This window comes from Prionailurus bengalensis, chromosome A1 (assembly GCF_016509475.1).
Source record: "Prionailurus bengalensis isolate Pbe53 chromosome A1, Fcat_Pben_1.1_paternal_pri, whole genome shotgun sequence".
Lineage (NCBI taxonomy): Eukaryota > Metazoa > Chordata > Mammalia > Carnivora > Felidae > Prionailurus > Prionailurus bengalensis.
The window spans coordinates 13,697,138-14,644,529 of NC_057343.1; the positions used below are offsets into that span (position 1 = coordinate 13,697,138).

A 947,392-nucleotide genomic window follows, 5' to 3' on the forward strand; every position below is an offset into this window, starting at 1 on the left:
CATTTTTAAAAGGATAAGACTTAAGTCATAACTTCTCTGCTTGATATTTTTAAAAATCAAATTTGCATCAGATGCCATTATTGCATTTGATAATGCGACTTCTCAAGGGACTGGGAAATCTGAACATTAGATTTCCTTGCATGCCCAAGATTTTAGAGCAAGTGTTTAATTCAAGGATGATCAGAGAGGACGATTTGATTTAAAAGTATAAAGTAGAATCTCTTGACAATTTTTTTTCTCTTATGATCACTAAACTTTCACTATTAGGGATTCATCTCATTTAGTCCAGAAGCTCTGTTTTCAAGAGTCATCAATTTCATCAGCTAATAATCCTTAAGTATCAAATCGTCGTGAAGCTAAAAGCATCACAAGAATTAAAAATATCTTATCATCCCTGTCCTCAAATGCTTAGAATTTAGTTGTAATAAAATGTAAGTACCCAGATGGAGGGGGAGCCCCTAAATGATCTTCAGCAAAGCAATTCTTTTTGCCTAAGAAAATAAATGGCTAAAATAGTTACTAGATATATAACTTAAATGATTTTAAAATAACTCTTCCGTATCTCTGCTCTTACTTGGATCATGAAAAGAGTGGTGCCTGGTTGGCTCAATAGGTTAAGCGTCTGACTTTAGCTCATGTCATGATCTCATGGTTCATGGGCTCGAGTCCTGCATCGGGCTCTATGCTGACAGCTCACAGCCTGGAGCCTGCTTTGGATTCTGTTTCTCCCTCTCTTTCTGCCCCTCCCCCACTCATTCTCTCTCTCTCTCTCTCTCTCTCTGTCTCTCTCTCTCTCAAAAATGAATAAACATTAAAATTTTTTTTTAAAGAAAAGAGAAAAGATATTCCCCTAAAATAACATTCCCATTTCATTGACTCTTCTGGAAGGAGCAGCAGGCTCTCAATCACCACCAGATTCATGAGCTCACATCAGCTAACTTATGATTGTTCTATTATTTACAATCCTTAGTTACAAAGAATGCCAAGAAGAGTCAGCAACATCACTAGGATAAACAAGTGAAAATAGAAAAAATGTCTAAATCAATGCTGTCTGTGAAAAAAACAAAGAGGCACATTTCATTTCTTACTGGATAAATATGAATCTACTCATGCATTGGCACGTAGACTTACTGTTCTACTCAAATAAGCTAGTCACGATGGAAACATCATGCAGATATGTGTCAATGCCCTCTAAACAATACACCTGGTATATACTTGCTACAAGGAAAGATCCTGCAGAAATCAAAATTTATGATCCCCAACTATGAGTTCCATGTCAGTAGGATATAGAGTCTTGGGCTGAAAGGGCAGGAATGTGACCAGATGAGAAGGAAGTGAGGCAAGAGAGATGTTAGTTACCATTAGGAAAAGCGCCTTGTCTTACACACACACACACACACACACACACACACACACACACTGCTTTCTGAAAATCAGGAAAAGGAGAGAAAAATAATCACATACTCTGTGGACATAAATGACTTTTTCTCTTAAGGTGATAAATTCCCTCCGAAGGACTACTGCATTTATTTAAGTTGTGTAGAATCATTAAAATCCTGATTGATAGAGCAGATATTGAGAGCTATGCTCACTTCCAGATGACTTTCTGAGACTGACGTAACCCCAACGAAGCACTTAACTCCATGAAAAACTAATACAAGTACCTTCTCTTTAATTGAACCCTACAGCTCTTACCTCAATAGAGCAGTATCTGTGAGATTTTCTCCTTACATTTTTAAAGAATTTATCTTACACTTCCAGACAGAAAGAATCCATTTCTTGAGTGAGAGTAAAATAAAGAAGTAAGCCCATTATCTGTGTAATTGAAGCAAAATTAAAACAACTTTACATCAATTATCTGACCAGGGTAATAATCTTCATTCTCTGCTTCACTTCACACATGTAGTATGTCTGTTTTCCAAGATGTAAAATTAAAAAAAATAATAAAGTATTAAAAATGCCTACCTCTTAGGAGTTTATGAAAATCAATGGAATTTAAGTTAGAAGGAATGTAATTAGCTTGCCTGGAATTTGGCTAGTCCAGCTAAATTAACCCCATAGCTTTTTCAAAAATATGCCACGAGACCCATAAGATTAAGAAGTACAATACCTACTTGTGACCTCAAGTACAAATCGCCTCAAGAAAAGGTCCTCTCAAGTCAGGTGCAGCCCCTTGTCTAATGCACGTGACCAGTCACCAGCTACAGGCCAGTGGACAGAATAGTCTCCACCTCATTTACCAAATATTCCTTCTGCAATAAATCAGCAAAAATGTGCTAAGTGCCTTGTGTGAAGGAAGCCTGATCTACTGCTGGAGGCTCTGCTTGCATGGGGTTGTTAAACTCAGCATTGCATCTGGCTTAAAAACCCTGACTTGAAGCTGTGTGTGCAGAAACTCTGTAACCCTTAATATCTGGATCAATCGGAATTCCTAAAAGCCTCTGCTCTCTCCAACAACTTTGTCCTACAAATTACTGCTTCTTATTAACCTACATATTGCAGCATAAAAACTAGTAACGTTACAAAATTACCCTTGGTTGCATTAATGAAAGCATTCATATGACTCTCTGAATGCTGTCTTTGGACCAAAAGCCTGGAAAATTTTCCACATACTTATATGTTTAAGAGTGAATTGGATACTGGCCTCAATTCTGCATTTGAAAAGCTTACCTGTGACTCTAACCAGGGGCATTTGCCCTAAGGTTTTCTAGGTATCTATTAACCCTCAACATTTGAAACAAAATTTGGAGTATTTTCTGTAAAGAAGGTTATTTCATAATAAAGGGTTTGTCTCTTGTTTGTCTTGGGTTCCTAACGTGGAGCTTTCAAAACTCAGAATGTCCTGAGTGATAAGTGTCTTTATTATTCATGAGCGCTTTAGATCACACCTGAGCTTAATACTGAGATGACTCAGGATGGTGGCTGTTACCAGAAAAAAACAGCCATGTGATTGGAGGCACAGGGTTTTGACACAGACCAACCTCTGGGGCTAGGAGGTGGGCTACAGACTAAGGTCAACCCTATGGCCAATGATTCAGTCATTCATGCCCGTGTAATGAAACACCAATTAAAAAAACAAACAAACAAACAAACAAACCTCAGGGCACCAAGACTTAGGTGAGTTTCCTGGTTGTTGAACACAGTGATATATCTGATCAGTGGGGAGATGACAATGGGAACTCTGTGTCTGAAATCCTCTCAGACCTTGCCCTGAGGCTCTTCATTGGGCTGGTCCTCATTTGCACCTTTATAATAAAACTGTGGTTGTAATTACAATAACTTTCCTGAGTTCTATGAGTTGTTCTAGTCTATTGAATCATTAAAATCCCTAATTTTGTAGCCAATTGGTCAGAAATACAGGTGGCTGGGAAATCCTGAGCTTCCATTGGGCATCTGAGTAAGGAGGCTTTCTGGGATGATGCCCTTAAGCCTGTGGAGTCTGACACTAACTCTGGGTGGTTAACATCAGAATTGTACTATAACACCCTAAAGATACACATCTGTTGTCTGATTTTCAAAGGGCTCTTTGACCCAAATACTAACGTTACACACCAGTGCTCTACAGAGACCTGAGCAAAGAGTTTTTCCAAATGAAAGAAACGTTCTTTTTTTTTAATTTTTTTAATGTTTATTTATTGTTGAGAGAAAGAGAGACAGAGTGTGAGCATGGGAGGGGCAGAGAGAGGGACACACAGAATCGGAAGCAGGCTCCAGGCTCTGAGCTGTCATTACAGAGACCGACGCAGGGCTCGACTCATGAACCGCGAGATCATGACCTGAGCCAAAGTCAGAGGCTTAACCCACTGAGCCATCCAAGTGCCCGAGAAAGAAAGGTTCTTAAAGACAGAACTAAGAAGCCTCATTACGTATGAAGAACAGTCAGGTGGCTTCCAAAATTTACAAAAGATGGCTATCAAATTATCAGGAATACTTCAGCTGCTTACAGTCCTCCTAAAATCCCGACATCTTCAAATCCTTCAAGATGCAGTCAACAGCAAACAAGATCTCACCTTCTATTACAGTGTTTCTCAAATTGTGGTCCATGAATTCCTGGGAGTCCTCAGGATGCTTACAGGGTGTCTACAACGTGTCCACTAAAGGGACAGTCCAACAAAGTGAGCCTGTAACTTCAGGGGAAAAATAGCCCAATATTATCTGGCTTTTTCACTGCACTGATGCTTGCAGAGAGATTGTGCCAAAACAATGGTGGACAAAACTGTTGGTGTCTCAGCACAAATCAAACCACTGGCACCAAATGGTACTTGTGCTTTTGTATTCCTCACTACCACACACTCACAGGGAGAAGGAAAGAAAGGAAGAGGGAGCCAGATCCATTTAAGAATGCCCTTAATGAAACAGTACCATTTTTTAATTTTAATTTAAGTATCAACCTTTGAATACATGCTAGATGAAAAAATGGACAATATATATCAAGCACTTTTTTACATGCCGAAATACACTTGTGCAATTATCTGTTGCAAACTCAACTAACTGCTTTTTTCCATGGAGCACCACTTTGACTTAAGAGATCAACTGATAGATAAATTGTTATCACTCACATTGGTTGTTTGCAGATATTTTCTTGAAAAATGGACAAAGTGGGTCTGTCGTTTCAAGGAAAAGAAACCCCAGAAATTAGTGCCAGTGGTAAAATTGAAGATTTCATAGGGAAATTAGAATTTTTAACCACTGTGGGCTTAAAATCTTCCCAATACTTAAAAACATTTTTCGATGAGACTGGTGATGATATTAGTGAATGTGATTTTTAGATTATATAGTAAAATGCATCAACATTTGGAAAATCTGCATAACTCAATATTCAATATTTTCCAAATGATGTTATCCAATTAGGTATGAGTAAAGATTTATTCACAGTGTGAAACAGACCAATGGGTTTTAAGGAAACAGGGTATAAAAACTTCATTGATACAGTTTCAATGAAACTAAATTGCATATTGAAGCTAACCTTGAAGAACTATTACTTAGAAATTTTGATGGGTGGCTCAGTCAGTTAAGGGTCTGACTCTTGATTTCGGCTCAGGTCATGATCTCATAGTTCATGAGTTGAAGCCCCACATCAGGCTCCATGCTGACAGTGTGGAGCCTGCTTGGGATTCTCTCTCTCTCTCTCTCTCTCTCTCTCTCTCTCCTCCTCCTCCTCCTCCTCCTCCTCTTCCCCTGACTCTCTCTCTCTCTCTCTCTCTCAAGATAGATAGATAGATAGATAGATAGATAGATAGATAGATAGATAGATTTTGGTGCAATATAACAGAAGAATATCCACTATTAACTGAAAACTCTTCTATCTTCCAAGTAGATATCTCTGTAAAAATAGATTTTCTTCATAGACTGCAACCAGAACAACATATCATAATACATTGAATGCAGTGGCAAATATAAGACTCTAGCAGTCTTCCATGAAACCAAACATTAAAGGGATTTGCAAAACTCTAAAGGAATTTCAATAATCTCGCTAAATTTTTTCTTTTGGAGAATGAATTTATTTTTCATAATAATGTTAATATATTATGGATTTATTACCGCCAGTTTTGCATGAATCAATAAATGTATTTTTAAAGGCCTCAGTTCTAGTTTCTAACGTGGTAAATATTGATAGATACAATCCAGATGAACAAAAACTTTGTGAGGTCTTCAATAATCCTTAGCAGTGAGTATAAACAGGTTCTGAGACCAAAATGTTAAAACACTGCCTCATTGTTGCCACTCTGTTCCAAACCATTATCATCACTCTCTGAATTTCTGCACTAACGTCTCACAGATCTCCCTGCTCCCAACTTGTTTCTTTGCATAATATTCCCAAACCACATCCAGACTCTTTTTAAATGTAAAGCAGGTCATGTCCCTCCTCTGATCAAAATCCTCCAAAGGCTTCCTTCCAAAATCATTTAAGGAAAAAGGTGAAGTACTCATTGGCCTACTAATGGTAGACGTGATCATTTCCGATTCTCTGCCATCACCCCCTCCTCACACTTGCTGCGGCTTCCCACCTGCTTGCTGGTCCCCTAACAAGCAAAGTATGATCCCACCCAGCTCTCTCCTCAGGTTAGAGCTCATTTCCTTCATGTATCTACATAGACTGTCTCTTGCCTGCTGTTGATCTTTGCACACGTTTCACTTCACTGTCTTTCAGGACCAGTGTGCCTTCTATGACTGCTTACGATTGCAACTCTCCAGGGACCCCTGCCCTGCTTTATTTTTCTCCACAGCAGGTATTACCATTTGATACACTCTGTAGTCTTTTTTTTTTTTTCATTTTATTGTCTGTTTCCCTCCACTAAGAAATAACCTCTTTGAAGGCAGGTATTTTGCCTGGTTTCTGCATCCGTTTTCCCTAGCACATAAGAGGCACTCCATGTGTATTAGCTAAATAAGTGAATGAGTAAGCAAATGAATGAGAGCACATGGGGAGAGCAAAACGTCTCCAAAAGTTCTGAAGAATTGTAGTCGGATCAAAAAGATTCTTTGATGGTCTCAAGGAGTAATCTAACCTTTTTTAGTCTTACCCTGACCCCAAACGAGATAAAATTAGGGAGTGAGCAAAGTCAGGAGCCTCTCTGAGTCACACTCCAGGCTGATGACTAGCCCATCCTCTAGAAACTGGCAACGATCTGCCACATGTCCACTCCAGCCTTGGCCTCTGGGTGCACAGTCCTACCCCAGGCTAGATACCAAATGTAGCTTCAGAATCACAAGGTTGGAGATGACAATGGGGGCACCAGGTATTCTGATAGCTGGACCTAGTATGCCTCAGAACCCTGGTGAACAGGTTGCAGCACTTGGAGATTGTTTGTTGGGATAGCTATCTGCCCACTTGGACCACCGGAGGACTTTTTACTCTGCTTCCACTTGTATAAATAGCCAAAATTTTGGCCTTTGTTAGATTAGCTGATAATACTTGTATCTCACGTGTCTTTTCCTCGTAAAGAGTCTCTTGATTCACACTACTCTGCTCTATGAATCCTTATGTCCGTCCCTAGAGCGGTGCTGTCCAACAGAACTTTCTGAAGTGATAGACATGGTCACCTCTGCCTGGTCCAACATGATATCTGCTAGGCAAATATGTCTATTGAGCACTGAAAATGTGGCCAGTGCAACTGAATTTTAAATTTAATTTAATTTAAAAAAAATTTTAACGTTTATTAATTTTTGAGACAGAGAGAGACAGGGGGAGGGGCAGAGAGAGAGGGAGACACAGAATCTGAAACAGGCTACAGGCTCCGAGCTGTCAGCACAGGGCCCGACGCGGGGCTCGAACTCACTGACCATGAGATCATGACCTGAGCGAAGTCGGACGCTTAACCGACTGAGCCACCCAGGCGCCCCAAATTTAATTTAATTTTAACTAATTTAAATTTGAAGAGTCACATCTAGCCAGTGGTTCATGTATTGGATACTGTAGCCCTAGAATTATAGACCAACTTCACTCTTCAGGTTCTTTAGAATTTCTAGTCTGGGACCACAGAGGTCTTTCTCTACCTGCCTTAAGTCACCTAAGGCATTAATTTAGGCTTTACAATGCAAAGGTTATCTGCCTTTTAACAATGGCCTCTTAAGCACCTTAATCGATTCAGGGATAAAGGAAATAAACCAAGAAGTGAAGTAGTTCCAAATACATGTTTTTATTAGGAAATAAAAACTTTTAACTTCCTCCATGACTTCCTTTCTCTCTGAAATTGTATCTGCATCAGCTTGCTGATCTCTATCCACACTAGAAAAAGTATTTGGTTTATTACTGTTCTAAATCACTCCTGCCTTTTTTTTTAAACAACTGACCCTCTTTTTCTAGTATTGATGTTTTAATGGATGAATTATTACCACTTTTCCAAAGTTAAAGAAAATTGATCCAAACATTTTAAATGTAAAAATCTATATGTACAACCATTGGACTGGAGAGATTAAATGTCTGTACAAATGAAACAATTAAAAATGAATGTACTAGAGGTCATCAGAAGCCTTATTTGGATAGTCAGAGCAAATCCAAGGACAAATTTCTTTTTTAATGTTTATTTATTTTTGACAGAGAGAGAGAGACAGAGCATGAGAGGGGAGGGGCAGAGAGAGAGGGAGACACAAAATCCGAAGCAGGCTCCAGGCTCTGAGCTGTCAGCACAGAGCCCAACACTGGGCTTGAACTCATTAACTTTGAGATCATGACCTGAGCCGAAGTTCGGACGCTCAACTGACTGAGCCACCCAGGTGCCCCATCCAAGGACAAATTTTTATAAAGAATTTAATGGCACAAAAACAGACACATAGACCAATGGAAGAGAATAGAAACCCCAGAACTAGACCCACAAATGTATGGCCAACTCATCTTTGACAAAGCGGGAAAGAACATCCAATGGAAAAAAGACAGCCTCTTTAACAAATGGTGCTGGGAGAACTGGACAGCAACATGCAGAAGGTTGAAACTAGACCACTTTCTCACACCATTCACAAAAATAAACTCAAAATGGATAAAGGACCTAAATGTGAGACAGGAAACCATCAAAACCTTAGAGGAGAAAGCAGGAAAAGACCTCTCTGACCTCAGCCGTAGCAATCTCTTACTTGACACATCCCTTGACACAAAGGCAAGGGAATTAAAAGCAAAAGTGAATTACTGGGACCTTATGAAGATAAAAAGATTCTGCACAGCAAAGGAAACAACCAACAAAACTAAAAGGCAACCAACGGAATGGGAAAAGATATTCGCAAATGACATATCGGACAAAGGGCTAGTATCCAAAATCTATAAAGAGCTCACCAAACTCCACACCCGAAAAACAAATAACCCAGTGAAGAAATGGGCAGAAAACATGAATAGACACTTCTCTAAAGAAGACATCCGGATGGCCAACAGGCATATGAAAAGATGTTCAGCGTCGCTCCTTATCAGGGAAATACAAATCAAAACCACACTCAGGTATTACCTCACGCCAGTCAGAGTGGCCAAAATGAACAAATCAGGAGACTAGATGCTGGAGAGGATGTGGAGAAACGGGAACCCTCTTGCACTGTTGGTGGGAATGCAAATTGGTGCAGCCGCTCTGGAAAGCAGTGTGGAGGTTCCTCAGAAAATTAAAAATAGACCTACCCTATGACCCAGCAATAGCACTGCTAGGAATTTATCCAAGGGATACAGGAGTACTGATGCATAGGGGCACTTGTACCCCAATGTTCATAGCAGCACTCTCAACAATCGCCAAATTATGGAAAGAGCCTAAATGTCCATCAACTGATGAATGGATAAAGAAATTGTGGTTTATATACACAATGGAATATTACATGGCAATGAGAAAAAATGAAATATGGCCTTTTGTAGCAACGTGGATGGAACTGGAGAGTGTGATGCTAAGTGAAATAAGCCATACAGAGAAAGACAGATACCATATGGTTTCACTCTTATGTGGATCCTGAGAAACTTAACAGGAACCCATGGGGGAGGGGAAGGAAAAAAAAAAAAAAGAGGTTAGAGTGGGAGAGAGCCAAAGCATAAGAGACTGTTAAAAACTGAGAACAAACTGAGGGTTGATGGGGAGTGGGAGGGAGGGGAGGGTGGGTGATGGGTATTGAGGAGGGCACCTTTTGGGATGAGCACTGGGTGTTGTATGGAAACCAATTTGCCAATAAATTTCATAAAAAAAAAAAAAGAATTTAAGTAGCAGTCCAAAAGGTTATACTCTGTCCCCTTAAGATTTGTATGTACGTATATAAGTAAATGGATAAATCAAAACAAAGAATTCTGAAAGTCCTTTATGCTGAATGATATAAAAATAAAAAGCAAGACGTGAGGAGGCCTGGATATCTTACACACACACATACACACACAGACTGAAGCCGGCTGTGTTCATGGAAATAGTGATAACATAGTAAAATAGCACACCATCGTTACCCATTGATTGTTGAATTTGTCAGTAGTTCAAACAACCCAAAATAGTGTTATCTAGTCACTTCTTTATCTTGCTGCTTCCCTGCAAATTAGCTTCTGCTGTAGCTACACCACCACTTTGACTGGGAGCTCTCTTTTGACCCCAAATCTCTGTTACTCTAATGTCCCCTGAAACTACAACTTTGGAGTCAATTTATTAATCTGCACACTCCCTGGAAGCAATAGTTGGAAATAAGGAAGTGTATTAGGAAGGGAAGGCCAAGGAGCGTTTTCAGTTGCCGGGCTGCTGGCTATCAGAGGACTCTCCCTAAAGGAGGAAACTTTGGGATATATCTGCAGGAAGAAAGTGCCAGATGTGTGTTCATATTTCTTTATCATTTATCCATCACCATCGCTACTTTTTTTTTTTAATTAATGTTTATTTACTTTTTGAGACAAAAAAAAGAGAGAGGCTGTGAGCAGGGAAGGGGCAGAGACACAGAATCTGAAGCAGGCTCCAGGCTCTGAGCCGTCAGCACAGAGCCTGACTGGAGGCTCAAGCTCACAGACTGCGAGATCATGACCGGAGCCCGTATCAGACGCTCAACGGACTGATCCACCCAGGAGCCCCAGCTTCACTACTTTTTAATTGATCATTTCTATGAAAAAAGAGCTCTACCGACCTAATGTCTTTTTATCCTCACAACAACCCAACAAAGTAGTATTGGTTTTCCCCATTTTACAGAAAGATTTGGAGTCTAAGAAACATGCCTTGGGCCCCCAGCCTAGTAAATGGTAGAGTGAGTTCACAGAGCATGTGGAGTGACCTGGAAATTTCTTTCCTCCCCTATGCAGATTATCTCATCACACAGATAATGTGCACGAAGGTCATTAGGGGTCATCTAAATATCTTGCTTCATTTCCTCCTGTCTCATGGTCTGACTCAGTGAAGAGAAGGAACAGCTGGGTTAATTCCTAGGCAGCAACACCCAAGAGAGCTTTCGGCAGAAGTCTAATTTTATATGAAAATGCTACAAGATCACTTACAGCAGAGACATCCCCCAAATGAATCTATCTTAAAGTGAACACATCAGCAAATTATATTCATGTTTAAGGAAAGAGGTCTTGTAAAAGACACACCCTAAAATATGCCATTGCATTTCTTTGGAATGTGTTCAGGAGGTGAAAATAGCTAAAGAAATTGGCCAGCGTTCCTTATCACACAGTATTCCTAACCATCTGCTGCATGTGCTTGTGAAGATGGTACTCGGTGCTTAAAATTCTCATCAAAGAAAATGTGAATAACCAGTTTACAACCTGTGAGAAAAAGGGAAAAGGATGCCTCCTTCCCGTTGCCACGAGTTCAGATTTACAGTTAACACGTGTAGTTGTGGGTGGCTGTGCTTGTTTCTTAAAAGAAGATAATTGCACACACCACCAAATAACAAAACAAAAGGGGAAAATGCGTGTGGGAGGTGGGAGTGAGATGCTAGAATAATTTAATTACTGTCAGGTGGTTCTCAAGCTGCACTAGGGGGAAAAAAAGCTTTGAACAAGATCTATTACCCAGAAAACAATTTAAGGTTCCATCTTTGCTCATTTTTACCAAATGTTCCCAAAGTTTTCGAGAATTTGACAAACTTTAGGTTGATGTATGAGGCGGTTGCCTCTTGCTCTGAGCACAAAGCTAATGCAGTTAAAGTCTCAAGTTCAATTAAGGCCCTCAAGGCTAATAACTCTTACTCCTTTCGAGGACTGCTAACTGCACATTACACACTGGTGAACACTGGGACCACCATTTATTAAAGCCATTCTCTAGCCTCCTGTGAACAGTATGTGTGGTCCAGGGTTCAAATAGAGACTGGGAATTAACTACCTATTTGCGTGAGGCCCAAAGAAGAGGCGACTCCCCTTACAGGGATAATAAGAGAAGTGTAAGTAGCCACTGCAACAGAAAAGAGGGACTTTTAAAAGAGAGAAAAACATGTGTCTTTGCAGTCTCGCTAGGACCTATGGCCCGTGCTATATTTCAATGGTCTTGGACTTAGGGGTGGCACTAAAATGTGCCATGGGTATAGTGTATGGCAGGCTTGGTCTGTGCCCTGCACTGAAGAACTAGGACAGGGAACATGATACCGGGGTATGTCGTGGGGCCCCCAACCTATAGGAGCTCAGAGGCCAGAAGAGGAGGAAGACTTGGCAGAGAGATCCCTGTATGCTGGAGGCACACACAGCCATGAGCCCTGTAAAGACAGCATTCCGTGTTCTGGGAGGGGCCTGCAGCCGGTCTCAGTACGGACACGGCAGTTCTGTGACAGGGACAAAAGTAGCAGCAGCAGCAATGCTCTGGAGAGCACAGGGATTGACAGCCTTGGAATGGCAAGACGCTGTCATGGAGAGAGGTGACTGGGTCATCTGGGACAGGTTTCAGCTAAGGAGCATGTGACACCGATTCAAATCATCTCTGGAATGTCAGCCAGCTAAAAGCCTGCTGAATCTGCAAGTACCGGCCTGATGGACTCCCCATCTCTGCTCCCCATGTCCCCCCATTGTCGTCTCCAAATCCCACACTCCAGCTTTGCCTCAGAATTTGAAGCCAGTTGAAGAGAAATACATACATAGAAACATACATACAGACGTCGAGCGATGCAATCAATACGCCGATCCCTGCTTGCTGTCAACAGGATCTCAATTGTTGGCCTTGACCATCGAAGTGTTAAAAGGATATCACGTAACTGGTTAGAATAGTGAGGCCTGTGAGCATCTCCGAATAGAAAATTTCAACTTTCATCTTGACACACTACAGAGTTAATTACACACTAATAAAAGTCAACAACTGTTCTACCATTACAGCTACTGAAATCCAAATGGCATGGTTTGTTTGTGAATTATTGGGTTAAAGATATTCCTTTTCTTACACGTAGCACAGCAAAGAGCTTGTTTACTTGGCAGGCTCCTTGTTCGTCAGGGAGAAGCGCTTGGGCTGAGCAGAGTCTCTTGGTTACAAGTACGTCATCCACCACACTTAAACCAGGAAATACAGGGCTCTCAGGAAGCGTATTCGATAATAAAGCACTGAGAGCCAACATTAGCCAATAATCGGTATTACTCTTCATCCTGAAATGATGCAATCATTTTTACAAGGTAGTCAAGTGGTGGAGATCGGCCGGGTGGACATATTAGGTCTGTTTCCTAGCTCGGTGGCTGGCTCGGTTATTTCAAACAGCCAGGTTTGAATGATTTGCAGTGTTTCAGCTTCTCTCTTTCAAAATCTCAGATACAGCCATCAGTGGTAGGGTTTATAAGTTCATACAGAGGCAAATGTACTGTACTATAAACTCTTTCATACTAGGGACAATGTTTTATTTAGCTTCATATCTGGTGAGCACAATGCTTAGTATTCAATTAATGTTTGCTAAAATTAACAGTAAGAAAACTAAACAAGCCTTATTAGCCACTAGCTGATTGGACAGACTTTCTTGTTGCCCACTAGCACTGTGTAGTGGAGAGATGCGAAAGAGTAACCCAGAGTCACTTACAGACTCACATGGGAAAGCCCGGCGTGGCGTTCTAGCCCATGGAGACCATTAGCCTGCCCGTACAGGATGATCTCACTAACACACACTCTCCTCCTACCAACACAAAGGGAAAAACAGCTTTCTTAGATTCTCACCATTCTAAGGCCTACTTATTTCTGATTATTTGGTTTTTTCTTTTAATTTTTTTTTTTATGTTTATTTCTGAGACAGAGAGAGACAGAGCATGAGCGGGGGAGGGGCATAGAGAGAGGGAGACACAGAATCCGAAGCAGGCTCCAGGCTCTGAGCTGTCAGCACAGAGCCCCACGCGGGGCTCGAACTCACAGACCGCGAGATCATGACCTGAGCCGAAGTCGGTCACTCAACCAACTGAGCCTCCCAGGCGCCCCTGATTACTTGTTTTTTGGCAGGCACTGCATAAATACCAAAGAAACAGTGCTGAAACTGAAGTGATTTTTCATTTCCATTCCTAGAAAATTCATAGGAACTATTATGTCTTGTGGATGAGTACAGCTGGAATTCTCTCTATCCTGGAGAGCACACAGCAAAGATACTGAATGAAACACTCTTCCCAGAGAACCATAGAATCCTACTTCTGTCCTTTGGTGATTTACAACCAAACACTTGGGTGACTCTTTAAAGAAAAAACACCCATGCTTCACATTAAGAAACTGTTAATAGCAGGTAGGGTTGCACAGGCTGTGAAGTGAAAAGAACGGAGTTTGAGATCTGTCACTTACTAGCTGTGTGACATTAGGCAAATCACTTCACCTCTCTGGGCCTCAGTTGTTATAACTATTCCCATCTCTCAGCCTACATATAGGACCCAGATGAAACTGGGTGCATTCTAAGAGCTCTGTAAACTATAACACAAATTATAATGTTATTCATTACTGTTTTCTAGATGCTTCTTTCTGTTAATCTAGAAGGTAGAGATCGAAATGGCAGGCAAATGCCCAGTTTAAAGGCAGTAACTCTGAAAGATAATACTGCAAACTGGAGTGAATGCCACTGCAACAGAGTGAGTGAAAATCGAATCCTCGATTTAGCCAGGTGTCCAGAGATAACAGTGCGCACCAGGAAGGTAAAAATGTCTTTTTGCACAAGTCTGTTTAGAAAACTAAAGGATTCAGCTCTCAGTTCTGGTGTCTCTGATGTCAGAGTGATTTCTCACACCCAGAAATGATAACAATGGACACTTGTGCACTGGCTATCACACATACTTTTTTCCCTTAAGTTTCAACACTATTATGTCTTACATAGGCAAGTTCGGCTTTTTACACAGGTCTACAAGTCTAATGTAAAACTTTGCGGATGTGCTTGCATGAAAAATACTACTGTTGGTGGAAACAAAAAAAAAGGCTGGCATGTCCGAGGTGTGAGACCCTCCACAACAACAAGCTTTCAGTGAATTTACGCTTTCCTATAAACCTAGGCACCTCCTTGTAAAATAAGCATTTTTTGTGGCATTTTTAATGGCCCAGTTCCTCTAGTCATTAAGAAACAAATTTTTTATGGATTTTAGTACTGTTCTATTCAGAAAAATTGTGTATTTTATGGGGGAACATATACACAGCTGCCATATATTTCTCAGGTTTCTAGTTAACAACCTTTGCCTTGCACAGTTGGACTGCTGGTGTAAGTTTGTTGGGGAACCCTTCATTTTCTTATCTTGCTTAACTTCTATCCCTCTCTTTCCCTCCTGACAATGGTCGCAGCTCTCCTGACACAGAAGCACAGAAAACAGATGGTGTCCCATCTCTCTTCTCAGGGCTTTGTCGAATTGCATCCGCAGAACTACACTGGGGGAGAAATTTGGGTGCCAGACACATTTTGCTCCTCTAAGATGGGTAACTTCCCTTTCTGCACTGTGATCAAAAGGAAGCTGCACCCACGGAGGGTCCAGTGAGGTGCACCTCTGGATACTGTGCACGGTTCCTTCCTCTGAGCAGTCTGTCTCCATGGAGACAGACATGCAACAGAAGAATCAAGACGGGGCCAGGTGGGGACCAGGAGCAGCAGGGGAGATGCCAAGAGTCAACAGATGGGGAAAAAAAACCCCAAGAAACACTAAATGAGAAACCCAATTGTTTGAGTGGGAGAATTTACCTTCTAGCTGATTTTTACAATATTTCCTCATCTCAAAACAAGAAAACAAACAAGACTGTCCTTAGGTGAATAAAACTAAAGCTTTAGCTGTTCACTTCATTACATATAATTTCTTCAGAGTATTCTGAATATTCTGTAATCATTTCAATGTTTAACACGGTAGATCTGCTTGATTGTCACAAAGCCACATTAGTGAGGAAGTAGATGATCAGGAAAACTATTGCATTTACTTGGCCCATGATTGTATTTCCACTTAAAGCCCTCATCAAGTTGCACACATGATAGGATCTATTAAATTCTTGGCCTTCTCTTGCATCTCATTAATTTCAGAGAGTGATATCTGATGATCACATTTCAGAAATTGTCAGAAGCGTCTTACTCCTTTTGTTGCTTGTTGCCAAGCGAGAACAATCGTGTAATGACACCACATGTTTCAACATGCCTTTTCCTAATGAGTCTTAGGGGGAAATTCAACTTACGAGAATAAAGAAAACAGTCTGCTACTTCCCACAACATCAAAACCATAGGAATATGGCTTTGTGTGCATAATACCACATGACTATAATGTCTGCAATGGGGTGGTTATATTCTACATAGAATATGAGATACCACTGCTAATAAATACTCATATTATTTGCACATGCCAATATAAAGTCTTCAATAACACATAATTTGTTACCATTTCTAAGAACCAAGGGATAAAAGGGAACTGTAAAAGATCAAAACATCAGGTCTCAGCTCTGCCTCTGAACAATTCAGTACATGCCACATGACACAAAAGCAAATGTGTTTAATGGTACAACTTTTAAAAAACAGGAATATGTTCATTTTATTCCATCACCGCTCAGGATTGTTTTCAAAATAAAACAGTGAATAATAATCAATGCAGGAAAAATAAGGTAGTAAATGAGGTGTATTTATCTAAAACCCTCTGTCCTCAGAGACCAAGAGTGACTTACCACTTGGGGCTTGAAGTGCACATGTGACAGCCAATGTCACGGTAGCCAAAAACGAAATGAGAACAATGGTCTCAACCGCATTCTCAAGGTGATGCTTTTTAAAGAGATGCCTTTGAGTTTATGTCAGTGACACAACTTTTTATGACATTGCAATGTTGTTCTGTGACATTGTGAAGATATCCTTGGATATAGCACAAACCTGTGATATTTCAAAAGGCTTAATAATTCATGTACTTAGGAAGTACTCTAACAACCAAGACATGAAAATAATCTAATTTTTTGTGGTCAGTGTTATAGTTTAGTTTAATTCATGATAATCACATTCCATCCTCCTGTATGATTTGAGTCAAGTGAAAAGATCTGCATGCCTCAAATATAACTCCTTTGTCTACATTAAGTCCTATCAGAGTCAATTGTAAATTCTGACATTATTTCCAAAAGAACCCTATTCAACTTAAAATTCTATCACCAATAATTAATTAAATTATAGTAGTAAAAAACAAAAACAAATGGTTAGCTAGTTGAAGATCCTTCAGGATATATGACCAGAACAAATAATATAGTTAAAGAGATATGGAGATTGAGATTAAGGGAGAAACAGTTTGACATTTACTGAATACATGCCACGTCCAATGCATTATAATTTTTAGTCCTGAAAATGAATTGCTATAACTCCCATATTACATAGTAGATCATGCAGTCAATGAGGAGCACATCCTGAAATCTGGCTCCACTGATGAGAGAATAAGGGTGGTAGGTGGGTGTGGAGAAAGGTCTGGAGAAGGTCCAGGGCATGAGGAGGTCCTGGGACAGCCAGGACAGTAGTAGGCTAGATGTCAGAGGAAAAAGCTCCAAAGGCAAGTTACACTGAAGGGATGCAGATGGACCTAACAGAATCCCAGCATTGGCTCTCTTTTATTTCATGATCATGTTTCAAACTTTTGAAGAACAGGGGCACCTGGGTGGCTCAGTCAGTTATGCATTCGGCTCTTGATATCGTCTCAGGTCATGATCTCTCGATTCATGAGATGGAGCCCCACGTCAGCCTCTGTGCTGACAGTGGGGAGCCTGCTTGGAATTCTCTCTCTCCCTCTCTCTCTCTCTTTGCCCCTTTCCTGTTCATGTATACACACTCTCTCCCTTTCAAAATACATTAAAAAAAATTTTTAAAAACTTTCGAAGAACGGAGGGGAGAGTGATTCACATAGATGAAACTACAAGTATGCTTCAATCTTCAGGTGCTTCAAATGCAGTAGCAAAATGTTGGGGAGGGAGGATTTATAAAAACCAACTGGGGTAGTGCTTGTGAGTACAATGAGTGTGTATATAAGTGTGAGGTGTGAGGCTGTGCATGCATGCACGTGGGAGTGTAGTATGCATGTGAAGAAGTATGGTATGTCTTTATGTGTGTGGTAAAGCCCACTTCACATATCAGTTTTTGCATTCCTCAAATTGTTACAAAGGAATAGTATTTACCAATTAAAAAGAATGGTGTACTGATAAGTACTATACAGAAGAGATGGATCTTGAAAACATACTAAGTGAAAGAAAAGTCACAAAAGACCACATAAGGTATGGTCCCATTTATATGAAATGCCTAGAAGAGGCAAATCTTTAGAGACATAAAGCATATTATTATCTGCCAAGGGCTGGGAAAGGGGTAATGGGTACTGACTGCTAATGTGTATAGGATTTTCGTGGGGAGCGATAAAACGTTCTCAAATTATATTTTGGTGATGGTTACACGACTCTGTGAATATACTAAACACCATTGAATTGTATATTTTAAATGAGCAGATTTTATGCATGTGAATTATATCTTAATAAAGATGAAAAAAATTAATTTGGGATCCAAATGCCTGGATACAAGTTTCCAAGAGAAGATGCAAAGAGATAAACATATGTCACTTAAAAATATGTCATCTTTTGGCAGCAAGGACTATAAGAGTACATTGATCTTAATTTGAAAGAAACTGGTAATCCTTACATAGAAAATAATTCATAAATTATGTGAGAGAGCCAGGTGTTCATGCACCCCCTTCGTAAAAGCTGTGTAGGTAGAATGAAAATGAACTCAGGTTATGATACCACTCAAACCTCTCCCCTAGGGCTTTGCATTGCGTATTTAGTACACGTAAAGATTGCATCATAATAAAGATGATTATAAAGTAGAGGGAAAGTGTGGTTGAGGATTCCATCTAAGTTTCCTTAAAGCAGCAATTCCGAGTTACTGCCAAAATATTTATAAAGATATAGTACTTTAGGCAAAATATAGATTTCCTAGTAAGATATTTGTTTATGTACAGGGAATTTCATTTGTTTGTTTTGTTTTGTTTTAAATAGACTTTCTTTGGGACACCTGGATGGCTCGGTAGGTCAAGTGTCTGACTGGATTTTGGCTCAGGTCATGATCTCACAGTTCATGAGTTCAAGACCACATCAGGCTCTCTCCCTCTCTCTCTGCCCCGCCCCCACTCTCTCTCTCTAAATAAATAACTTTAAACCTAAACTTTAAAAATTAAACAAATACAATAAAATTCAACTTTATTGTTTAGGCACTTTCAGGTTCACAACAAAATTAAGCAGAAGGTGTAGAGATTTCCATACACCCCTTACCCCCGTCCATATGCACAGCCTCCCCCACTATTAACATCCCACACCACAATGGTACACTTGCTGCCTTCAATGAACACATCACTTCTACCCAAAGACCATAGTTAAAATTTGAGTTCGCACTCTGCTGAATATTCTATGGGTTTGGAGAAATGTAAATGGCATATATCCATTGCTGTAGTATCATACAGGATAGTTTCATTGTCCTAAAAATCCTCTGTGCTCTGCATACTCCTCTCTCCCTCACCACAAACCCAAGCCACCACTGCTCCCTTTACTATCTTCACAGTTTTGCCTTTCTCAGAATGTCATATAATTGGAATCGTAGCACATATCCGTTTCAAATTGGCTTCTTTCACTTATTAATATCCCTCTAAGCTTCCTCCATGTCTTTTCGGGGCTTGATAGTGCATTTCTCTTTAGTACTGAATAATATTCCATTATCTAGGTGTACCACACTTTGGTTATCCATTCACCTTGCTTCCAAGTTCTGGCAGCTATGAATAAAGTTGGTATAAACATTTCTGTGCAAGTTTTTGTGTGGACATTAAGTTTTCAGTTCATCTGAGTAATTACCAAAGAGAGTGATTGTCAGATTGTACACTAAGAGTGTGCTTAATTTTCGAAGAAACTGCGACAATTGTTTTAATTACAAAGACTGTAAGATTCAGACAGAAAAATAAGGTTACCTAAAGAGGGAACATCAATTTTAAATCAGATTGTCAGATGACAAGGTCTCAAACTGTAGAAAGTTTTAAGAGAAGGAAGTTGTAACTTTAGACTTTTCTATAGGATCGTTGTTGGTCATTTATGAAACCAGAAGACAAATATTCTCAGAGATGCAAGGGCTCTGAAAATCTGTTACCCAGATAACCTTCTTGCAAAATCTACTTGAAATGGGGGCACCTGGGTGGCTCAGTCATTTAAGTGCCCACCTCTTGATTTTGGCTCAGGTCATGATATCACAGTTTGTGAGATCGAGCCTCAAGTTGGTCTCTGAGCTGATAGCATGGAGCCTGCTTGGGAGTCTCTCTCTCCCTCTCTCTCTCTGTCCCTTCCCCCTCTCTCAAAAGTAAGTAAACTTAAAAATGTTTTTTCTTAAATCTACTTGAACTCTAAGTTGGATAAAGCAAATTAAGAATTCAAGCATGGAGAAATTATTGTGTAAGAAGATGGTGATAAACACAGTTTTCTCTGCTCTCCTTAATTAGAACATAATCCTGCACTGTAGGTTCTCTAGGACTCTGTACCTTCTGGATGACACTTGTCACAGATGCTGGTGTATACATATTGCTGTAACTGCTTGATCTACGTCTGTCACCCCCACTACACTGTGAGGTCCTTGCAAACAGGCGGTGTGTGATATTGCTCACCTTTGCAGGTATCCCTGCCAACAGCATGATGCCCAGCATCAGAACAGGCTCTTACTTCTTTGTGAAGAAAATGAACCTGGTGTCTCTTCTGTTACACTTACCATATCCACACTCAAATGTAATATTTGCGACCTGTGTCTCCTTTGTTAATGCCTCAAGTACCAGGACTAAGATGCATTATCTTTGCACCTCAGGAGTTTCTGCACAGTTTCCAGACTAAATAGTCACTCAATTAATATTTGCTAAATTATTGGACGCAATTCCCTGCCACACCCTCTTCCCCACCTCACACCCCTGCCACACTATCCAACCAAAAGCTATGTGCTTTTTCACACTTCCATGCCTTTATCTGTGTTGTTTTAGCCTCTGATTCTTTGCCCCACCTTCTCTATTTCATGAACCACCAGACCTTCCAGGTAGCTCCAGCCCTGTCCCCTCTGTCAACACTCAGGCAGAACTTGCTCCTTCCACAGCACATGGACTATGTTGTACTAAAATTGTTTGTTCATGTGTTTTCTTGCACATGAAATGGTGGGCTTCTGAGGGTTAAGATTTTTACTTTCCCAACTTTAGCTACCATGTTACCTAACTCATAATAAGTGCTCATTAATATTTGTGTTTTTTTTAAATAACCTGCTGAAGGAACCACATGGGTATGTAAGTTGTTGTTTATCTATTCAGAAGGGTTTTGTTGGGCCAAATTGAAAGTAGCAAAATAAAAATGGAAACTAGGCATCGAGGGAGGGTGTGCAAATGATGAACAAGCATTTCCAAATATACCTGAGCTTGGTTTCATTATGGAGGAAGATTTTGTACTCCCTGTGTGTCAGAGAACAGAACTTTCCAGGTCTAGTAAATGCAGCTAAGCTCAAGCTTTAGGTCCATTGCACTGAAATTATTTTCTGTCTTTTGGTTATCATCACGAAGTTTTACTGCTCATCACTAAAAGATGAAGAGAGGAAAATTATTCATTGTCTCAAATGTTCTAATTAATAGCTAAATCAAGAAATGTCCCTTATCAAAATTTCCTTTGGTCTATTGTGCTAGACTAATTTTCTCTGTCATATGAAAGTGTCATAATTTTTGGTACTTAATGGACTCAAAGTTTTAATGGGAAGATTTAGTTAATCTTTTAAAATCTGGCTTTTGTTAATATATACTTCCTTAGCTATAGACACTATGGTTAGATTTGCTTGGTCTATAATTGGTCTCTCTCTTTTGAACTTATTTTTGCTGAGTTTTTTTTTTCTGATCTTGAAAGAATAAGGTAATCTAACTCCACCTGCCTATTGATGAGGGTTTTCATGTACAGTCGTCTTTTAAGTAACACTCCTGCTGAGAAACTGTTTGCACATAAGGAGAACCAAAATGTAAGACTTGCCTGAGACAGCACAAGCAATTTTGGATAGACAGAGACCCAAATATAATGAACATAACCCGAGAGATCCATGGGTCAAAATATGCTAAAAAGAATTCAAACTGCTATTATAAATTCATCTGGAAAATAGTCTATAAAAGTCAGTACTTTGAATCTCACATAAAGGCATCCTACTGAAACAGGAAATGCTAGGGTATTACAACAATGGCTACTCTATTCTCTATAACATAAATATGAAGGTCCTAGAAAGCAGTCTTCAAATTCTATCTTTTACAATATCAAATCCATTTTATAAAATTTGGAAAGTTCTAGAAGCAGCCTGACATTGGAGCAAGGATTGCTCAGGATACTGTTTCTTTTACATAGGAAGAAGTGAAATATATTGGTTCTTGTCTACAAATGCAAGAAACAGAAACTTGAAAATTAAAGTTGTGATATTAATGAATCTCACCCAATTATTATCACAATTATTACTGATGTTTAATTACTCTTATCACTTCTGATTTGACCTTTGCAAAGTAAGGGTACTAGAATAGGAGTCATGGGTTTCAATGCTTCTATGTGCCCATGGGTAAATCCTTCTATCTTTTTGGATTTCAGTTTCTCTATAAAATTAAGAGGTTGAATAAAATTATTCCAACCTTGGTTTTGTGACTAAACTTAGCTATAGAAAAAAGATTTAATCATGATCTGGAAATAAGATAAAAATTCAACAAAAGTTAAGAGAGGATATTTGACTTAAAAGACAAAGAAAACACATTCAATTGATAGTTTGCCGCATCACCATCTATAGATGAGATTGGTGTCAAAGACATGAAAAGAAAAAATGGAAAAACTTTAAGCCAAGAAAGGCAAATAAATTGCTGATGGTAGAGGCTGTCTAGAGCAGGATGTAGAAGGTTTTAAGGCCAAGTCTGAGTTCAGTGGGAAAGAATGTTGTGATTTATTAGCACTATCTACCTTGGGTTCAGAAGAGAAGAGTAGTAGTGTATGCAAGGTATTTGCCACATAAAACAATATTCTAACCATGTGTAGTAGATTCCTATTATTTGTGCCGAAGACTTAGAACAGCGTCTATTCTCAACACAACAGTATATAATTTGTCACAAGATATACAATAAAATACAACTTTTTAAAATGGTCATTTATTTTTGAGAGAGAGAGAGAGAGAGCACGAGTGGGGTAGGAACAGAGAGACAGGGGGCAGAGGATCCAAAGCAGGCTCCACACTGACAGCAGCGAGCCCAATACAGGGCTCAATTCATGAACCATGAGATCATGACCTGAGCTAAAGTCAGACACTCAACCAAAGGAGCTACCCAGGAGCCCCAGTAAAATGTAACTTTAAAATGGAAGTAAATTCTTTCAGGTTCTTAATTATTGTATAAGTACAAGATTCAAGCAGAAAAGCTGGTTGCAGCTACGTTCATCTTTTATGCAGTAGTGGTAGAAGCTCTAGAAATTTATTGAGCACACAACTGCCCAGAATAAGTAGTCTGTTTTCAGCCTCTCTTACAGATAGATGGGGCTACTTGACTAAGTGCTGACCAATGAGATATCAGAAGAAATGATGTGAGCAACTTGCAGGCTGTGCTCTTTCCCCTTCCTGCGGGTTCCAAAGCCCACTGGGTGAGGGCAAGCCACCAGGGAATGATGAGGTTAACACCTGGAGTCACTATATCAGCCATATACTGCTTACACATGGAAAGTTGCTGTCTTGCTTAATCCACTATAATTTCAGGTCTCTGTGAGAGCAACCAAACCCATACCTCACCTAATAAGATACTTACTTTGGGGTATGGGAATGTGCACAAGAAACACGTGCCTTTTGTGACTTAGAAGAAAGGCATTTGTGACTTAGAGAAAGAAAATGTGACTTAGAAGAAAGGCATTTCCATCGTGTGGATATTCCCAAGAACTCACAGGAGGTGAAACTAGTGATGCAGCTTTAGGAGGTAAAGGAAGCGGTGCAGCTGCCGGGCAGACCTTTCGTAAGACTTTATTTCTTACATCGGGGTTACATAGGTCAAAGCTAGCAAACCATCTGTTTATAAATAAAGTTTTATTGGAACATAGCCATGTTTATTTGCATGTTGTCTAGGCTGCCTTCTGAGCTACAATGCAAAGTTGAGTAGGACTGACAGAGATTGTTTGGGCCACAAAGTCTAAAATATTTGCTATCTGGACCTTTACAGAGAAAGTATATTGGTGCCTGACTTAAAAGATAGAAGCCTTGGGGTGCCTGGGTGGTTCAGTCAGTTAAGCGTCCAACTTCGGTTCGGGTCATGATCTCACGGTTCGTGGGTTCCATGACAGGCTTTGTGCTGACAGCACAGAGCCTGCTTTAGATTCTCTGTCTCCATCTCCCTCTGCCACCCCAACCTTCGTGCACGTGCTCTTGCTCTCTCTCAAAAATAAATAAAAACATTAAAAAAAGAGAGAAGCTTTTCACCCACAGGAACGCTATCTAAACTGATTTCAGATATCACTTTTCTTATTTCCACATGGCAGTGTGTCACATCTGAGTATTAATATCCCATATCCTACTTTCAATTCAGCTAAATTCTCTTTTTCTATCAAAGAACTATTTAAAACTTTTTAATTTCTTCTCACTTCTCTCCCTAGTAGTAACTTTACTTGACTGCCGTTTAACCATTTTTCACAAAAAGGTACTATCTCTTCCCAAGAATTAGTGCATTACAAAGATGAGCTGGGACAACCAGGGCAGTGAGGCACAACTCCTGGCTGTTGGTGCTGCTCAGTGACTGATTTCCACACATGGTCTCACATCTAACGAAGTCCAAATTCACTCCTGATTTCAAAGGTCACTTAGAAACAAGTGCATTTCTACCACTGTCAAAGAAAGTGTACCTAAAATGTTTAAAGAAAACAAGACTTCACGTTAAATCCAAGAATGCTGTGGGTCTATTCTAGCAGAAGTTTTAGGAGATAAGCCAGTCGGAGTCTTCAAAAGTGAATTTGACTTGAAAGGAATTTTAAATGGAAGGAAAAAGTGAGACTAATTAAGAATAGCTTACATTTATTGCAATAGCAGTCAAATAATCAAAGGGAAAAGCAAATGGTTGTGTTTCTAAATGCAAATGAAAAAACACACCTATCAGAAGTGGGCATCCAACTAATAGTGAAAAGTTCATAATTTTGACTCTAAATTACTGGACTCTCGAATTCATTCTTTCAATATACGTTTGAAAAGAACAATTAAGAATCTTAAGGTGATGAAGTGTCTGCAAAAATAGCTAATGATCAACATTAAGAAAACACAGGGAAACTCAGTTGATATATGTGAATACATCTACACGCTAAAAAAAGTTGTGCCTATATTTTTTAATGTATTTAAAAATTAAATTTATTTTATATAACCATCGTCTATAGCATGCTTTACCTATGAGACTTCAGGATCTAATTAAAAACAAAATATTCATGTTCAGAAAATCCAACACTGTTGGAAACAGAAAATGTTTTGAAATTCCATATAGTTATGCATATATTTAGAACATGTACTAATTTTATTACACTTATTATTCTCTAGAGCTGTGCTATCTAATATGGTAGCTACTAATCACATGAGGTTTCAAGTGCTACTGAGCACTTGACATGGGGATGGCCCAAATTTAGATAGCATGAAATACACACTGAATATTAAAGACTTAGTACAATGAAAAAGAATGTAAAATATCTCCATTTTTTCCATTCCAATTACATATTGAAATGATAATAGTTTAGAAACATTGGATTAAATAAAACACATAATTAAAATTAACATATCCTTTTTTTAGCTTTTTAAATGTAACTACTAGAAGATTTTAACTGATCTGTGCGGCTTGCATTGTATCTCTTTTAGACAGCTCAAATCTTGGGTATCTCAGAGTACTTTCTTGTTCAAAGACAGTTATCAGCTTTAGGGTTCTGAGAAACCTATCACCACAACCCTGGGAATCAATAAATGTAAATTGTGTGCTGGATATTTCAATGAGACTAAAAAGTCATTCTGTCTACATCCAATGCATCTAGAAACTTTTAGAGAATCTAATAAGAAATACAGAAATCAAATGTCCAAATCCTTGTCTTTTCCATCTGAATTTCATTGATTCCAATGAGATTTTGTAAGTGTGCAGAGCAAGATGCAATGTTAGTTATAAGCTGGGAGGGAAAGAGATGGCCCCAAATAGCACAATTAACAAAAGGATGGTGCCCATATGGGATCCAATAACCATTCTTGGGATAAAATTTGACCGAAAATAATCCCTTAGCCAAAAACTTAGCCCCATTACATTATTTCCTTGGATGAAAACTTTTTCTAGTGTTTTCCCTTCACAATCAGCCTAAGGTGCTAGCTTGGTATAGAAACAGATGAAAAAAAGACTTCAGGAGAAAAACACCCACGGTTTTCTAGGGTCCTTCATTGATATGCTTTCCACAAATAAGACAATATTGCTTACAATATGAGTTCTAAAACATCGTATTACAAAATGCTTATTTTACCGTAACAGTTCTAAAATGCTGACTTGATTTCCTGGCCATCTAATTTTACCTTAATGAGCTATTTTATTCAATGAATCACTGTTCTTGTAAATTCTTCTGCTCAACAGAACAGAAGGTGACAGCTGACGGCATGTGCCGCTGACAGCCCCGGGCTGCCTCTAGCCCTGTTGCTTTGAATGATTCACTCAGGATAGAGATATTTGACCCTGCAGAAAGGCAGTCCTTTGGATTTCCTCCGAAGGCCCACTTGAAAGTTATCTCCCACTGCTCTTTCGATGTCAAGCCTTGCCAAGAATAAAAGTGCTGTGTCACTCACTCCACTGGTTCTTTGTCCCTAAACAGATGAAAAGTCCTTGTTTTCACTTCTAAGATGTCAGAGAATGAAAAGAGAGAAAAGTAATTTCAGTGCCCAGAAGTAGAAATGCCTGTGTGATCGTTTCCAAACAATACCAGTTGCTTTTGAGGTCAACAGGAGAATGTGAAGGCTGATTCTGCTGTTTCTAACTCACAGGTAAAGAAATACTTCATTTGTCAAAAAAATCCACACTTTATTATTATTTTTTAATTTAAGAAGAGACCAACGGGTGTGTCAAATGTGCAGAGCATGGTTTTATTCATTAATAGAGGTCATGATCATGGGAATAACAACCCTACCTCCTACCTCCAACTTAACCAACCTGTAGCATAGGATCTCTCAGCTATGCCTACCATACAATTGCTTGGGGCTTTTGATATTGGGACAGACAGAGGTGAGCAGTGAGTGATGTGCATGCTAGCTTTTAGTACCTGAGCTGAAGAAAGTGAGAGGAGTTTGTGCAGGGGCCTTGGAAAAGACAAAAAAAGAGAAGAGAGAGAGAACACAAGATGATATCTAACCCCAGCCAGCCTCTGAGACTAGGTCTAACCTTCCTAAGAAAGGGAAGGGGATGAAACATTAAAAAATAAAAAATAAAAAATAAAAAAGACATCTATATTGGGTTGCCTAGGGTGGCTCAGTTGGTTAAGCATCCACCTTCGGCTCAGGTCATGATCTCATGGTTTGTGAGTTTGAGCCCCATGTTGGGTTCCGTGCTCATAGCTCAGAGCCTGGATCCTGCTTCAGATTCTGTCTCCCTCTCTCTCTGCCTCTTGCCTGCTCGTGCTGTCTCTGTCTCAAAAATAAATAAACATTTAAAAAAATTTTTTTAAAAAAGGAAGGGGATGTCATTTGGATGCGGAAACTTCCAAGACTCTGGATATAAGATTGAGAGTGTGAATGATAGAAAGTGCCTCCACCAGTGTCCAGAGGCGGTACCAGGCTAAGATACAAGCCAGGGGTAACCTGGTGTGGCAGTCAGTGGTGGGTCCTTCACCAAGGGTGGCTGAGGGAGTGAGCATAGGTGTGAGAAGCACCACATTTACCAATTTTCTCTGTTTGTGTCATTGTCGTGCCATCCATTTCTTCTCCATTTTCCTGCCACCACAGTCTTCGCCACCGTAAGATCAACACAATACCTTTTTTTTTTAAAGCTGTCCATCAAAATAGTTTTGGAGAATGTGACGGATGGGAATCACTGTTTCTGTCACAACTTCTGTGCTGCAGTGGTGAGCTGTAGGATGACAATGGACACACCAGCAAAAAGAGTGTTGTGCTCCCCACTCCAGCACAGCGAAGTTCTCACAGGTGCCCCTACAGCTATTACAGCCAGGCGCCTCCAGGAGGCAGATGTCTGGGGTGGGCAGAGAGGCAAAAGATCAGAAGTCTTGATCAAGGGCACAAGTGAGACAAAGTTTAGGAAACTCTGAAGAGGGGCTGAGGTCAGCCAACATACTCACGAGGCCTCCTCGTTCATGCACAAAGCCTGGAGAGGCCTACATGCATTCAGATCTCATGCAGCTTTGCTACAGGAGAATGAAGCAGGAGACAGAGTATGAAGTCAGAATCCCCAATCCAGAAGTGATGCTGTTACTACATATTGGGAACGAGGAGAAAGAATAAAGCTGCTCCCATATTTTAGATTGGAATTTTTCATTTGAATATATATTTAAATATTAGTCTAATATTACTCAGTAGATGTATTTATTCATGAAGGTAATAGTAATTTTTTTTTGAAAATTGAATTATATTTTAAATTCTCTAGGAAAGATCATATTGAAAGGAATCTGTAATAACACCGCTCATTAAAACATCACCCACTAAATGCATCTGTTTTGTATAATTGGATTTTTACCTCCAATTTTCTTGAAATGAAATATCATTTACACTAAATTCATCATATTTTATCAGACATTTAATATGTGCCATGCTTTGAGCTAGGTCCTAGGGGCTCAGAGATGAATAAAACATAGTCTTGTCCTTAAAGAGGTCATGGATTGTCAGAGAAGATAGTTATGATAACACATGAGAAAAAAGCATTAAAAAAGAAGCAATTAATTCGGGACGGTGGGAAGAAAGTTGGGAAAGCCTTATGACTTTGAAGCTGAATATTAAAGGATGATTAAGAATATGCCAGATAATTAAGAAAAAAATGGATATTCCAAACATAAAAAGAATATGTACCTGGTTACAGCATTAGTTACAATAGCTAAAATGTGGAAGCAACCAAAGTGCCCATCAATAGACGAATGGATAAAGAAGATGTGCTGTATACATACAATGGAATATTATTCCACCATAAAAAAAAAAGAATGAAATCTTGCCATTTGCAACAACATGGATAGAGCTAGAGCGTATTATGCTAAGCGAAATAATTCAGTCAAAGAAAGACAAATACCATATGATCTCACTCATATGTGGAATTTAAGGGAAAAAATGAACAAAGGGGAAAAAAGACAAACCAAGAAACAGACTCTTAACTATAGAGAACAAACTGATGATTACCAGAAGGGAGGGGTTGGGGGGATGGGTTAAATAGGTGATGGGGATTAAAGAGCACACTTAAAACGATGAGCTGTGAATAATGTATAGAATTGTTGAATCACACTATTGTGCATCTGAAACTAAAACAACACTGTATGTTAACTGTGCTGGAATTAAAATTTAAAAATTAGATTATAAGAAAAAAAAGTGAAAAGGCAAAAAAAAAAATGTACCTGATATAAACTGGATAAAGGATACATACGATCTATGTCATTTAGGCAAATACCTGTGAATCTATATTTCAAAATTTAAAATGTTAATATGATAATTGTCATATGTATTAATATACATGGTATTTAGGAAAAATGGAAAGTTATCTTGGGTGAGGGATTAGGGTGGGAGGATGCTGGACAGGAAGTCAGGAATCAGCTTGTACTACAAAAAATAAAGCTGGCAACAAGCGGAAGAGTATTGAAACAGTGGAAATAGAAGACAAAAAATTGAAGAGGTATTTTTGAGGTATAGCAAAAGTCTTCCATGATTCTGATAAAGAGAGAAAAAGATCATTTTAAGATTGGAGTAGAAATTCATTCCATTAATCATTATAGAATAATCAAAGAAGGTTTTATAGTGAAAGATAATGAGTCCAATTTGGAACTATTGAAATTGAGTCTCAGTACCCAAGTCTGACATGGCACTGGAATTCAAGAACAAGGTCTTATAATGTGCACTTTCTATGTTGTTTGAGAATATTCAATTCTGCTATAGGAGACAAAAAAAAAAAACAAATATGATGGACTGAACTCATAATAAATGTTGAGCATAGTATAAATTTTACCAGGCAAAATTCATAAGATATGTTGTTTGTTATGCGCACATAATATTTGAGTAAGTAATTTGCAAGATATAGGTAGAATTCATGGGATATATTAAATTTAGACAGTAAGTTAGTAACCTGTAAGACATGTCAACAATCAAACAACGGAATACATAAAAAGCAAGAGTAGGGCCAAATCAAACCACCTCTGAGATGACCACTATGTCACCCTCAAATTCAATCATCCATTGGTGACATCTAGGATGGCCTCATGCGGGTCCCATGTGTACTCTACCCAAAATACGCACAGAAGACCTATGGCTGTTTACAGGCTAACTGGCGAGCGATAACTATTTACAGATGCTCTTGGCCCTGAGTGGCTCCTGTAGAACAAGTACATATCATTGGCTCAGGACGCCTTCTTTCTGTGAACTACCTCAAATCTCACCTCTGGTCCTCATAAGCACAATTTTAGCAAGAAGGTCTAAGATGGCAGAGAGAGACAGAGAAGATCTGTAGCCTTCTGAACCCCAGGTCACAGGTATCATAGTCCTTCCATATGTTCATTCCCTTATCCAGGAATGTTAATTTACCCCATCTCTTTACCCTTGCTTGTTGTTCTATGTTTTAAATTGATTTCATAAGCCATGTGATTCAAGCACTGTAATGTGGTCTATGAGCCTTTCTGGTCTGTGACTTCCAACATAGCATACCTCATAGCATACTTGGAATATGCAAGGTGATTTCCCATATGATAGGTCTCAACTATAGGATTATAATCATTGAGGTATTTGAGACAATCCAACTGGATCCCAATTACCATGGTTTAACATGGCTATTTTTCTGGTGTATACAAGCTTTCAACAATTGTTGAAACCCCGTAAGACATAATCAAGCATCCTTCTTTGAAAAAGTACAAGTTAGGGGCGCCTGGGTGGCGCAGTCGGTTAAGCGTCCGACTTCAGCCAGGTCACGATCTCGCGGTCCGTGAGTTCGAGCCCCGCGTCGGGCTCTGGGCTGGTGGCTCAGAGCCTGGAGCCTGTTTCCAATTCTGTGTCTCCCTCTCTCTCTGCCCCTCCCCCATTCATGCTCTGTCTCTCTCTGTCCCAAAAATAAATAAACGTTGAAAAAAAAATTAAAAAAAAAAAAGAAAAAGTACAAGTTAACCACAGTTTTGTATCTATTTCTGAAACCTTAATGAAAACCTTTTGCAGGCAAAAGCAATGCCCTATTTATCTTTGTATCTCCACACCTAGCCTATTACCAGTAACAGTGCAGATACTGAATGTGTTTTTGCTAAATTGAAGAGTAAGTTGCAGTACATTTTCATAATTCAGGCATTCACATGCTGATATTTATATGTTGACTCTGACAAAGCTCATCAGTGGGATCAATAAGAAATTTTATTAAAAACTGTGTGGACTAGATCATTTATCCAGACAGAGACTGTGGTGGGAAAATACTGAATCCCTCCCAGGCAGGACTGACAGAATGGAAATGACTTCTATGACACGGTGGTTCAAGACTCCTAGATCAGTGAACCTCAACTTAGTTTTCAAAAGATTATGCCTAAGATCCCAAATTCTCTATTCATTGTCACAGGAAGTTAGCAAACAATTTGAGAATGTAGGGACGTGGAAAAGTAAACACATGTCATGTAGATCGTTTGCTGAGGCACAGTACAGCAGAGAAGCAATACACCGATCACAACAAGCCAGACCCCAATACATAAAAAAAGAGAGAAAGAAATTGGAAGTCTTTTTGTTTACTTAATCGGGGATGATTATTAAGTTGAAGCCATGTTAGATAAATTATAGTTCATTCATACCACAGAATATTTTGCAGCTTTTTAAAAAGAGAGGAAAAACAATTTCTAAACTGCTATGGAACAATCTACCAGATACACTGTTAAGCAAAAAAAAAAAAACAAAAAAAAACAAAAAAAAACAATGTGAGGAGTAGTTTGGATAGCATGTTAATATCTTGTGTTTAAAAGAATGTGGACAGATACTTGTATATACATAAAATTTGTGGAAGGATACATGGCACACTGATTACAGCGATTGACTCTGGTAAGGGGAACAGGCAATTGCAACATGTAGTAGAAAGTGGACTTGTCCTTTGTTTTTATGTATTTTTAAACTTTTGTAACTTTGTATTCTTTTCTGAAAATAAAGATAAAGTAAATTAGAGATAATTTTTTTACTTTAATGTCAGATTTTTTTAAAAACGCTCTTTCATCAAAAAAATGTAAAACTCTGGGCACTGGGGTGGCCAAATAGGTTGAGCGTCTGACTTTTGATTTCGGCTCAGGTCATGATCTCACAGTTTGTGAGTTCGAGCCCATATCGAGCTCTGCACTGACCACACAGAGTCTGCTTGAGATTCTTTCTCCCTCTCTCTCTGCCCCTGTTCTGCTTGTGTTCTCTCTCTCTGGAAATAAATGCATTTTTTTTTTAATTTAAATATGTAAAATTCAATATAGTAAACAAATATATTTCTATTCATATTCATATCTACAGTGTGCAGTCCTCCACTGTAAAGTGGACGATTTTTCATTTCAGATTTACTATAACTCCCAAAACAGAATAAAAGACTATAGTTTCTAATTATGTTGTACATTCAGTTATATATTTAGAGCATTTTTCTTTCAAGTTAATATATCGCCTGAAGCCATTAGCCGCTGGGGCCTGTTCAATTCTAGAATTTAGTTAAACTGCAGGTTACTTGATTACACAAATTTCACACATTAAAAAAAATCTTTCTTCACAATAGGAGGTAATACTCAGGAGATGGCCCCCATGAAGTCCGAAATCGTGAATTTGACTCTTCCTAAACAAGACTGAGAAGAAAATGAAAGCTATGCACCTTGGTTTTCTGCTCTATAAAATGGGACTAATAGGCATAACTAGCCTGATAATACATATAAAACCTGCAATAAATGATAGTTGTAACTAACACAGCTTAAAGGTCAAAAGAAGATATGCTGGTTCTGCGTAAATATTTATGTCTATGGGGCACCTGGGTGGCTCAGTCGATTAAACGTCGACTGTTAGTTTTGACTCAGGTCATGATTTCAGTTTGTGAGTTCAAGCCCCACATCGGGCTCCGTGCTGACAGTGCAGAGCCTGCTTGGGATTTGACCTCTCCCACTCACTGCCCCTCCCCTGCTCGCTCGCTCTCTCTCTCTCTCTAAAAATAAATAAATTTTAAAAAATTAAAAAAATACATTTATATCTAGAAAACATAAGTTTGTTGTCTTATTTAAGTAAAACCGTAAATGCCTAATGATGCTTGATGATGGTTATTATCTTCCTATCACAGCTTGGCACACATCTCTCCCAAGTATCTCTGATTACTCGTTTAAATGGGAAGTGGTGTATCTCCCAGTGTATTCACAATTAACTGTTTCCAATGGCTTGGGTAAACAAAATAACCATATTGTTGTTCATATTTCTTACACAGTTGTAAAATCCAATTCATCTAAAACAGCTTTTTAAATGGTGGTTTAAAAAAAAAGGAAAAAGAGGCATGCTTTGAATGATTTACCTTGAGTGATGAAGAACTTGAATTAAGATCATAAAGATAACAAGAATGCACATTTGGAAGGGGGTAGTATTAAATCCATCTTTCTCAGGACGGATCTAAAGACTAATTTGAAAATAATTCATCCTGATTGGGTTAAATTGACCAGGTAATCACCTGCAGTCTATTTTTTACTGCCTTTGTAAACACAGACAGGACATCATTTATTTGGAGCTTTCGTGAAGAATCATGTTGGTGTCTTCAACATTCCAAAGAAGTTGATACTTAAATGACTAGTCCTTGAGAATAAAGATAAACCAGACTACATCACCCTCAGGTTTACATGCTGTCAACCAGCAATTATCTAATCGATTTTTTAGTTATGCCTGTAACACAAACTAATTCCTTTGAAAATTAATGGCCACGGTTGTTTTATGAACATTCAGTTCTATTATCTTACCAGGCAGGAAAAAACAAATGGACCTAAGAAAAGTTTGAAGATGCACAATTGGACAAGAAGGTAGAGGGTAGCCTTAAACACAGTAGAGTCTGCCATTGGAGAACAGCTACCTGCAAACCCAAACCTCTTCCAGCCTTCCTCTGGTGTTTCTTTTTCTTTTCTTTTCTTTTCTTTTCTTTTCTTTTCTTTTCTTTTCTTTTCTTTTCTTTTCTTTTCTTTTCTTTTCTCTTCTCTTTCTTTCTTTCTTTCTTTCTTTTTTTAATGTTTATTTGTTTTTGAGAGAGAGAGAGAGAGAGAGAGAGAGAGAGAGAGAGAGAGAGAGAATGTGAAGGGAGGAAGGGCAGAGAGAGGGAGACACAGAATCTGAACCCACGAACAGCCCCCACGAACCAGGAAGATCATGACCTGAGCAGAAGTCAGACGCTTAACCACTGAGCCACGCAGGCACCCCTGACGCTTGTTCTTAAGTCGGCTAGCCACCAAGAAGGGAGGGAACTAGCTGTTGCCTCTAGAGGCTGCTCCCTGCCTGGAAGGAAAGTGTGTGGTGTGGCTGTGAGTGTGGGTGGGTGTGAGCATGGGTGGGTGTGACAGGGCAGATGCAGAATGCCTGTGTGGGTCTCTCATCTGTTACATAAAAGGGAAAGGGAAAGGAGAGGGGGTGGGGGGATCAAAGACACACCTGGAGGAGCCTTGATTAAGGACCACATTTGGCAGATCTTTATTCCTTGATTCAGATAGGGAAAGAATAAGAATGATTTTCAAATTCAATTATTTCTGAGACCTAGCTTGATTTTCAGTCCACTGAATACCACAGCTGGAGCAAACAAACAGTGAAATCAGTTCAGGTTAACAATGAAATTGTATCAAAACCAATACTTGAAAGAAAAGAAAAGAAGAGAAAAGAAAGGAGAGGAGAGAAGAGGAGAGGAGAGGAGAGGAGAGGAGAGGAGAGGAGAGGAGAGGAGAGGAGAAGACAAGAGAAGACAAGAGAAGAGAAGAGAAGAGAAGAGAAGAGAAGAGAAGAGAAGAGAAGAGAAGAGGGAAGGGAAGGGAAGGGAAGGGAAGGGAAGGGAAGGGAAGGGAAGGGAAGGGAAGGGAAGGATGATCACAACAAATCTAGAAATCTCACTGAGTCCTCTGGAGCCTGAAAAGGAATAAGAGAACACGTATGTTTAGAATGAGAAAAGTTATTCACAACCATTCTTATGTCATGTAACACTTCCTATAAATGGTTGTTTTATTCTATATATTCACTTAATCACTCATGTAATGTTTTCCATAGAAGGTGTACATTTAATGTGATAAAAGCCTTGTTCTACGCTGGGATAGAGGAAGAAACAATCCCGTAGGGAACTCTGGGCCTTCCTTTCAGCATGAAGATGCTCAACACAGGCTGCAAAAACTGGGGGGAAGGTGAGAGAGCAAGAATCAAACCCCAGCCTATGAAGAGCAGAGAACTTCACTCCACCTCACAAACCAGCCTACTCACTCCTCCTTCCTGTAAGGAGAGAGTGAGAGTTCAAGTTTAGAGGCTACTGGCATCTATCTGGTGGGTAGAGGCCAGAGGTGCTGCTTCCCCAGTACAATCCTGAGAAGGTAGAAATGTTGTTAGAAGTCCCTGTTTTACCAAAGGAACATGAAGAGTGGGAGAAAAGTGCTTCCTCTGGTGAGCCTGAATTCTAATCAATATGAGTTCCTCACCGCCCATATCAATCTCCCATAAACCTATAGCATGTTCCCTAAAACACTTTCGGGAACACTTTCACACTTTGGGGTCGTCATTCATGCTGTTCTCTTTCCCAGAATTCATTTGCCCCATTCCCACCCATCTTGTCTTCCCCAGTTGTAATCCTATTCATCTTGGAGGTGATGCAGAATATCCTCTCCCTTTAGAATCTTTCCCCAACTCCCTATCCCCATGGGAAAATTAATTCCAGGCACTACCAGCTGCTTTGTAAACTTGGGCAATTGAGTCTCCCTTTTTAATCTCTAAAGCAGGAAGAATAGTACTTAAGCCTTCAGGGCTAGTCTAAGGATTAAAGCATGCAATCATACCTGGTTGATAACTGATGTGTCATAAATGTTCCTTTCCCTTCTGCACTCTGAGACAGAAACTAAATTAATTTCCTGTCTCTTTGTTAAATAATCCTGGGACCAGGCATATTTTCCTGTGACTATGTTAAAAAATACTGAGACAAGCAAAAATAACTTAGCTATTTGCTCTAGGAAATATTTGTTCCTGGAAGATAGGACTGTGAGCCAACCAAACTAGTTTACATATCAAGACAGAGTTTACTCATCAAGACTCATTTCAATCCCCTTGCCTCACTATGCCTACCAATCCAAAACTATTATGTCATAAACCCTGCACCCTGCTAGTTTGACTCTGCTTATAAACAATGTGTTTGCTTAATCAACACATTGTTTCAGAGATTTGACAGTTGACACGTCTTTGCCTTAATTGAGATTGAATAGCACTTAGCTTAAACTTCTAGTACAGCACTATGCTATAACTTTGTTATTGGTGATTACCCAATTATCTTCCTTCCTCTGTAAAATGGTAAGCTTCACGAAAGCAAGATCATGTCTTTTGGTCTTTATAATTCCAGTTGGCCAATAGCTGAGCCACAAAATAAAAAACATATTCTTCCTTGAATGAATGAATGAATGAATGGTCATCCTTGATGTCACAAATCCACTTTTAATCCACCGACCTAGTGGTTTCAGTGAGGGACAGTTTTGCTTCCCACAGGACATGTGGCAATGTCTGGAAACATGTTTTATTGTCATGACTAGGGGAGGGGGGCACTACTGACCTCTGGTGGGTAGAGGCCAGGGAAGCTTCTAGACCTCCTACAGTGCACAGGGCAACCCTCATAACAAGGAATTAGCCAGTCAAACTGTCAACAGGGTTGAGAAATCCCGCCCTTGCCTGACATCCTCTCCATTCTGCTCTAGGTGTCAGGAGGCTTATCTGGAATGTGACACACAGCTCCCTGCTTCCCATCTCTGATCAGATTCAGCCAGTGGGAAGTACCAGCAAGGGATCAGAGTGTAGCAGGAGAACAGAGACCAGCTACTTAGTTCCCCTGCTCCCTTCCTGCCAGGCCACAGGTCACACAGGCTTGTCTGTCTTGGGTTCCTCTCCTAAAGCCCCCACTCCTCCCCAGAGCTTCTCTGACAGCTATAGCTCTCCCCAGGTTCTAGTAATTGTTCTCATCCCCTTGCCCCTATAGGTCTTGACATGGTAAGTGTTCCTCCTGTTGATAACCTTCACCATCCTTTGTTGGTTTCCCTAATGCTGCTTATACCCTGGTAATTAGCTCCTTCATTAAATGCTCCTCAATTATTCTACGTGGGTGTGTCATCTGTTTCACAAGGCACCTACTAGGGGTAGATGTCACATAGAAAGATGGCCTAACACATCTGCTTCAGACTGATCTGCTCTCATGATGCAGGGGTCGCAACTCTGGTTCTAACTGTATAACAGAGTGCCAGGACTCTTTGGAAGGGACATGCGTGCCTCTGAAAAGGCTATTTCCATTTATATCTGTTGGGAACTAATCCGGTTCCTAACCACTGAAACTCAAGGGTGCAGTTTAAAGTCCCTTCTGGAAAAAAATAAATAAATAAAAGCTTCACTTCTGAGCCTTTAGTAAAGTGGTTTTAGGGCAGTAAAAAGCCATTATACTTTGGCAAACACAACCACATCAAACTATAACATTTGTACTGACTGGTGAAAACATTCCAGTAGTCTCAACAGCATACCAGAATTGTGAAAAGAAAAACTGAGAAAAAAAAATGTTTGATCTGCTTACCTGAATTCAGAAATTGCTGAAATTCAGAAATTTGTAAACATATTAGGAGAAAACCAACAGAATAAAGTTTTCTCATAGACCAAAAGAATCTATGATGGCGTGCCTGGTGGCTCAGTCCCCATCGGGCTCGCCAGGACAGTGCAGGGCCTGCTTGGAATTCTCTCTCTCCCTCTCTCTTTGCCCTTCCCCCACTGGCTGTGTCTCTGTCTCTCTCTCAAAATAAATAAACTTAAAAAAAAAAAAAACTCTTTTAGGGGCACCTGGGTGGCCCAGTTGTTAAGTGTCTACTCTTGGTTTCAGCTCAGGTCATGATCTCAACAGTTCCCTGGTGTTTGAGTTCATGAGTTTGAGCCCCACATCAGGCTCTGTGCTGACAGTGCAGAGCCTGCTTGGGATTCTCTCTCTCCCTTTCTCTCTGCCCCTCTCCTGCTTGCGCTCTATCTCTCTCTCTCTCTCAAAATAAGCAAACTTAAAATAATATTTAAAAATTTTTTAACAAAAAGTCTTTTAAAAGAATCTATGATTAACTCTGATGTTTAATTTAATATCCATTGTGATACTTACTGAGGCCCTTCTGTATAACTAATATTCAGAAAAAGAGACGGTATTTGAAATGGGGAAAAAAAACAGCCTAATGTTTTTACTGGTGTATGAAACTACAAACCCAGGTATAAATCTTTTTTATGCTGTCGAGCCCAGAAAGAGAGAATTATATAATGGAATATGCAAGAGCAAGGCTAGAGGTCCTTATGCAGATGTAAGCTGATTAAAATTAGCACTTCATGAAATTGCTTTTTTTTTTTATAGATGAAAAGTGACACTAAGTGGGACACAGCTATAAAAGTAAAAAGTCCTCATTTTTCAATCTATGCTGAAGGTCCTTTCGAAGCACGACCTTATTTGGGGCTTTAACCTAAGATTATAATATGCAAAGGACTTAAAAAAATTTTTTTTTCCTTTTGCTTGTTTGGTTTTTACGAAAAACTGCCAAGATGATCCGAGGGCAGAGTAACTAGTGTGACAGAAAGAGAATTGAAACCGTAAGTTTAAGACTTTCAAAAGTGGCACAGCTTTGGAAAACTACTTAACTTTTGGAGCCACGGATTTATCTTTAAGTTTGAGTCCTAAAATTGCTGAGAGGATTAGGGGAGAGCACACGTACAGACCACCTTTCGAAGTGTCTGGCATCCAGGAGCAGTTACTCATGATTAGTGTCCATGAGTCGCCTTTCATTCAGGGGCAGTCCTGTTAATCCATTCAGCAAACTTCGGTTGCACACCTATGAGGCACTAGGTGCTACCCAGGTGCCTGCAAGGAGTTTCTAATGTGTAAGTATGAAAATAACTTGAGTCCATTTGATTTGAAAAGAGAGAGAAGAGGTTAAGGTCCAGCAGGAATTTAAATTGAAATTGAAATTCCCCTCGGACTGCTGATTCAGATCCATTCAGAGGCTGTGACCCGGTGCTTCAGAAAAATCACGCTGAAAGATGTAAAGGGTCTGTCTTAACACTACTTTGTTCCATTAGTATTTCTAAGATAACATACTCTTCTGAGATACCTTCTTCACATTATCAAGCTAATTGGTGCACTACCCTACCAACTTTGCCAATTACTCCCAAGGATCCTCTGTCGTGTGCTTGCGTTGCTTCTGTTGAAGCCCTCTCTTTTCTGCTGACTCACCATCATCAGAAGTACATGCTGCCTATCACTGACATTTCTCAGAGACACACAAATTGGACTGAAGCACCAGCAATTAATATTTCCACTTTTCTCTGCATGGCATATACAATATCATAAGTGGTACTTTAAGTGTAGAAATGAAATTAAATTCTGGGAAAAGATGGGGTTTTGTGGAGGCCAAAATCATGACAGGTGCACCTTACTTCCAGACAGGCTTATAAAGGAGAGGAAAAGACTAAGGCATTGGCACAAAAACAGACACATAGACCAATGGAAGAGAATAGAAACCCCAGAACTAGACCCACAAATGTATGGCCAACTCATCTTTGACAAAGCAGGAAAGAACATCCAATGGAAAAAAGACAGCCTCTTTAACAAATGGTGCTGGGAGAACTGGACAGCAACATGCAGAAGGTTGAAACTAGACCACTTTCTCACACCATTCACAAAAATAAACTCAAAATGGATAAAGGACCTAAATGTGAGACAGGAAACCATCAAAACCTTAGAGGAGAAAGCAGGAAAAGACCTCTCTGACCTCAGCCGTAGCAATCTCTTACTCGACACATCCCCAAAGGCAAGGGAATTAAAAGCAAAAGTGAATTACTGGGACCTTATGAAGATAAAAAGCTTCTGCACAGCAAAGGAAACAACCAACAAAACTAAAAGGCAACCAATGGAATGGGAAAAGATATTTGCAAATGACATATCGGACAAAGGGCTAGTATCTAAAATCTATAAAGAGCTCACCAAACTCCACACCCGAAAAACAAATAACCCAGTGAAGAAATGGGCAGAAAACATGAATAGACACTTCTCTAAAGAAGACATCCGGATGGCCAACAGGCACATGAAAAGATGTTCAGCGTCGCTCCTTATCAGGGAAATACAAATCAAAACCACACTCAGGTATTACCTCACGCCAGTCAGAGTGGCCAAAATGAACAAATCAGGAGACTATAGATGCTGGCGAGGATGTGGAGAAACGGGAACCCTCTTGCACTGTTGGTGGGAATGCAAATTGGTGCAGCCGCTCTGGAAAGCAGTGTGGAGGTTCCTCAGAAAATTAAAAATAGACCTACCCTATGACCCAGCAATAGCACTGCTAGGAATTTATCCAAGGGATACAGGAGTACTGATGCATAGGGGCACTTGTACCCCAATGTTCATAGCAGCACTCTCAACAATAGCCAAATTATGGAAAGAGCCTAAATGTCCATCAACTGATGAATGGATAAAGAAATTGTGGTTTATATACACAATGGAATATTACGTGGCAATGAGAAAAAATGAAATATGGCCTTTTGTAGCAACGTGGATGGAACTGGAGAGTGTGATGCTAAGTGAAATAAGCCATACAGAGAAAGACAGATACCATATGGTTTCACTCTTATGTGGATCCTGAGAAACTTAACAGGAACCCATGGGGGAGGGGAAGGAAAAAAAAAAAAAAAAGAGGTTAGAGTGGGAGAGAGCCAAAGCATAAGAGACTGTTAAAAACTGAGAACAAACTGAGGGTTGATGGGGGGTGGGAGGGAGGGGAGGGTGGGTGATGGGTATTGAGGAGGGCACCTTTTGGGATGAGCACTGGGTGTTGTATGGAAACCAATTGGTCAACAAATTTCATATATAAAAAAAAAAAAAGACTAAGGCATAATGTGGCTTAAGGTACATTTTTTTTAAATCACCCCCTTTATTCCTCCCCAAAGAGCTTAAGGCAGGAGGTAGAATAACATCCATGCCATTATATCATTTTTAAAAAAAACTAAAAGAATAGGATGATGATTTTATCACTTAAATGTTTTTATTATATAAAATTAAGCCAACATAATTTATGATTCAAAAATCACATTTTTAACATGAGTTCCAAACCTACCAGCCATGATCAAGCTCCAAGCTTACAAAACCTCTTTAGAACCACACAGTGGCTTTTATTTATGGTTATGGCATTATATGCAACCACACAGTGGTTATAAAAATGGTAGTAAATCCAAAGCTCTCAAATGGCATCCAAGTCCATACTGGGCTGGTAGGAGTTTCCCTCTCCACGTTCACCTCTCCCAAGTTTCCAGAACTTGGCAGCGGTCTGGAATATGACTCCTTCCCCACCTCACCCCCACACCACGGCACCCTCCCTCCTCACCTCCTCCAGCTCTTCATTGGTATATGAAGCTACAAGCCCAGGTATAAATCTTTTAGTGCTGTTGAACCCAGAAAGGGAGAATTATATAATGGAATTATATAATGGATTATATAATGGAATATGCAAGAACAGGGCTGTCACTTCCATGAACGTTTTCTTGGTTGCCTTTCCTAAAAGTCCTAACACTCCTCACTTTCCCTTCCTACGTGATTTTTCCCATTAGCACTTGCCATCATTTAACGTATTATAACATATCACCTACAGCCTTTTTGTCCACCAAATACGTAAACATACCTTGCTTATGAATCTCCCTCCCTCTACTAGAATGTAAGGACCACAGGTGAATTTGTATGCTTTGTTCATTACTATAGTCCCAGGGTCTAGTGCAGTGCCTGGTCCCTAAAAAACACTACATATCTTTTTGTTGAATGAATGAAAGGGACCTTCTGCCCTCCCGAATTTGGAAGTCCACATTTCCTTGCCAGTTCCCTGGGGCCACCTACAAAAGAATTTTGTATAAAGAAAATTGACAAAAACTCAAAAATAAGGGAAAAGGATGGCTCCTTGTCCTGATTCAATCTCATATTGAATCCTTGTCTGATCGATCCATGAAGAGCTCGTTTTAGTTCTCCAGGGGAATGTATCTTTATTTATCATATCATTTACTATTGATTAGAGTCCAGACTCTAGGAAGTTACATGGTAACTATCAGATTTTTGTCTGATAGAGATTAAATAATTTCTCTGCAGAAGCAAAAATAACCCCAAATGATATAATTTTACTGCACTTCAGACATAAACCAGTTTTGTATCTAACCTAGCAATCTTCTTTTCTTTCTTGCCTTTAAATGCTCTGTCCTTCAAATGTTCTCTGAACCAGCTCTGCCACTCTGCTGACTCTCTCATCAATGAGTTAAATAACTCTTTATTATGTGCTTATTCTGTATTTGTAGAATAGTCACATTGTAACATTTTAAAGATATTAGTTTAGCAGCTATGGGAGCCATACCACCAAGATGCCCCAAGAAATGATGGAGACCACGTAAGAAAGACAAAATCTGGCTTGTTAGTATTTTTGTTTGTGTGTCAGATTATTTGTGAGCTCAAATCAATTTTTAAAATATGCCCACTGTAAAGGGGAGCAACTCTGAGATCTGGACCAGTCACTTTTTGTGATTCTGAATTTACTTGGCTGATGTCAACTGGAACTGAATTGTCGAACTATTTGTCAAGTGTTTGTAGTTGAGAAGACCCTGTTCCTCTTGTTGTGAGTTTCAAATATTTTACTATGCCTGCATGTATTAATAAAATAAATTATAAAGTCTTGTAAAGGAGCTCTGTTCTGGTTGTTATAGATAATAATAAGCCCTGACTATCTCCAGAATCCCTAGAAAATAAACTAAACTTCCGATAGTTCAACTGTGCTATCACGCATTCCCCAAATTCATGAACCAACCACTAGCAAACTCAGAAACTGCTAGCTCAGAACACTTTTATATAAAAACCCAAGTTCCTGTAACCAAAATGAATCCTGGGTTTAAAAGCAGCTTATGTCAGGGTGCCTGGGGGGCTTAGTCAGTTAAGACTCCAACCCTTGATTTCAGCTCAGGTCATGATCTCACAGTCATGAGGTCGAGCCCCGCTTTGGGATCTGTGCTGGGTGTGGAGCCTGCTTAAGATTATTTCTCTCCCTCTGTCTTTGCCCTCCCCTTCTTGAACGTTCTCTGTCAATAAAATCAAGTAAAACAGCTATATATCTTCTCCTTAATTTTCTCTATGTAGAATATACTACAAGAAAACATGTCACAATAGATTTGTATTCGTTCTCATGAGTAGACTATTCAATATGAATTCCCCAAAAATCTTATACTGGTTTACTGATCAGACAGCCAATGTATTTTCACATAAAGTTTGGGGTTGTGAAAACTATAACATAATACATTCAATTAAACGGTTATAATTCTGATAAATTCTGATACATTTACATCAACAGTGATTGTGTTTTATAGGGCATCAGCTTACACATAACTTTCAAGACCTTTAGTTAACATTAAGAATTTTAACTTAAGTTAGTTAATGAATAACCTTTGGATATCTGGATAATTTCTAATAGGACAGAATACTGTAAGATTGGCCAGTGAACATAGTTATATACATGTGCATATGTATTTATATATATATATAATACAAATATATATACAATACAAATATAATACCTACACATATACACAGCTTTGCTTCTTATAATACATTGCAGTGTGGCTATACCTTGAGCTCATATTAAGCAGGGTTTCTCAACAGAGGTACTATTGGCACTTTGGACCCCATAATTTTTTGCTGTAGAAAGCGGTCTATGCATTGAAGAATATCTACATCCCTAGCCTCTACCCACTAGATGCCATTAGCACTGCCTACTGTCCTCCAAATCATAATAATCAAAAATGTCTCCAAACATTGACAAATGTTTCTAGAGGAAAAACTGAGAACTACTTCATTAATGAAGGTATTCCTTTTTGCCATTTTAACAATGTGGTAAAATGATCCCTGTGACTATTGAGAGTCAGGTTAAATTTACTCTACTGACTTTCTAAAATGCTCAGATTTGACAGGTCTGCTCCCCCATCCTCCCACCCTGTTCTCTCTGTACAGAAGTTAGTTATTCAGTTAGGAGTTAAAATTAATATGGGTTATTAAGAATGATAGGAACAAGAGTGGCAGAGAAATAACACTGTGTTTAAAAGGTAATGGAGAATATGAGGGAAAACGGATTTTGTCTTAAAATTAAGTCTGCTGTTCCAGAATATGAATGACGATAGTGAAGGTTCAAACTTGAATGGATATATAACATGGTAGAAGGAATGCAGAAAATGATTTTCTTGCCTTGGTTTATAGTGAATACAAATAGTGAACCTAAAAGCAATGACATGTTCAAAATTTGGCAAAGTTGGCACAGTTTTGATAAAAATAATTCATATTTAGAAAAAAGAAAGAATTCTGTTAATCCTTCATGCCAAAAATATTCAAGGACATGACACAAAATTAGAATTTGGTCTTCTTGCCGTTAAAATTGGTCTTTCCATTAAAATTGGAGCATTTGGGGGCGCCTGGGTGGCACAGTCGGTTAAGCGTCCAACTTCAGCGGGTCATGATCTCACGGTCCATGAATTCGAGCCCCGCGTCAGGCTCTGGGCTGATGGCTCAGAGCCTGGAGCCTGTTTCCGATTCTGTGTCTCCCTCTCTCCCTGCCCCTCCCCCGTTCATGCTCTGTCTCTCTCTGTCCCAAAAATAAATAAATGTTGAAAAAAAAATTTTTTTTTAATTGGAGCGTTTGGTCTGTTCTTAACACGGAGCAGGAAAGGTTCTTGTTTATCATCTATTTAATCTGTTCAGATACCAGAGATTCCATATCTCATCAGAATAATTTTTGTGCTTTGGCTGATTTAGTCATGTCCTTGATTATTTTTTTTAATCCCCACTGAAAGAGCTAAAGTCATGATAACTTCCTTTGCACTTAATTCAATATACTCCATTGTCACTTTGATTAGTAAGTACTCTAGCTAAAACTATCCATGTACTCAGGCATCTGATTCTCTCTTAGTAAATGACCAAGCTTCCCCTCTTTTCATTTTTGTTTTTTCAATATTAGATTCTAAAACTAAATAAAAAAAAAATTCAAGGTGTCTTTTGAAATTTTTTTAATAAAGTTTTTTAAGTTTATTTATTATTGAGAGAGAGAGAGAGAGCACAAGCTGGGGAGAGGCAGAGAGAGTGTGAGAAACAGAATCTGAAGCAGACTCCAGGCTCTGAGCTCTCAGCACAGAGCTGGACGCAGGGCTCGAAACCACAGACCATGAGATCATGACCTGAGCTGAAGTCAGAGAGCCAACCGACTGAGCCACCCAAGCACCTCAAGGTGTCTTTTTTAAAATTGAAGTATAATTGGCACACAATATTGTATTAGGTTCAGGTGTAAAACATGATGATTTGATATTTGTATACATTGCAAAATGGTCACAATAAGTCTAAGTTACCATCTGTCACCTTATAAATTTACTACAATGTTATTGAGTATATTCTCCATACTGTACATTACACCCTCATGACTTATTTATTTTAAACTGGGAGTTGTGGTAGACTCCATATAATTGGAAGTTTGTTCTACTTAATCCCCTTCACCCCTGCACTCCTCCCTAACTAATCACCTTCTCCTTTGGCAACCAGCAGTCCATCTGTATTTATGGGCCTTGGTTTGGTTTTGTTTGTTGTTTTGTTTTTTAGATTTGACATGTAAGTGAGATCATATATTTCATTTAGCATAATACCTTCAAGTTCCATATATATATCATATCATATATATCATATATATATCATATATATATATCATGTGTAATATGTTATATATATATATATACACACATATATACACACACATGCACATCTTTATTCATTCATCCATCAATGAACTCTTAGGTTATTTCCAAATCTTGGCTATTATATATAAAGCTGCAAGGAACATAACAATGCATATATCTGTTCAAATTGGTTTTTTTTTTTTTCATTTTCTTCAAGTAGATACCAAGTAATGGAATTGCTGGATCGTATGGTAGCTCCGTTTTGTTTTTTGAGTAACCTCCGTCCTGTTTTCTGTCATGGCTACAACAGTTTACAGTCCACCAGTGCATGAGGATTTCTTTTCTCCACATCCTCACCAACACTTGTTATTTCTTGTCTTTTTGATAATAGCCATTCTGACAGATACAAGGTGACATCTCACTGTGGTTTTGATTTGCATTTCCCTCGTGATGAGTGATGTTGAGCATTGTTTCATGTGTCTGCCGGCCATCTGTTTGTCTTCTTTGGAAAAAAAAATGTCTCTTCAAACCCTTTGCTCAGTTTTTAATCAGATTGTTTAGGGTTTTATTTTTCATTACTGAGTTGTATTAGTTCTTTATATATTTTGAATATTAATCACTTGTAAGATATACGATTTGCAAATATCTTCTGTTCTGTAGGTTTCTTTTTGTTCATGGTTTTCTTCACTGTGTAAAAGCTTTTTAGTTTGATTTAGTCCCATTTGCTTCCCCAGGCAGCAGAGGAGCGCTGTAACCGCCCGCGCTTTCCAGTCTCAGTAAATGCTGCGGCCCCGGGCCCCTGCCCACCCCAGTAAGGTGGTGGGAAGATGCTGCCTCTGAGCATATCCCCTCCATGCTAGCAGGCTATGTAGAGAGTGCAGCGATAGCATCAGTCAGTGCCTCTGTCTCTGGGGAGCGTCTCAACTGTCCTCTGCCCCTCCAGCCAATGCTCCAAATCAGCAAATGAGCCACCTTCACATATAAATTAGGTGCTTTTCGAATTGCTGGATTCTTTGCTGGGTTTCAGGGTGAGTGGGACTGCACGTGATCCCTCCAAAAGGGGAATCTGTTTCCTATAGCACTTTGGGATTTCACCCCTGAACATTGGCTCTGTTGGTTTTCCAAGCCAGACATTGCGGGGATTTATCTGGGCACAACCCCTTGGTCCTTCAGGAAGAGAACCTGTCTGGTGAGATTCCTGCCTATTGTGTTGATGTGTTAGGGATATTTTGTTTTGGTTTGTTTTTTGGTTTTTTGTTTTGTTTTGTGAGACCATGTGTCACCTCTCTACCCTTCTCAATGTGGTCCTTTTATCCTGTGTTGTAGAGAACAGTGCATCTAGTTTTCAATCTTTTTCGGAGGGAAATCACCCTCTGAAATTACCATAGATAGCTATAGATTTGGTGTGTACTTGGGAGGAGGTGGGTTCAGGATCTTCTTAAACTACCATCTTGAACACTACCTCTCAATGCGTCTTTTGTACGTAAACTACTTTTAGGATTTTCCAAAAGACTCCTGAGAAATCACAAAGATTTGGGTTTGTTTGTTTTTTTTTTTAACTTATGTTTTAATGTCCTGTTGCCACTGTACCAAATTACAACTTAGTGGCTTAAAACAACACAAATGCATTCCCATATAGTTCTTGAGATCAGAAGTCCAAAATGAGTTTCAGTGGGTTAAAATCAAGATGTTGCTTGGGATTTTTCCTTCTGGAAGCTTTGAAAGGAGAATCCATTTTCTTGTCTTTTTCAGCTTCTAAATTCCTATATTTCTATATTCCTATATTCCTTGACATGTGGCCCCTTCTTCCATCTGCAAAGTGTATCACTCCAATCTCTGCTTCCATCATCCCATTACGTTCTGTTTTATCTTACAACCCTAATGATCATATTGGGCAGACTTAGATAATGTGGAATGATCTCCATTCTCAAGATCCTTAATTTAATTATATCTATGAAGTTCTAGGGATTAGGACATGAAGATCTTTGGTGGACTTGTTATTCAGCCTACTACACCTTATTTAAAAAGGAGTATGAGAAGGGGTGCCTTGCTGACTCATTTGGTGGAGCATGTGACTCTTGATCTCAGGGTTGTGAATTCGAGCCCTGTTTTGGGTATAGAGATTACTTAGGAGGGGCAGAGAAAGAGGGAGAGAGAATCCCAACCAGGCTTCATGCTGTCAGTGCGGAGCTTGACGTGGGTTTGATCCCAGGAACCATGATATCATAACCTGAGCCGAAATCAAGAGTCTGACACTTCACTGAATGAGCCTCCCGGCATCCCTGGAATTATGCTTAATGCTCTATTTTCTGATACATACATAAAGAAGCCCCTTTCCTTTAAAAAAAAAATCAATAATTCTCAAATTATGATTTTGTAAACTGAAATTTAACTGAAACCAAAATTTAAGATTCTTTAAGTAGTATCAGGTTCTCACAATTCTAGATTTTATAATTCTGGTCTTCAGAATTCAGGAACAGATAATTTAACTGAGTCTCCTTTTCAGAAACAATGTAGTTATTTGCATAAAGTCAATACAAATTTATCCTTCTTTGCACAAAGAAATCATTTGACAAATTTTCATAATCAGGCCATACATACAGTGTCATATTTGAGAATAAAACACATTTAATAAGCTTCGACAAGGCCATTATTAAGGAACAAGGGTTGTATTTCATGTGAGGAACCAGTGCCCACAGTCTTTCTTAGGAAATGGTCTGGTACCTGCCCTGTGGTTTTCAGGTTCCTAGACTTAACAGCAGCAGAGAAGTTCAGGAACCTTAGCAGACTGTGGGGACTTTAAGAAGACAAGAATTTAGCCTAATTTATAGATACTGCAGGTAAAAACTGTAGAAATTAATTTCTTAGGCTTGGTTTTTTAGAATCAGAACACAAGAACCAGTGAGACTTTTTACTAAATCTTTGGAATAATTGAAACTATTGAAAATACCACCCGAGACTCCTTATTAAACTTCTGGATTGAAGTTAAGTCTCTGGTCTTGTCATTGTTCAACATCTGCAAGTCTAGATTTGCTAATGATACTCAGAGGCTCCTATCTTTAAGATTTATTACTAAACCTATGTAAATTAATCAGGCCAAAACACAAAGTGATAGCCTCCTTTTTGTGATAAAAACAATCCTTAAGAGACTATGTATGATAACTTGAAAACTCATCTGCCCTGTATTAAAGGATAGTTTGTTCTGTTTTTTTTTAAGGTAAAATCATAAGTCTCATACAAATATGAAATGGACGCATATCAAAGATTTAACTTAATATATTTATTAATGAGAGACCAGCAACAAATTCCAATAGTGTCAAAGAAAAATTCAAAGAACAACATGTATGTAGACAAGAAGGATGCCAAAGTAAAGTTACAAATAAATGCAAATTGGCTTCTTTTGGTGGAGGGGTTGGTGAGGGGAAATCAATTGTCTCTTTACTAGACAGAATTCATTTGCATGTTTTTAGATAGAGTCATTTGCATTGCTAGTTATCACAACAAACCAAGTTGTACATAGTTCAAAGTCAATGAAAGAGATAATCCTGAAAGGTACACTACAAAGGATACTTAATCATCATTTATTTATATATTTAGCCCATTTCTATGTCTTTCAGATTTTTTTCCTGACACTATGACATCCCATTTTCCCTCTTTTTGTAGAAAGCTCCTAAGCTCGCTTATGAAGTGTGGATTCCTCCTCCCTTTCCCCTGAAAAGACTTCCTTAACCACATTAGTAGTAAGAAATCCCAATAGGAGTACTTCCTTCCCACTAATTTCTTCACGGCTGAGCTTGGTTTCCCCAGGGATGGCCTCTGCGGTCTCACATACTCTTCCTAGGAGGCTCCAGTTTCCTGGCTCCTCAGGGACCCTGAGCCTCAAAAGAAAATATTGACATGAAGTAATAAACCCCTTAAAGGCAGCTCATGTCTCCACCGGTGAAGAAGAATGAAACTCAGTGTTACTTTAATAATTCAGCCCCATCTGAGAAGCTGTCCAATTAGACAAGCACCCTAAGGGTTGGGCCCCTCAAAAGTGTCTGGTGTGCAGGTTGGGGAAAGAGGGAGACCCTGATGCTGAGGGGCCTGGCCTTTTCTCTAATTTTTCCCTATAAGGAGCACCCTAACACCCCCACCTCCACCATGTCTCTGCCCTAAGGCACTTCCTTTTGTTCTCTGTAAACCATTTTCAAAGCTACCTCCTATTTAAGTGTTGTCAGGCTCCAAAGGCAGGGTTTGAAGTCCGCTGAAGTCATCTTAGATTCCTTAAAGGCATCACAGAGACATATGCAAATATATGCAAATAAGGTACACAATGGATTAATTAAAGTAAAATCTAGTAGCCTTAAATAGACACCAAATAATAGTCCTAGGAGAGGCAATTAAATCTATTGTTTACAACCACTCCCTTTGTTAGCTGCTTTTTTTTTTTCCCCAAATGAAGAGGCAAATCATTTTCTTTTCTACTCTGATAGAAAGGCAAAAAACACTGCATTTATTATCTGCATCATTGTTGTCTGGAGAAATACAGCCAAACAACGTCTGTTAACAAGAGGAAAAAATAATTCAGAAATGGGACCAAGCTAGGAAGGCTTTCAAGCCTGACTACTGCTCACCCCTTCAGCCTCATCTCCTCCCCCAACTAGCTACCCCACCACCACCTCTTAGCCCTTTCCAAACTGAGCTTCCAGCAGTCCCAGCCTCCCTCCCAAAGCTCTCAGTCACCCCCAGGGCTTACAAGCCATTCCTTCTAAACAAAATGCCTGCCTTCACGAGCACTCCACCCAGGCAGGGAAAGAGGCAAACAGCAGGTAATTATATAGTCCCACATGCTGAGTGCAGTGTTGGAAATGTGAACCGAGTAAGGTGGGAACACGGAATGGGAGCACCTATGGGAGGCAGGTGGGGTTGTCAGAGAAGAGTCTAAAAGATTTCACTTGAGCTAAGGACTAAAGGAAGTATAGGAAGCAAGTGTTGCTAGAAAGGACACCTAAAATATAAGATTTTATAATCTGTATTTGGAAGACCTACAGGGAGTTACAGGGAAGTGAAGGACTGGGTTGGCCATTGCTACAAGATAAACTGAGGCATGTTAAAATTTTAAGAGTTTATCTGAGCACAAATCAATTCCAATTGGGCAGCAACAAACCAGAAGTGGTAAGGAGTGTTTCACCAGTGGGGTTCAGGAGAGACTTTTATAGAGAAAAGGCAGAAGAAAAGTAAGGAAATTACCGATCAGTTATTGCATAAAGCCTAGCTGGCTGTTTGTGACTGGTTGTCTTAGGTTTTGACTGCATAACCTTGAGGCATTTACAGGCTTACACTTTTGTGTGCTTACATAGGCCACATTGGCTTTAGAGCCGCTTAAGTATAAGGGCCCCCTTGTTCAACTTAACACCATGCTAAAGAGTTTGCACTTAACTCTACCCAAAGGGGAAAAGGGAGCCATTGAAGAGCTTTCATTGGGTGACAGGATAAACTTCTCTTCTAGGGTTGAGACCACCTGTCTGCATCTTCACAGGAGAAAAAGCAAAGGCTCAAGGCAGAAATAAAGGCTGTTACAGAAATACCTGTGAGAGACTATGGTGGCTTTAATTAAGGCAGTTGTGGTCAAGAGAGGGGGGCACATTTTAAAGATGGAGAGAATGAACTGGACTAAGAATTAATTAGAATATAAACAGTGATATGATGAGAAAGAAAAAACAGTTAATTCCCAGTTTTTGTGCTTGGCAACTCTGTAGATACTGGTGTTCTGTACTGAGGTATGGGTAGAGGAGGGGAAGATATTGACAGTATAGTAAATGTATTGAGAAATAAGGACTTGATGCCCAGAAAGCAGATGGACATTTAGGTCTGGCATTCGGATGGTCATGTGGAGTATGCGTTTAGTGATAGGGCAAACACACCACAAGAGTTTAGTCACCAGCACAGGAAAAAAAATAATGATGGCCAAAGTAGGGCTGAAGGATTTAGAAGTAACATATTCTAGATGTATTCAGGAAGTAAATTGCTTTTTCCCCTTCATTCTCCAACCATTCAAACATTATTCACTAACCCAAGACTATGTTAGTTGCTTTTATGAAATGGGTAATCGCAAGTCTGAACATTTTGGATGGTGAAGACTTTGGCCTCTGCTAACATCTTTCTTTTTGCATTCTGATATTTAGAACCTTTTTAGAGTTCATGCAAGAAACAGAGCAAAACCTTCTCATTTCATAGGCACAATGGAGTATTTGACCCAAATTGCATAGCTAATTGGCCTCCAAACTAGAATTAGAAGTTCTTCTAATACTGCACCTTTTCACTACCTTCTGCTACCGCTGACTTCTCAACTTCATGTTTACTTGTATTTAAAACAGCCTTCTAGAAATCTACAGAACATCAAGAAGCCACACTTTGAGCAATCCATCCTTATCCCCAAGGGTACATTAGAGCTCAAATCATGAAATTAATAGTTATTTGCTTACCCAGGATCAATATATTCCCTGGCTAAGATGAGTGATTGCTTTTGGAGATGACATAAAAGAGATCTGGAGTGAGTGCTGCTGAGTGATGCTGACAGATTAGAAAGTGAGGCTGGGGAGGGTGAGACCCACAGTAGAACAGGTGAAAGAGGCCTGCTTCAACCAGGCCAGTCCTTAAACTTGCAACATGGTTTGCTCCAGGGAAGAGTGGAGACATGGAATGAATAACTGAGCCCTTGTAATTAAGAACCTTGAGTTTGGAAATTTTCAGGAAACCTGATTTCCTAATCTGAGTCCCCACATTCTAGGTGTCGTCTGATTTTGGATCAACATCTTCATCAAACAATTAAACAAAAATTTTTTTAATGTTTATTTTTGAGAGAGAGAGAACACGAGCAGGGGAAGGGCAGAGAGAGAGACACAAACATACACACAGAATCCAAAGCAGGCTTCAGGCTCTCAGCTGTCAGCACAGAGCCTGACGCAGGGTTCGAACACATGAACAGTGAGATCATGACATGAGCTTCAGTTGGACACAACCAACTGAGCCACCCAGCTGCCCCTCATCAAACAATTTTTAATTGATTAACCTTATGTGTATGTCCCAAGTTGGGAGTAGACATCCACTGAAGAACCCGATGTTCCAAGGGAAAATCCATAATCAAAAGGGCAAAATGGCCCTAGTTTAGGGTTAAAACAACACAATGTATATAGGTTATCAAAATCCCTAAAACAGTTCAGATTTATTCAAATTACTATTTTATCGTGAAATGAGAAAATGAAAGAGCCATGCTAATACAATCAATCTAAATTGAGATGCTGTATTCTTTATGAGCCACTTCTCCTTTCAAACTATGTCAAGAACAAGTGTTCACTAAATGCATTTCTTTTAGAAGCTGTCTTAATGTGGAAGTAAAATACTGTATACACTCACTATTTCCATGGTAACTATTTTCTTACTAAATGGAAATAGCATAATCAACATTTAAAACCTTCTATTTTCTGAAATGTTCCTGTTGTGTGAATGTGTTTTATGTGTAAGTTACATCCAGTGTCTTCATTTTTTATTTTCTTCTGTTAATTCTGTTTATTTTCTTCTGTTAGGGCACCTGGGTGGCTCACATTACCAGGTGGCTCCATTAAGCGTCTGACTTGATTTTGGCTCAGGTCATGATCTCAAGGTTCATGAGATCGAGCCCCATGTTGGCCTCCATACTGATGGCATGGAGCCTCTCAGCCTCTCTCCCTCTCTCTGTGCCCTTTCCCCACTCGTGCTCTTTCTCTTGCAAAATAAATGAACTTTTAAAAAAAAAAAAGTAATTTTGTTAAATTTCATGACTATGTATAGGAAAAATAATGTACTATATCTAAGATATAATCCTTTAATATTTGAATATTTTGATATAAAAAGTGGCCAACTTCTTTTCTCAAAGTGTTGAGAATCCAGAACTTTGAAAAAAGTAATTCAGTGAGTATATGTCCTAGATGTGTCTGGTAAACACTATAAGAAATGCTTTGTCTGTGTTGAAGAATAATTTTTAGAAACAGATGAAATAGTATCTCTCATATAGATATGAAAATTAATACATTAAAAATTTTTTATTTTACTCATTATAAAACAAACAGGTCAGGGGCGCCTGGGTGGCTCAGTCGGTTAAGCGACCAACTTCGGCTGAGGTCATGATCTCCCTGTCTGTGAGTTCGAGCCCGAGTTGGGCTCTGTGCTGACAACTCAGAGCCTGGAGCCTGTTTCAGAGTCTGTGTCTCCCTGTCTTTGACCCTCCCCCATTCATGCTCTGTCTCTGTCTCAAAAATAAATAAACGTTAAAAAAAATTAAAAATAAAAGAAACAGGTCATAAAGGGTCTCTCTGTAACCAAACTTTGATCAAGTTCCCCTGAGCCCTATTCTCAGCCAGGCCTCAGACTCCGCCTTCATCCTTCCTGCCCCAGTGTCTCTAGTTCCCAGTGTTGCCCTGGGGCTAATTGTTCCTTCTAGGTTTTTTTTTTTTTGTCTTTTGCAGTCAGTTAGGCATCACCTTTCTCTGCTCTGCAAAGTTGGTTATCACTTGTCCATCTCTTTCTGACTTTCAAAATTTGATTCACACCTCCAATCAACAGTCCCCTTTCATGTTCTTTTTGTCCCTATGGTTCATTCCCGTGGTTCATTCCTTTATTGTCATTCAGTGGGGCTTTGAGAAGAAACAGATATAAATAAATGTTTAAATTCAATTCACCATGTTTAAATAGCTTGTTGATTGGTCAGTACTCTGTCTATTTTTTTAATGTTTTTAACTTTATTTTGAGAGAGAGAGAGAGAGAGAGAGAGAGAGAGAAAGTGCATGTGCGATTCACCAATGGTGGGGAGAGGCAGAGAGAGGAGAGAAAGAATCCAAGCAACTTCCACTGCTGTCAGGGCAAAGCCCCATGGAGGCTTGAACTCATGAAGCCTTGAGATCATGACCTGAGCAGAAATCAGTAGTCAGAGGTTTAATCCACTCAGCCACCAGGTGCCCCAGTACTCTACATTTTACCGCCTCAATCTTTTTTCTGTCCCACATTTTGCAAATTTACTCTCGATCTGATATTTACTAATATTGAATATAATGTTTTCTGAGGTACAGAGAGCTTGTTTTAATGTAGCAAGACCCACGAATCTTCTTCACAGTAATACTTTAAAAAGCCCTCTCCACATCAAAGTCAGGTAACTATTTACCTAGAGTGATTTCTAGTTCACTTAAAAGTTGATTGGTTTGTTTTTAACTTAACTAGTGCTTGGTTTCCGGTGAGTTATTTCAGAATGGTTATTTGTGTTTTGTTTTGTTTTGAACTTGCAATGTACTACAGTCTTAAGTTGCTAGACACTACACTTTTATACTTAAAAATCACTTGCAATACAAATAACACCACCCCCCAAACATGGAACACTTTCCAGAACCTGTAGACTGAGGAAATTGTGAGGCTCACATCCTCGTTCTAACCTGTACTCTCATTCCAAAGAAAATGCCAACCTATTGCTAAGTATAAAACTTATATTAAGCTTCTAATTTTTCTTGTGATGAATGCATTAATGTTTTTCTTTAACATCTAAAGTTGCCAACTGAAGAGACTTTACAGCCTCAAAGTCACTTTCAATTCAAAGAGAATTAAATGCCAGCCCTAAAATACTTGAAAGCTGTTATGAGTAGAATGGGCAGTTCCCAGTTGACAGAAATAATTCTGTCCCCCGATTTTTTTCAGAAAGGAGCACTAAATGAATACATAGAGTATATGATTAAATTTTTGTTAGATAATAACACCCCCCCAAATAGCTGAAAGAATGTAAACAAAAACTTTCTTTCTAGAATGTAAACAAAAACTTTCTCTACTCACAATATTTCTGACATCAAATGTGTGTTTTTCTCTCACATCAAGCAATTTCCCAGCTGGTCACACAGTGGGTATCTTACAACCCAATTCTGACACTAACTTCCTGGAGTTAAAACAGACCCCACAAGTTAAGGGCTTGGTCCCAAAATATTACCTTCTACTTTAGATGCCAGTCACAAGTCCAGATTGCCACCTGCACTGCTGATCAATGGGCTATAAATGGAAGATTTCTACAGCCCCCTCTTGGGTTCAATAATATGCTATAACTGCTCACAGACCTCAGGGAAACATTTACTTATGTTACCTCTTTATTATAAAGCATACAGGGGTGCCAGGGTGGCTCAGTCGGTTAAGTGACTGACTCTTGGTTTCAGTTCAGGTCATGATCTCATGGTTCATGAGTTCGAGCCCCACACCGCGCTCTGCACTGATAGCTGCAGAGCCTACTGGGGATTCTCTGTCTCCTTGTCTCTATATCTTTCCCCCACTGTCTATTTCTGTCAAAAATAAATAACCATTAAAAAAAAATAAAGCATACAGATGAACAGCTAGATAGACACCTAGGGAGAGGACCAGAAAGATTCTGAGTGTAAGAGTTTCTGTCCCATGCACTTTTGGGTGCATCACCTTCCTGGCACATATGGATACTTTCACCAACTTGGAAGCTCTACAAACCCTACTGTTTAAGGTTTTTATGGCATCTTCATTACATATGCATGATTGATGAAGTAATTGGCCAGTGGTGATTATGTCGGTCTCTGTCCCCTCTCCCTCTCCTGGAGGGTGGTGAGTGGGGTTCAAAATTCCAACCCTCTAATTACATGGTTGGTTCCTGAAACCAGTCCTCATCCTCCAAGAATCAACCCATTAACCTAAACTCAGGTATAATTGCAAGGCTTGTACTATGAATAACAAAAAATTCTCCTCTCATCCTTATCTCTTAGAAAATTAGAAGGGTTGGGGGAGCTCTGTGCCAAGAATCAAGGACAAGACCAAATATATATCTCATTATATCACAGTATCATGGGATGTGAAACAAACATTTAGTTGAAACAACTGTAAAAGGTACAATGAAAACATGTCAGAGACTACTTCAACTAAGGACACTTGACTACTTAATTACTCATGCATGAATGAAACAAACCCCTCAAATCTTTTCTAGAAGAAAAATCTTTTAATGATCTTATTGGGGACTAGTAAAACATTGGAGATAGGAGGAGAAGCATGCTTCACACCCATTTGAAACATCCCAGAGCTATGCATGCACTCTGAAAAGTTGATGGGCACTAAGATAAAGGGAGGAAAACACTAGAACAGTTTTCCCAAGACAACTAAGGTTTGGGTGCTTATCAGGTAGTACCCCTACAATAGATTAAAAGAGTAACAAGGCAAGTTACCAACAAGTAAAGAGAAGACAACAATGCTATGATATTGCTTCCTCAAATCACCGGTTTATTCTTGAACTAAAACCTAACTATCAAGTGAAGTAACAGTGAGCAGGAAGACCAGAGGGATTGACATGCAAATAAGCACTCCAGGCAACCCACACTGAATTCTGCACCGGGGAGGAATGTTTGGGGTGTTCATTTACATGTTGGTTACCAGAAAGTATTTTCAGTTCACAGTCATTTTAAAGCTCTCCTTGTCAGAGCCTGGGAACAAACTCAAGTGTCTGAACAAAAGTGACCAGGCAATGAGTTCCCTTCTGTAACTCAGAGGAAGACAATGTCTTCCATTGGGAACATAAATATTCTCCTTAGATGTTTATCATGCAAACGGAGCAGAGCCTACCCATTAGTGTGAATATCTCCTGTTGAAGGAAAGATCTCTGACCACAGAGATCTGAGAGAGACCACAAAGATTGACCTCTTTTCTGCCTTGATCTCTGAATTTTGATGTCCTGGAGGGCCCAGCTGAGCGTCTCTTCTCAGAAAGAGTAATATCTCACTGTTCCATTAATTACTGCCTCTGCTTCCTATTTATAAAGGGTGCACTTTGAGAAAAGAAATGTTTCTTTCTTTAATCCACAGCAGTATTTATTGCTTCGGAGAAATTCCGGTCTTACCCTTTGGCAAGCTCGAAGCTCTCGATTTAAAGGGGCAAAGCAAATGCATTTGCTCTCCTTCATATGAAAAGGCTGTTGTTAACAGGACTCTGTCTCTCAAGTGTAGCCATTTCAATTATTTTAAAACAAACAAAAAATAAGCAAGAAAGGATCATCTTAAAGTCTGGAATCCACCTGAGAAATTTCTTTCCCGCAGCGTCTTTGTAATCAGCCCAATTCAATCAATGTCCATGATCATTGTTCTTTAAGTGCCCACTAGGGGTGAGCTGCTCTAGTTGGGGTTCAGAGTACTCACTTCTAGACTCTGGCCTCCAACACTTAGCAGAAAAAAAATACAAGGCGAGTCCATACAATAATGTGCATTAAACACATCCTAAACCTCATAAGTTGGATACAGCATTCTCCTTAAGGACAGAGCACCAGAAGAACAATAGGTGAATAAAGATGTAATCCAGGATGATGTGCTTATAAATAAAATAAAACAGGGGCAATGACAACATCTCTTTTCTTTGTACCAAGGGAATGCTTTATAATAATAGCCAGATTTTGGCAATGAATACAAATGAGCTAGAAGGGCCTCCAACTGTTGGTGTCTCTTCAGCATGTACCAGGCTAGTTCTTCAGAAATGTGTTCTTAAGAGTGAGATAATTATTTTAGATACATTGGTATAACAGACTTCGTCAGTCTTATTGACAAAGTTCATTTCAATGTGTATCTATTACAAGCTATACTCAGAGGATCCTCTGGAGGTAAATTCTAGCCACTTTTACCAGTGACACTCAAAACGTTTCTCGACTTCACAACCAAGGACTATGGAAAGAAAATACATAGATCACACAATGATAGTTTAGTATGACAAACTGCAAATAGCCACCTCCTTAAGGAATGTCTAGATATGTATCCGTTGCCTTTAATCCCACCTAACTCATTTCGGTATATTAGTTCCGCTCCACACAAGAGCAATGCAAACATTTTTTAAAGCCTGCACATCTTCTCCCACTCCTACAAGCCAGTGTGCAAATATTTAACATTTATCTCATATTTCTTATCATCAAAGCACCTTCTATCATATGAGAGAAATACATTTTAGATTTACTCACTATATAAATGAAAACATAGAGACAAAGAAAAAAATAACTTAGACTATGCATAAGGTCTATGACATAGCTGATATCTGAAATCAGGATTTCTAAGATACCTTCTCATAAACGTAGGTGTAGCACGTAGAAGTCTTGGCGAATTAGAGTCATAGAATGAGTACTGCCTACTCAGTGGAAGTGTGTGTCTTATAAATGTCTTTTCAGTATCTTTTCCGAGAAGTCATTTGTTTCTATATTCTTCACCAAATGGCCTGAATAGAATAATTAATGGCATAATTACTTAAGATCTTTGAAACAGTTGAAGAGAATCTGATGAATGGATTAAAAATTCTATCCTTTTTATGAGTATCATTACTATAAATCTGGTTATATGTGGAGTTTTCTGAGCATTATTAATCATTCTTAAATGCTAAGACAGAAGATTTAGACTTTTCTTTTAAAGTTATCTCTTTGTGTTTAGCAGGCCACAAAAAACTACTGAAATATTCATTATATTTGTAATTACTTAGTAACCGTCAACATACTGAGTTATTTCAAATCATAATTCTTGGAGACCAGTTGTTTTCCAAAAGAAAATCTTATCCTGAGATAATGATCATTTAATTTTAGTACGAAATCAGCTTCTTTCTTAAGGCGAAATCCAGTCTAAAGCCACTGTGATTTTGAACTCTAGAGAGAAATCAATCCCAATTGAAAACTGCCCTCTTCTGTACAATCTTATTTTGTAGGGAATACATCTTAAGTTTATAGGTTGATTGGAAAATAAGGTGTTTACACAAGACCTAGGATAGATACTAGAACCAAAATGAGGCAAAAAGATAGGGTTTACACTCATATGTTAAATAATGGTGGACTTTGGCTGTCTTTTTTCCTAATTCAAAAATTTAAATACATTTCACTTCAACATTGACCAAAATAACATAATCATTTTTCTCTCGTTTTATTTTGGCTCCCTATCATTGCCAATATTTCTAGGTCTGACAAGAAACAAGACTTCAGAGACAAATTACAGAACAGCAGAAGAAATAAGATGGCTGTGAGTCCCAGAGAAAGGATCAGAGGTGAATGGCATGAAGAGATGCGGTTGGGAGAGAAACAAAAGTGAACAAAACAAAGGGAAATGTCTTAATCAGAACATACCTAGAAATGTAATTATTAAATACAGAAAGGTGTCACAGGGTCTAGGGAACAATCTTAATGAATATTCACAGAGTGCAAACCAAGCTATTGTCAGATATAAAAACACAAGTCTGATTCTCTAATCTCTTCCAGGTTATAATAGTTAATATACTTATGAAAATGAATCAATCCTTCTTATATATTTGATATAAAACTCCTTAAATGTAAGAAGAAATACAGTAGTCCTCCACTTACCCATGGTTTTGATTTCTACGGTTTCAGTTACCTTCAGTCTGGAAGTAAGTGAACCTCCTTCTGACTATCCTCAGAAGGTCAATAGTAGCCTAACGCATTGTCACAATGCCTACATCACTCACCTCACTTCCTCTCATTGAGTAGGTATTTTATCACCTCACATCATCACAGGAAGAGGAAGGGTGAGTGCAGGACAATAAAAAGTCTTGAAAAGGAGAGAAAGACCACATTCATATAGCTTTTGTTACAGTATATTTTATAATTGTTGCATTTTATTATTAGTTATTGTTAATCTCTTACTATGTCTAATTTACAAATTAAACTTTATCATAGGTATATATGTATAATAAAATACATAGTATATATAGGGTTTGATACTATCTATGGTTTCAGGTATCTGAAGTCTGGGAATGTATCCCCCACAGCTAAGGGGTGACAGCCATAGAACTCTGTATAAACAACAAAATTAGCAAACCCCGAGACTTTGGTCGCCTTTATTTAGCATATTAAATATGTATTTACCAAATCAAAAGTACCTTTACCGTCTTGTTTTACCCAGTATTCATTCAGAGGAAAAATTTGTTAAATATTCTCCAACCCAATAATTTCAATAGTTTCCAATGTGCCTTAAGCAATAATAATTAACTTGGGATTTGTATTTTAATGGAAAACCAGATTTGAAGGGAACTTTTTCTGGAACTTTTTTTCCAGATCTATGGCTTTGAGATTTCCTTGACATTTTACATGTATGTGCATAAATAAATTTACACATATTTTATGTATGTATTCACATTATACGCATATATACAATACTACATATATTATGTGTGCATACATATAAAACAAAAGTTTTAAGAAACAGTATTCTTTGTATACACAATATTCTCTAGTATTTTTACTACATTTCCTATTCTATTTCCTCTTTTAAAATATGCTGATCACAACCTGCTAAATTGATTTCACAAGCCATTAATGAATTGCAATCTATAGTTCGAGAAACACTGCTCTCAGCCAATTAAACATTGTACTTTACTTCAGGTTTCTTCAATTAATCTGATACACTTACAGACAGACTGTTTCATTTATGAAGTGATCGCCAAGACCAATATATGACTTATATTGGTCTATCAACCCATAAATGTTCTTACTAGTAACCCATGCAGGCTTTCTCTATAAATTAGTATGGTTGGTGTCATTGTAAATCTTACAGGCGTTTCCTTTATCTGCAGAAAGTATCTATTTTTGAATGGAGAAAAGAATCCCCACTGAAAAGCAAACTAAATCACACAGTAAATCTAATAGAAAGTGATTAATGGGATTGGTTGTCAGCATAGTCCAGCTTCCTTCCCTCAAGAAGTGTGAACAGGACCTCAAATCCATCTTCATTAATACGTTACCACTTAGTGTGGTGTTCTAGAGATACATTTGATAGTTAATAATTAATCAGAAGAGTCTTTACTAATAGTGGCAGAAGGGAGAATGAATGGGTAGACTTGCCCTGCATAGAGAGAGATTTCCAACAATGACACCAGAGCATAATACCTTAAAGATATAAGACAATGGCCTTTATGAAATCTGAATAGCATGATAGATTTGTAAAAGCACAATCTTCTTTGGAAAAACAAGTTTTACTCTCACTATATCAATAACGCTCACTATTCCACAGCACTTCCCCTCTGGCTCATATAACCCTAAACCTTCCCTGTCATAACACCCTGTGTTTGTTCTTGAGAATGCTCCTTGTGACTGTAACTAGTTATTTGATCATTATTCATTTTATGTCTGCTATCCCATTTAGCTCGGCTAATTCACTATGGAATCCACAGTGGCTAGCCCAGTCCTACTACATCAATAGTACTCAATAAATACTTACTGAGTGAAGGAGGGACTGGAAGGATGAAAGCAAATGTTAGCAGGTTAATTTCCAGGTTTTTTTCTGCCTTCAAATAGAGGTAGAGACTCACACCGCCACTCGCATATTTACTGTATATTTACTGGAAAGCAAGTTCTTTTTCCTCCTATTCACCCAAGCCAAGAACTTTTCCATCATGTTCAATTTTTCCCCATTGTATTTCATTCAGTTAATGTTTATTGAGCTCCTGCTGCAGACCAGCAACTACAGTCTCTCTCTAATCCATCCATTCCACTCAGTTCCTTGTGCCACTGCCTCACCATTTCTTCCTTAGATTATGACAATAGCCTCTTACATTTTCCCTGCATCCTACTTCTGGAAGTGCCCTCCATCTACTCTACATATGGCTGCCCAAGTAATCTTCCTGAAACAGGAGATATAATCCTGCCCCAAATCCTCAGAACCCAACTCCTAAATGTGACATACAAGGCTCTCTTTTTCTCCTAGGTTGACCTCCCTGACATAAATTCTATATTCCATATAACAAATAACAAAACTCTTACACTTGCTGAATGTCCTGTGCTGTCTCATCACTCCATGACTTTAAACATTCTCTTCCTTCCTCTGGGAATATCCTTCCCACTTTCTTTACCTGAGATATTTCCATTCATTCTTAAGGATACACTGCAAATGATGCCCTTTCCATGAAACTTTCCTTGTCCAATTACCCTTCTTGAATGATTACCCGACTAGATCATTGTTCATTTTCTGTGCTCTGGTTTCACTTTGTATTACATATCTATAACTGTATATATTAAATTGTACTGTTATTATTTATTTGCATGCCTATTTCTGGATCCCTCTATGAGACTTCAAAGCCCTTCAAAATGAACATTCATGAGCAAGAATGAATATAAAGTTGAATATAAACTTATCTCTATCTATAGTACCTATCACAGACATTGACCATAATAAATTGTATCTGTCAGAATCCATAGTTTCTGGAAACATAATCTCATTTAGCGAGTCTATGCCAAAAGGAAATTACTACAAGGTATTAGGCAGCTAATGAAATTTCTAGGAGAGGCAGGTAGTGTAGCATGGATAACTCAACCAACAATACTCAGTTGAGCTGAATAGAATACTCAGCTCCTCTAACATCCTTTTCTAGCTGAAACCTCACTGCCCCAGGCCAATGACAGGATCAGTAGTTTCTTTAGCAAAGTTTCCCCAGAAGAACCAAAGATTTCACCACCATACTTGCCAGCAGATGCTATCTCTTTGAGCATTTACACCAACCACTCATTACTCACTTCTTCCTTCCAAGTCTCACCTACAAAAGAGACCCTGCATAGTCTTAGAAGGTGCCATCACATCATGCAAAGTCTGTAAACCATGTGCTGAGGCACAGTTAACATAGGTTATATATGCTGAGGACGCGTAGCTCACTACGTCGAATCTGAACTGCAAAGGGGTCTGCGAAATGCAGTTTAACCTTCCTGCCTCAATAGTTCAGGAAGCCATGCCAAAAGGGGCAGGAGTGGGAAAGGGGTGAGCCACTTTGCAGTTCTTCTCACATATGTGCCTAAGAAATGGTAAGGAGGAAATGGAAGGTTGAAATGTGAAGGTCATCTTATCTTCTCCGTATTCTGCTGTTTAAGTAATTCAAATTTAGCTTTTAATTAACAAAATACACCATTATTCCTTCAAAAATATTATTTATATTCTAATTTTCAGACAGGTATTTCCTTAGCTCTGCCTTTAGCACATCACCTCTCTCTAAATTTTTCTAAGGCTCATACTACTTATACATCTTTTCCAGTGTAGCTTGTGATTTGAAATATATTGCATTCCCATTCCTTTTCATTTGTATAAGAACATGAACCCTCTGATTTTAACACATAATGACGCTGACTAACAACAACAACAAAAGATTCTCTCAAATGTGAAATCATAATTTTAAGTTATTTCTATCAGAACAGATAAATTGAACATAATTTCAAATTCTCCTCCTGTACTTGGTACCTTTATAGCACACTGGAGACAACAATTAAGTTATCTGTTTTCAGTGTAATAAGTATAGAATTCTTTTGTAAAAATTCATAAGCCAAAATAAATTCATTTTTTACCTGTGTTTTAGTTTCTGTCTCTTAAAATCAAGCTCCAAATTAGCAATCATGGCTTTTTGGTACTTAGGGCTTTTATGTACCCAGAATGAATTTCTAAAGGTAAAAGTAAGTATATTTAGTGATGGGACTTACTCTATCCCAATTCGGCCACTGACTTATTGAGTGATACAGGTGAGCTATGTAAGAGATAGTGCTTTAAGTATAGCAAATAAACTATAGGAAGCGTTAGAGACTCACCCACAGGAGAGCCTCCCACAATCTAGAATTATTCAGTCCAAATGCCAATGGTGCTGCTGTTGAGAAACCTGGATAAGCTGAGAGCCGGTACATGACCAGCAGTTGGCGAGGTGGAAGGTTAAGGGGAGAATAGAGCAGGGATGGAGGGATGACAGAGGACAGTGTTCCAGGGAGTGAGAAACACTTGTATGAAGGAACTCCACACTCACTGATCCACCAATTTCTGTTTTATTGTTGTGAAATACAGATAAAATTTACCATTTTAACCGCTTTTAAGTACACTGTTCAGTGAAGTTAAGTACTTTCACACTGTTGTGCGGCCATTATACCATCCACTTCTGGAACTTTTTCATCTTCCCAAGCTATAACTCTGTACCCATCAAATAACAACTCCCTATTCCTCCTCCCTTGAGCCCCTGGCAATCACGATTCTACTTTCTGCCTCTATGAATTTGACTCCTCCAGGTATCTCATGTAAGTGGAATCACACCATTTTTGTTCCTTTACGTCTGGCTTATTTCACATAGCATAATGTCCTCAGGGTTCATCCATGTTGTATCATGTGTCAGAAGGGCTGAATAATGTTCCGTTGTATGCATATAACATATTTTTGTTTATCCATTTATTCATCGATTGACAATTAAATTGCTTTCAGCTTTTGGCTATGGCGAATAAGGCTGCCATGGACATGATTGTCTAATACCTGTTACAGTGCCTGCATTCACTTCTTTTGGGTATATACCTAGAAGTCATTCACCAATTATTTTTATGTACCAACTAATTTCTTGGCATTGTTGTAGTGTTTAGTCTACCGGAAGAACAGCACCCAAGATCCTTCCAGTCCTGGCATTTCCATTCTGGTGAAGGAAAACAACCACATGAATAAGATCATTTCAGAGTATCCTATAAAGAAAATAAAAAGAGGAGAAGGGGAGTTGAATATGACTGGAACTTAGAGTGCTAACAAGGGAGCAGTAAGTAGGGAAGATAGGAGAAGCCTTATGAATTAGGTAACCCAGGTACGGACCCTACATATTAGTTTACGAAAAAAGTTCAGAGAAGTTAAATGAATTGCCCAAGGTCACACAGCTAATAAATTCTACTGACCAGGCTAGAACCCAGTAGCACTGCTTCTCCTTACTACACAGATTTTCTTCTGAGCTGCAAGGTTGGATAAGGGCACATGTTTATCAAACACAGCAACCTACACCCCACCTCTCAGACATCTGATCTTTCCATCTGCTCTCATGATTCCTCCACAATCAACTCTGTGAATGGGAAGAGGACATTTTAATTTTTGACTCATCCACATATATTCTATACCCAGTGTTGCTGCTGGTATGCCTCTTGGCTTATTTACAGAAATTTTCTACAAGTGCAACATAAAATAATATTGATTCTAAAAAGAAATGTCATACTTCCCCATAGCCCAACTTTAAAATGAACAACTTCTATTCTGTTAAAAAAAAAAAAAAATCACATATGGCCCGAGTAAGTAATATCTGACAAAATAGAGACGCATTCTGTCAAACAATAAGAACACTGTTTCTTCTAACCCTTGCTTTCATTCAAGGTCATGTGCAACTTACATAAATATTACATGAAACCTGTTTTGCAAGAAATCAGTGTCTATGATGATTTATAGAGACAGAAGTACAATGGCAAAGTCTACCTTTTCAAATATTATGAGCTTTTAATTTCTACCAAGAGGAAGAAAGTGATCCTTTCTCGTTAGGTAAACATATCTATCTATCTATATCTATCTATCTATCTATCTATCTATCTATGTATTTTATGTAGGATTAAGACCTTAACACAGTTAGTGTGTGCAGTTAAGATTTATCAAAGGTTCTTTATGAAAGAATGTGTCAGGGGACAAGATGCATTGTAACCATTTCAAAATCCAAATCCTCATTGATTGGATGAACAAGAATAAGTTATAACACAAGTTTATATCAAGAAAAATATACAAGATATGTTTCTCTTTTATTCTCTTTTAATCTTTTGTTGTAATGTGAGCTATTATAGAATTATATAGTAAGTAGTTATTCTTAGCCTTAAAAGTGCTTTGCAAAAAGAGGCCAATTTTGCTGAATATATTTGTTCCATCAACAATTAGTTGCTGAACAACTACTACGGGTAAAACACTTTAATAGGTGCTATTAAAATTGTTATATGTCATTGTGAAGCAAAAGCATTTTCCTACATATATTTAGGTGATTGGTCTAGTATAATAAAGAAAACTACCCTGTGAAAAGATTTAACATGCTTCAGAGAAGTTTTACATTATCAAAAATCCCATAATTACTGCCAAGGGACTTATTTTTGTCATTTAGAATCGACCTCGGATATAGTACTTTGTAAATACATTACTTAATATAACACTACAACACATAAAAAGGGCTTTCCATCACTTTGCTTATCACAAAATCTCCTACCTCTCTTACAGCTCTGCAGCCTTTTTGCTTATTCAATACTTGACACATTTTCATTGAGTGTCAGGCACTGTGCTTGACATTGAGGATACAAAGATGAACATGAAAGACAAGTTTGCTCTCTTGTGAAGCTGGCATTCTTGTTGAGGTGACAAATAACATGAAGTTTATAGACACTGTGATACGGAAAGTGGATGTTACCACTGGGACAGAGAGCCGAGCATCAAAAGCAGCATAGGGTGGAGAGAAGGAAAAGAGGAAGTGACAGGGAAAGCATTCCAGAGGAAGACAGATTTATGTCATCCCTTGAGAACGTCTCCATAGTTTCACCATTGCCACAGGAAGAACCCACATGTTGAACTTAGGTTTTGAACTCAGCTCGGTGTGACTCCTCTATAGCACACTATTAGGCACCCCTTTATCTTCAGTTGGCTCATTTTTGAGTTTGTCTTCCTTTCTTAAATCCCTTACTTGGTGAGCCTGAAGGGGCCGCAGGGACTGTGCTTTCCAATGCGTAATGTTATCTCCATTACTCTCATGTTTCTGTTGTCTTGGTTTTAGGAGTGCATTTCAATTTCCGGTGAGACTGGAGCGCTCTCCTGAATCCCAACTGGTTTGTCCAGGTCCCTGAACTTCTTCATAGTGTTTGCCAAATTCTCCCACTCTCATTCCTACCTTTCCCAGGGATCAAAGTTTCCAGTGGCCTATAACTTCCATTGTGGGATGGGCCCAGAAAACCCATCCAATTGAACCTCAAGGAAACAAATACCATTTCACGAGAAAAGTAGCCACAGCCCCATGAACACTGTAATAGAGCAGATGCTGCTAGTTGTCCCTCACTAGGGGTGGCGATGTGTATCAGTAAGGAAAGCAATACAACTGTTTGGAACTTCTTTAATGGAAGACAAATAATTGGAAAGAGGTTGTGTAGCTCACACACTAAATGAAAATCTAAAAAAACTGAAGTTCAGAAAGACCACAAACCAGAGTTGTTCTGGGCAGGTAGTAGGAATGAATGGACAATCTCTTCAGGAGGCCACTACTGGGACAAATCTACTTTGAACACATTCCCCAATACTTCAGTTCTAGGGAGACATCATCAGGTTAGCTAAGCTTAGGCCACATGTCCAACCTTGGCCAAGGGAAAACAGGTACCATTATTGACTATATCCTGTAGAAGAATGATTCTCCAAACAACAATTGGGATGCTGTTATCACAAAAAGGGAGAATAGACACTAAGCTGTGAAAATAAAATTGTCCAGTCAGTCTTAATGCTGGGTGGATTCTCAGAGTCACAGTCTTGTGGGTTGCTAGTCTATACCCTTCTCTGCACTTGACTGAATAAAGTTGCAACATGCCTTCTAACTGGTTCCACATAGGTTTCAAAGATCTGAACATGTGAATACCGGGTATCTTTGAAATATAATTCTCCAATAAGAATTAAGCATACATCATGAAAGAGAAACTATTTTTCTCCAGAAGGATAAACTTAAAAATTTTTAAATATTATCCATGTAAAGAACAATGAGAACACACCAAAAAATCCCTACTTTATATATATATTTTTAAAAAGCCAACCTGTATATTCATATCATTTAGCAACTCTTTAAAGAGAAAAGTCATGCCTGATGCCTTTCCCAGCACTCAATAGTTAGTCAAAATATTAACTAATAATCCCTCTGCCTATTGAGTCAAGAATTTTTTCATTTTATTTTTTACAGTGATTAACAGTTTTTATTTACACGTATAAATACAGAACACCAGACAATTTTACAAAGATTAGAATTCTGATATCTAATTTCCATTATTTTGCTTTGTATATTTAAATTTTATAAATATTTATTGGCTTTACAAGATATTACATTTTTTAAAACTAATAACCAATACATTATCTCTTAATATTTAAATTAAATATTGCTTTCTTTTCTGTTAAACTATTAAAACTCTTAAATTTATCCAGAAAATTAACAACTTTCACAGTTATCATCCATTGTTCTTGCATTTTACTTTTGCAGCAATATAGTATATACTTCAATTGATTGAATATTTTGTCAAAACTGCAACTTTTTTTAAGTTTATAATTTTACTCCAGTGTAGTTAACATACAGTGTTATATTAGTTTCAGGTATACAATATAGTGCTTCAACAATTCTATACATGACTCAGTGCTCATCATGATACTCTCTTTTTTTTTTTAAATGTTTACTTATTTTGAGAGAGAGAGGAGGAGAGGGGCAGAGAGGGAGGAGGAGAGAGGAATTCCAAGCAGGCTCCATGCTGTCAGTGCAGAGCTCAACGTGGGGTTTGAACTCATGAACCATGATCTCATGACCTGAGCTGGTATCAAGAGTTGAAAGCTTAACTGACTGAGCCACCCAGGTGCCCCATGAGAAGTGTACTCCTAATCCCTATCATTTATGTCATCCACCCCTTCACCCACTCCTGACTCTAGTAACTATCAAGTTTGTTCTCTCAGTAAAGCATACGACTCTTGATCTCAGGGTTGTGAGTTCAAGCCCCACACTGGATATAGAGATTACTTAAAAATAAAATAAATTTTTAAAAAACAGTCTTTTTCTTGGTTTGTCTCTCTCTTTTGTTCTTTTGCTCATTTATTTCTTAAATTCCACATATGAGTGAGATCATATGGTATTTTTCTTTCTCTGTTTTACTTAGTATTATACTCTGTAGCTCTATCCATGTTTTTGAAAATCACAAGATTTCATTCTTTTTTACGAATGAGTAATATTCCATTGTAAACATATACCACCTCTTCTTTATGGATTCATCTATTGATGGACACTTGGGCTGCTTCCATAGTTCGGCTACTGTAAATAATGTTGCATTAAACATAGGGATGCATGTATCACTCTGAATTAGTGTTTTTTGTTGTTGTTGTTGTTGTTGTTTGGGTTTTTTTTAGAGATGGAGAGAATGAGAGCAGGGGAGAGGGGCAGAAGGAGAGAAAGAGAACATCTTAAGTAGGCTCCACAGTAAGCATGGAGCCTGACGTGGGGCTTGATCCCATAACTCTGGGATCATGACCTGAGCCCAAAGCAAAAGTCGTATGCTCAACTGACTGAGCCACTCAGGTGTCCCAGTGTTTTATTATTTTTTTAATGTTTATTTATTTTTGAGAAAGAGCAAGAGAGAGAGAGAATGAGTGAAGGTGGGGCAGAGAGAGAGGGGAACAGAGGATCAGAAGCAGACTCCAACCTAACAGCAGAGAGACTGATACAGAGCTTGATCTCATGAACCATGAGATCATAACCTGAGCCAAAATTGGATGCTCAACCAACTGAGCCACCCAGGTACTCCTGAATTAGTGTTTTTGTGCTTTTTGGGTAAACACCCAGTAGTGAAATTACCAGATGATAGGATAGTTCTATTTTTAACTTTTTGAGGCCTCCATACTGTTTTCTAGAGTGATTGCAACAGTTTGCATTCCCAACAACAGCACACAAGTGTTCCTTCTTCTCCACACGTTCTTCAACACTTGTTTTTTGTGTTCAATTTTAGCCATTCCAATAGATGTAAAGTTATATCCCATTGGAATTTTGAATTGCATTTCCCTGATGATGAGTGATGTTGAGCATCTTTTCATATGTCTGTTGGCCATCTGTATGTCTTCTTTGAATAAATATCTTTTCATGCCTTCTGCCCATTTTTAATTGGATTTATTTTTATGTGTGTGGAGTTACATAAGTTCTTCATATATTTTAGATACAAACACTTTATGAGGTATGTTGTTTGCAAATATCTTCTCCCATTCAGTAGGTTGTTTTTTAGTTTTGTTGATTGTTTCCTTTGTTATGCAGAAGCTTTTTATTTTGATGTAGTCCCCAGAGTTTATTTTTGCTTTTGTTTGCCTTGCTTCAGGCATCATATCTAGAAAGATGTTGCTATGGCCAGCTACGAATTATTTTCATTGTGGTATAATTGACACACAACATATTAGTTTTAGGTGCACAACTAAGTATTTGGTATTTGTGTATATTGCAAAAACAATCACCACAATAACTCTAATCAACATCTATCACCATATATAGTTACAGAATGCTTTTTCTTGTGATGAAACTTTCAAGATCTTAGCAACCCTTAAATATGCAATAGTGTTATTAACTATAATTGCCATGCTGTATATTAAGCTGAATTTTTTTAGTTATTTTACTTCTGTGTTTTTAGGATTCCTCCAAATAAATTGTCATGAGGGCAACACTTAAAATTACATCTTTTCTGTTGGGCTCTCCCCATTAACCACCATGCAAGCACAGATATCTTGAAGTGTCAGCTCATTCTGTCTTCCTATGTATTTCTTTAAAGAATATTCACATAAGAGCACCTGGGTGGCTCAGTCGGTTAAATGTCCGACTTCTGCTCAGGTCATGATCTCAGGGTTTGTGAGTTTGGGCCCCAAGTCAGGCTCCACACTGACAGCTCAGAACCTGGAGCCTGCTTCGGATTCTGTGTCTCCCCCCCCCCTCTGTCCCTCCCCTGTTTGTGCACGTTCTCTCTCTCTCTCTCTCAAAAATAAATAAATAACATTTAAAAAATAAAGAATATTCACATAAAGGCAGAAAATACTAAGTCTATTTTTTTTTTGTTCTCCTTAACCTTGAGTGCCTAAATGTTTGTCCTGGTAACACTCTCTGGAGTGAAATTTTTAAGGCTTGAATAGGGAAGACCTGATACCTATCATTATGACAAAGCTCAGTATGGATGATCCTGAAGAAGAGAGTGATAATGATGATAATATTAATACTAATACCCATTTTCATTGAGCCCTCACTGAGCATATGTTGTGCCCTAAGCGCTTTGTATGCTATTGGGAATGATCTAGGCAGAGACATAATTACAGGAGAGAAAAGAAATAATTACTAGAGACAAGTCCCTGAGTAGATAGAAGGAGATGGGAGGATCCAGAGTTCAAGTGGAGAAGTTGGCCTTAAGTAGAAACAGGGTGTGTCCATCCATAATAACATTGCTAAGAGTCTGGTGGTTTGGTTTTAGAAGGATGGAGGAGTTCTCTAATGATGGCTTCTAGATTCTCAGAGAGATCAGAAGAAAAGAGAGAATTGTAGGTAGTTGTTGGAGACATGAGGACAATGATAGGCAAGAGTCACCACTATTAATTTCAGCAGATAGAGAAGCTTTTGTCAGTGGAAGCTAGAGAAGAGGAGAAAACTATAAATTCCATATAGAATAGATGAAAGATACCCTTGAGGTTGTCCAGAACTCTTAGAGGATGACTATGAGTTCTCACAAAGCAGACTGGGGCAGGACAAAGAGAAACAGTGTTTTGTGAATATTATGACCCTACTTCTAAACTATGCCCCGGTAGATAGACCTTGAGACAAAGGGGCTCCATACTTTTTTTTCAATCCTGAGCCTCCTTCAGGAGCTGAGGAAGCAACACTACACCTTCTTAAGATAAAGTCCATCTATGTTGTTCACTGCTGTATCTTCAGTAGGTACGATGTCTGGAACTGAGGAGACACTTGATTAGTATTTTAGGAATGAATTGATGAATAGATGGAATATAAATTTAAAAATATGAAATTTTATATATAATGTGCATTTCTGATTTTCCTTGTAAAATTCTGTGTCATTCATGTGTGATAGTGTCATACTTGGCTTTTGACCAAGCTCCCACTCAAAAACCAAAGGAAATCTCCCAAACTCTTCAAAAGGATGTTTACACTAGGACTAAAAATGTAACAAATATTATGTGTTCTCTGTGGACACTTGTAACCATCTAATATATGCCATAACAAGCATTCTTATCATTTACTGGCTTGGTATGAGAAATACTTTAACATTAAGTTCCTCCATGAGCCTGAAGTCTGCTGGAGTGATCACTCCAGAACATGCTCTACTCTCTTTGCTCCAAAAAGTTACTTCAGATGAGATGTGAATTCGGGTCACATGACTAATGTTCTCTGTTTACCTGATTCAGCATCGTCAACCAGGAGGTGTTCTCTTTTGGACCATAAGGGTGCCTACTATAATACCTGGATTGGCCAAATGGGTCTAGATTTGCCTTTCAATTTATCAAAAATCTTATACAATCAGAGGCCATAACTGTTGCTACTTCAGATAAGTGATGTCTTCTTGCAATGCCTTAATCCCCTTTTCCAGATAATGTTTGGCACACACAGAAACTTATCCTCAGAGGAAGAGCTTATGTCTTATTTGATTTTCTCAGCACTTAGCATGGTATCTGTTGAAGGAATGAACACATGATTGACTAATAAATAAATATTGAATTATTCTAACAGAATGACCCACTCTAGTCATTGAAATTCAATCTCTGCTCCATGCTGTAGGAAAGTCAGCAATACTGAATCTCTGTCTCTTTATCTCAACGTCTGACCCAACTTTCAAACATAGAGTTAACGAGTCTTTCCCCCCAAGAAGTAACCACACACCACAATTGCCCTTGTAGCCCAATTTACTCCCACTCAGCAGAAAAAAAAAAATCAAATCACTTAGGGAATCTCAGTGTCTAGCATTTATTGTTCTCTGCTAAGAGAGGGTAAAATATATTCACTGCTTCTCCCAAACTACAATCTCTAGGAGGCAGCTACTTTCAATTTTCCTGGAGCTGTTCCTTAGTAATAACTTAATGGCATCTCCTGTACATGACTCCTCTAACACTTTCTTCTGTAGCTTACATTAAGTTAGAAATGCTTTTAATGGAGTGCCTGGGGAAGTGGGTGAGTACAAGTCCTGGAAATTATGTCAAGTACCACTTCCTTGTGATAGTTACAGATTTCCTTCGCTTTTGTTAAATATCAAAATCAAAATAAGTATTACCCAGCCCAAAACTGTAAAATAATTATAATGATCTACTTTCCTATGTAGTTCAAACATAGGCCAAATTCAATGTTTTTCCTGTAGAAACAAAGTACAAGAGATTGTGGAAGCAAAGAACACCAGATTATAAATCAATGAAGACACATTCTGTTCTAATATTCAATTGCCTTGATTTGGAGAAAGGCATGTAACTTCATTCTCAGCCTTTTCTATATTGAAAAGAAGGCTTTTTCTTCCTAGCTGATAAAGAATTGTGGCGATTTGATGAGATGATGATCATAAACCTGTGGATCTTAATAACACTGTGTATCACTTTACTTAACCAGTAATAGCTTCCTGGCAACTTCTGCACACGATTGCTCTTTCAAACATTTTCTTCTGTAGGAGTCTACATTAAGGATGAAAAGCTTTTAACTAAATGCACAGAGAAGACAGGCAGCCTTTTTAATCATTTATAGAAAGGAATTAATAACAAACATTTTTAAAACATCTATAATTAAACCAAGTCATGCTTTGGGAGGGGGCTGGGCGGGGGTGGGGGGAGGCAGGGGGAGACATTCCATTACTCTCCTAGGGAAAGGGAAGCAGGGAGCCAGTTCTGAACCAATGTCTATGAGCCAGGTCTTCTCCTAGGCTCTGTCCACTGTTCTTTTTATTTGCATTCTCACCACAGCCCTTTGATGCAATCTTATTAGCCCCACTTCATATACAGTGGATTCTAAATCCTCAAGACACTTAGCATGGTATTTTAATAAAACATAATGAAATATTTGTAATACTATTGCTTTCAAATGTAACATATTAAGATTTTTGGATCTCCTATAATCAGAAATCTGACTTTTCTTTCGGATTTCTATCTAACACTGTGGCCCAAAGGCAAATGGAGGGCAATCCCACCTGAAGGAAGCAGAGGCTATGATATAGGAAAGTCAGAGAGGAAGAGGAAAAGAAGCCCAAGTGGAGTGTGGAAAGGGGAAGAAAGAGATGGAGAAGGAGAAAAACAGTCATATACATGTCAGAAGTTCCTCAACTTTCCTCCAGCCTGAGTCAGCAACCCAGAACGATCCCGAAAGGGAAAACCAAAAGCACGGAGATTATTTTTCCCATCTACATTTGTCACTTTAGAAAAGAAACTGCATCTTCAGATGCCCTCCCCACCCTTCAGGAGGCAGCCCCAATAGACTACAGTGGTTGTACAGCATAGTTAACCTTGAAGTGTGAGTTAATGCCCTTGAGCTGTGCTTGGCTTCCACATAGTGTGGAAAAGACTCAGATGTCCCTGCATACGTCTAGGTTACTGAGCAAAGCATTTGAGAATGAGACCAGGAAATTTCCTAGAGTTTTTATACCAAGAACAAATGACATCACCACCAGAGAGGTTGATGGGACCGTTCAACAGGGAGGGGCCGCTGAGTGAGGGAAGAGACCAACAGCAGATGCTCCAGGTGGACACAGTGGCCAGATAAACAAGGGACACCATTACAGCACAGGTGAGCAGGGACCCGGGGAGCAACACAAAAATTTAACAGGCAAAACCACGGTAGAGACATCCACTCAGAGGGAAGAAATCTGAACATTTATCTACAAGCAATAGCCTTTTCAATCATTTATAGAAATGAATTAATAGCAAATATTTTTTTAAATCCATAATTAAAATAATTCATGCTCCAGACACAGGGCCACTACTCTATACACAACATCCAATGAAACACTGAGAAATCATTTATGGCAAGTTGAAGACTTTCTCTGCAACACTGTAGGGCTCATGATTATGATTCGATCTGTTTTAGGAAGTAAAGCGTTTAGGAACCAAATTACATTTTCTTTGCACATTTCAGTCATAGTGAGAGTAAATCTGCAGGCCAACTACAAAATGATTACAAAGACAGCCAATGCTGAGGGCATGAATTCTATAAATCAAAAGGACACCTGGAGATTTCCCTTCTATCAACCAAGATCATTGGCCTCAGACAACTAAATTAAAGCCAAAACTGAATATGCTCTCACTGCTTACCTGCAGTGTGGTTTTGGCTTATAAAGCATTCATTTTTCAGTTGTATGGTCTTAACACTCTCAGAAATGGGACTTTACCACTGAGAATATTTTCCTTTAGCTCACATTCTAGATAGCCAACTCATGTGTACCACCAAGTTTGACCATTGAGTAAACTTTTATTTTTTTCTAGCCCAAGTGCTTTAATATAAAATAAAATGTTCAATTAAAGGGATTGTGATGCAATGCCACAGATTGAACTTCAAGATAAAACTTGCTGCGAATAGAGAGATAATATTTATCATCTAATCATGACTAAAGGAAAAATGTGTGTTTACTAAAACAGGTGGGAATTTTGCTATGAATTTATACAGGAAACGAAATTACTCTACTCAAATTGTAACAGAGAGCCAAAAAGCAAACAAATCCGAAGAAATAAATTGTAGATATTTTTGTAAGTCCTAAGAGACATCATTCACTCATTCATTCATTCATTCATTCAGCAAACATTTGCTGAGCCCCTACTATGTTCCAGGTACTTCCCTCGGTACTAGCAATGCATCAGTATACATATAGAAAACACCTTCCCAAATATTAACTCCTCCCTCAAGGAGTTAATATTTTGATTGAGAAAACAATAAATAACTAGACAAGATACAGGTCAGAGAGTTGGAAGTACTATGAAGAAAAAACAAAATGAAACAAGGTAAGAGGAAGTAGGGAGGGGATAGGAATTTATATAGAGTGGTCAGGGAAGTCCTCTCTGATAAATTAATATCTGAGTAGGGATCTAAATTAACTGAAGAAGAGATTCATGCAAATATCCAGAGGAAAAAGATCATTCCATGCAGACGAAATAGTACTACAAAAGCTCTGAGGTAGACATGACTTTGGTATGTATAAAGAATAGCTAATAGACCAGTAAGGTTTGACTAGAATAAATAAAGGGTGACAGAAGAAGAGGTCAGAAAGTCGGCAAGGGTCAGTCCATGTGAGACCTTATAGGACAAAGTCAGACATTGGGGTGTATTCAAAGTGCAATAGGAAGTCATCAGAAAGTTTTGAGCAGGAGAATCACTATTTGTAGCTCTGTTTAAAAAAGCAAATCACTCCAAATGCTGTGTAGAAAAGAGACTAAATGAATTGGATTATTACGTAACTATACACAAAAATCAATTACAGATGCACTGAAATCCTAAATGTGAAAGACGAACTTTAACTCTTTTAGAATAAATGATGAGAATATAATTATCATCTTAAGATACAGTAAAATTTCTGATACTAAGCACATCAAAAGAAAGAAGCAGGACAGAGGGAGACAGACAGAAGGAAAGAGGTGTGTGTGGAGGGGGTGGGAGTGTCTGGGCAGGGGGGGTGAGAGAGAGAGAGAACCATAAAGGAAAAGATTGAAATGCTTGTCTACTTTAAAGTTTTAAACTTCTATTATCCAAGAGATTCCATAAACAAAGTGAAAAGAAATGTCACAGCCTGGAACAATACATTTGCAATGAATATAACTAATAATATACTGAATATATTAAGAATATCAATGTAATAAGAAAACCAACATAGTAAAAAAAAAATGGAGAAAAGCTTTAAATAGGTATTTCAAAGAAGACGACACCCAAAAAGCCAGTAAACATATAATGAAATACTCTCCCTCATTAGTAATCAGGGAAATGCATATTAAAACCATACTAAGATAACTTTTCACCCATCATATTAGCAAAAACCAAAAATCTGACATTATCAAGAGATGAGAAGAATGTAGTGAAAATTTGGAACCACCACTTTAGAGAGAATTTGACAATATGTTGTCAAGTTAAAGATGTGCATACACTATGACTCAGCATTCAACTCCTGTATATCCCAAAGAAACTCTTACAGGAATGTACAATGGAGACACACAAAATAGTGTTCACTGCAACTTACAACAACAAAAAGTTGGAAAAACACAGTTGTGCATTAACAGGAGAATGGATGATTGAATTATAGTATACTTATATAGGGTATTAATATAGCAGTAAAAATTAACTGTGAGTGACATATGTCAACATAGATAAATTCTAAGCAAATATCACTGTGCAAAAAGGGCAAGTTACAAAAAACAATGCATAAAGTTTAAAAACATAAAGGAGCACCGGGGTGGCTCAGTTGGTTAAGCGTCTGACTTCGGTCAGATCTCCAGTTCATGAGTTTGAGCACCGCGTCATTTTTTGTGCTGACAACTCAGAGCCTGGAGCCTGCTTCGGATTCTGGGTCTCCCTCTCCCTCTCCTCTCCCCCACTCACACTTTCTCTCTCTCACTCTCTCCCTCTCTCTCTCTCAAAAACAAATAAACATTAAAAATTTTGAAAAAAATATAAAAAGTATACGAATATATAATATAAAATATAAAAGACAGACATAAACAATAATGAATACTAAAATCAGGGCAGTGTCTGTATTTACTTTGGTTCTCACCCACCCACCGTCTCCCCACCCACCCAAGAGGTAGACATCAAATAGGGATTATATGGCAAGAAATGCTTTAGGGGAAATGGCTGTGAAGGATAAAGGGGAAGGAACAGGAGTAGGCAGGAACACTTCACACCACGAGGCAGGGTTGACCCCCGTAAAAGGAGACAGGGAAGGACTGGGTGGGAAGAGCTCAGACGGCAGTAGCATTTAAGAAAGTTGTGGCCAGGAGCCAAGATGGCAGAACAGCATGGAAGTTTTTTGTGTGTCTCGTGTCCATGAGATACAGCCAGACCAACACTAAACCATCCTACATACCTAGAAAACTGATTGGAGGATTAACACATCAATCTGCACAACCTGAACCACAGAATTCAGCAGGTACGTGGTGCGGAGAGGTGAACTTGGGGAGACAGAAGCCGCGGCAGGCAGGAAGCCGCCTTTGCAGGCAGAGAGAGGGCGGAGACTGGGGCAGGGAAGAATCCGGGAAAAGCACCCCTCCCCAAAAGCAGCTGGAGAGAAAGTGGAAAATTGGAAACAGCCGCAGGGACTAAACTAAAAAGGGAGAAAGGAGAAAAGAGAGGGTTTAAATTCCATTAAGACTGTAAACCAGGGGAGCGCAAAGGCTGCAACTCCACAGCTCATACCTGGCGGCGTGCTCTGGTGGGAAGGGCGAATCCCCAGGAACAGAGTGGGGTCCGGGAGGTTCTTAAGCCACACCGGGAAAAGCAGTTCCATTGCTGGAAGGCAGAGATTGTTGAGGCCCCCTGGTCGCAGCAGACCCCAGAAGGTGGCCACATTCACTGATGCTGGAACAAGGTCGTTGAGGGTAAAGCCTGGTGCCCATAATCCCTGAAACGCTGCTGCTACACTGTCTCGTGAACTTTTGCTGGGGCGGGCTGGCATCTGGCCGCAGTTTCGGGGCACCGGCAGCAGCAGGTTCCAGCAGGCATTCGTGGGTACATTCGGCCATTGCTTGGTGAGCCCTTCCTGCAGAGGGGCGGGAACAGGTCAAAGCCTCAGTCCTTCAGAAGTAAGGGGCAGGGGAAAACAGCCGCATCTGAGACAAAACTCGGCAGAGAGGTATTGCCTGGGGCTTGGTCACGGACAGTGAGGAAACAGGGAGTGGATGAAAGCTGAAGACATTGGACAGGTGCGCCATTGCTGATCCGGGAGAACAGACTGTGTAGATGGGTGAAGCCATTGTTACCACTCCCACGCATGCGCATACGCACACGCACCTACTAGCTCCGCAACAATCCATGCCAGTAGGCTAGCAGCGTCGTCTAGTGGAGAAAGGAGCCGTTACACTGAGCCCCGCTCAACTGGGCCAACCTCCCTCTTCAAGAACACAAGTCTCACCGCCTACTTAATTTATGGACTATAAAGCGCTACAGTCTGACTTCTAAGGGAAAACGAAGTAATTTCAGTCACATTTCAATTTGTTAGCAGGTCCAGCTATTCAATTTCCTTTCTTTTTTTTTCCTTTTACACTATTTTTTTTCTTGAATACACAAAGAAAAATTCATCTTTATTTTCAATTTTTACTAAAAATATTTTTCTTTAATTTTTTTACTATACTTTTTATTTTTGTTTAAATTTTTTCAAATTCTCACTTCCATCATTCTATTTTAGTCTACTTCAGTGTATTCACCTTTTCAAATTTTCAAATAATTTCCTTGTTTTCTTTTTTCTTTTTTCTTTTTTGTTTCTTTTCTTTTTCTTGAACACAGAAAGTGAAAAACTTCATTTTTAGTTTCAATTTCTATTAAAAATATTTTTCTTTAATTTTTTTACTATATTTCTTGCTTTTATGTAAATTTTTTCAAATTCTAGTTTACTTCCATCATTTTATTTTAGTCTACTAGAGTGTATTCACTTTTTCAAATTTTCCAACGACTAATTTTTTTCTTTTTTCTCTTTTTTGTTTCTTTTCTTTTTCTTGAATAGAGAAAGAGAAAAAAATTCATTTTTATTTTTAATTTTTATTAAAAATGTCTTTATTTTTTTTCCTACTATATTCTTTACTTTTGTGTAAATTTTTTCAAACTCTATTTTACTCCCATCATCTCATTTTAGTCTACTTCAGTGTATTCATTTTTTCAAATTTTCAAACGATTTCCTCCCCCCCCCTTTTTTCTCTAATCTGTCAAACCACTTTCAACACCAAGACCAAAACACACCTAGGATCTAGCATCATTTATTAGATTTTGTGTGTGTGTGTGTTTAATTTTTTAATTATAATATTGTTTTAATTTCAATTTTTCTATCTTATTAATTCCTTTTCTCCCTTCAAAATGACAAAACGAAGGAATTCACCCCAAAAGAAACAGCACAAAGAAACGACAGCCAGGGGTTTAACCAACACAGACACAAGCAAAATGTCTGAACCAGAATTTAGAATCACGATAATAAGAATACTAGTATTCTAGCTGGAGTTGAAAATAGATTAGAATTCCTTTCTGCAGAGATAAAAGAGGTAAAAAATAGAATGAAATTAAAAATGCTACAATGGAGCTGCAATCACGGATGGATGCAGCAGCAGCAAGGATGGGTGAGGCAGAACAGAGAATCTGTGATATAAAGGACAAACTTATAGAGAATAATGAAGCAGAAAAAAGAGAGAGATGAAGGCAAGAGACCACGATTTAAGAATTAGAGGAATCACTGACTCGTTAAAAAGGAACAACATCAGAATCATAAGGGTCCCAGAAGAGGAAGAGAGAGAAATAGGGGTAGAAAGGTTATGTGAGCAAATCATAGAGGAAAACTTTCCTAACCTGGGGAAAGACATAGACATCCAAAATCCAGGAATTTTGGGCCCCCATAGAGAACCCCCATTAGATTCAACAAAAACCAACCATCAACAAGGCATATCATAGTCAAATTCACAAAATACTCAAGCAAGGAGAGAATCATGAAAGCAGCAAGGGAAAAAAGTCCCTAAACTACAAGGTAAGACAGATCAGGTTTGCAGTAGACCTATCCACAGAAACCTGGAAGGCCAGAAAGGAGTGGCAGGATATATTTAATGTGCTGAATCAGAAAAATATGCAGTCAAGAGTTCTTTATCCAGCAAGGCTGTAATTCAAAATAGCAGGGAAGATTAAAACTTTCCCAGACAAACAAAAATTAAAGGAGTTTGTGACCACTAAACCTGCCCTGCAAGAAATTTTAAGGGGGAATCTCTGAGGGGAGAAAAAAAGAAAAAAAAATTATATATATATAATTTTTTTTCTTTTTTTCTTTTTTTTCTTTATATATATATATATATATATATATATATATATATATATATATAAAACAAAAACAACAAAGATTAGAAAGGACCAGAGAACACCACCAGAAACTCCAACTCTACAAGCATCATAATGGCCATAAATTCATATCTTTCAGTACTCACTCTAAACATTAATGGACTCAATGCTCCAATCAAAAGACATAGGGTGTTTACAAGAGACCCACTTTAGACCTGACCACCTTCAGATTGAAAATAAACGCATGGAGAACCATCTATCATGCTAATGGTCAACAAAAGAAAGCCGGAGTAGCCATGCTTATATCAGATGATCTAGACTTTAAAATAAAGACTTTATCAAGAGATGCAGAAGGGCATTATATCATAATCAAGGGGTCTATTCACCAAAAAAACCTAACAATTGTAAACATTTATGCACCAAATGTGGAGCAACCAAATATATAAATCAATTAATCAGAAACATAAGAAAGTCATCAATAGTAATACCATAATAGTAGGAGACTTCAAAACCCCACTCACAGCAATGCACAGATCATCTAATCAAAAAATCAACAAGGAAACCAATGGCTTTGAATGACACACTGGACCAGTTGGACTTAACAGATATATTCAGAACATTTCATCCTAAAGCAGCAGAGTATACATTCTTCCCCAGTGCACATGGAATGTTCTCCAGAATAAACCATATACTGGGACACAAATCATCCCTAAGTAAGTACAAAAAGATCGAGATCATACTGTGCATATTTTCAGACCACAACGCTATGAAACTCGAAATCAACCACAAGAAAAAATTTGGAAAGGTAACAAATACTTGGAGACTGAAATACATCCTACTAAAGAATAAATGGGCTAACCAAGAAGTTAAAGAGGAAATTAAAAAGTATATGGAAGTCAATGAAAATGATAACACCACAACCCAAAACCTCTGGGACATAGCAAAGGCAGTCATAAGAGGAAAGTATATAGCAATCCAGGCCTTCCGAAAGAAGGAAGAAAGATCTCAGATACACAAACTAACCTTACGCCTTAAGGAGCTGGAAAAAGAATAGCAAATAAAACCCAAAACCAGCAGAAGACAGGAAATAGTAAAGATTAGAGCAGAAATTAATGCTATTGAAACAAACAAACAAACAAACAAACAATAGAACAGATCAATGAAACCAGAAGCTGGTTCTTTGAAAGAATTAACAAAATTGATAAACCACTAGCCAGTTTGATCAAAAAGAAAAAGGAAAGGACCCAAATACACAAAATCAAGAATGAAAGAGGAGAGATTACAACCAACACAGCAGAAATAAAAACAACAATAAGAGAATATTATGAGCAATTATATGCCAATAAAATGGGCAATCTGGAAGAAATGGCCAAATTCCTAGAAACATATACACTAACAAAACTGAAACAGGAAGAGATAGAAAATTTGAACAGACCCATAACCAGTAAGGAAATCGAATTAGTAACCAAAATCTGCCAAAAAACAAGAGTGCAGGGCCAGATGGCTTTCCAGAGGAATTCTACCAAACATTTAAGGAAGAGTTAACACCTATTCTCTTGAAGCTGTTCCAAAAAATAGAAATGGAGGGAAAACTTCCAAACTCTTTCAATGAAGCCAGCATTACCTTGATTGCAAAACCAGATAGAGACCCCACTAAAAAGGAGAACTATAGTCTAATTTCCCTGATGAACATGGATGCAAAAATCCTCAACAAGATATTAGCCAACCAGATCCAACAATACATTAAAAAAAATTATTCACCATGACCAAGCGGGATTTATACCTGGGATGCAGGGCTGGTTCAATATCTGCAAAACAATTAACGTGATTCATCACATCAATACAAGAAAGGACAAGAATCATATGATCCTCTCAATAGATGCAGAGAAAGCATTTGACAAAATACAGCATCCTTTCTTGATAAAAAGCCTCAAGAAAGTAGGGATAGAAGGAGCATACCTCGAGATCATAAAAGCCATATATGAATGCCCCAATGCTAATATCATCCTCAATGGGGAAAAACTGAGAGCTTTCCCCCTAAGGTCAGGAACAAGACAGGGATGTCCACTCTCGCCACTGTTATTCAACATAGTATTGGAAGTCTTAACCTCAGCAATCAGACAACACAAAGAAATAAAAGGCATCCAAATTGGCCAGGAGGAGGTCAAACTTTCACTCTTTGCAGATGACATGATACTCTAAATAGAAAACCCGAAAGATTCCACGAAAAAACTGCTAGAATTGATTCATGAATTCAGCAAAGTTGCAGGATATAAAATCAGCACACAGAAATCAGTTGCATTCCTATACACCAACAATGAAGCAACAGAAAGAGAAATCAAGGAATCGATCTCATTAACATTGCACCAAAACCCATAAAATACCAGGAATAAATCTAACCAAAGAGGTGAAAAATGTATACCCTGAAAACTGTAGAAAGCTTATGAAAAAAATTGAAGAAGACACAAAAAAATGGAAAAAGATTCCATGCTCGTGGATAGGAAGAACAAATATTATTAAAATGTCAATATTACCCAAAGCAATCTACATATTCAATGCAATCCCTATCAAAATAACACCAGCATTCTTCACAGAGCTAGAACAAATAATCCTAAAATTTATATGGAACCAGGAAAAGACCCCAAATAGCCAACGCAATCTTGAAAAAGAAAACCAAAGCAGGAGGCATCACAATCCTGGACTTCAAGCTATACTACAAAGTTGTAATCATCAAGACAGTATGGTACTGACACTCAGATCAATGGAACAGAATAGAGAACCCAGAAATGGACCCACAAACGTATGGCCAGCTAATCTTCAACAAAGCAGGAAAGAATATCCAATGGAATAAAGACAGTCTCTTCAGCAAGTGGTGCTGGGAAAACTGGACAACGACATGCAGAAGAATAAACCTGGACCACTTTCTTACACCATAAACAAAAATAAACTCAAAATGGATGAAAGACCTAAATGTAAGACAGGAAGCCACCAAAATCCTCGAGGAGAAAGCAGGCAAAAACCTCTTTGATCTTCACCACAGCAAATTCTTACTCACCATGTCTCTGGAGGCAAGGGAAACAAAAGCAAAAATGAACTACTGGGACATCATTAAATAAAAAGATTCTGCACAGTGAAGGAAACAATCAGCAAAACTAAAAGGCAACCGACAGAATGGGGGAAGATATTTGCAAATGATATATCAGATAAAGGGTTAGTATCCAAAATCTACAAAGAACTTATCAAAATCGACACCCAAAAAACAAATAATCCAGTAAAGAAATGGGCAAAAGACATGAATAGACACTTCTCCAGAGAAGACATCCAGATGGCCAACCGACACATGAAAAAATGCTCAACATCATTCAGCATCAGGGATATACAAATCAAAACCACAATGAGACACCACCTTACACCTGTCAGAATGGCTAACATTAACAACTCAGACAACAACAGATGTTGATGAAGATGCAGAGAAAGAGGATCTCTTTTGCATTGTTGGTGGGAATGCAAGCTGGTGCAGCCACTCTGGAAAACAGTATGGAGGTTCCTCAAAAAATTAAAATAGAACTACCCTACGACCCAGCAATTGCACTACTAGGTATTTATCCAAGGGATACAGGTGTGCTGTTAAGAAGGGACACATGCACCGCCATGTTTATAGCAACACTATCAACAATAGCCAAAGTATGGAAAGAGCCCCAATGTCCATCGATGGATGAATGGATAAAGAAGATGTGGTATACATATAGAATGGAGTATTACTTGGCAATAAAAAAGAATGAAATCTTGCCATTTGCAACTATGTGGATGGAACTGGAGAGTATTATGCTAAGTGAAAGTAGTCAGTCAGAGAAAGACAAAAATCATATGACTTCACTCATATGAGGACTTTAAGAGACAAAACAGATGAACATAAGGGAAGGGAAACAAAAATAATATAAAAATAGGGAGGGGGACAAAACAGAAGAGACTCATAAATATGGAGAACAAACTGAGGGTTATGGGAGGGGTTGTGGGAGGGGTGGATGGGCTAAATGGGTAAGGGACACTAAGGAACCTACTCCTGAAATCATTGTTGCACTATATGCTAACTAATTTGGATGTAAATTAAAAAAATAAAAATAAAAAATAAAACAAGTTAAAAAAGAACAAAAAGGAAAAAAAAGATAATAAAAAAAAAAGAAAGTTGTGGCCAGGCCAATGGGGAGCCCTTAAGTCAGAGTCATCTACCAGAGAAGTCCTGCATCACACACAAATGAGCCTGAACCTGTATTTCACTGTCCTTAGTCATTGCTGGGAGAAGCCTGGGGAGAAGCAAATACAGTGAAAAATTCAGACAGGATCATCTTGGACTGTCATCACAATGCTTTTGGAGCAGGGGACCTAGGTGGTCTAGTTTTTAAGGGTGCCATATTAGCTATCTCTGAGCTAGGGGACAAGGGAAGAGGATGGGATCCAGGAGAGATATACAAGAACTCTAAATGTATTTATAATATTTTACTTCTGAAGCTGAGAACTGGGGACATAGATGTTCACTTTGTTATTCTCTTTGTTTTGGGGTAGGGGTGGGAAAAATGAGAGGTTAATAAGTTGTTACATAGGATTTAAACAAAGCTTTCCTGATATTTTGCTGTAATGTGGAACACAGCAGCAGGACTGAGGGATGAGAGAGATTATAGCCTTCTTGATGCTCATCCAATTTATGGGGACATTTGACACGTGAGAAGGAAGGAAAAGTACGGGAGCAAAGTACTTAAATGCTGAGAGAGGATGGGTCCCCTACACAGAAGAAAGGACCTGTCCCTCGATAGGAACAAGGTAAGTTTATTCACCCTTGAAAAAAGGCAAGCTGAACTTGTGGCAAAGATGTAGGGAGAATAGATTTTGTGGTGGGAAGATGAGGAAGTTCTCTAATGACTGCTTTTATCTTCTCAGTAAAAATCAGCTGACAGTAAGGCAGAGGAAAGTGGTTTTGGAGGTTTGAGGAGAGTGGAATTGCCAAGGAGTCCCAAGGGCTCACTTGAGGTTTGTGGTCAGAGATTCAAAACAAAAGCAGTTGGTCTGGTTGTGTGCTTTCTACCAGCCATAAGCAGGTGCTTAGACGTAGGCTTGTAGTTGGCCCAGAGCATGGAAGGATTTAACCAAAGCAGGCTTTTGCCAGGCAAGTACAGTGAAGACAGTATAAGGTGGAGGGATTTGGGGGTACAGGGAAAGACAGTATTACAGTGATAGACTATGGGAAGTGAGCATACGGGTACTTTTTAACTCTTTTTCCTTTACCCTGTATTTTCTAAAAGCTGTAAATTAGAGCTAAAAGCTTGATAAATTTCAGTTTAGCATTTTTGACAAGATTATTTTGTAGGCAAGGCTGTGAATTTCATATTGCATCACATCAGGAGGCACATAATCCCCGGCCATCCCACTAGTTTTGATGCTAAGATCGATTCCCATGTGAACAGTAAATAACCAGGGTAATACCCATCTCAAGCATGTAACTCTCTTAACTGTGTTTAAAAAAAAAAAAGAAGAAGAAGAAAGAAAAGACAGAAGGAAAGAAAAAAGTCCGGTGATCAAAAGTACGACGCAAACAAAAGTTTGGAGACCCACTGTTTCAGAAAGCTAGAGCATTTTTGATATTGAAGGACTCATAAGCCAGAGTGAGTTCTCTAGGCATGTGATTAGAAGTACAGGACCCCAGTGTGAGGGAAATCGTGGAGAACAGAAGGAAGTTGTACCTCATTTTATGCCTTTCCTCATCCTAAGCCCGAAACTAAATGAGCCTACCTTCCAAATCTAAAGATTCTACCTCTTTGTGTTGTTTTTGTTTTTGTTTTGTCTACATAGTGAGATATTTCTTTCATTTGTATTCCAGAACTCTGGGTGATGGGTGGTCTCTTTTTCAGTTGATCTAGGAAGTTCATAATTTTGGAAATGATGAGATTGGGGTTATACCCAGAAAGTCTTCTATGATCTTACTGTATCTCTTTGAGGGTTCTCATTATTATTATTATTATTATTATTATTATTATTATGTCATTATTTTGGTAAAGTTTTTTTTAACATTTTTAAAAAAAAATTTTAATGTTTATTTATTTTTGAGAGAGAGATAGAGTGAGGGGGGGAGGGGAGTCACAGAATCTGAGGGGAGCTCCAGGCTCTGAGTTGTCAGCACAGAAGCCCAGGCTTGAACTCACCAAGAACACGACCTGAGCTAAAGTCGGACACTTAGCCGACTGAACCACCCAGGTGCCCTGGTAAAGTGTTTTCACTGTTCTATTAGCTCTATCACCTGGTTACTGAGCTTGGACTTCCTCCATCAGGCCACTGTTGCCTGTTAAGAAGGGTATAATTTTCCTCTGCCTTCTCCACTTCCAAAATATTCTCTAAGTTACGATCACTTCTCACCATCCCCACTGCTAACACCCTAGTCCAATTCCTCGTCATGTCTTGCCTGGATTTCACCAATAGCCTCTGCATGGTCTGGTCTCCAGCTTCTACATTTATCCCGCCCCTCCCCACAGCAGCCAGAAGGATCCTTTTAAATTCAAAGTCATGTCATGTTACTCCTCTGTTCCTTCACCTTCAAGGGCTTCTTCCCAGCTCACTCAGCATAAAAGCCAAAGCTCTTACAACGGCCTGCAAAGCCTTACAAGATGTGACCTGGGTTACTCCTGCTCTAGTCTTTCTCTGCCTCAGCCCTATGCCAGCAGAAGAAGTGATACGTCTTGTTTATCCGAAAGATACCAGACGTGCTCCTGTGTTAAGGTCTGTGCTCTGGCTGTTTCATCTTCCCAGAAAGTTCTTTCATCTTGGCTGACTCCCTGACTTAAATTCTTTGCTCAGTTGTCATCTTCTCAATAAACCTGCTCTTACTACACTATTTAATTTTTTTTAACGTTTATTGATTGATTTTTGTGAGACAGAGAGTGCATGGGTGTGCAAGCCAGGGAGGGGGCAGAGAGACGGAGAGAGGGGGAGAGAGAGGGAGAGAGAGAGAGAACCCTAAGCAGGCTCTGTGCTGCCACCGGTACAGAGCCCAACACTGGGCTCAAACTCACGAACAATGACATCATGACCTGAGCCAAAACCAGGAGTCAGAGCCATCCAGGTACCCATTAAATACTCTATTTAAAACTATAATTTATGTTGCCCCACCCAGTACATTTGTCTTTTTTATATCGCCTTTTGTGTTCTATTTTTATCTTTATCATCTTACCTAACTTACATATTTCTTACGTTTATTATTTATGTATTGTCTGTCTCTCCTGCCCGAATATAAGCTCCATGAGGCAGAGATTTTTGTTTTATTCATTGCTGTGTCTCGGGGCCTACGATAGCACCTAGAAGGCATTGGATATTTAACTAAAGTGTTGAATGGATAGAATAAATGATTTTTAAAATTATCCTTTATCTAAGATTTGTCTGTTTCTCTTTTGGCCACTTTGTTTCTACTGCTTCTCCTTTGTGCTGTTTACTTCTTCAAATATCTGGCAGTCCTGAAATGTCTATTTATATTTATGAATGAAGAAAGCTAGGATACCACATCTCTGTATGTACAAAGGCCTCTTTTTTCATTTTCTTTTTTCTCTTCTCTTCCTTCCCTTCCCTTTCCTCTCTTTTTTCTTTTCTTTTCAAGTCTATTTCCTTCAATGGGAAGGCTAGCTGCAAACAAGCTTTCACCAAGCCCTCCACCTACCTGCACAGCCCCCTCCCTTCCCCCCAGGCTGAACTGATAAGGGCTATATCCTGTTTGCTTACACCAATCCCACACCTCAACAGAGCAATGACCTTCTCTAAAGTGCCATTCTCTGAGTTTAGCCTCAGGGTAAATAGATGAGGCTAGGAACTCTGTGTGTATGTTGATGATGGAGAGAACAAACAGGAAGGAAAGGTAGAGGAGGCCAGACCAACACATCTGTTCAGAAGATATCCCTTCAAGGAGCCATTTCAATGGGTCCCTCCTTTACCCCCCCCCTTTTTTTTTTTTGTCTATGTGCTGTCTCCAACTGTCTGAGTGAGGAACCATTCTTTCTCACAAGGGAGAATTCTCTACTTCAGACTCCGTCACGTATTTGACATGAAGTGCCCCCCATTCTAATGTATTCCTCAGCAAAACCCATCTATTTTCAATCTTCTAGAAATTCTCTACGGAATTGACTGGCCTGTTTCCCCAACCTACATCACTTTCTTCTCTGCCTATGATGACTCTATTTCCTTTTGTTTTAACTAGTATCTTTGCGGAATGTAGTGAGAAACATGCATAAAGAAATGTTTAGTCCTCTATCTTGAAAAAGAGCCAGAAGAATCTCTGATGACACAATAGCACTTGTTAGCAAAAGGAGAAAGCCATTTATCTGAAGTAGAGAACACTCTTAACTTTCACTTCAGTTTCGTTTTCTTTTTTTAAATTCAAGTAAAATTACACTTCATATGTTGAATTTTAATTCAATGTTTTTAAGCATCCAAGAGGAAGCTTGCTGTGTGAACACTGGAGAATGTAGCCATTCTCACACACCAGGTCACAGTCATCATCCATACCGTCTTCAAAGTGATGGATGGAAAGGCATGAGAGGTGATTAAAGACAGCAGAATGTTTCTACCATTCATCCACAAACCCACAGACACCTGATGTATATGTCACACAAATTCACATATCTGCTTTATCCCAGAATTCTTTAGAGAGATTATATAAATCCCTTACTCTAATATGGTCTTTGTATTTGCAATGCCCAAAAGACAAAATTGATTTTATAACAGACTCTGCCATTTAAAAATACAATGTATTTTATCCTTGGTAATAACCACAAAGTGATAAATTGACAGTTTTTAAATGTATGTCAGATTTCTTTTGTTATCATCAAATTGAAAAATATTTCTAAATGCATTCCCTGGTGACAACTGACAATGACTTTGGTCTCCTCAAATCTTTGATTCAAATATGTCATGGATTTAAAGAAATACACTTCAGAATAAATTCCTCGAAGATGAAAATTTTCTTATGGATTTAATGCATTCTAATGGTTAAACTGTTTCTTGTTTCCCCAAGTTAATTGTAAAATAGAATAAACATGAACCGGATTACATTACAGCAAAAGTGGTACAGGACCCTACCATGTTATACATAAATAGTTACTGCAGGCATAGTCTCTACAAAAAGCAAAGGTTGTTACAATGAAGACAAGGGCTGCTCTTTGAAGAGAATGTAAAACTCTCCAAGTAACAATTTATAATGTTTCTTCAAGGCATTGATCTAAATTATACTTACCTTAAAACCAATGAAACAGCAACGTTCATTAACAAAGTAGGTGACTGCATACATGGCTTAATTTGAAGGTTGCCCCGAGCTCTCTCCTTTAACGGAATGCCATGATTCTTAGAACCCACAAAGTCTGACCTGTTCTTTGAGCTTTTTAGGAGGATCTTAAAACGTGCTGAAAAGGTTATTGGGCAAAAAGATGGAGCTTACAACTGGGAGAGAATCTAATGATCATGGGTTTTTACCTCCAATTATTAGCTATACAATCTCCACCAATAAACTCTTTCATTTCAGGCTCTTATAAATCAAAAATCACTCAAACCCTCTTAAGTAAGAAAGAGAATTTATTTTTTAATTCAGTGAAGTATCACAGGAACCACAAAACAAAAACAAACAAACAAACAAACAAAAAACATGCCAGCCAAAGGATGGATAAAATTCAAAGTAACTTTGGGAGCAATCCCTTTCAAACTTCCATTTCTCTCACCATATCTGTGCTTCTTGGAATGCTTCTGTCATTTTCCTTAGTGTTGTTGAGATTCCTCTGCTTACCCATCTTAAGCATGACCATAAATGGCAGCCTCCTCATTAGGCCTACAGATCCTTAAGTTAGCAACCTACTGCTGGACTTTTTAAAAAAATTTTAATGTTCATTTATTTTTGAGAGAGAGAGAGCGAATGGGGGGAGGGGCAGAGAGAGAGGGAGACACAGTCTCCTGAAGCAGGCTCCAGGCTCCACCTAGAGCCCCACGCAGGGCTCCAACTCAGGAACAGTGAGATCATGACCTGAGCCAAAGTCAGAGGCTTGACTGACTGAGCCACCCAGGTGCCCCACAGCTGGATTTTTTTTTTTTTTTTTTTGATTCCATGTCCAGAGAGGAAAGATCAGATTGCAATAGCTCATGCTTTCCTACCAGACCAATCTCCTGGAGTCCTGGGGTCCCTAGCAAACATTTACCTTGGCCCAATACCTGTGGCCAGGGAGAGTGTGGTCACACAGGAAGTGGGTGTATCCAAGCGGCCAGGCAGCAAGGAGGCAGCAGGAAGACACAGTCTCTAGTAAACTTTCTTCATCTCATTTCCTCATCTGCAAGACCTGGACCAGCAATCCGCTTCACATATGTGTAGGGGGAGGGATTGAGGTATTTTGTTGACTTTTTACTTAGATCGACTTAGGATGACATATTGCCCTTCTGTGCTTTTTGGCAAATACCACCATTTTATTCACTTTAATATAGCTGACATCACTGATGGTGACTGTCTTCCTGTTTGATCTTCATTGCAATGTTAGCATACATGAGAGTTGGCTCCAGGGTACGTAAGCACTGCCTGAACTACTGCAACATCTCACTGAGACCAGTTTATTCAACAACTCATATTTGTAGATCATCTTCTAGTTCAGAAAGTGCTCCGCAGGACTAACGGGAACCACACCTAGTTCTGCCCCTGCCTCTAGGTGCCATCATTTCGTGTGGTGATGTGTGCTGGCCACGTACACTGCATAGGCTTCCCTTCCAAGGCCCATTACGTTCCTACTTCTGCTGCAACCCTGTCGTCTTGAGGCCAGAGCTCTGCTCACCTGGGATTCAGGTATGCTGGTGCTGCTTCTTTAAGACAGAAGGCTGCCAAACACGTGATTGCAGTTTGATTTTTTAAATGATAAAAATAAGCCAATAGGTGAGCCCAGTGTTTACTGGAGGAAAACACTCAGGATGAGGGTGCTCTGGGAAGTCAGGGAGCCAAAGAAGCAATGGCCTAATTTTCAAATAAAGCAGAAAACTTAAGAGATTAATGTAGTTTGGTTCAGAAACTCTTGTCGTTTCCTGATTACCCAAAGATCAAAAAGTTACCTCGTTCTCTTCTTTATTTCAAACTTCTTGATATCTTGCACTATGGTTAAAGATCTTGGATAATTACTACCATATTTTCACAACTTCAGAGGTGAAAATGTAGCCTGTAGTCTTCTTACAACTATCTTAAAGAAGCAGGTGTCCTGCAAAAGGCGACTGCTTTAAAGCCCCATCCACAAATTATTGCTATACTTCTCTGTGGGTTCTTCCTATTAAAAAACAAAACAAAACAAAACAAAACAAAACAAAACAAAACAAAACATTATATGTAATTGGACCAATGAATTGTATCCAGGATCCACCTTTAACTATAAGTTTTAGGAGACAGTATAAAAGCAATCTAATAGCAACCTGTGTTAGATGTGTTTCTTATCAGCTTCTCAGTTTCCAAACTCATCAAATATTGAACTTCCTGGAGCCAAAACCAACCCTCCAGAAGCTGAAACATTTATTTAGAACTACACTCAGAATATAAAGAGCTGGGACAGGAAAGAAAAACAAGTCAATACAAGCACAGTGTTCGTTTCTCCCAGAATGTGTGTTCTGAAAGACAAATACTGAGCCGCAAACACTGAAAGCCATGTCTGCTGTTCTCCAGTTCCTATGACTACCCCTGCCCCCTGTGCAAATCGTAGCGAGGGTTCCATTACCACCCACCGTGGGAAGCCACAGTCTGGAATCAGGACCAACAGAAGCCAGATCTAGTACTGCTCCTGTCTCTAGATACTCGTGTGGCTTAGCTTCTTTATCTGCCAATCTTAAAATGGGATCATACATTAATACTTGATTTGCTTACTTCAATTGGTTGTTTAAAGTAGAAAATATGATTGGGGAGCCTGTGTGGCTCAGTCGGTTGAGCATCTGACTCTTGATTTTGGTTCAGGTCATGATCCCAGGGTCACGGGATTGAGCCCCGTGTCGGACTCCACCCTGAGTGTGGAGTCTGCTTTGGATTCTCTCTCTCTCTGTCTCTCTCTCCCTCTGTCTCTCTCTCTCTCTGTCTTGCTCTCCAGTAAAATAAATAAATAAATAAAATAAAATAAAACATAAAATAAGATCATATATGTGAAACTACTTTGAAACTAAAAGTTGTTCTACAAAATCAGGAATGAATGAAGTGAAGGTACGATATTTTTGTTGAGAACTCAAACATGGTTTCTGCTCTTAGCCACTGAAGAGAAGCCTCAAACTATGTAATTTTCTTTTCTTAGTTACAAACAATTGAGGAAAGAATGTTCTTACTCTGATGTATTCCCTCTCACCACCATCCCACCAGGCCTTCAGAATTCTGCTGACATTTTCCTCGACAAGTATGAGGATTTCACTGACATTTTCCTCAAGGCCTTTTCAGCTTCTGACTGTACCACAGTCCCAAAGCCGGTGCCACATGTCTCAGGGTTTTGTTATGACAGCACCCCCTTCTAGGTACTAAAACCCATTCAGATTATCCATCACGGCATCAGTAAACTACTCCAAAACTTAGTGGCTTAAAACAATAGCAAATATTAATTTTGCTCACAGATGTTCATTTGGGGCAGAGCTTAGAAGAGGTAGCTCATTTTTACCTCACAGCATCATTTGGGGCTGCTTGACTAGGATCCGCAGGACCTGATTTCAAGAGGGCAAATTGGTGCTTGCCACCACCCAAGGGCTCATCAGGGTTATGGATCTGTCAGTGTGGGTCGTCGTGCAGTCGACTTAGGCTTCCTCATGGTACGGCGGCTAGGTACCAAAAGCGAGCTTCCAAGAGACAGAAAGAGAAAGTTGTAAGTGTCTTAAGGCTTGTGCCTGGAAACTGTCATAGCATCCTTTCTACCATTTTCTAGCTTTTTCTTGAATTATTGCATCGATAGAACCACCCAGAACAATGATATGTAATAATAATGATTGTGTAAAGATTTCTTAGTTTACTCCTGAGTTGAAAGGGAATGCTTCTAATGTTTTTCAAGTCAGTATAATGATGGAGTTAGCCTTGACATACCTATGTTTTATGATGTTAAAACTATCCATCTATTTCTACTTTACTAAAACATTTCACCAAAAGAGGGGCCTAGGCAGCTCAGTCAGTTGAGCACCCAACTCAATTTTGGCTCAGGTCATGATCTCATGGTTTGTGGGATGAAGCCCCACATTGGGCTCCACACTGACAGCACGGAGCCTGCTTGGGATTCTCTCTCTCCCCCTCTCTCTGCCCTTCTGCTGTGTGTGCGCATGCGTGTGCTCTCTCTCTCTGTCTGTCTGTCTGTCTCTCTCTCTCTGTCTCTCTCAGGGTAAGTCAATAAACATATAAAAAACACATTTTACCAAAAATAAGTGTTGAATTTTTATCAAATGCCTTTTCAGCATCAAAGAAGATGATCATATATTTTCCCCTTTTGATGTATAAATCCCCTGACTTAGGATATTTTCAACTACTGAATCCTCCTTGCATTCCTGCAATAACCTGCTTTGATAATGATGACTTATTTTTAATACTTTATTGTATTTATTTTTATTTCATGTGTCTGTCTTTGCCACACCAAACTAAAAGGTCTTTGAAGTCAGAAGACGTTTTGTTATTCATTATTGTTTTCCCCAGGTCAAATAAAGTGACTGGTAGCCAATAGGTCCTTAGAAATATTTGTTAAACGATTTAAAGAAATTATAGGAGTTCAATAACTATTTACTGATGCCTTCTCAATGGCATTTCTAGAAAAACACTGCAACCGTGATTAGCATACTCTTGACTTATCACTTCTTTTTCTCTGCTGTGTGCATTCTTGGTCAAGGTTAATATATCTGCAACCACAATGCTGCAAACGGGCAGAGAGCTATTTCCTATGAAATCTATTTATAGGGAGTCAGAGTGTATGACCACACACACACACACATGCGCACACATACACACACCCATGAACTGGCAGAAGATTATAATAGCACCCTTTTTGACATAGCTAAGAGGACCACTTATAGTGGTGGCAGGTAACTCTTAATTATTACTGCTAAAAAATATTCTTCAATGTTTTCATTCCTGCTGGCTACCTTCCTTAATACTAAAGGTTCTGAATCTCTGACTCCGTTCTTCATGCCTCAGTAGCCTAGCAGCAAGGAACCAAATTCCAATTTTAAATATATGGCCCAGGTTTTAGTGTGCTTCTATGGCTGAAGGTATGCTGATAGACTTAAAAAGTAGTATTAATCACAAACAATCATCTTAACCTTTTGGGAAAGACACTACCACTATTGGTATTTTTGAAAATCAATGCATCTTTCAATATAAATAAGCAATTGTAAGCCAGATAACCAAATTCAAGCCCTGATTTCATATCTTATTCATAGACTAACACATAAGTGTCCAGTATCACTGTAACTTCCATTGCGGATTATTTTAAAACAATAAAACTTTAAACATAGAAACTAAGAACTAGAAATTAAGGGATTGATAATACAAGTTTAAAGAAAAAAACTCTATCTGTAAATCTTTTTTTTTAATGTTTGTTTTTGAAAGAGAGAGCGTGAGCATGAGTAGGGGAGGGGTCAAGGGGGGGGGGACAGAGGATCTGAAGTGGGCTCTGAGATGACAGCAGAGAGCCTGATGCAAGCCCCAAACTCATAAACCGTAAGATCATGACCTGAACTGAAGTCAGATGCTTAACTGGCTAAGTCACCCAGGTATCCCTATCTATAAATCTTGGTAGAATTCTTCAAAGAGGTCATTTAAATTATAAAATTTAGAACCGCTGACCTAACTTCTATGAAGAATAAACATTAAAACCCAACTAACTTCATCATCTGGAGAAGTTAGAGCTTCTACAAACATGTGTCTTCTATATGGCAGACACTTAACAATTAAATAATCCTAGGATTAGAAGGGAATTGGAAGATCCCTAAAGAGTACTAAATGAAACAATAAAGGTGAAATGAATATACAAGAGCCTAATACAGAACCTGGCATTTTGTAAGCACCCTATAAGTATTTGAATTAAATCTATTTCCATTGTCAGTGATTAAAAAATAAATATTTCAGATAAAATCTCTGCAATAAGAAAGATTTTTCACCATAATTCAGAAAATCCAGATAAGCAAGCATATACATTAAATACATGGTAACACTATTATACAAGTAGACAGAATGCAACACTGGATTTCAAGTCTGAAAAAACTAAATTCAAGCTCCAGATTTAGCATTTATCAGTTGTCTGAGGTTGGAAACTTCATTTCATTCATTGAAATATCCATTTTCTTACTTGTAAGAATGGGAATAATTATCTCATCACATATTGTGTGAGTTATCACAAGCACAAAATTAAGTAAGATAAATCATCAGAAAGAACAATATAAATCTAGGATATTACCATAATTGCTGTTATTGTACTAGTATATATTTTCACTCTCTGGACACTCTGAAGAGTAGGTTTAGAAAATGACATATAAATTCATCTGCAATATTATAGGAAATTTCAAAAGAGAAATGGAAATTAATACATTTTTGGAAAGTAGTTTTCCAAGGGTATAGTATGTTATAAAAATAATAAATCACTACAAATCAGATACAACAGGTAAGTTTTTCCCTTAACACAGTGAATGCTTCAGACTTCATGCAGTTTTCCTCAAGAAGTTCACTTAGGGCTTAACCGAACAGCTCCATAGTGTTAAGTACAGAGGAATATATCAACCACCCTAATAAAACCATCCAGGGACTCACTAGAGAGGTTCCTCAATTCTGGAACAGTTTTACAAATATTTTTGAAATAACAATAAATCGGCTTTGGGGAGGTTGATATAAATAAATTTGAAAAGAAATTAACTATGTGTCCCTTAATTCATCATAAAATAACTTTCAGAAAAATATGCAGAAGCTTTAAACATAAAAGGCTAAATCACACATCAAGATACCTTTGCAGTAATTGGACATTTTATATTTCACAGTAAAACACTAAACTATGAAGCATGGTTTCCTAGTAACAGCAGTAATACTAGGTAAATAAAACAGAATTCAGCTTACAGCAATCAGCAACAATTCAGCTTCCAAATGAGAGGTTGAAATCATTTGGATGATTACTTTTTCATTTCCAATATCATAAAAATGGAAAAAAAGAAATTGACTTTCTAAGTGTAGAATTCTTTTTTCAAAATTTGGAGAAGACATTGAAGTGGTACCCCAATGTTCTCTGGACAATCTGGGCCCTTCTTGGCTGATGTACAATTATCCTCAACAAGGTTCTCCTTACCCAGTAATTGAAAGAGAAGGCTTCCTGCACGACATAAATTTTGAAGAGCTGAGACCAACCTCATCTCTACTCACTGATGTGTGTAATACCATACTTAAAGTGTTTTTGTTTGTCTGGGCTTCTTTGGTTGTTTTGTTTTGTTTTTTGTTCTTGCCTTTCATGTAAGACTTTCTGGTCCCCCAAATTTCAAAAATGCAAATGTTCCAATATGCACACTCATGTCTCAAGTATAAACCCTTCAACCCAATTAAATGCTGGACATGTATAAGAATTATACTAGGAAAAAGAAGTAGAAACTGGTACATAAGAGATGATTTGCATAAATAACTCAACTTGGTAGGTACGATTACTGAAATGCAATGGGCCTGTATTGCTTGATAATATGAAAGGAATGTAATGCAAAAATCATTAAAACATTAAACATATACATAGAATTTTTATACTATACTGTAAAAAAAAAAGTCTTTGGTAACCATAGCCAGTCATTTAGAACCAATCACTAGCAAACAACAAAATGGTCAGTAAAAAAAAATAATAGTGAAAAAATTCAGAAATATGATCTCCTATAAATGTTATATGTATTGCTTTTGACATGTAGAGACAGACAGAAATACTGTATTTTATTCTAGAAAAATTACTGTTCTTGGAAAGTAATGACATAACGTATGTTGCTTTTCGAGACATATCATGTTATATAGGAGGTGCACCATATGTTCATGCTTTGGAACATCCTATGCCATAGGCATAGCGATCTGTCTTGGTTATCTACCAAAAATCCATTCCCCCCCTCAATCCTCCTTCCTGAAAGATCCCAGTTTTGTTTTCTTTTGTTTCACTGCTCTGGCCTACTTCCTGTGGTCAAGTGCTTAGGAAGGATATTCTAATTTCTCGCTGATGAGTAAAGGCTGAGTCCATGCCAATCATGGGAACCCCTTGCCCGTGACTAGCATGTGGTGCAATTTTGATCAATGAAACAAGATAGAAGTCCACTGTGGAGGCTTCTTTATGTTTTGTTTTGTTTTGTTTTGTTTTGAAGAAACACAGAGAAAGAGACCCTCTTCTACTAGACAGTGTTTTGTCTAGGTGCAATGCCTGGCACTACTGCAGCTATTTTGTGACCATTAGAGATGATCCAGGATACTCAGCATGGCAAAGCATACCAACAGATAAAATCCAGATCCTTTACATCATTGAGTGGCTGAATTAACCAATCCTGGAACTCTTTTGCCTCTGGACTTCTTATTGTGTAAGCTAATACGTATTATTATTAGTGTTTAAGCCAATGGGGTTGAGGTTTTTTGTAGCCAGAAGTATTCCAAATACTACAGAATGTACGTTTATCACAGCAAAGCATTTGAAAAGTCTCTTGTAATATCCCTGTACATTCGATAGAGAAATGTGGGTTGAAAAATAATTTAATTGGGCAGGTTAATAGATGCTTAAACAATGGAGGGAAGCGTTTGGTAATATGTTTCACAGTTCTTTTTGCCTTTAGCTTCTTCTGCTGAACTTTGTTTGCAATCAACAATGGGTAACTACACAGAAGACATAAAACATATAGATGATTTCACAGAGAGCAATAACGTGCTAGATGACAGAATCAGAACTGAACACGTTTTTAAGTCAAAGAATGATATGAATGCCCACTACTTCTCTCCTACCTCAAGATTCTTTTCAGTTTTTATCCATGTGAGCTATCTTATCTGTGAAGCTTTTCCTTATCCCTCACTCCTAGGCACAATGTAACACACATATAGAATCCCAGTCCTGGCCCTTGCCTCTACCACTATCAAAGCTTTCACTGCAGCTTTGCAGTAAATATATATATTTACTTATCTCTATACATGTGAGCTCCTGGAAAACAGAAACCATGCTGTAGTCATCTTTGTACCTTCAGCCTCCCACTTGATGCTATTGGTGCAATAAATGTCTACGTGAGTAAGTAAGCAAATGAATGAACAAATGGATTCATTTTATTTTATTTTTTTATGTTTTTTCAATATATGAAATTTACTGTCAAATTGGTTTCCATACAACACCCAGTGCTCATCCCAAAAGGTGCCCTCCTCAATACCCATAGCCCCCCCTCCCCTCCCTCCCACCCCGCATCAACCCTCAGTTTGTTCTCAGCTTTTAAGAGTCTCTTATGCTTTGGCTCTCTCCCACTCAAACCTCTTTTTATTTTTTTTTCCTTCCCCTCCCCCATGGGTTTCCGTTAAGTTTCTCAGGATCCACATAAGAGTGAAAACATATGGTATTTGTCTTTCTCAGTATGGCTTATTTCACTGAGCAAAACACTCTCCAGTAAGTGGATCGATTTTAAAGAAACAGCTTCATTTACAGGATGCTGAAGGATAAGAACAAAAGAAACAACATTGAAAATTCCGTGGAAACTACCGAAAACCAGGAACGATCGAGTTTAGACTCGATACCACACATAGTCTCCTGACTGAGCCTTCCTTTCTTGCATTGGTAACTTGTCCACAAATGTGTGTACACATGCATGAACACACAATGTAACATTATAGGTGACCACAAGTTTTCACACTTTCTTTGCAACCACACCAAATTGCTTGAACTACATTTTAAACAATAATCACTATGCATTCGCAGTTACTGTAGAAATTGCTGGTCGGCTAGACAAGAGTAATTTGTGTTTCAGCCTCTCAAAAGTCCTTTGCCCCGATGGTGACAATGTAGAATACTTGGCATTAAAATCTAATCCATAGGAGTGGCTGGATGGTGCGGCCAGTTAAGTGTCCAACTGTCTATCTAGGCTTAGGTCGTGATCTCATTGTTTGTGAGCTTGAGCCCCTGCATCAGGCTCTGTGTTGATGGAGCAAAGCCTGCTTGGCATTCTGTCTCTCTTTCTCTCTGCCCTTCCTCTGCATGTGCACAGGCTCTCTCTCTCTCTCAAAATAACTTAAATAAATAAATAAAACCATTAAAATAAACAAACTTAAATAAATAAATAAAACCTTTAAAAAAACATAAAATCTAATCCCTATATAATTTCCTGTTCCTTCAACCGACTGATTAAACTGTTTTACTTCCCACTGTCTTCCCCAGTGTCTTCTCCTCGTTCCCTTCCAAATTCACGTTAACATATAACCTGGGATACAAGATATAAGATTCTTTACCATACACAACTAAATCTGCGTTATATGCTTTCTAGAAAACCTAACAATGCAAACTAAAGTATATATGTATGTTAAGAATTAAAAGGATATATCCAGTTAACTTAAGAAATAGAAATGCATCGTTTTCAGAGCATAGCAAGAAAGCCGGAGGAATGATACACTAATGCTTTGTTTTAACTCAAAGGCACAGCCACCAGAAATCAAAAATAGGTTAATAAAATCACCGACCAGATAATAAAAACAAATGAATACTAGAGTTTTATTTCATTATCAAACCAGGCTCCAAGTTAACTCCTGTATGTGGAATGAGCTCTTGCTAAACATTCTTGAAAGTCCTCATTTAGGGGCGCCTGGGTGGCGCAGTTGGTTAAGCGTCCGACTTCAGCCAGGTCATGATCTCGCGGTCCGTGAGTTCGAGCCCCGCGTCGGGCTCTGGGCTGATGGCTCAGAGCCTGGAGGCTGTTTCCGATTCTGTGTCTCCCGCTCTCTCTGCCCCTCCCCCGTTCATGCTCTGTCTCTCTCTGTCCCAAAAATAAATAAAAAACGTTGAAAAAAAAAAATTAAAAAAAAAAAAAAAAAGAAAGTCCTCATTTAGATTGTGTTGTAAAATCAAACTGAGAATTGGCGCAAAAACTGAACACCTGAAAACTCATGTATGAGCCTTAGAGAAGACAAATTTAAATTGTTGCTTAGAATTTAGAAAATGTGAGTATAAGGCACTTCAGCAGTTATTTTCACCTAAACTTAAGCGATGCAGTCAAGAGGTCACCAGCCTCTACTGTCTCAGACTATGGTAACCACTGCTTCCTTCAGCTCTAAGTGAAAATTATTTGTAAGAAATATAGTGCTAGGAGATACCCAGGATAATAGCTTCTCTATGTCATGTCTCCCACGATTCTTAGAGATTTGTGTTTTGTTGCAGTGTGTTAAATATAGAAAAAGGAAAAGTGAACATTACACTAACCTACATGTATATGTGTGATAGAATACAGGAGAAGTTCAAATATTAAATTTTAAAACTCAGTTCAATAAAAACTCAACTCAATAATAACTGACTGAGCACATACTCTAGGTCCTGTTCTATATTTTATGCTGTGTTATGTATTGATTTTTTAAAAGTCACATTTATAAGAGCTCTGCACTCAAAAAGTCGTATCCTCCTAAGGAAAGTATAACTGAATGGCGAAGGTAAGTGTTTCTCAATGCATTTTTAACCACTAAATATTCACCATCAACTAGTCACATCATGTTCCTATAGACCTCAGGTCTGAGCCTGAGGCCAAATGCGGTGAGATGTTTGGGGAGCCTGCAAGTGGATGAGTATATCTTGCATATGGCCGTCAGGCTAGAAGGCAAGAGGGCAGCCTGTAGAAGTTTTAAAATATTGGCTCCAAAGCTCTCGACATGTTTCATGACAAGAAGTGTGGTCTTTACCCCCAACCCACGAATCTGAGTAGGCTTGTGATTGCTCCAATTGAGATGAATAGAGTGAAGGTGACCCTGACTTTTGAGCTAGATCAGAAGAGGCCACACAATTTCCACCTGGTTCTCTTTTGAATTCTTGCTCTTTGAATGTGTCCTTTCAGGAAATCTAAGAGCCCAAGAGCCACAGAGTGAGAAGCCCAAATCCATGGAACAGTAGTGCGTAAGTGCTCTTACTGACATCCCCCCAGTTGACTTCTCATTTTGAGTCATCCTCTCTGAAATGCATGCATGTGAGAGAAGAATACTCTAGATCAGTGTTCTCAAATATTAGCATGCATTAGAGTCACGTGAGGGCTTGTTAAAAACATAGATTATTGAGTCCCACTGTTAAAGTTTCTAGTTCAGTACATCTGGGGTGGGACTCTACAATTTGCATCTAAGTTTCCCAGTGATTTGAGAAGCACTGTTGTAGATGATTCAAGTCACCAACCACTGGTGAAACCCCAACATCATGGAGCAGAGATAAGCCATACCTGTTCTGCCCTGTCTGGATTCCTTGGCCCACCTTTTCCCATTCAAGAAGGTATTTAAGAATGAAAATTAGTAAAATGACATTATAGGAAACTTTTAATTGATTCTAATTGATTTCAAAGTACAACATTCACAAACTTTCATGCTTTAATGATTAGCTTTAATTATTAATGTGATACAACACAGTTCACAAGTGATTGCAAAACATTGCTGCTTACTCACCACATCTAGAAGACTCCCCTGTTTAAGAGCAGGAGCTTTGCAATCAGTAGCGCTTGTTTTGAACTTCACCTCTGCTACTTAAATGCTAACACAGCAATGGATGGGGAAGGGGAGAAACCGAAGGGATTTGTCTGCCTGGCTTTAAATCCTGGTTCTATCACCTTCCAGTTATATGTGATCTGAATCAAAATACAGTAACAAAAATACATTGGTTTCTGAGCATAATTTGCTCCAAAAACATGCTTGTAATCCAAAGCACTTGTATATCAAAGTTAATTTCAAGAATCATTGGCTCTGCTGTGATCACGTTGACATTCGGCATCACATACTACTTGTATGGCAAGAGATCGCTCGTTTATCAAGTTAAAATGTATTTGAAATGTTTGCTCATGTTGAGGAACACTCACAGAGCAAGTTACTGTACTTAAGTTACTGTATTTAATCTGTGTAAGCCTCTGTGTCTTCATTCCTAGAATGGCCTGAGAAGATTGTTGTGGTCATTAAATAAGATAATGCTCTTGAAACAGTGCCTGGGACTGAGAAGTCACCCTGTAAATATGTTATGAAATGGTATGTGTGGTTAAATAGGCTTTTCACCACTCTGAGAATTAGAGCTTCCTTTACAAAGCCATTCTAACAGTCAATATCAACTGCATAAGGTGATCGTTAGGATTAACTAATAAATAATACGTACCCAATAAATGGCAGATGATGATGATGATTATACTGTTATGAAACAGGATACTTCCAGGGACAGAAAGTACAAATGAGCAAGTTCTATTCCAATACAATAGAGCTTGCATGTGGGGTGACAGCAGCACACAGTGTCTTAGTCTGGCACTGATCCAACAGTACAGGAGTATGTGTTATTAAAAGCTCCATGATAGGGGCGCCTGGGTGGCTCAGTCAGTTGGGCGTCCGACTTTGGCTCAGGTCATGTTCTCACAGTCTTTCAAGCCCCGCGTCGGACTCTGTGCTGACAGTTCAGAGCCTGGACCTGCTTCGGATTTTGTGTGTGTCTCTCTCTCTGGCCCTCCCCCTCTCATGCTCTGTCTCTCTCTCTCTCTCAAAAATAAATAAACATTAAAAAATAATAATAATAAATAAATAAAAGCTCCATGATAGAATCAAAGGGATTCCTGAAAGTCTGTTCATATACGCTCTAAAGCTAGAGTAAGGACTGCACTAAATCATCATATATTCTGGCTACCGGCCTATTAATGTCAGATCCCAGGAGATGTGAATCAAGAAATTTCTCAACCTCTAGAAACTATGCCTCTTTCTTCTCTTGATACCCAAAGTATTAGTTTGAGGTATCATTTTTGCTAAACCTTGTACTAATGGATTATTAGGCAGGCAGAAAATCCAAAGGAATATTAATGAGTAATGAATATGTTAGCTAATAACTCTGAGATGATGCTCTTCAGGGACGAAGAACTTTAAGAAACAAAGAACCTTAGGGGCCCCACAGAATAAATCTATAGTAACGTAACAATGGATGAGGAGGTTGCCATTTTGATGCAAGATTTTCTCAGGTCAGTTAGACTACAGCACACAGCAGGCTGCTTTCTTCTAAGGCTGACCTGATGATTACAGGTTTTACAAGACACAGACATGGCTTTCTTTAAAAATTGTTTCTCTGGGTGCCTGGGTGGCTCAGTTGGTTAAGCGTCCGACTTCAGCTCAGGTCATGATCTCTCAATCTGTGGGTTCGATCCCTGCGTTGTGCTCTGTGCTGACAGCTCAGAGCCTGGAGCTGGCTTCAGATTCTGTGTCTCCCTCCCTCTCTGTCCCTCCCTTACTTGCATTCTGTCTTTCTGTCTCTCAAAAATAAATAAACATTAGAAAATTTAAAGAAATATATTGTTTTTCAGTCATGATGTATTCTGTTCTTTGTGTAACCAGAAGAATGCTGAAAAGAGAGTTAGGTAAATATTTTCCTTCTCTTTGGGCAGGGAAGAATTTTATAAGCATAAAGAAATACAAGAGGTCACAGAGGAAAAGATAAACAGATTTGTCTACAAAAAGAATTGAAACCTTCCAGATGTTAGGAAATACCATAAGCTAAATAAAAAACTGAGAAATAACATCACCCACAAAGCATTTATGTCTATAATATACAAATCAATAACAAAACTCTAGCATCTCAATAGAAATAGGATCTAAAACTAGACACAGATACTTTACGTTATTAATGGAAAAAGAATTGCAAACTTAAACTATATACATTTTTCCCCTTAACAAATTAGCAAAGATTTTGAAATATGTTAATATTTTATGCTGGTGAAGAATGTTAAGACCAAGATTCTAATAACCTTCTCATGAAAGTGGTCCAATTTTTCTGGAAAGCAATTTGGCTAAATAAATGAGAAGTAATAAAAAATGTTTCAATCCTTGATCCTATGAACCCACTTCTAAGGAAACTTGGAAAATGTCCCTGTTTAACAGTCAAGAGTTTCAGTCAAAATTTGAAGTACAAAGATATTTACCATGGCTTTCTTTATAACAGCAAAATTTATGGAATAACATATATTCAACATTATGGAGTAAATAGCTGTATACTTCTTATGAATATTATGCAGTCATATAAAAATTTCAAATAATGTTAGTGATCTCAGAAAATTCACACCAGAATATTAATGGAAAAAAATCAAGATACAGAACAGGAGTCATCAGAGACAGCTTTTGAAATATTTTGGTATTGGCTTTCTGGAGTGCTGCATTGAAGCATATTCTGACATAGCATCTGGGCTCAGCAGGAAAGAAAGCTGTGATCAGTAATATCTGCCATGGGCAAAAAAGGCAGGAAGTAGTGGTACACATGCTCTATATCTGCCATCCCTAGTGGTATATGCAATATGGTCCCAATCATTCATCAACATACACGTGTACCCTTTGTGTGCACACGCATGTGCACGTGGATACGTATAGAATCACTCCACTGTAACTGTGATTATCTCTACCTTGTGATATTAGGGTGATTTGGTTTTATTAAAATATTTTGGTATTTTTCAAATTTTCTACATTGAGCACATATTAGTTTTCTATTGTTGTTATTTTTTAGATTTTCGAATTGTCCAGGTGATTTTTTTTTTTTAACAAGTTGTTACATTCACTCTGGGGAAGGTGGCAGGAGTAAAAGGGATAAAAATACAGGCAAATAAATTCTAGAGAGATTTTCTTAGGCACGTTTGTTTCTTTTTCTAGAAGGTAAATGTGTTATTAGAGTTAGAAATATCTTTCCCAGTGCAGGTTAGCTCAAAATCTCTTCGAATTTGGTTATGAATAAGAATGTGACCTTTTGTCTCCTATGGAAATCCAAGCACTTGAAGGAAGATTTTTGTGAATGAGCTGAAAAAAGAATCAATTTTTGTCAGTATAAATAGCCAAAGGTCCTGAAACTAATAAGACCACCTTTGAAAAGGCCAGTCTTATAATGAGGTTGTAAATTTTTTAAACAATTAATCACCTTTTTTTTTAAACTTTACTAATTTGTATACTGCTCAGTCATCCCCACTCTTGAAGCTGATTTTGATGTTTTCAAAGCTCTGATTTCTTTGCAGACAATAATTACCAGGTGAAGAAGCAAGCTGGTATGGTTTCTTGGCTGAATTTCTTCCACCTTATGAGGCTGTCTCAAAATTGGAAGCCATAAGCTTCAGGGAGTCAGAGACAAAGGGCCCAGATGCAGCTCTCCCTTTAATTAGCTCTGTGACATGAGACAAGTCATTTTCTCTATTCCCTTTCAGAATTTCCACATTGGTAATATGAAAATATACTGTTACTGTCCTCCAGGGCAGGATATGTGAGGATAAATTGGGTAAAAGATGGATGCAAGATGTATAAGCCGATGGGAGGCCATCCTTCCTACTGGGTCTCTCTCCCACATGACAGTGTACAAATCCCTCCTAAGGTGTTAACTGATAATTAGAATGTTAACTAGCAGCCAAGGAGTCAGTGATATTTGAGGGTTTTTTTTTTTGTTTTGTTTTTTAAGAAAATTAAGGGGGACTGTCCGGAATTTCCAAAGTGGACAGTGCCAGCAAGGTGGCCAGTGCTGATCCCAGGGAGCTTTGCGGGAGGATGTCTGGCTATAGTTTTCCCCAATCATCACCAAATACCCTTCAACCTAAAATCCATTAAGACAATCATATATTGCCTTTTATTAAGCCATATTCGACTATAGCTGAGTGAATTTGTCACCTTGCTCGCAACTAATGTTTGCATTCCTCTGCTCCTTCATTATTTTTTGATGCTCCTAGAAACATCGAGGTAAGTGTTAAGGTGCTGCTAACCACCAGTACTGAGAGTAGAAGCAGACGGTGAGAACCAGAACTGGTATCTAACTGGGGAAAACCTAAATACACCAAGAATACTCCCCAAAGTGAGGACTCTCATTGTATCAATGCAAAGACCCCTTTATCTTTCCTTCCTTACCATGTCTATATCTGTTGCAGGTTTAACAAATGCTTCCTCTGTGGAGGTACTGTGCTACACCTGCTTATCCATGGATGGATGTAAGTACAGCATGGAAAGAGTTTTTATGGACTGTATTACATCACTTTTAGAAATAGTTATATTTCCAAATTGTGGACTTTCAAAAAAATTATCTATGCTCAAATACTGAAGCATGAAAGTCTTGATTTGCACTTAGTGAAGGATATCACTAAGGGTAGCCTCATCTGCCCTGGAGCACAGCAAAAAACCCCCCCAAAAAACAAAAAAAAACCTAGTAGTTTAAATAACAACTAGACCATAAGTGAAAGAAATCCACTTACTCTAACCCTACAGCTACAGCATCCATCTTTCTGCATCATCAGAGCAGTTCAATTTGGCAAACATCACTGCTGTCTTATTTTAAGAAATTACCACAGCCACCCCGACCACCACCCTGATCAGTCAGCAGCCATCAACATTGAGGCAAATCCCTCCACCAGTAAAAAGATTACAAATTGCTGAAAGCATTTATTAGTGATGTGATATATTTTTATAAATATTTATTTATTTATTTATTTATTTATTTATTTATTTATTTATTTTTGAGAGAGAAAGAGAGCACAAGTGGAGGAGAGTCAGAGAGAGAGAGGGAAGACACAGAATCTGAAGCAGGCTCCAAGCTCTGAGCTGTCAGCACAGAACCCAATGCAGGGCTCAAACTCATGGATCATGAGATCATGACCTGAACTGAAGTCCAACGGTTAACTGACTGAGCCACTGAGCACCCCATGACATTTTTAAATGAAGATATACACATTGTTTTTTTAAGACATGGGGCGCCTGGGTGGCTCAGTCGGTTAAGCGTCCGACTTCACCCGGGTCACGATCTCGCGGTCCGTGAGTTTGAGCCCCGCGTCAGGCTCTGGGCTGATGGCTCAGAGCCTGGAGCCTGCTTCCAATTCTGTGTCTCCCTCTTTCCCTGCCCTTCCACCATTCATGCTCTGTCTCTCTCTGTCTCAAAAATAAATAAACGTTAAAGAAAAATTAAAAAAAAAAAGACATAATGCTATAGCACACTTACCAGGGTACTTTGCAGTATAAACATAACTTTTGTATGCATTGGGACACCAAAAACTTTATTTGACTCGCTTTATTGTAGCACGTGCTTTATTGCAGTGGTTTGGAACTGAACCCACAATTTCTCCAAAGTAAGCCTGTATTTACAATAGCCAAGGTAGGGAAGCAACCCAAATGTCCACCAATAGATGAATGCATAAAGAAGATGTGGTATATGTGTATGATAGAATCCTATTCATTCATAAAAAAGAATGAAGTCTTTCCATTTATAGCAACATGAATGAACCTAGGGGGTATTGTGCTAAGTGCAATATATCAGACAGAGAAAGACAAAAGCCATATTGCTTTGGGATCATTGAACACTGTTGTCAAGAAAGAATCCTCGAGGGCCACCTGGGTGGCTCAGTTGGTTAAGCGTTGGACTCTTGATTTGGGGTCAGGTCATGGTCTCATGGTTCATGGGATTGAGCCCCTTGTGGGACTCTGTGCTGACAGTGAGGAGCCTGCTTGGGATTCTCTTTCTCCCTCTCTCCATGTTCCTTCCCGGCTTGTGTGCTCTCTCTCTCTCTCTCTCTCTCTCTCTTTCTCTCTCTCAAAATAAATAAATAAACTTTAAAAAAAAAAAAGGAAAGAATCCTTGAGACATTTTATTGTGCAACATAGTAGGTTTATTCAAGTAGCACAGGGATAGGACCTGTGGGCAGAAAGAGCTGCACTTATGCTCTATGAAGCTGGTGGTTATGTGCTTAGTGCTCAAGGGGGAGGGGACATACAAGGAGTACTAGATCATAAATGTCTTCTTCAAAAATTCTACTCATAAAACTGCTTTTGCAAGATTTCTCTGGTATTTATAATTGAGTTTGTTATTAACTATCAATGAGATTTACAGGCTATCACGAGACCCTTTAAGAATATAGCAACCAGCATTTATTTGATCCTTATCAAAACTATACAGGCCATAGGTCAGGTTGCTGGCCTAAAGGTGAACATTTTTCTGATTCTACACTTCATCAATACAATTTCACTTATATGTGGATTCTAAAAAAGAAACAAGCAAACAAACCAAAACAGAAACAGACTCACAAATACAGGTAACTGATTGTTGATTACCAGAGGGCAGACTAGGTGAAGGGGACTAAGGGTTGCACACTTCCAGTTACAAAATAAAATAAGTCATGGGGATATAATGAACAGCATAGGGAATATTATCAATAATATTATAATAACTTTGTATGATGATAGATGGAAACTAGACTCACAGGGATCATTTCATAATGTATAAAGATATTTAATCACTCTGATGCACATCTGAAACTAATAGGATATTGTTTGTCAATTATATTTCGGTGAGAAGAAAAAGTTTAAGCTATATAAAAATAATACTTAACATGGCCGGTGGGGGTATAAATTGCTTTTCCATTCTAGAAAGCAATTTAGCCAAATACATTGGAGCTTTAAATGTTCCCATGCCATTTGACCCAGTATACTTTCAGGAGTTTATACAAATTAAATGATCATGAACGTAGACAACTATTCTTATCTATAAAAATATTCATATGTATTATTTATAACAACAAAGGTAGCAACTAAATGTCCATAAAATAGAGGAAACTGCATATGATGGTACCTTCTGCATTATTATGCATATTACACAATATAATGTAGCCATTCAAATGATAATTATATAGACTTTAAATAAGTGAACATGCAGACAAAATCATATTAGATACTATAAGGTTATAAAACTATATACGCAGAATAATCCCAAACTGGCTAATAGTCAATAAACACTTAAAAACAGAAGACTGGAAGAAAATACACAAAAATATTAATAAGATTATTTCTGGGGTTGGTGCTTATGGGTGAATTTTGTGTTTTTAAAACTTTTTCACATTTTTCTAAAAACTTAAATAATGGTCATATAATATCTTTCAAATAATAAAAAAAAAAAGGTTTTCTCCACCTCCCCCAAAAAATTTTCTTTGGAGAGATTAAAATTTTTTAACACAATATCCACCCAAAGTATATATCTGTACGTAAGTATGATATGGAATTTTGTGTAAAATTAAAGATATTGTTGAAACTTGATTCTCTGTCCCAAGGGTAGCCATTTTTTCATGACCAAAGTTAAAAATGTCATTGAAGAGCATTAGAAAGACACACTTATCCAAAATAAAGAATGTTTTAAAAATGTTTAAATATCACCTGTGTATGTGTCTTTAAAAACAAATACTTATTTCCACTACAATCGATTTAGTAATATTTCTAGTTTGCTTGACAGAAGTGATGTGTTTTCAGTTACAGTCTTCTCACCAGTGGACATCGTTCTCCATAAAAGGAAGAGTGAACCTTAAATTCCCTCCTTCTTTAATTTTTTCTGTTAACTTCTAGGCATTACTATGATTTACTGGGGGAAAAAAATCTTAAATCACCTTCCTCAGATCAAGTCACAAGTGATTCAAAAATTGTTTGAATTACCTTGGTCACACTGTTATCATCGCTGTGATATGAATCTACACAGTGAGGTAGGTGATCTTGCATATGGCCAACCAAGCAAGGGGTTAAACACCTAGGTCCCTGTTGTCCTGAAACCACTGCCAAACAGACAACAGTTAAGCTCAACGGAACCATAGGAAGATGAGCATAGTTGGCAGCAGGCTTCTGAGTCTCCAGAAGGTGCAAGGGTACAAACCAGCATCACAGACATCAATGAAACAAACAGAAGTTGGGTAAGAAGGTACAAACAGGTGTGAGGCTGAACCTGGGCTTTGGTGCATGGGTTCTATATGTTAATGGCTTTATCTGGTGGAAACTTTTGTCCCACTTTGGACTGGCAGCTTCTCGGCTGCCAGGGATAGTGTGCAACCCTTGGGATACTGTGTAAAGCTATACAGATAGGCTTTCTTTTCCTACCTGGCCAAATGGCCACACTATATTAACAGGCCTCTTTTGTAGCAGAGTTCGGCTCCAGAAAGGCAGATTGCAGGAACTCTCCCCTCCTTATTTTACTCTCTGGGTCCCATTCCCTACTCTGATCAGGCCCGACCATTCTGGGTGAATATAAAGGCAAACTTAAACATCATTATAAACCAGGCTAAATTTTAGTTTGACAAATTTGGAGAGTATAGTCAATGTTTTAGGAAATAGGCTTAATATCCTTAACTTTTAAGACAGTACAGAGACAAGTCACACATTGCTCTCTCATTTTTACATCTGTATACCTATGTATGCATCTATATGTATCTATAGCTTTCAAAACAAGCATTTATTGAGCATCTATGAGGTACCAGGCTCCATCTAAGGTTCAAAGGGCATTTGATTTAGTAGAAGACACAGACATGTTAATAAAAAGGTATTTCCACAGCCAGTGATGAGAGCAACATTGTACAATACCAAGTTACAAACAAACACTCCAAGGTAGGAGGAATTAGATCTAACCTGGAGGTGTAGAAGGCTCCTCAGTGTGATCTTTGACCTGAGTCTTTAAGTTAAACAGAGTTTTCCCTGAAGGTGAGGGTGTAAGAGAACTCTAAGAAGACAAAAAGGTATTCAAAAGTGTAGATGAATGGAGCAATGATAATGTACGCTGGGACTCCAAGTAGTTCAACATAGACGATAGAGTGCAATGCAGGTAGAAGAGGTGGTGAAGGACTTTGTTTGCCAATCTAAGCCTCTGCACTTCTTTCTATAAGCAAAGGATAGCTGTTGAAGTATTAAGCAAGGGTCCAATCTGCAAGCAAAGGATAGCTGTTGAAGTATTAAGCAAGGATCCAATCTGCGGATCAAAATGAGGATTCTGGAGGCAAAGAGGGGGGTAGATTGAATGGGATGTACACTGGGAGGCTAGTTAAACAAGCAATTGTTAAAGCTCCTATGGGAGACGTTGGAGGCCTGACATGATTTTAGACTACAAAAGGGTAGTTTCAAAAAGAAAAGCATTAGACCTTTAAATTTCAAAATCTGTCAGACTAATGCTGAGGACTACATAGGGCTCGGAGAAAGAGAGAAATAGAGAGGCTTCTTCATAAGGAGACAGGAGAAGGGGTGAGGGTTGCATCTATATGCTAAGGCATGCATTGCATGGCATCTAATTGGCAATGATGCCCTTTACCTGGAACTAAAACCTATTACCATGACTTGACTGGAAATAAATGTAGCAATAAATTCTGATGTTGCAGAAAAAGAAATAGAAAGAAAAAAGAAAAACTCATTTTATATAGGTTAATCTTCTATCACTGGGGCTCAGGTCCTGCTGTTTAGTAGCAGGACTAAATCTCTCTGTTCCTGTATCTCTTTAGCTGCAAAGGCTCACGCTTGGCCAGTCTCAGAGGCATGAAGGATATAAACCACCTGTTCAGCTTTCCTATAATTCCTCCAGGGACCAGAATGAGCATCAGATCCTTTTAGAAAATCACAATCTACCAATCTCTTGACCTCAGGAATCCCAAGTCATTGTGTTCTGAACTTCCCTCTCTTGGCTCCAACCTTATAAGTCCAGATGGAAAGAACTACTGTGTTAACTCTCCCCATCTGGACCTGAAAGACCCAACTAGGCCCCCAGCTGCTTGCTGGTCCCCTCAGGATCTGTACTTCAGGAAGCTCATTCTGGATACCGAGTGACGAATTCAAGGGAAACAAGAGCACCAAGCAGGCAAGGGTTGGCTGATGGTGGCTATAACAATGAAGGAAAGAAGATAGATTTGAGAGATGCTTATCAAAATTTTAGGGGCCAATTGAAGGTGGGTGATGAAGGAGAAGGATGATTCGTCAAGGAAAACTTCCAGGCTTTTGATCTGAACAGTTGGGTAGGTGGTGCTTTCATTTACTGAACTAGAGAAACAGGGCATAGAATATTCAATTGTAGACCTTGTGAAGTTGAGGCACCCTTGAGGCCTCTAAATGGAGATGGCTGCTGGTCTGGACGTTCATGTTTGGAGGTCAGCAGAAAAATCTGGGGTAAATGATTCTGGTATCACCAGCATATAGATCACAATGCTACCATTCCCCTGGAAGAATGAATTGAATACAAATAACCAGAACTCAGAGGAAAACCCATATTTAAAACATTAGAGAATGAAAGAGTCTTTGGAGAAGAAAAAGAAATTCTACTGGAAGGGACAAGACCAATCAGGAGGGTAAAACGTATAGAAAAATATAAGGAGCAGTTAACACTGTAAAATGCTGCTGGAAAATAAGATAATAAGTGAAAAGTGTTCACTCATTTTAGGGACATGGAGGCTACTGGTGACCTTGGAGAGAGCAGTTTCAATGAAGCAGTAAGAATAGAATACAGATTAGAGAGGAGAAAGAGTGGGAAGAAGAGGAGAGACCAAGTATAGAAATGGATTCACTAAGTTTGCCTGTCAAGGGGAGGAGAGAGAAAGCACAGGTGGAGAGGGACATGTAATGAAGACAGGGTATAACTGAGGCGATGAGGCATAATAATAATAATAATAATAATAATAATAATAATAATGATAATTGGAGAGCAATTCTAAGGAAGCCATGCAAACAAACAGGAACAAATGTGGAACAGACCCTAATAATGGGGCACACGGGACATCAGAGGAAGGGAGCTACTAATGAGCTCGGGTGACTGCAGAGCAAGTACCAACAAGACATGGAAATCAAGAGAGTTGTGTTCAAATTCTTATTTTTTTTAAGTTTATTTTTGAGAAAGATACAGAGAGCAAGCAGGGAGGGGCAGACAGAGAAGGAGACAGAATCCCAGGCAGGCTCCACACTGTCAGCACAGAGCCTGACACAGGGCTGGAACTCAGAAACCCTGAGATCATGACCTGAGCTGAAATCAAGAGTCAGATGCTTAAGCGATCCAGCCGCCCATGCACCCTGTGGAGAGTTGGCTTCAAATTCTTGAGCCGGCACTTGCTAATGTTTCCTTATGTGAAAAATGGGGATAATCTTTACCTCCTTGAAATGATTCACACAAAAGTGTACTTGCCACAGAGTAAAAATTTAGCACAAATTAGTTTTGTCATTTTTTTTCTTATTTGCAGACTAACATAAAGGAGCAAGGAGACTTTAACAGTAGGATATAGGTATGTAAGATATCAAAACCTCACATAAGAAAGAATGTATTTTCATATTTAAAATAAACTAAGGCTGATGTCCTACGATAATGTCAATACCTTGTATTTCACACCACATTAAAATTTGTTCTGTCATCTCATTTTAGTCACCAAATAAGTCTACGAGGGAAGTAGGACAAGTATTCTTATCCCTTGTTAAAGATGCAGAAACTGGGGCATGCTGAGGTTAGGGAACAGCCCATCCTCAGTTGTTAGCAGTGGAGGCTGGGTTTGAACTGGTTGCTGGAGTTCAGTGCTTTGTTTAGGAGCCCGTAATATGCAGATAAAAGCTATGCAGTCTCAGTAGCACATCTAGAACAATGTTAAGAGGAAATTAGTTGGTACCTACTCTTCAATTTTTAGAAATGAATACTTTAAGTTTCATTCAGTTGCATTTCATAGCCCCCTACAACAACTAATTCTCTGGTATCGAATCCTCCTTGCCTGTGAGACTAACCAAGTGCTTTCCTTTAAAGCTGAGGAGACCTGGAAGTAGAGAGATTTAGTATCCCAGCAGCAGGACCCGAGCCCCTGTGATGGTGTGCAGAAAACAATATACTTATCCAAGGATGACACAGCAACCAGAGAGAGGAAGCTTGGTTTAAAACATCCAGAAGAAAGGATTTCTAGCGAAACGGAACTGCAGATGGAGACAGCTATCAACCCAAGCTGAAGTACTCCTAGTATTACTACTACTGCTATTACTAGATATGTGTCTACTAGATACATATAGATACCTAGGTATGGAAATTTATATCTAGGCAGAGGCAGCAGTAATAGGACTACCAACAACAGTTAATGGCAGAACACGGGGCAAGTTAATTTCACCGTACTCTCCATCCCCCGAAAAAGACACAAAGGAACACAAATCCATGGTTTGTGGTTTTTTTGTGTGTTTTAAAAAGTGAGACCCAAATGAATAACCTGGAAGATCAAGTGGAAGCCATTACTGAAAAACTTCCATTCAAAGGGCTAGAAATTATGAGAGAAAGCATGAGACTGGCTGGACAGACCTAGGATACATGATGCAAAAATGACAGGGATTCCAGGAAAAAAGTTACAGACTGATGAGAGATGGTAATTATGCACAGAAAAGAAAACTGATGTCCCTGAGTTGATGGAAGATAACAGATCGGAAGGGCTTGCTGAGTTCCAAGCAGGATGCACATTCAACATACTCAAGTAAAATTTCTGAACTTAAGAGAAGCTAAAAACAAAGTATTAGAGAGCCTTGAATTCTCATCTCCACATAACAGAGGAACCCAGAAAATAATAGATTACTATCACCTAATCTAGAGAGAAAAGGAAAGTAACCCAAGAATCCTAAAGTCCCTCAAGATACAACTTACCAGGAGATTAAAGGAAAGATATTTTCCAAAAAGCAGGAATTCAGATAACTCCCACTGAAAAGAATACTGGAAATATACCTACAACCAAACCACAAATTAATAAGAGGAAAGACCTCAAGAAAAGGAAAGATGAAGATAAAAGGGAACAGCAGTGATTTTAACCTTGCAACATGCATACTTAAATTTAAATGGATAATAATGGGGAGTGTTAAATATACCCTAAATAAGGATTCTTAAAAAAAAACCAGTTATGCTGCAAGTGAAAACCTAACAGTTTGGAAAGTAAAATTTGTCTCAACAAAACCAAGGAGGTGGGGTGGTAGTGATGAAAGGGGTAAGGTAAAAGTTTTCTGCCTGTTCCATTTATATGGGGGAGACTAGCATGAGAAAAGTAAAAACATTCTAAAATGCCTGTTGGATTGGGGCAAAAGTCTTGGGGTAATTGGGGGAAATAATTTCTTATTCTCATACAATAATATACAAATAGGCATTTGTGAGTGTTGAGAGATGTATAACTACTAGCTGAATGGAAAACTTCAGGAGAACTTCTAAATTAATGCAAGGGGCAGGGGCGAGAAGGCAATTAATAGTAACATCACCAAGTCACCAAAAAATAAGGAAAAGGAATAAAGAAATCTTAGAATAAATTAACAGTTACCACAGTAAGATAAAAGAATAAAGTATGATAGCGATATGATATAAAAATCTGTAGAAAAATATAAAACATGAATTGAGAGGCAAAAATTCTTATTAAAATATTAACAAATATACTTCAGCATTGTACCAAAAGAAAACAATTCCCTATGATAAAGTAGTATTTACTCTATGATATCAAGAATTGTTCAAAATCATGTTTGAGCCTTGTGTCAGACTCTGTGCTGACAGCACAGAGCCTGCTTCAGATACTTTATCTACCTCTCTCTGCCCCTTCCCTCCCCTCTCTCTCAAAAATAGACAGTAAAAAAAGAACGAATTGGCTAACCAAGAGATTAAAGAAGAAATAAAAAATTACATGGAGACCAATGAAAATGAAAACATAATAGTCCAAAACCTTTGGGATGCAACAAAGGCAGTCAAAGGAGGGAAATATATAGCAATCCAGGCCTTCCTGAGGAAGGAAGAAATGTCTCAAATACACAACCCATCCTTACATCTAAAGGATCTGTAAAAAGAACAGCAAATAACCCCAAAACCAGCAGAAGAAGTAAATAATAGATTAGAGCAGAAATGAATGATATTGAAATTAAAAAAAAAATAGAACAGATCAACAAAATTAGGAGCTGGTTCTTTGAAAGAATTAACAGAATTGATAAACCCCTAGCCAGACATATCAAAAAGAAAAAGAAAATGACCCAAATACATAAAATCATGAATGAAAGAAGACAGATCACAACCAACACTGCAGAAATACAATTATAAGAGAATATTATCATCAATTATATGCCAAAAAATAGTGCAATGTGGAAGAAATGGATAAATTCCTAGAAACATATAAACTACCAAAACTGAAACAGGAAGAAATGGGAAATTTGAACAGACCCATAACCAGCAAAGAAATTGAATCAATAATAAAAAATCTGCCAACAAACAAGAGTCCTGGGCTTCCCAGGGGAATCCTACCAGACATAATAGAAGAGTTAATTTAAAGAACAGTCAAACTGTTCCAAAAAATAGAAATGGAAGGAATGTGTCCAAACTCATTCTATAAAGCCAGCGTTACCTTGATTCCAAAGACAGACAAAGACCCCGCTAAAAAGGAGAAATGTAGGCATCCAAGAAATACATGGATGCAAAAATTGTCAACGAGATACTACCAAATTGAATTCAACAATACATTAAAAGAATACATTATTCACCATTATCAAGTGGGATTTATTCCTGGGCTGTAGGGGTGGTTCAATATCCACGACTCAATCAATGTGATACACCACATTAATAAAAGAAAGGATAAGCATCACATGATCCTCTCAGTACATGCAGAAAAAGCATTTGACAAAATGCAACATTCTTTCTTGATAAAAACCCTCAAGAAAGCAGGGATAGAAGGAACATACCTCAACACCATAAAGGCCATATATGAAAGACCTAAAGCTAATTTCATCTTCAATGGGGAAAAACTGAGAGCTTTCTCCCTAAGGTTAGAAACATGACAGGGATGTCCACTCTCAAATACTGTTGTTCAACATAGTACTGGAAGTCCTAGCTTCAGCAATCAGACAACAACAACAACAACAACAACAAAATAAAAGGCATACAAATTGCAAGGAAGAAGTCAAACTTTCACTCTTCGCAGACTATGTGATAGTCCACATGAAAAACCCAAAAGACTCCACCAAAAAATTGCTAGAACTGATACACGAATTCAGCAAAGTCACAGGATATAAAATCAACGTACAGAAATCTGTTGTATTTCTTATACATCAATAATGAAGCAGCAGAAAGAGAAATCAAGGAATACAGAAAAGACTCCGAACAGCCAAAGTAATGTTGCAAAAGAAAGGCAAAGCTGGAGGCATCACAATTCTGGACTTCAAGCTGTATTACAAAACTGTAATCATCAAGACAGTATGGTACTGGCACAAAAACAGACACATAGATCAATGGGACAGGATAGAGAACCCACAAATGGACCCACCGACGTATGGCCAACTCATCTTCAACAAAGCAGGAAAGAATATCCAGTGGAAAAAAAATCTCTTCAGCAAATGGTGTTGAGCAAACTGCACAGCAATATGCAGAAGAATTAATCTGGACCACTTTCTTACACCATACACAAAAATAAACTCAAAATGGATGAAAAAGCTAAATGTGAGACAGGAAACCATCAAAACCCTAGAGGAGAAAACAGGCAACAACCACTTTGACCTCAGCTGTAGCAACTTCTTACTTGACATGTCTCCAGAGGCAAGGGAAACAAAAGCAAAATTAAACAATTGGTACCTCATCAAGATAAAAACCTTCTGCACAGTGAAGGAGGGAACAATCAGCAAAACTAAAAGGCAACAGGTGGAATGGGAGAAGATATTTGCAAATGACCTATCAGATAAAGGGTTAGTATCTAGAATCTATAAAGAACTTATCAAACTCAACACCCAAAAAATAAGTAATCCAGTGAAATGGGGAAAAGAATAGACAATTTTCCAGAGAAGACTTCCAGACGGCTAACAAACACATGAAAAGATGCCCAACATCACTCATCATCAGGGAAATACAAGTCAAAACCACGATGAGATACGACCCCACACCTGTCACAATGGCTAAAATTAACTCAGTATACGACAAATATTGGAGACGATGCAGAGAAGGGTGAACACTTTTGCGCTGCTGGTAGGAATGCAAACTGGTACAGCCACTCTGGAAAACAATATGGAGGTTCCTCAAAAAATTAAAAAAAGAACTACCCTAAAACCCAGCAATTACACTACTAGATATTTATCCAAAGGATACAAAAATGCTGATTCGAAGGGGCACCTGCACCCCAATGTTTATAGCAGTGCTATCAACAATAGCCAAATTAGGGAAAGAGCCCAAATGTCCATGGATTGATAAATGGATAAAGTAGATGTGACGTATATACACACAATGGAATATTATTCGGTGATCAAAAATAAAATCTTGTCATTTGCAACAACGTGGATGGAACCAGAGTGTATTATGCTAAGCAAAATAAGTCAGTCAGAGAAAGACAAATATATGATTTCACACATTTGTAGAATTTAAGAAACAAAACAGATGTAAACAGAAGGGAAGAAAAAATAAAATAAAATAAAAACAGAGAGGGAGGCAAACCATATAAGACTCAAATATAGAGAACAAGCTGGTTACTGGAGGGGAGGTGGGTGGGGGGATGGGTTATATGGGTGACGGGCATTGAGGAAGACTCTTGTTGGGATGAGCACTAGGTGTTGTACGGAAGTGATGAATTACTGAATTCTACTCCTGAAACCAATAGTACATTGTGTGTTGACTAACTTGAATTAAATAAATAAACAAACAAACAAACAAATAAATAAATAAAGACAGCAAAGATGAATTAATGTCCAAGAATAATGAGGAAAGTCATTTATAAGGAAAATCAAGATGAGGATTTGCCTAACTGGATATAAAAATATATAATAAAGCCATGTAATTAAATAGTATAGTATTGACACAGAAATGGATAAATATATCAGTGGAATAGAAGAAAAAATCCTAAAATACATACTAATATGTTGGAGATTTTAATCTATTATAAAGGTAGTGTTTCGATTCTGTGAAAAAGGTATAGCTTAAACAATGAATAATGTCACATTATCCATCTGAAAGAAATAAAGAAGGACCCCTATCTCATACAATCCTGAAGCAGAATTCTAAATTGGATAAAAAACTTACATGTAAAAATAATAACTCTTTTATAAAAAGGAAAATTCAGGGTTGGGAAGACTTTAAACCAAGTAGAAAGCCCAAAGCTCCAAAGCTCTAAAAGTAAAGACAGATATATTTAACTAAGTGTGATGGTGACTTCTTTGTGTCAACTTGACCAATGCCCAGATAGCTAGTAAACCATTATTTCTGGATGTGTCTGTGAGGATGTTTCCAGAAGAGATTAGCATTTGAATCCAGTAGACTAACCGAAGATCTGCCCTCACCAGTGTGGGTGGACATGAGCCAATACTTGAGGGTGAGAATAAAACAAAAAGTCAGAGGAAGGGTGAACCCTTTGTTCTTGCCCTGGCATGTTCATCTTTTACTGCCTTTAGACATTGGACCTCCTAGCCTTTTGGCTCAAACTCCATTACACCACTGGCTTTCCTGCAGACAGTAGATCATGGGACTTCTCAGCCTCCATAACATGTGAGTCGATTCCTGTAAGAAATCTGATCTTGTCCCTATCTCTCTCTCTCTCTCTCTCTCTCTTCATCCTATTGGTGCTGTGTCTTGGGGAAATCCTGCACATATATAACAGATTAATATCTTCATTTAACAAAGATCTCACAGAAATTTGTAAAAACATAAAAGGGAAGCAATAAGAATAGACAATTCTCAGAAAGGCAAATTAAATCATTAGTATGCACATGAAAGGAGGTTTAACCTCCATAGAAGTCAGGGAAATATAACTTAACTAACAATCACGTAATTAACAATAATTTAAAATGATGATGATATCTGCTGTTGTTAGGGATCCCATAAAAAGTTACCTTCAAACAAATTGGTAAAAATACAAATTGTTATACTATTTGGGGAAAACAACTGGTATGTCTATTAAAATTTAAAATACACATGTGTTAGGTCCAGCAGCAGCAATCCTAGAAAACAAAAATTTCCAGCATATATAAGAATTGATGTTTATGTAACGCTGTTTTAGTGGCAAAGATGGGAACAAAGAAAGATCCAACCATTCAGGAATAGCTGAAGAACTTGCAGTGCATCTACAATACAGAATACTGTGCAAACCATTGAAAGAATGACTTAGATCTTCACTAATTGATTGGAGGGATGCCCAATATATATAGTCAAATGAGGAAAGCATGGTGAAACTACATATAATAGAAATGTATCATTAAGAAATGATATCATATCTTAAAATGAAAATGACTCTCCGAAAACCCTGGTATATATACCCGAAAACCCTGGTATATATATGTGTACATATATGTACACATATGTAAAACACACACATATATGTATCTATGTATATATACATATATGTACACATATGTAATATATACACATATATATACATACATACATACAGAGAGAGAGAGAGAGAGAGAGAGAGAGAGAGAACGTTTATGTATTTCTTACAGTTCCTCTAGCCTCTGCACATGATATTCCCTGCTTGGAATACACTTCCCTCCAATTCTCTCGTTCCCATGCCCACAGTCAGGCTACTTTCTCAGGAAAGCTTCCCTAGTCCCCAAGTTGAGGTTATATCCCCCTCTTATTTGCCTCCTTACGTCTTCTCCCTAAATCACAGATCTCCTGACATGTTATAATAATTAAATTATTTATCTTTCCCACTAATGTATGCTTGTACAAACAGGGACTGTCTACCTTTTTCACTCCCAGCTTCTGGCATAGCTTCTAACATGTACTAGGGGCTCGAAGCTCAACCAATACTGACTGAATGATCTCAAGGATATAGTCAACATCATTTACTTCATATGTATCTTCCTCTACTTCTCGAGATTGGAGTCTAGAGTCTATTGCAGGGACTATTTATTGAGTGAGTATATGAATAGATGACAGGAGGTATCATAGTTATGATACAAGAAAGATCTAGATACTACCTACAGTAGGCTTAGATAATATTCAAGTTGTAGGCACTTATGGTGTATAAGACAATAGGAGGACTTGTAAGGACTGGGATGCATCATACTTAAGTCTGACTTGAGACAAATTTATTATATCATTTTTCCTCTGTAAATCACTTGAATGTTGAGGGATGAATATACTTAGAACTAGAGCTATTACTGAAGACACAGGTTTACACAACCCTATATAGCCTGTGACAACCCATCCCCACCACCATCTGAAGTTGCTTAGATAAGTCATGGACAATGGACCCAAATCTGTCTAATTTTATTCTCTTTCTTAAATTTGAACTTGGGAATCTGAGAGACTGTGGGGCCAAAGAACATACAAAATCATGGCCAAGCCATTGCTATAGCAGGACGAAGCCAATGACAAACATACCTTGAGAGAACAGAAGTGCCCATGCATAACACAAAGAAGCAGATAAATGGAGCAAGCGTGCAGGGATGACAGATTATTTAGTACCATAGAGATGGAGAGGGCAGCATCATTTATCTATCTATCCATTCAAATATTTGCTGAACCTACTAGGATCTCTGTTACCATAGATGTGGAGGATTCAACAGCAAATGAGACAATAAAAGTCTATGCTTTCATGGGGCTTGAAGTCCTACAGAAAGGACTGATAGAAAGTGATTATGATGAAGTTTCACAAATGTTATGATAGGCAAAGTTCAGGATGCTATGGGAACATAAAACTGGGGAACCCAACCTGATCTAGCCCTAGGTCAGACTTTCCAGATCCAGTCCTTTTGTGGCCCAGTTGTATCTTATTTCGTGCCTTTTGATATCTGTGACATTCCTCTTTATCTCTTCAAGAATAAGATCTATTTTTATTTGAACCAGCATACTAAATATCTGATACATTTTGTTCCCCCCATAATCTTTCAATGCTGTCATTTAAGGAACTGTCCTTTCTTCTCCAGGTGATACAGAATCATTTTGTGGGGACTGATAGAATTGAGAGGGTCTCTGTCTTGGGATCTCAGGCACAAAAATCCTGATAAGGTGAGAGCTGCTGGGACCATTCTTGCCACACTTGGAAAGGGCTTGCCTGAGCATGAAGACACCACAGAGGATAGCAGAGCCAAGAGGCTCTGAAAGAGACAAAGATTCCTGATGACATCTTTTTAAGAGTCTCTAAGTCTTTCTAGTTACATGGGCCAATAAATTCGTTTGTTTCTAAAATTAAATGAGTTGCTTTCCATCATAACTAAAAGCATCCTCATTAATACAGATATTCTGAATAAATTTCTGTTCCATGCACACATCATCCGTGACCAAGATAGTTTAGTGGGTTTGGGGATGGGGAGGACAAAATTGACTTGTCCTTGTCCTATCTTCCCCTGCTGTTCCCCAGGTTGTAATAACTCATTTGTATAATACTTTATGTGACAGTTCCTCACGTGGTTTCCTCTAGCCCTCCTGCTATTTCTGTGAAGCGGGTATTATTATCCCCATTTTGTAGTGGTGTTCCAATGCTGATTAGCTACAAAGTGACTGGTTTGGTATCTGGAATGTCATTCTGGCACCACTCCACATTCCTCTACTCTGATTCCTGCTCCCTCTGAATCCTGTCCCCCATGCCAGTGCCACCGTCATCAGCCTCCAGCTCCAGCCCCAGTCCCTCGAGTTACCAAATGCAAAATGCTCACAGGAAAATTAAGAATTTAATTATCTTTCTTGAAGAATCAGAATCACAGCATAAATTTTATTGCTCAGCTAGAGTTTAATTTTAACATGCAAATTTTTGATAAGTTAATACCATAATCAGATTTTTCAAGAACCTTAAATCATGCCAAATTTTTCTTTTTTTTTTGATGCAGTGGATAAATGCATATTTTTTGAAATTTGGCAAAAATATCTGGAAATAGTTACAGCAACAACACACATAGGTATCCATCAAATGATAGGAATACCATTTCTATCCAGATTCTTTCTTCTCTTAAATATACCAGAGTCCTCAGCAAAAAATAAAACACAGAAAACTGCAGCTATGTACTTTTTAAATTAAAAATATCCTGTACTTCTATGAGATTGGTCCTTAAAGCTTTAATTTGAACGTCCGACTTTGGCTCAGGTCAGGATCTCACAGCTCATGAGTTCGACCCCCACGTCAGGCTCTGTGCTGACAGCTCGGAGCCTGGAGCCTGCTTCGGATTCTGTGCCTTCCTCTCTCTCTGCCACAACCCACTCACGTTCTGTCTCTGTCTCTCTCAAAAATAAATAAACATTAAAAAAAAATTAAAGTATAAGTATTACCATTTGTTGCCTGGAAGGTGGACTGGTATCATTTATCAAGTCTTAACATTTGTGTTCATGAACCAGAATTTCTTCATTAAAATATTAGTATAGGAAGCGAAAGAAACAATTCTAGAATTTTTTTTCCAAGGCCATTCAGAAACCCTATTTTTTTGGTTCTTATAAGATAAATCTATTTAAGGATTTTTCTGAACTTCTATCTCACACAAAGATTAAGCGTGAAATAATATACCGAGACAGTAGACTCAATTCTGTGTGCAAAGTAACTGTCTATGCAATATGATATTGAAGATTCCCCATCTCTCAAAATTGAAATCACTTAATCTTGCTGAGAGCAGGCACTTTTGTACCTCCTTGCGTTATCACTGTCAACTGATAACAACTGCTAATCTGGTCACGGATTAACAAATCAGATATCCTATTAGCATGGAACACTAAAGGAATGGAACAGAGAATCAATGAGTTTCAATAGAAAAGTAGAAGAGACAGGAAGAAAGTTCAGGAGCTTTGGGGCAGCCAGGGAGCCTCAGGAAAGTTCTGTGACACTAGACCTCTGTGAGGAGGAATGGGCTCCAAGGAGTGAGTATTAGAAGGACCTAAAGAGGGGGTGCCTGGGTGGCGCAGTCGGTTAAGCGTCCGACTTCAGCCAGGTCACGATCTCGCGGTCCGGGAGTTCGAGCCCCGTGTCAGGCTCTGGGCTGATGGCTCGGAGCCTGGAGCCTGTTTCCGATTCTGTGTCTCCCTCTCTCTCTGCCCCTCCCCCGTTCATGCTCTGTCTCTCTCTGTCCCAAAAATAAATAAACGTTGAAAAAGAAATTAAAAAAAAAAAAAAGAAGGACCTAAAGAGAAACCCACGAGAAATTTCACCGGCTTCACATTTTAGACCATATAATTCTATTTAGTGGCATTTTCAAAATGTATATCAGGCTCAAGAAGACATTGAAAACAGACCCTGGAACTAAGGGGGGTGGGGGGTGAGATTATTCCCTTAATTAGGCTCATGGAGATAGCTGGCTGACTATGGCAATGCAATGTAATTTATTCTTTTCTCCATTCTCTCATATGCACACTCTGCTGCACCTTACTGAACAAGCTAAAAATTCAAGAAATAAATACATTCATTAATGATTTAGTATAACCCAAAAGGAGAGGAAAGCTGCCAGAGTCACTCCGCAGATCTCCCGCTTTGCCAGAAATGATTACTGTGGTGCAGGACTGACAGCATGAACCCGCCTGTGGGGGGCCAGGGCTCCCGGGGCTGTGGCTGCTGTTGGCAGCTGCTGCTGTTGGAGTCATGCTGGAGGAGCTGCCTCTCTGGCCTTAGAATTGGCACACCCCTGGTGACTGAGAAAAGAGACACTTCAATGTATTCATGTTAAGGGTTCTTCCTTCTTCCCCTTCATTATGCAGCAAGAGACGTTCTAGTAAAATTCAAGACATCAGCTTAGAATATGTTAATGCTCATAAATTAAATTGCTCACAGAAGGTGATCAATTTTTAATGTTTACACTCAAGATGTTCTTTTTAATTAACACTTAGCTACATTTGTACTCTCGGTTCACCTCAGAAAATGTCTGAACTTGCAGAGAACTGCAATAAGTTGTAAGACATCAAACTGCAGTAATTTTCAAAGTTGCACCCTTCAACGAAAGAAAAAGGGCTGAGGTTCAGAGGATTGACAGCATAAAGAGACCTAACTTACTCTTCGGAAGTAGTCGGAAGCTGCTCGGTGTGCATAGGTATTTTTGGAAAGTCACCTATATTCCTCATATTGAGGTGGAAATTGCCCATCCGTAAAAGCCAATGATACGTTCTGAGGCACATATGTGAAAACAAAAAGTGACTTCCAAATTTAATGAGCAAAAGCTCATTAATTAAGAATCCACTGATTTATACTTCGTCTTAATTGATCACTTGTTAGCCATATACGACTATAAAAAGCAGATTGTTTGCTAGCTGCGTAACCTTTAGAAATTCATCTACTCATCAGTAAAAATGCGAATAATACCTACATGATGGTTTCTTATGAAATAACCCATGTGAAGTGCTTACCAGTGCCTTGTGTAGATTAGATACTAAATAAATATTCGTTTCTTTCCTGTGTATAATACCATACTTATTTGCATTGTGCTTCTTAGTACTTTCTCTTTAAAAGTGGGAATTAGAGTGTGTCAGAAAATACATATCTATCTCACTGTGGGGAATATTGCTTCTGGCAGTCTGGGGTCCTGCTCCAAGATAGGGACAATTCAGGGAAGCAGACCCAGGGCTTTGAAGTATTCAGCAAAGGGAAAAAGTATTATGTGTCATTTAAAGAAAACCTAGTCTCAGTAAAAACAGAAATTCGTGGGCCGTGAGGGTCAGAATGGCTTTTATGGTGGTGGCAATGCCAATTCTATAGGAAAGGAGAGCAGAAGAGTATAAAGAGAATAAAAGAATAATTTTTTAAAAATGTAGTGGAGTCTTCTCATCCTTACATTCTCTCTGAATTGCAGTTTTTTAAGGATCTGTAAGAGTATCTCTCCTGGAGAGATTTCCATGTTTGTCCTAGTTTTCTGGGAGAGGAAATTTCAGGCTTTGAGAAGATAGTAACAAAGAAGAATTGGCACCAAAAAGGGTGGGTGGGGCCAAGACATATTTTGCAGACTGATGAAAGTGTGATTTTTGGCAAAATGGATGGAAATTGTCATCTTCGCATATGCTCAAACGAGCTGTTGGGTTGGTAAGATACTAAATTATAAATGTATAATTTTTACTACTGGTGCACTAACCTGTCTAGGAAGTTCTCGAGATATATATTTTGGATAAACATCCTAACGTGTGAGTTTCTTCATCTATAAATAGCTACTGCCTATATATTCCAAATATTCACACAAGTCTTACTTTCAGATATCTGTGGAAACTCTTGGTATGTGACTTACTCACATTATTATTTAAACCCATAAAAAAATCAGTGATGCACTAGACAGGACAATAAGACTATACACCCTCATCATACTTAAAACCAGAGCTGTGACAGAGCTTCCTGAGTCACTATTTCTGGAATAGCCACTATAATGTGCCACAAGTTGAACTAGAAAAAGTCTTCTAAGCTAGCCAGAATTACCCTTCTTGTATTTTACCCAATTTCCCCCAAACTTTCTAAGTATTCCAATGTTAAAAAAAAATTCTTAGAACAAAGGGCACCTGGGTGGCTCAGTCGATTAAGCATCTGACTCTTGATTTTGGCTCAGGTCATGATCTCACGGTTTGTAAAGTCAAGCCCTGTGCCGGACTCTGTGCTGACAGTGAGAAACCTGCTTGGGAGTCTCTCTCTCCCTCTGCCCCTCCCCCACTCTCTCTCAAAATAAATAAATCAACTTAACTAAAATCTTTATAAAAAATTCTTACAACAGAACAGAATATAGCTATCTGAAGTTCTATTTTCTGAAGTAGATGGTTCGAGAGTGGTAAGAAAGTAAGGCACAAAAAAAAAAAAAAGACTTCAGTGACTTTTTTGCAAGCCTGCCAATATATTTTAAATCTGGATATTTGTGGCAGGATGCTACCTTACAAACCAGGATCTTAGGCCAGTAAAAATCCTTTTGGCTTAGAACTTTTAGAGGTTCACCCAGTCTGAATTAACACCCAACATTCCTTGAAATTTTTATTTTTTATTTTGTTAAGCTATTTCAGATTTACTTTCTACCAAGTTTGAGTCACTAAAAACCAAACTGGATAGCTACACTATCTAACCCCTAGAAGAACAGGAGCTGAAGTGTAAAATAAGAACCTTGATCAATGCTTGGTAACATTGCTGCACAATAGATTCAGCTAAGTAGCTTTCAAAAACATACAATACCCATGTCCCACACAGGTTATGTCCTGGTATGAGTAATTTTAACAACTCTACCCAGCTGAGTTTAATGTTCAGACAGAATTAAAAAACACTGCTTCTGCTACAGTCTTTTTTTTTTTTTTTTTTTTTTTAGGATAGAAAAGAGCCCTTCAAAGCGCTTTGTCCACCACTGTTCCCTGCATATGAAAGTGGTCAATAACTGTTAGATTCTCAACTGTTTCAACTCACCAGGGGTTGGAAAACTTTTTATGTGATAGGTCAGATAGTAAATGTCTCAGGTTTTGCAGGCTGTAAGGTCTCTACCACGACTACTTAACTCTGCTGGTCTCCACCTCCACGACTGGATCCTGGCACTCTAGTGCATAACCAGCCATAGACCAGAGGAGACATATGGACCTGGCTGCATCCCAGTAAAACTTTATTTACAGAAACACGTGGCAGGATGGATTTGGCTCGCTGGCTACTGGCCATAGTTTGCCAAACCCTGCAGTATATCACTTCACGATTCAACTCTTGCAGCCTTTTGCAATTTTACTGTTGTAGCTTTATTTTATAGATTTAAATTATTTGTGATTATAAAAATATTGCCGTGGAGTAGATAACTAAGCAACTATTATACAGGATTATTAAAGAAATTGCATAAATAAGAATGACCAAAATAATAACCTCTGCACTTTTTATCAGATTACCATCTCTATGATGTCAGTTATTAGTGAATTTCATTACATTCTATCTAGGCTGGCTAATATAACTTTGTAAACGATGCCTACTAGGTACAAAGTGATTAAATAGGAATTCCCTAGTGCTACTACTAGAAGAAAAGAACTGTGTAATTGTTTCTACAGAAAGTAGCATCATGGTTAATGGTAGGAAATACTTGGTACATACAGGGTCCTTTTCCTTTCCAGGAAGGACATTGCCTATCAGTTATAGGTAAGCCTAGATGTGGGCTGGCAATGTTTCCTGATACGTTAGTAGACAAAATGAAATCTATGTGACATTCTTAGCCCAATAGGAGATGTTTTTTCCAGCGTAGACAATAAGCAGGAAATTATTCTCCCCTCCAAGGGTATGAACACCCTTCCCATCACAACAGTGAAGGGTGTGCTGATCTTGCAAAGGGGACAGAGGACCACGTGGTCATGTTAGAGATGTAGAGAACTGCAGCAAGCCACATCTGAACCAAAGCATATAGCTGGCATTTCACACAGTCATGGGATGAGAGCAAAGAGTCCCATAGAAATCAATTGATAAACATTCTGTAATTAAAGACTATAATTTGGGCTCAAGCAAAAGGAAATAGTAAAAAACTTTCTATCATTTATATAAAATAAAGCCTGAAGCAGAGATCTTTGGACAACTGGTAGGGGACTAGAGAAATGTGGAGCACACAAAAAGTGATCCACATTGGACCACAACTTTTTCCTCAGCCACACTCTCATGGCGCTAGGACCCTGGGCAACCTTGGTTCTCCTCCATGTGGCCTCTCATCCTCCAGTATACTGGACCAGTTTCCTTGCATGGTGGTCTTTGGAAATATTCTAAGACAGCAAAACCCAAAGCTGCAAGGCTTTTGAGGCCTAAGATCTAGACTTTGCAAACCACTTTACCCACATTCTACTGATCAAACCAAGATTCAAGGATTAGGAAAAGAGACTCTACTTCTTGAGAAGCAGCTCTACAAAACATTGAGGACATCTTTTCCATCTGCCACTCCCGGTGGAGTTGTAGCTTTATTTAATACATTCGTCTGTTCCTTCATCAAACCCTGAGTTAAGCTCTTCGAATTATTATGGATAGCAGACCCAGATGGCCTCTCTGACACCATCGAAAGATTCTGACTCCCACAGTGGCCAAAACGGATAAGAAGTTGGCTTACTAAAATTCTGTCACAGAAGCTGACTTCTGTCTAAGAGTGCATCTCATACAATTACCCCCACTTCATACTTGATTTTGTAGAACCCTAATATTAAAAGAAAAGAAAGGATTTTAGATCTCATTTAATTCCAGAGTAAGCAAGATTTCAATTCAGAAAAAAAAAATGTAACTTTTATTCTATTAAAATAAGAGATAGAGGGGTGCCTGGGTGGCTCAGTCGGTTAAGCGGCCGACTTCGGCTCAGGTCATGATCTCGCGGTCCGTGAGTTCGAGCCCCGCGTCAGGCTCTGGGCTGACAGCTCAGAGCCTGGAGCCTGTTTCAGATTCTGTGTCTCCCTCTCTCTGACCCTCCCCCGTTCATGCTCTGTCTCTCTCTGTCTCAAAAATAAATAAACGTTAAAAATAAATAAATAAATAAATAAATAAATAAATAAATAAATAAATAAAATAAGAGGCCCATGGCGGAAAATTATATTTTTCTACAACTATCCTATTTGTTTTTTGGGGCTTTTGGGGGGAACAATACATTGCAGTATATTTTGCTCACTGAAGGTTTACTATCTGGTTATAATTAAGAAGAAGCAAAGTGAGGCAGGCCACCTGACCAATTCCCTGATTTTCTATATGAGAAAATAGAAACAGGGAAGCTAAGGGTTTCACACAAGGTCACAGAGTCAGCCAATGGCTGAACTGATGCCATAAGACAAAGCTTGCCACTTTCAAAACATTTTCCCAGTTACTTGGATTCAGGAAAAGTATACTAGTGTTAATCTTTAAGCCTTGCTGCCCTGGCAAGATCAGGGATCAGCACTTTTTTTTTTTTTCTGTAAAGGCCAGGTAATAATTATTTTAGGCTTTTCAGGCCTTTTGTCACAACTAGCCAATTCTGTTGTTATGACACAAAAGTAGGTACAATTAATACATTAAAAGATGAACATTCCTGTTACCTAATAAAACTTTATAAAAAAACAAAACAAAACAAAACAAAACAGGCAGCAGGCCAGGTTTGGCCCACGGGCCATAGTTTGTCAACCCCTGTGCCTGATTTAAAGTTTAAATTACTGGGATGCCTGGGTAGCTAAGTCAGTTAAGCATCCCACTCTTGACTTCAGCTCAGGTCATGTTCTCACAGTTTGTGAGTCCAAGCCCCACATCTTGCTCTGCACCAACAGCACACAGCCTGCTTGGAAATCTCTCTCTCTCTCTCTCTCTCTCTCTCTCTCTCTCTCTCTCTCCCCCTCCCCCCCCTCTCTCTCTGCCCCTTCCCTGCTTATGTTCTCTCTCTCTCCAAAATAAATAAATAAACTTAAAAAAAATGAAGTTTAGACTAAGACTCACTCCCATTCTTCACCCCTTCCTACATTCATACTCTTGTCATGTCTTCATTGTAGGAGGGTTTATAAGCCCTTTACTTTGAGCTTGAATGTATATTGTGGGTGAAACTGTGGCCTCTCTCCTGCCCCAACAAAAAAATTCATGTGTTGAAGTTCTAACTGCCAATATAGCAGAATGTGACTTTATTTGCAGATAGGGTCTTTAAAGAGGTAATCAAGTTAAAATGATTGGGTGAGCCCTACTCTAATATGATTAGTATCCTTATAAAAAGGGGAAATTTGAAGACAGACATGTGAACAAGGAGAACACTTTGTGAGTATAAAGATGGTTTTCTGCAAGCCAAGGACAGAGGCCTGGAACAAACTTTTCCCTCACGGCCTTCAGAAGGAATCAACCCAAGCCAACACCTTGATTTGGCACTTTTGGCCTCCAGAACTGCGAGAAAATAAATTGCCATTGTTTTAAGATGCCTAGTCTCTGATACTTTGTTACAGAAGCCCTAGCAAACTAATATGCCATGTTACTTGCTCTGACCAGTGACGCATGGCTGCAAGTAGGTGTGAGCCAGTCCCCAGTTTAGACCTTAAAAAACTTCACACCTTTCCACTTGCCTTCTCATGGCTCTTCCACTGATATGTGAAAAATATGCTCCGAAGCTGTCCTGCTGGTATAAGGAGCATGAAAGACACTTGAAGCAGAGCCACTCCAGCCAAGCCCAACCTCCAGCTGACCTGCAGACACAGGCAACGATAAGTTATCTTCGTTAAGCCACTGAGTCATAGTTAATTGATTCAAAGTTTAAATTAAACATTAGATAAATTCTCCCAAATAAGACTGTTAACATCCAATACAAGACTATGACTTTTCTTTCCTACCTGTGTTTTGCTGATTCCATGGAAAATTTAAGTCAACAACTCAAAACATTGCTCACCCCCTTCACCCCCACACCCATTCCTTTTCTCCTCCGGGGAAAATAGCAATGAAAGAGCACTTGAATGGGTTAAGAATCTACTTGCCTGATTTCTTTGAACTCAAGGGAGCAAAATTGCCCTGTAGACCCAGTCTTAATATTGGCAGCTACAAAGTTTACACCTCCTGGGGCGCCTGGGTGGCTCAGTTGATTAAGCATCTGACTTTGGCTCCCGTCATGATCTCTTGGTCCTTGAGTTTGAGCCCCACATTGGGCTCTGTGCTGACAGCTCAGAGCCTGGAGCCTGTTTCAGATCCCGTGTCTCCTTCTCTTTCTGCCCCTCCCGTGCTCATGCTCTGTCTCTGTCTCTCTTAAAAAATATACATTAAAATTTTAGGGGCGCCTGGGTGGCGCAGTCGGTTAAGCGTCCGACTTCAGCCAGGTCACGATCTCGCGGTCCGGGAGTTCGAGCACCGCGTCAGGCTCTGGGCTGATGGCTCAGAGCCTGGAGCCTGTTTCCGATTCTGTGTCTCCCTCCCTCTCTCTCTGCCCCTCCCCCGTTCATGCTCTGTCTCTCTCTGTCCCAAAAATAAATAAAAAACGTTGAAAAAAAAATTAAAAAAAAAATATATATATTAAAATTTTTTTGCTTTTCAGTTTACACTTCTTCACCAATCTCACTTTATCAACCAGGTTGTTTCTTTTTCTTTTTTTCACCAGCTTTATGGATATATGATTGAAAAATAAAAATTGTATACAGTTAAGGGGTACAGCATGCTGATTTTGATAAGGGCTGTTTAAGAAATGTGTCTATAAAGAGGTATTTTGTTATTGTTAACTGAGTAATGCAATCCATTTAAAACACATGGAATTAGTAACTATTCTTTGAACAGATAGACAGTTGATTCTTAACCTTTCTAGTACTTTCAGTCTTCGGAATGTTGTCTAACCCTTTTGGTCTTAGTTTTTGCTGAATAGGATGAAATTAGACTAATCGATGTGTTAGTTTTCTAGGGTAGCGTGGTACCACAACTTGGGTGGCCTAACACAACAAAAACGGATTGTCTCACGGTTCAGAAGTTTGGAAGTGCAAAATCAAGGTGTTGGCAGAGCCGTGCTCCTTCTGAAACTCTTAGAGATTCACTCTTGGGGTCTTTTGGCTTACAGCTGCTTCAATCTCTGCCTCTGTCTTCACGGAGCTGCCTTCTCCCATGGATCTCTCTCCCCTTCTTGGAAGGACACCAGTCATGTAGGATGAAGGGTCCACTACTGCAGCAGAACCTCATCTGACCTTTTATACAGAAGAATCAACCAGAAAATAGTTTAAAACAGAATGGCTGGGGCACCTGGGTGGCTCAGTCGGTTGAGCGTCCGACTTCGGCTCAGGTCATGATCTCGAGGTTCGTGACATTGGGCCCCGCATCGGGCTCTGTGCTGACAGCTCAGAGGCTGGAGCCTGCTTCGGATTCTGTGTCTCCCCCTCTCTCTGCCCCTAACCCACTCACATTCTGTCTCTGTCTCTCTCAAAAATAAATAAACATTTAACAACAACAACAACAAAACAGAACTGTCTTGTTGAAGAAACAGTAGGCAGCCCCTAAACCTGTCCATTCACCACCAGTTCCCCTTTCGAAACTCACATCTCCAGTGGCGCCTCAGAAAGCCTGAATCATAGTCTGTAAAATCACTGGCCTATGTAAACTCCAGCTTTGTATGAGTTTTCTCAGAAATATAAAATATTCTAGAAGAGTAAATTTTCTCTCAATAATTGTGTTCAGTAAACTTTTCCTATCAGAAAATCAAATTTCATGCCCCTAAAAACAGTTACTCTATAAGTGATTAATTTTTTTCTAAGAAACCATATTATCTTAATTTTTTTTCATCTAGTTTCTACATATACCTGTTTGATTTAACTGTGCAGAAAGAGTTAACCTAGCAGGCTTGGGATATTTAAACACAGCACCTCCCAAAGAAATAACTGGTCCCTGACCAGTTCCCGAGAGATGATGTCTAAGTCCTTGAAATATCCTGCCCGACAAGTGTCTGTATGGCTACAGCCTTGGCATTTGTTACATGATTGACGTTAATGGTGTGATTTATGGTGGGGGTCTTGCACCATGTTGAATCAGTATGACCTCTGGAGGGGCTGGAGACTGAACAGGGCCAGTCACATGGGGGCTCCATGTCTGTGTGATCAACCCTGGACACGAAGATTTAGTGAACTCCCCTGCTTGCCAATACCCTGTGTGTACAGCCATACATGATTACAAGGAGAATTAAGCGCTATTTACATGACTCTCCTGGCAAAGGTCAGCTGGAAGTTTATTCCAGGACTCTCCTCGACTCCACTCTATGAGCCGTTTGCCTTTGTTCACTTTAATCTGTATCCTTTGCCTATAGTGAACCATAACTATGAGTATACAGCCTTTCCAGGCTTTGTGAGTCCTTCTACAAATCATTGAACATGAGAGTGGTCTTGGGGACCCCTGAAGACATAACTCTTTAAGCAAATATATCTCATTGGGAAATGTAAGGCTGTAATTAGTAACTTCTCTGCAGAATATATATGTGTGATAATTTGACAGTGCTGTGCTGTACATTACATTTGTTTGTGTGTAACATGTATGTGAAATGTTCCCAAGCTGCACGTAAGTGGTCATTGAAACCGGTGAGAGCTCAGGCCAGGCCCCGCATTCTTATAAAAGGATATCAACATTACTACTGGCTCATCCTATCTTTACAGGGTGTGATCTGTCCTTAAGCAGTCACACAGAGAACTTGTCCTCCAAGCTGTTGCAAAACCAGAATGATGGCTGAAGCATTTACTAGCAATAAGACTGGAAGAAAATCCCATAACCTCTGATCCTTAGTCTCCTGTTTGTAAGCAGAAAAACAGTAAATAATCACACTGAATTATTGTCAAGCTTAACAAAGATAAGGTACATGTGACTGAATAAAAATAACAGAGGATGGCTCTTTGCCACTAACCTTGCTAAAGAGGGTCTTGTCTTTCTATCACATTTTCTTTCCCTTCCTTGTCTTCCAAGGAGGATTCTGCCTTTGCCAGGTTCATTATTTGGAATTTGATGTGCAGAATCAGAAAAGAGGGCAAAGATAGAAAGAGAAGAGGTACATAGACGAAGGCTGGGGAGTAAGTTTTTCAGGAAGACTTTTGGAAACATAGGTCTGACAGGTGCTGCAGAAGGGAAGAAAGTGGATGGGTGATAGAGGGTTTTTTTAAAGGAGTGTTGAAGCTTCTTCATAATACTTGCAGATCACAGGTATAAACCTGAGAAAGCTCAAACAGTTTGCTGGCCAAGTTAAATAAAAACCGTAGAAATGATACAGAAGACTGCTTGAAGAATAGATGTCCAACCTTTCTGTCAGAACATATAAAACTTCATAATCTGGTACTTGTCTCATTCCTCAGAAATTCTTTCACTGAGTTCCACTTGAGCTGTATGTCCTTAACTCATATCATGGGGATAATAGACTCAAAACTGTATTGTACCTGGGGACATTTTTCAAACGTGATGTCATACTCCAGAAACTTCCCTCAGAACCTAGTACCAGAAAGATTTGTTTCTCTAACGATCTAATCTGTTTCTCCCTTCTGACACTGATAAGCACATCATTATGGCTATCCTTATGATCAGAGTCAAATTTCTAGTCCAATTTTTACAATGCCCTAACCTCTAATATTTATTTGCATTTGAACTGCTTTCATCATCCTTGCATGAATGACCAAATCATGCTGTTGGGAACAGAGAAGGATAATACCACCAGAACAGGAAGAGTTTGAGGTTGTTAGGAAAAGACATGGAAGTTAACAGACTTCCTTTATGTGTGTGTGGGAGAGGACATCAGTGGAAATAGCCTTAAGACAGGCAAAAGTAAATCAACATGCATTTAGGAGCTCCAATAAGCCAACAAGAATAGGGGAGTTTGATGGAGCTTTAAGAGTCAAGCTAAATGAAAGAAGCTTCTTATGAAACTTGACCCAGCTTAAAAGATCCGAGCAATAAAAACAAGCACAGTGTTATGGTTTTAGGATCTATGCAAAGAATTCAGTTCATAATCAGGTGGCTGCAAAGTGCACAGTTTTGATTTTTAAATACCAGTGGATTGAACCTTGGAGTCCCCCTGGAAAAGACTAAGTGTGCTTAAGGATTTAGAGAGGTTTAACCAGCTGGGGGTGAAAAAGTTTGCAACTGAACAATCTAGGCAGTTATGTCAAGTACTGTGCCATGCAGAGTACCCATAATTTATCTCTGTGATTATAATATCAACCCTAGAACTTGATTTTAAAAAAGAATCTTCTTGAACCGTTATAGACTCCAGGAGGCAACACAACGGGACTTTTCTTTGAAGGTCTTTTTGGTGGTTTCATGAACAAAGTCCAGCATGTTTGTGTCAGACACACAGAATCACACCCAAGAAGAACCTTACAAATCATCTAGCCCTACTCCCTCATTCTACAGGTTTAAAACTAAAATTCACAAAGGCCAGAATCAGGCAGTTCAGCTAATGGCAAAAAGCTGAGGCCTTTGGATTCCAGCACAAACTCCCTGTTCTGTGAGAACAACATCAGTCTATATTCTGCCCAAAACTTTACCAATGCAAGCTCTACAGATAAATTTGAAGCTATTTCTGGCTCAGAAACAAAGACTTACAGCTCTACTCTTCCTCATAGGGTACAACAGGTCACATTTGCCTTATTGTCTTATAAATTATTCCTATTTTAACTCGTCTAGCTTTCAGATTCCAGTATAATTTGCATATTCCATAAAATTCCCAAGTGACTTTACTGAGCATATGTGTTGACAATGTAGACAAATTTCATCTTATTACTTGTTACTACATGTCTTTCTTTATGAATCTCCTCTGTCTTTTATGACTCAAGACTTCCTTTCTAAATCTCCCTGGACAAATATGCCTCTATTTTCACTAAGGTTTGGTTAGCTCTTTCAAATTCAAAAATACAATCTGTAAGTATAAGTCTTTTCTTCAGCAGGATAGTCATACTTTGTAGTTTCTTGGTAACTTACAATTTCCCTTCAGTGTCCTTCATCCCAGGATATTTGTAGAAAGTCTTATTTGTCCTTATTTTCATTCTGTAAGTATCTCTGCTTCCTATGGAGCATCTTCAAGTTCAAGGAAAGAAACAAAACAGAACCAAAGTTGTATTAAAGTACAGCAGGTACATTTTCAGGATCATTATGGATCCTTGGTTTGCTTAGAAATTCTGCGCACTCTAGGGGCACCTGGGTGGCTCAGCCGGTTAAGCGTCCGACTTCAGCTCAGGTCATGACCTCACGGCTTGTGAGTTCGAGCCCCGTGTCGGGCTCTGTGCTGACAGCTCAGAGCCTGGAGCCTCTTCAGATCCTGTGTCTTCTCTCTCTCTCTGCCCCTTCCCCACTCACACTCTGTCTCTCTCTCAAAAATAGGGTCTCTCTCAAAAATAAATAAACATTAAAAAAATAAAAATTAAAAAAAAGAAATTCTGTGCACTCATGTTTTTTAATAACACAAAGTCATCATTATCATATTTTCTATTCTTCCTATGGTCCTATGACCTATTATTTTTCTTTATGTTTTACAAATGGGACTTTTTGCTGTATCCCATATAACTGACACAGAAGCAAATTCACAAAGAATGATAAATATTTTTTGCAATGACGTGTTAGTCAAAGCAAGTAGTTAATTTTGTCAGACAAACTCTAAAACTATGGGAGACATTGTGCAATAATTAAATTCACATAGTCTTAGATGAACTCAAATCTGCAAACTTTGAGAAAACACAGAGCAGTGAGTAGGAATTCCTCAGAATGGTTCTTATCTCTTCCACTTAGTAGGTTCTCTCTATGAACTACACTAACAATTTTTTTAAGTTTATTTATTTATTTATTTATTTTTATAAATTTTTTTTAATGTTTATTTATTTTTGAGACAGAGAGAGACAGAGCATGAACAGGGGAGGGGCAGAAGAGAGAGGGAGACACAGAATCCGAAACAGGCTCCAGGCTCTGAGCAGTCAGCACAGAGCCTGACGCGGGGCTCGAACTCATGGACCGCGAGATCATGACCTGAGCCGAAGTCAGAAGCTTAACCGACCGAGCCACCCAGGTGCCCCTAAGTTTATTTATTTTTGAGAGAGACAGAGAGAGAGAAGGGGAGGGTCAGAGAGAGACAGGGAGAGAGAGAGAATCCCAGGCAGGCTCCACACCATCAGCATGGAGCCTGATGTGGGACTCGAACCCATGAACTGTCAGATCATGACCTGAGCTGCAACCAAGAGTGGGACCCTTAACCGACTGAGCCACGCAGGCACCATTCTATGAACTTTTATTATAACATATAAAAATATTAGATTCAATTTTTCATTTCAATCCCTCACTCTCTAGATTAGTCACCATTTGGAATTCAATAACACTAAAATTTGGAATATTCCTTTATCATCAAAAGGTTTCTACATCTGCTACCACCTATTAAATCCCTTCACAAGCCTTAGAAAAGATCAAACTCATCATTATGGTAAATATCAAGGGCATGATTTTAAGGCATCTTCAGAATTCTTCCTGGAGCATTTCAGGGACACTTGCCTCAGGGAAACATGTTCTGACGTCCAGCCAGAGTAGCCACAACCCAAATAGTCCTGGAGTTATTTTAGTGCTCTGTGATATTTTCATCCCTATGCTTTGTCCTCCTTTCCTGTAGTATCACTTTCAGGATTATACTTCATACATAAAGAATGAAATAGGAAAGTGACAAGGAAAAATCAATATTAAAAGAGTAGGACCAAAAAGGTGGTCAAAAGCTTGTTGCTTACTTATTTTTCTACTCAGAAAACATCTTTTTCTCTCTATATATGTACATACAGACACACATATGAATACATATACACACATATGAACTAAAAACCTATATGTAATTAAACTACACTTTCTTATTTTATTTTCCTTATTTTTTAATGTTTTTATTTTATTTTTGAGAGAGACAGAACACGAGCAGGACAGGGACAAAGAGAGGGAGGCAGAGAATCAGAAGCAAGCTCCAGGCTGCAAGCTGTCAGCACAGAGCTCAATGCAGGGCTCGAACTCAAAAACCGCGAGATCATGACCTGAGCCAAAGTTGGATGCTTAACCGACCGAGCTGCCCAGGTGCCTCTAAACTACACTTTCATGTTACTGTATTTTCTTAATATCATTGGTCTACATATATATACATATATATATATATATATATATATATATATATATATATGAGCTTTTGAAACAATGAACTTCAATTTATTTTGCCAATTTATACATTAAAAGTGTTAACTTGCATATTAATAGCTAACAATCGGCTTCCTTTTCTCCACATCCAGAATGTATGTAATTTTACAAATACAAGATCATATCTCACATACTGTGTGGCAGCACAGCCTAGCACTTTGCACACACTCAACCGCCAGTCACTGTTACGATTATTTATTCTTCCCCAGACTGGGAGAGATGTTGACCGGCATGATAACATCAGTGACTTACATCTTTGGAATGTTTGCTATGTGCTACGATGAAATTTACAGATGAGATAAAGTAAGTCACCTGTCCAGGGTCGCCACAGCAAGAAAGTGACCTGCGGCTGCAACCCTCAAAGGGTGTACTTTTAATGCCTGTTTTATTCTTGACTGAAAACCAGAAAACCAGATATTCTTTTTCTTTTTTTCTTTCCTTTCTTTTTTTTTTTTTCTGGCTCACACCATGCACAAACACCACCCATTTCCTTTAAAATGCTCTCTCCCTGCACACCAGGAATATTTTGAAAAATCTTCTGCCCTAAATTTTTCCTCTCCTTCCACTCTGGGTTTCTGTGTCTTCCCACACACAGAAAGGGAGCATACCATTACTCCTTGGGAAATTAAGATTCTAAAATCTCTTTCTCCTCTTGACAATTTCTCACATGGATTCTGAATATTCATAATCTCACATACAAAAATGACAAAAAAATTCTTTTGAGTAAAATCTTGTATCAGTTACATGAACCACATCTTAAGCTTTTATTAGTCTTCTTTTAATATTTATTTTACTCTATTTCAGTAATATATCCAAATACATCATCATTGTCTTTGGTGATATTTTCATGTACTCCAGGCCTCCTCCCAGTTCAAGACAAATTTCAATTTTTCCTCAAATGAGACTTCCTACCTGATAGAATTTTTAAATTTCGTTGGCTACCTATAATATTTGTAGACTAAATTTTCTTACACTATTTTCTAGGCCTGTCATATTCTCCCATGCTCTTGTAATTAAACGTATTATCCATGATGGGACACACTGCTCTGTCTGGATCACTTTTCTTAGTTGTTTGATTACTGCTTTTCACAGCCTCCAGAAGTATGTTTAGTTCATCTGTAGTATTAACTAATTTAGAGCTTGTCTAACATTGTTATAGCTAACTACTTTTCTGCAATCCTTGTTTTCACTTTCATTATTTCTCAAGAATAGTGAGTATTAGCTCATTTACATGCACAGGTAAAGTCGTCAGTAATTATTTCAGGTACCATGGGTTCCATCTCTAGGTTGACTCTCTTTTCCCCTTTGATGGTGTAATGCTTACTTGTTCACAGGGCATGGAGTTTTGAACATGCCTCATTGTTTTTGGAACTTTGATTCTTGAATTCTGCCATTTTCTCTTTTTATCTGACACTTTTTTTTTTCTTCTGGTGCTATGATGTTATTTCCTCCACAGTACCATCTTTCTAGAATGTCATAGGCTTGTATTACCAAATACAGTAATGTCTTTTTATAGTCATGCTGGATTTTTTTCTTGTTAACCTCTTAGGATAATCATTGAACAGTATATTAAAATAGATGGACACATTATTTTTAAAGTAGTTTTTAGTCCTCCAACAGGATTTTCCTGGTGTTTAAGGTTTGGACATGAAATGATAATGGCCTATAACATAAGATAATTCATGTTTATCGATCTCTTCAGGTAGGATTTCCAAGTAAATTAGAGGCAATTCTTTTTCAACCTAGCAATTTTTCTTAGCTGGAGCTCAGTATATCTACCTTCCCTTGCCTTGATGCTGGGAGTTGTAGTTACAGAGGGTGAGTGATATTCCTGAACCAGTCAGAGCTCAACCTTTAACTTTGCCAGTGGTGCATCTTCAACCCCCAGCCACCTGGCCATGAAAGCAGGGTGGCTGAAATGTCTTTTCTCACCGACTGGGTTTCCTCTTCATTCAAACTATAGCAAACAACTGGGGTAACTATAAAATATAGACCCTGTTCTAGAGGATAAAATGGGCCACTCCCATGGTTTGATTTGTTTTTAAATGGTTTATTTTGTCTTTCACAAAAAGACTTCTGCCTCTTTCTCCTCCAAGCAGATACAGTGACAAGTCTGCCCAAGACCCCAGACCATTGTGCCCTTCCACACCTGCTTCCCAAAGTAATGTAAACTCCCACATCTCTAGTTCAAGAGGTCTTTATATTTCCATAACTGAAAAGTCTCTATCTCCATAAAAAACAGTTTGCTTGGAAGCTGTACTGGAGTTTCCATCTTCCACCTAGTAAAATCTTCTTGCGGTTTTTAAATAATGAAGTTTGAGAGATTAGGGATATTATACTCTGCTGTCTTGTCCCTAGCTTTTTTCAAAATTCATGGGAACTGGGAAAACTGATGCAACTTCTCATAGTCCCTGGTCTCATAGTCAACTTCTCATAGTCCCCTGAGTGATTTCTCTGTATGTGGCTCTTTCTGGGATCCATCAATGAACAACCAAGACAAAAACTCCTCCCCTCATCCAGTGATGGAAGGAATACCCACCCCAAATAAAATGATTAAGTTAAATACATATTATAGATAGGTACAAGCTCTAAGGGCAAATATTAAAGAGGAAAGGGAGATGGGGAGGTCAGGTAGCGATGGTTCTGAGACATCCCACAAAGCCTTAAAAGAAGAAAGAAGGGAACAGCAGGTGAAAGGAACAGCAAGGTCAGGCCTTGAGGCAGAGCATGCCTGGCAAGGGGGCCAGAGAAAAGAACCCAGCATTTACAGTACTTTAGATCTCCCATGACTAATATTTTCTTCAAATCAAGAAAAATGTAAGACTAAAGTACAGTAAAAGATTTCACATGTTCTTACGTTTTTCCTGACTCTTGGAGCACCTGGGTGGCTCAGACGGCTAAGCATCCAACTTCAGCTCAGGTCATGATCTCACGTGTTCCTGGGTTTGAGCCCCACATTGGGCTCTGCCCTCGCTGCTGGGGATCCTCACTCAGGCCTCTCTCTCTCTGCCCCTTTCCCACTCATGGTTTCTCTCTCTCTCTCTTTCTCAAACTTAATTAATTAATTTAAAAAAAGTTTTCCTGACTCTTGATTGTATCTGAGATCACTGAGCTGTCTTAACTCCTTAGCACACAGAGGGCCTTAAAAGATTTCTTCAACTTTTTCTGCAGCTTCGGCCAGTTTTTCTAAAAGCATCCACTTTGGATCTGTTTCTTCTAAATGTGTAGACTATAATAAAACACTTTTTGGATATATTTGGGTTTTCTTATCCCCCCTCTCCCTGCTCCCCTGCTGTGATCTTAATTGCTTAGAGATGACATCTCACTGACAGCTGCAAGGCTGCAGACCCCATGCCAATCTCACCAAAATGAAATCATTCAGCACCTGAGGGGACTGTGGCCGTCTGGACTCTTCAGTTCTGACTGAGAAATGCGTGCCCTACTTTGATGGTCTGAACCACAGGGGAAGAAGCTAACCTAGAGGAGTTTCTCTTTCTCTCCTTCCTCACCTCTGAGGTTGGCTTAGCACCACGAAGGGGCCTACAGACCCTGCCCCCATACTTCTGAGCCTGGAAATTCTGTGAAATCAAATCAGCATGAAAGGCCAGGGGACTTAGAGTCACAGTAGAACGAGGAGGAGGTGAACACTCAAAGTCCAGCGCGTACATGGGCCAAATTGGATGAGTGGGGTCCACAGCAAACTTCTGAGCTTGCATACTTTAGGAAAAAGCTAGTTCTCAGATCTAGCCGGTTGGTACTCTGTGGCAAAAAACCGCAGAGCTGCCAAATCGGATTTTTAAAGAAAAGACAGAAATCCCAGGACTTGTATGAAATGTTCTCATGCTTTAATGTTGGCAACTGGTAATAAAAACAAACAAATAAATAAATAAATAAATAAATAAATAAATAAAATGCGGGACAATCTTGGATCCCATCAGCCATTTTTGTCTGTTTCATGGGGTTCATGGTAGACTGAAATTCAAAAACAAGAGGTGGAACAAGGAGAGTAAATAATTTCCAAATTGCATGCCAATTCTGATTTATTAGTTGTGGCCATTTCTGGGTCAGCAGGAAAAGTACTGTGTTACATTATCAGTGTTGAACGATGGTGCGTAACACATATATCTGCCATTCTTGAGGAAGACTATCCCCATGACGGTCAGTGTTAATGGTGATAGAATACATGTTTTCAGCTGCCCTACTTCCTGAACTCTTCAATTTAGGCATGTTTCTCTCAAGTTCTCCAGAGCCCGACACAAACATGAGAGTCCTGCCAAGGATCAGGTGCCTTTGCTCATAATTCACGATGCACAAATCAAGCTAACACAGCACTAAAGAAGGAGGGCAATCAATTTGATTTATCAGTAGAACACCTAAGATATCATTTATTCAGAGTCCTTGTGATGGAAAACTATCAGAACAGAGTTTCACTACTCTAGACCAATCAGGTGTCAAATTATTGAATGTTTTAATCCCTGCTGATCTTCTAGCTAATTTTAATTTACCAAAATGAGTTACTCTTTAGAATTAGAATGGTCTTTAATACAAGGTCCAGATACTTTCATTTTAAAGAGAAACAATAAAACCCAACACTGGAACATAAAGACAATTATTTTTAGTGCTTTAATCCTTGACTGGGAGACTGAAACCAACAAAGTAATTGAAAAACGTTATCCTCCAGGAGGTAAGGGCATTTGAGTGTTTAGAAATATATTTTTAAACATACATCCATTTATTTTCAACTCCAGAAGGAATTTCTTTATAGAAAAACAGTAGCAAATCTCTCAGATAGGTTTTTATCTGTTAATTTGCTCAGCTTTCCTTCTAATACATCCTCTACCAAAATTCTATTCAAAATAAGAGAATGTCCACAAATTCCATTTCCAATAATTGTCTACTCAGTACCAAAATAAACTCCTTGAGTAAATTGAGTAGGTGGTAATGGCCTATATGATGAAGGAGTTGGGTGTAACAAATCCCCTTCCCAACCCCGAAATCTCTTTCCCATCAACATGCTGTCAAGGCCTGAAATTCATTGATCAGAATCTTTCTGAATATATTTTAACAATTCCTTATTACAATATTTATTATTATTATTAATTATTATTATTATTATTATTATTATTATTTTGTAGACATGAGAATTACAATATTATTTAATCTGGAATATCAAAATTTCAAAATTTCAGTGTTTTTGAGACTATAAGGAAAAATTGGGGTTTCCATGGAAAATTGTGCTTTGTCTATAGCATACTCTTCCACTTTTTTGGTTCTGACTCTAGGGGAGATTTATTTCCAATTTTGTAAGCTGTCGGCGGCTGACAGCACTGCAAAAATAATTCTTGTCTGTAGACACGCAAGTAATGTTGACTGATGGAGGGACCCACCCTCCCACCTATGGAAAAAGACAGTCTTTTCCATTGGTATATTCATTTCAATAGTCCTCATCTAGAAATGTATCTGTTCTTTTGGATTCTTCTTTGAATTGCTTGTAACATCTGGTTTTTCACTGATCAATGAGTTAAGTAAGATCTTCAACCCATGTTTGTTTTATATTTGTAAAAAAGTCATGATTTTCCCTATTTTTGAAAATTACCCCCCCAAAAAAATAAGCTTTCAAGCCTGATTAATGTTGTGTGTATTTGTGTGTGTGTGTGTGTGTGTGTGTGTGTGTGTGTGTGTGGTGTGTGCATGTGAGTGTGTGTGATTTAATTATCCTATCAATACTTCCATTGGGGGAAAAAAAAACTTCCATCAATAAATTTGTTTCCAAAGAGTTTATCTGAGCAGATTTCCACTCTTTTTTATATTTAAAATCTTATTTCACTTCATGGTTTAGACAAAGTGACAAAGATTATAAACAATTTGTGGGGGAAAATCACTCAAATGATTATTGAGAGTTGCTCTGTTCCAGTCTTATTCATTGTTATAGGCTAGTTGTTTACCATCCCCCCACAATTAATATGTTTAAATTCCGATCCCCGATACTTCAGAATGTAATCATATTTGGAGTTGAGGTCTTTAAAAAGAAATGATTCGGGGTGCCTGGGTGGCTCAGTCGGTTGAGTGTCTGACTTTGGCTCAGGTCATGATCTCATGCGTGGGTTCGAGCCCCGCGTCTGGCTCTGTGCTGACAGCTCAGAGCCCGGAGCCTGTTTCAGATTCTGTGTCTCCTTCTCTCTATGCCCCTCCCCAAATCATGTTCTGTCTCCCTCTGTCTCAAAAATAAATAAACATTAAAAAAATTTTTAAAAATAAATAAATAAAAAATAAAAAGAAATGATTCAGTTAAATGAAGCCATTAGGGTGGGGCCCTAATCCAATATGACTGGCATCATCACCATAAGAAGAAACATTAGGGGTACTTTGCATACACAGAAACACAACATTTAGATGACAGTGGTTATCTAAAAGCCAACTGATCCTTTACTTATGGCCCTTACCGGAAACCAACCATGACAGCACCTTGATCATCTCCAGCCAGTACTGTGGAAAATACTATTGTTTAAGTCATCCAGCCTATGGTATATTGTTACGGCAGCCCTAGAGCACTAACACATTCATCTATTGGACCAAGGGGTCTAGTATGTGTCTCACTATTGAAGATCTCTCTTCAAGGCCATCCAAGAACAAATTCACCTCTATGGTATCCACCACCCCAGGCAAAGTTATCTGGTCAAAGCTCATGCTCCAAGTCCTCAAAGAGTTTCTCCCATGTTACAGGGTGACCAGGCCAGCATCCCAAGTTGTCATGCCTAATGCTTCCTTTGGTAAACCTACCTTCCAGTTCAGCTTAATCCTTGATCCCTTCAACATCAGCCCTGTTACCAGAACAGTCTCTCACTAGGTTCAATCGTGCCTTCTAGTGGAAAGAGCAATTCCAGATGATGGGGAATTCCATGGCGTGGTGAAGGAAGCAGGTTGAAATAATGTAGGAGTGAAACTGGAGGTGAAGACCATCCATGGATAAGCCACAGAGCAATCAAAATTCCCCAGAATAAAGGAGTATTAGAGATGGAGAGGATGACCCTAGAGCCAAAAGCCAGAATGCTCTCATGAATGTGGGAGAATAACTTGAAGGTTGATGCAGGAAATGAAAAAGGGGCTAGTGCATGAGAGTGGAATAGTCTGGAATTAGCAATAGAAGCAAGATTGGCAAGATGACAGTACTCCTGTCCTAAAGGTATTTCAGTCATGAAGGAGACACACCAATAAACAGATAATTAAAATACGCTCCTTATCTGTACATGATCAATATATGCTAAGGGAGCCCATAAGAGATATACGTATCCTGGCCTGGGTCAGTGCAGAGCATAAAGAAGGAAAGCATTAAAGGAGACCTGAGCAGTGTTTATTCAGCACCATACAGAGAGAAGTACCAAACGTGGCTGAAATGAACTTTCCGGTCACTGGAAAGGCATCTCTGTAAGTGGAGTAGAGATGACTGATCAGGCCTTGTCATAGACTAATGAAATCTTTTCTTGTGTTCACTAATCAATATTCTGATTATCAGTTTATCTTTCTGAGTACCCGAATTCCGGCAAAGGAACACCCCAGATGGAGAATGTATGCATTCCAGCAACTAGAATTGAATATCTCAACACTAGATTACTTAGGTCTCTTGTGAGTAGATTGCCCCATGAATCATCTTTCTTAGGTTTTCAGCTCAGAGAAACTGACAGGGCTGAGGGCCAGACTAAGGGCCTTGCTAGATTCATGAAAGGTAATGGCTTCTTGACAGTCTTTTCGCATTCTCGTGGAAGGACCCTAACCTACTCTTTAGCCCCTTTGCAGCTTTTAACAATGGGCATGGCAAGTATGAATTGGATGTCACCAATCAGCTCTGTGGAAACATAAACCCATTTTATTTTTATGACTACACATACTTTTCTTTGACCAGCCCTGTTATTGCCCAATAGCAGAAAAACTAAATTTGATCCAATCAGAAAGCTTAACCCAAACCAGTAAATTTTCCAGTTGCTTTTGATTTAAAATGAGATCTCTTAAGCGAGTATCCAGTCAGATGCAACTATTATTATCAACTATCACTGTCCAGTTCAGTGTTTTCTCTCTGCCTATAATAATCCTCCTCTGCTATGGACTGCATGTCGGTGTGTCCCCAAAATTCATATGTTAAAATTCTAACCCCCGATGTGATGGTATTAGAAGGTGGGGTCTTTGGAAGTGATTAGGTGGCAATCTCATGAATGGGATTAGTGCGCTTATAAAAGAGACCCCTCCCCACCCCTCTCCTCACCAAAGCTCCCTAGCCCCTTTCACCCTATAAGGACACAGTGAAAAGATGGCCATTTATGACCCAGGAAGCGGGCCCTCCCCAGACACAGACCTGACCATGCAGGCACCCTGACTTTAGGCCTCCAGCTTCCATCCTGCCAAAAATTAACGTGTGTTGTTTGTAAGTCACCCAGTCTGTGGTACGTGTTATACTAGCCAAATGGTCGGAGGCAGTCTTTATCCACCTAACTCTCAGGAAGCCTGTGAGGGCTCCTGGCCCATCACCCATGTGGTGTAAGACCTAAAATTAAGAGCCAATATTATGTGCTGCTTTGACATCTGATAAAATCTGTAGGGCCTCAAATAACCTAATGCCCAAATTCTCCCTACTCTACCCCATGTAGAAGGTCCCCTGGTTGAAAAACCCTCCTCATCGAGGGGACCAGGCACAGCTACTGCTTATCCCCGAGCAGTGGATTTCTGTTCCTTGCCCACCCCCAGAAGAATTCAAATAAGCCAATCACATCCTCCCACAGGAACCAGTCACCTCAACCTCTTGATGCTATAAAGGCTGCCTCCCAGAACCCTTGACTGTTTGCTCAAGTCCTCATACAGCCCGTGTGGCCTTATATAGCAGACTGTACACTCCTCCCCTGGGTGGTGAGTACATGTAACTAATTAACTACCTACATTTCATGTGTCCAGTGTTGGGTGTCCTATGTTTGGCCATCCTGATAACTTTAAAGCAGAAATCCTGTCACCAACAGGGTCCATATGAGGTGATTAAAACACCCAGCAGCAGCAGGGAAGGAATGGAGATTCAGTTACGTGACTGACTGCATTGAGTATGGGGAGGTCTCTTCAGTTAGACCTGGCTGCTGGAGTCCTGACTTTGCTCACTGACACTGGTGTTTTATCACTCCCAATTCTTTGGAATGGTCCTTTAGATGGTCTACAGAAGCTTAGAAAGAAAGGCCTTGGGGCGGCTTCCTGCTTGGGCAATACCCAGTGTGTTACCCATAGGCAGGCTTAATCCATGGGGCCTTATCCTCCCCTCTCCCGGGAAGCCTCTTGTTGCAGGGTAGCTGGCCAGCCAGCCAAGACCTCAGCTACCTTCCCTACTTGACTCCAAGCCTACAGGGAACCTCTGAATCTCCCTAAGCTGAGCTTGGCTCCAGAGAAAGCTGAAAGTGATCTCTGCTTTCTCTTGATTCACATGGTTGTCTTATTGGGACCCTTCTTGCTCCAAAGGCAACAGAGGGCTCTGCAGATTTTGTTGCTCAGAAAACTCTAGAAACCTTATGTCAGTTTCTGACTTATTTGCCTTTATCTACAAAACCGGAAGTGATGGTTTAGAATACGTTCCCCATGTGTAGACATGGGGTCAGAATAAATCAAATGCCTTCTTTATCTCTCCTTTTCATTCCCTCTTTTAGCTTTCCTTCCCCTCAAAGCTTCATAGTGACTATGGTGCCAACTGTGGTTGTGTGCTCACCTTCTTTACTTCCTTTCCTTACATTCACCCCTTGTTGCAATCTGATTCCAGGCCCTGAAACTCCTCTCCATAAGGTCACATTTATCTTCAAACTGTCAAATTCAATGACAGTTTATGTCCTGCTCTTATTTGGCCTCCCTGTGGCATTTGTCACTGCTGTAACACTCCCTCCTTAAAACTCACCTTAGTGTTAGTGACACCACCCTTGCCGACCTGTCCACCTCCTTCTCTGACCATTTTTCTGTCTCTCGCATGCAGGATCTCCCAATGATGCCTCAATGATGCTGCCATCACTGCTCAGAGCCTGATTCTTTGTTCTGTACTCTTCCAGCCATATACGTCCTCACTGGGTGGCCATGTTTAAGTCTGTTTTCCTTCAATGACCATTTATGACCCAGTTCCTCTAACTTCTTACTTTCAGCTCAGACATCACTGCTGGGCTCTGGACCCACAAAGTCTGCTCTGTATTTGACATTTCTACCTGAAAGTTGCCTAATCACTTCATACTCATGAATTAATTGATATGAATTAAGATCCTTTCTTCCCTCTGTATGCTTCTATTTGAAGGCATAAGCATTTACCCAATGACTTAGTGTTTCAGTCATTCTAGACTTTCCCCCTTCAGTCCCCATCTCCTAAGAGTCTGCTTTTACTTCCTACATATATGTTGGGCTCTCTTTTTTGCTCTGCTGATCTGAGACCCTCATCTTTTTTTTTTTTTTCTTACCTGATTATTGCTCTCTCAACCTCTAGATTGCACAAACCCTTTATCCTACCCAAGCTCCACAGCGATTTTCTAAAATTGTCAATCTGTTCATGTCAGGTCACTTTCTTGCTTAAAACCTTTCAGGTTCCAATGACTTTTAGGATGAAGGTCAAATGCCTCAGCCTAACAAACAAGGGCCATCGTGATCCAACGGCAGAGAGGTTAATACTTCGGCATCATGCTTTGCTCACTAGAGGTGAGAATGTAGACAAGTTACTTAACCTTCCTATATACCTCAGTTTCTTCTATCTGAGAATAGAGATAGAAATAGCACCTATGTAATCACATTGTTGTGAGGACTAAGTGAGATGAGGCATGTGAAATACCTATGGCAGTGCCGAGCACATAATAAATAGCCCATTTTTTATAGTAGGTGTTATTATTATATTCTTTCTAATCTTTTTCATCCCTTCTCTTTAGACATACTGCTCTACTTGACATTTGTGAAAGCAGCTTGTGATTTGATTCTTTTGGCTTTCTTATCACGGTTGCTTCCTCTGCTTGTAATGACTTTCCCGCATTCTTTATCTAGCTAACACACACTGAGTTTAAAAACCCTTCTCATGTCACTTCTTCCAGGAAGGCTTCCTTGACGTTTCCACTTCAGTCTCCTCCAGCTTGCCCTGGGCTTTCATAGCCCTTTCACAGCACTTAATACCTTGCATTAGACTTGATCATATGTCTGCTTCCTATGCAAGACCGTGTGATACTTAATGATACGATACAACTCTCTGTCTGCAGTTCCAAGAATAAGATTTCACACCATTGAACTAGGGGTTCAGTAAATGAAATTTACTAATTTACTAATACTTTCTTTTCATCAGAGATGCCAAGCCAACTTTGCTTCCCAAAAGCACCTTTGAAATGATTCTTATCTCATTCCTTCCTCTATTAAAAATCCCAATTTCTAAGCAGTGCTATTAGCTTACTGCCCATGCTGAAACTGAGCTAGTCAACTGATATTTATGGTTCAATATACATATGAAAAGGATATTTGTATTTTCAAACAAAGCACATATTAAGACAATGGAATGAATTTTTACTGATGACACTGAAAGAAGTATAGCAGTAGGACGGGGTGGAGCATGATAAGGTGGGGAAGACAAATTTACATGGGACTCTCTTAGCACTCTTCAAGTAACATTAAGTGGGTGTCCAGCATCTATAAGTAAGGAAGACTGAGGGCTACGCTATGAGGAATTAAACTAGGAAAGCATCAATAAACTTTATAATTAAGCTAGTAGCTGACATATTTGAGCAATATGAGTAATAAAAAAGCAACACGACCGTATAAAGAAATAACATCTTGATATATGCTGTAACATGCTAAGTGAAAGAGGCCAGATACAAAAGGTCATATATAATTCTATTTATATGAAATGTCCAGAATAGGCGAATCCACAAATACAGAAAGTAGATTAATGGTTGCCAGGAGCTAGAAGAATAGGAAGTGACTTCTAATGAGTACAAGTTTCTTTTGGGGCTGATAAAAATGTAGTGGTGATGGGGGCACAACCTTGTGAATATACTAAAAGCCACTGAATTGTACCACTTTGGATGGGTCAATTTTATGGCATGTGAATTATACTGCAATAAAAATGTATAAGAAAAAAAGTGATGCACCAAAAATTATTACCAACGGAAAAAAAAAACTGAGTTATTTATTGTTGCTATTAGAGGGTCCACAAATAAAATCACATTTTCTAAATATGAAGGATTATGTAGCCAGCTCTTTTAATAGCTTATATAAAGCATTTTTACATTTCTTTTCCTCCAGTTTCCCAGAAACCTTCTGCTGTATTGTAACCATTCATTCATAGACTCTAAAAACTATAATTGTCAGTTAGTTGGTGTTTTTATTTCGGCTTTAAACTTCAATTTTCTTTAAATAATTTCTATTAGTTTATAATGCCCAATTTAGCTCATTCAATAAAAATAAAAACCTGCACTATTTTAAGTTAAATTCAGATCTCCCCTTTGACCATTAGTTCTACTTTCAAGACAGACATTTTAACTATTCACTCTGATGCCTTGATATGCTGTAATTAATAACATTTTCGATTTCTTTTTATTTTTCACAGTGACATAACTTATTACTACTGTTCACTATAAATGTCAATTGTACCAAGGCATAAATGGAAACATTCTTTAGATAACAGAAAAAATATACTGACGCTTTACTGGTAATCTCCAACCACTTAGATAATGCAAAGTTGAGACATCATTGAATAAATGCTTATCGAATGTCCACCATGTAAAGCTATGGCTTTCAACCTTTTTGTGCTTGAGGGGATATTTTGAAAACCAGCTATCTTAAGCAACACACTTGAAAAGATTAAATGTACCATATAAGTTAGCAGTAATTATACTGCAATCTCAAAATATAATGTCTCATCGTATCTATATAAGTATGTAGTCATTATCACCTCAAACCTGTTAGGATGGTAGTCACCAAAAAGTTAAAAGATAACCAATATGGGCAAGGATGTGGAGAAAAGGAACCCTTGCTCCCTCTTGGTGGGAATGTAAATTGGGGCAGCTGCTATGGAAAAGAGTATAGAGGCTCCTCAAAAACAAAAACAAAAACAAACAAAAAACCCCAAAAAACAGAATTATCAGACGACCCAGCAATGCCACTTCTGGGAATATACCTGAAGGAAATGAAATCACTATCCCAAGAAGATATTTGCACTCCAATGCTCATTACAGCATTATTTACAATAGCCAAGACATGGAAATAACCTAAATGTCCATCAGTGGACAGATGAATTAAGACAATGTGGTATATGTATACAATGGAAAATTATCCCACCATAAATTTGAAGGAACTCTTGTCATTTGTGACAACATGGATGGACCATGAATACATTATGCTAAGTAAAATAAGTCAGACAGAATGTGGGAATCTGAAAAAATTGAGCTCATAGATATAGAGAACAGATTGGTGGTTGTCAGATTTGGGGCTTGCAGAAGTGGGCAAAATGGGTGAAGGGGAACAAAATGGGTGAAGGGGGATACAAACCTCCCATTAATTTATCTTCCCTAAGGTAAATTAGTCCTAAGAATGTAATGTACAGCATGGTGATTATACTTAACAATACTGTACTGTCTATTTGAAACTTATTTAAGAGAGAAGACCTTAAAGCTTTCTTAAGAAAAAAATTTTGCAACTCTGTGACATGAATGTTGACTGAGCTTGTTGTGGCAACCATTTCACAATATGGGAATCATTCTGTTGTACAATATCGAATCATTATGTTGTACACTTAAAAATGGTACTAAACTTATAGGTGCACTAAACAATAGCTCTAGTACACCTAACACTAATTGAGATCTTTATATCTCAATAAAACTGATAAAAAGTATACAGTCATCACGGTGTTCACAATGATAATGTTCATGTTTCTACCAACTGTCTGTTCATGGGAATGTCAGCGTTTTTTAGCATGCACCTCAAAACTCTTCCAGCCTCTACCCACTACCCACTTCCAAGGCTACACTTGCACATTTTCAGCTATTTATTACAGCTGTACCACATCTCCCAGTACCAAAATCTGTATTAGGGTTCTTCAGAGAAATAACAAGAACCAATGAGAGTGTGTACATATAATATATATATATATATATATATGTGTGTGTGTGTGTGTGTGTGTGTGTGTGTGTGTGTGTATGCGTGTGTGTGTGTGCGTGTGTGTGTGTGTATGTAAATACATATATATTGGGGCACCTGGGTGGCTCAGTTGGTTAAGCATCCGACTTTGGCTCAGGTCATGATCTCACAGTTCATGGGTTTGAGTCCTGCATCGGGCTCTGTACTGACAGCTCAGAGCCTGGAGCCTGCTTCAGATTCTCTGTCTCCTTCTCTCTGCCCCTCCCCTGCTCATGATCTGTTTCTCTCTCTCTCTCTCTCAAAAATAAATAAACATTAAAAAATTAAAAATGTATATATCAAATCTGTTATATGTTTATTATTAAAAATTGGCACACATGATTATGGAAGCCAAGAATTCCTAAGACCTGTACTCAGCAAGTTGGGGAACCAGGAGAGCAGATGGTAAGTTCCAATCTGAAAGCCAGCAGACTCAAGACCCAAGAAGAACCAACATTTAAGTTTGAGTCCCTTAGCAGGGAAAGCCCAGTGTCCTAACTCAAGGCAGTCACGCAGGAAGAGTCCCACCTACTTTGAAGGGGGTTAGCTTTTTTTGTTCCATTCAGTCCTTTAACTGATTGATTAAGGCCCACCCACAAGGAAGAGCAATCTGCTTTACTCAGTCTACCTACGCAATGTTAATTTCATTCAAAAACACCCTCACAGACATACCCAGAGTAATGTTTGACAAACTATCTGGGCATCCTAGAACTCAGTCAAGTCGACATATAAAATTAACCACCAGAGTTTCTCAAATAGAGGGAATTTAATACAAGGATTTGGTCACAAAAATGTTAGCAGAGCTAAAAGAGCAAAAATCGAAAGATGTGTTTATACAGGAATGGAAGAACAAAAGAGGAAATAGAGTTACATAGATACCATGCCCCTGTGGTGCTGAGGCTTCTGGGAGCTGCTTTGGCCAGTGCTGCTGCTACACTCGCTGCTTCCACCCTGCAGGAGGCCGCGCGCCTGCATCTCCACTGAAACCGCAAGAGCTCAGACTGGGAGACGTTCATTACTGCTGCTGCTACCACTGAAGCCAGAGCCCACACGCACTGTGCTGCTAACTCTATTGCTGAAATCACTGCCTGGGCAGGAGCCCAGGAGCCTAAATTTGCCTGCTCGCTGCTGCTTCTGTCCAGAAGTGCTGCCACAAGCAGGAAAAAATGGCTTGTTCCCCCTTCCACCCTTCATCTAATCTCCCACCCAATGCCTCCCATGGGCATGGGTAGGACTTATATGTAAGCTCTCAGGCAAGAGAATCTGGGAAATATCGTTTGCCACCTTTCAATCCCTTGTGATTCAACGGAGATAGAAATGGGGCAGAGAGCCAACAGCCACATAACCAGAACAGCCCATATGATTACTCTTTTTTTGCATGTAATTTGTCCCACATGGGGAATCAGCTCTGCTTTTTTATTCCCCAAACCCCACTAAATGCAAGCTGTTATGTGCAGCAAACTTTTTTGAAGGTTTTATATAATTGAAGCTATAATGACATAGGGGAGGAAAATCTCAAAATTAAGTACTAATTGTGATTGTTCCCACAAGCCAAGGGGGAAAATAAACGTAAACTCTTTTGTAGGGGTTCTCTCCTGGCCACCCTCTAGGTTCCAGCCTTGTTTGTTTCCCATGCTCAAGGTCCATGCTCCTCTCTCTGTTCCTTGCAGCCCCACATCTCCTCTTCTCCAGGTTACATCCCATACTCCCCACCCCTGCCTCACAATTCACTTGTTCCTCCTGGAGGATTGCAAACCAGTCTTCTCTTGACAGAGAAGTCCAGCTTTCTTTGTTTTCTCACTCTTACCTATATCAAAGTACTTTTATTTTTATGTATTTACTTATTTTATAATTTTTTAATGTTTATTTATTTTTGAGACAGAGCATGAGTGAGGGAGGGGCAGAGAGAGAGAGAGAGAGAGAGAGAGAGAGAGAGAGAGAGAGAGACAGAATCTGAAGCCAGCTCCAGGCTCTGAGCTGTCAGCACAGAGCCTGACATGGGGCTCAAACTCATGAACCATGAGATCATGACCTGAGCAGAAGTTGGATGCTCAACCCACTGAGCCATCCAGGCGTCCCTATCAAAGTACTTTAAAAATAAAATATCTGTCTGCCCAAGAAATGCATTTGCCACTGCTCTAGACAGAGAAAGCAGTTGTAGTAAATTTTTGTTTTAAATGATCATTTCTTCTTTCAGTTATTTGTATCCTTTTTCGATGCAGTTTTGAGAATATCAAGCCTCTTTTTATTTGCAGCAAATGATACCTTGCCCTTCACTGTCAGGTACCATGCACTCAACTCTGTTTCATCTGCAGACACTGCTGTAACAATACACTTACTTAGTTGTACAGCAAAATAATTTCTTCACATTGTTGAAAAGTTGTCTGCATACCTGTGAAGTATGCTGAGATCTTCACTGACCGAGATCCTCTGAAGGAGCAGATGACTGCAAGTGTGGTAGCAAATACAATGAATATGACATTAGCTCTTACTTTCAAGGAGTCTCCAATCCATGTCAGGAAAATAAGACCTACATATAAAAACTACAAAATAAAGCAAAATACTTCAAGGTCTATTGGGGGTGGGGAGATGGGAAGCAAAGAACCATGGGAGTTCGAAAATGGCTTTCGCAGGAAGTGGCCTCACAGCTAAACGTTGGAGGATGAGTTTCGACAATGAGAGAGTGGGAAAAGAAAGGTGGAAGGTTGCCATAGGACATGGATGCACAAGAGTACAACCACCTTCAGGAAACTGTGTGATTAGTAAATATCTTCTCTCATTTAATAGTTTGCCTTTTCATTTTGCTGATGGTTTCCTTTACTGTGCAAAAATTTTTTGTTTTCATGGAATCTCTTTTGTTTATTTTAGCTTTTGTTTTGTCCTTGCCTGAGAAGACTGGTCCAAAAACCATTGCTAAGACCAATGTCAAAGAGCTAACTGCCTATGTTTTCTTCCAGGAATTTTATGATTTAGTGGAAATGCAAATCAGCGTAGCCACTATGAAAAATAGTATGGAAGTTCCTTAAAAGATTAAAAATAAAACTACCATATGGTCCAACAATTTCACTTCTGGTTATTTACCTGAAGAAAATGAAAACACCAATTCAAAAAGATAAATGCACCCTTATGTTCATTGCAGCATTAATTGCAATAGCCAAGATATGAAAGAAGTCTATGTGTCCACTGATAGATGAATGGATAAAGATATGGCCTATATGTGTGTGTGTATGTGTGTATATGAGTGTGTGTGTGTGTGTGTGTGTGTATAATGGAATGTGAATTAGCCATCAAATATGAAATCTTGCCACTTTGGGCCATATGGATGGACCCACAGGGTATTAGACTAAGTGAAAGAAGTCAGACAGAGAAAGACACGCTATACTGTTTCACTTATATGAGGAATCTAAAAAACAAAACAAACAAAACAGAAATATACTAATAGATACAGGAAACAAACTGTTGATTACCAGACAGGCACAAGTGACATAGATGAAGGACATTAGGAGGTACAAACTTTCAGTTATAAAATAAATAAGTCATGGGGATGTAATGTATGTGGCATAGGGAATATAGTCAATAATATTGTAATAACTTCATATGGTGAAGATAGTGACTAGACTTGGGATCACTTCGTTATGTGTAAAAATACCAGGTCACTATGATTTACACTGAAACAAATAGGGTGTTGTATGCCCATTATACTTCAATAAAAAGAAAAGAAGCTGTGAGTAGTTAACATAAAGTCTTGAAATTCTAATCAACCTGAATGACTTTTTTTATTCCTACCTTTATGTGTTTCTACATCAGATTGACCATCACTATCTTAGTGATAAGCCACAAATCTAGATGCATTGCTTTATTCTCATCTACCTCTTTCAGATTCAGGAGGTGGAGGATAAAAAAATACAGGTCTTGCAGGAAACAGACTATTTGCAAAATACTTGGGAACCCCCTCAGGGGAAACTAGTGTGCTAAAGCAAGCAGGGTTCACCTATGAATCTGGGTCAGATTGAAGAGGAAAAGCACTGGGACATTTAAGATGCTTCATTTCTCTTTAGTGTTAGTAATTAGTTCATCTTACCTCACTCTTTTTGGGCCTATAAATCTTTCTTACCTCTCTTCATTGACTTCTGATCTTCCTAAAATTGGTCTGGTTGACTCTGCTTTCCTTTGTGTTTCTAGACTTAATTTTTTATTCGATAATTTATTTGACTTCATACCCTGGTATCTATTTCTCATCTAAAATGATGTTTCCAATATAACCTAAATCTGAAGTAGGTTCATGATTACTTCCCTCCTTTTGGTAGTTCTCAATGCTGGGGTAGTACTACCCCCACAGAAGGTATCTGGAAATGGAAATGAGTAGTGGTTTGTATTGTCACAGGATTGCAGGGTGCCACCAGCATTTGAGGGGCAGGGGCAGGAATGCTAAAAGTTCTACAATTTGGGGGATATTCTGACAGAGTTGTTTTCTCATATAAAATGCTAATAGTCCACTTCATGGAGAAATATTGCTTCTCTTGATGTTTTTATTTGTAAGCGTATTAAACAGGCCCAAGCACTTCAGCAGAGTGGACCAAAATGATTCCCCTTAGCAGTCTAGCATCATGCCTTGTGTATTTTTTTTTTTTTAATGAGGAATTGAGAGGAGCTTGTTGCTATAATAATAGATTTATTGCTTGGTCCAGGAAGGCAGAAATTCAGACTTAGATCCCCAATTAATCACTCCCTGTCCGGCAATAATGCTGTTTTCCACCACAAGGGCTTCACAGGCATTTTGCAAATTGTCTTTATCCATCGTCAACCGGTTCCCTCCCTGCTCCCCCCCCCCATCCAATAAAGTCACAGGAAGTGTGCTACACAGAAAGAACCATAGCAAAGTGGGGACCAAAATATCACATCATAAATGGCTGAACAAATAAATGCCTGATATATCAAGGAGAGTTTTTATTACAAGCTCAGATGAAAGACTAAGGTTTATATGAGCTGGCCTGTGCTGAGACTTCTACTCCTATTCTGCTCCCATACAGAGATGTAACTTTCCTAGTGGCTGAATAGAGGAAGAAAGTGAAAGAAGAAAGGATATTGGCTCTGTAGCTAGGATAAGTTTTAGTTTAATTTATTACCTTGGTCTCATTCGTCAGCCAGAGATAAATGTAGAAAGAATCAGAAATGACAAAAGAAAGAAATCTGAGTCTTTTAGTGCCTAGACACAGGTCCCATCCAGTCTATGTCCTAGAGAGAGATGCAAGAAACAGAATGTACAAGACGGTGAACAAGGCTGAAATTCCTAATTCTGAGTGTAAAGCTTCCTAATGCTGTTGCAGTTCTGCCCAGTAGAAATCTATGATCTAAAGAATGACTTTTGTCTCTTGAGACTTCATTTTCTTTCTTCCTTCCCAGAGATAGAGAACTAAAAATAGGGTTGGTAGAAACAGGCCTTGAAAGGTGGATGGAAGAATGTTCACACTCTATACTTTAAGCCTTCATGTGCTTTTTTGGTAAAAAGTGGTCATAAATAGTGTTATAGGGTACCTATATCAACAAATTTATCAACAATTATATCAACAAATTTGGCTTGGAGGTGTGAGATGCATTCTGGAAAAAAGAAGAATCCGTATGAAAAACTATGAGGTATAGGTATAGTGAAGAAGAGAAAGTTTGATCATCTAGGGGTTGAATTGGCAATATTGGTTACAAAGCAGATATGGAAACTGGGAAGAGAAGGTAGCCAAGCTGATTGCCAGATATGAGGAGGGAACTCTGCACTAAAATGCAACAGATAGGATGCGGAGCATGTTTGGGGTAAGAAAAATTGTTTCTGGTAGCATGTTAAATTGGGCTGAGGTGGTATATCCAGATGAAGATGTCCAGGAGGCCATTAGTATATGGGTCAGGTACTCAGTAAAGAAGTCTACACCATGTATTTCCTTGTCTAACGGGAACCTATTTATTCTTCAAGGCCCAACTCAAAGGTTTGCCTTTACTCACTCATATAAGCAGGATTCCATGTAATTGTTCCCAACACGCTTTATACCATTTCTGACAAAACATTTATCATATTTTTTGTTCCTATTTTTTTTCATGTTACATAAAGTCCTGGGTCATGATGTATGCATCTTTATATCCACAATACTTTGCACAATCTAAATAATACTTACTGAAATAAAATTAATAAATATTTTGTTACATGGTTGAGATGGTTCTGGGAAATTTGGTAATATATGTGAGACCTCAGAAAACAGGTAGGTTAGTAACTAGTCAGTCCTCTCTAGTCACTGGTCTTTTTTTAGTTTCTTGAACAAGCAAAACTGACTCCCGTTTTAGATCATGGCACTAACCGTTCCCTCTGCCTCGTATGTTGTTGAGACAGTTCTTCCCATTGGTATTCTTGATTTTCATGTGATCTCCTTAGAGAGATACTCCAACACAGGAATGTCAACTCAGCCAGAAACCCCCCTAGCTTGTCATCGTGCTTCACTTTCTTCACCGTACATATCACTGTCTGATATATTTATTTGCTAATTCTCTGCTCCCGTAGACTGTTAGGTCCATGAGAGTGGAGAACTCTGTCTTAGGCACCACTAGACTCTTGTTCAGTGCCTAGAACAAGTAGGCCCCCAATACATATTTGTTGACTGAATGCATGGAACAGGTCACTGCCAAGGGACAGAGAAGAGGTTGCAATAAGCGTTTGCAAAAACACTGGATTTACTCTAATTTGGATTTGCACATTCAGAAATACAGACTAATGTGGAAGTTACCATGTCTTGGTGGTTTCATTTTTTCCTCTACCTGCGGTTTTCTCACTTTAGCAAATCCCAAGGCAAAAACTCAAAAATCCCACTGTCCTTAATTTTCACAGCTGAGTTGCTTTGATTACAACTTCAGTGATGGTAGGCTGGATTCTTTCTAGGATCTCTTTGTTAAAGATTTTATCTTATTTATCGCCGCCCATGAATCTCAACAAAAAACCAGGTATGCCATTCGTGCAGTTCACATATCACCTCTACAATAACAGGAAAAGACACAGAACATCTGAAAGAACCATATGCAGTACCATGCTGCTGCCTGCAGAAAGATGTGACCAAGACTCTGTAACACCCTGACTGCACAGTTTGTAAATTGCCTAGTTAAGTCTGGACTCAAACTGTGTTACCCACTTTTAAACTGTGTTAAATTTCTTAATACTTTAGAGTTGCTAGGGTGAGCCCATTTACTGTGACAAAAGGATTACCTTTAAGTTGGTCTTTTACTTTAAGTAAGTAATATTTCTTCTTTAATGATTCTAACAAAAGAGGGCTATAGTTTATTACCTGTGAATGAGAAAAAGAGGACTCCAAGGAGTCCTGGATTCTAAGAGGAGACACTATGAGTACATGTGCATTGTGGCCACAGCAGGTTGGGAGGCTGAGATCATTAGGATGATGGGGGGCCTAAAACACAGCATCTCAGATCACGAATACATATTCATAAGTAGATCCAAATATTTAATAGGAGACTTAAAAATGATAAATATTTCTCCTAATTTGCATTATTAAAAAAATATTTACCTTTTTAAATAATAATTTTGAAATCAGTCCTCATCAAAGGGTTTCCCAATCATGGCATCAGCTGTTAGAGATTGATTTTTAAAAGTACTGAAAGGATATCTCTTTTCACATGGCATTCATTCATTTTATTCATTTGCACATGTTTAAAGGTCCTTTCTTCAACATCTTTCCATGTTCTTTTTTTTAAGTTAATTTATTCATCTCAAGAGAGAGACAGAGCACGTAAGTGGGGGAGAGACAGAGAGAAAGGGGGAGAGAGAGAATCCCAAGCAGGCTCCACACTGTCAGCGCAGAGCCTGATATGGGGCTCTGTCTCATGAATTGTGAGATCATGACCTGAGACAAAACCAAGAGACAGATGCTCAGCTGAGACACTCAGGTGCCCCTCATATTCTTTTGGCCAGTAGGGACTAATATTATTTTCTGTCGTGTGTGTGTGTGTGTGTGTGTGTGTGTGTGTGTGTGTGAATGCTATTCCATTGCCATCTTCTTCTGGAGGGTCAGGTCTACACCAGTAGCAGTTCTCAAAATTGGTTTCCATCTTCCACATTTCATCCTTCAAGGATCTCTTGAGATTTTTGGCATCTATGCTCCACTTAATTTTGCTTTAGAATCTTTGACTAGTGGTATAGTCCCAAAAGACCCATCAAACTTCACGTCTTTACTAACAAATAGACATTGGATTTCTCATTGATTTTCGTGATCTCTTGGGAGGTGTGCTCCCTGAAGGCAGCACTATATTTTCACTGAAAGAGGCACAATTAAGTGATATGGAATGTTGTATCTGAATTTTAAAACTAGCCATAAAATTGATATTGGGTCAGTATTCTCTGTTGGAAAGATGCTACTTTAATTACAAAGTGACACGATTTTAGTTTTTACAATAACATCAGAGACAATTTTGCTGTTATTTACATTCCGTCTTCTATCTTTAAGTCGAATAATTAATTCTTGCAGGAGGGGGTCTTAGAAAAGAACTTACTCTGTACCCTACAGATAGAGACCAGTGTTACTTTGGAGGCTCGATAATTATTTCTTTGGAGGTTCTTTAGTTACATCTCCCTCAGAAGCATCAGGGAAGACAATAGGCAACTACAAAATCATTTTGTTCAGTTTTTTGGAAACCGCTAGCTACTAATCCTCTACATTTTCTCATCCGCACACCTCTCTGTGCCTCACTACTATATCAAGCTTCCTTCCTTCCCAAACCCTTCCACTGTGACTTCTGAAAACCTCTTTACAGGACATTCATTCCATTTCTTTGTTTTAATTAAAATTCAATTTCCTCTATGGACACATTGCTTCCCTTGAAATGGCCCCAAGTGAAGGCTGGTCATTTCTCCAAAAGCTAGGTTATCACAGAATTTAAAAATGGGCTTGCATGCTTTAGTTCAACATTCCCTATTCCAGATCATTTCAAATCATTGCTCCTCACCCTTGTACAAAAACTTCTGCTTTGGGGATCTTTCCATCTAGCTATGTCATCTTCTAACAACCACCACCACACTAATTTCCAGAACATCTTCTCTTCCTAAGTCCCATCATCGTCTTACTTGCCTTCCCTTCTTTGCTCATGTGGTTAACTCATTTAACATCTAACCTTATATGTCCTTGATTCCCTAAGCTTTGACAATCTGTACTTTTTGAATTCTGCCTCCAACCTCCTGTGTCCTAGACATTTTTATCACCCCAACTGCTGCACATCAAAATTCATAAGCTTTAATATCCTTATTCTGATTCTTATTTTGATTCCTCAAAATATCTTATTCCTTACTTCTATTTAACTGGCTCTCTGAGCTGAGAGTGATCTAGACCTTTTTCCTATTTTCCAAATTTATCAACTGTTCCTGTCTTAACTTTATTATTTGACTAAATCATATGATATTATGATATAACACCTGATACAACCACGCTGAAGCTAGTATCTTTAACTTTGTCTTCTGACATGAATGCCTGGAAGCATCCTCATCTTGCATCAGTACTATTGTCAATGTTTCTCTTCCTATACCCATGCTGCTGAATACTGCTGGAGAACATCCAGCAGCCACGAAACTGATGCTACTACAAATATACAATCTCTAATATCAGCGGTATTCTCAGGAATAGTCTTTTTATGTGACACTACTCTGCTTCTTCTCTCCTGCCCTATTCTCATTTTTAACACCGCTTAGGGTGGATATCCAAGAATAGATATTCCTTTGAAAAAAAAAGTCATTTTTTGCTAGATGAACTTGTAAGCTGGAAGTAAATGATTATATGTTCTCAATTTCTTAGTTTCACCCTTAGTCCAGAATAGTACTTCCTCCAGAAAAGTAATGGGAAGCTTGGTATGAGAGATCTCTACTTTGTGAGAGATTCTTCCCAGTGACTTTTTTTCACTTTTAATAGGATTCCTAATTAAGCCAGTCATATTAGCTAAGATTAGCTTTGGCTAATATGTTAAATGTTTAAATTAACAGTAAGTTCTCAAAATGGAAGATTTTTTTTTTCATTTAAGAATTCAAGTTGGTTTTGTGGTTTTGTTCCATAACAAAACCATCGGAGAACCAAGTTTCTTATTGTTTCTCTGTGACTAGGGTGTTAACCCTCATTGCATGGCTTATGATGGGTCACTGGTATACCCATTAACCAGTGGGAGGGGCATGCATGCTTTTATGTCAAACCTTAGAAGTGGAATGCTTCACTTCTGCTGGCATTTAATTGGCTAGTAGGTTCTTGGCATAGTGATTGAGAAGAGTCTAAGAAGTATAATTGCTCTGTATGTCCAGGAACCCACCTAAAAACCAGGGTTCCATTACTCTAAAAAAGGGGGAAAACAGATATTGACACTTAACTGTCACAACACCTCTTTCGCCACTCAAAAATCCAAACCCACCCTTCTACCTAAACATAAGATACATATATACTTTCCACAGTGATATGCAGTCTCTTTATAAAGTCCAGAGGTGGCTCTTCATGAACAACAAATGATCAGCTTTCCTCCATATTCAACCATATAAAATAATCACATAGTATGAATAGGGTATTTGTAATAACTCCCTTTTGGAAAGGAAAGACCTGGAGATGTACAAACACCTCTGGTTTTTATTAATTATAAAATTCTTGAAATTATCAACTCCTTTAACTTCTTGCTCTGGAAATGTAGTAGAGTTCCTTGTTCCATCTCGGGTTCTGTTCTCTGGAGGAGACTGCTCATCTCCTACCCTCTGTGGTTCCTGGTTTTACTTTCAGAGTAAAACCATTGTAATGGACTTTCAGAGTTTGCTATCCATCATGGCTACAGCCGAATAGGCACAGGGAGTAGATGGGAAAGGGGGGTGGGAGTGCAAAGCTTTTGTAGCTGCTTCCTGAGAGTGCAGGTTGAGTCCAGGGTTTCCTTTAGGGATCTGACTATCAGTACAGGTTTTAAAGGCATTTCTTGGGCAATATAATTCTCTCAAAACTGTATCAGACTCCCAATATATTGGCTTTTTTTCAGTTTTGTAAGCAAGTTGACCAAACCAAAGATCTTAGGTAAGATTTTTAAGCCTGAGAACTCCCTGACTCTCATTTACTGGGCTTTGGTTTCTGTCCCCCTCTTGCTTTACCTCCCGATTTAAAAGCAGCAGCTTGAGGCCAGATGAAAAAATTGTCGTGGGTATGAAGACCAAACCCTTAATCTAATTTTTAAGTCCTGAGTTGGGTCTCACTGTTGGGCCACCATGGCTTGGGGCCACAATTTTATCTTCTGCTAAGTTTGAGCCACCTTTAATAGCTACTTCAGTGTACAGAAGTGTTGACAGGGTGCTAGGCTCCTTCCAGACTTTTCAGTCAAGTTGGATGGCAAACCATGGGCAGAGAGTCTTCTTGGCACTTGTGTGTTGACCAGCTGTTGCCAGAGTTCATCTCTCTTCTAAAGGTTTTGCTGAAAGCAGCAAGAAGCAGCCAGCTTACATCAAAGATCTGGAATGGCTTTATCCACTTTCTTTTAAAAAAAATTAGAAGCCTGTTTATTTATTTTGAGGGAGACGGAGACAGCACACAAGCAGGGAGAGGCAGAGAGAGAGGGGAAGAGACAGACAGAATCCCAAGCAGGCTCCACGCTGCCGGTGCAGACCCCTATGTGTGGCTCGAACCCACAAGACCTGAGATCATGACCTGAGCTGAAACCAAGAGTCAGACGCTTAACCTGGTGATCCACCCAGGCACTGTGTACCCACTTTCTTTGGAGTTATAGGCTCAGGTGGCATGTGGTCTGTCTTCTATGATGTCACAGGCAATAGTTTTAGCAACTATTTTCCCATGACCTAGCTAGACTCACCAGTTGTGTCACTGTTGCCTGCTGGGGCACTCTAAGCTAATGCCATACATTTCAGATTCTGTTCTGTTCATTCCCTCTTCCAAGTACCTAGTTCTGTATTAGTTATGATACAGGTCTGGCAGCTAAGAAAGAGGTTCAAAAGAAGTTATTTAAATAAGAAAAAGAGACTATTTCCTTGTTATATAATAAAACAAGCTGGTAAGGCAGTGCAGCTTCACATGGTTGTCAATACTCAGACTCCTTTTGTTCTGTTTTTCCCATTAGTGTGACGCCAGTGATACCAAAGAGCTGACCACCATGTCTATGTGCTAACCAGAGGAAAGAGGGAAAGGACCCACTTCACTGACACACACCAGTCATCAACCTTGGTCACATGGCTATTAGGAAGCTTCAAGGAGGCTGGGTAGCCAGAATTTAGGGAGGAGGATGAGGTGGGGAGAGTAACTACTAGTTAATCACACTCAGCTACTCGGATATTGAAAATTACATTTAATTTTCATTTAAACTTACAATAATGTGAGTTGGAACATTAAAGAAAAAAACACTAGAGAACAAACAAACAAAACTAGAGAATGTTTTCCATTCCATTCATGTGCCCTGATCTTTGATCAGGATAGGAAGATCTGGATTTGACTTGATTTTCAAAATGCTTTCCTAATAACTGAATAGAAAAAGCGCACCATCCTTAAATGTTATTTAGTTCTTCCCTCTGTCTCTAAGCAGATGTGCATTTAAGATATGGATAACTTTTTTTTTAATTTTTTTAACGTTTTATTTATTTTTGAGACAGAGAGAGACAGAGCATGAGCGGGGGAGGGGCAGAGAGAGAGAGAGACACAGAATCGGAAGCAGGCTCCAGGCTCTGAGCCATCAGCCCAGAGCCCGACGCGGGGCTCGAACTCACGGATCGCGAGATCGTGACCTGAGCTGAAGTCGGACACTTAACCGACTGTGCCACCCAGGCGCCCCTGGATAACTTTCATTTAAACATCTTTAAGAAAAGCTATTTCACAAATTCTTTCTATTGAATTTAGTGTCTCTCAGTTATCTAGCCAAAATGAACCCCTCAAGCTGTACCTATCCCTTACATAAGGTTCAGCCCTCATGATAAACAAATTATATATGGGGCTGACCTAACATAACAAATTCCTTGAGAACTGAGGTTGCACATTTCTGTGTTAGTAGATACTGTGCAATTCTAATGTTAACTTAATGATATTTTACATACTTAAAGAGTTACTCGGGTACATACTAGCTCATCTTCTATTTTTTGCCATTGCGTGTAACTGAGGAAGGACAATGGTATTTACCAGCAGAAGGGAGCTTAGGTTCAATGCCTCACAGCCTGTTTTGGCCCTGCACCCGAATGGTATAGACATAAAAGTGGGATTTTCTGACTATTTTTAACCTCCCCACCCTGGAGAACAGGGACTGCAGGAAAACTAAAAAGAAGAGGCCTTTATTTTTTTTTTAATTTAGTACAAGCTTTATAATGAGAATGTAATGGATAGTTTCAGAAAACAGAATAGAAGAATCTTATTGAATAAACCACGAGCAGAAGCTTCGTAAGAATTTTGCTCCTTGAACCCATGCTCTTAGTAAGTACTTATATATTGGGTTATTCAGAGGACCTGCTATTCATTTTCCAAATCATTCACATTTAAATGTATTTACATAGGTAATTTACATGAAATTATTTCTAGAAATCATGATCATTTAAAACCTGTCGCATGATAATGATCTCTAAGTTTGTGGACCTCTAACTTGTTCACACGTTTAGACTGACCTTCCATATTTTTTCAACTGTGGCATCTTCTAATATTAGATGCTTTGGTTTCGAGAGCCTACAACTGCATAGAGCTTGAAATGCGTAATAAACAATTCTATAAAAGGGAGGGTGGAAGTTGACCCAAGAAGTAGTAACACACAGCATTCTCAAACACTCCACCTCGGTTGCCTTTTACTTCTACTTTCATATCTCATAATTCAAAATTCTGGGGAGCCGTCCCTGGAATGTTGTTTCTCCTGATCTCCTGATCCTGTTGTTTCTCCTGATCCCACATCCAATATATCAGACAGTACCAGATATTTTAAAAAATGGAACAATGAATAGTCCCAGAAAAGCAGCAGCTTCTACTTATTTGAAGATACATATATACACACATATATATATGCACAATACGTATCTACGTATTGATAAATACACATTCTCTTCATCCCAAGACTATGAGATTATGAACTGATTTTTTTTAGTCGCTTAGTATTTTAATGTTACATTTGTCTGTCATCACTTGTTTTATTTACATGAAATCTGAGTCACATTCAAAGAGATCATTTGGTTATAATTTGTTTTCATTAGGAGCCAAAGGTTTTAGATACTGTGTGAAGAAAGCAAAAGGTATATAGCTGGAGTTTTTTTCTTTGCCAGTTGTTGCTATTTTACTAATTTGCAGGCCACAAAATACAAATCATGCCATTAGGTATCAAACATTCAGTTGCTCATTCATTCATATCACACTTTTCACAAGTGCCTACAGGGCACTGTAGAGCCACAAATGAAGAAGTGGTTTTCAGGCAAGTAAGGAGATGAACAATTTCCATCCACGTTCAAGGGCTGTAGTGGAAGGAGAGAGGTGAGAAACCTAATGAATGTTATGTCCTAGGTATTGTGATTGATGTGATTCATTAAATTAACTCATTGAATCCTTTAGCTCCCTGAAAAAAGTATTACTAATTCCAAAAGAAACTAAAATTCAGAGCCATGACGTGACACTCTCAAAGGCACAAAGCCAATATGCACCAGAGCCATAAATCCAAATCAGGCTTGTCTCACATCACAGGTGCATAGTCTATCCACTGCATCCAGTGACCTCCTCGAGCTCTGAAGGTGCCACAGGTGCCAAGGCTTTAGCTCTGCTGAAGGAGACAGAGAAACTTCTATGGAAATGGGACAGCTGGAGTCAAGTCTTGTGGGATAACCATGAGCCCTACGGGTAGACACACTTGTGAAAGGCTTTCCAGATAATGGGAGGAGCATGTGATAGATATAGAGGCCTATGATAAATATCAGGTTTAGGAAACTGCAAGTACTTTAGTATAGACAGGTCACTGTACGTTCTAGAGGCAGGCTGTGTAGAATCAAATCTCAGCTGCTACACTACTTAGGTGTATAACTTGGGCAAGTTTCTAACTTCTCTTTTCTTACCTATAAAATATGGATAATGATAGGACCTTCCGACTAAAGTTGTTGAGGATTAAATGACAAAATATATATAAAGTACTTCACACAGTGGCTGAACCCTAGGGAGAGCTCCATGAATATTACATATTCTGAAATAGCTGGAATATAATGTGCAAGGGAAATAATGACAGGAGACAAGTTTGAGTTGAAAGGTCAAGACCAGATCATGAAGTGCCTCCTATTATATATAATTGGGATCATCATTCAGGATTTAAAGCATGTGTTTGTGTATGTATTTGTCTTATACAAAACTGGCTCTGGTTTATTTAAAAATATATTTTGTGATGTTAGTGTGGAAAACAGATCAGAAGAAATGAGACCTGAGTCAAGGAGGCCGACTCTCTAATTAATGCAATAATCCAGGGTAGATACTATAAGGATCTGAACTTGAACTTAGTGGTGATGCAGAGGAAGGACAGGCCTAAAAAATACTTAGGAAATAGTCTCCGTAGGACCTGATTAACAGAGAATAGAAGCGGTCTAGAGGGTTGGTGGTGCCAATCACAGAGACAGGGAATACAGGAGAAGGAACTTTAAAGAAAGGTGCTTATACACCATATGTTAGCCAACTTGACAATAAGTTATATTTTTTAAAAAGGTGCTTATATAGCAAAGCACCTCATGTCTTAAAACAGTTAAAGAAATCAATCTACTCAGTTATAAAATACAGATACTATTCTATTTAAAAACATTTTTTTAATGTTTTATTTATTTTTGAGACACAGAGAGACAGAGTGTGAGCAGGGGAGGGCCAGAGAAAGCGAGACACAGAATCCGAAGCAGGCTCCAGGCTCTGAGCTGTCAGCACAGAGCCTGACGCGGGGCTCGAACACACAAACCGTGAGATCATGACCTGAGCCAAAGTCAGATGCTTAACCGACTAAACCACCTAGGAGCCCCAATACTATTCTATTTTAAAGAGTAACCTAGAAAATTGTGCTTGAGGTTTGAAGTTAAAAAAGAAAATTCCTGTTATCAAGTAATTTAGTGATAGAAAAAACACCTAAATTAACATTTTATCAGATAAAACTAATAACTGGTTTAATATCATTCACATTCAACTTACATATTACACCTCCCCCTACACACAATACTTCTTAGGTAAGGCACAAATTCACAAAAAGAGAATACACACAGAAATTAGATTACATTTATGATTTTATTAGTCAAGAATGAAAAATTTGGTGTCCAAATTTTAGCTGCTGTACATCCCAGTAAAAGGTCCCTTGGCTCCCAAAGTCCCCATATGGGTGTATAAATACAGATGGAACTGCCTGACCAAGATAGGGTCTCACTAGATCTATAATGTTCTATTCTTGCTGTGTCAATGACTAGTGTTTACTCTGGGTTTACCTGAGGAGGAATTACACTAAAAGTTGATATACTTCTATTTATGGAAATATATAAAGGCAAATCCCACTCCTGACCCCTACTCAGAATCAGCAAAACAATTCTCTCAGAGGAAGCCCATTTCACCACAATTCTATTTATTATAAGCATTGAATAAGTGCTAACTACCTGTAATCAAGTGGGCTATTACAGGGAATTTGATTGCACATATTTATTTTTAAAACAAATCCTTTAATCCTGACACATTAAGTCAAATGCTAGTTAACATGAACAAGGTCAACTTTTTGGTGGGTAGTAATATGTTTTGATATCAGGAACATTTATAGACTTCTCAATGTACTGTGTACTGTTAATTACCTTCTAGGCAAAATTTTCCAATAATAAAGATAGCAAGAGTAAGTAGAATATTAAATATTAGTCTCTTAATCATTAATCAAGATGCTAACGTGTAAAATCTAATATTTTGTTAAGGTATTAACATTTATCCCTCATAATTTCAATTAAAAGGTATGACTAGGAGAAACTGTTTCTTTGTTCAACCACAAGGACTACACAGAGCAGTTTCAGCACCAGGGATAGTAATCTTCCTGGATAACAGGGAATGCCATAATACAGATGAGTAAATGCTATGTGTCTAAATTAAAATTACTTACAAGGTTTATATGAGTGCGTATGGCATGATAGTTAAAAGCACAGGCACAGGGAAAGATTCAATAAAAATGTTTTGTTGTTCTTGTGATTATTTTTATTTTTTGTGAAGTTGATGTAACAAAAAGAATTCTATTTCTTCTTAGTTATAGATATGAATAAAATATGGAAAATTAATGACCTTAATGAAATATTTCTTGTTTTTTACATATTAATTTAAAATATGACACAATGGATCACCATTTCTTGGTATTAGCAAAATATAAGAAAGGAAAACATAAAAATCATGAGTGAAAATTCTCCAAATGAAAGTTCATTGCAAAAGGAAAAAAGAGGAAAAAAAAATACAAAATTTTAAAGAAATATTATCTTTCCAAACATAGCCATAATATTCCTGTATATTATAAATCTTCATGAGTTTTTGCTGGTATACTTTCCCTGCATGCTTTGAAGAATAAAGCAATTAGTGAACTGTTGACCAACTGTAATATATTATTTACTGTTAGGTGTATTTCTAAATGAGGGTAAAAGAACACCAAAAGCTCTATAAAGTCAAAATATATTAGTAATCTATAGAAATTATAAGAAGCATAATGCCAACTCCAAGAATGACTGCAAATTCATGCAATTTTTAAGGTACAATTGTTCTGAAAAAGTTGGCCAATTTGGAAAAAAGCCATTAATATATAAATAGATACATTTGGATTAATACCTATTCATCATTAGAAACCAGGTAATCTGGGTTCTGCACATTTTTGCACATGTCCACTTATTTGCTTATATGCCAACAACCAATACAAAAAATTTTTGCAGCCACCAATACCCAACCTATTTTTAATGGGTAGATCCACATCTATGTTGACATGTCGTGGTTATTATTTCAGTTTTTAGATAACAAGCATCTAAATGATACCGCACCTGGGAAACTAGTACTCAAAACCCCAATTACCAGGAACACGTGATGGAATGGCCAGAATTCAGTAAACATACAGGTATATTAAATCAATAGTCAATTAACCCAACAGCCTATAAAATCTCCCATGAACTGAGAGGCACAAAGTTTTTGGGAAAGCAGGTACACAACACTTACAGAAAACAACTTGATGCGAAGGGCTGATGCACCTAAGAAATTATTTGGAAAAGTTAACCCCATGAAGTCCTACTGTTTCTTTTTAAAAATAAAAGGAAAAACTCTTCTTGTCTTGGCAGGAATTTAAAGTACTAAACATTATTTACAAAAAAAAAAAAGCAATTATGCAAAAATTTGATAAAAATGAAAGGCAGAGAAAGTCAGATCTTTAAACAACAGAAAAGTCTGGTTTAAAACCTCAGGTACATTTTGGTAGGCTGTTTACTTCTGTGGGTTAATAAATTATAAAAGATTATTTTGTAATTATTATTTGCTTATTTTTTTGGCTTTTTTTTATTTTTAGAAAGCCTCAGAAAAAAATTCCTATTTCATAATATGTCTTCTTTTGTTATGACTAGTGAAAAACAAAGAAAATGTATATAGCTAATTTGGTTTTATGTACTTAACAGAGGTAAGAGACTTAAGTTTGAGATAGAAAAGTAAATAGTTAAGGGCCTTAAAAACAAACATAGTATATATACTATATATAGTTATTTATATTAAAAAAATGAAAGAAGAAAATACCCTCCTATTTGCTCTTTTAAGAAAGGAAAGTCAGGTCAATGAATAAAGAGATACAAGTGGCTATTAGTGTACTTAATTATATAACTTGAAAACTCACAAAATTCTACTAAGTCTTTTTGTGTTAACATATAAGCACAACTTCTATTATCAATTGAGTACTTATTGCAGACATGGTTTAAGTGCTTTATATGATTCATCTCTTTAAATCTTCCAAGCAATACATTTGGGACAGTTAGATTTTACAGGCGCAGAAACAGGTTCAAAGGCAATTTGTCTGGATTTGAACCCAATCTGTCTGATTTCAAAACCATTCCTTTAGCCATTATACCATACTTCAAGGGATTACTTGGGATTAGAATGGGAACAGTAAAACAATAAACAGTGTTTGGGAGAAATGCCATATTTTATAAGGTAACCATGTGAGCTCGGTTGTGTTTATGAAAGAAAACACTATGATATGAATTACGAGGGCAAATCATGTGGCCGTGATCTTAATGTGCTTACTGAATGTGACTAGCCCTGAAATATCTTCTTGCGATTGCAAAATAAATCAGGTTGAATTTGTTTTAATATAAACAAAGAAACTAGGGATAAAGCTGTGGCCAACGTATGACATTCCGTCTACTTCTCAGAAACTTAGATTAGCCAAACAGAAATAAGTTTAATAGACACATTCATGGATATTTAACACACACTCAAATACTAGATGTGATTGAGCATCTTGATCACTTAAGATATCCTTTAACCTTATGATTATGTGATTTAGGAACTGTTTTCACATTAACAACAAAGAGGCCGTATATAACGTATGTCTCAAATGTTTAAAATTAAACTCTCAGGAAGAAGTGAAAAGAGATAAATAAACCACAGCCCCAGGAAATCAAAGCATAAATCTCAAATTGTCTCCATGTACTACCTCTTAATTGATCAATGAGGTAGTTGTTTCAAGCCATTCTTCCACTGGTTAATCCATAGCTGCTGGCACTAATACAGAAAGCCTCTAATCCAAAGCTTTATGCACCAGTACCAGGCTGAAATTGATTCTATACACCATCTCCTGGTTGGGCTAAAGTTCGCTAAAAATGCTCTCGCTTACTTTGAAGAGATTGTCTTAATGAGATTACCATTCCAAAGGGTCCTTGGACATTTCCTCATAGCATTCTTTTCCTGCTTCTACCCAGAGTATATGCTTCTTATTATAATCATATAGACATAGAGTAATACTTTCAATAGGGAATAAGAGATTAATAGACACATAACAAAACCTTCGCCGGAAAAGCATAATAAGGAGTGATATATTTAATGGGAATATGAAATTAAGTTTTGGTTAATCTTAATGAACATAATTAAAAACTATTTATTTATCCCAAGTAATTTTTTGTCTAGAATTAAAGTGATTCCCAGGAAACAGAAAGGCTAATGGAGTTTTTTTTTAACCTTCATAGGCATTGAGATATAAAAACAGATTGACTCTTCATCTTTTGGTGGATAGCTTTCACCAAAACACGCAAAAACATGATGATTTTGTTCTTTTAAAATAACCTTCCCCAGTCTCATTATCTTTCATCTGGTAAATTTGGTAGAAATTAACTAATGGCCTCAGTCCAGGTCCCAATGTAGGGCATGTGGGATTGTGAATACACCTGAGGTCTTGGCCAGTATACTTGGGGGATCAAGTCACAATTTTATCACTTAAAGTATGATCTTGCACAACTGACAATCTCTCTTCATATTAGTTTCCTCATTTGAAAAATGAGAAAAACAATATTTTATTTGAAGGACTATAGTAAGGATTAGAAATAATACATGTTAGGGGAGCCTGGGTGGCTCAGTCAGTTAAGACTCTGACTTCAGCTCAGGTCATGATCTCATGGTTCATTGGTTCAAGGCCCCCATTGGGCTCTGTGCTGATAGCCTGGAGCCCACTTCAGATTATGTGTTTCCCTCTCTCTCTGACCCTCCCCTGCTTGTGCTCTGTCTCTCTCTCTCAAAAATGAATAAGCATTAAAAAAATTTAAAAAAATGGACATAATACATGTAAAAGTGCATGGCAGAGAGGAGATGAATAGTATATAACAACTATAGTGATTAACAATAATCAACCATAAACTCCATTCTTTAACATACTTTCAATGTTAATTAGCATAAAAATAATTGCATATATTCTACCAAAAACTTTTTCAGTGAAGGGAGTTTAGGTGACTATATATATTGTCATGTGAATTGCTTACTTTTGGAAAATGAGAGAAATGGAAACTATTAATTTAAGTGAAAATTTGTCAACCAATGCTACTTGAAAACAACAACAAAAAAGCCAGAATCTTTTATTTTTTAAATGCTGGAAATGGGTACACATTTCAGATCACTTTCAACTAGGTGGGATTTTGAATGTATTCTTGAAGGTGACATTTAAGCCACCTATTGAAATTTCCTATTGAAATTAATAGGAGGGGTGAGGAGGACAGTGCTATAGACAGAAAGAAGAACACTCGTAAGGCACCGAAATAGGAAAGCACAATATATTAACTGGGAACAGAGTATTTCAGTTTGGCTGAAGCATTGTCTCCCAGCCAAGGGACCTCAGACTTATTGAAAGCAATCCATACCTACTTATATACACGTCAGATATTGTTTATGGACAGAACAAATACCAGACACATGTACGTTGCATGCACGTATATTAGTTTTCTAGAGTTACTGTAACAAAATGCCATAAACTAGATGGCTTAAAACAACAGAAATTTATTCTTTCATAGTTGTGGAGTCTAGAGGTCCAAAATCAAGGTACAAACAGGGCCATGCTTTTTCTGAAGGTTCTAGAAAAGAATTTTTCCTTTCTCTGTCTGACTTACTTCACTTAGCATAATATCATCTAGGTCCATCCAGGTTGTCACAAATGGCAAGATTTCATTTTTTATGGTTGAGTAATATTCCATTAGATAGACAGATAGATACCACATTTTCTTTATCCATTCATCTATTAATGGACACTTGGATTGCTTCCATATCTTGGCTTTGTAAATAATGTTGCAATAAACACAGAGATGCATATATCTTTCTGAATTAGTGTTCATTTTCTTTAGGTAAGTACCCAGTAGTGGAATTACTAGGTCATATGGTATTTCTATTTTCAATTTTTGAAGAATCTCCATACTTATATCTTCCATAACAGAGAAAGGCAAATATCATTTGATATTACTTATATGTGCAATCTATAAAACAAGACAAAGGAACAAACAAAAGCAACAGACTTAAATTCAGAGAACAAACTGGTGGTTGCCAGAGGGCAGGTAGATGTGGGAATGGGTGAAATAGGTGAAGGGGATTACGAGATTCAAATTTCCAGTTATAACATAAATAAGTCATGGAGATGAAAAGTACAGCATAAGGAATATAGTCAATACTATTGTAATAATGTTGTATGGTGACTACACTTATCATGGTAGCAGAGTAATGTAAAGAATGGTCAAATCACTATGTTGTACACCTGAACAAATATAACATAGTATATGAACTATACGTCAATTTTTAAAAAAGTCTTTTCTTGCCTCTTCCTAGCTTCTGGTGGTTGCTGGGAACCCTTACCTTTCCTAGGCTTAGAGCAGCATAACTTCAGTCTCTGCCTCTGTCTTCACATGGACTTCTTCCCTGTGTCTGTCTTCAAACCATCATCTTTCTGGGTGCCTGTTCAGCTGTGTATCACTTTCCCTTTTCTTTCTTTCTTTCTTTCTTTCTTTCTTTCTTTCTTTCTTTCTTTCTTTCTTTCTTTCTTTCTTTCTTTCTTTCTTTCTTCTTCTTTTCTTTCTTTCTTTCTTTCTTTCTTTCTTTCTTTCTTTCTTTCTTTCTTTCTTTCTTTCTTTCTTTCTTTCTTTCTTTCTTTCTTTCTTTCTTTCTTTCTTTCTTTCTTTCTTTCTTTCTTTCTTTCTTTCTTTCTTTCTTTCTTTCTTTCTTTCTTTCTTTCTTTCTTTCTTTCTTTCTTTCTTTCTTTCTTTCTTTCTTTCTTTCTTTCTTTCTTTCTTTCTTTCTTTCTTTCTTTCTTTCTTTCTTTCTTTCTTTCTTTCTTTCTTTCTTTCTTTCTTTCTTTCTTTCTTTCTTTCTTTCTTTCTTTCTTTCTTTCTTTCTTTCTTTCTTTCTTTCTTTCTTTCTTTCTTTCTTTCTTTTTATTTATTTATTTTGAGAGAGATTGCACGTACAAGCGCCCGGTGTAGGCACAGAGAGAGAGAATCTCAAGGGAGCTCCATGCTCTCAGTGCAGATCTCCATGGGGGGCTTGATCTCATGAATCATGAGATCATGACTTGAGCCGAAATCAAGAGTCAGACGCTTAACCGGCTGAGCCACCCAGGTGCCCGTCTTTCCCTTTTCTTATACCAGTCGTATTTGGTTAAGGGCCTATGTAATTCAAGCATAACCTCAACTAAATTTGGGAGTATCTACATAGGTCTTACTTCCAAACAAGGTCACATTCCCAGGTACCAGAGACAGCACTTGAACATATTTTTGGGGGAACACAAATCAACCCACAACACAGTGTGTGTGTGTGTGTGTGTGTGTGTGTGTGTGTGTGTGTTTGCCTTCAAATATATATACATGTTGTGGCTTTTAAAAAGTTAAAATTATGTAAGTAGCATTACTCAACTGAATGGCTTTCCATTACTGTATTTTTCGCAATGGATATTAAAATAACAAATTTCTTGGGTAGGAATCTAGGAGTCTACAATTTTTTTTCATGATGAAGAGTCATAGTACTTACAAATGTTGAGAGCTGGGGTGGCTCGGTCGGTTGAGCGCCCGACTTCGGCTCAGGTCATGATCTCATATTCCAGGAGTTCGAGACCCGCGTCGGGCTCTGTGCTGACAGCTCAGAGCCTGGAGCCTGGTTCGGATTCTGTGTCTCCCTCTCTCTCTGCCCCTCTCCTGCTCATGCTCTGTCTCTCTCTGTCTCAAAAATAAATAAAAACATTAAAAAAAATTCTAAAAAAGTTGAGAGCCATTGTTGTAGCTTTCCTGCCCAGAACAGAATGAGGTAAACTAGAAAGTAAGCTTAAGCATGGAGGGCCTTTGGGTCTAAGATAAGGACTCTGGGCTTCATTTTTTAGACTTTTTGAACAGAAGACATGGATGCATGTAGATGTTATTATAATTAATACATTAAATAAATTAATAATCAATAATAAGTTAAAAATTCTGACCACACCAATCCATCCACAAAGTTGGAACTTTAGGACAATTACCACGTACAGGATGGATTGGAGAAGAGTGAGTGTGGAGACAAGGAGAGCAGGTATGAAGTGAGTAGGTTCTCACTGAGGATGAAAAGAATGAGATACATGCTGGGTATCTTGCCCAGGAAGAAGGGGCAGAGGTGTGACCAATCTGATGGTGAACATGCATGTGTGTGTGGTGCATTTGTATGTATGTTCAGGGGGATATTTTAGGGTATATATGTGTGCATTATGGTTGCATGATGTCCAGTTCTTTCAAAAATCAAGAGTGCCCATTATTTCTGTACCACTTATCTGATACATTTAATGTATTGACATGCTGATTAAATGGAGACTTTGAAATCATTCATTTCTACTAGTCTACTTTCTTACACGCAGTAGGCCCTCAAATATTTGTCGGCTGGTAAGCATCAACATTTTAGCCATTCCAAATCTGTGTCAAATTCGTTAACAAGTATTGAATTTCTATTTTGCATTTGTGTTTTCTGCTCAGGAAAAAAGTTGGGGTGAGAAACGTAGAACTAACTAGTTGGAGGAAAGTGAAATTAAAATTTGGTGAAGAAATTATAAAAAGGCACCTAGCTAGTCTAAATGATTTCAAGTTCCCAAGGCAGGACAAATTATATACATTGATCCTGAAAGAATCTGAAAACTAGATCATGTTTCCCAACTCTCAGTGGTCTTTGAGGAGTCATAGAGAAGTGCTGGAGAATTAAAGTGTCAAAGGAGAGAAGGAGGAGATAAATTCTTGAAAAACCATAGCAGGTAGCTTAAGGTGAGATTACAGAATGGTTCGTTCATTGGAAAAAGAAGCAGTAAGTCTTGTCATCACATTAAACACATTTTCTTGTTTACGTTGTGGTTAGCTTGTTATGTCGGAAACACTGATAATAATTCACACCTCTCTATAGTTTTTACTTTAATTTCACCCAGGCACAGAGACAGCGCCTCCGGACTTCAAATAGCCACTTGTCAAGTTCCCTTATGATATTCTTCTGCACAAGTTAGAGAAATATAGGCTAGTTGTTAGCACAGGATGGTAGCTGTTTAATAGTTGAAGTGCTTATAAACAACTTAAATCAGTGATTTCCAAACGTGTTGGTTATGACTTACAGTAAAAGATATTTTACATGTAAGCATACATGTATATACATATGTATAATGTGTGTGTGTGTGTATATATATATATATATATGTATATATATAATTAAAATAATAGATGCACTTGATATTTTCCACTCTGTTTTCTATTCTATTTCATTAAACTGCTGGTTGCAACCTACTGAATCTATTTCAAGGCTCACTAATGGGTTGAGGCTTACAGTTTGAAAACTGTGAATTGATTTCAATCAGTGTTTCTAGTGACTATAGAGCTGTTTTTATCCTGTTTAATCAAATATTTGGATGAAGATATAGAAGTGTTGTGCTCAAGTTTGCAGATAATATAATAGGAAGAAGACCATTTTTTTGTATGATATAAATAGGATTAAGAAATTCCCAGCAAATTAAATTTAAATGGAAAATTAAATAAAAAATTGAATAAAATAAAAAAAGGAATTAAATTAAATTTAAATATATATGTAAAATCCTGTACTCTATATTTCAAAATGGGGGGGGGTTGTGTTACTGCTTAGCAGCAGCATGTCTATAAACAAAACAAAACAATAACAGCAAAACAAAAAGCCTTGGTGTTTCAGTTGATAAGAATTTTAACATGAGAGGGGAATGGAACCAAAATTATTATATGCCAAACATCAATCATTAGTGTCATGTTGCTGTCAAACCCAGAATGAAACCAAATTAAACCGATATGGGGCTACATTAACATGAGTTGTATTTCTAAAGGTTGAGGTTCAGGTGAGAGATATTCTCTGGGGGCTCTTGGGTGGCTTAGTGGGTTTAGTGTCTGCCTCTTGATTTTGGCTCAGGTCCCGATCTCACAGTGAGATCTATCCCCTCCTGGAGTTCTGCAGTGACAGCACTGAGCCTGCTTGGGATTCCCTCTCTCCCCGTCTCTCCCTTGCTTGTGCACGTGCGCGCCACACACACACACACACACACACACACACACACACACACACACTTTCTCTCTCTCTCTCTCTCTCCCTCTCTTTCAAAATAAATAAATAAACTTAAAAAAAAAAGAGTTATTCCCTGTCTAAACTTGGTCTAAACCTACTGGTCTAAACCTGCCTACCTGAATACTACACTTTTCAGATAAAATTTAGAAGAAAGCTAGAAACCTGTTCTTTAAAGAACAGGTCAAGGGAAATGGGACTATTTAGCCAGGAGAATTGCTGTTTTCACTCATTTATTTTTGAACACTTTTATTAAATGTAAATTACAAGCCAGCCATGTTAGGTGCTGAAAACACAAAAATAACTACAACAATGTGTTTTCCCACAGCCAATGAACGAAAACATTATTTATTGACACTTGCTACTACATTAGTACTTCAAATGTATTAACTTCTTTCATCTTTTAATCCTATGAATCTCTAATTTGGATTTGATAAACTATGGCTTTGAAGAGAAGTCATTTACCAAAGATTATGCAGATAGTGGCTGAGGGAACTGGAATCCAAACCCAGGTTCTATTGCCCCCGGAGCATGTGTTCAACCACTATGCAATATCACTTCTTGATATGTCATCTGTAACACTATATCCCTATATTGAACACCTGAAATTAATCGAACACTGCATGTTAATTATACTGAAATTAAAATTTTTAAAATTCTTTCTTAAAACTCAGCTTCATGGGCTTCTTTTCTTTGAAAAATCATCCTTTGGAAGCAGGGGTATGCATCTATTAAAGTAAAAATGTGTACAAAATTAATATTAACCACAAAATATTGTTTAATCTGGGGACTTAAAAAATGAATATTTTAGGTAGCTTCTATGCCAAAATATTGTTAGTTAATGTAAACACTAAGCTATTTGTACATTTGCAGGGACATAGGCTTTGTAGGTTAAAAGGAAACAAACCTGCTGTCTTTTCTAAACTTTATGCTTTTGGGGATACTATTGAAAACCTATAACTGTGCAATTATAAAGACCTGTATGTGGTTATAATTGGTTTTACATGTGTTTATAGGTCATTCAACACATATTGTGTCTGTATACTAAGGGTACAAGGACATATTTACTATATGCTGGCTGTTGAGTTCAAGTAATTTCATTGAATTCTTACTTCCCTATGGGATAGATATTCTTATCCCTGTTAGTGAATGAGGAGACTTAGCTCAATAAATTGAGTAGGCTGAACAGGTAGCAAGTTGTGAGAAAGCTGCACTTTCCACAGTACCATACTGCCTTCAAGAAGCTAACAGTGTACTGGAGAACATTTTTTTAATAGGTAAGCTTTTAAAAATATTTCTGATATTGGTACGTGTATGACAGTATCAGAGTTTTCCTACTTTGAAAAAGTGACATCCTTTTTACCCACTCCCTATCTCCACTAAAGGAAAATGAACACATACAAATTGAATGAATAAGAAAAACAAAACCAAAGCACACACCCATACTGCTTAAGAAGCAATACAGAGAAAATTAAAGTGAAAATATTAACATGATGTTAAGCTATTCATTTGGAAAGGAAATAGAAAGTTCAGGTTGTCACTGTCTCTCAAAGCACTCATGCAAGAAGTCTAAAAATAGGAAGAGGTAGAACCTGCTGCCATATTTTCACACACGGCGGGGTGAAAAAAAGCCAGTGAGATGATCTTTCAGTCTGGATTTACATATTTAAGATACATCATTTTAGATTTACAAATGAAAATAGCACTTGCAAAAGTAGACAGCACTAAAAATGTTATAGGTGGTCATATATGTCACAGGATTTTTAAATTATAGCATATCTAACTCATACTATTAAAAGTTATCGGTTTTGTAAGTTTTTCATAAAGTTTCAATCATTTTAGCATTTTATAATTCAACTGTCATTTAATATAAATGGACATACCAATTACCACTTCTTTCAAAAGGGATTTTTTTGCTTGATGATTTAATCAATTCAGTGCAAGTTTAAACAAATTCACACACAACTAAAAACTAATCCTAAGGGCCGGTTTTGAGGAGCTGTGTTATACACAACCTATAGTACTTTAGAATTTTACCATGTTCCAATATCCTGAGAGTTAACTCGACTAGCTGTTCCGATTAAATGTAATAAAAAATCGGATTATGATAGATTTGTATATTGACTCTTCTTATTTGAGATAACAATTGGAATGACTTGAATATACCTCAAGATACCAAATATTTCTGGTGGCTTTATTGAAAAGGGTATACTTCATGAAATATTAAGGAAAATTACATCCTTCATTTCAAAGAAGAAAACAGCAGTCATGCCTACTTAGTTTTAATTCAATAGTAGCGGCAAGATTACCATATACATTTTAATTTTCTTAAACTGACAGTAATATTTTTGTTTTTATATTTGTGCAGATACAGTAATCTACTTTTTTCACAGATTAAGGCTGGCCGTGAGGATTCCCTACGTTTTTAGTTCATTTCAAAAACCTCTGAACTGTACACGACTAAGAAAAAGGGAAGTATCATTAGCTGGCATCGTACCTGAAGACTGCAAGGGATTTTTAAAATGTGGGGTTTGTAGTTCGCAGCAAACTACCCTTAGTGTCACACAGTGCAGCCTTTTTAGGCTGGTAGGCGAGTTCAAGAGCTGTTTGTTGTTGGGAGCTCCATCCAGAGCGGATCACTGTTTGACAAGTTCTATTTTAAGTCGTTCCTGTGTGTGCAGGTGTCAGCCTCTTTCATGGCTGTAGAGAAAGAACCATTACACTCCATCCGTATCCTTCCCCGACAATGCAAGATCTTTCCCCACCGTGCGTTTGTTTCTGCTTTGCCAGCCACTTTTTATTAAGGAAATTCGGGGGTGGGGGGTGGTGGGGGGAGGCGGGAAATACTGCGAGGAAGGGCGAAGAGGGGCAGAAAGAGGTCGTCTGCCACTCCCCTACCTTACGAGGCACGTGGCACTGGCAGTGACAGCTGCTGGATGCAATGATGAAGGCGAAGATGATGAACCTCCTCTTAGCAAGAGGATATTGAGGGAAGGAGGAGGAGGCAGCGGAGGCAAGACACACACTCCCTGTGTCCTTCCTCAGCCGGAGAATCCACCCTCAAGGGAAAAAGTACGCGGAAGCCACTCTCCGCCCCGCCTCTACCAGCTCGCCCCGGGGTCTGGCAGCGGTCCCCATGCACCTGCTCACCTGTCTATCCGTTCAGGGTGGTTGGGGGAGGAACGAGGGGTGGCGGGGTGGGTGGGTGGAAAGAGAAGGAGGGCAGGGCAAAAGAGGGGGTGCTCCGAGGGCTCCGCCCCCGGAGGCTCTGCGCAGGCGCAGTGGCCGCTACCGCAGGCAGGGGGCGGCAACATGGCGGAGTGAGCGGCGGCGTCGGGGCTTCACAACAACAGTGGCGCCCGTAGCGGCGGCAGCGGCAGCGTCAGTAGCGTCGGCCACAGCCTGAGCTTCCGCACCGGCCAGCGTGCTGGCCAGCCGCTCGCGCCCCGGAGCTTCTCGGAGCGGCGGCCGCATCTCCGCGGGGGGCGGGCCGGGCCGGACGGACCGGGAGGGGGAGAGAGAGGAGGCAGCGGCAGCGGCGGCGGCAGCCGCGGTCCAGCTGCTGGGCGGGCACTGCCGCTCGCCGGGCAGCGGTTAGCGGCGCAGCCACCGCCGGGAATAAGCCTGGGAATAACCCGCCGCCTCCGCCGGGGAGGGCGCCGGAGCGGGCCGGGCGGACGCGCAGGCGGGAGCGGGCCCGGCGCCGCGGCGCTGGTGGATGCTGGGGCTCCGAGGCGACGGCCGGGGGGCGGGGGCCGAGGCAGGTATAACGGTACCGGCGGAGGCAGCGCCTCTGCTCTTCCCTTCTCCCCAGGAGGGGGGCAAATGGCGAGCGAGAAGCCGGGCCCGGGCCCGGGGCTCGAGCCTCAGCCCGTGGGGCTCATCGCCGTCGGGGCCGGAGGCGGAGGCGGCGGGGGCGGCGGCGGGGGCGGCGGCGGGGGCAGCGGGATGGGGGAGCTGAGGGGGGCGTCCGGCTCCGGCTCGGTGGTGCTGCCCGCGGGGATGATTAACCCTTCCGTGCCGATCCGCAACATCCGGATGAAATTCGCAGTGTTGATTGGACTCATACAGGTCGGAGAGGTCAGCAACAGGGACATCGTGGAGACGGTGCTCAACCTGGTAAGGGAAAAGGCGTGCTCTCCATCTGCCTCCCAGCCCCCATAGCCTCCCCCCCACACCCCCCCGCCCCCCAGCCTCGCGCTCCCACACCTCCACCCATGGGGTCGCACACGCAGCGCGTCCCTGGGAGCACCGATCGTCGGGCGGGTATTGCCCAGCGGGTGACCTGCTTGCGCGCAGCCGTAGCCACGCCACCTCCCCGCTCTCCTCTGGTCCTCTCCTGCCACCTGAGTGCGGTGCCCAAGTTAACACCGCTTACCATCACTTCTCCTATGAGTAGAAATCATTCCTTGTGCAGGGTTTGGGTCGACTTGAGAGTTTAGTTAGGGGGAGAGGAGACCTCCCTGTTCTCCGGGGTTCTTTTTTCTACTCTCTTAATTGTCCGTGGTGTCGCTCTCCGAGGATGAAAGCCTTGCCCCTAGAGCCTAATTTCCCCCGTGCTACTGAAATGTGAGAAGCGCATTAGCTCCAACTTGAGCAGCTGGGCTGTGATGTTTTCGAATGAGGGAAATGATGCAGTTTTGCATCTGCCTTTAAATATATTCAGAGGTTATGATGGAGAGTGTTGTAGCAGTATCTACCACCCCCCCCCCCCCCCCCCCGCGCCCCATCTCTTTTTAGGCAGCCTTCTTTCTTTGTAATATTGCCCTGAATATGCTGACCTGTTAGTCATTTGTGTGTGTGTGTGTGTGTGTGTGTGTGTGTGTGTGTGTGTGTGTGCATACAAGGTGTTAAAATGTGAGGGCACCAAATCATACAGGTTGGTTTCTATGGTTGCCTTCCGAGAGCGTGGCATGTGGATAAAGACCAAAGGAAAGGTGTTGGTTTGTTTCATGATAAGAAAGAGTTACTGCAGAACTGTGTATGACTTAATGTTTTGCGCTATCTACGGAGAGCCTACGAAGCGTTCAAGATGTCAGGGGAAGAAATGGGAAGAAATAAAGAGAGGAGAATCATAAATTGCAGATAATTAAAGAGTAGCTCATTTTTAATGTTTTGCAAATGCAGTTTTTGCTGCAGCAAAGCTTTTAAAAACAGTTTCCTCTGCAATATCTAGTCTTTGACACACGTAAGGTAGGATTTTGGAAGACAAGGCTTAAATCGAGCGATCAGTTGACTATTGTATTTGGTGTGGAGTCACAGGAATATAAAAATATGCTTGCAGGGGGATTTTATAATACCCATACAGTCTGATTTTTTAGCCAAGCAATTATTTTTATTTGATCTATTGGAAAACTGAAAGAAAGCTGCAGCACTGGTGCCCTGAGACATGGATTAATGTCTGTGGTTTATGAACCTCTTAAATTCACAGAAAAGTTGAAGTGTTTTTTTCCTTTCTTTTTTCTTTCTTTTTTTTTTGCTAGTACATCAAATCAAAGATAGGAGAATATGTCTTTGTTACATTTATTACTGTTTAAATAGAATACACCGCTTTGTACTTCTGTGTACCTTCAAATAAATCACCACAAAAGTCAATGTAAGTTTGGGGAAATGTCACCACGTTGATATAACCAAATTCTTTTCAAAACAGTAATAGAAATATTGTTTCTTGGGAGTTTTAATTTTAACTAGCTGCGAATAGGAGGTCAGTAACTTGCCTTTTCTTAAAACAAGATGAAATCTCAAAACATGTTAGAATGTTAGCACGTATTGTATTTTTAAAAATTTGAAAGAACACATTTAAATTCCTCCTCCCCCCCCCCCCCCGTTTTCACCTAATCAGTATCATTTTTATTTAGGTTATGTGGTATTGGGTTATTTTAATAAGTATTTCTATGCTTAATACATTCTGACATGGAAAGAGGCAATAGAGCTCTCACAAGCTGGAAACTGATTGGAATGTGTAACCAGTTCAGACTCTGCAGCAGTAATGATGTATGCCAGATCAGTTCTTAACAGATGGGGTTCTATAGATATACAGTAGGTTAAGAAAGGAAGTGAAGCACTTCTTTTGAGATAAAAAAGAAATTTAACTCTTGTACAGTGCAGTGAAAATCTGGCGTGAAGTTTCAGTATGCAAACATTATGTTAGAAATTAACTTTACTGTTAAGCTTGATTAGAGTAATCAGAAATAAGGTAATACTGAAATGTTATGTCCTCAAATCCACATAAGACCTTGTAACTGCATTGATCTTGGCATAAAAAAGGTTAGGTTTAAAATCTCCTTGTACATATTTAAAGAATGCAAGAAGTCCTTAAATGGAAACTTCTGGGGAAAGGATGAAAGACAAAAGGAGTTATTTACTATTAAGTTGTTAATTATATTGATTGTGGAATTCAGATTGGTTACTTGAAGGGTAATATTTCCTGAACGGTAAGTTTAGGGCTTTATCTTTCTAATATACTCATAATGAGAATGTCATCTGAAAATTTAAGCTGGTTCTGAAAATAATTTGGAATCATAGGCAGTTAAAAAATAATTATCAAAACTTAGTTCTATTAATAAATCAGTAAAATCCATGTGGAGCATTAAATGACTAGTTAGAAGGTGGACGCTTGTAATATTATCTCTAAAATGAGTTTTTAAAATTTCCAATCTTAATTTAAAACATTAAATAAAAAAATTAGGTGGAAATAGTGAAACCTCTATCACAGTGCCCTTTATGACAGAAAAGAAGGGAGGGGAACTAATGAAACTTCAAAACAAAACAGTTTCTACCTTAAACAGTCTCAGTCACCTTTGCCAAAATATTTTTCTTTCTATTTTTCCTGTACATACATTTCTTATCTGTAGATAGTATGAGAATACTAATACTTGGTTTTCAGGTACTATTTCTCTCTTGCCTTCCCCAAAGAATTAAAAGTTTTGCTGAGTAAAGTTTAAGCATGCAGTGATATATAGGACTTCTACACAGCCATGGTTGTACTTTTTCTGCTTTTGTTTGCCAAGGGTAGAGCTGCTTCCATTACTGAAGTGGATTGTGAGTTTGTTGAAGAATCACCAATGTAATGAGAAATAAAATGAGTAATTTCTATTGTAGAGGAATGTATTTTGTATAATGATACTGTTAACTCGAAACATTAATATATAGCACTCCATATTTGTATTTATAGCATTAGGAAGATGACTAAATTAATTCATAAATAATGTTACAATGAGAATATATTGCCAAGGATTTTGTAATGTAGCTTTATCTGTGAAAGAAGATGATCATCAACAAACTTTGGATTTAGGAAGAATTATTTAATGTGGCAGTATAAGAGAGTCTAACTATAGATAAGGAAGGAATTTGGTTGTCTGTTGCAGTTACAAAACAGGCATACTGCTTAGTCCAGTGGTTCCTTTGTAAACATCCTTAACATGTGTTTATATAAGGTTTTTCTTTCCTTGAAGTAAATGCTATGTAAATATTATGGGTTCTTTGTTTATAATATGAAAGTTTCTTTTAATCAAAGATTTTAATGTAAACATAGTTTTAGAAAAGATAAAATAGAGGGCTGACATTTACTTAATGGAAGAATTCACAACAGGGTTTTTTAAATAGCTGTCTTAGGTAGTATAATTCTATAGCATTTAATTTGTAAAATTTTTTTTCACAAATTACAGTGCAGTATCAGTGTATCTTTACTTGTAGAAAATAATTCCTCAAATAATTTTATTTTTTTACATGTAAATAGCATATTGTATTGAAAGCAGTACTGGATACTTGGAGGGGATTTTGCATATGGATCATAGTATTTTAGTTAAAAGGGAATTTTTACGTTATTCTCTTGTACTTGCATGTGACAGTAACTTTCTTAGAGGTTTTTCATTTGTAGCTTGATAATCAGAATCATTTTCACTTTAAAGATACTTAGAATTTCACAAACGAAAGGTATTTTCTGCATTTGAACCAAATTTATTTAAAAAATATGTAGTTGCGTCTTAGAATCATGGAAGTCCTTAATATTAACAAAACCACATTTACTTGTATTAAAAGGGAATTTTTTGCATTTTAATTTATGTTGACATGTAAGCTTTTTCATATTCACTTGAATTATATTTTATTTTTGCTATTGGGTATTGGAAGTTAAATTAAGAATGCATTGGTAACATTGGAATTTGCCATTTCTAGAGTTCTGAGATTTTCCACAGAAAGATTAATTTAGCCGTGTAATGACACTAAAGCAGTCTTGATGAGCACTGAGCAATGTATAGAATTGTTGAATCATTATATTGAACACTTAAAACTAATGTAACACTGTATGTTAATTATTCTTGAATAAAAAAAAAGACCTTAAACAGCAAATACTTTATAGCCAGGTTATGATCAAGGTATATTAATTTTAAATAAGTATTTTGTATATTGCTAGTCAGTTTTTGGCAAATACTGTGCTGTTAAATAAATAAATGTATCTCAAAGTTTTCTTTCTACTATGGTTTCTCCAAACACAGTGTAGAGAGATGCTTTGGTTCTAGCAGACTCAACCCCCATTTTGGATCACAGATGTGTTGTATCATAAATTTCAGTCATTCACATTTTTGAATATTTACTTTAAATACTGGTTTGCATCAGTTTCATAGGTTTCTTATTTTTTGACTCTACTGTGCATATTTTATGCATCGTCGGCATATAAGTATCCCCTGCTTTCCAAAAGTTGGTGTTTTGCCCCTTCACTTTTATGAAACACCTGTATTAGTACTGTTTTTGTTAACCAAAAGAAATCCGAAGAGGATTTTTGCAAAAAAAAGCTGTTGCTGTATTAGTAATAGGTCTTTTGTGAAAGTGAAGTAGCCTATTGCCAGCTTTTGGAGAGTGGGGGATACTCTTTACCTTATGCCATTTCGACTTATGAAAAGTTTCATGGGAACACTCTACTTTTGGATAGTGGCAAACCTGTGTCTCCTCTTACAGAGATATGCCTATCATGTCTAGTGTTGTTATTTATACGTGTTTCCCCTCTTCTGCTGTGAACCCCAAGAGGGCAGGTCCCCGACTCAAATGATGGTTACGATTTTTGACTTTACGATGGTGTAAATATGATACTCACTAGAAACCATACTTAGACTTTTGATCTTTTCCTGGGATGGTGATATGCAATATGATCCTCTGTCATGATGTTGGGCAGCAATTCACATCCCCCAGTTAGCCACTGGGTCATGAGGGTGAACAACTGATAAGCTGACCACCATTATGTACCCATACAACTATTTTGTTTTTCTGTACTTTGAGTACAGTGTTCAGTAAATTTCAGGAGATTTTCAACACTTTATTATAGAAATAGGCTTTGTGTTAAATGATCTACCCACCTATAGGCTAATAGAAGTGTTCTGAGCATGTTTAAGGTAGATTAGGACAAGCAATGATGTTTGGATGTTAGGTGTAGCAAATGCGTTACTGACTTTTGAAATTTTCAAACTTAACGTTGGGTTTATCTGGATATAACATCCTTGTAAGTTGGAGATATGAGTTTATTTTTTATCTTTTTGGCTCTTGGGTAAGTTAAGTGCATTTTGAGTAGGCAAGACACCATTATAGGCAGTAGAAGACCAGTTTCTGAAATTATGATCAACAGTAGGGTGCAGTCCCAACATCCTGAAATCAATTAGACTCATTGTCACGTAGTGTATTGCCTAGTTCTATCACTAGAAATGCATGTTGAATATGTATGCATTATGTAGGCCTTACTACATATGTAAATGGTATTTTAAACTGGCATGTTGGAAGAAGAATCTGATACAAACTTTTTAATAATTTATGTGTATGTCAAATATATAAGCACACAACAAAGATGTTATTAGCAAAGAATAATGCATTGGATATAAATTAAAAAGCATTGTTATAATTTGTCATAGTTCCAGGAATAGTGGACATCTCTTGTTTTTGATGTCTACCATACATTGCCCTTTTTTGGTAAGGGGGATGCAGTTGCCCTTGAGGAACCACCTATCCCCCATTCTTAGTTCAGCTGGTTTCCCTGGGCTGGGGATATAACCCAGGCATGGCCAGAATCACTGTGACTGGTTCAGGCATAAACACTTAACTCTAGGGGAGCCACAGGGTCAGTCACAAGACTTGGCACTGAAATTTTCTGTTGGTGATGCTGAACTGGTAGATGTAGCCTATACCTGTGGGTGACTGTATTAGACTTTGGCTAAATAGGAAGAGAGAGTGAGAAGTATATTCTTGGTTATGCTTGAGCCCCTGCAGTTCCCTGTGCCTGTGGGGATTATCTTCTAACCATTACATTCTCTCCTTTAAAGTTTCTCATTCTTATTCTTATTAGCTTAAAGTCATTTTAAATTGGGGTTTTGTCACTTGTAAATGGAAAGAATCCTCCCTAGCATAGACTTTAGTAAATGGAAACGGGACATTTCATTTTGAAATGAAGGCAGTGAAGACTTTGCTTTTCCATAGCAATTCCTTTTAAGGAATTACAGAACAGCTGTTTTAAATTGTCACTGGTGTTACCTTTGCCCAAGGAAGACTGAGGCTGTAACTTTAGTGATACTGGAGTGTTTTGGTCACTTCTTGTGGCCTTTGATAATGTTTTATAAGACAGCAACTAGCTTTGGTGCACGCTGGCATGCTTGAGAGCAGAGAGGGAAGAAGATACTGTCTTTCCAAGTAAGAGAGGCCCTTTCTGCTTGCAGCTATGCATAGCAGAGCATCAGAATATCAAGAACCTTGAAGTTTAAAAAACCTACTTTTTTGGGTGCGCCTGGGTGGTTCAGTCGGTTAAGCGTCCGACTTCGGCTCAGGTCACGATCTAGCAGTATGTGAGTTTGAGCCCCGCGTCGGGCCCTGTGCTGACTGCTCAGAGCCTGGAGCCTGTTTCAGATTCTGTGTCTCCCTCTCTCTCTGACCCTCCCCCGTTCATGCTCTGTCTCTCTCTGTCTCAAAAATAAATAAACGTGAAAAAAAATTTTTTTTTAAAAACCTACTTTTTTTAAATTAAAAAAAAATTTTTTTAACCTCATGCTGAAGTTGGCAGGAGTTTAAATTAGAACCACTTAAAGTTCTATTTTATAAGCTTCTCTCAGGCACCTCAGTGCATTATACTCTCAGCTTCCTGACCAAAGGAACAATCCAGTTACTAAAGAGCTTTAAAAGAGGATGCAGCCAGGGAACAGGTGAGAGAACAGCCATGCCTCCTCACTCAGGTTATCATTTCACATTGCTTCAAGGAAAATCATTAAGCCGGGGATGAAGGGCATGAGTACTGTGGAGGTCTGTTGCTGTGAGACTGAATATTGTTAGGAAACTGAAAAGATGGAAATCTAGATTGGTAAGCTGTTTGTATCTTGACAAGATCTCTGGCTTTGATGCTAATTCATTCAGGTGACTGAAGTTAATAGACCAAGAGCTTACTAAGTTTTTAGGAAAACTACTTTCTAGGGTTACTTCAAGCCTGGTAAACAAAGACTTGTGTTCTTTTCCTTCTACGGCAGTTCTGGGTTTTAATAAGTGAAAGTGGTTTAATAAGTGCTGAAGCAGGAGAGCTGCCAGATGGAAAATCTAAGGCCATGAGGGTAAATGGACAAGCAGGGTCTTCTGAGAATATTAGGGTTGAGTACATCCAAATTGGCTGAACAAGGAACTCCATTGCCAGGGTAAGGAATTCTTGCTACTCTAACCAGTAGTGTCTGGTTTATGCTTTGAATCAGTGACCATGGTTTATCTTCACTCTCCTAAGAGGCAGTTATTATTTATGTTCTTTTACCATAGTATGTTAAGTATCAGGGAGATAGTTAAATTTATGTAGCTATATGTTTTCAGAAAATAAGGTACCACCAAAAAGAATGCACGTTTGGATCTGACCAAAGAATAATCTTTGTTCATAGTGCAAAGATTTTAGACTTGTAGCTTGATGCAGCAACTTGACATTGTCTTTGTCTCTTCCCCAACCCCTTTCACCTTGTAACCCTTTGAAGTGATAAGTATGTTTTCTACTGTGGCTAAGGTAGTAACATTGTTAGACACGGGTGTTAAAAATTATACATATATGGAAAGAAGGGAGCTTGTAAGGTGTATGGGCAGCCATGGGCTAGAATGTTACAGTTTTCTGTTGGTTTTGGCTGTGTAACATCCATTCTTTCCGTTGCTAACCGTTCTAGTTTTTTCACACTCCTTTGGGGAGTCATCCCTTCTTGATTCTTGCCTTCTATGGTTTGAGGTTTCTCTGGATTCCTTTCTCTTTTCCTTGATCAGAAACAGAACCTGGACCTGGATCATCAGTAACAGCTTTTGGTTAAAAATATAGTTGCACATCTGAGCAGCTTGGTAACTTAATTCTGTCAGAGAAAAAAACCAAAATAACAACAACAACAACAAAAAAGATACAATTGCAGTTGATAAGATGTTAGAATGTAAGTCTATATTTGGGAATCTGCCTTGAAGGCAGAGCATGCTTGAGAACGGACCTATCACAGAAACACCTAGAACCTGGAGATAGATTACCATGACATCTTTGGAACTTTTCAAGTCAGTTATATCACAGACTTTTCAATGCATTAAGCTAATACATTTCCTGTCTTACTCAAGCCAGTTTAAGTTAGGTTTCTATCCATTACACCCCAATGATTCCTGAGCAGTATTCTAAATTAAATTAAAAAAAACCTTAGGTATTAAGTATCATAGGACAAAACAAAAAATATTAACTTGGCAATGGACTTGTTGTAATTCAAGAAAGAAACATACATTGCTAATTAATATAGAAATTTATTTTTACTAAATAACAACATAATAGTGATATACAATGAAAAACAGGTGACTAAAAAGAAAATTACCCTTGTGTCCTAGGCATGCTAAAATAATCTTAAATGATGTTGTAGGGCATGTAAAATGTTAGAGTTGTTCTGAATGACATTTTAACCATATGTATCAAGAGATCTAAAGAGGTTCTTGTCATTGGGGCTCAATTGGTTGAGCGTCCAACTTTGGCTCAGGTCATGATCTCACGGTTTGTGGGTTCAAGCCCCATGTCGGGCTCTGTGCTGACATCTTGGAGCCTGGAGCCTGCTTCGGATTCTGTGTTTCCCTCTCTGCCCTTTCCCTGCTTGCTCTCTCTCTCTCAAAAATGAATAAACATTAAAAAAAATTAAAAAAGGTTCTTTCAGTCATCCTTAGTTCTTTAGGCTAAGGAAGAATTACCTGTGGACAAGTATGAGGGATACATGTAGTTTTATGATATTAAAAAAAAATGGCAACCACCTAAATGTTCAAGAATAAGAAAAGGTTACATAAATCATTTTACCTCCATATTGTGGAATACCATACAGCTATTAAAAATTTACGTGCCTCAGTTTCCTTATGTGTAAAAAAGGGTATTTACCTCAAGGTTGTTGGACAGATTAAATGAAATAAATGTATGTAAAGTGTTTGGTACACAGTTTATTTAGTGCTTACTACTGTTATTTTAATTCTTATCTTGAGTCTGTGGATTATCTGATCATAGAAAAAAGATAATGATTTAAATAAAGCTGAGCTCTATTCTTTTAGTTTTGAGTTTCTGAACCTGGTGAACCTCTCAGAGAAGGGATCTCAAGTACTTACTCACAGATCATGTTCTCCTAGTGAAACATGGGGAGTCTGTTCTGCATCCTGGCGTAGTCTTTAACAGTTCATGGGGTACTTTTTCTCAGTTACCTATTTTGAGTATGGAAGATGGAAAACTGGGGAAGGAATAGACCTGAAGTAACACGAGTTCCTTTGCCTGGAATCACTTTGATTTCTTCCTTCCCTCACGTGGCTAAATTTCACTTGGAGATGTAGTAGGACATAATAGTGATCCTAGGTAAATAATTCCTCCCTCTGGGAGTATTAGCTTAAATATTTAGAAACTACTTGAGTAACAAGCCTAAGGGGCAAGTTAGGGGATTAAAAACTATTTTGTGATGAGTCGTTTTGGAAAATAATATTAGCCTATATGTTAATATCTCTTTACTGTTTAAAATACACTCGTGAAATTATATTGTGTTAGCTGGTCCTCAGAATAAGTTCTTATTCAGATACAATTCCTTCTCTATAGATGTGGAAACTAAGGCTGCAGGAAGTGTGAAGTAGTTAGAAAAATCTAGGAATTAAGTAGCAGAGGAAGGGAAGGTCCAGCCAGCCTCAGAGAGTTGGTTCTGTAGTAGGGAATGCTTCTCGTCGAGGACTCAGGACTAGCTGTTTATAGGAAATCACAATGAATGCAGGACAGTTTGGTGGGTTTGTACACAAAAGTGATTCTAGCAAAAACTGTATTGTGAACTATTTATTTTCAGTTTTGGGGAATAATTAGTTACATAATTTTATAAAGGAGCTAGTTTTCATCAGGCTGAATGTTGGTACTTTAAATATTACTTTGAAACGGAATAAGAGTATGCATGAGTATATTTATTTTGTGTAGAAAGAGTAGATTTGTTATATATTAGTATTAATTAAATGAACCACCACATATATCATATTTGCTTGGATAAAACAAATGAGTTATAATAGGAATTATTCTACATCTAGGTAATATAATTTTCAGTAATTGGGATTCCTCTCTCAGTTTACTAAAGTAGAGCAGACATTGATTAATAGCAAATTTTGTGGAAGTGTAAATGTCTGGATATATTTGTCTTCAGCAAATACGTTCATTTTCTGAGAGAAACAACTTGCAGCTGATTTAAAGATGGCATATATGTATTTCTACCGTAATCTTAAAAATTTTCACTTGTGGGGAGGTAATTGGCATTTATAGATTGGGTTTGGTTTCATACCTTATGTTTTTAATATTCTCTCCTAACCCCTCTGAAGGAAATCTGGGTTTACTTTAATATAACAAGTAAACTGTGGCTGAAGTTAAGTGGCTTGTCCAAGTTTGCAAAGCAGTTTAGTTGCAGAAATGAGACTCAAAGCTAGATGTTCCATTTCCAAGTATGTTGTTCTTTAAAATATAAGAAACCTTTGGGGTGCCTGTGTGGCTCAGTCAGTTAAGTGTCTGACTTTGGCTCAGGTCATGATCTCATGGTCCATGAGTTCAAGTCCTGCATCAGGCTCTGTTCTGGCAGCTCAGAACAGAATCAGAATCAGAACCTGGAGCCTGCTTCTGATTCTCTCTCTCTCTCTCTCTCTCTCTCTCTCTCTCTCTCTCTCTCTTTCTGCCCCTCTCCCATTCACGCTCTGTCTCTGTCTCTCCATAATGGATAAACGGTAAAAAAATATAAGAAACCTTTAATGATGATAACAGTGACAGGAGCTTACACTTACTTATAGACTTCTTATGTGCCAAGCACTATGTAAAGCATATGACATGCATTATCTCATTTTATCATCTTGACAATAATAAAATCTTCAATGAAATTAAAAGGCATCTTTCCAAGTTAAGCTAGGTTTGGTATCTTAGAAGTATTTTCAGCTTCAATTATATAAGTAATATTCTATCATAAAATGCCATAAGATTATTTTACATGATTTGTACTAATTCTGTGTAACTTGACCTTTTCAGAGTCCTTGAATTTAAATTATTTAAATTGTTTTAAAAATCTTATGGGATAAGTCATCAACAGAAAAATGTTTCTTTTATTATACCATATTGACTGTTACTTGTTAAATAATTATTGCATTTCTCAAGACATCGTGTTCTTCCATCTTTTGTCTAAAGAACACCTACTTATGTTGCAAGATTTAGTTCTCATTGTCTCCTTAGACCATACTACCTTCCCTGATCTGCCCCTAAAAGCTCTGCCTCTCATCCTCTTCTCTCCCGTAACATTTTGTACATCCCTCAAATTCAGCACTCGCACATTGTGTTTTAAATATTTGTTTACCTGTCAGACTGCCCTAGAGACTCTGAATCCCCTGAGGTCAGAACATTGTGTTATTCACCTTGGTATCCTGAGTCCTTATCATGGAATCTGGAGTTTTGTGCTGCTTGTTGAACTTTTTTTTTTGAATGAGGATTTTTGCACCTTTGAAATAGTTTGCTTGTTTTGGTCACTTTTGGCCTGGGTATAAATCCTGTCTTCGCTGGCTTTTATGGTTATTTTAATTTCTATGTGTGCTTCTTTTTTAACATTCAGTTTTTATTTTTCTCAGGGGTGGGGGAGATAAAGGTATTTAGGTGTATATATGCATCGTTTATGATTAAAAGAAAGTTTAAATTTGGGATGGGTAAGGAATTATATAGTCTTTACATCTGGTGAATAGCCTGACTCTATCACTTGACTAGGCGAGGAAAGAGAACCAGGTAGGTTAAGATCCTGTAGTCGTTGACAGACTAGGAATTAACATCTAGATTCCCTCTTAGTCCAGTGTTTTGTTTTGTTTTTTTTTGTTTTTTGTTTTTATTTTCATTTTATCTTGGTGCCTGCAGTTCCACTTTGCTCAGCTAATTTGTAGTTTCAGTTTATAACTTTCAACAGAAGGATGTTTTTGTTTTTGTTTTTGTTTTTCACTCAGACAGGCTTGGATACTTAAAGTGATGGTTAAATAAATTACTGAGTAATCCTAACCTAGTGTTCTTCTTTTCTTTTTTTTAAAAAGTTATTTATTTATATGAGAGAGAGAGGGAGGGAGGGAGGGAATGAATGAACAAGTGGGGAGGGGGCAGAGAGAGGGAAAGACAGAACCCCAAGCAGGCTTTGCTCTCAGTGCATGTGTGCCATGTGGGGCTCAGTGGGATCATGACCTGAGCTGAGATCGAGAGTTGGACCCTTAACCCACTGAGCCACCCAGGCGCCCCTCCTAACTTAAGTGTTCTGTTGCCAGAGTAAAGATACTCATTAGGCATATAAAAAAGAATTACATAGGGGCGCCTGGGTGGCGCAGTCGGTTAAGCGTCCGACTTCAGCCAGGTCACGATCTCTCGGTCCGTGAGTTCGAGCCCCGCGTCGGGCTCTGGGCTGATGGCTCGGAGCCTGGAGCCTGTTTCCGATTCTGTGTCTCCCTCTCTCTCTGCCCCTCCCCCGTTCATGCTCTGTCTCTCTCTGTCCCAAAAATAAATAAACGTTGAAAAAAAAAAAAAAAGAATTACATAGTCCCTACCTTAAATAACTAGAGGTTCAGCATAGGAAATAGAAAAATAAGCAGATAAATTACAATAGTAAGAAGTGATATTACAAAGATTTAAACAAAATGCCATGGTGACATGGATCTACTAACTTTTTTCCTGGGGGAGTCTAGGAAGGTCACATTGTTAGGTAATTTTGAACCTGATCTTAAAGGACAAGAGCTGTTTCTCAAGATGAAAGGGTAGGGGTGGAAAAGTTTCTACAAAGAGAGGATAGCTTGCAGAAGGAGACAGGTCATGAGGGACCTCATAGTTTTGTCCTCTGATGTTAACTATAAACTTTCTTATAGAAACCCCCCTGTTTTTATTCCATGAATGTTCACATTTTTCTCCCCTCTCAGGCTTGCTCAGGGGAGGTGTAAAATTTATTTGAGTCCAATTCAGTGAATTATTTCAGGAGCTCTATGTATGTAGGCATCATATTTGCATGCTCCCAGACTTCTTTGACATAGGGGAGTATATCTTTTTCCTATGTACTTATCCTTTCTTTTGACTGTTGACAGAAACAGTATTTGTTATACTATTGTGTAATAATTATGTATACATAGTAGGCGTTCAATAAATAATGAATAATATATAAAAATACAGGAATGGGGTGCTTGGCTGGCCTAGTCCGTAGAGCATGTGACTCTTAATCTCTTGTTCATGAGTTCAAGCCTCACAAGGGAGGTAGAGATGACTTAAAAAGAATAAAATCTTAGGGTGCCTGGGTGGCTCAGTCAGTTAAGCGTCCAACTTCAGCTCAGGTCATGATCTCATGGTTCGTAGGTTCAAGCCCCCCTTCGGGCTGTGTGCTGACAGCTCAAGGCTGGAGCCTGTTTCAGATTCTGCCCCTCCCCCATTCACACTCTGTCTCTCTCAAAAATAAACATTAAAGAAAAATAAAACCTTTAAAAAATTTTGTTTAATGTTTATTTATTTTCGACAGAGAGAGACAGAGCATGAGTGGGGGAGGGGCAGAGAGAGGGGGAGACACAGAATCTGAAGCAGGCTCCAGCCAGGCTCTGAGTTGTCAGCACAGAGCCCAATGTGGGACTTGAACTCATGAACTGCGAGACCATGACCTGAGCTGGAGTCAGACGCCCGACCGACTGAGCCACCCAGGAGCCCCCCAGAAAATAAAATCTTAAAAAAAATTAAAGGAATGTTTCATACTGGCAGAGGATAAAGGAGACTTATTTTGAGAGTATCATAATTCAGAAGAGAAACTAAAGATGAATAGAGAAAAATTAAACTAATTGCATTGACTTCTTTTTGAAATGTGTAATTAACTATTGTCCTATTAAAGATACTGATATTTTGCTTGTACTAAAAATTAATTATTTGGATATGAATTTCATATATGTTCATCTGAATAATGTTCGTTGTCCTTAATGCTTGGTTTGGCAGGTATTTCTATGAGTGGTAAGATAACTTGGGCTTGATAAGTAGCCGAGGAGAGCTACACACAAAAACATAGTTTGCTAAATCTCCATTTAGTTGAGCTCTTGCTAGAAGAAACAGACTTTTTTTCCCTTGGATACCTTGTAGCCATATGCATGAGGCTAGGATAATAGAGTAGACATAAGCTGCGGTGTTCCCAGGTATTCTATAAAACCTGTTGTTCATGTTATTTCCAAATTGCTGTGTTCCCAACTGTCCTCATCTCTGAACCTCCACAGATGATTTTCAGAGAGATACCATGGGGTTTAATGCATGAAGCTCCTACATTTTAAAATGTTTGTTATTTACTTTATCCAACCAAGAAGAAATGTAAGTACTATATTTGGGAAATGAATATTTCTAAATGAATACTTTGATTACTAACATTTAAAAACTATTTTCACTATGCTATATTCATTTAGCTACTGCTTTACCATGTCAATTTCTTAAAATAATGTTATGCATCCAGCACACTTATTTTCAACAAATAGGCATGAGTATCTTAATAAAGAATACGTATTTTTAATAGTGGTAAATGTGGCTTTAGAAGTCAGTAAGAATTATTTCTTAATTTTTATTTTTTCAAATGTCATTATTACTAGGTTTATTTCAAAGCTAACTCAGTTTGTTCAAAGTCTTTATGTCTTTTTTATTGTGAGAAAATTCACCGGTATAACTGTTTTCATATTCCCAAATTGGAACTCTGTGCCCATTAAATAGTAACTCCCCAGTCCTTTTCCCTCGGTTCCTGGTGACCACTATTGTACTTTCTGTCCCTGTGAGTTTGACTATTCTGGTTACTTCATGTAAGTGTCATCCTACAGTATTTTTCCTTTTGTCTGGCTTATTTCACTTAGCATATGTCTTCAAAGAGTAAGAGTTTTTTATTCAAACCAGTCTCCATTGGCAACACAGATAAGATACTCTGGAGACTGTATTTGTAGGTTACATTTGTAAATTCAGGATCTGTATGTATCAGTCTCTTTGTTGATGGAAATGAAAAACAGCCTCCAGTAAGAAAAAGTAATTTCTATATGACTCAGGCTCGTTACTCCTATTTTTGAATATTATGTGGAATAGAGATACAGAGACCATAGTAATATTTCTTAAAAGTTTACGTTTTCTCTCTTTGCTTTGTTTCCATAGTATAGCTGCTTTTGATCCTCTTATCCTAGAACTTGTCAAGAAAATCAGCACACAGTTCTAACCTTGTAAATTCTTAGTATTCCTCTTTCTTCTCTCTATATTACAAAGCCTAAAATAATTTCCATTTAGACCGGTAAGACAGTCTCAGGGTGGCAGGAGTAAGAGACTCAGCAGGCCAAGCCAGAATTCTCCTGAGTAGGCACAGGGAAAGAAAGACCAGGAATAATACTCAAACATGAGTAATTCTTGTCATCTAAAAAATTAATTAATTATGGAAGACAGCAGCAATTTGTTGCAGTGATTCAAATTTCTTATAGAATATTCAGTAGTGATTTTACCTCAACTTCTTCATTAAAAAAAATACAACAGGGGCGCCTGGATGGCGCAGTCGGTTAAGCGTCCGACTTCAGCCAGGTCACGATCTCGCGGTCCGTGAGTTCGAGCCCCGCGTCGGGCTCTGGGCTGATGGCTCAGAGCCTGGAGCCTGTTTCCGATTCTGTGTCTCCCTCTCTCTCTGCCCCTCCCCCGTTCATGCTCTGTCTCTCTCTGTCCCAAAAATAAATTAAAAAAAAAACGTGGAAAAAAAAATTAAAAAAAAAATACAACAACCTGTAATTAATTTTTTTCTTAAGAGGTTTTTTGTTAATCTGCCTGCATTAAACAGTCTGTTTTAAAATAAAAAAAAAACGCTTTTCTCTAAAATTTATCTTTTTTTTTTTAAAATGTTCATTTATTTTTGAGAGAGACAGAGCACAGATGGGGGAGGGGCAGAGGGAGACCCAGAATCTGAAGAAGGCTCTAGGCTCTGAGTTGTCTGCACAGAGCCCAGGGCGGGGCTCAAACTCACCAACTGTGAGATCATGACCTGAGCTGAAGTCGGACGCTTAACAGACTGAGCCACCCAGGTGCCCTTCTAAAATGTGTCTTTCATCTTATGTACCTAGTTAGAAGCTTCTAGAGAGCATGCCCCTATTTATTTGAACTCATTTTTGTAGTATACAGCTTCTGAAGATGAATCTTTAGTTTTAACTGCTTTTTTCTTTATTTTTAAGAAATAACATAATTTATCCATCCTTTTATACCCCTGCAGTATAGGCCTACCTTATCTTAAATAACTTAGTAAAGATTTATCAATCATGGCTATGTTTATGCCATTTTAAAGTCTATTGAAAACTTGGTCTCATTGTAAGTTTGTCTCTTCATATATTTACTGCTTGTTTTAAAGTGCTTCTTCTTTTGGCTTATCTGTAGCTGTACTGTCCAGGGTAGAAGCCCCTCTGTTTTGTGGCTGTCAAGCACTTCTTACAGCATAGCTAATAAGAATTTAGATATGCTTTAAGTTTAAATACAGCGTTTCAAAGCCTTAGATGAGGAAAATAATGTAAAATACCTCATTATTAATTTTTATGTTGGTTTCATGTTGAAATGAAATTATCTTGGTTATATTGCCACTTGGGTTATTTATTAATTTATAAAGTGAGTTAACTTCACCTGTTCCATTTTAGTTCTTTTAATGTGGCTATCAGATAACTTTTAAATTATATATGTGGTTCACATTATATTTCTTTTAGTTTTTGTCTATAGCTAACTTGTTAGGTATACAGGTGACTCAGGAATTAGGTCTTGTGTTGAAAACTTTGGGAAATAAATTACACTTTGCATGATTTTCTAAACTATCATACTCACCCTTTATCTTCTTTTATTAAAACCTTTTTAATGTTTATTTATTTTTTGAGAGAGAGAGAGAAAGACAGAGAGAGAGCGAGGAAGGGGCAGAGAGAGGAGGAGACAGAATCAGAAGCAGCCTCCAGGCTCTGAGCTGTCAGCACAGAGCCCTACGTGGGGCTCGAACCCATGAACCATGAGATCATGACTTGAGCTGAAGTTGAATGCTTAACCAGCTGAGCCACCCAGGTGCTCCCTTGCCCATTATCTTAGGAGAAAAAAAAAAAAGATTCACTAGTGTTATCAGTAAGAAGGGGATAGATTTCAAATTTTTAAGTTATGATTGAGGGAAGGGACAATGGGAAGAGATTCCTGATGCCTGGTGATGGGTGTGATACAAAGTAAGCACTCAATGATGATTATTTTTTTTAAAAAGTGTAGGTTGAGATTTGAAAAGGTGGTGATGATAGGGTATAAGACATGTATAATTTACTGAGTGAAGTTGTAATTTAAATACAATTGAGTAAACTTGTGTAAATTTCAGCCCTGTGGAGAGAGGAGGTGAGTTTAGTTTTCATTGCTTACCCTTTTACTGCATGTGAGGAGAAGGAGCTAGATTTCTGTTGGGCATTTGTAGTTCATGATTAAGAGAGAAGGTGGAGGAAGAGATGATGGCACTGAGTGTGTTAAATTATTTTCAATTTCATCAGTCTCATAAAATCAGAACTCTAAAAATTAACATTTTATCAAAGTTGAGTTAACGGTTTTCCGAAATCTAGAAGAAGATTCAAGCTAGCTTGATATAGTTCAGTTTCAGGATCACCACAAATAAGCCTTTTTCTTAACTGGTCTGGTGTTAACTGTTTTGGTGAACTTTTCTTCCTCTGTAAGGAAATCCTGTTCCTTCCTACTGCTGAAAGGACTCTGGTTTTTCCTTTCTGCCAACCAAATTACAGTTTTTCATTATGTAGCATTCCAGAATTGAAAGAATGTCCAGAAAAATATGTTAGGTCAAATATTATATGTAATAATGTAGAAACTATTTATAAGGTAGCATATTTACTTGTCTTGGTTTTTAAGAGTTGAGCTTTAATGATTCATCTTTATCAAAGTGTGACTTTTCACATTGCAAGTTTCTTTGGAGTATCTGTTCCATGCTAAGGTGTGAATTTTGCCCCCTAGCTGTTAATCTATTCACATGCTTGTTTCATTGCTATTATTGTTGAAGTCATCAACCTGGCAGACAGCAGGCCCTAATTGGGTGGGATTGTAGATTCAGTCTTTTAACCATTCACTTTACTAAGTTTAGATTCAAATGGAAATGTAACCCATTTCCTTGGTCTCATTAGTACCACACAGGGACTGACTAAACTAATTGGTCACAGTTCAGTAATATTGCCTGAACGGTCTTAGAGTTGTTTTGAACTATTACCATTTCCTCATTTGGGCCTTAGGATCAAAAAGCATTCATTTTTAGGATGACTGACTTATTTCAGGGATGGGTTGAGTAGCTGTGAAGAAGCTATTTTCTCAGTGAAAATACTCATTTAGATACTTTTATAGGAATTATGTTGAGCAAATATATTTTAGTCAGATTTGCTGATTTTAAAAATTAATTATATTGGGCTTTTTTAAAATTCCAGAAATAATATTTAACCTGATTAGTAATTGCACTCTGAAAGGTAAACTAATGTATTTTAGTTACTGCATGACAAACTGTCATTCAGAATGGCAGCTGAACCCAATTACATTGAAAAATTAGGCTGCCAAACTGAAATAAATTGAAAATGACCTGCCTAGAATGTATGGGACATAGACATTTGCAACATAGATTTCAGTTCCAGGGAGAGAGTGGTTGGGGCTGGGTCAATATGATAATGTATTTTGTACCTTAGAGCCTTAATTTATTATCTTCATATGTAAAAGGCATAAAGATATATTAATGGGGAGGTAGTATATGAGAATAGAATTTAATAATTACATGTATCACGTTTGTGATATGTTACTAGTTGTGAAAAAGGGACTGTGTTAATGTAGTTTATTCCTAAGGAAAAAGCAGAGATCTTATAAAAGTTTTGCTTTATACTGTGATAGAGATTAATGTTTAATATATACTGTTATTGAATTATATTATTTTATAGTTGGCTTGACTTATTTTCTAATTGATTTAAGTATTCAGGGTAGAGTACTATATTTAATTTGCAGGTTATCTAGTTCTTTTGTTCATAGTTACTTCTTCTGTGCCCTTCTTTCCACCCCCATTTAAATACTGGTCTACTGGGTCTGACTGTATGTACTCATTTTCAACCTGCCCTTCATATCTGACTGCCTATCCCTTTTATTCAAGCAAATATTTATTGAGTACTCACCATATATAATGCTAAGCATTGAGGATACAATGATCAAGACAAATCCCTGCCTTGGAGTGTTTAATGCTATAGAGGGTGATAATTACAGGCAATTATATCTGTAAATTCTATGATAGAAACGAATCGGGTTATGGTGGGCCACACTGAAAGGAGAAATGTACTAATGAAGTCAAAGGAAGGCATCAAGGGAAGGCTTCACACAAGAAGTTATGCTTGAGCTGAGGTTTGAAAGCTGGCTAGGTCTGTCTAGAGCTGTGCAGTCATAGGGTAGACATGAGCCACGTGTGGCTGGTGAGCACATGAAATGTACCGAAAGCATAAAACGCACACTTGACTCTGAAAACTTGGTATAAAAATCATAATAATTTGAAAATATTTATTACATGTTAAAATGGTGTTTTACATATATTGGGTTAAATGAAATATAACTGAATTTCTCCTGTTTCTCTTTACATTTTCTTCTATTGTGGTTAATAAAATTTTAAATTATATATATGGCTTACATAATATTTTCACTGGGCAACACTGGTTTAGAAGGGAATATCTTAAAAATAAATGAACCATTGGAGGGATAGAAATAAACTAATATTCTAGCATGTTTTCTTTCTTTATATGTATGCATCTGTGTGTGTATATATAAATGTACAAATATATATTTATACATGCCGACACACACATCTATAATCTTTATATTGTTTGAACCACTCATGTTTTCGGTTTTCTTGTTATGTATCAGTAAACCTCATCCTAACTGATGCATTGACTTAATAGCAATAATTTAAAAACCACATCTCATTGGGGAAAAACTTGTTCTCCCTGCTCTGGTAAAAATTGCCTAAATAATTCATAGAAATCAATATGGCAACAAATTAAAATGCATCTTATTGTCAGCAAATACTTTGGAAGGCAAATTGTAAACATTGCTTCAGAGTTGAAGAAGCAGTTACAATAAAATGTAAGAATTGGTTGGATGAAAATTATTTCTAACGTGTTTTACTAGATATTTGCTTGAATTATTTGCTAGACTGTTTCTTAATGAAAGAAATGACTACTTGTTATGAATTACTATTAGAAACTATATGTGAAAATATACTTTCTGGAAATTCGTGTTTATCCTGTTTACTAAAACAGAAGTTGAGGGGTAGCCATAACTTTACCTGGAAAGCAGGACATAACAGTTTGTTATTTATTTGATTTATCAGAATCAGAGTTCCCTATTGTATTTAGAGTGCTAATTTTAGTATTAATTGTCAGGAGTACCATATTTAAAATTTATTTATTTTTTTAATTTTTTTTGAGACAGAGAGCATGAACAGGGCAGGGGCAGAGAGAGAGGAAGACACAGAATCTGAAGCAGGCTCCAGGCTCTGAGCTGTCAGCACAGAGCCCGATGCGGGGCTCAAACTCACTGACTGTGAGATCATGACCTGAGCTGACGTCGACGCTTAACTGACTGAGCCACCCAGGCGCCCCGGGAGTACCATATTTTAAATAGGACCCTGATTTTGAATACTAGAATTCTGGAATGCTAGTACATGATAAAGTTTCAAAGATTATCTGGTTTTCAGATATGGAAACCTAGGCACAGGAAAGTTACTGGTTTAATCTGGGTTACACAGTTTTTAAATTGCCATGCTTTAGGACTGGATTTCAGGTCTCTGAATTTCTAGTCTAGCAATTATTCCTTGTATTAAATTCAACTTGAGTTACTTGGGCTTGGCTGGTGTGCTAATTTGCTAAGGCTGCTGTCACAGAACAGATAGCTTGAACAGCAGAAATTTATTTTCTCACTTCCATGTGCAGGAAGAGCCAGGGGAAGACCATTATCTAGGTGACTAGGTGATTAGTAGGCAAACACTTGATACCCCTTGGATCAAATTAATACTGGAGCAACATTGGGACCAGCGGGTGCTAGAAATATTGGATTGGAGAAAGAACTGTTGTAAGAAGCTTCTGGGTGATTCACAGCAGTGTCCAGAGTAGAGGACGCATCACAGCAGTGTTCTTGGGATGTCTTGCCTCAAAGCTAGCACGATGCATTTGGATAATTGTCTAGTTTTTGAGAGTTGGCGATATGTGTTGTCATCTTCCATTAAAATTTAAGAGTATATATACTTCAGCAACATTCTTGGATGTTCTAAACCTTGAAAGATTTATAAATACCCAGTGGAGAGGAGAAGGAGATTAATTTAAACATATTTTTATTTCTCAGTGGTAACTGGGAGCTAAATTGCTTATTCCTAGGAATAGTATGGTCAAACCTGGGGTAGAATGGGATTGGAAAGATGAATCTTTTCTTTAAAGACTTCAGATTCTAAAAAGAGAGACTGATGTGTAAATTTAAAAAATACTGAGTAATGTGATCAGGCCTTTGTCACTTGACTAATCTGAATTCAAGTGTTTGTTCTGCCTTTTATTTCTCCTGTGATCTCAAGAAAAAGTGTGTATTAGAATACAACATCACAGAAGAGAAAGCGACAAAACTGTTTGCAGAAGTCAGGAAAGACTTTAAGGTAGAGGATTCTCTTGAGATTGGATTTGAAGGGTGAGCAGGAGTTTGCTGAGTAGATCTGGTAGAGTGAGAGTATTCTATCTACATCTGGAAATTTGGATCAGCATAGTATGTTTAAAGTAGTACCTTCTTTGTAGCAATGTTTTTCTCTCCCATCAAATTACTGCCTATCCTTTAGGACTTAGCTTAAGCTTCTGTCTCTACTGGATTCTTCTCTAATTCAGAGTCAGAGACAATTTTCAGGAAGTTAAGTATTTCCAGTTTTTGCATTACATTAGTTATCTTTTAAATACATTAATCTGTCAACAAACTCAGGAGTCACTTGAAATGTGATGTGGTTGGCAAACTGCAGTTGGCAAAATCAAGGTCTCTAGACGTCAAGGTGGAGGGAGAGCAGGAAAAAGAAAAATAATGCTTTAAACATGTATGCTTTTATGAGTACATAAAGAAAAGTTCTGGAATGAGCTGCTTTCAAAACCAGAACCTGTTGCTCATTTCCACCAAACATAATAAAATAATGATAGTAGTTACAAGTTTTTGTTAGGTATTCTGCTATGCAGTTGACCGTTACTGATTTAATAATAGCACTTAGGGGTAAGAAAAGCAACACTACTATTAAATGTACACATCAATTATGAGTTATATGTTGATTTCAGAAATGTTAATATAAGAAAAATATTTCTTACAATAGAGAAAATAAAGTATTTTCAATTAAGGTAGTAACTCCATGATATAGGCATTTCTGTCCCCCTTTACACATGAGACAAATGAAGCTGGGTAAATTTGAAGCTCAGGACTTTGGGCAGTGTGGAGGAGAAGTTTTGGCAAGAGTGACAAGAGCAAAGCAATACGTGTGTATATTCCGTGTAAGGTGATCTGATCAGATAGACTAGTATTGTCTTACTCCTTCAGTATTTCTTGTGTTTCTCTCCTTGAAACAACAGGATTGGTCAGAGAGGACAGCCTGTTCAGTGGTGAAGTCTATATAAATAGTGGGTGCTTCTTCTAGATCCATCCTGTACCTGCTCCTTTTAGGCCTTTTACAGCTATGAATTGATGTGCTGGACTATATTTAGGTTTATGAATTAATGTGCAAATGCTATTTGAGTCAAATCTGTTTTTGTATCCTGGTTTTCTGTAAAGAGCTTGGCCTTTGTGGAATGACTAATCTGAATTCAAATCCTGGCTCTGCCTCTTCTTTGCTTTGTGACCTTGAGCCAAGTATTACATCTCTCTGAGCTTCTGTTTGTCTTCCTCTTTATGTCTGTATCTACACTGCATATATGTGGATATATAAGAAAATCCTTATATATGGAATGAAATAGATGTTATTTTCCTTCCCTTGTATTCCTTTCAAGTGGGAGCTGTGTATATAAATTGTATATTTGAAGATCATTATACTTTTAACAGTTTCTGCTTCAATACTGAATGTTTGTTTAGTACATTGCTATTGAGAATGTGGCCCCCAGAAGAGGTTTGCATATTTGTAAAATGTTTCTTGGTCTGAGAGGAGATAAGGAGCTTGTGCCAGAATGTAAATCAAATTTGTTAGTAAGCACACTGTTTATTTCAAATATTTTTTTTTTCCATAACAAAACTTTCTTTGTGAAAGAAGTGTGTTGATTCATGTTCTGATTCAGCCTTTTCATTCATTGACTGGTACTCTGAGTAGCATGAATGGAGAGTACTTTTAGGGGGTACATTTTGAACAAAGTTTAGTTTTACTTATGTTGTGATGCTTTTATTCACTCATTAGAAAGGTTTGGTATTGTTAGTGAAAAGATTATTGATTTTGGACTTGGGTTCTGATCTTGTCTTTGTTACTAATTAGTTGGTCAAGTCATTTAAGCATTGTAGACTATTTTGCGTGACTGAAAATAAAGATTGAATTAGAGTATTTTGTGGCACTCTCAGGCCTTAATATGCTAATAATCCATGATCTCTCAATAATGTTTTGTTTTTTTCTTTTAGAATCAGAACATAGGCCTGATATTAAAATAGAAAATAAGATACACTGGGGGCGCCTGGCTGGTTCAATGTCTAACTCTTGATTTTGGCTCAGGTCATGACTCCACGGTCATGGGATCAAGCCCCATGTTGGGCTCTGTGCTGGGCATGGAGCCTGCTTGGGATTCTCTCTCTCTGTCCCTCTCTGCCCCTCTCCCCTATTCATGCTCTCTCTCTCTCTCTCTCTCTCTCTCTCTCAAAAAAAAAAAAAAAAAAAAAAGAGATACACTGGGACAGAAACATGCTGTAAGAAGTTTTTTTTTGTTTTTTTTTTTTTAAATAGGTATTTTTATTAAGCTTTGGTCAACTGTATGCCAAGAAGTTGGTCCTAAAAATATGATGATAATGAAACTATTTTTTATTCATAAGTAGTAATATCCTGGAGGAGATAGACAAGTAAATATATAAATATAATTGTTAATGTGTTAGTGATATGTACCAAAAGTGTTGCAACAGGAGACTTTGAGAGACTAATTCCCTAGAACAGTAGTAGGCAAATATTTTCTGTAAAGATCCAGGCATTTTAGGCTTTATGGGCCATATTTTGTTTATTGCCGCTACTCTGCAGCTGTAGTGGGAAGGTAGCAACACTAATCTCTGACCTCAATTAGGTGTCCTATAATTATATTGAATTCTGACACTAGAGTTAGTGCAAACCTATAAGCTAAGGGCTTGGTCCCACAAGACTGCCTCCATTTCAGACGCCAGCTACAAGTGGGGCTTCCTACATTTCTGCCTGGCTGACTATAGCCCCGCCCCCCAAGTTCAGTAATTTGCTAGAATGACTCACAGAGCTCAGGAGAGCACCATACTTAGGATTAGTTTTATTATGAAAGCTGCAACTCAGGAAGATCCAAATGGAAGAGACATATAGGTCAGTATGTTAGAGGTGGGGAGTGGGTACACAGAGCTTCGATGCCCTTTCTGGGCACCCTTTCAGCACATTGATATGTTCAGCAACCTGGAAGCTTCCTGAATCTCATTGTTCAATAGTTTTTGTGGACTCATTGTGTAGGTGTGATTGATTTAATTGTTGACCACATAATTGAACTCAGTCTCTAGCCCTGTGCTCACATGCTTGGTCTTTCATTGGCTGGCTCCTCTCTTTTAAACTATCTAGGGACTGACCATGAATCACCTTGTTAGCATAACATTAGGTATAATCAAAAGGGACTAATTATGGATAACAAAGGACACCTATGAAATGTCAAGGGTTTTGAAGCTATGTGCAAGGAACTGGGGCAAAGACCAAATATATATATTTCAGTTATACTGTGGTCAACCTTAAATACTATGTCCATGAACGGGCATGGTGGTATTTGAATAAAATCTTATTTACAATGAAGCAGCAAGCTAGAATTGATCTCTAGGCAGTAGTTTGTAGACCCTTTGCTCTAAATGGGAATGCCTTCTCCAAGAAGATGACACTTGAATTGTATCTTCTGTTTTTTCAAATTTTTTTGCTGATGTTATACTATTTTATAGAATTTTAAAAATAATATGTTACAATATTAGTGATGTAATTTTAGTGAAAATGTCTGTAGTACAGTGGTACTACCATAGAGAGATTTTTATTTTAGGATGCTTGGTGAGTGATCAAGGAAGTTTTTCCACATGGGTACCTGATTACTAATGTGTGTTTTAATATCCATTGAGAAAGACTTCAGTTCTTCTCAGATACTAATTCATTTTTAGTCCTATAATTAAGAAGGCTTGAGTATTATCTACCAGATAATAACTGGTAGGTGTTATTTTTCTGAATGAGCATGATTTTTATCATATTCCTTAATTAGTGATATTTTGTCTCATGTGTTGTTGGAATGCTGTTTTTCATCTTTCTATTTTGTTTTGAGTCTCACTTTTTGTGTTTTTTTTTTTTTTTATTAAAGGAATTAGAGGCTTGGGTTTGAGTTTTATATCCATGACTAAGGAAGACTGTGTAGGTTCCACATTGTGAGAGCTGTGCAGTGAGAGAATGGAAATGTGGCACTTAGTGCTGTGAAGTAGAGATCAAGGCATGGACATTTAAAAACTTGTGGTTTTTGCCTTTCATTTCTCCTTTTTGCCATAGTATAAATTGTATCCTATTCTTGCCTGGAGATTTCACAATGAAAGAATAATCATGCTGGTAGCAATTAATCAATTTATCTTGTTAATTTAATTACTTAGTATGACTGAAGTTTCAAATGTGCATAAAGATGAACATTTGGAAGGCCTCTAAACAAGGAATTTGGGGAGTGGGCCAGAACTGAACATTTTAAAGTGATGGCAAGGGAAGGGTTTGGGTTTGCTATTATTCAGTTGCTTGGATGATGTGGTTGTGAGCTCTTAGGTTAGGGAGTGAAGAGAATTGCCCTTATGAGTACATGCAGAAATAGTGATGAAAATGAGGGTAATGGAAAAATAATCTTGTATTTTAGGGATAAAATAAAACAAATTAAAAAGAACCAAAGTAAAGCTCATTTGTTTTTAAGTCAGTAGCCACAGATGAGTTACTAGTATCATCTTAAAACTGGAAGGGCAGTTACTTAAATGTGTTTATATGTATGGGCCACAGCAATAGTCTGTTAATCAGTAACACGTGAATAGTTTATTCAGTTCTTTTAATTGAATATTTTTTTAAAAAAATGAATGCCTGTTAAATGGTGTTGGTACTGAGGCTCATATGGAGATAGTAATATAATAATAATAATAGTAATTTTTATCTGGTACTTTATGAAGAAGGCTAAGCACCATAATCTGATAATAACCCTGTGAGATAAAGTTCTGTTATCCACAGTTTACATGCAAAGAAACAAGATTAAGTAATTTATCTTGGGTTGTGCAGGTAGAGTTGGCCTGATGCCCAAGCCTTTTAACAGTTTTATTTTTCCTAGTGGACATAAATTTCATAAGTTTTTATAAGAGAAATACAAAGAATGATGGACTTTCTGAGGAGGGGTGGTTAACATCTTTCGGGAGTGGAACCTCAGGGAAGCTTTTATAAAGGAGAGACATGCAAGATTAAGTGAAAATATAAGATGAATCTTTGGTATGGAGTGTACTGAATGAAGAGTTATAGGGGTCATAAAGCTGATCCATTTTTTTCATTGTGGCCTTTTGCAAACTGCCCCATGCTGCTTTTTTTCTCCAGAAAAAAAATGTTAAGATTTTGAAGCTTTGTAGTTGTATTTCACTTCTAGGAGACTTCCCTACTTGTTTACATACCTATGCTTAGGTATTTAAGTGTAACTGTAAATGGATGTAGATTGTATATAATTATGAAATAGGTGCTAATATTAATCAGTACTTTAAAGAAATTAATCCATCTTGGGACGCCTGGGTGGCTCATTTGAGTGTCCAACTCTTGATTTCAGCTCAAGTTATGATCTCACTGCCGTGAAATCGAACCTCACATCTGGCTCTGCACTGAGTGTGGCGCCTGTTTAAGATTCTCTCTCTCTCCCTCTTCTCTGCCCCTCCCCTGCTAGTGCTGTCTCTCTTTCTCTCCATCTTGGTAACTGGGAGTCATTTACTTTCCAGACTAAGGTTCATGAGCTTTAGGATTTTTTTGATATTTCCTGTGCTTGTCATCTTACCACTTGGATTTCACCATTTACATTTTACAGAACTCACTTTATCACTTATCCATCCATCAATCCATCTTGTTTTTGGTCTGTTTTTTTTTTTGGCATATATTTCAAATCAGGTTGTAGCTATACATATCTTTTATTTCAAATTCAGTATTTGGTTATGGTCTCCCTAAACACTCCCCTCCAAACTACATATGATGAAAACATCAATCTTAAATATAGTATTCAGTATTCACACATGCTTGTACCTGAGTAACCCAAACCCCCATCAAGATAAAAAATCTTACAGTCACTTCAGAAAGTTCCCTCATACCCTCTACCAGTTAATCTCTACCCCGTATCCCCAGAGGCATCCACTCAAGTTTTTTCCCACCATAGACTATTGTCATAGGATTTATATAAATGGGATCTGACAAAATGAATAAACTCTTCTCAGTAAAGCTTCTTTTCATTTAACATAGTGCTTTTGCCATTTGTTCATATTGTTGTGTTTATCAGCAGTTTGTTACTTTTTATTGCTGAGTAGCAGACTATCATGTGAATTTACCATAGTTTATCTATTCTTGTGTTGATGGAACTCTGGGCTGTTTCCAGTTTGGGGCCATTATAAAAGAATAAAGCTTCTTTGAACATTCTTGTACAAAAGTCATTTGGGGATTTGTATTTTATTTCCTTTGGGTAAATACTTAAGAATGTAATTGCTGGGTCAGAGAGATGGTATATATTTGGTTTAACAAGAATCTGTTAGACCTTTTTCCAAATGGATGAAACATTTTGTACTTCCAACACTGTGTGAGAGAGCCCATTCTTACCAGCATTTTACATGGTTAGTGCTCTTAGTGATTCTTATGGATGTATAATAGTTTAGTTCATTGTAGTTTTAGTTTGCACTTCTGCGATGGCTAATGATGATTAGTATATTTTCATATCCTTAATTGGTGGTTTGTAAATATTTTGCGAAGCACCTGTTCAAATGTTCTGCCATTTTTAAATTAAAAAAAATATTTAGAAGTTCTTTATATATCTTACATACCATTCCATTGTCATATATGTTTATGGAAAATTTTTTGTCTTTAAATTTTTTATTTATCTATAGCTATCTTTTCATGGACAAAGGCTTTTTAATTTTGATTAAGTCTAATTCATCAATTTTTTCCTTTATGGTTTTTGCTTTCTGTGTCCTTAAGAATATGCCCTGTAATAATCTTCACTACAGATGATGCAGATATTCTTCTGTGTTTTCTTCTAGGAGTTTTATAGTTGTTTAGTCTGTGATCTATATAAAATTAATTCTTGTCTGTGTATGAGTTATGGATCCAGGTTTTATTTTTCTTCTCCATATTGATATCCCATCTGTTTCATTGTTATTTGTGGAAAAGACTTTCCTTTCTCTATTGGATTACTGTAGCACCTGTGTAGAAAACTGATTGGAGCATCAGTGAGTCTATCCTGTTCTAGTGACCTGTTTGTCAGTCTTTATGCCAGTGCTATGGTATCTTGATTACCGGAGCTTTATGATAAATTTTTAAATTGGGTGGTTTGTACATCCTCCATGTTTCTTCTCCTAAGATAGCTTTGAATATTCTAGTTGTCATGCTTTGTTGTTGTTGTTACATTTACATAAACCTTTTAGAATTCATGGTCAGTCTACAAAGAGGCCTGGGAGATTATAAATAGATTTGCAAGAATGTATAATTTAACTTGGCAGAAGCAGGGTGTTGGGGGGGAGAGGTTGACTTCTTAAAAATCCTGAGTTTTCCATTTCATGAACATGGTGTATCCCTTATTTATTTAGGCCTTTTAAAAATTTCTCCCAGCAGTGTTTTGTTTTGTAGTTTGTAATTTAGAGGCATTACAAATTTTTTGTTACATTTATTTCTAAGTGCTTTATTGATGTTACATGTTATTATAAATAGAATTTTATTTAAAAAAATTTTCTATATTTATTTATTTTTGAGAGAGAGAGACCGAGCGAGCAGGGGAGGGGCAGAGAGAGAGAGGGAGACGCAGAATCCGAAGCAGGCTCCAGGCTCTGAGCCGTCAGCACAGAGCCCGACGTGAGGCTCGATTGCAGGAATGGTGAGATCATGACTGAGATGTTTGCAGATGCTTAACCGACTGAGCCTCCCAGGTGCCCTGCATAATTATGTTTTTTAAAGCAGCTTTCATAAGATACAGTTTACTTACTATAAAATTAATGTTTTTGTTTTGCATACAAGTCAATGACTTGGTATTCTCCATAATCATTCAACTATAACCATAATGTACTTTTTTAACATTTTCATCACCCCCCCAAAGAAAGCTCAGGCACACTTATGTCACTCCTCATTCACACCTCAAGCCTCTGGCAATCACTAACTTACTCTTTTTATATTTGCCTGTTCAGTCACACTACATGTCATCTTTATGTTTGACTTCCCTTATTTAGCATGTGAGGTTCACTTATGTTCCTTTTTATTGCCAAACACTGATTCCATTGTGGGGTATACTGCATTCTGACTGTCCATTTACTAGTTTATGGACATTTGAATTGTTGCCAATTTTTAGCTTTTATTAATAATGCTGTTTTGAATATTTGTATAAACATCTGTGTGGATATACATTTCCAAAGATACATAGTATTAAAATTGCTGGGTCGTATGGTAAATGTGTGTTTAACTTTTTAAGAAACTACTAAATTGTTTTCCAGAGTGATTACCATGTTACATTCTCAGTGGCAATGCTACATTGATTTTTGAATGTTAAAACAGCTTTCATCCTGAGGTAACTCTGCTGCATTTTCCATTTTCTATATTGCTGGACTTGGCTTGCTTACAATATTAAGGATTTCTGTGGCTGTGTTCATGAGAGACTGTGGTCTGTAATTTTATTTTCTTGTAATGTCCTTGTCAGGTTTTGCTACTGAGGTTATCATAAAATGGTTGGGAAGTGTTCCTTCTTCCTGTTTTATTAATGAGTTTTGTAGAATTCACCAATAGAAAATATCTAGTCCTGTTCTTTTTTTTTATTGGAAAGTTTTTTGATAATGAACTTACCTTTTTGATAAATATGGGCTATTTGGATTTTCATTTATCTTGTGTCGGTTTGGAAAGTTGTATTTTACAAGGGATTTATCCATTCTATGTAAGTAATTGAATTTGTTGGCATACTGTTGTTCATAAACATTTCTGTAATATGCTTTTAATGTCTTTATGTTTGTAATGTAGGATTTGTAGTGATAATCCATCCCACGTACTGACAATTTGCATTATTTTCTTTTTCTCTCTCTTATTCTCTTGAGCTAGTGATTTATCAATTTTATCAATCATTTCAAAGAAACAGATTTGGCTCTAATTTTTTATTTCATTGATTTCTGTGTTGTATTTCCACTCTTCTACTTGTTTTGTTTTTCTTTAAATTCATAAATGAAATCTTAGGCCAATGAGAGCTCTTTCTTTTCTAGCACTGTAGAATTCTCTCTCAGCACTGCTTTAGCTCATCTCCCCAAATTTGATAGGATTTCGATGAGAGGAATTAAGTGTGTTGTTTTTGGAGGCACTTTAAAAGTTTTTATTGCTGTTGATTTCTGTAAATATTTTTATTTTCTATTCCTCTTTTTTACTGGGATTACATTTATATTAGATATTTAATTTTGTACTATATGCCCCTGAGGTTCTTTTTTTTTTTTTAACCATTTTTACAAATATTTTGTTTATTTTAAAGAAGCTGGTCCAATGTCCATTTAAAACTCATATCCCAGGCCAAAAAGTACAAATAAAATAAAAAAGAACAGTGTTCTGTTGAACACACTTCTGCATGAATAACTTTATTAACTGCTAATGAAAATTAGAACTTTTCTGGGATCTTCTGCCAAGACTTTTATCTTAAAATGCTTTCTCTTCAGTGAAGCCGTCTTTGGAGTTAGTCGTTACTCTCGCGATCTCCGTCATCTCGACTCCAGCTTGCTATTTCTCTTCTTTTGGTCCAGACCCTCAAATTTTAAAAGAAACTTCAAGTTAAGGAAAAGTCATTTTTCCACAGTTCACTTCTCTGAAAAACTTCCATCTCCCACTGAAAGTCATAGTCCACGAGTGAAGCAATCACATACTAGAACTTCAGGGCCGGTTGGAAAGTCATTACGAACACTCGCATTGGTCAACCTTATTTATCACAAGCCTGAAAATGCACAGTCCTGGAAAAGGTGGTGGCCTCTCTGTGCACACATGTAATTTTTTTAAACAGGAGAGTGCGATATGAAGGGGGCTGAGGTTTGATCACCAAAAATCAGCACACTGAAAACAAGTGATCATGAATAATGGGCACTAGACTTCAAATTACCAGATGTTTTAAAGAGATGGGGTGCCAGTTTTCATTTCCGTTTTGAACACCACATTACAAAAGAACTATTTTTAAAAATAAAAAAGGATTGAGGGTAAAGAAAAAAATAAAAAGAATATCTAAATCATTGGATGACCCCCTGTTTGTTCTGATAAACTCCAATCACATCTTCCTCCTCCATTCCCACTTCTTTTGGAGCATGATTATCAGCAATTCTCGGGCCTGCAAAGAGAAACCTGAGTGAATTCATTGGAACTCCCTCTCTTGGACAGTATGCTTCTTTGAGTTTCTTGAGATGTGTTGTCATTTTCATTTTGAAGTGAATCGCACTGCCATCCTGTCCAGTGACTCTGAGTTTAATGTATTCTCCTTCCTTCTCATCCCCCAAGTCCTCAGTTGAAGGTTTTGCCTCCTGGTCAGACATGGTGACGGTGGCTTCACCCAGGGTCTCTGCACAGCAGGGACGTCGGATAGGCAGAACCTGGCTCCGGGGTTTACAGATCTGTCTCTCTTCCCCACAGCACAACACCACGGCTGGCTAGGCTCCTGAGGTTCTATTTGTTTTTTCCCAATCTTTTTCCTCTCATTTTTCTTCAGATTAAATACTTAAATTGATTTACCTTTAATTCCATTGGCTCTTTTTTTTTTATCTGATCTGCTACTTAGCCTATTCTGTGAACATTTTAATTTAAATGTCATAGCTTTCTATTGTACATTTTGTATTTGACTCTGTAGTTTGTAATTCTTTGCTATGATTCCCAGTCTTTTTATTCATTATGAGATGTGTTTTAAAGTTCCATGAACACAGTTATACTACTTGATTTAAAATCTTTATGTGTTTATTCAGGCATCTGGGTCCTCTGGATTTTGGTTTCTATTGATCATGTTTTATTTCATGAATGGACTATATTTTCTTTGTTATTTGTATGTTAAGTAATTTTGGATTGTTATCGTGAATGCTGTGAATAATGCTGTGTAGAGATTCTACATTTTGTTACGCTCTTCTGAATTTTGTTGACAAATTTTAAGGTGTCCGTTTACTTGGATAAACTCAAACTGCAGAACTCAATAGTTGGCATCAGTTGAAATCTTATGAATGTGAGTAGTTCATGGCTGAGCCAGACATTTGTCCAAGGTTATTTGGGGCTGCTTCTCTCTTGTGCTTTTGTTTCAAGAATTGCTTCTCTCATGTTCAAACTGTTGAGATTGTCCGTAACTTCTGGTTCATGATGTAGATCGGGGCTTGTCCCTAAATAGAAAATCATAAGAAACAAAGAATTTTACAAAATGCTGTTACTTTCTTATACCTGTCAACTCCCATTTCTATTCTTTTACATGTCCGGTTTTGGTTGCTCTTCAGCACCTTCAGAAAGCTGTTTTTGAATATTTTGTCCAGAGTTTATAGTTCTTATCTGTACTGTGTTAAGAACCACTTCACTATTACCAGATTCAGCCTCTATCCTAAGTTTAAAAAACAACACAAAAAGCTTAATATGCCATTAGTACACTCAACAAACGTAGAGTCTCTTATGTGTGCCTGACAAACATTGGCAATGCAACTATTAAAGACACAGATCCCTCCTTTCAGGGTTTTCACATGTCCGTAGAGGAAATAAATATAAACAGGTGTGAGAAATACATTAATAGAAATATCTACTTGGAAAGAAAGTGGCAGAGAAAATGTGATTGTTTCTCACTGGGCTAGGCAATATGGGCACACTGACAGGGAGAGTTTAAGGAACACATTCTGAAGGAATACTACATCCTGCTTGGAGTTTGAAGGATTAATTGGTATTTTCAGGCAAACTGGGAGGGATAGATGTACTATGCTTTCAAGTTTCAATATAGGGACAAGAGAGATGATGTAAAACCTAGAGCCAAGTTCAGCTGGAAACTTTAAAATCATCTGTAACCTCTCTTGCTTTTCCTTCAATTGTGTCTGACTTTAAGATTTCTCCCTCTTAAATCTACTGATTTATTAAATTCACATGTGACCTGGTCAGTTTTCTCTGGGAGGAGTGAGAGCTAGAACATAAGAAAAGCCTTAGGTTTTACACTGCTCCTGAAATTTGTCAGCATTTCAGACAGCTGAGGCAACAAATGGACCTTGATCACAGTGTTAAGCTCATGGTAAGACTTAATTTTTTAGAACTGATCAGTCAACAGTGTTAAGTCCTACTATCAGTGTATTTTAATACATCTGTTTTTGTCAGGGATCTTTGCTCTATTTGTGTAGGAGTTTTAGTAGATGTGCATTAGAGGCCCATTAGCTTATTTAACTTTTGCTAGTACAGGTAGTTCCAGGCCCATCTTAATGTCTAGAGTAACTGTTCGCCTTAGTAGTTGCTGAGTCCCTCAGAACACTGGCAGTGGGAACAAAGAAAATTTTAATCTTCCATTTGGGGAAGGGGATAGACTCAAATAATTTTGAAATATGGAGTCTCTTGATGGGGAAAAAGAGAGCTAGGAGGAAATGAATAAACCAGCAAGTGTTAAATTTTTGACTTGGTTAAGAGGTATCAGAGAGAAGCATAGTGCCCTTCAGTGGTTACCCATTGTTCTTAAGGTAAAGCTGAAATTGTTTTTTTTTTTTTTTAAAGTTTATTTATTTATTTTATGAGAGAGAAAGCATGAGCCGGGGAGGGCAGAGAGAGAGAGTAGGAAATTGAGAGAATCCCAAGCAGGCCCCAAGCCACAAGTACAGAGCCTGATGAGGGCCTCAAACTCACAAACCTTAAAATCATGCCGTGAGCTGAAACCAAGAGTCGGACGCTTAACTGCCACCCAGGTGCCCCAAAGCTGTAAATTGTTAATATGATCTGCAAGTCCCTACATGATCTGATAGCACAATAGCTCACTTATCTCATCTGTTGCCACTCTTCCAGTCATTTATTCGTCTTCTTCTCCCTTGCTGTCTGCACTGCAACCACCAAGATGTTCTTTTATCTTTTATGAGAGGTTCTTCTTATCCTAGAGCTTTGGTAAACCCTATTATTCTGCCTGAAATTCTTTCCTTCATTTCCCTTTTATCTTCCTCTAGCTACTTTCTCCTCTCCCAAATTAATTTTTCAGATATTTCGTGGCTTCTCCAAATAAGGTTATATGCACTAATAATCTAGCAGCTAAAATATAAGCTTTTTTTTTAAATGTTTATTTTGAGAGAGAGAGAGAGAGAGTGTGTGTGTGAGCCAGAGAGGGGCAGAGAGAGAGAGAGAGAGAGAGAGAAAGAGAGAGAGAGAGAATCCCAAGCAGGCTCTGTGCTGTCAGTGCAGAGCCCAATGCGGGGCTTGCTTCCACTAATTGTGAAGTAATTATCTAAGCCAGAACCAAGAGTTGGACACTTAACCTACTAAGCCACACAGGTGCTCCTAGAATATAACCTTTATGGCACCGAGTTTTCCTGTTAACTACTGTATTGTGAGCACCTAATACAGTCCTTTGCATATGGTATGTGTTCAGGAAATATTTGAATGAATAACTGAAAGAATAAATCCAGAGATGAATTCAAAATTCCATTTAACTAATTTTTGGTGAGAAATAAATATGCCAAAAATTAGTGTGAGGAATTTATTCCTACCACTTCCTATTAGAATAAGGAGGTAGATATCTAGAAATAAATAATCAATTGCTTTCAGAGATTTATTGTCTCACTGTTCGAGAATGATCCCTGGTTACAGCATAGTGAGGAGTGCCTATCAAGCTGTAGTACTCATTATGTAGATGCTTCCCAGTACATACACTGAATTGAACTACAGTGAGTAACATTATGTTTGACTTTTTGCTTAGTCTGTTACAAAGACAGTCATGTGCAAGAAGTATTGTAATTTTTTCTACACGCTACTAGGTTTTTCTTTAGATGTTTGAGCACCATTTTGATTACGCTTCTTCTAAAAAGATATGAAGAAATCAGTAAAAGATTACATATTTAAAGCTATTAAAATAAATGAAGTTTGATAGCAAAAATGAAATACTTACAAAGGGTACCTATATTGAATTTAAATGACTTATTACTTACTTTAATGAAAAAAATGAGAAAAGTATAGCTTTTAATAGGAGAAAATTATATCTGATGAAAAAACTGTAAGAGTTGAAATATTTTAGAAAGTGAGGATGTTGACAGTCCATCCTTGAGGATCTTTTGTAAAGACAATAGGAAAATATTAGCTGTAAAAGTATTTATCTCACTGAATAAAGACAACTAGCTTGGACAGGATCTCTCAATTATTTCCAGTTGTGATTATATGATTGCCTAGTTTCATTTAACATACTTACTCCTTTCAATAGGTCACATAGAATTATTTGCTCAATCATTTTTTTCCTTTTTATGTGTGTGCCTGAGAGTGTGATTGCTTGTGCATGAATGTTGTACTTTGTCTCTCTCTCTTTTGTTTCCTTATAGTGCCTGGCATAAGGGATTTGCATTTTAAGAATGAGGTTTACTTTTTAAAAGTAAGATTTGCTCTTATTTAGAATTTGAGATAAAACATCTCAAATGAGATGAGATGAGATTTAACTGAAATCTTTAAAACTTTCACATGATTTTTATTCTCCCTAGAGAGTCATAGCAATTGAAGGGTGCTTATGCCTTTGAGACTTCTGTCCCAAAGAAGAGCCTCTGCCACTAGGTAAGAGTAATTAAGAATAGATTGGGGTTAGAGACCAGTGAACTCACAATATTTTTTTAATTTCTCTGATTAAAAAAAAAATGCTCTCTTGGGGCTCCTAGGTGGCCCAGTCAGTTAAGTATCCTACCCTTGATTTCAGCTCAGGTCATGGTCCCAGGGTTGTGGGATCGAGCCCTGAGTTCAGGCTTCACACTGAGCATGGAACCTGCTTAAGATTGTCTGTTTCTCTATCCCTGTCTCTCTCTTCCTCTGCCCCTCTCCCCCACTGGTGCTATCTGGCTGTCTGTCTGTCTGTCTCTCTCTCAAAAAGAAAAAAAAGTTTCCTTGGTGAAAAATTCAGGGTATTAGGAAGTAATAGTCACTCCTAACATTGTCATTGAAAGTCAGTACTTATAACTTGGTATAGTTCCTTCTGGGTTCTTTTTTTTTTTTTTTTTGTCTTGGGTAGGCATTAGAATAAAAGGCAGCCTTTACCCATGTTTTTGGGATGTTGCAACCATGGTGTTACGGCTTGAATTTACTGCCCTCCCCCTAACAACAACAACAACAACAACAACAACAACAATGTTATGTTGGAGTCTTAACCTACATAAGGTAGGATGTGACCTTGGAGATAGGATTTTTACAGAGATGATCAGTTAAAATACAGTCATTTGGATGGGTTTTAATCCTGTATGACTGTTACCCTTTAAAAAGAAGAAATTTGGATACAGACATGCATAGAAGGAAGCTGATGTGAAGATATAAGGGGATATGAAGATGGTCATCTGTATGCCAAGGAGGAAGGCTTGAAACAGATCCCTCTGTCATAGCCCTCCAGAGGAAATGGCCCTGCTGATACCTTGATCTCAGACTTTCAGCCTTCAGACTATGTGAGACCACATATTTGTTGGTTAAGCCATCTAGTTTGTAGTACCTTGTTAACACGGCCTTAGCAAACTAATACATATGTATCAAATTGCCTTATAGCAGTTTTATAATTATAATTACTTAATGTCTTATTTTTCTAAAGTTTTCTTATATTTATTTCTTTGAGTATATTTTGTTTACTTGGGTATAACCCAACTAAATTGTGTATTTTTTTGAGATTATGTATTTTTCCCTATCATTTCATTTCCTACAGTATTTTATAGATGTATAAAAGATAATGTGTGATGCAAATAGGCATGCTTTTGATGAAAAACATTTATGTTATGTATAAGCAACACTATGTCCAATATAGAATTGAGTAGGAAGTTTTAAATTTTAGACTTTTTTTTTAGCTGAATGAACTTAGTTATTTCATATTCTTGGATTCTGATATATATATATTATATATATATTCGGATATATATGATATATACATATATATCATCTATATAAGATTTGTGTGTTTGGATTATGTGATTAGAATTTTTTTAAATTAATATAACCATATTATAAGGCAATTAGGGTAAAAAGAAAACAAGATGACTCATTGTTTCACCACTGAAACACTAACTGTTAAATTTTTGTTGTTTTTCTTATAGAGTTTCACCTATATAGAGAACTGGTTTTATTTATATAATTATAATTGCCTATGTGTTTGTGTATATAAATTTATTTTAGCTAACATATTACAAAAAATCATGTCTTATGATACAGCTTTGTCAACTAATTTAGAATGAGTATATAATATGCTATTTGTGTATATAGTGCATTCATAAATGCACTATAACTTTTCTATTTTTGGATATGTAGGATGTTTCCAGTTGTTGACCATGACAAACATGCTGAAGAGAACATTTTTGTGCATAAATATGTTTCCATTATTAGGAATATTTTTTGAAGTTCAGTTTTGTTTTGAATTTTTTTTAATGTTTATTTATTTTTGACAGAGAGAGAGAGAGAGAGAGAGAGAGAGAGCGAGCATGAGTGGGGGAGGGGCAGAGAGAGAGAGGGAGACACAGAATCTGAAGCAGGCTCCAGGCTCTGAGCCATCAGCACAGAGCCTGACGTGGGACTCGAACCCACAGACCGTGAGATCATGACCTAAGCCGAAGTTGGACGCTCAACCGACTGAACCACCCAGGCACCCCTGAAGTTCAGTTTTAAAAAGTGGGAGTTTTAGAGTAAAGAAATGTCTTTTAAGGCTTTTCATACATATTAAAATGTGTTTTACAGAAGGATTATGTAGTTTTCAATGGAATTATTTCTTACATATTCCAATTTGAAACCCAGTTTGCAGTACTTATTGATGATAGTTTTAATGGTTGATTTTTCAGCTACAGCTTACCATATTCTTGTTAATAATTTTTTAATTCCATGAATTTAGAGAAAATCCTCCCTTTACCATTATATATGAAAAATGCATATATGTATGTATATAAGACACACACACACACACATATATGTGATTAGCATTATTTACAGGTCTTGACCATCACATACTTTATTGATGAGTTGATATAGGAAGGGAACTTGTGTAACAGTGAATTCAACTGACATGTATAAGGTGGTAATTTTGACTCTAGGCAGATAGCTAGAAGTTCAAATCACTGTATCTGGGATTCTGGTGCATTTGAGTTGGTTTTAGACTAGCTGTGCTACCCAAAGTGTCTGACGTGATGGGTAGTATGGGCAAATGATAATGCTGATATTTGAATAGTTGATAGTGTAATGGTTACAAGAAGAATTATTATATATACACTGAAACAGAGGTTAAGTCAGTGGCTAGAGATGAATGCACACACATCCAGAGATAAGCACTTTTGAGAGCTTGTTGGGTGTTTGGGACCCCAGCTCTAGGTTGTCTCTACCCCTGACCTTCTGGCAGGGAGACTAGAATTAGCTCAGGAAACCAATGCAGAATCCCATTTTCCAGAACTAGGTAAACCCTGTGAGCATTAGAGGTTAAAAGTTTACTCCCCAGAATATCTGAATTAGAGCACAAAGCAGAAGGACTAATTCTCAGTCTTACCTGCATGGGACTGAATCCTTAGTACTCTGCTAGGGTTGAGCCTGAGGTTTTCTTAGTTGAGGCTCTTGGGATTTGGAAAAGCAGAGATTCAACCTTAGATAAGTTAAGTGACTTGCCCAAGATCATATTATCAATTTGAGATGGTGTCAGAATTGTGATCTAGGTCTTATGCTCACTTCTAATGTGGTACCTTCAGCTGTATAACACTGTCTTGAATGTTAAAATTAAGTATAACGTCAAAATTACTTCACAAAGTATAATTGCTGTAACATCTAAAAAATAACTTGCTACTTGAGAAGCATTTGTGAATAAACTAGATGAATCTTGATACATAAATATAAAGTTGCATAAAGTAAAAAATTTGTACGGTTTTATTATTTTACTTTCATTTTTATCCCATGGTCATTAGCTTGCCACATTTTATTGAACTTTTAGCAATATTAGGATTAAATGTTGAATTAATGCTGATACCTATAATGGTAGTCTTTCAAAAGTTTTGAAATGGGCCTTTCAAAAGTTAAATATCTATGTAATCTCAATGATGATGGAATTTATATTATAATGAAGATCAGCTTGGTTTAAAATTTTTTTAATGTGTATTTTTTTGAGACAGACAGAGCATGAGCGGGGGAGGGGCAGGAGAGAGGGAGACACAGAATCTGAAGCAGGCTCCGAAGCAGGCTCCAGGCTCCGAGCTATCAGCACAGAGGCTGACTCAGGGCTCGAACCCACGAACTGTGAGCCGAAGATCATGACCTGAGCTTAACCAATTGAGCCACCCAGGCGTCCTGAGAACAGCTTGGTTTTAGAAGTGATCTGTGGCAGACTTTCACAGTTGTTCTTTTAAGTTGTCACAGCAATAATTAATGAAACATAAAAATGAGAACCTACCATTGTTCTTATTTTGTAAATGAGGCAACATACCCAGAGGTTAGGAAAATGGAATGACAGTGGCACATGGGAAAATCATGCTTTTGAATTTGTATGATTTGTATTTGTAATAGATTTGGTTCAAGAAAAGTTACCTTTATGTGTGTAAGAATGTATGTGTGTGTTTTCTGATATAATAGTATGTGTGCTCATTGGAGATCATTTTGAAAATTTATGTGAAAGAAGAAATTAAAAATTAACAGTAATCTCATCACTCTACAATAATCATTGTAAATACTTCAGTATTTGTTGACAGCATTCCAACTGGTGGGGAAGTAAGAGCACTGGACTAAAAAGAAGGAAGCCTATATACTCTGCCTGTCCATTACGTTAGTTGTTGACTTTGGTTGTAAGAGTATCTTTATTACCAACTTTTTTTGTTTTTTAATCATGAAGGATCCCTTTTCATTCCCTCCCTTCTCTCCCAATTTCTCCTAAATTATTTTTAATAAGTAAATATTACTTTGTTTTTTAGTGAGGTAAATGGTTTAACAATACTGCATTTATCTACACTCAATGAAGGACAAAGGAAGATGATGTTTAGGTTAGGTAATACACTTTTAATTCAAGGGCATATAGTAGGTTAGACTTTTTGAAGTATTAAAAATAAATTGAGCATTGACTATTTGACTGTATAAAGGCGTAGGGTCTCTGTGAAGGGAGCAATTGGAATAGATAGTCTGTAATAAAATTCTTTTCAGGTTTACAGTGCTGGTACTCTGATTCCATCGCACATTGGTATGAACTTTCTTCCTCATTATTATTCCCCAAATGGTAATTATTTTGCTTTCCAGACTAGGAAGCTACTGTATCGCAAATTGTTGCACATGAATATAGTTATTTTAATGTGAATAATTTATGAGTTACGGACATGGTGTCACTCAAAGATAAACATTTTTTTGCCTAGTATCCATTTTATGAGAAACTGAAAGTAAAGTTATTCTTTGTATTTTTTATCAACTTTCTCCCAACCAACTGTTACTGAAGCTGATATCAAGAAAAGTTTTTAGCTTTTAAGGTTCTCATTTTTGAGGCTGAGTACTATGACGCTGTTATTCAGAATTGCATTCTTTGTTGTTATTTCTGGCAGTATATCCATCAAAATCTATCTGATGCTTGTATGTCGTACTAACAGTGTAAGTACTGACGAGGGTTTTCTGGTATCCTTCAGGTTTTACATTCTCTTTAGTGCCAATTCCAGCTGACCTTATTATTATAATGCAATCAGTGAGATGTATCATGGTACCTTTTTCAGAGTGCCATTTGGCTTACTTTTACTTTTATGTAGACACACCTCCAGTTTCATGCTTAGTAGATATTTTTCAGTGTAGACTTGATAAAGTCATCTAACTAAAAACCGCATGTCTCTTACCTTGCTGTAGTATTAGAGAAACATTGTAAATGCTCATTTTGAGAAAAAACAAATAAAACTGAGGTAAAATTTAGTCCTGCATTTATTCTTTAATAATTTCTTTATAAGAATAACATTTTAAAATGCTTTTTAATCAGTGAAAGGTATTTAATCCATTGTTTGTTTTCCTTCACTGACTCAGGGATGACAAAGCTGTATAAAAAGTGGGCATAGAAATCCAGCTTATTGTTTTGGCAATTTTAACTGATATTTTAATAATTCATAATTTAATAATAAAATATGTAATTAACACTCAGTACTTTTATTATTACAGTTTTTTATTATTTTTGTTAAACTCAACTTTTAAAGATGTGAGTACAGATTTGAGAATTAAAACGTTTAGTAATTAAAATGAGTTGTATCCAGTTTGACAGAAATGCTATTTTACTGGTAACACTAGACACTGAGGATAATTGTAAGCCATGTTTTTACTTCTTGTAGTTCTGTACATCATTTTTCCATGGGTATTGCTCAAGACACAAACTGCTGTGAACAGGTTTTCCTTCCTGTCAACCTGGTATAGTGCAGTGATTCAGCATATGGCCACCAGTTACTGGATACTTCTCTGCCAGGCACGATGATGGGTTATAGCAATTAAATACATGGCATATACTCAGGCCACACTAATCTAGTTAGAGACAGGAAATGAAAAATAACAATTACATATTGATAAATGCTTTCGTAAAGATAGTCCCAAGGTATACACGCTTAGGAAATAGCATTGAATTGGGGGATGGGTTAGATTTTAAAATGCTTTCCTTTAAGAAATAACTCCTGAGCCGAATCCTGTTACCCAGATCGAGGGGATTAGAAAGGGCATTTCAAGCATGTGCAAAAACCTGAAGAGATGTGAGAAAACATAGCCTTTTCTTTCTTCGTCCTGTTTCTCCATTGTGGGCTCTTTTTCCATAAAAACACTTTCTTTATATCCTCACTCTTTCCCTCTAGTACTTTTACCTCCTTACCTGAAATCGAAGTGCTTTTTCTTTCTTCCAAGTTCAGCGTGCCTGAAGATGAGCAAAGAATCTGGCGTTCTGCAGATACTTTGCTTCTAGATCACTTTTTAAAATCAACTGTTCCCAACAGTCCCTTCCTGCTTTGAAATCTATGCTGTACCTGCTGTATCATCCTTGTTCCATTATCTTTTAGCCTGTAGAATATTCCTCACGGATTTTTGTCACCTGGCTCACCATTTTCCTTTGTAGACTACCTTCTAAGCATCATGGATAATTTTCACCTCACAGGTAAAAGTTCCCTGCAGGGCAAGCCTCTCTGTTCATTCCTATTCCAACAACTTATATATTTATGCCACTTTAGCAACTGGCATATATGGCCAGACATCAAACTTTGGAATCACCAGAGCTGTTGTTTTAAAAATCTTGAAGGTTACAGTTACTTATTCTGATATCAAGATATCTTTTATTTTACCATTTCCATTAATCTGACTTTGCCCTCATTGGGACATCTGGTTCTTTAATCTCTTTACTTCATTCTTATTTCTACCAAATTCAGATCCAATTGAATATTGTTACAGTTATGCACATATGTGAGAGTCTTTGGTTTATTTGACCTTGGCACTCTTTTTTTTTTTTTTTTTGATCTCATAAAAACACATATATGTATATTCTGTATCTTAGTTGTCAGTCTGTCAGGGCTAGGGGAGAACCCCATAATTGTCTTGATTGGTTTATTAGAAACACATGGGTTTTTTTTTTTTTAACGTTTATTTATTTTTGAGACAGAGAGAGAGAGAGCATGAACGGGGTGGGTCAGAGAGAGAGAGAGACATAGAATCTGAAACAGGCTCCAGGCTCTGAGCTGTCAGCACAGCGCCTGACGCGGGGCTCAAGCCCACAAACTGCGAGATCCTGACCTGAGCTGAAGTCGGACGCTTAGCTGACTGAGCTACCCCGGCGCCCCTGTTTTGTTTTTTAACATTATCTGGCTTCTTGGTTTCTCCCAAAAATTTTTTAATGGTTTTAATTTTGGTGTATTTGCTCTCAGACTTTTTTCAGTGCATATGAAGACTGGTCATCAGGTATGCCTCAATAAGATGAAGAAAGATATTATGTATTTGGTAATTATCTTCTGTTCCTCATCCCATCCCCATTCTCAGTAATAAAATAATAGTCATGAGTCACTCTCCAAGTTGTGGTCTAGAATACCAGTATTGAAGGGACGCCTAGGTGGCTCAGTCGGTAAAGCGGCCAGCTTGGCTTATTTCATGATCTTGCATTTCACAAGTTTGAGCCTCGCATCGGGTTCTGTGCTGACAGCTTGGTCTGTGGGTATTATATTTATCATTCTTTTCCCTTTCATATGGTTTTAAAAACATATGTGTACATTAGCTGTATGTTGTTTCATTATGATTTTTTTTTTTCAACGTTTATTTATTTATTTTTTTTTGGGACAGAGAGAGACAGAGCATGAACGGGGGAGGGGCAGAGAGAGAGGGAGACACAGAATTGGAAACAGGCTCCAGGCTCTGAGCCATCAGCCCAGAGCCCGACGCGGGTCTCAAACTCACGGACCGCGAGATCGTGACCTGGCTGAAGTTGGATGCTTAACCGACTGCGCCACCCAGGCGCCCTCATTATGATTTTTTAAAAATAACCTTTATAAAATGCCTATACATGATTTTCTGAAAAAAAAAATTTTGGACTGAACATCATGGGTTTGAATTAATTTATTTCACTATCTTTCTTAAAATTCAGCAAAACACTATGAGATAGATACTATTATTATCCATACTTTACCGATGTGGAAGCTGAGCACAGATGTATATTTAAGTGACTTGCTAAGGTTATACATTCAGTAAGTTTCAGTGTCTAGATTTCAACCCAAGGAGTCTATCTCAAAGTCCAGACACTTAACCATTATACGTATAGTGCTTACATTGACTGCTAATCAGGGCACTGCAAATTAAACTGTGATGCTCACCATCCATAGATATGTCTGTATTTTTTTGTCTTTCTGTATGTATCTACATATATTTAAAATACCAGCAGATGTCTTCAGGGAACTAAGAATTAGATGGACAGTACCTTTCTTTATTAGTAACATCTGATTCCATAAGATAGTATGCTGATAAAACAACTAAGGGAAAATAACTTTGAATGTACCAATGTCTTGTCCAGACAGATTGACATTTTAGAATAAGACAGAAATAAAGATAATTTCAGGCATACAGGAACTCAGAAACTGTCCTGTTGATCATTGATGAAAGAATTACTAATGATGTACTCTAACAAGAAGAGCAGGGAACCGAGAGAAAATAGTAGTATGCAGGATGTAATGATGCACAGAGCTGTAAAACATGTTGGTAAATCTAAATATAATTTAAAAGGTTACATAGGAGTTGGGGCGCCTGCGTGGCTCAGTCAGTTGAGCGTCTGACTTTGGCTCAGGTCATGATCTTGCAGTTGTCGAGTTCGAGCCTCACGTCAGGCTCTGTGCTGACAGCTCAGAGCCTGGAGCCTGCTTTGGATTGTGTGTCTCCCTCTCTCTCCGCCCCTCCCCCGCTCATGCCCTGTCTCTCTCTGTCTCTAAATAAACATTAGAAAAAAAGTTAAAAAAAAAAAAAAGGGGGGCAGAGTGGTTAAGTCAGTTAAGCGTCTGACTTTAGTTCAGGTCATGATCTCACAGTTCGGGAGTTCCAGTCCTGTATCAGGCTCTGTGCTGACAGCTCAGAGCCTAGAACCTGCTTTGGATTCTGTGTCTCCCTCTCTCTTTGTCCCTCCCCCACTCACGCTCTGTCTCTCTGTCTCTCAAAAATAAATAAATGTTTTAAAAAAAAAAGGCATATAGAAGTTGGGAGGGGAAGAAGTATAGATGAGAACAAAATAGTAAGCTATGTTTGTGGTCCTTTTTGGGGATAGGGTAGTTATATTTGCTAACATCAGATTTGGCTAGGAAAAAATAACAATAGCCTACATTTTACTTAGCTTTTAGTATATGTTAGTTTGAAAAAAATTTACATGGATTATAAGATACACATGTATCTTAAATATGAATACATACTTGTGAAGGTGTATAAACCAGCCCTTCCTGCCTTTGTTTCCCTCTGTTTTAGGCAACCAGTGTTTTAATTGTAGATTCCAATTCTCTATCAAACTGTTACTCTGAGGAGGGTAGCTCCTTGCCCATTGTTGGACATTAGGGGCTGTAAAGTGACCATCACTTCTTCAAAGTGTCCCAGTGTCCAAATTGGTGCAATATCATCTGTTCTGGTTCTTTTATAGCACTCTGAGCATTTGCATCTGTCACTGGGTAAGCAAAGTCCAATTCTGAGGCAGTGTCTGTTCCTGTCAAGACCCCCATTTGTAGCCTCCAGAATTACTAGCCTCAGTCTGATTTGCTTGCTATTACTTAGGGCCTTCCCACTAAGGAATCTCTCACATAGCCATCTGTAGTCTTTGTCTCTCTTTTTGACCAGCACAACAGTTTCTGTTGTCATTTTATGCCTCAGAGGATACAAGAGGGACGGACATGTCTAGATTTAGCCCATCCCTGTACTACTGTAGTGCCCTCAGGTCTACTCATTTCATGGGCTCAGATGGCCAACCTAAGTGGGCACACCGTGATAGCTGCTTATTGATTCCAGTCACCTTCTGAATCCGCGAGAGAGTTCTTCTGGTGGCTGTTAACATTGCACTCTGATGCACCCCTGACGTCTGATAGTGATTTCCATAGGGCCATGCCCAATGTGAACATCTCTCTTATAGGTCTGGTTTCCGTGGCCCTCCTGCCTGAACATAGAGGCAATTGGCCCCTGCCTATGATTCAGTAACTACCAAAACGTAGCGGCTTTTACCAGTGTTCAATTCTTCCATCACTGCTAGGCAAACACCATGAAATTCAGCATACCAAACTGATCTATTTTTACCTTTTCTTCACTCAGAGTGGTGATTTTCCAAACAGGATGTTGTCCATTCACCTTGGAACTTCTGTCCACAAACAAGGCATCTCTTTGTTGATCAGTCAAGAACTGTTCATATGGCACTGTCCAACTGACGGTAGAATCCAGCAGCTTCTCACACAGTTTCAGAGTCAGTCCTCAGGGAAAAGAAACCCCCTGCTCCTGAGACTCTCCTCCTTGCATTCCCCAGGCAGCATGATCTTGTATAAACCATATTCATTTTATTATGTTTTGTACACTGCCATTCCCATTAGAGTCTTTCTTTGACATCATCCTAGACATTATGGCTATTTCAAGTTACAAGATCATTTTATGTCCTTCAATCATAGGGATAGCTTCAGTAAATCATGTACAACGGCAAGGTAGTAAATGCCCCTCAAATGGAAATTTTCTAGTCCAGTGTTGTAGCAGTCATTGCTGGGAGGCACTCACAGGCTCTTGGAACAAGCCCCTGTCTGTGCTCCACGTAGGGCTATTGCACAGAGAATTTGTTGCTCCCGGTGCTCCACCTTCTATTCTACAATGTGTGGACTCAGGCAGTCTTACTGCTTCCCATTTAGTATGTCCAATTAATATTACCTGAAGGGCAAGATGCCTTGTGGTTTACAGTACTAGGTCGGGGAAATGTTTCCCAGTCAGGTACAGTGTCAGTCTCCATAATACAATTAGATAAAAAAAAGATGCAACCACTTTGCATAAAGCCTGTTCAACTATACCAATTCTGCTACAAACCTTTACCTTAATCCCATCAACTCTTTAGTTTGTAATGTAGCTTCCGTTAGGACCTCATAGGTTTTGGTTTTGCAATACTGGGTGGGGGGAAGTGTTCCCCAGCCAGACATAATAGCCATTCCCATGAAACATCCAGGTAAAATTGATACAACTTTTTTACATAATACCTGGTTAAACACTCTTGCTTTCATGTCATGCCATACGTTAGCTTTTTATATTCTCTCAATCTAATTGCAGCCCAAGTCAGGGCCTTGCCAATGGGTTTTAGTGCCACTTTTGTAGGACTCCTGTATAAAGGAGTCCTGGAAACTTCTCTTTTTTACCCTCTTAGCATTTGACCCACTCTTGTGCAAGTCTTTGGGTCCTCAGGAAGGCATTGAGCAAGGGGACCCTGCCTTTTGATTCATCTGCCTTACAACTGTCCCAAGGTATAACAGGTCAGGTTTCTCATTGTAATCTCTGCCTGCTAACTTTTTAATTTTTTTTCAAAATGTGGTAAATAGGGTAGATTTGTTTGGGTCTCTGTAATGTTGCAAGACCAGCAGAAGATCTATCTGGCCCACCCAGCTTTTGTAGTGCTCTATTAAAACCTGTGTGTTAACCCCAAACTTCATTTTATTCATCCTATATCTTAATAACCATCTAAAGATTTCTACCCTGCTGGGATGAATCCTGTGACTCTCCCCTTTATGATGATTTTTTTGTTTTGTCTCTCAATATTTGCTTTATTCACCTTATTTCTTACTACCTGTTTAAAATTTTCCACCTTGTTGGGAAGAGTCCCTTGACTCTCCCTTCAGCCTTCTCCCATTCGCTAATTAACCTAATGTTTTTATTAGCATCTGTAAGACCCATAAGGGAAAGCTGAGTCACCAAATTTAATAAAGCTTCTAGAACTGTTTTTCACTTTTGTAGCAATAAGGTTATGTGAGGTAGCCATGTGAGAGAGACTCCCTTAACCGCATTTACCATGACTTGGATAATGGGTATATTCAGCGGTGAATATCCTGGTCATGAAAAAGCTTGTCTAATATGGTTTGTATGTGAAGCATATCAGCTGCTTCATCTGAGATGTTCCACTTCACATTTATAGGCAGTGGTGGGCTGTCCATTTGCTCAGGGTAAACAGACCTAGTGGTGACTTTTATCCAGTCTACCATGCTGGCCGTTCCCTCGAGAAAAATCTCCTGTGTGTCTAGATTACAGATAGCCATTTGTGATTTTTTCCGTAGTGAGTGGTGGGTCCTGTGTCAGCCCAGATAGACTCTTCCAACTCTGCATCACTCAAGACCAGATACTCCTCCTAAATTAGTCACTCTCCTAATCCATTTTAGTAAAGGTTCTTCAGGAAGCTGATGATACCAGTCTACAAAGTGAGACAACTTCACACTATATCCCCTAGTTTCAGCACTCCCTGGTTTTGTCCTCCCTCCATGTGGACTACCTTCTTGGTGACCAGAGGTCTTAGAAGTATTCTCTGTTGTTTCTGCATAATTTTTCCTTTGGGGAGTGGATTTGAGGGTAGTGGCCTCAGCCCAGACTGACTGAAATTTGAAGTTTGTCTATCATCAGGGTGTGACTCGGCACTTTTAATTTTATTTTAGCTCTCACAGCTAAAATAATATTACTATCTCTTGGTAATAATAACCAAGAGATTGTATATTTTGCCTGTTTCTTATTAATTTGCATTTCTTTATGCATTCAGCAAACCAACTCCCAGGACGTTGGATTCATCTGCAAGTTCCTTTGGTACCTTTTCCCTTTAGCAGCTGAGCACAGCACAGTTGCTGCTCCATTGTGGGTGACCATGTGACCCCCAGGAATCAAAAGTTCTTCATCCCCCACCCTTTATCCTTTCTCTTCCCAAGCCACATGTTTCTATGAGCCAGGCCCATTCGGGCAAATATCACTTCTCAGATCTGTAGCACATCTCCCGTGACTGCCACCGGTTATAATTCTGATGCCAGTTCTGATGCGTGTTTTCCCCTATATCACTAAGCATTTGACTCCGTTTAGACACTGTCTAACCTGTCAGATCCCACAGGTTAAAGGCTGAGTCCTGTAAGACTGCCTGCTTCCCACCCCAAATGCAATCCCAAGTCCAGGTTATTGTGCTATAGATGGAGTTTCTATCACCCCTTCCCTGGGTTCAGTTAATTTGCTAGATTGGCTCACGGAACTCAGAAAACATTTACTTACTAGATTACAAAAGGATATAGCTCAGGAATGACCAAATGGAAGAGATGCATAGGGCAAGGTATGGGAAAGGGGCATGGAGCTTCTGTGGTCTCTGAGTATGCCACTGTCCCTGCATCTCTGGCTGTTCACCAGTTTGGAAGTTCTATGAACCCCATCCTTTTGGGATTTTATGGAGGCTTCATTACATGGACATGATCGATGAAATGTTTGCCCATTGGTGATTGAACTCAGTCTCTAGCCCTTTTTCTCTCCCCAGAGGTGTGTGGTGGGGTGGGAGGTCTAGATTGAAAATTCTAACCCTTTAATCCCAAATTTGATTCCCCTGGCAACCAGTCCCCAAAATGAGATTACTTTAAAGTCACCTCATTAACATGAAAAAAGATATCTTTGTTTCTCCCCTCTGTTAGGAAATTCCAAGGGTTTGAGGAGCTCTATGCCAAGAATGAGAACAAAGCCCAAATATACGTATATTTCTTATTATAAGTCACAATATCACATCAGGCCATCTCTCAAAAAGCAGAAACTGGGGCACCTGGGTGGCTCAGTAGATTAAGTGCCTGATTCTTGATTTCAGCTCAGGTCATGATCTCTTGGTTTGTGGGCTCAAGCCCTGCGGCAGACTCTGTGCTGACAATGCAGAGCCTGCTTGGCATAATCTCTCTCTCCCTCTCTCCCTGCTCCTCCCCCACACATCCTCCTTCTCTCTCTCTCTCTTTCTCTCTCTCTCTCTTTCTCTCTCTCTCTCTTTCTCTCTCGAAAAATAAATTTAAAAAAAGCATAAACTATAGTTCATTCAAGGACAGAGACAGACATGTTAATAACTGGAGATTTTAACACATTCCTCTCTAAGGCAGATCATATTCATGTATCAAGTGTATTGAATACCTTAAATATGATCAAGAGTGGATCTTATTTATATCAAACTCTAAACCCTGACATTAGTGAACCATAACTTATTTTTAAGTGCACATGGAGTGTTAATGAGCATTGAACATGTTAGAAGCCAACAAAAAAACTCAGTGGATTCCAAAAAAGAGAAATAATAAAAACAACATTCTCTGATCACAATGCAAAGTACTAAGAATGAACAAACTCATTCCAAAAACAGCAAGGAGAAAAATGATTCACAGAAAACCTTGGCTAAGTACCATCAAATGACAGAGCTAAAACAATTTAGTAAGGAGCTTGATGTCCTTTATTCAAAGAAAAACAATCCATGGACTGGGGGAGTAAGATACCTCACAAGCAGCAGAGCGCTCCTCCTGAGGAATTTTGGGCAAGAGGGATTTTTATAGAGCATTAGTAGCTGCATTTTAGAAACAGGGCATGACTAACTGGGGTGGCATATCTGACCTTATTTCAAACAATTAAGGAACAAGGAAATAGGTATAGAGCCCAGTGTTGGCTTGGCATTTGGGAATGGGCTGACTGGATATATTGCATTTCTGGTCAAGAGTAGCATTTACAGGAACACAAAAGTTCAGTTTGCTGAAGTCACGTTCTGGGTAGAAATGCCTAGAAGTTTATTTCAACAATAGAAAACACAGATGATAGAAAAAATTGATATATTAGTGATCAAAATAAGTGACATTGGATTGTGTGTGTGTGTGTCTGTATGTGTGTATATATATAACAACATAACTGAGATTGTAATGTGGGGAAAAATAAAATTCAGTATATATTTTTTCACAAGAGATTATAAGTGGTAAAAAGGATAACAAATGATCCAGGTAGTTAGCAATCCTCCTCCTCCTCTTTCCACTGCCCCAAAACACTAGCTAACTTTATAAAAATACACAAATATGGCTTTAAGATAAAAAGAATAAAGATGGTTACTAACTGATTATATTTTTGTTTACTCATGTGGAAGGAATGTAAGTTATTTTAATCCCACCAAGTATATGATTGTTTGTATATTCCCTTATGGTTACACCTTGAAACTTTCATCCATGCATATTTTATTCCTTAACTTCAATTTTGTTCTGATATAGAGTTAATAGGTTGCTTTATCTTCTGATCTAGATCATAAGGCTGTGTTCAAGTCTTCTGTGAATTGCAATATTTGAAATAGTTTGCTGTGATGAGAAAGGAAAGAGAAAAAAAAAACAATGGGCAGTTGGATTAGTGTTTGTCACTACCACCGATAAGCTTTGTTATTTCCTCTTGAAACGGTTCTTGTTTCATTAATCCCCTATAAGGCCTTCTTATGCCATTTAGAAAGCAGTTCTTGTAGGTTAGGGATATATCAATATTTTGCCTCTATAGAAAATACCAGTGCACTTATTTGATCTGTAGCTTATTTATTTCAGCAAGTTTACCATTGAACAAAATAGTCATGGTATTTCCAATGGGTGCATGACATGATAAAGGTCCTAACTGATTGAAGATCCAAACAAAGAAAAGTTAGAATACATAGCATTTGCCTAGACATTAAAAATTACTCATTTGAGGGGCGCCTGGGTGGCGCAGTCGGTTAAGCGTCCGACTTCAGCCAGGTCTCGATCTCGCGGTCCGTGAGTTCGAGCCCCGCGTCAGGCTCTGGGCTGATGGCTCAGAGCCTGGAGCCTGTTTCCGATTCTGTGTCTCCCTCTCTCTGTCCCTCCCCCGTTCATGCTCTGTCTCTCTCTGTCCCCAAAATAAATAAAAGTTGAAAAAAAAATTACTCATTTGAAAAGAGAGTAATAGGACAAAGTATATGAATTTGCAAAGTTGATATAATGTGAATATACACATGGTAGAATCAAAAGAGTCATTATTTTTAAAAAGCTTAAGAGTTAAAAATGATTGTTTTATCATAACACTGTCCCAGTTTTTTATTACTTCATTTATTGTATACCATGCATCTGCTAATGTTGATTACCATCTGTGTGACAAGCACTGTGCTAAGTGTTACAGGTAATACGATGAACTGTAGTTTGGGACAATTCTCTCTCTCTCTCTCTCTCTCTCTCTCTCTCTCTCTCTCTCTTGCATATTTTATCAGGGTTTGTTCTAGATTATCTTTTCAAGGATTTTTGTAAATAGCTTTGAAAGAGATATTTAGGGCACAGGGCAGATTTATTTTTAACCATGATAATAAAGGTATCTCTAAGGCAAAAAATTGGCCAGGCTTGCTAGCAGCCCCTTTAAAAGATTGGAGTTTCTATATGTGTAGCATCCACTTGGACTTACCCTACATCAGCCCTGAGGATTTTGGAGGACAGAGGGAACCAATGCTAGCAGGAAGCTTATACAGCCTGCTGTGCTTGAGTAATAAAATCTTTTGTCTCTGACCTGTGAGCCACCTGTCTTTTGCCAGCATTTATGAAACAAGCAGGCTCATTTTTAGCTTGCAAGTAGGGGAAAACCTCAGACCTTTCCTTGTTCTGGACCCAGTAGAGACTGGGATTTTGATCTTATAGGATTTGTTTTCTAGTGGAGGAGACGGTAAAACATCTAATTACTCTATGCTGTAATAATTGTTCTGATGAAGAAGCACAGTTTGTATGGAATCTCCTAGCAGGGGCACTTTATTTACCCAGTTAACCTAGTTAGGGAAAGTCTGGAAAACTTTCTGGAGGAAGCGACATGATGAGAACAGGAGGATAAGAGTAAGCTAGCCAGGCAAAATACAGGGATGGGAAAAAGTTAATACTTCTTAAGATTGTGTGTGTGTGTGTGTGTGTGTGTGTGTGTGTGTGTATAATTGCCTTAGGCTTTTCTGTTTATGAATTACCTTGCTAGCACATGTTAAACTCCTGAAAGATGGGACTATTTCACATCCTCCACAGGTTTTATTCTGTACTCGATCCTCATGTGCAAAGCATATTTCTTCATTTCTTGTAAGCTGCATATAGTTGAGTTTTTTTTTTCCTCTTAAAAAATATATCCAGTTTGACAATCCTTGTTTTTAAATTGGAGTGTTTAATATCTTTATGTGTAATGTAACTATTGACATGTTTGGCTTTAAAGATACCATATTAGTTTTGTCTGTTCAGTATGTTTTTCTCACCTTTCTTGACTTCTTTTGGATTTATATATTTTTCATAATTATTCAGTACCTGTCTCTGTTAACTTTTAGATATATATTCTGTTGCTATTCTTTTAGTTGTTACCCTGGGTAGATATTATAATGTACATATTTGATTAATTAAAGAGTAAAATTAGTCCATTCTTGTTATCCTTCTCCAGACTTAGTGCTATTGTTTTCATTTATCTTAATATTTTATATCTTTTAAACCCTTCTTCTCATTGTCATTATTGACATACATAGTAAATATTTAGATTTACCCATATATTTATTCTTCCTAACTTTTATTTCTTCTTGCTTCTCTAGGCGTCCATCTGGGATTATTTCCTTTCTCCCTAAAAAATTAATTGTAGGATTTTCTTTGTTGAACATTTCCTGATTACAATCTTGAAGTTTAATTTTTCTTTAAATAGCTTTGAAAATTTCTTTACCATTATATGTTCACATAGTGCTTCTGCTTCATTTTTTCCTCCTATCCTTCTGGAGGTCTTATTATGCATATGATATATATGATATATATGCATATAATTGTATTCTACATCATTTTTTCCCCTCCGCTTTCACCCTTTGTGCATATTCTTGAATCTTTTTTTTTGCTATGTGTTCTGCTTCACTAATTCTTTTTCTAACTGTATGTACTCTGCTGTCAAACTCATTATTAAATTTTTAAATTCAGTTATTTTACTTTTCAGTTCTAGAAAGTACATTTTATACTCTTATGGTTTCCTGTTAGTTGCTGAAATCCTCAATCTTGGTTTTTAATTCCTGGAACGTATTATTTATGATTAGTTAAAATTTTGTGTCTGATAACTGCATTATCTATTCATCTATGTATTTGCTTCATTATCTAGTTACCTACATGTCTTATTTTCCTTGGCTTTAATTCCCTTCTTGTCTTTTAATCTGACTGGTTGTTTTTGATTGAGGCTTGAATAAAGTACATCAAAAGTTATAGAGCTAATTTGAAGCTTTGGAAGCTTTGGTACCTCTGCTGCCTCCAGGGGTAATTGCTTTTGGTTCATGCTGGTACCTAGGCTTAAGACCCCAGCAATCTCAGAATGTCAGAATTCAATAAAAAATTGAGATGATTTGAGTTGATGCTTGGTCTCTGTAAGGGCGTGTCTGTTTCTTTCCTTCTTAATTGACATAAAATTCACCATTTCATTAAATTGACCATTTTAAGGGTACAATTCAATGGTTTATAGTATACTTGTAATGTTACGTAGCCATCACCACTGTCTACTTCCAGAATATTTCTGTCACCCCAAAAGGAAGCTCTGTGCCTCCTAGTTCCCCATCCCTCCAATCCTCTGGCAACTACTAATTTGCTATTTGTCCCTATTGAGTTGTCTATTCTAAATGTAATCATATAATATGTAGTTTTTTGTGACTGGCTTCTTTCAATTAGCATGTTTGGGCTTTTCCTCCCCCATCCTTATTTCTGGGGAGTATCTCGCAAGCAAAAAGCTTGGGGTGTTTGAAAGAGGTCTTCCCTTGTAAGTCTCTAAACCATAGGTTTTCCATGGGTATGTTAAAATTTACGTTCAGATTCTCAGCCTTTCCACTGTGGCTTTTGTGGTGGGCATTTGCCTTGAAGGGAAAGAGTCCTGGGCTGGACTTAATTTCTCTGCGCTTTCTTCCTCTCTGGATCTGGCTGCAAAGCCAGATCATTGTCTTGGCAGCTCTCTGATGTCTTCAAATATTGTTTTTGTATTTTTAAAAATCTCCTTGGGAGCATAGTGGGATTGGGCTCCAAATTTTGCTAAAGGACGAAATTCATTTATTCAACTAGTGTTTGTTGAATGGCAAGTATATGCCAGATGCTAGAGGTATATAGCAAATATACAAAGCAGGCAAAAGTCTCTGCTCCCATGGAGGTGACAGTCTAGGGAGAAGCAGTAGGAAATAAACACACACCTAAAATACATAGTATGTCAGATGGTGAAACTTTCTATGGAGCAAAGTGTGGATAAGGATAGAGGGAATTCTGGAGTGTTTGCTGTTTTAAATTAAGTAGTTTAAAGAAGGTGTCTTTGATAAGGTGACATCTGAAGAGAGACTTGAAGGGAGAGAATCAAGTGGAAACTGGGGAGAGACCATGGCAGACAAAGGGAAAAGCAAATAGGCATGAATGAATGGAGAATGTCAAAATAAGATTGTGGCTGGAGCAGAGGTGAAGTTTGTAGATTAGATCTGATAGATGAAGGATGGAGCAGATTATGTAAAGGGCTGTATGAGTTTGAATTTTATTGGAACTGAGTTGGGAAGCCAGTGGAATACTATGAGTAGAAGAGAGACATTATCTGCTTAGAAGGCATAGATGGAAGCATTGGCTATTAAGAAGGTGGAGGAGGAACAGCAAAGTATCCCCCAAACTGAGACGGCGCTTTGAACCAGAAAAATGAAGTAGGCAACTCCATACAGTTTACACAGAGTTTTATTTAGGGGGGATCAGGTGGATGGCAATTTACAGCAGCTGCATCGTTATTTTCCACAAAGTCTGGACCTTAGTCCACAGATTTTATAGAGTGAGGGGACACCTAGAGGGCATTACAGTGTATCAAAGGGTTCACATGCACTAAAGGGTTTGCATGAGCCTAATTGACAGCTAACTTTTTTTTTTTTTAATTTTTTTTTCAACGTTTATTTATTTTTGGGACAGAGAGAGACAGAACATGAACGGGCGAGAGGCAGAGAGAGAGGGAGACACAGAATCGGAAACAGGCTCCAGGCTCTGAGCCATCAGCCCAGAGCCCGACGTGGGGCTCGAACTCCCGGACCGCGAGATCGTGACCTGAGCTGAAGTCGGACGCTTAACCGACTGCGCCACGCAGGCGCCCCGACAGCTAACTTTTAATTAGATCTTGTGGCACCACCTGTGAGTCGGGAAGGGGAAAGACTGTTATCTCTAACAGATTCATGGGAATCTGGGATGTTCCCCATCTTGGCCTTGGAGGCCATTTCTAACGTATGTGTATTAATCTCCAAGGAGCCCAGAACATGTAGCCCTAAGAGAAGTCCTTGAGCCAGCATGAGCAAGATGAAAGGCCAACGATGGAGTCAGTACCTGGTGTATACTTGCCATTCAACAGTACTTCCAGTTGGCTTTGTATAGAAGTCTGGATATGTCATCCAGAAGAAGCAATTATGAGAATTTTTCTTCTCATAACTAAGAAAATAATGAGAAGGGAGATTATATGTGTATACCTGCAGAGTTAATGTGATAAAAGATGACAAAGTTATTTTCTAACTGCTTTTATCTTGTTAGTGCAAAGGGAAGATAGCCATCACTAGAGTAAGGATCGGGCAGGACGTCTTAGAAGTTTAAGCAGAGAAGAAAAGCTATAAAATAGTCCTGTAGGAAGGTAAATAGGGAAGTGTAGGATGGTAGAGGAACACTGAGATAACTTCACTTTCTCATATAAATTGAAAGAGTTTAGATCCAGCTCCAGAGTTTTTATTACTTTATAAGGTTCAGCAACGTGGGGCTTGTGAAGTGAACAGACAAAAGAGATTAACAGGAGGAAACAAATATACAGTTTATTGGTATTTTTACATCACGGTTCACAGAAATGAAGTGAAACTCAAAGAGAGATTATTACCCTTCTTGACAAAGGAAAGAGGGTTTGAGATCCAAGGGACAATGCATTGTGGGCAAGTGACTAGGAAGTACTTGGGAGAACAGCTAATGGAAGATAAGGGTTATTTTGGTAAAGTTTGTTTTTGCAGACTCATTTTTTGGGGTGGACTCTCCATCTCCAGGGATAGGGGTTGCTCTTCTCATCCTAGCACAACAGAGGTGGGTTTTTATGCCTTTCACATAGATAAATTTATGCTCTGCTTTTAGGAAGATTATGGGAGGGCAGAATATTTTTCCCATATCTTTTGCTTCTTAATTGCCTTTAGCTTAAAATAATTCTTATGCCAAAGTGGCATATTTTGGGGTGGCGTATCCTGATCCCCTTCAATATCAATAAGTGGTTGACTGCCACACCCTGAATACTATATAGATTATTGCTGTTATTTGCTGTGACTTACTTTTCAAACAGTAAAATCAATTCTTTGATATTGGTATAATAGTGATATAATATTAAACTGAATTATATGTAAATATATATTAGTTGATGTAAATGTGACTTGAAAATACTAAATTTCGGGGCGCCTGGGTGGCGCAGTCGGTTAAGCGTCCGACTTCAGCCAGGTCACAATCTCGCGGTCCATGAGTTCGAGCCCCGCGTCAGGCTCTGGGCTGATGGCTCAGAGCCTGGAACCTGTTTCCGATTCTGTGTCTCCCTCTCTCTCTACCCCTCCCCCGTTCATGCTCTGTCTCTCTCTGTCCCAAAAACAAATAAGCGTTGAAAAAAAAAAAGAAAAAAGAAAATACTAAATTTCTTTCTATCACAACTTATTTTGATACTGATTTCTGTACATAGTTTAAGTTGTATATTAAGGAAAAGAAGTTAATTACCCATTGGGAATTCCTATATGAACTACAGACTGATCTTAATATTCCTGGGAATTTTGAAGAAATATTTATAGAAGTTGAGTTTAGGTGTGTATCTTCATTTTAGGAATGATTCATTTTAGGCTAGATGATGTTTTACCTGAGTTTAATTCCTCATGATTAAGTTTTTGTATATGTGTATGTATGTTATAAAGAAAATTACTAATTTATATGCCTGTGTATTTAATGTGTATTTCTGTTTTATAAAAAGCAAAACCAACACCTTGTGATTTTTTTTTCTATTTCTAGGACTTTTTGGTAATTTTGCTTTTTAAATTAATATTTTTCTGATACTTAGTAATATTAACCACGTATTCAGATCTGTTGATCAGCACATAGTGCTAATGAATTTAAAGTCATGGATATTATTCCCATCTGAACTAGTTAATATTCCTCTTTATTTATTTATTTTTGGCTGCCCATCTTATACTGGAAAATTGAGGGAATTTAACATTTATTCTTTATTGAGTCTAAGCTGGTCACTCTTGGGTACTTAATATAAAGTAGCTTCTTTAATCATCCAGTGTCCCTGTGAGATAGGTGGTGTTATACTGAGAAGTTATCTGCCAAGTCATGAATTTAGTAAGTGGCAGAGTTGGGATTTGATCCCAAGTTAGCCAGTCTCCCAAGATTTGTGTAGTGATTAATTGTGGGTCAGTAAATTTTTTTTTACATACTATTGAATAATAAATAATGGTTATTTAACCTTATGTTAGTGACTTGTTTCTTTTCTTCTTGTTAAGTGTCTTTTTCATCAGTTCTTCCTGGGGTCTGTCACCTTCCTTTAATTATTTTTCATTTTTATTTTCTGATTGAGAACTTGATAAATTTCCATGTTATGGAAAGAAGTTATATAAGGAAGGGACTGCTTAGGATATTATGGAATGGAACTGGAGATGGAAAGCTGAACGGCTCTTGTTTCCGTGACTAAGAGATAGGTTATTTATTTTTATTTTTATTTTTATTAGACAGAAGGAGAGCATGAGCGGGGGGGACTGGAGGGAAGTTTTGGGGAGGGGGAGAGAGAGAGAGAGAGAAAGAGAGAGAGAGAGAGAGAAAGAGAGAGAGAGATGAATCTTAAGCAGTCTCCATGCTTAATGTGGAGCCTGACACAGGGGGGACCCAGGGCCCTGGGATCATGACTTGAGCCAAAATCGAGAATTGGATACTCAACCGACTGAGCCATCGATGCACCCCAAGATAGGTTATGTTTGTAGAAGAATTGGCAGGAATTCTATTATCAAAAAAGTCATAGGGCTATTACATTTGAAAACTTTAAAAAGGTACATATTATTTTAAACCTGCTTTTATATATACTGCTCTCATCATAACCATATTAAATACTTGTTTAATAAATATAGAATAGTTTCAGATATTTCAGCACTATATAGGTGCTGTTCATAGATTGGTCACTAGGACAAATGGAGGTCATACCTTTAGGCGATTTGTAGTCCAATGTTTATGTATAACTCCTGATACTGAGAGTTATTATACCCTCCCAAACTTATATTTTCTATGATTATAAAAGTAAAGAATTCTTTGAAGAAAATTTACAGCATTGGAAAATATGTAAAGATAAAAAGATTTATAAGCCTATAACCTAGAGATTCACTTTGAGAAACATTTTGATTCAGTTCCTTTTCTCTATGTAAATTTATTGTTACATGTTGAGTATCTGTTTTATGAGATGAAAAGTACACTTGCTATATCTCACTTTTAATTTTTAGTCTTTTCTCTCTTTGAATGAAGGTTGTATATATTATTCATTTTTCATCTGTGAATCACTTTATGGATTTTGTAACCAAATTTACAATTTTTACATTTTCTTTCCTTTTTTTTAAGTTAATTTATTTTGAGAGAGAGAGAGAGAGAGAGAGAGAGTGAGTGTGAGCGGGCGAGGGGCAGAGAGGGAGGGAGAGAGTGAGTCCCAAGCAGACTGTATGCTGTCAGTGCAGAACCTGATGCAGGGCTTGATCTCAGGAACCAGGAGATCATGACCTGAGCCAAAATCCAGAGCCAGACGCTTAACTGACTGAGCCATCCAGGTGCCCCTTGTAAATTTTCTAACCCATGAGATTCTGCTTTAACGTTTATAATTTCTTTGCACATAATTATTTCAGACTTGTATTTCTAGAACATTTTCCCAACTTCTTAGTTAAGTGCTTCATTTATTTTTCTTTGTTGCTTCCTAATTAAAGCCTTTTAAAGTAGGAATGCCTTCTCATTGGGATGTAAACAGTCTTTTGAGAAGTCACAGTCTTGTCCCATTTGTTAACACCAATAAAACTTTTCATCTCAAGCAGCTTTGTGAACTCTGGGAATCAGAGGGTAATGCTTTATTTTTCTAGTCACTATTTTTTATTTCTCTCAAACCAGTTGAATTGATGAATCTTCTCATTTGCATTTAGCTGGCCAGGTAATCTTGGCAATTTATTCGGTGCCTCACTTGTAGTCTTTCAAATGTTATTTTACCCAGTTTGGGTCTTCAGGTTCTAAATTCTGTCCTGCCTGCATGATACCTCAGCTTACATCACAGTTGTCTTCTCAGTAGAGACTTTGTATCCCAGAACGGGAAGATCTTAGAGATCTTAGAGATTTTATATATAAGATCCCTTCATATATAATTATGTAGTAACTGGGGCTCAGAGGAAAAATAAGCTGGTGTACCTAGCGTACTAAATTAATGTACTTCTGCCCAGAGGTTTTAGTAGAGCTTTGATTAAAAAGCAAGGACCTCTTGGGGCGCCTGGGTGGCTCAGTTGGTTGGGCATCCGACTTAGGCTCAGGTCATGTTCTCACTAGTGGTTCAAGCCCTGTGTCAGACTCTGTGCTGACAGCTCAGAGCCTGGAGCCTGCTCCCCATCCTGTGTCTCCCTCCCTCTGGCCCTCCCCTGCTCACGCTCTGTCTCACTCTCTCTCTCAAAAATACATAAACATTAAAAAAATACATAAATAAAGCAGGGTCCTCTTAAATAAATAAAAATAAATGAATAAATAAAAGCTGGGACCTCTTTCCATTTCATCCCTCCGGGCCTGATCAGTACTTCTGTGAGAAGCTATTTTAGGATTTCATACAGTAGATTCAGATAATTTAGATATTCAGATAATAAATAAGTAACAATTCATTTAGTGAAAAGGTTATCGAGAAACAGTATTATGACCTGAGTGGTATTTTAGGAAGATGAGTTTGGCAGTGGTATTCAGTGGTGAGTTGAAGTAGGATGATACTGTGAGGCTCCAAGGAAGGGATTTTGAAACTGCTTGGTGCAGAGGCTAGCAAAATGAAGGGTCGAATCTGCGGTACATGAGTAGGGAAGAAACATTAGGGCTTGACAGTGGAAAGGAGAAAAGAGCAGAAGAGTCCAAGGTAACATGAAAGTATCAAGCTTGTATGAAAGGGGAAAACTAGATTTGCTCTTTAGGGAAAGGGTTTTATTGTAGGGAGATAGTTTTTTTTCTTTCCTCTTTTAATTTACTATGTATTACAGAATGGATGACCGTTCTTTTCCAAGAAGTTGAAATTTTGAGGAGTGTGTTCCATATTTCACATATGTATATATTTCATATATATATGAGAGCTACATCTCTCTCTCATATATATATATATACATATCTCTCATATATATATCTCTCATATATATATATCTCACATATATGAGAGAGATATATATAGATATAACATGCACACATGTGCATATGCAGTAAAAGCTTGGATTGTGAGTAGCTTGTTCTGTCAGTGTTCCACAAGATGAGCAAATATTTCTAATACATTAAAATTTTTTTTTAATGTTTATTTTGGAGAGAGAAAGAGAGTGAGAGGGGACAGAGGGGCAGAGAGAGAGGGAGACACAGAATCTGAAGCAGGCTCCAGGCTCCGAGCTGTCAGCACAGAGCCGGATGTTGGGTTTGAACCCACGAACTGCGAGATCATGACCTGAGCCGAAGTCAGATGCTTAACCGACCGAGCCACCCAGCTGCCCCTTTAATACATTTTAACTTGATAAACGAGCAGTGTCTTGCAATATGAGTCGTACATGATGCCAGGTGTCACATAACAACTGAGCCAATGGTTCTTGAAATTTGCTTTGATATACAAGTGCTTTGGATTACAAGCAGGGTTCCGGAACTAATTATGCTCACAAATCAAGGTTTTGCTGTTTATGTATATATATAAACATACATATATTTGTATATACATGTATATATAAATATATATATATCTTTAGTTAAAATATATAGATATATAAAATATATATATATATCTTTGGTTAAAAATTTTTTTTGTTCTTGCACTTTTCATTTTAATTTTCCACTGACAATATACATTCTATATTATTTCCATGGGAAAACATTGTAAAGAAAGGATCGGGATTGGTGAGGCCTGTGAAACCTTGAACAGTTTAAAAAGACTGTTACATTAAGGGTATTTTAGGTAGAAGTTGACTACCAGTAACCCACAATTTGGATTGATCCACATTAAGAACCTTTATTTTTGTAAAATGAACCCAGTAGCACATGCAAGTAGTGAAATTTTTTTTTTGGACTTCTAAGAGAATTTAATCATGTAAAACAGAATAAAGTGATAATGAAACATAAAATAAAAAGGAGTAGTAGTAGAACTTCCTTTTTATTTAGATGTTTTAATTTTCCTTTCACAAGCCAATGCATTATTGTACTCATCTCATACACGTGCAAAATTTACTCTAAAAACGTAGATGTTTGTTTTTGTAAATGATTCCAGCTGTTCGTGAGATATGTTGGTTTCTGTATTTGATCCCAAGATCCTTTAAAAACAAATACCGAAAGCCAGGAGTGCATAGAACTACTTTTCACCCTTTTTCAATATTAGTATTTTTTAAAATTTTATGTGAGTTAAAGAATTCTGTTTCTCTACACAACTAATGTCATCGAATGGTATATAATGAATGCTATTTAATTCAAGTCATGTGGCCTGAAAAAACAAAAATCATGAAAAAATAAGCCTTAAGAACATTATGAAGATCAAGGACAGTTCTGATTGTAAACTATTTTAGAATTTAAATTCTGCATTTTAAAACTTTTTCATATATAAGAGTAAGACTTGTAAAAATCCTCTGTGCTATGTTAGAGAACTTACATAATTCTTATTTGACTAGGTATAACAGATTTATGTGTGTAAATTGTGTCTTTCCACATTGTGCAGGTATACTTATGACTAGATTTTGATATTGAGATAAGAGAATGGAATATAGATGTTTTTCTTTTTTTTTTAAGTTTGTTTATTTATTTTGAGAGGGACTGAGTGAGCGAGCATGAGAGGGGGAGGGGCAGAGAGAGAGGGTGAGAGATGATCCCAAGCAGGTTCAGCTTTGTGCTGTCAGCACAGAGCCCAACTTGGGACTGGATCCCATCAACCTTGAGATCATGACCCAAACCGCAATCAGGAGTCAGACACTCAAGCGACTGAGCCACCCAGGTGTCTGTCCCATAGGTGTTTTTCTTTTTATATAATCTTTGGTTATCTTGTATTCATCCATGTAAAAGTCATCATTCATTGCACAGTTACATTTAAATTGAAGCAAATAACTAAAGTAATTATTTTTTATCAAAGTAAACAACTCTTAAAACTCAGATTTCAAGTATTATTTATAATTAGAATTTAGAGTTTAGAAATGAAATGCGTTATGCTTTCATATAACTTCTGTGCATTAGACTTTGAAGTGATTTTCTATACAGTTTTCTTATAAATAGGGCCACATGTGTATATTTGTGTTTGTATGTATGTGTGCATAAAAGTAAAACATATAATGACGATTATTTTGAAGGGATTTTTAAGTTTTATGTTGAAAAAATAAAATTTATTACTTTGCATTAGAATCTAAGTATTAATGTATCTGATTGGGAAATGTACTTTTTAGGTAATTGTTTCATTAGCTACTTGAACTTGGCCCTCTTGCATGAAAGTTACAACCTGTGTACCAGGCACTGAGGAAGGCACTAGGAGATATAATGGAGAGAGCAGCAGTAGGACTCTGTCTTGCAGAAATTTATATTTCTTTTATGGGAGACAGATAGTATACACATAAATCAAATATAGACTGTAATTAGAGTTGTGAATTGGAAATAATGTTTTTTGATACAGAGTAATGGAGACATACTTTAGTTAGGGTAGCCAATGAAAGAGCAGTGCAGCCAGAGGGAACAGTGAGCAAAAGGCCCAGCAGTTGGGGTGGAAACAAGGCCTGTTTAAGAACGGCTCGAATCTGAGTGATGGAAGTCTGTAATGAGCAAAGGAGAGAGCTATGTGAGCTGAAACTTGTAAGGCAGATGTGAAGGTTATTCACGTTTTACAGACTTTTAGAAATACCTTGGATTCTGTTACAAGAGCAGTGGGAAGCTATCGAAAGGCTTTAAGCTAAAGGAGTGACATTTACGTTGTAAAAAGATTATCTGGCTGCAGTGGACAGATACAGGGCAAAAGAAGTGGAGATGTGGTCTACTGCTTCGTTCACTGTAGCTGCACAGGGAGTTTTTATTACGGAAGTGATGAAGCTAGAATTAAGCAGGGGAGTTGTTTCCACTTGTTTCCAAGAAGATTGTTTCCATTTGTAGGGTATTAGTAAAAATAGGTGAACCTAGGTTTTCATTTTCCTTGGGTAAATATCTAAGAGTAGAAATGTCAGGATGTATAGGTAAATGTATGTTTCACATTATGAAAAACGTACCAAATTGTTTTCCAAAGTGGCTGTATCATTTGTATTCACATAAGAGACAAGTGAGAGTTCCAGTTGTTTCATACATATCCTTTTCAACGTTTTGTATTATCAGTCTTTTTTATTTGAATCTAGTGGGTGTATAGTGGTAAAGTAATGCTTTGATTTTGCATTCTCTTAATGTCAAATGATGTTAAGCATCTTTTCATGGGCTTATATGGCATTTTCACATTTTTTTTGGAAACATCAGTTTAGATCTTTTGCCTGTTTTAAAAAAGTGGGTTATCTTTTTTATTATTAAAATGTGAGAGCTCTTTATATATTATTATATATTCTGAATAGTCCTTAATCAGATGTGATTTGCAAATATTTCTTCTTGGGCTGTGGCTTATCTTCTCATTTTCTTAACAGTATATTGCAGAAGTCCAGATCATCAGTTTTGTAATGTCCTTTTGTGGCCTGTGTAAGAAATATTTGCCAAATCCAAACTCAAAATATTCTTTCCTAGATGTTTTGTAGGTTTAACTCTTGCATTTACAAATGGTGTAAAGAGGCAAGGTTCAGTTATTGGCATATGGACGTCCAGTTGTATTTCACTCTTTGTAAATACTGTCTTCCCCCATTATTTATGTTGACACATTTGTCTCTAATCAGTTGATGATGTACTGATTTTATTTTGATTTGTGTGGGTCTGTGATTGGACTTTCTGTCCTGTCTGTTCTGTTGATGTGTATGTTTATTGTAATGGCAATACCACATTGTCTTGATTTATGTGGCTTTGTAGTAAGTTATAAAGTCTGGTAGTTTAGGGCCTCTCAAGTTTATTCTTCTGTTTTGGATTTGTCTTTGGCTATTACATGCTTCTTTAATTTCCGTGTACATTTTAGAATCTGTGAATTCCTAACAAAAAGGCAGCATGATTGTGGCTTAGATTGTGTAAAAATATGGGTGGAATTGACATCTTCCAGTCCTTGAATATGGTACATTCCTACAACTGTTTAGATTTTAGGTCTTTTTTTCTTTTCTCTATTTAAAAAAAAACAAAAGCAAACCCAAAAGTCATAGCAATGTTTTATGGTTTTAAGGGTACAGACCTTACACATGTTTGGTGAATTTTTGAGTATTTCATGTTTTATGCTATCTTACTATTTTTGGTTTTAATATATTCTAATTGTTCTTGCTAATATAAAGAGAAATATAAATGATTTTTCTGTATAGATCTTAAATCCTGAGAATAGTAAAATTCTTTATTAACTTTATTAGCTTTTTTATTTTTAAGAGACTTTATTTCCACTTTTTAAAAATGTTTACTTATTTATTTTGAGAGAGACAGCCAGCACAAATGGGGAAGGGGCAGAGAGAGAGGGAGAATCCCAAGCAGGTTTCCCACTGTCAGCATACAGCCCCATGTAGGGCTTGATCCCATGAACAGTGAGATCGTGACCTGAGCTGAAATCAAATTGGAGGCTTAACCAATTGAGCCACCAGGTGCCCCTAATTTGAGAAGCTTTGAGTAGATTTCTTACGATTTTCTATGTAAATGATTATGATGTTTGTGAATAAAGAGAGTTTTATCTTTTCCTTTATAATCTATATGTCTTGGCATTTTGCATTGGCTTGGGCACCTAGGATAATACGGAATAGAACTGGTTGCAGACGAGGATAGCCTTGCCTTATTCCTGAAAAGCATGCAGGCATTCAGCATTAGGTATGATGTTAGCTGTAGGTTTTTCACAGATGGCTTATATCAGTTGGAGGATATTTCTTTATATTCCTAGTTTGGTGAAAGTTTTTTTAATAATGACTAGTTTTGAATTTTGTCAAATGATTTTTCTAAACCTTTTGAGATGATCAGATGGCTTTTGTCTTTTCAGTCTGTTGATAACGGTGAATTACATTGTTAGATTTTTTGATTGGTAAGCTTCCTGCATCCCTGGGATAAAATGTACTTATTTTTTTTTTTTTAAATCTACTCATTTTTTGAGAGAGAGAGAAAGAGAGAAACAGAGCGTGGGAGGGGGAGGGCAGAGAGAGAGGGAGACAGAATCTGAAGCAAGCTCCAGTCTCTGAGCTATCAGCCCAGAGCCTGACACAGGGCCTGAACTCACGGACCATGAGATCATGACCTGAGCCAAAGTCAGATACTTACCCAACTGAGCCACCCAGGCGCCCCTAAAATGTTCTTATTGATGATGTGTGATTCTTCTGTTGTTAACATGTTGCTTATTTAGATTTGCTATATATTTTGTTAAAGTTTTTTTGTGTCTATGTTCATGAGGATTATTTGGGTATAGTTTTCTTTTTCTGATAGTTTTTCTGGTTTTATTATTGTGGTATTGTTGGCTCATAAAATAATGCTGGAAATGTTCCCTCTTTTAAAATTTCTGGGAAAGATTATGTAGAGTTCATAGTAATTCATTTTTAAGTAAGAATTCATCTGTGAAATCATCTGGATCTCAGGTGTTGTTTCTGAGAAGATTTGTAACTACAAATTCAATTTCTCTTACAGACATAGGACTATTTAGATTGTTTCTTAAAGTAACCTTTGGTAATTTATATCATTCAAATAATTTGTGTTTTTCATTTAAGTTGTCAAATTGATAGACATAAAATTATTTAGAAGAATCACTTATTACCCTTTTAGTGAATGTGAGATTTATAGTGATGAGTCTTATTTGTGTTGATGCTAATTTGTATTCCACTGTAGACTTTCTTTCCCAAGGCCCTCTGCCACCCCCATTTTGATTTATCTGGCTAGTTGAAGAACCAACATTTGGTTTCATCATTCTTCTCTATTGTTTTGACTGTTTTTTGTATCTTTGATTTTTCTTTTGTTTTAGTTACATTTTTAAATTTGTCTTACTTTATGTATGATTTACTCTTTCTAGTTTCTAAATATGGAATCTAGAGGTAACTGATTTGAAATCTTTCTTTTTTAGTAATATAGGTATTTAATAGCATAAATTTCCCTGGAGCACTGTTTTAGCTACATGCCATAAATTTTGACATGTTGTGTTTTCACTTTATTTAGTTAAATTATTTTCCTAATTTCCCTGATCACACCTGCTTTGGTAAACAGGTTATTAAGTATAAGTTTGCCAGAGACTTTCATATTTTTTTTCTGATGTATATTTTTACTGATTTTTTGAGGGGAGCAGGGGCAGAGAAAGAGATGGACAGAGGATCCAAAGCGAGCTCTGCAGGGAGCCCAATACGGGACTCAAACTCATGAACCATGAGATCATGACCTGAGCCAAAATCTAGAGTTGGACGTTTAACTAACTGAGCCACCCAGGTGCCCCATAATTTTACTGATTTTTATTTTAATTTTATTGTGATAAGAATTTTAAGCTTTATTGGGATTTCTTTTACAGCCCAGGATAATCTCATCTTGGTGAATATTTGATAAAGCACTTGAAAATAGTATGCATTACGGCATGGTGGAGTGTTGGGTGGACTGTTTTATATGCCTCCCTAACAGCTAGGTCAAGCTGGTTGATAATGTTATTTAAGACTTCTATATTTTTACATTTTTTTTGTTGTTCATTTATTCTCCCAGTGCCTGAGAGAGGAGTATCAAAATTTACAACTAAAATTGCAGACTTGTTTGTTTTTCTTTTGCTCTTTTATTAGATTCATTCTTATTTGGGCTGCTATGCCATTTTGATGAATCAACTCCATTCTCCTGATGGAAAGTTCCAATTTTTCTTTTACAAAGTCCGTTTTATGTGATACTAATATTGTTACACCATTTTCTTTTTAATTGTGTTTGCACGGTGTATCTTTTTTTGTCATTTTCCTTTTAACATATGTCTTAAATTTTAGTTCTGAGGTTAGTTACCTTCTAGTCATTTCATTGTATAAATACAGTTTTATTGGAACACAGCCACACCATGTCATTTATGTATTATATGTGACTGCTTTCAAATTACAAATGCAGAGTTGAGTAGTAATGATAGAGACCATAAGGTCCTGGATGTCTAAAATCTTTATTGTATGGCTCTTTACAATAAAGTTTGCTGGCCTCTACAATGTTTTTTGTATATAGAATTTAATAGGATTTTGCTTATTTTATACATTCTTATAATCTCTGTGTTTTAAGTAATGGTTGTATGTTATTTACGTTTAATGTAATTATTAATATGGCAACATTTCAGTCTGCTGTTTTTGCTATTTTATATTTATCACACCCCTTTTTTTGTTTCTCTTTTTCCTGTTTCATGTCTGGTTTTGGATTGATTAAATATTATTCCATTTTACATTTACTGTTGATTTATGAATTATACCTTTTATTTTTTTCTTTAAAATAATACTTTTTAAATTAAGCCTTTAGCTTTTAGAGCAGTTTTAGATTCACAGCAAAATTGAGGGAAAGGTACAGAGATTTCCCATATATCCCTTGCTCCTACACATGCACAGTCTCCCCACTTAACATCTTCTATCAGAGTATATACATTTGTTACAATTGATGAACCTATCTGGATACATATAATCATTTCAGTCTAATGGTTTACATTGTGGCTCACTCTTGGTGATATACATTCTGTGGATTTGACAAATGTATAATGATATGTATCCATTATTCTATATCATACAAAGTATTTTCACTGCCTTAAAAATCCTCGTGCTCCACCCATTTATCTGTCCTTTCACCAACTCCTGGCAATCACTGATCTTTTTATTATCTTCATAGTTTTGCCTTTTCCAGAATGTCATATGGTTAGAATCATACAATATGTGGTCTTTTCAGATTGGTTTATCTAATGCAATTTAGGTTCCTCTATGTCTTATCATAGCATGATAGCTCATTTCTTTTTAGTGCTAAATAATATTCCCTTGTCTGGTTGTACCAGTTTATCTGTTCACCAACTGAAGGACATCTTGGTTGCTTCCTGGTTTTGGCAATTATTAATGAAGGTACTATAAACATGCATGTCCAGACTTTTATGTGAACCTAAGTTGTCAACTCCTTTGAGTGAATACCAAGGAGAGCAGTTGCTGGACCATGTGGTAAAAGTATGTTTACTTTTGTTAGAAACCACCAAACTTTCTTCCAAAGTGGCTGTACCATTTTGCATTTCCATGAGCAATGAATGAGAGTTCCTGTTGCTCAACATCCTTGCAGCATTTGGTATTGTTAGTGTGTACTAGATATTGGCCATTCTAGTAGGTGTGTAGTGACATCTTGTTGTTTAATTTGCATTTCCATGATGACATATGATTTGTGGAACATCCTAATGCTTTGTTGTCATCTGTATATCTTCTTCAGTGAGGTGTCTGTTAAGGTCTTTGAAATTGTTTCTTTTTTATATTTAGTGTTTTCCTAGAGTTTACAGTATACATTATTATCATTCTCTACCTTCAAATAATATACCACTTCAGGTACATAGTAAGGACCTTCTAAAGTATACTATTTCTTCCTCTGCTGTCCCTTGTGCTCTTCTAGTCATTGTTTGTTTTTTTTTTTCCTTATATTTGTAAATCCCTTAATACATTGTTGGTATTTTTATGAGTATCTTTTAAAGAGTTTTCAAAATGAGAAAAAAAGTCTTTTGTATTTAACAACAGACTTAACAATTCTAGCATTCCTGAATTTTTTATGTCATTTCAAATTTCCATCTGGTATCATTTTCCTTCTGCTGGAAGAACTGATTTTAACAATTCATGTAGTATAAGTCTGCCGGCAATGAATTCTCTCAACTAATATTTGCAAAAATTTTTGTTTTGCCTTTATTTATGAGATGGATTAGGGTTTTCAGTGTTAGGCGTGGAGTTATAATTTAAAAATATATGGTGGTTTGGCAATTAAGACTTTTAATTTTTACTGTATTTTACTCATTAGTTGGCTGCTAGCAGCCAGGTATACTTATCATCTGTTTGTTATAGTCTTACAAAGTAATTATAAAAGTGATTATACTGCTTTTGATGAACTGCATGTTGTTTTAAATATATTTTAAAGGAAGCACTCACATTGCTTTCTCCTCCATTCCCTAGAGTTTTTATGGACTGTATTTGTAGCACCATTTGTTATACTCTTGGGTATAGTTATTTCTATGCCATAGAAAGATTACCAATACAAATTAATTGTAGAGATGACTATTGTGAAAGAAATAGGAAGCAAGCAGTTTTGTATTTTTCTTGCCTTAGTGTGTCATCTGGGTTTAGGATCATTTACTTTTATTACGTTCATGTCCAAATTATAAAGTATTTTCCTGTTATGTACTAAAAATTTATCTACAAGTCGTTTACTATGCACACAGCAGATCTTGAAGATGACATGACTGAGGGAGTTACGTATGTATGTCTTGGGGGTGGTCTCTTTAGTATTGATATACTTACTTCTATACAATACTGACAAAGTAAGAAAAATTCTGATGTTGACACTAGCTTTGGGACCTTGGGCTGGTTATATAGATTAATCTTCATTTTCTTGTTTGAGATACTGCCTCACAAAATTATGAGAATTAAATGGGACTGTATATACATAAATTACTCAGTACATAAGTGTTCATGAAATGGTGGTTCTTAATTTTTATTTTATATTTCCTTTTTTTATTTCTTTGTAAAATTATAGGTACAAGTTTATCTCAAAGATGCCTTCTTTAGAAGTTAATAATTCAAGAGCTTTAAAATTTAGATTGTATCTGCTTCTAAAAGTAATTTGATTGACTTATAGGAAAGGACATCTGTGTAGAAAGAGAAAGAAAACAATATGTAAGCAGGAGGACAGAATAGAGGAAGGAGATCATCAAGACAAATGTATCAAAATTTGAACATTAATTTTTTTCTCCTTAGATGGGCCATATTTCTTGTTTCTTTGCATGTCTCATAACTTTTTGTAGGAGACTGGACATTTTGAATATTGTCATGTGGTAACTGGACATCAGATTCTTCTTTCCCCTGTGTTGGTTGTTGCTGTTGTGGGTTGTTTGCTTAGTGATTTTCTAAAGTACGTTTCTAAGTCTTTCCTCTCTGTCGTGTGTAGCCATTGAAGTTCTGTTTGTTTGGTGGTCAGCTGATGTTTTGACAGAATTACTTTAAATGCCTGGAGCCAAGGAAAGAAAAAAAGAAGAAACAAAAAAATACCCTCCCATCTTTGCAGATTTGCTCTTTTGAGACACTCCTGTGGTGCTTAGTCGGGCCGTTTACAGCTCTCCGCCAGCTTTTGCTTCCTACTAGTGTAGAGCCTAAAGGCCAGCTACAAGTGAAAGGTTAGGATCTTTGTAGGCTTTTTATGACGTGCAACTTGCCCTGGGCATGCAAGCAGTAGTGTACAGGAGAGCTTTTCGAAGACCGTATACCCACACGTACCTTCTTTCCCCACGTCTTCCTTCCCAGGCTTCTGGTCTGTCTATTGCTGTCCCAAGTACTGTCTGCAGCTCAGACTGCTGCAGCTAATACCTGTGGCTTTAAATGCTTTTAGTGAAAGTGTCCTAGCCCTGGGGATATTCTAAGTTTGGTGAAACAAAGACAGTTCTTTGCACCTGTCCTTTGGGAAGCTGCCAGATAGGTTGACACCTACAACCCTGAGTATAAGATTCCTGCCACTTCCTCTGGAACTAGAAACCCTCACACTTGTGCAGGATGGATGCTGTCCTGATGACTGTTGCCCTCTGGGATGTGGGGGATTGTAGATGGGACATTCCTTTTATCACAAAACAGTGGCTGCTTCTTCATAAAGTCTTCCTCTGGTTGCTGTACATTTGTGTCTTGATTCCAGAATTTTTCAGAAGTTGATTTTGATAGTTTCTGCCAGCTCATTAGTTTTTTAGGGAGAACATTGCCCCGGAGTTGCCCATTCTGCCAGTTTTTGGTGATGTGATCTTTTTCAAGGGAAGATATTGTATACTGATTTCACTTGAAAATAGTTAGAAACTGGAAGTGGATATAGAATTAAGCCAGATTTTAACAACTTAAAATTGTGTGTACTGTACCTAGTACCTTACTAAGTCAAGAGTACAAATCTTCTGAATTTTATTCGTTAAAGATTACATATTTTCCAAGTAGTAATAGAAGAAAAAGTTAGGCGACCTTAGGGTATAAACAGGAATGAGAAAACATCTCTGGCTTTGTAATCTCCCCCCGCCCCTCAGCATTAAAAAAGTTATATGGCAATAAGAGCAGTTCATTACTGAAGGAGAATAGGGAAACACAGCAGAAGGTCTGGCTTACAACTAGACCCTCTTTCCCTTCCTCCTGCCCTCCCATCTTGCCATCTTCCCCATTCCATGTGAAACACTGAATAATTTTCATGGGCTAAAGGCATAGGTATAGTGGATACTTAGATAAAAACGGTCCTTACTCTTTCAAAGCTTATTGTAATGTGGGGAATAGAAAAAAATTTGTAAACAGCTGTATCATGCAGTGATTGCTATGGTGTGCGTGGGTATATTGGGAATTCAGAGAAAGGCCATTTTTGTAGGTAACGGGAAGGCTTTCTGGAGTTAGTGGTTGCAGGTTTAATGGAAGTTAACAAATATAAAAGTTGGGAGAGAACTCTGTGTCATGTATAGGGAGTAACATCTATGAAAAGTTTTAGATGCAATGAGAGATCTGCAATGCAGAAATTGTTCCTGTGACATTAGCTAGGAAATGGAAAGTAGAGGAAGCTGAAGCTGGGGTGTTAAATTGTGGCTTTATAGGTAGTGTGTCCTAGTTTAGAATTTATCCAGAAGAATAAGTTGCAAAGAAATTTAAATGGTTTATAATTGTCCAGTCTGATCTACTTAATGAAAAATAATTTTCACATATGATTCAAATAATCTGAGATTTCTTTTTTAAAATTTTTTTTTTTAACGTTTATTTATTTTTGGGACAGAGAGAGACAGAGCATGAACGGGCGAGGGGCAGAGAGAGAGGGAGACACAGAATCGGAAACAGGCTCCAGGCTCTGAGCCATCAGCCCAGAGCCCGACGCGGGGCTCGAACTCACGGACCGCGAGATCGTGACCTGGCTGAAGTCGGACGCTTAACTGACTGCGCCACCCAGGCGCCCCATCAAATAATCTAAGATTTCAAAATGAAGATATTTAAAAGCTTTATATTACAAAGATAAAAGATATTAAATTGCTAGTAACTTTAGTACTTTCAGAAGATAATATTTTCCAAGTCAGCATTTTATATTCCAAATTTTTATATAATAAATTTTATTTACTTTATGTAAATAAGTTATTTCATTTAAAAAGCTCAGCTATGATACTTATTTTATATAAATTCACTTATGACCAGTTCTTGAGTAGGAAGAACCATTGTGGGCCACTTTTCTTGCAGTGGTAATACCTTTTAGAATTTTAAGGAGAAGGCCTGGAAGAAAAGAAGACTGTTACCTTCAAATAGAGTATTACATTGACATGTTCAGATTTACAGGAGACTTAATTGATTTATATATCTTGTTTATACTATGGTAACAGTGATTTTGGTTCTTTTGATTTAGCTTTTTTAGCCTTCTTATGTCATTTTGTTTGATTTTTAAATGGTTTTCCTATGATTTTTTTTTAGTGTTTATTGCTAATTTTCCTGTAATTGAGCCTTAAAATTGAGTCTTCCACTTTCTTGCCAAAATAACCTTAAGTAAATTGGTTGCTTTTTAAAATGAAAAAAAAAAACAAATTAAAAATTTACTACCTCTGGATGTTTTATTGCTTACCCATAGAAATTATTTTCTCTTTCCTTTTCTCCCACACAGAGTTCATAAAACACTGATTTCTTTGTAAAACTACCATAATACATCCTATTTCTATTTTTTAGGTTTGTACTTCTGACTTCATAGGAAGGTATTTAAGTTCATTATTCAATAGATTAGAATCCTGGATTGCTTATATGTGACCTTGTTCATGCTGCTTAATCTCATTTATTTTCATTTCTATGAGGACGATTATGCCTTTCCTCATAGGATTGTTAAAGAATGGTTTAAGTAATAAAGGCCAATTGTTTCTACTTTGTCTTACATGTTTTAGTTTGGTAAATATTGAACCACTCATTTTTAACTGGGGGATAAATATTTCTCTAATTTTAGAATGATAGTTTTGTAAGCACTTAGCCTTATTCACATTAAAGTATTAAAAATTATAATAAAGGTTACAAAGACCAGCTGAAAATATACGACCACTTTACAAAATCTACAATAAATTTTTTTTGCAGCTGCTGGCAAAGAAATCAGAGAGCCAGACTGTACTCTTTTGTAATTAAATGATATATAGAAAGGAGCATTGTTTTTTAACTGAAAGATAGAACCGTAAGCTTCACATAACAGAGCCTGATTGTTAGAATTACACATATTAATTGTTAATTCCTTTAAAAGCAGACTATTTTTTTTCTTCCCACTGAGCCCATCTCTGTTATTACACATTACATAATGGTTGTTCGTTATGCCAGACTCAACTGAAGCCCTTACAATTCATTTAGGAGATTAGTCTAAAAAATTCTTTAGTGTTCTCCCATTTTAATGTATCCTAATTCTCACACAGATTATTTAGAGGCTCAGTAGACTTATACCTTGGTATCTACTTCTGTTAGTGTAGTCAGTAAATGTTCACATCATTGATTTTCAAACCTGTGGTTTATTTTTCTCTATATGGTTCTCTTTTAGATTACCTCTTCTGTGTTACTAGCCACTGGTCTACAAGGTTCATAGTAGAGACGCAGGTCAATTGGGTATATAATAGTGAAAAAGCAAACAGTTCTTTGATAAGACCATGGTATGGTGAAAAGATGTTTGAGTTGTTTTTCACAGATCTACAATTAATATCTAAGAGAGTATATAATCCACAGCAGTTTGACATTTGCTGGAAACAAGGCGTTAAGCTAGCTGTTTCATGGTACTTCAGACATACGTGATCAGATGGCTACTTTTTTTTTTTTTTTTTTTTTTTTTTTTTTTAAGCTCAAAGCTGGGGTTATAAGAGAACTGGTCATATCTCACCTTAGCTGAAGGCTGGCTATATGCCTGACTTTGTTCCTAAGGGTTTAAACCCAGTTATGTTATTTAATCCTCATAACAACAACATTATTAGATAAGTAACTTTCATTCCCATATTTAGATGAAGTAACTGAGACCTAGAGAAGTAGAGTCATTAAGGTCACACAGCAAGTGAGTAATACAGCTAAAATCTGAATCCAGGAAGTCTGAATTCGGAGACAGTCTCTTAACTATTCTTTTAAAAAAAATTTTTTTTTTCAATGTTTATTTTATTTTTGGGACAGAGGGAGACAGAGCATGAACGGGGGAGGGGCAGAGAGAGAGGGAGACACAGAACCGGAAACAGGCTCCAGGCTCTGAGCCATCAGCCCAGAGCCTGACGCGGGGCTCGAACCCACGGACCATGAGATCGTGACCTGGCTGAAGTCGGACGCTTAGCCGACTGTGCCACCCAGGCGCCCCTCTTAACTATTCTTGTAGCTATTTTTGTTAATAAGGCAAATAGGAGGAGTTGAAGTTGTTTCATACACAGAAATAAAACCAGCCTTTAACCTGAGAGAATATCTAGGTTTGTTTAAAAAAAAAAAATCAGAAATTAGGATAAGGGCTAGTTTCTCATAAAGTTGAGTTTTAGAGCTGTTACAGAGAAAAATACACACATAATGCATTATTTTAAAATTTGAGAATTTTGTTTTTAAATTCTTAAATTTCAAAAGACTTTAAAAATATTCTTAAATGAGATTTTATTGCTTATATGGACTTGTATGAAGACAGACTTATTCTGATCCTGGGATCAAATCCCAGGGTTTTTTAAAAAAAATTTTTTTAATGTTTATTTATTATTGAGAGATAGAGAGACACAGAGCGTGAGCAGGGGAGGGGTAGAGATAGGGGGAGACACAGAATTCGAAGCAGGCTCCAGGCTCTGAGCTGTCAGCACAGAACCCGACGTGGGGCTCGAACTCATAAACTGCGAGATCATGACCTGAGCTGAAGTCAGTCGCTCAACCAACTGAGCCACCCAGGAGCCCCTTAAATCCCAGGGTTTTGATTCTGGATCCTGTATTTACTAGTTTTGTGACCTTTTCCAAATTAAATTTTCTTTGCCTATTTTTCTTTATCTGTAAAATGAAGATAATAATAGCTTTTTTCTCGTACGTTGTTGGGAGAATTAAATTATTTAACATATGTAAAGCCCTTAGAATGAATAGTACTAAATGATGTATGTAAGGTTACCTGGCAGTGGTCTTATTATTATTATTAATCTTATTTCATAGCCTGTGATCATCCACCCTTATAATGAATATTTTTCTTTGATAAAACATTCTACTTCTTGATTCTAATTTCTGGTACTTACCTGCCCCTAAACTTATTTTTCCTTTGCTTCTTTTACTTAACTACTTACATTTTATGTCTTCTTATGCTCTATGTAACTTATAAACCAATTTCAACTTTTGGGGAGATAAGATGTAATATGCATGCATATGTACATATATACATCTTTATTTCTGGAACTTAACACTGTTAATGCATGGGCTTTTTCTTGTCTACAGATATATCCCTAGTTCCTAGAATGGTAATTTCTAGTCTTTAGTAAATAAGATATTTATTAATGAATGAATGACTTCAGATTTGTCAGGCATTTTGTATATGGCTGTTTCTAAATTTTCCATTCCTTAGACCAGAAAGATATGCATTTTATCAATGTTTTTCTTTAAAAATGGTACTTACAACAATGTAATTAATATATCATATGTGAATTAAGGGAGAATAAGAGTATCATCATATACTTTATTATATGTGTATTTATCCATCACTGTACTTAAAGTAGCATTTGAGGGGGGACAGTAGTACTTTTGACTCATTTTTGACATAATGTCACAAGTCAAATACATTGCTATTAAATCATCTTTGTGTATCAATTCACATTTTTACAAATACAGTATTATAAAATACTAGGTATATATCTTTCAAGCATTAAAAAAATTTTTTTAATGTTTATTTTTGAGAGAGAGGGAGAGTGTGCATGTGCAAGAGAGAGTGGGGGAGGGGCAGAGAGAGAGGGAGACACAGAATCTGAAGCAGGCTCCAGGCACTGAGTTGTCAACACAGAGCCCTACGTGGGCTCGGGCTCAAAAACCATGAGATTGTGACCGGAGTGGAAGTTGGACACTTAACGGACTGAGCCACCCAGGCACCCCTCTTTTAAGTATTTTTTAACATAGATTCTATCATTTTCACATTAACTATAAGTTTGCTGGTATCAGTTTCATATTTCTTTAGCTTCTATACATGAAGATTTGGCCCCTTTGTTTCTCTTCTGTTACATCTATTTGTCAGTCTAGTACTGTCACAAAAGAAATTTCAGGTATTAAAATTTATCCCTAGTGAATTCTTCATTTTCTAATGATTATCACTTTTAAGTGCCAGGCTTTTATTTTTTATTTTATTTTATTTTATTTTTTTGAGAGAGAGAGAAAGAGAGAACGAGAACTTGCATGCACTAGCAAGGAGGGGCAGAGGAAGAGGAGGAGAGAGAATCTTAGGCAGGCTCCATGCCCAGCACATAGCCCTGTACTGGGTGTGAGGATTTGGGAGGGGGGCTGCTGGATCTCATGACCTTGAGATTGTGACCTGAGCCAAAATCAGGAGTCAAATGCTTAACTGACTGAGCCACCCAGGAGCCCAGGGGCCAAACTCTTTCTCTTTTTCATAGGAATTTGTCATGAATCCTACCCAGTAGTCATCCACTATTTTGCTCTGCTGGATTTGAAATTGCCTTTTTCCATTTAAAAAAAAACACAGATTTTACTAGTTTTAATTCTTACAGCACCTTTATCTATGGCTTTCACATTTTTATCAAAATTAGTTTTAGACTAGAAGACTTGAAATTTTTTAGAGTAGCTGTGCTCTCCTGCTAGTTGATTTCTTTTATTGTTTTTAATTTATTGTTGTAAATGATCTCTCATGTTATCATTAGTTATTGTTTCTTTTTGTTCATTTTCAGCTGGTTGGTGGAGAATTTGACTTGGAGATGAACTTTATTATCCAGGATGCTGAGAGTATAACATGCATGACAGAGCTTTTGGAGCACTGTGATGTAACATGTCAAGCAGAAATATGGAGCATGTTTACAGCCATTTTACGAAAAAGTGTTCGGAATTTACAGACTAGCACAGAAGTTGGGCTAATTGAACAAGTATTGCTGAAAATGAGTGCTGTAGATGACATGATAGCAGGTATGGGGTTATCTGACAGGAAAATATACTTTAAATGTTTATAAAGATTCACGTACTTCTCTTTATATTCTACTGGTAATTAGATTTGTTGAAGCTAACTTGATTTAAAATAGATAAATAGAAATGTATGGAAAGTTTGCCTTGTATATTAAGGGAAAACTTGAAGAATGGAAGATACTTTCTTTTGTATTAGACAAACAATTACTAATTTTGCTTTTCTAGGTTTTAGAATCTCAATAGTGTGGAATAAATACTATGAAATCTATCAGAAAAATAAACAGTACCTTTTTACATAGTACTTAGTTAAACCTTTACATAACTGAAAATTTACAACATGTACTACAATTCTGCGTAATGAGCACTTCCAACTTTTTCGAGCTCTGTGCTCTTCAGTTTGACCTATGTGGAACTATAATAGGGGGGTACTAATAGCCTTGGGATAAGCATGTTGAATTTTTAGGAAGTGTCCAATTTTTTTAAGAGAAATTTTGTATTAAAAAGATATAGATTAGAACATAAAAATTGCATGGAATTGTTATGCGTTATTTCAAATAACTTTGAAATCTATGAATTTTCATTGCCAATCCTTTACCTCCCTCCAAGTTCATTCTCCTTTGTTGTTAGATGCACTTCAGTAGAAATGTTTTGAAATATGGTCACAGAGCCACATTATTCTCCAAAAATAAGTTCAGAGCTTGAAATATTGGTTTTTTTTTTTTAAGCCATGAATCTTTAGCATAAGCTTCTTGTGATGTAAAAGGGTTTTCATAATCTTAAAAGTGCTGGTATGACTCCTCACAATATCATATCTGATCCTTAAAAGTAGCTCAGACACCAGAAAATTCTGTATAATATTTTGATTTATGCACAATTAATTTTAATACTAGTAGAACAAAACAGTAAATAAGAAATAATGGAGTGAAGGATAAGTTAAACATGAATGCTTTTTAAATTTAAACAATATTAATTTTTTTTTCTTAGAGTATATTACAATCATTTCTAATTGCTTTCAAGGTGGCATCTATCTCTATTTAGAGTGATTTAACATTCTCTGTGTTGGTTACTGATGGTTAACTTGATGAAAAATGAAATTCAAATTTAGAACATCTTTTTAATGATGATACATACCATCTTTAAACCGTTCTGTAAATTCTGGCATTCTTTAATAGGAATTTATTTGCATAAGCTTATATATACACATGTGTAGAACATCATACAATTTTTGGGTCTTCATATCTGGGTTTAAATCCCTGAAGTTTTGTTTGTTTGTTTTTGAAATAAAGTGGCTACCACTTTATAAAGTGCACTTTAGAAAATGAGCCACAATTATATACATAGTAGTTTGCTCGTGCACAATTCATGAGCTTTGAGATACAAGATGATAGTAATCTTGACTAGTACTATCATATGCAGAAGTTCATATGGTCATTTTTCTATTATAAAAGCTCCTTAATTCTCTTGTCTTTGCTTCTCAATGGTAGCAATTCTGGTAATACAAAACTTTCACTTTTTGTTATTTTAATCATTGAATAAACATCAGAAAATTACCTGTACCTTACTTTTCAGTAGAGAAATTAAAATTTAGACAACATAGTAAAGAAGCACTAATAACCAACAAAATATTACTGAGTTCTCACTCTGAATATTTATAGCATGTTAAGTTCAAAGAGGCATTTTTCATTTACTAATGTACAGGTATGACAGAAGGTAGTTAAACATCTATACTGAACTGATAAGAGAATTTCATAGTCTTAGCACTTGTTTATCTTTAAAAAATCTGTCCAGAAAAGAAGACCTGCAATAACAAAATTAAACTGACCTGCTTGATTATATGTATAATAAATAATAAATATTAATAATTATGTCATTAAGTAAAAATTTAATAGATCACTTTTTGTGACATACATATGAGGTGAGATAAAGTTTGGGAGAAAGATTTTAATTTTTTAGAAAAGTATTTATAGGTAAATGTTTAAGAAATCTATGAATTTGCCATTGCAGCTAATTGCTTAAAACTGCTTCATATTAACTGGGGTTTTAATAAATGCTTGATTTCTATCTAGAATTTTTGCTTAGAAAGAGATCATCTGGCTAATATGCAGTAACCATAAACTTTTTTATTGAGTAATGAAACATTGTATTAAAAGATTTCTCAAAAGTTGGCATATCAGTAGTCACAATTTTATCATAAAGATTGCTTACTTATTGTGGCATTGAGTAAGATTAGCCACTTATTTATTGATGAAAATAACCACCTTAAATTCCTATTTTGAAATACATACATAATAAATTTTTTAAAGTCTCAAATTCCAGGTATTGTCATATTGGATAATATATATTATATATCAGTAACTATTTAAGTTTATCCTAACTCACTTTTTAAATTAATTGATGATGAATTATTTAGAATGTGTATGTGTATTGATTGTAATAACTTGTATAGTATCTTTGATCCTTAGGAAGTGCTTTAGAAATTGAGAAAATGAAGTATAGTTATTTAGATGTGTAATTTCTTCTAAAGAGCGATTGATAGCGGAACTACTCACAATGTCTAGAGATGAGAAAGAAATCAAGGCCAGAAAATTAAATGTATAATTTTTCTGTTATCTGGTGAGCTGGTGTATCTCTCATATGCACGTAAACACATGAACAGAGTGGATATCCCTAATAATGCATTTAAGTTATACTTTTAGAGACTGGTAGGTAACAGAGAGGGCCCTGGAGCCATATTGCCTAGGTTTTAATCCTGACCCTACCACTTAGTAGAGTGTGTTCTTGGGCAATGTGATTAGGGTATTTATGCCTCACATTCCTCATTTTAGGAAGGGGCTAATACTAGTACTTACCTCATAGGCTTGTTGTGAGGATTTGTGCACTTAGTAATTGTAAACCACTTGGAATAATGCCAGGCAAGGAGTAAGTGCTCACAATTGTTAATGGGACAAGGAATATTTCCAGAATATATTTTATTAAGCATAGATAATTCTAAAAGAAAATATGGTCAACTATCACTTTTTTATTTGAAAATAATCAATTTACAATGTTAAATCATTGCACCTTTGTATATTTTTGTCTACCTTTCCCTGCATACAGCCGATGTGTGTGTGTGTGTGTGTGTGTGTGTGTGTGTGAATGTATATGTGTGTGTATATTCTGGGAATTTATAAAATCTATTTTATATATTTGCTAAGGAAACTTAATTTAATGGTGACGCTGATGGAAAAAATCCTAAAATTCAAATACCATGTTTGTAGTTATCTGGTAACTTAAAAATTCTTAATTAGAATGGCAGTTCTGGAGGACAATTAGATGAATATACATGTAGAAATGACAGTTGCTAACTTTTGCTCTTTCAAAAAGTATATTACCTTGACAGATGGCAGCTCACGACTAGAGTTCAGAATAACTTTATTTTCCTTTAAAGATCTTCTAGTTGATATGTTGGGGGTTCTTGCCAGCTACAGCATCACTGTCAAGGAGTTGAAGCTTTTGTTCAGCATGCTTCGAGGAGAAAGTGGAATCTGGGTAAGCTGTGGTCAGAGGGAAAAGTATTCAATATCAGTGCATTAATACTTAATGTTCAACAATTTGTCTCTAGAGAGCTATAAACTGGAACTTGTAATGGAAACTGTTCCCTTTAAAGAGTTTAGTAAATGATTTAAAATTAATTTCTCTCTAGTTAGAAAACAGTCCAGTGTCTAACATGATATATTAGGTAATTTTGCTAAATTTGCACAGTGACATTTCTTTTCTTGTTTCCTCAGCCAAGACATGCAGTAAAATTGTTATCAGTTCTTAATCAGATGCCACAAAGACATGGTCCTGATACTTTTTTCAATTTCCCTGGTTGTAGTGCTGCGGTAAGTTTTAAATATGTATGTTTATTTTTATTTATTTTTAATTCATCTCTGTTAAAGTATAATTTACATCCAATAAAATTCACTTATTTCAAAGTACGGTTTGATGAGTTGTAAAGTTGCATAATCACCACCACAGTCATGATTTTGAACAATTCCATCACTTCCCACAATTCCTTGTAACTGTGTGAAACCAGTCCCCTCTCCCCAGCCCTGTCCCTTGAAACTTCTGATTTATTTTGTGTTTTTATGATTTTGCCTTTTCTGGAATTTCATATAAATAAAATCATTCAGTATGTAATCTTTTCTGTCCTGCTTCTTTCACTTATCATAATGGTTTTGAGGTTGCCTGTGTTGTAGCTTCCCAGAAGTTTATTCTGTTCTTTTTATTCTGGTTTGTGTTACATTTTATGGATATACTACAGTTTATCCATTCACTAGTTTATGGGCATTTGAGTTTTTAGTTTTTGACTCTTGTAAATAAAACTGCTATGAACATTTGAACATAGATCTGTAGGCATGTTTTCTCATCTCTTAAGTAAACATACGAGTGAAATTGTTGGGTTTTATGCTAAGTGCGTGTTTCATTTCATGAGATTGCTTTCAGGCAGATTGTTTTCCATAGTGGAAAATTTTGCATTCTCATCAACAGTGTATGAGAATCTGAGTTGATCTGCACCCTGGACATTGTCCATCTTTTTAATTTGAAGCATTTAAATGATTATGTAATGGTACCTCATTGGAGGCTTAATTTTGTATGCCCTAATGTTTGATGATATTGAGCACTTTTTCATGTGTTTATTGGCTGTTTTTACATCTTCTTGTGTCATATTTGTGTTCAAATCTCTGGTTAAAAAAATTGGTTGTTTTATTATCTTAAGAGTTCGTTATGTATTTCAGGTATAAGTTAATTTGTCAGATGTGTATTTGTCAAATATTGTTTCCAATCTGTGGCTTTTCTTTTTATTTTCTTACCAGTACTTCTTAAACAGATTTTAATTTTGATGAAGTTCAATTAAACGTTTCTTTCTTTTATGGCATATGCTTTTGTAATCTAAGAAATCAGTATACACCAAAGTCACAACATTTTTTTTTTTTATGCTTTCTACTGAGAGTTCTTTTGTTTTAGCTCTTATATTTAGGTCTAGGATCCTTTTTTGTGTGAATTTTTAAAATATGATATGAGGTTTCTCCTCTTTCTCTGCTCCCCCCCCCCCAACTTGTGCCTTCTCTTTCAAAATAAATAAATAAACATTTAAAAATATGCTATGAGGAAGGTTGGAAGTTAAAGTTTTGTTTGTTTTGCATATGATTATTGAATTTCTTCATAACCATTTGTTAAATAGTCCTTTAACTTCGAATTTTCTTGGCACCTTTCTTGAAAACTATCTGGCCATGTTTGTGTAAATCTGTTTCTGAACTCTGTGTTTGGTTCCTTTGTCCTCTGTTTCAGCTTTTATGCCCAAATCAGATTTTCTGTCTTTTATTTTCATAGTTTTATAGTAAGTAGTTCTTGATATCAGGTTGTATATAAGTACTCCAACTTTGTTCTTCATTTTAAAATAATTTTGACTACTCCAGATAGCATTTACATGCGTGTGAATAAACTTACCAAATTTTATACAGTGCTTACTGTGATTTAGATTGTGTTGTGTTAAATCTGTAGAATAATTGGAGAGAAGATATTGAGTGTTCTCTAATTCATAAACACATTATAACTCTTACTTTAGTTTTCTTTGATTTTTCAGTGTTTTATAGTTTTTAGCACACATGTCTTAAAAAGCTTTTGTTAAATTTATCCATAAATATCCATATTGATTTTTGCTAGCATACAGAAATACAATTGGTATTTTATTTTTTGTATAATGACCTTATATCTTGAGACCTTGCTTAAATTCACTTTCTAGTCCTAGCAGGTTTTTAGTAGATGCCTTAAGATTATTTACAGATATTTTTGTAAATAAAACCAGTATTATTAATATTTTTTTAGCTTACAATCAGTATACCTTTTTATTTCATTTTGTTGCATTACTGTACTAGCTAGGAATCTAGTGCAGTATTTAATACAGTAGTATCCTTGACTCATTCTAGCTGTAGGGAAAGCTTTAAGTATTTCACCATTAAGTATGGTATTAGTAATTAGGCGTTAAGACATGTCCTTTTTCAGGTAGAGGAAATTCCTTTCTGTTCCTATGTAACGGAAGTTTTTTAATCGCCAATATGTTGACATTAGTGTTGAATTTTGCTGAATGCTTTTTCTGATTTTATTGAAGTAATCGTATGGTTTTTCATCTTGATCCTTACTAGTGTGGTAAAATATAATGATTGACATTTCATTGTTAAGCCAAACTTTGTGTTCCTGGGATAAAAGCTACCTGGTCACTATGTTTTAACCTTTTAATACAATACTGGATTTGATTTGCTAAGGTATTGCTAAGAAACTTTGCAGTTATTTTTATGAGTGATTTGGGGGTATAGTTTTCTTTTCCTATAATATTTTTCTCTGCTTTTGGTGATAGGGTAATTTCTTATAAAATGAGACGGGAACTGTTAATTTCTTTTTTTTAAAGAAGTTTATGTAGAATTGATATTACTTATTAAATGTATGCTGGAATTCACTATGGTAGCCATCTAGGTCTGAAGTTCTGTTTGGGGAAGGTTTTAAACTATGAATTTAATTTTTATAATGGATACAGGGAGCTTTTCTATTTCCTTTTGAGTGAGCTTTATAGTTTGTGTCTTCCAAGTAATTTGTACAGTTAATCTAAGTTGTTGAATATATTGGCCTAAGCTTATCATCATATCCCCTTCTTATCTGTTTAATCTCCTCTTTCATTCTTGATACTGGAGGGTTTTTTTCCTGATCAGTCCTAGCTAGAGGTTTATCCATTTTGTTATTCTTTTCAAAGAACTGTCTCAATCTGCTTGATTTCATTGTTCTTATCTACATTGTAGGCTTGTAGAGAATATGTATAAGTTTTGACTAGAAGAACTGGTTTTGATTTCCGGATCCTCTACTTCATTACTGTAGAGGACTGGTCCCTTAATATTTCTTGGCTTACTTTCATGTGAAACACTAGTACTTTATCATGGAATAGTGTTACTATGAGACTGTAATGAAATAATATGTCATTTAAGGACTATATAAGTTAAAAAACATCATGTAAATATTTTTTGCTCCTTGGTTTTTATTATAAGCATCTTTGTAGTCTTCCATTTCATCAGCCATTACTGTAATTTCATATTTTCTCTTAATATTTCGTTACTAACCTTTTTTTAGAGTTACAATTTCCAATCTTAACACAATTGTGAAACAAAAATAGGAAAAATAAAAATTGAGAAACAAAAATAGGAAAGTTAAAAATCTTTTTCCAGATGAAACTAATAATTTTACATATCAGATTGTTAGGGTAGAACACATATCAAACGTACATTGTGGTATGTGACAGAGAAAAACTGTCACTGTCTGCAAGAAAGTACCAGTTTTCATAGATGTAATAATTCTGTTTACATATGTAGATCTATTTTAATACATTTTACAAAATTGTTAGTGATCTGACATCTAGTAGATCTCACTTTAAGGGGTAAGAGAAATATGAGCAATTGCTGTCTTATTTACAGCTAAACAGTGTTAAAACTTTGTTTTAATAAATTATCTGAATTGCCTCAGTAAGGTTGCACCTCATTGTGTTTTTAGCCAGTTGACCATTTACCTGAAATCTATGAATATTTTCTATCTGTATGTAAACACACATACATGCACACACACCCAAAGGATTTTGCTTATATGCTGTTAGTAGTGTATGTTTGACTTGTTCACATTCAGGAGATGTTGATGGACTTAACACTTATCAGTTACTCTTTCTTGGTTTTCCTTGCATCACTCATTTTCATAAAGAGTAGTTTCAGTTAAGACTATATTCTTTGTAGGAGAGGAAGCAAAGAAGGAACTGTTTTTTATTTGAGTCATACAAGCTATATATAAGATAAATGACATTATTGTTGTTACATTTGTTGAGGAAACAGCCTCAACAGTGTAACATTGTTCAGGGTCAAAAGCAGAGTCATAGCTTGAACTAAAATTTTCCTGACTTTTAAGTGCAGTGTTTTTTGTTTTTTTGTTTTTTAACAACAGATTGGCTTATTTCCAGGTATGTTACCTCTGCTATCGAACTGCTGAAAAATTCAGATAGGAGCTGATTTTAAAATCCTTATTACCATTATAGTGTTTTTGGTCATTTACTTCTGGATGAGCGTGATAGTAACTAGAGAGTACATGCTGTCTGGACCACTGTTGACTGTCTGGACCAGTCTTTGGATCGCTAAAATAATGACACTGCTTACTTTCCCTCTAAAATAACCATATGTACTAGGCCTTCTAAAGTACATTTTATACTGTGGAGGTGCCTTTCTATGAGCTATGCTGCCTTCACATGAGCAATTTGGAATGGAATTGTACACAGTGATTCACATAAAGGTGAATGACAAATGTAAGATGACATTTTATATGCTCTGTGACCTTTATGGATATACTTATTTAGATTTGTCTTTCATGATTATGATGTTTCATGAATCTGCTTAATTTAGGAATAGTGAATTTTTCTATTGGCTGAGTTTACTGAAAGCATTCCATCTACACATCAGAATTATTTCTTTTGCAAATCACAAAAAATAGGAATGCAGATTTTGGAGTCTGTTAGACTAGGGGACAGTGAGGGATATAGATTTTGGCACAGTGAGGGACATCCAATTGTGGGCGCCAGAATGTTGTAGAAGGAAATAGGGAGGAAGAGTAAAGACTGTTTGACTCCATAATCACAAAGGTATCCCCAAAGACATGCCATTAACACAATGGGACTAGAAGGAAATAAGTGTTACGATCAGGCACAAATGCTTTGGAAGTAAATGTGCCTGGTTGCACAAAGGCAGTACTATACAAAGTTAGCTTTTGTGCATTGATTAAGGGAGGGTGTATGCATTAGTTAGTTCAAAAGAGTAGAAAAAGGCTAGTGATGCAATGTGCACTTATAGAAGGCTTTGGTTAGTATAGTAGTAGGGGCTAGAAATGAGAGATTGCAGGTCCCTAAAGCATTTATTCTAGATGTTATATACTAAATTTAATTAATAGAATGTCTATCAGTATAGCTAACTGTCTTGTTGAAGAGATTGCCCATAATAGAGATCCTTATTTATCCATGTAATTATTGGAAGTCCACAATGAAATTCAGGAAAATGCTATTCTAGAGTCTCTCACGTGTGTGTTTGGTATGAGTGGTAGCAAGACTAAAGACTATTATTATTTCATTATCACTCAAGGTTAGAGTTTTCTCTTGTGAGATTTTTTTTTTCCATTGTATTTTGGTTCACTAGTGTTTGCAACTATATGTGATTTAGGGCTCTTTCATGCTACCATGGAGATAATAACAAATGATCTCTTGGACCACCTGTCTTTTTTCTGGTGAAAGAATGGGTCTAGAAACTTGAAGAGCAGCTTGGCTCAAATTCTTCCCTGTATCTCTTAGTTTAATGCAGTCTTTAAGTTCTAATTTAGGGTCTGGTAGACTGAATGATGAAACTGGTGATACAGAAGTTGCTAAGGCCATTGGCAGGGGATAAGTCCGTGATTTTCTGATGTTTATACCTTCATTGTTTTTTGATCTGTAAAGGTTATATTTGAAATTAGTTACTGTCACATTTTATTTAACTGATACTTTTGTATCTTTTTCCATTGCCTTGTAGGCAATCGCATTGCCTCCTATTGCAAAGTGGCCTTATCAGAATGGCTTCACCCTAAATACGTGGTTTCGTATGGATCCATTAAATAACATTAATGTCGATAAGGATAAACCTTATCTTTATTGGTAAGTAATATATTTAATTTTAGTACTTTTGTCTTAAGTATTTCAGTTTTATAAATACGTAAGAGTACCAAGGCAACATATTAAGTAGAAGATGTGTGTGTGTGTGTGTGTGTGTGTGTGTTTATATTTGTATATGTTAAAACTATAAAGATACAATTACATAAATTTATTTTATTTATGTATTTCTTGCTGTTGATTCTAGGCAACCTGCTTCACTACTTTTTTTCCAATTACAGTTTAAAAGTTAAGGGTTACAAACCTTCTCTGTCCACTACACATCAGTCAATATCGATTAGTTGTGGGAGGTTGTTAGTGTACATGCTAATCCCTGATAAGGGGGAGGAAAAAAAAGAGAGTACTTCCAGATTTTATTTACTTTGCCTTTTTACTGTCCTTGTTCTATGAGCATAATTAAGGTATGCTTTAAAATGTTAATAATAACTATGATGTAAGAAAATACAATCAAATAATAAAATTAATTATTTGATAGATAACTAACAGAATGGGTTGATGAACCCAACAGTAGGTTGACCTGTAAGGACTGATAGCTTGGAAATTTTAGTTTGCCAATAATGCACAGTAGTGAGAAGATCAAGCTTTCATTGATTGCCTTAGTATATACTAGGCATTGTAAGTGTTTACATGTAAGTGTTACCTCATTTAACATTTGCAGTGCTCTGAAATAAGACTGTCTGAGGCCTTAATCTTCACTACTTACTTATTGATCCTGTGCTTTGGTGTTTTCAACTTTAATAAATTGAGGATGATAACAGTACCTATCAGGTTAATGAGAATAATTAAGTGCTTTTGTACATTGGTTCAGAAATATGAGTATAGAAAAATGTGAGCTATTAATAGCTTATCAGCTCTGTTACAAAAGATTACATATGGGTAGTAATGAGAGAGTTTTAAACAAAAATCTGAACCTCCAAACATAAATGGGTTGAACTTCAGAATGGTCATTTGGCAGATCATACATTTATTTCAATAAGACCATCATTTTGGAGAGCATTTACACTTTGTGCTAGGAGTACAGTTTACAGCTAGGAGGTGTGCCCCCTTAGAAGAAGGTAACTATTTCATAGATACATCTTTTTTCTTCTTTTGACTAAAAATGTATTCCTGTGTTTAGTTACCTACATCATTTATCAGACTTGGCTCTTTTTTTTTTTTTTAATTTTAAGTTGTAAGCTATTTTGAAAGATATAATAGAATCAGAGAGCAAGTTGTTTTTGAAACAGTAGCTTTGTAAATGGTTTCTGTATTTGCTAATTTTGGTGGTCCTTGATGGTAAATGAGATCTACTTGGTAAGATTTTATATTAGTTTGTTTTTGTGTATTTGTGATATTTTACATTGAAATATCAACAGGTTTTGTAGTTTTCTATTTTCTCAATTTAAATTACTTCTTTTAGTTCTAAATCTAAAAGGTTTTAGTCTTTATTTGGTACATGTAATACCCCTTCTGACTCTATAGGAAAATGAGTTTTTATTTTATATGCAGAGTTTTAAAAAGTTTGTTTATTTTTGAGAGATAGACAGCATGAGCAGGGGAGGGGCAGAGAGAGAAGAGACAGAATCCCAAGCAGACTAGGTGATGTCAGCCCAGAGCCTGAGGTGGTGCTCTAACTCACGAAACTGTGAGACCATGACTCAGAGCTGAAACCAAGAGTTGGATGCGTGACTGAGCCACGAAATGAGTGTTTATTCTATATTTGGGGCCAGGTGCCCTGAAATGAGTTTTATTTAAAAATTTTTTTTTTCAACGTTTATTTATTTTTGGGACAGAGAGAGACAGAGCATGAACGGGGGAGGGGCAGAGAGAGAGGGAGACACAGAATCGGAAACAGGCTCCAGGCTCTGAGCCATCAGCCCAGAGCCCGACGCGGGGCTCGAACTCACGGACCGCGAGATCGTGACCTGGCTGAAGTCGGACGCTTAACCGACTGCGCCACCCAGGCGCCCCGAAATGAGTTTTATTTTAAAGTAATGTTTTATATTATTTTTATAATGCTTTTTAGATATATGGTTCTTTGTATCAGAGAATATTAAACAATTCTATTTTCTTTACAGTTTTCGTACTAGCAAAGGAGTTGGTTACTCTGCTCACTTCGTTGGCAACTGTCTAATAGTTACATCACTGAAGTCTAAAGGAAAAGGTTTTCAGCACTGTGTGAAATACGATTTTCAACCACGTAAGGTAGGTATAAGTAAATATTTCTATTGAGGAACACACAATTTACAATTCCCACTGTCTTCAAATTCACTTGTTATGACTTCTGTAATATTCTCTTACTGATTTTCTAATGACTCATGGTGCTTATTTTTTCTCTTCCCCTTGTCTGCATTTTCTTTTTACTTTTCTAACTTTTCACATAAAAAGAGGCTCTTGACCTCTTGCAGTGTGTGTCTCACTTGCTAGCTCATTGTGATTTATTCTATGTCATTCTTAAAGTAAATACTTACTGAATATTTCCTGAGTTCCAGACACTGTTGTAGGCACTAGAGATGTGACAGTGAACAAAACAGACCACATTCCTGCTTTTGTGGAGCTTATATTTTCCGGGAATTTTTATTCAGTTTTATGAGAGCTTTCCACTCTTATTCTTATCTCCAAGCTCTTTTCTTATATTCTCCTCTACCAAACGATACTGCCATGGGAATGTCTGTTTGGCCTCTCAACTTCAGAATATGTTAACACCGAATTTGCATCTCCAGTCCTATATCCATTATGTTCTAAATCCCTTGTTTAGATTAAGAAACTGCCATCTTCCTGATAGTGGGGACTTGAGTCACTTTTGTTTTTCATCCCCTTTTTGATCTTTACCAGTTCAATTTTCCAGTCCTTTACTTTGTATCTCTGTAATGTATCTTTCTTAAAAAAAAAAAAAAAATCCTTACCTGCTGCTTGAATTCTTCATACTGTTCTCTCTTTATTTTGGATCCTTTGTCTTCTCCTCTCCCAGATGATTTCACACGCTAATATCTGATTTATATTCTTGGTCATATTATTGCATTGCTCAAACCGATCATTTGCTTCTTACTAACAACTAATTTATTCCATTAACATTTTTAGTCTAGTCCCTCATGATTTGGGTTTTATTTTCAGCTCTTTTTTTTTATACCCTTTATTGTGTCAAAACGGAGCTAGCATGTGTGTTTCACTTTTTTCCTTTTCAATTGTTCAATCTCTGGCATGAAAACATTTACATGTCTCCTCACTTGTGGCTGTAGGTCTTCAAATCTCACATTATCGTTAGGTTCCATTCTACGTAACATGATTTCCATGGACTCTTTCCTTGATTTGCCTTGCTCTCAGATATAATCTCTCTCATAGCATACTATTTCAGTATTTTTTATAACAATTATTTGTTTTGAACCTTTATTACTCATTTATAAGTGCATAATTTAGTAACTGTTGAGATCAAGCTGTGTATTTGATTGATCTGTATATTCCCTTATTTACCTGCCACAGAGTTTTGAACTGACAATAATATATGTTGGATGAACAAATAAAATAATGCTTTAATAACCAAAAGAGTTTCCTGAAGGAGTAGGTTATATTTATCTGGACAGCTAATTTCTGTTGAGCAGTTGATTTTCTAGTGGTGTAAAAATAAAGGAGGTATTACTATTGATAAAATGAGATGAAGGCGTAGGCCTCGTGGTCAGTGCTTCTTTGTAGGGCAGTATGCCAAAGACCTTTTCCACGTGGCTGGAAGAGGAAAGACAGTCACGGCAACAAAGATCAAGTCATTTAGGTTGTTACTTACTATGTGATATGTATTTAAAATCAAAAGCTTACCAGCTTTTCTTGTTGTTCTTTCAGCACAGTATTACACCCTGCAAAACTAAGTTAATTTTTGGAATTGTAGAGAACTAGAGCTTTATCCATGAGCATTAAGCAAGATTTTGCACCTTTGACAAAGGGTTTTGCACAGGTTTACTGGAAGATACAGTTACTTAAAATTACAACCACAGACACATTCTTGTATGTTTATACTGATCCAAAAATTTTGGTGTATAGCATATATAATTTTGTATGCTATGTCATTTTGTATAATAATCTATGTAATGTATAAATTTGCTATATGTTATATAGGAATAATGCAGTGTCTTTTCAATTTTTAGCACATTTATGAAAACAATATTAAACAATTTAAGTTATATTATTCAAATTATTCAAAGGCAAACTTATATGAGCTTTCTGTTACTTTAATTATAGTTCTGAGGAATTATGTTTGAAGAACATTTGCAGAAATTTTTCTTTAATAGCAGTTCTGTCTTATTCTTCCTCTTCCCTTTTCCTCTCCCCCAAATTCTCTCGGTCCTCCTTTACCTCCTCCCCCTCTTTTGCTCATCCTTTCATCTTCCCCTGTCTTTCCCCTTCTTCTTCCCTTTTTTCCTCCTCCTCCTTTTCTTGTTCTTCTTCCCTCTAACTGTATTTGGTTTAGATACAGAACAAGTTTTTAGACTGGACATTCAGACTTCACAGTAGTTTGTATACATGTACATGTCATGCACTATGGATTTATACATAATTAGCTCTTTTAAAAGGTCAAGTGTTAAACCTCCAGATTTGGTAATACAGAGAGACTTTTCTTGAGGGAGTTTAAGCTGATCCTAGTAGTCCTGAATCTTGTTTCCTGAGATTCAAGGTTACACTAATTTCTGCTCTTCAAAAATGCTGGCTTCAAGAAGGGAGATATTACTCTGTGGTTAATGTTTTGGCCCTTGAAATATACCTCTGAATATAGATATTCAGAGGCCAGGTTGATATGTGTTTGGAATTTTTTTAAATTTTTTTAATGTTTATTTTTGAGAGAGAGAGCAAGAGAGAGAGAGAGAAAGAGAGAGACAGAGAGCCACCCGGGTGCCCTGATACGTGTTTTTAAAAGTGTGCTGTAGGGGCGCCTTGGTGGCTCAGTCAGTTGAGCATCCAACTTTGGCTCAGGTCATGATCTCGTGGTTCGTGGGTTTGAGCCCTACATTGGGCTCTGTGCTCACAGTGTTTGGAGTATGCTTGGGATCCTCTCTCTCCCTGTCTCTCTGCTTCTCCCCAGCTCGTGCTCTCTCTCTCTTTCTCTCTCTCTCTCTCTCTCTCTCTCTCTCTCTGTCTCTCAAAATAAATACATTAATTTAAAAAGTCTTCTCTAATATCTAAAGATAAAAAATAAAAAATGTGCAATTATGTTATATAATTAGATTTATAAGATATAATTCTCTATCACCTGGGTTTTTTTTTCTAGAGGGATGTTCTTGGCTATTTATTGGACTCTATCTTTGTGTTAGAGTATCTAGTCATTTGAAAGTCCAGAATTTAACACAGAAGGATAGGAGTTCCTATTTCCACGTGTTTAAGGCCAGTTATCCCTTATAGGTTCAAGGGCCTTTTTTGGATACCTGGCAGTGAGATTGTCCACCTTCTTTAAGAGCACACTTTACTTTTTATCCAAAGGAATATTTATCCACAGGAGCAACTGTAACAGAGATTGATGAGCCCACATATGGCAGAGGGAATGTCATTTCCTCTTCTTTCTGTTTGTTTTCTTGTTTGCTTATGATCCCGTGTATGTTTTGCCACATATTGAAGAAAATATTATTTAGGATGGGGTTTTCAAATATATATTTAAAATTTTACCTGAGTCCAATAAAAATATTTGCTTTATGTTGAAGCAATAGTAAAACTGTTTCTCTTAAAGAATATCAGCGTGGGGCACTTGGGTGGCTCATTCGGTCAAGTGTCTGACTCTTGATTTCAGCTCAGATCATGATTTCACAGTTTGTGAGTTCAAGCCCCACCTAGGGCTTTGCACGGACAGTGAGGAGCCTGCTTGGGATTTACTCTCTCTCTCCCTCTGCCTCCCCCCCGCCCCCATGCTTTCTCTCTATCTCAAAATAAATAAACTTAAAAAGAATTTATGTAAAAGAAAGAATATCAGTGTATCAATCATTCATTAATATATACCTGGAAAATAGCTTAAAAAGCAGGGATTCTAGGGGGCGCCTGGGTGGCACAGTCGGTTGAGCGTCCGACTTCAGCCAGGTCACGATCTCGTGGTCCGTGAGTTCGAGCCCCGCGTCAGGCTCTGGGCTGATGGCTGAGAGCCTGGAGCCTGTTTCCGATTCTGTGTCTCCCTCTCTCTCTGCCCCTCCCCCGTTCATGCTCTGTCTCTCTCTGTCCCCAAAAAATAAACGTTGAAAAAAAGAAAAGCAGGGATTCTAAATAAATTCATACATTAGAATGGAGGTTCTTGATTTCTTGATCCAAATCCCAGTTATTTTCATACAAATTTAATTGTCTCTCCTCCAGAAATTCTGATTTATTAGATTTGGGATGCCACCCAGGGGAGTTTGCCAAATGTGCCAAACTGTTTTGAATTTCAGTGGGAACTTGTTATAAATACAGATTCTTGGAATTATAATTTCCATGTTAGGAATATATTTTTAACAAATGCTCTAGGTGATGTTTTTCATCTGACAAGTTTAGATAACAGTGATTTGAAGAGTATAAATAAGGAAAATTAGGGTGAAGCTAAGAACTAAATAAAATTGTCATTAACCAATAAAAAGCAATTTAACCCATTTGTTCTCTCTCTCTCTCTCTCTCTCTCTCTCTCTCTCTCTCTTCACACTATTTCCTTATGAGAAATACATTCCCATTTGTAATAGCTCTATATATGTTGATTCTAAGGAGTCTTGGTAGGAACAGGGCCAGGGAGTGATAGATGTTTTAAAAAAACCATAGATGCTCATAAACCTTGAAAACCATAAATACTTTGTTTTACTGTTTCATTATTCAGGATAAATGCATTCTCTCTCTTTTTTTTCTTTCTTATTTTTCCAGGAGATGACCTAGCTAAATTGTAATCCTTTGATAAGGTGTTTAACTGGCCTTTCTAAAAGAAATCTTTATATTAAAACTTTTGCTTTCTTAGCTGTACCACTCACCAAATGTTTGACCTTGTGAAAATTCCGTAACGTTTTAGCCCACAGTAAATTATTAGCATATTACCTAAGATGTAGTAAGTGCTCAATATGTGTTAGCTACTATTGGTATTTGTATAAATATCATGGTATATTTTCCTATGAATTCTTATTACAGTTTTTTTTTTCATTTGTTTGGTATTTTTTTCTAGATCTAGTTTTGAGTCTTAACTAATTGCAGACCTCAGTGGATGTACAAAATATCAGTATGCATGCACAGGTTGCAATTTTCCTCCCATTTCTTTTAAAATATAAATCAGAAATAAAAAAAATATCAAGTCAAACATTGGTCTCTTTTGAATGGAAAAGACACTTGTCTGTTATATGTACATATTGATGTACCATGGAAAGAGAACATTAAAGTTAATTTTCCTATATCTGCTCTGACCTTCACTGAGATTAGTTCGTTCATTCAACTGTGCATTCATTTATTCATCCATCAGCTTTGTCAAATATCAGTGTTATGACCAAAAGCAAACTCTTTGATTGTAACTCCACATCTTATTATCTGGCTAATTAACTGGCTAACTGTATTAATTATCTTAAGTTAATGGTACCACTACCAATTTAAGTGAAAAATTAGAAGCCATCTTTAGACTTCTCTTTTCTGTATCAGCACTTTCAATGAGTTTTGTTAATTAGTCCCTATCTCCCTTCTTTTAAATTACTAATGTCCTTGTCTTAATTTAGACTTTTATAGTTTTCTTACCTCAACCTTTGCAGTAGTTTTCAGGTTTATCTTTAACACATTTGCCTAACTGTCCCACTTACTCAGTACTGCCAGTTATTTTCTTTTTTTTTTTTTTTTTTTTTAATTTTTTTAAACGTTTATTTATTTTTGAGACAGAGAGAGACAGAGCATGAATGGGGGAGGGTCAGAGAGAGGGAGACACAGAATCTGAAACAGGCTCCAGGCTCTGAGCTGTCAGCACAGAGCCCGACGCGGGGCTCGAACTCACAGACCGCGAGATCATGACCTGAGCCGAAGTCGGACGCTTAACCGACCGAGCCACCCAGGCGCCCCACCAGTTATTTTCCTAAACTATGAAGATGATCATTCCATTTTCCTGCTCAAAATTCCTTAGTGATAAGACATTATCAAAAAACAAAGATTACCAAAGGCGTCCTAAAGTCTCTTATAAACTGATCTTTGTTATTGTGTCTAAATCTAAACACCGAGAAAAGTTTTGTCAGGCCTCTGTGCTGTATGTAAAGTATTAAGATTCCTCTTTTCCCCCTGTTTACTCAGCAATTTGTATTCATCCTTCAACCTTAGTCTTAAGTTTCATTTTACTCTTTTAGTGACTTCTTCTCGGTTAGCCTTCCTTCTCGTTTTGTCTTTTCTTTTCCTTCTGCGCTCAGTTAGTCATTACTTCTTTTGCTCTCATATCTGTGTTTTAGACAGTTTCCATGGTTTTATAATTGCTTTCATGTTTGCTTTCCTGGTGAACTCTCCTTAAGGGTGTATATGTTATCATTGCCCACAGTCTGGAGGGTACTGGGCATGAAATAGACTATCAGTAAATTTTTTAAAAATGCTTATTTATTTTTGAGAGAGAGAGAGAGAGAGAGCCTGAGTGGGGGGAGGAACAGAAAGAGAGGGAGACACAGACTCCAAAGCAGGCTCCAGGCTCCGAGCTGTCAACACAGAGCCCGATGTGGGGCTCAAACTCATGAACCATGAGATCATGACCTGAGCTGAAGTCAGACGCTTAACCGTCTGAGCCACCAGATACCCTGACTATCAGTAAATTTTTTGAATGAATGAGTGACTCTGAGGAGTAAATGTCAATTTTAGGGGAAAAAAAATCTCATCAGAAGGAAATTGTGGATAAAAAATAGGTATTAGTTAATGCTGTCTTCTTTATGGCTGCCAAATATGTATTAGGAACTGTTCTTCATAATTCTCATATATTGTCTCTTATCTATAATGTTCACTCCACAAAAAGGCATTATTATTCCCCCTTTTTTAGAGATGGAAATAGCTAAATGATTTGCCAGAAGTCATAGAGCTTGTAACTTGGGAACTCAGTTTTTATATCTATATGAATGTAAAATTCATACTGCACAGCCAAGCACCCTAAGTTATTTGGTACATAGGAGAAAGAACTCAATAAATATTTGTTAAATAAGTTCTTTCCTATATCAAGTAAGTAACTATAGTAATATGTCTAATATTATTTATCTTAAACTTGTCTTTGGAGAGCAGGAAATCCTTTTCTATTTATAGACATTTGTTTATATGCATTCTATTTAGAAAGTTAAAATTTCTTTTTTTTTAATTTCAAGTTTTTATTTAAATTCAAGTTAGCTAACATGTAGTGTCAATTGGTTTCAGGAATAAAATTAAGTGATTTATCACTTATATAACACCCAGAGCTTATCACAAGTACCCTTCTTAATGCCTATCACCCATTTAGCCCATCCTCTACCCATCTCCCCTCCAGCAACCCTTAGTTTGTTCTCTATAGTTAAGAGTGTCTTATGGTTTGCCTCCCTCTCTGTTTTTATCTTATTTTATTTTTATTTCTCTTCCCCTATGTTCATATGTTTTGTTTCTTAAATTCCAGACATGGGTAAAATCATATGGTATTTGTCTTTCTCTGACTGACTCATTTTACTTAGCATAATATATTCTGGTTCCATGCACATTGTGCAGATGGCAAGATTTCATTCTTTTTGATGGCTGAGTAGTATTCCATTATATATATATATATATATGGCACACATTTGGGCTCTTTCCATAATTTGACTATTGTTGATAGTTACAAATTTAAAATTTTAATAATTTTACTCCAAAATAATAAAGGTTATATTTCCTGTGTTACCTAGATGGCATTCTGGTGGAAAATTTTCAAACTCAATGAGGGTAATACAAGTAAATTTGAATTTTTTTGCATGTAAACTTCTATAAGATTTTTCTTAAATTTATATGAAGCTCAATTTTTATGGCTTCTTCTTGATAATTTTGTAATATTTAGAAATATGAATGGTTAAATGACTGACTTTAAAGATTTTCTTCTGCTTTTAATCAAGACTAACATAAATGTTGCTTTCTGATCCAGTAGAAGATTCCTTTTGCAATAGTTAAAGATTACCTAGATTGAAACAACTTTAAAAAAGACATGTGTTAAGGGATTAGTTTGACCTAACATTTTATTTTTATAATTGAGGAACAGTGTTCTTTGTGTTATTGTGTTCCATGAGTTGTTTAGTGCACTATTTTTATTTTCTAACTTGAAATGAATGAAATTGAATTTTGTTCAAAATACTTCAGACACCTTGAAATAGCTGATATTTTCGTGGCTGGGAATTATTATAGCTTCATGTTTTTCAAAATATAGTATTATGAAATAATTGAGTAGTGCTTTTAAGTAATCTGGGAAACAAAGTTTGTATTATATATTTTTATGTTTTTGTGGGAGAAACGAAGTCTAATTTTTTTCTTCTTAAACATTGAAGGCATACTTGTTCGAGTGTCTATAAATCATTTGCATTTTTTATATCTTAGAATTATATTTCTGTATTCTTGGCCTTAAATTGTTAAGTTTCAAAGAGAGTAAGGGTTGGATCCACAAATCATTGCAGAATTTAAATCATTCCATATCAAAATATATACTTGAAATGTTTTTGGTTGGCCCTAGGAATTATAAACTTAGAACTTAATACAAAGTTATTCCTCGATTCTTAATGAATATTCACACATTATTAAGTTAAAAGATACATAATTTTTCTTGGACCTAATAAATCTGAGTTGTGGAATTGAAACCACCTAATCTTATTATAAATGTTAAAATGTTGGGGTGCCCGGGTGGCTCAGTTGGTTAAGCGTCTGACTCTTGACTTTGGGCTCAGGTCATGATCTCACAGTTCATGAATTCAAGCCCTGCATCGCTCTGTGCTGCTAGCACAGAGCCCACTTGGAATTCTTTCTCTCTCTGCCCTGCGTGCACGCTCGCTTTCTCTCTCTCTCTCTCTCTCTCTCTCTCTCTCTCTCTCTCTCTCAAAATAACCAAACAAACAAATAAATAAATAAAACTTTTAAAAAAATTTTAAAAAAGTAAATGTTAAAGTGTTGTTCCTTTGACTTATCTTTCCTGACCATGCAATCCGAAATAGAATCAAGGTTAATCTTTCTCAGTTTATGCTGGTTTTTTTTTCCTTCACAGTAATCATTATTTGTCATTTTATATTTATTTACTTGTCTAATCTGTGTCTCTTTCACTACACCATGAATTTCAGGAGAGCTGGACCTATGGTCTTTCTGGTCAGACTTGAAACAATACAAATACAAATGGTACAATACAAGTGTTATTAAATGAGTAAACCAAATATAATTGTATTTCCATAATATTTGCATCTTGGTATAGTAGAAGGAGTGTAATTCCACAGTTCAAGGTATTCTAGGTCTGTCTCCACCACAGATTTATTCTTTATGAGTCACTTCTTTCATCTGCAAAGTGAGAAGTATGAGGGGGAACTTGGTAATGCGTAATTGTTAGTATTCTTTCAAGCATTCTTAAAGTGTGTTGTGAATGTTATGATTGCTTTTTAGGTAATAACTAAACATTACATATCAAGATCTTTTTTTTTTTTATTTAAGTGGTACATGATCAGCATTGTCCACATCTATAATCGATGGAGGAACAGTGAAATTCGGTGTTATGTTAATGGACAGCTGGTATCCTATGGTGATATGGCTTGGCATGTTAACACAAATGATGTAAGTTTTTTGTTTTTTGTTTTTTTAATCTGTGCTTTAATGTATTTGAGTGTGTGATCTATCACTATTCATGACATTCATGAATTTTATAATAGTTTGGTAGAAACTTAATAGTTGTACTTCTGAAAGTTTTATTCAGTTAAATGAATTTTTAGTTCTTAAATTTAGTATAATTAAGTTGCTAAACTGGATGATTAGTGATGAAAAAAGGGAAATTGCTCAAATAAATTATTAAGTATTAGGTCACAACATCCATGCAATATTCTATTCTTTCTAGAATTTCAAGCATTAAAAACAAAAAGGTCTTACACCTTATTTGGATGTGAAAGGAAGACCTTACACACAGTGAATCAGTATAACGTGTAGTCACTATTATTTACTACAGAAATAGTGATAAATGCTGTGGAGAAATATTAAGTGGGAATAGGTATAGAGAGTATAGGTGTAGGGAAGGGGGAAGCCAGATGGTACAGAGATGATCTTAGTGAGAAGAGTTTAGGGAGCAAGTCATGTGGATATTTCGGAGAAATATCCCATTCACTGAAAGCAGTGAGTGCAGAGCCTTTGAGGCAGAACGGAAAGTTAATTGAACAAATAAGCAGCCAGTTTGCCTAGAACAGAGGGAGGAATGGACAGAACAATGTTGAGAGGTAAGGTTTAGACAGACCATAGAGGGTGAAATCATGCAGGCGTCATACACAAACATAATACCTGGGCTTTCCCATCTTAGCCAGCATAAAAATCTTAGGAAGGGTTTCAGCAGACAAGTGGCATGATGCAGGCTCATATTTTTTTTTTAATTTTTTTTAACGTTTATTTATTTTTGAGACAGAGAGAGACAGAGCATGGATGGGGGAGGGTCAGAGAGAGGGAGACACAGAATCTGAAACAGGCTCCAGGCTCTGAGCTGTCAGCTCTGAGCCCCCGACGCGGGGCTCAAACTCAGGGACCGCGAGATCATGACCTGAGCCGAAGTCAGATGCTTAACTGACCGAGCCACCCAGGTGCCCCCAGGCTCATATTTTAAAAATGTCCATCAGTCTGCAGTATTGAGAATATTCTAAAGGGAAAAAATGGCAGAAGCAAGGAGATCAATTGAATGACTTACTGTGATAATAACAAGCAGGTAATACGAGTTTTAGCGAGCATGTTAGCAGTGAAGGAGGTAATACAATTGTATTCTGGAGGGAGCATATCTTGAGTTAAATCCTTAAAAGCTCTGTTCTGGGCTTTCCTTTGTCATTATCCCGGCCTGTTAGAACCAAAGTAAAAGATGTTTTCAAATGCCTGATGTTTTACCTTCAAACCCAATAATACACAATCATTCCAGCATACCTGGTTTTATAAAAACTTGGCCTTTCTCTAACAAAATTCACTTCTCAGTGTTGTCTACATCTCTGCAGACTTTAATTTCCTTAAGGGCAGGGGTCTCTTTTTGTTCTCACTTGTATTATTTTAAATAGTACTGTGTCTGTAGTCCATATTTTCCCAGGGTCAAGGGTTGGAAGAGTACTCCTTACAGACATCTGAACCTTGAACTGTTTTCACATGACCTAAGAGCTGAGAATCTTGTTTTTTATTTTTAATTTTTAAAGGTTTTTCTTTTTTTAAGATACAAACAAAAAAATCAAGAAAGATTATGTGACAGAAACCACATGTGGCTGGTAAAGTTTAAAATCTTTACTATCTGTTCATTTATAGGACAAGTTTGCTTTTTTGCCCTAGAAACTCAAGGTGGGCCATAGTCAGTAAATTTTTGAGAATGACTTTGTCAGAATTAGAATGCACAGATGAAATTCTACTTTATCTCTGCCCTCCAGAGGGGAGACTTTTTATTATAGAGTGAAGGTAACCCCAATGACCTTGTTGGCTGTCACTACATCTAGTTATATTTAGAATGAAAGAAATGAAAAGAAAAGAAAAAAGAAAAAAAGACAGAGGGAAGGAAGGAAGAAGAGAAGGAAGGAAGGATTTTGATTTTTGAATTATTTGCAATAGTATACCAAGAAATGGAGAAGCCTGGGCCGTAACACTTACATACACATACATTGTGCAGTAAACTCTTAAGTTCCTATAGTTTTAATTACAGATTGGGTATTTGATGAAGAGTTTCTGTCTTTATAATTCATTCAGAAATATTTTGTTATTCTATTGAGGCACCAAAGGGATTCCATACATATGCAATGCTGTGCTTATTAGCACTAAGATGTGGAATAACTGAGAATGGGCAAAAGAAACTGGGGCCTAGCATTAGGTGACATTTGGAGAAATAGAGATGGGAAGGGTCTTAAATATGGCTTCTTAGGTCTTGAACTCTGCAGATGGAGAGCACTGTACCATCTGCTTTAGCCAGCAGACTTTGGTGATAATTATTTATTTGGTTCTGCATAATGCCTACTTATGGAAGAGAGGGAAGGGATTTTCATTGTCTCCTAGCTTTGTGTGGAGAAATAGAGGAATATATATCCCTGGTGGAGAAATTAGGTAGTTTCTAAAATTAAGCCTTACGTGTTTATGGTTAAAATTTGGAGTAGTCCTTCTCTGATTCAGGTGAATCTCTCTCTATAAATGGACTGTTGTTAAGCATGTGAGTTTTAAAATTAGTTTTACTTTTCAAAGTAGAATTTTAAGCCCTTTTACATTTAAGTATAACATTTGCAAAGCGGTTCAGTGATTATTGAGTAGATGGTTACTGTTTGTTTTACTTTTCCATAGATACGAAATACTTAACTGATTTACTTTTTTGGAAAATCTTTAGCTGGCTTTTATTATGTAAATATTCCCGAAGTCTTAAGTGATGCTTTTTTCTGTTATTATTGTTATACTTGAAGGTATACATGAAAGCGAAGGCAGGCATCCTTAAATATTTTATCATTACAAAATAATACATTGATTTTTTTTTATGACTTTTTAAAAATAGAGCTATGACAAGTGCTTTCTCGGATCTTCAGAAACGGCTGATGCAAATAGGGTGTTTTGTGGTCAACTTGGTGCCGTGTATGTATTCAGTGAAGCACTCAACCCTGCGCAGATATTTGCAATTCATCAGTTAGGACCTGGATATAAGGTAGTAATAACGATCTTATGCATTCTATGGAAAGTTTTATGTGAATTCTATGTGAAATGTGATACAGTATAATATACTGTGATAGTCTTTCTTCAGTATGCTTTAAAAGTCATCTCTGTTCTTTGGAATTTAGTTGTTAGTACAAGTTTCATTTTGCTTCAAAGGTGCTTTTTCTCTTTTGGATTTTTTTCCTCATGAACTTTTAAAATTCTAAAGAATGTTTTTTGTTATGTTGAAGCCATGGCTTTTGTTGACATAACTGAAATAATAAATTTTATAAAACCGTGTTGCTTATGTGGTATTTGAAATCTCAAATTTTGAAATATGAAATGAACAAATGACTGGTATATTCAAAATAGAGGTAACTTGGAAAGAACAAAGATTTAGAAGGAAAATGGTGTCAATTATTACACGTGGCTGAAATTACTCAGTTTTAGTTTTTACTTTTGCTGGTCCTTTATAGTAGGTGAGGAGGGTCAGTACAGTAGCAAGTATCTGAATTTTGCAAAGTCATTATTAAATATGGTTTATCACATTCTTCCTGTTTTTTAACTCCCAAAATGAAGACTTATTTAGGCAAGATATCACATTCACATACGTTAATTAGTTTTTAATATGCAGTACACCTGGCTAGGGAAATATATGAGTTTTATGTAAATCACATTAGTAACTGTGACATCCCAAACTGTTTGGAGCTGAGAGAAAAGTATGCATTGTAAGTCAAAGTATTTTTAATAATTCTGAAGAAGTACATGTCTTGCATGGAAGAGCTGTTTGTTTTAAACATAGTGTTTAAGTAATCAGTGTGAAGATTGTATTATGAAAAGGGGGTACTAAACTATTTCTGTTCCCAGTGATTTTAAAATAATCCTAAATTATGAGAATGAAGCTGTCATTTTTATGTCAGGGTGATAATTCTTGCTACCGTCTTTTGTCCATATCAGTTTATTTGTTTTCCTGTCTCTGAAGTTAATTTGTGCTTGTAACAGCACTATTTCTTTCATTGGTTCTTTTGTTGGGTTTTGGGTCCTAGTTCTGCCATGTGTTGGCTTTGCATGGTAATGTTTCTGTAATTCAGATTTTTGGATTAACATACATCCTGCCTCCTTTTGTTTCTTTCCCTTGGTCTGTAAAATATTTGATGTGGCTTTCTTCAGGCACTGCCAGAATATGGTATTAGGTGAATCAAACCAATGATATATAAATAAAGGTAGAAAATTTTAAAAACCACAGGTATGCAAATTTTAAACCCAATATGATTGCTATAATGACATTTTAGAATTGATGGGAGCTTCTTGGTAGGAAAAAGGAAAAGGACTAAATATTAACAAGTTATGTAATTCTCCCCTTTGGAAAGGAGCAAACATTGTCTTGAATCACTTTGCGAACTTAGTTGTTTGTCATATAGCTTTTGCTCATCACATTCTTTTATAACAAAAGTGAAAATGAGTAGTAATCCTGTGTTGCCATGTTCTGTACACAAGTACTCATGTTATATAAGAATGTAGTCCTAGCAGCCTAACATAGACAATAGAGTACCTATATCAAAGTCAGAACTTTTAAAAGAAAATACCTCTAAATTTTGGGTGTTACATGAAAAATAATTCGGGGCGCCTGGGTGGCTCAGTTGGTTAAGAGGCCAACTTCGGCTCAGGTCATGATCTCGCAGTCCGTGAGTTCGATCCCCGCATCGGGCTCTGTGCTGACAGCTCGGAGCCTGGAGCCTTCTTTGGATTCTGTGTCTCCCTCTCTCTCTGACCCTCCCCCGTTCATGCTCTGTCTCTCTGTGTCTCAAAAATAAATAAACGTTTAAAAAAATAATAATAATTTTATTAAGTTTTGAAAGTTCCCAGTTTATGGATATAGCCCACTGAGCCCCTTGTTTATATTAAAGGAAGTAGACTGTAAATCAATGGGTATGTATGTATTTTCTCAATTTGTAAATATTAAAAATAGAATCACTATTAGGACAAACATCTGTAAAAATTTTGACAATGAAAATTTTTTCCTAGAAATTCAGAGAATGAAGGGAGAGGGGAAAGAATGCAAATGAAGATCAGATTGTGTTATCACAGGGGAAAATAGCTGAAGTGGTTCACATAGCAGTCTCAATTTTCTTGGGAAAAAGTAGGAGGCAAAGTCACTTCCTATGAGTGAAGGGGTAAAGAGTTGCAGTGGAGTTTTTAAGGTGTTTAGGATATAATAATTAGTTGACATTTGGTGTAAATCACAAATGAAGCTTAAATTATTGTTATATAATAATGTATTTATATTCATCGATGTGCATTATATAGAGCTTCCTGTAAGTATAATGGTCAGACAATATTGTCTGTGATTCTGAGCTTAATGTAGATAGCATGTCAGCATCTGGGCCCTGAAATAAAATAAATTAATTCCCCCCAAAATAATGCCCTCAAACTATATTTACTATGTAGCCTATCCCATGTGATTTTGACTTCTTGGTCATTAGAGTATTCGGTAATTTTCTTTCTGTGAAATGTCTGGTTTTGAGCAATATAGCTTGTCTATGAATATTTTACACTTAGTTATTTTAGGTAAATGATTAATAAAGGAGGGTATTACTAGTCAATTAAATAAATCGTTAGGTTCAGGGGTGCCTGGATGGCTCAGTCATTTATGTGTCTGACTTCTTGACTTGCTCAGGCCATACTGTGGTCTCATGGTTCGTGAGTTCAATCCCTTCACTGGGCTCTGCACTGACAGTGCAGAGCCTGATTGGGATTCTCTCTCTCCTCTCTCTCTGTCCCTTCCTTTCTCCCTCTCAAAAATAAGTAAACTTTAAACATAAATAAATAGGGGAGCCTGAGTGGCTCAGTTGGTTAAGCGTCTGCCTTTGGCTCAGGTCATGATTTTGCAAATGGTAAATTCAAGCCCCATGTCAGACTCTGTGCTGACAGCTCAGAGCTTGGAGCCTATTTCAGATTCTGTGTCTCCCTCACTCTCTGCCCCTCCCCTGCATGTACTCTCTCTCTCTCCTTCAAAAACAAATAAACATTAAAAAAATTTTTTTAACTAAATAAACCATTAGGTTTTGGATTTGTAAAACAGAATTTCTCACTGTAATTTTGTCTAGTCTAGAAACATTTACTGTGAGTTAAGTTTATCATACAGCTCCATTTGACGGGGTTATTCAGTGTGTACAAGATTCTGAAGTCATACATACAGTACAGTGACTTTTTGACATAAATTTACACAACATTTCAACAGTTTTGATATTTTCCAGTTGTTATTGGACATTTCCTAATTATCACTATCATATAATCTCTTGTGGCAAGCAATTCATCTCCCTTGCTAAATATTACAATATTAAGTTTTGCTTATGTCCTCCATTCAAGAAAATACTGATTTTTATCAGTTTATTATATTATGACAAAGGCATAACTGATAAGAGAAAATGTATAAAACAGCCTCCAAAATTAAAGATCACTTTGGAGGGTTTCTGATACCTGTTTGGATAGGCAAGTTCCTAGCAGTGATATTCCCACAATCACCACTTAACACTCTGCACATAATACAGAAAACAACTATGTGAGGGTTCTAAAGAGCCAAGATTTAGAGAGGTGTCAAAACATGAAGCAAGTGGTCCAGCACGGGCTGAGTTGCCAATTTTTTACTCTGATAGAAAAACTTTTTTGGCCAGAAAATAAGGTGAAAAGCACTTGGCCAGTCAGTACCACATGGAGGTTAATGGCCAGCTCAAGAAAAGAGACAGCCAGAAAAGGATCTGAATTCTATATTTAAAAAAACTCACCCTAAATCTCTAGCCCATTCCTGAAGCCATGATGATCATGATAAACTGATAATAGACTGTAAATAAGTCTTCAAGAACAGAGCTGAGACCTGAGGCACCACACATAGGAGGTATGACAGTCTGTAATAGTATTGATAGAAGAAATGACGCCACAAAACAAAAACATCAATACTTTTCAAAACAACATACTCTCCGTAGAATAATTTTCACCATGTCCATCATATAAGCCAAAATTACTTATTCTATGAAAAGCCAGGAAAATGTGACTTATTGTCCAGGACATGCCAACTCCGAGATAACCCAGGATCATGGAATTATTACATGAGGACTTTTAAGGAGCTATTGTAACTAGTGAAATTAAACAAAATTGCTTGTAATGAACTGAAAAATGGGAATTATCATCCACAAAAAGTGGAAATTTTAGAATTGAAAAATATATCTGGAATTAAAAATCCACTGTATGGGTTTAGTATTCGCAGAATGGATATGGTAGAGAAATAAATAAACTTGTACATAGATTGACAGAACCATTAGAAAAGAAAGAAGAGATTAAGGGGGAAAGAACAAAACCATAAGATGCATGGGGTGGTTTTGAAGTCTAATATGCAGAGAAAGTGCCAGGAAAAAAAATATTTGAAGGAATATTTATAAAAAAAAAACTTCGTAAATTTGGTTAAAAACAAAACAAAACAACGGACATTTATAGATTAAAGGAACTATGTAAACTCCAAGGAAAATAAATTCGAAGAGAACCAGAGTAGGCATATTATAGTAAAACAAAAGGAAAAAATAGTTATTGAAAGCAAGTAGAGAAAAGCTAGACATAACTGCACACTTTCCTTCAGCAATTGGGGAAACCGTAGAGCTGAAGCAGAACCTGTCAACCCAGAATTCTTCATCTAGTGAAAATCTTTAAGTCAAATAGATGGAAATTAAGACAATTTGTTTGTACCAGATGTACTCTGTAGACTGAAGAAAAAAACTTGGATCATTAAGAATGAAATAATGAAGAATATGAATGAATGATAAATGTATGGATAAAATAAAATATCTTTTATTTTCTTTAAAGCATATACCACCGATTAAAGCAAAAAATATTACACTGAATTTTTTTGGTTTATAATATACATACATTTAATATATATGACAGCTCTAATGGAAGGTTCTGGGAGGGGATATAATTGTAAACTTTTCATATTTTACAAAGTGTCTGTGGGATTTAAGAATATTGACTGAAATTCAGTAGCCAAAATGAAATTAACAAATTCAGTCACTTTTCTTGACATGTAAGTATTCAGTATTTAATGAAAGATAACATATATTCAACATATACTCAGTAGTAAGGAAAAATAAATTAATGCAAGCTAATGAAGACAAGGTGAATGAGATATGAATAAGAAGCATTCACTGAGTCATCCATTCTTTTTAAAAATATTTGTTATTAAATATTATTTATTGGCACTGTTATTCTAGACGTTCTAGGTGCTAGGGATAAGACAGTGAACAAAACAGACAAAAAACCCCCTGCCTTTATTGGAGGTAAAGAGGATATACATTATCATGGGAGGAGACAGAAAACAAAACAAAATAAAAATACATAGTGTGCTTGATGGCGGTAAGTGCTATGGGAAAAATAAAGCATGTAAAAAACAGAAAATTCTGGACTACGGTTTTAATAGAGTGATGAAGGGGATTTCACTAAAAACTTCAAGGAGGTGAAGTTGATGCCAGCCAGGTGGATATTTGGGGAAGAGCTTTCAGGCCACATGGGAAAGCAGGTGTAAAGGCCACTTAGTAGGATCTTATTTGAGAGATTACAGAACACGGTGATTGTGTTTCCCTGTGACTCAGAGTTTAGATAAGGCTGATATCAATAGAAGTAATGGAACTTGGTTGGATTTTTGATAAAGCATACCTAAAATAATACTCTAAGAGGTCAGCTTTTACATATATTTTGGAGGTAAAGCCAGTAGGATTTTCTGTCCCTGTGAATGTGGATTAAAGGTACAAGAGAAGATTCAAAGGTGACCCAATGTATATTAGCCTGAACAACTGAATTGATGGGCTTTTTATTTACTGAGCTAGGGTAGATTTGAAAAGACTAAATTTGGGGGAGTAAAGTCAAGAATTTGGTTTTGGACATGGGAAGTTTGAGATGCCAGTTAGACATCTAATGGAGAAATGTATGCCTGAATTGTGGGGGAGAAGTCTAGATTGGAGATAGAAATTTGGCATTGGTAGGGTATATACAGGATTTAAAGCTATGAGACTGGATTTAGGAATCAATGAAGTGAGTTCAGAGATAAAAGATGAATGAGGAATGAGTCCTTGGAAAAGCCAATGTTTGCAGGTTATGGAGATGAGAAGGACCCAGCAAGGGAAAATTAGGAGGAGAGCAAGAGAGTAAGGAAAAAGCAGGAGGGTATGGTGTCCTGGACATTTTAAAGGAAGAGGAGGTGAATAATTGTCAAATGATGCTGACAGGTTGAGTAAATTCAGGACTGAGAAATGGCAATTGGATTTAGCAGTATGGAGGTCAGGGGTGATCTTGATTATCACAATTTAAAATTAGTTAAAATGAGAGAAAACATCTTTCACTTAATGAAGACAGTAGTGTTTTTTCAGAATTGAAAGAGAAGCATTAATTTATGATTGAAAGTATAGTTTAGTTCTGTGTGTATCATTCTAGTGCATTGCATACCAAGACTTTATCTCTTCCTTTGTAATATTCCATCACTCAGTTTCCATCATTTTTTCCTTTTGAAGAGCTGTTTATATGTAGTTGATTTTTTTCTGGTTTCATAATTATTTGTTTTTACTATTTTATACATTTATTTATGTTAAATATATTTGTATGTAAAAATTTTATGGAAAGAAATACCTCTGAGTAGTATATACTTAAATGCATATGAATAGGGGCATGTAAACTTTCTCTGCAAAATGGTGAAGCTTTATTTTCAAATTGTCATACTTTAAATGATTTTTTATTTTAGTATCTTTGGATGATATGAACATACTCAAAGTATGATAACATTTTTCAAATTAGTTGCAATTCTTTTGGAATTACTTTTAAAGGGTCAGTTTTTAAGTGACACAAAAAATAGTTCTCATTACTTAGAACTATGCTATATATATATTTTTTCAACGTTTATTTATTTTTTTGGGACAGAGAGAGACAGAGCATGAACGGGGGAGGGGCAGAGAGAGAGGGAGACACAGAATCGGAAACAGGCTCCAGGCTCCGAGCCATCAGCCCAGAGCCCGACACGGGGCTCGAACTCACGGACCGCGAGATTGTGACCTGGCTGAAGTCGGACGCTTAACCGACTGCGCCACCCAGGCGCCCCGAACTATGCCATATTTTTAATAAAAGATGGTTTTGTGACACCTGTTAATTCATCAAACATGGCTTCAAGTTGATTTTCTTTTTCCCCAAAATTAGATCCATCCCTTGAGGATGACTGTTTTCCTTCAAAAATGTAATTTAAAATGTTATAGAGTTTGATCAGTACTGGAATTGGAGAGTGGATCCCAGAAAGCCTTGAACAGTTCTGTCCACCTTCCCCCTCACCCCCTCACCAGGGGCCTGGTGCTGCTCCTGGCCGCAGTCACTGCAACCTTGAGTAGTGAGGCCGAGATCCAGCCTTGAAGTAAGCGGCAGCCAGGGTGGCCTCATATTGGCAGTACCTGAAGGGTCAAGTTCATCACAAGGAAGATTTGGAGAACAGTAAATTGTTCAATGTAAGAAGCAGATATGGTTTAATCAACAGGGATGACAGCAGGGAATATGTATTTGTATACCAGACTGCCAGAAAGAAGAATAACCCCAGGAAACACCTTTGCAGTGTGGAAGATGGAGAAGCTGTTGAGTTTGATGTTGTTGAAAGGACAAAAATGGGTGCAGAGGTAGCATATGTTACAGGCCCTGGTAGAGTTCCAGTGCAAGGCAGTAAACATGAAGCAGACTAACCTGCTAAATTATAGACACTATCCACGTTACAGGGGTCATCCACACAATTACTAGTGGGATTTCCAGAATAGCGACAATGGGGAAAAGAATGTGGGATCCAGGAGGGCTCCGAAAGGCCAGGCCCTCCTGCAAGTCACAGTGTCCACTTTATTTACTACATGTGGAGACGCCACGGGTGTTGAACACAGTATTCCAACTTTCCTGTGTGGGGAGAAGTGATGGAAGGTGCTGACAACGAGGGTTCAGGAGAGCAAAGTAGACCAGTGAGACAGAATATGCATTGGGGTTGTAAATGACCATTCCACAGGAACCTTCCTTGCCAAAGGCAACCTAAAGAGGATGGCAGTGAAGGAGATAAGGAAAATCAAGGAGGTGAGACCCAGGGTCAGTAGCCACCCCCACATCTGTACTATTGCAACCTCAATCACAGACAGAAGCCCAGAAAACCCTAAACCACAAGATGGCAAAGAGACAAAGCAGCCAACCCACCAGTGGAGAATTAGTCCTCTACCAAGGCTGTGCAGGGTAGGGTGGAGTAAATGCAGTCTTACCATCTCTACCATCATCCCATCATCTGGTTTAGTTAGCCAACAAGGGGAAATGAATATGAAGTTTCAACAGTAAGAAACAACAGAAGGTTGGCGCTGAAGATCTCAAATGCTTGCTTTTTGTCCATTTACCAGATAGCTAAGGCTCTTTGCATTATCTCTGCAGACTGGAGTTTCTGATATATTTACCTAAAGATCTCTCTCTCTCTCTCTCTCTCTCTCTCTCCCCCCCCCTCTCTTTTTTAAGACTGATTTTCCTCAGTACACTTAAAAAGGTTTTTTAATTGTTTCATATCTGGAAAAGTTGAGATTTTTAACAACCTCATTTTTAATTTGTAATAAATGTTTTCTATTTGATTTTTTTCCAAAAAGTCAACAGACTGCAAGCACCACTTAATAAAGGTCTTTAAAAATGCTGTAGATTTTGAAAATGTTTTTTATTTTTTTATTATTTTTTTAACTTTTATTTATTTTGAGACAGAGAGAGACAGAGCATGAATGGGGGAGGGTCAGAAAGAGAGGGAGACACAGAATCTGAAACAGGCTCCAGGCTCTGAGCTGTCAGCACAGAGCCTGACTGTGGGGCTTGAACTCCTGGAGTGTGAGATTATGACCTGAGCCGAAGTCGGACGCTTAACCGACTGAGCCACCCAGGTGCCCCTGAAAATGTTTTTAAAAAATCTTATATATATAAGAAGTGTTTTGAGTAATAGAATGTATGTGTAAGTAGTTTTAAGGTGAATCTTTTGGAAAATACACTGCTTGTGATCATATTTGTTTAGCTATATTTGCTTTAAAATATCAAGTGTATTATTTAAAGATATACTATATTTATCATAATAGAATTTCCTTGAGTGGGGAGACAAGTGTTCCATTTTTCCAAAGTTCTGCCCCACCCCTCAAATATAATGCTTTCAGCAAGACATTTTATTATCCACGTTCAGATAATTTTTACTCTCTGGTCTTAAATTAAAAATTCCTACAAGGTTTGGGGCGCCTGGGTGGCGCAGTCGGTTAAGCGTCCGACTTCAGCCAGGTCACGATCTTGCAGTCTGTGAGTTCTAGCCCCGCGTCGGGCTCTGGGCTGATGGCTCAGAGCCTGGAGCCTGCTTCCGATTCTGTGTCTCCCTCTCTCTCTGCCCCTCCCCTGTTCATGCTCTGTCTCTCTCTGTCCCAAAAATAAATAAAAAACGTTGAAAAAAAAATTGAAAAAAAAAATCCTACAAGGTTTTTACCCAGTTAATGAACATTTTGTATATGCTAACAAGTTTTTCCTCCACCAACTCAGTCAAATAATGCTTCCTAAGGGTCATTGAGGGAAAATGGGTAGCTTAATGCCATTTCCTCATTATTTGAAGATCTTTGATTAGGTTTAAAATTTCATTGTAAACTCATGGATTTAAATGTATTTGAAGTGTTTCAATCTATAGCAGTTATTCTCCTTTTTGAAATTCAAATTGTCCCACCTTTGAGTGATGAGTTCTAGTTGGTCCTTTAGTCTTTTGACCTGACTCTGTAGTCTTTGATAGCTTCCTTGCTATTTCCCAAGACAGTGCTTCAGACTCATCTTGAACATTTTGTTGCTTAAGTCCTGGAATCAGCCATTATTCCAAGAATCCTTAATTTCTACTAGTGTGAAATTAATGGCTTGTTGTGTTTTAACTTGATCTTCCCTAAATTAAATCTATATCTCCTTCTTCTTTATTGACAATACTAGTTGTCATGTGCACAGAGGAAAGTCTATAATTACGCATACAGTAGTCTCTGAACAACACTACTGATACTACTCTAATGATGTTACTACTGAAAACCGTTAATTTTTTTTGTATATGCTCTCTTCATTTTCATTGCCATTTTTTATATACTTTTAGATGTGTTATGTGCTGAACTGTGTTTCCCCCAAATTTATATGTTGGAGTCTTAACTCCCAGTAGCTCAGAATGTGACTATATTTGGAGATAGGGTCTTTAAAGAGGTAACTAAGCTTGAGTGAGGCTGTTAGGGTGAGCCTTGATCTAATATGAATGGTGTCCTTGTAAGAAGAAAGTAAGGTATACACATGCACAGAGGGAAAACCATATGAAGATACAAGGAGGAGACGTGGTCATCTACAAGAGTAGGAGAGAAGTTTCAGAAGGAACCAACTATGCTGACACTTTGATTTTTAGGCTTCTAACCTCCAGAATTGTGAGAAAATAAATTTCTATTGTTTAAACTACCCAGACTTTGGTACTTTGTTGTGGCAGTCCTAGCTGACTAATACATAGTACGATCTACATTGTGAGTATACATAGTTATTATATACTATTCTCAATTTTTAAAATTCTTACTTAGTTGTAATCTTGTAAGTACTTACATATTTTAGTTTCATCCCATTCCTTGTATTGATGTATTTTGGGTGTCTGAAGCTCATTGTTTAGTGTATTTCTCTAGAAGGGAATCATGGGAGTAATACTTCTTGAGGACTGCGTTTCATTGTTAGTTTGTTAGGGGTTTTTACACTTGATAGGCATTTGCCTGGTTATAAAATCCTTGACTATCCTTTCTTTGAACATATTAAATATGTTACTAATTTTCTTCTGGCTTTAAATATTTTGTTCAAAGTCTGATGGCAGTCTGATATCCTTTCTGTTATCAGGCACTTGTTCTTTTTGCCTGTATGTTCAAAGGATTTCTTTTGTATCTAGTAATTTTGGTAGAAATGTCTTGGTCATTTGGAGTTGATTTCTCAGATGAATGGTGTGTACTTTCAGTATGCAGTTTTGCATCTTTTTGTATTTCAAGAAATTTTTCATATACTGTTTAGTGTTCTGTTTTCTTGCTTTGGTTTTCTTTTTCGGTGACTTGAGTATACATGTTTGATTTACTTTGCTTATCTTTGTATTTGTCACTGTGTGTGTGTGTGTGTGTGTGTGTGTGTGTGTGTGTGTATTCAAGTTAGTTTTTGGGTTTCTTTTTGTTTGAAGGACTTCCTTTATTAGTTCTTGTAGGGTGGGTCAAATAGCAACAAATTGTCTCAGTTTTTATGTTTTTTAAATGTATTTCATTTTGTTTTCAGATGGCTTTCCTGGATATAAATTCTTGGTTAAAAGATTTTCTTTGAGCACTTTGAATATTGTATTTCACTATGTTCTGGCCTCCATTTATTTATGTATTATTATTATTTTTAAGTGTTTATTTTTGAGAGAGAGTGGATGAGGTACAGAGAGAGAAGGGGACAGAAGATCCTATGTGGGTTCTGTGCTGACAGCAGACAACTCCATGTGGGGTTCAAACTCACGAACTGCGAGATCATGACCTGAGCCAAAGTTAGACGCTTAACCGACTGAGCTGTCCAGGTGCCCCATGGCCTCCCATTTTTTTAGATGAGAAGTCAACTCTTGAACTTACTGGTGTTCTTTTTAGATGAAGAGTCATTTTTCTCATGCTGCTTTAAGATTGTCTCCGTGTCTTTGGTTTTCAGTATTTTTACTATGATTTTTCTGTCTGTATATTTCTTTGCTTTCATTTTTCTTTGAGTTCATGGGCTGAATATGTAAATTGGTGTTTTCCAAAAATTTGAGAAGTTCTCAGCCATCAAATTTTTTAATATTTTTCTCTTTTTCTTCTCTACTTCAGCCATCCCATTCTGCATATGTTGGTACATGTTTCCCATATTTCTCTGAGGCTCCATTTTCTTCACTCATTTTTCTCTCTGGTTTTTGGATTACATAATCTTTATTATTTTTATGTCTGCTAATTCTGTCTCCTCTGCTTTGTTCAAATCTTTTGTTGACCTCTAAAAAAGTTTTCAGGTCAGTTACACTTTTCAACTCCAGAATTTCCATTTGGATTGTTTTTATAGTATTTCTGTCTTAATTGATGTTATCTATTTAATATGACATTATCATAATACCTGCATTTACTTCTCTAATTATTATTTTCTTTTAGTTCTTTGAACATATTTTTAATGGCTACGTTGGAGCCTTTTCCTGTTAAAGCTAACATCTGTGTGCTCTCACTGGCAGTTTCTATTGCCTGCATATTTTCCATATGTATGGGTTGTATTTTCCTGTCTCATTCCATCTCTCAATGTCTGGTTGGAAAATGTCCATAACCCTCTTTTTTTTATTTAAAAAAATGTAACATCTTTATTGAAATGTAATTTCTATACTGTACAGTTCACTCATTTTAAGTTTACAAGTAAATTATTTTAAGCAACTTACAGAGTTGTATTGACATCCCTGCCGTCCAAGTTTAGAACATTTCTATCACCGTGCATGCCTATTGGCAGTCACTCCTCATTCTCACCCCCATGCTACTCATACCATTTTATGTAACAATTCTGCTTCTGGAAATCCTTCAAAGAATAATTTACTAAATACTGATATATATATATATATATATATATATATGCACAAGCATGCTTATTATACTTTCATATGCAATTTTGAAGTGTTGGAAGTGATGTAAATAACCCAAATGGAGTAAGTATAAGAAAATTATTAAGTCACTTAAGTTGTATCATAACTAAAAAAAAACAAAAACCTAAAAATGTTGTATTTAGTTAATTATAATGTGAGGTAGTTTTGCTCCTACAAGCCAAAGCAGGGAATTATGATATTTGCATCATGGACTGAAAAAAATTAAGGACATTTTTTTTTTCAAATAAGAATAGGTTGTTTTAGACTTCTTATATGATATTTCCCAAAAAGATTTTATTACTTCTAGAGAATATATTAAACATTGTTTATTTCACTGGAAGCAATATAAACAAAATGAAAGTTAAGGTTTTTTTTCCAGACAGAAGAATGCACATACATTTCAGAATTGTTAAAATGCCAACATGCCAAAGCTAATTACTATTTAGTAACCCATTTTTCAGTATTTTATTTCAATCATTATTTTTAGAAAGCAAGTATTCTGAGTTCTTAAGCATGATAGGATTATAAAAAAAGATAAGAGTTAATAAGCTATTTCAGCATTATTTTTAAAGGATAGTAACCAGGAGCCAGAGTGATATCTTTAGTGTTTTTTAGGACTTTTCACTTAAATCACTGAGGATTATAAGAATGAATTATATTAGTAATTATTAGTACAAGAATTTCAGCTCAAAAAAGAATTTACTGGTTATAAGTGTAGTTTGTGGCGAAGAACATTGGTGATTTCATATTCATACTTAATAATTGCTGTGTTTCTTAAAGCAACCAACTCTTTCATACATGTAGCAAGTAAAGAAAAAGGGCACAAAGTCAAATAAAGATATTTAAATAGACAAAAACTGGAAAGTGGTAGGTTTTAGCAACAGTAGATAACAAAAGTTTAATGACCGAATCGAATCCATAAAGAAACGCAGAATGAAGGAGGAATAGGATAGTATATTTGTAATCTTAAAAGTATGATCTTAATATAAACGGTATGCATATCCTCAAAAAAAGAATAAAATAAAAATTAAAATGCCAAAATATTAAATAAAGAGGAATGGATAATTTTATTCTAAATTCTGAATTTTCCCTGGAAAAAGAAAAGTCATTTAAAAAAGTAACTTTAGTGGTGCTTGAGTGGCTCAGTCGGTTAAGTGTCTGATTCTTGATTTCTGCTCAGGTCATGATCTCATGGTTGGTGGGATTGAGCCCTGCAGTGGTCTCTGTGCTGACAGCCTGGAGCCTGCTTGGGATTCATTCTCTGTCTCTCTGCCCCTCCTTCCCCTACCCCTCAAAATAAATAAATAAACATTAAAAAATAGAAGTAGCTTTGAAATGACTAGAGGAAAAACAATTCTATTTGGATGAATTTCCTCATACAACTTTAAAATTCAGAGAACATTTGTTAAGCCATTTCTGTACATGGAGCACTATTATAGGCATTATGGAACATGCAAAGCTCTCAATTACCTTTAAGTAACTTATAACCAAGTAAGGGAGAAAGACCTACAAAAAAGCTAAAAAGTGAAGTTGATTGAATTTATAATCCTGATACAATCTGAAAACAGTAAGTCCAGTGGGATCATGGAAAAGGATTCTGATTGTAGGAACTGAGAAATGCTTCATAGAGAACATAGCTTGAAAACTGATTCAGTCAGGCTCATGAAACTTTTAAGATTTTTTGAAATTCATTAGGAATAAGTGAGTTTTACTTATTTTAGTAGGGAATAATCTGCTTCTCTCGATTACCTCTCATAAATCCATCCAACTGAAAATGCTGGTTTTGTTGTTGTTGTTGTTGTTGTTGTTCCTTTTTGGATCCATTGATACTCTTTAACTGATTTTTTTTCCCGTGGAGATGAGGAGGAGAATTTGCAAAACAATCTTCTAAAACCTATCCAATTACACAGTTTCTTAATTAATTAAATTTTTATTTGACTATAGGTGGCACAATGTTACATACGTTTTAGATGTACAACATAGTGAGTTGACAAGTTTTTACATTATGCTACATTCAGTGCAAGTGTAACTACCATTCATCACGACACATCACTATTACAGTATCATTGACTATGTTATTAATGCTGTGCCTTTTTTTTCCTGTGACTTATTTATTCTATAACTGGAAACTTGTATCTTCCAGTCCCTCTAGTTATTTTGCCCATTCCTCCACCCTCCACCCTGTTCCCCTCTAGCAATCATCAGCTTCCATATCTTGGCTATTGTAAATAATGCTGCAATAAACATAGTGGTGCATCTATCATTCTGAATTAGTGTTTTCATTTTCTTTTTTTAAATGTTTATTTTTGAGAGAGAGAAAGAGAGACAGAGAGAGATGGAGAGAATGCGCAGGGGAGGGGCAAAGGATGCCAAGCGGGCTCTGTGCTGACAGCAGAGAGCCTGATGTGCGGCTTGAACTGATGCACCGTGCTATCATGACCTGAACTGAAGTCAGATGCTCAACCATCTGAGCCACTCAGGCATCCCAGTAATTTCACTGTCTTTGGGTAAATACCTAGTAGTGGAATATTGGATTACAGTATTTCTATTTTTAGTATTTGAGGGCCCTCCATACTGTTTTCCACAGTGGCTCAAAATAAACTCAAAATGGTGTAAAGACCTAAACATGAGACCTGAAAACCATAAAAATCCTTAAAGAGAACATAGGCAATAGTTTCTCTCACATTGGCCTTAGCAGCATTTTTCTAGATATGTTTCCTAAGGCAAGGGAAACAAAAGCAAAAGTAAACTATTAGGACTATATCAAAATAGAAAGCTTTTGCACATGAAGGAAATTACCAACAAAATGAAAAGGCAACCTAATGAATGAGTGAAGATATTGACAAATGATATATCTGATAAGAGGTTAATATCCAAAATATATAAAGAATTCACTCAATGCAACTCCCAAAAAACAAACAATCGAATTAAAAAATGGAAAGAGGACCTGAATAGACATTTTCTCAAAGAAGACTATACATATAACCAACAGACACATGAAAAGATGCTTAACATCACTAATCATCAGGGAAATGCAAACCAAAACCACAATGTGGTACCTTTGTACACTTTTAGTCAGAATGCCTAAAATAAAAAAGAAATAAGTGCTGGCTTAATTAATTAATTTCAGAAAACATTCAACCTGATTTTATCCATTTTTGGAGTAACTGGTAGTGAATGTGTCCTACTGCTGTAAATAACTATAAAAATGGACAAACTATGCAAACTATCTGTTTCTTTGACACTTGTCAATACACATAGCACAGTCCTGACATCCTTGCAGGTAGAAATATATTTAAGATGAGCTGGATATTCATCCTTGGTATCTGGCTGGGGCCAACATTTTTATTGAGGCACTAGGAGGTGGAGGTAAGCTGAGCTGAGGAGGTTGAGATCAGAATTAAGGGCAGCTCAAACAGCTAGAATATGTGGAACAGGGTGCAGAAAAGGACAAAGAGGTTGGGGTAGAGGCAGAAGTCTGTGAGGGTTCCCTGTTCATCTTTGCCCAGGGTCGAGTTGTACATTTATGGGGTGAAGCTCCACGAGCCCTAGCAGAAAGTAGGTGTTAACTAATAGCAGAAGAGGCGTAGTAGAGGTCACACAGTTGTCTGAGTCTACGGAGTGTCAGCCCAGTTAGAGCTTTATCTCCACATCCTCAGCTGCTCAGTAACTGTCGTACAAACGAATGACAGTAGTGGTATAGAAATTTCGGAGTTTTATTCTACTAGATTATAATTACTCACACAGATGTCCAATCATATCATGTCTGCAAAGTGTATCTTTTATGATTATATAATATTGATTGCTTTTGCAGTTTAACTTTTAAAATTACCAGCCTATCAAGATCTATTCTTCCGTGCAACTGCATGCATGTTGAAAACTTTTTACTCATATTAGAAAAATGAGTTACAGGAAATTGCTTAATATTGGGAAATGATTGATTAATTTCATATAAGTAGTTTCTTGGTATCATTGTGTTAAAAATTTCTCCTGGATAGTGGTTGGTACCAGTGTTTCTCTAATTTAATATTTGAAATATGGTGGTTATTATAGTGCTGATACTTGGCATTTCTGCTAATTTTATATATGCCATTATCATAATTTTTAAAGATTTGATTGGACGAATAATTATCCACTGTGTGAAACAAGTGACTGCACTTCATGCAGTGAAATTTTCTGTGCTGATCTACTTGTTGGCATGTTTGTGACTATAATCTTTTCTTTATAATCTTACTTGTTAAGGGTTGGTAATAATGATTTCAGGGCATGCCATTGAGTAAATTTCATCAGTGTACTACACATTTATTGTATTCAAGGAATTGTTCTAAGCTTTAGAGGATTAAAAATGATCAAACTTATACTCTCTTTATGAGAATAATTATATTCCTAAATGTTTATAATTAAAAGTTGATATGTGTACCAGAAAGGAAATATAATGTAAATGCTGTTAAAGTTTTGTGAAAGGATGATTAATTTCAGCTACAAAGACTTTAGGAATTCTTCATAGGAAAAAGGTTTTTAGGGTTCTTGAAAAATACATAAATTTCAGACGGTGAGCAGGACATGATGATAGAATGTGAGAAAGAGGGCATGATTAAAGGGAAAGAATCAAGGGAATATAGGGTGTGTTTATGGATTAATCCATAAACAGACATGGCTTCATGGTAGAATACAGAGTAGGCTGAGTGGTTTATGGTGGGATGTGAGGATGATTATGATTGGTTGAAACCAAGTTATTGAAGACTTTGAATATCAAAATGATGAATTTTGTTTTTCCAGTCATTTGGAATTATAAAAAAAATTGTGGTAGGAGAATGGATTGATTCTATATATATATTTCCTAGAGAAGTTTGGAAATGTAGATATTAGAGTTTGAAGTAATTTTACTTCATATTATTATTAATATGCATTATTCATATTATTTTTAATTTTTATTTTTGAAAACTTTTAAAAATGTTTTATTTATTTTTGAGAGACAGAAAGAGAGATAGAGTGTGACCAGGGGAGGGCAGAGACACACACAGAATCTGAAGCAGATTCCAGGCTCTGAGCTGTCAGCACAGTACCTGATGGGGGGGCTCAAACCCATGAACTGTGAGATGATGACCTGAGCTGAAGTTGGACGCTCAACTGACTGAGCCACCCAGGCGCCCCTAGATTATTCATTTTGAAGGGAAACTTCTCCAGTGTATAGGTGGCAACATTCTCTTAAGTTACACAGTAGGAAACATAATTCATGGAATGTTGTGTCATTACCTATTAATATCAGTAATACTAGTCACATAGCGATACTGGAGAGAGCAGTAGGTATTGCCATATATATGTTATTCTTACATAATTCAATGGAAATGGCTATATTCTTAACATTGGTGAAGTTTTCAGATGTTACTAGAAAATAGCAAGTCTCTGCTCTTGTAGCTATTAGATAAACTTAATTTGGTTGAGTTTAGCAGTGTTCTGGAACATTTTCCCATGTTTATGTTAAGTAATTCCAATTTGGGTGATTAGGTTCTATTCAATGAGGTTTTGCCTCATTAGCAAGTATGTTACAGATATCTGGATGTTCACTACCATATGCCATTATATAAAATTTATGGTATATATTTTGTGAGTGACATTTATGAAAAAATATCTTACAGAAAAATACTTGTATAATACTAAGTAGGAAAGGATGCGGTAAAAATAGCAGCTGCCATTTTGTGTTGCTTTTAAAGATCCAGGTATTGTTCAAAGTTCTCTATTTACTATTTTGTCTGTAAGGTGTGTAATAAGAGATGAGAGGTAAATAACTTGGGGATGTATACACACGTAGTGTGTGATAGGGTTGGGATTCAGACTTAAGTTGAACTAATTTTGAGCCCAATGTTTTTAGCTATTTATTTATTGCACTGTACAAAACTGAGAAGACAGTATCTTACTTTTTTAATTTCAAAGCTTTTTCCCAAGTTTTATTGACATATAATTGACATATAACATTACATTCTTTTAAAGCATACAATATAATGATCTGATACATGTGTATATTGTGAAATGACTCCCATCGTAAGGTTAGCTGACCGATCCATCACCTCACATGGTTATAATTTTTTGTGTGTACTGAGGACTTTTAAATCTGCTCTCTTAGCAACTTCCAAATATACAATACAGTATTGTTAGCTGTGATCAACATTGTTTATATTGTTCTTCAGAATTTATTCATCTTGTAAGTAGAAGTTTATAGTCTTTGACCTTCTTTGCCCATTTTATTTATCTCCTCTCTCCACCTCTGGCCATTCTTTGTGAATTCTTTGTTTGTTTGTTGGCTTGCTTGCTTTAGATTCCACATATAAGTAAGGTTGTATAGTTGCTTTTCTCTGATTTATTTCACTTAGCATAATGTCCTCAAGGTCCATTCATGTCATTGCAAATGGCGAGATTTCATTCGTTTTTACGGCTGAATAACATCCCCTTGTATACATACATGTACAACATTTTCCTTATGCAGTTACTCATCTATGGACACTGAAGTTGCTTCCATGTCTTGGCTATCGTAAACAATGCAGTGAACATGGGAATGCAGATATCTTTACGAGTTAGTGTTTTCATTTTTTTTTTTGGATGAATATCTAGAAGTAGAATTGCTAGATCATATAGTAATTCTAGTTTTAAGTTTTTGAGAACACATCATACTCTTTTCTATAGTTGCTGCACCAGTTTACTTTCCCACCAGCAGTGCAAAAGGATTTTCTTTCCTCCACCTCCTTGGCAACACTTGTTATGTCTTGTTTTTTCAGTAATAACCATTCCAACAGGTGTGAAGTGACAGCTTATTGTGGTTTTGATTTGGATTTCACTAATTAGTGAAATGTGTCTGTTACCATCCTTATGTCTTTTTTGGAAAAATGTCTATTCAAGTCCTCTGCCCGTTTTTAAATTAGACTGTTTTCTTGGTGTTGAGCTGCATGAGTTCTATATATTTATTTTATATTAGCCCCTTATCCGGAAATTGATTTGCAAGTATTTTCTCCTGTTTGGTAGCTTGCCTTTTCATTTTGTTGGTGGTTGCCTTCACTGTGCGGAAGTTTTTAGTTTGATATAGTCCCACTGGTTTATTTTTGCTTTTGTTGCCTTTGTTTGTGTCAAATCCCCCCAAACCCTTAATACAATGTAGCTCCACTAGCTGGAACTTACGTTGCTCTTCCTCCAGTTTCTGTCTACACATTGCTTTTCTTTAAAAAAAAAATTTTTTTAAATATTTATTTCTGAGACAGAGACAGAGCATGAGTGGGGGAGGGGCAGAGACAGAGGGAGACACAGAATCCCAAGCAGGCTCCAGGCTCAGAGCTGTCAGCATAGAGCCCGATGCGGGGCTCAAACTCACAAACCATGAGATCATGACCTGAGCCAAAGTTGGTGCCTCAACCAACTGAGCCACCCAGGTGTCCCACACATTGCTTTTCTTGGTATAACATCATCAACATAAGGAGGTAGCACTACTCTACCTGGTTAAACTCCAACTTGCTTTTGGGTCATCCAACTCCTTGACTCCCCTCTTCCTTATTTAGTCTGCTTCCCCAATGTCTTGATGTCATAGATACTCTTTCCTCAAATTCCTCAGCTAAATAGCTAATAGTCCTCCTTTACTGAAATAGTTATTTCAATAAACAAACTCATATGTCTTATTCCTCCAAAATAATTAAATCTGCTTCTGATCAGTTCTTTGCAATGTAAGTAAAAATTCTAACATATTTGTGAAAATTTTTTTGAAAATGATTATGTTAGAAGCATAAATATTAAACCTTTTGAGCATTTATAATCTTATTGAAATACATATTAAAATGTTGATATTATAATACCAAGGCAACCAGTGAAGAAGGCAAATTAAAATGGTTTTATGTTGCCAATATTACTACCTTATATAGTTAACTCATAATTTCATTCAGATAATCCTCATTTATTTATTTATTTATTTATTTATTTATAAAATATAATTTATTGTCAAGTTAGCTAACATACAATGTATACAGTGTGCTCTTGGCTTTGGGAGTAGATTCCCATGACATTGCTTACGTACAACACCCAGTGCTCATCCCAACAAGTGCCCTCCTCAGATACCCATCACCCATTTTCCCCTCTTCCCCTCTCCACCCCCCCGTTGTCAACCCTCAGTTTGTTCTCTGTATGTAAGAGTCTCTTATGGTTTGCCTCCCTCTCTGTTTGACACTATTTTCCCCCTTTTCTTCCCCCATGGTCTTCTGTTAAGTTTCTCAGATTCCACATATGAGTGAAAATATGTGATATCTATCTTTCTCTGACTGACTTTTTTCACTTAGCATAATATCCTCCAGTTCCACCCACGTTGTTGCAAATGGCATGATTTCCTGCTTTGTCATTGCCAAATAGTATTCCATTGTATATATAAGCCACATCTTCTTTATCCATTCATCAGCTGATGGACATTTGGGCTCTTTCCATAATTTAGCTGTTGTTGAAAGCACTGCTATAAACATTGGGGTACATATTCCCCTGTGAATCAACACTCCTGTATCCTTTGAATAAATTCCTAGTAGTGCTATTGCTAGGTAATAGAGTAATTCTATTTTTAAGTTTTTGAGGAACCTCCACACTGTTTTCCAGAACAGCTGCACCAGTTTGCATTCCCACCAACAGTGCAAGAGGGTTCCTGTTTCTTCACATCCTTGCCAGCATCTGTTTCCTGAGTTGTTAATTTTAGCCACTCTGACAGGTGTGAGGTGGTATCTTAGTGTTGTTTTGATTTGTATTTCCTTGATGATGAGTGACATTGAGCATCTTTTCATGTGTCTGTTGGCCATCTGAATGTCCTCATTGGAAAAGTATCTATTCATGTCTTCTGCCCATTTCTTCACTGGATTATTTGTTTTTAGGATGTTTGATAAGTTCTTTATAGATTTTGGATACTAACCTTTATCTGATATGCCATTTGCAAATATCTTTTCCCATTCCATCAGTTGCCTTTTAGTTTTGTTGATTGTTTCCTTCGTAGTACAGAAGGTTTTTATCTTGTTGAAGTCCCATTAGTTCATTTTTGCTTTTATTTCCATTGCCTTCGGAGAGGTGTCAAGTAAGAAGTTGTTGCGGCTGAAGTCAAAGAGGTTGTTGCCTGCTTTCCTCCTCTAGGGTTTTGATGGCTTCCTGTTTCATATTTAGGTCTTTCATCCATTTTGAGTTTTTTTTGTGTATGGTGTAAGAAAGTGGTCCAGGTTCATTGTTCTGCATGTTCCTGTCTATTTCTCCCAGTACCATTTGCTAAAGAGACTGTCTTTTTTCCATTGGATACTCTTTATTGTTTTGTCAAAGATTAGTTCACTGTCCATGTGTGAGTCCAATTGTAGGTTCTCTATTCTATTCCATTGGTCTATGTGTCTGTTTTTGTGCCAATACCATACTGTCTTGATGATTACAGCTTTTGTAGTAGAGGGTAAAGTCTAGGATTATGATGCCTCCTGCTTTGGTTTTCTTTTTCAACATTACTTTGGCTATTCGGGGTCTTTTGTGGTTCCATACAAACTTTAGGATTGTTTGTTCTAGCTTTGAGAAGAATGCTAGAATTGTTTGATTGGGATTTCACTGAAGGTGTACATTGCTTTGGGTAGTATTGACATGTTAACAACATTTGTTCTTCCAATCCATGAGCATGGAATGGTTTTCCATTTCTTTGTGTCTTCTTCAATTTCCTTCATAAGTTATCTATAGTTTTCAGCATCCAATCTTTTACATCTTTGAGTAAGTTTATGCCTAGGTATTTTATGGTTCTTGGTGCAATTGTAAATGGGATCAATTTCTTAATTTTTCTTTCCATTGCTTTATTATTGATGTATAGAAAAGCAACCGGTTTCTGTACATTGATTTTGTATTCTGCAACTTTGCTGAATTCATGTATCATTTCTAACTGCCTTTTTGATGGAATCTTTCGGGCTTTCCATGTAGAGTGTGATGTTTCTATGTAGACTGTGTCAAAGAAGTTTGACTACTTCTTTGCCAATTTGGATGCCTTTGATTTCATTTTGTTGTCTGTTGACTTACAATAGTGTGTTAAACAACAGTGGTGAGAGTGGACATCCCTGTCATGTTCCTCATCTCAGAGGGAAAGCTCTTAGTTTTTCCCCATTGAGGATGATGTTGGCTCTGGGCTTTTCATACATGTCTTTTATGATGTTAAGGTATGTTCCTTCTATCCCAACTTTCTTGAGGGTTTTTACTAGGAAAGGATGCTGTATTTTGTCAAATGCTTTTTCTGCATCTGTTGACACTATCATATAGTTCTTTTGTTAATGTGATGTGTCATATTGATTGATTAGTGAATATTGAACCAGCCCTGCAGCCCAGGAATGAATCCCATTTGATCATGGTGAATATTCTTTTAATGTACTGTTGAATTCGATTTGCTAGTATCTTATTGAGAATTTTTGCGTCCGTGTTCATCAGGGATATGGCCTGTAACTCTCCGTTTAGTGGGGTCTCTGTCTGTTGGGAATCAAGGTAATGCTGGCTTCATACAATGAGTCCAGAAGCTTTCCTTCCACCTCTATATTTTGGAACAGCTTGAGAAGGATAGGTATTAACTCTGCTTTAAATGTCTGGTAGAATTTCCCTGGGAAGCCATCTGGCCCAGGACTTATTTATTGGGAGATTTTTGATAACTGATTCATTACCTTTGCTGGTTATAGGTCTGTTCAAATTTTCTATTTCTTTCCGTTTGAGTTTGGTAGTGTTTGGGTGTCTAGGAATTTGTTCATTTCTTCCAGGTTGTCCAGTTTGTTGGCATATAATTTTTCATAGTATTCTTTAATAATTGTTTGTATTTCTGTGGTGTTGTGATCTTTCATTTGTGATTTTATCTGTTTGGGTTCTCTCTGTTTTCTTTTTGAGAAGTTTGGCTAGGGGTTTATCAATTTTGTTTATTTTCTCAAAAAACTAGCTCTTAGATTCATCGATATGTTTTACCATTTTTTTGGACTCTATATTGTTTATTTCTGCTCTGATCTTTACTATTTCTCTTTTTCTGCTGGCTTTGGGGTTTCTTTGCTCTTCTGCTTCTAGTTCCTTTAGTTGTATGTTTAGGTTTTGTATTTAGGATTTTTCTTTTTTCTTGAGATACACCTGGATTGCAGTGTAATTTCCTCTTATGACTGCCTTTGCTGCATCCCAAAGGCTTTGGACTGTTGTGTTTTCATTTACATTTGCTTCCATGTATTTTTAAATTTCTTCCTTAATTGCCTGCTTGACCCATTCATTCTTTAGTAGAATTTTCTTTACCTCCATGCATTTGGAGACTTTACAAATTTTTTTCTTATGGTTGATTTCAAGTTTTGTAGCATTTTGGTCTGAAAATATGCATGGTATGATCTCAGTTCTTTTAGTTTATTGAGGCTGTTTCGTGACCCAGTATGTGGTCTATCTTGGAGAATGTTCCATGTGCAGTCGAGGAGAATGTGTATTCTGCTGCTTTTGGATGTGTTCTGAATATATCTGCCAAGTCCATCTGGTTCAGTGTATAATTCAAAGCCAGGATTTCTTTATTAATTTTCTGCCTAGATGATCTGTTCATTGTTGTTAGTGTATATTAAAGTCCCCTGCAATTACTGTATTCTTATCAATAAGATTGCTTATGTTTGTGATTAACTGATTTATATATTTGGGTGCCTTCATGTTGGGGGCGTAAACATTTATAATTGTTAGCTCTTCTTGATAGACCCCATAATTATGATATAATGCCCTTCTTCATCTGTTTTTACAGTCTTTAGTTTAAAATTTAGTTTGTCTGATATAAGTATGGCTACTCCAGCTTTCTTTTGACTTCTAGTAGTGTGATAGATGGTTCTCTATCCCCTCTCTTCAAGTCTAAAATGAGTCTCTTGTAGACAGCATATAGATGGATCTTATTTGTTTATCTATTCTGATACCCTATGTCTTTTGATTGGGGCATTTAGTCCATTTACATTTAGAGTTATTATTAAAAGATATGGATTTAGTGTCATTGTTACCTGTAGGTTTCATGCTTGTGGTAATGTCTCTGGTCCTTTGTAGTCTTTGCGACGTTCCATTCATAGAGTGGGCTTAGTAGTCATGAACTCCTTCAGTTTTTGTTTGTCTTGGAAAGACCTTATCTCTCCTTCTATTCTGAATGACAGCCTTGCTGGATAAAGGATTCTTGGCTGTGTATTTTTTCTATTCAGCACTTTGAATATTTCCTGCCACTGCCTTCTGGCCTGCCAAATTTCACTAGACAGGTTTGCTACTACCTTTATGTGTCTACTCTTGTAGATTAAAGCCTATTTGTCCCTACTTGCTTTTGGAATTCTCTATCTTTGTATTTTGCCGGTTTCACTATGATAATGCCATGGCAAAGACCTATTCTTGTTGAATCTGAAGGGAGTTCTCTGTGCCTTCTGGATTTGGATGTCTGCTTCCTTACCCAGATTAGGAAAATTGTCAGCTATAACTTGTTCATGTAAACCTTCTGCCCCTTTCTCTCTCTTTTCTTGTGGAACTCCTATGATATGGATATTATTAAATTTCATTGAATCACTTAGTTCTCTAATTTCCCCCTTATTGTCTAGTATTTTCTTATCTCTCTTTTTCTCGGCTTCATCATTTTCCATAATTTTGTCTTCTATTTCACTTATTCTCTTCTCTGCTTCCTCCATCCTTGCTGTCACCACCTCTAGTTTATTTTGCACAACATTTTCTTAATTCATCGTGACTATTTCTTAGTTCCTTGATCTCTGTAGCAATAGATTCTCTGCTGTCTTCTAAGCTTTTTTTCAAGCCTAGCTATTAATCTTATGATTAATAGAAAGAATTATTCTTTCTTGATCAGATATATTGTTTATATCTGTTTTGAGCAATTCTCTAGCTGTCATTTCTTCCTGGAATTTCTTTTGAGGAGAATTCTTCGTTTTCATCATTTTGGCTAGTTTTCTGTCCCTTATGTGTTTTAATAGCTTATTACATGTCCTGCACCGGTGAGCACTACTGTATTAAAAAAGGGTCATACACTGTCCAGGGTCTGGCCCTTCAAGATGTGTTTTGGAGTCTCTCTCTTCAGAGAGAGAGAGAGAGGAAAATAAATAAGAAGGAGATATAGAGGAAGTATAAAAAGAATAGATTAAAAATGTTTGGTTAAACAAACCAACAACCAGAATAGAGAAGGGAAGAAAGAAGAGGAAGAAAGGGAAGGAAAAAAATATTACATATATGTTATATATAAAATTAGAGTTGACCAAGAATCAAATCAGAAAATGCAAAACTGCTAGACCAATATCTGACGGTGCCTTGGAACTGGTGACTCTGCTGGTCTGCAGGAGGGGCCATCTGGTTCTGTCATTGTCAATCTTGCTCTGGTAGATACTCAGCTACCAAGCAAAGAGGGGAGTGGTTTGGTATAGCAGGTCCAGCCTCCACAGTGGGCCTGTTTTCTGTTCTCTGAAGCCCCACCTTTTTGGTGATGGGGAGAAAAATATTGGCACCCCAGTCTCTCCTCCCCAGACCAGATGACCCAAACCACTGTGTTCAGGCTATTCTCACAGTGCGGCACCTGCACGAGCGGCCCATGTGTCCCGTTTGTCCCGTTCCACAGCTTCCTGTGCCTCCCAGGCACTTGGCTGGGATTCAGACTGGCCCTGAATTTAAAGGATACTGCTCCAATGCCCCAGTTCCAGTGTAGTGCCATTTTTCCCAGCCAGCAGACAGAGGGCCTCTGGCTGGTGGCTGTCTGCAGGATCTTTTGTCCGTGGAGCTGCTATATACCTTCTTACCACAGCACCCAAGGGAGATGACTGCTCTCTCTGACTGCCGTCTGAGCTAGCTACCCAGCCTGGGGCTGGCTCCTCCTCCCCATCCGGAGAGTGTACAGTGTGTCTGCTCCCAGTCCAGAGAAAGTTCTGAAACTCTGGATTGTGTTAGAAATTGTTTTTTTCTCCTTTTTTCCCGCTACCCAGTCTGTGGGTTTTCTCTTGTTCAAATACAATCCTACACTTCCACACCCTCTCTTTCTCTTCCTTTTGTCTATCCACAGAAGGGGATCCCTCTCCTCTCTGCCTACGCCATGTGTTTTATCTCTCCCAATTCATAATCACGCACCTATGGCCTACCAATTGTCACCAAGGGCCCCTTGAGATGTTTCTGTCACTCTGTAGCCGAGATTCCTGAAATTCTAAGTCTCCTGACCTCAATACTGCTGTGTTTGAGGGATAAGGGAACTTTGGGTCCCCCTACTTCTCCACCATGTTGACTCCTTTCAAAGAAGACTTTAAAAAAATCTTTTTTTATTGTAATTGTCACCTATTCTTTAGTACAAGAGGGACTGAAATATAATCTTTATTTTAAACCAGAACATATTTTAAGCCCAACTGTTGCCTCTAGATTGGGAGGTGTGAATCTGTGAGTTATATAAACAGATTACATTTTAAATCTCTGGGGTGGCAGATAAAGTTCTGCATTCCATTTAATTGAGAAGAAAAAGCAAGGTCTGATCGCAAATACTGCAATTCGGTTAGCTTATTTCTAATATCAAAATATGTAAATGTGCTTACATTTAAAGGACAAAAAGTATCATCCTTCCATAGCTACTTACGTACAAATTTTCATTTATTCATGCTGCTCTTCCCTTTGCATGTGCCTAATTCAGTGGTTTGCATCCAGGTTCCAGTAAGGAAGGCTCTCTGGATACGAGTTTAGAAGTACAAAATGGGCTGAATTTGACCTGACATGTTTGGTCTGCCCAGTGTTTTTAAATATTTGCATTAAATTACAAATTAGGTGATTTTATATTTATGTAAAAGTCCAGAGTTCATGTTCCTTTTGAAAAATATTGAGGAACTGGCAACATGGTACAATAATTGACTTGAGCTGAACATTGAGGAACACTTTTAGACAGGACGTGTACTTCTGTAGTCTGAAGAAACCCCCACTTGACCTGCTTCATTTATGCCTGTGTCTGTTCACCTCCTACAAGAATGTGAGTTTGGAACGTTTGGTTTAATCTTACTGTAACAGTAACCAATCGAGCCACATTGGTTAAATGATATCTTTGACACCAAATAAAGGTCTAGAGTAATTAGCGGTAGAGCCTAGATTATAATATAGGTCACTTCACTTTTAATCCATTGATACTGGTACCATCTATTCCAGATCTTAATTTTTCTAACATTCAGTTTTCATAGTTGTTAGGTTGAAAATAATAAAAATACTGATATCATGTAATTGTTGCAAAGGTGAAATATTACTTGTCATTGTCATTGTCAGGTTTATATCTGTAGCGAAATTTTAACCATTTCTACCAATACTTTTTTTTTTATTACAGCTAGTACATCTTTATTATTTCTGTATTCTGTATATAAAGTGGTGACACTTTATATAGGCACAGTGTTTTTAAATATTTGCATTAAATTACAAATTTGCGAATAAAATACAAATTAAAATTCACATATATATATGAACTTCTGGGTTTAACATGACTTTCTGATGCTTTTGTAGAGTGGTATTGTTATTCAATATGTTGCTATACTTAAGACCTAAATATTTCTACACATAAATATTCTTCATAGTCTTAAATGATATTCATTTTTCTATATGAGTAATTGATGTCCCAGGTACTGTATACTCATGTAAATACTTGTGAATGTGTTAACAAGAAACATTAAATTTATGTCATGAAGTATTAAATCAAACTCCCTTTATATTTAATAACATCTGAATGTACATTTTTTTCTAATAAAATTATTTTGTAGATAATCAAAAAAACAATAAAAATGAGAATATGAAGATCTGAGTGTGTTTATTAGCATGCTGAGTACAATTTAACTTCTAGAACTGAAGTGAGCTAACAAAATAATATAATACCATTGACTAATACCTGACACATGGAAGGGTCAAAACAAATTGTTTATTATCTTAAATACTTCTGTGCTTTAAGACTTTAGAGTTTTATTATGTTACATTTAAAAAGAGAATTTAATTTAGTTTTATTTTTTCAGAGTACCTTCAAATTTAAATCTGAGAGTGACATTCATTTGGCAGAACATCATAAACAGGTTCTGTATGATGGGAAACTTGCAAGTAGCATTGCATTTACATATAATGCTAAGGCCACTGATGCGCAACTATGCCTGGAATCATCACCAAAGGAAAATGCATCAATTTTTGTGCATTCCCCACATGCCCTAATGCTCCAGGTAGGTGAATAGAAGCTTAGTTTCCATATTTTCATTGAGTATTAACAGTATCTATTTTACATATTAAATATTACCAACCTATAGGTCTACAGTTGGTATTTTTTTTTCATCTTCTAGTTCTTTGCATGACATTTTTGCCTTCTACCTTATTTTTTTATTTTAATTTTTTGGCAATATACTTTACCTTGGACTAGTCAGTCTCCTTAGTAGGGAATCTGTCATTTCTGTTATCTTATCTGTTATGTATCCTTTGGAAAAAAAATCCTTTGATTAGCTGAACAGATAGCTGTTAGACACAAAAATATACATTGCTTTAAAGATGTACTAATATAACTCCCCCAAATAAAAATTACTTGAATGTCTTTAAATCTTCTGATAGTATTTCTTATTCTAAATTATTTTTCCATTTATAGCTTCATATTTCAGTATAAAAATCTCAACGTAAGTTTCAGATTTAAAGTGGTTGGCAAAGATATTTCAAGTTTTTATTTTATATGTGTATCAAAAATTATATAACTGAGGGCTTTAAAAATGTCAGTATTTTTGAAATTCTTTTTACGAAGTTATTTGGAACAAGGAAATAATGATAACTTATGCCTCAGAAATTTAATACACATTTTTGTTTTTGAACATAGGATGTGAAAGCTATAGTAACACATTCAATTCATAGTGCAATTCATTCAATTGGAGGGATTCAAGTGCTTTTTCCACTTTTTGCCCAACTGGACAATCGTCAGCTCAATGACAGTCAAGTGGAAACAACTGTCTGGTAAGTTTTCTTTGAATGTGTAATTTGTACACACTTAGATAATGCCTGACATCCTTGGTGCTGTGTAAATGTGTTGTAAAATTTGGTTTTTATCCCTGACATGCTAATAAAAGCTCCTTTAGGACTAAGGCAGATACAAATTTACACATTATTAAGACTTGACACAATCATAAAGGAGTGACTTCCTTGATAATAAATGAAAACATCTTACTAGATGTAGCATAGTGATTATAATACAAGTTGAGGAAAAATGGTAGTCCCAACCTTATCCTTTGGAAATGCTTATGGTTTGGATCATCCATGAAATCCTGTCGGCTTTAAAAAAATTACTAGGGTGAAGTTTATTCTGAAGAATACTATTTGATAACAGTTATATAACTTACATGTTAGTATTATTTTATAATGATATCATCAAAAGACCAGCATAATATTAAAAGATATTAGCTTTCCTTTAAATACAGTTCCTGTATGAGAACCCAGATATACCCAAGGTATATCTGTGTTTATATAATTCAGTTATTTTCTGATTAGGTTGATTTTATGTGTAATTTTTGTAGTTTCCTTCCTTTTTATTAAACATACCTCATGCATAAAATTTTATATTTTTTATATTTAATTTTATATCTTAGAATCATTTATGTAAGTAGTTAAATGTGAGTTTTAAGAATGATTTTTACTGTGTACATTGCTATGTTTGGAGAATTTAAAGAGAAAATTGCATAGGTAAACATTCATTTTTACTCCAAAAGTAATATAGGAATGCTTCACTAGTATGTACACATATGTATGAAAGTCTTCCAATTTTGAATTGTTGGAAAACCTAGTGAATGAAGCAAACAAAGGTGGGAAAAATTTCAAGTCCGTTGAAGTGTAACATGATTTTCTCATATTTATTATCTAAATAAGTTATTAACAAAATTCTATTTTAATATTGCTAATAATATTATCCCTGTACTGAGACCATCTTTATGTAAAGTATAAATATGAATATAAATGTGACCTGTACATTTACAACACTGAGCTCCATGGGTCATGCTTTCTTTTATATCAGTGTAAAGGTTGAAGTCTTGAAGTTAAAAGGAATCTCGAGATCATACCCTGCTGTGATACTACTTTGCTACAAGATCTTAAGTAATTTCATTGGGCGGCATATCAGCCTAGTGGAAAAATAAAACTTTAAATTTCCATCCTGGATCTAAATTCAAAATGTTTTGCTCTTTATCATCCAAGTGAACCAGTATACATTGTAATCAGTAATTAAAAACTTAGTGCTATGAGAAGAAATTGGCAGAGGAAGTAGCCAGTAGAAAATTCCCATGTGTAATTTAAATATTCCTTATGAATTAATATTGTCCATAGTTATTCTAACCTGAACTGGAATTTGTTGCTTTGCGAATAAAATTAGAAAGATTATGGAGTTTGAAATGTTATAACTAAAACAAACTATCACAGTAATTTATGTCTACATGAATAGCTATTATAAAATCTTAGTGCTAAGATCATATTTTAACAGGTTATCTGGTCCATTCATCCAAGGCACATGGTTATTTTTCATTGCCTGTCTTCAAAACTCATTTTGATATTTACACTATATTTTGGTATCTTAAACTGTATTTATTTCATCATGGAGATAGAAGACAATGTAAACAGTCAGCATTCTGATTTTCATTTTTATTTGTTTTTAGTTCTTTTATGTCACTCATCTTAACTTTTCTCTGTAAAAAATACTTCAACTTTTGCAATGATATATATGTTCTTCTTAGTTTAAATCCAACAGAAAACATATAATAAGAAAAGTATCACTATCATCTTTAGTAATCATACATACCCAATTCCAAGCTACCCTGCAGTTAATTCAGTTATGTGCTATTTTGAATTCTTATCTAATACTTTTACATTAATTGTGTCCAAGCCCTTGATGTTTGAGGTTGGCTCTTTTGTGGACAACTGTATCTATCAGCAGTATAGTCTTTTGTTATTTAAAATTTTGAAAGGGGGGGGCATTATAGATAAGTGTGCACATCAGTGATATAGTCTTTCAGTGATATAGTCTTTCTAACATTTAAAATATTAAAGTTGTTAAATGGGACTTCTCCCTCTACTTGAAGAACATAGATTCTTAGCTGTAGGACAAGGGTTGGTAGAATTTCTTGTTTCCTGGCTATATCCTAAACTCATATAGATGAATGAGACCTTGAAATAGGGTATACCATCTTATTTTTAGTTATTACTGAATTATTCTAAATCAATGAGAATCTATTTAAAGTTTTTAAATTTCCAGAGAAAATTAGATACACTCTTTTCTGAAAATCCGTTTGCATAATAAGCATATGCCAACAAATGTAATATTATCTAATTCTTAATTACTTTATGGAACAATTGAGCTAAGCTATAAAGTTAGTTACTTCTCTGTCTTCCGTGTTTCAAGCTGAAGTATTTAGTTTCCATGTACTTTCGTCTACTTAGCAGTCCATTTTTATGAAACTTTGTATTGTTTCTGCAAGCTTTACCTCTCTGTTGGCACTGTTACACTGTCCTTACAAATCTTGATGAGTTTTATTCTATATAAGAGGCTTTGTATTAAAATGATTTATTGACATAATTATCTTATTTTTTGGAGCCTTTAAAGGTAGGCTTTGTGAGAATTTTTGTGGCTTTGTTTTATCATGAAAGCTATGTATTATAGTTGTTATATGTGTGGACTTTAAAGTCAGACAGACTTGGGTTCAAATGCTGAGTTTACTGTATTATTAGTACACCTTTGTTAACAATTTTGTGCTTCAGCTTCCACCATTATAAAATGTAGTAATAATAGCTCATTGGATTCTTTAGATTAAATGTGATAAAATATATAGATCGATGTAGTAAACAGTACATGCTGGGTTTTGTTATCCTGATGACATTGGGCTAGGCGATCTTAAGATTATCTCTAATACTACAGTTTTATATTTAAAAAATGATATATTATTAATCTTGGAAGTTGGTTGTCATAATACAGGCTGTATTACTTTGTATTTGAACTTCTTTCTACCAGTGATATAGTATTTACAATAGAGAATTACTGAAGTAATGAAGTAGGACTTATATTTTGAACTTTAGTTGTAGTGATGAAAACTGGTTTTGAACTATCCATTTTCTGGATATAGTGGCTTAAATAGAAGATGTGTTAACTCAAGTTTTGAAGCCAAACACCAAGTCAAAGAAAGCTTGGAAGGGTTTAAGATGAGTTTTCTGTAACTAGTTTTGGATTTTGTATAGCTGCCCCTTTAGTATTTAAATCTCCAGGAATAACACTTCCTATCGCCTTCTCTTTTAACATGTAATTTTAGCTTTTATTATGGCACAAAAAAATTAACCAACAAAATCAATAGATAATATTCAATAGATAATAATTCAATAATACTGTTGAATTGAGTTAAATAGCTTTTGGCACCACAAACAGTATATTTGATGTTACCTGTTTTTGAATAAGTAAATTAGGCCAATATGTAATTACCATTGTGATTTCATTCTATTCATAATGATTCTCAAGCAATGTGATCACCTTGATTAATTCTGTCAAGTGATCAAAGCTATTTGGATGTTTTGTCATTTCTCAGCAACTAATACTATTTTGCATTGGATGCGTCAATCTTAGTCCAGTGAATATTGAAAGCAATGACTAAACCAATTGCTTCCATTAGACATTTAATAGTCAATAACATAAAGAATAAATAAATGATTAACAAATTATTTCAAGAAAGTATAACTCCAATCTTGAAGTAATGATATTTTTTTATTTTATATCTAAGAATGACTCAGTACATTAGAAATTTCATTTTCCTTTGATTTGGATGATCAGATACATTGACTGTACATGACGTTCTTTCTCATTTGGCCCAGCCTCCTTTTTTCAAGAACATATGTTATTAAATTCTGTAGGTGATATAAAACAAATCTTCCTTATTGTGTGTTGTGGGAAGAATTTGCTTTGGAAAATGTTTTCTAGTGCAAGGTATAAATAGACTTTTGTATATTAAGCAATTAAAAATACACGAAGGAAGAAATTCTCATTAGAGACAGTGTGATGCAATAAGCAGGACTTCCTTTGGTGTCAGACAGATTAAGACTCACACCAGTGTTGTGTTATGTACTTTCTGATTTTAGGTGACGGGTCGTTCAAGGATGTGTAGTATTAGTTGTACATGGCATGTTCCGAGTACTTAACTATGTGCCAGCCTCTGTAACTGTGTTATCTCATGTACTACTTTTCTGCTGATGAGGGAGAGAAAAACCGAGTAACTTCCTCAAGGCACGAGATTTAAGTGGCAGATTAGAACCAGGATCCGAATCCTGAAAGCCTGATTCCAGAGCCCTCCCTCTAAACCAATGTGGGCAACTCTGAGAATCACTTTTGCCAGCTGTGGTATGATTTTCATAATGCCAACTTTATCTGAGTATAAAATGAACTAAACTAAGATAGTACGTGTTGAAGTATCTACCATATTATCTGGTACATAATAGGCATTGAATGTGTTTTCTCTCTTTCCTCAGTAAATATTAGATCACTATTGATGTGATATAATTTTGTATTACTAAATTTTATTTTTAATGTGATTTTAATTCTGAAAAATTTTATAAGCTAAAATTCAATTTCAAGTGATAGTTTCAATGAATTCTTTTAAGTATATAAATATTTTTTCTGAGAAAAGTGTTCTTTTTGATTTTAGTTATGATATAAGCTGTTTGGTAGACTGCTTGATGGAATATAAGATATACAAAGGATTTAAAGAATCCCATAAGGCATTTATGTCTGTGACCTATCATTAAGAATCTTCTTGTAATGTGAATGTTAAGAACTCATCAATTTGTTTAGTGAATTTAAATGAAGTTTTTTTTTCTTAAAATGTATCTTGCTCATCAGTTCTTCCAATGATTATCTTGAATTTTATAGTCCCCTTAATAATTAAGAATTTCCCTTAATTAAAAATTTCATTGTAAATTCCTGACTAGCACTATTGTCATGTGTAAACCAACAAAGTTGCCTGGAAGTTGCAGTATTTCAGTCACTTACTTAGCTCAACAGATTGTTTCCTTAGACTTTGAAGTGACATAAAAGACCTTTTTCCAATCACATTTTCTGATTGTAAGTTGAGGAAAAGTTACCTACAATACAATGTCAAAATTCTTTTAAATACTTTTAACCCAGCTGACAAGTAAATGAAAAGGGATTGGTTTAGGTAGGCAAAATAAGTGAGACATCTGTTTATAATGATAATCTCTCTTGTGAAGGTTATTGTACATATGTATGGAATATAGTATTTTGGTTTCCACGAGTACTTAGATATTTTAAAATACATACCTACCAATTATATTCCCTTTATATTTTTTTGGAAAGAATGTATGTCTGTCACAGTTAGTATATATATATTTGCTAGTTTGCCTTATTTTAGTTTACTAAATTATTAATGAAAAACTCTTTGAAGTAAAATAGGCACAAAGTGTATTTGGGTCAGTATTACTACTATTAGAGGAGAAAAAAGCAGATGATTATTTAGTGAGATTTAGCTAAATAAAATGGAATTTATATTGCATTTACTGTGAAAATTAATTTTTAAGGAGTAAAAATAAAATACATTAAGTATTCTGCCTAAAACATAGGGAAATTATAATTTAATGTTCAAATAGCCTCCTTTTGTCAGACAAGTCCTTTTTACTCTGTGGAGTCTTTACAGGAGATACCTAATAATAAAACTTCCAGTACATGTAGCAATTTAATAAATTTGTCAGCTGTCAACAACAAAGGATATTTTGTTTTACTCTTGATTTATGATTTATGATTCATTGACTTTTCACATAAGCTGGTGTCTTAATAGTCCATTTTAAAGTGTTTTTTACAATAAGTGATTACTTTTTCACAATAATTCTTTCATGAAAAGTTTCTTTTAAATCTAGTGAAATCCACTTTTAATGCTATGTTACTTTGTGCTATTTCAGTGTATAGCACATAATTTGCTCTGGAAAAGGCAAGGCTTTTGCTGTATCTTTGACCCCCCCAAAAAAGGATAATTGTTTTGTCAAAGGTTTAACTACAAATTATTTGTTGCAGAAATTTTGACAACATGAGCACATCTTCAGTGAATTATTGCGTTAATTTTCCTTTAGTTTGTATATCCACATCCTTTCTCCTTTGATACTTCAGTCTTGTAACAATTTTGTTATTTTTCACATGAAATAGAATTTATTTCCTTTAACTTTCCTTTTACATTCTTTTTGAAAGTAAGAAAAATTGCTTCATTCATTTTGATTGTATGGTAATCATAGAATCTAAAACTAAAATAGATATTATTTGCTTTTACAAAAACTATTGCCATATGCTAGGCTGTTCACCTTCAGAAGCCCAAATTTCTTTTTTTTCTTTCTCTTTCGTTCTCTTCTTTCTTTCTCTTTCTTTCTTTCTTTCTTTCTTTCTTTCTTTCTTTCTTTCTTTCTTTCTTTCTCTTCTTTCTTTCTCTTCTTTCTTTCTTTCTTTCTTTCTTTCTTTCTTTCTTTCTTTCTTTCTTTCTTTCTTTCTTTTAAATGTTTATTTATTTTGAAAGAGGGAGCTCTCACATGAGCTGGGGAGGGGCGGTGAGAGAGGGAGAGAGGATCTCTGCACTGTCAGTGCAGAACCTGATACAGGCTCAGTCTCATGAACCATGAGATAGGACTTAAGCCGAAATCAAGAAGTGGACCGTTAACTCACTGAGACACCCAGGTGCCCCAGAAGCCCCTATTTTCTAATGAAAAGTGGGTTCTTCCCAATGTTGAGGCTCTTTTCCCTTGCTCTTCCCTGGATGTGATGACCATTATGTCATATTTAAGAAAAGAATTAATCTGTAAGAATCTTTTCTTCTGAATTGAATCTTTAGGAATTAATAAGTCATCATCAGGAGGTTCTAGTCAACTTAGTATTGTAATTTTATTTACTTTTATGTTACTTTGTTTCTGGGTCCTTGATCTTATTACCTAGGCTGATAACTCCCAAAGCTTTTTTTCTAGCTATCTTCTGTTTAGGCTCATATACCCAAACTCTGTAGAAGGTATCTCACACTTAACGTGCCCTAAATAAAAACTACAAATCTTCTTCTTTGCAGAATTTTTATTACTTTTGAAATTCTTTTTATTTAGAAATTTTAAAATTATTTTTAATTTTTTTAAAGACTTCCATTTTTAGGAGAAGTTTTAGGTTTACAATAAAATCAAGAAGATAGAGATTTCCCGTATACTCCCTTTCCCCCACATAATATACCCTCCCCCTTAATCAACATCACTCATCAGAATGACACATGTTTTACCAAGGATGACACTAAATTGTTTCAATGTAATGACCCAAAGTCTGCAGTTTATCTTAGAATTCACTCTTGGTGTTATACGTTCTATGGGCTTAGGAAAAATGTGACAACAGTGTATCCATAATTAGAATACCATACCAGGTACTTTCACTTCCCTGAAAATTCTTTGTGCTCCACTTACTCATCCTCTTCCTTCTCATACCCACCCCTTGGAAACCACTGGTCTTTTCATCATCTTCATATTTTTGTGTTTTCCACAATGTCGTAGTTGAAATCATACAGTATGCAACCTTTTCAGATTGTCTTTTTTCACTTGGTAATATACAATGAGGATCCCTTCATGTCTTTTCATGGCTTGATAGTTCATTTCTTTTTAGCTCTGAATGTATATATTCCTTTGTCTGTATATACCACAGCTTATGAACCCATTCACCTACTGAAGGACATCCTGGTTGTTTCCAAATTTTGACAATTATGACTGAAGCTGCTGTAAACCTTGTGCAGGTTTTTGTATGGATATAACTTTTCACCTTCTTTGGGTAGATACCAAGGAGCATGGTTGCTGGTTCATATGATGAAAGTATGTTTATTTCTGTAAGAAACCTCTAAACTGTCTTCCAAAGTGGGCATGCCATTTTTTGCATTCCACCAGAAATGCATGAGAATTCCTGCTGCTCCATAGTCTCACTGGCACTTGGTGTCGGTGGTCTGGAACTTGGCTATTTTAGTAGGTATGTAGTGGTGCTTCATTGCTGTTTCCTTTTGCATTTACCTGATGACACGATATGGGGCATCTTTTCATAGCTTCATTTTTCATCTATATCTGCTTCATTGAGGTGTCTGTTAAGGTCTTTGGTTCATATTTTAATCAGGTTGTTTGTTTTCTTCAGTTTTTTTTAAAAGATTTATTTATTTTTTAGAGAGTGAGAGAGAGAGAGAGGGAGAGAGAGAGAGAGAGGGAGAAAGTGAAAGTAGAGGAGGTACAGAGAGAGAGGAAAGGGTGAGAGAGAGAGAATACCAAGCAGGCTCTGCACCATCAGTGCAGAACCCAATGCGAGGCTCAAACCCACAAACCGTGAAAGCATGACCTGAGCTGAAGCCAGATGCTCAACTGACTGAGCCCCCAGGCACCCTCTTACAGTTCAGTTTTAAGAGTCCTTTTTATTCTTTGGATAACAGGTTTTTTTTTTTGTTTGTTTTTTGTTTTTTTATCAGGTGTATCTTTTGCAAATATTTTCTCCCGGTCTGTGGCTTGTCTTTTAATTCCCTTGCTATTATCTTTCTAGGAGAAGATTTTAATTTTAATGAAGTCAAAGTTATCAATTATTTCTTAATGGATTTCTCTTTGGTATTATATCTAAAATGTCATCACCATACTCAAGGTCATCCATGTTTTTTCTTATGTTATCTTCTAGGAGTTTTTTAGTTTTGCATTTTACATTTAGGTCTGTGACCCATTTTGAGTAAATTTTTGTGAAAGGTGTAAGGTGTATTTCTAGATGGGTAGTTGGTCAGTTTTTCCAGCACAGTTTGTTGAAGATACTGTCTTTGCTCCATTGTATTACCTTTGTTCACTTGTCAAAGATCAGTTGACTATATTTATTTGTGTCCATTTATGAGATCTCTATTCTGTTTCATTGATCTATTTTTTATTCTGTCCCCAATACCACACTGTCTTGATTACTATAGTTTTATAGTAAGTCTTGAAGTTAGTAGTGTCAGCACTCTAACTTTGTTCTTTAATACTTTGTTGACTATTTTTTGCCTCTCTGTATAAACTTTAGAATACATTGTCAATACCCATAAAATAGTTTACTGGATTTTTGACTAGTATTCCACTGAACCTATAGATCCGTTTGGGAAGAACAGACATGTTGACAGTATTTCTTCCTCCTATTCATGTACATGGAATATCTCTCCATTTATTTAGTTCATTTTTTATTTCAATTTGGAGAGTTTAATTTTTATTATACAGATCTTATTTATATACTGTTAGATTTAGATACATAAGTATTTGATTTCTGGGGGTTGCTAATGTAAATGGTACTAAAATTTTAATTTCAGATTCCACTTGTTCATTGTTGGTTTGTAGGAAAACAATTTGACTTTTTTATATTAACCTTGTATCATGCAAGCTTGCTTTAATTGCTTATTAGTTCCAAGAGTTTTTTTGTGGATTTTTTTTCAGATTTTCTATACAATCATGCCACCTGCAAACAAAGACACTTTAATGTCTCCCTTCCCAATTTGTATGTATGATGTGGAAAAGAAGTGGTGAGATGGGACATTTTGCCTTGTGTCTCATCTTGGTGGGAAAGCTTTAGTTTTTCATCATTAAGTATGATGTTAGCTGTAGGGTTTTTTTTTTAATTTTTTTTAATGTTTGTTTATTTTTGAGAAGAGACGGAATGTGAGCAGGGGAGGGGCAGAGAGAGAGGGAGACACAGAATCCAAAGCAGGCGCCAGGCCCTGAGCTGTCAGCACCCAGCCCGATGCAGGGATCGAACTCACAAACCGCAAGATCATGACTTGAAGTTGGACACTTAACCAACTCCCACCTAGGCGCCCCTTAGTTGTAGGTTTTTTATAGATAATCTTTATCAAGTTGAGAAAGTTCCTAGTTTACTGAGAGTTTTTATCATGAATCGTTGTTGAATTATGACAGATGTTTCTTCTGCATCTTTTGATATGAGCATGTCATTTTTCTTTTTTAGCCTATTGATGTGACGGATTATATTTGATTTTTGAATCTTGAACTAGCCTTGCGTACTTTGGATAAATCCCACTTGGTTGTGGTGTTGTGTAATTCTTTTTGTACTTTTAAAGATATAATTTGCTAATATCTGATTGAGGATTTTTGCATATATGTTCATGGGAGACATTGGTCTGTAGTTTTCTTAAAATATCTTTGTCTGGTTTTGGTATTAGAGTGATGCTTAGGAAGTAGTTCCTCTGTTTCAACTCTCTGAAAGACATTCTAGACAATTGGTATAATTTCTTCCCATTTAGAGTGTTTGGTAGAATTTACTCTAGTGATCCCATTTGAGCCTGGTGCTTTCTGTTTTAGAAAATTAATTGTTGAGTCAGTTTCTTTAATAGATACAAGTGTGTTCAGAATGTTTATTCCTTTCTGTGTGAGATTTGACAGCTTGTGCCTTTCAAGTAGCTGGTCTTTTTCATTAGGTTATCAAATCTGTGGGCATAGAATTGTTCCTAGTATTCCTTTTTATTCTTTTAATTTCCATAGGATCTGTAGTTACATCCCTTCTTTCATTTCTGACATTAGTATTATTTTCTGTCCTGTCACTTTTTTTTATTAGACTGGCTAGAGGTTATTCAATTTCATCGATGTTTTCAAAGAACTAGCTTTTTGTTCCATTGATTTTCTCTTTTGATTTCCTCTTTTCAGTTGTTTTCATTTGTACTCTAATAATTCTTCTTCCTCTTCCTCTTCCTCTTCCTCCTCCTCCTCCTCCTCCTCCTCCTCCTGTTCCTCCTCCTCCTCCTCCTCCTCTTCTCCTTCTCCTCCTTCCCCTCTCCCCCCTCCTCTTTATCTTTCTTCTTCTTCTTCTTCTTCTTCTTCTTCTTCTTCTTCTTCTGTGCTTACTTTGGATTTAGTTTACTCTCATTTTTCTAGTTTCTTTTTTTTTTTAATTTTTTTTTAAATGTTTATTTATTTTTGAGACAGAGAGAGACAGAGCATGAATGTGGGAGGGTCAGAGAGAGGGAGACACAGAATCTGAAACAGGCTCCAGGCTCTGAGCTGGCAGCACAGAGCCCGACGCGGGGCTCGAACTCACGGACCGCAAGATCATGACCTGAGCCGAAGTCGGACGCTTAACCGACTGAGCCACCCAGGCGCCCCATCATTTTTCTAGTTTCTTAAGGTGGAAATGTAGATTATTATTTTAGATCTTTCTTCTTTTCTATAGGTGCATAATAGAGGATTCAGCACATAATTCCAGTGTGTAGAGAGGTGGTTCCCTCTACCACTGCCACTCCGAACAATTCTCTGTAACACTAGCTGATTGTCCTACAATTTAATTCAATTCTAACACTGTCTACTTGGAGGTAGTGTCCGATGGCACACATTAATGGCCCTGTCGTAGAAGACTTCTGCTCTGAATTCAGATACCAGTCACAAGCCCAGATTATCTCCTGTACTTCTGACCAACTGACTATACATTGAGGGTTCAACCAACCCCCTCCTTGGACTTATGGTGCCAATCAGAAGTCTGGGTTGCTACCTGGATTTCTGATAGATTATCAATCAGAGGTTCCTACTATCACCTCCTTTGGTTTAATTAATTTGCTAGAGTGTCTCACAGAGCTCAGGGAAACATTTTGCTTACTGGATTGCTGGTTTATTATAAGAAGATACGATAAAAGATACAGATGAACATCTAGATGAACATTTAGATGGAAGAAATGCATGAGGGCAACATATAGGGAAAGGCGCACAGAGCTACCATGCCCTCTTCAGGCATTCCACTGTCTCAGCATCCCCAGATGTTCACAGACCAGCTCTTCAAATCCTGCCTTTTTGGGATTTTGATTGATTGAATCAATGGCCATTGGTGGTTGAACTCAGTCTCCAGTATCTCTGTTGTCCCTGGGAGACAGGGTTAGGGAGGTGGGACTAAAATTTCCAACCTTCTCATCACGTGATTGGCTTCCCTGGCAACTAGTTCCCATCTTTAGGTGAGTACCCGAAGTAATCTCATTACCATGACAAAAGACATTTTTCTCACTCTCATCACTTAGGAAATTCCAGGGATTTTAGGAGCTCTGTGCCAGAAACAAGGATGAAGACCAAATAAATATGTTGTTATTATAGATCACAATATCACAGCATTCAGTGCTGTAAATTTCATTGTAAGCATTGCTTTCATTTCATTCCACAAATTTTGCTATGTTGTGTTTTCATTTTAATTTCATTCAAAATATTTTTAGTATCTCTTGAGATTCTTCAATCCATGTTATTTGAAAGTGTGCTTTTAATCTCCACGTGTTATGTTCTTTTATTGATTTCTAATTATTAATTCTCTTGTGATCTGAGAGAAGACATGTATGATTTTTATTCACTTAAAATTCGTAAGTTGTGATTTATGGCTCCAGTTGTGGTCTGTCTTTTTGAATGTTCCATGTAAGCTTGAAAGAAATGTGTATTCGGTTGTTGTTGGATGAAGTTGTGTATAGATACCAGTCTTCTCCAGTTACTTGTTGGTGTTGTTGAGTTCAACTGTGTCCTGACTGATTTTCTGCATGCTGCATTTGTCTGTTTGTGAGAGAGGGAAGGATGTTGAAGTCTCCAGGTGTAACAGCGGATTCATCTGTTTCTCCTTGCAGTTACAGTGGTATTTGCCTCACGTAGTTTGATGTTCTGTTGTTAGGTGTATACACTTTAAGAAATGTTATGTCTTCCTGAAAAACTGACCCCTTTATCATTATATAATACCTTCTTAATTAATCTCTGATAATTTTCCTTGCTTTGAAGACTGCCCTGTCTGAAATTAATGTAGGTACTTCTACTTTGTTTTGATTGTTGTTAGCTTGGTATATTTTTTTCTACCCATTTACTTTTAATCTGTGTCTTTATATTAAACTGGATTTCTTGTAGACAGCATTATAGGTGGGTTGTGTTTTTCATTTCATTCTGACAGCTTCTGTCTTTTATTTTATTTTTTTTTTTAATTTTTTTTTTTTGTTTCAACGTTTATTTATTTTGGGGACAGAGAGAGACAGAGCATGAACGGGGGAGGGTCAGAGAGAGAGGGAGACACAGAATCGGAAACAGGCTCCAGGCTCTGAGCCATCAGCCCAGAGCCTGACGCGGGACTCGAACTCACGGACCGCGAGATCGTGACCTGGCTGAAGTCGGCCGCTTAACCGACTGCGCCACCCAGGCGCCCCTGACAGCTTCTGTCTTTTAATTGGTGCATTTAGACATTGACATTCAAATTGATTATTGATATGATTGGATTAATATCTATGATATTTGTTCCTGTTTTAGATTTGTTGTTTTGTTTTTTGTTACAGTTTTTGTCTTCTAGTCTTTTTCTGCCTTTTGAGATTTTAATTAAGCATTTTGTATAATTCCATTTTCTCTCCTTTCTTAGATATCAGTTTTTGTTATATTTTTAACCTTTTTTTAATGGTTGCCATAGAGTTTGCAACTAATTTAAGTCTACTATCATATAACACTTTACCACTTCATGGGTGGTGTGTTTACTTCATAACAACAAAATAATCATCATTCCTTCTTATCCCTAGTATCATTGCTGTCATTAACTTCATATGTCATTGATTTCATATAGAAACATATATAAGCATGTATACATATTCATACATAATGAATATACATAAGCATACATAATGAAATACAATGTTGGTATTATTATTTTGAACAAACTGTTATGTATTAGATCAGTTTAGAATACAAAATTCAAACTTTTTTTTTACCTTTATTCCTCTTTAGTGCTCTTGCTTTCTTTACATAGATTCAAGTTTCTGACCTATATTATTTTCCTTCTTTCTAAAGAATTTTTGTTAACATTTTTTGCAAGACAGTAGACTAGCAACAGTTTCCTCAGTTTTTGTTTGTATGAGATAGTCTTTATTTCTCCTTCACTTTTGAAGGATAATTTTTCAGGTTAGAGAACGTGAGGTTGCCGTTTTGTTTTTTTTTTGTTTTTTTGTTTTTTCTTTTTCCTCTTACCATTTTTAAATGTTTACTGTATTCTCTTCTTGCTGGCATGATTTCTGAAGAGAAGTCAGATGTAATTCTTACCTAATTTTGACTATTGGTATTGTGTTTTTCCCACTGGCTTCTTTTAGGATTTTTTTGTGATGTTTGATTTTCTGTAAATTGAAAATGATATGCCTAGATATAGGTTATTTTAGCATTTATCTTACTTGGTGTTCTCTGAGCTTTCTGGATCTATGTCCGACACAAATTTGGGGAAAATTCTCAGTCATTGTTTTTTTAAATATTTCTTCTGTTCCTTTGTAGCTTTCTTCTCCTGGTATTCCCATAATGGCTATGTTACACATTTTCTACTTGTCCACAGTCCTTGGTATTCTTCTTCTTTTTTTCAGTTTTTGTTCCCTTTGGTTTGGGGTTTTGGAAGACTCGATTGATATATACTCCAGTTTACAGATTCTTTCCTCAGCTGTATTCAGTCTACTAATATTCCCATCAAACATGGTCTTCATTTCTTTTACAGTAGTTTTTATTGCTAGCATTTCTTTTTGGTTCTTTCTTAGGAATTCCATCTCTTTGCTTATGTTGCCCATTTGTTCTTCTGTGATGTCTCTTTCATCCATTAGAGCCCTTATCATAAGGGCTTAGCATAATTTTTTCTTGATGGTCAGACACTGTGTATTTGGTAAAAGGAACTTCTGTAAATAGGCCTTTAGTAATGTGGAGGTGAGGCGTGGAGCAGAGAAAGTGTCCTTAGTCTTATGATTAGGTGTTAGTCTTTTAGTCAGCCTTTGCCTCTGGACTGTGAATTTCACGTGTTTCTCAGGGGTTTTGTTTTTTTGTTTTTTTCTTTTTCAATGCCTTTAGGTGGGAGGAGATGACTAGAGTTGACTGTAGTTGGATGTTTCCCTTCTCTAGGTCACTTAGGCTCTTAACTCAGCAGGTTAGGATTGGTTAACTGGTTTCTCCAAGTGCAGGCCTTGTTAAGAAAAGATTGCTGTTGTGTATTTCAAGTTCATTTTCCTTTGCCTTGCTGGAAGCCTGGAAGGATTTTTCTCTGCTATTTATTGTGAAAACCTGGTTTATTTCCTGGAAATAAATCACCCAGTAAATGTAGGGACCTTTATATAATTGGAAGGGTTGAAAGCACTCAGATCTAGTAATTTGTCAATTACAGTTCTGCTTTCCCTACCTGGGTACTGGTTGCCACAGTGGTTTCCACTTGTGTGTGTCTGCTCTGGTAACCCACGACTCCCTATAGTTTCCTGTTTGTCTCCCCAGTCTTGGGGGCATTGGTTTGCCCTCTTCCTCTCTCTTATTGGATCCTAGAAGAGCTGTGGTTTTTTTAGTCTGTTTAGCTTTTTACTTGATAGAGTGGATGGACTGGCGGATTCCAGGATTTTTACTTTCAGAATGAGAAACCTTTATATTGCTTTGTTTTATCCCTGTTACTGCTGGTTTGCTCTGGATTTGAGCAGCATTACAGAAGTGTGCAGCAGAGTGAGGAAACTGAAGCACTAGCAGTTTGAAAGCAGAAATGAAAAGAAGAGCCCCACAACCAGAAATTATCAGGGAAATCATGGAAAGGAGAGAACTTGGGAAGTAACTCAGTAACATTATATATGAATTCAGCTCTGAGTTGTAGCTTTGTGATTCTGATCCAAATCCGAAGTTCTAGCCATTGGAGGAAGGCAAGATAAAGAATTAAAAGTTATTTACATTGGAAAGGAAAAATTAGAACTATCCCTTTACAGATGACATGATTTCTTACGCAAAATAAATTTTATTTCTTTGCATTAACAATGTGTATTAGGAAACCAAATGCAAAATACTTTTAACAATAGCTTCAGAAATTTAAATACTTAAAATATAAATGTCCAAACATGTAAGGATCTGTGTGCTGAAATCTCCAAACTGCTGATGAAAGAAATGAAAATATTAAATAAATGATGAGATTTATTGTGTTCATGTATAGGGAACTCAACATAGTAAGGATGTCATTGAATTGATCAATAGATTTAACACAATACCAGTTAATGTCCTAGCTAGATTTGTTTGTTGATATATGCAAGATGATTCTAAAATTTATATCAAAACATAAAATAACTAGACTAGCTAAAATGATTTTGAAAAAGAAGCAAAAGAATGATTTTGAAAAAGGAATCATACTTGCCTGCCTTCAAGACTTACTATAAAGCTATAATAATGAATGTAGTATGATATTAGCAAAGCCATAGACACTATCACCAGAACAGAATAGAGTCCAGAAATAGTCTCCCAAATAAGGACAATTGATTTGTGGCAAAGGTGCAAAGTGAATCTAGGGGAGGAAAGATAGTTGTATGTCAAAAATGGCCATTGAACTAAACCTCACACTTAAAAAACATAAACTCAACATTAACTCTAACTGTAAAATATAAAACTATAGAACTTTTAGAAGAAAACATAGGAGATAATTTTTGTGATCTAGGCTATGCAAAGTCATTTTAGACATGACCACAAAAGATACATAAAAGACAAAAATTGATAAATTTGACTTTGACTTTATCAAAGTTAAAATCCTTTAGTTAGCAAAAGATGCAATGAAAAGACACATTACAGCCTGGAGGAAAAGAGTAGAAACTACTTTATTTGACAAAGGATTATAATCATCAAGAATATATAAAGAAGGGGCACCTGGGTGGTGCAGTCGGTTAAGCGTCCGACTTCAGCCAGGTCACGATCTCGCGGTCCATGAGTTCGAGCCCCGCGTCGGGCTCTGGGCTGATGGCTCAGAGCCTGGAGCCTGTTTCTGATTCTGTGTCTCCCTCTCTCTCTGCCCCTCCCCCGTTCATTCTCTGTCTCTCTCTGTCCCAAAAATAAATAAACGTTGAAAAAAAAAAAAAAAAGAATATATAAAGAAGTCCCTAAAAGTTTAATAGTAAGAAAACATAAAATCCAATAAAAAAAATGGGCAAAAAGTTGAACAGACACTTAACCAAAGAAGATATAAGGATGTCAAAATAGCACATGAAAAGATGTTCAGCATCATTAATCAACAGGGTAATTAATGTATATAATACAACTAGTAGAAGGTACAACTACACACTTAGTAAGATGGCCGAAGTAAAAAATACTCATGGTGCCAAGTGCTGAAAAACAACTGGAATATATTACTGGTGAATTTCCAAGTGGTACAGCCACTCTGGCAACTTGGCAGTTTATTACAAAGGTAAACATAGACATTTACCTTGTAATTCAGCTCCTCTACTCCTATAGGTTTATATTTATGAGAAATGAATGAAAGCTGTGTTTCACAGAAGCCTTTGTGTGAATGCTTATAGTAGTCCTGTTTGTAATTATTGTTAACTAGATATAACTCAAATGTACACAAATTGTGGTAATCCATTCATACAATGGAATACTCTTTTACCAAGTAAAAGCAATAAACTCTTGATATATGCAACTACTTGGATGAGTATCCAAGACAATATGTTGTGGTCAAAAAACACAAGTTCAGAAGATTCCATGCTATATGATTCAATTTATATGACATTCTTGAAATGTCAAAACTGTAGTGATGGATAAGAGATGAGTAGTTACTCAAGATTATGGGAGTTGGAAGAATGTGATTTGTAAAGCTCTAAAGAGATGGAATATATGAGGGCTTTTTTGGTGTGATGGAACAGGTCTGTATCTTGATTCTGGTAGGATTATCAAAATCTACATGTATAGATTTTCAGAATTGTACACAAACTGAAGAAAAAAAGAAGTAAGAAGTCAGTTTATTGCCTGATCATTTAAATAATAATTTTAAAACACCAGAAAATTCCTGGGCATTTGTAAAGCCTAAGTATCAAATAATTATTTCAGCTTTCTGTGTAGTCAGCTGTCTTTTTGTTTTTGTTTTTGTTTTTATAAGAGAGTGAGAGAGACGGAGAGAGAGCCCGAACAGGGGAGAGGGACAGATGGAGAGAGGGAGAATCTGAAGCAAGCTCTGTGCTCAGTGTGGAGCCTGATGTGGGACTTGATCCCATGACCCTGGGATCATGACCTGAGCCAAAATCAAGAGTGTGACGCTCAACCAACTGAGGCAGCCAGGCACCCCCACGTTAGCTGTTTTAATACTTATTTTCTTTATTTGACAATTTTAGCACTTCCAGGGTGTATTTTTAATCCTGCTTCTGTTAAACAGACTGGGCCTTGACACCAGGATAAAGGATTGGCTATTTGGTTCCCCTGCTATGACATATTTTGATCTTGAAGGGCATCACACATGTGTCATTATGTCTCTGTTTCATTTTTGAAATTTTCAACTTCTTAGGTTAGGAAGATACAACATTAAATTTCTAAAGTATTCGTGTATCCATGGATTGTACATGGTTACTAGTAACTGCCACTTGTAACTTGTCTACTAAATTTTCATAAAGGGACAAGGATGTTTAAAGTATTGTAAGTGGTCATTTTTCAATTGGGATTAAATTAGTAGGCTTTGAGACCCTTTTTAGTAAATATCTATTGGCTGTTTGTGGAGTTATGAGTGGAGCTGGTCAAAGGCTGTTTTGTTCTCAAACTATGTAAATACTGGTAGGTACTATATATGAACATATAACTATGTCATAAGAGGCTTAAAATTAATTCCTTTAGAATTAAACATGTTAAAATTTTGTTTCCATAGAAGACAGATTTTGAGACATTTCAATCACAATTTTATGAACTTTGACTTTTTGGCTATAACATTTTTCAGAAATAAAATAGGTTGATGAAACGTAAAATCAAAATCTATTACCAAAGGAAGGTAAAAATGTGTGATTCCCTGATGAACTTTAAAATAGGACCATTAGGGGCCCCTGGATGGCTCAGTCAGTTAAATGTCTGACTCTGGGTTTCAGCTCAGGTCGTGATCTCATTGTTGCTGAGTTCAGGCCCCATGTCGAGCTCCACGCTGACTGTGCGGGGCTTGCTTGGGATTCATTCTCTCTCTCTCTCTCTCTCTCTCTCTCTCTCTCTCTCTCTCTCTGTCTCTCTCTCTCTCTCTCTGCCTGCCTCTCCTCTGCTTGTGTGCATGTGTGTTCTCTTTCTCTCTCTCTCTCTCTCAAAATAAATAAATAAATAAACTTAAAATAAATTTAAAAATAATTAAAATAAAATAAAAAGATAAAATAGGACCTTTAAAGAATACTCTCAAATAGCCATGACAGGGGTAGCCAATTCAGTTTATGAGGCTGCCTGTCTCCTTATCAGGCTGAAAGAAAAGGTGGAAATTACTGAGAGATTTCATGGCTGTAGGCAGGCTTAGTGATTTCCTGTGCTACCAGTATATTCCATCTGTCCTTACATTTTCCTGTGCTGCATTTCACTGTTTTCCTTATTTGACTCTGCAGATAAATGTATTTTACTTATTTCAGCATGTATCTCCACTTGATGTCTGAATTGATGAATGTGACAGTTTTCTGTATCAGGTTTATTGCCTATATAGGCAGGTAGGCAGTGTTCTTTTAAGACCACATCTTTAGGAACACATTGTCTTAAACGTGACTGTCAAATGGATATGGAATTAGAAACTTTGGTTTAGACCTTTCCAGTTGTGAACTGTGAAGAAATTTAACCCTTCTAACTTTTGTGAGATTTTTTTTTTGTGTATGGGTGTCACTGAAATTAATTGTGTTGAGTGAGAAATTATCTTGGGTATGGACTTGAGTTTATTTCTTTTACAGTTTTGTTCCTGCTCTGATCACTCTTATCTCAGAAGAGTTTTCTAGTCAGAGATACAGCATAGAAACAGTGGTATTAGATATTTTATATAATTTTAATCATTGTCTGCAAGATTTCAGTGTATCTCAATACCAAATTTGGCTACAAAAAAGACGAAACCTTATGAAAAAGTCAAAAGGTTTTCTCCCCTTACTGGTACCTTAATCTTAATGGAATGTAATCTACTTCTTAATTTATTCTGGCAATTACTTTGTCTGTAGTGTTTCTTAAGATATTAAAAACATCCTTTTAAAAGGGCAGGATGTGTTGGATCCCAGGGAATCTTTAATTTTTTACATTATGAATTCCATTCTTCTTAATATATTTAAACAGTTCATGTAGCTGAGGTACTTTGCTTGTTTCAGTACAAAACAGATTGAAAAGACAGTTTCTGTGTCCTAAGAACTGCCTTTGAACTGAGGTTTCATATTCAATCTCAATCATTTCAGTTATACATTAGGTCTGTCTTAATGATACAGTATATCTTTAAATAATCAAAAACCTCAAAGATAATAAAACTTTTAGGATTATAAATTGCCTACATTAATTACTTTAAAAGATAAATAATGGACAAATTGAAATGGATAAAGTTATATTAAAATCAAGTCAAAATCTATATTTATATAAATTTCAGTGGAACCTAAATATAGTACATATTTATCATTAGTAACAGAAATTAGTCATGTTCATACAGTTATTAAATATTCTCAGGTATTTGTGGGCCAAGACTGTGGTATTCCTTAATAATATGGACCAGAAAGCTCTAGAGAGATAATAAATATGCTGTCATAGTGGTATTATTATACTATTTTCTTCATTTTCATAAGGTCTAGCCCTTTATAAGTATGTTACTTGAAATAAATATTATTTTCTAATTTATTGGAAGCTTATTAAGAACTGGAAGGTGTTAATTATTTTTAAGAATAACCCTATAGATTATTTAGTGTCATTTTCCTTAAAAGGAGGCAGGATTATTAAACACCCTTAACTATTCCTAAAGTAGAATTGCTACTTAAAAGAACATGATATGTTATAGTACTATCTGTTGAAAAGTTTAGCAATTTTACTTTAAGATATAAAAGAACACTTTCTGTCTATTAAGTAAAATATTCCTATGGAAATCCATTTTTGGGTATTGCTATACTTTTCAAGAGAAACTTCTATGTTGTGTATACTAGTTTTGGCTGACACAGATACTTGCTTTTTGGTTATCCTATATACTTAGATCCTCTACAGATGAACTGATATGTCTAGACAGGAAGTGGTATGTAGGAGATATAGGAATGGGCTGAAGTATCCTTTATATTTGCCTTTGTATCTAGGGGAGTTGGAAATAGGCAAGAATGGAGAGAAATTTTGTATGGCAGTACACAGAATTTTGCAAGTTTATTGTGAGCCCTGCAGCAATCCGATGCATTTTAGTTACTGGTAAGTTTGTTAAATTATGTTTGAAAATGTACCTCTTCGAAGATGGCCATCTATTTACTATTACATCCACCATGTCAAATATACCTATTTTAAAGATTTTTTTTTTTTGAAAAGATGTAGTATTGCTATTGCATTCAGTTTTAGGTATAAATTTACAATACTTTTGTTAGTGAATGCATTTGACTTTTCAATTGTTGTCATACTTAAAACTGAAGTGAAATTAACTTTATATGGGTAGCATAGATACGTGTTAAGATTTTTGGAATAAAATTAATATTTCTGATTTTGTAATGGAATTCCACTGTGATTAGAAGTCTGCATTTATTCATTAGATGTTTGAGAAAGAGTAGTCCTTCTGACATAAAAAGAGTAAGAAAATCCATGGCATTGTTGTAATTTTATATGGCTTTACATAGGAGAGTGATTTATTTTGCATTTTTTTCATGGACCATAGGGACCATAGACATTTCTAGTCTCTCTTTTTGGCAGTGCTGATGTTTAGGAATGTTAGTCACCTTTCCCCTTAAGTCCCTAACTCAGGTGTAGACAAGAATTCCATGAAAAGATTAGGAAATTGTGTGATCTCTATGCACTGATTTCTTTATTCTTCTCAACCATTTAAGCAGAAGTATTTTTGTGCAGTGGTACTATGCAGTTATTTGTGAAGTGGCTTTTATTATTCATACAATTCATTCAAAATGGCCTAGATTGCTTAATAGCTGTTTTTCTTTACAGAAACATTAAAAAAAATCCCAAGAGATTCTTTGGTGGTTGTGTTTTTCTTACAAATGTCTAACTTTAGGTCAAAGTGAAAGAATTACGTTGACTTGTAATGCTAGTTTACTTTTTTTGTGTGGTTAAAAGAATTAGGGCCAATTAATGTGTTTGAATTTTAATTTCCTGTAATGAGTACCTTATTTCCAGTTACACTATATTTTTTCTAGCTGATGTCATATAATCCATTAAACTACAGTCTTTATAATAATAATGATAATATGCAATTGATTCTTTTAATGAGAATATTTCTGAATTGAACAAGAATATCCACATTTTCAGAGAAATGTGTTGTCAATACTATTGAAACCAGAAGAGTTAGCATAAGTTGAGAGAATGGAATCACTTTAGATTCCTTTTGGACCTTAGTTATTTTCAAGTTTTCCTCATTAACAGATTTTCTTAATTCCTTGTAGGAATGAGTACTTGTGAATTTAAAATATATTTATTAATCTGTGGTCTTACTCTTTCTTATGAATATAAATAGGCAAATTAGGGTACCTTATGTAGCATTGTAAATAGGAATTTTAATTGCTGATGAAGTTTGGCTTGTTGTCATTTATTGTTATAAACTACAGGAAGCATATACAATGAAGGAATATATATTTTCTTAATTAGGTTTGCCATCATGTATTAATGCTGCTAGTTGAAAATTGTTCAGTGTGTAACTTGGTGAAATAATATATTATCAAAGCTTAATTCAGTGCAGTCATTTATTTATTTATTTATTTATTTATTTATTTATTTATTTTGTTTCTTCCTTCAACAGACATAATAAGTGCTTTATCTTTGTCTGGCACTTCTCTTTGTGTGCTTTTATGTGTTTGTGTATACATTGTATAATTAACTGCCACTTTCATTTCAATACTATACAGATCATTTGTTTTCTGCTCTCATGAGCTTTCCTGAAGGCATATATGAACATAAAAAACATCTTGCATATTTCTCTGGATATTTTCTAAAAAATTAGAAGTTATTTTTTAAAAATAGGTCTAAATGAAAAGTTTTCTTTAAAAATAGGTGTGTTCTCAAAAGTAATATTGCATACACATTTAAAATTCTCTGTGATAACATGTTCTTTAAAACAATATTATGATAAAGTCTTTATTATGGAGAACTGATGTATTTGTGGGTATGTTTCTTATGGTAGATTTACTTGAAGCAGATAATATACATATGTATAGATGAACTTCGGTGTTTGGCTTTGGAATATAAAAAAACTATGCAGTTATGTTTTGATTTATATTTAATTTTAAAGAGACGAAACAAGTTTCCTCATGCTTGTGAGAAAAATATATTCTTGTACAGCATAAGGTGTAATAACCATTGTCAGCAAACTAGAGATTAGAATTGAATATGCTTGTTACCTTTTGTCATATGTTTATAATCAACATTTGATGATTACATAATGTAATTATCTGTACTTTACATGCAGTGCTACTCTTTTGGCATTCCTGGTTGAACTACTTAAAAGTTCAGTAGCCATGCAAGAACAGATGCTGGGTGGAAAAGGCTTTTTAGTCATTGGCTACTTACTTGAAAAGGTAAGTGCTGTGTGTTGATGGTTTTATTGTGTAGTATATACAGCTGAACAACTGACAATCCTGAATTATATTTTTTTCTATAGTTTCTCTTTTCATTAACTGTTCATTGTTGTTAGCTAATTCACAAATATTTACTTTTATATTTTGCATTTGGACTTTAGTATAGACATTGAACTAAATTGGATGCTAGAAATCTATATAATTAAGGGATTTTGAGAGAAGATAGAAACTAAAGAAAATTTTTTTTCTCTACCTTTCGTCAAAGTTACAAGTTTTTCCCCTTAACTCTTTTTTCTAGTTGTTTCTTTACTATCCTTACATTCAAACTAAGTTTCTTAGAAGCTTTATCAATTTAATTTTAAATGGATTTCTTGGTTTTGCTTTATTTTCCAATTATATAAGGTAAAAAAATCTTTGTTTTGTAATAAGCAAAAATAGTTTGTGATTTGTCTCTGCTTTTAATATATATGAATATTTAAGGTGGCTTTTCTGTAATCACTACATAATATAAACAATACAAGTTAGATGGGTTTAATATTTCTCATTTTGTGTCATTTATGTCTTGGTTTTCTTATGACCTTTGCTTTAGTCACAGTTGTACTATTCTGGTAATGAATGCTGGATTTCTATTATGGGCTCATAAGAGTTTAGTTGTATCATGCAGTTTCTTTTAAAAATTAACATGGGAAGTCATGAATAAAAGTGATGGCGTATTGACTTTTTTTTTTTTTTTTTTTTGCCTAAGGAAATACCTGCCACCCTCATTAGCTCTCTCAAACCTATTTTTATCATTTAACTCTTTAGCATTCAGTTGCTCTGAAAATGGAACTATTTGAGAAATAAAGAGGTGAGGCCTTGAATAAGAAGGATAAACTTATTTTTCCATTTGGAAATAAAATTGAGAAGACTTTTGGAAATAGTTTTTTCAACTCAGATTGTTCTACCTTTGAAATCCTTGTAACTTGTCTTTGTTTTAAAACAAATATTCTTTCTTGAAGGATTGGTGATTGGCGAAGTAGTAGGTTATTAAGTAGATTGATCATTTGTAGCATTTCTTTAATGAAATAATTTTTTCAGAAACATTAAGATTTTCATTGAGGTGTTTGGTTTCATGGAAAACTATTTTTTACATCTAGATTATGAAGAATTTTTTAGAAGATTTATATTAAATTATATCTTATGCAAATTAGATCTTATGAATGTAATGTGCCATTACTATGTACGGACAAGATCACTACCAGGATCTATCCCTTGAATATTTTTCATCCATCTGCTGTGAGGTTATCAAAATAATTCTAAAGTGAGCATTTTTTTCTTACACATAAAACTTAGCTTAAAATTAGAAATTCATTGGAGCACCTGGCTGGCTCAGGTGGTGAAGCATAATTCTTGATCTGGGGGTTCTGGGTTCAAACTTCATGCTGGGTATAGAGAGTCCTTAAAAAAATTTAAAAATTAGAAATTCAGTGAGAAAACTTTAAATCAAAATAAAAGACATATTCAGTTCTTCCTCCTTTTCAGAATTAATAACCTTAAAATTATATTGTCAGCTTAGGTAGAAAATATTATCTCATTATGGTTTTAATTTGCATTTTTTGAAATTTTGAATAAGATATGACATATTTTCATATATATTTATTGCACATCCACTTTTTCTCACTGATGGAGTACTTATTCATGTCTTTTGCCAATTTCCCTCCAAGATCCCCACTCCTAGGCAACCTGTAATTTACTTCTTATTTCTATGATTTTGTGTATTCTAGATGTTCCATGTAAGTGGAATCATACAGTGTTGGTCTTTTTGTATCCTGTTTATTTCACTTATTGTCATGTGTACAAGATTTCATCCATGTTGTAGCATATATCAGTACTTCATTTCTTTTTTGGCTGAATAATATTCCATTGTATGCATACAACACATTTATCTGTTCAGATGTCAATAGACTTTTGTGTTTTTTCCATCTTTTGGATGTTATGACTAATGCTGCTATGAACTTTCATGTACAAGTTTTTGTGTGGACGTATGTTTTTATTTCTCTTACGTAGATACTTACCTATGAATTGATTTGATGGGTACTATCATAATTCTGTGTGTAACCACTTGAGAAACTGCCAGCCTGTTTTCCAAAGTGGAAAATTTCATTTCATCCACAGTATGTGCGGTTTCCAGTTTTTCACATCCTTGCCAACATTTGTTAATTGTCTTTTTTATTCTAGCCATCCTAGTGAGTGTGAAATGGCATGTCATTTTTTATTTGCATTTCTGTGTTGTCTAATCATGTTGAGTATCTTCATGTGCTTATTGGCTATTTGTATGTTTTCCTTAGGGAAATGTCTATTTAGAACTTTGCCCATTAAAAAAAATACGGTATTTCCATTATTGAATTGTAGCATTTTTTTTTATTATTCTGTACACTAATCTTCATTAGATATGTGACTTGCAAAGATAGTCTTACATTCTGTAGATCACATTATGTTTTAATTTGCATTCCCCTGATGACAAATTAAATTGAACATTTTTGTACACTTATTGTCTTTTAGTTATCCACCCTTATTAAATACCTGTTCGAAGTGTTTATCCTTTTTCATATGAATTGTCTATCATTTTTTTACTGATTTGTGGAAATTCTGTTTATATCCTGTATTTGAGACCTTTGTTGGAGATGCATTCTGAATATTACTTCCTCTGTAGCCTGCTTTTTCACTCTCTTGATATTTTTGTTTTAATTTTTTTTAACGTTTATTTATTATTAAGAGACAGAGTATGAACAGGGGAGGGGCAGAGAGAGAGGGAGACACAGAATCGGAAGGAGGCTTCAGGCTCTGAGCTGTCAGCACAGAGCCCGAAGCGGGGCTTGAACTAAAAAACCGCAAGATCATGACCTGAGCCAAAGTTGGACGCTTAACCGACTCAGCCACCCAGGGGCCCCCTCTCTTGATATTTTTTGATGAATAGATGTCCTTAATTTTAATATAGGTCACCGTTTCATTTTCTTCTATGATTATCCCATTTTGGAAAGAATCTTCAAGATTGTTTTGCCTATTCAAGGGTATTTGCATTAACATCTATATCAGTTTGTTAATTTCCACCAGAAAAATGCTAGGATTTTCATTGTGTTTCATTGTGTTATATTAAACCTTCCAATTCATACATTTGGTGCATGCTTCTATTTACTTAGGGCTCTTTGGTAGAATTGTGGTAGAAAACATTGTCTTTTTGCTAAATTTATTCCTAGATTCTTGAGGTTTTTCAAATGTAAGTTTTTTATCACTGATATATAGAAATATAATTGATGTTCATGTTGACCTTTTATATATGTCTTGCTACTCCTCTAATTCTCGTAGTTTGTCAATTTTTCAGAAACATTTACTTGTAGAAAATTTTATATCTTCCTAATACTTATTCTTTTTGTGTTTTTCCCCTTGATATTGTACTAAGACTTACAGTATAGTGCCAAACAGAAGTTGTAATAGTGAGCCTCCCTATCTTATTCCAGAGCTCATGTGCAAAGCTTTCAATAATTAGCCACTAAGTATGGTATATGCTGTAGATTACTTTCAGTAGATTTTTATTTATTTTTTAAAGAATGTTTATTTATTTTGAGAGAAAGAGAAAGAGCACATGCAAGTGAGAGAGGAGCAGAGAGAGGGAGAGAGAATCCCAAGTAGGTTCCACACTGACAGTTTGATCTCCTGAACCGTGAGATCATGACCTGAGCTGAAATTAAGAGTCGGATGCTTAACTGGCTAAGCCACCTGGGCACCCCTAGTCGATTTTTAAATCAAATTAAGAAACTGTCCATTACAAGTTTGCTGAGAAGTTTTCCTTATCATAAACAGGTGAATTTTACCAAATGTTTTTCTGCATTATTTGAGAAAATTAAGATGTTTCTTCAATTTTTTCTTAGTGAATTATATCAATTACTTTTCAAATGTTAAACCATCTTTATATTCCTGGAATCCTATTTGGTGTTAGATCCATTCCTATCCCAATCAGGCTTGCTTGCTTATTTATTTATTTATTTATTTATTTATTTATTTTAACGTTTATTTATTTTTGAGACAGAGGGAGACAGAGCAGGAACGGGGGAGGGTCAGAGAGAGGGAGACACAGAATCTGAAACAGGCTCCAGGCTCTGAGCTGTCAGCACAGAGCCCGACGCGGGGCTCGAACTCACGGACCGTGAGATCATGACCTGAGCCGAAGTCAGCCGCTTAACCGACTGAGCCACCCAGGTGCCCCCAGGCTTTTATCCTTCAAATGGCTCATGTCAGTGTCACCAGTAGTCTTCATATTGTTACATCTTAAGGTTTTCAGTTTTCATCTTATTTGGTCTGTTAACATTTCAGTTTAACATTCTTTCCTTGAAATGCTTTCTTCAATTGTATTTTGTAACAGCATCCTTTCTTTGTTTTCTTCCTACCTCCTTGGTCTCCTATTTTATTCTCTCCTACTCACGCCTCCTCTTTCTCAATTTTAAGGACTGATTTTCCTTTCACATCTTTCATCCTTCAGTTTTCTCTATTTTAGTTAATAGCATTGCCATTCACCCATTAGTTCAGACTAAAAATGTTAATACTTTTTGACTCTATTCACGCAATAAATCCATATTCTATGCAAATTATCTTGTCTTGGTATTAAAACATATCCAGAATGAATGACTTCTTCCTACTTACGATCCTAGTCCTTTCTATATCACATCGATACCATCCTGTTTCAGTCACCATCGACCACCATTGGTTATCCGCAGTCTATTTTTCTTGCAGTCAGACTAATCTTCCTAAAATATGCCATACTTCACTACTTCGTCCTTCTCAAAGTAAATTCACAGTTGTCTTACCTTTGACATCATCTCATTATACCCCTTCATGCTTTCTCTGTTACAGACGCACTGGCCATGCAAAAGCCTTTTCGCCTTTCCCTTAAAAGCTAAAATGGCAAGCATGAATCCATGTCAAGACTTTCGCATTTTCTTTTCACATTGCTTTCATCACGCATTTTGTAGATGTCCACATGGCTTGATTCTACACTTCTTTTATGATTTTACATATGACATCTTATCAGAGAAGTCTTCACTCATCCCTCTAAATAGAATAGTAGCCCTTCCATAGTCATCACTATCTCTCTACTGATTTTTGAGAGCACGATTCAGACGTTTTTTACTTGTTTATTTTCTGCCTCTTTTCACTAGAATATAAGCATCAGCTGGATGAAAGCAGGGACTGTATCTTTTTTGTTCTCACCTTATTGTTGTGTCTTCAGGACCTAAAAGAGTGCCTGCCTTAATAAATAGTTGTTGGATTAAATTGAATAAATGAAAAGCACTTTCATACTTGTTTGAGTACCTAAAAGAATGTTTTTCACCTTTACGGATGAATATTCATACTGCTTTATTTTAAACATCAGTTCCTGGGTGAATAGTATAGATAATAAACTTTACATTTTTATTTTTATTTAGTTAGTTTTTTAAAGTTCCATTTTTATTTTATCATCAACTAATAACAAGCTAATAGTTAACTATCACTTAGCTTTATGTCCTTGTCTTAGAAGGTGTAACTTAGTGGGGCGCCTGGGTGGCTCAGTCACGTAAACGTCCGACTTCGGCTCCTGTCATGATCTCATGGTTCGTGAGTTCAAGCCCTGCATCGGCCTTAAGTTCCCTTGTTAAGGGAAATCAGCAAGGTTTGAAGAGATGAGAGGATTGTTTATCATAACTCAAAGAGAAAGTTTTGTAGTTCTGGAAGAAATCATACCCAACTGGAGTATGGTCTTAAGTAAAAGAATGTGGTGTATTGGCCTGAAAGGGTGAAGCTAGTAGAATAAGTACCCCAACTTCATTTTCTTCCTGGCCTCTAATTTCCTGCTGGTGTCTCTTCTCTAACTAGTCAAACCCAACAGGAAGCCAACAGGCATGGGAGCCTCTGGAGCACAAAATAGGATGGGGAAGGTTGAGGAGTAGATCAGCACAGCCAGTAAAACCTATATCCTATATATCCATTAGGTTGGGCTTTAGGGTTTGGTTGTCTGAGGCTCCATTATGTCATCAAGGACCTAGGTTTTTTCTGTATGTCTGCTCTGCCAAGTCACTGATGATTTTATTTGATGATATAGCTGCTGTCCTTTGTGGTAAAAAGAAGGTTTCCGGGTAGACTTCGTGCTGTAGGCCTTCACATCCAGATTGGGGGTAGGCAGAAGAGCTCCCTTCTGCCAGATACTGAAGGACATCCGTCTCTCTAATTTGATAGTCAGCTTAGGTCTTGACCTACTTTGAATCATTTGTTGCCATGAAAATTTTGATGCTGGTTCTCTGAACTAATTGCTTTCTACCTGTCTCCCCCAAACAACAGCAACAACAACAACACATACATGATTCATATTGGATTAAGCTATTTGGAGCTCAATCTTGGTGTCCTAAAAGGAGTGAGATGGATGTTGAGGATCAACTATTTTATGATGTACCTGTAGTAATTAAAATAATTTTCCACAATTTCCTTAATAATATAGTATATATTCTGTATGTGTAGAGTGGTTTCTGCAATAAAAATGAACATTTCTGGGGCGTACAGGTGACTCAGTCAGTTAAGCGTTCAACTTTGGCTCAGGTCATGATCTCACAGATCCCATGTCGGGCTTTGTGCTGACAGCTCAGAGCCTGGAGCCTGCTTTGGATTCTGTGTTTCCCTCTTTCTCTGCCCCTCCCCCCACTCGTGCTAAGTCTCTCTGTCTCTCTCAAAAATGAATAAACATTAAAAAAAATTTTAAATGAACATTTCTGGTAATCCATTCCATGGTGGGCCGCTCTAAATGTGGGAAAGACCTCTTCTTACTGAATAGCAACTTCTCCCTTTAACATCTATTGCCCCTATTTGATTTAGTTACCTATGGAGTGAAATGTTATCATCTAACTTTTTCCCCTAGCTTCTCAAGTTCTATTTCCAATGTCTTCTATCACAGTTCATATAGTTCATTTTATAAGTTATGTGTTCAGTCACCACACAAAAGTACTGTTACATAGTTTAAATTTCAGAGCATACAGTTTACAGATTTATAACTATAAATTATCCAAGTATAACTCTCTTTTTAAATAGCTTTACTTGAGAAAATGACAGCAAATATCAAAATAAAAAATATTTCAAAGCAATCATTCAAACGAAACTCATTAAAGCAGAGTTGGATATCTTCTTTTCTCCTAATCTGTGTTTTGTCTTTTCTTATTCTCTTCTGCTGAGGAATTACGGCAGGCACCAGACACAAAAAAAAGATGAATAACATAGTATTCTCTTTTATAACAGGAAAGAAAGACATGTGAATAATTAATAGTAATGCAAGGCAGGAGGAATAAGTACTACTTATGGTAAAGGTAACATGCTACTGAAGGAACTTTCATTTTCTGCCTGGTAGGACTTTGAGTAGGCCAATAAAAAACAAAACAAAACAAAACAAAACACAGTTTTAGAAAGATATTTCCTAAAGATAAATGTTAGAATAAAAACTACTACCCAAGAGCTTAATTGCTATGAAAAAACTGATACTTTTTTTTTTAGTAATATGGAAGGAATGCCTCATGTGATGCTTCTAGTGTATCTTTTTATAACACAGAGCAAGTTGAAAACTTGTTTCCAAATTATGAATTACTTGCTCAAATGAATGCGTGCATAATGGCCAGTCTGATTTTATATTGCCTTATTGTTCTTTGTAAACACATGACAGTTTTATAGAATAAAATCTGATCTCTGAAAATGTTTATCTAGGAACAGGATCTGACTGTTCTATTTCAGAATTTTAAGTGTAAAAGTAGGATTTATCAGATAATGTTCTTGAAATCATCATTACTGAATAAGAATATAGTCTATAAGATAAGCTATCTGAAATTATAGCTAGTGAAGGAGCTGGCTAAAGCTTTATATAACCATGGATCTCTTGTTTTAATTTTTTTCCCCTACCCATGAATAAAGTGGTTAAAAATTTTAAAAACATTGCATTCTTCTTATTAAAGTTCCTTTAAAATGACTGCCCAAGCTTTGATATTTCTTTTTCCTTAAAGACTTATTTGTTTGTGTCTTCCACTTCCCACTCTTTAACAGTTCAGCTACTTGTTAGGATCATTTTTCCATCTTTTTAAAAAATTTTCATGTAAAGTTTTTCTCCCAACCTTTGTTAGGACCATTGCTTATCTACTCACCACTGGTGTTTTGTCAAACACCTAGTAATAAAAGCCTAGTAATAAAAATAATTGCTATCCACATTACACTTCAAACTAATTGGTACCTACTCAGTAACACCTTTTCATAATCACCCTTCCACAAATTTCCTGTCCACTCTGTGCTTTTTCATGTACTTACTAACATCTGACTTGTTACATATTTTACCTTTTTATGTTGTTGTACGTCCCAGGCTTCTCCTTTCTTAGACTTTGAGTTCTGTGAAGGCAGGGCCTTTTCAGGGCTTTTTGTTAACTGTTCTTTCCACGGTGCCACAGAGAGTCCCTGGCAAATAGTAAGCTCTCAACATGCATATTTTCTGTATGACTAAATGAAAAGTATTGAATCTACCTTTAAGTAAAGGAAACAGATGCAAGGGGTTTACAAGTTGAGGGAGCGTGGTAGAGAAGGCACATGAAGGAAACTGGTGTTGTATAGGCAAAACTTATTTTCCAAAGAAACATTTTATTTGGCTCAATGAAAAGTTTTCTAGTTTCGAATTTTATTTTATTTATTTTACTTTTATTCCTTTAGGTACCTTCATCAGTTCTCACTATTTATTGTCTCCTACCCTAATTCATACATTGTTGTTAACTATTTGAATATTATACTCATATGAGTTTGTGACCCCTTATGAAATGCATGGCATGCTTATGTCAAATTTATTGAGTTGCCTTTGTTATGAGCGTGATGAGTGTAGGTATACCATAGGGAAGTAAAATTGGTAAGACAGTTTAGTCCTTTTTAGACCTTAATTATCCTATACTATTATTTGGACTTTAATCCCCGGTAATGGAGATAAAGATGTGATGTGACCTGTGCTTCAGGGTTTAGTGGTAGGTGATTCTTTATCCTAGGGAGGATCAAAAAAGGTCACCAGATGAGGAAGGAAACATTTGTGTACTAATACATATTTTTCACAGTTGAATTTGAATTATCAGTTTTTAAAGAACACCATTTACTCTATAATATTTTCATCTGAAATTATACTCCAAAGCAGCATTGTCCAGTCAAAATATAATGCAAGCCTTGTATGTTATGTAAAAATTTCTCATAGGGGTGCCTGAGTGGCTCAGTCATTTAAGTATTGGACCTCAGCTCAGTTTGTGATCTCGTGGTTCATGGGTTTTAGCCCCATGTCAGGCTCTGTACGGACAGCTCAAAGCCTGGAGCCTGCTTCACATCCTGTCTCTTTCTTTGTCCCTCCCCAAATCACGCTCTGTGTGTGTCTCTCTTTCTCTCAAAATAAATGAATAAACATTAAAAAAAATTTTTTTTAGATAAAATAAAAAAATAAAAATGTCTCATAACGTAATATGTGAAATTAATACAATAATGTATTTTATTTAACCTTATATATCCAAAAATATTATCACTTCAGCATATACTCAATTAAAAAAGGATAATAGATACTTTGTATTGTCTTTTATTCTAAACCTTCAAAATCCAGTGTATACTTCCTTACAACACCATCACCTGGGACTAGCCACATTTCAAGGGCTCAGTAGCCACAAATAGCTAGTGGCTGCTATATTGACCAATGCAGCTTTAAGGTTTGGTTTAAATTATGGAAGGTCTGTCATTTCTCTAAATGGCATTGATAGTAGGTTATGTATTGGTGATGGCAGTTGAAAATCTTGATGGTGTGTTTAGAATAGAGGTATTGTTACATGAAGCTGTGGAAGTATAAAATACGGTCTAGGGAGAGTGGTTTTATGGGAACGAGAAGATAAGTTTCAGCAGTCCCCATCTTTTTTTAAATTTTTATTTATTTTTAATATGAAATTTATTGTCAAATTGGTTTCCATATAACACCCAGTGCTGATCCCAACAGGTGCCCTCCTCAATGCCCATCACACAGTTTCCCCTCCCACCCACCCCTCATCCCATCTTTTTTTTAAATAAACATTTTGTAAGCTAGTTTTAAAAATTTATTTATGTATTTGATAGAGACAGACAGCATGAGTTGGGGAGGGGCAGAGAGACAGGGAGAGGAGAGAATCCCAAGCAAGCTCAGTGCTGACAGTGTGGAACCCTGTGTGGGCCTGGAACTCACAAACCATGAGATCATGACCTGAGCCTAAACAAAGAGGCCAACACTTAACCTACTAAGCCATTCAGGTGCCCCATCAGTTCCCATCTTTTAAGCAGAAGGCACTGGGGAGTAATCTGAGGGTCATGAAAACCAAAGGGGGCAGTATTTCCAGGAAAGTGAGATTTGCCTTTTTAAATGTGTTGTATTTGTCCATGTGCAACTCATTTGTGATTTTATGAAGAAAGGCTTTAGTGGAATGGTGGGGTCAATTTGTTTTCCAGTTGGTTTGGATCTCATGATAGTTCTCTTTCCCAATATGTGTGTGTGTGTGTGTGTGTGTGTGTGTGTGTGTGCGTGCGTGTGTGTGATCATGGTATTAATTGTATTCCATTTTAATTTTCTTTGAGATCTCTTCTTTAGTCAACTCACACAAAAATGGGTTGAGACCATTTTTATTCATAACTTACTTTATTTCTTTAGCTTGGGTTGAGAGTGGCATTTTACCTGAGTTATTTATCTGCAGGTGTTCTGGAAAGGGATTCAGATAACAAACTGCCATTTAAGAGAATTATCTTAAAATGTTATGTTTCTGAATATAATTAGATTTTGAATGCTGAAGGAAATATACAGTTTTATATTATACTTAACGTATTAGGGGTGGATATGGAAAATGCATATGTACTTATTGCAAGTCAGCAGTTTTAAAATGTGATGTTCTGGGTATTTTTAGCTTGAAAATCTTTTCCTTTTCTTTAGTCATCAAGAGTCCATATAACTAGAGCTGTCCTGGAGCAATTTTTGTCCTTTGCAAAGTACCTTGATGGCTTATCTCATGGAGCACCTTTGCTAAAGCAGCTTTGTGATCACATTTTATTCAACCCAGCCATCTGGATACATACACCTGCAAAGGTATACGTTTTGTTCTCATTCATTTCATTTTAGCATAATATTATAAATTATAGTTATGGACCTAAACTATCCAGTGGAAAGCATTTGTTTGGATTTTTCGACCTGTTTTATAGTCAACCTGAAGCAGTTGAATTCCACAGAATCAGCAATCAAAATATGAAATATGTAAATATTAAACTAAATGAAACTATAGTTTAAATTAAACTGGATCTAATAACTGCATTCTGAAGTTAGTGGTTGTGATTCATATCTTTCCAAGAAAGAATTTGCTACACTGATTATTAAGACTAAGAAAACAGAAAGTAACAGGTAACTAATTATGCCATGATAAGTACAATCACAGTGACTGCAAAATTGCTTTTATTGTAAATACAGAGTTTATATCATGATTGTAAACATTATTTATTTAAAAATAAAGATATACATTGTTTTTTAGATATCAAGATAAAAGTTTTATTTTTTTTACCTAAATTTAGCCAGATTTAGCCCTGTTATAGTCTACTGGAAGTCAATAATAACGGACATTTTTCATGAATGTGAGCTTCCTTTTACAGTTTTCAAGTTTCCCATACAACTTTGGTTACATAATATAAGTTCTGACCTTTGTTGTTTAGCATGTTAATTGTGGTGCTAAATTCAAACTTGACGTTTGTTCACTTTTTAAACAAGATGTTTGGCTTGTCCTCTCTCTGCTTACATGCTTAGATTCTGATACTGTGGGAGTGGGTTAAGAAAATTTGAAACTACCTGAACTTTTAGGATATAGGACTATGTATATTTTTTCCAAGTATGATATAGCTGATAGATATTAGTTCTGTTTCTTTCAGCTGCTGAAATATACTTTGATTAAAGGCTTCAGTCTAGTTAACTTCTTAAATAATTTGGTCTTCCTATCAGATACTTTTGATAGATTATTAAGTCATTTAAAATTATTTCATTGGTAATAGCCACTAGATTACTTTTATTAAAATAAGTTTTATTAGAATGTGTTGGCTGCAGATTTTTTCAATATAAATAATATTTAATTAAAAGTTATTTTTAACCTCTTAATAAATGGTTCTTTCTTGGCCTTTACTAATTTGCATTTAAATTAAAATGTATATTTATAATAAACACTTGAGGCATTTTAAATTTATTTTAATGCTTTGCTAATATTCTGTATTAGGTTCAGCTCTCCCTATACACTTACTTGTCTGCTGAATTTATCGGAACTGCTACCATTTATACCACCATACGCAGAGTAGGAACAGTATTACAGCTAATGCACACATTAAAATATTACTACTGGGTCATTAATCCTGCTGACAGTAGTGGCATTACACCTAAAGGATTAGGTAAGTACAACACTACCACTGTATTCATGGTACTATTACTGTTCTGTATGCTGAGTACTGTTATAGGGAACAGATGTGCATGGTTATGAAAATATCCTGAACTATTGTCTTTCTTAGGTAGTAGCCTTATGTGTTGAGAGTTTTTTGTGATAGAGAAGTTTATGGATTTGTAATATTAAATTATTTTTAGAATAAAGTCAGGTAAAAAATAATATTCTACCCTTTAGCCAGTGTACTTGTTGATACTTGGGGAAGATACAGGCATAGTATTAAAAACAGATGAAACTGATCATGGCCACTGTGTTCTAATATAGTTGTTTTGGTGCTTTGAGATTGTTGCCTTTTTTTTATATTTTACCCCAGACTTTACCCTTTATTCTAAGTATAGTAGAAATTAATTTTATTCTTCGTTGTGTTATTGCTAATTTTCCTAATTATATAAAAATACATACTCAGCATAGAAAATAAAATCATATAGAAGAAATATATTATTTATACCCAAATCCCAGGAATAGTAACTGTTACATGTTTGGTGTGTGTGCTTCCACTAAATTTCATTGAATTAAATGTATGAAATACTTAAACTCTCTTAACAAAATTGAGATTTTCTTGATTTTTTTTTTCTTATGGGTTTTTTTTTTTTTTTTGGCTCTACATAGCAATCCAAAAGAATGTGCCATTTACATGTTTCTAAAATTTTTATTTTATTTTATTTTATTTTATTTTATTTTATTTTATTTTATTTTATTTTTTCAACATTTATTAATTTTTGAGAGACAGAGAGAGACGGAGAATGAGTGGGGAAGGGGCAGTGAGAAAAGGAGACACGGAATCCGAAGCAGGCTCCAGGCCCTGAGCTGTCAGCATAGAGCCTGACATGGGGCTCGAACTCAGGATCCGTGAGGTCATGACCTGAGCCGAAGTCGGATGCTCAACTGACTGAGCCACCCAGGCGCCCCTAAAATTTTGATTTTATAAGTAATGCAGTGTTTACACCTGTGTATATAATAATTAACTTCTGTCTTTGATTTATGTAGGATTATTGAGAGTAGTTACTGTGTAATATGTTAGAGTGCTTTTCTCAGCATACTCACAAAGACATTGAAAATTTTGTTTTATAAAAATCTTTTTGGGCGCCTGGGTGGCCCAGTCTGTTGAGCATCTGACTTCGGCTCAGCTCATGATCTCACAGTTTGTGATTTTGAGCCCCACATGGGGCTCTGTGCTGACAGCTCAAAACCTAGAACCAGCTTCAGATTCTGTGACTCCCTCTCTTTCTGACCCTCCCCGGCTCACACTCTGTCTCTCTCTCTCAAAAATAAATAAACATTAAAAAAAATTTTTTTAATTCTCAGTAAGGGAAAATAACGTAGAAGCATTCTAATATTCATTAGCTTATTTTGTGTCTTTTAATGATAGGGCTTTAAAAGTTATATTATACAGTCTGATATATTATTCTGTCATTTATGACTTTTTTATTGCTTTTAATCTTGATAATGCCTAAAATTTACTAGATGTTCACCATGAGTTTGAATCTCTGCTAAGCATTCCATCTGTTAATTTTGTTCAATTGTTTATATGTAATGTAATTATATATACATAGACATGTTTACACATACACATAGGCGTATACATATAGCTTGTAGTCGGTATCACTATTATTTTGTACGTCAGGAAGGTGAAAGTTGGTACAAAGTGATAGAACTAAAATTTGAATCATGTCTATGTGACTGAGAGCCCTTGTTCTCTAACACTATAGCATGGTAGAGTTTTCTCTACTCCAGGCACATCATATATTCACACATACTAATTTCTGCTTCAGAAAACTAATTTATAATTTACAGAAAAGTTGTAAGAATTTTATAAAGAATTACTAAAACTCCACCATGTTTCCCAGGATTTAATATGTTACCACATAGACTTTATCATTCTCCATTTTATGTAAATATAATCAGACCTACATATATGTGTATGTATTTTTTTCTAAATCGAGAATAAATTGTAGATGTGATTCCTTATTACCTTAAATGTTTTCCTGTTAATTTCCTAAAAGACACTCTCTTAGATAACCAAAGGCAACCATTTAAATCCTGGGAATTTAACATTAATACAATGGTATCATCTAATCCAAAGATAGCATTTAAATTTCACCAATTATTCCAATAATACCCTTTTTAGAAAAAAATCTTTTTTTCCCTCTTAATCCAATTCGAGAATCATATATCGCATTTGTTACCTTGTCACTTGATTATTCTTCAATATAGAATAGTTATTTTTAGCATTTTTGTCCTCTATGACCTTCACATTTTTGAAGAATAGAAGCAAATTACTTTGTAGAATGTCCCTTAATTTGGATTTGTTTGATATTTGCCCATGATGATTCAGGTTTTTCATTTTTGGACGCAGTCACGCACAAGTCATACCAATTCTGTCACATTGTATCACGTCAAGAAGCGTGTGGCGTTCAGTTGTCGTATTACTGGATGATGTTAATTTTGATCATTTGATTAATGTGGTGTCTGCCAGAATTCTTCATTATAAAATTACTACTTTCTCTTTTGGAATAATAAGTATTTGGTGGAGAAATACATTGAGACTATGTAAATATCCTGTTCTTCAACAAACCTTCACTTACTGGTTTTAGTTCATCAGTGACTCTTGTCATAATTGATCTTTATTGTGATTGCTGCTAAATGACATTATTTCCTAAGTCATTTATTAGTTTGTAAGGAGGAACTTGTTTTTTTCTCTTCCAATCATTTGTTCATTTTATATCAGCAAATATTTCATGGATTTCTATCTTATTCAGTGTATTACATGAATAGTTGGCATACTTTCTCTGCAAGGGGCCACACAGAAATAGTTTAGGCTTAGGGAGCCTTATGGTCTCTGTTGCAAGTAGTCAACTCTGCCAGCGTATAACAAAAACAACCATAGACAGTATGTAAATAATTAGATACGGTTTGTTTCAAACAAATGGAAATTTTTAAGTTTTAGCCGATTTAGCCCAGAGAGTATACCCTGGGTTGTATAATTATTTATTCAATGTTAAAGTTGTCTCAGATTTGGCTAGTAGGAGACTTTCACCTTAGTTTTGAGGTCTTTATGACAGATGTCCATAATTTTTCAGTCCTGGCTCTTTCCCACAAGAGAGCCAGAGTTTTTGGTTCATGTTATACTTATCTCAGTCCTGGAATCAGACATTTCTCCAAGGAGCCCTGGTTTGGTTGGTGGATATGGTTTCAGAAACCAAGATTTGGGTGTTAGTGTGCTTATTTGGCTTATTGCTCTTTGAGTGTTATCGCTTCTAGGCATTCTTCATGGATGTAGGAAACACAAGTTTATACATAGATACCTTCAATTCTGATTTAAAACCACTTGGTTCAGTGTAGTCTCAAACTTATTGTATTTGTAGCTTTCTTCCTTCAATATTGAAAAATCTGGCTTACATTATCTTTAATATATTTATACATTTGCTCATTCTACTTTATGAAACAGTGTTCCGACACATGCACCATCACCTTCTCAGCTTTGATGTTGCCAGTCAGCTCTGACCATCTCTTCACCTCTAACTCTGGATGGTCCTTGTCACCTCCTTAGCCCTAATTGTTTCTTTGCCGCTGACCACACTCCTGGCTCTTGTTGTCTCCTCGCCATGACCGTGAAGGTCCTGCCAGATTTACTTGCCTCCTTGGCCCTGCCAAACTCTGGTGTCTCCTTGAGCTCTGTTGGTTTCTCCTGTCCCAGGGCCCTTAACCTGGCTGGCTCTGACTGCCTCAAGGAGACAGGAGGGAAGAAACTAAATAAATATATTGTGAAGAAAACTGACAAGAAAGTGGAGAGAATTTGTTTTTCTTTATAGTTTGATTTATTCTTTTTAATGCATCTTTTTATTTATTTTTAATCCATCTGAAATTAATTTTGATATTTAGTAAAATGTGAGGTTCGGACTTGAAACGTAGCTTTCTAAATAACTTTTTTTAAATACCATTTTGAACTAAAATGCTTTCTTTTAACAATAGTCAATTTGTACTATGCTAGCTTTTCGTAGTACTTACTAATTCATATGTAGACTCTGACTTGAGAGCTAGGATCTTTTTGCTTTGACTCTTATTTAATACTTTTGTCCCTTAAATTATTATTATATCAGGTTCACTATAAAAATTCATATTAACAGATATCATGGCAACAGATATCATTAGCAAATGGAATCATACAAAGGCCTATTAAAAAAAAAAACAGCTTACTGTTCTCTCAAGGAGCCAGTATTACCAGTCTTGTATGTTCTTCTACCCTCTTTTTCTCTGCTCATACAGACACAGTTTTACACGTGTCTACGTGTAGGTCCTTCAGATGAGGCATGTTTCATAATTTTTGTATTTTTGAATATGTCATAAATGCAAATACGTTAATACGTGATAAAACTTACATAGGTCTCACCAAGCTTAAGAAATAGAACATTACCATAAACCTGTATGTCCCTGTTCTTGGTCATATCTTCTTCCCATTCCTAGCCATAGAGATAACCCCATCCTCAATTTTAGGTTTTTTGTTTTAGGTTTTTTATGCCGTTTCCTTACTTGAGGGCTTATTACTTTTTTACTTGTGCTTTACCATTTTGCTATTTATGTATGGATTCCTAACCTATTGATTGTTTAGCTTCTGTATTTTATATAAATGGTACATTTGTGATTTGTTACATCACTCAATTTTATATTTGTAAGATACATCTTTTTTTTGTAAAATATGGATCTGTATCATGTATATGCTTAAAACCCACACATATGTATGTATTTTTTTCAACATGCTCTTTACATTGTACAATATCTGACAATAGTAATTATAGCTAACATTTACTGAGTGCTTATGATTAAAATGGACCAGGGACTATTCTGATCCCTTTACATATGTTGATCTATTTAACCATTACAAAATATCCTATGACATAACCACGATTTTTATTCTTATCCTTACAGTAGAAAAAGAAACAACTGACACTTTCAGACAGTATAAAACTTTTCTAATTTTATTAAATGGAATTAAGGGTATTATTACTAAGATAATGACTGTCTCTACTGGGTTGGGATGGAGGATGTGATCAAGATGTAGCTCAGAGCTGAGGACTGGCGTGGGGTGAGGACTTCAGTGCACTGGAGCGAGCTGCTGTGCAGCCGGTTGTTAAATATTCAGGGATTTTACAACCTCATTTTTAAACTATTAGTAGATTGATCTTGAGTTCAGTCATGATGGGAACACTTACACAACAAAAATCAGAAATCTGCAATTATTTAATCTGATTTAAGTCAGGACCTCACCCCTCCACTCTTGTGTAGTTCCTTTACCTGCACACCGGTTGTTACTGGCTTTCTTTGCCAGTTTGCTGTCAGTGTTCAGTATCTGGATCTACAAAGTGATTATACAGGTATTAATTCTGAACTCTTCATTAAGGTGTATGTTTACATCTTCTATATATATGCTATATTTCACCATGAAAAAGAGTTGAAAAATTAATACTAAATATTGGTAAGGAAGGAAAAGGTAGCTTGTATCCTGTTGCCAGCAGTGGGGCAAAAAATGTGGAGTGCAGTCTGGGAAATGAGAAAGAGATTTCCTTCTCAAGAGTAGATGGAATGGATTATTTGATAATAATTTGCATGTAAATATTTATTGAGTGAATAAGATGTTATAAATTATACTTAAAGTGATTTTTATTTTAAAACTTACGAAGAAGCTATGTAAATCCTCGTTGCTTCAAGAAAGCTTTATGGTTCTAGCTACATAATTAAAGGTATAATTTAATTATTACATTATATGTATGACATATATCATTGAATGTTCTCATTTATTGGTAATTAGATATTTGCAATTAATTACTTTGAAATTTAGATGTTATGATGAAATTAACATGTGTACTTTAACTGTTCACATTCATTTATTCACTCATAAGCATTTATTGAGTGTCCACCATAATATGTATTTAGTATATTTAAGTCACATAGGAAAAAAAGCTGCAAAACAAACATTAGCATGTCACTTTTCTGTGCTTTATCATATAATGCGTGGGGTGAAATGGAGATGGTCTTTAAATGAAGACTGGTTTAATTGAATTTGAAAGAAATGTTAGGAAAACTTGGATTTGGGGGAAAAGGGAACCTATTAAAAAAAGTAGGAAAAAAATAATGTAAACACTTGATGATTATGCACTTATGAATGGATGATATTATAATTATTTAAAAAGTAATTCTTTCCTCCAAATCTGAAGTTTGGCGAATAATTTGAAATTGCCAAAATCTGAAAATAAATGCTTGGATCCTCTGATATAATTGAAATTATATAGCATTAATATTAACGAGTATTAAAATAAATACAACTATTAAAGAATCCATAGTGTTCCAACATAATTGCATTATGTTTGTTGAATATTGTGAGGTTTTTTTTTTTTTCCTTTTGTTTTTGTTTTTGTTTTCTGTTTTATTCTAGATGGTCCCCGGCCATCACAAAAAGAAATTATATCGCTACGGGCATTTATGCTACTTTTTCTGAAACAGCTCATACTAAAGGTAAAATAATTTTACATAATTTAGAATTTCAGTATATTAAGTGTAAAAGAATTTTTGGCATAGTTTAAAATCAATATTGTAAAATTAGCAGTAGCTATCTTTAACTTACGAATAGCTTTTAACACTCTAAAGTAAATCTTACTGTTAACTTTTGTGAAACTTCACCTTTTGTTAATCCTTTTTTGAGATCCTCCATTCTAAGAGATATATCTGAAATGGAGAAGGAACATATGCATTAGAAATGAGCACAAAGTTTTTATTCCAGAAAATAGTCTGTATACCTGTTTGAGAAGTCTTACATTATATCTTTTATTACAGTAGGATTTTTAAAAGATTAAGATAAAGAGAAATGAAAAACAAAGGTAATATGTGCACAATTGATATTATAAAGTTTTGCAGTAATTTGCATCATTTTAAGAAAAGAATAAATTCTTAGAAAATAGTAATATGAATACAGTTTAGAAGATCACAATATACCAACTCTTGATAGTGATGGTCAATCAAATCAGCAACTTCAAAAGACTAGATACAGCGTTCCAAATATTTACTTATTTAACTCGAAATAATATAGTCTATGAATTATGAAGTATTTAAACATTTTAATGAAAACATCACTACTTTTAAATTGTTCACATTTTTTAAATGATCATTTTGATGCCTGTCTTTAAAGTTTTAATTTTAGATTTAAAATTAAGTAATACACATTTTTTTAAAAATTAGGACCGAGGGGTCAAGGAAGATGAACTTCAGAGTATATTAAATTACCTACTTACCATGCATGAGGTAGGACATGGTCTGGGTCTTTGTTTTAATTATTTTATTCAAAGCAGTAGAATAAAATATTAACTATAGAAATATTGGTGATCCTTATGCAGGATGAAAATATTCATGATGTGTTGCAGTTGCTAGTGGCTTTAATGTCAGAACATCCAGCCTCAATGATCCCAGCATTTGATCAAAGAAATGGAATAAGGTATGATTATAATATTAGTATTATTAATAGACTTTAATTGAGTACAGTTTTGCTTTCTAGAATAACCCCTACTCTAGGAACTTTTGAATAAATACAGAAAAATCTTATATACAAGAAGGGGATAAGTGGAGAAACTAGTATTAATCTTCTAATACTCCAGAAAACTGGTGAAATATATCAAGAATGGGTCTTAGGTCTCAAAAAGAGTAATTAAATTGTTGCTGTAGTAAAGACTTTTCATGTAGTGGGAAGAACAAATACATATGTATATATTTTTCAGGAAGACAAAAGAGCATAGTATATTTCAGCAAAAGAGAGCACTAGAAAATTATATGAGTTTAGTCTCAAGAAATATATAGTGAACAGATTTGGAAGGTCCACATAATAGAAAGTTCAGATTTTATATTTTGTTGGTGACAAAATATTTTGAAAGGGGAACTGATTTGCTTAGAGTTCCATTTTGTTTTGATTTACAGTCAGCAGTGTGGAAAATGAACTGGAGAGCGATAAAACTGATGTAGCAAAAAGAGTAGAGAGATTATTTTATTCATCAGTATTGGGGATGATGGGTTAGGGCAGTGGCAATACAATTGGAACAAAAGGACAAAATTAAAAGAGATGAACACTAACTTTAGTCAGAATGACTGTAAGTAATTATGTAGATAAGTGAAAAATAGTTCCTTGATTAGTATTCTTATGAACTTAACCTATACCCCAGGCCCTTAGGGATTCTCCTTTTTTATTTTTGTGAAGTCTTAATTATTAGAATGAAGAGGAAATGTAAGTTATGCCATATGCAACTCAGTGTGCTTCCACAGGTTATAAAAAGAATTTTGAAATGATATACCTGCCAAGGTATTTTATTAGCGCATCTTTTATTTGGCCATTTATATCAGCAAGTGACAGTTTTCTAGATCAGAGAAAACAGTCACGTCAATTCTATGTGGCTGTCCTATTTGTGATATCAATAATACTTTTGAGTTTACAATGGAGTTGCTAATCTGTTTGAAGAAGATTACACGTTTAATTATTAACAACTACAAATATTTTCTTACTATGAGGTTGAATTATATAAAATTGCTGATACTTAACTGTTTACTAAATAAATAATGGCAGTTTCATCTGTTCCAACTTAATAATATAATACAGTTATACTTCTCTTCTCAAATTCTATTTAGATTGAACAATTAGTATCCTTGACCTTAGATCCTAGTATCTGCTTTATTTATTATATTAATTGATAAATGAATTAATTGAAAATATCCTCCTCATCCCTGTGGATGACACCAACCTTAGATTGGTTAATATGAAATGCAGACATAGGATTTTTCATTACTTTGACATGGTAAAAATATGATCATATAAAGGAGAGTGGTTAGGTCTTTAGGGGAGTGAAATAGTAATTTAAATGTATAGTGTGAATGGAATGATTAGGCACAATGAATACCAAGACCTGGTTGCTCATGATTGACACCTGCTAAACGTGTCATATTGTCACCAATGTGTTCAAAACAATGACAGAGATGGAAGAATTTCTACTTCACTTTTTCCACTTGAAAAAAATGTGGTGACTGTAGGCTTTGTTAAAAATATGGAAAAAGTAGGCTTATTCTATAGGACATTTAATGGTCTGTATCCTAGAAAGTAGGTACATAAGGATAACAGTTACATATAAAATATTTTCTGGGGAAACTTCTGATTAATTATAATTTATACACACTAAGAAATGAATACAAAGAATGAATTTAAGTTTGGTGATATTTTAACTGACTTTAAGGAAGACCGTGTGAAATATGAAATACAACATTGAACTGAGTAGCTAAAAATGTGGTATTTTTATATCTGAAATTCTTTAAAGAAAAGAACAAATAAGTACTTATCTCAATATAGACAATATTCTGACTTAATATAGTAAGCTCAAACAGATGAATTAGGATTCACCTAATTATCTTATTATATTGCAAGTAGATTCATTAACTGATTTGTCAGTAAATTTCCTATTCATATTGTATTGCAAATCCAGTGTTTGTTTCTTGTTTTGTAAGGAACACTTATCTAGTTGTGAAGAAAATCCTATGGAATGTAGATGAATGATGGCCCTCGATGTTTCCATGTTTCACTTGTCTATCATAATTTCAGTTATTTCTGGGTGGATCTTATGCCTTTGTTATACCTAAATTTGAAGTTATTTCTAGAAAATGGGAATTCTGTGGGAGTTTCTCGTTCCATGTCTGAAGCTAGTCACATTTTTAGGCTGTGAGCTTTTACTTCTGTTCTCAAGATTATTTTTTCTTTTGAAGGTTCTTTCTCACGATTTCCTGAATAGTTCTTTTCCTGACATGTATAACTTTCCTAGTCTCAGACTTGTTCTTTTTTTTTTTCATTACTGATCTTTGTCTTTAAACATTCTAAAAATCAATTTCAGTGTAAATACATATTTATTTAGGAACTTGAGGCTTTTGAAAAACTTCATCTTCTAAAGGAAATAGTTACCTCTAGAGTTTACCTAGTCTGTTCCTCAATTGAGTAACACACAAGTAAGAGGCAATATCAACAATATATTATTTTCTTTTTAATAGTATAAGCCATTATTAAACATAAAACAGATGTCACTAGCTTGAAGTTATTTGTTTCCCTTTGTTAATGTTACTGAAATAATATAAAAATTGTACTGTATCTTCTAATACCAACTTTTTTGTTTGGCCTAGATTACTTCATTTTAAAAATATAAAATGACATTGTATTTTTCAAAAAGAATTTAATACAGTAAAGCATATCCCAATTTTATAGGCCCCACCACCACCTTCAAAGAACTTTCTTAAATTGTAGAATGAGTTTTAAAAGAATTATTACCCACTACTACCTTATAGAAAAAATACTTTTATGTTTTGAAGAAAACAAAAGATAAACATTTTTAGATATTTATAAATGTTATAATGAACATAGCCCTATTTTTATATAGTATATGAAGTGCCTCTATAGATTAGGTTAGGTTAGGTGAGGTTTTGTGTTGCTAGCAGAGACTTTTTTGCTCCAAGTAACAGAAAAATTCTCAAACCGATTAAAGTAAAAACAGACTAATGTGTTTGTTATAGAAATCTCATTAGGATAAGAACAAGGAATTGGAAAGCTAGAAGGAAACAACTTTGCTTTCTCTGCTACTTCCTGTATGGTTGCTTTGTTCTTCCTTTTGTGTATAGACTCATCTATGTGAACAAAACAAGACTGCATTATCCTTTCTATTTTAAATACTTTTTTTATTCAGGAGCCCCCAAAGTGCTAGATATTGTTTCTCAGAACTCATTCCAAATGCTCAGAAAAGAGAAATAATTGGGCAACTATCTATCCATGATCCAATTAGCTATAAACAAGAAAAAAAGGTCATTATGTAGAAATGTCAGAGGCAGTTCTAATAGAAGGGGAAATGTGGCTTAACTATCATGTATCTTAAAATAGAAAAAATGTCTTTTAAACATGCCTGGAAGGCAGTGCTTATAAGCAACGAATCACATTGAATGTTTGAGTATTTATTGGAAGACCAAGTTTATAGAAAAATTTGTAAAATATGATAATTTCTAATTTTTCCAAAGAATTTTAAATCCTGAGAGGTACTTTATATTTTTTATATTTATGGTTTGTTTGTAAAGTATATAGTGCTTCTATTTTTAATATTTGTAGGTGCTTAAAAGGTCATTTATTTCTGTATTTTTTAGAGTAATCTACAAATTATTGGCCTCTAAAAGTGAAAGTATTTGGGTTCAAGCTCTGAAGGTTCTGGGATACTTTCTGAAGCATTTAGGTCACAAGTAAGTTGATTTTTTTCATAATGAATTGTGAAAATATCTATTTAAATTGTATTTTTAGTAGTTTCGTATCTAATATAACATGAAATTTGACTTGAATAATCTTACAGTGGAAAAGAATAGCTTCCTATGATAACAATTGTGAAAGTGTTTTATGAAAGCATGTTTATTAATAGTAGATTATAGAACAAAGTCACAATTTAAGTAATATAGTTTATTTCTATTTGTTTGCTGAAGAAAATACTGTTCATCTTAAAGATGTAATAACATTTCATCAAATCAAATCACATATGGATATGATTTCAGTGAAAACTTTCGTGACACAGGGAATACAGTGTATATGAGAGCTGCTCTTTTGCTGACATGTTAAGTCATTATTATTTGTATTTTTTTCTAACATTGAGGCCTATGGATTATTTTTGTTATTTGAAGATCCTAGAATATTTCTTTTTTCCCCAAAGTCTAGAATTTAGATACTGTCACTTGCTGATATAATGAGTATTTTTCATATTATGTTGTCCAGTGCAAAATTATTCTTTATAAAATCCATTTTCTATACAAATGAGCCCAACAGGGTATCATTTAACTATTTCTAGATATGGAGCTCCTCTCAGAACCTCACTGTTGTCATTTCATTTTGGTATTTAAGTTTTCAGAGAGTTTATTGATAACACTGATGAAAACTACACATGATCTAGGTAAAACATCTCAAACATGCTAAATAGTCTGGAAGAGTAGATATTATTTTTATTTTGGTACCAAATTGATAGTCAAGTAAGTGAAAATAGACATATTATAAATACAGGGAATAGTTCACCACAACCAGGATTGTAGGAAGGAGTTATGCATATTTGAGGAACTGTAAATGTGTATTAGTTGATTGAATACTGAGACTGAGAAGCATGTGTACTTTTAATATTAAGAGAAAAGGACTGCTCATTTAATTTTGGTTAAGTAAGAGAAATTGACTAGGAGACATTAAAGGATTCTGGCCCTAGATGCAACCTCTTGAAAATTGTTAAGAAGACACATTGAAAAATATAGAAATGTGGAAAACTTAAGCAAAACTAACCAACAGAGAGGCACCTGGGTGGGTTAGTTGGTTAAGCCTTGACTCTTGGTTTTGGCTCAGGTCATGATCTCACAGTTTGTGGGATCGAGCCTCACATCGGGCTTTGTGTTGACAGCATGGAGCCTCCTTTGATTCTCTTCTCTCTCCTTTCCCTCTCTCTCTGCCCCTTGCCAGCTCATGCTCTCTCTCTCTCTCTCTCTCAATCTCTCTCTCTCAGAATAAATGAAAAACATTAACAAATCTTAAAAAAAAATAAAAAAAACTAACCAGCAGATAAGAACACTCACTGGAAAAATATTGCTATAGAATACATAATAATTGCAATTATTAAATTGGTAAATAATTGCAATTATTAAATTAGCAAATTAGAAATTTACCATAAGTTTAAAAAGTAAGATATGAATTGCTGCTGAGGAAGGAGTACTACTAAGCAGAATTTCATGAAGTTAGAAGACATGGTAGGATAACACAGAAGTGTTGGATCATAGACTAACAGAACTTTGGAGGAAAGTTTCTGTTTTATTTTTATTGAAGAAAAAAACTTCCATACAAATAAAAACGAAATCAGAAGAAACTCAAAGGAAGATGAACTATGTGGTTGGCATAGTAAGATACACAGAAGATAAAAATGAAAACAAGGCAAATAATATGAGAAACTTAAGAAATATAATAAGAGTTTAGAAGAATTAGAGAGAAAATGATTGCTATAGAAAGTATGGAAGTTCCAGTAGTGGCCTAAATTGAATTTCCAACTAAGAAAAGCAGAACAGTGGAACTAAACATATATTTAAAGCTATAATTCAGTGAAGTCCTAATATAAGATTTTACCATCCATTTAAAAGATCATTCTGAGTACCAGGGAGAATTTTCCTAGAATGGTCAGCTCAAAAGGATACTATTGGTCTTAAATATTAGTCTTAAATCACCTATTTTAAGAAAAATTCAATTGATCACAATAATAAAAACCCAGATCTATGTGCAAGAAACATACAAAAATAAAGTGATTTAGAAAGGCGGAAAATTAAAGGATAACTAAAGGTTATACCACATGCATACAAGTGAGGAAAACAGGAATCATCTTAATATTGGACAAATTAGAAGTCAAGCCGAAAAGCAATAAATAACATAAAGAAGGACACATAATGTTACAGGGTGAAACTTTCATAAAAAAGAAATTATGGGATAAATAATACAATAACCATTAGTTTGAAATACTAAAACAAAGTTTAATCCACCTATCTTGGTTCATAAAAAAATCCAGGGGGAATGTAATCTAAATAGTAAGGTAAATCTGATTAATATAGTTTGAAATCTGTACCATGTTAACATGGAACATTTATAAAAATTTGACATCAAAGTAGTATACATCAAAGAAGAATTCCAAAACATAAAGACAAAACAGACAATATTCTTTTAATAAAACACAGTAAAATTAGAAAATAGGAACAAAGTCAGAAACCAAAGTTTCTTCTACCTAGAAATTTAAAGTTTATTAAACAATTTTTGTGTCAATGAGAAAATACAAACAGCAGAATTTTTTCAATATTTTATTAAAATTATTGTATTGTATTTTATTGTATTTTATTTTTTATCATGAGTGTACTCTTTAATCCCCATCCCCTATTTCTCCCATCTCCCCACATACCCTCTGGTAAACATCTGCTTATTCTCTATAGTTAAGAGTCTGTTTCTTGGTTTGTCTCTCTTTTTTTCCTTTGCTTGTTTGTTTTGTTTCTTAAATTCCACCTATGAGTGGGGCGCCTGGGTGGCGCAGTCGGTTAAGCATCCGACTTCAGCCAGGTCACGATCTCGTGGTCCGTGAGTTCGAGCCCCGTGTCAGGCTCTGGGCTGATGGCTCGGAGCCTGGAGCCTGTTTCCGATTCTGTGTCTCCCTCTCTCTCTGCCCCTCCCCCGTTCATGCTCTGTCTCTCTCTGTCCCAAAAATTAAAAAAAAAAACAAAAAAAAACCAAACGTTGAAAAAAAAAAATTCCACATATGAGTGAGTTCATATAGTATTTGTCTTTCTCTGAATGACTTATTTTGCTTAGCATTATACTCTCTAACCCTATTTATATTGTTGCAAATGGCAAGATTTCATTCTTTTTTATGATAATATCGACAATATTATTCACAATATTATCACAATAATATTCCATTGTGTTTCTATACCACATCTTCTTTATCCATTCATCTGTCAATGGACTGGGCTGTTTCTATAGATTGGCTAGTATAAATAATGTTGCAATAACCATAGGGGTGCATATATCCGTTTGAATTATGTTTTTGTATTTTGGGGGTAAATACCCAGTAGCGCAATTCCTAGATCATTGGATAGTTCTATTTTTAATTTTTTGAGGAACCTCTATGCTGTTTTCCATAGTGGCTACACCAATTTGCATTCCCATCAGCAGTGTGAGAGGGTTCCTTTTTCTCCATATTCTCACCAACCCTAATGAGGTGATATTTCATTGTAGTTTTGATTTACATTTCCCTGATAATGAATGGTATTGAGTATCTTTTCATGTGTTTGTTGGACATCTATATGTCTTCTTTGGAGAAATGTCTGTTCATGTTGTCTGCCCATTTTTAATTGGATTATTTGTTTCTTGGTATTGACGTATGTCAGTATTTATATATTTTGGATACTAATCCTTTTTCAGATATGTCATTTGCAAATATCTTCTCCCAGTCTGTAGGCTACCTTTTAGTTTTATTGGCTGTTTCCCTTGCTCTGCAGAAACATTTTAGTTTGACGTGATCCCAGTAGTTTATGTTGGCTTGCCTCAAGAAACATATCTAGAAAAATGTTGCTATGGCTGATGGTGAAAGATTACTGCCTATGCTCTCTTGTAGGAATTTTACAGTTTCACATTTAGATCTTTAATCAGTTTTTGTTTGTTTTTGTGTATGGGGAGAGATATTGGTCTGGTTTCATTCTTTTGCAGGTGGCTGTCCAGTTTTCCACACACCATTTGTTGAAAAGACTGTCAGTGTCCCATTGAATATTCAGTCCTTTGTTGAAGATTACAAAATCATTGTGCAGAAATCTGTTGCATCCCTATACACTCATAATGAAGCAGCAGAAAGTGAAATTGAGAAAACAGTTCCTTTTACAACTGAACTAAAAACAATAAAATGTTTAGGAATAAACCTAACTTAAGAGGTGAAAGATCCATATTCTGAAAACTGTCAGGAGTGCGTGGGTGGCTCAGTTGGTTAAGCTCAGTTGGTCAGCTCAGGTCATGATCTCGCAGTTTGTGGGTTCGTGCCCCATGTCAGGCTCTGTGCTGTCAGCTCAGAACCTGGAGCCTGCTTCAGATTCTGTGTCTCCTTCTCCCTCTCCGCCTGTCTTCCACTCATCGTCTGTCTCTCTCTGTCTCTCAAAAATATGTAAATGTTAAAAAAAATTGAAAACTATAAAACACTGATGAAAGAAATTTAAGAATACACAAAGAAATAAGACATTCCATGCTTATGAATTGGGAGAACAAATAATGTTAAAATGTCTGTATGATCCAATGCAACTTATAAATTTAATGCAATCCCTATCAAAATACCAATAGCATTTTGCACAGAACTAGGACAGACAATCCTAAAATTTGTATGGAAAACAGTCTTGAAAAATAAAAATAAAACTGGAGGTATTGTAATTCCAGATTTCAAGTTATATTACAAAGTGGTAATAATTAGTGGTGCCTGGGTGGCTCAGTCAATTAAACATCCAACTCTTGATTTTGGCTCAGGTCATGATCTCATGGGATCAAGCCCTGCATTGGGCTCTGTGCTGATAACGCAGAACCTGCTTGAGATTCTCTCCCTCCCTCTCTCTTAGCCCCCTCTCCACTTGTGCATGCATGTGCATGCTCTCTCTCTCTCTCTGTTTCAATAAATAAATAAATAGGGGTGCCTGAGTGGCTTAGTCAGTCGAGCATCCGACTTCGGCTTGGGTCATGATCTTGCGGTTCATAAGTTTGAGCCCCACATCGGGCTTGCTGCTGTCAGTACGGAGCCTGTTTTGGATCCTCTGTCCCCTTCTCTATCTGCTCCTTCCCTGCTTGCACTCTCTCTCTCTCAAAAATAAAACATTTAAAATAAAATTAAAATAAATAGACATTTAGTAAAAAAAAAAATAAAGTGGTAGTAATTAAAACAGTATGGTACTGGCATAAAAAGTAGACACATAGATCAGTGGAATAGAACAAAAAACTCAGAAATAAACCCACAATTATATGGACAAATAGCAGAATTAAAAAAAAAAAACTTTCACAAACCTATGAGATACAGCCCAGGAAGTGTTCAGAAGAATATCCATAGTTATACAGCAATAAAAAGAAAATACAGAGAAAAATAATTAAAATGTCTAAGTTAGGAAAAGAATAACCAAATAAATGGAAGAAAGTAATTAATAAATAGACAAGTAGGAATATCATGATTTGGGATATAAAAAGTCATTTAAAAAGCTAGTTTTTTTTTTTAAGCTCATGACATAAATGGATGTCATCATTAAGCAACTTAATAAAGGACAAAAATATGAATGTATAAAATATAATTTCCATAATTAATATACAAACTGAAGAAATTAAAAGAATTTTACATGATCATTTTGTACAACTTTCCCTAGAAACTGGTAAGACAACCTAGTAGAAAAAGGGGGAAAGGATATGCATGAATGGTCAGCTTATAGAGGAGAATATGCATGGCATATAAATATTTAAAAAGAAGGGAGTCCTACTGGTGTAAGGGAAATGTATCCTAAAACTAAAGTAAGACATAATTTTTCACATATTAGATTGACAGAATTCTCAAAATTCCACATCCTGTCTTTGTTAGCAAGATTGTTGGGGGGAGCAAGCATTCTCACACATCAGAACTTAAATTAGTATAGTCCCATTTAGAGTGAAGTGTTAATTTTGATGAATGTCTGTTGAAATTACAAATACATATAGTTTTTAACACAGCAGTTTATCTCTTGTACACATGTGAAATAATGATTCTTCAGAGGTACTCGTTGTGTTGTTTATATTTGTAAGGGTTAAGAGAAATCTTAAATTTCTATTAATAGGGGATTTGCTAAAAAAAAATGATGGTTTATTCATTAAATGGAATACCATGCAGTTGTAAAACAAAACTGTTAAGTCTCAGTATATTGATATCACAACTAAATTGTTACATGATTAAAAACAAATAGTATAGATAAGTGTTTATTTGATTTAATTTTGTATAAAAAAGAGGATATAAGTATATAATAGTTTCTATATTACATTAAGAAAATCTAGTAGAATATGTAAGAAACAAGAAATTACAAACAGTGGCTCCTTATGGGGAATTGGTACATATACATACATATATATATATATATATATATATATATACACACACATACATACATATATATGTGTGTGTATATATATATATATATACACACACATACATACATATATACATACATACATACATACATACATAAAATTCATTGGCTGTCAAGTTGTACTGCATTGGTTTGGATCCTGGCTTAGCCACACATTTTTTGAATGGTTTTGGAAATATCCTTGAGCCTCAGTTTTTATCCCACATGAGTAAACCTATACTCCTTTCTTACTGAGTTTTAAGGATAAATGATACTGTAGATTTAAAAGAGTTAATCACAGTACATTGCAATATGATGCTTTGAATATTTGGCAAAAGGTAATAGGTGCAATTTAACCTGTAATTCTGGTAAAAACAGGTCATATCTTAAGTATAATAAGATATTTATCTTAAATATAAAATTTAAACATGAAATACTAGTATCATTTAGATCAGTAGATAAGTATTTCTACTATATTATTACTATTATTCAAGATTTGAAACAAATAAAACACATAATTATTAGGGAGGAGGAAATAATGTTTGTAAAGGCTTTGATTATATACCTCAAAACCTAAGAAAATCGTCTCTAGAACTGTTAAGAAATGAAATGTCACCCAAACTCAGTGTCTTATTTGTGTCTGGCAGTGAATCTGAGTTGGGTCCATGAATGAAGCTAAACTGAAGTCTGGTGCATTGGTCCTTTGCAATGCCTAGTTTGTAATTTCTGTCAAGTGCCTGGGATATAGGTTGTGAGATAATCTATATACTTTGTCAGCTGAAGTAAAGATAGGTTTGATATCCATCATTAAAATTGAGAAGTCTGTTCCAAATAATATATACACAGCTACTCCTTCCTCCTGAAGATGGAACTCAAATAAATCCTCTCTACTTGAGTGTGAGATGGACTTGCTGGCTTTTTTCCAAAGGATAGTGAAACCTGGCAGTGATTTCCCCTATTGATTAAGGCTGACATCAACAGTCCTGTATCATGTTGATATCATGTATTCCCTGATATGATGTAATGAGAAAGGCACTTCATCTCTGTGGTATTCTTCTAAAAGTAATAATAATAATCCCAGTCTAGTCCAGAGAAAGTATCATATATCCCCAAATTGAGGGATATTCTACAAAATACTTGACCAATACTCTGCAAAACTGTCAAAGGGCATGAGAAACAAGGAACAGGAAAACTGCTGCAGAGCAGAGGAGTTTAAGGACATATGATGACTAAATGAAAGGTGGTATTCTGGATTGGGTCCTGAACAGAAAAAGGACATTAGGGAAAACGGGTAAAATATTAATAAAAGTCTGTAGTTTAGTTAAAACATTATACTTATGTTGATTTCTTAGTTTTTACATATGTATCATGATTAGATAAGATATTAACAAATGGGGAAGTTGGGTAAATAATATATGGGTACTCTCTGTACTATCTTTTCAACATTTCTGTAAATCTTAAAAATTTTCAAAATAAAAAGCTATATAAAACTGAAAAACTTAACTTGGGTGTATGCTTCAATAGAAAGCCAAACTGTTCTTTCATGGAAGTGGTCTGATTATAGTTATCCTCAGAACAGAATCTAACAAATCATTCAAATAGATGATCAAAATGCCTAAACGGCTGTACTGTAATACAACTATGATAATTTTAGCTTATAAAAATTTAAAAGCCTATGTTATTGAATGTTCATTGTGAAAATAAAAATTCTCAACCAAGTATATCTGTCTGATGTCTTAACTTTAAACCCTGTAATTTCTGGGTGAATTCTCCAAGTTAATCACACTCTAAATGAATCAGCTTGCTGTGTGTAGTGTTGACTACAGGCCTGAGAGTTATATACTGACAGTTGTTTTAACCTAATGGTTTCTTTTTCAACTAGTTGAAATTACCCAGTTTTTCTGGCAGAACCAATTGTCTGTTAACAAAAAGTAGTGATGTAGGTTCTGGGAGTATGAGAGGTGGAAAGAAGTTTCCTTCCCATATATTTTCAACATCTAACCTATTGGCTTTCTTCAGGCAAATGTTGGTCCCTATGTGTACCTGGGGTAGCAGCAGAGAAAACAAGACAACTGGTGAGGGGTTTTCTCTCCCATGGGAATGACAGGCAGCTGAAGAACTATGTTAGAAGCCTAAAGAAAAGACTAAAAAGCAGCAAATTTTGAGAGATCATTTTTCTGTCAAAGATCTCTGCCTCTTACTTTCTCTCCTTTGCACCCCCCCTCCCTCCTGAGAGGTGTTAACTTTGGCTTCTGTGTAAGTGACCACCAGAAGGCCAAGAAGTATCTGAAATGATGGGTTGAATCTTCCCTGTCCTTGAATTTGTGGGAGTGCAGGAATATTGGAATGCCACAATGCTGGCTCCAGGACTTAACAACAAGCTAGGCTTTATACTACAGATCAGTTATCTTAGGCGGTCCTCTACCTTATAGCACCTGCAGGGATCCCATCATGTAAAACCCACAGCAGTGAGATCTGACCTCAACTGTGTAAAAAAGAAAAATAGCAACTCATTAAAGGCTAGTAGCCAGAGACAGGAGATAAGAGAGAGTCATCAAACTATGTACTCAATGAAATAGAACTAGTGGAGGGGGCTATGGTGGAATCTTTGAATTTTATTTTTAAGAAGAGCATTTAAGATTCAAGTAGGGAACCAAAAATGATATTCTGCCTCGTTAGCTCATGACTTGTTTTCCAGTCCATCCAAATTAGTGGACTGTAAGTTCCCAAAGCATGGGTCCAAAAATAGAAAGAGAAAAGATAAAAAATATAGGAGACTAAACATGTGAATAAGAATTCTTATAGGAGAAAAATAGTGGGTAAAACAATACCCTGAAATACTTTGTACTACTAGAAACTTAGAAATTTTGAATAAAATACAACAGAAATCCTTTCAGATGTATAGCTGAGCACAGAAAAGTAGTTAAATTCTCATATGCCAAAAATGAAAATCAAACATAATGGGAGAAATAATTCTTAAGAAACAAGGTAATATTAAAACAAACCATGAAGCTTTAAAAAAATCACAGTAACTTCTAGAAATTAAAAGGTAGTAATTAAAATTAACTCCATGGACATGTTAAACAGATGAGATAAAACTTAAGAAAGAATTGGTGAGCTGAAAGATAGCAATGAAGAAATTACCCAGAATGTAGCATCAAGAGACAAAGATGACAAATAAGAAAGGAGGTTAAGAGATAGAAAAAGAATGAAAGTTTTCATAGAATAAAATACCCAGGAATGAATTTAACCAAGGATATAAAAGATCTACAAACAAAACTAAACCTAAACTAAACTAAAAGTAAAGCTAAAACTGAAAACTAAAAGTATGCTTGATTAGCATATTCATTATTCTCAAACACACACAAAAATATAAAACTTGTCAGTGGAAGTCATAAAATTGTCCAAAATGTAAATAAATTGTCATAAAGATGACTTGCCACCCACAATTCAATTAAGAAATCACTGATAAAAATCCAACTAATACAATGGAAATGTACATGTTGTAAATAACTCACAACAAGAAATTACTGTACACATTATAAAGTGTTTAGAATCAAAACTGAGAATTTTGTGTATTTACACTTCTGAGAGTTGGCCTAAGTAGTATTGGAGGCAACTGATAGTCATAAATATTTATATTAAAAAAAGAAAGGTGATGGGGCACCTGGGTGGCTCAGTCAGTTGAGCGTACGACTTCGGCTCAGGTCATGATCTCGCGGCTTGTGAGTTTGAGCCCCGCGTCAGGCTTTGTGCTGACAGCTCGGAGCCTGGAGCCTGCTTCGGATTCTGTGTCCCTCTCTAGCTCTGCCCCTCCCTCGCTCATGCTCTGTCTGTCTCTCTCTCAAGGATAAATAAAACATTTTTTAAAAATTAAAAATAAAGTGTTTTGCCTTTTCCCCCCTAGGTTTTTAATTTTATGCTGAATGTAAGGATAGTTTAACATCAGAATATCCTTTAATATAATCTCCTTATTAACACAGTGAAGAATAGCTATGTAATTATGCAAATGGATACAAACAATTTTGGTAAAATTCAGTATCCATTCATCATCAAAATTCCTAGGAAAGCAGGAATAGGAAATGATTTCTTTAACCTGATAAGGCCTGCCTCCTTGGAAGTAACCATCGTCCTGTTTAGTAGTAAAATATTAGAAGCATTCCCCTTCAATAGCTACAAGTTAATGTAAGCCTGTTTTCACCAGCCCTATTCAAGATCATATTAAACAGTATACTGACATTCATAGAACAGTCAGCAAATTGTTTTAAGTGTAGAATATATAATGGGCTGGGCTATAAAACATAAAACAAGTTTCAATAAATTTAAAAGAATTGAGATCAAACAACATGTTTTCTTTGACCACAACAAAATTAAGTAAGAAATCAACAGCAGAAAGAGCTTTGGTAAATTGCTTGATAGTAAGAACCCCTAGGTCAAAGAAATCTCAAAGCAAAATAGAAAATAGTTTGATTTGTATAAATCCACAACATACAACATATAACCAGAGCATATAACAACTAACTGAATTCTCATGCATTGCTGATGGGAATGTAAAATGCTCTAGCCATGTTCCAGAAGAGTTTTCTAATTTCTTAAAAAATGTAACACTTACCACATACCCTGGCATTTCCATGCTTGCGTACCTACTTGGGAGAAATGACGGCATATGTCCACAACTGGACTTGTGCATGGATGTTTTTAATACCATTATCCAGAATAGTTCAAAACTGGAAATAATCCAAAATTCCATTAATTAGTGAATGGATAAACAAAGTATCATATGTCCATACAATGGAATACCAATGCACAATTAAAAGGAAACAAACTACTGATGCACACTATGACATTAATGAGTCCTAAAAATCATTATGCTAAATGGAAGAGGCCTGATGGAGAAGAGCACATGTTACATGTTTTCATTCATATGAAATCTCCAGAATGCAGTTAGTGATTATTATATTGGGCTAGTGATGGGAGTGGGGATTGACTACAAGGCACAAGAGAATTTTTTGGGGTGATGAAAATGTTGGAACTGGAAATTGATGATAGTTGCGTGACTCTGTAAGGTTTTCAAATAATTACTAAATTATATACTTACATGAATTTTATGTTCATGTTGGTGAGAGAAGCTGCTGGTCAAATGCGTTTACACTTTGATGGTACAAGTTACACTTTGATGGTACAAAGTACCACTTTGATGGTAAATTGCAGAGAGTCTCATAAAATTAAATATAAAAGCTTTTAACACCCATCATTTCAGTTACAAGAATTTATTCTAAGTAAATAGTCATGGATATATGCCCAAAGATTTACCTAAAAGGGCAAAGTTTTGTTCATGGTAGAAAAAAAAATTGGAAATAGCATCAGTGTCAACAGTCATCAATGGATGTAATGTGCTGCATACTTAAAATTCAAGACAGGATAACAGGAAAAAAAGTATAAATTACCTTATACAGAATTAGTTTCATCATATTGATATCATCTATATTTATTTATCACCATATTTGTATGCATAGTCATTAATCTAGAAGAACATAAACTGACACTTTATAATGATTTTCTGAGTTATGGAAATTATGGGTTTCTTTTACCTTTGTCTTGTTTCAACATACTGTCTGAGTTTGTTACAAGAAGTATTCTTTGACTATCCAAAAAAAAAAAAGGCTTGTTTATTTTGTGAAGAAGAAAATTGGATTATATTTTCATTGGGATGTTAGTAAGCTAATAAATGTATAATTTGTATGACATTAAAAGGTTACTCTTTTTTTAAAAAAGATTACATTCTTAATCCAAATGGACAGAAATCCTGTAAAATTCAAAGGGTAAAGCAAATAGGCACTAAAGCCTGAAGTCTGTTTAGGTCTTAAAGTTAAGGTTCAAAATTTTAGTATCTCTAGTCTATGCCCTATTGAAGTCTTTTTGAGACGAATGCATTGAGTTGGGTCTTTCATTAGGGATTCTGTGGGAAACAAAGTCACATGGGGATCATGGGGAGTATAGCTCACCCACACTCTGCCTGAGATCATGGATGGCATTTTTGGCTCATCTCTTCAGTGCTGTGCAGCAAAAATTATTGATAAACATTGTTTTAAAGCAAACTGCAGGATGAAGCTGACCCATCTCTTCTCTGGTATATATGGAAGATTCTTCAATTCCCCCACAAAAGGCTAGAATATAGCTGCTCTATAGAAATTTACATTATAGAAGATAATCAGAAGGGCATGAATTTCTTTAGTAGCTGAAATTATACTGGTGTAGGTAAGAGATTATTGTAAATTCCTAATTAGGCTATTCCAGGTAGCCTAATTTGGATAACTTTTTACCAGCTTCATGTATCAGAGAGATATATAAAGGAATACACTTTGGCATTTGTTCTTTCTTGATTAGGGAGCAAATGAAAGTTTAAGTCGTCCTTGCCTTGGGTGTCGCCTGAATTGGAAAATACTTAAAGCCTTCCCCTCTATAATCCCATAATATCCATTAGTCCTGATTTTTAAAAAATTTTTAATGACCAGTTGACCTTTTTTCGGTCATGTTTAAGTGTTTCGCAAACACAGCCACAAGACAAACAGGTGCCTAAGCTCTTGGGTTTCAGTTATTTTGCTGTTTCCCTCCCTGGACTGAGGAGAATTAGGTGGGGGGAAACAGCTGCCCTGTGTCTTTTGTTGTACAGTGTGGAGCTTGGAGGCTGATGTTAGAAGAGAGGATTTCCAGGTGAGTGGTACCCAGATAAATGGTTCATTATTTGATTTCTGTATTAATTAAAGTAACAATGGCTGCTGCAGCAGACAGACACAATTTTAGCTGCTTATCAAACTAGTAGTTTCTTATTCATTGAAAATCCAAATGGGTGTTCCACAGTAGGTGGCTTTCTTGCAAGCTGTGATTTAGAGACCTGGGCTGCTGCTTCCATCTTGTCCTCCCTGTCTTCGTCATGTGGCTCCTGTGTTTCTGCCTTGGAGACAGAGCATGGAAGACATGCATGAGTGCTTTTCTGTGGGCCAGGCCTGAAAATGGTTCATGACTTTCCTGCTCACATTCCACTGGCTAAAACTCAGTTAAATGGTCACACCTGAGTGTAAAAGAGGCTGGAATTGGTAGTATACCTGTGCTCTCAGGAAGAAAGGAATAAGAATTGGTGAATACCCAATTTATATCAGTGTTGCCAGATCTGAATAGGGAACAATAGCAAATCAAGGTAAGAAATGAAATGCCTTGGGTTGAGAGCCAAGAGGATCCAGATCTTGAATTCGAAGACAGTGACACAAGTGAGAGGCTCATAGCAATTCCCTGAGATAGAACTAAATGTTGTAGGAAACCCTGAGTACAGCCTTCTATTCTATTTATGGATTTGGTGTGGGGAGGACAGTTAACTGAGCCAATAGTAAGTAATTAAGAAAGTTTTTTTGTGTGTGTTTCTCTCTCTCTCTCTCTCTCTCTCTCTCTCTCTCTCTCTCTCTCACTCTCAGTTTTAAATCCAATGGCAGACCACAAATACAAGCAATAATGAGCTAAGCATCCGTCTCTTGATTTCTACTCAGGTCTGCTCATGGTTCATGAGTTTGAGCCCTGCATCGAGCTCTGTGCTAACAGTGAAGAGCCTGCTCTGGATTCTCTTTCTCCCTGTCTCTGTCCCTCCCTCTCTCTCTCTCTCCAAATAAATAAATAAATAAACAAACATGTATAGACTTTAAATTTAGACAGAAAGGATTTAAAAATTTTGTGGTCTCTGTATTAGTGGAAACTAATAGTTTTAAACTTAATAAAAATAACTCCTAAATAGTTCATTAAAAATTTGAAAATAATAACTGTCAACATTTATATAATATTTATAATTTGTATATTTCACATTTTATATGAGGAGTGTTTAAATAGTGTTTTTGGAACTTTAGAAGATAGCTGTGTTATAAATGTTATTTTACTGCAGATGGAAGTTAGTAAAAATAATTACTTGTATGATTTTGTATCTGCTTAATAGATTGTACTTTCTAAACCCAAAGTCATGTGATTAGGTAATCAAATGTATTTCATAGTGTTTTGTTTTCTTTCCCCCTTTTTCTCCAGGAGAAAAGTGGAAATTATGCATACTCATAGTCTTTTCACTCTTCTTGGAGAAAGGCTGATGTTGCATACAAACACTGTGACTGTCACCACATACAACACACTTTATGAGGTAAAAAAAATGTGATGACGATTTAAAATGTATTTAGTGGAAACCTTCTATGTAATTGGGATCAGTAGTTGGTCAGTTAATCAAAAAGCCAGAAATCATTATTTTCAAAAATGAACACATACTTACATTTTAAAATTTTATTTTAAAACATACCCATGTACATTTATTTGCCCATCTTTTTATGTCAGTCCAAGGTGTTTTCTTTTAGTATGGGTTGGCTAATTGACTTTGTGCAGTGTTTCTCATACAAACCACACCTATTATATTATATATTAGGTCTTTCCCTCCCTCCGCCTCTGCTAATTCTTTCTATCTCTGTCTCCTTTGAAACTACCAACATTAACCTAGAGTTGATAGTGAGGTAAATTATAGGTAAAAATTATTTGTGAAAGCAGTATCTGGAAAGAGCAGTAGATTTTATCATCTCAATTCACAAATCCTTTTTTCATCATTTCTACCATATAGCCATATAGCTTGAGCTCTGTATATTCTATGAAATGCGCACACTACCTCCCAAAGTAGCTGTTTTTATTTTTAAGGACCAGTAAAATATGAGTAATAATCCCCGTGTTAACCTTAAAACCTTAATTCTACTCTCCTACAACTGGTCTTTGGTGGCCCTAGTTCTTTTCTCTAGTACAAGGATTAGCAAACTTACTAACACCTGTCTGTGTGGCTAGGCGCCAAGGCTAGTTTTTCTGTCTTTAAATGGTTGAAAGTAAGCAAAAGAAAAATAAAATATGACATATAAAAATGATATGAAATTAAATGTCAGTGTCCATAAATACTTTTGTTGGAACAACCCCTGTGCTCATTCCTGTACATACTACTGGTGGTTGCTTTTGCGTCACAGCAGCAGAGTTGAGTAGGTGCAACAGAGAATGTTTGTCACGTTCTCATCACACTTTGCATGCTGCTCTGTTGCACTACAGATCACGGCATGTGGTGGCTTGATAGTGTTTCACGTATCACAGGTATTTTAAGCCTAGCTTTTTGTTTAATACCAGTGCATAACCGTCATGTCAGAAGAAGAAAAGTGGACTTCAGGTCTCACACGTCTAAAATACAGTGGAGTGTGAATTATTTTGTTACAGATTTAGGTGGCAAAGCATTTTATCTGTTACACAAGGACACTGTTATACATTGACGCTAATAGATTAAACACTTGTAATAACATCCTTTACTCAGAAAAATAGTAGGCAGAAAATAAAAAATATCATCATTGCAGATTTCTCCACAAGAGTAAAAAAATGAAGTGAGAGACATTGAGGGCAAATGCTAAAATTCTTAATGGCACAGTATATCTCAATTCTAGTTTTGGGTGGCCCACAAGTAGAGGATAGTTTTTACATTTTTAAATGACCAGAATAAAAGAAGAATATTTTGTGATGTATAATTTTATGAAATTCAAATTTCATACTTGTAAATAAAGTTTTATTGGAAGGTAGTCACGTTTATTCACTTAGTCTATGAGTGATTTCAAACCATAATGACAAGGTTGAGTTGTGAGAGACCATATGACCCACAAATCCTAAAATAGTTTTCTATCTACCTTTCTGTAAAAATTTTGCTACAAAGATAAAATTCTCTCTCTGCTGTAACAGAGAAATATCTCTCCACTCTTTTGTCATTTTTATTAAAAAGTACATTTTAATCTGATATCAGAATTAATATGCATTCATTATAGAGTTTTGGAAAATACAGAAAAACACCAAAAAAAATTTACTTCTGGTGTCTCCATCAGTACTGAATTATATATAAAGTTTTTTTGTCAGCTCACATACACATACAGACACACATACAAAAAACTCATGAAATATCATCCTCCCCATAGCTTTGGGTTCTCCTTTTTGCACTTAACAACATACTGCAAATATTTTTATTATAAAATGTTCATCATAGTTGGAAGGGCAAAGTTTTCTGGTAAAGGGCCAGATGCTAGATATTTATAGGCTTTGTGGTAGTCTTAGTTTGTCTAGACTGCTGTAACAGAATACCACAGACCAGGTGGCTTATAAACAACGGAAATTTGTATCTCACGGTTTGGGAGGCCGGCAAGTCCAATATCCAGGCACTGGCGGATTTGGTGTTTGGTGAGGACTCACTCCATGGTTTATAAACCATCTTTTCACTGTGTTCTCCCATGGCAGTAGTGTCAAGGGAGTTCTTAGATTTCTTTTATAAAGGGTCATAGTCTGACCTTCATGAGGGTTCCCAAGCCCTAAACACCTTCTAAAAGGCTCCACACCTCTTAATACCATGACACCGGGGATTGGTTTGCAAGATGAGAATTAGTGGGGACACAAACATTCAGTCTCTAGCAGCAGGCTTTATGGTGTCTGTGGGACTACTCAGCTCTGCAGTTGTGGCTCAGAAGCAGTTGTAGACACTGTGAGACAAATGGGTGCGCTGGACAATAAAACTGTATTGTATCTGTTTTATTTTATATCTGTTTACAAAAGCAGATGGTATCCTGGATAGTATTTTGGCCTCAGGTCTGTAACATTACTTTCAGCTGTTTTATTTCATCTTTTTTTTCCGTTTTGTCTTATCATCATTAAATTTAAGAGTAAATTAAAAAACTTTGCTCTGTTTCTTTCATTTTTAAGCCTAATATTACAACTTTGTGTTATTCATTCATCTAATTACATGATTTGTAAATGCTTATCGTCCAGAACACTGGGTATTACCGTAGTGGTTTTTTTTTTTTTTTAGTATTGCTCCAATATTTGACCTATAAAACTGAATAAGCATTAATAATAGAAAAGCCTACCGTATACAAATCATCTTGATTCTGATATTATATTTCCCTAATAATAGTAACTGTTTTGGAGGGTGTATTTCCTGTGACAGTCACTTTGGTATAAGTACTTTTCGTACATTATCTCAGAGTCTTACAACAACCCTATGAAACTAGATTTTTGTTGTTGTTGTTGCCTTTTTAAACAAACAGAATCACAGGTTAAACAGTTTTTTTTCTGTGTCTCACCATTAATAATAAATGGTCATAAGATAGGCAGATTCCATAATGTATGTACATAAGGTAAAACATGTCAGAATCTGCCTTTGGTGGACAACATGAAAGTCCTCTGAATCAAAACTGTGCTACAATATCATATTAGAGCTCTTTCTATTTGTGTTTCTATCTTGGTTTTTTTAGACTAATCCTTCTCTGGTTGATGATGTCTGTACATGTTTTTTAAATCATTTTTTGCCTACATGAATTTCAAACCCCCTGCTTGTTTTAACCAATTAGTGTCAAAAGAGTAGAATGTCTTTGTAGTTAGTGAAACCTTATATTAAAATAAGAATGTAGCATAATAATATATTATGTTGAATTTGAAAAATCATTAGGTACTTAACCTTAAAGTAAGAACATATGTATTTCTATTAGTTTTCTTGAAAAGTGGCTCAATAGCAAATGCAGCACTATTTTTACCTACCATCTATACTCATATGCACTCCCTTAGTATCCAGATTTTAATCTCTAATGATATTCTACAGTAAAAAAGCCAAGTTGTTGCTGATTCCGTGTCTTAAGTGGAGAAAGTATGGATAAGTTTAGATCTTCTGATATTGGATATTGGATGTTGCAGATAAAGGAACTAACTTACAAGGTCTCTGACCAATTTGACTGTAATATATGCTTTTATTTTTTTTATTATTTTTTTTTAATTTTTTTTTTAACATTTATTTATTTTTGAGACAGAGAGAGACAGAGCATGAATGGGGGAGGGTCAGAGAGAGGGAGACACAGAATCTGAAACAGGCTCCAGGCTCTGAGCTGTCAGCACAGAGCCCGACGCGGGGCTCGAACTCACGGACCGCGAGATCATGACCTGAGCCGAAGTCGGACGCTTAACCAACTGAGCCACCCAGGCGCCCCTGCTTTTAAAGTAGAATAATAATCATGGTTAATTGGAAAGATGGACTAAGTTCATTATACTCGAAAAAAGAAAAACTTAACATAAGTATACAAAAAGCCAAAAAAGAAAGATGGTTATGATATGATTGGGTTGCACTGTTGATCCCATAAAAAAGTAGAAGGGGTCTTAGCATAAGCTTTAGTACCACTAACAAGCCATATTATGTTATTAGACTGCAGGATGGTGGATGACTAATTCTAGATTACCAAAGTTAAAAGACTGTATGTACCGTTTTGGAAGGTAGCATCAGGTCACAGAAAATTAAAATTCATGTGACAGGTTTGAACTTAATTCTCATTAACACAGTAAGTGAAATTTAACTGTAACCGGAAAACTCAGCCTCAAAACCTGCAGCTTGAGTTTGATTATCCTTGTGAGTAAGCATCGAACAGGGCCTACATCCCTGGCAAGAATGATTTGGTTGATAATCTTCAGTTTGAAAGCTCTTTTACCTTCATTTCCATTTTGGTTTGGGGAAATTAACTTCACCCCAAACAGTGTATCAAAATCAATATCACTACAACTGTAGTAAAGTATAAAATGAAGCACAGAAATAATCAAGAACTTTGTGAAGCCTATGATCTTGGTAATGATATTTTAGCATATGAGTTTTTTTTTAAAGTTTTTGGAAGGCCAGTTAAGATAAGGACTATGCCACTGTCATCTTTAAAATTCTAAATCTGGGGCACCTGGGTGGGTCAGTTGGTTAACTGTCAGACTTTGGCTCAGGTCATGATACAGTTCACGAGTTCGAGCCTCACTCACATCGGGCTCTCTGCTGTCAGCACAGAGCCCACTTCAAATCCTCTGTCCCCCTCTTTCTCTGCCCCCCCCCCCCCCGCTTGTGCTCACTTTCTCTCTCTCTCAAAAAATAAATAAATAAACTTAAAAAAACAAAGAAATCTCTCTTTTAAAAAAAATTCTAAGTCTGGTAATGCCTATAATAGAATAAATAACAAATATTAAAGGACAAAGTAACTAAGACCTTTTGGCAAGATATAGCAGATACCATTGTATAAAAGATGTAAAGATCTATCTCAGTTCTGAAAATTTTTAAAAATTATTAAGGAAATATCCCTGTCTCGTAGTTTTCTGAGCTGAATTTATTCTTATAGGTCCTATGCTAAGAAGTAAGTTGGCTTTACTGAACTCCTCTTTGAAATAACTCAAAATTATTTTTATATGAATACTTTTTGAGAATTACATTATTTGCAAAATTTGTATCTTAAGTTGATTTGCTTTATTTTTGCTTTTTTATTCCATCTCTAAATTATGGGTAATTATATTTTCTTAATACTTGTTAGGACTCTCAAACATACTTAAAAATATAATTTGGTAGATTTTAAAATGTCTTGTAAGCACAAAACTAGATTGTTCTGTTTGATATAGATCTTAACAACACTATCTGATTATTTACTGTATTAAGTATTGGGATATTAATTTTACCTCATAGGTTGGGGTTTACTATTTCTCTTTAAATATTGTTCCTATAATTCAGTTTTAAATATTAATGTAGAGAGAGGCAGCCAAGTGTGGGAACTTCTCATCTGAAGAGCTCAATGTCTTACAGAAATAATGAACTGATTTTTTTTTTTTAGTTTCAAGTTTTTATTTAAATTCCATTTAGTTAACATACAGTGTAATACTAGTTTCAAGAGTAGAATTTAGTGATTCATGCACCCAGTGCTCATCACAAGTTTTGTTTTGTTTTGTTTTGTTTAAATAAAAATGTGTATATATGTATTTTGGTTACTTTATCTTTTTCTGTTAGGGTATAACAGTTTCTGAACACAAAATTTTTACAAGGTGGTAGCATGCTTAAAACTTATAAATATCTAGTAATGAAACCCTTTTCTCAAAATTATAGACTCTCATAGGTGAACAGTATGTTAAATATCTTGTTCAAATATTCTTTTCACAGATAAAGAAACTAAGTGAAAAAAGTAATACAGCTTGTTCAAATTATAAAGATACGAAGATTCTCTGACCCCAGATACTTACAGTGGCAATTGGGTGTAACGGTGGGGTCAATAGTTTGCCATTTCAAGAAATAGCCTAGTACTACTTTTGTCTTAGAAATTGAACCTACTATCTAAAATGATTTATACATGATGAAGCTGGGAGTGCGTAGGTCAGAGAGGAAGCTTTAACAGCTCCTGCTTAAGCCTAAACTCTTTCTGTGGCCCATGAGTTGTGAGATAATTCCATTTATAAAATAGAATTTAAATGTATAATGCTAGGCTCAGATCTGTGTATCTAAATACATATTTATCAAGTTACTTCCATGCTTATAATTCATTATTGTTCCTCAGCCCTGTCCAAAATGATTAGCCACTAGTCACAGGTGGCTATGGAATTCTTAAAATGTGGCTATGAATTGAGATGTGCTCTAAGGCTTAATACATATTGGATTTCATGTCCGTATCTGGCTCTGAACCCTTCCTACAATTTTGGTTTTGTAGGGGCTGGGATTAGCTTCCTATGTGTATCTGTAATCAATACAAGTCAAACTCTCATGGCCCATCTTGAGTCATGTCCTTTCATTACAATGTTTATATCTATATTCATCTCTCCTTATTTATATCTCCTTATTTCCCTCCCTCTTTTAAAAACTCATATAGGTTCTTGGGGTGCTTGGGTGGCTCAGTTGGTTAAGCTTCTGACTTCAACTCAGGTCATATCTCATGGTTCGTGGGTTCGAGCTCTGCGTTGGGCTCTGTGCTGACAGCTCAGAGCCTGGAGTCTGCCTCAGATTTTTGTGTTTCCCACTCTCTCTTCTCCCCCACCCCCTGCCCCTTGTGTTCTGTCTATCAAAAATAAATGAACATTAAAAAAAAGGAACATGTATTTATGCCTGTCTCGACAATTAATTGATTCTTGAAATAATAGTTCCACCTAGCATCTATGTTTCTCATTCCAACTATGTAGCAGAGTGTGGGCACATAAATGGTTCTTAATAAGTACATGCTGGGTTGAGTTTCTAAATATGTTTTTGTAATTAAACTCATACTTGAATATGTTATAGTTTTCAAAACACTTTCACATATAGAGCCTTCTTTGATCTTCCTAGCAAGTTTATTAGGTAAGCAAGACCATTATTTTCCTCATCGTTAGAAGATTAAATACAGACTTAAAAAGGACAATATAAAATTGTAGATTTTTGGGGATAAATATTATTTTCTTTGCAATGAGGTTTCTTATTTTTGGGGTGAGACGGTTTTAACTAATCTTCATCATGGAAGAGTGTGGCCTGATCTTTCCCAAGCTTGTCTACAGTTATTTTTAATCTGTTTGTAACCAGAATTTTAGGGATGTGGTCCACTGGGCTGTAGGGTCACACCAGGGCTTTTTTTGGGCAGACTGGTGTGAAAACTTCTTGTATGCATACAAAACCACTGAATGTTCTTTGGTATTTTCAAATTCCTAGGATTTGCAAAGAAATTTTTGTCCCATGTGTCTGCTCCTTCTGATTAGTAGTGCATGTCTGTAGTGCAGTGTTCAGAAAATCCTGAGGCACTGTTCAGTTTCAACAACAAAGTGTTTGGTTTAAACACAATTATAGGCGTGAAGGAGAGAGGTTCTTAAACCCTGTATTTATCATTTTAGTGACGGTAGGTTAGTTTTAATTTCAAGGCAATACCTTTTTGATAAACATTCCTAATATACATAAGTCAGTTTTCTATCTTTATCTCCTTTTTCTTCTTCTTTCTGATTTCTGAGAAGAAGGTCAGAAAAGTGCCTATACTGGATATCATGGTCTTTTTCTAATCAGAAGGGATCATTTCTGGCTTGTAATTAATTCCCTTTCCCCATCCTCAACTTTCATAATAATGGCTAAGTACAACTAGGCTCTCAACTTACTTTTATGGTTTCTCCATAGATAATGTACCTTACTGTAGGCTGAACTGAACGTTTCATTCAGAACTTAGCATATTAATTTAAACAGGAAATAAAATCACTAATATAAAATTATATTCTTATTAAGTATAGTCTCATTGGACTATACTCATGCAAGAATAGGTATACACAGGCTAAAGCCTAAAATACAGTGAACAGCCATATGTCCATTATTTATATATAATTCAGTTATCTATTCTTAAATTTAACAAATGTTTGAATATTGGCAGTGTGTCAGGCATTGTGCTGATTGCTAGGAATATAACAGTGAAAAAGATGTGTAAGAATCCAACACTCATAAAGACTGCTAAATTTTAGTGGAAAAAATTAGAAAATGTTTTAGAATTCTGTTTTTTTTCTTTATTTGGTTAATTTCTTGTCATTTTTTTTTTGTTATTTGAAAAAATAAGTTTAAAGAAAAATTCATTAGTAAATGACAAAGAGCCACATTTCTAATGAAGACTTTTCCTTTATCACACTTCATTTTGAAGTTGAGACCTAAGCTCAGACATTATTTTTTTTATTGCCTTACTTTCTAAGTTTTTAAAAATTAATGACATAAGAGTCAAATGTTTATACACCATAAGTTTGCTAAGGATGTACAGTGTAAGGGTATTTCAAACAGAGTAATTCTTGGATTTCCTAATTAATCTTTCCTTCTGTCAATACTGGTTTGTTTTTGTCTTTATCCATAATAAACAAAATTTGAAAACTGAAGAATTAAAGAGTTTAGAAGTTTCAGAATGACTAGAGGACCCTTAGAAGAGAGTTTCATTTGATTTTGACAGAATTGACATTTTTTGCATTCTTTGTATATCTATATTTTTAAATTATGATTTAAATTATTTATTAAATGAAATTCAAATTCTTCATCTTTCAGATCTTGACAGAGCAAGTATGTACTCAAGTTGTACACAAACCACATCCAGAGCCAGATTCTACAGTGAAAATCCAGAATCCAAGTGAGCAAATAGCAATTTAAAAAAGAAAAAAAAATATATATATATATGCTATACCTACAGCATAGGATATATATATATATATATATATATATATATATATACATATATATATATATATATATATATATATATATATATAACCCTGTGACTTATCTACTGTGTAACTGGAAGTATGTAATTCTTAATTCCTTTCACCTGTTTTGTTTGCCCATTTCCCTACCTCCCTCTCATTTGACAACCAGCAGTTCTCTAGTTCTGAGTGTATTTGTGGGGTTTTTTGGTTTGTTTGTTTGTTTGTTTGTTTAGATTCCACATGTAAGTCAAATCATATGGTATTTGACTTTCTCCCTCTAACTTATTTCTCTTAGCATAGTACTCTCTAGGTCCATGCATATTGTTGCAAAAGGCAAGATCTCATTTTACAACTAATATCCTAGTGTGTGTAAATACCACATCTTCTTGAGCTGTTTAGCTGCCAATGGACACTTAGGTTGTGTCCATATCTTGGCTATTATAAATTATGTTGCACTGAACATAGAGGTGCATATATCTTTTAGATTTAGTTTTTTGTTTGCTTTGGGTCAATACCCAGTAGTGGAATTACTGAATCATAATGGTAATTCTATTTTTAATTATTGAAGACCCTTCATACTGTTTTTCACAGTGGCTGCACCAAATTACATTCTTACCAACAGTGCAGGAGAGTTCCCTTTTCTCCACATCCTCACCAACACTTGTTATTTCTTCTTTTTATTTATTTTCTTTAGCTATCCAAATGGCAGTTCTTTATGTTAATGCAGTAATGACATGATAACATGTGAAACTAAATCGAAACTTTTCCTAACCACCTTAATCATTATGGTGTTTACCATAGTTCATAATACTTCTAACTCACCTACCATAGGGCTAAGCTGAAAATGAGTAAAGGTTTTTGAGTGGAAGATATGCAGTTGTAAATCTTGACTTTTTTGTGTGCGTATTCACAGTGATTCTTAAGGTGGTGGCAACTTTGTTAAAAAACTCTACACCAAGTGCCGAACTGATGGAAGTTCGTCGTTTATTTTTATCTGACATGATAAAACTTTTCAGTAACAGTCGTGAAAATAGAAGGTAAGCAATTTCAATTACTATAACAAAGCTTTATTCCGTAATTATTTTCTCTCCTTTATTTTTAGTCTCTTTCAAAAAGTTTTTCAAAACTTTCCCATGTCGCTAAATACTTGTAATTCTCCGAAAAGGCATTTTATGTTTCTTTGATCTAATGTACATTCATTATACTTACTTTTATATTTTTATTTGATCATGTGGGCATTATATTTTAATTGTGGATATGAGTACACATATTTAAGATGCACCATTCCTTCTGGTGATACCTGTGTGTTGTAATTGTGTTGGAGTTGCTCATATTCATCTCTGCTTTTCTCAGTTTCTGTCCGATAACTGATTATTGTGGTGCATTTTTAAGTTAGTTAAGACCTGGGGTACAGTCTAAGGCTGTGGGTGCTTCCTGAGTCTTCAACAAATATGTATTGAATGTCTGGTATGTATCAAGCACTGTGCTGGACACAGATTGTCTCCGTGTTCAGTCTTGGCACAATTTAATGGGGGAAGATAACAAGAAACGAGTGATTAATATGTAATGTGTTAAGTGCGTTGTGAGTGCTACAGGTGATGAGGAAGTAGAGAAACGATAACTAAATCTGACTGGGAGAGTTAGGAAACCAATTTGAAATGATAATTTGGATTTTTCCAGGTAGAAAAATGGGAGAAAATCATTCCAGGTATAGAATATAGAATGTGCAGAATGACTGTGCATCTTGCTTTACCTAGGTCAGATCATATTTTCACTCTTTATCTAAATTTAAAAATAGTAAATTCTAATATAATTCAGGTATTTTTAATGAGGTGGGATTTTTTTTTTGTTTGTTTGTTTTTAACCCACTAGATGCTTATTGCAGTGTTCAGTGTGGCAGGATTGGATGTTTTCTCTTGGCTATATCAATCCTAAAAATTCTGAGGAACAGAAGATTACCGAGATGGTCTACAATATCTTCCGGATTCTGTTGTATCATGCAATAAAATATGAATGGGGAGGATGGAGAGTCTGGGTTGATACACTCTCAATAGCTCATTCCAAGGTAAGGAGATGTAGCACTTTAGATCATCAGGGTTTCAGCTGTGGATTCAATGGCTATAAACACGCATCTGGTGCCATCTTGTGGGCATTTTACATTATGGCCGATTCCTTTATCTCCACTTTCTTTACTGTTTTTGGTTTTATTTTCTCTCTATTCTGTAACACTGTTAGAGCTTGAAATATTTTATAGATCATTTCATTGAAACCCCATGTTTATGAACCAGGGATTTTAGACCCCAGACGTAACCCCACATACGTTTTATAGCTCGAGTCTAAGCCAATAGTTCTTTTACCTTAAACATACCTACTGGTTCTTAAAAGAATATTTCATGAAATACATGCTGAAAAATACTTTCTGAAAAGTAATGAGAAATTGCCTTTATTTCCAAGTGAATCATGAATAAGGGTTTAAGTTTAGTGGCATTTTTAATTGCATTATCTTTCCTTTTTCATTCTAAGAATCTATATATCTGTATTTTAAATGTTACCTGATCTTTGGTGAGAGAAAGTAGTGAGTTAACATGCACATTTATGTACACATTAGATTCTGGAAAAATCGGAGTCAAGATTTCTCATTATGTGGTGTCCTAGAAAAAGCGTGGGTGTCAGAAGTTTGGCTTTTAATCCAGTCTGTGCCACAATTCAGTTTTGTGACTTCAGGAAATTTGTATAGTCCTTTTGTGCGGGGGTTAGAAAAATGTTCTTTTTAATGTTTTTTTTAACCTGTACAGATAGTAAATATTTTAGGTCTTGGGGGCTGTACAGCCAGCCTCTGAAGCAGCTATTTAACTCTGCCATGTGGTGTGAAAATAGCCATAGGAAATGTGTAAAAAATGAACATGGCTGTGTTCTTGTATAACTTTACTTACTAAAACAGGTGATAAGCACGTTTGATTCATGGGCTATACTTTGCCAGCTTCCACTTTTAGGGCTTGATTTCCTCTTGTGTAAAATAAAGGAATTTTTGTATCAACATAATCTCCAAAGGAAGATCCCTCTCAACCTAAAATCCTGTTGTCATTTAGGTCAATATCATATGTGCCTATAAGGAAAGATTTTGAACTTTATTATTTTCAATTTTAGAAGAGCTTTTATTTCTGTTAAAACTTACATTTTATAATGTATTGGCACCTTTTATCATTAACAAATTTTAAAATACTGCTTGATAAGAAAAACATTTAATGTTTTATGAAAAAATATATTTCATAATTATTCTTAAACAAGCCATGTAAAGTAACCCATTAGTCTATATAAAGATAAATTTGTGATGTTTTAACAGTTTAAAAATGTACATATTTATAGATATGTGTGATTTTTAAAAATCTCAATTGGAAGTAGGCACACATGAATAATAGATGGTGAAAACTGATATGGTAATACTTTGGATATTATATATATTATTAGCCAATTTTCTGTGTTAGCTGAACTCAAATATGTAGGAATTCAACTGGCATATTAGGTTAGAGTAACATTGAAATACTCAACCTAAAAGAAAAGATTACTTCACTTAAAACTTTAATGTTGCTAGTTTACTTAACTGTTTTTGGACATTGTATATATAACACACACACACACATACACACACACACACACACACACACACGTATATAAAATAAGTCATATGTAACTATTTTTGACGATTACTTCCAATTACTTAATGAAACTTATCTTAAGATTAATATGTGCTACATTTGAAATCATAATTTTGATACCATTTTCTCTATTAACATAACTTTACTTGTATTTTTTTCTCCTTGGTATGTATATGAAATGCCTTAATGTTTTCTTTGCTTATTCCTAAGGTCACTTACGAAGCACATAAAGAATACTTAGCCAAAATGTATGAAGAATATCAGAGACAAGAGGAGGAAAACATTAAAAAGGGGAAAAAAGGGAATGTGAGCACCATCTCTGGTCTTTCGTCACAGACAACAGGAGCGAAGGGTGGAATGGAAATCCGAGAGATGGAAGATCTCTCACAAAGCCAGAGCCCGGAAAGTGAGACAGATTATCCTGTCAGCACAGACACTAGAGACTTGCTCATGTCGACAAAAGTGTCAGATGGTATTCTTGGAAATTCAGATAGACCGGGAGGTGGTGTGCATGTGGAAGTGCATGATCTTTTGGTTGATATAAAAGCAGAGAAAGTAGAAGCCACCGAAGTAAAGCTTGATGATATGGATTTATCACCGGAGACGTTAGTAGGTGGAGAGAATGGTGCCCTTGTGGAGGTTGAATCTTTATTGGATAATGTATATAGTGCTGCTGTTGAGAAACTCCAGAACAATGTACATGGAAGTGTTGGTATCATTAAAAAAAATGAAGAAAAGGATAATGGTCCATTGATAACACTAGCAGATGAGAAGGATGAACTTCCGAATAGTAGTACGTCATTTCTCTTCGATAAAATACCTAAACAGGAGGAGAAACTTCTTCCTGAACTTTCTAGCAATCACATTATTCCAAATATTCAGGACACACAAGTACATCTTGGTGTTAGTGATGACCTTGGATTGCTTGCTCATATGACTGGTAGTGTAGACTTAAATTGTACATCAAGTATCATAGAAGAAAAAGAGTTCAAAATCCATACAACATCTGATGGAATGAGCAGTATTTCTGAAAGAGACTTAGCATCATCCTCTAAAGGGTTAGAGTATGCTGAAATGACTGCTACCACTCTGGAAACTGAGTCATCTGGTAGCAAAATTGTACCAAATATTGATGCAGGAAGTATAATTTCAGATACTGAGAGATCTGACGATGGCAAAGAATCAGGAAAGGAAATTCGAAAAATCCAGACCACTGCTACAACGCAAGTGAGTTATCCTACGTGAGTTCTAAAAATGCATTGGACAGATCCTGAGTTGTTAGCACTACGGCAGAGTAATTTCCGAACAGTTACATCATGTTTGTACTTAATTATGGCATTATAGGAACTTTGGGAATCACGTGTTATGGTAGTATATATACAAAAGAAATTTAAAATATCTGAATTATATTTCCAACTCCACCACATTGTGTCTGTGTACCTTTGTTGGGCCTCTCTGGGCCTGAATTTCCTTATACAGTACAAGTGTTTGTACCAGATTAAAATATGACCTGGAAGGGCTCTACCCGTTCCCCTATTTTGTGACTCTGTGACTAAATTTACACATTTTGTACTCAAGATCTTCATTCTGAATACTTGATTAATTTTAACCTTTTAAGCTTCAGGCCCAACCCTGTTCTGTGGATTATAGCAAAGAGGACTTGGAGCCCAGATTGAACTGATAAATGAAATGAAAGGGAAGGGAAAAGGGAACTGTTATTTATCAGGTGCCTACTATGTTCCAGGCACTGTGCTATATGTTTTCAGATTTAATCCTCACAACCACCCTGTGAGGTAGGTAGTATGGCTGAGAAAATTTGGACTTATTAGCAGTGAAAATTTTCTTTACAACAATGTGGCTAAGAGTCGTGGTTATGAGAAAATTAAAGATTCTTAGGCCTAGTGGTGAGGAAGTGTTAGTGCTGCATTTCTGGCCTCACCAGAGTAAAGCTAAAAATAGATGATGTTTTCTGATATGAATTTTAATTGTGGAGCTTTGAGTTTTAAGACCACTTCCTTATTTTCCAGGCTAAATTACCTTATGATTAAGAATTGAAGAATACTTTTACCATTAGTGATTTGGGTTTTTGGTTGTTCTCTGGGTTTTCCACTCACTGTTTCATATCATCAAAGATAAAGTTAACATGTTTCCATTAGAATTGTATTATAAAGAGTAAACCATACCTTTCTGGTGTCTTTGTACTCTAATAACAATCCTTACATATTCCGTGTGGGGAAGAAACCACAACAAACAAACAAAACATGTATTCTGTGTGTGGGAAAGCTATTTTTATTTTTTCTCTGTTAACTGCCAGCTTCTATTTTTGTGGCGGTTGTACAACCATGGTAATTGGAAGGGAGTGGGGATATTGAGTTAGGTGAAGATTTAAATGAAAGGAAAGCATAGTGCGTTGTTTATTGAGCATAATAATCACTAGGCTTGCCTGGTTTTCAGAGGTTGTAGGTATTTTTCTGGTTTTCTAACTTGTCAAATAAATGTACTATTTTTTGAAATTGAAGTATTGTGAGTAAAATAGACTTTTGAGTTAATTTCAATCTGTTCAAGTAATATTTTTTAATCTTGTGTTTCTAAGTATAGTTAGTTGATGACGTATATCCCGTATACTTCAATTTTAATTATATGCTCACTTTTGTAAGGGACACATGTATCTAATATGAAGACTCCATAAACAAGGGTAAAGAGGACTTGGTTTTCAACGTGAACCCTGGTGTTAGACTTGAGGTATTTGATGTCCTTGCCTGGTTTTTGAAACAGAAAAATAAAAGTAATAATAGTAGCCTCTTCAGCTCAAAAAGGTTTCTGTCTATGGAATCACCAGATGAATAATATGTGTAAAATAGATAACCTATCAAAGTTACATGCAGGAGCTCTCCTCGCTCACTTGACTATACTTACTGTTTTCTTTTTGAAATCATGAATTTCTTTGGCAGTCTACAGAAGTTCACCTTTTCTTTCTCTAGGCTGTTCAGGGTCGGTCTATTACACAACAAGACAGAGACCTCCGAGTTGACCTAGGATTTCGAGGCATGCCAATGACTGAGGAACAGAGGCGCCAGTTCAGCCCAGGTCCACGCACCACAATGTTTCGTATTCCTGAGTTTAAATGGTCTCCAATGCACCAGCGACTTCTCACCGATTTACTGTTTGCATTAGAAACAGATGTACATGTTTGGAGGAGGTAGAAATATTTCTTTTCTTAAGACAACTTTCACTTAAGAAAATGACTATTTTAAATTACTGATCCATAGTGAATTATATCATTGGAAATCTCACAAATTGAACTTATTAAAAATAATCCAACATGGGACACCTGGGGGTGGCTCAGTTGGCTAAGTGTCCAACTCTTAATATCAGCTCAGGTCATGATCTCCCAGTAGGATTCAGCCCCACAACATCAGGCTCCTTGCTGACAACGTAGGGACTGCTTGGGATTCTGTCTCCGTCTGTCTCTCTCCCTCTCTTTGCCCCTTCCCCGCTTGCGCTCGCTTTCTCGCTCAAAATTAATAAACTTAAAAAATAACCTAACACTAAAACTTTGTATAGAAACATGAGTATTTTCATAAAGGTAAGGTTATAAAGCCTAGGGCTCAAATCAACAGGTATCCAAGAACTTAGGACAATTAAAAAGTAAAATTTTGAAACCTGGCATTGCCTATTCTATGTATAAAAGGGATTTAACAACAACAAAAAGGTTAAATTTTGGTTCAAAGCTGCTTCCACATTTTTTGTTCTTTTTCTGTTAAAATTAATACCATATACTAACTTTATTCTGGGTAATAAAATTATAACATAGTGTTAAAATTTAAAATCACCTATGACATCTGTTTTTAGAGCCTTTGCCCTTGAAGTCGTTAGTATCAGTTCATATATAATCACCTAAAGAAAACAGTCTGCATAAATTAAATAATTACCCTGCTTCACTTTCAGTTGATTTTCTAATAGCAAATATTTGACAAATTAAGCAGTTACAAGAGTGCGTGCGCATAATTTAGGAAGTTGGTGGCTGGAACAGAGTACCCTACTGTCATTGACTTAAACAATCGATGGCGTGATGTTTTCTGGACTCCAGGAGACTTCTCTGCTTCTCCTAATTTTCCTTCTAAGATTCAAGGTGGCTGATTCAGCTCCTAGCACCACTAAAACATTGGAAACTTGCCCAGACTGGAAGGCAGGGTCTCTTCTTCTTCGTCCTTCATCCCCTTCTTCCTCCTCTCCCTTTTTTCCCTCTTCCCTTTCCTCTTTTTTCTTTTCCCCGTTTTCTTCTCCTCTATTGCTTCCTCTTCCTCCTCCTCCTCCTCTGCTACTTTTTCCCTGTCATGCTCCTTACCCTCCTTTCTTCTTTTCTAAAAGAAGCCCTCAGGAAATCTTCCTCTCACCTCTCACATGCCAGAAGGCAATCACCAGCAAAAGGGAATGGGATTATAATGACTGGCCTATATAAAGCAATACTGGTTAATAACCTCATAGCTGAGGTAAAGCCAACCTTTCCTGTACTTGATCTAGCTCAACAATAGAACAAAATCTAGATTGTGTTAGCAGGGAAGAAGGAATAACTATTATGGAGAACAGTCAATGTCTGCTATAGAAAGCTTTTACTTCTAATTTTATTTCACCAGTTTGTCCTTAGTCTACTCATGTGATAGAAACAATGGTCTTTCCATTGTTAGTGTTGTTCTATGCTAAATTACCTGGGGGTGATAAATAAGGAAACTGGAACACAGTGAAACACATTACTGTTAGCATGACATCAACGGAGATACATAGTGTAACTTCCTAATTATAATATTAGTAGTCCTCAAATGAGTGGTACTCAACTTCCCTTCCTTTAACATAAGATGGATACATAACATACACACAGATACCACATGTTTCTGTTTTCATGTGCTCTCGTAAAATTCCCCAAGCAGAATTTTACTTAATTTTTTAAAAGCACTTATTTTTAGGATCAGGTCATACAGCTTGACATCTAAAAGATCGTAGATGATAGTTTACAATTCTGATGAGTGAGAATCATTGACTTAAAATCAATTATGGAATAACCTCTTTTTTTCCCATTAGAAAACAGTTCATATTCCTGACAGACATCAAACTAAAGCAGTGTATGTTTTTGGGTATCTACATTGCATGTTTTGTATGGGAAACTGCACTGATGACCTTTAAGGTCTTTTACCTTTTTTAATTCAGTAAGTCCTTGAATTTTTACTTATTCATTTATATTTCCCCATCATGTCACTTCTGTGACTAGCAGTACACATTTTCAGTATGGCTGGTCATAGGTGGGGCTCCAGTCTGGTGATAAAACAAACAGAAATTACCTGAAAGGTAAACTTGGAGTTAACTATCCAATTGTTCTAAATTACCTAAGGATAGTAAATAAGGAAAACTTATTACAACACAAAATAACAAGCTTTTGTGAAAATACTTTTTAGGCTAAATTCATTGACCTAATATAATTTGTCTTGAATCTAGTTAATGTACTGTATTTTTAAAGCAGAAACCCAGTAACGAATTAATACACTAGGATACAAAGAAACCCTGCCGAGATGAATGTTGTTTTTGTAATATGGTATCTCAATTATAAATTGTTTTCTTTTCTAATAATTCCATTTTAAATTTGCCTAGCTCTTCAATAATTTTTACTTTATAAATGTTACAAGTAGCATTAAGCTAAGAAAGTGTTCACTTGTGTTTTGTTTTTGTGCTATTTTAGCCATTCCACAAAGTCTGTAATGGATTTTGTCAATAGCAATGAAAATATTATTTTTGTACATAACACAATTCACCTCATTTCCCAAATGGTAGACAACATCATCATTGCTTGTGGAGGAATTTTACCTTTGCTCTCCGCTGCTACATCACCAACTGTAAGTACTTTGCTTCCATCTAGTGGTGTATTTTATAATTACCTGACAAGAGCATGTCCACAGTATTCTCTGCTCTAAACATAAGGATTTTAACAAGACATGTTCACCTAAGGAAACTTTTTCCCTTTTCTTTCTCTTTCATCAGTGTTGCATTTCAGTTATGTGTGTTTATGAAAATACTAATCTGGCAATTTTGATGAGTAATTTGAAGAAGAGCCATAACTATAAGTGACTTAACGTTATTTTCTATATACTGCCTATCTTTTCAAATATATAGTAAACTTAAAATTTTTATTCTGTAACTCTTGAAGTTCTAAATACAAATACATGGTTATTGTGTAAGTAAGTAGAGTCATAAATCTAAATTTAGAAAAAAACATTATTAGTAATGCAGAATCTTACGTGAATTAATTGGAATATTATTTATAAACAATATTATTTTAAACTGTATATGGGAGTTTTATATTCCTGTTCTCTGAGATGTAATCTTGAAGCCAGAAATTTGCTTTCAAAAGGGAACCAAACTAATGAATTCTTATTTAAAACTCAGGCACCTCAGATAGAAAAAATATAAATAACATACCATTTTTAAACTATCTGAACAATTTCATAATCCTTAAAAACCTCAAAAAAATTTTTATAGACATATGGACTCTAATAGCATTTGCATCTCAACTTTACCTACTAGTTCAGCATTTTATTTAAAACTATATATAGCTGTTTTTCATTCTATATAAAACATTGAAATGTATTAATAAGTTTGAAAGGCATTTAATTATATATATTTAAAATATAATAGGTCAGTGTTAACTTCATATTTTAATTGTAATGTTAAAAATCTCTGATTTCTATTAAAAAAACCACATTCCATAGCTACTTGCTCACATAGGAAAGAATGTAGAACTCTGCCTCTCATATTGCCTGTGTTCCTGCCACCACATTGGAAACTAATCCATAGCTGGAAAAGTATGCTCTTTCCACAGAGAAACGTGTTTTTTGTTGTTGTTAAGATGTCTTTTACTTGGTACGGCAGTGTTTCCAAATTAATCTCTGGCTTTATTTCATCATTAACCAGCTTTTCCTACGTGATTCCTTTTCTCTCTGTAGTTTTGTCAATAGCATCACCCCCCCCCCCCCAAAGGAACATTGAAAGTTAAATATTGGCAGCAAAAGCTTGTATCCTGAACATCTCTGCCCCCTCACAGGCACATACGCTTTGATTTCATTCATGAATTTATTCAAGAAGTCTACAAAGGCAAACAGGCTAGTTCAAGAGGGAGTGCAGAACAGTTCATCATTATTAGAGCCTTAATTGAATTAGCAAGTAAGCAAGGAAATGGAGCCAGGAAGAAAAATAATTGATGGCATGTGAGGGATGTGGATATCCTGTGAGATTAATGTACCATCTCTTCTCTTTAATCTCTGATTTCCTCTGGTGATTTATACAAAATTCTGGTAAATTGGGAGTCATATATGATTTTCTAAATGCATTCTAATATTGAGGCAGGAAGAGGTTTTTTTTTCCCCTTCTACACATTCAAAGCTGAATAAATCAGTATTTTCTCCTGGCATTTTTTTAAATCATATAAAATTCTTTAATGTTTTCTAAGCAGTCATTTTTTTTGTCAAGAAATTTTAAAAGGTTGTATTGAAATTCATTTTATAATATTTTAAAATTTTGTGCAGAACTGGAAATGATCTCTATATAAAATTAATAGTAGGTATTAAAATTTGTATAGGTTTGAAGTTTGCCTGTTTTTATTTTATAATGAATATATAATAAAGATATTGGCATTTTGATAATTTCAAATTAATTCAAATTAATAATTTCAAAATTATTAGCTTTGTAGTTTGGATCACTATATTTTGCACTTTGAAACTGCTTATTGCTTAGACTGTTCATAACAGATTTAGGAAGTCATTCAATTGTAGAAATTTTTCTTCATTGTCTATTTCTCTTCCTGTCAGTTTGGTCCACTAACTGATTGTACCTATGCCTGGTTATACACCATAGCTGATTTTATGTTCTTTGAATAAATTGCTTCCTTAAAAGACCCATCCAGAACCTTTTCTCTCACTTGATGCTAGAACTCTGATTGGTGCTGACTGCTGGGTATTGTTTTCTCTTACTTGATTGTGTGATATTCCTGGTAAAAATTGTAATGTAGTAGAAGGGGAGAGTTTGGAAAGAAGAGATTGAATGAAGAATAAAATTAGAACTGGATAGGGAGGTTTTTGGCTTAGATTTAAATATAAAACTCCAAAAGAGAATTTTGGAAAGAATAAGTGAAAGGAGACATTGGCAGTGTACAGATTAGCAAAGGGAAACATTATTATGTAGATGCCATTATAATTATAATTAATTTCAATCCTAGATAAATAAAGAGAGAAATATTTGAAACTGGTGTTTAAGTGATCTCATGATTTTGTTTAGGTTGGTGTGATTTTAAAATGCATATATGCATAAATGAATGAATAAATATGAATAATGGTGGATGGCTGTGGCTAGCAAACTTTTTCTCTATGGGTCAGATGATAAATATTTTCAGTTTTGTGAGCTATATGGTATCTGTCTCAACTTCTCAACTCTGCTAGTGTTGTGCAAAAGACAGTTATATAAAGTTATATAAAGGAATAGGTACGGGTTTGTCTCAAGAAAAATTTATTTATAAAAAAAGGCAGTGGGACAGATTTACTTGTGTGTCATAGTTTACTGACTGCTGACTTAGAGCATAATCCTTACATAAAATTCATAAGTTTAACATAGTATAATGTTTCAGTATGAAAACTTTATTACTGACCATTGAAAATTCAGTAATTAGAGCTTAAGATAAACTCACCCTTTTCTATTAAATAAGAATTTAAATTTGACTTACTCAATATTTTTTAAAGTTTAATTTTTAGAGCAGTTTCATTGTATGTTGTGGTCCTTATGTTCTATTAGAAGATATATAATTTTCACACTCAGCCATACTAATTTTTTCTAGCTTTTGACGTGTCTAATGTTAAAATTGTATTTAATTTTGAGAGGGTAAGTAGAATGCTAAGTATTCTTCTTTTTTTATTTTACCAAGGTCAACAGTAACACTAGTTGTAATTATTTCTACTAACAATGAACATGTGGACACAGAAATTAAATATACAAATATGAGATACTTAAATACACAAATATGAGGTACTCTCAAATATGAGCTATAACAATAAATATATGTTACCTTTACATTAAAAACTATAAAAGACAGGTAAAAGCAATCAAAGATGGTCTAAGTAAATGGAGACTATACCATGTTTATGGGTTGGAGACTCAGCGTAACAGGGGTAACACTTGTCCCCAAATTGGTATTTAGACGTATCGCAGTTACTATCAAAATCCCACCAATTTTTTACAAAGACTATTTTTTACTTATTTTTTTACAAACACTATTTTTTTAAAAAATTCACATGGAATAGTTAAAACAATTTTGAAAGACTCATTATATATTAAATACAGTAGCCAAGACTGCGTAGTATCTTAGAAAGACATAGTTCAGTGGAACAGAACAAAAACACAGAGATAAACATCCAACATGCACAATTTTTTCCCTCAGTCAAGGAAGGATAGCTTTTTTAAAAACAGGTTAATGCTAAGTTTTCTTTGTCATTCTCCATTGAAATAAATCATGATACAAAGTTCAACTCAGGAATATGTGTTTCCCATTTCTCACATAAAGATGGGTGTCACGATAACTATGGAAACTTCTCATTTTCATCGAACAGACTTGTTTCCCACCATTAGTGAGATTCAGACACAATCTGAAATTAAGATTTGATATAAGATATATGGATTTTGGCATAAAATAAATCTGTATTTTAACCTGGGTTCTACCACTTCCCAGATAGGAACACACTCTCAATCTCTTATTTATGAAAATGTGTTAATTATACTTATCTAACAGGGGGTTTGTGGAAATTAGGGTAAGTAATATGTGTAAAGCTCAATAGTTGGGGAATGCTCCTAATGTTTCCTTCATTTAGTTGTTTTTGGAACTATTCAGAATTGTATCATGATAGAATAATTTTCTCATTTATAAAATAATCCTGTCATATTCAGAATCCTAAAATAGGATATTTGAGACAAATTTATTCATGACGCGTGATTTATTTTGATGGCCAAAGATTAACATGATATAATCTTTTTGTCTGCTATCCCAGTGGGATTAGCATAGTGGTGGTCTGTTTTCTGCCCTGCGATCTTATAGGAATATACTATTTCACACTAAGGATAACAGTTGTGTATTGCTGTGGCAGTATCATCACGTAAGAAAAGTTGAACTGTTTAGATAAATCTTACTTGTAAGCAAATATTTTAGTAGAAACTTTAAGGAAAAAGTATACTTACATCATATTTATATTATAGTGAACACCTTGAACTTAATATTCATTGAAGAAGCAGGACTTTTGGAATTTCAGTTTTGCCTAGGTTAACTATGTGGCATAAAAATAAATCACGGAAATAGTTTCAAGTCTCTAAATTAGATCGGTGGTTTTAACTTCAATAGTCACAGAAAAAATGTAAACCTCTTTTAGTATGTAGTTTGACCAATCTTTGGTTTTGGAAAAGGGCATTATTTTTGTTGTTGTTGATTTTTTTAGAGTTAATGTTTCTATGACTAGTCAATTGAATCCTCTCTTTCATTCTCTATACATTGTTAAGTTGGTCACGAATGAAGAAAAGGAGTTGTAGAAAAAAGAGAAGCAAAGAACATGGATCAGTTACAAATTGCATAATCACTTCGTGATTTTCAGTTGATTATTTGGTCAGCCCTCCAGAACACTGAATGTTTAGAATTTAATTCAGTGTCTTGTATGGTTTCATTTTCTCTGTTAAGGAGAATAACAGAGACTGATATTTCTGGCTTTCCTAATAGTTTCATAATAAAGAAAAAAGAAGAGTATTTTCTGTCAAAAAATGATGATAAGGTCTTGAATTTAGTTTACATTTAATTATCATTATCAGAATGTGTGGAAAAATTAGTAATTTTTCTTTTGTTTATCTCATACGTTAGTATTTTCAGAAGGCTTATATGGATTTTCCTATACGGTGTAACATGAAAATTTGAAATTTATGCTCACATATATTTGTTGCCAAAAATCAGAGAATAGGAACGGTTGATGACTTTTATTCCGAAACTTAATTCTAGCCAAACTTTTGGATATATTGAATATAATTCTTAGTTAATATTCTGAAACTTAGTGTACTATGTAATTAGCTTAGTTCACATGCAGGCCTCATTAGTGTATCTATCAGTTCTTTTCTAGCAAGGGAAAGTGGTTTTTAAGTTATAATCACTACAGTATTTTATTCTTTAACTCCTGGAGATTTAGATCTATAGGAAAAACTCCAAATATTAAAAAAAAAATTATAACATGATTCCTTAATGAAAATTCTGGAAAGTTGGTATAAATAGTTTATTTACTTAAATCATTGCTGCCTAAACCAGTACTGAGGTTAGGGCTTTTACAGAGATACCAAATTAGTTTATTTATTAAAATACCTTCTTAGGCATCACCTGGGAAAATATATTTATTTTATAAAATAGAGTATGCATAATTTCTAGTATATGAACTGTACATATATATATATATATATATACATATATACTGGTATATATGTATATATGTATATTATTTGGGCAGAGTTACTCTAATGAAAAAAATAAATATTAGTCTAAATATTTGATATTTAATCTTAATCATATGTAATTTATAAAAGAAATATCTCTTCTGAGAACTTTGATTTTAATAAAATAATCAAATATAATTTTTAAATATATTATTTTGTGTTTCAATTTTACATTGTATTTTCATTTAATTTTAATAATTTCCTTTTCTTGTACTTTTTTGATCTGTTGTCTGTTTTGTCTAATGCATGTCCAGGGTTCTAAGGTTAGTATTACTTTAGTAATTTTCAGGTTTTCAGTTTTAAGTTTTATTTTTGCTTATTTATGAAATTTTTGACTTGGTTGTATTTTGAGTTTCCATACCATCTTTAATATTAGACATATCTTTGGTATATTTAAAAGATTCATTAAAAGGATTTTTTTCTATGCATTGATTAACTACTATCTTATGACCCACAATAACCTTTAGACTAAACTATTATAATGAAAACAAATTTCAGTCATATGTACAATCAGATGTTAATTGGTTCTGTTGAAAGGAGATTGGATGGAATATATGTTATTTTAAGATTCAATAATAATCATGTGAGTGATCTTTATTATTAAATATATGTTATAATGTTTATATAACATTTCATCAAAGTCACTAATTATATAGATTTAATAAGAACTCCCTTTCTGGTTATTTGTGTTAAGAATGCTTTTTATTTTAAAATTTTATTTGGTTAGGTCAAAAATATAATTTTGCAAATTACATGGATGATAAAATTTTGTTTATAATTTCTGTATGTAATTCAGTCTTAAAAATGAAAGCATGTTTTGAAAGCTAGGCTTAGTAGACCAGGAAAGCATGAAAATAAGACCATTAACTAATAATAATGAGTTAGATTTCTTATAATTTCAGTAATTCAAAATGATGAATTTCTTTGAGAATCCATCTATAGATGTCCTAGAATCCTAATATTTTTGAAAATTTATTTAGAATATTTGATAGACCTAAGCAATGGCCAGATCTTCCATTCCATATTGAAACACATTAACTGAGATTTAAAATGGGTCTTATGTGAAATCATTACTTTTTTTTTTTTGCTTTTATTATAAACTATTGTATTGTGATCTCAGATTTTTAATTCCTGCTGTGAAATAATACTGCATATCAATGAAGTGCTAGGAAATACGGGATCTGTATTTAGGAAATCCAAGTAATCAATTATTTCATTACACCGTGGATACTGAGTTGGCACAATGTAAATCAAGTCGAAAACAAATTTTTGTCTATTTTCTAGCTCATTTTAGAGAGAATGGTTTTAGAACTATTTTGCTGTTAAATGGAAGGAAGAAAGGTTATTACATTTTATACTCCATTTAGAATCAACTTTAGTTATGTAGTGCTTGCAGTAGTCACCTATCATTTTTATTACCCATCTTGTGCACAAGAAGTGTTTTAAGAGGTTTTTTTTTTTTTTTCAATCAGTGTTTCCTGCTGACATTTCCATTTTAACGTGAGCAGGAATATGTTTAGGTAGAATGATGGGCATAAACAATGTCCAAATGGAACATTAAATAGGAGTAGATACCTATAATATATGCTTACCTTGTAGTTGAATTTATCATCTGGTGAAGAAATAAGGTTAATCAATGTGGTTAGTGTGCCCATTTTCAGAAAAATTAAGCAGTAGTATTTTTTACTTGTAAAGCCCTTCTTTTCTCTGTCCCCTTGTGGCACTGAGAAAATGAGGCCTAGTTATAATGAGCCTTAATAATCAAAATGTTATATAATACAGAATGAAACGTAAAATACAGTATGTTGCTGTTGCTTACAAAATACACAGTTAACACATCTCAAAGTAGTACTTCGTAACATTCCCTTTGAAATCAGGAAATTATATTTTATCATAGTATTTTAATGAAAGTATAGTTGTACCTAACTAGGATTCTACTGATTCTTCTCATTGCTAATGTCTTATGGGCTACAAATTAATATCTGTAGAGGAATTAATAACTTTATTGATTATTTTTACCCTAGAATTTCATTGTATGTATGAGATACCCAGTGGCTTAGTTTATTCTGAAATGGGTAGGAAATTGTCATATGTTCTCATCTGACACTTGTCTCTTTTTGAGGCCCACTGGAGCTGCCATACATCTTTCCTATTACTTATCTTACATTTATAGCAAAAAGAAATTAAAGCATATCTTTTTATAAACAGGAGTGAAGATTTTAGGAAAGTATCAATTTTATATCTTTGTTAATAAAATAAGACAAAAGTAGTAGAAATATAGATGTGTAATCATTTCTAAGTATCTTTATGGAATGATCTTAAGTTTGGAATATAGTTTTTTCAAGTAATGACATTTAAGTTTAACCTTGATTTAAAAAATGAACTTTTCCTTTATTTAAGGATAATTCACAGGCAAACTAATTAAATTTGATAACCAGCTCTTCTGATCTATAGAATTAGTTTATAATTTATAATTTGTTTTGTTTACAAAATGTACTAAATGTGCTGAACTGCTTATATATACTATGTGTGAATATGTATTGTATTTCCAAATTTTAAACAAGACTTAAATCTTCTACTTTTTTAAAGACGGAATTGGAAAATATTGAAGTGACACAAGGCATGTCAGCTGAGACAGCAGTAACTTTCCTCAGCCGATTGATGGCTATGGTTGACGTACTTGTATTTGCCAGCTCTCTAAATTTTAGTGAGATTGAAGCTGAGAAAAACATGTCTTCTGGAGGCTTAATGAGACAGTGCCTAAGGCTAGGTAAGTCTGTTAAGAATAACGGTGCGTGTTAAATAATTACCTACACATTACTTTTCTGATGTTCTGTGGTACATAAAGTATTGATGATACAAGTTAATGATTATGGAGTAGAGATATCACCTTGTAATTCCTAAAAATTGCTAAATTAAAATTGTGGTATCTTCACATTGGAGATTTCATGAAATTGATCATCTTTAATAGATTATAATTTGAAATGAAGTCAAATATATTATGAGTTGTTTCAAAATCAATAGGACTATAACATTTTTCATTGAAATGATTGTAATGTGAATCCATTTAGGACTTGTTTTGGTAAACTAATACAAAGGTAGTTTTCCTGATCCACAAATATGTCAGAAGACCAGTGACATAATTCGTACACACAGAATGCCAGTTGATAACACTGACTATGCCAATATCACTATTTTTCAGAGTGAGCAGTTAACACTGATAAACATTACTATAGGTATGCTGTTCATTTACTATCCTGTGTAGCAAAGAAATTTAGCACTGAGAACTCTTAGTAAATGTGGTTCAACTCCTTACATCCATTCTTACATGTCTTACCTTTCTTAGGGAGGAAATTTATTTATACTACTTAGTCTTTACAAGGGACCAGAAAGCTATTGTTTTTATATTTGCCTTAAAGCATGAATAGGACACAAGAAAGTAAGGCATTACATAGGAAGGAAATTTCTGATGGATGCTTTTATTAACCATAATTTTATTTATTTATTTTATTTATTTTTTTTTTTAATTTTTTTTTTCAACGTTTCTTTATTTTTGGGACAGAGACAGAGCATGAACGGGGTAGGGGCAGAGAGAGAGGGAGACACAGAATCGGAAACAGGCTCCAGGCTCTGAGCCATCAGCCCAGAGCCTGACGCGGGGCTTGAACTCACGGACCGTGAGATCGTGACCTGGCTGAAGTCGGACGCCTAACCGACTGCGCAACCCAGGCACCCCTATTAACCATAATTTTAAAAATTGTATAAAAATTGGGGCAGCTGGGTGGCTCAGTCGGTTGAGCATCCAACTCTTGATTTTGGCTCAGGTCATGATCCCAGGGTCGTGGGATTGAGCCCCATGTCCAGCTCTCCACTGAGCATGGAACCTGCTAGAGATTCTCTTTCTCTCCCTCTGCCCTTCTCCCCAGCTTGTAATTTCTGTCTCTCTAAAATAAAAAATAAATAATAAATAATAAAATAAAATATAAACACAATACAATAAATATATATGTGTGTAGTTTCAGGGGTTACATTTTTTCTGATCCAGGGTAGGAATAATAACTTGCTTTAAGAATGATGGAATGAAACCTACTTTTTTGTTTGTTTTGCATTTTTTAAAGATGGGCAGTCTAAGTGGAATCATTTCATAATCATTATAATGGAGAGATTGACCACACTGAGCTCTTTCTGACCCGTAACAGGTGTGGGATAATTTACTGTGGCCACCATGGACATATCCATTGATATTTAACAATAGCTGACAGAATGAACCTTGTGAGAAAGAGAAAATTTTTTAAATACCTAAGTGTCTTAAAACCAGCATTTATTTGGTTATTCTGAACTTTTATATCTGAATATATTTCAAACCTTTACTACTAATTTCATTTTTATTCAGTATTTCCAAGCGGAGTTATTTTTTGGTCACCCATAGGAAAGTTTAAGTGATTAATAATGAAGCAAACAGTTACAAATCAATATGTGCTGTCTAGTTCTAAGCACTTTATACATATATTAATTCATTTAATCCTCACAGCTAAGGAAGTTAGCATATTTGAAGTCATTTCACATATGAGGAAGCTGAGGCAGACATAGTCTAAGCAGCTGGCCCAAGATCACACAGCTCACAGGTGGCAGAGCCAGGAGTCAAATTCAAATGGTTGGAGTCCATGAATACGACTGCTTAAAATACGTAAATAACTAAAAAGCTCGTACTCAACGAATACTTATTGAGAAGGCCGCACATGTTCCCACCTCGCAGAAAGGTGGATATTGGGCCTCGGTTCTGCCTCTACTGAGGTAGCCTATCACTGCCTGAAGCGGGAGCTGTGCTCAGTGGAGTCTCCAAGTAGTCATGTTACAGGAAGAAGTCCTGTCAGTAAAAACAGTTTATCCAATGTGAACATGAAGTTTCAAAAAATCTGTACTGATTTGTGAAATTCAGAATTTTAAAGGATGGGGGGGATAGACTAAGGAAGGGATAAATTGGGAGCTTCAGTACTCTTGTTTCTGCAGCCGGTTGGTAGTATGTGGGTATGTTGTACTTATTTTTTAACTACATATGTGTTTTATATGTATTTTTCATTACTGTATTTGATAATTTCAAAACATGTCTGTTTAGTCTTGTTGACTTTAGGAACAATGAATGGAGATAAGGGAAAGACATAAAGAAAAAAACCCAGCAACTCTTTTCAGCATGTCAGAGTCAACACTTTGTATTAATAATATGCTTTTGGTTTGTAAATAGTTTGTTGTGTTGCTGTAAGGAACTGTTTAGAATGTCGGCAGAGACAGAGAGACAGGGGAAGCAAATCTTCCCATGGTAGCAGTAAACCTCAGGAAGCTCCCCAAAGTGTGACTGCCACGGCAGCTTCAAAGGTAATTAAACGTTTTCTATGTTAAATATAATGTACCTTAAAGTTTTTGTTTTGTTTTGTTTTGTTTTGTTTTTTAATACGCGAGAAAAGTGGCACGGTATTGCTTAATCAAAGAGCAAGGATTTGGTAATCAGTAGGCTTTGGTGCTGGCTTTTCTTCTTCACAATTGTGTTACCAAGATTATTTAACCTCTCTGAGACTTAACACTTCTTGCTTAAATGAAGATACTAATCATTTCTACTTCATAGGATATTTATTAGGATGTCAGTACACATAGCTCTGAAAGTTCTTAATTATCACTGTTTTTCATAGTTAAAGGTATTTTCACAGAGCTGAATATTTGAATAACATGTCTTTTAAATGGATATGTTTTTGGTGATAGATATTCTCATAATATGAAATATATATGTTGAATGCCCAGGAAATGAACGAATAGTGTATTTTGGAGTATACCAGTAATCCCCATTCTGAATTAGCTCTTTATCAATGTTTCACTGACCCTTTGTATCACATCCAGAGTTTTATCAACGTGACCTTTAAGGTCCTGCATGTCTGACTCATGCTTACGTCTCCAGCTGCAGCTTGTACCTCCTTACCCCCTTGCTTTTACCGTTTTAGTCATGTGATAGACTTCATTTATTTCATCAGAGGATTTTTTTTCCCCTTAGACTTTTTCATAGGTTCCCCTTACTTGAAGGGTCAGATTTTTCACATCTAGCTAAAGTCCATTCACCTCTAGCTTCAGCTTAAATGCTACCCTTTGAGGAAAATGTTTTCAGATACACTTACTGCCACCCCTGCCTAGGGTAGTTTCCTCTGTTTGATATTTTCATAAAGCCCTGTATGTCAATTATTGCATCCTACGCTTGTAATGAGATATTTAACATTGACAAGCTAATTTTTCTGTGCAGTAAGTGAAGACATGAAGTAGTTTAATTCATTTAAATAGTTCTGTGGCTTCAAATTTCTGTATTTTTTAAGCAGAACAACCACATATTTAGCATATCTGTATTACAGCCTCTTTTTCACTTCTGTCAGAAAACATTCCTAAAATGATTAGACCATATTGTATATCAAGTCTCCAAAGCAGTCGCCGTTACTTAGAAAATTAAATATTAACACATCAGCAAGAATGTCTCATGTTATTTGTGTAGGCATAGTAGACTGTTAGTTGAGGGCAGTCTCGTACATCTTTGTAATTCCAGAGCAGGTATGTATAACATTGGCAATACTTTGTCAAAAGAGTACTAATTCTAGAATCAGACATGTCTGAGTTTGTATTCTAGCTCTACCCCATAACAAGTGTTGTGACCTAAGATGAACTTCCTAGTCTCCTGGGCCTGAGTTTTCCAGTCTTTAAAATGGATACAGATTTTAACTTTTTAATTTTAATTTTAATTTTAATTTTTAGTTTATATCCAAGTTAGTTAGCATGTAGTACAATAATGATTTCAGTAGAATCCGGTGATTCATTCCTTATGTATAACACCCAGTGCTCATCCCAACAAGCATCTTCCTTAATGTCCCTTGCCCACTTAGCCACCCCCCACCCACAACCCCTCCAGCAACCCTCAGTTTGTTCTCTGTATTTAAGAGTCGCTTATGTTTTGTCCCCTTCCTGCTTTTTGTATTATTTTTGCTTCCCTTCTCCTGTGTTCATCTGTTTTGTATGTTAATTCCACATATGAGTGAAGTCATATGATATTTGTCCTTCTCTGACTAATTTTCACTTAGCATAATACCCTCTAGTTCCAAAAAATTAGTACAAATCTTAATTTACAAAGTGTTTATATGAGCTAAATGAAAAGCAATAATGTATTAAAGTGTTTAGTAATTCCTGACACAGTGAACTTTCAATTAATACTAATCCCCTTCCTCTCTCTAGCAGTTAACCACTCTACACACTCGTGAAATGAATAAATAAATTAGTATTTTTGAGAGCTTTGATCTTAAAGGATCTTAATTCACTAGATAATATGGAGCTTTTCAAGACTGTCAAATCAAATATTACTCTGATTGTAGAATATGGAAAGAAAAGTCCAATGCAAAGGAATTTCGTAGTAATTTAGTTGAGCTAGTCTCAACTAATGTAAAGACCTTTAGCAATGAAAACTGGTTCATAAGTGATGGATAAAGAAATACTAGGGGAAATGGACTTGGTAAGAAAACACATTTTCTTGTGAGAATCAATGGACCTGGCTAATGAGGGTTTTTATTTTTATTTTTTTTTATGTGACACTTTAGTAAGTAAACCATAGACAATTTTGATGAAATACTAATCTGTGTAGACTTGGGTGAGTCCAACATCTTCCTTGGGCCTCATTTTCTATACTTTGCAAAAAGGAGCAATAATACAAGTTTTGTCCATAAAGGAGTCTTTATAATGACCAAATTTGATTATGGATGTAGAAATACTTTATAAAATGGAAAATGATATATTTAAGTTGACATATTTCTAATTTTTTCACTTATGCTATAAATTATGTACTTTTCATCTCTGCTGTGAACAGTGTGTTATTGTTTTAACCATTTTTGTGATAAGTGTTACTAGCTTATTATTTAGATGATATAGCTGAGGCTCCGAGAGGTTAAGTATCTTACCTAAGGTCATATGGCTGATAAGTTTTGGAATTATAATGGAAACCAAATAACTATGCCATGTTCTTTTCACTATCCTGTGCTGCAGAGGAATCAAACATCTTAATTTAGGAATAAAATATCATATTGAGGTATATAGCGGGTTAGAAGGAAGCGTATTCACTTTTAATTAAAGTAACAACAAATTATTCTATTTGCAGGAATCGTATTTAGTACTCTATGTATATGATCTAAGTTAATTCATACTTTTCTTAACATACAAATGAGTGTAAAAGTACTAGATTGAATTTCAGGAAATCTGGCCCTCTCACTAGTTTGCTATGTGATACATTACATAAAAATTGTCGGTTTTTGTATCTTCAGCTGTGAAAAGGATTCTTGGTGGTTATAATTTTTTTAAAGTTTCAAGAGTAGAATGTAGCGATTCATCACTTACATGACACCCCGTGCTGATCACATTAAGTGCCCTTCTTAATCCCCATCACCCATTTTAGCTCATCCTGGCTCACCTCCCCTCAGGAACCTTCAGTTTGTTCTCTATCATTAAGAGTCACTTATGGTTTGTTCCCCTCTCTTTTTTCCCCCTTTCCCTATGTTCATCTGTTTTGTTTCTCAAATTCCACATATGAGTGATGTCACAGGGTATTTGTCTTTCCCTGACTGACTGATTTCACTTAGCATAATACACTGCAGCTCCAAGGTGCTTATGATCTTTAATGTCTTTCAGCTTTAATATCAAGACTGTGGGTTTTCGTAGATTGTAAAATGTTTATACATATAAAAGCTCATGCAATGTAATAGAGTAATCTCACGTATTATAAAAGAATGATGGATAAATGAACCCAGTGACTCAAAAAGATATATTAACTAGAGATTGAGAAAGTGAGGCTCAGAAAATGTTAGTAACAAGCCCAAGGTCACACAGCAGAGTTTCAATCTTACTGTTCTTCTAAGTGTATAGTGGTAGCAATGGTGATGAAGAACAAGAACTTTACTAGTAAGTGAAACTGTGACAAGGGCAGAGAGGAGAAGAGAAAAAGTGTCTTGTAAGAGAGTGCTGTTGTCGAAAAATGTTACTCAGTGATGTGTAAAGAACGTGATAAAGAATGTGGCTAGTGCAATACTAGAAATTGCACTCCTATATGAGTTTCTGTATTATGCTATTTTCTTTTTAACAATTCTCTTTCTTTTTTAAGACTCCATTAGAAAGTGTTCCAGGTAACCTTTCTCCTATTAAGGATCCTGATAGACTTCTTCAGGATGTTGATATTAATCGCCTTCGCGCCGTCGTCTTTCGGGATGTGGTAAGTTATACCTGCTTGATTTCCCAGGAAAAAATCTTCTAATGTTATTTGTGTAAAATCATTTCAATTTTATAAGAAAGCTGCAATTACAACCAGACGTCCTAATGTCAGGAATTGTAGGTTTAGAACATACTTCTGATTGTAAAGTGATTGAGACTTTGCTTTCTCTGAAAGCTTATGGATACATCATTTTTTTTAGATGATGTGAAATTTTGATTTAGATTGTGTATATACCAAGACCCTAAGGATAACCTTGAAAAATTATGATTCATTTTATGTTGAATCACCAGCTTTCTCTTTTAGTATTCCTTGCTCCATCTCTAGGTACTGGCTATTTTGTTGTTCTCAATGTTCCTTGTCCTATGGATAAAAAAAGATTAATTTATTAAGGTGTTCATGGCAATTACTTTTTTGAGGGGCAGTAATTTTTAAAAGAAGATCTTCATTTTAAAAATGTAGAATTTTTTGAGTATTTGAGTTACAAAAGTAGCTTTATAAAGCTTAAGGAAAAGATAGCCCATGGAGATAGTTTCTTGGAACATCCCAATTATATGATCTCTTACTCAAGTAAAAATAAGATTGGCCTTTTCACAAATCACATAGAAACATATATAGTATTTCGCAGCAGACTCAGTATTGACAGTACTTCTTACTATAGTTATTATGTTCCAGCACTTTGTATTCTATTTTTATTTTAATTGATGATTTATGAGACACATAAAAAAGTTTATATCTTAAACTTAATAAATTGGATGAGTACTAGTTAAAACCTATTTAAGTCACACAGCATAATACTACATGGTAGGAATACACAACAGAAAAACTGTCACTCTCTTTAATGTATATCAGTTCTTATAAATCACTAGAGAAATTATAAGTATACCAACAGAAAATTAGAGAGTGGACATAAAATAAGAAAGATAAGGTAACAAAGGTAACAAATATATGATGAAGTCAGTATCACCAATAGTCAAAAGAATGCAAATTAAAATAACAGTGAGATATTTTTACTATTAGACAAATTTTAAATAATTTTAAATTTTTGTTATGTATTGAGAGAGAGAGAGAGAGAGAGAGAGAGAGAGAGAGACCAGGGGAGGGGTGGAGAGAGAGGGAGACAGAGAATCCCAAGCTCAGAGCCCAGTGTGGGACTCGAACACATGAACTGTGAGATCATAACCTGAGCCAAAATCAAGAGTCAGACACTTAACTGATTGAGTCACCCAGACAAATAAAAACATTTAAGTAATAATAATATCTATCATTGCAGAGTTAGACACTTAACTGATTGAGTCACCCAGACAAATAAAAACATTTAAGTAATAATAATATCTATCATTGCAAGGGTACATTGAAACATGCTGTGTCATGTATCACTGGTAGACATTTAGATTGGATAAACGTTCTGAATAGTTCTCTTCCATCATCAGGAGTTAAAACTCTTACAAATATTGATGCCCTGTGACCCATTGGTTCTACCGAGAAGTTATCTGACTTCATGTGCTCATCAAAGATGCCTACAGGAAAATTGGCAACAATACAAATATTTAACAATAGAGTTTCAGCTTAATAGGTCATAGTATTTTCATTCATTGGGAGGCTATGCAACCATTGAAATCATATTTTTGAGGAAAATTTAATACATAGAAAAATGGCCATGATATATTTTAAGGGAAAGCAGCAGTATACAAAAGTACTTATATTACATAAATACTGCATTTTTATGTTGAGTGTATGTACATGTACTTGTGCACCTTTAAAAAATAAAAGACTAGAAAAAACATACCAAGTGCTGCTAATGATTATCTCCAGTTCTTATTTTATACTTTATTCTTTTATACTTTTTCTGTGTTTTCAAAAGTTCTAGAATAAAACTATATTTATTTGTAATTAATAAATAATAAAATATTTTTTAATGGAGTTAAAATGAATGATAGCATAACAACCATGATGTACAAGTCTCCCAATAATTTGGACTCTAATCCAGACTTGGAAAAAAATCACTAACAGGTTAGTCACTTAGACATGAGAATTATCCTGAAAAAAAATATGCTATGTAAGAATGTTTTTCTCATGGAGAATGATTAAAATGGAGCAAATTCTCATCTCTCAGAGGCACGCTCAGACCTAACATACAAGGGGTTTATGTTAAGTGCGACATGGTGTTTAAATTGTTAGTAAGTTCTGCATTAGGTTATTGTGGTAGATTGTGATAATTTTCTCTAAAACTGCTAGATGTTAAATATGTCAGATAACCCAGCAGTGGTGCCTAGCTTTTTCTTCCTGAAGGACGGGAATTAAGCGTTTCCAGATGTACCTTCCAAACATCATCAAGGTAATATAACTTGTGTTTGTTAAGTTTATAATGTGTTTCAGACACTTAATATAAATCCTAAACTTTCATTTAAGGGCTAAAAGAAAGTTAAGACTCAGAAGCATTAAGATCACACAGGTAGTATGAGGTAGTCAGAACCCTAAGGTAGAGCTCTCCAAAACATTCTCTGTTTCATCACCATATTTTTATTTATTTGTCTATTTATTTACTTATCTATTTATTTATCTATTTATTAAGTTTTTATTTAAATTCCAGTTAGTTAACATACAGTGTAATACTAGTTTCTGGTGGACAGTATAGTAATTCAACACTTTAATACATCACCTGGTACTCATCACAAGTGCCCTCCTTAATCCCTGTCACTTATTGGAAGTGTTTGACAATTGATATATTTTAGGCTCAATTGTAGATATAATGCCAAGAATTCTACTTGACTTTTGACATTTTTGTGAATCAATAGTCATTTTTAGTTGCCTTAATTTCAAAAACAAATGAGGCCAAAAATTAGGTTTTTAAGGAAAAGTACGTAGATTATATATATGCATGTAATATGTAATAGATGTGAATTTATCTTGCTCTTGTCTGTTTTCCATGATGAAGACATTGCTGACTTAAACTCACATAAACTGTTCAAATCTAGGTAAAAGTGCCATGTGGCAAAATTTGCTATGTGGTAAGAAAATAATTAGACTTTAAAAATCAATTTTGTTTTCAGTGTTTGCCAATAAGCTAAAATTTGAAAGAAAATTCATTACGCTTCTCTCTCTCTCTCTCTCTCTCTCTCTCTCTCTCTCTCTCTCCCTCCCCCAAGCCTAGATTATACTAGGTCACTTATATACAAATTATATAAACTGAAGTAATTTTAATCCTTTAAAGTTGAATTAGATAGTTTTAGCATCCTGGTTGAAGCATTAAAATTTTTAAAGGATTTCAGAGTTAATTATGTTACTAATTCAGCATTGAATAGTGGAGAGACCGATTTCTTAAGCAGATGGGAGAAACATAAGAGTTTATGTCTTCATAATAATAACATATGTAGGAAAGGCAATTGATTTGTATAAAAATTGAGTTACTCTCCAGATGTTTAGCCTCTATGTCTGTTGTGCTTGGTTTTTAAAGACAGAACTGGGAATAAGCAGCACAATTGGTTTGCAGATCTGGATTTGAAAAGAAAAGGAAACTGTTTTCATGCCATACATATGGGAGATTTTCACTTGGCTAAGACAACACTTCATAGTATCTGTTGTTTGCAACTCCCCAACTTTGTAGTTGACATGCATTCATTCCACACATGCCTTTTAATTGCCTGGTACTGAGTTTCCAAGTGGTGGAAATGTATCCTAGAATATTATAGTTCATCACAGCTTGAGCTGTGTTTGAATTCATTCCTGGTCAGTATCCTCACTGATCTGATTGCACTTCAGTTTCCTTTACAATACTGTTTAAGTATTTGATTTTGCCCATTCCCTATGTATTTATTCCATCAGCATTATAATCACAGGGTATGTATTTCACACACTTTATAAGAAATTATATCTCTAGAAAAGTTGTCATTCACAGAATATGAAATACTAAATTCATAATATTTCAGAACAAATTTAATCTGTTTGGGTTGTTTTCTCTGTTAGCGGTGCTAATTCCATTTCATAGTATTATTAGTAAATATGTCTTGTTTGCTTTCTTTTCTGACAAATGCCTATAAATTCTGAATCTTGTTGGCATTGGTGCTTAAATGGATTAATAAATATTAAGTGCCTTTAATGGAGTTGCTAGACTTTAATGCATGTTTGCTTTCCTTATTTGTATCATACTATTTCTTACCTGGTATCTGTGGGCCACAGTAATCACTGGCAGTTTTGGTTTGAAGTGTTAGTTTTACTAGCTTAGAAAAAAGGCTTTATAACCATTTACATTTGATTCCTTAGATATAGTCTAATTTGAAAGTGGTATTAGAGGTTATAATTTTTGCCCTATGAGATATTTACCTAGGCCTTCAAGGGTCTGTGTAGCTCTTTATATTTCACAAAGCAACTTGTAGAGTTATCTTCTCTACTAGACTACAGTCTGCTTTTTTAAATCTATTGTCTATGTATCTTAACTTGACCCATTGTTTTCTGACCTTTTACCAATTTGTTGCAGTCCTCTTTAAAAACTCCCATTTTGTCATTGAGTTTTTGAAGTTCAGAGCCTCAAATATTGGCAGTTTTTTAGAAGTCATTTTTTTTCTAGTGCAAAATAGTGGGATTGTCACTTTTTTAAAGTTTATTTATGCAGTCAAAGGTTGCATTAGCTTTTCTTAAGCTGCCATATCATACTTCTAACTCATATGGAGCTGGTATAAGTCCACATTTTCTGTTCCTCCATTGTTTATATTTCCCCTGTTTTGTACTCATATACTCTCCTAAGGTAGGATTGTACATGCATCTCAATTATAATTTATTCTATTCATTTTTTTAAGTTATAACATTTGGAACTGTTGATTTTTATCCAGATATTATTCTAACTTTATACTTTCTGTATATTTTATAAATGTACATACTCTGTTATAGAAGTAATGGATAGTAAAGTTTTGTGGCATATTCAGCAAAATTTTAAAATTCTTATTTTTTAAGATTAAATTTCAACCTATAACTCAGATGATATATTCCTGGAGTTTTGTATTTATACTTAAATGATACTAATTACATAATAATATATGTTTAGAAGTTTTAATAAAAATTAAATGTCATATTTTGCCTCCATAAAGAAAACGAAATAGGAGTAGTTTCTTACACTCTAAAAATTTTTAAAAAATTGAATGTCAGAACTGCCTTTTCCTTTCACACAGGATGATAGCAAGCAGGCACAGTTCTTAGCTCTAGCTGTTGTTTACTTCATTTCGGTTCTGATGGTTTCCAAGTACCGTGACATATTAGAACCCCAGCGAGAGACTACAAGAACTGGAAGCCAACCAGGTAGAAACATCAGACAAGAAATAAATTCGCCAACAAGTACAGGTACTATTTTTTTTTTAATTATTTGAATTTTTATCATCATTTATCTCTTTTTGTTTCATTTTTACTTCCAGATATAAACTAGACCTACTTATAAAATCCCATCACACATTTATAAGTAGGTGGTATATAAATGCCAATTTTATTTTCCTTAATTCTGCAAAAATGTGTGGATTTCCATGATATTAACTGATTCTCATTTTGCCAGTGCAGTTTGGTTTTAGTGTTTTCCACCTATTAATACAAACCATTTACTACTTGATATGCATATAACTGATATATTTTTAATGTATTAGTTTTTAACTGTTATGAACATGAAAGTAGGAGATCCTTATAGAGTAGTTAAAGACCTTGAATAAGCCAAAATTTAAATCTTTAGAGCCAAATTTAAAGATAGCTTCTTTCTTTCTCTCTCTCTCTCTCTCTCTCTCTCTCTCTCTCATTCTCTCTTTCTTCCGCTGTGTATAGTTACTTAAGGATATAAATTTTTATCAGAAATTCATAGTAAGCAAACATATATTCTAAACTTTATACCATAGTTGTTTCAACTAAAATCAAAGACTTACAGACAACAAGGAACCATCTTGGGTCATATTGTCTTTATTATTTGGCAAAGATGCTTATGGTGTGGGAGTTCTTGCATTATCAGCTTTGCCTACTCTGCTTAAAAATGATAAACTAACATTTTAATATCATGGGGTACCTTCTGTCAGTTGCATTTCCTGCCCTGTGTTTATATCAAGGTTGTTTCTTGGTTGTTTGCAGTGTATCCTTAGTAACCTAGTGGTTATTTCATGTACCACTGGATTAATTTGTAGTTGAGATTGTCTTTCCTAAATAAATGCGTGTGATATATAAAGAAAATGGATATTTTACAAAGTGAGTAGAAATTAGTGGTCAAATCTCTGCATCTTGTTTTCCATGAGCATATCATATCTCCTTTTACCTTGACATTGTGGAAATATGGATTATGTTTTAGCTATTATACTTTATTTTTGCATGCTAAATTTACTTTGAATACATAAACATGACACTATTTCATTGCAGTATACTTTTAACTTTATTCTTCAAATTAAACATTATCCTACCATTCCATTTTATGTCTTTTGACCATTTAAAACACTAAGACATTATGTTAACCAATTTTTTCTTCATTTTTAATGCATCCATGTCAGCTTTATATGTATAAAACAAGCAATATTTTAGTCAGTCTTCCAGTTCTGATTTTGTGTGTGTGTGTGTGTCTTTCTGTATGTTGCCAAAATTGCTCTACTTAACAAGTGTATGATTTCTCCTTTCTCTTAATATGTAACCTCTTTCCTTCCCCCAGAGATGCAGTCTTTATTTCTAGTACTGTTTGCATGTTGCAGTAATTCAGAGTTGTCATGGATCTCCAGTGGACCATGTTGCAGGTTGTTACATGCTGGCTCAAATTTGATTCCATGATTTTCTCTACAGTTGTGGTCATACCATCTATCCCTCACCCAAGTTTGAACCATGGATTCCTTGCCAAGTTAATTCCTGAGCAGAGCTTTGCCCACTCATTTTACAAAGGTAATACTGACCTTATCTCCTGACCTGTTTGGGTATTCATGTTGCATTAATTGTTATACAATAAATATCCATAATGTAATTGTTTACAAATAAGTATACACCTCAGGTTTCATGGAGATATGATATGTTGTGTTTATATTTGGCTATTGGGAGCAAAATATAATTTGTGTATTTGTATCTCATCACGTTTCTTTAAAATATCATCTGCAAATTAAGGATACTTAACTATATATATAATAATATTCACGGTGGTGCCATTGTCTGGAGTATGCAGAAAGTCATACCTTAGTAGTGGGACTAATTAGCCCTAAAATGAAGGCTACTCTAGTCTCAAAAAAAAAAAGCTGAAAAACAAGACTTGAAAGCATCAAATTGATCTAGAAGTTACTTAGCTTTCTATCGGAACAAAGTTCCACTTTTCTTTGAAGAAATACAAAATAATTCTTCAACAAACAACATAAAATTCAGTGTTAAGCATTCCATAAAAAATTTTAAACATGTAAAGAAGCAGGAAAATATAATACATAAGCAAGAGAAAAAAAATCATTCCATAGAAACAGATTCAGAAAGGGCAGAGAAGGGCGCCTGGGTGGCGCAGTCGGTGGAGCGTCTGACTTCAGCCAGGTCACGATCTCGCGGTCTGTGAGTTCGAGCCCCGCGTCGGGCTCTGGGCTGATGGCTCAGAGCCTGGAGCCTGTTTCCGATTCTGTGTCTCCCTCTCTCTCTGCCCCTCCCCCGTTCATGCTCTGTCTCTCTCTGTCCCAAAAATAAATAAACGTTGAAAAAGAAGTTTTAAAAAAAAAAAATTAAAAAAAAAAAAGAAAGGGCAGAGATGGCAGAATAAGCAGATAAAAACATTCAAACAGGTATTGTAAGTATGTTCAAGATGTTTGTCAGTCTAAAAGGAATAGTGAATGTCATGAGAAAAAATAGAAGATTTTTTTTTAAAGAAGAAGTTGGAAGTTTTAAAGGTAAAAAATAAAATAGCTGATGTGATGTCTCTGGGTAACATTAACATGGGATTACTCTCTGCAGAACCAAGAACTGCGGTAAACCAAATTCGGCTCCCTGCCCCACCCAAGATTTTCCCATGCGTAATTCCATGCATAATTCCTGGGACGGTGAATATGATGCATTTTGTTCCTGTGACCATGTTGTATTATATAGCACAATTGTTTTTAACAGACAGTGATTATCCATGTAGTCCTGACCTAATGACATGAGCCCCATAAAGACAGAAAAGGAAGTCAGAAGGACTCAGTTTAAGAGTGATTTGACTTGAGGGAAGTCCTTTATTGCTGAGATGAGGGTGACTACAGTTCAAAGACCTGAGATCACTTTGTAGGACCTTAGGAGCACTACCTGGCTGACAGTCAGCAAGTGGCGGACTTGAGCCTACAGCAAAAAAGAACTGAATTCTGCCAATAACTTGAGTGAGTTTAAAGAGGACCTCGAGCTCCAGATGATACCATAGTTCAATATATACTATACATTGTCTAATAATATGGAAGACCAACTTGTAGAACAAATAAAGCAGTGAAGAATTTTTTGTTACAACATGATGAATGCACAGAATTATTTTTATAAATGTGCAACCTTTGAACATCATGATGAAATAAAGGAAAAATTCTTTCTTTTCATCTTTATTGCTTACAAACATCTAGGTATGAACTAAGAAGAATTAGATTAAGTTAGATTACATTAAAAGTCTGGAGTTTGTTTTGTATAGAAATGTTTTTACAAAGGTTTAGATGTAGTGACTGGAGGCTATTCTGGAATAGTTATCCACATTAAGAGCCTACATCAGAATATCAATGCACAGTTTTCTTTATCAAGGATACTTTCTTGTGAAAACAATATTAGTTGAATGGCACAGTGTTCTTAGCAGCATAATAAAATTTTGAATAATTTTAAGACTGATGTGATAAATTTGCTATTTTCTTCACTATGTGATAATATGGAAGCTGATCATAAGTAACTTATTGAATGCTGTGGTACAATGCATATTAAAAGGAAAAGTTCTATTGATGATATTGGAACTACAAATTCAACTCTTGGTGTTTTTACAGGATAAGAAAGCAGCCTGAGTCCACTCTTAAAAGACTAGTAGGACTGGCTGCATTGTCAGACCTGTGAAACATTTTTAAGGAGTTCAGTACTTACAAAATGGGGGATGATTGCAATATGTTTTTTTAAGTAGAGAAAAGATCAAAGGGCAAAAAGTTAGAATCTTGGAAGTATACAGTATTATGACTTTTTAATTATTTAATAATTATTATTTAATATGATTATCAATGAAAGTATCTTAATCTTCAAGGATGATCTTGATTTTGCTCATCCTTGAAAATCTATCTCCTAACACATTATGTATATGATAGAATATTTTGTGTTTAATTTTCCACCAGAAAAAGATTTGTACATAAGAGACTCATGGAACTGGGATCCATTTCTTTTATTGAAATATAATTTATTACTGATTATAACACAAGATAAGTTACTGGAATTGGGTGGGCATTGATGAGAATTGAGAGGATATTTTGAAAAAATAGCATTTCTAGTTTCATTTTGGATGAAAGTTTAAGATGAGCATCCTGAGCTCTCTGACTTTTCATTCCATGAATATACCTTTGTGACACTACTTTCTGTACTCTGTGTGATATTAAAATAAAACAAAAACAGGGTAGCTGTGTGTTATTCCCATGAATAATTCCCATTATTGCCAGTTCAGCTTGGATTAGATAAATTAACAAGCAAAAGCTCAGTGTCACATTATCAACTTTAAATATTTATATTCCCAGTATTTATATAAAACATATTTATATAGTAGGCATCTCTTTTGAGGAATCACTCTTTTACTTAAAACTTTTTCATTTGTTTATGATGTGTGATGGAAAAAAGGCACAAGTATAATAACATTTATTTGTATCGATCACCTATACATACACTTTCAGTGAACAACATGGACAGTTTATTATTTTCTTTTTCCCAATGTTATCTTTGTTCTGATTAAATTGAAGTTCATATTTTGTCTATGGAGTCAAATAATAAAAACATTTGAGCTTTTATTTTGTGTACTTAATTTTTAAAATTATTTTTAATTCATTTTCAAGTGTCAATGATGGTTTTAAAAAAAGGTAAATTTTCACAGATAGTTTGAGAAGTACTGATCTGGACTACTCTTCAACTCCAACACACTTCACTTTCTTCTTTCAGCTCATTATTGAGCCTTTTAAAATATTCTGAACTAGCTCTTTCTGGCCCCCCTCTCTCTTTTTTTTCAATCTTTGATATTCCCTTAGTTCAAAGTCTTACCCCTTTTTGGAGCATTGCCATGGTTTCTTCATTGGACTTCTGTAGTCATTTGGTCTATTACTGATGACAATAAAAAAATAACACTAATGTATATAATAAAGTAATGAAATGTAATTTATATTTAATATACATTCCTATAATAAATATTTTCTAATATATAGGAAGTATAATAAAGCAGTTTTTCTTTCTAAAAATTTTAAAGGCATCCTATAATTTAAGAGACAAAGTTAAAATGTTTTAACTTGTAGTGGACCACTGCTTTAGTTCTAATTTACCTGGATTCTACAATTGTCTCTAAAGTAGGTAGTTTCTTCATCTCTTACTGATCTTTATTCTATTTTTACAATTTTGCTGCAATTTGTTTTAAAATGTAAATGATACTGTTTCTTGCTTTCTTTTTCTTTTTTTTTTTTCACTTAAAATTTTCTGGTGGCATTTAGGGTAAAAATACGGGCTTTGGATAGTAATATGACTGCTGATTATCTTTCCAAGTTTATCTCATGTTATTCTTCCATTTTCTCACTATACTGCTGTAATCAAACTGTCTTTTCATTCCTTAATAATTATAACCATTTTCCTGACTCTTTGTATTTTTGTATCTTTGTATTTTGGTTCTGGTGTTTGGCTCTGTCTTTTCCATATTTTTTGCATCCTTGGTGCGTGTTCATCCGTCAGGTGTCTCCCTAAACATGCCCCCCTCATTGATGCCGTATCTGACTGGTGTACCTGAATAGTTTCCTCCCCGTGACCAACCTGTTCTCTACTACTACATCCTCTTTATTTCCCTTTTTGCACTTACACAATTTATTTCTTTGTTTAGTTGTTTATTGGAATGTGTACTTCAAGAGAGTAGTCCCTGACACATAGCATGGCACTTGGAAGTAAATATAGAGTAAGTTTTTGTTTAGTAGATGAGTAAGCCAGTGAGAAAGCTAAACAGTTTTTTTAAATTTTGATATTGATGATAGCCATAAAATGTATATCATGATTAAGCATGCTAAAAACAGAGGCAAAAAACTTTTATTGATAACTTGGCCTAGAAGATTAAGAAGCTTTATGTTACTCATTTCACTATAGGATTAATAAGAATAAATTTAATATTTAGGTGAACTTATAAATAAATACATTAGTTTTCCTCCAACAGTTCATTATTAGGGAAAGAATTAACACCAGAAACAAAATAGTTAAGATAATGTAGTACTGGTAAAAGAACAGGCATATGGCATGAATGATCTATAAATATGCTGGAATTTGTATGAATGTTTCTTATGGTATAAATATATTGCATATAGTATCATATATTATAAATACAACTTTCCTAATCAAATAGAAAAAGAAATATCATTTGGCAAATGGTATTGAGGTTACCAAATTGGCAACTATTTGAAAAAAATTAGTTTATATCCTTATCTCATTTATTATGCCAAATAAACTTCACATGCACTAAATTTAAAGGTAAAAATGAAACTGAAAATAATTAAAGAAAATTAAAGTTAATATTTGTGTAAAAAACGTGTTTTAAATTATAACATCAGAAACTGAAATTCAAAGTAAAAGATATGACTAAATAAAAGTTTTGTATATCTGCATGTCGAAAATGTTGACAAAATTTAAATCAAATACAAACAGGAGAATTTTATATGATAAAAGTTAATAACTTTAATGATTAAAAAGCTTTTATAGATCAACTAAAAGAATGTATCACACTAAGGGAAACATATAGAAAACATCAGTTAACAAAAGAAAATTAAATTACACTACAGATAAGAACAATTTAAATCTAATAATCAAAAATATATTAACAAAAATTTTCAAATTTGGCATAATTTGCAAATTTGGCAAAATTCTGAAGGGTTAAAATGCAAATACGTGCAATTTACACAGCACAAAAATGTTTATAACCCTTAAGCTGGTAATTTTACTTTTAGAATTATTATGGAAACAAGTAAGGATATGCCAATAATTTATATACAAATATTTTATGACTTAGTTTTTATTTATTGTATGTTTGGAAATAAAGTTAATAGTTATTAAATAAGTTGTTACATTCATATCAAACAACAAAGGGTTTCAGTGTTATAAATTTGTTATTTTCTCTTGCTTTTGGAGTCATTGTTAATGTATCCATTGTAATCCATTATGTGGATGCATTATAATTTATTTTATAAGTAATCTAATGCACTTTCATTATAATATTCATAGAATATTTATTGTATACTGATGTTGCATAATATATCTTTCATTTATTTACAGGTAAAAATCATGCCCTGTATTCCTAGCAAATATTTCTTAAAAACATCAACTCTGAAATAAATGTCTGTTTTCAGCATTAGTAAAGGTACCAACAAAAGCCTCCCTCTCCTCTTTCTTTTCTTTCATCCTCTAATTTAACCTTTCAGTTTACTTTTTTTTTTTTACCTTTTTTTGATGTTTATATTTATTTTTGAGACAGAGACAGAGCATGAGTGGGGAAGAGGCAGAGAAAGAGGGAGACACAGAATCTGAAGCAAGCTCCAGGATCCGTGCTGTCAGCACAGAGCCCGGCGTGGCGCCCGAACCCACGAACCGTTGAGACCATGACCTGAGCCGAAGTCGGGCACGTAACCAACTGAGCCACCCAGGCGCCCCTGTTCTATGAATTTTTTGATGGAGCCTTTAGGATTTTCTATATACAATATGTCATCTGTGGATATTGACAGTTTTACTTCTTCCTTTCCAATTTGGATGCCTTTTATGTCTTTTTCTTGCCTAATTATTCAGGTTAGGACTTCCAATACTCTGATGAATAGTGATGAGAATGGGCATCTTTATCCTATTCCTGATCTTAGGAGGAAAGCTTTTAACTTTTCACCATTGATGATGGTGGCTACAGGATTGTCATATATGGTCTCTATAATGTGGAAGCCTCTATACTCACTTTGTTGAGAGCTTTTATACAAATGGATGCTAAATTTTGTCAGATGCTTTCCTTGCATCTATTGAGATGATCGTGTGATTTTCACCTTTCTTTTTATTAAAGTGGTTTATCACATTGACTGATTTGCAGATGTGGAACCATCCTTGTATCCCTGAAATAAATTCCACTTGATCATGGTCTATGATCCTTTTAATGTATTGTTGAATTTTATTTGCTAATGTTTTGTTGAGGGTTTTTGTATTTATGTTTGGTAGGAATATCAACCTATAATTTTCTTCTCTTGTTTGGTTTCAGTATCAGGGTAATGCTGGCCTCAGTAAAATGAGTTTGGAAGAGCTCCCTCCTCTTCTGTTTTTTGGAAGAGTTTGAGAAGGATTGTTGCTAATTCTTCCGTTAATCTTGGTGAAGCCATCTGGTACTGGACTTTTGTTTGTTGGTAGTCTATTCAGATTATAGAGCTCTTCATAATTTAGTCTTGGTAGATTGTACATTGTAAGAATTTGTCCTCTTCCTCCAGGCTGCCTAATTTGTTGGCATAATATTATTTGTAGTAGTCTATGATCCTTTGTCTTTCTGTGATATCAGTTGTAACAGCTGCTCTTTAGCATTTGTGATTTTATTTATTTGAGTACTCTCTCTTTTTTCCTTAATAAGACTAGCTAAAGGTTTGTCAATTTTCTTTACTTTTCAAAGAACCAGCTTTTAGTTTCATTGATTTTTCTGTATAGCCTTTTCACTATTTTATTTATTTCTGCTCCAATGTTCATTATTTCTTTTTTTCTGCTAACTTGGGCTTTGTTTATTCTTCTTTTTCTACACCTTTTTTTACAGCTTGAGGTATAAAGTTAGGTTGTTTATTTGAGACTTTTCTTCTTTCTTGAGGTAGGCATCTGGTCTAATGTAGTGTTTAAGGCTGATGTTTCCTTATCAATTTTCTGTCTGGATAATCTACCCATTAATGTAAGTGAGTATTAAGATCTCCTTCTGTGATTATCTTGCTGTCTATTTCTTCTTTAGGTCTGTTAATATTTGCTTTTTATTATAGATGTTACTATGTTGGATGCATGTTTACAAATGTCTATCCTTCTGTTGAATTGACCTCATGTAACTGCCATCTTTGTTTCTTATTACAGCCTTTATTATTTTTGGTATATATACATATATATGTATATATACGTATATATATGTGTGTGTGTGTATATATATAGCTATATATATGTGTGTGTGTATATATATAGCTATATATATGTGTGTGTGTGTATATATATATATATATATATATATATATAGCTATATAAAGTATAGCTACTTCACCTTTCTTTTGGTATGGAATATCTTTTTCCATCCCTTCACTTTTATTCTCTGCATGTCCTGACATCTAAAGGTAGTCTCTAGCAGGCAGCAGATATGATTGGTCCTGTTTTTTGGATTTTGTTTGTTATTCAGTCCCTCTACATCTTTTGATTGGAGAGTTTAGTTTACACGTGTCTGGTGCCCTGATTTTTATGGCTGCCTCCCAAGGGAAACCTCTTGACCACCTGATTCTGAAGGCCAGAGGAGCTTGTGTTCTTGGTGTTATGGAACTGTAATAATCTGTGTCACCCAGGAAGGAGGAGCCTATGCCTCAGTCTGGCATCCCAATTTTTACAATTTGCTGCCAGGGGGCAACTGTATATTGCCTGACTCTGGCAACTTACCCTTGTGAGTCTCACAGGGTTGTAACCAATGGGGACAAAGTTCTAAAACAGCTACCACCCACAGGGTACATCTAGAGGCAGGAGACCCAGGGACTGTCTTTCTAAGAAGGCTTATTAGCTAATCATCATGACTACGCCCTGAGGAACAGGCTTCTAATTAAACATGCATCTAGGGGCTGACTATAATCATTTCCAGTCTCTGGTGCCCTAGTTTTTTGCAGTGCCACCCAGGGAAGCCCCTTGATCACCCAGCTCTTGTGGATAGGGAACTTTCATTCCTGGGTCCCACAGGACTCTACCAGTCTGAGAGACAGTTCTTGGCGGGCTGCTACCCCGGGTACTACACAGACAGCAAACTGAGGCACACCCTCCAGTCTTTCTGTGAAGGAGACCTCTTGAGACCTTTTGGCTTACTTATCCTGGAGTTTGGCCTTCGGCATGTATCTAGTGGCCTATGGAGTTTATCCCAAGGAATGTAGGCTGTGGATGCCACCTTGATGCTTTCCCTCTCCCTTGCTTCAGCATGCTAGTATCTCTCAGAAAAAAAGCGTGTGCACTCATCCCACTCCCTGGTTTTTATAATTGCCACCCAGCGGATGCTGCCAGATAATCTGGCTCTCATGGCCAGTGGGGCTTACACTGTTGGTTCCAAAGGACCATATAGATTTGCATACTTTAAAGAGCTGCTGCCTGAGGGTCTGTCATCTAATTAACCTGAATCTGGGTCCTCCTGTTAGGGATACTGGCAGGTCTAAGCCCATCTCAACCACTGGGAGCTATTAAAATATAATAGTCTGCTTGGACAAGTGCTGAGGTTTGAGAGACTAAAGAGAGCCAGGGCTCTTTGAGTGGAATGGCCAGATATCTCCTATAGGAGCCCACACTTTCAAGCCTGGGAGAGGTGGTTGTTTCATCTAATGCATAGAAACCAAGACAGAGAGGCAAGCAAAATGAAAAAAAAAACAGAGGAATATGTTCCAAATGAAAGAAAAAGTTAAACCTCAGAAACAATGAAATATAGATAAGTTAATTTACCTGATAAAGAGTTAAAAATAATGGTTATAAAGATGCTCATTGAACTGGGAAGAAGAATGTGTGAACACAGTAAGAACTTCAACAAAGAGATGGGAAAAATGAAGAAAAACCAATTAGAAGTTATAGAGCTGAAGAAAAAAATAAGTGAAAAATTAGATTGGTTCAACAGATTAGATGAAGCAAAAGAAAAGTCAACTCAAAGAGATAATAAAAGAACTAACAGAATCTGAACAGCAAAACATTAAAAAACAAAAACAAACAAAACAAAACAAAAACAGTGAACAGGGCACCTGGGTGGCTCAATCAGTTAAGTGTGCGACTTTGGCTCAGGTCATAATCTCATGGTTTTTGAGTTCAAGCCCTGTGTTGCACTCTGTGCTGACAGCTCCGAGCCTGGAGCCTGCTTTGGATTCTGTCTCTCTCTCTCTCTCTCTGCCACTTCCCCACTTGTGCTGTCTCTATCTCTCATAAATAAGTAAAACTTAAATTAAAAGTGAAGATAGTTAAAAAAAAAGTGAAGATAGTTTGAGGTTCTTAGTGGACATCAAAACACACTAACATTTACATTATAGGTATTCCAGAAGGAGAAGAGAGAACGAAATCTTATTTGAAGAAGTAATGGCTGAAAACTTACCTAACCTGGGGAAGGAAAAATATATCTAGTTGTATTAATTTTGAGATGTCTGTGGAAATCTTCTAAGTCTTTGGAAAGCTGAATCAAGGAAGGAGAGTAAAGATGACAGACTGACAAGTTTCTTAATCCTTACGGCCTACTTAAGATCTATGTTTTTCAAGTGAAACCCCTGCAATTCTGAAAGCAAAATTATTTTTTTCCAAGACAACATGGAAAGCTAGTAGGTTGTAGAGGCAGAATTGGAACTTTGATCAGTTTGATGGCATTACCATGATCTTTCAATTATGACATACTCCCTTCAGAAAGGAGGGAGAAATAACCAAAGCAGCTTAAGGGCTAGAAATATAAGGGGATATGGGTTGAGAAGTTGTTCTCTTAGGTTAAGAGATATTGGTCTGCAAATAGAGAGGCCAGAGCTAGGAAAGGTGGACAGAAGTTGAAGATGAAGGGCACCTGGATGGCTCAGTCAGTTAAGCATCCAACTCTTGATTTCACCTTATGTATTGAACTCAACAGTTCGTGGGATTGAGCTCTGCATGGAGCCCAACAGGGGTCAACAGAGAGCCTGCTTGGGATTCTCTCTCTCCTCTCTCTGCCTCTACCCTCCCCCCCCCCACTTTGTCTCTCTCAAAATAAATAAATTGAAGATGCATAAAGAGAATAACTGATAGATGGCTTGGCTCTATATTTTCTTTTGGGATATGGTGATGATGATGGTAATGATCATTAACAGTAAAATCAATAATGGCAGCAGCAAGGTACAAAAATTTATGGTAAGGTTACTCCATGCCTGGTGCTATTCATAAATTATGTTCTTTAGTCATCACAACAATATAATATATAATGTGTACTTTATAATGTATGTACTATCATTATGCCAATTTTACAGATAAAAGAATGAAGCTGAGAAAGCTTAAATGGTTCCTCAGATATCACAAAGCTAATAAGGGGTAAATAAGTCTTCACTGAAAGGCAAACAGACTTAATTTCAAAGCCTGAACTCTTAATCATGTATAAGTTGCAAATGTGGCTTATCTGATAGATATTAACAGAATTACACTATATTTGGTTGTTTCTGTTTTTCTGCAGCTGAAGATGTTCTTGGCATATATGTTGGCATTTATTATTAGTGTCAGTGGTTGCCTCCGTAACAGTATGGAAATGCATGATGTATTTTAATAGGAAAGTGGTGGTTTTTTTTTTTCCTTTGAAAAGAAAAGAGTTAAAAGTACAGACACAAAGTAGGGAAAGGAAAAGGAAAATATATGTATATGAGTATAATTGATAATTTATTTACAATGTGCAAATTGGAATTGTAAACATCACTTAGAAGTAGGACTTCTGAAAGAGTGGAGTAAGGACATCCAAAGAACTGCTCCTCCAAAAAGCAAAGAGAACACTGGGAACAATTGTCAAAATCATCTGTTCCACTTCTCTGGAAAGTAATCGAAGGCTTGCACCAATTCAGAGAGTGCTAATTGAAGAAAACTCCAAAATTTTTATGAGAATAGTGAGCCTTTTGGTGATTTATCTTGCCCTGTTGCCCTCCAGTTTTTGTCAGCTCTGTGATAGCCTTGAAAATCAGCATCCAGACAACTGTGGTAGCTGTGAAAACCAGCAGCCTAGTAGCACTGGAAGGAGGCTAGTTATGTTGGGAGTTTTCAGGAAGTCCCATCCTGGAGCACTATACTATCTGGCAGCTCCCTGGTAAAGCTCCGATGAGCTTGTCACTATTTAACCTGATTAGAGCTTGCTCAATGAGAAAAGCCCTAGATATTTTTTGAAATAATCAGCAGCATTTTTTTTTTTTGTAATATAGCAAGTGCTCAAGGTGGCAGTACTAGTTGGGAAAATAAGAACCTTACCAAAAAGCTTAAAAGGAAGTCCTGAAAATGAGATATTCTTACTCTGGGGCCTATATTCAGGTCCAGGAAAGACCTGAGAAGGCCCCAGTCACTCACCTCTGGCTAACCTTGAAGGCTCTGTGCAAGCAAGAAATGAAGACCAAGGGAGAGTTTAAAATAGAATTGTTGGAAGCATGCCCTACCACACACCCAAAGCTTCTGGCAAAGAGCAGAAGACATACTGGTGCAAGATATTTAAGGCACTCTCTGTCTAATCATTACCAGGTCACTAAGCTAACTGAACAGAAATATAGAATATAGATTTTATGAAATCTGTTCAGGCAAGTCAACAAACAGAACAGTGATCCCTATAGGAAGGGTCTTATTTTCAAGATTTCCACATTAAATTATTGAACATATTCAGTTTTCAACAAAAAATTTTTGAAACTTGTAAAGAAAAAGGAAAGTATGGCAAATACACAGGGGAAAAAAGCAGTCCATAGAATTGCCTTTGAGGAAGCCTTGATGTTGGACTGATTAGACAAATCTTTTAAACCAGCTATTATACATATGCAATTAAAGGAACACTTTTCTAAAGAATTAGAAGTATGAAGGTGATGGCTCACCAAAGGAAGACATCAATAAATATTATAGGAAAGAAATAAATAGCAAATCTTAAGTTGTAAATTGTAATAACTAAAATAAAAATTCATTAGAGGGGTTCAGCAGAAGATTTAGGTTGGCAGAGGAAAGAATCAGCATACTTGAAGACAGGACAATTTCTATTCTCTCACTCTGAGGAACAGAATGAAGAAAGGTTGGAGAGCCTCAGATACCTGTGAGACACCATCAAGTGAAGCAACATACAAATAATGGGAGTCTTAGGGGAGAGGGGAGGAGACAGAAATAGGAAGAAAAAAATTTTAAAGAAATAATGGCCTGAAAATTTTCCAAATTTGATGAAAATCAGTAGTATGCACATACGAAGAGCTTAATGCACTCCAAGTAAGATAAACAGATCGATACATCGCTGTCAAAACATCAGTTAGAAGTATCTTCCTGGCTCCTAATTGTTTCTTTGGAACTATAATTTTGTCTGTTTTGGGTATATTCATTCATATGGGTAATATGGATTCTTAAAGTTGTATTCTTGTACGATTAGTGTAACAAACCAAAAATTGAATCACATATAAAGAATTGCAAAAAATTACTTAATGCCTTGCAGTCATTTTTTGTGTAAAATGAATAATAATGATTTTTAAATCTTTTTGTATATAGCTGGCCTTTTTCTTCCTTGGGGTTTAGGTTAATTTTTGCATAACTTGGCATTTTGGGATTTAATATGAACAAAATGTACAACGTAGTTATATGCAGTTTTTTACGTTTTATGTTAAATTACTCTAATGTGATTTAGTTTGCTTTGAGCAAACAATGTTAATATAATTTTTAGTGCTACACTAACAAGGAGCTGTGTCTTCCTTTCATGTTATTTCTCTTTTTTTAAGTTGATTTATTTTAGACAGTGTTAGCAGGGGAGGAAGGAAGGGAGAGAGAGAAAGGAAAGAGAGAGAGAGAGAGAATGAGAATCCCAAGCAGGCTCTGTACTGTCAGCCCAGGGCCGGGACATGGGGCTCAAACTCACAAAACAGATGATGACCTGAGTTGAAACCAAGAGTTGGACACTTAACTAAGTCACCCAGGTGCCTCTCATGTTGTTTCTTTATTTAAGTAGTTTGGAAAATAGCCATTTGAATAACTTAATAGGGAAGACATATTGAAACACTTTATAAATCGCTCTAAAATGAAATTTTTGGAGAAAAGAATGTGATAATTGAGGTCCCCATATTAGAAATCATGTCATTTGCTGAAGTTAACCCTATGTGTTTCCTAAAATTCATTAGGTTCAATGGAAAGCAGTAAGTAAAAGAGGCATCTGGCATCCAACCACCATTTCAGATAAGGTTAAGAACACTCAGGCCAATCATATTTCTTGTTTGGTGTACTAACGTGGCCTCTTGCTGCAGAGACTGATAAAGAATAATTGAAAAATTACAAGTCTACTGTCATTGATCTAACCGGCGAAGATGCAATCTTTTTCTCTGTTATTCATGCTTAACATCCTATTGAAGTCACTTAGGTTAAATCCTCAAAGTACTTTGGTTTCCCAGAGAAGCATTCTGGAAATGCATAAGCTATCTAAGTAGAAGTTGATGTTATCAACTAAGAGCATGCTCTGTAAAAGATGTTAATGCATAATTGGAAATTAAAATAGGCTTTTTCACTACTAATCTGTTTTTTATTTGCACTTACTATTATAAAATTTTCCATTAGTGTTTATGCTACATAATTTGATGACAAAGTATGCTTTATACAGTTTATTTATTTTAATGGAATTCTTATTGAAATATCAAAATTACTGCTTCATTTTTAAATCATTAGTTTATCAAACAGTAAAAAAAATTATTACTGTGTAAATATTTTGGTGAGTCATTTGAAAATATTTAAATATTCAATTTTTTAAATGTTTACTTATCTTTAAGGGAGAGATCTCAAGTGGGGGAGGGGCAGAAAGAGAGGGTGACAGAGGATCCGAAGTGGGCTCCATGCTGACATCAGCAAGCTGGATGCAGGACTTGAAGCCACAAACCCTGAGATCATGACCTGAGCTGAAGTTGGATGCTCAACTGACTGAGCCACCCAGGCACCTCTCAATATTCAGTTTTAGTAAACTTAACTGTGTTTTGTAATGGAGAGGTCAACATTTATATTTGAGTACCAAGTATCTATTTAGTGAGTTATAGATTTTCATTGTTCCTTGAGAGTCAGTTCAACAGAAAGGCAAAAATTGCATAGTTGGTGGAAAAATCTTTTAAATGATATCTTGTAGACACTAAGTCTAAGACTTTATCTACTTACGTATTTTGTTTGTAGCAAAATGCTTGTATTTCAAGTTCATATAACTTGAGAAGTTTACATTTTTGTGTAGCTCTTAATATAAAACACACCATAAATAAAGGTACTGAGACATCACATTATGATAAACTCAGACTCTACGCTAAACCTATAAAGTAGGTAAATTCAAACTAAGAACTAGGCTTGACTTTTGAGAATCTTTTTGAGAATCTTTTTGAGAATCTGCCTTTTGAGAATTAAATTCTGGAAGAAGCTCATGCTGGTAACCATGCCACTGTGATTTATTGTTAATGTTAGAGTTCTTATTTTGTTTCTGCATTTACATTTTCTGTCCTGTTGCCATAGAGACTTCACTACTACTATTTAATTTTCTGATTTTTCTGCCACAATTGTTTTCACTGCCAAATATATAATCTATAGATGCACATGTGAATTAAATAAATTCAGTAGTACGTTTAATAGTAACTTCCTTAGAGTTGTTTTCTCATTTTTTATTCCTAGGTTTTTTTCATGAAGTTTTAAAGTTTCAATTATCATTTTAGTTTGAGTAATCCCAAAATATATGGCTATATCTCTTTTTACCTAACGGGTATAAATATTTCAGAGATTCTGTATTCAATTGATTTCAATATTTATTAAATTTCTGAACAAACTTGCTAATCCTTTGCTTCCTTCCTCACTTAGTGACATTCTCCATTCTTCTTTTTCTTAAACTAGGTATTCCAGAAGCATCTTTGTTCTTTCCCTTCTTTCTTATTCTCAATGCTATTATTCTGATTTAAGTCTTAATTTTCTGTCACAGAGTTTTATTAAAAAAAGATGCCAAACTCTAACCTTACTTCTTACCTTTTCCTTCTCTAGTGCTTTGCCAATAGTATTATTAAAATTATATTTCTTCTCAAAACTTTCATGTAGTTATCTTAAATTTTTAGTATTGTAACAAAAAAGAGTAGGTCTCCACTGTTTTTCATGTTGGTCATCCAGTGTTTGAATATTATTGTCATGTTCGACTGATTAATCTTTTCTTCTTTAAATTTGGACTCCTTTGACCAAACAAATAAGCCTATTTAATAAATATGAGGGAAACTACAATAAAACACTGAAATGTGAGAGATGTACATTTTTAGGCAATTTAAATGAATATTATATATTAAGTTGAATAATATGAAGATGTTATATTTATAAAGTAATATACATATCTAATACAATTTGAATAAAAAAGGCATTTTCTTTCTTTTGAAAACTTGACAAAATTATTCTGAAATCTGGAAAAATCAATAAATTCATCTCAGTAAATGTGGATGTCATGATATTAATCTACATTTAAGAAATTAGCAAAAGTAGAGGCTAAGAATTAAGCCCTGTTGCCAGAGAAATCCCTTCACATTGTATTTTATCCTTTAGCATGTTTTCTCATTGAACAAATTAGGATCCCACCCAAAAAGTAGTATCATCAAAACATTTCTATGTGTTTTTACAAGAGACTTCACCAAAGATTTTGTGAGATGTCTTATTGAAATCAAAATAGCCTGTTCCCTGTTGGGCATTCTCCTGATTTTCTGTTTTTAAATAATCTTTCAAAACACAGAAACAAACAACCAAAACAACAAAACTCTAAGGGCAGTTTTATAGAATTTACAGATGTTCATTTTGAAGAGATCTTAGAAATAGTTAGTCTGCCCTTCTTATTTTACAATGAATAAACTTATAAATATAAGTCTGAGTAATACAAGTAGCCAACAATTTACTAAGTATCAACTTTATATGGGAACTGCAAATAATTTACCTATGTATCTTATTTTCTTCTTCAACATGACTTTATTAAGACCTATTATTCCTATTATACCTAGGTTATATCAATTTTTCAAGGTCACCATGTAGAATTTAATAACATTTTATTATATGTGCAACTCCATTATATTAACATTTGTATAATGACATTTGATAGGCATTTAATATTTTAAAGATGGTTTTCTATTTTAATTGGTAATATCATATATGTATTTCACACCTGTATATATTTTATCTGCTGTAGTTTTCATAAATTGAAATTTATATTTATTCACAAAAAATGAATATGAGTATTCCAAAATAATTGTTCTTAAAGGCACATATAGGCTAAATTCTTGTGGAGCATTATTTTCTTACTAAAGTATTTATCCTTTTGAAATTATTATTTGGCATACTTTTTGCTATTGACTTCAGAATTTTAGTATAATATGTGTGTGATTTTAAATATAATTTAAAAATAATAAATTGGTTTAAATATTTCAGTTAGATATTATATTATTGGTGATTGAAGTGCCAAAAAGGTATACAATGACTTCATATTTTTAAAGATAACATTAGGGAAGCATAAGAATGTCTCGTCTCATTGGTAGCTAACACTGAAAGGCTGGAGGGGAATTTCATATTATTTATAAGCTGCTATAAGAAATTGTTGTGGGTACTATTTCTCTGTGCTTTTAAAGAAACCAATTTTGAAATGCCAAGTGGCTTATAAAAGAAACAGGGTTCTGCTATGCTTCTTGAACAAAATGACAGGTGTACATGGATGATATGTTTTAATCCAGTAGTTGTTATGCACCTCCATTTAGCAGACTTTTTGTCTCTCACAGGCTTTATATTCTTTATTCTAATATGTGAGAATATTTTATTAAATATGCTGGATTTTCGCTTGTGAAGCTTTTTGTTTAAACCAGTTTCTTTTATTACAGAAACACCTGCTACATTTCCAGACACTATAAAGGAAAAAGAAACACCAACCCCTGGTGAAGATATTCAGCTAGAAAGTTCTATTCCACATACAGATTCGGGAATCGGAGAGGAGCAAGTGGCTAGCATCCTGAATGGGGCAGAATTAGAGCCCGGCACAGGCCCTGATGCCATGAGTGAGCTGTTATCCACTTTGTCATCAGAAGTGAAAAAATCACAGGAAAGCTTAACGGAGAACCCCAGTGAACTGTTGAAACCTGCACCATCCATATCTAGCATTAGTCAAACCAAAGGCATCAATGTCAAGGAAATACTGAAAAGTCTTGTGGCTGCCCCAGTCGAAATTGCAGAATGTGGCCCTGAACCTATCCCATATCCAGATCCAGCATTGAAGAGAGAAGCGCAAGCTATTCTTCCTATGCAGTTTCATTCCTTTGACAGGTAGGTACTTAACTGATTATTCACAGGATTCTAAATAAGGACTTTATTAATTGAAAACTATTCGGACGATCTTGAAAACCTTATATTTAGTAATGTAAATTCTGACTGTAAAGAATATCAAAGCGCTAGGCCAACCAGATTGATCTCATACATAGTAAGGCATTTAATAATACATCTCTAAAAAGGAGTTTTAATATGATATGCAGGACGGCGCATTAAATTAGAAATAGGGAGGGGTGCCTGGGGGGCTCACTGGGTTAAACATCCGACTTTGGCTCAGGTCATGGGTTCACGCCCCATGTCCAGCTCTATGCTGACAGCTAGGGGCCTGGAGCCTGCTTCTGATTGATTCTGTGTCTCCCTGTCTCTCTCTGCCCCTCCCCTGCTCACACTCTGTTTCTCTCAAAAATAAATAAATATTAAAAAAAATTTTTTTAATTGCAAATAGGGAAATCCAGATTCTGATTCCATCATCAAGTGACTACACTGTATTGAGGAAATGATTTTATCTTTTTGGACTTAATTGTTTCATAGACAAAAGGTGGAAGGGATACACCATATCTCTCCAAGGTCTAGTCTGGCTCTGAAATTCCTTTATCATAGTATTGAAAACTGTAATAATTATTGGAGATTAAATGGCTTCAAGTAATAAAATTCGAATTTGAGTTTTAAATGCAAGTATATGGAAAAAATTTAAAATGTTCATTATCACCTTCGTTATGTAATTTTCAGGATAAATGTAACATGGCCCATATATCTACATTCAATCATACAAGGCATTTTAGTTGGGAACAATGAATTTTTTTTCTGTTCCACTATATATGCCATTAAAATGATAGTTCACAAGCAGGATAAAACATTTTAGAACCAAAGAATTTGTTGATGTAATTTATCCTACTATTTAATAACTCATGCAGTATTAGAAAAATATTTTAGAATGGTCATAATTACTAAGAATAGTACTTAAATTTGATACTGGGATGGATGCATATTTACATATCAGCATATAAACTAAAGAATGTGTTTACCATCTGAATTAAGTTGTTTTTGATGTTAAAAACACTCCCCCCCCAAATCTATATATGTGTGTGAGATGATTGGTAAACAATTGTTTTTTGTTTTAGAAAAGATCAAGTTAGGAAATCAAATGTTTCTTAAACTGGAATGTCAGAAATAAATATATAGTCAAAATATAATACCTCTTATGTATTACTTTTTCCAAAATAGCCAAAGTGCTTTGTCCAAATTTGAGATAGTAATTTTTTGGTGTTTAGGGGGCAGAGGTGTGGCAGTAAAGCCATTTGCAGTTAAGACAAATTATCTTTCTCATATATAAATATAACGTAAACTTTACCTTTAAACATTTTAACCACTGTTGTATAGATATTTCTTGAAAATATACTATGAAAATGTAAATAGCATTAGTCATCATGACACATATAAAGATGGGTAAAGACAGTGTTGTCTACATTGAAATTACAGAATAGTAAATGGAGATGAAATGTTTTCAAGAAAAATTGTCATACAAGATAAAGTATGTTGAGTGTCAGAATTTTTAGTAAACTAAAAAAGGGGGGCTATAAAATGTAGGAAATATTTTTTAATGGTTTGTGTTAATATTATATTTGGATGTTCATTCATATAGTTCCTTGGATGTTCCTTATGCCATTTCATATTGATATCCTCTATTTTGCCTATTTAGTTTATGTTCCCTGGTTATATAGTGTATGTGTGTTTATGAGTATATGTAAACATATGCATGTAAGTATCTGTAATTGTATACATCTATACAATTGTTATAACTTAATTTAGGGTTATAAAAATTTTGTGTTCCGCTTTTAAATTATATATTTAAATTTTCTTAAAATACAAAACAGTAAGTACAGAGAATTATTGTGACTTGCATAAGAGAATCCAATGAAATAAAAATTAATTTAAATATTTTTGTTTTAATTTGGATTATTGTTAGAACAGTTTTTTCATTAAAACTTAACCGAGCTATCACTTGAGTGCCAATATTCTCAGCTACTCAGAATTCATTACACTTTTGTGAGTATGGCTTTAAAAAAATAGAACTTTCCATTTGTTCTTGGTAGCATTTGTGCAAAGTGCAATGGGAGTGGAATCATTATTCTAAATTGCATAAGTAGAAATGAAATCGAGGCACACAAAGCATATTTCAATTCTTTTTAGGAAAAGGGTCTCTAGTGTAGTTAATATATGCAGTAGCTCAAGTACTATCAAATGTAAATGATGAGGTGATATTGATGAAAGGAGGGGATTGAGGTCTCAGGGGGCGCTGATGACGGATTGAACAGAAGCGGCCTTGCACTGCACGTAACTCAAGTCTGTCGTCTTCACTGCTCAAAGCCATAATGGGAGGTGGCAGTCTGAAATGAGTTGCCACGGCAAAGAGTATTATTTTTGAAATGCTTTCACACAAATCACTAGGCCCTGCATACAACTTAGTTTCATGCTTTAATGTCATCAGGAGGCACAAATTGGTGTGTCTAATTGTTTGCCACCTGCCAGCAAAATGAGCTGCCAGCCAGCCAGACGGGTTTGATTGTCTGTCAGCCATTCAATAGATTGAGAGTGACAACATCAAAAATTTTACTTCAAACTCTAGAGCTTTGAGCAGCTTTTCAGAGACATCATCCCCACAAGTGCTTCTGGACAACTGCATTTTTCAATTATATTTCCGATATATTGCTACCATTTGCCTTATCTGTCTTAAGGTACCTATAATTATATTATGAAGTATATAAACATATTTCTGAAGCACTAAAGTCTGAAATCCAAGTTATAACATGTCTTTTAACATCAGATTGAATTCCTTGAAAATAGGATCCAAGATGACAGGCCTTAGAAGCAAAGTCCTGAATACTACCAGTTTCAAACACAGAATTATCATGGGTCTCACCCTACCAATAATGTGTTTTTCATTTTTATCTTTAGTTGGAAAATAGCTATAGACTCAGTTGCTCGTTTCTTTGTAACTAGATCATACTTCCTAATAACACTGTGTAATCCCAGTGGAGATCACCTAGGATTTTACTTTTGTTAGCCAATAGTTTTTTGGTTTTATTGCAGACATGCTAACAATGTATTCCTTATACTCATTCTATACTGTAAATTTGAGAATAGCTTCCTAAAACTGATGTAATTTGAGTTATATTAACTTATGTTCCACATGGGGTGTTTCTCCCCACCTGGGATGTAGCATTTATGAATTTCAGTTGTGAATTTTATACTATTGTTTTCTTTAGGTAGATTACAACGTCAAATTTTAGAAACATTTAGATTTACCTAACATAAAACATTTTCTGTCAGTATTATTTTACCAGATTGTATTATGAGATATTATATAAATATTCTTATCTATGTATCTGGAAAGTGCTGATTCTTTTTCTCTCATTTCTTCCAGTCATCATCTGTGCACGTTTACGTATATGTCGGATTATACACTTGAGTGGCCCTAGCAAATGTGTATCTATGAATTGTAAAGCACTAAAACTGCTAGAGATTCTCCAGTTCTGTTTTATAGTGAAGAAATACTATGTATATGGAGGAAATAAGATTATGAAATGACAACATTATCATGGTTTTATTTTTAACAGAAGCGCTTTAATAATCATAGAACACACAAGTCAAGTTACAAAGTTCTCCAACAATAGTGTCTCTTTTGATAGATCTAAATATAGATCTGTAGTCATAAAACATTCTAGCTGAGCTATATTTCTTCCGCATTAGTGCCTGTGTAACTTTTAGGTTGGGGTAATGCTTTTCTCTAAAACCACCAATTAAGCTTTATCCTATCTTTTATGTTAAAATGTAATTTTGTATATCCACATGATTTTAATCTTTTGAGAACTTAGTATATATCTATGATTTAGATCAGTCTTAATTCCCCAGGGATTTCTAAGATTATTTTTCCCCCTCTAAGTTGGACAAACGACACACACACACACACACACACACACACACACACACACACACAAAGGCAGAGGACAATATGCTTCTCCATAGATTTTAACTGTTACTATGTTTTAGACAATTGTTTTATGCTTAGGATATCACATAAAACTTACAATTGTATTACTTCTCTAACAAACATTGATCTTACATGTTTATATTTCATCCCTTTTGATTGTATAATCCCACTTATGTTTGAATTACTAGGTTGGATAAGTTTGGGCAAACGAGTCTGTATATTTTCTCCCTAAAACTTTCAATTTCCTTGCTTTCAAGTGTTTTATTCTCTGAAAAAGAAAATCTCTAAAATACAAATTAAAAAAAGCAAGATCGATAGCCTTCATATTATTAAACCTAAAGTACAAGGTGAGGCCAGCTATTTTCTCGCTAGCTTTTTAAAATTAACCTTTTTAACATTAGTGCTAAAGATGACAGTTTAGGAAAGATAATAAAAAATATGTTTGCTAGACATGATGGGATCTTCCTAAATTGGTTTAAATTTATAAGAAATTGTAATCACTGCTGAGGACTTCAATTTCTGTTCCTATAGTCTCCTAATTTTTGTGAAGTGTTTTGCTTGTATCACTTAAAAGATGAACAAGTAATTTTAAGCCAAATTGATTAAAAGTCTGCCAGCCTTTACATTTTGAAGTTTCTTTGTTATCTAGCTACTGAAATTCCAGCTTTTATTATTCTCCAAGTGTCCTGGGTATGTTATTTTAAGGCCAAGTGCTAGAAGATGCAGTTTTGACCGAGCATGATTATATCCTAATATCCCCAATGTTGTTGCTTTTGTCTCCTCTGGCATTTACACAGACAATTCAGTGAACTGAAAAAAGTATCTCTCTTTAAAGGGTAGGTTAATGGAATACTCAATTATTTCTTATACACATTTTTTTCATTGGAATTCTAAATATTTTATACAATAGAGGCATATAAAGCGTGAAAATATCATAGCAGTAACCTTGTGATTTCTGATGAGCTACAGTAAATTGTAATATTGCCCTAAAATCAGTAGTAAATTGTTTTTTTCCTAAGCTTCAGCTTTCTCTTTCAAGATAAATGTTTAACATTTATATAAGCCTTGTTAGGGAAGAGTGTTAATCTTAAAATTAGGGAAACTGGGTATTAATAATCAATCTGTTTGTAATTAGTTGTGTGATGTGACTTTTATTCTCTTTGGTTCTCTGGGACTCAGTTTCTCAGCATGTAAAATGATGCATTATTTCTTTGAAAAATCCCATAAATTTCCAAAATCCTATAATAAGTGATGACCTTGTAATAGTCTCACAAAAAGTAGCAGGTACTTATTGTTGACTTTGGTTAAAGACTTGAATCCTAGAAAAGATAGGACATGTCCATTCCCAAAGCTATCACCTCACTTTAGGCCCTCAGTATCTCTCAAGTGGATTCTTTCTCTTACCGCCTAACCGGCCTCACGATTTCCAGGTGCCCTTCCGCCTTTCCAATGTATTTTCCACAATTATGCCAGACTCAGTTTCCTTAAATGAAAAACTGACTAAAAATTCTGAAATAATTTTTACTTAGCACAAAATAAAAGGTGAACTTCTTAGTTTGGAATGTCCTCACATTTTACTAGTCATAAGGTCTGTTTTTTAGTCTGCTTAGTCTACTATGTTTTTTCCTATCTCTTTGCCTCACTAAAGTTTTACTATTGAATTTTTCTCCTCTTGGCTAATTCCCATTGATACTTTTAGCTTCAGCTCACTGTTCCATGATAATGCACATACTTCAGTTCCTGAAAGATCCTGTGCATAACTGATCAGAGCAACTAATGAAATATATTGCACAGTTGATTTGTTGTTTTCTTGTATTTCCTCCAAGTATCTCTAAGGCATGGGTTATGTCTTACTTTCTTTTATCCTTCAAACTTGTCAGTGAAGTATTCCTTTAACCTGTCAGTGCTCAGTAAGTGTAAAAGAGAAGGGAAAGGGAGCAGAAGAAAGAAAGGGATCCTTGTAGGGTGCCACAAATGATTATAAAACCAATTTGCCTTGATGAGTCACTGTTGAAAATCCCTTATCTTCACTATGTCACTTTATACATAGGATACATTTTGAAGTATCCTGATAAGGTAGTAACCTTTTTACAAAATTCACAGAACTGATTAATGGGTACCCCAAGATTCTGTCCTTGAACTATTTCTCCTATCCATTTGCACTCATTTCTTTGGTGATTTCATTCGCTTTCCTGGCATTAAATAGAATATGTGCTGATGATTCTGAAATTTATGTCTCACCCTAGTCCTCTCTCCTAAACTAGAGACTTAGCTCTCCAGCTGCTTATTCAGCATCACTATTTGGGTGATTAATAACTGCTCCAACCATATTTGTCCCTATCTTAGCTAATGGCAGCTCTTCCCTTCATGTTGCTTAAGGAAAAAACTCTTTACATCATCTTTGACTTTTCTCTCACACCCAATCCAGTCTTCTGCAAATCCTGTTTGCTCTGCTTTCTTAATATAGTCAAAATTTGCTTTTTCACCACTTTTATTTTGCCATTCTGATCCTAACTACCATCATTTCTTGCTTGATTATTACAGTAAACCCCTAAGTAAGTCTTCCTCCACTTGCCACTCCCTTTAAGTTTATTCTCAATACAACAGCCAGGATGGTCCTGCTTAATCTAAGATCATATTTTGTCCTTGTCCTTGTTCATAAGCTTTCAAAGGCTTCTGATCCCACTCTGAGAAAACCCCGATGTCTTTACAATGGACTACAGGGACCCATGATCTGAGCCCCTTTTACTTCTCTAGTCTCATCTCTTAATAAGTCTCCACATCTTCTAGATTCATACTAGCCTTCTTCCTGCTCTCTTTGCCTGTGACACTTTTATTCTCTTCCCTGAATGTCTTCATAAGTTTGCTCCTTCCCCCTTCAGTGTTTCCTGAAATGCTATCTTATTTAGTGAGTCCTTTCTTAGCCACCCTTCTAGTAATTCTCCTTATTTCTGTCTACATTTTATTGTTTTCACAGCATATACTGTATAATATATTTCCCATATACTATGTTTACTCATTCATGTTATTGTATCTTCTCTCTCTCCCTATTGGAATGTAAGTTCCACGAAGGCAGAGATTTTGTCTCTTCTATATATCACTATATCTAAGAATTTAGAACCACCTCTCATGCATCATAGTGCTCAATACAATAAATATTTGTTTAATGAAAGAATGAATGAATCGTAGTCACACCCCCAAATCTTTGCATTTGGGATAGGATGAATTCAAAGACAGAAAAATTTACACTTATATGTGTTATATATCACTCAATGTATTACAAAACATAGTTAACCCCTCAATGGAATATTTTGTTGAAGTGAGTTAGATTGAATAATTTCTTGGCTTGTGCTATTTTGATGATAACCTTTACAATCTTGGAATATGTGTGAGTTTTATGTAGTACAAAAAAAATCATCTACTTTATAGTTTGCAGTCTTAAGGTATGGAACAGAAATGTGAAATTGTGTGGAAAAACATGGAAAGAATTTTCTTAAGATAGAAAAATGCAGTTGGTAAAGTGTGTGTAGTACAGAGGATTGTAAGTATGCATCTGTGTGAATAGCAGATCTAGAAGGAAAGTGGAATATGTTAATAGTTTAGATTAATAGCTCTTGACTCTTGTGGCTATATTTTTGAAATACAGGTAAGAATTATATGTTCACCCTATAAAAAGGGTACACACTTCAAATTTTGTGTCTATTTAGGGTATGTATTCGGGTACCCATTAGATTCAAAATGGGTAACCCCAGTGGTTACATAGACTACTAGGGAAGCCTTTTAATGTAGGTAGAACTGGTTAACATGTTGAGTAATAATGTGATAGAAAATTTTGTAAGAGCTGAAAATGTCAGTTTTCACATATAAGTAATTGCAAATATATAATATTCCAAAAAATGAATGTGTTATGAACACATTGATAAGTGTACAGTTTCAAATTATTTGTCAAAATAGACTGTTAGGACAGAGAATGGTTTGAGGTATTAAGGAATGGGTAGTGTCGATGAAGAAATTATATTAAGGATAAGAATGGACAGTACTGATTCTAGTAAACAATCCGGCCATTATAATCAATGGAGAAATAGTGGACTGCTTAAAGTTGTAGGCTAAGAAAGAGGAATTAGTCAAATCCAGCGTCCCACCTCTCTCAACACAGCCCTGGTGACATCATCATCTTAGTCATGAACACATCAGTAGTTGGAAATGGAAGCTCATAAATTTTCCTAGAGATTCTTCCTCCTGTTGGCCTTAATTTGATATGGAGATATATAGGTGTTTCCTCTTTTGTCCTTTGCATATACACATAGGATATATATGAAATATGTATGTGTGTGTGTGTGTGTGTATAAAACATTCCTTCAGATTTTTAAAAATTGGTGTAATTTTTTTATACCTTTTCACTATTATTTTCTAGTTTCTCAGCCTTCCCTCACATGACTTATTTTCTAGATCTGCTGTCATCCTAACTATTCTCTTATGGACATGATGCTGTTTATCATTATTCTTGAAATATGATACCTAAAGAAGCACCTAGGGTTTTGTTTATGAGGTCTGACAATCACAAAGCATATGCTTCTTTCATATTGCCTACTGTTGCTGATGCAGACCCAGACTGCATCAGCACTTTGGGGAGCCATAGCAATACTAACGATAGCTAAAATGTATTGATCACTTATGATATTTCAGGCAAAGTGCTAAATATTTTATATGTATTATATTCTTTTATCTTTTTTAACAATATTATGAAGTACAAACAATCATGAGTCTCATTTTAAAGGTGAGGAGAATGGAGCATAGAGAGATTTACTTGCCTAATACCACACGGCTAGTAATTGTTGGAGGTAGAATTCTAACTCAGGTCTGTAGGTCATTAAAAAATGGGTTTTTAGTCACTCACTGTGCTACTATATTTATATGTTGCACTAGCAGACTTTACTGTGAATGAATGGAGGCTTTTATAGTTTTCAGTTTTTTTGTAGTTTGGCATTAGTGTTGTTTGCATTTTTTTACAGGCCATCACTACAGGTTGTTGAGATTAAATTTTTTTCCTTTATTCATATAACTAATTTTTCTCAATATATTTTGAATAGTCTCAGCACTTGACAAGATGCCTATAGTAGTCTGTTGTAGAGTTTTTGCCCAAAGTTGGTAATGACCTATTAAGTGAGAATTTTTGGTAATAGCTTTCCTATGATCTACAGATCTGTCTCACAACACTATAAACCAGCCTGTGTTTCTTATTTTATCCCCAGGGATTTTAATGAGTTGTAGAAAAAATGTATCATAGTTACTAATGACTTTTTCAAATCAAGAATTGATTTGGATAGCCAGTGAAATAGTGCATCTCAACATTAGTTTCGGAGTTTAGAGAAGAGTTTTGATGATAAACCCAAAATACTAGTTTGGTTTTTTTTTTTCTATTCATACATGAGTATAACTTGATACCTTACATGATGTAGGCAGAGAATTATTTCACTTTACCCAATGGTAATAATTACTAACATCTATAAGACGTCTTATACTTGAAAAACCCTTTTAAATATATTCTAATTTAATTTCCCCAGTTATAGGTAAATGGCATTCATCTTGCCATTTTTGCAATAAGAAACTGAAATTTAAAATCACACAACTTGAGAGTGATTTAGATCTCAAGACTTAGTCTTTTCGCTCCACATCCTGTATTCTTTCGATAATGTTAAACTGCTTCTCGGTGTTATAAGTGAAGGCATCAGATGAGGAATGGCCAGTGAAGGAGTTGAAAACATAAAGTGTGCCTTTGGTAATTAAATACGATATAATTGAGAGTTCAAGGTTGAGTCTAATGAATTAGACTCCACCCATAAAAAGAAAAGAAGAAAAAATCCAGAAAGAGATAATGAAGAAATTTTTGACACAGTAAAATTATTTAAGATTATGATACTTTTCGTCACAAAAACGTTTTAAGTACTCCTAAAATTGATAGTAATAATTCTTACAAATTTAGATTTTTGACATTGAAGAAATCCTTAAAGACATCAACATAAGTGTTTCTATGAAAAAAAAGTTATTAAGGAAATTTAAGCCATAGACTTACTAGAGAATGAGCCATTGATATAATTTCTTTTAAGTAGAGATCTTTAATGGGAAAATTAAAAAAAATAAATGTATATAGATACATTAAAAAGAACTGGTTTAGATTGAAGAATTTTGTACTGTCAATCACTAGCTATCAAAGCATTACATTTGAGCTGACAACATCTTATACATCCACTTTCTAGATGAAAAGTTCAATGATGGTTGAGTAACCCTGGTAAGTATTTTTTCTATGAAACCTCAGTGGTATAAACTTTGAGAAGAATGAAGTTTCACTACTTGGAAATAAAGATATTTATTTTGCTAGATAGTTTATCTTTTTAAATGACTGTTATTTATTATTTAAGGTTAACACAATGTCAAGTTCAGAAATTTTTTTGTGAAATTCATCTAAATATGCTAAAAAAAACATGGGAAACTCCTGTGTTCAAAATGTCAAGGCCTAAAAGATCTTTAACTGAGTGTCTTATGTATCATCTTAGTTCCTTTTCATTATAACAACTGTGAAAAACAACTAAGTTTTTTTCAGAAAAATAAAGTATAATTTTACTATGCCGTTAGATGTTACTCAGTATTCCTTGGTTCATTTTTAGGTTTACTATGAAGAAGCTTCAGAATTTGGCTTTCAGAATGTTTTTTTATGTTTTTATGACAACTTTACACATGGAGAATATAGTACAGATAAGAAGGATATTTTATGCATATTTTCCAAAAAAAACCCCTGCGTATGCAAAATATTCTAACTTGAGCACACATTTTTCCAGTTTTTCCAGATTCATGATTATAGCCAATGCCATCTTAAGAAAGGTTTGCAAACTCCAGATTCTACATAAATATTTGCCAAATGAATTAAAGTCAACACACTTCACAGTATATCCTAATGTTCATAACCTTTTCACCATTGAAATTGGGCTCAGAAGTTAAAGAAAAAGAAAGAAAAGACAATTGAATGGTGACTATATATATAATCTGCCACAGCAAGTTTGGATTTCATCTTAAGCGTTGTGTTTGTTATTTTCCATCACTTCTTTCTTTGCAGGAGTGTCGTGGTGCCTGTTAAGAAACCACCTCCCGGTAGTTTGGCTGTAACCACTGTGGGAGCCACTGCTGCTGGAAGTGGGCTGACGACAGGCAGTACCTCCAATATATTTGCTGCTACTGGAGCTACACCAAAAAGTATGATTAATACAACAGGTATTGTCCTTATATATTTTTGTGATACCTCATCTTTTTCTTTCTGTTTTCTAGATCTTCATTTTTCTGCTTATTTGATCTTAAAAAATTAAAATACCCTGATCATTTAAGATAATCCTAGTCTTTAAGAAGGTTCTACTTTTTGTTACTACCTTTCAGAATTTGTACTTCTAAGACATATTTTTCAGTGGTCATTTTAGAGGGCACTGTTGGTTTTTGTTTTGAGTCTTCTCAAAACACAGTGCTATTTACTTTCAAAGTTAAATCAGATTGGTCAAAGGTATTTGGGGAGCAAAACCAAAAGATGATTTGAATACTGAAGTTTGATATGTAAAAATTAGTAAATGTATCAAGAAGATCACTAAATATGTTAGTAGCAGAAAATAAATTTAGTGACGTTTACTGGTTGAATCCTAATGTATGTTTTTTGCTAAATTCTCTAAGGAAAGGCAGAGCTCCCCCGAAGAACCTTGACGATATGCAAGAGCCTCAACTTGATGGGGAAAAAAATGCATGTGAATAAGAAACATTATTTGACATTGAGTTAATTTATATTCTTAGAATACAGTTGTATCCAATTCATTGTCCAACATTTTCCTAATGATTCTAGGAACAGAAAATTCCAAATCACTACAAATTTTAAAAGCCTGCCTAAAATAACCTTTTTTTTTTGTAAATTTCCATAAATGTTCCTGTTGATTATTAGCTAAATAAATCCTTACCCAAATCTTTGTGATTCCATTTTAGGTATTTATACAACGCAAGATGATCCCTGACTTTTCTTCCCTGACTATAGTAGCCTTCTCTTCTCCAAACTGTATAGCTTTGAACTTTTCCATCTATTATCATTACTTAGATTCTTCCCATTTTTATTAATTTCATAGCTCTTCTATGTGCTTTCTGTATCTATCTTGTTTATCGTACCACCTGAGTCTGACATATCATGAACAGCACATTTATGGGGTTGTAGTAAGTAGAATGTACTCTATCGAGCATATTTATATTAGCAAATAAACATTATTAGTGGCATTGTATTAAAGAACTTAACATCTTTGATTTATCTGTATTATAAGTAAATATATATATATATAAAGTATAAAGTTTTTCTATATATTTTATCTTATTCTTTATACTCATTCTGCTTTCTAGAAATATGAAGAAACATATTTTTCTTTTACCAAAATATACATCAAAAAAGGGTTGAAATTTTTTAAATATGCCAGTGTAGTAGAAAGAAGTCTACATTTGGTGTCTATTGAATAGGTCCTTATTTTTAAGAGATAGGTTAAAGGAAAATTAAATTACTTATTTTTAATCTTTGTGTGAAACAAGTTATGGTATTTTATTATAATGTCTATTTTGTGAATTAATAGATGTTGGAAATGGTGGTAGAAAAAGTTTAGTGATAGCATAAAGTGTATAATATTACAATGGAAAATAAAATGTAAGTAATTAAACATTCTCCTCGGAAATATATATAGACAGACAACGCACACACATCCACATTTTGTATGCCAGCACCTGAACTGGGCCCACTGTACAGTTTAGATTTTGGCAAATAGATGCTATACAAAGGTTGTAGCAGAAATCCCAGTAAGCAATTCAGCTTTATGGGATTAGTGTGAGATAAGATAATATTTAGGAACACTAGATGTCCCTCAACTCCACAGCTCTTTAATGTACTTACATGGTGTATTATAGAAAAGTCTGTTCCAAAGTGGCATCTTCATATCGTTGAGGAGAACTCATTATTTTAAAATCAGGTACAATTATGTTCATTATAGCCCTTCTGAAAGCAATCATTGCATCAAAGTAAGCATTTGATGCTGCAGTGCCACAAATTTATGCTCAATTTATTGTAAACTGTATCTTAGTAAACACTAAAAATTTATAATGTTTATTTATAATTTTATAAAAACATAAATTGTTCGCATCTGAATTTGAATTGTTTTATCAGCCTCATTTTATCTAAAATTATTTTCATTTGTTGGTGTCTTTTATTTATACCCCATTTGTAATATGTAGTTCTGTTAGATTAGTATACGTAAATAAACTGGATTTTAATGCAACAGCTATTGTTGATACTTATCAAAAGTTATTAGTGTACTAATGGCCAAATGATTTTTTATTTATTGAATTCTGTTTGACATTCAGATGAGTAACTCTTCAAAATCAGATAGTAATGATATAATGAAAATGGTTTTGTTAAATAAATTTATGTTTAAGGCTAAAAATTATTATTTTGGGAACAGGTGCCGTGGATTCAGGGTCCTCCTCCTCTTCCTCCTCTTCTAGTTTTGTAAATGGTGCTACCAGCAAAAACCTTCCAGCTGTACAAACTGTCGCTCCAATGCCAGAAGATTCGGCCGAAAACATGAGGTACACATAACGATTTGTTTATACTCATCTTACAACTCCACCCCTAAGCATAGTGAAACAATACACAGTAAATACAAGGGTAGAGTTAAGAATTCTTGAAAATGGTGAGTTATGAATGTTGTGACTACGTTTCATTATTGTATTGTTTTGTTATTTTTGGCTAGTTACACATTGTATCAAAACTACTTACTACATTTCAGAGCCTAAATAGGGATCCAGAGTGACTTTCAGACATTGACTTTGCTGAATTTATAATCCATTGTCGTATAACATGCTACTATTTTCAGTAATGTAAAAACATGCACAAATGGTGACATGATAAAGTTGTGCATCTTTGCCGTGGCAATGAGAAGTTTAAAATACAGACTTTCAAAATAACTATGCAAAGTTACATGTAATATAAAATATATGTAATTGGAACTTGAATAAACATTTTCCAATTACATGTACAGTATTATATATTACATATATATTGTTCGTTTCATAAACAAATGAACAAACATTACCTTTTTTATCATGATTAATAGATAAAAATTATTTATAGTAGCATGTCACGAAAACTCCTACAAGAGACTAGTCTACACTCTTAGAGTTAAATTGCACACACACAGGTATGTGTGTGTATTGACATTTCAAATTCAAGTATGACACAGATACAGAGTGTACAAGCTCAGTGAAACAATGAAGACACTCATGTTACCATCACCCAAGTGAAGAAGTGTAATGTTCCGGGTACCCCAGAAGCCCCACCTTGTGCTCATTCCCAGTCACGAATCTTGCTCCTCTTCAGATTCATAACCCTGACTTTTAATACCAGGTTAGCTTTGTCTTTCATGAGTTTTATGAAAATGGGATTTTAACGCATATATTCTCTTGTCTGTAGAGTCTTTTGTTCTGCATCATATTTGTGAGATTCATCCATGTTGCATGTGGCAATAGTTTGTTTATTTTTATTCCATCTTTATTCCCTTGTGGGTGGATACTATAATTTATTAATCAATTTTACTGATGATGGGCATTGGGATTTTCTAGGTTTAGGCTATGACAAATAATGCTGCTTTATACACAATAATGCTGCTTGTACATTACTCTTCGGTGTACCACACATTTGCATGCACATCTGCTGGGTAAATAATGTGGAGTAGAGTAGTGGAGTAGTATCGGTTTTATCAGATAATGCCAGATGGTTTTCCAAAGTGGATATGAAAGTTGACTACCTCAGCAGCATATGAGCATTCCTGTTTCTTCCTATCTTTAACGATACTTAGTACTGTCACTCTTACATTTTAACCGTTTTGGTGGAAGTATCTCCCTGTATTTATAGTTTGCATTTTCCTGTGATTCATGGGGTTAAGCAACTTCTTACGTATTTATTGGTCTTTTGGTTTTACTGGTTTGTGGTTTGCTGGTTTACTGGTTTGTGGCCTATTGAAATCTCTTACCCATTTTTAAAAATTGAGTTGTTTTTCTTCTTGTTATTAATTTGTAAGGCCCTGTCCCTTTGAAGATTATAAGTCATTTGTATATATATCTTCTTTCTGTGACTTTTCTATTCATTTATACGAGCTGTTTTGCTCCACAGAAGCTGTAATTTTACTAAAAATCTGTCAACAAGTGCTTTTTCTGTTGTAGATGAAATCTTTGCCTACATTTCCTCCACCTTATCTTTTGGCTGCTTTGTTATTTTTCATATTTAGATGTATAGTCCATCCAGAATTGAGTTCTGTGTATTTAATAAGGTGGGAGTGATATGGATATCAGGATGACCCAGCATCATTTATTGGAAAACCTCCTCTTTCTTCCCATGCTCTTCTGTTTCATCAAAACACAAGTGCCCCTTTATGCCGGGTTCCAGTTTGCCACTCAGTTCTTTGTCTGTGTATTCTTGTGCCATTCTGTCATAGTTAGCTTTAGGTTTAATAAAGATCTTTATCTGGTTGAGTAAGATCTTCCCATCTTGTCCTTTTCTTTTTCAAGGAAGTCTGAGGTATTCTTGATACTTAGAGGTTCTATTTAAATTTTAGAATCGGTTTGTCAGTATCCGTATTTTAGAAAACTTGCCGGAGTTTTGGCTAGGAATAGAATTCATAGATCTATTGCAACTATATTGATCTCTATTGCATCTACAGATCTCCTTCAATAATGAAATTTTCAGACTATGAGCATCATATATTCCATTTCTTTTTAATTTTTCTAGTAACAGTATTTACTTTTCTATGTAGAAGGCTTACATATTTCCTATTTGATTTATTCTTAGCATTTTAATATTTTGTATTTGTATTTTTTTCTCTAATTTCCAAATCAATGTTATTGAGACCATTTGTGTATGTTGTTTCAACTTTAAAAAACCTCATTCAAGTGTACCTTTTACTGAGTTTTGATTGGTTTAGGTACCCATATAACCATTGCAATCAAGAGATAAAATATATCCATCACCCCAGAAAGTTCCCTTGTGCTCCATATGTAATTCCCTCCATCTTTGCCTCAGGCAACCGTTTATGTGCTTTTTAATATTGTAACTTAAATTTGTCTTTTCTAGGGCTTCACATAGATGGAATCATGCAGAATATGCCTTTTTGTGTCTGTCTTCCTTCACTCAACTTTTGAGATTCTGAGACTCATCCATGTCTTTTTGTTTATTTCTGTGGGCATTTAATAGTCAGTGGACCTTTGAGTACAAGTCTTGTATTAGACATAACGTTCTCAGGTAGACAACTAAAATTGCTGGTTGTGTAGTAAGTGTATGCTTACCCTTCTAAGAAACTGCTATTTGCAAAGTGGTTGTATCATGTTATATTCCTGTCAACAATGTATAAAAGTACCCTTTGTTCTATATTGTTGTTGACACTGGTACGGTTAATCTTTTAAATTTTATACTTTATTATGACGGGGTAAGCATATCTCATTAGGTTTTATTTTCGATTTTCTTAATGATTAATGATAGGAAGGTGTTTTGTTTGTTTTTGTTTTTTCCTGTGCTTATGGGCCATTCAAATCTTTTGCTTTTTTTTAAAAAAATTCCTTTTTGGGATATAAGAGTTCTTTATATATTCTGAATATATGTCCTCTGTCAGATATATGCATTGCAAAATTTTTATGTTCCATTTTATATTTTTATTTTGTTAAAACTAGTAAGAACAGGAACTTTCTAATTTTAATAAACTCCATTGTTTCAAAAAGTCTTTTCTATTATGGTTTGTACTTTTGTGTCCTAAGAAATCTTTACCTTCCTGAAAGTCATGAAGCGTTCTTACAATTTCTTCTAAAAGTTTTGTAGTTTTTAGCTTTTGTGATTAGGTCTGTGATGATCCATTTTCACTTAATTTTTGTGTGTATGTCGAGATAAAAGTTGAGGTTTGTTTTTATCCATTTTTATAAATCATTGTTTCAGCACCATTGAATTACTTTGGTACACTGGTTTAAAATCATTTGCCCACCTATGCCTGAATCTATTTCTGGCCTCTGTACTGTTCCATTATCTGTATGGCTGTTCTTCTGCCAATACCCTCCTGTCTTCATTTACTGGAGCTTTATAGTAAATCTTGAAAGCAGGTGGTACAAGTTTTCTAGCTCTGTTCCTCTCTACATTTGCTTTGACTGTTCTAGGTTATTTGCATTTTCACATAAATGTTAGAATTTGTTTGCCAGTTTCTAACAAAACAAAACAAAACAAAACCTGCTGTAGTGTTAAGTAGGATTGTGTTGAATCTTTAATTAAATTTAAGGAGAAATGATGACTTAATATTATTGAGTCTTCCAGTCTGTGAACATTGTCTGTATCCATTCATTGAGATCTTTAATTTCTCTCAGCACCTAACTGTAGTTTTCAATCTAAAGATCTTATGTTTACTTTTTTACTTTAGATTTCCAATTTTGAGTTAGAAGCCAAGTAAAAAAGTAAATACTGTATGTTTTCATTTATACCATATGCAAATAAATTTATCTTAACACAGTCAATTGATGATTGCCTGTGTCAGTTATACCTTAGTAGAGCTGAAAAAGAGAAATATTTTAATAGTGTGTTGATAGTGTATAAAAAGACAATTTATTTTTGCATATTTGACCTTGTATCCTGCAGCTCTGCTTAATTCACTTAATTTTAATAGACTTTGGTAGATGGTTTAGAACTTTTGTCAGCTCAATAATTCTATCTGTAGTTTCCTTATTATTTTCTGTGTGTAAGATAGTGTTATTTGTAGCTTTAGTGATATTTATCCTTAAATGTGTAAGAATTCACCTGTGGAGCCATCTCTAAATGGAATTTTCTTTATGGAAAAGTTTTAAATTACAAATTAAGTTTCTCTAATGGGCAAGTGATTATTTAGATTTTTTGGTTTTTGGGGGGGGGGATTTTTTGGCATCAGTTTTGGTCATTTGTGACTTCTAGGAATTTAGCCATTTTATCTAAGTTGTTTGATTTAGTGCCATAAAGTTTTATTTTTTTGTTATTTAAAAATATTTATAGGATCTCTAATGGTGCTCTTTCATTCCAGATTTTGTTAATTTATGGCTTTTCTCACTGTATCATTACTAGAATAGCTATTGATTGTTCAGTGTTACGATTTTTCTCAGAGATTAGCTATTAGCTTCATTAGTTTTTTTTTTTTTTCTGTTTTCCATTACACTGAATTCTGGTCTTATTAATTCCTTTTCATATATTAGTAGTTTACAAGCTATGACCCATGAACTAAATTTGCCTGCCACCAGTTTCTATTAAAAATAAACTTTTATTGGTATATAGTCCTATCATTTGTCTGTATATTGCCGTGATTGCTTTCACATTATAGTGGCAGTGTTAAGTTGCTGTAATAGAGAAAGTATTGCCTAAATGCCAAAAATATTTACTCTCTCACCTTTTAGAGAAAACATTTGCTGACCCTTGCTTAGATCATTGATTTTAGATATCTCTTCTTTTCTAATATGAGCTTTTAAAGTCACAACTTTTCCTCTAAAAACTGTTTTAGCTTTATTATATAAATTTTCATTATAATGTTTTAATTTTCATTCAATATTTTTTCTGTGTTTACCTACAATTTAGTCTTTGACTCATAGGTGTCCAGAGGTGCATTTTGACATTGACCTTTTCTTGCTTAAACATAACGCTCTGAGATCCATCCAAGTTGTTGCATGTTTTTGTTTGTTTGTTTGTTTGTTTCAAATTTTTATTTAAATTCTAGTTAGTTAACATATAGTGTAATATTTGTTTCAGGAGTAGAATTTAGTGATTCATCACTTACATATAATACCCTGTGCTCAAAACAAGTGCTCTCCTTAATATCCTTCACCAATTTAGCCCATTCGCCATCCACGTCCCCTCCAGCAACCCTCAGTTTGTTCTCTGTATTTAAGAGTCTTATTGTTTACCTCCTTCTCTTTTTTCCCTTCCCCTGTGTTCATTTGTTTTGTTTCTTAAATTTCACATATGAGTGAGCACGCATGGTATTTGTCTTTTTCTGACTGACTTATTTCACTTAGCCTAATATAGTCTAGCTCCATCCATGTTGTTGTTAATGGCAAAATTGCATTCTTTTTGATAGCAGTAATATTCCATTGTATCTGTATACCACCTCATCTTTATCCATTCATCACTCAATGGACATTTGGGCTCTTTCCATAATTTGGCTATTGTTGATAATGCTGCTGTGAACATCAGGGTGCATGTGTCCTTTGAATCAGTATTTTTGTATTCTTTGGGTAGGTATCTAGTAGTGCAATTGCCAGGTCATAGTGTAGTTCTATTTTTAACTTTTTGGGGAGTCCCCATAGTGTTTTCCACAGTGGATGCACCAATTTGCATTCTTACCAGCAGTGTTGCACATTTTAATAGTTTTCTTCCATTTGTATTTCTGTTTTTTTCTTTTTTTTTCATTTGTATTTCTTAGTAGTATTCCACGGTATGCATATATGACAGTTCATTCAACTATTCACCCACTAAAGGGCATTTAGTTTTTTTCTAGTTTTTGCTTTTATGAAAAAAGATGTAGTGAACATTTGTTTTTACGTAAGCATATGTTTTCATTTCTCTGGGATAAGTGACCAAGAGTGAAGTTACTGAGCTTTATGGTAAATACCTGATTAGTTTTGTTAAAAGAAACTTCTACCAGCAATGTACACATAGTCCAGTTTCTCTTCATTTTTACCAGATTTTGGTATTGTCTTTTCTTTTTAAGTCATTCTGCCTGGTAGGTAGATAGTGATATCTCATTGTGGTCTCAATTTGTCACTTTCCTAATGGATGATTCTGAACATCTTTTTGTGTGCTTATTTGCCATCAGTATTAAAATGTCAGTTCATATTTTTTGCCCATTTCATAATTGGATTGCTTTCTTGATTTTAAGCCTTGAGAGTTCATTATATTTTCTAAGTACCAGTCCTTTTTCAGAAATCTAGTTGGCAGTTATTTTCTTCCACAGAGTGGCTTCTTTTAAAACACTTAAAAACATTGTTTTTTTTTTTTTATTTTTTTATTTCAGACAGAGAGCACAAGTGGGAGAAAGGGGCAGAGGGAGAGAAACTTGAGTAGGCTCCACACTCCACATAGAGCCCAATGCAGGGCTCGATCCCACAACCCTGGGACCTCAGCCAAAATCAAGAGTCAGATGCTCAAGCAGCTGAGCCACCAGACACTCCTGGACTGTGGCTTCTTATTTTATCCTTTTAATAGCATCTTTGGCAGAGGAAAACTGCATTTTTACTGTAGTCTAACTTACCACGTTGTCATGTCTAAGAACTCTTCACCCCTCTGAGTCCTAAAAATTTTTTTTCTTACATGTTTTCCATTAAATTCTATGACTTCATAAACAGTTTTACTTTTAAGTCTGTGACTCATCTTCAGCTAATTTTTGTATAAGGCATGAGGTTTATATTGAGGTTTGTATTTTTGTCCATGATTGTTCAGCACGATTTATTCAAAATCTTTCTTTATTCCAAATCTTTATTCTTTCTCATGAGGCATGCTTTTAGGGTATTTTAAAGAGAGTCTAGAGGGGCCTTTATTCTTGGGCTAATTTTGTCACACTTAGAAAGTGTGCTGGGATTTCTCCTAAATGCTCAGTGTATTTAATGAGGACTCTCCATTCTGGCCGGAAGGAACGCAGACACTTCTCAGCCCTGTATGAGCTGTTAGGAAATGTTTGTGTTATAGCTCCTTCGTAATTGTTCTTTCCTCTGGATTTGATCTATTCTAACCTTCGGAGCTTTCAAGTGTCACACATATAGATTGTTATTCAGCCGAAGACTCAGATTATTGAAACTGTTTCTCTTTATAATTCTTTCCTCTTGGATGGAAGTCCTCCAAATTCTATCCACCTTGGCCTTCCTGAACTACAGTTTTAGTCTTGTCAACCCAGAATGCTTGCTGGATTCTATAATTGCCCTAATAGGGGAAATACCTCCCTGCAGGAAACCTGAATGATGGTAGGAATCATTTCATTTTTTTTTCTTTCCTCAAGGTTTATGGTCTTGTGCTACCTGTGTTCTCTGAAAATATTGTTCTCTGTATTTTGTACAATTTTCTAGTTAATAGTGTGGGAGGTAACTCTATACCATCTTATTGCTCCGAGGTGAAAAATGGAATTTGATATTTTTACACTGTAAATTATATCTTTTATAAAGTGCATTTGTAAATTGTTTGCTGGCATATATAATCCATTGTGGTATATTGAACTAATATCCTGAAACATTTAGCTACTTATTATTCCTAATTATTTATCTCTACTTCCTTCATTTTTTTTTTTTTGCAACGTTTATTTATTTTTGGGACAGAGAGAGACAGAGCATGAACGGGGGAGGGGCAGAGAGAGAGGGAGACACAGAATCAGAAACAGGCTCCAGGCTCTGAGCCATCAGCCCAGAGCCTGACGCGGGGCTCGAACTCCCGGACCGCGAGATCGTGACCTGGCTGAAGTCGGACGCTCAACCGACTGCGCCACCCAGGCGCCCCTCTACTTCCTTCATTTTAATAAAATCTTTTTAATGTTTATTTATATTTGAGAGAGGTAGATAGAGATAGAGCATGAACTGGAGAGGGACAGAGAGAGAGGGAGACACAGAATCCGAAGCAGGCTCCAGGCTCTGAGCTGTCAGCACAGAGCCTGATTCCAGGTTCAAACTCACAAGCTATGAGATCATGACCTGAGCTGAAGTCGGACGCTCACCCGACTGAGCCACCCAGGTGCCCCTATCTATAGTTCTTTCTAAATGAATATATATGTACGTAGTCTTTTCATCTTAGAATACTGGCAATTGTATCCCCTGTTACAATCCTTAAATCTTTTTGTTTCTTTTCCTTGTCTTCTAGTACCACCTACTACCTCCGTTGCAATTTTCTATAAAAGTAGTTAGAAAAGCATTGTTTTCTTCATCTCAGATGGAAAGCTTTGAACATCATTAATTATGATGCTCCTGTCTATTTATATAGATACTTTTGTCACATGTAAGACCTCTCTTATGTTTATAATTAGCCAAGAATTGCTGTGACTTACCTGTATTGAATTTTATTATAATTAAAAAAATTTTTGCATACTCCTTTTTCTGCTAATGTGGTCTTTTAGATTGATTTATTTTTTAAATGTTAAACAAACCTTGAATTCCTAGAAAAAAAATCAACTTTTTCTTTGATATGTAAAACCATTTTTCTCTTTTGAAGAGTTTGTGTAAGATTATTATTTTTTTCTAAAATATTTGGCATACTTCACAAGCAAAGACATCTGATTCTGGTCTATCTCCTTTTTAAAAATTTTTTTTAATGTTTATTTATTTTTGAGACAGAGACAGAATGCAAGTGGGTTAGGGGCAGAGAGAGAGGGAGACACAGAATCCGAAGCAGGCTCGAGGCTCCGAGCCGTCAACACAGAGCCTGATGCAGGGCTCGAACCCACAGAGTTGTGAGATCATGACCCGAGTGGAAGTCAGACGCTCAACCGACTGAGCCACCCAGGTGCCCCTGGTCTATCTCCTTTTTAGGGAATGTTTTTAAATTAAAATTTCAATTCAATAGCTACAGCTCTTCCCAGATTTTCTATTTTGTCTTGTGTCAGTTTTGGAAGGTTCTGTTGGCATAAAGTAGTTCATACTATTCTATAGTTTTTTTTAACATTCCTGTCATCTGTAAGAAAGTCCTACTAACAATTCCTGATATTCATTATTTGAGTCTGCTTTCTTTTTGGCTGCTTTTCTTCCTTCCTTTCTAGTCTTGGTAGTGATTAATCAACTTTATTCATATTGTTGAAGAAACATTCACTAGAGAGAAGTAACAAGAAACTGTGAGGTTGAGAGTTATACGTTATTATTACTAGTTTTCCTTAGTGCAGAGGTTCATAGACACCAACTTGCAACAGAGTTACGTGGAAGGCTTGTTAAAACATGTACTGCTGAGTCCCACCCCAGAGTTCTGATTCAATGGATTTCTGGAGTGTGAGAAGTCCCCTGGCAAGCTGGAGATTCAGAAAAGCCAATTTATATATTTCCAGTCCAAGTCTAAAGGCTTGAGAACCAGAAAAACTGATGTTATAAGTTCCAGTCTGAAAGCTGGCAGGCTCAAAACCCAAGAGGAGCCAATGTTTTTGTCTGAGTCCAAAGGCTGGAAAAGACCAGCGTTCCTGCTCCAACTGTCAGGCAGGAGGAGCTCTCTCTTACTCAGCTTTTTGTTCTATTCATGCCTTCAGCTGAATGGATGAGGCCTATCCACATTAGGAAGGTCTATCTGCTTTAGTCAATCTTCCCATTCAAAATATTAATCTCATCCAGAAACACTCTTACAGACACACCAGAAAAATATTTGACCAAATATCTGCATACCCTATGATCCAGTTAAATTGATACATGAAATTAACCATTACACTAGATGATCTTGATCCTGCTGGTCCTGAGAACACACTCTGAGAAACAGTGTTTTAAGTAGTCATCCTCCAGATTGCAACATTAATTCTTAGTTTATCTAAGTCGTCTTCCAGGACAATGCATAGATCTTAGTATAGTTTAACTTCATTTACCCCCAATTGTGCAAATACACTTGTACACCTGTACACATGTTTGTGTGGATGTAAAATTTTAAACCCCATAACAGAGCATAATTACTATTTTGTTAGTCAACCTCTATTTAGATTTACCCACATGGTTATCATTTTTTGTTGCTCATCATTACTTTCTGAAAGTCTGATTTCCATCTGGTATCATTTTCCTTCATCTTGAAGAACACCTTTTAGTATTTCATTTCATGTAGGCCTGCCACTTATGAATTCTCTCAGTTCTTATTTGACTAAAACCCTTTCAAATTTACCTAAATTTGAGGCGCCTGGGTGGCTCAGTCGGTTAAGCGTCCGACTTCAGCTCAGGTCACGATCTCGCGGTCCGTGAGTTCGAGCCCCGCGTCAGGCTCTGGGCTGATGGCTCAGAGCCTGGAGCCTGCTTCTGTCTGTGTCTCCCTCTCTCTCTGCCCCTCCCCCATTCATGCTCTGTCTCAAAAATAAATAAAGGTTAAAAAAATTAAAAAAAAAATTTACCTAAATTTTTTTAATGACAAATTGGAGCCAGTATAAATTTTAGGTTGGAGTTGTTTTATTTTACTGCGTTGAAAATATTCTTCAACTGTTTTTGGGTTTTGTTCTTTCTATGCTTTCTTTACTTTTTTGCCTTAAAAAAAAAACCCAGAAAACTTTTAGTCTTGCTGCTATTTCTATGCTCTTATCCTGTCTTCCCCACCATTGCTACCTGCTTTTAAGATTGTCTCTATCTTTGGTGTTTACCATTTGAATTGTGATATACTCAGGCTCTGTGGTTTTTCTTGGTATTTATCTAGCTTGGGCTTGCAAGAGCTTCTCAAGTCTCAAATTTGTTGACTTTCATCAGCAGCTGGAAAATTCTTAGCCATTACCACCTCAAATTTTGCTTCTTACTCATTCTTTTCTTAGGGCTTGAATTATACATATATCAGATATTTTCTTTATTTGTTATCTATTTATGTGTATTCTTTCTCATTCTCTAATTCTGAGTATATTTTTTAACCTTAGTCCACTTTACTAATTCTCTCTGTAGTTGTTTCTAATCTTCTAGATTCTGAAATTAGTAAGTACTAGAATTTCCATTTGATTTTTTTCATAGTTTTTCTCTTCCAATTGTCTATCTTGTCTATGATTTGCATGAATATATGAGACATAGGTATTTCAAGTCTTGGTTTCATTATTGGGCTTTTGGACTATATGTATGATTTTGTGTTTCTGTTAGTATTGGATAATACATTTTTTTTTTCTAATGCCATTTGTTTTAATTCTAGTGTGAAGAACCTGGTATATGAGAGATTATAAAGGTACAAAGTGGTGGATTTTTCCAGAAAAAAATTACATTTGTTTCTGGTAGGCACTATCAATTCTAGATAACATAATATAGTCAAGGTTATAGGGCTTAGTCTTTTTTCTGATTTACCACTACTCTAGGGTGTAATTCTGTAGGGTTCCAACTTGAATCATAAGGATTTTTCTAAGTTCTCCCTGCCTTTGGTGGGTCCTAAACTTCAGTTTTTCTCCATAAATTTGTTAAAAGTTTGTTCAACTGCTGAGTCATTAAACTGCTTCTTCTAAACCATGTCCGTATGAAAAAGGGGCCCAAATGCCAAAATCACCTCTTTTAGGATTTCTTCTTTTTAAGAATCATCATCAAATATTTGGCCCCTGCCTTAATGTTCCATTACCCTTAAAGAGGTATTTTTTCTTTCGGTTCGGTTTCTGTCTAGTTGTTTAGCTGTTCTCAGCAGGAAGATCAGCCAATTAGTAACAGTGAAAATCCAAATTATTTTTATATAGCTAGTTTGTTTATTACCATATATTAAATTGAGTATAAGCATTGAAATAGCTTAGTTTTATTTTTTAATCACTACTGTAAACTAGATTATGCCATATCCATTTATTTTGTCCCTTAATTACATCATGGGAAAATTTGATTTTCTTATAATCTTCAAGCTATACAAAAGATTAGTCAAATATAATGTAAATTCTAATATCTCATCTAATAAAAATCTCTTCAGCTCTTTCGCTGGCTCTTTTTATATTAGGGTCTTAATGGCATTTCTCTTTCCTGTCTTTTCTTTAAACTTATCTATATTTTTACTCTTAAAGTAGGGTTTTCATAATGTGTCATTGGACCCAGCTTTTTTTTTATTATCAATTTGACAATTGACAATATATTTTACATTTAATGTTATTACTGATATGGTTGCATTTATATCTATCAACTTGCTACTTGTTTTCTAAAAACTATTATTTCCCATCTTTTTTTACTTTTTTTTATCCCTCTATTTCTGCTTTCTCTTGGATTAATAGGGCATTTTTTTGTATCATTCTTTTTTCTCTCCAATATTGGCTTATTGTTTATTCAGCTGTAAAATATTTTCAGAGCTTCCCAAGGCTTACAATAAAAATCCTTAAGTTATTGCAGTCTTTATTTATTTTTTTATTCTTTTAATGTTTATTTGAGAGACAGAGCAAGTGGGGAAGGAGCAGAGAGAGAGAAGAGAATCCCAAGTAGGCTCTGCACTGTCAGCTCAAAGCTTGACACGGGGCTCGATTTCATGACCATGAGATCATGACGTGAGCTGATATCTAGAACCAGGTGATTAACTGATTGAGCCACCAGGCACCCCTAAATTTTTATAATCTTTAATAGTTTTATACTCTTTCATGTGTTGTGTAAGATTCTTATAATGGTTTACTTTTACTCTGTCATCCTTTATGTTAATGTTGTCATATTTTACCTTTATATGTCTTTTTAAGAAACAATGCATCACTACTCTTTTTGCTGTGTAAAGTGCATTATCTTTAGTGCAATTAAAAATAAATGAGTTTAATATTTACTCTTATTTATCATTTCTAGCCTTCTTAGTATGTTTGTAGAAACATAAGTTTACATCAGGTATTATATTTCTTATTCTTGAAGAACCTCCTTTAAAAGTTCTTGTACTGCAGGGGTGTCTGGGTGGCTCAGTCGGTTAAGCATCCGACTTCGGCTCAGGTCATGATCTCCCTGTCTGAGTTTGAGCCCCGCGTCGGGTTCTGTGCAGACAGCTCAGAGCCTGGAGCCTGCTTCTGATTCTGTCTCTCTCTGTCTGTCCTCCCCTGCTCGCATTCTGTCTCTGCCTCTCTCACAAAAATAAATAAACATTAAAAAAAAAAAAGTTCTTGCACTCCAAGGCATATACATGGATCTCTCAGTTTTTGTTTCTTTGGAAAAATTCTTCTCTGCCTTCATTTTTGAAAGATACTTTTGTTTGTTTGTTTGTTTGTTTTGGCCAGAAATAGAATTGTGGCCAACATTTTTTTGAAGTGGATTTGAAATAGATTTCATGCCACTGTCTTCTGGCCTGCCTCTTCCTGGTGAGGTCATTCTTTCCTTTTTCCTCTTTGCATGATGAGTCTTTATTTTCTGAAAGCCTTCTTTAAATTTTTGTCTACTGTTGGATTTCAGTATTTTATTATGACAAATATAAGTTATTAATTAATTTTTATTATGCTTGCTTCCTGGGATTCTTTTTTTTTTTTAAGGTTTATTTATTTTTGAGAGAGACAGAGACAGAGCTTGAGTGGGGGAGGGGCAGAGAGAGAGGGAGACAGAATCGGAAGCAGGCTCTAGGCTCTGAGCTGTCAGCACAGAGCCTGATGCGGGGCTCGAACCCACGAACAGTGAGATCATGACCTGAGCTGAAGTCGGATGCCCAACTGACTGAGCCACCCAGGCACCCCTTTCCTGGGCTTCTTGCGTCCATGGTTTGAGGAACTTAATCATTTTGGGAAAATTATTATTCATTATCTCTTAACATATTTCTTCTGACCGATTTTCTCTCTCTCCCTGTATTAGTTTTTTATTGCTACCATAATCAATTGCCACAAATTTAGCAGCTTAAAACAGTACTCATTTATTATGACACAGTTCTGGAGGTTAAAAGTCCAACACAGGTCACATTGAAAACCCTGCTATTTGCAGGGCTGCTTGCTTGTTGGAGGCTTTGGAAGTAAACCAGGTTCATTCAGGTTGTTGGCAGAATTCAGCGCCGGGCCACTGTAGGACAAGAGCCCTGTTTATTTGCCAGTTGTCAGTCAGGGCTGTCCTTAGCTCCTAGAGAGTCCTTTTTCTAGTCCTTGCATATGACCCCTTCATTCAGAACCAGTGAAAGTGTATCACATTCTTCTCATACTTGGGACCTCTCTGGCTTCACCTTCTGACATGTCTTTTACGTCTTTCTCTTCTACTACAACTCCCTGATGCCACCAAGAGGGTTTTCTGCTTTTTCAGGGCTCCTGTGGTTACATTAGGCCCACCTACATAATCCAGGATAATGTCCCTATCTCAGTGTGTAAAGCGTGAATTTCATTTTAGAGTCCCTATTGCCATGTAACATAACTGACTCACAAATTCCAGGGATTATGGTTTAGGTACCTTTGGGCAGCCATATTTGGCATACCACATTTTTCTTCTGGAATTTTAATGACATTTATATAGACTGTTTGATACTCTTCCACAGCTCTTGAATGCACTTGCATTCAAAGAATATATATATTCTTCTTTCATTTTATATATATATATATATATATATATATATATATATATCCTCCTTTTATTTCAATATGCCGTTTTTAATTGGCCTTTCATCAAATTTGCTAATTCTTTCCTTAACTTTATTGAATCTGTTGATAAGCCCATTGAACGCATTATCTTTTTTCTCTATTTTTGTATTTCCATCATTGTCTTTTTTACAGTTTCTTACTTTGCTAAAATTCCCTGTTTATGCACATTGACTTATCTTTTCAAGTATTAATTAACTCCCAACATGTTAAACATAGTTATTTTAAATCTCCAATAGTTCCAACACCTGGTTTCTCTGTGATTCTGATCCTATCCTTTTGTGATTCTGACTTTGTCGGTTTTTCTTCTTTGTATGTCTTGTACTTCTTGGTTGAAAACTGGACATTATCTATAGATTAGTCATAACTGACATGGTATTTATCCTGGAAAAGGGCTTGCCTCTTATGCTAGGCCTCTCCTATTGTAGCTTAAATTATTCTACCCAGGAGTTGAGCTAGGTTTGTGTTTTCTTGTTTTAAATACTCTCACTGCAACTCATGCCTTAAATTTCACTACATTTACCTTGTCTTTATGTAGAGGCTGACTTGTCAGAATGTTTTACTCAGTGTTCCTATTGAAGGCTTTCTTTCGATCCTATATTTCCTATATTTCAAAGAGGTTCCCTCCACAACAGTCGTCTGCTGTATCTGTACTGGGTACTTGCAAGCCTGGTTTGTGGTGGGCATGGGTTGTTTCCTGTTGTTCTGCTCCAGACTGGGTTTTAGGCAAGTGCTGCCCCGGGTCTTGTGTGTGGGACTTGCTACTGATCCTGCCCATTTGCAAGTGGTTGGAGAATCTCTAAATATCAGGACTTCCTGCTCTCCCTCAGAAAAGTTTGTGTTTTTTTTTGGTTTTTTTTTTTTTTTTTCTGTTCCCTTTCTCTAGCTGCAAAAGGCTCTCTCTGGTACCCTGAACGTGACCGGTCTTGCCGCCCTGTTCTAAGACAGATAAGGCTTTTGTTCCGCAGAGGTTATAGAGAAGAAGGTCCAGGCTGGGCTTTATGTCTTTTCTACAACAGCCACCGCTTCCCTTGCTTAGCCTGCAGCGGTGAAAGGACTTTCTCAGTCTTCCATGCTGCCCCCGGTCTCTCTCATGAGTAATGGTGAGGTTTGTGGACAAGAGCCTGCAAATTACCGCAGACTCCCCTTGTGCTTGCAGCTCTGAAGATTTCATTCTCTCACATTAGCTCACACTTGGACTCGATCAACTTATTAAAAGTGTTAGCTGATTTCCTCTTACCAGTCTATGGAGGACCCAGTGTTTCTTCTTCCTGGGCTCTGCCCCGAGGAAGCAAGTTCTTCATCCCTCCCTGGTCTTTCTTCAGATTTCAAGCCTAATTGGTTGTCCTGCGATCTCAGCAATCTGCTAGATCCTAAAAGTGCTATAATTCTATATATTTTCTGGCTTTTTCTTATGATCAGTGTGGGAGTGACCATTTCCAGCTTTCTGCATCTTAAGTGGAAGTTTTCTATTTTTTTTAATTTGAATTTCTAACTCATGATATTTCAAATTGTATTTTCAAAAAATATTATGTGAGCCAAGCACTATACTAACAGCACCCATTAACAGACTACAGTCACAGGAAAGATATTCTCAGAGCACTGTATACAGGCGGTTTACTGAAGAATGTTCTTCACATCACCTATAAGTGGGAAGGGAGAACTGGTCTGAGGAAAAGTGAGGCGATTGGAAGGGAGGACCTAGGTCATTCTGTGGGAAAGCACTAAAACCAGGAGTGCCTGGCTGCCCCAGTCAGAAGCATATACAACTCTTGTGTTAAAAATATTATTTACTGGGGCGCCTGGGTGGCGCAGTCGGTTAAGCGTCCGACTTCAGCCAGGTCACGATCCCGCGGTCTGTGAGTTCGAGCCGCGTCGGGCTCTGGGCTGATGGCTCAGAGCCTGGAGCCTGTTTCCGATTCTGTGTCTCCCTCTCTCTCTGCCCCTCCCCCGTTCATGCTCTGTCTCTCTCTATCCCAAAAATAAATAAACGTTGAAAAAAAATATTATTTACTAGGAAAAGTTTTATTATTTCATTTTTATATCACCTATTTAAAAGACAATTAGCCTTACTCTTTATAGCACTAGGTCTGTTGTGTGGTCTCAGTTAAATGACATATTTTCTGAACTTTATAGTTAAATTTTATATTTTATTTGACTAGTTCACTAGAAAGGAGGAGTATTTCCATTTCAGTTTGTTTTTTTTTCTTTTTGTCTGAGACACATGCAATTAACAATTTCCAAACATGCACTGTAAAAAAGCTTTTATAGCTATCTAAAGACATCCCAGCATTACATTTCTTAGAACTTGAAAAAAATGCATGTTTGGAATTCAATTTACCTTATAAAAGAGTGAATAAAATACTTCCTTCCAGTAGAATTCTATTGAGATTCAATTTCTTAATCTTCTGTAATTTCATCTTCTTTCTTAATCTGTACTCATGCACTTGAAAATGTGTATGATTCTGTTTAAAAAGAATAAGGAGAAAATGTCAGTTTTTTAATTTAGAAGTCCATGTGGAGATAAAGTAGGCAAGAATTTTTTCAGCTTCACGTGTTCATTAGTTGCTATAAACCTAGACAGTTACAGCGGAAAAAAACTGTTTACCAGTAGGTCACAAGGTTACAGAACCTAAGATTCAGGGCACATTTACTCTTCACTTGTCTAGTATGTTAAATTATATTTCACATTAGAAACTTAGTGAAAACTAAACAAAATATTTAAAGTCAATGTTTGTAGATTCCCAGTCATAGTATGTAGCTGATTAAGAATTTACAACTTATGGTTTTGCTTCATTAATACTCTCCTAATCTTTCCTTTTTATCTAAGTTTACTTAAGCAAATCACTTCACTTACCTATGCCTATATTTCCTAATTTACATAGGAGCATTTGAATACTGAAATCTGTTGTGGAATTTCACTAGTGTAATAATTTCTTTTATATATGAGTTGTATCTTTTATTGTACATTACTTAAAGTTACATAATTACTTTCATTCTAGATTTTATTATTATATACATAACTTTTTTATGATGTAAGAAGTGAGGAAATTTAAGAATTTTAATGTACCAAATTAAATTATCAAGTATTTATTATATTTATGACATGCTAAAAGGACCTAGGAGGATACAAAAGTTAAAACTAAAAGTAAGAATTATAACTTTATGAAGTGACACAAACATAAAGGAGTTTATTAAAATAAAACTCACAGGGCACCTGGGTGACTCAATAAGTTAAGCATCCACCTCTTGGTTTCAGCTCAGGTAATGATCTCATGGTTCATGAACTCAAGCCCCGCATCAGGCTCTGCAGTAACAGTGCAGAGCCTGCTTGGGATTCTTTCTCTCTGCAGCCCCCATCCCTGCATCTCTCTCATTCTCAAAATAAACAAACAAACAAAGAAACAAACAAACTCACAACATAAGCAGTGTCCTAAATGAAAGTAGAATTGTTATTATTTTCTAGAATTCTAAACTTTATCAGAAGTTTACTTTCCTTTAAAAGACATTGTGAGGAAGCTGCAACTCTTAATGACAACAATAACAAAACCCTGTCCATTTTCTTCACTGTAAAAAAGTGAGGATGAAACATTTCCACTTAGCATAGCTTGTTGTTTGATAGAGCTATCTGGCAGTATTATTTAATGATGATTTTATGTACTTAAAACATTTGGTCTCTTGCTGGGTAAAATGTTACTTTATCCCTCATTAGAAAATTAAAATTATGGTTACAGGATGATATGTAAGAGCATCATTTAATATTCTATTGAGTTTTATAAGAAATTAGTTGCTTATTAAAATCCTATTTTGCAGGGGTTGCGGAGGGGAGGTGCCTGGGTGGCTCAGTCAGTTAAGCTTCCAACTTCAGCTCAAGTCATGACCTCACGGCTCGTGGGTTCGAGCCCTGTCTCATGCTCTATGCTGACATCTCAGAGCCTGGAGCCTGCTTCGGATTCTGTGTCTCCCTCTCTCTCTGCCCCTTCACCCTTGTGCTCTGTCTCTGCCTCTCAGAAATGAATATATGTTTAAAAACACTTTTTAAAAAATCCTATTGTAGGGATTCACTCACTGAGAAATGTCTGTTTTTATCCATTACCCTTAAGATAATTAGTACATATGTATACACACTCATGTAAATATTTGCTTAGATTAATTGAAGTTTCTATTTGATCTGTAACTTAATCACTTAGAACACTATTGTTGCAATTCTGATGCTTCTAAATCATACATAAACCCATAAATTATGGGAAAAAGTCATAAACTAGGGAAAAAATACACCTGGATTTAATTACACAATAGTATATTATGATAATATAACTGATGTGGACCTTTATACATCTAAAATTTTTCTAAAGTAATTTCACTCTCATTAATTAATCTTAAATAAAAATATTCATGCTTCACTCAGAATTCAAGTACAGACGCAAACAACAGCATCTGGATTTTTCTCCTTTTCATAGGTTTGCTCTTCTCATTCTTACTCATCTTTCCTTAAAGGATGGGATTACTTTAGCTGGGAAGTCATAGGACATGATCCTGGAGATAAGAAGGAATGAATTAAGTAGACATGAAAAAGGAGCTCTGTCCATCTATATTCACTAAAGTCAGACATAACTTACTGTGATTATTTTATGACTTCAGGTAGCCTTGTCTTTGCTAGCTATTTTATTCTAATTTACTAGTAGTAAATCTTCTCACTGAAACAGTTATCCTCCAAGTGTGTTTCCTGGATCAGCAGTAGCAAGCCACCTGAGAATGTGTTAGAAGTGCAAATTCTCACAGTACACCCAAACCTGCTGAATCAGAAGTTAGGGGGATGGGGTTCTAGGAGTCTGTTTAACCAGCATTACAGATGATTCTAATCTACACGAAAGTTTGAGAACCATTGTGTTAAAAGAAGGTTCTAGGTTCAGGAATAACAGAGTAAGGGAGAATATTGAAAATTCTGTTTATCTACGGCAAGTCTTCACAGCTGCACCCGAGTCCCTTTCTTGCCTCGAGTTGTTCCTCCAGAATAGTCTTTGTGGAAGTGCTCACACCAGTTTTCTGAGTTTTTGTCTAAAACTGTTCATCCAAATAAGAGAAGAAAAAGTCAAAACGAAGTGCTAATGGTGAGGCTTTGAGTACACAAATGAATCAGATCATGCTATTTCCAAGTTAAGAAAGAAGGAATCCTGTCTGTTCCCTTATCCCTATTTAATCATTTCACAATACAGTTCTTTAGTTTTAAGTATTAGTAATATATGGAAAATTATTCTGTGATTAATAACCTTTTTGGCATTTATGTTTTTCCTCATACGTAGCCAAAATGTTACTTAGCTTTGTGGCTGAACTTTTGTTTTGAAGCATTGTTCAATTTTTTGCCATAGATGTCTTCGATGTAGAACAGTGTGTGTTCATCTACCATTGTATTATTATAGTGATTTTGTTTTTTTAAGTCAGAGCCACATTTTGTAAGAGTAAATATAGTTTTGTTGTATTCGAAGTAGTTGTGATAAGAGCTACCGTGACTGACCTCTCACAGTGTGCCGGGTATTTTTCTGTGCACTTTACATGCCTTAGCTCATTTAATCCTCACCAGTCGTACTCCAGTCATCTTCATTTTGTAGGCAAAGGAAGTCTTAATGTCCCACGCTCCCCTAGGTCGCCTCAGAACCAGCATTCTAGTCCAAGCAGTCTTACTTCAGAGCACTTACTTCTAAGACAGTTAGATGTTACCAGATTATTTATTTGCTTGAGCAGAATTATTTTCTTCACCTCTGTTCTTTTTTAACATACACTACTTAAAGTATTTTTAAGAATGTCAAATAGTGTTTATATAAGGCCATATAATTTAATGAAATAATATAAATCATATTACAGGGATCAATAACTAAAAGTAAATGGGCTTATGAGGTGGAAAATGCCTACTTTAGCACAGCAATTTAGTTGTATTACAGAGGATTCTAGTTACTGCGTTATTAGTCTAGCCTTCCAGGGAATTTTTAGGTAACTCTTACGAACAAAGGTTAATTCTTTGTAACCGACATAATGATCCCTGTAGGGGGTGTTCAAAACAGCTCTCTTTCATAGATAGAAGGATAGTCACAGAAGACATAAAAGAACAACTTTTCTTGAAGCTCCTTAGAGCTACGACCAGAGTCTATGGCCCTTGCAGGTTACACAATCCCAACAGCTTTTCACGGAATAGTCATTCCACGTTAGCTGAAGTCTTCAGAGTAGCCTTATGTCTGATGCGAAACCGTACAGGGTGTCCCTTCTACTGAAACTGGTACGATTCCATGGGTTAGAATTGTATTTTCGTGATTTTTCAAGATTTTAATTTAGAAGTAAACTTTATTTGACTTTTTATATTGAATTATATTTACTAGTCTTTATGTCTTAATTTCAACAGCATCACTGCAAAACTTGAAAGAGCTTTAGAAAAAGTTGCTCCTCTTCTTCGTGAAATTTTTGTAGACTTTGCCCCATTCCTATCTCGTACACTTCTTGGCAGTCATGGACAAGAGCTATTGATAGAAGGTATGATTTCTCTCTCTATTCTAATTATTTTAGTTTCCTATAATGTATCTCTTAATCATGACGTAATTTGTACTTCTGGAGGAATATTTATTGCCAAAAGAACGTAAAGACATTGCTTCCACAAATTCGAATACGATACTCCTGTATGCTTTCTTCTTATTCATTTTTTAAGAATAACATGTTTTCACGGTCAGTGCTAATAACAGAATGGAGAAGTGTGAAAAAGTGTTGGACTAGGAGACTCTGGCTCTTACAATCCTAGTCTACCAGGGGTGTGGTGTAGCCTTCGTTAGACGGTGTGTGTCCTATCCAGTACTCTCTGTAAGAGCCGTGCATCTGCAAGTGACTTCTTACTCCCCTAACGTTTGTAATGTGACAATTCTTCACTGAGACAATGTAAAGAAATACTTAACCTGGAGTTGATGAAGTTGGTGTCTCTTACTCCAGCAGCTTCCATGGAGTGAGGAGGGAAAGCAGATAAATTAATTGTTGTGAAGATTTAATTAATGCACCTGTATTAGGAGAGCGGCTTTGAAAATATGGTTTTCTGAAGCCTTACTTCTTTAACAAGTTTGTTTTTATAAATATTCATGAGCTTCAGAAAGGGGTAATCTCAATATCTAGATGATCCTGTGAGGACATAATGGCCGTAGGTACTGTTCCTTGGATTTAGCAGCCTTACGTATATATCCTTTTGCTTTTCACTTTCTATTTACTGTCATTTTCCTGTGACTGTTCTGTCATTGTCTCAACTGCTTTTACACAAGAGAGGCAGTAATAGTTAATAACTTGACTCGGTTAGCTTAGAAAGTAACTTAGAAAGTTACATCCTTTCTGTAAAATGTAGTCAGTGATAGCACCTCCCTCGAGGGTTCTTGTGAGAATTAAATTATTTAATGCCTATAAAATGTCTTAGAACAGTGACACATGGGTGAGCTATTCATTTAAAAAAAAAATCACTGAGTTCTTGTTCTAGGCCAAGCATTTTCTTAGGTACTTAGAATATATTCGCATATCACAGACAAAGATGTGGAATCTACAAAAGAAAGCAAGTGAACAAACAAACAAAACCAGAAGCAGACCCATAAATACAGAGAACAGACTCTTGGTGACCAAAGAGGAGAGGGGTGGGGAGATTGGCAAAATGGGAGTGGCAGACACAGGCTTCCAGTTATGGAATGAATAAGTCACAGGGATGAAAAGTTACAGCATAGGGAATACAGTGAGAAGTATTGTAATAGTGTTGGATGGTGACAGACAGTGAGCATAGCATAACATACGAAGTTGTTGAATCACTATGTTGTACACCTGAAACTAATCTAACGCTGCGTGCCAGCGATACTTTAATAAAACAACAACAAAACACACCTTAATTAAGAAAATATTCCCTGCCTTGAGTTTATATTCCACCAAGGAGAGGACACTTAGATAAACATTAAACACAATAAATAAATTATATAGCATGTTAGAAGGTGGTAGATGCTACGTTAAAGGATAAGCCCAACACAGGTTTGGGATGATAAAAACAGCAGGGTCAGGTTGCAGTTTTAAAGAGGGTGATTTATTAAATAAACCGCAACTTGACCCTGCCGTTTTTATCATCCCAAACCCTGTGTTGGACATATCCTTTAACGTAGCATTTACCGTCTTCTAACATGCTATAGAGTTTTAAATAGACCGGTGGTAAAAAGTACATTTAAGCGAAGACTTACAGGAGGTGAGTCATACACCTTACTAGGAAAACATTCTAGACTGAGAGAATATTTAGTGTAATGACCCCATAACATGTGTTACTTTACAATAAGAAAAAAAATCAATAAACATTATTGAAAAAATAAATCTTAAATGTTTCCTCATTCACTTAAAGTCTTTCTTCTGTATTTATATATGTCTTTTCCAAAAATGATTTGGCAAACTTATACAAGAATATATAAATAGTGGTCAAAATGCTAAAATAAATGGAGGATAAATTTAGAAATGTTAGCATGGGTCCTGTAGTGTTATTAAAACTGGAACACAAATCAGCACTAAGTTTGCCAGCAGCCAAAGCAAAGAAGGAATTATTTTAAGTTATTAAGACTCACATTCCTGGTTCCTCAGTGACGGTTTGTGACAGTTTTAAGCTCTAAGGAATTACAGCCAGGTAACTATTAACTGCTTTATGTTGATCAGGCAAGACCCCACATACGTAGCCCCTTCCCAGAATTTGCCATGATCAGACACCTGGTCTGTTTTTTTATTTCTTCCAGTGCTACAGAAAGAAGGTAGAAGAAAGGGCTGGGTAGGTAACTGAGAGCTGTTTTTCTTGGGCTTCCCTAAGTTTACCTATAATACTCTGAATTGAGTACTCTGAAAGAGTATTAAGAACATGCCTCTTGGATTTTTAAAAAATAACTATGCTAAAAATGAAACATTGGAACAAGGTATATATTGAAAGTTCACCTTGTTTTCATCTGGCAGAATACAATTTTATGTTCTAACTTTTTGGCATCCAGAGTTTATCATATTTTTTTAAAGTATGTAGATGTTATATTCATATTCCTTTTTGTGTTAACATTACTTAACTTAGTACAATATAGCAAATGTTAGAATTTTAGGTTTAATTTTTATTTTTTTAAATAGAAAGTTGACACACTTAGGATTTGTCCTCCAAATTTCTGCCAAACTATACATTCCAAAAACCTAGAAACATCTGGTGTATAACAGAACAACATTCTATATCTCTCACGATTTAGTTACAACTTTCCTTTTCAGACTCAACTAGTCTCCATTCTCTTGCTATAGAAAACATTAATTATTGAAAACAAGTTACACAATATCACATTTCCTTGTGTTTCTACAACTATGTCTTCTGCATTGGATCTCTTTCCTTTTTTCTTTCCCCCAAATTGTTATCATCCTTTGAATCCAGCTTCTTATTAATGTCCTCTATTCTGTAATCCTGTGTTGTTTTATTTATATAATTTTAATAAAATCATTCCTCACTTATAAATAGGAAGTATCTTATTGTTTATGTTACATTGCCTAGCTAATAATATTCAGTATTTTCTCTATACTTGACTAGAAAATTATTTTTGTTACTAATAATTTCTGGAAGAGGTAAGTTTTGAAAATAAGGTGGTAAGACAGATAAAATGTTGTGTTCTATAATAAGAATTCTCCATATTGATCAGTCGTCCACAGTCACGAATTAGCTGCTATGCTCATCCAAGGTGTATTCTTGCTTTCCACCCCGGTCTCTGAAATACATGCCCTTTCATGTTCTCATTCTTGAACATGTACTCTAGATCATTCTTTTTTTTCCCCCCTCTCCTCCATTTCCCTTCTTTCTCTAATTTGAAACACTTCCTCTCCTCTGAGAAGAAAAACTATCAAACTATTGTAAAGGACTCAGGAGATTTACATGATAAAAATACCTTTATGCTAGCCACTGACTTCAAAAAGAGTGCTTATAATGACTAAATCTCATTGCTTTGACTTTGTCATATATATCTGAGTGGTAGGAACAAAGTTGGGCTTAGGTAACTGAAGATACTTGAATGTTATGAAAAGGGAAGGCAATTATTCTTAATTTCAAATAAGAATTTATTTGAATTGCATCTTTGTTGTTTTATATTCATTGTTAATTTATACTTGTATTCATTTGGTTTTTTTATAGAATAATTAGTCATTGATATTTTACATTGTCTGTGTCCTTTAAAATACAAGCTAAAATAGTGTCTTTCAATGATCTTATCTATCACTTTTTTAGTCAACCTGTGTTAAATTACTATTGAATGATTCTAGAGTACTCAATGTAGTTCTTACCTTTTAAGGTCACTCATTGACAGTAGCTATTTTTATATACCTTTCCTGTGTTTCTCTTGGAAATAATTAAGGATTTTTGAAGATAGCAGTTATTTAGAACTTAGTGAACTTTATATAAGAATAATTATAGCTTTTAAATCTGTGAACTAATGCATAAAAATTAGAATAGATATATAGGCAAGTATCAAAATCCACCAGCTCAAGGAGACAAAACAACTGTTAGTCCAAAATTGTTATATTTATTTGACTTGCTGCATTGATGGAGGATACATTTCACAGGAATAGTGTGGCTTCTCTTAGAGTTTGGATTTAAAGGTGTAGGTCCAGTTGTACATTGGGGGCTGACTGTCAGGAAGCAGATTAGACCTTGCTCTCTATGTCTATATGCTCTCTATCTCATAATATCTCTACTATGCTCTATTTATACTCTGTTACTATCAGTTAAGATTGGGGTGGATGAGAAGGGTGAGGTTGGATGTAATCTATAGGCTGCCTCTTTTAGAAGCTCTACATATAGGTTGAAACATCTTAGAAAGAGATGATAGCAGTGCAGAAAATGTTACACTAAAGCGTCTGTTACTCTTTTAGTGACATAAATAAATATTCTGTTAAGTCATATAATACTCCAGAATATTTAAATTTCCAAGACTAACACTTTTTAAAAAAATAGCCTGTAATTTTCACTCTACCAAAAGAGAACATCACTGAAATGTTATTATAAAAAGAATGATCCTGGTCAAGGAGGCCATATCACCCTCGAATCATTCATAGTAACAGTATGGCCAAATAATTAGAAAAACTTGCATATGTTTAATTCAAAAATTATAGATTAAAATATCTGTTCAGAAGTTATTTTAAAATGGCAATAATACAAAAAAAATGAACATGACAAATTCAGTGTAGATGGCAATGGGGGGCATGCTTTTTAAATAACCCTGAATTCCTCCATGAAAAACAGAACCCTAGGCTTTGAAAAAATAATTACAACAACAAATGAACATTTACAACAAAACTAGGTGACAACGTATCCTACTGAACTCCAAAATATACCGGGTTGAGACACAACACCTACAGGATAACACATGGATCAGCAGAGGCATGGTTGAAAGTGGTGGGAAACGAGACAGCCTCTGAGGAAACTGGTCTACGAACACTCACTGGAAAACCCAGAGGGCTAAAACCCAGCAGCTAGAATAGAGATGGTTTTTACACACTGTAATAGCAGATGAGTTGAGGGGTTCCATGGTAACAGCGGAAGGGGCTGAGCCGTGTAGGCCCCATGAGAAATTAACCAACCTGAGTTATCTTCCAAGACAAAGTCCCACAAGGAGAAGAAACTACTATGAATAGAACCCAAATGGAGCAACAGAAGGGCAAGAGAGACAAAGAGAAAGTCTTCGTAAAACTGGGGAACACCAGGGCACCTAGGTGGCAGAGTCAGTTAAATGTCTGACTCTTGACTTCAGCTCAGCTTGTGAGATGTAACCCTGCATCAGTCTCTGCACTGAGCGCAGAGCCTGCTTGGGATTTTCTCTCCCTCTCTCTTTGCCCCTACCTCCCCTCCCCCGCCTTTCTCTCTCTCTCTCTCACTCTCAAAATAAATTTTAAAAAATGGGGAAGATAAGCAGAGCTAATAGATATCAGAAAGTACGCTGTCATATTTTTTTTTAAATGACATGAAAAGAAACAGAAGAGGGATCTCTAGAACCTGAAGAGGAAAAAAAAAAAAAAGCTATTCTAAGAGTTTGGGTAAGTTAATGTCACATAAAATAACCAACAAAAAGTATCCTAATCCCACAAATTACACAAGAAAAATGAGAATAAGTAGAATAATACCCTCTCAGCCCATGAAAGCAGGACAGAAAACAGATGAAAAGTTTTTAAATGAGCTAAAAAGACATCAGAAAATAATACAGGATATGAAAGAACAATTTATATCAGAATTTAAAGAATTAGAGAATCTTATAAATGTGGTTATAGAACTTAGGAAATAATTTGAAATAAAGAAAAATTATTTTAGAAATGAAGGTTAAATTAGAAGAAATAAAGAACTGTATAAATTCAACAGTTAAGTCTGTAAGAGTAATATGAGGTAAAAAAGGAGAAATAATAAATATTAAAAAAATTACTAAAGGGAATGGAAAAGATGAGAGTGAAAAGGACAGATTTAGATTACTTTATAAATATAAATATAAATATAAATATAAATATAAATATAAATATAAATATAAATATAAATGAGTTTCCAAAGAAGAAACCAAATAAAAGAATAGCAACATAATAAGACCATAATTCAAGGAAACTCCTGGAATTTGAAAAAAAGAGAGATTTTAAATATATATATACATATTTAAAAAGCACACTGAATATCTGAGAAAATTACTCAAATGACCAACACTGAGACACATTCTAATAAAATTAATGAATTTTAAAGAAAAAGAAAAATAATCTCAGGGATCTAGATAAAAATACAAATTAACTTGGGGAAAGAGAATCAAATTGTCATCATAATTTTTGATGGACATATTTTCTACCAGAAGAAAATGGGGTAGGATATTTAAGATACTCTAGGAATGAAAATGGCAGCCAAACTGGCTTTCATGTATGAAAGATAAACAGATAAACTGTTACAATGAAAGAATTCAGGGAATATTATTCCTATTAGGCTCTCCTGAAGAATCTACTGTAGAATAAGTATCAGGCAACCTAAGTGACTGGAGAGTGTAAACATGATAACCCATGATAACCATCAAGTATACATGTGTTTAGACAACTAACTGAACTAATTTGGCTATATGGGAAAGAGTTATAGTAGTATATAATGGCTTTATGCCCTGAAAACTGAAAAAAGGAGGAGGACAATAATTATATTTGTGGTGGCATTACTGATATTTTTTATAAAACTGTTACATAATGTTATATAAAACCAATTAATAATTGTTGATATTGTAATTATTTTATCTTGTGTGCCTGAAAATTAAGATTCTCATTAAATCTCTCATTAGTTTTAAATTTGAATGGGATATTATAAAAGCTAAATTATTATCTGTATGCACACACACACACACAAACAGACACACATTCATATGTGTACTCTAGTTCTGTCTACTGTTTTACCTAGGAACAATGACAAGTTAGTAGCAGAGAGTACATCTGGATTCTAGATTGTAGTCTTGAAATATCATTTACCACTGAAAGAAACCAGTTTTTGGAGAAATGAGTGATGCCAAGGCTAGAACAGTAAATGTTCATGATTTGCCTGCAACATTTGGTGATACCAAAACCAAGGAAAATATCAAACACTGTCAAAAGTACTCAGGACCTAACTTGAAGACACTCTTATTGGCCAAACATGGGGCATTTTCAACATCAGTAGGTATAATAACTGCAGTGCATCCAAATGCATGGATATGTTAAATACGTAAGTTGTAAGACTGATTTTTAAAATGACTTGGTTGAATTTAGAAGATAGGGAGCCAATTCATTATTTTGAAAACTGATCAATAAAGGGAAAAATTTGTCTTGTTATTCCTTTGTAAGTTATATCATTTACGTTATCCAATCATTAATGAGGGAAGTCTTCTTTTACAGAAATATAAAAATATCTGATAAGTGATAGATTTTTGGGTTAGGTCATTAACATTTAGCATCCCCTGAGAAATTAATAGACCTTAGCATCAATTGCTGCTAACATCACAGAAGGAGAGACAAATAGATAACCGGATGGGAGAAAGCTCTATCATCCATCAAGACTGACTGAGTGACCGAACGAATGGATGAATGAATGAATAAAGTAAAGCTATATCTGATTGAGATTATATACCCGATATGTTAAACTACGCCCTAAGAATTCTGCCGTCAAAATTAACACTGGTGGAAATTCTATACAATAAATATCTTGGTTCCTTCAAAATAATTTATATAGGGAAAAAAGTGATAGAGGGGACCTGTAGCTTAAAAGAGCATTAAAAGATATCTCAAAAAAATAATAAAACTGAATTGTTTATAGCTATAACTATCATTTTTGGGTCATAAGCTTTAAAAAGAAAAATCAAAGTGATTATCATAAAAATTAGATAATGATTTGTTAAAAAGAAGGAGAATAACACAAGACACATGGAGGGCTTCTGGGATACTTAGCAAAAGTCTGTTTCTTCAGCTGTGTAGTGGTTTTAATGATGTTCATTTTAAAATAATTCTTAATCTATGTTTTATGCATTTTACTTATCTGTGTTGTATTTTACAGAAGAATTCTAATGTTCTCGAAGGAGAAAGTTATAAGAAGCTTTTATTGACATTAAAGACATAAGTAACACTGATTATATCACGTTCATGGTAGAAAAATGATATCACAAAGAAGTAATTTCTGTCCATGATAATCCATCACTTTCAATAAAAAATTATTTTCAAAAAATCTCAAATTATTTTCATGGAATTTGATGAGTTTTTCTCTTAAATTTCTGTAGTTGAATGGAGGTTGAAAAAAACCAACATAATTTTAAAGATGAACAAGCTGTTATAACTTTAAAGGTGTGGTAGTGGCCTGAGCTAAACAGATCAGGCACATTCATTCTCTCTCTGTCTGTCTCAAAATAAATAAAAAGAAAATATGTATAGAATTTGTGCAAAATAATTGAAAAGGGGATTAAAGCACATCATTAAAAAAGTTAAACACAAAGAAAGGCAGTAAGGGAGCAAATGAGGTACCAAAATGCTTTAAAACGGACAGAGCACAATTTGCAAAATGACAATAGTAAGTTCTTCCCTATCAGTAATTACTTAAAAAGTTAAGTTTATTAAATGCTCCAATCAAAAGACATAGATTGAATGATTTACAAAGAAAAATGATTCAATTAAATGCTGTCTACAAGAGATTCATTTTAAATCTCAGCACACATACACAGATAGAAGATGAAAGAGTGGAAAAAGATACTCCATGCAAAGAGTAACCAAAACAGAACAGAGGTAGATATACTAATATAAGACAAAAGAGACTTTTAACTCAAATGTTTAAGGATACCACCAGTTCACTGGTATTATATGTAAGTGATGAATCACCAAATTCTACTCCTGAAATCATTGTTACACTATATGTTAATGAACTTGCATTTAATTTAAAAAACAAAAATTAAAAAAAATAAAATATCATTAAAACTCACAATCTATAAGCAGATAACTATAAGTTAAATTGTGAAATACCTACATAATTAAATCTTAAGCAGCCAATAAAAAGCATCATATATAGAATGTTGTCTGATCATTGGAATCTCCTGGTGTGTTATAAAAGCATAGGGCTTACCCTAGACTTACTGAATCAAAATCTCCATGAGGAAAGAATGGATATATATTTTTTCATCAGGCTGCCAGGTGATTTTTATGGTGAGGCAAATACATGAAATTCTTTTATAGAAAATGTATGTTCATTGCTGAGAGAATAAAATGCTATCAATATGTACCATTCTTTAACATTCTCATAAAAATAATAATTAAAAAGAAACAGAAACTCAAAAAAATATATACCACCAGATCCACTAGATCTTCTCAAAATTTTCTAAAACACTGAAATTGAAGAGAAGTGAATACCTTCAAACTTACTATATGAGGCCAGCATTTCCCTGACACTGAGACCAGACAAAAACATTAAAAGAAAATTCAGACCCAAATCCTTTATAAAAACTGATGCAGAAATCCTCATCAAAATACTAGCAAATCAAAGTCAGCAGCATATTAAAAAGGATTATACATATGACCAAGAGTGATGTATTCCTAGAACACAAGGATGGTTCACATAGGAAAACCGATATAAATCTAAGACACCACATTAATAGAAGGAAGGAAAAGAAAAAACCTACAATCATCCCAATTGATGCAGAAAAATGATTTAACCAATTCAACATCCTTTTAGGATAAAAACACTTAAACTAGGAAGAGGGGAAAACTAACTCAGCATAATATAGGCCATATATAAAAAAATTAAAAGCTAACATGCTTAATGGCAAAAAAAATGAAAGCTTTTCCTTCAAGATCAAGAGCAAGATAGGGATGCCCACTTTAACCACTTCTATGCAACATAGCACTGGAAGTTTTAGTAAGAGTAATTATGTTAAAAAAGAAAAGGCATCAGGGGCACCTGGGTGGCTGGGTCGGTTAAACATCCAACTTTGACTCAGGTCATGATCTCGCAGTTCATGGGTTTGAGCCTCCCATTGGGCTCTGTACTGATAGCTCAGAGCCTGGAGCCTGCTTCGGATTCTGTGTCTCCCTCTCTCTGCCCCTCCCCTGCTCATGCTCTGTCTCTCTCTCTCTCTCTCTCTCTCTCTCAAAGATAAACATTAATTTTTTTAAAAAACATCAAAATTGGAAAGGAAAAAGTTAAATTATCTGTTTGTATATTACGTGACCTTATATGTAGAAAACCCTAGATATTCTACAAAATATTTGTTAATGAATTCAACACAATACAAAATCAACACTTCAAAAATCAGTTGTAGTCCTATAAATGAACATTGAAAAATACAAGAAGGAAATTAAGAAAACAATTCAATTTACAATCACATCAAAAAGTAAAATATTTAGGAATAAACTTAACCAACGACCTAAAAAGAAAGCCTTATATACTGAAAACTATAAAACACTGATGAGAGAAATAAAAGAAGAAACAAATAATTGGAGAGACAGCCCATAGCCCATGTTTATGGGAAGACTAATATTGCTAAGATGTCAATATTACCCACAATCTACAGATTTAATGTAGTCTCTCTCAAAATTCCAGTGGTGCTTATTGAAAAATAGCAAAATCTATACTAATATGAATATGGAATCTCAGGGAGCCCCAATTAGCCAAAACAGTCTTGAGAACAAACAAAGTTGGAGGTTTCCCTCTTCCTGATTTCAAAGCTTATTACAAAGCTACAGTAATCAAAGAGTATGGTACTGGCCTAAACACAGACTCATAGACCAATGGAATAGAATCTCTGGCCCAGAAATGAACCCTTACATACATGATCAAATAATTTTCAACATGGATTCCAAGACCATTCAGTTGGAGAAAGGACAGTCTTGTCAACAAATCATGTTGTGAAAACCTGATGTCCATATATGAATGAATGAAGTTGAGCCCTTAACCTTACACCATGTACAAAAATTTAAACAGATCAAAGACCTAAATTTAAGACCTAAAACTATAAAACTTTTAGAAGAAAATATAAAGATAAAACTCCATGTTACTGGATTTGGCGATGGTTTCTTAGATATGACACCAAAAGCACAGGGAACCAAAGTAAAAATAGATAAATTAGACTTCATCAAATTTAGAATCTTTTGTGTACCAAAGGACACAATCAATAGTGTAAAAAGGCAGCATACAAACAGGGAGAAAATATTTACAAACCACATCTATTGAAGGTTTAATATTGAGAATATATAAAGAACTACAATTCAGCAAGAAAAAAACATAAGCAATTTAAAAAGGAGCATATTAAAGCCACAAGGTATCACCTCACACCCCTTAGGATGGCTACTATCAAAAACCCAGAAAATAAAAATGTTGTCAAGGATGTGGAGAAACTGAAAACCTTGCATACTCTTGGTGGAAATGTAAAATTGTGTAGCCAGTATGGAAAACAGCATGGCAGTTCCTCAAAATATTGGAAATAGAATTATCACATGAATCAGCAATTCTCCTTCTGGGTATGTATCTATAAGAATTGAGGGGTGCCTGGGTGGCTCAATTGGTTGAGCGTCTGACTTCAGCTCAGGTCATGGTCTCACGGTTCATGATTTCGGGCCGGCCCCGTGCCAGACTCTGTGCTGACAGCTCAAAGCCTGGAGCCTGCTTTGGATTCTGTGTCTCCCTCTCTCTCTATACTCCACCCCCACTCAAAAATAAAAGTAAACATTAAAAATTTTTAGAATTGAAAGCAAATGCCAAACGTGTATTTTTACACTCATATTCATAGTGACATTATTCAAAATACCCAAGGGGTGGAAACACCCTTAGTGACCACATATAGATGAATGGATAAACAAGATGTGGTCTATAAATGCAGTGGAATATTATTCAGTCTTAAAAAAGAGAGAGAATTCTGACTTGCTACAACAGGGATGTACCCTTGAGGACATTATGCTAAGTGAAATAAGCAAATAACATAAAGACTGTATGATTTCCTTTATATGAGATATCTAGAATTGTCAAATTTATGTATACAGAAAGTAGGATAGTTGCCAAGGGATGCGGGAGAAACAGGGAGTTGTTTAATGGTAATAGAGTTTCAGTTTTGCAAGATGGAGAAGTTCTGGAGGTTGCACAACACTATGAATATACTTACGAGTTAAAAATGGTTAAGATAGAAATTTTTATGTTATGTGTATTTTGCTGCAATTTTTAAGAAAAGTGAAAAGTTTAGCCACAGACTGGAAAGATGTACTTTTTTTTTAATATATGAAATTTATTGTCAAATTGGTTTCCATACAACACCCAGTGCTCATCCCAAAAGGTGCCCTCCTCAATACCCATCACCCACCCTCCCCTCCCTCCCATCCCCCATCAGCCCTCAGTTTGTTCTCCGTTTTTAAGAGTCTCTTATGCTTTGGCTCTCTCCCACTCTGACCTCTTTTTTTTTTTCCTTCCCCTCCCCCATGGGTTTCTGTTAAGTTTCTCAGGATCCACATAAGAGTGAACACATAGGGTATCTGTCTTCCTCTGTATGGCTTATTTCACTTAGCATCACACTCTCCAGTTCCATCCATGTTGCTACAAAGGGCCATATTTCGTTCTTTCTCATTGCCACGTAGTACTCCATTGTGTATATAAACCACAATTTCTTTATCCATTCGTCAGTTGATGGACATTTAGGCTGTTTCCACAATTTGTCTATTGTTGAGAGTGCTGCTATAAACATTGGGGCACAAGTGCCCCTATGCATCAGTACTCCTGTATCCCTTGGGTAAATTCCTAGCAGTGCTATTGCTGGGTCATAGGGTAGGTCTATTTTTAATTTTTTGAGGAACCTCCACACTGTTTTCCAGAGCGGCTGTACCAGTTTGCATTCCCACCAACAGTGCAAGAGGGTTCCCGTGGAAAGATGTACTTCTAACACCAATAAATGAAAAAGATTGAAATCCAGGTTACACAAAACAGCTACCAATCGATAAGAAACTCGTAATTCCACAGAACAGTGGGTAAAAGGCAAAATCATTTAATTTGCAGATGAGGAAAATGCAGATGGTCAATAAACATGTAAAAGAAAAAGTTCAACCTCATTTTTAATCAGGTAAATGGTACAAAATATGTCTTTGTATCCAGTTAGTTAAAAATTTATATTTAAAACCCATCCCATTGGCACAAAATATATATTTTTTTAAATCCATGTACTAAGGGTGTAGAATCATCTAGTGGGAGTGTAAATTAATGCAAACACTTTGAAATATAATTTACTTATAAATTTGAATTTGTAAGTTGTATTGACTCAGCAATTTCATGCCTGTGTGTGTACCACGAAGTAATTTTTGCATACGTACACAAGCAGATGTAAATATAAAATATTTATAGCAACACTGTTCTTGCTGAGGACAAACTAGAAGCAAACTGTTCACTAACAAACAAGTGGACAAATGGATGGTATGGTTGTGTATTACAGTACTATGCAGTAGTGAAATGCAATTTTATAAAAACATTTTTGACCAAAAGAGCTTGTATACGGATAGTACTATATCTTATATAGAAATTCATTAGTATGTGGCAAAGTTTTTTAAATGTGACTCAAAATGGTTCATTTATAATTGTTGTTGTTTCTAGGGAATTGGGATCAGGGAAGGTTACACAAGTGTTTCGGGTCTATAATTTTTATTCCTTAAAATGGGTGTTGATTATCATTACATTACCAGAGGTCAACGCACTGTGGCTTGACAGCCAAGTATACCATCCACCTGTTTTTGTAAATAAAGTTTTATTGGAACCCAGATATGCCATTGTTTTATGCATATGTAAACTACTTTTATGTTGACAGTGGCGGAGTTGATTGATTTAGCCAGAGACTGATATCCCACAAAACATTTACTGTCTGACTCTTGTAGGAAAAAAAATGACCCCTGAACTGGACCAATATCTATACCAATATGCCTTTCAGTATTCCTAACAACAACAAAAATTCTGAAGAAATAGTGTGTTATGATTGTTAAGATTGTTATCTTGACACTTCTAATGAGGTTATAGAGGCTCTTTGTGGATGAAGAAGGGCAAAAAGTCATGAATACAGTTGATTGATTCCCAGTTAATTAGTTTTGGACATGGTTTTGGAAATTTGTCAGGTCACATACATTATTTGTTTCTCAAAATTCAAACCATAATATTACCAATTATGCCTTATAGTTTACTATGTCTCCCCTATAACCAAGTCCTTATCTAAATCTTTAGTTGGCTAAAAATAATGAATTAAACATGACCTTATTGGGGTGCCTAGGTGGCTTGGTCGGTTAAGCATCCAACTTCAGCTCAGGTCATGATCTCGCAGTTCATGAGTTCGAGACCCATGCTGGGCTCTGTGCTCACAGCTCAGAGCCTGGAGCCTGCTTCAGATTCTGTGTCTCCCTCTCTCTCTGCCCCTCCCCCTCCCATGCTCTGTTTCTCTCTCTTCCAAATAAATAATCTTTAATTTTTTTTAAAGAAATGACCTTATTTTTTTCCATCTTTTTGAGTAAATGATAATAGTGTACATAAGAACTTTATGCCTAGTTAAAAGCATTTAGTTATTTGTTCAATTATAATTAGGATCTTCAGGGGTAATATTTTTATTATAAAACTCTTAAGCAATTAAAATTATATTGTAAAGCCTTCAAAAATATAAGTTTCTATAGTTTTTATTCCTTTTGATAGCAGTGTCAATATAAATAATACCTTAAGGGTTTTTTTGTTTTGTTTTTTGTTTTGTTTTGAGAGAGAGGGAGAGAGCATTACTGTGCACAAGTGAAGGAGGGGCAGAGAGAGAGAGAGAGAGAGAGAGAGAATTCCAAGGAGGCTCCACACTGTCAGCATAGAGCACAACATGGGGCTCAATCTCATGAACCATGAGGTATTATGATCTGAGCCGAAATCCAGAGTTGGGCTCTTAACTGACTGAGCCAACCGGGTGTCCCTAGGGTTTTTTTTATTCTTGAAATAAGAACTGACAAATTTTTTCCTAAGTTAAAAAAACTCACAGTTCAATTAACCATCTTAATATTATATCTTTTGCTTATTATAGTTGTTGACATACTACTTTGAGTTTGAATTCTCTTATTTAAATTTAAAAAATATTCAAAATTGATACAGCAAATATATTTCATTGCTGGGGGGGGGGGGTGGGAAGATGCTGTTCTATCCAAGGTGTGAAATAGAGAAATCCAAGCTGGATTCTGTAAGTCAAAGGCTCATTAAAAATTATAGATGTTAACATATTTTTTAATGTTTATTTATTTTGAGAGAGAGAGAGACAGAGACAGAGCATGAGTGGGGTAGGGGCAGAGAGAGATGGAGACACGGTATCTGAAGCAGGTTCCAGTCTCCGAGCTGTCAAACACAGACTCTGATGCAGGGCTCGAACTCACAAACCATGAGACCATGACCTGAGCTGAAGTCAGAAGCTTATCCGACTGAGCCACCCAGGGTCCCCTGATTTTAACATATTTTTGACACTAACAGTCCTGAATTTTCAGTTTTACTCTTGGTAATTCTTGCCAGTATCTTTTTATCTATTTAAAATATTGTCTATATAATTAATTTCTGTACCACTGAGAGATGAGATGGTGCAGTAGTCATCTAATTTTTCTCAAAACTTCTATTAAAATTTACATTTTAAGAGTAGCAATGGACAGGACAACAGTGGTTATGTCTAGTGACTGAGATATTTTTAAGAACATTTTGTGGTTTGTTTCAATTTTTACACAAATTTGACTGAGTTTTTAATGCACAAGATGATGATATAGCCTGAAAGAAATGGAAAGCAAACTTAAGTAATTCCTACTCTAGACAAAGATGAATCTAGCAACAACAATTAAAAAAAAATATTTCGGGAGAAGTTACATATAGAGGATTAACTGTATTTGAAACCCATTCTTAAGGGATAAAAAATTGTAGCATTGACCTTGTGAATGGAAAGATGGATAATTACGTTTTTTCAGTTTTTCACAGAGATCTGATTCATAAAAGAAATTGAATAAAGGAAAAGTGTCCAATTGTTTTTGTATTTGAATGAATAATTTAAATTTTCCAACATCAGATTGTGAGGTACCAATCTAACACCAGTTATCTTATGCAGGAAGTCATGGTATACATAAGCTCGTATTCATAAGTTTTGTCTCTCACAAAATGGAATTATAAGCAACTTTTACAGATTTTCATATTTAAGATTTTTTCTAATGAATTTTGCCTATGACGCAAATTTTCATTTTAATGAATTAAGCATTTCTCTTTGTTTTCTAGATGTATCTTAAATCTGAAAGTACTCTGGAACAAAAGTTTGCAAACTTTTTCTTTAGAGGTCTGGATTATGGACCAACAAACAATCTCTCTCATATATTCTTTGTGTTTTGTGTTACCTGTTTTCACAACCCTTTAACAGAAATGTAAAATCTGTTCTTGGCCTATTGGCCATACAAAAACAAGCTGCAGGCTGGATTTGACTGTAGTTTGCCAACCCCAGGCTAGAGTAAGAGATGATGGCATCATCAAAAAAAAATTAAATTTAGATACTATTGGTAACAGTAGTTTTTATTTTCATTTAATTGGCTGTGTTTATTATACTATATGATTCTGGAGCTTGAAAGTCTCATGGTTTCAGAGGTTCCTTTATGTACTACAAGATTTTCCTTAATAAATAGTTATGAACCACTTTTTATTTATTTTATTCATCACATAGTATCTTGGATACCAGGATATTTTTTTTTTGAAAAATTTGTTTAAAAGAAAGATAAGTTTCTTTTAGCTGAAAGCCAAGATTGTAGCATTGACAACCACAGTTCAGTGGAGTGTTATTTAAGATTATATTGACTGCAGATTGCATTTCTCTTCCTGTTTTTGATTATTACTTTTGATAAGTTTGGTTAGCTGATACTTAGGTATCATTGTCCATTCTTTGCATAATTCTATTTAAGCAACAGTGTGTATCTTTAGTTCTTAGAGGGTTTTTTTTAATAATTTTTTAAACATTTGTTTATTTTTGAGACACAGAGACAGAGCATGAGTTGGGGAGGAGCAGAGAGAGGGAGACACAGAATCTGAAGCAGGTCCCAACCCGCAAACTGTGAGATCATGACCTGAGCCAAAGTAGGGTGCTCAACTGACTGAGCCACCCAGGTGCCTCCCTAGAGTTGTTATTGATGTTATTGTAAGAAAATAGTCACTAGCACTTTAGGAAAATTTCACAAATGTATACCAGTAATGTTTTCTGTAACATTCCATGTTTTTGCAAATGATCCATTTTCATATGAGGGGGGAATACTTCACTTTTTGTGCTAGCTATACCCAAATTTAGGAATTTATAATCAACCAGTTTGATTCAAGCAAAGTATTTAATGTGCAATTTAAAATTTTTTATCTTCCTAAATTATTCTTTGGAGGTATTTGTTGGTATATGAGGAGTGGATCACTTTAATTTTTACAAATATGATAGTTAAGTGGCATTTTATCAAGGGATCTTATTATATCAAATAGCTACTGAAAAATTTTAAATACCTGAGTTATTTGTGTTGTCAGAATGTCAAGAGATCACAGTATAACATAACGTTAAGAAATTATCCTTCAGAAATGACATCTTCCAAAATGTTTTCACATGAATCAACAAGATGGAAAAGAGATTTGCATGATTGATCAGCTATATCACTTGACTTAACATTGACAGTCAGTGCCTTTACAATTGTGACAGCCAGAATGCCTTCATATAAAAATTATAATCTATTGTGAATATCAGAATATCTTTTGGTATCTGTTCCATAGTATACAGTATATGTTTAAGGATTTTACTTTAAATGCAGAAGATCCTTCCTTAACTTCTCTGTGCTTTCAAAAAAGGAGAAGTCAAATTAAAACCTGTGAAATAACAAGGTGTCTTTAGTCAAGATTGAAGCTTTTTTAGAAATGTTGGTTAAATATAAAGTCCTGCGTGAAGTTTGTCTCCCTGTTGACAAATAGGGAGAAAAGGGCAGTGGCATAATGGTTTGAAAGAAAAAGGTCTAAGATATTTAGTGTGATTTCCTCTTTTTTGTCATGATAGAATAACAGTTATTGAGTGGATTGCCCTCCAAATGTAACCACTAGAAAATTGGACAAAATCCATAAACCAACAGTTTTTTAGGTCTTGGACAGGAGGCCAATGCGAACTATAATCCCTGAGAAAAATGGAAATAATTTCATTGGATTCAATGATCTCCCTGACATTTTGCCTGGAGGCGCATTCTAGAGTGTTGTAAAAGAAAGGGAATCTGAAGTAAAAGCAATCTTGCTGATCTGAAGAGATGATGATTGAAGGACAGGAAGTTGTGCAGCAGAGTTTCCTAGAGGAGGTTAGCTCTGCAGTAAAATAGTTCCAGAACCTTGTGTATGGGCCCCTTGAATCTTTGCTGAATACCAAACAGCACATATATAGAAAGTAATTCCACGAAACCTGGCAAAATATGACCAAGGTGCTTCGAAGTGAATAATTTCCTTAACTCACAGAAGAGAGAGCACTGTTCTAGCTCCGCCCAGCCAGAGTGGTGAGTCCTCACAGATTATTGGGGGCAGTGAGGAGAGAGTTCAGAAGCGTTAGTAGTAGAGTTAAATTATTTTTACAGCACAAAATACTCTAGTGTAGATCCACCCCTAAAAAACCCAAACTTAAAAGGGAGCCTCTATAGAATCAAATTGAGGGGCGCCTGGGTGGCGCAGTCGGTTAAGCGTCCGACTTCAGCCAGGTCACGATCTCGCGGTCCGTGAGTTCGAGCCCCGCGTCAGGCTCTGGGCTGATGGCTCAGAGCCTGGAGCCTGTTTCCGATTCTGTGTCTCCCTCTCTCTCTGCCCCTCCCCCGTTCATGCTCTGTCTCTCTCTGTCCCCAAAATAAATAAACGTTGAAAAAAAAAATTTAGAATCAAATTGATCCGCCAGTAATTTAACTGTCAAAACAAAGCCTAACCCACTTTAAAGGAACAGAGCAAACTATAACCACTGAACAATGCAATAATTGCAATTCCCAGCATCTGAATAAGATTACTAGACATAAAATGAAGCAGTGAAGTATAGCACAAAACCAGAAGGAATATCATTTGATAAAAATGACACAGATGATAAGTTTAAAAGACAAGAATTACCAGGTTTCATAAGGATGTATAGGTATTTAAAGGAAAACAAGAATACAGAGTGGAGAGAAATGAACAATATAAAACAATGGATCCCTGAGAAATTAAAAAGCCAAGTGAAAAATTCATTTAATGGATTTACAGCTTATTGTACACTAAGACTATAACAGTGAATTGCAAGATATAGAATAGTATCTTCCCAAACTGAAGCAAAAACAAAAAACAAGTAAACAAACAAAAGAGACTAAATAAATAAAAAGGGAACAGAGCCACAGGAGCCTATGAGATAAATCAATTAGTTAAATGGTTGGAATTGGGGTCTAAGAAGAAGGGTGTTAAAACTGTATTTATTTTTGAAGAAATAAGAGTCAAATAATATGAAAACTGTAAATCCTAAAATTCCAGGAATTTAGCTAATTCCAAGCAGAAGCAACACAAAAAAAAATATATGATGCAGCATCATAATTAAAATATTCAAAACTATCATTCAGAAGAAAATTTTAAAAAGTCATCAATGGAGAAACGGGAACCCTCTTGCACTGTTGGTGGGAATGCAAATTGGTGCAGCCACTCTGGAAAACAGTGTGGAAATTCCTCAGAAAATTAAAAATAGACCTACCCTATGACCCAGCAATAGCACTGCTAGGAATTTACCCAAGGGATACAGGAGTACTGATGCATAGGGGCACTTGTACCCCAATGTTTATAGCAGCACTCTCAACAATAGCCAAATTATGGAAAGAGCCTAAATGTCCATCAACTGACGAATGGATAAAGAAATTGTGGTTTATATACACAATGGAGTACTACGTGGCAATGAGAAAGAACGAAATATGGCCCTTTGTAGCAACGTGGATGGAACTGGAGAGTGTGATGCTAAGTGAAATAAGCCATACAGAGGAAGACAGATACCCTATGTGTTCACTCTTATGTGGATCCTGAGAAACTTAACAGAAACCCATGGGGGAGGGGAAGGAAAAAAAAAAGAGGTCAGAGTGGCAGAGAGCCAAAGCATAAGAGACTCTTAAAAACGGAGAGCAAACTGAGGGTTGATGGGGGATGGGAGGGAGGGGAGGGTGGGTGATGGGTATTGAGGAGGGCACCTTTTGGGATGAGCACTGGGTGTTGTATGGAAACCAATTTGACAATAAATTTCATATATTGAAAAAAAAACAGTCATCAACACAAAGTAAACCAACAGCTGATTGAAAAGTCACTTGAACAGACACGTCACCAGTAGCAATATTAGGATGTCAAATAAGCACATAAAAAGATGGTCAATATCATTAGTAGGTAAATGCAAATTAAAACCACAGTGAGTCAGCACTACATACATATGAAGAGTGCTTAAAATAAAAAAATAATGGTAATACCAAGTGCTGAGGAGAATTTGTAGCAACTGTTGCTCTCATGGCTTTGAGAATACAAAATGGTGGCCACTGAGGAAAATGGTTTGGAAGGTCTCTTACTAAATTTAACATTTACTTACCATATGAGCCATTAATCCCATTTCTTGATATTTTCCTTAGGTAAATGAAAACCTATTTTCACACAAAAACCTGTACACAGATATAGCAGCTTTATTTAGACAAAAGCTGAAAAACTCAAATGTCCTTCCATGGGTAAAAATAAACCACGGTGCATAAAGCAATGGAATACGACCGAGCAGAAAAAAAGGAGCAAACTATTGATAAACCTTACTACTTGGATGAGTTCCAGAGACATTATTGTGTAAGACAACTTCATCTCAAAGGGTTGTGTATTTTATGTTCCCATTGTTTTTTGGACAGTCTCAAAAAGACAAAACTGTAGTGATGGAAAACAGACCAGCAGTGGCCAGGGATGATGGGTAGGAAGAGAATGTAGCTGCAAAGGATTAGTGCAAGGGAATTCTTGGGGGTGATGAAACCATTCTGTGTTCCTATTGTGGTGGCCATACATAAATTAATACATGTGTTAATAAATCTTATAGAAATTTACACACAGAGTGAAAAAAGCCAATTTTACTGTGTGGCGATTTAAAATTTAAATTAAAAATTTAAAGAGTTCCCAGAGGAAAAACACACTTCTTACAAAAATAAAAATTATTAGCGACACTTAGTCAGAAATTATGCAAACCAGAAGAGATAGTGGAACATCATTAAAGTGCTGATAGAAAAGACTTCCAATCTGGAATTCCCTATCCAATGAAAATATTCTTCAAAACTGAAGAGGAAAGAAAGACTTTTTCAGACAACCCAAGATAAGATTCATTGCCAGCACATCTGTGCTGTGAGAATTGTCAAAAGAAATTTTTCAAGGAGAGTTAAAGATACCAGATGGAAACTTAGACACACACAAAGGAGAATGCAGGAACTATGTGGATAGATAAAAAATTTCTTCTCATTTTTAATTGGTGCAGAAAAGGCATTTGTTAAAATTCAACACCCATTTATGCTAAAAATCTCTAAGAAAATTAGATCCCAGAGGGAACAAACTTAGCCTAAAATTGGTATCTATAAAAGAACAACTGATGTTATTCGTAATACTCAGAAACCAAATGAGATTGCGAAGCAGTGAAAGATTTTGCCTTTCTCACTCATTTTAACCACTTTAACATTTTACTGAAGTATGTAAATACTACAGTAAGGCAAGAAATTAAAACACATAGAGATTGGAGGAAGTAAAAGTATTTTTAATTGCAGGTGAAATGATTGTGTATATAAAAAATCCTACAGACCTCATACATTGCTGATTGAGAACATAAAATGGTTCAAGTTTGGAAAACAGTTTGGCAGTGTTTTAGAGTTAAACATTCAATTAAAATTTGACCCAGCAATTCCACTTACAGTTATTATTCAAGAGTGATGCAAACATATGTCAACATACATAAAATTTCATGGCAGCATTCATAACAACCACAAACTGGAAACAACTGTATTCATCAAAAAGTAATTAAACAAATGCTTGTTTGTCCATATGATAGATTACTACTCAAGAATAATAAAAAAGTATATATTGGGGCTCCTGGGTGGCCCAGTCGGTTAAGCATCTGACTTCAGCTCAGGTCATGATCTCCTGGTTTGTGGGTTCGAACCCTGCGTCAGGCTTCTTGCTGGCAGCTCAGAGCCTGGACCCTGCTTCAGATTCTGTGTCTCCTCCTCTTTCTGCCCCTCCTATGCTCATGCTCTGTCTCTGTCTCTCAATAATTAAGCATTAAAAAAAATTTAAAAAGAATTAAATTAACTAATGATACTTATAGAAAAATCCATGAATTTCAGAAATATCGTGCAAGAGCAGCCTGGCTCAAATGAGTTCATATTGAATGATTTCATTTTTATGACATACTGGAAAAGAACACTTCTTTTTTTATACTGTAGAAGGCAGGAAAGTGGTTGCCTGAGGTTAAGGGTGTAGAGAGGACTGAGAATAGGCACAAAGGATTTGAAGGGGAGTAGATTATACTGGTAACCACATGGACATATAAATTTATCCTAACTCAAAGAAGTGTACATTCAGAATGGTTATATTGTATTTTATGTAAACGATCCTTGAGTAAAGTTGAATTAAACTTAGTTATTGACTATGGGGATGCATATTTATTCTTAATACATGGATGTGGTAAATACTCTATAGACATGAAGAGAAAGTCTGAAATCAGAGTCATTGATTTCATAAATCACCTTTGGTTACCTCAGAGACATTTCAGAAGAGTTGTGGGAACAGATACAAGCATTGTAGAATGCCAGAGTGTTTGGCAAAGAAACTAAATGTAGACCAGTCATTGGAAAAGTCTGATGATGAGAAAAAAAGAGTAAAGTTTAATAGAGGTTCATGTGACTACTGAGGATTTTATTCATGGTGGAGAAACCTGTGCCTGTAAGGAGAGAGAAAGGAAAAAAAAAATCCTTTTGGAGATGTAAAAATGAAGATGCTTGATAGGGATAAGAGACATTAATGCAGAAAGGACATCAAGAGGGGCTCAGGCCAAATAGAGAAGTGTGCTCTGGGAGGGAAGGGTCACCTCAAAACTTAAAGGATAACTTATAGGATAGGAATAGACATAGGTTGAAGGAAACGTACCTGGAATTTTTTGCATCTGATTGTTTAGTTAACTTACCTTTAAAGTTGTGCTAATATAGTTTGAGTTGATGCTGGGTTCAAAGGAATAGTTCCTTTTGAATTGGACCTAATATGAGGAGCGTCTTGTTTTAATTTCTTTTGTCCTTACAAATAGGTAGAAATTAAATTGTCCAAAAAATAACACTAATATTTACTAAATGTAGATGTTAACAAAGGTTTTTCATCATAGATAACTTCTCGCATGAAAATAATACCCTCTAAAAGTAGAAATCATATTCTTATAAATAAAACATCTCAAACTGCACAATGTAGTGTTTCAATGTGGAAATCTTTTTTTTTAGCCAAAAAGGATATTAACACAAAAAAAGACACGATTTGTCAAGAATGATTTTTGCTAAAGCCTTCAAACAAATACTAATTTTTCATTCACTAAAATTGTTTCACTCTTTATATACTCATTGACTAGCTGAGCTAGAACTATATTCCAACACTCTAGTATAAAAGTAAGTATTGATGAGAAGTCAGATAAGCTGTATTTACTAAAGAGGTTACCTAAGAAATATAGTTAGAGGTAACGCATCATCTCCTACTCTCCCAGGAGAGAAATTCAGCGTAAGGTATACAGGAATGCATCTTCTTCACAGAGACAGGAAATATGACTAACAGCATACAAATCCCTAGTAGACCAAGAGCAGTGATCTTAAAGTCATAGATGGCATAGCTGAACTGTTAAAAGGAATAACTGAATACAAAGAATTTGCCATCAGTGGCAGACAGATTTATCCCTTAAGAAATGGATCATTGGAGCACGTGGGTGGCTCATTCAGTTAAGTGTCTGACTCTTGGGTTTTGGCTCAGGTCATGATCTCACAGTTCATGGGTTTGAGCCCCACATCAGCTCTGAGCTGATGGTGCGGAGCCTGTTTGGGATTCTCTCTCCTCTCTCTCTCTCTCTCAAAAATAAATAAACTTTAAAAAAAGAAATGGATTATCTACTTTGATAAAGTGATTGGAAAATATTTTTACTTTACAAAATAATAGAATATAGTACCTGTATCATATATTACATGATTAACTTAATTTAGAAAGGGAAAGAGTTTCTCTTCTGTTCTAGTATTCACATAATTTTTCATGCAAATTAGGACAATTGCAAAAGAGAAAGGGTCCATATTTAAAATTACACCCAGGCAACTGTTATGAGCTTTAAAAACCAGGATATATGGATGCTCAAAATACAGTTAATGCTATGAAGACAAGGTCTATATACTCAGTGAAACAAAAGACATTGAATAACAAGTCCTTTTTTGGAGGGTACCAATGGAATTTATATTGAGACAAAGTGTTTTTACAATGTGAAAAAATTGCCTGCATACTGATTTAGATATAATATTTACATGTATAATAAACCACATGAGATCTTCCAGAAACTAGTCATGAAATCAGTATAGGCTTTTATTATTTTACCCTCTGAGATATTATGCACTTTAGATAAATATGTAAACAGTTGGGGAAGAAAAACTAAATTGGAAAATTTAAAAGAGGAAACATATTGCTGAGCAGTTCTATCATAGTGGTTATATTTTCTACTATTTCAAAACTATTTTTATAGTTTTATTATGGACATAATGTCATTCTAAAATAAGAATAGTTTATAGTATTAATCCTTAGTTTATTTAGTACCCGATGGCTGCCTCTGTCCACACTGCTGTAGGAAAAATCCAGATTTTTTAATTGAATTCTGATTATTTTAGAGTATAAAATGTTACAAACTTGGGCAGCTGGGTGGCTCAGTTGGCTAAGCGTCTGACGCTTATTGGTTTTGGCTCAGGTCATGATCTCATGGTTTTCTGAGTTCAAATCCTGCACTGGGCTCTGTGCTCACAGCACAGAGCCTGCTTGGGATTCTGTGTCTTCCTCTCTCTCTGTCCCTTCCCCATTCGTACTATCACTGTACCTCTCAAAATAAGTACATAAACTTTAAAAAAAAAGTTACAAATTTTAATTTTATAGTACTAATTTACATATTTTGAAAGTTGAGAATATTGTATACTTTTCCCTTCTGTTTTAATAGATTCATATGAAGCATGCACTCTCATCAAAGTGAAAGCACAGCATGTCTGGCCCCAGGTGGCCCCAGGTGGCCCCAGGTGGCCCCAGGTGGCAGGAGTGGACGAGGCTGTTGGGAGATAACTATATGCAAAATTTCAGTTATGTTAAATTCCTACATAAGAACAACTGACTATTATTGTAAATAATGGTTCAACGGGGTGCCTGGGTGGCTTGGTCGGTTAAGCGTCCGACTTCGGCTCAGGTCATGATCTCACGGTCTGTGAGTTCGAGCCCCACGTCGGGCTCTGTGCTGACAGCTCAGAGCCTGGAGCCTGTTTCGGATTCTGTGTCTCCTTCTCTCTGCCCCTCCCCTGTTCATGCTCTGTCTCTCTCTATCTCAAAAATAAATAAACGAAAAAAAAAAGATAATGGTTCAACAGCATCTGATAATAGTGGTAAAAGGGCAGGGACAATGTATTCGCCACATATAAATATCCTCGTGTGCCAGTTGGTAGAGTGACTGATCCAAAACAGAAGCCAATTTATGGATTTTTTAACGTAATCCTTTAATTTCAGTTAATTATAGAAGCAACACGTATTAAGCTTTACATGCACTTCAGTGATTCTTTATATATATATTTAGCAGATAAATTAGACCTGCCCCTTGGTGTTTATATGTTTGCATACTACAGCTCCAGAATTTAATGAAATCAATGTATTTCTAGTCATTGAAGAATATGAGGGATTCTGAAGTCTTTCCGGAATTGAATTCTTGTTTAATGATCATGAAACACTTCCATTTACCAGACTCCACAAGGTCTCCAGGACCTGCCAGAGTACCCCCAAAAATACTTGTGGATAGATAAGTGGATGATAGAACAAATGAGATTGTGTTCTATCATCAAATAGATCTCAGTAATTGGTCTTAATAATAGAAGAGAAGGGTATAATTTCACTTCATACAAGCAAAAAGCAAAAATTCTGGACTACCTTATTACAACATGTCTGAGGATTTTATGAGTGATGGTGATAGTAACCAATTTTTAATAGTGCACATGAAATAATATATTTCAGTATCACACTTGAAGTTTTACTTGTATTCTAAAAAGCTGATATTTATCTTGATATTGCTCTATTCCCAACTATATTCCTAAAACAAAAGTTAGTAAAATAATAGTACAATACACACAAAAATACACCATGGATGACATTTGGTCAGGTTTCAACCTGATGGAGAAACCAGGGCCAGAAAAGCACATATTTGTTCATGACTACTGTTGAAATTTGTGGACAGTCAATGGCAATGACTTTGCCAAATACACATATTCTGTAGTAACAAACAAACAAACAAACAAACAAACAAACAGCTAGGTCCTAGTCATCCTTGGAAGAATTCCGAACAGGGAGGGACTAAATTAAAATAGGACTAAGAAACAATCTATTGAATTCCCGAAGGCCGAAAGAACAAAAAGATTTTATTGAAAAAAAAGCAATGCTTAAATTAAGGACCAATGTAAACAAGGAAATATTTAAAACAGCACAATTGAAAGACGTTTCAACTCAGATAAAGAATATTAAAGTAGAAAGAAACCCTGGTTTCCCTTACTCTACATGCCTATTTTATCCTTATGAATTTGGCATGTACTTAACGAATACAGTGCAACATAACTGGCCATTTTGTGGCCGAAACTAATCCCTTCAAAAGCAATTCCCAACCCTTACTGGGCCCATCATAAAACTGAAACACTTAAGGGCTGCAAGTTAAAACCCGGTGAACTCACAGGAACAGGTTCTGTAAATGATTTTAATCTTTATACTGTCACCAAATACTGCCTGTCAGTTTTCCCACTTTTCATTCTTGTTTTCAAGTATGGAATGAAATAGAAATCTAATGCCTAAATAACTGACCAAGAATCCACACTTTTTCATATCATTTCCTTTTCCACTGTCATACATCTACTTCCCTTGTTCTCAGGTTAGCCCAGTAGGGCATGAAGGACTTAGAACCACGGATAGTCAAGCCAGAAAGAACTATTAATGCCCTTTATTGCACGAGTCAAGCAACTTTTTTGATAAGAGGCCAAAAATAAGTACTTTAGGATTTTCAGCCATTCAGTCCCTGTCATAATTTCTCAGTTTTGTCACTGTATTGAGGAATGTTGCCACAGATAATATGTCAAGGAATGAACTTGGCTATGTTCCAATAAAACTTTATTTGTGAACAGTGAATTGTGATTATATAAACTTAAGTGTCACAAAATATTTTTATTTCTCTTTTTTCCCCAGCCATTTCATAATGTAAGAGCCATTCTTAGCTTGAGGCCATACAAAAACAGGAGAAAGTCCCAACTCTAGTGACATTCAGACTGCAGACTGTGACCCATTAATAGTATGGTGTAATCAGTAAAGCACATCTTGATGGTATTCTTGTAATGGCATGTCATGACATAGCATAACATTGATGAGAGCATAGAACACAGGGAGTGGAAGTGTGGTTTTGTGAAACATTTGTTTCAGTTATATATACTGGATCATGAAGTAAAATGTACTACTTTAGATTGTAAGTTTTAAAAGTTTCAAAATAACTGAAATACGGTTTACCAGCAAAGAATTTTAGTATCAAGAAAGGCAAGTGTCTTAGCTGAAGTTTACCTAGCTATTTAGATTGTCCACGAAAACCAGATCTTCACATTTTTAGTCCAGGGCTGCTTTGACTTAATTAAAAGCTTGATTCGGATTAAAGGATTCTGTAATGCTGATAAAATGGGTTTAATCCCAATGTTAAAATACTTAAAAGTATAAGAACTAACTGGTTTGTTACTAGCATTCAGATCATTAGTAGCATCCACGTACATGGTGTTTGAAACACCAGTACAACCAAAGGGAACACAAAAAGCACACTTTTTCCTAGTCCATAACCTCCGCTGTCCAGATTTGTTGTGCCAGGTCTCTAGTTTCTGATACTGAGGTCAGGCTCAGGGCACATCAGCCTTGACCCTCATCCTCCAGTCTGTACTTCTCAGATATCAAAACACAGTTTTCCACATTACAGACGCCCCTTAATTAACTGAAGTTACTGCAATTTAGGTAGGCTCTGGATCACAAGAAAAACAAGCCCTTTCCACAGTAACTCTTTCCCCGGGAACCTCTTCATTTTACCACGTGAGCATCTTGGGTTTCCTGTAACTTTTTCCCAGACTTCACCTCATACCGTCCTAGTATTCTTCCAACTAAATGGACTGCATTTCACTATGCCCAAATTTATAAATTTACTGTTTATAAATTTACAAATTTACTGTTTCTGGTCCCATTATTGCCAAGGACAGTAAGATAGTGATTTCATCTTTAATGTTTCTACTATACAGTAATAGAAACCAAGGTGGTGTAAGTTATGCCATGCATGGTGAGGTTTTGATCAACTTCATGTTATTTTTTTGTTTCAGCTATTCATAAGCCATGTGAACATTTCCTAGAAGATTAAGCTTATCCCTTTGTGTCTCCTTCGAAGCTATTTTCCTGTGTAACTTCTTTGTCTTCACTGCTTTCTTTTGTATATACACTGCCCCTCCATGTAGTATCAGTGCTTTTAATCTATTTTTGCTTGGTATCCAGCTAACAAAATTTACTGGCTCGTATATAAAATAAAGTCTAATGTGTGTAATAGAATCCACGAAAGCTACAATTTAGACTTGTGATCAGTTTTAACTGCTAGGAGATGATTTTCTCCTTTTTCTCCATCATATGGAACTATGACCTATAATGCATTATCTACGTGCTTTCACCCATGCCTAAAATGTTCTTCTTTCCATACTCAATAGGGTTGTTCTAATTACACTAAATCCAGCCAAAGACAGTTTTCTCTGAGGATATTATTTTCAGTTTGAAACTAATTCCTTAAAAAGTTTAGGCAGGTAATTTTAAAAAGCTTTACTTTGGGACGTTTAAGCCAGAAAATATTCTTGTATTAAATGTGTTTTCTATTTACATACTTGTTTTGGTATAGAGAGACATCTCAGGGGTGGATACACTGATGAGAGTCGAGGAAGTTACTCATATCAGATTCTGTTTCACAAATTGAATAATACTGTTTGTGACTGCTGATCTTGGAGTGATCTCTAGTTATTTTTTCTAAGAAGTTAATAACTGCACGTTAGTTCAAATTAAATATTTCCTGTTGTTATTTCCACCATATTTTTGTAATCACAATAGGAATATCTTAACAACATTATGTATCTTGCTTACCAAGTCAACATCCTATAACAGTTCTGAGATAACTCTTGGTCTCTTCACATTAAATAGATTTATCACCATGCAACTTCTGTTAGAATGTAGGCTTCTGAAATACATGAAACATATCTGTTTCATATTTCTGCTTGGCATATAGTAAGTGTGGAATACTGAATCATTAAAAGTCTTTAACTCTTGGAAATTACTAGCTCTTTACTTTTTCACAGACATTTTTGTGGTTATTTATTTCATTCCATTTTGTTGATTTCCTTGTTTATACTGTTTCAAAAGATAATTGATATTTGTAATAGTTCTATTATTGTAAGAAAGATTGGAAGAAATAAAAGCAACATTTGCATTTAGTTTATAAGTAGGTCAAATATTTATACTTGAAGTGTTATTTTTTAATTGCTAAGCAATCCACATGCCGATTTCTTTACTGCATCATTATTGGATTGTATTCTGGTATATGACTATATAATTTGACTCTAAGACATCACTCTGAGTTATGGATATGTGAGTTTGATTGGTGTAGACAAAATAATCTTGTTAATTCAATGAGCTATACTTTTTTTTGTTTATATAGTGCATGGTATATATTCCCAATAAATTATTGCTTGCATGGAATCACATGCTTATAAATAATTTCTGTAACTTTTGAGAGTATCTTCAATGTTGTAAAAAATTTAAGGAACTTTCAGGGTGCCTGGGTGGCTCAGTCTGACTTTGGCTCGGGTCATGACTTCACGGTTTGTGAGTTCAAGCCCCACATCAGGCTCTGCTCTGACAGAGAAGAGCCTTCTTGGAATTTTCTCTCTTCCTCTCCTTCTGCCCCTCCCCCATTCTCATGTTCTCTCTCTCTCTCTCTCTCTCTCTCTCTCTCTCAGAATAAATAAACTTGAAAAAAAAATAAGGAACTTCCAAGTTCTTCCGGGTCCCAAGAACTTCTTCTTTTATTACTAAGAATGAATAGAACTGGATTAATTATTTATCTCTATTTAATATTATGCCCTAAATGCAGAATTCAGTAAAGAAAATGAGCTTGGGTCAAAATGGAAAATTTGTTGCTTTGAGCACAGATCAGGAACTTTGTGAAGGTCTTATTTATTTCCTCAGAGTACTTAAGCAATTTAAGCCTATAAGTATTGGATAAAGTTTATGCACTTTTGAAAATAAGTGAGGTTCATCTGACTGATGCAGCCAATGTGGGACTTGAACTCATGAACCATGAGATCATGACCTGAGCTGAAAGCAAGAGTCTGATGTTTAACTGACTGAGCCACCCGGGAGCCCCCAATTTCTCACTTTTAGAAAGCTGTGACATTTGGGGGCACCTGAGTGGCTCAGTTGGTTAAGCATCTGACTCTTGTTTTTTGCTTAGGTCATGGTCTCACGGTTCCTGGATTTGAGCCCCATATAGGCTCTGTGCTGACAGCATGGAGGCTGCTTGGGATTTCTCTCTCTCTCTCTCTCTCTCTCTCTCTCTCTCTCTCTCTCTCTCCCTCTCTCCCTCTCCCTCCCTCCCTCCCTCTCTCTCTCTCACCCTTCCCTGTTCTCTCTCTCTCTTTCAAATTAAATAAACATTTAAAAATAAATAACCAAAGGGGCGTGTGGATGGCTTAGTTGGTTAAGTGTCTGACCTCGGTTCAGGTCATGATCTCACTGCTCATGAGTTCGAGCCCACATCAGGTTGTGGGCTGACAGCTCAGAGCCTGGAGCCTGCTTCAGGTTCTGTATCTCCCTCTCTGTACCCCTCCCCAACTCATACTCTCTCTCTCTCTCTCTCTCAACAATAAATAAACGTTTAAAAAATCCATTAAAAAAATGAAACATTATGGGGCACCTGGGTGGCTCAATCAATTGAGCATCCGACTTCGGCCCAGGTCATGGACTTGCGGTTCTTGAGTTCGAGTCCCGAGTCGGGCTCTGTGCTGACAGCTCAGAGCCTGGAGCTTCCTTCATATTCTGTGTCTCCCTTTCCCTCTCTGCCCCTCCACCGCTTGCACTGTCTCTCAAAAATAAAAAATAAAGATAAAAAATTAAAAAATAAAAAATAACTAAATACAAAGCTGTCCCATTTTTAAAATTTTACTAAATGCCTAAAATGCTTTATTCAAAACCTTAGACCAGATGTGTCTTGTACTGCAGATATCTTGGGATTTAAGAAAGGTAAGGGGCACCTGGGTGGCTCAGTTGGTTAAGTGTCCAACTCTTGATTTTTAGCTCAGGTCATGACATCATGGTCTGTGGGTTCGAACCCCACTTCTGGCTCCGTGCTGAGAGTGTGAAGCTTGCTTGAGACTCTCTCTTCCTCTCTCTGTCTCTCGGCCCCTCCCCTGATCTCTCTCTCTTTCTCTCAAAATAAATAAATAAACTTAATAATTTTTTTTAAAAGAAAGGTAATAGGTACCTATATGTATTATTTCATAGCATCTTCAGGAGAGTATGGGGTAGCTCGTTAATCAAGCACATTAATGTGTCTGCAGTGATACATAAGGATGTTCACACTAAGTGGAATAAAGATTGTGAATAGCGCCAACACTATTTAGGTGAAATTATGCTGATAATTAAGTTTGCAACAATCTTACAAGAAAGCTGCATTTCAAAGCTGCTTGGATTTTAAATTAGAAAGCATCATAGATATATAATCGAAAATAATTATCCCCGCAGTTTAAAAAATCTATAGATGTATGCATGCGCATATGTATGTGTTCTCTCTCTTCTTTATACACAGACATACACATGCACATGTACACACACACCTTGTGATGAGTAAATAGATTTTTTGGAAGACAGCCAAGCCGACTTGTTTCATGTGTTATGTGGCTGTTTTTGCTCTGCATTGGCAGAGTTGAGTAGTTGTAACAAAAATTTATGGCTGCCACCAAAGCCTAAAATATGTTACCTGTGCCTTTATAGAAAAAGTTTGCTGACCCCTGATATATAGAGAATTCAGTTTTGTTCCTATTCTAAAGACATTAAGACTGCCATAAGTTGCTGGCATCTTAGTTTTTAGTGAACTGAAGTAAATTAGTGAATGAATGAACTCTCACTGTCTCTACAGTATTTCGAGGTATTTTTTTTTCAGTTGAAATGTATAATCTAAAAATAAACTGTAATAGTTTAATTACACTTAAAAAGCTTTTACTTAGAAAATGAATTTAATGTTATTTTAGTTTCTGGAAGGTAATATTATAATTGTTTCCATTTCTAATGCAGTTTTACATTAAAATCTTTGAAATAACATGAAATCTTGAAACATGAAAGCAGTAATATTACATATACACATATTAATATTAGTTGTAGAAATAATAATTAATATTCAAGCCATCATCATTATTGCAAAGGATGTTTAATATTAAGTTTTTATTTGGTTTTGGTGTTTTGGTTTTAAATGAGAAAGTCACACAAATTCCCTCCTTTGCTAATTTTTAAGTTTTGGCCTTAATAAGTTCAGATAACTTACATGGTAAAGCTGGAAGTAAGTTTTTACATACAGGGGCATACCACAGTGATGAAATAGAAAAACAAATTTCATATTGCAGATAAGAAAGTAAAAGATTGGTAAACCAAAAAAGGAAATTGTTGTTATACTGATAGAGATGTGTAAACATTGCAGAGGTCATAAATGATAGACACGGATATACATATGGTGTATATAGAGTATAGTGTATTTTAGAATGCTTTAGAAAGCATTTGGCTTGGAAGCCAAAAAAGGACATTGCTATTATGCTGATAGAGATGTGTAAGCGTTGCAACAGACATAAATGATAGACACAGATATACATATGGTGTATACAGTGTATACTGTATTTTAGAATGCTTTATAATACACTGTGAAAACTGCATGGAACAGAGACTTTCAAAGAAATTAGCAGCTGTGGACCACTGAAGCTAAAACAAGTGAAGCAGAGCGAGCCTATTCAATTCCTTTCAAGGTCTGTAGTTTTTATTCCACATTTGTTACTAAAATGAAACTATTTTAACCATTTCAGTGTCCCTCAATCTCTACTAATTTCGGAATTTAAGAAAGTTAAAATCATTAGAAAGTTATTTAAAAACTAAATAGTCCTGGGGCGCCTGGGTGGCGCAGTCGGTTAAGCGTCCGACTTCAGCCAGGTCACGATCTCGCGGTCCGTGAGTTCGAGCCCCGCGTCAGGCTCTGGGCTGATGGCTCAGAGCCTGCAGCCTGTTTCCGATTCTGTGTCTCCCTCTCTCTCTGCCCCTCCCCCGTTCATGCTCTGCCTCTCTCTGTCCCAAAAATAAATAAAAACTTTGGAAAAAAAAAAAAAACTAAATAGTCCTGGGAAGACTTGATTTTTAAAACTCAAATTATCAGAATAGTCATGTCTGTTAGATGGAAAATTAATTTGGATATTTTATTATGAGGAGAAATAGAAAACTAGATTTTAAAACTACTGGTAGGAACTCTTCTAAAAATTACATAATTATGTTTTCTTAAACACCACGCTCTCTGCCTGACTTCTTTATATCTGGTTTGTCAGAGTTAGAACATCTATACTTCAAAAACATACACTCCTAAAACTCAACATTAATTTTTTGCCTATATTTCTAATTTTGTCCAGGATGAAACTCGGCACTTTCTTTCCACATCTCTGCTGCTTCATTTGTTATCTGTAGCTCAGGTAAAGTCTTCGCCACTCACACTTTCATTGCTCCTGTACCCTGCTGTTTAACCTCCTATCCTATTGTCTGAAATACTGTCTCGTCTCATTCCAAAATGACTTTCACATCTGCCTCTATTTGCTTTGTCACTGCCTTCAGCTCAGGCTCACATTGTCTTGACTGGACTCTACAGTTGTGGATTTCTGCCTCTACCACTTACAGAAAGGGATCTTCCCAAAATAGATGGTATTCTGTCTTCCCTCTGCTTAGAATCCTTCAGGGGCTCCCTGTTGACACTAGGAATACGTACCATATATGGTCCTGCTTCCTCAATCTCTCTCTCTCTCTCTCTCTCTCTCTCTCTCTCTCTCTCTCTCAATCTGTCTTCATTTCCACTTGCTGCCTTCCATCCTTTGCACAAGGCAACATAATACTCCAACCCCATTTTACTATCTAGTTCTTGTTTCTTTATACCTCTAATATTTCTGTCGCCTCAGATGACTTTCCCTTCTTTCCTTTTTTTGCCTAGATAAGCATGACGTCTTCCAAATGACATAGTGCATACCCTGTAAATTCTCAGCACAGTTGCTCACTACCTTTCTGTGCTTCTAACACTTTGTACTTTCTGTCTACCTCCTAGGATTCTATACATGATTATTTGTATATAAAATCTGTGCCACTTTCCTTACTTCTTTTTATACTTAGTACTTGACATGGTTATTTGACACATTAGACATTAAGCTCAATAAATGCTTTTTGAATGAATTGGGCTCTTGTTCCTTCCAAAATACTCTTATATTTTTCTCCAAATCTTATGTTTTTTTTCCTCTATCATCTATAGCAGTTACTCAGTGAATGATGGTTTCCAGATTTATTCATTAATTGATATTTATTGCAAGCATACTCAGAGCACTGCCTTAGTCATAGATGCCTGTAGGTCTCCTCTCTTGGTAGAGGACGCTTGCTGAAGGAACACTGATACCGCTTAAAAGATGAGTCCCACCTATGAGTGTGATTCCTTGCTGGGAGTGTGGTTCCTTGCTTATCACTGTAAGGCTTCACACCCCTTACCTCCCACTGTGAGGAACATCCTGCCAGAGAGAGAATTTCTCCATACTATTCTGAAGCTAAGGGTTCTTTTAATTTGTTCTAATTTTACAGATACATGAAATCAGACTCACAGATTGACTCAGAAGAGTCTGACAGCTCTGTATTAAAACAGCATCACTGGACCTTTCAGTATTCCTTGAGTTAAAGAAAGATAGCTTTCTCCCAAAGGTCAAACTTTTAACTTTCCATTCATCTTACATTTTAATGGGGTTTGGTGGGGTGTTTTGTTTTGTTTTGTTTTGTTTTGTTTTGTTTTGTTTTGTTGTTTATGGTAGGGAAGTGGAGTTCTGAAAATAAAGCTGACTTCTAACCCCTAATAAGTGGGAACCCAAAAGAACTGCCAATGTTTTGGATGGTGGTCTACTCAGATCTTTTCATTCCTTACTTCCTGCATCTGGGCCACCTCAAATTTGTCCATCCAATTAATCTTCTCAAGTGCTTCTATGTAGACACTCAGCTGACTTTATCTTTCAACAGTATAGTTCACAATATATTCAAAAGCTATTACTAGACAGTTTTCTTCACTGTTGAGTATCTCCTTTACATACATATTTATTTTCTTCACTCCAGGTGTTAATTTTATACTGGTAACTTGTATGGTATACAGTATTGGATTAGTAATTCTAGTCAGAATATTCTGGTGAATGTATATTTGCTGGTGGAAATAGTCTAGTAACTGGCCAATACTTCTAACTAGATTTTTGTTGGAGAGGCGCATGTGTACAGCTCTTTTGGGGGCTACCTCCCTGAGAGGGTGGGAAAAGTGATCAGAGAATCGGAATACATACCTTAGCCTTTGTAACATTTCCCCAATTTTGTATCTTGCTCTACATTCTTTCTCTTTCAAAAACATTTGTAATTTTACTGCTTTAAATCTTTACTTATGTTTGGGGGCACCTGGGTGGCTCAGTCAGTTAAGCATCTGACTTCGGCTCAGGTCATGATCTCACTGTGAGTTCGAGCCCCACGTCGGGCTCTGTGCTGATAGCTCGGAGCCTGGAGCCTGCTTCGGATTCTGTGCCTCACTTTCTCGCTGCCCCTCCCCTGCTCACACTTTATCTCTCTCTGTCTCAAAAATAAATAAAACATTAAAAAAATAAATAAATCTTTATTTACATTTGAATTTTACCCTAGGCCTCAGTCCCACTTTCAAATGCCTCCTATACTCTACTCATCCTTCCCCTAAGCAATAAAGGTCTTTCAGATTTATTTTTGTTCCCTTTCCCCTCTGTGCTTTTGCTAAATATAATGCTTTTTCCCCCACGTCTGACTAACATATGCTGTCTTCTCCAAGAAAGCTGTCAAAATCATCCCAGTTGGAATCAACCATTATAACCTTTCTCATAGCCACATATTGCCATCCTAGTCATGTTTAATTATTTACGTAACTCTGCAGAAGACATTAAATGGGCTTTCAAGTTAGGTGACTTGAATTTAGGTTTCAGCTCCACTACTTACTAAGGGAAACTCCTTGGGCCAGTCACTGAATCTTCATATTTTATCTATCATATGAGGTAATAATAACTAAATCAAAGAGTTGTTAAGAGAATCAGATGAGATAGCAAATATATAAAAAATGATTTGTAAATGACAAAGCTCCTGGTAAATGTTAGATAACCTTAGATGTGAATTAAAAACTTGGAGCATTGGGAAGGTATAGATAATGTCTTAATTCCTCAATGCTAACACTGTACTGTGCTCCTATGAGTAGATGCCAAATGAGTCGATTTGATTATGAATTTCTTGCCAGGTACAAAAAGGATAAAATCAACCTGTTTGAAATATACACTTATAAAATATCTGCCTTATGCTTATACAGCCTGAGTTCTTTATAGCATCACTAGATAAATATGGGCTTTCTTGAGCTTATGATTAAAGTTATAAAAAACCATGTTTATTCCTACATCTTAAACTTTCAGGTGTGGATACTTTTTAATTTAGAAAGTGTGCAAGGATAGAGTGTCATCAGACATTGCTTGTATTTTTAGTATCTGTAATGAAAAACATTGGAGTTAGCCTATTTGTTATAGTAATACTAGAAATAGTTCCAACCAAAGTGATTGTATAGAATTGGAAGGCTGATAAGTTTTCCAGAATTGACTCTGCTTGTGTTCTCATTGTCAAAGCTGGATGTTTTCTTCCTTTAAAAGAGAATCCATTAGTTCCTTCTGTTCAAAACCAATTAGACAAAACACATTAATAAAGTTGTGAGGCTTTATGGAGTTGAAATCCCAATGGCTGTCCTGATTGCAAATTGCAGTGTGGCTATGCTGTTGATTTGTTATGTCCTTTGAACAAGGCATTGATGGGACATTTTTTATTTTTCCTTATGTCAGAATTTGTAAAAATTGTGAGCATTCTTGTAACATAGAAGTCTTTTAGAAGTTCCTTTAAAGAATGAGTCTGAGAAATTAATGCAATTGCATATTTTTCCTAATTTTTACTTTAAGTTGTTATGTATTTAAAAAAATTATATGCAAAATAAATATATGGTGAATAATTCTTTTTATAGTTCTCTTTTATATAGCCTGCAGTCTAAAATCTAAACTGATATGGAGTACATATCATAATTATGATTGTTTTGCTGTGCATAGTTCTTTGGCCTTTTACTTAGTTTTGTCAGAGTTTCAAATAGTTGAGTAGCCAACAGGTGATAAATGTCCCATTAATCTTTTTGACTCTCCAGCTCCTGAGCATGAGAATTGCTGATCAATTACAGCAATTGTCTCTTAAATGAGCTTTTCACATCTGCCTCTTATTTCATTAGTTAACTGTCTGCCCAAAGATCTGATAAGATGGAATACTAGCGCCTTTTTACAGCTTTTTCTGTCATGTGTACAATAAGGATAGTCTTGTTAGCAGAGTGGGCACAGAAGGGTATTTATCCACTACCTACAATAAATATACATGCTACAGCCTAGAAGGCATTTGAGACTGTTTATTGAAATCACCTTAAGAAGAAAAAGCTGGCTCCACCTCAACTTTCCATTTAGCAACAACTAATGTAAGACCATGGCATTTCCTACTATATACAATGCTTTTACAGATTACTTTTGTGCTCATGTGAAAAGAAAAAACAAACCTATTAATTTTTTTAAAAAGCAAAAATATTTTAAAACCCTTTTTTTTTAATTAAGAAGCATCATGATTACATACTCTCAACCCAAGATGGTTATTAATTCTTAGTTATATCTTCCTCTATTGCTGGCACTTTTAAAAAACTACCAATCATGATCTGCTTTCTAATTATATGTTATTCAGCAGTGATCCTTTTGATTAGGAAAAGTCTTGATGAATAATTAGTGTTTAAATTGTTTGTGGGAAGAATATTTTCCTGCCTGTAGAATGAGTATAGTAATAGTATGTAACGGAGTAAAAAATGAGAATTAAAGGGCTCCTGGGTGGCTTGGTCAGTTAAGCGTCCAACTCTTGATTTTGGCTCATGTCCTATCTCAGGTTCCTAGGATCAAGCCCCACAGCAGGCTCCATGCTGAAAGCAAAGAGCCTGTTTGGGATTCTCTCTCTGCCACTCCCCTGACTCATGCTCACATGTGCTTGCTCTCTTTCTCTCAATAAGTAAACTTAAAAAACTAAAAAAAAAAAAAAAAATTAAAAAAAGAAATGAGAATTAAATGAGACTATGTATATAAGACACTTAACACAGTGCCCAGCACATAGTAAGTGATCAATGAATAGTAGCCATTACTATGTACAAATTATATAACATTTCATTCTTTTCTCTACTGATGACTGTTCAGAGACTTTGGAAACACAACAGTGGAAGATTTTATAAACATAGCTTAATGTGATACTTGTGTGTGAAGTTCATTTTCTAAAATATTTTAAAAACATTTAACAACTGACAACCGAGGGAGTGTTACTATTTGTAAATTATTTTAATTTTGTGTTTTTAGAAGAAAATTTAGGCAGATCTTCACTGATTATTGTTCTTTGTTCTAGAGACAGTCACATAGCAAATGTCTTTGGAATAAAAGTAGCTCTAACAAGCTCACCAGTTTCAATAACTACCCTGTACCTTGTTTAAATATGAGAAATGCCTTGACCAAATAAATAACCCAAGCATGAAGAAGTCAATTTTTTAAGTATTTTTTATAACTTCTTGAATATCTGAATGTTTTATAATTGTCATAAAAACTATGTGAATGTTTCCATTTATTTTATTTTAGGAGTTCTATTTTAAAGAAAGTTTTGATAAGTTAAAATCACGTAATTAATTAACTCGGAATGATGATTTCTACCATGGAGATTTATTGTTTCAACCTTTCTTCATTGCAGGCCTCGTTTGTATGAAGTCCAGCACGTCTGTGGTTGAACTCGTTATGCTGCTTTGTTCTCAGGTAGGAAATCTCATTCACTGGATTGCATTAAACTCCATGAGGATTTTTAGTCATAGAATGCATATGCATATATTTGTATTTGTTTATATATATTTAAAACTTCCATCTCTTATAGATGATGAAAATAATTTATATTAAGATATTTTTATGTAGATGATTGTACTGTGTGAATATTTATATAGTCTCCCTCTGCCTTCTTCCACACGCTTTAGCTATCTTATTCTTTCCCACCATCCCTATCCTTCTATTGTCTCCTATCTGGAAATATATATATATATATATTATATGTGTGTGTGTGTGTAATTTGTTATAGATCTTTTGATACCCTTCTTTACATGTCGCCATTTAAAAATGGTATAGTAGAATTTATAGTTTTGACATTTATTGTTAAATGATTTCTTCTATTAGATTAGAGATAATGAAAGCAAAGCCTTTTCATACAATAGCGGAGTATAAAATACAGCTTATTAGTGAATGGCCTTTGATACAATACCTTGTGGCTTTCCTCTTTTTTAAGGTAATTTGTATATTTCAGGATACATTCCAAAAATCTACTTGTGCTATTTATCTTTAATAATCAGATTCAAAAATACAATTTATAGTTTTGGGGTTTTCTTTCTTCTTAGCATTTATAAGAAATTAAAATACATGTATTACATTTTTCTAATAACTAAAATTAGGGACCCAGTGGTCTGTCTTATCAGCTCAGTCAAGTCTCCGAGTGATCCTGATTTTCATATAAATATTAAATATTTTGTATTATGAGAACAAGAAAAACAGCTTATGTGTATTTGTAATAAGTAGTTATTACATTTATCCCTAGTTTCCTCAATAGAAAGAAAAATACATCTAAACTCTTTCTAGTTACTGACCTTGAGGTCCGTCTGAAGCTGCAGCTAACTCCCAAATAAACAACAATATGGCTTCAATATTTAAAGGATCACCTTTAAAATATTAGCAAAAACAAAACAACCAAGACTTACCTATTGATTTCCAGTCTTTAGGTTTATTTTCTTGAAGAATATATTCATAGGGAAACCATTAGGTCCATTTCTCCCTTTTCAGCCAGGAAGAATATGAAGAATAAAGAAAACAGCATCTCTGGCAGGAGTTCATTTGCAGGGCATTTGAAAATTGTTACCTATTGCCAGAGTCCTGAGTTCAAGAGACATTTGGAGAGATCCGGACCTTTTAGGTTCTTGATGATGCACATGTATTAAAAAAAAGAAGAAGAAGAAAAAAAAAGCTTTTGTGGGAAAAAAAAGTACCTTAAAATTCCTTCTTCTTTAGCTCTGGGTTTTACTGCAGTTCAGAGAAATAAAGAAGAATGTAGCATTAGGGTCTAGTGTCTTTGATGGCCTCATCATCTAATCATAGGTTTAACATTACTCATTTGCTGGCTCCAGGAATTCCTGCCATTAAGGGCCCTAGAGATGAAACTTTGCCTCAGATATTGATTGAAAGGAAGAGTGAGAAATTTAAGCACTCTGTGCAGTGCACTTTCTTTCAGTGTTTCAGCAAAGCAATATTATAAACATGTCTCTCAGTTTGATTTTTAAGTTGAAATTTTTAAATAATTCAGAGTGTATTTAAATATTTCAAGTGGTTAATTGATTAAATATACTTCATTTAAGTGACTACAAAATGTATGTTTGTAAAAAATAGTTCCCATCATTCTGTTATTTGTTAAACTGAAATGCTGCTTTCCATAAAATATTTTTAAAGAAATAATGAGTAATAATCTTACTTTAATACAGTTGAGGTGGGATGAGTTTATGATAATACTGTGAAATTAGCTTATGAAACCATCTTTATAGATCATTAATTTTTCCATGGATGTGTAAAATCTTGGTTTTAAGGACACTCACAAAAATAGACATGCCTTTAAAATTTATTTTAATCTGTCATTTTTCTCTACTACTCAAATTCAAGATGATCTATGTCCTGTTTTCATCCATTAGCAGGACAACCATAGCAGTAGCAGACTTCTGATAAAGGAAAATAATTACAGTTAATGATGCTCTGGAGCTTGCTGGGCCTAGCACTCTCCAAAGCTGGGTTCTCTTCTACAGGCCTTAATGCGTCTCTTGGACAATGGAGCTGATCCCTGTAGAATTAGCAAAGTTTGTAGGGCTGTCTTTGTGCCAGGGCAGTCCTGAGGAATCTTTAAAGCTACAGAGTTCTGAGTTGTCTTTTTGTTTTATCTTACAGTCAGCTTTTTATAAATATTTATGGCTCTATGTTGTTATGATTTATTATAAGTTTGATGGTAGTTATGTTATTAAAATTCCAACGCAAATGGAATTTTTCTGTTTATTTATTTGCTTAAAATGTGTTTTTCTTTTTCCAAATTTAGATAAACTATTGAAGGATAAACTTTTGTTTGGAGAGACTAGGTAGCTAAGGATTGAAAAAGGAAAAGAAAAGGCAATCTTTCTCTCAATATTTGTTTTTCTTTCATTTGTGACAACACATTAGTTACTTTAATTTTTATGCTTTTCATTTCGGAAATTTCATGTTAACAACTATTACTAAAGATATCAGTTTTTCTTTTCTTCTTATCTGAGCTCCTGAACAAACTTACTATTGCCACTGGTTTGTGTGTAAAATATGGTCTAAATTTACATGAGATCGTATTACAAGTGTCTGAAGGTACTTGTCAAGGATAATTCAGTTCATATGGACAGCCTTTTAAACTCCAAGGGACATGCCATCCAGTCTACTCCCCAGTGGAATTTTAGGTCTCTGTCGAGAACATATTTTTACTTTTAAGAAGCTATTAGCATTATCATTGCATTGCATTTATTGTTCCACAAATACCCAAATGTTTCTTACAATATTTTGCATAGCTTTCCTTCCCATGCATACCTGACGACACAAGAGTACATTTTAAGAATTAACTTTGTTCTTCTTCCCTTTCAATGTGTATTAAAGTTGCGCCTTAGTAGTATCTTTTTAAAAAGAATTGGTTTCTTGTCGTTTAGAAAGAAAATGAACTGAAATAAAATAAGTCAAATAATATATTTTGTTTTAACAAAATCACTGCTTAATCAGCTAAATGTAGTGTTTCCTAGTGTTCTTCAGGATACCACAGGTCTGACACTGTCTTCTGTCAACTTTTTTTTTTTAATACTTTACAATTACATTTGTTTGAGGTGCTCTATGTCATTCTATATATGTACCTTAATTTTCTATTACATTATTCTGAGTGTATTGTGTTCTTTGATGAATAGCAGATTTAGTTTTCAAGTAAACTTTTTTAGGTACTATAATAGTTTCTAATTATTTCCAGATTTTTTTTTTTAGGAAGTCTCCATCAGAGGTACTCCAGGAAAAATTGAGTGATGTTATCCCTTAGGATTTCTTTAAGTTTTTCTAAGTAAAGCTTAGCAGATGTCATTGCATTTTTCTGTGCCTTATCTTTCAATAGAAAACGTTTTATAAATTGAGAAACTTTTATGTAAAAAGTAATGTCTCTCAGTATTCAAGTACTTTCTGACTTGAAGTACTGATTAAGCAAAATGCATGCTTAGTAAATCATTTTTATTCTCATTAGAAATCCCAAAACATATACGTAACATAAAATAGAAGTCAGCCTTGCAAGTTTCTTTAGAATCTGTGTATGAAGTTACTAACATGAATTATTTTGTGGTTTTGTTTGCCTTTTTTTTTCTACATATTTCATATAGTTAAATAAAAAGGAAGTTAGTGACTTCACTGATGTGATCAAGGCTCAGACCCAGGACTTCTAAACATAGCACTTAACAAAAGAACCACAACTGAGGAACAATCTTCCTTTTTCAGATGATTTAGTATTTGAACTTTTAAAATTTTCATTTTTTCTCCAATTTGATACAGTTTATTCAGATGGTACAAAGGAAAAAGACATACTTTTCTTCCAACTATAATAAACCAAAGATAGAGGTAAAAACACAGATGAGATGAATATGGAAAGCTAGTAGTGCATACTCGTTCATGAGTGCCCACTATTGAAAACATTTGGGGTGTCTATAGTAAGATGATAAATGTAAGAAAACTTGGGATGGACTAGATTTTTTTCAGTGGTTTTTTTTGGGGGGTGGGGGGAGCAGCAGAGAGAGGGAGACAGAATCCCAGGCCGGCTCTGCGTGCGGTCAGCACAGAGCCCAGCGTGGGGCTGGCTCTCACGAACCGTTGACATCATGACCTGAGCCGAAATCAAGAATCAGATGGTTAACAGACTGAGCCACCCAGTCACCCCTGGATTAGATTTTTTAAAAGCATCTTCAGAAATAGGAAATCCTAGTTTTCTGATGAAATTGTGTCACAATTATTTATTTAGTGACTGCTTTTTTATATTAGCCTTGTGCTGGTTACTGAAGATTTATTGGTAACATGCTTCCATTTCTTAATGTGGTCTGGTGTTATCTGTGAAACTTGCCTGTTATGTAGCTGAGTTTGAACTCAATGATGAGTAAAAAAATTGTAGTATGATATATTTTTTTAAAATTTTATTTATTTATTTGTATTTTTGAGAGAGAAAGAGTGCAAGTAGGGGAGGGCCAGAGAGAGGGGAGACACAGAATCTGAAGCTCTGGGCTCTGAGCTGTCAGCACAGAGCCCAATATGGGACCCAAACTCATGAAGCATGAGATCATGACCTGAGCCAAAGTCAGAAGCTTAACCAAGTGAGCCGCCCAGACTTAGAGCACACTCTAAGCCTTTTATGCTTTAGACCACACTCCAGCTTAGAGCTGTGACGTGCTTAGAGCACACTCCAGCCTCATTTTAAGTACATCAGAAATTAAGTAACCACACAATAGGTTTATTTGGGTTTAATTTGTCACGTAGGGAGTTACCCATTTCCAGGCAGTATATGAAACAATGTTTCCTCAAGGGTAGTTTTTAATATAAAGTGTTATTGTATGTTAATAGTGTAGAATTGAAGTTGATAAGAACTTTCTAACTTGTGATTAGTATTGAGTAGTTCCTGGTGTTTGCTTTTATAAGTTCTGCCTCAGCGTTTAGGAGAAATAAAGCCTCTGTTTCATTCCTGAATATCTCACAAATCCCTGCCTTTTTCTCTGGACAGTGCTTGGCCCCAACTTCTATCTGTGGCATAACATCCTCTCAAAGTTAAAGGGGCAAATTAGGCATTAAAGTTTTTTGAAATTTCCCAGAGCATACCCTCTTTCTCGCCATAAAGTTTGTAATATGTCTTAAGTAGAAATAAAAGTTTAGCAGGAAATTGCACATGTGATGATGCATGAAGATTACTGTCAACTTGAGTCATAATAAAGTTATTACAAAATGTGGAGAAGATTTATAGTAAAAATATAGACATTTGGAAAAAAAGTATTTCCATTTAATGTATCTTGGGGAGAATGCCTACTGAACAAATGCAACAGACTCAGTCTGTTATTTACCCAACTATTATGGCATCCCTCTATGAAAATTTAATCCAAGATTTAAAGAACATACAATTCAAATTACTTTTGATTATTTCCATGTGGTCTTTCATTATTGATTTCTTTTACTCAACTCCTAGAAAAGTTAGGAGGTATAATGAACATTGAGTCTATCAGTTTTATGTCATAAAATATTTATTTTCCAAGCTACCTATAATATATGTAATTCTTGTGCATGATATAAATACTTTCATCCTTGTGTATTAATTAACTCATATCCAACTCAAATTGTAAACTGAAGAAAATGATGAATAAACAGAAGTTCTGAGCTCCGCTGTATGTAAATGGTAAAATATAAGAGAAACAACAGCCCTTTTTCTCATGTCTGTATTCTTATAATTTTACTAAAAACAGGACAAAAAGAAATCTGTAAGCCTTGTCCACCCATACAATAATCCTTGGGAGCTACAATTTCTGTAGGAGAGGAGAAAGAATATAGCATATTCTGAGGTAGACAGATTTCCCTGGGTCACTGATAGACCACCTCCCTGACCTAGAACCTCTTCCCATACTTTGCCACAATATCCACCCCTTTCCTTTCTTTCTAGCTATTTTGGCATGTTTGTTTTCCCCCGTCTCTATTTTTCTATGTTTACGTTTTATAAATTCTTCAGACACATTACCGCAACTTTGAAAAATAGCAACAATAATGTGTATGCATTCCACAGTCCTACAAATATTACACATTCTCTTGATTTTAGGTGGTTTGTTGTTGTTGTTTTACTTTTGTCCAATGTATACTTCAACATACTTTATTTTTAATAGCTATTATGTGATAAGTAATTGTGTCCTCTTTTACTTTCATTGTTTAAATAATTTCAGACTCACAGTAAGTTGCAAAAATAGTACCTAGAGTTCCACGTGCCCTTCCCACAGCATTATTCACCCTTCACTGTTTTTTACATGCATTCATTTGTGCATGTGTATATAGATCAAAGCAATTTCATTTCTTGTAATGGTGTAACTACTGACATTATCAAACTACAGGATTATTAGTGTTACTTCATATCTTCCCAGTTAATTCAAACTTCTCTTTCATGAAGCTTCTTGTTCATGATTATGTGGTTCTAATCACTCCATCATTCCCTTTAGCATTTGAAATACATACATCTAGATAGTAAATACAGGTGCCTGTTTACATGTTTTAATTAAATGCTCTTACATTTGATATACGCATGCTTTTCTTTATCCAGTTCATTGGAATTTCCTTTTGGATAAGCATTATGTTCAGTATTTCCTCTCATTTCGAAGCATTCCATACAGCCAGTGGAAAAAATTAGTTATGTATAGTGTCATCAGTATATTTATGTAAAATCTATGGAGAGTATTTTAAATTATAGAATGTTTGAAATTATTCAAAAGGAGAGACTTCTTAAGGATGCTGCAAAGCCTTAAAGTCTTCCAAGGTTACTCTATGGATGTTAATCCACTTCAATTACACTACAAATTTACACCATAACAAAGTTAATTTTATATTTCTGTTCACCATTATGACATCCATGCTTCGCAAACTAACACATAGTATATATATTTATTGTTACTTACTGAATTAATGCATGACTAGAAAGAAAACACAGTCCCCAAGATGATCTGACTGATACACTTTTATTGTGGTAAAACAGAAAGAACATAAAATGTGCTTTTTAACTATTTTTAAATGTGCAGTTCAGTTGCATTAATTACATTCACCGTGTTGGATAGCCATTACCATTATTTATTTCCAAGAATTTTCAGCATCCCAAACAAAAACTCTGTCCATATCTCTCTCCCCCCAGACTCTGGTACCTCTAATTCACTTTTTATCTTTATGATTTGCCTATTCTCAGTATTTTATATAAGTGGAATTCCTTTATGTCTGGTTTATTTCAGTCAGCATAATGTTTTCAAGGTTCATTCATGTTGTAACGTATCTCAGAACTCCATTTTTTTTATGGTTGAATGATAAATACTCCATTCTATTTACAGACCCATGTTTTGTTTATCCATTAATCTGTTGATGGACACGTGGCTTGTTTATAGCTACTTACTATTATGAATAATGCTGCCATGTTAACATTGGTCTACAAGTATCTATTTGAGTTTCTATTTTCAATTCTTTTAAGCGTATACAATTCTTGAGGAGAATTGTTGAGTTGTGTGGTAATTCTGTTTAGCTTTTTGAGAAATTTCCAGTTTTCCAGGATGACTCACTTTTTCCATTTCCATGAGGAATCAACAAGTGTTCCAGTATCTCCATATCCTCTCTGACACTTGTTATTTTCTATTTTTGTTGCTGTTGTTTTAATTATGGTCATCCTAGTGAGTAAGAAGTGGTATTTCATTCTTGTTTTGATGTGCATTTTCCTAATGACTAATGATGTTGAGCATCTTTTCATGCATCTGTTGGCAATTTGTATCTTCTTTGGAGAAATGGCTATTCACACCCTTTTTCATTTCCTAATTGAGTTTTTTTTTGGGGGGGGGGGTTGGTGTTTGTTTGTTTTTTTTTAACATTTATTCATTTTTGAGAGACAAAGAGAAAAAGAGCATGAGCAGGAGAAGGGCAGAGAAAGACACAGAATCTGAAGCAGGCTCCAGGCTCTGAGAAGTCAGCACAGAACCCAACGCAAGGCTCAAACCCACGAACCATGAAATCATGACCTGAGCCAACATCGGATGCTTAACCAACTGAGCCACCCCGGTGCCCCCTAATTGACGTTTTTTTGTTTTTTGTTGTTTTTGGTTAAGTTTTAGGTGTTTTTTATTCTGGATATAAAATCCTTGTCAAGTATATGATTTGGAAATATTTTTTTTCCTATTCTCTGGGTTATTTTCATTCTCTTGATACTGATTTTGGTACACAAAAGTTTTTAATGTCCACTTTGTCTATTTTTGTCCAATTGTTTCTTAAACTTTTGCTATCATATTTTAGACCCAAGGCCAAATCCAAGGTCATGCAGATTTTCCCCTATATTTTCCTCTAATAGTTTTAGTTCCTCAATTTAGGTCTTTGATCCATTTTGAGTTAATTTTTGTATATAATGTGAAGTAGGGATTTAACTTCATTCTTTTGGATGTGGATATCCAGTTTTCCAAGTACCATTTATTGAGAGACCATTCTCTTTCCATTGAATGGTATTGGTACCCTTGTTGAAAATCAATTAACCGTAGATGCCAAGATGATATTAATTCAAAAGTAGTTCCTGGGGCACAGGGGTGGCTCAGTCATTGTGCGTCCAGCTTCGGCTCGGGTCACAATCTCATGGCTTGTGAGTTCAAGACCCGCATCGGGCTCTGTGCTGACAGCTTGGAGCCAGAAGCCTGCTTTGGATTCTGTGTCTCCCTCTGAGACTCTGCCTCTCTCCCACTTGCTCTCTGCCTGTCTGTCTATCTCTCTCTCTCTCTCTCAAAAATAAATAAACATTAAAAAAATTAAGATTATAATTCATAAGTAGTTCCTGTACATTAAAAGAAAAACAATTTTAGGATATTAGAAGGTTAAATGAAACTTCCCCTCACCTCATATTTTCACTACCCAGGAGTGATAACAGCTAATCATTGAATGAATATTCATTCAAACTAGATTTCTATACATAAATGCAAAGTTACTTCTCTTGTTATTAGTGTAAGCAGAAATTGGTCTTATAGCAGTGATGGCTTATAAATTGCTTTCCCAGTTGGTACTCTAGAGAGCAGCACTGTGTGATAAAAATGTAATGTGAATCACGTACAATTAAAATTTTTCTAATTGCCACATTTAAAAAGGTAAACAAGATAGGTGAGATTAATTTTAATAATATATTTTATTTCACCTAAATATCATTTCAACATGTGATCCATATAAAAATAATTAATGAGCTATTTTACATTCCTGTTTTTATACTGTCTTTCAAATCAGATAGGTGTGTGTGTGTGTGTGTATATGTGCGTGTGTCTGATATATATATGTGTGTATGTGTCTGTCTGTCATATGTGTATTTACTTGTAGACTCTTTTTTATATTGTTTTTAAATTATTTTGATGACCTTGTTACTACCCTGTGTTAATTATAATGAGAAAATTGTATTCACAAGTAACAGTTACTGAGGGAGCCAGGTTTACAAGTCTTTGTTCTTGTTCAGAAGTCCAAACACCACACAAGTTTATCAATTATTTAAAATTAATCAGGTATGGGACACCTGGATGAGTCAGTCGGTTAAGCATCTGACTCCTGACTTCAGCTCAGGTCATGATCTCACCCATATCAGGTTCTGCACTGACAGAGAGGAGTCTGCTTGGTACTCTCTCTCTCTCCCTCTTTCTCTGCCCCTCCCTGGCTCACATGAGCACTCTGTCTCTCTCTTTCTCAAAAATAAATAAATATTTTTTTAAAAATTAATCAGGTATATAATTTATACTTAGAACACATATTAGTTCATCCAGCTACATTTCAAGTACTTCTAATAGCCACATATGAGTATAGATGCTGTATTGGTCTCCACAGCTCTTCCTCCCATATATGAATATCTATGCTTCTTTTTGTAATGTTAATAGAGTCCAAAAATAGAACAAGTTGTCCCAGAATCCCAGAAATATTATAAGTCTTCAAGCAAATATCAGCGAAGTGTGTGTAAAACATTCTTAGAGTGGGTTAAAAATTATGATATCTAAGTCTCTACAACACTAACATTCTTGTACTGGCTTATACACCTATTGCTACGTGATTATTTATGAAAAATATAAACGAATGTAACTGTACATGATTGCACTTTATGCCAGTGAAGCACACCAGGGTCTTAGCATTCAAGATTTAACATTGAAAGTTCCTTCTATTCTTAAGTAGTAACATGGGTAACTGGCATAGTGTCATTTATTGTTTTGCCAGGGCATGAGTTGAGACCATGTGTGCTACTAATTTGGTATGTGGGAATGAATTCACCAAGCAGTAACACAGCATCAACAGCTCAATACAGTGTGGTTGTTTTCTATTTACTCTGGAAAATAAGGCAATTTTATAATGAACTTTTGTTGTGGAATATAGTATGAGCCTAGTGGTAGTCACAAAACATAACTAAATACAAGGTCTTGAAATGTACATCTTGAGAAATATCAAATGTCTATTGTATTATTAGGTTATTTATGAACATTTTTTGAGAAGCTACGTATGTATAGTAGCTTATTAATAGCCAACACTTTTGTGCTGCAGTTGAGTACAGTCTAGAGCTCTTATGCTAATGGTATAATTTTCTTCATATTTATATTTTACTGTGTACTCCTCCTAAGTTATGATGTTTTGAGAGTCAGTCTACTGACACACTGATTCTTAGCCCTAGAAAAATATGACATTCAAAGATGATCCTCAAAAAAGTGATCTCAACAGTATAGTATAACTTAAAAAATAGTAGTGCATCTAGCCATGTCTCAGACACATGGTAAGCTCTCAGGAAACGAATTTTTCTGAACAAATATTTACCTTTGTAAATCATGGAAATTATAGAAGGATAGTCACTGTTATTTCATTGATTATAGTCCAGTACAGGATTTTGTTTTATTGTCAAATATTATTTTTATTTTGTTTTATTTCTTTAATGTTCATTTAAAAAATTTTTTTAACGTTTATTTATTTTTGAGACAGAGAGAGACATAGCATGAATGGGGGAGGGTCAGAGAGAGGGAGACACAGAATCTGAAGCAGGCTCCAGGCTCTGCCTTGTCAGCACAGAGCCAATCGTGGGACTTGAACTTATGAACCGGGAGAACATGACCTGAGTCGAAGTCGGATGCTTAACCCACTGAGCCACCCAGGCGCCCCTATTGTCAAGTTTTAAAAGTTATTATTCTATCAAACTAAAGTTCTTCAAAACCACATTAGTATTAAATCTTAAAGTGCATATTTGAATGTGATAAACCCTAACTTTTTTAATGTTGCATATGTTTTAAATTTAAATTTAATTTTTTTTAAATTAAAAGCACAACTCTGAAAGTTTATTTAAAGAATCCTAGTCTAGCTTTTACCCTTCTCCTATCTAAATAGAAAATATGAAACATTTCCTCTATTTTCATATTTTTTTTAAGTTTATGTGTTTTGAGAGAGAGAGAGGGAGAGAGAGAGAGATGTGGAGAGGTGCAGAGAGAGAGAGAGAATCTCAAGCAGTCTCCACACTGTCAGTGCAGAGCCCAATGCAAGGTTTCAACTCATGAACCGTGAGATCATGACCTGAGCCCAAACCAAGAGTCGAACACGTAACTGACTGAGCCACCCAAATCGCCCTATTTTTTTATTTAATAAAGTTATCATTTCTTGATATCTTTCTGATTGTTTCTAGTAGCATATGTTTTCTCACCAAGGAAGAAATATCTTCAGCAACTTAACATAGCATATAAATGTGTTTGTTTATTGTATATATTTAGAGTTATAGAAAAAATACTGTTTAAAAAATATCTTATAAAACAACCTAGATTATTTTTCATTATAAATACAAACACAAGTATGTGTGTGTGTATGTGTGTGTATCTATCTATCTATCTATATATATATGCATAAGAATATTTGTAATAAAAAGCGGTGTTAAATTTATTTACATAATTTAATGATCTACTAGGATCCTGGGAAACGTATACTTATTTATGTTTATATTTATATTTATATTTATATTTATATTTATATTTATATTTATATTTATATTTATATGAAACACCAACTTTTAGTAACCAATTGGATCTATTTCCACATTGCCTAATGGTTTTTCTATGGCTGAATTTCATATCAATAATCTCTTTGAGATTGATTATTCATTTCTTATATCCGATTTTTCCTATATGCTTTAGTAGGATGTTCATAAAAATAAGCAATGAAAATGAAAACAAAAGATACATTGAATACTTGCATATTTATTTTCATTAGTTCATTTTTGTATCCATTGAAAACATTAGTTATATCTGGTTTTATTTATATACAGTATGTTTTTACTTCAATCCTTTTACTTACTAATTTCTCCAACTTACTGCACAGAATTTATAAGCACACTTGTTATAATGAACATTCACAAGGAAAATATTTGAGGCACATAACCTACTTCTTTTCCTGGCAATTAATGATAAGTAGACATTAAGGATATAAAAGCAAAAAAATCAATTCTGGAGTTCCTGAAGACAAGATTTCAACTTAACCCTCCTTTTTTTACCATGAAATATTTTCAAAGATTTTGAGATGGATTGAGTCTCTAAGGACATTAAGTTGGTTCACCTAATTGTATACAAAGCAAAAGGGAATGAGAAATGTGAATTGAGCTGACATAGAGGAGGAAAAACCGTTGGGGGGAGAAAATATGTCCTGGGTCTGAGATTTCTACTAGGTCATCTAACTACCATGAAGTGATTGTTGAAGAGAACATAGGGATTTCATTGTCATCCTTCTGGAACCTATTTGTCTTCAAAGTGTTTAGTTTCAAAGGATCCTTAACTTGATATCCAATTCTCTGAAAAAGTCCTTCATCTTGAGGAAATTTTATGCATCCATATAGAAGAGTTAAAAAATTATGACAAAAATGTCTACAGACTTGGCATCTCTCTGCAGGCATTCAAACCCAGTTTAGTATGTTTCCCATGAAGACAAAAATTTGATGCCGATGTTTAATTTACACCTTTTCTTATAGATGTTCATTTTTTTCCAACTTGAATGAATGCATGTGTGCGTGTTTTCTCAAATGGCAGAAAACTTTCTGGAATGATTCGTAGACACAATTTGAAAATACACTTTTTTCCTGTCATTGCCAAAAGATTGTCTTTGTTGAAATGACAATAGATTATTACCCCTTTGTATACATTCTCATGTGTCCGTTTCCCTTGTTTTAAGTAATTTCTCTAAGTCTACATGTCAGAGAGAATTGTTAGAAAGCTAGGACAGCGATTAAAGTGTCTTCCCTGTCCGGCTCTCACCCATTCATCAACTCTCATTGTAGTTTATGCCTCAGCCATCACAACAAACACAGAGTTCCTCTCTATGCTAGGTACTCTACTTGTGAGTCTCTCAATATTTACCTAATTATTCTTTTGAAACTCCTAGAATCAGTTACATGGTAATGCACATTTAAGAAACACTTTTTAAAATGCAGAACCAAATGTGCATCAGTGTAAGAATAGGACCATTGCCTAGCCTCTATCATTGCTCACATGTTTTTACACAGTCACTAGAAGTTAATGTTTGAGTCCTACAAAAATACCATGTGGGAGAATGAAATGCCATGTCAGAACTGGAAAGGACCTTAGTTACGGTGTTATTTTAGGGATGTGAATACTTCAGTAATTATGGTGTAAGTTATGATGTAATTATGATACAATAATATACTATTTATGAGAAGGAAATTTAAATAAGTGAACAGTCTGAAGGAAAAAATATATATTACCTCATGACTAAATTACTCCACGCTGGGAAGTTAGGTACTTTGAGGTTTGTATTGTGCAGTCTTTTTGGGAGAGAGAGATGACCTAAGACAGTGGTTGTCAACACTGACTTTACATCAAAATAATTTGGGAAGCTTTAAAATGATACCAATGCCTGGGCCCTGTCATTGGAGATTATTGTCTTATGATTGGTACTTTTTAACAACTCCCCCGTTGATTCTTCTGTACAGCCAGATTGAGAACCATACATTGAAGCGATACCCTTAATTTGGGAGGATTAAGTTCAGTTCGACAACAAAAGTACATTGAGTATGTACAGTATGCCAGGCATTTGTACTTAATATCCCAGGGCACCTGGGTGGTTCAGTCGGTTGAGCGTCTGACTTTGGCTCAGGTCGTGATCTCATAGTTCGTGAGTTCAAGCCCCACACTGGGCTCGCTCCTGTCCGTGTCGAGCCTGCATCAGATCCTCTGTCCCCTTCTCTCTGCCCCTTGCCCACTTACACTCTCTTTCTCTCAAAAATAAACATTAAAAAAAAGATCCTCCCTTTCATTAACAAATTTATGATGTAATAGGGAGATATATGTGTGAGTATATTACTACAAAATATAAATATATTTCAGAGGGAATATTTTCTGATTAATGAAAGTATTAAGCAGTGAGAAAATAATGATCTAGGCTTGATCCCATTTCCAAAGTTTTAAGATTGTCATTTCTTGTACACACTTTTGGGATTTATTACATTACCAACATAAACTGTTGTTACAAGTTATACTTTTCTTGGAGAATACTTTTCCCTTCACATTCCAGTTTTTTCTTTGCATTTACACATTTTTGTTTACTATTCAGTACTGAGTATGATATTTTACTGAGGTTGTAAAGAGTTTGGAATTTTCAAAGATGCCCAAATAATTATTTGTGCTATTTTTATAACTGTCATTCAGAAATTATTAAACGAGCTTTAAAAACCATATTCAAGCCTGATGATTTCTGAGATAAAATATACTTTATCTTCTGAGGAATATTTTGTTGTCCCTTTTTCTCTCATTTAGTTTTTTTCTTCTCATTTGAAAGAAAGAAACCTGTGTTTATGAGATGCCTTATGAGATGTAGAGAGGAACACAGGCAATGGACCTGAAGCTTGAGCAAGAAATTCATCTTTGGTTTTTAAGCCCCTGAGATTCGGGGGCTGTCACAATGTAATCTTGTCTCTCCTGTGGGAGAGATGCCCTCATTTTTGGCAGAGTAAACCATTACTAGGTTCTTTAAAGAGAGTGGATGAAAAGCAAATATTTATTTGTGCCTGTCTGAAAATGTGACTCATCTATCCTCAGTATGTTATTGATACTTTGGGTAGATATCGTGCCCTGAATGTTCTCCATAACTGTGCAAGCGTTTCCTTTTCTTCTCTTTTCTGGATTTGCTACTAAGAAGTTTAGTTTGATTCTTATTCTTGATTCTTTGTATTTTTTTTCCTGTTAGCCTTTTTCTTAACCCTCGTGTTAAGGAAAATGTTATGATGATGTGCCTTGCTAGGGGTTTTATGTCATGTACTTCATTCCTGGGAGCAATTTTATTTTTTTTTATTTTTATTTATTTTTTTTCAATATATGAAATTTATTGTCAAATTGGTTTCCATACAACACCCAGTGCTCATCCCAAAAGGTGCCCTCCTCAATACCCATCACCCACCCTCCCCTCCCTCCCACCCCCCATCAACCCTCAGTTTGTTCTCAGTTTTTAAGATTCTCTTATGCTTTGGATCTCCCTGGGAGCAATTTTAAATTTATCTGATTTAAACTAAATCCTCTCTTCCATGGTCCCCATCCACTCTTTCTAGAGTTCCTACTCAGTGGGCCTTTCAGTTGGAGAGCCTCCAGTTTCCTTATTTCTTTACTTTTGTTGGTGCTGTTACGGTTTTTGCATCCATTTATCCTTTTGTTGGCACCTTATCTTTTTTTTCTGTTTTCTGGGGGGGGGGAGATGTTTGCAACTTTGTCTTTTAAGCCTTCTTTTTTTGATGCTTGCAATGTCTTCACATCCCTTAACCGTGTAATTACAGACTCATTTTTCTGTTTCTTCCCTGCCTTTCATTTTCCAAGGTGGTTGTTGTTGTTGTTGTTGTTGTTCTTGTTGTGTTGTTGTTGTTGTTATTGTTCCTGGTATCTCGTTTGTACTCTTGTCTTGGTCTGGGTCTTTCTTGTCGAGTTGCCAACTCGAGATCATGGCTTCAACAGTGATAGTAGAAGTGTCGGCAGCGGCTCTTCCGCGAGCTCTAGCACCAGCTCCGGCACCTGTGGAGTTCGGGAGAGCAACTGAACAAGCTGTAAGGCCTCACACAGCTCTGGGACCCCTTCCAGCCCCAGAGCTGAAGGCAGTGCCCGCTCTAGAACTAGAAGCAGCTCCAGACCCGCTCCAGGACAGAGCTCGAGCCGGCCCCGGGGATAAAGGTAGTGCCATTGTGAACTGCAGCACTGGCTCCAGCAGCAGTTCCAGAGCCGGGGCCAGTTTCAGGACAGGTCCAAGCGGCGGCTCTGGAGCCACAGCCAGCGTCTGCACCAGCTGCAGCGGTAGAGCTAGGGCTGGCTGCCGAGCTACAGCCAGCTGCAACAGGAGCTCTTGCTCCCACTCCGCACTTCTCGCCAGTTCCGGCTCTAGCTCCAGAGTCACGAGCAACTCCAGCTCCGGAGTCCTCTGCATCACCAGTTTTCACACCAGGTCTGGCAACAGTGCGAGACTTAGAGTCAGCCCAGAACTAGAGCCAGTCCAACAACCAGCTCTCTCACTGCAGTCTGAGCATCAGCTCTAGAGCTGGATCTAGCTCCGCACCGAGTGCCAACTCTGGTACCATACCACCACTGGCATCACAGATAGAGTCAGCTCTAGAGGGAGAGCCCGCGTAGGCTCCAGCTCCCGTGCCAGCCCCCGCTACAGCCAGCTCCAGCTCTAGCTTTCCATCCCCTCCCTTGGGATGGCATCTTTTTGTCTTTTCTACTTTTCAATTTATATTGCATATACTTTGGGGCGTGCTGTATTTTGCGTTTTACAAGTCATGTGCAATAAAACTTAAATTCTTGATCATCAAAAGGAGAATGATGTTAGTGATTAAAGGGTCTTGTTTGTATTTTTTTGTTTCGTTGAGCCAATGCAACCAGTGAATTATTTTCTTTTAAATAGTGCTATAATAACTTTGCTACTATTCCTAAATTTTGTTAGATCTTTTCTTATCTCTGTTAGCTGCTTCTTTTTCTGTTTTTTATTTGAAGTTTTTATTTATATTCTAGCTACTTAACATATGGTAAAATTGGTTTCAGAAGTAGAATTTAGTGATTCATCACTTACATACAACAGTCAGTGCTCATCACAAGTGCCCTCCTTAATACCCAACACCTATGTAACTCACCCCCACACCCACCTCCCTCCATCAACCCTCAGTTTGTTCTTTCTAGTTAAGAGTCTCTTAAGGTTTGTTGGGGCGCCTGCATGGCTCAGTCGGTTGGGCATCCAACTCTTGATTTTGGCTCAGGTCATGATCTCATAGATGTGGGATTCAGCCCTGCATCAGGCTACGTGCTGAGCCTGCTTGGGATTCTCTCTTTCCCCCTCTCTCTGCCCCTCCCTCCCTCACTCACACTTGCTCTCTCTCTCAAAATAAATAAATAAACATTTTTTTTAAAGAGTCTCATGGTTTGCTTCTCTCTCCCCTTTTTCATTTTAGAAATGTGAATGATTCCCAAAACTCGGCCTAGGTCTTTTGATCCTCTTTCTGTTGATTCTTCTTTAGAGACGTGCCTCTGGTTTGCCTTAATCAATATTTTCATGTAAATAATCTCAAATTCCACATTCTATTTGATATACCATCATGATTCTCAATCCAACAAATATAAACTTAAGCAATCCTATGGTTTTCCTCAAATGTGTTCCATTCTTAAATATTTTCATGAGAATGCCACCATTCTTCCTGCCATTCATGTTAAACACTTAAACCTTATATTCTTCCACGTTGTTACTTTAGCCATTAAATCCAGTTTCTCATCCAGCCCTGGCATCTCTTCTTTGTAATGTCTCTTGTTTTCCATTCACCTGTTCGAAGTACCAGTGTAGGCCTCTATTGCTTCTCTTCCGGAAAGGCACATAAAACAGTCTTCTACCACTTTCTCTTCCTCAAAAATGTCAAATTACTCTTCTAAAACATATTTCTTGCATGAAGTCTTGCAGTGATATATTTTCAGTGTCTTCTTCATCCTTTAAATTCTAATATCCTTAACCTGGCTAAGACTTATTTGTGCTGCTCCTCTATCAAAGATTGCAGATTAGTGTCTCATGGGCTGAGGCGTCTCACAGATATTTTTTGTTTGATCTTTGATCTGAACAGAGTTTTAAAACATTTTACTCTGTGATCTTTTAGACACAGTATAATTTGGGATGCATATGTAATATCTGAATATGTACTTTGAAATATCTTCTTGAAAAATCCCATGCATATTAAAGTTTATGCTGATAAAAGAGCCTTGGTGTACAAACAGTGTCATAAAGAAAATCATGTTTAAGAAGTTGTCTGTAAGAATTTATTCTTCGGAGTGTCATGGTTCTCGCTATATAAGAATCAGTTTTCCCTTTAAGCTAATGCCACAATAAATGTCAAGTATTCCTGAAAAATTTCCACATTTTGTGGGATATCGGCTTGCAATAAATATAGTATATGTAATGGGAATATATAAAATACATAAAAGGATGATGGTAGAAGACATCTTATTAAAGCATAGCAAAAAGAGTTCCCTGTAATTGTTCACAATAGAAATGATTGGAAAGTTTTAATAAGCTCTGTAAAGTGCAATAGTGGTCTTATCATTTAGATGAATTTTTGCTAAAGGTTATGTATGATAGCTAAAATACAGTGGCTTTGCTAAAACCATGTAGCCAACCATAGAGCCATTTAGGTCTTTATAAGATCATTATAGTCCCCAGGCTTCCATATCCCAAGTTGTTGATTCTCTCTCCTGGGGAAATGTAGGTTCATGATATGTTCTTCTTTAATTCTTCACAGATTGACTTACAGCAGAAAATACTTATACAGCAAGTGTCTATGTTGGGGGACCGCATTTTTTCCCCAGCATGGGTGCAAAGCTCTAAAAAGGCAGTGTGATCAAGAGTAGAGTGAAGGGCCGACATAAAGACTGCTTTATGTGAAGCTGAATTTGTGGGGAGACAGGTGACTACCTCGGTGTGTAGCACTTTAGTAGTAGGAAAATCATGCAGAAAAATCTGGCTAGAAAATCTGGCTAGATGAGTGATGTGAATGGTCAGTAGTTTTTTTTTTTTTATATAAAATGTATTAACGAAGTGTTTATTTACAGTACTGTTGAAAAGGATATTACTTTTAATCCAAAAAAGTTGTAATTTTCCAGCTATATAAAAAGCAAAAAAAAAAAAATCAGTCAACTAAACCAGGATCCATTGAAAAAAAATTGGTTAAAGCATATTCTAAATATGTCATAGGAAGAGTATAAAGTAAGCAATATACTTTCCTAATCCAGAAACACTGTATAACAATCAGAAATTTATAATGATTACACTGTGGAACTACCAAATTCACAAATATGTTCTCATCTAGGTCAGCAAGGAGAGATTACATTTGGATATAGTATTAATGTTTTCTCCTTTTTTTTTGTTTTTTTTACAAATTCAAAAGAATTCATTTGTAAACTTTTCCCCTCTGTACTTTTCAGTCACTTGGAATGCACGTGTAAATAGAACATTTAATCTCCTGATCAATTTAAATATGTTGTATATAGTTCTGATTTTGTTTACGTGCTCATTTTTCTTATACTTGGTTTGGTTTCTCTTTTTAGGAATGGCAAAATTCTATTCAGAAGAATGCAGGACTTGCATTTATTGAACTCATCAATGAAGGAAGGTAATTAATTTTACAGTTTTTAGATAATTCGTCTGTGTACATTTTATTCCACTAGGCGACTGCTCTCCTACCATCTGTTCCAAAAATGGGTAAGAAAATATATTTTAGTTAAATAATTTATCATACAGGTAATTAATCTTCAAAGGAACTAAGTTTAAGATACTATCTTCAAAGGAACGAAGTTTAAGATACTAATCATTTATTTTGGGGTAGGGGAAAGCATGTATGAAATAAAGGAACAGACTTTCTAAGGCTTTTGTGAGATGGAGCCTCATCTTAACTGGGTAGAAAAGTTGTGTAACACAGATCGAGTGAGCCGCTCGGCAAGCCCATCTGCCACTCCATCTGTTTTCAAAGCCATGCTCGGCATTCACTCCCGCAGCCCATCTCCGTTCATGTGACGGGAGTTTTATCTGAACATATCATGTTGTCCGATATCCAACTGAAAATGGGAAGGATATTAATTATGGGAAGAAGAACAGTCAGGTCAGGAATTTATATGTACCATTGTTAAAATGAAGCCGTAAGTAAATTCATGTTTGAGCCCATCATTGTACTCATCACTTTATGATAAACAGTTGTTCACTGTGATTTTTCCAATACTTTATTGGCAGTGGATGCATGAAGATAGATGTAACTGTCACCAGTTTGACATGTATAGCTTCTGTCAGCCAAAGACCTGCATCCTTTACAATTCTTTTCTATGATATAATATATTCATTGGAAAATAGTGACTGAATATTTGGCATAATCTATTTATTTCTTATTTGAAACTGGATTTAATTAAATTGATGATAAGGGGATAACACTTACTGTATATAAAACTTCTCTTCATCAAAGGAGGTGTCATCAAAGGCTATTTGACAAGATATTCCTTGAGAAGTAATTTATATATGCTGTAGAAACCCATTAAAAAAATTAACTAGGGACACCTGGGTGGCTTAGTCGGTTGAGCATCTGACTCTTGATTTCGGCTCAGGTCATGATCCCAGGGTCGTAGAATCAAGCCCTATGTCAGGATGCACACTCAGCATGGAGCCTGCTTTAGATTCTCTCTCTTTCTCCCTTCTTTCTCCCTCTCCCCTTCACCCCAGCTCATGCTCTGTCTCTCGTTCAAAAAAAAAAAGAGATTAACTTCAATGCGCTTTTTTAGTATTTTTTAGTATTTTTTAGTATTACTTTTTTAGTATTAGTTTTTTCTCATCAGTTTATTATAATTAGAGACATAACCTCTATTTATAGTAATTTATCTTATTTTATATTTCTCATTTACATTTTCCATGACTAAATTATTTTTAGTCATAGTAATACAACTCTAGAAGTTAAAATAAATTTTACATTTATTGCAAAGCAAAAGATACAGGAAAATACGAGTTTTCTTTTATAACATAAATACTAATTTTACATAATAATAACATACTTAGTTCTTATAAAACTTGGTTGTGATGAGAATTGATAATAATTATTATCCATCCTAAGGCAATGAAAAACATATAAAAACAAAAATTTGCCCAGACTATTCATTTTCATTTTAGTTATAGAAATCTCTCAAATCACACACATGCTAATTTTGCCAATTTGTTTCAACTGTGAAGTAAAAAACAAAAATTATCTTGTCATCAGTAACTCTGAAGGCTTAATATAATTGGATCTTCCTCACTTAAGATTATAGTTATTGTCTTAGGAAAGGAAAGAGTGGAAAATTTGCTCATATCAGAGGTTTTAGCTTCTGATACTGTTTTATTGCTCAGGGGTAGAGTTTGGAATTCGTTTTGTTTTGTTTTAGGAAAAGAGTTAGATTTATAGAAAGCAGTTATAATTTTTTTAAATTTTAGTCCCTGAAAACCTTCCAAATGCCCATCATAATGTTCTTTGTGTCATTCTAGAATTTGTTTTCATTTTTCATACTAATTATTCCTCCAATAAAGAGGATTTTGAAACAAAAATTGAATAACATGAATATGAATATGAAAGAACAGATCATGTGTATATTGATACAGCAAAACTCTATTCAGTGCCTATACTACATACAAATACTATTATGGAGATGGGAATAGAGAAGTAAATGATACAAACATGGTTCTGAATTTTGGGGGAGAGACAAATATTAGAGGAATACACACAGTATTACAAGGGTGCTGTGATAGAGGTGATATAGGTATGAATACAAGTAAAAGACAAGGCATCTAATCTAGACTGAAGGGGTGTATTTCCCAGGTGGTAGGACTATCAGGGTTTTCAAACAATGTATCAAAGAAGAGCAAATACAATAGAACAAAGATAGCCTTTTCAACGAATGGTGCTGGACATCCACATGCAAAAAATAATAATAAATCTAGACACAGACTTTATACCCTTCATAAAAATCACTCAAAGTAGATCAGAGATCTGAATGTAAAATGCAGAAGTATAAAACCCGTAGAAGATAACATAGGAGAAAATCTAGATGACCTTGCATTTGGTGATGACTTCTTAAATACAATACCAAAGACATGATCCATGAAAGAAAGAGTTGACAATCTGGACTTCATTAAAATTGAAAACTTCTGGGGGTGCCTGGGTGGCTCAGTCGGTTAAGTGTCCGACTTTGGCTCAGGTCATGATCTCATGGTTCATGAGTTCAAACACTACATCAGGCTGTCTGCCATCAACACAGAGCCCACTTTGAATCCTTTGTCCCCCTCTCTGTGCCCCTCCCCCACTTTCTTGTATCCTCACTCACTCTCTCTCAAAAATAAATAAACATTTAAAAACAATTAAAAACTTCTGTTAAAGTCAATGTCAAGAGAATGAAAAGACAAGCCATGGACTGGGAGAAAATATTTACAAAAGATACTTCTGATAAAGGATTGTTATCTAAAATAGCAAAGAGGGGCGCCTGGGTGGTGCAGTCGGTTAAGCGTCCGACTTCAGCCAGGTCACGATCTCGCGGTCCGTGAGTTCGAGCCCCGCGTCGGGCTCTGGGCTGATGGCTCAGAGCCTGGAGCCTGTTTCCAATTCTGTGTCTCCCTCTCTCTCTGCCCCTCCCCCGTTCATGCTCTGTCTCTCTCTGTCCCAAAAATAAATAAACGTTGAAAAAAAAAATTAAAAAAAAATAAATAAAATAGCAAAGAATTCTTAAAACTCTACAATAAGAAAATAAACAATCTGGTTTAAAAAATGAGCCAAAGACATTAACAGACACCTCACCAAAGAATATCTACATATGGCAAATAAGCTTAGAAAAAGATGCCTGTCATCGTCAGGGAAATGCAAATCAAAACAACAGTGAATAGTACTACATACCTTTTAGAATGGCCAAAATCTGAAACACTGACACCACCAAATGCTGACAAGGATGTGGAGCAGCAGGAACTCTCATTCATTGGTGGTGAGAATACACAACGGTATAGCCACATTGCAAAACATGTGGGTAGTGTTTTTTGTTTGTTTTTTTGTTTGTTTTTTTTTATAAAACTAAACATATTCTAACTGTAGATCCAGCAGTCATTCTCCCTTGTATCTACTCAAAAGAGTTGAAAACATGTTTACATAAAAGCATTCACACAGATATTTCTAGCCTCTTTATGCATAATTGCCAAAATTGGGAAGCAACCAAGATGTCTTTAGTAGATGAAGGGATAAACAGGTACCCGTATATTTATGTGGTACATCCAGACAATGGGATATTTATTTTTTAGTGAAAAAATAAATGAGACAAGAAATGAGCTGTCGAGCCATGAAAAGATATGGAGAAACTTTAATTGCATAATACGAACTGGAAGAAGCAATCTGAAAAGGCTTCATACTATATGATTTCAACTATATGACTATATATGTCTCTAAGGAGAGAGTAAAAAGATTAGTAGTTGCCAGGAGTTAGGGAAGAGGAAGGCATAAATAAATAGGCAGAGCACAGAAGATTTTTAGGCCGGTGAATCTAGTCTGCTTGACACTCTAATAGTGGATACATGTCATTATACATTTGTCAAAACTCATAGAAGCTACAACACCAAGATGTAAACTATGGACCTTAGGTGATAAAGCTGTCTTAATGTAAGTTCATCATTTGTGACAAATGTACCACTCTGGTAGGCAATGGTGGTAATGAAGGAGATATGTGTGTGGGGAGGGGATATTTGGGCACTCTCTGTATCTTCTGCTCAAGGTTGCTGTGAACCTAAAATTACTCTAAAAATAGTCTATAAAAAAAAACCAACAACAGGAGGTTCAAAATAAAAAGTGTATACAACTAGAATGCCAAAGATGGCATTGAGAACTGAGAGATGGTTAGAACATGGCTAGATAAAAGAAGAAAAAAAAAGAGGAATCAAATTCTGGACCAAGGGAATAATTTGATAACAAAGCCTGGAGGCAAGAGATAGTAAGACATGTTGCTGGACAGCTCTTTTTAATCAGCCAAAAGCTAGGTAAGTGCCTGTTGTGTACCAGCCACATAGGCAAGGTCATCGCATCTTGGCAAGGGTGGCCGGCAAGGGTCATGCCATGAAGGGTTTATAAGCTATGCTAAGGGTGCTATGATATAATTAAAGAGAGCTAGTCATAATCTACAGCGTAGCAAGTGGACTCTGGATTGAAACTAATCTGAGATTCAGAAATCTTGTTTAAGATGCTGGTATCATAGACTGACTAATAGTGGCTATGAGGAAGGAAGAAGTGGACACATTTAAAGTATCCTTTGGAAATTAAGTCTAGAGAAATGCTGATAGATTAGATTGTAAGAGGGAAAAGAAGGGATCAAACATCACTTGATTGCTGGCTTTAATAGCTGGATGGTTTATACTGTAAGTATAGTTTACTTGGAACAATAGAGAAGGAAGAATATGGGTTGGGTGGGACATAGTTTCACTTTTGGTTACACTGATTTTATAGCGTCTGTGAAATTTCTGAGTGGAAATGTTGAATAGACATCTTGAATTTGCATCTCCAAAGAGACAGGTAGAATGGGGATTTGGATTTAGGAGTCCTGAGCTTATATGGTAAATGGTAGATAAGGATACAGGTGTGATGCTCGGGGAACCTGTGTGGAAGGAGCAGAGAACATGATGCCATGCTTTTTGCTGCTGTTTCTGCTGGGAATCCTCTTTACCCACAGCTGTACATGATTGGCTGTTTTTTGTCATTTAGGAATCAGCTTAAATGTCACCCCCTCAGAGAGGCTCCCTTAACCATCTTATTGAGTTACCACACTTCCGTCATATGATTTTGTTTTAACATTTAGTAACACCATCTGAAATTATTTTCATTCTTTACGTCCATCTTCTTTACCAAAATGTACTTGGCCTTAAGAATCTGTGTCTTCTTCACTGATATATTCCTGGTTTCTGGAAAAATACCTAGCACATAGTTCACAATCACAAATATTTATTGAAGGAATTAAGAAAAGAATGGTAAGTAGAATGTTTGAGAAGCAATGAGGAGTCAACAAAAGAGTTTTTTTTTAATTTTTATTTATTTTGAGAGAGAGGGAGAGAGAACAAAGAGAGAGAGAGAGAGAGAGAGAGAGAGAGAGAGAGAGAGAGAATCCCAAGTAGGCTCCACACCATCAGCACAGGGCTTGACATGGGGCTTGAACCCATGAACCATGGTATCATGATCTGAGCTGAAACCAAGAGTCTGCCCTTTAACTGCTGAGCCACCCAGGTACCCCAGCAAGAGGGTTTTTAAGTTAGGATGAGAGGGACCACTGGATTCAGTGACAAGATGGTCGTGTTGGTTTCACCCACACATACACCGGTGAGTACCTGTGCGCTAAGGATGCTGCGTAAAGACCCAGGCCCTGCTGTAAGAGAGCTTACAGTCCAGTGGGGACAGCAGTCTTCTAATTACTGATATAATAAATATGCCAGAGTAGAGGGTACTGCGGGAGCAGATAATTAAGGGAATGACTTCTGAGAAAACAGTGACTTAACTAGAGTACTGGGGTCAGGACCTAGGTTGTTTTGAGCTGAGGAGTGAGTGGGATGTGAGCATGGTCAGCAAGTACACACAACTCCAAGGAGTTTGGCCAAGAAGGGGAAAGATAGAGTGGTTGCTGCAGATGGGTTTTTTGGGTAGTGAGGGTATTTTTTGGAAGATCTTTCTTGCCCCTTTTCTCTGAATGTTGGAAATAATATATGACATTTATTATAACTGCTGCAATATAGGCTTTTAAAAGTGGAAGTTTTGTTGTCATTGCTTATATATTTAGAATTATACTGACTCTCACCTTCAGTTTACCTCATTTCTTTTCACTTTAGACCTTTCTCTTTCATAAATTTGAACTTGGGAGTTCCAGATTTTAAGAAAATATCATATATAGGGGCATATGGGTGGCTCCGTCGGTTGAGCATCCAACTTCAGCTCAGGTCATGATTTCACCATTCGTGAGTTCAGGCCCCGCATCAGACTTGCTGCTGTCAGCACGGAGCCCGCTTCCAATCCTCCATCTCCCTCTCTCTCTGCATCTCTCCTGCTTGGGCTGTCTCTCTCAAAAACAAAATAAACATTTAAAAATATGTGTATATTTTTTGAGGAACCTACACACTGTTTTCCAGAGTGGCTGCACCAGTTTGCATTCCCACCAACAGTGCAAGAGGGTTCCTGTTTCATATTTAAAAAAATAATAATAAAATAAAATAAAACAAAATACAATAAAAAATAAAAAACTAAAAAATATAATAAAATAAAATAAAAATGTGTTTATATATCATATTTGGATAGTTAGGATGTAGTTACAGTAAAGACACATTACTCTGTTAGATAAACAGATAAGCTTCGGGACGCCTGGGTGGCGCAGTCGGTTAAGCGTCCGACTTCAGCCAGGTCACGATCTCGCGGTCCGGGAGTTCGAGCCCCGCGTCGGGCTCTGGGCTGATGGCTCAGAGCCTGGAGCCTGTTTCCAATTCTGTGTCTCCCTCTCTCTCTGCCCCTCCCCCGTTCATGCTCTGTCTCTCTCTGTCCCAAAAATAAATAAGCGTTGAAAAAAAAAACTAAAAACAATGTTAAAAAAAAAACAGATAGGCTTCTATTTGTTGAGGCCCTACTATGTGCTAAGCACAAATTAGACTCTTTATACACTCTTCTATCTCATTTGCGCAGACATACGGCATTTTTCTTAACTTTCTCTAATAGTTTAAAATAAAGCATATAAAAAACACTCTCTCTTGGTCGTTAGAATATCAGTCTTTAATTTGTCCTTGTGGGAATGAAGTTAAAAATCTTTAAGTTGAAATTGTTATAAATGTTGATCCTACTTAACAGCTATACCCGTGAATATAATTCATCAATCATAGCCGGAGAAAGCAATTGTGCAGTTGTCTACAATTAACAGGACAAAAACAGTTGATGAATGTGCAGCTGAATTAAAGTACTCCCTAGGACAGACTGAAATTATAAACTGGATCATTTAAAGGAATCTAACAAAGGATCTTTATAATTAAAACAAAGCAAGGTTAATGGGATGTAAAATTGCCTATAATATCTTGGCAATAATAATTGGATTTTAAATTATTAAAATATGAATTGAACTATAAAGCAAATAAAGACTTTTTTTAAATTATGGAATTTGAGTATCCTTTGAAATAAATCATTTGCCTAAAATAAACGTTTATCACTCTTTTGAAAGCATTTAGGATATAATTAATTAGTATGCATACAAAGCAGTGTGTATTTGTAGTTAGTACCGAATTTAACATACGATTCATAAGATTCCAATTTTATTTTGTTCTTTAGAATAGTGAAAAATATATAGCTTACATTTCTTTGGTTTTAAAGAGGAAAAGCATATTGCATCTAAGCATAATTCCTTAGTGATTATATAGCCCCAACTTGAATATCTTCTTTATTTTAACAACTGTTATTTAATAATTAAGCCAATAAGCTTTGGTTTATCTATTCGTTTTGTGTGTTTGATTTGGCAAAAAGTGTATTAAATAAAGAGTAACTTCCAAAACTGTAAGGTAAGAAACTTTTTTTCTTAGAGTTGAGATTCCGGTTTAATTTTGAACCAAGAATCCCTGAAAACTTCTGGAAAACAGAAGCTCCCCACCTAATCTAAACCTTTCTTCTTTACTACTCCGTTATTCATTTTACACATGTGGTAAGTTATTAAATGTGCAAGTTTTGTAAATGAGGTAAAAAAAAATCTTATACTTTTACAAAATTAATTGTATAGATCTTAAACAGTATTGCTAATTTACAGACTTAGCTTTAGACATTGATTATAAATAAAATGTTATTTACCTAAAACTAAGATTAGCAAGTCCTATCTAATAATGGCTAGATTTCAAGGAATAAGAAAATATATTTCAGAATTTGGTTATCATAAATTTTATTTGAATTGCATTTTTAACTATGTTTAAAATATATCTGCGTGTGTGTGTGTATTGAGATTCCTTTTCTTTTATGAGGACGACTTTAAATATACTTTCCTCCTAGAGAGGATTATTTTAATTTTGGTGAGAGTTAAGTAATAATTCATAAAACACTTCTAATTTATATTATTTTTATTAAGACCAAAAAAAAGGCAAGAGTGACAATTTTTTGGTATAGTCATTTATATATCTTATTTCCTGTTGTTTCGTATTTCTTCTAGAGACATTAATTTTTTTGTTGCTCTTCTTAGCTTACTTATTGCAGGCAAATGCCAGTCAAGATTCAGATGATCCATATCTTTATTAGAAAACTTGGATTCAGTTTCTATACCATTCTGATATAACTGGTTTCTATTTTTGACATAACTTGGCAACAGAGGAGCTGAGAATTGGCATTTATAGCTCGTATATTGTTTAAATAAAAGATATGGGTAAAAGTGAGCTAACGTGTTGCCGGAGGGCCTGTGCTAACATAAAGGTGCAATGTGTATGGCCAGTCCAACCATAAGCTAAAGGTGAGAAGTGAGGTGAAGGAATAGAATGAGCAATCCAGGTAAGACCAGAGTAGAGCCATGGCCTGGGCTATAGATTTTAGTCTAGAAGCTCTTCCTAAGGTGCTAGGGAAATAGAAGCATTAAGTATATAGGCTGATTATTTTTCATTTTAGTTACTGTTGTAGAGACCAACGTTTGAAAAACCAGGATACTTCCTTTATAATATGACTATCTTAAAGAGTCACAGTCTGAGATAGAAGAGTAATAAGAAAAAGTCATTTGTTTATATTTGCATATATAAATGTTTGCATATTTTTTTAATTTTTTTTTTCAACGTTTATTTATTTTTGGGACAGAGAGAGACAGAGCATGAAGAGGGGAGGGGCAGAGAGAGAGGGAGACACAGAATCGGAAACAGGCTCCAGGCTCTGAGCCATCAGCCCAGAGCCTGACGCGGGGCTCGAACTCCCAGACCGCGAGATCGTGACCTGGCTGAAGTCGGACACTTAACCGACTGCACCACCCAGGCGCCCCGCATATTTTTTTAAAAAAGCACTACTCCTATTTATGAATCAGACTTCAAAAAAGTCCATTATTCAAGGTCTAGATTTTTTTCATTCCTAGCACAATGTAAGAAAAATAAGACTTAACTTACTTAAGAATAGATTGATGTTAAAATTGTTTAATATTTCTACCAAACATTTAAGGAAAAAAAATGATAAAATTAATTTCAAAGTCTTCCCAAAATAGAAGAGTAGGTAATGCTTTACACTTCATTTTGTGAGATTTCATCACCCTGGTAACAATAACAATTACAAGTAATAAAATTATAGATCAATATCCACCATAAGCATAGGTACAATATTAATATTACCTTTAATAAAAGTTGGCTAATCAAATCCAGGAATACATGAAAAAGATGTATCATAAGCAAGAGGTGTATATTCCAAACATGCAGAGTTGATTTAATATTCAAAAATATCTATGAATGAATTATACAATGTCAGCAGATTAAAAAAGAAAACATATGTATGGACATTTTAATATTCATAAGAAAAACATTTGAAAAATTCCACATATGTTCATAATAAAATTCTCAGTAAACTAGAAATCAAACTCCCTCAATGTAATAAGTGCTATCTATAGAAAATATACAGCGAACATCCTACGTAATGGTGAAAGACTAAATGCTTTCCCTCTAGATCAAAAACACTGCAAGGATGTTCTCACTCACTATTTCTATTCAATATTGGGCTGGAGGTCTTAGCCAGTTCAATTAGGCGAGTAGAACATTCTAAGATGTTTGAAAAAGATAGTGTCATAAGTGAAATTAGCAAAGTCACATGATATGAGGTCAGTATTCAAAAATCAATTATAAAAAAGGATTATAAATACATGCAGCATGCATAAAAAACCAAAAATCTATTACAGTAACATTTAGTTATAATATATGTGAAATATTGGAAGCTTAAATAAAGCAAAACCATTATAATATTATCAAAAACATGAACTACTTATGGTTGTACTTAATAAAATTTGTGAAAGACCTGTGTGATAAAAACTACAAAATATTTCTGTAAAAAAATTAAAAATAAATAAATGCAGAAATATGTATTCATGAATCAGAGGGCCTAACATGGTTAAGATCTTAGTTCTCCCCAAACTGGTCTATAGACTCAAACCTAATCAGAATTCCAGCAGGCTATTAACAAGATAGTTTTTAAATTTCGGTGAAAATACAAAGGACTAACAGTAGCCAACACAAATGAAAAATGAACAGAGTTGGAGGATTGGTGTAAAGATAGAGAGATAGAGCAATGGAATGGAGGAAAGAAGATCTTACAGCTCAATAATAAAAAGACCCAATACAAGTCAGACAAATGATTTGAACAGACACAGTAACAAAGAAGATATACAGATGGGCAATCAGCATGTGAAAAGATACTCCACATCATTATTCATTTGGGAAATTCAATTTTAAATACAGTGAGATAGCATTATGCACATACTGTAATCGATATAATTCAGTAGGTTGTCAATACTAAGCCTTGGTGAGAATGTGGAGCCACTGGAACCTTGTACCTTGCTGGTGGGAGTGCAAAATGGCACATCCACTTGAAAAACAGTTTGTCAGTATCTTACAAGGTTAAACATCCACTTAACCATTTGACCCAATAATTCCAAACTTAGATATTTTCTTGAGAGAAATGAAAATATTGGTCCAAATTAAGACCTGTATGTGAATGTTCATAGCAGCTCTATTTATAATAGCCCAAGATGAAAATAACCCAAATGTCTATCACTAGATAAATGGATAAGCTACTATGTAATGTTATAGGGAATACTACTCAACAATAAAAGGTATAAGCCACAGATATGCACCACACACATGGAACTTAAAAGTATTTTGTGAACCCAGGGGCAACTGCGTGACTCAGTTGTTTAAACATCTGGTTCTTGATTTGGGGTCAGGTCATGATCTCACAGGTTCTTGGGATCGAGCACCACAGGGGGCTCTGCGCCGACAGCGTGGAGCCTGCTCGGGATTCCCTTTCTGTCTGTCTGTCTGTCTGTCTGTCTGTCTCTCTCTCTCAATTAATAGACATTTTTTAAGTATTTTGTGAAGCTAAAGAAGCCAGACAGAAAAAATATGCTCTGTGGTTGCATTTATGGGCATTATGGAAAAAACAGAATTAGAGGGACGGAAAATAGTTCGATCCTTGCTATGGATGGCAGGAGAAAAGCACAAGGGAACATTTTGGGTGATGGAAATGTTGTGGTTGTAGCAGTGGCTACCTAAAATATGCATTTGTCAAAACTCATGAAATTGCATTTAACAAGAATTAACTTTATTATGTGTAAATTATACCTCAATAAACCTCACTTAAAAAAAAAAAAACTACAGTAGTGCTTCATTGCTTATAAAGTTCTGTAACATGACCTGAGAGGCTTTTACTTATCTGGCCTCCCTTGCCTTCCCACACTGACTCAAGCACACTCCATTCACTCCTAAAGCACCCCTATGTCACCTCATATTTCATTGTCCTTTACTACCACGAAGAAGGCTCCCAGCAAATTATTGTTAAGTGAATGAATGCCTAACTCTGCATCCCACTCTCTGGAATGCCCTGGGAGAAGCCATACTAAGCTGATTATTTCCCAAACAAGTCAAACACAATTTGCCTGTTTGTGTGGCTTTGAGCAAGATACTTAATCTCTCTAAGCCTTAGTTTCTTCATCAGTGTAATGGGGCTAATTATGCTTGTCTACTAAGATATCAAATGAGGTAAGAATCAAATGAAACGATACCTATAATGCACTTAGCTTGGTACGTAATCAGTACTCAGTGTCCTGACACATAATAGGGACTCAAGAAATGAGCATTTATTTATTATTATTATTTATTTAAGTGACATTTGAGCTGGATTTTGAAGACTATGGACAGGGGAGGTTGAGGACACTAAAGTACCTTACACATCCCATCCAGAGCACTGATGGGTTTCTGTGTGTTCTCAATATGATAGTGTCACTACTCCCTCATTGACTAAATCACATTTTACGCAGAACACTAATACGCACACAAGTGGAAGGATAGGGTGGTAATCATGACCTAGTCAGAGGCTTCCTAGTATATTGTATCACTAACCAGTGGAAACAGCAAAGATAAAAGCCAAATGTTACTTGTTCTCTCCCTTCTTTTCCAAAAGAAATATATTTTAGATTGCATCATTCTCTAGTTCTTAGAATTCATACTGGTAGACTCAACAATAAGAAGTTGTATTTTTAGCCAAGGGTAAAGCTTTTATTGGGACTTGTAATCATAGTATTTGGGACCCTTTTGCAACCGTTTTCCCTTGGTAAAGGAACCATATCACTGAGGGCACACAGAACTTGGTAAATTAACCAGAGACTCTCCTGGAGTACACATTTTTTCCTGGCATCACTGTGGCCACTGGTGCTGTTATGCCTCATTTGCTTCCAGATTTTTCCCCCAAGTTGTCTTTATACACCATCAATCCATGTTTCTCTACTCCTGTTACTAGAAGTTAAGTAGAATAAAATGGCTTGAAGCAAGCCTTTTCTTTTAGTCACTACTACATCTCTGATCTTGAGCTGGTTTTTCTCACTTCACCAAGTCCTGTTCCATTGCTTTTCAGCCTTGTATTCCCGTTAGCATTGGCTGTCCTTCTCCTGGACATTATAACTTTGAGCCGTTTACTTGCAATCACAAATTTAAGCTAGGAGCTTGACTATTTGGCCCAGGGTTAACCCTAAAAGGAGGGAGTCTTCTGATCAGTATTTTTGAAACTATTTTCTTGGCCCCTTAACAGTATATGAAAGTAATGGGTTGCTGTTGGCATTTTCAAAAATAGGAAATAGTAAATAATAGAAAAAATAATTGGGTATAGGTAAATATTGCTTGCTGAAGTGTTTGCTGTATGGGTGTATAGGGTTATGATATGAAGTGTATTTCTCATAGTTTACTTTGAGACACAGTTTAAAAGTCACGATTCTAAGCTGATTTCCTAGTTTATGTGTCTTAAAACAACTTCAACATGTTCTGCCCTGATAGCAATGTTTTCTAAATCCATATTAAACTATAGGGTGAGTAAAGTATACAAATCCTTCATAGTGGTATTAGCTGGTTTTGCATAGAAGAGTAAATAGCTAAGCAATTAGTCACTGAAGAGACTGGAAAGAAGAAAAGTAGGAGATTTGATAAAAATTGATCTTTGTGGCCTGTGAACAAATGGAAAGTTACTCTCTTTGTATGTGTACCATAAAAGTTGACTTCCTTAATCTAGTGACGAAACTAGTATTAGAATACCTGGAGACTCCTCTTAAGAAGTGACCAACAATGTTGAATTAGTGTATACTCTCTGTAATCTTTCTAATAATATTGTTTCTGAGCTGGTTAATTCAGGGATAGACTTTGGGACTGTACAACTAAATGAAACTAACTAAGCAGGGCCATGCTCCCCACATAAAAAAAGAGAAATGAAGCTTGCTGAGAAATGAAATCCAGACTTTGCCATCTGCACGAACTCAGGACACTGCATGAACTCAGTGGTCCTCCTATGTCAATGTGCATTAGTATCACAGGGATGTTTATTAAACATACAGATGCTAGGGTCTCACCTCAGTCAGACCCGTGCAATCAGAATCTCTCCATGGGAGTTATCCCACCCTTTTTAATATGTTCTGCAAGTGATCAGATCTTCAGTATACACCAAAATTTGAGAACTGTTACACTTCATTCATTCATCTTACGAGCCATGTAAAATTATCACCATCTTTACCCGTAACTGGAAACATAAATATGGTCATGAGCTAAGTCATTTTTTTTCTATCCTGTACTAAGAAGTATAATAACTGTTTAGGTTCATGGTAGATTATAATATATTTTTCTACGAAAAAATTCCACTTTTATGTATTTGAAGTTATAGACTTATATGAAGTTGCAAATAGGTGATAAGAAAATAAATGCTTATCTGTGGATCCTTGTTTTCATCCAACACAATTACTTAATTCCCAAAGCTTTTTCGTAACAGTTAATTAGATGGAGGGTGGGGGCAGAGGTAGGTTTTCAACCAAGGTGAATTCCCTCTCCTCACCCCACTTTGTATCTTTAATGCCTCTCTCTCTTCATATCAAGTCCTTCTATATCAATCTCAAACTCCAAAATTATCCATTAGGCTTTATCTTCCTTCTCTCTAGTTCTCCCCAAGCAAACCCCAGTCCTCCAGTGAATCTGACACAAGTGTAGGTCTGATTATATTTTTATATAATAGGTTTTCATATATTAATTTGATCCAAAGTCATGAATAATTAGTAGATTTTATCCTCTGGGAAAGATTTAGTGTTTTAAGAGAATAACTTGATATTGTATGTATTTTTTTTTTCCTAACAGCAACATAAAGACAGAGATTTTTAAGTCTCTAAGTGTCTGTTTTCCACCTTTCCTTCTTTCGTTGCAATAGAAAGGCTCAGGATAGCCCACTCCAGAGACCCCCCCCCCCCCCACTGTACCCCAGCTTTCTAATCTTTGTATTATATCAGTATATAATTGAGTAAATTGGGTCTTGCTTAAAAAGAATTAAAAAAAGTTTGATTGAGTAGTACAACTCCTACTAATATTCCAAATTCCAAATCTAGATTCAAATATGCAGAATCTCTTTGAAAGTCCCACCACAGCCTGGTGTGGGGGTTCATAGACAAATGTCAAGATGTGCCATTGTTTTTCCTTCTAATGAACATAAAATAACCAGTATATCAACGTGTACCTTTTAGAAAAGTGCAGTACTCTTTGGCAGGGGTAGAGGTAGGGGATAATATATGTCAAACATTTTACAAATATTCTTTTACTTATGCTCCTAACAAATTTTCCCTCCTTAAAGGAAATGTACTTTTGGCTAATGCAGGAGAGTTGGAGTCAGAGATATACTTCTCAAGAACAACATGGTATTTATTCTACTATTTTCATTAAGTGAAGACTGTTGGCACTAAATTAAGAATCAGTAGAGGCCAAAGCTTGTAAACATTTTCCAAAAAAAAAAAAGAAAAAAACAACATTAATTTTAGATTTAAAAATCAGATTATAATTTTTTTAAATAGTCTATTCAAACACTATAGCACAGGAAGCAGTTGAACTTCTCTGACCCAGTCAGACTCCACCTTGCAGTGTCACCAGAATCTCCATGCCTTTCTCTTAAGATTTTGGCACCAAAGGGAATTCTGCTCCTATGCTGTGTGGCCACTCCACTTTCAATCAGTCTGTCTTCTTGGCTAAATAAAAATCTGATCTTACAGTTTGAGCCTGCGTTCTTTCCCACAGTTTATAGAATATCTGAAAGAGTACACCCTCATTTTCTAATCAGGAAACTGAAACACAGACACAAGGAAAATTCTTTGCGCAAATTCATAATGCTGACAAAAGGCGGAACCTTAATATTAACTGCTTTTGTCCCCTCTTCACCTATAGATGATGGAAGACTAATTTTTTCTGACCTCTCATATTGCCTTTTCTGTTGACTTGTTTTCTTTCATCAAATTACAGAGATTATATTGGGGCACCTGGGTGGCTCAATTGGTTAAGCATCCAACTGCAGGTCATGATCTTGCAGTTTGGTTTGTGAATTCGAGCCCCGCGTCAGGCTCTGTACTGACAGTTCAGAGCCTGGAGCCTCCTTCAGATTCTGTGTCTTCCTCTCTATCTGCCCCTCCCCCACTCAGACTCTGTCTCTCTCTCAAAAATAAATAAACATGGATTTTTTTTAATTATAGAGATTATATTTAAAATTCAGGATCTGTTCATCTCAAGTCAAAGACAAATGATTGAATTATAACAAACGACCTAAAATTGGATTCTTCCTAGAATATCAGAACTTGCTCTTCTGATATCTATTCCATTTGGAATAGAATACTTTCTTTTGTCTCCTGACTTCTTTCCTGTATCCATGACAACTCTATCTGCTTTAGAATAGGAATAAATAGGATTGAACAAATTACGTTTTGTTCTGTTTCTTTTGGAAAGTAGACTCACATTAGAAGATGAAGACCACTTCATTCACTTCCTATTTTGTATAGATACTTGAGAAAGAAAATATCCTGTAACAGATACTCCTAAATTATCCAATATTTTTTATTTACCTCATTTTATTTACATTGTGCTAAATGTACCATAGAATTTCCTGGTATTAAGAAACTACCTTAAATTAAATTAAAACTCTACATTAAAATTCTATTTCTTCTTTGCCCCTCCTTCTCATATAACATATTCATGTATTCATTCAGTCATTTATTTATCTAGCCATATATTACTGGTGAGTCTATATTTCATAACAGGTACCTTGTCAATGCATGTTGGCTAGAGATGAATAAGCACTGTACCTCATTTTATGAACATCCCAGTCCTGTTAAAAAGAAAAGAAAGAAAAAGAAACAAAACAATGTGGTTAATATTATAGTGACAGCATCGAGAAATTGGGAGGCCTCTTAGCTTTATTGGGCGCAAGGGTTGGTAGGGTTTACAGGAAGAGATGGCACTTACAAAGGTCCTGAACTATCATTAAAAGATACTATAAAGATTTTTTTCTAGACCATAGAATAAGTATGTTAAAGAGGCAGTAGACAAGGTTAGAAAAGTATACAGTCAACTATATATAGTAAGCTTGACTATTATCTTGTCTATTATAAGTAGGCATTGAAAAAATTTAAGAATAGATAGCACTGATGGACAAATGGAAAATGTATTAGATAGATGGAAGATGGGGGGGCAGAAAAATGAGGGAGCCATTGTAATCCAAATGATAATGATTTATGTGAACTTAAGTAATGGCTTAAATTAAAGCAATGTTAGTGTATGAGTAAAACAGTTTAAAATATATTGAGGTAAAATCGACAAGACTTGGTGACTAGTTTACTGTGGGATGATCTTAAAGCCACATTTCAGTGGATTGGAAAGTGAATAGGGGCGTTTAAGATTATTTCCTGTTGTGATGTTGATCTAGCTCCTAAGATCCAATATTTTGTGTTTGACACAATGTTGATATTTTTGGCCTACCTGCTAAATATAGTCAAATTTCAATGTTAAGCAACTTAAGACTTTGTTCCCTTGTTCAGAATGCTTAACTTTTTCCACACTATGTAAAACTTGTGGTGAAATTGTTCTTAATCTATAAAAAGGAGCATAGGAATTAAAACTCCCCACAAGTCTACATTAATGTTGTCTAAGAAATATATAAATAATAAGTTGATTAATACCCAATATTATACCATGATATCCTAAGGGAATATGTGTATCAGATGTGAAGAAAGAGTTACTTAATTTTCTTAAAATCTTTCATTTCAGGAGTCACCCTCACATAACAAACCCAGACAGATTTGGGTTGTACATTGGTTCTGTTGCTGGAAGTTCCCTGGACTTAAACAAATTGCTTAACTTATTTAATTAGTTATTTATTCTGGTGCTTTCAACTATAAAATGGGACTAATAATGTATCCAACTCATGGTTGTTTGGGGATTACCCAAAATGTATATGAAAAGAACCAAGCATGTGTAAGGTGTTCAATAGAGTTCATTTCTTTCCTTGAAATTTTATTTTTGAGGGGGACATGTGTGGAGAAACCACATAGACAGTTCATATTCAGGAACCATATTGTGAAATAATAATTTTATACAAGAAAAGGAACTACGGGTTACTCAGTGATCTGAGGTTATGTTCTGCAAAGAATACTCACATCCTACATAGGGTGCATGCTTTGAAGCAACATGGGTCTTACAAGTGTTTTAGGAGTTCTCCAGTTCTGCTCCTCCTCCCTATAAACTGTTGTCTCAAAGAGCAAGAATGCTCTGGGAGCACATGCCTAAAGCAGTTGGTATTTTAAGCCTATGACAAGAAATTAAGTAGAGAATCTAGCCTGGAACATTCTGGATAAGCCAAGACCCATGAGAGGCTAATACGGTTCTAGTGATGACTCCTCCTTGATATCACCAGGAATTAAAGGAAGCACTTACCGAAGATAGATCTGTTGTTCCCACTCATTAAGACTAGAAGTGAGATAGGGGCACCTGGGTGGCGCAGTCAGTTAAGCGTCCGACTTCAGCCAGGTCACGATCTCGCGGTCCGTGAGTTCGAGCCCCGCGTCAGGCTCTGGGCTGATGGCTCAGAGCCTGGAGCTTGCTTCCGATTCTGTGTCTCCCTCTCTCTCTGCCCCTCCCCCGTTCACGCTCTGTCTCTCTCTGTCCCAAAAATAAATAAACGTTGAAAAAAAAAATTAAAAAAAAAAAAGACTAGAAGTGAGATTAAAAAAAAAAAGGTCACTAAGTATATGAGAATGAAAACTACTGTATATGAGAATTAACAAGGAAAAAACAACAAACTTGCTATTTAGTTTATACAAAATTAAGTGAGGTTCAATCTGCCCCGTTCTGATTGAACTTGACAATTGAGCAAGAAAAAAATGATAATTCATTTCATTAATGAGCAGTGCAAGTAAAGAATGGCAATCTTGAGAATAGCATTGTTGTTAAAAATCTAAGTAAAAGGGGCACCTGAGCATCTCAGTAAGTTAAACATCTTGTTTGGGTCAAGATCTCGAGGTTCATGAGTTCAAGCTCCACATAGGGCTCTGCACAGACAGTGCAGAGCTGCGTGGGATTCTCTGTCCCTACCTCTCTCTGACCCTCCCCCGCAGCACAAGCTCTTGTTCTCAAAAATAAATACAGTAAAATCTTGGTTTGCAAGCATAATTCATTCTGGAAACATGCGTGTAATCCAAAGCACTCATATATCAAAGTAAATTTCCCCATAAGAAATAATGGGAACTCAGATGATTCATTCCACAACCCAAAAATATTCATATAGAAATGATTACAATACTGTAATATAATATAAAATAATAAAGAAAAAAATATAAAGAAAAAATAAAACATTAACTTGCCCCTACCTTTGAAAATCTTTGTGACTGGTGTGAGAGAGAGGAGGGTTATTGTGTAGGACGACTTTCACTATCACTGATGGAATCACTGCTGTCTATTGGCTCAATGGAATCTTTTTCTGCATAGGGCCATTGTATACACTCACACAGATATTTACCACAGTACAGTTTTAATAAACTCTTGTGATATACTGTATTTAATGTAACTGGCAATAAGGCAACAGAGGAAAGTGTCTATATCTGCAGGCAGCCTGACCTGGAATGAAGCAAAGCATTCTAAGCTTACTCTTACATGGAGCAGCAAGGACTGTCCCTAGATGTTTTGAAGTGACAAAAACTACACTAGTGCCGATTGTGGGCACCTTCCAACATTCTGAATAATCACTGATTTCTGCCAAACACCATGGCCTGAGACCAAACATCTGAGCATGGGACATAATTACCCACAATCCCTCAGCGAGAGAGGGAGAGAGAGAGGTAGAGAAGAACCATTGGTTCAGTTATGATCATGTGACAGTTGGCATCACGTACTACTTGTATTGCAAGACATCACTCATTTATGAAGTTAAAATTTATTAGAAATGTTTGCTCATCTTGCAGAACACTTGTAGAACAAGTTACTCGCAATCCAACGATTTACTCTAAATAAACATTTTTTTAAAAAACTAGGTAGAGAAAAACTGGACCAATGAATGAATGTGAGTGTTAGAACTGAATTTAGAAACAATTTTTTAATGTTTATTTATTTTTGAGAAAGAGAGAGTTGCAGCACGAGCGGGGGAGGGGCAAAGAGAGAGGGAGACACAGAATCTGAAGCAGGCTCCAAGCCATCAGCACAGATCACGATGCGAGGCTTGAACCCACAAACTGCAAGATCGTGACCTGAGCCAAAGTCAGACGTTCAACCAAATGAGCCACCCAGGCACCCCATTAGAACTAAATTTTAAAAGGACAATGGTAAAAGAACAGACATTAATTTGTAAGTTTGCCCTTTAAGAAAAACCGGAAAGACTTGAGTTAACTTCAAATATCCTATGATTATTTTTAACACAGTAATTGCTTACTGCAAAAGAAAAGAATGTAAAAAGACCTAATCCCTGTTCATAATTGGAAAAATGAAAAGAATTAATGTTAGAATGCCCACAATGGAGGAGAGCACTAGTAAACACAGAGGTTTTACTTCAAAAAATATTGTTGGTTAATGAAGATGCAATGCAAATATAAAATTAGGAGAATTATGTTTTTTAATTATGATCTGAAGCAAAGAACTTAATTTTTCTGAACCTTGGTTTCTTATGTTTAAAAATGAAAATAATATGTATCTCCAAGGTTTATTGTGAGAATTGAGTATTGTGTGTAAATTACCTATTTTATTACCTAGCTCTCAATAAGTGGTTTGGTGACAGCTGTTATGATCAATATCTTCTTCCTCCTCCTCTTCTTCTTCTCCTTCTCCTCCTTCTTCTCTTCCTTCGTCATCATCATCATCATGAGCATCATGTGGCTTAAACAAACAACCATTTTTTAATCTCTCATTGTTCTCATTGACTGGGCTCAGCTAAGCTGTTCCTTTGCACCACTCTGTGGAGCTGTCTGGTACTGTAATCACTTGGGAGGCTGGCTCTGGGCTGGGAGTTCAACTAGGCCTGGGAGCCTAACGTCCTCTCTTCTCTTCCTTGAGGCTCTCCACGTAATATGAGCTTCACTCAGCATTGCAGCAGATTCTACAAGACAGGTTTCCAAGAAAGAAAGGCAAAAGCTTCAAGGCATCTTATACCCTAGGCTCAGAAGTTACAACACTTCACTTCTGCTGTATTCTGTTGGTCACAGGAAGTCACCAGGCACATCTAGGGGAGCAGAAACTCTTCATTTTTAAAGAATTATTTTTAAATGTTTATTTACTTTGAGAGAGAGAGAGGGAGGTTGAAAATCCCAAGCAGGCTCCATGCTGTTAGCGCAGAGCCTGATGCCAGGCTTGATCTCATGAACTGAAACCATGAGGTCATGACCTGAGCTGAAATCAAGAGTTGAGTGCTTAACCAACTGAGCCACCCAGATGCCCCAACATTGCTCTTTTCCACGGAGCAATAACAGTATCACACTGCAAAAGAGTATGTGGGATGGGAGATATTGTTGCAACCATCTTTGGAAATAAGCTTTGCTCCATGCTATCAAATAAGTATGAAGAGGCCCCCTGTGCGCTCCCACTTAAGGAAGGATCTTCAGATATATTGCTAAGTGAGAAAAGCCAGGTATAGAAAAGACTGTGTAATATACTAATATTGGTGTAAGGATGTGGAAAAGAACATTTGTATTTTCTTATGTATTTTTAAAAGCCTCTGAAAACATAGCAAGAAACTGTCAACAGCAAGTGCCTGATGAGGTTGGAAATCAGGTCAAGAGGTAATATCGTGAGAGGCTTTTCACTATATGTCTTAAACTTTTTGAAAACAATTTGAATATTCAAATAACTTTGTTAAAAAGTTGAGTGCATAGGTTTCCTAATATATGATTATCTAGCTTTTGTGTGAAAGTTTACCTCCAAGATAGTGAAGTCTATTGTTTTAACCATTTCCTTCAAAGATAGGGCATTCTGTTGTTTTAACCATTTAAAATACTAATAAAAACCTTGATTTTTTTTTGCATTAACTAATTTTATTGAATTAATTGAATCATTCATTCACAAGATACACTATTGAACAGAGCCATTGTTGTAAGTTTTATGGTACATTTCTATATTTCAAATGTCTTTGAATTATAATTTTGACTATGTTAATTTCATAATGTAACAAATTTTATGCATAATTAATATTTCAAATACTGAAATTTGATTATTAAAAATTAGATTAACCAAAGATATTAGGAATAATAATTGCAAAGGTATCTTCCTTTTTAGATTACTATGCCACGCTATGAAGGACCATATAGTTCGTGTTGCAAATGAAGCTGAGTTTATTTTGAACAGACAGAGAGCTGAGGATGTACATAAACATGCAGAGTTTGAGGTAAGGTTTTGGTGGCAGATTAAATTCTGCTTCTCTGTTATAAGTCAGCTGTCTCTGATGGTAACCTTACATAAGTTTTTTTTTTCAGGAAAATTTCATTCAAATAATTTTGGTTCTTTTTTTTTAAAGCTTTAGTAAATACCAAACACAGAGCACTAATTTTCATCTCATTTACAACATGGAGAGATCCCTCTTACCTTGTGCCTAACCCTTTAGTAGACTGAAGTTTTTCTAAAGTACTCTTAAAGGCAAATAAAATTTTAGAATGCAATTACCTTAGTAATTTTTAAACTAGCAGAGTTTATACACTACTAAATGTGGGTTTAACAAGTGGTTATATAAAAATACTCAGTTTTTCCATGTATTCAGTAATTTATTATTTATCAACGTATTCATCTTTAGAGTGGCCAAAGATCATTGCAGTTCATATTTTATTGTTATAATTGATATTTTATTCACAATTGAAGGATTGCTATTATATGATATGCTTGCAGATCTATATGTATAGCTGGGAATATATAATTTAAATTTAAATATGTAATTTTATAATATATAAATATATAAATTTAAATATATAATTTAAAAATCCTCACAAGTCCCGTGACTAAAGAAAAAATTAAGTATCATTTCTATTTTATATGAAAAAACTAAAGTATATTGAAATACTGTATATTCCATGCTAACAGGTTTTATATACAAATATTATTTTTATATTTCTAGCATGTCAAATTATTTACCATTATTTGAATTTCCTCCATTCAGTATCCTGACTTCAGTGTTTTAAATTACAGCAATTACTTCATTCAATTTGCAAAACAAACTTGGTTTCAGAAATAATCAGGTGACTTGGTATTTGGCTTAGGTTGAACTGCCATTGGCCTTGAAAATAATAAATAACCATCCATTTATTTTCCTGATGCCACATGCGAACAAGTGTGGCGTGGCTAGAAATCAGAGCCCAAGATTTCAGTTTTGATGAGGTTTTTATCTCGGTAAACCAGCTCTCTTAGTCATGCGCGTTGTTGCCCTAGGTCTAGTAATCTCTGACCTCGCTGGCTGAAAAGCATGAGACAGAGAAATAGCTGTTGTCACTTCCATACTCTTAACCTCTGCTTCATTTGTCAGATGAGACAGCACACACTTGTCATGTGAGATCGTAACAACCTTATTTTGAAAAAAAATACCAAATATTTTAAACTTTGATAAAAGTACGTGGACAATTGAGTGTATATCAAAGTGAAGCTTCATATCTCTTCAACAATAAATACCATTGGGTATTTATCAGGGGGTCCTGTTGTAATCTGGATGTCAAGAAAATTCTGAGTTATCTGTTCTTTGACAAATATGTTTAGATATAAGATATGTCAGGACTTTAAACAAAATAAGAATATTCAATTAAGTATTGACTTCCGTTAGTAAATAAGATTTAGAAAATTAACTGAATTCCCTGCAAGATGAATTTTGAGTCATTCATATTTCTAGTAAGAAAATCTAGATGCTTTGTGGGGATACAAGAAGATCAATATTTGTCATGTGAAAACATTTAAAATAGATTCTCAAGCAGCTAGGTATCAGTAACAAGCTTTAACACATATTTAACGAAGGTGAAAATTAAGCTGAAGGCAGTGTTTCTCAGCCTTTTTTTCATTAGTGCCCCCTAAGCAAGCCTTTTAGACCATTTTCACTCTAATCACCCCCTCTCCATAAAATTTTGTATCTACTAATATGCTGTATATCTGTTTATGTACTATATACACATCTGTGCTTTACACATAAAAAGAATACAATTTTTTCACACACACCCCCCCCTCGCAATACCACTTTTCACCCCCTGGGGATGAGATCATTCCTATTGAGAATGCATGGCTAAGAGTGATAAGAGGCCATGAAGTGGATGTGAAGACTCAGTGTTTTTTAGAATTATGTAAACATAAAATAAAATACTACTGTAAATCAAATTGGAGAGTATTATCCTTGTTATTTAATGGATTATACTGTTTTTTTAACTAAAATGTTTGTTTGTTCTTTTTAGGTTAGAGCTGTCTTAGTAAATGCATTGATATGTGTGTGTGTGTGTGTGTGTGTGTGTGTGTGTGTGTGTGTTTCACCATTTACCACTTTTAAGTTATAAAAAATTTCACAAAAGCCATGGCATTTTACTAGGCTTTTTGGGGGGAATTTCTCTCTCTCCCATATAAGCTTGTATTTAACAGATAAAGTATATTTAATTTGAGATGGGTACCTCACAGTTAAGTTTTTTTTTTTAGTTAACCATTGTAATTGTTAAGGAAGAAAAATGAAAATTTAATTTTGCTCTCCAATGAGCTAATGAAATATTAACCTCATTATGGAGGCAGATCATTGTACTAATTGGTGATTCCCTGTACAAAAAGATAAATTGGAAAATGAATTAATCCTCCTTACATTACTGTAGGGTTATTTCTCTGAAAGAGATAACTTGTGGTAGTAGTGGATAGAATAGACAGACTGAAGGGATATGTTCAAATACCTTCCTTGAAACAGATTTTTACATAGTAAAGATGAATGTGAGCCAATTATGTGTATTTTTTTTAGATGTGAGACTTTTTTTCTTCTAGTTATAAGACTCATATTACATACTTGGTAATGTTAAAATTTACAGTGAATCCACCCGATATAAAAATCACTATACAAAAAAAATCACACTCATAATTAAAGAGATGCTCATCTTCATCATCATATTGAACCTTTTTTATACACAGTGGGATTGATTAGCTTTGTTGCTAATGCCAGTGAGCATGAATACAGTAGCCGACAGAACAACTGATTATTAGGAAAGATAAGAACAAGATAGTTGTTATCCTGAGAACCTTTGAACACATTAAATACTAGGATTGGGAAGGATTGTAGGGAAAAGCTTACCTTATTATTTTACAAATATGAAACTGAGTATGATGATGAAATAAAACAATTTTCATAAAGTGTGAAATAAAATGCAAGCCTAAATTCCTAAATCACTGCTTTTCCTTGTACATCGCATTGCCATTTATGAGATGGAAATATTAATTAAATGGCAAGTTTTGGATCTCTATATAACTATCAGGAATGTAACGCTTTATTTTAAGTGCAATATATACTATATTGGTTAAAATAATAATTAGATTTACATTCTTAATAAACCATTATTCTAAAATGTTTTTTTTTTAATGTATTAGCAACAGACTCAGAATTTTGGGAGCCTTAAATGTCATTAATTGCTTTATATAACATGATCCAAATTATCTTCCATATACTTTATGTATAAACACATAGGACACATTTTTACCAATTTAAAAAGTAATTATAATGACTATATTCTTTAGAATAAATTTTCACAAGATTGGATTATCTGAGTTTTTAAAATTGAATTATTACCCTTTAACTGAAGGTTAGATAATATTCCTTACTTAGCCATAGCAGAAGTTATGCATTGTTAAACATTATGCACTGTTTGTATGTTTTTATAGTCTCAGTGTGCCCAGTATGCTGCTGATAGAAGAGAGGAAGAAAAGATGTGTGACCATCTTATAAGTGCTGCTAAACATCGAGATCACGTTACGGCAAACCAACTGAAACAGAAGATCCTCAATATTCTCACAAACAAGCATGGCGCTTGGGGAGCAGTTTCTCATAGGTGAGTAATAAGATTACAAGTAAATAATAATTCACAAGTTATTTATAATAGAAGTTTTAAAAATGTCCATAAACTTTAAAATTATCTAGAAAATATGATTTAAAGCATAAAAAATTGCTTGAATTTTTCCCTGATATTTTTAGTAATTCCTCTTTAGAATCCTTTGGAAGAAAAGCTAAACTTTTAACAGAAGCTCCAGTGGAAGTTATTTCTAATTTAATCCTAATACACAACATCATAAAAAAATTAGGCAAGTATTTTAGACTACTGTCTCTTACATGATGATGTGTGTTAATTCTAAGAAGTGGCTCTTTTTTTCATGTTTCAAGAGTCAACTCTTCCTACTTATTAAATTTATATCATTCTGAATTTTTCTTATAAACAGGTAATAATATAAACATTTACTGTGAAGAGTTAATACGCCCTTTTTAGAAATTTTTTTCCATATTTTTCTATTCAGTCTTTCTTGCGATGGATTTTCATTGCAGATTAGGACATTTGTGATATTATAGTGTAAGTAAAACCAAAATTGGTTGTTTATGGATTACAGATGTTCTCCTTGCTAAAGTGTTGTGGTGTAAAATTATTTTCTTTATTTTCTCTATACAATGAAGTTTTCTAGAAAAATAATAATGAAGCAGATCACTATATTTAGATTGCTAATATTCTTCATTTTTATATCTTCATTTTATTTGTTCCCATTAATTGCTTTTAAGTGTTTAGCAGAGTTTAGGGGTTGGTTAATTGTGGACAGGACACTACTAAGAAGAATTCTGATAGAAGCAATTCTGTTAGTTAGGGAAGAACATCTAGAATATGACGAGGATAGTGTTTGATCATCTGACCTGGTATTTCAAGTGTAAGATAGATTTAGTAAATCTTTTTTTTTTTAATTTTTTTATTTTTTAATATTTATTTTATTTTTGAGAGAGAGAGAGAGAGAGAGAGAGAGAGAGAGAGAGACATAGTGTGAGTGGGGGAGGGGCAGAGAGAGGTAGACACAGAATCTGAAGCAGGCTCCAGGCTCTGAGCTGTCAGCACCGAGCCTGATGCGGGGCTCGAACCTGCGAACTGTGGGATCGTGACCTGAGCCGAAGTCAGACACCCAACTGGCTGAGCCACCCAGGAGCCCCACCCTAGTAAATCTTTATTATTTTTGCGTTTAAGGTAATACTAAGAACCTTACATGAATCATTTCATTAAACCTTCATAACATCTCTACTTAGATTGATACTCAAACGTTTTCCATATTACATTGAGAAAACTGAAGCTTTCAGAGGTTACATAAAACTTACATAGTATCACACAGCTTATACAAAAAGAGACATTGTTCCAGTCAGGGTTCTCCAGAGAAACACAGAAACAGAACCAATGGGATATATGTGAGACACAGAGATATACATATAGGTATAGGTATACGTATACGTATACGTATACATATACAGATTTATTTTAAAGAATTGGTTCACATGATTGTCAAGGCTGGTAAATCTGAAATAACGTATTCCAGTCACTGCGGCTTTCTCCTATTTTTTTAGGCTTTGGGACATGCTTACTCTACTTAGAATGCTTTTTCCCAAACATTCTATGCAGCTAGCTCTCCTACTTCCTTCCAGTTTTAATTCAAATGGTACTTTCTCAAAAGAGCCTTCTGTAGCCACTCTGTCTAAAATTCTACTTCTTCTCCCAACTATTTTATATTGTATTTTTCTGCTTTACTTTCCTTTCCAACATTTATTTCTATCTTACGTATTATATCCTTTACTTATTTGTCACTTGTATTGTTTTGTGTCCCACCAGCATCCAATTCCATAATGGAAGGGATTTTCTCTCTTTTGTCCACAGTAATATACCTAGCACCTAGAATAATGCCTGATACATGTAGATGTTAAATAAATATCCATTGACTGAGTTAATAAATGAATACTTAATGTATACCCTTTTTTAGAGTGATACTGGGGATGAGTAGAAAAATAAATTAGTCTATTGTCTGGGACAATTTTATATTTTAAATGAAATTATTTTATTAAATGACAAAATGTACTTATCCTTGCATAAAACCAAAGTTCAATTCATCTGGGAATTAGGATGAACAATTCCTGTATCATTGGGTTATTTTAATGGTAAAATAAAACATGCAAAATACTTAACACGATGTCTAACACAGAGTAGACTTCTCATATTTGTTAGTCTCTCTTCTTTTTTGGTAGCTCTTTGAAAAAAACTTTAAAAAGACTTATTTTTTTAGAGCAGTTTTAGGTTTACAACAGAGATCTCCCTTATATCCTCTCCCAACACACATGTGTACCCTCCCCCATAATCAAGGTCATTCAACCAAATTGTACATTTGTTACCAAGAATGAACCTACATTGACACATCATAATCACCCAGTCCATAGTCTACCTAAGGGTTCACTCTTGGCGTTGTATATTCTGTGGGTCAGGACAAATATGTGATGACATATATCCATCATTTTAATATCATACATAGTATTAAATTTTATTTATTTATTTATTTGTTTTTTATATTTATTTATTTTTGAGAGACAGAGCATGAGCAGGGGAGGGGCATAAAGAGAGGGAGACACAGAATCAGAAGCAGGCTCCAGGCTCCAAGCTGTCAGCACAGAGCCCGACGCGGGGCTGAAACCCACAAACCGTGAGATCAAGACCTGAGCCGAAGTCAGACACTCAACCTACTAAGCCATCCAGGCACCCCCATACATAGCATTTTAACTGCCCTAAAAATTCTGTGTTCTGCCTATTCATCTCTTTTCCCCACCCCTGGCAACCACTAATTTTTTTTTTAAATTTTATCCATAGTTTTGCCTTCTCCAGAATGTCATATAGTTGAAATCATACAGTATGTAACCTTTTCAGACTGAATTCTTTTACTTAGTTACATGCAATTAAGGTTCCTCCATGTCCTTTCATGGCTTGATGGCTCATTTTCTTTTAGCACTGCATAGTATTCCATTGTCTGGATGTATTTATCCATTCACCCAGTGTATTTATCCATTCACCTACTAAAGAGCATCTTGTTTGTTTCCAAGTTTTGGCAGCTGTAAATAAAGCTGCTGTAAACATCCATGTACAGGTTTTTGTGTAGGCATTGGTTTTCAGCTCCTTTGGGTAAATACCAAAAGGCATGATGCTAGATGGTATGGTAAGAGTATGTTTAGTTTTACAAGAAACCACCGGAGTATCTTCCAAGTGGCTACAACATTTTGCATTCTCAGCACCAATATATAAGAATTGCTATTGTTCTCCCTCCTTGCCAGCATTAGGTATTGTCAGAATTCCAGATTTTGGCCATTCAAATAGGTATATAGTGGTATCTCGTTTTGATATGCATATTCCTGATGACACATGATGTGGAACATCATGTCATGTGCTTGTTTTCCATTTGTACATCTTTGGTGAGGTGTCTGTTAAGGATTTGGCCCATTTTTTTAATAAGGCTGTTTTCTTATTATTGAGTTCTAAGAATTATTTGTATATTTTGCATAACAGTCCTCTATCAGATGTGTTTTTTGCAAATATTTTCTCTCAGTCTGTGGCTTATTTTTTCATTGTCTTGATAGTGTCTTTTGTAGTGCAGAAGTTTTTCATTTTAACAAAGTCCAGTTTCTGTTATGTCTTCCATGGATAGTATCTTTGATGTTGTACCTAAAAAGGTACCACCAAAAAGTAATAATAATAAAAATGATAATAATAAATTTTAACAAGGCACCAACAGTACCAAACATCATCTAGGTTTCGATGTCATCTTCTAGGAGTTTTATGGTTTTACATTTTACAGTTAGGTCTGTGATCCATTTTTAGCTAATTTTTTTTTGAAGTGTGTTAAGTTTGTAGTCTATTTGTGGGCACTTTGTTCCACTGACCTATTTGTTCTTTCACCGATGCCTTATTGTCTTGGCCAATGTAGCTTTTCATAGTTCTATAAACTAATTTGTTCTTCTCCTTCCAACTTAAAAATTACTTCTTAAAGTAATTTTCCATGCCACTTAATCACCCTCTAACTTGCAATATATAGCTCTAATCTATTGATTTTATTCATATAATGAACAGATAGCTCTTATTAGCATAGTGGGAAGCAAAGTAGAATAACTCCCTCCCTCGCTTAGTTCATAGAAGTCCAATAGAAGAGACATATTACACGAACCAAATGATTATAGAAATAAAAGATGTAAAGGCAAACTTTGGCAATTACTAGGAAAGAAAAGTACAGGCTGCTCTGAAGGAGAGAGTATATACAGCAAAGGATCTTCATTTAGATTCAGAAGTCAGGGAAGTCTTCTTTAAAGAAGTTCTATTTGAATTAGGTACTCAAGGAATAAGCAGGGAATCATCAGTAGAGGCTGGGGTATAGAATATTCTAGAGAAAAATATTACAAAGACTCAGAATTTAGAAATAATAAAATGAGGGGCGCCTGGGTGGCGCAGTTGGTTAAGCGTCCGACTTCAGCCAGGTCACGATCTGGCGGTCCGGGAGTTCGAGCCCCGCGTCAGGCTCTGGGCTGATGGCTCAGAGCCTGGAGCCTGTTTCCGATTCTGTGTCTCCCTCTCTCTCTGCCCCTCCCCCGTTCATGCTCTGTCTCTCTCTGTCCCAAAAATAAATAAACGTTGAAAAAAAATTAAAAAAAAAAAAGTAATAATAAAATGAACAGAAAGGAGGCTAGTATGTCTAGAACTTACTGAGCACTGGAGATAGGTGTTTGAGATAAGGCCGGATAGTAACATATGAGCTAGATGATTTAAAGTCTTGTAGATACTGTTAAAGATTCATGACTTTATCCTAAGTGGCATGAAAAGCAGTGAGAGGCTTTGAGCAAAAGAGTCACATGATCTGATATATGTTTTAAAAGATCAGTCTGTCTTTTTCTGTATGACTTATTTCACTTAGCATAACACTCTCCAGTTCCATCCACGTTGCTACAAAAGGCCATATTTCATTCTTTCTCATTGCCACGTAGCATTCCATTGTGTACATAAAGCACAATTTCTTTATCCATTCATCAGTTGATGGACATTTAGGCTCTTTCCATAATTTGGCCATTGTTGAAAGTGCTGCTATGAACATTGGGGTACAAGTGCCCCTATGCATCAGCACTCCTGTATCCCTTGGGTAAATTCCTAGCAGTGATATTGCTGGGTCATAGGGTAGATCTATTTTTAATTTTTTGAGGAACCTCCACACTGTTTTCCAGAGTGGCTGTACCAGTTTGCATTCCCACCAACAGTGCAAGAGGGTTCCCGTTTCTCCACATCCTCTCCAACATCTGTAGTCTCCTGATTTGTTCATTTTGGCCACTCTGACTGGCGTGAGGTGATATCTGTGTGGTTTTGATTTGTATTTCCCTGATGAGGAGTGATATTGAGCGTCATTTCATGTGTCTGTTGACCATCTGGATGTCTTCTTTGGAAAAGTGTCTCTCCATGTCTTCTGCCCATTTCTTCACTGGATTATTTGTTTTTTGGGTGTGGAGTTTGGTGAGCTCTTTATAGATTTTGGATACTAGCCATTTGTCCTATATATCATTTGCAAATATCTTTTCCCATTCCGTCGGTTGCCTTTTAGTTTTGTTGATTGTTTCCTTTGCAGTGCAGAAGCCTTTTATCTTCATGAGGTCACAATAGTTCATTTTTGCTTTTAATTCCCTTGCCTTTGGAGATATGTCAAGTAAGAAATTGCTGCGGCTGAGGTCAGAGAGGTTTTTTCCTGCCTTCTCCTCCAGGGTTTTGATGGTTTCCTGTCTCACATTTAGGTCCTTTATCCATTTTGAGTTTATTTTTGTGAATGGTGTGAGAAAGTGGTCTAGTTTCAACCTTCTGCATGTTGCTGTCCAGTTCTCCCAGCACCATTTGTTAAAGAGGCTGTCTTTTTTCCATTGGATATTCTTTCCTGCTTTGTCAAAGATTAGTTGGCCTAGTATGACTAAAATTAAAACAAAACAAAAACCTTACAATGTAAGACCTGGCAAAGAGGTAAGATGTAGCTGGAACCCACATACATTGCTGATACAGGTACAAAATGGTGCATCTTCTTTGGAAGAAAGTTTGGAAAACAGTTTATTTGTTTTTTTTTAATACAATGAGACATACAGTTACTACATGACATAACAATCCTACTCCTAAGTATTTACTCCAGGAGAAATGAAAACGTACATTCACACAAAAACTTGTACATTCGTGCAAAAAAACTTGCACATTAATGCTTAAAGCATGCCCCTAAATAGCATAAATGCTCTTCAACTAGTATATGGATAAATAACCAGTACATCCATATAATGGAATAGTACTCAGCACTATAAAGAATAGACTATCGTTATATGCAACAGCCTAATGAATCTCAAATGTATTTTGCAAAGTGAAAGCAGCCAGACTCAAAAGAACACAAATGGTATAATTCCATTTATGCAACAGCTGGAAAAAACAAAACCTTAGGCAAATAAAACACAGCGGTGGATTCCAAGGGTTAACAGTAGAAAGAGAATTTGACCAGAAAGGGACAACATGAGGGAGCTTTCAGGATGATGAAGTTGTTCTATATCTTGATTGTGGTAGTGGTTTCATGATTCTGCCTTTGTCAAGATCCTGCCTGTACAGCAAGAAGAGTGAATTTTACTGTATATAAATTAATTAATTGTTTTTAAGCCTTTGGGCTAAGATCAAGTGTATATAAATTAATTAAGTTTTCAAAAACTAAAATAAAAAAAAAATCAAAGGCCCAGAGAAGTCTTTATAGATGGCTTTTGAACTGTGAATACTAATGTTTACCTAACTATATTATACTTTTAATATAGAGAATTAAAATCACATATTATTTATTCACTGTTTTAAAGTTAAATAAATTGCAACTGAGATTATCTCAATTACTTTCATGCCAACAAGGTGTATTGGTCTGTAATCTAAAGCACATAAGTTTGATTTTCCCATAACTAATACCTCTAAATGAATTAATTTTCACTATGTGTATTTTTTTAATTATATAGTTTTTAAATCCTAAAGTAAATGTAGTAAATATACTATTATCTAGTAAAGATTTTGAAATGTTCAGAGGGAGAAGAAAAAAGAATTTTCTTTCCAGTAATTTGCAAGTGAAGTGTCAAGATTTAAATTAGGAATGTGCTCTACACTCAGTGAATACAGTTGTAGCAAGCTGTTATCAAGTATATTGGTAGTAACTGAGTTAGACTAAACAATCTACTAATTTTGATCACTGTAATAATGTGTGATATAAGAGGGGGAAAAACCTGCTTAGAAATCATATATGTGTGTGTGTGTGTGTGTGTGTGTGTGTGTGTGTGTGTGTCTCACAACCTATATTTGTTTTATGGCAGTGAAGTTTCATAAAAACTTAGGCCACAGCTTCATAAGAGCTAGGTAAATGCACATAACAGGGTCAAATGGGAAGATGGCGTACTTATTGGATTTCAACCTGAGATCCTACACCTCCAAAACAAGAGTTCTCAGACTCACCGTATCATGATTTTAAAGTCAAAATAATAACTTAAAGTTACATAAAGAATGAGTAGGTAGTGCTGTGGAGTAATAATTGTATGTTTTGGAAATAAATTCTGTATTTGAAATATTCTGAAAGAGTCACATTAACTTTCGCTTTCTGACTTTTTCTTCTGTTTCCCTTATTTTTAAATATTCATATTTAGGAGTGCCTGGGTGGCTCAGTTGGTTGTGTCTGGCTTCGGGTCATGAGTTCGAGCCCCCCGTCAGGCTCTGTGCTGACAGCTCAGAGCCTGGAGCCTGCTTCAGATTATGTGTCTCCCTCTCTTTCTGCCCCTCCCCCTGCTCAAGTTCTCTCTAAAATGAATAAATGTTTTAAAAATTAAAATAAATATTCATATTTACATATGGGTATGAACTACAACCACTGCACTTGGATATTTATTTAATCCCAAATTAATTTGCACTGAGTCCCTTCATGGGGCTTTTGGAAAATCCAATCATAATCATTAATAGGACCCTACATATACATTCCTGGATTATGCAGAGATTTTTAGTAATCTTATTAATATAAAGCCATGGGATCCTCATTTCACTCTGGGCCCCAGAGATACGCCTGATTTATGCTTGAAGGTAGGTCTATTTCTGGACAAAATGAGATATTAGGTTCTACATTAATGCAAAGAGCTGTGGCCCCCTCAGGGTACAACCATATATGTTTCTGCTATTTCATTGGGAGTAAATATACCCCCCCACTTTCAGGACCTTCTTCATACATCATCTTCTCAGTTCTGGAATAAACTCAGACCCTGGATACTTCAGTCTCTTTACACCTCAAGCCTCCATGTCCATCATTTCTTTAGGATAGCTGAGCTACTTTTTAAAAGGAATATATCTTATCACTGCTGAAAAGATAAGAGTAGCGTCAGATTTGCTAGATTCAAAACCCCGGTTGTTTGGGAGGGGTTGGCATAGAGTGAAGTCAAGATTTTGCTTATTTTTCTCATCCGTTTAGATTCTATAGCCCAAACCTTTCTACAGCTATCCTGGGGCATCTGTTTGAGGCACAGGTTCTGTGATCATGGAACATATTTTATTTTTCATTCAGAATTTGAACCTTTGGCATTCACCTCACTGTATTCTAATTGTGGTTGCTAATTCTAACTGCTCTAATCAAAAACACAAATCTAAAATTAAGTAGAGTCATTATGACTTAATAATTAACTAGATACGATGTTGTCTAAGTTATTCTCATCATTCACTGGGTGAATGGTGGGGCCATTCTTAGAATTGAAAAATACTCAAGGAACTGGTGTAGATGGGAAGATGATTATTGAGTTTGCCTTGCCCATGGCATATTCTAGTGTAATTACCCACCACAAAATTGGAAGTAGAGCCATATGTCATTAGTTCCCTAGTTATGCATGTGATAACTTTCTCAGACATGGCCAAAGCATGTTTTCTAATCCAAATTTCATTTCTCCTATTCACCCAGTAAAGGGCATCTAGGAGACATCCTTGATTTACTTCTTTCTTTCAGCCCTCCCTCTCCCCATAAAACACAGATACACAAATTGCCCCTCAGAAGATGTTGTCAGAAATACATTTAGGATATACACTTTCTTCTTGGAAGAAGTAGAAGAATATAGTAGATTCTTCCAAGGTTGTGTTTTACTGGGTAGGTTCATCAAGGCAAATGAGCAGAGATATTAAGAAGTAAGAAATTGTTTGAAGTGATAGATTGTGTACTTAGTCTAAGATAGTTCAGGGAGGACTGTAAAAAAAGAAAGGAGATTGATAGGCAGATAATAATGGAGTCAAGAAAACAAGAGTCAGTGAGCTGAAAGAATGGGAAGTTTTAGGATGTTTTAATTCAAAATTTCAGAACGACGTCACTACAAGATTGACAAATTCAGAATGTGGTCCTGAAAGTGGTTGTGGGGTCAAGCTGAAGGTCATGGTAATGATGAGCTCGAGAAACTGAAAAAGATGGAGCCTTGCATGTGGCACACATTGGATTACCCAAGACAATTCCAGTATTTGGGATGGAAAGAAAGGTTGTCAGCATCCTCTAAGTCTCCGGTAAATAGAAGGAATGGCCTGGGATGCTGATACAAGCCTCCATATGGGGAGAAGAATAGGTGGGATTGCCAGATTTAGCAAGAGCCTCAAAGGAATCTCAAAGCTCATCTTCCCTATATATATATACATATATATGTACATATATGTACACACATATGTACATATGTACATATATGTACACATATACATATGTATACATATATGTGTGTGTATATATATATATACATATATTACATATGTATATGTATTTATTATCTTCCCTAAGTATATATGTGTGTCTATGTATGTGTGTATGTGAGTGTATATATATCTCCAAATGAATAGAGGTAAAAAATATACCACAGGATGGCAGAAATTTAAAAAGCCTATGAGGTCATTTTCCCTGATAGAAATCTAATGCAGATCACATAGGCAAGAGCAATGTTTTGAAAGGACGAGGTGATATAAATCAATAGTGATTCTATGGGTCAGACCAAAAATGTCTATAATTTGAATATGAAGATGATCAGGCTGAAACCTTTATGACCCACTTGATTGCCAGCCTTATTTCTGCTGCCCTTTTTCCTAAAATATATAGTTTTTAAAAATTAGGATGACTATTTTAATAGGCCTCATAATAAGATACTTTGTAAAATGCTTAATACATAGAATTGTATAAAATACACAAGAAAGAAAAAAATCAATAAGCAGAATATAAAATAAACATCTCACAAATATTAGACTACTTTCTCAGCTGTGGAAGTCATTAGGTTTAAAACAAAAATTAAAGCTTTGGATCTTCACATTAATGAAACTTCTCCTTGGTTTACTAAACAAATGGCATAAAATTTAAAAATTTTTGACCATTTGCGACAAGTGCCTGGAATTAAAGGGAGATGATCACAGTCCCTCAGTCGTTTATTGGGCTACTAATTAAAATATGCATTTATGAAACCATAGGAAATATTTCTCAAGCAGTAACATCTGCTATCTTGGCAGATGGTATTTTTGCTGGAATCATTAAAGATGGTACCTTATTAGGCTGTCGAGAAGAATCTCTGGACTCTTTTGATTTAATTGTTTTTATAAGCTTATATTTTAGATTAGACATTTTCAGTTAAATATCACTGTATTCCCTAAAATAATATGCTCAACCCATTGACTTTTTGAAAATCGTAGAGACATATAAGAATGTTTAGTAATTTGAATTCAACCAGTATTTTTCTCTATAAAGATCCTCTTTTTATAACTGCATATCATATATATTTTTGTTTTTATAAATGAAATGAGTAAATTAGCTTACAATGGCGTTGCTCTGTATTTGCACACTAAAGTTTTGTACATTAGACTGTCAAGTGTTTTTTGCTATTTGTGTTCACAAGGAGTTTGCTGTCTTTTGTCAATAATAAGGGTTGCTTGTTTGGTTGGAAAGTGCCATTGCCCTAGAGTGCTGTATTTTGAAGTCATCTGTCATGGATACATTATAGAGAGAAGACTATTTATGTTTATGGCATTTTAAGTAACTGAGTTAAACCCTTTGGAATATAGAGAAATGGCGTGTTTACTGTCATCACTGTTCACTTAATCTTGTGACCCTGACATGGTAGCATTCCCATAAATCTCCCTGTGGGTAGTTCAATAAAACAGATGAACATCAAAATGTAATGATTGTTTCAGCTTTAGGAATTAACTACGTGATGGAATAAATATGGCCCAGATAGTAGTAATGTTACAGAAGCATTTTACTACTCCCTTTTTCTAACAAGTAACACTAGAAAATAATTATGTATTACAGTTTGTGTTCTATTTTCAGATATTTGCAGTACCTTGTAGTCCTATCATTAAAAGAAAAAGGAAATAGATTTAAAAAATATTTGTATTTTGACATTTTTTAAAGCAGTTTAAATTTTTTGGTGTATTTAAGGCTCCAAAAATAGTAAAATTGGTTTCTGCAAGGATATTTTAATATAACTTTTTATTGTGTTTTCATTGTATTACATCTTTGTTATTTTTTCTATATTCATTTTTAAAAAATACTTGCCATTATATAATTTCTCAAACATAAATTTTTTACTTCAGTAGTTTTTTTACACCACTCATTTTGTAAGCATCTATTGAGGCATTCAGGAAAAATAATTGGGGACAGTGAGGCATTCCAAAAAATAATAATAATAATTAACATGAAACACTAAGATAAATCAGTGGAAGAAACTAAAAGGACGTAACACCCAGTTCTCACTATACCACATTCCAGAGGTCACGTCCACAAACTAGAAGAAAATCCAACTCATAAATGCTATTAATACACTTACTGCTTAGATAATAGATCTATAGGATGAAATGATCTGAAAACAAGTTACTTTTGCCTCCCAATTTCCATATGTAAAAAACTTTTGTCAGTTTAGTTTGGTATGATAAAACCTCTAAGCCTCTTTTCAAATAGGATTTTGTACTTTGGCTACTAATAATCCAATTTGCATGATAATGATAAATTCTAAACACCAAACTGTGCTGTATAATGTAAAACCTGTGGGGGAAAGCATAGAAATTATATTTTTATACAAGTTATTATAAAAATATATATAACAGATCTATAAAAAGACCATCATAAGCATTTTCAGTAGCAACCCAGGCAGAAAACTAAGAAAATGAAGGGCTCTGAACCCTGTCAGAAAAGAAGGCCAATTACTAATATGATACAAGACCCCAGGAAAAATAAGATTGACCTTACTAATTAAATCTTTGAGCATTAACATCAAGTTGAAAAACAGTCTTCCATGAAGAGAAGGTTGATGTGTAATACTTAATAAATAAATGATCAGCTACTTTACCTTAGGTAACCAAGCCCTAATAATACTTTCTTGTATTTTTAATAGCCTTTCAAAATGATAAGAGCCCTAAAAATTTGATTGTGGACAGTGTTAAGACACAAACTGTTTTCTGTTAAGTGGGATTCTTTTCTGTTAGCTATTAATATTCAGTAAATAGCTACCAAATTGCAATCAAGCACTCAATAGATAAAAATACTATTCAGAGCTAGGTAACAGGATATTACATAAGAAGGATTTTTATGTGTTTTCAGTCTTAACATAAACCTTAAAAATTAAGTATGGCTATGTTCTGGATTAAGAAAGACTTTCAAGGGCTAGGCAAAAAAAAATAGTAAATATAAACTATCATATAGGCATTTTTAAAGCTTATAAACTAGATTTATCCAACTGAGTAAATAGAATGGTTTTTTTTTTTAGAATATTTTAAGTTACATTTTTAACCAGTAAATTAACAAACATATCAAATAGCTAAAAAATACCTTAACTTCTTTAAAAGCACTTATTAAGCATATGATAATTAAGTGATAATTAAAGTTTTCACCATTCAGTAAATTTGATGGTGCCATGATCAGAGGTAGGCGAATATTGGTTCTAAGCATTAATAGTTCAAGGGCACTTAAGTGATGAGTGGATGTCATTGTAATCAGTCATTCCCTTGAGGAGCATCATGTCTGTGATACTTAGTTTAAAATAAATTTGATAAATCAATTAAGGCTTTTTTCTCTAGTTAATCCCAACTACTTTTTATTTACCATCTTCCAGATTATTTTCAATTAAAATTCAACTTTTTTGATCTATAAAATGATAGTCTTCTCACAACCTTTTTTTTTTTCTTAAATTTTTTTTTTCAACGTTTATTTATTTTTGGGACAGAGAGAGACAGAGCATGAACGGGGGAGGGGCAGAGAGAGAGGGAGACACAGAATCGGAAACAGGCTCCAGGCTCTGGGCCATCAGCCCAGAGCCTGATGCGGGGCTCAAACTCACGGACCACGAGATCGTGACCTGGCTGAAGTCGGACACTTAACGGACTGCGCCACCCAGGCGCCCCTAGTCATCTCACAACCTTATGTGTGCTCCTAACTCAGACTTTGTGACTGTTCTCTGCTCTTCTACTTTGGGTATAATTCAGGACCTAGACAAATAAAATACCTTGGATTTATCTCTTCAATTTTCTTGAATTTCTTCAGTATCCACCCCTGTTCTGTCCCACTTGAAACCATGCCATTAAAATGATTTTTATTTTGAAATGTCTCACCCACCTTCCTTCCACCACAAAATTATGGTAGCCTGCCAATTTGATTGACTAACAGAATACCTTAATGATTATCCCAGGAAAATAAACCAACACAAGAAAACCAATAAAAAAATAAAACAAAATTTTTAAAAAATAAACATTTAACTGGCCTTTGTTAAAATGTCATGTGGTCAGATCAGAATTTCCAGCTGTCCACTTGATATCTTTAGCTAGGTCTCCTGTGAGGCCTTACAGTGAATAAAACAGCTGGAGTATTACCACTTTAGGTTTCGTTTCTTCCTTCTTTGTGCTTCTGTAACACTTTCTTATTTATATCCCTGCTCTATTGTAGATTTATTTTTTTACTTTATAGCCAAAACTCTATATTCTTCAGAAGTCTTGGTATGTGTCAGAGTGCCTGGCATATAAGAGGTGGTCTGTAAACAAATATTATTGAGTCAGTAAAGAAGTGAATGAATAAAAGAATAAATGAATGAATGAAAAGATGGATGAATATGACTGGTCTCAGAGAATTCTGAAACATTATGAAGTATGCCCAAATATTAATTATTATTGGGAAATAAGATAATAGTAATTATTGTTTGGGCATATTTGCTAACTTTTCAGAAATTATTAAGGTCAGATAGATAAATAAGTAAGAGTACATTTGGCCTCTGTCTCCAACTCTAACTTTCTGCTTTACCTTGAAATATGGAAAGAATTAATCATATTATTCAGGAAATTGAAAATATTTTAACTATAATATTTTATATATTTTGGCAAAATTCTTACTTTCAGTGTAGCATTTAGTGAGCTTGTATATAATAAAAGTAAACTAAATTGTTAAATTTAGTTTAAAATTTAAGTTGCAAAAATTAATTTTTAACTGGTTATTAATTATATGGATAACTTTATGTTGGAGCTATAGACTCAGAGAGACTTGAATTCAGGTTTCATCTCCAGAGCTTCAGATCTGTATAGCTTTGGCAAATTTCTTTTCTTGTTTGTTTATTTATTTTTGAGAGAGGAGACAGAGCGTGAGCTGGGGAGGGACAGAGAGGGAGACACAGAACCTGAAGCAGGCTCCAGGCTCCGAGCTGTCAGCACAGAGTCTGATGCGGGGCTTGAACACACAAATTGTGAAATCATGACCTGAGCCAAAGTCCAACACTTAGCAGACTGAGCTACCCAGGAGCCCACTTTGGCAATTTCATAACCTCTTCAGGCTTCAATATTTTTCATATGAAAAATGTGGCATATTAACTATATCATAGAATTGTGGACCGTAAATTAGAACACAAAATTTTGTAATTTCATCAAATGCTTGTTAATGAATATTTTTAATTGGTAATAATTTTAAAGCAAACCTGAATTTTAACTTATTGGCATTTTCACTGTTTTATATATTTGAAGTTTGTTTTTTGTTTTTTGTTTTTTGTTTTTTGTTTTTTGCTTTTATTCTTGAGAGGGAGAGAGAGAATCCCAAGCAGGCTCTGCACTGTTAGCATGGAGCCTGACACAGGGCTCAAATTCACAAACTGTGAGATTATGACCTGAGCTGAAATCAGGAGTCAAATGCTTAAAGAACTGAGCTACCCAAGCACTCTCCGTTTTATGTTTTTAATTTAAATATGTATAGTAATATATTTGATCATTGGAATAGTTACCAGTATATTTCAGGCCCAAAACACTTACAGAGGCTTGATATCTTTACTATTTTGATTTCTATTAATTTATCTTACAGTTTTCGTTTATACTTCTCACTATTATCTAAATGAAAAGATTTATTCATTGGCATTATACTTTTATAAATACATGGGAATATATGGATAGAATATTAAGTAGAAATAACTTTCCTGAATAAAACTGTGACAGTATTTTCCATTAGTACTGTTTTCCCAAGAGAAACAATATCACCTATAATCTATAAAGTCAGAAATTCTGCCTTTGGTTTTAAAAGTTTTGGACAGCTTTTTACAAATGTTTGAGGTTAAAATGTGTATAGATTTGTTTTTCTTTATTTTTGAGTAATTAACTATTATTAAGCACCTTGGCATTACTTTCCTGGCCTTTCAAAAAAGTACACACACAACTTTTGATCACTTACACTAGATTATGTGTTTGTTTGCATAGTAAAATCTGATTTACAACTCATGGCGTACATACATTTCTTTTGATTTTTGATTAAAACCTAAAACATCTATTTTGATTCAAAAGCTTTTAATTATGCTATTTCTGGGCCACCTCCTATTCCAAAGTCATGTTCTGTTTTACGTGTTCAGTAGGTTCTTGTTAAATTTGCCAAATGAAGTTTAAGACAGTTACGCTATTGGGGCGCCTGGGTGGCGCAGTCGGTTGAGAGTCCGACTTCAGCCAGGTCATGATCTCGCGGTCCGTGAGTTCGAGCCCTGCATCAGGCTCTGGGCTGATGGCTCAGAGCCTGGAGCCTGTTTCCGATTCTGTGTCTCCCTCTCTCTCTGCCCCTCCCCCGTTCATGCTCTGTCTCTCTCTGTCCCAAAAATAAATAAACGTTGAAAAAAAAAATTAAAAAAAAAAAGACAGTTACACTATTTTTTTGTGGAGTGGTTTAAAAAAAGAAAACCTTAGAAAATCTTCCTCTGTTTACTCAAAGAATAAGATTATGACAAGTCTCATCCTCTTGACTTAACACCTTTACATATTTCAGTCTTTACTTCCACTATAACAAAATAGAAATGTACAGCAATGTTTTCATAGAATACAAACAAGGGATACACCTTATTATATCATTTCACAAATATCTAGCAAGGTAGCAAGTTAACTTATGTTCCCAGAAACTATACGCGAAACCATAGCATTTGGGAGGTTGAAATTTATAATAAATGATAAAACTTTGGCTTTGTAATAACAAGTTATCAAGAATATATTGTCAGAAAAATTAAGGAGTTTAGGGAAAACGTTAGGCATGTTTCCTAAATCACTTTTTTTTTTTAATAGTTAACTGAATTAGTATGGCTGTTGTTTCCAGTTACCTAGTAGACAAATTGTTGTATCTTGAATATTTGAAAGGTAATATTTCTGTGTTAAATATTTTTTTACCTCACAAGTATTTATAAGAGAAAATGTCTAATGACAATGCAATTTGTCAGGAACTATTTGGGTAGTATGATCATAAACCTTTTGCTGTTGTTATTCCTTTTTTATTCTTTTTTTTTTTAACTTTTGTTTTTGGTCAAGAATAGGGAAAGAAAAATGACTCATTATTTCCATGATCTAAAGGTTTTACTGCAGCAGCTGAACAGCTCACTTTTATTCAATGCTACATTAACTTTTCCATTAAGGGCACTGTTGTAAAGTATGGAGCCCTTAAGCGTTATGAAGTTGCTGTCTGGTATTTGTTCATTGATATGGCTGCTATATTTGAATGTTGGAATCATTCCAGAATGAAATTCTTCATTACTTTTTAAGAATGTTGTTTCTTTCATCTTCAATTTAGTTAAATTTAACTTCACTGCTATGGATTAAATGTCTAAACATTTTTATAAATCTAATTTTTTTCCTCATTTAGAATTTCTGTCACGTAAGCTATAATATGATTATGATGTTTGTGTTATTCACAAAATCCAGATTTGTATGTGACACATCCTACTTTAGGAAAAAGGCAAATACTTTGGTGTCACACATAGTCTTTAGTTCATCTTCTTTTCCTCTTTCTCATTCACTCTATAAATTATCCCAGTTGTCTAGAATTGTGCAAGATCCGCAGAATAGTCTCTAGGTTGAAGCAGTCTTTGGGTAACACTGAGGATGGAAGAAATAGGATGTCCTCCCCAGAGATGGTTAGGCTGTTGAAGGGGAGAGTGGGATTTGGACTTGTAGAGCATTTAGGAAAAGGGGGGATGAAGTTGTGGACACAGGCGCTAATAGAGACTGCTGAAAAGTTATTACAAGGCTGCTTAGGGTGGACAGTATGGTACCCCACTAAGAAGGCTGGGGAGCTCAAATATGGAGCAGTATGTCCAGCATTTCTTTCTAGCAGATTTTCAAGCCTCCTTCATCCTGATAAGAGGATAAATTCTATGATGATGACAAGTCTATGGCAATCAGATACCCTGTGTTTTCATGTTTATTTTAAGAGCTAAGAAAAGGGAAAAGCTGGTAAGAACCAAGATTATGTTTTGAGATATTTTGTTTGTTGATGGGCTGTTTTGTAATATCTTATTTTATGTTAACTTATCTTATCAGATGTTTGTCTTTCTCTGACTTATTTCACTTAGCATAATACCCTCTAGTTCCATCTACTTGTTGCAAATGGCAAGATTTCATTCTTTTTGATTGCTGAGTAATATTCCATTGTATGTATGTACCACATCTTCTTTATCCATTCATCCAGTGATGGACATTTGGGCTCTTTCCATACTTTGGCTATTATCGATAGTGCTGCTATAAACATTGGGGTGCATGTGTCCCTTTGAAACACTCTGTCCCTTGGATAAATACCTAGTAGTGCAATTGATGGGTCATAGGGTAGTTCTATGTTTAATTTTTTGAGGATCCTCCATACTGTTTTCCAGAGTGACTGCACCAGTTTGCATTCCAGTGCAGAAGGGTTCCTCTTTCCCTGCATCCTCGCCAACATCTGTTGTTGCCTCAGGTGTTAATTTTAGCCATTCTGACTGGTGTGAGGTGGTATCTCATTGTGGTTTTGATTTGTATTTCCCTGATGATGAGTGATGTTGAGCATCTTTTCATGTGTCTGTTAGCCATCTGGAAGTCTTCATTCAAAAAGTGTCTTTTCATGTCTTTTGCCCATTTCTTCACTGGATTATTTGTTTTTTGGAGATTGAGTTTGATAAGTTCTTTATAGATTTTGGATACTAACCCTTTATCTGATATGTCATTTGCAAATATCTTCTCTCATTCCATCAGTTGTCTTTTAGTTTTGCTGATTGTTTCCTTTGCTGTGCAGAAGGCTTTTACCTTGATAAAGTCCCAATAGTTCATTTTTGGTTTTGTTTCCCTTTCCTCTGGAGACATGTCTAGTAAGAAGTTGCTACAGCTGAGGTCCAAGAGGTGGCTGCCTCTTTTCTCCTCTATGGTTTTGATGGTTTCCTGTCTTACATTTAAGTATTTTATCTATTTTGAGTTTATTTTTGTGTGTGGTGTAAGAAAGTGGTCCAGGTTCATTCTTCTGCAGTCGCTGTCCAGTTTTCCCAGCACCATTTGCTAAAGAGACTGTCTTTTTTCCATTGGATATTCTTTCCTGCTTTGTCAAAGATTAGTTGGCCATACATTTGTAGGTTCATTTCTGGGTTTTTTCTTCTGTTCCACTGATCTGTGTGTCTGTTTTTGTGCTAGTACCATACTGTCTTGATGATGACAACTTTGTAATACAGCTCAAAGTTGGGAATTGTGATGCCTCCAGCTTTGGTTTTCTTTTTCAGGATTGCTTTGGCTATTCAGGGTCTTTTCTGGTTCCACACAAATTTTAGGATTGTTTTTTCCAACTTTGTGAAGAATGCTGGTGTTATTTTGATAGGTATTGCATTGAATATGTAGATTTATTTGGGTAAGATTGACATTTTAACAGTATTTGTTCCTCCAATCCATGAGCATGGAATGTTTAAACATTTTTTTGTGTCTTCCTCAATTTCTTTCATAAACTTTCTATAGTTTCCAGTGTATAGATTTTTTACCTCTTTGGTTAGGTTTATTCCTATGTATTTTATGGATTTTGGTGCAATTGTAAATGGGATTGATTCCTTGATTTCTCTTTCTGCTGCTTTATTTTTGGTGTATAGAAATACAACCTATTATGTTGATTTTATATCCTGTGACTTTGCTGAATTCATGTATCAGTTCAAATACAGACCAGTTTCCCTGATGAACATGCATGCAACAATTCTCAACAAGATACAAGCAAACTGGATCCAACAATACATTAAAAGAATTATTCACCACAATCAAATGGGATTTATTCCTGGGATGCAGGATGGGTTCAATATCTGCAAAGCAATCAATGTGATACATCATATTAATAAAAGGATAAGAACCATATGATCCTCTCAATAGATGCTGAGAAAACATTTGACAAAATACAGCATCCTTTCTTGATAACAACCCTCAAGAAAGTAGGGATAGAAGGATCATACCTCAAGATCATAAAGGCCACATATGAAAGGCCCACCGCTAATATCATCCTCAATGGAGAAAAACTGAGAGCTTTCCCCCTAAGGTCAGGAACATGACAGGAATGTCCACTCTTACCACTATTATTCAATATAGTGTTGGAAGTCCTAGCCTCAGCAATCAGACCACACACAATAATAAAAGGCACCTAAATCGGCAAGGAGGAAGTCAAACTTCACTCTCACAGGCAACATGATACTCAATGTGGAAAACCCAAAAGGTCCACCAAAAAACTGCTAGAACTGATCTATTCTCTATGGTTTTGATGGTTAATTTCACCCAATTCAAAATGTTTCCGAAATTTTACATCTGAAACACATAATCATCCACATAGTGCTGCTTCTCATTCTATTGCCTTGTTAAAATGTACTTCTTTTAATAAATAAGCCTCTAGCTCAGATCCCAGTTGTCTTTACCTATCCATTCCAGATATTCAGCCATCGAGCTGTCTTTAAATTCTTTTCTTGGCTTGGTGCTTTACCATACCATATCATCTTGGAAGCCATCTGACTCCTGCCTTTACAGTAACTTCCCAATAAATTCTGAGACTTCCACCAGTAAGGCCCTGTCTTTAGTGGCCTCTGTCATGCTTGTCTTCCATTTATCCAACCAAAACAAATAAATAACCATAAACATACATACAGGTACACAGACTCATGCCCCGTCAAAAACAAGAACACTGATTTGGATCTTTTCATTGAAATCCCTTATTCTTATTCTGGTCTTTGTAACCTTTTTACTAACCACTTTAAGAGAGTACCTGAGAGGAGAGAGTGTCATCCTATTGTAGTGTCTTTCCAAAAACCACCATAATTATTCTGATTTCAGGGTAGCTTTAAGATTAGAAGAACAAAATTAGAAGAACAAAATAATAACTTTGATAATGATACATCAGAATTTAATTGATATACCATTGAATCCTACTGTTTTGGGGAAAAAAGAAATTTAGATATACAAAGTGAGGAATGTGCTTATGTGTATATATATGTATGTGTGAATCTAAGAGTAGGCCTACACAAACTAAATTAAATCTATTTTTCTTTCATTCTACCTTGTATTTCAGAGGTCTCTGCTTCCAAAAGTTTCTCTGGCCCCATTAGCTGGCATGGCCTCTGAAAAACAAACCCCTAATAAAGTGTCTCTCCCTCATAGATAGGCCTAAATCTATCTTTCTAGTGGAAACTAAAAGATAGAAACAGGCTCATAACTCATAGGAATGGAAGTCTGTGGTCAAACTCAAGAAAATACAACTGGTCGCTGTAAACATATTTTGGAGGTTTCCTGGTATATTTAAACTATATCATGACATTGGCTGGCCATTTTAACATCCTCTGCTTTTTAAGTTAGCTTTGTCATTTCCCTTCATGTACTGGTAAACAATGCAAATAAAGTCAGCGTTTGGAGGGTCTTGGGTAGATTTTACTTGGTAAGTAAATCAAATTGATAGATGTGAATTTCAGATAAGCAGCAAAATAGACCATAGATTTTCACAGAGTGAAAGAAGAAGGCAAACAGAAACAGTGATTTTTTTTTTACTTTAAAGTGTGATACATACAGTAAAGTGCATATATCATAATGAGACAGATCAATGAATTTTCAAAAACCGAAAAAACATCTATGCACGTATCCTAGATTAAAAAAAAAAAACCAGAACATTACCAAACCTTCTAAATTCTCTTCTAAGGCTTCTAAGCCCCACTTGTACTTCCCACCCACCTATCTACCAATAACCAGTGTCCTAAATTCTAAGATGATATATTTCTTTTGCCTACTTCTGTATTTATATGAACAAATCACATAGTATGAGCTCTTTTGTCTGGTACTTTTTACTCAATATAACATTTGTGAGATTCATCTATATTGTTGCTTATAGTTTTAGGTTGTTTATTCTCATTGCTATATACTAGCTCATTTTGTGAATATACTTTTGACTAATATGAATAGTATTGCGGTGAATATTTTAATATGTATTTGTTTTTGTTATTTCTTTGATGAACAAGTAAATATATTTCTGTTAGGCATATATCTAGGATTGGTTATTAAGGCATAGTACAGCTTATGTTTAGCTTTATGGTGTAACAGTTGTCCAAAGTGCTCAGTTACTTGTTCCACATCTTCTCTAACACTTGGCATTTTCAGTCTTTTTCATTTTAGCCATTCAGCCCAAAGTTAAATATATTACATTGCTGTCTTAATCTGCATTTTCCTGATGACTAATGGAGTACCTTTTATAATGACCAGTAAAAGTTTGCCTATCCATTTATGTCAAATGTCTGTATAAGTCTTTTGTCTATTATTCTATTGGGTGTCTTTTTATTCTTACTAATTTGTAAGACTTCATTAAATAATCTGGATCTGAAGCTGGATATATGTGTTGTAGATACCATCTCCCACTCTTGTGTGTTGCCTTTTGCTTTCCTATATCTTGGTCAAATTATCCATTTTTTCTTTTATGGTTAATGATTTCTGTTTCTTGTTTAAGATATCTTTGCCTTGGAGTGCCTAGGTGGCACAGTCAGTTGAGTGTCTGACTCTTGATTTCAGCTCAGGTTATGATCCCGGGATTGTAGGATCGAGTCCCTCATCAGGCTCCGTGCTAAGCATGGAGCCTGCTTGAGATTCTCTCTCTCTCTTCCTTAGCCCCTCCCCTCTGCTTCCACACTTTCACTCTCTCTCTCTCTCTTTCTCTCTCTCTCTCTCTCTCTCTCTGTCTAAAATAAAAAAATTAAAATAAAATAAAATAAAATAAGATATCTTTGCCTACTCCAACATCACAGAGATATCCTCTTAGGTTTTCTTCTAAAAGTTTTATTGCTTTGCCTTTCATCTTCAGATTTGGAAACCATCTGGAATTGTGTATGGCAAGGGGTAGAAATCAAGATTAATGTTTAACCATATGGACATTCATTTGACTCAGCACTATTTGTTGAAAAGACCATGCTTTTCCCCTCACTGTACTAAGATATCTTTTTCTGGGTCTGTCTTGGACCTTCTGGGCTTTTCCTTCAGTACTTGTGATCACTTTGTCTATTCCTGCACCATCCCACACTGCCCTTATTACCATTGCTCTCTTAAATAGGTCTTGATACCCAGAAATGCAAATCCTTCAGCTCTGTGGTTCTCACAGATTCTCGGTTACCCTTGGCCTTGACATTTCCATTCTAATTTTTTCAATCAGCTTTGCCAATTTCTGCAACAAAAATATGTTGTAATTTTGATTAGGATTACATTTAATCTATAGAGCAAGTTGGAGAGAATTGACATCTTTAAATACTGAAATATAAACCGTATCATGTGTATGATATATGACTATTTACATAGGTCTTTAACTTCTCTCAGTATAATTCCTGATTTTAGTGTGTAGGTGTTGTAAATCTTTCATAGGATTTATTCTTATGTATTTGATGTTTTTGTGTAACTTCTGCAAATGTTGTTTTAAAAAGTTAACTGTGAGCTTGAGACTGAAATATACTGTTTTCTTGCATAGACCTTTATCTAGTAGCCTTGCCAAATTCACTTAATTATAATAACTTGTATATTTTTTAGACTTCCTATCACCTGCAAATACTAATAGTTTTACTTCTTTTTTTAATCTGTATACTGTTAGGGACATTGTTTTTCTTACTTAACTCTAATGACCAAGCCCCTGATACAATGTTGAATTGAAATGTAATAGCACTTGTCTTGTTACTAATGGAAAGGGGAGAGTTTTAAATAATTTGCCATAATTGTGATATTTGCCAGAACATGGTTGGTTGGTTGGTTGTTTGGTTGATAGATATTCTTTATCAGGTAAAAACAAAGTTCATTTCCCTTCCCTTTCTATTTTGGTTTGTTAAAAGATTTTATCCTGAATAAATTTGTAATTTTGTCATATGTTTTTTATTCATCATAATAGTCATATGATTTTCCTCTTCTTCTACTGAAATAGTGATTCAGTTGACTAGTATTATAATATTAAGTTATCAAAGGGTGATTAATTGGAGTAGATAACAACTTTTCAGACTGAAAACTTCTCAAGAGTTCAAGTGCCTAACCTCTAGCAATGTGTTTGGCACATAGATTACTGTATTTGTTAACTAACGGGTAGTTTAATTAATATGTTTGGGGGGATATGCCTTCTTCCATGCAAATTAATATGTATTAAACAACCATTCTATGATAGGACACACAGCCAGCCATTGTGCTATGCACTGTGTAGAATACAAATAAATGTAAAAATTAATGTAGAAGTTAATCTCAGCATCAAGTAGCTATAGTCTAGTTTGTGAGATCATACCGAGTCTTAGATAATTATAATGTTAATATAAAGCAATATTTAGTTATATTTAAGTGAAGCATTGACTAGACTGTATGCTTTTAAAGAATAAGTAATAAAGACTGTATGCTTTATAAATGAATATTCAGACTTCTCAGTCCCAAGGAATAGCACAAAGCTGAAACAGCCAGGCTCGTCTCATTACATTAAATTATCCAGAATAAAGTATGAGAATGGTAATAGTTAAAGATAAGACTGCAAAATAGAGTTCAAATTCAATCAAGGAAGATCTTGAATGCCCAGCTAAAGATTAGACCTGGTTGTGTAGGCAACTCAATTTTACAGATAAGGAAATAAGTCTTGAGAGGTCATGACCTGCCTTTGGTGATACTAAATCAGAACTGGGAGTGCATAAGGAAAAGAATGCAGTCTTCTTGATTCTTAGTGAAATTTTTCACCCAGTGCAAACAAGTTTATTTGGCTAATTATTAAAATGGTATTACTTTATATTCATAAAAATAGTTTGTTTCTTGTCTTTCTGTAATTCTTTTTGTATTCTTCTAGGTCTAATTATATTTAATACCCAGTTATATAAGTAAATGGATGAGGAGCGGGGGAAAAAAAAAAAACAATTATTCTTTAGCCATGACAGATATAATAGGCATTCATGTCATATGATACTGAATGTTAAAATGAGGTCACAGGGCACCAGAGAAAAGGAAACAAGCAATATAGTACCTCAGGGTGATGAATGTGAGGGGAAACATCTTATATACGGCACTAGCCAGGATATTTATCATTTACTGCTGAAACTCTGATGACATGATAACAAGGTTTTCCTATAGTAGTCACGGTACCAGAATCCCATAGAATTTCTTCATGATGGCTTCTTTATCCCATTAGCTCAGTACTTTCTTAAATAAGAAGCAAATGACCACAGGATTCCTTGGGAAGGATGAAAGTGCCACTACCTACTCCTTCTTTGGTATTATTACCTTCACTATCTTCATATTCAGAACGGATCATTTAATTCTACTCTATTTAGCATATATTTAAGTACCACAGGGTTGCCCTTTACTTTACAGTCAAAAGTACAGGAAACATAAAAGAAGAAACAAGTGCTAAGTGGATCTGGAGTTAACACTCTATTGTTATTTCTGTGTAGTATAATGCCTTTTGGGTAGTAAATTATATATTTCAGGAAACACTAATGCACATGAAAATGGTCAATAGATAATTATGAAATAAATGAATTAATGATGAAAATAATTGAATTGTTACTACTATTCCCACATAAGCCTGGAAGTAAGGAAGGCATGAGTCCTTTCTCATTCACTCTCCTTTTATCATAACTTTGTAATAGGTTTACATTTCCAAAAAGTGTTACAGTTATTTATAATATTATTCACATTAATAATAATAAAAATATCTAATTTTTGTAACATGAACCAAAAATTCTTGAGCTAAGTTGAACAAAAATGAAAATGCTTATGGCAACAAAGAACACATCAGTTGGGTTTAGCCCCTGGTTTAGACTTTTATGGGCTATATTTCAAGTTTGAAGTTTTACTAGAAACAAATGAGTGATCAGTCTGGTATTAGCCGTGCCACCTTTATCACAGGATTCCCTCATGCCATCTGCTTTTATATAACGTGTGGACCGGCAGATACAGATTCATAATAGAGTTACTTTGCCCTCTGCCCTTAAATTCATCCTGGCGGGATGGAGAGAGAGAGAGAGAGAGAGAGAGAGAGAGAGAGAGAGAGAGAGATCATTGATATATAGTGATCATGCATACCAATACCAATAGTGCCTTAGAGATTTGCATAAATTTGAGTTTAAAAGAATTCAGTGGAAGAGAAATTAAATACAGGCTTTAGAAGAGATAAGTACAGCATTCATCAGAATTGCCCACCTAGGAAGGCTTCCTGAATCAGGGGTCCTTAAAAGGAGGGAGGTTTGATGACTGGCAGAACGTTTAAGAGCAATCACAGTTGAAAATAGAAAAAAAAAATTTATTGTCTAAAGTCAGAAATTAAAATAATGTCAGTCAGGAGCAAATTATGCTTAATCAATGTATATAAACATAAATAGCTGGGCCCCTGGCTGGTGTCAGACTCCTGATTTGGGCTCAAGTTGTGATCTCATGGTCATGAGATCAAGCCCCTGTCGGGCTCTGCACTGAGCCCTGCTTGGGATTTTCTCTCTCTCTCTCTCTCTCCCCCTCTCTGACCCTCCCCCACTCTCATTCTTATACTCTCTTTCTCAAAAAAAATTAATAAACTACAGATAACATTAGTTAAGGGGAATTAAGAAATAGAATAAAAATTCTTCTTAAAGCTCAAGTAAAAAAGGTGAGTCTGCTTCAGAACACATGGTCCACATGGTCAGGGAAATTGTCAAAGTGTGTGGTTAGAAAGATGCCTTAATTTTTTTTTTAAGTTTGTTTATTTTGAGAGAGAGAGAGAGAGAGAGAGAGCGAGCGAGCATGGGACTAGCAGAAAGAGAAAGAGAGAATCCCAAACAGGCTCCACACTGTCAGCACAGAGCCCAACACAAGACTCAAATTCACGAACCGTGAGATCATGACCTGAGCCGAAATCAAGAGTCAGATGCTCAACCAACTGAGCCACTCAAGTGTCCCAGAAAGAATGCCTTTAAGTGAGCTTGTAGTCTGACTGGAAGAAGGACAGGAAGAGACCACTGAGAGCCACTGTGAGGAGCAGGTCAGGACTTGGCCAGGAGAAGTGACTAGTCCTAGTGCAGACATTCTCCTGGCCTAGGGACAACAGTCAGTGAATGGGTTGTATTTTACATAGCTCTGTTGCTCAAAAAGACATGGGACAAGATAGTAAAGATATAGAAGTTGGGAGAGGCACCTGGGTGGCTCAGTCAGTTAGGCGTCTGACTTTGACTCAGGTCATGATCTCACGGTCTGTGAGTTCGAGCCCCACATCAGGCTCTGTGCTGACCTCTTGCTCAGAGCCTGGAGCCTGCTTCAGATTCTGTGTCTCCTTCTTTCTCTGCCCCTCCCCCGCTCAAGCTTTGTCTCACTCTGTTTCTCAAAAATAAATAAATGTAAAAAATTTTTTTTTAAAGTTGGAAGACAGAAAATAAAATTATTCATAAAATTGACCTTGTTGACAAAATAATGTTGATAAAATTTCTATCAGTATTTTAAAAGAAGAAAAGAGAAAAGAATTTCAGGAAATGGTGCATATTTGTGTGTGTATATGTTTAAACACTTTTATAGGTTGTAGATAAATGGATATTTTCCTCCATGTTTGGGATAGTGATGAAGGAGCCAGTCAGATAAGTACTGGGCTATGCTGTAATGGGCTGGTCATATGAGAGACCCATCTGGAAAGATAAATCGAGCAAAAGGCCCAGGTGGTTTTTAGAACTAAGATAAAGATTGAAGAGGAAAGAGATTCTAATATCCAGGCCCTGCAAATACACTGATTGGGAAGGCTTGAGTGACTAACTGACTATAAGACACCAAAGACAGGGTCAGCAAATAAAAAGAAAACCAATGAGCATAATGAGTATCAATTTTAAATGTTGACGTTAGGCTAGTACCTTGTTAATGAATCATTTGTCATGTTCTAAAGATTATTTAATTATCCTAAACTTTTATTAACTAAATAGATTTTTTTTCTACCTTTAGTAGAAATTACTAAGGGGCAAATTACATCTCTTAAGCATTAGTAGAATCCTTGACATATGTAAAGGTAGTACATGTCCAAAAGTGCCTGATATATAATCAAGAGAAATAATTTAATCACACAGTAGCTTAAAGCCTATTTTTTCTCAAGGCTCTCTTAACTTATGCTTCTTTACAAACCAGAGTATGTTAACACCTACAACCTAGAATTGTAAAATGATTTTTAAGAGAGTACATACTCATTTTCAGTTGTGCCCATTATGCAAATGGACTATCTTTTCTAGAGAGATAAGAGTGTACTATTGTGCCATTCCCAAAGTTAATTTTGAACCCACTTGAAGATCACCAAACAGAATTTGGATTAAGATTTTATCTACTTTTTCTTGTACCCTTCTTTTTCAAAAATGTACTCCCTCCACTGTTCGCTCAAATATCTTATGTTTGAAACTCTGCATTGACGATACACATTTTCTTCTTCTAGCATTATTTTTGTTCTTCACGTAAACTTTTTTGAGTCTTAACTGTTTGAAAAATTTTAGCAAGTTCTACAGTTTTATTAGACTTGGGTAAATTGAGATTGGCTTGAGTGTATTCCATATATTGTCCACAAAGTACTTCGTTTTGATTATTTACAATGTAAATTTTAGATATTTTTTGTTTTAACTTTATAATTTCATAATACCTGATTTTTTTTGTTTTGCTTTTCTTTTATTTTAACCATTTTACGTCTGCCTAGTTAAAGAATACAAACCATATGTTCTGGGTTTACACCTTGAGGAAATTAGTATTTTCTTTTACTTAACATGTTAGTTGGAAATGTTATATCTGTGATATGTGCTTAATACGATAAAATACCTTTTGATATTACCTGTTTCATTTTGAATGGGTAGGGACTGAATCCATTTATCTGGCTTTGTACAACTTAACCATAATGCCATGCACATACAGAAAGGGAATCTAAATAAATAACAGTTAACATGTATGATTTACATCACTTCCCCATCCTTTCCGTTTTCTCATAATTTTCTTTAGAGATCAGTAGTAAATGTGATAGTATTTCATGTATAAAATAATTACTTTAATGTGAAAAAATTTTAATATAAATATATTTGCTAAATATGTATAGAAAATACATAATGTTTCTAAATGTAAAACATAAATATACTTACAAAATATATAACTTGAATGCTTTCATTTTGGAAAATTATTTAAAGGCAAAATTATCCCATAGTAGTAACTCCCTCTGCTCATGTCCTCTAGATTCTTAATATCACTTTGAAATAAAATAATAATATGACAATAAATACGTACACTTTGTTTGCAACGTGTATTGATTTTTACTTTTTCTACTTTGAATCTTCCAGAGCATGAAGGATGACTTTGGGCAAAATTCCTGTTTTTAAAATTAGCAGGATTTTCATCTATATAGTTTGAGTTCAGAAATATTTGAGTCCTCTGTGCCCCCTAAATATTGCTATCACCCAGTCTGAAATTCTTTTGAAATGTCTTCTGTCATTCTCTGCTGTCATTTTTAGCTATTGATTAGCAAATAAAAGCATTTTACATATTAAATAACAATTCACTCTATAAATTTCTATCTCTACTTAAATGCAAATATTTAGAGTAACTTAAAATAGAATAACTCCAGGACAATCTGTGAAAGTAGATCCAAATAACTGAGAAACCCAGGAGGTAATGCTGGACTAGTTAAAATTGAGAACAAAGTGAAAAGTAATAGATATTTCCTACAGTATAAAAAAGTTTAACTCAATTTCTTGATTAACTAGACTAAACCGTTCTTGATAACAATGACTAACCAATAAGACAAGTAAACCCGTATTTCATATGATCATTTTATTTTCTAAACCTTTGTTTAAAAATAGATTGAGCTTTCTTTATGATTGTTGATAAATGTGCCTGTACTAAGCTTATAGCAGAAGATCAATGTTTTAAAAATTGAAACAGTATAGGTTTGTATTGATTAATGTGGCTAAATCAAAACGAGAGGTTTTGTAACGGCTTTCTTAGACAGGCTACTCCCCAGTAATGGCAACCTATCAATTTTAGCTTTCTACTGATAAATCAACTTGAAAATTGGATGTCAAAATTTTTTTCACTGAAGGAGTGATTTTTCCATGCCCTTTAACCTTTTCTGATATATTAGATTGGTTTATAAGACTAAGCTCTATCTCACAAAAAGCAGTTGTCAAATTGACACTTGGATAGATTTTCAAATGACTATTACACCTATTTTTATCCATGTATATAAAATAAATGTATGTACAATTATCTATGATTCACCTCTGTAACTGCAAGTATTGTTTATCTTGAGAAAAATTCAGTTGCATGTTATAAAATTGTGGATTGTTCTGGTTATGGATTTAGAAGTTCAAAGGTCAGAGCCTCAACTAGAAAATTAGGAAACATGCTTCCAGAAGTACTTAGGTTTTCGCTGAGTAGGGACACTGATTGTTTTTACCTTATGAAATGATTTTTTTTCTTTTCTTTTTTTCTCCTTCAAAAATACCAATGGGTTAATTAAAAGCAGTTCTCCAGTGTTATTATATGGTCAGTAGTAACTTGGTATGTTTTAGTAACAAAAAACAAACACAAAACCTGACAACACTTTATTTCCAAGGAACCAGTATTGAGGACTTGAAATAACACTGAGAAAGATTTGATTAACAGCACCGAAGAACAGGCTTAATTTGGATTTAATGGGGTAGACTTCAGTGACAGTCTACAGTGCCATACCTTCATGCCTATATAGCCGAGTTTAAGTTAGCCTGAGAAGGTATTGATTGTGAAGTTTCTGTTGTATAATTACTTTTTGCTAAGGGGGAAAAAAAACATGGTGTATTGATCTAGATGGGAGCATTTGAGTAGCAGTTTCCCTTGGCTAACAGTGAGTGTCATCTTTCAGCCATGATAAATTGTAACATTCTGGCTCAGCATAATTGCTTTGTGGTGAAATGAACCTCCTATACCCTTCTCCTTTTCCCATCAAGGAGATATAGTAATCATCTTTATCTCGAAGCCATGATTTACTGAACTAATCATCCTCTTAATAGAGGAAAATCTTTCCCCCAGAGTATGTCCAGTTTTTGCTAACTGAAACAAATGCATTATGAAACAACGGAATTTTTTTTTAATTTCAGAATCCACAAGTATGCATCTTTTTTATCAACTGTCAATTATTCCTGACCAACCTTTTATCCATCTCTCCATTCCCAGCCTATTAAGTAGGCTTTGATCTTCCATTGAATGCAAATTTGAATGTAAAAAATGTAATTTGAATGTAAAAAAGAAATGATAGAAATTGGTGGAATCTTCTGCCCTTTATCTTGACAATAGGTGGAATCCATAAATTAAAGTTCAGGGGTTTTTTTTTGAAATTTACCACATTTGGCAAATATAGAAGTTTACTTTATTTAGTTAAAACGTATTTTAGAAAACTTTTCTCTGGGTATAACAATTTTTTTTTTTACAATTTTAAGTATTAAGCATTTCTGTTTTTTAGATTTTTTTCCTGTGATGCTGATCTCCATTAAAAGGCAAATAAGATGCCTTGAATGTGAAAACCGTACATTTCTTACCAATTCTGGCAAACTGAGATAATTTGTATTAGTTGTTAGCTTTTTGTTTAATGTGTTATCAATTTTTCATTAAGCCCATGTTATATTTTGCTGAAAATAGATCTGTGAATACTTGCCAGTGCTTTAATATTGCCCCTGGGTAATGACTTTTAGTTAAGTAATGTTATTTAAAGAATATCTGGCAGTCATTTTAGATCATTTTAAGACTGCTGTGCAGGGTTTGGATAAAGGTCATTTTCAATGATTGTGCTTAGTTAAATAAATGTGAAAGGTTTCACAAAGGGGATCTTGCTTTTCAGTGTGCTGTCATAAATTTCCTCTTAGCACATCTGGGAATACCAAGTAAAATGTAGTTGTTTCTGCCTTGAAGGCAGTATATTTTGTATTTTCCTTCTCTTTGTTTATTTTCTCCCCATAATTCTGTTTATTCCCACAACTGAGCACAAAGGTTTCATTTTATCATAAATTGTATTCACCACTTTTGACAGTTTGTGGAAACCCTTGTATGTATTTCTCCAAACGTTTAGGAAGAGTAGTTTTTTTGCTAAAAAGTCTTAAAAAGTATTACTTTTTTTTTTTAAACAATCCCCCTCTAATGTAACCCTGGTTCACAGTTTGCTCCCACTCTGGCCACAGCTGGCCTCTTGCTGTTCACAGCTGAAAAGTGAAATCAATGCTTGGTCTAACAAAATGCAGATGAAAGCCATTCTGATCATATATAGTCATTTCCCGTAACTTTATCAGCCTTCAGTTACTTATGTGATCTCTGGAAATCATTGTTTATTCAAGTAAACACAGCCCCAACTTCTGTGTTGAGATGTGCTGTCTTCTAGGAAAATAATACTTCCTTAAAGCCATAAGCATTGTGAATAGCTCATCATTATAGTTTTCTAAAACAGCTATTCCTTTTGTTCCCCTGCAGGAAATATTACAAATCTAATCAAATCATTTATCACTTGAATTCTGGAAATTTAAACTCTGAGCAAAGATGTCTCTTTGTTCTTAATGTTAACAGCATCTAAAATTCTGAAACAGAAAATACTAAAATACCTCAATCCAAATTAGAATTGATCTAGTATTTTCTTGAATATTTATTTGAACAAGATTGGATGGAAAGCTGTATTGTAGCTGAATGCTTCAAAGGTCACAGAACTACAATGAGTTTGATGGAAAACAGCCTTTCTCCTTCCTATTTTAAATGGTTCCTACTTTGATTACAAGCATTTATTATAATTATCAAGAGATTAGGCTGTTGTTATAGAATCCTTGTAATGGAACCATTTAGAAGGAATATAATGGCAGTTTATTGGATTCTGCAAAAGAAAAGAGCACAGATAAAGTGGTCCTTTTTTGTAAATGGTTCAACTGCTAGCTAAGTATACTAATTTTATTATTCTATATCAGTTCATTTGCTTCAGTAGTTTATGTGACTAAGGATATAGTTTTTTCTAACAAATAACCTGCCCTTTAGTCTTTTCTATGATTTATTTTTTTGTAGGGCTTCTGTATATATTCATTGTGTGTGTTTTCTGAAGGCAGAAGGTCCACAAACAAGGAGCACTCAGTACTCTGATTCATCGTCTTTGTTCTAGAATTTACATTTGTACCATTATCTTTCCTGATAAGACTTTTTGTTATTATATTTTTATTTTTAAAACTTATTGGGGTATAGGATGAGTCCATTCATTTGTCACGTCTAATTCATGTGTACTTATTCTTCTAGCTTAAGTGAAACGGGCCCAATGAAATAAATTCCCAGGAAGTTGACCAACGTCAGATCTATTCAGTGCTACTATCTTTTCTATCAAAATCATTACGTTTAGCACTCAGGTTAGATTTGTGCTGTGTCTTTTGTAATTCCTCAAAAACAAAGATATGGACGTTAACAATACTCTTTCTTTTGAGACTTACTTATTTGAGGCCACACACAAGAAAATGCAAGATACAGTATTTTAAGAACTACTAAATTCAGTGAAGTGAATTTTCCTTTTTTCCCCCAGTCTAGCAACTAGTGAATCTGCAATGTTTGCTAAACTACTAGAATAAACAAATAATTAGGGAATCCATGCCCACAGAAAAAAGGAATTAAGGCATTAAATATTACCTGTCCTGTCAGAGGGGCAGGCGGGGGCGGGGGCGGGGTGCTGTTGGAGGGGGTGGGTCACAGGCTGAAGTTCAGGAAGAATGGTTCTTGTGAAGCAAGGGTCTGGGGTGGGGGATGGTAATGCTATTTTAGAGATTATAAACTTCCTGAAAACCAAGATCACCTAGTTAAGTACCTTGTGCTGATAGGTATCTTGGGCGTAGTAGGTCCTTAAGGATTTTTTTAGAAAGTTGTTTTTTGAATGAGAGTAGCAAAGAAAGCACCATTTTAAATCATAGATATATATATATATGAAGAGTGTCAAATCGTATTATCTCTACTCCTGCATATTTTGTGGTATCAGTGTTCATACTGTTATTTTGTTGATGTTGTTGATACAAGTGCCTAATTGAGTAGGAGCAGTGATTTTATTCCTACAACTTACCTGAAGTTGTTTTTTTTTTTACCTGAAGTCTTAAATCACTTTTCATATACCATAAGAAAGCTTTACGTGTAATTCAAATGTTTCTAGAGATAATAGAACACCCTTTCACAATGTGCTTTGTAAGTGTAAGGGTGTACCTAGCCTTCTTTTCTTCAAAATGAGTTTCATATATGTTGTACATATCAGGGAATGTGAAATTGCAGTTATGCCAGTTAACATAGATGTGAAGAGAGTGATATAAAAAGGAGAAACATAATTTAGAAAGGCTCTGAATAATGAGGAGAGTTAAAACATGCACAAAATCACTATACATTCTACAGATCTACACTGCTATGTTATTTAATTCCATATTAATTTAATACTAAGCTTTGCTTGAAATAATATAATATGTGTATATATCTGAATTGTGGAAATGTGGAACATGAAGAGATTTCAAAGGGGAAATTTCTGTTCTCATCATAATTCCTGTAAGAACTACACCTAAAACGTTCAAAAAAGTGAAATCAGAAACTTTGCACATGTGGGTCGAAGACTATCTCTGTCATAGCTTGTCAGACTAGGTCATCAGGAAGTTGTTTCTTAATTCTTACTATATCTTCAAACATGATTATGTATGTTAGTTTTGTAAATTAATTTTTATATGTGAATTTAGTTTTTCCTCAGATCTCAAGCATATAATGCTGCTTTCATTAGTATGACTGTAGTCATAGTTAGTACTAGAATCTGTATACAGGAGAGATTTAAGAATGATAGCAGGTAGGAGGCATCATAAGCACACTGTTTCTCTGCGATGTTATAGGACAAATCAAAAAAATAAACTTTTCCACAAATGCCATTATTCATATTTTGTATGCAATATGTTTTATCAGTGTTATCTAGAGGAACCTGAAGAGGCTAATAAGATTATGATCTCATCATTTTTGAAAACGAAAGCAAAAAAAGTTTAAGCTTACCTGCTAGGATTGTAGTATGGCAACTGAGTAATATTATTGGAAAATAAAATAATGAAATTTTGTGTTCACTTAGCATTTGTGCCAAATGTGAATACGAGTTTCACTTCTAGGATTTGTTACCGATCGAATTGTCTTAAAGCTCTGAAAACCATAAATTTTTTCATATGTCTTTGTCATATTGGGTGACAGAACTAAATTTAAACCAATATGTGGCTATTTGTTGTTATCCCATTTGTATAAATATTTGTGCATTTCTTTGCAGAAATATTAATTTATTTGATTGGAGAGTAGTAACTCAAACACTACTAGGAGTGATCCATAATATAAAGAGCTGCACCATACTATTTTTCTAACATCTGAAAAATTATGGTTTGTAAAACATATTCAATCCCAAGGGTTTTAGATAAGAAGCATACTAACAATAAACATAGCAGATCAAAGTTGCCATGAGACCTGGAGAGATCTGAAGGTAAGTAAGAAAGTCAGGTATTTAGATACATGGAATTTTCTTTACCCTACATAATTTCATAGTAAGAATGGTAATCTTGCCTAGAACCAAAGGTATTTTGAGACACACAATTAAAAACTCAGTAGAGTCAGCAGTATTCAAAAGAGATCCAAATAGGGTACATTGTGATTGTTAATGACCTTTTAGGTCACAGATGAACATTCCATTAATTGTTTCCTGATATATTTATTGGTTGACTCTCCAGAGCTAGTACTTCTAGCTAGCTGGGACTTTGGCTAAGTCCAAATTCAGTAATTATAATCCACATTCTTTCTGAGAAGCTATTTCTTTACAACCTCCCTAAACTAGCCCTACCACTGTGACTGGTTTCAAATTGTACTTAATCAGTGTAAGTTGTCCAGTTATCCTAAAGTTGAAGGCTAGCGACTGCAACAGATGACAACCCAATGCAGTACCTTAGAGAGTTAAACTGAAGCAGTAGTAGAAGCTTCCTCTTAAAACATATTCTTTAGCACATTAAAAAAAAAAAAGATTTTGAAAATTCTACTGATAGCCTCCTAAACTTGAAATTGAAGACTTCCCCTGGATTTCACTTTCATCCTATCTGAAATGACTATAAATGCAGTGCTCTAAAATTAGTAATTATATATTATATATCATAGAATAAGTAATAAATGAAAGCAAGTTCATTATCAAATTTTTCAAAGAATTTTTTATATTTAAGTTTATTATCTTTGAGAGAGAGAGAGAGAGAGAGAGAGAGAGAGAGAGAGAGCAGGGGAGGAGCAGAGAGAGAAGGAGACAGAAAGAATCCCAAGCATGCCCCCTGCACTGTCAGCATGGAGCCAGGAAGGGTGGGGTGGGGGGGAGCTTGAACTCAGGAACCAGGAGATCTTGATCTGAGCTGAAATCAAGATTCAGACACTTAAGCGACAGAACCACCAGGCATCCATCAAACTTTTAAAAAAAATATTTAATTTTAGGTGGGTGATGGGTATTGAGGAGGGCACCTTTTGGGATGAGCACTGGGTGTTGTATGGAAACCAATTTGACAATAAACTTCATATATTGAAAAAATAAAAAAAAACAAAAAACAAAAATAAAGAACAACTTTAAAATAAAGCTCAATGTAAGATGAGCTCACCAAAATAATTAGCATCTAAATTTATTATTTTAAATGCCTTTGTTAAAAAAAATTAATTTTGAGAGACAGAAAACACGCATGCTCAGGGGAGGGGACAGAGAGAAGAGAACTGTCAGGACAGTGCCTGACACTGGGCTCCATCCCACACCCGGAAGATCTAAAATCAAGTGTCCAAGGGTTAACTGACTGAGCCACCCAGGTGCCCCTTCATTATCAAACTTTTAATTAAAATCCTTTGGTATGGATTTTTCTTTGAAGTTTGTTTGGTAAAAGTCAAAGCATCATTGAAACATTCATTTGTTTTCGAAAATTTTCTGGTTATTCTATTTAGGTAATTTAAATTTAGAGGACTTTTTAAGCAGATCTTCTAAATGTAGGGAAATAGCACATCTTGCCCTTCTAAAAAGGAAAAGATTATTCATTGAATTTGTGTATAAGTCTGCATAAAGCCAAGGAGTGGAAAATTGAATCCAAAAAAACGTTCTAATTATTTGCGATCTTGCTCCCTCTCACTGATGGATTGGTCTATCTCCACCATAACTTCAGTGGAACACTAAATGGATCTGAAATCACCGCTTTTAGGAACAGAAACTTCTATGTTTCTTTATCTTTGAAGAAAACGATTGTCTCTTCAAGATAAAAGGCAGATGTAATTCTCCTCTTCTTTCCCTCCTTTCCTCTCTTTCCTTTTTTATACTCTTACAGTAGAGCTTAAAGTATATTTATGATCATTGATGAAAATTTATGTCACAATAAAGGTGTAATATTATAAAACCTTGAGATTTTATTTAGTTATAAAGATTTTCCAAATCAAATGAAGTGATTCAATACCAGTTTACCAACAAATTCAGAGAATTAATATAAACTTATTTTTCTTGCTATAGAAGCAAGAAAGAACTCCAATTACCAAAGCTCATTGTGAAATTGGACATTTTTTTGTGCTAATTATTCTAGATACTGATATCTCCTCCACATGACATATGCATACACACACACAGAACAAAAACTCAGTTCTTGGGAGATTTGCAAATCTGTGCTAGACTCCAGGCTAGCTAGTTTAGCAAATTCTCTGCCAGATAATAATCTGTGATTTCTGCTCTCACCTTTATTATTTTCTTTTTTCTACTTGTATAGATTTACTTTGCTCTTAGTTTTCTAGGGTTTTTTTTGAGATGCAAACGTAGGTTATTGATATTCTAATGTATCTTTTCTTTCTTTTCTAATGTAAGTATTTAAAGCTATAAATTTCTTTCAATGATTGCATTAGCGCAGGATCTCACATTCCTTTTACTTTCATCATCATCAAGTTTGAAATCTCTTCTTTATTTCTTTAATAATTTATGTTATTAAGTGTGTGGATTAATTTACAAATATTTGGGGTGTTCATAGATCTTACTATCATTCCATTGTAGTCAAAGGACATAGTCTATATAATTTGTTATTTTAAATGTAAAGGTTGCTTTATGACCATTTACATATGGCATATTTTGGTAGATATAACATGTGCATTTGGAAATAGTGTGCATTCTTTTGTCATTGAGCATAATGTTCTATAAACTTAAACTAGGTCCAAGTGGTTGATAATATGGTTCAGATGGTCTATATGTCTTTAGTGATTTTTTTTTTGTCTACTCATTCTATCTACTGAAAGAGAGGTATTAAAATTTCCTGACATTATTATGGGATTATCTATTTCTCCCTTTAATTCTGTCAATTTTGCTTCACATACAGGCAAACCTCATTGTATTGTGCTCTGCTTGATTGTGTTTCATAGATACTGCATTGTTTACAAATTGCAGGTTTATGGAAACCCTGAACCCGGCAAGTCCGTTGGCACCATTTTTCCAACATTTGCTCACTTTGTGCCTCTGTGTCACATTTTGGTAATTCTCACAATATTTCAAGATTTTTCATTATTATATTTTTTATAGTTATCTGTGACCAATGATTATGACTCACTCAAAGCTCAAATGATGGTTAGCATTTTTGAGCAATAATATACCTTTTAATTAAGGTATGTACATATTCTTAAGCATAATGCTATTGCACACTACATAAACTACAGTATAATGTAAACAGAATTTATATTCACTGGGAAACCAAAAAATTTATTTGACTCACTTTATTGCAATACTCACTTTACTGAAGTAATATGCAACTAAACCCACAGTGATTCTGAGGTATACCTATATTTTGAGGTTCTGATACTAGCTAACTATGTGTGAATATTATGTATTCTTGACGAATTGACCCCTTTACCGAGATTAAATATCCCTCTCTACTGCAGGTAATATTCCTTGTTGTAAATTTTTTTTCAGGTGTTTTTTTGAGAGAGAGACAGTGTGAGCAGGGGAAGGGCAGAGAGAGAATGAAAGTCTCAAGTAGGCTCTACACTGTCAGCACAGAGCCCAATATGGGGCTTGAACTCACAAACCATGAGATCATGACCTGAGCCAAAACCAAGAGTCAGATGCTTAACCGACTGAGCCACCCAGGTGCCACCCCTTGTTTTAAAGTATACTTTGCCCAATGATAATGTAGCCACTCCAGTTTCTTATACTTATTGTTGATAGATATAGCTAGAGAGAGAGAGAGAGAGAGAGAGAGAGAGAGAGATACAGATATAGATATAGATATAGATGATATAGCTCCTTTCTATTCATTTACTTTCAACCCAGCCATGTCTTTATATTTTTGATGCATGTCTTGTACACTAGTACACTAGTTGGGTACTGCTTTTTAATCCATTTATTTCTCTGCCCTCCAGTTGGAATAGTCTATTAATATTTAATGTAATTGTTGATATGGTTGGGTTTAGCTCTATAGTTTTAATGGTTGTTTTTCATATGTCTCCTCTGTTTTGATTTATTCCCCTTCTCTTCTTTTGGACTATTTGAATATTTTACATAATTCCATTTTAATTTATATATCATATTTCTAGCTATACCTCTTTGCATTATATTTGTTTTAGTGGTTGGTCTGGGGATTATTTTATACATCTTAATTTTCAGTCTACACAGAATTAATTGTCTACCACTTTGCATAAAATATAAAAACTTTGCAGCCATATATATCCATTTAGCCTCCCCATATCCCATCCAAAATACTTTGTGCTGTATTTCTTGTGTAAGGTATATTACACCTGCATACGTTAGGAATCCCACAAAAGCATATTATAATTTTTACTTTAACATTATATATATGTTATAGAAATTAAGGGAGAAAATAGTTATTATTATTATTTCTTCAATGTTTATTTATTTTTTGAGAGGGATAGAAAGACAGAGTGTAAGCCAGGGAGGGACAGAGAGAGAGGGAGACACAGAATCTGAAGCAGGCTCCAGGCTCCGAGCTGTCAGCACAGAGACCGACACAGAGCTTGAACCCACGAACCCCGAAATCATGACCTGAGCCGAAGTCGGACATTCAACCGACTGAGCCACCCAGGCGCCCCGAGAAAATAGTTATTTATATAATCCATACATTTACCATTTCTAATGCCTTTCAGGCATTACAGAATATTTGAGTTTCTATCTAGTATTTTCTTTCAGACTGAAGAATTTTCCCTATCATAATGTCTGATAGTGCACATTCAATGTCAGTGAATTCTTATACTTTTCCTTTTGCTGAAAAGATGATTATTTTGTCTTTATTCTTAAAGTATATTTTTGCTGGATGTGGAATTCTGGGTTGATAGTATATTATTTTCCTTTCGATATTTTAAAGGTGTTTTTGCACTGTTTTCTGCCCTCTGTATTTTCCCCCATATGTAATTTGTTCTTTTCCTCCATCCACCTTCATCATTTTGTCTTTATCTTTAGTTTTCAGCAGTTTGACTATTATGTTCCTGGGTGTGGTTTTCTTTATCTTTATCCTCTCAGAGATCATTCACCTTCTTAAATCTGTGTACTTATTTCATTCTAAATGTGGGAAGTTGGAGGCCATTATTGCCTCAAATGTCTATTTTGGGGACTCTGATTGCATGTATAATAGACCTTCTGATACTGTGCTACGGGTAACTAAGGCTCTTAATTTTTTTCAATCATTTTCTGTCTTCAAGTTCACTAACTTTCTCTGTATTTCCATTCAGCTATTAAACTTATCCAGTGAATTTTTATTTCAGAATTTTACTTTTGCAATCTGAAATTTCCATTTGATTCTCTCTTACATTTCTATTGCTGAGATTTCATATCTTTCATTAATTATATTTTCCTTTACTTCATTATACTAAATACTTTTAAAGTCCTTGTCTAATAATTCCCACTCCTGAATTATCTTGTGGTTGACATCATTGGTTGCCTTTTTCCTCCAATGGTTCATATTTTTCTGACTCCTTTTAGCTTTTATTTACCGTATTCCAGAAACTGCAAATGTTATGTGATGGAGACTGGATTCTGATACATTCCTCCAAGGAGTGTCGATTCTTGTTTTAGCAGGCAGTTAACTAGGTTAGACACAAATTGTAAACTCCATCACACGTATAGTGAGTTGTGGCTCAGATTTTTCTTCAGATTGTTTTTGTCTGTCCTACTCAAGTATGGCTCAAGATCCAGCAAGAGACTTGAATAGAATTTAAACATAGAATTTGCCATTCCCCTTCTCAGGCACTCTTTTCTGTGGTTCCCACTTTACTCTTCAGGATCCCTGTTTACCTCAACCTCCTTCCCCTTGTTTCTCTGTCCAGAAGTAGGCTTTCTATCAGAGTTTTAGTCACTTCGTACCACTGTCCTTACTGTAGCCGTCCTTAAGACAAACTCTCAAAAATGAATAACTATCCCTGTGTTGATCACTTCCTCGAGTTTTAATTCCCCTCCCAAATCATACTGCTTTTGTTTACTCTCCGTAGTTCTCAGGTTATTTCTGCTTTGCTTAGATTTTATAGTGGTTATCTTTGGAATATTCAGTTTGTTAAGAGCTTACTCCCTAAACTAGAAGCAGAACTCCAGTTAGGAGTGATTTTTCATTTCTTTATTTTTCTCACCACTCCTCCACGTACTCCAGTACCTCTTGCTCTGCCTTTGTGTTATATCAGCTCATTCAGTTAGCCCTGTCTGTAAAATATATCTGTACTCTGACCTCCTCTTTCCAGTGCTGTCTACCACCATTGTCTCCATCTTGACTTCTCCAATATCCTCCTAATATGCTTTTTAGCTTCCACATAACCTTAAGCCATTTTCCTCTCACACAGCAGCCAGAGTGAGATCAAGTAGAAATCAGATCTTGTTACTATTCCTTCCATAAAACCTTCAAGATCCCAAATGATCTTGTCCCTGCCTGTTTTCATAACACATTTGATCCTGCTTTCTAAGCTTAAACCTCACTACCATGCACTTTCTTATTCAGACATATCAAGTTCATTTCCAGTGCCTTCTCAGCTGGCTCTCTCAATTGTCTGGAACCTTTTACCATCGGGTGGCTGCTGGATTCTTTTCATCACTGAGATACCAACTCACATGTTACTTTTCTTTTCTCATAGAGGCTTTCCCTAAACACATTGCATATAATATATCCAGTCATTTTCTGTCCCATAGCTAACCTGTGTTTTCCATGTAATTCCAATCATTATCCAAACTGAAGTTTTGTTACTTTATTTAGATACTTATTGACTGTTTCACTACATGAGAATGTAAACTCCATGAGGGCAGAGACCTTTTCACTCTTGATCATTGTTGAATCCCTAGTTCTAGAAGTAGTGCCTATTTTAGAATAGGCACTAAGTATTTATTCACTGAATATTGAACCTGCGGGTTGGACTGGCTGGTATATGACTTCTGGAGCCTCCTTTCCATCTATGAAATCTGAGGTTATTACATATTTCATAGAACCGTTGTAAGGCATAAACGATATGTTTAGAGAATATAATGGGGTCCCTGGGAGTCACACACACAAAAAAATAGAGACATCTATTTTGCTTTATTATTTTCAGAGCAAGAAAAATGATGTATTTTTAAAGGATTATAACACAACCTTCAGAAAGACTTTGAGGGGAAAGAACTTTAGAGTTCAGAATATCAAAGATGATCACAAAACTTTATGCAGGCCTAGAGGCTGTGTGTAATCTGGCACAATCCTTCCTTCCTTCTCTTACCATTCAATCCATAGTAACCTTTCTTTTTCTGTATTTTACCATTTCTGGTCTGAATTTCTAGTCTAGAAGTTTCCCTGGGAATATTCAAGTGGAAATCAAACTATGGGATGATGAGGCAATCACAATTCTTGCTGACCCCAAATTACTTTATCTATTCACTCATTTATGGAACATTCCAATATAGGAAAAGAGGAAAAAAACAGCTAAGAAACCATTATTAGAGTTGGACACTTTTGGGATTACTCTTTTTCAGTGTGGCTGTATCTTTGGGTCAGCACCTCTCCTCTCCTTGTTCACCTGGTATATCCCTCTTTATCCTTTGAAGGCTTATTTCTACCATCATCTCTCCTTGATCTCTCAACCAGAGTTTGTAAGTCTCTGCTGCCTTTATTCAAGCATCAGTTCCACGTTACATTGTAATTGTGTATATCTTTGTCCTCCTCATACAAAACTCTAAGCTTCTTAAGTAGAAAATACTTCTTACTAACCTTTGTTCCTTTGCTCCCAAACACAATTACTAGAGCATAGTAGTCACTCAAAACAGGCACTGTAACGAGCACTATTTCTAAGCACCAGCTATGTAGCAGTGATCAAAACAGAAAAGGTCTTTGCCCTCTTGAGCAAGGGGGAAGTTGCATGAATGAGCTAACATAGCCACTGGCTCATAGTACATATTTTTAAAGGAGGAAACACCATATCACTGACAACATTCCAAAGTATGATCCAAGAGATGTCGGTGAGGGTTACTTGAGTCAACTATTACATGGTCATATGAGTTTGGGATGTTGATTTGGGATCTTGAGTTAAAGAAAATTACACAGTTTTGTTTAATGCAGACTTCCATTTATGCAAAAAACTCATCACTAGAGCCCCCCAAATATCTCAGTTAATTAGATCTTTCTATATAGGACAATATTATAAAATATTTATTAACGGTCTCTGTCTCAAACTTGAGACAGTTATAAAAGAAAAGTTTCTTGGTATTTTGCAAAGAGTTACTGTCATCTTTAAATAATTGCTTTAGAGAGAATATGCTTTTCGGGAAGACAGAGGTCATTTATTATCAGCTAAATGGTACAACATTTTATCCTCATTATTTATATTTATATTCAAAAAAACTACTGTTAAAGATCAAATCAACTGATATGGATTGGTGAATTGTAAACTGTGTGCTGAGTTTTCTAGTCATATTTTTATGTTGTGTTTTCAACATATAAGCTGTTCTTATGTAAATGAAGAAATATAAAATTGAGTAATACTGAGTAGCATCGATCCATCTGTAATTATAGGATGTGGGGATGTGGATATGTGTACAGCAAACCTTATTTCATAACATGTCCAAATTATTAAATTTACATGAACTATTTAAATTTTGAAAATTGAGTCAAAATAAATAAAAGTAAAATGTTATGCAAGAAAGTTATCCAAATTTGGATACCTGTCTACTCAGTCAGTGGAGCTTGTGATTCTTGATCTTGGGATTGTGAATTTGAGCCCCATGTTGGGTGTAGAGATTATTTAAAAATAAAATCTTAGAAAAAGAAAGGAAACTTATCTAAAACAAGGAGTTTAAAGCTATTCCAAAAGTGAATAAGAAAACATTTCAATTATTCCACTTTAATAATAAATGTATTTATTTATTTTTAAAGGTTTTTTTCACTTATTTATTTTTTAAAGACTGCACATGCACGTGGGCAGGGAAGGAACAGAGGGAGAGGGACACGGAGGAATTTGACTCTGTGCTGACAGCAGAGAGCCCAATGTGGGGCTCAAACCACCCAGGTGTCCCATTAATAAATTTAAATATAATTGTAATAAATGAAGCATGAATAATGAGGTGAATATTTAAATACCCTTAACTTATATAGGCACATGAATTATGCTACCCCTTAGAAAAACATTGTATACCTGAACACTAAAAATGAATTCAAAATTAAGTGTTATATTTAAATACCAGTTTGAAAATAATTTAAAAATTATTCCTCTATTGTGAATACAGTTTTTCAAAATATTATCTACATTAATGAGAATTAGATAAAAGGTAATGAAAAGTTTGCCTTATGAGTACTTACCTAGTGGAGTGTTTTTTTGGGTTTTTTTTTTTGTCTATTATTATAAGACTCTCAGTGTGACAAATAAATATCAGGGAGGAGCGCCTGGGTGGCTCATTCAGCTAGGCATCCAACTCTTGGTTTGGGCTCAGGTCAGATCTCAAGGTTAATGGGTTCAAGCCCTGTGTCAGGCTCCACATTATCAGGGCTTGGGATTCTCTCTCCCTCTCCCCCTCTCTCTCTGCCCCTCCCCAACACATGCTCTCTCTCTCTCTCTTAAAAAAAAAATATATATATATGTATATGTATATATATGTGTATATATACATATATCAGATAAAATTGCTTTTAAAAATGGTTTTAGGGGCGCCTAAGTGGTTCAGTCGGTTGGGTGTCCAACTTCGGCTCAGGTCATGATCTCATAGTTCGGGGGTTCAAGCCCCACATCAAGCTCCATGCTCACAGCTCAGAGCCTGGAGCCTGTTTCAGATTCTATGACTTCTCTCTCTCTGCTCCTACCCCACTCATACTCTGTCTCTCAAAAATAAATAAAAATAAATAAATAAATAAATAAATAAATGCTCTGTCTCTCCAAAATAAATATTTTTTTAATTTTAAAAATAAAATAAAAATGGTTTTATATTTTTAAAGATCAATATTTGTAGGAAAAAAATCAAAGTGAGGGGGGTATATGATTCGGTTGTTTTCTGAATGGACAAAATTAAGTGTCAACAAAGTTGAGAGCCTTTGTAAATAGAAAGTTAATTGTAAAACTAATAAGCATACTTTTTCCATCAGTTTTGAAAGTATATTGTCAGATAATTTTTTTTGAATGCTAACATTTTTCTTTGGTGGGCTCATAAATACCAGAAAGAATCAAATATAAATGCACCAGCTTGCATCTGATTACTGAAATAATTGTGTAGCCTGAAGCAAACTTCACGGAGGCAGACTAAATTGTCACCATGTTCTTAATTTACTATGTTATGTTTTCCTATTTGGGTTAGATATGTTACTGGCAAATCATTCCCTCCTACAAAGTGATGATAAGCTACTAAGAAAGTGGTTTTTTTAGTGCCATTATCAGAAGTTTAATAACTAATCCCATTCCACTTAATGTGCACCAGTGGAAAAGCCTAATAGACCATATATGGATGGTTCTGTTAAAATTCTTAAGCATGTTTAGTAATTACTAGCTTTGCTCTACCTTTTAAGATTTGTCTCTGTCATAATTTGGTTTTAAAAGTTAAATCTAATTTTTATCACAAGACAACACCATGAGAGAAAAATCAAATTAACAAATATTATTACATACCTATTATTTGCAAACACTGCTCGAAATCTGTGGGGTTACAAAGCTGCATAAAACAAATATCTCGATCTCTTGTTTATAGTCTACTGAGAGAGTCAAGGTGTACGTGCATGAGGTATTAAATGAAAAGTTGAGATCCACCAAAATACAATAATTTGTTTAATTACCAAATTTACAAGCAAGGATATTTAGAGAGAAGAATGGCAGGTGACCAAAGTAAACATAGAAGCACAGCAAAGAATAATACACAAGTAATTGCTAATTGGATAAGCATCGATATTTTAATGAGAGGAATAGCACAAGTTTGAAGGACAGTGTGAAGAGAATAGAGATTCTAAATGTGGTAGGGGTGATGAAATTGGAAAGAGGTTCACTCTGTGACCCTGCCAAGAAGGATAAAAGAATTTACTTCTGTATGTATGTCACCTCAATTAAATGTTGCATTTAAAACTATTAGACCTTAAAAATATATATCTGAATTTCTGGAAACTTATTGTTGTAGTTTAATAGAAATGGAAACCTAAGCACACTTAGTTTGTTTACCAGCTGATATAATTGTTATTTATTGGTAGACTTTTAGCAAGCACTGGGTGAAGAACTATTAATAACTATATAGATAAGTTAGTAACTCATATAGAGAAGAAAACTAATACTCAGACAAGTTGTCATTCACCTAACAAGTGGCAGGGCTGGGATTTGAACCTGTTTCTATCTATTCTTCCCCCTATTGCCACCTCTTGCTTATATGTACCATGCACTGAGTTCAATGCTTCACATGCCTTCCTTATGACAATTCTATCAAGTAAGTTTTATTTATCCTCATTTTATAAATGAAGGAACTGAGGTTTGGAGAATGTAATAGCATCATAAACGTAAATAAATAAACTTACATAATACCAGACTTGTAACCATTATATAACCAATGGGACCCCTTTTATATTTTACAGGATTTAGAAAATATTTATTTGGCAATAACAAATACAATTTTAAAGATAATTGAAAATTATACAACTTAGTATGAGGATATTCCTCAAAGTTAAGTAAATCCTTTTCTATGTGGTTTCTTATGGTGATCAATTTCTGAAGTCTTATGGGAAGAATTTTTAATTATAATTTCTAAAATACTTAAGCCTATTCACCACAGCAGTAATTATTAGGATGGCAGAAAATCTTCTTTCTTCAAGCACGGCAATTGCTGTCCAGAATTAGATGTTCACAAGTAATTTTACAATTTTCTCAATAAAGATTAAGGTAGTTATTTCTGTTCTAAGATTGCTTTAAGTGGAGAGTCTAGCTCTACTAGAAGAGAGAAAGAAAAGGAGTCTATAAACTCTAAAAAGCTTTGAATGCCATTGCTCCCCCTCTCCCCCCAAAAAGGCTGAGTCAGAAGAATGGTTGGTTCAAGACGAAAAAACAAAGAATGAAAATGCAATTAAACATGTGCTAATCATGTGCTCATTGAATGAAGGTCTTTTCTTCTTCTTTTTGGAAACGACTTCTCTGCTCTACTCTCCAGCTCTGCCTCCTTGTTTAATTGTTCATAATATTGGAGCCACTCCCCCCCACACACACATTAATAAATTATATCAAATTGTCCCTTAAACTGTTTCACCATTAAAACCCATCCCTACCAAATATTTTATGGAGGGTCACACCTAGTGACCTCCTTAAGAAACCACCTTTATGGGAACTGAGACGACAGTGCTCCAGTGGGACAGCTCTTCCTCTTTAGCTGCAGATTAAGGAAAGCTCAGGAATCAACTCTACAGCCCTGTCTCGATATTCAACTCCTCATTGCGTTTCTCTTCTTCTGGTTGAGACAATATACAACCGTTGTAAACAAATATTTTGTGGGAATCGAGCACAATTTCCTGGGCAACACACTTAAAATAGCTGTTCTTGCGTTATGATAACATATAGGACCTGACCAAATGCTTACAGGCTTATTCTCATCTATCATTTTCACATTGAAAACTATCCCTTAAAGGCTATAAAACCACTTTATTCCTTATGATACCAGGAAACCAGGCTCTTGGGGAGTAATGGTACACCCACAAGGCAAAAGTAATCACCTAATTTTTTTTTTTTTTTGTCTTCAGAAAACTGCTTTCCCTGAAGAAAAGAAAAGAAAAAGCAAATTAAAGGATCAAATAAACTATCCAATACTCTATCAGGACTTTTCTTTCTGCAGTATTAAGAATAAGTAATATATTGGGGCGCCTGGGTGGCTCAGTTGGTTGAGTGTCCGATTTCACTCAGGTCATAATCTCATGGTCTGTGAGTTCAAGCCCCACATCGGGCTCTGTGCTGACAGCTCAGAGCCTGGAGCCTGCTTCAGATTCTGGGTCTCCCTCTCTCCCTCTGCCCCTCCCCCACTCACTCTCTGTCTCTCTCTCTCTCTCTCTAAAAAATGAATAAATGTTTAAAAAAATTTAAATAAGTAATATAAACCCTTTGATGGGATTATTTGGGAACAGAATAAAGTTTTTTTCTTGAATGGTTTGTTCACCCCTTTATCAAATAGGCATGCATCTACCTTCAAACTTGCAATATAACATATCCTCCTTTAAAATTACCAGATCAGGGCACCTGGGTGGCTCAGTCAGTTAAGCATCTGACTTCAGCTCAGGTCATGATCTTGCAGTTCATAAATTCAAACCCCACATTGGGCTCTGTACTGACCACTCAGAGTCTGGAGCTTGCTTTGGATTCTGTGTCTCCCTCTCTCTCTATCCCTCTCCTTCTCGTGCTCTGTCTCTCTCTCAAAAATAAACATTAAAAATGTTTTTTAATAAAAAAATAAAATAAAATTACCAGATAACATTAACATGGCTTTTCAAAGTTCACTGTGAGTTCACTTTTTTTATATAATGTAGTTTAAGCTGAAAGGTTTTACTTTTCATGTTATGATGATATTATCATATGTAAACCCAATGATACTACTTTTTCCTCTTTCTGATAAAGTAAATTAGGATCAAAAGTAAGGAGAAGGACAAAGGGTTGTCACTTCAGTAAACAGTACAGGAAAAAAAGAAGACAAAGAAGCTACAAATGGGGTGGGTCATCTAGAGAGAGCCACAGCATAAGCAAAAAGTTAGATGGGAACTCGGGTAAAAAATAAGAAACCCACACAGGAAACAGATTTTAGGCAAAAATGTTTCTTTTCTACCCACTTTCTTTTTCATGTCTTAGCTGTTTGATTAGATTGCTAATAAAAATATTCTCATTGTTAAGTATAGCTTGTACAGTCTAACGTACACTTTAGTAATTCTCATTATTTTTTCACCAGAACTTTCATTAAAGTTAATTGGGAACCTTGCTTAATTCACATACATTCATCAATCACTGTCTCCCTCTTCTGTGAATCCAAAATGTTTCAGAGATTCTCAAGACTCATCTTTCATTGTAACTACTCCCCACTGATATGCATGGGAACAAATGATATAGCCAGAGGTTGGAATGCATCCCCAATGGTGTATTTGGCATCCTTGTTATGGGATCCTGTCTCTCCTTCCAGGTTCAGTACTCATGTGGAGAGGGAGCAAACTAGTCTGGCTGAAAAAGAATGGGCTCAAAACAGGGATTTGGCTTTCTGAACTTTGACTTTGCAGTGTCAGAATGTGAGAAGTGCACTTTTCAGAGACAGGAAGGGTGCATTTTTCAGGAGCATCACCAATTAATTTGTAATTTAAATGACCATATATAATATACAACCTGAGGTTAGAGAAGATGGAAGCATGTTAGAGAGAGAAGACTTTGGAAGAAGTGCTCAGTAATTCATAGGAAAAAGAGTCAGAACAGTAAAAATGGCTTAAGATATATGTCGAATGTACGTGCAGATATATAATTTGGAGAAGAGGGCTTGCACACATACAGACATGCACTTACAGCATTGAGGTGATATATATCACTAGGAATTGACTAAACAGCCCACAAGGATGTTAAATAAAAGGCCAACGATTTTTCTTAGGGAGGAGAATGAAGGATGCCAATAAATGTAGACTTCTTTTTGCCAACATGTTTTATAATTATGTTTCATTAGCATACTCCCACCTGTGTACTTGTACATTCACTTAAGCAGCCAGTTGGTTTCCCTGTTTTTATTATTATATCTCATCTCTTTCCTTCCTAACACTTAAAAAAATTAACTATAGGTTTATTTGCTTATTTGCATTATGAGATAGATTGAAAGGTGCGTAAAGGCAGGAATCATGTTAGTCTATTCATCTGTGCACACCTAGTACTTTAGCCTGTGGCCTGGGTCATAGTAGGTGTCCGCTAAATATTTGCTGACTATATGATGAGCATACACAATAAGCACACAGCATTCTGTGTATTTCATGGTTATTATTGTTCATTCACAACAATTAGTTCTGCTTATAGAGAAGCAGGAAACAGCTGTGCTGGTGCTTTCAGTGTAATAGCCTCAAGATAGTCTGTTTCCTCAGTTGCTTTTATTTATTTATTTATTTATTTATTTATTTATTTATTTATGTTTATTTTTGAGAGAGAGAGAGGGAGGGAGGGAGGGAGAGAGAGCACGAGCAGGGGAGGGGCAGAGAGACAGAGAAGGAGACACAGAATCCAAAGCAGGCTCCAGGTTCTAAGCTGTCAGCACAGAGCCCAACTCGGGGCTCAGACTCACAAACTGCAAGATCATGACCTGAGCTGAAGTCAGATGCTTAACTGACTGAACCACTCAGATGCCCCATATATATGTGTGTGTGTGTGTGTGTGTGTGTGTGTGTGTGTGTGTATTTTTTTTTTTTGAGAGAGAGAGAGAGGGAGGCAAAGAATCTGAAGCAGGCTCCAGGCTGCACAGAGCCCAACATGGGGCTCAAACTCACCAACTGAGATCGTGACCTGAGCCGAAGCTGGATGCTTAACCAGCTGAGCCACCCAGGTTCCCCTTCCTCAGTTGCTTTGTTTACAGTTTGAGGCAGGGGAGCATGAGTTAGGGAGTCAGCCATCCTGGGGTGGGTTCTTTTTCTGTCACCTCCTGGTTGCTTCATGGTGGGCACATATTTAACTGTGCCTCCATTTCCTCATTTGTAAAATGGGTTAATAACAGTACTTATCTCAAATGGAATATATCAAAGAGTGAAGAGTTTTACATATACATTGCTTAGAAAAGTGTCTGGAACACAATAGGCTCACAGTAAAGGTTGGACCTTGAAAAAGTATTATTATTCTAGGAATTTACTCAATTGGGTTAGATTATACAACAGTGACGTATGACCTTCAGTTCAACCCAAGAGAAGTTTATTTCTCACTTGCACTGCATGCCCAACATGGGTCTGCAGGGAAGCTCGTTTCCTTGAGGTCACTCAGGGATGCAAAACGATGGAAATTCCATATCAGTGCGTATTTTCTTGATTATACCGTGGAGGGAAGGAAAAGTGGCAGATTGTTCATTGGCTCTTAAAACTTTTGTCTGGAAATGACTCACCTTTGCTCACGTTTTAAGTCACATAGATGTGCTTTATTTCGAAATGGTTGGAGAAGTATAATCTCCAGTCTGCCAGTTAATTTTAGTGTTTTTCTTTGATCTTGGTTAGATTAAAAGTCATGCACAGAAGTCCTGACCCTAGTAATTACCACCAATTCTTTAATAAAGTAGAAATTCAGATTCTCACTGTATTTGATGTGTATAGTTAGCAAAATATTCCTTTGTTCTTTTTGCTCTTATCTCTGTTCCATCGGGTAATTTTTGTTACCAAATACTGAGTAACCAATTAACAGTACAGTCATGCTTTGCCAGGTAAATTCAGTTTTCTCCCTAGCTTATGAAGGTGATCCATTCCTGGGAGGGCAGTAAGGAACTGTAGTATATTCTCATGAGCTAAAATATAATTATTAAAAATTTTGTGGAGAAAAACTATGATTTCCTGAACTCTATTTATGCTAAAATAATACCAAATTCCATTTAATGAACACCATTACACTCATAGTAACATTAATATCATAATACAGCCTAACTGGTGATCTTCTCTTGATTAATTACTGGCTGTTTACCTACTCCTTTCCAGCACTTATGCGGCTTATAAAACCACACTCATGAACAAAACGTACATATGGTACTCTATGTTTCTATACTCAGTCCTAAGAGGTAAAAACAAAATTACAGGACTAAAATAAATAAACAAATGGAAATAATACATACGATATCACTTTCACCCTCCTAGCTGACAAATTAGAGGTAGCAGGCATGACATTATCAATGCTAAAAACTCACAAGTCCAAACAGAACTTCAGCACAGCATGACCCCCCCTGTACAGCTTTGGTGATGCTTGTACAGCATCACATGCACATGTTCACCTGGACACCTGCTCTCCAACTGCAGGGAGTCTAAATCAGCCCTCCTTCATGCAAGGCGTGTTTGTAAACCTAACTCAGGACATTAAATGAATATTTTTGTTTATGGTATAGGAGAGTGGTCCAGATTCACTATACTGGAATTTGAAATGGAAGGAGTGATAGAGGAACAATTTAAAGACTCTGCAGTCTTGTATATTGATGAATTTCAGTGGTAAAACAGCGAAGAACATGCTAAGTGAGAATAAAAGGAAACCTAACTTAGGACATGGAAAATATACTTATCTAACGAGGTGTATCACACAGTACAATTTTTCATCCTGCTTACAAATTATTAATAACAGTCATTTCTGGAGTTCTTCTTAAAAACTTAGTGCAGTGGTCTCTTGTTTTTCTGGAGTGGCTCACAGGTTGTAGAAGAATATGGCAAAGTATAGTACATACACTGAAATTTTATTTTTTTTTTAGTTTCAATTTTTATAGAAGCATAGTTGGTATACGTGTTACATTAGTTTTGGGTGTACAACATGGAGATGCAAAAAGTCTGTACACTATGCTGTGCTCACCACAAGTGTCACTACCATCTGTCGTAAAACTCTACTACAATACCATTAACTATATTCCCCAGGCTGTACCTTTTATCCCCATAACTTATTCATTTCATAACTGGAAGCCTATATTTCCCACTCCCCTTCACTCATTTTGCCCCCATCCCCCTCCCCTCTGACAACCACCAGTTTATTCTCTGTATTTATGGGTCTTTTTTTGCTTTTTTGTTTGCTTGCTTATTTGTTTTTTAGATTCCACGTATAAATAAAATCACATGGCATTTGTCTTTCTCTGTTTGACTTATTTCACTTAACATAATGCCATTTCGGTCCATGTTGTCACAAATGGCAAGCTCTCCTTTTTATAGCTGAGTAATATTCTGTTATACATATATAATATATAAAGAATACATTCTGTATGATATATATTATATCCTCTTTATCCATTCACCTGTCACTGGACACTTGGGTTGCTTCCTTATCTTGGCTATTGTAAACGCTGCAATAAACAGAGGGGTGCATATATTTTTTGAAACACTGTTTTCATTTTCTTTGGGTGAATACCCAGTAGTGGAATTACTGGGTCATATGGTATTTCTAATTTTTAATGTTTTGAGGAAATTCCATACTGTTTTCCATAGTGGCTGCACCAGTTAACATTCCCACTGACAGCGCATGAGGGTTCCTTTTCCTCATTCCTCACATTGTCACCAACACCTGCTATTTCCTTTCTTTTTGATTGCAGCCATTCTGACAGGTGTAAGGCGATCTCGTTGTGGTCTTGACATGCACTTCCCTGATGGTTAGCAATGTTGGGCATCTTTACATTTGTGTTGGCAATCTGTATGTGTTCTTTGGAAAAATGTTCAGTTCCTCTGCTTATTTTTTAATCAGGTTATTTGTTTTATTGGTGTTGTGTTGTAGAAGTTCTTTATATATTTTGGTCAATATACCCTTTCTTGGATGTATCATTTGCAAATATCTTCTTCCATTCAGTAGGTTGCCTATTCGTTTTGTTAGTGGTTTCCTCTGCTATGCAAAAACCTTTTATTTTGGTGTAATCCTAATTATTTTTGTTTTTCTTTCCCTTGCCAGAGGAGACATAATGAAAAAAAAATGTTGCTAGGCAGCTGTCAGAGAACTTACTGCTTAAGTTTTCTTCTATAGTTTTTATGGTTTGAGGTCTCACATTAAGACCTTTAATCCAGTTTGAGTTTATGGTATAGGAGAGTGGTCCAGATTCACTATACTGGAATTTGAAATGGAAGGAGCGATAGAGGAACGATTTAAAGACTCTGTGGTCTTGTATATTGATGAATTTCAGTGGTAAAACAGCGAAGAACATGCTAAGTGAGAATAAAAGGAAAGGAGTATATTTATCCATTTATTATATATGTTTTGCTATCAGAAAATGTCTTCAGCACCAAGAATATTACTAACAAGGGATAAGTGCTCAGTAAATATCCTTTTGAATGAAAACATTGAAGAAGGAAGGAAGGAAGGAAGGAAAGAAAGAAAGAAAGAAAGAAAGAAAGAAAGAAAGAGGAGTTCATAAAAAAAAAACAGAGTGATGACCTAAGTTGGTAACCTGTCACAGATGCCAGATATAATGGTGCTAGAATATAGGACTTTTGGAGGCATAACATTCCGCCAACAAAAGGACCTCTAATGATTCTTGACTTGCTGGTAAATAGTATCAGAAAAAATGGGGACACAAGGAGAGAATAATTTATATACTCTTTAGCAATATTTCTAAGCATTTGGATCAGAAACAGTTTTGAAAAAATTCTTTTAAAATTGTGGACCTCTTTTCCCAAAATACATATGTACATATCCCTCAAAATTTTGCATGCCATTTCAGGAGCTTTGTGGATGCATAAAAGTCATCCATGGCTTAGTGGTGAGTAAATTACCACATATTTCTTTATAAAAATGAGAACACTAGGGGCGCCTGGGTGGCTCAGTCGGTTGAGTGTCCGACTTCGGCTCAGGTCATGATCTCACAGTTCGTGGGTTCGAGCCCCACGTTAGGCTCTGTGCTGACAGCTCAGAGCCTGGAGTCTGCTTCAGATTCTGTATCTCCCTCTCTCTTTGCCCCTCCCCTGCTCGTGCTCTCTGTCTCTCTCTCTCTCTCTCGAAATAAATAAACATTTAAAAAAAATTTTTAATGGGAACACTAGAATAAGTCATGTAGGAAAGCAGATTTCAAAATTTTCAAGAAAAAAAGTACAAGTCCCATGAAGAGAAGTTCAGCAATAAAAACCTTTCAGTATTTGTAAGAAGTTTTAAAAACATAACTATGAAAATACAGTAGCAAAAATGCCAGCAAAAAAAGAAACCATTGTGAGTGAAAAACACATACCAAAAAAACAAAAAGGAAGAAGAAAAAGAAGAAGAGGAACACAAGTGCAGAGGAACAACACAAAACTATGAGATAAATGTGAGACAGACCAAAACCCAGATCAGAGGTGTAGTTGACAAAACTAACGTTAAATCCTCCATCAGTTTCCATAGTGACAGGGAAATGGCTTCTTCCCCTGCTTTGACCTAACAATCCACTGTTGGTACAAAATACTGCTTTAGCTTTCCTGCAGAGAACAGTTTGCCCATTTACTCAGCCTCTTCTGAGCATCTTGTTCCCCCTGTGCCTGGTCTTTGTCCTCTTTTCTACCCTCTGCCTCACCTCCACCCTCCAGGAACATGGTTTCTTCCAGATTATATAAGGCCAGGGCCATATGGGTGCTTTTTCTAGCCTCTTGCTGTATGAGTCTTCTTGGACCAGTGTAATTTGCACATTTTCGGGGATCTAGGGTTCAGGGTTTTCAGACTCATCAGACAGGAACATCTATAAAATAAACCAGTGTATTTCTTGCTAGTGTTAACCATCTCTCAGTAAGTAATTACATTTTACGGGAAAAATAAATAAAATGAGGAAAAAGTCCCCTTTTCTACTAGGGTTGGAGAAGGGAAGGGAAAAAAGCACAGAGTGGTGAATAAGGTAGAAAACTCCTTCCTCCACACTACAGTGGATTTGGAACAAGAAGAGGAAGATACTACTGGCACCCTTTCAAGTTCAAAGGCACAGTCTAGGTAAATGATACCCACTGGACTGGCCTGTTGTTGGAGACCAACAGTAACTTTAGAAGATGATCCAAAGAAAGCACAAGTCTCCAATTCCTATTGTTATTTCATCTATACTCAGTGCCAGCACTATCTTTAAACTAAAAAGAGTAAAATAAGTAGGGTCTAAAAGGAACAGACAGTTGTTTAGAAGAGTTTATGTCTGTTCAAATATTGAAAACCCCAAGTATGATTCAAGACTGACTCTCAGTACTGTAAAATAATTTCTTTATAGATAATGGGAAAAATACCATAAGAACAAATCAGAAAAAAATATTCAAATTTTCCCAGTTTCCCCCGTCAAAAAAAATAAGAAGATGGATTTTAGATTTTTGAAACTACAGTTAAATATTTTTCATTGTTACTTGTACTTAAATTTTTATATGAATCAAGAAGTGTATTATTGACTTGTTTAATTAACATAAGGATATTTTTTAGTCTAAAACGGTAAAGGAGAAACGTAATTTAAAATGGAACAAAACAGAAAATGCATTTGAAATGAACAGGAAATTAGATTTCGAGATTAACAATGGTGATTTTTTTTAAGTAGATATGACAGAATACAGTCTTTCACAATTTAAACTCGTTTGTGATATTAGAAGGAAGAATGACTTTCCATTGAGATGTAGCTTTTACTCTGTCATTTATTCTTTGAACTTGGTTAACAGGTGTTAGGCGCTTATATGTCTCTCCAGTAGAGAAGGAAATAACTGTCAGTCACAACTGGACATTAGTTTCCTGTGTGTCCTTTCCCTCCACAGAGAAAAGTGGTGCATTCCTTATTATTTGCTCCCAGTACCATCCTGGACCTCGCTTGTTCTATATGCAGTATTCTCTACCACAGGTGCCCATAAAAATAGCGGGTTGCTGGAGCATTGGTACGTGCTATACTTCCCCAACTGAAATAGATATTAACCCTAGGAATAAGGATCCAAGATTCTTCTTTATGTAGAGCTGTTTAGGGAACACAGATAGTGAAGGAAAAGTTTGTTTTTCATCATGAAGAGTAAGTAAATATAAAGGAGGTATAGGGTATTGAGTTAATTTGTATAACTACATTAAATTAGGAGATATATTTGTGAGTATTAGGAAATTTTACAAACATAATGAAGTCTCGGTATAGTGCAGACATTTTTAAAATTAACTTTATTTTGAGATAATTGTAGATTCACGTTCAGGTTAAGAACTAAGACAGATCTCATGTCCTTTTTATCCAGTTTCTGCCAACGGTAACATCTTGCAGAACTACAGTATAATATTACAACCAGGATACTGATAACGGTCAAGATACAGAACATTTCCATTTTCACCAGGGTCCCTCATGTTGCTCTTTTATGGCAACACCCTCCCTCCTCCTGACTCTCCACACTGGTCTGTTCTCCAGTTCTATAATTTTGTCATTTCAAGAATGTTATATAAATGGAATGATACTGTATGTCACCTTTGTAGACAGTTTTTTTCAATCAGCATAATTCCATGAGGATTCACCCAGGTTATTGTATGTATCAATAGTTTGTCTTACTTTACTGCTGAGTAGTATTCCATGGTATGGATGTGACACAGTTGTTGAACCATTTTTACCTATTGAAGGACAACTGGGTTGTTTTCATTTTGGGGGTATTACAAATAAAGCTTTTATAAAGATTTGTGTACATGTTTTCCTGTGAACATAAGTCTTCATTTCTCTAGGATAAATGCCCACGAATACAATGCTGGATCAATGATAATTGCATGCTTAATTTTTAAGAAAACTGTTTTCTCTAGTGACTGTTCTGTTTTACATTCTTGCCAGCAAATGAATGAGTGGTCCAGTTCCTCCATATTTTTACCAGCAGTTTCTGTCGTCACTTTGTTTTATTCTAGCAATTCTTATAGGTATATAATAATATCTCACGTGGTTTTAATTGGTCTGCCCCTAATGGATAGTGATATTTAATATCTTTTCATGTGTGTATTTGCCATCTGGTTGTCCTCTTCAGTGAAATGTCTCTTCATGCCTTTTGACCATGATCTAATTGTATAGTTTGTTTTATTTTACTGTTAGGTTTTGGTAATTTTTCATATATTCTAGATTTTACTTCTTTATCAGATACATGGTTGGCAAGTATCTTCACCCACTCTTTTCATCCTTTTGACAGGTTCTTTTGTAGAGCAAATTTTTTTTTAATTTCTGTATAATCCAGTTTATCAATTTTTCCTTCCCAGGCTTATGCTTTTGGTGTCAAATCTACAAACTCCTTACCTAGCCAATTACAAAGATTCTCTCCTTTTTTCCCTAATTTATTTTATAGTTTTACAATTATTTATGTTTCTGAGCCATTTTGAGTCAAGTTTCTTAAAGATATGAGATTTAGGTTAGGGGTTTTTGTCTCTTGTTTTTTGCGGTTTATTTTTGGGAGGGAGGTTTGTTTTTTTGGTTTTTTTTGTTTTTGTTTTTGTTTTTTTTTCTTTTTGCCTCTGTATGTTCAATTGCTCCAGCAATTCAGTGGAAAGATATCTTTCCTCCATTGAATTAATTTTCTACCTTTGTCAAAATCAGCTGGGCATCTTTGCGTAGGTTTATTTATTGGTTCTCTATTCTGTTTGTCTAATCTATAGGTCTATTCCTTGCCAGTATCACATAGTCTTTAACTATTTAATGTCTTGAAGTCAAGTAGACTGGTTCCTCCCCCTTTAACCTTCTGTTATATAAGTTTTAGAACAATCTTTTTTAAATCTACTAAAACTCTTGCTGGAATTCTTAAAGGAATTATATTAAGCCTGTGTATCAATTTGGGGAGAATTGATACATTTACTATATTGAATTTTCCAATCCATGAACATGGTATGGCTTTCCATTTTATTTAGGTATTATATTTCTTTCATCTTACTGTGTAGTTTTCATTACACAAGTCCTGTACATGTTTTGTTACATTTGTAACTCTCTTTTTTTGTTAATTTAAATTGTGTTTTTATTTCAGTGTTCATGTGTTCATTGCTAGCATATAGAGATACAATTGATATTTTTATGTTTATTCTGTGACCTTGTTAAACCCAGGCATTACTTTCAGGGGGTTTTGATAGATGTTGTTTGATTTTCTACATAGAAAATAATGTTTTCTGCAAACAAAGACAGTTTATTTCTCTCTTTCCTATTCTGTATTAATTTTTGCCTTTTTTGTTTGATTGCATTGGCTACAAATTCTAGTACTTTGTTGAATAAGAGGAGTGGGAGCAGATGTTTTGTATTTTTCCCAGTTTTAGGGGAAAATCATTCATTCCTTCTTCTTTTAGTATAATTTAGCTATAGGATTTTTGTAGATGCTTTTATCAAGCTGAAGAAGTTGTCCTTTATTCCTGTTTTTCTGAAAATTTCTTTCATCATGGATGCATGTTGAATTTTATCACATTCTTTTCTATATTGACTGATCATGTGATTTTTCTTCAGCCATTAATTTGGTGGATTATATTAATTTTCAAACATTGAGCCAAACCAGCATTCCTGGAATAAACTTCAATTGTCATCATGTATAATTTTTATTATATATTGTGGAATTCTATTTGCTTGTATTTTATTTAGGATTTTTTGTCTGTATACATAAGCGGTGTTGGTCTGTAGTATTCTTCTTTGTACTGTCTTTAGTTTTTATTTTGGTATTATACTAGCTATAATATTAGTTGAGAAAAGTTTCCTTCCCTATTTTCTAGGTGAAATCATGTATAACCAGGATCAGTTTTCTTTAAATGTTTGATAGAATTTTCCAGTAAAACCATGTAGGCCTGGAGATTCTTTTGGGGGAGTTTTTAAGTAATGTCTTAAATCTCCTTAATAGTTAATGATCTATTCATATTATCTATTTCATATTGAGTGAGTTATGGTAGTTTGTACTGTTTAAGAAATTTGCCCATTTTGTTAAAGCTGTCAAATTTATGTGTGTAGAGTATTTTACAGCATTTACTGATTATGCTTTTGATGGCCTCAGGGTCTGTAACAATATATGCTGTTTCATTGCGGGTATTGGTAATCTTTCTCTTCTTTCTTTTTTCTTTGTCAGTTCTACTGGTATTAAGACTCAGCTGTTTGTTGTATTGATTTTCTTTGTTGTTTTTCTGTTTTGAATTTCATTGATTCTTACTTTTATCTTTACTATCTCCTTCTGCTTGCTTTGCTCTTATTTTTCTATTCTTAATGTTAGAATTTAGGGTATTGATTTGAGATATTTCATCTTTTCTAATGTATGTATTTGCACTATAAATTTTCCTATCATTACTGTTTTAGTGGGGTCCCACAAAGTTTGATAGTTTTATTGTAATTTTTATTCAATTCATTGTATTTTTTGTTTTTCCTTGAGAATTTTTTTTTGATCCATAGGTTATTTAGAAGTGTGTTGTTATAGTTTCCAAGTGTCTGAGGATTTTTTTTTCTGTTGCCTTTCTGTTATTGATTTCTGTCTTTATTCCTTTTTTGTAGGAGAGTACACTATAGGATTTCAGTTTTCTAAATTTGTTGGATGTGTGCTGTGGCCCAGCATATGGTCTGTCTTGAACAATGTGTATTCCTCTGTTGTTGTTGCATGTTCTAAAAATGTTGGCTGATGGTGGTATTGTGTTCTTCTGTATCTTTGCTGATCTTCCAACTAGGTGTTCTATCAATTGCTGAAAAGAAGGGTGTATATACACACAATATAGCTCTGTATTTGTCATCTCCTTTCAGTTTATCAGTTTTTGCTTGACATATTTTCCTCCTCTATTGTTTGGTGCATACACATTTGGGATTGGTATCTAATTGGTAGATTGGCCTTTGTGTCATTAGATAAGATCCTTCTTTATCTCTAGTAATTTTATTTTTTCTGGAGTATATGTTGTATTAATATAGCCACTCCTGCTTTCCTTTGATTAGTGTTTGAATGATAGATCTTTTTTATTCTTTATTTTCCACTTGCCTGTATTATTATATTTGAAGTAGATTTCTTGCAGACAGCATTCTTTTTAAAGCATTATTATTTATTGTTTGTTTATTCTCCTTGTTTTCCATTGCTGTGTTTTGGTTTTCATGTCTTCTTGTGGGTTACTTGAACATTTCTTGGAGTTCCATATTGATTTATCCATCATGTTTTTGAGTATATCTCTTTGTATAGATTTTTTAGTGGTTGTTTTAAGTATGACATTATGTATATGTATTTTATCAGAGTCTGCTGTGTTTTACCAGTCCAAATGAAGTACAGAATCTTTATTTCCTTTACATCCCTTTACCCTCCCCCACTTATAATCTCTTTGTCTTAAATATTAACTCTACACACACTTAGAACCACATTGGACAGTGTTAAAATTTTTACTTCTATGATAAATCATAATTTAAAACACATATTTACTCATTTTTTGCTTATTATGTTCCTTCTTCCTTCCTGGTGTTCCAATGTTCCTTTTATTGCTTCCCTTGTGTTCATAAGACTGGTTATAGCCACTTTTTAGACTGGCTTTGATGGCAACAAATACTTTGTTTTCCTTCATCTGAAAAATCTTAATTTTTCATTCCTGGGTAGTATTTTCACTGGTTACAGGAATCTGAGTTGACAGTTCTTTTTTTTTCCAGTACATAAAATATATTTGGCCATTTCTTCTGGCCACCGTAGCTTTTGATATAAAATATGCTGTCATTCTAATTGTTTTATACCTGTAGGTGAGATGTCATTTTTCTCTGGCTGCTTTGTAGGTTTTGCTTTGTCCTTTGTTTCAGAAGTTTAACCATGATTTGCCTTGGCATAAATTTCTTCAGATGTATGGAGTTCAGTCAGCTTCTTAAATCTGTACATTATGCTTTTTTTGCCAAATTTGAGAAATATTCAGCCATTATTTTTTCAGGGACTATTTCAGCCCTGCTCTCTTTCCTCTCTCCTTTCCAGAATTCCCATGACCCAAATATTTTGGATGTTATAATTCATAGATCCCTGAGGCTTTGTTCCTTTTTTTTTTTCAGTCTATTTTCTCTGTTATTCAGATTGGGTAATATCTATTATTCTATCTGCCATTTAACTAAATCTTTCTTCTGTCCTTTCCATTCTGCTGTTAAGCCCATTCACTGAGCTTTTTATTTTGGTCATTTATTTGTCAGTTCTAAAATTTCTTTGGTACTTTTTATATCTTCTAATTTTTTGCTGAGTGAGACTTTTTGTTTCTTTCCTGAGGCTTTCGATTTTTTTTTATTTGTTTCAAGCATGTTCATAATTGCTCAGTGAAGCATTTTTTAAAAATCATACATGGTTTAAAATCCTTGTCAGAAAATTCTAACATCCCTGTCATCTCAGTATTAGCATCTATTGGTGACATTTTACATTGTTTGAAATCTTCCCAGTTCTTGATGTGACATGTAACTTTAGATTGAAAGAAGATATTTTCTTATTATTCTTAGAGATATATTGTATCCTATTTAAACCTTTTGTTTTAGTTGACCCTCTCTGACATTCCTCCATTAGGAGAAATAGGGAAGCACTGCATCTTTCCTGCCCGGTGGAGGTAGAACTCCAGATTCCCCACCTGCATTCTACTGACGTCTAGAGAGTGAGGGAGGAGGCAGTGCTTCATTACTACTTGGCAGGGGCGGGAGTTCTAGCTAGTGAGGCTAGTGTGGGTAGCCTTATTGGTGTTGATCAGAGGTGAAAGTCCTGACTCTCTACTAGGCGTTCTCTGATACCACCCGAGTGAGGAGGGAGAAGAACATCTCATTACTGTTTGGCAGGGGGGGAAATCCAGGCCCTCCACATGGTTTCCGCTGACTTCTTGAGGGTGGTGTTCAGAGATGCAAGTCCTGGTTCCCTGTTGTCCTTCTCTGATACACCCCTGACTGAGGATGTTAGAGACTCAATCTCTTGGTTGAGATTAATCTTGATTAGTAGACTTCCCACTTACTTTCTGGTGAGGGTAGAGTGGGGCTACTGTTTTTCTGTGGTGTTGAGCTAGAGTGCGATAGTTGTCTAAAAGTTTTCTCTTTTGCTGGGTTGCACCTTTCTTGGTTCTTTGGCTGGAGAAACCAGGCTTTTGTTGGGGACTTTTTTTTTTTGGTCTGTACCCATGGGTCTAATCTAGGTTGCTAGCCTCTTTGCCTTGAGGTCTAGGATATGTGAGGCAAAAAGACAACCCTGGCAACTCTACTAAATTTATTCTTTGGCCCTGGCGTCATTGGTCAGTCTGCCTTCTGCTTTCCAACTTTCAGAGTCTTGTTATATTTGTTTTACATATAGTGTCCAAAGTTTTTAAGTCATACTTAATAGGAGGAATAGAGAAAGATATGTCTATAGTTGGTAATTTGAGATAATATTAGATCTGTCTCTCCTGGGGAATTCAAAATTTGATTTTAACATGCTCTATTTTTTAATTTTTATTCATTTATTTTGGGAGAGACAGAAAGAGCTTGTGGGGGTAAGAGACAGAGAGAGAGGGAGAGAATCCCAAGAAGCCTCCATGCTGTCAGCACAGAGTCCAATACGATGTGGGGCTGCATCTCAGGAACCATGAGATCATGACCCAAGCCAAAATCAGGAGTGGGACCCTTAACTGACTAAGCCAACCACACCCCGATTTTGACACACTCTTAAGGAAAATCTGTATAGCAAGTTTTTAGCAGGGTCTTCCCGAAACCACTACGATTAGTCTGTATTTGTAAGGATAGATACTGTCCTATTTTAAATTCACAGAGGTACCTGTAACCATTATTCTTTGGCAATCTTATTTTGAAAGAAAAATAAAGTTTTAATAATTACGATGTGTAGAAAAACAAGTGTATTCAAATATACTTCAAATGCTTATAATTTTAATATTCTCTTTATATATCCCTTACCTTGTTATATTCTTTAACAATTAAGTTGTGGAAAACAAAATTGGATAGCCACAAAATCCAAAATGTTTTTCAAAAGTGTATTACTGTTCTCAATGACTACATGTCTATAGGTTTTCAAGGTGAAGAATTGGCATAATAAATTCATTGACTATTCAAAAACATAGTATGTCCTAGAATACTGTACTAGAGATATAATGATGAGCAAAACATACACAGTTCCTGCTTTAATAAAATGTAGTATTCTTTTACAATAAAATAGCAAAATGAAAATGAAATCAAATCTTCTATGAAAGCATTTTATGTGTTTTTATGAATAGTGCTGTTCAAGAACATGAGAATATTATCTCTTGAATATATTACTCCAAATACTAGAGAGAGAGAAAAACAGACTTCTCAGACAGTGGCTTTTATCACCAATAGTTATTGAAATTGAATTGAAAACAAAAATTATATTGTGAAACATTCCATTGATATACAATGAACAGATTTCAGTAGTTTCTGAAATATCTCGTGGATTTTTAATATTAGTTTAGAGCATAACATGGTTTAGACAATGTTGCCCAGTGAAGGCCGTAATTGTTAATGGTTTATATTAGCTGAAAGCAGTAAAATCATCCAAGGACTCTGTTAGTGTTAGAATAATAATTTACCAAGACAATTACCACATACTGGAATTTTTTGCAGCTCTAATTCAGTATTATTAATAATGGATAAAATTGCACTTTTCTCAGGTTGCTGTGGGCAGCAGGGAATTATTTCAATGAATATTTCAGCACATTATTTTAATCATTGTTCCACCAAATCCAAGCAGGCAATATTTTATGGTTCTTAATTCAGTCTACTAAGAAACCATGGTCATTAAATTGCAAACTATTTGTAGTGAGGTCTATCCTGTGATTTACAAGCCTTGTTAAAGACAGTGTAAAAGAAGGAAAACTGTGCCATTAATACTTGTAATTTGATGCTGCGTTTGTTACTGAACTCCCCATGATTAATGTTTTCAGTGGAAAGAAGAACATTGTAGAGAAAACAGAGCTGAGTATTACAATGCTTAAAATATGAGAATGTTACTCTTTTAAGTTTTGGTCATTTGGACAGGAAATACGTATGTAAACACAATCGTAAAACATAAATATCTCAAATATCATCTTGATTTTCCATTGAGACCAAAGAAATAAAGCCTTAATGTTATGTAAAAAAAATATATTTCCAGTTATGCATTGTTGTTAATAGCGCCTACTGTTTATTTCCTCATTCCTAGCCAATTGCATGATTTCTGGCGTTTGGATTACTGGGAAGATGATCTTCGTCGAAGGAGACGATTTGTTCGTAATGCGTTTGGCTCCACTCATGCTGAAGCACTGCTCAAAGCTGCAGTAGAATATGGTCAGTACCAATACCTCCTACACAACACTTCCCTGGATATGATGGGACTCTTTGTGGTTGAAAATTCATTTTTTTTCACTAGCATTTAAAATTCAGCATGTCGGGGTACCTGGGTGGCTCAGCTGGTTGAGTGGCCGACTCTTGTTTAAGGCTCAGGTCATGATCTCAAGGCTCATGGGTTTGAGCCCCACATCGGGCTCTGCACTGACGGTGTGGAGCCTGCTTGGGATTCTCTCTCTCCCTCTCTCTCTGCCCCTCCTCTGGTCATTCTCTCTCTCTCAAAATAAATAAACTTAAAAATAAATAAGTAAGTAAGTAAATAAATAAATAAATAAATAAATAAATAAATAAATAAAATTCGGCATGTCGTAAGTCAAAAATACTATGTTCTGCTTTATCCTTCAGTGTCATGTAGGTGACACTTACTCAACCCAATATTTCACCCACTTGATATATTTTAGACCCTTAAACTTCTTTTTAATAGATTAAAAGACTCTAGGGGCATCTGGGTGGTTCAGTCGGTCGAGCACCTGACTTCAGCTCAGCTCATGATCTCACAGTTCATGAGTTCGAGCCCCATGTCAGGCTAGCTGCTGCCACCGCGGAGCCTGCTGCAGATCCTCTGCCCCTCTTCTCTACCCCTACCCCGCTGGCGCCCTCGCTCTCAAAACTGAATAAACATTAAAAAAAAAGACTCTATATGAAGGATTATTACTCAACATCAATCTTACACAGCCTGAAACAAGAGTAAAATCAGTTTCTTTATCAGTTTCAAAGTCTGTCAAAATTTTGGTGACCAAGATACAAGGTGGCAAAACACACGATTGTAACTGTGTACTCAGACTTAAATATTTTTATGTACAATTTGTGTATGTGTACATACACTCATATATGCTATATAAATATACATATATGCATGATATATATATACACATATGTATAGTGTTTGTATATATATACATGCACATATTTGCGTATTTAACAGAAACAAATGTCTTATTAATAATCTCATCATATGACATTCTCAATTTTTTTACTGTTTTATTCTCTTCAGTCTAAAACAAAACAAAAAAATAAATACTGCTACAATATGTAAATTGAAATTACCAGTCCTCCAATGGGATGCAAATAAAGTTTAAAAAAAACCATCTCACATTAACTATATCATCAACTATTACACTACAGTAGAACTGTACCTTAATTTTTCCTTTAAAAAATCTATATTAAATAGAAAATATCAAAATATTTTTATAATTTAATAAAAAATACTACTATTTTAATTTGCTGTCTACCAAGAAATATAAATAGGACTATTTTGTACCATTTTTAAGTGCTCCAACAAATTGAAGTGTAATTGATCAACTCAGAACTGAATAAACTATATACACCCAGAAAATACCATTAATGAACCCCTATCTATATATTTTTGTTACTAACCACTTTTGTTCTTACAATTACTTGTGTTTTTATTATGATAATTTTCATTTACTTGAGTATAATAAGTGAGCCATCTGTTTTAAAATTTACCATAGTTTATAACATTTAATACTATTCATGTTCTTGATGGATTAGACAGAGAAAATACTTAATCCTGATAAAAATAAAATGTGCAAAGCTTTTAAAACTTGTTGTACAGGTAGTCCAGGAATTGATATAACTTAGTAAGACTCAAACATATTAAATAAATAGATGAGGATTTCATATTAAAGTATTATGCCTAAGATAAAAGTTTCAACATAACTTTATACAATAAAAGTAACTATAGGAAAGAACATGCTAGAAAAAAATTATAGTTCACTGGTACTATAGGGGATTTCTTTAATGAACAAGAGAGATCTCCTAAGGATTTTAGTGCCTAAGGATTTAAACTTAACTTGTTGTGTTATCTTTATGCTTAAAATAAGATATTGTCTTGGGCGCCTGGGTGGCTCAGTCAGTTAAGCGCTGACTTCGCAAGGTCATGATCTCGCAGTTCGTGGGTTCGAGCCCCTGGTTGGGCTCTATGCTGACAGCTTGGAGCCTGGAGCCTGCTTTGGAGTCTGGGTCTCCCTCTCTCCCTGCCCCTCCCCCACTTGTGCTGTGTCTCACTCTCTCAAAAATAAGCAAACATTAAATTTTTTTAAATGACATATTGTCTTTACACTCTAATGGAAGAGATTTTTAGAAATACCTAAAATGTCATGCTTTATAATTTGAACTTGAAATTATTAAAACTTCACTTCATACACTTTAGACTTTTTCACCAACCCATCCTATTTGAATTCATCCCATTTGAAAATAGAAACCTATAGAGACAGTTTGTAACAGAGTTAGGCTAAATTGATATTAGTAGTGATACTGAGTTGACAAAGGTTTATTTATACAAGATCCACATTATACTGTATTCAGCATTCTATAGGTTGCTTTTAAAGAGTCTGTTAGTTTAAAAAACAAAAACAAAAAACCAAACAAAAAAAAAGAGCCTGTTAGAAAAAAATGCCATTCTCTGTAAAAGCAGATACTTTGTATGTTTAATTTGTAAAATATCTGTATTATTAAACCATTGTTAAAGCCTATCAGAGACAAATTTTAAAATCTTTTACTTTAAAATCTTTTAAGACATCTGATAGTCAGCTTTTGATGCCATAGTAACTACTGTTACTGAACCTAAACTGAAAATAGCAGTTTAATTTTGAAATAGATGAAAGATGTAGGTAATACTAAACATCTTCCGAGTGTAGTGTAAGAGTATTTTATTTTATTTTTTGTCTACACATAAATAAACCCTTTTGTTATTAAGTTTTTTGATTCCAATATAGTTAACATACAGTGTTCCTTTTAGTTTCAGGTGTACAATATAGTAATTCAACGATTCCATACATCAGCCAGTGCCCATCACAAGTGCACTCCTTACTCCCCATCACGTATTTCACCCATCCCCCCACCCAGCTCCTCTCTGGTAACCATCAGTTTGTCCTCTATACTTAAGAGTCTGTTTCTTGGTTTGTCGCTCTCTCCTTTTTTGCTTTGTTTTGTTCTTAAATTCCACATATGAGTGAAATCATATAGTATTTGCTTTTCACTGACTGACTTATTTTGCTTAGCGTTATACTCTGTAGCTCCATCCGTGTTGGTGCAAATGGCAAGATTTAATTTTTTATGGCTGAATAATATTCCATTATGTATATATACCACTTCTTTATCCATTCATCTATCAATGGACACTTGGGCTGCTTCCACAATTTGGCTATTGTAAATAATGTTGCTGTAAACATCGGGGTACATGTATCCCTCTGAATTCATGTTTTTGTACCTTAGGGGTAAATATCCAGCAGTGCAATTGCTGGATCACAGGGTAGTTCTATTTTTAACTTTTTGAAGAACCTCCATACTGTTTTCCAGAGTGACTGCACCAGTCTGCATTTCCACCAACAGTGCACAAGGGTTCCTTTTTCTCTACATCCTCAGCAACACCTGTTTTTCTTATATTTTAATTTGAGCCATTAGTGTAAGAGTATTTTAAAGTATGGAGCAATTTATAGGGGCGCCTGGGTGACGCAGTCGGTTAAGCGTCCGACTTCAGCCAGGTCACGATCTCGCGGTCCGTGAGTTCGAGCCCCGCGTCGGGCTCTGGGCTGATGGCTCAGAGCCTGGAGCCTGTTTCCGATTCTGTGTCTCCCTCTCTCTCTGCCCCTTGCCCATTCATGCTCTGTCTCTCTCTGTCCCAAAAATAAAATAAATGTTGAAAAAAAAAATTTTAAGTATGGAGCAATTTATGAATTTGAAATTTGGAATGAGCGGTATTCAGAACTAATTATCTCTCTTGAGTTGAGTTCATTGATAGAAGGCAAGAGGGTTATGTTTTTTTATACATAACTAGAACAAAGACCACGTGTATGCCATAAAATATTCAGGAAAGCTATATGGTACCCATGCCAGAGTTATTGTCACATCATTCTCAAGATTAAGATCGTGTAATGGAAAACAAAAGAGAACTGAAACAATTCTACCTCCAAAACCAGCTCTAGAGCATACCTCTTCAACCTTCAGCACAGTTTCTATCGGTGGGCCTTTGCAATTGTGTAGAGAGTAGGGAGTAAAATATAGAGGATGTGAAGAGATGAGTGGGAAAGTGCCCCCTGGTGTGAGCTGTACACAGAAGTAGAAAGAAGTATTAAAAACTGCCAAGAGAAAAAGGTAGCATTGTGTCTTCTTCCAGACTCTCAACGTGCCTCCTAACCTATATGTAAAGTTATTTCTTCAGAAGAAATAGAGAGTAAATGTAAGTTATTATTACAAAGCGCTTCATCCAATAAAAATAAATGTTGAAAACCTTAAAAATATTTTAAATAAAGCTTTTTATTCACATATTGCTAGAACATTCATATAAAAGTAAAAAATTCAGCCCATCATCTGGCCACTCTGCCTGCCATTAAACATTTAAATGTGTTTTAGGTACCTTCAAGTCTAGCAGCATATAGACTTAACATCTAAATTATTAAATATTTTGGTTTGTGTAGACCTAGAAAAGGTACATTTATTGTACATTTTTGTAAAAGGCTTCACATTTTGAGAGGGCTTCTAGGACAAATTGAAATTCAATTTGTTTCTTCCTCGATGTTAAATAATTAGAGTATTTCAATTTCCCTGTACATTGTGTCTTGAAAATTAAGCATTAAATGCACAGAAACTCTGCTATAATCTTTGGTCCAAAAAAATTATATTCATCTACATTGTGGCAGCAAAATTCTTTTAAGAGCAGAAGAATATTTTGTGAATGGAACTTTCAGTATGGATATAAGTGTTTGAATCAGCGATCAATGTTTCCAGACTATTAAACAAGTTGTACATAAATAGAGAATACTTACATGGCCATCAAAGCAGTCCCTGGGATTTGAACACTGGTAAGGTCTATCTGTTCATCCCTATAGTACAGTAAGTTTCAAGAAGGTGAGCCTATACTAATGTAACAGAACTGAAACTGAATTAGCAGACTTAATATTTTATTTAAAATGTTTTGAATCACTTGACTTTTCCCTAAATTCAGTCATTTAGATGAAACTGGATTTAAACTTTCATGTGATGGGTGGGAACACTTAGCCATAATTTGAACATTCTTTTCAGATAATCTGTGTGGAGCCACAAATCAAATATATTAACAGTGCTTTCTTTTATATGAGCAAATAATCAAAACTGGGTATATTTTCAAGAAGATAGAAAGGACAATAATTTTGTTTCATACTGACTTTGAAAAGCTTTCCATTCCATTTCATTATTAAAACTTTTGGTTGACCTTTTTCTGTTGGAAAACATTCTTAATACTGATGGAGTTTTTCATGCTTCTTAGTAATACTAATGAGTTGAATAATTTATGAGGTTGTCATGCGCAAAAGATTTGGTGTGATTTGATATACTTTCAGCCTTGGTGTTGGAATGTGATTAATAAAACCTAGAGGCATGTAATTTTTTCCTGATGTTTAATGTTCTAATTTTGGATGTATTTAATATGTTATTTAGGTATTTTCTAATAGTAAAATTTCTTAAAAGTGCAAATTTAATTGATTAGTAGGAATTTTACAGACCATAAGGAAGAATATAAGGAAAATATTTTAAACTCAAAATTCATCTTCTGACCTGCAGGATTTTCTTCTTCAGGGCAAATTAGCCAATGGGGAAATGATTGAAAAGGAAGGGTTTTGTGTATTGTTTATGTGTTTAAATAAAACCTAGACTAGTCAACTTCTGGTGCATTTCTGGTGCTTAAAGATTATGCTGTCAAAGAAGAGTACAAAATCTTAATAAGTTTGGTTGTCTTTGTTGACTGTCAATTATCATTTAAGACTCTGTTTCCCTTCCATAAAATTATAGTGGAACAATGTTTCATCAAAGCCTAGGATCGCAAGCTCCCCATGTCTGTGATCAAAGACATCATCTTAAATAGGTCTGATCAGGCATCGCAAAAGAGGGCAGGCTGCTTCAGCTGGAAGAAAAAAAACATAGAGCAAAGATGACAAAGTTAATCAGTCATTTCTTTGGCAATAAATAATAAGATATGCTGAGAACTGCAAATGAGAACATCCTTAGGTTCCTCAGAGATGTGTCTGCTTAACACCTGATTTATCTAAGCTTGTGAAGCCATCAAGATATGACCTTGATGAATAAAAAGCAGCTCTGTAATGAATCTGGAATTAAATTAGTTTTGATGGTATATGCATGGCTACTGTAATGTGCTGCTTGCAGAAATAAGAAAAGCACTTGAGACTAAAAAATACTAATGCAACTATAAAAATTGAGAAAGAAGCTAATTGACTTCTTTTTAAGAGTTTACAGTTATTATCATATTTGAGAAATACGATTTGATTTTTTTACGTAATAACCGATCGTTTGTATTATGTAGAAGCACTCGCAAACATCTTATTACTGTTCATCGATAACTCCATTTTAATTGGTGTGTTATTAATCGAATCTCCATATCTTGAATAAATGAGGTGATCTGATTATGGTTAAAATAATTCACTGAAAGTTAATGATGTAAACTCTTTTAAAAGAAGAAGAAAAAGACATACAAGGAATCATCTTTCAGCTCTTTTTTATGCCAGTGTCACATTTTAATATCAGAGCATTGTCTTCACTTCTCATTTTTATATTCTCTTAAAATAATTGAAACAGATTACATAAATGCTGTTACAAAATATGCTTATCAGATGCATTTTACAGACTTTATATAGCATTTGTGTACCAACAAATGTTCTAATTACAACTCCCCTGTCTTTGTTTTGAAGATGCATATTGTAGCTTTAAACAGATTCAGAAGAATCAAATCACTGTATTAATTTAGAAGCATTTATTGAATATCTTCTATATTCCAAGCATTTGCTCCATGCTGGCTTTGAAGTTTGAGACAGTTTCTACCCTCTAAGAGCATACAGTTTAGTGCTTTATCACAGGGTGGGGGGGGGGGGTGTTCCCAGCATCTACTGAATAGAGACTGCTGCTAGAATATCCTGTCACGCACAGGCAGCTTCCCTAGAATGACGACAGCAACAAAACTCCAGCTCTAAATGCCACTAGTGGAATGCCACAAGGTGGAAAAACCCTGGTCTACTGGTGAGAAACAGGTATCATGAAGAGAGGTAGTAGTTCATAAAGGAGCGCAGGGGACAGAGTGACTAACTGTGAGTCTGATGGGTTGGAGTAGGCTTCATAGAAGTAATTACTTAGGAACCGTCTCGAGAGAAGATTAGGAATTTACCAGGTGAGCCAGGAATGGCAGAGGTAGTATTAGAAATTACCAGGATATGAAGGCATAACTTATTCCTTTGAATGGCCTCAATGTTTTGCATTTTGTGATAGGCCCCTATGTAAAAATTTGGAAAATGTTTGACTTTAGGTGTATCATATTCTGAGATAAAAACGATTTGAAAACAAGAAATGATATCTTCTGTTCCATTTAGAGCGTAGAATTAATTAAAAACAGTTAGTTGCTGTTTTTTATTGAATTGATAATCGATTAATTTCAAGGTATACATACAGTATTTTCATCATTTAAAGTAGTAGTATTGAAAAATAGGACTTTTATGGAATAGGTCTACAAGCATGGTATTTTCAAATTCTGAAATGTATTTTTTATGCCTACATTTTCTTTCCACTTAGAACATTGAAGGCTGTTTAAGATAGGGAGCTGACAAAATTATATTACTGCTGAGTGGCATAGAACTATCCATAATGTTATTTATGTTCTTTCAGACTAATTTTTCATAAAGTGTATACACAATTGCATTTGTAAGTAATTACAGTGCACCATGATAAATATTTTTGTCAACGTGTGTTAAAATGCTATCTGAGCTCAGTGAAGGGAGTTGCCTAACTGAAGAAATACATTTTAGCTAGACTTGAAAGGATGAATGGAGATCTTCACAAGCCAGTAAGTGAAACGGTGGCAATGTGAGAAAGGGGCCACACAGTACAACATAATGTGTCCAGGGGATGCAAAATGGTGCTCTGTGATGGAACACAGGATAGTGGGGACAACTGTACAAAATGAGGCTGAAAAGCCTGTTTGAAGCCACATTGTGAAAGGATTTGTCAATAGACAGAACCATTAAAGGATTTTTATTTGAGAGAATGACAGACCAAAGAAGTTAGATGGCATGCTAGTAAGTGGTAGAGAGAACAAAAATGCAACCAAAATACCATTCTCTTACTATATAGTATGTTGCCTTAGGTACACTTGGAATTCTAACTGCAAAGAGCATTATTGAACACTTTCCTGCTTTGAAGTTTACCTGTTAAATTTTGGTTACTCCTGTAGCCTACAGATGAACTTAGTGTCGTTCACAGCATGCACTTCAGGTGTCATGTACAAGACGTATTTTGAAATGTTCTGAGGGGCAGGGCACCTGGGTGGCTCAGTGGGTTAAGCATCTGACTTCAGCTCAGGTCATGATCTCCAGGCCCATGCGTGCTGACAGTTCTGTGATTTCTTCTTTGTTCTGTCTCTCTCTCTCTCTCTCTCTCTCTCTTTTTCTCTGTCTCCCTCTCCCCCCTCCCCCTCTCCCTCTCCCTCTCCCTCTCTCTCTCCCTCTCCCTCTTCCTCTTCCTCTCCCTCTTCCTCTCCCTCTCTCTGCCTCTCAAAAATAAATAAAAATTTTAAAAAGATTTTTAATGTTCCGTGGCGCTCCTGGGTGGTCAGTCAGCTAAGCAACCGACTCTTTGATTGCAACTCAGGTCGTGATCTCACGGATTGTGAGTTCGAGCCCCGCATCTGGCTCCAGGCTGACAGTGCAGAGCCTGTTTGGAATTCTCTTTCTCCCTGTCTTTCTGCCCCTCCCCTGTTCATGTGTGCACTCGCTCTCTCACTCTCTCAAAAATAAATAAACTTAAAAAAATAAAATGTTCTGAGCGTTTTAAAAGTGCTTTAAATAACCTATATCAACACCATCTCTTAGCTGTTCCATGTTTTTTAATGATCAAGGAGAAATTTTTATCAGTTTTTTTCTCCCATATTTGAGCCACTTACTTATGTAGCCAAAATATCTCCTACTCCCCGTTCCCAGGATCTTAAAGTAAAATTTCCCCACTGACTTCTGTGACAGGCTTTCAGAAGCAAAACCAAGCATCATTCCCTAGGTTGATGCCCCCCACTGCCATAGGAAGTGTGCCCATCTCTCAGCCCTTGGTTCAGTTGCCCGATGCATCTTTCATTCCTAGAGTTGTCAAAACTTTCTTCCTTCCATTCTGCTCCTATCTGCCATTTACTCCTCTTGACTCACCATGCAAGGTTTTAGTCCTCCCTTCCTTCCTTCCTTCCTTCCTTCCTTCCTTCCTTCCTTCCTTCCTTCCTTCCTTCCTTCCTGAAAAGAAATATGCCCATTGTAGAAAATCTAGAAAAGGCCAGAAAAGTACAAAACGGGGAAAAAAATCTCTCATTGACACCCATGTAAAGCAGCTATCTGCCGGTTTTGATGGCTTTATTTCTTGCTAGTCTTTTTCTAAGCAAACTTCAGCATAGGACCCGAACACTATGCTCTGTATCAAATAATCGCAAAGATGAATAATGCATCGTCTCTGCTCTTTATGATACTGACAGGGTTCCAAAGTGCCCCAAGTTTTCTATATGTTTTAGCATTTTTTTCCATAAGTAAAGTGTGCCATGTGACTTTTAATGTAATGAAGTCCTAGTTTGAATATTTCGCAATTACCCTAACTTCATGGCTAATCAAAGCCCAACCGAGTAATATCCAGTCTAAAATGCACAGGGATTCTACATTTCCTATCATGTATATTCTTAAAATATGGTTTATCAGATTTCCTTTAAAAAGCACAGAATGCATTTTTCTACATTCACTCCATTAAGAAGCTTATTGAGTTAGCATTTTATACTTCTATAGTGCTGCACTTAAATTCAATAAGATTTTCTTGCACCTTTTTAATTGCATTTTTTTTTCAGTTTAAAAATGCTGTTTGAGAATATCCCCTTTGTTGGTCTGCTCTAAGAAATATTGCTTACATATGAATATTTTGAATTAGGAATAAATGAAATTCCATTTTTGCTGTCAGAACCAAATTGTAAAAATGCATTGCATGTCTTGGAAAATCAGTATACTCTATTAGCAGGCCTGTCAATATAAAAAGTGCCTTCCATTTCCACCTCTTGCTCTAATAACCTTTTCTGTGTTACTCTGAGGCAGTTCACATAATCAGAGTATATTGTCAGCTTACTGGAGTTGGGGAAGCATGAAATGAAAATCACGTTAATATTGATCCAATTCTTTTACTTGCAAGTGTCCTTGATGTCCTTTTCCACTAAGCAATAACTGTTGATGTTAGGTAGCCATTTTCTTATTTTAGTTCATACAGTCCAGTAAATCATTTACAAGCATAGCTAATCTAAATAAGAATTTGCTGCTCAGAATAATTTCTGTGAACACTCTATCTTAATTAATGCCCCTATTGCTAATTCTGTATTTCACTCTACCACTGAATATTTTCCTGCAGCTTTCCAGAGAACAGCCTACCTGCAGATATAACATTTGTCCGGTTTGAAACAAAGTCTGTGCAAGTTTTTCATTGGTTAAAAAAAACCACAAGGGATGTGGCACTCTAATTTTATGTGATGCAATGATGTGCTGAAGATGGACCATAAGTAACATAATTATTGATTCAGCCAAGGATTACCACTTCTGAATCAGGCTCAGTGTAAATTTGAAGCCGGGATCTTGGGTTTTTAGTTTTATGGTAGTTGAGATAATACCTATTTTGGATTATTCAATGTATTCTCAGACAACAAAAATGAAGTGGAAGCCACAATTAAATCTAATGCATTCAGAATGCATTTATGTATCCATTTATTGCATGTTTATTGAGTCAGTGACCACTTAGATTTTTACTTAAAGGGTGTTGTTTTCATAAGATGATTTTGTGTTAATGAAGGGAGTCTCCTGACTCAGCACCAGGTATAGAAGAGAGAAAAGGTACTTGAAATTTTTAGTCATTCTTTTTAGTAGTGTTTTTATTCAGTATCATTAACAGTTTTTATCATTAGGATATTTCTACTGTAAAGTCTTGGATTTTTTTAAAATTTGTTCTACATAAACCATGATTTTTTTCGTCCTTATGTCAGCAGTATTTCTTATGAAAATATTTCCTTCTTTCTTAAGGAAAGAAATAACTATGTCTGTGATGTAGAGTCAAACACAAAATTTAATTTTGAATTTAAAGTATTTACAAAGAAAAATATTTACTTTAAACAATTTTTAAATTATATTACAGTAAAGTGTATTGTATATATGTATCTACTGCATTTATATTAAGGTCGGCCTAAAATGTTTTTGAGTCCTATGTTTCTCAATATAGAAAAAATTTCATCTTATTTGAAATGTTCAAAATTATAATGTTCTCATTAATAGATTGGTTCATATATATTATTGCATGGTAACATGTCGCTATCTAATAATATTAGGTGAGAGGTATATTTACCTTAAAATCTTTTCCTTTTAGTAAAAATTAAACTTGGGGCGCCTGGGTGGCACAGTCGGTTAAGTGTCCGACTTCAGCCAGGTCACGATCTCGCGGTCCGTGAGTTTGAGCCCCGCGTCAGGCTCTGGGCTGATGGCTCAGAGCCTGCAGCCTGTTTCCGATTCTGTGTCTCCCTCTCTCTCTGCCCCTCCCCCGTTCATGCTCTGTCTCTCTCTGTCCCCAAAAAAATAAATAAACGTTGAAAAAAAAAATTAAACTTAAAGTTACTAAAAGCACTGTTCTATAATAGTATTTGTTGCTCTGATTTCAGCTTTAATGAGGAAATGTAATCTTTGTTTTACAAGATGCCAAGAAATTAATACCTCATTAATATTTCTAAAAGCATTTAGGTTTGAAAATGAATTGCAGCACATTTTTATTACTGAGGCATAACTGACATCGAATTGAAACTTTTTTTTTTTTTTTGGAGGAGAGGGGAAAGACAGACAGAGAGGGAGAGAAAGAGAGAATAGTAAGCAGTTTCCATGCCTAGTGCTGAGCCCGATGCGGGGCTCAATCTCAGATCATGACCTGAGCCGAAATCAAGAGTCAGATGTTTAACTCACTGAGCCACCCAGACACTCCCGAATTGAAGCATTTTATCTTATTTACATAAGAGTAGATTTTGTCAAAACACATTTTACAACCCAGAAATATTGTAAAGTGGTGTATATTGGAAAAAATTCCTCTTTCACAAAAGAATGTTATCTTGCGAAATCGACTTCCAGATGTTTAGAAACATTAGAATTTTTCCTGATGTTACATTTAGCTGAAATTGAAATGATACTAAATTTCCATTCTGCCCATTCTCCTCCAGTGATGGAGAAGTATATATTACGTGCATTATCTATACATAATACTCTAAAGCAAATTCTGATGCTAACTTTGTTGAGAAAGCTGTTCTTTTCATTCGAATGTCTAAGATATTAATAATACTTACATTCTAAAGATACCAATATACAAAATCACAAATGCATGCCGAATACATTGATGCTTATGTAGTTTTATTTAATAATGTCTTTAAATGAATATTATGGTTATTGGGGAAAAACAGTTTTTAATGTAAGCTGTTTACATTCCATTGAGTTTCACAAACACTTCATGGCACCTGTCTCCAGGCCCTCCTTCCTGTCTTCAGGGAGCATCTAATCAATGGAGGAGTTGAAGGCTCATACTGTGTTTTAGTGAATATAAACAGAGAAGTGACAGCATGGCAGAGGGAACATTAATCCCAACCGAAGGAAAGAAAACATTTGTTGAATACCTGTTGTTTGTTAGGCATTCTGCTAAGACCTTACATGCATGAATTATCTTGAGGGTTTTTTTTTAATTTTAATCCTCACATCAGCCTAGTTTTTTTTTTCTCCCCTCCTTTACATAAATCTTAAAAGCATTATTATACACAATAAAATACTGGCTGTATTCTTTTTCAATTTTAAGTTATATGCTTAGTAAACTCTTTTAATACTCTCTTGTTAATTTTTTATTTTACCATAATTTTAACAAACATTTTTGAAACCTTATTATATAAATAAGCTTCACACATTTTAAAGTATTTTAATATCCACTGTCTCATTTTAACATTGCAATAATACTATAGGAGTTTGGTTGATAGATACCTATTCCTCCTTCACAGGTTGAGAAACTGAAGTTAAGAGATTGGTCTAAGTATGTTTTTAAAATATGCTCTTAATAGATGTTAGAGGGGAAAAATAAAGTAAGAATTGCAAACCTCATAGCCCAGGTTCTTCATTTTTGAGGAACCTATAAAGGACATAAAGAGTCAAGTGACTTCTGTATTGTGCATAGAAAAAAATGTAGTAATCATTTGAATTATGCTTATATTTTCATGTGCTCATTCAACAAATGTTTGTTGATTTCCACTTTGTTTGGTATTTGGCACATATCTAATTAAAGTCTTATTAGGATAACACCTAAATGAAAGAATCCAGAAAATACCAAAAAATCATAATATATTTTGACTAATTTGTTAGATACAAAGCTTATACAGAAAAGGGAGTAATCAACTAAACTGAATCTTGAAGGACAAGGCAGATAAGAGAATTCCATGTGAAAGAAATTACATATGTCAGATTTAAAAGCTTGAAAAAGTATTGCATGTTTGGGACCAGACACATCCAATTCTTGGGGGATATGAGATGTGAAGATACCAAACCAATGAAATAGTGAGGTTAAATAAGTAGGGGGCAGACCATGAGTCATAGATCATGTATTTAATTGTGCAGGTCGATTAATACTGAAATTGTATTCTTAAATAGTAGATTTACATTAGATAGGTAAATAGATGCATAAACACATGCATATATCATTTTTAATAAATAACAAATTAAAGCCATATTTCTGTACTCAGTGAAAAATAATAGCGTAAAACTGGTAAGAAGCTGATGCTGTGCTAAAAGTGGCTTATTACGGGTTTATATCTTTTCTCTGTGTGTTAGTCACATATATATAATTTATAGCTAACTTATGGCTGTAAATTACTTTTTTTTTCAATATATGAAATTTATTGTCAAGTTGGTTTCCATACAACACCCAGTGCTCATCCCAAAAGGTGCCCTACTCAGTACCTATTACCCACCCTCCCCTCCCTCCCACCCCCCATCAACCCTCAGTTTGTTCTCAGTTTTTAAGAGTCTCTTATGCTTTGGCTCTCTTCCACTCTAACCTCTTTTTTTTTTTCCTTCCCCTCCCCCATGGGTTTCTATAAGTTTCTCAGGATCCATATAAGAGTGAAAACATATGGTATCTGTCTTTCTCTGTATGGCTTATTTCACTTAGCATCACACTCTCCAGTTCCATCCACGTTGCTACAAAGGACCATATTTCATTCTTTCTCATTGCCACGTAGTACTCCATTGTGTATATAAACCACAATTGTAAATTACTTTTTATCTTTGTTAGTATAGATGTTTCAGAGCTGTATAGAATATTCATCGAATAATTTCTGAAACAAATAAACTACAATGTGCTCTTTTTCTTTATATTAACTGTTAATATTTATCAATAATAATTTTAAAAAGGACGTGATGGGTAAATGAAATAACTTCTTTTGCCTAGATTGTCCTGACTCTCCAGATGGACATATTCTCTGAGTATTATTAAGATAAGTGAATGTCTTCAATTTTTCATTTCTATATTTAACATATTTAATGATAATACATTATAGTAGTGATATTAAAGTATAGAAACAATTCTAGAAACATTTTAGTTCTCTTGTTACTTCGGTTTTAGAATATACTGTGTTTCACATGGATCTTGTTTATTAATAAATTTAATGAGGGGTCCCTCAGTGGCTTAGTCGGTTAAGCATCCAACTTCCGCTCAGGTTGTGATCTCACGGTTCGTGAGTTCAAGCCCCACGTTGGGCTCTGTGCCAACAGCTCAGAGTCTGGGGCCTGCTTCGGATTCTGTGTCTCCCTCTCTCTCTGCCCCTCCCCCGCTCATGCTGTGTCTCTGTCTCTCAAAAAATGACTAAATGTTAAAAAAATTTTTAATAAATTTAATGAAAGAGGAGCTTTATTTAGGTTCATATAACAGATTATCCTACATTAGATAACATTTCCACTACAGCGCTTCAAACATATATATTTACTAAGAAATCTAATGGGTATAGAATGTCTTCCTGTAGTTGTTGTTTGTAACACAATGTGGAAAATAATGTAAGAGTAACTTTGGATTTGGATTAATCTATAATTTGGTGGCATTTTTTTGTTTCTGAACCTTCCCAACTTAGGGCATTTTGATGTTTTCTTAGAAAATAAGTATATATGTGTATACTATCCAATTTTACACACAATTAACATCTTCAAATCTAAGTAGGGAGTTCTCATGGTTTGTAGTATTTGCTTGTTAATTTCTTGATGAATGGTTAAAGAGGCCAAGAAGTGCACTCAGTCCAACATGTCTTCTGAAGACAGATGATCTCAAATAAATTCTCTTCCCAATCAGATTTTGATTTGTTGGGTGTTCAACCAATTCTTTCCAAGGACAGTGTTTATAAGCCTTGTAATGAGACAGCCCTTTGAGACCTTACCTCTTTTTGCCTGTAATTTTGATGAATGAATCTCTAATTCATAAAAGATATTGTGATTGAAAAGCACCTTTGGATCTTGTACACTTTAATTTAGATAAATGTTTGGTGCGATACCACAAAATCAGGAAGTTTACTGAGCTACAGAGTGATAACACTTCCAACAGGGGTGGCAAGTTCAGTGTGTTGGTACAGATTAGTTTACTATATATCTTTTAAAGGCATGATTGTTTGACTACTTTACAACCAGAGATGATAAAATTGAAAGCTTAATATGCATTTCAGAGTTTACCTTCCTTTGACTACATTTATTTTATTTGTAGATTTTAATAACACAAGAGTAATGTAAAGCATTTTTCTTAATGACAAAGCAGATTAAACATGATTGTGTACAAGGTAAAACATGTTTTATCAGGCTGACTCATACTTAAAGGATTTAGTTGATTATTTCATGTAAAGAACCAAGTTCCCTTTTGTGTAAATACACAGATTCTCCAGTTTGCCCCCAAATTGGAGGCAGATCAACCAGAATCTCTGAGAAATCTTAGGATCTTCAGATTAAGAAATATCCAGAGGTGACGTTTATGTCCCAGGTCATCCATTTGTTTAGCGTTTAGGAGGGCTCACTCTGTGTCAGGCAGTGTGCTAAGAACTGAGAAGACAAAGACAGAAACATGTTGCCAGTGATCAAGGAGCTTTCGGGCTGTGTGGAGACAACAAGCCAACAGCCAATTCCAATACCTGTAACTCCAGTAGTAGGATTTGCAAGGGTGGGGGAAGCATAAGGGAAAAAGCACACAAACGTAGCTTAAGAAATCTGCGAAGAGGGTGCCTGGGTAGCTCGGTCAGTTAAGCGTCTGACTCTTGGTTTCCCTCAGGTTATGATCTCATGGGAGTGAGATCGAGTCCTGGCCTTGGGCTTTGCCCTGGGCCTGGAGCCTGCTCTCTCCCTCTCTCTGTGCCCCTCTCCTGCCCACCCCCCATAAATAATAAAGAAATAAGAGAAATCAGAGGGGTGCCTGGATGGCTTAGTTGGTTAAGTGTCCAACTCTTGATTTCAGCTCAGGTCATGATTTCATGGTCTTGTGAGTTTGAGCCCAGCGTCGAGCTCTGTGCTGACAGTGCAGAGCCTGCTTGGGATTCTCTCTCCCTCTCTCTCTGCCCCTCCCCTGCTCGCACTTGCTCTCTCTCTAAAAAAGCAAACAAACGAATAAATAAATCAGAAATCAGAGGGGCGCTTGGGTGGCTCAGTTGGTTAAGCATCAGACTCTTGGTTTCAGCTCAGGTCATGATCTCATCATTTCATGAGTTTGAGCCCAAGCATCAGGCTCTGCACTGACAGTTCAGAGCCTGCTTGGGATTCTCTCTCTCTCTCTCTCTCTCTTTCTCTCTCTCTCTCTCTCTCTCCCCCTCTCTCTCTCCCTCTCTCTCTGCCTCTCCCCTACTTGCACTGTCTCTGTCTCTCTCAAAAATGAATACATAATTTTTTTTTCTTTAATAAGAGAAATCAGAGAAGGGAACACAGAGTGAGTAGACTTGAACTCATTCAGTGAATGTTTGTTACATGTCCCCTGGATACCAGGCGCAGAGGCTGCAGAAACAAGGCCATAATCTAATGGAAAGGACAAACACATAACAGATTAACACCTGTACAGTGTAGATGAGTTCTATGTAAGCTGTGAAAGCACAGAGTGGTTGGCTAAGAAAGGCACCTAAAGGAGGTAATTTGAAAGATCAAATAGGAATTAGCCCAACAAAGGAGGAATGAAGGAACACACCATACAGAGGGAATAATATTAGCCCTGGGTGAAAAGGTCCGAGCACGAATTTTGGAAGCTATAACTGGTTCAGTAATGGTGATGGGGGAGTAAGAAAATATAATGCAAAACTGGTAATGAGGATAAAAGGCCTAGACCAGCTGTGCTAAGGAGTTTATTTTTTATTTTTTTTTAACGTTTATTTATTTTTGAGACAGAGAGAGACAGAGCATGAACGGGGGAGGGGCAGAGAGAGAGGGAGACACAGAATCGGAAGCAGGCTCCAGGCTCAGAGCCATCAGCCCAGAGCCCGACGCGGGGCTCGAACTCAGGGACCGTGAGATCGTGACCTGAGCTGAAGTCGGACGCTTAACCGACTGAGCCACCCAGGCGCCCCAAGGAGTTTAGATTTTGACTCCTATCATGTAAGACTTGCATTGAATGTTGTTGATTGGGAGGAGTTAGTAAACAATATTCAGCAGGAAAATATCAATTTATTTTTGCTTTGTAATAATCACTCTGACAAAAACATGGGGATAGAGTGAATAAGGGAGCTATTGAAGACCTCCAGTCTAAAACAACGGGAGCCTGAGCTGGGGCCATGGCAGTCACCTTCCAGGATGACCCCCAAGGTTTGTGGCTTAAGTAAGTGGGTGTATCAAAACAGGGAGAGGTGGAGAAGCCAGAGATGATTCATTCAGTTAGGGAAATGTGGAATTAGGAATATCCAACTGCAGATGTCTAATAGAAATATGGCTTCTCGGTTATTAATCATCGGATTTGCGTCTTTTGTTCTCAGATGATGCAAGCTCTGAGTTGCTCAAATTAAGTTACTACCCAAGAAGCAAACAAGTTATAAAGATTGCTACCCCCAGAAGAGTTCTGTTTTACTGGCTTTATATCACCAAGAAACCAAATAAAATTAAGATAAGATTCTGGAGCATTCAGTAATCAGTCCTCAGGCTTTTATTCCAGAAGTAAGAATCATCTGTGGGCCTGTGAAAGAATATACATATAACCTGTTTAATTCCTCTCCCCTCCCACGTAGCATTAATTTGTAATAATATTGTTTGTTTTTGAAGTATTTATCAAAATATGTTTTAACAAATCTATTACTTTATGCTGTTCTAATTGCCATTATCCAGTAAGAGCTAGGATAACAGACTGTACCTCTCTGACAGTGACATTCTACAGCGCTATTATGACATGACCGTGTTCCCCATATGTTTTTTATTCCTCCACGTGCTACTTTTGAGCCAACTTATTAACGTTTTAAGCAAACAGAATTTGCTCTGAGTCGCTGACAGAAACAAGTGTGTAAGTTGCAATGAAAGGCTAGCTCTTTTCCCATGCAAGTTTTACAGTGGCTAGATGTACTTCTGAGGAAATGGTCGAGCAGATATCACGGACATTAATGGACTATTCGTATCCAAAGTCCTATATTGAGGCTGGGAGAATGGACCAAAAGTATTGCTAATTGTTCACTGTAGAGAATTTTGGCCAAAGGTGTGATAAGATTTGGAGAGTTATTGCACATGTACACAAACATCATAACAGCCCCTAGAACTCTGATGTGACACCACCATGCAGGAGTGATGTATTAGACTCCCATTTTCAGGAATATTTCCACCATGCCTAATGACATGTAGGTATTTTCCCAGGAAACGCTGCTTCCTTGAAGCCTATATGCTAATACTACAGCTAGAACACATTAAATTACATTTTCTTCCAGAAGAAATTCCTCCTTCAAGTGATATGAAATAGAGGTGTTTTTTAGCTATCTATATAGATAGATAGCTAAAATATATGTATGTTTACATATATATACATACACGCATATATATGTGTGTATGTGTGTGTATGTATATATATAAGTTTGCTTGCTATTCAGATCATTTGAGTCATCATCACCTGCCAAAGCGGGTGGCTGAAGTGGCTGTTCTTAAGGTATTTTAATATAATGTAGAAATTTAAATACTGAATTATATCCATTACGCAGTCAGATCCATGAGAGATTCAAATGCGTTGTAATTTGTAACCTTAACTGATTGCCATGTTAATGCTAGGTCAGCTCTGGCTGTATTTCAATTTTTCTGACTTACTTTGTTTTTATATATTTGGCCTTCTATACTATTTTATATAACAAAATAAGGCTATCAGTTTAGAAAAACTATTGATTTCACTAACTGTTAATAGCAATTGTGCAGCACATTTTATGCCTATACTAGTCCTAACTTCACCTGTTTGTAGCTTCCCAGTGACAACCACTTCTCTCTTCAGATGTGGATGCGTTCTTGTTTTCTTCATACTTCTGTACTTTCAAAAATGATCTGATTGGGGTGCCTGGGTGGCTCAGTCAGTTAAGCAAGTGACTTTTAGCTCAGGTCATGATCTCACGGTTCAGGAGTTCAAGCCCCGCATTGGGCTACAGAGCCTGCTTGGACTTCTCTCTCTGCCCCTTCCTCACTTCCTCACCCTGCACACTCTCTCCCTCTCTCTCAAAATAAAGAAACTTTAAAATTAAAAAAAATGATCTCGTCTAATGGTTCTCCAATTCACACAAAAGTACAATTGTGTAGAATTGTGTACTTTTATGTATCAGAAAGCCAAGTTTGTGGGGAGGTGCAGATTTTTTATAGAAAATGGTGATCTTAGAGCCCCAAGACATGGGGGGCTTTCTCCTACGCCAACTCCTAGGTCTCCACGAGACATGAACTTTCTCGGCCTGCTTCCTCATCTGTGAGATGAGGGTAGGTGATTACACCCCCCACCTTTCTCAAAGCTTTTCTGAAAGCAAACCAGATGAAGGGGAAAATGTTCTCTAATTCTGTAATTGTGAAGTCATATGTAAGTGCAGCATAAAATTATAAGAAAGTAATAGGTTGTTTTTTATACAAAAAGCCAAGCAATCATGATCACCCATATTATTTTGGTTGTGATTAGGCACTGAAGAAGATGTGGTAAAGTCCAAGAAAACCTTCAGAAGTCAAGCAATAGTGAATCAGAACGCAGAGACAGAACTTATGCTGGAAGGGGATGATGATGCAGTCAGCTTGCTGCAGGAGAAAGAAATCGACAATCTTGCAGGTAAATGTGTAAATATTTTTCTTCTATTTGTTATGAGTGATAAATACACACAAAGTTCCTGAACTGGAGATCTGTCTCCTGGTGAATGAGTTTGTACCAGTGGTTGGAACGAGGCTGAATCTCGTGAACATTAATCATTTACTTTATCTCGTTTCTTGTATTGGAGAGAAGAAAGTACATACCAAACAAATATGTATTTTACTACTAATAATTGAATACCGTACCTACTCTCTTTGTAATGAGGAGCAACATTTTAATGTGAGATAGTGTATAGCATAAATTGTCCTCTCTAACTGCCTGAATAATTGGAAGGGGGGACAGAATGCTAGACTCATCAACATACATGTGACTCCAACATGCTAACGGCTGTGAAGAACAGCCACCTCAGCCCCGAGACCAAAAAAATTTGCCATTTTTTTCCCTGCTGTCACTTTTGGGAATGTCCCTCCCCATTCCTGTTTTTTTTTCTCTATCCCCACACTGCTAACCCCCACATTCTTTCACCTGTCTGCCCTCAGTTTCCATCTTGTCCTATGCTGGTCTAAGGTCAGTTCAGAGCAGTACCTGCCATGACCATGTGGGATATGGATATCTCAGAGTGTTGGCCTATACCCTTGTTTGGATTTTAAACCATCTTTGAGACTCTGATAAAAACAGGTTGCTTCACGAAGGTGCACATATAATTTTGTACACAATTTCAGGGGGTTCACTGACCCCTGGAAACCAGTCCATAGAGTCATATCCTGGATCTCAAGTGAAAAACTCCTGCTTTAGAGTCAAAAAGTGGCTGAGTCTTCCCTCAATTCTGTATTTTCAGTCCATACCACGGTGGGGAGGCAGGTGCCAATAGAGAAGTGGACTTGTATTCATCATTCTATTTACAAAATAGCACTTCTGTTTCCAGAAATGTGCTGAAAATGATCTGGCATGCTTTATGAAAACCTCCAGTGAGGGCCACCTGGGTGGTTCAGTCAGTTAAGCATCTGACTCTTGATTTTGGCTCAGGTCATCATCTCAGGGCTCATGGGATGGAGCCCCACATTGGGCCCTGCACCACCAGCACAGAACCTGCTGGGGATTCTCTCTCTCTCTCTCTCTCTCTCTCTCTCTCTCTCTCTCTCTCTCTCTCTCAAAATAAATAAATAAGCCTTAATTAAAAAGAAAAAAGAAAGCCCCTGGTGATGTTTTCTACCAGTTAGAGATTTCTCTTTTTCCCAGAGGTGTTCTTATTAATTGTAAACTAGAGGTGGCACATTATTCTCCCTCTTCTATAAAATGTTTAATAAGGTTATTCTAATGCCAGCTCCTGCATATACCTAGTCTAGTCACTGATGTTTCTGTATCATGAAAATTATGTGTTCCATTTGGAACTCATCCTAAGTCTATGAACAAATGTTTGCTTTGAATTCCTAGGTAAGTGTTGAAGTTTTGGTTTTGTTGTTTTTGTGGTTTGTTTTACTAGTTCAAAGATTTACTCTGAGGCCATTTGGAAGTTTAAGCAAATCAAGTCTGTGAAAATTTTTTTTCCCAAAGATTTGTTTTCTCTTTTCCCGGTCTTATTCTTGATCCTAAAGAAGTAGAGAAAATTTATAAACATGTTTTGTTACCTTTTTAGATAATGTGTTGTCTTTCCTCATTCACATATGGTAATAAATATGTTCAACAATAATTATACAATTTAGTTTAGACTCTCCATTATAAAAGTAATTAATTAGTTGATACAAATTTGGCTGGTACCCTGAAGTTTATTATAAAAAGATTTTCCCTGTACTACCAGAGGCAAAATCCAATAAAGACTCATAACTTCTTTATGTTTCTCTCCTTTAATGGTAGCTAGAGTAATTATTAATATTAATTAACAGTTTTTTTACTTGTATTTATTTTTGAGAGACAGAGAGAGACAGAGAACAAGCAGGGAAGGGACAGAGAGAGAGGGCGACACAACATCTGAAGCAGGCTCCAGGCTCCGAGCTGTCAGCACAGAGCCTGACGTGGGACTCAAGCCCATGAACCATGAGATCACGACCTGAGCCACCCAGGCGCCCCTATTAATTAATACTTTAAACAAAATTCCCAAAATAGCATTTAGTTAAAATACCTACAGGACAATGAAGGTATGCTTGCAGTAAATTAGTTAAAAACCTAATTATGTGGCTCTTGACCAACTCACTGTCAAGACTCTTCTAACTTCAGTCTTTTAAACAGATTTTTCTTTGAGCAGATCCACTCCTATCTATTTCCATCTGGTTCTAATTCATACTATTTTTGCAGAATGCTTGTGTCCGATAAATCTTACAAACTGTCCTAAAATATTGATCCCTGATCTGGTCAGTAATGTTCATCTTTAAAACAGCAATCCATGAATGTGACACTGAGCTTTGAATGCAGTAGAAAAGGAGGGGATGGATGTTTTGTGAAGGGAGAAGTAAAGGTAACAGAAATAGTCTGCATAATATATAGGTATATATAGGTTCATCTTGTAAATGCTGAAGCCTGTTTATTATCTAGACTGGCGGGATAGTTATAGTGTCACAGAGAAATCATTTTTAGAAGTTAATTACAAACCGCTATTCTTAGATTTAAGAGGTTAATAAAATTGCGGACCACATAAATATGTAACTTTTTGGTTGTCTTTGTCTCAAAAACTAAAATTTATTCAATAATAGTGGCTTTCTTGTATATAACTTAAAGCTCTATATATCCAAATAGTGCTAAGCTGCCTTTATAAAGACTGCTTCTGTATCACAGGAGATGTACACTCATTAAAATCCAGGACATCCTAAAATTAGTATAATCTGATACTGTTGTCTGGAAATATTATGTAAGATAACAAATGCCCATTTTCCATTTCTGGGATTAAAAATTACAGGTTGATCTTTTCATGATTTAGTGATAGGACTTGCATATCAGTAATGTAAGAAATGTACCTTCAAAAGTATACAGGTACTTAAGAGTTCTTACATTTTAGAGTTTCGTTGAATGAAGGCACCATTTTTATAATAATAATGGTAAACCTAAGCCTGCCGATTAGCCTAATTCATTTTCTTGTTCTTACAAAGCCCTGTTTTGCTGATAGGCACACAAATGAGGAGACCATGCATTATAATTTGTCAATATGCAATATTTCTTATGAGTCAAGTTAAATTCCAAGAAAAAAAAATACGCTAATTAGAATAGAAACCTAAGGAAAGTACTAATTTGGTTAAGATTAATTCTATTTGGTGGCTTAAAAGACAGGTTCAGTTTTTGTTTATAAAAAGAAAAAAAAAAAAAGAATAGCTAGCATGGCTTCCTAAGAACCAGGCGGTGTTCAAAGAGCTTTATATGCAGTAACCTATTTCATGTTCACAATAACCCTATGACCTAGATACTATTATTACCCTAATTTTACAAATGAGGCTTTAGAGGCCAAGACAGATTAATTTGCTTGTGTAAGATTAAAAAGTAAATAAAATAATGTATTTCCTCTTAAATACATAGTTTATGGTTTGAATTGAAATATACCAAATACTATATTTAAATATGCATGTGTATATACTTAAAGACTCTTCTAAAATAATGTCAAAACAAGATCCTCAGCTTATACCTCAATTTTTACATTGGTCCATTATACTATATTTAGAAGTCTATGAATATGCCCAATAATTAATTTTGGTTTTATATATCAGTTCTCTAAAATCATTCCGGTAAGTTAAGAAAATTTGGTAGAGTATTTTTTAGCACAATTTTATTTGCATTTTGACTCCTTTTTTTCCCCATTTTCTTTGGAGTTTTCTAGTTTTAATAAAGATAAAATGGTCCACAAATTTTACAGCTTTAAATGTCATACAATTTTCTGTTTCACTTTTTAGTTCCCTTTCTTCCCAAGCTGTTCATCTCAAGAGGCAAGTTAAATGTGTGTGATTATTAATTACTCAATTTATTATGCATTGTAGCAAGTGGCTAATATAATTATAATATAGAAGTATGCAAATCAGTTAAGTAATTATTATATTAATAACACCTAACTTTATTTTAATTGCTTTTTTTAGTTTGTAGTGATTCACCAAAGTGAATTAGCACCTAAGATTCCATACGTAACTAAAAATTTCAATTTACTAATTATATTGTTACTTAAAACATTGTAATTAATTAATATAATTTAACTGATTTTAATCTAAAACCCCGATATACATTTTAATTTGAAACTTACTTTGCCAAGTTATTTCTTCAAATAATTATTAAGTAACTGAAATTTAAGATTAACTCAAATTTATATGAATTGACAAGTGAATGATTTACTTCAACTGATAGAATTGTGTACCACTGATAAAACGTACCTCCTTTTTTTAGGATGGTAGTTCTGTCACATACACTGAGTGAAAGTACAAATATTTTCCATAACAGATTTGGAATTTGTACAGATTTCTTTATTGTTACTTACAAATATTAGTCATTTTGCAAAGTTAGGGAATTCTGGGTTCATGTTGATGATGGTCACTTATGGTTCATCAGTTCTGCAAATTATCAAAAAAATGTTTTATCTGTGTAAGCTCTTTTTACCAATAATCCACCCATCCATTCCTACACCAATATCCAAACTTCTTAACCAGAAATATCCTTCACATTTTTCCATTCTACACCTTCCCTTGTATCACTTATCAAAATCTCTACCCATTTTTTATACATATTTTAAACACTTCATGAAGTATTCACTGGCCAGTTTTGTCACCCCATAACCTTTGTGTGGTAGCAATTTTATTGAGACATAATTCACGTGCCATACAACTGACCCATTCAAACAGCACAATTTAATGATTTTTAGTATATTCACAGAGTCATGCAGCCATCATCACAATCTTAGAACACTCCATCACACAAAAAGAAACCTCCACACTCTTTGGCTATTCCACCCAATTTCCCATGCCCTCTCTACAGGCCTAGAGGACCAGTAATCTACTTTCTGTCTCCATAGATTTGACTATTCTGGACATCTTGTATAAATATAATTGTATAATATGTAGTCTTTTGTGATTAGCTTATTTTACATACCATTATGTTTTCAAGACTCATCCATGTAATAGCATGCATGTCCTTTTTATGGTGAATAATATTCCATTGAATGGATATTTCACATTTTGTTTATCCATTCATTAATTGTTGGACATTTGGTGTGTTTCCACTTTTTGGCTACTGTGATTAACAGTATGAACATTCACATACAACATTTTATGCCAACATGTGTTTTCATTTCTCTTGAGTATATACCTAGGCATGAAATTTCTAGGTCAAATAATAACTCTATCTTTGACTTTTTGACGAACTGTTAGACTCTTCTCCAAAGTGGCTGCATCATTTTACATTCCTATCACCAGTGTGTGGGGATCAGATTTCTCCACATCTTTACTGCTCATTATTATCTGTCTTTTTTATTATAGCCACTCCTTGAAATTTTGATTATATCACTCTTAAGATACTGATACAATACAAGATGTTTTTGTGTATGTTTTCTTTTTCCTTTTAGATTGCAAATTCCTTAAATATAGTGACCATATCCCATATATCTTTGAACCGGGAAGAAATCTAACACAATTACTTGCACTAAAAATGTTCCCATTGAAAAAAGTTTATGTAGGGGGCGCCTGGGTGGCTCATTCCATTGAGTGTCTGACTTCGGCTCAGGTCATGATCTCATGGCCTGTGAGTTTGAGCCCCGCGTAGGGCTCTGTGCTGATAGCTTGGAGCCTGGAGCCTGCTTCAGAGTCTATGTCTCCCTCACTCTCTGCCCCTCCCCCACTCATGCTCTGTCTCTATCTCAAAAATAAATAAACATTAAAAAATTAAAGAAAAGAAAAAGTTTATGTAGGTTGAAATAAACTAGAGAGCTAGTTTAATAACTATAGATTATTATCTAGTTAATTTATACCAAAACCAAAAAAACAATTGAGCTATTAGAATTAAGTGTTTGGGGCTTAAATTATTCAGATCATCTGTTCATACTAATTGAATCATTCAAATTACTCAACTCATCAGTTGACTTTTTCAGTGTAATGTGACTAAACTAATCTTTCTTCCTTCCAGTTTTTGCTAATTGTATCATTTTAACTAAATGTCTCTTAAGACTCCCATTTTTAAAGTCAAGATACCACTGTGACTCTTACTCAAAAAATTTTTTTTCTCTATCGCATAGAAAAGATATTCTATAACCAAAGGATTATATTGTTATTTTGAATACTTAAAAAGAGTTAACTAGTATAGAAAACTGGCAACATGGGAAAAAAAGTGTTAGAATATGAAAGTTGGATATTTTTATGTGGCTTTTTCAAAGTGATAGATTTTATTATCCTTTACACACACACACAATCACCTCACATACCACACACCAAAGTCCAGAATCCATAACTCAGAAAAAAAATGCATTATGTAAACTTAAGAATGAAAAAGATATAGAAATGAGGAGAACATCTACTAAAAGAAACAGGATGTAATCAGTAAGAGGTTCTCCTAAATGACAGTCAGCTTCCTTGCAGGACACCCCCCTTTAATGCCCTAGACAGTTCCCAAGTATGCTTTCACTGATGTTTAGAGGGCAGTACCTTTTCAGACTATTTTTCTGGTTGTTAATGGGTCAAATTTTTGGTCTGTTTTCTGTTATCTTTATTAATTCATGGTGAATGCAGATATCAAATAATTGGAGGGGAGCTTGCTTAGACTTTGTTTTAAGGTTGACCATTCCTACCTCCCTAAGTCTCTATTTTCTTACACTCACACACCAACTGATTTGCTTCCTCATTAACATCTATTAAATATTTAGGAGATAGAACTCTGGGACTCAGAGACTGATAGAAAAAAAATCATCAGAAGGATTAGCACTGCTACCACTACCTCTCAGTAACTTCAGTAACCGGAAAGTTACTTCATAAAATATGTCTACCCTAATAAGTGAAAGTAGACAATTCCGATGATCAGATAAGTGGGGCGCCTGAGTGCCTCAGTTGGTTAAACATCTGACTCTTGATTTAGGCTCAGGTCATGATCTCACGGTTCGTGAGTTTGAGCTCCACATCAGCCTCTGGGTTGACAGCTTGGAGCCTGCTGGAGATTCTCTCTCTCCCTCTCTCTCTCAAAATAAACATTTTTTTTAAGATGATCAGATAGATACTGTAGGCCTTCCAGTGTTCTGACTTGGAATGTGCAGATACCAGAGGCAAAAGTTGTTTATATATACATTGAACGTTACCTAAAAACTGAGCTAAGAAAGGTGGATAAAGCAAAATATACAACATACAAGAAGGACAAACTCAAGATTCTAGAAAAATATAATAAAAATACAGGAACAACAGGAACTCGAAAAGCTAAGAGTTTTTCAGAGAAATGTTATTTAAAAATAAAAAGTCTGAACCTAAACACAGAAAAGTTTTATTATAATTGTTTAATGGAATAAGAGAATACATACTACAGAAGGAACAGGTTCAGTGTTAAACAGATAAACTCATACCATATCTGCTTAAGCCTAACTACTCCATACAATCCAGTTCAAATATGGTTAATGACCAGTATTTCCCTAACAAAACTAGTATTTTTTGCAAGATTTCTCCATATTTATTTTATGTAGTTTTAGTTACAGAGTCAAACTAGAATTGAATCGATCTGATATTTGTATTTAGGGGGAAAATGCCTTTGAAACATTCTGGATTCTCTAAGATGCATTTTGCTCAGTATTTTCCCCTTAATTTTTAAGCCCATGTGTATTTCAAGGGAAATTTAATCCATATGTCCCTGACTCACTCACACTTAACTCATCAAAATATTGTTTAGTAAAAGCATTTGATGTTGAAAAAGCCTTATGAGTCTTTATAAGTCTTTTTTCTCTCTCTTTGAATTAGGAAGTTGCTTTGCTAGTCATAAATAGTATACCCAAAGGGTTCACATTCAGCTTCAAACACAGAATTCACAGAGCTCTTGGACACAACATTAACACATGCCCATTGCCTACAAAAGCTAAAATACTTAAACTCCTAACTCAATTTTTTGATTCAATTAAAGAATTGTAAAAATAAATAAAAGCTTTACCTTGACTACCTAGCCTTTCTACTCTCTCCTCATTATTTTTGCAATGTCTACAAGGCCATTTTAGAGTCTACAACATTTTGCTATAATCCATATTTTGTTGTTTCCAAAAATGTATGTCTCCTTCCACCATGTAGTCTATAAAAATGCTTTTAAGGTACTCTTAATTATAACACAACCTGCTAGCCCAACTATGTAAATTTAAAATATAATAAAAAGACAAATTCAACTGTTATTTAGTAGTTCACCAGCCATGATTCAAATAATATATAGCATTTTTTCCATCTTTTCTTAAGAAACCATCCTTTGTTATGCTGCAAGTGTTCCACAAACCACAACAATGCCTATTCTTCCTAATACAGTTCTAGTTGAAACCTATTTTTATTTTTTTACTTGTTTCTCTGTACAGAGACTTTCCCATAAAGTAATTCCTCTACAGACTTATAATTATATTTATTCCCAACCTGAAAAGCAGAGGTGACAAAGAACTGAACTAACTTATCAGTAGACCAGATCTCTCCTACATGTAGGGGACTAAACTCTCCTATGCTGTGTTTTTTAAAAAGTACGTGAATAAGTATGTTAATCACCTACTGGAAATATATGGGTCATCTTGTCTGTCACACTTGGAGGAATAAACAAACAAACAAAAAAAGTTCCTACTGCCAAACTGTGGATGTCAGCAACTTGGAGAAGAGATGAGTATTCATCATCGCATATTGCCACACCTGTGAGGACTCCGGTGGTCTCTCCAAAAGAATTTAGCACTAATACAAACATTATATAAAAACTGATCTTGCCACTGCATTTAAAGCCGTAATATACAAAAGGACAAGTAAGTTTTTCTGCAGAGCGAAAATATTTTATTTATTTGATTATTTTATTTCCATGGCTTGGTGTTATAGAGCCAGAGTAATATCCTGCAGAAGGTACTTAAGGACAAGTATTTACATGGTGGTCAATTTGTAAGTTGTTATCACAGTAGAAGCTGCTCCATCAGTTCAAATCATCAGCCCAATAAATATAAGTGTAGAACTTTTCATCAGCAAAAAGGAAGGGAAAGTCAGACTGAGTTGCCTGTCTAAATATTGTTTTTTGTATTGTATCTTTTTCCAGTTAAAATGTTTAGGCATTTACTTGATCAGAAGATGACTGATTGCAATGTTTTATGCTTTTTTAATTCAAAAGTTCTGTTGAATTTTTCCTCCATTTAGGTCACTAACAAACAAAACTGCTTAGTTGTAGCCTTATTACAGTTCAATTGTATACAAAACAGGATTGTTAAGAACCAGGTATCACAAAACTTTCTTAAAAAATCTTCTATCTAAGGTTGAGCTAGAAGGAGTCTCAATTCACCAACCAGTTTTCTGGGGAGAAAAATGAGCTTGATAGGTAGTAAAGAGGTATGTGTGGATGGGCACATGAAGCTGGGAGACATAATTAAAATTTATTGAAAGAAAAAAATTCCATAGGCAATAACTTTCAATTCTGAATTAGGTAGCATAGTTCATTTTAGGGTGTAGAAATTAGGGGTTCAGACATTGGGGTATTTACTCGTGATCACATTACAAGCAAAGAGATAAGCTGAGATTTAAACCCATTTTTCTTCCTCTGTTAAAGCCCTTGTTCATTTCACTATTCCATTATATATAAACCAGTGTTTGCTTGGTTTTTAATTCTAAGTTGTAACCCATTGTGTGTAAGCAAATCAACTATGTGGATTATTACCCACATTATTTGTAAATAAAATAAAATAAAAGAGAAAATAATAAATTCAAATCCCAACTTCAAAATTCATCACACATAGTAAAGATAAGAACTGGAAGGACTTGCTGGGTCCTTATTCTCTGATGCCAGATCCCAACTTGATTGAGGTTGGATGTGGTTATCCAAGCAAGACAATTATCAATATTGAATATCTACTATATGCATGATATTGTGGTGGGTGCTTGGAGTAAAAAGACACATACGATTAAAGTTTCTGCTTCCAAGGAGGTTATAGTCTAGAGGAAACATACACAATGAAAAACAGCAGCAACCTAGATATACAAAGGGAACAACAATAACACGAAACAGGACCCTTGACTACCATACGGATTCTGGAAGGACTTCCTAGAATAGGTGTTTCCTGTATTGAGTCCAGAAACGTAAGTAAAGGATTTCAAAAGATTTAAAGGGTTGTTATTGCAGACAGTGGAAACAATTATATACTAAAATATCACCCTCCCTGTGAAACTACTGTAGTTCTAAATTATTCAGGTAAATGTATGAGGCAGGGAGTTTGTGAAGTTGAGACTAACAAGCTCCTGGGGGAACGTTACGTGCCCTGAGGACCCTGGATTTTTATCCTGAAGGCCACAATGAGACAGTGAAGGATTTTAAGCATGGAAATGATAAGATCCAATTTAAAAAAATTGAAAGAAATCACTCAGGCCACTGTGTAGCTTATGGTTTTAGGATGCCGAAACTTGAGGTAAAAGGCTGTTGTTCGAAGTAGAGGCAATGAGAGCCTGAACTGAGTTTAAACTGGTAGTGGCAGAAAAGGGAAGGGGACACTTAAAAAAAAAAAACACTTAAAAGGTAATATGTCAGGGACTGTGATAATGGGCTGGTTGTGAGGAGTAAGAACGAGGGGCACCTGGCCTAGGAGAGGGAATGATCTAGGAATTATTAAATGTTTTTGGGAATGCGAAGATGCAAGGTTTTAGGGGAGAGGAGAATGACGATGATTGGTTTAGCTTGGTCAGATGGCTATCTGACATTTTCAAACGGTTGTCAAGGTTTGGAATTTGAGAGCCAATGTTGGACATAGAGTTTATAATTAAAACACTGAAATCACCCAAGGAAAGTGAGAATACATATGGAGAAGAGCAGCGGGCCAAAGTCAGAACCCACCAAGGATACTAACAAGGAAGTCAGGCACTAAGAGAACAATAAAGAACAGTATGCTCTAGAAGTCAAAGAACTCTCCTCTTGTTCAACATTTTTCACACTGATATTCCTTAGGACACAGGTATTTTGAAATATGCTAATGAGGGGGGAGTATCGCTAAATGTGTTTGGAAAACTCTGGGTTTAAATATACAATGTTATGGGGCGCCTGGGTGGCGCAGTCGGTTAAGCGTCCGACTTCAGCCAGGTCACGATCTCGCGGTCCGTGAGTTCGAGCCCCGCGTCGGGCTCTGGGCTGACGGCTCAGAGCCTGGAGCCTGTTTCCGATTCTGTGTCTCCCTCTCTCTCTGCCCCTCCCCCGTTCATGCTCTGTCTCTCTCTGTCCCAAAAATAAATAAACGTTGAAAAAAAAAATTAAAAAAAAATAAATATACAATGTTATGCAGGGTTTTTTTTTGGACTGATGGATAGATTTTCTGAGCTTTTAACACATGAATTCACATGTGCTCCTCTGCCACTGTGGCCTAAGTAGAGGATAAAAGTGCAGGCAAAAGGAGTGAACAGGGGTGGAGAACTAAGAGGGAGAAGCTGATGTGTAGAAACTTAACAAAGGAGGGCAGGGACAAAGATAAGACAGTAGCTAGAGGGGGCAGGGAGGGTAGGACCAAACCCCAGGTAGAGTGAGTAACTGGTTTGAACAGGATGAAAGATACATTTTCTGAAACTGGGGGAAAAAAGAGAGAGAGAAAGATAATGACAAATGCAGAGGCAGAAAAGTCTCAGATGGAGGAAGGCATCAAGATAAATGACAAATTTTCATTTTTCTCCAAAATATGAATACTTCATTTATTACCGAAGCAGGATGGACAGATGTTCATAGTGAATTTTCTAGGAAGGAGCCATATATCTAATCATCTTCTCAACAAGATGTGTGACCACAAAAAAAGGATAAACACCACCGTGCCACACTGTAATATCTGAGCTTTAATCATTGATTCCTTAACCTGAAACATCTCACATTCACAACTTGGTATGTGTTTTCAGTTTCACATCATACTGTCCCTCCCCCTTCACACGTCCTAATCACTGGCCAGTCTTACTTCTCCTGTACACATACTGCAGCTGTGTGTTTGTTCAAACTCTTCTGCTCTGCTTACAATGCTCTTCCCCCTCGTATCCATCTGTCCACATCCTACCCATCCATTACAGCTCACTTCAAATACCATTGCCATCATCCTGTCCCAATTACAGCTATCCCCCAAAAAAGCTGGGTGGAAACCATCACGGTTCAGTGAATGTCTATGGAATTTTTTTTTCTGTCCCTTCCTTGTTGGGAGGCATGTATACATAACAGCCCTGACTTTGAAGTCAGATAACCAGGGCAGAATCTTGTCTCTACCATTTACTAGTTGTATGACCTTCCCTAAATTACTTCACCACTTCGTCTCATTTTCTATCTGTGAAATGGACACAATAGCAGTTCCTGTATATCATAGGTTTGTTGTTATGAGGAACGAATGAGATCAGTTCATGTAAAGTGCTTTAACAATGCTTAGATAGCTTTTCTCCTTTATGTCATTACCGCGTGTATATATTTCTTACCTCTACGATGTACTATAAGCTCTCGAGTAAAATTCATGTCTCATACTTTAGTCTGTGCTCTCTTAGTACCCAAAACAGTGAATAATTTTTGTTGACCACATGAATGAATGAATGGATGCTGAGTTAAGTATGTTTCTCTAAGCATTTAAATTATAAGGAGGGAACAACTTAGTAGGAAAACTATGGCAGTTATAACATTATGCCATTTAAAAAAAATAATAGTATACATGTGACATAGCTACAATGACCAATTACATTATAACCCTTGTTGGTTTTCAGCATATCTTTTACTTATGTTTTCTCTAAAATGCAGTGTCTTTCATATTTTTAAAGCACACTTGAAATGAATTCCAGAAAAATGTAAAGGGTGTGATCTGTTAATGTAAGTGTCTTTTTACTAGTACATCCACATGCAATAACGGTGCATTTCTTTTTCTATTTTCAATTCCATAAAGACATATTGCATACCATGCAACAGCCACTGTGTTAGAGGAAGAAGGTAACACCCTTTTCTTCAAGTAGCTTATGCCAAATGGGAGGATAGACGTTTAAACACATATATGAAATATATTATAAGGCTGCAGTAAACGTGCACCCATGAAGGCTAGGCCCTTACTCCACCCAAGGGTACAAAGACTTGGTCCTCCTGGTCCAATAGATTTAAATCATCTCCTCTGGTTTATTCACTCATCTAGTCCAGTAGGAATTTACTCTTCTCAATCATTAAATGATATCCTCGTGCCATAAAAGAGTCACTACGCTTCCAGAAAGTAAAAAATGTATTCCATATGTTGAACTAAATGTGATATAACTAGAAACACAAATCTCATCTGGATCACCTAGTGAATCAAAAGACAGAACAAATGATCACAATGAACATTAAAACGATCGCTGTTTCTTAGTAAATTTTTGTGCTAAAAATAACTCAGTTAAAATTTACTTAGCGTATATATGCTTTATAAGTTTTTTTTCCTATAAAATTACTCATTGCCTTTGTGGAAAATGCACGGGTTTTTGTTGACTTATTTTTTATAGAAAAAATTATCTGTTCTACAAATATATTGGAAAACCTAAATGGTAGGTTAAAATTAGAGCCTGTCAGATTATCTCTTGGTACATTTAAAAATTATTTATTATAAACATGCTAAATAAGATGAGATGCTAGATAATATTAGTGCAGGAATAGGTGTTCTACCATGATGAACAAATATTTTGTTAAAATGCAGTTTTCTATTGCTCTTATATAGAGCGCTCCATTCTTTCTGTCTCCATTTCAGACTGTGTTGAGTTTTACCACAGGTAACTTTACTCAGATCTGAAGACCTTGAAGTGGTTCTTAAACACGTGTATAATTTTGTACAATAATAATCTAAGGAAACCAGTGTATTATGGGGATGGTTGGTTATTGTCCATCTCAATCTAAAAATAGATTACGTTTGGGGCACCTGGGTGGCTCAGTTGGTTAACTATCCGACTTCGGCTCAGGTCATGATCCCATAGTCCCTGAGTTCGAGCCCCATGTCGGACTCTGTGCTGTCAGTTCAGAGCCTGGAGCCTGCATCGGATTCTGTGTCTGCCTCTCTCTCTCTCTGCCCCTCCCCACTCACACTCTGTCTCTCTCTGTCTCTCAAAAATAAATAAACGTTAAAAAAAAATTTTTTTAATAAAAATAGATTACATTTGGGGCACCGGGGTGGCTCAGTTGGTTGAGCATCCAACTCCAGATTTCAGCTCAGGTCATGATCTCACTGTTGGTTCAGTAGATCCCTTCTTAAGGCTCTGTGCTATCAGCATGGAGTCTGCTTGGGATTTTCTCTGTCCCTCTCTCTCTGACCCTCCTCTACTCATGTGTCTATGTGTTCTCTCTCTCTCTCTCTCTCTCTCTCTCTCTCTCTCTCTCTCTCTCCCTCCCTTTCTCAAATAAATAAACTTAAAAATATGTATAAATAAAGGCAGATTATGTTCAAGAAGTCACCAAAGAGCTTAAGAAGCTACTTCTTGGACACAGTGAGCTTTGTAAAAAATTCAGGTTTATAGAGTGCTTGTAATCAATAGTGTGTGTGTGTGTGTGTGTGTGTGCGTGCACACGTGTGTGTGTGTTTGGGAGGGAAGGAGGGAGAGAATAATGCTGGAAGTTAAATTCATAACTCTTGCGATGTGTATTCCATTAGTTGTTCACATTATATTTTTTTTGATTCAAGCATAAACATTCTATAACTATTTTCCTGCAAGAAGTTTTTGAAAGCTTCAGAGGATTATTATTCTGAAATTATATTTGGACCACTATCAATATTTTCTGTACATAAAGAAAAGAGTCACTGTCTAGAGATTTTGTTACTATCCTATCTTTTTTCTTGGGGAATTTCAAATGCTAGAAATCAGGGAACTATCCTGGCTAATAGAAATCTCAGATCTTAACATTTCCTCTTAACTCCCTCTCCCCCAGGTACATACACAAACACCTCCATTTTCTTTATGCCTAAAGCTTTCCTAAAATTTCAAAACAAAATCCCAGCTCTCTTATATTCTTCATTAGTTCCCTTTAAGTTGTTTTGAGATTAAAGCATGTTATTCTTTGAATTCTGTGGGGGAAATGTTTTCTTTAAATTGATATTGCCATACTTAAAAGTAATAGAAGTCCATTGCAGGTAGATACTTTACATGTGTTCAGCTACTCACTCTAGGAGTTTTTCCTACAAATTGTATCATATTATAGAAGAAATTGTAAAGATTACTTCCATATTAAAATTTTATCTTAATTGTTTTTGGAATGATACCTTCTTCCACTAAACAAAGGATTTCAGGTTAGTTCTTTTTCTTCTAAGTAATGTCAGGATTTTAAGTTTAATGATTTTATAAAGATTAGTCAATGTTTATTATCCCCCAAATAATTATCTTCTGCATGCTCCTAGAGCAAACTGAATATGTAGTTTTAAAGTAATTGAGGTTGAAGAAAATCTATCTAGTTAATAAAACTTTTATTAATATTAAATTAAGTTTAGAAAGTATTCAAGTGATACTAAAATTCATTGTAACTTCATGTACACTAAATATAGGTTTGGCCAGTTGAAATTCATCAAATAATTATAATGATGCCAATTTTCATTCAACTTCAGCTCTTTGTCCCTATATAGTCTTCGTTGTACTTTATATTGAAACTTGTAAGGAATCTTAGCCTTGTTTGAAAAATTAATTGCCATAGTTGCCTGTTAATGCCTGTTAGTATGTTACCGACACCCCTAAAAATGACTAATTCCTGGATGTGAGAAAAAGAAAAGCAGCCCTTGACCTCTGGAAACTTGCCTGACCCTTATAAGGAAGCCCAGTATTGTCAGGAGCTAGTATGGAGCTCATAGCTAGGCCCTGGTGTTTTCTTATTGGTCATAAACAATCTCACAGAACACCAGCATCAGACAAGAACTCATGATGATGATGTGAGGCAAAAAATAACTTTATAATTTTGTGCAAGCATTGACAAAAGCAAGGTCACTCTGCATACCACCTAAATACCAAACATTCCCCCGCCCATCTCCTGGTTTATATGGGGGACTGCTGCTTCTTTGCTAATTATAGCTTTAGCCTAGATCTTGCCCTCCATCCCTCTAGATAAGATTTATTAAGACCCATAATCACAGAATTATCCCTGCTTCCCGACAGAGCCCAACTCAGAACAAAGCCAAGCTCCTTGAACTCTTCTCAGAATCACTTAACCAAAGCCCATATCCTACAAAGTCCCTTATGAAGTTGCCCGTTTCTCCCTCATTGCACTGAGCAGTAAACCCGACTTCTTCAGCTACACATGTGTTCCTGGCGGTCTTTGACAAGAGGGTATTGACACATCCATAGCCCCCAAAACTGTCAATATTGAACTAGTAGTTAAGTAAAAATGATGTAAAAGAACCTTGTACACTGTAAAGCTTTATTAGAAAGTTGATGTATTATTAAGATTTCCAGACTTGGAATTTTGTTTTCAGTGGAATCATCCAAACCCACAAGTATTTTTTAACATTCTACTTTTTAAATATATTTGATGAATAGTTCCCTTTCCAAATATAAAACATGTGTATTTTCTACTCTAGGTTTACCATCTCAACTGATTAAAGATGGTGTAACTCTCAAGAGAAGTTCATTCATTTAAAGATTCTTTTCATTATGCTTGGGTGATCTTTGTTCTAGTTCAGATTTTAAATTAGCATTGAAATGAATGTCAAGTAGTATCCCTATCCTTTCAGAAATAGTGATGGATCAATATTTCTTAAACATTACCTGCCAACTCTAAAAGCAAATAACGCTTATTGTTGCTTTCGTCACCACTTTAGATGGTGGCGTTTTAAACTGCTGTGTTCTACTCATCAGTATGGGGGAGGAGGTTCTGACACCCCCCCCCCATCTGTTTAATGGCCATCACTAGACTTCAGTGGGTGCTAAGAACATTATTGTAACATATCCTTTATTGCCATAATAGTGGTTGGAATGGATATACCTACATTCAGTCCGGAACTCACCACACCAAGCAAAGTTGGGAGGTTGAATTTGTACCCAGTCATCTTCCAGGACAGAGTCTGCAAGATCGCCATCTTTCTGGGATCCACAGATGCTGCCCTCTTTAAACTGTTTTTATTTGAAACGAGATCCCAGGTTTTCACATGGAAAATCTCCCACATGGAAGATCTGGTTTGTGATGGTGTCTTATGTAAACATTTTAATATCAGATCCCTAAAATCCAGAGGCTCCCCCAAAAGGGATTAAAACATAATCCCCTCTCTCTATTGCTGTAGTGGATTAACTGTGTATTCTCTCTGCGGCTGGTTTGCTCCCTGAAGGCTGCAACAAAAAGACTCGGTGCTCCTTAAACATGCTATGGAATTGGAAGTTGTAATTGGAGATTTCCAAAGGACAGGGGTAAAAATGACACACTATTAAGGCTGAATGTTTCATGACGCCTCTTTCTGAAAGAAGAACCAGTTCGAAGTCCTTTTATAAGCCCCCAGAAAAATCTCAGTTCAATAGAATCAGATTGGAGTAAAAGCAGAGGCAAGCGCAGTGTCCTTTCAGAAACGCAGAGTATCCAGTAGAGAGAATGTGTTCCCTGTGAAAAGTTCACGGAGACGTGTACTTAGAATCCGTAATATATTTCAGTAAATCACTGTATATGGTTTTGATAATGTGTTTCGTGATTTTTTTTCAATTTCTCCCAATTTAATTGCTTGAATATGTTAAATTACTCTTTAAGAAAAAGGAATAGTTCGCCATTTTAAATGTTTTTGACCATTCTTCGTCTCCAAATGCCAGAAACCTCTATTAAACCAGAAGTCACTAGCCTTCGCTGTATATATAGCATGACGACTTTTGTAAGGTTTTAGCAAGGCCCAACGATGTATAAGAAGGCACTGTTTTCAATGTCAGTCACATCACCTTCTTTCTCACCTCGCCCCAGTCGAGAGTAAGCCTCCAGTCAAGATCTCTCCGGAAAGGAAATAGGAAAAGTGGCATCCACTGGAGCGTCCTGGTGGTTCAAGGGTTAAGGGAGCGGTTCGAACCGGCCCGAGCGTTGGGGGATTCCGAGGAGGACGCGGGAGGCAGGAGGCGCCGCGGAGCGCGCGCACAGACCCTCCAATAAACACAAAGGAGGGCCTGGGGAATAGAAACCCAAATCCACTTGTAATCGTACAAGAGATTCGGGCATAATTACTTGAGCAACCTAGATTAAGATTGATGAGCCTTTAAAGTGGCGCTTCAGATCGACCGCCTCGCCCTTTGGAAAGAAAAACCTTGTGCAGCCGAGATGGACCCCGACTCCGCTTGGCTACGCGGCGGGAACTGGCGGCCCGGGACCCAGGCCGGGAGTGCGCGCGCCCCGGGGCCGGGCCCCCCGGTGCGGGCTCGGGGGGTACCGAGGGCAATAAACTAACCGAAAGGGCTTCGCGTTAGTGTGACCCAGGCGGTCAGCTCGGGGGTGAAGGCTGACACTGACGCAGTTGGCTTCCTGTCCACCCGGTTAGGCGCGACCGAAGCCGGCCGAGAGCCCTCTCCGTGCCTCCCGCGGCAGAAACGGCCCGGCTTTGTGCAGGACGGTAGCGGCCTCGGGGCACACGCCTCCCTGGGAACGTGAACTTCCCCGCAGTCCCCGGGCCCCGCCGGGTCGGGCCTGCCAGCGGTGGCCTCGGCGGTGGCGGCGCGAGCCGGTCTCACCGCGAGGAGCCGCCGCCGAGGGGCCCGAGCCCGAGCGGCCGCAGGGGACCTGCCTTTTTATTGCCTTTATCCTACTGTGACTGTGACTCGTTTGACTATGTGCATTTCAGGGCGTGGGGGGAGATGGAGGGGGGGAGGAATGGAGGGGAACTTAAGGCGCCCTTGCTACAAAAAAAAAAAAGAGAGAGAGAGAGAGAGAGAGAAGAACAATAAAAAAAAGAATAATTTCTGTGTTCCATGTCTGTGTTTTCAGTACAGGATAGCAAAGAGTGCCTCCCCTTTCGGGGAATCTTAAAGGGGCAGTTAAGTGATCCCCTTTGAATTAATATTCTAATACGTAATTTTCAACATTAACTCAGATTGAGGGAATTCGAAGTAGGCACACTTTCTGAAACATCTTTTCCTGAAGATTAGTTTCTCTAGTTTCAAAAGTTGAGAAATAGCACTTTTGGCACGCTTTTCTGAGAATCGCCTTGTTCGGGCGTCTTACAATTTCATCACTTTTGACTGATTCTCTGTGAAAATCACTGCTACGATTTTTGTTCTTTTCTACATAAGAAACGTACTTAACATCCTTGTGTGTGTGTGTGTGTGTGTGTGTGTGTGTGTGTGTGTGTGTACGTGCGTATGTGGCGCGGCTTAGGACGCCGATGTGAATCTTCATGCAAGTTGCAAACCCGTTAGTTAGTACAGTGGAATTCATACATCCAGATCCTGTACGCCTTCACACCCTCCCGCCCATCCTTGGGGAACTCCGCTGCCCAGTGGACCGGGCTTTCCCGGATGGCTGGCCTTTGGGGGCAGTGCTGACTGCCTAGGGTCTCCCAAAGCCGGTGGTGCCCCACGGAGAATCGGGGCATTTGTGGGATTTCTAGGCGGAGGTTACCAACTCTCTTGCTAAGAGTCACTTATTCGGTATTCTGACCTCTTGGGGCTTTATAGGATTCTGTATCTCTACTCTCGTTTATAAGATAATGTGCAAAAGCTAAGCAGACCTTATCTCACACGGGAGGAGCTGGCCGCATGACCACAGGCACCATTTTCTTAGTACATCTTTAAAAATAAAGACCTGCGGCACCCTTCGGGAGGGAGCGGGAGAGGGCCACAGGGATTCAGCCTGACTCCGGTGCCCTTGTCTTTCAGGCCCAGTGGTTCTCAGTACCCCAGCCCAGCTCATCGCTCCTGTGGTGGTGGCCAAGGGGACTCTCTCCATCACCACGACAGAAATCTACTTCGAGGTAGATGAGGATGATCCTGCCTTCAAGAAGATCGACACGAAAGTGAGTTAGAGTGATTCTATAAACAGTCCTGGTGGCTTTGTGGCAGGAAGTGGTTTTCAATTTTGCTTGGTTTTAAATGACAGTGGGGGAGGGGAGCATGTTTCCATCTTTGTCATAGGAAATAAAATGAATGAAATAACACATGCTCTATTTTATGGGACTGAAGAATATATTAATGATTTTAAATCCCGTGTTACCAGAGCATGCTCATTTTAATACTTTCTACATGAGAGCCTTTGTCTGCACTTGGGTAGATTTGATAGTTAAGCCAATTGTTCAAAAGTCTCTGGGGTACAGCATCCCAAGCTCTTTGGGAAGACTGGGAAGGTTTTTCTGAAATACCTTAAGATCACTTTTAATTTCCAGACGTATACATTGAAATGTGAATTATTATTCATTAAAAGGTTATAAGGAAACTGGGGGGGGGGGCGAGGTGGCATTTAAATATAAATTCATCTCCATTATTACATCCATTTTTCATCTCCTGAAATAAGAATGCGCTTTACATGTGAATTTAAGAGCAGGAGAAACTAATTCTCTAAGAAGCATCGATTTCAAGTGTATAGGTCATATATACTAGCAATCAGATGTTTAAAGTTTGCGTTCTTCTGTGGGTGTAATACCAGAAGATACATATTTGGACAATTTGAAATGCATAAATATTTATTTAGTATATCTTATTGTGTAGATTTTAAAACCTGATGTTGGGACAGCTCTACACCTCTGCACACTCTTTTCAAATCAATGTGATTGTTGTTTTAACTTTTATGTTACCCTGCAGTCTGTAAACTTTTCTGAGGTTAAGAATTCAAGTGTCCTGCTAGATATCCAAGCATCAGTATACAAAAGATCTTCCTTTGCAAGCTTTATCAGAAGCAATTATTCTAAAATAGTCAAAGACAAATGCTCCCACAGATTCAGAACTTTATTATTTGTATTTAATTTTTGTATAGAAATAAAGTATTATAAAACACGATTTGTAGAAGAGGAACTGAAACTCCAAAATCTACCCTCACCTGAATTAACTGCCTACCTTAGGGCCTGTAGGTGGTTAGCTCTCAGCACTTGTTGACTATTAAAATACTTGGAAGGACAGTCAAAGGACTTCTTACACTTCTGGCTCCCAAAGGATGGAATGTTTAAAATGAGCTGAAATGTAGTGTATTTGATTTTTAAATAATTTAAAGTTTGTCTTTATGCTTTTATCATTAGCTTGCCCTACAAAGGAAGAATAAATTTTGGGTTTCTGATTAACTTATTCAGCTAATGGAACACTAACTGCATAAAATAAGATTTGACATAAAGTGGTCAGAAATAATCTTTATTTTATTAGCATAGTTAGTTTTCATATACAAATTTTGAAACTTTCATTGTGACTTTGAGTTCACTTTCTCTGAGTCAGATTTTTAACTCCACAGTCTTTGCTGTCATGACATATTTTTTTCCTTATATTATCAGAAATGCTACAGAACCTAGTCCAGAAGAGCAGACTTTCAAGGGTAGATTTAAATCTGTCTATCATAGAAAGAAATAGTCTTATAAGTAGATCATTAGCTTCTGTAGCCGTACAAAGAGTTTTCTCCGGTATTTTAAGGTTTTATTTTTAATAATTCCATTAGCACACTCCTCAAAATGTTTAAGATACTCAGGTGGGTTCAGTTTCCAAAATGAAGCGTTACATCTTTTGATAGAAAAACAATTTAAAGTGAGACACAACAACTTTTATTTACTTCATTTATTAGCTTCTAATTAAATAAAAACCAGCAACAGAAATTAAAATCTAAGTCACAAAAGTAGTTATCCAGTGTATTTCAAGTGCATTTTCAAATATATAATTCAGATATTCAAGCGTTATTATATAAGCTGAATTCAAATTTCTTTGAATATATTTAAATAACATTTCAAGTATATTTATGGAATGTTAGAAATAGAACAAGCATTATATTTGAAACAAAATGTAAACTTTTTTAAAGTTCAGACACTTTCAAAGACAGATAAAAGTACCGGGAGGAAATCTACCTTTAAATGGTATCTTTGTTAGCGGAAAATGTCTGGAAGTATCCAAAACGGCAATTTAACTTCTGTTCACCAAATCACAAAACACCAACATCCACACGTTCAAAGACAATGTGAGATCACAATATTTGTTACAAACCAAAATATACATTACACTTTCCTTCAGATGGCATATCCAAATGGTGTTTACTCACAGACAGATGCACCTAAATCACCAGGATTGCTATAATCCTTTGATAGCTGGGCAGAGTGTTCTCTGTGGTCTTGCATTACAGCCGGGGTGCTTTCCGGGTGTTACTGTGTACTTTTCGAGGGCGATAAGAAATCCTTTGTAAAAGAAGTCTTCTAATACTTGTGGGTTTGGGTTTTTCTCTATCCACTTTCCCTACTTCTTCTTCTCCCCTTGGAGGGGTGGGTGAGATGATGCCTAAACATTGTACTGTTATTCCTTTTTAAGGAAGAGATTGTTTGCACTGACAAGTGGAATATTAGATAGGAATCGACCAGGAAGTTTACACCGAAGTAGGTCTTTGAGAAGAGCAATCCCATTTCGGCTCTTGACGAAACGGTCCTCTAAAGTTTCTCCAAACTTTTCGGGTTGGTCAGGATCTCTCTCGCCAGTCGCCACGTTTGTTTGGCAGCGTTCTCCAGAGCCGAATGAGGTTTGCCTTGGAACAGATCTAAGTTCGGGAGGAAGTAGTGAGGACACCGCCGGCACTGCAGGCAGGAGATAAGTTGCAGCAAAATCCCGTTAAGCCGATCACCCAGGCAGGACTCGTCCCAGTCCGACTCCCGGGGATGCTTTTCACACTCGTAGGAAACCAGAGTCTTCATGTGGTAATTGTTGAGGGGCTGGCCGGGCAGTTCGAGGTGCCGATCCCGCAAGGTTTTGAGGATGGAGAGGCATTTCTTCCTGCAGCCCCCCATCTGCAGTCTGTTCTCCGCTTCCGCGAACTGCAGCACCCAGGCGTCGCTCTCGGCCGAGCTCTGTTTGCCGGCCAGGGAGTGGCACTCCTTGGACAGGAGATTGAACCCTTCCGCTTTGACCTCCGCCACCCGGTTGGGTCCCGGCCAGGGGATGTGGGGAAGCGGCCAGTGGGCAGCACTCCTGGGCCAGATGCCGGTGCACTTAAAGGCCGGGGTGATCTGCACCACGTACCTATCTCGGATTCGCAGTTTCACTTCGCTGGTGTCCGCCACCATTTTCACCACGTCCCTGTAGCTGCATTTGTCCACCGCCTGGGCCACCAGCGTCTGGAACCTGGACCGGATCTTGCGCGCCGAGAGGTAGCCGGAGGCGGTGATGAATTCCACCCAGAGGGACATGCTCCTCTTGCGCCCGTCGCTCAGCTTGAGCACCGCGCAGCCGGGCAGCGAGCCGTCGTCCACAAAGTTGAACACCCCCATCTGGTTCAGGTAAAGCACCACTTCAAACTCGGTGGGGGAGATGACCTCGAGGCCCTCGTAGCGATTGTCCATCTCGTTGAGAGAGCTGATGAAGCGGGGCTCCTGGACCTCCACTTCTTTCAGGACGTCGGAAACGACTTTGCAGACTTCGCGGATCGTCTTGGCGATGGCAGCCTTCCTGGCCTGGCACTTCTCGTTGTAGTATTTATTCAGATGGTACACCAGCTTGGCCTGGGCCGCGATCATGTTGGGGCAGAGATCCGGATTGTACACCGGAGTCTCGCAGTAAGCTGTGGGATCCAATGCGGCTGCTAGAGCGGGAGCCAACTTCGGTGGAGAAACGGGCCGCCGCGCTCAGAAACGCACCCAAACGCTCTCCGACGTGCTGCCGCGCTGGACTCCCGGCCGGCTGCTCTCCCCCCTTCCTTTTATCTTTGAGCCCGGACGGCCTGAAAGTGAAAGCCTGCTCTCCCCCCACCCCCCCTCTCGGTCTTTCTTCCTCCTTTAAAGGATCCTTGTGCGAGAGAAACGCAAGGAGAGATCACCTTCTCAGCAGTGAAAACAAAAGTTGCGCCGAGACCCAGCAAAGCTCCTCCCGTAGCCAAAATAACCGGCCCTCTCCGTATTTATTTACGCCTTCCCGCAATCATCGTGTCTGCCGGACTGTTAATCAGACGGAGGAAAAGTGTGCGGAGTGTGTGTCGGGGGTGAGTGTGCGTGTGTCTGTGTCAGAAGAAGCTGCTGTTGGTTTGTCTAAGAGCCCAGATGCACTCGTGTGGAAATTATAAAGGCAGGGCCAGGCAGGCTGGCGGCCAATCGCCACTGGGCTCGTCACGACAGCCTCCTTCAGCTCCAACCCGGCTAATTAATCCCCCCTCGTGGATATAGGCACACAAACTAAAGGTAGGAGGCTGCTGCCGGCAGAAAACCACCCAGGCCACCTAGACAGTTTTGGAAATCAAGAGGAATCTCTCGGCTTTGGTATTAATGGAAGCATATTGACGTTTTGAAAAGACTTGGCAAAGTGCTTCTCTTCTGTGTTGAAAAAAAAAAAAAAAAGCCCTGCTTGTCTTTTTACCGCGGAAATGCAAATACAGGTGTATTAATGGTCATCCATCAATTAGTGAACTAGATGGGGTCTTCTAAAACCAAAGTCACTAACTTGCATTTAGAATAAGATAATTAACGTCTCTTAATCTTGGCGGTCTTTTAAAATGCAGGTTGAGAGCTTGCTGTTGTGTGCACGTCTGTGCGAGTTGGCTTTAGATGGACTGATGCCTGTGTAATTTTTTGGATGTTCCTAAAATGTCAGAATGTTGCTGTTGCTGTTGTTGTTGTTGTTGTTGTTTTAATGTTATGCAGCGTTTTAACTCTGGTTTTTCCTCATTTGCAGTGGTTGAAAGGAATCTGAAAATTACTGTTTTGTTAGACGTTGTCTACTGCTGTTTAAGTTAGGATGTTTAAAAAAATGTTGAGGATCACTCCCCCTCTGTCCCCAACTGCAGCCCTCTTTGTACTTCGGTTGACTTGCCAACGTAATCAGGACACTGAGTGTTGTACGCACTGGTAGAAAGCTTTAAAAAATAACTTCTCTCTGTGATCGAGAGACTGTTGTAACGTGAGTTCCTAGTGGGCTGGGTTTTAATATGTGAAATGAAGGCGAGATCATAGAGATGAGACCTACTGGCAGATAACTGTTCCAAAAATTTTCAGGCTCGGGGTTTCTGGCTTGCCTATTGATGTATAATTCAGGATATACCTCCTCTCCTTAGTGGTGACCTGACAGACTTCTAATTTTATACGATTTCATGTGATTTGATTGAGGGGAAAATCAGTTACGATTGTAAAAGAAAACTAATTTGCAGTCATCCAGGGTGTTAAAATTTAAATGCCATTTTGGAAAACTTTGAAAGAAAAATCAACATTTCCAAATTTTGGAACCTTGATACAGGAGGGGGGAATGGATTTATGTAGAACATGTTTTTGGTTTTGTTTTCTGGTGATACCAATTGTGTCCTTCATGTACAGGAAAGGAAATAAATATTACTTAGGGACTATGTAGTGGTTTTAAAACCCAGGCAGATTTTTAATGCCTACCTTTAATTTAGATGTCGTGTCTTTAAAATTAACAATATTTCCAGCCAAATCTTGTAACTCCTGGTAACAGGTTTGTAGGCACTTCCTTTCAGAGCCACTTTCAACAAGATCTTGTTCAGGGCTCCCACTTTTTACCTGAGCTTTTGATTTTTTTTTTTTTTTTTTTTTTTTTTTTTTTTTGCACAGGTACAAGCATCACAAAGGCACCTATTATTTCCTTTCTCCTTATCCAAGAGTGATAGGTTCCAGATTTAGCTTAAAACAATACATTAGATTTGGGGCTCATGGCATCCATCTACTCTATTCCCCAGGAACCTTCCATTCCCTGGGGAGCAGGGACTGGGAACATGCGAACAGCCCCTCCCCACTTTGCAGGCTCTGCGGGTGAACGCACTGCTACCTTTTGGCAGTTGGAAGAGGAAGAAGAGGCAAATCCGAACCGCAGAACCCGAGGCCAAGAAGGCGAAGATGCGCCTTGGTCTCAGGGGAAAAGCCGCCTCTGGCCCTCACCCAGCGTCTGTCCCCTCTCTCCCGCTGCTCCGCACTTCCAAGCCAGCCTCCTTTCCTCTCTCTGTTCCGTGGGGTTTTTGTTTGTTTGTTTGGTTTTTTCCTGCGTGCGCGTTATTCTAAGCCTTACTCGGTGTCCTCGGCTTCTCCCCGTCCGCTCCAGGCCACGGCCTCTGCCCGCGCATCCCTCAGCCCCGCCGTCGCCCGGGCCCACGTGCGCCCGCAGCCTAGCCCCGCGCTTTCTCGTCGGCGGCCGCGGGCCCCTGCGCCCAGCGCTCTGTCCCTTGGGTGCGGACCAGAGTTGCTCGGCCAGGACCTCGTCCCTCGATTTGCTGGGCCACCTGCAAGTACCCCGGCCGCCGAGGACGTGCGGCCTGGGACGCGGAGGCCCAGGGGCCGTGTGGGGGGACCGTGGCGCGGCGGTCCGGGTGGGTCTAACGCGAGGGACGCGAGGGGCGCCCGGCCGGCCTCGCTGGAGCCAAGCGCGCAGGTGGCGCATCTTCGGGGCTCGCTGTGCGGCTTAATTGGGTTAAAGCGAAGCTAAACACCGAAGCACTTTGTGCAAACTAATTGGTGTAACCGGGGCCTTTTCACTAACGATTTGCACTTTGAAGAAGAAAAATGGATGGTGAGAAAAGGACTGAGAAAGTCGTTAGTCCTAGAATGTTCCAGGCAAGTGAAGTCATTCAGTTCCAAGGACGCCGGGACTGTGTTTTCCGAGCTGCTTCCCCCAGCACCCTTCACGCTGGGAGCTGACAGTGATTTACATAACACAGGATTCACCCACCCGCTGTTATCACTGTAGGTGAACTGGGCGCCCTAGAATAATACTCGAGCGCAAGTACCGCTTGTTGCTGCAACACAGTGATTTTCTATCACACTGAACACGTGAAATGAATTGCCTTCTGTAGCTGAATCCTTTCAAGTGATCTTAGACACCTCTCATTGTTGAAGGGAAAATTAAACTATCCGAGGAGTGTGTTTTCTACCCCTTAATTTTTTTTTTTTTGTTTTGTTTTAAGGAAATGACCTATGGAGAAGAATTTACAATATATAGTATACATTTATGTAATTCAGCCGCGTTTTTGGAGGTAGTTTTGTGGGAGCAACTTCGTTATTTTATAAGATTTTTTTTGTGAAATATCACTTGACCTATTGAACTAGTTATTTCAAATGATTATTTACTACCTGGGGATGGCTTGAAATCAATTTATTTACTTATATGAGAAGTTATAAAACAACTCTAATGATTTCAGTCTTGTATTATTTTTTTTTTTACTATAAATATAATCTTAGTAGTTAGTACTAGAGTAAAAGCTTGTGCGTGTCCAATGCTTTAGGATATAAATGCTGAATTGTTTTCAGTGCTTTGCTACGCAGTCATCTTTGACGTGAGCTAATAATAGAATGATAAATGAAGAAAACTGACCTAATTGAAGGAAAAAGGAAAAAAAGCCAAGAATCTCATGATTTAATGATAGTTTGAGATGCTTACATTTGAATGATATTTGGGATTTTAAGGTCTAACTGGCTTGACTTTTTCATTTCATTTACTTAGGTTACTAGGCAGCCTTGACTTAAAGTGTATCATTTAGGAGAAGAATCCAAAAAAGTCACCAACACACCATTATCATAAATTTTAGTGGTATTAATGAATACAAAACAATTAAATATTATGGTCCTTAACGTTTCAAAACATTCAAAATAACGATGGCAAAATAATTTTTCCTGAGGTCCTGTTTCCTAAGTAACTTATTCCCCCTTCTGTAATCCTACTTAATTTGTATGGGATACACAATGTAATGTGTAAATAGTCACCTTATTAGGTTTAAAGAAAAACTATTACCTTGAGAAATGCAGAAATGCAGGAATGCAAGGCTTCTGTGTTTAAAAAAGCTAATTTAAATTTGAATTACATGTTCATGAATTTAAGCAATTGTGACCTTTCATCTGGAAAAATGTGTCTGTTAGAGAATATACATATACATGTTAAATGCTCACATAGATATTGTTTTGTGTTTTTTATATCTGCTGGCTGCTATTCTATTCGCAAGTATTCATGAACTTAAAGTTTTATTTTTTTAATATGTGCTTATTACACTGGGGAGATAAAAAGAATATGAAGTTGAGTTTATTAAATTATTTATCCCTACTGCTGGAGTGGCTTTGAAGGCTCATTGTACGCATCTGATTTCTACCTCCCCCCACTTCGTTTTTTAAATGCACCCAGGCTATTTCATCTGTTTCATTCTGCCAGACACAATATATTTCTTTTTTTACACTAGAGAAATTAAAGACAGATATTTGTGCAGGGTTTTCTCTATGTGTCACATTAAATAAAGTAAAATAGAGGCAGTTCTTCTGGTAATCTAATTTGATGGCATCTATACCTTTCTTCTTGTTGTGACTCCTCGTATAAGAACACTTGAAACAAAATAGCTTGAGAGCTTCAAAAGTTTCCATGATTTCTTAAAACAATTATTTCATATTTTAGTATCAGGTTTATGAAACGGTGAAGCCGAGAATTGAGGTCACTGTTGGCACAATCTAGACCCTATTTTATTTCTTCAACCAGAGAGCATCCTGATAATTGAAGCTTTTTAAAAAAATTATTTCCTTAATTCTTCACTTGAATGATCAAGGCTATGGCCTCACTTTTCCTCATCCCCCTAGTACACATCAGATAGTCAACATTTGTTGTGGGGCGTACTTTTCTTCCGTACAGTGTTGCTTAGTAAACTTGCTATTGGTGCTAATAAATGTTGAAAAGAAAGTAACTTTGAGATTAAAGATGGAAGTTAGAAGTGTACCTACTAGATTTGCGGGTTTGCAGTCATTCTGGGTAATTCCAACCAAAGCCTTTCTCTGGGCAGAAAAAAGAAAATGGAAGGACTGGGTTATTCAGACAGTTGTCTATTTCCTCACTTCATCTGAATGTGTACATATTGGTGTAGGATGTTTTAAGTTGCATCTATGAACTGAAAAATTTGGGGAGGGTGGAGGGTTATCAACCAGAAGATATTCTTATTGCTCAAAATAGAATGTGATCTCTTTACTCTTTCCAGAAATTTAAGGATATTGGGGTCAATCATTTATTTATTGAGTGTTATGTAGGAAGTGTTGACTACAATGTTCCAGTTCTCATAGACCCTTCAGAAAGTCACTGTTAATCTTTATAATCTAGAAAATTCGAATTCATTTTGTGAGATTTCAGCCTCTATTTTTCCTTTGGATATTATAGGAATATTCTGGCAAGATAAATGGACTCACATGATTCTTTTCTTTATGAATATATGAGAACTAGGTATTCCTTAACCCATAATTCACGTGGATTTACTGACATTTGTGTATATGACCACAACCTTGGTACTCTTAGCACATTTGCGTTTTATTGCACTTAGAGAAAACAATGGAATCAAATGTGATTAGTGTCTTAATCTGTACATCTGTAGTGGGTCATCCAGGACTGCATAGCTCTCATTACTGTCCCATACTGTATGTGATTAAGCCACTGGAAATATTCAACATGACCTTGAGGCTAGAGTATGGTATATAGATAATCAACATTCAGTGATTGCATGTCTAAAATAACCTTTTCTAGATCTAATTTACCGTTTTGGAGCTTACTTTTTCATGAACGAAGCAATTCCTCTAAACCAGGATTTATTATTTTTTTAATGATTAGCAACAGGAGTAATAATTTAAGAGACTAATTACATTGAATAAAAAAAACTATTATTTCTTAACATATATATATTTTTATGTAATAAATAAGTGCTTTATAGGAAATGAAGGAAATGAGTTTATGAATAGGAATTTTCTTTATCGTTTTTTTTTTACACGTAGAGATTACGAACATCCGAGAATACACCACCTAAAGAATGATTTCATTTCCACCTATGTGTGATTATTTTCACTCTTCTAATAATACACATTTTAGTATACAAGTATGTATTATTTCTAAAAAGCCCAATTTTCTATGTTTGTCAAAAATATCAAGTCAGAAGTATTCATAAGTAGTTAATACTTTCTGGTCTACATGTTTATTCCTATTGTCTACACATCCAGATCAAATCAAAAGCATGAAGAGCACAGAGTTTGTAAGACATAGTCTTTCTAATAAGAAAATTTGAAACCAATGAAGTAGAAAGTATAGTTTTATTTGATTTTTATGTGAACTCTATTTTTTTATTATTGAAGGCAGGTTTACTGATGTGTATTTTGTGTACAGAACTATCCTTTTCTATGGTTTTTCCCCATGAATGTGCCATTCTGTGAATTTTAACAAATATATACAGTCGTATCATGCTGGCACCAACAGAATATTTCCATTGCCACAAGTTTCCTCATGCCCCTATTTTATTTTTTCATTCATAAATTCTATGATTCATTTATAAGTATCTGGGTGTTTTACTTTTCTCTCAAAAAATCTTTAGATTGTAAATCTATTTTTATTCCTCTAGAATTTATTTATTTTTATCATGTTTCTAATTTAAGGCCAGTTTTAATCAGATCACACTGACGTAGAGGCAGAGTATGAAATGATACTTCAGAGAGATAAGCAATAGGCTTACAATTTTTGTTTTACCTGAGGGTTGTTTGAATTTAATATATATCACCTTTACGCCTGGTAAAAGATTCATTTTTCAAAGGAACTGCTAAGATTTGTTACGTTGGTATGAATGTACGTATTAGACTTATGAATATAGCTTATAGTTTGCACGTCAAAGTATGTATTGAGAAACAGGGATTCCTTATGTAAGTTAGCAACATCTGAGGCATATTGGTAATGTCACCAGCTTTATGTCACTGGGGAAATAAATCTCTCGGCATTTAAATTACATTGTACGTTATATTTCGGTAAATTAATCCTCCCTTTGAGTGGTGGGGGACAAGGCCAAGGAGTTTGTTAGAGCTAATATTAATTAATATATATACATTCTTGAAACATATACCTCTAATCCTAATTTTATATAAATATACATTGTCATTGAAATTTAGATGGCTATAAAGACTCCAAGCAAAGAATTCTTAAATTATAGGAGAGCAGACATGTTCATTGACAACGATGCTCTTTGAAGTATTTTGCCTTTTTACAACTTGGGAATAGTACAACTAGTCTTCTGTTTCTTTCCCCAAGATATAAAATTATTTAAATGCTTTTTGTTTTATATTTTTATTTGGCAATTACAATACAAATTTTAATGTTATGCATGCTTACAGCCCTATTAAGAAAGAAGTTATTGCTTTCTTAATAATCTTAAGCCATTTTTAGAAAGTATACTCTTTTTATGGTTTGCAAAATAGCCTGTGCATGCAGGCTGTGTGTACACACACACACACACACACACACACACAGACATCCCCGGTATTTCAGATAATAAAAGATTGAATTGGCCTGTATACATTTGTTTTAACCTGTTAAAAGGAAACAGCTACTAAATATAGGATTCTTGCCACCAGGATGTAATATCACACTGCAAGTTTATTCCATGATAACCTATACAGTTTTCAATAATACCTTAAGAGACTGAGGCTAAATAGACTTTTAAAATAATAATAACTGGAAGTTCTAACAGTATTTATCCAGACACATACACTGTGGCAGTTTTGAATATCATAAGATTTTAATTGTGAATGAGAAGTTTAAACATTGCTAGCCATTCTGTCCATGTAAATACAAATATACTTAGCTCCATCACTCACATACCTAATATGTGTGTGTATCCATAAAAACACTTTCATATATTTAAAATTGTTTTCTGCTTTCTTGCAAAGACAATGGTTAAATTTTTTGTGCAACCTGAACCTGTATTTGATAAGCAAATTGCATAACTCTCTGGGGGGGGGAATTTTAGGGGTTTTTTTTTCTGGTTTTGGGGTTTTGCTTTTTGTTGTGCTTTTTTTTCTTTTACTAGCAAATTCAGTTCTTCATTTGTTTTGCTCTCCACGCTGCATTAGCACAGTTTTCCCCTGTGTACATCTGCCAGTGTACAATTTAGCCACGGGCATCTGTAGACCTTGTGGTGATCAGTATTGCAGGCAAAAGCCATATGTGTTTAAATAAAAAAAAAATCTCTTTATTTCATTTGCTATTTTAACTGGATGGATAACTTTTGTGCCTCAAGACAGAAGAAGAAAAAATACAGAAATAATTAATTGCCTCTATTCTTGAGGCAGTTTCATTTCCCCTCCAATATGGAATGCTTGTCAGCTTTCCTGATAAATGACTGCATGTATTTGCATAGATTTTACATTAACACAAAAATTAGTTTTATTTGTGGAAAACTAGTTTACATAATAATATAAAACCTAGTGTTATTGATTATGTTTGCAAACATTGATGATTTTTTAAAGGGGTTGTAGCATACTTATTTTTCAAAGACCTGATCAACCTATTTTTTAACTTAAACTTTCTTTTGCTTTATACAGTTTTGCACGAACAAGACAAACATTCATAAAATGTTAGTTTTAGAAATTCTTTTCTGGCCATATGAACCACAACTGTTTCGGGCCCACAATTAGTAACCTTCAATTGGTAAGAAGATTCTGATTTTAAACTTTGGCCGAGGATTATTTGTAAATACTTATTACCGATTGTATACACCTCGGACGGTTGGAGGATTGCATCTGTGTGAATGATTTTAATTTTTGTATTCATGTTCTCGAAAGGATGGGTACTGTAATGGGTGTGTAGTCGAGCTCACTCCTGAGACGTTATGAACTGTTTACAACCAAATTTAAAATATCACTGAGAATTATTCTCTCCATCTTCATTCTGTTGCCTTGAGTATACTTAATCGTTGATCACCCCGATCCAACCTTGAGAGAAACAGTGTGCCAGAGCTATTTGGGTACTGCAGACAATTCTCGCTCTCTAAGTGGCAGGCAGTGGATGTTTATTCATACGGCAATCCGGCATCTTGTTGTCTAGAGGCAACCTGCTAACTATGTGCTATCATCGTATTATCCATGTTACGGAAAATTCAAATATGTTCACTGCTGTTAGTTACATCACAAAGCTTTTTATAAAATATACTTGATCCTCAAGAAACCTCCTACACTTAATGGCAACCTAAACCAAGAGTCTCTCTGCCACTTCTTGATTCTGGGACACCCTGGGTGCCAGCTGTCACAGCTCAGCTAATGATGACAAATGCCCCTCTCTATGCAGATTGCAAAGCTTGCAGGCTGCTGTGAAAGGCGACCAGATTACCTTTCTTCAGATAGTAACTTAACCTTTTAAACTCATGTCAGAATGAAATTATCAGCTGTGATTTTCAATATCTGTATCTTTAAAAAACAAAAATCAGGACAAGATCAAATCGCAGACTCACTTTTTAAAAATTCTTCCAATTTTTGTATAGTTTACATGGCTTTATCCGTGAAGGCCGTAATATTCTTAAATGAGAAACTCTAGGTAAAATATACTTTACAGCAGCATGAGAGTGTATATTTGAACTCCACATATAACTCAGGTAGGGTGAATTACTGAGAGAATTATCAGTATTGTTTAGGCTACAAAATAGGCTGATGGAATTTTGAGAGAAAAAATGTATTCTCTCCTTATCTTCACCTGAGTGGTAAAACGTCTGTACTCCTGCCGGGTGTATAGACCCAGTCTGTTCTGGATAAATTTTTATATCATTTCCCTAAAACTCTGTGGATTGTTCCAAAATGATTTAGAGAATAATTATTGTTAACGATTGTTTTCCCTATTTCCAAACTTGAGCTTCTGTTTTAGGTTTCTAATTTGTTGTATAGAAACTTGTTGTCATATTTTGATACATACACCTACATGGATTTTTCAAAACAGTAATGAACGCTGTTAACCATGATGTAATGCGGGGGGTTAAATTGTCTGTTAAATGAGATAATACAATTGCAACGTTCTTTTAGATTTACAAAAGACTTTTATAGGCATTAATTCACTTGAAACTTAAAATACTTCTATGACTTGAGAGAAACGGGTGATATGGAACGGGGACCAAGACTTCATGAGTATTTGATCACATTTAATCTTCACAACAAATATTAGTTCCCATTTACAGGGAGAGACTGAGGTTTAGAAAGGTTAAGTGTGTTACCGAGGGTCGCATAAGTAATTACAGAACGAGGTTTGTCTGCCTGCAGCTGCTTTTAGCACTGCAGCGTCTAGACTTGTGTATCGCAGAGGCATATACGTTTGCATGGTGGCATGGGGCGTGCGTGTATGTCCTGTCTGTACCCAGAGATAATTTTCGGCAACTGCTACTAGGATAGATGTTATTCTGAAAATAAACTACGAGGCTTGCATTTACATTACGAATATGATAGTTTGATGAGTTTTAAAGAGTAAGTTCTTTTTAGGAGGGCTTTAATTGAGTAAATAGTGAGGCACTTTTTATAAGTTTTTATTTTACGACAATGATGTGTTCATCTATTACATAGGGAGAAACTATTTAGTATCACACGTACTGTTTAATGAACATCAAATTGTACTAGTTCACCTAAAGAACTAGTTTCATTATAAAAGTTAAATTAATGGGATACACCTTTATGAAAATGATGAAGAGAAACAATTCAGCAGTTAACTTGAATAAAATATCCATATACTTTTTTTATACCTATAATTTTACTCTGTGACATCAGTGGGTTATACAAGCCGCAGTGTTGTACATCTTTCAGTTTAAGACACGTTGAAAACTCCCTTTTATCATGCACTTACATACAGTTGTTTCAATGAAAGCTGTTGGAATGCCGATTGTTTTCATTCCTTACCAAATTTTTATTTGGTACAGATACTACAGTATAGGGATTTTTATCAATGATACGTCTGTTCATGTTGTAAATGTTCCATCTTTATATGTTTTAATTATAGAATTCTATTTATAATTACTAACCGGTACTAATGCTTATTAGTAAGTTGTATTTCGCTACGTATAAAAATTAGGTAGAATTTACAGTGACCATTTTATAAGCTATATCATGCAATTCGTGCTGGGAGGAAGAAACTAATTCTACTCCAAGAGCCATATATTTTGTACCAGAACTTTAGAGGAGAACATAATGTAACCCTCGTCACGAACTGCCTGAGTTTTCTCTACAACATTACTAAGGAATAGTCATCCTGTACCTTTACCTCCACTAATGAGAAATCCATTACCTACTCAGATATACACTTACAGGCAGTTCTAATTGTTAGTTCTTTCTTCTTCTTCTTCTTCTTCTTCTTTTTTAAGTTTTATTTAAGTAATCTCTACACCCAGTGTGAGGCTTGAATTCACGACCCCGAGATCAAGACTCACATGCTCTTCGGACTGAGCCAGCCAAGTGCCCCAGAAAGCTCTTCTTAATACTGAACCAAAATCTTTTCTCCTTAAATCTATCACCTTTTGGTGTCTTCTCTTATTCCTTTAACGGAAGTAAGTCATTTAGGGGTGCCTGTGTGGCTCAGTCAGTTAAGCGTCCCACTCTTGGTTTCAGCTCAGGACATGATCTCACAATTCATGAGTTAGACCCATGTGTTGGGCTTTCTGCTGACAGCTCGGAGCCTGCTTGGCACTTCTTTCTCCCTCTCTCTCTGCCCTCCCCAGCTTGCTCTCTCTCTCTCTCTCTTTCTCTCAAGAAAAAAAAAATTAAAAGAAATGTATACAAAAAAAAAAGTCCTTTAAATTCAGCATTTAAGATATCAAATTGAATATGCTCTCGCCTTCAGCCATTACACCAATAGCATATTTTAAGTCACTTCACCATTTAAGACCCATTCTCATACATCATTTTCTTCAAGTGTGTTGCCTAAATTTATTACCCCCAGAGTAGATTGGTGAATGTAGAGTGGAGAGGCCTCTGTTAAGTGAAACATGGTCATATTCACTTTATGGAGTACCTCCATAACCCTATTGACAAACGTTCAGCTGGATGTCACCAAATATCACATTTGTTTAAACATATGATGGAGTCCTGAACACATGACTTTTTTATTTATCCAACTCATTTTATCTTACCATTTTTAGCTGTTTTTCCATGACTTGACTTATCATGGTCAAGTTGTATATTATTATTTAGAATAAGAATTAACAGGCATAACAGTTCCTTCTTAAAAGTTATTATAGGCTGCATATAGAATGTTCATAGCAAAGTCAAATTTTAGTATAATGAATCTATTTTTGTTCAGCTAGGTATATAAAGAGGCTAATCCACTTAAGATATATGGATAGATTAAATTCACTAAATATTCCAGAACCTTTGTGGAATTTTTTGCTAAACATTTGAAATCCTAATCCTAGTTTTTCATGGCTTTATCAAAATATGTAACAAATAAGCCCCATTTGGTATAAAGTGTACTTTATATATTTTGAAGTATTTATCAACTTTTCCTTGCCAACCACTTTTTGTCTGCAAATGGAATCTATAAGTTTCCCATATGCCTGAACAATGCAGAGAAAAACTAATAAATTTTTAATGTAAATGTGTTCATAGAGTGTTACAATGTTACTGGAATAATTTTCATATTGATCCACCAATATTTTGGGAATCATTTTTGATACTAATAGTTACTAAATAACTGAATATAAAGAGAGGCAAATGCCTTTTAAGAGTGATATATTTAATAAGTTAATGTCAGTGTAAAAATAATTTTATTAAGCTAAAGTAGTTTCACCAATCAGGGCCGACTCCCATTATTTTCTTCAAAAGCAATGCCTAAATCTAAATAGATACAGTAACCCAGAGTGAATTGGTACAGTTAAAGAAACATTCCTTAAGTAATGAATATATTACTGGAAAAACATACTCAGAAAATTAAGTAGTAAAAGGTAACCAATATTAATTATTTCGATAAAACGTACTGTGAGTTGTAAAAAAAGAAAAAACTTTTTGTGTGATGTGTTATTTTAAAGCCTTAAACTTCTCTAAGTGTAAGCTCATGTTTTTATTTGCCACGGGTTTTTTTTTCCCTATATGAGAGTATTTCATTAATATATTCTTTACTATTGCTGTGTTATCTAGGCAGTAAGACACACGGAGAGCCTGCCTCAGATTTGGCTTTCCCGTGGTTTGTGTCTTGAATGGAGAATAAGAAAGTCCAGTGTTTTTTACAAAAGAAACATCCCATCTGCTTCATCTGGTGGCTTATGCAATAAGAGGTGTTATCACATGAATCTAAATGCGCAGGCAGTTGTTTTATGAACTCTTTCTGCGCTTTGAGGAGTTTATAACTTGCCCACCCTTATTGTGTGTCGGTCCCAGCTGACCCAAGTGCATTTTGCTGAGCATATTTGGGGGATAATTAGACCTAATGAAGCCTGGTACACAGCTAATTCTCTAAATGATTTATTCTTCTGTTCTTGTCTGATTCCGAAGAATTCTCCAAATCATAATCTCCGCCACTAATTTTTGCTAGCACCTTGTTGGTACAGCCACTCACTCGATTTTTATGTTTGTTTGAACTAGCCTCTAATTCAAACACCTAATTTTATGTTTGTCTGAATTAGCATCTAATTATCAAAAATAAATCAGGTTTTTGAAATGCTGAGAAAAATGTTTCAGAGTAAAAGTTGGTAGTATTTGTTAGTCCCCAGAGTGTAGGGGACTGCCAGTTCCTCGCCATCTTCTGTTTCTGTTTGTATCTCAAAAAGTTTATGGCACCGGTGAGCAGATAAGGGGATAGCAGATACAAAGTGGTAAGAACCTCTTTAAAAAAAATGTACCACTGGGAAGTAAATCTGCAAGGAAAATAATTGAAGATCACTAATGGAAGATCCCTATTTTCTGAATCAGGTTTCTTAAGGAAATCAAAAGCTTTTTAAAAATCCTTATGAATAACCTTCATGTTTCATAACTGTTTCCTTACCAATGGCTTCCCAGCACTAGCGGTGTTGAGAATGACATTTCTCTACGTGCCCTCACCAAGTAGTCACTGATTCAGTGGCCTGTAACACTTTAAATCCTATCAACTTGCTTTCCTTTCCTGTTATAACTGTTTCAGTGAGTGGCACTTTTGTTGTGCAGGGTAAGATCTGGTAGCTTACGGAGGGCATACTAGAATGAGGACAGACACAATTGCCAGCACAAGAAGGCTATAACTTAATTAAAGCCTTACGCTCAGTAAATAAGACACCGAAGTCTCTTCAGGTATGTGGGTTTTGTAGCTTATGTCCTATTCATTCTCCTGTTGCCTAGAAACTATAGCATAATTCATTGTTGAGTTATTACTTTTATCTAGTGATCCCAGTACTTACAATTCACCTTACTTAAGAGCCCAGATAATAAATACGTTCAGGGCAAGATACACTGAGATACCTAAACTAGTTAAATCACCAGCTCCACTGCCTAAGTACTGACCTAGGAACCATTTGGTGATTCCCTGATTTTCATTACAAGATATTTAATGGTGCCTCTGAGAAATTCTATTCTTACCTGTACGCCTCAACTTAAGGCAGTCCTCTTCCTCATCTTTAACCCACTGCCTGAACGTCACCTAAACACTCAAATAACATGTCTCAGAACATTGAAGGAAAAAGTCGCAGGTCATTGTTATTGCTTGCTCTTCAAGAACATCTTTTTTTTTTTTAATTTTTACATCTCTAAATGAGACAAAGAATGGGCTGATAAAATTAGTACTGAGTTCCTATTATGTGCTAGGTACTGTCCTAGGTACTCGATCTGTGTATCACTGCACCTTTATCCTCTGAACAGCACTAGGGCGCAGATCCTGCTGCTGTCATTTCATTGTTGGGAAACTGAGGCCCAGAGAAGTCAAGGAATTTCTGCTAGGAATTTGCAGAGTTGAAACTGTTCAGCCAGCCCCTCTGAATCCAGACTCTAGAGCCCCCTCTTTTAGTGATTACACTAAACTTATCCTAAGTTTATTTTCTCTTCTGTAATATAGGGGTAGTAATATCTACATCATCGGTACATGGATTGAATAAATGAATACACATAAAAAGCTTAGACTTTTTTAACTTGTATTACCCGAGGCCATACAGTAAATGCAGAACTAGGATTCACACCCAGCTTTTTCTGTCTCTACACCCCTGAGCTTAACTAGCATAGTGCTTAGGTGAATATTTATTGAGTGAATGATGAAATGAGTATCATCTGTTTTGTACTTCCCAATGGAAGAATTTGTGAATTTTGCTGGTTGTTTCAGTAGCATAGAGCAGATACTCCATGGTGGTTGAATGAGTGAATGATTATTCATCCTTACCTCTAATAAAATAAATACATTGATGACTCTCAAGTGTATAGCCTCAGCCAAGACCTCTCCTCTCAACTCCAAACTCATTTATCCAGCTGTCGCCCCCTCCACATCTTCTCACATATGTAACACGTGTGTCAAACATAACATATCCAAACCTAGCACCTGCTCTCCAACATGCTTCTCCGGCAGTCATCCATGGCTCAGCAAACGGCAGTCCTTTTTTCCAGTTGGGAAAAAAAGGCAAAAATGTTGCCTGCCATCCTTGACTCCTCCCTTGCTTTCATACCCCACGTTCAATGCATCGGCAAATCCTCTAGAGTCTGATAACTCCTCACCAACTTTTACAGCTTCGGTCCTGGTCAAGTCACCATCATCTCTTATGTGTGTTGTTAGTTATGATTTTTCTTCCTTATCTCATTCTTGCTATACCCCTTTACATTCTTTTCTCGACATAGCAACCAGAGAGATCTGTCTAAAATGAAGGTCAGATCATGCCACCCTTAAATTCAGAATTCCCTAACGGCTTCCCATCTCAGAGTAAAAATCTAAACCCATATTAGCCCTACAATCAGCACCTTGCCATTCTGTTTCTCCCAGCTTAACCTTCTGACATCATTGCCCACTGCTGTCACCATTGCTCTGTCTTCACTTGCCACCCTGGCACCCACTAACATTAGCGCCTGTGCACTTGCTGGTTCCTCTGTGTGGAGTTCCCTCTGTTTCCAGTATCTGCATGACATTTTCTCTCACGCCCTTTAGGTGTTTACCCTACCTAAAAATGAAATATATCCCCACACAGACTCTCTCCATCCCCCCCTCTGCCTTCTTTTCCCCCTATCACTGAGCACTGTCTAACATATGTTTTTACTTTCATGGTTAATGTCTCACTCCCCCAATTTAAATCTACGCTCCTAATAAGGGCAAGGGTTTTGTCTCTTCACTGCTGCATACCCAGAATCTAAAGCAGTGTCTGACTTATAAATGAGTGTTCAATAAATACCTGTTGGTGGGAAGGAAGGGAGGGAGGGGAGTAGGGGTAGATGGGTAAAGAGAAATAACAGGAGAGAAAGAAGGAATGAAAGGAGATAACCAGTTAATTCTGCTGAATGTTCCGTTTGTCATAAGGCTATGGATACTGTACTTAAAAGTCGTAACATAATTCACAAATCTTAACGACGTCTTGACATCATTGACCTCTCCCTCCTTTTTGAAATTTTATTCTCTTCACAAAAGGGGTGATATTAGCTATTATGTTACTATTAATTATTCTGTGCAAGGCCCTGTGCTAAATAAAAACTTTGTGCAGCAAGAGTTTGAGTGGGATTTTTCCTGTGGTCCCAGAACTGGCATCTGGGGCTCACAGCTGATAGATATAGCAAAGAAGCATCTAATTAATAGCTCATTTTCTAAAGAGCTGAAAACAGTTGAGGCTAGACAATGGAGCTTAAATTCCAGTGGGGAGACATTAAGTGAACAAATATACAAGCAAGTAAACAACTATGTAACACATCAGTAGGTCATAAATGCTCCGAGAGGTAGGTATTACTATCTCATTTTTGGAGATAAGAAAGTGAACCTTAGAAAAGTTAATTAAGGCCCACTGTTGGGGCTCGGGCTTGAAACCACTTTTTGTTGACTTCGGCATCCACGCACCTAACTGATGCTCTACTCACTACCTCCGTTCATTATTCTGTTACACCTCTTTCATCACTGAGTTTTGACCATGAACTTTTGACTCCCCTTTCTCTTTCTCCTCAAACCCTTTATATACAGGTATTACTGTTTAGCTATTTCTTGTCTGATGTAATGTAACTTGAATGATCATCTCTGTGTTGATGTGTCACAAATCTATACCTCCAATCCTGACCTCTGTTAGTTCTTCATCATCATTTTCTATTTATTGGTGGACATTTTCCAAACTGATGTCCTTGTTCTCCTCTTGTTGTTATAGTGTTATACCTCCTTCTTCTTAAGGAGAAGTCAAGAGCTTTACTTGAGAAGTGCGTCTCTCGTTTCTCCCCTTGTTTCTATCATTGACTTGAGTCATTGTTATAATTTCAGAGACTTGACATCCTAGCCATTATTGAGTCCTTTCTTTGCCCTTTGCTCCTTCTCTACTATCCCCATGCTCTGTTCATCAGCAAGTCTTGTGGATTCTCATCATTTCCTGGTATCTTTCACATGTGTTGCTGTCATACTCACCACCATCACCCTAGTTCAGGTCTTTATCACTTTGTTACTGGACTGTGGCTCCCTGTGCTGTCTTTCCCATTTCTAGACTATCCTAAGGAATACTGCTGGACTGACTTTCTCATAGACACTTCTATCATGCTACTCCCCTGCTAAAAACCTTAGATTGACTCCCAATTCTCTTGGAAGGAGGGATGGAGGAAATAAGGGAGGGAGGGAAGAAAGCCTCCTCTGGTACTCAAAGCACTTCACTCTCTCAGTATTCCTTAGCGGCATTTCACTATTAGCTTCTTGATGTCCATACTCGAATGCACTGCCTATTGATTATTTTCCAAACATAATTCTTACATTTCTTTCTCTGCCTTTTTACCTCTCACTCTTCACCTCTCAGAATTGCATTCCTTCCTTAAGATCAAATATATCCTTTCCCTGATTTTCTCAAATAAAAGTGATCTTTCCTTCTCGATAATCTTATATCACTTAAAGATATAAGGTAGTGTTGGTATAGTGTAGATAAGTGCTATTTAAAAGTATATATTTAAATTTATAAATGTTTTTCATCCCCAAAATGGATTTCAAATTCCTGGGTGGAAGCAAAACTTTACCTTTTTCACCCTTGCCCCAAAATGCCTAGCATAGGACTGTATGCATAGTAGATAACCAACATGGAAATGTTGAATGGATAACTTACCTTGAGGTATCAGAAATGTAGGAGGAAGATTAGGGCAGGTTTGGTGATTATGAGAAAAACTGATAAAAGTGATCATAGTACCCATTTCATCTGTAGACTGATCACACATAGAATGCACAGACTGATTTTCATTCATTATATTTCGTCCAAGATCACTATAATACTGTAACGTGCTGAGTCCATTGGACAGACTGGCTGGCTTCTATTTTCTTTACTGATCATTATTAAAAAACAAACTTTGGTAAATAGGTTGAGATTCTGCACAGGCATCTCCAGTTGCCACTGTTCTCTTGGTGCCATAAGAGTGTGTAAGGGAGCAATTCCTGGGTCTCTTCCCTGCCTTATGTTGCACATGTGGCAGTTCTGAGCCTTCTTTTACCATTAGATAGTCTTCCCTAAAAACACGGATTGCTCAGCACACTTCAAATAAATGTCTTCATTCAGGAGAACTTAGAGAGATTTTAAATAAATATTTTTAGTGCTCCAATGTACATGAATTATGAATCTCCAGTATTAAATATGTATATAAGCAGTGTTTGAAAATTATAAAATTATAATCATCTGGCCGCTGATGGCAAATAGATATCTTACCTTGGCACGAACATACAACTGCACAGGCCTGCACGATTTCTAGTTGTGTCTGTAGAGAATGCAGTGGGAAAAAAAAATGCAGTTGTAATGCTTTCTCAGGAAAGTGCAAAAACATTCCTTTATAATTCCTCCTGGAGGACTCAGGTGAAGAACTTTTTAAGTCATTCAATTATCAGATATTCCTTGTCTATCTCTTGTGCCTTTCACTATGTCCTGATGATACCGCCACTGCCTTCACAGACTTCTTAGGCAAGTAGGAAACTTAAAAACAACTGAGAGCACAATTGCAATTCAGTGGGCCAAGTACTAAGTGATTAGAAAAGGAGAAATTATTAGGGATCATAAGGGAGGGGTATGTAAACACAATCCAGGAGAGCTTTCTGGAAGGCTGAATATGTTGGTCCTTTCAGCAGACCTGTCAAGCATATGTTTTTTTTTTTTCTCTTTCTATCCTTCTGTTCTCAAGCATTATGCTAATTAGTACAGTGGATATGTAACTCATAGCCTCCACAGTGAAAGGCAACTACATGAGAAAGAGAAATCATAAAAAGTATTTGGGTACACTTAAGATGATTCTCAGGTTTCTGCCTTGAGTGACAAAGGTACAGAAACTCTACCAGTGGAGATACAGAAATATTGGAGTAAAAACACGTTTTCTGGGAAGATGAAGAATTCAGTTTTAACCACCAGAACCTGTGGGTCACCCAAGTGGAAAAATTAAGAAGGCAACTAAATATATGACTCTAAAGCCTAGGAGAAAGATCTAGTTTTCATCATAATATTTTGTGTACCTAGCAGCGTGAGAGTGTTTGAAAGACACTTGGAGACATTTTAGAATGAAAAGGGTTCAAGGACATTATCCTAAGGAACACCAACAGAAGAAGATGATACAGAGCAAATGAATGAGAAATGAAAAGTAAAGAGGAAAACCAAGAGACAGGACTCTCCTAAAAGCCAAAACAAGAGCGTTTTAATACAAAGGTAGTCGACAACAGTTCAGCTACCACAGAGTTTAAAGAAGAAGAATTTTTTTTTTAATCTCTCCACATCAGTTTCAACAGAATCATAGAGACAGAATGCAGATTGCAGTGGGGGTGAAGAGTAAATGGAAGTAAGTGAAGTGTAAAATACACTTTCGAGAAAATGAGATATAAAGGAATTGTAAAAGATATTGTGTCACCTATGGAGTGATGCAGGATACATTTTAAGAGAGATTTTCACCTATTTAAGGTATAGAGGAACAATAGAAGCGAGGTTAAAATTGAAAAAGAGGGCTAATGCATGAAGGCTTATCTCCAAGACCAACAGAAAAAAAAGGTATCATTTTCTTGAGGCTGCAATTGGAAGATGGCTCAGTTTTCCTTGAAGGTAAATTCTGCATAGTTACTAATATTACATTTTATTGACTGTATTCCATATGTAATAATAACAATGGAGGGTGAGGTTTTGGGTTCGGGATAGACAGGTGAAGGTCTAGAAATCCACCAGGAAGAAGCTGTTGCATGGTGCAGGGTAATTGTGGATAGAAATAAGTTTAAAGGTGGTTGTTTAAACAGTTGATGGAGCATCTAACTTGACATCAGTTTTCTCGTGGCAGTAGAGAACACTGGGACTTAGGTAAGCATTGAGGAACGTGGATGTTTAAATCGTCACTAAAAGGGATAGGCGGTAATACACTGATCAAAACAAGTAAAAGGATTGAAGAGGAACAGCAGACACCTACCATGCTGGAAATCATGAATTGGCAGTGGTGTCAGTATACCTAAAGTCGAAATTATCCATGTCATGGAGCCATCCAAATGCGGAAGAGGGGAGAGACTAAATTACAGAATGAGGATTTATCGAGAGTTTATGACTGAAGGATATGGATGCAAAAGAACTGAAGTACTTATATGACTACACTTATAGACTACTGGTTTGAAGCGGGAGGGAAGAAAATGCAGTCAGTTTACTGGGGGAAAAATGGAATGATGAAGAAGAAACTGGAAGTCTTGGGGTGCCTGGGTGGTTCAGTCAGTTAAGCCTCTGACTTTTGGTTTCGGCTCAGGTCATGATCTCACAGTTGGTGAGTCCAAGCCCTTCTTCAGGCTCTGTGCTGACAATGTGGAGCCTGCTTGGGATTCTCTCACTCCACTCTCTCTCTGCCCCTACCCTGCTTGTGCTCTTGCTCTGAAAATAAATAAATTTTAATTTTTTTTTTTAAAGAAAGGAAGTCTTGTGGGGGTTAACATATGGAGATTCAGGATTTCTCATTAGTATATGAAAAGGTTATTTCCATCTTCACCTAAAATCATGTAAAAATGTAGGATTTCCAATTAAATTTGAGTTTCAGATTAACATTTCATTGTTTGCCTGAACAAACATCCTTTATCTGGCAACCCTAGATGAGAGTAAGATGTAGATACAGTAAAATCCTAGGTTAGATGAGTTAGTGGGATCATTTAGAGGTAAGAGGCCAAGTGGATCATGAAGCAGAACGTGGCCATCTGTAGGCATAAATTGTTGGAATTCAAAGAAGTCTAGGAACTCTGAGATTAAACTGGAATAGATTGAATATTGAATTCTCTAAAAGTGATGATAAGATTTTGGGTGGAGAGGGGAAGAAGAACCTTTGAAAAAGAAAAACCACAAACAATTGAACGAGTGAATGGAAAGGAAAACAGGCCGAGTCATCAGAACCTGGGCAGGAGGAAACAAATGAGCCTGTGAGGGGTTGCTGGAATATTGGGAGCCAAAAGACTACTTAACAAAATCATTTCCAGTCTAATGCTTTAAGTACTTTTGAGATGTTTAGTAAAACAATTTTTTCATCCATAGCTGATTTGAGTAGAGTTTATTTAAAGGTAATTCCTGTACCCAGGACAATCATAGGCTCCTTTAAAAGACCCTGCTACAGGGGTGCCAGTGTGGCTCAGTCAGTTAAGTGTCCGCCTTAGGCTCAGGTCGTGATTGCGCAGTGTGTGAGTTCAAGCCCTGTGTGGGGCTCCGTGCCAACAGCTCAGAACTGGGAGAGAGACTGCTTCAGATTCTGTGTCTCCCTCTCTCTCTGTGCCCCTCCCCTGCTCATGCTCTGTTTCTCTCTGTCTCTCAAAAATAAATAAACATTAATAATAATAATAACCATAATAATAATAAAAGACCCTGATACATATGAAACTCTATTTAGGGGTCAGCCCAAGTCTTTATACACTTGGCATAACTGTTTCCAGTACTACCAAAGTGTTTTAGGATTTGATAGAAGTCGATCATGTCTGTTTCATTTCAGGTGTGTAAAAGGGCCAAAAATACTTTTCCTTTAAGTCGACGGTTATCGACTAACTTCCTTTGGTTTTGCAGTAGAGCAAGAATAGCCCTTGACTCAGAATCAGAACACATGAACTCTAGGACTTCCTCATATGACCTTTATTAGTGGGTTCAGGTAACTTCTGTCCAGTTTCTTGCCCTATATGATGAGAGCCATTGGGATACATGATCTCTAAAGCCTCTTCTATGCATTTGCTTCTAAATTATTCAGTTCTCTGTATTTTATTTAACTTTGAGGTCAGCACAAAATATCAGCAGTTTTACCTTTGAAAATGTACTTCCTTCATTATATGTACCATATATATTCCTGAAAAGTTAGTAGCAAATCATATTTTTATTAGTTGAATTATGAAATATATTTGAGGTTTTTTCCCAAGGATGCTTATAATAAATCTTTTAGAAACAAATTATTGTTTTATACTTTTAATGATCTCTTTATAATGTATCATTTTTAAATTAAATCCTTAGTTACTAAATATTTTTAAAAAGACAACTCTACAGGGGCGCCTGGGTGGCGCAGTCGGTTAAGCGTCCGACTTCAGCCAGGTCACGATCTCGCGGTCCGTGGGTTCGAACCCCGCGTCGGGCTCTGGGCTGATGGCTCAGAGCCTGGAGCCTGTTTCCGATTCTGTGCCTCCCTCTCTCTCTGCCCCTCCCCCGTTCATGCTCTGTCTCTCTCTGTCCCAAAAATAAATAAACGTTGAAAAAAAAATTAAAAAAAAAAAAAGACAACTCTACATATCTTTATATAGCTTTAGGGAGGATACAATGGATATGATTAAGAGTAAAAACTGATGATAAGAAAAAGTAAATAGTAAGAGAGTAACTGATCACTTTAAAGGGATTCATTATTTCCAGGTACTAAAGAAACTTGTAGGTTTGATTAGAGAACCAGTCCTTATTGAGGAATTACAGAGATGTGTGAAAAGACCAGATATGGACAAAATACTAGGAAATTTGTACTTGGCACCTTGTTCATCATTGTTAATAAAGATAAAATGGAGATTTAGGGGAAAAACTCAAAAGTGCCTTAAATCCTTTTGATAAACAAATAAGATCTAAATTTTTTTTGAAGCAAATTTGTATCCTGACAAGATATATATTGTAAACCTGAGAGCAACCTCTAAGAAAATAACCTCAAAAAAAATAGTTTAAAAAGCATTAAAGGAATTATAATGTTGCGCTAGAAAATATTTACTTAATGCAAAACAAGGCAGTAACAGAAGAACATATGAAGAAAAAAGACCCTAGACATATAGAAAATAAAAAGCAAAATGGCAGACATAAATCCAACCATACCAATAATAACATCAAATATGAATGGATTAGACAGTCTAATCAGAAAGAAGACTGTCAGACTGCTTTTTTAATTTAATTTTTTTAATTATTAAAAAGTGAAAAGATCTATGTGCACCCTACCTACAACTATATGCTTTCAGTTACACTTTGATCCAGTTTAGATTCAAAGATACAGATAGGTTGAATATAAAAAGATGAAAGAAAGGTATACCATGCAAACAGCCACCATAAAAGTTGGAGTGGCTATACTAATATCAGAAAAAAAATAGGCTTTTGAAATAAAAAAAATCACTAGTGTAACTGAACCCGGGTCCATCTGCTCAAATCCAATCATTGAGACATCAGCTCTGTAGCAAGGAAAGAGTTTGAGAGGCAGCCAAACGAGGAGACTGGAGGGCAAGCCTCAAATCCGCCTCGCCAAAAGAGGAGAGAACAAGTTTTTTTTTTATAATTATCGGAGTTGAGACTGCATACATATTGATAAATTGGGCGGGGAAACTTTTGATTATTCATGAGGAATGATGGTGCATGCACATTGAGTAAACATATATGTGATGTATATCCCATGTTCGCTTTACGGGAAGACTTAACCCCAGAATGAGGCAAACTCCAGCCCCTGACATGAGGACGTTACATCTTAGGACAAGGAAAAGGAGCTATGGACAAGCTCCAAGAGCTGATATAAACTGGATGGAGTGTTGGGCTTCCTATCTTGGGTAAGGAAGGCAGGCCCTCACTTGTTCATAGACTGGAACCGAATCAGTTGACCTTGAGTCCAGGCTTCTGCAGAGACAACTAGTGGCTTTGATAGTGTCTGAAAAGACACAATAGGCGATAAGGGGGAAAGAGTTCTCTGAGAAACAAGCTTTAAACGTTCTGCTGGTTTCTACTTCATTACCCTTGTGGGGCATGGTTTCACTAGCAAGAATGAAAGACATTTTATAATGATAAAAGGGTTAATACATTGCGAAGATATAACAGTTATAAATGAAGCAAGAACTGACGGAAATGAAGGGAGAAATAGACATTTCTTCAATAGTAGTTGGAGACTTCAATACCCTACTTTTCAATAATGGGCAGACTAAATAGTAGATTAACAAGTACATGGAAAGCTTGAACAGCACTATAAACTGACCAGAACTACTGGACATCTATAGAACACCGTACCAAACAATAGGAACTTTTCTCTAGCGCACGCACAACATTCTCCAGGCTAAACCGTATGTTAGGCCTAAGAAAACAAACAAACAAACAAAAAAACACTTCTATATTTAAAAGCACTTAAATAATACAAAGAATCTTCTCTGACACGATGGAATTAAATTAAAAACCAATATACAGATGGCACAAAACTGAGTTAGTGAATACTTTGACATCAAGATTCACAAATGATATGGAAAACCATATTGTGTGACTTGAAGAAACTGAGGTTAGGTTAACCCATTGAAGAGACTAATTTGGATTCTAAAGGTAGGAATCAGGTAGGACATAACAGTCTCCTCTAAAAAGCCTGTTATTTATAATAAGGAGTATATTTAGAAGAGATCTTCCGAAGGTCGCTAGTAAGACCGATGGATAGAAGTTACATCACAAAATAAGGAAGAATATTCTAATAGTACTTTACACCAAAATATAGGCAGTCTTGTGTTTCCATATATTGTGTCCCTTAAAGTGTGTTTTAAAAGTGTTACATTGGGAAGTCAAGCAATAACTTAAAACAGTATTTAAAAAAGGGTCTAGGGTCACCTGCGTGGCACAGTCAGTTAAGCGTCCAACTTCAGCTCAGGTCATGATCTCGCGGTTTGTGGGTTCAAGCCCCGCGTCAGGCTCTGTGCTAACAGCTCAGAGCCTGGAGCCTGCTTCAAATTCTGTGTCTCCCTCTCTCTGCCCCTCCCCTGCTCATGCTCATGCTCTGTCTCTCTCTCTCTGAAAAATAAACATTAAAAAAGTTTTTAAATAATAAAAACGTCATAACAAGGGTCCCATTCCCAGGAAGTTGAACAAATTATAAATATGGTTCCTGTAAAATACGTTTTCCCAAAAAGTCAAGGAAAGGCCTTCGTGGCAGCACCAGCTTGCTAGGCAGAGAGGTTCCACCCCTCCAGGGTTGGACCTAGAACTTTGAACCCGAGTCAGCCCATTTCACTTCTTTCTCAAAATAATGCCCCCCCACCACCAAATTTAACAAATTTTTCAATAAAATCTTGTTCAATTTCCTTATGCTTTAGAACTTCTTATCAAGGCAATTCTTAATTGGCTGAATTTCTAGAGAACAATATGAACAACTCTTTCTCCTAAATCTATGTTCCAATCATACGAACTGTGAATTATTTAAACAGCAATTCAGAGTTTATTGTGTAATATATATAATCTTCAAAAATGCAGATTTGTATGAAAATTAATGACATGAAAGACCAAGATCACGTCCACTACATTATCTCGCAAGTAGAGAACATGGAACAAAGTTACTCAGTCAGAATTCTGAAGAACCTTCTGTGGCGAAATTGAGGAAGGACCCCATGCGTGATTTTGTACCCACGTGCACATGTACACACACACAGGCGCACACAAATGGACTGAAAAATGTCAACCTATTTTGTCAGACATTGTGAACTTATGTATTTCTCTTCATGAAGACAATGTTTTCATTACTAAGAGCAGAATTTTCAAAAAGGTTTTAATAAGAAAAGTCTGATTCACGATATTCTCCTAGAAAATAAATTGCACTGGTGGAGGAGGTTAGGCAAATTCTTTTCTACCTGGGGTTCCTTTAGAATATTATTCATCCAGTGAACTAACTGATGCCCTTAGATGCAGAGGAAGGGAGCACCCAAATTGTCTGGTGTAACTAGAAGGCACTACTCTACATATCAGGAAGATCTGTATAAATCTTTCAGTCTGTATAAATCTGCATCTTTCAGTCATTTGTCTGTTTTGTCTATATTGGCCAGTCCATTTAGACAGCACCCAGAACCTCAGAAATGAGGAAGATATTGGTATATTATCTCTTTTAATGGGGGCAGAGTTCACTTTAGAGAAACCTAAAGGCTTTGATATATCTCAGAGACTTTAGACTACTTATTTATAATTTATACATATTACATAACTAAATATATGTATGCTTTTCCATTAATTTTCTGCCAAAAGTTTAGAGAGGTCTGTTTAAAATCCACTTGAGGGGCGCCTGGGTGGCTCAGTCGGTAAAGCGTCGACTTCGGCTCAGGTCATGATCTCAGCTGTGAGTTCGAACCCCATGTTGGGCTCTGTGCTGACAGCTCAGAAGCCTGGAGCCTGCTTTGGATTCTGTGTCTCCCCCTCTCTCTGCCCCTCCCCTACTCGCACTCTCTCTCTCTCAAAAATAAACATTAAATTTTTTTTTAATCCACTTGAAATGAATATTTATGTTTATGGCTTACTCAACTTTCTTTGTACGATTGGCTCTTATTTTTTACATTGAATATGTTGTTTTACTTATTCATACTCTTTTTCCTGAATATGATTATTTTAGAAGCAAAACTTTTTAATGATAGATTTATGACATTGTGGATCTTAGCATATTTTTATTCGTTCAAAAACTCCATTTTTTAAGGGTCATGTAAATCAAATTTCATGGAGGGAATGCAATGGAGATGCTTAGTAGACATTTTCCTGGGCATTAGGAGTTATTTGTTTATGTGTGAATTAGGTATTTCACTTGTAACACCCAGTCCTCCCTGGGTTGAAAACTTTTCATTGCTAATCGTGCCTTTTATGTGTCCAATAAGAATAACCAGAATATCTTCCATGAGGTGCAGCAAATAATTGCTAATTACCGTTCAGCTTCTCCCTCCCCCAGGCAAGTTGGTTCCTATCTAGTTCCCAGAGCAAGGGAGCCAAAGGAGGAGTCCTCTGGTGTCGATGCCTGGTGGGATAATCCACTATGACACATCCCTACTGTACCACATGAAGACATCACAATTTATTTATTGTAGAGATGGTTGCAGCAATATTAACTGATGAAACACTTTTCTTAAATCACTAGGAGTCCAGGGATTAACTTAGTATTTTTTGAAAACATTCGGATAATTGGAAGAGAAGTTGGAAAAAATGCTCCAATCTTTTGAATAAATTGTACTTTCTCCTTGACTATTTAACTTATTCATGTACACCTGAAAGATATTTTACCTCAAATCTGAATCCTCATAAGAAAATGTATATTTAAAAATACTGAAAATATATGTGTCAGTTAGCTACATTAAATGTTAGTTCCTGTTGTAGTTTAATTAAATGATATCTGTCTTTGCTAATGGAAATGTAGCATGCCATTAATTTTTTTTTTCCCTGATACCTTGCGGTCAGCCATCTAACACCATGCCCGGTACAAGAGACATACACATGTACACTTTTCTGGTCTTATTAATGAGTTGTTCACAATCTTGCGGTCAAGATTCGTGCGTCGTTTCTGCATTTAAAGAAAGCGTACTTAGCGACATGCATGTGACCACACCAGGCAGTTTAAAAGTAGGTATTAATTATTCCTGGCTTGGATCCTTAACCTACGTGAATCAGAATCACTTGTAGGAAAAAAAAAGATAGTCTTGCCATAAGCAAGCAGTTTTGTTTTGTTTTCCTTCCCCCCCCCCCCCAATGAGAGAAAATTGATGTAATGTTCTTTACCGTCGCTTTTTCCAGAAAAGCATGAGATCTGTTTACCTGGTTGCGATTCACATTGTTTTACTGCGGTGTCAGTTCTTTGGTTTTGGCAGCGTTTCTCAAGTGTCTATTCACAAAAAGACTAGCACAGCGAATGAATGGTAGTGTTGCCACCACCTAACAAGCGGGGATTATGTGTTTACAGAAGAAGTAATATGATAGGTCAAGTATAAGAGGCACTTCTCGAGAGCACTTCAGCACATAATGAGTGACTGACTAGAAAGTGCGGAGGCTGCCACTCTTTGGCTTCCAGTCCGTGTTGATGCCTGCCTCTCTTCTCCAAAGCTCTCTTGATCATGTTCAGCTGCTCTGTTCTCATGTGGGGAATAATAGTAGAGTAAAGCTGCTTTTCTGTCTCATTTTTCTTGCTAATTTACACATTCAAGCCATTTTTTGTTCGCTACCCTTATTTGCTATTCCCTTTTGTCAAGGCACTGTTCTCTTTTTTGCCTCAGGCCTAAGAACTAATTTGAGCTTCTATAATTACTCCATGTTTTACACCTGTCTGCATATCATGCACCCCCCCCCCTTGTCTCTGTACTTAAGCTGTATATTTCCTTGCAGAAAAGCTAGTTTTCATACACAAGGAATCCTGAGTTTCTCTCCTCAGACTTCCTACAGAAGAAACACAATTAGACTGTTGAGATGTCCTCCGAATGCAGCTGACCTCTGGAGTTCAGGAAGGACAAATGAACGCTGTCTGCTCAGACAGTTTGTGTGAAGACGTTGTCGAGCAGAGAGCCTGAGCTTTGTTCCTCGTGAATGAAGCAATGGTTGTAGTCATTTTAAAATCGTTAAGACTCTGAATGCACAGTATCATTGTACAGTGTTTGCTCCACAGCCGCTCCTCCGCTTTTAATAGCAGCTTATTAAATTTGGGTCAAGCGCACTCTGAAGAGTATCACAATGAAGAAACTGTTCTCAAAGTTACCTGTTTAAAAAAAAAGGCAATTGATTAGATTTTTAACTTAAGTGACAGCTGCAATTCATTGCCTATTCTTTGTGATGTCCTGCAGCCAGAGCGGCCTTTTGTGACGGGGGCTTCATTTTGTAAGGGCTTTCCTGAATAATCCAGGGTTGCTTTCCACTCAGAGCCTGCTTCAATCCAATTAGGAGTTTAACAAGGGTCAAATTAAGGAGACTTTACACTTCATGTTTGCATCATTAGCCGTAAGACTGTTATGCGAGCGCATGACTGTGTGTCAGGGACGAGGGGGGAAAGGCTGCAAGATGGGACGGACACAAAGCTGTCATCCACCATGTGGTGTGTCCCTTCACTGATGGAGGCTCAGCAGGCTAGCAACAACATTTCCAGTTGTCTTTGGGGTTGTTGCCTTGTCAAATCAGCTGGTATATAGTTGTTGGGAGGTTACGGGTGCTAGCTGGGGCTGATGAAGAAGTGTTTTTCGCCTACTCTTTTCTGTTCGGGTAGCCTACTGCGATTGGACCAATGACTGGAAAGACATGAAGTTGAACCCTCTCGAGCATTCATTATTTTTGATGAGATGACAACTATCTAGGTTCCTGTTCTCACTCCTCGTGCTGTTTCCTGCTCCTTTTTTTTTTTTTGAAAACATAATTGTTCATTCTGTAAGATATTATCATAGCGAGTGGAAACTCATTTTTTTTTTTTTTTAGAGAGAGTAGTTTGTTAGAGGCTTTGCAAAGACGCGTTACTATTGACGAAAAGAAGGACCTCACGATGGTCTCTTCGGATCTGCAACATTTAGAATAACTTTTGGTTTTAGTCTGTGCATGCTACCAAGATATATTTATATTTGTTAATGACCTCTAACCACAGGATGTCAGTGTGAAGAAAACGACCTATTTCTGAAAAGGGAAGACAACAAAATTCCACTAATCAGCGCTTCCATGCATGGGCTATTGCTGGAGAACTGTTGGCTATGCCCTTCAGCAAAGCTTTGTGAGGCTATACACAAAGTAAAGATTTATCTAAAAATAACACTTTCATTGTTCCTTTCTTACCTCCTCAACCCATTAATAGGTACTTTAGTATCATGAGAGTTTTCATAGTTTAATCCTCTTTCAAAAGCTTTTCAGAATAAAAGCTCTAAATGGTCCTCAGTATTAATTTGATGTGACTTCTGTACAATATGGTTTAAAACTCTCAGAAGTGCATTTTTACCGCTTACCCCTTTTCATTGGAGCAGTGCGTGGAAAACGCCAGCTCAATGTTTAGCGGGGTGTCTAATGTGAACCATTTTTGTTACTTTCTAATAATATGCTTTCCCAATTTAAAAAATTGTCGTGATGATGTCATTCTTAATCCTCAAGAATATTATTTTGGGTTTCCCCTTGATTTTTTAATTGTACATGCCTTCTTCATGTTGACATTCTGCAAAGCTGTATTTTTAGTCTCTGATTTGCTAAGAACTAAGATCCAGTAATAAAGTCAGCCTGGTAAGTAGCAATCAGGCTAGATGATATGCATTCGGTTACATCTTTGTTTATGTTTGGAACACAGTGGCCTCAAACACAAGAGTTTCTGGTGCTAATAACCAGCTTCACCCTTTTTGTGTGTTTTGTTGCTTTTGAACACACATCGGTCTTTCTCAAAAAGTGGTATATGCTATATGTAATTCTTGCTGACTACAAATCATTTCATAGTGGCCCCATGCGTTCCATGCCAAGTTCCATTTCCTCAACTTCTCTTACGTCTAGAAGGCTTCCAGTATGAGGGGAAAAAACTATTAATTCCTTTAACTTCCAAACTCCTTCACTGAGTTTTAATGTTCACATTTTCCAAAGGATTGTGTGTGCGTGTGCTCCTACCTATGAATAGATACAAATAACATCTTTCTGCAGCAAACAAGGCATTCATTTATTTAAAAAAAAATATATTTGAATCACCTACTTGTGCAGACACTGCTGTTTCTGATGAAACAGTAGAGAAAGCTAAGATAATACCACCCTGCCCTTTGGAGCTTGGGAGACAGGAAGAAATCAAATGAGCACACAAATATATGTAAATTTACGATCATGAGTATACTCTTTGTGGGGAATGTGATCTGGTCAGTGAGTTCAGGGAAGATTTTCCTGAGAAAGTGACTTTGAGTTGACCTGTTGAAGACACCTTGCTATATAAATATTCATATCTGTTTATTTTCATTCCAAAGATCTGAAGACACTTGCACATACACTTACGACTCAACATTGATATACATAATGAATCTTTGCACTGATAACCTATTAAAGGGAACGTGTAGAAAAAGGCATCTGAAAAATATGTAAGTAATTATCATTTCAGGGGAAAGTTTTAGACTATGTTCCTGGGCAGGAAAGAAGCAGGTGACCTTCTCTAACAATGTTTCCTTCTTGGTTACATTTTCTCTGGTGTCATTTTTTTAACTCCTTCTATAAGGCTTACTTAGTACATGATTCGTCTGCTTACTCTGTGGAGACAGATTGGAATCCTCCAGTGTATAACCAGCGGTGCCCTGGAGCCTCCTCTGCAGGCTTGTAAGGGCCGCCCGTGCTCATCCTTCCCAGCTCCACATTCAGTGACCTCACCTTAGCAGCTTGAAATTTGGCATGGTGCAAGTTTACCCAGCGAGGATTGGCGCACCCTGCAGATGAGCCTCGCCACCCCAGCTGGTCTCTCAGCACGTGGTTATATGTGCTATAGTGCATGGGATCTGGGCCTGCAGAGAGATTTGGAAGGAAGTCCATAAATTCGCAGAGCTTCCCATCATTCCTTTATAGGAGCTGGGAATGGAAGTTAGAAAACACCAAGTCCAGTTTTTGGTTGTTTTTTAAATTATTTGGAGTTTTATGAACATATAAGACTTAACAGTTAACAAGGTGCCTGGGTAGCTTAGTCTGTTGAGCGCCCAGCTCTTGATCTCGGCTCAGGTCATGATCTCGTTTGCGAGACTGAGCCCCGCCTCAGGCTCTGCACTGTCAGTATGGAGCCTGCTTGGGATTCTCTCTCTGCCCCTTCCCCCTCTTTCCTCCTCTTTCGACTCTCTCTCTCTTTCTCTCAAAAATAAATAAACATTAAAAACACAGTTAACAAAAATACAGTTTCTCACCATATAAAAATTTAGCTAATGATACTGTTTACCTTTCAAGGTTAACAGACAATAACACCTCTTCTCCATGGACTAAATAAATGATGATTCTCTTTTTAAAATAATATAATAATATAATATAGCATAATATAATATAATAATAATATATATTATAAAATATATATTATATATAATGTATATTCTAAAATATAAATATATATTTATATACATTTTTATGTATTATATATATTCTTTTTATATATGTTATATCTTATATCTTATATATTATATGTATATTATATATTATATAATTTTTATAATATATTGTTTATATTTGTATGATATATTTATATATATTTATATTTTAATAAATGTATTATATATAATATATATTTCAATGTATTTATTTCAATACATTTATTGTTTTTACTGCATATAAATGTAACAATTGCTAAATGCTAACATGTAGGCAATTTAAAATAGGTGTGGGTTTCTTTTGGCAATTTCAAACAGTTTTAAAAATTAAAACCACTTACTATCCAACAGCCCAGAGATTAAAATTGTTAACATTTATAACATGATACCTTTTCAATGTGTGTATCCACATATATAGCTAGATGTATTTTTATAGATGATAGTATAGAGGTTATTTTGTAACTTGCTTCTTTTAAACAACAGTATAATATAGACATATTTCTATATCAATAAGTACATATCTACATCATTATTTTTAGCAACCACCTAACAGTTCATTGTATAAATACGATATAATAACCAATCACCTCTAGATAAACATTTAAATGCTTCTCTATTTTAAACAATGAATAATTTTGTAACTAACCCCTTTATACTATGTTCACTTATTCCTCAGAACAAGTTCCTAGAGGTAGAGTTGCTGGAATGGAGAATTCACATTTTGTTTTATAAAAGGCTTTCATACATATTACTTTTAAAACTGTGTTGTAGAAAGTTTATACCAGTGCATAAAGTAGCATTTACAACTATTACATACCATTGCTCCCTGTCGACATGGGGTATTATCATTGTTATTAATTTTTGTTAACCTGGTTGTCAAAATGGTTCTGATAAACTTAAAAATCTTTATTTCTTCTTCATCTATAGATTGTGAGCTTGAAATTGTCCAGTAAAATGTTAATGCTTTGTCCAATTATAATTATTCCTTCAGAGAAAGGAACAAGAACCAATTTGAAATGGTGCAAAATTATTCTTTAATGCTTACTATTTATTTTTTTCAGAGACAGTATGAGTGGGGAAAGGGCAGAGAGAGAGGGAGACACAGAATCCGAAGCAGGCCCCAGGCTCTGAGCTGTCAGCACAGAGCCTGACATGGGGCTTGAACCCACGAACTGTGAGATCGTGACCTGAGCTGAAGTCGGACGCTTAACCGATTGAGCCACCCAGGTGCCCGGAAAGGTGCAAATTTTAAGTAAAGGAATGGGACTGCAGTTTCAGGTTAAAGAGCTGGAGGTTGTATATTATAATTATATTCTCTAGGATGAAGGCAACAAATATGAATATTCATTTATAATTGGATTATCAGGATATTTCACATTCTTTATTTATAACCCCGCATGAATATTCATTTTACAGGAAATATTTTGGATTACAAATAAGAATGTGGAACATCTGAACTATAGAATATTGCCAGCTAAGTGAAGTTAAAAACAACAAAACAACCAAAAACACTGCACAGGCCAAGTAAAACATATCTATAGCAAACTCGGGCAGAGAGGTTGCCAACTGACAAACTCTGCCAAGGGTTTTGTGGCTTTCTTCCATGCAAAGTAGTTTCTTACCAATTCTTAACTAGAACTGTTTTCCCATTCCTTTACCTGAAACTTTATAGAGCTTCAGATACACACACACACACACACACACACACACACACACACGAAATTTTCCCCCTAAGTGTAACTACTATATAAAGAATTGCTCTAAATGATGATGGAGATGGGGCGCCTGGGTGGCTTAGTCGGCTGAGCATCCGGCTTCGACCCAGGTCATGATCTCACGGTTTGTGAGTTCGAGCCCCACGTCGGGCTCTGTGCTGACAGCTCAGAGCCTGGAGCCTGTTTCGGATTCTGTGTCTCTCTCTCTGCTCCTCCCCTGCTCATGCTCTGTCTCTGAAAATAAATAAATAAACATTAAAAAAAAAAAAATGATGATGGAGATGCATAGCACCTACCTCCTGTGGACTGAGCATGTCCAGCTTGAGGGTTGCCATTGTTCAGAACCCTCGTATTGGCTCATACCTGTCCCATCCTCACTCAGTGACTTTACTTGCAATTTCTATTTTTGAGTACGTAAAAGTAAAGCCTAAAAATTCTTTTACTGATATAAATTTTTCATTTTTAAGTGGGATGTTGCTTATTTTTCACTAATAAATATAAATATTACTATTCAGAACATCGTTTGTCACAGTAAATTGCTGGTTTGCATTAACTGACTTTTAAAAGTAAATATATTGAAAAACACGTATTATTGTACGGAATGGACATGGACAAAAATCAGAATTCAAAATAACATTTCTTAAAGTTACTTTCATAATGAGACTAAATGGCATTACCATAAATACTGAGAAATGCATCTAAATAAAAAAAATATATTTTCTTATTTGGAATTATGCTGTATCTATATGAATCCAAACATTTAGTTGAAAACTGACTTTTTTGAAATTTAGTTTATGTTAGATACATAAGTGCACATGTAGACTTAGCATTGCTAATATTGGGTGGGGCACCCGGGTGATTCAGTCGGTTAAGTGTCTGACTCTTGATTTTGGCTCAGGTCATGATCTCACAGTTCGTGAGTTTGAGCCTCACATCAGGCTCCACGCTGACAGCACGGAGTCGGCCTGGGACACTCTCTCTCTCTCTCTCTCTCTCTCTCTCTCTCTCTCTCTCTCCCCCCTCTCTCTCTCTCTCTCTCCCTCTGCCCCTCTCTCTCCCACTCATACCCATGCTCTCTGTCTCTCTCAAAATAAATAAACTTAAAAAAAATTTTTTTAAAAGAAATCACTATTATCTCAATGGTACATATTTAGCCTTTCATCTTTGTTGCTCTAAGACCAACTCACTATGGCTCTGTAGTTAATCTACCACGTTATTGACACCAAAATAATGTGAAAGTTTGAGAGTTGAAGGTGAAAAGTGGAAGTAAGGCTTCAGAACTAGAAGTATAACCACTTGGCTATTATTTTGTAAGTACTCTATTTTTGCTTAATAACCTCACAGCTTATTTTTCCATGTAATGTGCATAAAAGCAAACCTCTCAATTGTTTTCTTATATCAGGAATCCTTCTAGGCCTAAAATGGAGTTAAAGCTATGTTTTGAATATGTGACTGCATCTTACAAGAAATAGCCAGAGTACAGTCTTGAAGAAATAAGTTAAAAACTCATGGTTCTCAATTTCCTTTGTCTCTTGGGAAAATTTCCTTAGTAATTACATTTTCTTCATCGAAAAGGTAAATGTAGTGAAATAAATAATCTCCGAGGTGCTAGTGAATTTTAGTATTTGGGATGTCTTTTGTGCATGGGAGGACATTTTACAAATTGGGTTTTAATCAATATTCAGTTAATTAAATGATTTTAAATTAATTAGTTTTAAAGGTAGAAAACTTTACACTTTTGTCTTTCTAAGTTCACCTTATAGACTTTATTTTGCTTGCAAATGTTTTAATTTATCTATAAAATAACATTTACTTTCAGTTGATCTTTAATTCCAATTTAAATAACAGATAAACTGAGAAATCAAATCCTGTAATCATTTGACACCAGATGAGTATTAATTCATCAAATTCTCTTAAATTTTTCCAGTTTTATCTATTGAATGTATGTGTGACTTATTATTAGTTATGGCAGTTGTTATTAGAAAGATTTGTGTTAGATTTATGTCTGATTATTAGGTTTTTGCAGTGTTGGATGAATCTTATATCTATATCTATATCTATATCTATCAATTTAGCAATAGTAATTTGAAATTATTGCACAGAACTGTGACATAGAGATGTCATAGTTAAAACAGCCCAGTCTGCACAGTTAGCCAGAGTTGGATATAAAGCCATTTAAAAGTTCAGATCTCTAGTTTCCTCATCCAGACACTGGGACCACTAAGACCTACCTCATAGGATCTTTGGAATTTTTTTTTTTAATTTTTTTTTCAATGTTTATTTATTTTTGGGACAGAGAGAGACAGAGCATGAACGGGGGAGGGGCAGAGAGAGAGGGAGACACAGAATCAGAAACAGGCTCCAGGCTCTGAGCCATCAGCCCAGAGCCTGATGCGGGGCTCGAACTCCCGGACCGCGAGATCGTGACCTGGCTAAAGTCGGACGCTTAACCGACTGCGCCACCCAGGCGCCCCGGATCTTTGGAATTTTTAAATAGTATGCAAGGACGAGCAAATGCCTAGTACCCAAAAAAGCATTAGCGTTCTGTTACTCCCTCACTCATTCCCTACAACATAGAAGATGAATCCTACGCCAATTACCCCCTAAATATTGAGAGTTAGAATTTGAAACAAATCACTTCCCCACATCGTTTCAGGTCACACAGCTAGCTGGAACTAGTGTGGCCCATTCTTCACTGCCAGCTCAGTGTTCTTAACTGCAAACCATCTTTCAAATTATAAAACCACCTGCCATAGGGTTAGAAAAGACTCTGTAAGTCATCTAATTTCACACTGCAGGACTTCTTTTTAATATCCACCCATCCATTTTGGATGAGTAAAACAATAAGGATCTGTTGTTAATTTTTCCCCCTTCTAAGTACAATACACTTTCCTCCCTCATTTCTCCTTTTTAGTCTCCTTTGCAGAATCCTCCCTTCTCCTCAACCACCCAACACTGGAGTCCCTCAAGGCTTAGTTCTTGGACCTCTTCTCTTTCTCTCCAGTTTTTCCCTTGATAATCTCAGTCAGTCATATGACTTTAAATATCTTCTATATACTGAAATTCCACAGTGTATTTTTCTAGCCTGAATCTCTTTGTTGAAATCTTAAATTCAGTACCTACTTGGCATTTCTACTTGGATTTATTTTTTAGAGATAGTGAGGGGTGGGGAGAGGGGCACAGAGAGAGAGAGAGAGAGAGAGAGAGAAAGGGAGAGAGAGAATCTCAAGCAGGTTCCACACTCAGTGCACAGCCCGACACGGGGCACAATCCCACAACCCTGGGATCATGACCTGAGCCAAAATCAAGAGTTGGACACTCAACCGACTGACCCAGCCACGTGCCCCTACTTGGGTATCTGATAAATCAAACTTATCTTGTCCAATCCTTAACTCCTATTTTCCTTTCCTTTTGCCCCCATCCAAAAAAACCCTGCTCTACCCACAGTCTCTCATCTCAAAGTTCTTGGAACTCCATCAATCCAGTTGTTCAAGCCAAAACCTTAGAGTTATCCTTGACTCCTCTCTCTCCCTCCTACCTCATATATATAGTCTCTTAGCAAATCATGTTGTCTCTACCTCAAAATATATGCAGGATTCTACCACTTCTCACCACCTCCACAGCTACCACATGGGCCAGCCTCTTCTGGGTATTCTTTAATTTTAAATGTACCTCTTATTGTATAATGCTCAGAAATGCCCTGACTGAACAGGTTACAGTTATATCCTTTTCCTATCACAATAATTTGTCCTGGGATTACAAGGACCAATTTAGTTCTGTTACAGTTGGCTAGAATCAACTAAAACTGACTGATGTTTTTAAATAGTAATTGTTGATAGATTGGTGTCCCCATCTAAAGTGATTATAGTGCCTATCATTTGCTGAGCGTCTACATACACAACTTTATCACCACAATCCTTTATATATAAATAGTATTAATCCCATTGGGAGATGAAGAAATCGAGGCCCAGCACAGTTAAGTAATTTGCTCAAGGTCACAGAGTTAAAAATCAGTAGAACTGAGCAACAGAATTCAGATCTGTCCCATTGTCTCCGCCTATCATTAGATGACCAAATATGAAGGCCTAGGGATGAGAAAGAAGATGACGCATTTAAGGGTTTGAAAGGTTCTGTATATTGGGAGGGTGTAAGGGGTAGGATGCTGGTAAGAATTAGACTAGAGAGGATAGTACCAAATTCTGAGGGAGATTATAAACTATATCGAGGAGTTTACACTTTCCTATCAGGTGTTAGGAAAGGAGAAACTGTTAGGGTATTTTAGCCATATTTACTTTTCCAAAAAATAATGAGTCTGACTTTGGTATGAAGGAAGAATTGGAAGACAACAGTGCTAAAGAATTTCTTGATGGCCTAACCTAGGGTAACGGCAGTGAAAAGGAGTCACCTAAGGGGTAGTGTTTGCAAATAGTTGGCTCTAGTAGGGTGACTACAAAGCAGAATTGTTCGAAATGGGACCATGTGTGAATACCTTTACTGAAAGTTATCTCGATGCCCAACATAGACATTTTAATACTTTTCTCTTCTCTAGTTGTTTGTTTTAGGCAAAGAATTGTATTTATGACTGTTAGCTACGGAGTGAAAATCTAAAGATGAGATTTTCTGTCATCTGTACTTCAGAGAGGACTCAGACTGATCTTCCTGAATGAATCTTAGCCCTGCTCCTGGTTACCAAGAGTAGAAATGGAGCAGTCTTCTCTTCAGGCAGGCATTTAAAAAAAAAAAAAAACAAGTTTCTAAAAGAGCTTACCAAACTCACCCCTGTCTTGAAGTATCAGCGAAAGCATATGGTTTTGCTTTTAATTTCTAACACACATTAGTTGCACTATAGGTACATGACAGGAAGCAAAACTCTTCACACACCGCCCAATACCAATTACAGTTTTGGCTGCATGAAATATTATTTATAGAGGATTACCTGAATGTAAAGGAGTTCATTCATTCCTAAATATTCTGTACTCCTGGATTACACCTGATTAGCAGAACATGTGAACCTCGATCACCATGTTGGCCTCTTTTCTGGTTAAATTCCTTGGTTGTATGGAATAGACTTCATTCAAATTACCTCATGAAAGAGGGGCTTCATTGTAAGGATATATATTGTAAGGATATATATTGTAAGGATATATATATATATATATATATATATATACATACATATATATATATATATACACATACACACATACACACACACACACATATATATACCATATATAGATATGTAAGATATATATATATATGGTATAGAGTTGTAAAACTAAAAAACTAAGTTGGGTCTAGAGACTTCTTTCGCTACCCATCTTTCATAACCACTTGGTCTGCTAATCTATGAGCATTCTCTTCTTCTCTGTAAACAGGTAAGCCTTCTATGCTTATTCATAGCCTTGGTTTCCTTGAATTTTCAGCTTTGCCCAGGTCCCAACTTGGCTCCCCTGGCCTCTCACTACGTCAGTTCCTAACTGCCAGTTACACCATTCTTTCTGAGCTTATTTCCTGCTCTCTACAGGAATCTGATTCCCTGAGCTCAGATTCATGAGCCAGGCCAAACCACAGAGTATTGGCAACCCTAAGGATTAGCTGCCCATGATTCTGCCTAGTGGAGGCACCTCATGCTCCATGTCGGTGTGCCCCTTGCACAGACACTCTGGATGAGCCCATCGCTCTCAGAAGGCAGGTGTGCGGTCCCTCTTACCATTTCTCAATAGGATTCTTTTTTTTTTCTAACTTGTGCTTTGGGAAATACCATTCACCTTGAAATTCAGTGTAAGGATATTGTTGAGACATTATTTATTGCACTATACAGTGCCCTTTTTGTGAAAACCCTTAGCATAAATTCATTTCTAGCTTTGGTGTTGGAAATAATTGTGCAATTATTCCTGAACCGGTTTGTTTTTATCTTATTAACTCTGGTGAAGTTATTACTTCTTTTCCTAAATTGGCTGTTGGGATTTCACAAATCTGTAGCCCAAACAAGGGAAGTTTAAATGACTCTATGGTATACTTTTTATTTTTATTATCAATCTTACATTGAGATTCATTTTCTGCTTTTGACTTGGTTTATTCATATATTTCTAATTCAAATCACATTTTATATACCTCTGTAAGTTACTTTACATCTTTACAGAAGCAAGATATATATGTAAATTATATAAACTTTAACACACCAGGGACATGTTAAAGTTCCTGGCTAGTTTTTAGTTAAATGTGACCTAATTTTAAAGAAAGGAAGAAATAATTTGAGAATATTAATATATCACATTTTTCTATATTTATGTAATTTTAAAACCATCCAGATGCTTTTTTTTTTCTAAAATATAAAAATCCCTTTGGGCTTAGAAGTATCTTTCAAATAAAGTTTGAGATAGAAAAGATCCTATTACACACTAATCTGCTTTTGGCGCTCATTAACTCTTTGTAACATCATTTTTGAGAAGGTAGATGCGTAATAAAATTAATATACGTTTAAAATTGTTTTCCCGTGAACCCTGTTTCAAAACAGCAGCCTCTACCCTCCAACAATAACATATTCCTAAAATTATTTCCTTTTTCTCCCAGACTTTACTTCTCAACTACTCCTTTAAAAAAAGAAAAGAAAAGAAAAAGAAACTGACATCAATTTTATATAAAAGAAGCCCTTGAGGTGGAAAGTGAGGGAAGGCTGCATGAGTTTATAGCAGACAAAATGTCGCTTACATTTTGCTGTTCAGTAGTTTGATATACTCATTTGCTGATGTGAAATGACGAGGGCTTACAAAACAGGGTTTTGTTTTTTAGCTGCCTGTAGACCTGGTGGGGCCTAACAGAACCCAGTCAGCAGGTCATTAACTCTGGAGAAAACAGCTTGCATTAATATGCTCTAATCCGGTATAATTAGTCAAATTACTGCACGCCGACCAGCTTGTCATGTGTTGTCAGACTTGGCATGCACGCTGGATTGCCTGGGTCCCTCTGGAATGCCACCCTCAATCAGGGAAAACTGCTCATTTGTAGTGGTCTTGAACTCTTGATAGAAAAGCTAACTAAAACAGCGGTCGTGGAGGAACTTTTATTAATTCTTTGAGTTAAAATATTTTTTCATCAAAAATAATTTAGTGTTTTGGTGATTGAAATGGCATCTTTTCATTTCTCCTGTTTTCTGTGGCATGTCTATGTAATACTCAAGTGAAATTAACATTAGTAGTGGAAAAAAAAAAAAGATTGGAAATAAAGTAATTATCAGTTGGTCAGCTCTAGTTCCAGTATATGAGAGTGTGAGTTCATATGTGTTTGTGTGTGTGCGGGTCTTTTTCCAGTAGGGTAAGAGGTTATTAAACTCCAAAAGGGCTATATTAGCATAAATTTACAAGAGCTCTTGTTCTGGCGGCAGGATAAAAACCTGTGTTACCTTTGCATTAACACTGAATTGCTTGTTGTGCTTTTGGCAATGACAGATAAGTCAGTGTAATTCCCCATTGCAACGGAAATGATGCTCCAGATTCTAAACGCATCCTGAAGATGTCACTGACAATAATCTTCAAAGAACGGCCAGTGAAAGTGGGCTGTATGTTTGTAGGATGATATACTGCAAATGACAGGAAGAATTATGTGAGTGAAGACGAATCTGTAACATATTATTAAGCAATTTCACGAGAATAACAGGGATAAAAGGATAATGGATGAGGGTGTCATTATTACCTTCATGTAGAGGGAAAGCAAAAGCAAAGGTAGAGAGACAAGATTAATTGAGGAAGGGTGAAGCATTCATTGCTCATCAGCTCTTTTGTACGCTTTGCTCCTGAAATTCCAGACTGGGTGGGGGCGGGGGGTGGGGGAGAAAGGTGCTCAGAGCTGCATTTTAATGCAGCTGGCAAGGAGGAGGAAACTGACAAGGCACTTTTTAGTCCCCTCCCCTCTTATCAAAAAACACAAAATCACTATCACCTTTTGAATGTTCTGAAGCCACGACAAAAATCCAGCAGAACTGTTTTTCTTCTTTGGGCGGTGGTTTTCATTATTAGTCACACCTTAAAAAAGAAAACTTACAAAATTTTTAAATGCATTTTTCCACGTATTGCCCCCAAAACTTGCTCTTTGAAATTTAGAGATTTCGCATTCGGTGATGAAGCATTTCACAATCCATTAGATTATTATTTTGGTTATCCTAAAATCATTAGGTTAAGGAAACAAAGCATTTTATGATCAATTTTGACTGTTCCTTTCATATTCTAAGCACATTTCCCTTGCATATAATATGTTTTTCTTAGGTAGTAGTAAATGTGCTTACCTTCATTAAATGAAGGTGTGATTAAAAATTTTAAATACTAAAGTCTTCATTTATATTCTCGTCTATCATCTGTTTTTTGTAACTTCTCATCTGGCCAGTTATTCCAAAGCTACATTATATCCCACGCAGTTAAGGTGCAATTATAATATAGCAACCACTGTCCTTCTGGTTGCAAAACAGTAGCACAGGTGTTTTGCTGGAATCTAAGAAACCTTTTGGGACATGAATTCCCCTCCTGATTGTAATTTACACCTCCTACTGAGTTAACCTTAGATGTTGCAGAAACTTCAAAAATATTTTTGTGTGTGTACTAAGCCTATAGGAAGGTCAGATGATCAAGGTACATGCTTAAATATGTATCCAGTGGAGGTACTCAGAGTTGAAGACTACTTGTCTACATAATGGGTTCATATATTCAGGAAAGGTAACAAAGGGTCGGGATTCGGGTGTCAGTGAGAATTGAGAATTATTCAGCGTTAATATGCAGCTAGCAACCAGCAGTTTAATGTATACATATATATAAAGCCATGCAAAGCAGTGCTGTTACAAATGCTAGACGTGTATACTATCCAGTAATACTAAGTTTTTATTGTATAGTAATTTTCAAACTGTCTTCTATACACCTCTTCATATTTGATCCTTGAATGGTCATTTTGGATGAGCAGAACTAGAATTCCTATTTCAGCTCTTCAAATGGGAAAACTGAGGGGCAGAAAATTAAGTGAGTTTGTCCAAGTAATTCCATCTGCTACGAATAATACCGACATCTTCAGACACCTGATCCAGTGTTCTTTCCATTCGCTATTTGATTTTTAAATTTATTATTCGTGCCACACTCTGATCTTTGATATTTTACTACTTTTCATGTATGTCTTTCTGCCTTAAATGTTTCTTCACTAAGAAAGCATCCTGTGCCTTGTGTTTTCCATGGACTGAGGAACAGAAACTAACATTTCTCATGTTCGTGATGTGTACCAGACGTGGTATTAGACACTACACGTTATACATTATCTAAGTTAATATTCACAAACAGCCAAGGAAGTTAGATATCGTATCACTTAACTAAAGAGGAAACTAAAATTCAGACATGTCAAGCCACTTGTCGAAGCTCACAACCAGGCAATGTCAGGGATTCACATCTACGTTTTCCTGGCTCCAAAGCTCGTGGTCTGTCAAACACCATCCAGCCGTTTTCTCTTGTCTGTACCATATGGTATATGTGCAATCAAAAGTTTACTGTCTTTTTGCGTTGATCCCATATTTTAGGTCTCCGAGTGTCTACATTCCGTGGCTTTTTTTCCATCCTGGCATTCCCTGATTTCTGCATAGCATTTGACACTGAGTTTCCAAAATCCCCAATAGCTATGCCACTAATTCACTGGCCCTGGAGTCTTTTTCACCGGCTGTTCTTCCTTCTGCTGTGCCCTCTTGATATAGATTCTCCCATTCTCAAAGGTGTGTTTTTTCCACCTCCTGGGTTCTCTGCCACAGAGATCGAATCTCTTTCCATGCCTTCAGCTTTCTCTCTGTATACATGATGCCAAACATCTTGCAATCACGCCTTCTCTGCACAGCTCCATTTTCTTAGCTACCTGCTCTGCTGAACAGCCCTCTGAGGATGCTTTGTGGCCTCAAACCAAACTCAGCATTTTCCTTTTCTTCTCAAATTTCCTCTTCCTTATTTTAAAAGAGACCGTGTTCTTCTCATCATCCAGGCCTTCTTGCCAATTTGAATTAGTTAGAAGCTGTTTAACCTCATATTAAAATCTCTCCTTCCTCTTTAGACTGCTGGAGTCCACCCCACGTCCCTTCTCCATCTTTTACAGACCAGCCATCCTTCAAGGCTCTCATCCAATTTCATCTTTTTTTGTGTGTTTTCAAATTTTTTGTACTGGTTATTTCTGGGGGGAGAAGGGGAATGGGTGGAGAGAGAGAGGGAGGGAGTGCATGAGCAGGGAGGGGCAGAGAGAGGGAGATGGAGAATCCGAAGCAGGCTCCAGGCTCTGAGTGGTCAGCACAGAGTCCAGTGCAGGACTCGAACTCACAAACCATGAAATCGTGACCTGAACCAAAGTCAGAAGGTTAACTGACTGAGCCATCCAGGCACCCCTGCCTTCTTTAATAGGAGGTTTTCCCCAGACCCATCCGATGTATATATTTCTCTCTTCTTTAAATCTCCAAACACTTAATTTGTATCCAAGCTTTCCTGGCTCCAAAGTTCATGAAACCTAACAGAAAACTCAATAAATATTTGTTAATTGAGTTAAATCAAATTCTCTAACAACCTCAATCAAATATTTTTAATTTATATCATTTTTTTAAATGTAATGCTTATTTTTGAGAGAGAGTGTCTGCGAGGGAGGGTCAGAGAGAGAGGGAGACACAGAATTTGAAACAGGCTCCAGTGTCTGAGCTGTCAGCACAGAGCCCAATGCGGGACTCGAACTCATGAACCGCAAATCATGCCCTGAGCCTAAGTCAGACACTTAACCAACTGAGCCACCCTGGTGCCCCTATATCATTTTTCTTTTTACTTGAATGAGCCTGGCTTTCCCATGTCAAAATTTAATATTAATCTTTTGATTATTTATTTTACATTTTGGAGGGTTTTCTTTGTTGCTGAACTTGCATCCGTACATCCTGATTATCAAATACTTGCCATTTGTTGAACATGAACTTCCTGCATGCTTTCCACGGACCAGGCACTCTGTTCAGTCCCAGGGATGCTGAAGTGAACTAGTCCCTGCCTTCATGAAGTTTCCTGCTTAGTTGGGAAGATAGTACTCTTTTCCTATGATATTTGAATCAAATGTGTTAAACATGCCCACATTCTCTTACAGGTATATTTATGATAAATAGAGATAAGACAGAACTGTAGAGCACTTTGATTATGTTAAATTTAGAAATATCTAAATCTTTATCCCTTATAACTCCCCTAAAATGTAGATATTATTTATCCCCATCTTACAAATGAGGAAACAGACTGTGAGAGTCCAAATCGTTCGCCCCAAATCACAAAAGCAGTAAAGTGACAGGGCCAAAAGTGAGACTGAAGTTTGTTTAATGCCAAAGTCCGTGCTTTTCTGCTGTGGCACACAACTCTACATGACTTTGTCCCAAGAAAAGGGATGTTGCATGACAGGGTTCTTAACTTTGACTCACCCGTTTATCCAGTTGCCTTGACTTGTAGAGAAGGTGGGAAGCAGTAGTCATAATTATGCCACATGGTGGGTAGAATGATATTACTAATTACACTTCTGGAAAACACAGCCCCACAGTTTTAGGAGTGGCACTAAAACAACTTTCTCCTTTTGTGCACAAATGCCCAGTCGGGGTGGGGACACGTGGTTGCCCTGCTTGCTAAGCACTAGTCAGAGGATTCCAGTTACTGGTATAATTTGGGTCAGGGAGGACGTGCTGTCCATCCTACCAAGCATTTGGGGGCAGCGTGTTGTGGAAACCTCAACTGACACTTTCTACTGCACTTGCTGCCGCTCCAGTGACTGAAGGAGAACAATTCTTAAGTGACCATGAGCCCCAACCGAGCACAGAGATGTAAAAGGAGTCAGAATTCACTCCTTTCTCATCCCTGCATTGAGCCAATTTTGGACTCCATTGTGGAGATGAGAAGTAAACATCAGTGGCTTCTTTTTGAATGTTTATTTATTTATTCACTTTTGAGAGAGACAGAGCGGGAACAGGGGAGGGGCTCTATAGAGAGGGAGACACAGGATCCGAAGCAGGCTCCAGGCTCCGAGCTGTCAGCAGAGAGCCTGACTTGGGGCTCCAACTCATGAATCGGGAGATCATGACCTGAGCTGAAGTCAGAAGCTTAACAGACTGAGCCACCCAGGTGCCCCCCCCCCCCAGTAAAATTCTACTTAGCCTTCTAAACAGTCTTTCAAACTGCTTGTTAGCTTGTTATGCCTAAATTTCTTTCTCTTGCTTGCCTTTTAAATTCATACTTCCCTTATGGCTTCTTTTGTCTTCTCTTCCTGTAAGCTGTTTGTTTTTGTTTGTTTTGGTTTTATTTTTGTTTTTGTTTGTTTTTCTCCTCTTCTTTTGTCTTCTCTTCCCATAAGCTGTTTGGGTTTTTGTTTGTTTGTTTGTTTGTTTGTTTTCTAATCCAATCTTTTTGGGGAGGAAATGTAGACATTTTCTCATGGTTTCACATTTTTCAAATTTCAAAATTGTAGTCCACTTACCTGGGCACAAAATGACACTCCTTAGTATAAGTTAGGATTTGACTTTTATTTAATTACTTGCATCTAATATATTATTCTAATTTTATATTTCAATTTACAAATTCAAAGGTGGGATCATTCATGCCTCTCTAATTGGCTTTATATAGTGCCCATCACATTGACATTCCCAAATACTTATATAGAAATGGTTTTGATAATAAGATAATCTCCTTTAGTATTCAGACTTCCTAAACATCCATGAGTGAAATATTAGTTTCATTTAGTTTTTAAAAAAATATTAGCCTTTCAATTACCACTCGATACAGACATGAGTCAGTATGCTTCATAGAGAAACTAAAGAGCATAACTTAATCTGATGACTTTGTTAAATAGAAGTCAAGCCTAAGGTGTCTAACGTTGGTATAGTGACCATGTATAACAATGCTTCCATGGTAAAAATGCATCAGAAAACCACTTCTCTCCCTATACTAGCAAGAGTGGGTATTTCTTCCCCTTAGCTTCAGTGGCACTGAGGACAGGGGATTTTGACTAGAATAAGGGCCTGGAGACAGGTAGTAAGGGAAGATGTGCCAACAGTGTGACTAGTGACAAGTAGGTAAGAGTATCCAGGGTTAGAAGAGCATAGTGCCAATAAATCTAGGACACTTTGTCACCAAGGCTGTCAGGGACACCAACCAAATGACCAGTTGCCTCTTTCTTTCTGACAGCTCCAAGGACTGATTCCTCCTCTCCCTTTTCCAGTACCATTAAACGTTATTTTCAGCCTGATTTTCTTTTCTTCTTGACCCCGGAGGGGAAAAGGACACAGTCTTCTAGCTTCTCACAACTCTCCTCCTTAAACCAGAGTAAAGTTCTCTGGAAGTTTCTAAGTGTCTTTATTGACTCAGTTTGAGAGGTTGCCCTTGCAACTCATGGTTTATTTATGACATACCATAAACCCAACTTTTTTTTTTTTGACAAATTTTTACTGATGAGACTTCTGTCAAGGAGAGATCTTTTTATTTCCTCACATCTCTGCTTTGTTCATACAGAAGAAACTTCTGCACAAGCTTTTGTTGCTCGTCCATGAGAAAGGAATTTCTACTCTGATTTTCCAGAGCCAGAAGTATTCATTGGTCCATAAAAATTCTCTATTGGTCGGGTCAGTATAACGTTCACTTGTCAGTGCTCCCATGAGGTAAACACATCTGGACAGAGCTGATCCCTCAAGGTAGACTAGCCAGACTGTTTTATTTTGTTCCATAGAATCATTAAGTTGAATAGGTTCCTTTTGAAGTCTAGCCAAAATTGTCCCCATAGGGTTATTCAGGTACATACACCCCAAGATCTCTTTTCATGCCAGACGTCATGGAAGCCTTGCTTCAGCTCCACACCAAATTCTTTAATCTAACTCTTGCCAAAATAGCCTTGCAACAAAAGGGGATATATCCGCTGTTAACTGTTTTAAAAAAATTCTTTAAAAAAATTGCATCTGGTTATTATTCCCTCTTGTGTATTTTCTCAGTCAAGAACCCTCCCAGAGAAAGCAGAACATGATAGGATTTAAGCAGCAAAATGCCACCCACGAGTTCTAATCCCGATTCCATTGTTAACACACATGTACGAACTTTCAGGGAGCATTTGGTTTCAAGAGATAGAACTCAGCTTAATCTAAAAGATCACTTAAGCAGTTAGGAGTAGTTCATAGAACCAATGACAAGTGTAGCTGAGCCTGACAACAGACTGGAACTGAGAATTGGAAGACTTAAATTTCTAGAACCGAAAAGTCTAGACTTCTCCCTTTCTTGGCCATAAGATCTCTTGTCTTTGCTTCTGCTTAATTGTCATCGCTCTCCACATATCCGATTTCCCTAAATTCCCTGTTCAAAACCCAAAGGTAGCCACCACAGCTTTCTGCAATTCACTGCTGCTCCAATACCGACTAAAATTCCAATTTCACCTCCTAAGGAGAGGGAATCTCATTGGCTAGTGTCTGCAGCAGGAGTTCGCCCTGGTCTACATCTGCTATGGCTAAGTAGAAGCGGGGGCACACATCAACAGAATTTGAAGGGTAGACCCCTGGGGGTATGGGAGAACTTCTCAGAGAAAAGGGGGATGGTTGGGACACACGCTCCAGAAAAGTCCTCTCTCTATTCCAGTGCTTCCTTCCCTCAGGTTACTGTGCCAGAAGAAAGAAGGAACAAGCACCCCATTTTAGAGGATGGCAGGAGGATTCTCAAATATGAAGCAGTCAACAGTAGGTCAGACAGAGGGGAGCAGGGCATTCCATACAGATAGAAGGCACAAGGCTGCAAGGAGGGCCAAAGCACGCAGGGGTTCTGGGAACAGCAGAGCTCCAGTGGAGTGTGTGACGCAGGGGCAGGAGCGGAACCTGGAGATGGGAGCTGACAGGCAGCGGCCCTGTAGCTACCGGATGCCAGGGGTGGGGGTCAGGAGAGTGTGCAGGGCATTGCAGAGGCTACATTAGAGGAGATCAGAGATCCAGGTAAAGGCTTTAGCAGTGGCAATGAAGAGGAAAGGGCAGATTCGAGAAGTCGTGTTTTGGAGCCAGAATCAACAAGATGGAGCCATCAGCTGGATATAGGGAGTGAAGTAACGGGAATGTTTACAGATACGTCCCAAATTTTAACTTTGATTACTTCAGGAATAGTAGTGCCATTCACTGAGAGGACGACAGGAACTTAAGCACTCTTGTAGTTACCACTTGTTCTGAGTCCTACTGTTACACAGAAGCCCTGGGCCAAAGACGTTTCCATTCATTATTTTATTCAGTCAGCATAAAGGCTCTATGAATTTTGTATTATTGTCACTATTTTAGAGATAAGAAATACAAGCTCTCAAGAATTTAGGTACTTTGCATGTACTCACATAACTCATAAAGTGCGAAGTTAGTTTTCACATCCATTTCTGTGTGACTTTGGAATGATTGGTTACTGAGGTTTACTTTTCATAAGAAAACAGAGCACGTTTTAAGGAAAATGTAACTTTCATTTTGGACATATTTCATTGAGTTTCCTGTGAGACATTCAGCTTAAGAGGTCTGATGGACATTGGACTATGGAACTGTAACTGATAAGTGGTCTGGGCTGGACACTCAGATTTGAGTCGGTGGCTTAAAATGGGAACTCTTTAAGGAGGGCGGAAGGCCTCGCTCCGGGAGGGAAGACCCATATAGTCACTAGGTAATGCAGAGGCCTGCCTCCGATGGGAGTTGCTTCACAATGTAAAAGAGGAATTATATTAAAATATATACAAGTCTTGGGCGTCTGGGTGGCTCAGTTGGTTGAGCATCTGACTTCAGCTCAGATCATGATCTCATGGTTCGTGGGTTCGAGCCCCACGTCAGGCTCTGCGCTGACAACTCAGAGCCTGGAGCCTGCTTCGGATTCTGTCTCTCTCTCTCCCTCCCTCTCTCTCTCTCTTTCTCTCTGCCCCTCCCCTGTTTGTGCTCTCTCTCTCTCTCAAAAATAAACATTAAAAAAATGTGAATACATACAAGTCTTCAGAGCATTCATTTTTACTTTTAGGCATCTTTCTGCATCAGTTGTTACAGCCCTACTTTTTACTTGTGTACAGGTTTTTTTCTTTTTTGAAGATATTTACCAAGGATTTGTCAAATTTACTTGTCTTTTCAAAGAATCGGTTTTTAGACTTACAAGCTTTTTACTTTTTAATTTTCTAATGATTTTATTTTTAACTATTTTCCCTCCTTCCACATTTTTCCTTTGGTATGTTTTTCTGTCATTTTTTAAAGATTTAAGTTTAACACTAAATTCACGTATCTTCTTTTCCTTTTTGACAGTTGAAATATTTAAAACTAGGGGCGGCTAGGTGGCCACTAGGGGAGGCTAGGTCAGTGAAGTGTCTAACTCTGGTTTCTGCTCAGGTCATGATCTCATTCATGGTTGGTGAGTTTGAGCCCCATGTCAGGTATTGTGCTGACAGCACGGACCCTGCTTGGGATTCTCTCTCCCCCTCTCTCTGCCCCTCCACCAGTCACGCACGCATGATCTCTCAATAAATAAATAAACAAACAAACAAATAAATAAGAAACATTTAAAACTAAGAACTTGTATTGACATTTTCATCATATTCCATGATAATGTTTTAATATTTATTGTATCCTAAGTGCTCTGTTGCTGTGTTCATTCCTAACAGTGACAGTAATCCAAATGAACCTTGGTAGGATGTCTTTAGTACTAAGTTCTTTTCAGGACACTGAACAGAGGAAGCTTCAGGGCTTCACTTGTTCCCTGTAGGTACACCACGTGTTGCCCAGCCAACTCAGAATCCATACCGAGGATCTGTGCCGTAGGTTAAAAAAGAGAGAAAGATCCCTCTCTTTCAGAATATGTTCCAAAGGAGCAAATCAGATCTTCTGGACATGTTCCAAACAACTAGTCAGCAATGAACATAGTCTGAGTGAGGAAAGGAGTCCAGGGAATGCCCGGGAGGTCCCTCCACTACCCTCCCAACCTCCTGTTCCTGCTCTCTCCCACCCCCACCCCCAAGTACCTACCAGTGGTCCCTGTAAACTCCTTTTAGTTGGACTGTGCTTAACATATTAGCTCCATAGATTATTTATTCTGATTAAGAGAAACTTCTCTATCAAGTTCTGTGTCATTGAACAGTATTGTTATTTTTTAATTCCTTTATTTTAACCTGGTATATTACACTGAGTTTGTCATACTTAATCAGCAAGCCAAGTAAAGATTCTAAGGATAACACAAATGGCATAATACATCACCTAGATTTTATTTTATATTATTAAAAATAACATTAATTAGGGTATGTAAATGTACATTTTATAATTAAACTTACTGATTTATATATCATAGAAAAGTATAAAACACCTCTCTTCCAAATAAAGTTTTATTTACACCATGGTAAACAGAACTATGGGCACTTATCTGTATGTTCCTCATCGGCATGCAAAGCATCTTGGGAAAGACTACCTGCACGAATGAATAGGAAGCTTTTATCTAGACAGCATTACAAAGTTAGGGTATAATGTATTCTGATCGTTGATGTGGACCCATTTTTTTTTTACATAGGGAAGTAAAACTGATGTCATTTGTTTAAAATTATGCCAAGTCATAAAATTATTAATTCTTAATTTTTTGAATGTCCTACCATATTTTAGAAAATATTTAAAGCAAATTGATGCATATCAGAAATGAGCTACCATCAAAGCCTATTAAATGTTATTGCTTAAAACACTTAGTCTCTTTGCTTTAGTGCTTTGTATATCAAATCCTCAAATGTCTATCAAGATATACATTAAATGATTAACGAGATTTTGGCAAATATTACTGTATTAATGAAACAAAGGTGGGAAAACTTGCCCATATTTATGGAAAAGTGTTACTCTAATATGGAAGCTGAGGCGGGATACTTGGGTTCTAGTGTCTGCTCTGCCGGGGATCCGATTTCTTGTGACCCTGATGGGAGTCAGTTAGCATCACCAAGGCTTTTCTTCCTCAAGGGTAAAATGGGAATGAAACTTCCATCCCCACCAATTACATGGTGAGGTTGTGATGATGAAATAAAGTTGAATGTTTGAAAATGTTTGGTAAACGTAGATATAAAAGTATATATTCAGCACCTTTAACTTTGTTTTGTTAATATTTTACATTATATTATTATGAAACAGTCAAATTATTATGAAACTAGAAAAAAATCAGAGTATGGGGCACCTGGGTGGCTCAGTCTGTTAAGCGTCCCACTTGGGTTCAGGTCATGATCTCACGGTTTGTGAATTGAAGCCCCACGTCAGGCTCTGTGCTGACATCTCAGAGCCTGGAAACGCTTCAGATTCTGTGTCTCCTTCTCTCTCTGCCCCTCCCCTGCTTGTGCTCTGTCTCTCAAAAATAAATAAATGTAAAAAAACTTTTTTAAAAAGAAAAAAAAATCTAAGAGTAGTATAACCAATGCCCTGTACCCTACACCCAACTTTAACATATCATAAAGCGATGCCATATTTGCTTCTGATGATTTTATGAAATAAAACATTACAGGTACAAGTTGTACCCTGTCATGGTTTCATTTTATTTCCTCTTTCTTAGGAATTCCACATTGTTTTATAGATGAGTTGTAGTAATTTGATCCTGTTCAATTAGGCTTTCTACTCAGTTTTCACAGTTCATATATCCAACAGTTTTACTCCAAAAATGAGTATATCCATTATGATGGCTTTTAACAGAAGGGCAAGCCAATTACCTAGATTTCCAGAAGCACTCTATCCAGTCATTATCAAGAAAACCTATAATCAGACTCTATTTTTCTTGTTTTGTTCCCATTCTAGATGTTAGTTGATGCTAAGCAAAAATAAAGAAGACATTCTTTTAAGTGCATATATACAGTAATAAAGATAGCTCATTGAAAATAGTTATTTTTCATCTGTTTTGAGGGATAGATAACCTAAGAACAGAAGCAATTTCATAACTTGATTAAAATTGCAATTGTAAGCAAATCTGGATGACAAATATGAATATTTACTGTAATGGGAATAAGGTTAATATTTTAAAACAAGGTTGACAGGAGAAAAATTGTCTTAGTTTGCAAAAAGGAAATTTGTTTCTTTAAGTGAAAATTGAGGTCAGTAGGCCATAGCTCTCCTTGCTCCTACATGACTGAAATGAATTAAATAATGCAGCAGGAAAGCAGTAGCGAGCAAACTAATGACAAAATTATACTGAAAGCTTGAGTAAAATCATTATATGTTAGCAACATGTATTTTGTATAAGAAAATATGAAATTTTAAATGTGTGTCCACTTCACTTTGACTGTCTTAGGATAGAAAAACGAAGTTCTTTTCTCTTGTGTTCATTAAAATCTCATGGTCCTTTTCTGGGGAGCAAGGGTCATAACCGCCATTTGGACATATTCCAGTTTGGGTGGCTGCATTCTGTCTACCTAGTGTGATTTCAGTGTGATTGGGTTCTTGTGAAAGACTTGTTCTATACAGTAGAAGCACTATCCACCCTCATATGCTATCCAGAGGGAGCATTATTTTGTAGAAGGTGAACCTAATTTTGTTTTGTTTACTCTTCTGGATTCTCTTAAGTGAAATAATGGTAGTGACTTTGCTAATCATGTGCTGTGTTCTAGGCATCGTGATAGATGCCCTATATCCACTGTCTAGTCCATAACAACCCTTTGAAGTAGACCTCATTTTCACTATTTTACAGGTGAGGAAACAGGCTCAGAATGGTTGTAGAACTTGACCAAATTGGCCAGGCCAGCAAGTGGCAGTTATTATATGCCAGCTCCATATTTTCAGTAGTGACATTTTCAGTAATATATTTCAAATATATTAATATTTGATGTGATATTGCTACCACATATATGCTGAATATTATGATTCGTGACCTTAAAAATAAGTGGGCATGGGAGCCTGCTTTTAGTTGACAGAATGAATAGCTCTTTAAGCCTGTTCCGTGCATTTATATAAACTGAGACATGCATAGAGAGCTGTATTTGGCTCTTTTGGTTCAGTGTGAATGCTGGCAGTTACACTATGGAAAATGTGAGTGAAAAATACTAATGAGTATAAGGTGTATTTTAATATATAATTATTTATTTACATGTAGGCATATGCTGAACAAAGTATTAACCTATACATATATTACATGTAACTTCTCTTTGAAGAGTTATATGTAAATAGCTATATGTCACCACATTGACATGGTGATCTTACCGAAACAACCTTATCTGATTCACAGAAATTAGTTAATCACTGTGATTTTTATTACAAGTCTTCATTCTTTAGTCCTTTGTGTCAAGTTATATAATATAAACATGACCCAAGTTGTAATGTTCTCAGTGGGTTGTATTTATTCGTAACGGCTCTTTTTTCCTACATCACAAAAGGAAGAAATACGTTCCAGCATCTGAAAATACTAGTTCTATCCTATTACTCTCTTCACACATATTGGTTCTCAGAGCACAAGAAATAAAATCAGCACTAAAGCTACCTGGTGACCTTTACAAGAAAATTCTTTGAACATAAGGGATTGTGATATCAATAAACTAAATTGAAAAGTATTAAATTTATGATATGATACAGCCTCTCTTTGGGCAGGGACCGAGGTGGTCTTAATGTTCCTTTTTTCTGCACCCACATTATCAAAGTAACCTTTCTACGCGTTTCTCTCTAACGATGACATTTACACTTTGTTGCGTTGATATGAAGTAACATGGATTGCAAGTGTGAGCAGATTACTTTTAATTGCTGTGGAAAAATGATACGTAATTGAAACAAAAAGCATTGTTTCCAACCCTAATTTTTTTTTTTTTTTCCTCAAGTCCGTCCTGTCAAGCTGAAAGCATGAAAGTTATTTTCTGGTGGTGTGATTAGATTGGGGCTGGACTCTCCAGCTGGCAGGCCTGTCTATGACTGGCGGCGGCCTGTCCCCAGTGCTTGTCATTTCCTGACATGCCTGACAGGATGGGGACAGCCGCCCCAGACAGGTTCATTAGATGGTGTTTTCTACAGCTGGGCTAAAAATAAATAAATAAATAAAAAGTCTGTGCTTTGTCAAGGCCCAAGCTGTAGGGGCCCTTCTTGTTGGTTTAAGCCAGGGCCTTGTTTTGACAAATTTTGATCTGTGCGGTTTTTAGATTTTCTGACACATTTTTGTTTCCTTCCCCTTTGGCCTGCACTTTGTGCACCCTGCCTTGTTGCTGCTTCAAAATCCTAACATAGTCTTCCCAAGAGAGAAAAGAACCACAGGTATTGAGGTCTTAAAAGGAAAAAATAGTGTGATGCTCTATAAAATAGCAATAATTTATTTCCATGGTGATCTGCACAATGATAGGAAAAACAATCTTGGGACTTGGGATAAGCCAATTACAAGAAAGGTTAAGAGTTTTTCCACTGCCAGAAACATGCCATCTATGTGAGAACATAGTATCATTACTAGCAGTCTACACTCTCAAATGCATTGCTCTTTAGAACTGCCAGAAATTTAAGCAATCTTCATCCTTGGGCTTTTAGGAAGCTGACAGAGTTTTCTGCCCGTGCTGATAGGCTTTGATGTCAGGAAGGGAAATTATAGCAGATTACAGAATACCTGCTAATTAAAATCAGAAATAAATTCCAAATTCAAATTTAGAAATGTTTTTCCTTGTCAACACTGGGGACACTTTTAAGGTTAACTGGACTTGACAAAAATCGGTGTGCATTTGAAATGTACATGCGTAACCGAGTCGTAATTTATCATGTTCATTCCCACATTTAAACTTTTAAAACTGTAGGGCTAGAAAGGGAAAAAACAAATCTGTAGCCAAGAAATTATTCTTTCTGGGTTGTACCTGCGATTAAAAAGTACATATTGACATCTTTACTTTATAAACTTACTAGCCATAGCCTCTTTACTATGGTAGTTTCGGATTGCTATTTTCCGTGGGAGAAACATTTGATCTTTAATTTTTAGCCAGTAGAACATACCCAAATAGAAAACATTTGACCGTATATGTTGATGTAACCTTATTGCTACTGTTATCTATCTTTCCATTCACATGCAAGATACAAAATGCAATACTGTTTGTGTCTCTTGTACGTTGTCACTGGTGTAATAAACAGTGTTGCAGAAAAAAGCGAGCTCCTCATTCACAGAAATCTTAGCCCTTACCTTTCCTTTGTATTGTTAGTTTCTGCTGCTTTAGTTCCCCGTCTCTATGACAACTGTTTAAATTGGGATGGGCAACTGTCATCTGGAGCATTACCGAGAGAAAAGTGTTAGTGAGCACACAGTTCCCATAGATAGAGCATTTCAATATAATCCAATTTTAATTGAGCTCCAGAGACTTTGATGTGCTGCAGAAGGTTGGGAGGGAGCTATTCCAGGGAGAAATTAAAGCAGCCCAGCAAGGCTTCTCTACTCCAGACTGTCACCATTTTAAGTAAGCATTAGCATCAGACTTAACCTGCCCCTATGGAACATCTCACTTCCTTCTTCAGCTTTCCACTGATTCATTTTGCCGTATGTAAAAGCAAACCACTTTCATCTCTTTATATATGTTTTTACACCCATTTGATTAGGCTTCAAAAGCTTGTACTGGACCTGAGATTCATCTTACGCTGTCTATTGGACTTTGCTTCCGTGGTTCATAAAAGAAAAAGAAGGTAGAGTAGGGATTACTTTGAAATTGTCAGCTACCATATATTAAACTTTCCTTTTAATATTGCTGTGTAAAACCCTATATTGGAGCTAAAAAGTTGAAGGTAGTGTAATTTTTATTTAGCTTTGATTTACCATTGAATTTCATTTTAATGCCTAGATGCTTGTGCATTTATGAGAAGCTTGGGTTTTTATTTCAAAATGCATTGAAATATCTTTTCTTCATCACATGAAAAATGCCTTTCAGGCAAAGCTACTCTAAAGCAGCTGAACACAGGCACATCAGTCCTTTATGAAGAAAGCATGAATCTTTTTTTTTTTAATGAGGAGGAAAATGGATATTTCCCATCTATATTGAAAGATCTTTTTAAGTATTTTGAAATATTAACGTTGAATATACACTAGGCATTTTATTTATAATAAAATGACATAAAACCACAATGTAAACTTAAAAAATTAAGCGAACACTAAATACAATGCTTGTGATGTTAAAAAGCTTTGTTACAGGTATGGTAAACTTAAGGAAGTTATTACCTGTTCATGATAGACCTGAGATTTCTAATCTTATGTATATTGGCACATTTACAACAATAAGTTAAAAATGCATGTTGAGAAATTAAGTAAAATTGTGACCGTAATTAGAAATTAGCGTATCCACCATCATAGATACATCTAGATTTACTTGTGCATTTACTGTAAAGCTAATGAAGCTTAGGCACCACGGTCCTTTGGTCCACAGAGCCTGTGACAGATGGAAGTTTCTGAGAAACTGTGTAGTAGGCTCAGTTCACTCAACTGTTGTAAGAGATCTCAGAAGTAAACAAGCTTAATGTCCAAAGCTCTAGTATTTGTTGTGATTTTTCTTTTCTCATTCTAAGTTTTCACTTACATAACGTACCAAATTTTTATTTGTAACTTTGTGTTCTTTTTCTTGAAAAAGGCATCCCCAAGAATGTAAGCTTATTCCATACTGTATTTACTTTATTGAATTACGCCCCTCCCCCCAGCCGCTTCCCTCCCTCTCCCCCATTGGTTGGCATTTCCTTCCCATTTTTTTTTTAATTATTATAAGCAATACTGCAGTGAAGAATCTAGTACTACTTAATCTTGCTTCATCTTGCACGGGGTAAATTCTAAGAAATGAAATTACCGGGTCAAGGATATATGTATTTGAAATTTTGATAGATAATGCCAAATTTTTCTCGTTATAAGTTATACTAATTTATGCTCCCACCAGCAATGTAGTGAGTGACTATTTTCCCCACAGCAAGCTCAGTATTATTAAACTTTTAGAATTTTGCCAATCTCCTAGATAAAAATAGTATGTCTGTATCTCCATATAGTTTTAATTCTTCTATAGGTAAAGTTAATTATGTTTGTAATCAACAAAGAGCTATTTGTACAGTGTTTTCTGGGATTATCTGACTTTTTTTAATGTGTATCTATTTATTTTTGAGAGAGGGAGAGAGAGAGAAAGAGAGAACACAAGCAAGTGGGGAGGAGCAGAGAGACAGAGGGGGAGGGAGAGAATCCCAAGCAGGCTCCAAACTGCCAGTGCAGAGCCCAACATGGGGCTCGATCTCATGAACCGTGAGATCATGACCTGAGCCAAAATCAAGAGTCAGACGCTCAACTAACTGAGCCACCCGGGTGCCCCTGCTTCACTTTTTTTAAGCAAAATTGTACTGTTGTCCTAATGTCTATAGGAGGCAATTATTATCAATTGTCTCAGGTATGTGTTTGTCTCAGGTACAGTTTGCCTCAGGTATGTGTTTTTGTGTATTAGACATCATATAAACTTATATATTATGAAAATTATATACATGTATGTATCTCCTCTTTTCTCTATTTACCATCTAGACTAAACTGTTTTTCCTCTATGGAATGTCCTCCCAAATTTTAGTGGCACCAGTTGTAAGAGTAAGAATCTTTTAAATTTATCTACCTACCCAATAAGAATTGTCCTGCTGTATTAATACATCATGGTATATTTACTATATAGAATTACATACTACAAGGGCCACTGCTTTGTAAATTAGTCTGCTATGTGGATGTCTCTGGTTTACAGTTTTATTTCTTTACTCAGACTTGAATACTGGAGAAACATATAGTGGAGTTCCGTAGAGCTACACACACAAGTTGCGTGCCGGACATGATGCCCAGTGCCAGGGAAATCATTCATCGTCAATACGGGGTTAAGACTGAGACTTATAAATCCTCTATCTCTGGAGAAAATAATATTATTAGGTTTACTTATATTATTAGTGGAGAGCAGAACTTTAAGAAATTAGGTATTTAATGGATTTATATGTTATTCACTGGCTATCATTTCTTTAAGGTCATCCAGTGTAGGTAGGTTGATTGTTGTTGTTGTTGTTAACACATTTTATTTGCACAAGTTCATGTTTATATGGGTGATAATGAGCATAGTGATTGCTTTCTGTTTAGTCTGAGCTGAACCTCTGACTTTTTTCCCCAAGACTCATCTGCCAGTAACCCTAAACCTAGAATCCAGTGACTGAGCACCATTCTCTCAGTCACTGGAGCCAGAAACCCTTGCAAAGATTTGATTCCTTTCATTTCTTTATGTCGGCATAAAACGAAATGAAAACACACAGGTCTTATTAATTCTGCCCCATAACTATGTTTACTCTCTTTCCCCTCCTCTTCCTCTCTTCAGCAATTGTCTTAGATTAGACTTCCTTTACTTCCCACTGGCATGGTTCAAACTCCCAATTTAGCATCCTTCCAAATCCTTCTCGCCACTTCTAGAACAGTCTTTCTAAAATGCAGATTTAATGCTACAATTACACTCCTTTCAAGTGGTCTCAGTGGCATCACACTTATCATTAGAGCTACTATTTATTGAGAGCTAAGTTTAAAATCAATGTCTCCATTAATCCTTTCTGCAGTAAATGCTCTGGAGAGCCTCTTGCCTCCATAGAACATAGATAGATGACCATATAGAAAGATGACCTCTGGTACTTATACTGGAGACACCTATTAGACACAGTGACCTATTTAATGTTTTGTTTTGTTTTGTTTTGTTTTGTTTTGTTTTTTAACAACCCAGTAAAATCAAATTCTTATATCACTCGATTATCAAGGCTTTCCATAAAGAGAAAGTATGTGCTGTGTAAAAGAAGGGGCCATCTTTCTCTTGTTCACTGGTGTATTTCCATCACCTAGCACAACCTCTGGAACCTAGTAGGTGCTGACTAAATTGTTCTCTGATGAATACATGATATGTGATGCTAACCGCCTTGCCTGGGGACAGAGTACTTGCTCATGATGTTCAAATGAAACATAGAAAAGGAAAATTCTCAGCAAAATAGTATTCTGCTGCAAATAGCTTTACAACCAAAGAGTATAAAGTAAACAGTAGAAGCAAGTCTTAGAACATTATAGTAATAAAGAAGAAACTTTGCGGGGAGGGTGATACCTAACCCTAGAATTACTATTTTCATTGCCTTTACAAGTTGGGAGACCTCTAAACCCTCTTATTGCCCCCCCCAATTATATATATTTGTGTGACATTCATGGACAAACAAGGGGTGTTTACTGAGCTGTTTACATTTAAATTGAGTTGTATTTCTTGAAGAGCTATTAATTATCCCGTAATACAGAAAACAGAGAGTGTAAGTAAAAATACCACAGGAAGTTCGGTAGCTGAAATGTCTCTAGCTGAAGCAGTAAGAAAAAAATTTTTTTAAGATTAAACTTCAAACACAGGAGACAGAACACTCCAAGACATCTAGTACAAACTCTTGGAAACGACCAGATTTAGTTGAAGCACTGGGAGATGCAGAAGCAGAGTTTGGATCAGAGAATGATGTACAGTGGAGAGGGACCTGAGCCAAGGCCACAGCAGGGACTTGTTCTCATCACCCCTGACTGTTTCACGAAGGTCCTGGTGGGGAAGGATCATGAGTTCATTCGTTCAACACACTGATGTAGCCTACCTTTGTACCAACCTCTCCACTAGACACTATATGTGTTATTTCACTTAATACAACAACTCAGTAAAGTGGATACGATCATTCTTCTCTTATGTAAGTGGAAACTGTCTCCGTTATGTGAAGGAACATTCTCAAGTTACACAGTTCTGAAGTGGTTGCATCAGACTTCAGTCTGTCTGTCATCCTCTAAAATCCAAGTTCTTTCTGCTCCGGTCTGACATACAGATTTATAAAAAATTATAGTCCACCAGACTAAGTGCTAATAAACTACATACTTTTTGGTACATACTGGTAGTGTGAGAAAATGTGTCAGGGGTAACACCAATACTGTGGTGGCAGATACACATGAATATAACCTCCAATCTAAAGGGCTTCCCGAATACAAATTCCCTACGTAAAGCAGGTTTCATTCTATAGCTGCTCTTTGGGAGACAATGATTCTCCAAGAGTTCCAGTTTTGAAAAAGAAAAATTCTCATGAACCCCAGTGATGCACCTGTGAGTCCCCAAGAGTACTCAAGTTTTCAAGGGAAAACATACTTATAAACTCTGCACTTACATTTTATGAAAATAGCTGTAGGTGGCTAATTATCGCTGCAAAAGAAGTCTTTAAAACTTGAAAATAAGTCACATTCATATTGTGTTTCTTGTCCCTGATGAGCCTGGTACCTACGTGACAGATAGATACATGATAAATGGTAAATGTCTTTTGAGGAAACACTTTTCTGAGCAGTAAGCTTAATAGGACTTGATCAGGAAGACAAGGAAGGAAAGCTATTCTAGAACACATACAAAGTATGGAAATGTTTAATGTTTGCATATTTTTTAAAAATTTTAATATAGTTTTTAGAACTGTTTGGGTTTATAGATGCTTGAACAGACAGTACAGAGTTTGGTGTGTGTGTGTGTGTGTGTGTGTGTGTGTGTGTGTGGTATTAGTCAGGCTTTTTCCTTCTTCAAAGAACAGACATTAAGGTTACATCAGACAATACAAGTTTGTTTCAGAAAACTTTGGGCTGCAAGTAATACAAACCCTAATTCCAACAGTTTTATAGATTTGTATGTATTTGTATGCATTATAAAATATCAAGTCCTGAATTGTACCGGTCTCCAGGGTTGATTGCTTTAGCTATCTCTATATGTTTTCCAGAACCCAGGCTCATTCCCCATCTCCATGCTGTCACCCTTGGTTTGTCCTCATTCTCACATTCAGAGCAGCGTGGGCTTTAACATTTCCCCAAATCCATCTAAGCCCAGGAATATTCACAGGAAGGAGAAAGTACCTCTTCCATTGGTTTCCTCTTAAATCTGAGGGCATTTTTACGAACTTAATCTACCCCTGGAACTGACCATGGGGTCAGTGTGCCCTGACTCGGAAGTGCACAGAAGAAAAGCCAATAACCGAACACAGTCAGGGTTCTGTTGATCAGGAAAGTGGAGGGCGGGGGAGGCAGGAGTGGATTCCGAATGGGGCAGCCATAGTGTCTATTCCAGAGTTTTTATCGTAGGAGAGCATGGTAATGTACAAATGGCAAATTCTTATCAAGCCTTCTGAAAAACTGGAATTTCATCCAAGTTCCCTGACCCGTTGTTTTTTTAATGAACCTCCAACCATTACATTACATCCATTAACATTACAGCTCCAGTTACTCTGTATCTTTATCTTTTTGCTACCACAGACAAACTGACTCTAAATATACCTTTAATCCAGTCTCTCAACAAATTATTTACTGAGCTTTGAATGGGACAGGCACTTCACCAAGCGGTAGAGATACAGTAATAAGTAGAAACAAATGGTCAAAGAGTGGGGGAGATTACGTTAATAAAATAAATAAATTTGCAAAATTATATTTGTGTTAAGTGCTGGAAAGAGAACTTCTCTCATATACGGTGTTATGAGACTCTGTGATGGTGGGGGAGGTTACCTAGCAAGAGAGGGCAGCTGAGAAAATAAAAAGTAAAGAGAGCTCAAGGATGAGTAGAAGTGAAGTAGGCAAATAGGGGATGGAAGATATTTCCAGAGAAGAAAGAATATGTGCATTGGCCCTGTGACAGGAGACAACATGGTATGGATAAGATATTGAAAGAAGACCGGTGGGGCTGGAGCCAGGAGAGCAAAGTGGTACCAGATGTCTGTGGTGCAAGAGATTGTTACATCTACCACTAGACCCATCTTTTTTGGTCTTGGCTTCTGTTTCCTCAAAATTCCTGCTGCTCATGATTTCTGGTGACTGCTTTCTCTGCCTTTTGGCTTCCTCCCGCCTTCCTGTTAGAGTTGTCTCTGAACATCTCACATTCAGATCATTAAGACAGATTATTGAATGGTGTCAGCCAGTCAGCATTCGTGATAGTGTGATTCTGATGGACAGATGGGATTTTTACAGCCACTAGCTGTGGCCATCCTACTTAGATAAACTACTTTTATAGTGGTTGTCTATCCTGGTCCAGTCCACTTTGGCCCAGAGTTGTGGGGTTACAGGTAACCAACATGCTAAAAAAGGAACTCTTCAGGAGGGAGTACCTTTCGTCCTGTCCCAATACATCATGAATTGGGAATCAACTCTGAACTGTCTTGAAATTACTGCTTTTTATTTTTTTTTTTCGTTTTTACACTTTTTTTTTCAATATATGAAGTTTATTGTCAAACTGGTGTCCCTACAACACCCAGTGCTCATCCCAAAAGGTGCCCTCCTCAATGCCCATCACCCACCCTCCCCTCCCTCCCACCCCCCATCAACCCTCAGTTTGTTCTCAGTTTTTAAGAGTCTCTTATGCTTTGGCTCTCTTCCACTCTAACCTCTTTTTTTTTCCTTCCCCTCCCTCATGGGTTTCTGTTAAGTTTCTCAGGATCCACATAAGAGTGAAACCATATATGACTGCTTTTTAATTAATATAAACCGTATAAATTATAACTTTTCTGCACATGTGTGTTAATAAATATTGATCAACAAAGACATTTATAATTAATTACTACTATTAAATTATTGCTGTGGGCTGGGCTCTGTGCTAAGTATGAAAAATGCAGAGATGAACTGAGAATTTTTGCCCTCAGTGAGCCCACAGGTTAGCAAGAGACACCAACAAGTAAACTGATAATTGCAATAATGGTTTGGTAAGTGTCATAGGTAGGTCCAGGGTTCCCAGAGGGAGCAGCAGCCTCTTCTAGTCCAGTCATTAATAGGAGCTAATCAGAAGAACAAAATAGGGAGACATCTACCAGACGGAAGAAACACCATGTGCAAGGACACAGAAGTATAACAGAACATGACACATTTGGGGGCTGAAAAGTGTTCAGGATGGTCAGGAGCTTAAGAACTAGGCATAATGCACATTGTGGCTCAGTATGGGGTTTGATACTACCATTAATAATAGTAGTTCACACTTATTAAATATCTACTGTGTACCATAAGTATATATACCTTATATAAATACTCTATTATAAAAAATTTGAAAACAAAAATTTAAAAATTAAAATTAAAAAAATTAAAAAATTTTAAGATAAAAATCTTTTAATGTGTTAAAAGATTTCTCTCATAACAACATCATTAGATCTCCAGTCAAAAGCAATTCCCCTTTATATCTACTCTGTAGGTTAGGAATGATTCATTTCCCTATTGCAACAATGACCGCAAATGCCCCATCTAATCTTGTGTCATTTCTGACTGCACCTAAAACTCGACTATGAAATATTTGCAAAAAGGGAAAACAATGTGTGCTGACAATTAATAGTATCCACAGATCAGACCCTATTACAAAAAAGGTTCAAAGAAAAACCTGTAACCCAGAAATCCAAATGATCTCGTATAGAAGAAAATAAAGCCAAAACAGGAGATGCATACATATAACTAGTTTAGAACTTGACATCATACAAAACAGTACAAAGGAAGGTAACATATTCACTATGTAAATGAAAGTAAATTCTAGAAACCAGAAATAAGCTTCTTTCCAGTAGTGTAGAGTTCTCCCTCCCCCTACCGCATTCCTCCCCTTTGTTAGCAGAGGGACAAATACAAAATTTTAGAGTTTGCCAAATTTGAGAAAATGAGAAAACACAGCCAAATATATAATAGTTACACATGGGGACATTCATGAATAGGACAAAAATGAAGGAACCTTGCCAATACCATTTTTTAATTTTGAGAATTTTACCATAATTTTGAGTGTGCGTTTGAAGATGAAGTAGGCACAGAGGACTCCAGCTGCAAGCCCAAGTTTGTTTGAAAATTAAATTTTAAATATTTTCTTCAACAAAAATTGATTGAGTTTCCTCCATGTGCTGGTTCTGTAAGGAATATAAAATAGACTACAACCTAGTCTCTACCCTCAAGAAGTGTCCAACTGTTACAGAATGTATATAATAAAATAAGTGAATTTAAAAGCCTTTGCCATGATGTGAGATACTATTGGAGAGAATACAAATAATACTCTTTTGAAAGGGTTCATGGTTTTCTACTAATGACAATAAAACAGCATTTGCATAGACTATTGGAACCACATCTACACTGAAGTCACAGCAGTGATTTTCAAGTGATTTTCAAATTTAATCATCTCACCTCTTTGTTTAACATAGGGACTCTCTGTTTTTCTCAGACCAAAAGTTCAGACTCCAACATGAATTACTTAATATTTCCCCATGCCTAGGTTCCCCACCCACCTTTTATTATTCTCATTCATTCATTCATTCATTTATGTTTCACTTTCCTAATCTTTACGATATGTGTTCCAGACAGACTGGACCCATTCCCCAAGGCACCATTTTTACATACATCTTGTTCCTTCTGCTTGAGAACCTCTTCTTTCCCCCTTTTGCCCACTATTTGTGATTCTCCACCAGACTACGAACTCCTTGAGGTGAAGGATTCTACCCCTCTTGTTTGCCATCAGCTCATGGAGGTCAGTCGGTAGATATTCGCTGAATGAAAGTCACTGAAAATAAATACAGTTGATAAATGATGAGGACAGGTTTGGTAGAAAAGAGCTGGCCCATGTTTAGATAGATAGAAAGATAGAATGGAAGAAGCCTTCTCAGAATTATCACTACTGACAATGAGAGTGGCAGCTGATGTCCCAAAGGGTTGGGCTTTCTCATTACAGCTTAGTAGTATGAGTTCAGATAATTTCTAGAATACAAACTGTCACTAAGGAAACAGTAGCTGTGACTGTTAGTTTAGTAGAAGTTTATTTGCTGTGGTCTAGCTTTTCTCCTCCCTTGCTGGCAGTGTTGTATATGTGTGTCTGTGTGTCTGTGTATGTCTGTGTCTCATAGGTAAGAATTATAGTTCTAGGTTAACATATGTTTAGCACTTCCTATGTGCCATGCCCTGTCCTAAGCATTTTTACAAAGAGTTATTCCATTCAGTCCTCATAACCACCCTATGCAGTAAGGTATTATTATTATTATTTCCCCCAAATCTTAAGATAAGTAAAGAATTGAAAAGTAGCTAACTTGCCTCATGTCTCACAACTTGTGAGTAATATAGGCAGACCCTAGGGTGACTTTAAGTTGAGGATAGGCAGTTTCCTTTTAAAAAAAATAGTTACAAACAGAGAGAGGGAGGCAAACCACAAGAGACTCTTAAATACAGAGAACAAATTGAGGGTTTTTGGGAGGTGTGGGGGAGAGGGGAAAGTGGATGATGAACATTGAGGAGGGCACTTGTTGGGATGAGCACTGGGTGTTATACGTAAGCCAATTTGACAATAAAGTATATTAAATAAATAAATAAATCGAGGATAGGCAGCCACATAAATTGATGAATTACAGCAAAAAAAAAGCAAGGTTATTAAATAAAAAACTCTCTGTGGATGGGCTGCCTAAATTTTCCCCGCTGGAGGATATTTCTTGACCCTGCAGTTTTAATCCATATGCTGATAATGGCTGTGTGTATGAAAATCTATAACCTCACAAGTATAGCAGTAATAGCGTAGATTGTTTCGTTTTCATTGAGAATGTATTTTCTGTAAATCCTCATCTTGCCAGCTTGATTTCTTGAGCACTTTTGTTGGGTTCACAGTTATGCCACTCGCAGTTTTCCCTATTTGCAATTTCATATTACTCAATTATTTATTTCATCAAGATTAAGTATTTTCCATAAAAATTTCCTAGGGTTTGATTCAGTGATCAATTTTTCAGTCTATATTAGATTTTACTGATTATGGTGCTTGCCCTTGACAGTTTTATTTTTAATTCATTATTAATTGAACAAAAGGCCAAAGTGAGACTTTGGCATCAGCTCTTTGAGGATTTCTTTATTGTGCAAGGCTGGTCTATCGCAATTGTCCCCTAACTTGTTTTTAACCTATGCTGCAAAAAATAATTTAATAAAACTATATACAACGCAATATTGTATGTCAACCATACTTCAATATAAAAACAAAACTGTTCGCCACCCTGCACAGGTTTAAGTTCACGTCTAAAATTTTTCTTAAGTTCAAATATTTTTAAAAGCTGTAATATCCAGCATGTTCTAAATATTGATAGTTTAAAGTAAAATTGTTATGTCATTGTTCCATGAAAGGGAGATCTATACTGAATGACTTCCAAAGGCCAAAGATGCCATAAGACTGAGGAAAAAGACCAACAAGCCCAGCTTGATGAGAAATGGTTTGTTTAGGAGACTTAACCGAGACTGTCTTGGGCAGCTGCAAGAGAAGTACATCTCCTGCAGCCCCACATCCCTGTAAAACCTGCTTTCAAGCTGTGGAGGCTGGAAGTACATGGTGAGGGGCTACCCAGGAGAACATTCAGGAATATGTGTGTGTGTCATACCTACCCCTATATCTGGGGCAGATCAAGAATGTTACGCCCCTGAGAGTAGACTTAAGGGTGTGGTTAAACAAAAGGAAGGAATGTGTGTATGGGGGGGGGGGGCGGGGTGCTGTGCTCATGAAGTTTCCCATCACAGAATGGTCATCTTGGGGAATTTCTCCAAGATGGTTGGTCTGGTTCACAAAATCCCTTTTCAGATATATTCAGTAGGATCAAATATATCCAATAGAATAGTGATTTCTGTCATCACCCATTTTAAATCTTTTTTCAAATGGATATTTCATGTAATTCCTCTTTCTCTGAACTCATATTTCCATTTGATTCCCTCCCCAAAATTTACCTAATCTAAAATATCTTATTCTTTTTTTTTAATGTTTCTTCATTTTTTGAGAGACAGAGAGAGACAGAGTGTGAGTGGGGGAGGGGCAGAGAGAGAGGGAGACACAGAATCCGAAGCAGGCTCCAGGCTCTGAGCTGTCAGCACAGAGCCCGACGTGGGACACAAACCTATGAACTGTGGGATCATGACCTGAGCCGAAGTAGGATGCTCAACAAATGAGTCACCCAGGCACCCCATAAAATATCTTATTCTTGAAAGTCTTTTATTGATCACTATATTATACTAATCTGTAAAAAACATATACACTTATAAATTAAAGTTTTAATTTTTTTAATTCCTAAAACTATGAAATTTTAAGTATTTAAAACTTTTATTCTGGAATAAATTATTATTAAAAACAACATCAGCTTACAATCATACAAGAATAGAAATATAATGTAAACTTTGGAAAATAGCAAAAAAATTAAAATGCTATTGGAAATTCATCTCTTAATGAGATGAATGGTTAATGTATCCACATATGAATATTGCTAGAACAGTACAAGGATCAATATTACAGCTACTCCTAGCTTTCTTTTTTGTAGATGTGTTGAAAAACCTTGTTCACATAAATCAGTAGGATATGTTGAAGTTTTACTATAGCAATGTTATAAGTTTTTGTGCCATTTCTAAGTTGTACACTAAAAATCACTCAGTGATCTATAATCAAAAATTATTTTAAATGATCTCTCCATTATCAACTCAATTAGATCCAACTTCAGTCTTTGCATGTAAAAAATTGAGAAACCATCTGAGTTGCAAAAGGATTTTTTTAAATCTAGTCATTGTAGGCATACACTTTTCAACATCCCCATTAATGTTTTGAATTATCCCTTATTTGAGACTCCTACCCCCTCAACAGATCTTATTACCCCAGGCAATACACCATAAAGAGTCCCCATCCCCACTTTTTTTTTTTTTTTAATAGAAAGGGCAATGAGAAAGACACGAGAAAGGGAAGCTGTACTTCCCTCACAGGTTTGGTCTTGGCCAGATAGACTTTAAGAAGTTGAGGATCGGGGCGCCTGGGTGGCTCAGTCGGTTAAGCGTCCGACTTCGGCTCAGGTCACGATCTCCCGGTCTGTGAGTTCTAGCGCCACGTCGGGCTCTGGGCTGATGGCTCAGAGCCTGGAGCCTGTTTCAGATTCTGTGTCTCCCTCTCTCTCTGCCCCTCCCCCGTTCGTGCTCTGTCTCTCTCTGTCTCAAAAATAAATAAACGTTAAAAAAAATTAAAAAAAAAAAAGAAGTTGAGGATCTGGACACTTATTCTGTTACATTATGTGTACCTAACTTATCTCTCAGAAAGTTATTGCGTTGCCCATTTAGAAGATGCTGTTCCATTGTGTTTCTGTTTCAGTCCTTCCATGCACATCTAATTGTTTACTGTATCTTATACTTCTCCATGCCTTCAGTGAGGAAATAGCGTCACCAAGAAGACATTGTGGTAGGAACAGGGAGGAGAGAGTGGCAAACGTCCAGCTGTCTTTGCCACTCCCTGCATCCTCACCCCAGTGTACCACAACAGCAATTATCAGTCAGAGATGCACTTGCACAGGGTCATTTTAAAACCCAAGCTTCCTCTGTCTTGTGGTTTGGCTTTCCTTCTAGGCCTTAGAATTCTCTCCATTCATCTGGAAATGGAAAAGAACACGCACCATCATGTATAAATATAAACCTGAAACTACTTTTGAACTATTCCATCTTGAATACACTGGTTATATCCCACATCATTGAATGCTTATGCGGAATTATTAAAGTAATGAGGACTTGCAACTTTACGTTGTGTTAGACCCCTTTAATTAAACTGTTCAGGCTACAAGGACAAGTCGGTCAGATATGACAACCTCACGAACACTGAAAAGGGCATGTCCACCCAGCCTTCTGCAACATTTTCATCAATTCTTAACAGAAACTGTAACCTGCAGCAAAATTCAGATTTTTCACATTCAAAGAAAAAAGTGTTTGTAATACTTGTTCTAACATAGGTGTTAGGTGATGTTGAAATCAGCAAAGGTATCACTAAACAAGTAATTTTTAGGTTGCACAATATTCGCTGCCTTAAAAAGGAAAGAAGATGATAAAACTGATTTGACAGCCCTAGACATGTTTCTGACAACATATACGTGTCTGATTCACATGAGTGCACACGAACCCTAGTTTTCTTCAACAGGATCATCAAATAATCTGTGTTAAGCACACATCTGGGCGAGGTGGTTTACAAGGGGTCTCTATTACATTTGTGTTATATTGCTTCCTGAGTGTTCCAGTTCATAAGTGAGGGGGGCAGACCTCAGGGAATGAGGCCAGTGTGGAGTCTTTCTCCCTTCACTTCCTTTGGGTACTAGGCAGTTGGCTCAAACTAGTTCAGTGGTCACTGAAAATCACAAAGTTCCCTAAGATTTGGGATCTGAGATGCTTTAATATTCTTGTTTATGACCTACATGATATCATAAAAATTATGTGTATTCAATTTTCAGAAAACAAAACTGAACTGGGGTGCTTGATTAGATTTCCTAGTATATTAAATAATTTGGAGAAGCAGGCAGGGACAAACCAGATAATGTAGGAAGGTTGACTTAAGAAAGAAAAAAAAGCCACAAACCTCAAACATAGATAAAAGTACATAGTGGTGTAGAAAAATACCTTGGATTGTAATGAAAAATGAGCGTAAAGAGTTACTATGGAATGTCCTGAAACTCATAGAACATTATGTAACTAGTAAAGGTATAAACAAAATATAGTCAGTCTTATAGTATCAAATCATATGTCAGATCTGGGCTTGAGGCCCAGGTTTTTAATAGAAAAATGACATGAACTCAATATTTAATCAACTAAAAATGATAATATTTTACATTTCTGAAATACATACAGATTCGCTACACTCCTCATCACTTGCCCAAAGTTATATCCTAACTGGTCTCACAACCTTCCACCACAGCCTCCATGTACTGCCAGGCAAGTGTCAGAAAATCTCACTAGGGTCCTCTCTGCCAATTTTGGGGGCTTTCTCATTGCCCATGAGCAGAGGAGAGTAAGGAAGGTTGTGCTACAGTCTAAGGACGCCTGTGGCAACCACAAAACTTATCTGAGTGCTAGTGTTACAGCAACAGATCACCATGTTTTACATTTTGTTTTCCATACTGTCTGTATTAACTTCATTACAAAACATTTTCAGTTACCAGAAATAAAACTGATGCTCAAGAAGGGTGCCAGGTGATATTCTGTGACACACCTCAGTACGCATTTTGTTTAAGTGGGAGGTGTTAGGTTTAAAAGTCAAAATACTGTAGCCTGAAGACCTTGCCTAGCCCCTCTAGAGTGAAGGACTCCTTTCTGTGGGGGGCATGGCCTTTCAGGATGAGGTGTAGCTGAGTCCAGAGGTTCCCCAGGGTGAAAATTAGATTGCCACAGAAGAGAAGCCAGAAAAAAAACTATCTGGTTTTCTTCTGATCTTGACTCAAACTAAAGTCAGGAGAGATGTCTGGTAGGCTCAACCGTTGAAATAGTAAACATGAGAAGTCTGAAGGCCAAACTAGAAAGCTTTATCCAGTTCAGCCAAGCAGTCCGAAATGCACACACTTTGTAAGATTTCTCTGTAGCTTTCCCCGTGTGTGTTATCTCTGTCCATTTCTCTTAGTGATTTATTGAGTGGACGAATGTGTGTGCACCAGGCACTGTGTGAGGCACTGTGTACTGAGCAGTAAATAAGACAGGGTCCTGTTCTCATGGAACTTTCATGTTATAGGGGGAGGACAGAGGAAGAAACAAATAAAGAAGAAAATAAGTAAGTGCCATGTACAGAATTAAAATAAAGTGCTCTAATAGAAGAGACAGTGGAGGTTAGTATGTGGTGATTCAACATTGGATGCCAGGAAAGGCACCTCACAAGAGGGGATATAGAAAATTTTTAAATAAAATATTTTAAGAGACTTTCATTCCATATACAGTCTTCAAGAAAATGAGAAGGGAAAGCAGGAACTGGTTTGCTATTTAAAAATGAAGAAGAAGGAGAAGGAGAAGGAGACTCCTCTAAGCTCTATTGGATTTTGTTGGCAAGGAATTATGACCAGTTCAGAGCATTATCTTTCATCAGCCCATCTTTAAGGATTTCAAAAGCTTAAATATAACATAGGTTACTGTAAAGTAATTAGGAAGGTTTTTTTAATAAAGTTGTAAATAGTTATATTTACATAAATATATATAATTTATAATATATATGTGTATATATGTACATATATAAATATATACACATATATATACATACACACACACACACACACACACACACACATACATACATACACACAGCCCCTTTGGTAAGGGCCATACAGTTATCCAGATGATATTGTCCTTGCTCAGAATAGCTTCGGACCTTTGGATCTGTCTTTTGGAATTTGCTTCTTGAGATGTTTACTAGCTACTAGCAAAATAACTTTTAGTTTTTGTCTCTCTCCTTTTACTGCTCGCCTCCAGGCTTTACTGAGTTCCTCTGATTGTCTCTGTCCTTTTTTCTTTCTCCTGAGGGTCCCTGAGGACTGTTACAGTCCCAGCCTGGAGCAAAGACAGTAGTGGTGGTGGGAGAACTGATTGAGTTTGTCTATCAGTCTGGATCCAGCAGGAGAGAAAAACCACATAGCAACTTAAACAGGGAAAGTGTAATGTGAATAATTATAATCTAAACTATCACAGGAGATCAGAGTAACAGGGAATGATTAGTAAGAAATAAAAAGAGCTCTAAAGAATGTAAGGATAGCATTGGAAATGAGCGGCCCCTACTCTTAGAGGCCCCCCTGGGCTCACTGGGGAGGGCATGGCTGTAGCTCCTTGGGGGGTGGAGAAGTCATTCTGGTGCTCTGGCGGGGGTATGTGCTGGAGCTCTGTCCTCTAGAACTTTTCAGAAATCCACCCTCTAGGGAGCTGGTGAAACTGTTCAGGGGAGAGGTTCCCGCCAGAGGCAAGTCTGCTGCAAAACTGCCTGGGGCAGGGGGAGGTACTGAAAAACAAACTGCCTGTCAGTGGGTCCTGGTGGCCATCACACCTTGCAGAAGCCTGGCAGTGGAGAAACCCCAGTTCTTCGGGAAGCTGCTGAGTGAGCGAGCGCACCAGCCCCGGCAAGGAAAACCCCTTCCTCCCGCCTGCGGGTTCTCTTCAGTGTGCTTTCCTGACAAAGCTTCACATCGTGGCAGCTAACAGAGCAAAAATAAAGGGCACAGGTTCATTTTCGCAGAACAAGCAACTAAGGCTGAATTTGGAGCTGAAGGACCATCAAGTGACGGCCGGCAAAGCTGGGGAGACAGTCTCACAGGGAGCACTCCAGAAGTTCGACTAACTCCTGTGTGTTTGTGAATGGCCTGCCTGCTATAAGCGAAATAATGGAAAGGAACACTTGGCCAAATATTCCTTGCATCATGCCCAAAGAGAGAAATAAGTAAAAATAAGAGTGTGTATGTGTATGAGTGTGTCTGTCTCCATCCTCACGGCATAACGGTTTTCATATAGGGAGGGGCGCAACACAGCCTTCCTGACAAGGTCTCTCCTTTTTTATGAGATTATACGCATTGTACTGCTTTGGGTTTTCAAACAGCCTTAATAGTTTCAGTTTTTGGTGAACTGATGGTCGTGTGGAAGATAGTTTTTGTTGTTTTGGCTGTTTTACTTATCCTGAAATTTTTCCTATCCTACAAAAAAGTTATCAATCTTGTATCAGTACTCTTCCCATTAAAAAAAAAATTATACTGGTCTATGAAATTTGAATCTGGGGAACATTGCACCCAGCTGAGAATGTATTAGTATGAATTGTGGCAAGTCACTATAACCCTTTTATGAAATGTATAGTTTTACATTTAGAAACCCAAACACAGATGTCACTTTATGCTCAACAGTAAGGACATAGAAACTTATAAACAGAACTTAGATAATAGCTCAGGCCACGTACTTAAGGTTCATTGTCTCTGCTTAAACTAACCAGTAATAGTATTATTATCACTGTTTTTCAGATGATGAAAATCAGATGGAGTTAAATAATTTTTCCAAGGTCCTCTAACTGCTATATAACAGAGCCAAGATTTGAATAGGAGTCTGACTGGCTCCAAAATGTTTCAGGATTTAAATAGATGTCTGACTGCTTCCAAGAACTTTCTAGCATCTAGGGAAAGACAAAACTGAATTAAGGACTTAGAAAAAAATGGAATTTTCACAAACTAAAAGACCAAAGTATCATATATTATATATCTTTTCCCAGAGAAAGGAAATGTAAAAAGGGAATTCATAACTTGTTTTTAAAGCTTAAGGAGTATCATGCATGTAGAATTCAACTAGTTTTGATTTCAGCAGAGCAAATTTAAATGTAGTAGGTTGTACAGAGTGTACTAGTGCAAAGAGAAATGTATTTTGTATTGTTAACTTGCAATGGTGTATCAGGAGGGAATGCATTTGTTAGAGATTTGCCTATAGTGGCTTTATCAAATATGGACTGATCTGTGTCATGTAACAAGAAGTGCAGGTGTGGTGGTTGCTGACACTGTTTCACTAACTCAATATTAGGGCCAACCTTGCTTCAATTTCCTTGGCCTTGCTCTCCTGGTTATACAATTGCTGCTACAGTTCCTGCCATTACATCTCTATTCAAGAAAGAAGAAAAAAAGTGTGCCAGCTACATATCACTCATTCTGTCATCTTTTCTGAAACATCCCCAACTGACTTTGGTTTTGTTCTCGTTAGCCAGCTTGGGGTCAAATGTCCTCACCCCTAGTTTCAGTGGAATTTGCGAAAGCAAGGAATAACTTTGCCATGATTGGCTTAGACCATGGGTTAGCCAGATTGGCCCCAGGACCAAATTCAGGCCACCTCTGTTGTTATTAATTGGAACACAGCCACACGCATTCATTTATACATTGTCTATGACTGGTTTCACTCTATGATGGCAAAGCTGAGTAGTTGTGATAGGGGCCATATGGCCTTTAAAGTCTAAAAATATTTGCCGTTTGTCCTTGTACCAAAAATGCTTGCTACCCCTACCTTAACCAGTCATGACCCATTGCCTGGTGTTGACCACATAGACACTGCTGCTAACTGGGCTTCCACTAAGCAAGGAAGAAGGAAGAAAAGGAATATTGGAAAAGAACCAACAGAATATGTCAAGTTACCTTGTCCAACTAATTATATACAAGACCAAAAACTATAATGTGTATCTGTTTTAAGTCACAGGGTCACTTTGAATATATAATTTTTCTGCTGTTCATTTCTTCATGAGCCAACCAAGAAAATGCAGACAGGTAGAAATTTTGCAAATGCTGTATACAGAATCGGATGATTGGCAGTGTTGTGATATATCATGAATCCAGGAAGATAATCCCTAATTTACTGACTTTTATACAGCACTGTCTAAGATATTGTCAGACTAAGTCTTAGACACACATTTCACTGATTGACACTTCCCTTTCAACTATTTATTTTAGGTTCTTGCATACACTGAAGGACTTCACGGAAAATGGATGTTCAGCGAGATACGAGCTGTCTTTTCAAGACGTTATCTTCTACAAAACACTGCTTTGGAAGTATTTATGGCAAACCGAAGTAAGGCCCCTTAAATATTATGAAATGTGCTCATATTTGGATGTTATTTATTTACATAGAATGATACAGTTTTCGTTTTTCCCTGCTGTATTTTTCTCTTTGATACACCCTCACTAAAATAAGAAGAAAAATTAGTTTGTTTGAAAATGTTAATCCTAGATTTTTCCTGGATAATGCTGTACAGAAAGCTGATTTTCCATGAAGATACATTACCTTGACAAATAAATCATGAGAGGCACTTGAAAATGATTTCTAAAATTGACGGTTAGTTCTCCTGTGGTTTTCTAACTCATGTTTTTTTCTTTTTCCCACAGCCTCGGTTATGTTCAATTTCCCCGATCAAGCAACAGTAAAAAAAGTTGTTTATAGCTTACCTCGGGTTGGCGTAGGGACCAGCTATGGTTTGCCACAAGCCAGGTAATTATATCATATCACGCATTATGTATGGTTCATTAACATATTTTAATCCTAGTATGACAGAAATATAAATAAGGTTATACCATTATAATTATTTTGAGAACCAAGGCATTTTCTTTCTCTGCAAGTCATTTGTAGGCAAAGAGGCTGTGAAACATCTATTTTAAGAATGACAGAATAGTTGATGTATAAGTTTTATTTAACACCTATATAAATGAGGAAGTAAAAAAGTTGATTGTATATCATAGCTCGCACATCATTAGGACATTTTTGCTGAAGATCTTACAAAAAACATACCAGAGCCTCATGATATTTGTGATTAATTGTTGCATGATCACATATAAACTGTTTGTAAAAATGCTGCACATAGATGCTTCTTCATGAAAGTAATAAAACTCTTAGAATTTGTTGAGGTTAATAGTTATGAATGATGGTGTGGTTTTAACCATTTCCTAAATGTTTCATCTTGGTATTTTAAAATATAATTTTGAAATCTTATTTTATCAAAAGATACTAGTCTAAGAGAAAACATAGTAATTATGTGTATCACTAATATCAGTCAGTTTTTAGCTTCATGTAACTGAATACCTATCTAAAAGTGGCTTAAACACTAGAGTGTTTTGCTGTTTGAGCCTTACTTTATCAAAAGTCTGGAGCTAAGGAGTTTCCAGTACTGTCTCAGACGTTCAGTGATGTCAAGACCCTCAGTCGGCCTCCTGGTCACAAAATACCCACTAGTGTTCCAGATAGCACAGCTTCACACAGTTGCATTAAAATGGGGAAAAGACACAAAGGGTTTCTCCTCGAGCCTCTAGGTTTTAGGAAAGAATATATTTGTCAGAAGCCTCCTGCAATCTTTATCTTAGGTCCCTTTGGCCTGAATGGGCTCACCTTCCTGTCCTTTGAACAATCACTGCCAAAGCGAAGTGAGTTAACTGGCTTAGGCCAATCACCCTCTGGGTAAAACTCAGGGTAAACTGTACCTCTGAAGTCCTCGCCACCTCCTGCTTGAACAAAACAGGTCCCTGTTGGCCAGAAAGAAAGATACTGACTTGGGACAGACAAACAACAATGTCTTCCACACCAGTCACTCTGTCCATGAGAATTATTGCAGAGCCCAGCGTGGATGGACAGGAAAACTAATCTTTGTGTATCTTCCCTTAAATAGGCTACAGACATTTAAAAGACAGGGACTGTGTCTTCTGTATCTTTTAATCTATAGCACCTAGCACAGAGCCTAATTGCTGAGATGCTTTTTAGGTGCTACTCAACTAGAATTACCTTGATTTACAAAGCATCCGTTCTCGTATTAAGCTCACAGTGTAAGACCAATTCACTGACATGTATGTACAAGCTCAGGATATTTGCTAGGAGAATGACAAGATTAAATTAAGACATTAGTGGATGATGAAGAAATACTTATGTAGAATACAGGTCAGAGGAAAAATGCATTTAATCTATCGAAAAAAAGAAAATGAGGTTAGTTTTGCAAGACTTGTTCTTACTGAATCGAAGCTGACTCATGTAATCACTGCTTCCTTTCCCAAGTGCTTACAAACTGTTCGTTTAATCATCAATTCAAGGATTTTTCCAGGAATTGACATTAAGAACTGACAAATAGGTCTTTTTCCTTTTTAAAAATGATCTTCTGCCTCCTGACATCTTTCTCAATGATCATGATTCTTCAGAGATTACCCATACAGGTTTCTCAATGATGTGTGTAATTTCCTTCAGTACTCTTGGACTTGCCTCGACCTGGATTCATTTAAAACAACCGGAAGTTTTTTACTCTCTCCCTTACCTAGTAAGAGTATTATTTCCCCTTTAACCGCAGTTGGTCTCCCTTTGACTTTTGGAAGATCATCCTTCTTGATGGCAAAACTGGAAACAAAATAGATGCTTAATAGTTTTGGTTTTGCTGTTGCTTCAGACAGCCATTCTACCTTAAAACCCTTTTTTCTGGTCCTTTGGCTTGCCCCTGCCGATGGCTCAATGCATTCTTAGTTTCCTAATAGTATTCCAGAAGTCCAGTTTTAATGTATTTCCTGTGAGATATAGCCTTGGGAGCAGCAGATAGGGATGAGAGGAACACTGAATCTTGGCTTGGACATGCCCCTTCCTGGTGGGGTAACAGTCACAGAGCCTGATATGCTGAGTGGGAACTTAGTTGAAAGAATGAATAATACTAGGCGAGAGGAGTGACACTCTCATCTGCTATAAAATGGAGACACTATCTTTGAAAAGGGATGTTTTATGAAAGTCTTGAGATCATAAAGTGAAGGCATTTTGTAAACTGTAAACACACATACACACTATACACGTATATGGAACATGTTCGCACATAGATAAGTAGGGAGGTGGGTAGGAGGGTAGGTAAACAGATAGGTGCACCTACACCCATAAACACATGTGTGTGATATGTAAGGTCCTGTTATATTTACAGAATTGTCAAAGAGAAGGAATGATGTGTGGCTCCTACAAGTGGAAGCCTTCCAGATGACAGTATTTTGATAGAACCACGAAGGGTTCCATTCTCTGCTTTGTTTTCTTGACATTGGGTCTTACCGGTTTAAGCAGAGTTTATCAAACTCTAGGAAACTTACTCTAAACTAAACCTACAAGATTTATAAACAAAATTTTATTGGGGTGCCTCGGTGGCTCAGTCAGTTAAGTGTCCAACTTCGGCTTAGATCATGATCTCACAGTGCATGGGTTCAAGCCCTGAGTCAGGCACTGTGCTGACAGCTCAGAGCCTGGAGCCTGCTTTAGATTCTGTGTCTCCCTCTCTCTCTGCCTCTCTCTCTCTATCTCTCTCTCTCTCTCTCTCTCTCAAAAATAAAAATAATAAAAACATTGAAAACAATTTTTATCAAATTCAAAGGCAGGTATACTGCTAGAATAATGGCCTTCACATATCACATAAGCCACTTGTTGGACAAGCCCACCAAAGAGATAACATTACAAACAAGATTGTTGCTTTGTCCTTTTAGAATGAAAGGAATATATCTTTTAAGCTAGCATAGCTTAATGAATGCCTCTTTAATTAATTAATATCCATTTACTGAGTTTTCGTTTACTGAGAACATCCCATGTGGCAGGGACCATACTTTGTGTTTTAGTTTATAAACATTATATGCCTTCTTCTTCTTCTTCTTCTTCTTCTTCTTCTTCTTCTTCTAGCTTATAAACAACAAATTCTTGAAATTCTGTGAGGCTAGAAGTCTTAAGATCACGATGCTAGCAAATTTGGTATCTGACTACAACCCATCTCCTGGTTCATAGATAGCCATCTCGCTATGTCTTCATGTGCCAAAAGGGAGCTCTCTGTCCTTAATTCTATTTTTTAACGTTTTTTTAATTTATTTTGAGAGAAAGAGAAGGTACAAGTAGTAGAGGGGCAGAGAGAGGGAGAGAATCAGAAGCAGGCTCTGTGCCACAGTGCAGAGCCTGATGCAGGGCTTGATCCCATGAACTGTGGGATCATGACCTGAGCCAAAACTGAAATTCAGAGGCTTAACCAAGTAAGCCTACCAGGCACTGTCTTTGCCCTTAATTCTTAAAACAACCACATTCTTAAAACATTGGGATTATCATCCCATTGTACAGGTAGGAAAATTTTGATTTAGATAAGTTACTTATCTTGCCCAAGTTCATAGCTCACACCCTTCATTTCTATCCTGTGACATCTGTCAAGGTTTCCCACATTGCTCATAAGAACAATACCATCACCCCTGCATAATGATTGAAAAATACCAGCAAAAACTGGCCCATATTCTGGATTCCATACTGATTACCATTGTTTGGTCAATGCATTTTTCTATTCAGATAGCACAATCAATTAAATTTGGATTTAATTAGATTATTTACTTACCAAAGATACATCTGGTTGTATCCATAAGGTTTGTGATTTTAAATGGTTGCCATGTATTGTGGTACTTAGTAGCTTTTATCTCAGAGGGCAGTTTGTCTTCATCTTATCCCCTGATTCTAAAAGCATCGTAATGTATGGGGCGCCTGGGTGGCTCAGTCGGTTAAGCGTCCGACTTTGACTCAGGTCATGATCTCACAGTCTGTGAATTTGAGCCCCACGTCAGGCTCTGTGCTGGCAGCTCAGAGCCTGGAGCCTGCTTTGGATTCTGTGCGTCCCTCTCTCTGTCCCTCCCCTACTCATGCTCTGTCTCTCTCTGTCTCAAAAATAAATAAAACATTAAAAAATATACATTTTTAAAGCATCGTACTATAGCCCAAATACATACCAGCCATCCTCATTTAATATCTAAATTTGTTGTAGATGTTTTGAACAGACCTATTGATTTACTGTTTCCCATTCTTCTTCTTCATATGATTGAATTATTTAATTTTTTGGCATCACGTATCTTTTTAGCCATTTTTTCTTAGAGGATGGCCAGTAATTCAAGTCATTTAGTATGTACTTATTGAGACCCCACTATATACTAAGTATTGCTAAAAGCAAATCATATAACAGTAAGTAAAACAAGGTTCCTGCTCTCAATGAGTTTATGGTGGAAAAGGTGAAGCAGTAAACAGGAAAAGCTGGTCATTTTCCTAGGCCTGCTGATAAGTGGCTTTTCTCAATTCCTTTCCCATGCCCACATTTTTCTATTACTTTCTCTAAGAATGACATGATAACTTTCTCCCATGATTCCCATTATTGGTACTTAGCAGGATTTGTGTGATTTTTGGTTTGGGGATATTTTTGATGGTCAGAATTATTTCCAGATCAGCAATTTTCTTCTTAAATTGTTTGGGTTCAAAATGTCAACAAAGGCATTCAACATTTTATGATATATATTGTAAAATTTTAGCAGACTTCTCTGAGCGTGCTGCAGGTAAGAATTTTAGAATAGCAAGAATGTGATTACAATAGTAATCCTGTGCAAATTGGACCAAACATGTGATTATAATAGCACAATGCAAATCGGACTAAGCAAAGTTTATTAATTCTTTGATGATTCAGAGCCTATGTTAGCCTGTTGCCATGACAAAGTCAGGATCAGGGATAAAGTTTACTACATAAAATAGTTGTGTGAGTAGAAGTAAAGCTGGAGAAATTTTAAATATTGATATCAGTATGGATCAAAATCTGGAAGCACTGTAAAAATCATATTATAAGTTAATTGAAAAATGTACCGAATTACAGAATTGATGTCTGAAATACATATACCATTTACCATTGCAATGAAGTGAATCATTAGACTCATATGGTTCATTTGGAGTGAGTCAAATATACATTACTAGCAAAGTTTTTTAAAAAGTTAATATTTTAAACATTGAGTTACACCTAATTATTCTTAGAATTCATAATTCGGATTTGAGTTTGAGATAACAAGTTCCTTTCCATCCTTCCCCCCCTCCTTTTCCTCAACTAATATGTATTTTAGCTCCTACTATGTACAAGACAGTGCCTATTAAGATTCCGTGCACATAGAAATATTTGACAATAATCCATGAAACAAAAATAGTCTTAAGTCCACAGTTCCCAAACTGAGCATCAGGGTACCTGGGATGTCACAGTGAACTCACAGGCTTCTGCAGGGCATCTCATGCTTTTTAAGGAAAAACAGCACCATCTGTCAGATACCGCACAAACTCTTAGCTCAAGTTAGTTCTACATTTCAACATTAGATAGCACTGTGTTCTTTTTCATGACATCTTAGCTTTGTAGAACCAGTTTTGGGGAGTTGCTATGATAAAAATTTAAAAAAAGGAGCTGCATGAAACTCAGTATGGAACAGGAGGTGTAAGGAGTGGTGTCAGATATAACAACGAGGCTTAAGAAGCTGTGCAAAGCCCACGGTGCACACATCCCTTTACTAAGTAATTGTAGTTATTTAAGAATGAAGTAAAAATACTATTTTTATTTCAATTTATGAGTATTATATTTTCCAACAGCTACTTAGTTGTTAAGACTTATGTATTTATTATTTGGATCTAACCACCTAATAAACATGACTGTTAGGTATTTCTCTTGGCCCAGGGACAACATGAAAAAGTCCTTGACATACCAAGGGTAGCATGAATTGAAAACATTTAGGAACCTTTGTCTTAGGTTAGTGATCATTTTAGAAACTCAGTGGCTTTAGCAGACTTTTACAAATGCAGGTCACTTTCATTCCTTTTTACATAAACACAATGAACCTCAGAAAGTTCATAATTTACACAGGTCGTCCCGAATTTTACTCCCTTGAGCTATTCCTGTGTCCCTTCTTCTGAATTCATATGTTTTCAAAGTTCCCGGCTTGTTTTTTTACATCGTTAGAGGGATACGTACAGCGTAGGTAGAGGCTGTACTCCCACGCACACTCTTTGCGGAGGCCTGCCACAATAACACAACTGTATCCATATATAAAGTTCAGTGGCAGCCATTATTATATGAGGTTTAAATCAAATGCTTACAAGCTGGCACCTGACTACCTGCCTACGTAGCTTATTAGCATGGAGTAGATTTGCTATATTGTTCACAAGCTACTTTTACTTGAGTGTAGTTTCACCTTTTTTGGTCTTGTTGACTTGTAAAATACCCATTTGCAGCCATATTATACAAAAAGGTGTTTTCATTGGATAAAGAAGATGTGGTATATATACAATGGAGTATTACTCAGCAGTCAAAAAGAACGACATCTTGCCATTTGCAACTATGTGGATGGAACTGGAGGATACTATGCTAAGCGAAATTAGTCAGAGAAAGACAAATATCATATGACTTCACTCATATGAGGACTTAAAGAGACAAAACAGATGAACATAGGGGAAAGGAAGCAAAAATAATATAAAAACAGGGAGGGGAACAAAAACATAAGAGCCTCTTAAATATGGAGACCAAACAGAGGGTTCCTGGAACGGGTGTGGGGGGGGGATGGGCTAAATGGGTAAGGGGCATTAAGGAATCTACTCCTGAAATCATTGTTGCAGTATATGCTAACTAACTTGGATGTAAATTAAAAAATAAAAAATTTTAAAAAGGTGTTTTCATATTGGTTTATTCTGAATAACTAAATGTATCTTTTCTATGGTAGAATTTTGAAAGATTGCTAATATCTGCAATTAAAATGTATTTTTTAATCTACCTAAGGATAAACCATTAATTATTTTAAGTGCATTGACACCAAACCAATGTATTAGTTAATACTGATTTTTAAAAGGCATGAGTTAAAAGAGACTATGTTTGTTACGGTTTGCTTAATTTCTAGGAGGATATCACTGGCCACCCCTCGCCAGCTTTACAAATCTTCCAACATGACTCAGCGTTGGCAAAGAAGGGAAATTTCCAACTTCGAATACTTGATGTTTCTTAATACTATAGCAGGTAAGACATCTCATTCTTTAATTTCATAATACATTTGTGTTCATCAAAAGCATTGGTAATATGACTTGATGGAATGCTTTTTTTTTTCTTGGAATTCAAATACAGCATTAGAATAAATGTGGGAGCACTCACGTTAGATGTTATCAGAAATGGTACAAGCTGGCACTGAGGTTTTAGATGCATTTGTTGTTGAAGAGCCTTTTCCTTGCTCCCCTTTGCCATTTCCTTTGCTGACAGCTTTGTCTGAAGGTTTATTAGAGTCAACAAACCATTGCCAGAAAGTGTCTGGAAATAATAATGGGAAAATGTAATTTCCCTACTTTGTCATTCTCGGCAATAGCAGCTAGACAGGAGAATAACAACAGGATTCTGCCTAGTACAGATGTCACCTGGATTATGGCATGATTGGGTTACAGGATCTTTTCTTCTTAAAATCTTCGAATAAAAATATAAAATCAGATTGCATTTCTAAATGATGAGTAACTGCCATCAACCTCAGCAGTACTGTGCCTGCAAATTAAAAGAAGGTAGTGGCTTTGTTTTCCTGTTAAATCATTGGCTGTCTGTGGTTAAACATATTTATGAGATTTAAGTGCCTCTTTCTTTTTTCCTAAATTAAGTTCCAAAAGCCCTTATTCATGTTGAATTACAAAAAGTTTACCTCTATAAATCAGGCTCTGCAAAAACTTCTTGGAATAACATGAATTGAAGTAACTATATAAACACATATGCTCCCCTTTGGTTCTTGTTCTATTATGAATGAAGGCTCAGAACCATGAATTTAGAGACATGTTCTCTGAATAATTGCTTAAAAAGGATAACTGTGTAATATTACTCTTCTTAAATCAATCACATATGTGTGAATATGGATGCTATAGGGTACACATAGTAAATATGGGTGATGCAGATATATATTAGATAGGCAAGAGAACACAATTTGTGAACAAAAGGGATAAAAAAGTTGTTGAAAATGTTTTTAGATTTTAATCATTTAATACATATTGTAATGTAATGCCTTTGTGAATAGGATACTAGAGGTACAACCAAAGGTCTATTACGTAAATTAGATTTTATTGTATATTGTATACACACATCTCCATCCTCTACGTGTACCTTCATGATATATTCATGATGTCTTTCGTATATATAATATATATGTGTATATACATGTATATACACATATATATGTCAGTAAACATGATGTTTATATCTTAAAGAAACCTATTTGCTCCCTTAAAGATACAAGAAACAGGTTATACTGTTTAATTGGCACATATTGTGTCCATGTACAGATAGAGTGAACTTAAATATCTGAAATATAAAAACCTTCACTAGCATAGGCAGGTAACCACATGATGTAGCAAAAAGAAGCTTCAGTGCCAAAGAGAAGAAGGATAGAATCTGAGGTGTGCCAACTTTGTCCTAGAGCATAGATGGAGTTTCAGGTTGTAACCCTGTCCTGGACTTTGCTCTTTCAGTAACCATATTTAATCTGTTTACATCTGTTGTATCAAGTGATACGTTTGGTCGTATATTGTCTCATTTTATACTATTTTAAAAAAATTTTGTATTCTTTTGTTTTTCTTTGGCCTTATAAAATTTCTCCCACTTTGTTAGTGACTGTAGCAATCCTGTTATTAATTCTCCTAGAGATATGTTTACATTTTTAAAAACCCTCCAAAGTATATTTTCCTTATTTTTGAAGTCAAATATGAATCAGCAGTTCTAATTACTCCTATATAAGAACTTAAATTCAATTTACTTCTTGTTCACTGCTTATTTTTGTCAATATGATTTACTACCCAGAATCTATGTTCTTATAGGACTCATATTTTTTGGAGTCCCTATATTTTGCATATTATGAAGGATTTCAAACTCTACTAAAATTTTCTCCTTGTTAATGCAGTACATCATTTTCAGCTACATGGATCTTTACCTGATTTTTAGGATAATGTTTGGTCTCTTTACATTTTTCTGCAGTGTTTTTCCATATTCCCTGTGTTAGGCTTCTCTGTTATCTATGCTTGAGAGATCTATCAGGGCTAATTGTCTACCATATGTCATGGATGGGCATAAGATTTTTTTCCTTGGCTGTTAACTATTTGGAGCTGTTGTATATAAAACTGGAAGACAGGGTGATATACCTCACTCACAGTTCAGTTTCCAGTCGAGCTGGCATTTATATTAAACTGTTCTGCCATTCTAAGGTGGGTTTCTTGCTGTCTTTCTGGATGCAATGTGGTCTAGTTCATTGTTCTAAAGGACTCTTCTAGTCTCCATCCCTTCCCACTACATTTCACTGATGTCAGATACACTTCCCACAATATGGTACAGTACCGCCTATAACCACCGCCTGCCCCATGCCTGTTGCTGTCTGGGAGTTTCTTTCTCTGTCAAGCTCTGGAAAGATTGCAGTCTGGATAAGATAACATTGTGTTCCCATCTGTAAGCTATACCTGAGCAATACAGACACTGTTTTTTTTCCTGGTTGGGACAGTCTTTGGGTTTCTGAGCCAGAGCATGCAGATCCTAAGGGATGTCTCAGTGTCATTCTACTCTCTTTTGAATCACTGGGGTCTGTTTTATTTGATGACATAAAGAATGTATAGACCACTGGCTTTTAAAAAAAGAATTTATTGGGCCTTTCCTTTATAATGATCATATCTAAACATTGAAGCCCGTCTGTTGTAGACGGCAGGATAAAATGAAGTATAAAATTGGGACCAGGAGCTCAGAGCACTTACAACTGGATGGGTAAATGAACTATACATAAATAAGAGAGCATTTTAAGACAGCTGATGTTAAGTGCTGAATAAGTGCTGTAAATAATGAATGCTCTGAGAGCTAAGCAGAGTGGAGGAATTTTAAAGATGTGTTTGTCTGGGGAGGAAAAAAAGAGCAGAGCTTTACAAATATTTCTGCCAGTTGGACATGTGATGTGTTCAGTGGACACGGGTATCGTATCTTGGCTCAGAGCAGAGAATATTGGAGCTATCGGTAAGAGCCAGATTGTAAAGAGCCTGATCTTAGACTCTTAAGAGGTCAGTATGGTTTTGGAGTAGAAGGGGACACAATATAGAGTTTTAGGAAAATGAAACTGATGACGATGTATGGCCTGAATCGGAAATGAGATAGCCTACAGTTAGGGAGAGCTGTTGATAGGAGTGGATTACAGGTCTCTAGATACGAAGCCAATGTGTTCAGTTTTTTAGTAAATAGTCGCTGAACACACACTCTGGTTCTGACACTTCAGAGGAAACTAGAGTGTGGTTTGTGCCTTTGAAAAGATGATGGCGTAGTTGGCAAAACATAGGCACACCAGCAATTCCACGAAAAAGTGATAATTATTAGAACAGGAGAACATACGAAGCCATTTGGGGTCACAGAACTAGAAGGCATTACTTGTAACTAAGAGATCAGGGAAAGCTTTTCATAGGTAACACTTAAATTGAAAAGTATAATATAAGAAGTCACTGGAAAGTACACAGAGGGCATTCCAAGAGAAAAGAAGATGTGGAGTGAAGAGTTGTATTAGAAGAGTTAAGGAGGCAGTAGGTGTGGCAAAAAGAGTGGGGGGCGGGGGGGGGGGGAGAAGTGCATGACTCCATGTAGAGTGTCATTGTACAAAAAGGAGAAATCACTGTAATGTGCTCTAGTTTGGTGGTTGGCAGTGTCACTTGGAGACTTGTGAGAGGTGACTATTCTCAGAAGACTCCTCCGGCTTACTGAATTTGAGGCCCGGGGAGTGGGCCCAGCAATCTGCATTTCAGTAAGCTTTCTAGATGGTTCTGATACATATATAGTTTGAGCACCATTGCTCTAGCCATTTAAGATCTAATTAACAGAACAATATTTGCATATAAAAACATTTAGAATATATAAGAAATCATGCAGTTACGTGCCATTAACAGTCGTTAAGAGTTTACAAAAGTGGCAGATGAGGATGAGATAGTCTGTTCAAAGGAAGCCTCGTAGAAAAGGTGGACTTTGAATTAGCTCTTAAAGGATTTTGTCTAGATAGATGATTATCCAGGCAACATGAATCTTTATACAGAAGTGGAATTGGAATGACAATTGAAAAAAAAAAAAAGCTATGAATGTAAATATCCTGAGGTACTTTCCTTGGATACAGTCCTGCTAATTCTTCCCTGGCCATCATCCTCAAGTTTTAAGTAGGAGTGCCATTTTGTACAGAGCACTGGCATTCAAGATTTGGGTGATGGTTTTATAGAGATGCTTCACTAAAGCCAAATTGAGTATTTGTTAGGGAAGTAATTAGAATTGCCAATGTTTCTGATTTGTGGAGGAAAATGTATCCATTCATTTCTTCTTATTGAAACATTTTTCAGAGTTCTCTATGGATCCTAGAATAAAGGCAGCTGTAAAGATGTTACATTGAGTCAGTATCACTTTACTAACATGGGTTCCACTAAATAATCACGTTGTTATGTCACATGGTTTTGAGAATGCAGTTGTTGTTCAATAAATACTTATTTAAGGCCATTGATTGAAACTTAAGATTTATCATTTCTTGAAAGGATGTTAGTGTTCTTACTGACAAATTGTATTTCATTTCCTGGGTAATCCAAAGCCAGTACATGGTTGGCTGATAGTATTACAAATGCCTTTTTTTTAGAACATCTCCTTAATTATTCTTAATATCAAGCTTCAGAAAAAATAAATATTTTTATTATTTCTTTGTTTAGTGTTATGGTTTCTTTTGGAAATAGTTCTTTAATATTATAATTAACATAAAGAAACCATAAACAATAGTTAGCATTTATTGAGCAATTTAAAATGTTCCAAATATTTTTATAGGTACTTTATGTGTATTTACTCATTTAAATGCAACAGTAACCCTAAGAGTTAGGTTCTGTTCTTATTCCCATTTCACAAGTGAGAAAATAAAGTACAGAGAAGGTAGATAACTTGCCCAAGTCACAGAGCTACCAAGTGATAAGGTCAGAATTCTGATGTAAGTAGCTCCACAGCTCCCTTAACAAGTTTGCTTCCAGATATTCATGGCACCATTCAGTTTCCTCTCAAGTCATCAGCTTTATTCTATTGAATGCTTTAAAACGTAAACAATTAAAGACTTGCAATAGTTTTATCTTTTATATTTCATCAAAATAAGCTTTGAAAGTTTATTTGTGGCCGTGAGTTTTGCAGATACTGATATTCTAGCACTAGAACCGGGCGTGGAATTATCACTTCTGATGTAGAACCTGGTATTATTTTCAGCTAAGTCTCAGATCCAGAGAAACCCTTTTTGAGACAGAGACTTGCTTGCAGGAAGTTTATTGGAAAGTACCTTTGTGATCACGTCTGTAGGGGAATGAAGAAAGTGGAACTCAGCAGAAAGAGAAATTGAAGCCCAAGGCAGTGCGGAAAAGGCAAGGGAGACAGGAGCTAGAAGTTCAGAGTTGTCTTGCCTTGAAGCAAGGTGGCCAGGCCTTCATTACCTCCTCCACACTGCTATCACTGGATGCAGACTCCTGGGAAGGAGACAGGATCTTGTGTGAGAGGGCTTTCTTCTGATGCTGGTGACTCCTGGAGAGGGACTTGGCCGAGCACCACCAGCCACACGGTCAACACCAGCAACATGGCCACCAAGCCAGCATCCTCCAGGATACCAGTGGTTCTCAGAATCACCTGGAGGGCTTACTAAAACAAGGATCGTTGGACCCCATCCCCAGAGCTTCTGACTCAGTAGCTTGAGGGTGGGGCTCAAGAATTTGCATTCCTAACAAGTTTCCAGGTGATGCTGATACCACTGGTCTAGGGCCCACACTTTGAGAACCATTGCACCACCTCTATATTCCTTAAAAGATATACCCCTTAAAGAGGGGCTACTGGGTAACTCAGTCAGTTAGGCATCTGACTTTTGACCTCTGCTCGGGTCATGATCTCCTGGTTCATGAGTTCGAGGCCCTCATCAGGCTCCATGCTGACAACGTGGAGCATGCTTGGGATTCTCTTTCTCTGCTCTCCTCCACTCTCTCTCAAAGTAAATAAACTTGAAAAAATAAATAAAAGATATACCTAAAGATAATTGTATTAATCCTCCATAGCACTCATATCTTCTATAGCACTGTCTATATCATATATTTTGGCATTTATGCTAATTTGTCCTTAGCATTTTATGTGTATATTTCATCTCTCTAATGAGATTATGAGATTGCTACAGAAAAAAAAGCAAGTTTTGCTAAGTAAATACCCATTAAATTGAACTGATTTATACTTAGTCTTTGCAAGTGTTTTGCTCGATTGTGTGATCTGTTATATGAATTTACGAGAATTGCTGGATGAGAGATTCTTTAAATTTCCTGGATTAAAGAGAAGATTTACAAAGTGCCTGGGTGGCTCAGTGGGTAACACTTGATCTGATTCTTGATCTCGGCTCAGGTTGTGATCTCACAGGTTTGTGAGTTCGAACCCTGCAGCAGGTTTTATGCTGACAGTGTAGAGCCTGCTTGGGATTCTCTCTCTCCCTCTCTCGCTGCCTCTCTCTCTCAAGATAAATACATAAACTTAAAAGAATGAAAAATAAAGTAGAAAAGTTACAGGATGGGAATCTGGAAAGAAGAAACAATCTTTCTTGGCTTCACATTTTTAAAAATACAGGCTAATGTGACTTAGTAAATTTACATTTTCTGTAAAAAAGCATTTTGGTTCCTGTCTTACACTCTCAGACTCAACCTTTTTTCTCCAAAATATTGTTTTAGCATGACATATATAATACATTTATGCCCCATTTCTTGTTCTTCATATTTTGAGGTCTGTCATACTTGGCCAATTTTGCTTTTCTCCTTTCAAGATGCTTTTAAAAATAAGATTCTGTATAAAGCATACAGCAACAGTGTCTTAGTATTAATGCATTATTAGATTTTTTTAGACCCTCATGTGATACATGTATATATACATAATTGCATGTAAATAAGCACACATTTTATTATTTTATATATAGGTGAGTTTTGTAAAGATACTTTACATGAAAAGTTTATCAAAAATTCTGAAAACATAGTATTTTTAAAAGACACCTAAAAACTCACAGATGTTTTCATGGCCTTTATTTTGTTCTCCTTATAAATTTAATAAATATTCATTATAGAAAATTGGAAATATAAATTAACTCACTCATAAGCCTAGCCGTATATATCACATTAACAATTTTGGTGGCTTTTTTCTTTTTTCTTTTTCCATGTGTGCCTGTCTCATTGGGAACCTGCTACAAATGCAGGTTCGGATTCTATTTTTTTGATTTCATTAAATGTTCTTGGGAAGACATGATTTTTAAAACTGCATGAAAGTCCAGCTCAGGACTCTGGTATAATTTATGTAACTATTTCTGAAACACATGGTTTTGTTTTGTTTTGTTTTGTTTTGTTTTGTTTTGTTTTGTTTTGTTTTCAAGGAACATTAAGTTTTGGAAGATTTACGTAGAAGAATTTTTTCTTTTCTTTTTTATTTTTTTTTACATGTAGAAGAATCTTAATAATGCTTGGACAAGTTCAAATAAAATATGGTTTCCACCTTTAATTCCTGGAGTTGACCCGATTTCTGTTCATTGTGTTCTGAAAGATACAACCTATGCCTCATTTTATACCTTATTAGATACTACCATGAACAAGATGTTAAAACCTGGCATTCTTGCATTTTAGAAAATAGCAGAGTGATTGCTAACATACCTTTGTCTAAATGATTCTGTTAGGTCTGAGGATTTTTCTAAAGGTTTTCGAGTTGTGTTTCATATGATCAGCTAATGAATTCAGCACAACTTCCCCAACCCCAACCTTTTTCTCCTGTTTAGCATTTTCCACTTTTTTACTCTGTGATGTACAAGCCCTCCCTGGTTAATTATGTATATATTTAGCTACTGCATGTGTTGGGCTTATTATTGTCATCTAATTAGATGTAACTTGAACTGCTTGCTTCTAGAAAAATCATTAAAAATTCTTTCCTAATGACCTAGAGATGACAAAATGTCTGTAAAGTGTGAAGAAGCAGACAAGCACAGGAACATCGCTCTTAAAGAGTGTTAATCCAGATGCTGCAATCATCTAATTAAACAATATTTTGCTGTCATTAACATTTTCACCAAGGAATTGCAGTTATAATTTCTTTGTCAGCTGTCTCTAGATCACTTTACCTTCAAAACTAAAGTGCCATATAAAAACATTAAATTGGATGGTTTAATTAAAAAGTTTTTTTCTTTAAATGAAGAAACATATCCAGTGTTTCTGAGATCTCATTTACTGTGCTTCACTTTTATTGTTTGAGTAGATTAGTGTCATAGGCTTGCAATATTTAATATTCATCTTCTAAGATAAAACCTTATGAGCATAGTTAGTAAAAAAAAAAAATCAGCACTTACCACTGCTGGAAAAAAAAGAACCCTACCAATTACAGCATAAGGTTATTTACTAAATTTCAATTATCCTTAAAAAAAACCCCAAAATATAAAAAACAAAAAAACAGAACAGTTGATAAGTAGGTTCCTCCAAGTGCCAGAACCTAATAGCTATTACTTTGGAAACATTTCATTTTTTTTTTAATTTAGTAAAGTCTTTTTGTTTGTTTGTTTGTTTGTTTCACTAACGTGTTTAGTAAAATAATTAAGTAACATGCTAATTCATGAATGCAGAATCCCAAAGTACCATTTAATTATTCTTTTTCATCCATGTGATTTTTAAATACATTGTACATTTTTCATTTAAATAAAAAAATATATGTTGACTATCCATATTGCAAGGCTTTTATGTGAAAATTTTTATTTAAAAAGGTTTGACTATAACTGTATAAGTACATTTATTTATAAAATTTTTTTGTATTTATTAGAATTTAAATGGTGCTATCAGCCTTCGTAATTTAAATATTGCTAAATTTTCCTAAGAATTTATTTTGAAATAACCTTCCAAAGATCATTAAAAGTGAATTACAAAACATGTTGCAGAGAGCAATTTCATAAACTGTGAGTGTTGGCATCCATCAATGTTGTGTGTGTATTTTAAAGATAATGCTTGCTTTCTTTGTTCTTTTTCCAGAAATACTATTCTATCATTTCCTATATTAGAAAGTCACTTCTATTAAAAAGCTGGTATCTTCAAATATGGTCTCTATTTTTATGCTGTTTGCATTTATATGATACATTTAAGTACTGAGTCAAGAGAAATTGGCTTTTTATTTATTTTATCTTGAGAGGTTTTTTTTTCCCCTTAGTGTATATGGTATAAAACTTTATCAGAAAATTTAAAAACAATTATGATATCTAATTTTCAACTAATTCATTTTTATGAATAATATAAATGTATGTTACATAAATAATAGCAACATTATTCTATGAAAATACACTCATTTAGTGCAAGACCTATTTTTCATTGAAACCGACAGATTTTTAAGTAGAATGGTAACCCAGAAAACGACAGAGCCTTAAATATGCCATGGGCCCAGTTAGAATCCCAGAAATAGCTCTGCTTAACCAATCTAGACTCTCTCTCTATATTCCATGTGTAGGAAAAAATATGGATAGTAATCAGGTGTCCTAGGTTAGCATATACATGAGCTGTCAATAATACATTTAAAATTTTATACTTTGTACTTTGCAGTGATACTGGTTTGGCAGAAAATGTTCATGCACAAGACTTTAATAAAGGTTCCAAATTCTTACTTATTCTCGTCAGTATTATTCATCCCAGTAGACTTACAAACATAAAACAGGTGCATTCATCGGCCGAGCTATCTAGCTGCAGACATTTTCCTCATGGTTCACCATGTCACTCTGTCTCGTATGTAGTGCATTGCCTTTGCATGGTCCTCATCCGCCAAGAGACCATCCTGCAACTTTCCTTTATCACTTGGCTGTTTGTTCACCTTTTAAAATTTGGTTCATTTTATGCCATTTTTATCATATGTGTATTCATTCCTTCCACAGACATTTATTGGCAAACAGTGTGTTTGAGATTAAAAATGAAACACAACCCTAGACTCTACATTCGTGAGTGTGCAGAGTAATGGGGAAGCAGACAAGTAAACGTGCATTAGGGGCAACTTACATCTGTGTGAGTGCTGTGGTGGGGGAAGGTAGGGGAGCCCGAACCTGCCCCTCACCTCATTCCGGGGAAGTGCTGTCTACAGGTCACCTACGTCTATAATACGTACCGACATCAATGCACACACCTAAAACAATATGTCATTTTTGTTGTAAAATATAGATTCACAGGTAAAATAGTCACCCAGTAAAATGTGTATGAAATGAATGAATTAGTTTGATCTGATGCTTGCAATAGCACATTTAGTTCTCCCTTGGATTATAGTTCGTTTTTTTTTTCTATTTCACAATCACAATTACCAATTGCTGCAGGAAGTAGGTATCATTTAATGACAATTCTTGACGACAAACAAGATAACGTATGCATATCTATGTTACCGTCGTGCTGTATGTGGTGTGTGCACTAAAGCATTCTGGATGAAATCCATACAAATGGATATAAATTATATTAAATCCATGTAAACCATCACGAAGTACTGGTCAAATCACTCTTTTGTATGAATTTGAATGGAAGTTTAGAAAGTTGCCCATGATCAGATTATGACATATTTTTACCTAAAAAAAAACAAAACGAAACTTGTCCAACAAAAGTTTTCTTTGGCCCCTGTTTCTTTAATAGCGATTCTCTTAATTCCCTCTCCTCACATGTTATTTCAGTACCAGTTTATGAGGGCAAGCCAGTGCTGTGCTTTCCCTAAACTTTCCACCTTCCCGCTGTGCTGCAGTGAAACTCGTAAGTCATTCTAGGAAAAAATAAACGGCAAACCCAACCAAAGGTCCAGCAGTTGTCCCCTAAAGTGAAATGACATAATCCATAATGTGTGGGACATCTGCCTCTGAACTTTTTCATTCTGGCTTCAGAGTACTCCCGTGAGCCCTTCTCAAGTGATCCTTAGAACCCTTGGTATAAGCTCAATGTAGCATTCTGTACACTGGCAATATAATTTCTAGGTATATAGTCGTTGGAGTAGAATACCGTCACATAACTTGCAAATGTACAGGTCGGCAGGAGGGCCTCATCCATGATCACTTTTAGGAATCTTCACCAGCAGGGAGGGCTGTGCTCTTCAGGCCGGTCATATCGTCATCACAGCGGGCAGCGAAGCAATGGAGAAGGGAGGCGTCCGCGTGGCGGCGGGTTGTAGTGGGTCAAGACTAGGAGTGGGGCAAATCACTTCTGCTCATGTTCTATAGATTCGAACCTCTGAGTGCCATGCCCACAGCTGCCTGTGAGGAAGGTTGAGAAATGTGGTCTAGCCCAAAAAGATAAATCAATGACGATCAGCAGCTAACAGTCTCTCCCACAAGCTTCTATTATGAAAAGTCATTCTAGTTACTCGTTTCTTAATTATTATTGAGTGAATTCACTTGAAACACATTGTTGCTAGAGTGCTTTTTATTAAACAAAGACGTAGTTCAATAAACAAGTTACTGTTTTCTGAAATCCAATAGTTTCCTTATATAAGAACAGAAACGATTTCATAAGCAATTCGTGCGTACAGATTTTCATTTCTCTTTTTCTTTGCTAGGACGGACATATAATGACCTGAACCAATATCCTGTGTTTCCATGGGTATTAACAAACTACGAATCAGAAGAATTGGACTTGACTCTCCCAGGAAACTTCAGGGATCTATCAAAGGTAACTTTGTTAATTTTCTTCATAAGGCTTTATTCTAAAAGCGTTCCTACCAGGTATATTTGTAAGAAGTAAACCTGCATCTTCTTTTGTGGTCTGTGACTAAAGCACATCAATTCTTAGCATAGGAACTAAGCTGTAAGAGGATAAATTAGTACTAGCATAGACAGAATGAAATGCATACTTGAGAAAAAGCAGATGTAAGGAGAGATTGCTCACATATCCTTGGTTTCAAAGGTCAAGGTAAAAAAAAAACCCTGAAATTAGAACAAAATATTATGGTAAATTATTTCTATGATATATTTCTTAGGTGATAAGACATATCATCTTGACCATCTGCACACACATGCGCTATGTAGGGAAACATAATAGTGAAAAAAAGTAGGGCACAGTAATTTATCAAGGATCTGTTAAGATACAAGAGAGATTTGGCCCCAAAAAATGGCAAGAAAAAATACATAATGGTGGATAAGAATAAAAAAGCAAATTTTCGGTTAGTTTACCTCATTTATCCAGAGAAAACTTCAGTGGGTTACTAAATTATTTGAAGTGCAGTGAAAAATTAGGAACTAAGCCCCAAAATGCTTCTCTGGAGCCTAAGCTGATGTCAGAGCCGGACCCTAAAGTTTACACATACACTTCAGCCATTTTAAGCCTCAGCTCATTCACTCTGGATTTCACTCTCTTTTCTATCATACTTTTTTTTTTTTTGAGAGAGAGAGAGAGAGAGAGAGAGAGCAGAGCATGAACGAGCATGCCAGCAGGGGAGGGGCAAAGAGAGAGGGAGAGAGAGAATCTTAAGCAGCCTCCAGGACCAGCACAGAGCTGACATGGGGCCTGATCTCAGGACCGTGAGGTCACAACCTGAACCGAAATCAAGTGTTGGATGCTGAACCGACTGAGCTACCCAGGCGCCCTTCTACCATTCTTGGTTGTCCACTTTAGCATCCCGCAGCAGGTTAGGGGCCACACGTGTGTGCGTTTGGTTTGGGTGCAGGGAGGGCTGAGGGGCTCAGCAAGAGATGCGTAAGCCCTGCAAGTCAGGGAAACATGCATTGTGGCCAATTTGAGAGTGATCCCACAGATAGTTTTTAACTCAGCGCACCTTCTCTTGCCTCTTTTCTTACTTTTGGAAACTAGACCTACGAGGTTGAAGTTCTGTATTACACGGCTTACTAGCTGTGTGACCTGATGTCACTTTCTCTTAGCCTTGGTTTCCACATTTGTAATACGAGAATAGTACCATCCTAAGCCACACGGTTGCTAAGATCAAATGACACATGCATTTAAAGAATGTGACACTGGTACTTGGCACATTGAAGCACTTCGTGACTATTAGCTATTATTATCATACATGCAATATTTCTTAGCCTGTTTTTGAAGCCAGTGTACAAATATCTGCACATTCTTATCTGTCGTTCACTCTCTAGTTCTTTTATGTTTTGTGTGACCTCCTTATCGAATCTCTGTTGCTACCTCATTGCTAATTTTAGTTATGATGTTACAGGTTTGAAAGGGACCTGAAGAGATGAGTTAGCCAACATCTTACTGAGAATCACACATCTGGGAGAAAACAAAATGCTAGCAATTTAATTCTAATATGGTCTCAAATACAGTAATTTTTCCAGTCCAAATGAACTGAACAAAAATCTTGCATCATTTACCATGGACGAGTAATTATTCAGGCCCAGGTAGATAGAAACAGTGTACTTCATGGGGCCTGCCCTCCCGGAGCAAATATAGTTATAAAGTATCTGAATCATGAAACCATTCTCTGCAAAATTGAATGATAAGGTATGATATTTTACAGAGAACTACATGAGAGGCAACAGGCAGTAGTTAGGAAAGGGAGCCCCGGAGCTAGACTGCCTGGGTTCGCATCCTAATTCTGCCAACTTACTGGCTTCAGGGTCTTAGACAAGGTTAATTTTCGTTTTGCCTCAGTTTCTTCACCTGTAAAATAGGGGCGATAATAATAGATGTGTTGTGAGGATTTGATGAGTTAGTAAGTGTAAAGAACTTAGGAGAGTTCTTGGCATTTCAACATTAGCTAACACCGTATGTCTAAAGATAATGTAGTAAATCATTGATAGAGGTCATATACTTTGAATTATCTTTCAGATATTGATGATAAATAGAGATGCTATTATATTCATGTTAGCATTAGAATGTGTGAAGATATGCATTTTTTTGACATGACTTGCCAAGGTTGTGGTGTAATCTTTGGGTGTGAAACAAAACCAAACTAACTCATCAGCGTGAGGATGAAAACTGTCAAAATGGTTCTTTTACACCATCTTGTCTGCATATGTTTTATTTAGCATGACTCAAGTGGCTGTTATATGCTAGTCACTATAAAATACACATACAATAAAATTTATAGTAGATTGTCAAGTAGTATGATATGCAGTATTAAAACCTCAAAAGCTGACTACCACTCTGGCTATTTTAGATTTTTTTTTTAAGATTATTTTAAAAACAGGGCAAGAGGGTCTTTTGCTTTGAAATTAACTGGACTATTGTGGCAGTAGGAAGCTTCTCAGTTAAGTTCCCTTTACTTCCTCCATTTATGTATTCATTTTTCAGTCAACAAATGTTTATCGTACCCCTGCTATATGTCAAGCACTGTACTGCATGAAAGAGTGTACAGGAGTTAATAAAGCAGACTTAGTCTCACCGCTTTTTGGAAAGAGTCCAGTCCAGAGCTGAGATGAAAACTCAGGTAGTTACCAGAAATCTGAAGCCAGCATTTCTGACAATAGGTTGAGTGGGGACTGGACCAAATTGGAGAGTTCATGCTTAACTACTTGAAGACATTGGACTCAAATGTTCTTAAAACACTATCCCAACCAAAGAAAACATAGCCTTCATTATGATTAATATGGATTAGAGATGGCATATGGTAAAATATTTGCAAGTCATTATAGATTTTTAATTTGCTCCTATAAAAAAGACATAAATGAGGAGATCACTGTTTCTAAAGTAACTAGAATATGTAAACATTCTTCAGGTTTTTAGTGCTGATTCGCTCAGCGTTCCTTTTGGCAGAGCATTTCCCTCTGTAACTCCCACGTGCTCTCCTGATTGTATGTAATGTTAAATAAGTAGAAGAGGTAAACAAACAAGGTGACGTGAATACTAACTATACGTTCGCAAGCATGGTGTCCTTCGTGCTGCGAACATTTGAACCTATGAGCTCTTAAAAGATAGATAGCTTTTTTTTCTGCTATGTTCCATGCTTTAGTAATTTGTTCTTTATATTCTGTCAGACAAACATGATAGGAAAACGTTAGCAAATTAAAGACTCCTGATGTGTTAATAAATTACTCTTGCATTGTTCCCATGCTTCATTGAATTTCTTAATAGGAACTTCTTACAAATGGACTAGAAACCCAAAACTACCCTGTATAAAAATCATTAATAAACAAGATTTTAATGTATGAAAATATTTTATATACCTAATAGGAACGTGACATTTGAAGTATAATATTATAATTGGAAGGACAAACTACTAGTAGTGAAATATAATAGTAATGAGATGACCATTAAGAAGGACATGAAAGTCTTACTGGTATAATCAATACTACAAATGAAATATTTAATACAGAATTTGTTAATCTTCAAAAGCTCAAGGAAGAATTGGAATATCTGAATGATATTATTAACCAGGAACCTTCTAAAAGGTCTCTAAAAGCAAAAGAAGTGTTCCTAAACAAAGATTGGGACCCGTGGAATAATTTCTAGCAGTGAATAATTCTACAGTTGGTTTCAGTAAGCACCTTTTTTTTAAATTTTTTTAATATTTATTTATTTTTGAGAGAGAGAGAGAGAGAGAGAGAGAGAGACAGCACGAGAGACAGAGGGGCAGAGAGAGGAGGAGACACAGAATCTGAAGCAGGCTCCAGGCTCTGAGCTGTCAGCATAGAGCCCGATGTGGGGCTTGAACTCAGAGAGTGCAAGATTGTGACCTGAGCTGAAGTCAGCAGCTTAACCAACTGAGCCACCCAGACGCCCCGTCAGTAAGCACCTTTGAAGCCCCAAATAATTTTCATGTTCTTTATTGTATAAAAAACATCAGAAGCTGTGAGGGGTTCCTGGGTGGCTCAGTCAGTTAAGCATCCGACTTCGGACCCGTGAGATCATGACCTGAGCCGAAGTCGGACGCTTAACTGACTGAGCCACCCAGGCTCCCCTCACAGCTTCTCTGATCTTGCAGTTTGTGGGTTTGAGCCCCGCGTCGGGCTCTGTGCTGACAGCTCGGAGCCTGGAGCCTGCTTCAGATTCTGTGTCTCCCTCTCTCTCTGCCCCTCCCCACTTGCACTCTGTCTCTCTCTCAAAAATAAATAAACGTTAAAAAAATAAGCTGTGAAATATACAATCCCTAGAAAATTGAATTTTTTTCTTTCTTTATAATCCCACATTACACTGGCTTCATGAAATTCTATGTTGTCAGAACTTCTGAATGAAAGCTTGAGAAAACCCAGTTCATATTGGCTTGAACAATAAATCAGTGTTCTGACTGAAAATTCAGAGGCACGTTTGGTTTTCAGCGAGATCTTCAACAGTGATACGTATAATAAAGGTTCTTTGGTTCTTTCCTTCTTCGGCTCTGCCTTCCCCACTTGGGCCTCAAAGTTCATCTGCACTGAGTGGCCTCCAAGAGCTCCAAGTACTCCCCTTCAAGTATTAAAATGGCTGTGTCAGTTGTTCTAGACCTCACATCATACAACCCAAAGGAAAAGAAAGCATCTCACTGAGTAGCGCTCATGGAAGACAGAAGAAACTTTTCTTTCCCAGAAATCCCAGAAAATGTCTCCTTATTTCTCATTGGTGCTGCTTAACAGGGAGGGGAATATGTTCACTGGAGATGAAATAAGCCAGTCATTTCCCATGGTTGGAGCCAAAGGTAGAGTCAGGATCACACAAGACACCTGTCAGGGAATGATGAGGTGAAAGTTGACCAAAGGGAATTTGGATTTCCATTCCCTAAAGAAAGAGGACTTAGTTGTGGTCAGCTCTCTGTTATAAAGTGTCGACTACATTGTATCTGAGTTTCTTCTCTTCTATAATCTAGAGAGTAGCAAATAAATTACAGGTTTGTTTGCACACAGCTACTATATAAAAGGAGCTTTTGCAAGGTGCTAAGAGGACCTTAATGTATAGTCCTCACCCTGGAGGAATATTCACTTGTTATGAGGGGAAAAAAGCCAATAGGCAATGGGTTTTTATTACATGCATACAATTTTAATAGATGAACATCAGGTGGAATCAGAGATAAATTTGCCATAAAGCTAAGGAAGCTTAAACTTCAAGGCCCCTCATGTTTCAGGGGCTTCCTATGCCTTGCCCCTCATCTTACGCTCACAGGCATAGGTTTGTTTTCATAGAGAGCCCCCCCTCCAACAAATTCCTAAGCCCTCTGGACTTTTTTTTTTCCTCTTCTTTAAAATGAACACAGTACTATTTACGTAATAGGGTTGTTGGAAGAATTAAACGCACTAATGTAGGAAAAGCACGTAGGGTAATACCTAGCACATGGGTAGCATTCAGTGGTAGCTACAAAACACATTTCTATAACTGTCAGCTGAGGGCTCACTGTCTTCGGTACAATCGAAAAAAGTAGAGAGAGGGGCGCCTGGGTGGCGCAGTCGGTTAAGCGTCCGACTTCAGCCAGGTCACGATCTCGCGGTCCGTGAGTTCGAGCCCCGCGTCGGGCTCTGGGCTGACGGCTCAGAGCCTGGAGCCTGTTTCCGATTCTGTGTCTCCCTCTCTCTCTGCCCCTCCCCCATTCATGCTCTGTCTCTCTCTGTCCCAAAAATAAATAAACGTTGAAAAAAAAAAAAAGAAAAGAAAAAAGTAGAGAGAAAGATGGTTTGATTTAATTTTGTTCTAATAAAATAAAAAGCAATACCTTTTAATAAGATACAGAGTCATGGGGCACCCTGGGTGGCTCAGTCGGTTAAGCGTCCAACTTTGGCTCACGTCATGATCTCGCAGTTTGTGGGTTTGAGCCCCGCGTCCGGCTCTGTGCTGACCGCTCGGAGCCCGGAGCCTGCTTCGGATTCTGTGTCTCCCTCTCTCTCTCTGCCTCTCCCCTGCTTGCGCCCTGTCTCTATCTCAAAAATAAATAAGCATTAAAAAAAAAAGATGCAAAGTGATATTCTCATGCAGAAAGTAATTGCTTTTCATCTCTTTAAATTGTCAAATTATCAAAACCTTAAACATCCAGATACTGAAGTTAAATGTTTATTGAAACTTGAGATGCACATTTATTTAGACTGAAATATTTTATGACATTTATAATATTCATATTCTTTCTTTAACCCAGTTAATTGAACAAAGAGCACAGGAACAGTGAAAGTTCTTTATCAGTAAAATTTATTAGACCCCTCGTTTTGATTAGCCTTCACAGGTTCTAGTTTTATGTATTACCTGTACAAGGTAGAGGTTATGTTTATTGTTTGGCATGATGGACAGCAAATGAAACAATGTGTCATTGACTTATCTTTTCAGCACTCAACCAGTAGTGGGTGTCGACAATTTTTCCCTCCATGTATACAGATTTTCCTTATGGAGATGCAACGTTGTGGTGAAATCTATCTTAAAACATGATATATGCTAATGATTCAGTTATTCACATATACTCACACGAACCTTGCTCTTAAATTACAGTGGTTACATGGCTTTGACATGAAGCACAGCCTCTGCTCATTAAAGTGTAAATGGAATTTTCCTATTTCCCAGTCATGCCCTCTGATAAATGAAATAGTTTCATCACAAAGCCAAGTCCTGCTAATATTGACATGAGCGTTAAGACATCACACACACACACACACACACACACACCCCCATTCACTGAGTGGAAAAAATATATTTTGTTAACACAGGAATTGTTTGACTGACAGATGATGATAAGCATAACCATTTTCCCAAATTATTATGCCACTTAAAAAAAGGAAGTGATAATGCCTCGAGGCTTTGAAATGTGATAATGCAAATGAACGCACTGAAGTGTGAATACTCTTCAGCCGTCCATCCATGATAGTACAGCCAAATGTCTATATGCCATATAGAAGAGAGTTTACCTTGTTAGGTGTGGGGGGGTGCCACATTCAGCAATGTGGCACAAGTTTCTATCGTTATTTTATCTTTTCTTTTTCACCTTAAGTTAACAATATCTAAAATGAAATTCGTTCTGTTTATTTTAATATATAATCTCACTAATGCTTAGGTTTTAACAACAAAACCTGAAGAATGGGCAAAACTACTAGGTGTATTAATAGCTGACTATGATGCTATAAAACTTGGCAGAAGATAAAAATGTGAATGTGTGAATTTAATTCTATACCAAAACCCGCCAAAAACCTACTGCCAAATTTGAAATACTTTTCTAAATATACGTTGAATGTCACCTTAACGTTAGTATACCCCAACTTGAAAACTGTTTTTGTTAGACTTGCTCATACTGCATTGTTGAAGGAGAGGTACTATTTTGAGACGGAGTATTGATTGGCAGTATTTGGAGACCGTTTTAAACTCATGGAATAATCCAACCTGAGGGTATAACTTGCAAAGGGGGGAAATGCAAAAAAGGCACCAATTTCAAAATTGGGTTTATTTGAATTTATATTTCTATTCATGTACTTGCTCTTCCGTTATACAAGCATTTATTGCGCACCTACGTTGTGCCAAGTACTGGAGATAAGAAGACGATAAGACGGTTGAACGTCTGACTTTGGCTCAAGTTATGATCTTACGGTTTTGATTTGTGAGTTTGAGCCCAGCATCCGGCTCACTGATGTCAGCACAGAGCCCATTTCAGGTGTTCTGTTCCCTTCTCTCTGTCCCTCCCCCACTCCTGCCTGTGCTCTCTCTCTCTCAAAACTAAATAAAACATTTTTTTAAAAAAGACAATAAGAACTGGTTCATACCCTTAAGAATCTATATTCATTTTTAGTTTACCCAGTGGCATATTATGTTCTTTTCCTTCTAACTGAAAGAAAGAACCAACTAAGTTCAGACAAAGACAAGAGTTGGTTCATAGGCACTGTGATAACCAGAAATAGTGAGGTGATTTTGTTCACTTTTATCTCCACTATTTGTTGGAGATATGTAATAGGGTGACAGGGAGCTCTGAGGATGTACACAGAAGTCCCAAACCGGTCCCATGCTCTGCCAGCTTATGCTAAATTTCCCCTAGTCTCTTTTCTAGTTCCTTCCCATTTAGCCAATTGTCCGACCCCTTCAGAGAGAAAGAGAGAGAGAGAGAGAGAGGGAGAGAGGGAGAGAAAGAGAAGAAAGTGCTAGAGCCTGTCCTGCTTTGATAACTTTAAGCTGTCAGGGGCACCTGGCTGGCTCAGTTGGTACAGTCTGCAACATTTTTTTCTCTTTTTTTTTTTAATTTTTAAAAGGTGTTCATTTATTTTAAAAAGTGTTTATTTTTGAGACAGAGAGACAGAGACAGAGACAGAGCAGAGTGGGGGAGGGGCAGAGAGAGGGCGACAGAATCCAAAGCAGGCTCCAGGCTCTGAGCTGTCAGCACAGAGCCCGATGTGGGGCTCAAACCCACAAACCGTGAGATCATGACCTGAGCCAAAGTTGGTTGCTTAACTGACTGAGCCACCCGGGTGCCCCATGCAACTCTTGATCCAAGGTCATGAAGTCGAGCCCCATGGTGAATGTAAAATTACTTGTCAAATAAATAGATGAATAGTGAAAGAAAGAAAAAGGAAGGAAGGAAGGAAGGAAGGAAGGAAGGAAGGAAGGAAGGAAGGAAAAATGAAAGAAAAGAAAAGAAAACTTTAAGCTGTTAGAGAAGGAACTGGGAACCATAGGAGCACTTTTGCAGTGTATGTTCTTAGAATACTACCTGTAGAGAGGAAAAGAGCCTGCTTATGCCCTTTGGGGTCGCATCTGAAGCACAGCGTTATTAAGACAAAACTAGGCCAGAGTCCATCTCCTTTAACGTTTCTCTCCCGCTAAAACAGAATTTTCAGTAGAGATGGTCTTGAAACTAATTTGTAGGCTCATCATTATCCTAGCACTTAATACTTAGAAAGCCTTTAGAACTGACACATGAAGATTTAGGATATTTAATTATGCCTCCATTGTTTTTTTTTATGTCAAAATTGGTTACTTTTCACTAAGATATTTAAAATAATTTTCTTAGGAATTATCCTGGGGTAATGATGATAACAGCCAACATTTGACATGCACTTCTTATGTAGTCATTGTGCTAAGCACTTTACATAGATTTTCTCATTTTATCCTCACAACTTTATGATGGATTGCATCGGTTTTATAAGTTGCATTTCCTTTCATTTGTTACCTATTATTTCCCTACAATAGGTAAATAGAATATACTGAAAAAAACAAGCAAACAAAAAAAAAAAAACTAAAAACAGGGCACCTGGGTGGTTCAGTTGATTGTCTGACTTCGACTCAGGTCATGATCTCGTGGTATGAGTTCGAGCCCCATGTCAGGCTCTGTGCTGAGGGCTCGGAGTCTGGAGGCTGCTTTGGATTCTATGTCTCCCTTTCTCTCTGCCCCTCCCCTACTCACTCTCTCTCTCTCTCTCTCTCTCTCTCTCTCTCTCTCTCTTTTTCTCTCTCTCTCTCTCTCAAAAATAAAACGTTAAAAAAGTTTTTTAATAATAAAAAAATTCTAGTGTGTAATAAATCTTTTAGATGCCCCCACCTTTCCTAAAAGCCCTACACTGTGGACAGCCATGTGATAGGAGCAGAGGAGGCAAAGAAATGCATTGAGGGAGCCGTTCTCCACCCCCAAAGACTTCAGTCCTGTGTGGAACTGACAGACCTGTGAATATGCTAATCAATTTTGCTAATCAAAATTCAACTTTAGCTCAAAGTCTCTCTCTCTTCCTAATGTAATTAGTCATGTTTATTCATCCTATGAAAAAAATATAAAGAGAATTGCACTCAAGTATAGCCAGCAAAATATACATCTTAACACATACTTATCAATGCTTCAGTACTTCGGGTTCTGTTTATTAGGAATGGATGTGGGAGTTGCGTGGAGAACAGCTGAAGTTTACCTGATGATGAGAGGCCATGTTGTGCAGAAAATTGTGAAGGGGAGACTTTATCTGTTTAAGAGAACATTTTCACACATTAGAAGTACAACTTTTCTTTTCTTTTTTAAAGATTTTATTTTGAAGTAATTACTACACTCAACATGGGGCTCAAACTCATAACCCTGAGATCAAGAGTCACTCACTCCACCACGAAGCCAACCAGGTGCCCCGAAAATGTTTGTATTAAAAACTTTCTTAGCTATAAGAACACCCCAGAGCATAACCACAATGGAAAGGTCTTAGTGTGAGTTTGAAAGATTTTGCTTCGTTGTGGCAAGCAAGCTTTATTTTATTTTGACTTGTTGGTATAGCAATTTTCAAACATAAATAAAAGTACCAAAAATAACTAATACACTTAGTTATTACTAATACACTTAGTAGTTATATATTATAATTACTCACATGTTTAGCTTTGTTTTTGTTCTGCTGAAGTATTTTACAGTAAATTAAAGATATATCATACCTTACCCATAAATACTTTAGTATGAAAAAAGCATTTTTCTTCATAACCAGAACACCATCATCACCCCGTACAAGACTGACAGTTAAAACTCCCTAGCATTATCTAACACTGCGCTTTAAATCAGATTTTCACACTTATCTCCCATATACCTTTAAAATTTGTTTTTTTCAAGCCAAGATTCAGTCAAGGACCTCACGTTGCAATTGATTTTTATGTCTCTCAAGTGTCTTTTACAATAAAATAGCTCTTAACCAGCACCACCCCCCACTTTTTTCATGATATCGTGTCATCGAAGAGACTGTTCCAGTGTTTTTATAGAAATCTCAGCTTCTGGATTTGTCTTATTTTCTTCATATTGTCATTAATTTTGTTTTAACTAGTGAAGTTTTGATATATGGTGATTCAAATATCAGTGAAAATTAAAAACAGGAATTTATATTTGGAAATATATGCTCTTTATTGTTTGCTAGCTGAAATATAAAGTTATTGTAGTTAGATTAAAATTTATAGAAGTTTAAATGTTTTCTGGGTCATATAATTGAAAAAAAAGCCCCTCACATTCTATACATGGGATAAACCAACTTCTTTTTTTTAATATAGTTTATTTATTTATTTTGAGAGAGAGCGAGCATGAGTGGGGGGAGGGGCAGAGAGAGAGAGAGAGAGAGAGAGAGAATCCCAAGCAGACTCCACTTTGTCAGCATGGAGTCCAATGTGGGGCTCAAACTCACAAACCACGAGATCAAGATCTGAGCTGAAGTTAGACACTTAACTGACTGAGCCACACAGGTGCCCCTATAAACCAAATTGTTAAGCAAACAGTGCAAAGGGATTAGGGAAGACTAAAATCTCTATTATTCTCACTTGTCGTTTTATGTATATTCTTCAAAAATTTTTTCTCTGAATACTTAAGCAAAAATAAATTGCATATGTACTATAAGATTTTTAGGAAGCCATTGGGGGTGACTGGGTGTCCCAGTCAGTTGAGCATCAGACACTTGATATTGGCTTAGGGCATGATCTTATGGTTGAGAGTTTGAGACCCACGTCAGGCTCTGTGCCGAGTGCAGAGTCTGCTTGGCATTCTCACTCTCTCTCTCTCTCTCTCTCTCTCTCTCTCTGTCCCTCTCTCTCTCTCTTTCTCTCTCTCTCTCTCGATCTGCCTCTCTCTCTCTCTCTCTCAAAATAAATAAATAAGCTCTTTAAAAAAAAAGAAAGAAAACTATTGATAATGCTGTGATGCTGAAATTGCTTATGATGCAAATGGCCTTTTTCAACCCTGGTACTCGTAATAATAATTTACTATTACCTATAATCCATTCTCCACACAACCATTGGAGTTATCTTTATAAAGCCTACTTCAGATCTTTTTTTTTGTCCTGCTTAAAAGCATTCGTTGACTCTCCCCTTCACTTACCATAAAATATGTTTCATTTCCCTGATCTACAAAGCCATATGATGTGCCTCTACCTATTTTATCACCTCATCTCCTAAACTCTTCCTCTCATCCGCTATACTTTAGGCACAGTCTTTCTGTTCCCTGAACATGTCAGTCAGGACACCTTAGGCCTTTGTACCAGCTCTTCCTCTGTCGTGAATTCTCATTCTTGAATTGCATTTGACCAGCTCCTTCTGGGTATTTACATCTCTGCTTAGAGGTTCTCCTTGAGAGATGCCTTGCTTATCACCCGGGCGCTCCTATCCTATTAATTCTGTTTTAATTGTCAGTAGAGCACTTATCTCTGGTATTTTCTCATTTACCTAATTGTTTATTTAGAATCCATCTGTTTCTGCTCTAAAAACACACACACGTACACACACACACGAATACAAGCTTCATGAAAACAGCAACCTCATTTATCTTATTGTAGGGCCTAGAGTAATTTCTGACACATAGTAGGCACTCAGTATTCACTGAACGAATTTATCTTGGAGTTTTTTCAAATCAACCTTTTCAGTTAGATGCATAATATGCAGCAGTATGGGTGTGTCATCATTTATGTAACATTTAATTATTTTTGAGAGAGACAGAGTGTGAGTGGGGGAGGGGCAGAGAGCGAGGGAGACAGAATCTTAAGCAGGCTCCAGGCTAGTAGCAAAGAACCGGACAAGGGCTCAAACTCACGAATTGGTGAGATCATGACCTGAGCTGAAGTCAGCCACTTAACCAACTGAACCATCCAGGAACCCCATCACCATTTATTTAAATAGTCCAAATCAAAACCACACTGAGATATCACCTCACACCAGTCAGAGTGGCTAAAATGAACAAATCAGGAGACTATAGATGCTGGAGAAACGGGAATCCTCTTGCACTGTTGGTGGGAATGCAAACTGGTGCAGCCACTCTGGAAAACAGTGTGGAGGTTCCTCAAAAAATTAAAAATAGATCTAAGCTATGACCCAGCAGTAGCACTGCTAGGAATTTACCCAAGGGATACAGGAGTCCTGATGCATAGGGGCACTTGTACCCCAATGTTTATAGCAGCACTCTCAACAATAGCCAAATTGTGGAAAGAGCCTAAATGTCCATCAACTGATGAATGGATAAAGAAATTGTGGTTTATGTACACAATGGAATACTACTTGGCAATGAGAAAGAATGAAATATGGCCTGTTGTATCAATGTGGATGGAACTGGAGAGGGTTATGCTAAGTGAAATAAGTCATACAGAGAAAAGCAGATACCATATGTTTTCACTCTTATGTGGATCCTGAGAAACTTAACAGAAGACCATGGGGAGGGGAAGGAAAAAAAAAGAGAGGGAGGGATCCAAACCATAAGAGACTCTTAAAAACTGAGAATAAACTGAGGGTTGATGGGGGGGGGGGTGGGAGGGAGGGGAAAGTGGGTGATGGGCATTGAGGAGGGCACCTGTTGGGATGACCACTGGGTGTTGTATAGAAACCAATTTGACAATAAATTTCATATTTAAATAAAGGTAACATATGTAAATAAAATAATAATAAATAAATAGTCCCTTATTGGATAGTTAGACTACACCTAGTTTTGTTTTGTTTTGTTGCCATTTCAAGCAATGCTGTGAGAAATACAAATATCCTTGTATCTGATTCTGTCCATGTTATAAATTCCTCCAAGTGGAATGATTGGATCAAAAGCAAGTGCATATTTTTAAAAATATTACCAGTTTGCCCCATGAGAAATTTATACCAATTTATATTCCTACCAACATTATTATGACATATCATGTTTTGCTATACACTGGCTAACATTGATATTGTGAAACTTAATTTTTGACAATCTAATGAATAAAAATAGAGTTTATTTGACATTTTAAAGCTTGCCAGTGTACTTCTGACTTTTAACTGTAAGGAACAGAAAATCAACTTAAACTGGCTATAACTTCAAATGTAAAGTTTTTATTGGCCCATATAACTGAGAAATCAACAGGGCGCCTGGGTGGCGTAGCCGGTTGGGCATCCAACTTTTGGTTTCGGCTCAGGTGGTCATCACATGGTTTTTGAGTTCAAGACCTGCATCAGATTCTCTCTCTCCTTCTCTCTCTGCACCCTCCCCCAACTCGCACTGTCTCTGCTCTCTCAAAATAAATAAATAAACTTTAAAAAAAATAACTGAGAAGTCGGGGATTGGTCAGTGTCATGGGACACTACATCTCTGGTATTTTTTCTCTTTGGCTTCATTTTGAGACAGGCTTCCTTATGTTACTGCAGTGATGCCTTTGTAACCCCACTAGAAAAAGAGAAACCTTCTTTCCCAGATAGTTTCAGCAAAATTTTATTGGAGTAAGTTAAATCATCGGCTCATTTCTGTACCAGTCTTAGTAGCCATATGGATAGAAGATGCTGATTGACAGGTCTGGATCACACGCTCACCCAGGGCATCTGGTACTGGAATCAGCCCACCTGAACCAGGTATACGGAGAGTAGGGAAGGAGTGGTTCATAAAGGAAGAAAGAGTAACGCATGGTGAACAGAAAGAGAGTATATATCCAGTATAGTGGATCAGCTGGTGCTGTTTTTCCTGTATATATTGGAAATTTGCATCTATAAATTGCCTGTTCATCTCATTTGCTCATTTACTCAATTAGATTATTCATCGGTTTCTTATTGATTTGTAAGGGCTCACTTTTTAAGGAAACTAGCCTTTTATCATATGTGCTATAAATATTTTTTACTTTGTTGTTTGTCTTTTGATTTTGCCTAAAATTTTTCTCTAAAGTTTCCATGTGGAAATTTAAATGTTATATAATCAGATCAGTCAGTCTTCCCTCACTCAGAATTTATTATGTACCTAAAAAGAACCAAGTACTGTATTAGGTTCTCAGAACATAGAGATGAATAAAAGCGATTGCCTTGAAGGGCTAGTCTACTGGGTAAAAAGAAGTCATAAACCTGCCTATTACCAGATAGTGTCCTGGAGGCCTTCACAGATGAAATTTGAGCTGCTTCCGGAAGAATGCATTGAAATTCCCTGGTCAGATAAGAAAAAAGGCAGGGAGTTTCCTTGAGCACAGAAGCATCTGTAGGTATGATTTCTATACGGTCAGTCATAACTGAGAATTTTAAGAATGATGATAGACAGCTCATGACTGAACAAAATGAAAAGACAAGAATTCTTGAAGCTTCTTCTCAGGATTCCCAAGCCCTTGGTTACTATAGTGAAAGATAACAAGGTAAGTTCGATATGTTAGACGCTCAGATATGTTGAGAGTATTGAGATAACAAAAGCGATACTTAGTTAGTGAGCCAAACAGATCAATGGGCTCCACCCCGCTTCCAGCTGTGTGTAGCACAAAGCTTCCGCTGGTTCTGTGAAATGGATAGCCTCTGACTAGCAATGTGATCTTGATTTGACTTTTCTTCATTGTTCTCATTTATAATGTGAGAGAGTTGGACTGGTAGGCCTGTAGGGTGTATTCCATTTCTGAGGATCTGTGATGGTTGAGGAATTAAGTAGGCAGTTATAGAAGAAAAAAATGACATCAAGATCAGAATTTCATATTTAGCAATGAAATGGCAGTGTAGTGCTGTGGAAAGAATAGAGGCTCTGGTACCTGTTTCCTCCTCATGAAATTGGGTCCGTAATGAATGCCTTTCCCACCTCAGAAACTTATGAAAATCAATCTAGAAAATGGATGTGAAAACATATGTTATATAAATATATAGTACCACTAGCATTTGCAAGCCGAGAGCACTCGCAATCGCAAGCTCGTAAATATTTTACATACACAAGTAGAATCCTAATACTGTGAACATGGCGAGGATTTTCAAGTTCTTTTTGAAATACCAGACTTCAGTATTATTAATATTACTTTAATTGGACCTCTGATTCCTCCTTAAAACCCTTTTTTATTCCTAAAACTTGTGATCTATTTTAATGGCATTGACTATGCCTCAAGCCAATCTACGTTGATTTTATTTTTTTACATTCAATAAATTTAATTTACATTTATATTTTATTTTGTGGTGATTTGTTTCTTTTTTAATTTGATTTGATTTTTTTATTTATGTTTTAGCTAGTTAATATATAGTGCGATATTGCTTCCAGAAGTAGAATTCAGTGATTCGTCACTTACGTACAACACCCAGTGCTCATACCTTCTTTTGTTTTTTTTTAAATTTTTTTAACGTTTACTTACTATTGAGAGAGAGACGCACACAGAGCATGACCAGGGGAGGAGCAGAGAGAGGGAGAGACACAGAATCCAAAGCAGGCTCCAGGCTCCGAGCTGTCAGCACAGAGCCCGACGCGGAGCTCAAACTCACAAACTGCGAGATCATGACCTGAGCCGAAGTGGGTCGCTCAAGCAACTGAGCTACCCAGGAACCCCAAAATATTTTTTTGTTGTTTATTTTTTTGAGAAAGAATGAGAGGGGGAGGGGCAGAGAGGTTGGAGGTGACAGAGAATCCAAAGAGGGTATCAGCAGCAAGCCCCAATGCAGGGCTCAAACCATGAACCATGAGATCATGGCCTGAGCTGAAGTCAGATGCTCAACTGACTAAGCCACCAAGGACCCCTTTACTCATACCTTCTTAATACCCGTCACCCATCCAGCCCATCTCCCTCCCACCTCCCTCCATGAACCCTAAGTTTGTTCTCTATCATTAAGAGTGTCTTGGGGCGCCTGGGTGGCGCAGTCGGTTAAGTGTCCGACTTCAGCCAGGTCACGATCTCGCAGTCCGTGAGTTCGAGCCCCGCGTCAGGCTCTGGGCTGATGGCTCGGAGCCTGGAGCCTGTTTCCGATTCTGTGTCTCCCTCTCTCTCTGCCCCTCCCCCGTTCATGCTCTGTCTCTCTCTGTCCCCAAAATAAAAATAAATGTTGACCAAAAAAATTTAAAAAAAAAAAAAAAAAAAAAAAAAGAGTGTCTTGTGGTTTGTTTTCCTCTCTCCTCTTTCTCCCCCCACCCCCATATGTTTATCTGTTTTGTTCCTTAAATTCCACATGAGTGATGTCATGTGATATTTGATAAAAACCCTTAACAAAGTAGGGATAGAGGGAACATACCTCAACATCATAAAGGCCATATACAAAAGGCTCACAGCTAGTATCATCCTCAATGGGGAAAAAGTGAGAACCTTTCCCCTGTGGGCAGGAACAAGACAAGGATGCCCATCTCACCATTACAACTTAATTTAGTACTAGAAGTCTTAGCCTCAGCCTCAGCCTCAGCCTCAGACAACAAAAAGAAATAAAGGCATGCAAATCAGCAAAGAAGAAGTCAAATTTAACTATTTGCAGATGACATGATACTTTATGTAGAAAACCCAAAAAATTGCCAGAACATCATGAATTCAGAGTCACAGGATATAAAAACAGTGTGTGGAAATCTATTTCTATGCACCAACAACAAAGCAACGATAAAAGAAATCAAGGAATCGATCCCATTTACAATTGCACCACATTTATTTTTGATGCATTTATTCATAATACAGCTGTATGCCCAGACTTGCACATTCTCTAAAGTTCTTTTAATTCCTCATAGAGTACCATTTACCCAGTTAGTGTTTTTTTATTTAAATTATCTTTGTTATTCATTTTTACCTCTTTAATTTATATACCTGTCCCTGTCCCATAAAACTTGTAAGGTTTTATAAAGATAGAAAAGTATTGATAGGTCAAAGCTAAAAGAAAAGAAAAGAAAATAGGAAAATGTAATCAAAGCAAAAGTTTGCACTCAGAAATACGTACCGTAAGGATTCTAGCCAGAACTTTTCAGGGAGCACTACTTCTATTGCCTGTTAATAGTTATTATAAAAACAAGAAGAAGGATGAAGTTTTAGAAGAAAGAAAGAAAGAAAGAAAGAAAGAAAGAAAGAAAGAAAGAAAGAAAGAAAGAAAGAAAGAAAGAAAGAAAGAAAACATTGGTGTGAACAAAATTAACCAATTCTTTTTATGATAGTATTCCTCAGAGCCTTTAATAACGTAAATCTCCATGAGCATCTGTCAGGATCTTTGCTCCATATAATAAAGTCACAGGTTTGTTTTTTTGTTTTTTGTTTTCAGGAAAACAAAGCTTTTTGTGGTATTTAAGACTGAGACAAATGTCTCTGTTTAATATTCAAACAGGGGAAATAGAGTGATAGAGTAGAGAAAATCCTCAACACCATTTCTTTGATAAATTCAGTTGTATTTTGGGGTGCCTGGGTGGCTTAATCAATTAAGCATCCGACTCTTGATTTTGGCTCAGGTCATGATCTCCATGGTTGGTGGGTTCGAGCCCCCGCGCCTGGCTCCACACTGACAGTGGGAGCGTGCTTGGGATTCTCTCTCTTCCTCTATCTCTGCCCCTCCCCCGTGTGCTTGCGTGCACGCGCGCTCTCTCTCTCTCTCTCTCAAAATAAGTAAATAAACTTAAAAAAAAGAACATTTTAAATTCAATTGTGTTTTATGTAATGTTACATGTATAATTTTCCACCAATTTTATACGGAAAATAGTTCTTTTTGCAAGCTATGTACACTTTGTAGCAGTTTGAGAAACTGGATCATAATAATAAAGTGCTGCAGAAGTGGGATTTTTATTTTTCATTTTTGCACTGCGATCTGCTACACTTTATCTGTTACAGGGCCAAACTGTGGCATACGAACTGACCAGAACAAAATCATAATAAATCTAATAGCAGGTTGTAAACTTTCAGTTAAACCTGTTCATATGGAAATACCTAAAAGGCATAGAGGTGGCTGTTCCTAAAAGCCTACTGTTTGTGAGAAATGGAAATTGGCAACAATTGCTATGGTTGTTACGGTAAAAATGGGAAAAGATTACAAAATAGATTTACTTGTAAATGTAAAATTTACATTTTATTGAGTAAAGTTTTACTTTTTCACCAGAATTCCTGCCTTATTCGTTTGCTAAATCCAAATGGTTTTGACATTGCATTTTTTGCTCAAATTTTAAAACGATAATATACTTACCACCATATCAACTTATACATGGGTCAGTAGGTAATTATAGGCAGGTAGATGATAGATAGACAGATAGATAGATAGATAGATAGATAGATAGATAGATAGATAGACAGATACACACACACACTATATGTTTGGATCCCATAAGAAAATATGTCATCTGTGATGAAATTTTCATTTCTCAGACATTTTGAAGCATTCTTCCTTTACATGATTTATTGCTAATTGATTATTAGAACAAAATTATAGATAAATAACAAGAACAAATTAGATCATATACATTTTGTTTTATAAAATTCATTCCTAAATGTGTTAGATAAAAATTCAAACTTGGAAACGTATTTTAAGAAGTTACTAAGGGAGGCATATACATACTTTAATATTGTGCAACTGTTTCCTACAAAATATTATTCTTTAAAACATTCCAATAAAATGACATCGGATGAAACTTGAGTAAACTTAAAAGTGTAAATATTTATTTTATCCCTTTTTCAGTAGTTGAGGAGAAGGCTGGAAAATATTAGAGGAAAGACTTTTACCTTTTTCAAGAAGGTTTTGTGAGGTCTTACAGAACCAACAATCTCAAATAATGGCAATCTTTACAGATCGTGCAGACATTTTATGCATGTGAAAGGTCCATTAACATATTCAAGACAGAACAAGGTATTAAACATTTTAAATGCTTTGAAAAAACAGACTTTTAATACTGAGTTAGAAAAACAGATGTCTGTACATCTAGGAAAGTATAAAATATGTTGGCCATCTTAAATGAAAAAGGATGTCAATTCCATTACAGCTCACATTCATTCTACTGTAGTCATTACCCTTTTACCAAAACATTAATGACACATTTGTTTTAAATATTATTAACATTTTATATGACATTTAATGAAATGACATAGCCTTTTTATTTCTATGTAAAAAGATTTGAGAGATGAACAGTGAAATTTAGCAAAGAAAATTTAAGCCTTCGAACATTTAGAAACATATTAAGACAAAAGTTCTTAATGTTTTTTGAATAATTAAGTTAAACCAAAGTTTTTAAAAAAACTTTAATAAGTTTTTTAGTCTTTAAGTTATAATTAGGTTAAGGAAAAATGAACATAGTTTACAAATAATTTTAATGTTAAAGATAAGAGCCATTGCAAGTAAGAGTTTATTATAGAAATTCTAACAGACTTTTAACTGCTGACATCATTGCGTTATTGGAATTAGTCCCCTGGGACCCAAAGAAAAAGCTTACAAGCAATTCATAAATGAATCTTTCTCTCTTGTGTAACACCATTTGTCCCATTGAAACACTAATTTTCTACTACTTATCTTGTTAAAATTAAGCCCTGGGGGGAACTTCATAGTTAACTAGTAATATTAAATTTTGAATAAAGGAGTTCTATATTATACTTAGTATTCATCTTTTCTTCTCTCTCTCTCTCTCTCTCTCTCTATATATATATATATATATAGTATGCATCCTAAAACAAAATAATGCAGCTATTATCTATCATGAGAATGGACTCCATGTCCCATAAACCAAAATCAGACAAAAGCTGAAGCTAAAACAATTTGTTCCTTGAAATCATGAAGACTATATGCTAGAAATTCTTAATGATTATGTGTGCCAAGAAGTTGGAGACAATGATCCAATTAACACAAGCTTTGTTGAAAAAATATATGTGTGTGTGTGTGTGTGTGTGTGTGTGTGTGTGTGTGTGTATGTGTAATGCTCAGGATACTGAGCTTCACTATAGGGATTAACATCATAATTGGGAGTGTGGTGGTACTGATAGGAAAGATCTTAGTGACCTTACAAAATGCTTTCTAGGGAATCTGAATTGTCTGGATTATTTTCATCAGCCTTAGGTTTGTACTTTCACTTAATGAAAAGAATACATGATTCATTTGTATAGTAACAGAATGGAACTAGCATTCCAACAGGGTTTCCTTATGGGTCATTATTATCTTTCACAATCTGGGTGGCCCTCTAGTAAGATAAGGTTTTCTCTAATATGGTTATCACATGGTCAACTTCCTCACATTCTCCTCATTGGATTTCCTATGATCAAGCTAAACTTTTATTATGATTATTGTTACGGAGGCAGGAAAATGACATTAAAAGTATTGGTTTTGCCTTGATAGTTTAAACTGGATCGTTCCTAGTAATCCAGTTTGCTGAAACTGTTTGTAAATCCAGAAACTGTGCACATATAAGTCATCCTCCTGAGAGATTTTTAGCAAGTAATCAGTATAAAAATCAAATTTGATGAAACATAATACAAAATAATTTCTTTATGCTCTATGGTTAAATGGATAGTAAATAGTTGCAGAATAAATAGTTATAGTATAGAATGTTTAATATGACTGTATTAAGTGAAAGTCTTCTTTTCTCTTTGTATAGCCAATCGGTGCTTTGAACCCAAAGAGAGCTGTGTTTTATGCAGAACGTTATGAGACATGGGAAGATGATCAAAGCCCCCCCTACCATTATAATACACATTACTCAACAGCAACATCTACCTTATCCTGGCTTGTTCGAATTGTGAGTATCTTCATTAAATTACTATACTTGTTATTTGTTTTAAACAAAGGTTAGAGACCAGTGAAGTAGAAACGAGAGATTTCAAACTCTAGCAAGACCTGAATCCTTTTTGAAAATAAGTTTTCTCATTTGCAAAATCGGGTTAGGAAGATAGATTATTGTGAGCTTCTTAAGCCTAAACCAGTTATAAAAGGAACCAGACTCCTGGAGTGCATCCTTAATATCCACTGTTTCCTTTGTCCACTGAAGGTCGCAAGCTGGCACTCTCCCCTGGCCCTCTCAGTCTTGCTTCTTGGACAGTATACCTCAAGAACAATTTCTAAATGTTTGAAAGTCTTCTTTCTGTTATTTTTTTATTTCTCCTAACTCATTAAGGTCTCTCTGATCTTTCAAATACATACACACATAGACACGCACACATACACATACATACGTAACATGCATGCACACGAATGCACATCCATGCAAGCTTCCTTGCCATCCCCACCAACCTTGCAGTTACGTTCTCTCCCTGCATAGTCACATGTAAACACAGCCTCCACTAAACTGCATTGTGCTAGGCTCATCTCTGCTCATCACATCTCATTCAGTCTTTAACCTGGCTATTCAGCTTCCACACCCATCACTTCACTGAATTGTTGTTGCAGAAGTCACAAGTTATGGTTCCCATCTCATACCGTGATCTATCTGAATGAAGCATTTGGCATCATTGTTCACTTTCTTCTTCTTGAAAGTCTTCCCTTCCATGGTTCCTTAGACAATATCTCCTACTATCCTAACTGCCCCTCCCAGTCTCATGCTCAGGTATTTTTTTTCTCAGTGTTTCTGGTCCCCAGGATTTTTCTGTATACCTTATCCGGGCTATGCCATTCAATTATAAGCTAACGACTTCCAGCTTCTGTCTTCATTGCAAGCATTTCTCTTGGGCTCCCAACCTTTATTTTCAAGTGCCTACTGGATATTTCTACCTGAACATCTCATAATACCATAAACACCATTTCCAAAAGTGAATTTCTCACCTCCTCACAAACCTGTTGTGGTTCTTCCTGTATTTCCAACCTAAATAAATGATGTGATCGCTCACAGAGTTAACATGATCTAGATATTATCTCTGTTTTGGCAGCCTGCTACATCCAATCAGATATCACATCAGATAGGTTCTATCAGCTAAATATCTCCGCAGTCTCCTTTCTCTATTAACCCTGGCATTTCCTTAGTTTAAGTTCCCATTATTTCTCATCTAGATTACTGCAGAAGCCCTTAACAAATCTTCTTGCCTTTCGTCTTGCCTTCTTCAATCCCGTTTAGTTAAGAGCAGTTACTGGAGTCAGATGGTCTGATTTTTTTTTAATTTTTTTAAGTTTATTTATTTTTGACAAAGATAGAGTGCAAGCATGAGCTGGGGAGGGGCAGAGAGAGAGGGAGACACAGAATGGCTCCAGGCTCTAAGCTGTCAGCACAGAGCCTGACGCGAGGCTTGAACTCATGGACTGTGAGATCATGACCTAGGCCGAAGTCAGACGCTTAACTGACTGAGACATCCAGGCACCCCCCCCCCTTTTTTTTTTTACTATAAGCAACCAAGGAGTATTATGGAATGCTAACCCAAATCTGTAAATCAATATAGTCAACAATGTCTTCTCTCCTTACCAAAATATAGCTCAGACCACTCTTTTTCATGAGACAGGTTTGCCTCAGAAGCACATCAGTAAAGTAGCCTACATGCAAATGTGTGTACCTGGAACCGCATCTTCTATTTTCAAAGATTTTTTTTTTCTCTGCCTAAATGGCAGCTTTAGTTTGGAGGTCTTTCTCAAACATTCTCTCTGTTATGGGGACAAATTGAACTCACCACAAATATAGTATGAGTATCTTTTAAGTAGCTTGTAAATCACTGATAGGTAATATGCTGTAATTACTCTTATTACAAAAAAAGGTTTGTCAGAATTATGACTCAGTTTAACTTAACACAAACTTTATATTTTTTATAATCTTAAAGCAGTATGAGTAGTTTTAAAAAGTTAAGTTTAACTAACCTATGAGAAAATAAACCCAAATCTTATTTTAAAAATAAACTCTGGGGGCGCCTGGGTGGCTCAGTCGGTTAAGCGTCCCACTTCAGCTCAGGTCACGATCTCACGGTCTGGGAGTTCGAGCCCCGCGTCGGGCTCTGGGCTGATGGCTCAGAGCCTGGAGCCTGCTTTGGATTCTGTGTCTCCCTCCCTCTCTGCCCCTCCCCCGTTCATGCTCTGTCTCTCTCTGTCTCTGTCTCAAAAATAAATAAACGTTAAAAAAAATTTTTAAAAAAACTCTGTAATTATAAACTAAAGAAAAATACATAAAACTTTTTTTAGCCCGAAGGTATTGTCTAATTTTCTAAAGATTTACCTTAATTACATGAACTCAGATTCTTTTATAAAAATGTTTCTGAGCTGTTTCTTTTTTTTTCCTGAGCTAACAGTTTCTTAAGAAATATTTTTTAACTCTAGCACTTTTAAAGAATAACAATTTCTATTTCTTTATTTTCTGTTAATTTTTGAGGAATATGAGATTTAAATAGGTGCCCATTTACCCCTATAAACCAATCAGAACAGAGTACCTTGGTTTATGGGTTGTAATCATTTTTTAATACACTCCAGATGTAGGGAAATACTTCACACTCACACAAGAGTTAAAGACTTTTCTGAATTACAGACACACAAATATATTGAGGACTTATAGCTTCTATCCTGTAATGTCAGCCACAGGTCAAAACAAAACACAGAAACACAAAAAATTACCAGTCAAGATTTCAAGGAGCTGGTGTCCTTTACAAGGGACATAAAATATGTTCTTATTTGATTTGGGCTCACAAATAGGCAGACCGGAAAACAAAAAGGCTAATAAATTCTCTGATCACCAAATGGTGAGACCATGAAACCAAATTCTCAGTCATTACCACCACCAGTGGGAAATTACGGATTAGCAGTGCATGTTACAAATGTTATAATAAAAATATCAGCAAAGGGGTTAAAAAAAACCTAGAGAAAAAGTGTGCCAGTAAAGTTAAAGTTATATTTGCTGCTTAGAATTCACTCTACAGAGCAAGAAAAGGGATACTGGGGCTTAAGCAACCCTTGAGATATACCTCCTGTGTATTTGGCTTCATAGAGTTCATTCTCAAAGGGACTTCCAAAACTGTTAGAAAATGAAGTTTTTAGAAAGCAGTGAAACCAGAGGTATTCATCCTGGGAGGTCTTTTCATATCACCTTGGGTTCCATCAGGAACAGTCATTGCTGTAGTGAGCCACTGCCATAAGGAGAGTAAGACACCTTTCTCAGGTATTTTGGTGATAAAAAAAAAAATCAGGAATCATTTCAGAAAGAACATTTCAACTGGGTTGTTTGAGATTTAATTGAGATTATATATGTGATATTATTTTGAAATATATAAATTGGTATTTGGTGGTTTCTGTGTGATCAAATTAGACTGAAGCCAGATTTAGAAGACTTATTTGTGTGAATCTGTAAAAATACTTGCTATCAACAGCTTGGTTTAAGTTAACAATCTTGTCTCTCTAATAAAGCTAAATACTTCCTCAAGACATAAATGATCATTCATCCTTGAATTGATTTATTATTCCAGTGAAATGGAGTACAAATTTGAATCTGTACAAGAGTATGGCAGAAATTCTATGCACATTCATTCTACACATCCTCTTCTAGTGTTACCTATAATAGTGCTGCACCGTGGAAATAGAATGCAAGTCACTTATGTAATTTGAAATTTTTAGTAGCCACATTGAAGAGTAAAAAGAAATAGGTGAAATTAGTTTTAACAAACATATTTGTTAACCCAGTATATTCGAAGTGCTATAATTTCAACACTTAACCAACATAAAAATTTTTAATGATGTATTTTACTTTTGGGGGCTACTAAGTCTTTGAAATCCAGAATGTCTTTTATATTTAGAGCACATTCAGTTTGAACGAGCCATAGTTCAGGTACTCAGGAGTCACATGTTGCAACTGCCTACTGTATTGGACAGAACAGATCTATAGGACTGCTTTTATGGGGACTCATTTAGCTGACACATCTTATGTCACGCTGTTATAAATAGAAGTATCCTGGTCTAATAGCTTAGTAAGTGTTTAACCTAATGGCCCAGGGAATTGTGGTTTCCTCACTCCTATCCCATGGAGTTTAAGAAGTAGAAAATGCATTAAGATTCATGTCGCTAAGACTTTGTTCAAAAAAACAAAACACAGGTGAAAGTATTTGCCCTTTACCTTTCAAGTCTTTTGGACCCAAAGTCATTAAACTCATTATTTGTTTCAATCAGTTTATTGAGTACAACAATGATAGTAACTGCTCTAAGATGCTAATCAACTACATATCTCATTACTTTATTTTTTTGTACAATAATTTTTTATTTATTTTTCTTTTTTTTATTAATATATGAAATTTATTGTCAAATTGGTTTCCATACAACACCCAGTGCTCATCCCAAAAGGTGCCCTCCTCAATACCCATCACCCACCCTCCCCTCCCTCCCACCCCCCATCAACCCTCAGTTTGTTCTCAGTTTTTAACAGTCTCTTATGCTTTGGCTCTCTCCCACTCTAACCTCTTTTTTTTTCCTTCCCCTCCCCATTACTTTAAATTTAAAATATTATTTTAGACAAACTAACAGTGAAGTCACTTGTCTGAATTACCAGACTCTGTAAAGCTTATTCCTTGATAGCAGCCATTGGGCAAATGATGAATTAACTATTATGGTGGAGTTTGGAGTTTCCCCAGATACTAACCAGCATAAAAGGCACACTTAACTTGGAATGTTTTTACTTTAAATCTTACCCTGAACATATAGTGTATAACATATACACAAAAGTAATTAAATCTTACTCTCTGACCTTTACGTCCCTCAGTAACCTATTCACCTTCCAAATTCACTATATTCCACCTACATATTCAAATCTCATTTGTCTAATATTTAATCATAATCTTTAAGGAAGTTAAATAGGTTGTGCAAAAAAAGTTCACTTATAAATTAGTTGTTTGGAATTTGGGACTTTTAAAAATAAATTATGTTTTTTTTTGGAAAGCCTACCCAAGAGCCTGTTCACACCATACTATATCTTTAAAAGTATATCTTTCTAGTGAAGAAATAGTGGAAACACTTTTGCAGGTATTGTAATTAAAACCAAAAGATAATGCTACTGAATATATTGTTATGTAAGTTTAAGGTATACACCTTTATGATTTGACATCTGTATTCCCTACATAGTCTAGTTACCATCCACCACCACACAGTTGACCCTCTTCACCCATTTCACCCACCACCCAAACCCTTTCCCCACTGGGAACCACTAGTCTGTTCTTTGTATCTACGAATTTGTTTTTGTTTTATTTCGTGCGTTCATTTGTTTTGCTTGTAGGTTCCATATGAGTGAAATCTTTGTCCTTCCTTATCTGATTTACTTTGCTTAACATGTAATACACTCAAGGTCTATCCATATTATTACAAAGGGCAAGATTTCATTCATTTTTATAGCTGAGTAGTAGTCTACTGTGTAAATGTACCTCAACTTCCTTATGCACATCTGTCAATGGACACTTAAGTAGTTTCCATGTCTTCACTATTGTAAATTATAATACTACGATGAACATACAAGTACATGTATCTTTGCAAATTGGTCTCTTTGTATTCTTTAGACAAATACCCAGAAATAGAATAGTTGGGTCATATTATAGTTCTATTCATAACTTTTTGAGGAAGCTCCATAAAGATTTGGAATTTTTAATCAAACGCCTGATTTATAATAAGTATGTAGGTTAGTTACAAGAGTCTTTTTGAAGATTCTAAAAGATACATCTAGATTCATTTGAAAGCAATGTGAGAAAATAAACGTGTAGAGTTAAACAATGCACAATACAAATAACGGTTCCTCCATTTCCTAGAATGTAATGCTGAATTTCTCAAATGTAAAATGGGAACCATTATACCTACTCTGAAGGATAATCATGAGGACTGAATTAACTGAGATAATACAGTGCTGAGGACAGAAGGGTGCTCAGTAGCTCTTACTTCCCTTCCCTTTGATCTTTATTATGCTTTGTGTCACTTCAAGATATACACCTCTTCTTTGGTATAGTTATGTACCAAACCCTACCCATTGCCCATGAATGGGATTTGCTTCAAATGAAATGAAAGGAAGGAAAAGAAGGCAGGTACAGAGGAGAGGGACTTGAGAAAAGACTTACGAGATTATGGAGCAAATATTATAGAAGACAGAAAATAAAGGGGTTGAGTGAAGAGAAGAGAAACAGAGGAACAGAGTTAGATTGCCCAGTATGGAATTGATCAGTCTGTAATCATTGAAAGGCAAGAAAGGTTGTTAGTAGTATCTTTGCAGGGGATAAAAGTGATGATAAAATTCAGTGGGACAGGTATTACCCAGCGCAGGCCTAGCTAGTTTGGTTTTCTAGTACTAAAGCAGTGTTGGAAGATAGGAAGTGATCTTAGGGTAGATGTAGTTAGGAGAAGGAGGAATGCTATCAACCATTAGTATTGCAGGACCTAACAGGAAGTTCGTAAAGCCCAAGAAAATGCCAGCATTTTAATTTCTGAAATTTCTACTTAATATTTATTCATTTGTACATCTTGCAAACAGAATGCTTTTCTAGTATAATGATAAATCATCTACTGTGGTAATGTATATGTGGAAAATGGTCAAATCAGCATATTAGGTGAAAAAATATAAAAGTTTCTTAAGCTTCATATACCACTTAATCCTCTATGTTAGCCTAAATGGAAAAAGAAAAGCCTTCCACTGTGCCTTGAACATAATAAGGAAACACATGGGAAAAGGTAATCTCCACGGTAATCAGAGCTTGAAAGATCAATACTCACTTAGAAACAAATAGGTTATCAATTTCTATTCATACTCGACCACTGTTGCAGCTGGAGGCCTTCAGGAATAATGACAACATTTGTCAGTAATGTACTGTGTGACCCTAAAACAGTTGTTAATCAGATCTTTTTTAAAGCTACTTAAAACTGTGGAATGTGGCATTCAGTATTCTCCGCTTTTGGGTGCCACCAGTTTCATAGACTTCATGACCAGAAACAAAAGTAATTCTCTAATTTCACGTTTCTTTTTGCTATGCCCATCTGGGCTATTCTTGACATACCTTTGTTAAGGTTTGAAAACCAGGAAGGACTTTATCATTTATGTCAGGATAGAGATCAGCTTTTAGTGGCTGATGATAAAAAGTAAGGTTTTGCACGTATGAATGGGTCTTCGCCCACTTCAGTGTAATAGGTTAAAAATTGTAGAGACGAGTCCCATCCCTGTAAATTAATCCCTGCCTATGACCCACAGAGAAAAACAAAAAAATAAAAGCACCTTACATTGGCATCCTAGAATAATGAAGAAGTGGATTCTGAAGTTACTTTTTTTATAACCTTTTTTTTATATTTATTTCTGAGAGAGGGCAAGCAAGCAGAGGAAGGGTAGAGAGAAAGGGGGACAGAGGATCCCAAGCAGGCTCTGCACGGACAGCAGAGAGCCTGATGAGGGACTCGAACCCACAAACGGCGAGATCATGACCTAAGCCAAAGTTGGGCGCTCAACCGACTAAGTCACTCGGGTGCCCCTATTTATATTTTGAGAGATAGAGAGAAAGAGAGCAGGGGAAGGGCAGAGAGAGGGGGAGACCGAGAATCCCAAGCAGGCTCCACACTGTCAGCAGGAGCCCAAAGTGGGGCTCCATCCCATGAACTGAGAGATCATGACCTGAGCCGTGATCAACAGCCTGACGCTTGAGCCATCCAGGTGCCCCTGAAGAAACATTTATGAAACACAAACCATGAGCCAAGCACAATACTTGGTGCTAAGGATGCAGAGATGAATGAGACCTAAGGCACTAAGAGTCTGGTCAGGTTGTCTGGTGAACTGGCGGTCTGGTATGAGGCCCAGCAGTGAATACTCGACACGGTGCATAAAGCTGTTGTCATTTTTATAACTCTGTGTCAGGTGACCCACTCCAAGCTTTCCCAATATTATCTCATTGTATTTAATTCCCATAATTATCCCCAAGGTGTTGTCCTTCCCAATTAACACAGATGAAGGAACCGAAGCATAGTTATTTAACATCGCTACGTAAGGTTAAATAACTTGCCTAAAAGAAGGAAATGGTGTGTTCCACCAAGATTCAGATTTAGACCTGTCATTTTTCATTCTGTTTACCATTGCTACTTCTAGACTTGTTTTGATCCCTACTTTAATTAATGTAATTTAGTGATAAGCTACACCACATTAATTACCTAATGTTTAATAGTGAGTTAAAAATCTACAAAGCAAATTAATTAGTGAAGGTCATCTCAAAAAATTTTTCTTCCTAACTTAATTTCAGTGACATCAATTTGTCTTTCATGTCACTTAAAATCTTAAACAGCAATACGGACTTCCTGCATGCCTATCTGATTTACAGGTGAATCAGTAATACCTTCCTCTATTTATTGTTGTATCATTCTTCATCCAATATCTTTGATCATACTTTCCTATCATCCAATACTGAACATAAAATATTGCTGATATGTTACAAACTTATAACACTGATGACATCTAGCCACACTAAATTTCAGGAGGAGACTGAGGACAATGAGTGTTTGTAGCTGTTGCCTTACAGCTAACGGCAACAAGAGACGTTCAAAGGGGCAAAGTCATGCTTTGTAGACATACAAGAATTAAGAGGGATTATATGTTAAAGAAAAATAACTGTTTAGGAAAATGTTGTGGAGGTTTCTTAGCATTATTGAACCTAGGGGTGATATGTCATTCCTCCTAGACTTAAGAAAGAATCAAACCACAGAAAAAGAAATGTATATTTATCTGTGTTATACCTGTAGTTAAAACTAAGAAAGCCTTGGTAAGAATGAATGTCATTTAATCTTTTAAAATTCAGAAATGGGTGCCTGGGTGGCTCAGTCGGTTAAGCCTCTGACTTCGGCTCAGGTCATGATCTCACGGTTCGTGGGTTTGGACCCCACGTCAGGGTCTGTGATGACAGCTCAGAGCCTGGAGCCTGCTTTGGATTCTGTGTCTCCCTCTCTCTCTGCCCCTCCCATGCTCATGCTCTGTCTCCCTCTGTCTCTCAAAAACAAATAAACATTAAGATAAAATAAAAAAAATAAATTTCAGAAACAAATTTAATGACATCAGAAATAATGTCTTTCTCCCAACACAAAAACTACACACAAAAAAACATTGCAATTAAATGATTAGGACTGTGGATAGTTATCCCTAGGTTTTCTGCCATGGGAACATGTACTGGGTGGCAGACACTGTTTTTGTGAGGTAATAATGACACAATACCAAAAGCACTCGAGTTTATCTAGTCTTATTTGCACTTAATTTTATTTCATTCATTTCTTTGCCAGGTTATACATTGAGCAACTTCTGTGTACCAGGAATTGTTCTAAGTGTTGGAGATAAAACAGTGAACATGACAGATATGGAATCTGTTCATGTGGGGGAGGGGGTGATAGACAAGTTACAAATCACTTAAAAAATAGTGTGACAAGTGTTCCAGTGATGTATTTAGAAAATATAGGTTGTATATTTTCATACAACCTATATTCATACAACCTGTATTTTCATACTGGAGAGCTTGGCAAATCAAGGAAAGTCAGGAGAAAATGACATCTTGGCTGAGACATAAAGGATAGAAAGAACTTAGTCAAGTAAGGATGGTGAGGGAAAGGAATAAATTGGTACCAGGCAGAGGAAACATCACCTACAAGGGACAGGAAGTGAGAACAATGTGGCACAACCTTAGAATGTGAAGAAAGGAAGAGGAAAGATAAGTTTCCAGATCATTCAGGACCTTTTAAGACAAACTGAATAGTTTTAGACTTTCTCCTAAGCCATTGAAGGATTTTAAGCAGAACTTTGCATTTTAAAAAAGATCATCAGACCGTAATATTGTACAAGTACTTTAGTGGAGTTTCATAGGTAATCTAAGGTGGCCATTCCCTACCCAATTCCACAGTGCAGTGAACAGTGCCGGAGTGGTTTTCTTATTATGTATGGCCTTAGTTATTAGAAAGAAATTCAGAGTTATAAACTAATAATAATGCAAAGCCATTCATCATTAAATCATAGAGCACTAGTATTCCATCATCTTATGGGTCAGAAGACTGAAGCCCAAGAAGCAAAATGGACTGACATTTTGTGACAAGTGCCTCAGCAGCCCAGTCAGGCCCAGACAGGTACCTCCTGACTCCTGGATGTAGGCATCTTTCCAGGTCCCTGCACTGTTCCGACCTCGTGAGGGTTTCAAAGACAGTCATCTTTTATTTCGGGTGGAACAAGGCCAGTTGTGTTCAGAAGAGTCAAATTCCTGATTCTTCTTTTTGCTCAGGAACCTTTCACAACCTTCTTCCTCAATGCAAATGATGGAAAATTTGACCATCCAGATCGAACCTTCTCATCGGTTGCCAGGTCATGGAGAACCAGTCAGAGAGATACTTCTGATGTAAAGGTAGGCTCTTTTATTTGTTGATGCTAATTTAATTTCAAAAGTGCTGAAATCTTGATTTTTTGACTTAATTGGCTATCTAAGACATTTTATACTACAGTTTTCTTCCATCGTACTTTAAAATCATGTGGCACATCTAACCTAAAAGGAAACGAGAGGAAATGATCATGAGCATCACAGAAAATGATTCAGAATTCATTTATGTTATTCAGTTAAGGTATTTTCGTTATTTCAAAAAATTCCTATCTAATTTAGATCGAATAATCTGGAGATGGCAAGAAGAGGCCATAAATTGCTTTTCCTGCTGTTAACTCAATATTTGGCCCATTCCATAAAACACAGCAGGAATTGGATTTGACCTTAATGTGTCATATTGTTATAGCTTGCCCAGCTTTGGGTTTATGTAGCCTGGGGCAATTAATAAAGCATTAATGACAAGACCCATTTAAAATGTAGGCTTTTCTGTACAGCCTTAGCTTTTACTTGACTGTGCCTGGGGATACTATGCAACAATACACATTAGATTAAACCAACACACACACGATACTGAGGAACAGCCAGGGAGCAGAGTAATTTTACAGTTGGTACTACTTAACTATGGTTAAATACAAAGATTTGTTATTCATTTACATAGGCTTTTGTTTAAGAAAAGAAAAGGTTGTATTCAAAACAATAAAATACATTTGTTCTCTCATCTTTTTCTCTGATAATGAGATATGATCAGGTTATTGCATAGGTGTATGTGTTTCTTATCCTAAGCCCTCTTTCTTCAAGGCAGATTTTTCCCCATCACTGCCACTCATATTGTTAGATAAAAAAAAATATTATGGTATTATTACACTTAAGGTCTTAATCCAACAAAAGGCAGTGAACTAAAGTCAAAATTTTCATATTTTTGCTTATCTATTGCAAACATTTTTAACAAGGCAATTACAACCTTATGGAACTGTAAGAAAACTGGATGAGTACAACTTTGCTCAGTTCTTTTCAAAAGTGGAAAACAAACAAAATGGATCTAACAAGTGTGTAGCTAATCCATACATTTTGTTTATTGCTATCAAAGATAATTCGGAGCTGTATCCACATTGTATCAGATTTTTTTCACGTGAAAATGCCTGCTCACTCTTATTAGACCTCATCACAAAAAAGAAAATTGGCTTTTCAGCCTAATTCAAAGATCTACCCCTACAAACCTACTCACAGATCAGTTAATCACTCTAATTTACATAGTTTTAGACTTATTTTCTATCCTGAGAACTTTATTGATGCTTCTTATCACCAAAAATATCTCACCAAGTTACAGGTCAGTCTCTGATGACCAATGTTTATACCAGGCTTTTCCCTCTTAAAACTGCTAGGATTTCTCCTGGCATATTCCCGTTGTAGAACTTTTAAGAAATGCATACATTTTGTTACCATTGTGTTGCTTTGGTTCCTGGGGGTCACATCACCAATGATAGTGGCCATCACTATCTGGGGAGGTTTTTCTCTTTTTTATCCTCAAGCAGCTGTGCTGAATACAAACAGGACCTATTCCCCCAACCCTGGACCTAATTAGTTCATAACAAGCTCGTTTCCCCAGGTTGACATTGCATGGATTTTCCCATCTTCCATTCCCATTCATATTTTATGATAGGTGTACCTTGAATATCTTTCCATATAGATCCTTTCTTTTTAAAGGCTGCACATTGCGCACATCCACAATAATTTATTTTGACAATCTCCTGTTTATAGATAGCTTGTCTTTCTCTCTGACTGTTACTGTTAAGCACAAGGCTGTAGTAAACAGCCTTGCAAAGTCATCTTGATGAACTTTGGGTATATATGTAAAGGCTAATTTCTACTAATGGCTAAATGGCTATACACACTTAATTTTGGAAGATACTGCCAAAGCATTATTCACAGAGATGGTAGTTCACTCCCTAGAGCAGTGTGTGAGGATGCCTCCTTCCCCACAGCCCCCCTCATCACTATTTTAATAAATGGTGTAATTTTTGCTAATCCGGTGAGTGAAAATAGAGTTGTCTTTGTTTGGGCTTGCGTGTCATTAATTATGAGTGAAACTGAGGATTTTGCATATATTTATTGACCTGTAAACTTACTCCAGTCTTTTCCCATTTTTCAGTTGGGTCATATGTCTTTTTCTTATTGATTTGAAAAAGATCTTTGAAATTGCATCAAGTTGCATTACAAGTATGTTTTCTCAGTCTTTTTGTTGTGCTGTATTTCAAGTGTGTGTGTGTGTGTGTGTGTGTGTGTGTGTGTGTCCAAATGTATCAGTCTTTCCATTTATAGCTGTCAGAGTTTGAGGGAAAGTTAGAGAAATTTTTTGGCAATACTGGTAGTAACTTGAGGTTTTCTACATTCATGTTTAAATACACTGATCAAAGCGCACAGTATTTTTTCCCTCTAAAATAATACTTCATTTAGCAGGGAAGAATATGTTACCAAGAGCAATAATAGCTTTTCTAACTGGGTGTTAAAAACCTAAGCTTTTGATTTCTTATCCCCAAGCTGTTAAATAAAGCGTTGGATATAAATTTAAGGAACTGCAATTCCATTTGTGAAGAAAAGTATGTCTGCTGTATTTACTTAGATAATCGTTTAAGAAAGAACTAGAATAGAGTAGATGGCTTTATTCTGTCTCTCTTTATTAAGATCATTCTCTTCCTGTGATAATGAATACAAGCTGGGCAGAGATGGAGTGTTGGTGAAGTGACCTTTCAGGAGCCAGTTCCCCTGAGTTAAGTCAGACTAGTTAGTTTTTTATTTATTTATTTATTTTATTTCCCTTTTCTATAGTAGTCTTGGTAACACTGACATTCAACTTACTGGAGTTCTTACACTAAGATTCCTTAATGCCTTCAAAAGTTGTTATATTACTTTTGAATAGCTATGTAGATGTCAGAAAAGGTAGCTGTGACAAAATGTCATTAAGGTGACATAGTGTAAATTAATACAGTTAATGGAGGTGCTCACCACTGACTCATTGACCCATTATGAGCTCTTGTGGAATTAACGGATGCCAGGGCATCAATCTTTTGAAAAAAAGGGAAAAAAGAGATGGCAGCTTTAAAACCTTGCAGTGAATTATATTAGAAAAGTGAAAACGTCTGGGTTGGATTTGATTTCTCTAGGAAGCCATATAATGGTATGCTCTCTCAGCAAAATATATTAAACTGAAATGTCAGATTTGATGCAATAGGTATACAATTATGATAGTGTTAATAGTGGTCTTCGATCACTCTAAGACATACTTTCAAGTCCAATTTCTCAGCAGCTTGAACTTGTCATAAGCTTGTAAATTAGAAATTGTGTTTGAGGATATTTTCTTATTATTGACAGAATGCATATAACACTATTAACTGTACCACGGGGCTTTAGTGTAGCTGTTAAAATAAACCAGAAATCACATTTACAGACACATAATGCCTGTTATAATATTCATCTTGCCATTTCTTGAGTAATATTTGGTGTCTTTCTGTACTGTTTTTCATTTAGGAAATCTTAAGCTACTTGGACCCTTTCCTTAAAGAGAAGCTGATTAACAGAAACCTATCAAGGGGACGAGAGTAAACAGAAGAGCCTTTATGTGAAGTAGGCAAGATAGTGCCGAAAGTACCTCTGAAGGAGCACACTTAGAAGTTACGATAGTAGAGTTCATTCTTTTCGAATGGTTCTCCATAGTTTTTAAACATGCTTCTTGGTTAGTTATTTGACACAGTCTTCAAAACATCCCTGTGAAATAGCTGTCATGATTCTCGTTTTGTAAAGAAGGTTCAGAGATATTAAGTGGCCTGCCTAAGTTCACACAGTGGGGAAGGAGGAAGCCAGAAGTAGCACTGAGGTCTATTCAGTTCTTTGCAGCGTGTATTCATTGGATAGCAGGCTGCCGTGATTTTCCTGCATATGATCATATAACCACATCCAACCGCTTTAACTAGTTTGGGATAATTGGACCATCAAGGTTTACTTTAATCATTTATTGCTGTGTAACAAAACACCCCAAACCTTAGTGCCTTAAAAAAAAAAAACTTACAACCCTTTATTTCCCCAGAGTTCTGCAGTCAGAATAGGGTTCGTCATGTACAGCTTGTCTCTGGTTCACCTGGGGTCAACTGGGGTGGCTTGTCTGGGTCTGGAGGATTCAAGCTGACTTTACTCACTTATCTGTTGCTTTAGCAAGAATGGCTGGAACAGCTAGGGCCCGGCTGGTCCTCTTTCTTTACATAGTCTTTCTAAGAAAATCACACTTTTTCAAAAGGTTGAAAAAAATGGGAACTGCAAGGCTACTTCATGCCTAGGGCTTAAAACTCCAATAGTGTTGGGGCACCTGGGTGACTCAGTCAGTTAAGCGTCCAACTCTTGATTTCAGGTCAGGTCATGATCTCATGGTTCCTGAGTTCAAGCCTCATATTGGGTTCTGTGCTGACAGCATGGAGCCTGCTTGGGATTCTCTCTACACTCCCCTCTCTCTGCCCCTCCCCCACTTGCACTGTCTCTCTCTCTCTCTCTCTCTCTTTCTCTCTCTCTCTCTCTCTCTCTCTCTCTCTCTCTCTCTCTCTCTTTCTCTCTCTCTCTCTCTCTCTCTTTCAAAATAAATAAATAAACTTAAAAATAAAAAAAGTCACTTAGTGTTACCCCTATAGCATTCTGTTGGTCAAAACAAGTCACAGGACGAGCCCAAATGAACTTTGCTTCCTGGTGAGATAAGTAGTGAAGTCACATTACAAGAAGACATGGTGGTTAGAAGGATTTTTGTGACCATCTCCGCAAACAGTCTACTAAGGTCCTCTCTCCGATCACAGTTCACATTCCTCCTAAATGCAAAATATAATCAGCTTGTTAGCTACATCAGGCTCAAAATCTCGTATCTCATGGTCTATATTAGGTCCAGATACAGATAAGGTGGAGAAATTCCTAATTAGGATACCTGGAAACTAGAAATACAGCTTTTCTGTCCCATGTACACTCAGCATATGATGGTGAGTCAGAAACAGGTGAACCTCAACAGACTCTGTTCCAAAGGAGGGGATGTGGGAGTTAGATAGCAGTGGCTGGTTCATAGGGATTGCAGCCAGGCATGTGTGGTCAGTTTCCTAGACTGTGGGGATGGGTCCTCTGGGACCTTGGCTTCGCCCTCTGAATCAGTTTTCTTTTCCATAAGAGATAGCCCTTGTTTGCAGCTCAGTGGCTTTCTCTAAATGATTATAGAAAGTTGGGACCAGGTCACCTTCAGCCTCCTTTAAAATTCTGTGCACTTGGTATATATCAAATTATAGTTCATTATTAGGAAAAAGCTTTCACTCAAAACTCATTTTGAGGTAGGATCCTTTCTACTTCTGCACATGAGTTAAGATGCTATTTATAATGCCCTTAAGATTCTTAGAATCCCTCTGTGTAGCCGAATTAATTGGTCTACACTCCACCACCTTGAATTTTGCTGAGCTCGGGTATAAGGTGGGATACAGCCATGCCCTTTCCCCTCTGGCCATATTTGATTTGCAGCACTTTGTAATGGACCTTTGTTCTGAACCTGTTTCTTATTTTGAGAATCTTTTGGCATCAGAATACATTGTCCTAGGCCCTTATATCTCCCCTAAATATTGCTTTAAAACTGAGCTGTTTCTTCCTTAGCTCAGAATACCTTATCCATAGACCATTCAAAGAAGCCAGTGGCCACTTTCAGCATTCTGCCTGCAAATCTCCTAAACCAGAGCACAAGTTCATTAGATACTTTTTCTCTTATTTTTGAAATTATTGCAAGAAACAGTCTTGTTAATTTTCCACCACCACGTAACACCGGTTGCTTTTCTCCTGCTTGCTGATTGATCCTCCAGACTCTACCCAGTCTCCTCATGGCCTTCGCAGCCTCTGTCTCCTTCCTGGTCCTGATGCCAGTGCCATGTTTGAGTTTTTATTACTTCGCACTCCACTCCCAGGCATCAATTTCAGTTTCCATTATCTATTACTGTGGAACAAAGCACCCCAAAACTTCGTTTTAAAACCACAGCAAGTATTTATTTGTTGACAGTTATGCATTTGGAGTTAAGGCCCAGCAAGGATTGCTCACCGCTGTGCTCCACGGCAACAGCTGGAGGGAAAGGGCCGGGCCACAGAACCCATCGTGGCTTCACGCACATATTCCGTCACCCATCTGAGCTTGCTGGAATAGCTCGGACTGTCCACACATGTCTGTCCCTTTCTACGATCACTCCAGCAAGGGGGCCACACTACTTTCTGTGACGGTCAGCTTCTAAGTGGATAAAAACAGAAGTTACAGGGCCTCTGAGGTCTTAGGGTTCTCTAGAAGCCCTACAGTGTCATTTTTTCACATTCTGTGTGTCGAAATGTGCCTGCCCATATTCCAAGGGAGAAAAAGTAGACTCCACCACTTTATGGGATGAATGGGAAAGTGGAAATGCCAAAGAGGACACAGAGGACATGGAGAGGTCTTTGAAAAAGTTCTACAAGCAACTAATTTTAAGAAGTTAGAAGTTCTAGTTTGGTTTATACCGTTCAGTTCAATCTGATCGTGCATTTAGACAAAACGAAAATCTGAAGTGCAAGTAACTTATGAAAATATGTCTGATTAGGCTAGTAGGTAAGATACAAGATTGTATGTTTGATAAAAACATTTTAGTCATCTGAATTGTCTACATAGGTATGCATTCAAACAAACACCCAAAGTGACAGCTTTGTTACTGGTTACAGTATGTGCTTTGGTACTGGGGCAAACTCAGCAGCAATATTTTTGATCTGCATGGAAAAAAAGTAGATAGAATAAATAGTCTCTATAATATATTTTGCATAAAGCTATTAAATGCATTGTTTTACACACTGTCCCCATTTAATCCTCACATCTACCCTGTGAGTTAATTACTATTATCATCACAATTTTGCATATTGAAGAAACTGATTTTTTTTTCCAAAAGGTTAAGAAACTTACCCAAGCTAGCAGGAAGTCCAGATTTAGACTCAGATCTACTTGATCCTGATGCACATAAAGTAACACTTCCTTGCTAGAAGAAAAGATAATCCCCAAACTGCCTGCCCACCCCTTTTCCCCCTTATCTTCAACTAACTGGTCATCCTAAGTACCCCTGCATTAACCAACACAGCCTGAAAACCAGGCCTTCAATATTGCTCTTATCACTCTTTCATGCCTGAAATTCAGGAGATGATAAACATATAGCAATAATTGATTCATTTTTTTTATCTCACACATTTGTATTGAGTATCTATTATGTACTAGGTCCTACCAACTGAGTGGTGTGAACCAGAGAGCAAACTGAACAACGATTCCTACCGTCATGGGAGTCCCAGTATAGTGGGACACAGGAGCTATATATATATATAGATATATAGATATATGTATATATATATATATATACATATATATATAAAGAAAATCAGCATCGCTATGCAGAAAATCAAAACAGAATGAAGTCCCTACAGAATGACTGGGTTGCTGCTTCAGAAGGCAAAATAGAGAATATATGAGCAGAGACCCTGGATTTAAAGTGTTTGATTTTGATTTCTGGCTTTACCACCTATTTCCACTGTAATCATTAGCAAATTACTTACCTTCTCTTTGCCTCAGTTTTCATGTCTAAAAAGTGGGAAGAATGGGAATGCCTATCTCATGAAATTTTGCCAAGATTAAGAAAATATATGTAAAGCACTTAGAACAGTACCAAGATATAGTATGGTACAAATAAATTCTGCCTGCTGTTTTAAGATTGAACGACCAGAGGTAACATTTCAGCTGACTTCTTGTCTTGAAGCCAAGATACAATCATGGCCATCTTCTTGGATATAACAGCTGAGTCTCAGAGATGAAACTCTTCTTATTCTTTAGGTTTTTCTTTTTTAATAAACCTTCTAAATTATATACACATGAATATAAATTATATACTATTGTCCTGCATTTATATGCTAACATTACATTTAAAAATGCTATTTGAAACAAGGTTTTTTTTAGTCTTTTAATTTTAAAAATTAAAAATTAAATGGAGACATAAACATTTACACTCACTCTGCTGCTTTAGCGACTTCTCCCTAGACTTCGTGAGTTCACTCTCTACCTTCCCCTTCGGGAAAAAAACAAACAAACAAAAATCCCCAAACCTCCCCAGCTCAGGACTTCAGGCTCAGTCACATATAGCTGTGGTCTTTTGAAGCTTTTAGGGGCCTCACAATTAAGCTGAGCTCCAGGAATTTCTTTATATTTGCCTTAAAAATGTGTCTGTTTGTGGCTGTTCCCTCTATTCAAAATCTGAAAGCATTTCTTCCACTCTTCAAACCCTCAAATCAGGCTTCTAACAGCTTAGTCCAGCATCTCAGTGAACACCCTAATTAGTGATCACAGTCTGATGGTTCAGATGAGGACTGGAGTGGAGGACACGGCCTTCTTGAAGGGATGGTCTGGAAGGATCATCTGGAAGGCCCTAGTAATGCTACCTTTTCATATAACTGGCCTTGCCTTCCCTGAATGTTCCTGATGAAATACTTAACTCGTCCTCCTGACTTCCTGTGTAACCATCAGGGCAGAACTTTCTCGGCCCTGCTTCGCTGCTTCTCCTTGGTGGCAGCCAGCTTTTAGCCCCTTCTTATGCCAGAGAGTTTAAATTAAAATGAAGTAGGTCTTGTTTCTTCCACTTCTGTGTTTGGGGTACAATTTTGTCAGCAACTTTACAATGAAATTTTTCTGTATTTTAAAGTGAACACTTTTATGCTGCTAAACCTCTTATACATAACTAAGCTAAGCAAGATCATGTTTTCTAAGCTGCAAACATTGCCCCTCAAAGGGTACAAATGTTATTTTGGGGGTTCATCCTTCTTTTATATAATAAAGTCCTTCACTGGCTCCTTTCCAATCTTGAGGCATTCCTCCAACCATCTGCATATTCCCCAGAAGATTTCTAGTGATATTAAAATAACTTTACCTAATATCTTCATCAATAGCTTAATATTTAATGAGCACCTGCTACATATAAAGTATAACACCAAGAGCTACGAGGGATCAACAAAATATAAACCTTGTAATATCAGGCTTGAAAAGCTGCTTTGCCCAAACTGTTATTAATATAAAATCCTAGGGCTTTGTTGCCTTTGTGAATCTAGTTTAATGACATTCAGGAAAATAGTATTATAGTGGTAAATAGGTTAATAATAACCAGACAGTTTATGTGACCCTAAACCACAGGGGGGAAAAATGGAAATAATATATTTGGAAAACATTACGAAGCACCAAGACAGGTGAAGATAAATTAAGACTCTTTGGGCTGTTTAAATAAAAAATAAATTTATGTTGCTTTATCCATGTGGCTATATCTCTCTGTCCTCAAGGAAGCTTATATAGTCTAGTTCTGGAGATAAGACATGAACACAAATAACTGATGAAAGGCAGTAAGGGAAATCCCTGACTTATGTGAGTCTACTACATATAAATCACCCTGCAGAGAGAGCGACTGCGTGATCTTACATTCTTTTCCCCCTTTTGGAACGCTATTGCTGTTCCATGTCAGATAAAGAATGGGTAATGCCCAAACAGACATATTCTTCACTTTTTCTACATCCTTTACTAATTGTCCGTGTTTTCCCAAACTGCGAGAGTAAGATCAAAAGAATATCGTTAAGTTTTACCTTAATGCATTGAAATGAGAAGTTAATAATTATTGTGTTGGTCAGCTCCGGCAGCTATATTTTTACCATAAGCTAGGGAACTTATAAAGAACAGAAATGTATTTCTCACAGTTGTAGAGGCTGGCGGTCCAAAGCTAAGGTGTCCACATGGTCAGGTTCAGTGTCTGGTGAGCACCTGCTTCCTGGTTCACAGACAGCCATTGTCTTGCTGTGTCTTCACGTGGCCAAGAGACAGGCTCCCTCAAGACCCCTTTCAGGACACTACTCCCATTCCTGAGGGCTCCACATCTAATTCTAATTACCTTCCAAAGACTCCGCCTCCTAATACCAGCATAGAGGACAGAGTTTCAACCTTTGCATTTTAGAAACATCAGATCATAATGATTATGCGCTTCTGATTGCATACAGATCAATGAGAATGGTAATGATGCTTTGCTTCTACCTTCTAATCAGTGATCACACACCTTTACCAGATTGCTCCTTCAAAGCAATATAAGATACACCATCAGTGTGTACCCAGTCCAGAAATCAGCTGATTACGGTCATTGCTGATAGAATATTTCTGAATCAGTGTTTAGCTCTTGTGTTACCCACTAACTAAACTGTATCACGATTTGCAAATAGGATGTTTGTTTACCTGTTAGTTTTTTTTTTCAGCCCCTTCTCAATTTCCCCTTTTACATACAGTTCACTGAAAATGTACATTAATTTATGTTAATTTCACCATAATTCTCCTTCCCCACACTTTCTTGTGGCCTTGAAGTTGTGTAGTTTGTTGTTAATGAATGACTGTCTTGCAGTGTGAACCACCTAATTCCCTCTGTTCTTTGCAGGCCCATCCTCACCTCTGTCACAGGTTACCCCCTCCCTGCTGAAGTCCCACAGTCACCACAAGTCACACTTGCCCTTCCCCCTTCCCTCCTGTTCTGCTTGCTGCTTCTGGTTCCCCTTCTCCCCACATATGCACAGATGCCCAGTCTCTGTCCTCTGCAGTCCAACCTTTATGTTGCCACCCAATGTCTTGTTACAAAACAAATCTGCCCAATAACACAAGATCCAAACAGCTTAGCTTGGCATAAAACTTCCTTCATCATCTGGCTCCATATAACTCTTACCATCCCACCTCCCCCATCTTCACCTACCCCCCCATATGGTCCTATTCTCCACCCACACTCAGTCCTTACCCCTTCTTGATTATACTTCCTGTTGGTCCCCTGCCCCCTCCCCCTGCCTTTATCTTAGCCAGAGCCAAATTCAACTGTCTGGTCTCGAGTGAAGTCTCTCCTGACTTGCCCTGCATTGTCTGCCTTCTCCTCTGTGCTTCCTTGTACTTGGTTTCTACTCCTCTCGAGCAGTTATTATTGTGTATTACAACCATCTGTTTGTGTATTTACCCCACAGAGCAGATTATAAATTACTTGAAATAAAACCATGTCTTGTTCACTTTTGTCTTCCCTTGTACCTGTCGCAGTGCCCTGTACCCAAACTTTTATTATGTTTTATGTTTTTTACAGCTCACATTTATCATCATCAGAATGGATAATAATCAAATTCTCACAGAGCATTACTAAGATAAACACCTACTTAGGTCATAATAGACAAATGTTGATTTCAGCAGGAGAACCCATAAAGAGAAAGCTTTTGTGTATGCTGTTCTTAGAAAGTTAATAATTTGATTTATTTGAAGATATCAGCGTCTGGTGTTTTGGGATTTTTGTTTCTTTGTTTTTTTTTAATTTTTCTATGAATCTCTAGAGAAGACCACAGGAAGAGTTGAATTTCAGGTACTACATTATCAATGTAGATCATATTACATAAATAAATGTCCTTATGCTTTTCACGATATAAGGTTAATTTCATCTTCATCTTGATATTTGAAAAGATTGTTGTTGTTGTTTGTGATATAGATGGTGTACATAAAAACTACAGTGGTTTATGTTTTTTTGGTTTTGTTTGCATTTTCTCCCAGTTACTTAAGAAACTGACAACAAAAAAACATTTCTAGGGTCATAAAAACAGTTCATTTCCATATCTGATTTGTTCTAAAGGAACATAAACCTCATATTAGACATTGTGCATCAAACACGAGTTTGCTTGAATCGTGTTGTTCACGCCATTTTTATATACAAATAACACAAGATGTCTTTGGATCCAGTTTATTAAGAAGTTACCATTCAGGTGCCATGTGTTAAACATTTAAAACTTATTGTCATGTTGTATATCATCTCTTCATTGTGCTTAGTGATAGGTACAAAAGTAATTAATTGTGCCAAATTATAAAATAAAAGTATTAATCATTTTATAAAAACATATGTAGTATAATTGACAGTGTGATCAAAAAGAAAAGTAGAAGATATTACATGATTTTTAACCATTATTGGCAACAACTTTTTTTTTAATTTGAGTATTAATAATATTCAGAAAAGGTTGTTGAGCGTCATAGACTTGTAGATATAGCTTTACATATTTGTTTGATAATACTACTAGGAACTATTGTTGATTCTGTAACCCTTTTAACTAATTGTAGCAAGATAAGATTGAAAGTCTTATAAATTATCAAATAAAATGTTCAAGAAAAATATTGCTCTTCTCCTTTCTTCACCTCTCTTCCTTCTCTTCCTCTCATCTAAAGAAAATCAAATACAGAATTGAATTAAATAATAAACTATTGGATTTAAAGAAAGAATTGAATTTGGTTTATAGTTAACAAGTTATAATAGTTTTATTCAACTCACTTTTAAAGTGATTCAATATGTCACATTTTTCTTCCTGGCAGGAACTAATTCCAGAGTTCTATTACCTACCAGAGATGTTTGTCAACAGTAATGGATACAATCTTGGAGTCAGAGAAGATGAAGTTGTGGTAAATGACGTTGGTCTTCCCCCTTGGGCAAAAAAACCTGAAGACTTTGTACGGATCAACAGGATGGTAAGAGAGATTTTGTTTTTGCTTGAGCAGTCCTCAAGAAGTGAAAATACTCTGTTGTTTTATTTTGTTTCTAACTATTTAGCAAATTGTCTTTTAACATCTGTAAACACAAGGTTAAAATTTTAAGGAAGAAAAGGCAAGCATTTTACTATTGTCTTTTGACATCGTTCTTTATTGTGGAGTGGATTTTCCTTTCATGAAGACTAATAAAGGAATGGTAATTCAGTTATATTTGCTCCCTTAGGAGAAGATAATCAGATGAGCATCTGTTGACTAATATAAGATATTCTAAAATGCTTGAAATAAATGGTCATTTCTTATTTTTGTCTACCGGCTAAATCTGTACTCTTTTTTGACTCCTAAAATATTCAAAAGCAAATAATTTACATTGAGAATATATTTGTGTGCAGGAAATTATAAGTTATGAAACATATCTTAAAATATAATATACTTGTCTTTAAGAGAACACCTAGTGAACATTCATAGATTGAAAATATCATTACTTTTTTAAATCTATAGGACAGATACCTGGTTGTTCAGATAGAAAATGTGTAAATAGGGAAAAAATGTATAAATAGGGAAAAAATGTATAAATAGAATGTTTGCATGTGGGAACTTTATAGCTTTTGGTATATTTTTATCCATTATTTAAGGAGATTTTAATCTCAATGTGGCTACAATATATGGAAATGAACTACTTTACCAAACAACCTCCCTAGTGTACTATTATTCTTGGTAAAGTGAGGAATTATACTAAAAAAGCCAGTGACCCAAAATATGTATATACTTTTTAATATTTTTAAGTTTATTTGTTATTTATTTTGGGGGGGAGACAGGGGCAGCATGAGCGGGGGAGGGGCAGCAAGAGAGGGAGAGAGAGAATCCCAAGCAGGCTCTGTGCTGTCAGTGCAGAGCCCAATGCGGGGCTTGAACTCACAAACCATGAGAACATGACCTGAGCAGAAACCAGAGTCAGATGCTTAACTGACTGAGCCACCCAGGTGGCACCCCCCCAAAATATTTTTTTAACCCTGTTTCACTCACTCCCAATTTTTTCCAACTGTCTTATAAATGTATTTTATTTTGCTTTTACACCTTATTTGTATGAATCAGAATCGAAATAAAGTCCACATTTGCAATGGAGTTCACATAGTCCTTAGTCCATTCTTTTAGTAAGACTTACGTAATTCACATATGTCAGGCAGATAGAATTCACTTACTGTACAGTTCACCCACGTAACATAAAAAAATAAATGGATTTTAATTTTTTTACAGAGTTGTGCAAACATCACCACAATCAATTATGAACATTTTTATCACCCCATAAATAAACCCAGAACCTTCAGTATCTTCCGCCATTTTCCCCAGCCAACCCTATGCACTACTAACCTACTTTCTGTCTCTACACATTTACTTATTCTGGACATTTCACATAAACAGGATCAGATTATATGTGGTTCCTGCCTCTACCCCCTGATTTTGTATGTGTATGTCTCTCTTTCTCTCTCTTTTTGTGGACTTCACTGTCAGTCACATGATCCCCTCAATTTGGAGCTCTATTTTCTTTTTTTTTTTTAATGTTTATTTATTTTTGAGAGAGAGAGGGTGTGTGAGCAGGGGAGGGGCAGAGAGAGAGGGAGACACAGAATCTGAAGTAGGTTCCAGGCTCTGAGCTGTCAGCACAGAGCCTGATGTGGGGATCGAACCCTTGAACTGTGTGAGATCATGACCTAGGCCGAAGTCAGACACTTAACTGACTAAGCCACCCAGGCACTCCATATATTTTCTTTCTTTAAGAAATACTTTACCAGGGCACCTGAGTGGCTCAATTGGTTAAGTATCCAACCTCAGCTTAGGTCATGATCTCACAGTTCATGGGTTTGAGCCCCATGTGGGGCTCTGTGCCTGGAGCCTGCTTCAGATTCTGCCTCCCTCTGTCTCTCTGCCCCTTCCCCGCTCGCACTCTGTCTCTCTTTCTCACACAAAAATAAAATAAAACGTTAAAAAAAGTTTTTAAAGAAACATTTTACTTTTGGGCTGCCTGGGTGGCTCTGTCGGTCCAGTGTCCAACTCTCGATTTCAGCTCGGGTCATGATCTCACGGTTCGTGACTTCAAACCCTACATTGGGCTCAGTGCTGCTGGTGCAGAGCCTGCTTGGGGTTCTCTCTGTCTCTCCCTTTCTTTCTGTCCCTTCCCTGCGTCCTCTCTCTCTTAAAGAAACTTAAAAAAAATTTAAAGAAATATTTTACTTTTAATATATTTTATTTTAGAAAACTGTTGCTCATGTGGTAGACCTACGTTTAAAAGTAGTTTGTGTATATTATCTGCAATCTGGTCTCCCCCTTTGAGGGAATATCATGTATTTTGTAATTTGTAGATATGATTTCTGACACTTTTCAACCTATAAATTGGTACTTCCAGATACATGGGGTTATTTCATGCACCTCCTTGAATAACAGATAATTTTTCAGTTTGTATTTTGAATGTGAAGGATTTATACTTCTATGATGCATTATATTTCTAAAATCTATACTTATTTTTAGAATTGGCCATCCATTTCCATGCTACTCTTACATACTTGAATGCTGCCAGTAATGTCAGTGTAAGGATACGGGATCCACAAATTCAACCCTAGAAACTGCTGCATATCAGTAGCTCTCAGTCACAGCATTCCACAATACACTTGTGGAGCCCAGAACTGTGCCTGACGCAAAGTAGTTGCTCAGTAAATATTTGCTGGGTGAATGATTGAATCATATAGGAGTAATAATGTCAATGATTTCAATATGTGGTCTGTTATGTCCAAACTAGTTAAACTGAACGAATCCTCCATTCAGGCGAATAAAGTAGCCAAAAATTGTTGGACCAGATTTTTCTCTTGTTCACACGATCGCACCCAACCGATTAAACAGAACCTTTCATGTGGGTGCTAATAATGAATACCATATTGGAAAGAGTGTGACTTAGAGTTTAATAATTTCCTGCTCTTGAACCTGGGCTCTGCTGTTTACTAGCCTCATTGCCCTGGGTAAATGAACATCTCTGGTCTTCCCATTTCTCACCTGTGAAATGTGGAGACATACTTTATAAGTGTTTTTTTTTTTAAATCATTATCGTAAAATGCATTTGCTTTCAGTGTACAATTGAATGATTTTTAGTAGATTTACAGAGTGGTGTGACCATCCCCACAATCTAATTTTAGAACATCTCCATCATCCCAAAAAGATCCTGTGCCTATTTTCAGTCACTCTCTATACCCACCTCCAGCCCTAGGCAACCATTAATCTGTTTTCTATCTCCACAAGTTTGCCTTTTCTGGACATTTTACATAAATGGAACTGATTAATACGTGTTCTTTTGTGTTTGACTTCTTTCACCTGGCATAGTTTTTGTGATCAATCCATGTTGCAGCCCGTGTCAGTACTTGGCTCTTTTTCATAACGGCACTCCATGTTTTGTTGATCCACTCATCAGTTGAACGTTTGGGTTGTTTCCGCTTTGGGGCTGTTGTAAGTAATGCCGCTCTGAACACTCCTGTATCAGTCTCTATGTGGACACACGTTTTCATTGCTTTGGGATGTATACCTAGAGTAGGGTTGTTGAGTCATGGTAAATTTATGTCTAACTTCTAAGAAATTACCTAGTTTGCAAAGGGTCTGTACCATTTTAGGTTCCCGCTAACAACGGATGCCTGTTCAGTCCTTCCGCATCTTCACCGACACTTGTTATCGCCTGTTTTTTATTATAACCATTCGAGTGGATGTGAAATAAAATCTCATTATGGTTTAATTTCCATTTTTCTAGTGACTAACGATGTTGACTGTCTTTTCATGTGCTTTTTAGATGCTGAAACATCTTACATGTATTTTAATAAAACATTAAGTAGTGACTCAATACAGATACAACCTTTGTGCTCCTCATTAGTGAAATGCCTACAGAATTAATAATTTTGTTAATGATATGCCTAACTGAAAAAAGAAAAGGCATCTGTGCTTCTAAAAGCAAATCCTCAAGGTAGCATCATACACAGAATGTCTTGAATACAGGGAAAGAGAATTATTATGGATATGAAACCATCAGGTAATTAGTATTGATATAAACTGGATAAGACCATACACTCTTGACTAACTTTGCATAAAAATCATGAGGCTTCTGGGGCACCTGGGTGGCTCAGTCGGTTAAGTGTCCGACTTCGGCTCAGGTCATGGTCTCGCAGTTCATGAGTTCAAGCCCCACATCGGGCTCTGTGCTGACAGCTTAGAGCCTGGAGCCTGCTTCCGATTCTGTGTCTCCCTCTCTCTCTGCTCCTCCCCTGCTCATGCTCTGTTTCTCTCTCTCCTTCAAAAATAAAGAAAAACATTTTAAAAAATCACGAGGCTTCATTCATCTAATATGATGGGTAGTAATATAATCCAACTGAATAAACATTCCAGATAAAATAAGTTTCTAGATTTTTATAGTGAAAACTTTTTTGGAGATTTGTTTTTTCTAAACTTTATCACTCCTTCGCTCCCTATCCTCTTATACAAAAGAAGAAACTTCTTCTCTCTATTATGAGTACCCATTGTTGTTGTATGAAGGATATACTTCTATATTCTTTTTATGTTTTCTTCTGTAAATTGTGAGCTATCAGCACACTTCCCTTTATAGCCATACCAATTCAAATATGTTGTTTAAAATCTCCAGTCTGCAAAACCAGTTAATCAAATGTATCAAAGCTTCATGATCAATGAGTCAGTCAAATGCTAATTGAGGCCCTGGAGGAAATGTATACTTTGTAGCTTTGGTAGAGTGACTGTATCTTCTGCCTCAGGTTTTATTGGTCATTGTTTGATCACTTCCAGTGTAGAAATGTACCAAAACATGAAATGACAAAATTCTGCCTTTAGTAAAGTGGAATGTTATTATACACGGTGCCCAGTTTGCACCCCTTCCTACAGCTAGCTCTACGGCTAGTAGCCTACGACATTCTCCTGACTTCTCTGGTGTAGCTGCTTACATGTTTTTCTCTACTGTCCTCACTCGAAGAGTTACTGCTCACAACTGCTGCAAATCGGGATGTACATACGCTAATCTTAGTCACCTTACCCTGTAGCCCAGTGATGGTCCTGAGTCATCCCAATAGGAAGGTTGACCAAGATGCAATAATGTCATCCATATACCCTGTGCCATTTTTGAGTGTTTATTCTTTGTCGGATACTTGCTAGAGCTTCAAATACATTATTCTTTTAATCCTCAGAAAGTCTTTTAGGAATTATCCTGGAACCCAGAGAGGTAAATGACCTTGCCCAGATATCACCTACTTATCTAAGTGGCCGTGTTACTATCCACAGTGCTCAGGATAAAATGATGATTTAAGGAGCTGTGGAAAGGGAGAAGGGAAAGAAACATGTCTTCTAACAAGAATCAGTACCTTGGGGTCAGTGGAAGAAAAGAAAGAAATGAGTGAGCATTGAACCAAAACCAGCAGGATGTTCTGGCCCCAACAGCCATGTAGATCTGACTTTCTGAGATCTCATTTCTACCTCTTTCTCCCCCAGCCCTTACCCTGTGAGGCTCCCTTTCCAGCGGGCGAGACCTCTGCTTAGAGTGCAGCAGTTGTGAGCGGAAGAAGACTCTTTAACTCTGCAGATGGAGGAAATGTAAACTTTAGAGGCACACACAGGATTTTAGAGCTGGAACAGATCTGTATTTCAATAAGGAGACGAAGACCCGGGAAGGCTACATGACTCACCCAAGTGCTTTTTCTACTTACCATACCTAGCATTGCAGATTGGAACTCTGAATGTCGTGTCTCCTGGACCCACTGATAGTCTCTGAAATGTCAGCTGTATATTTAATTAAATACGGCTTTATAGATCGACTTGACAACCAAAGCAGATTAGACTAATACTGTTTCCCCTGCAATATCTATTCCAAACACCACCTTATGAAGGAACTTTGGAATAGAGCTTATTTGTTATTTGCAAACTAATTATATCTATGCATGGAAGATTGCCAAACACCTAATTTTGACTGAGACTTAAAATTGAGTTTTAATTTAATTATTTAATTGAATTGTTCATGTGATCACCACATAAGATTTTTTTAAAAAGTCTTTTTTCCTGAGAAATACCTGATTCTCACCAAATGGTTTCGTATCATTTGGATCTTAAGAGAATTAGGATTATTCATCAAAGAGAATTAGGATTTTTCATTGAAAGATACAGCCTGAGGGGCACCTGGGTGCCTCAGTGGGTTAAGCGTCCAACTCTTCATTTTGGCTCAGGTCATGATCTCATGGTTTGTGAGTTTGAGCTCTGAGTCCGGCTCTGCAGTTCAGAGCCTGCTTAGGATTCTCTCTCTCTCTCTCTCTCTCTCTCTCTCTCTCTCTCTTTCTCTCTCTCTCTCTCTCTCTCCCCACCTCCACCACTCACACACACACATGCTCTATCTCTCTCTCTCAAGAATAAATATACATTTTTTTTGAAAACTTAAAAAAAAGAAAGATACAGCTTAGGGCGCCTGGGTGGCTCAGTCGGTTAAGCGGCTGACTTCGGCTCAGGTCATGATCTTGCGGTTCATGAGTTCGAGCCCTGCATTGGGCTCTGTGCTGACAGCTCAGAGCCTGGAGCCTATTTCAGATTCTGTCTCTCTCTCTCTCTCTCTCTCTCTCTGACCCTCCCCCATTCATGCTCTGTCTCTCTCTGTCTCAAAAATAAATAAACGTTAAAAAAAATTAAAAAAAAAGAAAGATACAGCTTGAGAAATGATTGTAACATTATAAAGACAAGTTAAAGTCTAAAATAGATTTTCCCTCTTACTTCAAGAAAAAGCAAAATTTATAAGTATAAATTTTGAGTAATAAATTATTTTATATTTATAATTGCTCAGAGTACTTCTGTTGAATATAAATAAATAAACTACAAGAAACATTTTAATCCTGATACTAAACTTACCAGTTGCTCTAATGAATTACCTGACTTCTGTTTACATACCTCTTATATCTTGTCTTTCTATCAGCTCAAGTGCTGCTGAACAAACTTTCAGACAAAATATAGTGCTTCTTTAAAATAAATCTCACTATTTACTATCAATGTAAATACGTTGATATTTACATTGAGAAACACGTGTGTTTATCAAGCCACAAGAATGTCATCAAGCCAAGTTCATACAACATACTAGGAACTATAAAGATTGCATATAATGTGGTGAATTAACTGTCCCTCAAAGATGTACTCACGTATTCAAAACAATTAAGTTTTGTAACTGACTAAAATATGAGGGATAAATACTTGTGCATTTCTGAAAATGTCGTAAAACATTTTCAGAAATGCATAGTAATTTTTGCAGTTTTTTTTTCATTGAGGTATAGTTGACATATAACATATTATTGTTTATATGTATTATATATTACATTTTTATTATAACAACAAGTTCCAACTTGTTTTTGTGAAGAAGTGAAAGAAGCAAGCACTGGGGTTTTTCTTTATTCTAAGCCAAATCCCTGTTATCTTGTAGCCATTAATGAGTCAGGTAAGACTTTTGAACTAAATCTTTACTCCATGGAGTGAAAGGCTTTACCCAAAATCCCGCATATTTGGGGAAATCCAACTGCCCCTGTCTTGGTTCCGTGCAGCACCAGAATGCAGGGTCAGGTTCAATCAACCGTGTGTAGGAAGTGCCTGCTAGCACAGAACAGGTGGCTTGGGAAGTGTTTATTCTTCCTGTTGTCTTTCCCTGGGTTTCCCTAGAAGAGACCCTGAAGAATAGGAAGGGAAAGCTACCATGGCGTCACCTAGGCTCTGCATCCATAGCCGCCACTCTTGGTTGCATCAGAATTAGAGCTAATGGGCAGCCGGAGAGAGCTGCCTCTTAGAAGAGCAGTCCTAGACATCAGAGCGAGCAAAGGACGTCTTTTGAAAAGTAGCGTGTGTCTGCTCTCCTCCCTCAGTGTCTCCTGCGCTGCTTTCCTTCAGCTTGCAGTTTTTCTTCACAGTATCCTGTTCTTAGCTGACTTTGCTCCAGCTTCTGGTCCATTTCCCCATCGTACTGCTGGGAAATGATCGCACTGATGTCATTCAGAAACAATGTCAGGCATCTGTGTTAACAGTAGGAAATTTAATCAATCATGTGCCTCTCTCTCTCTCTCTCTCTCTCTCTCTCTCTCTCTTTTACTGAAGGAATAGTTATTGGATGAATGTTTCCCTAATATACAAAGCCTGAGTTATAACAGAAAATATAGAAGGGTTTAAATTTCCCACAAATTCCATGAACACAGCCCTCATTCTTTTATATTGTTTTGTAACGTTAAAAGTTTCTGACTTTGTACCAGCTGGGTAGCTCATGTAGGATTTAGTTCTTATGAAATAGGTTTAGAGAAAATGTGCTCCAGTATATTTATAATTTGGGCTGGGATTATCTTCAGTTATTTGAAGGAGTTCTTTGTCATAAGCCTACAGTATAAGATGAAAATGTCATATATCCCAAAGAAATGACATTCAGGGTGGTAAAAAAACGTTCATTTCTTCGTGGGGATTAGTATTCTGTACCCATGAGCACATCCTCCTCCTTCTTTCAAGATGTCATTCAGGAATTCAAGGCAAAGAAGGCAAAAGTAATATTATAAAAAGGGATGACATCATTGACCATAAATCAGTTTTTATTCTCTCACAGCAGCAATTGGAAAGGTATTTGATGTATTTGTAGAAGTTTTTATGTGTAGAAATTTTTAGATAGGCATCTAAATTTTAATTTTTTAAAAATGAAATGGTACTTTAAGTTTTAAGGATGTATTTTTTTTTTAGTTAATTGGTGTTCTAGTTATGGGAGATAACATATATAATTAATTAGAGTTGTTGATACCTTGTAAATATAGTGACAAGGATTGTGTTTTACCAAACTGTGAAATTCAAATTTTGGCCTCATTGGAAAAGCTGGAAAAGCAATATAGACACTTTGAGTAGATATTTCAATAAATTCTGAATGCATTGAGTTCATACGTCAAGAATTGGTTTAATTTACCCACACCCAGCTAGGCTGATTACAACTCACTCATGAAACATTAATAAAGCACTGTGTTCAGTTCTAACATGATTATAATCTGACCTCTCCACAAAGGACAGAAATAGAAAGTATCTCTGATAACATTACCCTAATGCTGGGTTCATCAATCATAATCTGCCCTTTTTAAAAATTTGTTTTAGAAAAAGGCCTTTCACGGATGTGCACTGATAATCTCATCCAGCCCTCAACCCACAGGTCCCTGGTGCTCCCGGACCACATGTAGAATGTTCTCAGTCTGAGCAGCAGTGCGACGTGCACTGAGGCAGAGAAAGAGAACTGAATGTCGTTTCACTTTTGCTGTATTACCTCCTTTATAAGATTTCCATGTTTTAAAGAAAAAAGTCTCTTTTTGATAGGTAACAGTTTGCATTTGGGTATATTTTTATGCTAAGAAAAAACTCCCTGTTCAAAAAAGAATTTGTAGTAAATGAGAATTTTTGGAGATGTTTTGCAGCAACTCAGAATACTGAGCTAGATGTCATGTGTTTGCGTGCACGCTCTGGCCCCTGCTAGCTGTGACACCTTGGACAAATAAGTCACCCTTAATCTCTTGGAGTTTCAGTGTCTTTCGATCTATAACTGGGGATCTGCCTATTCCACAAATCTTCACAGAGAGCCAGCTCTGAGTAAGGCATTATGGAAAACACAAAGAAGCATTGAACAGGGACCCTACTCAAAAGAAAGCTAAATTAGAGAAATTCTTTCTTTATCCCAGTCATTGAGGGCCTGTTACACAGTTCATACTTCTCTAGGCTCTGGAAACACTATCATGAGCAACACAGCGAGTGGCCTTCAGGAGCTCCCACTCTAGTTAGGAGCACAGACAAGTAAACGTGTAGTCTCAGCAAACACTGATAGAGGCTATCATCCATTCATTCAACAGATATGAGTGTTCAGATGCTGTTTTATGTGGTTGGAGTATACCAGTGAAACAGACAAAGATCCCTGCCCTCATACAGCTTACTATTGATCGAAGGCAGACAGACAACAAAATAGTAAATAAATAAGTAAAATATGTAGTATATGAGAAAGTAATCAATAGTATGGAAAAAAGATGCAGTGGAAGGTAAAGGGATCAGGAATACACAGATTGGTGGTCAGGATCCCCTCAGTGAGATTTGCATTAAGACTGGAAGGAGGTGAGGGAGTGGATCAAGTGACTGTCTTGGGGAAAGACCATTGCAGGCAGAAGGACCATCTGGAGCAAAGGCCCTGTGGCAGGGATGTGCTTCCCTCGGAAACCAAGGAGCCAGGGGGGAGTGAGCAGGAAGGGGGCACCTAGTACAAGACTGAGCAGTACCGAGGTCAGATCACAGAAGGCTTTGAAGGCCACTGTAAGCACTTTGAGTTTTCACTCTGAGTGAAATGGAAAGCCATCACAGTGCTTTGGAGCAGAAGAGTGCCATGATCTTACTTACATTTTGAAAGGATTGTTCTGGCTGCAGTGTTGGGAGTGAACTGTTGAGGCACAGGGTAGAATCAGGCGTATCTGTTAGCAAGTGTTGTGAGAGATGATGGTGGCTTGGACCAGGGTGGTACCAGTGAAGGTAGTAAGAAATTAATTAATTCTGGGTGGGGTTTTTTTAGTGGTTTTGTTTTTAATTTTTAATTTTCATTTTAGAGAGAGAGAGAGAGAACGTGAGTGGGGGAGAGGGGAGGAGGGATAGAGACAAAGAATGTTAAGCAGGCTCCACACTGAGCTTGGGCTCCAATCCCACAACCTTGGGATCATGACCTGAGCTGAAATCAACCGACCAAGCCACCCAGGCACCCCAATTCTGGGTGTATTTTAAAGTTGGAGCCAGCAGTCTCTTTCTGCAACTTTCTGGCTGTGACCATTTTCCCTAAGATTTCTGTTGGCTTACAGAGGCAAGTAAATGGTAGGGGGGACAGGCCCTGTAAATGTAAAATGGTGATGGATAGAGCAGGAGAAATGGGATGGGGTAGAACATTTAGTGCCTTTTGTCAGCTTAGAGTTTGAGCAGAAATTTGAGCAGCAGGAAAAGCCCAAGTTGACATGTTTATCTCCCACTACATTGTGATATTTTTGAGGGCATGGAATGCTTGTTCATCTGTATATCCTCCAAGGCGAGGCTTGGCTTTCTAACATAGGATAGAGGGTCAGTAATTTGGGGCTGGAGAGAGATTATTTTCCCATTGTTTATTTGCATTTCAATGAGATATACCCCTAGAGATCAGGGCTTTTGTCTTGTTTACCATAGTATCTCTGGGGCCTAGAATAACTGCCTGGCACATAATAGATGCTCGATATTGAATGGATGATGGATGAATGAATGAATGAATGAATGGCTGTTACCTCTGTTTGAAAACCTCTTCCCCCAGATGTCTTTATAGTTCACTTCCTCACTGTGGTCCTTAATTATCACAAACTCAAGGAAACCTTCTCTGATCACCTCCTCCAAAATAGCAATCCCCTCCTCATCCATGCATACTCCTTAACTTTCTTTCCTACCTTTCTCTTTTCTTTAGCACTTACTACCTTCTGACGTACTGTGTGTCTTACTAATAATTGGGGGGTGTGTCGATCTCCTCCCGCTACAGTGTGAACACTGCAGAACAGTATTTTCTTTTATCTACTGCTGTAATCCTAAAATCTATAATATTGTCAGCGCATAGCAGATGGTCAGTCAATAGTTACTGAATGAATGAATGAGCTTCTTTCCCACCCCTGACATTTTTTCCTTCTTGTTACCAACACTTCTTTCTCATTGCTTAATTAATTATCCAATAATATTTATCAAATACTTTTAATGTTAGGTGGGGTGCTATGGCAAATGGAAAAGAAGCATTAGATATGATCCCTATGTTCGAAATGCTTATATTCTAATATATACAGTATTGCAAGTTTGAAACAAGTGCTAATTGGTAATGACCCCATTTGTTTGTATAGCACTTTCCAATTGATATGCAAATTGATTTTCACAAGTAAATGTGTATACATAATCTTACTGCATTAAACAGGAGGGTACAGGTTTCAAGTGTCATAGAAATTCATAGAAGAATTCATAGAGTGTGAGCTGGAGAACTCAGGAAACAAACATTGCACTTGAGTAAGCAGGATGGCTAAGACCTCAAAAAGAAGCAGGAGGTTGAAATGCTTTCATCTTGAGGAGAAAGGAGCCACAGAGGCTCAAAGGTTGTACCAGCTGCTGTGTGCCCCGGGGGTGTGAATTGTCTGTGCTTCTTGGAGCCAGGAATCCTATCAGCAAGTCCCAAGAAGTCATGGTGGACGGTGGGATCATGATTTGAGAGGCCTTAGCGGCCAGGTAAAGTTTACCCTACCATGTTTTGCTGGGAGGAACCGTGGAAAATTTGAGATAGAGGATGACCATAGGAACATGATGGTTTCAGAAGTCTATGTCCCCAGCAGGGTACAAGACAGGTTAGAAGAGAGAAACAGGTTGAGGACTATTGGCAGTCGCCCATGTGGAGAGCAATGAGAGCTAAGACCAGGGTGGGGCGAGTGGGAAGGGAAAAGAATTCTCTGTATTTATACATCCAGTGAGCAATCACGTAATAGGATAATTTAAGTTCCCTGCAGAAGATGTAGCGCTATGATTCCTGATTGCTTAACTCTATGCAACTCTCTTTAAGAATTTTTTCAAAATCAGAAGCAGATTTTTGAGGCAATAAGAGAAGGGGCTTGGAAGTATTCTTGCTCTTATCTAGAAGAGGAGACGGAAATTCAATATTCTTAAATCAACGAATTCAGGAGAAATAAATATTCTTTCCTGAGAGTTCATTCCAGCAGCCTAGTTTCCTTTTTCATAAGTTTCAGAGACACTTTATCCTAAACCTGCTGGAGAAAGAATCCTTTAGCATCTAATCCCCATGGGACAACATGGAAATGGGAATTAGGAAACTATTATCCATCCAAGAGATATCCCTCTACGGTGTAAATCTCACTCCTTATTTCCTTCCTCCCAGATCCCCAGGGCAGAATTATGGATTGGGAATTGGTTTATCTAGGCTTAAAGCAATTGCTTCTGCTTTTAGATATGCAAGTAGAGGGTAAAGCGAGCTATTAAGACCATTATAACCCTAATAGCTTGGTAATCAAGTGTTTCTGTATATTTTTCCATTGTAAGTATTTGCAACAAAATCTTGTTTCAGAGTCCAAAATGGGCTTGTGCAAGAAAACATAGTTCTGTAAAGAACAAATGAGCAGAGAGCACGTATTTAATAACAGACCGATACTCTTTAGAGTACAGTTAAGTCTCAGTGTCAGACTTCAGCTTTAGATAGGTCTTTATGCTTTCATTATGGGCTATCTAAAATTTGATTCTTAGATATGTATTTGATTTAGAGTTGGCTTTTAGATGTTCTAACTGGATTTTCTCTTCTCTTTGCACAGTGACCAGCAAGACAAGGTATAAGACAATATATAAGACAGATGTTTAAGACAGACGGTGTATGCAGTGTATAATGTATAACACTATCTGTTGAATCTGCTACCTTATTGTTTCTTTGCTATTTAATCTTGTAATGCCCCTCCCCCCAAAAAACCTGAGACAAAATTATTTAAACAATTAACTTTCCATTGATTCACTCTGCTGCCTCTCCAGCATATAAAACAGGATAGGATAAATAACTATAGACTTTAATTGAATTAAAGAGTGTTAGAAAATTTTTAAATTAAAAAAAAAAAACATATAAAGATTGTTAGAAACAGGGGCACCTGGGTTGCTCAGTCGGTTAAGCATCCGACTTCAGCTCAGGTCATAATCTCACAGTTCATAGGTTTGAGCCCCGCGTCGGGCTCTGTGCTAACAGCTCAGAACCTGGGGCCTGCTTCATATTCTGTGTCTCCCTCTCTCTCTGCCCGTCTTCTGCTCTCTCTCTCAAAAATGAATAAACATTTAAAAATTTAAAAAAAAAAGGTTGTTAGAAGCAAATAATGACATAATAATTTTTTTAATTGAGATGGAACAAATATTGAGAAAAATATATAAAATATTAAAATTAGCACCAAAAGAACTAAGACTTAAAAGTCTTTAAAAAATTTAAATGGTAAAATCTTCCCATCTCCAAATTATCCAAGGCCATATTATTTTACGGGTAAATTCTACCAGATTTTCAAGAGATAATAAAGTCATTTCTTAGTAAGTTGTTGCAGAAAACATGGCCATCCATGAGGCTAGTGTGATCTTGCCTCCAAAAGTAGCTAAAGGGAGCAAAAAGAATAAATAAATAGGGCCATTTCATGTATGGATATAAATACAAAAATTCTAAGTCAAGTATTATCTAACAACCCAACAATTATGTATATAAAATGTGTGAGTGTATATATGTGTGTCGGATCAAAACTAATCCTTCAAGATTAGGAAAAAGAGATGCTCCATATCACCACTATTATTGAATGTAGTCCTCAAGGGTGAGAACAATTCTATAAGAAGAAATAAAGAAGTTTTAGGTATATGGGGCACCTAGGTTGATCAGTCAGTTAAGCACCTGACTTTGGCTTAGGTCATGATCTCATGTTCTTGAGTTTGAGCCCCACATCTGGTGAGCTCGAGCCCTGCATCAGGTGAGCCCCACTTCTCTCTCTCCCTCTCCCTCCCTCTGTGCCCCTTGCTCACTTGCATCCTCTCTCTCTCTCTCAAAAAAAAAAAAAAGTTATAGGTATAACTAATTACCACAAGCAAAATCAACTTATAGAAATCAATGGCATTTTCTTTACATCATCAGTAACCAACTATGAAATATAATTTTAGAAATGTTATCATTGCATCAAAACTTATAGACTATCTGAGAATTCCCACATCCTTTATGGAGAAAGTATTAATTTTTAACTCTAATAAAATACATAGAAAATAATCTGTATAGGTAAAGAGACATTCTGGGACCTTGGATGGGAAAACCTAGTATCAATTTTCCAAATTACTGCATGAATTTATTGGACTCCCAATCACAATTATTTTGATGTATCCATGTGCACTTATTCTAAAAGTTACAGGGAAGAATAAAGGTCCAGAAATAGCTGCATTGACTCTGAGAAAGAAAAAGAAATCCACCAAATACAAAGATATCTGAGAAATAAAGATAATTAAAAATAAATAAAGGTAACAATAGAAATAAAAAGAATGGGACAAGCTGGAGACTCACACATATCCAGAGAGAGACAGAGAGAGAGAGAGAGAGAGGGAGAGAAGAGGAAAGAAGGAAGGAAGGAAGGAAAGAAGGAAGGAAGGAAGGATATAAAGAAGAGGAAGAAGGAAAAAGGGAGGACAGAAAGCAGAGAGAGAAAGAAAGAAAGAAAGAAAGAAAGAAAGAAAGAAAGAAAGAAAGAAAGAAAAAGAAGGAAAGACCTTGCAACCCTTTTATTGGTTGTAATCACTTGGCTGCTGATTGTATTGCTTTTTCTAGGTAGGTTATCATATATGTAAACACTAGCAGTTTTACATCTTTGTTTCAAATATACACACACTAAAGATGACACTACAGACCACTGAGGAAAGGTGTGTTTGTTTAATGGATGGTATTGGAAAAACTGACGTACTATAAAAACAAAAATAGTACTGGATCCCTATTTAATACCACATGTGAATGAAAGTAGACTCGAGGTGGATTAAAGATCAATATGTGAAAAGTAAGTCCATAAATATATAGGTAATACATCAAAATTATAGAAAGTTATCTTTGTAACTTCAAATCAAAATCCCAAGAGTATAAAAATAAAGAGAAAAAAGTATTTGATTATCTCAAAATTAGGAATTTCTGCTCAACAAAGAACAATATGGATAAAGTTCATAGACACATGACATTTGGAGTAATTCATGTGCAGTGTTTAAAACCAACAAGGAACTATTATCCTAAATATATCAAGACCTTTTGCAAAGTAACAACATAAAGATAGGAACCTCCATAAAAAGATGAGCAAAGGGTGTGAACAAGAAATTTATGGAAGAGGAAACCCAAAAGGCCAACAAGTGTATTAAAAAGATGCCAAGTTCCTTAGTAATCAGAGGAATACAAATTAAAACAATGAGATATTGATTGTTTTGTATCTTTACACTGGCTAAATTAGAAACCTGTATAATATCAAGAGCCAATGGGGATGTGGACATATAGAACCCTTTATGCACCACTGGAGGAAGTGGAGCTGGGCAGCCATTCTGAAGAGCACCTGCAGACTAATGGCTGCTGAGTCATGGGGTTTATACACATCCACTGTGGTGACACAGCAGTCCTACTCCAGATTATGAGTCCCAAAGAAATTCTTACAAAGATCCAAAAGGAGATGCAAAAGTGGACATTTATCACAGCATCGTATCATGGGGACTTAGAGGCAGTCTAATGCTCATTGCTGGGGGGAGTTCAATGCAGCTGTTAGAATCAGTAGACTACCGGGGCACTTGTGTGGCTCAGTTGGTGAAGTGCCCAACTCTTGATTTTAGTTCAGGTCACAATCTCAATGTTCATGAGTTCAAGCTCCACTTCAGGCTGACAGTATAGAACCTGCGTGGGATTCTCTCTCTCTCTCCCACTCTCTCTGCCCCTCCCCTCCTTTCTCTCTCTCTCTCTCTCTCTCTCTCTCTCTCTCTCTCTCTCTCTCTCTCAAAATAAATAAACTTAAAAAAATCTTTAAAAAAAAAGAAACAATGGACTACCTATACATACAGTGACATAATCTTAAAAATCAATGCTAACTGGAAAAAAGTAAGAAACTACATGAAATCTATAACCCTATATCATTTTTATGAATCAAAAATGCATACACAAATAATGAGTAATGTTTTATAAAAACACATGCAAACAAAAGGAGAGACTTCAAACACATTACAGATGTTGCCTCTGGTGGAGGAGAGAAATGAAAGTAGTGGATAGAGATAAAAGACAACAAATAGATTTTTAAAATTCAAATTAGTGAAAAATAATCATTTCTTCCACCTCTCGTATCTGCATTAGGCATTTTATTCAATAATTGCTTTACTCCACAGAATAATAGTGAATTTCATCAATCCTTTCCAAATATGTTGTTAAGATTTATTTGAAATTGTTGCTGATTAACTGATTATGTGATGATGTTGGTAGAATCTTCCTTTAAATAATCTATCTGATTTCAGTATTATTTTGAACTCCTGTGAATACATTTGGACAATAGCTACTCCATAACTTTTTGTTTTTCATCCTTTTCATTTATTGCACCAGGCACTAATTAGACTGACTTTTTTCTTAACTAACTAGTTACACTGCACTTACAAAATCATTTGTGTACATTGACCAAACCAACATTTATGACATAACCAATATAGAATTTTAACCAACCTCGTTCTTCTATTTTAGTCTCCTTCCCTGTGCTCTAGTCTGAACTATTATATCAAGACCACTACGATAGAGAATACAAAAATCCTGTTCAATTTCAGTACAGAAATTACCCTTTAATAAAGTCTAATTGTTTATATTTCTGAATGAGAAACATGCACAATAATTGGTTTAAGTAAATATCAAAACTTTTGAGAGAAATAAGTCAAGAAGAACTTGAGGGGAATAAAATTAGTAGTAAAATGTGATCACAGGAAAAGTTGAAAAGTATCATTCAGATATTTTATAGATTAAAAAAATGAAGTATAATTATCAGAAGGCTAATTTAAGAAATCATTTATTAATTAAGTGAATCCAAATTGGTGTCAACACGTTGGAAATCAGGGTCATGAAGCCAGAGAATGACTTCATTCACATATTTAGTTACAGCTGTAATTTAGAAAATTGTGTAATATGGCTGCACTTAGTTGAAATTTAAGAAGCTAGTTCTACAGCTTTTGTTCATGTTGCTGAAATCAGTGTCTCTTAAAATCAATAAGAAATTGATGACAGGTGACTGCAGTAGGTGAGAGGCATAGTGAGCCATACAGTGATTGTCACTGTTCATATCACAGGTGTGAACAGAACTCCGTGTCTACATGGCCCGATACTTCCAGAAAGCTTATGATGGTTTCTTGGGGAATGACAAGGCCTTCTTTTTTTTCTGACTCTTTACGGAAGCTTAGTATGGTCATTAGTTGTCATTAATTTGCATTCATTTCCTACTAGCTAGCAAACATCTAAAATCGCCCAAGGATTTCTACCCTGTATAAAAGCAAGGATTCATTTGTAGCAGCAGGAAGATGTCCCCTTTTCGTAGGGTTAGAGGTAAATTTGAGGACTTCAGGCAGGAAAATAAGTGTGTATCAATGCATTTCTAATAAAATTGTTCAGTTTTAAACTAATGCTTAAAAATTAGAAATGAAATTATTGTAAAATTAGAACAGGTACTTCAAATTATTTTGTTTTAAACATGAATGTGGCTTTTTTTTTTAATTTTTTTTTCAAAGTTTATTTATTTTTGGGACAGAGAGAGACAGAGCATGAAAGAGGGAGGGGCAGAGAGAGAGGGAGACACAGAATCGGAAACAGGCTCCAGGCTCTGAGCCATCAGCCCAGAGCCCGACACGGGGCTCGAACTCACGGACCGCGAGATCGTGACCTGGCTGAAGTCGGACGCTTAACCGACTGCGCCACCCAGGCGCCCCTGAATGTGGCTTTTTTAAGAAATCTACTTAATAGTAAAAATTGTATCATATACATAGCTGGAGCCACAAGAAAGTTAAGCATTTTAGAAAGGGAAAATTTTCACTCATGTCTGTGTTTTATTGGAGGTTGTATGTTACCATTTCTAGGAATAGGATGTATAATACATATAGATAAAATAGGGTAAAGCAAAGAACATATTGTACTCCTTTATATAGAATATTTCAAACTAAGAATAAGGGAGATTAGCTCAGTTTGTACTGTCTCTTATTTCTTTCTTGACTCATTACAGGCCCTGGAAAGTGAATTTGTTTCTTGCCAACTCCATCAGTGGATTGACCTTATATTTGGCTACAAACAGCGAGGACCAGAAGCAGTCCGTGCTCTGAATGTTTTTCACTACTTAACCTACGAAGGCTCTGTGAATCTGGATAGTATCACTGACCCTGTGCTCAGGGAGGTAGGTGTTAAGTCCCATATTATTCTAAAAATTTCTTTCATCTCTCAGAAAGACATTTGGCTTTGCATCTCTTTCCGTATACATTTCTTTGCAACATCAATTTTTACAAAACATAAATTCCAGAGTTTTTATAAATGTAGGAAAATGAATAATATATGTCAAAACCAAGTAATGAGACCATCATGTTCTTCTTTTTTGAATTGTAGACATATATAATGCACTTCAATATCCCTATTTTGCTTGTTTTATTTTAGCATCTTCATTAAAATGCTTAATGCTCAGTGTGTGTTGTTAATAAAACCTAGTGGGACATTTGAATATGAATAGTTCACATTAAAATAATCTGCCAGTATATATTTTCTTAATAAAAGCAAACCTGCAGACTTCTACACAGAATGCTCAAAAAATGCATTGATAAAATAGATGAGGGTATATAGTATTTTATTCCAGAATATTCACCAAAATGCATCAATGAAATAGATGAGGGTATAGTATTTTATCCATGTAGGTTCTTACCCTGAAAGTTTATAGCTAACAGTTGGGAATTGTGTGTGCGTAAGTATTTTTAGTGAAAATATTCCTGGAAAATATTATTTAAATCACTTCTGCACTGCACGAAATGACTTCAGATAGGTGAAGGAGTAAAGAGACAACAGCTGCTGGGTGAGCATCACTGCCAAGGAAGCCATGCCCCAGCCTCTATTCCGCCCGGTAGCTGCCATCTGCTGTGTGCAAAACAAGCAATCATGGAATGCTTGTTGTATTTTTTACTTTCAGTCTTAGAGGTGGAAAACTTGTAGATTTGGGAAATAAAGCCCTACAAGAAAAATTTGCATCCATAAAGTTACTTCTTATATACCTCTACAAAAGCAAAATGGTTCCATTTGTATGGCTTCAAGCAGAGAAAAGAAAAGGGAAGAGGCTCACAATGAGTGCTCATTGGACCCTTAGGGCTGAATATTCAGAGAACACATTGTAAGCACGTTATTAGGTGCAGTGTTACATCGTGTTGTATGTGCAAGGAAACGGATTATTGCCTGAAGCTGGAGGAAGAGAATAGAGACAGAGAATGAATGAATGAGAGAGAAGTCAGATAGTATGAAATTCATCAGTGAAAGAAGGGATTTTCTCTGCAAACCATTACACTCTCCTGATTTAGTATCCCCTGTACAAACTGTAATCAGATTATTTTGTAGAAGATATTCTCAATTATTCTGTTCACAATATGCCTTTGTTTAACACATGTCCAGTTCTGTAAACGCCTTACAGATTGTATTCCCCTTTTAGACCCAATATCTATAGGATCAGAAAAAAAAGAAAATACTTGGAATAGCTTATTGTTGTATTCCAAGACCAGCTCCAAGTTGCTTTTTGACTTTTAAATATCATATGGGATGCCTGGGTGGCTCAGTCGGTTGAGCGTCTGACTTCTGCTCAGGTCAGGATCTCGTGGCCTGTGAGTTTGAGCCCCGCGACGGGCTCTGCGCTGACAGCTCAGAGCCTGGAGCCTGTTTCAGATTCTGTGTCTCCCTCGCTTTCTGCCCCTCCCCCACTCATGCTCTGTCTCTCTCTCTCTCTCTCTCTCTCTCTCTCTCTGTCAAAAATTTTAAATATCATAAACCATTTTGCTCCTGAATATTACAGGAGCAAATTACACATTTTTATTACACATTTTTATCCATTATAAAGTTCTATCCTTGTAAAGAAAGTTGCAAGTTAATCCTCTTGGGCAAAATATAATATTTTAATCATATTGTACATAATGAAAGTACAAGACCACATTACCATTGACAGAATAATACCAGACTTTTTTATATTCAAATGAGAGTAAATAAAGAGATAAATGGGAATAAAGAGAAAATGGAATTCAAATGGAGACTTTCTTTACATCGATATAGTGTTTATTATTTGAATTCTATAAAAATACTTGTTTCTATAAGATATCACACCATTGCTTTGGACAGTGGGGGGGAAACACTATGCATAGGCCTTAATTATCAAGTTATAAGACTTCCTAATGAAACATTACATGAAAATGTGTAATTTTTAAAAAATTTTGGTTGGTTGGGAATGGTTCAGCCATGATGTTTGTTTATTAGATAGAGTGTCTGAACAGTATGCTTCTGCTCCTGATTCTCTCCTAGTGAGGCAGACTGCCGAGCACTAGGGTACCAGAATTCAGGACTCTTTCTTTCTGGCAGTCTCAGTCTGAGCGCCTAATTGCTGAACACCAAGGTTCCACTAGAGAAACTCCCAGACTCATTCTGTGATAGAGATGTTCTCCCACCCCGGCTCCTCACCTGCCTCCCTGACCCAAACACACTGATGTCAGTTCTCAGGATACTTGGTAAGGGAGCACACACTTGGAACGCAACGACCTTCCCTCCCCCAGCCAGCATAGGCCCAAGCACCCACCAGCAGAGAGCAACATTTGCTCTGACCCTGAGGACCTGTGTCAACTCAAGACTGCTTAGGAAGATACTTTATTTCCTTAAGATCACTAAAGGCTGCTTATAATGTTGTAGCCATAGCAGATTGAATGATATCAAGGGATAGTAGCTAACTGTCCTTCTCCCTACTCCCCATCCTTATCTCATCTACCCTACAGAACTAACATATTCCCCCCAAAAGTTCTGCACTAATATTTAAGAACCTGCAACAGATGGGAACCCACCTAAAATCTGTGAGCTATCTAATGTCAACCAAGTCATCTAGCTCCCTCCACCTCAATTGCTGTCTCTGTAAACACGACGTATGTTTGCCAGCCCAAAAAGCACGTAAAATCTACTGTCGCACGATACAACTCTGCAGATAAGTGGAATGAAGTGCAGTATATTTGTTACTTGGTAGCCATCTATACCCCCTTACATATACATTTCCCCTGTGAAGGGGCCCTCTGGGAGGCATCTTTTATGAAAACATCAATGTTGAGATCCCAGAGGTCTGGGCTATGGCACCATGAATTAAGAAAGTTGATACCTACCTAAACGGTGGGACACAAACTCTTGAAAAAAAGACGTGTTCAAAATATTAACCCTCCTATTGACCTTAATGAATTTCTTTTACTTGATAATGTTTGTCTTTGTATTTTTAAAATACTAAGATCATTACATTTCACATAGATAAAACCAAAGGAAGACTATAGTTATACTAAACTGCAACTAGCCTAAAGAAGATGAATTTTTTGATGCTTAAACACTTATTTAAAAAAATAAATATTTACTGTATGAATATCTGTATATGTCATATACATATATATACATGTATATATATATACATAACACATATGTATATATATATACATAACACATATCCCACAACCTGCCATATCCCACAGTCTGCCTATAACTTTGAGCTTTGAGGTCAGTGCTAAAATTTGAGAAATGGCTTAAGGTTATTGATTCATTCTTCCTTGACAGGTGAAATCATGAAGCAGCACTAACCACAGCAATTATGGCATTAAAATGTCAAGAAATTAGAGGTCAGAATAACAGATAATTTTCTTCTCTATGTCAGATTTAAAATTGACATTCTTTGACAGCTTAGGATCTTTGCCTGAGAAAAATATGACAGCTTAACTTATTTTATACTTGTAAAGCAGTAACTGATAATAAACTTTATCATGACAGCCTCTGGGCAGAAACATGACAGAACAGTTCTGGTACAAAGCTCTTCTTAATATGTAAACACTAGATCTGTTGGATATTAGATATTATTTAAATTGTCTTAAGTCTTGGCTTACATCATAATCTTCTAGACACATAATTTCATAGAAGAGCTCAAGTGACTATCTGAGCAGTAATTTTAAGCATGGTAATGAATATTCTTTCTTACTACTTTTACATGTGAATAAAAATTATGTGGTTTGCTTCATATTTTTACTTGCCAAATGATGGCTGAGAGCCTTTATCCTATGACCTGCTTAGGAAATAGAATATTCTAGTTAATAATATCTGGTCCGGTGGTGTTCTAACTCCTTTCTACTCAAATGTAGTTCATAGACCAACAGTATCACCATCACCTGGGCACTTGTGAGAACCTCAGACTCTCAGGCCTTCCCAAACTACTAAGTCAGAACATGTATTTTAGGAGGCCCCCAGTGATTTGTCTGAGACATTAAAGTTTAAGAAGCACTGTCTACTGAAGGTGTGTAAGAAGATCTGGAAAGCTCCCCACCCCCCTACAAAAGTAAAGAGAATGATATGATGAACCCTCATGTACCTATCACTCAGTTTCAGATTTTTAACTCTAATTTCTTTATATCCCTAGCCCTTCAGCTATTTTTAAATATACCTGCCATATCTGGGCACCTGGGTGGCTCAGTTCATAATTTCGGCTCAGGTCATGATCTCATGGTTCTTGAGTTCAAGCTTCCACGGCAGGCTCTGTGCTGACAGCATGGAGCCTGCTTGGGATGCTCTGTCTCCCTCTCTCTCTGCCCCTCCCCCACTCATGCTCGCTTCCCCCCCCCCCTTCTCAAAAATAAATAAACTTCAAGTACACCTGCCATATCCATCTAACCCCATCTAACTACTTATCCACTGTCCCATTCCCCATCCCATGGGCATCTTAGGATATCCAGGGAGAAGGTTCAAGCAAATTTATTTTGAAGAAAAAAAAATCTTTGCAGGCATTTCATATGCATTCCCAGTTCAAACCATTAATCAGCCTAAAATTCTCACTAAATAATTTTTCCAAGGACATCCATCCATATAGTATCAGAGCCAGATTTAGAACCAGGTGAGAGGTCTCCTGATTCTCAGGTCAGAGTTGCTTTATACCCACTACTTTGTAGGAATTTTAAAATAACAATATTTACTAATACTTACTAGTTTTAGGGATGATACTCTTCTTACTTTCAAAATGATTCTTCAAAATAAGGGACCCCTAATGTGTATTCCCATTTCACTAATTTAACCTCTAAGGTTTTTCTTTCTATTTTGTTTATGCTTTCGAATTTCTTAAAAGTCTCAACTCAGTGAAAGTTCCCGGAACTACATGGGATATTTTGCGATGGCTTTAAGAAATCATTCTCAGCCATTTTGTTCATTGTTTATTCTAACCACTTCTCAGAAAAACATAAGTTTTATCTGTATTTAAGAGTTCCAAAGGCACAAGAGGATCATGCCATAGTCAATAGCTGGTTAGTAGAGAATACAAATCAAATGCCACAATTTTTTTTACCGTACTCATGAGTGAAGATCATTTCATTCTGAAATTGTTTCTAAAACTGATCACCCTTACAATCATGGATATAATTACTCAAGCCTGTCTGCCTCAGAGTATGATTATATAGTACGTAGTAGGCAATAAAAAATGATAGAAAGGTGTAAACCAGATAATAGATTTTATCACAGTCCATCATTACAATTTGAGTGACATTAAGTGAGTCACTTTTGTGTGCCTTGGTTTTCCTACCTATAAAATGATAACAGAAATGGTACCTAACTCATAGGTCTGGATTTGAGGATCATATGAGAAAAGATGTCGGGAAATACTTTGTAAACCATAAAGGACTACACAACCATTGGTTAGTGTTACCTAAAAGCGTAATTAAATGAAGTATCTTGGAAGAACTTTTGGTTTAGTAATTCACTTCTCTATATCATTGTATGTACCGTCGACACTGCCAAGCTGAAAAGTGACTTAAATGATTTCTCTTCGACAGTGAGAGGTATACACACAAGCCTCTCATAAAAGGCTGTTTTGCTGGCCAACTATTAGAACATACAGGTCAATCTTTATTTATTTATTTATTTATTTATTTATCCATATATACACATCTATTTATGCAGGAAATATTAAATATTAAATTTTAATATTACCAGTCATCATAAAAGTGTGATATTTTTAGTCTAATTTTTTGTTACTAATATTTCTTGGTCTTCTATTATGTTTTCTTCGTTTATCTCTTTCTTTGATCTGGTAAGGATAACAAAGCATTCCTTTGGATCTACTATAATGAGAATATGCCCAAAGGAAGTAGAATAGATCCCTTCAGTTTTTATTTTATCTTCTTGCTGAAACATTCCTACTACTACAGAAAACTGACATGATAAGGCTGTCAAGAACCAACGAGACAGACATGTCTTTAACCAAAACAGCTGCAGTGTTGGCTTTCCTAGAAAATGAACTCATAGGGGCGCCTGGGTGGTTCAGTCGGTTGAGCGTCCGACTTCGGCTCAGGTCATGATCTCACGGGTCCGTGAGTTCGAGCCCCACATCGGGCTCTGTGCTGACAGCTCAGAGCCTGGAGCCTGTTTCACATTCTGTGTCTCCCTCTCTCTCTGCCCCTCACCTGTTCATGCTCTGTCTCAAAAATAAATAAACGTTAAAAAAAAATTTTTAAAAAAAGAAAATGAACTCATAAAATTTATAAGGAAAAAATTAACCCACTTTCCATCCTGATAATGTAAATGAAGGTATTTGTAGTGACAACACTGATGGCCTTCTGGGCATTGCTTATTCTTTCTGTGAATTTGTTATCCCTTGTCTTTTCCTTCCCCCATTTCTGATTTCTTTCTTCTATCTGACAAGGGATAGCAACACGCCCCTAGTGGATCGCTTGAGTGGGTTGTAGCCTGATGTTGTCCATTTACAAGGGCCACGATGCCTAATTGTCTTCATATGGGGGATGATCAGGGTTTTTCTCCCGGGAATTTATTCTAAGACATGATTGCAAGAAATGATCAACAAAATGACTGATAAAGATTTCTTAAAACCATCTTAATTTTCCCCCTATAATTACTGGAGGTTTTACTGACTTATAAAAATGTTAGCAAATTCAAAACCCAAATTAAAATAGAAATAAAATAAAATAAAATAAAATAAAATAAAATAAAATAAATAGAAAGAAAACCCTTACATTTTAAATTATGGGAGTGGAGATGCACATTAGGTATTCATTTGGGGAGCAAGAAGAATATTATGATCTTAAAACTAGTAAGTAAGAGTATACATTCAAATGTGCCTGCTTATGTGTCCTTATCCACAGTAATAAGGCTTGCATTGCAAACATTCAATGAATAAAGTTTCTATGTAGAAATTAGTATCAAGAAAATTAATGACACACATTTAATTTTGATTAGTGAATAAATCTTTAATTTAGGTTTATCTTTTCTCCTTGTAATTACTGCAGTCCTTAGCTAGTCCATGGTCATCAATCGTCCACTAGAGAAGCATAAATAATGCAGCTAGTCAAAGTGGGATATGTGTCATTTATGTGAGTTGTGCTTTTTCTCGTCTTTGTGTTATTTTTATTGCATAGTGTTGAGAAGTGCTAATTATTGATTTTCAGAAATTAACAGCAAATGCTTTCACAAGCATCTAAAGTCATGTTTTACACCAGGAAGAAGGGTGAAAATTGCAGCCTGCTGTTTGCACTAGAAATAGCTGGAAGGGATTTCCTTATCTTCTATTAACATAGATTTCAGTTATATTACACAGTTGGTACCTTAGCATAAATTAACAGTTATTCAAAACATATTGCATGCTTCAATTTGTGGAAGTAGATATTACTCAATCTAAATACCTAAGCATTTCAGTTAGATGTTTAGAACTCATTTTTAAAGGTTTTAAACATATTGATAATGAGCTTACTTATAGCCATTTGAAATCTCAGTATAGTATATCTAAATTACTGTTTCCCATTTATGTCAGTATCAAAGAAGAGCACTTTGTTTTGCCAAATACACACAATACTATTTTTAATTTGAATTTAACCTAATAAATGTGTATGATTTCATTTTGTAATGTTTATACCACCACCTGGTGAACCTTTGTCTTGATGTCATTCTACTTCCAAGCAAATCTTTTCAGCTTTTATTACTTTTATTATTATTTTCTTTCCATGATCAGACACTCCAAGTGAACTTATTTTGTCTGGTGGGGGAAGGTCATCACCTGTACTTCTACTGCTGTCTTGTTCCTCCTCCTCCCCCTCCCCTAACTTCTGCTTCCTGAATCGCCCAGCATAGAGTTGCTTTATATAAATTTATTCAACCAGGGAAAATTTGGCAGGTACATTGTACTGATTCCTCTCATATGTCACTGAGCATTTCTGCGTTGAGTCCTTTACTTAATTACTATTTAATGATCAACCCAAAAGTGAGAACCAAAAACCTGGAAGAATCCTTAAGACATCATCTGGTAAAACTCTTACTTCTAGGTAGATCAATCAGTAACTTATCCAGAAAAGAGTGTTTTCATTCTCTTCCTGAGGATTAATGAGTATAGATTGCCAAGAGACTCAATGGCATTCCCCCAAAAACTTATGATAGTATTTATCCCCAAAATATTTTTTAAATATTTTATGTTTATTTATTTTTGAGAGACAGAGATAGAATGCGAGCAGAGGAGGGGCAGAGAGAGAGAGAGAGAGAGAGAGAGAGAGACAGACCTGAAGCAGGCTCCAGGCTCTGAGCTGTTAGCACAGAGTCCGGTGCTGGGCTCGAACTCATGAACAGTGAGATCATGACCTGAGCCAAAGCTGGGCGCTTAACTGACTGAGCCACCCAGGCACCCCTATCCAAAATATTTTAAATCCTCAATGAAAATGCCTCTTGCTTGGATGTAATCATATTTTGGTTAGTCTTACCCAGGAATGAAGCAAACAGTAGCCAGGATTTCCCTTATATAATATACCTGAATATCAATTCTATTTGTATCAATCACAGTGCGTCACCCTCCCAAGGAATAATGAAGGCTCCAAAAAAGATACACAAATGACCAAAAAGCACATGGAAAGATTCTTTTTTTCTTTTTAATGTTTATTTATTTTTGAGAGAGAAGAGAGACAGAATGCAAGCGGGGCAGGGGCAGAGAGAGAGGGAGACACAGAATCCAAAGCAGGCTCCAGCTGCCAGCACAGAGCCCGACCCGGAGCTTGAACTCACAAACCATGAGATCATGAACTCAGCCAAAGTCGGATGCTTAACCGACTGAGCCAACCAGGCGCCCCACCCTGGAAAGATCCTTCACATCACTCATCATTAGGGAAATGCAGATCAAAACCTCAGTGACATACTACCTCATACACGTTAGGTTGGCTACTATCAAACAATGCAAGAAACATAAAATAGCAAGTGTTGGAGCGGACATGGAGAAATTGGAACCCTGGGGCACCTGGGTGGCTCAGTCAGCTCAGTGTCCAACTCTTGACTTCAGCTCAGGTCATGATCTCATGGTTCCTGGGATCAAGGCCCATGTCGGGCTGTGTGCTGACACTGCAGGATTCTCTGTCTCCCTCTCTCTCTCTGCCCCTCCCCACTCATGCGCTTTCTCTCTCAAAATAAATAAACACTTAAAAAAAATAAATTGAGGGGCACCTGGGTGGCTCAGTAGGTTAAGCATCCGACTTCGGCTCAAGTCATGATCTCACCATTTATGAGTTCCAACCCCGTGTCCTGCTCTGTGCTGACAGCTCAGAGCCTGGAGCCTGCTTCTGCTTCTGTGTCTCCCTCTCTCTCTGCCCCTCCCCTTCTTATGCTCTCTCTCTCTGTCTCAAAAATAAATAAACATTAAATTTTTTTAAATAAATAAATAAATAAAAACCCTTATGCACTATTGTGGGATTGTAAAATGGTGCAGCCTCTCTGGAAAACAGTATGGAAGTTCCTCAAAATTTAAAAATAGAGCTACTGTATGATCTAGCAACTTCATTTCTGGGTATATACCCAAAATACCTAAGAGCAAGATTTTGAAGAAATATTTGCACCCCATGTTCATAGCAGCATTATTCACAGTAGTCAAAGGGTAGAAGCAGCCCAAGTGTCCATCAGCAGATTCACGAACCCATAAAACTGTGGTGTGGACACACAGTGGAGTATCACTCAGCCTTAAAAAGGAAGGAACTTCTTACACAGGCTTCAACAAAGATGAACCTTGAGGATGTTATCCTAAGTGAAATACGCCAGTCACATGACAAATACTATATGATTCCACTTATATGAAGTACCTAGAAGAGTCAAAATCAAAGAGACAGAAAGTGAAAGAGTGGTTTCTGGGGGCTGGCGGGGAGGAGCAAATGGGGAGTTGTTAATGGGTACAGAGTCTCAGTTCTGAAAGATCCAAAGAGTTGTAGGGACTGGTTGTACAGCAATACGAATGTACACAACACTACTGAAGTGTGTACTTTGAAAATTGTTAAGATGGCAAGGTTTCTGTTATATATATTTTACCACAATTTAAAAGAAATTTAAAGGGATAATGGAGAGAGGTTGATAGTAGTCCTATTTACAAAACTATGGGCAGGATAAAGCAGATGAACAAGGGGGAAGTGAAGCATGCAGGGGTAACATCTAGGGGCCACCCTGGGGCCTGAGCATACACAGGGAGAGACGTAACCCTGGGAAAGCGGTGGCCCCACAGGAGCTATATGGCCTTTGGAAGAAGAATGTGACCCAACCACTGGCAAACTGGGACCTGGCAAGGGAGACCCACACAGTGAGTTTTACACCTCCCTATCTCCTGTCCTGAGTTCTCATTGGCCGAAAAGAGTGGAAACTAGAGAGCAAGAGAGTACCCCGGATGCAGTCTCTGGAGGCCCATCTCTGGGGGGCAAGGAAGATGGTCCAGCTCACTTTCGTGTTCCCCCCTGAGTTAGTCGCTGCTCTAGCCAAGTTTCTTTAAGGCATCCAAGGTAGAACGGCCACTACCTGCCACATTGAAATGCATGTACTTCTCCTACCTGAATTGACCTATACTTATTTCTAAATATAAAAATTGAGCGAGCTTTGCCACCAATGGCACTGACCTAATTTGAAGACAAACTGTTCTGGAAAGAACATTTTCTATCCCAAGGACATCGTGCTTGCTTTTCACGTTCACTGTTCTCGTTCATTTGTTAAGTCAGATATGTAATATCATCCTCATAATTCATCAATCCAAGGAGGAAATAGGAATCAGCAAGAGGATGATTCTCCTCTTCATTGTTTTTACGTTTATACTCAAAGAAGAAAACCAAGCACTGAGGCAGGTAAATGAACAAATCAGAATCCACTCCCTCAATATTGTCTAACATAGTCTGATAGTTAAAGCAAATGTAGTTCTTTTTTACTTGAGTTACTAGATATTTGCTTAAATATTCTAATAATTTTGCTTGTATAGACTTGACTTAATGCAGTTTATTGTTGAAACAAAAAGAAACATGTTTGTTCTTTTCTTGTGTAGTCTCTGTGAAAAACTAGAAGCGGTTGAATATAAAATAGCATTTTAATTTTTTATATAGTTTAATGTTTGTAAAGCAAGAAATAATAAAGTGCAGATATTATTTTCTTGATTTATTTTGCTTTTGTTTTTCTAGCATTAAAAAGTAATGCTTTATATGATCTTGTTTTATTATAACAATAAACCAGAAGCAAAAGCATATCAGTTAAAATACAGTCTGCCATTAAGTAATCTTTTCTTTTATCATTTCAGATTTCTCAAAATCCTGGGTTTTTTTTCCCCTATTTGGTATCTAATTGGTAGAATTGGAGATAGAACAGAAAGATGATATAAATCACATATATATTTTTAATTGTATGTCAAAGTTGTATTTTCTGGTTAAAAAAAAGAATATCTACTTTCAAGCATTCAACTAAAATCATGCTAATAAGTACAAGCTATAAAGCAAGATGAACACAATCCTAAGGAAATTTTTGGAAAATCCTCTTCTGTGTTCCCAAGGAAGCACTTCTGCTATTTTTTCCTTGAATTTTCTGAAAATTGTCAATAATTGACTGGTAATTTGAACATAGTCTGATATTTGCATTGTGGGTAGCACAACCTGTAGCACTTTATAAAGTGCTTACTTTTCTGGAAAAGTTTAAAAGATTGCACAGACCAAGCAAAATGAATGAAATAGGTCATTTGACAGCCTCCCTTATTAGCTTCCTCACACTCTCTCTCATGGCACTTAGACCTTATGACACTTCATCAGAAAGACAGTATTAAATTACATTTACAAAAAAGACTAGAAGTTGTAAAGATTCTACAGGAGAAAAATGTATTAGATTAAATGTACCTGCATTGTGGAAAAGACAAGATTAATCAAAGTTTTTATCTACTGGATACCAGAAGAGGTGAATGGTAGATACTAGTAAACCCAAGGAGAGAGAGAAAGCATGATTATTCACCTAAATAGTAATTTCTTTCTTTTAGAATATTTTGAATTTATCAGTCATTTGAATATCAATCTGAACTATAACTTCTCTGTCACTGTATTTACTTTTACCTTGGCTATGAAATCTTTCCTATTAACAGGCATACATATAATACACATAAACCACAGCATTTCACTTCCTCTTCTAAGGATTTATTTTTTGTTAAGTTTATTTATTTTGAGAGAGAGAGAGAGAGCTCACTTGCTCTCACGGCAGCAAGGGAGGGGCAGAGAGACAGGGAAAGAGAGAGAGTCCCAAGCAGGCTCCACACTGTCATCGCAGAATCCAATGCGGGACTTGAACTCATGTGCTGTGAGATACGTGTCAAGAGTCAGACACATGGAGTGCCTGCGTGGTTCAGTTGGTTAAGCATCTGACTTCAGCTCAGATTATGATCTCACGGTTCATGGGTTCGAGCCCCATGTTGGACTCTGTGCTGACAGCTCAGAGCCTGGAGCCTGCTTCGGATTCTGTGTCTCCCTCTCTCTCTGCCACGCCCCTGGAAGTGGAATGCTCTGTCTCTCTCTCTCTCAAATAAATAAACATTAAAAAAAAATTTTTTTTAAGGCAGTGGGGAGGGTGCCTGGATGGCTCAATTGGTTCAGCGTCAGGCTCTTGATTTTGGCTCATATCATGATTTCCCAGTTCCTGGGATCATGCCCCTCATCCTGCTCTGTGCGGACAGTATGGAGCCTGCTTGGGATTCTGTCCTCCTCTCTTTGCCCCTCCCCCATTCTCTCTCTCTCTCTCTCTCTCTCTCTCTCTCTCTCTGTCTCTCTCTCAAAAATAAATAAACTTTTTTGTAAAGGCAGACACAAAAATAGGTGCCATATGATTCTATTTATAAGAAGTTCAACAAAAGAAAAAATAATTGATGATAATTTTGGTGGTGTAATTTAATTATCATCAAAATAGTGATTAGCCTGGCAGAGGATGAGGGGTGGGAAAAATTTACTGTGGAGGGGGAAGAGGGCAGTATCATCACATATGTATATTCCCATGTAGATACTACCCAGATCAAGATGTGGAAATTTCCAGTTCGGTGCCAAAGCCCTGTGTCTTGATTTGGGTGGCGTTATAAGAGAGAAAACACACACACAGTTAATTAAAGTGGATGCATATAAGCAGCTGTAGTTAAGATATCACATTCAGCAAGTACAGAGGCCCATGAAAGTAAAGGCAGATCAATATTTTCATGTTATCCCACCGAAGAGTTGCCCTCCGATAAATACATGGTCTTCCATATTCGTAAAATACCAAAGATTTTGTCAGTCACATTTGTTTTGAAAAATTCACTGTTCTAAGCCTGTTGCTTGTGATAAGTTTATATGAAATACATAAGACTTATCTCACTGTATTACATGTAAAAAGTTATGATAACTTATTGATTCTGAGATGCGTGTCATTGTCATATCTCAACACTCCAAACTGCAGTGTGTCTTACAGTCAATAGTGTATCACAGTTTAATTGGCAACATCTTTTTACTTCTTAATAGTATATAAATTAACGATGCTTCTAATAATGGAGATCATCTTAGCTTCGATTAAGTTAGGTTGGCAGGCCTATTTCCCGAGTTTTACTCTTGCCATACACATTGTAAAAATCATGAGCTCACAAATACAACATTAGTTCATTCTTTCTTCAGTGGAAATTGCAATGCAACGGTCTCCCCTCATCCACTGTTTCACCTTCCACTGCTTCAGTTACCCTCAGTCAGCCATGGTCTCGAAGCAGTGATTCTGACTTAGCGTCAGAAGGTCAGCAGCGGTGACCTTAGATCACAGTGCCTACTTGATTACCTCACTTCATCTCATCAGACAGGCATTGTACCATCTCTCATTGTCATCTTAAGAAGAAAGGTGAGTCCAGTGCAATGAGGTATTTTGAAAGAGAGACCACATTCATGTAACTTTTATTACAGTATATTATCACTGCTCTATTTTATCAGGGGTTATTGGTGTTAAATCTCTCACTGTGCGTAATTTATTAATTTAACATAGGTATGTAGGTATAGGATAAAGCAGAGCATATGTAGGGTTCAGTACTATCCACAGTTTCAGGCATTCTTTGGGGTCTTGGACCACATATCCCAAGGATGACAACAGGACTACAGTAGATGTATAAAGCAATAGATTCCTTCTAATACAAATTAACGTTTTGGTAGTAGATTTTAAAAGGATTAACAAATGCCGAGGTCTGTAGAAGTCAGACAGGGACTAAACTAGTGAAGCAGGCCAGGAGGTAATGATACATGCTGGGGTCCTTCGAGTGGTGGGCATTACAAAAGGGCCCCAGTGGCTTAGCATCAGACAAGGGTGGCTGTGCGAGAATGCTGATGAACCAGCTCTTCTGGTTTTTTTGAGAGAAGCCAAAAAAATCCAACTTGTTGTGTGAAATTTCCTGACCTGTAAACGTTGGCTCAGATGGAAACCATGCCTGTAGGCTGATTCTAGCCCAAGGGATACAGGCACATGACATCTGGCTGAATGTAAGCTCCTATGTCATCCTGGCTAGAATGTAACCTCTACAAGAGCAGGAATCTCTGTTTTGTTTGATGAGTATCACAAATGTCTAAAATGATACCCAGTACATAGTAGGTGCTCAAGAAGTGTATGTTTTATGAATAAATGAAACTAGGTAGCGTTATGTCTCTTCAACCCATGCAGAACAATGCATAGAAAAATGGAAATGTGCTGAATTTTTTCAGATGCAGTTTCTGATTTTCCTTTTTTGCTGTTGACTCACCAATTCCTACCTAACACTCAGACCTCAGCTCATGTCCTTTTTGGAAAGCCCCTTTCCTAACAGCCCTCCTCTCCCTGCCCCTTCCTCCACCCTGGGTCTGACGCAGTCATCACTCCGGGGCTCCCTCGCACTTGGCGCTGGCCTCCACCGTGATCCTTCCACCTCCTGTGTGCCCTGATTACTCCTCATCTTATGTCCCCATGGGCTGAAAGCTTCTTGAGGGCAGGCTGGTCTCTGATTTTTTATCCCTCAGCATAGAGTAACCATTTAACAACGTTTGTTAACGTCATTGTTTTGGTGGTATTGAATTGTAAAAGGAAAGAACTCTGATGTTTCCTCTATTACTATGCTTTTCCTTTTCTCGAGCTTTCAGTTCTGCACAAATGTCCCACCGCTGCCCCACTGCTAGACTCAGCAGATGTTTTTGGACTCTGTTAGGACCAAGTCACAGCCCTGACCTGCAAAGGTTAACAGTCTGAGCAAAGAGAACTATGTAAAGCACCGTGCGTTGAATTTCATGATAAAGGAAAAAATAGTGCTATGAGAATATGGAGGGCATTCATTATGATTTAGGGATTCTGGAAAGGATTTAGAACCCTGCCCAAGGTTTACATGGAGGGGAGGCATTTTCTCATATATCAGGGAGTAGTTCTCAGAACAACCACTCAGTTGATGTGCTTCCCAGATTACAGAATGGTATGTGTACATGTCCGGGCACCCTCCCAAGAGGGCACACTCCCTCTTGACAGAAAGAAGACATTGATGACTTTCTAAAAGTGGGGGAAGGACAGAAAACATATGACGGGGGAACAGGTGAAGAAAATCAGTAGGTGCTCACTTCCCATTCAAACATGTTGGTAATGACAAGAAATAGAACTCAGAGGAGGCAGTGTGCTTTTTCAAGGTCAGAAAGACCTATATGTTTTCAAATCAGAGAGTAAGGAATTATGAGGGTAGACAGGATTACAAGATAGCTAAAAGGTAAATGCTGGAATAAGAACTTCTAGGTCATGAAGGCATGTGACGTGGATCACAAGGGAGGGGGATTGCATTTAGTATAAAAAAATAAATAAATAAATGTTGGGCACCTGGGTGGTTTAGTTGGTTAAGCATCTGACTTCAGCTCAGGTCATGATCTCATGGTTCGTGGGTTCAAGCCCCAAGTCAGGCTGTGTGCTGACAGCTCAGAGCCTGGAGCCTGCTTCAGATTCTGTGTCTCCCTCTCTCTCTGCCCCTCCCCCGCTCACATTCTCTCTCTCTCTCTCTCTCTCTCTCTCTCTCTCTCTCTCTCTCTCTCAAAAGTAAATAAACATTAAAACATAAAATAAGTGTTGGGGTACCTGAGTGGCTCAGTTCGTTAGGTGACCAACTTCGGCTCAGGTCATGGTCTCGAAGTTTGTGAGTTCAAGCCCCACGTCAGGGTGTGCTGACTGCTCAGAGCCTGGGGCCTGTTTCAGATTCTGTGTCACCCTTTCTCTCTGCCCCTCCCCTGCTCGTGCTCTGTCTCTCTCGCTCTCAAAAATAAAATAAACATTAAGCAAAATTTTTTAAATAAAATAAATGTTAAATTTAGGAAATAGACTGTCTTAATGAGAGGGTGAGATCACAATATTAGGTTGATCACAGCCTAATATTTACCCTGATGCCATTTGAGAGTCATTTAGAATACATATGTGTATGTACTCTGAGTCCAAAAAGGATCAGAGGTGGGCCCCCTGAAGAGAACTGTACAGATTTCTGGAAATTAAGTGAGTTTCACAAGATTCTCTATTATTGTTTAATACTTCCCTTTCAGAAACAAAATTAAAGTCAAGCAAAGCATGTTTGTGGATTTAGTCCTTCCGCAACTATTTAAAGGCTATGTACTAAGTATAGGCACTGACCAAGAGACTAAACTGTGTTTAATTTTACCCCTGTCTCTCCACCCCCACCCCAGTCCTCTTTCTGGAGGAGTAAAAACACAAGCCATAGTTATCTATTGTTAGAGCAACTTTGGCTGTTCTTGATACATAAAGCTAGGGTATTGGAAATTTTCTAACCAGGGCAGCTTTAACAATAAAATTACTGCTTTTTTTTTTCTTTCAAGTAATTCTCAAGACTTTATTGCTCATGATGTGAACCTAGCCAGAAATGGTCTCTTCCCTCTTTTATAATCATAAATCTTGCACTGGGGAGATAAAGTGTGATGGTATCTTTGTGAGTGCGATTTACTTAAATAGTCACACTTTGTGTATGAGTGGACACCATGCAAACAAATGGATACATTAAAATTGGACAGCACTTAAAGAGATTTAATAATTCATCCTATTGCCTCTGCAAATAAAAGAACCAAAGCCCCGTTTATGCAATTGGTAAAATATGGCAGATAATGATGCATTCATGTTTAATATTACTAATAAATTTGAAAATTCACATTTTTATTGATAAACATTTTCTTGAAATGCAGTCTAGGCAGACAGATTGTTAAATTTAAGTACTTTATAAATGAGATTTGTAGATAGTGATGCGATTAGTGGCGGTGCTGTGTCGAGAGCTATCTACAACCTTACCTGCACTCCTAAGCACTCAGCAATGAGTTTCGTATTTCACTTTTATGTGCAACCAAATTGCACACAATTTTAGGGGAAAAATTAGCATGGTAACAGAGTAATGATCATTGTAAATATTGTGCTTCTCCTTGTTGACTTAAATTACATGCTAACAGTATTTTGGAAAAATATTTCTGTTAGTCTAGCTTAGTATATTGAATTTTTTTGCCAGTGGAATTTATATATAGAAGAAATACATAAATGTCCTATAAGATTATGTCTTTGAAATACACACCAAAAAGAAAAAAAGGCATGTTATACAGTCCACACAGTTTGAGATCCAAAATTATTTTTATTCATTGGAAGCCATAAAATCTCATTAATATTTCTATCTGCATAGGCTTTAACAAAATATTGTGTAGCTCAGGATGCCCAAAGAATTATTTCCTCTTTGGGTTAGTCATCTCCAAAATTTCAAAAAATTTTTGAGAGAAATATATCCATACCTTATAAGACACTACATAATATTTCAGCATTCATCTTAAAATAGCGTAGCATGCCAAGATATATTTTTCGTAGTGAAAATTTGTCCATACAGAAGTCATAGTGATTGCCCTCTGTATTGACTGGAAAATATGATTTTCTGAATTTTATTGTGTATCATTGGTGGACTTTATGTATCATTCTTTTTTCCCAAGATTCCAGAAGCTTATTTCATTAGAGATCCCCATACGTTCCTTCTTACCAAGGACTTTATTAAGGTATACATGCTGTATTCAGTGTTAAAAGTGTTCTTTGGTCTTTGCTGCATGCATGCACTCACAGGTTTAACATTTCCACATTTAACCCCAGCTTCTAAATAAGAATAGTGACTTGGTTAACGGAAGCATGTTTGGAAGGAGAAGCAAAGCTTGTCTACAAAATACTAACACTTGGATGATTCTGCACCCCGAGAGAAGAGCGCCTGGTGAATTTTCTGGACTTCTTTCATGGCTGACTTGGGATACACTTGCATCGTCAGAGAGTGTGTTGACCTCTCTGGTTGATGCATATTGATTGTGACAGTCACTCTCCTTCCCCTGCAGGCCATGGAGGCACAGATACAGAACTTTGGACAGACGCCATCTCAGTTGCTTATTGAGCCACATCCACCTCGGAGCTCAGCCATGCACCTGGTAAGACGTAGCAGCTTGCTGAAAGTTTTCCGCTTTCTTTGTACCTGGGTACAGGTCAAATAAAACAGTGATTTTAGCAGCATTTTTAAAGGCTTCTCAAGATATTGGTCAACTTTGCAGGCTTCAGTATGTGCTGATGCCCTATGGAGAAACAGAAGGGAGTGCAATTCTTACCTTTAAGTTCTGCAATGCTAGCCTAATTTGGGATTCACAAAAACAGCCCTCTTCTCTGACTCTATGTGCCTCTGCATAAACTCATTCATACGCATACAGACACCAAAATTAGATTTGATTTACAAAGTAGGATGAAAATGTAATATAAACACAATATGATATTGCCCAATTTAATCTTTTGGGACAAGGTGGAGTAGGGGGGAGGTAGTTCATTTTAAGAAAAGGAAAGAAACATAAAAGTAATTTGTAGTCACTGCAGAGAGACAGTGGAGTTAAGAACAAGGGCTCCAGAGCCACTTGGGTCAAACGCCGGTTCTGCCTCTGGCTGGGGAATGACTTGGGCAAGGTATTCAACCTCCCTGTTGATGTTTCAGCATCCGTTACGTGAAAGTAAAAATACCATTTGCCCTCAGAATGTCATGACTTCACACTGGAAAGCACTTAGACCAGCACCTGGAGTACAATACATTCTCAGTAAATGTTAGCTGGTGTCATCATCGTCATTAGCTACTCATATTAAAACTTTTATTCCAGTTTTACAAGGGAAAAGGTAACATTCTTTTCATTCTAATCTGAATTTTCAAGGCTCCCTTTTCATAACAAGACAGCCATTTTTCAGTTTACTAGCAAAGTGTATTACATTTCCCTCTAGTTTGAAAATGGTAATTTTTTTTTCTGAGAAACTTCTTTTTTAAATTTTTTTAATGTTTATTTTTTATTTTTGAGAGAGACAGAGAGACAAAGTGCAAGAAGGGGAGGGACAGGGAGAGAGGGAGACACAGAATCCAAAGCAGGCTACAGGCTCTTAGCTGTGAGCACAGAGCCCAATGCAGGTCTCAAACTCACAAACCACAAGATCATGACCAGAGCTGAAGTTGAACGCTTAAACAACTGAGCCACCCAGGTGCCCCCTGAGAAACTTCTTTAGAAGGAACTTATTTTTTAAACTGCGGCTTTTTACTATTATTTTTTAAACTGAAGTGGAAAACGCTTGAAGGAAAAAAAGGTGTTTGCAGAATGAATTAAAGTTCATCTGTTTCTCTAGGTAATTATCAAGGCAGCAAGTATCCTAATTTTGGGGTAAAGAGCTCTGAAATATGGTTCATAAATATGGGCAAACAAATTTATAAGCTGTTCAGACCTTTAATTTATTTTATCAGTTACTTAACACATTTGTATTGAGTTCCTTCTGTGTGTCAGGCATGACGCTAAGCATTGGCAATACAGAGGTGACCGCATATTCTAGACCTTCAAGGAATCGATAGTCAAACTCCTAGTGAAACACGTAGATAAATGTGTTTGTGTGAAACCATGTTTTTTCTCTCTCCAATGGCTCAGTTTCAGCACCCTTGAGTAGTCACTAATGAACTCTTCGGATTGAAATTGGTCCTTGTGTGTGTGAGAAAGCAGAAAGGTTGTCACCAAGCACGCTGTTCCATACAAACACGCAGTCCCAGTGTAGACGTGAGGATGTGGCCTTGGAGCCTCAAGCCTTGAAACGAAGCATTTTTAATAAACTGTCCAAGAGAATATCTCTAACACTTTATTGTATGAAATGCTTTGGCAGGAGAGTTTTATTCCCGTGTTAGTTGTCTCTGTTTAATAATAATAATAAAAATACTTATTCTGGAGAAATGCCCAGTCAGGATTCATTGCTTTCCTGGGGAACATTGTTAGAGACTAAATTGGCATGGAACTGTTCATAAAGGAAACGTAGGCCTCGCAAGTTCGTGGAGCAGACGATTCATATGTGTAGAAAACAATTACAAAACATTTATGAAAGCTAAATCGTGGTTATTTCCAGCATCCCTATTTTGTGTTTTTGATGCAGTAATGTGTTGCAGTGTTTTATAGTGCTGAAACAGTAGGACGTTATAATGTCTACTTTCTATCAAGTCACATGCTAGAGTTTGAAAACGCAGATTAAGAGAAGAAAGGGGGCAGCCCTCAAGGAAGCACCCAGTCTAGAAGGGGAAAGGGGGTGTTGACTGTACCCAGTCAACTGCCCCAGCAGAGATGTGTACAGACCTCTGACAGGGAAGGCTCTTCGCTTTTAATGATTTAGGTTGGAGCCAGGAGCCCAGATCAACCAGGTAAAAAATGCAAGTACCGACCAGTTCACTTTATTGTTCACGTAAACGTTGTCCGTAACCAATTTTTCCACCAAACTGATGTTTTCGCGATGCCGACCAATTTATTCTACATCACACGACAGATCTGTAAGCGAACTTCTCACACCGCGGTCGGGCGACACTTAAATTGAGACTGGCCGTTAATGCTTCGATGTCCCCTGCCAGCGACCACACCGAGTCCTTGCCCTTCTCCCTGCGCCGTCCCCAGAGGATGCAAGTTCGCCTTGCTTTGCTCCCTGCTCGTGCTGGCCTTGTCTGTGCTTACCTCCATCTCCCCAGAGCTCTCACTAACCATGTCATCCCTTTTGTCTCCTTCTGCCCTCTTCCCTTTCTATTCAACAGTGTTTCCTTCCACAGAGTCCACTCATGTTTAAAGATCAGATGCAACAGGATGTGATCATGGTGCTGAAGTTCCCGTCCAATTCTCCGGTGACCCACGTGGCAGCCAACACCTTGCCCCACCTGACCATCCCTGCGGTGGTGACCGTGACCTGCAGCCGACTGTTTGCAGTGAATCGATGGCATAACACAGTAGGTAAGCAGACATCTAAGCAGGTGACTTACGGAAGGTGTCTTATGAGCTGCAGTTAAGTTAAGGTAAGTGTGCTGAGGGCTACCTAATATGCCAGATCATCTACAAAAAGCAGGAGAGCAAATAATTGCCAAACCTGACGAAGTGAGTCTCGTGTGCCTTACTCACTACTGCTATATGTTAGGGCCTCGCCTCACAGAATGCTTGGCTACTGGTTAAGTAGTCAATAAATATTTGATGAATTAAAGAAGTTCTGCAAATAATTCAGGTCCTCCCACCCTCCTGTACCTCAGCCCTGCAAACAAACAAACAAACAAAAACACTTTTATCCCATATTAAATGAAAGTGAGTTTGAATCTGGATTTCCTAGATGCTGGTTTTGAAATGTTTTTCTTCCACCTAATTTATTTAGCAAATATTTGGCCACTGTGTGTCACACAGTCACGAGCACTGGGAGAACAGCAGTGAACAAGACAGACCCCACTTTCCTCCTTGGGTGGAACTGAGAGTCTTTGAGAAAAGACAACATCTAAATTGTTCAGTGATTTCCCGCGTGGTTTCTTTAAGCACATTCCTGAAAGTTCCGGCTAGTACATCTTGAAGTGATATAATTCTGGTGTCAAAATTAGACGTATTAATACTTACCTAACCAGGACAGAAATGGATGTGACCAAATGATTTATTTGGCCAAATTCACCCCTTAAGGTCTCCCTGGAAGCCTATCTCCAGGGCTAAATGGATGAGTCCATGGTGAATTGACCTGACATTTCCTCTTCTACTGACTTCTGTATTCCTCTGAAAAATGATATCATTTATATCATAACTTAATCTTCTAAGAGGCTCTAAATGCACTTATTTTATATTTATTGGTGATACTCTCAACATGAAGCATAACTACTTCCATTTGATCAGAAATATGCAACAAACATCTTAAGAAAAAAATATAACTATTACCCACGGTAGTCTTAGCCTTTAGAAATGTTTTGCGCTGAGAAAAAACCTATAAAGGATTCATTTTTTCGCTAGCATTGTTCAAAAGTATTATATATGTTATATAATCACATGTAAAAAATTATGACTAATGAACTCAATCAAGCCCTAAATATTAATCCTCTAAAAGTAGCTTTTCCTGAGCTTAAGGTCTTAGGTGTGTGTCATTTCTACTTACCTTCAACTGACTTGTCATAAATTGAGTGAAGCTGGGAGCCCCATCTCCCCCTCTACCCTGGCCTAGGTGAGCCCGGCCATGCTCACACCCACCACTACGTGCAGGCACAGCCTTTCTTAGATTTCAGGCTCCTTGGTTGCCCGGAAATCTTAGCTCTCTGACGGGTCCAGGAAATGTTATGGTCTTCTATTTTGTGCTGTTTTTTCATGTTGTTAGAATGAGAACAAGACTCTTTTCAGCTTTCCACGTCTCCATGGAAACCAGGAGTCCCTGTTGTGATGATTTCTTTTGAGAGTATCTACAAAGATGTGTAGTATGACAGTCATTCTTACAACAATTTGCCAAATAACTTCTAAACCATACTTTTCCACAATCATCATGAAACACTGCATCTTAGGAAATTCCCCCTTTCCGAGAATTTTATGGTAGTTTTCTCCTTCTGTTTAAACTTTAGGCCTCAGAGGAGCTCCAGGATACTCCTTGGACCAAGCACATCATCTTCCTATTGAAATGGACCCCTTAATCGGTACGCTAACCACAAAAATACATTTTCATGAATGCTGGCTGTGCACAGATTCCTGTGCACTTACTACAAAAGACAGTCGAATGGCAATTTTTCTGCCATAAAATTAATGTGCAAATAACATGAAATTACCATCAAGGGGCTGTGTAAATCATATGCCATCTAACAACTTTTTGGTATTTACAACAATTATTTGTGGCATTTTCTTGATATTTTAGGAGGTTGTTTAAGTTGGTTCTAAATAAGGCAAATCATTCCGAACTGTCCTTTCTTTCTGCCTAAACTATTCTTTGACAACTTTATATTATTTGAAATAGGTAAGGCCTCAAAAAAAATTATTAAAGCGGGGGGCACCTGGGTGGCTCATTCAGTTAAGCGTGCGACTTTGGCTCAGGTCATGATCTCACGGTTTGTGAGTTCGAGCCCCGCATCAGGCTCTGTGCTGACAGCTCAGAGCCTGGAGTCTGCCTCGGATTCTGTGTCCCTCTCTCGCCATGCCCCTCGCTCATGCTCTGTCTCTCTCTCTCCCTCTCTCAAGAATAAATAAAACATTTAAAAAATTTTAAAAATAAAAAATTATCGAAGGAAACTAATATGAAGGACATCTTTTCTAAAAATCTCCATTCAACAGGGCCAACTTTTTTAAATTAAATATTTCATATGAATTGCAAACTATGAGCTGTAACTCTTTGCAACAGATAATGGAAATATTTTAAAATCACATACACATTTATTAGCACGGGATCCTGAGCAAGCCCCTTAATTTTTCTAGGCCTCAGTTTCCTACCTGCAAGATTGCTGATCATGATGTTTGTTCTGCCTATCTCATGGGATCATATAGAGAACTAATTAGAAAAAAGTTGAAAATGGTATGAAATATTATAAATCCATATACAAGTTTTGGTATTCTTTTCTTAGATTAATTCACCCTTCATCTCTGAACCCAGAAATAAATTAAAAGGTGGCCAGTTCAGTTAGTTACTTATACCCCTACACAAAATAGCATTTACATGTCTATGGGAAATTATAAGGTTTAGGACTAGGAATATTTTTAGAGTCTAGTCCAACTATTCCTTTGTCCGAGAGACTTCAACAATGTCACATACAGCTAGAAGGTAATCATGGAAAAATTAGCAACTCTATTCTAATTAATCAAGACCAATTATGCAGTTTTCAAGTGACTCAGAACCTTTGATTTTCTTTTCCTTTCCTACCTTTTTGTTGTTGTTGTTCCATTTTGGGGGGCTTACCTCCCTAGTCGTTATTATTGTACCGTTAGAGGGAATCCACAGAGTGGCACTTCAGTCTAATTGGCGTTAGAGAGTGCGGGTGATCTCCTATGTCTGCATCTTCTGTTTAAGAATTCAGCCCAGGGATTTCGCCTGAAAGGACAGAGCAGAGCACGGGACAGGCTGGCATGCAGACAGGCACTGGGGAAATCAGACGGTGTCTCCGAGTTCCTGACTTTATTCAGATTCAGTCCCAGCGCTATCCCCTGATTCTCTGCCTGTCTCTTTCCTCCCCAATCTTTCTCCCATGTTTTTTATTCCTCTCCTCCCCTGCCAGCCCATTCGGGAAAGGCCTTCTGTTTGTTGACAATCCAGGTCTTTAAGGCTGCTGACCTAAAGCTCCCTGTGGGGCTGCCCACATAACAACATCCCATGCTCAAACCCTTCCCCCTTTTCTTTTTCCACATGAGTTGTAAATGCCATCAGAAAATGACAGATTGGGGCAAATATTAAGACTTTTTTTTTCCTTACATACCATACTTCACATAATGTTTATTCCTTCTTTATTGTGGAACTTGTTGGACACTAATGAACTGGTGCATAGTGAACATGGATACAATTAAATGCTTTCAAATACTTTTTACTTTATTTTAAATTCATTATCTGAATTCTTCATATTGTTGTTATTTATTGGTGGAGAAAGAACTTAAATTTCTGACAACTTTTAAATATGTAATGTGGTTCATAAATAGCCACTGCTGCTAAAAAAAAAAAAAAAAAAAAAAAAAAAAAAAAGCTTATGTTCCTCATGGGGAAATGTTAAAAATCTTAATAATCTTATAGCCTCAAAAACCCATTTCTAGATCAATGAAGCATAAAAATATTCCTCCTGTAAGTAAGTAAGAGTTTGATGAAACTCTTTTGGAGTCCTTCTTTAAACTCTTTTCCATTTATGTTTAGCCAATAACTCTGGTGTGAACAAACGGCAGATCACAGACCTTGTTGACCAGAGTATACAAATCAATGCACATTGTTTTGTGGTCACAGCAGATAATCGCTATATTCTTATCTGTGGATTCTGGGATAAGAGCTTCAGAGTTTACTCTACAGAAACAGGTAAGCTTAACTATAAAATACCTTATTCCCTTCCAAATGCCTATTGTTCTGTAAAATAAAATCATACTTAATAATGTAGGCATTTTCATCTTGAGTGCCAAGATCCAAATTAAATGTTCACATTATAAGTAACTAGTTATAATGCCATCCATTCCAAACCTCAGCGTGAGTCCTGATTTCATAGGACAAATAGGACTATTGTCCCTTTCCCAAATCAAATCCAGTAAAAGACCTTAAACCTCCCTCCCCTTAGTCTGACCCAAACCCTGGGGACTACAAATCACAGTTGTGTTGTTTTAGAAGTCATTTCCTTAAAAATCCCAAGTAACATTCTTGTATTGTTTTTCAGAAGAAATTCAAGAAAGCATCTGTAGCTAAATTTGAATTAGCTTATAAATGTTCACGTTTACAGATTCCCTTTTCACAATCTAGTAAAATAAAGTTACGCTTATTACCATTTAAAGGAAAATAGCAAACGAATTAAACCCACCCTTTCTGTGTTTCAGGGAAATTAACTCAGATTGTGTTTGGCCACTGGGACGTGGTCACGTGCTTGGCCAGGTCGGAGTCATACATAGGCGGGGACTGCTACATTGTTTCTGGGTCTCGAGATGCTACCCTACTTCTCTGGTACTGGAGTGGGCGACACCATATCATAGGGGACAACCCGAACAGCAGTGAGTATTTGTCTAGAAGCGTCCCCTCAGACAATACATTTATTTAAACATACTTTGCCTTTTTTATTTTTCTAACAGCTTTTCCTGGGGTTGTGAGACTTTTAAAAAAGGAGAGCTTTACGTAGCAAAAATGTTTGTTAGAATGTCACTATGTTCAAAGTACAAACAAGGGCAACCACTGTAACCTTCAACCTGGGAAAAGTCCCAGGTCCCCTCACATTGACCCTCTCTTTGGCAGCCCATCCCCAATCTCCCAATGTCTTTATCCTTCAGAAATCTCTTTCAGTGTCACCTGGTCCATTAAACTTCTTATAACTGCTCTCAACTGAATATACTCTCTCCCTTCTCTGAATTTCCTCAGAGTGCCTCAGTGAGGACACTTCTTACTTTCTACCACACAGTTGAGTAAATATCTCTGTTTATTCATTTAACAATGATTGAGAACTCCCTTCAGATTAGGCATTGGGAAGGCAAAAACTGAAGGAGACAATTTCTTTGTGATGGTTCCTGAGTATTCTTTATTCACCAGCGCTCCCTAAAATATCCCATAGGAAAAGAATGCGGGGAACTCCAGAGTAAAATAATTTTAGAAAACTCTGCATATACTCTTATTCTCTAGGTAAGTTCTGAAAGTCTTACACAAATAAATCTGTCGAAATTTGTTTAACCCATTCTGCTCCTGGCAGAATAGTTATTATTCTTTGGAACTGCTGTTCTGAGGAAACACTGAAATGGACTATGAGTCTCTCTCTTTCCATTCTCAGTCTCTGGTTCCTGGCAAAGTGACACACATAATGGTTTTTTCAATAAGTATTGTTAAATGGAGAACTAGATATTGAAGGAAGATGGCGGCTTAGGAGGACGCTGGGCCCACCTCGTCCTGCTGATCACTTAGATTCCACCCACATCTGCCTAAGTGGAGAACTAGATAAGAGATTGCCTAGAAATAGTCACTGTTTTTAATTACCAAGGTTTCAATAGTTTCAATGCAAATATTTCCTATAAAATAGAGAATGGTTTCTGGAAAGCGTTGATGATGTCTGGTGCTTAAACCGGGGTGATTCTAATTGTAATTCATACATTGGTCACAGCTTAAAGAATACTCCGAAACCAACTGAAACATGAGTTTGGGTCACATGTACAACAAGACAGAGATAAGAATTTTCCGGGGATGCTGTGTACCTGCCACTGAAATATTGTAAGAGCAGATGAGACGTGCATGAGATGCTGTGTTCCAGCCACGTGGCTAGAGCCTAGCTGAGGATGAAAGCCCAGTTGTATAATCTGTCCACCTTGCCAGTCCCACCCACCCCCGACTCTTACACATTTTGACAGGAATATTGCAAAAATAGGAAATGGCTTTTCATTGCTAGGAGCCAAGGCCCTATCATAGTAGAGAAGAAAATAGAGAAATATATAGAAATATATACATATGAATGAAGATAGTGGGAGATGAACTAGAGGACCAAATGTTACATGGGGTTTTATTCGTGCTGCCCACAGCTGGAGCTGAAGAACAGTAGATGAAGAAACTCAAGGGTACCATGGAATCATGTTTCTTAGCATAGATACCAAATAAGAGAGAGTGTGTGCGTCTTACGTATCAGCCTCTGCTTTAAGTTGTGAACTAAGATGTGATGCTGGTTTGAGGGAAAAAACATTCAGCGTTGCTTACTTTCCAACCAGCTCAAATAATTAGCTACCATGTCTACATAACAAATATACTCCAAATACTAAAAAATTAACCTCCTTATTTATTCTTTTCTATAATATCCCTTAAAAAAACAGAAACTTCATTTTTAGCAGAATTCTAGTGTATGTGCATGTGTGTGTATGTGCGTATAAGACATTTGATCTACCATTGGTGGCTTTCTTATTCTCAAGCATTGTACGTTATCACATGTATTCTATCCGAATTCATTTTTTCATATTTACACATCTCCTTTATTTTCATAGTAGTGTAGCATTCATTAGAAAAGTTGAATTAAGTAGCAGGCCCATGTAGTATCTTCCATCTGTATTGATAAAAATTGTAAGTTTTTAAATTAAAAAAATATTTTTAAGAAACGAAATAGTGCTTTTTATTTTAAGTTTACTTTGAGAGAGAGCTCAGGCACGCGCAAGTGGGGTAGAAGCAGAGAGAGAGGAGGGAAATAGAGAAAGAATCCTAAGCACGCTCCGTGCTGTCGGTGCAGAGACTGATATGGGACTCCATCCACGAACTGCGAGATCGTGACCTGAGCTGAAGTCAAGAGTCAGATGCTTAACCAGATGAGCCACCCAGGTGCCCCCAGAGTAGTGTTTTAAATTTCTTTCAATAAATCTTCAAAATGAAGCTCAGAAATGATGAAAATGATATTTCCAAAAAGAGGATTTATTTCTTAAAAGCTCCCAGCTGGTAGCCAAGATAAGATACTTTGTATATTGTACTGCTATGAGGTAAAGAGTTTTAATGTTAAATTATAGTAATTATCTGTGTTAGCTACTTTACTTTATATTATTTTCTAATGATCTTTTAAGCCAAAAGAAAATTAACAATTGCTGTAGCTTTGGTCCATCAGTTATCAAGAAAAATTAAATATAGTAATATTTAGACTGTTTAAAGTTCCTTACAATGGGAGCTCTCTAAATGAAAATATTTATATTAATCCTTAAGAACAAAACTCTGAACATTGTATTTGTTAAGATGCAGCATTTTATTTAAGCTTTCAATAAAGACAAGATTATCCTTAAGGAATTAAGAATATTATCAAAGCATATTATTTATTATTGCCTCCATTTATAAGAATTTATTTTTGATCAAAACTATTGTCATCATTATGAACATAAACCACTTCCTAAAACCCACTCTGTCAAAACTTGCTTGGACATTTAATATGGACATATATCATAAGGCTTTATTTCATCCACCATCCTTAATATAAGGTGAAAAATTGCTCTTCTAGAATAGACAGCATGATCACCTGAAGTGTTAGTCAAGCAACAAGCATGTATTGAGTGCCTCCTGGGCGCTAGTCCTGCCTTAGCAGCTGAGAATGCCGGGTAGTCAAAGTCTCTGACCTGTGGTTTACAAAAACCTATATTGTACTAATCTCCAAACTCCTTTTTCTGCTTGAACGTACTAAACACCTAGAGTATTTATTACACGGATCATAAATTGCCATCAGATAATAATGTTTGGTCTTGTACTATGAAACGTTTAGTCTTCCACCTGGGGGACAAATTGATAATTATGTAAAAACTAGTATCAGCTTCTTACCCTATGAATAATTGTAATAGTAAAAAAAGATTAATAATTGGTCATATTTTGTACTTGATTGACTTGACCGATTTATGACTTTGCCTAATCTGTTGAAACAGCCAACTTAGCAGCACATATATGCATGACTGGAGAGACCACATGTATTGGTCCAGCCACTGTTTGTAAAGGCAGCCTCTGCACACCCTGAACTGACGGTCACATCAGGGATCAGCCGTGGGTATTGACATAAACATAGTCCTTGCCATCAGAAAACTCACAGCACGAGAGGAAAGGATTTTTTGCTTCTGTCCCAGTTTAATCTATTCTAGCCACCAATTCACAGGTCAGAGAACCAGGCCGTATGTGTTTTCTATCTTATAATGCATTGCTACTCAAGACGAAAAAGCTCGTTATGTCTAAATTCATATTAAAGTGTGTGACACAATGCCCTTCGGTTTTGAGGGTTGTATATATTAACCTAGACTTGAAGGGGGAAGTCCTAGTGTGAAACATAATATCCCAGTAGCTGTTAGAATCCCGGGATTGGTCGTGGTAAGGACATTGAATTGCTTTGTATGTCAGAGGCCGAATCAGATGTATATTCAGCACAACATAAAATGATATGATCCATTTACTCACTTTCTCAAGATTAATTCAAGTGGCTCTCTAATATATTTATGTCTCTTTTGCATTGTCTTTATTCTTTTTTAATGGGTGGCTCTGTTGCTACCAGAGAAAATATTTCTAATGTTTGTGGATTTCTTAGGTAGGTGCAGAGTTTTATGGTTTCATTGTGTCAAATATATTATCGTGACTAATTCAGACGTCTCAGAAATAGTCTTTTCCTAATTATTTTCATAGTTTTAATGAATTTTCCACAAAGACCATGAAAATTTGTACACAGATTATTACAAAGAGTTTCAGACCATAAAAGAAATAGGCAGATGCTGTGTAACATAGGTTACAGTTGAATGATGGTTGTTTTATTAATATATTTTATAATACTGATATCTAGTGTTATTCTTGCCAACTTGTGACTTTGAACATAGAAAATTTTCTTGGAGATTTGAATAGGTCCCTGACTAGATAACGAATTGCAGAGATGTGAGGGACAGATGCTTTCATCTGAAACACTCTTTTGCACAAATTCTGAAACTAATTTGGAAGTGATAAAAATTAATTTGCGCACTTTAATTGGAAGCAGCCTACTGCATGAAAGAAAGGAGAGCAGAGCAGGCAATTTGTGCTAAAAGCTGATTGAATTTTTTGTCAGGTAGGTATCTTGGACTTGGCCGCTTATCCTCCCGAGCCCCTCTTTGCAATATATTACAACCCATCTCTGACTGGTGTTCTTTAAAAGGATCAATGCTATTCCTGTTGAATCCCTGGAGCCCAAAATTTCATTGATCTTGGGACTTGACATTTCTCATTACGTGCCGTAGCTTCCAACAAGATAGTCACAAGAGGGGCAAGTCAACATTGTTGTCTCTTCAACAGACACTTAAAATACACTGGGACCTCAGCTCTAAATCCAATTTGCTTTCAAATTGTGTGGTTTTAGTGTTTATACCACACATGAGGTGCTCCGTAGAGAGTTTGCCGATACATACATATGATATTTTTAAAAATCATAGCAATAGGAAACTTTGGAAGAGAATTTACTGCTCATCTTTTCAAATCCCATCTACAAATATTCATTGAGTAATATACATAAGACGTTAGTATGCCTTTTCAATTTCACTTTTTAAAAACAAGTCTTTTAGCTCATATATAAGCATTATGCAGACTGAAACGAGAAGCCCATTGAAAAGGAGACTCCAGCTGTGCACACATCCCTTCCCTGGGCTCCCATTGTGTAAGCTTCAGCTCTGGACACTGACCCTCCTGCCAGCCACAACCTGTCACTAAACATCTGCCAAATCGTATCCCTCTCTTTGTTTGCATCCAGCCTTCTTTGAATATGGCTACCCTGGTGCCCAGCTCCATGACCACCACTAACCAGTGGTATTGTACCAGGCGAAAGCGTGCACAAAGAATGGTCCAGAGATTTTTAACATCTGTGTATCTTTGCCACACTTCTCAGAGCAAGGGACCTTACCTAGGGCTTATTAAATGTATTAGAGGCAAGAGTTATATGTGAACAATCTCTGACTCCTAGGACTTTCAAAACTGATGTCCATAGTGTAACTTCCTTTTCTCAGCCTCCTATCCCCTTAGCCTACCATTGGGACACTTTGTAGGGTTTGTGACTAAGAAGGGGACTGACTTGCCACTTGGTCTCTGCCTTGTCTCGCCTCCCCTCCCCTCCCCTCCCCTCCCCTCCCCTCCCCTTCCCTCCCCTTCCTCTCCTCTCCTCTCCTCTCCTCTCCTTTCCTTTCCTTTCCTTTCCTTTCCTTTCCTGGAATTGAGGCTGTGAGGCTCTTTGGCTTGGGTCAAAAGCAATATATATTTAAAACACACACACACACACACACACACACACACAAAAGTAACTAATATGATCTCTTGGTCAGAGAGCTTCAGATCTGCACCAGGAGGCAGTGGGGGGGTCTCTGGGCATTATGCAAAGCTCTACTCCCTTGGATTATACTGTTGACTATTTGGCGAAGGTAATGGCAGGATACTAATGTGCCTTGACCTGGATACAGGGTCAGGACTTAAAGGGAAGAGATTTGCCCTGCCACAGCAGGGCTCAGAAGTGGTCTGTGTCATCTCTGCAGGACAAGAAGAACTTTGAATGAGTGAATAAACAGGCACATATCTATCTTCTATTTTTCAGTGAATATGTAATAAAATGAAACCATATCATGGGATGTTTTCCAACCCAGGTGATGTTTTTTATGTGGGTCACCCTTTGGCCTGTGGAAAATGTGGGCCCAGACATTTTTGGTACTTGGGCCAGACCTCTGCAAGGGGCTGCGAGGACACACTCTCCATAAGGGACTCCTCATGGGCACAGTTCTTCTGAGCGATCCTGACAATTGCCTAACAATTTTTTTGAATAAACCTTGAAATCAGGTAGTGATTAAAATGCCTCTTGTGGGGTTTCACGTCTATTTCACGTAGGCATAAACATGAACGAAAATACCTTTTGCCATGACCTAACGAAGGTTGTAGATAAAATCAGGTCATACATCATCAAGACGTCCGCCTTCTGACTCCAGTAGAACCGTGCTGAGGATCATAGATTGTAGACACTCTGCTGTTTTTGTTTAGCTCTTGATTCAGAAGGACCAAAGCTTACCCCTGCATACTAGTCGCCCCACAAATAAGGCTTAAAATAATAAGAACCATGAGTATCTTTGCTTTGATCATTTCTCTAAAAGCAGAGACCATCTCACTGAAAAAGTTCTCGTCAGTTCCATGTGAATAACAGCATCTAATAACTTTGTACTGTTTTCATCATCCATTTTGGAAAATATTGAAATGGCTTTTGCTTAATAATGAGATGGAATCTGTTTATAATAAGCTTTTTGTATTTGGACTTTCCAAATACTTGTCTATAAGCAATGTCAAAGTCGGCATGTTTGTTCTTTATGATCCACGGCAATTCCGTCACACAAGAGCTCTTCTGTTTGAGGAAATGCTGGGGGGATGAGGGCGATGGTGTTGTGGTCCTGGGATGGGGGGGGCTCACCTGCGCCTTCCCCCTCCCTGTGCACAGGCCCTTTCACCCCCAGCTACATCCATCAATTGTGATGTGACAGTGACAGAATATTCCCAAGATTTTGAATGATTGTTGGGGTGTGTGACATCTGTCCCTGGCAGTGAAATGTCCCTGGCAGGAAAATATGCTTTTTCCCCCTGATGCAGGTTTCTCAATTCAAAACCCCCTGCATAATATTTTATTTACTCTTCTCTGTTTTAAATCGGGAAATAATGCTTTCAGAGGCCCTAAACCATATCCCCTAATAGTTCTGTTCCACACTTTATTCAAATGATCTGGGGAGATTGTCACGAAAAAAAAAATTTTTTTAACTTTCTAAATCAGTTGCAAACTTTTGAAAACCTTATTTCCTAATAGATAATATATTATATACATAAAGAATAGTTGTATACATGTTTTTCAATTCCCTGCAAGAGAAGTAGGTTGCTTCTTACTTTTTTCTGTAGCATATAAGGGAAAAGTTTAGAAAATTCTTTATGTAAATTTTATTAAGCATATAATTTCAGGATTTTTCATTTGACCAGTCTCTCGCAAGATAAAATAATCACTTAGAAAAATTAAGGGTAGGGTCACCTGGGTGGCTCAGTCGGTCGAACTTCTCGTTCTTGATTTCAGCTCAGGTCATGATCCCAGGGTCATGGGGTCGAACTCCACTTCAGACTCCACACTAAGTATGGAGTCTGCTTAGGACTCTCTCTCTCTCCCTCTCTCTGCCCCTTCTTCCCCACTCGCACACATGCATGTGCACTGTCTCCAAATAAATAAACCTTAAAAAAGAAAAGAAAAATTAAGGGTGATATTACACAGAAAGTGTTACTTCTCATTTTACCAAGGAACTCAGGGCTTCTTTGAAGCATAATTTTATAAATATGTTTCAGACAAATCTGGGACTGCTGGCAAATATAAATCGACACTTTGCCAATATTGAAACACGTTATAGCAATGTACATAAACTTAGAATAAGATGACACGTTCTCTGGGGCTACCATCCCCCTCCTCCCATACTCCATCAAAGAGATGCCTCAAAAGCAAAATGGAAACTGATGGATCGTAGAAAGCTCACATGAAACTGAGCAGTTCCTGCAGAGACAGAAGATGAGTAGGTCTGAAGGAGGAGGTATCGGCAAACCAGAGGGAAGAGCGTTGTGTGTCTTGCAGGGTAAGGTGTCTTAGTTACGCTCTCTCCTCCCAGAATTTTCCCAGACCTATTGTTGCCTTCCCTCTGGCTGCAGTGGGGCGTAGAATTGGACAACCAGTGTGGCTGCTCAGTGCCGCGGGCCACATCAGTGCCAAAGAAGGGGCTTTCAGGAAGCAGGCACGATTCCCAGGCCTTGAACATTCACTTCCCCCATCCTGCCCCCTCCACAATGAGGGCCAGGCATGGCAGCCCAGGAGACAACTCTCAGAGCAGTGTCAACCCCAAAGCACAGGGTGGCTCTCTAAGAGACAAGAATTGGGTGGAAGGGGCGGGGGGCACACCATCCAGAATAGGATTTACAGAGAAAAACAGGCCAGTATGCAAGGAACTCAAGCACCATTTAAAAGAAGATCACAGGGGCACCTGGGTGGCTCAGTGGGTTGAGCATCCGATTTCGGCTTAGCTCATGATCTCACGGTTTGTGGGTTCGAGCCCCACATCGGGCTCTGTGCTCAGAGCCTGGAGCCTGCTTCAGATTCTGTGTCTCCCTCTCTCTCTGCCCCTCCCTCACTCATGCTATGTCTCTCTCTGCCTCTTAAAAGTGAATAAACGTTTAAAAAAATGTTTTAGTAAAAAATAAAATAAAATAAAAAATCACAAACTCAATAACCGGGTGAGGCAGAATGAACAGAAGAGAAAAATAAACGGAACTTTTAAGATATAACTTTTAAAATAAACAGTCTAAAAGAGAGGACCAAACTTACTAGTAATGTTCTATATTTCTTAAGCTAGGAGGTGACTACAAATGAATGTATTTCATTCTTTTAATTTCATGCATGTGCTATAAATATTTATATGTAATTGATTTCTTTGAATTATTTATTTCTAAAAACAAAGGAAGATCAGGACACTTTGTGGGAGCTACCAACTTGAAAAGAATTTGTGACCCTGGGAAAAAAAATTAATTAATCTACAGAAGTGTTTACCAAACTTGACTGTTACACTGATCCCTTTTAAAGAGAACAAAATTGTTATTAACACCAAAAAACAAAAACAGAATGAAACGAAAATAACCTCTGGCTTTGAGAAATGTGTTCTAGGACCCCACAAACGAGTCTGAGAAACATTGACTTAATCAATTAGTCCATCTTAAGTTTTAAAACATATGTAAATTTTAAATTGCCACAGCATAGATGTTAGACAGCAAAAAAGAGATCTCATCTTTATAACTGATGAAAAAATATTTTTAGAGTATCAGTGTGCCTGGGTGACTCAGTCGGTTAAGCATCTGACTCTAGATTTTGGCTCAGGTCACGATCTCACATTCCCTGGGTTCAAGCCTCGTGTTGGGCTCCACACTGACAGTGCAGAGCCTGCTCAGGATTCTCTCTCTCTCTCTCTCTCTCTCTCTCTCAGAATAAATAAATAAATTTTAAACAAATAAACGTGTGTGTGTGTGTGTATCATCAAATTATAAACCTGAAATTTAAAATTTTTCATAGAACTTTATACTCCCAAGAAAATATCCACAGACCTTAGGGTACAGGGACCCTAGTTTGAGAAATACCAAGAATTCTGGAAGAGTTGCAGTTACACGACCAAGTTCCAACATGCCTTTTCAAGGAGAAAAAGTAATGGTCAATAATATTGATAGCTTAAGATGAAATATACATAAAAAGTATAAAATAATAATAATATAATAAACTCTTTGCTAAGATGATACTGTAGAATAAACTAAACAACACAGCCAGCTAAGCCAATGTCAGACAATAGGAGTCAGCTAGAACTGTTTAAAAATTAAGACAGAAAGAAATGGGCAACGTAACACATTAATAAGTGTGATGTTAATGAAAAATGGAAATACTGGGGTGTTACAAGGCATTGCTAAATATTTGTTGAATCTGATTCAGTGGTTCAAGTCCAAATTGTATTGTTACTAAGTATTTCGCATCCTGCTTTCTGATCGCCCCACCTTCAGCAGAATTTCACTTCGGTGAATCGTTTAGGCCTTCACATATGCCCAAGGCGACCAGCACTGGCTTTCTTTTCCCATCCACCAAACAGAACCACTCAGAGCCCTACCCATTCACCTTCCACAGTGCCTCTGTGACTTTCTGTTGTTTCCTTTTCCTTCACATGTCTTCACCCAAGACTGTAGAGACCCCTCATTTCTGTCCCAAACTGGCTTCTCCAATCGGTTTGCCCCCATACGACAATGTTGGGCATAATGCCCTCTCAACTTTGCTGACCCTTCTCACACAGTCTTTGTGCAGGTTACTCACCAGATAGTCTGATATTCTCTTCCTAAGGAGATCTTTTGATCCCTTTTGTACTCTGCGAACACAATCTGTTCTTCCCCACACTTGGCATTGTCAAGTGCCTCCACTGGAAAGCCTGGGAAAGGCCAGGGTTGTTTGATGAGTTGTCAAGAGTTTCAGGGTATGCCTTATGCCTCCTCTTTATACTCCCAGCTCCTAGTCTCCTTAGAGAATGCCTTTCACTTAAAAGTCATCCATTTAATGTTTGTGAAAGCACTTAGCAGTGAAAATGCTTATGGCATGTAATGCAGTTGGACTTTTAGCTAGGTTTGACTTTATTAAGTCAAGTGGAAACTTAAGATGATCATCTCTTTTTTTTTTCTTTACTACTTACCTCTCACCTCAGAATCAAAGCGTGTCAACCTGTTTTGTTGGAGATTTTAGGGAAAATTTTTAAACGGGTAAAGGCATGGGTTTCAAAATTAGACAGCTCCAACACTTAACTAGCTGTATGAACTTGTGCAGATTGAATAACCTTGCTGAGCCTTAGGTTTCTAGCCATAAAATAAGTATAATAAGTGTACCTACCTCCTATGAATATTGCCATCACTAAATGAGATAATGCATATAAATACCTTGGCAGCCTTGGTGTGTTTCCTAACAATAGGAATAAAAGAATAGCTGTCACCACTGTCATAATGTTGTAAGCACATCACATTTGTTAACTTATTTAGGCATCTGAACAACTCATGTAGAAGTTTTACAGAAGTAGTAGGTTACAGATGAGGAAGCAGTAGAGAGGTTAAGCAACCAGCTCATGGTTACACAGCTAGTAAATGCCCATAATAGATGTTCATGGTTATTATTGTAAATGTTTGACGTAGTGGTGTAGCTCTTCGTTTCTGCCATTGGTCTGTAGTAACCCACTGCTCCTGTTTCCTTGCAGGTGACTATCCTGCCCCAAGAGCTGTCCTCACAGGCCATGACCATGAAGTTGTCTGTGTTTCTGTCTGTGCAGAACTTGGACTTGTTATCAGTGGTGCTAAAGGTCAGAAGGCATTTCTTTTGTTTTAAGTCTTTAAAAACTACTATTTTCTCAAGTTAACCATGATTTATGATTTATTTCCTTTAGGAAATAGACATTGCCCTGTATAGACAATGTAATCCCTAGGTTCATTGCAACTATTTTGTTTTATTATTACTTACTAGTACTAATACCAAATATATATGAAATTTTATGTAGTATTTTGTGGTCACCAGCACTCTAGCCAGAACCCTGGTAAAATCAACTGCAACACACCCCTATGCTGCAGCCATTAAAAATAACCTATAAAAGATGGGGGAAGATATTCATGATGCTGTGGGAGCCCTGAGGGAAGTCAGGTTGCTTATCAGACATGGCCTTGGACCCCCCTCCCTCCAGAAGCCCCTTCCTTCATCAGGCCCGGGACTGTGTTGAGGTTGATGGGAAAGGAAACATGATTACTTGGAGTTTTTGACTTTTGGTGAAAGAAGCGTTGTTTCAAGAAAAGTTAGGAAACCTGGATTCTAATTCTGGATCAGACACCAATTCACTGTGAGAGGCTCTGAGGCAGGAAGGAGCCTAACGCTCAGGAAAAACTTCAAGAAAACCAGAGGGGCTGAGTGGATGCTGTCTCAGCGGAGTTAGAGAGAAGGCTGGCAGGCCGGGGACCAGTGGCACAAGAACTTGCGATGTTCCTTTTATTTTGAGTGTAGTGGGAACTCACTGGAGATTTTTAAGCAAGGTTGATCGTATTTGGTTTTCAGGAGCTTATCCTGGCTGCTTTGTGGAGAATAGATGTAATGTCTGAAGGTAGCGACAGTGTTTTTCACTTTTGTATGTAACAGTAAATAACCCTATGGACACGTAGGATATTTTCAATAAATGTCTTTTTAACTAAAAAATAAGTAATGATAAGTTAAGATTATCCTATCCTGTAAAGTGAAAGGAAAAAAAAAGGAAAAGGAAAATACAGACACGTGGTAGGTATAGAAGAAAACATTAATTTTGTATAGGTGATGGGTGATATTAGAGATGATTGCTGTTTTCTTTTTCTTTCTAATTTTCTGTCTTTTCTATCATGCACATCTATTTAGTAAAAATTTAGGTATGGCTTTACAATGCCACTTGTTCAATAAAATTCCCACCTACTGGATGGAGTCAGTTGAAAAATATAATTCATTAGCTGTCTTTATGAGTTGTTTTTTCTTTGATTGGGAGACAGGTAATACCAAGCTATATTAACCAGTTATTTTTATGAACTTGACTAGTGAAATTTTTATCTTATCAACACAATTTCTACCAGGAGGAAGGAAAAAAAATTGGAGCAAAATAAGTCAGCCCCCATACTATTTTTATTCTCTCCCTTCACTATTCACATTTAAAGACAAAACGTGTTTTTACACTCTGAATCACTTGATTGATTATCTTAACTTTGCCTCTTACATTTTATGTATGAATTGTAGAAAAGGTGAAACTCATTATGATAGGAACGTATTTATGTGGTATAATGTTAAAGTTTTGATGAAACTAAAGAAAATTAGCAGTTATGTGGATAATTCTAAACTTTGAAGAAACATTTCTAAAATCGCATGAAGAGAAAACTTTGGGACATACAGTATTTTAATCTCACATTATCTATGGACTGTATCCTTTTTTAAGAATATTATCTCACGTAGAAAAAGACCAAGTATTTCCCTAGGTGAAAAGTTGAGAAGGTCAGCTCAGAAGACACAGCTCCCTGTGTTTGTTCTGTTTAAATATAACATCAGTGCCTGGCTCCCGCCAGCGTACCTCTTTTCTTTTCTGCCTCCTTCCACAAATCTGAGTGTATGTACCCAGGTAGGGTCAGTGTGTTTGTAAGAACCCATAGGTGACTAGTCATTATGAATGACTCTGGCCGTTGATATCCTCCTTCTGCAGAGGGTCCTTGCCTTGTCCACACCATCACTGGAGATTTGTTGCGAGCCCTTGAAGGACCAGAGAACTGCTTGTTCCCGCGCTTGATTTCCGTCTCGAGTGAAGGCCACTGTATCATATACTATGAACGAGGACGATTCAGCAATTTCAGCATTAATGGGAAACTTTTGGCTCAGATGGAGATCAATGATTCAACACGGGTAGGTCTGCATGTTCGGTGCTAAACAGGGACTGAAGCCATCAGATTGAAGATTGACTATCTCCCATTAAGTGATCCATAATACAGTTTCTCTGGTATCCAGATAAAGAAATGTGTAGTGGTTTTAAAAGCAGGTAAATTCATGTAGATTGATGCTTTGAACAAACCCAAAGTTCATTTAGTCCCAAGTAGGTAACTCTGTGAATCTGATTTTAGAGATGACAGCTTTCGTTTGATGAGGGTCAGACCCTTAAGGAGATTTTTCTTCAGCTCTTTTATAAGCAGCGCTACACCCCCTGACATTAAAAGTGAGTTTATTGTCAAAGAATCTTATCTTCAGAACCCTAGACCAAAAGTACATGTACCAGATTGCCCTTCGCTCATAAGTGAATTGTAACTGTTGGTTTATCACTATTAAAAGCTGTTTTGAAATGATGCCTCTGCCATTTGTTCTGAAAGTCTTGACATTGTTGATATTCAGACTTAACAGAACATCATGTTACTTAATTCTCAAGTTCTTCCCGGATTAGATTGATAATATTCTCTTTGGGACGTCTGTTATTTTGTAACCTTAATTGGTTTTAATAAGATCCTTTGTTTATGTAAGAACTCTGATGAATTCCACATTGGAAATTTTGTAGACTGCACTTGAGAAAACTTGGACAAATGGCTAAAAGTAGAAAATAATTATGAGGGAACTGAATTGAGTGCTTTTCAGTAATGACCATTGACCATCTGGGAAAATCTGAGAGAAATGGCTGCTTTTCTGCCTTTTCTGAAGGCCATTCTCCTGAGTAGCGATGGCCAGAACCTGGTGACCGGAGGGGACAATGGTGTGGTGGAGGTCTGGCAGGCCTGTGACTTCAAGCAGCTGTACATTTACCCTGGATGTGATGCTGGCATTAGAGCAATGGACTTATCCCATGACCAGAGGTGAGCCACATGAAGGAGAAATGTAATCACTTGAGAACTGTCCTTGAAAGTCCTGTACCTTCTACCAAGGGTGAAATGTGCTGTGAATAAGTCTCCAGCATCCAGATGGAAGAAAGGCTAGCACAGAAAAGGGTAAATTGAGGAGGGTAGTAAATGCTCTAGGAAAGGATTCTGGTAAGATGAAAACAGAGGAAGAGAATAAGGCAGGGGGAAGAAAGGAAGGAATGGGTCAGAGGGAGAACAGGCACATCACACACTGCCCAAAACAGAACTGTTCCCACTAACGTCCCTGCTCGAAGATCCTCACTTAGTCTCAGGGTCCACAGGCTTCCCTTCTGGAAAGCGGAGACACGTGTGTTTCAGCAGAGGTGCGTTTCAGCTCGAGTCATACTTGTAGCTAGCAGTTCCCAGCAGAAGGCTCAGTGTAGACCAGAGCTGGCCTGTTTTAAAAAGATACAAAACAGGGCACCTGTCAGTTAGGCATCCGACTCTTCATTTCGGCTCATGAATTCACACTGAGCACAGAGTCTGCTCGGGAATCTCTCTCCCCCTCTCTCTGCCCTCCCCTATTCATGAACTTGGGTGCTCTCTCTCTCAAAATAAATAAACATTTAAAAAAGAATGACAGGGGCACCTGGGTGGCTCAATCAGTTAAGTATCTGACTCCGGCTCAGGTCATGATCTCACAGCTCGTGAGTTGGAGCCCTGCGTCGGGCTCTGTGCTGACAGCTCAGAGCCTGGAACCTGCTTCGGGTTCTGTGTCTCCCTCTCTCTCTGCCCCTCCCCCGCTCGCACTCTGTCTCTGTCTCTCTCAAGAATAAATAAACATTAAAAAAAAAAAAAGAATTGGTATGGGAATTAATTAATTTAATTTTCCATGGTTCCTCAGTTGGCAACAGGATTTTACTGTTTCCTAAAATTCACCTTGGGGTTTATTATAAAGTGAAAAGAATATTTGGAATATCGTACATTTAAAAATTTTTAAACTCGATAATCTTAATGTGGTATGTAATTTCTCTCTTATTTTTGCTGTATATTTAACAGAAATAAGAAAAGCTTACTAGCCAAAATTTTCAACCATCTGTGTATTCTTTATAAAAATATTGTTTTCAAAATGTTATAAATATTAAAGCATATATAACACGTTTAACAAAGCATCACACAATCTAGTGAAATGGTACTGACGTCATCAGGAAAAGCAACGCAGTTTGATTCAGTTTGGGGAAGGGATATTTGATCTGCAGAAAGCAAAATTAAGCAGGCGATTATTAGAGTATTCCAAAATGCTGTCGTCCATACTCATGAGTAAATGGGAATGCTTTATTGTGTGATTATGTGTATATACATGAGTGTTTCTAAAGTTTTTGAAATAAGGTACTTGAAATTGTGTTAAGTAGTTTAAGTGTTCTCCCTGGCGTCCTTAGTCGTTCATGTATTCGTGTAGCAAACATCTGCTACTACCGTCATCGACTGAGCACTACCAGAAAATCATAAATGAGGGAAGCGGGGACAACCCAACAGAAGAGGGAAGGGATCAACTTTTCCTGAGGGTGGGGGGGCAGGAAAGGCTTTATTCAGTGGGCACCAGGAGAGGGGGTGGATGGGAGCACCTGCAAGGTCACAGTAGTGCCAGGGGGCTCCAAAGAGGAATGAAGAAAGATACTAACAAAGTTTCTATTTCTATTTTAATTTCATCCCTAATTTCAATTCTGTTTGCCTTTTGTAATGTCCCTGGAAAGTTAGAACAGCAACACGTGCATGTAAGCCATGTACACACATTGAAGATGCACACCCAGAGTGTTTATCTGATGAACTGTCCGATCAAAAGCTAAGCAGTTCAGGTCTGGCAGTTCAGGTGTGAGCAGGAGAGATTCAGCTTCTCTCAGGCGAACCAAGAATAAGTTGTAACCCTCTCTCAATGAGCACAAAACCAAGACTTGGTGAACTTAGAGACCATGATACCATCTACCGTAAAGCAGCAACCACATCAGTGATTTCGTATCGCTCTTAACCACCATCTCTGCTTTTCCAGGACTCTGATCACTGGCATGGCTTCTGGTAGCATCGTAGCTTTTAATATAGATTTTAACCGGTGGCATTATGAGCATCAGAACAGATACTGAAGACAAATGAAGAACCAAAAGCCAAGTTAAAGCTGAGAGCACAAGTGCTGCATGGAAAGGCAATATCTCTGGTGGGAAAAAAACTCGTCTACATCGACCTCCGTTTGTACATTCCATCACACCCAGCAATAGCTGTACATTGTAGTCAGCAGCCATTTTACTTTGTGTGTTTTTTCACGACTGAACACCAGCTGCTACCAAGCAAGCTTATATCATGTAAATTATATGAATTAGGAGATGTTTTGGTAATTATTTCATATCTTGTTGTTTATTGAGAAAAGGTAGTAGGACGCTTCACAAGAGACTTTTGACAATTCTGAGGAACCTTGTGTCCAGTTGTTACAAAGTTTAAGCTTTGAACCTAACCTGCATCCCATTTCCAGCCTCTTTTCAAGCTGAGAAAAAAAAAAAAACACGTTTGATACTTTGTACATCAGATGCATCTTATTTAAAGGGATACTTTTGTAAAAGTAAAACCTTGTATAAAGAACAAAACGTTTCTTAATTTTATTGTGGAGTTACAACTTGCATGTTCTTTAATCCTGATGTCTCGATGGAACAGGTGCATTCAGACTATGAAACAGAAAGATCCGTCCAAGGACACAGCTTGTACGAAAGGGTTGAATTTGGGCTCAAACAGTAATTTTTGACATTTTCACCAAAATATGGTTTGCACTTTTTAATCTAAATTCATCCCTTCTAAGTGAAATTTGCTCATAAAGCATTTGGATACTAAGCCATTATTTGCCATTTTTGCTACTTTAGACACAGAAAATTCAGCCCTACCCTTCATAATTTGAAGACACAGCAGAAAGGGGGCTTAGGGATGAGGTCTTGGTTTTTCTTGTATAAATAGAAGTCACGCCCATTAGTTCCATAGTAATGACTTCCCAACTCCTGGACATCTCTTCCAGACTCATCCTGCTGGCTTAGCGTGTGTACATTAGGGGAGGAGAATCTGATGCTAACTATTTTTGGATTTTTTTTTTCTCTTTGGTTCTCGAATAGCTTAGTTTCTTTAATAACAAGCCAGACTTTATTATAACAATAACTGAGGCTATTCTTTTAGGTTCTTGTGAAATTCTCACCTAAAGCCACATTCTTAGCCTAAGGCACTTCATCTTTTATGATATAAGATGATGGGTGTCAAATGATTTTCCATACATTGTACTGATCAAGTTATACACCCAGGGGTATATACACTTTATTCATGTTTCTTCTTTGTATATTTGGTGACTGTATCGTCATAGATGTACATATTGTGTCGGTAGGGCTATGAGGCATGTTACAGGAATGTGATTTTCTCAGAATTTACACTCACTTGCAGTCATTTATTTAAAAAGATAACACAAGATAATGGGTTCTTTGTATTGGCACTTTGCACCAGAAACATATCATTATTTATTGATGTGATTACTTATTTGTCATCCACCTTGTATTAGTAAGTTTTAGCACTGAATTCCTTCTTCATTGTTGTTTGTATTTATGAGATTCTGAAATTCTGGGGAATCAGCGTAATGATTAAGTTATTCATCACCAGGCTGTAAGCAATATCTTGAGTTTGTAGCTTAGAATTGGGAGGATACTGAACATCTGGAAGACAAGTTCATTTCATCTTGAGATCATGGTGAAATATTTTGGATATATAAATTCCTTAAGCTATTGTAACCATGTTTTATTGCAAAGATGTAAAATATGCCAGATGTGTGTGAGTTGGAAATCAAAAAAAAGAAAAATAAAATATGCAAAGAATTCACCGATTGTTTCACATTTCATTGGACACTTCACCAACACGCATTCATTATGTTGTCATACAAGTTTAAGAAATCAACATCACCTCGTATAAAGGCCCGTGGCATCTAAAAACATGAAATAGGGTCCTAATGAGGTTCCGTAATTTGCTGATACACGAGCTGCTCTGCTTGACCATCTGGCAGGGATTTGGGGCAACGGTGACCAGAGGGAAACGGCCCTGTTGTTTTCTTCCACGCAATCCATTTTTTGAGTTAGTCTGTGTTTTATTTAAAGGGAACTAAACGCAGGTGATGGTGAAGAATATAACTGCTCATCACATGAATGTTATCGAATAAGGCTGTTTTTGTTTGAACCGTGTGTTCTAGAATTTATCATGCCATGCCTGCATGCCACAGGCAGGGGACGAGCAACCTGGAGGAGGGGTGCAGCTGCCAGGCGGGCAGGCGGCAGGGGTGATGCTCCGGGGACCCGGTCACTCCACGCCGTTTCGGCACAGGCAACAGGCCCAGGGCGTGACGGGACTGCACGTAAGCCTCTGTCTACGTGCTCGAGACCAAAAGGACAACCAACAGCCACCCGAGAGAGATTTGCTCCTGTCACTCTCCACTCTGTCCCCAAGCCAGACATCTGTCAGCCACCGTAAGCCCAGCCGGCTCGCTCAACCAGCCTCCTGGCAGCCCGTCAGTCGTTCAGTCAGGCTGGCTACCCGCGCTCTTTAAACCAACTCCCCACTTCCAGAACCATCATCCGAACTGTCACCAGAACCTCCCGACCTGTATCCGGGTCTCCAGCCAGACCCTCCCGCCACACTTGGCCTTGCTCCTAGAGGGTCTGGTGCACCACCACCCAGTCATCCCGCGCCCGAGCACCTGGCAGTGGTTTTCTTTAAATTCTGATGGGCGAAAACTTGCCTGGGGGACTTGTGCTCTTAAAAAAGAGAGCTTACTCTAGGCCCCATCCCCGCCAAGTGATTCCGGGACAGGTCATCTGGGGCACATTTTCAACAACACCGATGTGAGGGCTGAAATCCAAACCCAGCAGAGCATGACAGTCCTTCAGGAGAGAAACATTCTCATTATCCCTCCCTCAGGGGAACCCACCTATTTACAAGCCCCTGAGAACTTCCCTGTGCCTTGGTCCCTCGTGTCCTCCCTGCCCAGAGAGCCCCCCTCTGCCTGCACTGTTGTGCTTGAGCTTCCTTGTTGCAGATTGACCTGAACCAATCTGGTCACGCGCCATCTTTCTGGCATGTGAAGGTAGTATCCAAACCCCACGTGCACAATATATTATCAGGAAAACAACTTTCAGGACCAATATCTTCCACGTGTAGAGATACCTTTTCAGCGAGCACATTTTAGCAGGCAGGCAAGTAAAAGACCCATCAGAATTATTCTGTGAGCTTGGTGAATTCCAGTGCCTTTCTAGATGATCTGACAACCATTTGACATAGAAAGTATACTGAAAGCAGACACCGGCATTCTGTATAGGAGCAGGACCCTATCAGCCTTGTGATGGCTTCAGAATCTGCCAATCCAATCATTTAGGTAGCCTCAGGCACCCGCATAAGAGTATAAAGACCTCAGTGGATTCTTACACCCTGGTTATGGAGAGGCAGGAAAGGTCTCTAAAATACTGCAGCCAGTGCATAACTGGACTCACATGTATTCAATACCACTACTTTCATCAATGAGAGACCCTTTGTAATATCCCTTATGCTAATTCAGAAGAGAATACTATCCCCCACTGAAAAGTCATTCTTAACATTCACTATCCTAACTTAAGGGAAAAAAAGCTTCTGGTTCCTTTTGGAATAAGGAAGCTGGAGCTCTGGGCCCTGACTTACATTGAGTCTGGAATGTAAATCTCTGATCTGGACTGTAAATCTCTGATCAGAGTAACTGACCGCCCCACAGAATGCAGTACGAATAAGCACATACTATCCCGATGTCTCTAGTGCATATTTAGAAGTAACTTACAGCGTCATAACACTTGTACTTATTGTTACAGGTTCAGCCCAAGTGCTCCCTCCTCTCTGAGGCCCTCCCCACCCGCTGAGTTAGCTTGCCCACACCTGGTATGTCCCTGTCCCAGTGCTGAGTAGTAATATTGTCCGAGCTTACTTGCTCCCCCACCCCCAGGACTGCGAGCTTCTTAGTCAATGGCATCCTTTTATCTTAGATCCTTAGGAGAGTGTTGGATTCAGATAAATTGCCAACAAATGTAGACTTGCTGGATGTATGGATAACAAATACCAGATCCCTGGGTCAAGTGACACAGTTGCCTGTGATGCTCGAAAGCCTGCCAACCTACCTCTCTCCACTGCCTCAGGCTGTCCTCTCCTGCCCTGCTCTGTGGTCCCTCCAGAGAGCACCTTGCCCAGTTACCACCACAGTCATGGGCTTTTTCTAGTACAGTTGAAGGGATCATTGGTTATAGCAATTACCATAGCTACAAAGGAAAGAAAGAAAGAAAGAGCAAGAAAGAAAGGAAAGAAGAAAGAAAGAAAGAAAATACATTTTTGAAATCCTGCTTTTTATCATATTCATCCAGTTGGGAAAAAAGGGGGAGCTAGCTGGCAGATGATTTGGGATAAGAACTTCTCCTGGTATTCAGGTCAATTCAAGCACGGAAGGCATGAGCCAGTAACTGGGCTCCTCACTCTGGAAGTAAACTGTGAGTTCCTTCATCAACTCACATTTTAACCGTGAGTTCAAATGGGCATAGTAACATCTACATTACATGTTATTTTTGACAATCAGCTTTCTTAATGTATGTCAAGCACCTAGTGGAAAACCTGGCTCTCAGTAGAGTTCAGACAGTCGTTGCCTTCTACAGTCTAGTTAACATGCTCCATTTCATCTGCTTGGCATCCTCTCTCTATTTGTCTTCTATGAATTTGGGGGGAAAGGGTAGTTTTCCTCCCTGTTTTGTACTGTAATTTACTGGAACCCAAACCTTGGGACCTGTTAGACTCATGCCTGTCCAACTATATCACCTCCATTCTGGTGACCTCAGTGACTGAGCAGTGGTAGGTCTTCCAAAGCCTTCCTTGAAATGTTTATATTCTGAAGTGATGCGGAGAACAGTTCTCCTCTGGTGTCACTAATCTGTCAATAAGAAACCAGAGACTCCTAACAACCATGTTCCCCATTACATAGACAAAGCCCGTTTACAACAGCTGAGGATGAAGCCATGGGAAATAAAAGATCATGTACACTTGTCTGTCAGCCACAAGCCCATGAGGACCTAAATTGACCTCATTCTTACAGGTGACCCAATTCTGGACCCCTGATTTACTCAATGACCAATGACCTGCCTGACTTAATTGATCAAAGCTTTGTTTTTGGTGCTTGAGATAAAATGAAAGTGTCCTTGACTAACACAGTTCCCTGCCCCCAACTCCCTACCTCTGCCGAAAAAAATGTGGCACAATATACATTTGGTAGTAAAACTAAGCATATTCCCAGCTTACGTAGGACCTGGCGATCTCATGTTTAGGTAAAGATCCAAATGAAATGCCTGCGTTTCTCCATCAAGTAGACATGGGGAAAAATAACTAAAGATAGACGCTGACTAGAACAATCCAGACACAAAAGAGTACATGCTCGAGTTGACATAAGGTGCCGCTGTTCACTGACACGTGCTGTTAAAAAAAACGGGACCGTGATTTTCTCTTTCAGTCAGAGATTGTAACAGATAAGGGCCACGTAGGGGATCCTGGAGGGCCAGAGTTGTACCTTAGGGCCTTGGGTTCTCTCTCATGAGCTGGGTACACTACCCAGCGACATTCGTTGAGCTGTATGTTCAGTAGTTATTTGTGTCCTTTTCTGTGTGTATGCTATACTTCAGTAAAAACAGTACTTTAAAATTGTTAAATGTGCCATGTCTCACACGGACTCTTGTGACCACTGAATTTGTGAGACCTAAGCTTGTCCCATAGTCAGAGCCAAGGTCCACCACCGTCAGTAGCCTCTTTCTCCTATGGTCTGTAGACCTTATGGTCTCGGCTGCCCTGTCTCAATGAGCGCTCTTTTCTTCTAATGACAGCCCTGGTTCCAATGTCTTCTCCTCCAGGAAGCCCACTATCCTCACAGGGGAAGGCACCTTTGGTGCCCATCTCTCTGGGCACAAGATTGCACAGCTCTCCTTTGGCATCCATCTTCCTGAATTCCCACTGCTCATTGACACATATCTTCCCTCACTACAAGACAGCTCAACTGTCGGGATTTTCCCTTTTGGTGTCCCAGGCACTTAGCACAAAACTGTATCATCACTGTCGTTTATGTGTCCGTCTTTCCCACTGCGCTGTGAACCTACATGCTAAGCCGTTGAACGTGTTGATTGAATGAATGAATAAGTCAATGAATAAGTGAACGTATGAGTCATGCGGGAAAAAAAAATAATAAAGTTGGGATTTGAGGACTTGGTCTGAGTCCAAGTTCCTCTGCTTACCAGCTCTGTGAACTTGGGCAGGTGATTGAATCTGTCTGAGGCCGGGCCTTTCAGGTGTACAATAGACAGAGCCCTTGTACAAGATGCATGCTTTGCAAATCATGAGGCGCTACAGAACTGTGAGGTATTACTACCAGACGAGGAAGCCACCCAGCCACCCATAAGGCATGTGCTCTTATGACAAGGGCAAAACTCAAAGTGTGGGGTGTGGGGGCACTGTGGATCTTTTTTGATGGAATCTGAGCCCTCCACAGAAGAGGCTGAGGCAACAGCTTCCCGCCACCACGTGTAGGCATAAATGCGGATTTCAACTCTGCTTAGCACCTAGTAAGAAAAGATTTTGTTTGGTTTAATTCTGGTTGTTGGTTTGTTTTTATAATGCCTCTTCCCAGTCAGTACACAAACAAAACCAAGAAGCCACTCAACGCCACTGGGAGATCCAACTTCTTAGCAGGGCCTTCTCTGAGGGATGATTCTCTTGGATAATGACATGTTTTCCTTGCTTGCTTCTAGAGCCAAAACGCTGGTAGGGAAAGCTGCGGTTAGAAGCTTGGACGCCTCTGTACAGACTTTCCTCTCCTCTGGAGGAAAGAGATACCCAAGGGAACTGCTCTGAAGACAGAGGGGCTTTGGCTCCTGCAGACCCAGGGACCCCGGGCTGGACAGGTCGGAGCAACTCTTCCCAGGCAGAAGGTAGCCTCAGGAAGGGTCAAGTTCTCCATGCCTGGGGAGGGCTGCAGGTGACAGACCATGGCCCCAAGACAACCCCTCAGCCCTTCTCCTTTGCCTTAGCAGGAAGCTGATGGCCAGAGAGGTCACCACACATGCAGAAAAACTGGCAATGTTCCCACTCTGCTCCCCTGCCCTCCATCCAACACCCAAGATAGCCAGAGATGGGGCAGGCTGGAGAGAAGCTGGGCATCCTCACTGGGGGTAGAGAGGTGGCAAGTTCGGGATGAGGGAGGCCCTCGGGATGAGGGAGGTGACACTGATACTGCCAGTGTCACCAGCTGCAAGCAAACATGGTCAGTGCCCCCTCAGAGGACAAAAAAGGTAATGGGCCTTGAACCACCTCATGAAATCAACCAGCGTTCCCCAAGCCCGATCCGAAGGCCCAGGAGGAAGATGCCGTTGGACTACAGTGAAATCGGACAAATAAAAACTAGCGACTGGGTACTCTTATCCTGAGACTATGCCTTTCTGTGTGCTAAACACTTCGGCTCTAATGAAATTAAGGAAATGGTAAACAATTACTTTTCATGTCTTTCTTGAACAAATAAAGTCAGTGCTCAGAATATTTTCGAAAAGCCATTTCCTGAAATCCCAAAATACCTGATTTAGAGCTGACATTTGCCCTCAGGAACAGAGCAGACCCAGAAATCCAGGAAGAGGCATTCCCAAGGCACAGTGGGTGTGAGGTGCCATCCACTACCCAGGATAAGACCAAAGCAAACTAAGCTAAAGTAAATCAAAGCAAACTAACTCTTCTGTGTGTCTAGGAGGTTGAACAGCACTTAGATACAAATTACAAATTTATGTCTATTGGAGGCAGCAGAAAGCCTCTGGCTCAACCTGGCCCACAGAGAACATCAGTTCCATCAAAAATCCCTTGCTGCTCCTGTGAGGGTCTTCCTGTCTGCACATCCCCCTAGTCCAGTCCTGAGAGGTGGAGAACGGGCTTCTAGAGCAGAAGGGCCGAGCACCCTGCATCCTGGCTCCATGGGCAATTTCTGCTCTCACTTCCCTCCCAGGATCACCCACAGGAGAGGGCGCCCTCAAAAGCCTTGGAAAAGGAGTTTCTCCATCAGCCAGGCTTCTTACAAGCAAAGAAAACCAGCTCCATCCAGTTAATTGAAGCGGAAAAGTGATTTATACAAGGATTGGAAAGCCTCCTCCGTCTCAAGCTGTGCGGCAAGCCAGATGCCCTGAGCACCCTTCCCAAATGGAACAAGCAGAAAGTCGGGTCAAATACAGAAGCTCTATTTTAAATTCGTTGTGGAGCTGGCACAAAAGGAAGACGTCCCAAAGGCTAGGCACAAAGTGAAAGTGGGAAACCCCGGTTGCCTACAGTGAAGGAGCTATTTTGGGGAGGACAGGAATTTGTGAGGCAGCGCCTTCAGCCCAGTGGGTGGCCCAGCGGGTTCCGGAGCCCCAGCGAGGGTTAGTTCTCACTGAGGACCTGGTCACGGTGCGGTTTTCTATGTGCGTTGGTTTGTTATTTTTGCTTCGTGCAGTTTTGTGTTGTGTGAGGAGACCAGAGGCTTCCTCGTAGAGCCGGAGTAGTTAAAAGAACAAGGCCCTAGGGTGGAGGATGGTAACAGGCCCAAAATGCAGGCCCACGCCACAGGGATTTACAAATAGACAGTAAGAACCCGAAGAAAAGCAGCTTTACAAACCAGGAGGGGTGTCGATGCTGTGACATTAGATTTGTTTGGAGCTTTCTGGCAGGGCCAGCCAAAAACAGAAAGGGAGAAGCATAATCAGAAACACACTGAGTTGTTATTAACAGCCGTATGGAGTACCTACTGGGTGCCTCAGACTGTTATGTGATCTCAAAACATTATTTCTTACCTTCCCAACAGTAGCCACGTAAGGAAACATCATTCCTATTTTCACATAACAGACCTAAGGTCCAGAGAGATAGGTACGCACAGAGGTTTCCTCACGGTAAACTCTGAAATTAATTCATCTTACTTTTTTCTAATTTTTTTAATGTTTATTTATTTTTGAGAGAGAGGGGGACACAGAATCCAAAGCAGACTCCAGGCTCTGGGCTGTCAGCACAGAGCCGGACGTGGGGCTCGAACTCACCAACAGCGAGATCATGACTTGAGCCGAAGTCAGACGCTGAACCGACTGAACCACCCAGGCACCCCTGAAATTAATTCATTTTCAAATGAGAGACACTGAGAAATCAAAGGAGCACTGCTTTTTCAGCATAGACACAGTTTTTATTTGACTTTTTCCTTAATAGTATTGGGTAAAACCCAAGGATATAGTGTGAAAGCAGCTCAATGAGTGTAACCCTTGAAAGCACTAAATTAGCAAGACCCAGGTTTGCAGCCTTCCAGAAATCTCATCTCTGTCATCACACTGTACGGTCCTCGTGGGCAGAGGACCTCCCAGACCAAGGCCTGAAGAGGTGCTCCCCCAAGTCGTCGGGGGGTGGGGGGTTGGGGGAAAATCTGTATGTTCTGAAAATCATGAATATAAGAAATGGGGACCGTGATCTTTCATGAAGGTCCAGACACTTGGCTGGTATCTTTGCTGGGCTTGAAGTCTGCCCCGTTCATTAACTTATTTATTCGTGTGACAGATAGTTTTAAGACTCTACCATTTGCCAAGGTTTGTCCAAGGCCCTGGGTTTCAAGCGTAAGCAAAACCCTCAGGGGTAACAGTTCAGTGGGGAGACCAAGGAGCCACTTATCACATCAATATCAAGTGTAACTGCTGTGAGAGGCGATGGCAAAACAGGCAAAATGACAACACAGCTCTCTTCTTCTGTGGCGGTATATCATGGACTCCCCAAAGAGCTCTGGTAACGCTATTCTATTTTTAAATAAGCTATATTCAAACTATTGCACCTATAGTTCAATAGCTATGTTCCATATTAGCCTTCATCTCTGTTCTTGCCAAGAGAGGTCTAGGGCCCAAGCCTGAGGTCCTTTGCAACCGCTTTCTTCATGTAGGATGATCAAGGAAGAAGGTCCAGGCTAAAATCAATTTTCCTAGGCAGGAGAGATCAGGCCCTAGGGGACTGGCTTTAGCTGAAAAGGAAAACAGCGGTGTGGGGATGAGAGGCAGGGGAGGGAAGGAACTCACCTCTGGGAGAGGGCTGGCTATGCCTGGCTCCAGGTGAAGAGCTGGGAGTGAGCCTGAAAACTCCTCCCTCCTCTTCCCACCTCTCCTCACCCGTCCCTCTCCCCCTCCCCTCCTCCCCCCTCTCTCCCTTCCCCTCCCCTCTCTCTCCTAATCCCCTCCCTGCATCCCCCACGTGTTTGCTTCACTGTGCCTTTCCACCTACCCTCATTCTAAGTGATTCTCCAGCCTCGTGAGGTAAATTGGAATCCAAACCTGCTTTGAGAGGAGATGAACAAATAATCAGAAGAAAAGATGGGAATTAAAGAGAGATCTTTTGGGAAGGGTTTGACACCAAGGAGGGATGTGATCAGAGCATTTTCTACACGCATGAACCTTTGTTTAACTTGAAATGGAAAGACTGCGTGTCTTTATTTCTATGTAATTGCACAGCAAGGTATAAATGAATATGACTTCAGAATAAAATTCCAAAAAGTCGGCATCACACGAACAACAGTTCCGGTAACCTTATTCGAATATCACAAGGTAAGCTAGAATCCTAGAAGCCCGTAGATAACTAAGATCACTGCTTCAGTACAGCTGTGAGCAGAGTGCAGGGAACACAGAGCAGGGATCCTGGCCAGGGCTGGGGCTGGGGCTGGGGCTGGGGCAGGCTTCCTGGAAGATGTGGTGGCAGGAAGCTGAGGCCTGACAGGTGGGGATTTTAGCTGACAAGAGGATGAAAGGGAGGAGACCGCTGACCTCCCACCCTTGGGGAAGTTCTCTTCCTTCTGTGTGGTGGTTTCACATGGCGAGCGCTACAGGCAAAACCAGAGTATTCCTGGGGGCTGCACCTGCCACACACACAGCCTAGAAGAGGTGGCTCCAACCTGGACGATCCTGAAAGTAGCTATTACGTGCCCACGTCAGCCCCTCAGAACTTTGGGAGCATCCCGTGACACATCGGACTCAGGCAGCAGAGTCCCTCTCCTGTCCCCCAACTCTGAATGCATGGGTTTGCCTTGGGGAATCAGAAATGAATGTCACAGAACGTGTCTGCCTGTGTTGGGGTGGGAAGAGGTTTCCTGACGCTTAAATTTCACTAATGTTATAATACAGATGGACGCAAGCTCTTTCTGGTGGTAAGAGTCTGTTTTCATCCTTATCAATAGCATGGACTGCGGGCTTCCCAACAGGAGCCTCCTACTGGTCCTGGAAGGGATGGCGAGCACAGAGCTCTGGCTCCTTGGTCGGACAGGTCTGGAATGTTTTACACTTCTCGTTACAAAAGAAAATGTACGTACCTCCCTGAAACTTCCAACCATACCCCAAGCTCTGCCCCTTAAAGCAGAACTAGTGCTGAAAAACTGAACAGTTCACCTGGTACCAGGAGCCCAAATTTCCTTGGAGAGCGTCTGTGTTTATGAGACAGACCTCCACAACAAATGACTCACCATTAATTCGTAGAATGCCATCTTCCTACTTAATCTGAACAGGGAGCCTACAGTCAGTTCACCTAAAAATGAGACCAGACCACTTATTTATAAACTAAAAATGAGGATAAAAACAAACAAACAAATCCCGTTTCAAAGAACTTCCAGCATCTGTCTCCAAAGTCAGGAGATCATGAGTGTCTATATTGACTTTTGTAAGTAGAAGCCAGCATTTGTAATGGCGCTGATGTTTGGTCCATAGATAGGCCAAGAAAAATGCAAAGATTTGTTGCATTATCCTTGCCAGATTTCTTCATAATGTAAAAGGAAGTACGGAAGTGGCCAATGTTTGGAAATGAGATCCAGTTGTTCCTCATATAGTATAATGAGAAATCCAGATCCGAAGTTCTAAGGAGAAAACTGGCACAAGTTTAGAGGGAAAACTATTTAAGTAAATGAAAAGGCATGTGAGCTATTGGCACAGGGATGTTGGGGTAACCCTTTGAGAAAATTGGGTAAACTACACTTTTATTTTATAAAGAAAGGTACATAATCAAAGGAGCAAATAGATGTAAAAATTTTGGCAAAAATCAGAGCAAACCATTTAGATTCTATTTTGGCAATATGGAAGCTTAGCTCTTTAACAACCATTCCACCACAAAACATCTAAAAATACTGGAGTTGACAAAAACCTAAGGGAGGTCACCGGAGGCCAAAAACAAAGCTGAGTCATGAATCCAGAGAGGCAAATTCTACAAATACTACTACCTTAAAGTCATTTGCAAATCCCCAGTTTTTAAGGCCCTGTGGGAACCAAAAGATAAAGCTTAGATCTGTCAAAGTGAAGAGCTGGAACAGAACTACACTCACATAAAGCCAGAATTCCTATTCTTAAAGTGAAAGCCTCTTCTTCTTCTTTTTTTAAGTTTATTTGCCTATTTTGAGAGAGAGAGAGAGTAGGGGAGAGGCAGAAAGAAAGATACAGGGAGAATCCCAAAGCAGGCTCCACAAACTGTTAGCATGGGGCCCCATGAGGGTCTCTGTCTCCCAAACTGTGAGATCATGACCTGAGTCTAAGTCAAGAGTCAGACACTTAACCAACTGAGCCACCCAGGTGCCCTGAAAGGCTATTCTTAAAATGACCTGAAAAAAACAAAGCCAAGGAATTTTTCTGACTTGCTTTGGCTCTGTGTAGCGAAGAGGAAAGAGTGTCCATGGACAATTCATAATCATAGCCCAGCCCACTACCTGTGTGATGCTGAAAGTCCCAAGCCAACACTTCCATTCAAAGAGGTCTTAGTTTCGTACTTCCTTGGGCACTAAAAAAATAAATCTAAATTGCCCCTGGAGACATGGACAAATGGACCCTCAGTCTGCAGCAATTTCCTATGGTTAAATTTGCATGGAATACAAGCACATGCGCGCGCGCACACACACACACACACACACACAAAGGAAACATACCACAAGAAACAAGAATCAATCACCAGCAGAATTAGACTCCTAAATAGTACAGATATTGGAATTGTCAAAATCAAAATGGTTTAAATAATTTAATATGTTCTATGTTTTTTATTTTTTATTTTTTAACTAACTTTATTTATTTTTGAGAAACAGGGAGAGCATGAGCAGGGGAGGTACAGAGAGAGAGGAGGACAGAGGATCCAAAGCAGGCTTTGTACTGACAGCAGAGAGCCCAATGTGGGGCTTGAACTCACAAACTGTGAGATCATGATCTGAGTCGAAGTTGGGTGCTCAACCGACTGAGTCACCCAGGCACCCCTGTTCTATGTTTTTTAATGTGTATTTTTATATCATGAAGTTCTTTTTTTTTTAATTTTTTTTTCAAAGTTTATTTATTTTTGGGACAGAGAGAGACAGAGCATGAACAGGGGAGGGGCAGAGAGAGAGGGAGACACAGAATCGGAAACAGGCTCCAGGCTCTGAGCCATCAGCCCAGAGCCTGACGCGGGGCTCGAACTCGCAGACCGTGAGATCGTGACCTGGCTGAAGTCGGACACTTAACCGACTGTGCCACCCAGGCGCCCCATGAAGTTCTTTTAGTTATTCTTTAAGGAATCCAAAAGGGAAAAGGAAAATGAATATGAAAAATGCACTCTCCCAAAGACCAAGCTGGTTTCCTTAAATCAAACTTTAAGGAGATAAAAAATGCAGTTAGTAAAATATAATGCTTAATGGACAGGTTACACAGCAAATTAGACTTAGCTGAAGAAAAATTGGTATATTAAAATTTAGATCTGAGGAAATCTACTAGAATAGCAAGATAGAAAGCTAAGAGATAAAATATATGGAAACATGTAAGATAGAATGAAAAGTTCTACATGTCCAGTCAAAGTTCCAAAGAATGGGAGGAAAGCAATATTCAAAGAGGTAACAGTTGAGACTTTTCCAAAATTGATGAAAAACATGAATCTGCTGAAGCAGAAAACACAATGAATCACCTAAAACAAAGAGAAGATCCCAAGAGAGAAAAGACGTATCATCCTTCAAGACAATAAAAATCAGAGAGAAAGTAGACTTCTTGACAAGAGAAACAATGGAACAACATTTTCAAAATAGTAGGAGGGAAACAACTAATGAATATGTTTACATGGCATAACTATCATTCAAGAATTAGAATAAAATGAAGACATTCTCAGGTAAAATACTGAGAGCATAATTATAACAGAACTTCACAAAGGAACTTAATTCTTCAAACAGAACAAAAAGGATCACAGAGAGAAAGGTCTGAGATGCAAGAAGGAATCCTATGCAAGAACGTGGTAAATGCATGAATAAATGTAAACAGGCACTGATTGAATAATACAACAACAATAATAATATCTGATATGTGGGGTTAACGTAAAGATGGAAATCAAGTCCTGGACAGAGGTCTCCTCTGAAGTGGGTAGGGCAATGATTGGTGGTTGTATTGATTTGCCAGGGCAGCCATAACATAACTAGGAGGCTTAAACAACAGAAATTAATTTTCTCACAGTTCTGGAGGCTAGAGTCTGCAGTCAAGGTGGTCTGTAGGATTGGTTTCCTCTGAGGCCTGTTGTAGATGGCTGTCATCCTCCTGTGCAAGTCTGTGGCCTAATCTCCTTCTCTTATAAAGACACTTGTCACGTCACCAGATTAGGACCCATCCGAATGACCTCATTTAACTGTAATTATCACTTTAAAGACCCTAATTCCAAATAGTCACATTCTGAGTAGTGGGGGGTTAGGACTTCAACATACGAATTTTAGGGCTGTGTCCTTGTGCACAATTCAACCCATACCAGTGATAAAGCAATCTAGGGTCCTTGTGTTGTCTTCTGAGAGACTGATAAGGGACCCTCAGTTCCTTAAGGAACCAGACCAGGCATGTCTCTCTTCCTTATCTGCAGAAACCGTTCCCTGCCTGGAGGTATAAGGATCCCTACTCCCCCACCTTGGGCTACAGAGCAACCCTCTCCTCTCCAGTGCGCAGCATTACAGTTTGTTTTTGTTTCTCTCTTTAAAAAAAATAAATAAAAAGAAAGCCGATAAGCTGCTTAAATACAAAATGTATTTTCTTAGCGCTTTGTTCAGTTTAAGATGGCCGATCAAATGAGGAAAGGTGATTGGTCCCAGATGGACAGCTGTCCTGGGACCGGTGAGCCTGCAGAATTGTCAGGGAGGATCATCTCCCTTGCTCACAACCTCTGTTCCTGAAACTATACCACATCCCACCATATCCCCAACTCCACTTCATTAGTAGAAAAAAAAAAAAAGCAAAGTTCGGGCTTCCATTTGCCATCTACTATACATTGTAAGTTTTTCTCAGGCAAAGAAACTTAAATGTAATGAACTCACAAGAAGCTTCTTGAGTGCCATACTTGTCGTGTTACCTCCAACTGTCTCATGCTTGTTTTCATTTCTGATTGTTACCAAACCCAGAGCTAGAGGAGTGAGACTGTGTACACAAAAGAGAAGGTCTTACAGGACCAGGCAACAAAAAATGCTCAATGACTAAGCACCAGTAGACTTGGCCTATGTTTTCCACAGCTGTTTGGAAAGCAGTCAGGATTAATAATGAATAGCTATCTTTCTGGACTTCATCAGGGGGTGGCCCATAGAAGAATGGGCACACAATGGCTTTTGAAAAAAAAAACAACACCCTGGAATGTCCGCAGCTGGAGCGATGTGAAATTATATCACACAGGGAGGGCTTTGGCTCAGATAGGAGTTCTGCTTCCTGGGGGACCCCAAGCAGGAGTTGCTCTTGTGCTGAAGAGCTGGCAAAGTGAAGCAGAATATCAAGTGGCAAGGATAGGAATCACCCAGCTGACTGAGAAGGAAATAATGAATACTCAGTTTCAAGTGTTTAGCAGAAAATATAGCAAGGAGGACGTTTCCTTAGGAATAATGTTGATAAGGGGCGCCTGAGTGGCTCAGTCGGTTGAGCGGCTGACTCTTGATTTCAGCTCGGGTCCTGTGGTTCATGAGATCAAGCCCCCCATCCATCAGGCTCTGTGCCAACAGTAGGGAGCCTGCTTGGGATTGTCTTTCTCTCTCTCTGTCTCTCTCTCTCTCTCTCAGGATAAATAAATAAACTTAAAAAAAAGAAATAATGTCGTAACATGATATTCTGAAAATGAACCCTAATAATAACACATCTATCAATCAAATTTTTCTGTAAGGAAAGAACATCCTGATGTATAAATCTGCCATTGAGATATGAGCTGGGCTGGGACAAGAGTGAGGCGACCCGAACAGAGCATGAAGAGGGATAGGATTTAAATCTCATCAGAATAACTCCTTCAGTCTTACCCGGTGAAGAGCTTCACCAACTTTTATATCAGGCAAGAAATAGAAGTTCATTTTATAATTTGTGGTGTTTCATGGGTAGTACTTTTCACATTGTGTGGTTATGGTTTTCATTTCCAAGTGTGGGTCTAATCTTTGATTTCTTCCATAAAGTCCTAAATTCAAGAAATTCTCCAGGTTTTGTCATAGAGGTCTCTGCACAGAGAGAAACTTATGGCACCACTAAGGACAAGAGTTTGGTTCCCTAAATGGGATAAAACGGGGGAAGTAGCCTCCAACCAAGACTCGCCAATGAATTTGTATCAGTCTGCTCAGGCTACCATAACAAAATACCACAGGTTGAAACAACAGAAAATTAGACTTCCAATATCAACGTGCCTCAGGGATGCTTTTCTGGTGAGGTCTCTCTTCCTGGCTTATAGATGGCTATCTTCCTGCTGCGTCTTCATATGGCCTTTTTTCTCTTTGTTCTCAGACATCTCTGTTGTCTCTTCCTATTCCTATAAGGACACCAGTTCTATTGGATTAGGGCCCCACTCTTATGACCTCATTAACCTCAGTTACCTCCTTATAGGCTTTATCTCCAAATAAGCTCACATTCTGAGGTGCTGGGGGTTAGGGATTCAACGTATGCATTCTGGGAGGACACTATTCAGTCCATAACAATTGCTTTATGGAGGGTCACTTGTGACACTTGAGACTATGAGAGAATCCCAGACTTGTATATCCCTCTCAGCTGAGAGCAGAAGCATTGCCTTCACAAGACATGGTTTTGAGTCTTCTACCCCTTATCTGCTAAGGTCAGCTCAGGCAAGTTTCTTAACAGGGTCTTTGTGAGGGTCACATAAGACACTATGTGAAAATGTGTGGTCCTGAGCCCTACACATAGGAGATAAATAATATAATTGAATATGACTCTTTGTGATCATTCTATATGTTTCAGAAGGGTATGACCAAAATGTTATGGGTGGGTGGGGTCCAGTAAGGAACTTAAATGGCTAGAAGATTGATCATTTTAGGATAAAGCAACTTGAATCTATTTCCACAGTATTTCAGGGTTAGTTAATTTTCTCATTTTGCCTCCCTTATACCAAAATGTGAACAGCTGGACTACCAGAAATGTTCTTCTTTGCCCTGTTTTCCGAAGTTGCCTTTCTTTTCCTTCCAAAAATGAAAAAGGATTAGGATTAACAGTTAGATAAACTAGCGCATGTGTGTCTTTCATGGAGAGACAGCAGAATTCACTTACCCAGTTAGTCATTATTCGAACAATCAAACACTCTATCCTGAAGCCCTTTAAACTGATATTGTGTTGAATGATGTCACTAATGTTAACTGACAGTTTGCTGGAAACCGTCTCTTAAAAACTCTCATTTTCTGTTCAAGACCTGTTTATTTTGTTACAGAATTAGAAATCAAGGAGGAACTTCCAGAAAGAAAAAGTGTATATGTGTGTGTGCATGTATATGTTCTGGCTTTTATACTAGGAAGGTCATTTGCAAGAGAGGGAAAAAAAAAAAAATGAAACAAGTAGAAATGAAATTAGACCTATGTTTATACAGTTCTCCACATTGGCCCAGGACTTATTTTTGAAAGTTTGTAAACTAGCCTTCCAGTTTAAATTGAATAAGTAGGTGCAGCTGAGTAAATGGAGAGACCTGGTTTTGCAGCCATGTGTTTTCACTTTAAAATTACATTGAAGAGGAACAGAGGGGGTTAGAAACAAAAATAAGAAAGAGAGATATAAGACAGACTACATTTAAAGGGAAAATGTGAGAAAACGAAGAGTCAAAACAGAAGTCCTCTCTGCTTGGCCCTAGGGGCCGGCAGCCACTGTACCCTGAAGGGGGGGGGGGCGTGGAGAGCAGCCTTTCCAGAGCCGTGTCCCCACAGACCTGAGGATGGATGTACAACCTGTGAGAGGGGAAAGGATCCGCCCACCAAAAGGTGAGGCACTGGGACAGGACTTTAAAGGATCAGGAGACATTCTGGGATGGCCTGGGTTTAAGACCTCTTCCTCCAGGAGTCAACCCGTAGGCTCCCCATGGAAGAGCTATTCATCTGCTCATCTTCAAGACCAACCTAAAATTAATGGCCTGTTCCTCTAAGCCAGAACAGCGACTTCCCCTACAACTACTTGTGGGTTGAATTGTGTACGTCCAAAATTCATAGGTTGAAATCCCAACTTCCAGCATCTGAAAATGTATCCATATCTGGAGATATGGTCTTTTAAGAGGTAAATGAGTTAAAATGAGGCTGTTAGTGTTAGCCCTAATCCAGTAGGACTGGTGTCCTTATAAGAAGAACAGAACAAGTCGTATGTTCGTGCGGATGAAAGGCCATGTGAGGACACAGTGAGAAGACAGCTTTTTACAAGCCAAGGAGAGAGGGCTCAGGAGAAGCCTTGCCAGCACCTTGATCTTGAACTTCCAGTCTCCAGAATGGTGAGAAAATAGATTTCTGTTGTTTAAGTCACATAGTCTGTGGTATTTTGTTAGCGCTCCTTTAGCAAACTAATTTACTACTGAAGAAAACCACTCCCACAGCACCGATGGTGGGTAGTTTTCTTGCCTGTCCCATCATGAAAAGTATAGGTTGGCTTCTCAACCTAACAGCAATGCAACTGCTTTGTTCTGCTTCCTTAACTACCCAGGGTGAGTTGTAAAAACCATCTGGAAACTGTGTCATTACTCAGGGACTTCTGGGTCATTCTAAAATATTTCCATCAACCAACCCTTGTAATCTACGGTGTCCCTGTTATGGGTTGAATTGTGCTCCCCAGCCCCCCAAAAAGGATATGTTAGAGTCCTAACCCCCAGTACCTCAGCAAGCGACCTTATTTGGAAAGAGTCTTTACAGAGGTAATCAAGTTAAGATGAGGTCATTTGCATGGGCCCTAATCCAATATGACTGGTATTCTTATAAAAAGAAGAAATTTGGACACAAACAAACACAGGTAGAATACCATGTGAGGATGAAGGCAGAGATCAGAGTGATGTGTCTACAAGCCAAGGAACACCAAAGTTTGCCAGCAAACCACTGGAAGCTAAGCAAGAGGGGTGGAATAGATTCTCCCTCATGGCCCTCTGAAGGAACCAACCCTATCAATCGTGTTTGATCTCAGATTTGTGGCTTCCAGAACATCGAGACAGTAAATCCCCATCGTTTAAGCCCCCTGGTCTTAATTTGTTACTGGAGACCCAGGACACTCTTACAGCCTCTCTGTGCAGTGTTTGTCTTCTCATCTCCTGGAAACGTGACAAGAATTACCTCCTGTGGTTCTAGTTGGCATCTGTAGTTCCTGGCAGGTATGGGGCTTGATAATTTGACATATTTGGTCTACGAGAGTAGATGTCTCAGACTCCTCTCTTCCACCCTCACCCCCACACTCACACCTAACGGCTGTGACTCGCTCTGTCCCTGAGCCCCCAGTCGGCTTCCTCTCTCCAGAATTGCCTTCCATGCCCACACCCATCCCCCACTCCTGATCTCCGGATTTCTCTCAGTTGCCTTTTAAAAAGTCTTCCTTTACCCTTTCTCACCCCTACCCAAGCTGCCTGAAAGCCCTCTAGGAATTCTGTCTTTTTTGGATCCCCTAACTTGGACCCTGGTATATATTAGGTACTGGGTTAATGTTCATTGAAAAATAGTATTGAATGGTATAATGTTAAGACAGATGTATTCATCTATTACTATGTTATTAATTACTCCAAACTTTACAGTTTATTCTCTCACAGTTTCTGTGAGATAGGATTGGGAGCTCCACTGGGTTTCAGGCAAGCTATTGGCCAAGATAAAATACAAAGATCACTTAAGTGGCTGCTGGCAGGCTTCGGTTTCTTGCTGGCCATGAACATCTCCTCGGTTCCTCACCACCATGTGGGCCTCCATGGACTTCCTGAGCATCCTTAGGGCATGGTGCTGGCTGCCCCCCAGAGTGAGTGACTGAGACAGAGCCACAGACTCTTTTTTTTTTTTTAGCTTTATTGAGGTACGATTGACAAATTGAAATTGTGTGTATTTAAGGTGTACAACATGATATTTTGATATATGTGAATATTGTGAAATAATCACTGCAATCAAGGTAATTAACAATATCTCACATAGTTAACACCTAAGATGTAGTCTGTTAGCAAATTTCAAATATACAATATAGTATTATTAACTATGGTCACCATGCTGTTCATGAGATCTCCAGAATTGATTCGCCTTGTGTAACTGAGGCTTTGTGCCTCTTGATGAGCACCTTCCCAATTCCACCACCTGTGGCTCCTGGCAACCACCATTCCACTCTGAGCCACAGACTCTTACAACCTAATCTTGGAAATGACATACTGTAACTTCTGCTATACCTGTGGATATAACGTGTGAGGAAATCACACAGGATGTGCCCACCAGGAGGTAGGAATCATTGGTGCCATCTTGGAAGCTCTCTACCACAGTAGACATAGGGTTCAAATCCCAGACCTTCCTCTGACTGACTCTGGGCCCAGCAGTTGCCTTTATGAATCTTCTTTACTTGATTCTTATCTGCATAATGATGTTAATAGTTGCAAGGTGATCAGCTATTTAAGCTATTAAGCATATGTTGACTCATTTAATGGGTACATCAATCCCCAGAGGCCTGGGTTATTACTTCCATCTTCACAGATGGGGAACCACTGGCTAAAATTCAGGAGGTCACCTAAACAGTAACAGTGACTGAGGCTGTGGACTTGAACTCAGGTCTGTCTCTTTCCTGAGCTACCATGTTTTCCATGTATAAAATGGAGATGTTGGGCTCCTGATTCCCAGGATGTTGGCCTGCTTTCGACTGCACTCTGATCTCTCTGTGGCCTGGAGCAGCTCCACTTCCCTGAGGCCCATTGTATCTTCAGGTGATTCTCACACTGTCCTTGGGAGAGATTCTGTCTTTGAACAGAGGTGGGCTGTTTTGTCTGTCTCTGTAAGACCGCAGGGATCACCCCCACCCGATTGCACAGTCCCCAGGTGTCACTTAGGGTAACTGGCTGTGACATGCACCTTAGTCAGGTCACAAGCTGATACCCTCACTTCATCTTTCTTTCCAAATATTTATTTCTGCTACTTTGAGGAGAAATTTCTAGACCAAACAAGCCTGTGGTTGGGAGCCATTTGCTGTAGGCCAGGGACACCTATTAAGGATAGTGAGCCTATGAACAGAAGTCACCCTCCTCTGCACTGGCTGGGTAGGAGAGACAGGGCTATCACATTTGTGACAAGAGCCCTCAGCCTGGGCTCCTGCACTTCAGAAAGGACCACAGTCCCCAAGCCTTCAGACTGAGGATCTCATTTCCCCAGTCCCTTGGTGATCACACTTCAGGACTCTCTTGATTCCTATGCAAAATCCACCCCATCCGCTCCTCTGATCACCAGAGCTGGCCGCCTGGTGGAGGCTGGAACTGGCCTGCAGTCCTATGTTGGCTCCCCATGTCGAGGCCCCTCGTGTCTGGCCTGCTCCCCGTCACTCTCCCTGACAGAAACGTCCATGCTATGGCAACCCCACAGAACCGTCTCTATGCACCTTGGAACTGAGTTGGGATCAATTACTTGACACGACTGACCCGCCACCTGCCCTCCCCTCCTCTTTCCCCATCTATCTTCCTCTTTCCCAACCCTGTTTGCTATTACCAGGAGCAAACAACAGGTCCACATTTAAACTCAAAAGTAGGAGACTTGTGTTTCGAACATCTGCAGCAGGCTCAGCTTCTAGACAGCTCTATCACCCTCTCCCCACAGTTCTGGGGAGCCTGAGGGCAGAGCACGTCTCTCCCCCCACCCCAGTCTGCAAAGTCAAGGCGAAGCCTCCTGAGGAATTCTGGAACGTGATGGCAGCTAGCAGGAATTTCATGAGTGACCCTGGCTCTGCGGGAGGATCTGCAAGAAAGGCCTTCGGAGGATGTGGGACTGAGTTCCCTATGTTAGGGTACTGCACCCGTGAGGAGGGTGTGGGATCAGGAAGGCTGACTGGCTTCAGGACCCAGTCTTTTCACACCACAGCTGTGTTCTTTTTTTTTTTTTTTAATTTTTTTTTCAACGTTTATTTATTTTTGGGACAGAGAGAGACAGAGCATGAACGGGGGAGGGGCAGAGAGACAGGGAGACACAGAATCGGAAACAGGCTCCAGGCTCCGAGCCATCAGCCCAGAGCCCGACGCGGGGCCCGAACTCACGGACCGCGAGATCGTGACCTGGCTGAAGTCGGACGCCTAACCGACTGCGCCACCCAGGCGCCCCTCCACAGCCGTGTTCTTAAGCAGGCAAAGCAACTGACGCTCGGCAAGCGTGTTGTGTTACAGCACAGCCAAGCCAGCCAGGTGGCAGGGCCTCGCGGAGCCCAGCACCGGTGGGTGACGAATGACAGCCCTCCCTATCTGTGTAATACAGGGTGAATCAGAGAGCCCCTAACCCTGGGCCCCGTTCTCCCTTACCCCACAGTTACCAGAAGGCGCAGTTTCTGTTCCCCCAACAAGTCCTACAGTGCTTCTCGTATTCCTGCCTTTTGAGTACCCTTACCCAATCTATTGATTTCCCTTGTTTAATAGGGTTTAAGCTGTGGAGGGAGACCGCCGGGGCCTTAATCTTGGGACGCTACACGGACCTTCAAACCTGAAGCCCACCAGCCAGAGACACCTGCCAGGAAGGCTGTGTGGAATCGCTAAAAAGAGCTTTGTTCTGATAGTGGATAGGTCCCACTCCATTCCAACGGTGGCACTTTGGACAAGGCCCGCAAGATATTGAAACTTCTCGCTTGCCTCGCAAATAGGGACAGTAGTATCCACTTCGCAGGTTTACCGTGGGGGAGAAAATGCACGTGAAATGCCTCGCCTGTGGTACCTGTTCAGCTTAACAGCTTTCCTTTCCCTCTTTCCCCTCGAACTGATTCATTCATCCAGGTGGGGTGAGGAAGGACCGTAGCCAGGAGGTCATGTGAGAAATGGCAAGTGTAGACATCGCTGTAACTTCTGTTCTCGTGTTCCTGCTGTTTTCAGATTCCGCAGTCACAGCCTCACCCCGGGAGGCTCAGGACACCCTAGAGTGAGCTTCTCTGAGAAATAGAGTTGCCACTCGCCTACCAGCCCACGTTGCATTTGATTACCACATAATGAAATGATTTTCCTTCCCTCTTTTATTTCCTCTCCTTCTTTCCTTCTGAGACAAATGGAAAAATAATTTGATCCCCTTGAATCTTTTCACCCTGGGTATTTTCCCCCTTCACACCGAGCACCGCCCCTTGATAAATGAGAACACATGTGCTGAAAACCCGGCCTTCACCCTCTTGACTCAGGCTCCTCCTCCTCTCGGGACTCGGCTTTCCTTTCAAACCCCCTGAATAAATTCATCACAGCAGGAAGAACATTGTTTTTCTTCAAAACTTGGGGGAAAAAGCAAATCCCATATCACAATTATTCCATTTCACAGGGAAAATGCTGCCCTTTAATCTCCCGAGTTTCTTCTCTCCAACTCTGAAGGCTGTGGCCGAGGTGACTTACAGACTAATACAGCTGCTTTTGCAAAATCTGCACTGATTCATTACCTCGGGGAGCCAAAGGGTGACACACACATATTTTGAATATTATCCTGTGGGCAGATCTGCAGCGTGGCTTGACTTGGGGAGTTTCTACTTCTTGACATGTTCACATGCGGACACTTTCGATGGAGTCTGTACTTAAAAAATAACCCTCGATACAATTCTTTCACTTGAAGGTCGAACTTTCCGGAAAACGTGCTGTGAACCTAGTATGTTCGTCCACTGTTGTTCCTCTAGCGTCCTAGCCCCTTAGAAAACAAGCCCCTTTTCCTTTAACAAAAACACACACGATGACAAATGCCCAATGCCACAGAAATTAAGCTCTTTGGTTTGACCATCTTCTGTAGCAGACATCAGAGAAGCAGGATGTCTTCTTGAACCAAAACATCTGCCCAAGAATTCCTATAAACTTCCTTACACTTCATCTCAAGAAAATCTCCCTGACACTGAGCATACTTCTCCCTTGCTGCCAGGCGTCTTTCTGTTTACATAGCCTTTGTTTACATGTGCCCCCTGTTAATAAAAAATCGGTGTTTATCAGATGCACTCAAGCACCTTGGAAACTAATTTTCTTTCAAACTCAAGAACTTCCTGGGAAGGAATAAAAGGAGCAGAGAGTTGTGTTGGCAAGCCTCCATCGCGTGGCCATTTATTGTCATGGAATGTAGCAGAAGACGGCTCCCGCTATTTCCTTTGATTTTGCTGTGTAAATCTGCTCTCACCTAAAGCCTGACCACATGACGGTGCAGACACACATTAACCTGATTATTTCTGTCTGAGCTGTGTGTGAAATGTGCACTCTAAATTGCACATAAAAATGTTCCCCAAAATAGTACCACCTGCCCGGAGGAGTATCATTTTCTTTCACAAAGACAGACCCAAATGTGTTTCTGGGATTCTGTAGCCTCCAGGCAGATGAGGATTGTCTCCCTGTCCGTGTTGGGTATGAGCCGAGGCTGGCCTGGGGCTTCCCTCCCCATGCAGGCAGGGACTCTGGAGGCCTCCCGGGGTGTTTTGGGTTCTTGCTCAGAAGACTGTCTCAGAGACTGGGGAGCAATGTCTCCCCATCAAAACGGGGGACAATAGAGGACAGCAAGGTGGTGGGAGTGTGGGTGAGAGAGGCTGGAATGAAGTGAGCAGAGAACAAAGAAGCAGAAGGAGGTAGGAAACAAACCCCCACAAGCCACAGAAGAGCTTTCCAAGAACAAGAGAGAGAAGCCTGGGGAGGGAGAAAGAGAAAGGAATGTAAAACCAAAAACATGACCGTTGCTTCAGTCTTTTAAAGGCACAATGAAAACTGAACCCAGGACAGCAAGATCAAATTATTGTGATTTCTCCTGATTAATGAGAGCAGTTGAACCTCCTGTTACCTTTCAAACATCTGCCGTGATCTTGCCAATTAAAAGAAGAAGAGGAAATTCAGAAGGAGAAAGAAAGGTGTTCTGCCCATGTAGGGGCACCTTGTGAGCTTTTTTTCTCAAAATAGCTCTATCCTTGACTTACTAGCTTCTTTGCCCGGAGAAAAGGGAGTCATCTCATCCCCTCTTTGGGGGCCAGCCTTGCAAATGTGCCATTTCCTAATTATCTGGGGCTGAGCAGAGGAACCACACAAAGACCTGAAAATCCTCATAATTTTCTTGGTCATTTTATGCTCTGGATACGCATAGCTTTAAGAAACGAAGCATGGAGAGGCACCTGGGGGGCTCGGTCAGTTACGCATCCAACTCTTGATTTTGGTTCAGGTCCTGATCTCACTTCGTGAGATGGAGCCCCCATCAGGCTCAGCGCTGAGTGTGGAGCTTGCTTGGGATTCTCTCTCTCCCTCTCTCTCTTCCCCTCTCCTACTGGTTCTCTCCCTCCCTCCCTCTCTCTCTTTCTCTCAAAATAAATAAACTTTAAGAAAAAAAAGAAACTAGGCATGTAAGACAGTAGAATATCTTAGCAGTTAGGGTAGAATAATTCAGAACAATAAATTGTCCATCGATGTCTTTGTTAGCTCAGAAGGCTGAAGGCTGGGCTACTTTCTCACATGCTTTGGTGCTGCCTCCACTCCTAATCGTCTGGGGCCCTTCATCCTTATCCTCAGACTGTGGTTTTTGCTCCTATTTTCATGTTAATCAAGCTCCTCAAAAATAATCATTGTCTTGTCTCCACAGCCTCAGCTCTGCTCCTGTACCAGAACTCTGTAGACTGACCCAGACCCTGCCCTGGCAGCTTATTGGCAACCTTTGACCACCAAAGGTAGAGGGAGCCTTTCAGTCCATCTCTTGTCATCTCCATGTCTGCTGAAGTTAACCTCTCCCTTCTAGAATCTCTCTCCTCTCTGAGCTTCCCATCACACTCTCTCCTATTCTCCTCTGCCTGTTGTGACTTCTAATTCTTCTCCTCCCCTGCAGGCTCCTGTTCTTTAGTCCATTCCTAGGTGTTGGTTTCTTTCTCACAGTCTCAAATGAGCCACCCAGCCCAAGTCCCAGCCAACACGGCCCTCTGCATTTTGCTGCTACACCCCCAGCTGTGAGGAAACTGTTCTTACCAAGGTCTGTGTGGGAAGCTGAGTCCTGGCCCCCAAAGACATCCATATCCTAATCCTTGTAACTGGAAGATGTGACTTCACATGGCAAAAGGGACTTAGCTGATGTGATTAAGTTAAGGATCTTGAGAATGGGAGCTGATTCTGGATTATCTGGATGGACCCTAAACATTATCATGAGTATCCTTATATGAGTGAGGCAAAAGGAAGTTTGACAGAGAAGAGGAAAAGGCAATGTGACGTTGAAAGCCAATACCAGAGTGGCCAATTCCACCACCAGCCAAATAACACTAGCAGCCTCTAGAAACTGGAAGAGGCAAGGGACATTTCTCCCCCCTAGAGCCTCCAGAGGACCCAGCCCTGCTGACACCTTGTCTTTACCCCCAAAGAGACTGATTTTAGACCTCTGGCCTCTAGAACCATGAGAAAATAAATGTGTATTGTTTCAAGGCACCAAATTTGTGGCAGTTATAGCCGCCACAGAAAACTAATACAGTCTTCAAGGGTGGCTCATTAAGACATCCATTGGATATCTTTCAATCTCCATGTCTCCTGGCAGAAGTATTTGGTACCATTGATCATTCCCTTTGGAACCTCCTCCTCCTTTGACTCTCACCCACTGCTCAGCAGCCAATCAAGAGCCAGGCATTTCACTAACCAAGCCTTGGAAGCTCTCACTGTCTCTTGCCTGCACCCCTCTGTGTCCTGCCTAGACTACTTCTAGTCCCATGTCAACATCCACTTAACCCCACAACTTATTGCTGCCAACTTGTCAGTGTCATATGATACAGTTGTATAACCCAATAGATACAGTTGTAATTATGCTGGTGAAAAAAATAATTCTTGGATGTAAACATTTTTAAATACGGCAGAATGTATTCTGTAAGCTTGATTCAACTCTCCCCCCTCCTTTTTAAGAGTATACCAGGAAACCCAAATAAAATGGCTTCTGTCTCTAGAACTCCAAGGAACTGGCTGGAAGGGGGATGGCCACCCTGCTTCTTGTCTTCCTCCCTGTCCTGCACTTCCCATGATATAGGCTGTGATGCCCTGTTAGCTCCTTAGTTCTCTGGTCAAAATTGTTCTCCTCAAGGTCACCACAACCCAGACTCCGTTTGCCTCAGCTCTCCATTGAAAGAAATTTTCTGAAGTCTTTCTTGGAGGTCAGTGTTATAAACTTTAGTTCTAAACAAAACAAAACAAAACTGTAGCTCCTAAAGATTGGACCCTCAGACCCTTTAGCAAGATCTCTTTAGCATGATGAAGAAACTCGCCTGCTTTGCCCTCCCTACATTTAAAGCCCACATTTCATTTTAATACCTGCCTAAGCACATTCTTCAATTCTCTGAGATTGAATTGGGGGTTGAAGATTGTTGTTTCTGTAGATGCAGACATCACTATGGTCTTTCTTTCCAATATTAGGTTTTTTAAAAATCTATAATAAAACCACAGAGACTATAACAACCTTAGGCAAAATAATTTCTCTCTGCAAATTCACAAAGAATCTTTCTATTTCTTTCCTTTTCTATCACTTCCTCCTCTTGGTCTCCCTCTTGTCTCCCACATCACCTATCCCAAATCATCCATCCCAAAACCTCATCTGATTATGTCTCTGTCCAGTCCCCCATGACTCCCCACAACCTTCTGGATATCCTCACTTCCATTCGTCCCATTCCCTTGCCCACACTCTGGTTCCAGAAACATTCAGCCACTTACAGGTGCCAGAATAATGGACAGCAGGCCCTGGTTTCCATGTCTCCCTGGCTCTCCAACATTCTTTCCCTCATTAAACCAACAGTACCTCATACACATACACTTAAAAATTCCCTTTGGTAATTTCATAATAATTTCAAACATGAAAAACTTGGGAAACTAGTAAAATAATTCCCCAAATGTTAACATTTTACAGGGAAGAGTACAATTATCAGTGTCAGGAAAATAACATTGATCCAACACTATTATCTAATCTACATAACTTACTAAACCTACTAAAACTAAACCAAGTTTTAGTAATTGTCCCACTGGTGTCATTTTTGTGTTCCAGTTTCTAATCTAGAAGTACCTCTTGCATTTAGTTGCTACGTCAACTGAGTTGCCTTTGTTGTGGCCTATTTCTTGGTTTCCCTCATCTTGCATGGCCTTCACACTTTTGAAGAGCATTGGCCAGTTGTTTTGTGGTGTCATTCCCAGTCTGTGTATGTCTGATGTTTCCTCATGATTGAGTTCAAGTTATGCGTTTTTGGCAAGAATGCCACAGAATTGCCTTGATACCAAAATCAGCCAAAGACATCACAAGTTAAAAAGAAAGCCAACTCAGACCAATATCCCTTTTCAATATAGATGTAAAAATGTTAACAAAGCACTAGTAAACCAAATCCAGCAACATGATGTAGAATTATATACCATGACCAAGTGGAATTTGTTCTCAGAATGCAAGGTTGACTCAATATATTTAAAAAAATCAACCTATGCAGTAAATCATTTTAATAGAATAAAGGACAGAAACCACATGATTATTTGAATAGACACAGACAAAACAAAATTCAACACTCATTATAAAAATACTCAATGTACAAAAATCAGTTACATTTCGATACACTAGCAATGAACAATTTGAAAATAAAATTAAGAAAACAACTTCATTTACAATTGCATACTTAGACAAAAATGTAACATTCCTGAAGTATAAACTTAACAAAATAGTACAATACATGTATACTGAAAACTGCAAAACATTTTTGAAAAAAATTAAAGATCTAAATAAATGGAAAGACGTTCATGGACTGGAAGGCTTGATATTACTAAGATGATAATACTCCCTAAACTGATTTACACCTGTATTGCAATACCTACCAAATTCCTCATGGCTCCTTTTTTTTTCCCCACGAAAAATTTTAGAGCAGTTTTGGGTTCATAGTGAAATTGAGGGGAAGATACATAGATTTCCCATACATTTCCTGCCCCCCACACTCATAGCCTCCACCCTTATCAACATCCCTCACCAGAGTGGTCCATTGGTCACAACTGATGAACCTACAATGATGCATCATAATCACTCAAAGTCCATAGTGCAGTCTTGGTATTGTACATTCTATGATTTGGACAAATTTATAATAATATGGATGTACTATTATAGTATCATAATGAGTGTTTCCTTTGCCCTAAAAATCCTCCATTCTCTATCTATTTGTGCCTTCCCGCCTCTACCCCCACCACCTGATGACCACCGATCTCTTCATTGTCTCCACTATTTTGCCTTTCCGAAATGTCATATAGATGGAATCATGTAACCTTTTCAGATTGGCTTCCTTCACTTAGTAATATGTGTTTAAGGTTCCTCCAAGTCTTTTCAGGGCTTGACAGGTCATTTCTTTTTAGCACTGAAAAATATTGCATTATCCAAATGTACCACAGTGTTTTTATCCATTTGCCTACTGAAGGATATTTCTGGTTACTTCTAGGTTTGGGCAATTATTAAAAAGCTGCTATACTGGGTGCTGTATGTAAGCGATGAACTATGGGAATCTACCCCAAAAACCAAGAGCATACTTTACACACTGTATGTTAGCCAATTTGACAATAAATTATATTAAATAAATAAATAAATAAATAAGCTGCCATAAACATCCATGTGTAAGTTTTTGTATAGATAGAAGTTTTCAACTCCTTTGGGTACATACCAAGAGCACAATTGCTGGATTGTATGATAGGAGTATGTTTAGTTTGTAAGAAACTGCCCAACTGTCTTCCAAAATGCCGGTACCATTTTGCACACACCAGCTGTGACTGAGAGTTCCTGTTGCCCCACTTATTTGTCAGTACTTGGTTTTGTCCGTGTTCCATATTATGACCACTCCTAATAGATGTACATTGATATTTCACTATTTGTTCCTTGATGAGATAGAAAGGAAGTGGAACATCTTTTTCCTCTGCCTACTTGCCATCTGTGTGTCTTCTTTGGTAAGGTGTCTGTTAAGGTTTTTGGCCTATTTTTTAACTGGGTTATTTTTGTTTATTGTTGACTTTTAAGAGTTCTTTGTATATTTTGGGTGATAGTCCTTCATCAGATGTGTCTTTTACAAATATTTTCTGAGTTTGTTCTCATCTTCTCATTCTCTTAACACTTACACAGAAGTTTTTAATTTTAATGAAGTCCAGTTTACCAATTATTTATTTCATGCCTTTGGTGTTGTATCTAGAAAGTCATTACCATACCCAAGGTCATGTAGGTTTTCTTCTGTGTGATCTTATAGGGCCTCTGGCTTCTTTTCAGAAAGTGACAAGCTGATCTTAAAATTCATATGAAAAGTCAAGCTACCCAGAATAGCCAAAATGACCTTGAAAATAAAGGAAAACATTGTAGGACTCATGCTTCTCAACTTTAAGACCTAAACAAAAAGTAATCAAGGTGAAAAGTAATCAAATGCTGGCATGAGGATAGATATATCAGGTAATGGATTATAATTGATAGTCGAGAAATAAGTCCATACAGGTAGAGTCAACAGATTTTCACCAAGGGTGCCAAGACAATTCAATGGGGAAAAGGGTAAAGTTGGATCCCTATCTCACATGATAAACAAAATCATAGGCTTTAATGAAAAAACAACTACAACTGGGGCGCCTGGGTGGCGCAGTCGGTTAAGCGTCCGACTTCAGCCAGGTCACGATCTCGCGGTCCGTGAGTTCGAGCCCCGCGTCGGGCTCTGGGCTGATGGCTCAGAGCCTGGAGCCTGTTTCCGATTCTGTGTCTCCCTCTCTCTCTGCCCCTCCCCCGTTCATGCTCTGTCTCTCTCTCTGTCCCCAAAAAATAAATAAACGTTGAAAAAAAAAAAAACAACTACAACTATAAAATACTTAAAAGAAAGCTTAGAAGCAAGTTTTCATGACCTTGGATTAGGCAACAGCTTTTTAGACATGGCATCAAAAGCACAGGGGACAATACATACATACCTTGCACTTAAATCAAAACTCAAAAATTTGATGCTGTAAATGATACCATCAAGAAAGTAAAAAGACAGCCTACAAAATGGGAGAAAGTATCATCAAATCACGTATCTGGTAAGGAATTTGTATTCAGAATATATAAATAACTCTTACAACTCAAAAATTAAAAAACAGGTAAGCCAATTAAAAAATTGAGGTATAATTCACACATTATACAACTCAATGTTTTTTAGGAAGTGTATAGGTTTGTGCAAATATCATTACAATCTAATTTTACAATATTTTTTCATTACCCCGAAAAGAAACCCTGTACCCGATAGCAGTCACTCCCCATCCCCCACGCCACTCCAGGCCATGCTGAGCACAGGTCTGGTCCTGAAGGACACTCAGCTCTGGTCTGTGGCTGGATAAACAAATGCAGGAAAGAATAAAGGAACAAACAAACACTCACCGCTAGTGAGTGTTCAGATGAAACTCGTAATGTAAGAATATTGTTTAAGAAACTCAAAGTTTAATCTTGTTTGCCCTCAGGTGGTTGCCAGGTGTCCTGTATACTCATTTTCTGTCCAGACTGGATAGAGAAAGACAAAGAGGGAAGAATCAAATACACTTCTGAGGTTTCTGGTTATAACCCCATTGGTAGAAGGTGGTACACACACTTAACCTGCAGACTTATCTAGAGAAGATCTGTGGGGTTAGCTGTGATGGGCTGAGGAACTCCCCTCCACCCAGGAAATTCAGGGGAAGAGTCTGGGAGGTGGCCGTGGATCTGGGCTGGAGCTCCCAGGAGAGGGCTGGCTGGGGATGATGATGCTTTGGGAGCCATGGGCCTGCTCAGAAGGGATTCAACTGCGGGAAGAGGAGCATGAGCAGAGAGAGGAGAAAAAAAGACAGAGAAGAGAACCCTTGACAACACCAAGGTGTCAGACGCTCACAGAGGAACCTGAGGAAGAGCAGTCTGAGAAGAGTTTGAAGGAGAGAAGAGTCAACAGAACCAAGAACTGGAGTGAGGTCCAGTAAGACTGAAGAGGGTCACCACGTAGGCATTGCAGCCAAGTGGTTGGGGCAGGAGAGACTTGGAATGTAGGTGGAGCATATGGGAGTGGAAACTGTACCTGTAGCTTATTGTCAGTTAACCTAAATACCAACAGGACAGAGACCTGGTGATACTTCTTGGAAGTTTAGTGTCGGTAATTTCTTTTCAAGTCATGTAGGATCTTGAGTAGGCAGAATAGGCAGAGCCAGCAGAAAGGAAGTGACTTGGTAAGAGAACAAACCATTGCTAGCAGGAGCCTAACGACGTGGGAGGAGAGGGGATTTGGAATCCAGATGGAAGGAGGACTCTCTGAAAGGGAGGGCCGGGTCTTCTGAGACCAGGCGGAAGAGGAGAGAATGAGAAATGTGCGTGAGCTTGAGGACGCAGCAGAAAGCTGAGGTGTTCTCCTTTGAGGGCCTCCTCGTCTTCTGGGAGGCAGCAGGTGAAGCCACCTGCTAGAAGGTGGGGGAGTGGCGGAGTGGGGCTCGAGGAACTGGGACGAGAGCGAGGGGATGCTGTCCGGAGGAAGAGGGCCACCCAGTGGCTTTGGGAGAACAGCCAACCTCGGGTGAGGGGTGGGGTCTGACTCTGCAGCGCCATCTTGTGGGCATTGCTCCAGCAGCCCCCGGGGGCGAAGCCCCAGGTGGGTGGGATGGAGGAAAAGGGTGAGGAAGCTGAGGGCAGAGCACCTGAGGTGCTGAGTTGTGGTGGAGGGAAGGACCCAGGGCAGGCGGCCTTGCAGGGCGAACAGCCTGGGGGAAGGAGGGAGGGAAAGAACTGGAAAAACAGGGTGTGTGGCCAGCGAGTGGGATGATGGAGTGTGGGGTGTCTGCAAGGGCAGCCCGGTGATGACAAGGCTTGGGTGCGGCTGTGGGTGTGAGTGGCTGAATTTGCTGAGCCAGCAGGGGTGTAGGAGGCGGAGCGGGGCATTCCAGGACACCAGAGGGGGAGGCCCACCGCAGAGACCTTAGCTAAGGCCAGCCAAAGTAGTGTCCGGTGTGTCAGAAGTCAGCCCTGCGCTCGGGGGTGGGGGGGCGTGGGAAGGAGCTCGAGAGAGGGACGCTGCGTGGGCGGGACGGAGCGCAGGACAGGGCTGGGTGACAGTGCCCGAGAGAAACGGAGCTGCCACACCCACCGAGCTTGAGAGCCTCGCTTCCAAAATGTGAGCTCCACACACACCTCTGTTAAAGGGAAAGGAATCTCCCAGAGCTCCAGCGTTAAATGTGCGGTGGTCATAAAACTGTACAGGCACTTTAGGCTAATAGCTTTTAAACTAAACTGTGCACATTTTATACCCACGATATGGCTGGTGAGGGTGTTGTGTTCAAACAAAATCATTGTTTCCCTCACAAACTTAGTCCAGTCTGCTACAGTGCAGGTTTCTTTGTTTTTGTTTTTGTTTTTACTTTGGCTTCTTGCCCTTCGCCCATAGGACAATTCAAATTCTTCTACTAGTTGTTGTCTGATCAACTTGAAACGTCGGTATGATGAGTTCCAACGGCACCTGGTTTCCACTTGATAGAGATGTAACTTCTATCTGCTAGACTTACTGGCAGCTTACAGCTCTCAGCTGAGCCTCTCATGCCAGATTTGACCTTGCTGAAGGGCACTGCCCCGCTCAAGGTCACACCCTCCAGGGGCAGCCCACATGCAGTGACTGGTCATTTTGGGAGTATGAGGCCCTGGCCACCTTCCCTTCAATGCAGGGCAATTCTGAAAGGTCTTCCTGGCTCCAGAGCTCCCTGGAGGGTGGATTGAGATCTTTGCTATGATTGCATCTCAGTTCAACTTCTTCCTCTGGCTCCACTCTCCCACAGGCATCATCCCTCAGAACACTCCCCAAGAAACCTTCTGCATACACGTCTGCAAACTCTGAGGTGGCTCAGAGCTTGCTCTATAATAGTTGCCAGATTTAGCAAGTAAAGCTACAGGATGCCCAGGTAAATTTGAATTTCAGAAGAACAATGAAAAATTTTCCAGTAAGCATATTTGGCATATTTTATCTGGCACCACTGCCTCCTAGGGAGCCGAACCTGGGTTATGAAATGAGCATTCATGGCTGTCGCGGGTTATGGAAGAGGAGGCCGGTGGTTTCCATGTCTATGAAGAAATACAAAGTTTATTAAAGGCATGAGAGCCAGGGACATTTCAAGGTCAATAAGACACCACATCTAGAGAATGGATGGAGGACAGGTATTGCTAGTGGACCTGACCAATTTTCAAGGGTGGAGGTGAAACTGAACAGTTTTCCAAGAAGAAGCCCCACACTGTCCATATGGTGGTGAGCGCCTCAGATGAGGCTGCCTGCAGAGCAGATCAACCCAGACTGAGCCGTGCAAGGCCAGGGACACGTCCCACCATGACAGTCACCAGGGGAGACTCTGCCTCTACCTCCTTCCTGCCAAGGCAGTGAGGAAGCCAGAACTTACTGGGAGGGACAGATCACACTCCCTCCTGTGCTCAAGGCAGTGAGAGCCCCAGTTCAAGAATAAAGACATTTTAATTATAAAGGTTGAATTTTGAATGCCATCTTTGACTTATTTTAGTAACCAAGCAATGATGGAAACTGATAGCACGTGGTCAAAATGGTGTGACGAGGAAACCTGGCCCCTAGTGAGAAATGGGGGTTCGATAGGGACTTTATCAAGGGCCAGTTATTGAAAAGAATGAAACCATTTCATGCTTCTAACACTCACAATAAATCAGTTACAATCATTGTTATCACACTACGGGCCTTTAGCCTGAGAAACGAAGTGTTCTAATACCCTGAGCAAAGATGTCTGTTATTCACTCTTACTGGAGAAAGAAGAGAAAGGGTTGCAGCTTGGGGAAAGGACCACAGGCCCTACTCCTCATCCAGCCCACCCCATCCTCCTGGGCTCTCAGCCTCTTCCCACTGCAACGCACTCGCTCTGGGAAGGTGTTTTGTACCCGGCAATACATCCAGGTCTTACTAAAGAGCTTGCCTTACTTCTACTGCTTCTTCAGGCTTTTCTTCCCATCCCACAACCCAGATCTGCAAGTCACAGTGCTGTGGCGCGGCCAGTGGCGCTATCTTAGGGGACATTGATGACGTGGTTGGTTCGTGCCCCTGTTTACTGGTCTGGATCTGCCTTTACCACTTAGCAGCTGCTGAAGCAGCTGCCTGTGGACTTCTCTAGAGTCATTCCTCTTCTGAAATATAAAGGATCTCTCCTACCTCCACTTCCTATCTCTGTTGATAAACCCACTTCCTTTTTCTGCCTGGGAGAAGGTACTCATTTTGCAGAAGTTCCATTCTCCGTGTCTCAGCATCCTTGCTGACATTTGTTATTGTGTGTCTTTTTTAATGTTAGCCATCCTAGTAGGGATAAGATAGTATCTCGTTGTGGTTTTAATTTGCATTTCCTGATGACTGTTGATGTTGATCATCTTTTCCTGTGCTTATTAGCATTTGTGTCTCTTCTTTGGAGACATCTCTATTCAGATTTTTGGGGGGCCTATTTTTCCATTAAGTCACATGTCTTTATTTTTGTGTTGTAAAAGGCATGTATTCTGGCTGCAATTTTCCTACCAGATATATGATTTGCAAATACGTGGCCTTTTGTGACTGGTTTCTTTTGCTTAGTTTTTGAATGCTTTTGAGATTCATCCACGTTGTTTTGTGAATGGTAGTTGTTCCTTTTTATTGCTGAGTAACGATCCCAATATATGGTTGTCCGTGGTCCATTTGTCCACTTACTATTTGATGAACAATTAGGTTTTTTTCTAGTTCTTAGCTACAATGAAAAAAAGCTGCTATAAATATTAGTGTACAAATCTTTCTGTGGCTATTTCTTCTTACTTCTCTTGGGTGGGTCAATACTTACTTTCTGACTTTTGAACCTCAGGGTGGCCATGGAATACCAACAATTCTAGTATAATTGGAGAAGAAAATAGATGCCTGGGATGACTAGCAGACCGTACTAATAACCCAAACATAAAATCCTGTCTTTTGTTGTACCAGTCAGGGTTCAACCAGGGAAGCAGAATCAATAGGACACATACAGATACACACACACACACACACACACACACACACACACACGAGATTTATCATGAGGAATTGGCTGGCTAAGCACATAAGAAATCCAGAGAGAGGCCTTTAGAAGGGAAATTCAGAAGCAGGCTGGACCCACAGGCATGGGTGCAAGCTGTTGTCCAGGGAAGTCCTAAACCTTCTTTGAAGGACTCCCAACTGATTAAGTTAGGCCAACCCAGAATTATGTCCCTAACCTAAAGTCAACTGTTCAGGACTTTAATGATCTCTGCAAAATCCATTTACAGCAGCACCCAAATTAGTGTTTGAGTGAATAGCTGGGAGAGGGTATGTATATGCTACAAAATGGCTGCAGCTTCCCTTCTTTCCTTCACATCTCCCAAGAGAATGTTTCTTATAGCCACCCTGTCTGAAAACATACTGGAAAGAGAATGCTGGGAAATACAGTTCAGTACAGTAGTTCACCACAAAGCTATCACACCTGGGTTGGAAAAAGTCTCTAACTGGTCCAGCTCAGGTCACATGACCACTCTGAGACCAATCTTGGCCACCAGGGAGAGGGGTAGAATGACCAAGCCTGGGGCACGTGGGTGGCTCGGTAGGTTAAGCATTGGACTTCCGCTCAGGTCAAGATCTCACAGCTTCTGAGTTTGAGCCCTGAGTCAGACTCTGTGCTGACAGCTCAGAGTCTGGAGGCTGCTTCGGATTCTGTGTCTCCCTCTCTATCTGCCCCTCCCCTGCTCATGCTTTCTCTCTCTAAAATGAATAAACATTAAAAAAAAAAAAACCAAAACAATGATCAAGCCTGAATGTCATGATCATCTCTTGGCTAGGAGGATATGAACCTGTGATGATTCATCCAACTCACATGATTTGGACGCGGGAGGAACAGGTACCCAAAGGAATTGGGGGTGTTGAAAAGCCAATGCAGCCCATATCTACCCATGGGATCAAGCACTATGCCTAGCATTCAGAAGGCATTCAATACGGTGCAACTGAAAACCTAAATAAGGACAAAAGTGGAACACAGGTTGTATTAATTCTACTTCCTGGCCAGTCACTGCCGTTGGCTGGGCCTGGCTGAGATCCAAGAGAAGGGCAAATCTGTTAGTCCCCGTGACTGCCACGTAGGTCCTGGTTCCTGCACATCAGGATTGGCTTCTCAGTGTGTTAATGCCTTTCCAATTTTCTGAAACAGTTGTTATTTTCCAAGACATGTTACATATCTCCACGGCAGCACGGCTGCTTGTTCACACTCGGTTTCCTCGGGAAGTCTCTGGCGAGCACCATCTGGCTTCAGGGAGGGGACCGATCATGGGTCTTGTGTTCCTCCACTGCCTCCTCCTCAGGGGGCTTTAACTTCTCCCTCAGGCCCCCAAGGAGAAGGCCCCCCACGACTGTTGGTCCCATTCAGCCAAAGCAGCAAGTTTGTACCTTTAGTCCCTGCAGCATTATCCTGTTGCTAAATCTGGGCCAGCGGAAATGGTGCTTAGCTGCCTCTCTCATGGACTCATCAAAGTTTCATGATCCTTTTTATGGAGCAGTACCAGCAGGAAGAGGAGCTGTCGGTGTATATACATCCTGGTCTCATCCCCTACTTTGTTGTAAACCTCCCAGCCAGAGAAGCATGTTGTACTCCTGTGTGCGTGTATCTGTGGAGCCTAGGACAGCAGCCTCATTCTAAAGGGCATCACGCAAATGTTTGCTGATGAATAATGAATGAAGGGGTAAATGAGTGAAGGAGATCGGGAAGGGCTGGCCTTCCCTTCCTTTTTTTTTTGTTTTAATTTTTAAATGTTTATTTATTTTTGAGAGAGAGAGAGAGAGAGAGAGTGCATGAGCACGAGTGTGGTACAGGCAGAGAGAGAGGGAGGCAGGCTGAAGCAGGCTCCAGGCTCTGAGCTGTCAGCACAGAGTCCGACATGGGGCTCAAACCCACAAACCGTGAGATCATGACCTAAGCCGAAGTCAGACACTTAACTGAGCCACCCAGGGGTTCCTGGTCTTCCCTTCCTCTTAAGCATAGGCAATAACTGAGATGAAATTAGAAGTGGGTGTCCTTATGCACAGTGGGGCTGGCAATGCTAGTAATGTGACCCGCACTGTTGTGACACTCTCTGTCCTTTTCTTTTGTTACACTCGTTAAATTTGTAATTATGGGCAACACATACCTTTCATTCTGCCTGCCTCTCCTACTAGACTGTAAGCTCCGGAAGAGTGAGGGAAACTGGGCCCGTTTCCCAGCTGTGGCATTCAACAGGCACTCAGTATGTGTTGAATGAATGAATGAATGTCATCTGGTGAGCATATTTGATTCAAAATACCAGAGCTTTCGAGGAAGGCAAATGCTCTCTGCTAGAGTCGCTTTCAGTTTAAATTCTAGTTCTGATTCCCCCGCTAGTCGTTAAATAGGTAGTGTTTATTGAGGACTTGCTATGCGGCACGCTTTGCTCTAAGCCTGCTACTTGTATCCTTTAAGAAATCCTCACACCGTCACTACGAAGTAGGCACTGTGCTATTGCTCATTTTGCAACACAGGGAACAAAAGCACAGAGAGCTTAAGTACGTGCCCAAGGTGATGCCATTGATAAGTAGTTGTGCCTCCTGATGATGAAAGATACCTGCCCATCCCTAGTGTCCAGACAAACAAAGCAGTCCTTGGAAGGCAGGGTAGAGCCCAGGGATGAGCTAATTCTTCTTAAAATCCATCACCTTTTGGGGGCACCTGGGTGGCTCAGTTTGTTAAGCATCCAACTTCGGCTCAGGTCATGATCCCACAGTACGTGGGTTCGAGCCCCGCGTCAGGCTCTGTGCTGACAGCTCAGAGCCTGGAGGCTGCTTCGGATTCTGTGTCTCCCCCTCTGTCTCTGGCCTTCCCCCACTCACCCTCTGTTTCTGTCTCTCTCTCGAAAATAAATAACATTTTTAAAAATTAAAAAAAAAATTCATCACCTTTACATGTTACTTCCTGTGTAAGCCACCCAGCAACGCTCTTTTTTCCTTTAACATTTATTTATTTATTGTGAGAGTGTGTGCACAAGTATGGGAGCGGCAGAGAAAGAGGATGAGAGAGAATCCCAAGCAGGCTCTGTGCTATCAGCGCAGAGCCCGATGAGGGGCTCAATCTCACAACTGCAAGATCACCGCCTGAGCCCGTGTCAGGAGTTGGACATCCAACTGGCTGAGTCATCCAGGCACTCCTACCCCTCGTCTTCGAAAAATTCTCTATGTATACTTGCCAAATGGCCCAGCGATCCTACTCTTAGGTATCTCCCCCAAATAAAATGAAAACATACGTTTTGACAAACACTTGTAAAGAAATTTTCATAGCACCTAAAAACCGGAAATAACCCAAGTATTCATTTACTGGTGAAGGTGCATGCAAATTGCGATGCATCCATGGAAGGGATACTGCTCAACAGGAGAAAGGAATGAAGTGCTGGGTTGTATAGCAACAGGGATGGATCTCAGAGGCATTGTGCCAGATGAAATAGACCAGACGCAAAACACCACAGACCGCGTACGATTCCATTTAAATGACATTCTAGAAAAGGTATAAGAACAGAAAACAGAAAGATAGCTGTGGGGGGCTGGGGTATAGATCGTGGGTGTGACGGGGGACACAGGGAACTTCGGGGTGGGGGGAAGGAGTGGAAATTTGATTGTGGCTAACACCCAACTGTGTGCATTTGTGACCCAACCACACAACTAAGAGGAGGTATGTAAATTATACCTCAGTAAACCCGATGTTTAAAAAAGCAACATTTTCTTCTTTAGCCCAATGTAATGAAACTAGGTTTTTTTAAAAATCCCTTTCCTTTTAGATCCAAGCAATAGCATCATCCTTAAAATATACATAGTTTTTAAAGAACAGTAGGGAAACCCGGACTTGAAATGTGGGTGCCTAGGGGCGCCTGGGTGGCGCAGTCGGTTAAGCGTCCGACTTCAGCCAGGTCACGATCTCGCGGTTCATGAGTTCGAGCCCCGCGTAGGGCTCTGGGCTGATGGCCCGGAGCCTGGAGCCTGCTTCCGATTCTGTGTCGCCCTCTCTCTCTGCCCCTCCCCCGTTCATGCTCTGTCTCTCTCTGTCCCAAAAATAAATAAACATTGAAAAAAAAAAAAAGAAATGTGGGTGCCTAACCCATCCTGCTGGGCAAATGAAGTGAACGGACCCATATTCTACCACAGCAAGAGCAGTGTCCAAGAGGCTTGAGTGGCTCGGGAAAGCATTTAATCCAGGAGTGTGTTTCTGCAGCTTTGTGTTAATCAGATTCCACATGACCGCATTGACCTTTGTTCTCCTTCTGGCGGAATCTCCCACGTTGAGGGGGAGTCTGTTTAGTTTTAGCCAGCGTCCCAGGGTACACGCAAAACTGTAGTCACCCCAGTACTCGATGTGCCTGAGAAAAACAGAGGGAAGGAGAAAGAATTGATGCAGGACGACGGGTCAGCGCCAGGAGCTACGCCTCGGGACAGAAAGTGTGCTGTCCCCGCTGAACCCCACCCCCAAACCTCAGCCTCCCTTCTCCGGGACTGGTGCCATGGCCCCAGGCAGTGGAGGCAGCAACACAAATAAATAGAAGAGCTGTTTCATTAAAATCTCCATACGACACGGTGGAGCCCTGGGTGCAGTCTTCTGTGACCCCTGGAACAGAGGAGGCCACGTGTTAAAGACAAGATTGCCCCTGAGGCCAGTCTCCAGAGCGGGACAGGGACAGGGCGGCCCAGGGTCAGCCGGGGCAGCCTCCAGCTGGAGGGCGATGTCAGGCCTCTGCAGCATCAGCAGCTTGGTGGCTCAGAGACTGAAGCCGCCGCGGGAGAACAGGGCAGCAGGAAACTCATGCCCACAGTGAGATAGCAAATCTGCAGGAGGTCCCGGCCCTGATCACGAGCAGGGGGGAAGCTGAGGCAGGCTGGGGTTCCTACAAAGAGGGTAGGTCCAGAGTTGTTTTATTTAAACGCTTTCTTACTATTGTATTAACTTATAATTGTCCACATCCCTCATCATATCCTCCAGCTAGTGTGGGGCTGGGGGTAGCACAGGCCAGCGACACTAAGAAACTGGATTTCTGTGCTGTATAACATGGCTGTGCAACCACATTCCTCCTCTCGGCTTCTAAAATTCCCACCTGCATTATATATAAATCTCCTTAAAGGTTCCGTCTCTGCATGCATTTCCCGGGAGCTCTGGTGCATAGCAACTGAATCAGCATCCAGGCCTGCTTAATTAATAAAATGAGTCTGGGTACATCTGCAATCCTTCCAAGCAATTACGGCCTTTCTCCCATTCCTACATGCAATTCAGCCTGTTAGCGCGCACACACACACACACACACACACACACACAAAGCCACAGTGCACCAAATGATTATCTTGCCTTGAAAAAAAAAAATCCTTTAAGATACAACTTACTTTGACGGAGGCCTTTCGGTAATTTTTTTTTCTAAATTGTGCTTTTGCTTTGCTTGGTATCTGAGAAACCCCAGGCTTAGCACCAAACGGAGGCCTCATGGTTTTGTTGAGGTTTTGTAACCTCAGGTCTGTTGCATAATCTCTCCCTGAGCATTAATTTTGCCATCTTTTAATGAAGATAATCATACCGCTCCTATAGCATCGAGGTGAGGATTAGAGACACTATGCGTTAAGCATGTGGTGCATCACGGCTATAAAGCATATTCAGCATTTTGTGCATCACACAAATGCTGGGGAGGAATAGAAACCCATCCTTTCATCCTTGATCTGCCACTAAGTTGTTGGCTAACCTCTAGAAAACCTTTTAACTCTCTTCCTTTTTGTGGAGATGTTAGCACGGACATCTGCAGGATTTTTTCAAACATTGTATGAGATGTTATAGATAAAAACAGGTTAAAAAGTAGAAATTGTTACTTTTTAGAGCTTTGGGACCATTGTGCTTCCCTCAGAGTTAACCAAACTTTTCTTGCCCTGGGAAATTACCCTTCCTTGGCTATCGAATTGATAGGTGTTTCCATAAGAGCCCATCTTGTGTGGTTCAGGCACAGCTCATCTGTGGATTGCTCACATGTACATTCATTTCCACTCCAATTCGGTTCAGCAGGAGCATTTCCCAGCCCCGCTGGGGTCTCCCAGTACTTCTGAGAAAAAGAAACCCGCCCACGTCCATAAATAGTGTTGTCCTGTCTTTTTTTTTTTTCCCTAGGAAATGCTGCTCAAGTTCCCTTTTCTGCACCTCGAGCTATCGGGAACCGCGCGGTATTTATTTATTTATTTTGCTCATCCACTCTCATTGGAGGTGGTTTTCCCTCTCCTCATCTTTTGGGGCTGTCACCCTTTGTAGATCATTCTTATTAAGCATTAACTTGGTGAATGGATGAACGTCACTTGGGAACAGCTCTAGAATATTGCAAAACATAAAGCAGTCAGTGAAAACATCTGCAAAACTTGGCAATCTACTGTGGTTTCAATGAGCTCGGGGCCAAGTCCTTGACAGGCCTTGAGGTCCTCAGAGAATGCAGTGCAGGGAAGATTTATTTGGGGAAAGGGCGAGAAATGTCACTTTGTACTTCAGGTATGAAGTAGAATCGGTCAGCATTTGCAAGCATGAGTCATTGTCTAATCTTACCCTTCACAGATGTCGTCTAAACTGCCCTCACCCTGATTCCAACAAGTCCTTGCGGTGCTTTGAAAGAGGCTTAACACCCAGGGCCATCCCTTGAGGGGCTTGGGGAGCCGGCACCCTCTGGGCTAGCCCCTGATCTCTGGGTTCCACTGACCGCCCTGTCTTTCCCATCACCTCTTGTACCAGTGGCCTGGCAGAGGATTAGGTCCACTCTCCACAGTCACCTCCTTCTGAGACCACCCAGTGTTCTGGGCTCCAGCTTTGGGGCCTCCTCTGTGGCCACCCAGTCAGCTCAGGGAGGCCCTGACTGGCAGCAGGAGTCTGACTCCCCAGCCAGCAGCCAGCAGGCCTCCTGTACCCACTGAGAAGCAGCAGAATTAAAGCAGGTGGGATGGCGTGGCTTCCATTTTTGCGTCCCCAACATCGCGCATGGATTACATACATATTTCCAGAGTGTGGCTTTTACTCTTGGCACTTTACACACTCATTTAGGGCAGGAAGAAAAATTGGGCCCATTTCCTAGCAGTCAATTTCTGAATAATTCTAGGGCTTGGGTCACAAAGTGATGCTATTTGGGGTCCACGAAGGGGATGTAGGTATTTGGATCTTTCTTTTTTTCCCCTGGTCTTATAAGGACAAAGTTTCATGGTTGTGTTTCCTTTCAACTTCAGACTTTGAGATGTTGGACCCCCTTTTGTGATCACTGATAAAACATCACCCCACATTTCAGAGTATTTACTTCAGAACCAAGGACAGTTTTTTGTACCTTATAAAATCCAGTATGCATTGAATGTCTAATTTGGCCGTCACAGCAGAACTACATTATGACTTTAATGGGCCCTGAGCACCTTTCCTTTTGTGGGCTCCTCTCTCCATATAAGCAAATGAGCAAGGAAGAAAATAAACAAACAAGTAAGTAAATAAGTAAAAAAAAAAAAAAAAGAGAGAGAGAAAGAGAGAGAGAATTAAAATTCCAAATGTCTGTGTTGGTGTAAGACAAGTGTAATCCAGGCTGAGTTCATTACAAGTATTAGATTCATTATTTTTCTGACTTAAAAGTGAAAACAATTTCAGGATCCCTAAAAATATCATGGGTCCCAGGCACTCTTCCTGCTGCACCCAATGGAGAAGTCAATCTTGTACTGAGGCTGCCTGAGGCAGCTTATGGGTTGTAGTGTCTTTGCAACCTGGCCTGGAGCCCAGAAGATTCCCAGTGCCTGCACTGTGGTGAGGAGCTGGTTTGAGTTGTTTTTCTATTCCTCTCTCTCCTTCCACACACACAAATCTGGACTTTCCTGAGGCTAGGGATCATGTCTTACTTATCTTTGAATCCCACCCTCTTACCTGCCTTCTTTACTTATTCAATACAAGTTAGCGGATTTAAATTAAATGTCTCAGGTGGCATTTCACAGCCACATCACAAAGATGGAAACTTAACAAGTCCTTCAGTCAGTAGAAGCCATATGCATGGTTTTATGGAGATAATCTAAGAGACAAACGATGGTGCTGTTTCTCTCACTTTCTGACGACAGAGTGGTGGAGACACATAAAGAAAACAACTGTCATCTGGTCAAGCCGTGAGGCACCCTGGTTAGGAGCAGGATTCAGAGCCCTTCAGCCTGACCTTGACCCCACCATCTCCACCTATCGGTTCCAAGGCTTTGGACAAGTTTTTTAAACTTTCTTAAGTTTTATCACTTTTGACTTGGGATAATAATAATAATTAATAATAATAATAATAATAGCAACCTCATTAAAAGAGATAATACATGTAAAGATATTAGGACATGACATGGCCTGGTACATAGATGATTCAGTATAGTAGCTCTTCTTAGTAACAATGGTCTTGTCCTGTATCAGTACTGAATTATCTGTATCTTACTGGTTCCATCCTTAGCTCCAGAAATTTCTGCCTATCACCTCAAACAGTGCGTGTTCAAAACTTAACTCCTTTTCTTACATCAAAACACACGTTCTGTGTTCTTTTCTCCTGTACTCTAAGCTCACTGAAGGCCTGTCAGGCCTGTCTGTGCCTTTGCTCTTTGTTTTTTCTAGAGCCTAGTCAATTGTCTTTATAGGAGGTGTGAGATAGTTACACAGTGATGTTAGCTAAGTGACTATAGCCTAGAGATGTGTAGTGCTTGATTTTCCCCTAGAAGTGTGGGGGAGCTGGGATTCGTGGGGGATCTGGTTAGCACAAATTTCTATGGCATTGAGGGTTTTCCATCAAGCTCTATCATATACACCCCTTTGTTGCCTCGGTGCTGGGAGACTTACCATAGAGAGACAGGTACAAGTTTGAGGAAGCAGAAATAAATCTGGAGGCAACCTTTTTTCAGAGCACATTGGAACCACACAGAGCCACTAGATGAAAGACTGTTCTTAAAGTGAACCTGAAACTTTGTCAACGCAGGGATTAAAAAACAAGAATGTCTCGATGCGGTAGGATAACATCTTTGATATTTGAGGGGACATATGAACTGACTTTTAAAATCTCTCTCCTAGTAATCCTTCTTCTTCCCTTGCTTTCCCTCATTCTGTGCAGCCTGGAGGCTGGGTAGATGGCACGGCCACAAGGTGCACCAGACCAGACACCTCTTGCAATACCCACAGAGGAGTCCATGCAGTGTTGTTTTGGGTTCCTGTGGTGACCTAAGGAGACTCTTTCTCGATGTCCAGAGCTTTATGTCCTGCAACTGAAAGGGGAGGATGTCCCACTTTGGTGGCACCAGTCTTCACCTCCAAATGGAGCAGTACATCTACAAAAGGAAAGGTGATGGCATCTATGTCACAAATATGCAAAGAACCTGGGGGAAGTTTCTGCTTGCAGCCTGAGCCACTGTTGATGTCAGTGTCACGTCCGCCAGGAATACTGGCCACCAGGCTGTGCTGAAGTTGGCCGCCACCATGGGATCTGCTCCTATTCCTGGCCGCTTCACTCCTGGAACCCTTATTAACCAGATCCAGCCTCGAAGGAGCCAAGATTTGTGGTAGTTACCAATCCCAGCCTCTCGCACAGGCGCCTTATGTTGCCCTGCCTACCATTGCCCTGTGTAACACAGACTCTCCTCTGTGCTATGCGGACATTGCCATCCCGTGCAACAACACACCTAGTGGGTGGTAGAGCCTGAGGTCTACTTCTAGAGACATCCTGAAGAGATTGAGAAGGAAGAGCAGACTGCTCCTGAAAAGGCCAGGACCAAGGAAGACTCTCAGGGCAGATGGACTGTTCCACCTCCCTGGTTTACTGCTACTCAATCCAAGGTTACAGACTAGTCAGTGCAGGTGCCCTCTGCGCCTGTCCGGTGGTTCCCTCCTGCAGCCTGGAACGTTCCACCTGCCACTGAAGACTGGTCTGCAACTCCCACTGCTCAGGCCACTGGAAGGTAGGAACCATTCAGTCTGTTCTTCCACAGACTCTTAGAAAACGGAAATAAGGTTGAAGGAAAATAAACACTTAAAAAAACAAAAAGGAGAAGAGAGAACTGCCTCTTACCTTGGTTTTCCAAAGCCTGAACACATTACAGGTATTGTTTCGTGCCTCCAAGCATACGTGAATGTACAGGAAATTTCCCTGAGGGAAAAAACCCTCAAGAATGAAAAAGGATTTCCTCCTCCAGCTTCTTTAAAAAAAAAAAAAAACAGTCCCCAGGAATGGGAGTGGAGTCCCAGGATGGCTGCATGAGAAGATGCCCTGACAGTTTTCTGGAACAGAGTCTTAAAAGTCAAGACCCCAGGGGCTCCTGGGTGGCTCGGTCGGTTGAGCAATCGACACTTGATCTTGGCTCGGGCCATACTCTTGTAGTTCCTGAGATTGAGCCCCATGTCAGGCTCTGTGCTGACAGCTCAGAGCCTGCTTGGAATCTCTCTCTCCCTTTCTCTCTCTCTGTCCTTCCCCTACTCGTTCATGCTCGCTCTCTCGCTCTCAAAATAAATAACTAAACTTAAAAAAAAAGTCAAGACCCCAAAGAGAGATTGCAGGTGGAGCTGGAACCTGGGGGAACAGCAGAAAGAACTTATTTCTATGTCTCTCCTCTGTGAAAAGAGCCTTGACGTGAGGGGATATGTGCACAGTCTCAGACAGAGCAGATGACTCAGGGACTAAATCCGCACACCAGCCCAACCCTCCTGCCTCCATGTAATCAAGTTCATGGAATATCAACACCACTCTGGGAAAAATGGGGAGAGAAAACCTAATTCTAAGGGGAATTAGAAGACCTAATTCTAACCAACAGGAACTTGAAATAGGAATCAAGTTATGGAAAAAATTGAAAAATTTAAAAGCGTATAGTTCTTAGACCACTGAATTTGTGGATGAGACTCATTCTGGCTACAGTAGCAGGGACCCATGTCAAAGATGCCAGCCCCAGCAGAGACAATCCCCCAGGATGGCCAGTGGCCTGTACCCAGAGAGAAAGAAGAGGAAGCTTTGTCTCTCACAGCCAGGACTGGGTGGATTCTATTTGACTATTGGACTCAAGATTTTGGTGCCTGATGTGGGCACCACCAGGTGAGAAGCCTCCCTATGTGACAAAGAATGCTGGGGTGCCTGGGTGTCTCAGTCGGTTAAGCATCCAACTTCGGCTCAGGTCATGATCTCGCGGTTTGTGGGTTTGGGCCCTGCGTCGGGCTCTGTGCTGACAGCTCAGAGCCTGGATCCTGCTTCTGCTTCTGTGTCTCCCTCTCTCTCTGCCCCTCCCCTGCTCACGCTCTCTCTGTCTTCCAATAAGAAATAAACATTGGGGTGCCTGGGTGGCTCAGTCGGTTGAGCGTCCGACTTCGGCTCAGGTCATGATCTCACGGTCTGTGAGTTCGAGCCCCGTGTCAGGCTCTGTGCTGACAGCTCAGAGCCTGGAGCCTGCTTCAGATTCTGTGTCTCTCTGACCCTCCCCCGTTCATGCTCTGTCTCTATCTCAAAAATAAACATTAAAAAAAAATTTTAAAAAAAGAAATAAACGTTAAAATTTTTTTTTAAAAAAGAATGCTGCTCAGCCTGTCTTATTTTGGACCTGTTTTGCTGCCTGACACATACTAGGTACTCGATGTTGAATGAAAATGGAAGTCTGAGCTTCTCTGGAGCTTTCCTTTCTCTTGTTGCTAGAGGGGAGTCGAATTGTTCCTCTACAGCCCTCGGATACCAGAGCCGGTATTGACAGTTCTGGCCCAGGGCTACTCAGATGCCACAGAGGACCGACTAGGTGACTCATCCTCCAGGACTGAGTCTGATAGTTTGGAAGCCCTTTACCCCCAGCTGTTGCCAAAACACCCTGTTTTATAATGGCCTGTTGACTTTTTCCCTCCCTAGTCTATAAATTACTGGAGCATGACAAGTATATCCCTAGCACAATGCCTGGCAAATGCGGAATTAAATGATAATGTGCTAAAATCACGCCAGATGAGCCTGATGAACCAAGGCCAGGCAATGGCTGCACAGACGGAGCTCAGTGTCATCAAGAGGCCGTAAACTGATCGTCTCTGATCTGTGCTACTTACTTTTCACAAGGTGCTTACGTTGTTAACCTCTATTTCTGAAGTGTCTGAATTTCCGATAGGAAACGTCGATATCAAGCAAGCCGACCTGGGTCAGAGCAGCAGGCTGAACGCCCAGGGGGTCAGACAATACCTCTGCTCTACTGCCCACCAAGGTGCAGAGTGTCATGGGAGAGAGAGGGGAAGAGAGGAGCCTGTGCTTGTCCTCACTAGATGTCTGAAGCTAAGAGAGGAATCATGGAGCTCAGCACACAAAATGCAGCAGAGTAGATGTTACAGGCCCAGGGAGCTGCAGGGTTGCAAGAGGGATCTTGTGGGACCTAGCTGGTCCATTCCCTGGGGAATGGGATGATGCACAGGTGCCCCCTGGTGGTCTTCCTGAGAACTTCAAGGCTCTGAAAGCCCGGTGGTCTCCAGCAGAGAATGGCATGGCCACCTGGAGAAGCAGCACCACCCGTTAGGCAAAGAAAAGAGTCAATCGGGGGCAGAGGAGCCACAGTGCCTTAATTAAGTGCCTGACACTGTGGGATGTCTTCTTAGTGAGTCTGTGCCCAGTTAGTCTATGTGGATTGATTTTGTGATTACATCTTGAAGTCCAGCCGCCAGGAGCCTTGATAAAATCTTTACATCTACGTTAATCAGGGAATCCAGGTAAGCACCATGGAGCATTTACCAGATGCATCCAGCAGATGAAAGCCTCCACTGAGGAGATCAGTGCACCCAGGGCCAACATTAATTGTCAAGTTCAGTAGCCAAAAAGGGCTGAGTGGTAAGGATGGAACTGGGGAACCGGGTGGGGCTGGCATGGACATGCCTGGAGAACTTGCTGAGAAACTACGGAAGTCAGGTGCTGGAGAAGAGCACAGACCTCCATTCCTGAGCTCTTGGCAACAGGATGGCCTCCTATCACAACCTGGAGGAGGTGGGGTCCGAACCCAGGCTGCTGCCGGTTGGCTGAAAGAGCATCGAGACTTTCCCAATGAAGCAGGAATTATTCCACAGATTAGGACTTATTCTGTGGGAGTGAGGGGGAGCTCAAGGTTCCTTTCATCTCCATACACAAATGAATCACCCCATTTTTGCAGCAGGTGGTTATGTGTTATCTTAATGAGTCGTGTTTAACCAAAGCAGTTTTAGATGGCAAGGTATTGCATGGTTCATAGGTGGACAAGACATGTGGGCAGATGATTTTTTTCTTACCATAAAACAAATGGGTTAAAAACAAGAATGATTTCATACACTGAGCCCTGTTCAAGAATCTGGAGCCCAAACGATCATGTAGTCTTAAACCGTTTCATTACAAAATCACAGCTTCTGTGCCTCTAAAAGTTACCAAAGCAGCTGTTTTCAGAGTGTGGCTCAAAATTTCTCTTCAAAAAAGCACACAGTAAAGGTTTAAAAACATGAGCGAACAGTACTTTGCCTCTTCTAACAGTCACATACCCATTGAATGGACAGCTACAGTGAGGCTTTTAGGATCTGGCTAGATGTTTCACGATAACTGAAATGGGGAAAGAACAAAGGCAACCTGGCTTCCTTTCACCCGTTCACATCGAGGATGCACGTTTCACCATGTGGGGGCCTTACTCAGTGCCCCTCAAATACACGGCTACAGCAAACATACTTTCTTCTGGCTTCTTGGAAAAGACAGGCTTCGAGAAGTGATTCCTGAGAAAAGCAATACCCCCCAATGAAAAACTGGTCATAAAACATAAAAGAGAAACTCCCCTGCTCTCAGCAGCAGTAATGCGTTTTCTACTGTATCCTGCCTTCTAAAGGCTTCAAACAGTGAAAGAGCCGAATTTGAAACATTTGCCACATTAAGGCAAAATTGAGCTTAGCCAGGATCTTTATGGGTCTTATAAATATTTATACTTAATAACATCTGGGCTGAGCCTTAGTTTCTAGGCTCATGTTTGCTGAACGAATCTCTCTCTCTCTCCCTCTCTCTCTCTTTAAATGAGAAATGATGTCGGGGAGGACACCTTTAGTTTGGTATTTTACAGTTTTTGTATTCGTTTCTCTTAGCATATCTCACAAGAGCCAAGCCGGGTCTGTGTGATTTATTCATTTTATTGCTAATCAAGAGGCACAAAGTGAAGCAGAATGGGAGAAAAGGGGCAAATCGAAGGTGTGAGGTCTCCCAGGACCAGCTCACACAGCTGAGGGTTGCACAATTATCTGCAAATGTCAGGGCCCCAAATCCACTTTTGCCCGAATTATATGATCGACTGTCCCAAAGGTCCCGAATTTCCCCTAAATAATTGCATAATGTCCGTACTTTGTTTTAGCTGAGGAGACGTAGTCACAAAAGTGAAACAAATGTGGTTGATCTCGCCGGGTTCTCCAAAAGCTTTTCAGGAGGTGATTTATTCGTTTTGGACAGGTCAAAATCAGCCATGTTTGCGTACCCAAGAGAGCCAGTACGTCTTTCAAGTTCAAAGGACAAAAACGTGTGACTGCAAATGAAGTCCACCCTCGATTTTCTGCACAGGGAGAAGAAAAGGCTGTTCAAAGCTCACTGGTGTTGGGTTTGGAAATGGGTCTGTGCTCCCCATCAAATCCAACGCTTTTAAGTTTTGTGGACGTTCCCTTCCGGCAAAGCAAAGCGAGGAACCTTCTAAGGAAGGTGCCAGAAAGAGATGGCCCTTCCCATCTCTTCTCTTGTTTATACCTCAATAAAACCCGGGCGGGAAGCGGGGCTCTCTTGCAGGCTCTGAAAGGTTTCAGGAAAAGCTGCACTGCCCTCCCAAATGTCCCTGGAGCAAAAATGGCAGCCTAATTTATGCTGCGAGGGCCTTCCCGGCAGCGACGAATGCTGCAGACAGAGCCGGCACGGAGTACAAGAGACCTACACGTCAGTGAAGTGAGGAATTAAAACGTTAGCGTTTCCTGCGGAAGAGGGAGCTGTCATCTCGGAAAATAATTAAACGGTGAGTGGCTGTCAATGGAGTTGAAAGATTTGCCTCAGGTGAAGCCAAGATGCAGGTAACTGATACGTGCATGTGGCAGTCACACACCCATAGATCCGAGGAAGGCTATCTCGATTCAGAGAGGTGAAGTGACTTGCCCAAGGTCACTCAGGAATCCGGTTCTCCAGGTGGCATCTCATAAAGAGTCCCTGGCACCAGTATCCCCGCTGCATGGCCTCGAATTCGTCCCACAAGCGTTGTCCTTGTTTTGTGCTCACCAATGAGCACAAGCGCAAAACTTTTGGCCTTTTCTAACGCTAAGCTCCCTCCGGGTGTCACATCAGCTCTTTTGAAACAAGAGATAAGCCCGCACGCTATTATTAGAAGCAAATGGTTTGAGAAAGGCCTTTTTCCCACCCTCAGCCTGTCATCCGAAAGGTGACGGAAAGCGAGGGTGAAACAGAAGATAAATGTCCCGGCTCCTTGACTTGGAAGTTGGTTTTCGTCCAAAGGTAGAAGAAGCCTTTGGAATGAGACAGCAGGTAGAATTACACCTCATTTTCCTAACGATACGGGCACTATAATAACCTTGGAAAAGTAATCCTCAACATGATACCCACAGGAATATTTCTAATAAGTAATTTGAAATCATATAACAGGCCGGCTGTGGTGCAGCGCAAGGGAACCGTGAGGAGATTAGATTTATTTTCTCGTGTTTTTCTAAATGAGGCCGCGAGGCAGGAAGAGGGGCATCGCCCACTTAATACTAATACTCTGACATTGTGTGACTATGTTCTTAGGCCCGCGTCCAAACGGTCCTCAGGCTGAGAGAAACCAAAGCTGAAAGCTGAGAAGCACCAAGCTCTGAGGCTGAGCTCTTTCGGCCGCTTTCGGAAAATTGAATACGCGCAGGATGGCTAGTGCATCCTGTGATTTCTAAAGGCTGGGGACTCCGGGAATGCGCTGATGAAAGGAAACCCCAGAGGGAATCGGCGAAATCTAGCCTTTGAAAGAGAGACTCACACTGCAGAAATAAAACAAATGATTTTGCTTAGAGCAGTTAAAAGAAAGCAAATGCTACTTTAATTTTTGAGGTCCACAGAAACTCATTATGCAAGTTAGAGAAAGGGATATAAAAGACTTCCAGTTGAGAATTTTAAACATAACAAAAAGTGGCATTAGTAAAATATGAGGTCATGGCATCTGGTTGAAGAAAGACTTAAATGAATAGTTTTCACTAACTGGAACGGGAACCCTTCTAAGACATGACTCTTCAGTCGGATGCACTGTCCAAAGGCTAGCTTCCATTTGTTAGGCACTTTCTAGGTACCAGGCACTAAATTGGGTGTTTTACAAGCATTGTCTTGGTTAAGTCTCATGAGGAAGGAGTTATGCTCCCCATTTTCCAAATAGGGACGTTGGGGTTCAGGGAGGTCTGGCCCCCAAGGGCGTACCATTGGCATGTGAGGTAGCCAGCGTCCAAAGCCCAGGTCCGTGTCCTGCCAATACGCTGCCCTGCTTCCTAGAACGCGTCTCTCTCCCCCACCGAAACGAGAGGCTAATGTCGACCCCCATGCCTGACCCAGTCTCAGGGGAAATCCTGGGTCCTCCTCAAAAATCTAAGGTGACCGGCCACCTGGGAGCCCCATGCTAGTGGTAGACTAATAGAGAGCCGGGCTCAGTAGGTTTACCACAACAAGTATTTCTAAGGTGTCATCAGAATCAGATAAGAAGAAATGACGAGGCAGGCGGTCATTCTACGTAAGGCCCAGAGCATGAACCAGAAAGGTCGGGGAAAAGATGTTCACACCAGACTGAACCCAGACTGAGAAAGCAACAGAGAAGAAGTCTATAATTAGGAGCAAGTTGTTCATTCAGGGAAAGCAAAAGGGAGCATTTTCTGACAAGCCTTGGTGCCAAGACCAATATTATCTTTTATTAAAAAAAATAATTGACGGTGATACAAGGCTTTTACGGATCCAAATTCACCATGACCAGGAGAAGAACAGGGGGTGGGGTGAGCAGACGAAGATAGCAACCAATTTCAGTAGCCTGGGGAAGGAGAGAAGAAGCAAATGAAATTCAATATTCCAGAAGTGAAAGCCCAGTGCTTGTAGGGAACAAAAGAAAACACGCCTAATGGAGTAGAATAATAAAGAGAACGCTTCGCATTCATAGAGTATTGGGTCCTTCAAAGATCTTTGCAAACAGTCAGGAGGGAATCCATTGCCATACACCTGTGAGGCATTATTATTTGCAGGGCGCTCTGTAGTGACCCTGGTAGAGCTGACAATGTAAGAAAGTAAGGACACAATGACTGCATTCCCAGCCTTGATGGGATTAGGCTCCAAAGCCACCTGGTAAGAGCACAACGCAGCAGTGGGGGGGACCCACAGCCTGGGTGCTCTCTCTGCCGGGGGGTGGGGAATTTTCGGTGTGGTCTCGGGAAACATGAGGCCACTCTCCCTCTTCTCTCTCCACACTTTCTCTGTGCAGAATAGGTAAGGGTCGGCTGTGTATGGTTACCAGTCAGTCGGATATTTTTCATAGACGACCAGTTTTCAGAGAATGAGACTATGCTTAACGCAATGATCTATAGACGTTTTGATCATAAGCTTATGTGATTGTAAAGGATGTAACTTCTGGCATATTGTAACAGTTGACAATTCAAGATATAATCCAGTAACTCTTTTAAATGTGTCCCGTTGGATAGTTTAATACCCTCCCAACATGTATTTAAAAACAGAAGTACAAACGCTTGTATTTCCCTTCTAGTTCCTTTTAAGACCCATCAGATTGCATTACATCTTTGTGCCTGCCTTTTACCATTACTCTTCAATGGGATTCTGTGATAAATGTGTGTGTGTGTGTGTGTATTTGTATATTTTTAAATTTATAGGCTTAAAATTTTTTTCTGGATTGAGATATTATTATAATTATTTAATAAGCAATTGGCTACAACCATGTAAATATTTCACAAATTTTAAAAAATAAGCATAAGCATAAAACTAGAATTTTTTACTGGACATATGTCTTAATGAGATGAAAGGCAGTTTTTGGCATTTTGACTTGTTCCTGTCTTTGGTGCCCTGCAGGTTTCTAAACCTGGGACAATACAGAACCAAGGACGTTTCTGTTGTGGTGGTTTGTTTTTGGTTTTGTGTTTCTTATAAAAATAGAAGAAGGAGTGGGGCGCCTGGGTGGCTCAGTCGGTTAAGTGGCTGACTTCGGCTCAGGTCATGATCTCTCAGCCCGTGAGTTCGAGCCCCGCATCGGGCTCTGTGCTGACAGCTCAGAGCCTGGAGCCTGTTTCAGATTCTGTGTCTCCCTCTCTCTGACCCTCCCCCATTCATGCTTTGTCTCTCTCTGTCTCAAAAATAAATAAACGTTAAAAATTTTTTTTTTTAAAAAATAGAAGAAGGAGTATTGTGGCAGGTGAAATGACAAAGGGGGAAAACATGGGCTTGTTGTCAATCAGTTTTTAGCAGAGAGAATTCATGGAAGTTGAGGAGTCAGAGATTGATTTCCTTGAAAGTATCCGCATGCAGGGACCAGATGGAAAGACTTGGTTACAGGGAGATGCGTCGCATTCCTCAGTTTGAAGATGACTGTGCCAAACTCCACTGCGAGGACCCACATGTCCTCCTTCTCTGGGGAGTCAGAGGCCCGAATCTTACAGCTCAGGGTGAAAGTGGAAACGTTAGCCAAGCTCACTTTACTGCTTGCTAACTGTGTGGCATCTGCAAATAATAAACCTAGGTCCGTGACCCTCAGCTGCCTCTTCTTCAACGTGGGTTGCTAAAGCTGCTTCACCGACAAGGCTACCGAAAGGATTAAGTGACTCATATGTATAAGAGCGGATATGAGTTACCTTTCCTACTACAGAAATATTAATTTTTGGAATTTAGCTACATGGACATGTATTATTTTCTCCATAACGCTTAGGGACAAAGCACTGCCCACCAGTCCCCTGCTACTAGGACTGAGTCAGTATGACTGGGAAAGAGAATAGTCACTCTGTGTGTCCACATCCTTCTGTCTTTACTGCATTTGACAGGGAGCCAGCTCTGCCCTCAGCTCCTTCTCTCTGGGGTTCACCTTCTCCTCCCTCTTCCTTCTTGTTCTTATAAACACTACTCATGCTGTGGAGGGTGGAGCATGTCGGGTATACTGAGGCCCGGGATGGTCAAACTTGAGGCGCCATCTTGGCAATCTAACAGTTTGGGCCTCCCGTCCAGCTGGAAAGGTATCAGGGGCCCTGCCGGCCCTGTCTCCCCTTGAAAGGTCAGGGGAACCCTTCCTGGCTGAGAGGAAGCTTAAATTTGGCAACCCGGAGAGTGTAATTTAAGACCCTGGGCTGTGGAGTCAAACAGATGCAGGTTCAGATCCCAGGTTGAGTTACTGACTAGCTGGGTAACCTGAGTAGATCATTTAACCCTTTGAAGGCCAAGGTAACTGTCCCTAAAATGTGGTTGATAGTGCCTGCCACTTACTTCATAGGGTTGTTTGGAGAATGTAATGAAATGAAGCATGTAAAAACACTAACACAGTGCCTGGCCTAAGTATGTATTCAGCAAGTACTGGAGGTTCTAGCCAGGAAAACTAGGGAAGTAAACGAAATAAAGACATCCCAGAATGGAAAGGAAGGAGCAAAATGGTCTATACTTGCAGATGACATAACTACCTCACCCTATTCCCCTGATTTATCCCAGCTAACCTCACATTTGAGGTAGTACTTCTTTCAGGTAAATTCTAGAGGGAAATTGCGAAAACAATGCTAAAACACAAGAACTACCTGTCCTTCTCTTTCCTTAAAATTTTCGTGTAACTCGTAAGCAAATCAAGTGGCCAATCACTCTGTCCTCAGTTTTTACTGGCTGAAATAAAAGCAGGCCCTGCAGAGGTTATGAAGCCGATGGCATACCTTAGTCTGCTCCCAGGCACCCATCCCGCCAGCAGGAGACAGGAAGGACATCTGGATTAGTGACTGCCATCTTGCTTGGGTTTGGTGCTAGGGCTGTTAATGGGGAATGGACCCTGTAACGAGGTGAAGACCCCTACTGAGGGCGTGGCGCCTGAGGCTTCCTGAAGTGGGGTTTGGAAGCTCAAGGCAGCTGGTGCTGAGAAAGTGTCCCATAGGCCCAGTCAGGTGCACCACATACCCCACAGGGACGTCGTCCCTGACCGCTCCCCACTCCCCTCACCCAGGGGAAAGTGCTAGAATGTGAGGCCCCTGAGGGTAGGGACTTTGTTCATCAGTGTATCCCCAGCGCCTAGAATGGCACTGTCCAAAAGAAATATAATTTGGGTCACATGTGGGATTTAAAATTTATTCTAGTAGCTATATTTATTTATTTATTTATTTTTAAAGTTTATTGATTTATTTTGAGAGAGTGAGTGCGAGCAGGGAAGGGCAGAGAGAGAAGGAGTGAGAAAATCCCAAGCAGGCTCTGTGCTCTCAGCCCGGAGCCCAAAGTGGGGCTCGATCTCACAACTGTGAGATCATGACCTGAGCCAAAATCAGGAGTCAGATGCTTTACTGACTAAACCACCCAGGCGCCCCTTCAGCAGCTACATTAAAAAAGTGAGGAGAAACAAGTGAAAGTAATTTTAATTTATATAGACAAATACATCCATACTTTTATCATTTAACTCAATGTATCTAAAATACTATTTCAACATGTAATCAATATAAAATTATTAATGAGACATTTTAATTTACTTTTATTTTTGATGTTTATTTTGAGAGAGAAAAAAAGAGGGAGACAGAGCATGCATGGGAAGGGGCAGAGAGAGAGGGAGACAGGGAATCCCAAGCAGGCTCCAAGCCGTCAGCACAGAGCCTGACATGGGGCTCGAATCTCGACCCGTGAGATCATGACCTGAGCTGAAATCAAGAGGGGCGCCACCCAGCCACCTCTTTACTTCCCTTTTTGTGCAGAGTCTTTGAAATCCACTATTTTACACTTAGAGTATATCTCGGTTCACACCAGCCACATTTCAAGTGCTCAACAGGCCATGGGGCTAGTGGCTATGGTATTGTAGCCATCACAGACCTGGAGCAATTGTTGGCCCATGGCAAGCACCCTGCACATGGTTAAAGACTACGACTAGGGGCACCTGGGTGGCTCAGTCGGTTAAGTGTCTGACTCTCCATCTAGGCTCAGGCCATCATCTCGAGGTTCATGAGATCGAGCCCCGCTTCGGGCACTGTGCTAATGGCGTGGAGCCTGCTTGGGAGTCTCTCTCTCTCTCTGCCCCTCTCCCGCTCACGTGCACACACATGCTCTGTCTCTCTCTCTCTTTCAAAATAAATAAATACACTTTAAAAAATATTTAAAAACAAGACTACAATTAAATCAGGGTCTCTAGGTTTCCTAGGGCTGTGGGAACTTGGAGGCTTCCAACAGCAGAGATGTATTCTCTCAGCGTTCTGGAGGCTGGAAGTCCAAGATTAAGGTATCAGCGGGGTTGGCTCCCCTGGGAGACTTACAGGAATAATCCCTTCTCTGCCTTCCTCCCAGCTTCTGGTGGCAATTCTGGACATTTTCTGGCTTGTAGACACATCACTCCAATCTCTGCTTCTGTCTTCACATGGACTTATTTCCCATGTTTTTCTGTGTCTTCTTCTTTGTCTCTTATAAGAACATTCTTATTAGATTTAGGGTCTACCCTAATCCAGGATGATCTCATCTTGATCCTTGCCTTAATTATACCTGCAAGGACCCTTTTTTTCTGAATAAGGTCACATTCTGAGTTTCCACAGAGACATAAATTCTGAGGGGTGGGGTGGGGGGAATTATTCAATTCACTATAGGAACCTAGGCATTTATTTAAAACTTTAAATTAATTTATTTAAAATTAAAATTTTTACATTAAAAATTAATTTAAATTAAAAGTATTTAAAAGACTTTTTTAATGTTTATTTATTTTTGAAGAAGAGATACACAGAGTGTGAGCGGGGGAGGGGCAGAGAGAGAGGGAGGCACAGAATCTGAAACGGGCTCCAGGCTCTGAGCTGTAAGCATGGAGCCTGACAGAGGGCTCGAACTCACCAACCGTGAGATCATGACCTGAGCTGAAGTCAGTGGCTTAACTGAAAGAGCCACCCAGGCACCCCTATATTTTTAATAGCTCCTGGCTGATTGCTCTATGCAGTAGGCTAAGGAAAGCATCACATTACCTTATTGAATTCTCAAGAGCCTTACAAGGTGGAATTACTACCTCACTTTTACCAAAGAGGGACCTGAAGTTGGGGATTAAAGTAATTTTCCCAAGTTCTTGCAGCTGGCAAGTAGCAGCGCTTGGACTTGAACTCAGGTCTATATGACTAGAACATCCATACTCCTATGACTTGTATTCAATTTATCTCATGTCTTCTGGGTATGTGGATTTCTATTAACTGCCCCACTTAGAAGCCCTTTGTAAAAATATCTCCTAAATTTCTAGTCTTCCGGTCAGTGGCTGCACCTCATTGTGCACATTTCATATTTTGTCAGGTTGATTCATTCTATATAAGAAGCATTTTTACCATTGTGTAAAGATGTTACCACTGTTGTAACGGGCTAAGAAAAGGACTTGCTATGTTTCTAACATTGAGGAGATTATGGGGAAAGGAGAGACTGAATTCAGTCATGGCTTTGGCATTCCACTGTCTGAAAATCATCCTCAGATCTGGGAGTAATATTCAGAGTTTGAGTCCAGACGTGGACACAGCTCCTGGGACAGGGTTGTGAGGAAATGCTTGCGACATGGATCCAGTGTTCTGAGGCAGGAGCTCAAGATTACCCCACTGGAGGGAGCATTTGTTGATCCTTCCCTCCAAATGTGTGCTTCGTGTGTAATAGACAGAGACTCACAGGACAACTGGGAAGGCGAGTCCAGATAATTCTATTTGTGGGAGGATGACCTGGCAAAAAGCATTCAGCTGGGAGATGGGGCTATTCTGGGTCTTTTTTCACATACATGTGAGAGTAAACATAGCTCTCTTCATCATTTCCTGTTACTTATTCCCAGAATTTGACTTCCCGAATAAGCAAAACAACCCACGCAATGGCACTGGGCATGGCCACCACAATGGCAAGGGCTAGAGGGGCAGGGCTAAGGCCAGGTCAGAATTGTCTTTTGGTGAGCCAGAAGCCTGCTGCCAGCTATCAGCCTAATGGCCGAGTGCAGTGGCGTATCACTGTCCATTGTCCCTTCTCTCCCCCAACCCAGAGGAGTGCTGACCTGGGGCACTCCCAGAGGAGTGGGGCCCCGGGTGTCACTGACCTGGAGGAACAGAAGTCTCCTTACTCATATCAGCAGCCACACTCGGCAGGATGAGGAGGATCTGTCTCGCTATGACATTTCCAGGCCCAGGCTTGGTGTCTACACTTTGACATTTGTCTTTAAATTTGGTGGATGGGGCCTTGAAAGTCTACGGATTCTGTGCCTCTGCCATATCAGGACAGAACGCCATGGACCCATCTAACGCATGTGTGCTGTGGTAAAAAAACAAAACAAAACAAAACAAAACAAACAAAAAACAACACTAAAGCGAAAGCAAAGAAAATCAACCTAAAACCCAAATGCAAACAAAACCCAATGTGCTGTGCTACTCCCTGAGTAAACTGTAACTACATGACTGTGGCTACACTGGAAAATATTCATTTTGTGGTTTAAAATGTGGATTCTTGTATTTTATTTTATTTTATTTTATTTTATTTATTAAGTAAGTTAGTTAGTTTAGTTATTTATTTTGACAGAGACAGAGAGAGTTCGAGCAGGGGAGGGGCAGAGAGAGAGCAAGAATCTGAAGCAGATCTGCTATCAGCACAGAGCCTGACATTGTGGTTGAACCCACAAACTGTGAGATCATGACCTAAGCTGAAGTCAGGAGTCAGAAGCTTAACTGAGCCACCCAGGAGCCCCTTATTTGCTCCTATTCTGAGCATCTATTCTGAGCCACATGAGTGCTACATGCTCTGTGTCCCCCACCCCCTGATTCATATGTTGGAACCCTAACCCCCAATATGGCTGCATTTGGAGAAGGGCCTCTAAGGGAGTGATTAGATGACATCAGGTCATAGGATGGGGCCCTGATCAAATAGGATTCGTGTCCTTGTGAGAAGAGACACGGGCAGCGAGTGCCCTCTCCCCCATCCCCGCTCCATGAGCACACGTAGAGGAAAGGCCACCCCACAGAAGAGCTCTCACCAGACATCAACTTGCTAGCAACTTGATCTTGGACATTCTAGAAAGTCCAAGTATAAAATTCTCTGAAAAATAAATCTACTTATTTTTATTTTGAGAGAAATAAGTTTCTGTTGTTAAACAACCCAGTCTGTGCTATGGCTATAGCAGCCTGAGCAGATGACTCCAATCTGAGAAATGCTGACAGGCAGGAGGCTGGGCGCTGCGTGGCCGGAGACTATTGCCTAGTCCTGTATCCCTGATCTGACTCGGCCTCAGCTTCCTTATGGGTGAGAGCACTTGCAGAGCTGCTGATTATAACCCCCGACCAACTGAGACGCTTGCAATTGGGAATGTTCTGGACGAGGCTTTCTGGCCCAGGGGTTGCACTCAGCAACCTAAATTCCTCTTACTTCTGCTCCCTGGGGAGAGAGATGTGGATTTTGATTTTCCAGGTGAGTTCTGCTAACATGGGCAGAGGGACTATGCTCTCCAGGCTGCATGATTTTATTTCCCTCTAGACTCCCATGTAAATTAGGGGCATAAAATATTCTCTCAGGTCCTTTCCAGATCGAAAACCACTTTCTCTCCGCTAGTATTTCTTCTTAGTCATCTTTGTAAGAGACATCATTTTTTTAAGGGGGGAGAAAAGTCCCCACAACAAAAAAAAAAAACAAAAAACAAAAAACAAAGCCAACCACATGAGAGCAGAGTTTTCCTGAAATACTGAGGAAGTCCAGTATACAGAGGTGTGTGGGTGTGAATTGACCTGAAAACGTGAACATTGCTGTGCTGGGTATTAAGAATACAAAGACAAATAAGATGGTCCCTACTTTCAGGGGTTTAGAATACACTAGAAAACATTCAAATAATTAGCATTCCTTTTTTATTTTAAGCTTTAAAAAAAAGAATGAAGTACAGTAATGTTTTGTTCTACCTTTCCCTACCTCGTTTATAAGGCCTGCCTCAATGGTAAGCCTCTGAAGATAATAGCAACAAATGAACAAACACCCAGTGTGTTTTAACAGACCTGAGCAAGTATCTGGCCCACATTCTGAGTGCAGGCATTATATACCTGTATTAAGTCAACACACGTTAGTATACAAACTTACCTAATGCACATAGCTAGGGCTCATGAGAGCCCAACGTTATTACAGCTACTAACCCCAAAAGCTACTTGCCATTTTGGAACTAGATAGGGGTGGTGGTTGGATAACACTGTGAATGTACTAAATGCCACCGAATTGAACACTGTAAAGTGGTTAAGTTTGTGTTATGTGAATGTCACTTCAATTTAAAAAAAGCAACAATGCCTAATTGCCACTTGAGTCCTCTGCTGGGCTAAGAAGACTTAAACACCTGAGATTCAAGGCTGAGCATTACTACCAGAAAGGAAGAAGGAAATCACAAGGTCAAGGGTCTGAAGGTAGCCATGTTATCAGTGCCGGGCCTCATGTCCAGTAAGAACGGAAGCAGGGGCAGGCTGCATCCACACCAGTCTGCAAACATCGAGAAAGCACAGTAGAGAGGTTAGAACCCTAGGTCCCAGAGGACCATCAGACAGAGCCCGTCCTTATCCAGTCTGGGCTGCACCTGACCACGCAGCTCACCAGGTGTCCTATGTGGCACAGGGAAATTTGTAACTGTCTTGATTATCGCTATCTGCCTCTCTCAGAGTTACTCCTTAATGTTTACCACGCAGTAGCACATTTCTCTCGTTTCATCACTCTTTTTGCCCAGCCTGTAGCATTTCCTAGGTCTGAAATGGTTGGCGATATCAACGTAAGGTCGCTCTTATCGTATTGTTGTTACAATTTGCCCTTTGAAGGCCTTCTGAAAATGCCTTTAAAGCGCAATGCTTTATTTTCACACCTATCACCCACCTCCTTCTTCCTCTTGGATGCCTCCCACCTGGGGGATTAGGCCCTGGCAATTTAATCACCCAGCCTGCTTGACCTAGTGTTTATGGCCTGGGTAACATAATTTCCTTTCATGGCATCACGTGTATTTTCTGGCCAACTTGTTTTGTTTCTTCTCTTCTATACAATTGTGGGAAGGCAATGGAACTAAGATGGCTTTAAGCTGTTGTTTCTTTTCTTTGAGGGAATGTTTGGGCTTTCTTTTTAGCTCCCTGAACTGCTCATTTCTTTCTGGTTCAACAACATTTACTTGTCCGAGCTCACAAAACGAGCTTTTTCTCCTGTCTTGATCTTCTCCTTATTATTCACACTCTGATGTTTTGCATGTTGATGTGTCGCCCCTCCACCCCACCCCCCCCCCCCGGAAGTGAAGGGGCTCTTGTTGGGGTTTCGTGTGTTTGTTTCTTTAATCTTTGCTCTTGACAGCCACTGTGCCCTAAGGGTGTTCTGTGACTCTCAGTGGATCCACGTGCATTTAGGTTTGTGGCTGCCCTTTCAGGACATAAACCACTGGATCTGCGATTCATAACCTGATGTCACTTGCTGGCCTTTTGAATCTGGGCTCATTTCTTTTTTTTTTTTAACCTTTATTTATTTCTGACAGCGAGAGAGAGAGAGAGAGAGAGAGCATGAGCAGGGGAGGGTCAAAGAGAGGGAGACACAGAATCTGAAACAGGCTCCAGGCTCTGAGCTGTCAGCACAGAGCCAGACACGGGGCTCGAACCCACAAACCATGAGATCGTGACCTGAGCCGAAGTCAGATGCTTAACCGACTGAGCCACCCAGGCACTCCTCTAGGCTCATTTCTTAATAGCTTTTTACCACAGTTGTGAGACTTCAGTAAGGTTATGCCTGTGAAGTCATAGAACCTACCTCTGGGAGATAGTAGGTTTTTGATCAATGTTTGTTGGATTTAGAGTAAAAGTATTTTCATCTCATCAAATATGTTCTCTGAGCTGAATCTCTGAATTTAAAAAATGCACACAGGGGCACCTGGGTGGCTCAGTTCGTTAAGCGTCTGACTCTTGGTTTCGGCTCAGGTCATGACCTCACAGCTTTGTGAGTTCGAGCCCCACATCGGGCTCTGTGCTGACAGTGCAGAACCTGCTTGGGATTCTCTCTCTCCCTCTCTCTTTTCCCACCCCCCCCCACTTGAGCTGTCTCTGTCTCTTTCAAAATAAGTGAATAAACTTAAAAAATCCACTTAAACATGCACTTAAAACCAAATAAGAAAAGTCATTTATTATGGTGGGAACATAAATTGGTACTTTTTTGGAGAAAAATTTTACCACAATGTATCAAACATATTAAAAATATGTAAACTCACTACAACAGCAGTTCCAATTTGAAACATTTATACTAGGAAAATGGTGGATCAGCACAAGGATTTTGCTGTGAGGATATTCACAAACACTTGCTTGTATTCACAAAATATCAGAAACACCTAAGTGTTTATCAGTAGGGGATAGTTTAAAAAATCATGATCCATCCATAAAAGGAATAATATACAACTATTTTAAAAGGTGTTGTAAAAGAATACTGAATGACAAGCATGATATGCATGACATTTTAATTGAGAGAAGAAGGTTAAAATGTACTTGGATATTTAATAGACAAAAATTAATCTTGGCTATTTAAAAAATACGAAGTCCTGATGTCCATCCATTTGCCAAACCTCCTTTACCTATAGCCACGACCACAACGAAGGGCAACTCCATCCTTCCAATTGCTGAGGACAAAACTTTGGAGTCATCTTGGGTTGTCAGAGCCCACGTCCAACCTCTCTGGATACCCTTTGACCCATACCTTCAAGGTGTACCCAGAATCTGAGCCTCACCAGAGTCATTACTACCGTCCTAGTGCAAACCACCATCATCTCTCAGCAGGATCAGCACAAGAGTCTTTCCTTTGGTCTTCTTGCCGTTATGCCTTCTCAACACAGCAGCAGAGTGACCCTGGTAAGGCATTAAAATACATCGTGGAGCTCCCCTGCTCATGAAGCTCCCCGGCTCACTCAGAGTCAAACACAAAAAATGACCTACAGAGTCGTCCACACTTCACTCCTCCTCCTTACCTCTCAGATTGCATCTCTTTTCTCCTTTCCCTTTTGCTGTCTCCACCACAACACACTTCTCATATCTTGAACATACCAGGCAGACTCTTACTGTGCACAGATATCTGCATAACCCCTCCCTCAGCTGCTTCCGTCTTTGCTCAGACCTTCTGAGTGACCTTGACTGCCTTACTTAAAACTGCACCTTGCCCCTCCACTGCTAGCACTCCCAATCACCTTTCCTTGTTCTATCGTTTTCCCGTAGACTCTGGACTTTCTATTTGCCATCTTTCATTGATCTATGATGCACTATGATTTCTACAGTTAAACATTTCTGATACTGAGATACAACTGACAATCACGATGTCTTCCAACTGATTGGCAGGTTTTTTCTTTTGTTTTTATTTTTTTATTTAAAACATTTTATAGTAATCTCTATGCTCAGTGTGGAGCATAGATCTCAGACCTCATGACCTCGAGATCAAGGGTCGCAGGCTCCACCAAGTGAGGCAGAGAAGCGCCCCACTTTTCTCTTTTAGAGTAGCACATAGGATGATGGTGCATGTTACAGTTGAGGGGTGATGGATTGTTTGCAGAAATGGCTGTGATTGTTCCCTCCTTTGTATCCACCCCTCTTTTGTGGCTCCTCTATTTCCTTACCTGCCTGCTGTGGTGGCTTGCTTCGAGAAAGATACTACAGCTGGGGGGTGCCTGGGTGGCTCAGTCAGTTAAGTGTCCGACTTCAGCTCAGGTCATGCTCTCACGGTTCGTGAGTTCAAGCCCCGCGTTGGGCTCTGTGCTCACAGCTCAGAGCCTGGAGCCTGCGTCGGATTCTGTGTCTTCCTCTCTCTCTCTCTGCCCCTCCCCCACTCATGCTCTGTCTCTCTCTCCCTCTCAAAAATAAATAAACATTTAAAAAAATTTTTTTTAATTAAAAAAAAAAAAAGATACTACAGCTGGAATGAGAGGCCAGCTCTGAGCCTGGTCCTCAAGAAGCCTTGCGTATGTTTGCTCTCTTTTGGAATTCTGCTTCTGCCATACGACAGCCCCAAGCTAGCATGCTAGATGATGACAGACAAATGGCCCAGGTGCCTCTATTGCCCCAGTTGACAGCCAGAAACGCTGAAAGCAGAGGTGCCCAGCTCCTAGGGAGCTGCTGGTGGATCAGAGGAGTAATCTCGGGAGAGATCACAAGAACGCCCAGCCGAGCCCAGGTGAAAGTGACCCGCAGAACAGTGACTTATGCCATGGTTTGTCTTTGATGCCTTTTATTAGGCAACAATAACTGATACCAGTGGTGTCTGAAATTCAGTGAAATACAGTAAATAATTTTCTTATTATGCTTATAGTGTATTTCCCTCCAAGTAAAATATAAGCTTCATGAGGGAGGGAGTTTTGCCTCTTGTTCTACTGATGTGTGCATCTCTTCCATCTAGAAATCTCAATAAATGTTAGTTAACTGCCTCAAATGTGTGTAAATATGGGATAATCCTATTTTTGTTAAAGACCAGAAGCAACATGCTTATGTCTTCATGGTAGTTATCTCCTGGTGGTGGAATTACTGATGTTTTTACCCCTTCTTTTGGTTTACCCATAATGTCTAATTTTCAACAATGAACATGCATTTCTTTTGTAAAAAAGAAAGAAAGAAAGAAAGAAAGAAAGAAAGAAAGAAAGAAAGAAAGAAAGAAACCATTTGGGATGTACTTAAAACTTTCAACAATAAAATTGTAACTCATCTAATCACTACCCTTAGGGAGATATACCTCCTCACTGCTGTGGTGTGGGTTTCAGTGCTTTTATGTTTGTGGCATCTGGGAGTTCTAGGGTTAATGATACAAGCATTTTCACTGCCAAGAAGAAAATATCAACTCTGAGCAACTTCCTGCTTTATGGGTCTATTGAAATTGTTACCCAAAACTCTTCCTGATCTGCTATTTCAGTTCCACATATGCTAAAATTTAGTTAGCACCTCTCCTTAATGTTAACTGATCACTCTGGTTCTTATTTGCAGCTATTAGCACATCGAAATGGTGTCTCTTGGTTTGAGAATCCAGACACCCGCCTGTATTTACTTTTTTTGTACTAAGAGTTAGCATTTATTTGTTGAACATCCTTTCTACAGAACTTTATTAATGTCCAGATTTACACTAACCAGGTTGAAGAGGGTAGCAGGGCTAACACGCCACACGCTATTTGTTCACTATTGATGAATGTTCATTACTGACGAACCTTAGCCAGTGTGTGGGCACAAGAAATGTTATTTCTTTATGTATTTTAATGGAAAGGCTAGAGTGCTTTTTTTAAATTGAGGTATAGTTGACACACAACGTTAGGTTAGTTTCAGGTGTATGGCATAGTGATATGACAAGGCTATGCTCTTGTTCTCTGCTCACCACAAGTGTAGCCACCATCTGTCACCATATAACACCGTCACGATACCAGGGACTATATTTTTTTACCCTGTACCTTTCATCCCTGTAACTTACTCATTCCATAACTGGGAGCCTGTACCTGCCACTCCCCTTTGCCGATTTGTCCAAACTCCCCACCTCCCCCAGCAGCCATCAGTTTGTTTTCTGTATTTATGGGTCTGTTTCTGCTTTTTGTTTGGTTGTTTGTTCACAAGTTTGTTTGGGATATTTTTAGATTCTACATGTAAGTGAAATCATAAGGCAGTTGTCTTTCTCTGGCTTATTTCACCTAAGGGCTACAGTACTTTATAACATTTGATTTGAAAGCTCTCTCTCCACTGACAATCCAACTGCTTATTAAGGCATTCTTCCTCCCTGCATCCTGCCATCCTTTCGCCCCAGAATATTTGCTAAGCCCTCTTCTTTTTAGGTGCAGTGCTAAGTGCTACAGAGAAAAACACAGGGGAGAGACGGTGAGAACACTGACCTTCCAATAAAGTGAGACAAGCATGCAAACACATGCTTGCCCTACAGCGAAATGAGTTTTACTCGTGAATAGTATGGAATAGTACAGCGGTGCACAAAGCAGAAATGACCCAGTTTACTTACTGCAAGTGGGGGTGGGAGTGGTTGGCAAAGACTTCACCGAATGGAGATGCACCAGTGGATCTTACAGGATGACTAGAACTAGACTGGGTGGAGGGATGGGGTGTTGGGGGAAAGAGGGGGCCAGAGGCAGCAGATGAGGCAGGAGAGAGAGAACAGGGACATAAAAAGTCTTCCTTTTGAAAAATAACAGCTTTACTAGGATATAATGGTTTTAGCTGAGGGCAGTGGCATTTCAGTGTCCATTGTCTCTGGTCCCTCCTAGGGCTGACCAGTAGGGCCCCAGTGTCACTAACCTGGAGGAGCATTCACCAGTTGTGCAGAAGTTCCCTCACTCAAATCGGCAGCTGCTCTGGGAAGATCTGTCCCACTTCACATATCATAGAAGTCACCCTTTTAAAGTGTGCAATTCAGGAGTTGTTAACATATTCGTAGAGCTGTGCAGCTTTTACGACTATATCATTTTAGAAGGTATTCTTCGTGCTCGCTTCGGCAGCACATATACTAAAATTAGAAGGTATTCTTCATTTCCAAAAGAAACCCCATACCTGCTAGCAGTCACTGCCTATTACCAGCTACCCCTAATCCCTGGACTTGCTCCTTCTGGATATTTCATATAAATGGAATTATACAATATGGAGCCTTTGGTAAGTAACTTCTTTTATAGTGTGATGCTTTCAAGATTCATCCGTGTTGTGGTGCAAATCAGTACTTCATCTCCCATTATGGCAGAATACTCTTGATTGTATGGTAGATCATATTTTATTTATCTGCTCATCAGTTAATCACATTTGAATTGTTTCCACTTTGGGGCTATTACGATTAATGCTGGTGCGAACATTTGTGTACAGGCTTTTTTTGCGAACGTTATGTTTTCGATTCTCTTGGGCACATACCTAGGAGTGGAATTGCTAGTCGTGTGGTAACTCTACCTTTAATGTTTTGAGGAACTGCCAAACTATTTTTCAAAGTGGATGCACCATTTTCAATTCCCACAAGCAATGTATGAGGGTTTTAATTTCTCTGTATCCTCTCCAACAGTCATTAGTGTCTGCTTTTTTTTTTTTTTTTTTTTTTTTGCCATCCCGCTGGGTGTGAAGCAGCATCTCATTGATATTTTGATTTGCTTTGCCCTAATGAGGAATGATGTTGAGGCTGCCTGGGCTTTTATAGTCATTCATTTCTCTCAATGCATCTGTCTGTTTAACTGTTTAATACAAAAATGCTTCCTTGGGTTTTAACAAAAGATAACACAATTAACTCATCTCCTTCCAGCCACAGTCTTATCGCTAGCTTTCTATTCTCAGCCAAAGCTCAGCCAAAAATAAAGAGTTAGCTATATTTCTCTGGTTTTATTTCCTTACCCTATACTCATCCCTCCGCAGGCCACCATGTTGCACAACTCCAGAATATAATGAATTTGGTGTTGGTGGAGTGGTACAATGGTAGTTGTCCTGCTGGACACTCCCAATTCCCTCTGAAAACTGGCTTCTAGGATCCATCAGTTTTTGGAAACTGCACTTTCCTATAAGGCACAGCTTCTCACCCTCTCACTGGCATGCTAAGAATAGGCTAGAGGTGGGCCAAGCTAACGATCATTTACCCTTCAGGGCAGTCAGGTGGGTCCCAGAAAGCTGGAGTTTCTGGGCTGGTTGCATCCAGCCGTGGGTAGCCTTGTCTGGTTACCCCTGGGTATCACACAAATATCACTTTGTACTCTGCTGCGAGAAAGGGTTGAGAAGTACTGCCAAGGTAACTAATAACTTCTATATTGCTAAATCCAGCAGATTTGTATCTATCTTTTGTCTCTGATGTACCCTCTACCCTTGGCTTTCACAATACAGCCCTCTCCTGGGTTCTTCCTTCTTCTCCAGTTGCTTCTTTGTCTCTTCTCTTGTGCATGTCCTCCTCTACCCAATCACTATAAGCTGAAGTTCTTTAAGGTTCCTAACTTCTCCCCTCTTACTCTATACTCAAGCATTCCCATCCATCAGTTTGTTCCTATACGTAGACCACTTACACATTCTGTGTCCTCTAGGCTCCAGACTAATATAGCCTACTGCATGCTTGAGGTCTTTTGGTGTGTCAAACTCACCTCAAAACGAACATGTCTGAAACTACATTTAGCATCCACCTCTGCCCTTTCAATCAGCTCTCCACCAGAGTTCCCTAACTCAGAGACTAGGAGGGAACATTATCCGTATCTGTAAGGGGGAAACCTAGAATCATCCCTGTGGACTCTTGCTCAAACTACTCTTGTTTAAGCCCCATTAAGTATAGCTCCCAAATGTCACTATCCACCTCTCCACTACGATTACTGAGTCTCTCCACTCTCATCTCTGTATAGCCTTCTGTTTCTATCTTCTCAGCCTGACGCCTTCACTCTCCATACCCCCGCCAGAGTGATCCTTTTGAAATGAAAATCAGATCAGATCTCTACCCCTGCCTCCTGCTTAAAACCCCTCACTTACTCTGGCGTTAAAGATAAACCATTGTTCTCCCTGGAAGACCCACGTAACTGCCCGTCTCTTATGCGTCTCATACCTTGCTCCCTCCACACTGGCCTGATCTCACCTTCTTGGGCTGGCCATGCTCCCTTCCACCACCGAAGCTTTGTTGACATTGTTCCAACAAATGCTCTTTTCTCCCTTTTACCTGGTTAACGCCTACTCATCCTTCTAATCTCAGCTCAGGAAGACTTCTTTAGCTTCCCCATCTCCATCAAATTCCCCTATCAGTTTCTCTCATAGTATTCTGCATCTATCCTTTATAATACAGCTGACCCTCAAACAACACATGTTTGGACAGCATGGGTCCACTGACACATGGATATTTTTCAGGAAAGACTGTACAGTACTGTGAATGTATTTTCTCTTCCTTATGATATTCTTTTTTTAATGTTTATTTATTTTGAGAAAGAGAACATGCATGTGAGCAGGGGAGGGGCAGAGGGAGAGGGAGAGACAGAAGCAGAAGCAGGATCCACACCGTGGGCACAGAGCCTGACACAGGGCTCGATACCACCAAGTGTGAGATCATGACCTGAGCTGAAATCAAGTGTCCGTCGCTTAATCGACTGAACCACCCAGATGCCCCTTCCTTATGATATTTTTAATAACATTTTCTTTTTTCTAGCTTAGGTGATTTAAGAATACGGTATTAATACATATACAAAATATGTGTTAATCGACTTTTTATGTTCAGTCAACAATAGACTATTAGTAGTTACATTTGGGGGGAGTCAAAAGTTATTTGAAAATCTCTGCATGTGTGGGGGTTGGCACCCCAACCTTAACATTGTTCAAGGGTCAACTATGATGTGCTCCCCAGAGTTGAAATGATATTTGTGCAATTAATTAATGTCTATCCACGGCTAGACTACAAACTTCAAGAACCAGAGGGTGGATTCATTTGGCTCCTTACTGTATACTCAGTACCCAGCATGATGCCTGGTGCATCTTAGGTGCTTAAGAACTATTTATGGAATGAATGAATAAATGCCTAAAAAGTTTGCGATTTATTCTGTGGGCTTCACTTAAAGAATATAAGCAGAAAAATAAAATTATTTGAATTTTAAAAAGAAAGCTGAGTCAGTAGCTCTGAGTTGGGATAGGCAGGGGTTGAAAGGACCAGTATAAGACCTGTCACACCAGTGCAGTTGAGATATGATGGGAACCTAAACCAAGGCAGTACCAGAGGGACTGAAAAGCAGAGGGTGGCTATGATGACATATAGAAGTAAAACCGATAGAACTTAGTGACTCATTGAGGGGCTGCGTCATTGGGGCAGGGAGCGCACCAACTAACCCCGAGCACATAGGAGATAGAACTTGTTTGTAGAAAGACTGAGGGGGGTCAGTTTTGAACTTGATGCATTCGAGGTCCAGATGAGACATGCAGAGGGAGAAGTGCAACAGGTCTTATATTTTTACTTGCTTTTACACAGGTTTCCTCTTGGGCTATTAACAAGGTGCACTCATTCTTTTAAAAACAAAATACATCTTGGAAGCTTGTCACCCTTTACTTCTGCTCTTAACAAAATGTCTTTGGGGGCACCTGGGTGGCTCAGTTGGTTAAGCGTCCAACTTTAGCTCAGGTCATGATCTCACAGTCTGTGGGTTGGAGCGCCACATCGGGCTCTGTGCCGAGAGCTCAGAGCCTGGAGTTTGCTTTGATTCTGTGTCTCCCTCTCTCTCTGCCCCTCCCCCACTCATGCTCTGTCTCTGTCTCTCAAAAATAAATAAACATTAAAAAAAATTTTTTTAATGTCTTTGAAAGGGCAGGGGACGCATTCTCCATCCACATGTGCTTATTTCCTATCTGTGTCCGTAGGCTCCATTCTCTTGTCATATCTGAAACTGCTTTCAGTAAACCTCCCAGAAGCCAAAACTAGTGCCCTGAGAGACTGAATGTACAAATGGACAATGCTGGCCCAGATATAAAAATGGAACTTTGGGGCGACTGGGTGGCTCAGTCAGTTAAGCATCTGACCATTGGTTTCAGCTCAGGTCATGATCTCACGGTTCAGGGGATTGAGCCTCACTTCAGGCTTCTGTTATAGCAAGGAGCCAGCCTACTTGGGATTCTCTCTCCCTCTCTTTCTGCCCTTCCCCTGCTCATGCGTTCCGCCCCTCCCACCCCCCCCCCCGCCCCGGCTTTCTCTCTTTGTCTCAAAATAAATATATAAACTTTAAAAAAATGGAACTTTAACTCACACCCTGCAGCAACCAGCCCAGGAGACCAACCCCCATATCTATAATAACCAGCCCAGACAGCCAGTGTGCTATATGTCAAGCTTGCAGGTAGCCAGATTGCCATCCTTAACGACAATTTATAACAGCCCCAAATGGTCAGAATTTGACCAATAGCTGACAGCCTCCCTATTTTTGTCCCCACCTCCAACTCAGAACCAACCAGAGAAAACTAAATATGCATCCTAACCAATCCCATAGGGTATGTTTTTAAGCTTCTTTGAGAGAGGCGGGGAAGGGCAGAGAAAAAGGGAGAGAGAGAATCCCAAGCAGGCTCTGCACTGTCAGCACAGAGCCCAATGTGGAGCTTGAACTCACAAACTGTAAGATCATGACCATGTCCCTAAGTGGGACTCTTAGCCAACTCAGCCACCCCTAGGATATTCCCCTTCCAGTTAACCCACTTACTGCTTCACGGCAACAGCCTCCAATCAGGCACCTGTAGCCTTCTCTTTTCTACTCTAAACCCCTCCCACTCTTCTGGCTGCCTGTGAGTCTCTGCCAAAGGCAAGTGATGGTGGAGGATTCCTTTGCTACAGCAAACTCGGCATAAATAGCTTGTTTCATTTGGTTGGTCTATGTTTAGCTCCACAAACCTTCGCTTTTTATCTTAGGAAACTGCTTGACTACATTTGACACCACTCATCATTCCCTCCCTCACCTCTTCCCTTGGCTCCTGAACCCTTAACTTCTGATCCACAGTCCCTCAGGTATCTGATGTCTTGGCTTCCTTCTGGATCTCTCCTGCTTGGTGTCTCCAGGGTTCCTTCCTCAGCCCTCTTTCCTACATACTTTCATAAGTCTCCTTGTGTGATGGCATCTACCCTTTAAGGTTTCAACAACCGCTATTCTGCTCCACCTCCAGATCACCGTGTCCAGCCCAGACCTGTGTCTCTTGGTTATCTTCTTTCAGATGCTCCACAATCACCTAAACCTAACATACTCAAAACCAAACTCGCCCCTTGTCCTCTGCTCTCCTATATTAGTCATTCCACAGTCACCGCGTCACCCGAGTGAAATGCCGATTCCTTTGGCCTTCTAAATACTTCTTTAGCGCTTTTCCTCCTCTCCATTCGTATTGCCAGTGCCCACTTTCGGACTTCACAATATCTTCCTAAAATATTATGAGTCCCCTACTTGGTTTTCCAGTTGCCAGTCATGCTCCCTTTCATACAATCCCCCGCAATGTTGACAGAGGCATCTTTTTTTTTTTTTAATTTTTTTTTTCAACGTTTATTTATTTTTGGGACAGAGAGAGACAGAGCGTGAATGGGGGAGGGGCAGAGAGAGAGGGAGACACAGAATCGGAAACAGGCTCCAGGCTCTGAGCCATCAGCCCAGAGCCCGACGTGGGTCTCGAACTCAGGGACCGCGAGATCGTGACCTGGCTGAAGTCGGACGCTTAACGACTGCGCCACCCAGGCGCCCCTGACAGAGGCATCTTTTAAAAACATGCATCGCAACATGTGCCCAAACTAAAACCCTTTAATGCCTCTTTATTATTGAATAAGTCGTACAAGTTCCCTGTGATATCCTCATCAGCCATTTTCCTGCCATGCCAGACTTTGAACTTGTTCTAAGCAGACACATCACACCGTTAGACCCCCGAGCCTGTGCAGAGACGTGTGTTCCCAGATGGTGTCAAAACCCTCATGATTCTCTCGCTTGCGTCCTTGTTGATGACCTACTGTCTTAGCTTAGAATCCTGACAGAACGTTTATGGAAAGCTGTTTGATGCCTGTGAAGAGATCTCTGCCCAGGTCACTTCTGGCCAGAAGACGATGTTGGACTAAATTCTCCATGATTTATGAACTTAGAATTCTCTTTCTTGGAAGCCCTAGTTTAGACTTGGCTTTTAGGTGTGGCTGAGACAAAATGCAGGCATACAGGTTTTCTCAGAAGGGGAATTTCAAGCTCTTGTCCCCAGAAGTTTTTCATCTGCTGCATCCCTCTTTATACTTACAAATGTGGCCCTTTCCCTTCTACGGCCCGTCACCAGACAAGGGGCAGGGCGGGCTCCCTCTGCTCTCCAGAGACACTGCGAGCACTCCCAGCAGGCATGCTAGTGTCAGCCAAACCAACAGGAAGAAAGAAAGTCAATATCGAGGGCAACTGGCAGATTGTTAAAGCTGGGCCTCACGTGGAAGAAAGATAATGGTCTGGTGATTTCACATGTAAACAGTTTTAAGATGCCAATAGCCGCCAGGCAGCCTTTCACATCACATATCTGTGAAGAGCATCGGCACTGGGGGAAGGCAGGGAGACAGGAAACTCTTGCCCGGGACCGAAAATATAGTAACTTGTATTAAAGAAAGGAGCAGCTCATTTTCCAAGTGCCAGCTTGTGCCTTTCTGACTTACGGCAGGACTTTTGAGGCTAACTACTCAAATCTAAAGTTACTGCGGCTGCCTCCCCTGCTTGTGGCAAATGATGAAGCGGAAGACAGTGTAGGAGAGTAAATAGAGCTCTAGGAGGCCGGCTCTGGCCAGGAACTAAATCCCATGTTACAGCAGATATTAAGACTGACACTGTGGGAGAGTGAGGATAATCTTTATGGGGGATAATAAGATGGCAAACGTTTTAGATAGTTCAGCTGCCTCCAGCAGGAAGCTTGCTGCGCTGTATGATGTAGATTCATGTTTTTTAAATTACCATGCCCCCTACATGCACATACACACTACACGCATATATATACATGCCGCACATGCATGCACACTTAGATACAACCATACCACATACACCGTCACATGTGCACATATATACACAACATACACGTACACACATGCACGTGAACACATATATACCACATGCAACGCATACACATACACACATGCATATACATATATACCACACACATATGCACCCATATATACAACACACACATACACACATACCACATACAACAAACACACGCATACATGCATACAGGCATACACAGACAGCACACACATATGCACACATACACATACTCCCCCCATATACCACATGCATACACATAGTACATATATACCGCACACATACACACACACACAGACACACACACCCATACCCATGCGCATACTTGCAGGATAACTAGTTAATAACAGCGCCAGGCACTCTAGCAATGGCACCTGTGCCTCTGGGGTGGTGGACTGGGGAAATGAACTTGCTAACACAGCAGCGCAGAAGCAGTGGTGGTGCGGGTCTGAGCTCCAAAGCCAACATTGATGCAACAGACTGTAGAATGGAAAAGCTCCACCTCTATGTCACAGGGTTCCCGGCTCACACAGAGATCGTGATGAGTTGCTACAGTTGGGACATTTCTCAGGACATGTTCGTGCCCCGCAGGGCAGGAAACAGCAAACAGCTTACCCACCAACTGTGCTTTTGACTACCTTGAAACGGTATCTGTTTCTCTAATAGGGGCACACAGCCTCTCTTGTGAAAGCTAACCTTCTTGGAAATGATCCCCAAGTCTCCAGACTGTAAGAGGCATGGTAGAGGCCAGGGCTAGAGTTGCCCAGAGGCCAGTCTGGATTTAGGACCACATTAAGGCGAAGTGAAACCTTGTGCATTTATGGTGGGGAAGCCACATGGATTTCCGCAGCAGATGGGGCCCTGGGGAGGAGAGCAGGTTGAAGCCCGGGACGGAGCAGGTGGAAGCCATGGTAATATCAGGCTTTATGTGGCTGTGCTACAACATGGGCTAGTGGAGCTGGGCATGGAGAGGGGGCAGGAGCCTGTGGTAGGAGGCCTGACGTGGCCCGTGAAACTCTGGCCTTCCTCTTATCCATGAGAGCAAGCCCTGATGACAGGTTGGGGCTAGAGCTGAGTAGGATAATACTGTTATCCTAACAGGATATCCTAACAGGACTAACATGAGTGACCCCTGAGGCCTGAGGGCATCCTCTGCTCCTGTCAGCACCATCCCTGTGCACTGGGCTTTGGTTAAGAGAGGGTTCCAGAGGCTCTGCTCAGCTGATAGTAAAGAGATCCAAGGCTCAGCAGCAAACATCCTTCCGGCAGCTTGGTCACCCAGGCCATGGGTCTTTGCTTTCCCCACTTTTCTGAATGCAACTCTGGGCATTCTACAGACTCAGGTTGCCTAGGTGATATCTGCCTCCTTCCTTTTCTCCACCTTGGTGTATTTTCATCAGACGTTTCTGTGCGACTATGTTGAGAAAGGAAGGCTCTCTTGCGACAGGGCCCTGAGGAGCAGCAATATTAAGGCAGACATAACCTGTCCACATTTTTGCAGAAAAGCACGCCCATGTATGGGTGATTCAGGAGAACCCACAAAACCTGCTTCATGGCAGGACCTTGAACAAATCAGAGGCTGCAAGTATGTGAATGAGACTCCCTTCCCAACCTGAGCAGGAAATTTTCAGTTTTCCAACAGACCAGTGTGAACTGTTACCTTCCTCTACAGGAAGGGAAGTAGAAGCAATAGAAGCTATTGATGAAGCAAAATGGTTTACTCGGCAGGAGACCAGATGATTTGGAAAATGCTGTTAAAATGTGGAGCATCTACAATGGGGACCATGTCAAGAGACGAAATTGAAAAATGTCTGGGTTGTTTGGGGCCTTGATTTACCTGTTGAAAATGAAAGGGTATTTCACATTCTGAACAATGTGCCAGCAATGACAAGTTCACTACTTAGAAAAATCCAGGAAATTAATAGGTAATTCTGATGGAATAACGAAACCTCTCTTGGGTGGAACATTAATTATTACCCTGCTGTAGGGAACGGTGACAATGTGGATTTGTCCAGGAAGAAGGAGCAAGAGTGCTATTTTCAGGGTCAGTGAATTTCTCTTTTCTTTTCTTTCTTTCTTTCTTTCTTTTTTTTTTTTTTCCAGAAATGAGCAACATACAAGAGAATGATTTTTTTTCCCCTGTGAGCAGTGGGCTGATAAGCTTTGTGAGATGGGGGTTCTACTCCTCACAGGAAAGGATTACCACATGGCCTGCTCTTCTGTTGGCAAAGGGAGGTTGCCCTCTGCTACTGCTGTGCAGGGGTGATTAGGATCCATATTATTTGTGAAAGTGTCTTTAATGCTCCCTCAAGAGCCGTCTGCCCTGCTCCACTTCCTCCTTAGCCAATTCCTGGGGACCCGCATCTGGAGCTATTTCATTTTTAAGTGTACCTGCCACACACACAATGAGATGTGCCCATCCCCACGCCTGTCCTCTGGCTTGACAGCCGCAGGCCCATGAGACCCAGATCCCTGGGCTGTACCCTGGTCTCACTGGACAGACTCTAGGACTCCATCTTGCCGATTCGGAGCTCCTTCATGTTCTCTATGCATGTTCTCATGGCTTGGAAGATCTTCCTCCTCTTGGCTGACTCCTGCTTGTTCTTCAGGCCCTCACTCAAGGGCACCTTCTCCAGGTAGTGTCCTCCGAATCCCCCCATCACAGGTGAACTGCAAAGCGCTCTCAGAGTGTCTCATGCTTTTCTCTGCCACAGCCCTGATCGTTCTGGATGATTCCTCTCCATTTACTTGTTTCCTACGCAGGACTTGGGCATGGCAGAGAGAGCGGTTGGGTGTGTTACCTGTGACCCAGGATCACGCAGAGGGACTGGCACCTGAGAGGAACTTGCTGGAGATGGGAGGAGAGGATCTGGCTTGGATGGCAGATGGGGGAGCGGGTCCCTCAGGCTGAAATTTCCATCAGTAGTGGAGGTTTAGGGAATGTTCTTCTTCCAGGTGGTGGGAAATGGGTCCTCCAAGGGGATCTTGAAAGTCAAAGAGAGAATGGACAGCAAAGGGTGGGAATAAGAACATTTTGGGGAAACACCCCACCTCCTGCTTCCTGAAGAAACGCAGGGATGGTGCCATTGATGAGATCTTACTTTTATTCACCCTATCATGGGGGACCATTCACTTGATTGAAGAATGTGGAAGAGACAAAAGCCATGTTGTATCTATACCAAGGTATGTTCTATGATTCCCACAGAGCATCTCCTGAGACTGGTTTTGAGAAGCACACTGTGAGACATTAATATTTTTCTTTCCCTTGAAATTCTCCAAATGGTACACTGGGTCATAAGACTGAGGCACCTGTGTTCTCAGCGGCCTTCATTTCCTCCTTCCCTCCCTCCCTCGTTCCCTCTCTTATCTTTCCTTCCTTTCCTTTCTCCCCCTCCTTCTAGGGTTTTTCTAATGGTGACATATGAATTGTTGTAATAGAACGGGCCACAAATTTATTTGCATGAGACTGATGGTTGGCTTGCAGACAGCCACAGTCTACACATGCTGAGAGGGCCAGTCGCGGGCCGGTAGGGATGCTGTGCCCCTGACACACTGGTGTTCCACCATCTGTGAGTGATAAATCAGTCTCCCCCATCCATGGACATCCAAAGTAGAAGGTTTCTCACTAGATCTGAGAGTCTTATGAACAGGAATTCTGACTTGTTCGTCTTAGCCCCCACAAACGCGTCACTCACAGTAGGTACTCGACAATTCTTGTTGAATAAATGGACACAGTTTTGTATCAGTCTACGACAGGGTTTAAAATTGCATGGTAATTACAGATGGTGAGAGGACTCTGGGAGGTCTTCTACTTCAGAGGTCAGGAGCAAAGCCAAGAGTACCACAGGGCGTGTGCACCGTAGAACAGGCAGATGGTAAACATACATCTTCAAGTGAGAAAATCCAAGCTGCCATAAACACAAGCTCTCACTGGATGTGGCTGTGTCTGTCTATGTTGTCCGAACTCTGGACCAGGAGCCCCAGAATAAATGCCAAACCTTCCAGCTAGAGGCATATTTTCTCACCTTTAAAGTCTTCTGATCCGTAGTAAAAATCAAAATGGACAACAGTGATTCCCTTTTCTTTCCTAAGCCCCAACCAAGTGCCGTGTTGTTGGCACTTACTCAAGAAACATTTGAATGAATGATTTGGATGTGCAGGCAAGCTGGCAGGGACATCTGTCACAGTGCTGATGGCCAGCGTGGATTTGGCTGGTCCAGCTGGCTGGGCGGGGTTCCTCATCTTCCCTCAGTACTCCTCCTGGAGCGGGGGAGAATGAGCCACCTTCTAAGATACAGCAAAGCCTTGCTTCCATTGAAGGAGGTGTTACAAGAACTGTCCCAGGATGCTTCTTTCCCCGTTTCTTGTTACTCATTTACCTCCATTTGCATAACTTCCTTATCTGTACAGAAGCCCCGCCTTCCCAACTACCAATCCTTCCGGAGGAGTCGTGGGAGACCTTTCTTTCCCAATTTTCTCCTGTGGCAGTTTTATCATCTTCAACGCCAGAGTGGCTGGTGTTTGAGGTTTCTGCATCAGGGCCCATTTTTCTGATAGCAGGTTTTTTTTGAGGGGGTTCCAGCTTCATAAAATAAGGTAATGGTCCTTAGGAAGCAATCACTTTAGCTATTGTTTTACAGCAGTTGCACAAAAAGCCCAGAAAGGACCCAGTGATTTCACTGCAGAGGAGCAAAAGGGAAAACAGTAGCCACCTTAGCCTGTAGATGGCAGGGAAGGTGACTGCTAATTTTACAAGTGCTTGGAGATCATTCTGGCGCCTTCACAGGACACCAGGGAACCTGCAGTCACTTTTGCTGGCCGACTTCTCAATCTCCTAGCATTGAAAAACTAACATGGGAAAGAACTTTATTCCATTGCACAGTTTTGCAATTTTCACTAAGGTCAATATTGCACATGGAATGCCTAATGGGAAACTGCTATAAAAATGGCAGCTAATTACAGGTTAGCGGATAAAACAACACTCTTCTCTGGAGAGCTTGTGCACGTAGGTTGAAGGATAAAATCGGGCTGAATGG

The 947,392-nt window shown here is 37.1% G+C and overlaps 3 protein-coding genes, 2 long non-coding RNA genes and 1 other non-coding gene across 16 annotated transcripts; 2 read left to right on the forward strand and 4 right to left on the reverse strand.

Moving 5' to 3' along the window:
• Positions 1-91,643: 91,643 nt before the first annotated feature.
• On the reverse strand, positions 91,644-137,800 carry LOC122481327. Its single transcript, XR_006296824.1, has 3 exons — positions 137,677-137,800; positions 94,197-94,371; positions 91,644-92,840 (listed from the first exon to the last, which is right to left on the reverse strand). It is a non-coding gene; the product is annotated as an uncharacterized LOC122481327 (long non-coding RNA).
• Positions 137,801-145,948: 8,148 nt separating this feature from the next.
• TRNAQ-UUG lies at positions 145,949-146,030 on the forward strand. The gene has a single exon. It is a non-coding gene; the product is annotated as a tRNA-Gln (tRNA).
• A 36,241-nt stretch (positions 146,031-182,271) lies between these two features.
• On the reverse strand, positions 182,272-183,241 carry LOC122481363. Its single transcript, XR_006296832.1, has 2 exons — positions 182,997-183,241; positions 182,272-182,798 (listed from the first exon to the last, which is right to left on the reverse strand). It is a non-coding gene; the product is annotated as an uncharacterized LOC122481363 (long non-coding RNA).
• Positions 183,242-183,266: 25 nt separating this feature from the next.
• On the forward strand, positions 183,267-869,151 carry NBEA (neurobeachin). 11 transcript variants are annotated; one of them, XM_043576682.1, is made up of 59 exons: positions 183,267-184,217; positions 263,072-263,303; positions 266,728-266,828; positions 267,068-267,163; positions 272,900-273,021; positions 275,094-275,220; positions 284,611-284,730; positions 287,651-287,797; positions 316,489-316,686; positions 317,322-317,455; positions 340,842-340,950; positions 351,944-352,096; positions 353,262-353,430; positions 359,911-359,990; positions 360,711-360,773; positions 360,866-360,963; positions 364,677-364,769; positions 379,251-379,359; positions 388,063-388,144; positions 389,131-389,254; positions 390,090-390,282; positions 392,084-393,100; positions 394,855-395,072; positions 397,605-397,758; positions 403,675-403,683; positions 406,010-406,190; positions 408,663-408,793; positions 412,587-412,694; positions 417,857-418,025; positions 419,481-419,576; positions 436,646-437,084; positions 448,190-448,344; positions 450,597-450,723; positions 471,727-471,854; positions 511,339-511,400; positions 531,062-531,126; positions 553,311-553,419; positions 556,905-557,071; positions 621,958-622,082; positions 642,330-642,473; positions 662,351-662,487; positions 741,581-741,698; positions 742,013-742,115; positions 749,327-749,442; positions 761,020-761,132; positions 782,473-782,613; positions 793,022-793,141; positions 805,563-805,715; positions 824,585-824,752; positions 842,868-842,930; positions 843,255-843,344; positions 845,993-846,185; positions 847,805-847,876; positions 850,063-850,218; positions 850,725-850,895; positions 862,146-862,247; positions 864,144-864,340; positions 865,121-865,272; positions 867,305-869,151. In XM_043576682.1, exons 1-59 carry the CDS (start codon positions 183,924-183,926, stop codon positions 867,393-867,395), a joined length of 8,904 nt encoding a protein of 2,967 aa, XP_043432617.1. In that variant the 5' UTR covers positions 183,267-183,923; the 3' UTR covers positions 867,396-869,151. The 11 variants fall into 11 exon arrangements, with proteins under 11 accessions (XP_043432617.1, XP_043432639.1, XP_043432648.1 ...); XM_043576704.1 differs by having other exon boundaries at positions 846,008-846,185; XM_043576713.1 differs by having other exon boundaries at positions 448,190-448,326.
• LOC122481362 (small ubiquitin-related modifier 1-like) lies at positions 215,532-216,756 on the reverse strand. The gene has a single exon (XM_043576807.1). The coding sequence runs from the start codon at positions 216,610-216,612 to the stop codon at positions 216,313-216,315; it is 300 nt and encodes a 99-aa protein (XP_043432742.1). The 5' UTR covers positions 216,613-216,756; the 3' UTR covers positions 215,532-216,312.
• Positions 663,793-667,504, reverse strand: MAB21L1 (mab-21 like 1). The gene has a single exon (XM_043576792.1). It carries the CDS (start codon positions 666,154-666,156, stop codon positions 665,077-665,079), a length of 1,080 nt encoding a protein of 359 aa, XP_043432727.1. The 5' UTR covers positions 666,157-667,504; the 3' UTR covers positions 663,793-665,076.
• Positions 869,152-947,392: the final 78,241 nt, after the last annotated feature.

Bases quoted from the DNA above. Each gene is read 5' to 3' on its own strand.
- NBEA (XM_043576682.1), top strand. From the start codon at position 183,924: ATGGCGAGCGAGAAGCCGGGCCCGGGCCCGGGGCTCGAGCCTCAGCCC. The intron at 340,951-351,943 runs GTAAGTGCTGTG...CCTTTTCTTTAG, and splicing joins TTGGCTACTTACTTGAAAAG to TCATCAAGAGTCCATATAAC. The intron at 390,283-392,083 runs GTAAGGAGATGT...CTTATTCCTAAG, and splicing joins TCTCAATAGCTCATTCCAAG to GTCACTTACGAAGCACATAA.
- LOC122481362 (XM_043576807.1), bottom strand. From the start codon at position 216,612: ATGTCTGACCAGGAGGCAAAACCTTCAACTGAGGACTTGGGGGATGAG.
- MAB21L1 (XM_043576792.1), bottom strand. From the start codon at position 666,156: ATGATCGCGGCCCAGGCCAAGCTGGTGTACCATCTGAATAAATACTAC.